The sequence below is a fragment of the Jaculus jaculus genome, chromosome 4, assembly GCF_020740685.1.
Source record: "Jaculus jaculus isolate mJacJac1 chromosome 4, mJacJac1.mat.Y.cur, whole genome shotgun sequence".
Classification (NCBI taxonomy): Eukaryota; Metazoa; Chordata; class Mammalia; order Rodentia; family Dipodidae; genus Jaculus; species Jaculus jaculus.
The window spans coordinates 71,088,056-72,087,113 of NC_059105.1; the positions used below are offsets into that span (position 1 = coordinate 71,088,056).

The 999,058-nt window shown below is 38.5% G+C and overlaps 3 protein-coding genes and 2 pseudogenes across 15 annotated transcripts; 2 read left to right on the forward strand and 3 right to left on the reverse strand.

Moving 5' to 3' along the window:
* Positions 1-534: 534 nt before the first annotated feature.
* Positions 535-304,222, forward strand: Stk39 (serine/threonine kinase 39). The gene is made up of 18 exons (XM_045147545.1): positions 535-834; positions 60,241-60,353; positions 76,376-76,484; positions 82,693-82,834; positions 83,986-84,041; positions 114,409-114,518; positions 114,836-114,937; positions 117,043-117,176; positions 132,537-132,585; positions 132,688-132,753; positions 179,401-179,523; positions 179,615-179,644; positions 186,097-186,159; positions 188,355-188,422; positions 243,479-243,531; positions 248,058-248,126; positions 292,034-292,098; positions 302,705-304,222. The coding sequence occupies exons 1-18, from the start codon at positions 600-602 to the stop codon at positions 302,777-302,779; spliced, it is 1,662 nt and encodes a 553-aa protein (XP_045003480.1). The 5' UTR covers positions 535-599; the 3' UTR covers positions 302,780-304,222.
* On the reverse strand, positions 150,802-153,877 carry LOC105945118 (proteasome subunit beta type-7-like). The gene is made up of 2 exons (XM_045147330.1): positions 153,821-153,877; positions 150,802-151,458 (listed from the first exon to the last, which is right to left on the reverse strand). Exons 1-2 carry the CDS (start codon positions 153,875-153,877, stop codon positions 150,802-150,804), a joined length of 714 nt encoding a protein of 237 aa, XP_045003265.1.
* LOC105945117 lies at positions 280,737-288,352 on the reverse strand (annotated as a pseudogene).
* A 50,415-nt stretch (positions 304,223-354,637) lies between the features above and the next one.
* Positions 354,638-354,777, forward strand: LOC123460564 (annotated as a pseudogene).
* Positions 354,778-396,087: 41,310 nt separating this feature from the next.
* Positions 396,088-961,888, reverse strand: B3galt1 (beta-1,3-galactosyltransferase 1). 13 transcript variants are annotated; one of them, XM_045147954.1, is made up of 6 exons: positions 961,741-961,852; positions 760,061-760,165; positions 598,082-598,197; positions 522,742-522,829; positions 440,302-440,427; positions 396,088-401,079 (listed from the first exon to the last, which is right to left on the reverse strand). In XM_045147954.1, exon 6 carries the CDS (start codon positions 400,850-400,852, stop codon positions 399,872-399,874), a length of 981 nt encoding a protein of 326 aa, XP_045003889.1. In that variant the 5' UTR covers positions 400,853-401,079; positions 440,302-440,427; positions 522,742-522,829; positions 598,082-598,197; positions 760,061-760,165; positions 961,741-961,852; the 3' UTR covers positions 396,088-399,871. The 13 variants fall into 13 exon arrangements, 12 of the variants coding, with proteins under 12 accessions (XP_045003889.1, XP_045003893.1, XP_045003894.1 ...); XM_045147958.1 differs by lacking the exon at positions 440,302-440,427 and adding an exon at positions 682,249-682,332; XM_045147959.1 differs by lacking the exon at positions 522,742-522,829.
* Between the last annotated feature and the right edge of the window lie 37,170 nt (positions 961,889-999,058).

Genomic DNA, 999,058 nt, shown 5'->3' on the forward strand with positions numbered 1-999,058 from the left:
CCTAGGCGGTGTAGGTGCCTCCCTCGCTAACTTGTAAATGAACTCCGGGTCCTCTCCGGGAGACCTCGGGGAGCTCGGAGCCCCGCAGCCCTTCAACGACCCCGCCCCTCCGAGTCCCGGCGGGGGGGGGCGCCTTAGGGAGCAGCGTCCGATTGTCTGGGGCGGCGGCGGGGGAGAGCGCGGAGGGAGGAGGAGGGTGAGCCCCGAAAGCATCCCTTCCACCCCCGCGGGCGCCCCCCAGGAGCAGCGGCCTCGGGCCCGCGGCTGGAAACTTCCCGGGCGGCGGCGGCGGCGGCGAGCGGAGCTGAGCGCCGCGGGGGGCGGGGGGCGGCGGTTCCCCGGCAGCCGAGAGCGGAGCGCGCGCCGCGGCCGCCGCCTCCTTCCCTCCCCGCCTCCGCCGCGCTGCCTCCTCCCTCCGCCGGGCTCGGCCTCCTCGCTCCCTCCCCTCGTGGCTGGCTCCGGCGGCGGCGGCGGCGGCGGCGGCGGGGAGGGCGTGCGCCGGCCGAGCGGTGTCGGCGGCGAGGCCGGGGAAGTTTCAAGTGGAAGGTCGTCCGCCGGCCGGCCGTCGCGTCCTCCCGCTCTCCCCCGGCGGCAGCATCATGGCGGAACCGAGCGGCTCGCCCGTGCACGTCCAGCTTCCCCAGCAGACGGCCCCGGTGACAGCGGCCGCCCCGGCTCCGGCTGCCGCGACAGCTACGCCGGCCGCGGCCCCGGCGGCTCCCGCGGCCCCGGCTCCGGCTCCGGCCCCGGCCCCGGCCCCGGCCCCGGCCCCGGTGGCTCCGGCGGTCGGCTGGCCCATCTGCAGGGACGCGTACGAGCTGCAGGAGGTTATCGGTCAGTGCGGGCGGGCGGGCGCGGCGGCGCCGGTCCAGGCCGGGTGCCGAGGCTGGGCGGGAGGCGCGGCCCCGGGGCGGGTGTGGGTGCGGGATGCTGGGCTCGCCTGTCTGCACGCCCCCGAGGCAGAGCGGCCGGCGCAGGGGCCTACCAGCTCCAACAGTTTATTTTATTTCATTTTGTAATTTTTAATGTATTTGTTCGTTCTGCGAGCGCGGCGGCGGCGGCGGCGGCTGCTGCTGCAGGGGGCGGCGCGGCGGATGTGGCTCGCACTGCGGACGAGCCGCATGCTGCAAACTTTTATCTTCCCGATCGCTGGGGCGGAGGAGCGCCGTGCGGGCCCAGCGCCGCCGCATCTCCGTCCCGCGGGGTGCCGGGGCCGCCGCCCGGGGCTGGTGACCCCCGCGGTGCGGGCAGCCGGGCTGGGCTGGTCTGGGCTGGGCTGGGGTGGGGTTGCGGGGGCGCCGCCCTGGGCTGCCAGCGCCCCCGCGCCGCGCCCCGCGCACGGCGGCGTCCGGGGCAGTGGCCTGCGGGCGCAGCCGTCGTGACCGTCTCTCCCCGTGGGCATCCGGGCCGCGTAGGAACCGCGGAGGCCCAGGTCCTTTCCGAGGCCGGAGAGGATGCTGGCCTTCCCTCCCTGACAGCCGCCGCGGCATGCCCGCCCTGCTACCCGGCTCTCCGCACGGCGCCGCGCGCCCGGGTACCCGCCTCCTTCCGAGTCGGGCGGGCGGGCGCGCCGCCTGCCGCCCAGCGCCGCGGCGGGGAGAGCGGGGGCCCTGGCCTCCTGCCCTGCGCGGGGCCGATGCTTCCCTCTGGTCTCGGGTCCAGGGCCGATCTGCTAGATTGCATTGAAACCCGAGGCTGCGGGTGAGAGCCGCTCCCCGCCTTCTAGTCGTCTCACAAATACCACCTTCTCTTACATTTTTAAATTCTAGGCAAAGTGGAAAGACTAGGAGCCGGCATTACTTTTTCTTAAGCTGAGCTCGCGAAGGACCTGGAGGTTTGTGGTGTTCTCTTGGTGAGAACCGTACCTGTTGGATCATTCAGTCAGGAGCTTGTGACTGAACAGTACCTTGCAGGCACAGAGGGTCCCTGGCCTTTTTACCTTAGGGACTCTGGGCTGGCTTGTTGCTGTCTCATCAGCTTGATATTTAACGATGATGAGGAAAAAAGGATTCATGGTATTTATTTGATTGATTTTTTTTTTTTTTTGCCTTTCATTTTAAAAGATTCATTTCCATTGTCCCCTTTTGAAAAATTACAGAATTTCACTAGGCATTGAAAAGAGCCCTTTTCACCTTGCGGATAAAACTGCTTGAAATATATATGTACTGACTAGGCAGAAATAAAGAGTGATGGGCAGGTCAGTAGCTGTGTGCAAAAGCTCCAGAAAGCCTTTATAAGCTTCTATAGACAATGTTCTTTGAATCTTTCATAACTTTTAACTAAAGACTTTTAAAGGATGGATTAACTAGTTTTAGGAGCTTTTCAAAGCTTGGAGCCCTCAATGAAAAAACCTTTTGGTCTGGCATATAAGTCCTTTTGCCCTTAACTTGTGTGTCTCCTTCCATGTTCTCACAGTGCTTTTGGTTGGCATCCCTTGCCAACCTGCAGTACCTCTGGTAGTTCACATGCCATGTCTGTGGGTTCTTCCCTCTGAGGGTCCATCACATACATATGTGTATACACACATACATACACATATATGTACACAAATACATGCATGCACATATATCTACACATGCATATATTGATGTTGAAGACTGAACACTACTACTGGACAACCTTTCTAGCCCCAGGTGATCTTTTTAGCCTATTAAGTCTTAGCTTCTGAGGCCAAAGTAAACATCTACTGAGACTCTGCTTCTTCTTGGGCACAGCATGGTGGCAGCTTCTGTCCGCCCCCCTTTACATGCCTTGGGGCATGTCAACCCATAGTTTTATTTGCTTAACCAGAGGTCTGCTATGTTCCATGCATTTTTGTAGGTGGTAACAGTGCAGAGATGAATGAAACAATGGCTCCTGCCATTAAGGATTTTATGAGTTAGAAGACAAGGGTAAGTGATCCCATAGGAAGAGATGAGTGGGTGATGGGAGAGCTCAGAGGAGAAAGTGACTGTCAGGAGAGACAAGGAAGCAGGTGTTCCTCTGAGGACGTCATATGTAGCTGGGTTGTGAAGTCTAAGTAAGAGTTAAGTGTGTAATTATTTGCATTGCCACCTTCCTTAACTCCTCCTGACTCATAGAGATGGGCCCAAAAGTTGACTGATGGTGTCTGCCACATAGTTTTCCTTAGGATCCAGAATAGAGTTTACATATGATCAATTTATATGCTTATTTTGTTAATTATTACAGTTAAAATATTATATAAGATATATAGTATTTTGAGTTGGCCACTCTTGTGAACTAATGAGTAAAAGCTTTTTAGTTTAAGTGGGATTAAATGCAGGGCATTTTCCTGCTTGTGGTGACAGCATTATTGATTATGGCTGACCAACTTAATGGGAGAAAGCAACCCGGTAATTTACCTGAGGAATTTGATAACAGGATCCTGTGCTTATTTTTTACACTTTTATGTTGTGAGAGGGTTTTAAAAATTATTTCATCTTTTCTTATCTAAAAGTGATGGCTGTGTGGAAACCCTGTACTTGAAAAATCAAATTGCTGGTGTAAGGTTTTTCAAGGGCTTAATGTTTTTGGGGAATTACAAATCAATTTCCATTTAGTGCTTCATGCTAGTTGAGAGATTAAGAGTGAACTTGTGGTTAAGCACTTTTGCTTAAACATTATACGCACAAAGTTGGTAGTTCAAACATGGACCCAGTTTGAACATGAATGCCAGTTGACAGCCCTTGCTTCTCCCTGCCATATGGCAGGTGTCATGTGATAGGACTCCAGCAGTGTGAACCATGACCAGCAGGAGGCTCAGATGCTGCTGAGCAGAAATCCAGGGGACACATTGGTGCTTCAATTTTCCAGCATGGCACCAGAGCAGGAACACTTTTCTCCATTTCCTTCTGGGCACAAGACAGGGGCCTCAGGATTAGGAGAGGATAAGTTTCCTAAAATCCAAACAAACCAGGTTCAGTTATTTGACTTCTTCTGTTTTAGGAAAATAAACACAGGATTTTCCAAGTCTAAAAATAAAGTTTTCTCTCTGTTGCATTGTTCCTGTGTTGTAAGGGAGCAGTGGGGCAACTGTAATGCTCTTAGGAGTAATCGGGTTCAGAAGTTTAGGCATGACCTAGAAATTATGTCAAATCTCTTGGGAGCTTTTTATACTTAAAGATGGGTTAAACATATTGTAAAATTATTAAATTTCTTCCTTGAGCTGGTATCTTGTCTTATACGTTTCATATGTTTCTGTCTCCTACACAAACAGCCTGCTCTGTGGAGAATTTCTAATCTGTTTGTGACCTTTAGCGCCACCTTTGCTTCCACCTCCTCTTTGGTCACCCCTGAATTCCTTCTTTGGAAAAATGAGGGACACCTAAAATGGTACCAACTAAAAATTAGTTTGTTTGTTGGTAGTATTAATAAAATCTCCTTGCTTCTTTAAACAAAGAATAAAAAGTGAGCCATGTAAACGTTGACTTGGGCACCTGTAATTGAACAGGCCATGGAGAATTCTAGTCTTTGTAGTATCAGTTTCTGTATTTGAAGCAGGCAATTCCAGCAGTGCAGTTATTTTTCTGAGAAACACCAGAGTGCTTCAGAATGTTGGATTTTATTCTTTTTTCTTTTTTCCAGGATGTCTTTATGTAGTGTTTTACTCTCCATGTTGCTTCATGTTTATCCTGGTGATCATTCAGGGTGATCTAAAAGGAGCACTTATTTGCCATATCAGTCAACAGGAAAGAAGTTGATTCCTAGAATCCAGGGCTGGCTTGACAGAGGGCTCCTCTGCATTTCTTGTTATCTCTTTTGAGGCTTTATTTGTCTATCTAAATCCACATGCACTTTCCCCAGACCCAGGTAGCAGCACCTTGTAGTCACATCCTGAAGGAGCAACATCCTCTTGGAAAATGAGATCTATACACACTCGGCATGCCCGCATTGCTCTGTCCTGGAGGCAGTGTGAGGATGGTGCACTGGGGGCGGGGGGGGGGGCACCTTGCGGAGCTGAGAGCATCTGTGGATCTCTAGGCCTCCATACCTGCAGGCCTCATTGTTTTCTTGTGACTTTGATTAGTTTGGTTTCCCCTTCTTTCTTCCTTCTATTTTTCCCTCCTTCCTTCCATTTTTTCCTTCTCTGTCTCTTTTTTCCTATAATAAAAGAGGCCTGAAATACTTGGTTGAAGATAGGGGCTTTGATGATTTTAATTTATTTTCTTAACATATAAGGTTAAGAATAAATATTCACTTAGTGTTTGTTGTATTAAAATATACATAACAAAATTTATCATTTTAGCTTTTGTGTCTATATGTGCATGTGCAATACCCAAGCTTACTAGAAAAGCACTCATCTCTGAGACACACCTCCATTTCTTAGCCATTTCTAAAGTGAAATTCAGTGGCATTGACTATATGTTCACAATGGAAATGTTATTTTAACTTGGCTGTTAATATTGTTATGTGGGAAAAATCTCAAGGTTAAATTTGGCCTGCAGATGAGAGAATGCAATCTTTGCTTTGTTGATGCAGTTGATTTCTGACCAATAATGTGCTGTCCTCCCTCTCTCATGGCTTACTGTACGCTACATTTTTTGAAAGTTAGTTATAGCTGTGTAGGCTCTGGAGTCAGAAAGCCTGGTTTGTTTCACGTCCTGTGGTAGTCACTGGTGTTTGTGACCTTGAGCAAACTGCTTAGATGTGTCTGCACTCAGTTTCCACATTGGTAGCATGAAGATGATAAAAATAGGATTGTGAGAATGTAAAGCACTCAGCATAGAGCTTGGCACAGGGCACACTCAATTAGTCTTAGCCATAACTACTATTAATTCCACTTGCTAATCAGATTCAAGTTATCAGGACAAAACACATGCCTGGCTTTGAAGTGGCTTGAAGAGTTCTCCCCTTGGTTTCTGCCAGGCTTGAAGAAGGGGAGAGAGAGGGGGAGGTTGCCCCCCATGCCTCCTTCTGGTGAGTGGGTGAGTGGCTGGAAGGTGCTTTGCAAGGGGAGCCAGAGGCCCAGGTGGGGCTGGCTTCTCCTACACCTCTGCAGCCCCGCACTGTGAAGGAAGCTGGAGAGACCTGTGGAGCTCCTGGCAATTTGGACAGCTCAGGGGTTTAAGTGCCAAATGGCCCTCTGACAAGTGGTGAGAACACCCTACAGGAAGGTTGCTGGAAGGAACAGCCCATTGTGGAAGGGCTCTGAGAGCAACCTGCTCTGACTGCACTTTTTTCTACCTCTGAGTTGGCCTTGGAGGCTGCCATGCTGGCAGGAAATACTGCTGACTAAAAGAAATACTCACTGTCTGTCCCAGGAGTGAGAGGACAGGAACTTCATTTTCACATAGAGTCATCTCCACTGCTACCTTCCTTCTGTCATCCATCAAGGATCTTTGTGATAGTGCTGGGAATGGAACCCAGGGCCTCGTGTGTGTGGCAAGTGGTCCTGTACTGAATTATAAGCTAGACCCCTAGCCCCAACGCCACTTCTTAGTTTTCTTTTCTTTTCTTTTCTTTTCTTTTCTTTTCTTTTCTTTTCTTTTCTTTTCTTTTCTTTTCTTTTCTTTTCTTTTTTTTGAGAGAGTGTCAGGCTGGCTTTGAACTCAGTATGTATCTGAGGATGACCTTGAACTTCTGATCCTCCTGCCTTCACCTCCCAAGTGCTGGGATTACACCAGTTCCTTATCTTTCTTAAAAGACACAGCAAAACAACTCTTCATGCTGCTGCTTCCTAGCTAGTCCCTTATCTCTTTCTTTATGTTCAAGCTTACTGATTGAAAGAACCTCCCATTGCAATCTGGCTTCTGCCTCTCCCTAAAAGACGCAAGTTGCTCTTGCTGAAATCACTGCTGTTCTGTGGAAGGCACCAGTGTGCACTGCAGTCCTTCTCAGTCTTTCTCAGTAGGCAGAGTCTGGCACCATCTCTCATTTCCCCTTTGGGAATGACTGTGGCTTGGGCTTGACTTTCTGACTTTTACACTACTTTCTATTTCCTTGTCTGCCACTGCTTCACGGATCTCAAGACGTCTGCATGTCTAACCTTGAAATGTTGAGGACTTCCCTTTGGACTAGTATTTGGATTACGTGTGTGTGTGTGTGTGTGTGTGTGTGTGTGTGTGTGTTGCTGGAGGTTGAACCCAGGTCCTTGCACATGTTAGGCAAGTGCTACAACTCCCAGCTCCTCCTGGATTACTTTCTATGTGTGTTTATATGCCTCAAAGGAATATCACTCCCATAGTTAAACTCTATGTCTCTCCATCCTCATCTCAGGCCCACTCCAGCGCCTTTTCCTTCTCCCTAAATGCGTGCAGAACATGTTAGTCATCCTATTCTTCCACATCTGGTAATATGCCTAGTCCTAAAGGTCCCATCTTACCATCTTTTACCTGATTCAGACTGTTCATTTTGGTTATCCTCACAGGTTTAGTTCAAGCCCTTATCCATTCCTTATATAGATTCTTGTAAAAACTCCATCTTGTAAAAACTGTCCTTGTTTCCAGTTCTAGTGTACTAGTATACATTGCTATCAGAGTTGATACTGCCATATCAAAAATTTGATGGTGTTCCCAGGCTTAAATTCTTTTAGCTGCCTGCCAGACATCAAAATTCCCTACAAGCACAACACTTCAGATCTCTTAGGAACTATCTCTTGCCTCTTTTAAGCCAGGCCTTGTGATGTCCATCTTTCTTCATGCTCTTTGGCCTCTCCTGGCCAGATTGGTAATTTTTTCTATGTTACAGAGTGCTGTGTGCCTCCTCTGGGTTTACTCTATCGCATGGCAGTATGTATGTTGAGAAGTACACACATGCAGTCCACATTTTCAAAAATGTAGATTTGTATGATATGCATATCTTGGTGTCTGCGCATATGTTGAATAAATATGTGTAGTCATTCTGTTCTGGGCACAAGACCCAGGTATGTTTGTTTATTTCTTTATTTACAAAAACAGTGTATTTGTCTCTTTCTTCTCCTTCCTCTCCTCTGGCCCTGTTTTATCTTTCATTCCTTGGCAGCGCTCACACTTAGGCAGACTCTTCCAGCCTGCCCAGCGCGGCTTTGGATGGTTACAGCCTCCTTCAGGACAGGGTTTCTCAACTCCGTAACTCACGCTTCATATTCAGCATTTGATCATTTGTTTTACTATTTTGGATAAAAGTCCATGTTCTGGGGGCAAATGTGGCCCCTCCTCCATGGAAGAGAAACATTTCCTGATAGCATGTAAAAAAATGTGCCTTCCTGTATCCTGAAGATTTGATCTTGCCTTTGATGGCTGTTACTTAGTTGTGTCGGGCCAGTCAGCTTACAGGGCTCTGCAGAAATTAGCTCATTAATCTTGAAGATCAAGAGTAAGCACTTTGAGTTCTTCCACCTGCCTGGGTTGGAGAGCAGGGTGGAGGCCTGGCTCTTGTGACTCATAGGACCGAGTGGAGACCTCTGTGACCTGAAGGACCCAGAGTTGGCTGTCATCGTTTCTGTGTCTTTTCACTTGGCCATTGCAGGTTAGATGGGCAGGCAGGGATGTCGTGCCAAGACCATAGAACTGAGTTTAAGTCAAAACCAGTCTTATGTGTGTTTTAACTCCTCTACACTGTGTGTTTTGGAAAAAGGTTCTTTTTTTCCCCCCATTTAAATGTTTTATATTTCCCTCAGAACAGTTTTGTTTAAGTTATACCAAACAATTCCAATTCCAAGGTGCTTGGAGTGACTCAGATGTTTTGAGGGCTTCTTTTTTTTTTTTTTTTTTTTCCTTTTTGGAAGTAATTTCTCAAATCTATAATTCATTGGTCAAATTTTTGGTAATAGTGAAAGAATCCAATGTATTAATTAAAAAGTCACTACAGACATAGCTTAACTGGGAAGCAGAAGAGAAATTGTCTCTTAGAAAATGACTTGGCAAGGCTTTATTTTTAGAGTTGATGTTAGCTGCACAATGCAGAATCCAATGTGAATAAATGCTGAAGTATTTCAAACTTCTTCTTGTCAAACAGTTACTCAAGAATAAACTCCAGCTTAGCTGTAAGAAATGTCTTGGGATTGAAGGAAGTACATGAATTGACCTTCTGAACTGATATATGGGAAACTATTTTAAGATGCAACTGGTAGAGACCCTGGCTTACATTTTTATCTCTAATTTTATTTCAGATTTCTTCTAGGTGAGTGTCATTTAGTATAGTTCCCAGAAGCCTAGAACTAAGGCCACTCATGTAATTCTTCCCTTAAGTAAAAATACAAATGTTGCTGACATTTATGAGGTTTTAGGTTTCCAACCTTTAGTCACTGTTACAGCCATTTGCCCGAAAAGCCAGCTGAGAGCAGAGGTGGATGACTTTCTGCCATGTAAATAGATTGTTACTTGGGTAATATTTTGGAAGTCAGTGATCTGTGACAGTTTGAGACTTCTCAAATCACTCTGTTAATGGTAAAGGTCTTAACAGAATTTGTGATCTTGTTTTGAGCTGGAAATAGTTTGTAGCAGGGTTTCTGTTAAGAGATACTCTAATTGCTATCTTTCCTGTCTGGTTTTACTGTATGTTTGGAAAAAAAAATCATTTTATGGGTTAGTCCCTGTTGACCTCTCTTGTTGTTAGATTTTAATTAGAACTAATCTATCTTACTTCTTCCTCCCCTCCCTCCTCCCTCCTTCCTTCTATCCTTTTCCCTTCCTCCTCATTACCCCTCTTTGCTTAGTTATCAGGTACAGAAGAAAGCAGCAGCAGAGGAGAGTGTCTAAGAAGGACGGAGTTGGTGATGGTCACTTCTGGCTTTTACAAATTCCCAAGTGACAGATGACATAACAAATAGGGAGAATAAGAAAAGTCAAGTTTGGCAGAAATTGAAGAAGAAACTCCATCTTAGAACCTTTATACTTTATAATTAAGATGCTAAAGGTCAAAGTTGAAGCTCCTGGCCATTTCACTTTAAATTAAGGAAGTAAGATACAATCTGTGTACATTACCTTTGTATCACTCTGACCACAATATATCACAATCAAGGGGGCTGGAAAGATGGCTTAGCAGTTAAAGGCACTGGGTTGCAAAGCCTAAAGGTCAGAGGGTTCAGACCCTGGGTTCAGGCCTAGGTCAATTTCCAAGCCATCCACATAAAGCCAGATACAAAAAGTGGCACAAGCATGTGGCATTTGTTTGCAGCAGCAAGAGGGCCTTTCATCACCTCGCCCCCACATGTGAACAAGCAAGTCCATCAAGATGGGGGGAAGATGGCAAATCTAATGGTGGCAGGAGTGTGTGGTAGAGGCTCTTCACATGTGGATCAGGAAGCAGAGAGTGAAAGAGCAGGTTGGTATCAGGTGCACATTAAGTATTAAAAGGCCCATCCTTACTGACCATGTCCACTAGGTAGGGCCCACCTCCCAAAGGTTCCAGTAGCCTTCAAAATAGTACCTTATGCCAGGAACCGAGTGTTTAAAATATGAGTCTTTTGGGTGGACATTAAGGATTCAGTCCCTAACATAGTTCTTTCTTGTACTACACATTTCCATTCCTCAGTAGCCAGTCACGGCTGATAATGGCCTTATTGAATTGTTATAGATTCTGAATATGATCGTATCATTGAAAGTTTGAACAGTCTCTAATGGATGGGGTATTAATTGCTCTTCTCATTACTGTGACTAAGTAAATGCTTGACCAGAAGCAACTTAAGGGAAGACAGTTTTATATTGGCTCACAGGATGGAGGGCATAGTCAATCATGTTGGAGAAGGGTGGTGGTGGAAGGCTGCTTGCTCCCTTCTGAGCTGTTGAGGCAGCAGAGAGAGATGAGGACTGGTACTCTGCCCATCATGTTGTTTTCTGTTTCTCTTTATCTGGGGGAGGGGTGGTGATGGCATGTGCTGGCCTCACGCTTGGTGGAGTGTTTTTCTTCCCTGGAAATACCTTCCCAGACAAACCTGGAGGTCAGGTTGACCATGAAAACGAACCATCACAGATGGCGCTTTTCTCCAAACTGTTCTGACATTGTCTAAATACTATTACAATGGCTATAGCAGTGCTAGGCCAACTTCTGAGCACACACTGAAAGTGCTGCCAGTGACTTAGCACAGAAAGGAGACCAGCATGTGCGGGAACACCTGCCACTTTCATTCAATACTTTCTGAAAGCCATCAACTCATGTTTTCAGGAAGAGAGATTTTTAAATATTATTTATTTATTTTTATTAATTATGGACATACTAAGTATGGATACATCATGTGTTTGTACCATCCTTTCCCTGGTCCCTGCTCCCATTCCATTGGGGTCTGTCTCAGTGGGGTGGCAGATTTTCCTTGTGGGGATTATGGATTATGTGTTGTGGGAGCAGCAGTTATTGGGGAGAGGCAGTGTCCCTGGGCATGATGTCCAAACTTGTGGCTCTAACAATCTTTCCGCCCCTCTTCTGCAAAATTCCCTGAGCCGCGTTGCGTGTGTTTTAAGTCTACTTCAGTGACGATCCCTTAGGCACTTCTGGATCTCTGCTTCGGCAAGTGTTGAGCATCCTCAGCATCTGTCTCCTTCATGCTGGTGCTTATTGTCAGGTTCACCATGGAAGCTGCACTTTTGCTCATTTCCCCAGTTCCTCTCTGGTTTCAGCTGAGGCTTGGCTGAAGTGTGAAGGATAGTTTATCTTCACGGGTTTTGCTTCTATCTGAAAAAGAAAAGGAGATTCTCCAGTGGGTAGTGAAGTCAGCACAGGTTAAATGGGATACGCATTATTAATTTAGGGAGAATTTGATGGATGCAGTCCCTCTTTTAGCCTAAGACTAGTGGGAGCTTGACGCTCAAGAGCACTTTGTCTCCATAGGATTCTGACTTGGTTCCCAATTCCAGATATGGGTTCCTTTCCACTGAGCAGATCTCTTAGCCAATCAGAAAGCTATTGGATACCCACAAGGCTGTGTGCCACTATTTCCCTTGTGTGTACATCTTGTCAGGGTGTTTGCTTTTGAGTAGCTTAGACCCCTGGTTGTCTGAACAGTTGTTGGCCACTTTCCCTTAGTATCTCATGTAGTGCTTTCCAGCACTAGACAAGTTAACTGTCTGGGGTCTGGCTCTCCTCCGGATTCCAGCCAGGGCTCGCCGTGTTCCATGCTGGTGGCAGCATATGGTGTCTTCATGGTAGGGTCTTACAGGCGGGTAATCCTTGCTTTGACAAAAGCCTGTCTTGTTTTGGGGATCTTGTAGGTCTCTCTGATCAATAGCTTATTGTAGGTGGTAACCACATTCTGGTACTGAGAGTTACAGGCCAGGGCCAAAATAATAAAATGGTAACAATTTAAGGTTAGGCTTCATCCCACTCTCTCCAGGGCCTTTCTTTTCAGGTGCTTTCCCCACGCTGCTGTTAAAGGTTCAACCTTTTAGTCTATCTTCAAGGAAAATGGTTTCTGTGGTACTGGTTCATTTTGGGTTCAGTTCTCCCTCCCACCCCCCACTGACACTTCCCTTCCTCCAAGCCGGCTCTTCCATCCCTATTGTCTGGACCTTGAGTTGCCTGTCAAGTCAGGAACTTGAGCTGACCCAGGTTAGGAACCACAGATGAGTGAGACCATGCAGCAGTTGTCTTTCTGTGATTGTGTGAGTTTGTTGAGTATGATCCATTGTTTTTGAGTATAGTGAGGTTGATGCCTTTGTTAACATAAATTTAAAAAATTTTTTTATTACTTATTTTCATATATATATGTATATTTATATGTGTATGTGTGTGTAGTCTGTGTGTATGGACGCGCACAAATGCCATGACATGGAGGTCAGAGGACAACGTTGGGTGGTGATTCTTCTCCCTTTCCACCTTCTTTTGGACAGGGTCTCTCTTGAGCACTGCTTGTGAGTTTCTAGACTCTCCTAGCTCTGCCATCCATTGCTGTGGGCATGTTGGCATTGCAGGTATATGCTCCAGTTTGCTTCAGTCTTTACTTAGGCTGTGAGGGAGTTTGCATTCTGGTTGATAGACATGCAGGCCACCACCTTTAACCACTGACCATCTATCTCCCTTGCCCTGAGATGGCTTTAAAGTATGAGTTTTTGTCTCGTCCACTTAACTCATCTTGGGAATGTTCTTGTGGTGGTATAATCACAGAAATTCCTTCAAAATGAACTCCAGTGTTTTCAGAAACATTTTATGTCTTCACAACAAAACAAACAAACAAAAAACCCAATCAAACAAAATCATTTGAAAATCTGGGGATTGGACATGGTAGTCTGAATGACTTCAGTTGATTTGTTTTTATGTTATGAAATGAAAGCATGAGAACTAAATAGTTTTTTTCTGGTAGGGGGTGGGGGTGAAATTAGAGTTTCTAATATTAGCTCTACTTACAAAAAATATTACCTACATTAATTTTAGTCAGTCATAGTGATTTGAATCATATTTCTTCTTTTCTCTTGAGTTAGAGATGTTTAGGAAGGCTAGAGCTTTAAAACTAGTAATAAAGAAATATTTTGGTATTTGAATGATTAAAGGATTAACAGGTTTAGCTTAAGGAATAGATCACAAAATAAATCAAGCATTCATCTGTAAATTAGCACCTTGATGCAAATTCATTAACCACTGCAGGGGGGGTACTAACTTGCTAGGAGCTGGAATTAATGATTGGGGTGGGAAAGGTCTGTGTGGGGAGATTAGCAGGGTTTAATTTGGGGCAGTTCAGGAACAGTCTGTACTTTCTCACGTTTAGTGTCCCTTGAGTGGCCGGGCCTGTAACACAGAATATTTTACTCTGTAATCCTTTTTAATTTTTTTTTTCTAATGATTGCCCTTTCAAGTTTCTGAAGTGCCAGCCCTAGTGCTTGACCTTCAACAAGAGTTGTTGTGGAAACATTTTTCTTATGGCACCTTTCCTGGGTAAAGTGGTGGTTGAAATGGGTGTTTCTATGTAGCTCTAAACTGTGATCATTAGCACAAATTTAAGAAAAGGAATATTTTTGGCATAGGTCATGATCAGGCTAGATTATTTACCTTTACTAAAATAAATTCTCATGGCTTATTTAAAATGTGACACCCTTCAGGCTAGGGGATGAGGAGGGTCTCACCTTCCATGGGGCCATTTTTGCTGATTGCTGTCATAGGAATGACAGGACTTAATGAAGGTTTGAGTTTCATGTTCTGTTCTATTTCTTTTTTATATTTTTTCAAGTTTTTAAATTACTTTATTTGCAAGCAGGGAGACAGAGAGAGAGAGAGAGAGAGAGAGAGAGAAGAAGAAGGAGAAGGAGAAGAGGAGAGGAGAGAAGAGATAGAAGAAAGGAAGGGAGAGAGAATGGGCACACCAGGGCCTCTAGCCATTGCAAATGAATTGTAGATGCACGTGCCACTTTGTGCATCTGGCTTTATGTGGGTACTAGGGAGTTGAACCTGGATGGTTAGGCTTTGCAGGCAAATGCCATAACTGCTGAGCCATCTCTCCATCCCTATTTTTATTTATTTTTGTGGGATGGTCTTATATATCCCTGGCTGGCCTTGAATTTATTGTGTAGCCTTGGCTGTTTTTGAGCTCCTGGTCCTCCTGCTGCTACCTTCTGAGTGCTGGACTGTGGCCATAAGCTACCTCACCATGCCTCTCATGTCATGTTCTTTAAAACCCACTAGAAGAAGATAGCACGGGAAGCTTTATGACTGTGCCACTGTTTAAACTGACTTCATGCAGAAGGAAGTTCTGAAGTTCCAGTTCTTAGGATAGCTAAAAGCCAAACAGGTTGTTGCTAGTGCGTACATGTTACAGTCTCTTTATTCATATTAAAAACAAAATTAGTTTTACCTGTTTGTATTAAGCCAAGTGCCCCTTTTGAGCTACTTCCAAGAAAGGGGGGGGGGGAATATGAAAGTTGACCTTTATGTAGTATGACCTTGAAATTAATCACAGCAGAATTTATACATATAGGATGGGTTTCTTTCACGGAGACATATTGGGGGGTGGTGGTATCTAATTTGTCTTAAAAATTTTTCTTTTATGTTTATTTATTTGAAAGTGAGGATGGACCCACCAGGTCTTCCTGTCACTGCAAACGAACTCTAGATGCATGCTGTACTTTGTGCATATGGCTTTATGTGGTGGGTACTGGGGAATTGAGCCTAGGCCATTAGGCTTTGCAAGGAAGCACTTTAAACTACTGAGCCGTCTCTCTAGCCCCTCCAAGATGTTTTATTTTATTTTATTTTTATTTATTTATATGAGAGAGAGAGAGAGAGAGAGAGAGAGGGAGGGGAGAATGGGCATACCAGGGCCTCTAGCCATTGCAAACATACTCAAGACTCATGTGCCACTTCATGCATCTGGCTTATGTGGGATCTGGGGAATCAAACCAGGGTCCTTAGGCTTTGCAGGCAAGAACCGTAACTGCTAAGCCACTTCTGTAGCCCCCACTATGTTTTAAGAGTGGTAATTTTATTGCAATATTTTTATCATCATTTCTATTTTTACTTACATTTTAAAATTTACAGTGCTGGGGGGTTTGAACACAGGGCCTCATACACGCTTGGCAAGAACTCTGCCAGCACTAAGTTTTGCTCCTGTTCACCCTGGTTCTGTTACAGCATTGCTCACAGGTTCCACAGAATAATTAGCTATTGTACTGAGTGATTTTTGCTATAAAACTGGCTTTAGGAATGCATAACTTGCTAAAAGCTCTCAAGATGCCAACTCTAATATGACATTTCAAGGGGAAAGTTTATGTAAAGTATTGATTTCTTTTTAGACTTTAGGTGTTTCATTCTAGACTCTCTTCAAACTCAATACCACATTAAAAAATATAGTTTATGAGATTCTTCCCCTTGCCACATAGAAGCCAGTGATCTAGGTCTGTTACAGCCCTGAAATAAATGGCATGTTGCCTATGTATTCAATTTAAAGTCAGGTTGTTTCTTAATTAAGAAAGTTTCTTCACCTTAAAGTGAATCCAGCAATATATTACTGCTTATCCTTTTTTTTTTTTTTTAAGTAAAAGAATTAGTAGCCAATTAGGTAGAAAGATTGGAAAACTTCAATGTGAGAGTGATGTGGGTGTGAACTGTGTCACCCTGTTGACCTCCATGGTTGACTGTGCTATCTGGCCGGCTAGACAGGTGTCTTCCTCCTCCCATGCCGCTCCTAGTGCTCCTAGTGCTCCTGAGGCTGTGCTTGGGTTGAACTGGGATGACCTGCCCTGTTTGAGGAGATCTCGTCTAAAGGAATGCACAAGAAGCAGTTCTAGTCCACCAGAATCTCCTCATGAGCTCTTGATTAGAAACCCATAATGGTTCTTAATAGATTTTGTCCATTTTCTTTCATTTATTGTGTGCCAATGGCAGAGATAATAAGAAAGGGAAATGTGCATTTATACCTTTCATTAAGTTGCAAGGTTGTTTTTTGTTTTTTGGTTTTTTTTTTGGTAAGCTCTTACCTAAAATAGTACATCCTTTTAGATGTTGGAAGAGGGCCGTGTTAACTTTATAAGGTTAGAGATTTCAAAGCTAAGTAACTTGGATTACAAAGAGGGGGCAGATCTTGCCATGGGGTTAGAATTATGGAGTATCTATTTCCTTGGATTAGAAGAACACCCCTTTCTCACATAAGGAAAAAATTCTGAGAAGGGTTTTCCCTGTGCCTCTGAGGTTATAAACAACACTAGGTTTGTTTATTTTAAACTTCCTAAGCACTGTACAAGCAATCACAGATGATCCTGATAGAATTTTGTGGAACATGGATGAATAAAAGCAGAGAAAAGATGCCAGACATTTTACTAGATAGGTCCTCTTTAAAATTTGGTATTCGAAATATAAGCATAAATGGGATAGAACTTTTGAAACAGAGTGTGAATTGACATTTTTGGAAATTGCTATTTTTTCATTTGTAGATCTTTCATATGTAATTTGTTTGAAACAAGAAAAATAAGCTAGTTTTAGATTAATATTTGATTGGCCAAAGTGTTTTGTTTCTTGAGAACTTAGTGCACAATGATAGGCAGGCATACTTTGTTAATACTGAAGTGTTTAATTATATTTTTCTCTTACTAAAATGTTTTTAGAATCATAGGATATGTTGAATATAATCTAATCTTACATCTGTATTATAATTTAGTATTTCTCAAAATTGCCCAATACATACTTTGCCATTTGTCCTCTGTGCACTAGGAATATGTCTTTTGAGATTTTATACTTTCTTAATTGGAATTGAACTAATTTTGTAGAATGTTATGGCTTAGAGAAAAGTTAAGAACAGGTAACTTTCTGAGTTGCAGGCTTAGAGCTCAGTGGTAGAGCACTTGCACATTGGCCAAACTTGCAGCAACTCTTGGCCTCTGAGTTAGATTTTAAGCACCACACACACCAAAAACAAGTTCCTCTTTATTTGTGTATGTTTAGACAGCAATGATATTCAAATTTTGTACTGATCTTTCATATGAAACCTAGAGCTGGCAGTGTGAGCATTTTCTAGATTGGTTGTTTATGCAATGCTATCTTATAAAACTAGCTATCTGATTTTGTGGCTATACAAGTTAAAAAAAAAAACAGGCTCTGGGAATTTGATGACATGAATGCTTAGTGTTTTCATTTAGATTTCAAAGTATTTAGAACAAAATGGCTCTTGACATGACTCTCCTTTGTTTTAGTAAAAATGCCTTAAATTAAATTTAAATTATAAATGGCTTAATATCTGAGTATTTAGTAAGTGAAAATAACCCTGAATTTCCATTGCCCAGAGATAACCTCTGTGCCTAGCTTTGTGGGTATTCCTTCAGATAATTCCTCCCCTCTCCCCTCTCCCCTCTCCCCTCTCCCCCTACCCCCCCTCCCTCTCTCTCTCTCTCTCTCTCTCTCTCTCTCCATATATATATATATATATATATATATATATATATATATATATATGTATATATATGTACATACACACACATATATATACATATACATACATACATATATATATGCATGAATTTACTGATTGTATTATTTGGGTTATCACTGTTTGTATGGATAGATATTTGGACTTGGGATTGATACTTCAAGTTGTATTGCAGTTATATGTTCGATAGTACTGCAAAAATTGTTGTGCACTTGTTGAAATAATTTGTCTGCCATTCCCTCCCCGCCCCCCCATTACTGGGTTCAAAGCTAAAGGGCAATTAGAATGAACAGCTATCTTGCCTTATACCTTACCCAGTCCCAACCTTTCTAAGATTAGGAAGCACAAAGGTGAGTTGGAAAAGAGAGTAAAACTATCATATGGGTTTAGAGAATGGTTACATGAAACAGGAATGTACTAAAGTTACCTAAGTAATGAGGCTTATTTTTCTTTTTTTTAAAGATAGGTGTCGGACTAGGAACCTAGAGCTGCCACCCACAATATCAGGCTTTGCAAGGAGTCCAGGCAAAGCTTGGCATCTAAATCTTTGGGAATTGCAATGAAAATTAACCCTCTCACACCCTGTAGGTGGTCGAGACCTCAGCAGAAGGAATTTTTGTATCCTTGCTATTCTGGATACTCTTACTTCATCATAAAACTACCCATGGATATGTGTGTGTGTGTGTGTGTGTGTGTGTGTGTGTGTGTGTGTGTGCGCGCGCGCGCGCCTATATACCTGCTGCTTTTCCTGTCACAACTGTCTTCCTTGTCCACTATCAGCACCTCTGCGAGGTCGGAATTTTGTCTCATTCAGAATCCCTTAAGACCATCCAGCTTCTCTGTTCTTTCCCCTTTCCCACAATCATGGCTACTATCATTTCCCAATTGTAATTCCCAATAGCAAAGATCTGGTGGTTTTGACTGGGATTCCTTCATGGGGCAGGGGTCTACCCTTAACACAGACATTCTTCTTGCATAAGAGCATAGCATCAGAACCTCCTGACTGGGCAAAGGACGTAAGGTGTGGCAGACACCACATACCAGTAATTCACGTAACAGTATTCTCAGGTAAGAAATACATTACCTATCAGATAGGACACCGAGGGAAGGTGGGGGAGGGGATGAGAAAATGAATATTATTATTAATCAGCAAAATGTCATCTTGATCTAATGCCATTTTTGGATGAGAAAAAAATATATTTATAATGTGCTTTAAAAAGCAGCTTATTTCTTTTTAAGTCACCAAATACTTGCCTTAGACTCAAATTCCCTTGTTCCATATGGAGGATAAATTTGGAAAATGTATTCTCAATCTCAGTTGTATTGTCTTAAATTCTGAAATGCTGATACCTGAATCATGAAATATGGTTTTGCTTTTCTTGCTAGATTTAAATGACTATGAGATGGCTTATCCTGTTTATGTAATGACAGTGAGATTTTGTACATTGTACTTGGAACCTGATACTCTTTGAAGAACCCATTTTCCTGTGTCAATAGTTTATCTCAGCACTCTTCCCCATGGCGATTGGAAGAGAATTTGATCCTCCTAGATTTTATGCCATGGTCCAGTGTGTCAGGAATGAAAGGGAAGAGTTCATGTTCTCTTTTTGAAGGTCACTGTGAAGTATCCCTCCTCTCCCTCCCTCCCCTCACCCCATTCTTCTCCCTGCTGAGCCCCATTCTGCTTCACTATAAAGATGTGAGTATGGGCTGGAGAGATGGCTTAGTAGTTAAGGCATATGCCTGCGAAACCTAAGGGCCCAGGTTTGATTCTCCAGGTCCCACATAAGCCCAAATGCACATGGTAGCGCATGTATCTTGAGCTTGTTTGCAGTGGCTAGAGGCCCTGATGTGCCCATTCTCACTCTCTCTCTCCATCCCCCCCTCTGTCTCTAATAAATAAATAAAATTTTAAAACAATCTTTTAAGATGTGGCTAGCAGTTTTAGTGTTTCAGTGAGAAGCTGGGTTCTTAACCTTGGTGTTTGTGTCCCTTAGAATCTCAAAGGGCAGTTTCCTTGTTATTTTCTTTTAAATGAGAATCCCTGTTCATAAAATGCTGTCTTAGTTTGGTTTCGGATCACTTGAAATGTAATCTGACTTGAGAGGCAGCATTTAAGTTCCTGTTGACCAGAGCTTGTTTTGATTATCATTTTTAGAGAATTTTTGTTGGGTAAAATAAAAGCAACAACAGTCTATCTGGAAAGTTCACTGAATGAGCTGATTGTATTTTAGAATGTTTTCTTCTAGTAGATTTTGAATACCTCTTTTTAATCTGATTAGAAATACCTTTTTCGTCCATAAGCAAAATTAAACATGATTACTTTAATTAAAGAATTACAAGGTTATTTGTTATTTAGGAGAAAAGTCTTTTAACTCTTTTTTGCTAAAAGCATGAGCAGTTTAAAGCCTTCATGTTGACAGTCTGGTTTAGCTCATAGGCATATTAATCTCTATTTGATTGCTTTGGTGAGGAGGTTACCAGCACCAAGTACCTGGTCCAACTGGATTTGTGAAGGAACTTCTTTCATTTACCATCTTGACAAAAAATAAAGACTTTCCCTATTGTTTTTTTACAGACTTGACTTTTAACCTACTTTATGGATTTGAATAAAAAGTTTAAACATTTTCCTTTTTGGCTATAATTGTACTTTTAATTATTCTTTTCTCCTGATAAGTCTTATTTGTTAACATATAGTGTATATGTAGATTTTTCCTAATCAGTTACTATAGTGTTGACCATGCTCTTAAGGACATAATGTATTTTTAAAGAATTTCCTTTATTTATTTATTTTTATTTTATTTTGGGGTTTAATTTTCACTACACTTTCTCCCTGTTTAAAGTGCCAAAGTATGCATGCATCTGATGATATAGGATATTTGACTATATGTCCCCTTTGTTTTCTTTATTCATATGGAGGTAAAAGGTGTATTTATAAATTTATAAAGCTATGGATCTAAAGTTATTTCATTTGACTCTTGAAGAATATTATATTACTATTTTGTAAAAGTTATTTAACACAGTGTTAGGTCACTTACTGTCTTATAGTCATTTAGTGTTTTGGGACTTTTTTTTTTTTTTTTTTCGAGGTAGGCTCTCACTCTATCCCAGGCTGACCTGGAATTCACTATGCAGTCTCAGGGTGGCCTCGAACTCACAGCAGTCCTCTTACCTCTGCCTCCCAAGTGCTAGGATTAGAGGCGTGTGCCACCACACCCAGCAAGTTTAGGGACTTTTAAGGCCTTTAAGAGCAATTCAAACTGACAGGCTGATTCTCCCTCCCCTTTTGTTTTTTAATTGAGGCAGGGTCTTACTGTGTCTCACTGGTCTTGAACTCAAACTCCCCATCCACCCATTGCGCTTGTCTTAGCATCTGGTAGGCTGAGATGATGCTAACACATACCCACTGTCTGCCATGAATGAGACCAAGTACTGATCACCACTTGTGTCTGTTGCTCACATCATTTCCACCCCCCCCCCCCGCCCACCCAAGGTAGTATCTCACTCTAGCCCGGGCTGTCCTAGAACTCACTCTGTAGTCCCAGGCTGGCCCCAAACTCAGGGCAGTCCTTCTACCTCTGCATCATGAATTCTGGGATTAAAGGCGTGTGCCACCACGCCCAGCTCACGTCACCCCTTTGGATGGCTTCTGGGATCACCATGGTTTTACGAACTTGAAAACACAACTCTGGCAATCAGTCCATTGAAGGTTACACAGCTGGATTTGAACCCAGTCGTGGCAGAGCTGCCCTTTCCTGGGTTCCCATTGTCTCATCTGCTTTTGCTCTCTTTCTTTTGCCATTAGGATTCCCAGAAAATGAGCACAAAGAATGAATTTCTCGAAGAAAGGTTCCTTTTTTTTTTTCCAAGGTGGAGTCTCACTCTAGCCCAGGCTGACCTGGAATTCACTATGTAGTCTCAGAATGACCTCGAGCTCATGGTGATCCTCCTACCTCTGCCTCCCAAGTGCTGGGATTAAAGGCATATGCCATCTCATCTGGCCAACTCATTTTATTTATTTATTTATTTTGGTTATTATTTTTATTTTTTGTTTTTCAAGGTAGGGTCTCACTCTAGTCCAGGCTGACCTGGCATTTACTATGTAGTCTCAGGATGGCCTTGAACTCATAATGATCCTCCTACCTCTGCTTCCCGAGTGCTGGGATTAAAGGCATGTGCAACCACGCCCAGCGAAAGGTTCCTATTTTTAAAATGACATTTCTATGGGAGTTAGAGCTGAAACCTGGGGGACCTGGTTCCAACCACAGTGAAAGTATTGATTGCTGTGTCTCTGTGAGTCAGTTATTTGGCATCCTGACACTTCATGTGCTTTGCCAACCTGAGGACCATTGTTTTGGAGGGTATACAAAGTAAGGTTATGAGTGTATGATGCATACTAAGTAAAAATGATGATAATAATAGTGGCTAGTCCTGAGAAGTTAGTACGTTTCACCTTAAAAACTTTTTATAGTTATATAGTAATTCAGTGAGACAAGTTTATTTCCTGTGAACATTCTTTGTTTTACAGTCTGTGAAGAACACTACTGTCATTTATATTTTCCATGTTATTGTATCTTTAGACTGATAGGATTAATTTAAACTTCATTGACTAAAGAATTTACTGTCACTTAATAGACATTAATTCAGCAGCTACTTTTACAATACTTGTATTAGTTACTCTTCTTATTGCTGTGATCAAGTACCCTACTCAAAGCAACTTAAGGGAATAGAGCTTATTTTGGCTTGCAGTTCTAAGGGATACAGTTCTTCCTGGCAGGAAAGGCATGGTGGCAGGAGTGGGAGGTGACTTCTCACATGGAGTCCACATATAGGAAGCAGATTGAATGCTCTCAGATCATTGCTTTTTATTCAGTCTTAGACCCCTGTTTATGGAATGGCATCTCCCACATTCAGGGTATGCCTTTCCACCTCAGTTAACCTCATCTAGAAATTCATAGGAATGCCTAGAAATTTGTTTTCGTGGTGGTCCTAAATCTCAAGTTAATAATCAAAATTAACCATTACAATACAAATAGGTATAGGCACAGATACACATACAAACAATTATGTGTATATATGGACACAAACACATACACACATAGAACACAATAGATGAGAATTGTCCCTTCAAGCTTTATATTTTAATAATTTTAAAAATGTATTTGCCTAATATTTTAGTAAGTTTATTTTGAAGAGGCAGAAAAGAATCTTATGACAATTCAAGAATTTATCTAAATTTTTCACAAAAAGAAACATTAGGAAGAGTGTTGTTCATATAGAATTGTCCATATTTCAAAATAATTTTTATGTATACTCAGAATAAGTGGGCTAGAGGGATGGCTTAGTGGTTGAAGTGCTTTCTTGCAAAGCCTAAGGACCCAGGTTTGATTCTGCAATACCCATGTAAGCCGGATGCATAAAGTGGGTGTATATTTGAGCTTATTTGCTGTGGATAGAGGCCCTGGAACACCCATTATTTCTATATATATCTGCTTCTTTTTCTCATAAATAAATAAAAATAGTTTTTAAAAGTGATTATGCTACTGAATTGGTAGGCAGAACCTTAAAGATGACGTGAGAAGATAAAGGATCTTAATATTCCCTCCTGTCCCTCTCTCAGCCATTCTTCTGTCACTCGTGGCACCTAAAAGTGCAGCCTGGTCTGACACCTGCCTGATTTAGTGACATAAACATTGAAAAGTTAAAAAAAAAAGTGCAGTATTAATGTGAAAGTGTTGACAGCTGTGAGCAACATAGAGTTTTTGCAGTGGACATAGATTTCATTATAGAAGGGATTCCCCAATTCAACTGAAATAAAAAGCAAAGGATTTTAGTTAACGTGGTTTCCAATACTGAAAAATTGGCCCAAACAATAGACTGTTAAAAATTTTAAAGGTAGAAAAATAGAAAAGACACAAACATACCCCTTTGTAAATATGCCTGTTCTCTTGGCAAACAGTAGCACACACTGGCTGGGTTGGAAACTTCTGCCTGACGTGTTTGGGATAAGTGGAACCATGCGTCTTAAATCATGTAGAAGAAGCTGGGAAAGTGGCGAGTACTGTTCAGAAATACCTGAGCACCTGTGGCTCAGCTGATGGACAGAATTGTTTCCTGGCTCTTCTTTGACACAGGTGAATTACCCTCCTTCTATTTATTGGGCTCTAATGTATGCTGTGCCAGGCCAGGCATTGCTACACTTGGTGATAGGGAGAAGTTCCCTTGGGGTTCTGACCTTGAAAAACTTGGGAAGTCTGTAGGAGAGAAATAGTCTGGGAAATGACATGCCCACTATAGTGGAGGTGGGCACTATTTAGAATTAATTACCCATCTCCAAAATCCTGTCTTTCATTCACAGTATATTCTACAGTGGTTATCCTAAAGGAACAGATTTCTAAACCAGTTTGCAAAATTCTAGCCACAGTAAGTGTTACAAAGTTTGTTCCAAGACAGAATCAAAGTGACAGACAAGACTAAATGTTTTGATAAAATCTGACAGTTTTTAAAAAAAATTCTGGGGCTGGAGAGATGACCTAGTGGTTAAGCACTTGCCTGTGAAGCCTAAGTACCCCAGTTCAAGGCTTCATTCCCCAGGACCCATGCAAGCCAGGTGCAGAAGGGGGCGCACACATCTGGAGTTCGTTTGCAGTGGCTGGAGGCCCTGGCACACCCATTCTCTCTCTCTAACTGCTCTTTCTCTCTCTGTTGCTCTCAAAAAAAAAAAAAAATCTGAAGTTTAGTGCTGCCTCTACAAACATGGGCTAATGGAATGAATGTTTAACTGTGCATCACCTTTTGATATGCATGTATATTCATATCATGTTTTTATCTTGTATGCAAACTGTGGACTGAGTCCATCAGTGTTTAAACTTTCAATGAGAAAGACGAATAATGAAAAAAATATACTTTTTAAAAATTCCCAGTAACTAAATTTACCATTGTTCTAAGAATTCAACAAGTGACTACAGGATGCAAATTTAATCCAGCTGGGCCTTTGAACAAAGATATACTGGGTTGTATTGGAATTTTTTTTTTACCCTTTATCCTGTTCACATGGTCACTTGCTTGCCTGGGCTGAAATCAATAGCTGTTCATTATGATTTAACAAGGTAAATAATTTCAGTGCAAGAGGAACAGGCCCAGGAAGCAAAAGGAATTACGTTACTCCTGATTCTTTCCTCTAGATCAGCATTTGAAGCCAAGTATTTTTACGTTTCATAAGAAAAGTACTGTATAAAGTGTCCTATATTACTTTGTTATAATTTTTTTTCAGTGCTTTAGTGAATGCTAGGTAAGTATGTTAGCACAGAGCTGTGCCCACTGTCTGGGTGGCCCATTTTTAAGAAGTCTCCTGTAGCTTAGTGCCTGGGCTTAGTGTGGGGAACTGTGTAGCTGGCAGGGAGACAGGGTATACTCTTAATTGCTTCAGTTAGACATGTGTACAATTATGTTATCTTTGTCAATTAAAACAAGTGTTTTTTTTTTTTCTTCTTTTGGAAATAAGCAAGGTCATATTGGCCTACAGTTTTTGAGCTTTAAAAAAAAAATTCAGTTGGAATGACTTGCTATTGACTTGGCTATACATATTTCCTGGACAGAAAAGTGTTGAATGTGGGCTGGAGAGATGACTTAGTGTTTCAGGCACTTGCCTGTGAAGCTTAAGGACCCATGTTTGATACCCAGGACCCACATAAGCCAGACTCACAGTGATGCAAATGCGCATTGTCACACATGCACATAAGGGGGTGCATGCATCTGGGATTCAACTGCAGTGGCTGGAAGCCTTGGTGTGCCAATTCTTTCTCATATGTAAAAAGGTTTGAATGTATGGGGATGGAACTTAGGGCCTTGACATGCTAAATAAGTGCTTGAGCACTGAGCTATACCTTTAACCCCAGCCACATGTCATTAATGCTCGTATCAAATCTGTGAGGAAAGTGAAGACTAAAGATTAAAAAAAAAAAAAAGAAATGAAAAGCGGAACATGGTAGGTCATGTGTTAAATCCTGGCACTTGGAAGATTGAAGTAGTGTAAGTTCAAGGCCATCCTGGGCTAGAGTGAGACTTTGCCTAAAAACAACAACAACAACAACAAAAAAAAAAACGGTAAATTTGGTTGGGATCAGATTGAAGTTTTGTTTCTGTCTCCCACCTGTCTGTCTTTTTGTCTTTGTGTCTGTTTATCTGTTCATCCATCCATCCATCCATCCATAGGCCTCTTCCTATGTTGGCCACACTAGTCTAATGCTCACAGTCTCAGTGAGCTCTGGTCTGCTCTCTCCTTCTGCCCAGGGCTGGGACTATAGCTGTGCACCATGGTGCTGGGTCCTAAGTCTGTTTCTAACCCCCCATTTTTTTTGAGGTAGGGTTTCACTCAAGTCCAGGCTGACCTAGAATTCACTATGTAGTCTCAGGCTGGCTTCAAACTCATGGCGATCCTCCTCCCTCTGCCTCTGGAGTGCTGAGATTAAAGGTGTGCACCATCACACCTGGCTCATTACTAACCTTTTTTTTGCTACCCTTCCCTAGAATGGTTTCCTCTTTGTCCCAGGATAACTTGAACCAGGCATACCAACAACTTGCTCACGGCCCTTGGTGTTGCTTCTCAGTGATGTTTGTCATTTACTGCCTTGCTAATTGAAACTGCTTACAACCTCACCCATGCCTCCTGGCACACTTAGTATGGGCTTCTCAAGAGAGAGTTGCTCTTGTGGTATCTATACACACATATACATATGTACATACATATGCACACACATTCCTGTGGCCTTCTAAATTACATTGTTCACAGAATGTGGTTTACAAGATCAAACAAAACTTAAAATTAAAGTAAATATAAAAAATTAGCAATATTATGAGCTGGTTTACTCCTTTTTATCGAATTTCTTTCTGTAAATGAAAGTGTGAGGTAATTTAGATTGAAGAAGGGATGCTTCAAAGGTAAAATTCAAGGTTACAAACATTCAGTTCATTTGTTGCATTTCATGTCTTTGAGGCCTTCAGGAAGCACACATTATCTCTGAAGCAATCTTGGCTCTTTACCAGTAGTGATGTTTCTTGACCCTCTGTCAGCAGGAAAGGCTAACTCGTTCCCAGGTGAAGGGCATCTTTCCCTTCCTGTGTCCTCTAGTTTTCCCTCTCCTGTCCCCCTGCCTCACTGTCCTACGACATACTCTCTGAGGACAATGACAAATCTTCTTTTCCTTGTGTGTAAAGTCATTATGTTGTTTTCTCACAGTAAAATCTGTCCTACTTAGTTCTTTTAAGGGTGGTTCTAATCAATGGGGTCTTTAGTTCCCAAACTCTAAGAGGTTGCCAGGTGTGTGTTTGTTTTCCATAGAGAGAGGTTTGCTTGCTTTCTCCGCCCTATTTGGAAATAGGATGAGGAACAGGTTATATTTGCTCTCTTCTTTAGCAAAGGGCATCTGACTCCCATGGGTTTGGGCAGTAGAAGGACAAAAAAGACCCACAAATAACCCTCTGTAATGTAGTAGGAGATAAATGAAAGAATCTTCAGGAAAATCCTATCCCTTCTCCAGCAAGGAGATAGAGCCAGAGACCTTGGCGATTGTTGCAATAGCCCGTGACATAACTGTTTTCTGCAAGATTTCTGACCAATACATTGAGAGTTAGGTGTATAATAATGCTTTTAAAATATTTTATTTGTTTACTAGAGAGAGAGAGAGAGAGAGAGAGAGAGAGAGAGGAAGAGGCCAATAGACAGTGGGCACCCCATGGCCTCTAGCCACTGCAAATGAACTCCAGATGTATGTGCCATCTTGTGCCTCTCGCTACTATGGGTACTAGGGAATCAAACCTGGGACCTTAGGCTTTGTAGGCAAGTACTTTAACTGCCAAGCCATTTCTCCATCCCAATAATGCTTTTTGAAAGATGGGGTTATGTTCTGATTAACCATACCATATATTGAAAATATCATAGGTCAAAATGAATTTGATATACCTAACCCACCAAACATCTTAGCTACATAGTACAGTTTGGCATATCCGTTATGGACCCTCTTGATCATGTCGTAGCTACATAGTACAGTTTGGCATACCTCTTATAGACCCTCTTGATCACGTCGTAGCTACACAGTACAGTTTGGCATATCCCTTGTGGTCCCTCTTGATCACATGGCTTCCTGGAGGCTTGCTCACTGCTGCCTCCTAGCACTGCAAGGAGCACAGCGTGTTGCAGCGGGATCAAAATGAAGTTTCTGCTGTATACACATCACCTTTGCACCATCAGGAAGTGAAAACTTTGTTAAGTTTAATCGTCTTAGGTGAGGGACTATCTGGGTGGTAAGTATCTGTATATGACAAACTAATTTTTTTAAGGCATTGAACATAAAAAAACCCCAAAAACAAACCATCGTGTTTGGGCTTCTGTGGTGGTGTAGGAGGACTAGGGAAGAAGGTTCTGCTAAGATATTTTTGCGGCCATCCCCTGCAAGGTAATAGTGTATGGAAAGGTTGGCATCTTCAGTGGTATGTGGGGTTGACACCCACCCGTGGGACTATTTGGGTACTTCTTTCCTAAACCAGCAGTCATCAATGGAAAGCAACCGAGAAAAGAATGGAGCATCCCAAGTGCTTGGCTGCTGTTTTATTTCACTTCAGTTATCTTTTTGAGAGGTGGTTGCGGATTTTACAAGCTCCCCTGACATCTGTAGTGTGGGAGGATTTTTGTTTCCTTCCCCCAGTATCTTACTTAAACCCCTTCATGATCTGCCCCCAATATACTTTTTCAAATAATTGTTATTGTTCCCAACACTAAGTACTGTTTTCTGCTTAGTGAGGGTGTATGAGGGTGTCCTGGCTGCTTGCTTTTGTTGCTCCTCAGCCCACTCTCTGGAATGCACTCATATCAGCTGACTTTTAGAGAAAGCGAAGCCTGCCCACACAGTGAGGGGTGGGCATGCAGACCATTACCAAGCCTGGGAGTGTCTAGTGCCCGAGCAGTGACCTCAGCCTGCTCAGGAGATCAAAGTCCTGGGCTGTTCCTGAGATGCTCTGGCCCTAAGAGGTGGGTGGATCAAGAAGGAGAAAAGCCCATAAAGAATAATGTGTTCTTTTGAAAGTGACTTAAAACAACCTTTCTCAGCCAAAAACCTTGCATTTCTTTAAGGTTCACTCAAGCTAAGGATGGCCATTCGCCATTTCCTTAGATGACTTTCCTCACTTAGTCAGTTAGTCCCTTCTCCTAGTCCAGGGATTTCTTGCAGGAATTCTAAGATCTTGGAACATCCAAACACCACCTTTGGTATTCAGGCATGTGTCTGTTTCTGTTGAAGTAAATTGGGCTAGTAAGTCATAAATTAGGAAAATATTTTGTGACTTGTGTTTCTTATTTAACAAGTAGAATAAACAGCAGGCCTCAAACAAAACTTAGTACAACAAAAACAAAAATGTAAGCCAACCTCTAGCTGGTTGACAGACCATTTTGCCTTTTGCTCTGAGTGGGAGGCTGTGAGCCTTTCCTCTGCCACCTTCTCTCATTCATCTGCTCTTCACCTGCCCTACGTGGCCACTGGTCATCTTGCCCTTTTCTGTTCATGCTGGGCAAAGCAGCTGGGGACAGGAAAGTGGTGGTGGTGGGGGTGGTTCATGCACAGGAAACTCTGTCCATATCAGAGTCCTCTTTCCTTTTCCTCCATGTTACTGGGTTTCTCCTTACTTTGCTGCTTTTATGCACTCTGAATGACTCCCTTTGTCAAGTTTATTGGAATACCCTGTGGGCAGGATGCTGTGCAAAAAAAAAAAGCATTGCATAACTGGCCAGTCCTTAGAGGTGCCAGAGTGCCCTTGGCACTGAGTAGGGCCTCCTCTCTAGTAGGACCTCGAGAATAGGGGAAGTACATGGAGAGGCTGCTCTGTCTACCCCAACTCTGATACAAGCTTTGTTTAAGGTTTCTAAAACGAAAGCCAGGCTTACATAGCCCAGAAGGAAATGTTTCCCTGGCTGGCTTTTCTCTCTCTGTCTCTGGCTCTGTCTCCCTTGCCGTGTGTCTTTCTTCCTCTTATGTGATTCTTTCCACCTGCTCTTTCTTCACAGATATCAAGTTTGTCTCCTTTGTCACCTTAAGGTATTGACATTCGTGACTAATTATTGAAAAGGGCAGCCTTTTAGTTTATTTTGATGAAAACAAAATCCCAGCAAGCTGTCTTAGGTACGCTGTATTTGAGCAGGTGACATGTTAGTGTTTGAGGTTTGGAAACTAGACACAGAGGAGTAGGGCTGTTAGCATGGTAGTTGGAAGAGCCGGAGTCTAAAGCAAGTGCCATGGACTTAGTACCGACGCAGCATGCATTCTCTGAATGAATTCCAGGCCTTTAAACTTAATACCAGAATACCAGACATCCAGGTCAGGTGGTCATGGGGCTTAGGGAAGGGCCATCCTGGAGCAAAGAATTGTACTTTTATCCAGCTAACATTGTTTTTCCACTCCTGTAAAATCAAATTAAGTCAACCTCAGTTTAGAGGCTGTGAAAATGGTGTGTGTGTGTGTGTGTGTGTGTGTGTGTGTGTATGCACTTGTGTGTGTATGTGTGCACTCACACACACACATATGATTAGATTCTTTTGGCCATTTAGTACTGGTAGTGATATGTGGCTGTGAAAGATGTATGAAAATATGTAAACTTATTTCAAATAGAGTTTTATTTATACCATTTTGATTACAATTTGATTTGATTATGAAATCTTCATAAATTGAAGTTTTGTGTGTATGAGCAGGTTCATAATACTGAGGAAAGCAAGTTGAGACTGTGGATCCTGGTACATCCTCATGGCTGCAGAGCAGGCTGATTGAGGGTGCTGTGTACTACGAAGAGTGCTCTGTGTTTATAACAATGTGTACAAACAGCAAATGGCAAAAGGATGAGAGAATTGAGTGCTATTTCTTTCTTTCTTTTTTAAAGTTAGAAAATCAACAGTTTCTTAGCCATCAGCTGTCTAGGCTAGAAGGTTTTAGCAGTCTTAGTTCATGGCACAGGGTTACCCATGGTCTGGTTAAGGCCATTGTAGGAGTTACATAAAACCACTTGGTTTTGTGACTGTCAAATGGGACTGTCCTCACTTTCCTCGTTTCTTTTCTGTTTAGTCAGCCATTTGAGTGTTTATGTATGTCCTTTAGTCAGTGTAGTTCTTATAAGACAAGTTTTATGTGCACTTCTTCCTTAAGTAGAATTTACAATAGAATTATCCCTTTTAAAGTATTTATTTGAGAGAGAGAGAGATGCAGAAATAGGCAGGGTGGGGGGGGAGAATGAGAATGGGTGCACAGGGCCTACCGCCACTGCAAACGAACTCCAGATACACCGCCTTGTACATCTGGCTTGTGTGGGTCCTGGGGAGTCGAACCCGGGTCCTTTGTTTTGCAGGCAAATGCCTTAACCACTAGGCCATTTCTCCAGTCCTAAATTATCCCTTTTAAATGGAACACTTTAGTGGTAATTAGTACACTCACTGTTGTGTAACCTTCTCTGTCTAGTTCCTGGAACACCTGCGTCAGTGCCCACTCATGCCCATCTCAGTTACTCTCCATTGTCCACTTTGCCAGAGCCTGCCAACCACTAGTCTGCTTTCTGTCGTTGAAGGTGAACCTCTTCTACATGTTTCATAAAAATAGAATTATGCAGTGGGTGTCGCTTGTTTGTGTGCATGTGTATTTTATAATGAACTTGATTGGGATGTAATTTACACAGATGAAACATACTCCCTTTTTAGTGGACCTTATGAATGGTTGGTTTTGTTTTATTTTTTGCATTGTTTACAATTTTTACCACAACCCTCCCCACCCTGTCCGGCAGCAGCATCACCCCACTTTACAGATGAAGATGGAGACTCCCCAAGGCTGAGAACTTTGCCTGAAATGGCAGAGATTCTGAGTGGGTAGGTAGGATGTGGATGTGGGTAGACTTGCTCCAGATTCCATCTGCTGGACCTTTCTCTCACAATGGCCTCCTTGTCACCAACATGTGCAGTTTCAGAGCCTTCTTCCCTATGTGATATTACGTTGTCTCCCACATTGACAAAAAGTGGCTATTGCATGTTCTGTCATGTGCTATGAAACTTATTCTGTCTGGAGGCCCTGGTGTTCCCATTCTCTCACCCTTCCCTCTCCCTCTTCCTCTATCTCTCTCTCTGTCTGTTAAATAAATAAATAAATATATTTTTAAAATTTTCACAAAATTATAAATTTTCTATTATAAAATTATATTTCTTGAATTATTCTTTCTTCTGAAGGACTTCCTCCCTCCACACACTCACTGCATAAGATTATAGTGCATAAGAATATAGTACATAAGAATATATGCAGGGAAGAAAGCTAAATTGGTGAAGTGCTTGCCTTATAAGCTTGAGGACCTGAATTCAATCCCCAGTATCCACATAAATGTAGGGCACTGTAGTATGTATCTATAATCCTACTGTAGAGGAAGTAAGGACAAAAGGATCCCTGGAGTTCATTGGCCAGCCTAGTTGATGAACTGTAGGACAAGAAGAAACCTTGTCTCAATAAAGATAGATAGCATTCTGAAAAAGTCCCCTGACCTCTACTTACATGCAAACACACATGCACTAAGGAAAAAATAACATAAAAGACAGGAAAGGTAGTGAACACCTTTAGTCCCAGCCCTCAGGAGGCTGAGTAGGAGGGCTGTCATGAGTTTGAGGCCAGTCTGGGGCTACAGAGTGATTTGCAGGACAGCCTGGCCTAGAGTAAGACCCTGCCCTCAGAAATAAAATTTAAAAATGAATGAGTAACATAATATAAGAACACTAAGGAATACTATGTTAAAACTATTTTGAAAGATTATCTTTGCCTGGCCATGTTTTTACAATGGATATGTATGTATATGTATGTGTGTGTTATTCTTTAAATATCATTACTCCTTAATGTACCTTTTAATAACATTCATGACAAGAAAGAGATAAAGGACAGGGAATAGAAGGGATATGGTAAAATGGAAGGGACATAAATGAGGGGAAGGGAAAAGGAGGGAGAGAAGAGTGGTTCCAAAAAAATCCCATCCTTCAGAAACAGTGCAATTGTGCTGCAAATGAACTCCATACATATATACCACCTTGTCCATCTGGCTTACATGGGTCTTTTGGCTTTGCAGGCAAGTGCCTTAACCACTGAACAATCTCTCCAGCCTTGTGAACATTTTTTAAAATATTTATTTTTATTTATTTGAGAGCGATAGAGAGGGAATGGGTGCTCCAGGGCCTCCAGCCATTGCAAACGAGCTCCAGACATGTGTGCCCCTTTATGTATCTAGCCAATGTGGGTCCTGGGGAAATCAAACCTGGGTCCTTTGGCTTTGTATGCAAACGCTTTAACTGCTAAGCAATCCTTCAAGCTTCCTGTGAACATTTTTTTTAAAAATATTAATAGTGGTGAATATTTGTATAGTTTTGTACTTTTTTAATGAGAGAGAGAGAATGAGAGGGAGGGAGGGAGTGTATTAGTGCACCAGGGCCTCCTGCCACTGCAGTCCAACTCCAGACACTGGTGCTATCTTGTGTGCATTTGCAACCTTGTGTGTTTGTGTCACCTTGCGCATCTGGCCTATGTGGGAGCTGGAGAGTAGAACATGGGTTCTTAAGTTTCATAGGCAAGCACATTAACTGCTAAGCCATCTCTCTAGCCTTCTATATTTTTGAATCTACAGAATGATTTTGTGCACTATCTCTTAAATCTTTATACATACACATATACTTTATGGAGCTGCAGATAAAACTCAGGGTCTTGCATATGCCAGGCAAGGACTTTATGAGCCACAATCCAACCCCTCTTAAGTTTACCACTGAACACTGTGTGCTGAGGATTGATTTATCCAGTTACTGAGATTATGTAGAAATTTGTTCTTGCCATGAATTTCCCTGTGTCCTTCCACCTTCTCATCCCCAACAACACTGCAGGACATATGCCTACATGGACCCTCCTAGGCTTGGGGCCAGCGCGTCTGGGAGCTGCCTCTCCAGGAACAAGAAAAATGGATCATGGGGCATGTACTTTAGTTTTGCTGTGTCAGAGTCAGGTTCTTCTTCAGAGTACATGTGTTGGAGTCCTTACTTCTGTGCTCCATCCTTTCTTTGATTTCAAAGGCATATGTAAGAATGCCTAGGAAAAATCCCAGAAAGCTGTATACCATATCGGTGAGACCAAGACCGTCCACTGGACCTGGAGGTAGATGGTGGCCAGAGGTCACTTGAGCCCTAGCAGTCTTGATACAATATGTATAGAAAGAGAATGTCTTCTTGTGTAATTTATCAGTATCATTTGTTGCTGATTTTTTTTAAATGCCTGGAAGCATGACCTTTTCCTAAATTGCACAGTTTTATGCAGTGGCTAGGTTTCAAATGGTGAGTGCACCTGTTAACATAACTCATGGTGCACGGGATGGGTTCTTCCTTTGAATGTTTGGGTACTTTTCCACAAGTAATACTGACGACCCTGGTTGGACATTTAATCTGTATCCCTCACATCTGTATCATTCAGAGAGGTCAAGGGATTTTCTACAGGGTGCTGGTCAGGAGAATGAGCCAAGTTTGATGTGGGGACTTAGAGCTGAAGAGGTGGGCCAGATGTAGAGGGCTGGAAAGTTACGGTTGTGGAAGAGATCAGTGTAGGTGTAGTCATTTGTCTTCTTCCTCCTCTTCCTAAAACCAGCCTCTTTTTCTTCCTCTAACCAGTGCTTTCTCACTTCTCTTTCCTTACCTCTTCCTTCGTCCCTCCCACAGGGCCCCTCTGTGGTGAAGGCTCCCTCATTTGTACTGTTCCACCTGTGGTAATCACATGGTGTCATGAAGAAGGGGATTTGGGTGGGACAGTAAAGGAGCTGGTGTTTTCTCTTTGGCTTGTACTATTACAATGAGCCATTCAAAGCTTTACTTTTGCTTTCATTTTGATTTAAAAAGAAATTCTCAATCCCAATTAATTAAGCTATTGGGGGATTGAAGTAGAGATATTTTCTTTTTTAAAAAATATTGTAAGCCGGGCGTGGTGGCGCACGCCTTTAATCCCAGCACTCGGGAGGCAGAGGTAGGAGGATTGCCATGAGTTCAAGGCCACCCTGAGATGACAGAGTTAATTCCAGGTCAGCCTGGACCAGAGTGAGACCCTACCTCGTAAAACAAAAAAAAAAAAAAAAAAAAACAAAAACCAAAAAAAAAACCAAAAAACAATGTATTTTAAATTTTAAATAATGGGTTTATACATTATTATACATACATGTCATTGTACCCTGCTCACATTTACCTCCTCACTCCCGTCTTTTGTGTATCTTCCCTCCCCCTAATATCTTAATGTTGGGAGTCAGTGCTGTATTCTGCAGGTGAGGCAAAGGAGGCAGTCTCAGGGGTGGTTTCAGTAACTTCCTTAGGCAAACACTTCACTGAATGAATGGGTTCGTTTGGTGTGTTTACCAAGCACAAGGTGCCATATAAACTGCTTTTTTTTTTTTTTTTTATTTTGTAAAAATAAAATCTGTGGTCTTCAAGTCAGGCTCAAGCTTCAAGCTTCCTTCTTTCTTCTCTTTCCAAGTGAGAGAAACAAAGATTGTGGCTGAATTAAACTATTCATTTTAAGGTGCCATTCAGATTCCTGTTGGATATCATTTTAACTAAGATAGCTTATTCATTCTCTGGAGCCCAAATGCATAGTGGTCAATAAGTCATTTGTTGAACTAACTGTTAAGTAGGCTCTCTTCTATCTATTTCTAGTCCTGTTGTGTTCCTCATCACCTTGACTGTGGTACACAACCACTTACTGGTGCCTGTGCATGCATGTCTAACAAAACAGAAACAGAGGTGTTTGCGCACAGCTGCTTCCGTGCCTTGTTTTCCACTTCTGCATAGTGATGAGTAAGTACAGGTTTCCTCGAAGATAGAAGGCCTGGTGTTATACGGCATTAAAAACACACTATTATTTATTTTCAAGGAGAAAGGAGGGGGAGAAAGAAAATGGGTGTACCAGGGCCTCTTGTCATTGCAGAGGATCTCCAGATTCATGTGCCCCTTTGTGCATCTGGATTTACATGGGTACTGGGGAATTAAACCCAGGCTGTCAGACTTTGCAAGCTGGGGACTTTAACCTCTGAGCCATCTCTCCTGACTCATACTGCTTTATAAATCAGTCATATTGGCTACTCACAACTAAGTAAAACTTAAAAATGAGTCAACGGGAAGGCATATGTATAAAGTCACATCTTTTTGTATGGTATACTAGGTAGCTGCTCTACCAAGGAGCTACACCTTAGCCAAGTCACATCTTTAAGGCAAGAATATTTCCCGTCAATGGTTTAAGGGTTAAAGGCACATTGCATGGTTGAGAAGGCAGAACCTCTACCTTATCTTATTGTTCCCAGGGTTGGTGAACTTTGTAAATTTGAACAGAAATGACTCTTATAAACAGGTGCACTTGTGTGGTTAAGTTCATGATGGCTGTGTGCAGGTCAATAAATAATGAATGCTGTTTTCCTTTTGACTCACATACTTGAAGTGAAGTACTCACGTTAATTACAGCCAATACTAGTGTTGAACGAGGAAGTTGAGCAATCCTTCCATATTTACTAACACTTTTGGGATGAGACAGGTGGGGCAGAAGAGATAGCAGTCATGTTTTGTCTTTTGGGTGAATTTAAGTTAAAACATGTATAAATGTAACTACTCAATAATGGAATTTTGGTTTTGGCTTAAAAATACTGAAGGTGCAAGATTTTTAAGTAGGTGGAAAGGTAGTAAAGTTACAGTTTGTTCAGTGTAATTACAAAAATAAAGAAAATGAGCTAATTATGCGTTTTTGTTTTTCTTTAAAAATTTTTTTACTTATTTTATTTTATTTATTTGAGAGAAAGAAGAGAGGTAGAGAAAGAATGGGCACTCCAGGGCCCCAGCTGCTGCAAATGAACTCCAGATGTATATACCACCTTGTGCATCTGGCTTGCATGGGTTCTGGGGAATCGAATCTGGGTCCTTTTGGCTTTGCAGGCAAGCACCTTAACCACTAAGCATCTATCTAGCCCTTGCTTTTCTTTTGTAACTGCACAATGCCTGCTCACAGCTGAAACTTTGAGGAAGTTTTTGTCTTCTTCCAGAGAAAGACCAGTAGAGTAATAATTAAATCACATAACATTTTTGGGTAGTTCTTTCTCAGATACAAAGAACAAAGAATACAAAGAACCTTCCCTGATGTTCCCATGGAAAACGAAAAGGAGATTAAAGATTTTATGAAGTTCAGATTTCGGATCCATTATTCAAAGTATGACAGTTTAACTTGTACACAAACAAATGGGAATGGGTACCTTCCTTTGTAACCTGTATGATCCAGATCTGGTCATGAAATTTGCAACACCTGTAAGCTAGAAAGTTTATGAAACCACAGCATGCATTTTGTTTTATAGCTTTTTATTTTATTTTTCTGAGCCAGTAAGTGTAGGCCTCTTTCCAGAAGGGTTGGGAAAAAAATGTTGTAAGTGACCTTTGAGGTGAACTTTTGATATTTGCATTATAATCCTGTGGGCTTAAGCTTTTAATTTTTAAAATAACTGGTGATATTTGTGAAGAGTTTCAGTTTCCAGTTTGTTTTGAATAGTGGTAGCTGGACCCTTTACAAAACTATAAGCAGATGTGCCTGCCTCTTATATTTACTGGATGCCTTCAGAGTTGGCATATCCTTTTGTAGCATGGGTGGGAATTGAGATTCTTCCAGTTTCATTAGTTTCTTACCATAAGAGGAAGATTTCCAATATAAATGTCTAAGCTGACATTCAGCTTCATAATTAATTCTTTTTCCCCTCAAAAAATACTTTTCTGGTTGGTTGTATTTTCCATCATTCCTTTAAAAAAGTCTAACTCAGTTAAAATTCATTTGACTTCCACTTAGGTCTTTGATTGTCACTAGTGGAAACACACAGCTTTAGTGCATTGGTTACTTAAGGCCTGGGGATGCAAAGGAGACGGGCAGACCCCACGATCTTAGGGCCGGTAGACCTCTGTGGCTTGAGGAGGAGGAGAGTAGAGAAGTGATGTTAGATGGAGATGTGGTACCTTTGGGATATCCACTAAACTTCTTGTATTGGTCAGTCCAGCTTGGGCTTTGGTGTGGTAGCAAATAACTCCTCAGTCACAGGAGTTAACCCACTTTAGGGTTTTCTTGTTCACAAGGTCCTTGGTGAGTCTAGGAGGTGCTCCATGTCAGCTGTTTTTTCTGCCACAACATAGGTTGCTTGGAATCTGTTGACTTTCTCATGTGCCAATTCTGTGCACACTAGAGAGGTCAGTTTCTAGGATGGTGTTTCTGTATAGTTTTCTTTACAACATGCAGTATGATCACCTAGGAGAACGTAAACATAGTGGTAGCTGCTGTCAAAAAAGTCAGGAAGGTTCTGATGTTGTACTTGCAGTGCCTTATTAACCTTGCCTGCCTCCAAAGCACAAGTGCTCATGATCATTTTAGGGTAATTCCATCCTGTACATTAGCTTGAGTCTTAGGGAGGACAGGTAGGAGAGGATAGTCTATGTATCATCTTTTTCTAAATTGCTCTTACTTGACCTTAACATTGGAATGTGTGGCTCTAGTTCTAGTCCCAAACCATACGCAGAGAAGAGACCTACTGGATCAGAGCCAGTTTCTGTAGGTGTTTTCTGCCCTTGGTCTTTCTCTGACACCCTTCTCACCACTCTTCTTCCTGTTCACTCTTCTTCAACCACTGCTTGTCGAGACATAGACTTTGGGAGCAGATACATGTGGTTAGGGTCACATTCCTACAAGCAGCTGTTTGACATTGGTCAAGTCTGTGAGCCTGAGCACTCACCTGTAACTTAGGGGTAAGTAGCTACTTGAGGAATTTTAGTTCAGCTTGAGTACCCCTTATCTGAAGTGTGTGGGAACAGAGTTGTTTCACATGTTACAGCTTTTTGGGTTTTTGAATATTTGTATATAGTTTCCCAATTGAGCATACCTAATCTGGAAATTCCATTGGTGCTTAGTAATTTGTTATTAAGAACTGGTGTAAAAATACTATACATAGTAACTATTATATTTTAATTGTGCAATAAGCATTGTCTATTATTGGTATCACTGCTGTGATTGTCTTAAGGCTCATCTCAGTGATTCTTCTTTTATCACCACTTTTGTCTATTAGCACCTGCCATATCCTGCTTCCTTTTGCTCAGGTTTCCTGGTTAGGGGAATGAGAAACTGTTGTTCTTCTTAGTAAAGTTCTTCTTATTTCAGCTGTGAGAAGCTTTTTCTGCCAGTTTACTTGTTTCTATCATTTGCATGACAAGTTCTTTCCTGTGGTGTGGCTCTGATTGGTGGAAGACAGAAGACAGTGTGGAGCAACCTTGGGGGCTGCATAAAATACCTTTGGCTTATGTTACCCCAGTGGCTGTTTTTATTTTATTTTATTTGAGAGATATAAAAGAGTTGGGTGGGGGCGGGAAGAGAAAGAAAGGGCACAACAGGGCTTTCAGCCACTGTAAATGAACTCCAGACACATGCACCACCTTGTGCATCTGGCTTATGTGGGTCCTGGGGGATTGAACCTGGGTCCTTTGGCTTATGTAGGCATACGCTTTACCTGCTGAGCCATCTCTCCAGCCCCAGTGGCTGTTTTTAAAGTTGCCTTAAGGTGTCAACTTCAAGGGGCGAGGCCAGGTGTGGCAACTAGCCTTGCTTTGTGTACAGTTCCTAGCATAGCACCTTATGGTGTCCGTTGATAAGTAGACTGTCCCTTTTAAACCCTCAGAACCTGTGCTTGTTCCACTCAGCAAGCATCTGGTGCTTTTCACAGGCCTTTACAGGACGCACATTCAGTCTTCAATCCTTAAAATCTTTTATTGTTTAAAGTGGCGGAAGGCCCTCTATAGGGAGCAGGCTTTGGATTCGTCTTCTCCTCTCCTGGGTGTTTAGTCTCAGTGTCAGGATGGCACCATGTCAGCGATAGAGAGCCTCAGCTTGACACTGGTAACAGCTGTCACGCGTTCTTTCTCATAAAGTGAGCTTTCGACAAAGTGCCTTTGAGGAGCTGAGACCCCACAGAGTGAAACACCGTCCTTCCTTTGGCCTCATCTTTTTCTAATTTAATTTTTAATTTAATTTCTTTATTAACAAGAGAGAGAGGTAGATAGAGAGAATGGGTATGCCAGGACCACCAGCTTCTGCAAATGAACTTCAGACACATATGCCACCTTGTTCTTCTGGCTTGCATGGGTCATGGGGAATCAAACCTAGGTTATTTGGCTTGCAAGCAAGCACATTAAATGTTGAGCCATCTCCCCAGCCCTTTTTAAATTTAAAAATTTTTATTTATTTATGAGAAAGAAAGAGGGAGGATGTGCCAGCACACTTATCGTTTGTTGTTGTTCTTTTCCTGAGTTCAGGAGATTTTTGGCCATCTCAGACAGATCATCCATGTTTCTGGATTTTCCCCTTAAACAATTTCAGTTCTCAGTGACTGAGCTAGCCATGACCTTGGCATGCAAGGAGGATGTCTGGTTATTCCCTTATGATGCCTTTCTTCCCCATCTGTCTTTCTCAGGCTGAGCTCCTCTAATTTTGAGTGTGATCTTGGTTTTTCCAGGCACAAAATGGAGTTGTGATATGCTTAGGTAGGTGGGAATGTATACTGCATGGGGTTAGGTCTGCATTTATAATCAGCAACAAGTGGGACTTTGTGTGGACCATGTCTGTGCTTTCTGTTGAGTACCTGAAGGTTGGGAAATACACAAAATAGTATGCATTTGATGGTAGATTTTCTAACTTTACTGTAAATAGGGGTCCCCTCGGAGTTTGGTAAAAATGTACGTGGTCAGGCAACATCCCCAAAGAGTCTGTTAAGATGGTTTAGCCCAGCCTAGAAATGGACCTTTTCCCCAGAAAGCATAGTAGTTCTGATGCAATTGGTCCACAACTCACTTGGAAAGACCAGAAGGCCTTAGTTCCTGGCCTGCAGGTTGGTGGTGGTCACAACTTGCTCAGGAGGCCTTCTCAGCTGCTGGCTCTCTGTTTCACTGAAGTTGTTGACAGAATAGTCGTCAAGTCTGTTGCAGGCAGGACAAAACTGCTCTTTGTCCTTGCTTTTAATGACAACTAGAGCTATCTTTTTATAGGATAGTCTCCTGGAACATTATTTTGACTCGGTGTCTTAAGAAATCTTTTGGGAACCACCTCAGGAAGCCCAAATAGAAAAATGTCCTTGTTCGTTGGCTGATGGCCTTAGAATTTGGGGTGAAGAAGGGACAGGTTGCAAGGAGCGGTGTTCACTCTCAGGAGTGAAAAATGAAACAGGTATAGGATTTCTCTCAGATCCAAACTGCATTCCTTTAGGAATGCAATGAAAGTGACTATATTCCACATGCTTGTAAATCTTTTGTGTTTAGTTTACCTCCTCTTTTACCAGGTTATGTCTGCTGATCTAAACTGTTGATGGAAGTAGCATTTTAAGAAATTTCTTTTTGCATTTTTGGTTTAAGGGGTACAAGGCTGACTCTCTGAGTGGACCCTGATGACCAGAACTTGCAAACTCTGAAACGAATGTTTGTAATTTTCTGATATAGACAAAATAAACGGCCTGGGCTGACCCATAAATATCAATCAGTGCCTCTCTGTGCTAGAGCTCCGGGCTTGTCTGTGTACTCAGAGGCCTCGTTCTGTGGGTCGAGATCCACACACACATTTCTGTGTGCATCTTACTGCCAAGCTAAGGCTTGGCCTCTGCAAGATGGTCTGTGAGTCCAAACTATTTAAGGAGGAAATCTTGGAAAGAATTTCCTTCATTCATTTGATAAATGAAAGTGTGAGGTAGAAATTCAAAGTTAACTGGGAAGCATAATTGGAAAATGTAAACCATTAAAAATCTGCCTTTGAAAGTTTTAACTCCTTGTTGGATATCCTCCTTCCCCTAAGAATTCCATTTGAAGTCCTGTGGGTTGAGTTTAATGAGTTTTAAGCTGTGAGTGTGAATCCTAGAGACAAAGTGTAAGCTAAAAGGCCATGGTGTTCTGGGTTGGTATTTTTTTTTAACATTCATATTTGAGATGTCTGTAAAATAAATAAGTCTCAGTTTACCTGAGTCTATAGGAGATTGTTCTGTTCTGAATTAAGAGATTGTATTTAGGTCCTTATGTCCATGGCATGTCCATATTCTTATTATAGAAATAAAGTAAAAGCCACATAAATAGTCTTAAACAGGGGCAAATAAGGTAAATGTTTAATATTTAAATTATAGTGAAAAAGAAGAATTTCATTAACTGAATAGATTCTTTACTGCTTTTTAATTCATGTATCCTTTAGAAATGTTTGTTTTAGGGTTGAGAGTCGATTAAAATGTAGGTACTTCATGAATTGGATGCATGTATTTTATAAATTTAAATTGTACTTATCTCTAAGGGTAATGGCATGTCCCATTACAGCCCTCATATTTCTTCCTACTAAGATATTTTGAGATATATATATATAATGTTTGGTGCACTGATTCACTTACTTTTGCCCTGCAGATTGAACCCATGTTTAGCATAGTCTAGGCATATCACCGACCATTATTCTGATGTGTAGAAATTTTGCACAAAAGTGCACAAGAGAAATAAAGGCAAATGGAAAATGGAACTTTTTTTTGTTTGTTTCTTGTGGTTTGGTTATTGTATCTCTTGCTGGAAGATGTGAGGGCCTGTAATCCAGGTCAGATGCTATCATGAAACCTAAGAGGACATTCATATACTCTTACAGCCCAAACATTTCCAAGGCCCTGCTGACAGCTTAATTATTTCTAGCACTATTTGATATGGCAAACTTCCAGCTGTCTGAGTATTTTGGATGTCCTTTTGAGTTCTTTGTTCCACGTAAACCCTTCCAGAAGATGTGAAAATCTGCTTGGACTTAAGTGTAAAATACAGGGTTACCCTTTCCTTTTACAAAGGGTCATCATCACAGAATTCCCTTGTGTGGCAGTTCTCACCAGTGGCTTTGAAATATGAAACAGTTTTGCCAAGCTGAACACTTGACTCGTTTTTCCAGGGAGGAGTTTAGGTCCTCCCGTGATAGCATCTGGCCCGTGGGTCGCCACCTTGCTCCCCTTCAGATGTTCTCCAGAGACAGCTGGACTAGCAGGTTCTGGTTAGCAAAGAAACCCATGGGAGAGGCGACATGCTCTCTCTGAGACTGGGGAAATCTTCACGGGAGGCTTGCTGCTGGCCTTCTTTCAAAGCTGAGAACAAACTCCAGCAGGGTCGACTTCACATCCCATGAAGGGTGTCACCCCTTAAGTATTAGGATATTAAGAGATTCAACATTTTCCATGTGAACATTCCCGGAAGCCAGAGCCTCCTACAACTTGTAGTAGTGTCTAAAATACAATGCTGTAGGGAAGGAGCTACAGGACAGCTGAAAGACTGGGGACTGACATGAGCAGTTAGAGATGTGCATTGTAGAGCTAGGAACCTTGGACTATACACAGTGTGATCATTACTCTGCCTATGCCACTTGTCTGTGTGTTTTATTAGAATGCTACACTTAGTAGCCATGTGTTTAAGTATAGAGAATTAACTCAGTGTAGAGCTTTCCTTAAGACATTCAGTGTTGTCTTGAAACTTTTCCTGCGGATTTTTGCTGAAGGTGGAGTTATATTACTAGAGAATGTGGTGTCCCATTTAAGTTTCTGTTAAATCCTTCCATGAAAAAAGAAAGGCATGTTCTCGGATGGAGGCCTACCTGGTTTCCTGTGTGTACTTTATGACTTACTGTAGGCTCATAGATACGTACTCTGTAAGTAAAATTGACTTATTACCTTTTATTCACTTTTGGGGCAAATCATTGACAGACGAATGATGTATATAAATAATCTGGTGAATTACCAAATACAGCAACCACACAAAATCTTTGAAACTTAGACACTTGGCATTGCTTTAGCTTTTGTTCTCAGCAAAGGTAAATTATACCGTTTGAAATGTTACGCAACACTGTGAGAAAGGCTGATTCAAGGACTGACAGCAATAGTCTGGTTCATTGTCATGTCGGGATGTTGCCCCACAGTTAAAGTAATGATGGACACACATTACATACGTGGAAACTGTGATCGAACTCAATGAAAACAACAGGGTATCAGAACATAAAGAAATAATCATTGGATTATATATGTGACTATATAGGAACATGGTATGCAACTGTGTTATGTTTGCTTAATGGGTTTTAAAGTAAGCAGTATTGGCTGTCATCATTGTTTACAATAATTTTATTTTAGGGAAGGAAGGAAAAGTGTTTTCATTCACTAGTTATTTCCTTTAAGCCTCAAAGAGTTGGATAGAAGAATATCTATAAATGCCAAATACTTATATTTCTTCTTTTGGATTTCAAAACATGTCTATAGGAGGGTGGTGTACATGACTGTACATCTGTAAGAGGTGGTGGAACACTTCTTCCCTCTGAAATATCCTTTCAGTGTATAAGAGAGTCCATTCTCTGCTCTTTCCCTCTTGGTACCTGGAAGACGGTGGCTAACTGGTTCTCAAAATCCTTTTCAGAGCTCTCACTCTTCTCTGTACTTGATAGTGGGAGTTGATGAACCAGTGTATGGAAGTCCTTTAAAACTGTCCTTCTGAGCAAGCTGTTCAGTCAGCATTGGTGGAGTTTGTGGGAGGATGGAGAGAGAATTAGGATATTTACATAAAATAGTGATAATTGTAAGGGAGGTGATTGCCTATATTGTTTTAGTTCCCAGATGTTTTCTCCCTACAATTATCTCCCAGCCTATCAACTCATCAGAAAGTGACTGTGTAGATTAGCCCAGTCCAACTACGTTTCTTTCCCACCTGGCTACCTGGACTCATACCATTATTAACACCTGTAACAACTCCTTAACTAGTCATGCTGATTGCCTCATGTACAGCCTTACCTCCACACAGAAGCCAAGAATAATCTTTGTAAAGTGCTCTGGAGCACTGTCATAGTTTTTCTCTCTCTATGTGTTAGGTCTCCTGCCTATCTTCCCAGCTATCTCTGTCTGCCTGTCCTTTTGATCAATAAGCTTGAGCCACACCACCCAGGTCTCTGTCCTTGAGGTCCCCAAATTCATTTCTGCCAAAGGCCCTGGGCCCTGTACATGTGCTGCTGTCTTCTCTTCTTTTTTTTTTTTTTGTTTTTTTTTTTTGTTTTTTTTTTAATTTAATTTATTAGCTTTCTTCTCTTCTTGAAGTGCTCTGTCCTCAAATATTTGTATGGTGGTTCCTCATCACCTCTGACCACCAACCTGGAACAACTTGTCTGACCTTTGTAGCTCGAGTACTGTCCCCACCCATTTTATGTTTGTGGTAGTATTTACTGCTTTTTCAAATTATCCTATTCAGAGTTCTTGAAATCCATATCCCCCTTCATTAAAATGCATCTAGCAGATAATTTTGTTCTGTACATCCTTTCTAGCAACTTAAGTAGTGCTCAGCATATACTAGATACCCCATAAAGTCTGTTGAGTGAGTAAAACAAGTTCATATTCTCTGTTAAGATTTTGTGAGATTTAAAATGAAGTTCTTTCTAGCTTCAAGATATGATTAGTCTTTGTGTGCTGTATTGTGATTATTACACATAGCCAGAATATCATATGTTTTTGACTACTTCTCCCTTCACACCCTCTTGGGAGGACTTGTTATCGCTGTCCATCCATTTATATCATTGCCTGTTGCCATTAGCTGGGATTGGATGTGCTGTGGTGCTATCTTTAGCATGTAGCTAAGTGAAGTCAATGGATACATTAGGAAATTGAATCCGAATCTTGGGCTTTGGGTCCACATCCATTACTAGTAACCCAATAAGGCAAATTAAAGGAGTGGTTAACTATCTTCCAAGAACTTAGAATTAAAGGAATGAGAATTAACCAAAAACTTGACAGTGCAGACCAAAAGCTAAATATAATATTTAAGTAGAATAAATGTACAAAAAGGAAATGGAGTTTATCTGTTAAAAGATTAACAAGTACATGGGCTGGAGAGATGGCTTAGCACTTATGGCTGTTGCTTGAAAAGTGAAAGAACCCAGTATTGATTCCCCAGGACCCACATAAGCCAGATGCTCAAAGTGGCATGTGTCTGGAGTTCATTTGTAGTGGCTAAAGGCCCTGGCATGCCCATTCTTTCTCATTCTAACTGCCTCTTTCTCGCTCACACACACACACACAAAATCTTTAAAAATAGATTAACAAGTACTTATCAAGCTAATCAACCTAGCCATTAAAAAGTAGTCAATGAATGACTACTAGTCATGTTGAAATTCATGCTATCCTAAACAGCTCTCAGTAGAACACAGTGGATGGCTTCTAGCCAGAGACATGACATATATCTGGGGACCTGGGTCTCATGCTATAAGAAAGTAATTTCAGTTAAAAACAGATACTCTGGACTGGAGAGATTGCTTAGTGGTTAAGGCCCTTGCCTACAAAGCCATAGGAGCCAGGTTTGATTCCCTAGAACCCACATAAAGCCAGATGCACAAGGTGACACATACGTCTGGAGTTTGTGTACAGTGGCTAGAGGCCCCGGCATACCCATCCTTCCTCCCTTCCTCCCTCCCTCCCTTTCTCTCTCTCTCTCTCAAATAAATAAATAAAATATTAAGGAAACAGATTCTCAATGTGCAATATTTCTTCTCACTCTATCAATACCAAGTAATCTATATACTGTGATCTTAGGCATAATAAATGTTGCTATTATGAAACTTATTTGATGATTAGGGGCTTAATATATGTTGAATAAAAGTAAATACAATTATTTGGCTGTTCAACTTTGTTTCCTATATAGCCTTAGCTACTCCTACTGTTTGGAGTGTAATGTTTTCTGATTTAGTAAGATAAATTTCCCAGGGTATTGAAGATTGACTGACTTGTTGGTAATAATTCAGAAGTTTTCTATAGCTTGTCTACTGAGGCAGGAAGTAGAATTTTCCTTTTGTTTATAGTAAGTTTCTAAAAATGTACTTGAAAATCAAAATTAAATACAAATTGTATGTATGATAAGTATGGAGTCATTGTTGAATTGTCAGGTTTGGAAAATGAAATACACATATAATAGTATGGTTTCTTGGTGGGGGCATTTATTTGCTCTCTTGGATTCTTGCAAATAGAGATTCCTGCTCATCCTTCCTTTCCCCCCAGCCCCGCCCAGGTACCTGCTTTATCAATGCTCACCCTCCTTCTCTGGTACGCCATAGGGGCCTGGGCATTGATTGGAAAGTCTCCAGTCTTTCTGTTCTCTATTGGGATGTGGGTGCATGAACCTTTGGGGTTGGTTTAGGAAAGCTCTGTTTCCTGTTCTCTAGCAACTCAACCTGTGGTCCTTGGGCCAGCAGCATTGGGTCACCTAGGGAGAGGTATACCAGACCTCCTAGATCACCAGGATAGCCAAGTGACCTCTGTGGCATTTCCATGTCTGTTGCTTCATAGATGGTGGGCTGGGTGGACATAGAGACTGATGGCATGCTCATTCCTCTTCCTTGGGTTACTTCTGTTTCCTCCTTCCTACTCAGTGAAGTTCTCAGGCCTTCAGGGTTGTCTTGACACTGCTTTCAACTACAGGAGACATTTGCACTCCTTAATTAGCATCCTTTCCCCCTGTGGCTCATATGTTCTGCTGTCATCTCAGACTATATCATCTTGTTCCTGCTTCTGGGCGAGAGTGTCAAGTAGGATGTGGGAGGGGGCACTTTTACCACACAGAAGTTGACCTGACTTCCTGCTCTGTGGTTGTAACTTGAGGGAGAAACCCAGGTTGCCAGGGGAGACCAGATAAGCAGGAATTTGGTTATGAGGGCAATGAAATCAGGTGCAGAGGGAAGGAGGAGTGGAGTTAGCATGAATGGGCTTTTTTTCTTTCTTTCTTAATCTCTGCCCTTGAGCTCGGAGAAGTTTTTTTAGTTCCTTGCTGCTTCACAGATGAGGTAGCTAGGCATGTTTAGTTATCTGAGAATTATGGCTAATTGTATCTTGAACAATGAATCATTTCTCTGCAAAAACTTTTGTGTAACAATCATTATGTTCTCATGTTGATCACTCTTAGTACTGCCTACCAGGGGTAGGATTCATAGGGGGAGCATTAACAAAAAGCTGGCAGGGATTGGGCCTAAGTGGGAGCCGAGGTGATTGGACTGAGGGCATAGAAAGGCGTGTTCTGAAGAGGTTGTAGTGGACCCAGACCCTCTCCTGTCTGCTCCCTGTTGACCATGTAGTAGTTAAGACGGAGCACCTAGTGTCAGGCTGCTTGAAGCTATGTGACCTTAGGCAAGCTACTGCTGTGTCTGTGCCTCCTCAATTATGAAAAGCAAGCAAATGACAGGAGTTATCCACTTCCCTAGAAGGCTCTCACTGTTAAAGGTAAAGATATAAAGGAAATGATATAAAATATTTGTCTGGCACATACTTGTTTAACAATGTCTAGACTGTTAATGTTACTGTTACAAAAACCATGACTATTTCACACCAAGCCACCAAGGTTGTATATTGTCCCCTACCCGCAAGAGGCTAAAAGTCAAATCCATATTTAGCCTACAAGTTCTGTTACACTTAGTTGAAAAATAGGAGCCTTTCTCCCATGTAAGCATCACCTACTTATCAGGCCTTCCATCCCCAGACCTGTGTTTCATCAGGTGATGCATACCTTTCTCTTTCTTTTTTTAAAAGTTTTTTATTTATATATTTGTAAACACAGAGAGAAACTGAGAGAGAGAGAGAGGGAGGGAGGAAGGGAGGGAGAGGGGGAGGGAGGGAGGGAGGGAGAGGGAGGGCGAGCGAGCAAGAGAGAACAAACTCCAGATGTATGAGCCACTTTGTACATGGGAACTGGGAAATTGAACTTAGGCAGGCAAGCATTGCAAGCAAGCACATTTAACCACTGAGCAGTCTCCTCGGCCTAGCCTTTTTTTTAAAAAAAAAAAATATATATATATTTGTTTGTTTATTAGAGCAAAAGAGGGAGAGAAAGAGAGAAATGGGTGTGTCAGGGCCTTTAGCCCCTGCAAACGAACTCCAGATGCATGTACCACCTTGTGCATCTGGCTTACATGGGTACTGGGGAATTGAACCTCAGTCCTTAGGCTTTGCAGGCAAGTGCCTTAACTTCTAAGCCATCACTCCAGCCCCTGCACCCCCCCCCGCCTTTTTTTTAGTGCAAAGCCAACATGCACATAGCTGAGCTGAGATAAAAGTTTCTCTTTTTGTATCTCCAGATGGCTTAAGGTTGGAGCAATAAGGAACCAGAGGCTACACCATGCCATGCACATTCCAGCAGAGACACTTGCCTTTTGGCTTTGGCCAGTGGGTGTATCTGTTTGTGTGAATAGTAATGGGCATTCTTTTGTGGAATGTTGGCTTCAATTTGGCTGATTTAATCATTAAAACCAGTGGGTTTTGCTGGGAGAAGTTGGACCCCTTCAGAGCAGAACAGTAAGCTTTTCAGTTTTGTTAAAGTATGGGGCCTTACATATTGAAGGGGTGCAGACTTCAAGATTACCCTTTGCTGAATATAAGAATTAGATGTTGTCTGTTGAAATGTGTGCATCCTGCAGCCCAGGATGTGATGTAGTCTATCCCAAGATGGTTTTGGAAGGCTGTTGTAGCCCTCTGCCTGTGCCTCTGCATACTCAAGTAGAATCATAGGCAGCCCTTGTTTGTACTAATTTATGTTTTATGCAGTTGCTGAGCAGGAACCATTGGATTGGTTTTTAAGATATGGTATTCCAAGCCCATTCTGGTGGAACCTGACTTCTCAGAATAATTTGTTCTATGACACTGGACTCCAGAACAGACCTGGCTATTCTGCAAATGAGAAATGCCTTTAGGGAGATAGTGACCCTAGGCTACATGCTTGAAGTTTAGGGTCCCTTCTCCCCCAATTTCCTACCCGAAAATACACATGTAAGGAGCCATCCAAGGATAGCATATCCACTGGAAGTGTGCTACCTTCTTGCTTTATGGCCACATAGCCTGTTATTCTTTGCATAGGTCCTGATGGACCATGGCTCTTCCTCCTTGCACAGGTGTGGCCTCCCATCAGTGGACTGACCTGTCCTTCATTCATTAAGGGGACATTTATTAAGGGCCTCCTTGGTTCCGGGCAGTGGGTGATGGGGACCATGAGGATGTAAGTGCTAGGATGAGGCTTCCTGGAAACCTTGAGGAATTGACTGTCTTTGATAATAGTTGTTCAAGAAGACAACAGACATCCCAAGTGATTCAAAGCTAGTCTCTGGAGTACACTCTCCCCCCCGCCCCTTTACCAAAACAAGCTTTTCTCAGAAAGTAAGAGAATATTCACTGATGGAGAACTAATGAATTTTATTCTAAGTATTTCTATAAACTTTGGGATTAAAATTCTAGAAAACAGTTTTAGCTTTGAGGGGCTAAATTCTAAGTGGTTCAGATTAATTGTTCCTTCTTTATTTTATTTTATTTTATTGAGAGAGAGAGAGATAGAAAGAGGGAGGGAGAGAGACAGAGACAGAGACAGAGAGAGAGAGAGGGAGAGAATGGGTGTGCCAGGGCTTTCAGCCACTGCAAACAAACTCCAGATGCATGCACCACCTTGCGCATCTGGCTTACATGGGTCCTGGGGAATTGAACCTGGGTCCTTTGGCTTCACAGGCAAGGGCCTTAACCACTAAGCCATCTCTCCAACACTTTTCTATTTTCAAAATATTTCTAGTTTTATTTATTTATTTGAGAGAGAGAGAAATGGGCAGAGAGGGGAGAGAGGAAGAAAGAGAGAGAGTAGGTGTGTCAGGGCATCCAGTCACTGCAAACAAACTCCAGATGCATGCACTACCTTGTACATCTGGCTTACCTGGGTCCTGGGAATCGAACTTGGGTTCTTTAGTTTTGCAAGTAAATGACTTAACTGCTAAGCCATCTCTCCAGCCCTGTTCCTTCCATGATTTTTAAAACAGCTTTATAATCTACCCCATTTTTTTGTTTATTTTTATTTATTTATTTGAGAGCGATAGACAGAGAGAAAGAGGCAGGTACATAGAGAGAGAATGGGCATACCAGGGCCTCCAGCCACTGAAAACGAACTCCAGATGCATCTGCCACCTTGTGCATCTGGCTTATGTGGGTCCTGGGGAGTTGAATCTGGGTCCATTGGCTTTGCAAGCAAGGACCTTAACCACTAAGCCATCTTTCCAGCCCCCTGTTCCTTCTATTGTTGATGTGAAGTTTTGGATGGGAGCCTCACACATGCTAGGAAAACACGCTACCACGAAGTGCTCAGTGCATTTTTAATTGTCAAGTAATCATTCACAGTGATTTTATCTACTGTATATAATTAAGAAAGAAAATGTCTGAGAGTATATCTCAATATTAATCTCATTGAATCTGGTTGAAATTAGAGTATGCTATTTAGCAGTGCCATAGCACATATTTAATGACTTCAATCTCATGCATAGCACTTACTTAACACCCCTAATAATAATCTTTGTTATTGAAAACTGCTAAATTGTTACTGATTTTCTGATTTTCTTTATGATAGTGACCCCAATCACATGCCTTCTATGTGTTAAATGTGTATAGTTTAGGGTTCTTTTTCTGCCGTGGTTGTAGTAGACGTAGTTTGAGGTCTAAGGTGAGTTTACATTTACATTCAATCCAGTTTAATTCCATACTCGTTTTTCCCATTATCTCTTTTAAAATCATAACCTGGGGCTACTTTTTGTTTTTCTATGGTATTATCAGATGGTACTTGATGAGTTTTATATAAAGGCTGCTTTCCTTGGTGAAGTCTGTGACCTCTAAATGCTTTACCAAGCTGGCTTGCCCAGGTAAGGGCAGAGGTGACACTTTGCTCAGTTACCATTTCTCCACTTGACCCTGTTTATTATATTATTTCCTTCTCCCTGTCCCTCTCCTTCTCTCCTTCCCCTGCCCCCGTCCCCCCTCCCTGTCTCTGGTTTTGTTTTTTGACACAACAAAAGCCCAATCTGGCTTTGGAACTCACTCTGTAGTTCTGGGCTGGCCTTGAACTCACAGTGATCCTCCTACCTCTGCCTCCCTAGTGCTGGGATTAAAGGCGTGCACCCCTTATGCGGCTCCATTATTTTTTTCTTCTAAATCTGTGCTAGCTACTGTAGGAGGCGGCTCCAACTCATTCTTTCATTCCTTTTTTCAAAAATTCAGTTCTTCTTATTTTTATTTATCCATTTGTAAAAGAAGGAGGGAGGACGGGAGGGAAGGAAGAGAGGGAAGGAGGGTGGGAGGGGGAGAGAATGGGCAGCCAGGACCTCCAGCCACTGTAAACAAACTCCAGATGCCTACGCCACCTTGTGCATTTGGCTTACATGAGTATTGGGGAATGAAACCTGGGTCCTTAGGCTTCACAGACAAGCAGCTTAGCTACCAAGCCATCTCAGCTCTCATTCATTCTTTTGACATAAGCAGAAAGGCCTCACTCTGCTACTCATTCATACCAGGTCACTCAGGAGGGTCAGTGGTTTGTGGCTAGCTGGAGAAACTTGGCTTTGCTCTATTGGACTCCTGTAGCCACCTGGCTTTGTACTGTTCGTACATAGATTTGGTTTGGGTTTTGTAAATGAGTGCGCATAGCATAGTAAACCTGTCTCACAATTGTAGTTCTGTTGACTTGAGTTTCACTCCATGTGTTCCTATCACAGGGAATGAAGATGGCAGAGGCATACTCCGATGAAGTGCCCCAGTATGGAAGCTGAGGTGGAGAACAACATCTAATAAACCAGTTTTGGTCAATGTCCTGAAATTACCAGATTTTGTTGAGTCATTTGCAATGTGATCCTTTTTATTGGCATATATTAAATGTACCTGTACTGAGTTTCATAAGGACATTTTCATACACGTGTATAAGTAATGTACTTTGAGTGTATACTTCCTGCTACACCTCCAGTCAGCTTCTTTCTTCTTCTTCCTGTTAGTTCTCTGCACTTCCTCTGTATATGTGTCTTTATGAAAGATTCATGAGTAAAACCAAAGATGGCATTTGTGTTTCTGACATTGATTTAATTCACTCAATATAGTAATTTTCAGTTGTATATATCCATTTTTTTTGGAAATGACATGACTTTGATCTCTGTGAGCGAATAAAATTACGTGTGTGTGTGTGTGTGTGTGTGTGTGTGTGTGTGTGTATTCATTCATTCCATATTTTCTCTATCCATCTTCTGTGGTTAGACAAGTAGATTTGTTCTGTACTTTAGCTATTGTGAATAGAGGTGTGATAAATACTTATTGCAAATATCTCTGTGATATGATTAGTTATAGTCCTTCAATAAATATCTAAGAGTGGGATATCTGGAACATATAGTAGATTTATTTTTCATTTTTTGAGGAACCTCTGTAATGATCTCCGTAGTAGCCCAACTAGTTTACATTTCCACAGCAGCATAGAAGAGTTCCCTTTTGATATCATGCTAGCTAGCTTTTATATTTCATGTGTGTGTGTGTGTGTGTGTGTGTGTGTGTGTGTGTGTGTGACGGGGGGATCTAGTTTGGTGTGTATGGTGTATGCACATGTATGTGCCCTTGGGGTGCCCCATGTGCTTGCCTGTGGTGGCCAGAGTAGAAAATCTGGTGTCCTACTGTATCTGTTTTCCATCTGTTCTTGTTTGAGCTACAGTCTTTTACTGATCCTGTAGCTTTCTTTCTTTCTTTAAAAAAATATTTTATTCATTATTTATTTATTTGAGAGCTACAGAAAGAGAAAGAGGCAGGTAGAGAGAGAGAGAGAGAGAGAATGGGCGTGCCAGGGCCTCCAGCCACTGCAGATGAACTCCAGATGCGTGCGCCCCTTGTGCATCTGGCTAACGTGGCTCCTGGGGAATCGAGCCTTGAACTGGGGTCCTTAGGCTTCACTGGCAAACACTTAACCACTAGGCCATCTCTTCAGCCTGATCCTGTAGTGTTCTGTCCCCCACTCCCCCTGGAACTCTGTCAGTTCTATCTGCTCCTCTACAGCATACCTAGCCACACGCAGCTGCCTAATGTGGGCTCTGGAGATTTGAACTTGGCCTCAGGCCCTCACACTTTTGTTGGAAGCATGCTTAACCTCTGAACCATCTCTCCAGCTGTTAGTTATCTTAATTACTTTTCTTAATGACTGTTATTCTGACTAGAGTGAGATGGAATCTCAGTGTAGTTTTATTTTTATTTTTTTGGTGTATTCATGTGTCCAAGTGCAGCAGTGCTTTTGCCACTATGCGCGTAGCGATGAGAGGACAACTTTTGGGTGTTGGTCCTTGCTTTCCACATTGATTGGAAGATTGGAAGAAATAAGTGCCACAACCATTTGTTTTGTGTCCCATGCACCACTTGCTTGTACCTCTTAAAAAGACAGCTTGGTACAGCTGTGACCCTAGCCACTGACAAGGGGATGCTGAGCATAACTAGAGAATCTCTTCAGTGGGAAATGAGCAACCTCTTAGGGAAAGTTTTGGCTTGGTGCCCTTCATGTGAGTAGGATGTGATGACAGAGTTTCTTTCTAGGAGCCATCATGAATGACAGTGGCTAACATAATGCCCTGCCCTAATCTTGCCAAAGGAGTTATGGAACCACTGACTACATCCCAACTTTAATACAAAGGAATGTTGTTTTGTGTGTGTACGGATATGTACATACATACCTATATATACACACATGCATGCACACATACACCCATATAATCTACATTTATATATACCTACATATATGCATGTATACATATATAGAGTTACTAGGTGTTTATTACTAAATAATAACTAATAAACCAAAAGGTGAATAAATTATGGCACATCAGTGGGACACCAGCTGACCTGGTAAGATTTCCCTAAAGAGAATACTAGCTAAGATTTAATTAGAGCTTACTGTAAAAGACACAGTTCCAAAGGCTTCCCATGTATTAAATTACTTGATCCTCACAAGTGCCCTGTGTGCTGGGTATTATCATTGCTATCTTACCAATGAGGAAACAGGGCATTGAGAAATTAAGTAATTCATGCAACAATAAGTGGTTTTTATGTGGTCATGTTGGGATATAAACCCATGCATATGAAAAATGAAAATTGCATGAAATCATGTTTTTGGTTAGATACCGATGTATGTTATCAGAAATTTTGCTGTAGAATATTCATATTTGTTCTTGGATTCTTTGAGCAATGTTACATTTTTGGTCCTCATATTTATGGTGTTAGTTTGGGCCTTAGAAATAAATCATTTAGCCTTTTTCTTCCAAATTTAGCTCTTTTTCTTGATTTCAAACCAACAGAGTTTTCCTGGTGCTAAGCTGAATGAAACTTAGTACTGACTTGGCCTCTTGAACGTTGGTGTTATTAAAAATATAAATTTTACCTCCATGATATACAGGGAGCAGTGAGTCCCAGTGAGAGTACTTTATATTCACTGAGTTGGTATTCTCCAAGAATGTTAACACGTTACACGTTATGTTGTTGAGTCATACAGGTAGATTTTATTATGCCCATTAAGGAAGCTGACGTGTAGAAAAATTAGATTCAAAGTCACAGAGGAAACAAGTACCATGAGTGTAACCTTCTTTCCAAGGTCTTCTTAACTCTTAAGTGTGGAAACTGCAACACCTAGGTGACAGAGCCTCTGGCTGTTGACTTACCTGGGAAATTTCCCAGACTTGTAATTAGCATGGCGTATTTACCTAGTATGTCAGTGGAATACTGACTTAGACTTCAGTGTCTTCCCTGCTAGTCTTCTGTAACAAACTACCATGGGCATTTCCTTCCAGAGTTCCTGAGAGGCAGGAAGTGTAGCTGCAGGTGCTGTCAACTTGTTTTCTCTGAGGCTGTCTTTGTAGTTTGTACACTGGCACTTTCTCCGTGTTCACCTTGTGGGGCGAGAGGAACAGTGCATTACCTTTTTTTTTTTTAACTAATACTGAGTGTCTACCTTGATGTTCTCCTTTAATTTCCTTACCTGTGCAAAGGCCATTTCTCTGAATTCATTGCGTGTTGAGGCTTTACCATATGTGTTGTAGGCATAGCAGCTTTCTGGTGCCCTGTCTTCAGGTCTGCATAGGAAACAGTCCTGTAGAGGATTTATTCCATTTGTAACAGGTGCGGTCACCTTCTGAATTTTATCACCTTGTGAACTGCCTACTACATGGTAGGGGTTTCATTACTGTTTGTTGATAAGCTAATATAATCAAGCATCTTTTATTGTCTTTTTGTGTCTGAAGTTTGCTTCTGGCTTTTAGCTGGAGACAGGCTTAGTTTTCACACATTAGGTTGTCTGGGAATGGTGTTTTATGAACGCCCTACTGTGGAAGGCTCCTGGAACTTTGATGCCTGTAATAGAAATACTCTTCAAATATGAAAGATCTCAGGCTGCATGATGGAAGGGGTTAGGAGAAGTCACAGGATATCTGGGCTAAGATAATTGCTACTATTAAACATAAAATTTATGCCTATGCTTTTTGACTTTTAAGACAAAAACAGAAGATATTGTGCTACATGTTTCTCATTATCTCTTACCTTATATGAAAAGAACACCTTTTTACTCTAGCACCACAGTAAGGAATACTTTGTATGGGCCACAGAAATAAGAACTTGGAACATATTGTTTGAAGTGGACCACCATTAGTAGTAGCAGATCTTTTCTTTCTTTTTTAAATTAAATAAACACATTTTCAGTGTTAATTTCTTAGAAACTTAGTGAAATATTTAGTATGACACCAAATTATATTCCCATGAAACATTTCTTTTGCTAACTCACAGTGTGAAATGCAGCTATATAATTTTGTACTGACATACCTAAAAGCCAATAGCAGTACAAATAAGGAAATGAGACTATATTCCATCCTGAGGAAAAGTCTGCATCCTGGGAATGAACTCAAAGAGTCTCTTCCTCTGGTTTCTATTACCACAATCACCCTAAAACTTCTAGAAGCTATACTTGGTCTGGAGTGACCAAAAGTAAGTTGAGATAGAGTGACTTCAAACCATGCTTGAAAAGGCATAAAGACAACTATCTTTCTCTGGCCACATAGGTCCTGACCCTAAAGGATGATTTAATTCATGAAAAAGGGGAGTTAGGAATAAACAGAAATTCCCAAAATGCTCAGAACTCCCTGTTCTCAAAGTAGTCTAGTATGTTATTGGAAATATACTACTACATGTTAATGCTTGGTTTATGGTCAAAATAATGTCTTGTTTAGTATTTCAATTGCCATCATTTTATTTCACCTTGCTAACTCTTGTTTGATTCCTGCATTTCTAAACCTGCATTTAAGGTTCCTCATCAGCTATGCAGTAAAGTGCATGGAGATTAAAGCAAGAATGTCTTCTTGTTATTTCTAAATGTCCCCCAGAATTATGCTGTTCAGTTGCCTCCTTCTTCTCTTTCAAGGCATATATCTTCTTTAATAATTAGAATCTACTGGAGTACTGTAAGTTTCGTTTTTGATCACAGTAATCATGTATTACATGCATTACATTTTTTTACAAAAAATTATATATAAGGTGGGGGGGGCATTCCAGGGCCCTCAGCTGCTGCTCAGCTGCTGCAAGTGAACTCCAGACACATATGCCCCTTTGTGCATCTGGCTTATGTGGGTTCTGGGGAACTGAACCTGGGTCATTTGACTTTGTAGGCAAGTGCCTTAACTGCTAAGCCACCTCTCCAGCCCCATTACTTTGTTTTAAATACAAGTCAACACAAAGGTGCTTGAAGTCATTCTTAGTGTGCCTAAGTGACGTACATTCTGAAGCTTCCCTCAGAAAGTTTTAGCCTTTACCCCGGTAAACTCAGTTCACAACCAATGAATCCTGCCTGGCAATTAAGAACCAAACCAAAACAAAACCAAACAAAAACCCACCCACCAGTGTGCCTTGTTGGGAGTGTGGGGTAATCCTATGCTTTGTTTTTCAATTACTGCAGGAAAAACAAAACAATGAAAATCTCTTATTCCCCCAGACTCTGTTTCTTCATATATGAAGCTAGGGGTGTTGCTTGGTGTTCAGGGTGCCCTGTACCTTTAACCTAATTATTGATCTCTCATAATTAAAGGGGTGTTTGGATTCCAAGTGGAAGCCCCAGAAATGTTCAGAGGATGATTGGATCCATTCATGACGTGACAACTGTCTAAGGTCGTGAAGCTTCATATTTGCTGTTTAGAGATGAGAGAGCTTTGTTCTTTAGTCAGTTGTAATTGAAAAGCAGCAGCAGTTCTCTCGTTGTCAATTTATAACAAGAGACTTTCCTCACTTTTGGTTTTTATCTCTTTCTCACATTAATTAATTATTTTTTTTAGACACGGTCTAATGTATCCCAGGCTGGTATCAAACTTAGTATGTAAGTAGAGATGATCTTGAACTTCTGATCCTCCTGAATCCACCTCCTAAGTGATGGGATGACAGGCAAGTGCCACCATGCTCAGCTGATGTATTGCTGGGGCAGAACCCAGGGCCTTGTGTATGCTAGGCCAGCATTCTGCCAACCCAAACTACATCTCCAGCCCTTCCCCTGACTTTTAGAATGTTTCACACGTGAGTGGAAATCAGGGTGCTTTTATCGTCAAGGGTGTAAGAAGGTCACAAGGGGCCAAGAGTGGGAGCCCCATATTACACATCCCATTTGGACTTTATGGGGCCTGGCTGTTTTCAGGTCTGCCAAATGAATGGAGAAATGGCATCAGAACAGAACTTGTAGCAGGTGGAGAGAAAATGGCTCCTCCTCAGCAGCTAGTTAAAATGTTTGTTGATTTCTCTGCTGGGTCCAGGCCTTCTGCTAATCAGCTACTTAGCACTTTCTCTGTGGTTCCCTTCAGTGACACTCTGTTGTTCTGGAGACTGGTGCTATCAGCAGGGCTTTTTGTAGTGTTTGGCTTTGGTATCTGAAACATTCTGGATCAATCCCAAGTCCCTACAGGGCCAGTGAGGCCAATGTGGTGGGACTGAGTCGCAGCCAATGGAGAGCTGTGAGGTTGAGAGAGGAAGCCTTGTTTTACACAGCCTCCAGCGACAGCTCCCTTCTGTCCGAGCTTCAGGGAGGGAGGCTCACGTGCACCTCCCCTCTCGGTTGGTTCTCTTTGGCTGAGACATTCAGGACTAAAGACATATTTTCCTAGCAAGTCCCAAACCACTGATGAAGGGCAGGGTGTGCTCTGGCTTGTGGGAAGTAGAAGAAACTCACAGATGTGGGTGTCTGACAGACTCATGCAGTTTGCTGCCCTGGTACTTAATAGCTGTATGACCTTGGTCAACTTTTCTGAGTTACTATTTTCTCACACATAAAATGAGGGTAATAATAAAAATGGATAGGCTTGTAAGGAGACTTTTATGAGTAAAGTACCCAGTGTACAGTGGGTGGTTAGCAGAGGGTCCCCATCCCAGGTTGAACTTTGGTGACATGGAAGTCTTGAAGTTAGAGACCTGACTTAGGAGCACTAGGGTGATCTACTATGGTCCTTAGACCAATAGGACCCAGCTAACAGGGAAGCTACCTCCATCAGTTCCAGCCCTTAAGATATTCACTTGGGAGTTCCCTGGTGTGGGAAGGCATTACATTGTACGACAAGGATCATGCCTTTTTATTACATGTATTAGGGAAGGCGATATTGACCTCTCTTCCTTGTTGCTGAAAGGTCCCCCTTTTTGATAATATCCAGTGACTGATTAGAAAAGTGTTGCCTTAAACAAAGCTTTAGGGAAGGTTAGATTATCACATTTGTCCCTACCCTTCTTGTATCGAGCTTGGGCTGTATTTCTCTCTCTGACTGTCTTGGGATAGTAGAGGATTTATGTGACTAGCATGGCATTTTTGGTATTATTTGAAGAATCAAGATAGTTTCTTTTGCCCTTATGGGATATAAATCTGATTAGAAGCTCTTTGTATTGGCCACAAATCATCACTCACTAAGTTTTGCACTGATAAAATATGGATAATAATATAACTCTATCTTTTAGGAGGATGAGTGTATTAGCTAATGGTTAGGAGATCTTATAAGCAGGAAATTCATATGAAGGGCAAGAGCTCTTGTAATTAAATGTTTGCATCATTTGCATGCTGTTCTTGAAAGTTGTGCCTTCAACATGAGGCTATGTGGGCACACACCTTTGTTTCTGGTCATAGAGCAAGCACCGAAGAAAAACGCTGTAAGAATGTTTGGGACGCTAAGGTGTCCCAGCACCTGCTGGATATCCAGAAGCAGGTCACACAGGTGTAAAGTGGGAAGAAAGCCCGAGATTTCTTAAAAGCACTGAAAGCAGTAAAAGGACTCAAAGGCAGTTGAATAAGACTCAAAGGTGGCTGCTGTCTCCATTGTCCCTTGTCCTTGTGTCACAATCTAGAAGAGCTCAGATTTCCTTTTATCTCCTCCTGGACCTAAGGCACTCTAAAAATACGTGAAAGGGTAGCATTTTGAATACCACGATTCAAAAAATTAAAAATAAAAAAAACAAGTATTTATTCATGAAAGAGGGCCATAAATAGCAACTATACAGGGTTCCATATAATAGCTGGTGTTTTTGTTTCATTTCAGGTAGTGGAGCTACTGCTGTTGTCCAAGCCGCCCTATGCAAACCCAGGCAAGAACGTGTAGCCATAAAGCGGATCAACCTGGAGAAATGCCAGACCAGTATGGATGAACTATTAGTAAGTAGAGGGGGATGCCTGATGCTTGCTTTTCCTAGCCTCTGGATGTGTGGAGGTAGGTGAAAGAACAGAGTGTTACTGGGGTGGTATGATCTCCTTCCAGCTCCCCCTAGTAATGATTCTGCCCCTTGTGATGGTGTTGTAAAGTGTGCCTTACTTCCTTTGGCAGTTGTACTCAGTCTGCGTACCCTAGTGGTCTCTGCAGTGACGCTACATCTCGCACATGGAAGGAACACATGCTCCGCGATAGCTGGGGCCCATGGGACTTCTGACCACAGAGTTCATTGTCTAGTTTCTGGCTCTTGGTCTAGAATGCATGACATAAGTGGGAATTGTGCACAACTTATTTCTAGGTCAATTTGGCTTTCATAAATTATAAAAATCATACAAATTGGAGGATTTTTCAATGTATTATATCTTGCTTTTGGCTATGACAGGAATTTATTTCTGTTACATGGTACCTTGTGTTTCTTATTTGCAGTGAAGTATATTACATAAATAACTGCAGTTTTTCAGTGTAGATAGTACTATAGTGGCATTGGCTGGTGGAAGGAACATTTGCTGTTGGTTTAACTGACTCATTATTAAATGAACAGCTTGGCAAATGGTTATTAGTTGCCCAGCAAACTGTGAAGGGTTTGAGAGTTTAATCTCATAAATATAGTTGTCGTTCTGCTTGCCAGTTTTTTTTTTTTTTTCCTTTAGCCATTCATTTGAGGATAACAGAAAACTGCAGTGGAGGGGTTAACTGATCGGTTATCCCAAAACTAATCCCAGTACAAATATTAGTCCAATAGCTCTGTACAAGCTACAAAGTATACTGACAGTTGGTTCCAAATAAAGAAGCCTTTTGTTTGATTCTACATTGGGAATGGAATGCTATTAACAAGAGCTTTTTGTCTTTACTCAGAATATAGCTTTTATTTCAGGCTTAATTACAGTACACTATAGTATAAATTAAGTTCAAGGATAAAGCTGTACTTTTCCAGATCTTTTTGGCCTTACAAATTTTAAATTAGATGTCATGAAGCATAGATCTTACTGACATTAAAGCAGAAGTTTACCAGTTGTAATTGAGATTTAAACAAGGGCCTCCACAATTTAATGTTAATGTTTAAAGTTTGCATTCATTCAAGGCTTTTCCTCTCAGAAATTCAGCAGTGCTTTGCTCATATGACAATTATTGCTGAGTACTACTTGTCTGTTCCTTGTTATGTGGTGACCAATAAGATAGTGCCTTTGTCTTTCAACCAGGTTTCAAGGTCACTTTCCATGAGTGGAAAAAGCAGTGAACATACTGTGGGAGAGTTGGATCCAGCTTCTGCCACTAAATTGTTTTTTTAACTTTAGTTGAGTTATACCTGTTACTTAATAGTTCTGGGATATTTTAAAAGGGAACAAAATTAGAAGATTTCTGAGATCCCTTTGAGAGTCTTCAAATTCTGTGGGTGTACATAAGGGAACATTAGCTTTTCTTTTTAAGCTTGGAGTAGACCACTGAATGCATACACGTTTGGTGTATGTGTTTCAGGGTCTGCTCTGCCAGTGTCCCAGCCATCTTCTGACTCCTAGCAGAATATTTACATAGAATATGTATAGCTGTGTGTAATTCATGCTGGTGTCTTGGTACCAGCTTGTAAGCCAGGCTGATGCTGTGGTCTGGTCTCTTTCAAGCCCTCAGCCGTCCAGAGCCTTCACATGTCCCCTTTGGTGACTTTATGTCAGCATTCAGCCATCATGCATGAAGACCCAGTAAGTGCCAGGGTTGAAGGTCAACAAGGAGACCTTCCCTTTAGTGTCTTCCTTCTTTCCTAGAACTGGTCAGCACTCCCCATCATTTGGAGATCCTTGTAACTTAGCTGTATAGGGACCAATGCACTTATATCTGTGGGCTTTGCAACATTAATTCTCACTTATGTATTTGTCTACTAATGGTTAATTTATTTCTCTCATTCCTTTCTCTCCTGTAAAACCCAACCTGTGTAGTGTAGATTTAGACTTATTTATTGTTAAATAAAATAATAAAGTTACTCATTTTTCATATACCATGATGCTAAATTAATAAAGTCATTGCTTTGGTCTTTAACTTTGAACCTTCAACAATTTAGTGTTTTGATATATTTAGAGGAAGGTGGGGGCAATGGTGATGGTTCTTAAAGATGTAGAGACATTTATCTTATCCATAACTGTGGGCTAACTCCACAATGCATGACCCATATACCTCAACAAGGAGGGACCAATGGGGAGGGGTAGGTCATGGATGATAATGGTGCCAAATTGACTGTATTTGCTGAATACAAAACGAATTAATAAAAAAAAATTAAAAAAGATATAGTATACTTCCCAAGTTCTTTTCAAACAAAAATAAGAAGAACTTGGAGCATAGTCTGCCTAAAGTTGCCAGGCTTTTGTGGTCTAGCTTACCAACACCCGAGCTTGTGTGGAGCAGAGCTGCTGTCATCCTTTCAGCCTCCAGTACTGCTGGGGCTCGCACTTCTTTTATTTCTGTGGGCTCACTTTTGGCAGTGTTTGGACACCCGGTATCCTAGTAATCCTTTACTTCCATGAGTGTGTATTATCTGCAGGTCAGGGCATGCATCATCTCACAGACAGTGCCCTGTTCACTGGAAACCATTATTCTTAGAAGAAACAATAGCTGCTGGGATCTTTATTTTATGAGAGTGTTATGTCATAGAAGTCACAATTATCAACTATTTGCTGGCCTCTGGACCGTCTGCCTTCCCTCCCCCTACATGAAACTATCACCTCCTGACTCTCACTCCCCACTCTGTCCCCATCCCTGAGCTTCCTGCTGAGGTGTAATCTACCTGACACACAAAAGTTTGGGGCAGTTGACCCGAGCTATGCTTCTTTATGAGGCAGGGACTCTCAGTGCACTTTCCTGTGGTCAGAGAGTTGGTTTCAGGTTTTGCTGAAAATGGAGCCAAGTCATCACAATACTAATTACAGCATTGGCTTCTCTGAGAATAAGGGGAGGAAAAGAAATGTTAAATGAGCTCATTGGTATGAAGTACTTACTTGATGACTTTATCTGGTGATTTGAATTCTATAATAATTCCTCAAGTTTAACTTAGTTACAAATATAAAAATGTATTTATTTATTTAGTAAATAATCAGTTTCCATGATGTGTGTAGGTCCATAAGAAAGATGGATTTTGGGTGGACAGAAGTTTAATTGTTTATAACAATTAGATGAGAACGTTCTCAAATGAATGTGTTCGTTGGCACAATGTGACAGAGTTAATCTACACTGGTTCTTACTTTATATGTTCTTTTGAAGTTTCTTTTGTGTTTTGGAGTTTGGTCTGTAACTGATTATTATTTCTAAGGAGAAATTAACCATGGTGGTGAAGGTGTATTGCTGGTCTAATCTGTATATTCTTATTTTCCACCTAGATGCTCTGAGCATTTCTAAGATAAGTTCACCCACATTTCTTGTTAGCCCCATACTTGTCAACTCCACAGTGGTTTTGGTATAAATGGTCATTTTAATTAGCTTAACACCTCCGGAAAATATCTGTCATGTTAAACCAAGAATCTGTTAACTCCACAATTACTAAACCCTGTAGATGCTAGACACAGAGCTAGAAGATGGGACGTAGAGAGTTCTTTGGTGGTGATAGTGGTGGTGAGGTTTTTGAGCTGTGGATGTCCTTCTTTTCATTCGGCTGGTCTGGAAATGGCTTAGCAGATTGATAGACAGATTACTTTTCTCTAATATGTCCTTTATTGAGGGAGGCCTTGCTCTTTAACGTGGAACAAAGATTTGCTAAATTGGTCTGGCTTGTTTTCTTGAAGACCAGTATGTTCTGTAGGAACGCAGATAGCCTTGAACTTGAAAGAGCTTAGACCACTGATTTGTAGTCATCCCCAAAGGTTAGGGAAGCTACCCTAGGATTACACTAAACTTCTCTTAAAATCCATTGCATGAGTGAAGAGTTAGCTATCTCTCTTTTATTTTTTTAAGTCTTTTTAGCTTTTTGTTAGGCAGTAATAAATTCCATAAATGTGACAGGCTTCTTTTTAAATGTTTTATTATTTATTTATTTATTTGAGAGAGAGAGAAGGGGGGAGAGAGAGAATGGGTGTACCAGGGCCTCCAGCTGCTACAAACTCCATATGTGCATGCCACCTTGGGCATCTGGGCATGTGGGTCCTGGGGACTGAACCTGGGTCCTTTTGGATTTGCAGGCAAGTGCCTTAACCACTGAACCATCTCTTCAGCCCAGCAGGCCTCTTTATTTACCTTAAAGCCTCCTTCATTCTCCCTTTGGGCTGCTCCCTCTTCTTTATTTTATGCAGGTTGCTTAACATTTTGATTCATCACCTTATTTGGTCCCTTCTTCCCTCCCCCTTCTTTCTTCCTTTTTTTAGACAGGATCTCACTCCGAAGCCCAGGTCAGCCTCAAGCTTGAGCTCCTTCTGCCTCAGCTTCCCAAGTGCTGTGGTTATACATGTGCCCACCGCAGACTTGGGAGGTTCTCACCCAATCCTCTCTCCTCTTTTCCTCTCACTCAAGGTCTCAAGTTTTAAGTGTGTCTTTGGTCTAATTACATACAACTGAACATCAATGATATAACAATATAATTTAATTCTAGAGCTAAATTTAGAAATCATTATTTCATGGACCAGAACACTTGATTGCTAAACAGAAAAACTAAGAAGAAAAAGAAAAGGAGAAATAATTAAGTGACTATAGTATGAAATGATATAATGATCATTAAAGTATTTTACTTTGTGATGGATGACAAATGTGAACAAAGTCATTGCAAAACCTTCTTCCTGACTCTCTTGCCGACTTCCTCTTAAGTGCTGAGAAAGACACATTTTCACCTGGTGGCTGGTTCACAGTCTCCTATATTTGGTGGTGAATTACACTAGAAGACAAAAATTTATCAACTTCAAAGATCTATGATTACATTTATTTAAAAAAATCAATCAGTACTTTTAACAAAAAATAGTAAAATTCATTTGAAAAACACCACAAATTATGGGTAAATCATGCTTTATAATTTAATATATAGTGAAATCACACTTGTGTTGTGATAATAAAAAATATACTATAAAGCCATAGATTTGAACACAGAGTATGCTGTCTTTTTTCATGTGTGTAATAAAAATTTCTCAGCCTCTGAGTTGGCTTGGACTGAACAACTTTTGGAGTTTGCCCTTCTCTTCCATCATCTTTACTTATTCTTTTGTTTGTTTGCTTGTTTGTGAGCATGTGAGTGCCCTCACATTTGTGCCAAGTCATGCATGTGGAAGTCAAGGAAAACTTCAGGGTAGTCCATCCTTGTCCTCCTCGTTTGAGGCAGGGTTTCTGGCCTTGGATTCTTGCTCTACATTTCTTTGTTGGGTTTCCTGGAGCGTCTGGGAAATTCTTCCATCTCTAACTCTCATCTCACTATCAGCTTCAGCATGCTGGGATAGTAGTAGCCCATCATGGCTTCCAGTTTTTCATCTGGTTCTGGGGAGTGAACTCAGGTACTCCAGCTTGACCAGCGAGTACTTTTCCACAGAGACATCTCCCCAGCCCCTCTATCATCTTTAGAAGAGTAATTTGCTGTTTCTGTGATGGGATTCACCAAGACCTTGTGCTCAGAACAAAGCCATTATCCTCATGTTGCTTTCTTTTATACCGTTTTCTTCTCTCCTTTCTCTTGATTTGCATTTCCCTCTTTCCTTTCTTTCCTCTTCTTAGAATCATGAATTAGCTATGATTTTTAGGATATTTTGAAGAAAAATGGCTTTGGATAGTTTCCTGGTTTAAGGATCATTAGAGGGGGAGGAATAATTTTTTCTTAACAATTTTTGGATATAGTTTTCTCCATCCCTTTTAATTGAAATGATAATTTTTTAAGGACCTCTGAGCAGGTTCTCTGTTCAGAAGTCTCCCTGCCCCTTTAATTGAGGTTTAAAGAAAACAAAAACTCAAAGCCTTGGTGCTGTTCTAGCAAATCTGTGGAATTATGTTGATACTTTGCAAACCTTGTTTATTGTGGAAAGATTATACTGGTATAAATGCTTCCAGCTTTTAAAGTTGGCCTCAAAACACTGTACTTTTTGTGTATGTTTGTGTGTGTGCTTTCTCTCTTGCATCTGTGAGAGTAGTTTTCAATTCTGTTTAAACACAATAATTGTATAATTAGTAAGTTGATTATTCATATCCCAGGTCATTCCTCTCAGATGTAGGACCCATCACATTTGTCAGTTTGTGGTTGTCTTGTACACTAAACAGTTAGTATTAAAATGAAAACATTTGAAATCTTAGCCATTAGGTTTTCTATTGCTTCTTGCCACTCAGCTTTGTAATTATTTTCATGCGACTCAGTGTTTATATTTATCTAAATATAGTCTAATTAAGAGGAGGATTCAAAATGTACTTTTTTGGCTATTTTGAAGACATGAAAACATTACAAGGAGATTAGAGAACAATTACTTGCAATTTGCAAAACAAATTTATTTTTATAGTTGTAAATTTACATTAGGTTAAATATATACACAAACATACATAATTTGGTTGGATAAACTAATTTTCATTTTTGGAATACTCAATTTAAAAGTTGATCAGAGAGCCAAAGCCTCAGAGGCCCCCAACACCTCAGCACTGAAGCAGACCAAAAATGAACCCAACATGGCTCAGGGAAATCTTGCGGAAGAGGGGGCGGAAAGAATGTCAGAGTTACATGTTGGGTCATGATTTGCAGAGACATTTATCATACTAATAACTGGGGGCTAACTCCACAATGCACGACCCATTTTCATTAACAAGGAGGGTCTAATGGGAGGGGGTAGATCACAGATGAGCCTAAATAATGGTACCAAACTGCCTGTATTCACTGAAAAGAAAACTAATAAATTAAATAAAAAAATTAATAAATAAAATATTAAAAAAATAAAAAAAATAAAAGTTGTAGCATAGTTTCTTCAGGTACTAATTTAGTACTCTAAATTTACTTTTAAAAAGTTTTCATACGTTTACTATAAAGGCTTGCTGATGTCACTAAATCATCTGATGGTTTTTCAAAAAGTAAAAACTAATGTTGTCACAGAGACTTTTCTAGGTTTGCACTTTCTTTTATAGTAATAGACACATATCTGGAATAGGAAAAAATGTGTAAAACATTTCAGATTGACTATAACTTTAGTCATTTCTCTATGTTTTATTATTTTCTGGTACTGGGGATTGAACCTAAGGCCTCACACATGCTAGGGAAGTGCTCTACCGAGCAACACCCCCACCCTCACAGTTCATCTTTTCACACCTTACTTACGTCATCCTTACCTAGTTCTGGACAGTGTGGTTAGGTGAAGAAAAGCAAGTGTGTCCTTTCATGTTTTCTGCTTTCTTTAGGTTTTCCTCAGTGAATTTACCTGTAACTATAGAAAAGGACTATGTAGTGTTCAGGGAGAAGGTTGGCAAGGGTCAGCAAGAGAGGGTTTTCCCTGGAAGAACCCAAAGGGTCCTTGTAGCTTAGTGTGGGATAGGATACTCCTCAACAAGAGGACAGGTTTCACCTCACTGTCCCAGTCATTTGGTGCTGAGACCAAGTATAGCAGCAGTGGTAACAGCTGGCTGTTAGTTCCCAGTACTAGAAAGGGCTGGAGAGATGCTTAGTGGCTAAGGTGCTTGCCTGCAAAGCCTAAGGACTCATTTTCAACTCTCCAGATCCCACATCAGCCAGATGCACAAAGGTGAGGCAAGCGTAGGATCACACATGCCCACTAGGTTGTGCAAGTGTTTAGAATTCGATTTCAGTGGCTGAGGCCCTGGCATGCCAATTCTGTGTGTCACTCTCTCTCTCTCTCAAAAAAAAAAAAAAAAAAGAAAAAAAAAACCCAGTTCTTATTTATTGGGGCCAGGGGAGAATGGATACTCAGGGCCTCCAGTCACTCCAAACATAGTCCAGACACATGCATCACCTTGTGCATCTGGCTTATATGGGTACTGGGGAATTGAAGATGGGTCCTTGGGCTTGGCAGGCAAATGCCTTAACCATTAAGTCATCTCCCTGTCCCCTTGTTTCTGTATTTTAAAAAATTTTTTATTTACTTATTTGATACACAGAGAGAGAATGGCACACCAGAGCCTGCAGCCACTGCAAACAAACTCCAGACACATGTACCACTTTGTGCATCTGGTTTACGTGGCTCCAGGAGAATTGAACATGGTTCCTTTGGCTTTGCAAGCAAGCACCTTAACTGCTAAGCCAGCCCTCTAGTCCTTGTTTCTGCATTTTTTTTTTTTTTTGAGGTAGGGGCTCACTCTAGTTCAGGCTTACCTGGAATTCACTTTATAGTCTCAGGGTGGCCCAAAACTCACAGTGATCCTCCTACCTTTGCTTCCTGAGTGCTGGATGTGCTACCATGGCTGGCTCAATTGTTTCTGTTTTTTTTTTTTTTTTTTTTTGCTTTTCGAGGTAGGGTCTCACTCTAGTCCAGTCCAGGCGGCTGACCTGGAACACACTATGTAGTCTCAGGGTAGCCTCGAACTCATGGTGATCCACCTACCTCTGCCTCCCAAGTGCTGGGATTAAAGGCATGCGCCACCATGCCCGGCTATGTTTCTGCATTTCTTTTTTAATTTTTTTTGTTGTTTATTTTTATTTATTTGATAGTGACAGAGAGAGAAAGAGGCATATAGGGAGAGAAGAGAGAGAATGGGCGTGCCAGGGCCTCCAGCCACTGCAAACGAACTCCAGACGCGTGCGCCCTCATGTGCATCTGGCTAACGTGGGACCTGGGGAATCGAGCCTCGAACCGGGATCCTTAGCCTTCACAGGCAAGCGCTTAACCGCTAAGATCTCTCCAGCCCTGTTTCTGCATTTTTATGACCTCATTTACTTGACTTTTTTGAGCACTCCCAAACACAGCAATCAAATGAAGAACAGGCATTTGTGGATAGCTGAGTCTGAGTCTGATTCTGTGAGGTCCCATTGGATGTCTTATGTGTACACCTAATGATAGCCTATAAGTGTATGGGAATGCTTCTTTTTGTTGAAGAACTTTTAAATTCTGATTTTAAAAAGCTGACTCTCCTTCTAAATTTTTAAACTTTTTGTTGTTTGAAGTCACAATGACTTTTTTTAAATGTCTGAAAATGACAGTCTAGAAAAATATATTGTTCCTGTAAGAGCTCTGTTAATCATTTTTTTTCCATTTCTTGGCTGACATTAAAAATTGCTGGTTTTATTTTATATATTAATTAACATTTTTATTTTGAGACAGGGATTCATGTGTCCCAGGCTGGCCTCAAGCTCATTATTTAACTGAGGATGACCTTGAACTTTTAATCCTCTTGCTTTCTCTTTTACAAGTATGGACCACCATAATTTTATGCAGTGCTAAGGACTGAACCTAGGGCTTTGTGTATGCCAGAGATGCAGTCTGTCAACTGAGCTTTATCTCTAGTCCTTACTTTTAATTTAAATTGTTAACAACATTTGCTTATGTATGAATATTAAATTGTTCTTCCTGAGGATGTTGATATATGGAATACAAGTTGGAGAATAACTGAAGTCTTTCTTAAACTTGGTTCCCTCTGTATCACTTAAGGAATTATTAAATGCTGAAGATTATCTCACACATTTTAAAGATATATTTTGATTATTTCTTGCATTTGAAAGTACACACACACACACAAACACTGTAGTGTAGAAATGTACCTAGGCGCTAGATGATTTTCTCATCATTTCATTGGAATAAAAATACATTTCTGTGCTTGGCTTGAAGCTGTGATTCTCAGTCTTGGCTATAGATGGGAATCACTTAGGTACTTTTGAGAAATTTTATTCCCAGGTTGTATTTGAAAGCATTTGCATCAGCCTCTTGGGTTAGGTCCTCAGTGCTGATATTCTTTAAAGCTCCCCAGTGGTTTCAATGTACAGCCAAGGATGAGAGCCAGTTCTTTAGAATAAGTTGGAAATAACATCTCCTCAGAGTAACTGTGTATAGTGTTGGTGTGTGAATAAATTTGGTTTCTTAACAAGGCAGAGTGGATAATTTTTCTACCATTATCAGGTAATAAGTTTGTTGAGGATTTATATCAAGTTGTGAATTTATGCTAATTTGGTTAAATGTGATTTAATATTTGCATTCAGTATCTATTTAAACTCCTCCCATTCAGAAACAAAATCTATTTCCTTTTAGAATTTTGTGAATATTAAGGTATTATAGACCAAGCATTTCCTAATTCATATATCTTCAAATTTGTAATTTCTTTCCTTTTATTTCTTTTTTGGCAGCTTCTCAAGAGTTATGAAGTATACAAGGGAATATAAATGAAACAGTGGTGAATGATTAGGAAAACACAGATAGGGACAATGGAGAGTTGGTAGCTGACTCCTGACTCTTCATTGTCCCATGTATGTTTAGCCAGCCCAGTGACCTGTCCCTGTATTACAGGAAACTGTGAGAGCTAGCAGGCCAGTGATTATGCCTTCGGCTTTTCTCTAGGAAAAGGCTAATGCACTGCCAAGGTCTGACTCTGTGCGTTCCCAACCAAGTGGGTAAGTGGGGGCAGTTCAGAGCAGTGGTCAAAATGGGAGGCTTCCATGCCGAGAAGGGATTGAGATTCCGATGTGAGCAGCCTGAATTGCCTTTGAGTATAATGTATGTACTAGATATTCTGCAAGAAGGTTTATAGACCTCCTTTGCTTCTCCTACCTGCAAAGGTAGAGTCTTACTGTAGCCCAAGCTGACCTGGACCTCACTCTGTAGCACAGGCTGGCACTGAACTCACAGTGATCCTCCTACCTCAGCCTCCCCAGTGCTAGGATCAAAGGCATGTGCCACCATGCCTGGCTTGCTTTTAGTTTTTAATCTTAGTGTGTGTGCACATTAAATGACATGCATGTGGGAGTCAGAGGACAACTTCAAGGTTGGTTCATACCTTTCACCTTGTTTGAGGGTAGGGTATCTTATTTTGGTTTGGTTGGCCCACAAGCTTCTAGGATTCTCCTGTTTTTACCTCCTGTATCACCTGTAGGAGGGCTAAGCTTACAGATGTTTGCTACTGTGTTGGGATTTCTGTGGGCACTAGGGATCTAAATCAATTATTACCCACTGAGCCATCTTCCAAGGCATTCCTGTTATTTTTCTCATAATTTTCCTATATGGATGATAGTATTAACCTTGTTTTACAGACAAGGAAACTGAGGCTCAAAAAAGCTGAGCAACCTGTCTAGGGAATAGAACAGGTAAATGGTAGAGGCAGGTTTCAGAGTGTAGCTGTTCATTTATTTATTTTGCTGGGGTTCTGTGTGTAGCACAGGCTGGCCTCAAGGCTGAGATCCTCCTGCCTCAAACTTCAAAGTAGCTGGGATTACAGGCATCCTCCATCAGGCCTTGTCTTAGGTAGTTCTTGGAGGATCAGGTTCATGTTAGGTACCGTTCCTCATTGTCCACAGCACTGTTTTTAGGAGCATCATTATTGAGGCAGGGAGGACAAAGGCACAGAGCGATGTAAGAAGATCTTTAATAAAAACTGTATCAGTTTCTCTGTGGGGCGGTTTTCTCTCCCAAACCCTTCATATTTCCATGGCAGCATGTTTATATTTTTTGTATTATCCACCAAACTCACTGTGTCCACTGAAGAGGCCCATGTCTTGCTCTTTCTGCAAAGCTTTCTGCAGCCACAGCAGCAGGGAGGGGTGCCCTTTGCCCTGTGTTTCCCATGTGGCCTCATCAGAGGGGCCATGCTGGGTCAGCGCTTCAGGTTAGCAGATGGCTTGGTTGCCTCACTGGCTACCCCATTTTAGGCTGGGGTCACAGAGAAACATTTCTTGTGATGCATTTCCCATAAAGCTGTGTGAGCAGATGCAAGTCTCCATCATAGCTTGGTTTGATGCTCGATGACACATCTCTGTTCTTTTCACTGGACTCCCAGGGGGCCACTGTGATAGTCCTTGGCCACAGCTGTGCCACATGTGCTGCCTGGGTTCCACACTTCTTTGATTTCTTCCAACTTTGACTTCCTGTTTCCCATCCCTGCGATTCCTTTGTTCTTTACTTTATCCTGTCCCAGTGAAATTCAAACTGTTTTTTTTAAATTTTTTGTTTATTTTTATTTATTTATTTGAAAGTGACAGACAGAGAAAGAGGGAGAGAGAGAGAGAGAGAGAGTGAGTGAGAGAGAGAGAGAGAGAGAGAGAGAATTGGTGTGCCAGGGCCTCCAGCCGCTGCAAACGAACTCCAGACGCGTGCGCCCCCTTGTGCATCTGGCTAACGTGGGACCTGGGGAATTGAGCCTCGAAGCAGGGTCCTTAGGCTTCACAGGCAAGCGCTTAACCACTAAGCCATTTCTGCAGCCAGCAAACTGTTTTAGTTCTACAATCTACCAGAGAGGCAATGGCCTTGGGTCTGCCTTACCCCTGTCTCCCTCGTGGCAGGATTTGTGTTTGTTCCCTCCCTTCTGTGCTCTGTGTGCCCTGAGGCCCCCAGGTTCCACCGGTCACTTTGCCACTCAGTGCAGCGTTCCTGGACTCACAGCACGAGCGCTGCTGGAGCGTGTTACAGTGCGTCCTCAGCGCTGGCCCCAGCCTTCTCCCTAGGACCTGCCCATTTCCGTGCTCTTCACACAAGCATGTTCCAGTTTCGGAAGCCTGCTTCGCACTGCACCTCTCCATGGGTTGTAGCCTGGGGCAGGGAATTAGAACAGGTTCCTTATGTAGGAAAATGAGATTAAAAGTTTATTCATCCATGGGAAATATATTAGTTAATTTTGGAGAAAAGAACCAAAGTATATTTGGAAGTACATGTCTTTCCTAATGATATGAATGACTTTAATTGGGAAAAACCTGGATAGCCTGGGGAAATGGCTCATTGGATAAAGTGCTCCCTGCTCTAGAGTAGCTGCTGGGTCTGAAACCCAGGCCCCACGTAAAAAGCAGGCAGCTGTGACAGGCTTCTGTAATTCTAGCAGGCTGAAGGCAGAGTTTCCAGTAGAATTTCCTGGAAGCTCACAGCAAGGAAGAACAAGAACAAACCTTGCCTCAAAATTAAATGTTAAAGGTGAGGGTGACCCAGAAGATATCCTCTGAACACTTGCACCATGGCAAGTGTGGTTTTGCACACAAATGACATGTACACACCCAAGAAAATAGTAATAGAAAAATCCTGGACAATTCAGTCCATAGATGTATGAGAATATTAAAATAACAGCTTCACCACTGTTTTGAAAAGAAATAGACCTCCTTCCTTCCTTCTTTCTTTTTCCTTCTCTTCCTCCCTCCCTCCCTCTTTGCCTCCCTTTCTCCCATCCTTTTTGGTGTTGGGGAATCAAAACATACTCTACCACTGAGCTGTACCCCAGTCCTAGAGGGAGTAATTTTTGAGAGGAAAGCATTTGATTCAGGAAATATGTATAGTTTTCAAGTTTTTACTTTCTTTACTCTCTTGAGAAGACAAATAAATACAACATTAATGTATAAATAATGGTGCAGATAGGCCTGTAGAGGAGACATTTCTTCATTTAAGTGTACTTCCTATCCCTTTTTGGGTTCCTTGACAACACAGGTGATGGGTGGTATACACAGTAACATGTGTTTTTACATTTAGGCCCCATTAGGTGAGAAGGCTGTGAGTGACGTGTGTTGGGTAGGGTAGGTGTGTGGACCTCTAGGCCAGGGAATGACAGTGCAGGTGCATGGCAGAATGTGATGTCAGTGCTCTCTTGCTTCCTTCCTGTTTCTGATCTATAGTCAGCCTGCTCCTGTGGTTGTGCTGGAAGGAGCGTTATCTGTGATGACTCTCCCCCATTTTCAGAGTTTAATAAAGTTATGCCGCTCCATGCAATCTCTCTCTCTCTCTCTCTCTCTCTCTCTCTCTCACACACACACACACACACACACACACACACACACACACAGTTTGCTCACTGCGGTATCTGGGTACCCCATGCTATGTCCGGTAGGATACTATACCAACACACCTATTTAATTGCAGAGGGCTGAAAACATGCTTTTTTAGGTTTAGAACCAACCTTACTTCAAGGCCAAAGCATTTCCTGTCATAGAGCATTGATTATTTATCTTGTGTTTTAAGTAATATTTTAACCAGTTTGGAGATAGGAAGACAGTTACACTGAGTATGTGGTGAGAATTCAGAGCACAGCTGCACTCCAGATATGCTGCTTTTATTTCTGCAAGCATCAAAGGCATCTCTTTAAGCAGGACCCTATCACTCTCCAGGCCTCCCAGGGGGAATGGGGGGTGGGAGTCACACTGGGAACATGCTGGTGACTTACAAAAGGAATGACCCAGTGGTATTCTATTTCTCCTCCAGTCAAAGAACGAACCCTATGCCAGAAACAAATGAAAACTACACTTCAAGTTTAAGATCATGTTCAAAGGATGGGCGCTATGGAAAATTTGGGAGCTAGAAAATGAATTAAATGTCTGAGGGGAATGAGGAAGGAAAACTGTTCTGTATGCCATGGAAAGGAAATAGGAAAGTCAACAACTTCCTTAGGAACTTGTTTTTGGTAGGATGCACTTTAAATACCAAGTTGTGTGACATATACAATTTTCTTGGTAATGGGAGGATTAGTTTAGGTAGTATTAGATGTGCAAATATAGCAGCTCAAATTGGAACCTGCTGGTCAGGTAACAGGCTCCAGGTTATCTAGAAGTACATAGTAATTTCATGTACTTACTGCAGAATGCCGTGTGCTCTTTCCTTCGTCAGGAGTGCGGCACTAGTGGCCGTCTAGTAACTTCCATTGAGGGTTAGCATTTGACTCTAGCTTCTTGGGGTCCTTCACCCGGCCATGCTGTGAGATACCTATCCCAAACTAGCATGTCAGTGAGCACTGCAGGAAAAATGTACTTTGTGTGTGTGTGTATGTGTGTGCGCACACGCGCGAGAGAGAGAGAGATTGAGAGAGAGAGAGGGAGAGAAAATGAAAATTTGCATATGCATGATGTCTCCATATAGTGTTCCATGCATTCTGTGGTTGGGTACAGTCATCTGAGGTGGCATGAGCTGACATTTGGCTGTCCTGCTCCATTGTTCCTCTGCCCATTCTTATTTGAGCTGCAGCCTCTTACTGATCCCCAAAGGGACTGGAGTACAAATGTGTGTGGCCATGCCCAGCTATTTATGTGGATCCTGAAGACCTAGCTCAAGGGCTGTCTCAGGCCCTCTCAGGCCCTTGGGCTTGCACAGGAAGTACACTTAACCTCTTAGCCGTCTCTTCAGGCTAGAAATATGTACTTTATTAAAAGTTCCCAGTTGTATTTTCAAAGCTTTGCTGTTTTACATATTTATGTAAAATATGGCTCTCTCTAGCAATTTTGTTTCTAAAACGTGACCCTGAAAGCATGGTTTTTCTGCTGTGTTAGTGCAGACTAAACTGTGCCAGTGTGTGCTCTGCAGGGCTTCTCAGAGTTGCTCTTCTCAGTGACTCTCAGGGTGAGATAGCATATCTGATGGTTCCCAAGCTTGTTTACTTTCCCTCCCCCATCCCTGCTCTTATTTTCTGTAGGGAGTATCCACCATGGAAGACACACTCAAATTTTCACATGTGTTTTCTCATTTTCCATCACCATAGTACGGAGAAACAGAGACAGTTTTGCACTTTTGGCTAAGGGCAGGGATAGGATCCACTGGAGTTGAGGCTGTCGTCAGCACTGTCTCCTAGGAGCTCACCCAGACTTTCTCTCTGGGAGGCCCTCTGTCCAGACAGGAAACACATAGTTGTGTATGCCGGGGCTCTTGCTGGCAGCATGGTGGTCAGCTGGCTGACACACTGGGCTCAAGTTCCTCTGCCCGGGGGCTGTGTACAGGGCGCATGGCCTTTTGTGGAGGGCTTTTTGATTCTAGGCCATTGGTGAGGGTTGGCAGTTGTGTTATGTAACTTTTTGAGGCAGTGGCTCAGGCAGCCCCAGTGGGAAGGTCCCCTTGGTACCTCATCTGTGGTTCATCTGTGTCTTGCCTTCCTCTTTGCAGCTCATGGTACTATGTCATGTTTTGCTTTTTTTTTGTTTATTTGTTTTTTGCAGAAGGAAATTCAAGCCATGAGTCAGTGCAGCCATCCCAATGTAGTGACTTATTATACCTCCTTTGTGGTCAAAGATGAACTTTGGCTGGTCATGAAATTACTAAGTGGAGGTAAGTGGGTTTTGTTGTTTGCTTGCTTGCTTTTTCCTTCCTTTTGTGGGGGCCAACATATCAAATAGGACTTTAGATTTGATTTCCTCAATACTAGGTTTGAAAGTCCAGATTTCTTAATACTGATATTTAAATAAACCTTTCATAGTTTGGTTTAATATCCTAGAGTTTCTGTTTCCCCTTCTCCGTGTATCAAATACTCCCACATTCTACATTAGGGGAAGTATAGCCCCACTAAACACCATATGTTCTCTGAAGCCTCCAGCTCTTCCCTGTGCCACTCTGAAGCCTTGGGTATCTCTCCTTCCTTCTTCATAGACTGAAGCTCATTTTCTACATAGTTACCACTTGTACTCTTCAAAAACATTAGCCTTTCTTTTCTTGTTCTCTTTCTTTGGCTGTACCAAGGATCAAGCCCAGAGCACGCACTCGCGTGCGCACTTTCTCTCTCTAAAATATATATATATCAGGCAAGTGTACTACCAATGAGCTGTACCTCAGCTGAGGTACAGCTCATTCCTTCCTCTTTAAGTTCCTTCTTTTTGACATCATTCAGGTCCTCAGCACATTGAGATATGCTGAATCATCTTGTGGTGTTTGTTCTGCAATGGAGTAAGGTGCTAGATTCTTGAGCACTTGTATTGTGGATAGTGTGACTGAGGGTCTGAGCTGCTCTTCCATGTTGGGTAATCCATGTTTAAGCCATCTCATGTGACTCGTGATGGTAATATAGGCCAGTTCAGAAAGTATGAACTTCATGAAGAAAGTACTGTCTAATATAGGTGACTCACTGAGCACATTATGTGCATACTCAGTACATTTGTGTCAGTTGACATGGAGAGAAATAAGTGCTACACTATTGGCTTGCTGTGATGACCCAAAGTGACATCATTCTCATCCTGTTGTAGGAACTTAGGAGGGCATCGTTAACTTCAGACCTCGAAGTTATACAAGTTACTGACAATTCAACTTACAATGCTCTTTTGTATCCATGGTTTTAAACTTTTTTTTTAAAAAAAAAACTTTTCATGTTAATATCAGAAAGGAAATGAAAAGATAATTGTTAACTTTGTTGAATACTGATTCTGTGGTTTAATCATGTTAAAGGCAATTCACTTACCATATCTCATTCCACCAATGGCAGCATCATTTAATATATAATGGTGCCACCATTTATTTTATTCAAAAGCTATACTGAAGCTCCATGGGATTATACAATCCACCCCAGGTCACACAGACCCATAGTAGCTTGATATTGGGACTTGGGAGTAGAGCAAAATGTTGATTTAAAAAATGTCCTGAGGCTGAGAAGATGGCTCAGTGGATAAAAGTTGTAGTCACCCTCCCATTGTTGGCACAAAGCACGCATTCAAAAGCAGCTGATAGGAGGAAAGGGTTTATTTTGGCTTGCAGACTTGGGGCAGAGCTTCATGATGGCAGGGGTAAAGGTGGCATGAGCAGAGGCTGGACATCTCCTCCTGGCCAACATCAGGTGGACAACAGCAGCACGAGAATGTGCCAAGCATAGGCAAGGCAAAGCTGGCTGTAACACCCATAAGGACACCCCAATAGCACACCTTTAACAAGGTTCCAATTTCCAAATTGTCATCAGCTAGGGAATCAAGCATTCAGAACACATAAGTTCATGGGGACAGTCACTTCCAATAACCTTACCTCACATTGCCCATGGCCATTTCCAAAATATAAAACCATGTTCCCCAAAATAAGTCCAATGACTCTCTCTTTCCTGTATTTGTACTCTTTAGTACCAGGTGGGCTACCACTATGGTGGTGAAGGACATACAGCAGACTTTGAAGAACAGGACACTCCTTCAGCATCCATGTCCCTTAACTTCAAGATTTTGTGTTCTTTCTGCTGTCCCAGTGCAGATCTACTTGTCCAGTCTTGGTAGTTGTAATCTCTTAAACAATTGTGCCTGAACAGTAACAGTTTTGACCCAGAGATTTCAATTCTTTCTGTGCCATATCCTTCTGCTTGCACTAGTCTATTTCTATGCAACACAACTTTGCACAAGAACATGGGAAGATGCAGTAACCTCTCACACAAACTGCCTCTAGCCCAGTCCAGGCAAATCTCTTCCTTCCCTTCATAAGCCAGACTTCACAGTCCATACTTCTTATAGCATTCAGATCTTTCAGCTCTGACCAGAGTGGTCTATTAAACTCTGTTTAGAACACTGAAGGACGTCTTTTAGATCAGGGTTTCAAATCTTTTCACATTCCTCCTGCCAATCAGTTCCAAAAGGCCAAAGGCCACATAGGCATATTTCAAACAGTACTCACCCCACTTCTTGGTACCAATTTTACAGTTGCAGTGAGCTTCCTGAAGCTGGCAGGAAGCATCCGACCAAAAGCAGCTTATGGGAGGACAGGGTTTATTCTGGCTTACAGACTCGAGTGGATGCTCCATAATGGCAGTGGAAAAGGTGGTATGAGCAGAGGCTGGACATTATCTCCTGGCCAACATCAGGTGGACAATAGTATCAGGAGAGTGTGGCAAACACACTGGCAAGTGTAAGCTGGCTAAAACGCCCATAAGCATGCCCCCAACAACATACCTTCAATAAAGTTCCAATCTCAAATTGCCATCAGCTGGCACATGTAACATTTTTGGGGAACACCTGGATCAAACCATTACAAAGGTGCTTGTGTGTACAAGGGAGAAGGAGACCAACACAGAGAAAAATCAACGCCTACCAAATCAGAGAGCCAGAGCCCAGAGGCCCCCAAGACCTCATCACTGAAGCAGACCAAAATGAACCCAACATGACTCAGGGAAATTTTGCAGAAGAGGGGGTGGAAAGAATGTCAGAGCCACATGTTGGGTCATGATATGCTGAGACATTTGTCCATAACTGTGGGCTAACTCCACAATGTATGACCCATATACCTCATAAGGAGGGGCCAAGGGGAGGGGGTAGGTCGCGGATGAGCCTAATAATGGTACCAAGCTGCCTGTATTTGCAGAATAGAAAACTAATAAAATTAAAAAAAAAAAAAAAAAAAAACCAAAGGTGCTTGTGTGTAAAGCCTGCTGCTTGGGTTCATTTCCCAGTGACCATGTCAAGTTAGATATACAGAGTGGTAGTGACAGGAGGCTCTGGCTTGCCCATACTCTCTCCCTTCCTCTCTCACTCTTTCACTCTCAGATTTTTTTAAAAATTAAGTAAAATAACTAAAAAAATAATAAAATGAAAACTGTGCTGTGTTATCAATATTATCACGTTCCTTTGACAGACTTGAGTACTGAGTGATGTCCTTAGCCCACATCTGCTCTGCACTCTCTTTCTGTGATATCACTTACTGTTTAATGCACTGAAACATGAGGGTGGGTTAGGAGCTGGGGAGAAAATAACATTCTGTGGTGTCTATACAAAGCTGTAACTAGCATAGCTGAGCTCACATGAGAAAGCCCATTTACATCTTCAGAGCCAGTTCCAGCTAAGGTTGAATCAGAGAAACATTTTGATTATTTTAAAAGGCAGTTTCTTGGATCAAGTAGGGAGTCCAGAAGTTAGTTGACTAATCTCTGTAATTGGAGTGTGTATGCATGTCTAGGTTAGAGCAGGATCCTGGAGAATATGACTCTGTTCTCTTCCCAGCCCTCTTAGTCCTGGCAATCTTGGTTTACTTGAGTATGAACTTTGGTTTCTCGTTAAAATGAAGAGAAAAGAGGCAGGAGGAAGCATAAAGCTGAACTGCAGCACGGGTGCCACGGCTGTCCCTTTCTTCTGTGAAGGGTGCAGAAGTCTCTTGTGGAGCTCTTCTGCCACCTCTGAGAAAATGAGAAGTTCTGGAGATCTGGGCTTTCAATAGTTTCACATTCTCTGTTCAAGGTGAAGCTGTTATTTCAGTTAGCCTTGCACTGTCACAAACTTGAGAATGTCTCCTGATTTCTTTTGTGAGGATTGGACAGAAAATTCATTGTCAAACAAGAGTCTAACCCAGTTTCCCAGGTCTTTAAAAGGTAAGAGGAATAGATTTACAGAAGGCTTGTGTAGGTAAGGAAAATGTGAACAGAGGAGAACCCTTGCTTATTTTTATTTCAGTAGACCAGAAACACCTATTTTTATAAAAATTAAGAAAAATCTATTACTGTTTTTCCAATGAATCGAAAATCCAAGGGTTGATGCCTAAACAGATGTCTTCTTCTCTCTCGGAGAAAAATATGTAGTTTTTTCTATAATGTTTTCCCACCTGGAATCTTGAATGAGGGGTGGGCAGCAAGTTTGGTATAGTAAATACCCTGTGGGGAAAGTCAGTCAGTTTTCATAAAGAACCTAGAGCCAAATTCAGGTTCTGAGGTAAGCTATTTGTTAACTCTTTAGAAATGTTGACTCCCAAGGTAATCATGGCTTTAAAAATGACCCACAGGTTTAGAACTTAATTACTCTGTTGAAACATGAGTTCACAGTGCCAAGGATACCAATCTGTATATAGTAATGTAGTACTAGGTGTGTATTTATTTATTTATTAGAAAAGTCAGGGCATGCAGCATTAGGTAGGTGAAAATAACATTGCCTAGAGTTACACAAAGGAAAATTTTTGTTATAGGCAGAGGTCTAGAGACATCATACTTGGCCTCCCTCCTTGTTTTAGGTATAGGGAAAAGCTCTTCTCTTACTCTGTTCTTGGTGGCTCCCTGCTGCTTTTCCTCTGGATCTCGATTAATCTTCTGGTTCCTGACTTCTTTTGAAAATATACATTTTCAAATATATTATGTGTGTGTGTACACACACACACACACACACATATGTATGTATGTTCATACGTATATATGTGCATTTCTATTTTTTCTCCAACTGCATTGCTCAGGCTGGTCCTCAATTCCTGGTACTCAAGTGATCTTTCCACTTTATCTGTCAAAGAGTGGGAAATATACTAGTTTTTTTCTTAATAAAAAAAAATCTTCATGGGACTGGGAGATGGCTTAGCGGTTAAGGCACTTGACTGCAAAGCCTAAAGACCCTGGTTCAATTCCTCAGTACTCATGTAAGCCAGATGCACAAGGTGGCACATGTGTCTAGACTTTGTTCACAGTGGCTAGAGGCCCTGGCATGCCCATTTGCTCTCTCTCTTTATCTGTCTCTTTCTTTCTCTCTGAAATAAATAAATCAATTAAATATTTAAAAAAATCTAGTGGACTGGGAGATGGCTTAGTGGCTAAAGGTGCTTTGTTGCAAAGCCTGTTGGCATGGGTTTGATTCCCCAGTACCCACATAAAGCCAGATACACAAAGTGACCCTTGAGTTTGGAGATAGTAGCCCCATGCTTCACTCTCTCTTTCTCTTTCAAATAAATATATAGAAGTATTTTAAAATATTTTAAAAACTCTTTGTACTTACGTGTGGTGCTGGTCCAACCTAGGATGTTTATATCAGTCTAGTTCTCTAGAGAAACAGAACCCATTGTGGAATGAAAGAGAGAGAGAGAGAGAGAGAGAAGGGGGGTAGAGAGGGAGAGAGTGGGTGTGTGCGTGCGTGTGTGTGTATAAGGAGGTTCATAAGGTTGGCTTAAGTGATTCAAAGCTGGGTACTCTGAGAGTGGTCATCTATGCACTGGAGATGTAGAGAACCAGGCATCTGTTTGGTCCATGAAGCCAGAAGCTTTAGCACCAGGGCCCCAATGATGCAGCTCCTGAAAGTCATGGTCTGTATGCTTCTTGGAGAGTTGCTAATGTGAACCAACATTGAAAGTCTGAAGAAGCTGGAGTCTGATGTCCATGGTGATGGCAGTAGCAATAAAAACACTCGCTCAGAAAGAGTGTAGCTTGTGTATACTGGTGACTTTCTCCTTTTCCACTTTTATTCTATCCTGCACCTCAACTTATTGGATGGTACTGTCCATAGTCATCCAGGTCTTTCTACCTCAGTTACTGTCCATGTGCCAGTTATCTCTAGAAATATCCTCACAGACATACCCAGAAATGTGCTAACTGTTGTCTTAGACATCTGTCACTGTAATCAGGTGGAAATCAAGACTGTAACAGCTTTGCACACAGTAAGTGTGTACTTAACACTGAACCCCAACCCCATCCCCTGGCTCCAGGACTTTGGGAAAATTTGCATTAAGTAAACAGATAAAAATTCTGTTTTGGTATTCCTGTTTCATAGTAGAGGGATTCTTTATCATAAAATGGAAAGTAGATACCAATAAAACTTCCTTTTCAATTCGTGTATCCACTCAGGTTCAATGTTGGATATCATCAAATACATTGTCAACCGAGGAGAGCACAAGAATGGAGTTCTGGAAGAGGCAATCATAGCAACAATTCTTAAAGAAGTTTTGGAAGGCCTAGACTATCTGCACAGAAATGGTCAGATCCATAGGTATGGTGTGTACAGAATTCAACTCTTCATACTTTTAGCTGTAGTTTGTAAATAATTTTGAGGAACTATACATTGCAGGTAGGTTTTGGTATTATTTAAAAGGGAAACAAAACACAAAAAACCAAAGGTAATAAATTCAGATGGGTTATATTGTTATCCCAGGATGTTTTTGTGTGTGCGTTCACTAAACTAGAGCTAAATATAGAAAGTGCTGAGTGGAATCATTAACAAATGAGTTAACACAGTGTTTGAAGTATACTTAGTGGAAGTGAATGGCATCTCTCACTTATACAGGTAGCACTGGTACAGACATTTCAATCTATTAACTGTTTTTGAGCTGGTGCTTAGAGGGAAGGAGAAAGTACAGATTTACTTTTCTGTAACACAGAATACTAATTCTTCATACTGCTAGTCAGCATACACTATCAATGCTTGATGTTTAAAAAGGTTAGTATTAATCCAACTCTTAGGAATTTCTGTAAGTAGAAACCTACTTACCAGTATTACTAATGATGTAATTGTTCTGCCCAGAGCTATAAATGAGCTATATATTTAATGGTCTATACTATTTTTTTAATACATAGGAAAGAAAAAATTCTAGTTTAGAACTATATTTATAAATTGTCATTTTCTTCAAGTTTTAAAATTGCTCTGCAGAACTTGTAAATAGTGAAGAAACAGAATATATTATATAGCATATCATATCAAATATTTGTTAAATATAGAATATCATAATTAAATATAGAATATCCTAATTAATAATAATAACTTGCTGTATCCCACAAGAGATTGATCAAATGGATTTATAAAAGTATCATGAACAAATTTAAGTAGAATAGTTTTACTTATGTAAGACCTTAGTTCTCAATAAAAAAGGCTACTAGCCTTCTCAGTAGTGATTTAATTAAATATACATAATTATTTCACATAAAATATTTGTTATTAAACTCATAATTGTGCCTCAGGATCCAAGTATAAAATGATAGTGTGAATTTAAAACTTTAAAAAATCTGTGATATTGCTTTAATATTCATAATATAATAATTATATCACCCAGCTGCCTTGTATGTTGTATTGTAAAGCCTTCCTGAGTAAGGCAGTGTATATCATGTCTATACTCTCTAACTCATTACTCATTTTTTTTCTAACAGGGATTTGAAAGCTGGTAATATTCTGCTGGGTGAGGATGGTTCAGTACAAATAGCAGGTAAAGCTGATAAAGATAAAACCCTCTGCTTGTTTACAGGAAGTGACAGTTTGAAGTAATGGAGAGTGATTCCTGGGACGTGAATGAGTGCATACAGCCCCTTCAAAGCGCACACTGGGGCTTCTCTGTCTACTGGACATGCACTTCTGGAATGGTTGGGGCTGAAACCTGCCTGGCATGCTTTCCTGCTGTCTAGATGAAATGTTGTTAGCTCTTCAAATGAATAATGCTACTTTAGTACAGAACCTTTTAGAAAGAATGATTTGACTTTCAATTTTCTTATTTTCTACCTGAAAAGATTTCCTGCTTTCCTGGCTGAATAATGATGGTATTTATATACTGCAAGAAGACTACTCTACTTTGGAGAAGGTTTTTGATGGGTTCAAAAGTTGAAAACATTGCATACGTTCATTTAGAAACATTTTATTTCTGAATGGCTATTGAGTGGCCACGTCAGATGAATGTGTCCCATGGTTGGCATCTCTGCCTGTCAGGTTGTTAGGTTGAGTTATCAGAGTAATATGAACGGCTTATTATGAAATGTGGCTGCCTGCACGTTGTCTCATTTCACCCCAGGTCCTTGCACATCTGTCTCAGCTGTCCTTTCAGCTGTCACCCTCTCTCCATGGGTGGTGGTTTTGGCATGTTTCGCTGGGCAATATTTTCCTGTAGTGGACTGTTACTGCTTCTTTTGGGATCTAGTCATAGATATCATTAACAGTTCACTCTTGCCCTGATTTGGCTTCTCCTTTTAAGAATATTAAGGTTTGCTTCCAATGATGAATCAATCTAATCAGCTTCATTTTAAGTTGTGATGGAAGAGTCCTTTCTTCTTGTATAGATAATGGACTTTTGGCCTACTTACTTATTCACCAAAGTTGACCCTTTTTTGTTCTAGGTGAAGATCTGTTTTTAGTCAAATCTAGAGTTATTAGAAGTAGAAGAGTTTGGCAGAAGACAAATGTCAGCACAAAATAAGTTTCCTTTTTTGTGGTGCTAAGTGTGAAACCCAAGGCCTGGAGCATGCAAGAAAGTACTCTGTGCTTGAGCCGCACCCTCAGCCTGAGGACCCGAGCTGTCGTCTCTGACCGTGCTCACTCTGCACGCACCTCCCAGATGAGACTTTGCCAGTGGGACAGAGAGATTGACATTGGTCTCTGTACTTATTTACCCATAGGAAGAGTAGCTTTGGATTTTTAAAGGATGTTTTAGAAATGTAAATGAAAGTTGCGGATTTGTTTCAAATCAAACATTTCTTTTTTTTTTCTTTTTTCTTTTTTTTTTAACTCTTTATTAACATTTTCCATGATTATAAAATATATCCCATGGTAATTCCCTCCCTCCCCACCCCCACACTTTCCCATTTGAAATTCCATTCTCCATCATATTACCTCCCCATTACAATCATTGTAATTACATATATACAATATCAACCTATTAAGTATCCTTCTCTCTTCTTTTCTCTTCCCTTTATGTCTCCTTTTTAACTTACTGGCCTCTGCTACCAAGTATTTTCCTTCTCACGCAGAAGCCCAATCATCTGTAGCTAGGATCCACATATGAGAAAGAACATGTGGCGCTTGGCTTTCTGGGCCTGGGTTACCTCACTTAGTATAATCCTTTCCAGGTCCATCCATTTTTCTGCAAATTTCATAACTTCATTTTTCTTTACCGCTGAGTAGAACTCCATGGTATAAATGTGCCACATCTTCATTATCCACTCATCAGTTGAGGGACATCTAGGCTGGTTCCATTTCCAAGCTATTATAAATAGAGCAGCAATAAACATGGTTGAGCATGTACTTCTAAGGAAATGAGATGAGTCCTTTGGATATATGCCTAGGAGTGCTATAGCTGGGTCATATGGTAGATCAATGTTTAGCTGTTTTCGGAACCTCCACATTGTTTTCCACAATGGATCAGATTGCATTCCCACCAGCAGTGTAGAAGGGTTCCTCTTTTTCCACATCCCCGCCAACATTTATGATCCTTTGTTTTCTTGATGGTGGCCAATCTGACAGGAGTGAGATGGAATCTCAATGTAGTTTTAATCTGCATTTCCCTGATGACTAGTGATGTAGAACATTTTTTTAGATGCTTATATGCCATTCGTATTTCTTCCTTTGAGAATGCTCTATTTAGCTCCATAGCCCATTTTTTTGATTGGCTTGTTTGATTCCTTATTATTTAACTTTTTGAGTTCTTTGTATATCCTAGATATTAATCCTCTATCAGATATATAGCTGGCGAAGATTTTTTTCCCATTCTGTAGGTTACCTCTTTGCTTTTTTCACTGTGTCCCTTGTAGTGCAAAATCTTTGTAATTTCATGAGGTCCCAGTGATTAATCTGTGGTTTCATTGCCTGAGCAATTGGGGTTGTATTCAGAAAGTCTTTGCCAAGACCAATATGTTGAAGGGTTTCCCCTACTTTTTCTTCTAGCAGTTTCAGAGTTTCAGGTCTGATGTTAAGGTCTTTAATCCATTTGGGCTTAATTCTTGTGCATGGCGAGAGAGAAGAATCTATTTTCATCCTTCTGCAGATATATATCCAGTTTTCAAAACACCATTTGCTGAAGAGGCTGTCTCTCCTCCAGTGAGTATTTTTGGCATTTTAATCGAATATCAGGTGGCTGTAGCTACTTGGGCTTACATCTGTGCTCTCTATTCTGTTCCACTGATCTACATGTCTGTTTTTGTGCCAGTACCATGCTGTTTTTGTTACTATGGCTCTGTAGTATAGGTTAAAATCAGGTATGGTGATACCACCAGCCTTATTTTTGTTGCTCAGTATTATTTTAGATATTCGAAGTTTTTTGTGATTCCAAATGAATTTTTGGACTGTTTTTTCTATTTCCATGAAGAAAGCCTTTGGAATTTTGATAGAGATTGCATTAAATGTGTAGATTGCTTTAGGTAAGATTGCCATTTTCACAATATTGATTCTTCCCATCCAGGAACAAGGGATGTTTCTCCACTTTCTAGTGTCTTCTGCAATTTCTCTCATGAGTGTTTTAAAGTTCTCATTGTAGAGATTCTTTACTTCCTTGGTTAGTTTTATTCCAAGGTACTTTATTTTTTTTTGATGCACTTGTGAATGGGAGTGATTCTTTGATTTCACCCTTGTGTGTTTGTTGTCCTGTATATATCTGTTAAGTCCATTCCTTTTATGGCCTCATTTAGTCCAGATGCCTCTCTGTTTATTTTTTCCCGGGATGACCTGTCAATTGATTAGAGTGGGGTGTTAACGTCATCCACCATCACTGTGTTTGGTGTTATCTGTGATCTTAGTTCTAATAGTGTTTGTTTGACGAATTTGGGAGCCCCCATGTTAGGTGCATATATGTTTAGGATTGTAATGTCCTCCTGTTGGAGTGTGCCCTTAATCAGTATAAAGTGACCTTCCTTATCTTTCTTGACTAACGTTGGACTAAAGTCTACCTTGTCCGATATTAGGATAGCAACCCCTGCTTGTTTTCTAGGCCCATTTGCTTGAAACACCGTTTTCCAACCTTTCACCCTAAGGTAATGTCTATCCTTTGTAGAAAGGTGAGTTTCTTGGAGACAGCAAATTGTAGGATCCTGCTTTTTAACCCAGTCTGCAAACCTATGTCTTTTCGTTGGGGCATTGAGGCCGTTGATATTAAGAGATATTATTGAAAGGTGTGTATTTATGTTTGCCTTTTTTTTTTTTATGGTTCCGGTTCTACCTGTGCTCTCTTCTGTTAACTAGTATTTGAGTATTGCTTGTTTTTTCTAGGTTCCTTATATGTGTGCTTTTCCTTTTCTTCAGCATGGAGGATTTTATCAAGTATTTTCTATAGAGCTGGTTTTGTCTTCAAATACTCCTTGAACCTGCTTTTGTCATGGAATGTCCTTATTTCTCCATCTATTTGAATGGATAACTTTGCAGGATAAAGTAACCTTGGTTGACAGTTGTTATCTTTCAGAACTTGGAATATATCACTCCAAGCCCTTCTGGCTTTTAAAGTTTTTGTTGAATAATCTGCTGTAATCCTGATGGGCTTGCTTTTGTAGGTAGCTTGATTTTTCTCTCTAACTGCTTTCAATATTTTTTCTTTGGTTTGTGTGTTTGGAAGTTTTATTACAATATGGCGAGGAGAGGTTCTTTCCAGGTTTTGTCTGGCTGGGGTTCTAAAGGCTTCCTGTATCTGAATTGGCACCTCTTTCCTAATTTGGGGGAAATTTTCTTCTATGATTTTGTTGAAGACACCTACTATGCCTTTGGATCGGAATTCTTCTCCTTCTACTGTGCTCTGAATTCTTATATTGGATCTTTTCATAGTGTCCCAAATATCTTGAAATTCCCACTCATACTTTTCTATAAGTTTGTCTTTCTCTTTGTTGGACTGTATTAGATCTGCCACCTGGTCTTCTAGCTTAGATATTCTGTCCTCTCCCTTATCCATCCTACTGGTGAGATTTTCTACTGAGTTTTTTATTTCATTAACTGTGTTCTTCATTGCTAGTAATTCTGACTGGTTTTTCTTTATTATTTCTATTTCCTTATTTATGTCTTGTATTGCCTTCTTTATTTCATTAAATTGGTGTCCTTCATCTTCTTTGATTCCTTTGATTTCCTCTTTGATTCTTTTGATTTGTTCTTTGACCTCTTTGAACATATTTGTAATCATTCTTTTTTTTTTTGTTTTAAATATTTATTTATTTGAGAGCGACAGACACAGAGAGAAAGACAGATAGAGGCAGAGAGAGAATGGTCGCGCCAGGGCTTCCAGCCTCTGCAAACGAACTCCAGACGCATGCGCCCCCTTATGCATCTGGCTAACGTGGGACCTGGGGAACCGAGCCTCGAACCGGGGTCGTTATGCTTCACAGGCAAGCACTTAACCGCTAAGCCATCTCTCCAGCCCTGTAATCATTCTTTTGAACGCTTTCTCAGGCATTTCCTCTAACTCGTTCTCACTAGAGGACATTTCTGATGCATTAATACTTTTAGGTGGATTTATATCATCTTGCTTTTTAGTGTTTCTTGTGTTATAATGTATATATTTTTGCATCTTGGATTAAGTTAATGCTTGGATTTTCTAGCTAGCTGGGTATTCTTAGCTGTATGAATTGATTTGATGTTATATATTTTCAGGGTAGGAGCTTAAGGTTTTAGGTGTGGCACTTAAGACTCTCAGAGTATCTACAAAGGTTTTCCTAGGGGTTGAGTTTCCCTGCTATGGGAGTATTCATACAGGCTGCGTGGAATATAATACAGGTAGATTCTAAAATTTAACTAAACACTATACACATTCAATCAAAAACAGCCCCAAGTATGTATGCAAGAGTAGTTATTATAATGACCAGATCCTCTATCAACAAAGAGGTTAAGATTTCTGGTCTGTTGAGGGATCCAAGTCAGCTTGCGACCAAGTGAGACCCTTCCCTGGCCCAATCCCAGTTACCTTGAATGATTTTGGTCTCAGTCAAGTTGCTGCTTGGGTTGTCGGGCTGCTGTTATGATTTCTGTGGCTGGGCACTGGCTTTTCCTGCGGGGCAAACTGAGCCTGGCAAGTGTGGCCCTGCAAATCAGCACCCCTGCTGCTGGAACTTCTGCTGCTCAAGCTGCCACTGCTGGGTCTGTAGCTGCTGCTGCTGAATCTGCTGCTGCTGGACCCACCGCTGCTGCTGCCTCTGCTGCTGCTGGAGCCCCCACTGCTGCTGAAGCTGCTGCTGCTGTGTCCACTGCCGCTGCTGCCACTGAAGCTGCTGCTGCTGGGTCTGCTGCTGCTCCCGCTCCTGGGTCTGCTGCTGCTGCTCTACTGGAGCTGCTACTGCTGGGGCCGCTGTTACCAGTGCTGGAGCCACTGATGTTGCTGCCGAACTCTGTTCCTGCTTGGGTCCCGCTGTTGGCTCAAGTTGGCTTGGCTGATCCCGGGACCTCTGCTCAGTTCGCAGGAGCTGGGCTCAGGCGGTGCAGGAGGGGACGGAGCTGCAGCTGCTCTGGTTGTCTCGCTGTTCCACGTGTGCTTCTACCTCGCGGTCTGCTCCTCCGTTGCTTACTGCCGCTCTTCCTTCACGTTTCTTGGGCTGTGGAGAGCGCGGTGTGAGGGGAAGCTCCCGCACCTGGCTTTTTCTGCGGTTGGAGCTGAGCCTGGCGGCTTTCTGTTGCGTCACCGCTGCGGCAGTTGGCCGAGCTGCCGGAGCCACTTTTGCCGGCCTGTGCGGGCTCTGGAAGCTCTGGATCTCTTCTACTTCTCCGCTGCAGCTTCAATTTCCTATACACCTCGCTTTTTAGTAAAAGTGTGTATTTTGCTGAGTTTTTTTTGGTCCTTTTTCCCCCCTAGACTGCTTTGGCGTGGTACCTACGCCACCATCTTAGCTGGAAGTCCCAAACATTTCTTTTCGAGAACTTGTTATGGAAAATTTATAATGAGAGTGGTTATCTCAAGTATATTTGGCTAAGTACCTTAGTTGGTTTAAGATTGTTGGGAATCATTTTTTTATATTAGTTGGGCCCAAAGACTTTGAAATTATGATTTACATCTACTTTATGATTTAGGGGCTGTTGTTGCATCTTTAAGCCTCATTTTTCCCATCTATGAGATGGAGATTATGATGCCTGTCTTTGAGGCATGCACACACTCCTTTCTTCTAGGTACTGAAACTTAAGAGTCAGGTCCCTATGAGTACAGTGTGATTTTTTTTGTGGGCGATAGGGAGGGGTGGTACGGAGTATTCCAGGCAGACGCAGGGAGCCATTTGTAGAACAGGAAGTTTTTTATGTAAGCATTTCTGTTAGGATATTTAAGACTGCATAAAGTTGATATACTTTTTTAATTTTAAAGATTTGCATTTGTTCCTAATTTTTAAATTTTTAAATTTATATATTTGAGTATGTTTGTGTTTGCTCTTGTGCCAGGGTCCCTTGACACTGCAAACAGATGCCCATCTGGCTTTAAGTGGATGGCTGGAGTATTGAACCCAAGCAAGCAGGTGTTACAAGCAAACACCTTTAGCCACTGAGCAAACTCCCTCACTCTTGTATAAAAATTTTGCTTTAATAATGTTGTATTATCTGTTTTAAACTGTGTCCAGATTATATACATTTCATGTCTCTTGGGTCCACTCTTGCTTACTTCTAGTTTTTTGTAATAACTAAATATATAAAATCCTTAATAGAGCCAGTAAAATGGGCCATGGACAAGAATAGTTCACTGAGCACAAAATGAAAGCAGTCCTTAATGTAAGGAAAAATATGCTAAAACTCACAAATAGAAAAAAAAAATACAGATTAAAACAACATTGTAATACCTTCTGCCACATATCCAAATGTTGATATTTTTGCTAGTAGTGGTACAAATGGTTATATCCATACTAGGGAGGACTTCGTTAATACCTCTCACACCCAGAGGTGCATTTCACCTTTGTCTTAGCAACTGAATGCAGTATGTGCCAGCTTGTAAGAGCCACTCACAATTGTCTGTTCCCAAGTCCACATTCAGTAAAGCCATGTTGACTGCTTGAGTTAACCATGGTCACTATTGTACGTCATGGGAATCTACAATCGGTATCTTTCTGTGAGGGAGAGTGAGTTAAACATTTACTCTCATACTACTGCAGCCACCTCTCCTTGAGGATTCTCTCCTCTGGCTATCCCTGTATATGTATATTTGGAACAAAATGGGTATAAGCTGGAGTTTTTGTTTGTTTTTTTGAGTAGGAGATTGAAATAGGCTCTTTCTATTTAACCCTGGGTGGCCTGGACCTCGCTGTATAGACAACCAGGCTGGCCTTGACCTTGAGACTATCTTCCTGCCTCTGCCAACGTACTGCTAGGAGTATAGGCACACACTTCTCGGCCCAGCCTATTTGTCAGAGTTTTGATTATGAGAGACAAGATTGAAAACAACTTGAGTATGTTAAATATACTGTATGATATATTCATTTATGGGATACCCATCCACCATGGAGGAGAATGAAAAGTTTTCTATTCATGGAAATGGAAAAAAATCACCCACGTATTTGGTTAAGTGAATACAACATGCTGAAAAACAATACTGATACATAACATGGAACCTTTCATGAAAGAAACGGATAAAACTCAGGGGACTTTATGTGCACTTTTGTAGAAAGACAGTGTAAGGATAGTCATGTGGGAATGAGACTGTTTGTAACTCTTTTAACTTTCAGTTTTAAACCATGCATAGCTGACCTCATAAAACAAATAAAGTGACTCAGGAAACTCAATACACTGTCAAAATCAAAGCACTTTTAGACTTCCTTTGCATTGTGAGAAAGTCTAGTGTTGTCCACAGTGGAGGAACTGGGCCTTTTACACTCGTCACCAGCTTCAGTACTTACCAGTCTTTCATTTTCTGTATGTATTCTCCCCGTCTTTATTTTGGTGGTGCCTGTCATACTCATGTGAAATTTTCCTTAGCTGTTCAAGTTACCTATCATTCTTTGTCACCTCTTAGGAAGTGCAGTGTTCCTTGCTAGGCAAGTGCTAAAACTACATGAGAAAACTGAAGCCATCCAGCTGCAGTGGCCTCCCTGTGCAGACTTTGGTCTCAGCTGGTTTGGTTGAAATTCCTGGGTTATTACTTAGTAGTGCTGTGACTGTTTACTAGTTACTAAACCCTCCTTAAGACTCAGTTTTGTTAAAGGGGATTAAAATATGATGCTTAACAGTGGCTGGTACATAGTAGGCTTCCTAAGCCATCAACAGATATTGGACTATTGCTGCTGTTTTTATGGTCACTAGTATTACTAATATTCCTTGCATTACTTCAACCAGCAGGGTCAAACTTGTATGGTCATGTGTACTTCTAATTTGTCTTGCAAGAGACTCATCTCTCAGGAGCTTTATAAGGTACAAAGAGGTCAGTTTACTAACTAGAATTTGGAAGTAAACTTGCCATTAATCTTGCTTTAAGCTGATAAGGAAGTGCAGTTAATTTTCTTTGTTGAGTGATGAAATGGGCCTTTTTTACTATGAGGGTCAAAATAGCAGTGAATTGCCTTTGAAATGCAAAGACAGATCAACGCCTGCCTCATTCTGCTTCTTGGTGCCCTGCCAATCACCCCATCCCATTATTCTTGTCAGATTAATGCTCTGAACTCTTTCCTGGGTTTCTGGAACACATTGTCCTTTCTGTTTCTCAGCTGAGATCCTCTGAGGTGAGGGTTCCTGAGCTTTCTTTCTGTGGCAGGCCTTGGGGAATCTTTATGTGCTGTGGGTTAGTGTTGAGTGTGGTTGCTGTCGAGGGGAGGGAGTGGTTTCTGAGTTCATGTGGGCTTGTGCAGAAAACCCATGAAGGGTGGCTGTACGGGTTGGAGGGCCGTGCTTGTTATGTGGCCCAGCATATGTTGAGGATTTCGTGTCAGTTATGCTGTTTGCTTGGTTTCCCTTTTGCACAGTAGCTTCATGCTTCTGTATTTAAGTGCACTTTCTACGCCTTTGGGGCTACAACTTTCTAGATGTCACACTACATTTTCTCCCTGTTATCTGCCCTGAGCACGTTGTATTTGTACAGAAATTAAAATTTAAGTTTTGAAATTTGAACTGTAACATGAAGTTGGAACAGATATTTTCCATGTCTACTGCTACTTCTGCCCTTATTGGATAGTGGATTGACTTTCCTGTCCAGGCGGTCCATCAGAGCTGGGCTATGAGTCTTCACTGGTGTCTTTGGGGTGCTAGATGGGATAGATGAAGACAGAGACCACAGCTGCAGCAAGAGTATAGCTCTCTCAGTTACTGCCTGTTTTGCTTAAACAAGTGCAACATTGCTTTTACCTGACAGTCCATGTCCATTTACCTTTGAGTCTTCATGCATGTTTATTTTGAAATAAAAGGCATAAGGTGGGGAGCTTAATTTTTTAGTATTTGTTTGAATATAATGTATATTGCATACCTTGAGTGTTAACTACATTGTCTTTAAGAAAGGTCATTTTTGCTTGTCGAGGCTTAATTAAGCAAAAAGATTTTTATGTCAAAAAAACTCTCATTCTATTATATACTTCCAATTCCCTTTTTGAGAACTTTGTGTTAGACAGGGAAAATCAAGGCACTTGGGCCAGATGATGAGAATCCCTGGCCTTATTATGCATGGATAAAATATCGTACAGAAAATTAACACCTTTAGTTCTATTTACAAAGGTACAGATCCTATGGGAATATATTCATTTCTATTGACTGTGGATATAATATCCATAACTAATATGAATTGAGTGTTTCCTGTGTGTCATGCTGGCTCTTGGGAACTTACTGCAGTCCTCATCACAACCCATAGAGAAGGAACTGCTCTGCCAACATTAGAGACCAGTAACAAAGGCAGAGTGGGAAGTCAGTTTCTCAGACCAGACCTAGGATAGAGAAGTGGTGGGGCCAGCCTTCAGATTCAGGCCCTTTAGACTAGTCACCTCTCTCCAGTGGGATTTCCAGGGAAAACACGCTTAATTTGGAACTCACCTCTTTCAATTTCAGATGGAACACCAGAGCAATCATGAGCTTTGTTTTTTCCCCCCTCAGTCTTCTGTATAAATCCACTTGGGTCAGAGGACATATTCAGCACCCCTTTTCTCCTTGCCTCTTTGAATTGAAATACATAATATCACATGTAAGACTTGGGGAAATAAGAGAATCAGCCATATTAGGTGTCATTTGGTGTAAAGTTAAACTCAGTAATGACACCGCAGTCTTCAGATTGGTAAGCCTCAGCTATGATATTATAAATTAAACCTGAGGACTGGCCGCTCAAGGATATAAGAGAGTGCTTTCATTCTTCCGTGCTATGTTTGGAAAGCCTGTCTGTGATGTCCTGACACTGAGCTTGGGTAGGATACATTGGCAAACTTAATGGGTTTTGCTGCAGTGTGTGGTAGAAGGGAGTGTGGCTCTCTGAAAGCCCTGCTCTTCCCACGGCATAGCATCGCATTTTTTAATTTGATGCTGTGCCATATTGTCAGAAAAAGCTTACTACCTTGTCTGGCAAGTGACTAACCTGTTTGTCCAGAATTAATGAGAAGAAGTATTTTAAACAAACAGAAATTAAGAGTGAAAAGGTCACATTGGGATGGTCACTGCAAGTCTGTTTATTCTAGGATTCTTTTAAATTGTGGCCATTCTTAATGTACAATGAACATGTTGATTTCAAAATCATTTTTTTTTTTAAGATAACATCTTTCTATGTAGTCTTAGCTATGCTGGCACCCACTGCGTAATGAAGGCTGGTCTGGAACTCGCAGCAGTCCTCTCCTCTCATCCTGCTGCGTGCTGAGATTACAGGTTTATGCCTGCATACCTGGGGTCATGGTTTCTGAAGAACTCTCTTAATTGAAATATACTGTATGTATGAAAGTTCATAGTTTGTAGTCATGTTCACAGGCTTTCTTTCACCTGTGGAATGCATGTACTATAGTTTAGATATCTATGCCCTCCTAAGTTTATATGTTAGGACCTTATTATCAGTGTGATACTGTTAGATGGTGGGGCCTGAAGAGGGATGGCTGAGTTCTTGTGATTGGAAGAAGTCCCCTTATAAAAGAGACTACAGAGAATCGCTTCCCTATTTCATGGTGTGAAAATACATCTAGAAGGTGCCTTGATGAACCAGAGAATAGTACATTACCTGACAGTGAGTCTTCTGGGGTCCTGATGTCAAACTTTTCCCAGCCTCCTGGACACTAAACAATAGATTTCTGCCACTGTTAAGTTGTGTAGCGGGAAGTTTGTTGTGTAGTGGGTGGAAGGGAGTCTCTTGGTGCTTATATCTGTGAATGTGCATTTCCCGGCCCCAGATCTTTGTAAGAGAAATCAAGGCTAGCACTGAGCTGGGCATCTTCGAACACTGGGAAATTGCTCTTATGCTTGTCTCAGTGAATCTGAGCCCATTCCCATGAAACCTTCACTGTAGAGATTTCACCCTCTACCAGGAATATCCAGCTTTTTGACACTGAAGTATAATGGTATAGTTCACAGATATGTTGGGCACCATCATAGCCAACAGGTTGGACACCTGTGAGGCATGTTGGTATAACTAGGTAATATTTCTGTTTTCTGAGAAGGAGGTTCTTTGCTTATCAGCTTTGCATGCATGTTCAGTTTCAGTCTGTGTCTTTAGCACTAGGAACTCCATGACTACAATGGCCAGGAAGATTGACAAGGAGACCTAAGCTGCTTCTGATACTTAGGCATTCCCCCCCCTTCACCGGAGCCAGAGGAGTGTGTGCAAGATGACTGAGGGTTTAAACCCACAACTTCTGGAGATTTTCTGTTCCTTCTGTCTTCTTTGTCCCAAAAAAGTACACTTTGATACTTTGATGGGGAGGCCGTGGGTTGAAGAGGTATGTAGCACTTACCTTCTCCTTGCTGAGATAAAATCTCTCCACCAGAAGCACCTTATGGGGAGAAAGCATTTGTTTTAGGCTTACATTTCCAAAGGGAAGTCTTGTCACGATGGAGAAAGCATTGCAATCAGTTCACATCTTCATCACTGTATATGCCGTACATCTTTATGCTTCATGCATGGGCAGTGGGAAGGAAGTGCTTGGAATGAACTGGCTGGCTCTGAATGCTCACTGGCTAGACTCATAATCCTCAAGCCCCATCCCCAGTGACACATCTCCTCCTGCAAGGCTTTACTTCCCAAAAGTTCTACCAGCTGAGGACCAAGTAGAAGGCTTAATCATACACACTTACAGCTATAGGGGACATTCTACATTCAAGCCACCCCATGTATTGGACAGAAGAGAGGCTGCTGCATTCAGTAAGGTGATGTGGGCATCCAAGATGCACTGAAGCATCCTCTAATGAGTATGGCATGCTCTGAAAGCCTCTGACACATCATGTTTACTGGCACTCTGGCCCCGAGCGTGGGCTTTGACATTGGACAGCCTGGTTCACATCTCTTGTTGACTGTTCTGTCCAGCCTGGTAACCTTGTAGTTTGTATATGTTTGTAGTAAGAAAATTCTAGAGCACAGTTAAAACACACTCCGTTTTGGAATCAGTTAATGGTCCTGTTTCTGTGTGGAAAAGGGGACAGGTCCTTATTTGGTAAGCAAGATCACAAGGAGGTGGCTGGGAGAGAAGCTTTCTTTGTCCCTTTTATTTTCCCTGTTTCACCAGAGTAAGGAACCCGCTGCATGCACCTGACCATATCACTCCCTCTCTCAGTTGACGTCTTTCAGTGGGGAGCAAAACTCAGAGGCAGGGTCTGCCTGTTGTCCATCTTGTGTAAGTGCACCGCTCTGCATTGCAGTGAGTGCATCAGCGTCTTCCTCCCTCTGTACTGTGTCAATGCCATCTCTTCTACAACTCGACTACGGGCATTCCTCACAAAACCTTTCCCCACCTCTCCCTCCACTGCTGCAGCCTTTTGGGTTAAGCTGTATGAGTGGGATCTGATTCTCCAGCTTGCTAGCCTGTGGCACAGTGCTGAAGTTTGGTTTCTCCTTCCCCGTTTGGCTTCAGGATGGGACCATTACCAGAGGTAGAAACTGTGTTGTTTTTGTCCACTTCCCCTGATAGTGTCTGAGAGTTTAGGCACTTGGTGAATGTGATCTGACTGGAGACAGGCTAGATGCTCTTGTCTCTAGTAGGCTAGGCAGGCTCATGAGCCTGTTTTGTGACAGCAGGTGCATATGCATGACATAGCTGAAGGTTCAACCCAATAAGCATGTATATCAGTTTAGTAGGGTGAGCTGAAAATATTTGAAATACTTAGGCAAATAAACACCTGCATTTTTTCAAATATTTTATATATTTATTTGTTTGAGGGGCTGGATGTGGGATTACTAGGGCCTCCTGCCTCTGTAAACAAACTTCAGATACATGCGCCACTTTGGGCATCTGGCTCTGTGTGGGTGCTAGGGAATCAAACCCAGGTTATCAGGCACTGTAAGCAAGAGCCTTGTACTGCTGAGTTATTTCTCCAACCCACCAGTGCATATTTTTAATTCTGATATTATATTTTGTTATTCACTTTCTGTCTTTTAAAATATATTTTATTTATTTATTTATTTGAGAGAGAGAAAAAGGGAGGGTGGGAGAGAGAGAGAGAATGGGTACAACAGGGCCTCCAGCCACTACAGACGAACTCCAGACACATGCACCCCCTTGTGCATCTGGCTTACATGGGTCCTGGAGAATCAAACCAGGATCCTTTGGCTTTGCAGGCAAACGCTTTTACCACTAAGTCACCTCTCCAGCCCCCACTTTCTGGTGTTGAGACATGCTCTCACTTTGTTAAGCAGACTGGCCTTGGAGTTACAGTCACCCTTCTTCCACCTACTGTGTGCTGTGTGCTGTGTGCTGTGTTTATAGTTGTATGCTGTCAGTCCTGGCTGAAGATATGTATTTTTTTAAACTTCTGTTTATTGACAACCTCCATGCATACAGAAAATGTACCATGATCATCATCTTCTCCCACTGTTCTCATTTTTCCTTCAGAATTCCCTGAATTCCTTCTTTCCAACAAGTCTCTCTTCTGTTTTGTTGATGTCCTTACCCCCAGCTGCCACGTGAAGGTCATGTGTAGGTACCATCATCCATTGTGAGACTAGACATGAGTGCTTTGTGTCTGGAAGACAGTACTGCAAAGCACTCTTCACCTTCCTTTGACTCTTACTTTCTTCCTGTCACATCTTTTGCAATGCTCCCTGAGGCTTGGAAAGTGTGATAGCAATATGTCACTAATATTGAACAGTCCACTGTCATTTCTTTTCAGCACCTTAATGACTTTTGAGTCACCCTCAGTGACCACCACCATCTGAAAAGAGAATCTTCTGTAACTAAAAGTGAGACTAGCATTAACATATGGATATAAACATAAATATTTAAAGGGAAGCTTGGTAGGTATACCACATGAAGATAGTTTTTCAATGACCATTTTCACCTCCAATTACAGTTTGCTCTGCCTTAGGTAGCTTTCAACTAAATGATTAATAAGCTTAAGGAAGAGCAAAGCAGAGAACAAAAGGGGCATGGGTATGCCCAGAAATAGGGTACACAGACAAATTAAAATCTTTGGGGGAAGAAGTATGAACCACTGTACTTGTTTTGAGTTTCAGGGACAGTTTGTAACTACACAAATGAGGGTTTAATGAATTATGAGAAAGGCCACATACCAGTTCTTTTTGATTTACATAAGCCCAGTAAGTTGATGTGGCTGCTTGGTTTTGGTGACATTGGGTGAAACCTCTAGCATGAACCAAGAATGCAGTAAGTTCTGGAAACTTGGTTTCCTACTCTGTGCACAATCAGTAGGAAACATTTGGGGGTGGGATTTTAAGCAGTTTCCACCCTTTAGCAGCTGCTCACAGTTGCTTGAACAACAACTCAAGGAAGTCTCACTGGGTGAGCAGAAAAGGAGAGTCACTTTGCACTGCTCTCCTGCTGGAGTTCTTCCTCACCTGTGCACACTTAGCTGCATGGGGTCAGGGCTGAGCATCTACCTCCTTGTCTCTTCGCTTCCCTCCCTCTCTACATTCCTCCTTATTTTCTTGTTTATTTATTAGAGATAGAGGAATGGAGGGAGGGGGGAGAGAGAGAGTGTGTGTGTGTGCATGGGTATACCAGGGCCTCTAGCCACTGCAAATGAACTCCAGACACATGTGCTACCATGTGCATCTGGCTTACATGGAACCTGACGAATTGATCCTGGGTCCTTATGCTTCACAGGCATGCGCCCCCATTTTTTCTTTTGAGGATCTTCAAATAAGTTACATTATCAAAGGCCTGGGGAAATGGCTCAGTGGTTCAAGGGGCTTGCTTGCAAAGCCTGCTGGCCCTAGTTTAGTTCCCCAGCCACCCACATAAAGCCAGGCATGTGTATATAGTTGCAGAGGCAAGAGATTCTGGTGCTTGCAACATACACACACACACAAACAAAAAAACACAAAAAACTAGAGACCTGAATACAGAATTTTAGATGGAAAGAAAAATTTTAGTTCTTAATTATTTTTCTGTTTACTTTTCTCTTACCCATTTGTTACAGCCTGCTCCTTCCATGGAGAAAAGTGAACATTAGGAGTTTGGGTTCAGTGTGTCCTAAGTGCTTATTTGACAGATAATAATAATAATAAGCATTTGTGATGTTCCATACACAGTCATCTGAGCTGGCACAGTGGAGCAATGGAGACATTGTGTCTACTGTCTTTAGCTTACAAAATAAGCAGTGCTCATTTTACTATAAACATTTAAAATTTTACAAGTGTGGAACAAAAGTCTTACTCCTAGAGAACTTAAGTTAGTCACATGTGCACTAGTTTATTAAATTGTCCTGGGGATAAATTGTACTGTGTGCTTTAAATAGGAGTGGGTTCCAGTCAGTAGCAACTTTGTAATTGCTGCATTATTATAATTGGTTGTAGATTTTTAGGAACTTTAAATAATGCCATGTATTTACAGTATAAGGTATGTAACTTGACTTTTGAATGTACAGAACACTCCTGAGGACTTATTAGCCAAGGATGTCTAGTCCCTGGTCACTCACACGTCTTTTGCTCTCAGTCAAATCCTTTCCTAGTGATAGTTTCTGCCACCTGCATATGTTGTCCTTGGTCTCTCAAATTTCTGTATAACTATAAACGTTGTAAAACTCAATGCAAAGGAACTCTGTGACCTGACCCGTATGTCCCCAGCAGACTACCCTTCTCTGTCCTAGTGAAAGGACCACTTCACTTAGGAGTGGCTCACAAATCTTCCTCCCTGCTCCTAATCTTTCACTCATACTGTACATCCAGTCCAGTATGTTTCTCCCAGGGACCACCTCTCCCTGTGTCCTCTGATATCCATCATCCTGGACCAGGACATTGGCCGTTCACGTCTGGATTGGGGCCTCTTGAGGGGTTCTCCTCCTCTGCCCTCAACAGCCTGTCATGTCTTATCCATGGCTTCCAGAAGAATGCTGTTCAACTAAGTTGCCTTCTACATGTCTTTTGAAAACCCTCCTATCCCTCTCTCGGGTTCAGGGTGAAAGTCAACCTCCTTGTGGTGGTCCACAGTATCTTACAAGATCCCACCCCTCGCACTTCTTCCTTTCTGCTTTTCCACCCCATACAGGTGGCCTTTCTTGCCTTGGCATGCCCCTGCCTCAGGAGCTTTGTGCTGGCTGTTCCCTTGGTTTGGACTCCTCCTTTCCTTACCTTCTTCAGATCTTGGCTCAAATGGGGCATGCTTGATCTTTCCAACTTCCTTTCCTGCTCTGCATTTCCTGAGTATAGTCACCAGTACATTTACCATGTGCTTCTGAACCAACAGCATCGGCCCAACCAAGCTTTCCAAAACTGCAGACTTTTGCTGTCCTTCCCAGAGCTGCTGAGTCAGAAGCTGCAGAAGCATGGTGGCAGTCTGTTCTAAGAAGCCTCTCGCGAGAGCCGAGGCTGTGTAACATACTTAGTGACTTGGCTTTCCATCTGCACTTGCCTCTTCTTTCTCCAGTGCCACTTAAGTATTAAGTAGGACAAGCTGTAAATGGTACTGAGAGCTTAGTAGTTGTTGAATGAATTAAGAATTTATGATTATATAGGAAGTATACATTGAAGATATGAGCAAGAATTTAATGTATGATCTTATAGTTTGTTAGGAGTTTTAAATATGATGTCTTTACTATAGCTTTGAAATTCTACATATTCTTTGAAGATATTGTTACTTTCAGCTAATCCCTCTTAAATCATTGTGGAAATGATGTCAATTGTTTCTTTGAACACTAGTGGCAACTTGAGTTGCGCCATTTCAGTCATATCCCAGAGGGACTGTCTCTGAAGTATTCAGATGGGCTATAGTAGTTTTATGGATGGAGGCCTCTGATAGTAAAGCTAGTTAAGTGGATTTGCATGAAAAATAACACCTGCAGGTACGTAGATGTTGCATCACAAATTTCGACCTATTCATATTTGATTGAAGGTGCCTGTACCTGTCTGTGGCTGCGGCCTGGCAGGGCCCTCTTTGACTTCAGAAGCATGCCTCTGACTTGGGAGATGACAGTAGTTGTGTAACACATTTACCTCATGGTCTCCTTACTGCAGCTCTGATGGCTCAGCAGGGGTGGTTTCATAGATGAAGGGTCCAAGGACTGCTGAGCAGTTGTGGACTTGTGTGCAGTCATTGTGAAGGTCATAAGAGCAGACTGCTCTCAGGTCTCCTCAGCCTTGCTTTCAGTCCTTGCCATCAGGCTCCCCCCACCCCACTCCCATATGATTTTTTTTTTAAATTTTATTAACATTTTCCATGATTATAAAATATATCCCATGGTAATTCCCTCCCTCCCCACCCCCACACTTTCCTATTTGAAATTCCATTCTCCATCATATTACCTCCCCATTACAATCATTGTAATTACATATATACAATATCAACCTATTAAGTATCCTCCCATATGATTTTTTAAAATTATTTATTTATTTATTTGAGAGCAACAGACACAGAGAGAAAGACAGTTAGAGGGAGAGAGAGAGAATGGGCGCGCCAGGGCTTCTAGCCTCTGCAAATGAACTCCAGATGCATGCGCCCCCTTGTGCATCTGGCTAACATGGGACCTGGGGAACCGAGCCTCGAACCGTGGTCCTTAGGCTTCACAGGCAAGCGCTTAACCGCTAAGCCATCTCTCCAGCCCTCCCATATGATTTTTAACTGGATATTTTTTGACAGGTCAGCTGCCCCAGGATCTAGTTCCTTTAGCTGATAGCATAGTCTTTGAGGACCTGTGTGGCCTTTGTTGATTGCAATCACTAAAGACATTGTCAACTCTGTTTGAAACGTGCAAATCAGAGGACCATTTTGAGCATGGAGGGTTATCTTTAAAGTAGCCCTCTTACTATACTATACTATACTATACTATACTATACTATACTATACTATAGTTTAGGGATTATCTTTGTTATCTTCTGTTGACAACAGTTATCATATTTAATAGAAAGTTGACCACTGGTGATCTTTAGGTCATGTGTATTAGTGTCTCTTTGGACTTGGGAAAGCTGACTCCTGTCTGGGACCTTTAGCACAGCTGGCCTGAGATTCCAGCCCTGCAGACACATTTGAGGGAAACTTGTCAGCAATGTTGAGAATCTATTCAGATGATCCCAAGTATCAGAAGGCTTGCTTCTTTTATTTCCCTTGTTTTTATATATGAAAATCTTCCATTAGGGAATTAAATATGTCTTATAGTTTCTTTCCTTATTTTGCTTTCTGGAAAGGTTGTGAAATTATCATTCTTTTGATGTTCAGTCAGGTCTGCCTTTCCCTTATTCATTGCTGGTGAAGATGCATTTGTCCAGAACAGCTGACAAGTGACCCTCCAAAGCTCAGACAGAAGAAATTCCACAGGATCACATTTTCTGACTGGGAATGCCTTGGACACCATACTCATCAGACCACAGTCAGTCAAGCCAGACAAGACCATTGAGCACCATTTGCTTGCAAAAAATAAACGGAATGACAGGCAGGAGCCTAGTTGAGGGCAAATGAGAGGGGTGGTAAGTGAGGTTGTTAGAAAAGTCTGGTTCCTTTCCCTCAGGGTCTTAGAAGCAGGATTGGTGGCATGTGAGTAATTGATCACTAATTATAAATCAGTTGACAACATTCTTAACAACTTCTTTAAAAGTGGGTTCAGGGTGCATGAGATAATCATACCATCCTCAGCCTCAGTTCATCAGAGTGCAGGATGAGTGGCAGAGAAAGAGCAGGGCTGAAAACACTTGTGCTAAGAATGATTCTCCTGTGTCAAGACGTCTCTCGCGAACAGTTGTTGCTGATGGACAGTTAATAAGTATGTGATTATCAGTGATTTTCATGTACTCAAAGAAGGTTTGGGGAAGTCCTGAGTATGTGAAATTCCTATAGAGAGCCATCACGTGCTTGGATTTGTTTGGTGTCCTAGACACATTGGACACAGTTGAATGTCACTGCATTAGATAGTTGTGTATGGGATGTGATTTGCTCTTGCATCGCCTTTGAACTGACCATGTTGTGGAATATGTGGATATACCACATACATACTTTGAGCTGCATTCTCTTCTTATGACTTAGTTTTCTTCATCTAAGACATGATGAGGCATACTGAATCATGCCATAGCATCTTCTAGGAAATTTCTCCAACTTCCATGTGCATGGACTCAGCTAACATTGTGCCAAAGTGCAATTTTTTTTTTTTAAATTTTTCTTTCTTTTGTGGTTTTTTCAAGGTAGGGTTTCACTGTAGCCCAGGCTGACCTGGAATTCACTATGTAGTCTCAGGGAGGCCTCGAACTCATGGCAATCCTCCTACCTCTACCTCCCAAGTGCTGGGATTAAAGGTGTGCACCGCCACGCCCAGCCAAGGTGCAGATTGTTATCCAACAGCTCTGGAGTGGGACCTGAGAGGTGGTTCTGAGGGGCTCCCAGGTGCTGCTAATCATTCTGGTCTGTAGACGACCTTGAATTGCAAGGGTCAAAAAGACAGCTCTTTCTTATATTTCCTAGAAGTGTGTTGTTCTTCTCAAGGTTTTGGAAGTGTTTCTCTAAAGAGCAACCAAAAGTAAACTGGACCTTTCTTGTAGTATGTGTTCTGCCCCCTTTGAGTTGCCTCTCTTTCTATTTGGTTTGATTTATGCCTCTGGCATTAAAGACCAGGTTTAATGCTGGAGCTCTTTTAAACTCCAAACTTTCACTGTGTGATAAACTATTTTCTGGCTGATTTTCACCCAGTCGTTCTGGGGATTGCAATGACCTTGGCTTCTGATGTAGTGGTTAACCCTTAACAGTTTGGAATCATGAATGCACACAGAAATCCACCTTGGAGAAAGTTGGGAGATTGTGAGAGGAAGACTGTGGTTATAGGTCACTGAGTCCTGGTGTGACAGCTGATTAAGCATCAAACACATTTTAATCTCATCTTAGCAAGCAATCTTGAACACTTGGTTTCAGAGTTGATGCAGAGGCCTACGGACCTCACAACAGTCATGCACACTTTCCTGCTTTCCAGTCAGCACCTGCAGGGCTGTGGGGTGCACTTGTCCTCCCAGGTGACTGTGCTCCTTGCTTGGCATCTTCACGTGACTGTTCTTGCACAGGAAGAAGTACGGCAAGCAAAGGAGCCTGGAGCAGTGTTTCTTCTATTCAGGAAGAAGATGTCCCTCAATAGGTCGCATCATCATTCCTCTTAATTTCACAGGCTAACACTGGGATAGACTCTCAGCCACTTCCTGATGCAGAGGAACCCATCACTGATTGGATCAGCCTTAGTGGCCTGGCAGATGACATCAAGATTGCGGTGGAGGAGCAGCAGTACAGATGTGGGGAGTCAACTTGCAGCGATTGCCACAGGGATGGATGGTGTGGAGAGCTTACTGTATTCAGAGCTCTACACTCTAAAATCTGGGAAATTATTGCTCCGAGAAATGCAATCAGACCCCACAGTATGCCTCTGTATGAGGGCTACTTTCGCTATACCACAGGTGTCACTGTGTGGCCTTGTGGCAGTTTGGCTCAGCTTCGTGCCTGAGCTGCAAAACTACTGTAACAATAGAGTGAGAACTGCTTCTAAGTACAGGGTCATGATTTCTAGAAGGAAACCAGCCCCACAAGTATACTTGGCTGCCGTCCCGATCTTGCCACATCCTGGCTTGGGCCCTTGAGCCTTTCTCATCCTGCTACTGGCCTCAGGTTGTGCTGGCTTCTGCTGATCAGGGTCTGGGTACCCAGAAGCATGGTCTCTACCTGGACACTTAACATGTCCTTTCTGCATCTTTGGAGGAAGCACTGTCCAGGCTCTCTACCTCCTCCAGTACAGGGCTCCCAAACAGGAAGGAGGCTGTGGCCTCTGTTTCCACTCAAACTTAGCTCTCAGTGCCCAGAGGCCTGATGACATTTTGATCATGGCAAAACTCCAGGACAGTGAAATGTTGCCCCTATTTAACTTGAAAACAAAAATAAACGGGTGGACAAAGCCTAGGCTTAATCATGAATTAAAAAAATAAAACTGAAAAACTGTGACTTAGTAAGTAAAAGAAGCTCCACTTGGCTAAAGTGTATGGTAATTAAATAAGCTGTGGCATGCAGAGAAGCAATAGAGGAAGCACGTTGGCTCCCACATTACATGCCCGGTATTGGTCTGCAGGGAGCTTCCTTGTTCTCTCCACTGCCTTGGAGGGAGGAAGACTTTGGTCAAATTCCGTGAGAACTATATTTTAGTTAGTCTGTGCCATAAGTAGCTGGATTGCATTGTAAGACACGCCTCTGATCTGTTACTGCAGGAACCTTGGCTCTCCCTGATTTGTGCTTGCCCTGTCTAAGAAATGGGTGTGGGCAGGGGAGGCAGGTGGTATTGGTGTTCTGTGTGTGGCATGTGGGGAACCTGAATGTGCTGTTTAGCTCATGTGAAGGCTGCTCTTTCTTGTATTTCCCTGTGTCTGCTCTCACTCTAAGGACACAACTGTGCTTAACTCACAATTGTGTAATCCTATGGTAAGCCCAGGACTTATACCCTGCTGGTGCTGAGCAGGAGTGGAGTGCTATATAATACTGCCACATATTCTATATTTACTTACTCATTTGAGAGAGAGAGACAGAAATTGGTTGATAGAGAATGGGGGCACCAGGGCCTCTAGCTACTGCAAACGAACTCCATACACATGTGCCACCACATGCATCTGGCTTACATGGCTACTGGGGAATAGAACCTGGATCCTTAGGCTTTGCAGGCAAGTGCCTTAACCACTAAGCTGTCTCTTTAGCCCCTGACACACATTCTAGGATAAACAACAGGAAGGGCATAAAGTGCAATTTTTTAAAACCATGATCAAAAGTCTGTTCCCAACAGAATTAAGAAAACTTATATCTGTTTTATATCTATTATTATGCAGTTTGCATAATTTAGTCACAATGCATTTTGCTATATGCTTGCTGAGGATGGAACATTTTCAGGAAACCTAGGGGCTCAGGGAATCTGCCAGCACTGAGAATGTTCTTGGGTGTTCTGAAGTATGTTTCAGTTTTGCTGGGAGGCTGGAGAATCTCTCATGAAGAAAAATAAAAAAGAAAACAAACAAAATTACAACTAGAAATCAAATCAACTTATAAAGGGATTTTATTTTGATGATACTCATACAACATTTAGAATTAGCCAGAAAACCTCAGCTTTTTTTCTGAATTGGGTAGTCTTCAGTCAGGTCAGAATTTAGGAAGTATGGATTATTAATCCTCATTATATTCTATTTGGATTTCCCTTTAAATAAAGAAAGATATACGTGGGCTGGAGAGATGGCTTAGTGGTTAAGCACTTGCCTGTGAAACCTAAGGACCCTGGTTCAAGGCTCGACTACCCAGGACCCATGTACACCAGATGCACAAGGGGCGCACGCGTCTGGAGTTCCTTTGCAGTGGCTGGAAGCCCTGGTGTGCCCATTCTCTCTCTCTCTCTCTCTGCTTTTCTCTCCCTTTGTCACTCTCAAATAAATAAAAACAAATGGAAAAAGTTTTTAAAAGGAAAGAAAGATATACTTTCCTGAAAAGGAGACAGGGACACAAAGCTCTCTTGGAAGGACTGTTATTCTAGTCAGACCCTCAGTTACTTGCTATGTGTTCCTTGGCAAGTCATGTAATTTTTTTTTTTTAATTTATTTATTTGAGAGCGACAGACACAGAGAGAAAGACAGATAGAGGGAGAGAGAGAGAATGGGTGCGCCAGGGCTTCCAGCCTCTGCAAACGAACTCCAGATGCGTGTGCCCCCTTGTGCATCTGGCTAACGTGGGACCTGGGGAACCGAGCCTCGAACCGGGGTCCTTAGGCTTCACAGGCAAGCGCTTAACCGCTAAGCCATCTTTCCAGCCCCATGTAATTTTTTTATTCCTTCCTCTTTTTCAGTTCCAATATCCACTAAGTAGTTGTGTTTTCTTAGGAATTTCCAGAGTTTTATACATATACTAGTCCTGTTGACTGGCTGGGTTAGAGCTGTGGTCTGCCCTGTTTCTAGCCTCTCTCCTTTATTGAATAGGCTTGCATGGTATTTTTAACTTTTTCTTTTCTAGAGAAAAAGCCACCATTGTCCTTGTTGCTAATGGGATCAGGTACATGTTCCCTCCATCCATGCTTAGACCTTGCAGTTGGACCCTTCAACCATTTTACCAGTTCCCCAGCTTTCTGAAACCATGGTCTCTGCTCAGAGCCAGAATCTCTCAGGGGCACCCCTCCCAAAGCTATGGGACTCTCTTCTCCCTCAGCCAGCCTTACAGCAACAAAGAGATCACCGTTTCTCTATTGGGAACACATTTTAGGAAGCTTTGAACTATCAAAGGATTTGTTGCTCTCTAACCAGATGTTGTATTGACCAAACACCAGTGTTTTTCCCGAACAGGTTCCCTTTCAGATAATAGCAGGTGCTGTGGAGATTCATGGGGTGTAGTTTGGTGTCTTAACCACTTACTCTTTCCTTCTTAGTTCCTAAGGAAATCAGTTTTCATATAATTCTGCCCTTCATTAACAATCAGACTCCTAGATGGTTCTCAATGTCTATTCTGTAAGGAAATCCCTGTTCCCTCTCCTTAGAGCTGAATGGAAAATTCACTTGTGGTAGGCACACCAAGGTTCCAGTTTCAGTTTTTGTTATTATGTTTAGTGTCAATAGTCAAAATGCTCATAGAACTAGTCTAGTAAGGGAGTAAATTTATATTTATGCCTGACTGGATTCTTTTATTCTTGTTGGGTGAGAAAAATGTCTCAAATATTTTCACCACAGTCAAAAACCTCTATTTTCCCCAGTGAAAGCCCATTTCTGACAGGCATTATGCTGCTTAACCAGTCACTATTTTGCCTGACAGTACCCCTCCATGACATTTCACCTGGCTTGTCCTTATCCAGACTTAGAAACATGGAGCAGATATATGTGAGGCAGCTGTCTCTGGTGTCCTCCAAGTGTGGCTCCAGAATACCCAAGTCTGAGCATCCGGGGTTAGAAGGCCAGCTGAACACCTGTGTTACGACATCACAAGCAGAAAGTCACTGCATTATCTTAAAATATTTTAGGGAACTTTTAGACATCATGACAGACTAAGCAGAAAGGATTTCAAGTCCTATTATTTTTTTGTTTCTCCCTACCTTTCTTCTCCTTCCCACTTCTTTCCTTCCTTCATTTCCTCCCTTCCTTCCTTCCTCTCTCCCTTTCCCCCTCCTTCCTTCCCTCTCTTTTTTCTCTCATTACTTATGGATTTGTTGTCAACAACTACAAAAGGAACTTTTTAATAAAGATCCTGGTATTTGACTCTTCTCTGGCAAAGTTGGGAAACCTGGCCCCCTTGGGTCCACATTCTTTCTGGCCACTTTCTCCTTTAGCTCGGGGCAGAAGCCTGCTTGGGGCCTGGGGAGGAGAGTGATTGCAAGGGTTCGCCATGGGCCCAGCTCTCCCATGGTCAAGAAGATCACACACCCTTAGTCACAGACTGTGCTGCTGGTCTCAGGCCACATGACCCTGCCTGGTTCCTGTAGGCGTGGGCTCCTTCTCCAGCCTCATTCTGGTTCTCAGATAAGGTGGCCCTGCTGTTTAGCCTCGACTGGCCCCTGTAGGCATGTAAGGTTCTGACCTCGCAGCTGTCAGACAGTTTTTTTTCCTAGTTCCACACGTGTTGTGTGTTTTGCTCATGCTGTGCCTTTGTCTGGAACTCCTTTCCTGTTAGGCTTGCCTGTCCAACTATGCACCTCATTTTCAAGGTCAGGTCCAAGGCCTGCTTTGGTGACAGTTGTAGCACTACTGCTCCTACACCCACGCACGTAGCATTTGGGCTTTTTTGTGCTGCTGTTGGTGATCTCATGTCACTCTCCTGGGATGAAAATTCTTAAGTCCAGGAAGCAGGTTGTTGTCCTGTTTTATCTCTTTATCTCTGTCATTGCACAGTGTTAGTGTTAGCTTGTGTGGGCCACTTGACTTACTGTTAAGATAGTGAGAACGGTAACCTTTTGATCCCCTGACAGTTGCAGAAGGAATATGTATATATGGAAAAAGAAGGAGGACAGACTGGTAAATATGAAAGCTATGGAATGAACTAAGACATGTAAGAAACAAGAGTTCCATACATGTTGAGTCACACAGTTGAGGGATAGTCATATTTTAGGTCTTACCATAGTGATACCCAGCTCAAAATCCTCTTAGCATGTGGTGTTCTCATATATCTATAATCCTGCACCTCCTCCTCAGGTTCATCATTCCCACATGCTAATAAGTCAATGACCAGAGCTACCTACCTAAGTGGTACATAACAAAGTAAGCAGAAGTGATGGTTGTATGTCAAAGGAATTGCCAAGGGTCTGGATGTCAAGGATGCTTCTGCCATTAAGCAGGGCGTGTAGAGTCCTCTGCTGTCCATCCTGTGGCAGTGGAGGGTGGTGGATTAGGAAGATAAGCATCATGCAGAAGCAGTACTGGGGCATTGCAATGACGAGCTGCTAGGATCAGTGGGTACACAGGTTGCTGGGGTGAATGCTTGTGGCTGGATGTGGGAGATGTGGCACATGATGCTGTAGATGTAAGGGTCAGGTTTACATGTTAAAGTGAAAAGGAAGAAAGACTTTTAAGGCAGACTTGGGTCTGTAATAAAGGAAGGCTTGGTTACTGAAGCCTGGGTTTGCAGGACAGGAAGTGGGGATGTAGGAGGCAGCCAGGCAAATCTTCGTAAGAAGTAACAGCGGCTGGAGCTGAGGGTCCCTAGTGTGGGAAAGGAAACATAGTGGACGGATTCAAGATTTCAGAGTCTTATTTTCTAAGATGACAGCATTATCTCCTCCCTCCCTCCCTCCCTCCCTCCCTCCCTCCCTCCTTCCCTCCCACCTTCCTTCCTTCCTTTCTTTCCTTTCTTTTCTTTCTTTCCTTTCTAGCACCACTTACCCATAACCTGCAATTACTTATTGCAGGCAGCAGCATGGGCAGGTTAATTTTATGTGTAACCTTTGACTCCATGTTGCCAGAGAAATATGCCTGGTTTCTGACTTGGGGTGTCTGGCACCAGTCCCTCCAGCTGTGTCTGTCCCTCAGCGGAACATGGCTTTGGCTTTACTGTTTGACCACTCCCATCTGTTTGTCATATGTGTGCTGCCTCAGCAGAATGTAACCATTTTCCTGTTTGTGTAAGTACACTATGCAATTTGGTCAAATGTTCTGTTCCTTAGTACATATAAATCTTTCTGTATACATGCATACACATTAACCACACATAGTAACAAACTATTTATTCTGCAGTCTTAAGAGTTAGTGGATGTGGGGCTGGAGATAATGGCTTAGTGGTTAAGCGCTTGCCTGTGAAGCCTAAGGACCCTGATTTGATGCTTGATTCTCCAGAACCCACAGTAGCCACATGCACAAGGAAGCACACTCATCTGGAGTTCGTTTGCAGTGGCTGGAGGCCCTGGCGTGCCCATTTTCTCTCTCTTTCTGCCTCTTTCTCTCTCTGTCTGTCGCTTTCAAATAAATAAGTAAAGAAAAATAAACAAAAAAAGTTATAAAAAAGAGTTAGTGGATGTTAGGATGGATGTGTTCTGCTTCTGGATTTGTATTCTGAGCTTTAAACACATTTAACCATCTGTTAATGACTTCAAGTGGATGTTCTCAGTGGAGGCTGTGAATAAGCATGTGAATCATGAGCGATACATTGAAGGGCATTATCAATAATGAATTGCTTCTATGACTCTCGCTCAGCTGTTTTTCTAGTCTTTAAAATGTCTAGTGTAAGCATATTGATTTAAGGAATTAATAAAGTAATAACTATGGATTTATCTGGATTGTGTATATATGAGATTTTTAGGGTACAGGATCATTCAACTGCACTAAAAAAGAACATATTTTTTCTCAAAGAAGCTTTTACCCATATTGCTAGTTACTTAACAGATAATACATATTTATTTAATATTCTCATATAATCATTTTAATAAAAAGTGGAATGTTGAATTCTTTATTGAACTTTGTCTTAGAAACATAAGTTCAATTGAAATGAGTATTTTTAATTCTTTTGAAAAACTGTTTTATTTATTTTTGTTTTTATGATTGTGGGTGTGTGCCACAGCACATATATGGATGTTGGAGGACAACTTTTGGGTCCGTCCTTGCCATTCCACTTCATTTGTGGCAGGTTTTCTCTCAATCTCGCTCTGCTGCTGGTTCCTTGGTGCGCTTCTGGGCAGCCCTCCTGTGTCTGCCTCACATCTCCCCATCAGAGCGGTGGGCTTGCAGAAAGCCATGACTCCATGGCCTCCCGCTTTGTACACAGGGTCTCAGCATTGAACTCTGGTACTCGGGCTTGAGCAATGAGAGCTTTATCCACTGAGCCATCTCCCAGCCCTGAGGTGAATATTCTTAAAAGCCTTATGCTCATCTTCTGCCCATGGATGGTCAGTGTTTAATAAGACTAGAGTTGGGGGCTGGAGAGATGGCTAAGTGGTTAAGGCGCTTGCCTGCAAAGCCTAAGGACCCAGGTTCATTTACTTGGTACCATGTAAGCCAGATGCACAAGGTGATTCATGTGTCTGGAGTTTGTTTGCAGTGGCTGGAGGCCCTCGCTGTTCTCTGCCTCTTTGTCTCACTGTCAAATAAATAAATAAAGTATTTTAAAATACTATAGTTTACCTATCTCTTTTGTGAGAGCATGAAATACATCCTCTCTCTCCACAAGATACTTGGCTGAGACTGCATTCCACAAGCCTTCAGTTTTCTCACTGCAGTACAATAACTAAAGCAGTTTTAGGGTTGCACCCATATATGCAAATTAAACAGTATGTCAGTTTTTCAGAATATCCTTTTCTCAGTATTAACAGAGATTCCATTTGCCAGTTTTCATTTCTTTTACATCTAATTAAAATCCTTTTGGAAATTGAGTAAATTTAAATGTAAATAAAGCCTATATAGTTCCGCTTGTGGAAATAGCACAATGTTGTCAAGTCTCACAGGTGTGTAGCAGTATTAGAATTCTAAAGGAAATGCTCATAGACACTTGACCATCTTTGTAATTGGTGTCTTCTGTCAGTCAGTCAACACAGAGAGACTGCAGAGGAGAGTCAGATGAGAGCAGATGGCAGGAGCAATACTGCGCCTTAGTGTTTGCATTGTCTTGAGGTCCCAGTACTTTTTACCACTGCCTCCCACTTTACCGTCCATGGGTCCTTGCCTCAGCTGTTACCCATAACTAAGCTAGTTCAAAGTAGTTGGCACTTTAACTTCTTAACTACTTTTAACTTTTATGCAAAAATACAAACAGGATTGCATATTTTAGTAAGCAGTGAGTATTCTCTACTGTCACATACAGAATTATCTTGTACATATGCACATCGAGGACAAGTGATTAATCTCACATAATGAACTTCTACTATACAGTGTTAGCATATTACTTTAATTCTACAAACAAGAGTTCTGTTTAATCCTGTGGCCCATTCCATTTGAACTTATGAAGATTATCCAGGAAGTGAACTTTGGGAACAGAATCCAGTCTCTGCTGACATAGCTTTTCCTTTGCTTTATGTGGGCAAACCTAGTCATGTGGGCTTTGCGGACTTGCCATTATGATTTTTGGCTAAGGTACCAGCAAACACTATTTAGCTCAGGTCATGGGATTGTGGCATGGATGCTACTCATCTTTTATTAAAAAAAATAAAATCCTTTTGGGCTGGGGAGGTGGCTCGGTAGAAAAGGCGCCTGCTTGAGTTTAGACGTCTAGGTCCTATGGAAAACCCAGGAGCTGTGTCAGGCTTCTGTAACCCCATCGTGCTGTGTTTAGATGGGAGGCAGACATACGAGGTTTTCCCCAGAAGCTCGAGGACCAGCCAGCATGATGAACCAAGCAGTGAACAAGAGACCCTGCCTTAAAAAAGTTGGAGGGCAAAGACAAACCTGAAAAGTGTCCTTTGACCTCCACATGCACACTGTGGCACATGTGTTTGCACTTAGACACACGGACATGCGCCCCTTTCCCCAGAAATCTTTTCACAACGTTGACATGTTAGAATTCAAGGGGCTAGAAAATCATACAAATATAAAAAGGAACTCTACTATGTGCTACTTTTACTTTCTCCAGTGATACTTTTATTAGTGATTTTTAAATAAATACATTTTGGAAAGACATTTTTATATCCAGGGCTTAGAAAGCATGTGGGTTTTTTGTATTGTAATCTTTTATGAACTCCTGTGCATTTCAGCACTTTTTAAATAGGACACATAATTTGGTATGCTGGGTTTTTGCCCTGGTGGTAGTATTTCCTGCAGTGCAGGGCATAGCAGATGGCAGGACTTCTCTGGCACGTGCTCGAGAGAGCTCCACGAGCACGTTTGTAACCATTCATCACCACCCTCAGTCTCACCAAGAGGAGGGGTTCAAAGAGCTGGAATTTACAAGGAATGTCTTACATAAAATAAGGTGGTTTCTTTTTGCTTTTTTTTTCCTTTTCAGATTTTGGAGTAAGTGCATTCTTAGCAACAGGGGGTGATGTTACACGGAATAAAGTAAGAAAAACATTTGTTGGTACCCCATGTTGGATGGCCCCTGAAGTAATGGAGCAGGTAAAAAAAATAAAAGTTACTTTGATTGATTTAGTACAGTAGTGCATAGCAAAAGTGCATTGTAAGCATATATAGTGTGCCTAATTAGTCTTGCTACATAACATACTCCTAATATATAATGTATATCAACATTTCATTAAAAACAGTCATGTTAGTACAATGCACCAATAACTTAGATTTAATTCCCGATTTCTAGTCCTTTGAAAGTTACTGTGAAAGTTTTCTGTAACAGCTGTAGATTTCTGATGTCATAATGAACCTAGTGACATGTAATGTGCTGCTTATCATTTTTTTAACCTGCCTATTCTCTTTCTTAGGTGAGAGGATATGACTTCAAGGCTGACATGTGGAGTTTTGGAATAACTGCCATTGAATTAGCAACTGGAGCAGCGCCTTATCACAAATACCCTCCAATGAAGGTAATTACCATTGGAAATGGCATGTTGGGCTGTAAATGTGATTGGATCTCTTAGGCTTCTGAGAATTAATGGAAGAATATAGCCAAGTAGAATGCTGTCTCATGTACAAAATTGACAAAAGAAGTTCAACTTGCAGCTTTGAAGTTTGACTTATATTTCAGCACGGTCAGTCCATTGAGGTTCATTCCTCTGACAGCTGCGGCTACGGCAGTGTGAAGAGCAGGATCATCCCAGGTTGCCAAAGAAAGTCCAGGAGGACATTCTGAGGATGTCATCTTTACATTTTCCCTCTCTCTCTCTGTCTTTTGACTTTAATTTATATGGTTTAATTATACCGTTTTCACCCTGCTCTCTGAGTGTGAAGTTGGTGGCTCATCTGATATATGAGTCACAGTATTTTTAAGCAACATATACTTTGGATACTGTTTTCAGATTTTTGTTATTCTTCTCTCTGGCCTACTTCTGAGATAGTAGCACCAGTTTTGATTTTTCCAACTCGCTTTTGTTTTGATGCTGAAGTAGTTCAGTGGGAATTATGAAAATATACATAATAGAGTCTATGGTTATTTCATGATTCACATTTTAGGGTTTTTTGGGGGAAAATTGGCAGGATTTAAGATAAAATCTGAGGAGGGAAAGGTTAAATAATAATTATACTTACTTATTGTTAAAGTAGTCAGTGGAGGTGGAGCTCAGTGCAAGAACATGTGATTAGCAAATGTAAGGCTTTTGGTTTGGGCCCCAAGTACATATTCACACACTCCTGGCCCCAAAGGAACACTTTCTTATTGTAGAAAATGTGTCTTACAAATGCGAACCCAGAAGAAAAATAATCACTCATGAACTCACCAGCCACAGACAATTTCTGCTACAGTTTTAGTGTAGTTAATTTCTTCTAGTACTTTCAGGCCCTGTGGGGAACAAGCCCAGGGACTTATCATACTACTGCTGAGTTACATCTCTACCCACGTTGTTTTTTCCTATCTAGAGTTCTCCATATATTTCAAAGTAGCAGAAAATGTAAAGTATAAATAACAGAGGAGATTTGGGAGAAAATGAACTAAAGTAACTCTTCCATTCAGTTTGGCATGTCTTTAAAGTTTTGTCTGTTTCAGTAGTTGTTTTTCCCACCTGAATCCAAAGAGGTAGTTGCTAATCCTAGCTTTATGTCCACGAGGCCTTTTTTAGAGCTTTGCAGTCCTCCACATTCTTCGGTTGGCTAGTCTCCTCCATAGACAATGTGTTGCTTTCATCCTTCATCTGTTCACACATCTGAAAGAGTTTGAAAAGAGTCTTGACATGTATAGCATTTGCATAAATTAGGACTGATTTATGCATTAAGGAGACTCACTCACTTTGTAGGTCAATAGTTTGCTACACGAGCTCACATTTACCACACATAATTGTGCTGAGAGTGTCAAAGAGTGGATTTTTTTTTTCTTTTTGATGTGAGATAGTATTTTGTTTTGTCCCTCCCAAGCATCATGGGCTTTTGATATGATTATGGTTTTTTGTAACTCATAATTACATCCTGACTATCTGTTAGCATCTTGTTCTCTCAATTTTACCAAGCCTTTCTTTAAAAGCTATTTTCTGTATGTTTTCTTTCTTTCTTTTTCTCTCTCTCTTTAAAAGGAAATCATATTACCTCTTGGGATGCTGTGGTTTTATTTTTAGGGTTGGTAATATATTGCAGAAGTCCTGAGTACAGCCGGTTCTGTACTTATGAATGGCCTTCACACATGAATGTCCCTTTCTCTCCCTGCCTCACCCTCTTTCCTAACCAGCCTGTGCTGGGGCTACGTGCTCCTTGAGGCCCTGTGCGAGCCATTTCTCAGAAAGCTCTGTCCCCACTGCTTTGGGAGACCATTCTTCACACACGCAGCAAATTTCATAAGTTCTGTCAGTGGGAGTAACAAAAAGGTTAAAGGGTACAAGAGTAGACTGACAAGGGGAAGGGATATGTTTGATACTCACTTGATATAACGTGAAAGCACATTTGTACCTAACCAAGGAAAGTCTTTTGTGATGCGTTTATAAATTGGAACTTCCCTTGTCACTCTTGTTAAAGTGACATTCTGTCTTCACCTTTGTGTCTGTTGCAGGTGTTAATGTTGACCTTGCAAAATGATCCACCCACTTTAGAAACTGGAGTAGAGGATAAAGAAATGATGAAAAAATATGGCAAGTCCTTTAGAAAGTTGCTTTCACTGTGTCTTCAGAAAGATCCTTCTAAAAGGTATGTCAGACTTGGTGGAGGAGCATGTGACCTGGTTTGAGTCCTGACAAAGCAGTGTTTGTAATGGGGAGAGGCCACCTAAGGACAATGGGAAGGCACTTCAAGACTGCACCTGTTGTCATCCTGTTAGTGGAAGACAGCTTGGGCCCAGAGTGGAGAGCAGGTAGTGCATGCCAAGGGGGAGGCAGGTGGAGGACAGATTCTGTTCTCCATATTCACTGCTTGCTAGGTGTAGGCTCTGCCGTCAAAACAAGCAAAGAGAGACAGAAATCAGGGGAACCCTGCAGGTTCCTCCATGGAGTTAATTTCTGCACTCTGCATGCTGAGCTGCCCTCTCAGGACTTGAACATCCTGCTAACTCCAGTCTAAACCAGGCAGGCCTATTGAATTTTGCATGAGCTTCCTTTCAGTTGCAGAACAAGTTGTTTGTGCTGTTTAAAAGATTTGCAAGCCAAGAAGATTAAAGAGATTTTTACCTAGAAAGATTAATCATATAAACAGAAACAAATGGTTTTAACTTTAGTGTTTGCACTTTAGTCTCTGTTACTGCCCTATATGGGAGTGTCTCTATTTTCTCAATTTGTTTCTTCCTTCTTAAGTTGTGTGACTTTGAAATATCCTGTAGACTTCTGTTCTATTCTTTTTTAATTTGTCACTTAAAGAAGAATTTTTACAGTGGGTATCATGCACAGACCTTGCCCTTATAAGGACATGGCCTGTGTAACATCCTCCTAACACAGATTTGAAAGGTGTCTGTCCCTCCAAAGCTTCAGTTTTATATATAGATTTTAAAACAAAATACCCTTTTCATCTGAAAATTTCCTTCTCAAGGATGGACTTTGTTGTTGGAAGTCATTGCCTTATTATTATCTTAATTCTTGCAACTTGTTAAGCCTATTACTTTTTATAAGTTACTGTCTAAGTGTAGGCTACCCTTCCTAAGCACAGCTTTTATGAGTGGTTTTTTTTTTTTTTTTAAACAGTCTTTGTGACTCTTGGCTGTTAAATACTATTCCATATTGTGAAATCACTTCTAGTAAGTAATTCCTGTACTCTTGTTTCTGCTTAAACATTTCAGTTGTCCTTTGCATTTGCAATGTAGGGCTCATTTTTCCTCCAAGGTTACTTTATCTTTTGTTGAGAAAATGTTTTCACTCTCTTTTGAGTGAGAGTGCCCTTAGATTTTAACTTTATTTGTCAACATTTGCTTTTTTTTTTTTTCTTCTTTGCACTTGGTGTCATTGTCATAGTAAAAATGTGGCATCACCAAGAAGACAGCTGGACCCTCCACAGCCCAGTGCAAGACAGGCTTGCCTTTGCACTTAGTTCTGGGTTCTTCCTGAGTGTGAGATTCTTAAACAAGTTGAGATCCACCTAGTGGCTGTGTCATGTCACACAATTCCAACTTATTATAGGATAAGTAGCGTAGAACCCTTAGTGCCCCCTTAGAGAGTTAGTCCTGCGCTTCCCGGAGGAGATCAGCACTTTGGTCAAAAAGAATTTAGATTTGCAATTTATTTCAAAGATGTGACCAATTTATAAATTTGTTATGGTTATTTATGTGAGAGGGAGAGAGAATAAGAATGAATATGAGTATATTAAGAAGGGGCACATGAATGTGCCTGGGCTCTATGCATTCTGTGCTGCCAGCTTTGCAACCAAGTTCCTTTAACCACAGAGCCATCTCCCCAGCCCAGTTCATTTTCATTTCTTCATAATCTTGGAAGCTTTTCTGAGTTTTATTATCTATCTAAGTTCATATACCAGTTCCTGTGTGTGTGTGTGTGTGTGTGTGTGTGTGAATTATGAAAGTGAAGAGAGAAATCTTTTATTTAAAAAAGCCATAAACCATGAATTTATAGTGTCAAAATTATTTTCTTTAAGTATCCTTTTTTAATTTTTGAATGTTAATTCTTGTTATTAACAAGATGTGTCATATGCATATGTGATGTGTTGGTCCTCTCTTTTCCCTCATCCCTGCCCCCATTCTGTTGGGGACCCTCCTCAGTGGGATTGCAGGTATTCCCTGTGGGGTTGTAATTTATGCATTGTGGGAGCAGTAGTCAGTTATTTGGGGGAGAGGGAATGCCTCTGGGCATGATGTCTCAACCTGAGGCTCTTACAGTCTTTCCACTCCCTCTTGCACACAATTCCCTGAGCCGTGGTGGGTGAGTTTTAAGTCTGCTTCGGAGATGAGCTCTCAGGAGCCTCTGGATCTCTGCTTTGGTAGGTACTGAGTGTCACCAGGGTCTCTCCTGCACCCTGGTGCTGATTATGAGGAACAGCACAGAAGCAGCGCTTTTGCTGGTCTCCCTATTCCAATTGCTTGTCCTCCCTATTCAGCTGTGGCTGGGCTGAAGTACAAGGAGTAGGTTATCTCCTCTGGTTTCTCTGCCTTCTGAAAAAGAACAGTTTCTCCAATGGAGAGTGAAGTCAGCGTAGTTTAAGTGGGATAAACATTATTAATTTAGGGAGAATTTGATGTATGTAACCCCTCTTTTAGCCAAAGACTAGTGAGAGCTTGACACTGGAGAATATAATCTTCGTCTCCCTAGGATTCTGATCTGGTTCCCAATTCTGATGCAGGTTCCTTTATACTGATTGGCTCTCTTGGCCAATAAGAAAGCTATTGGTTACTCACTGAGGCTGTGTGTCACTATTGCTTTGGTGTGTACACCATGTAAGGCTGGTTGCTTCTGGGTAGCTTAGACCTCTGGTTGCTCAGACTGTTATTGGTCATTTTTCCCCAGTAGCTCATGTAGCACTTTCTAGCACTAGACAGGCTAACGTCTGGGGTCTAGCTTTCTTCTGAATTCCAGCCAAGTCTCTCTGTGCTCTGTGTTGGCAGCATATGGTGTCTTCAGCAATAGAATCTTAGTTTTTTGCCTCATAGGTCTCTCCAAACAGCAGCTCAATATGGGTAGCAACCAATTTCTTGTACTGGGAGTTACAGGTCAGAGATAGAAAAAAACAAAATATCTCTTGGGCTTGGGCTTCATTCCACCCACTACTTTTCAGGTGCTTTGCTCTTACTCCTTTTATGGGTTCTATCTTTTAGGCAATCTCCAAGGATAAAGGTTTCTATGGCATTAGCTCATTTTGGATTTAATTTTATGTTGTTTTCCCCCCTCTACTTCCCATTCCCTGCTCTTACTCCCAAACTTTTTCATCCCTGTTGTCTGGGCCTTGAGTTGCCTATCAGTATGGCAGCAACTGAAAGAGGTCCAGGTTAGGAACATCAGGTAAGTGGCACCATGTGGCATTCTGTGATTTTGTGAGTTTGCTGAGTATGATCTGTTCCAACAAAGTCTGTCCATTTTTCTACAAATTTTATTGTATTGTTTCTTTAATTACTCCTGAGTAGAGTTCCATTGCATAAAAGTACCACAACTTCATTATGTATTCATCCAATGATGGGCATCTGGGTTGATTCTAGTTCTTAGTTATAATGAATTGAGCAGCTGTAAACCTGGTTGAGCAAATATCCCTGTATTGATGTGTGGAACATTTAGGATAAATGCCCAGTCAGGAAATAACTGGGTCCATCAGTAACTCTGTGTTCATCCTTTTCAGGAATCTCCAAATTGATTTCCATAGTGGTTATACAAGTTTTACATTCCTACCAACAGTGGATGAGGATTTCTCTTTCCCCACATCCTCACCAAGATTTGACATTGTTAGATTTTTCTTTTAATGATTGCCAACCTTACTGGTGTAAGGTGGAATCTCATGGTTGTTTTAATTTACATTTCCCTAATGGTTAAGGATGTTGGATATTTTCTTAAGTGTGTGCTAACCATCTGTATTTCTTCCTCTGAGAACTTTCTATTCAGTACTCTGCCCCACTTTTGGAATAGGTTGTCCAATTTTTTTATTGTTTAGTTTTTTTTTTGTTTTTTTTTTTTTTTTTTTTTTAGTTCTTTGTAGGTTCTAGATACTAGGCTTCTGTAAGTGATATAGCTGGCAAAGATTTTCTCCCTTTTAATGGGTAATCTATTGGCTCTGCTTATGGTGTGTTTGTCTTTTCAAAAGCTTTTTAGCTTCATGAGATTCCATTGGTTGAGTTCTGGTTTAAATTCCTGGGCTACTGGGTTTTGTTCGGGAAGTCTTTTCCCACTCCTATATTGTGGACAGTGCCTCCTTTTCCTTCTTCCAGTAGAAGAAGGGTTACCAGTCTTGTATTGAGGTCTTTAATACATTTGAACTTAACTTTTGTTTATGGGCAGATGGATGGGTCTAGTTTTATTTTCCTACATATGGTCATCCAGTATGTTCAACACCATTTGTTGAAGATGCTGTCTTTTCTTCAGTCTACATTATTGGCATCTTTGTCAAAGATCAAGTAGCCCTAGTTACTTGACCTAAGGTCTGAGCCTTCAGTTCTGTTCTATTGGTCTATGATTCTGTTCTTACGCCAGTACCATGGTTTTTAAAAAAATTATTAATTTGAAGGTGACAGACAGAGAGAGAGAAAGATTGGCAGATAGAGAGAGAGAAAGAATGGGCTCTCCAGGGCCTCTAGCTACTACAAATGAACTCCAGATGCATGTGCCAACTTGTACACCTGGCTTACAAGGGTCCTGGGGAGTCGAGCCTCGAACCGGGGTCCTTAGGCTTCGCAGGCAAGCACTTAACTGCTAAGCCATCTCTCCAGGCCCCTATGTTGCTTTTGTTACTATGGATTTGTAATATAGCTTAGCTTTAGATCGTGTCTGGTCATACCTCCAGAGGTGTTTTTGTTTTGTTTTGTTTTACCCTGAGGATATGTTTGGATATCCAAGGCCTGCTACAATTCTATATGAATTTTGAGATCATTTTTCAATATCTGTGAAGAATGATTCTGTTATGTTTATTGGTATTGCAATAAATCTGTATATTGCTTTTGGTAGAATTGCCACTTTCACAATATTAATTCTACCTATCCAGGAGCATGGGAGGTCCTTCCATCTTTTAAAGTCTTCCTCAATTCCTTTCTTGAGTGTTTTTAGGTTTTCATTATATAGGTCTTTCACATCCTTGGTTAGCGTTATTCCAAGGTATTTAATTTTTTGTTGTTGCTGTTAAAAATGGGACAGCCTCACTGACTTCTTTCTCTGTATATTTATCCTTTATATATAGAGGCTACTGATTTTTGTGCATTGATTCTGTATCCTGCCAATTTACTGCAGGAATTGATCACCTTTAGAAGTTTTGAGATAAAGACTTTCAGGTCACTTATGTATAGAATCATATTGTCTGCAAATAGGGCTAACTTGACTTCTTTTCCAATTAGAATGCCTTTTATTTCTTTTTCCTGTCTTACTGCTTGGAATAGTTATGTTGAAGAACATTGGTGAGAGTGAACACCTGTCTTGTTTCTGATCTCAATGGGAACTCCTTGAGTCTTTCCCCATTAAGTATTATTTGGGCTTTGGGTGCTTTATATATAGTCTTTATTATGTTGAGATATAAACCCTCCATGCCTATTCTTTCCAGCATTTATATCATGAAGTGGTGTTATATTTTGTCAAAGGCCTTCCCTGTATCAGTTGACATGATCATGTGGTTCTTATGATTAAGTTCATTTATGTGGTATATTGCATTGACCGATTTCCATATGTTGAAAACCATCCCTGCATCCCTGGGATAAAGCCTAATTGATCAAGGTGGGTAATGTTTTTGATGTGTCCTTGAATTTGGTTTGCAAGGATTTGTTCAGGATCTTTGTATCTAAATTTATCAGGGATATAGTCCTATACTTTTTTTTCTTCTTGTTGCATTTCTGTCTGTTTTTGGTTTTAGGGTGATGCTAGCTTCATAAAAAAAAAAATGTTGGGCTGGAGAGATGGCTTAGCGGTTAAGCGCTTGCCTGTGAAGCCTAAGGACCCCAGTTCAAGGCTTGGTTCCCCAGGTCCCACGTTAGCCAGATGCACAAGGGGGCGCATGCGTCTGGAGTTCGTTTGCAGAGGCTGGAAGCCCTGGCGCGCCCATTCTCTCTCTCTCCCTCTATCTGTCTTTCTCTCTCTGTGTCTGTCACTCTCAAATAAATAAATAAAAAATTAAAAAAAAAAAAAGAAAAAAAAATGTTGGGGAGGATTCCCTGGTCTCTGACTAGGTGAAACAGATTGAGAAACATTTCTTCAATGAAGGTTTAATAGAATTTGACTGAGAAGCCATCTGGTCCTGTACTTTTCTTTTGGTGGAGGTTTTTGATTACCTTTTCAATCTGAATGGATGTGCTAGGTTTGTTTAGGAGATTAATCTGCTCTGAATTTAATTTAGGCAGGTGGTATATGTCTAGGAATTCATCCATTTCTTTCATATTATTTAATTTTTGGAGTAGAGATTTTGGAGGTATGCTGTGATGAGTCTTTCAATTTCATTGATGTCTGTTGTGACCTCTCCTTTGTCATTTCTGAATTTGTTAATTTGAGATTTTTTTTTTTTTTTGGTTGATCAAATTGGCCAGGGGTGTATCAATCTTGTTTATTTTGTCAAAGAAATAGCTCTTACTTTCATTGATTTTAAAAATTGTTTTCTTAGCTTCCAATTTATTAATTTCTGCTCTGAACTTGATTATTCCTTTCCATCTGGAGCTCTTAGGGTTGGATTCTTCTTGTTTCTTTCAGTGTTTTTTTGGTGGACCATTATGTTATTAATTTGGGGTCTTTTTGTCTTTGTTATGAAGGCATTTGTGCTGTGAATTTTCCCTTTAGGAATGCCTTTGTTGTGTCCTGTAAGTTTTGGTAGGTTGTGTTTTCATTATCATTCAATTCTAGGAATTTTACAATTTCCTTTATTTTTTTTTTTTAATTTCTTCCACTACCCATTCATTGTTCTAAAGTGTGTTGATTAGTCTCTAGTAGCTGGTGGAGGTTTTAATGTGTCTCTTGTGTTTGGTTTCTAACTTTAAAGCAGTGGGATCTGATATAGTGCATGAAATTACTTCAATTTTCCTGAATTTATGGAGGCACAGTTTATGGCCCTATTATATGGCCTATTTTCAAGAAGGTTCTATGGGCTGCTGAGAAGCATGTGTATTCTGTAGAGTTGTGGTGGAAAGTTCTGTAGATACCTGTTAGGTACAGTTGACCTGTGGTGTTGTTGAGCTCTATTATTTCCTTGTTGATTTTCTGCTTGGGTGATCTCTCTGTTGGTCATAGTGTAGTATTGAAGTCTCTGACCATGATGATGTTGGTGTCTATTTTTGTTTTGTTGTCAAGTAGGTTTTGTTTTATGAACTGTGGTGTACTTGTGTTTGGCACATATAAATTTATGATTATGGTGTTATCATTTTGCTTCACTCTCTCCAGCCCAAGATCTTCCATTTCTTGACTTACCTTCAATTCATTCATATCTCTTTTGAGGTTCCAATGTTTTCTTCAATCAAGTGAAGCCTACTGTCAAACATTGAACACTCTAAGAGATGATTCTGTTCAATTTCATTGATAGGATTATTGGTTTTTTGATGGGTTGCTTCCATTTCATCAGTTCCTTTGATCAGGCTGTCATTGGCTTTTGTGTTTTCATTTTGGGGTTGAATTTCTATATGATTTCATTGGAGGCTTTCATTGTAAGAGTAGGCATACTTGATGGAACATTCTCACTTTTCTTACTTTTGTTGGCTTTTTTGCATTATGGTCTACCTGTCTTGGGAAGACACTTTATTCTATGGAGGAGGAAGCAAGTTTCTGTCCTTGTAGGATCTTCAGAGGGTGTTCTGTTTAAATGTGAACTGGATTTGTATAGTGGTATATGGTGGGGTTATAAATACAGGTGTGCAGAATTTGGAGATTGCAGGTACATCAAAGGTACCTGGGAAGCAGGGAGCTCTGGCCTACTCATTCTATTTGCACGTACTCTTCAGCACACTGGAATCATGGGTTGGGGAACCAGGCACCAGAAAGCTGGAGATCCTGAGGCAAGAGATGTGCTCCTACAGCGGTCCATGCACCCTCTGACTTAGGGGAATAAGGTTGTTGGGACCCAGGAGCCAGTCAGCATGCCAGATTAAAAGGACTGTTTCCACAGCCCCCACACAGGGGCCAGCCATCCCCAAGCCTACCCAAGCCAGCTGCATGGGGACCTTCAGGGACCTTCTGGGGTGCACCTTCTGGTGCAGGGTATCTGGGAATTGGAGACCTAGAACCACTTAGATCAGGAAGGTAGAGCAAAGGGCCTACTTCAGCAGCAAGCTCCCAGGGTCCAAGCAGCCCCAAGCCTGCCACAGTAGGACCTACCAGGACCAGGAACTGCCTTTCCTTTTTAATTTTTAAAACTTTCATACATGTATACAATACATTTTGATCCTTTTCCCTCATTTACCCTCTCTCTTTGCTTCTTTTCCTGCTTTTTAGTTGAACTAGGGTTGTTTTCTTAATAACAGTATTGAGTACACAGCATTGATAATAGTTGAAGGCCTTTGTATGTCTTTTCTCTAGAACTTAACTGGTCTCACAACAGTGTAATTGTTCTCTATTATGAGCAACGCCAGACTGGGTGTGGAGCATCAGCTTCCACAGGTAACAGTTTCCTCCAGTGAAAAGGTGTGGATATTGAGGTTGTACGTGAGGAGTTCAGGAAAAACAAACAAACACACACACAAAAAAAAAAATGAATGAAATGAGAGGTGGGAAAACTAATGTTGTTTAATTATTTTTATATAGCATATAATTTAAAAATGTATATATTACTAAATATAAACATTTGAGTACATGACAAAATCCAGAAATTGTGAACATCCCAGAATGCTTTTTTCTCTTCTCTGCGTATGTTCAGGATTTTTTTTTCTTTCTTGCTCTTTACTGTTGCAGTCATGTTTGCATTGCTAGTAGAAATCACCCACCTAAGAGCAGCTTGTGGGAAAAAGGGGTTTATTTTGGCTTACAGGCTCAATAGCAGGGGAAAACAATGGCATGAGCAGAGGGTGGACATCACCCCTGGCCAACATAAGGTAGACCATAGCAATAGGGGAGTGTGCCAAACACTGGCAAGGGGAAACTGGCTGTAATACCCATAAGCCTACCTCCAACAATACACTACCTCCAGAAGGCATTAGTTCTCAAATCTCCGTCTGCTGGGAATCTAGCATTCAGAACACCTAAATCAAACTACCACATTCTGCCCCTGGACCCCATAAACTGGTAACCATCCATGAGATAAAATGCAATACATTCAATCCAACTATAAAAGTTCCCATATTTTTTTAAATCAATCCCAATGATGTGCACACATCCCCATGCGCCAAGATCTTTTAACTGAGTCATAATACACCCCCCCAAAAAACCAATATAATGTCAAGAATAAACATTCACACTGCAAAAGATGGCATTGGACATAGTAAAGAAGTACTCAAGCAATACATGATTTAAACAGGGCAAGCACCAAACTCTGTAGCTCCAAGTCCAACAACTCTACCCAGTGACAAGTCTCTAATTCTAACCAACAAGTCTCTGGAGTTCCAATTCCACTCCTCCAGCTAGGCTACTCACAGTCCTGGAAACTTCATCTGGGGCTGGCAGCTGTCCTTGGCAGCCATCTTGTGGTCCCTGCATCTCCGCCAGGTCTCCGCTGCAGGCCACAGTTCATACTCATGGCCCCAAGGGGTCTTCATGAAGGTAACAAGCAAATTTGCTTCACACTGCCCATGGCCATTTCCAAAACACAAGACCATGTTACAAACTCAGTGACCCTCTCTTTCTTCCATTTCTTATATTCCACAATACCAATGGGGAATAAAATCAACTTTGAAGAACAGGACACTCCTTTAGCACTTGGGCCCCTTCAAATGAGTCTATATTCTTCCTTTTGCCTCAGTGCAGGTCAGCTGGCCCAATCTCAAAGTTTGTAATCTCTCAATTTGCAGGTGACTGGGCAGCAATTTAGGCCCAAAGATTTCATTTTTTTTCTGTGTCATATCTCTCTGCTCACACCAGTTCACTTCTGTGTAAAGCAACCCTGCACAGCTTCTCAGGACATGGGCATAACAGCAAGCCTCTCACACAAACTGTTTCTAACCCAGTCCAGGCAAAGCTCTTTCTCACCCTCATAAGCCAAACATTACAGTCCATAGTTCTTATTGCTTTCAGGTCTTTCAATTATGACCAAACTAAGAGCAACTTGTGGGAAAAAGAGGTTTATTTTAGTTTACAGGCTCAAGGGGCAGCTCCACAATGGCAGGGAAAAATGATGGCATGAGCAGAAGGTGGACATCAATCACCTTCTGGCCAACATAAGGTGGACCATTGCAACATCAGAGTGTGTCAAACACTGGCATGGGGAAACTGCCTGTAATACCGATAAGCCTGCCTCTAACAATACAGTCAGTCCAGGAGGCATTAATTCCCAAATCTCTATCAGCTGAGAACCTAGCATTCAGAATGCATAAGTTTATGGGGGACACCTGAATCAAACCACCACATTCTCTAGTCTATAGTTAGTCAAATGGCTCATTTTACAATGGGGTAGACAGGGTGGGATTCTGAGCTTTATTTTGTCTTGATTTTGGCTTAATTTATTTTGTCTGTATAATGGGCATAATCACAATAGTCTTCATGAGAGGATGCAAAGAGATAGGATACTGGAAGCAGACAACACAGTGCTAAGGTGACCTTCAGCACTCAGGTAATGAAGATTCCCATTTCTTATTTGCTTGTCCCCTCCCCCTTACCAACTAGAAGTGTTGCAACTTTATGTAGGAATTAGCATGTGCTAATGATCTACCTTACACATCACTTTTTCAGTGTGTGCATTTGTTGACTCACACAACAGATTCCTTATGAATTGTAACTAGTTTAGTACATGGGCCTGCACACTCACCTGTATCTGCCTCTCATCTGTCTCACTTATTCAATACCATTTCTTGAGACTTTATATGTACAGTATCTCTCCTGTGTCTGACTTACTTAATTCTATTTCTTGAGAGTTTTGAAAGTTTGCAGTTTGGGGATGATTTGAATTCTCTGAAAAACATTTCAGAAATAGAAACCATATTCAAGTGGGCTGAGGAGTTCGTGAGAAACTTTAGATACTTTTATGCATATATGTTGCCTGTATGCAGATCAACTATGTGTAATCTCAAAGCAGTTGATACACTAAAGCGCTGGGGTTGCCAAGAGCCTTTTGAGCAAGGAACATAAAACACCACCATAGGAGAGTAGCCAGAATACATTCACTGATGCTGGAGTGCCAGGCTTACAGTGAAGAGGCTGGTTTTCTTTTCTTTTCTTTTCTTTTTTTTTTGTCCATTAAGAGCTCACAACACTTTCCTTAAAAGACAGAGCTGGGGCATTGGCGTAGTTTGCCTCACGGAGGTCTGCGTTTTGCATTAGCACAGGCAGAGTGGTGGCTTGTATTTGCATAGCAGACTGTCTTACTATTTAATTATAAAATGAATTTTGATCTTTTAGACTACATGCTGACTAAAAATGGAGACTCATGGAAAGAATCAGCATTTCCTTGAGCATCAGAGGGTGGATATTGCATTGATTAATCAATCAGAAATGAGTAAGACTTGAGAATTTCTTTGCAGAGGAAAAGAGGGCCGAGAAAAACATCTCTGCCTGAGGCCAGGGAGCTGTTAGAACTTATTAATGAAGGTTGTTAGAACTGTTTAAATTGTCTAATACTCATCCTGAATCCTTTGAGAATTATTCTAAGTCTCAGTGGTCTTTGGTTCATCCATATGTATTAACTGAATTCTTTGAGAGATTTTCTTCTGAGAATGTTGGTACTTGCAGATCTCTGCATTGTTTGTTAAGGATTTAAAATGCAGCCATTATTCAGAGCCTGGATGGCCATTTTGATTGTTGGTTTTTGTTCAGTGTTTCTTTTAAAGCAGTGTTTCTGTTTCCATGATAGATTGCATTCCTTGATGATTGTCAACAGCTGTGTAAGAGGTAGCTGTGTAGAATCTTTTCTCCTAGAGTATTCAGAGAAAAGGAAGGTGGCTTTGGTGGCTCCACAGTAACCACACAATGGCATAAAACAATAGCAAATAAGTAAATAGACAAAATGAGAAAAATCTAAGATCAAATGGTAAGTAGGCACCTCTGCTTTTCTCATACCTTGTGTCACTTACTTCCTTTGGTCATTTCCCTCATTTCTTCTGTCTTCTTTTTGCCCTACTTTCTCATAGAGATAGTTTGGCACTGGGGGATTTTATCCCATAGCCATGAGCACTTCAGCTGACTTGAGCCAGAAAGGAATCAGTGACGTGTTATTGAGGTATTCCCAATATTGAATTGAAATGACCTGTCACTTAACAGTCGCACTTATGATTAAAAAGAATGTTAGTTCTTTAACTGTTTATTTACGATGAAGGCCAAGGGTAGAGTACAGATAAAGGGGGTTTTCTCTAAGGTATGCCTTTACCCTTTGTATTTTAGTTACCATAGAAATGACTTTGTTGGGTTCAGGAAAACATTTTCCCAGCCCTGTTTCTCAAGGTGCATCCATTATTCCTTAGCCTTCTCTCTTGGTATTACATTTGACCACTGGGCTGAAGGGGAATGAATGGGGTTCAGAGGAAGGAAAGAAGCATTTTGGATGCAAGATTGGAATGAAAAAAGACTTGGCAGAGCAGCTGTTTTATCTATACTATTCAGACATGAGGGTTTTCCATGAAGCAGAGGCCCTGCGTTCCTCAGTCATCCTCATTTTCTTAGGGTTATTTCACCCTTTGAAAATTAAACCTTAGTTATTTTGTTGGCTGCTGCTGCTGCTTCTCCTTCTCCTTCTTCTTTTTACAGCCATGACCTCAGTGTTTTCCAGACCAGTTTCTGACTCGTGGACTCAAGTAGCAATGTGTCTCATCCTCCCAAGTAGCTGCACTGCAGGTGCATGCCCCTGCATGTGGCTGGTGTGCTGGTTTCTATGATATTAGTTTATGCTAAGAGTTGCCAAAACTAATAATGAGCCTTACTCAGTCACTGTGGTGGTTCTGAGCCATGTTCTGCCCTGCTCCTTCCCTGTGAATGCAGCACTCCTGTGGATGCTCTGGAGCAGCTGGCTTTCTTGTCAGGCTGTGGTAGGTCTGCGGGACGATGCCCCCACCACTGTGCTGTGCGGTGCATCCATGTGGAGACTCAGTGAATACTTACTGAGACAACGAAAGGATGAATAGCTGGAGGCCAAAAGCATTGCTAATAATCAAGAACATACATGAAAATAACAACCCACGTTAAATCATGGGGAATGGCTAGATCTGTTTTCATTTCCAAGTTCTTTATTTTAACAAGGTACAAATTCATGAGTTTAATGAATGACCAAATGATGTGGCCCACCTGGTGTTGAGAACCTTTTGACGCAAAGTAATTAGTAGCTGTTATTGTAGTGGATATAGGTTCTTTGTGTGGTACCATAAGCTAGTATCCCACTTGAAATTTGAGGGGAAAAAAAAAGCAATAATAATTTAAACAGAAATTCTATTTGGGCACAAATGACCCCAGTAGATTTATGCAATTTATATACCCACATGCTTATTAAGTTTCCTGATTGTTCCCTGTGTTCGAGCTAGGTCCCTGTGGACATGGTGGTGGGCCTTCTTGGTTCCAGAGCTGTAGTTTCTGATCACATCAAGTATGAGGACTTGTTGCAAGCTGGTACCCTCATCCCAGTGTAATACTTTGCACCTTTGCTTATGATTAGCACAGAGAATACTTTATTATATCTTTTGATGTTTTCTTTCCCTTTCTACCTCTCTATTATGAAAAATTTAAAGTATATAGAAACTGCAAAAGTATAGTACAGTATTTCTTTCTGTTGCATAGATTCAGCAGTTACTAACATTTCCATATTTGCTCTCTCTGCATCTTATTTGGTGAACCATTCAAAAGTAATAAACTTAATATTTAACCATGATACTTGTCCTAAGGAGAGGAACAATGATTTTCTATTAAGTGTAATTTAATATATAGCACCCCTTTTCCTTTTGGAAGAATATTGGGCCCATTGTGCAGCAGGTTGTTCTTTTCTATAGCGTTATTTAAGCCATCCTTCAAGGAAGAGCTAGGTCTGTCCATCCATTTATCCCTCCCTCCTCCTCTCTCCCTTCCTCCCTCCATCCATTTTTCTTTCCTTCCATGTGGTGCTTCTCATAGATGCTAGGCAAGTACACTTCTATTAACTTATATCTCTAGCTCCAAATGTGAGGTTTTGTGGAAGTTTACCTCTTGTTACTCCACCACTCATCTTTGTAGATATAGACAGAGAAAGCTGGCATGAAGCAGATTCCTGATAAAGGAATTATTGATGGAGGAAACATGGAAGAACATGGAAGAAGGAATACAAAAAGCAGAAAAGCAGAAAATCAGTATTCTGCCAACTTCTTTGTAATTATTATTTAAGGCAAAGATTCTAAACCACTAGAGGAAAGGCTTTCAGGAACAGGATATTCAAACAGTGCCAAAGTATTACTCAACAGCATGCTTGCTAATTGCAGTGGGGAAACATAATTTTGCAATGAGAGCTTTGGAGCCAGGTCCAAGTAGTTAAGCTAACTATTACTGATAGTGGAGTAGCCTAACAGTACCTGCCCCTGGTACTGCTATGAGTGGCTCGTGATATCACCTATATAGCACAGTTTGAGGATCCTGGATCCAACATGCTTGTGATCAGAAGTATTTTGATTTGAAGAGGTATTTGGGTTTTGGAATATTTGCATACATTGCTAGTCACATATTACCAGGAAAAAATCTGAGATGTTTCTGAAATTTACAGTTTTATGAGCATTATGTGTACACTCAGATGCTTGAGGAAACTTAGTTAAGCCTTCCAGACCTCACAGGAAATAATAGGCCAGAGAAACAGGTTATAGAATACCATAGGTAAACAGCCCTGGTCAGTAATGCTTTGAAATGAATTTGCATTTTATTGATTACCTGACATTTACCTGCCCTTGAGAATAGCCAAGTCTTTATTCACTTGAGTCAGTTCCATTGAATAATAGGCAGATGGATCTTGGACACAAGACCCTTGGAGCGCTTACAGTAGTTGCTGCTTCTGGCAAATCAGAACAGCATAGACTAAATATAGTCCCTTTGACAGGGTCTCTTTGCAGCTCATATGGTCCTTAATAATAGAGGAATTTAGGTCACAGATGCTAGTCTGCCACTTAGTGACATGTAAAAATGAAGGATGAAAAGCTGATCATGCCCCAAGCATTTGACTTACAGGTGATTATGTGTTTTGCTGTAGAGGTGTTTAGAAAGAACTGAAAAATTGGCAGTTTATTTGGTGCTTGCTTATGATTAATTTAGTTGCTGGTTTTGTTAGCCCTAAAATTGGTCTTCCAGGAATGTTCAGGGGTTAAGCTGTATCATCAAGGCAGTGTATTTATTAAGTGGTCATTGTTTCAACTCTAATCTATTATTGATCTTTCAGGCCTACAGCAGCAGAACTTTTAAAATGCAAATTCTTCCAGAAAGCCAAGGTAACATGCTTAAAAACCCAAGTAAATCTGCTATTTTGAAATCACAGTGAGTTCACAGGTCTCTGATTTGGTGTTACACTGTTGGGATCATTTGTCTTACAGAACAGAGAATACCTGATTGAGAAGCTGCTCACAAGAACGCCAGACATAGCCCAAAGAGCCAAAAAGGTAAGCACCACCTATCCCCTTCACTTTGCAGGAGCCTGTCCCCAGCCGGTAATGAAACTCATATATAATCAGGAGAAAACTACCTGCATACTCTGGCTGTGCTATTTCGAGGCTGTCAGATGGAGATCATCCTGAGAGCTGCATGTGCCTGCTGTTGATCTCAGCTTGCTGTTGCATGTTTGGGCATGGAAGCAATGTGAAACTCAGATGATCTCCTTTTTCCATTCACCAACTGTGTTGAAAGAGGTCACAGAGGATGGGTTATGGTGAGGTTTAACTATTGGAGAAGTAAAATAGCTTTGGATAACTTTCCATTCGGATTTACAAAAGAGAATTGGTCCTTTACAAACATAGTTTGAAGTTATGACAATGAAAGATTACACACACACACATTTGGTGTTTTGAAATAAAGTTTTGCTCTAGCCCAGGTTGACCTGGAATTCACTGTGCAGTCTCAGCTGGCCTGGAATTATTGCGACCCTCCTTCCTCTGCCTCCCAAGTTCTGGGGTTAAAGGCCTGTACAACCACACTCAGCAGATATTTGTTTTTGATAGTGGTTTGATCTGTGATTCTTTTTCTAGTCTAATGTTAATTAAAAATTTTCAGTCTAGTGCTTACAGTTTTAAAATAGTATGTCTGTGTGAGCATATTTATTTAGTTATGCATTCATCCAGAGTTTGTTACTATAGATTTTCTTATATGTATGTGACCTAATGAAATGTCACCATTGGTTTTAGTTTGGTTTTAAAGTTATATTGAATATTTGTAATTAAAAATATACAGTCAACAGATTGAGAAATGGAAGTTTCCCCTTGCCTCCCTTTTTACTGGCCTAGAGAAAGCTGATATGAAACTGAATTGTGTATGTTGAAATAAAATAGGCAGATGTGCTTCTCAGATTGTACATTGTTGCATCTGATTGCTAACTTCAAGCCATTGTCTTTTCTAAAACATTTTTCTGAAAATGTATTTAGCAGACTCTTTAGAGTTGTTTTAAGCAGTTTTTAAAACAGGTGAGGAGGAACTCACTCTGTAAGTGTCGGAGCTCCTCTCTGGGCCAATGGACTTCTGGGTGCTGGCTTCTGTTTTTGATGGGGGAGATGATGGTGTTCAGTTGGGATACCCTGGTTTTCCAGACCTCTTGTTTCTGAGCGAGCAGGAAGAGCTGGGATAATGATCCATCCAGTGGCAGGGGAGAAGGGCAGCACAGACCAGCTAAACTTCTGTCCGAGAGAGTGAGTAAGAATCTAGAAGCACTCTCCTATGGTTTGAGATGTCTTAACTGCAGACAGAGAAGAGCCTGCAGACCTGCTTTGGGGTGTTGTTGGTCTTTTGATAACATGTCCAAAATGTCAGCCAGAACTGATAAAGCTTTTATAGGAAGTACCTTCCTGTCTTTGTTTATTTGTTTTGGTTTGCACTTTTTTTTTTGTTTGTTTCTGGAAGATTCATCTGTTTCCCCACCCTTAGCACACTGAGAATTCACTTAATTCACACTGTAGCCCAGGCTGGCCTCAAACTCATGATTCTCCTGCCACTGTCTCTTTAATGCTGGGATTATAGTTATGCAACACTACACACAGACCCTCCTGTGTTTAACTAGACATCTATAATAGATTTATAACTGTGCTATTCTCTCTCCATTATCTTCTCTGGTCTATCTCAGACAGTGCCAAAAGTTTAGCTTTCTGATACTTGACAGTGTTTTCTAAAATTAAACGAAATCAGTGAGCTACAGGTGTTATGAGAGACTTTGTCTCAAAATATAAAGTGGAGAGAGATTAAGGCAGACATCCAGTGTTAACTCTGGCCTCCATACCCCCTGCTCATGCCTACACACAAGAACACATGTACACACATACACATGAAAAATCAAAGAAAAGTCATGTTATTTATTACATATTATGTGCTATATATTTCCAAATTGCATTTGGTATGTGTCTTAGGCAGAAACCTCTAGAGTTTTTAAAGATATGATTTTCCAGTTTTGTCTGATGATGTTTATTGGCTTCTTCTGTTTGGGTTTGCTTATTATTATTCTTGTTTTGAGACAGTGTCTCACTCACTATGTAGTTCAGGATTGCTTTAAACTCATGATTCCCCTGCTTTTGCATTTTAAGTGCTAGGATTACAGATGTGTGTCACCACACTCCAAAGGTAGGCTATGGTCTCCTTGATTTTAGGCTTCACCTTCCATCCTTACCTGCCATCTATCTTTCAAATGGAAAATGGCTTCACATCTTTAAGAGTTCTGTGAAGTAGTAATGACATTACAAGGAAGTTCTTTAATCATCTTATAGGATAGAGTGTAGCAATGTTCTCCTGGCTCTCTAGCTCCCTAAACATGGCTGTCCTTCTCTCACAGTTCTCACCTTGAAAACACTTTGGTTATCACCTGTACCATACTGCTTTCATGTAGATTTGTTGGCAGGTACACTGCCTCGGGCAATACAATCACAGTGCATTTCCTCTACATAGTATGTGGCCAGAAATGTTAACTGAAGTAACGATCCTCATGTTCCCAAGTATACCAAAGAAAGGTCATCAAAGCTCTGTTTTGTTCAGTCACTTGACTTCCTTGAATGATTGGTGTGCACTTGTTCCTAGGATTACTCTTAAGAGAGGGCAGCTACCCTCACTGTTCTTGCTTCGTGATGTTGGTAAGCCTTCACGTTATTCCAAGAGCAAACTTCTCTTGATGACTTGGCCAGAGGAAGTAAATGCTACTTGAATTGGCATGTGCAATGACACCTTTACTATAGCATATCTTCACATTTCCTTGGTTTTCACAGTACTTAAGTAACTTTTGTTTAAAAGTAGTATTGGGGAGGGGGAAGGTTTTTAACATGGCTTTCATTCTTAGACTTCTGTTTATTAAGATCTCCTCAGCTGATTACTTTCCTCTTGGACATAGTGTCTCTAGGTGACTTTTCTGGGTTCTGTGGTATGGATTTGCTCCCCAGAAGCCACCTGATGCTTGTTTGCTGACTTCTTTTGTCCACTTATTTAGTTTTCCAAATGGAAACATGGGCCGGTGCTTAAATGACAACTGGGTCTGTCATTGAAGCTCTTGGTTATTTAGTCAGTTGTGTTGACTTGTGCCTGTTGTCATAAACAATATTTGTCTTCTCACTTATAGTAAACAAAACATAGCTTTTTCTTTAATCTGAATGACTGACCCATTTAAAAGAGACAGGACCTTTTATTGAAGCTGCTATCAGAAAGTCCTTTGGAGGCCACCACTGCTCTGCTTTTGTTACGAACAAGAAGCCTGTCTCATGCATGTCCAACTAATCTTTGATGCATTGATTGAGAGCCACCTAATTCCATAAGGGTAGACAATCCTCATTTCATTTAGATTGACTGGGGAGGTAGTGTGGCTTCCTTATAAGTGAGTGATGCAAAGTTATTATTTTTGTGTGTGGAAATTTTTGGAAATCAGGAACATTAATTTTCTTCTTGTAAGAATTTGGTCCATTTGGCTGACAGCATGTTTAGGGACCATTTTGGTTTTCTTTGACTCTTTTTTTGAAATGGAAATTATCTGACATCAGGCACATGCTGAGGGCACTGAGAGATTTGATGTTCCTGTACCTCAACATGCTCTCTAAGCTAGAGTATGCTAAGAATGAAGCCCCCAAGAAGAGAGCTAATTGTCACTACATGACTTCTTTCTACTTCTCATTTGTCTCACGTATGAGCAAAAATGGCTTCATGCCTTTGCTGCTTTTCATGCAGCTCTCTGGAGTTTGTTTCCAGCCATCTTTGGGGGAATGAAAGCTTGAGCATGCATTCCTGCATTTACTCTGTTGGGTTCACTTGGTAGGGAAGGGCATCAGCAGTTTTGGTAAGATCAAATGCAGGTGCCGAAGGCTTTGTGGGCATCTTCTACAAGGACATCCAGTCCTCAGAGCTGGCTGATGTCCGAGCCTTATGCATAGGGCCCTTAAATCACTGTAGTCATCCTCAGAGTCACATGCCTCTAGAAACCCACGTAGGGCAGAAAAGAGAGCAGTGGTGTCAAGTGCATAGAGACTGGGAAGGGATGAGGTGCAGCAGCACAACTCACAGTTCTTGCTGTGTTTGCATGGGACGTAGGGTGCGCGAGAGTGTTCATTTGTATCGTGTTAGCCCCACAACTGGAAAGTTAGAAATGGTCAGTAAGTTAGTCATTATCACAAGGAGAAAAGGATATCATGTTTCTGCCACTTTTGGGTAGAGCCATTGTGACTTAGAAAGATAGGGACATTATGTATAGTTTCCATCATCTTTATATCAGTATGTAAGACTGTGTCTATATTTTAAGGACCCAGAAGCACTGTGTTACTGAAGATCCTGAGAAGAAGAAGAAATATTGCGCACTCAGCTGATATGCATTCACACATTTCACATCACTTTCATATCTGCTTTCTTATTTGTTGCAAACAGTTGTGCAGAAGGCAGGTAGAATAGGTGTTTGTACATCTCACAGGTAAAATATGAGAGGGCTTGCTCAAAGTCCCACTACTAGTAAGAGTCAGGAGTGGGCTCCATTCTTAGTTCTGGTTGCTCCTCCTACTATATCATACCCAGAAGAAGAGGAGAATGGATAAAAGCAAGGAGTGTTATTTTGGATGAATAAAGGGAGCTACATTTGTCATTCCCAGTGCAGGTTGTCCAGTGTTACACACGGGTGAGGTGGGCTAGGGTAGTGCCCACACCATTTGTGACCACCAGGAGATGCTGGTAGTAAACAAGGGAGTTTGCCAGGGTTTTAGCAGTGTGGAGTGAATATGGTGATAGTAGGGTTTTAAAAGTCTGAAAGGAGAAATGGCTCTAGTGAGGGTTTGGTACCATCAACAGTTGTTAACTAACTTATATTAAATAATAATTGTTTGATAATGTGGGGCCCAGCCTCTCATTCCTAATTGGCAAAGATAACACCTGCCAGTGTTTGTGAGGCTCAGATTAGGCAACCCCTAGGATGTGTATATCACAGTGGCTGGACAGAATATCCAATAAATGGTTGTTATCATCATTACAGTATATTTTATCATGTTATGATCATTTTTGCTGCTTTTGCTAGTACTGTTTGTTGCTATAACATCAGTGTTTCTGTTTTATGATTGTTGCTGCCATAGGGGACACCATGGAGGCTTCTCCTACTATGGAGAAGGTCATGGAATTGGTAGATGTGGGACATGAGGAGAGGGGAGGGAGAGAATTAATTGAGCATCTCTGTATGCCGTGCTAGATACTTGATTTAGATTTGTCTCAGTTGTTGCATCATTATAATCATCAGTGGAGTCCTGAATGTATGAGATATGATAGATAATGTAACAGAAATAATGTGAGATTAAGAATTGTTTAAAAGCGAGTGGAAAGGTAAAACCAAATATTGAAAGTTAAACCACTCGTAAAGATTTTAAAGTGGAAAAGACCATAAATACCTCCTGGTCCACCGTTCTTGAATGCTGAGATCCAGGAAGGTTGGTCTTCAACCAGGGCCACGTCGTCCTGCATGGGAGCGTCCAGAGTCCAGAGCCAGCTTCTCAGTGTGCTGCCATTTAGTCTCTCTGAGTTGATAAAGCAGAGAACTACTTCTTAGTTTCTGCAAAATTGCTTTTCCTCCTTCTGGGATCTCAGAGTTAATTTATAAAATGTTGAAGGTTATATATTATCAAGAAACCAGACATTAGATGATTTTAAACATTTAGATTCTAGTTTTGTCCCATGTTTTACCAGTAGAGGGCAACAACGAGTTTTAGTAAAACCCAAATGCAAGTTTGGCGTTTTTGATGGTACAAACTTATAATAGAGAGATCAGAGGTGTTAGGTGGCTACTGAACCAGTTCTGAACACTTAGCTCCTCAGTCAGTGGATGTTACTTTATTGAGGAGGCTTTTAAAGGGTGATGCTTTAAGTACATTTCATAACCACCTTTTTAAATTAAAAATTACATTTATATGATATTTTCTTTTAACAAGCCAGGGTAATCTAGCATTTTACTTTAACTCATATAAAAGCCCAAAGTCTCAAGTTTTAAAATATGATCGGAATGATTCTAATATTTTGACATTAAATTGCAGTAATTTTTTTATATCAGCTGCATGAATTTATTTCCAGAAGTTCTTTTGTTTCTAAGATTCTCCTTACAGCAGGGTAAATAGAAGTAGGAGGGAATCAAAATGTGTGCTATGAAAAATAAACTTATCCTATTCCAGTTACTACACACATTATGCATTTACTGACAAATATCCCAGATGTGACAAATGGGCCCCAGAGTATAGTCCTTACAGCTTCCATTTTGTTGCTTAGAAACAGACATTTATATCCATTTCTGAAAAGAGCCTAGGTGTTTGTAGGGAAGAGGGCAGAAGTGGTATACTTACTATTTTAGAGTGGGGGAACAGTAGATTAGAGAGCCTAGAGTTGCTGGTATGACTGTGACTCTTAAGTGGAAAAGTTTTCTTAGAGTATAGGCTCATTTATGTTTCTATTAATTTTTTAATTTTATTTTAATTTATTTTTTATTTGTCAGAGAAAGAGGGAGAGAGAATGAGAATGGGAATGAGAATGAATGGGCATGCCAGGGTCTTCACCCAATGCAAATGAACTCTAGATGTGTGAACCCTCTTGTACATCTGGATAACATGGGTCCTGGGGAATTGAACCTGGGTCCTTTGGCTTTTCAGGCAAATGCCTTAACCACGAAGCTATCCGTACAACACTCTATTAATTTCTGAATATGAAAGTTAGGACAGTTTGTTTAGTTGGAACCATGCCTTTAGTCACTAGGGGGCACTCTCAGAATAGTTTATGAAAACCTTTGCAGCTATAGATTTTGTTCTTTTGCTCTGTGGAATTTGCCCATGTTTGGGCTGGGGTGAATTCAACCAGCAGTGAAGGTGGAGCAGAGTATGCAGAGACTCACCGTATGTAGAGAATTGCTTTCAATGCAATGGGTAAAGTGAGGTAAAACAAAAGAACTGTGAAACAACTGGTTGCTGGTGACTGGGAGCTGACAGGCTCTTTGGCAGTTGTGATTTTTCTGGTCCTCACTTAGGAGAATGTACTTTATAGATCATAGTATCTTTTTTTATTTAATATTTTATTTATATATTTGAGAGTGACAGAGAGAAAGACAGATAGAGGGAGAGAGAGAGAATGGGCGCGCCAGGGCTTCCAGCCTCTGCAAACGAACTCCAGATGCGTGCACCCCCTTGTGCATCTGGCTAACGTGGGACCTGGGGAACTGAGCCTCGAACCGGGGTCCTTAGGCTTCACAGGCGAGCGCTTAACCGCTAAGCCATCTCTCCAGCCCAGATCATAGTATCTTCTGAAGACACTGGGCTTTGTAAACTTTCACAGGTATCTAGAGGCACACTCTTGGAGATTTAGAAACAATGGTGAGTATTCTGAACACAGAGGTGCTGGGTTTATAACTTTGAAGAGAATTGGCTATTTTATGTTACTGGAAATGGTTAGCCAGAGTCATTGGTCCATTGTACTCGTGGGTAGAGGTTTGAGCTATGTACATGCACATGCATTCTGTGCTCTAGTTTTGCATTTATAATATGTGCTAACTTTTTCCAAGAGTTTCTGTATATGAACTAACTTCTGAAACTTGCCTGCAAGTATATGCTGAGAGGAGTACTTCTCCACGTGCTCGTCTCACCTCCTCCCACGCGTGCTCCCTGAGCCTCCCTCATAACCACCAGGACCTGAGCCTTTGCTCCCTGCTAACCTGCCAGGCCTAGCAATCGTTACCCAGCCTTCCAGCTCCCTGAAGTCCTCACAGGCCATTTCTCTTGAGAGTAGAGACACCGCTAAGAGTGGCAAGAAAACTGGGTAGAGTTGTAAAAGTACTATTATGAGCTAGTGTCAGTAAATACCTTTTTGATCTTTTAAAGTTTTTTTTTAAAAAAATATTTATTTCTACTCAGAGTAAGACAGAGACACAGAGAGAGAGAATAAGGGAGGGAGGGCGAATGAATAAATGAGAAAGTGTGTACCAGGGCCTCCAGCCACTGCAAATCAACTCCAAGTGTATGTACCACTTTGTGCATCTGACTTCATGTAGTACTAGGGAATTGAACTTGGGTCATTAGGCTTTGCAGGCAAGCACCTTAATCGTTGAGCCATCTCTTGAGCCCACCATTTTTATTTATTAAAACTTTATTGCCTTTCCTACTTCTTTCTAATATTTTCATTGATTGGTCAATTTGTCACTTACAAAATGAGCTCCATGGATTATTTTGGACAATAGGGACCATTGAAAACTCTCCTTGATCTATATTTTCTAGTCTCTCCTTTCCCCATTTACCACCTCAGCCTTTTACAGACCTGTACAGAATTGCAGATTCTACTTTTTCCTCCAGTATGTAGAACAAGGGAAGTTCTCATGTGTTTCTATGAAGAGACAGTATTCACCCCTCTCTTCAAAAGTCCTGTCCTTCAACTAAAGGTTATAGTTTGAATGTGAAATATCTCCCACAGGCTCATTTATTTGAACAGCCAGTGGTTGTGTTTTGAGAGGCTGGGAACCTTTGGAGAGTGGGGTCTACTTGAAGGAAATGGGTCCATGAGGGTTGGGCTTTGAGTGTTATAGTGCACCCCAGTTCTACCCTGATTTTCTGCTTCCTGATTTAGGGGAAATGTAATGAGCATTTGCCTCACAGATTTGCCACTATGGAGCCGCACCTCCCTACCTTTCTGGCACAATGGACTGTGCCCTTGAAACTGTGAGTCAAAAGGAACACACCTCCACTACGCTGTTTCTGTCAGCTCTTTTGTTGCAGCATTGAGGAAAGTTAGCAGGTTGTTCAGACGAGCAGCTCTGGGGTACAACTTTCTCAAGCCTCCCTGCAGCCATCACAGTCCCTCCATGTTTCCTCTCCACTGCTCTAGCACCTTGGGCCAGATTCTCATCCTGCTGTCAGTGTCATTTGTATTTCATGACCTTTTTTCTGTGTCCTCCTGTGAACTTTCTGGGAGCAGGAGTGGTGCTTTGCGACCCCCCATGTCCCAGGCCCGGCAGTCAGTCAGTGAATACCTAAGGAAGCGCAGGGAGCAGGGTGGTGGCTCCACAGTGATGCCATTGTGAAGGGAGCAGGAAAAGCAAATCTACGGCTTTTTGAAGGATAATGTGAGATGCCTTTCAGCTGATGCTGACATCTTGCATTTCATGACTGAGACTCAGGGAAAAGCAAATTCAAGGTTTAAGATCTTTTTGTTATCACTGACTGACTGGGAATCCTGGATGAGTCCCCCGTCCTAACATAGGACGGTTGGGTTTTGTCCGCTAATCAAGGTGAGCCATGCACTGAGGATTGTTTGACAGCTAACATTGAGTCCCTGCTGTGTAACATATCTGTACTGTCAGCTCGCATCTCTTACATGCAGCCATACTTAATTAGCACAGTATTCCAAAATTAGTTTTAAATTAATTTGAGTGTTCTCTAATTTTTGATAATTTACCACATGTTCCCTCATTTAGGGGAAATAATTTTAGACTGTCTGTACCATGATTTTATAAATCTTTAAAATGAGTATGGCACTTTGGAGACAGGAAGGAGAAGGTCATGGGAAATAATGGAACCATTGGGCACTGTGTGGAAAGGAAGGAGTCGGTGTCATGGAAGGAAGCCAGATGCATTCTCTTCCTTCACCTCTGCTCATATTGAGGGTCTTGGTTTACATTTAAAAAATTCAAAGGCTGGAGAGGTGGCTCAGCATTTAAGGTGCTTGCCTGCAGTACCTAACAACCTGGGTTTATTTCCCCAGGGCCAACTTAAAGCCAGATACACAAAGTGGCTTATGCATCTGGAGTTTGTTTGCAGTGACCTTAACAGCTAAACCATCTCTCCAGCACACCCCACCCCTGCCATTCTCTCTCTCCTCTTTGTCTCTGTCTGCTTACATAAATAAATAAAGAATTAAAAAAATGCCCACATACTAGTGGGTGGGGCATTCTTTTGACCTAGTCAAATGTGATTACCTTACTCAGGATCCAGGATTAAATTTTTAAATATGTATATATATATGTTCTATACATATATGTATATGTATATGTATATGTATATGTATGTATGTATGTGTGTGTGTGCATATATATATATATATATATATATATATATATATATATATATGGATATAGAGAGAGAGCGTGAGAGAAAGGAGAACGAGAGAGAGAGAAAAAGGTAGAGAGAGAGAATGAGCATACCAGGGCCTCTAGCCACTGCAGAGGAACTCCAGATGCATGCTCCCCCTGTGCATCTGGCTTATGTGGGTCCTGGAGAGTCAAACCGAGGTCCTGTGGCTTTGCAGGCAAACACCTTAACCACTAAGCCATCTCTCTAGCCCATCAGGAATAATTTTTTGAAAATATATTTATTTACTTTATTTATTTGAAAGTGAGAGAGACCAAGAAAGAGACAGAAAGTGTGGACACACGTCAAGGCCTCCTGCTGCTGCAGATAAACTCCAGATTCATGTGCCACTTTGTGCATTCTAGTTTTACATGGGCCTGAGGGAAATTAACCTGGGTCATCAGGATTTGCATGCAAGAGCCTTTAAACACAGTCATGTCACCATCCTAGAATAACTTTTTTTTTTCTTTTATGTTTTTCAAGGTAGAGTCTTGCTCTAGCCCAGACTGACCTGGAATTCACTATGTAGTCTCAGGGTGGTATTAAACTCACAGTGATCCTCTTACCTCTGCCTTCTGAGTTTTGGGTTAAAGGTGTGCACCATCATGTATGGCTCAGAATTACTTTTTTTCTTTAAGGAAGATTTTTTTTTTTGTACTTTAAAAAATATTTTGAAATCCAGTAGTTCAAATTGAAGGAATTCAGAGTCAGCCACAGAGGAAAGAAAAGTACATGATAATGTCCTTTCAGTCCACATTTGACAGGTCGCCTGAGGTTACTTTGCTTGATACGTGGCCAGTTTGTTAGCAGAGATGACTGAGGAGGAATTAGGAAGCCTTGTTTAAAAAAAAAAGAAGAAGAAGGCATGTGTGGGTGAAGGGAGAAGTAAGGCACTGTGGAGAACTTCAGCATGTGGCTGGAGGAAAGGCCCAGGAAGAGCTGTGTGTCCAAAAGCCAGAACCACCAAAGTGAGCTTGAGACAGACTCCAGCTGAAGTGCCAGTTCCTACGTCTGCAGAGCACCTTAGCTGTAGCTCAGGCATTTCTCTAGGAAGCAAAATTAGAATCTTGCTGAACTTATGCCTGCCACTTACCCACAGGTTTTCTTCAGGTATTTGTAGACACCATTTTGTGTCCACAGATTCATATCACTATGTTTAAAAATAAATTGCACTGCAGGAATGATTATAATTATAATGAAAACAGCTCGTTTTGTTGGACTTTAGATTGTTTATAATTTCTGTTAATAATTAAATGGGATGAACATCACCACACATGCATGCATTTTTGCCCAAGTGTTACCTAGTTTTTTTGGGGATAAATTCCTAGGAATTGAATTGCTGGTTCAAAAAACATATGGGGGATGGGGAAATGGCTTAGTGGTTAAGGCACTTGCCTGCAAAGCCTAAGGATCCAGGTTCAGCTCCCCAGAACCCACATAAGCACAAGGTGGTCTTACACACAAGAGGGCACATGTGTCTGCAGTTTGATTGCGATGACTAGAGGCCCTGGTGCACCAATTTTCTCTCATAAATAAAATAATTAAAATTATGGTTTATAATTACTGATGTATATTACCACACTGATGTTTAAAATGAGCAGTACTCTATTTCAAATCCAAATTTGAATCTCAGGTTCTTCATTTATAGAGCCATGTATTACAGACAGGCATATATATGCATACATGCACACACAGATGCTTTGTTTAGTGCCTAGCATATGGTGTTAAACATTATTAGTTGATATTGAAATGATATATGTATGCATTTATTTTATTTTTCTCCTAGAATTATAGATGGTATTTGGTAGAATTCCAGATCTTTGGGTAGTTGGCAAATTGAAACCGTCAGTAACTCTAGGAAAGATTAGAATGTGCCAGGGACTAACACTGATGGACACGTAGCTCACTCTGCAGGTCCCACCTTGGGGACCTGCACTCTGAAGGCCATTAATGGTCTTAGGAAGAGATGGTAGCAATAAGGGACATGGACTCTCTTATTCGTAGCCTGTTCCTGAATAAGGGATTATTTTCCGCATGGGGCCTGGCTGAGTGTACAGTGTCCCAAGGTGTTTTCTTTCCCATCACTCTGTCACTGTGATCTCTTCTGTCCAGAACAAACCAATGACATACCAACTGCCAGCTGGAAAGCAGCGAGCCAGCCATTTCCATCAGCTGCAGGCTTGTGCACTGAGAGTGCTCACTACAGAGGGGGCTCGGTGTGCCCATGTGTGCTGTCCTGGGTGTTGGGCATGACCAGCATTCACAGTCATGGGATGACATGCAGTTTCCCTGCCGAAAATTGCCAGGTCATGTCACTGGAGAGTCCTATACAGCAGATATGGGTCCATAACCCCTGCTGTATAGTATGCCACTCACCCTGTTGCCTGCAAAGGCCCATGTGTCCAAGCTTGTTCCCCAGTGTGGTACTGTTGAGAGGTTGTGAGACCTTTAAGAGGCTAGGCTTAGTGGGCTGTCTAAGAGTGGGGTCTGGTGGGTGTGAGCTCCCAAAGTGTGTAGTGAGGTATCAGTGGCTTTCTGCTTCTGTTTTGTTCTGACTCCTGGCTGCCATGAGGTGAGAGATGTTGCTCTGATTAGAGCTTTTTGCCCTGATACACTGTCTCATCACAGGCCCAAAGGCAGCATTGGCTTAGTGACCATGGACTGAAACCTTTGATCCATGGACCAGAAAAACCTTTATCTCTTTCTGAGCTGGTCATCTTCAGTGCTTGTTACATTAACAGAAAGCTAACAACCATGTACTCTGCTTTTTGAATAAGGAGGCCAAGTGATGGTGGTGCAAGCAGTTGACAGCCCCTTTCTGCTTTGCCTCCTGGGTCGGAAGGAAGACACATTACTAAGCTCATTTGTTAGTCTTGCTGTGTGGTTATATAGTTATAACTAAAACACCTGTACAATCTGCTGCTTTTCTCCCTTTACCTACCAGCCTCGCCATGCTGTGTCATCCTTCCCCATGTTCACCCTCTCCCCACCGCTGGCAGTTCTGGGCACTCGGCATGTGACTGTGATCACAAGAGGAGATACTGATAACGGTGATTGAGTGGGTTTTTAATCACTTGTTAAGACCTGCATTTCTGCCTTTGATTTCTGGTTCACTGCTTTCTAAAAAACATTGTTTCAGCTGCAATTAGACGGCAGAAACAATTAATGGATTGTAGGTTCATTAAAGACCAGGGACTCCCCTGTTTAGTTCTGTCGTCAGTACTTTGCAGCTTATGATAAAATAGGTGTTTAATACATGTTAGCCACACGAGTGAATGTGAATGTAATTAAACTTAATGTTATCCTTACTGGGACTTAGGCAGATGTGCATCAGACTTCATTTAATGAAGTTCTTTTTCAGTATTTGTAGGGAAGGAGGCTAGGATTTCTTGGGATTGAGGAGAGTGATATACATTGCATATTACATTGAAACTTCCAGGAGCCTTATAGCTGGTGAATTACAAATTAGAATTCAGATTGATACAGAAGGGCTGAGGATGTGACTCTTGCCTAGCATGTCTGAAGCCCTGGGTTCAATCTCTAGCAACACAAATACACACACACTCCGAAGAATTCAAGTAGATACTGAAAATTTCTCTTTGAAGTTTTAAGATGGAAATTATTTGTTTTATGAAGTGGATTTTGGTAACTTGACTGATTAGACAGGGGGTTGAGAAAACAAAGAGATCATCAAAACATAGCACAGGGAAATAGGAAAATAAAAATTAGGGGAGAGAGAGAGGGAGGGCACGAAGGAGAGAGGATGGGAAGGACAGAAGAAGGGAGGATGGGGAAGAGAGATTAAAACTATGGAAGATGGGTGAGCAGCTGATCCAACCTTCTTACAGAGAAAATGCAGGAGAGTTAGTATGTGAACAATTTTCTAGAGGTTATGAAAGTTGTCTACAGAAATAGGGGAAATATTATGATTATAAGATAAATCTGAGCCACAAAAATGATGTGGTGGTACATGTCTGTGATCTTAGCACTTAAGAAACAAAAGCAGCCGGACGTGGTGGTGCACGCCTTTAATCCCAGCACTCGGGAGGCAGAGGTAGGAGGATCGCCATGAGTTTGAGGCCACCCTGAGACTGCATAGTGAATTCCAGGTCAGCCTGAGCTAGAGTGAGACCCTAACTCAAAAAAAACCAACCAAAAAAAAAAAAAAAAGGAAGGAAGGAAAGAAAGAAGAAAGGAAGGAAGGAAAGTAGGAAGATCAGAACTTCAAGACAGACTTAGCTACATAATGAATCCAAAGTCAGCCTGAGCTGTAGGAGGTCTTTCTTCTCTCTCTAATAAATCAGTAAATATTGGAAAAATTATCAAGAGAAAAATATTCAAAAATGAGAACACAGTAGAACCTTTTACATTAACAAAAACTGAGAAAATTTATACTTAATAGGCCTACAGTAAAGTATTTATTGGAAGAATGAAGATGCACATTAACTAGCGAGGCATCTAATCTGAAATATGAAGAACAGTATTAACTGCAAAAAAATGAAAAGTTGATTAAAAATCAAAATTAGTGGCATGTGAAAGAGCAGCAACCACAACATCATAGATAATGACAGCTCCTGCAGAGGGTGAGAAAAGCTGTAATACACTGAACTGCCACATGCCAAACATCTACAGGAGATAGATAAGTTTTTTTTTTTTTTAATTTATTTATTTGAGAGTGACAGACAGAGAGAGAAAAAGGCAGATAGAGAGTGAAAGAGAGAATGGGCGCACCAGGGCCTCCAGCCACTGCGAATGAACTCCATACGTGTGCGCTCCCTTGTGCATCTGGCTAACGTGGGTCCTGGGGAATCGAGCCTTGAACCGGGGTCCTTAGGCTTCACAGGCAAGCGCTTAACCACTAAGCCATCTCTCCAGCCTGATAGATAAGTTTTTAAGGAAATATAACTTAAGGAAAACAATAGACTGAGTAGTGTATAGGGAACAGAAATGGATGTTATTTCTTATTGGTAGAAATTTAAGTAAATAAAAAAAAAAGATATAGAAGAATTTTTGGAGGAAATAGTTTAAGTGTAGTGGAAACCCTAATAAATGAACAGAAAAACCAGGCTCATGAAGAAGACATAGAAAAATCCCCAAGTGGTTGATAGTCAGCACTGATCCAGACAAGGTGGTTCTAAAATTTACCTGACAAAAACTCAAGAATACACAGTATATTTCAATAAGACTTTGTGATATTACAGTAGCACAATGGTAAATGGGCTAAAATAATGCAGAAATAGCCCCTTGTATTGTAACCAAACTTGATATATGTCAGAAGTGTGTTGTAGATCTGTGTGGAATTGAGAGTATATTCTATTAAATAATAGTTCCAAGACAAGATGAATACATACATACATACATACATGTAAATATAAATATATATTTTATCTTAAACCATACATTCTTTTCCAGTTGATTGCAATGTAGATATGAGAGGCAAAATACTAAAGCTTTTGGAAGAGAAAACATATAGGACCAAAGGAGTTTTTCTTAGATACAAGTCAGACTGTTTATAAAAAGAAAGGACTGTTAAAGGTCAACTACATATTGTATTTGGGGACAATTATTTATCAAAAGAATCACTGATAGAGTACAAAGACAATTCAAAGTAGGTCATGTTATTTTTAAGGTATGAACTGACTGTATACAGAACTTAAGGCAGTAGCAAAATGAATGTAAATGCACAATTCCAGGCCTTCCCAGAAGGAGAAATATAAATGGCTTCTCACCATGTGCAAGGATCTCTCACATAGTAGACAAGAAAAGAAGGTCATCAAAACAATGAGAATTTACCACTTCCCCCTGTGATTTCATCAGAAGCCAAGCAGCCTGGAAATGCCCTGTTTGAGTGTTTGGCTGGAGGGTTGACCTATATGTAGCACTTCTGGTGAGAGTGAAAGTTAACACAACCAATTTATAAGAACCCTGCACCTCTATGGCCTGAAGCCCAGGATTCTACACTTGGGAACTGCATGTCCAAAGAACCACTTGCACTCCATGCCATGATCTTAGCACAAGATGTTACAAGAACGTTCAAGTCAATGATGTTTGCAATTATAAACAAAAGAAAATGTCTCATGTAAACACACAAGAGAATAAAGATTATGTCTCCCACATATTAGGAGTTCATATCACTGTGAAAATGAACCATGTAAATGAGTTTCAGAAATGTAATATTGAGTAAAAGTGAACAAACTGAAGAGAATGGTCAGATTGATACCGTGTTTATTTTATTTATATTTATGAGAGAGGGGGAAAAAGGGAGAGAGAGAGAGAGAGAGAGAGAGAATATGAGAATGAGAATGAATTGTCATGCCAGGATCTCCAGGCACTGCAGTTGAACTCCAGATGCATGAACCACCTTGTGTGTGTGTGCAAACTTGTACACTTGACTCACCTGTGCATCTGGCTTATGTAGGACCTAGAGAGTTGAGCATGGGTCCTTAGGCTTTTCAGACAAGTGCCCTAACTTCTAAGCCATTTCTCCAGCCCTGATATCATTTTTATAAAGCCCCCAAACAAATGAAATGACATCATATTTAGGGATATACTTTTTTATGTGTGTATGGTTATGTATTTGTATATGTGTGTATATATATATATTTATAAATAATCAAGTAGATGGTGGATATAGAATTCATAGTGATGACTACAAATAGATTAGGAAGGGATGTGTGTAACAGTATAGCAGTATTTTAAGCTGGGTATTATTATGCTTCATTGTTTCCACATAAAATCTCTGTTGTTCATTATATATTGAATACATAACTGTAGCATGAAGAGCCAGGCTTCCTAGGTTCCAAGTATAATACTTAGGTTGAATAAAGGCTCAACAGTGGGCAAGGTACCTAATCTCCTCAAAGCATGGCCTCCTTAACTCCTCAACTGGAAAATGGTATGATGGCCACAGTACCTACATTACTGGCTTGTCATTGCTGAGTGGGACACTCCATAAGATTTTAGTGCCTAACACAGAGTAAGTATCCATAAAACTTAGCTTTGGTTAGCTCATTTTACTTTTCTTTAAACATAATGTGTGATGTACAATTTCACCTAGAATTACAGTGGTCTCCTACACAGGACGCACACTCAAACTGGAAGTATAGTAGGAATGAGATATTCACAGCAGGAGTTTGAATGCTCACATGTCATACATCATGAGGTATTTGAAAGGGTTATAGAGTTTGGTAGAGAGTACTTGCTTCTGACCAACCAAAGAAGACCCTTCTGGAGAGAAGACTGATGTTTGTGGCTCCCAAGTCTTGTAATTTTTGCAGTATTATCAACATGCTCCACTCTCTACCCTCATACCCAGCCGAGATTTGAGGACACAGGTGGGATCAGGCTTGTGATGCACAGGGCCCTCAGGGTGGGCTGGGGTGCATGAGGAGCCAGTAGAGCCCAGGAGTGTGTAAACGGTCAGTGGCCAAAGTTGGCCCAGTATAAGAATCCCAGGCTGCTGTCCACTGCTTCTTAATTATAATAAGAGAACATTCCAGAAAAAAGTAGTTTTGTGAAAGTCAGTTGTATATCATCATACCATGAAGTCAAGACATCTCTTAAGCCATGCCCTTGACTTCATGTTTATCACATTGAGCAGCAGCATTATGCACAAGGTTCAGCAATTTGAGAAGACATCATAAAAGGTGTATGATTATGTGGGTGATTTAAACTGGCATGTGTATTCTGCAGTACGTAGGGCTTTGCCAGGGTTGGTGAGACAGTTTTGTAATTATATGGAGAATGTTTTAAAATTTGGTTAACTTTAAATGTTCTGACTGCACATTAGGAATCACTAAAACAGATGCACTTTACAGAAGCACCATTGGTGCAAGAGCTGCAGTCATACACAGTGAGTGATTCATGGGATCATTACCCAAAGTGTAGGAAAATGTAAATACTTTTCATTGTGTGTGGTCACAAGACACACAAATCAATGTTGCTTCCAGACCCCAGGTCATTCAAGATGCCAGCTGAGATGGCTTCACTCACCAGCTGCTTAGCCTCTTCCTCCTCCATATCTGGCCTAAACTTATCTTCAAACACAGCCATAGCTGCCAAGGAACCGGAACCCATGGTGACATAAGGCAATTTATCAGTTGATCCATGAGGATAGATGCTGTAGAGATGAGGTCCAGTAACATCTACTCCCCCTAAAACTAGGGCCGCACCAATGTAGCCTTGATACCTGAAAAGCATCTGCTTCAACATCCGATTGGCCGTCACAACTCTGGGAAGGCGACCAGTGGAAAGGGAATGGAGCTCCAAGTTGGAAGAAATGAGCTGGGTTGTCATGTCTGTGTCTGCAGCTGTCCCAGCACCACAACAATAAATATTAGGGGAGATGAAGTGAATTTTTGAACAGTTCTTGTCAGCCACAACCATGCCTTCAGTTGCTCTTGTATCTGCTCCAAGAACTATGCCATCCTTATACACCACCCCCGCGATGGTCGTGCCCGTTTTCCTGGCTTTTGGAAGCTTCAGCCCCTTCTTTGCAAAATCAGCTTCCAAAACGGCATTCCTGCGGCAGTTATCAAAAAAGACAGTCCCTATGAAGTGTGGCAGTAGCTCTTCCTACTTGGTGTAATAATACGAAGTAAACATGACTGAAACTCTCTACAGTGTCCCAAAGCTCTGGTCCTTTTAAAAAGCATTTTCATTTTACCTGTGAGTATACCTGTGACGTATAGAAAAGGCCAGCTATTTCCTGGCATAGTCTGTGTGTTATACACTTAAACATAGGTACATAGATGTGAAACAGCATTGTGAAACTCAAGTAGTGAGTCAATGAGCACAGACTTCCAGTTTTAAATAATTGAGCTTATTCCAAACTTCAGTGCTCTACGAAGGCTGGTGAACAGCATGGCACTTGCCATGCACCACCTGTAATTATCTAAAGTCTTTCAGAACTGATGTTTTCTCCTGTCAAGTGGGCATGTGGTAAGTGAGGTTGGGCATCTTTCTTGGAAGCTCCAGATACTCAAAACCTTTCAAGCCATTTTCCTATTGCAAACTCTGTTATAAAGAACTTTCAAATTCAAGGCTGGAAGTTTTTTTTTTTTGTTTGTTTTGTTTTGTTTTTAACATTGTGTGATGAAGTTATTAACGTGAAGATTAGAGTCATAAAAAATGGAAAAGTTTAGAATACTTGAGAATGAATTGAGGAAAAAAGTCATACCTTCTGAATTTAGCTTAATAGCTACAAAGTTAACTGGTGATTATATTAAAATTACCCTATTTCATAAGCATTAATTCTAAATAGATGCTTGTGGTAAATGATCTTAGTTTTTATTTTTTTTTCAATTGAAAGTTGTATTTTAGGAAGAAACTGCTGTTCTCTAGGTGACTAATTTATTATAAACAGAGCATATCATTAAAAACAATTTGTGGAGGGCTGGCAAGATGGCTCAGTAGTTAAGGTGTTTTCCTGCCAAGCCTAAGGACCCAGGTTTGATTCCCCAGTACTCACATAAACCAGATGCACAAGGTGGCACATGCGTCTGGAGTTTGTTTGCAGTGGCTGGAGGGCCACCCATTCTCATTCTCTCTCTTTCTCTGTCTTTCTCTCTTGCAAATAAATAAATTCATTGAGCTTTGGGTTTTATATCGGCAGGCAGTATATAATCTGGATTATATTTTAATTTTTGGTCCGAGTGTAATTTAATCTGGGATATAAATGATTCTTCAAAACTTTTGTTCTATTTATATGTATGTGTGTATGTGTAACCAATTGGAGAAGATATATATTTGGTATGTGTACATGGTGTGTGTGTGTGTGTGTGTGTGTGTGTGTGTGTGTGTGTGTGTGTGTTCGCACACACTGATGCATGCCGTGGTGTACTGTGAAGTCAGAAAACAACGTTCAGGTGCCAGACCTTGCCTTCTGGCTTGTTTTTCAGGAAGGCCTCTTGTGTTATTCACTGCTCAGTTTTCCAGGTCTGAACTCCACCTCCCTTCTCACCATTCACATGCTGGAATTACAGAAGTTCACCAAATCTTCTGGCTTTTTACTGGACTTTGGAGATTCAAATTCAGGTACACATGCTGGTGTGGCAAGCACTTTACACACTGAGCGATCTCTTCAGTTGTAGGAGAAACAGTATTTATAGCAAGTAACAGTAACAAAACCAATAATAGTTCTAGGTAATATTTATTGAGCTTTGACTAATAAATTACTATACCGAGATTTGATATTTCTCATTTAATCATCATGGATGTCATAAGGCAGGAATTACCATGTTCCTGTGTATCTGATGAGGAAGCTGAGATGTAATTTACCCATACTTCCACATTTGGTTAAGAGTTAGAAACACTTTGCAAATAGGCAGTCTTACTCTAAAAAATAATGTTTTTGAACAGTATGCCTTCTACTTTCCAAACTGAATATGGTGGCCTTAAAAACGTATTAGAATCTTGAGGTATTCCTGTTCTCGGATTTGGCATATTGGCACTGCAAAGTAGCACTACCTAGAGTTCATTGTTCTTTAGAAGATAGAATTCTTATATAGCCCTTTAGCAGAATAACACTGACTTTATTACTCTTAGAAGTAGAGTCATTTCTCATTAAAGTCTTGAGCTTTTTGTTATTAACCCTTAAACACTAACTTGAAACAGTCTTAATTAAATGCATGTGATCCTTCCAAGAGTCATCCTTGGCATTTCTTAAATTAACTTCTCTAGGAAATAGTGTGCTTATTTAAGAACATCACTTTAAGTTTTCAGGGTTTCTGTACATACATGGTCAGCCTGAGCTTGCACTTGGAGTTGACTAGTAAGTCCATTCCCCTTGGCATACCCCGTTATTTTAGTGCCAGTGAAGTACTGTGTATGCCGTCATGAGGATTTTCTGAAGTGGACCCACTGCAAAGAAAGGCAGCCTGCTTTTGAGCCTGTGTTTGAATTACTTGACTTTTGTCTTTAAATGATTCCAGGTTACCTGCATAATCCAGAGCTGGTTCTTATACACAGACCTTGCATTTCTTCTTGTGAACATTAGGTTGTGGGAGAGTGAGGGGAAGCTGTAACATTTATTGGAATGTATAGGATTGATGGAATTCACTTTCATTCTCATAGTGACAGAATTTCAGACAATATATCTACCTACATCTGACAGGGTCACCTGGCTTTAGAGTTTATTTGCTCAAATATGAACATATGATTTAAGCTTTTATATCTCTTTGCCAAAAAGGTAATATGTAATGCAGTTCTATGACATTTTACTGTAATATCATACATTTTCGTACAAGTTCCTTCTTACTTTGCCATACAGTACAATGTTGCAAAACCTAGTATGGTATAATCAGCATAACAAATCATCTGTTGTATACTTCATTTCTAGATTTTTATAATTACAAATGTTGCCTTGATAATTATTCTTGTATATATGCCAATTTTTATGTGTTTAAAGTTTTCTGTATGGTAAAGATTTAATAGGACAAGATGCATCAAAGGGTGTATATATCAATCATTTTGTAGATATGGTCAAGTTTTTTTTTTCCAATAATGACATGGTTTTTAAAACTTTCATCTCTAATATTCTCCAGTGAGTTGCTAAATCAAAGGCCTAACTAGTGATTCTGGAAAACTTGATACAGATTTCCACCCCTACACTCCTTTTCTAAAAGGTTACTTTCTTCACCTTGATTCTACCATTCACATCTCTCTCTCTCTTTCTCTCTCTCTCTCTCTGTCTTTCTCTCTCCCCCCCCCACACACACACATAGAGAGAGAGAGAGAGGGAATGTGAATATTCAGATAGATGTGTATAAGTTTACAAATTTTGCAAATGATATACTATTCTGATTGCTGAGCAACTTTCTTCAATAAAAGAGATTATTTTTTCCATGTCACCTGGCATGCATCTTTACATTCTTAGTGACTCTATGATAGTTGCTTACACATATATATCATAGTGCATTTAAGCAATGCTGGACTTGATTTTTTTGGCTAATGGTTTTATATCTGGATGAATATATCTTTTGGTGCTAACACCTTACTGTTAAGTATGGTGAAATCTTAGAAATGAAAGCACTGCATTCAAAGATGAATAGTTGTGGAATCTAAGTAAGTACTCATAATGGCACAGAAAAATTAGAGAGGGATAGTTTTTTTTAGCAAGCTGTGAAATTCAAATCACTAGTTATGACCTTCAGTAGCACCACTTAGCCTTCAAAAAGTGTTTGGAAATCTTATACATAAATAAAAGGAGCAAACATCTTAAGAGCTATTCTAGGAAGAATAACCTTTGCATGCATTCATGAGGGTACAACGAATCATTGCATCTTCCTTTATCTTGCTGGGCACTAAATACCTATCTTTCTCTTTCTCCAAATTATTCTGGAACACTAGTCTAATTTAGAATATTACAAAAGCATTTTTCCTTCCTGCCTAGGTACAGGGAAGAGCAATGTTTTCTGTTAGTGAATAGTTTTCTTAGGAAAGTGCCTAGTCTAATGAGAGGGCCTGTGGCTGTGGACATTTTGAAGCTTACTTGAACACATTTTGGCATGTTTATTTCTTTTGCTGCTTAACTTTATTTCAGAAAATATTTGAGATGACTTACAAAGATGCAGATAGTGTCACTGGATAAAATTTACTTTTTGGATGAGCAAAAGCAGGTAAAAGACATAAGCAGAGGAAATCAAAAAGGAAGCCAGGAATGAGGTTCCTTCACATCCTACACATGAAGAAGTAAGTTGCCTCCTTTGTTAGTTCACAGCACTTGAAGATGGATGGTTTTATGTAATTGAACCACAGTATTAGGTATAATGTGTCTGTTCAATGTGGACCTTAGGTTTGGCCCTGAGCTTCCACTACAGGAATGTAGCCTCATCATTGTTAAGGTTGGAACCCAAGCCTCCTACTCAGAAAAAGCCCAGATATTCTTTAAGTTGAGACCAAGGAGAAAATTGACTTAGGGAAGAGAATTTTTTTTCTCAATTTTTATTAACATTTTCCATGATTATAAAAACTATCCCATGGTAATACCCCCCCCCACTTTCCCCTTTGAAATTCCATTCTCTATCATATCCCCTCCCCATCTCAATCAGTCACTCTTTTATTTTGATGTCATGATCTTTTCCTCCTCTTATGGTGGTCTTGTGTAGGTAGTGTCAGACACTATGAGGTCATGGATATCCAGGCCATTTTATGTCTGGAGGGAGCACGTTGTAAGTAGTCCTACCCTTCCTTTGGCTCTTACATTCTATCTGCTACTGGGAAGAGAATTTTTAGTCAGTGTAAATTTATAAACCCAGAGTTTTACACCTGGAAGGATCTGAAGGACCTGGCCTGTACAGTCTTCTTGAGATCTGGAGAGTGTTGTCATTGTCCTGTGTCCTGTGTGTTAGAAGATGCTCAGAAGGGAGTACATTCTTCTTATGGCTCTGGCCTACAGTTGATCACTCAACTTCTCCATTTCACAATTGCCTTGTGATAAATGAGGACTGATTTATTTTTTTTCCTCATAAGGTTGTTATTAGGATTACATCAGAAAATACAAGGTAAAGAAATGGAATTTCAAACTACAAAGATAGAGAATGGAAATATGGCGAGGTGGTTAAGGTACTTGCTTGCAAGCCTGCCATCCCGAGTTCAATTCCCCAGAACACATTTAAAGTCAGACTCAAGCCAGGTGTGGTGGCACACACCTTTAATCCCAGCACTAGGGAGGCAGAGGTAGGAGGATCACCATGAGTTTGAGGCCACCCTGAGAATACATAGTGAATTCCAGGTCAGCCTGGGATAGAGTCTCTACCTCAGAAAAACTAACTAAATAACTAACTAACTAAATAAATAAAATAAAGTCTGACTCAAAGTGGCATACATGTCTATAATCTCAGTGTGTCTACGGCAAGGAGAGATGAAGCCAAGAGAATCCAGGAGTTCCTGGGTCAACTAGAATGGTACACACATGGTAGCAAAAACAAGGGAGATCCTGTTTTAAGCAAGATGGAATAAGGGGAAAAACACCCTGAGATTGGCTCAGATCTCTATACATGTACAGTAGTATGTGTGCATCCAGTTCTCACACACGAACACACACACACACACACACACACACACACACACACACACACACCGTTCAATAAGTGATACCCCTCATAACTCCCAGGACAATTATAATTAAAAGACAATTGCAAGTTTGAAAAGAATATGGAGACATTACAGCACCCTTCATACATTGCTGCGGGGGATATAAAATGAAAACAGTTCAGCATTTCTTCAAAAGGTTAACATATGACCTAGACATTCCACTTCTGAGTACATACCAAAGAGATATAGTAAGCATGTCCCAAAATCTCTACATGAATATTGATAGCAGTATTATTTATCATAGCCCAAAGTGGTCATAACTGTTATCAACTAATAAGTGGATGGGAGGTTCATAGGATTCTACTTATATGTGATATGTAGAGTGAACAAACACACAGGCAGACAGGAGATTAGTGGTCGTCTATGTGAGAGGGCTGTGGGCAACTGGGGATAACTGTTGATTGACATGCAAATTTCTTTGGGGATAATAAAAATGTTCTAAAACTGGGGCTAGAGAAATGGCTTAGCAGTTAAGGCACTTACCTGCAAAGCAAAGGGACCCAGGTTTGGTTCTCCAGGACCCATGTAAACCATATGCACAAGGTGGCGCATGCATCTATAATTTATTTGCTTTAGCTGGAGACCCTGGCACGTCCATTCTTTCACCTTCTCTCTCCCTCATTCTGAAATAAATAAAACTTTTTTAAAAAATGGAAAATGTTCTAATACTTGTTGTATAATTATGTGAATAGACTAAAGTTGTTGGCTTTTATACCTTAAGTAGTTGAATTGTTTGAAGGGTGAGTATTTTCTGAGTGAAGTTACGTATAAAAATAGTCCAGTGCAGGGCAAAGGGCTCGGTATTGTGTACTGGGGAGCTTTCCCATGGAGCCTTTCCCTTCTGATGCCTCCCTCACAATTTGACTTAATTTAGCTTTGTCTTTCTTTTGTAATGATTTTTTGAAAGTTTTCTAGTTTCAGATGCCATATAAACATTGAAATAGCAAAATTTTCAATTAGCCATGATAAACTGCTTGAAAAATTGATTCATGATCTTGCCTGTTATTGACTCTTCAGGGACTGATTAACCTATGTAAGAATTTCCCAGGTGTCTGCTTGTCCTTGTCCTCCAGGCTGCCTTTTATACTTCTCTGCTTTAAATACACTGGCCACCCCAAAACAGAGACTTACTTTGATCATTCATACCATCATACAATTAACTTCAAAAGTTAAATATTTTGGTGCCTATAAATATAGTACTGTAATTTGAAATATTGACTAGAGAAGATTATTTAAGAATAAATTTAATGATTTTTTTGGCATTATTTTACAGATTTGATTCAGTTGCATGGGTAATAATTAACTTATTCCTCGAGGCTCCTAATCTTTTAGATTGTATAAGTAATGGCCTTTTTCATAGCACTTGTAGGTAGTAATTTACATTTGTGGAAAGGAAATCATGTAGTACCTAATGAATGTTAAATTCTGTTTTTGCCTTTAGTTCCTGACTCAATCAAATGTTCTCAGAAAGATACCATATTGGCCCATATTCAAACATATAATAATTGCATTCATTCATTCCACTCACTCAGTCACTCAACTCTTGCTTGGACACCTAGGATGGGATAGTTGATGTTCTAGGGGATTCAGGGGTGAACTTGATAGGTCAAAGCTCTGACTTACAGAACCTACCGAGGAGGGTTGCTCTGTGCAGAGATGGGGAAGACTTGATGAAGAGGTAAAGTGATGTGGGATCAGTGCATGTGGCAGTGTACTATTTCAGAAGGGCACCTGAGTTCTGACATAAGTGATATGGGAAGGGATTGAGGGACAAAAATCACTCATTCAGGATGCTATAAAACTTTGAAAACTTGTAATGAGCTATCTCTGACTTCTTTCATTGACTGAAGAATCTTGAAGTGTTGATTTGGTGGTACCAATCAACTTTCACCCTGGCTGGTGTAGGAAATCAAGATGAGTAGGACAGGATCCCTAATAGAATATGTTCAGAAAGAGCCATAAAATAATAAACCCATAGTTTATTCTTTCTTTCATAGTCCTTAGGCAGTTATACCTATTGCAAGATTCCCAACTGTGCTCACTGATTCAGTCTATCTATTCTTAAGAGTATAATTCAGAATACAATAATGAGAAAGTCTCATAAGGAAGTTTAGCTTTAACTCAGACATTGTGTCATTAATACTTTAAATTTCATTATAACCTTATAACCTGAATGCCACATTCTTTTTCCTGTATGAGGAACTTAGAGAAAAATTGTGGCCTGGTGTCATCATCATCCATTCATCTGTTATCAGTATTCATAATGACAATCTCAAATATTTAAAAATAGTCATACCAGGCTGCAGAGTCTCAGAAAACAGGTAAATCTACAGTAGGTTCTAAATTCTACATATTTTGATGTAGTCAACAGTGATTCATTCTCTGAGTGCTTTTGATGTTGAAGATTTTGTTTCAGAACAGAATTTTTTTTTAGTTTATTAGTTTTCATTTCAGTAAATACAGGCAGTTTGGTACCATTATTTAGGCTCATCTGTGATCTACCCCCTCCCATTAGACCCTCCTTGTTAATGAAAATGGGTCGTGCATTGTGGAGTTAGCCCCAGTTATTGGTATGATAAATGTCTCTGCAAATCATGACATGTGACTCTGACATTCTTTCTGCCCCCTCTTCCGCAAAATTTCCCTGAGCCATGTTGGGTTCATTTTTTGTCAGAACAGAATTTATTAAAAAAAAAAAAAAACAGCATTTTTGGAGCACATACTAAATTTTGGATACTGGACTAAATGTTTCACATGTTTAATGTCACCTGCATAATGACCTACTGAGGTAGTTATCATCTCTGTTTACAAATGAGGAAACTGAGACAGTGGCTCAGAAATGACAGCTGATGAGTCAGGGGTTGCCAGTCTGAAGCAGCAGAGTAGGCTGGTGGTTGTTGTTAGAGCATTTAGGCAATGGGGCTCTGAGCCAGACCTGTGGCAGAGGTATAAGATGGAGTAAACCCGTGATGTAGGATGGCTACAGCTGAAAGATGCTGGCGGTCTTAGATGGGAGAGGGAAAGCACAAGAAGGGGACAGAAGGCAGAAGGGGCTGGGGGCCGCAGACAAGAGGATGGCAGTAACTTTTATCAAACACATGTGAGCAGGAACAGGGTTGCCAAGAGGGAGCATCAGGAGTTTGTGTGCATGCATTTGAGTTTGACGGTCCCATTTGGACTTCCATTTGAAGGTTCCTATAGTAGATTTGGACAGAGTGCTATGTTTAGGAGTCTTTTCTGTGAAGATGATGGGGGGAAAACATGTGCCCAGATAAAATCGCCATGGAGGACATGACAGAGAGGACAGTAGGGTTCTGGGGAAGAGTTAGCTGTGGTTTGAATATAAAGCGACCCCATAGCCCCGTGTGTCTAGGATTAAGCCTCATACCATACTCAGCCGCTGGAGCCTTTGGGAGGGTGTGTGTCCCTGAAGGGTGGGCCTTGAGGTTTACTAGCCCAGTTCCAAGTGTGATACTTGGACTCATGTGTGTGCCATGCTTTCTTCTCTGCTATGATGAAGCTTCCCTTCAAAACTATAAGCTCAAATAAATACTTTCCTCTCATAAGCTGCTTTAGGTTGGGGGTTTTGTCCTAATGCTGAGTAGGTAACTGCTGCAGGTGGTTGGGAGAGGGGTAGAGAGAGCTGTGGGAGGGAAAGAAGGAAGTGCTGTCACAGGAACCAGAGCGTGACAGCACTGCCCGGAAGGAAATGAGGGCTTGCAAAATTACACTGGATTTGGCTCATTGTAAGTGGTGATGCTGGGCAGTCCAAGCTAATGAGTGAGGAGGTTGTGAGGAATTGCATGTTGGTAATTTTCTTAAGTTTAATGGGAAGGACAAGGAATTCACACCTTGGGATATATCTTTTGGGATATATACTTTTCTTTCTGTGACCGAATTCCTAACAAGAAGCAACTTAAGTGAGGAAATATATATATATATGATTAAAGAGTGAGAGAAGAGTTAGGAGAGATGTTGCAGGCAGAGTTGACATGGCACAGAGTTTGAATAGTTTTCCTAGGAATGGAGAGTTGAGGGTATGTTGAAGGAGGGGAGGGAGAGATTTCTGTAACAGCAGAGATCAGCTTTCTGCTTTCTAATCCAGAGGCTATTTGGAAGGTGGTAGAAAACCTTTCCTGGGATGGTGCAGAACATTTCGAGTTTGCTGAGCTTGTGGTGAATGTCATACACTGGACTGATATGCATGTCTGCAAACAGTGGGGAACTGTGGCCTTGAGAGGAAATACTGATGTCCATGACACGAAACAAATAGCTGAGACCATTGTAGCTCATACACACCTTCTGTACTCAAGAATGGATTGTCCGTTTTCTGAATTATCTAGGTGCCTTCCTGCCTTTCCTCTCTTTGCTGTCTACATTTAGCTTTGGGGCTTGTATTGGGATTAGACAGAAAATGAACTTGGTTTTACTATTAATTCTCAGGTGTCTAGGTACTAGATGAGGAATGGACCTGACAGGAGGCTTGGATGATTATGAAAACTCATTTTTGCAATCTTCTTTTCCCTCTTCCTGAACCACAGATCCCGAGGCTCTGATATTTTTGTAACTATATTTGGTTTTTATTAATCTCAAGAGAATATGTAACTTATTTCTTGGGTTCTTTTCATATCAGTAGCTGATTAGATATTATCTTGGTTAAGAAAATGCATGTATTATATGACTTGCTAAAACTTTTTATAAGGAAATTTATATTATTTATTTTGCTGCTCTGGAAGTCTCTTTTTAGTATGAGATAAATTAAGAAACAAATGCAATTTATGGCACTTTTTTCAGCATTGAATTGAAGCCCAGTTGAGACATTGCCCCAGAAATAAGTCCTATCTAGAGCATTTTCGCTCTGGTGCCCACATCCTCACTATTGTTTATTATAGAGAATTAATTTTCCTAGTGATAAAAAGGCAGGAGTCTTACTATTGTGGACAGGACATGTTTTCCTAGTGATAGGAAAACAATGAAGCTCTTCTAGATAACTAATGCAGCATTTAACTCAGTTCTTACTTGGGTGGTTATAATGCCCAGCTTCTTCAAGAGATTAGGATAGACTTTAGTTGTTGTTTTTGCACTGCTCAGAGTCCAAAGTCATGGCATTGTCTTTGCTAAGCAAGTACTCTACAACTGAGCAACAACCCCAGCCCAGGAGATATTTTAATAATATTTTGTTTTGTTTTGTTTTTCAAGGTAGAGTCACACTGTAGTTCAGGCTGACCTGGAATTCAATATGTAGTCCCAGGGTAGCCTTGAATTCACAGTGATCCTCCTACCTTTGCTTCCCCAGTGCTGGGATTAAAGGTGTGAGCCACAATGCCCAGCTTAGTAATAATTGTTATAAAGTGAAGAGTGGAGCACTTTGTTTAGGTATTGTTTTGAAGTAATAGGAAAAAAACATTTTGACACAGTGGAATAAAATTGAGTGTAGAGCCAGGCATGGTGGTGCACACTTTTAATACCAGCACTCAGAAGGCAGAGGTAGGAGAGTCGCTGTGAATTCGAGGCCACCCTGAGACTACATAGTGAATTCCAGGTCAGCCTGGGCTAGTGTGAGACCCTACCTCGGAAACCCCCCCGAAAAAAGAAAAAAAAAATGAGTGTAGACCAATGCTGCACTTTATTAAGGTTCTATTGGTGAATTTCTTGCTTGTAAAAATATTATTGTGATATTTTAAACCATTTTTATCTAGTAGAGATTTATGCTGCATATTTATAGCTAAGACAATATGGCACCTAGGTTTTGCTTCAAAAATACAGAGGTAATATGGGTCCATCAACAGATACATGAATAAAGAAAAGGTGGTGTGTATATATACATAGTGGAATTTTATTTAGTCATAAACGAATAAAATTATATCATTGGCAGGAAAATGTATGGGACTGAAGATTATTGAAATAAGCAAGATAAGCTGTACTCAGAAAGACAAAAATTATTTTTCTCCCATATGTGGAACCTGGTTTACATATGCACACACACATAACATGAAAGTAGAGTGGGGTCTTTTGGGGACAAGGAAGGAGACACGTGGAGCAATGGAGAATAATGGGAGTGAATATTTCCAAGTACATTATGTACTTGAAAAAAATGTCATTATAAAGCCCATCACTTTGTACAATGGATACAGAGTAATAAGAAATATTTAGGCAGAAAGAAGCTGGGTGTGCAGGTAAAATCAGATTGGCAGAATGTTAGTACATGTTGCAGGTGGATAAAGAAGTTTCACTAGGGCTGGAGAGATGGCTTAGCAGTTAAGCGCCTGCCTGTGAAGCCTAAGGACCCTGGTTCGAGGCTCGTTTCCCCAGGACCCATGTTAGCCAGATGCACAAGGGGGCGCATACATCTGGAGTTCGTTTGTAGTGGCTGAAAGCCCTGGCATGCCCATTCCCTCTCTATCTGTCTTTCTCTCTCTCCCTCTCTGTCACTTTTAAATAAATAAATAAAAATGAACAAAAAATATTTTAAAAAAGAAGGTTCACTATAATGTCCCATCTGTGCATATAGGGACCCTCCATTAAGAAACAGCTAGCCAGAGAGAATGCTGCATGCAGGAGTGGTGTTCAGATCTTGTCCTTTCCTGTTTGTGACACTTACATGGCACCTGTTACTCTTCTTGCCCATTGAGTACTAGCCTTTGTGACCCAAGAATTATGGAAGACGATTGTAGCCAAACCACCTTGTCTGTGTTTAGGTGAGGGCAGTGCTGTGCCGCCCAGGATTTGGGCTGTGCTCAGAGAAGTTCTTTTTATAGTGGAAGTGGAAAAGGGGATTCTTTGTCTTCTAGCATTTTCGTAACTTTTCAATTAATGAGATGTGGGGTGAGAACTTGGGTATAGAGGGATCTGTAGCAAAGATATAGGAGAGAGTAGAAATTTAAACATGTTTCTCTCGTGCACCTTGTGGTGTAAGCATTGATTCTTTTTGTTTTTGCATGTGTGTGTATGTGCGAGTGTGTGTGTTCACATGTGTGTGCATGTACACATGAAGGGTGTGTGTGTAGCCCAAGAGTCTCATTTGAACCCAGGGGAGGCTGGTTTGGCTAGTCAAGCTAGCCAGCTTTTCCCAGAGATTCCCATTCCTGCCTTCCAAGTGCTGGGATGACAGGCATGCCACCACACCTGCCCAGCATTTACACAGCTGCTGTGGTTCCAAACTCAGGTTGTCACGTTTGCCTGGCAGGCACTTTATCCACTGAGTCATCTTGCCATGCTTATCTTTACTTCCTTCTCAGCAAAAGCTTGTGTTGGAATCAGACCCTTTCCCTTTTCAAACCAAATATTAAGGTATCAATCAATGCTTTCTAACTAAACTCACATCTGAAATTTATGTCTTTTGCAGACAGCAGTGTAGTACAGGGTTCTGAAATGCATTGGCCACAAAGGAAAATGGTTTCACTGAACCAATATGGACATGTTTGCATCTTTGAATTGTTCCCAGCATGACAGGATGTTAATATGTCAGCTCAGACGCAGATGGGCCCATCCATTTTGATCATCAGCTCTGTTATTTGCATTTAGAATTGTGCCTTTCCTCTCAGATCTTCAGATGCTTAGAGGAAGGCCCAGAGTTTTCTTGACACCAGCTGCTTTACTTAAGCAGATAGGATAAATCAAGCCCTTCAACTTCCCTTGCTCATTCCGGTTAGACACATCACCATAGTGAGCCATGATAGCAAAAGATGGCAGTTTTGTTAAAGACATGGCATTGGACCTTTGAGTTTCAGTGTGAGGTAGACTGGCCCAGAATTCTCCTGTGCCCTACGTGTTAGCCCTGGAATAATTGTTTATTCATTTGTTCAGTGACTGCTCTTAGATACCTATACATGTTAGTAGTGTGAATATTGGGTTCTGGCTCACAGACCGCAGAGCAGGGCTTTCCGTTCATTGTAGCAGTGATGTTGGATCTGGGGATCATTAATGTGAAAAGGTAAGACTTCCAGGAACTAATGAGGTCTTAAGCTTACTGGTCACCCTTCATCAACCCTGCTGTGTCATGAACCCCTGCTATCTCTCTCAGGAAAATGCCAGGAGAAGATGTGGAGATGTCTGATTGTGGGAAAGAATTTGCTTTAACAAAGTTTTCTTTGGGAAGCAGCAGGATACCATTCATTCAGCACATGTAAGCTCATGCACATATAAGGGCACATCTCTCTCTTAGAGGCTGTGTTTTCCTAGCTCCAAATTTTCTTACATGCTAGAATACCTTCTATACATTCTTAGTATCTTTGGAATTTTATTTGCCAGTAGCAGCCTTTGAAAAAAAAAGAAACCCCAAAACATAATCTATTTTCTGTAGACTTAATGTAGGAGAACACAAACTCAGCTCCCTGCCTAGGAGAAATTATAAGTCAAAGGCATTAATAAACACGAACTTGTGTCATCGAGTCCCTCTGTGCAAAGCCTTTTGAGAATAGTTTCTATAACTGGACCAAACTGTGTGCATTTTCATTCTAGAATCTATTGAATTAAATCCAAATGTTAAACACGTCGGAATCCTAAATTTTTAAAGTTATTACATCAGATTGCAATGAAGTTGTTCCTGTTGTGATGTCATTATCAGGTCAAGGCTTTAGGAACCTTTTCATTTTTAGTTCTTAAAAAAATAAAGCATAAACCTCTTTCCTCCTTGAAGACTTGGACTTTTCTGTTTTGTTTTTTTTTTTTAACTTTTAAAAAGTTTTATTTATTTGAGAGAGAGAGAAAACATAACGAGGCAGGTAGAGAATGGGCATGCCAGGGTTTCCAGCTAGTGCAAATGAACTCCAGACGCTTGTACCACCTTGTGCATATGGCTGATCTAGCTACTGGGGGATCTAACCTAGATCCTTAGACTTCACTGGGAAGTGCCTTAACTGCTAAGCCATCTCTCCAGACCTTAATTCTGTTTTGCATATTACCATGTCTTGTGATGTTTCTTTAAAAATATTTTACTTATTTATTTATTTATTTGAGAGAGAGATACAGAAAGAGGCAGGTAGAGAGAGACAGAGAGAATGGGTGCTCCAGTGCCTCCAGCCACTGCAAACTCCAGATGCATACACCCCCTTGTGCATCTGGCATACATGGGTCCTGGGGAATCGAACCTGGGTCCTTTGACTTTGCAGACAAGCACCTTAACTACTAAGCAATCTTTTCAGTCCCCTGTGATGTTTCTTTAAAGAAGAATACAAAGCATGTCTGGTCTGCTCTGCCCAGCCCAATGACTTACTTGGTTGGTGACTTTGGAGGGAGAAATCAGGCGTCACCCACTCCTCCCCCTCTCTTCTGGGGCATTTTGGGCCTCTGTGGCCTTGCCTATGTAAGGAAAAGGTGTACTTATCAGCATTGCCAGGGAAAGAGAGGCAAGTCTTGTCACTGCATATATTCCAGTCATTGTTGAGGCCACAGTCCTAAATATCACCTTTGAAATACAAGGGTGATGGTTTGGATCTTACATATTCATTGATCTTATTTCTAAATTAGTACAGAACTAGAAAGGGAGGAATGTTCTGTGCTGGGAGTCTTTAAGACCCACAACATGTTGAAAAGGTAGTCCTCTTCCAACCCAGTAGCCCTCCCATGTCCTGGAAGCCCATGGGTGGACCTCCTTGTGTTATTTCTCACACTGACAGATGCTCTGTTCTCTGTTAGATTATTTTTTTTCAAATTATACCTTGATGATCTGCTTGATGATTGTAATTGGCTACACACTGTTTTTTACTATGGCTGTCATGTTGATTTCACAATCAGAGGGTAAGTATGCATCCATGTGAGCCTCATCCCATGAGAAACAGTGAGAAACACAACACTGATTCTAGGGTACATGGATGGCAACTGCTTCCCAGGCAACTGTTTCATATGGACGAGGTGTGCAACATACCTCTGTCTGTGCAGGTGTTAAGATGTGACTGGGCTTTTGCTAATGGCAAGCATACCAGACATCTATTATGCATACTGGTATATATGTACTCTTTTTTTCCAGAAGAATACTGTTATCATCTATCCAGAAGCTATACTTTTAATAATACCTAAAATATATGTGTAGAGCAGTGCATATAGTAATTTTTATTAGGAAATGCCTTGGTACTCACAGAAAAACATTGTTTTAAAATTTTAGTGCAAATATATAGGTTCAAAGTCAGATATCTTAGTGAAATTATGATATCAGATCTATTTTGTGTTACACTTTTGTGAGAGTTGCTGTCAGAATGTGGATTTCATTACACGAATGTCAGTGCAATTGAGAATCTTTACAGGTTGTGGTCCTAAGGCACTAATCACAGCTAGTGATTTACCAAAGGGTTAGTGAGGTGGTAGTGTTAATTTAGCAGGAAAATATTTTGGGGCTGTTTGGGGCAGTTAAGGCGCTTGCATGCAAAGCCAAAGATAAGCCAGTAGTACAAGGTGGCACATGTACCTGGAGTTCATTTGCACCAGCTAAAGGCCCTGGCATGACCATCCTCTCTCCCTCTTTCTTTCTCTCTCTCTGTCAAATAAAAAAAAAATCAAAAAATTTTTTAAAAAAGAAGTTTTAACTAGCACCTACCTCCTAATGATGCTAGGTGTCTTCTCAAGGTTAAGAATCCAGTCTCTGTTAAGTTGTGAGAGCTCATACCACTTCAGCTTCTTCTCATTTTATTGTTTTTTGTGTTCATTTCCTTCCCATATTTCACTTTGAGACATTATTGTATTCCATTAACCAAACCCTGTGGATGCCAGTATTGGTGTGCCTCTTCTGCTGGCTAATTTCCCTTTTGTTTGTAAATAGCCATAATGACGCTGCTGGATTCAGTGTGTGGCTTAGTCAGGCTTCAACCAGAGAAACAGAGCCAGTAGGATACCCAGAAAGAGATTGATGGCACAAAGAGGTTCGTTTATTGTGGAGCTGGCTGTGTTAGCTTGAAATCCGCAGAGCCCACTGTCAGGAGGGGCTGGCTGGGTGACAGAGGCTGCCACAAGGGGATTGTCTTCTTCAAAGAAGCTGATGCTCAGCTTGAAAAGGTTTCCAGCTGACTTGTATGAGATCCAACTTGGTTATCAAGGATAGTTTCCCTCCCTTCAATTTTGGGCTTTAATCACATCTACTTAATGCTTTCACACTTAGATTAGTGTTTGATTAACTGTGGAGCATATCATAGCTAGGTTGATACCTGAAACTGGAAACTGCCCACATTGTTCTGTTACTCGAAAAGGGGGCTGGAGACACGGCTCTGTGGTGAAAGGTGCTTTCTTGTAAAGCCCGATGTCTCAGGTTTGATCCCCCAGTACTCATATAAAGCCAGATGCACAAAGCGCCACATGCATCTGGAGCTCATGTGATGAGGCACTAGGTCCTGGTGTACCCATACTCTCTTGAGAGAAAATGAATAAATGTAAATTCAGTTTTGGTTTTTAAAAAAGTGATCAGAAAAATAAGGGAAGGAAGGAGGGGCAAAAGGACATAAGTAGCACAGAAGTGGAAAAGAGGCCGTGGTGGAGAGGGTAAAAGGGGATGGAAGAAGAAGGGGTGGGAACAAAACTGATTTCTTCTGAAGAACACCATATTGAAACCTTAATTCTTTGTGTACTAATAAAGGAACAAAGGACAATTAGCATTTAAGAAAAGACCCGCTGGAGCTGGTCATGGTGGCACAGGCCTTTAATCCCCAGCACTCCGCAGGCAGAGGTAGGAGGATCACCGTGAGTTCAAGGCCACCCTGACACTACACAGTTAATTCCAGGTCAGCCTGGCCTAGTAAGCAACCTGACCTCGGAAAAAAAAAGAAAGAAAGAAAAAAAGAAAGAGAGAGAGAGAGAAAGAGAGGGAGGGAGGGAGGGAGGGAGGGAGGGAGGGAGGGAGGGAGGGAGGGAGGGAGGGAGGGAGGAAGGAAGGAAGGGAGGAAGGGAGGAAGGGAGAAGAAAGAAAAGACCCGCTGGTTCCCACTATCAGTTGTGCTGCCTTTGCGGAGTGCCCTCATCCAGCTGTTTGTTCATCTTTCTCTTCCCCACCCCTCCTTCTGCAATTAAGTTAACTTTCTGTGGTATCCAGGCAGCCTCTAAGCTGCTGCGGTGCCAAACGTTATTTTCTCTTTTCCTTTGGTTTCACAAGAAGGGTGTTTTCTCATCTGTATTATTTGTCTTAGCAGGGCAGAATGTTCTGTTGTGTTCTTTATTAGCTGAAGTTGCAGATCAGCTTGGCACCCATTCCAACAGGAGCTTTAGTTCCCAGTGACAATAGTTGCAGCATTGGATGCTGTTTTCTTGGCTGGTAGTTGCTGTCATTGTTCTTTGTCACCCCAATTTGGGGGAATGCCATATTGGAGGATTGATGGGATTAAAACAGAATAAGAAGTCTAATTGCTCCTGTGTGTTTTGTAATGGTTCTTCAAAAGAATTCCCTTCCAGCTTCTGGAACATCCTCTTTTAAAACATTGCCCTTTCATGTTGGATTTCAAAAGTTACAAAATTCCACTGTCATTATCTGAAGAGTGGCATTTATCAAATTTGATTCTTTTCACATTAGAAATGGCAAAGGATTATAAGGATGTTTATGTAAGGAAGTTTCTACAAGGTGTCTATCACTAACTAGCCCAGTGTTTTGAATTGCTTATTATTAAGCTATATGTCTACTGTTTCTGTTGGTTTTTCTAATTGTAGAAAATTTTCATATGCTCGTCTCTTCTGTCATTTTATATTCTAGAGAAACAAATAACAGTTTATTACAGAGCAGTATAAGCAAGAGTTTATTGTGTTGATAGGAACCATTGTGTATGAGGGCCAGGATTAGCTGTGAGCATTTATCTATGTTTAGTAAAAATGAGTTTTCTTCTTCTTGGTATTTTAACATGTAATAACATGGTCAGATGGAAATAATTTGTAAGTGTAAATTAAAACCTGAGTGTACAGAAATCAAGAATCTTCATAGTTGGAAACCACTGATGAAGTAAAATATGGTCAGATCTCTTATCTAGCATTGTAAGGGGTATCAAATGACCTTCTGTTTTTCAGATAATTATGAACTATTCAGATAGAAAAATAAAATTTAGTAAATCACCTCATTAAAATCTTTGTCCTTATTATTCTTTGTGACAAATAACCATAAACTGAGTGGCCTAAGATGATCACAACTCTTCTAGAGGACCTCACATTTTCTCTGGGCCAGAGATTGTAGAAATTTTGGCCTCCTGGTTTCTGGTTTGTGTAGCTGCAGTTCTCTGGCAGGCTCCTCTGGATGTTCCTCTGGGCTACCTGGTAACACAGAGGTCTCAGAACAGTTGGGATGCTTATGTGATACCTGAACACCTTGACTGCATATATTCCAGTAATCATGGTGAAACTATACCATCATCTTTTCTTACCTAGCTTGGGAAGCCATGCTAGCTCATGTCTACTTTGTTCTGTCCATTGTAGGCAAGACCCTGAACCAGTCTGATTTAGGCAAAGAGTGTTAGACTCCATCACGTGTGTTTGTGTGTGTGTGTATGTATGTGTACGTGTGTGTGTGTGTGTAATGGGGGTGTATTACTAGGGATTGAACCCAAACCAGAGTCTCACACATGCTAGCAGAGTGCTCTACCATTGATATCTACATCATCAAGCACTGTTTTTACTTTTTAAGTCAAAGCCTCAGTAGTTTCCAAGGCTGGGCTTAACCTCACTTTGTACCCAAGGTAGGCCTTGAAGTAGCCATGCTCCTGCCTTAATCTCTTGAATAGCTAGAATTACATGCCTAAACAAATAAGCCTGGCTTTGGACCCCATAGTTTGGTATGGAATGGTATGATTCTAGAAGAACCTTGGATCAAAATGTTATTACAGGCTTTGTTGAGAAAAAAAAAAAATCTTTCTTTTACATTCAACTATGATAGTTTCCATCTGTGGCAAACAAAAATGCTTCCTCATATTTGCAAAACCTTCCAAAAGTCTTATTCCATCATAACACCAGGCTCAGGCTCATGCTCAAGCTCCAGGTCAAGGGCATCATGATCTAAATCAGCTCTGAGTACTGAGGAGGCCTCTCAGGACCAGTTCCATGGGTGTAGTTCCTTGAGTTATGTATATAATCTGAAAACCAATGGGCTAAAGAATCAAATATCACCAAGACTTACATCAAAAGGCTTGAAGCACACATTTATATGGCAACTCTGGAATCTACCACGTATCAGTTCCATGGTGCCACATCCTTGATCGCTCCATCCTCTTCCACTGTTTACTGTAGCCCTTAGTTCTGCCTTGGGGTTGTTGGTTATGCATTGAAGCCTCCTTTTCATGCAAGAAAGAACCAGCTTGTACAACTCAGTAGTTTCTCAGGTTGTTCCATCTAATGCCACCTCTTTCACTTTGTACTCTTTTTCTTTTAGTATAACTTGGTAATATTTGGTAATGCAAATATCTATAGAGTTTGGTGGGTTTTCAGTGAGTATTATGGGCTTTGTGTTCCTTGGACTCCTGAGAAATGGCAAGGGGCAGTGCCCTTGATGATCACAGAAAGCTGTGTTATTGAAGGTGGAAGTTCTGTAAGGAGAGTGACTAAGATCCATGAAAACCTTAGGCTTGTTTGAAAATGTCAATGAGGCAACACCTTAGATCTTTCTGAAGTCCTAAATGAGCCATACACTTCCATCTTAGGGCTGATCCTTGCTCGGAAGCCATTTCTTGCTTTCAGAGTTATTTGATGTCTGGAGTGTAGGAGATGAGAAACAGTCTTATATTTAATAGCTTGTCTCTTAGTTCATCTCTGCTCACATTTTGTCATCAGCAGTGAGCAGAGTCCAGGTGTCACTTTAGCTATTCTGTCTGAAAATCTTTTTAGCTAGGTCACTGAGTTCATTAGTTATATCTCTATTTTCCCTTTACTGTAGATGTCATTGCCACTGCATAACAAGGTCTTTCTTTCCTCTAGCTTCCAGTAACACTTCCCTTCCTTTCCTTTAAGCTCTCACCACAATCCTTCAAACAAGAGCATGTGCTTCATTATCTTGCACTGTTCTTGTCCTGACCTGGGAGTCTCTCCATGCTTGCTGTCAGACAGCATGGAAGACAATTTTATGCCTCTGGAATACCTGTGTTCCTGTTGTGGAGTACCTGTGTTCCTATTACTTTAAGTCATTCAGTTTTGGGTGGTTCCTTAGGTGTGAATAATTGGGGCAATTAACATACTGATTTCTTCTTGGTTTTCTCACCCTCAAGCTCCAATGTGTCCTCCTCTACTTTCAAACATCCATATTCAGACAGTCCCTATTCCCTTGCCTGTTGGAATGTTTTCTTTTTCCCATTGTCCATAAATTCCAAATTTTCTGCTGGGGTGTACAAATAATAGAGGGTGTGAACTAAGGCCATATTTGTCCTGAGCATATAATATATTTTAAGCTACCCAGAGGAGTGTTTTAAATATATTTGCTTACACTACAGAACTTTTCAGTAATATTTTTTTATTATTTTATTTTTGAGAGAGAGAAAGAGGCAGAGCCTTTTCAGTCGCTATGAACAAACTCCAGACACATGTGCCCCTGTGCTCATGTGCAACATTTCATGTTTATATCACTTTGTATCTGGCTATGTGGGACCTGGAAATTTGAACATGTGTTCTTAGGCTTCGCCGGCAAGACCTTAACTGCTAAACCATCTCTACAGTCCTCATTAATGTTTTAAGTGTATTCACATAAAAATCCAAATCATCTAATTTAGAAGAATCAAAAGTTCTGACATTATTGGGACTGCCTGCCTGAGGCGGCTGTCATTCAACCTGAATGCTTGCTTATGGAGGGACAGGCTCTCATCCAGTCACCCAAGGTTTACTTGGCTGCTTTTGCCCAGTTCAATTTCTGCTTAGCTCCTATAGGTCTTTGAACTTGTCATCTGTTTGTATAAGATTATTTATACAGCTTTTCCAGCCTTATTCTTAGTCATTTTCTTAGACTAATTTCTAGACCACACTAGTGGTGATTGAGCCACATTTTAAGGGTTAGTAGGACCCACAGAGTCCTTGTGTTTTCTCTGGTATAATAACTGCTCTTTCTTTGCACACCACACACTAATCCCTTTTAGCCATTGTCCCATGCTATCTCTTGACAGGTTATCATCCTCTCTCCTGTGTCTTGTCTTATAGAATATCTATCTTGGCTATAGCATTCATGGTTTATTGAATTATTTTAGCTTAAATATCTGTCCTTTCCATTGGACTGTGAGTTACCATTAGGTATAGGCTCTTATTTTATTCATCTTTGATCTAAAACTTGTTAGAAAGGTATTCAATAAAACTTCATTGACTGAATAAATAAAACAATAATTAGTAATGATGGCTAAGTTAAGCTCTCTGTCCTTAAGGAGTAGTTTGATTGGTCATCTGTCAAAAGTAATTCAAAGTAAAATGGTGTAAAGATACTGGCAGAATTCTAAATGAGAGGATCAACAGAAGCTTCTTGGATTACCAATAAATGGATAATTCAAGAATGTGGAAAGGCAGATTAGGCCAAGTTCTTTATATATATATGCATGTACACACATACACACACACTCACACACACACACACACATACATATATATACATATATATATCAGATATACTATATAATATTATATTAATTATATATGAATATATAACTCATACACACACACACACACACCACCCCAAACTGAGTGACTTAAAGCAACAGGAACACAGGTACTATATATATCTATAACATATATGTATATAGTACACATGTAAATTAGATAATTTGGATTTTTATATGAAAGCACTTAAAATAAAACCTTAATGAGGACTGGAGAGATGGTTTAGCAGTTAAAGTGTTTGTGTGCAAAGCCTAAGAATGCATGCTCAAATCTCTAGGGCCCACATAGCTAGATACAAAGTGATATAAGCGTGCAATGTTGCACATGCGCACAGGGGCGCATGTGTCTGGAGTTTGTTCATAGCAGCTGAAAAGGCTCTGGCGCTCTTGTACTCCCTCTCTCTCTCTCTCAAAAGTAAAATAATTAAAAAAAAAAAACCTTAATGAAAAGTTCTGTAGTGTAAACAAATATATTTAAAACACTCTTCTGGGTAGCTTAAAAGATTATGTCTTTAGGACAAATGTGGCCTGAGTTCACACCCTCTATTGTACATCCCAGCAGAGAATTTGGAATTTATGGACAATGGGAAAAAGAAAACATTCCAACAGGCAAGGGGATAGGGACTGTCTGAATATGGATGTTTGAAAGTAGAGGAGGATACATTGATGCTTGAGGGTGACAAAAGCAAGAAGAAATCAGTATGTTAATTGCCCCAGTTATTCACACCTAAGGGACCACCCAAAACTGAGTGACTTAAAGCAACAGGAACACAGGTACTGTATATATATATGTATATATTATATATTCCAAATTACAGAGTCAAGAAAGTATACAATTTCGTCACACTCACACTGCTGAGTGCCTAATTGAAAGTAGTGGGAAAATGAGTCTTGAAAAGTTAATCTCAGGCTAGAATATGGAGAGACTTGAATGTTTAGACCTTTGGACTAATCTTGTAGACCATAGTTATAAAGTACTTGTATGTCTCCTGTAGCATTTTGAAGGATAAAACAGGCAAGAAATTAGAGACCTGGAGATAGGTTTAGACATTTATTTTAAATAGTAAACAAGAGATCAGTGTATGCTAGTAGCTTAGGAGATAAAATTTGCAAAATGCTACAGTGGTATTTTGAGTGGAAAATGTCTCCTGTAGCCCCATTGCTGGTGGTGCTATTTGAGAAGGTGGTGGAGCCTTGCTGGAGTAGGTGGGTTTCAGGAGGTAGGTCTTGCAGGGTTATAATCCAGCTCTTCTTGGTGCTTTCTTCTTCCTCCCTGACATGAAGACACGATGGCAGCTGTATGTTCTTGCCATACTTTCCTTACCATGACAGATACTTCCCCCTGAATATGTGAGCCAAAGTAAACCATTTCTTTCCATAGACTGCTTCTGGTTGGGAATTTTGTCCCAGCAATGAGAAGGTGACCGCTACAATGATATTTGATAGATTTTCCTCTGAGGAAAAAATAAATGTATTGATAGTCCCCTGACATGTCCTGAGCATTTATTACATGGCAAGCATCATGTTAGTAGCCTTAGATGACTGTATCTTTCAGCCACTTGGAGAGGATTGACAAAGGTCACAGTGGGGGGAGACATTAGAGGTATTAACAGGAAACATTGGAGAAGTGTCAGAATGCTGCTGAGAGTGAAGGGTTGTTGAATGTATTGGGAGTGGCCAGCTCAATTTAGGACATTGCTGAGGTGTTCATGCCCAGCAGTGCACTTGGAAATCATAACTAGGAGTTGCTCCAAACTTATATGAGGAAGGAGAAGCCACGGCAAAGGTGTGACTCTGAATGTCTAGTGAGGAAAAAGCAGCCATGTTTTGGTACAGACAGAACAGACAATAGCAGCAGAGATGGGAGATGGGAGAAACACCGTGAACGTAGAACTGAGAGAACTTGCAGTGAAATAATGGATGCGTCCATGTCTACAAGGTGGCGGGTGAAGATGTGTGGGGCTGACCCAGGGCCTTCTCAGTGGTGGGCTAGACAAACAGGGCCACCAAGCCAGGAAAGGAGTGCAAAAATGAGAAAGCACAGCAGTAAGAGTCTGCTTGGGCTTCGGGCTTTGTGGGGTGGGAAGGAATGCTGGCAGGTAGGAGAGGACAGAGGCTGGAGGAGCTCGGGGAACCAGGCAGCAGGTGCAGGACAGCGGTGCTGAGCGGCAGCGCTCAGAGGAGACCAATGCCAGACTCTGAGCCTTGGAGACAGTCAAGCGTTTACTAGTAAAACCTTCGTAAATCTCATTTTCTTTGTTACTTTTTGATAATTTAGTGGGCTTTTTGTTTGCTTGGCAGTGCCTCAAGTATGTTATAAACAGCAATTAATTATAAACAATTTTTATCCTTCTAGTTAGAATGCCTAAAAATAGAAACATGATTATGTATTGCTTTCTGCTGTGTTAAGTGGGCCCTTGATGCTGAACTGACATGGTGGGCTCCTTGATGACCCAAGTTTAGGGCAGAATCTATACAGGGTATGTGAGCAGGTGGTGTAGAGGCTAAGCTCAGGATTCCCAGGGAAGGGGAACGTCATTCCAAGGAGGTTCTGAAGTTCACAGCCAGACAGAAGTTAATAGGACAGTGGAAGAAGACAGACTGTGCTGAGCTGTCTTGGAGTTCCATCTGCTGGCTCCCTTACGCTCCCCTTAACATCCTGCCTGCCTGGCCTGGAGTCAGGGATGTGGTGGAAAGGACGGTGCTGTACCACAGATTGTGACACATCATGCTTATAGAAAGCTGCTTCTCAGAGGGATTCCACTAGAACCATTAGAATGCTGTGGCCTCTTTTCCTGCCTTGCTGCCCTATGCTGCCTGGCCACTGCTGGGTCCAAAGTCTTGCCAGGTGGCCACTAAACTGACCGGTGACCCCAGTGCTCCTCTGTGTGTCTTCTTTTCCTTAGTTTCTGAACTCTGACTCCTTTCTGTAATGGATTGTCATCACTATAGGGAAAGGTGAGACTAGAGGCTTTTCTCCTCTTTACTCTCCTTGTTTACTTCCCAGAGCCTTTTCCAGCTCTCAGATCAGAAGGCCACTTGTTAAACTATGCACAGTTAAACTGCCTTGACTCTGAGAGGTAAAAATCTTTCTTTGTCATTAAAAACTCTGCAACAAGGATATGACTTTGTAAAATTGATTTTCTCTTCACTAGAAGTCAGTGTCACATAAACCCACCATGAAACCTACGTTTCAAATTCTGCTACACATTTATTTTTTTGTCCTAGGAGTAAGTTGGGGGATAGTCTTAGAGATAAACTTAGATTCTTATTCTTGATGTTTTTATATCAGTATTTTCCTTACATATATTTTTGAATGTTCTTTATTTTAATTTAGGCAAACATATAACCATATTAGTTTGACCAATATTTGTGGGTTAGAGGCCTATCTCATCATTTCTTTCAAGGTCTGCGCCTATGATCCTAGACATTTTGTTTTATTTTTCTGTCTTCTGGCATATAAAACTATGAGGGAAATAGATAGGGTTCTAAAATAAAACAGAAATGGAAGAGGATGTCCATTTTATTGTTTCCAGTTAGACTCTGCTTGTGGAAACAAAATGTATAGATCCCACAAATGTAGGGCTTGAGGGGAAAGGGCACAATCTGTGTTTTAGGGTATAAATCTAGACTATTTCCAGGAAGAGAGATTTCTCTTAGTGTATGCTTTAGAAGACTACTAATTCACCAGTAGTCATTGGTTTTTACAGTTCTTAGTTAATATGGCAATTTATTTCATTTTTAATGTGTAGTTTCCTTGTTTTCTCACTTGTTAGTTACTAGTATGTTTTGTAATCAGTACAGCTCTAAATTATTTCTTCAAAATGTAGTCATTAACAAATGCCCCTCACCATGATTAGTGTTGCCTAGAAAATGAATTGTATTTGTCAACAGAAAATTACTTTCTCCTCCCTTAGCCACTTTTTTGTAGCTTGAAAATGAGCAATCTGTTCTAAAAAGTCCTTAAGTGAATTTCAGCATTTTTTCTATAGTTCTTGCCAGCATCCGTGAGCACCATTAAAATCACTAACATGATAATAGGTTTTTACAGCAATGCAAAATCTAAGTGGAAAAAAAGCTTATGCCAAGCTTAGAAAGGTCATACTTAGTATACCTCAAAGGCAGATTAGGCAACAACTATTTTTTGAGGTAGTAAATGGCTGTTTTATTTTTTTTTAAGTTAAGTGTAACTCTTTGAAATTACGATTACCTTTAGTTCTTTTTAATTTTTTCTTGGAACTCATTTTCTAGGCCAAATACTCAGAGTTAGTTTTACAGGTTTTACATGAAGATTTCCTCAAATCCCATCTAATCCTGGGCATATGTGGTTTATAGGTACGCAGTAGTAGGACAGGTACTTCAGTGCTTTGACTTGTGTGGGTGTGTATATGCAAATGCAGATGTGTATAGATGCATGTGTGAGGACAAGGCAGGGCGCTGTTTTCTCAGTTGCTGTCCACTTGTTTTTGAGATAGGGTCTCTCAGTGGCCTGGAGCTCAACAAATAGGCTAGACTAGCTGGCCTGCAAGCCCCAGGGATTTGCCCCAGAGATCCATTTGCTGAGCATTTAGTATTACAAGCCTGAGCCTGGCATTGGGACGTGGGTTCTGAGGAGCAGACGCAAGCCCTCAGGCAAGACAAACACTACCTACTGATCCATTTACCCAGCCTTTTTTCAATGGCTTGAATTTGAATTTTATGTTATTTCCCTTGGTAATGGCATGCCCATGACATGACTAGGTAGTTTCTGTCATAGAAAATTAAATAGTTTTTCATCACATTGTAGACCTCAAAGCCTTTGCAGCACATTTTGTAGATATCTTCTTTCTGACTCCATGCAGTGGCAAAGGAGAACCCTTGTCTGGGGCTTTGTTCCTTGCTTTGATTTTGCACTGATCGCTTTGTGATCTTGGGCCTCTTTCTGGGACTTTATCTCATTGTCTGTAAAATGAAGGAACTAAACACCGGTTCTTGAAGATCCCTTCCTACTTGTTTCTCTGGATCATTGGACCACTTGCTGTTGTAGCCACACCATGTTTATCTACTGACCTCTTGTTTATTACATCTGACTACATTTTTTAAAACAGGCAAATTACTATGGCTCATTCTCCATTACACTTTCTTTACAAAAGTTTGAAAGTTTTGCTTTTTCACCTACAAAGACATTTGGGGAACACACCCTAAGGATTCATAACAAAACAACAACAAACCACCACAAGTTGTGACAATAAAGAAAGCTTAATTATAGCCTAAACACTGGCCATACTATGTAGGATTCCACTCTGTTCTGCAATCTCACAAGTCTCGGATATGCTTCCAAGTGCTTTGGAGGAGTCTAATGCTGTTTTGTTTTGCTCAAGTAGGTTGAGCAGAATCCTGGGAACGCAAGCGTGCTGTCAGGTTCTGAAAAAGAGCAAGGTGGCAACAGAAGGGTACTTGCTTTGTGGATGTAGGTCTTAGATTGCTGATACTTCTCGCCTAGCATGCTTCATTAGGTGTCCTGATTTCCCTGCCTCCGCTTAGTCAGCAGTCAGTTGCTTGTGTGCATTTCCTTAGGCAATTTTGAAGCATGCCACATGGCCTTGTATGTGTAGTAACTACTAAAATTGTTAACTGAGTACAAGTGAAAAATGAGCTCCATCTTAGTGGCTTATGTGTGTGGTGTTCTTCCAAAATATTTTGTTCTAGTTGTCTAGTAATGCATTTCAAGAACACAATATTCTTGGAAAGGTGGGAGTGCAGGAGTTTGTAGGCTGTGTGGTCTCTTGGTATATTAACTTCTCGTTATCTGTGGGTTGATAACCACTTGGATTATTTTTAGGCATTGTGAATGCTATGTAACCCCAATAGTAGCACTGTCAGCATGTGTACATCCAGTGAGGATGGTGTGGCGTCATTGTTTCAGGTAAGGCGAGTTCCTGGGTCCAGCGGTCATCTCCATAAAACTGAAGACGGGGACTGGGAGTGGAGTGATGATGAGATGGATGAGAAAAGTGAAGAAGGGAAAGCAGCTGCCTCCCAAGAAAAGGTGAGTGAACTTGGTGACCACTAACCTACCTCTGCATTGTGCATTTACAGTATTTTATATATTTATTAATGGATGTATAATTGTTTTGCAGTCTCGAAGAGTAAAAGAAGAAAACCCAGAGGTGAGTAATGACTATGTTTATGTGTGCATGTGTGTTTATACCTATTTATTCACCCATTCATCCTCACATTGCAGCATCAGAATCTCATCTATCGGGGAGACAGACCTGAAAAATCTCATGGAATAAAGGCCAGCTACTTAGATTCTGTATGCTCCAGTTCTGTCTGTGTTACATTGGACTGCTCAAATTGTGACCAGTTATTTTACTGTGTGACTCAGTTTTCCCTCCATGGTATGGGGACCACGACAGTGCTCATAAGGTTGTTGTGAAGATTGATTAAATCTCATACAGACAGCATTCAGTGGAGTATTACTTCTTTTCTTTTTTTGCTCTTACTAGGTAATGGTTACTTTTAACTTGTAGTAACTTGTGGTATGCTTACAAAACATAGTATGCATACACAGTTATGATTGCTTCTGGGTTTTTATTGATGATAAAGCAGATATTGGAATGGTTAGAAACTTTAGGTCAAAGCTGTTGCTATTGATTTTTAAATTTTAAATCTCCTAGGCAATGTGGTAGGCTAGGAGTACTTCTTACAGCTTTCCTTTGAGAACTGGGCATCTTTGGATAAAGAGATCATTTTTGACTCACTTCTTCCATCTGATTAATTATCATAATGCCTAATGATAGCTGTAGTGCAAATTATCCTAGAGGAAATTTGAGAATACTTAATTAGCCACTAATGTTTTATAGACTTAGTAATGAATGTGTACCTTGATAAAGCCTCATTATGAATACAGGAAACTGTGTTACAAATGATTTTTTTTAATTCCAAATTTTAAAATACTTTTTGGCTAAGTGGAGTAAATCTTGCCATTGGGTTTCAGGTGGTAGTGACCAGTGGGGCTTTTGAGGAGAGTAAGAGCAGAACCGTAGGCCACTCTGTCCCTGGGCTTCTCTCCTCATCTTTCTTGCCCCATTGATAGGCCTTTTCTGGGATTTCCCAGTGGTAGGCTTCCTTCAGATCCTGTTGTCTTCTGTTTTTGTCCTATGACTTACTTTATCCATTTTCATAGCTAAAACATAAGCTTTGGTCAAGGATGTGGTCCCTTGACTGCTCTATAAGGGATAGTGATGAAGCACCAGAAGGAGTGTGCTGGCTCACAAATGTCGCATGACATTTGAGAGTGATCTTAGCTAGGTTTTCTGACTCAGTCTTCACCCTGCTCATTTCCCCATTTTATCTAGAGTGGAGTAGAGTCTAGGATTTTCATTTGTTTCTAGGAGTATCTCTGATTGAAAGTGTGAGTTCTGCTTATAAGTAGAGCAAAACAAGATGTTTGGAAATCATGATTGGCTCAGAAAGTACAGGGTGATATTCACTGGGCCCTTCCTTGCTAGTATGTACAGCTAGGTATAGACTATTCCTCATGAGGATTTATTAGGATAGCATCTTAGTTAGGTACCTGTTGAAAACTCTCTGATAACAGATTTGTTTGGATAATGGCAGGATATTTTTGCCAAGAGTTTTCTGTACAGATCAGAGAATGAATATCTTAGAGGAGGTTGTCAGTTTTTCCTCAAGCCTTGCTGTTGACATCCTTTACTGGGATTTGAACATTGTAGGCACTTCACTGCAAATGTCTCTTTCTACACTGAGGGAGCATATGAAGAGAGCTGTTATTTCTGTGAAAGACTCACACGTGTTTGCATAAAACGCTTCCAGCAAAGTTCAGGAATAACCTGCCCCACCTGAGGTTGCACAGCTTCTCAGGCCAGTGCTCTGATTTCTTGTGATGGTGTAAGTGCATAAGTACCCTGAGCTGGGTTACAGAATGCTATAAAATGACTCCTGTGTCTCTTAGCTTTTAACAATTAAATGAGTTAACATGCCAGACTATTTCCTATAAGGAAAGCATAGAGCATTCTACATATCTTTTATAAAGGGAATTAAGAAATATTTTAAATGTATACAAAAAATACATGTTATATATCTATTGTGTGCACTATTTTAGAGGTGTTGGGAGTAAATCAGGAAGAAACCAGATAAAACCCTTGTCCTCATGAAGCTTATATTCTAGTGGGAGTACAAGTAAAGCATCTGTGTGGCTTGTTAAAATGGAATGGGAGCAGGTGGGAGAAAATAGATTGAGGTGGAGATACAGGGAGTGGAGTAGGAGGCTGATTTCAAATGATCCAGAGTGTAGTCACAGGAGAAATAAAGTGGGAAAAAATTTAAACAACACTTTTTTCCCCCTGCTTCTTGCTCCTGTACCTGCTACTTCTTTCCATAAAGATTAACAATTTTCAGTATTTTCTTCTGGACCTTTTCTGTTCATTTCCATGCAAATATGTAAATGAAGAAATTGAGCACATCATCTTAAAAACTGAGTGGAATTATAAAAGCTGTAAAAATATTTTGTAAGTTGTCTTATTGTCTTGGCAATCTCTCCACAGAAGAGATATTGTCAGTCTGCCTTTTTAATTGTTGTACAGTATTCCATGGATGGAGAGACAGGGCTTATTTAACCTCTTTCTTCCTGGCAGTCATTTAAGGTATTAATACAAACATCACTATAATAGCTTTCTTTTGTCTGGCAGTTGAGCCAGTTTTGACTAGAAAGCTGGTATAGTATTTATTTATGTCTGTGTTCCCTTTGCACCTAGTAGATACCCTATGTGTGTTTACTGGGAACATGACTATCTTGACACTGAAGAAAATGAAACAAAAACATGGATAGTTTATTTAAGAGGTCATAAGTGGGGATAAATATCTCACAAGACATTATGTAATTGAGATGAAATTCAGAAGTAACCTTAGTAGTACTGTGTATAGACAGAGCAAGATGTGGCCATAAATCAGGGGCATAACAGGAATATTTCACTTAGGAGGGACTCTGTGGTCTCCTAGGAACCTGAGGTGGTGACATGTCCAGGTACCACAGCATTACTGGGGAATTAGTAGCATGTTTGTTGGGGGCATTTGGAAAAGTAGCTCTTTCTGGGCCATATTTTGAGGTTCTAATGGGAGAATTTCTGGTGTGAACTATAAGGTTTCAGAGTTACACCATTTATCTTGAAATTCACAGCCAGGTGCATTGAAAAACTGGCACTGTTTTTGTAATCTAATCTTTTAGAAAAGTCACCACAAGTAGTTAAGATAATTATCCTTGATTATTTAACATCCTACTCCACTTGGAATGTGGAGACTAAAGTTTGGTAGTAGCAATATTAATACTAGTAGTAAAGTGAGTTTATGAAATGTTTAATCAATGGCTAATGCCTGCATTAAACATTATGGGGATAATGCTCAGAGACTGGTGCCTCCTTTCTAGAAGAGTTCTGCCTGGGGCAGAGTGGGGTTGCAGTGAAGAGAGGTCTCAGAAAAGGACTGGCTTCTTGGGTAGTATTTCTTAACTAATATATCTTTTCATCTAAAAACTTTAAACTTTTATACCACTTTTGATTTTCTTTGGACAAGTGGATTGAATTATTATTTTTTTCTTTTTGGTCAGACTGAAATAAGTACCTGTTATATGACTCAGTCAATTTGGCATTACAACCTTATTTTCTGTGTAAAAAAAATGAAATTGACTTTTATCTTTAAATTCAGTTCCCTGTGGTGTCGTTTAACCTAGAAGGACATCATTAGGCTTCTCTTGCAACAGGGTGCTTTTTCTAAGCCATGGGTCAACTAGCAGGTATGGAAAGAAATGAATTACTGTCCTACCTCCATATTGGAGCTTTCAAAACGTGATGCCTAGACCTAGCCCACAGATTCTAATTTGGTAGCTTGGGGTGAGGTGCAAGCAACAGGATTGTAATTTGTGTCTAGGTTCCAGAAGTAGTGATTAAGAGAACTGCAGAAATCACTGTGAATTTAAATATGAAGAGTAGAATACAGGCTAGTTGCCTATCAAAGTCTCTAAGAAATTTGCTTTAAATATATGCCTATCAGAAATTTTTTTTTAAAAAGTGAGAGGGAGGGAAAAAAGGGAGGGAGGGAGGAAGGAAGGAAAGAAGGAAGGAAGGAAGGAAGGAAGGAGGAAAGGAAGGAAGGAAGGAAGGAATATCTTTGGTGCAGATGGGTTGAATTAATTTACTAGAGGCCAGATACAATATAAGTAGTCAATTTATTGCTTTTGCCTGATGGTCTTTAAGATTGCCATTGGCCCTAAAAATTATTTCTGATGAAAGGATGTTCTTTAATGCCTGTCAGTTCTCTTACATGTTTGTCTTACTACAGTGTGTAAAAAGTGTTTTTTTTTTTTTTTTTTTTTTTTTTTTTTTTTCTCCCTGTGAATGTATTATGGCTAGCATTAGTCCTCACAGACCATAAACTCAGTGCCTTCCAGGTACTGCCTTTCATTTTGCTTGGCACAGGTGACTGGCCATCAGAGTAGTTGTAATGCAAGTTAAACTTATGACCAGAGATTTCCTGAGTTAATTAAGCCTTTATTTTGTAATAGTTCTTGATTTATAGAAATGTTGCCAATGGGTAACACGTAGCCCTTATACTCCACACTTAGTTTCGTTTACTGTTAATTCCTCACATAATCTGGTTATATTTGTCTCAACTCAGAAACCAATCCTGCTACATTGTTATCATCTAAGCCCCAGAATATCTTCAGACTTCGCTAGTTCACTAATGTTCTTTTTCAGCTTCAGCAGGATGTGATCCAGCATAACACATTGCATTTAGCTTCAGTGCTATTAAAAAAATAGGGAAAGCAGGTGAAGCAGCTCAGTGTGAAAAGTTAGGCAGTGACATTGCCTCTCTTTTCCATCCATTCTGAGATGTTTACTCTGTCCTAAATCTCCATTAGGGTCCATCATTAATTTGGTGCTTTCCTTGCTCATTCCTGTTAAAGCAATCATTCTTCCAAACATCTTTCCTATAGTTTAAAAGGAAAATAATCTGGTATGTTTTCAATTATATTGTTGAAGCTGCATGTTGTGTTAACTTTCTTTTAAGATTTTAGTTTAAAGGAGCATGTGGCCATGACCTGATCCCACAGAGTGGGTCCATAATGGTGACAGTTGGGAACTGCATTTTGTTGTTAATGAACGTATTTTGTGTAGAAGATCTCCTTGTCAACATCTTTGTGTGTTCTGAGGAGCCCTTTCTGTATTGCATCAGCAGGAGTAGAGGTTACTCCCCTTACTGCACACAGAGTACACCTACATGCGGGGTTTCAGGGCGCATGCCCTGTCGTCCAGTCCTGCTGGCAGGCTGTCTTCATGTTGCCCCAGAACAAGTCAGCCAGGCTGGATGGGCCTCCCCAGAGGAAGTGTTTTCTCCTCTAAGTGCACACTACCAAAGCTTTCAGTTGGCCGTGGTTCTTTGATGGTAGGAGTTGCTGTGCTTTGAGTGCTGATATGGCCCTTTGCTTATATTTAAAGAATGCAAAATCACACTGCGGAATCACCTTCCCAGTTCTTTCCAAGAGGTTCCTTGGTGTAGGACCCGATCCTCTGGTTAAATAACCAGAGATTAATTACCTTTTTTCTCACATTGTCATTTTTAAAACTAACACTTTACCAGAAAACTTTTCAAGTATGCAGCAGCATTTAAATACTTGTTGGTGACATACCTGTTACCAAGGCCCTGCTATTATTATTCTTGTTTATCACATATATGTTCTGTTCACCCATCTACCCACTTTAACTTTTTGATGCATTTCAAAGTAAAAGGCAGAGAGCAATGCACACCTCCCTGTCAGTTTGGTACTCATTCAGTTAGTTTTGAGGAAACACAGAGAGAAATGCTTTTTTATTCTTAGATGTTAAAAAAAATACTCTTGCTACAAAGAATTTTTGATGATTTCTGATTATGTTAGAATTGATCGTAAGTTAGAAATGGGAGCATCTTTTCATTCAATCCCATTGCTGTTTCTCATTGAGTTCTTTTGCTTTTCAAGTTGTATCTAGAGCAGAGTTCACAAAAGTAGGGCGTGGAGCAAAACTAATTTGGGTTCCACTCTAGAGCCAGAATCCCAACCTGGAAAAAAAATATAACCAACCTTTAGGCATTTCAGTTGGGGAAAGGGTTCATTTGTTTTTTCAACCTACTTATCCTTATGTTTTTTGTTTGTTTATAAATACTGTACAGGTATAACTGTTCTTAGTATCCTTTCATTAAGGGTTCCTTAGCTTCAGGTGAAATGATACAAGAAAAAGCTATCAAGTTTAAAACATTAGTACTTCATCCTTTTTTTTTCCCCTAAAACTTGTAGGTCAACCTGAGAACTTATTAAAGATATAGATTTTCTCTCCCATCTCCATGAAATTCTGAATTCAAGACCAAGTGGACTCCCGGGAGTCTATGGCACATGCCTAGTTCATCCCAGCATGGGCAGTCAGGAACATTTGGGATATGCTTTGGAAAATACACTGCTTTAAGGTCTTTTGAACATGATTTTCTCTGATAGTTGAGAGGTAATGTACTCCATGGCTGTAATATCTCTTTATGGCTTCCTTGAGTGTTGTAACCATGGTTCTCTTAACAGATCTCAGTGAATGCTGGCAACATACCTGAGCAAATACAGTCCCTCTCTGTGCATGACTCTCAGGTATGTTTTCCTCTGCTGGTCATTTCTATTTGAGATGCTTTGTAGACAGACCTTTAGAAAAACTCATTGTTGTAGACAGGTAGGCAATTTCAGGGTAGTGCTTCCAAACCGTAGCTTATAAACTGTCTTTAAATAGATATGGAGAAAAAAAAAAAAAAGAGAGTACTGCTGGTATCGATTGTCCTGTGTAAGATGCCCAACCTTTAAATGATAGGTTCAAGAACAGAGATAGATTACCAGACCACTTCTGAAATTGCTGGTACTGTGGAAAATAAGCAAAGAAAAATAAATGGCTTTTATAATCCAGCCACAAAACATCTCAGTTAATTGATATGTTTCTTTACTCCTGGTTGAACCTCTTTTGATAATTCTTTAATCATTGAATTTTATAGGCCAATTGAGGCCTACAATTTGCCTTGTAAAAATAATAGTCCAGTGATTGAAATGCATTTATAATGCATAATCGTAAAAGGTATGCAACCCAGACCTATGCTTGAAGCTGCATTGGGCAGGGATCAAGGGTGCTGAGCAATGAAGGGGAAGGACTATGGGAATAGCGCCGCAGTACAGCTCACCTGCTAGTTTTGGTATGTAATTAATTGGCAAAGCCTTTTGCTCTCAAAGTGATTATACTAAAGCATCACCAGCCTTAAAATTGCCAAGCTTTTTTTTTTTTTTAAAAAAAAAAAAACCTAGCTCTGTATAACTGAATTGAGTTCATTTTTATTTTACCTGGTTTGTGTTTTACGGGAAGGGTATATATTGGGGAGGTGGTGAGAGGAAGAGGTTTCATGACCTTGTTCTTTTTTGTTGTTGTTTTATAGTAGAGAAAAGATATACTGAAGCTAAGTGGTTTCTTTTTTTTTAATTTTTTTTGTTATTTTTATTTATTTATTTGAGAGTGACATATATATAGGGAAAGAGGCAGAGAGAAAGAGAGAGAATGGGTGTGCCAGGGCCTCCAGCCACTGCAAACGAACTCCAAACACGTGTACCCCCTTGTGTATCTGGATAACGTGGGTCCGGGTGAGTTGAGCCTCAAACCAGGGGTCTAAGGCTTCAGAGGCAAGTGCTTAACTTCTAAGCCATAGTCCAGCCTGCTAAGTGGTTTCTGTAAGACCACACTACCCATCAGAGGCAGAACAAGGACCTAGTTTAAGCCTTTATACTCTGTCAGTCAACTCAGTAAATGACCCTAGATAAACTGTGGGCATTAGCTGAGTGATAAAAGGCAAGTTAGGAATAGGTGTAGTTTAGAAAGCAAATAGATGGTAAAGAAGGTGAGGAAAAGGACCAGTAATACCAAACATATTATAGTCTATGGCTCCCTTGCATATCTGCTATTTTCACAATGGCCTTTTGAGGCAGGTGTTTCCCCTTTATTGTAAATGGGAAATTGGTTCAGAGAACGACTTGTCCATGGTCACACAGCGAGTCGGCAGCAGAGCCAAGTCTTACTGGGAATCTTATTCTTCCTACAAGGAAGTCTGCTTGTGTCCAAGGATTCACGAAAATAGGATGTTTGGTAGAGATATGATTGATAATATATATCAAGGACATAGATGAGAAACAGAAATTAAAAGCACATAAATGGTTGCCTGACTAACCCACCGAGTTCCATGTTCCTGTGAATCATAAGGTTCCCTGCTTCCTCCCTCATTATATTCTAGGAATAGAATTCAAGGCCTTGTGCAGGTGAGGCAAGTACTCTGCCACTAAGCCACATCCCTAGCCCTTTGCTGTTTTGCTGTGTCATTTGCTCTGATCCCAAACTTGCAATCCTTCTGTCTCTGCTGCCCAAATGTTGGCATTACAGTTATGTATCATCACATCCAGCAAAGGGCCCACGCTTTGTGCATCTTCAAGACTCAGCGGATGGCAGTCATTGCTTGGGCGGTAAGATGCCACTTTAGATGACTGCCCTTCATTGATCTGAATGCAGCTATGCCAGTCACGCACAGGAACCGTCCTACACCGAGGCTGTCTACATGAAGGGTTCATACCCACAGCTGTGAAGGGAATTCACCATCATTCTGATCCTCACATAAAGGTGTTGGAATTCAAACTAGACTTGCAGGTGCAAGCACTGTTTTTGAAATTTTCAGCCAAGATGTTATGAATCAAGGGATAATGAAGCTTTATTCAACCCTTTCTAAATAAATTTTACTACCCTGTTTGCTGTTTTGTTTTTAAAGGGCCAACCCAATGCTAGTGAAGACTACAGAGAAGCTTCCTGTGCTGTAAATCTCGTTTTAAGATTAAGGTAAATAACATTGTTGTCCATTTTTTTGCTCCATTTTTTGTACAGCATAATATTCTGGTCTCCTTCATAAGCTTTACATATTAGGGTAAAATTAAATTTTTAACTTCTTCAAATAACCATTGTATGCCATATTCCCAGAACTAATTGCACTCTTTTCATTGCTTGTAAAACTTGAAAAAGAAAAGCAGTATTCCAGAATGTCTGCAGGATCTGTAGACCCCCTTATCATGGTTTTTTTTTTTTCCTTCCTTTTCTTTCTTCGGTTTTTTTCTTTTATTTTTAACAATGTAAGATCACAGTAAGAGATTTTTAATGAGTTTCACACTCCAGCAGTCAGTCTCTGACAGAAATAAACCATGCTTGTACTACAAGTTGCCTGTTCAGAACATTTTTCAGTGGCAGGTTTGATCAGCCACCATGGAGAAATGACAGATATATTTTGAAAGAACCTTCATTCTTCTAGGAAATGGATACAAATATGGTGCCTGACAGCTGAGAGCCTAGTGAATGAAAGCTGCTTCCATTTTAAGAATTTTTCAGCTTAAAAGTCCATCTTTGCAGATGTTCTTTGTTAAGAATTCAGGATCTCAAAAGGGGAAAATGGTTAAGCCTAATTGCAGATAGCTTATTTCCCCAGCTCAATCAGAAAACTATGTCGTTTCTCAAAGTGTTCAAGAGGAAGTTGTATATCCTTCTTCTACCGTTATCCACACACAGCATATGTGACTGGATAATGCACATGTTTAGCACTGTGGCTACAAAAAGTGAGCGTTTGGTCAAGGTCAAAGTTATTTTCCCACCCAATGAAGGATCTTAGTCTATTGGGGCCGACTATCATGACTCTCATCTGCTCTTCCTTCTGATGTTCTTACATATAGTTTAAGTACGCATTTATACACTTCCCAGGGGACACTCACAAGAGCCCTTGGCAACATTTCATTTGGAGTTGATTTTCTGGCCAAGCAATAAAACTATGACAAGATGATAGCTTTGATTATTATGTATAATTAGAGCATTTATCAATTGCCAAAGATGAAGTACATTATTCCTTTGCTTATTTGTTTTTGTTTGTAAAACCAGATATTGCACTTATTTTTTCACGTGGTAACTTATTTATTGAGCTATCCAGTGTTTATGAGGAACCTGCTCTGTGCTGAGAGCTGTGGACCAGGCCCAGCATTCCTTATTGATATGCAGGGACCAGTGAGGCTCAGAAGATGCAGGCTAGGCCCCATGTGCAGTGTTGAAAGTAACATCTGGCATGCACTGATTTAACTTCTTCTATATGTAGATAGGCAGGAATCTTCAGTGCTCTTGCTAGACGTTTGCTAGCTTCTGGATTACTGTGTGGAAACCAGTCTGGATCACATTTCTCCATGATCACCTTTTTGCTATTAAGCTTTCTTGATGCTTCTGCTTTCTGAAGATTCAACCAATTGTCCTATCTTTAGCTCCCATGGGCTTAAACTCTGCCCTTGAGAGTACATTTCAGGTTCTCTGGATAAAAATTGTCAGGAGACAATGTCAAATATCCACTCCTGAGCCTTGCTCATAGTTATTTTGCTGTAGGTACAAAAAAATATGAAAGAAATACATTACCTCATTTTCCTGAGCCATTTGAATAGTTCCAAAGCTTTTCCACTTTACCTTGGCTAAGTATTGTAAGGATCCTTTGCCTTGCCTCTTGTAATATATTTTCCATATTGTCTTCTCAGTCTTTGTTGCTCATTCATGTTAACATTTAGTGTGTATCTGGTTTGTTTATTTAAATTGTCATGTTTACAAATTTGTGGCTTAGTTTATGAGGCCTACAGAATGTTCTATATAAAAGGGTTTTGTGTTTGACTAAGTTTCAGAAACAATCTATACATGTGTACAATACACACATATTTTAGAAATCAGAAAGAAAATGTTCTAAGTAAGTGCTGTAAGAATTTCTAGAGGCATTTGTTTAAGATGGTTTAGTCTGAATTTCTTTGACCTCAAAACTCTTTTCATACAATTATTTTTAAGCTTTAACCTTGTCCCTTTTGAATGTAGCATCCATATTTAAATACCAGATTCCAGATGTAGTCTGAGCATGTTGGAACACAGCAGGGAGGGGGAGGGTTTTTTTTCCTTTTCCTTTTTTCTTTGCAATTCACATTTTATTTGTTGTTGTCATCACCTTCTAAAATGTCCATGCATGTTGGTGACAATTTCAACATGTCTCGACAGCAACATAAAAGAGCTGATTTTGTTTTTTCCAAGTTTAATTCTAAACTGTAACTCATGTTTTAAAACTCTAGGGATGACTTATTTATTACTGTAATAATTAATCTTTTGGTTTTGATGCATTTCTCATCTACTGCACATTTCAGTCATGAACATCAATGTGTCATATTTGTTAAAATGTTTGGATAAATGTCACCTGCCAAGTACAAGACCCTGTCTTAATTTTTATCTAAAACCTTGATTAATATTTTCCAATAGGTTAAGGGAGAAAAGTTGCCATTTCTTAGAAACTATTCACTTCAAAAGTGTTTTTTTTTTTTTTTTTTTTTTTTTTGTGAGGCAAGCCTAACAGACAAGCCTTTTTTTTTTTTTTTAATGCAAGAGAGTTAGAATGAAAGAGAAAGAGAAAATTGGTGCTCTAGGACCTCAGCCACTACAGTTGAACTCCAGAAATGTGTGCCCCTGTGGGTGCATGTGTCCTTGCATGCCTGCATCACTACTGTGCACCTGGCTTATGTGGAACCTGGAGAGTCGAACACAAGTCCTTAGGATTCACAGGCAAGCGCCTTAACCACTAAGCCATCTCTCCAGGTTTAAAAATGTTTTGTTGTAATGAGATATTTATGGGATACAATTAATAATATGATACATGCATGTATAATCAAAATAGGACAATTAGGGCTAGAGGGATGATTTAGCAGTTAAGGCATTTTCCTGCAAAGCCAAAGGACCAAGGTTCAATTCCCCAGGACCCACATTAGCCAGATGGACAAGGGGGCACAAGCATCTGGAGTTAGTTTGTAGTGGCTGGAGGCCCTGGCATGCCCACTCATTCCTTCTCTCTCTCTTTCTCTTTCTCTGTCAAATAAATAAGTAAATAAATAATAAAATAAAATTAGTACAATTATCAGTTAACATCTTCAACATTCATTATCACTTTGTGTTAAGAACATTTGAAATATGTATTTTGAAATACATAGTAAATTGCCATAAATTATATTTATTATGGGATAAACACTAGAACTTACTCCTCTTTTCTAATTGTATTTCAGTCCAGTCTCTGCCCTCCATTCTTCCTAGCATTTGGTAACCACCATTCTATCTTCGGAGAAATCTACTTATAGTATTTAACTTATACTCCACATATAAGTGAAATCATGTGTTCTTTGTCTTTCTGTATCCGGTTTGTTTCACTTAACATACTGTTCTCCAGTTGTATCTTTTAGGGGTTCTGTGATAAGCAGTAGAAACTGGAAAAGTCAAACTTCTTGTCCTAAAGGGGCTTACATCCCAGAACCAGGGAGAGTAAAAATTGAAATATCCACATTCCATATATGACATATCACATTTTCTGAAGGAAAAACTACATCAAAAGGATAGAAAGTGGGCTGGAGAGATGGCTTAGCGGTTAAGCGCTTGCCTGTGAAGCCTAAGGACCCCGGTTCGAGGCTCACTTCCCCAGGTCCCACGTTAGCCAGATGCACAAGGGGGCGCACGCATCTGGAGTTCGTTTGCAGAGGCTGGAAGCCCTGGCGCGCCCATTCTCTCTCTCTCCCTCTATCTGTCTTTCTCTCTGTGTCTGTCGCTCTCAAATAAATAAATAAATAAATTAAAAAAAAAGATAGAAAGTAAGAAGGATGTTATTCTATATTACTGAAGGTGCATTGAAAAGTTGAAACAATGGCACCCTATTATTTCATAGTGTCACAGTAACTCAGAAGGGGTGGAGCCAGCTTTCCTCACTGTCTTACAAAGCTGACCTGAAAGTCTCTTTACAGGGACTCAAGGCCCTCTTCTACTATTGATCAAAATCTGTTCTTTGCAGCTGTAGACTGGGGCTCAGCTTCTATGGCCTTCTACAGAGAGTGCCACAGTGTAACTGCTTTGTCAAGCACAGCAAGAAACCACCACTCTAACACTTCATTCTTAATCCTTCTGTTAAACCCATTTCATTTGACTAAACCAAACTCACTTAAAATAACCTCCCTTTTGCTGATCTCAGAACCAAGTGATTTAGAAGCTTAGTTACATCTGCACAAATCTCTTCTCCTTTGCCTGGCACCATAACCTAATCACAGGAATAATATTTCATCCTGTTCTTAGATCCTGCTCAGACTCAAGGGGAGAGAATTGTGGAGTAGGCCTTGTGTATCAGGGAATGGGAAGTTTAGGACCACCTAGAGGTCTGCCTGCATAGAAGACTTCTCTAAATACCTGATTTAGAACACACAGACCCTGATGGACAACTGGAATCTAGCCATAAAGCTAGGTGAACAGTGTTTACTAGGTTTTTTCCAGGGAGCACGTTATGAACAGTTATAAAACAGCCAGGAAACCTGCATGGGCAGAGCAGTAGGTAGGAGATGAAGTCAGAAAGTTCACATGGGAGCCTGGTCAAATAGACTGTGTAACATCTGGTGACAACTGCAGCTTTAACCGCATTAATGTATTAGCAGGGTTGGAGACCACAGGGCTTGTGAGCAGAAGAGTAATATGACATAATTAAATCTTTAAATGATCACTGCATTCACCTTATAGAGAACAGAACACACAGAAACCATACAGCATGGCAGCCACAGCATGTTGTCAAATGACTGCAGTGACTCAGTGAGAAAGAATGAGCCTTGGCCCAGGGCAGGACTAATTTTTTTTTTGGGGGGGGGGCTTGGGAGAAAAAAACCCAGAGATTGCTCTGTGCTTTGGTCTGCAAATATGGATGAGTGGAGTCAGTTTCATGAGGTGGGTACTAGAGTTGAAACTTCAGGGTTGGGGTAGAATCAAGAGTTTTGCTCTGGGCTTGTTAGGCTTGAGAGCCTATTGTATATTGGTGTTGCTATGTCAAGTAGCATTTGAATACATGCTTTCAAGGATGTCTGGGGTGAAGGTGTGAAGTGGAGAACTCTTGGTGCATATGATATTTACATCTGTGAAGTATGATGTGGGTGTGAACCAGAGCAGAGCTCTGGCTGGAACTTTCTAGATTAGAGATGCCAATGAGGGAAAGAAGAGAGTGGTGCTCTTATAAACCAAAGGCACAAAAATGCTTCCAAAATAGCACTGAAAACTTTATCAAGTGCAAGTAGAAGATGAAGTGTAATGATAACGAAGACTTTGCCATTGCATGCGACCAAAAGAGATACTTTTTTGGCCCTGGTAAGAGCTGTTTCAGCAGAGCAATGAGGACAAAGTCTAGGAAAACTTAGTTTAAGACACAATGGCAAGAAAGAAGGAAGGAAACAAAAATAGTTACTTCTCTTAGTTTAAATAACCCTTGTTAGAAATTCTTGTGCTTGTCAGGGTAGAGTGATAGGTCAGTGATAATGGGGAATAGTGGAATTTGTTTATGTGCTTGTTATTTATGTTTTGAGGGCCTTATGTAACCCAGGCTAGCCTCAGACTGACTGTGGTTGAGAGTTACCTTGAAGTCTTCATTTTCCAACCTCCATCTCCTGTGTGCTGGGATTACAGAACTGTTTGATCACACCCCACGTGTGTGGTGCCCAATAGTGAGCCCATGCTTTGTGTAAGCTGCAAGAGTACTCTAGAAACTGGGCTGCCTCCTCAGCCCATATTGTTAACAAGTTTGTTTGGAAGCTAATAATAATACCATAGAAAAGGAAACACTGAATGAGAGAGGGGACATTATAAGACTGATAGCCCTCAGTGGTAAGCGGGGGTGAAAGCCAAGCATTCACGTAGCATTCAGCCTTAAATAGGAGAATGGAGAACTCTCATGCTGTCCAGGACAGACACCAAGAGAGGCTAATTTTGCAGAGGAGGAGGCAGAAAGGTTATAAGAGCCACAGGTTGTGACATCATGCTTTGGGGCATTGCCTCTCCCCCAATCCCATATCCCACCGAGGAGGGCCCCCAGCAGAATGGAGGCAGGGACAAGGGAAAGGATTGTGCCAACATATGATGCATCCATACTAAGTATGTCTGCAATTAATAAATGAATAAAGAAAGTGGGTTTGAGGTGTGCAAAGATGGTAGATTTGAGGAAAGGGATAGAAGTCCTCTTTTGTTGTTTCCATTTTCTCTATAAAATAAGGAATCCTGTTATTTAAGAGTGAGGAAAGAAGAGAGGAAACTAATTGTATAGAAGAACAGAAGAGTAAATTTATTAACTTACTAGTAAAAATATGGTAAAATTAATAGGCTACATCAGGATTCACTTGAAGTTAATGATTATGAACTTTATTTATCCTACTGGCCCAGAATGTGTACTGTGTGTGAAAAGGGGGTAGGGGGAAAGAAGGAAGAGATTGAGAAAGATAATAATTGAAATAGAGAGTACAACATTTATAATACCTGAGGATGAAAACTCATTCTAGTATTTGGGAGTATTATCCTAACTTTGAGGCCAGCATGAACTACAGAAAGAGAGAGAGAGAATGAATGTGCCAGGGCCTTAGCAGCCACTGCGGAGTAACTCCAGACACGTGCATCATATGGTACATCTGGCTTACATGGGTACTGAGGCATCAAACCTGGATCGTTAGGCTTCACTGGCAAGCACCTTATCCTCTAAGCCACTTCTCCAGCCCTGATTGAGCATTTTATAGGCCTACCCACCAGGAATGTGGTGTCTTCCTTCCTCACTGTACACCTATCTGCCTGCTCCTCTTCCCCAAAAAGCCCATCTTCAGTTTATAAGAGGCAAATTTTGAAATGAAACAAAATTAAATATTTTGTTCCAAAATATTTCATTCTATAAGAAAAAGACAAACAACACTGTATATCCAGGTAGTGTATGTCCCCTTTATTCATCCACTTGCAGTGCATGTAGCCAAAAGACTAAGAAGGAAAAAAATGATAATTCTTTCCTTGAAAAATATATTATCATTTTAAAACTGGATTTGTTATTTCTGATTGAGGAAATAGGTCTAAACTTCAGATCTCTGTGTTGAATGATACACTTTTCTTCCTTTTTTTTCCTTACAAGTGTTTTCTTATCTACAGTGTATATGGTTATGACATGCATAATATAAAAAATGAGTTTCAGGGCTGGAGAGATGGCTTAGCAGTTAAGTGCTTGCCTGTGAAGCCTAAGGACCTCGGTTTGAGGCTTGGTTCCCCAGGTCCCACGTTAGCCAGATGCACAAGGGGGTGCATGCATCTGGAGTTTGTTTGCAGCGGCTGGAAGCCCTGGCGCGCCCATTCTCAATCTTTCTCTCTCTCTGTCTCTCTCTCTCTCTCTCTGTCTGTCACTCTCAAATATAAATAAATTTAAGAAAATGAGTTTCATAGGGTACAAGATAAGGAAACATCCTTAAATACATCTAAGGAGAACAATCTCAACTATAGCACCTTATAATTTATATACCATCAGAACACAGTAACAACATTTCTTGCTTGAGTCAAATGTACAGATATTTTTACTACTCATGTATTTTTCACTAAAACAATAAGACACTTTCTTAACATAAAATATGCTTTCTAAGAATTAGGTCATGGCTTTGGAAAAATGATAAATTTATCAGTTAACTTAGTAATTTCTTTTGTTCCTGCTATTTGTGTTTTTGCTCAGCTGTATGATTTGCATTTTTAGTTTTGCAGCAGCCAGCCATAGCAGTTGACATATGTAGGTTTGCTGTCATGGTATGCCCCATCAACGTGCTCCTAGTGAATTTAACTTGTACTATTGTAGTAGTTTAATCAGATCCTACTAGAGTAGCTAAATACCCATATGAACACAGTGGTGTTTCTGCTTATAGAAAAAGTGGTACCTGGGACAGCATACTAATTTAACAAAAATTCTTTAGTCCAGCAAAACATCACCTTTGGGCTTTTTTTTTTTTCTTTTCAATTTTCCTACTAGACACACTGTAGCAAATAGATTTCCAAAATTATAACTTCATAAAGAAAGATAAGCCTATTAGAAACAGTGTTGATCTACAACTGTTTTATACCTGAATTCTTTTAAAAATATTTATTTATTTATTTGAGAGTGGTGAGGGAATGGGCACACTAGGACCTCTAGCCACTGCACATGGACTCTAGATGCATGTGCCACCTTGTACATATGGCTTATATGGGTACTGGGCAATCAAATCTGGGTCCTTAGGCTTTGCATATGTGGTGGTTTGAGTCATGTGTCCCCCATACCAAACCAAACTTAGGTGGTCTGAATGCTAGGTTCCCAGATGATGGAGATTTGGAAATTGGGGTCAGGCTCATGGGTATTACAGCCAGTTTCCCCTTGCCAGTGTTTGGCATACTGTTCTGTTATTGTTGTCCACCTGATGTTGGCCAGGGGGTGATGTCCACCATCTGCTTTGCCATCATTTTCCCTCCATCATGGAGCTTCCCCTCAAGCCTGTAAGCCAAAATAAACCTTTTCTCCAACAAGCTGCTTGTGGTCTGCTGATTTCTGTAGTGAAGCTGAATGCAGCAGCACACAACTACCTTAATCTCTAAGGCATCCCTGCAGCCCTATACCTGAATTCTCATTCCCTCATATAATTGCTCATGAGGAATTAGAATTCTTAAGCTATTTTCCAGCCAATAAAATAGGGTCAATTACATAATCTTTACCAGTCAAGCTGAGAGGCTGGATCAATTGTTTTCCCCATAAAGTTGAATAGTATGGGCATAGCATTCAGTTATGCAATGTTTTCAGTGCATATCCTCCTGTTTCCTTTACAACAATGTACTTATTTACTGCTTTTTTTGTGCACAGCTTTGTTGAAGATCCAAAGACAAATAAGTCAGGGTTTCTGCATTCCAAGAGCTTCTTTCCCTGTAGGCGGAGAGATCACATCCTGCACAAATGACTCTAATGCAAGGTAGAAAGTGATAAATGCAGTAAGAAGACAGATAAAAAGAAGAGCTATGGGTAGTTAGAGGAAGGTTAAAGCCCTTTTGTCTGGATGTTATCTTTGCTTTGCTTGTTCCCATGGTAACCAGTGTTTATGTTTTTCAATAACCACATTTTGAGAAGAGTAATAGGTAGGGTGAATCCAGGGGCAGTTGTCAGGCTATGGGACTCTGTAAGGAACTTGCAGGCTTATATTCTTTCTAACAGGACAACTTTTGTTTTTCAATAGAATGGTATATGCTGTTATGTAGGTAGCAAATTGTTAGAAATACAATTGTTTAGTCTGAAAAGGATTTGGCATTTCACTGAACTTTTCGGATGCTCTCTCTTGGTTATACTTTCCTCTGTGAGAACTGGAGAAATAGTTTCACATGTTTGTTTCATAGTTAGCATTGTCCTTCAAAATGAGGAAGCACCCCCTGTACACCAGTCCATATGGTGAATATGCTATCTTCTCTGTCTTTTGGAATCATCATAAACTGTTGCAGCATGTGCTTCTGCTGACCCCTCACAGACAAGGGCTTAAGGTTTGAAGCAATGTAGTAATCTGTCTAACACTGAGCCCCCAAGAAGCGGGTCTTGAATCTCAGTCTGTTGAACATGTCCACCTTTGATCTCCACTGGATCCCGTGGTTTTGCTTTATTCAGTTCCTTCTTGAATGCAGTCAGAAATGAAGATCTTTGTAGTATTGTTACATTTCCAGTCTCCTCATTAACATTTCACCTGAATATTCTTTTAACAGTGTTTCTAGATAAGCCCCATCATTAAATGTTGTGATAGGAATACCTGAGAATATTTCTCTTGGAGGAGGTGTTAAAATGAAGGTTGAAGTGTCAGCAGGGGTTTGTGGTGGCAGATAATTTCAAAAGCACTCTCCCATCACTTGGCTGATTTAATTTTATTTTTTTTCTTTCTATATTTGTTGCCAACAGATGGAAAAGAAAGATATGCACACTTAGGTGGATTTCCTTTGGGTTAGAAGTTAATCCGCCTAGGCTGGCAGGCATTTGGGTCTATGCTAATCCAGGATCTTGATGGTGTGATATGGAGAGACAAAGTAAGAACAGGTGATACAAGTAGTATAAGGTGTTGCCTTCTGTGCACAAAAAATCCTCTTGCCTGTAAACATGCTGAAAGAAGGAAGGTTTATATTCACAGAGATTTGGTAACATACGGAGAGCAATATAGAAGAATTAAAATCCACCTATTGTGAGATGACTTTTTAAAAATATTTTAACTAGCCGACATTGTAAGCACACATATTATTGACAGTAGGGGATTATGGAGTGATTTAAAGCTGTTACTACTTTATTTTCAAGCTGTGTATGGCCATCTTAGAAACTTAGAATGTCAAAGTAAAAGACAAAAATGGAACAAATGGCTCAAGAAGTAGTGGTCAGAGCACTTATGTAGTAAATACGAGTTCCTGGGTTCAATTCCCAGCAACACAGAAAGAAATGGATCTAAGAAAATTATTCATACCTTTATCTTCCAGAGATAAATATTAATATTCTTCTTCATGCATGTTACACAATCTTTAATTTTGAAATAGTATTGCATAAGCATTTCATTTTGTTACAGAATAACATATTTGATAATCTGGCTTATGATACATTTTCATATCAAATGAATTTAAACTTATATACTTGTTTTAAACAATTGCTTTATATTTTGATCAAATGTGCCAGAATTTACATTGCTTAAAAAATATGGGATGGGGATCTTTGTAGCATCTGCCTATCACATCCAGGAAGGCTGTAGATTCAATTTGTGGCACTGTGTGTATAGGGGGATATCATTTGATATTTAGAGAGCTCCCAGGTTTTTTGTATTATGTTATATGCAAAAGTGATGTTTGAAAACTTCCCAGTTAAAAAATTCCATTAGAGCCGGGCATGGTGGTGTACACCTTTAATCCCAGCTCTTGGGAGGCAGAGGTAGGAGGATTGCCATGAGTTTGAGGCCACCCTGAGACTCCATAGTGAATTCCAGGTCAGCCTGGGCTAGAGTGAGACCCTACCTTGAAAATAAAAACTTCCATTAGCACTGAAGTATGGCCTTAGAGAAATCCTCTTAGATTGTGCAAAATCTGAAGATATATAACAAAATAGCACAGTAAGAATCAGAGTGCATGAGGTTCTTGTGGGGCTGGTTGAGGTACATGTATTAACAGAGGACTCCACCTCCCCAGAGCACACAGCAGCAGGATTTTACCAAGGAGCATACAATGAGAAACTGTACAGATCAATGCTGTCTGAGTGTGTGTAACTTGCTCACCACTAATTGAACACATGGACAAAGCCCATTTTGAAGTACAGCTGTGGGTTCTTCCTTCCTTACATCCAGTCCTCTTAGGTTGCTCTTTATTTTTGACATTCCAGTACACATTTCTACTGGAATGTCAAAAATAAAGAGCTGCACAGTTTCATGGACAAAAATTCCCAATCATATTAAGATTTGGACATAATTTCTTTTGTTCTTTTAACTACTATTCTATAAGGAATATGAGCACAATTTCTGTGGAGTAGATGTAAAAAAACAAAACAAACAAAAAAAAAAAAAAACAAGAAACACTGAATGTTTGTGTACATGATCATTCTTAGTCTTCACACACATTCAGCCTGGAGTGCTACTCTAGATTTGTTACCAGTCCACCTGTTAGTTCTCTCTATTCTGGCTATCAAGTCTCAGTGTTGACTTTTAAAAGTATCACTATAATGTGCTTTTCCTAGACTCATCTCCGGCAGAAGTGCTCCCTAGTTTAAAAAAAAGAAGTCATCATTCCTTTCTGTAAGCATCTGAAAGATGGAAGCCAGAAAGCACCTTTAGGAACTTCCTGTGCCTAGAGCCTGACATGACACATTGTCAGGGAGTCTCTCATATGACCTCAGGACGTAGGGTACCTGCAGTGGCCCATGCCTAGTCAGCATCAGTGCCAAGAATTGAACCTCAGTGTCACTGTGGAGAATGGAGTGGAAGGACAGCCTACTTGCTGTACTCATTGTAAGCTCCACCACAGGCTGACTGGTGGCTGGCTTTGCACACTGGCCTGCTGGATCAGATACCTGAGACACACAACTTACATGAACTCTTGCTTCTTTTGTGAATCTTTTAATGTCATTCTACAAATAGGCATGCAAAGTCATGTCCCAAAAGTAGTGGATACTTTAAAAAGCTTTAGTGGCATTTAAATTAATATTAACCCCCTGATACTTTGGCAGCAGCCTAAAATTTGAAACAAATGCCCTAGTCTTTTATGTTATCCTTTCTGTTGCTCTGCAGAGTCTGTCTCCCTTCTCTTGTTTTATATTCTACCCTTCTAGCTCCTGATGAGGTAACCTTCTTCTCTTAGCATTCTAAAAATTCTCCTCCCCACGTTTACCAGGGAAGGTTGTCTCTTAGGACTTGTCCTCTTGATCAGAGCTGCATAATTCTAGAGACTGTTTGCAAAGTTATTTCTTTTCCCAGTTACCATATCCCTGGAGATAGCAGGGGTAAGATTTCTTCTTCAAATATTGAGTCTTGGAAAGGTAACAAGCATATTTCACTTTGGGGTTTTCTTCACTTAACTTTTATTTCCCATTGGAACCAGACTTCTTGGAATATGATTTTATCTTTATTTTGCAATCCCCAAAGTGCTAGAAAACTTTGTTCTCCTTGGTACAATTCATATAATTAACTGGCTGTGTTGTGGGTAATCTCTTGCCCATGAATTTTTTGTTTTCATTTGCTATGATCATCATCATAAATTATAACAAACTTAGTGCCCCAAAACAGCATAAATTGATTGTCTTCCAGCCATACAGGCCAGAAGATCAACATCCATTTCAGTGTGAGAAAGTCAGGGTGTCAAGTTGGGGGCTCTGTTCCTTCCTAAAGCCCACAAAGATCTTCTCTTTCTGGCTTAGAGGCACTGGTGTTTCTCTGTCCTTCCTGTTTCTCAAACCCTAAAAGCCACCAACTGAATACCTCTGACCTTGCTCTGTAACCACATCACCTCTCTAACCATAGCAAGGAAATCTCTGCTTTTAAGGATCAAAGGGATCTGCATGGGGCCTATTGTGGATTTCCATCTCAAGGTCTTTATTCACATCTGCACAAAGTTGCATTTTCCAGGGAAGGCTACATATGTATGGGTTCCTGAGATTCAGCTATGTGCATGTTGGGGAGTTCATTATTCTGCCAGTACAGAAAACATTTCATTCGTTCATGATATAATTCATTTTCTTACCTGTTTTTTTGTTATGGTTTCTTCCTGGTCCGTCCTGTATTTCTTGCTATCACCTAACCTAATGCAATGTCTAAGCATTCACACTCTTCTGAGGTGGGAAGTGATCTGTCCTGACCTTGGATTCTTACTGTGAATGCTCTTGCAGGATATTCAGTTTCTGAAACTTGTCAGATGCTACAAGGAAGGTATACAGGTGTGTTCATCTTATATTTCCTGACTTTATAATGTACTAGAAACAATAATATGGGAATCTAAAGTCATCTGTCTCATTCTTTTCATGGAGACAAAAACTATTTGCCAGGTAGTTTGGTGGTTTCCACCTAAACCTCTCCCGTCATGTCTAGCACCCATGGAAAGTATATTGACTAGAATCAATGCCTCCCTACATGTGGCTGATTATTTCCAAAGGATGAGAGAACATGTACACAGGGCAGAAAAGAATGGGGCACAGTTCAGGAAGTGCAAATGTTTAGCCATGTCTCTAGTAATAATTGCTATTATAGACAATACTTCCTACTAGCCATATGCAAGGAAGTGTGCTGAATGTCTGTTGCCTTCTTTCCTGACCTTCCAACAAGGATGAAAACACTAATATTATTTGTTTTTTTTTTTTTTTTAAAAAAAGCTCAGAAGTTAATTTATTTGACTTGAGTCCCACTTTTTCATATCTAAAGAGGAAATCCAATTTGTGTTATTGGATCCAGGTGGGTACTTATTTAACTAGTAACCTGCACGGCTTGCCTCAAAGGAAAAGGCCTCTATTGTGTGGCATGATCCTCCAAGAAAACAGTTATTTCCATCTTTATCAGAAGCAGCTGCAACTAAGTATACACAAGAGACTCCCCAAATGAGCCTGTGACATTCTCCAATAGAAGGAGAAGACAGTTACCCTCTCACCTGAGATCTCAGGTTAACCCTGTGCCAGCTGTATGCAATGATGCACAAGATTTCATGGCCTCAAGTCAGGGGAGAGATGGAATATATAGAGGGTGAAAGATCAAGGGAAGGGGAGTATCAACTGTCCAGCCATGAGGCAGTTGTTATCTGTGTTGGGATGGGACCTTTCAGTATGGCTGTTTTGAGGTCTCCATGCTCCTATAAGTAACCCCTCAACTTTCATGCTTTGTCAGAAAGTTCAATAAGGAATTGGCCTTTAGTTTGTTTCAGGGATGTCCTTCCTGGGAAAGTAAGCTCTCATGGGGACTATTGACACCTGAATAGAGACCTTGACTAAATTAAAGATGCATTCTGGAGGAGGGATTGCGTGGCCCTTGCTTTGGATAGTAGGGTATTCAACTAAGGAACTGTTTGAGAGCAGAATATCCATGGTGGACATTCTGATGTCCCTTGCCATGTAGGGTGTGGCGATGTGCTTTTATGCTGTGGTGGTCAGTTGTATGGTTTCTGCTATGGATATTGAGATATGGAATTAAGTCTGGACCATCTGGAGGTGAAGTATCCATGGGAGGAATCCCAGGATGATAGTCTTCCTCTAAGGATATGGAGTGTCATGCCTGCTTGGTCAGTGAGGTCATGTGAGTACAGGAATATCTTGAAACAACTAAAGGCCTAGAGTAAATATTAAACTCCCTGAGAGTAGCACATAAGGGACAGGAGTGTCAGCAAGCTGTCACAGAGGTGGAGATGGCATGACTATTGTTAAGTGTAATAAGATATGCATCTGATGCTGACATGCCTGCCCAGAGATAACTTGTTTATATAAGAGAGGAGTTACAAGTGCATAAGGACATGTAGCTAGTGTGCTCTGCATTAGTCTCTCATTTTTAAATTAGATAAAAGGAGGATGAGGTGGAGGTGTTGACTGTAACCACACATGAGAAACGCCAGATTGGGCCTGTTGATGTTTTCCTTAGAAGGAAAGAGGTTAAGAAAGCGTCAGATCCTCACCTGAGCTCTCAGGTGTATGCTGGGCCAGCTGTATGCCATGATGTGTAAGGTCTGTGGCCTCAGGGGGAGGTACGGTATACAGAAGGTGAAAGATCAGGGGAAAGTGACCACTAGCTTCCCAGAGATCCAGTTTTGGGATGAGACATTTCATTGTAACTGATTTAGGGTTTTCTAAAAAGGAAAACCCTTTGCCCATGCTCTGTCAGAAAGCTTAATAAATTCATTAGTTTGAATGAACGTAAACTCTGGGATTGGCCTCTTGTTTGTTGGGGATGCCCTTCCTAAGGGAGCAAGTGTTTATTTGGTTGGCTTTTGACCAGGAAAGAGTTTACCTAACAAGAAAAGAGTAAAAAAAAACCAAATGTATTTTTTAATTACAACTGTAGAGCTCCCCCCCCCCGAACACACACACATTGAATTATAGAGTCCTTGCCTTCTACTCATGAGCAGACTATTTGTACATTGTGGAAGCTGGAAGCAGGAGAAACTTAGTTACTGGAGGCCTGCCGAAGCATGTGAGGAATGGACATCAGCTGATGAATATAGAAAGAAAATGGTGCGGGTGAAAGGACTTAGCTTGACCCAGGGGTAGGCAGTTATCTTGTCACCTAGGCTGGTTCCCTGTAGCAGACAGCTTCAGGTTCACTGGGATGAACTTCCAAACCAGGCACAGTTATGGAGGAAGGGATGTTTATTGATGTTTACAGATCCAGGGGAAGTTCCATACTGGCAGAAAAAGCTGGCCTACTTTCACAGGTCCAAGCAGAGAGAGAGAAAGAAGCCACGAGTCCAAAAGCCAAAAACCACACATCACACTTTGCATATCTTTAGATTAGAATTTCAAGTCCACCACCAACGGCTGGATCCAGCCCAGTGATACCTCCTCCAGCCAGGTGGCTGCAGACCTAAATTACAAACTGTAATAAATCATTGAATATATTAGGGGCCATCTATTTAAACTACCATAGTCCCTCGCAGCAGCCGGGTGTGGACAGTGGAGGGCCAATAGCAGGTCCAGCCAGAACCTATCTAATTTAAGGAGCTAGAGTGTAGCCTCCCTGGGTGGGGCAGAGCAGCTTGAGTTGGCCACACTGAGCCCCGAGAAGATGGAGAGATACAAGACAGTGCCAGGGATGCACCCAAGAGGAAGAAGGACAGTTCATGGAAAATGAGCATGGATTATGGAGAGCTAGGTAAAGTAATATCTCCCATCTACACAGCTGTTTCCAACATGGCTCTTTTGAGGAAACAATTTATACACCTGAGGGAATCTTTGCATACTGCATTGGACCTTACTAAAATCTTTCTTTAGTATCCCCTTAACTTCAGAATCTAGAGATCAATTATATTTGTATGGATTGGACAGTGGTGGTAGACCTTCAGCAATCCTGTCCACCTTCTGCTAAATGTATTCATTACGTGGATGGTATGGTGCTAACATTTTGAATGTTTACCAGATTTGTAAACAATGTGTACCTGAAGGAACATGAATGGAAATTAACCCCCACAAAGTGTAAGGGCATGGCGCAAGCAGTCTCAATATGTAGAGTACTGCAACAGATGAAATCCATTACTGGGTCCGCCTCAGTAACAGCGTAGACAGCTTTCACTACAACCCCTTTGCTTTCTGCTATTTGACTAAGCCTTTTTCAGGGGAAGCACAAGGTCAAGCTCAGAAACAGTAACTAGCATATCTACAGCAATGTGGGGTGAAGTCTACCAGTCCAGTCATCAGTGCCAGGTAGTGTATATTGTCTTTGCAAGCCACTAAATCTCCCACAGTATTTGAATCAACATCTAATCTAGACATGGTTCAGGAAGATGCCTGGCACATGGACAGCTTGAGTAGCAGCCTGATAAAATGGGACTCCCAGCTCCAGAGGTTGGTTACTTCCTATGAATTGTTGGTAAGGGACACCATACAGGCCCCCAAAATGATCAAAGCAGTTGCCACTGCCATTTGCTAGAACTGACCACAGAGTCTGTATGATTCAACTGGGGGTATATTACATGGAGTAAAGGAAGCTCCTGGGGTCTAATCATTTGAGGCCATTACCCAAGAAATCACCCATGGACTTGCACAGTTTGGAGAAAGATGGCATCAATATCTTCAGTTGGTTCCAACTCTGAATGTCACCAGCTGATAGTCAGTTGGTAGTGAAGTGAGGAGGACTAAGCACACTTAGCTGGAAAAGACTAGAATTAGTGAGAATGCAGACAGAAAGAACAAAGCAACAGCCAGTTACTGGAAGGCACAGCGGTGAGGTGGTTCTTCCTTGTAGGTTTCACTTACTCAGGCTCTGGTCAGTGCCTGGAGCCTAGAGATGACCTCTTTGGAGTAGCCAGCCTACTACTGGTGATGACAGATAGACTGAGAAAGAGGTATCAGATGCTGTACGTTCAGGAACTATAGCAAAATAAAAATCCATCACTTGATAAGGACCTTACCTTAATTTTATCAGAATTTAGCTGCATAGGGTAAGTACAGCTTTTCTTCTGAGTTTCCAGCTGGTAGCCCAAATAGAAATCAGACCATCACACGAATCTGAGAACTATTTCAAATTTTTAAATTATTTTTAAAAAAATATTTATTATTTGAGAGGGGGTAATGTACACTCCAGGGCCTCTAGTCACTACAAACAAACTCCAGATGCATGTACCCCTTTGTACTTCTGGCTTACATGGGTACTGGCGAATCAAACCTGGGTCCTTAGACTTCACAGGCAAACACCTTAATCGCTAAGCCATCTCTCTAGCCCTCATTTTATTTTCAGAAAATAAAACTACACTCTCTTAGTACTCACTAGGTTTCCCTAGTGTGTTAAGTACGAAATTAATTTTAATTTCCAAACTAAAACATGAGTTTGGAGCTTTTATGAATGTAGATATTGCATACCTAGCTATAGCATCCTTATGAGAGGAGCCCTCTTTAGAAGCCTTGTCTCTTTTATCAAAATCTTGGGAAGTCATCTGCCCTGGGTGAGAAAGCCAACTGCTTTCCCTGTTCTATGGAGCCTTGGGAAGAGAATTTGGTCTTTCATTTTATCCTTTGGGGCCTTCTTCAGTGCTAACTGGGCAAAGCATGCTGCTGTGGGCACTGTGATATAACTCCTCAAGGCCCCGATGGAGACCTTGTCATGCCTGCCGTTTGTTTTCTTACTGGAGGAACTCTGCATGTTTGTCTGGAGTGGGTTCTAGAGTTTCTTGCAGAGTAGCAGATACAAGGTCAGCTCAGTGAAAATGATGATGGGGCCTTTAGCCTTTGATCCATTCTCCTTTTATGATTTGATTGCACCATATTGCTCCTTCCCCTGAAAGGAAAGACTTTCTCCGAGAATGTTCAGATGAAGTATTAGTCTCCTAAAAGGCTTAAAATGAATGTTTATTACCACAGCATAGGCTGCACCACTTTAAACTCTCACACTGTAAATCACACCAAGGAGCTGAGTGAGATTGGCCTTTTGACTGCATTAGCCTAACTGCTCTGTGCCAGGGAAGTGTCGTGTTTGCTTTGTGTATTTTTAGCAATAGCCGTATAGCCAAGAAGGGTCTCTGTTTCTTAGACTATTCAGCTTCTCTCACGTTGCCCCTCCTAGAAGGTCAGAAGGAAAATGAACTGAAACACTCAGGACTAAAAGATATTCAACAATCCAGTTATTCTTTTTAAGTCAGTTTATTGAATAATCTGTGCTTTCTAGGGTAAAAAGTGTTTTTTAATTTCTTTTTACTCACTAATACCAATGAGTTCTGTTGAATTTCCATTCCTTGTCTTTTAACTACATCTTGGGTATTAGGCCATGATTTTCAGTTATCAGGGATCTAGGAGAGTCAAGTCTAATATAGAATTCCATTATGCATTCAATTTTTGCCTTTATCTTCATCCCTCTCCCAGTTGTCCACTCTAGCTGAAGAGGGGTTGTGTGTCTTCCCCTCCTCTTCCCCTCTTTTTCTGAGCTGAATCTGTTTTTAGCTGTTACTCCTTGTCTCTCACTAACTAGCTGCCACTGTCCTTGGTATGCCGAGGCTGGTTCTTTGGTAAGAGAGCTTGGTCAGACCCTCTGTAGAGGCCTAGGCCAATGCTGCTGCTTCTCTTCACCTCATAGAGTGAGCAGCGATCCCCCCTTACACATCCCTCTTTTGCCACACCACAACGAAGATGAATGTGCATGCAGGCTCTGAAGCCGTTTACCTGTGCATCCTGCCCGTCTCATGTGTTTTCTTTTCCTTGCTCAGGGAGTGTGGGGTTGACTAATGGCTAAGTCTGCATCTTAACTAGGAATCCATCTGGGGAGGACATGCTGGCTCTCCCTGCTTGCAGGAATCTCTGACCTTTAGAGTGACTCTCTGCTGACCCCTGGAGATGGGCTCGTGGTGGGAGCTGCACACTCCCTGGGTGATAGTTCATGGTGATTCTGCCAGTCTGCCCTCCTCACCCATGTTTCTTTATATAGGTATCATGATTTGGTCTGGTGCAGCTATTTTGGCCAACTTTTAAAAACATATTGTATGTGTGTATGCACATGTGGGTGAGAAAGCATAGGTATGCGGATGTCATAGAACAACGTTTTAGCTCCTTCCTCATCTTTCCATTTATTTGAGGCGGGGTTTCTCTCCATCTGTCTCACTGCTGCTGTTCTCCTGCCACCACCTCCGGTTGTCTTATCAACATGCCAGGATTCTAAAAACCCACCGCAGCTTCTGGCTTCTTATGTGGGATCTGGGAGGATAGAGCATAGGTACTCATGCGTGACCTATAAGCCCTCTGTTCACTGAACCATATCTCCAGGCCTGGTCAGTAAGACAGGAAGAAGTAGCTGACCCTTTATAATTGTACCACCCTGTGGAATCTGGAATAGTTGATGCATTTGTCTTTATCATTTCTAGAACTACTTATAGGGAAGCAGGAAGAGATTCATTCAACATCTACTGACACAGTCACTCATACCTGTGCCATGTACATTTCTTCTTTGCAGGTTGACATAGGGAATATTATGAAACATAAACCTTCACCTTTAGAGAACATATTAGACTTTAAGAATATAGAAATATAAACATAGAAAATACCAACTAACTGTAAAAGGCATCATATCATGAATTTTTTAGGTAGCTACATTTAAGAATAACGTCATAGAAAAGAGAGACTTCCGGTTAAGATGGCAGCGTAGGTACCACGCCAAAGCAGCCTAGGGGGGAAAAAAGACCAAAAAAACTCAGCAAAATACACACTTTTACTAAAATGTGAGGAGTATAGGAAATTGAAGCGGCAGCGGAGAAATAGAAGAGTTCCAGAGCATCCAGAGCCTGCACAGGCGGGAAAAGCAGCTCCGGCAGCTCGGCCAACCGCCACGGCTGCGGCGCACCAGAAAGCCACCAGGTTCGGCTCCAGCCGCAGGAAGAGCCAGGTGCGGGAGCTTTCCCTCACACCGGCGCTCTCTGCAACTCGGGAAACGTGAGGGGAGAGCGGCAGCGAGCAATGGAGGAGCAGACCTCCAGGTAGAAGAACGTTTGGAGCAGCGAGAGAACCAGAGCAGCTGCAGCTCTCTCCCCTCCCCCACCGACTGAGCCCAGCTCCAGCCAACAGAGCAGCGGCCTGGGACCTGGCCACGCCATCTTGGGCTGACAGCAGGACCCAAGCAGGAGCAGAGTTCGGCAGCAACATCAGCGGCTCCAGCACTGGGAACAGCGGCCCCAGCAGCAGCAGACCCAGGAGTGGCAGCAGCGGCAGACTCGGCAGCAGCAGCTTCAGGGGGAGCAGCGGCAGTGGACACAGCAGCAACACCTTCAGCAGCAGTGGTTACAAACCCAGCAGGGGCAGCTTGAGCAGCATCAGTTCCAGCAGCAGGGGTGCTGATCTGCAGGGCCACACTTGCCAGGCTCGGTTTGCCCCGCAGGAAAAGCAAGTGCCCAGCTCCAGAAATCAGAACAGCAGCCCGACGACCCAGGAAGCAACTTGACTGAGACCAAAATCATCCAAGGTAACTGGGATTGCACCAGGGAAGGGTCTCACTTGGTCGCAAGTTGGCTTGGATCCCTCAACAGACCAGAAATCTTAACCTCTTTGTTGATAGAGGATCTGGTCGCTATAATAACTACTCTTGCATACATACTCGGGGCTGTTTTTGATTGAATGTGTACAGTGTTTAGTTAAAATTTAGAATCTACCTATATTTTATTCCACTCGGCCTGTTTGAATACTCCTATAGCAGGGAAACTCAACCCCTAAGAACAGTTTTGTAGATACTCTGAGCGTCTTAAGAGCCACACCTAACACCTTAAGGTCCTACCCTGAAAATATATTACATCAAATCAATTGATACAGCTAAGAATACACAGCTAGCTAGAAAATCCAAGCATTAACTTAATCCAAGATGCAAAAATATATACATTATAACAGAAGAAACCCTAAAAAGCAAGATGATATAAATCCACCTAAAAGTATTAATGCATCAGAAATGTCCTCCAGTGAGAAAGAGTTAGAGGAAATGCCTGAGAAAGAGTTCAGAAGAATGATTATAAATATGTTCAAAGAGGTCAAAGTACACATCAAAAAAATCAAAGAGGAAATCAAAGGAATCAAAGAAGATGCAGGACAACAATTTAATGAAATAAAGAAGGCAATACAAGACATAAATAAGGAAATAGAAATAATAAAGAAAAACCAGTCAGAATTACTAGCAATGAAGAACACAGTTAATGAAATAAAAAACTCTGTAGAAAATCTCACCAGTAGGATGGATGAGGGAGAGGACAGAATATCTAAGCTAGAAGACCAGGTGGCAGACCTAATGCAGTCCAACAAAGAGAAAGACAAACTTATAGAAAAGTATGAGTTGGAATTTCAAGATATTCGGGACACTATGAAAAGATCCAATATAAGAATTCAGGGCATAGTAGAATGAGAAGAACTCCACTCCAGAGGCATAGTAGGCGTCTTCAACAAAATCATAGAAGAAAATTTCCCCCAAATTGGGAAAGAGGTGCCAATGCAGATACAAGAAGCCTTTAGAACCCCGGCCAGACAAAATCCAGAAAGAACCTCTCCTAGTCATATTATAATCAAACTTCCAAACACACACACCAAAGAAAAAATATTGAAAGCAGTTAGAGAGAAAAATCAAGTTACCTACAAAAGCAAGCCCATCAGGATTACAGCAAATTATTCAACACAAACTTTTAAAGCCAGAAGGGCTTGGAGTGATATATTCCAAGTTCTGAAAGATAACAACTGTCAACCAAGGTTACTTTATCCTGCAAAGTTATCCATTCAAATAGATGGAGAAATAAAGACATTCCATGACAAAAGCAGGTTAAAAGAGTATTTGAAGACAAAATCAGCTCTACAGAAAATACTTGATAGAATCCTCCATGCTGAAGAAAAGGAAAAGCACACATATAAGGAACCTAGAAAACACAAGAAATACTCAAATACCAGTTAACAGAAGAGAGCGCAGGTAGAACCAGAAACACACACACACGCACACACACACAAAAAAAATGGCAAACATAAATACACACCTTTCAATAATATCTCTTAATATCAATGGCCTCAATGCACCAACGAAAAGACATAGATTTGCAGACTGGGTTAAAAAGCAGGATCCTACAATTTGTTGTCTCCAAGAAACTCACCTTTCTACACAGGATAGACATTATCTTAGGGTGAAAGGTTGGTAGACGGTGTTTCAAGCAAATGGGCCTAGAAAACAAGCAGGGGTTGCTATCCTAATATCTGACAAGGTAGACTTTAGTCCGACGTTAGTCAAGAAAGATAAGGAAGGTCACTTTGTATTGATTAAGGGCACACACCAACAGGAGGACATTACAATCCTAAACATATATGCACCTAACATGGGGGCTCCCAGATTCGTCAAACAAACACTATTAGAACTAAGGTCACCGATAACACCAAACACAGTGGTGGTGGGTGCCTTTAACACCCCACTCTCATCAATTGACAGGTCATCCCGGGAAAGAATAAACAGAGAGGCATCTGAACTAAATGAGGTCATAGAAGGAATGGACTTAACAGATATATACAGGACATTTCATCCAAAGGCTGCAGAATATACATTCTTTTCAGCAGCACATGGAACATTCTCTAAAATAGACCATATATTAGGACACAAAGCAAATCTTAACAAATTCAGGAAAATTGAAATAATTCCTTGCATTCTATCTGACCACAATGGAATTAAACTACAAATCAGTAGCAAGAAAGGCTATAGAGCATACACAAAATCATGGAAACTAAACAATACACTACTAAATGATGAATGGGTCAATGAAGAAATCACAAAGGAAATCAAAAAATTTATAGAGTCAAATGATAATGAGAACACAACATACCAAAATCTCTGGGACAGAATGAAGGCAGTTCTAAGAGGTAAATTTATAGCCTTAAGTGCCTATATTAAGAAATTAGAAAGGTCGCAAGTAAACGACCTAATGCTTCGCCTTAAAGCCTTGGAAAAAGAAGAACAAGGCAAACCAAAAATCAGTAGACGGGAAGAAATAATAAAGATTACGGCAGAAATTAATGAAATAGAAACAAAAAGAACAATCCAAAGAATTAATGAAACAAAGAGTTGGTTCTTTGAAAGGATAAACAAGATTGATAAACCCTCTAGTAAATCTGACCAAAAGAAAGAGAGAAGAGACACAAATTAATAAAATCAGAGATGAACAAGGTAACATCACAACAGATTCCAGAGAAATTCAAAAAATCATAGGGACATACTATAAAAGCATATACTCCACAAAGTATGAAAATCTGAAAGAAATGGATTTCCTTGATCTATATGACCTACCTAAATTAAATCAAAATGAGATTAATCACTTAAATAGACCTATAACAAACATGGAGATCCGAACAGTCATCAATAATCTCCCAACTAAAAACAGCCCAGGCCTGGATGGATTCACTGCTGAATTTTACCAGACTTTTAAGGAAGAGCTAACACCATTGCTTCTTAAGCTTTTCCAGGAAATAGAAAAAGAAGGAATTCTACCAAACTCCTTCTATGAGGCCAGCATCACCCTGATACCAAAACCAGGCAAAGATAGAACAAAAAAAGAAAATTACAGACCAATCTCCCTCATGAACATAGATGCAAAAATTCTCAACAAAATATTGGCAAACAGAATACAAGAGTATATCAAAAAGATCATTCACCCTGATCAAGTAGGCTTTATCCCAGAGATGCAGGGATGGCTCAACATACGCAAATCTATAAATGTAATACATTACATAAACGGGTGGAAGGACAAAACTCACATGATCATCTCATTAGACGCAGAGAAAGCATTTGACAAAATCCAACATCCCTTCATGATAAAAGTCCTACAGAGACTGGGAATAGAAGGAACATATCTCAATATAATAAAGGCTATTGATGACAAGCCTACAGTCAACATATTACTAAATGGGGAAAACATATTACTAAATGGAAAAAAATGGTTTTTTTTTGCAGTGGCTGAAGGCCCTGGCATGCTCATTCATTTCCTTTTTTTTTTTTTTTCTCTCTCTCAGAATAAATAATAAAAAGAAGGGAACATGGTACAAAATAAGAGATAGGAAAAGGTCCTGGGGTAATTTTAGGTCTAAAATTTTTTGAACTTTTGAAATAATGTATTCTTGTTTATACTTTCTTTTGTCTATCACAGTTTCTAAAATGGGTGTCTCTTATCTGAAATGAGTGTAAGTGTTTTGGATTTCAGATCATCTTAAAGTGAGATATCAGGGATGGTCACAAATCCTCAACACAAAAATCGTATCTACCCAGACATATGGCCTGAGGTATCTTTAGGGCATTTTTACTGCCCATGTTCTTTGACTGCAATACATCCTGTGAGTCAGATTGAAATTTTCTACTTGTCATGTTATATACACATTCCACATGTTCCAGACTTTAGAGCATGTTGGATTTCAAGTTTTCACATTAGAAATACTTAGCTGATAATGCATGTGTTTGAATTATATCTTTGCTTTTCACATCTGTGGAAACTGTAAATAGTTTCCTTTCTGTTGAACGTTTTTCTTTTTCTGTTATCAGGGCAATTCTTCATGTGTACACTAACTTTCATGTTACCAGAAAGGAGTAAATGTACTATATTTCTTCTTTTATTTTCTTGAAAGATGAATTTGAAACAACCAGTCTCGTTGACAACAGGTCTGGTAGAAATCTTACCCATGCTTTTGAAGTGCATGTGTAGTTCTTCTGGGTACTGTAGCGCATATGGCATGCTCGGTTTCCTTCTCTTGTCCCTGTCTTCTGTGGTGGCTCGGTGTGCCTTGCCTTCTATTTGGGAGTCTGTACTGACTCACTGTCCCAAAAGGCTCCCTTTCGTTCCACTGGTTCTCCCCAGTGCAGTGCAGCTGTATGTGACTCTGGATATTGGTTGATGTCAAGGAGTATACATTTTAATCTTTTGCTCCTCTTTTTCTGAACCTCTGGTCTTTCTCTGCTTTCTTCCCTGTGTCTTGAAGAATTATCAGTGGTTATTCTTTTCAGTGTAACTCTTTTATAAACAGGCTTTAGGTTATGTTACTGTATTTTATCAAGATTATATTAAGGTCAAATCAAGCAGATACTCAATCTCTTCTCTTAGACTAGAAATGGCTTTATGGCATTCAGTAAATCACATTTAAGGACTCCAAACATATCACAGTGGCCTTGGACTTCAAGTTATATATTGAGTGATAAGGAAAGGACACATATATTTTCTCTTCTCTACTAGGTTATTAGTGTTGAAACTATAGAAAGGCCCATTACATCTAAGGTTACCTTAAAGAGAGGTTATCTTTGCCATTAAACTGACAGTACCCTTGATGCACTCAACAATATTGCAAAAACCTTTTCCTGCCCCTCAGATGCTACTGTTGTTATTTATATGTTCCTGCATAACTCAGGAGAAAGGAGCCATATGAGAACATTTAAAACCCTGCACTGATGGACAAGGACTTTCAAATAGCATCCTCAGAGAAGGAGTGAGTATTTTTATAAAATACTGTCCTGTGTCACATTTGAGAGGTTGCTTCCTACTAGCTAAATCATTGTAATGGTCATATCTCCTGTTGTCCTGAAATAGATAACTGTAGGTATGGTGAACTATTTTCTAAAGATATCCTTGCTATAGGAGATTTCTATTTTGCATAATTTGTAGCCTCTGAGCACAAATAAAATCTGGAAAATTAAAATCCTTTCTTTAAAATACACTTAATGATGCTGAAAGTACAGGGTCAGAAATTGCAAGAAGATCAAAATCTTCCGAGAGTAGTATGTGCTAATACCAAGCTCCGGTGAGAAGCCAGTGACTGGGAAAGGAGGACGGTGGTGGCAGTAGTAGAGGCAGTGGCCTGGAGCGCCATGTTCTGCTTTTGACTTCATCCTGAAGGGCTGTGTCCTCCCTGCTGCTTGGCTTCTGTGAGGAGGATCTGCAGAGAAGATTCCATTTGCACTGTATTCCTGTTTTTGGATTAAGAAGCAGCTGCAACATAATTTAATAAAGCATGGAAATATTGTTTAGCTACATTTTGGGATGTTTGTATTTTTTCTGTGTATACATTTCTAATTGTTTCTGTTTCTGCGGTTTGCATTATTTCAATTAAAAAATTAACCTGCCTTCAGTTAGTCTTACTTCCATTAGCTATCGGTGAGTGTTATACTAATAAATAGGACTCAAATTATTTTAGTTTAAATAACAAATATTTTTGTTTTAACATTTATCATATGTCAAATGTTGGACTGCAGTATAAACAATAAATAAAACAAATTAAATGATAAAGCATGTGAACCTCTGGTTTGTGAGTCAAAAGTGGACTCTGGACTATATTTTGCTTTTTTGTAGCTAGGAGCCACATATAAGAGAGAACATAGGACGTTTGGCTTTCTGGGCCTGGGTTACCTCACTACATAACTGGGTGGACTCAAACAGTGAGAACAGCAGGTCCAAAAGTAATAGTTCTTAACCATGGAGAGAGCTAGAGTTTAGGCTGTTGAGTCCTCTTGTGATTGTTACACATGCCCAGACTCCATCCTTTGCCCCACCTTGAAAAGTACTGACTGACTGGAAATACGAGCTGTGTTGCACCATCTCTGTTCATTGATAGTGTACAAAAGAGAGAGTGCTGCTTCTGTGAGTTTAGGCTGCATGTGAAGGTGACTTCTTAAGGGGAACTCTGCCATAGGTTGAAGGACAAAAGGGGTGGGGTTGACCCAGTGACCAACGAAACAAATGGGATCCTCCACCAATATAGAACATAAAATAGAGGTTTAAAAGATGTGTTCCCTTAGTACTTTTAATTTCTGCTTATCACTCTTGGAAATAATTAGATACTGTTGGAGAAGATGTAAACAATCACACCAGGAGACATGAATAGGAATTAAGACCTGCCAACAATTGAGATGGAGAGAGATGGCTTAGTGGTTAAGGTGCTTGGCTGTGAAGCCTAAGGACCAAGGTTCAGTTCTCTAGAACCCACATAGGCCAGACACATGTGCAGGCATCTCATGCATGCACACAAGATGTGCATGCATCAGGAATTCAATTGCAGTGGCTAGAGGCTCTGGCATGCCAATTCATTCTCATTCTCATTCTCATTCTCATTCTCATTCTCATTCTCATTCTCATTCTCATTCTCATTCTCATTCTCATTCTCATTCTCTCTCTCTCTCTCTCTCTCTCTCTCTCTCTCTCTCTCTCTCTCTCTCTCATAAATAAAATAAATTTTTAAAAACACTCCCAATAAATGCCATGCAGATATGGCTGGGGAGATGGCTCAACAGTTACAAGTGCTTGCTGCTTGAACACAAGGATCTCTCGGGTCCTAGTTCAAGTCCCCAGGACCCACATAAAAGGCAGATCTGTAACCTCAGTCTGTATGGTGGGCCATAGCAACTGGAGAATCACTGCCTTACTAACACACAGCAGCTTCTGTCAGGGAGAGACCCCCATACCCAGGAAAATATGCTGCGTGATAAGAGGAAGATACCCAATGTTCTCCTCTGGTCTCTACATGTACATGCAGGGGGCATGTGCATCTGCATATACATGTGCATATACCATGCATCACCAACTATAGTTCTGTGCATGTGTGCATGTGACACCCCCACAAAAACAAAACAACTGCACTTAAACACAGAAGCTATACAGTTTTGACCTGCAGTTTCCGCCATAGGTAGTTGTTTGGATCTATTCCTGCTCAAGGATTACTTCCTGCTTGCCTTTCTGGCCCTGGGTCCTAGAGTACTCGGTCTTACCCTGCACTTCATACCTATTTTTGGTGATCTGACATGGTAACATCCTTGAATTTCTATGGTGAGTTTGTTCTGGGGCCTTCGTAACTCTTGGCTCTTCTGCCTTTGGTTCTGTTTCATTATCTTTTGTCAGAAGCCAAAACATCCTACCCAGGCCATCTTCCAGGCCTTCTTGAAACGATGTTGGTAGATTTAGACAAACACAATTATTGTAAAATGATGACAAGGCCCTTTTGTAACACATAATGTATTTTGAGAATATGCCAGTTATTTTAAATGAGGGAATACACATGGTGATAAAACGGTACTTCAAGTTGTATTGTTTAAAACTGAGCAAGAAATGCTTTTAACTAGAGGATCTTTGCAACATGTATGGAAAACAATGTGTGAATAATGACCTGGGAGAAGAGACTGGTGTGACATACCGTAGAAACATGCGGCGTCAGTGAAGCCTGAGTAAGTGCTGAAGTGCCCACATGATGTAAATGAGTAGTTTATTTCTATTACATCTTTTTAAGGGAAGATTTGAAGTAACTTATAATATGAAAATATAAATCAGGAAATATAAAGTGTAGCTAAAGTGAAAATTTAGAACTCACTTGAGAAGGGGAAAAAGAATCGGTCCAGGAACTGAAGGTGATACAATTACAATCACTGAAGAAGGAAATTTAGCATTCAGCTTTTTTGGCAGTGAGGAAATTAGAATTGTCTGCATAGCTGTCTTCTGATAAAAGTAAACCTATAAGATTAAACTGTTATATTGAAGCAGGCTTTTTCTTGAAATTAAATTTCAAAAGGAATTTATCTCGTGGTTCTTTCTATAAAGAACCTTGGATAACATAGCAGGGAACTTGGCCTAGAGTATTTTTGTAAGAAGTCCAAAAATGTTCTTAAATAATATTTTCTTAGATTGACCTTCCTTAGAAGTCAAGGGCTTGTGTTCAGTGCACTACAGCATTGTTATTTATTCAGGGTATATACCAAGTTCTTGTCTGTTTTCTTTCCAGTGTTCAGCTCTGAGAAGAGAGTTCTACACTTAGAGTGAGGGAAATGCTTTTGGTAGGGGAAGGATAGCAGTACACGAGATGAGTTCTTACAGCCACCCAAGGTCCTGTGAGCAATGCAGTGAATAAAGAGAGTTTTCATATTTAACCATCACAAGGGCAGTTAGACTGTTAACATTCTTGAAGGAAACTTCACGTCTTGTTTTTATGTCCAGACAGACGACTCCACTTAAAAACATGTTACAAAGAGGAATGTGGTGACAGATCATTCATTTTAAAACACAGGAGCCTGAACTACTCCTCCCAAAATACTCAATGTATATCATACTTACCCAGCATATAATATAAGTGACATAATTTTTGCTGGACAAATCGATTTTCCAGCAGGTCTCAACAATGGCTTGTCGTAGTTCCATAAACATACTTTTTTTTTGGGGGGGGGGGAGAATGTCTGTTAACTCCATACATTCTAAATATATCTCCAGTAATTTGTCTTTAAGAACTAGAGGGATTACATGGTTTTGTTTTAATTTTAATAAATGTCCATCACAATAGACCTTATTTTAGCATGTTAATATCAAAAATCTCTAAAGGAGATGGGCTAACCTGCACATGCCTAATAAGCACCGACCCTACAATCTTCCCATCTGATGTTATCTACACGTGACCAAGAACCAGGGCCATAGTGTTCACCCTGTATGTACTATGCCTAGCTTAGTTCTTGGAACAGACAGCTTTCTAAACACTTGAGGAAAAACATAAATAAAACAGTTTATTACTTCCCTACATGTTATTTGAGATGAGCATTACACCACATTATTTCAAAAAACAACATACTATTTAGATGTATCTAATGAAAAGGAATTAGAAGCAGCTCCTTTTTAAGTAGAATTTGATGGGAGGATATATTAGGAGATGTATTATCTCCTGGATTTTCATTATGCATAAAGTTTCAAGGACTATGAAACATAGGAATTATGTACTTTTATTGGGTTGACAATCTATGTAAAAGAAAGCTACCATTACCTGATTTGATTCAGTGAATATTTTTAAATGCTTGCTCAATAGCAAAGCAGTGTTATATTAGGTACCAAGAGAAATTGAACTTTAGCAATTTCCTGAGAATGTAGACATGTACAGAGAGTAGCTCTTTTAAACTTTTTTTATTTATTTGGGAGAGTGAAAGAGGCAGATACAAAAAAAGAGAGAGAGAAGATGGGCGCCCCAGGGCCTCTAGCTACTGCAGACAAACTCAAGATGCATGCATCACCCTGTGCATTTGGCTTCACATGGGTACTGGGGAATCCAATCTGGGTCATTTGGCTTTGCTGGCAAGTACCTTACCTGCCTGCTAAGCCATCTCTCCAGCCTGAGAGTAGTTTTAATATGATGTGTTAAGTCCTTCCTAATCCTAGATCAGACTCTCCTGCCTCCACATCCAAAATTCTGGGACTAGAGCCAAATATCATCAGGCTTGGTTTTATGAGGCATTGGGGATTGAATGTGGGGCTTTGTACATGCTAAGGAAGCTGATCTTCATTCATGTTGGTTCAATTCTCTACCTTTTCTTTTAAGTCCTTATTGACAATGAATCTTTGTAATATACTTTAATACATCATTTTAGTGACCCCTCCATTATAAAAGTAATGTATGTTCATTGTAGGAAATTTGAGAATTACAGAAAGTTATAAAGAAGGAAGTGGTTAACCCATTGGGACATTACTTAGGAATAAGTACAATTAACATTTCAGTTTTTTCTCTGGGTATGTTTACATTGTTCCAGTTATACTTTATATGTAGTTTTGTGCTCTGCTCTTTTGTACTTACTATTATAGTGTAGCCATTTTCTCGTGTCATTAGAAGTCATTTCTATAAAAAAGAATTTTTTTTTTTTTAGAATGAAAGCAAGCAAGAGAGAATTAGCATGCTAGGGCCTCAGCTACTGCAGTCAAACTCCAGATGCTTGTGCACCTAGTACACATGTGCAACCTTGTGCTTGCGTCACCCTTGTGTGTCTGGCTTACATGGGATCTGAAGAGAGATCTGAAGAGCCATTGTGGAAATCAGTGTGAAGGTTCCTAAAACAGCTAAAGATTGATTTACCATATGACCCAGCTATAGCACTCATAGGCATATATCCGAAGGAATCAACGTGCTCAACCATGTTTATTGCTGCTCAATTTATAATAGCTTGGAAATGGAACCAGCCTAGATGTCCCTCAACAGATGAGTGGATAATGAAGATGTGGCACATTTATACAATGGAGTTCTACTCAGCGGTAAAGAAAAATGAAGTTATGAAATTTGCAGAAAAATGGATGGACCTGGAAAGGATTATGCTAAGTGAGGTAACCCAGGCCCAGAAAGCCAAGCGCCATATGTTCTCTCTCATACGTGGATCCTAGCTGCGGATGATCGGGCTTCTACGTGAGAAGGAAAATACTTAGTAGCAGAGGCCAGCAAGTTTAAAAGGAGATATAAAGGGGAAAGAAAGGAAGGGAGGAGGGTACTTAACAGGTTGATATTGTATATATGTAAGTACAATGTTTGAGATGGGGAGGTAATATGATGGAAAATGGAATTTCAAAGGGGAAAGTGTTGGGGGGGAGGTAATTACCATGGGATATTTTTTTATAATCATGGAAAATGTTAATAAAAATTTTAAAAAATGGATCCTTAGGCTTTGTAGGCAAGTGCCTTAACCATTAAGCCATCTCTCCAGCCTTATACACAAAATTTTAATAGCTGCATTACATTACATCATGTGGGTTTTCTTTACAACTTATTTATCTTCTCATCAGTGTAGATTTAAGTTGGTCCCAGATTTTTACTACAAAAGACAATGCTCTGAATCTGGCTTTAGTCAGAAAAATTTATTTCACATGACGGATTCATTAATGTGGTATTGTTAGGTCAAAAGGAACAGCCTTTTACAAGTTTTGGAAACCTAGTGCCAAACTACTCCCTCAAAAGTGTTTCCAGTTAGCAGTGAAGGTAGGTCTAGCAGACTGTATCCTTGCCAGCCTGTCACATTTCCTGTACATTGTTTTGTAATCTTTGCTACTTTAATTTGATAGATTAGCTTGGACTGGTTGAGTTTCATAGACTGCATTTCAGCTGATTCAGATCTTGAAAAACACAAGTGAACTAAGTTGGGAGGCCATGAAAAGACCTTAGGATAGTTAATGAGTTTCCAGCCCAGTAAAGTGATTCACTCCTATATTAAAATATTTCTTTTTTAGTTTTGTTTGATTTTAAAAGTTTGCATTAAAATGTGCATACTTGTGGACAAACTGATGTTTCTGTAATTATTCTAAACATCTTAACACCATGTCCCCTAAATGTGCCTTCATCTAAACAGAGCAAACCCAAGTTTTCCTCTTGAAATAAACATGTTTATGATAATAGTGAAGAAAGAAGTTAAGTCATTCACCCAGCAATCATTATTTACTTTATAGATTTCTCTCAGATTATCCCTCTTACTGCATGGAGCCATAGCACAGCCTCTTTAACTCACTGCTTTCCAACCTCCCCTGAAAAAAAAAAAGAATGTGCAGAGCATGTACCCCTTCCTTGCTCTGTTCAACGGTCATGGGAATCCTGTTGTCAGGCTTCCTTAGTGACTTGTGGAAGACATAAATTGCTATGTGAGCATCACCCTTATTGTCTGAGTACATGCTGGGTTCTACTTCTCAGGATATCAGTCAGCTAGTGGTCTCTAGATGAATCTGTACTCCCTGCTACTGAACTTGTCTCATTATATGACTAAGCATTTTTGTTTCACCCAAAATTACACCCATTTATGGAGAGAGCCTAGAGGGGCTGGTGGTTCACTACTGACTTCTCATCTCTAGGGACACAATGAAGATCCTTACATGAATTTGGCTTTGTTGGGAGTTGAGGAGATGACTCAGTAAAGTACTGAACATTCAAGCATGAGTACTTAGGTTTGTAGCTCCATAACCCTCATTAAAACCCTAAAAAATAGGAATGGTCTCGCATGCTTTTCATTCCAGCATCTGGAAGCAGAGATAGGAGGATCACAGGGGCTTGCTGACCAGCCAGTCTAGTCTAATTGACAAGTTACAGGTTGAGACTCTGTCTCAAGAATATGGTAGAGAACAATTGAGGAAGACATCCATTGTCAACCTCTGGCTTACATACACACACACACACACACACACACACACACACACACACACACACAGCTTGTCTGTTGCCTGGAAGTAATCAGTAATATGGCCCCTTTTTGCCTCCAGTGATTCAAGGTTCCATGTGTCTGACTGTAGTATTATTTAAGTTACTAAAGTTGACAAGGATGAATGAATCTGAAGAACCCAAGCTGAATCTTCCTCTTCTGTTCCACTATAGAGTTCCTTTCCAGTTTTGATGTCTATGATTGGTCATAAGTTTATAGGACACTATATATGTATATGTATGTGGGTGTGTGCATATATATATATATATATATATATATATATATATATATATATATATATATATACTTATTTCCATTCCCTATGTGCTCTCTTTAAAATGTAAGGCATTGTAATTTGTCATGTCTATTTCCTATACACAGTTTGCTAAATGCATAATTTTCTCTGCTCATCTCACTTCTAACTCATCAATAAGGCATCTGGTTTAACTTTCCATGTTGGTTACACCATTTCCACTTAACTGAGCAGCCTATGATGTACTTTTTTGGAACTTTGGAGAGTTATGTTTGATAATTATTTTTCACCTAGAGTGTTGTGTTAGATAAGGGAAGGAAAAAGTAAGAGCAATATTCATCTTTGCTTTTAAGAAGTACTTGTTGGCATATTTTAGGATTGAGATAATGGTGTTGTCATTGTGTTAATATAATCTAAAATGGAAAGGATCTTTTATGAAAGGGGATGACCATATATCAGATACTTAAGTGAAACTAAGTTGTGCTTTTCCTTTTTTGTGGTAATTTGGATAAACCCAGGGCCTTCTGCATGCAAGGCAAGCGCCCACCACTGAGCCAGGGCTCCAGCCCAGAAGTCTTTTGTGTTTCAAGCAAAGCAATACTACCATCACAGGCATCCTTCTCCCCATCTTTTGAGACTCCTCCAGTGTAGAAATCTTTCTTTTCTTTTTTTTCCTTTTTAACCAGTCACAAGCAAGTACAACCATTCTGGACATAGGAGGTTTCAAGCCCAAACTTGTACTGACAGCAAACTTTGATACTGGCTCCAATTCTCTTAAGCACACAGCTGTTTGGCAGCCATATCCACACTCTAGTTCATAAAAAGCCTTTTCAGGTCGTTTTCAAATGTTTTATTAATGGCCACATCAACAGGATGAAGGAGGTCAGTATGCTGAAGAGCAGATCCAAATGAGGATTATATATTTCCCTCCCTGTTGGCTCAGTAGGGCATCCTATTAGTGATCTACAAAGCCATATAATTAGCATGGCACCCGCTGCTCATTTGGTGAGCCAGAATTACTCTTAATGTTCAGAGTAGAAAACATGGAAATGTCATCTTCCTACACTCCATGCTGTCGTTGGTATCTGAGAGTGACTCTGAGTGGCAGACCCATAATGACAGTGATGATGAGAATCACAATTAAAAAGCAACCTGAGTTTGCAGCACGGTTCCTTCAGGCACTCCTGTGTCCAGAGAGGTCCAGGATGGTGGGGAGCACAATGTTTATGACATGTGTGTACTTCTTCTGGAGCATAGGAAGAAACTGGCAAAAGAACTGGTCAAACCATGGTCTCACATCTCCTTTGTTTCAGGGAATTCCCCTGAGAAAGATTAGACATTAAAATTACGAGACTGGAGCCAGTACTTTAATCAGGTTTCAGTCTTCTGTTATGCCTTTCCAAAGATGACAGTGAGAACTGTGATCTTTGATATGACCAATCAAAACCAAGTATTTCAATAGTTAAAATGGAAAGAAGTACCATGAGCAGAAGGGGTGGGAATTATCAATAGCACTTTACATTGTCATGGGCTTACTTCACATTCTCTGATCACTATCCAAGTTTTCATGTCATTCTGATGGTTTCTTTCTAACTCTCAGCTGGAAAGTGTCCTTCCTATCAATGGACGTTCAGGTCCTGATTAGTCAGGAGATTGTGGGATCTTTAGAATGTTATAGAGGCCTGGCAATTTCTGGCAGTGTTGTTGTATGTGTTAAGGTTTATTGTTATTACTGTAGATCTCTGGAGGATTTAGTAGCTATACTTTCTTAGGCTAAGTGAAGGATGGTGTGTTACATTTCTCATTGTTGTGGCCAAACAACTGACAAAAGTAAGGAAAGAAGGGTTTATTTTGGCTCATGGTTTGAGGTATACTATCCATCCTGGAAAGGAAAAGTGGCAGTAGCATGAGGTGTTTGGTCACATGTGTCCACTTAGGGTAGAGAGAGATGAATACTGGTGTTCAGCTTTCTTTCTTTCTTTCTTTTTTTTTTTTTTTTTGCCTATTTACTTGGTGTGTATGTGTGTGTGTGTGTGCGTGCGCGTGCGTGCACGCATGCGCATGTGCATTATGTATGTATCCTTGTGCTGATTTGTGCTCTTGCCTATGGCAGGGGCACTTACCTGTGGTGGCTGGAGCAGAAATCATGGATGTCCCTGCTCCATGTTTTTTGTTTTTTTTTCATTTTTACTATTTTCACTTATTTATTTATTTTTTTTTACTTTCAAAAAATATGTTTACTTATTTGAACAAGAAGAGACAGGAAAGACGGCAGGGGGGAGAGTGAATAAGTGTGTATGTGGGCACAACAGGGCCCCTTACCACTGCAAATGAACTATGGATTCATACCTTTGCATGGATACTGGGAAATAGAACCAGGCCAGGTAGTTTTCCAATCAAACACATTTAACTACTAAGCCATCTCTCCAGCCTGGCTGTTATTATTTTGAGCAGGAGGCTCTTACAGGTACCGGGGCTTGCTGTGTTTAGCCCTGGTGATTACCTGGTCTCTGTTCCTCTTATGGGACTGGAGTTATAAGACATGCGGCCATGACTAGCTATTTACTTGGGTTCCAGAGGTTCAACCTCATGCAGTTTCAGGCCTTCATGCTTGTGAAGGAATCTTATTTAATATGTGAGCCATTCCTCCAGCCCATTGATTTCTCCTTTTTTCTTTTCTTTCTGGGACCACAGCACATGGGATGGTACCTCCCTCATAGAGGGTGAATATTCCCTCTTCAGTTAAACCTCTCTGAAACACCCAACTCCTTTGGGTGTGTCTTCTAGTTTATTCTAAATCCATTGAAGTAGACAATAAGGATTAACTATTGCAGATGGAAAAGACAAGATTGTGAAGGCAGACTAGAATATGACACATAGAACTCGGTGGCTAAATATCATGTGTACTATAGTTGATGTTACTTAACTGATAAGAGTCTTTTTTTAAATATTTTTTGTTCATTTTTTATTTATTTATTTGAGAGTGACAGACAGAGGGAGAGAGAGAGAATGGGTGCGCCAGGGCTTCCAGCCTCTGCAAACGAACTCCAGACGCGTGCGCCCCCTTGTGCATCTGGCTAACGTGGGACCTGGGGAGCAGAGCCTCGAACCGGGGTCCTTAGGCTTCACAGGCAAGCACTTAACCGCTAAGCCATCTCTCCAGCCCCTGATAAGAGTCTTTAACAGGCACTACCCATGCCTTCCTTCTCTCTTCAAATTCTGTCATTGTCTTGTGAGTAGTTGCTATGGCTGCTTCATGTTAGTGGTGAAGAAACATACTTGGAAAGCAGAACCAAATGCCAAAAGGACTATACACCCGGATTTTGCAACAAATTACCTATTGCTCACCTTTGACTGCCATTGGAACCCAGGGATTTGTAGGGGATGCTAGAGAGAGGCAAAAGAAAGGCTGTTTCAGAGTCACACCTTGGTATCTTCTATACGAAAATCATATAAGTGTATCGTACATGAGAGATCATCCTGAATCTGTGCATAGGTGGTTTAGCAATAGAGTTTACAATCACAAATGTCACACTTCATACTAGTCCACAGCTGGCATATCTGGAGTCTTTTCTAGATTGAGCTCACAATCCCAGATGTTGCTTGTTGGAACTCTTCCGTAACACAGGCACTGTTTACCTTGCCCAGATTCATGCTCAGGGTGCCACCTATATATAATGCCATGCAACACTTAAGAAGTCATGGTATACCCCTTGGATCAATTACATTTTGTGACTACTTTGGGATAAATTACTTAGGAACCCTGCCCTTTTGTCCATACTGCATGTGGCATCTGGAGGGAGAGGGACCATATAACCTAAGGGCTCCTCTTTTTTTTTATTCTGTGTGCTTATCTAGAAGGCTCAGAGATGATCCCTGACTGATTTACTCTCCCTCTATCTTTCTAGTAGACATTCAGCAATTTTCCCTTTTTTAATGAAATAATTCTTTTGAATTTAAATAAAGTTGTCAGTGAAATCAATGACTATTTCATTTCACCTCAAGCTGATAGAGGGAAGCTCTACAGTTGCATTAGCCACTTGTGAAGGGACCTCTTGCTTTCCGGTGGAACCCTTCTCCCTCCCCAATCCCAGAGCACACTATTCTCCAATGTTTTATTCCTTCACGGCACAACCATGAATTTGGTGTAATGCAGCAAGTGATGTGTTGTCTATACAATGCACAGTGGTACAGTTCTTTTGTGAGAACTTCTCTTCATCCAGTGTAACCTCTTCTATTAAATTGTTCCTTAAGCCAAAAGGTCAAGAAAGCTGTTAGTAAAAATAAAAACAGATTAGAAATCAGCAGCCTGAATCAGTATGGGCATATCTTTTGTAGTAGTGATTCTTGTGTGTGTGTGTGGGGGGGGGTATGGGTGACTGTGCTCATGTGTGTATGTATGTGTATGCACATGTGTGAATATGCAGGCCAGAGTCTTACTTGTTTGCTTTTCACCTTACTTTTAGAGATAGGATATTTTACTATATCTGAAATCACCAATTGTGGTAGATAAAACAGCCAGCAGGCTCTGAGAATCCTCCTGTCTCTGCTTCTCTAGCACTGGAATTACAGTACAGGTGTGCATAACCACACTCAGAATTTTACATGGGTGTTAAGGATCTGAATTTGTGTTAAGGATCTGAATTTCAGTTCTCAAACTTGTGCAGCAAGCATTTTACCAACTGAGAGCCCACTCCATGCCCCCTGGCCACCTCTCTTATTAGTGGTTCTTAAATAAGAATGCACTATCCTTAGGCTTCTTGAATCCTTCACTTGTTACTTGGTCTCACACATGGGAGATACTAGTCAGGATTCTCAAATGTGGTTTTCAGATTTATTGTAAATATGATATTAGCCACTTGTGTCACTGTAACCAAAGTATCTGGTTGAAACAAGTGAGGAAAGATATCATTTGGCTCATGGTATCAGAAAGTCTTAATCTTTCCTCACAGCACAGCTCAGTTCATGGAGTTGGGAACTCTAGCCAAGGCTCTTGAGGTCTCCACAAACCAGGAAGCAGGGACTGGTATAACCTTCAGAGTCCTGCCCCAGTGACTACTTCCTTTGGTTGAGCTCCAGCTCTTAAACTTTACAAAGCCTCCAAAGTGGCGGCACTCACTAGGAAAGGAGGGCTCAAACATGAGCTTATGGAGTACATTTATTTCAGCTTCAAACCATAACATTTCACCTTTCTTCTAAGGCTTATGGCTATCTCATAATACAAAATACATTTGCTGAAAACTTGAGTCCTGGCTGTCTAAACAGTTCCAGCAGTGTTGAAAGCCTGTGTCCACTGGACCTGGCTGCCACAGGCCCTTAATATTTGTTACTTGGGAGGCTGAGGCAGGAGTATGTGAGTTCAAATCATCCCCCCCTGGACTACAAAATGAGTTCAGGATCAGCCTGGGCAGCTCTGTGAGACCCTGTCTCTAAATACATAATTAAATAAATAAATTAATTAAATAAAAGGATTGGGGATATAGCTCTGTTGAAGAGAACTTGGATATCCATTGCAAGACCCTAAATTTAATCTTTATTACTTGGAGTGTGGGGAGTCTTAAGTTCAAAGGACCTGCTGATACTTAAGGCAGTCTTGGCTGTAGAGTCCTGTAAGTTCAAAAAGAAAGTTATGCACTTCCAATATACAACTGTACAAAGTAAACACTCCCATTCTAAAAGAGGAATGAGGAGAAAGAAAGAAGGAATGAGACCAAAGCAACTCAGTACCCAGCAGGGCAGACATTCAATCTATTTCTAGCACTTCCATGGTGACATGAAGTGAATGAGCTTCAGTGGGCTTAAGTGACCCTACACCTACAGCCTGCACATTTGTAGCACATGGCCTATTTCTTTTTTTTTTTAATTTTTTTTATTTACTTTATTTATTTAAGAAAAACAGAGATAGAGGCAAATAGAGAAAACAGGTATGCCAGAGCCTTCAGCTGTTGCAAATGAACTCCAGACACATGTACCACCTTGTGCATCTGGCTTACATGGGTACTGTGGAATTGAACCTGGGTCCTTTCGCTTTGCAGGCAAGTGCCTTAACCACTAATCCATCTCTCTAAACCAAGTGGTCTATTTCTTGGTTTGACTCACTTGGGGCACTGTAGCTTTCCTTGACTATTATCTCCAATATTCTGGGGTATCCACTGACACACATTTCAGCTTCAGCTCATTTATATCTGTCTCAGGAAACCTGACCCTGCTACACAGTAACTTACTTCATACGATTTTCTCTAGGTTCTTGGTGGAAGCTTCCATGATAGTTACCTTACTTATTATAAATCCCAGATATGTCTATGTTCCTGCAAATTTTATAATCACACTTTTCTTTATAATTGTACAAAATTCCATTGTCTATGTTCACTACAGTTTCATTATCCATTCTTCTGTTGATGGACATTTATGCTGATTCTGTTTCCTTGCTGTTGTGAATACAGCAGAAATGAACACGGATATGTTGCTGTCCCTCAGACCAAGTCAGATGCTTAGAAAGTACATGGTCATTAGTAGTTTCAGAAATGCCCCTACTCTTGTGACTAGTTTTCTTTGTTGGTTAATTTGCATTACTTTTGCCACAATACCTGACGGAAACAACTTTAGGGGTGGGGGTCGGGTTCATTGTTTCAGAAGATTTTAGTCTGCCATGTTCGGGGAAGCACAGTGAAATACCCAGTTTGTGGTGGTAGTGAGGAGCAGTCTTGTCAGATTAACAAGCACAGCAGAAGGCAGGAATCATGAGCTAGATATAGGTTTGAGGCCCATCTGTGCTGACCTGCTTCCACTGTTGTGTGCCACCAAGCAAATTATCTATAGCCTGTCAGAATAGCTCTCTCAGTTAACATGTAATTCAAAATGTGAGTTTGTGGGAATATTTCAGTTGCAGATAAGGATTTCATGACTAAGACATGGCAGCCTCATGAGAAACCACTGTTTGGATTTCCGGGAATGGGAATATATATGACGCACGCCTGCTTCTGCACCAATGCAGATGAGCTCCATGGAGAAGCTGAGAGTTTCTCCACTTAAGCCAAACCTCAGGTTCTCTGAATTTTACAATTAGCTTGGTTTGTTTCTATGCTGTGTGATTGATACCATTTTATATACTTTACCTGGGACTGTGGAAGGGATGTTTCTTCACGAAGTACTTTAATGATGACTGTCATAAATTAGCACACCAGAGACTGAGAACCAATTTAGTTTTTTACCAAAGGGACAAATGTTGACTTTTAAACATTTTATTGAAATCAGGTGGTGTATCAGGTTTCTAGGACTGCCTTAACAGAATACACCAGACTTGGTGGCCTTTGCCACAGGAATTTATTTTCCCATTGCTTGGGAACCTAACCTGTAAAATTAAGATGTTAACTGGTTTCTTTCTCCAGAAGTCTTATCTGTGGCTGCCCAAATCCAGCCTTTTATTGTGTTCTCATATGGTCTTCTCTTGTACATACATATGTCCGTGATCTTAATCCCTTCTGTAAGGATTGCAGTAATTTTGGATTAGGATTTATCCCAATGATCTCATTTAATCTTAATTATCTCTTTAAAAACCTTGTCCCTAAATTTAGGCACATTCTGAGGTACTGGCAGTAAGGACTTATACTTACGAGTTTGTTTTGTTTTGTCTTTTTTTTTTTTTTTTTTGTGGAGGGACCACCTTAGAACGGATAAAGAGAAAAAGGCACGTAAGGACCATGTTTTTAGGATTGCATTGCAATAATAAGAAAAGTATGCCCCTGACCCACAGTTGGGCTTGAAAAGGCTTCCGTGGGAGACAGACAGACTGAGCTTCAGGTCTCCCTTTTCTCATACATGGAAATCTTCCCATTTAAAAAGAAAATACATATTATGAAAACCTATCATGCAGATCACACCCTTGCCCTTCTGAGATGTGTTTTCTACAGGAAGTTTGCTAAGCTTCTTTGGAGCCCCACCCCCCTCTTATCCAGAGCAAGGCCAAAGAATCCTGCCTTTTGATTGACAGTCATTGGAGAATCATTTAATTCCAAATCAAAAAAAAGATGTGTGTTTTTGGGGGGGTATTTACTGGGTGGTTTTTTTTTTTTTTTTACTTTTGTTAATTGCTTTGAGAGAATATTTGGAAATTTTTACTTTGTTTTGACATTCATAATGAAAATCAAAGCTTTCTGAAAAATGTGGCTCAACATGCTCTCTGTGTATATAATTCCAACAGCCGCCTATCATACATCTACAAGAACTATTGGTGTCCTATGCAACTAGATAAATGGCCATTTGACATAATTTTTAGAAAATTCAAACTTAAGGATTTATAGTGGTGTTGCCCAACTGTCATCCATAGAGGACTATAAATTTGCGTAGGGTATTTCTTTGCAAAATTGATCAAAAGGGAAGATACTTGCTGTCTCTCATACTATATTTGTCTTATGATACCTTTCATGTAAAAGCTAGGGAGGATTCTTTTGATATTATTCTAATCGAAATATTGATACTTCATATTAATTAGTCTTTCATAAGTTCTTTTTTTTCTTTATTAGGTGTATATATATGTATTTTTTGGTTTTTCAAGGTAGGGTCTCACTCTAGCTCAGGCTAACCTGCAATTCACTATGTAGTCTCAGGGTGGCCTTGAACTCACAGCAATCCTCCTACCTCTGTCTCCCTAGTGCTGGAATTAAAGGCATGCACCACCACGGCCAGCTTTATTAGGTAGATTTTTAAGCCTAATTGAAAGTTGTAATTTTCAGTTTAATATTTGCTTATTTTATGTAGTTTTATATTGATTTGGTTAAACACATTAATTAATAATAAAATTATAGAATGTTTTTTTTCCCCTAAGTGGCTATGTTTGAAAGAATTTGTTATTAGCCATTTATTTTATATTATTGTGGCTATACTAAGTTATCACATAGATAATTAATTTGATCAGTGGCTTACATTCTTGTTTTTGCAGTTTACATGCTGGAGTCTTACCACAATTCTTGATTCTTTATTACTAGAATCATTAGGGTTTGAACACGGGCCCTAGCATGGCAAGCAGTAGGCCAACTAGCAGAAGAGTAGAAGTGAAAGTAGACAAGGAGATTGGTTCAGTGGTCACATTGGAACAAAGGGAAAACAAAGGTCTAGTGACCCTTTCCCTCAATTCACCTTCTGAGATCCTGACACGTGCTTTATGTTTAAATAGAAGACAAGAGATGCATAACTGAGCAATTCTGCCAACGTGTGGGCCTGCCAGTCATTGTTCTAAGATTGTCTTGAATCCAGCCCCTGCTGCAAAATGATGTCGTGGCTTCAATCATATGTTCCCCATAAATCCATGTGCTTTGAATGCTTAGTCCCCAGCTGGTGGCAGTTTGCGAGGTGGAGCCTTGCTGGATGAGATGTGTTATTTGGGGACAGGTATCAGGGTATCATGGCTAGCTCCCCAATGCCAGAGCTCAGTCATGCTGCTGTTTGCCACCTGTTGTGCCAGAGGTGAGGTTCAGCCATCATAAAGCTTCCCTTTGAGATTGCAAGCCAAAATAAAACCTTTCCTCCTATTGGCTATTTTTAGTCAGGTGCTCCCCACAACCCAGCAGACAAGAAGGTAACTACAACAGGTGGTCTGAGAAATTGTCAGAGCTGTGTGAAATCTTTTCTTGGGAGATACGTTTATCCCCTAGCTGACATCAGGCTTTACCCTTTTCCTTCTCCCAAGCATGAGATTTCTGGGGAAATCCTAATTTCTTGGGAACAAGTGTTCTGATAAATTGGAAGCCAAAGGAAGGGACACAAATATCTCTCCTTAGAGTATCTTCATTCCTGCTGGGATGCTTACAGTCCTACCTCAGCTTCCCCAGTGCTGGGATTGTTGGCATATACCACCTTGCCTACTTCTATACTTTGAAACTTTTTAAAATTTAATTTGAGAGAGAGAGAGAGGCAGAGAGAGGAAATGGGAATGCCAGGGCTTCCAGCCACTGCAGTGAACTCCAGACTCCATTGTGCATCTGGCTTACATGGGTACTGGGGAATCAAAATAGGGTCATTAGGCTTTGCAGGCAGATGCCTTAACTGCTAAGCCATCTCTTCAGTCCTATACTTTTAAACCTTTAAGCAAAATGTTTTCTTCTCTGTTCTGGAGCATGATTTGGAATTCACCTGAGAATGTGTAGAAGTTCTCATCTAGATATAAAGACTTTCCATGGGAAGTACAGACACTATATATGTATGGTTCATAAGTGCTTACTTGCTCTCCAGGGAAGGACACTTATATTGTCTTCCTCAAAGATCATCCATACTAGACTACAAATGCATTTGAAACTGATCAAAGAGGAAAAATTTTTAAGTCATTGTCTTACATGTTGTCAGAATGTTACCTGTTACCCATCAGAGCTTCTGTTATGTAAAATATCTATGCTTTTTCAACATATAGTCAGGACCAATTTAAATACTTGTCAGAGAAAGCAGCCCTGATGCCCCCTGCACTACTTGGTAAGGAAGGAAAAGGTCTGTATAGGCCATCCTTTTTCTCTGAATTCTTGATGTGTCCTCTGTAGAGGTAAATCATTAAGAAACAATGTACTTGACTGTATTATCTCAGCTTCTCTTGGAAATGCCATCACTCAGTTAAGATTTAATATTGTGCCTGCAGCATGTAGAAGAAAAAAATTTGTATCTTTTGTCCTATGTAGTTGAAAAAAGTTTGTCTTTTTAGCATAGCATTGAAGACATTGCTCAGTGTCCCTTATTAAAAACAAAACACAAAAGCTTCTATGAAAACTTTCTCCTTGAAATTAATTTCAGGGGAAAAAAACTTGCTCTGTATATTTCTGTGTTGAAAAAGTAAGAATTATGATTCTTAAGTTTCCCTTGTCTGCCTTACTGCCCAGTTAGAGTAACTGGCATCTCAAGGATGTGGTAATGTCTCTGTGTTCCCTTTCATTGATTTTGATCCAGTGTTTTGTCCTAGCAATGAGAAGGTAATTACTATAGCCATGTTATTTAAGATTATGTGAAAATACAATGTTTGAAGAAGAAAAAACCTGTAGTGTTTGTATGTGTAGTGCCTTTGGTGTGTGTTTGTATGTGGTTGTGTGGTGTGTGACTCATGTGTTTGTGTGTGATTTTTATGGTGTGTGCATATGTCTCTCTATAGGGTGTTTGTGAGTGATGCTTATGGTTTATATTGTATATGCATGGGATATGTAATCTATGGTATATATATGCTTGGTATATATAGGTGTGTTTGGTATACATGGTGTTTTTCAGGTGTGGTATATGTTTATGTATGGTGTATATATGTGGTATGGATGTGAAGTATATTTTATGTTAAAAGGATGAGTATGACTGTCTAATCTATTTGATGTTTACCTTGGGCTATGTGTCACTTTTTGAATTGATGTACTATAAGATATTAGATGCTACTGATATAGTTATCTTCTCCTTGCTGGGACAAAACATTTAACCAAAGTAGCTGATTGGCGAAGAGGTTTTATTTTGGCTTATAATCTTGAGGGGAAGCTTCATGATGGCAGGGGAAAGCATAGCATGAGCAGAATCTGGACATTATTTCTGCTTTAAAAGGTGGAAAATAACAGCCAGAGAATGAGCTGAGCTCTGTCAAGGGAGAGCTGGCCAAATACCCCCAATAACACATTCCTCCAGCAACGCTCCACCTCTTAAACTGCAATCAGCTGGGACCAACCATTACAAACACCTGATTTTATGGGGGTCATCTTATTCAAATCACCACAGCTACCAACTTATATCTTCTAGGCCAAGGTCATATTTCTGGGTGAGGGCAGATAACAGTGTTGAAAGGAATTTCTGCCTTCAGAATATTGACTGGTATGAAAATATTTTAGGGATGTGTTCAGTGCAAGGGCAAGGTTGTGGGGAATGGGGAGGTATGTGACTAATTTGTTATCACAGTCCTGGAGCACATGATGCATGGTAAATATACTTATATAGGTGTCTTGGAGAATGCTGATCTCAGACTTACCTTGAGGACAACGCTGATCAGTACAGCAATGGCTTTCACTCTTACTTCCGCTATCACCCCTTACCCATTTACAACATTTCCATTTATAGCATCGCCTTCCCTGTAGTGATTTTTAACTGAGCATAGGGGTACAACTGGGGAAACCCTTTCTCTTGGGAGACTGGAACTAATCTCACACTGCCTGCAGTTCAAGAACCAGCCTTGTAAAATAAAGAACAGAGGTCTAGAAGTCTAGGCTACCAGGGTTGGGTGTCATTTCTGCCAGTAATGGCTGCCAGCATGGGTCTGTCACCTAGTAGGTGATCAGTCAGTATTTATGGAGGATTGAACAAACTAACCAGCTGTGTTATCTTAGGGAAGATACTTGATCTCCTTGGCTTAAGTTTTTTCACATGAGGAATGATGAGAATGGATTAGGTGACCTCTAGGGCCTGATTTGGTTATAAAATTTCATGATTCTGATTGGACCTTTACCTAAGAGGAAAATGATATCAGGAATTTAAAGAATGAATTGGCGTAACAGCTAGGAGAGGGGGAAATGTGCTGTCTTCAGAAGTAGTAAGTCCTTTTCTACTGCGGCTTTCAAGCACTTGTTTTCCTTCTAATTTGCCTATGCCAACTGTCAACACCTGGACTGGAACATGACTGCCTATTCCTGTGTAACTCAAAATATTATTATAATACTTTGTGGCCTTGCTAGGAGTTCACAGGATGCTTCCATGGGGATCACATCTGTGAGGGAAGCCTTATTCTCTTCTACTGTAGAGGAAATAAAAAGAAAGGTGGAGTGGATTACTGAACATGACCCTAGTAGTTGAGCTCAGATGACTTAGTTTCTGGGTGGGGCATCACTAAATCTTCAGGCTTCCAGTTAATTGACTCAGGACTCTGCCGGGGAAGCCCAGAGACGAGCGAGGACACTGCTTTAGAGTCACATGAGTGGTGGCAAAAGGGGCTGTCCTCCAGGTTCCTATTTCTGACCTATGTTGTAGGTTCTTTCCATTTACTCTTAAGTTAGCATCACTTTTCATGTCTCATTATATGTAGCAATTGTTATTGTAGACTGCACATTCATCTGTCAAGATCACATCCTGTACAACCTTTTAGTGCCCTTTTCCCTTTATTTATACATTTTTAGCATTAACACTAGGAATTAATAATATATGTGTGTCATGTGCAAGTATATATGAAGTATATTTTGCTAAATCATTATTCTAAGTTTTGGGAGATTCTGGTAGTTTTACTTTGGTCTTTAAAAGTGAAGTTGTAGGGAAATGGGTGATTTGCATTTTCTTAAGTTGTTATCTACAAGTCTTGGTTGTTGACTCTTACCATCTTTTAGTGGCCTAGAAGCAGAAAAAAGCGAATCAAGAGGAAAAGTGATATGTTCCATTTTGAATGTGTTGAGATTTTGATGTCTGTTGGAGAAATAAAATATAAGCAATAAGAAATGGATTTTTAGCCCTGGAGAAGTAGCTGGGGTTGAGTTATAGATCTGTAATCAATCATCCATGGAGAAAATAAGAGTTGGAAATAGTAGAGAATAGAATCAGAACCATCAAGGAGACAGGAAGGAGATAGAGGAGTGTTTGGGACTGATAGAAAGGGCAGGTAGGGAACTGAAAGATAATAGAAAAGAAGGCATTCAGAGGCCTCAGAGCATGGGTGGGTGGGCTGGTTGGTTGGTTTGTTCATTCATTCATCAAATATCTCTGCACCCTCCGGAAGTATACTGGGTTTTGAGGAAGCCATACACTAGAGTAATAACCACATGATTATCGCTGTATGAAATGCAATGCACAAAGTCCAGAGCTAGAGACTGGAGAACAAGGAGGAAAGGGGTGTACCCTCTTCTGACCATCCTCATCTGCTTTCCTGGCCTCACAGACCTGATGGGGGTAGTCAGGAAGAGGCATAATGAGTAGTACCACAAGACATTTCAAACCAGAGGCGGAAGCCAGCTCTGCTAAAACACTGCATTGGCCAGGATCTCAGAAGCTGAGGGGAGACAGGAGAGGCAACATGGGAGCAGGAGGAGGAGCAGAAGACATCAGGGTGAGAATGAGAAGTTAGGCAGGCTTTTTAGAGGCCCGTTCAAACCACGGTGACTGTGAATTCGTTCTCCTTTTCCACAGTTGTGGAAATAGATTAGGAAGGATTAAAGAAGCAGTTTATGGATGTTAATTTCGATCCATATCTCCACATTATCTGGTAGTCCTTTGCCAACTACTTCCTGGGACAGAGAAGAAAGATCCAGCTGGCTCTGAGGAAACCATAGCCCTTTGCTTTGCCTCAGACTGTGGGATCCACCTTCAGTTCAGAGCAGTGAAGGACAAGAAATAAAATGTAAGCAACATCCTGCCTGATGAATGGCTCCGCCTGTTATTATATGCAAGGTCCTTGTCCTGCTCTTGACAGAAGGCACATTCCAGGAACTGAGTCTAGTAAAGTCCTTGGGAATTGCCTAGACACCAACAGCTTCACCCTCATCTGGAATTTATTGTGGAAGTACTAAAAAGAGGGCTGAAGACCTCTGCTGCTTAGAGGGGGGTGCCACTGCTCCTGGGTCCCTGAGATGCTTCTGCTTCACAGGTCCCTGGTCGTGTGGACTTCAGAGCTCACACTCACTCTTGAGTATCCCTCTGCTAGCTGGGCATGATGCCAACAGCAGGTACACTTTCTGATGCCCTTTGATGAGTGGCTTAGAATCTCTGCGCACATTAGTAGCATCAGGTTGTGAGGATATGTGGGCCCCATACTTCTGTTGGCATGGGGTAGAAGGGATTAGTGCAAAGTTGAAGAAGGCAGTGTTCCAAGCTGGCCTTTGGGCTTGGGGCTCTCCAGAAAGTGGTGTTCAGATGGTATAGACATGGTCCATTAAGAGGCCCAGATAAACATTATGGCCTGTGAAATGTCCTTCAGCCTCCAAGCCTGCTGCACCTGTCCACCAGGAAGATCCACTTGCTCACTCATGTTCCCTGCCACCACCCTTAACCAGCTGCCTCCTATGAGTGTCCACTGTGTCACCTAAAGATGAACTGATGGGACAAGAAGATAACCTTTCAGTATTCCAGTCTGGATCCATGAACTGTCCCTTTGTATGGGCAGAAAGCAAACAAAACCACTTTGTCATTACTGAACAGCAGTTACTGCAAACTTAAAAAGTTTGTTCCAAGTGTATAGATGATATTTTTCTTTTTGATTAAATTCCTTTGGTCTTATTTTTCTTTCCCATGATTAATTTCTCCCATGTTCACAGTCTGTGGGCCAGTGCATTATTTATGAGTTTATTTTGTATAGCCTTAAAAATAACACCAAAGTCTTAGCACTGCAGAAAACCCTGTGTCTACTGCCCCGTTTATGCGTTGCTGCTTACACATATTATCTTTTATGTCCAACCTCATTAATAGGTGGTAATAGACTCAATAGTGTCAAAGTTTTAAATATTTATCAACAAGTTAAACTATGAAGGTTCATGTATAGTGGTCTCATTTCTGTGTCTCTGAAATTTTTGAATGATACTAGTTCTTTCTGCCTGGCAGAGGGAGTATCAGCAAGCACTGAGCAGCGGTCACCTCCTGACAGCAGAGAACCAGGCTTCTCACTGGTGCATTCCCCACTTCTTCCAGTGCTTTACTGCACACCCTGCCTTACTCCTTCAAAGTTCCTCTAACGATGCCTTCCATGTGCCAGTGAGACTGGCGCAAATTAAATGAAGGAACATTTGGCAATAACTTTTAAATTGCCGATGCATGTATCCTTTGATCATTTAACTATTATAAATTCACTGCTATGCTCATTTATTTGCAAAACAATATGAGAACAGGGTTATTCACAGAGTCATTGTTTATGTTCGTGAAAGATTGGAGGCATTATGTTCATAGAATGGAAGTAACTTCAAAAAGATAGCATAAAACAGAAAACATTATAGCGACACAAAAAAGGATGGAAAAGCTTGCAATGGCCTAACATTATTAACCTCAGGGAAGGCTAAGATACAGAGCAGTGGAAAACGGTATGCTGCCATTTGAATTAAATATGCATGTATATTTGCTAAAATTTGAATAAAACATCTCAGGAAGAAGATACACAAAAAATGTAAAATGTTGCTCACCCCCAGGAGCAGACCTAGGTCTGTGGATAAGGAGAATAGAGGAGCTGGTAGTCACAGAGGACCCAATCATACCATATATTGTGCTACCCATGTTTAAAATTGATACTGAAGCTTGATTTGCAATGGCTTACTACATAAAAATAACTGAATTTGTTTTAAATTTATAGTATTAGTTATTGCTGTATTTAATACTAATGCATTTTTTCAGAATTTGCCACCCCAATACCAAAAAAAGAAAATTCTAAGGTGATATTTTTCTGGGAGTCAGGTGCCTTACTTGTACTTAAGAAGAAGTACCCGGGCTGGAGAGATGGCTTAGTGGTTAAACACTGGCCTGTGAAGCCTAAGGACCCCGGTTCGAGGCTCAGTTCCCCAGGACCCACGTTAGTCAGATGCATAAGGGGGCGCAGGCGTCTGGAGTTCGTTTGCAGTGGCTGGAAGCCATGGCATGCCCATTCTCTCTCTCTCTCTCTCTCTTTCTCTCTGCCTCTTTCTCTCTCTCTATCACTCTCAAATAAATAAATAAGAATGAACAAAAAAAGAATTTAAAAAAAGAAGTACCCATCTGAACACACAAGGCATTTACATCCTCCATGCAGAGCATGCATGCAGAGTGCATTACCAGACTCAAAGTTTTTATTGCAGGATTAAGAGTTATCAGCAGCAGCCTAGGAAACTGTTTCTCCTTTCAAGTTTCACAGACCTAATTTTGAGCCTTAAATTATATGTATTTTCACCTTCCCCGAAATCAGGAGTATCTAGTGCCGTATCAATTAAAGTAAATGTACTTTCAATTAAATGTGTAAGTATGAGTCTGGAAGGATTAGTTCTTTATAAAAGGATGACCTTCAGTAGATAGATCCAATTAGGCATTTTGCCAACTCTATTTCATCCTGATGGGACAAGTCTACTACTCACTATCAATCACTGTGATCTTTCCAAAGGTGAGACTTTTAGGTTCAGAGTCATAAAAGAATGACTTGATGAAGCAACCTCCACGGTTGATGGAGATTATGAGTGGTTGATATTGCTTTTGTGGTATTAATATTTTAAAGCATCAGGATGTGCACCATTATATTCTGGGTTCTTAAACAGTTTTTTTTTTTTTTTACCATTACCTTTAGTAGAACAAACTCATTTAAACAAGGCCAAGTAGAAAATAAGAACAAACTGGACAGTGACACCAATTGACATTGAATCAGAGGCTTTTGTGTATTTTCCTCCTTACATCATTTCATTGCTTGAATATGTTATTAGTACTTCCTTTCTTAGTCACTGGTTTTTAGTGTGTATGCATGTGTGTGGCATGTTTGCATGTGGTATATGCATGTGTGTACACACATGTGAACAGCTACATGCAACTGTGCACATGCATGTGGAGCTATAGGAAGCCTTCAGGTTTCCTCCTCTATTGTTCTTCTACCATCTTTCCTTAAGAAGGCTTTCTGGCTGAACCTGGACCTCACCATTTTCCAGCCAGATCCTGGCAATCTTGTCTCTATAACCATCATTGCTGGGGTTGCAGGTGTGTGTGGCCACACCCAGATTTTTATGTGGGTAATAAGGATCCAAACTCAGGTCCTTACGCTTGCACAGCAAGCACTCTTACCCCCAAGACCATTTCACTAGCCCCAACTTCTGCTTCTTATTGGAATACTTTGGTTTTAATTTAACTTTTGTTTGTATACAGCATGCAAAACCAAAGCTATTGAAAAATAAATGTTTGGTGATTGTTCTAGAACAACATACAAAATCTTAAGAAATGTTGATTTCCCTTCAAAATGGAAGGAATTGAGCATTTCTGTTTTTACTTGTGGTTTCCAATATAAAATTGTTGGTAAACTTGGAAAAGACATTGAATATAGTCACCTAACATGGAGGATAGTTGGTAGAGGCAGACAAAAAGGCAAAAATCCTTTGCATATTGGCATCACATACTTTATTATGTAGAGTTGTCCCTTGGTAGCTGAGAAGGAACCCATAGATATAAAATTCTACAGCTGCTCAATTCTATCATGTCTAATAATACAGTATATTCATATGACATGCTCCCATATACTTTAAATCATCTGCAAATTATTTTTAATTTTTATTTTAGAGAGAGAGAGATAATTGTCATGCTAAGGCCTCAGCCACTACAATTGAACTACAGACATTTTTACTACCTGGTGGGCATGTGTGACTTTGCACTCTGCCTCATCTTTGTGTGTTTGGCTAACATGGGATCTGGAGAGTCAAACATGGGGGCTTAGGCTTTGGAGGCAAGCACTTTAAACATTAAGCCATCTCTCCAGTCGAAGATTATTTTAATAACAAATACAATATATACACTATGCAGCTAGTTGTGATGCTATATAATTTATGGGATGTTAAACAGGGAAATTAGCCTATACTTGTTCAATATAGACATAATTACTCATGCAATGTGAAGTCTATATAAGTAGTTGTTATGTTACTTAAAGAATATTGGTCAGAGAAAGTCCATACATGTTCAGTACAGATACTTTTGATTCTGAGCATTTTTTTTCCCTGTGGTTGTTGACTCTGAGAATGGAGAAACCATGGATATGGGGGGCAACCAGTGTTACTTGACTTCTAGTCCAATCATCCTGCAGTTCTTAAAAATCTTAAGGAAACCTATGAAGACAAAACTATTTTCATAATAAGAAAGTGTTCTTTTTTTTACTCATTCTTTAACATATCATAACTGTTATTTGTATTATATGACATGTTGTATTGTAGTATATCACAGAAACAAGTATAACTATATATATTCAACTCTCTGAAGCTAGACATTACAGAACTTTATAGAAAATAAAATCAGCCCATTCACTGATTTAGTTTTCTTTAGTAAACGACAGTAACTTTTGTACCACTGCTGACAATTGAAACCAAGATGGCACACATGCTGGGCAGACTCCTTCTACAGAGCTACACCCTCAGCTAAATGTAATTTTTCCATAAAATATTTGCAGTTATTTTCATTTCAAATAAATTAATGAATATTAGCAATTTGTTGGTTTTAAATTTTAATATAATATAGCTTTGGTACATATAATCTATAAAAGCAAAAGGTCTTTGGGGATCCTAACTACCTTTAAAGACTATCAAAGGATTCTAAGGCCAAAAGTGTGACAACGTCTGACATACCGGGTAGCACTGTGTAAATATGTGGTGGTTCGTTCTGGGAGCTTATGCAGATGCAGTTTTCCCCTGCTGGCCCTCCCTGCCAATGGTCCACTACCACAGCAGGGTTGTGTAGTCTTACTCCAAACAATCTCCAAACACTCGACAATTACCTACAGTTTTATGTATAGGATATATAATCTACTTTTTAGTGTGAGGAATCATAGTTTTCATGATTGCTAGATTTCCAGGCAGTCATCATCAAAGCACAGCTATAGGAATTGTAAAAGAGGGCTGGAGAGATGGCTTAGCAGTTAAGCACTTGCCTGTGAAGCCTAAGGACCCCAGTTCAAGGCTTGACTCCCAGGACCCTAGGACAAGGGGTCGCACACATCTGGAATTCGTTTGTAGTGGCTGGAGGTCCTGGCGCACCCTCTCTCTCCCTCTCTCTATCTGCCTCTTTCTGTCTGTTGCTCTCAAATAAATAAATAAATAAAAATAACAAAAAAAAAGAGTTCTGTTCCCATATGGTACCTAGAGGAATAGAGATAAAGAGAAGGAAACCTGTGAGCAGATGTAAAGTCCTAGGTTAAGGACTCTAACATCTGGGGGTGGTCTTGAACATCTTCAGTTCTTGACCTCTTATTTCTCCCTGGGAATAATTATGAGATGTGGGTCAGCATTTTTTTTTGGGGGGGGGGTCCATTTAAAAGGGCTTTCTCTTAGTGAGTACCAGGTAGTTTGTATCCTCTTGGTCTTGTATCTAGTGTGATAGGAGGTAGTAGGACAAAAAGCATGGGGCTCATTTCCAAATAAAACAGTCCACAGACCACATCATCATAGTTTGTGCAGTGTCCACAGAGACCAGGAGATACCACAGAGTTATAGAGACTTGCAGCTGGTTAAGCCATGTATGTGATGAGAGCAGGAGGATATTCAGAAAAGTGCATTTGGGCATGTGTTTCTGCATTGGACATTTGGGCTGCTCAGCTGACAGCTGAATTCTGGTTGAAATTACTAGTCCATGTTTCCTAAGGTGTTTATTAAAGCATTCTTAGTAATTTTGAGTATCTGTAGAATTGCTTTGTTTGTTTGTTTGTTTGTTTGTTTTTTCAAGGTAGGTTATCACTCTGGCCCAGGCTGACCTGGAATTCACTATGTAGTCTCACGGTGGCCTTGAACTCATTGCAGTCCTCCTACCTGTGCCTCCCGAGTGCTGGGATTAAAGGCATGTGCCACCACTTGCAGTTTAGAATTACTTTTAATAGTTTAACATTGTCATGAGAATTAAAACTCTTATAATTATTGCTTGAAATTCACCTAAGTAGAAAACCTTATATCTTAGATTTCATGTGTTTCATATTTCTTCAGTGTTATTTAATTGAATATATATGTAATTTACATTTTCATGGAATCATCTTAAATAAAGTTTTATATAATCAGTGAAAACTTTTGCAACATTCAGAGATCCTGAATTTAGATAAGACTTTTGACTTTAAAATGTATGCCTTTTTGTTGCATGACTTAATGTATAGTGCTGGCTTGAACATTGAGACTATTGTTCCTGATTGTTTCACTTAAAACGTTTTTTAGTAAAATACTTCTTTCTGAGGAAAATATGAAAAATTATGGCATTATTTACTTTGGACTAAAGGTTTCTAAAATTTGATATTATTAAATTAGAATTTTGCTTACTATTTAGTGCAGATTTTATAAAATGAACACTTTGTTTTTGTATGTTTGTTATCTAGCATGTTTACATAACATAAATCCCATCAGATAATAAAATCTCTTCACTTAAGTCATACTATTTCTTTCATTCAAGGAAATATTTGGAGTTAACCCAAAATTGTAGAATGTTACGTCCATGTTAGCAGCATGTTATAAAAGTTGGAAGTCATTTAGTTTGATGAAGCTCTGCCTCATTAGATTTTAATGTGCTCTATCTTATGTATTTCAGAAACTCCAGAAAGGAACTTAATGACATACGATTTGAGTTTACTCCAGGAAGAGGTAAGTTTTAATTGAAATTATTACATCAGTGCTACAAGAAACATTTCAGAAATTTGATTGTAAGCATGTGGCTACAATATGCTAAAACAAAAGGAGAGGGAAAGATGAAAGAAGGGACTTTAGAGGGCTGGGGAGATGGATTAGTCAGTAAAGTACTTGCTTCATAATCATGAGGGCCTGAAGATCAATTAAGGAAGACAGCTGACATTGACCTCTGGCCTTCACACACATGCACCTGCACATCTCAACATGCATGCATATATACCTAACATACACACACACACATACACACACGCCCAAAAAATGTTTTTAAAGGGACGTTATGTAATTGTAAGGATTCTAGTGGGACATGTGGTATGGTTATGCACATATATGTATGCATATATATGTCTGTACATACACACACACACACACACACACACACACACACACACACGACATCAGCTCAACCATGAAAATAGCACTGACCTGGCAGTGCAGGGTTTCAGGTAAATTACAGCAGGTGTAACACAGAAGCATCAGTAGTCCTAATGAGCACTAAGCAACAAACAATGGTGTGACCTCTGATCTCAGTACACCTTACATGGAGCCTTTGTTGAGTGTGTCTATGGCTTCAAGATGCTGCAGATACTGAGTTTGGTAGGAACAATGGCAGTCTTTTAGCTTCATATAATTTGAATATTTTAAATGTTATTATTGCTACTTAAAGGCTAGACTGGTTATTCCTTCAGTGCCTGGATTCCAGGAGATAGAACCATGTGTTTTATTACTATTATTAACTATGATTATATCTTGCATCAAGTAGTAACCCTGGAATACAGGAGAACAATTATAAATCTTGATTAATTAATAGATAAGTAAGTAAACCTTATGAGTAGTTCCCAGAGGTCACAAGGTTATTTGTCAAGAAAAAAATTACCATTCTCATTATTTATTTGATAGTCAAAATAACCTAAAGAAGTAAATATTCAATGAAAATGTTTGCAATTGTTTTCCATGACATTTGGACTGGTTTTAATGTAATTGCATATGTTTTTCTCCATATCTATATTGAATGTCTTTGTAAAGTACATTAGTCTCATACCTTCTAATTTGTTAAAGAATGAGAGCTCTACATAAATTTCAGTTTAATAAAATATTTGATAAAATTTTCAAAACCTAAAGTAAAAGGACTTTCTAACTTGACAACTGCCTTGGCCTCTCTATTATTGCCACCTTTAAGAAAATACTGATTCATATGCCTCCAGGAGCAAAACAGAAATGATAGAAATGTCAAGAAATTTCAGAGTTCTGTCAAAATACTTTCACATTCAGAAAGAGAGAGTGAAAGAAAGTAGGGAGGGAGGGAGAGAAAGAGACAGAGAGAGAGAGAGAGAGAGAGAGTGTGTGTGTGTGTGTGTGTGTGTATGTGTAGTCTCCATGTGCTCAGCTGTGGCAGAGTGCCCTCACTGGTGGTGGCCTGAACAGAATTTCAGGTGTCTTGTTTCATTTCTTTGCATATTGTTTTGCTTGCCATTTTTTCATGAGCTCTGGTGATTCTCAGGTCTGTGCTCCCAAAACTCTGCTACAGAACTTGGGTGACAAATGTGCATGACCATGCCCAGGTGATTATGTGGGTCTTGGAGATCGAACTCCAGTGGTCTCTCAGGCAGAGTTGATGATTCCTAGAGGATTTGAATTAAACTAAAATGTGAAGTGTCTCTTACAAAACGAATGTCCACAAGGCCTTAATGGGTTTGGTAATTGATTTTCTTTCTAGGTATGTCCATCTTTAACAATTTAAAGTTGGTCTGTGAGCTTGTACGATATCAGTCGGGTTTATCAGAAACTCATCTATTTTGTCATAATACAAAAAATATTGACCAGACAATATGGTGATGGTAACTAGTAATTATATAGTAAATGTTTGAAGGATCATAAGGAAAAAGAGCAGATTCTTGTTTTAAGGTTGGTTCTTTTCATCTGGTTGTTTAAAATTGACTATAGCAATGAAAATCAATTTTAATTTTAAGAGCTAACAACAACAAAAAAAAACCAAATTTCTTGAGTTAAAAATTTATGTGGATGAAATGGCCCTTCAGCATTACTATACCATTTGCACTGGCTGTAGTTCCTCATTTCCTAGGAATAGAAGAGTCTTTGCTTTTTCTGCTCACATGGAAACCATATTAGTGATGTGCTGATGTTTGTGGGCATTACCTGGGCAGTGAGCACAAACCAGTCATGAATGGACTCACCTTGTATCAGTGCACCTGTGTAACTCCAGGTGATGATTGCATCCCTATATGTGCACACCACATACACATCATGTCATTGCTGTGTATAAATATGCATAAGTGTATGTGGACAGGGCCTTTGTGTTTATTGTGTTTCTGTATACGCCAAAATCCAGACATTAACATATGGTTGTTCAACCTGTTTAAATACAGGATTATCAAACAGCTTAAAAGATATAGCTCTAGTGAATCATGAAATAATTATTCCACATTCTTTCTGCACTGTTACTGGTATCTGACTTATGTGCATAGAAAATGATTACTTAATGCCATACACAGATAGGGAGTACTTCCCAATTTGTCCAGCTAGCATTAACTGTCTGCCATTTTGATATGATTCATCTGGCGCCCAAGTGTCCTGAAAATAGAAGGACATTCTGTACACTTCAATCATTAGAGAATGACTGTTGCTTTGTTATTGCTTCAGTGCAAGCCCTCAGGGTAGCTTTATTTGATCATTCCATTTCCAACTACATTCTGTTATGGTAGCTCCTTCCTCCTTACACTTTTGAGATGGGGTAACATAGTGGAACAGTTTAACAGCTGATCAGCAAGCAGAAATCATGGGTGCATACTACATGTCTAGCATCTTCTAGGTGTGGGGTACCTTAATTCCATGTGTTTGTCTTCCTTAAGATTTGGATAGTGTGTAGAAGAACATGGAGATTCTGAGTATCACCACCCTTGTAACTTCAGAAAGAAACTTTTCACTAAGAACAAATCCTTTCCTTTTTCTACCCTCATTTTCTTAATGTGGAATCATTCCATCAAGGAGACTTTCACAAGGTGGTTTTTGTACCTCTGACAAAAGCAGTAGGCCCAGGACAAGCTTGGTTTACCTAGACTTTTGTTCAGCAAGATTTCTACCACTTCTTTGCCATCTACTTCAGTTTTATCCCATTCCTTCGTGAAATAGTCACTAAAATCAAAGAATAGAAATTTCTCTTGAAATATAAATAGCACACACTGAGTTTCAATATTTTGGGGAGATTTTGGAGATTGAGCCATGTGTAAGATGGAGAAGGAGTGTGGGTTGTGGTGGATAATTTGCTTTGGCTTTGTCATCAATGTTGCCATTTACTTAAAAACCCACTCAGTGCAGATGATGGGCCTGAGCACTTTAAATCATCCAAATTGTGAATGACACACTGTGAATTCACAATACCTCCAATTGCACACATGCATATGTATGTACATGACACACACATGTTTACATGTGCAGACATACACAAGATGAGCTCATTTTTATAGTTTCCATGTTCACTTTATGTTGAAAGCAGCCAAAGATATGACAAAGTGCAGGACCATGTTGCTACTTGCTTAATGCTGTAGTTAAACTTTCAGGTGAGCCCTGACTTTGGAAAAGACTACGTCTAATCCTCACCAGACTGTTCTATGCTATTCGTAACAGATATTGTTCTGGGTGTTTCTGAGAATATCAGAAGGCTGTACAGATGGACTCATCATCTCCTGTAATGGTTCTTTTGAACATATTGCAGTTTCTTAATTCCTCTTTGCAAAGTCTTCAAATAGAAGATGGCAGTCTTATGCTCATTCATAATCTCTCAAATAATTTTAGCTAGACTCACTTGCTAGAGCCTATTCAGTCCCATCTTTATGAGATTGCTAACTTTTGTCAGTTATCATTGATAAAATACATTATTTTACTCAATCATTTTCTAAGAGAATGAATCTGTTGCTATCAAATGATCAATGTTATGTTAAAGGAGTTCCTTAATAGCATAAAATTAAATAACTCACCTTAATAGTCCAATGAGCCTGTAGGCTATTTATTCCAAGTATAAGGTTGTATCAGACTACTCATTCAAACTTTTCCATAAATTCTAACTCAGTAGCTACAAATGATAGAGAAGGATTGCTAGTGGCTAGAATTACTCTTGGTGAGAAAGAAGAGCAAGTTTCTTAGGGAGCAGTCAGATCTTCTCAAGATGTGTTTGAAGGATTAATTCAGATGGTAGCCAGAAGGCAAAAATTTTTCTTGGTTCACCAAAAGTGAAATAAATATTTTCCTAAAAGATCTGTTGAATAAATAGCAAGATACAAATTGCATATGGGAAGATGTAATTAATAGTGCTTTGGTTCTTTTTTTCTCCTGATGGAATTTGAATTATTCAGTTAAAACTAATGTGTGTGTAACTTTAGTAAATGAAAAGTATGTATTTTCTATTGTACTAGGTTGTTGATTTTTATTTCATGGTCACTAATCCATATTCATCTCACATTGAACAGATACAGCAGATGGTGTGTCTCAGGAGCTCTTCTCTGCGGGCTTGGTGGATGGTCACGATGTAGTTATAGGTAAATTGTTTTTAGTATGCAGCATCATTTTGTTGATATATCAAATGGAAATGTATTTAAAAGCAAAAGCTTTCATTAAGGAATAACTCACTCTGAATCTTAAAACAGTCTTCATGTTCTCTTTCATGTGAAAGCACATTAATAATCATTTTATTTCTCTTTTTTTCCAAAGTCCTTAGTGTAATTCCCTCCCATTAAACTAGACATGATTTATCTAGTGAAGAGCTTCCATTATTGGAAATATCACAAAGGCTATCACATAGGGTCATTCTACTTTTATATTAGGTAAGTTCTTTCATTATACAGGTGAGGAAACAAAGTCCCAAGGAGGCTCAGAATTTCTCCAAAGCCATGCAGCTAGACATGACACAGCCCTTCACTTTGAAACCCTGGATCCTTCTACCATCCTACCACTTTCTGAACGAAAAGATAGCTGTGTGGAGATAGGGAAGCTGCTTGACCAAGGCATTGTAGGAGCAAGCAACAATAAGGAGATCTACCACAAGGCTAGATGGCGGGAAAGCACTGAGGCAGACAGCTGAGAAACCTGGTGTAGCTGGTTCTGCCTAGTGAATAGCTCTATGTCCCTCAGCAGATAATGAGTCTGTAAGGGTTTCATAATGTGTTCTATTGCCACATATTCATAATAATGACCCTGAATAATAAAGTTGCTTAATACATTAGTACTAAGATGTTGCATAATCATCTTAATTCTAACAAGAGAATGAGAAGGAATGCTTGAAAGTGCATGCTCTCTTTAGTGGTATGTTTTACTTAAAAATCAGTTATTCAAAATAAGTTCTTTCCTAATAATGTGTGAATAATGTGTGGAATATGTGAATGAGAAGAAATTTGAGGTCCATTGTCATACCTATTGGCATAATTGTTTCTAGAAACTTTGTAATATAGATCATTATAAAGTAAATCACTGTATTTTATTTAAATGAGAATGCATGCTGGGCTTTTAGTGGGAAGTAGAAATTCTGGCTAAAGACTCAGTAAAACTGTTGTACATATACAAATGATTTTTCATAACCTCAAAAATACAAAGCACCTTTATAATTAGGAAAACTGATTTGTTAATCATACATGAAAACAACACAGTGATTGACAGCTTCTTTCTGTTAATCCTCCAGTTTCCTAATAAAGGTTAACAGTCTCATTCTCATCAGGAACAAAAAATAAATTCACACTTTTACTTCTTAATTTACCCAAAGAAATAATGCTAATAGTTAGTGACTAAACTAGGACATCCTGTGAGAGATATTTTCCTTAAATAGAATTGTGCTTCATATACAAAACATTCACAGTTAGATAGTGATCAAACTCTTGTGTGGCAGAGGAGGTTGTTGTTTTGTTTTATTTTTACTTTTTGAAACAAGGCACATTGTTCTAAACTTGTTATCCTCTTGGTCTGTGCCTCCCAAGTACTAGGACTGCAAGTATGCATCTCCATGCTCACCGCAGATTGTCCTTTAGGTTAAATTGATCCTGGCAAGTGGCTGGGATAGGGTAAATGAGAGATTCATGGGGAAACCTTAGGTCAAAGGCATTAAAAAATGTTATTAGCATATTAAGTATGCATAATAATGGATTTCATTATGATATTTTTATAGATGCACATAATGTATTTTAAACATTTTCACTGCCACCTGCATTACTGTATCCCAGTTTGCCCCCTTTTGTGTGTGCGTGTGTGTGTGTGTGTGTGTGTCCCAGTGAGTTTCACTGCAGTTGCTTTGCCAGGGTATTGATGAAGGTTTGTTTATGGGCATATGGGTGCTCTACCAATGGCTGTACCACTAAAGAAAATGTTGCTTCTTCCCCTGTCAACCATTACCTACTTATAAATTCCCAGGGAGCCTCCCCCACAATGAGCCCTTCGTCTCCTCCCTGATAGGATATTGATAACCTAGTCTTGTACAGGTAACCATAACAACTGTGACTTCCAAGGTTCAGCAGCTATGTTATGCCCAGAAGCCATTGTTCCACACCACTTTCTTACCTTTCTCAGGCCCTTATATTCTTCCTGTCCCTTTTTTGAGATATTCCCTGAGCCTTGGAGGGAGCGATTTAGGTGCCCATTTATGACTGAGCAGTCAACATTTACTCTCATTATGGACCATTTATAAATCTCAGCAGTAACTACTTTCCACTGCAGCAAGAAGTTTTTCGGACCAATGCTGAGAGTAGCACTCATCTGTGGGCATATACATAGCTATTTAGAAAGCACTTTGATGGGGCTGGAGAGATGGCTTAGCAGTTAAGGCATTTGTCTGCAAAGCCAAAGGACCCGGGTTCAATCCCCCAGGACCCACATAAGCCAGATGCATAAGGAGGCTCATGCATCTGGAGTTCGTTTGCAGTGGCTGCAGGCCCTGGCACACCCATTCTTTCTGCCTGCCTCTCTGTCTTTCTATCTCTTAAATAAATAAATATGTGTTTAAAGCTAAAAAGAAAGAACTTTGATGAGTACATCATCACATAGAGTTTTATTTATTTATTTGCAAGGAGATTGGGGGAAGGGGATAGTGAGCAAGCACACACAAAGGCCTCTAGCCACTGCAAACGAACTCCAGATACATGTGCAGTGTTGGGCATCTGGCTTTACATGGGTACTAAAGAATTGAACCTGGGTCATTAGACTTTGCAGGCAGGTACCACCTTTTAACTACTGAGCCATCTCTCCAGCCCCCACATAGTATGTTAAAGCATCCTCTTAGTGCAGGCTCCCTCAACACTCACCTTTACTGACTCTAAACTACATAAGTCTTATGTGGCCCTTGCTGTGTAGTTTTAAGATTGACTTAAACTACAAGCTTTTCTTTGTTGTTGTTGTTGGGTTTTTATTTATTTATTTATTTATTTATTTATTTATTTATTTATTTATTTGAGAGCGACAGACACAGAGAGAAAGACAGATAGAGGGAGAGAGAGAGAGAGAGAATGGGCGCGCCAGGGCTTCCAGCCTCTGCAAATGAACTCCAGACGCGTGCGCCCCCTTGTGCATCTGGCTAACGTGGGACCTGGGGAACCGAGCCTCGAACCGGGGTCCTTAGGCTTCACAGGCAAGCGCTTAACCACTAAGCCATCTCTCCAGCCTTGTTGTTGGGTTTTAAAAGAAAGAAACTAAGAAAGGCAGATGTTTTAAGTATAATATATAACAAGAAAATTTCTGTTTTTCTGTAAATTACTTATCTTTTTAAAACAATTCTCCATTTGGCTTTGTTTCCCCCTGTTGGAGTTAGGAGCAGTCCTAGAATGTGTAGAATGTCAGTGTAAAACAAATCTGTAACTCCACCATATATGGTAAAAGTAAGAATTCCTCACATAGATATCACACCTCAGATAGGCAGTATGTGCTTATTTCATTTGCTATTCACATCAGCCCTGGGAAATAGTGAGGACAGGTTGTTTGCATTCATTACTGTATGGATGAAAAACTGAGGTCACATGCTACGTCTGGAGTATTGACCTATAGTTCTTAAATTTTGGGATCTTTCTGTTTCAGAGCCCAGAGCTTTTCTGACCCTTGACATTAACATTCAATAGGCAATTTATTAAATCTATTCAGCCTTGAGAAGAGATTGATTCTTGTGTATACTAGAAGCCTCATTTGTTTGTTCCTGGAGAAATAGACATCATTTCATATTTTAATTGTTGGCTATTTGACAAGCAGATAAAATGTGTTTGTTCCTATCCTCAGGAGTCTCAGCAGATCTCTGCTGTCTCCTTTGTAATCTGTTCCCCTCCTTACTACATATGTCCCCTCAGCATATCAGTGTTTTCAATTCTCCCATCTTAAAGAATTACCAACTTACCCTACATCTTAGTAAAGCTATTTTGCTCCAGCCTCTTATGAAGTTGTCCAAAGAATTTCCCTTTGTTCAGTTACTGAATGATCTCTTGAACCCACTCCAGTCAGAATTTGTCATTGCTACTACTCTCAAACGGTTCTTTCCAAAGCTGTATCTCCAGAAAACAGCTGGCAGGTGGGGTGACAGATACAAAGTAAGGTGCAACATGAGTGGAATGAACCATGGGCAGTTGGTGGTCTGAGTATGACTTTCTAAATCTAAGGTTAACCTCTCTGCTCCCCTCTTAATTGGCCTCTCAACAGCACTAGGCATAGGTGACAGGCCTCCTGCATGAACAGTTGTTCATTTTCAAGATTCCACCCACTCTTTGTCCTTCTATCACAGTTTTTTTTTTTTTGTTTTTTGCTGGTTCCTCCTTATCTCTCAGACTTATAAATTTTGTTGTGCCCAAGAAATCTTAGTACTCTTTCCTTGGACCTTTTCTTCTCAATAATCACTTCTTTCTGGACAATTTAATTTGGCTTTATGTCATTGAATACTTTCTGATCTCTTAACTCCTAAGTCTATGTCACTGACCCATACCTCTCCTTTGAATTCTAGACTCATCCAGCTCCTCATTTAGCATCCTCATATGAAAAAGGGTGATCAACAACTGAAATTTAGCTTGCATCTCAAAATCTGGTCCTTGGTGTTTTCTTACAACCTTTCTAGCTGTGGTCTGTTGTTCTGAAGTAATGCTGTCTTCACCTCTCAGGGGTCAGGGGCTCATGTCCTTGTATATTGTGCCCCACACACACTGGAGCCATCCATGACTTTTCTTTCTACTTTCACTCCATCCTCATGTAAGTGGAATGTGGTGATAAGTTTCCACCTTGCTTCCCATCTGACTCACTTACTGTTCTCATCACTGTGATCAAATACCTAACAAAAGCAACTAAAGGAAGGGTTTATTTTGTCTCATGGTTTGAGAGAGTACAGTTGATCATGACAGGGAAGGCATAAAAGAATTCATGACGGCAGTGGCATTGGCAGAGACTCCTTACATCTTGGCAGACCAGGACGCAGAGACCTCAGATTTAACTAGCTGTAACCCTTTAACTCTGCCACTACATCACTCTGCCAGCTAGGCTGTATGTCCAAAAGGTTCTCCAACATCTCCAGGGGGCATTGCATATTGAAAACATAACACCATCCTCTTTTAAGCTATTCTTATCTCTCAGCTGAGCTCTATCAAATAGTATCTTCTCTGGTGTCCCAGGTTCTGTCCTTGCTACCCCTATCAACCAGAGGGACACAGATAAAATAAATCAGACACAAGAGGCCATGAATATCCAGAACAGAAAAATCCATAGAGAGGAAAAATTTAGTTCCCAGGGGTTAGGATGCTGGGATAAAAAGGAGTGACTGCTTTTGGGGGGAATAAATACTTGAAATTAAAAGTAGTAATTGATATACAACCTGGCAACTGCACTGAAAACCACTAAACTGTGAACTTCAAAACAGTAAGTTTCATGATACACAGGTTACATCCCAACTGAAACCAGGTTACAAGAAGGATTTAATAAGAATTTTCTAATATCTTTCTACCCATTTGCCAGTGGTCTGCATCCCTCAAATGTATGTACCTGCCACTTCCCCAAAACCTCTTCTCTTCCTTGTGCAATGTATCATAACCACCCCAGCCTGTGCTCTTCCTCCAGAATTCCTCTTTACCAAGCACACATAGGCTTGTCCTATTTCTCCTGGTGATTCAGTGTTACCTTGCAACACTGTATTCCTTTACCAGCCTACTACTAAAAAATTCCCATTACTCCCTGTTTCCTTGTTCTGTATTCTGCCAGGACCCCCCATCCATTATGTGACATTATTATTATATATGTAGGATTCCCTCTTGGGTATCAGTTTCTTCTTCTTTGTTAAGATACACCTCACAGTGTAACCAGGATGGTCTTCAACTCATGATCCTCTTTCCTCAGTTTCTTGGTTATTGAGAGAGTACATGTGTACACAGGACTGGGCTTTGCTGAACATCAGTTTCTTAAAGGCCAGGATTTTGTATACTTTGTAAAGTGATCTGTGCCTAGTGTTTAACCTGTTTGTAATAGTGGGTCTTCAATAAACACTTATCAGAAATAAACATACTATGATTTGGTATATACAGCTATCTCAAAACACTTCTATGAGTAATGAAGCACACTTTTGAATATATGTTTCTAGTGTTTTAAGAATCTTACTTTGAAGATTACAAAACTCAAGTATAATTTGAAAACATAAAATATGCTCACTTGAGGAAGACTGTGAAAATAAAATAGTCTAGTTCATGTAGAGGTTTGAATGACTTGCTACACATGTATTTCTTCAGCTTCTACAATATAAAATAGCTAGCATTTAAATAGATGAAAATTCTAGTATTTTCCCCGTCAGCATTTTCCTCTGAGATGGAGTAAAGGCATCGGTGGCCTAGAAAAGCTGAGGAAGGCGATAGCACAGGTTATGAAGCAGTGGATATTTAGGGCCTTTACTATAGCACAGCAAACCCAGGCTACAGCCATCTACATTATGTGCTGCAGGGCCGTCTTCCTGTCTTGTGCTAACTTCTGCAAAGCACAGTCTAGTTTAAAGAAAGGCCAGTGTATGGCATGGAGCAATTGCTTTCATGCAAAACCAGGGTGGTTCAGAAATTAAATGCACTGCTTGTAGACTGAAATCATAAACCCACTTCAGCTACGCTTAACTTCAGCACTACCTTAGGCAAGAAACAGGAAATACTTTAGACCTCATGTAAAATAGACATGCATAAGACGGCAGTGCCTTCTGGGTACATGTTGGTCTAAAAAAATAAGTTTGGGAGATGAAAAAAGAGATGATATGCATGTATAATTTGCATATCTTGCCCAGCTGGGTTGGCTGAAAAATGTAAATAGAGCAGATCTGTGTGCCTGTTGCATTTATTTCAAAGAGGATTCCAAGAGAAGACTGATGATAGTAAGTCCTCAAATTCCCTTTCCCCCGGTTAAGAAATTACCCATTAGAAAAAATAAAATAAAACGTTTCAGGGAGCAGGAGGTGGAGTTGGCAGAGCTAAATATAATTCCTATGCAAAGAAAATAAGTAATAAATTCTGTACAAGCCTTGTGATAGCTGGTATCTTAAAGTTTCTTTAATGGATTTAGAACCTTGGCAGTTGGAGGAGAACCTGGTGGATGCGGTAAGTCAGGCGAGTAAATGGCCACCCCACTCAAAAGCTGCCCACCTGCCCCCGCCAGCTCAGTGCGGAGGGCTGGGGCTCTGCGAGAGGAAGTTGCGGGCGCAGTCTTTCCTAAGCATTTTCACTGGCTGCTCATGTGAGATTTTATACCACTTCTTCTGGCTTTGTAACAACGTAAGTCTGTTTCCTTAAAGTGGAGTTTGAAACTAGGTGTTAGGTTTTCTGTGTCCCAGGGGAGCTGTATCTCTGAAGCTAGTTTGTATAGTTTCTCTTGGATAAATGTTGAGTTCAGGTGACTAGTTACCACTGAAATGAAATTTATTTTAGCTACTTACATATGTTCCTGTAAGTTCTCTCTCTGTGCTATGAGACACATCCTTCCCTGTTTCTGGGATTTTTCCCCTACCTGAAGAATCTGCTTGCCTTACTGGGCCTAGAGTACAATGTTCCCTCTCTGCATCTGCTTCCTCTCCTTGCCCGCTCCCATGCTTAGTCTGGAGGACAGCCTATTCTTGCTAGATTCCAGGGAACTCGATTTTCACCATCTGTGACATGTGGCTTTCACCATGCCATACTTCTAGCGCTGTTTTCTCTTTGTGGGGAGGTTAGAGGTGCTTTTTTGTTCTAAGTGCAAGGCCTGTCTTCCAAGTCATTTATTGGCTGTATGACCTTAGCCCCTCATTGATATTAAATATAAGGATTAAAAATTAAATTTAATTCCATTTGGAAAATTTAGCACTGGATCAGGATATAGGACTTCATAATATTAGACAGTGAAAATATTGCTACATCCTTTTTTTTTTTTTTTTTTTTTGCAGGAACAACTCGCTTTATTACTCTGAGCAGTTGCCTATATCATGTTGGGGATGAAGGCGGGGATTTTAGGGTGGGAGAAGAGGTAAGGGCCAATTGTAAACTTTAACTATTGAAATGGTAATTACAATTACCAGGAGGAAGTAGCAGGCCAGAAGCCCTTAGGCATCCTGCTGAGTCATAGCTGGCCAGAGACAGGTCGCCAAACTTTAGCTAGGCTCAGGAAGTTCCACTAGGCCTCACGCCTAGGCCATTCAGGGCCCAACATCTCCCCCTTTTGTTTTTGTAAGAGCATTAGTCACCATGGCCCCTGTCTTAGGTTGTCCCCCTCTGGGGATCTTACCTGTCATTGAGTACCAGGTGTTTAGCTCACTGAGCCACTCCACGGCCTGTCTTGCTACATCCTTTTAAAACAAAAGAATAATTCACAAAGATTGTTTCTTTTCTTGGCTGTCTTATCACATGATTTTTAGGAGGGGAATATTGAGGACAGAGGTCATCCTTTCTCTGTTCAGGCTTGCTGAGGTCACAGTGCTTTATAGCGTGCATTGTGGGATGCCTACATGATGATCTTATCAGGGAGGTTTATTTAAAAATGCACTTTTCTGGGTTCTGGTGTAGAGTTTCAGCATAAGATGCCTTGGCAGAGTGTGGAAATTAGCAATTTAAGCAAGCATCCCAGCTACATTTCAAGGGAATTTCTTTAATTTCTACTTGTAATAAGCTTTTTTTTTGTAATAAAAACCTTTAAAGACAATTTTTAGCTCACTTTATTTCTGTATCCTCCCAATATTACTAATTTTTTTTCCCCTACCTTGGTATAATCATGCCAGTTAGCTTTCAAAATTGTATGTTTGTGTGTATGACTGGTACAGATGCTTTCATATCTGGTGTACCATATTACTGCACATTTTTACCGTAATGAGTGCTTACGATTTTATTAAAACTAATATTGCTCTTCAGGGTATCATAGATCCTCCAGGTGGCTTCACTTTTACTTTGCTATATAATGATAAAGTATCTTAAGGTTCCAAAGTATGCAAGCAACAGAGTCTTTACTCATTTATGGGCATATGGTTACATATGCACAAGGCTGTTCCCAGCTCTTTTTGGTGCTATTTAAGCCTGTTACCAGGAATTGGGATTTATTGAGCAGCCATGTACTTTTACAATGGGAGTCTCAGAAAAAAAGTGAAGGAAGTCCTATAGTCAGTTCAGTGTCTATGCTATGCTATTTACTGATGTTAAAATTTAGTAAAGAAAAGATTTCACTAAGAACATAGTGTCTTCATTGACACAACTGTATGATAGTTTTTTAGGTAGTGACAGATTCTTCTTTTTGAAAAGGAAAATGCTTTATACCCTTTCTGGGTTTAGACATGCCTGTGGTTAGTTCAATGATAATAATAAATATAGTTGAGTGATTTCAGGCCAAAAGTTATTTAATACTTGTAGGGAATTAGGTAGGGACTATATCTGCCCAATGGAGCTATGCTGATTACATTCTTTGCATTACCAGAAGTAAATATTAAACATTTAAATCTAAAAGAGTTTCTATTTTCTCCAAGGTGTCACTATCAATTTGAGTATAGTTCTTTGTATCTGGCTTTTCAAATTTCTTTTATTTTTCAAATAAAAATATTTTAAATATTTATTCCTTAAATAGGAACATATGGTATTGATATTACAAGTTGGCACACAAAAATATTTATGAATATTAGCTAGTGATGGGCTGGATTGTCTAATGAGTCTCATATTTGATAGTGCTTCTTTTTTAGTCAGATTAACAAAAAAGACCGTTGTTATATATTGATTAGGATATTCAGCAATTCAGCTTTTCGGAGAAGTGGTAGAATTAGTTTTGTTTAAATATCCCAAGAGCTATTTGCTCTTTGGAATGATGGAAACCAGGCCAGAATTAATGTGCAGAGAGGGTATGCCAACACACACACAGAGACAACACACTGTACATTCACATTGATTTGGTCACAGACTTAAGAATTGATATTTTTTTTAATGTTATGTAATTGTAATGGAAAGACAAACTGTAGAAATGCACAGAATCTTCTCTTTAACAAAAGGTCTGTGTATAATCTGGTAGCCTTACTCCTCTGCCCAAAATTTAAAGGAATTTTACAGAAGGAAGTATGGCTAGTAAGTTAAATCAGAAGCTGTGCTGTGATGCCCATGCATATGAGCAAGAGCAAGTCCTCTGCCAACCCTGCCAGTCCTTATATCTACAGGAGTGCACATTCTAATATAAAATGATGGGCTCTGGATAAGGAGTGGCAGATCTGTCCTTCACATAGAACTTCTGATTGAGGTGGGAGGGCAATAGTCTGATTCTGCACTGACTTCCAAAATGTGGACAAATGCAATTATAGCATAAAGTAACACTTGTCATCTCCCTAATGATATGCTCTGTTCCTCTGTGACATGACTATGAATTGGTATAGCAGTAAACCACACTGTAAGCCCTCCTTGCCAGTTTACATTGTTGCTTTTTATTTAGTTGGGAGTTAAAACCATTGGCAAACAGAGATTCCTTTTTAAGCTTTGTCATTAAATTTATTTAAGTGAAATGAGAGCTTTAGTAGATTAGCCTGAGTCCCTCTACTCTGTCCTCCTCAGCAGCTTTAAAATGCCCTGTCTTAATGGAAATGTTAATCTGCTTCTTAACTCTAGAGTCAGATACGCGTGAATATGATACTCCCACCAAACTCTCAGACTGTTGACTAAACCTCCCTTCGTCATTCTTTTCTTCTGACAAGGATGTCTTTCTTGTAGAATTAATTAAAATAAGTTGATTTTGGTTGAAGAAACCTGTTTTAGTCTTTCTGATAACATACCTTTGGCAACACTACCAGTTATGCCTGATTTAAATTAAACCACTCATGTTGAATAGTATCCTTATTAGTAGATAGATTCATCTTTGGTTTCTCTTCCCCTTTCCCTCCCTCTCTCCCTCTGTGTGCATGTGTGCATGCGTGCATGTGTGCATCAACTTCAGAAATCTCTGGGCCTACATGAATTTTAACTATTCAATTAATAATACAGTATTCTAGACACAAATAAATGGGCAGTTCATTTGGAGATGAGATGGCAGGCTTCTCATCTTCAAATGAAATTTTACTGCTGTTGGCTGAATTTATAAGTGCCCCTCACAACAATTTATATACAGCAGTATTATATAGTATAGGGCACATTGCTTACCTATTCAAAAAATAAAAGCCAAGAAAGAAAATATGACCCATATTTTTTGACTTAGTATTGGTTAATATCACTGTTTTGCAATATGTTTAATTATATTTAAATTTGGTTCATATCTTGAATTGGATGCCATATTTTGAACAAAGACCTTCTTGCCAACTGTAAGAAAACCTTGTTCTTAATTTTGCACCATATAAATTTTGCATTCAAAAAAAAGTTATATAAAATGCTATTACCCTGAATTCATTTTAAGATAGAGACTTGCCTGATCACCTTCCAGTTGATTGGAAATTAATCCTTATCATCAGGCTTATAGTTTCTCTATTGTAAAAGTAAACTTGTAGGGGCTGGACTATAGGCACTTGCTTGAAAAGCATGGCAGCCTGGATTCACTTTACCCAGTGCACAAGGAAAGCTGCCTCAGCGTGGTACATGCTTTCGTAATTCCCATGCCCTACAATAATGGGAGCAGAACCTGAAGCCTGCAGGCCACACTGTTTGTGACAGCAGGAGATCCTGTCACACAGATAGTAAAACACAGACATCCAGAGATTGTCCTCTGACTCCTACACATGTGCCATGGCACAAACGAGCCCATACATACAGACATAGACACAGCACATACGCACAAATGAATAATGTTTAAAAGTCAACATTTGTGCACAATTTTGTTCTTGAGCTAAGCATGCACTGTACTTGGTAACCCATGGCAACCAACCCATAAGTGCAGGTATTCCTCCAGGATTCTGTGTCGATGATCCAAGGCAAGAAGCTGTAGATAGGAAAATGTCCAAGGAGCTATGGGAACACACTCCTGTGCCTGGCTGCATATCCTGACCACAGCACACTGGGGCAAACAGTGAAGGTACCATCTCTCTATTAAACTTGGAAAGTAAAATTTTTTTTCACTTAATTTCTTAATAGTAAAATGCCTTAATCCCTTAGGGAATTTGTACATCCATGTGAAGTTTGTTACTGGAAATGAAGATATCAGAATCAAAGTATGGATTCAGTAATAGGCCCCTTGGAGGGCTAATTATTAACTTCTTACTAGGTTGTGTTTATTGGCTGAGTCTCTAAAAAGCAGTATACTCATAACTTATCTCTTCACTGGATGGTGAGCCAGGAGTCAGAATCTGCTGTGGAATGTCTGTACATCTCACCTTTCTAGCCTGTGCAGGACTGGCATATGAAAGGACATCAGAACTGTTTTGGCACTAGCCTGACTTTTCTTCTCTGTGGGTTGACTATTACTTCCACACATTACTTTCTCACTATTTTGTTTCTAATTGCTGAGTTAGTCGTTGGTACTGAATATGACAACATACGAGGGAAGCCAGCTGTAGTAATGTAGGCTGCAGATCAGAGGACATAATGTGGACAGCATTACCCTTAGACAGCATAAGAATGCAAGATTATTTGAGCCAATGGACTACCCAAACACTGGCATAATAGGTTTGCTGTGGATCTGAGGATTTCTTTAAAAAAAAAAAAAAGAAAATTCAAATCTATCCTTTTCCCCCCTTGGTGTTCATAAAGACGTTTATTAGGTTAAAAAAAATGGGAGATATAAATTTAGATTTTTTTCCCCCAATGGAATTTTATGTCAATAATCTGCTTTTAAAATAACAATCGTGGCTTTATGTTTATTTTGCAGTAACAGATTACCTTCTAGGTATAATCTGAAATATTTATGTAGTTTAAATATTTACAGATTGGATAATTGCTTTTCATTATTACATTCCTGGGTACTACTAAATATCCCCAAAGTGCAGTGTTCCAGGCATCCTTAGATCACATTGTCAATACTAGTGACCATGACAAAGAGTCTTCCACTTGTTGCATCCGAACAGGCAGTGTCATTAGCCCACATGATGTGTGCCACTTCCGGAAGGTCCCAGGAAACTTCCTGTAACCGGGAGAAAGGCATCCTGTCACACCTGTCATCCAGGCCCTGAAGCTGCTGTCCTTTCTCACTTATTGAGTAAAGCATTTAATTTCCTTTGTGCCAGATGCATCTGGTGAACACAATAGACAGTGCCCTTACCCTTTAGAAACCTGCAGTCTAATGTGAAAGGCAGCGTTTGGTAAGAAAGGACAGATTATCAGTGAGATTCCAGGCTGTGAGAAGTGCTGCATCAAAGGAAATAGCGAGATATAAAGAGGGGTAGTAATAAACAGAGGCCTCACTTGACTTCAAGAACAAGGAAGCCCTCCCTTGACAGAGATGCCTGGGTCTGAGATTGAGTGTATGCATGTTGGGCATGCGTCCAGATTGGGAATAAATGCTTAGGAGGCCAAATCAGGTGAATGACAGAGTGATATGAAATAAGGCTGAGAGTAAGGAAGGGTCCAGATCATGAAGGACTTGTAAACAGCCACTAACCAGGATGACTTGCAACAGCTACTTTAAGTTCCTAAGTAAAGTATAAGCCTTGTCTCTTTCTTGCCCCTTCCCCATGAAAGTGGGGCAAATAAACACTTTCCTTCAGCCTCATTTCATTCTGCAGTGTCTTCATATACTGTTTAAGGTGGCTCCCTTTGTTGGCTGAATTTGATTTCCTTTTGAATTTGGCTAGTTAGAACCATGAAGTGAAAAGAGCACAGTCTAGGAAGACTGGAAAAAATATCAACTGAGTGATATTTCAAAATCCTAGGTTAATTTATGTTTGAGAGCTTTGAAAACTGACTAGTGATTTAATAGGACCAGGAGAACTTCAGAGATATCATTGAGAAATTCTGAATCCAATTATTCTATTCCAAAAGAGATTAGAATTCCTAGAAAAAGCTAAATGTAGGCATTAATTGCAAGCATTTTCTTTATATTAATTGGTAACCAAAGGGCCTTTGTGTATATCCCTAAGGAGAATGAAGTATATTTTCTATTTCATAATGCCGCCTTATTCATACACAAATTATGGTGTGAACTAAGGTAGCACTCTGCATGTAGTAGAACTATTACCATTAGAATAGAGCCCAGGATGCATAAAATACTCATGTTCACTGAGTTAAAGCAAACCTGCCATTCCAAGTCCATTAACTGTAGTAGAATTGAGTGAATTTTCTTCCAGGGACTAACACTATAATTACTTAGATTAAAGTGGGCCTTTAGGGGTCTGCACGCTCAGAAAGCAGGCTTCCTAAGTGAGCTCTTGTTTAGCTACCCCTTGTTCTGGTAAACCAGACTAGGGCTGGAGCTATGGTTCCTGCAGTGGTGATCCCTGCATGTTTACAAGTTGGGAGAGATGTAAGATGACACTGGGCATTCCTTTGTTCTTATCATCGTTTTCATTGGCTTTATGCTTGGTGTAGTACTAAAGCTTTCCAGATTTCTGAACAGTAAAGCTTTCAGCAGCATAAATTCGGCCTTGCAGAACTATGGTCTCCGTAACTGGTATTTCTCACAGTTATTTAACTGATTTCAGATTGGTTATTGGTAAACTCAGTGGCCAACTGAGTAGTTATTAATAAAATCAGTTTTTATCAGTGTCTCAAGTGGCCACATGGCTCTCCACATGATGTATAGTCTGAAGATTCATTACCTGAAATGCTTGGGACCAGAAGTGTTTGAGACTTGAGACCCTTTTTGAGATTTTTTTTAATGTTTTTTTTTTTAATTTTTATTTATTTATTTATTTGAGAGCGACAGACACAGAGAGAAAGACCGATAGAGGGAGAGAGAGAATGGGCGCGCCAGGTCTTCCAGCCTCTGCGAACGAACTCCAGATGCGTGCGCCCCTTGTGCATCTGGCTAACATGGGTCCTGGGGAATCGAGCCTCGAACCGGGGTCCTTAGTCTTCACAGGCAGGTGCTTAACCACTAAGCCATCTCTCCAGCCCCTTTTTGAGATTTTTGAAATATGTGCCTACAAATTATGAGTTACTTTATAGGCAAAATTCACATCTAAATGTAAAATTCATTTATACTTCATATACACGTTGCATAGTCTGAAAGTGTTTTCGTAACTATGTGCATGAAGCAGAGTTTCATGGTATGGAATTTTCTGCTGTGCCATCATGTCAGTGCTTGAAAAGTTTTAAAATGTGGAGTGTTTCGGATTTTGATTTTCAGATTTGGGATGCTCAACTTGTGTGGCTGTTTGCGATTAACTTTTAAAATATCTTCATCTGAGACAATCAGAGACCGTGTGCTATGTAGAAGGAGCACAGGCTTTGGAATGAAGCAGATCCCAGCCCTGGCAATCAGTACATGTGACTTGGGGGAGGTAGCTCAGCTGTCTGCTCCTCGGTGTTTTCTTTACTTGTGAAGTGGCCACTGCAACTCCCAGGGTCATTCTGAGGATGTCTGGGAGATGGAAACTGGAAAATATCAACATTATGGCTGGTTCTCAGAGGCCTCATAATGTGGTATCCTGTCCTCTCTATTCTAGCATCTGAGAACCTGTTATAGTAGGTGACTTATTTATGAAATATGGCACCAGTCAGCATATAAAGCAAACCTGTAGCTTTCCAAATGAGAATTGACCCAGACCCCTGGTAGGAAGTATGGGTGGAAATGCCACTGGAGAGATAACCTTAACCTCTGTAGACGGACTTATCCTACAAAATTCCCTCCCTGTTCTACCTCAAACTGTGCTGAAAAGTGACGTAAAAATGAGAGAAAAGAAAGATGTTCAGAAAAGTATAGGTCACTAGATAAATTGGTTTATCTTACTCAATAGCCAGAGAGTGACTCTAGAGAAATCTCCTTGTTTAGTTTTGTGCTTGCTTCCCTGTGTCCTTTATGCCCCACTCTGCCCACCTGCAAGAATAGGCCAGCAGGGAACACCGCCTTCAACTCCAGGCAGCAGAGCCCAGAGCAGCCATAGGAAACCACATGCCCTCGGGCTCACCCTGTCAGCACTGGCACTTTTCTCTCTCACTTGAGTTCTGTGTTTTGCTAAACACTTGCCTCTTTTCCTGAGAGTTGACAACAGGAATGTCCACCAACTCCACAGGGAGTTCACAGCCTGATCTCAGGCACATCTGTACTTCATTCCCGTGGGGGAAGTGGGGTCATGGTCACAGGTCATGACAGTATATTCCAGATAGAAGGCTGTGCTGGGACATACTGAAGGTTAATCTGAGCAAGGTGATACTCTAATGTGTTGTTTCCCTACAAAGCTTCTTCCACGTAATTTCTATGTGAAAAAAATATCCCCAAACATGTTTGTGCAGGTTGACTTATTATTAATGAATCAATGAATCAATGAAATAATTGATAAAATGTTAGTTTCAAAAGAAAGCCATTTCTTTAGAGAAACAAGTAGAATGATTTGTAAAATCTAAAGGAAATTATTTTAATAAAAGATTTGAAGAAAAGCTTGTTATATTAGTCATGAGAAAATCAAATATAAAGAATACAGATTTTCTTTTAAATCTCTATGTTTTGGTTTTTGTAGTGCTGGGGAGTGAACTCAAATCCTCTTGAATGTTAAACAATCTACCCTTAACCATACATCTAGCATGACTATTTTTAAATGAAGGCTTTCATAATGGCCTAACCCTTGTAAGACTGGATGGAGACATTAGCACATTAAATTTAAGGTTTATTTGTATCACAGGTAATTTTTTTTTTTTGGCTTTTCTGATTTAACTGTCTTTATATTATACAACCAAATGCCATTCAGCATACCTATTGATAGGACCAGCTGTATATTTTTTAATGATCCAGTGCCTGATGAAAATGAGGATCTCCTTGTTAAACAATTGCTAATTTGAGGGCGGTGCTAGCAGAGTATTGAACTTGTAAGGATCAACTGCTCCTGAACCTGGTGTGTCTTCCATAAAGATCTGGAAGAGAGAGAGGAGAGTGGACAAACTGCTAATAAGAGAAGAGCTATTGCTTATGAGATTTTTGTTTTTCCAAGGTGAGCTCTTGCTCTAGCCCAGGCTGACTTAGAATTCACTTTGTAGTCTCAGGGTGGCCACAAGCTCTCAGTGATTTCCTACCTCTGCCTCCTGAGTGCTGGGATTAAAGATGTGCTCCACCATGCCTAACGCTTATGAGATTTTTTAATTGAGCTTAAATCCGTTCTCTTTCCTTTCCTTCCCTGTGAAATACTTCAGAACATACCTAACCTAACCCTTTAAAAATATTTACTTGAGGGGCCAGAGAGAAGACTCAGTAGTTAAAGGCACTTGACTGATGGCCTGGATTCCATTCCCCAGTACCTGTGTAAATCCAGATGCACAAAGTGGCACGTGCATCTGGAGTTCACTTGCAGCAGCATGAGGCACTGGCATGGCCATATACATACATTTCTGTTTATATTTTCCTTCCTTCCTTCCTTCCTTCCTTCCTTCCTTCCTTCCTTCCTTCCTTCCTTCCTTCCTTCCTTCTTTCCTTCTTTCTTTCTTTCTTTTCCCTCCCTCTCTCCCCTCATAAATAAAATATTTAAAATATTTACTGGAATATCAAAAACTGATAACACCTCCATCATCTCTTTTCTGATACTCTTTCTTGATATAGTTTCTAACTCCTCCCCAACCTCTGGATGCCCTCTTGCATTCTGCTAGCTGATGATGATTGGGGCCCACCACTATTGTATACAGAGTCTACATTCTAAAGGCGGTGGGGGGTGCATAGCTGGGGAACTCCACATGAAATTATCATGTTAGAATTTTAGCTTAAAATACCATGCTTTTATTCTGAACTAACAAAGAAAACCACTGTTTTAAGTTTTAAAAACCCATTTGTGATCAAATGTTTCAAATATATGGAGAACTATGTAAAATATTATCATAACTCCTATACACATCTTTGAAGATTTTATAGTTTATTCTCATTTATCTTTCTGTCCTTCCTCCCAACACCATTAACTTTTTTTCCGTTATTGGTTACCTACCAGATTTGAATTTGAATTTGTAGAGCTATTTTTTTGACCTGAAGGCTTTAGTTTTGCTCGCGTCCTTGTAGATTCTGTAGTTGTAGTAGAAATTTCTCTCCAGAAGTTCCAAAACCAATTCTTTGACATAATTTTTAAGTTTATTAAAATTCTGTGCAATGAACCTTGAAAGTTTTATGGCAAGTGAAAGAAACCAGACAGAAAAGGTTACATGTTGAATGATCCCATTTATATGAAACATCTACAAATGGGTAAATCTGCTGAGATAAAAAGATTAGTGATGGCAGGGACTTGGAGAAGGTGAAAATGTGGGATGTCTGCTTAATGGGCTCAGAGTTTGTTTTGGAGTGATGAAATGGTCCAGAATTACATGTGGTGCTTATGCAACATTTTGAATATATTAAATGTCACTAAGCCATCTACTTTAAAATAGTTTATTTCATGTTATATGAATCATCTCAATCAAAATAAATATTGTGAGCCAGGCATGGTGGCACATGCCTTTAATCCCAGCACTTGGGAGGCAGAGGTAGGAGGATCACCATGAGTTCGAGGATACCCTGAGACTCCATAATGAATTCCAGGTCAGCCTGAGCTACAGTGAGACCCTACCTTGAAAAGCCAAAATAAATAAATAAATAAATATTGTGAAATGGAATTTAAGGTTTTCTATATAGTGAAGGTCAGGAGTATTAATACTTTCACAGTAATTATATTGTGAACATTTGTTGCTATATATCCACTGAAATACTACCTGTTTTGAATGGTATGGTAATCATTACAATTAAGTTGTATATGAAAAATAACTTGAGTTTTCATGTAATATTTGACCCTGTGATTTCAGTGTGCTCATAAAATCTAAACTTCTATACTTTTAAATGGTATTTTGGGCACTATTATGTCTTCCCTTGCCATTCCCCTAAACTTCTCACTAACTGGAGTAAGACTGCTTTCCAAAATGGCAAATCAATGTGGTTAGGTCAAACCCAGGGATTTTTTTTTTTTTTTTTTTTTAGGGAGAAACCAAAGAATAATTATTTTATCATTTTGTACAAATTGTTCTGTTTTTTAGTCTTTTATCATTCATTTTGAAATGGAATATATCATTCTTAGCATATAATGGTGCTTTACACATTGTTAAGAAGACAAGCCAAAGGGAATCTTTTCTTCTATTTCCATGTTTTTATTTTAATACAGTCAGTGCCTACCAGAAAAGCACATTGTGTAAAATTTGAAATTTTGAAGAATTTGAATGATTCTCTAGGAAGAAATGTATTTTCAATCAGAACAGTTCAAGCCATTCTAATAGAAAGTAATAGAAACCTCTGTTCACAATGGATTTTACAAGGACTTTAGCTCATGTATCCAGAGTGATGTTTTGATGTCATCAGCAAGCACATACAGTTAGCCTTTTCTTGTGTGAGCCCAGCTCTTTGCAACCTGGATTTCATCCCAATACCCTTTCTTCACAGTCCTAGGAAACTGCCCCTGGGCAGTCATGCTGCTGGCTTCCTGATGCACACTGGACTTCTAAAATCCTACATGAGTAGCATGGCATTGCTTCCAGAAGCTCCCAGCAAGACTTTGTGTCACTTGTCCATGTTGACTTACTACCCATTGCTTAACAGGCCGTTAGATGGCGCAAGCCTGGTGTCCCCATGACCCCACTGTGAGCCATCACACACAGAAGCCACTGCAGGCTCCATAATCCTCTCATTAAATGGTCTTAACTCTTCTCAAATGTCTTCCATAAAACACTCACTCCAGGTGTAGATGATTCTTCAGAAAAATTTATTGCATCACTTTTAGGTTGTGCCACTGTAGTGTAACATGTCTTTCAAATGTGCTGTTGAGATGTGTTATTTGCAGCCCATTTTCAAAAGTGAGGAATATTAAAGAGGAGGAGAAACCAGCTTGCGCCTTCAATGGGGCTTGTATTTCATAGGTGAATGTCTCTTACTTGACAGGAGAGCAAAATCTAGTTTGTTTATGCATTTTTCCTATGGATTTCACATGCTACATGTGCTTTTTTTAAATAAGTAAATCCTCCTTTTATAGTTGGTACACAGTTGGGCTTCAGCACTTATGGTGTTGTTTTGTTCCATTCTTTTAATGCTCTTTGCTATGTAGAAATTCAGCATTAATTACATGTTGCAGGCTTTTCCCTGACTTTAAACCATGAATTTTGTTTGAATATGTTACAAAATCCCAAACTGTGAAAAAGTTATTTTTTAAAAAAATTACTTCAGCCCATATTTCCTATCTCCAGACTTAATTTAATCACAGTTCTTAAGGAAACGAACCCAGGCAGTCTTAATTGAGTGCCTGGGTGCCTGCAAAATTCTTTTCCTCTGTCAGATACGAAAATTGAAATTTGTTGAGCTTTGAGTTTTCACCGCAAAGCCTCTGAACCACAGTTGAGTCAATAATCCATCCCACATCCTTTTTTCTGCCCTGATTCCACTTCAAGAACTTCCTTTAGGCTTTGCTGTCATGCAGTGGTCACAGCCTTGTGGCCCATGGATCCAGTCTTGCCTGAAAATGTATTTTGTTTTGCTTGGACAAGCAAGATGCTAGAATTAGTTGCCAGCATTTAAAAAGTGGGACAGTTAATGGGAGAACCCATCTCTGGCTTGTCTTAGAATACCCAAAAGATATGAATACTATTAGGTATAAAATCACCATTGGCAAACATTCTGCCTTTCCTTGCCACTGCTGTACAGTTATCTTTGGGGCCCTTGCAGACTTTTGAGTCTCCAGCTCCCATGGAGTACATTAGTGCTAACTGGCACCATCCTGTTCTCTTTACACACACAGCATGCTGTTTTCACAGGTTCTGAACATTTTTGCAGCAAGAACTAAGTATGATTGTTCCATCTGATGAGGCTACAGCTATAAGACTGCTACTCTACAGCTTTTGAAAGATTCTTCCTCTCCTGATATCCTCAGACACGATGTGGGTCAGAAGAATAAAATATGCATCGAATAGTGCAGTTTGGAAAAAGGAGTAATACCTGTTGAATTCAAGTTTGCATTGCTGGTAGAAATCACCCAACCAAGAGCAGCTTGTGGTGGGGGGGAGAGGTTTATTTTGGCTTACAAGCTCGAGGGGGAAGCTCCATGATATCAGGGAAAATGATGGCATGAGCAGAGGGTGGACATCACCCCTGGCCAACATAAGGTGGACAATGGCAACAGGAGAGTGTGCCAAACATTGGCATGGGGAAACTGGGTATAACACCCATAAGCCCGCCCCCAACAATATGCTGCCTCCAGGAGGTGTTAGTTTCCAAATCTCCATCAGCTGGGATCTAGCATTCAGAACCCCTAAGTTTATAGGGGACACCTGAATCAAACCACCACAATACCCAATATGAAAGTGTAAAGTTCTAATCTGTTAACCTATTTCCCTACAAAGGGGGTGGGGACATGTGTTCCATGAGTATCAACTAATTCTGTCCAGTTCTCACAGTGTGAGAACTGACCTAACTCCAAGACCTTTTCCATCCTCAGCATATAAATTCGCTTTATAACTTGACCTTTCCATTTCTACTCAGGTAGATCACCCATAATTCCCCAGGATACCATCTGCCCCACTTTCCAACACCAGAGTGCTTCCCAGGGCTAAGTATCCCAATGTTCGTAACAACACAGAGTAGACATAAGAGTTGAAGTAATAATCTCTTGGTGGCTTGGTTTGTCTAGCCTGATTTAGATGTCCATCATGCTGAGTCTCATCATTGGGCAAACACGTCTGTTGGAATACACCTGTTTTCTCAGTAATTACTTGGTTGGGTATTATAACATTTTAATAATCAATAATATTTTACAGATTGGCAAATATCAAGTGTTTATGAGGAGGGCTGGAGAGATTGCTTAATGGTTGAGACACTTGCCTGCAAACCTACAAACCCAGGTTTGACTCTCCAGAACCCACATAAGCCAGATGCACAAGGTGACACATTTATGCAAAGCCACACATGTGTACATGGTGGTGCATGCGTCTGTTCAATTTCAGTGGTTAGATTCCCTGGCACACCAATTATTTCTCTCTCTTTCTCTTCCTCTTGCTCTCTTACTCTTTCTCTCCTGAGCTCTGTCTTTAAAAAAAAAACTGTTTATGAGTTCTGCCAAGCACATAACAGATAATTGATAGTTTGCTCAACTATGTAACCTAGATTGTTTTTAAAGTTGAAGTCATTTCACCATGGCATCCCATCACACTCCAAATTTCTGATATGTCATTGCCACTTTGGACGTTAGTTGAGCACCGTGGCTAGCATGCCTAGTGTAATGTAATTTACAGAAGCTGTTGGTCATCCAGTGTTTTTGTTAAGAGAGCATGCTCATCAGTGGGTGGAGCCCATGTGTACAGGAAGTTTAATTTTTTGACCAGTATTTCCTAGAGCACTAGAATAATTGAATACTTATTCAATAAATATTTGTGAAATGAATAAATTATTAAGGTTAACTTAAAACACACCACCATGCATATTGTAAAGATATATGGGGCTCTTTTTGCAGTAGGATTTTGCAGGTTTTAATCAAATTGCTGGCATTTACTAGCATCAAAAATTGGGGGTTCATTTGAACTAGAGATTTATAGACTTAGTTGGATGGGCATTCTAGAGTTTCTATCTTCCAGAATTATGTCTCAGAAACCAGAAGTTAGATGAGCAATCGTTTTTTACTATATTACCAAGGCAGGAATGGATCCATCATTTTTATCTCACCATTTCTCATTAAAAGCCTAATGCCAATACCTTGTACAGAACAGGGCCAAATTTCAGCTTGTGCTAAACTAAGAATTGGATGTCCATTTGAACAGCACACTGTGGGCCCATGGCAGATTAACTTCTTGGAAATGGGAAATATATACGTTTGACTGACCTCCAGCCAGCCAGAAATAAATCCTCAGCATAATCTTGCCAGCATGTCATTTCGTTGTGAACAAGGCCCCTCATTTGTCTTAGCAGAGCCTGCGTAGCCAGCCGGGCCACTGCTGTCCCCCGCTTCTCTATGCAGCTGTGTTGTTGAGTGGAGGATGAGGACGCAGATGGACATGCCATCACCGTTCTGCCGTCGTCTTGAGGAGCACCCACCTTGTTGAAATACCTGTTTGGGAGGATTTTTCCCCTTCCTTTCTGAAAACCATTTAGTTGCTTTAAACATGCTTCTAACTTGTTCCTTAGCTTTTGACTTCTTTTCATTTAGCCTTTGCATTTTATCTCACAAAAAGTTTTCTTTTAATGACAATGACAACTGAAAGTTTAAATTGATCATCAGAGCTTTTCTTTTTCTTTATCTGGATGGTGGAGAGGCAACCTGATTTCTTTCTTTGCTTAACATTCTGTTATTTACCTATGAATCTAATAGGTGATTGGTATATTTTCTTTCTTTTGTGATTGACAAAACTCCCTGTCTATAATGGATGTGGTGCAAATAGCCCTTAATTATAGCATTACATTTTTACTTTTGTAAAAAAAAGAAAAATCCATGTTTCTGGATATATAGTGATGAAATTTTGCTAACCTAAAATTCTTTTAAACTTTCTCCAGTCATCTGCACTCAATAGCCTTCTCTTCAGTTTGGTACCATTTACTCCATCACCCACTGTTCTCTGGCTGTCTTCCACAGAGACCTCCGTTCCAGTGTTGGCTGACTACTCAACATCCTAGATTTGCATTTCTTATTCTTGCATTAATAAAATCCAACTAGGGCTGTAGAGATAAGGCATTTGCCTGTGAGACCTAAGGACCCAAGTTCAATTCTCCAGGTCCCACATAAGCCAGATGCACAAGATGGTACATGCATCTGGAGATCATTTACAATGGCTAGAGGCCCTGATATGCTTCTCTCTCTCTCTCTCCTCTCTGTCTCTAATAAATTAATAAAATAAATCTTTTAAAAAATCAGATTCCTGAACCAAGTACATCCGGTTCTTTGGGGACAGTGAATATGAATGTATTGGGTAGCAGCAAAAATGCCATCTGGGAATAGCTAGTTAGTGAAGGCAATTTACATGATAGTTCACCTTAATGATCAACTAACTGCTTTGATTAGCAAGCAATGGACATTTAGAAATCAGAGTCTCATTTTTACCTCAGTTCATTCTTTCTTGTCTTGGGGAATAAATGGCATCATTGCTCTGAGGACGAAGCCTAGGAGGGCCTTTCAACCTTTGACACCGCTAGTGCAGGACGGAGCGTCGGGCACCCACCCTTCTCTGCCGGAGCCCGTCAACCTAAGGAAGTTGGTATTTAGCCAGAAAAGGAATAGCCAAGGATTCTTGTGTGCTGGGGGCGCTGTGCAGCCTGGTTCTGGGGAGTCGAGGACTGCGTCAGGAGTGCTACTTCTGCTAAAGCCATGGGTCATGGACGGCTCCCTGGCTGTCACTGTCTGCCCTTCACAGGAATTTGAGTGGGCCATCTTCTCATCCCATTTTCTCCCTAAGTTTTCTAGGAACATTTTCCAAAATATACCCAAATACTGTTATTTTTAAGGTGGTTTTGAAAATGCTCATGATCTTTCAGGTATTTTACGTATAAAGTCCTAACATTGATACTTATCTTCTGTTCCAATAATGCTTGCTTTCCTTATATATTAATAAGATTTGGCTTCATCTAAGAAAACCATTTGTTGTTTGGTTGGTTTTGTATTTGTTATTTGAACCTCGGAGCAGAAAGTATTTCTTCCCAGACACTGGAGAAGAGGTGCAGAAGCACTGACAACAAGACGGCCCTCAAAGGAGCTTTACTTTTCCACGGCTTGAAGTGGGGCATGCTTGCAAAACTCCGAGTACTGAAAATTTTGAAAATTCTAACTGGAATTCACTCCGATCAGAAAAAAAAAGAGTAGTTTCTTTCTTTCTTTTTTTTTTTTAAACTTTTTATGGGAGCAAGAGAGAGAGAGAGGGAGAAAGAATTGGCACAGGAGGACTTCCAGCCACTGCAATCAAACTCCAGACACGTGTGCCATTTGTGCACAGGTGCGACCTTGCACACTTGTGCAACCTTGTGCATCTGGCTTACATGGGACATGGCGAGTCGAGCATGGGTCCTTAAGCTTTGCAGGTAAACGCCTTAACCACGAAGCCATCTCTCCTGCCTGAGAGTGGTCTTTTATGTTGAGAAGTATTTCTGATGATTTCTCAGTTGTTCATAGTGCAGATCATGGAAGACTTTCACATACGTGTTTCATTCCCTCTCATGGGTTCTTATTTGAATTCCCAAAGGGATCTTCATATATTCCCATGGATGTTTCATAGAAATAGCACCAGCTATTACAAGGGATGGAGCTTCCATTGGCACCAGCTCCTTGGTGTAGGGAGAGAACCCATAAATAAGGACTACCAGTAGTGCCTCTTACCCTTAAAGCACAAGTAGTTTGTTTGAAGGCGGAGTGCTGTGTTGGAGTAGGTTCTGGCCGGCTCCCTGCCTATCACAGTGGCTGCCCTTGTGAGGAAAACGCTTCAGAGGGTGAGACAAGCTAGAGCTGTCTGTACGTGTGGTGCAGTGCCAGGTGCTCGTCTTCGCATCTTACACGTACATCTCACAAGCTGTGTAACATTAGACAAACTGTTTTCCTCTCTGAACCTCAACTTCCTTTATAAAAAAAGGGGACAAATACTAGTTCCAACCTCATAATGTGGCTGCAAGGATTTACTCCTCAGCCAGTATGTCCTCTTTACTTGTTAATAATAGTTGTATATATCCTGACCTGTTAAATTATTCAAGTGTGCACAACTGCACAATGTCAAAATGAGAAGCTGTTCGATCCTCAACAGGTGGTCACTAGTGATCAATGAAATTCCAGCCTCATTAAAGGCAATGTAGACATGGCATTTGGAACTTATTGGGAGGTTTCAGTATTCTCTGGGTGGCTAAGTGCAGAGCTGGTCTGGCCAGCAGTGTACCTCTGCTATACCATTCTCAGGATCTATTTAGAATTCCAGAAACTGTCTCCTCAGTGATCTGTTTTATTAAATCACTGGCCAGCCTTGAGCGGAACACATCAAAGAAAGCGAGAAATGTTTATATTTTTTCCTCAGAACTGGCATGTCTTTATTATGGTTGTAACACTGCAGCCTTCTCTACTTAACTTTCTGAGTATCTTTGCTGCCATGAGTGTTGCTCTGAAGAGGAATGTTGTTGCAGTGCTTGGAAAGGCTGCAGAGTATAGGCGTCTTGCTCTTCTCACGGGTGGCTCGTCGGAGTCGCTAACCCTCTTCTCAACACCCTGAAAGTACAGGATTACATGACAAGGCAGGCATCTGCTTTGGACTGGAACTACAAGGGGTCGTGAGCTGCACTGTCTTTATTTATGCCCCCTCATGAAGCCACTTGAGTTGCAACTTGTAGCTTTTTAGTCAATTTTTCTTCTAATAGGAAGGACAAGTAAGATCTGCCTAGAGTTAATGAGATCTTGCCACTTTCAGTAGCACTGGAATAAGCAGGGCTGGCTGATGCTTGCTGTCCTGCTGCGCGTGAGCCCACAGCCCTGCCTGCCCTTTTCACTGCTGTCAAGCGTTCTTCTGATTTTTATTCCCTGGTGCATTATTGATGATCATCCCCAACTCAGCCTCTCCTCCCAGGCTGCTCTTCAGTATTTGGACGGCCTGTGGCTCCTGTTCGTGCTGGGCCTTATTACTACACATGGCATAGCCTCTCCCCATATCCTCCTACCACTGTTTCCTTCCGTCCTCAAAAGACCTATTTCCATGGATAGCAACTGTATGTACCTTGTAACAACCTCATGGTGTGACCTCATGATGATCCAAAGTGAATCTTCCTTTGCCAGAAGTGGTTTACTTGTTTTTTTTTTTATTCTGAAAATCAATGTGACATCCATTCCCTTCATTTTCTCCCTATTTCTTACTGTAAAATGTCTATGTGCATGCCAAGGTATTTAAGGCAAAAGACATCACAGAATGATGCCTAGTCTCTCTTTGCCTACTAGGGAAGGAATGGAATTCTGAAATTTCAGTTTTATTACATTTCAGGTACACATGAAGAACTTATGGTATCTGACCCCTTTCCATGTACATGGTAATGCGTTTCTGAAAGTTGTCAGCTCCTGAGAAGCTTTGGTATCATGGCAAGGTCCTAAAAAAGACACACTGACTGTTTGCCAGATTGCTTTGGCGCACTCACTCTCTCTCTCTCTCTCTCTCTCTCTCTTTTTTGATTTTTTGAGGTAGGGTCTCACTCTAGCTCAGGCTGACCTGGGATTCAATTCATTATGTGGCCTTGAACTCATGGCTATCCTCCTACCTCTGTCTCCCAAGTGCTGGGATTAAAGTGATGTGCCACCATGACTGGCTTGATTTTTTAGCATACAAATTTATTCAGTTCCCTTATAGCTGTTAAAGAATCATCATATCTCCAGAGCATTCTTATTTCTTTCAAATAATTTCTCATACTAGCAACAACAACAAAATCTTGGTTAGTTATCACTAGTTGGTATTAAGGGTAGCATTCTTTTTTTTTTTTTTAAAATTTATTTATTTGAGAGCAACAGGCACAGAGAGAAAGATAGGTAGGGAGAGAGAGAGAATGGGCGCGCCAGGGCTTCCAGCCTCTGCAAACGAACTCCAGACGCGTGCGCCCCCTTGCACATCTGGCTAACGTGGGACCTGGGGAACCGAGCCTCGAACCGGGGTCCTTAGGCTTCACAGGCAAGCGCTTAACCGGTAAGCCATCTCTCCAGCCCAAGGGTAGCATTCTTGAAGAACAGCATTTTAAGGTTGTTTCTGGTCCTCCCATCTCACACAAGACTAGACTGTGTAATAAATAAATAGTTGTGCTGGTAGAGTTGCTGGCTACGGCAGTTACCTTCTCATGACTGGAACAAACGTCTGACCAGAAGCAGCTTACGAGAGGAAAGGGTTTATTTCAGGCTTACAGATTTCAGGGACATTCATCATGGCAGAAAAAGCTGGCTCACTTCCAAAGATCCATAACAGAGATTGAATAACCAACAGCCAGAGCTCAAGCTGGCTCTGGATATCTAGTAAGGCTCTACTGAAGATCCTCTCCTAGACATGGCCCCTGCAGCAGAGATCTGTCTATGTGGAAATTGAGTAGAAAGTTTAATTGTAATCAAAAATGTCTGGGTGTATGGGGCCATACATTTAATCCACCACACAGGCCATATACCTCCAATAGGTAAATTCCTGTCTAGAGAAATCTTAGTGGGAGGAAGACTTAGAAAAGCTATAAGTGTAGATGCTGTGGAACAGCTATTGAGCACATGCAGACCTTTTTTTCTTTTCAAATGAATGCTTTATTTGATGAGTGAGATAGAAATTCTTAAATTAAGGCTTTATTTAATAATAAGATGAACACTTGGGGCAGGTGGGGTGTCATATACACGCCTTTAACCCCAGAGCTCAGGAGGCAGAGATAGGAGGATCACCCATGAGTTCAAAGCCACTCTGAGACTACATAGTGAATTCCAGGTCACCCTGGGCTAGAGTGACACCCTACCTTGAAAAACCAAAAAAAAAAAAAAAAAAACAAGAAAAAGAAAGAGAGAGAGATTAATACTTGAGCCAGTTAATAAATAAAGCAAGTTTGGGGCTGCTAAGGTTTTTAAATAAAAAGATTATTTTGAAGCTGCTATGTTTTTAAGATATTTATTTCCTGAAAATATTTTCTTATGCTTTTTGGTCAGTATTGAGTGAATATTTTGCTTTCCCAAACACTACAAGCTAATATCTGCTCCCCACAGTAGCTAGGAATGCATATATGGAATCTTTGATACTATGTCTTTTTTGATAACCACTTCTCTCCCTAATTAGTGTCATGTATCCACCAAGCACTCAATAAAGCTTGTAGCTTTATTATGATGCACTGCTGTGTAATCAAGTTGTAACCAGTGCAGAGTGGACCTGGGTAATAAAGGAAGACTGTAACTTCCTTCTAAGGGCAATCTCAAATGTAGGATAAATAACTTCCTCTCAGTGTTAAATGATGCACAGGCTGTCCTGCATGAAGAGAAGAGGCTTGAGTCAGTGACCCAGCTGGCTCTTCTGTCAGGCAAATACATTATCCCTGCCTTTCCTTTGCTGTATTTATTAATGCGGTATTATGTGACAGAACTCATACAGATACAAATAAAAAAGCAGCTCAAAAGTTCTGCTGAGAAAAAGTTTTCTTCTCCTGTTTTCTACTTCTCCCTCTAACCCCCCAGTGCATGGATGGGACACAGCCTTCCATATGCTAAGCTTCCTGAGGACCCATGTGCATGGATCCCAGATCGAAGTGGATGCTCTACCAGCCGGCTGACCGCAGCCCCAACTCTTATCAGTTGTTCAATAGTGTCTCTTCTTCATTACAATTCCTGACAGAAGGGTTTTTACCTGTTCAGTCAAGGCAGTGGATATAGTAAGGCACAGTGATCATCTGTAGAAAAAGCTATCCTACATGTGATTTGTTTCATTAGACATATGTCCCTTACACATAGGTGTCTTCAACTTATATGAGGCAGACTTATATGTGAGAGTCTACAGCCAAGTACTTCATTGCTCACTTTAATGTTTCTTAATGTTAATCTGTTTTATATTTTGATAACATCATTTTTACATGGACAGTAATTAAGAAGACTGGATATAGGGTTAGAGAGATAGCTTAGCAGTTAAGGCGTTTACCTATAAAGCTAAAAGATCCCAGTTTGAATCTCCAGGACCCATGTAAGCCAGGTGCACAAGGGGCACGTGCATCTGGAGTTTCTTTGCAGTAGCTGGAGGCCCTGGCCTGCCCGTTTTCTCCCTCCCTTTCTCTCTACAATAAATAAATAAAATGTATTTTAAAATTTAATAAAAGAAGACTGTATATATATATACATATATACATGATACACACACACACACACACACACACACACATGCATATTGGTATGTATATTTATTGTATATATAAAGTTTTTCATTTTAAAATATATTTTGTAGATATTTATTTATGAGAGTGAGAAAGAGACAGAGGGGGGATGGGTGCACCTCTGTAGCCACTGCAAACAAACTCTATATGCATGTGCCACCTTGTGCATCTAGCTTTACATGGGTACTGGAGAACTGAACCCCAGTCCTTAGGCATTGTAGGCAAGCACCTTAACCAATGAGCCAACTTTCCAGCCCTAAACTGTATTTTAGAGTTAATTTAGCATAATGGTAAGTTTAATCCCAATCAGGAAATCTCATGACTTTTTTTTTTTTTTTTTACAAAGCCAAACTAAAATCTTTAGTTTTATTTTTTCTTCAAAACTTTCCTAAGCTATAATTTTTTATTTTAATTTTGGAATTTTTTCAAGATTAAAAAATTGTTTATTTGATAATACTTACAATTTAATGATAAAATTAACTTGTACATAGACTAATTCAAAATATTTTCTTTAAGCACCAAGAAGTTTCTAGTATTTTCACCAAGAACATCTTTAGTACTGAAAGACTAATGAAAATGTAACAAATTGTGGAAAAGGGAGTGGAAAGCAGGTTAAGAGCCGCAAGGTGGGAAGGCGTACTGTGAGGTGTTGTCCTCCTGTCAGGAACAGACGGGTACATTCAGAAGTCAGTGATTACCTATGTCCCCACTGAGGAGTGCCCTCAGTAGAATGGGGAAGGGAAGAGGGGACAAAATAGGATAACCTGATGGGAATATGGATAATTTTGCACAATGTTCATAAAGATCCCAATAAAAATTATTTTTAAAAAGAGGTAGTCACATTAGGTTTTTACCCCAAAAATCTAAAACTTCCAGTCAAAGCTGCTTTGTCAGAGCAGCTCCCTCCGTATCCCCCACAAAGTAGTCTCATTCTATCCCAGGTTGGCCTTGAACTCACAGCTATCCTCCTACCTCTGCCTCCCAAGAGCTGGGATTAAAGGTGTGTACCACCATGCCCTGGCTCAGTGCTTTTAATTAGCATAATTAGTATGAAACCACCAGTCAAAACCTTATGTGAGTAACAGCAATCATTTTTGTTATTTTTTTAAGATAAAAGTCTCATGTCACCCAGGCTAATCTCATACTTGCTGTGTAAGTGAGGATGACTTTGAACTGATCTTCCTTCTACTGCCCAGGAGCTGGAAGTACATGTCTCCCACCAGGTCCCATCTAGAATAACTTCTGAAAGCTTTGCTTACCTTATCCATTCTAGTAAGAGGGACTGTGCTGGCCTTAAGCTGGTCCGCATAGGTCCACATGGCAAGTATCACACAACCAAGCCTACAAAGAGAGACAAAAAGCACCAGGTAAAAAATAAACATGACTTCTTATGTTCAGGGGGAATAATGCCCAATTCTTGGGAGCACAATGCAGCAAAAGACATAGAGATAAGTATGAATCATGACCCTTAAGGAAAAACTAAAAAGGGTGGTAAAAGAGACACCCACTCAAAGTCCTGTGCCCTGGAGACAATGGAAGCTTCACAGACCAGGTGGCATCCAGACCAGACAAGGAGCACTAATGAGTCTCCACGCGAGGGACCTGAAGGCCGTAGACCAGCACGGGCCACAACAACGAGCAGGAGACCCTTCTGAGGACAGTGCAGTGTTTGCTCTGGTCAAGGGATGTAATCTGCACAAACCTCAAAACAAAGATAATCTATGTCAGTTTTTAACTCCTTACAGTTCACCAGTGTCCCCGCTGTGACACTGTTGAGACAAGGTCTGCCTTGTCCTCACACTGACCAGGGCAGCATGGTCCTGATTCACCCTCAAGTAAGCATGATGCAAATCTAAACTCACCCCAAGTAGAAGCCGACATCAAACCTCCTACACTAACCACACTAATAGCACGTTTTAACCTTCTGTAACTCACTCTCAAGATGTGCACACTGTGTACTGCTCTGGAACCATAACATGCTGGGTTAGACTCCTCGTCTTGAGGTGGTTGAAAGTCTTAAAACAGAAACATCTGTCTGCACCACCGTGGATGAGTATCTATTAAAGCCAACAATCAAACCTTTATCTGCTGCTTCTCAGATTATTACTTCTTTCCTTCAGATACTAATAAACTAACAATGAGAAAGATGAGATGAAGCTATGGAAAGATATTTAACCCAACAAAGAATCCATGAGGGAGGGGAGAGGGAATCTGTGTCATTACTCTGACGGTCTAAACTTGACTAAAAACAAAAACCTTACTTGACTTACCAAAGACATGCACTTTACAAAGTACCCAAGGAGCTAGCAGTGAGGGCCTGAGGCAGGGGCCTGCACTCCAGGCCAGCCTGGAGTAGATAGTTGAGACCTTCTCTCAGGAGGGAGTAAGAGCTAGCACTCATAAAAATAATTGTGGGTTCCTCTCAGCACTCAGGAGGCAGAGGTATGAGGAACGCTATAAGTTCAAGGCCACCCTGAGACTACACAGTGAAGTCCAGGCCAGCCTGAAGTACAGTGAGACCCTACCTCAAAACAACAAACAAAAACATAATAATAATTATAGTGGGAACATGAAGTTAGCATTAATTTTATTTTTTTTTTTTTTTGAGATAAGGTCTCACTCTAGCTCAGGCTGACCTGGAGATCACTGTAGTCTCAAGGTGGCCTCAAACTCACAGCATTCCTCCTACCTGTCTCCCAAGTGCTGAGATTAAAGGCATGCGTCACCATGCCCGGCCTATCATTAAATTATTCTTCAACAGAGTTCTTCCAAAATGCCATAAGGAAGGAAGCTTGGTCAACTGTCTAGCTAGGAATCCTTGCTGGCCAGAGCACTCAGGTCTGCTTCACGGGTGCAGGGATGCTGGCAGATGCCTGCTCGAGGGGGGCCAGGGGCCTTGGGGGCTTTTCGTGCTGTGCGTTGACATCCTCCAGCTCCTGCTGCCAGTGCCTCCGCTTTGTCAAGTGCTTCTGGACCAGCATGTCTTCCCATTGCAATTCCCTTAGTTCTGATACATCCTCTTTGATAACCTGCTCCAGTTTCTGAACAGACAACTGCAGTCTTTTTTTGTAGGAAAAAGCACTCTGTCTGTCTTGCAACATCCAGAAATTTCTGGATACACTGATCAACACCAAATCGAATTTCTCCATGATCAGTGCCATTCACATAATCCTGACTCACAAGAGAAGCCAAGCAAGCCTCGAAGGATGACTCCAGCAAGTTTATTGCCCTTGTTTTGTTCTCAATATATTTGCTGTCAGTGTATGGAAAGTGATTTTTTTTTTTATGTTGATTTTTGTGTCCTCTTTTGGTGAAGCCTAGGACTTTCTAGGTGAAGCATCTTTCTTTCCTATTGATAACCTTTTTGCTTCTTTCTCGTGCTGGTTTATTGGGTGCAAGTTAATTTATGAGTATTTTGGAAAGAGTTTCAGACACATGTGCCATGATGTACATTTGGCTTACATGAATTCTGGGGAATTGAACCGGGGTCCTTAGGCTTTGCAGGCAAGTACCTTAGCCACTAAACCATTTTTCCAGCCCATTTGCAGTTTCTTCGAAGAAATCTGTTGTTGCTTTGACATTTGCCTTTGTAAGTTATGCGGCACACTTTATGAGAATTTGTTCAAGTATACTATATGCATCACAACACATACTTGCTTTTAAAAAAAGGAAACAGCTTGAACTTCAAAATAGTGCAACCTTTCACAGCGCCATCCACCTCAGCTCCCAGTTTTCACCCCTAACTCAGAGGTACCAAGTACTCTCTGCTCTCCTCCAGAGTACTTCCCATGATAACATGTATATTCAGCAGAGTCTTGAGTAAACACTGCTGTCTGCCCCCTTGGGATTCCAAAGGGTTGACATTAAGGTCCAGAGAGCCTTGAGTTTTTAGGCAGGCTATTATTAGTCACAGGAGGTGAGAAAACAGCTCAAATTTCACATTGCATGTCAGGGACCAAAGACCTAGAGTATGCTGTTAGGACAGACAGGTTAGTCTCCTAATATGCCACCTTCTAATCTTCTAATGTCTGAGAAAACTTATGCAAAAGGGAAAAGGATGAGCATGTCTCAGCTTCAGTATACTACAATTAGAAAACCCACTAGGATGCCTAAGCTTTGGATATGTACAGCCAAATATTAGGGGAAAAAATGACTTTTCCAAAGACAAATAATGTTGTCTCCACTAATTTCTAATGACCTAAAGTTCCCTCTGCTATGAAGTACGTTCTTCTATCTTAACTTTAATTGTTGATGCCTGAAAGAGTTAACATATTAGCCTTTACAAAATATGCTGCTAATCTTATTTTAGTTCATTTACTCCAAAATTACTTATACACACCCTCTGAGATCTAAACACTGCTGAATATTCAATGTCAGTGTGAGCACAGCACATCTTTCTGTCTTTGTATGGCCTCAGCCTTGGCTGGTTTGAAAGCAACAAGTTTTGTAAGCATCTAATAATGTTGTGGCGGTCACTCTCATGGGAAGAGGACGTGGAGATCTGAAACTATAAGCTGTAGCTTATCCTGATCATTTCTGGTAATTTTCACCTCTATGGAGGGAAAAGAGCAGCTTCCTAGAAAAGGGCTGCTTGCTCTTGGCCACCAGCCACTGGAAGGCCTTATTTGATAATTCAGCCTGAATCTACAGGTGCCAGGCACAAAGTGGGTACTGACCAGGAACCTGGAGGTGATGGGTGAGTCTGCCATGGAGGAGCTGCCAGTCTGGCTTCTCTCTAAGTTGGATGGCTGTACAAATTCATCATCCAAACTAGGACATTTGGGGAGTACAGGGTAAAAGGGCATTCCCTGAGAGTGATGTGCAAGCAAATCTTCTGTAGTCACGTTTAGTCTTTCTCCAGAACAGACTTTAGCACATGGCTGCTGTCTGTCAAAGAAAATGCTGATTGTGACTCCTTGTTTGGGGGGATTTAGCCATAATAACTCTAGATCCCAGAATTTGGATGGAAATGTGTGGAGTTTATGCCTTGTTAGAGAATCAGCTTTAGTGCTTAAGATTTTTTTTTTTTTTTTTTGGTTTTCTGAAGTAGGGTCTCACTGTATCCCAGGCTGACCTGGAATTCACTATGGAGTCTCAGGGTGGCCTCGAACTCACAGCAATCCTCCTACCTCTGCCTCCCGAGTGAGTGCTTAAGATTTTTATTTAGATGCTTTAAAAAAACTCCCTGGGACCAGGCATGGTGGTACACACCTTTACTCCCAGCACTTGGGAGGCTGTGGTAGAAGGATCAATCACTGTGGCACACACCTTTAATTCCAGCACTCGGGAGGAAGTGGTAGGAGGATCGATTGCTGTTTGAGGCCACCCTGAGACTATATAGTGAATTCCATGTCAGCCTGGGCTAGAGCAAGACCCTACCTCTAACCCTGTCTGGTGTCAAAAGGATTTAATGCACAATAAATAAAAGTTAATGGTCAAGAAAATACTTAGCTATAGGCTTATTCCATATAAGATATACCAGGGTTGCATTACCAGTCATGTTCCTATATGCTTATAGAAGTACTGGGAATGTTTTAATTTCTTAGTTTTTTTTTTTCTAGTGTGCATGTGTGTTATGCACATGTGGAGGCCAGAAGACAACTTTGGATAACATGCCTCATGAATGATGTCCTCCAACGTGTGTGTGTGTGTGTGTGTGTGTGTGTGTGTGTGTATGTATGTACATACAGGAGTCACTGAACATGTGTGGAGGTCAGATGAAAACCAGTGCTTCAAGGCCAGTAGAAAAGGGAGGGATAGGATGATATGATTGTGGGAAAAGTCTACTGTACTACTGAACATTTGCTCTAGGCACTGGCTGGAGCTCAGTACTAACCAGCTAACACATCATGCAATTCAACTAAACCTTTTGTTTTTGTAGCAAGACTTCCTCGGTGAAGGAGGCAATGGTTGACTTACATTTCGGTCCACATTCCACACCTTGTGTAGGCAGAACTGCAGCAAAGACTTGGTAACTGGCTACTTTGGGTGTTATTACTCTAAGACACAGGGAAAATCAATTTCCACTCTCATATTGAAATGGGATTAGATTGCAAGTCCTTTCTTTTTTATACTATAGCTTAAGGCCCTAGTTAACTCTTGAATTGATTTTATTGATTATTATTCATTAAGTGAATTCAGAGCTGGGGAGGTGGCTCACTGGTAAGGCAAGCATGAGGACGTGAGTTCACATGAATGTTGCACATGGTGGCACAAGTTTCTAATCTCAGCATTGGGAAGGTGGAACTAGGCAGATCCATGGTGCTTACTTGCTGGAACTTGGCAAGTTGCAGGACAGTAAGAGGCTTTCTGTCACAGAATGATGGACAGTGTCTGAGGAATAGAATCTGAGGTTTGTACACACATTCACACCCCCCCCCACTCCCGACGTACACACTGTATCTTACTTACACTGGTTGCTGCTTTAAATCACAAATTAAAAAAAAAAAATTATCCAGAACTTGAAGATAAAGTAGGTATCCTTCTGACAATCAGGGCTACACACTGACCAAAGAAAGGCTGGGCTCTCCTTCCCTAGGAGACAGGTGTAGGGCCAGCTTCTGTGTAGAGGACTGTCACCACATGCTGGGCCCAGAGTCCTTTGGGTTTCCCTGGCTTTGTCTGGATGCCAGATGGTGCTGCCTCAGTTGGCTGCACTGGCCTGTAATTTAGGTAGCATTCTTCATATCAGTGCATTTACTGTCTCATTAATTTTAACTTATCCAACACTTTTCCCAGGCCAGAAGCCAGTAGGCTAAATTTCATGCTGTGTATGTCCCATTAATAGGTGACAACAGAAAGCCCTTCCTATAAAACAGATCAAGGTAAAATAAGAATGACAAGCAGAAAAAAGTTACTCCTACTTTTTATTTTGCTGTGGTATATTTCCTGTGCTGCATTAGAAGTTTTCTGTAATTTGTGGGATTGGATAAGGTCATAAAGACAGCTTAAAGCTTGTTTGAGTGGTTTTGTTTTTAATCAAGTGATTATATGCATTGAAGGAAACAAATTATTTTTAATCTAGTGACAGACTCGATTAGCGAACAGTTTCGGTTTTAATGTGTACCTCTTGCTGCCTGGGAGTTTCCCCTCAACAATGGCCGTGGCACTGCTATTGAAACCCCATCATGTATGCATTTTTAATGTTTTTTTTTAATTTGTTAGAATACAAATAATAGAACTCATTGTGACATTTTCTTATAAACGTGTTGTATATTTTGTTTTCTCCTTGTACCTTACATATAAGACAGTCCTCCTTGTGTTGCCAGAATATACTCCTGGACATCAGACTCTTCTCCTGGAATGTAGGCACCCAGCACAAAATAAGATCTCTCTGTTGAAAGTAACAGCCTGGGAAAGCTTTTCTTTGTGCTTCTAGAGATCAACTTTGGATAGATTTCCTGTGTTAGTTCTTTTCTACCTTTTGTGATGATCCTTTTCTTGTTTAATTTGACTCAAACTCATGACCTACATGTATACCTAAAACCCCCAGTGGAAGAGAGCAGAGGTTTCTGAGCTAGGCAGGAAGTTGGAGATTTTCAGTTGTAGAGTGATATGCTTGAGTTCTGTCTGGTAACTTTACAGACATGATTTTCCATTAATTGATGATCTGATGGACATACTTTGATAAAGTCTCTTATTTCTTCACAACAGTAAAAAAAGAAAAGAGAAAAACATCCCTGTATGTACAAAAATGCTAAAAATCTGTCAGAATGTAGCCCTAAAAGATTCCACTAAAATATACACATGCAAATATATTCTAATAGGGAAATTCAGGTTAAAACTGCAGGTAATCTGATCAAGCTATTTCATCTACCCAGGCAAAAAGAATATGTAGTTGAGCATGGAAAGTGTAGCAGTAGGATCACAATTCAAGGCCAACTTAGGCTACATAGTGAGACCTTTATCTAAAAAAATGAATGAAAGAAAAAGAGGGCTGGAGAGAGAGCTCAGTGATTAATGGTGGTTGCTTGTAAAGCCTGAGAACCCAGGTTTGATTCCCCATGACCCAAATAAACCCAGATGCACATAGTGGCACATGTATCTGGAGTTCATTTGCAGTGGCAAGAAGCCCTACCATGTCCATACACATACACACTCGCTTTCTCTCTCTTTCTCTCACTCTAATAAGTAAAAATATTTGTAAAAGATGTCTATCTCTCTCTCTCCACACACACACACACACACACACAAGAGAGAGAGAGAAAGAAAGAAAAAGAAAGAAAGAAAGAAAGAAAGAAAGAAAGAAAGAAAGAAAGAAAGAGAGATTTCGTTTTGTACCAGTGAAACAATCCGAATTTATCTTCAAGGGTTCTCTTGAATAGACAAATGATAATCATATAATGGTCTACTACTTAGAAATCAAAAGGAGGTCTTGGTCATGCTATTGCATGGATGTGAATGAAGCCAGTCAAAATGAGTACATGTATGTACATGATTCCACTTGTATAATTTTTTTTTTTTTTGAAAATGCACTCATCTATAATGAAAGGAAACAAACCAGAGGTTTCCTGAAGGGGACAGGAGGGAATGAAAATGTTTATTATTTTGGTTTTGGTGTGGCTTCATGAGTGTGTACAGATATTAAAACTATACCTACACTTGGACTAGAATGATGGCTTTACAGTTCAGGTGCTTGCCTAGGAAGCCTAAGGACCTAGGTTCAATTTCCCAGTACCCACATAAGCCAGATGCACAGGGTGGCACATGCATCTGGAGTTCATTTGCAGTGGCCAGAGATCCCGGCATGCCTATTCTCTCTCCCTCTCTATCTCTCTATCTATCTATCTCTGTCTCTCTTCCAAATAAATGTTTACTTAAAATAAAAAAAAACTCATACTTGAAATAAGTCCAGTTTATGGTTTGTCAGTTATATTTTGAGAGTGATTGTTAAGATTTTAAAGGACATGATTACTTTGAGTATTTAACAAAAGCTACACATCCTTCTCCTGAAGGGTGCATAGTAAGTTTTGCCTAAAATTTAGAGGCTTCTAAGACCAAAAGCCCTGGCTGAGATTCCCATTGGAATTCTTTATTTTATGGATAACAAATGGCTTTTTACATGTCTGTTTCCTCCCCCTTGTTTATCTAAGCAAAATAATTCTTACCATCATCTCTGTTGTATTCTTGGAAAGCATGATGTAGCAATCCATTCTTCATACTATATATTTTTGTACTTTCCTTATCTTCATTCTGAGGAGGAATTAAACTCTAAATGTATATCACTACCACAAGCTAAATGAGGCTACAGTTGTATTGATCTTACCATTTGATTGCTTTGAAAATGAGCAATAACAACATAATGATTAATGGACACTTCCCTTATCATGCTGTCAACCAGTTCATAAAAGTCTACCTTAAACACATTAAAAGAAATGCAGGATCAAAAATACCAATTTTATGGCTATATTTTAAAGGGCAGATTGGGTATCAGCCAGTTTTGCTATGCCATATGATTTCAGATTTTTCATACCCTGCCAAAAATAGTACTAACAATTTGGAATTTTTGTGAATTTCAGGAAGGTGTATGTCCATAGTTTTTTTTTTTTTCATTTCCTACAAATTTCATCCTCCTATGTACATATAATACTGGTACTCATGTCTCTTTGACACTTTGGTCCTAAAAGCTCATTTATGGTACATATAAAATTCTTTGAATCTACAGCATTTTCTCCCCAGAATTTTAATTGAGTGAAATACAATGAATAAGAATATAATATGCTTTTTTGCCATTTATCTCTTAAATTTTGATTTATCATGTCTCCAAAATTTGTAATGGGAAATGCCTTGAAAGGTGGCTGTGTTCCATTCATCTGGACTATAGTAGGGTTTTTCTGGGAAGGGAATCAGAGGCATAGATTTGTTTGTGGATGAGCTTTCTGAGGAATGTTTTCTATTCATGAGGGAATAAAGGAAGTAGATTTTTGGAAGAACTAAATTGTTTTAACCAAAGTCCTCTTTCACAAACAGAGCTTTGGAGCCTGGAAGGCCCTCAGGGTTGCCCTGAAACCCCAAGGGCCTTCTTATGCTTGTGACTATAGTCATTAAACTCAAGCTACTGTGAGGGAGAGCACCTGGCCCACACTGAGCCAGCCTTGTATGGCTGAGGAAATTTTCCCAAGAGGGACTGAACTGAGAGTTATTTGACACTGATAACCTCAGCAGATGGGAGGATAGTCACCTCATGCCTGAAACACACCCCAGGACCCACTGTGGCTTACTACGTGACATCTGCCTTCATTTCATCTCCTTTTCTCCTCAGGGTTGGGATTATCCCTGTGGTCCTTTGCCATTTCTTGCTGCCTTTCTGCATAAGTACAATGTGGCAGCAGTGATGCAGGGCATCTGTTTGGAAGAAATAGCAGTTATGAGCCTTTACCTTGTCACCTATCCCAGGACCTCACACGTCTTTTCTAGAATAACTTACTTTGAGCAATGCCTCGGACTGCATGATCACTGGTCCTCTTCTCCCCTCAGCTCTTCTTTGGGCATAGCTTGAATTCCATGAGTTAAAAGACCATCATAAGAACATCAAGGCTCTGTGAAATACTTGAGAAATAAGCTGGTATTTAGGGAGAAACGTGTATCTTTCAACTAATTACTCAGAGTACAGTCAAAGACGATAAACAGCTCTTAAATCACTGTTACTTCTTTAACTGTTAAAATGTGGGGAACTTGAGGAACATGAGGAATTTATAGAGAAAACAGTGTAGGGAAAGCCAGGTTTCATTTATCAAGGTAGCCTCCACTTGACCACCTCCACTCTGACAGATTGCCCCCAGGACAATTTTATTTCCTTCTCCATTAGATCCAGGGAGGTAATGATCATTGTTTCTATGTGGCCACTAATGATATTATTACAGTTTCATAACATATAATACTTAACATACCTTGAGCCACAACTTATAAAATATATGTAAACAGAAAGTTCTAGTCCTGACAGGTATTCGAGCCTAAAGTGTGAAGCAGAGGGGAAATAATGAACAGGCTCGAGAGCTGCAGTCCCTGGGCTTCAGTGTGGGCTCTCAGTGTCCCAAGGACAGAAACACTTGGGACTGAATTTAGTGGCCTGGAGAGGAGGAAAGGAAGCTCAAAGATAAGCCTACACTGTAAGTCAGGCATAGATCTATTTGAGAAAGCTAGAGGGATTTGAAATCAGTTCACGGACATTGAGTAAACTGGCTTCAGACGTTCCATGAAGGTTTTTTTTTGTTCTTTCTTTTGAAACCATAGTCCTTTAAAATACCAACTTCAGTGTGTTCTCTGCACCTGAGCCCTCAGGTCACAGGTAGCCCTACCAACCCTTCCTTCTTCACTCACGTTCCAGGTAAGGAGTATTTTTATTTTTGAAATCCAGGTGCACAGTCAGGCGAAGGGAGAAAACAGTGACACCCATCTTTTTAATGAGCATTGCTACTGGAAGAGAAATTAGCATCACCCTGAGTTTTATGTGATGTCAGTTAAATGAAGGTGTTTTATAGCACTTTACAACAAATTAGAATCAACTAAATTGAAAATAAGCCTAGCAGCTGGGATAAGTAATCAGGTAAGTGGCCAGTTTTGCTATTTTTGCTCTGAGCTGAAGACAGAATTTGAATTTCTAATGTCTCAGCCCAGAGGTATGGAAGTCACAATGGGGGAGTCTGGGTCCCAGGAAGATTGTATAAGATGTTGGCAACTCAGGTCTGCCTTCCACCCAGTGTACTACCTGGTTAGCTGCTTCTCTGCAAGTTGGCCCTGGTACACATGTGTATACAGCAGAGAGGGCTGAGAATGTGTAGGGCAGAGCTCTGCTTTTAGCTGAACATCACAGGACAGCCTGAGAATAGATGACCCAGAACAAGGCAGTAAATCGTCCACTTTAACTGAGAAAGGCTAATGAGGACCAAAATTCATATGAAGATTTTATGGCCATTCATGAAATCAGCCCAAATCAAAGGAACTATTAGAACACTTTTATGTCTTAAGAAAATGGTATGTGTTCACTGGCAGCAATTTGCATGTAGTCAGAATGCCCTGACATAATAAATACTAACTTTGGTAGACTGGTTTGTGGCTGAAACATTCACTTCACAAACCAGTGTTTCTTACATGAATTATGGGATGATTCTAGTATCTGGAATATATTAACAACCTTTAGAAAAGACAAAAGAAGCTCAGTGTGGAACTATCCTGGGTTCCACAGCCCTGGAGATACCCAATATGTTTTTGTGTTTGTGTAGGGCAAAGGAAGAAAGAGAAAAAGGTGAGAGGGGAGTGGGTGTTGTTAAAAATGAAACCTTGCAAAATACTCAGAAGAGACCTAGTACAGGGCAACAAATGAACATAAAATGATGCTCATAATTATGGTTTGAAAGAGAAATAGCCTATATTGAGTATATAATTTTCATATTCATCTCCTTTATAGCTGATACATTCAAGGAAATAAATCTTCAGAAAACCCTTTTATCTAAGTTTTCTGTCAACTGCAGAGTAAAACAAAAATTTCCACTCTCTACTTATAAACATTTGGTGACATTTGTTCTCAAAATGTTTATAGGTACTCTTTCTTTTCTCTCAGAATTTATTATCTTAAAAAATTTCAGATACCAATTGCTGAAACAGTAATTAAATGTGTGGGGGTGGGGGATGGGGGACTGGGGAGATAGCATAGCAGTTAAAGGAGCTTACTTGCAAAGTCTGACAGCCTGGGTTCAATTCCCTGGTACCCATGTAAAGCCAGATCACAAATTGGGGCATGCATCTGCAGAGCAGGAATTCATTTGTAGTTGCAGGAGGCCTTGACATGTGGAGGTCAAGCTAATTGGCAAAGGCTAATCTTTGCACAGGCTAAGCCTGGGGACATGGACGACTGTGTGCCTTGGGTGGAGCTTCTAGAAGACAGCAAAGTCACAACTTCTTCAAATATTTTCTGATAAACAACTCATGATCTGATCTGTTGTGAGCTCATGATCTGTCCTATGCTCAGACTCCCCATCGCTTTCACTGCCTGAAACTGAATAAAAGCTGTGAGTGCAGTCGGTTCGGGGAGCACTAGAGTGCATCTCCCGACCCTCCGTTAAACCATATTTTGCCTGGTGTGTGCGCATTTTGTGTTTATTCAAGCACCTCTGAATGGTGTAAACATCAGCATGCTCTCTCTCGCTCGTACTCTCTCACTTTATCATTCTCTCTCTCAAATAAATAAATACTTTTTTAAACAGTTAACTTTTCCTCATGACATTTAGAAATGACAAGCAGGACCTCTTCCCTACTTAATTTTTGTAGTACTAGCTTTTTCCTAGTAGCTGTTACTTAACTCTCAGTCATTTATCCTTGAGGCTTGTGTGTGGAAAAGAGTGGCTTTTGGTTTTCATCATTGTTGCCTTTTGATAATTATGCTCCTAAGTAGTCCCTGAAGTCAGATGAGCAGCCAGGGAATCTGCATTTTTGCACTATAGCATCAGCCCTCTCAGGGCACCAGCAAGGGGACCAGGACAGCAGATCTCTGATGAATCGGCTGATATTGAGAACAGCCCTTTGGAACTGGGCACCCAGCTGATGGCTTCCCGTGCATGACCCTGGTCCACCAAATTGGCTGCTGTTCATGGTGGCACTCCACTAGTTTAACAGATCATCATGTAGAAGTTTCTGGCCGTATTGTGTTGTGCTGATAAAAATAGGTGCAGAGAACTGAGTGAATTTATGGGCCAAGAGTTCAAATGTGCTGACTTGGTATTTCCCAAGGAGGTTTTCGCAGTGCCCCTCCTCTTTGTTTTGCACTGCCCTCTCCTTTACTTTTCTTAGTAATGAGATTTTAGAAAAAAAAAATGTTTAGGGCTCTAGAGGCTGCTATCATTTTTATTTTCCATTAGAAAGTCATTTCAAATTTTATTATATGAAATGTAGTGTTGATGTACAGTGATTAATCCTGATGCACATACATACAGGATTGCTGAAATGGTACAAATGGTTATAGAAAGTATCTGTGTGCAAGTAATTTGCTCATTTATATGGACTTAGTGATGTCTGTGAAAGAAATGATTTTGCACTTTATTGCATCATTAGTCAAATTTTCTGAATCATTGATATAAAAATCCAGTGGTTATTGGCAATAACTTGGACACTGTTTTTCCATGTTTGTATTTTACAGTGGCTGCTAATTTACAGAAGATTGTAGATGACCCCAAAGCTTTGAAAACATTGACATTTAAGTTGGTAAGTGGAAGGCAAAGAAGGTAATACCTCGCCATTGCTGATGCCAGCAAGGGGCAGTCATGTAGTTTAATAATATCCTCTGTAATTCTGGTGTCGCTGCTTTCTCTGGGAGGTCAAGTCTTGCATCTGTCATTTGCCTCTGCCACAATGGAACATGTTCTAATCCTGACTGGAAATCTCTTTCAGGAACTTAGTTTGTTCTTTCCTAGTCACACTTCTTTCTGACTGTGAGTGAGCACTTGAAACTCAAAACCCGTGTGTCCCGTTGTGCGTGCTTGAGTGGCACCTTGGCCATAGAGCCAAATTTAACTTAATTCAAAGCCGTGCTTGTGCTAATGCTTTCCTAAGTGCAAGCCAAGTGGTTCTAACTTTTTAAAATAGTAGCTAATTGTTGTGGAAATGGTGTTGGTAATTGGAAGCAACTGCAGAATAGCTCACCATAGGCTAGTGAACAAAGATATAACATTTTACTTCCTCATTGCAAATCATGGTATCAGAATTCTGTAGAGAATAGATATTCCAACAGGTTTTATACACTAGCATAATTTTAAACTTACATGCCTGGTAGCCACAGAGACACAATACTGAGTATTCTGGGGTCACTGTGAAGCAAGAGTTTAAGAGAAATCCAGATAGATAAAAGTGACTCTTTCCAAGCAAATTTTAGCATACAGTACATTGAGGCCAAATAAGTGATTCATTTTTAAAATTAAAATTTAAACTTTAACATGGGATATTTTTTATAATCATGGAAAATACTAATAAAAATTTATATATATATATATATATATATATATGTATGTATGTAAAATGAACCAATAAATATGTACACTGAAAAAAAATTTAAACTTATAAAGGGCCACTGAAAATGCTACTGGCAGTTTATGATCTAGAGGATCAATGCTTGACTGCACAGCAGATATTGATGATCTACATTTTTTGTGAAAATTAAATGGAAAATGTATGTGACCCAAAATGCCAAATGATTAGTTACAGTAGAAGTGAGCCCATTAGTAATTACTGTCTAGGTCTTCCTTCTCATCTCATGTCAGATAGCTTAGGTAGAAAGCAAAGACAAGCACAAATGTTTACACAGAATTTAGCTGAGGAAATTATTGTTTATTATAAAAAGAAATTTATGCATATAGAGTTCTAGATTAATTGCAGAATTTATTTTTTGGCTGGAACTATCTACTATGTTAGAAATTCACTTGTGGTTTTATGAACGTGTTCCATTTGTATGAGAGTATCTATTGAGAAAACAGGACCCTATCTTAGCATCTCAAACCTTTATTTTCTCATACTATCTGCAGAACATATATTTTCCTACTTTTGTATATCTGTACAGAGATAATCATTTGAAACTCATGCTCATTCCCAGTGAGTCTGCATTTGCTTTCCTGTGAAACAATATTAACACTGTCTCTTTCCTCCTGCCCAAGGCTTGATAAACACAGCTACTAACCCATCTCTAGGTAGACTGTAGGAATAATAGAACACACTACCCCATGTCCTCTGAATAATTTTTAAGTTTCCTAGACTAGCTTCTGATTGTTTCTTTATCTTCATGTCCAGCACTTCAGTCAAAGACTGTCACCTTCAGAAGCTAGTCTTCCTGATAACTGGCCAGTGGTCAGCAGTCATCTGTGTACCTAGTGTAGCTTCAGCTACAGAAACCTTTTTTTAACTCCAGAATGCCCCAGACATACCAGTGGTTCTCTACTGGCCTCTTGTAAAACGCTCTCCTCTGAACACAATGCAGTCTTCTCTGATCAGATCCCCTGATCTCCCACTGCACCCAATCTCTCCTGATAGATCCTTCATGTCTTGGAAGTCTGCGGCCTGGTTCAGTCACCTCAGGATTGCACGGCAGAAGCTGCGGCTCCAGCTGTGGCCTAGCTCACAGATCATGCTTGCAACCACAGCCCACTCAGAGGCAGCAGGCCCCACCACTTAGGGTTCCATGGGTTTCTTTGTGGATTGCCCTTTTCGATGTTTGGATAACTCTTTCCTTGCCCAAGATTGAGGCTGCTTTGGTCCGAAGGGTTGAGCGAAGGAGCCTAGCGCAGAAAAGTCCGGGAAGCAAATCCATATGCATGTTCCTCCTTGACAGTGAGACAGCGTAGCATTGTGTTCTTAAAAAATGGAAATTGATAGCTTTTCCCCCAAAGATGGTTAAAGATGTTACATAAAACCAAACTCCAGAATGACAGAATGACCTTCAGTTTCTGTCACTTAACTCTCCATCCAGTTCTTGTTAAACCTGAGACTTTTTTTTTTTTTTTTTTTTGCTGTTTTCAGTGCCAGGCAGATGGAAACCCACTTGACAGAGCTAATTTTTACTGACTTTTAGCCTATCTTCGGAGCCCCCTAATATCCAGGTGAAACTACAAGGATTCAGATGCATTTGCCTTTATTCGTCAACTTGGTTATTTTATTTGAAGAATAAAAGATCAAAGAAGTTCAGCAGCGTTTTTCCTCATAAGCAGCAGCAGCTGCTTCATGTGGTCCTTTTATCTCGCCGCTGTTTACCAAGGTTTTCATTTCAGAGGTTTCATTGCTTCGTGAAGGAGAATTTCAGGGGCCTAAAAATTATCTGAAGAGCAGTGATACCTTAGTACTGCACCATGGCTTCACTTGGGGGACCATGGGAGTCCATTCTAATGTGGGCTCTTCTTACCAACTTCAGTAATTTCATGGATTGTTCTTTCATCTTGGCTTTGGGTACTTTGGCCATGTTACTTAGTATTTCTTGCATCTTGCCAAAGCTGGGAAACATTCTAACTATAGATGGCTCCATTGTCATCTCTTTCCTTCCCCACCCTCACAACCTCTTTTGTTCTTATCTTGTATATATGTCTATTTAAAACAGTGGTAGTCTAAAGGATACACAGTGGCAGGTAACCACTTTGGTTGTATTGGCCCCCACCCAATGAGAGTTTTAGCCTTCTTTTACAGATGGTAGGTATGACTTCACAGTTGGCATGGCCAAGGGCTGGAGGCTCAAATTCCTCTTTCTGCTTTTAACAAAGTGGTTCAGGTATACAAGGCATTGTAGACCTGGTATTATGTGGCTTGGCATTTGACATTGCAACAATGCATTGGAAACCTTTTATAAATGTGTGTAGGTTATTTTTTTAATTTGCTAACCTGCATTTTGTAATGTGGGTGAATCCTCCCGCTTTTTATGTGGAATTTTTGAAACTGAATTAGTGAAAATATGAAATAAGATATACTTAATTTGCCTTTGAAAGAATATAAATTTAAGTGCATGTAACTAGCATCCAATTGGCACTCATTTATATGAGCATTATAAATGTTAGTTTCTGAAATTTAATAGCATTATATGCATTGCAGATGGAGATTTCCTAAATACCTTTAGAGGTGCTCAGCTTGGGCACACTCAGGGTCTTGAAAGTGCAGGTAAAGTCAAGACTGAAAAGGCCAAAATGTGCTAAGTCTTTTGACTTTCTCTGCAGGGTGAGAAGGATGAGGCAAAGGTCTAAGGGGCTCCACCCTTTGGGCTTATTTGGCAGCTGTGCTTCCTGTTTTATCTAAAGCAATGGCTCTTCCAAATGTGCACTCCAGCCTTAGTGTGAGCCTCACCTGGGAACCAGAAACTTGTTAAAATGGGCATGCTACTTCAGACCCAGGCACGGAGTGTACTTGACCAAGTTCTTCAGGTGATTCCAGGGCCATGTGAGGACCAAAGCTTTATGGGAAACTTAGAGCTTCTCACTTGGAGAAAGCACTGGAGTGGTTATCAAACTTGGTAGTGCCTTGGAGTTACTGAGGAACTTACAGAATCCCAGTGCTCAGGCCACATGTAGGGTTCAGTCTCAACCCTTGGATCAGACATGGGCATTGGGGTTTCATATTCTCCTGCTGATTGCAAAGTATGTTCACTTTTGGGGAGAGGAATCCTGGAGGTGGCTGCTAAGCTGCCACATCCCTAGCTACTGCACAGCCGCAGGCTATTCCTGCTGGCCTGGTAGGAGCGGCACAAAAAGGGTTTTAGGAATAGATCACTGTCAGAATGAATGCTGGTGTGCATGGTGTTAGGCACTGTCACGTGATATTCCTGACAATGTGCACATGTTTCTTTTGTAGGGGAGGCAAAAGTTGCCTCTTCCCTCTAAGAATTATATTGACAGGCCAGGCATGGAGGCACATGTCTAAAATCCCAACACTGAGAGACAGAAGGAGGAGGACTGAATCTGAAGCCAGCCTGGAATTCATAGAATAAGACCCTAAAGGGGCAGGGTATTGGAGGAAAAGAATTAAATTGAAAATCATGAGAGAGAAACAGAGAGAGAGAGATGCATACATATAAATTTAACCTTTATATGACATAGGAGATTGCAAAAGGAAATAATGACCCAGGAAACCATTAGAGTTGAACACTTATATATGGTATTAGACAAATAGCAGTAAACTGGAGTGTGTGACAGGAGGCCTTAGAAAGGGGTCGCTAACTGTGAGGCCATGACTGGAACACATCTTGTATGCTTCCTTCATACTTTGTCATTGTCTGAATATTCTGATTCATCTGCCTTGTCTTCAAGACCTGGTATCTGTCTTCTACCTGATCCATTCAGTATTTTCAATTGGACTTAATGAAAACTTTATATATTACATATAAGTATACATATACAAATATATTAAATATTAACATATCTTACAATTCAATTTTTTTCAGTATTTGTCACTCATTGAATTCCCCTTTCATATCCTGCATTTATTTCCTTATTTAATTCAGCTGTTTGTGGTCTCTGTAAATTCATTAAATAATGTATTCACGTCCCTTTTGTTTATTTGAAATTCTTACAGTTAATTCTTTTGAATTTTTTCTGATTTAATCTGATCCACTCACACTGGAAGCCATTATTGCAGGGCTACTAATATTTGGAGGAATCATGTAACTAGACTTTTCATGTGTTTTTTGCACTGGCACTTGTGCGTCTAGGATCAGGTCATTAGTTGGATTTATTTTATTTTTTTATTTTTTTTGCTTTTTGGGATAGGGTCTAACTTTGGCTCAGGCTGACCTAATTCATTAATTCACTCTGTATTCAGTAATTCACTCTGTATTCTTAGGGTGGCCCTGAACTCATGGCATCCCTCCTACTTCTGCCTCTGCCTCCCAAGGGCTGGGATTAAGGGTATGAGCCACCACTCCCACCTGGTTGGATTTTGGTTTTTTTAATCACCCTTATTCATTCAGTAGGAGTGATCTTGCAATCTTCCAATGAAACACAGGCTTAGCTAAGAATGTTGGTTTGTACAGATTTCTCGCCACTTCAAATCCCCATCTCTGGTGATGAGTACCTTGCATCTTCCAGGTAGAGGGAAGATACCATCCAGCTGGGAGCTTCGACCTTGTTTGAGAAAGGTCTGGGTACATTTCCTACATTAGAATTTGTTTTGTTGTTTGTATGCAGATATCATTAGTTGGTATACAGTGATCTAGGAATCACTAATAGTGGCATTTTCAAATGCACTTTGTTTTTGTTGATTCCTGTCCCTACTCGTATCACCAGTTCCCCTTGAGAGCTTTCCTTCACTTTCACTTTCCACAATATGGTTGTGCTTTAACTTAAAACAGTCTACATGCCAGAGCCTCGTATTCTTGGGCGACATGTCCAAGCAAGTTAGTAAGCAAATTAATGGTTTTCATTTTGACATGTTCATCTGTATATGCCAATATACCTTGTTCTTAGTCATCTCCCTCACTATTTTCTGCCTCCCCACTCCCTTGCTGGTCCCCTTATTCCCTACCCCCCAAATAGTCCTGCTTTCTGCTTCTCACATCCGTGTATGCTATCACTGTCCCTCTCCAACCTTCCCTTATGCCTGCCTGCCCCCCCCACACAACACACACGCACACACATACACACTTAAATCTAGATTGTGCCTATGAGAGGAAACACGTAGTATGTATGTTCCTGAATTTGACTTGTTTCATCATGTTTTCTTGTTCTATCAATCTTCCTGCAAATGTCATGATTTCATTTATCATTACAACTGTATATGTTTCACATTTTCTTTATCCATTCACCTTTTTGTAGATATCTAGGCTGGCTTCATTTCTTGGCTATTGTGAATAATGCAGCAGTAAACATGGTTGTGCAAATATCTCTGTTGTATGGCTACTTACAGCCATGTGGGCATATGCCCAGGAGCAATATAGTTCTCCATTTTTGAAGAGCCTCCATACTAATTTCTGTGGTGGCTGGACAAGTTTACATTCCCAACAGCAGTATATAAGAGTTCTTTATCCCAGTCTCTTTAGCATCTTTTACCACCTTTTTATAGTGCTAGCCATTCTGGTTTTTGCATTTTATTTTGCTTTCAGTCAGGGTGTCTCACACTAGCCCAAGGCTATCTGAAACTTATTCTAGTCCATGGTGGCCTTGAATTCATGGTAGTCCTCTTATTTAGCCACAGAAGTGCTGGGATTACAGGTGTAAACTACCATCCCCAGCAATAATAGCCAGTCTAATGGGGTGAGATACAGTCTCCACACAATTTCCATTTGCATTTCCCTGATGGCTAAGGATGCTGTATACTTTTCAGGATTTAATGGCTATTCGTTTTTTTGTTTTTTTTTTTCTTTTCCTTTTGAGAACTATATTCTGTTTGTGCTCATTTATTGATCAGGTGATTTGCTCTTTTAATATTTAGTTATTGCAGTTCTTTATATACTCTAGATATTATCTCCTGTCTCTTGTATGCTTAGCAAAAATGTCTTTCCCATTCTGTAGGCTGTCTCTTCACTCTAATGATTATTTGCTGTGCAGAAGAATTGAACTTCGTGTAATCTCAATTATCAGGGGGGCTTTCCACCTTCACTTGGCACCTGAGAGCACAAAATATAGGTGATGAGCTTCTGAAGTTCCTGAGATCAGGGAATTCTGGGTGTCAAACGCTTTTTATCATCAGACTATATGTTATTGCCTTTCCCACTCTGTTGGTTTTGGCGTAAAAGCTGTGATGATAAATGTGATCATTAGGTGCTTTGAGCCGTACTGCTTGTTGCCACTGACTCCATATCAAAAGTAAAATCAGTGTCACTTAAGAATATTCCAAATGAGGCAGGAAACATGTTTGGTTTTATTAAATCTCAGCTTTATATATAAAGTTCATATTGTATAATGAAATTTCCCTTCTTTTAGAAGATCTATAAAGCTCAATGGTGCTTAAAATCATACACCAGTAAAAGTTCTACTCAAAGGGCAAAGAGAACCAATGGATTTTAATGTAACAACTTGAAAAGTTCAGTGCTCTGTTTCAGATTTCACGTTGCAGCCTAACCTTTCAGTAATTTCCACCGAGAAAGTGTTGATAGAGTAGAAAATAATGCTATTTGGAAAAGCACCTAAGATACTCCCCTTTCCAAACTTCATGTTTGTATAAGGCTAGATTTTAAGTACTTTGGAGTAAACATAAAACAGCAGAATGAGTGCAGAATTGCAGATGAGAAGTCAGCTGTCTTCCACTAAGCAAAATGGTGACGTGAAAAGCAAAACATTTTCAGTCTTCTCAGGTTGTTCTTGTTGCCTTTTTTTTCTTTTTCTTTTCTTTTTTTTTTTTTGGTGGTGGTGGTAGGAAGGACTCTGGTTATTTTTCATGAGAATTTTATTTATATTAGCATCTAATGAGTTCCTTATTATGATTAATGAATCAGTAAACAAATATTTTTAAACTGTCACTTTGAATTTCTGAATTAGTATGATAAATGTAATGTGCACAAGTGTGTTTGTAATATAATGATTGTCACGTTTCTTTCAGTAGTGGTGATTGAACCCAGGGCATTATGCATGCCATGCCAGTGCTCTCCCATTGAGCCATAACATCAGCTATTAGTTTTAAATATTTTAAACATCTTTAATTGTGTCAAATGTTTTCAGGTTTTCTGCTTTAATCTGAGAGACAATCATTGCAATAAACATATCCCACATGAGCATAAGGTCTTTGGAATCCTCAATAATTTTTATGAATATACAGTGGCCCTGGGTCCCAAAAGTATGAACACTGCTTCTAGGCAAGGTCTTGGTCCCCTCTTCTCAAGTGTCAGGATCCCATGCACACTGCCCTACTTTGTGTGCTGAGAATTGAGAGAGACTGAAAACAGCAGCGGCATGGGGTCAGCAGGAGGTAGGGAGGGCCGCAACGCCCGCCCGAAAGCAAGCTGAGTGGCTTGTCCAGAAAACACCAGCCTAGTGCCGCCTCCAGGCCCTGGAGCCATGGAGGAAGGAGTCTGGAGAGACTCTGCAGGCTGTGCAGACTGTAACGACGCGCCTGTTGCTTCACTGTCCCACCCGAGAGAAGGGCTTAATATGTTTATCTCGTGTTTGGTCAGTGTAATCTTCGTGGATATTTTGTTTTGATTCCTAGGCATTTGACCAAATCTCAAGATGCACATTGCCATCACTTCTAAAGCTACTTGAGAGAGAAGTGAAGCTTTTGACGTACTGTGTGCTTGCCAGTCTGACCTTTGTGTCACCAGCAGTGACAGTAGTTTGCCCTTAGATGTCATCACTCACTCGCTTACCACAGATTGTTGCCATGACTGAAGTTAAGGAGACCGGTGGAACAGGGTGAGGAAGGAGGCTGCAGGACTGCAGTTCTGACAAACACCACCAGGAAAAGCCTCTGGTGAGATGACTGAGGTGCCTGTGCTGCTTCAGAATTGAGGCAAAGTGCACTGAGATCTCGCTGCCCATGCCGAGGCGAACAGTGAAAACTGTTCTTCGTGGAGGAGCTCGTCTGCCAAGGAAAACTAGAGATGCCATTGGACAGGCAGAAAGGAGTTGCTTTTCTCTAATGCTGACTTATGTTACTTACCTCAAGGCTATATTTTTTACATGAGCATAATGACTTACATTGTTATTTTAAAGTCGATTACTGAGATTTTAAAATATTTAAAATATATTCTAGCTATGTGTGTTTTTAGTGGGAAATGCTGCATTCAGCAAAGGCTGGTTTTGTGTACTGCGTTTTGATTATCATAGGTCCTTTGTGGTGCTTGGAAAGAGCCCTTCCCCACAGAAACCTAACATTTGTGACAATAATTTAGCAGAATTTGAACCTAGGAAAATATTATGAGGTCTTTTGTACTGAATCATTCATCAAACATTTTTTTTCTCCTTATATAATATCTACTTGTGATTGATGCACTGTAAAGTGAAGAAGCAACTTAACTGGTGACATACATGTTTGCACATGCGGTGAGAGAGGGGAAAGGAGAGTGTCAAAGGAAATAAAAGTGACTAACAAATTATGATTAAGGAAAGGTTGCAAGGCAATGAGTTATTTCCAGTATCTTCTGGTTTTGAAGTAGTAAGTATAATAAAGTATTGGATATACTAGCAATTAATATGTTAAAATATGAAGAATATTTATATTCATAAATATTATGTTCATGGGCTGGAGAGATGGCTTAGCAGTTAAATGCTTGCCTGAGAAGCCTAAGGACCCTGGTTTGAGGCTCAATTCCCCAGGACACACATTAGCCAGATGCGCAAGGGGCACAAACATCTGGAATTCATTTACAATGGCTGGAGAGCCCATTCTCTCTCTCTCTCTCTCTCTATCTCTCCCTCTCTCCCTCCCTCCCTCCCTCTTTCTCTCTCTGCCTATTGCTCTCAAATAAATGAAAATAAACAAAAAATTTTAAAAATATTATGTTAATAAAATATGAACAAAATTTTGCCATGGTAAAGAATTTTGTCAGCTTTCTGTAACTATAGCATGCTTAAGATAGTCAACTTCTAAAGAGAAAATGTTTATTATGGGTCACTGTTTTGGAGGTGCCAGATGCCAATTCTTTTACAGTCACTTCTGGGTTAGGTCATCATTCAAACGAGAACAAATGCCTTTTCTTTTAAAACCTACTCTCTGGCATTTAAAAAAGCAGTTGTCTATAGTGAGACATCTTGGTAGTTGGGAACTACTTTCTTTTTTCTGGCCAGTATTACAGGGAAGAAATGACTTGGGATACACATACACGCACTCATGCATGCACACACGTACACACAACTATATATAGTATAGATGTATATCTACCTATATATATGGACATATGTGTGTGTCCCAAGAAACCTGCTCAATCTCATAATTATTTTCAAAATATTTTAAAAATACTGATAAGAAGATCTCATGAGTAAGTACATGTAAAACAACTTTATTACCAAGCATGGTAGTACATGCCTATAATCCCTGCACTTGAGAGGATAAGGAAAGAGGATCATGTGGGCTGTATAGTAAGGTCCTGCCTCAAATATGTATGTATGCATAAGTAAATAAAACTTTAGTAGTTGACAAGTTCAGAAGGTGGGCTTCTTGGTTTTCATGTCTCCTTGGCAGTTCTGACACTGTAAGCCTCAACATGGTGCTGTCTCCTTGGTAACAAAACCCCTTTGCTTTGTCCTTGAAGGCATCAGGACCAGATTTCTGATGGCAGTTAGCAGGTCACCATTGGAGGGGGAGGGTCTCTTCTGGAAGAGGAGACTTGACTTTGCTTGGATCATTGTCACACAAGCAAGTTTCTAACAGCCGGCAGCAGAGACTACCCAGCACTAAAAGTTTCTTGCTTTCTTTTCAGGCTTCTGGCTGTGATGGGTCAGAGATTCCTGACGAAGTGAAGTTGATTGGGTTTGCTCAGCTGAGTGTAAGCTGATGTATGTCCCTTACTGTCACCCTGATCTGTCATATCCCCCCACTTCCCTCCACCTCCCTCCCTGCCTACTTCCTCCCACCCCCTCACTCCCAAATCCCAACAAAATAAGAAGATTGTGAAGAGGCTGGCTTCAATGAAATGGGATAAAAATATTTTTTTTTTAAACCTACAACACTCTGAGTTCTGCTTTATTCTCTAGCAACCCACAAAATGAGACCAAGCAAATGCCACAACTGCACGACTGTTGCTGATTTTTCCAAAAGCTATGTAATATTCTGTGCAATCAATTCAGATAGCCCTTAAGTGAAGAGAGTCGGAAATACACTCAGGTGGTCCTATTTGTTGACAACAAAAGGAATTTTCTAGAAGCCTCTATCCTTTCACAGTTGTCTTTCTGTTATAATACTTCAGTTGTATATCTGACAATACTGCCTCTCTTATGTTGTACTTAGAAATTAATATACTTATAAATTTAAGATTTATTAGCCAAACTTGAATTCTAGTTTTAAAACTGACTGTGAATTTTATTTTTCATATATTTATGCTTTACATACCTTAGCTATAAGAAGAAAAGGTTTTGATTATATGCTTCTTGCAGTTAATCTCTTGTTATTTAAACAAGTTTCAGGACTATCTTTGGAGTATTTGTAACTTCTAATTTTTGAAATGACTGAATTAAGAATTTGGATGCTTACTCTTTTCTTGTTTGCCTAAAAAACCAGTCCACAATCTGACTGTCTCTTGGGAGAGGGAGGTGCCTTGCAAACTTTCACATTAAGAATGTGCCTGAGGCTGCTATCCTCTGGAATAGTCTCAGATCTAAACTTTCCTCTACATAAGGTGGCATATGTAAGTTTTGCTTCATTGGAACATTTAGGATGCTATAAAAATGTTGCCATTCTGTTAGATTACTAACTATATACCCATCTCTGATTTGGCTTTCCTTAAGTGATAGGATCTGTTGTTCTAAAGGTGATAAACTGAAATTAATCAGAATGCAAGTTTTACTTGAAATCCTGCAGAGTACCCAGGTGGTGTGAAAAGAATAGAAAGGGTTTTATGCAGTGACTAAAAGGTAAAATGCTGTAAAATTTCAAGAATAAATATTTCCAACCTAAGAACCGTCTGCTTGAGTATATATTATGGACCTAGTCAGTTTTAGGATTTTCAGAATCGGAGTCTAAACTTCCCGGGAGGTGGACTCCCAGGATGATGCCATTGCTCTTCCCTGCTAACTAGACATGGCAGCTCTTTAATGTACTTTAAAAAGCAAATATATATTACTAAGAAAAAATTATTTATAATTGCCTTGTCATAATTGTTAAGGTGTTCTAGAGCCATTTGCATACGATTTAATGTAATTTCATTCCATTCTATTGTTTACACAATTACTCAAAGATGACTGCAAAGGTAAAAGGACAATAAAAATGTATTGCACAATGAGCTTGTGTCACATTGCCTCATTCCTTCTGCAAGGGTTATCTACATCACTGTATTGGTAGTAGCACTTTCATGAAACACCTAGTGAGAATTAGCTAGCGACAAAAAAAAAAAAAAAAAAAAAAAAAAAAGTAGTTCACAACTACCAAAATATCCAGCCACAGAGAATTAGTTTTGACAAGTAATGAGAACTAGCTAAAAGAGAAAATGAAAGCCAAACACTCATACTCCATTTAGACAAGTGGTCTTTGAATTGCTAACATAGGGCTTCGAGGGACAAGAGAGAAAATTCCATGGTCTTTATTCACATTAGTGCCAGGGGTGCTGAGGTATGTTCAGAGTGGTTAAGTGACTTGTCCAAAGCATTTCACGGAGATGCTTGCAAAGTTGGGCACCCAGGGTCCTGGTTTACTGACATGAAGAATATGTTTTTAACAGGTTCTTGCTTGTAAAGCCTGTGAGCTTGGAGTCAGTTCTCAAATCACCTATATAAGTCAGAAGCAGGAGGTGGCACAAACCACTGATGTTTTGCTGTAGAGGGACACATCCACACACACATACACATAATTATGTAAAGTAAAGAACTTTGTAACATGGTGTTTAATTTCTTTTTTTTAAATATTTTTTGTTCATTTTTATTTATTTGAGAGTGACAGACACAGGGAGAAAGACAGATAGAGGGAGAGAGAGAGAATGGGCGCGCCAGGGCTTCCAGCCTCTGCAAACGAACTCCAGATGCGTGCGCCCCCTTATGCATCTGGCTAATGTGGGACCTGGGGAACCAAGCCTTGAACCGGAGTCCTTAGGCTTCACAGGCAAGTGCTTAACTGCTAAGCCATCTCTCCAGCCCGTGTTTAATTTCTTTATATCTCCCTATGTTCCCATGTCCTCCCTAATAGCATTGGAGGTGGGTTTCATATACCACTGTAGTAGGTTAAAGATTTAAAGGCACATAAGACCTAGGATGTAGGGACATTAAGGATTGGTTAACAAGCAAAGTTCAAGTCAGAACCTGAAATTTACCATGAATGCCTGCATAATCACTGGAAGAGTGTACATATTTTGACATTGTCAAAGCTCCCATACTGCCTTACCACTGTGCACAGTGTTCCACACAAGCAATACAATACCTTCAAAATTGCAAAATTGTATTTTTTAACAGGAATCAAAGCCACAATCTTAAAATTTGTATGGAACCACAAAAGACAATAGCCAGAGAAACCTTAAATAAAAACAAAGCTAGCAATCACTTGAAAACTTCCTGTTTTCAAAATATGTTCTAAAACTTTGATAATCCCAACAGTATGGTACTGTCATTAAAAACAGTCATATAGCCCATGAAATAGGGTAGAGATCTATTTCCCTCACACAAATAAATAGAAATATTTGAAGAGATGGTCGTATTAATTAGCTTGACTATTGTCATGTAAATATATTGAGATATATATATATATATATATATATATGAAACATTGATCACAAATTGTATTTGAGAATTGTGTATTGACATGAGATACAAAAAAAAATTGTAGGGGATTCAGTTTTTTTTTTTTTTTTTTTTTTTTTTTTTTTTCGAGGTAGGGTCTCACTCTGATCCAGGCTGACCTGGAATTAACTCTGTAGTCTCAGGGTGGCCTTGAACTCATGGCAATCCTCCTACCTCTGCCTCCCAAGTGCTGGGATTAAAGGCGTGCGCCACCACGCCCAGCCGGGATTCAGTTATTTTAAGAGAGGAATTTTATAAGTTGTTCCTGAATTTTTTTCAGCTTCAGATGTACACTACCCAGAATGATTATAATATTCAAGTTATGTAAAATAAATGGATTATAAGAGTAAAAGTTTAAGATGAAATTCATGGTTTATTCAACTCCCTGAGTACAGTATTAACTAATGCTCAAAATATCACCCATAAGAATACTGACCAAGCTCTCAGGAGTGGACGAGCCTAAAATGATGGTCCACAGTGTCTCCAAGATATCCTAGTGTTGCCTAGAATCTCTGAATGCAGCGAAGTCAGGATGCCCAAGCAGTCTAAGTCTCTGAGTTCAGAATCCCTAGATACTGTTTTGGTGCAGAGGAGATGTATAATCAAGCAACAGTAATGTCTCTTTTTTATCTGCTGCCTTGTCCATCAACTCTACATGGAATGAGCTTGTGAATCTAAGAGCAGTGAAACCACCACAACAGCCAAGTTGTCTACTAATACATATTGCACTGAGTCAATGGATTCTTAGTTGAGCATATGCAGGAGGAGGGGTCACACAGCCAAGAAAGGTACCTAAAATGTGATGTTTGAATCTGAGGTGTCATCCACAGGCTCATATTTTGAGCATTTGTTCCCTGATGGTGCTATTGTAAGTGGCTATGGAACCTTTAGGAGGGGGGACATTGCTGGTAGAAAAGGTTGCTAAGGATAGACCTTGAAGGGCATAGGTGGCTCCTGGTCCCAGCCCTGCCCCCTGATTTCTGGTCCATAATGATGTGAATAGCTTCTGCCCCATATTCCTACTGCCATGCCTTCCCTGCCATGATGGAGTGAGACTCTGTAAGACCTAAAGCACAACTTTCCCCTCTTCAGTTATTTCTGTTAAGTTTTGTAGTCACATTGACATAAGAGTAACTAATACACCAAACAGCCACATGACTGAATTTCAGCCCCAAAAGAAACATCATTAGCTGAAGAGGTTTATTGTTGTCATATAGTATAACTCATAATTCATCAAAGGGCAAGAATGTTATTAAAAGTTACAATCTTCTGTAATTATTGAGTTTGCTACTGAATATGAAGGCCAGTGAGAGAGTAATTTTTTTAATTTTTTTATTAATTAGTTTTGTATTCAGCAAATACAGTCAGTTTGGTACCATTATTAGGCTCATCCGTTTCCTACCCCCCACCCCTTGGCCCCTCCTTGTTGAGGTATATGGGTCATACATTGTGGAGTTAGCCCACAGTTATGGATAAGATAAATGTCTCTGCATATCATGACCCAACATGTGGCTCTGACATTCTTTCCACCCCCTCTTCTGCAAAGTTTCCCTGAGCCATGTTGGGTTCATTTTTGGTCTGCTTCAGTGATAAGGTGTTGGGGGCTCTGGGTCTCTGGCTGTCTGATGTGGGTCCTTCATTCCTCATATAGAATATCAGCTTGAGAAACAAAGATGTGTATCACAGAGGAAAATTATAACACTGGAAACTGGTTTATTGTTTAAGCTGAATATTCAGTAAACTAATGATCCTATAATCTAGGAGAAGATGGAGAGTGGCCTCCTTTTAAAATGGCATAGACAATACTCTGGTCCCAGACAAACCCAAACAACTTGCTATTGTACAATTCTGGCAATAGTATATTGGTGGGTTAAGTGATTAAGTTTAAAATTAAGTCAAATTTATGTTGAATACATTCAGGTAATTTTTTTTTACATGCTGCTTTTTTCCTACAAAAATGATGAATAAAAATAAAAGAGAAATTGCAAAAAAGTATAAGTATGCAGTATTATTAAGATACCAATGTTTCTCATATTTACTAGGAAAGCCTGAATTCAGATCCATTGTCATTTTTCCAGTGTACATCATATGCAACATACTTCTATATGTTACTGAACTGGTTTCACACAACAGTCCCATGATATACCTATGTGCATTAAATAACAATAAGATCTGCTTGCTGTAGCTAGTTGTGCCAAATAGTTTAACAGCCACTGATATAAGTCATTTTAAGTCATTTTTGGTATTACTTCCAGCCTAAATCTGTCAGTCAGTCCCTCAGCTAAGCACTTCTCACCATCTCATTTAACCTTAAATAACTGTCATAGATTTTATTTTTTTAAAAACAATGAGAAAACTATGTCTTGAAAAATTGAGCTGCTGAGATAGCACAGTAAATATTGCAATATAAAGCAGAAATGTTATGTAAGTGTCCAAATCCATACTCTGAATCATCAAATTAGGCAAACGCCTCACACATTGCACAAAACGTTACTATAGGTTTGCTGTGGACCAACATTAAACCAAAGGCTTCCTTCCATATTGCCTTGCTTAAAACTCACAACTACTCTAGGAATTGGTTTTATTATCTGGATGAGTAAGTACATGGGTAGTGCTCTTAGGTCCCTTCCAAAGTTAGGCAGCTGTAAGTGACAGGACATCTGAACACTGGGCAGCAAGGCTCAAAGCATTTCTACTCTGCCATGTTACCCTGCTAAGAGAAAACACAGGATTTGCTTTTTCATTTCAAGTTATTTCATTTTGTGGTAGGTTTGGTACTGATATTTGCATAGAAAATTAACACAGAGTCATGGAAGAGGCCCTGAAGACTATCATGAATAACTGCCTCTTCCTTCCCTTTCATTTCATTAGTTGTAAGATAACCTTCGTGCATCAGAATCTTCTGATCATGGCCGCTAAATCCAGGAAACTAACTGATTGTCCCACCTCAAAGAACCAGACATAATTGTATGAGAAGAGACAGTATTTCTCTGTTTTTTTAAATCTTAAATATCCTTTTTAAAACTAAAAGTTTATGGTTTCAAATAAAGCAACTATATTCGTTGACATTAGTATGTAATGCCAAAATGCCTTTTGCTTCAGCTTTCCAGCTGCATAAGTGCCTCCCAGTCAGGTACCTCTTCCCTTCACTCAGGCTCAGTGTACTAGGGTTGAGATTGAAGGGGGGTAATTAGTCTGTCATTAACTTCTCCAACAGGAACATTCGGGGGGTCTAATTGAGCAGAGGAAGATGGGTGAACCAATTGCTGCTTGGATGAACTGGCCAAGCATTCCAGTGTTAACAGTTAAGCTGCTGGTGAATTAGGTTAGAGGCTGTCTAACAAGCTCATTAGGGTATTTTATTATAGCAATGAATTGTACATATAGGAAGTTAGAACCAACCTACTGGACATTACCCAAAGGTGGAGGATCACAGTTCTGTCACACAGGTATGTTGCTTTATGTTTGTCCCAGAGTCTCTAACAGATAGCGGGTCAAAAGAGGTGGAGAGTGGGGACTGGAAAGGGATCGAGAAGGAAAATCCCTCGTCTTCACCCTGCAGAATCCATCAGACAGCAGAGTTCCGGGCTGAGTATATGTGCTAGGCAGAAGATAGACATGAGTGGTACAGCCCTTAATGTGAAACTTGAACTTAAATGAACATTTTTTGTTTGTTTATTTATTTATTTGAAAGTGACAGACAGAGAAAGAGGCAGAGAGAGAGAAAGAGAATGGGCGCACCAGGGCCTCCAGCTACTGCAAACAAACTCCAGATGCATGCTCCCCCTTGTGCATCTGGCTAACGTGGGTCCTGGGGAATCGAGTCTCCAACCGGGGTCCTTAGGCTTCACAGGCAAGTGCTTAACCGCTAAGCCAGCTCTCCAGCCCTGTAACCTCAATTTAAGCAAAATGCTGGAGAAATGGCTGAGTGGGTCAGTGTGGAGGGAGATACCTGATATTCTCTAACCTCTGTGTGCAACTGCACATATACATATAGCACACACACCACAGCACATACTACATGCATGTACACACACACAAATGTCTGCATCCGCACATATGCATACAGCACACACCACATACTAAATGTATGCACACATAAAAATGTCCGCATCTTCACATACTCATAAAGCACACATACCACGCCAATACTACAGCCATGTACATACACAAGAATGTCTTCACAGCCAGCCAGCCATGAGATGAAACATTGAACATTCTCAAAAACAGAGTTAGAGCCTGCCATGGTGGCTCATGCCTTTAATCCCAGCACTCGGAGGCAGAGATAGGATGATCACAAAGACTTCAAGGCCAGTCTGAGACTACATAGTGAATTCCAGGTCAGCATGGGCTAGAGTGAGACCCTACCTCAAATAAAGAAACAAACAAACAAACAATAAACAGATATGAGGTAACCAAGAAAATTACATCTGCATCCTGAAACATATGTTTTCTGGTGGCCAGGGCATTCCGCTGTGCAGTCCAATGATCCCAAGGTTGCAGCTAAGCTGTTCCTGCTGTACAAAAATTAAGACTCCAGGCGTTTCCCCATGCGGGCACTCATGAAGGCTCTGCATTCACAAAAGACCCCAACTTCACTGTAAGATCATGTTCACTGTGGTTTTCACCACCCTCTTTTGCTACCTTTTCTAGAGGATCATGGCAAGAAAGGCCCTAAAGTTAGATCCAGGCAACCATGATTTGACAGAAATAAAAGGCCACTTTATCCAGTGAATATGCCACTCATATCATAAATACTCCAAAATCCTTCTTTAAAATTCACAGCTCAGAACCCATGGTACTGCTCTTCCCTTTGGAGAAAGCCCACTGCAATCTGCTTTGGAGCCTATACTAAATAAACCTCTGCTTAAACCGTGTCTCTCAACTGAATTGTTCCCTTTGAGAAGGCAAGAGCTAGAAGACTTCCTGACCAAGTTCAAGAACTTCTCCCTGGCTCTAGTTACCTTTGTGGATGTTGTCTGTGGCACTCACCCTTTTGCTTAGAGCTTCGTTCTTTCTTTTGTGCATGACCGTGACATGGGACATGAATGTGCCTGTAAAAGCAGTTACCTTTATTGGCACACAGCCATGGTGGGTTACCAACTGCTCTTGATTTGACTAACGGATCCCATACCTGGAACGGGGAAACAAGTCAGAACCTTATCCTAAAACGAGCCCACTCTCCAAAATCAACTTCCCACCAGTAGTGGGCTACAAGAGGGCCTACACCTGTTAAATTCTCTCTAAAGTAATAATGGGTATCTATATTTCTTGCACTGAGCTCACTCTCCCTTGGAGAATTTGCTTTTTTTTTTCAGACTTTTTCAGATGGACACAGAACCTGAGGAGAGAATCAGCCCATCACACCCCACCAGGACACCAGCTGAAGCCATAGAGTTAGTAGGGAAATGAGCAAGAGATGCTTTCTTGGGGATCATGGTACCAGCACAAGGGTGAAGGAGACAGGCACAGAGAACACTCAACTCCTACCAAATCAGATATCCAGAGACACAGAGACTCCCAAGACCTCCCGTCACTGAAATTGACCCAAAATGAACCCAACATGGCTCAGGGGAAATTCACGGGGGGGGGGGGTGGAAAGATTGTTAGAGCCATAAGTTGGGTTATTATGCACAGAGATATTGCCTCTCCCCCATAACTGATGGCCACCCCCACAATGCAGCACACACAATCTTTATGGGGGAACTACAGAGAGAAGGCTGATGATGGTACCATCAGGGCTGTATACTCACTATATACAGAACTACTAAAAAGAGGGGAAAAAAAGATCTATTCCTTAGGAATTTGGTAGGACTCTTTAGTGAAATAATATGGCTTTTGTGTTTAAAAATGAGAGAAAGGACTGAGTTTTATTTGCTATTTTTAATTCCTCGGTGATTATTGGTATGTTCATGTTTTCCATTTCTTCTTGGAGTCAAATGCCAATATTTCTAAAACCATACTCATCTAATTAATATTTTAAATAGTCAAACAATGCTCACAATACTATCAAAGTATCATTTTTACATGTGAATGTGTTTCTGAACATACACATATGCATGTGTATGTGTGTGCACATGTGCATGCATGTATATGTGTGTGAATTACATGTTTTCCCACAATATCTATTGTATTTTATTCTTTATCTTATTTTCCCTTTTTATTTGTTTAGGGTTACTTTGATTATTGTCCTAGTTTGGTTACTTGAATATTTTTTCCACTTATTTTCAATAAATATGTACACAGCTACAATCCAAAAAAAAAAAAAAAAAAAAAGCAGTTAACTTGTTCTTGTTGACTTCTTGGATCCAAGTCAAAATCCAAACCTTGGAAGCTACATTACCCTACTATTTCTAGAATTTCCATTAATAGTAATTAAAATTATTAAGGATGGGTAACATTATTGCCCACAGCAGTAACCATGGAGAAATTTCCACATCGAAGTGCCTTTCATGTGTAATATCACTTAATCTTACTATACTTATGCAAATCAGGTGTACTCATGCTTCATTTTCAGATAAAGAGAATGAACTTGGGAGGAGTGACTTGCCATTGATGCATAGCTGCTAAGTAACAGTGCTGGAATATGAACACATTTGTATATTCCTGTACACCACATGGCCTGCCAGTTAAGTCTGCATTTTCAAGTATTTATTATGTCATTTGGTTGCCTTTCAACCCAACAAAAGAGTGTGTGTTTCTTACAAGTATTGTTTCAAATGAAACTTGGAGATGCTAAACGATTTATCATTCAATGTATTGGAAAATCCAATAATCACAGACAAAACAAAACAATCCATCAGAAGATGTATATTGTAGAAAACCAATGATTGCGGTCAGACCCACAATGAATCCAGGCTATAAAAATTGCAAGTGGTGGTGTCAGGCAGAAGAAGTAAAGCACAGTGAGTCTGGCTGGGTAGCAATATTCTCAGCTGCTCCTTGCAGTTGGCGCCTTTCTAAGCCACAACAGCTATTCAGTGCATTAGCTGAAGGAAGACTGCCTAGCTCTGCCATCAGCTCTGCAGAAGGAATTTCAGCATGATTGACAGGCAAGTAGAATTTAAGTAGTAAATTGCTGAAAAGATCAGGCACTGTGAAACACAGAATGATGCTCGTAGGTTGAAAGAGAGAAGAGTTGGCTTGTTTCTTACTGGACCCACCTTAGGGGTCATTTTCCTTCTCGTGAACTTTTCAGTATCAAAAAGGTCAAAATCCCTTTGGAAGTAGCATCTGAATAATGCTCACTGCAGTACAGGGATCACTTTCTGTCCCGTTTCAGATGCGTCTTTGCTTCCCATGAGGAAGACAAAGAACTTGCTTTTGGACAGTGGTATAAAGCTGGACTCTCTGGTGAGAGACTTTCTGGGTTACAGGTTGTCTTTTAGAAGGGGTGTCATCAGTGTCTGTGTTCTGTTTGTGCAAGGGGACTTGGCTTGTGACTAACCAGACACAGTTCTTACACTCCTTCATACTTTGAGTATTGTGAACACAGCAACTCAGACAACTTGGACCAAGAAAGTTGGGACTTGGGAAGCTCTGTGAAGACAAGATCCTCATGTGCGATTGATAGTCCTATATAGTAATAGTTTATAGTAATCATGGAAAGATTGTAAGAGCCTCTGGGTGGTGTGGGAATAGCCTGAGGCACCATGTTTCCCCCAGCTCTGCAGAAACTGAGGCCTCTTGGTTCCCACAATGTATACCAATAACCCCACAGAAGACCCTCAGCAGGGTTGTGGTTTGGGGAGAGGGGGATCTATGTGTGCAACCTTTTCATAAAAAATATCAATAAATTAAAAAGATAGTTGTTGAAGTAATGAATGGTCATGACTGATTTGTACCAATTTACTCAAATTTAAAATCTTTTATATGGGACTTCAGAGATCATCTGATCAAATCTCCTGGTAGTCTGTCTTCCTTGGAACTCAGCCTCTGCCCTCATTTCTATTGTGCATAGAAAGAAACTTCCCTGGTGTCTCAAGAGAAAGATCTTGCAAATATGAGATCAGACAGTTTTCTGAGTAAGACTAGAGGTCATGTTTCTGGAGCTTTTAATCATAAAATACATTAAAAGTATGATGATCATAAAATGTCATTCAAGAGACATCTGCCCTGGAATGAGTATAGAAGTGCAATGCAGATAATTGATGTATAAACTTAAAGTTTTGCAAAACCACCTTGTAGCCCTCAGCTGCAGAACAATGATTAATTTTTTAACAACTGAACCAGGGAACTTTCTCTGCACACTTGTTCTGAGTTGAAAACAGTATAGCATGTGAATCCATATTCATTCTTTGCTCTTGGGTTTGGCACTGATATCTACCAGATGCCCATGTTTGTAGAGTCAGTCTCAAAGAGCCATTGACCTAGATCCATGTAAGATGATGAAAGAGCCAAGCAGTGAAATGTGATAACATCTTCTAACACAGTGTCTACCTTGCAAAGAACACATGAGGATGGGAGAGTGGATTTTAATAATTTTTCCAACTTCCTTTCTTATTTCAGGAGGAAGTTGTGTATTACTTTTGATTAAGTGTGGAAAATATAATCATTCCTTGGCTTATAATTTTGATTGAGTGTGTGTGTATGCACATGATGTGGTGTGTGTGATGTGTGGTGTATGCTCATGTGTGTGTGTGTGTTTGCATGCATATGTGGATGAGTGCACCCCCATAGGCATGCATGTAAAGCCAGAAGCAACTCCCAGTGTCCTTTTCTTGCGCTCTTCCCTTTATTTCCATCAGATCATCGCATAGGGGTTTCTCCCTCAGCCCAGCGCGGCCTTCGGTCAGCAAGCCCCAGTGATTCTGTGGTCTCTGCCCAACCCAACTTGGGTGAGGGTTACAGACATGTGTGTGATAGCTTTGTTCATGGGTTCTGGGGAGTCAAACTTGGTGGGTTTTGGCCAAGAGGCCATCATGCTAATGCGGCAAGTACTCTTAACCACTGAGCCATATTCCAGCTTTTGCTTTTGTTACTATTATTTTATTTCTGTATGCTGTTTTGCTATGTAGTCCAGTCTGTGTGGAACTTGTTCTGCCTAGGCCTCCTAAATTAGGGGATTACAGGTGTGCACCACTTCGCATGAACAAAACTTCTCACGTACAAGTTGAATCCTCTATTTCCACTGCCCCACTCTTGTTCTCTACCTAAGACTCCCTTGTTTGCTGGATCCTGAAGTGGCCTCATCTCTTTGTATGTTCTCTGTTCCCTCCACTCCAGCCCACTGGCCTTGCGATTCCTCCAACACCAGCACTGTTGCAGCCCCTTCTTTAAAGGCAGGCTGCTTCAGATCTCCCAGGCTAATTCTTTCTCCTTCAAATCTTGGTACAAACTTTAGTTCTTCAATAAAGTCCCCAAATTCTGTAGTTAAAATGGTGCCCTTCAACCCTCTTGCCTAGCACTCTTGACCTCTCACTTCTTGTTTCTTCTGTCGTTCCCCAACACACTTACCACCTTCCAGCACCCTGAAGTCTTTGTTCATGTCTAGTGTGCACTGTGTCAGCTGCTCACCCAGTTTAGAGACCTTTGTTTATTTACTGATGCATTTAAGTTCCCAAAACAGTCAGAAGGATATTACAGACTGTCAGTGAATATTAGTGAATGAATAAAGAAATTTCTTAAGAAAAAGCATGGGGGAAGCCGTGAGAAAATAGCCACTGAAAGAGAATATAACCAATGCTCGTCCTTGGAGCTTATTCCCTTCTTCTAGAATATCACCAATTATGGATTTATTTGATTTCAGGGAGTTAACCTTTAAAATACAAATGCTTTAGCAGTTTTGCCAAGGACAGTCAGTTTCTAAGGCATTACTGCTGTGCGTCCACTTGAGCTCAGACCACCTTTCTGATGAGAACAGGAATGTCAACGGGATGTTTGGGCACTTTGGAGCACAGGCCATTTTAGGGACCATGGAAATCTTTTCTGGGAGCCAGCCTGAATCAACATGTTAGACTCAACCTAGAAAGATGAGAATGCAAGTCACATTTACATAGTAACATCTAGCTTCTGTTATCTTTCTAAAATCTCTCAAAACAAAATTTGTTTAGATCAATGACATTAAGCCACTAACATTTGTTGGGATAGCCTACATCCCCATATGTGCCCAGCAGGAACTTGTTGAAAGGACTAAATGGGAGTGGGAATGGGCACCTGATTTCATAGAGCGTCTGATGCATCTCTTGCCAGCAGACTGAAAATGCTCATCAGATTTGCTTCAACTAGAAAGAATCAGTCTGTGTTTCCCATTCAACTCTGTACAGGCTTGCCCAACTGATTAGCTACCCAGATTTCACTGCCTAACATTGTGGCACTTCCATAATTTATTTGGCCACCATGAATAACGCCAATATTCCAAACCCTCACAAACACCACTCTATGACTATTATATGACCATTAAATTGTTGACAGGCAAGTTGTTTTAAAAGTCAACACATCATCTCTTAGTGTCCTGAGATTTCAGACCCATCAAAATCCTGAGCTTTGGGGTGATAGTGGGGTTGGCAAAAGTAGCAATGCATTGATGCTGAAAAATTAGTGATAATTATAGGTACTCTGGGTCTATGAGGCTGGAGAAGCTTAATGAAGTCATTTTCCTGAAAGCCAAAGGGCTATTTGTAGTATGATTTGAGATTTTTGAGTAAACAGGGAAAAAAATGACCAGGATGAGAAAGCTGATGGTCACTTGGGCATTGTGTCTACCCCTGTGAGCCAAATGAAGAGATGTTTTATACAAATGCTGAAATGTGCTCTGCAAAGCATTCTGGATTTAAGTCTGCAATAAATATTATGTATTCCCATTTGTTGACTCTGCACTCCAAACCCTGTGCCAGCAAGACTGCACATCTCATGCTCACAGTAGCCCCTGTAGGTGGGTGTATCCTTGCCTTAACTATGAGAAAATTAACTTTTAGCTAAATCAGGAAACTTCCCAGTTTCCAAATTCAGGAAAGGACAAAGTGAGAGGACCAACCAGTGTCTGGATACCTGCTTTTATATCCTCCAACAAGTAATTACAATGAGATTTATTTAATTAAAAATTTTTAATGGAAATGTTCTGTTAGCCTAAGGTATATGTGCTCCACATCCCCATCATGAGATGCAGTTCTTTCAGCATTCCTTGAGTTGTATTTTCTCTCATTTAGCAAAGCACCCTTGTCATAGGACCTGCAGCCTTAAAGGGATAAGAGGCAATGTGAATCAAGCAAAGTCTCGGTTTGTTTCCTTCACAAAATGAACCAAATGTTTTCTCCTCTAAAGCAAGAGCCCGGAGAGTTGTCATTAGTTGGTAGCACTGTGTGGGGATTAGGCGACTTCATGTGGATTCCTTAAGTGTTTTTAAAATGGGTTAATGTGAACAAACATTACGTTTCTCTGTTGCCAGATGCCTTTGGGGATGTAAAAATGAATAATTTGAGTGAAAATTGGGGAAACATCTGAGATAAATGCTTCCTTTTGCCTGGGTAGGGACAGGATATAAGAGTCCTAATGCTCTGCAATATGGAGGGGCTTCTGGGAAATAGACTCATATTTTACAAACTAAGTTTATGCTTTGCTTTGATGATGAATTTTGTAAGTACTTACGCCATTGGGTATCACAGAAGGGGAGACCAATTAGAAAGCCCCAAAAAACACCATACAAGCAAGAGGAAAATGAAGAATAAAAGTGTTTTCTTAAATTTTCCTTGACCCAGGAGAAGAAAACTGGAGAGCCATTTGAGGAGCTTCTTCAGAATTTCCTTATTCCATATATTTCTCTTGAAACTATTTAGACTTTTTTTTTTTTTTTAACCACAACAGAAGTCACAAAAACCAATCTGTGGTGCATTCTGTGAAAATGATGCCACAAAGAAGTAAAAATCACAAAATCCCAAAGCTCTGAAATGAAGGTTGTATTTCTTAAATATATTATATTTTTCCTAAAAATAAGCATATAAGCAAGATATTTGAAGCATCTTTCAAGTGGTGAAACTAATGAGTTGCTAGGGAAACACTATTCCCTAGTAAATTACTTCAGCCAATTGTCTTTGCCTCAATCCTGAATAGGTACCATCTTCTTTACTCACCTCTCATTCCTGTGATTCTGATGGAGGATAAAAATCTTCCTTGGTCAACATACACTCTGCTTTTGGCTTTTATTACGAAGGATAGAACCAACGGTGACTTTTGTGTTACCACATCTGTTGTGATTTGAGGGTAAAGTGTTCCCGATGGTCATGCAATTTGAATGCTTGCCCCCCAGCTGGCAGTGCTGTGTGGGGAGACCGAGGCAGAGCAGGTGGAGGCAGTTCACTAGGAGCAGGTTTGCCAAGATGACACCTGGCCCTCTGGTTCTGGTTTATTCCTGGTCCACTATCAAGTGAGGAGCCTGGGCAGCACATTCTCACCGCCATGAACTCCCTCATGCCTTCCTCCACCATGATAGACTAAACTCCCATGAAAATGGGAGTCAGGTAGTTTGGGCACAGTGACACAAAAAAATAACAAACAAAGTAATAAGAATTACTGATGTTTAAAATGAAACCAGTGTATAAAACCTTAGGGAATGTAGAGTACCTAACAAAGTGAAACTATCCATTTAACTTAAAGGAACCGGAACAATGAGAATTTTCAGCTTGGGCTAAAAATACATAGGAAGAATTTCAAACTGCATATATTTTACTACAAACCTGTTTATGTGTTCAAGCTGTCTTTTTTTTTTTTAAATTTTTATTTATTTGAGAGCGACAGACACAGAGAGAAGACAGATAGAGGAGAGAGAGAGAATGGCGCACCAGGGCTTCCAGCCTCTGTAAACGAACTCCAGACGCGTGCGCCCCCTTGTGCATCTGGCTAACGTGGGACCTGGGGAACCAAGCCTCGAACCGGGGTCCTTAGGCTTCACAGGCAAGTGCTTAACCGCTAAGCCATCTCTCCAGCCCTTAAGCTGTCTTTTTTTATTTTGTTTTAGAGTGAGACAGAGAAAGAGAGAGAGAGAGAGAGAGAGAGAGAGAGAGAGAGAGAGAGAGAGAGAGAGAGAGAGAGAGAGAGAGAGAGAGAGGGAGAGAGAGAGAGAGAGAGAAAATTGGCAGGCAAGGGCCTCAGCTACTGAAATTGAATGCCGGGCACTTGCGCCCCCTAGTGGTAATATGCGATATTGCACTTGCCTCATCTTTGTACATCTGGCTTAGTGGGATCTGGAGAGTCAAACAAGACTCCTTAGGCTTCACAGGCAAGTGCCTTAACTGCTAGGCCATCTCTCCAGCTCTCCAGGAGTCTTTTCTTTTACTTTCAAATGAATGTAGCTAAAAGTTAAATATGTTTTCTCATTCATAATCTCTTTGGAAACAATGCAGATTATAAAATTTTCCCAAAATGCTTAGGAATTAAACTTTTTCAGACGTTGAACATATAATTGAAAATAAAAGGAGGAACAACTAACCACAATTATCAAGAGAAACTAAATTCTTAAAAATTCCTCCCATTTCTTAGATTTTGGAAACAATAGATACCTGAGAACTTCAACTATAGTCAGTATAATATGTCTACACTGGTCATGAATTTGAGAAATTCTTTTCTCAATCATGTCTGTTCTAAAGCCAGTATGAAGAAAGCTAGTCTCACAAAAAAAATGAGGTTCATCATCCATGTCTCACAAGTTAGTGGCTGAGCCAAGACTAGAACTCAAGCAAATTCAGGTTGAATCGGACACTCTCCCACTTTACTGTGACCAAAATGTCAGCCTTAACTGCAGTTCTCCCTCCAATGCTATTCCAATGACTTCCTGGCTTTCTATACATGCTAAATCATCTGAGGTTCCTCCAAAGACTTTAGAGATGTAAGAAACGATGCATCATGTTAGCTGAGTATCTTCCAGAGCCCTGAATGTTGGAGCAGCCAGGTAATGGGCCTACCAAATTGAAAACTGATAATTGCCCCACTTATATTTTACCTAATATTGGTAGCTGACTCATGGTAAGCATTTTCATAGTACCCTGTATTTTCCACCTTGATAAACATTATTGATTCCATGGATTCCAGAGTGAAATTAATGAAAGAATGAGAGTGAGAAAAAGAGAGAGAGTGAGCGAGAGAGAACATTTAGCCAGGTGCATTTTGATGTTTCCTGGAAGAACTGGTTTGTTTTCTTCTGTAAGCTCAATTATGTTTGTTTAATGTAATGTTTATAATGAGGCACCAGTTACTACACTCTATGTGTCAGCCATTGTATTCCTGACAGGGAATTGAGTACAGATAAATGGAACCTTAAAAAGGCTTCTAATTCCTGCATTTATACTAGGAGCTGTGGCAAAAAGCAAAATATCTCACAAATGTGTAAATGCACTGAAGTGTCATTGGAGTGAGTGTTCCTCAGCTGCTTTTGATGTCAGCAAAGCATGTGGGTATTAATGTAGGTAGATGTTGCAAAGATAACTTTGTTTTTTAAACATGGAAGGTGTATTTGTCATATTTTTCAGAACTCTCCTGAGAAATAGAACCAGTATGAGGTGCAGTAGGGTACATACAATAACTAAATGCTGATAGGTCTGAAGATCTTCATTCGCAAGCTGAAAACCCACATGAGCAATGGTGTAGTTTTTGTGTTTCAAGGCCAGAGAATGACAAGATAGAGTTGATGGTGTGTTTTAAACTTTTAAAACATTTATTAACAAATTATACTTTTTTATTCCTTTGCCTCTCTTTCCCTGGGGCCCTCCTCTGTGAGGTTATGGGATTCACTGTGGGGTTGTGAAGGCCTCAGTGGGGTACTGGGGTGACTGTGCCTCAGGGTATTCCTACCCACTCTGTGGTCCTTACAATCTTTCCACCCCCTCTTCTACAATGTTCCTTGAGCCATGGCAGGACTGTTGGCAGTCTGATTTAGTGTTGAGTTCTTTGTAGCCTCTGAATTTCTGCTTTGATAGGGTTTGATTGATCACTATGTATGCCACCATCACCCTGGAAGTATTTTCCAGGCTAGCAGAAGAGCAGTATTCATGGCCCTGCTTCAAGTACAAGTTCTCCTGGGCCCAGGCAGATGCAGAAGCAGGGACAAGGCTCATGGTGGGCAGTCAGTTATCTTCTTGTCTTATCAATGGATCTCAATTTGGCTCTGTTTTCTCTGCTATCTATAAAATAAAGCAGATTCTCCAACTAAATGTGCGAGCAGCTTGGGTTAAACAGGATATGCAAAGTGAACTCCCACTGAGGGGACCTTAGGTTCAATCTGAGACAGTTGGTTACCTGCAAGGGCTGTATGCCACTACTACAATACACACTGCAGAAAAGAAAGCATCTCAGCAACTGGTGTTGGAGAAATTGGATAACCACATGTAGAAGAATGAATTAGACCTGCTTCTCTCACCCTGTACAAAAGACAACTCTACATGGATTAAGGACCTCAATATAAGACCTAAAGCTATAAAACAACTAGGAGAAATAAAAACAGGGAGAATACTACACAACATAGGCATAGGGAAGGGAAAGACTTCTTAAATAAAGCCCCAGTAGCACAGGAAATTAGATCAACACTCAACCACTAGGATCTCTTGAAACTAAAAAGCTGTTATACAGACAAGCAAACCATCAACAGAGTCAATAGACAACCCACCAAATGGGAGAAAATATTTACCAGCTGTACCTCTAACAAATTTCTCATATCTAGAATCTATAAAAAAAATCTTTAAAAACTAAACAATAAAAAATCCAATCAAAAATGTAGTAGAGATTTGAACAGGGATTTCTCCAAGAAAGAAATACAAATGGCTATCATACATTAAGAAGATGTTCAACATCTTTAATCATCAGAGAAATGTAAATCAAAACAACTCTGAGATTTTATCTCATTCCATTCAGGATCGTGTTAATTAGAAAACTGAATAACAACAAATGCTCTTGAGGCTGTAAGGGATGAGGAACCCTTACCTACTGCTGGTTGGTGTGCAAACGTCTACAACCACTATGGAAATTCATATGGAGACTGCTGATAAAGGTGAAAATAGACCTACTATTTGATCCAGTAATACCACTTCTGGTCATATACCATAAAGACTCCACTCTTTACTGCAGAAATGCTTGCTCAGCCATATTTGTTGCTGCTGTATTCACAATAGTTGGAACTGGAATCAGCCCAGATGCCCATCAACTGGAGAATGGATACTGAAGATGTGGCACATACACACAATGAAGTTCTACTCATTTTACTCATGGTAAGGAAGCATAAAATAATTAAATTAGCAGGTAAATGGATGGAATTGGAAACAACCCATTCTAAGTAAGGTCACATAGGCACAGAAAGACAAACACCACTTGTCCTCTCTCATCTGAGGTTCCTACCTGGGATCAATTAGAGATGAGTGCCAATGGTAGTCAGCATCAGAAATATGGGCATAAAACTAGAATGAGACCACTAGAGAGAAGAACTAGAGGGGAGAGGAAATGAGGAGTTACCTGACAAAGTAGGAGAGGGCAGAATGTTGGGGTGGGGCTTAGAGGAATAGAGGGTGGGGAGGGAATGGCACAAAAGTCAAGACAACATGAATCAGTTCCATAGAAATCCTGATTCTGACTATCTCTCTCCAAGATATAACCACCAAGAAAAGGGGAGGAGAAACAGTCCAGATAGAAGGTGAGAAAAGCTTAACCTTAACACCATGGACTCTGGCCAGTAATTCCCCAGGCCCAGAGTTGGGTTGTCCTCACAGTGAACTATTTGCTTGGGATCCCCATGAGATCCCAAAACAATGTAGGTCATTGCCAGAATACTTGATTACCTGCCAGAGATAAAAGTTAAGACCCTATTGCTGAAGATACCACAGGACCCAGTCACAAGGCATCAGGATTCCATGTTGGAACAAAAAGGGAAACTAGCTTCCTCTTGGCTAGCCCTCATAGTGCTGGACAGCCCTACTGGAGCTGCTAGAAGAAAACACTCACCAGTTGCATGAATAAGCAGGGGACCATGCAGACTATGAAATTAAACATTTTTTAAAAAAATATTTTTTCATTTGCAAGGAGAAAATGAGAGATGTAAAAAGCTCTCTAAAGAAAGAAGAGAGAATGGGCACACCAGAGCTTCTAGCCACTGCAAACAAACTCCAGATGCATGCATCACTTTGTGCATCTGGTTGTAAGTGGGTACAGGGAATTGAACCTGGGTCACTAAGTTTTGTAGGCAAGAGCCTTAACTGCTAAACCATTTCTCCAGCCTGGTGGTGTATTTTAAATCTGAAGGCTAATTGACTCAAGACCCAGACAAATTTTCTCCCTGAAAGTATGGTATATATAACATTGATATCTATCTATATGAATTCACACTGGGGTTTTACTTAGCCATAAAGAACAATGAAATCATGGCATTTATAGGAAAATGGATGGAATATATTAAGCACAGTTAGTCAGACACAGAAAGATAAGTAACAAATATTTTCTCCCCTGGTTAAAACTGAAAAATAAAATAAATCAAGGTGGCTGAATAATCAAGATGTATTGCTAGGGATGTAGAGAGAAGAAGGTGGGAGATAGCAAGGAAGCAATGGACCATGGAGGGAGGATGTGATCAAAGCGTACTATGGAAATGTTATGAGGAGAGACATTAATTTGTAACTAATATTGAATGACTACAATTCGCTCTCTCCCTCCCTGCCTATTTCTGTATCTGTCTCTCTCAAAAAAATAAATAAAAAATATTTAAAAAGAAAAAGATAGGGGAAGCCAGTCGTCCCAGCATGAGGAAGTCAGGCAGAGAGGAGTTCTGTTACTCTGCTGTTGGTTCAGCCTGTTCTTCATGCTGATTTCTTGAGGCCTATTGCATTGGGAAACACGATATGCTGTTTTCAGTTCACTAGTTAAAATGTTAATCTCCTTCAGAAATGTCCTCTAAGGCATAACTAGTGTGACATTCTAGCCAATGTCTGGGTGACTGATGACCCAATCAAGATGGCACATAAAATTTACCATCACAGAAGGTTATGTTTTTAAGTCACCAATGCATCTCTGCATCACACTGTCATTTGCAGTAGTTGACCAGGCTATTTTCTGACTCTGCTTTGCCTTCTGCACTAGTGTGTAGGTCAGCCAGGAAGTACCACAAACTAGGTGGCTTTAATAGCATAAATTCATTTTCTCACTCTTCTGAAAGCTACAATTCCAAAGTCCAAATGTCATCAGGAGTGGTTCCTTCTGAGACTCTACCTTGTGGTTGCTGTGGATGATATTGCTGGCAATCTTTGGCAAGCCTTTGTTTATGAATGCATCATGCCAATCTCTGCATTTGTCTTCAGTGATATTCTTCACACACATGTCTCTACATCCAAAGTCACCCTGTTTATAAGAATATTCAGGGGACCTAGCATTCAGAACAAATGGCTTCATGGGGACACCTAGTTCAAACTACTGCAACATATTTTTCGCTCACAGCGAGTTTTATGGGGATGACCCCCATCATAACTTGGGGAACATCATAAAAAGTGTGAAAAATGTTGCTTTGCTCTGTGCAGAGAGAAGTGGAATGGCTGGTGGGTATTTGCAAGTTTAGCTCTACTCTGTGCCCCCAGTTTGTTCTTCAAGGACTAGATACCAGCTCATGCCTTCGTATTTCACGTGCATAGCACAGATTGGATTTCTCGACTTCTCTGCGTGTGAGACTTCTTTAAATTTGCCAGTTGCAGCACATGTATATGGAGTTTGTTTGCAGTGGCTAGAGGCCCTGGTGTGCTCATTCTCTCTCCCTCTCTTGTTCTAGATAAAAAAAAATAAAAATTAAAGGAAAAATATTATTAAATATTATTGATTAAGGCCCAGTCTAATGTTCTTATTTTTAATTGAATAGGTCACAGTTTGAGGGCACTAAGGATTATGACTCTAACATGTTATTTTATGGGGGGGCAACTCAACTGATAACACCTTCTAGCACAAAAATAACAATATCTTTGTTTTAAAAATGCAATAATAATAATGTGAAAACTCACTTGTCTAGGGTATTAGTCAGTTTTTATTGCTGTGACAACTACTAGAGAGAAACAAGGAGGTGAGGTGTACTTTGGCTCATTCTTTCAGAGGAGACAGTCCATGTCAGCTAGCTCCACAATCTTTGGGCCCATGATGAGGCAGAACACCATGATGGAAAGACATGGCAGAGAAGTGATGCTCACCTGATAACAGCTGGGAAGTAGAAAAGGCAACAGAAAAGGACTTGGGATCAGGTATATACTTCCAGTGACATGCTTCCTCCAACCAGCCCCTAAATCTTGGTTTTCATTATGTCCTGATAATGCTATCAAGTTATGAATATACCAGTTGATTAACCCATTACTGATCCAATTATGATCAAGAAACTTCAGCTTCAAAGCACGACATTTATCTAACTATCTGATAAAAGCTATATGTAAGACAATTATGCAATTGATCATTTAAATCAGAACAGTTATTTTTTGATAAGATAACGGCAATGATATATTTTTTTAAATTTTTGTTTTTGTTTTATGTTTATTTATTTATTTGAAAGTGACAGACAGAGAAAGAGAAAGAGAGAGAGAGAGAATGGGCACGCCAGAGCCTCTAGCCACTGCAAACAAACTCCAGACGCATGCGCCCCCTTGTGCATCTGGCTAACGTGGGTCCTGGAGAACCGAGCTTCGAACCGGGGTCCTTAGGCTTCACAGGCAAATGCTTAACCACTAAGCCATCTCTCCAGCCCGGCAATGATATGTTAAGCAAACTGTGTGGCCTGCCTTAGCTACATAGACACAATGTCAGGCATATAGATGTTGAAAGTCCCTTCACTCTGTCTACCTCATTCTTTTGTCTCAGCATCTGACTAGGGCTGTATGTCATCAATCACGTCAGTCATGAGAAGACGCTATTCAAAGCTTTGAAACCAGAGCTGCTCAGTCTTGTAGTTCTGTGTCCTATGACATTAGGTGTCACAATCATATTAAAATCTCTCCATATTTTGTTCCAGCAGCTCTAACTCTATAGTCTCTGTCTATCTATCATCTTCACGTCAGCACAATTGCAGTTATAGAATGGTGTTCCTCATAGTTCAGTATTTGATTTACCCTCTAGATCATTGGTCTCCTCAATAGCAGAGACCATGCATCTTGGTCTTCATTCTATCCTAAGTTGTTCAAACTAGACTGTGATCCTAAGATGTGCCATTGTCAGCTGTTCATCTACAAATGTTTAATAAATGGTTATTGGGCAAATAAATTGAAGACAACTGCATACTATATTAAAGTAAAACTTGTTAGCTCAGTTTTCCCATTATTATTTTATTAACCTTAGGGATACTCTATTTTATGGTTTTTGGATAAGGGAATTGAAATGAGAAAAATATTTTAATCTTTTTAATAATAATTTGACTGCAGAGCCTAGAGTCTCAGATAATTCTAGGAGACATTAGACTACACTCTGAATGTCATTATTGAGGGCAGAAAAGACAAAGGTCCGCATTTGGTCTAATGTAGCAAAACCCTCTTTAAAAGCCCACCCCTGGCTTACTACCAGCATAGACCATAGTATGAATGATCAGTAAATCTATAGCTACTATACTCATTTTTGTTTAAACAACCAAATCTACAATCCTTTAGCCAGCTGGGTTTTTCATACCATAAAGAATAAAGTGGGTGTTTCTTCTATTTTTGTCTAGACCATTTTAGTATAGACTAAAGGAGAAAATGCAACAACAGACCCAGAAACTCTTCATTAAACATATAAATGGAAAAAGGCAATTTTTTGGTAGAATTTATGGTTGTTTCTTGACTTTTAGAGACAAGATTTGACTGTTTCACTTAGTCTAACAAATTATTTATGATGGCTGCTAGTCCCAGCAGATGGATAAGCCAGTGAAGAGCCATGGAGGTTTTCTGACAGGAAAGTGAAGTACCCATAGGACGATCAACCTGACAGTCATTGGGAAAGTAAACTAGAAAGGAGAGAGGTCAGTGATGGGAAAGCTGGCCATCTGTAAAGCCACTGCCACTAGAAAATTAATGAGAGTCTTGAAAATTAATGAGAGTCTAGATAAGTCTTCCATGAGAGACGTGAATGGCATTATCTCAATCTCTATTACAACTATGGTGATAGCTACCAAGTGCCACAATACAGAGCATACCCCAACTCTGCACATACACCCTTCCTTATTATCACTTACTTTCAGAATCCTACCTGTTGATGGACCACTGAGAAGGTCAAGGATCATTTTAAGCCTTTCCCAAGAGCATAACGGAGACCTCATTTCCTATTTTCCATGACCTACTTACCTCCAAATTCTGAAGAGCATGTGGAAAATAGGACATATGTGGCTATATCTCAGCACTCAATAGGCACAGCAGAGCAGAGCAAAGACAGTTGTCTCCCTCCAAGTTATTTGCATTCCAGAACCTGGAAGGAAATAACATTTCTTTGCCCTGGTTAGCTCCTGTGTGTGTCAGGGTATCTTTCATGGTTGTCAGAACTTACCTTAGTTCTTCCTTCTTGAAAGTTGCAATGAAGTATGGGAGAGAACATGTACCTAGCAAAAGGAAGTATGCAATTTGCTAATATGCAGAGTTTCTAACTTGATAGGTATGCCCTTTAAATTTCTTATTAGATGATTTTAATTTACAATAATAATGAGAACTAATAAAAGATGAAAGTGTAAAAATGCAAATAAAACTCAGTGGAAATGGCTAAACACATAGAAATGTGCAAAACAAATACCACAACACTTTCATTAGTGTTACTAATCAGAAGAAGAAATACATCTGGAAGTAAAATGGAACACAATCCTTTTTTGTTAGCATTATTATTTTATTTTTGAGAGAGAGAGAGAAAAAGGGAGAGAGAGAGAGAGAGAGAAGGGACACACCAGGGCCTTTCAGCCACTGTGAATGAACCTAATACTCGTGTGCACCCTCGTGCCTATGTACAACATTGCACACTTGTGTCACTTTTGCACCTGGGTATGTGAGACCTGGAGTTTTTGTTTTAATTTATGTTTATTAAGTATGGACATACTTAGTATGTAAACAACACATGTTGGCACCATTCTTTCTTTCATCCCTGTCTCCCCCCTCCAAAGGGACCATCCTCATTGGGGATGCAGGTCATCCTCATGGGAACTGTGGGTTGTGCATTGTGAGGGCAGCAGTCATGGGAGAGAGGTACTGTCCCAACTTGTGGCTCTAACAATCTTTCCATCCCCTGCTTCTGCAAAATTCCTTGAGCCGTGTTGGGTGTGTGTTAAGTTACTTCAGTGATGGGCTCTTAGGAGCCTCTGGATCTCTGGTTTAACAGGTGTTGAGTGTCTTCAGTGTCTGCCTCCTTCATCCTTGTGCTCATAGGAGGTTCACCAAGAAAGCAGCTCTGTAGCTCATTTCCCTAATTCCTCTGTGGTTTCAGCTGGGGCCCTGGTGAAGCGTGATGGGTTATTTGTCTCCTCAGGTCTTGCTCCCATCTGAAAAAGAGAAGCAGATTCTCCAATGGAGCGTGAAGTCAACACAGGTTAAATTGGATAACCATTATTAATTTAGAGAGAATTTAATGGGTGTAGGCCCTCTTGTAGCCCAAGGTTGGTGGGAGATTGATATTGGAGAGCAAAATTGTTATCTGGATATGATTCTGACTTATTTCCCAGTTCCAGATATGGTTTCCTTTCCACTAAGCAGACCTGTTAGCTAATCCAAGAGCAGTTGGTTACCCACCATGGTTGTGTGCCATTATTGCACTTGCGTGAGCATCCCGTCAGGTTGTTTGCTTCTGAATAGCTTATCTTCAGTTGCTCAGACAGATGTTGGCCATTTTCCCCTCGTATCTCATGTAGTGCTTTCCAGCATTAGATGAGCTAACTGTCTGGCTCTATTCCAGATACCAGCCAGGTCTCTCCATGTTCCATGCCTATATGGTTTCTACAGCAGTAAGGACCTTGAGGTTTGAACATGCATTCTTAGGCTTTACACACTAATGACTTAACCGCTAAGCCATTTTGCCAGCCCAGGAATACAATTCTTAACAGAACATAATCAGGAATATCTAAATATCTAATAAGTGCTCAGATATTAACTGCAATTAATCTCAACTTTTTAAGTTTCACACATAGCATAGATTTCATTTATTGCGATTTATTATAAATAAATTTTCTGCTGAAAGTACTGTTTTCCACTGTCATAGGCCCTACTATAGTTTTCTGGCATCTGTAACCCCCATCCCACATAAATACACATATACAAAAATTGGAAGCTAAGGTCCCCAGATAAGAGAGAACATGCAATGTTTGTCTGTTTACTTCACCTACTATGATATTTTCCATTTCCATCACATTTTTTTTTGCAAATTGCATCAGTTTATTTTTCTTTATAGCTCAAAAATTCCACTATATTTACCCTACTTCCATTGTCCATCCATCTATTGATAGACAGATGTCTGATATGATTCCCAAGCAATGATGAATATAGCAGAAATAGACACGGATGTTCGATTACTTCTGTAGTCCTTTTGCTATGTATTCAGGAGTGGTATAGCTGGGTCATATGGAAACTCTACTTTTAGAAAACTTAGAAACTGAAAAAAATTGATTTTCATAATGGCTATCACAGTTTACCCTCCCACCAATAGTGAATAAAGGTTCTCTGTTCTTCATACTTTCTCCAGCATTTGTTATCATTTTGTTTTTTTGATGGTAGCCATTATGACTGGAGTGAGATGGAATCTCACAGTACTCTTAATTTGCATTTCCCTGATGGCTAAGGATGTTGAACACATTAAAAAAAATTGGGGGTGCTAGAGAGATGGCTTAGTGGTTACAGCATTGCCTGCAAAACTTAAGGATCCATGTTGTACTCTCCGGAGCCCATTTTAGCCAGATGCACTGAGGTGAGGCAAGTGCAAGGTTGCACAAGCCCACTAGGTGGTGCAAGTGTCTGGAATTTGACTGTAGTAGCTGAGGCCCTGGCATGCCAATTCTCTCTCTCAAATAAAATAATTAAATATTTTTTGAGCCGGGCGTGGTGGCGCACGCCTTTAATCCCAGCACTCGGGAGGCAGAGGTAGGAGGATCACTGAGAGTTCGAGGCCACCCTGAGACTACATAGTGAATTCCAGGTCAGCCTGAGCCAGAGTGAGACCCTACCTCAAAAAACCAAAAAAAAAAAATTTTTTTTGGACATTTGTATTTCTTCTCTTGAGACTTCTCTGTTCAGATCATTTTTTAATTAGATTATTTATTTTCTTGTTGTTCATTCATTTTTGTTTACTGAAAATTCTAGATATTAGTTCTCCATCAGATGTACCGGAGTTAAAGTTCTGTAAGCTATGTCCTTACTATGTCCTTTAACTGTTTTCTTTTTCTAAATACAGAACCTTTTAATTTCATGAGGTCTCTCTCATTTTTTTGATAATTGACCTTATTTCCTGAATGCCAGGTATGTGTTTGAGTGCTTTTATACATATCAAGCCACATATTACTCATAGCATCCATCTAAAATAGGTACTGTTATCATCCTTATGTTAATTTTTCATTAAAATGCTGAATTGTTTGCTGGCATCCTTTCTCCAGTAGTTGAAGGGGCTGGGATTTAGATCAGGATATTCCACCAATTCAAGGATAGTTCCTGGGAATCAAGCCTGGGTTTTGAAGATTGTTCCCAAGAATGCAAAAGAAGTCCATCAGGATATGCCATGCTGGAGACAGAATAGAAATGAGTAAAGCAATGTGTTCTGAGTACTGCACTGTAGTCTAGAATCTGAACAGCAGCTTTCATTTGTAATCTATTTAACAATAAAGAGAAGCATGTCCCGTTCTATTTGGCACTAGGCTTCCATGTACACATCACTGAAAGACAAGAATCTGTCAACAGAACTACATTTTGCTGCATTCAGTCTTATCTGTATCCTCTTGGAAAGCCAGCAATCTTCCACCACTCTTTGGGGAGCTACCTGGTAGTCCTAGTTTCTCCAGGCTTATGGATAGCTGAGGAACACTTTGACTCAGTAATCAAAGGCCATCTATACATTTTTATTGCAGATTGACTGGAAGCTACCTTTCTCATACTCGTGCTTTTGCCAACATTAATTTTATACACACATAAAAAATATAACTCGAGCTGGAAGTTGGCTCAGTTATTAAGATGCTTAATGAAAAAACATGAGGGTTTGAGGGGCCTGAAACTGCCTGAGTTCAATTCCCCAATACCCACATAAACAGTGGCCACATACATTTGTTTTGTTTTTTTTTTTAAAGTTTTTTTTTAATTTTTTATTTATTTATTTGAGAGAGACAGACACAGAGAGAAAGACAGATAGAGGGAGAGAGAGAGAATGGGCGTGCCAGGGCTTCCAGCCTCTGCAAACGAACTCCAGATGTGTGCGCCCCCTTGTGCATCTTGCTAACGTGGGTCCTGGGGAACTGAGCCTCGAACCGGGGTCCTTAGGCTTCACAGGCGAGTGCTTAACCGCTAAGCCATCTCTCCAGCCCCATTTGTATCCTCAGTTCTGTGGAAAGCATAGACTACAGAATCTCTGGGGCTCTGTTGGGCTCACAAACACGGCAAACTTTCAAATCAGTGGAAGACTCCATCACGAGGAAACATGCTGAAGAGCAATGGAGGGGAACACAGTGTTGTGCTCTAGCCTCTGTGCCACATCTGCACGCGCACGTGTGTGCACACACACACACACATGCACACACTCATGAGTATAATCCCCTACATGCACATACACATATACCACCCCACACAGTACACTTATGCACAGGCAAAAAACAAACAAATAGAATTCTATGCACAACAATGATCACTTTTATATGTGGAGAAAAATAAAGACATTTCATTAAAAAAAAAAAAAAAAACAGCAATTTTGTGACACTTTTTTTTCTTCTCATAGAAACCCCTTCCTGGGACTCTTTTTTTTTTTTTTTTAACCTTAAACTCCCAGAAAGCTTATTACAAAGACGATCCCTAATCCTTGTGATGGGCTTGTCGGTGGGAGTTCTGGTAGGAAGCAAAGGCCCCGGGGCCTCCACACTTTAGGAGTCAAGGCAACAGGGGTCTAGCAGCAGGTGTGGTCATATTGGGTGAGATGTATTTGATCTCCTTCTTGAAAACTTCATCCACATATCTCTGGTAATAGGCCACCAGGGTTTTGGGGATGGACTGCTCAATAGCATGAATCTGGGCCACATGACTACCACCCATGACATGAACCAAATGTCCACACCTGCAAACGGCTCCTTGCCCAGAAGCAGAGCAGGCTCTGGCTGCTGCATTTCAGCGTGGGTGGCTCCGTCATCTCCAGCGTGCATCCATTCACCTCGGCGAGGCCGATCCCACCTTTGCAGTGGCCTTGGCCATCTTCTTTCATGTGAAGACCTGAACCAACAGCAGTGAGCCCTTGGATGGTATGGCTACGAGCTTAGATGCGGCGCTGCCACCGTAAAAGCTTCCCTGGGACTTTGGTAGTAGCTTATTCAGTTTTCAGAAGTTAAAATCTTAAAGTAAAAAAAGTTAAGTAGAAACTTTGTATGGACAAATAATGCATTGGTACCATTCTCCAACTCCCTGTCCCCATTCTGCTTCAGGCCCTCTTCAGTGGGATTGCTGGTGTTCACCATGCGGTTGTGGGTGGAGTTGTGAGAGCAGCAGTCAGCCATTGTGTGTTGGGGGCTGGGGGAGGTGTGCAATGCCTCTGGATATTCCTTTCCACCCCTTCTTCAACAATGTTCCCTGAGCCACGGTTGGTGTGTTCTATGTCTACTTTAGGGTTAAGCACTCAGTAACATCTGGATTCCTGCTTTGATATGTTTTGAGCGTCCTCAATGTCTATGGCCATCACCCTGACACAGGTTCTCAGGGTCACCTTGAGAGTAGCTGTAGCAGACAGCTTCAGGTTCGCTGAGATAAACTATATCAGGCACAGTTATGGAGGAAGGGATATTTATTGAAGCTTACAGATCCAGGGGAAGTTCCATAATGGCAGAAGAAGCTGGCCTGCTTTCACAGGACCAAACACACAGAGAGAAGCACAAGCCAAAAAGCCAAAAGCCACACATCACAGCACACTTCAGGAACTCCAGCTAGACACACTTTGCATATCTTTAGATTGAAATCTCAAACCCATCATGACACCTTAAGATCCTCCCAGTGACACTTCCTCCAGCCAGGTGGCTGCAGATGCAAACTACAAATATAATACTGAATATATTGGGGGCCACCTATTCAAACTACCATAGTAGCATTCTTGTTTTTCTTCACTTGGACCCTGGCTGATGTGCAAGAGGCAGCTCATCTCATGATAGGGAGTCAGCTATCTTTTCTTGTCTTGCTGATAGTCTACTAACTAAGGAGTTCTGAAAAATGCAAAACAGAAAATAATTCTTTATTGTCCCTTCCCTATTAGCATGAAATGAAATAGATTCAAAAAATGAGTTTCAGGATTAAAATGGGGCACGGGTATTGTGAAGAATTGGGACTTGAAGGTGTCCAAAATAGAGAATTCTAGGCAGAAGGGAGAAAAGTCATAGACACTGAGCCTCTGGACACATGAAGAATGGAGAACAGAGGATAAGAATTGGGGAATTTAAAAAAGAAGTCCTCCCAGGATGGTACCAACATGTGTTGTTTACATATTGAGTGTGTCCATAACTAATTAAAAAAAAGAAGTCCTCCCATTGCAACTCTTAAACTGGCCCAAGAGGGGAAAATATGATGATCCTGCATATACCATTGATACATTAGGGGTCAAGTTACAGACAGCTATCAGAGATATATCAACTACTCAGTCTATTGGCTATGGGACTGTGAATCACACTATTGAAGTATTCAATTCAGTGTTTTCAAGGCCAAAGCAAATGATTAATTATCAATTGGATGAGCCTACATTCCTTCTCAAACCCAAAATTCACATAACATGATAGTGATGCCCAGTGCCCAGTGGTAGTTGGGTCTGGAATCTGTTTTGCTATATGATTTGGTGACCTACTAAGCAGTTCAAGTCTTCTTTGATTGTGTTAGGTCTGGGAAAACAATCCTCTCAGAACTGCCATGCTGCTGTGGTGTGTGAGGCTAATGTCTGCAGGGGCTCCAGTCATCCCACCTCTGACCACAACCTCCTTCAGTTCCCATTTGCTTCTCCTCTCCTTGGCTGCCCACCCTCAGGGTCATTTATTCTTCCTAAGCCACCTGCTCCTCGTCTTTGAGTTCCCAGGTGCCAGCTCACTGAGATTTGACCTTGGCAACTGCCAGCTCAGAGCTGAGATGGCTTTTCCCATCTGCAGAAAAAGTCATTTTGGAAAGCAGGGAGAGAGCTGGGAGTCTCGTATTTTCCTTTCTGGATGTGTTTGTGGCTGCAAAAACCAATTACTGAAGCTCAGCTGTAAGAAATAAAATGTATTTAGTCACAGGTAAAGTTCACGAACACAGTATTAGCTACAGAATATGTGTGGTGGCATCTTTTACAAATGAATGCATATCCTACATGCTGCTCCTTTTACAAATAAGCCATCTCCAGGGCAGTATTGATGGCAAAAACAGAAACAAGTCTAATAGGCAGGCAGCCTCAATGCTACTCAGAGTAACAAGCTGTGGCACCCAGCACTTTATCTTCATCAGATTCTTCCCTTTGCTTGTTTATCGCATCTGAAGCCCTCATATTCTCTTGAGATCAAATAGGTTTGTGGGCCCGCCAGATGAACTCTCCCTTACACACTTCCTGGGTTAATATTTGATGTTGTTGCACCATGAGAAATTATTCATAGAGAAAAACCTCACAAAACATCTGAAAGCACATATGGGTGACACTTTGGCTACAGGAGCCAGGCCTGAAAACGACCACATGCTCCCCTGTAAGTGGCCAACATGATTTGGGAAACAAGGGAGCAGCCCATCAGATTTTCTTGGCTTGTTCACAGTAGATACAGCTTTGGTTAAAAATATTTCTTTTATTATTGAGAGGACAAGTTGCTTCTGTTGATTTGTGGTTCCATAAAGAAGTTAACCTGGATGACCACCCAGCATCACATGCTATATTAAGTGAACATGGAAAAGGTTCTAAAACCATAGATCTGAAAGGACCTTGAAGAGTCAGCTTCTGAAACTATAAGATCATTGTTCAAACAACCAGATGAAAGGTATTTGTGTGGTTTATTTAGACCTTTGATGGAGTATGGCCTCTGCCATGGTGGTTCTCCTAGGTTGGCCTCCAGACAAGAAGATATGGGTTTGCCAGTTCGAGGGCTGGCTTCCAGTGCAAGCTCCCTTACCAATGCTGCCAGGTGGCACCAGGTTAATCTTCCCACTGTCCTGATTGCTTTGAACACCCTTTTGTACTTTACTTTCTATTTGGAGCAATGGAGAGCTTAGCAAAAACCCTCCTGAAGTCTGTTTGAAACTTTATAAAAGCTTTCTAGGGCTTCTTTCTCCACTTAGCTATTTCACTTTTGGCTATTAACCTTACTGCTTCTTTGACCAGCAGGATAAATGTATGTACATTTTTTGTGCTTCCTCCAGTCTCCTCAAAATCCCATCCACATGTGGTGGCTCGTCTTCTTACATTTCAGGTGGTGTCTGGCTCTTCTCACCCGGGCTGATTAGTCACTTGAGTTTTCAGCTCACATTCTGCTCTTCTTCCCTGCAGGAGCTGTGCTCCCCTCCTCTTCCTCCTGCCTCTGATACCTGCAGCTTCTACTCCTGCCTTGGAACCTGCCCAACTGCCTCCACTTAGGTGCACACTTGCATCTGGATGATTCCCCAAACTTCTGCTTTTTTCCTACCAAGATCCTTCGCTCAGTGCCACACAGCGTCCACTTCCAATGTCAGTGATACCAACAATCAATGAGAAGTAACATGTGTTACACTGTGCCTATACTGGGTTAAAAGCCTTACACAATACTGTGATGTAGATGCTGTGATAACCATTGTTCCCTACAGTTTTAAACATAGGGAACCCTCTGTTTCCCATATAAAGGAACTTGCACAGATCACATAGCAGACTGACAGGATTGAAACCTAGGTAATTTGATCTCAGGGCCCACAGTTTACCACACTATTGCATGTTGTTTTTCTCTCCTGTTGTGCAATACCCCAACTTTGCCACCCACAATTCTGAACACAAAAGGGGTGCTGACCTCTCAAGAACAGAATTTTCTGACTGACATTATCTAGTTTCCATTTTTTTCTAATGCTTTGCCATATCTCATATAGTTGACTTTTGTGTCTACATTATTTTTTCTAAACTCACACTTCTTTGGCTCTCAAAGTATATGCTACTGGACTTCCTTTCCATTTGGATCCATTTTATCTACTTTGCTTTGTCTTGTTTACCAGTTCCAGGTCTTTCTCTTAGAAAGTATGAATGTGGCCCAAGCACTAGGCATTTCAACTTTACTTCCCTCGTGCCTCGCTTCCTGCTCTTAGTGTGTCATTTGCTAATGAATCTTAGGCTTAAAGTTTCAGATTGTTGTCCCTTTTGTTGCTAGGTGGGGATTTCCAAATTTATGATGGAAATTTCCACTGGATTATCCTATCTGAACTTCAAATTTACTATGAATACAATACAAATGAATGTATTAAATACAATGTACTATGAATATATATTAATACAAATGAATCATATTTCCTCAAAATTGCTTTGTTACTGCTCTCTATTTATTGTATTGTTGTTGTTACTGTTTTATTGTTATTCATACAGGGCTATTCCTTGTCCAGCCACCAAAGCTTCAAGTGTGAACTTCATGGACACCATGCATTATGATCTTATCAAAGGCAGGTATTAATTTTAGATCCTTCCTGTTTCTCATAGCATTTCCCTCTTTCATCCTCATGGACCCTTTTGGCACCCTGATTAGCTAATGCACAACCCATAGCTGAAGCCAGACTGTGACCTCCCTGTCTCTCTTCTTGACCTGGATCTATGTGGCTGGCTGCCAAAATGTCATCAATCTAAAATGTTCCTTCCATCATGCCCATAAATCTAACATGGCTTCCTATAAGAAAACCCCAAACTCATTAGCCTGGCATGTAGTGCCCACTCTAATCTGACCACAATTTATCTTTCCTGTTCCCCATCCTCCACACCAGGTGGGCTCTTGCTTATGTTCCAACATACTCAGCTCACTCCTGTGTCTGCATCATTGCTCTCCCTCCCTGGAACGATGCCCCAACTCCTTTCCACAGACCACTGACCTGAAGACTCTAACTTCACTTATTATTTATTCAATCAATATGTCATGACCACATTCCCCAGAAATGGTCTCCTTCCTCTGAATTCTATAGCAAGGATAGTCAATTTAGTGCTTAGAATTTCCTGCCATATTATATTTTAATGTGATATATAGTTCTTCCACAACTATTTTTTTCTAAGATGGGCAGCTATTATAGTTTTGGCACCATATTAGGCATTTAAGGTCACTTGATTTACACAATCATGAAAAGTTTATATTTTACCTTTATTTCATAACCTTGGGGTTAATAGTTCCACTTTATACCTCCCTGTACTACTGGGACATCCAGAACACGTCTTCAACCTACTTGGGGCTCAAAAATAGTGATTGAGGGCTGGAGAGATGGCTTAGCAGTTAAGGTGCTTGCCTGCAAAGCCAAAGGACTCAGGTTTGATTCTCCAGTACCCATATAAGCCAGATGCACAAGGGGGCACATGCATCTGGAGTTTTTTTTTGCAGTGGCTGGAAGCCCTGGCATGCCCATTCTCCCTCCTTCTCTCCCTCTCTCTCTCTCTCTTTCTCTCTCTCTCTGCCTCTTTCCCTCTCTCAAATAAATAAATAAATAATAAAATGTTTTTAAAAAGTCATTGAAAAGTATGCTTAAAAATAAAAATCCTGCCGGGTGTGGTAGCGCTCAGGAGGCAGAGGTAAGAAGTAAGAAGATCACCATGAGTTCTAGGCCACCCTGAGACTAGACAGTGAATTCCAGTTCAGCCTGGGCTAGAGGGAGAATAACAAAACAAAACAAAAAATCCCCAAAGATAAGCCATGAATCAAAGTAAAATAAAAATTATGAGAGAAAAACCTTACTATAATACTGAAAAAGAAATTGAAGGCTTCGCCATATAGAAATCATAAAGGATTGAGGACATATGTTTAACCTGACTTAAAGGTATTCATTTGTTGAAACATAACATGATATGTCATAAATATGAATGATGTTTATGCTTTAAATAGTTGACATTTATTTTCCCCAATAGAAAGGGAATTTTGAAATAATCTTATTCTCATTTATTGCATATCCACTTATGTAAATGCTCACATCTACAAAGATTTAGCATTCAGAGGATTCAGAAGATCATTGTCTTGGGGTAGGTTCTAGGAAACAAAATTAGGTGGAGATTTACAAATAGGAAGTTTGTTGGGAGAGCCTGGGTATTTGAGTTCGTAGGGGTGTAAGGGAAACCACGCAGGGCAGAGGGAAGAAGAGAACCTTGATGCAGCCAACACAGGCATCAGCTAATAAAACAATCTGTGGCCAGTGCAGTCCTGGGGCTGACATAGCCCTTCATCATCTCCAGTAAGGCAGGGGCAACAGCCAGCTGAGCACACTGTCCTGAGAGGGGATGAACTTGGCTTCTGACACTTGGGGAGCTGTTGTGTGAGAGTCTCTGATGTGAAGAAGGTGGTGGTTCAGAGTATCTGCCAGAGAGCCACAAAGAGGAGTCTCCTTCCTACCTGTAGCCAGACACACTTGAGCAAACACATTTTTGTATTGTTTTTACTAAGAGTAGCACACTATGCATTTCTGACTTTTGTTCTTGTCATTTATTATCATTAATTCCTCGTGTGTGTGTGTGTGTGTGTGTGTGTGTGTGAGAGAGAGAGAGAGAGAGAGAGAGAGAGAGAGAGAGAGAGAGAGAGAGAGACAGAGACAGAGAGACAGAGTATAGGACAGCAGACAACCTCAGTGTCATCCACAGGAATGCCTTCTACCTCCTTTGAGACAGGGTCTCTCATTGGCCTAGGGCTCACCAATTAGACTAGACTGATAGGTTTAAGAACCACAGGGATCTTCCTGTCTCTGCCTCACGGCACTAGGATGACAATGTATGCCATTACACTTTGGATTCTTGAGGTAAAACTCAGGTTGTCATGATTGCAAGAAAGCACTTGTGGTGGTTTGATTCAGGTGTCCACCCTCTGCTCATGCCATCATTTTTCCCCTGCAAGTCAAAATAAACCTCTTTCCCCAGAAGCTGCTCTTGGTGGGGTGATTTCTACCAGCAATGAGAACCAGACTTCAACAGTGAAAGGCTCGAGGGGAAGTTCCACGATGGCTGGGGAAAACGATGGCATGAACGGAGGGTGGACATCACCCCCTGGCCAACATGAGGTGGACAATAGCAACAGAGAGTGTGCCAAACACTGGCATGGGGAAACTGGCTATAATACCCATTAGCCTGCCCCCAACAATACACCGATTCCAGGACGTTTTAATTTCCAATTGCCATCAGCTGGGGAACCTAGCATTCAGAACACCTAAGTTTACAGGAGACACCTGAATCAAACCACCACAGCACTTTACCAATTGAACTATCTCCTCAGCCCCATAATCTTTTAAAAATATTTTGTTAGTTACGGACATATTTAGTATGTAAACAATACTTGTTGGTACCATCCTTTCCCTCCTCCCTGCCCCTTTTCTGAAGAGGCCTTCCTCATCAGGGATGCAGATCCACATTACAATGCAGGTCATGCATCATGGGAGCAGCAGTCAGCTATGGGGGAGAGGCAATGTCTCTGTGCAAAATGTCCCAACTTGTGGTTCTAGGAATCTTTCTGCCTCCTGTTCTGCAGAACTCCCTGAGCTATGTTGGGTGCATTTTAAGACTACTTAAGTGATAGGCTCTTAGAAGCCACTGGATCTCTGCTTTGATAGGCATTGAGTATCCTCAGTGTCTGTCTCCTTCACTGTTGTCCTGATATCAGATTTGCTAAGAAAGCAGAGCTCTTGCTCATTTCCCTAATTCCTCTGTGGTTTCATGTGAGGCTGGGGTGGAGTGTGCTGAGTCCTTTATCTCCCCAGGTCCAGCTCCCATTTGAAAAAGAGAAGCAGATTCTCCAATGGAGAGTGAAGTCAGCACCCATTAAATGGGATAACCATTATTAAATTAGAAAGAATTAAAAGGGTACAGACCCTTATGTAGCCCAAGATTAGTGGGAGCTTGACAATGAAAAGCAGAATTGGGGTCTGGATATGACTCTGACTTGTTTCTCAGTTCCAGATAAGGTTTTCTTTCCACTGAGCAGATCCATTAGCCAATCCAAGAGCAGTTGGTTACCCACCATGGTTATGTGTCACTATTGCACTTGTGTGAGCATCATGTCAGGTTATTTGCTTATGAGTCACTTAGACTTTGAGTTTCTCAGACAGATAATGGACACTTTCCCTGGTAGCTCATGTAATGCCTTATAGCACTAGATGGGATAATTGTCTGGAGACTGGCTCTCTTCCAGATTCCAACCAGGTCTCTCCATGGTCCATGCCGACAATGTATGGTGTCTTTAGCAGTAGTGTCTTAATATTAACCTATGGTGGGTAATCAAGTGCTCTGACAGAAGTCTGTCTTGTTTGTTTTGGGAGATATAGTAGGCCTCTCTGATCAACAGTTCATTGTGGATGTAAACCGCATCTTGGTTCAGGGAATTACAGGCCAGGTTCAAGGTGGTGGGGGGAAGACAGAGAAGAAAGAGAAACAGGAGAAATTTAAGGTTCAGCTTAGTCTCACCCTCTCCAGGGCCCTTTGATTCAGGTGGTCCCTCTAAGTAACTCTTCAGGGTTCTTCCTTTTAGTCTAACTTCTAGGATATAGTATTTTATGGGTCCAGTTCAGTTTGGGTTCATTTTTGTGTTCCCCATACCCTCCCCTTCCCCCATGCCCTACCCTTCCTATTGTCCAAGCCTCAAGATGCCATTCAGATATGTCAGTAACTGGAGCTGATCCAAATTAGGAACCACAGATGAATGAGATCATGCTATGTTTGTCTTTCTGTAATGGTGTGTGTTCACTTAAAATGATCTGTTCCAAGTTTGACCAATTGTCTACAAATTTGATTGTGTCATTTTTATTTACTGCTGGGTAGAATTCCATTGTGTAGATATATGACATATGGGTAATCCATTCATCCAAAGATGGGCACCTGGGTTGATTCCAGTTTTTGCCTATTATGAATTGAGCAGCTATAAACATGGTGGAGCAAATATCTCTGAACTGAGATGTGGAGCTTTTAGTGTAAATTCCCAGTAAGAGAATAATGGTCTGATGGTAACTCTATATTCATCCTTTTCAGGAGTCTCCATATTGATTTTCATAGTGGCTGTACCAGCTTACATTCCCACTAATAGTGCATGAATGTTCCTATTCTATCACATCCTTGCCAACATTTGTTTCCATTACATTTTTTTAATGTTTGCTATCCTTACTGGGATAAGGTGAAATCTAATAGTTGTTTTAACTTGCATTTTCCTAATGGTTAGGGATGTTCAACATTTTCTTTGTTTTTTTTTTGTTGTTGTTTGTTTGTTTGTTTGTATGTTTTTGTTTTTCCTCACTGTATCCCAGGATGACCTGGAATTTACTCTGTAGTCTCAGGGTGGCCTTGAACTCACAGTGATCCTCCTACCTCTGCCTCCCTAGTGCTGGGATTAAAGGCATGCGCCACCACACCCAGTTCAACATTTTCTTAAATGTATGTTAACCATTTATAATTCTTCTACTGAGAACTCCATATTCAGTTCTCTGCCCCCTTTTGGAGTGGGTTGTTTGATTTTTTTTTTTTTATTGTTTAGTTTTTGAGTTCTGTGTAGATTCTCCATATTAGGCTTCTGTCAGTGGCATAGCTGGCAAAGATTTCCTCCCGTTCAGTGGCTAGTCTATTGAATCGGCTTATGGTATGTTCATATGTGTCAAAGCTCTTTAGCTTCATGAGATCCCATTGGTTGAGTGCTTGTTTAATTTCTTGGGCTACTAGGGTTTTGTTCAAGAAGTCTTTTCCCAGTCCTATATCTTACAGAGTACCTCCTGTTTTTTTCTTCCAGTATTTGAAGAGTTTCAGTTCTTATATTGAGGTCTTTAATTCATTTGGACTTGATTTTTGTATGACAAAATGAGAGGGTCCAATTTCATTTTTCTACAAATGGTCAATCAAGTTGTCTAACACCATGTGCTGAAGATGCTGTCTTTTCTCCAGTCTACATTAGTGAAACTTTGTCAAAGATCAAGCGGCTTTAATTACTTGCCCTAAGGCATGAGTCTTCAATTCTGTTCCATTGGTCTATGTTTCTGTTTTTATTCCAGTACTATGCTGTTTTTGTCAATAAGCCTTGTAAAATAGCTTTAGATTGGGTATGGTGATACCACCAGAAGTGATTTTTTTTTTTTTTTTTTGCTGAGAATATGTTTGGATATCCAAGGCTTTCTGCCATTCCATATGAATTTTGAAAAATACAATCTCTATGAAGAATGATGCTGTATTTTTTTTTTTTTTTGAGGTAGGGTCTCACTCTAGTCCAGGCTGATCTTGAATTCACTAAGTAGTCTCAGGGTGGCCTCAAACTCATGATGATCCATCTACTTCTTCCTCCCTAGTTCTGGGATTAAGGGCGTGTGCCACCACACCTGGCTGATGCTATATTTATTAGTATTGCATTAAATCTGTATACAATATTAATTCTACCCAGCCAAGAGCATGGGAAGCCTTTCCATTTTCTCAAGCCCTCCTTGAATTCTTTCTTGAGTTTTTTTTCTTATGTTTTCATTACATAGTTCTTTAACATTCTTGGTTAGTATTATTCCAAGGTTTTTTTGTGGTTGTTGCTATTTAAAATGGGACAATCTCCGTGATTTCTTTCTCTGTATATTTGCCTTTAGTAAATAGAAAAGATACTGATGTTTGTGCATTGATTTTGTATCCTTCCAATTTGATAAAGGAATTTATCACCTTTAGAAGTTTTTAGATGGAGATTTTCAGGTCACTTATATATATGATCGTGTCATCTGCAAATAGGGCTAACTTGACTTCTTTCCAATTTGAATCCCTCTTATTTCTTCTCCTGTCTTATTTCTTGGGCTAGTACTTCTAGTACTATGTTGAAGAGCATTGGTGAGAGTGGGCATCCCTGTTTTGTTCCTGATCTCATTGGGAACTCCTTGAGTTTTTCCCCATTAAGTATTATTTGGGCTTTAGGAGATCTCTATATAGCCTTTATTGTGTTGAGATATAAACCTTTCGTGTCTATTCTTTCCAGTCTTTTGATCATAAAGTGGTGCTATGTTTTGTCAATGCCTTCTCTGCATCAATTGAGATTACCATGTGGTTCTTACAGTTCAGTTTATTTATGTGATGTATTATGTTGACTGATTTTCATATGTTAAAACCATCCCTGCATTCCTGGGATAAAGCCTACTTGATCAAGGTGGATAATGCTTTTTGTTTGTTTGTTTGTTTTTCCAAGTATGGTCTCACTCTACCCAGGTTGACCTGGAATTCACTATGTAGTCTCAGGGTGGCCTAAAATTCACAGCAATCCTCCTCCTACCTCTGCCTCCCAAGTGCTGGCATTAAAGGCATGTGCCACCATGCCTAGCTTGATAATGCTTTTGATGTGTTGTTGAATTCAGTTTGCAAGGATTTTGTGCAGGAACTTTGCATGTATGTTCATTAGGGATATAGGCCTATAATTTTCTTTCCTTGTTGCATCTCTGTCTGGTTGTAGTATTAAGGTGATGCTAGCTTCATAAAAGGAGTTGGGGAGGACTCCTTGGCCTCCGATAATGTGAAACAGTTTGAAAAATATTGGTTTCAATTCTTCAATGAGAGTTTGATAGAATTCAGCTGAGAAGACATCCAGTCCTGGACTTTTCTTTTGGGGGAAGTTTTGGATTACCTTTTCAATCTCCATGGATGTCATAGGTTTGTTTAGGTGATTAGTCTGCTCTGAGTTTAGATTTGATAGGTAATATGTGTCTAGGAATTCATCCATTTCTAACATATTATTCAATTTTGTGGAGTGGAGGTTTCAGAAGTATGCCCTGATGATTCTTCTAATTTCATTGATGTCTGTTGTAATCTCTCGTTTTTCATTTCTGATTTTTTTAAATTTGAGACTTCCTTTTTTTCCCCTTGATTAAATTGGCCAGGTATTTGTCAATCGTTATTATTTTTTCAAACTACAAGCTCTTCATTTCATCAATTTTTAAAATTATTTTCTAAGTTTCCAAATCATTAATTGCTGCTTTGTTCTTGATTATTTATTTCTGTCTATAGTTCTTTAGATTGGATTCTTCTTGTTTTTCAACTGCATTTAGGTGGACAGTCAGTTTGTTAATTTGGGATCTCTCTGTCTTTGTAGTGAAGACATTTAGGGCTATGAATTTTCCCCTTAGGGGAAATTGTGTCTCATAAGGTTTGGTAGCATGTGTTTTCATTATCATTCAATTCTAGGAATTTTACAATTTCTTTTTTGATTTCTTCCACAACCCATTCATTGTTCTAAAAAGTGTGATGCTTAGTCTCCAGGAGCTGGTGGAGTTCTTGATATGTTTCTTACTGTTAATTTCTAGCTTGAAAGTATTGTGATCTTACATGATGCAGAAAGTTATTTCAATTTTCTTGACTTCATGAAGGCATACTTTGTGGCCTAATATATGGTTAATTTTGGAGAAAGTTCCATGGGCTGCTGAGAACAATTTATATTCTTTAGTGTTGGGGTGGAAACTTCTGCAGATATGTTAAGCATAGTTGATTTATGATGCTGTTGAGCTCTATTACTTCTCTGTTGATTTTCTGCTTGGATGAACTGTCTATTGATGATAGTAGATATTGCAATCAGGTTCAAATTGCTGGTAGACACCACCCAACCAAGAGCAGTTTGTGTGAATAAAAACAGGTTTATTCTGGCTTACAGGCTTAAGGGGGAAGCTCCATGATGGCAGGGTAAATGATGGCATGAGCAGAAGTTGGACATCACACTCTGGCCAACATCATGTGGATGGACAATAGCAACAGGAGAGTGTGCCAAATACTTGCATGGGGAAACTGGCTACACTACCCATAAGCCCACCCCTACAAATACGCTGCCTCCTAGAGGTGTTAATTCCCCAATCTTCATCAGATGGGAACCTAGCATTCAGAATACCTATGTTTATGGGGGACACCTGAATCAAACCACCACATTCCACCCTTGGGCCCCACTAACTGTTAACCATCCATGATGTAAAATGCAATGCATTCAGTCCAACTTTAAGAGTCCCCACACTTTTTAATCAAACCTAATGATCCTTAAACATCCCCATAATCCAAGGTCTTTTAACTGATTCATAATACCAAAAAAAAAAAAAAAATGCCTCCAAACCCATAATGGAACAGAATAAACATCCACACTGCAAAACATGGCATTGGGCATAGCAAAGAAATATTCAACCAGTACAATATTTAAACAGGAAAAACATCAAACTCTGTAACACCAAGTCTAACAATTCTATTAAATGACAAAAATCCAAGTCCAATAATTCTAACCAGCAACAAGTTTCTGGAGTCCCAATTTGGCCCCTCTTTCTAGGCTACTCACAATCCTAGAAAACTTTATCCAGGTCCAGCAGCTTTCCTTGGCAGCCATCTTGTGATCCTGGCATCTCTGCTGGGTCTCCACTGCAATCCACGGTTCATCCTCACGGGGTCTCCAGGTAGGCATCCAGCAAATCTGCTTCATACTGCACATGGCTGTTTACAAAACACAATACCATGTTACAACTCAATGATATCTCTTTCTACATTTCTTATATTCCATAGTACCAGGTGGGATGCCAATTTGTTAATCCAGGGGGGAATAAAACAGACTTTGAAGAACAAGACACTACTTGAGCACCCTTCAAAAGAGTTTACATTTCTCCTATCACTCCAATCTCAAAGGTTGTAACCCTTCATACAATTGCAGCTGAACAGGCAGAAGTTTTGGCCCAAAGATTTCATTTTTTCTGTGCCATACCTCTCTGCACACACCAGTTGATTTCTATGCACTGCAACCCTGCACGAGATCTCAGGACACAGGTATAACAGCAAGCTTCTCACACAACTGCTTCAAGCCCAGTCCAGACAAAGGTCCTTTTCACCCTCATAAACCAAACCTCATACTCCACAGTTCTTACGGCTTTCAGGTCTTTCAGCTCTTACCAGAATAGTCCACCATGCTGTACTTATAGCATTTCAAGGTATCTCTTAGGCCAAGGTTTTGAATTCATCAACATTCCAGTAGAAAATTAGCTCCAGAAGGCCAAAGCCACATAGTCAGGTGTCTAGCAGCAAATGACACCACTCCTAGCTACCAACATTACTGTTGTAGTTAGCTTTGCATTGCTGATAGAAATCATCTGACCAAGAGCAGCTTGTGGGTAAAAAAGAGTTTTATTTTGGCTTACAGGCTCAAGGGGAAAGCTCCATAGTGTCAGGGAAAATGATGGCATGAGCAGAGGGTGGACATCACCCCCTTGGCCAACATCTGGTGGACAATAGCAACAGGAGAGTATGCCATATGCTGTCATGGAGAAACTGGCTACAACATCCATAAGCCCACCCCCACCAATACATTGCCTCCAGCAAGTGTTAATTACCAAATATCCATCAGCTTTGAATCTAGCATTCAGAACCCCCATGTTTATGGGGGACACCTGAGTCAAATCTCCACAATGGGGTATTAAAGTCTCCACCTATGATGGGGTTGGTGTTTATTTCTGCTTTATTTTCAAGTACATTTTGCTTTATAAACTGTAATGCCCTTGTGTTTGGTGCATATTTATTTATGATTGTGATGTGCTCATGTTGGGTCATTCCTTGATGAATAAGAAGTGGCCTTCTTTGTCTTTTTTGAAGCTATCAGATGTTACTATAGCAACACCCACTTGTTTTTTATTTTCATTTTCTTGGAATATTATTTTCCAACCTTTCACCCTGAGGAGGTGTCTATCTTTAGTAGTGAGGTGGATTTCTTGAAGACAGCAGATAGAAGGGTCCAGGTTTTTGATCCATCCTGATAACCTGTTTCTTTTGATGGGTGAGTTAAAACCATTCATATTTAAGGTTATTACTGTGAGGTTTGAATTAATCCCTGCCATGATGAGTTGTTTTATGGGGTTTGGTGCTCCTTTGTGTTTTGCACTATATTGAATCTGGTCTATTTGTTATTGTGGGCTTCTTGTTGGCTCTTGAGATTGGTTGTTCTATGTGGAGTAGTACCTCAAGTATTCTCTGGAGGTTTGTTTTTGTGCTCATACAATCATAGAGATGACTTTTTCATGGAAATTTTTTTCTTTCACCATCTATTATGAGGGATAATTTTACTGAGTAGAGTAGCTTATGTTGGAAGCCATAGTTTTTAGAATTTGAAGTGTTCCATTCCAGGCCCTTCTGGCTTTCAGGGTTTCTGTTAAGAAATTTGATATAATTCTGATGGGATTGCCTTGTGTGTTGTCAATTGTTTCCCTCTTGCTGCTTTTAACACTCTCTCTTTGTTTTCGTTGTTAAGAATTTCACCTATGATGTGTGTTGGAGACTTTCTTCTTTGGTCCTGTCTGTTAGGTGTTCTGTGGGTTCTTATATCTGAATTGGCCTCTCTTTTGAGAGATTTGGAAAATTTTCTTCACTAATTTTATGTTCTCCATGCCTCTGGCCTGGATTTCCTCTTCTTCTGGTATACCCATGTTCCAGATGTTTGGTCATTTTAGGGTGTCCCACAGTTCCCTTGTATTCTTTTCACTTGACTTTTTTGAACTTAGCAGCATTTTTGGCCTCCCGATCTATTTCTTCTGTCTTGTCTTCCAGGTCAGAGGTTATATCTTCAACATGAGTAACTGTTGGTGAGGGGTTCTAGAGAGGTTTTTATAATTTTTATTTGATTTTTGTTTTCCCTTGTGTTATTTTGCATCATGCCCATCTCTTTTTTGGGGGTAAGATTTCAATTTAAGATCTGATTTTCTTGATGCTTCCTGGAATTCATTCTCACATTTAATCAAGTTTTCATTAAGCTTAATCAACCAGTTGTTGAGATCTTCTGTTTTGTGACTCACCTTGAATTTATTCATATCTCTTTGGAGGATTCTAACATTTTCTTCAATCAAGTTCAGCCTACTGTCAAAAGCTCAATGCTCTAGGAGACAATTATGTTCAATTTCATGATACATTTATTGGTTCTTTGATGGTTTGCTTCCATTTCAGTGATTTCTTTTTTTTTAACCAGGGTCTCATTGGTTGTTGTGTTTTCATTTTTGGAATGAATTTCTGTTGATTTCTCTATGATTTCATTTGAAGCCTCCATTGTAAAACTAGGCATCCTTGGTGGAGATTTCTCAATTTTCTGATTTTTGTTGGCTTTTTTGCCTTGTTATGTACCTATTTTAGGGAGACTATTTTATTGAGGAGGAAGTGAGGTTTTGTCCTTTGGCCTTTGTATTCTTTGACTTAGATGAACCAGGATGTTGGTACCTAGTGGCCAGCAGGATACCAAAGCAAAAGGCCTGATTCCACAGTTTACACAGGGACTAGGCGTCCCCAAGCAAGGCACAATGGGATGTGCCAGGACCAGGGGGCTGGGAGGAGTCAGGGAACAGGGATCTGGCCTACTCACTCCATACTGCCAGGCCTGTCTGCCCACTGTCAGCACAGGGAACCTAGACCAGGGAGCTGTGAGAAGCCAGGAAACAGGTCTGACCTACTCAGTCCACACTGCCGCTCTTGCCCACAGACTGTCTGCACAGGTAACCAAGCTCAGCCCCATATTCTTTTTGAATTTCATAATACTGATTTATACCTTATTTTGTTCTTTCCCAAATTATAGGGGGACCATATTAAGTTTATTCATTTGGAGAATTGATATACTTATTTATCATGTTGATATTTCTGTTAAAAATTAATTGTACTTTATATTACTTTAAGATTTATTTCAATTAGGATAGTTTTGAAATTCAATGATTTTATATTTTTATTGTTACTATCACTTGTAACTATATTAAGGACATATTCACCTATTTTTAGCCAATTAATATTATTTAAAATCCCAAGTTGGCTTTTAAACTATTCATATGCATTATCAGAAAATCTAAAGGTATTTATGTGTTTTTTTTTTCTTGTCTTATATCTGTTACAATAGTGTATTATATAAACAGCTTTCCTACTACTGAAAATTCTTGCATTTCTGGAAAAATATTACTTGGGTAATGTAGTTTTCTTTTAATGCAGTGCTTCAGACTTCAAATATTTAATTTAAAAATATTTTGCGTAAATCATTGTTAAGGGATTAGCCTGTGACAATTTTTACTATGAAAACATTTGTTGAATTTTAGAATTAAGTTAATTCTTGTTTCATAAAGGAACATGCTGAAGTTTTTCTTTTCCTATACTACAAAGTTATTTTTCTTTGAAGGCTTGTAAGAAATCCCTTACAAAACCATTTGGTCAGCCAGGCGTGGTGGCACAAACCTTTAATCCCAGCTCTTGGGAGGCAAAGTTAGGAGGATTACTGTGAGTTTGAGACCACCCTGAAAGTACATAGTAAATTCCAGGTCAGCCTGAGCTAGAGTGAAACCCTACCTCAGAAAACAAAAGAAAAACAAACAAACAAAAAACTCATTTGGTGTTTATGCAGATTGTGGGTTGTGTGTGTGTGTGTGTGTGTGTGTGTGTGTGTGTGGTGAATGGGATATAGAGCCAGAATTTCGAAACTGCTTTTTACATTTTCTATTTATTCAATGTTTATATAGTTTACCTGTGCTTGAATTTGTTTTGGTAAATTATATTTACCTATAAAAGCATCGACTTTATTTGGATTTTCATATTTAGGAAAATTCAGGAAAGTTGTATTATAATTCTCTTATTTTTAAGTAAATATAGTTTATTTTTCCTTATTTGTATTTATTTTCTGTATTTGTGCTTCCTCCTAATTTAAAATTATATTTTCATGGATTCATTTATTGTTTTTCAGTTCTATCACTTCCTTTTAATTTATGGCTTTTATAGTTTTCTTTACTGATGGTTTCATACTGCTTTTCTTTGACTTAGTTTATTGTTCCTTTCCTAAGTCTTTATAGTTTTTATCTTCTTTTTCCCTTACTATGCTCATTATATTCTCCCAATTTTCTTCCTAAGTTTTGCTTTGTCTACACATAGGATCTTATTGAAATGTTCTTATTATTGGCCAGAAATCATAATATCTATGTTTGAAATTTTCTTTGTTTCTATGACTAATAAATTTTCAGTTTCCAAGTAACCAGACTTGTTTTCTGGTTTTGTTATTAATGTGTAAGTTTAACTATCTTGTAACCAGCAGTTATACTGTGTCTATGAATATAAAGACGTTTTCTTTGTGTCATAATTAGTTTTTATAAATATTCCATAGGTTCTTAAAAAGGAGACTTGAATGCTGTCCACTTCCAGAATACGGAAAGTGTTACCTCTGTTCTCTCTTCTACCACCTTACCTAGCCATTACTTGGGGCTCTTCACTTGCCTAAGATTATTAATATGCTCTGATGCTTTTATCTCTTTACATTTCTGAAAATTTTGACTTTTGAATGTTTTTAAGTTGGTTGCTTCATTGATATACATGCTTATTACTTCATAATGTAACTTAAATATTATTAGGTGCCCTTATGTGCCTTACCGCTTGCTTTTCGTCCTGAATTACCATTTTTCTGATATTAAAAGTATGATCCCTGCTTTTCTTTTGCACAGGTTTGGTAGCTAAACTCTCCCCCATTCTCAATGTTTGAATTTCTTTCATTGATTCTTTCTTTTTTGTTTTTTAAAATTTTATTTATTTCTTTATTCATTTTTATTGACCACTTCCATAATCATAAGAAATATCCCGTGGTAATTCCCTCCCTCCCCCCACTTTCCATCATATACCCCTCTCCCACATCAGTCTCTCTTTTATTTTGATGTCATAATATTTTCCTCCTATTATGATGATCTTGTGTAGGTAGTGTCAGGCACTGTGAGATCATGGATATTCAGGCAATTTTGTGTCTGGAGGAGCATGTTGTAAGGAGTCCTACCTATCCTTTGGCTCTTACATTCTTTCCTCCACTTCTTCTGCGATAGACCCTGAGCCTTGGAAGGTGTGATAGAGATATTTCAGTGCTGGACACTCCTCTGTCAATTCTTCTCAGCACCATTGTGCCTTCCGAGTCATCCCAAGGTCACTGCCTCTGAAAAGAGAAGCTTCTCTAACCAAAAGTGAGAGTAGCATTAATATATGGGTATGAATTGCTGGGTGTGGTGGAGCACACCTTTAATCCCAGCACTCAGGAAGTAGAGGTAGGAGGAGCACTGTGAGTTCGAGGCCAACCTGAGAATACATAGTGAGTTCCAGGTCAGCCTAGGCTAGAGTGAGACCCTACCTTGAAAAACAAACAAACAAACAAACAACAACAAAAAAAATATATATATACATACATATACATACATACATACATACATACATATATATGTGTGTGTATACATATATATGTATGTATGTATGCATGAACATTAAGAGATATGCTTACTGGGCAGTTTGGTGAGCATAGTAGAGACATTTAGCCAGATACCAGCAGACATTACAACACCCCCTTTCTATTTCCTTCATATCTCCTTTCTATCTTACTGGCATCTGCTACTGAGTTTCATTCCTACTCACATAGAAATCCATTTGTAGCTAGGATCTGTATATGAGAGAGAACATGCAACATTTGGCTTTCTGGGCCTGGGTTACCTCACTAAGTATAACACTTTCCAGATCCATCCATTTTCCTGCCTCAAATTCCAGCACTGAGGACAGAGATAGGACGATTGCCTGGGGCTCTCTGGGCAGTCAGTCTATCCTAGTTGGTGAAATCCAGGCCAATTACGGACCCTTTGTCAAAAAGAGATGGATGGCATTCCTGAAGATGACACCTGAGGTTCTCTCTGGCCTCAGCTTGCATGAGCACACACGTACCTTCACGCACATAAACATACTTGTGCACACACACGCATGCATAAACATAGGTGGCTGCTTAAGTTATTCCCCACTCAAAATATGTAAAAAACAAACATTAAAGTCAGATTAAATAATAATGCTAAATATGTTAAAAATGTTTAAAATAGAGCTGGAGAGATGGCTTAGCAGTTAAGTGCTTGCCTGTGAAGCCTAAGGACCCCGGTTCGAGGCTCGGTTCCCCAGGACCCATGTTAGCCAGATGCACAAGGGGGCTCACGCGTCTGGAGTTCATTTGCAGTTGCTAGAGGCCCTGACGTGCCCTCTCTTTCAATCTCTATCTTGCCTCTTTCTCTGTCTGTTGCTCTCAAATAAATAAATAAAAATAAACAAAAAAATTTTAAAAAATGTTTAAAATATAGGTCATATTATGTTTAATATGTAGAAAGCATATTAAGTGATAAAGCCAGTTATAAACATAAGTGTTATATTTAGATCCCAGCATCAATAGCCATGCCTGTGTTAACTATATCTATATACCTACATAATATAGCTATGTGAAGACTACATGATGTATATAAAATATTAAATTGTCTTATCTAAGTACTGTAGGAGGCATTAGTTTTCTTCCTTGTGATTTTCTTTTTTAAAATTCTTTTTTCATTTAATTAATTTATTTATTTGAGAGCAATGGGCAAACAGAGAGAGAGGCTGATAGAAAATGGGCTTGCCAGGGCCTCTAGCCACTGCAAACATACTCCCGATGCATGCGCCCCCTTGTGCGATTGGCTTACGTGGGTCTTAGGTTATTGAGCCTCGAACCGGGGTTCTTAGGCTTCACAGGCAAGCACTTAATCACTAAACCATCTCTCCATCCTTTCTTTGTGACTTTCTATGTTATTTCTGTATATGCTTCACTATTATGTATGCAATTTTTATAATCTCAAAAGTTATTTTTGAAAAATAAAAATTTTCAAAAGGAACGTTATTATTTGGCAGGAACATTCTGGCACCAATTAAGAATAGGATCTCAATACCAGCTCTACTCCTCAGTGTTTTGGCAGAGCACTAGAAAGTGTATGACCTTTCTTGAGTGGAGTTCCTAAGACTTTGGCGTCTGAAGAACCTAGTTATTGGCTGTGCTCACAGTGATCAGGTCACACTTCTTTCCTTGGAGTCTTTTGACTTTCTCTATGTCCATGGCAGACAGCCTTACCAGTGTATACAGTCATTGTGGGGTAGAGACTCACCATGGGATACGGCCCCCCTCCATGGCATACATTCTGATCATGCTGTATAGTGTCTCCATGACATACAGTTTTGGCATGTAGAGTAACTACACCATGTAACATCGCCTCACCGTGGTGTAGTTTCATAACAGTGTACAACTCATTATACCTAAAGTTTCTATAGCTACTCACTGCCAAGTGTTCTTCACCAAACAGTTCCCAGGAGAGCAGGCATTCTCCCCACCCCCACACCATTTTATTAGCTGACTAGTCTTTGTTTACTTGGGAGACAAGAACATTCCTTTGAATAAAAACCTGTCGATTTTGCTTTTCTATTCCTTCAATGGGTAATTTCGCTGTCTCATTATTGTTTTTATGTGTGGAGTTTTACTAGAATTCCTCTGAGCTTTTGCTTTCCTTTTACCAGTTGGTGTGGAGATACAAGCTATCATTACAAAGCCTCTTAAGAAATTGAAGCCATTTCTCTGAAACAAGCTCCATCCTGGACTCCATGACCTGTGCTTCAAGGCTCAGGCAGGGCTCTTCTCCATCACCTTCTTCATTTGTCACCTCGAAGTGTGACATGAAGCACATGGATGCTGTGGTGGGTTTCAGACTCGGGGGCAGGGAATAAAATCCCTTGGAGTAAAACATTTGTTTTTGGATGATTGGCTATTGTTTTTATATATCTAGCTATTTCCATAAAGTTCTGAGCAATTATATAACCAGTAAAGGGAAAAAAAAACTGTCTGAAAATGAAACTAGGCAAAACACAATGAACTCTTCAAAGTATTCATCTCCATCTCTCCCAGCATAATTTAGGGTTGGAATGATAGTCACAGTGAAAACCCATCATTTTTTTGTATGTGTATTACATTCTTTCTTCTGTAAAATTTCTATATCCAATCCCCTTGTGCATTCTTAGGGCAAGAACAGTATTGATTAGGTTTTTATATCAAATCTGCTGCTAAGCTGAGATAAAACTGACTTAGCCAATAAAACCAAATATTTCCTTCCTCTGGTCTCCTGACCAGGACCAGGAAAAAAATACAAAATAGGCATAGGATCTATCTGTCACATCTATTATTTTGGTCCTTGCGTAGAGTCCCCAACAACAAACTCAAAGTATCTATGGTTCATTGTATGAGCCCCAAAAGGCAGCACAACCCACAGTTCCACAGTTGATTGGGCAATATATTGCTTGCAGCCTCTACACAGTTGACAATTGGTAAGTGTCACATTAAGATGCAAACACTCAGAATCTCCCAGGACACTGAAAGAACTGAGCTGTGGCCTGAAAGAGTGCAGACTAGAGGGCCACCATTTAGGCACCTGTTCTCTATTTTACCACAGTCCTCAGCAGATGTCGCTTTGCACGTGCCCCTTAACTTTCATTGTTCCTGTACATCATTGAGTCTGTGTCCTCTGGCACAAGTCAGAAACTGATTTGAGACTGTTCCATACTGCTCTGTGTGTGTGTGTGTGTGTGTGTGTGTGTGTGTGTGTGTGTGTTTTAAGGTAAGCCCAATAGACTGGCCTTTTTAATGCAAGAGAGCGAGAGAGAAAGAGGGAGAGAGAGAGCATTGGTGTGCCGGGCCTCCAGCCCCTGTAATCAGACTCCAGACGCTTGTGCTATCTAGTGTGTACGTGCGACCTTGTGTGCTCATGTCATGTTGTGCGATCGCTTACGTGAGAACCAGACATGGGATCTTAGGCTTCACAGGCAAGTGCCATAACCTCTCAGCCATCTCTCCAGCCCTAGAGACTTTTTTTTTTTTTTCAGTTACAAATATTAAAATCCTCTGGGTCCTTACCTAGCAGGGAAGTTTTCCCAGGGTGATGTTCACCCATTGAACTCCAGGTGTGTTAACCCCTGTGATTTCCCCAAATATAGGACTTGACTGCATTTTTGTGGTAGTGGGGGTCTGTGTTTACCTCTTCCCCTGAAAATAATAATCTCAAAGGTTTGTTAAAGTGTAGATGGCTACTTTTATACCCCTGAGTTCATTCAGTAGGTCTTGGGCAGTATGGAGATATAAATTTGCATTTATAACAAGTTGGTGCATATATTGGAGGCTAAGCGACCGCAATTTGAGAGCCACTGCCTGAGGGATTTCCATACATTCATTCATTCATATGTTCAATATTTTTTACGATGTGCTTTGCTGTATTGATGACTTAATAGTGATTGAGTATATGTTTCTTACTGATCAGGGAAAATCGCATCATTCTGTTAATTTTGTCCACAGATGTGCATACAGTTGTGACAGGGCAGTGAAGAAGAAATCCATCCTGGCTTCCTTGGGGAATGACAATGTGAAGGATAATGGGACTTGGGCAGCCAGATCCTGGAGGAGACGAGCTTCCTGGGTCAGAGAGCCAGTGCCAAGCTAGTGCCAAACCAGGCAAGCAGGGGAGGATCTCTAATGGGATTGCAGAGGCGTTGCAATTGTGGGGACTGCTTCCGAGCCTTCACTCCAAGGAACCAGGTGCCTGTTCAGATGACTTCTGAGGACGGGATAATTGTTTCCCTACTTGGGGTACTGAGCCAGGAGGGAAGGAACCATCAGTACCCGTGAGCTGATCCAACCACGCTAATGAAGTGGCCTGCACAGAGGAGCTCTGGCAGAGCCTCCTGAAATCCTCCTCCTGTGGGGCAGTCCCACCAGCATGTTGGCAACTCTTCCTCATTTCCTTCTATTCTGGTTTCTGAGCTTCTCAGTATTGCTGCTGGGGAAAAAGAAAAAAGAGGATGCTAAGCTGCCAGAGGAGATGACTATGCAAGTCAGGCTCAGCTATCTGTGCCTGCTTCATGCTTGAGGGGAAGGGGGCTTAACTCCTCTTTTCATTATTCATCCAGGCCCACCCACCTTCAAACTCTAGCCTGTAGACCTCCACATCACCTATGGATTCATCTTCCATACCATGTGAATCATTACTGATACTTGTTTGGCCCACAACTTTTTTTTTTCTTTTAAGGCAGGATGTTTCTTTAAAATATATATATATACAAGGAAAGTGGGGAGAGAGAGAGAGAAAATATGGGCATGACAGTGATTCTCACTGCTACAAATGGACTCCAGATGAATGTGCCACTTTGTGCATCTGGCTTTACATCGTTACTGGGGAAGACAACCCCACCATCAGGCTTTGCAAGAAAGTACTGTTAACTACTGAGCAATCTTTCCAGTCTGGAGACAGGAGCTTTCTACAAGCCCTTCTAGCCTGAAATTCATTATGAAGACCAAGCTGGCTTTTAGCTTGTTGTATCCTCTTGCCTTTGCCTTCTATGTTCTGGGATTAAAAGCTTTCATCATCACTTCCTACAGTTCTTTTCTTCTTATTGACAGTGCCTGAGTATCAAACTGTTGTTGTTATTTTCTTCTAGTTTCTTTTTCTAATCTTCTGCGATGGGCAAACAGCCAACTTCTTATTTTTGAAAGAAAAATCTTTTCTTTCATCTTTCTATTTTGTATTTTGCACATAATTAAATTCATTTGCAAATAAGGGATCTAATTCTCACCTCTATCTCTTTGTTTTGACACTTTGAGAAAACGGAATGTTTTGGACAGTCCGAGCTACTACTGGCTATTTTAAAAGCTGACTACTTTCTGCCCTTTCACTACTCCTCAAAGAGTGTCTGCATTTTCTACTGTAGCATTAGTATGTGTGTTCTCTTGTCTCTTCTCTGAAGTAGTATCATGACAAGGAATTGTGTCTTTACCCATATGAACTTTGGGTCATTTGCTTTTAGTAAATGAATTCTGCTCATTTTCATGGCATTATCAAAAAAGATTGCACCATGTACTTTATATTTTAAAACTGTTCTCTTGCCTCCAAATTAATTGTATTACAGCTACTAGCCAAACCCCCTTATGTAACTATATTTTGCACTCAAAATGAATGAAAATGTGTTCTTTCCCAAATATGTAGCTTATTATGATTTCAAATATTTCACTTTGAAGGTTGCTAGTCTTCTTGTCCAGGTTTGTCTCAACACAGTGGATTACCATCTGTATGAGGAAACAGCCTGTATTAACTCGCCTTCCTTGTACAATTCTGTTGGGATCTTAGGCCTTATGTCAGTCTTTCCTGGTGCATATCTGTGGGCTCACATTTCCATACAGACCCATGGATCTGACAAATAGGGCACTGCATGCAGGAATCAGCTGAGTCAGCTTCCTCCATTATGCACTTGGCAGAGCTGTAATTTCCCCAGTCCTTATATCAAGTACTTTTATTCTATCTTCTTCTCAAACATGGCATTTGCTCTTTTCTTTCCTCCATGACTTGAAAGCATTTTTGACTTTCCTTGTCCTGTTGATATTGTTTTTCCAGTTTGGGTGACTTTATGAAAGTTCACTTTGATCTCACTCTGCTCTCTCTGAGTTCCCTTAACCTTACTGAGATACTGTGTTGCTCTGTTCCTGTGTATGTAAAGTTTTGTATTTTTACTTTTATACTTTTACATCTCCAACTCTCTCTCTCTCTCTCTCTCTCTCTCTCTCTCTCTCTCTCTGTGTGTGTGTGTGTGTGTGTGTGTCTGTGTGTGTGTGTGTCTGTGTGTGTGTGTGTGTTTGGTTTTTTGAGGTAGGGTCTTGCTCTAGCCCAGGCTGACCTGGAATTCACTATGTAGTCCCAGAGTGGCCTTGAACTCATGGCAATCCTTCTACATCTGCCTCTCAAGTTCTGGGATTAAATGTATGCACCACCATGCCTGACAGCAAGTGCCTTTACTCTCAGAGACATCTCCCAAGCTATAGTTAATTTTTTAAAAATTTTTTGTTGTTGTTTATTTATTTGAGAGCGACAGACAGAGGGAGAAAGAGTGGGAGAAAGAGAGAGAGAGAATGGGCACGCCAGGACTTCCAGCCAGTGCAAACAAACTCCAGACATGTGTGCCCCTTTGTGCATCTGGCAAACGTGGGTTCTGGGGGATCGATCCTCGAACTGGGGTCCTTAGGCTTCACAGGCAAGCGCTTAACCACTAAGCCATCTCTCCAGCCCTATAGCTAATTTTTTATAGTTTGTTCCAATATTTTTATTTTATTCAATACATCTCACTGCTTTTGCCTTTTCTCCTCTAAGGATTTTGGGTGGAGATGTATCATTATTCTCTAGTAGCTTGTAACATATAATTTAAAATTTTTGTGCTGGAAATCTTTATGTTGAGCATATCTTGAATAGTCAAATAAAGATCTTTGACATTTTCCTACATCTTTCTCTTATTTTTCCCTAATACATTCAACTGTTCATTATGAAATATGAACTTTAATTTCAGATTATTTGAAAATCATTATTAATATTGGATGTTCTTTAATTTCTAGATTTGACATAAGTTCAGTTACATAGCCACATTATAAAAATTATATTTATTTTATCTTTTGTTTAAACCCAATAACTTGTGGCTGTCAAGATTTCACAATCATTAATTCAATATTTTGATATATTATTAAGTCAGTTAGACTATCTGTTTAACTTTTTGAGAGAGAATAAATTATAATACTAAAGAATCTCTAATGGTTGATTTTATATAAGACAACTTTAAAATAGATTTGGTAGGATATAATTTTGCATCTTTATACTCTACTAAGTATAAACAGCATAAATGTTGGTCTTTATTGAGCTACTTACTGGCATGGTGGTCTCTCAATACAAAAATTATTATAATAGTACTATGTAAAGAAACAGCAATCTCTGAACAATCTCCAAGTTATACCATTGATGTCATGAATGTTCCAGAAAGACGTAAGACCCATCAGGATGACAAGAAGAGAAAGCTGAATGCTTAACACCCACCAGGACCCAAGAAACAGAGCAGTGGAAGAGGAAGATCGGATATGAGCGCTTCTTTCATTGCTAGCCAAAGAATCTTCTCTTGGGAGGTGGTGATAGACACTGAGGAAACTCAAAACTCATCAAAGCAAAAAATCAGAGGTTGTGGATAGCTCAACACTAAGGGAGATTTATAAAACACCCCCCAAGGCTGAGGAAACATTGTGAAAAAGGGGGAAAATAGAATGTAAGAACCATAGTTTGGGAAGGTATATCTGGAGAAATCATTCTCTCCCCTCCCTCCCCACAGAGACTGATTATTGCACTATGAATTCAACAGTGATTACTGATAACTCCGCTGAGGAGGGCTCTCAGTGGAATGCGGACAGAGGGAAGGGGACATAAGTCCATTGTGAGTAAGACCAACTTGCATATCATATATTAAAGTTTCCGGTAACAATTATAAATAAAAAAGAAAAAAAATATGAGTTGAGCATGGTGGCTCATGTCTTTAATCCTAGCACTCAGGAAGCAGAGGTAGGAGGGTGGCCATGAGTTCAAAACCACCCTGAGACTACATAATGAATTCCAGGTCAGCCTGGGCTAGAATAAGACCCTACCTCAGAAGAACAAAATAAACAAAGAAAAAATGTATAAGAAAGAAATTATATATCCATAATGATAAGTAACTGATCTTACAAAAAAAATCCCAATAGTTATATGACCTAAGATTAATCCAAAAGTATTTGGGGATGAGATTTAAACTAAATTAATTGTGTCCATACTTACTTATCACCCAGTAGGTTTGGCAGAGCTTCATCTTATGATTAAAAGTATAAATCTCAAGTTTGTACATTATATGGATATGGATGGAATGTGTCCAGTACTAAACATCTAGTTTAGAAGAAAAATAGAAAAGAAAACTCATATGTTCTATATGCACACTCATAGTCTCACTGTTCACAATAGTCAAAATCAGTCTCCTACTTTCTAGGCTGTCTATCTGATAGGAGGGATGCTTTCTGGAATTTTCATATCCAGGATTCAAAAATGTTTCTTTTTGCTAATAACACCTGTATACTGGCTGTATTGGCACAAAAATGCCCACTCCAAAAGATGTCATTATCCTAATGTCTGAAACTTGCAAATATGAACATATTTTCTGAAGCAAATGGGAATGAAGGTGACAGATGAAGAGTGTTAGCCAGCTGACTCTAAAATGAACAGTTTGTTCTAGATTAGATTAGCTACTCAATGAGATATAAGCCCGAGGGCTTTTGGAAGTGTGAGAGGAAGGTAACAGCAGGTTGGAACAGTGTGATGTTAGAAGGACACAACCACCTCTGCCAGTTCTAAACACAGAAGAAGGGCACCACAATGCTAGGAATTGGGGTGACATCTGGAAACTAGGACGAGTGACGAGATTCTGGTCTAGACTCTAGGGGAAATGAAGACTGCTTAGCACCTTTGTTTTAGTTCACAAGATCCTGATAGAACTTGTGTCCTTTAGAACTGTAAGGTAACAAATTTATACTTTAAATCTGCTTAATTTTTGGTAATTTGTTATAGCAGAAATAAGATATGGGGGTGCTAGATGGTTTTGACGTGAGCTGAGGAGATGACTGGGAGCCAAGTGTCTCACTAGAAACCTATGCATTTACTCATCTTATGAGTTAAATTTAGGTAAACATGAGGCAGATCTCTCTCTATATATATCTCTTTCTCTATCTCTCTCTCTCTCTCTCTCCCTCTCTCTCTCTCTGTTTCTGTCTCTCTCTCCTCCTCCATTTTCCTTGTGAATGAGCGTGCTGTGTACATCACATAGTAAAATATTTGCATTTACTATTTTTTTTAATCACTTGGTTTCACCTGGGATTTTTCTAGTTAGTAACTGCTTTTACAGAGTAAAATGCTGATAAATGTTTGTAGTTTCCAGTGCTGTCTCACCCTCATGATTCACTGTAGTCTTATTGTCATTGCGACCAGAACACTGAGGAGTATTCATCATTACCACTGCCACAACCTGAATGCCAGCCCCAGAAAGGGCTTTGCTGTGGAGTTGAGACCTGTCTGACCTCCGTTGGAGCCTTCTCCTCTGTATAACATTTCCCACCCCTGGCACCTGCTTTGCTTTCCTTCACTTTCTTTTTTATTTCTTTTCAGTTCTCTCTGAAACCCATTTCAGCTCTGTGTCCTCTTACTGCACCAAAGCCTCCCTGAACTCAGTCGGGCATCTGTTTGTTATCACTCATGGCTATAATTGTAGGTCTGTGAAACAGACATTGTATGCTTGTCTCCCATTCGGGACCTTGTACATTTTGCTTACACATGTCCCACTTTCATCCTAAGGACTACACACAGTGTCCTGTCCCCCCCTAGCAGGCCCAGCAGTGCCCTTTTCTCCAAACCTAACATACTTTTACTGACTGTGGGTTAAACTCAGGTGATTTATTGAACCTCATCTGTAATATGTCTTTGATTCTTTTATACTCTTTGAGGACCTTCTGTATCCGTAAATGAAAAGCACTTGGCAGGTAGTTAACCTTATCTTTCTTTGCCACAGTTCTATTTCATGCTAGTATCAAGGAAACCAACTCCTAAACTGTCTGCTACTTCACTGAAACCATCTATATGTGACAATCTATCCTTAACAAATTGTAGATTCATTGATCCATAGTGTTAAACAGACTATAAAAATAACTTAATGGTACATAGTGACTTGAGACTTGCAAAACTTAACATCATATCATGATATGAAACATGTATGTAGGTAGGTATATATGCATATCCACATAATATGTAGATATATAAGATATGGCTGTATATATGGCACATATCATAAGATCAGTGAAGTTATTTCTAAGTGGTAGATCTTTGGATATTTTTAATCATTTTTCTTACATTACCTCCCCCAAACTTTCTACAGTAAGTAGCACTTACAGAAAACCAGTCACAATTTATTTTACCATATGAAAAGGCAATATTTTCAGCCTAGAATTTTATATCAATCTTCAATCCAATTACTTATCAATGAAAGGATAGAATAAAGGCTTAGATATGAAGCTATTAAAAGTTCATATTCAGTTTGTTTTATCTAAAAAGTTCATTGAGAAAACACTAAAAAGCATAAAGCATGGGGTGTAGCAAACAGAACAACTGAACCAAAAAGTAGGTGAAGAAATTTCTAGCATAAGGGACATGTGGCAGCCATGAAAAGCAGTTATCTCAGAGAGGAATAGAAGCTCAGAGAGGGAGCAAGTTTCATTTTGAAGAAATAATTAAGAAAAAATGAGTTCTAATCTGTCTCTAAATGTCACATTCTATAGAGTGTGCTATCATCCAGCCCATATTTATTAAGGATCCATTCTGTATCATTGCAATGCTAAGTGTTTGGGATACAATGGTGGACCAAAAATACCCTCCCTTTTTATGGAACATAAGAAATAAAGAAAATAAAAGGTATTACCTGCTTTAATTTTCTCTGTGGCCTCATTTTATAAACCAGATATTCTTCCTATGTTATAAAGAGAAAGTCAACTTCACAGGGTTTATATACCTTGCCCAAGGGTTCCAATTAGCAAGTGCCAGAACTGACTGGAATTCAAACATGGAGTTAAAGCTCACACTTTCTTTGCTTCTGTTCAAAGAAAAATATTCTTTGCTAAGAAATCTGCTTTCATAGAATTTTATACTTAGCAAAGAAATGGAGAGGGAAATAATTTTGAAGTCTCTAGTTGATGTCCATCTTGTGGATAATGCTTTGGGCTAGGTGTGCATCTGATGGCCCGTGACCATGAACCCCTGTCCAGGGGGGGGGGGATGCTCAGCAGAAGAGGCTGCAGCATGCTCTCCTGAATTACTGTCACATGGATCCAAAATGTCTGCTCAGCATAACTGCAAATTTAAAATAAACTTTTAAACTATTGTCAGTGATGTAGCTCAAAGACTTTATGTGCTGAAGTGTCTTTAAAGTTGTTTTTCATTACAGCATGTCATTTTTCAGTGGGCAGAATTTATTTTCTCCTTTAAAGTGTGCGCAGTGAGGGGAAAATGGAGCTTGAAAGGAAGATATAGGTCTGATATTATAGTGCAAGGTATGGAATGTGCCCCTTTCTTCAAAGCTAGGGATTCTTTACTTTCTTCCTTCCCTCACCTCACTAGAATCCTTCCAGTCTGCCACTCACAGACAAGCAGCTTCCAAGTGCTTAAGCTCCGCTTACCGGCAAGAGTCCTGTGCTGGTGGGGGCAGGTGTCAGCCCTGCCCACCGCTACCCTGATGTCATGTTTGACATAAACTGAACCCACCTCGGGCTTGACTAGCACAGCGGCTTCAGTCTATGATTCTGAAACCAATTCCTCTAAGATTCTAATCCTAGCTCCCTCTCTAACTATGTCTGTGGACAAGCTACTTATTTTTCTGTGACTTGGTGTTAAGTAAAGATAGCAACAACCCTCTCTTTGTAGGATTTAATGAAAACACTGACAAAAGGAATGGGCCTTTAAGGAATGATTTCATTGCTAATGTTCTTTTTACCATGCCTTCCTATGGTACATGCAAATTGCCCTAGGATGTCAAACAAGATTCCCAAATGCTAGCTCAATCTGTCTACATGTAATTGACTCTGGATTCGAACAGCTATCAGTTTTTAACACCAATCTATTGTCCCTCATCAGGTACTGTGTTCCCTTAGGAAACAGGTATTGATGCCTTACACCTGTTAGTGTCCCTCTCCTGACTAACATCAGACCCTTACAGTGGGAGATCTTCCTTGTAGGATAGCCAGAACCTTTCTCTCTCAGAAGTTGTTTCCCCAGTTCCAACTATTTCCACATAATTTCTGCTCACTTGGAAAACCTGGTTCACAGATTCGACCTGCACATGCATCTGATTGGTCACTTCATCAGTGTTTTCCATTAAGAAACTGGAAATGACCAAACCAGATTTCAAGAAGAAAAATGCATTTTCTCAAACTCAGTAAATGCAGCCAAGAGTCTTCACTAGGTGCATGGGCTGTCCTGGTTTCCATCTTGAACCCAATGCTCTGCTGGCTGCCAAACTTCTATGTAATTCTGATGTGAGACTATGTACCTGTGGTTGGCAAATCAAGAATTAAGACAAGCTGCTTGTCTGGGCGATTCTGAAAGCCAACAAAACCTGTGCAGGAAAAGCAGAGCTTCCCATTCAAGCTTGTGGCTCCTGCAGGATTTGTTGTAGGCCGGATTGCTACTCCCTCCATTCCTTTTTCCTTTTCTCAGTTCTCCTCCCCTCTTTACATTATCTTAAGAAATATGCTCAAAAGTCATCTCAATGTGTACATTTGGGAGGTGGTAGTTTCTGCATTCTCTTTCTTCCTCTCAGGGCAGAATTATTCATCTGTTGATTAACTCCAAGCAAGTGGAATCATGACAGTGAGCACAGTTCAGTTTGTTTCTTCCTTTCTCCTCACTCGAACAGGAAAGACCCATACTCAGCCATTCACAAGAAGGGACTGAGCCACCCTGCACTCTGAGCAGCTGGCCGGCCTCGCAAGGGTATGCTGCACCCAAGTTGACCTGCCCGCCATCTGGTTTGTATCGTTGGCTTGTCCTGGACTTTCGCTCTCTTCACCGTGGCTGGTGTGACTAGGGCAAGGGATCACTCTGCATGACACACACTGATTTGGTCTCTCTTTCTCTCTCCCTCTTCCTCCCTTCTCTCCCTCTCTTGTTCTATCTCATGGTGGCTGGCTTGTTCAGCTTGTCCCGTCTTACTAGTTTAATATTCATATAAGTGGACTTTTTACTGCTGCCTCTCACTCTGTATGACACATTTTGTATGATATGTATTGTCGTATTTTGTATGATGTAAACTGGGATTTCTAAGCTTAGGAAAATAAGGTTGCAAGTGGACTTTTGTTATTTATACCTCCTGGTACCCATTCACTCTCCTCTTGCAAATGATGACTCAGTTTATTTCTATGAAGTTATTTTGCTGTGGGAGTCAGGCCCTGCCTCAGTCCTTATTTCAGGGACAGAAGAGAAATAAGAATTTTTCTGGACTTTTAGGCAAGTACACTTTTGCAGTGAACTTGACCTGGGGAGAGGTGATACTGGATTCTGGCAGCCATCTTGCTGGCACAATGGGGACATTCTGTGAGAACAGAGCCAATGTACAGAGCTGAGATATGGATTGAAAGATACTTGGTCTCATGACCTTGAGCTACCACATACGAGAAACTCTGAAGTCAGGCCACCCTAAAACCTTTATTGGGTTATAACCCAATAAAACCCTCATTTTCTTAAACCAATTTGAGTGAAATTGTCTGCTACTAAAGTGGAAAAAAAAGAAAAAAAAGCAATTGATGAAAGGGGATGGTAGTACATATCCAATTTTAATCTTTCAGATTTTAGTTTCATACTGTTATTCAAAATCAGTCCTCTGGAGGGCAAGTATTGTGGACATTCCTATAATCCCAGTATTTGTAGGCTATGACAGGGAGTTCGTGAGTTCAAGACCAGCCTGGAGAACATAGTAAGACCCTGTGTCAAAAAAAGTGCTTTGACTTATTTAGCTAATTTTCCTTATGATAACTATCTTTCTCAAGAATCTACCAATAGGGGTAAGGTTTAAATCATTTGTTGGGGTGTTGTGAAGAATTATATTGTGAGATTTCCTTGAAGGCTTTTCCTTGAGGCTTTGAACAGGGCTTGTAAAGCCTGATGGCTGGGGTTCAAGTCCCCAGAATCCACATAAAGACAGACACATAAAGTAGATTAAGTGGCTGGTATTCTCATATTTGTCTATAAACACATGCACACACACACTCTCTCTCTCTCACACACATACGCAAAGCAAATAAATAAATAGAATTAAATACAAAATAATAAAAGCTAGAAAAATCTCTTGCAGATTTATTAAAAACTGACTATTTTGTAATAGCTTAAAACAAAATATTTTATGCTCCTATTTATAAGGTCTTATCTATGGTAAATTACTTCACTCTTCAAACTCTTGATAAAAATAAATGACAAAAAATGTCATTGTTACCCTATTTCTGAACAGGTTCTGTAATGTTAATACTCTACTAGAAGGTCACCAGGGCAGTTCCACACACCATGATGTATCTACCTGTGATAGGAGTGTCTTTTTCTGGATCCTTCTGGAAGGACCTGCCCTAGGATCTTCTTGAGGAAGAGCTGTTCTTTTCAGAATATATCCATGTGGCTTAGTTTTCCTTCTCTTTCCTTTTCTGTCATATGATTTATTTCACTTTTCGTTGAGGACATTGATATATGAACATACTATTATTACCATCTTTTGTCCCCTCTCCTCTAGTCCTATTCCATTCAGTACCCTCCTCTTTCCAGGTCTGTCCTCTGTTTTTCTCATTCCTTTTGTCCTCCTCCATCCTCCTCATCAAAATGTTGATGGACTCAGAACACTGAAGGTCTTTTTTTTTCCTTCCAATCATAGATTTGCTCATAAGCCGATAATATACCATTGAGAATCCTTTCCATTAATTTAAAAAAGAAACTTGTTGGGGTCTTCAGGCTTTTCAAAGAGCTGATGAAGTCTGTCAAAGTTTCTGTTAAGTCCTTCACTGTGAATTTTCCTTTTTCTAGTCTTGAAATTTCCTTTTATCTTTCCTTCAGTGACATGCTCACTGTGTGATGAAAGGTTTACAGCTCTACTGTAATGTCATGGGTCCACCCTGAAACATATGTGGTTGGCGGGCCTATCACTGGCTGAAATGTTATATGCAACACAACAGTATTTGTTCTTCCTAGCTTTCTCTCTCCTCTAATTTTTACATTTCATTTTTCTCTTTCAGGGACTCCCATTATATAAGAGAATGTATGTTAGAATACCTCCCACAAGCCTCTGAGGACCATTTTTCAGTCTTTCTTTCTCTCTTTTCTTCTTCTTTTTTAGATAGGATAATTTCTACTAGCTCATTTTAGCATTCACTGTTTATTTAGCCTTCTCACATCTCTTAAGTTAATCTATTGATTTTTTTTTCTGTTTCTAAACTCTATAATTTTTACCTTATGCTTCCTTGTTTTCCTGCTCATAAATCATCCTCCTCATATTTTTCTTTGATTTCTTAAACATTAGTTCTTTTTTCTTTGTATTTTTAATTTTATTTTATTTGAGAAAGGGAGAGAGAGGGAGGGAGACAAAAAGAGGCAAGTAGAGACAGACAGATAGAGAGAGGGGGAGAGGGAGGGAGAGAGAAGGGACATGTTAGGGCCTCCAGCCACTGAAAATGAACTCTAGATACATGTGCTATTTTATGCATCTGGCTTATGTGGGTACTGGGGATTCAAACCTGGATCTTTAGGCTTCATAGGCAAGGCCTTAACTACTAAGTCATCTCTCCATCCTATTAGGCATCATTTCTTCAATTGTTTTTTATATTTATAATTGCTGCTTCAAAATTTGTCCAGTAAATCACTGTTCAAAGCTTTTTCTTGATTTTAGGAAGAAATCATCTCACCTGGACACAGGATATTATAGATACTACTTTACAGCAATTCTGGGTTCTGATTATTTTCCCTTACCAGTTGTGGATGGTAAGTTTTTATTTGCTTTTATAATTGAGCATAATAGATTTAGTCTCTAACTCTTCTCCGTAATTCATGGCTACTGATGGATGTCTCTGCTCAATTATTTATCTTCTTATTTTAATCTCTTTAGCCAAGATCCTTGGAGATCACATCTGCTTATGTGGAGCTTAGTAGACCATTTATAGTCTGCCAGAAGTTGTATTCCTACACCCAGAGCCTGTGTGCACAACTCTCTGCTGTGGAATCTGTATTTGGTGGAGAGGGATATGCTCAAATCACAGGCAACAGTCAAGTCCACTTACTATTTGCTCTTTTCTTGGCTCTCTTAGATCTACCATATGACACACATCTTTGCAGCCATCCAGGAAAGTGTGGAAAATCTGTGGAGAGCTGATATAGTATTTTCTTGGGCTTTCTCATTTCCAAGAACTTCCTGTTCTAGGTTGCTGTCCTGATTGCAGTGTTCTCCCCAGCTGAAGCTGGACCTTCAGTGAGCCAAGCTGCTGATTCCCAGCACCTAGTGGGCATGTGCATGTGTGCATGCTATGTGTGCATGTACAGATTGTTACATGTGTGTGCACACACAGAGGCCAGAGGTTGACATAGGGTGTCTCGATCATTTCTCCGCCTGATTATCTGAGGAGGGCTATCTCACTTGAATTCAGGGCTTACCAATTCAGCTAGTCTATCGAGCCAGCTGGCCCTTGGCATCTTCTGTCTCTGCCTTATCATATCAAGCAAGCATGTTTCAGTGATGAGACCTGCCTCTCATGCCTAGACTCGCCATCTCAAAATTATCCCACTAGCTGAAGTTGAGTTAAGAAGGAAGGTGAGCAACCCTTGTCAAGAAAGCCATAGATTCCCAGTGTTGTAACATAGAGTACTAGCAACTTTTTTATGAACAAGCATCCCTCAGTTAGTTTGCTTTTACTTAATTTCCAGAGCCTGAAAGAGTTTTTTGTGATAATTTTATCCAATTGCATTGTTAGGTGGAGAGAAGATCACTGAGTTTCTCATTCTACCAGAGCCATTGTTGGATGTTTTGAATTGTTAAATTATAGCTACTTAGGAATATATTTGTATTTTCATTTTCTCTGACAATTTTCAGTCAATAGAAAGTATCTGTTAGTCAAAACCACTTACATGTAATTATATTTTTTTAAAAAAAGGCTTTGATGCTGAAGAGATGGTTTATCACTTAAGGCACTTGCCTACAAAGCCTAAGGACCCCCAGGTTTGATTCCCTAGGTCCCACATTAGCAAGATGCCCAAGGTGGTGCATGCATCTGAAGTTATTTGCTGTGGCTGGAGGTCCTGGTGCACCCATTCTTGCTCTCTCTCTCCAACTTATAAATCCTTTAAAAAGGCTTGGGGGCTGGAGAGATGGTTCAGTGGTTAATACACTTGCCTACAAAACCTAATGACCTGGGTTTGATTCATCAGTACCCACATAAAGTCAAATGCATAAAGTGGTGCATGCACCTGCAATTCGTTTGCAGTGGCTAGAGGCCCTGGCACACATATTCTGTCTCTCTAATTTTTTCACTGCTTGCAAATAAAGAAATAAATATTTTTAAAAGGCTTTGGTCAATCCCTATAACCCACTCACTTATAATATTCACCACACTAAATTACAAATTGCCTATTAAATTATCCTTAAACTCTACTGATATATAAACTCCATTATGGCAGAGAATATTTCTCATTTGTTCATCATCTATATTCTTAGGGCCTAGCACAGTCTAATATATTAGGAGGTATTTTGACTTATTTATAAATAGATGCTAAGAAAAATTTTGTCATTCTGTTCCTTGTTCCATGTGAGTCTGTGCTGGGGGAATAAGGAAGGGCATGGAAAATATAGAAAGCATGTTTACTGGGATTCTACTTGTAAATAATTGGTCACTAGAGTCCTCTTTGGTTAGACAAACATAGCTTTACTTGCAGAAAGACTGAGCAGTTACCTCACTAGAAATTTACTTGGTAAACCCTCAACTTACATTTGAAAGCTATTAGCATGTAGTTATTGTTTTAGGTAGGCTGTGTGGAATTTTGATCCTGCCTCTCTGCTAGAAACTGGTTGAATATTGCCCTCTCTGAGTATCCATTTTTCACAGTAAGAAAATTGGACTATTTTATTAGATTTTCAAGTGTGATTTGGAAGAAGAGTGACATATGAACATTGCCCTATTGTTTCACAGTCCTCAGTGCCAAGATGTGGCCATCTGTATTTTGACAAGCTCCAGTAGTGAGGATTCTATAGTCAGAGGGCTCTGGCAAGTGCATGGCATTTGAGAATCGCAGGCTAGGTATCTCAAAGCTCCTTTCAACCCTGAGCTTATTCCCTTCTTTTCTTCTTCCAAAAAAAGAGTTTATCTGAGTTATGCATACAAGATTACCCCAAACTTGCTTATGGGGAGTGAGTCTGTGACAATTCAACTTATTTGGGTAAAAGAAAAGACCATTTCTGACCCATTTTGTGTCATCATGTAAGACAGGCTGTATGTGCTCCTGGGATAAAGAACATACAAAAAATGGAAGGAGGGCAGGAGAGATGGCTTAGCGGTTAGGTGCTTGCCTGTGAAGCCTAAGGATCCCAGTTCGAGGCTCAATAACCCAGGTCCCACATTAGCCAGATGCACAAGGGGGCGCATGCGTCTGGAGTTCGTTTGCAGTGGCTGGAGGCCCTGGCGCACCCATTCTCTCTCTCTCTCCCTCCCTCCCTCTCTCGCTCTCTCTCCCTCTTTCTCCCTCTGCTGTTGTTCTCAAATAAATAAATAAAAATAAATGAAAAAAAAACATTTAAAAAATAGAAGGCAATATGGGAATTTGCATCTTTTCTAGCTGATAATGAATGTGGTTAATTCTACTAATCATGTCATACCTGAGGCTATCAGTGTGTCCTGACCACTCTGTCTTTCCTGGACCTGCGCACGAATGTCTGCTATGGTTTCCTTCCCTTCCAAAGCATTAGAAAAGCAGCCCTTACCAGCATGAGTTTATTTTACAATAAACTAAAGAGGATATTGCATGTAAAGAAGGCACACTGAGTACTGCAAACAAGCCTTTTCTCAACAAGTATCACAGACTGTTTCCCTGGGCATAGAATGAAATGAACATTAAGGAAAGTGTGGCAGAGAGATGTGCAGACCACATAAATGTCCCTGTTCAAATAATGTAGGCAGGCACTGGCTTCCCCTTTGTGAGAAATAAGGACTCAGTAGGTCTCTGAAGGAGAGCTCAGTCCAGGAGGATGGTCCAAATTCTAGTGATTTCTGTGGTGCTGGAAGAATGGCTTCCTCTGGATCTCTAGTTGCCAAAGGCTGATCTTTGCTTAGGTGGGCTGCCACCAAGGCAGGCCTGGAGGGTGGCAGCAGAATGGCTGCTCCCAAAATACCAGGACTCTGCATTCTCCAAGTAAAACCTCAGCTTCTGTTTCCCTGTTTAAAATTCCTCAGTGAACTTGGTACTGTCATTTGGCAGGTAGCAAATTGTATGGAAGGCAAGAAAATATAAAATAATTTCAGTATAAAATTTCCAAACCCAAGGATTCCCTGTCTTCTTAGAATGATGAACCATACTGTTTGCCAAAAATATCTAATAGTAGCAAATAGTTTGATGAAATTTTAATATGTACCCCAGCAGAAATTTAAGGTATCCATTAAAAGTAATATAAACAGTGGGAGATTTCTGGCCACAATGGCGACAACCTAGCTGAGCTGCAAATCCTAGGGAAAGAAAGGCAAGACATTAAGGGTTTTCTGGGTCTTCTTATCAGTGGGAGGGCATGGTGGGGGGGGGAAACAGGGAATTGTGGATCCCCTCATGGGTGGGTAGACCACCCATAACACCAAATACCCATCAAGGCCCACCATTGAGGCCCCACCCCGCCGCTGTGACCCTGCGCCCCACTGCTGCCATGCCCACCTCCACACTCCAATCACACACCAATCCCTGTGTGGGGAAGCTTAAACTGCTTTGCATACTTGCCCACATTGCTGTTCAGTGAGCCCAGTCCAACAGCAACTGCCACACAAGCCCAAACTGTGTCTCTTGCTTGCGCCAACTCAGGTGCCCTCCCCTACCTATCTTCCATGCCTGCCATCCTACATTCTCCTGTGATGGGGGAGCGCAGACTGTTTCCGGGTCCCATTGTTCCCAGCCAGAGTTTGGGCTGCTTCAGGGCTTGGTACCTCAGTCCCCCTCCAAGCTCTAACATAGGCAGCTTTGGCGCATTACTGCTTGAGAATTCAGGCAAATTTGGTGCCTCTGTTGGGCAGTAGATAGGCAGCCTTGGCAAGTGGGAGCCAAAGCTCAGGCTGCTTGGCAACTGCCCCAGGCTGCCTCAGATTCCCATTGCGCCAGAGCCCAGGCTGAGCCACCCACCTACCTACCCATACACTGTCATAGGCAGACCACAGTGCAAAAGAAATAACATGAAAAATCAATGGCAAGAAAACCCAGTTAGACCACCCAGTCCTACAAGGAATGCATCAAACCAAAATATAGAAGAGTTATTAGGATCAGAACATCAAATTGAAGCTATAAGTAATGCAACCCTGACCAACCTACTGGTAGAACTTGCAGGAAAGCAACAAAGGACTGATAATCATGTGGATGTTACCATCACTAAGCTAGAATAATTTGATAAGAGATTGGAAGGAGTGCAAAGAGAGTTAAGAGTTTGAGGGAGAGTGAAAAAAAAAGAGGACCTTAAAAATCAGCTAGCCATACTAAATGAAGACATAAAGAAATGCAAGGATGAATTCTAAGAATCATCAAGAAAATCAGAAAATGAGGCTGGAGAGATGGCTTAGCGGTTAAGCGCTTGCCTGTGAAGCCTAAGGACCCCGGTTCAAGGCTCGGTTCCCCAGGTCCCACGTTGGCCAGATGTACAAGGGGGCGCACGCGTCTGGAGTTCGTTTGCAGAGGCTGGAAGCCCTGGTGCGCCCATTCTCTCTCTCCCTCTATCTGTCTTTCTCTCTGTGTCTGTTGCTCTCAAATAAATAAATTAATTAATTAAAAAAAAAAGAAAGTCAGAAAATGATGTGAAAAGGGAGCTTGACAGAGCAATGGAAATGATACATAGAAAAGTAGTAGAAAATGCAACCTTAATCGACCAAGTCCAAAATTCTCTAGAGGTTCTCAAGAATAGACTCAGCGAAGTGGAGGACAGAAACTCTGATCTGGGAGACAAGATGGAAGAAACAGTTTGAGAGTTTAAAAACTTCAGTAAGTTCAAAAGTTCCTATGAATAGAACATGAGGGAATTGTGGGATACACTTAAACATCCTAATATCAGAATCATTGGAATACCAGAAGGAGAAGAATTTCAGACCAAAGGCATGGAGAACTTATTTAACAAAATGATTGAAGAAAACTTCCCCCGTCTCTTAAAAGAAAGGCCCATCAAGATACAAGAAGCCAACAGAACTACAAACAGACTGAACCAAAGGAGAAACTCTCCAAGACATATTATTATTAAGACTCTAAACACTGACACCAAAGAGAAAATCCTAAAAGCAGCTAGGGAAAAACAGCAGACCACTTAGAATTACTTCAGACTTCTCAATGGAAACCCTGAAAGCTAGAAGGGCCTGGAGTGAAATGCTCCAAAGTCTAAGAACATATGGATTCCAACCCAAACTACTCTACCCAGAAAAAGTGTCCCTCATAATAGATGGTGAAAGAAAAACTTTCCATGACAAAACTCAGCTTTACAATTATATGAACACAAAACCAAACCTACAGAGAGTATTTCAGGAAATTATCCTCAAAGAAGAAACAAATAACCAAACTCAAATGCCTACAAGAAGCAGATCACAACAACCAAACCCGAGTAGGCACAAAAAATGTCAAAGCCTATGAAAACCACAACACACATCTACCATCACAATATGGCAGGGATCAAATCAAATCTCACAGTCATTACCCTAAATATTAATGGCCTTAATTCACCCATCATGATACACAAGCTAACAGGATGGATCAAAAACTTAGATCCCTCAATCTGTTGCCTTCAAGAAACCCACCTCACCACTAAAGACAGACACCTCCTCAGGGTAAAGGGGTGGAAGACAATATTCCAAGCAAATGGGAATAAGAAACAATTAATATCAGATAAAATAGACTTCAAACCACAGATAATCAAAAAAGGCAAAGAAGGCTACTTCCTACTCATCAAGGGAATGATCCATTAAGAGGATATTACAGTCATAAATTTGTAAGCACCAAACACAGGGGAACCCCAGTTCATAAAACAAAACCTACTTGACAATAAAACAGAAATAACCACCAACACCATCATAGCTGGGGACTTCAATACAGCATTATCAGTAATAGACAGATCATCCAAACAGAAACTCAACAGGGAAGTAAGAGAGATCAACAAAACCATAGAGCACTTAGACCTAACAGACATCCATAGAACTTTCCATTCCAAATCCATAGACAACACATTTTTCTCAGCAGCCCATGGAACATTCTCTAAAATAGACCATATACTGGGCCACAAAGACTGCCTCCACGTATTTAGGAAAATTGACATAATTCCCTGCATGATATCAGATCACAAGTCTATATTGTAGAAATTAACAACAAAAGACCCACCAAGAATTCCAACAGCACCTGGAAACTAAACAGCACACTTTTTAAACAACAAATGGATAGTGGATGAAATAAAAAATGATATTACAAAATTTCTGGAATTGAATGACAATGAGAAAATATCATACCAAAACTTATGGGACACAATGAAGGTGGTACTCAGGGGAAAATTCATAGCACTCAATGTCTTCATAAAAAAAGAAAGATCCCAAATCAATAACCTAACCATCCACCTAAAGGCACTGGAAAAACAAGAAAAATCCAACCCAAAGAGCTCCAAAAGGAAAAAAATAGTTAAAATTGGAACATAAATTAATGAATTGGAAACCAAGGAAACAATTAAGACAATTGACAAAACAAAGAGCTGGTTCTTTGAAAAAATAAACAAGATTGACAAACCTCTGGCCAATTTAATCAAGAAAAAAAAGGAGAAGCTTCAAATTAACAAAATTCAAAAGAAAAAGGAGAGATCACAACAGACATAAGTGAAATTGGTAGAATCATCAGGACTTATTTCAAAAACATCTACTTCACAAAACTGGATAATGTGGAGGAGATGGATAAATTCCTGGACACATACCATCTATCAAAGCTAAACTCAGAGCAGATTAATCACCTCAATGAACCCATCACATGCATGGAGATTGAAAAACTAATAAAAAAAACCTCACCCAAAATAAGAATCCTGGACCACATGGCTTCTCAGCTGAATTCTATCAAACCTTCTTGGAAGAACTCAAACCAATCTTGCTAAAACTGTGCCACACAATTGAAGAACAAGGAAAGCTACCCAACTCCTTATGAAGCTACTACCACAAGAAAAGAAAACTACTAGCCTATTTCCCTAATGAACTTAGATGCAAAGATCCTGAACAAAATCCTCACAAACCAAATCCAACAACACATCAAAAGCCTTATCCACCTTGACCAAGTGGGATTTATCCCAGGAACACAAGGTGGTTCAACATATGGAAATCTGTCAATGTAACACACCACATAAGCAAGATTAAACATAAAAACCACATGATTGTTTTGATAGATGCAGAAAAAGACTGACAAGATACAACATCCAAGGTCTCTTAATAACTGAGTCGTAATACCAAAATATCCCCCTAAACCAATAATGGCACAGAACACACACTCATGCTGCAAAAGATAGATTGGGTATAGAAAAGAAATATTCAACCAATATAAGATTTCAAACAACCTGGGCAAACATCAAACTTTGTGGCTCCAAGTAGACAACTCTAGCCAGTGACAAATCTTCAAGTCTGATAATTCTAACCAGCAACAAATCTCTGGAATTCCAATTCTGCCCCTCCAGCTAGGCTACTCACAGTCCTGGAAAAGTTCATCTGGGCCCACAACTCTTCTTAGCAGTTGTCTCATGTTCCCAGCATCTCCACTAGTCCTCTAGTGCAACATCCAGTTCATCCTCATGGCTCCATAGGGTCTCCACGTAGGCATCAGGCAAACCTGCTTCATACTTCCCATGGCCATTTTCAAAACACAAGACCATGTTCAAAATTCAATGACCCTCTCTTTCTTGCATTTCTTGTACTCTATAATATCAGGTGGGATGACAATTTTCTAATCCAGGGAGGGAAGGGGGATAAAGCAGACTTTAACCAGCCAGGCCAAATAAGCCAACAGGTGCAATAGAGGCATGTTTCTCTTTTCTTATTTATTTTATTTTATTTTTTATTAGTTGTCTATTCAGCAAATACAGGCAGTTTGGTACCATTATTAGGCTCATCCTTGACCTACCCCTTCCCCAATGGCCCCTCTTTGTTGATGTATATGGGTCGTGCATTGTGGAGTTACCCCACAGTTATTGGTACGATAAATGTATCTGCATATCATGCCCCAACATGTGGCTCTGACATTCTTTCTACCCCCCTCTTCTGCAAAATTTCCCTAAGCCGTGTTGGGTTCATTTTTGGTCTGCTTCATTGATGAGGTATTGGGGGCCTCTGAGGCTCTGGCTCTCTGATTTGGTAGGAGTTGATTTTTCTCTGTGTTGGTCTCCTTCCCCCTTGCTGCATGTTTCTTATGAGGGAAACCAACTGCTCTCTTATTGGACTGGAGGCTAACTCTATGGGGAGGGAATACATGCATGATACTTAAAAAAAACTATGACAGTAGAAGTCATGAGCCCTAGGGGTGTAATGCCTGCTGTTGTTTGGCTCAATATTATGCTCACCAGACTGCCCAGTAAGTACTTCTTTTAATGTTCACATTCATATATTAATGATACTCTCACTTTTGGATAGTGAAGCTTCTCTTTTCAGATGGCAGTGACCTTTGAGTTTACTCAGAAGGCACCATGGTACTGAGAAGAAGTAACAGAGGAGTGCTCAGCACTGAAACATCTTTATCACACCTTCCAAAGCTCAGAGTCCATTGAGGAAGAGGTGGTGGAAATAATGTAAGAGCCAAAGGAAGGGTAGTACTCTTTACAATGTGCTCCTCCAGACACAAAATGGCCTGGATATCCATGACCTCACAGTACCTGATACTACCTACATGAGACCATTATAATAGGAGGAAAAGAAGATGACGTCAGAATAAAAGAGAGACTGATGGAGCGGGAAAGGGGATATGATGGAGAGTGGAGTTGTGAAGGGGAAAGTGGGAGTGAGAGGAAATTACCATGGTTTATTGTCTATAATTATGGAAGTGGTCATTAATAAAAATCCTTACTATCTTTGCTATTCTATTCTCTATTCATTCTACTTTATTCTATTCTCCTTTACTGCTCCATTCAAATTTGATCCATTCTATTTAACTGGAAAAAAATTTCTGACAGACCCAGTAAGTAGATTTTACTATCATCTAACATGAAGTTGATGGTAAGAAGCCAGATAGGAATATTTAAGCTCTGTGTATAATGTCTTTGTTATAACAACTTGGCTCGGACTTTCCAGCATGAAAACATCCATGCATGATTTATTTTTTATAATTAACAACTTCCATGATTATATACAATATCCCATGGTAATTCCCTCACCCCTCCCCACTTTCCCCTTTGAACCACCACTCTCCATCATATCCCCTCCCCCTTTCGATCAGTCTCTCTTTTATTTTGATGTCATGATCTTTTCCTCCTATTATGAAGGTCTGTGTATATAGTATCAGGCACTGTGAGGTCATGGATATACAGGCCTTTTGTGTCTGGAGGAGGACGTTGTAAGGGTCCATGGATGTTTTTTAACCTAATGTACATAGTGGCTATGTTCCAAGAAAAAATATTTACATGAACAGGTATGGATCATATTTTTCTGACCATTTTCCCAATGAAAATGTGAAATAGAAAAAATAGAGTAGAAATAAATAACTTGCTGTAAGGTAGCTCAAATCTGTTTTACATGTTTATTTACTTGTATGGTTATTAATTTGAAATTTGCATTCTCTGCTATTCTGTAATCTCTGTAACAGTAAGGACTGAATTAATTTTGTTCGCACTATAGTCCCAGTTTTTAGTGTAAGCACTAGGCATACTAATAAATACTTAGTATATATTTGCAGAACTCATAAATGAATTGGTGATCACATGCTTTCAACCCAGCATTGTTCTAGTATGTGGACACATAATTAGTCTATGGATAAATCAAAATAATAATGGTTGGTCTTCTCTTGTTGATTTTTTTTTGTGTGTGTGTGTGCCACTATTTTCCCAATGCCTATATTATGTGTCTGGCACATAATAAGTGCCAGTGAACATTTGCTGAGTAAATTCATGACTGCCTGCATAAGTGAGTGAAGGTAGGTGCATTTGCCTTGATGGAGCTCTTGCTTGGTGGGAAATACAGAGACATACTGATAGTTACTGTGAGGTGCAATTCCAGTTAAAAACACAAACTGATTTGGAAGCATATAGAAAACATGAAGCTTAGAGGGAGGCAGAGAAAAGTGTTGTGGAAGGTGTTCATAAAGAAGAAGTTCCTTAGAACTGGGATCCACAGATTGAGAATCACTTATCAAGGGAAAAGGTGGGAGAATGGAAGAGAAAGGAAGGAGAGTTTCAAGCAGAGAGGATCTCATGTGAAAATTTCATAGGATGAGTGAGACATGAGATGAGCAGGGGCTTACTCTCCAAAAGCCAGGTGGTCATTGTCACCAAATCTACTTTTCATTCTGCCTTCTCCCAGTTTACAGTAACTGAGAAGAAATAGAACCAGACCTCTGCATGTTAGAAAGATTACATTTAATAAAAGGAGGGTGATGGGAAATATAGAAGACAAGGGAACAACATGATAATTATTTTCTCAAGAAAGCCAGTGATTTACCCAGAATGGGACTGGATTGGACTCCCTTCCTTGAGCATTAAGTGACAGGTGGATAAGCACTCATCTGGATATTGAAATTTATTTATGCTTTTCACTTGTCATTTTTGAAGGATTGAATAAGTTTAAAAGAAAATTTAAATGAGGGAAATCCTATGAGAAATGTTCAAGATTTTGGCATTTCCTTGAGATAGAACTGAGTTTACTTATTACACAAAATGCTTACTGAACACCATCATTGTCTGAGTATATGTTAGGTGCTGGATATCAAATGTGGATAAAACAGATAACATTCCACCTTTGGCTTTAGGGGTGCCCAGTCAGTGGAGGTCGGACGGGTCCTTGATCTTCGCTGCCCTTGGCACTGTGGCAGTGTTGGATCCTGACATCTGGCCAGGTCAGCTGGCCCAATCTCAAAAGTTGTAATCTCTGAAGTGAAAACTGACTTCCAGTTAAGATGGCAGCATAGGTACCATGCCAAAGCAGCCTGGGGGGAAAAAGACCAAAAAACTTCAGCAAAATACACACTTTTACTAAAAAGTGAAGTGTATAGGAAATTGAATAAGCAGCGGAGAAGTAGAAGAGATCCAGAGCATCCCGAGCCCGCACAGGCCAGCAAAAGTGGCCTCAGGAGCTCTGCCAAACATGGCAGGGGCAGCAGTGCACCAGAAAGCCACCAGAGTTGGCTCCAGTCGCAGGAAAAGCCAGGTGTGGGGAGCTTCCACTCACACCGGCGCTCTCCGCAACGCAAGAAACGTGAAGGAAGAGTGGCAGTGAGCAACGGAGGAGCAGATCACAAGGTAGAAGAACACATGGAACAGCGAGATAACTAGGGCAGCTGCAACTCCCTCCCCTCCCCCACCACCTGTGCCCAGCTTCAGCAAACAGAGCAGCGGTCCTGGGACCCGCCCACGCCAACTTGAGCTGACAGCAGGACTCCAGCAGGAGCAGAGTCCAGCAGCAACATCAGCGGCTCCAGCACCATTAACAGCGGCCCCAGCAGCAGCAGATCCAGTAGCGGCAGCAGCGGCAGACCAAGCAGCAACAGACCCAGTAGTGGAAGCAGCAGGAGAACCATCAGCAGCAGCTTCAGTGGCAGCAGTGGTGGTGGACCCAGCAGCTTAAGCAGCAGCAGTGACACCAGCAGTGGCAGCTACAGCAGCAGCATCAGAGGCAGCAGCGGTGGACCCAGCAGCAGCAGCTTCAGTAGCAGTGGCGACAGACCCAGCAGAGGCAGCTTTAGCAGCAGCAGTTCCAGCAAAGGGTGTGCTGATCTGCAGGGCCACAGTTGCCAGGCTCAGTTTGCCCTGCAGGAAAAGCCAGTGCCCAGCCCCAGAAATTAGAACAGCAGCCCGATGACCCAGGCAGCAACTTGACTGAGACCAAAATCAGCCAAGGTAACTGGGATTGCACCAGGGAAGGGTCTCACTTGGTCACAAGTTGACTTGGATCCCTCAACAGACCAGAAATCTTAACCTCTTTGTTGATAGAGGATCTGGTTGTTATAATAACTACTATGGCATACATACTTGGGGCTGTTTTTGATTGAATGTGTACAGTGTTTAGTTAAATTTTAGAATCTACCTGTATTTTATTCCACTCAGCCTACTTGAATACTCCCATAGCAGGGAAACTCAACCCCTAGGAACATCTTTGTAGACACTCTGAGAGTCTTAAGAGCCACACATAACACTTTAAGCTCCTACCCTGAAAATATATAACATCAAATCAATTGATACAGCTAAGAGAACCTAGCTAGCAAGAAAATCCAAGCATTAACTTAATTCCAAGATGCAAAAATATATACATTATAACACAAGAAACACCAAAAAGCAAGATTATATAAATCCACCTAAAAGTATTAATGCATCAGAAATGACCTCCAGTGAGAATGAGTTAGAAGAAATGCCTGAAAAAGATTTCAAAAGAATGATTGTAAATATGTCCAAAGAAGTCAGAGAACAAATCAAAGGAGTCAAAGAGGAACTCAAAGAGGATATCAAAGGAATAAAAGAAGATGCAGGACACCAATTTCATGAAATAAAGAAGGCAATACAAGACATAAATAAGGAAATAGAAACAATAAAGAAAACTCAGTCAGAATTGCTAGCAATGAAGAACACAGTTAAAGAAATAAAAAACTGTAGAAAATATCACCCGTAGAATGGATGAAGGAGAGGACAGAATATCTAAGCTAGAAGACCAGGTGGCAGATCTAATACAGTCCAACAAAGAGAAAGACAAACTTATAGAAAAGTATCAGTGGGAATCTCAAGATATTCAGGACACCATGAAAAGATCCAATAGAAGAATTCAGGGCATAGTAGGAGAAGAATACCACTCCAAAGGCATAGTAGGTATCTTCAACAAAGTCAAAGAAGAAAATTTCCCCCAAATTGGGAAAGAGGTGCCAATGCAGATACAGGAAGCCTTTAGAACCCCAGCCTGACAAAACCTAGAAAGAACCTCTCCATGCCATATTATAATCAAACTTCCAAACACACAAACCAAAGAAAAAATATTGAAAGCAGTTAGAGAGAAAAATCAAGATACCTACAAAGGCAAGCCCATCAGGATTACAGCAGATTATTCAACACAAACTTTAAAAGCCAGAAGGGCTTGGAGTGATATATTCCAAGTTCTGAAAGATAACAACTGTCAACCAAGGTTACTTTATCCTGCAAAGTTATCCATCCAAATAGACGGACAAATACGGATATTCCATGACAAAAGCAGGTTAAAGGAGTATTTGAGGACAAAACCAGCTCTACAGAAAATACTTGATAGGATCCTCCATGCTGAAGAAAAGGAAAAGCACACATATAAGGAACCTAGAGAAAACAAGCAATACTCAAATACTAGTTAACAGAAGAGAGCACAGGTAGAACCAGAACCACAAAAAAAAAAGGCAAACATAAATACACACCTTTCAATAATATCTCTTAATATCAATGTCCTCAATGCCCCAACGAAAAGTTATAGGTTTCCAGACTGAGTTAAAAAGCAGGATCTTATAATTTGTTGTCTCCAAGACACTCGCCTTTCTACAAAGGATAGACATTATCTTAGGGTGAAAGGTTGGAAGACAGTGTTTCAAGCAAATGGGACTAGAAAACAAGCAGGGGTTGCTATCCTAATATCTGACAAGGTAGACTTTAGTCCAGCGTTAGTCAAGAAAGATAAGGAAGGTCACTTTATATTGACTAAGGGCACACACCAACAGGAGGACATTACAATCCTAAACATATATGCACCTAACATGGGGGCTCCCAAATTCATAAATCAAATGCGATTAGAACTATGGTCACAGATAACACGAAACACAGTGGTGGTGGATGACTGTAACACCCCATTCTCATCAGTTGACAGGTCATCCCGGGAAAAAATAACCAGAAAGGCATCTGGACTAAATTAGGTCATAGAAGGAATGGACCTAACAGATATATACAGGACATTCCATCAAAAGGCTATAGAATATACATTCTTTTCAGCAGCACATGGAACATTCTCTAAAATAGACCATATATTAGGACACAAAGCAAATCTTAACAAATTCAGGAAAATTGAAATAATTCCTTGCATTCTATCTGACCACAATGGAATTAAACTACAAATCAGTAGCAAGAAAGGCTATAGAGCATACACAAAATCATGGAAACTAAACAATACACTACTAAATGATGAATGGGTCAATGAAGATATCAAGAAGGAAATCAAAAAATTTATAGAGTCAAACGATAATGAGAACACAACATACCAAAATCTCTGGGACACAATGAAGGAAGTTCTAAGAAGTAAATTTATAGCCTTAAGTGCCTATATTAAGAACTTAGAAAGGTCACAAGTAAATGACCTAATGCTTCACCTTAAAGCCTTAGAAAAAGAAGAACAAGGCAAACCAAAAATCAGTACACAGGAAGAAATGATAAAGATTACGGCAGAAATTAATGAAATAGAAACAAAAAAAAAAAAATCCAAAGAATTAATGAAACAAAGAGTTGGTTCTTTGAAAGCATAAACAAGATTGATAAACCCTTAGCAAATCTGACCAAAAGAAAGAGAGAAGAGACACAAATTAATAAAATCAGAGATGAACAAGGTAACATCACAACAGATTCCAGAGAAATTAAAAAAATCATAGGGACATACTATAAAAGCATATATTCCACAAAGTATGAAAATCTGAAAGAAATGGATGATTTCCTTGATTTATATTACCTACCTAAATAAAATCAAAATGAGATTAATCACTTAAATAGACCTATAACAAACATGGAGATCCGAACAGTTATCAATAATCTCCCAACTAAAAACAGCCCAGGCCCAGATGGATTCACTGCTGAATTTTACCAGACCTTTAAGGAAGCACTAACACCATTGCTTCTTAAGCTTTTCCAGGAAATAGCAAAGGAAGGAATTCTACCAAACTCCTTCTATGAGGCCAGCATCACCCTGATACCAAAACCAGGCAAAGTTAGAACAAAAAAAGAAAATTACAGACCAATCTCCCTCATGAACATAGATGCAAAAATTCTCAACAAAATATTGGCAAACAGAATACAAGAGTATATCAAAAAGATCATTCACCCTGACCAAGTAGGCTTTATCCCAGAGATGCAGGGATGGTTCAACATACACAAATCTATAAATGTAATACATTACATAAACGGGTGGAAGGACAAAAATCACATGATCATCTCATTAGACGCAGAGAAAGCATTTGACAAAATCCAACATCCCTTCATGATAAAAGTCCTACAGAGACTGGGAATAGAAGGAACATATCTCAATATAATAAAGGCTATTTATGACAAGCCTACAGTCAACATATTACTAAATGGGGAAAACCTGGAAGCTTTTCCACTAAAATCAGGAACAAGACAAGGGTGTCCACTGTCCCCACTTTTATTTAATATAGTTCTGGAAGTCTTAGCCATAGCAATAAGGCAAGAGACACACATAAAAGGGATACAAATTGGAAAGGAAGAGATCAAGTTACCATTATTTGCAGATGACATGATTCTATACATAAAGGACCCTAAAGACTCTACTAGCAAACTGTTAGAACTGATAAAAACCTACAGCCATGTAGAAGGATACAAAATAAATACACTGAAATCAGTAGCCTTCATATATGCTAACAACAAACACACAGAGGATGAAATCAGAGAGTCACTCCCATTCAGAATTGCATCAAAAACAAAAACAAAAACAAAAACAAAGTACCTTGGAATAAACCTAACCAAGGAAGTAAAGAATCTCTACAATGAGAACTTTAAAACACTCATGTGAGAAATTGCAGAAGATACTAGAAAGTGGAAAAACATCCCTTGTTCCTGGATTGGAAGAATCAATATTGTGTAAATGGCAATGTTACCTAAAGCAATCTACATATTTAATGCAATCCCTATCAAAATTCCAAAGGCTTTCTTCATGGAAATAGAAAAAACAATCCAAAAATTCATTTGGAATCACAAAAACCTCGAATATCTAAAATAATGATGAGCAATAAAAGTAAGGCTGGTGGTATCACCATACCTGATTTTAACCTATACTACAGAGCCATAGTAACAAAAACAGCATGGTACTGGCACAAAAACAGACATGTAGATCAGTGGAACAGAATAGAGGACCCAGATGTAAGCCCAAGTAGCTATAGCCACCTGATATTCAATAAAAATGCCAAAAATACTCATTGGAGAAGTGACGGCCTCTTCAGCAAATGGTGTTTTGAAAACTGTTTATATATCTGTAGAAGGATGAAAATAGATTCTTGTCTCTCACCGTGCACAAGAATTAAGTCCAAATGGATTAAAGACCTTAACATCAGACCTGAAACTCTGAAACTGCTAGAGGAAAAAGTAAGGGAAACCCTTCAACATACTGGTCTTGGCAAAGACTTTCTGAATACAACCCCAATTGCTCAGGCAATAAAACCACAGATTAATCACTGGGACCTCATGAAATTACAAAGATTTTGCACTGCAAAGGACACAGTGAAAAAAAGCAAAGAGGCAACCTACAGAATGGAAAAAATTCTTCACCAGCTATATATCTGATAGAGGATTAATATCTAGGATATACAAAGAACTTAAAAAGTTAAATAATAAGGAATCAAACAAGCCAATCAAAAAATGGGCTATGGAGCTAAATAGAGCATTCTCAAAGGAAGAAATACGAATGGCATATAAGCTTCTTAAAAAATGTTCTACGTCACTATTCATCAGGGAAATGCAGATTAAAACTACATTGAGATTCCATCTCACTCCTGTCAGATTGGCCACCATCATGAAAACAAATGATCATAAATGTTGGTGGGGATGTGGAAAAACAAGAACCCTTCTACACTGCTGGTGGGAATGCAATCTGGTCCAGCCATTGTGGAAATCAGTGTGGAGGTTCCTAAAACAGCGAAAGATTGATCTGACATATGACCCAGGTATAGCACTCCTAGGCATATATCCAAAGGACTCATCTCATTTCCTTAGAAGTACATGCTCTACCATGTTTATTGCTGCTCAATTTATAATAGCTTGGAAATGGAACCAGCCTAGATGTCCCTCAACTGATGAGTGGATAATGAAGATGTGGCATATTTATACAATGGAGTTCTACTCAGCGGTAAAGAAAAATGAAGTTATGAAATTTGTAGAAAAATGGATGGACCTGGAAAGGATTATACTAAGTGAGGTAACCCAGGCCCAGAAAGCCAAGCACCACATGTTCTTCCTCATATATGGATCCTAGCTGCAGATGATTGGGCTTCTGTGTCAGAATGAAAATACTTAGTAGCAGAGGCCAGTATCTTAAAAAGGAGACATAAAAGAAAGATAAAGGAAGGGAGGAGGGTACTTAATAGGTTGATATTGTAGATATGTAAGTACAGTGATTGAGATGGGGAGATAATATGATGGAGAATGGAATGTCAAAGGGGAAAGTGTGGGGTGGGGAAGGGAGGGAAATACCATATGATATTTTTTTATAATCATGGAAAATGCTAATAAAAATTAAAAAAAAAAAAGATTCCACCTTTATGGAGACTATAGTTGTGGAGTTTGGTTCAGGTGTCCCTCATAAACTTAGGTGTTCTGAATGCTAGGTCCTCAGATGATGGCAATTTGGGGATTAAGTCCTCCTGGAGGCAGAGTTTTGTTGGTGGTGGATTTATGGGTATTACAACAAGCTTCCTCTTGCCAGTGTTTGGCACACTCTCTTGTTGCTGCTGTCAATCTGATGTTGGCCAGGAGGCGATGTCTACCCTCTGTTCTTGCCATTGTTTCCCCATATCAAAATGGAGCTCCCCTTTGAGTCTATAATCCAGAATAACCCTCTTTTTGCACATGCTGCTCTTGGTCAGGTGTTTACTGCCAGTAATGCGAACCTGCCTGCAAAAGTAAAGTGGATAGCAACAGTGGGGTCATAGCTGCTGGAAATCTGATTCTATGGCTTAGGCCTTTTGGAAATGCTTGCAGGAGGAATGTGGGAGGATTTTAAGCCTTATCCTAAGAGACACCTTGAAGTGCTATAAGTACAGCTTGATGGATCATTCCTGTCAGAGTTGAAAGACCTGAATGAAGTGAGAACTAACGAATGTGAAGATTGGCTTATGAGGGTGGGAAAGAGCTTTGCCCAGACTGGGTTAGAAGCAGTTTGTGTGAGAGGCTTTCTGTAATGCCTGTGTCCTGAGAACTTGTGCAGGTTTTCATTGTGTAGAAATGGACTGTGTGAGCAGAGGGATATGGCACAGCAAAAATGAAATCTTTGAGCCAAGACCAGACCATTCAGCTGCAATTGTTTGAGAGATTACAACCATTGAGATTGGGCCAGCTGGCTTGCATTGGAACAAAAGAAAGAATTAAGACTCTTTGGAAGGGACCCAAATGCTGAAGGAGTGTCCCATTCTTCAAATTCTGGATTAACAGGTTGGCAGCCCATCTTGTCTTATGGAGTGTAAGAAGTGCAGGAAAGAGAGGATCATTGAATTTGCCACATGGTCTTGTATTTTGGAAATGGCCATGGGCAGTGTGAAGCAGGCTTGCTAGATTATCTGCATGGAAACCCTATGGAGCTATTAGGATGAACTGTGGTTTGCAGTGGAGACCCAGTGGAGATGCCAGAACTATGGAATGGCTGCCCAGGAGAGCTGCTGGCACCAGATTAAGTTTTCCAGGACTGTGAGAAGACTTATTGGAGGGAAGGAATTGGAACTCCAAAGACTCATCACTGGTTAGAATTATCAAATTTGAAGACTTGTCACCGATTAGAGTTGTGAGACTTAGAGTACAGAGTTTGATGTTTGCCCTGTTTAAGTCTTGTATTGGTTGAACATATCTTTACCATGCCCAGTGTTATCTTTTGCAGTGTGAATGTTTATTCTGTGCCATATGGGTTTTGGTGGTTTGTTGTTGTCATTTTTGTTTTTGGTATTAGGACTCAGTTTAAAGATCTTGGAGTATGGGGATGTTTATACATCATTGGGACTGATATGAACTATTTAAAGTTGGACCGAATGCATTGCATTTTACATCATGAATGGTTATCATTTTATTGGAGTAAGTGGCGGAATGTGGTGGTTTGATTCAGGTATACCCCATAAACTTAGTTGTTCTAAATGTTAGGTTCCCAGCTGATAGCAATTTGGGGATTAAAGCCTCCTGGAGGAAGTGTATTGTTGGGGGTGGGCCTATGGGTGTTATAGCCAGTTTCCTCTTGTCAATGTTTGGCACATTCTGATTCTGTTGTCCACTTGATGTTGGCCAGAATGTGATGTGCACCTTGTGTTCATACAATCATTTCCCCCTACAACATGGAGCTGCCGCTTGAGTCTGTGAGCCAAAATAACCTCCCCTTTTTTTTTCCCCAAAAGCTGCTCTTGGTCAGGTGTTTTCTGCAAGCAATGTGAACTTGAGTGCAACAATAATCTAGTACAGGAGGTTGGCTTTAAACTAATAAATATTTAAATAAGCTGACATTTATAAATATTTATAGTTGTGGTAAAGTAGCATATGATACTATGCAGATATGTGACAGATTAATTTCATAAAGAAAAATCTGGCAAGGTCTCTCTAAGGAGTGATACCTTGAACAAGTGCTAGGTGGGAAATAATTATTGGAGTACCATGGAGACAGAATGTGAGAGGTAAGATTCCATGAAGAGACAGGAGGTGAGCACTGAAAAGCAGAGTGTGACAGGAATGCAAAGAAAGAGGTTGTGAGGACATGAGGTAAGGTTCCAGACATGGCGATCCCATCATGCAAGACCTCATGGACCATATTAAGGGTTTTGAGGATTATTCAAGAAACACCAGAAAAAATAATCAATGAAATGTCTTAATTTGTGAGATATGGGGAGCTGAGTTTTCAGACTACTAATAGTCAAATCATATTGTGTTGATAAAATTAGGGGCACTAAGGATGGAGGCTTTGGGTGAGAAAGAAGCAGATGGAGTTCCAACATAAGCAACTGGAACTTGAGGCTAGAATACTGAGGTGGGGGAAAAGAGCAGGTCTGGGGAGAAGGTAAATCATTTCTGCAAAGTCCATGCCTTGATCCATTCCAAAGAAAATCAGCTTTAACATTATAGCTGTTGAACCTTATATTAGAGAGACTGAGTTACCATCGAATGCATTGAGAAGCTCCAAGACCCTCAGACTATATGACCGATGTCACTCTTATGTGCTCTTTTGAATGATACCATGCAATAAAGAACTCCATGAGTAAGGAGCATCTGACTTAGGTCTTGAAGTATGGGTAAATGAGAGTGAGTAATCATGGCAGATCATGGAGCTGCTGCCATGTATAGGGAAGATGACTTCAAACAAGCTCTTATTCAGTATTTATGTAGCATTCAATAAAACTAAGTGAGAAAGGCCTCAGCTCTAGTGGGGCAACTGACCAATCACCTGCTACTTCAAACCAAGGTCAGTTACAAATTTATGGATATGAGACCATACTGGCCATAGCTGCTAACTCACGTTAGGGTACTGGGTCAGGTCTGTTCACCTGTAAAGTCTATTCCCACTATGCAATATGCATCTCTTAATTTCACAGAGGATATTAACTTATTTTAAATTATTAAAACTGTTTAGAATTCTGTATAATGTATCATTTGCTCAAGGAAACAAAACTATTACCACAAGATGTTAATTAAAACTACTTGTTTGGGTCTGGACAATTAAGTTGAGTTTTGCATTGGGAAATTCAAATAAGAATACATATACATTACTGTTTTTTTTCTGGTTAACTGACATTGATATAACAGATATTTGATCCATATTCAAATGTATTAAATCTATTCATAGAGGACAAAAATGCTGAAAATCTAAGGACAAAGTTCTAAAAAAAATTGTGGCTTGCTGATCCTCCATCATATGTCCTGCTATCATGAATAATTACTTACAAAAGCAACTATACATTAGGAATTTTCTGATTTTTTAAGAAATATTCTGATTTTTTAGTATTATTGAAAGCATGAGATTCATAAAGAATTTTGGCTCACCAGCTCCTAAATGCAAACTACTTGGTTCCAACATTGTATCTGGTCCCTCATCACTCTTCAAGGAATATTTTTGACTGAACAATTGATTGAATGCATATACCTCCTTACACTTCCGTCAAAATTCTATCTACACAAAATGACAGGTTTCTCAATTAAAACTGACTTTATAGTTTATCAAAACATCTACTGTGAATGTTGTTACTTTGACTTTAAGTGTAGTCTTATTTTTTTTATGCATGTGTCTGCTCATGTGTGCCTATACATGTGGATGCTAGAGAACAAGGGAGCCATTGTCATCCTCTGGAATGAGGCCCACCTTTCCTGATACCCAGCCTCTCATTGGCCTGCTGTTCGTCAATTAGACTAGACTGGTGAGTGAGCCTTGGGGATCCTCATGTCTCCACCTTCACAGCACTGGAATAGCCAGCATTGCACCAGGCCTTGCATTTTTATGTGGGTTCTGAAGACCAAACTCAGGTCCTCAGACTTTTGAGGCAAGTACTTTATCAGCTGAGCTTCCTTTCTATGGCCCTACTTTAAAGCTAGCATTTAAAGTGACATTACCTAGGATGTAATCACCTTCCAACAACCTCCTTCTCAATTTGTCACATTAGGGAGTTCAATTAGTCTTTAAACCATGCCTGTGGAAACCCAAGCATATCTAACCTTTGGGATCCAATCTTTAGTGCATCTGAAAACTTTAATCCAAAGAAATGTGATGTATTGGTTTGTGTAGTGGATATCAGAACCATCTGAGCAAATAACAAAGGAAAACAAAGTAAACATAAGCAAAAAATCAAGCTGATGAGTGAGGAACATGATTTGGCAAGAATAATACTTTAGGGAAATAGCAAGGATTCCTACCTACCTCCAGGGAGCACCTCTCTCACTTGCATTCTAATCTGGAATACTGTTTGATAGAAAATGGATTAAATCCATGGTAGATATTTTGCTCAATGGCAAAAGCAGAGGAATGTTGATCAGTGTGACCCAGAAGCAGGTGACTCTTCCCTTGTCTTCCAGCTCACCCTGCATTACTGCTTTCTGCACTTCCCACTTGCGATGGTCTAAATGGATGGCCTCCAATAGATTCAGGAGTTTTATTAAAATTTAGATCTCTAGCTACCTGACTGGAGGAGGTGGATACCAGGGTCCAGCCCTAAGATAAGGGAGTGGACTTGGAATTCTACTCTAAAGATATGCAAAGTGCCCGAGTTCACCCTGGGGTTCCTGGAATGTGTTTGTCTATGCTGGTGTCAGTGGTGGCTTTTCTCTCTTGGACCTCTGAAAAGAGGCCAACTTCTGCCATTATATAACTTCCCTTGGATCTGTAAGCATCAGTAAATCCCTTCTTCCTCCCATAAACTGTGTGGCTGTCTGGTACACCACTCTTTGATAATTATCTCCTTTTAATATTCTAAATATCTTCATAACTAACTCTTCTGTTATTCTGGAGTCATTTTATCTTTCCTTTGTGTATTAGTTACTTTACTTGTTGCTATAACCACATACCTGACCAGAAAAAGCTTAAGCAGAGGGAAGGAAAGAGTTTATTCCAACTTATAGTTTGAATACATTCCACTGTAGTGAGGAAGGGATGTCAGCAGGAACAAGAAGCTGGCTGACCACATTGCATTTAGAGTCAGTGGATGGTAAGTGGGGCTGGGCTGTAAAACTTCAGAGCCTATCCTTAGCAACCTACTTCCTTCAGCAAGACCTCTCTTTTAAAGTTTCTACAAACTTTCCAATCAGGGCCACCAGCTGAGAATCAAGTGTTCAAACATATAAGCCATTCAAACCACACTATATGTTGAAATCGAAAATACATACAAAGCCGTTGCAGAGTATGCATTTTGTTTTTGTTGAAAACCATTTATTTATGGCTATAGTTGACCTAGGTTATTTTATATTCTGAAGCACAGGTACAGTCCCTTGCCCCAGGATCCTGCAGCTAACCTAATTCATAGTAATTAAGAGTACCCCTGGGTAAGAACATGGCCTGTCAGCTTCTCTGTGTTTCACCATTTATTAGTAATCCTGATGGATGCTCTGAGCCTCTTTTCCTGGCTCTTCTCTAGATTCTGACCCTGTTGTCTCAGCTATTTGCACATTCATTGGGCTACATGTCAGGACTCCACATTTGTTTTTAATGCTGACTTTGCAGACTTGTCTGTTACTCCAATCACTGACTGCCTATGACCTTGGATATACTCTAACCTTTAAAGCCAGGATTTTGCCCTACTTTGCTTCCAGAATTGTAAATGGAATTGACAGCAGTGTAATATAATGGGTAAAAGACACTGGACTCCAGCCAAAAGACCTGAAGTTATAATACTATCTCTCCACCTATCATTTTTTGATTTTACAATGGAAAAGTCACTCAATTTCTTTGGTTTCCCAAGCTCCAAATGGAGAAAATAATAAACATGAGATTTATTTTGGGGAGAGACCACCTAGATTTTATTTTTTCATACCCAAATAATCTTCCTTTCTTTCATCCCAAGCATTAGTCTCCCCTTATACCTAATAGATGAGATTATTAATCTGAATGTCCATATTCCATGGAAATGATTTGACCATCTTTTTGTGGGAGGGGTTTGTGGGGTTTTGAGGTAGAGTCTTACCCTAGTCGAGGCTGGCCAGGAACTTACTCTGTATCCCCAGGTTGGCCTTGAACTCACAGCAATCCTCTTACTTCTGCCTCCTGAGTGCTATAATTAAAGGTAGGCACCATCCAGCCTGGCTGATTTAGCCATTAGGCCAGAGTTTTACTTAGAGCTAAATCATGGTCTTCGAGTTCGTTTTCAGCTTGGCTTTTATATGTTATGGATTCCTGTATTTGACTCCTGGGCACTGGATCACTATTTTAGTCAGCTGTTCTGTTGTTATGATAAACACCTAAGAAAAAACATCTTAAAAGGAGAAAGGGTTTATTTTGGCTCAGAATTTCAGTAGTTCCAGCTCACAGGTAGCTGATTCTGCTGGCATAACATCATGGTAGAAGGTTATGGCATAGAAAGCTGCTTAGCTCGTAGTGGCCACAAGACAGAAAGGTAGACAGGAAGTGGCCAGGGGAAAATGTACCTTCCACTGACCCATTTCCTTTAACTAGGACCAACCTCCTGGTTTTCATTACTTCCCAATAGTGCAAAAAATTACGAATGTATCAATGGATGAATCTATTGATTAGTCTGCACACCAAGAGTTGCTTGTAACCAAGCTCTCAACACTTAAGCCTTTAATGGTCACTTCCTACTCAAAGTATAACAATCACCAAAATAATAATCTGACATTCTTCTTGTTTTTGCTTCTTGGATATAGTTACTCTTCATAGAACTTATATCTTCATCTATAAGGTATAGAGAAAGTGCTACACAAGATAAAAGGGGGGCTTGGAGAAATAACTTAGCCTCAAACTCTTGGCACTCCTCCTACCTCTGCCTCCTGAGTGCTGGGATTAAAGGCATGCGCCACCACGCCCGACATTTTTTGTTTTTTTGAAATGAGGTCTTACACAGCTCAAGATAGCCTCATCCTCTCTATGTAGTTGAGGCTGGATTTGATCCTGATCAATTTCCATCAGATTTTAACAAGCTCTGGTGGTGAATATTTAAAAAGAAAATATTTATAGAGGCCTTTGCCAAGACCTCCAACCAACACTTAGAGAATTCCTTTTTAGAATCTAGCCTTCAATACTAGATCTCAGTACTAGTGAACAATTCATGCACTAACAACACCAGAATTACCTGAGAGTATAAGAGAAAATCAGGACCTTGGCTTGTCCCTCAGAACTGCTACTCAGTATGTAAACAAGATTCTCAGGTAATGAATAGATATATTGCAATCTGAGATACTTGTACCTCATATGTTGCCCATGGTCTGAACCCCTACTAAAAAAGTGTCTCATTGCAAGCGTTAAGCTTTTTCCAAGTTAACTCTCATGCTTCTATGAATAGAGCTTGAGATTATGAAGTTGACTTTTCCTAAATGACATGTGAGCTGGCATATGTTGGAAAAACTGCTGGAAAAGAATAAAAACCAACATGAGAACCCACCTGACTGTTACCTGAGGCAGAAGAGCAGCTATGGGGACAAGCCCAGGGGGCAGAGAGGGCTTGTCCTCTGAATGAGCTTTCTGGCGATAGATGTCTCTCTGACAATCCTTGGCTTCCATGAGGGATAAAGGGAAATTGAACTTATGGATTTCTCTCTGTATAAAGTGGAATTGGGAACTCTGAAGGATAGAGGCTCTATTAAAGTTCCTACTGTACCAGGCTAACCTTGATGAATGAGTAGGTCTATAGACATTTTGATTTATACTTTCTTATTAATATTCACTAGACATGAATAGCATTGAATCAATGGTGGTTTATTTTTAAATTTCTGAATCTTTTACCTATATTTATACATGCTTAACTGCTATCATTAGGACTTTTTCTATTCTTTTTCTTTTCAATTTTCCCATTTTTGGTATTATGTTGACATAATGAACTATACAAAGAACTTTTTTTCTATATGTTAAACATTATATATGACTACTAAATAACATGCAAAACAGCAGCTTTGAAAATGATCAGTCATTGCTGTGGGCTGGAATGTGATTAGTTACCAAGGGGCATGTGGAAGTTTGGGGGAGTAATTCAACTGTTTTGTGCCCTGCTTATGCTGGTGGCTCCCTAAATACATGTACTCATGAAATCTCTTAGAACTGTACACTTTAAAATGGTGAATTATAAAAACTATAGCTTAAGTTTTTTAAGAGCTGCAAAAAGTCCAATCTGGAAAAACAAATTAAAATGGCCACATTAGGTTCCAACGAACTGGTGGTTTGCTATATGTTTTTTATTCGTGAGAGGCAATGAACATGGCCTCTAAACCCAGAGGTCCTGGACTTACCCTGTAAATGACAAAATTTGTTGCTGCCTCTTTCCCAATCTGTCAAGTGGAGATAGCAGCATCTACTTCATAGGATTAAACAACAAAAGGCACAATCAGAAAAGTTTAAGGCTTTGCAATGAGAGAAATTCTCTAGTGCCTTTTCCACACTCATCCCACACTTGCCGAGGTCATCCTTGCTTCTCCTGAAAAGTAGTCTTTACTCCCCCACATCCACTCACACCACTCATGTAACTCTGGTTGGCAGGCCATATCCAGTGGCCACTCCTGAGCAAATGCTCTGGAGTAAGCCTCAGAGAGAGGATAAATCACCTCTTATGCTGTGCTCCCTCCAGGTGAGGACTGAGGTCATTGCAAGAGGCACAATAAATAGTCAACATAATGTACCAAACTAATAGATTCTATAAGAAAAACTAAATGGAAAATTTTTCTTGAGTGCTGTGCAACTCTGGCTGAAGAGGCAGCAGAACCAGTGTTACTATTGATGTGGTTGAATCAATAATACATTTTCATTCATTTCTTTTTCATTTCACAAAACTGTCCATTTAAACCAGCAAAGAGGTAAGGAGATGTTATCAATGATAATTTTTCATGCTCACGTGGATTATATTCTTGGAAATTTTGCTTTTTTAAATAGCTCCTTTTCTTTTATTTTTTTTTTCTCTCTCTTAGAAATGTATTCAGTTCTCTTCCAGTGGTGTGAATTCATCTAGAAATCTATGACAATCAATTAAGCAAATTAGAAAATAGAATGCTTATAATTATGATAATTAAGCTACATGAAACCCATCCTCTTAGGTCTGATACTCACACATCTTTAAGCAATATATTAATTAAACTGTGGGAAATCATTACAATTAAAATCTAGCTTTTATAATTTTTAAAAATCACTCCGAGACAGAAAGAGTTTTAAAAATATATGCAGCTGTCAGTTTTCAACATAATTCATTATCATGATTGCATGATAGCTGCACGGAGATAATTCTAGCATGCCTTATTGATGTGATTCGTCATTTCTAACTGGAGAAATTTTATGCCTAACATCTTTCCTCATGATTATTTTTCTATGTCAGATCATCAATGATTGAAATTTTTCAGGGTGTGATGGTTAATAGTATCAACTTGATAGAATCTAGGATCATCTAGTAGATAACCCTCTGGGCATGTCTATGAGGGATTATGTAGATTAGGTTGATGTGTGATGACCCACCTTACCAGAGGACAGCACCATACATCTGTGGGTTGGGGTGGTGGTCTGATAAAGGGAGCTGAGAACAAGCATTCATCACGCTCTGGGTACAGTTTAAACAGCTGCCCCCTGCTCCTGATGCTGTGCCTTTCTCTCCATGATGGACTGTATCCTTAAATTGTAAGCCAAAATAACTGCTCACCCCTTCCTTTAGTTGCTTCTCATCAACAAGGAAAATAACTAATATACAAGTTAAGAGTGAAACTGTAGATGTAAACATATTTAGAAGGGAAACAAAGCTTGATGCTTTTTGGATTCATGGAATTCAAAATATAAAACAGCAATATTTTTGTTATTCAGTATACATCTAATAGGAACATTGGACTTCTTACTAGTGTTATTAACGTTGCTTAGCATGGGTTCAATACAAGAGTCCAGATGTTCATTGCAAATGTTCAAGCATATGGACAGTAGGCTAACTGTAGTTAAAGGACTGTGGCTTGCCAGTTCCTGCTCTAGTTCTGGGCCCTCAAATTAACATGTGTCAGAGCCAACTTCAGGGCAGGTTAAAAAATTGCAAAGCTACACTCTAAGTTTCTGGTGGATCCCAAGGATGTGTATTTTTAAAAAGTTCCCAGATGCATATTTTGTTTCTGGTCTGGGTCTTATACTTTGAGAATACTCATGATGTTGGCCCTTTTAAAAAAGTGATATGGAATGCAAATCTGCATATTTTTATGTTTTTATTGTTTATGCACATATATCAGCCTTTTTGAACTCAGAAGTATCCTAGCCACTAGGCCACCAGGGAAAGGTAACAAACTGAGAAGTATAAGAGGAATAAGTCCAAAGTTAAATTTCCATTGAAAAGTGAAGATGCATTTAGCTAGATCAAAATTGATAAAAATAAGAGAAACAACTTATTTCTTGAATAGCTCTCGGTCTTTTGCTTACAGAGTTAGGCAGCAGCAATCAGCATCTACTTTTCTGTGCTAAAGAATGTCTGCATCACTCTTTTCCAGTCCAATTAAACTCTTAAAGTTGTATGCAGTATTTTGAAGCATTCTGTGGGTAAAATATAAGAATGGCACTTTTGCCTTAGATATAACACACTCTGATTTACCAAGCACATCACACATATACAGCACCTTCTCCAACTAGAATTTGTTGGCATATTAAATCCATACAATTTAACGCAGAGGCTAGTTAGAACACTTTGGTCAACAAAGCATAAATAAGAAACTTATTTCCTAAACATAGGAGTGAGCCCATTGTTTACTCATTGAACCTCATAGCAGACTGCTCATTTGCTTGGACTCTTGGGGCTGATCTCTGCATGGCTTGAACCATTGCCTACAATGAAGTTGTGGGGAAGATTCTAATAGCTGGCAAGCATCAATTAATTTCAACAATCACATTTCTCCAAAGAGATTCATTCAAAGAAGCAGCAAAATCAGATAGTTTTCTTTCTGTTTATTTGTCCCAATGGTTTAAAAAAATCATCTTTAGGGAACCATGACAGATGGACCTGTACATTAGCATCGTGCTTTTAGCCAACAGTTTACATTTCAAGAGGAAGGTGAAAAAAAGTGAATGTAAAGACATCTTCATCTATTTCTCCTTTCAGTTTTATAACACTGATACAAAAAATAGTATTCTGATTAGCAGCTTGATTGGCAACCCATGTATGGCAACTATAAACCCAGAGAATGCACTTTTACAATTACTTTCAGCAAAACTGTATATACAATTTTGAACAAATAAATACATAAATACAACCATTCATATATAATGATATACCTAAATGTCAATTATTGTAAGCACTTCTAGCAAAGCACTTCTTTCATTCCACAAGTTACCTTGTTGCTTATAAAAACTATCTTCACCTTTACAGAAGAAATGACATAATCAATTCCCACACTGAACCCACATATTAGGAAAGGTAGAAAATGAATACCAGACACTGTACATAAATATTCCATTGTCTTTTTGTAGAAGAAATTTGACTAAAACTCCTTCCTTGGCTTTGCTGTATAGTTTGTTTTCCCCATATATTATCACACAAGGGGTTTTATTCTTTCACATTTAATCCATATCAACAATGATCTTCATGTTTTGATTCTGGTTTTTTTATTTTAAAGTACAGCATGTATTGAAACTGCTCCAATGTAAGAAGACACAGCCACACAAACTAGGCACCAAAGAGAAAGCTTTTTTTTTTCCTTCCCCCCCAAATAAATTAAGGAACTTTAAGATTATAGATATTGATCACTGGTAGCCATTGTTATCCAATGTTTAATGAAAAACTAGGCAAGGAGCTAGTCAGACAATGTTTAGAAAAATTGTCCAAATGACTTTGGGTAGAATACTGCCATTGTTATTTTAATTCTATTATTATTATTATTATTATTAGCATTATTATTTGCAGTGCTGGGGAATCCAACTCAGAGCCTTTTACATGCTTGGCAAGTGATCCACTACTGAGCTACATCCCCAGCCCTGGAATGCTATTGTTATTAAGAAAAATTATATTTGTCAAGGTAATTGTAAGAATGGTTTAAGAAACAATTGCAACAATAAGTTGTCAAGGGTCATGTCATAGAATTAACAAAAGTAGAAAAGTAGAGCTTTTACTTGATCAATTAAACATTTTTTTGAACATTCAAAAAAGAAAGGGAAAACATGCTTAAGGCTATTGAAATACTGGGCAAATGGCCTTGTCTCACCAAGCCCCATGCAGAGGAAAATGTTACATATCAAGCAGATTCTAGCTGTACATACATCTGAGGAAAAAATGTTTTTAAAATATATACATGTGGTCTTTGATGACTATTCACATGTTTGTCACATGGGCACTATGTAGCATTAAAAAGTTAGGAAATAGTTCTTTAAGACATGTGAGTTTCTGATTTTTGCTCCTTTTCAAGATTAGGGCTTTATTCTTATTCTATACACATATAAAACAATTCATAGATGTACATACATGGTGTTTATAATGTGCAATTATTTGACACCAAAGTGGTTTGGCTTAGCATTGGCATGAATGCAAGAGAGCAGTATGAGATGGAGACTGTGTTTAGCTGTATGATTGGGAGGCAAATGAGGCATGAGGTTGAGAGACTTTCCCAGTGACTGGAACTCACAGCAGTTGAGGATGCAAGATGAGAGAGGGGCTCACCCTGTCCTGCTCCACTCCACCAGGACAATTAACACTGCTCAGTAATCAGAATCATTAGATCTGCTGATCATAACTTGAGGGCATATTAATCGATGGGAAGTACTATCTTATATTGGGTATTTTGGAGCTAGGGATGTGGGAGAACCATTGTTTCTAAGCACTAGACTATGACTTCAGTTTATTCACTTTTCCTCCCTTGTCTACGGGTACTTCCAGAGGTCAGGTTAAAAAAACAAAAAAAAAAAAAACAAAAAAACAAAACACCAGATAAGAAAGAGTGCTCCTATTCAGATGTGTGGCTTTCGTTGAGTTTTCCAATGAATGATAGGTATGCAATGTATAGACTGCTAAATGCTAATTCTTCTAATGGAATGAGCTAACTCTACCTGTTCTCAAAGTTTCTAAGGAGAATTCAGGTCAAATTCTTCCCAAGGTCCAAGTTGTTGTAATGCATTTTGCAAACCATGTGCAATGCTCCTACCCAGAGCAAAGCAGCTCCCTTGTCTTTCAGCATCTTGAGATTCAAAGGCAACATGCTGAAGTGATCACTGAGTTATTGAAGACAGGAAATGGCAGAAAAATTGAAGTTTCCACAAACTACTAACTTATAGCCAAAGAAGCATCAAAATTTTGGAAGAATTAAGTACACTGACATTTCATATTCTGGTAGATACTTTTATTGAGATGATGTTACTACTGATGATCATTATTATGATTATTGTAATCACTTTAGCATTTAGCATATAATGCATAACACATAGCATTATGTAGCACCTTTTAAACTAAGGACCTCAAAATACTTAACAAATGTGATTTGTTCTCACAGTACCTGTGAGGTAGATATTTTTGTCAGACATTTTACAATTGAGCATACTGAAGTACATCAACGTTGAGAGACCTGCTCACAGGGTACACAGAAGTCTGGTGGCATCAGTAGGATCTGAACTCAGCTTCCTCACTCTCAGTTCTCCATGAATCCTAGCTGCAGCATCTCCAGATAATAACATAACCTCATTAACTACTTTGCTGCTACTTGGATGTTCCAGATGTTAGAGTGTTTTTCCATCCATCAATAGTAGGATCAAATCTTTCAATAATGCTGGCACCCAGTAAAGATTTTCTTACAGGCTTTGCAAATGTGTGAGGGGGCATCAGATACTATTGCTAAGCTTATGTTGATTAAATGTGTAACTAAATTTGCATTTTTCTCAATTGTAATTTCTTATTCTTTGGTCTCCTACCAACTTATTTTCTATACGTGGAGACATGCACTTGCCTGATTCAAGAATTGGAAAATGCACTTAGCAGCATAATATGGAAGGAAGCAGAGATTATTACATTTGGCAGTCTCCTTGGCGGCACCATGTAATGTTTGTTCTAAAAGAGCATAAGATTTTTATTTTGTTTACTTTAAGTAGCATTTTATATACATTCCTCCTGCTGACCAGGTTTAATCCTTGGACAAACAAGCAGAGTTGTTCTCTAAACATACAATGTATTTGATTCTAAAGTTTTCAAGTTTCATCTATTTCACTGCATTCTCCCTGCCTATACTAAATTCAATTCTTGGTGGAACCATAAATTCTGTACACATTACATGGTGATATATGTAAAAATTCAATGTAACAACACACACAGTACTAATCATCACATCCAGTCTGTCTTCCTGACTGTGCATCACTTTTGAATTGTTTTTGAGAATTATTTATTTATTTATTTTTGCAGAGATGAGATGAAGACATTATTGTGAGTTTCCATTTTCTGAACCAGATTTTTATCTCAGATGCACAGCACATAAATCTTAGCAGTTGTTTACAAGTCACTTTTAAAGATAAATAGCAAGGTCTTGGGACCTGAATTAAATCTGGTCCTTCTAACTCACTTATTGTATCTATGGCCAAAGCCTAGCATCTGTAAATTGGTGATCCAAGAAAGGAACAAGGAACAGGAAGCAAAAACTACAAAACCCCCTCACCAGTTCATATCCCCTTGGTGACACCTGTAAAATACTAACACCTTAGGCCCCATTTCTAAAAAAGAAACATATTTACATTGGCAAAATTCCTAACATCTGAGATGCTTCTTGCTTGACATGTCATTCCAGATTCTGTGCATTTCTTCTGGAGAGATCTGATGCACAGTGATAACCCGGCGGTACCTACACAAGCTATAGGCCATCTTCCAGTGATTGAAGCCACTGTTCTGGAAAGGATGGATGCCTAGCTTTCGAAGACACAGTCCCACATACACATCTTCAAGGTGAAGCAGCCTGGTATGCAGTGAGGTCTTGTAAATCAGTTCGGCCACATCAGCTGAAAAGATATAGCCAGTCCCGGAGCAGAAAGGAGGGTAGTTGCTGTCAGGGTACAAATCTCGGGGCATATACCATTTACTGCGGACATCCCGGATTGGCCCACCGTTGATGACATAGCCAGTAAAATACCTTCTTCTTGGCTTGGTGGAGGGTTTCAGGAGTTTATAAATAAGGTTGTCCATGTTTACAAAAATGTCACTGTCTGTTTTCATGACATACTTGGCTTTTGAACAGAAAGTGGCAACCCATCTCATCCCCATTAAAGTCTTGAGGGTAAGGTTGTGGTAGGAGTCAATGAAGTCTTCCACGATGATGTCATGGAAGATCTGGCTCTCTTGCTCCACCATCTGATTCAGGACGGGATCTGCGTTCTTACCCAGGAGGAAGAGTGTGGCTATCTTTATCCCGTTAAAGTTGTTCTCATCCCCCCATGTCTCCCGGATTGCCTGCCGGGCATCAAATTCCTTGTGGGTGGTACTGATGAGGATCACAAGGAAAGGAATGTTTTTCTCACATTTGTTGGGTTCATTTATAAGAAATTCAAAAGAATGTGGGTTTATAGGTCGAGTTCTTATGTTGCCAAAGGTGAAGTTTTTCCTGGCAACTGTGAGGTGGCTGAATGGCTTCGAGCCAGTGTAGGAAGAAGTAGGACGAGTTATGCTCAAGTACCAGAGAGCACTGGCCCAGCACACGACGGTTAAAACATATAAGCAGGAGACCTTAGAAGCCATTGTCTTGACAGCACGTCTAGTCCAGATACTGAAGAATATGCCTCTGGGGCACTAGATTCTTGTCATCATGCAAAGGCTGCATAGTACTCATAAATCTACAATCCCATACAGAGCAGTGGGTGGGCATTCGTCCATGGACCTCAGTGACAGTCTGGCATCTTTGTATTCAGTTTACTTTCTTCAGAACCCCATGGAAGCTCCATGCCTCAGAAATCTTCCTCTTAATTCTGCAAAATCAATAAAGTACAGGTTTTGTTCAGATGTTCAGTTATTTTTATAATAAAGCCTTCAATAAACACAATAAGGCTGTAAGAATTACCCACACTGATCAACACAGTTATGATCACTCATTTCCATAAGTCCTGAGGACCTCCTGTCATAACCACCTGCTTTTCCTCTCCCACAACCAGAAACTATTTATTTATATTTATACTCGATACACAAATACATTGACTATGATTCCTAAAAGACTAGTATGTAAACCAAACATTTATAACTTTCACAAGTATCTCCTTCAGAAGAGGCTACATTTGCAATCAATCACTTTCTGGCTTACATAGCCTCACCTCTTCCCATTTTCCAAAGTCCAAATTTTCCTTTGATTATGATACAAAAAATCAACTTTCAACATTTCTCTGCTTTCTCTAAGAATTCTGTCTGAAAAATGTATAACCCTTTTTTATGGATTGGGTATTAATGGTTCCACCCACTTAAGAAAGCCAAGTGTATTGGTGGTACTATTTTTGGAGTTGCTGGAGATTTTAGGAGGTGGGGCCTGGCTGGAGGAAGAAGGCCATGGGGGATGTAAATTGGATACTTCTTCCTTATTCTCTGCTTCTTTTCTGCCATGAGATGAACAGCCTAATCTTTCACATTCTCCACCCACCATGATGTTTTCGTCTTACTCTTAGCTAGTTAGAAATTATCAGGGTTGGGGGACATGGAGAATGGATTCTCCCCTCATAATAAATAACTATAAAGTCATGAACTGAGACTAGAGAAAGCTTCAATTATTGGTCAGAAGAATGAGATGTGGGTCCTATCTCTCACACTGGGAAGAGTCATGACATCCTAAACCTGATTCCAGGAGCCTTGATCCATATGCTATTACAGAGCAGGGGGATTTCTGATAAAGAATAAAGACATATGATGCTCCTTCCTGTGAGAGTCAATCATAATGGGCTCAAAAATACTTGAAAAGGAACATATCTTTTAGGAAAAGGTGCTTGTTCTAGAGATGTTAGAAATAGTATGAACTGTCCCTAAAATGTAGATGGATAGAATGATGTCTTTAGTTACTGTCCATTCTCACCTCCTGAGAATATGTTGCGCTCTGCTTTCCAATAAGCGCTTCTGTCATCTACATTAGGGTCTGTGTGTCTTGTTGAATTCTTTCAAGTGAAACCACAATGACCAGGAAACTAAGCAGACTTGAGAGAGAGAAAATAATAAGGCCATCAGTGGTTCAGAAATAATGGAGCCAAGGACTGTGGAGTTAAACCTCTGAAACCAGGAGCCAAAATAAATTATTCCTCCTTTTGAGTTGTTCTCTGTGGTAATTTTGCTGTAGCTCTACAAAAGCAATCAATACATCCCTTATGCATGAAGAATACTAAAAAAAAAAAGCATCCTTTTTGTCAGTATTGATCTTGGAGTTGTTCTCAATGGTGTAGCCTTTTGTATTTTTTCAACAATTCTTTGATATGTTCCCTTGAATAAGTGATACTGGGCTTAATTGTTTGTTTTACTTATTCTTGCCTATAAACATTAAATGAATATAGTAAGACAATTGAGATGGAGTCCATAAATTCCATACCAATGTGGCGGGAGGCTTAAACTGATATTCAAATTAAGAAGTTGTCCTCTGAAACACTAATCCTTTCAAGTACTTTTGAATTATCTCAGTTAAAAATATATGCCAGTCTTTTCATATAAAAAATGTTTCTTTCTTTCTAGTTAGTACAGAATGTAGTAGCCCTGGGAGGCAGAGATAGTACAAAATAGCAATTTTGGCAAGGTCTGATTCAAAAGAAGGCTAGGTGCTTCAGAAGTCTGTGTTGAAGAAATTTAACTGGGGCTATGGTTGGACAGTCTCCCTCCTCTTAATCATGTGGTCATAATTAAGTGAAAAGACATGATGGGTAACAGAAGCAATACCTAGTCTTGTCTTAGCTAAGACCTAACTGTGGCTCTATGACCCATACGAAACCAGCAATAACCCAATATGCTTATTGTTCTAACTTAATGTCAGTGTGGCTTAACACAACATGACTGTAGGCATAGTTGGGCCTTTATCCAGCCCCACAGTAAGAATTTTGAAGAGGTGCTTCAGCGTGCTTGACCTCTTAGAGGAAATTTCTATTTTAAGGTGCACTAAAGCAGGTAACAGGAAGGGCATGATGAATGGCTTCACACAACAAAGGAAACTTTGAGTTAGATAGTAAGAAAAGGGAACTGAGAGAAATTAGTAGAGAAAGTGGAAAAGGGCTTGTGAACTTGGGGCATATAAATATTGACTCCACTTTGATCCCAAAGGGTTGTGAGTTCCAAGATGGTACTATACACCAAAATTCATGTATCCCATTCCACTAAGCCTACTTCTATTATCCTATTTCTATTGTCCCTTGCATACTTTTCTAATTGTGAGTCACTGATTATAAGATGTCAGGGGACTCTGGGATCAGGTCATCTTCAGGGAACATTAATTGGGCAATTAATGGAGGATTTCTTTACTTTATATTTGATCTATTTTTTACTGCCCCTTTACTGTCCCTACAGAGTGATTTACTATCTCCTCTTCTGTAGCTTAGTCTTAATTCAAAGTTTATCCATTAATTTGTGAATTTACTATCCATCACCCCACCAATTAATCAAATCTTTATTGAATGTCTTTCATGTATAGCGTATTGGAAAAAGAAAAAAAAAAAACATAATCCAAACTCCTGCTTCAGGAACTTGTGTGCTAAGAGAATACATTTCAATTAAATGACTAAAATAGTTTCCACCATGAGGCTCTTGGAATACATATAAGAACAGGGGAGGACAGAGCATTGGAGAGCCATGTATAGTACTGTAGAAGAGAAACTGTGTAATTCCAAGGGCTGCTGCCATTCCCACAGGTCACAGTGTGGATCCTACTTTCTACTCCACTCTAGAATCAAACCGTGATGGAACCCTGGGAGGATGGCATATAATTATCATGAAAGGTGAGCTAAGCTGTCTTTAAGCACAAGTAGGAATCACCTGGAAGGCATTGAACATTCCATACAAGGAGAGAACAGGTGCAAAGAATGCTGAAAAGGGAAGGACCAGGTACCAGGGGGAGAGTAGGAGTGGTAAGAGGTGGGGCTTCAGAGAGGAGAAAGCCCCACGTAGGAGACATCCATAAACTACTGTGAGTTGAGTAGTTGGTTACCTGTCTGTGCAGTCTAAAATATGCGAGGGAGCCTTTTACCTCCTCCAGTCCTGTCCACTGACTTCAACAGAAATTCTTCCATCTTAAGAATTTCTTTCTCCTATATTTCTATTTTCTGAAGGAGAGAAAATCAGTTTTTTTTTTCTGTTATCTTTCTATGATATTTTCTGGACAATAGGACTATATAAATATAGTTATCTGGGAAGTTTGAAAATAGCCAAAAAGGAGAACTGTAAGAGAAACAGGTGAGGGAAACTTGTGCATTTATAAATACCTTTTCCTTTTTGTGAATGCATGCGCACACGTGTGTGTTGTGTGGATTATGTGTGGTGGATGCACATGTGTTGGCACAGATGTGCATGCAGAGACCAGAGGAGAACTAGATTCGGATGCCCTTCTCTATCACTCATCTGCACACTTCTTGAGACAGGGTATCTCCCTCAACCCGAGTTGCGTTTTTCAGCCAGCGATTCTCTGATCTCTGTCCTCCACCCTCCTTACACCCCACTGGATTTATTGACATGCATGGTCAAGCCCAGCTTTCTATGTGGGTTCTGGGGAAGTTGAACTCGGGAGTCTCTGGTTCACTCAGGCTCTCATGCTTAAGTGGCAAGTGCTCTTCACTGTTGAGCTACCTTCCCAGCCCTAAAAATGGCTTCTTACAGAATGAACTCTTACAGAATGAACTCTTCCCAAAACAGCTAATAAACATGATAAATGTGAATAGTTTGTTTCAGATTATGATTATTGTTATTTTGATTTTTGAGACAGGGTCTTATTATGTAGTCAGGTTCACCTTGAACTAGTGATCCTCTTGCCTTAGCTCCTGAGTTCTAAAATTACAGAAGTGGGCCACCACACATGTCTCATTGGCCCTCATTTAAAAATGTACACAGCTGGGGCTGGAGAGATGGCTTAGTGTCTAAGGAATTTGCCTGCAAAGCCAAAGGACCCCAGTTTGATTCTCCAGGACCCATGTAAGCCAGATGCACAAGGGGGTGCATGCATCTGGAGTTTATATGCAGTGGTTGGAGGCCCTGGGGCACCCATCTCTTCTTCTTTCTCTTTCTGCCTCTTTCTCTCTCTCTCAAATAAATAAATAAATAAAAATATATTTTAAAAATGTATACAGCTGACCAAGCACTGTACAGGTGCAGTATGCTGTATTCCATGACATTCTGGGTTTGTTTTTTTTTTGTTGTTGTTTTTTTTTCTGTTGAGCAATGTTTCTTTACAGTACTGTAAGAGAGGGACAATTTTCTTCGTTTTCAAAATATTTTAAGTAGTCTGTTCAAGATCACAGCTGGTAAGTGAGCAGGTAAATGGCCACTCCCAGGCTTCCTCAAGCCTGTTGAGACAATAAGTTATGAATGGAAAAGGCAACATAGTTTATGACGGGGGCATCATAGGTTGCTGTTCTGAGTTGAATCATAATGCACAATCGAAAATTATCTGGGGGCTAGAGAGATGGCTTAGCAGTTAAGAGCTTGCCTGTGAAGCCTAAGGACCCTGGTTCAAGGCTCGGTTCCCCAGGACCCACATTAGCCAGATGCACAAGGGGGCGCATGCATCTGGAGTTTGTTTGCAGTGGCTGGAGGTGCTGGCATGCCCATTCTCTCTCTCTCTGTCTTTTTCTTTCTCTGTCTGTAGCTCTCAAATAAATAAATAAAATAAACAAAAAAAATTATCTGGAAGGGGTTTGGACCTTCTTAGCAAAGGAGATAGCATACGCAAAAGCATAAGCAATACAACTTTAAAGTATTTATTTTAGTGTGTTGTGTTATATATTGCAATATCCCAATTCTGTAGGGATTTTTTTTTTTTTTTTTTTTTTTAAGGCAGGGTCTCACTCTAGCTCAGGCTGACCTGGAATTCACTTTGTGGTCTCAGGTTGGCCTTGAACTCGTGGTGATCCTTCTACCTCTGCCTCCCGAGTACTGGGATTAAAGACATGTGCCACCACGCCCAGCTGGGATTCATTTTTTGAAAATCTGTGTGTGTGTGTGTGTGTGTGTGTGTGTGTGTGTGTGTGTGTATGCTCTGTGAGTGGGGCAAACATATACCATGGCACACATGTTGAGGTGAGAGGACAACACTGGGGGCCAATCCTCACCTTTTATCTTGTTTTAGGCATGGTGTCTTGTTTTTCACTGTATACACCAGGCCATGAGCTTCTGAGGACTCTCCTGCCTCGACTCTTATTTCACCGTAGGCACTTTGGGATTACAGGTGCTTGCACGCGTGACTTTACGTTGGTTCTGGGGATCTGAACTTAGTTTCTCACACTTGTGTGCTAGGAGCTTTGGCTACTGAACCGTCTCTCACACCTCTATAGGGAGTCTTGGTTATCATACCATGTTCACTTGTAAAAAGCCTGGGAAAGCTTAAAGTATATGAGGGTGGAATAAGGAAGCCACAACTTTCAAAGGAGTTTTGGAACACTTTGCAGGTCTGTGGGGTCCTGAAGCATATGCACACCCATCAGAAATATCACTGTTTCTATTGACCTTCATTTTCACCTCCTTAGACATGAGAACAAATGCAGACATACTGTTACATCTCAGGCAATGCTGAATGCAAGTGAACATTTTCTAAATTCTCTGTTTGGACAAAAGAAAGCCAGAGAGTTGAAATATGAAAATGAACCACTGTAAGCTGAAGAGTAGCTATGGATAATGTGGATTTATAGTCAGGGTGCTAAAAAAAATGGCCCTTTTGCTTATAATAAAACAGATTTCTTAGATGGCCAAACAAACACAAAAATGTGCAGGAAGCAGTAATGTAGCTAAAGCTGAAAAAGGGGCACAGGATACACTAAACTCTAACAATTAATCTCATGTTGGATGAAGCTATTGGTAAAGGGCCACTGTGTCCTTGTTTAGTTTTTGAGCAATGTTATATTGTGATTTAGATTCACGATTAAAGTAAGAGCAAAAATAACATCTTTATTTCTATATATGTTAAAAGCCTTAACAACCATTGTTGGATCATCCAAATTTCTGGGGGAAGGGGCATGATAGTATTAGGGTACAAAGCATGGGATCTGATTGGAGCAGGAAGATGCTGATGGCTCTCTAGTTTGTGGTTTTGGATCCTAAGCATGTGAATGAATCACTTGTTCTAGATAGATGGGAGGCTGTCTCTCAGTGATTTGGTTTGTTCAGCCAGGTTTGGAGTATATAACACAAATGTTCCTATTAGATAAATCTCTTTTCCTCCTGGAAAATTACAAGCCAAAGGCCCACTGAAAAGCCAAAACAAAAATGAAAAACAAAAGTTAGTTAAGAAGTTCACAAAAGAGTCTTTTCTGGTAGGTTTTTACAATAGTATCTTAGAAATCCTAATTAACAGATAAGTTAATACATCAGTAAAATAGAACATTTGTCATTCCTTTTAGCAGCTTTACCACAACTGAAAAGCACTGAAGAAACATTAACTTGTCATCCACTAAATACAAGTCCCTCCAAATAGGAACATGCAACCAGAATGTGTCAGCCTCCCCCCAGCCCGGGCCTCGCTGTACTGCAGATTAGCTCATTCGCAGAACTCTCCAGTAAATATCCACTTTTACCTTTCAGGAAGTTAATGGGGCAGAATTTTCAATTTAAGAAGCACATTTTTTCTCCTAGAAACTGCATGGTGAGTTGTTATGTTGAATAATTTATTTTAAAGAGCCCACACAGCTTGCTACATGTCTCCCTTTGTTAGGCCAGAGCAGGTGGGTAGGGTAGCATCACTGGTGAGCTCAGCAAAGTTGAGCGTTTCTGTCCACCACAGGGCAGGCAGTGTGATGATCAATTTCATGGTCAACTTGACTGGGCTATGGAATGCTGGGACAGCTGGGGAAACTATTTCTATGTATGTGTTTGGGTTGTTTCTGGGAGAGATGAGCATTGGAACTGCTAGACGATGACGAAGCTCTCAGCAAGGTGGGTGTCATTTAATCTGTGGAAAGCTTGAATAGAATAAAAGAGTTTAACTTTGCTGTCTCTGGTTGAGCAGAGATATCCATCTTCTGCCCTTGCATATGAGTACCCAGGATTTACAACACTGGATCCTTTGGTTCTCAAGTCTATGCATTTGAACTGCAACCACACTAGCTCTCCTGGACCCTAGTTTGTAAAGAGAAGACATTGAGACTTTGCAGACCCCATACTTCATGAGATAATGCCAGATCTCTATCTCTATGTCTATATATCCTATTGTTTCCCTGTCATTGCAGAACCCTACTGCAGGCTGTAATGTCAACCCTGATTTCCTCTATGTTCGTTGCCACATACAGAGTTAGCTTGGTACTCATTCCAATCTCCCTAACCCAGGAGCATGCAGGAGCAGACATGTGTCCCGCTTCCACCCTCTGATGTCTCAAGGAATATCTCTAGGTTCTGATTTCCTCTTCACTTTCAAATCTACATCATTGTTCATAAGGGATGTCCCAAGAAGTTATAGGTGCCAGGCACTGTCTGGTAAGTGATGTGAGAACTTATTCTCCAGGAGAGGAAAGAGGAAAATAAAAGCATGATGCACACATGCAAATATGTTCCACAGAAGCAAATAAAGTGTGGTAATGGGGCAGAGAGTGGACAAAGCATAGCTGCAGTAGATAAACGGACACATTCTGAGGAAGTAACACTGGTGCCAAAGACAGAAAAGAAAGCCTGGCTGCTGTCACTCTGAATCCTTCACTGGTTTCAGGCTCCTGTACTTTGCCTTTGCCATTATGAGTCATCAGATGGAGCTCTGTAATTCGGCCTGTGGCCCGACCCCTGGCTGTCTTGGATCTTGACTCTGCTTTTCATGAGCAGACATTCTGCCCAGATGTACAGGTGTCTCCAGTTCCTAAAGCTACAGGTGACCCACTGCATCACTGTTTTAGGGCTTCCATAACAAAGGACTGAATGCTGGACAACAGGTACAACCTCACAGCACAGAAGGCTGTATCTGAGAAGGTTTTGGCAAGATGGGTTCCTTCTGATGGCTGGAAGGGAGAACTACTGCATGTTGCTCTTCAGAATTCTGGGGATTTTCTGAAAATTATTGTTATTTCTTGAACCGTGGATGTATCAACTTAATCTCTCATTTCATTTGTAGAGGGCATTGTCCCTGTGTACGCATCTTCTGTACCTCAATTTCATGTGTTTAAAAGGATACATGTCATATTTGGGTTAGGGTTCCTCCATAATAACCTGACTTTAACTAGACTACCACTGTGAAGACTTTTTCTAAATAAGGTCACTTTAGGTATAAGGGCTACCACTTCAATGTGTGTATGGGTATATCATCCACTTTCCTGGTAGCAGCAAAATGAACTACTCTGCCTCTTGCATTTCCTTCCTTCACACTTACTTTCCTTGAATTGAATTGTTGCATGACCAAGTCAGCCTTTGTTTGCTGGTAAACTGAGTTCAAAGGGTAGAAAATCTGTAACTAGTGCTCAAAGAAGAATGAAACACTAGTGTGAAAATGAACAGAAGATATGGTTTAGTTTAGATTTGAAAAAAAAAAAAAAGTCAAGACAGTTAAAGACCACATGAAAAACATGTAATAATCTGATCAGTCTTTGCTCCTGCCACCTTCTTTTCCCTCTGATTCCTTAAAAAAAAAATCACACTATTTGACAAAGATAAGCCAGGATGGTGACACATTTCCCACTCCCACAGTTCCCAAGGCAATGGCTTAGTTTCCAGAAAATAAGGGCAATTCATTTGTTTCATCTCTCCCCACTCCCCAGACTTCTGTCATTAAGAGCCAGTTCTGCATAAGCACAGAACACATATACCACAAAAATGCTGTAACATAGACACCCATATAGGCAAGTTAAAATATGAAGAAAGACAAGGCAGTTGAAAATATGTAAAGCCAGGGCTGAAGAAATGGCTTAGCAATTAAAGCGCTTGCCTGCAAAGTCAAAGGACCCAGATTCATTTCTCCAGGATCCATGCAAGCCAGATGTACAAGGTGGTGCATATATCTGGAGTCCATTTTTAGTGGCTGGAGGCCCTGGTTCATCCATTCTCTCTCTCCTCCTTCTCTCAAATAAATAAATAAAAATAAAATATTTTTTTAAAAAAATGTAAATCCATTAAAAGAGAGGTTAGATGGGAAAGTAGATGAGAGCAAGGAAGGAAAGATGGAAGGGAGGGAAACAAGGATTAAGGAAAGAAGATCTTAGGTAATGCTCTTGAGTTGGGCTAGGTGCTAGGTGTATAGAACATAATGAAAGTAAGAAAAGTAAATATGATCTTCTCTGAGAAAGCAAAGGTGCTTGAATAAATCAAAGTGTCTTCGTTCTCTGGGGAAATGCAGCTCAGGCTGCCATAGAGCTAATGGGTAAATGAGCCCCACAGCTGGTGCTTGTCGTGGGCTGCTCTCAGCTGGCACGTGGTTGTGCTGGTGCCCTGCTCCACCCCTTTCTCTCACTTTTGTAATCATGCTGTAAAGAAGCACAGGATTGGAAGAAATCAAACACGACTGACACCAAAAAATAGTGCTTGAAGGCAGAATTTTATAAACCATTATGTGCTTGCTGATTATCTGCTTATTATCTCTCAAAGTCACAGAGAGTTGTGACTCTTGAACAGAACCAGGACCTTAGAAGATGAAATCCCTGACTACTCAGAGAAATAAGTGTTCAGACTTCTCTGCTCCTGGTAGACAAAGGGCTAATTTTGTTCCTTTAAACATTTTAATCATTAATCTTTCCAAAGATATCCTAGGATTGAACTTCTCCAAGTGATTATGGTCAGCGAGGAAGTGATACAAAGCAAAAGGTAATACTCATTAGGATTTGGCAGTTGAAGTCATTTCCCTCCCAAGTCTGGAAGAAATGATTTGAACCTTTCTCCTTTTTAGTTGAATATACTTTGGCATTTATTTAAAAGGTCTTTCTAAATCCTGCCTTTATAAGAATGGGGCCAACCTGAGAGAGGAGTGGCCAGGGCGAGGACATCTTTGTGTGGGTTCAGGCCTCTTGCTATTCAAAAAGTCACATTCTATTTCATGGAGGAGGATGTGCACTTCAAATTAGAAAGGAAGATTATAGCTTTCTTCAAATCAATGTGCTGCCCTAGTTCCAGAATTCAGAGAAAAAAAATTCTAACATCACTACAATCCTCTTAGGGAAAAATGAAAATGAGGATATCTCATTATTTTAAATAAATGCTTGGCTTCCTTTGCAGTGATGGATATTGTATCTTGACTGCCTGATATAAGACATGTTTTCAAAGACAGGCAGAGCAATCACTTATTTAATCATAGGCACCTGGAAGTTTGCCCATGTGGTGGGCCTGGGTGGAGCTTTTCTACTGGGAAAAGAAATGCCATTTTTTATATTAGAAATATGGGAAAGGATGAGAGAAAAGACATAAGAGTAAGTTAAGCAGCAGCTGGGAGAATTTAAAAATTGATGAGCTGTATGATACCAAAAGAGTATTCATTTGACCCATTATTGGAAGGGGAAATTGGAAGATAATATAAATGGGCATGTTTAGAACCCAAAAAATATGTTAGTACATTCAATATGTATAAAATGCATAAAATCTAAGGAGATATTTCTTTGCTCATCATAGTGGAGTAATAATACTTTAGGTCATTTTTCAAAATAATAACATTAGGACTATGTAGTAACTGATAACAAATGGAAGAGAATTTGTGATTTTTATTTTCCTTGTTTTCTAATGAAAATGCTTTTCTCCAACATCAACCTATTGGAAAGTATATTTTTTTAAGTAGCTGCTATCAGTAGAGACTATTTTTTTTAAGGAAACTAATCTCACAGCAGTGGAAGGAAGGTCTGGATTCAACTTCCCAAGCTTTAGTCATCAGCTTTGAAGCCTATGCAAATCCATGCCTCTGTTTATTCATCCACCACATGGAAGATAAGATCTGGCCTTGCTTTGCTGGGTCACTGTAAAGATCAAGTGAGATAGCCTGTTGGGAAGTCCTCTATAAGCTGATTTATGCTCCATAGATGTAAACCATCATCCTTGTTAATATAAACATGATAATGAAGACAAAGACAGAAAGGACTGCCTACAAAACACTTCATGAGGATAATCAGCCAATGCATCTTGACTAACTGGTGCACCAGTTCTCTTCCTTGGCCGTTGCTCAAGAGCCTCTAGTTGATGGCTGCTTCCATGAAAATCTTCAATTTCATTTTGTAATGCTGGTATGAAAAGTCTGTGTTACTTATGAAATAAAATGTGCGTGCCCTACTAAGAGGAAATGTCATTATGATTAGGTATTATTAGCATCTAGTAACACGATTAGAATTTTTCAAATCTAACTTTAGAATATGAAGTCTATACAGATTCAGCCCTCTGCACAGCATATATGTAGCCATAATTGACATTATAAGCATACCAAAATAGCCTGAAGTGGCTATACCATGATTATTTTCAGAAGTTTAAGACAAAGGCAAAATGAAATGTAACTTTAAGTCTGGTGAAATGGCTCAGCAGTTAAGGGCACTTGCTTGCCTGCTAACTTGAGTTTGACCCTCCCCTACAGCCACTAAAAGCAAGATGCATACTTCTACAGACACAATGAGCCTAAGGCAATGAGAAGTGGAGCCAGAGAATCCAGAAGCTCATTGCAGTCCAGCTAGTCTGGCACAGGCAGTGGCAGAGCAAGAGAGATCCTGTCTCAAAGAAGGTGGAAAGATAGGACCGACACCGTAAGGTTGTCTTCTGACCTCCACATGTGTGTTGTGGCACAAGTGCACCCACCCACCCACACACACAGACACACATATGACTTTAAAAAAATTATAACTGGACATTTATTCTATGCATGCTTTTCAAGTTCTAATGGAACCTATCTGGTATGTATTACAGTTTATCATTTAAAGGCTTAACCAAGGGACCTATCAACGTTTAGCATTTGAACTGCATTGATGAATTATTGCAGAAAAGCTCACATATGAAAGCCGGCATAACAACATGACACGTATGTTCAGAAGAGTAGCTTTATAGACTTCTGAAATTGAGGTTATGTACTTGGCTTTCTTAATGAGCATGAGCTGGGCATGATGGAACTGCGGACCTTTGCTGTGTGCCCTGTCTCCATCATCAGTGTTGGCTCTTCACGGTGTTCCCCTCCAGTATCACACCATGCATGCTACTTACCCGGCATTTGCTCATTTTATCTTCAATGGACATGAGTTTCTGCTTGAAATATCCTTATCCTTGTCTACAACCTTCTCCCTTACCAATTCTTTTATTTCTTTCTTCCTTTTTTTTGCTAAAGATTCTTATTCCAACTATGGTAAAGGACTCCAAATGATATTTTTCATACTCCTAGTGTCTTGGACTCTTCATGGTCAAGTGTACATAGCTTTTAAATCAGTTTTAGGCTACCTAAATCTCCTCTAACTTGATTCTACGAATAGGTACTACAATTTCAATTTCTTTGGAGGCCTTAACTTCTCTATCTGCAACCATTTGTTACTTATCAGCCAGTCCTCTCCCATTGGATATATTTTATTACTAACCATCATCTTTCTAGATATCCCCAGGCTTTAAAATGTTGGGAGGTCAGGTCTCAGTGTCTGAGAGACAGATGGTGCAGGAGCCACAGTTGCAAGAATGGAGGCTATGGTTGTAGCTCTGCCATAAAAGCCTTTTGGAATTCAAGCAGCTCCTTTTCAAAATGGTGCTAATCATCCCTGATCTAAGATCTTGCCACTTGTACTTGGCAAACAACTTGAGGAAGGACTCCCTTTGTCTGCTGACCTAGAGATTCTCACCTTTCTTTGCTTAGAAAAGTCACAACAACGCCACCTTCTCTTGGACCTGTCATCAGTCAATGCTTGGCATACTTTCCTCCTTGGTTGCATAGCAGGCACCTCCAAATGGGCGTCCTTTCCTGTTTTTGCCCATTGCCTCACCTACTGGGCTTTTGTATCTGTCAGCAGAATGCCTGACATTCCGAAGGCAGGCCTCCTGCTGCCAGCTGTTCTTGGCACACTGCTCCCATCTCTTCCTTTCTTGCTCTTGTTCTGCATAAGGAACACAGTCCTGACCTCCAGTCACATCAGCATGGGGTGCTCAGTCCCTGAGAACAGGCTTTTGCCCTCATCTTTGGCAGCCTGTTCACTGATGGGTGGTAGCTCAGAGACCAGTGTGTCTTCTGTCCCTCTGCCTCTTTGCACTGTTCTCTCTTACTCCAGATACAAGCAGAGCTTACACTAGAGGGAAAACAACTTTCTCTTCCTGTGTCTTTTTGGTATATTTTTGGAAGAAATTATATTTCAGAGCACAAATATTTGAATCCAATTTCTTGGGCTGGACTTTGTATCACAGATAGACTAAACAAGTATACACAGCAAGTCATGTTAATGACAATGTAAGATTCAAAAACGATTCTATGCATTAGGTTAACTTATATAAGAGAGTGTTAGTTTCTTTTACATTTGAGATGTCAGGCTGTTTCTGAAACTGTTTGAATGGTGTAAAAAGTCACATTCCAAGCACATTTTTCTTGGCCCATTAGAGACGACTTTCTTTGAAATTGTGAGGCTATTTTTCATTTGAGGTTGCATTTAATAGACATTTCTTCCACATGTACAGAACAGATGGTACCAGCTATTTTTCTAAAAATTTCTAAGTTATTTGCTTTCCCTTTCTTAGCACATAATTTGAAAGTCCATCAGATAGTCTGAAAATCTTATAATAGAGTTTAGGAAAGTTCCCTAAGCATAATTAGAAACAGGTCAGTTGTAAAGGTAGTAGCCCTGTCTTTTCTCTAATTTCTTTAACTATATGGGATCAGATAAATATAAGTTAATCAAAACTTTTAAAAAATTATTTATTTATTTATAAGAGAAAGAGAGAGAGAGAGAGATAGACACAGAGAAAAAGAAGCAGATAGAGAGAGAATGGGCACACCAGGACCTCCAGCCATTGCAACTGAACTCCAGACACATGGGCCATTGTGTGCATCTGGCTTATGTGTATGCTGGGAAATAGAACCTGGGTCCTTAGGCTTCATGGGCAAGCACCTTAACTGCTAAGCCATCCCTCCAGCCCCATAAAAACTTTTAAAGGGAAAGAAACCCTCACTTCCTGCCCTTCTCTAGCTTTTCAACCACAAATAAAGCTTTCTTCACAGTGGGTAGAATGCTATAGCACAAAATCTCTAAGATTTTATGATACTTAGTGATCAATTATTTTGAAAAAAATGCTAAACAATGGTTTCTATTTAATTAATAGCTATTGTTTTCCAGACTATGCCAAGTCCTTAACTAGTGGCTTATATAATCTTATGAACAGTCTAATATGGTGACTCTTGCCCATCCCAGTGCTGAAGAGGCTACAGCAGAAGTGCTATGTGTTTGAGGCCAGCCCGGGCTGCATAGTGAGTTTTAAACAAGTCTGAGCTACAGCATGAGAGACTCTCTCAAAAAAGCAAACCCTCTGCCTGTCCCCCAAACTTTACAAATATAAATACTTCTAAGAAATAGGCATCATGGTTCTCATTTCAGAGAAGAGAAAAATCAAACCAAGAGAAATTAAGCAACTTGTCCCAGCTTTGCATGGCCAATGAGTACCTAACCTTAGTTTGGAACATGTCTATTAAACTGCAACATGTGAGTCTGTGCATTTTTTTACATTGTACTCAGGTTTTTAAAAAATTTTTCTTTTATCTATGGAACAGCTTGAGGTGGGAAAATGGACTCATAATTGCTTGAGTCTCACCTTGGTTCTGCTCCTGCTTTCACAGTTTAGTATCTGTGGCAATGAACTATAAGAACAAACTGTGGGAACAAACTATGGAAAAGAACTGGGAATATTTCTTATGGATCTTAAAATAGCTTTTATAATATTATTGTTGTGAGATACTAAATTCTTTTTTTAATTTTTTTAAATTTTTTGTTTTTGCTTATTTTTAATTCATGTATTTGAGAGCGACATTGCGAGAGAAAGAGGCAGAGAGTGAGAGAGAGAATGGGCGCGCCAGGGCCTCCAGCCACTGCAAACGAACTCCAGACGCGTGTGCCCCCTTGTGCATCTGGCTAACGTGGGTCCTGGGGAATCAAGCCTCGAACCGGGGTCCTTAGGCTTCACAGGCAGGCGCTTTACCGCTAAGCCATCTCTCCAGCTCACTAAATTCTTTACTTGCAACTTGCTCTAAAGTTAATCTTATAACTGTAATCCACCTGCTGGAAGCAACATAACGAGCTTTCCTCGGCCTTGGTGTACCGTTGGCTTGAACAGCACAGATGACCAGTATTGACAAGCAATGTTTAGAGATGCTGGCTGACCTTAAGGTACGCCCTACGCTCCTTTCCTCAGAGTCCTGGTTGGACTCTTGGCTCAGAGCAAACATACACGCATAAGAAGTGCTGATCCGGGCTGGAGAGATGGCTTAGTGGTTAAGCGCTTGCCTGTGAAGCCTAAGGACCCCGGTTAGAGGCTTGGTTCCCCAGGTCCCACGTTAGCCAGATGCACAAGGGGGCGCACGCGTCTGGAGTTCCTTTGCAGAGGCTGGAAGCCCTGGCGCGCCCATTCTCTCTCTCTCCCTCTATCTGTCTTTCTCTCTGTGTCTGTCGCTCTCAAATAAATAAAAAAAAAAAAATTAAAAAAAATATTTAAAAAAAGAAAAAAAAAGAAGTGCTGATCCATAGTGTTGAAGATAACAGTGTCAGTAGCCATGGGCCAAGCGGGCTGTTGAAGGCAGCAGGGGATTGCTGTCATGCTCAGAGTGTATGGGTGTTCCAGATCAGCAGACTCCAGCAGTACTAAATCCCTTCCTTTAACTATGTTTAAGGATTTTTCCAAAATCAAGAGTTCCATACCCTTTGCTATGAAGTGTAGTACTTGTTCTGGTATCACTGGGTTTTCTTTCACTCTCTTAAAAGTGCCAGTGAGTACATGCATGCAGAGGAAGCCATAGGCATAGTAACACCAGAGCAGTACTGACAGCAGATGCAGCAGCATTACTAATGACCTTACCTAGACATCTTCAGTTTCTTTTTCCTCAGATGGCTGCTAGAAGCAGTTAGCTCCCTCCTGAGACAGGACTATGAGTCAGCTTTCTCACCTTCCAGGCTCTGCTCTTAGAAGCAGTTTGCACATTTTTGAGCAGGAATGTTCCAGATGTTAGTCTTTTCAAAATCAGTATTATAACACCCAAAACAGGGCATGTAGCAGTCAGTATTTACTTAATTTTTATATTTTTGAGACAGGGCCTTATATAGCCCAGGCTGGCATAAAACCATCTGTGTACCTGAGTATAAACTTGAATTTCTGATCCTCCTTCTTCTGCTTATTTAAGATATGGTATCACAGGTATGAGCCACCATCATAAGCTATGTCAGTCAGTATTTTATTTTATTGATTTCGAGGTAGGCTCTCACTCTAGCTCAGGCTGACCTGGAATTCACTATGTAGTCTTGGGGTGTCCTTGAACTCATGGCGATCCTCCTACCTCTGCCTCTGAGAACTGGGAAAAGGATGAGGAATGAACCTTTCATGAACTCTTCATTCGCTGGATTACTCCCATCACAATATTAAGATAACCTGATAGCCTGATCCATACTGATGTTGGGATCTCACATGATACTAGATGCAAATAGCTCCTCTTAATGTTTATTTAAATTAATTTCCAAAGGTCAGGTGAACTGTTCATCTTTATATGATAGGGACTCATTTTATTTTTAGGAAGACCACATGATTTGGCATCTGAAAAATCTACCACTCCGTAAGTATATAGCTGTGATGAGGAAACTTTTCATTTTTGAAAGATTTGGTAATATATCCAATTCATTTTCCATTCAAATTCGCCTTTAGGTTTCTTCCTAGAAATTTGGCCAATTGTAATTGAGGCTGAAACCCACAATTTAGCTTCCTAGGTTCCTGTATAAACTAATCCAGGCACATGACCTAGTTTCCACCAATCAGGTGCCTGTGGGTACAACACAGATGCAGGAGTGAACAATACAAGGAGCAGCTGCTTTATGACTGTGATCTCCTAGAAGAATGTGGAATGACACAGGTGTCTGGTTCTACTAAAACGGCTGTGGTAGTTTCCTAGCCTCCAAATGGAAACATCAATCATAGTTGTGAGGAGAGGCAGTGGAAGCAATCGAGTGTCTACTAGACTGGCTCCAAGGGATGATCAAGTGCTTTGGAGGCTGTGTTGCTCACTGTCATGTTGTTCTGGCTGGTTAGTTGCCAAGACCAGGTCATGCCCTCATAGAGGCTCGAGCTGCCTAACATCTTTTGTTAACTTCCTTTTTACTTAGCCTATAAAGTAGATTCTGTTGTTTGTAACTAACAACCCCATACCACACAGCATTTTCTCCATTGTTAAAATATAAAATGAGATAAAAGTATTTTAACTTTCAGACTAATTATGAAATAGACTTAAAATAGCATGTAGACTTTAAGTCTTGTTACTGATTTAGGTTACTTTGAAATTGCTCTAGGGATCTATAGATCATCATAAAATAAATAAATTCATACTGTATTTGCCTTGGGCAAGGCTGCATGGCACTGCCATGAAAGGAGCAGTTCTTTGAATTGAAGTTCATTAGAAAACTCTATTTTACAAAATATGTCTTTTGACTGGATGGCTCATGGCCTCCATATGATCATGCACTGGATGACAATAGTCTTTCTTAAGGAACTCTTGTGCCCCTCCCATCAAGGTAAATTCACCGAAAACCATGTAATCTTCAGTTAAAAAATAGGGAACCTAAGTACACTCCTAAAATTGTGAAAGGTACTATTTTTTAATAATGTATAGTTTTAGTATCTAATCACACATGTCAACATATGTCTGTCATCTGACAAATGTGTAGACGTACTAACAACTTATTAATCTCTGGCTTTTTTTCCACACTATAAATGAATCACTTACCATGCTTCTGTATGGATTTATTCATTCATTATATTTGATAATCTTTCTTTTAAACTGCATTTACATTATACTAACTATACAAACTGAACTGAAAATTCTCTGTCTTTAAACAGTTTAGAGATATATTAACTTCAATCTATGTGGAAATAACTAAAATTATTAATTATTGATGGGGAATATATGATGATTCATGAAAGAGTATTTGACTTGGGTTTCAAATGTTAAAAATACATACAAAAAAGTAGGAAAGATATTCACAGGAAGATGATAGCATTTGTAAAGAAACAAAATGGTTAAACTATTTGACTTAATTTAGGAATAGAGAGCTTTCAGGGTAGGAGAATATTGGACTTATCATGAACATAATTGAAGTTGTGAAAATAAGGTCATTGCAAAGGAGTATATATTTTTCCTACACTGTTCCTCTTCTCTTCTTCATCTACAGTTTGCCCTCATAACTTTCCCATTTATTATACTTTAGGGTGATTGCTCACTTTGTCAATCAATAGGCTTATTTTCTTAATTGCTGTTAACTATACCTTTTTGGGGTATAAAGTATAACCTCTATAAGGATAAAGATGTTATCTGGCTTTCTCCCTACTTTTATCACTTTCATTACTATGTTTATCTTTATCACTTTACTTTAGCATAATAGTGTAGCAAAAGAAACATTGTAGAAGATGAATAAATAATTTGAGTAAGTGGTTTCCAGGTAGCCATAAACAATAATTTGTCATATAATAGTTACATCAGCAAGACTCCATGGATGAGTAATTTAGAAATTAGTAGACTATAGTCTAGAGCAAGTATTTTTATAATATGCTGGGAAGATAGCCCAAATGGTGTTTTCTAACTTGAGCATATGATGTCTTCTTCCATGCAGGTTTCTTTCACTATGCCTTTCAAAGCAAATTTCTGCCTCTGCCTTCAACTCCTGAGCTCGTGATTTCATTAAAATGTTTCTAAATTTCAAATACATTTTCTGGATGAAACATGTTTTTTTTTTATTATAGAAAATATTCCTAGTGAAAAGTATTAAATATACATACACACACACCATACATGTAAAAGAAATTCAAGAAATACAGAATCTGAAGTTTTTCTAAGGTGAATGTTTTTCAGTTTTTCACAAGTTCTCAACTGTCAAATGTTTGGATTATTCTATCCTGAATTTATTTATTTATTTATTTATTTATTTATTTATTTATTTATTTATTTATTTGCGAGAGAAGAGAATGATGCAGATATATGAGAGAACGGGCACGCTAGGGCCTTCAGCAACTGAAAATGAACTCCAGACACATGCGCTACCTTGTTCATCTGGTTTATGTGGGTCCTGGGGAACTGAACCTGAGTCCTTTGGCTTTGCAGTCAAGTTCCTTAACTACTAAGCCATCTCTCCAGCCCCTGAATATCTTTCTGAACTGATTTAATATAAATTATCTGACTGGCTATTGTGGTAAGTTATTTCTGATTCCACCCATCTTGTCCAGCTGCAAAAGTAACATTTGTAAATTGCATGTCTAAGAAGTATTAAAGGGATACAAATCATATTTTTCACCTTGGGTTACCATACCATAGTCATTGTTTACAAACGCTACTGTGCTATGTCCTTTCATAAAATCCCTTAACAGTACACTTTAAGCCACATATACACTTCTGGTAAAAATATCTACCTGGAAAAGTTTGGATACAACATAACAACACTGAAAAAAAAAAAAACTGCCTTAATGAAAGTAATCTTCAAAGCCATTGATAATTTGGTTTTACTATAGTTGAAAATTCTTTACAGAAGCCTTTTACTGCCAGGTGTTAGAGGATAAATTGTATTTGGGGATAATAAGAATGTAGTGAAAAACAGACCTCTAATAAATGGAAAGTATTCCAGGCATGACACACAACTGTGAAAATGTGCTCCATGGCCCATGTCAGTGCCAGAAGATGAACCAAGAGGTGTCACTATGGGTGACTGGGTTGCTCTAGGGAACAGTTCCTGGAGCAACCATCAGGAGTGAGAATCATACTTCTCTTCTAATTTTTCAGGAGACATAAGCATATACATAAGTGTCTGGTAGGAGTAATTATTCATGGAAGGATGGAAGAAGATTTTCAAGTTCTGCCTTATTACTTTGTGTTGAGAAGGGTTAATGGGTAGGCACAATGGGTTAAACAAGGACCATCAGATTTATTAACTGTAGGACTGCTCAGAGTCTTTTATCTGCTCGATTCCTTTGAGGATTTCAAAAGAGAACTATAACATGGTCACAAAATTTCATTTTTATAGAAGTTTCTTGAGAATTTGGCCTGAGTTGCCATTCCTAAGTGGATAGTTAAAATGCTCCAGGACTTCCCTTTTGCAATTGGAAATGACTAGCAACACTTCTTATTATTGCATTTTCATTCTCATAAAAAAGGGTGTCAGAGCCTAGGAAGATGGCTCAATTATTTAAGGAACTTGCTTACAAATCCTGATTGTTTGAGTTCAGTTCCCAAGCTACCCCATAGGAAGCTGAATGCAAAAAATGTGCCAAGCACCTGGTGTCCATGTGAGCAGCAAGAGGCCCTGGCATGTCCATGCACTCCCCACACATGAAGATAAAAAATAAGTAAAATTTTATAAAAAGAGTGTTGGGGCAAACGCAATCCTATTTGAGAATACAAACCTACTATTCTATTACTGTTGATTTTCGTAATGTTTCTCTAATAGTACATTTTAAGGTTTAATAGTTCTTAAGAAGGCTTTTTAGTGTTATGAAAATGATACATGCACAAGGTAGAAAATAAGTTGACAACAACAAAAAGGCAAAAACAACTGTAATCTTGTCATGCAGATACAATGGCACTGTTGGTGAGAAGCGGGTGTTTTTGTGCTTATACTGTTTCTCTGATAAGTGCACTTGCATACATTTCCTTGGTATAAGTTGTAGTCACAGATTGATGAGCCATGTTGAGGAGAGAGGACTTTGACCAGCACTACACAAGAGTGGCCAGCGGTCTGCAAGAGGTGACATATCATTCGTTTTCAGTGACTGCCGTACTCCATTTACATAGTCATTCCTCCATGGTAGGATATTTATTCTAGCTCTCTTCCTAGTCTTCACAAGTGTACCATATTAGCATCCTCGGGCTGCAGGGAAGTGACGTTTATAACAGACGGCAGTGTACTTGGTTTACTTGGTTCTACAAAGCCTTGTCCTAGAAACTTCACATGTCTCCATTGTGCTGTCAGAGAACAGAGGCACCAACAATGATCTGCTGCCTGGAGTCCCTGAAATCATACTTGTAGTGCTAATGACAGTCCTCACTTCTGAACATGGCTCATCAATCTGTGACTACAACTTATTCCAGGGCCACTCATATTTCAGAAAAGAAAAACAAAACAAAACAAAACAAAACAAACAAAACAAAACAAAACAAAACAGGGAAATCCATTGAAACCTCAAATGTATGGGCCGAGAACATAGAACAGCGCTGGGATGAGAAGGATATGGGATCTGGAGTCTTTAGGGTGACAGCATAAAATAGTTCCTTGTTTTGTTTGAAGTCTTTCTTGTTATTTATCTCAGCTCTTGCTACTGCAGTGAGTACCCACATCACTTATACCCTAGATAGTATCTGCAGCACCATAGGGATGGTTATTAAGAGGCTGAAATCATTAATCGTGATGCTCTGTGGTGAGCCAAGTGCTGACAATTCCTATCTGGAGATTCACCACAGACACCTTTGGGGAACCTGAAGCCTGGCCTGATGGAGCCTGCTGCACTGGGTTTCCCATTATAAATGGAGCTTTATGGTAGGTGTGGCAATATGTGGGGATAACATCTGGATTTCCTTTACTTTAATTTTCCTAGTAGTAAAGCATCTTGAAATGACATTTCCAATAAAGATAGTCAAATTTGGCTTGAAATACCTTGTCTATCCTAGATGTCAAATGTTTATGTAAATGTGCAGCTACAAACATCTTTTGCACCCTGAGATTACAGATCATCTGAATAGTTTTGAAAAACATCTATTAAAGGACTTATATACCAAGAGGCATCACTGTGAAGGTCATTAGATAATATGAATTCAAATTCTGCCATTTAATATCAATGCCTGCAATAATTTCTTTAGCATTAAAATGGAAAATGGGTACCCACTTCAGATTCATGAAAACAAAATATATTCCAAGCAAGTTTTCAATGTCAGCATTAGCACACATTAGCACTTAACAAATGTGAATATTAATTAAAAATAAAATGATAAACACATTTAAAATGTTAATGCAACATGTTAACTGTTATGGATGTCCATATTAATATTGTCCTTAATCTGTGCAGGTGCTACTGTCCTCTAAGGATGGTAGCAAGGACTAGAGAGTCATCATTTACGTTTTCTTTCAACACACTATGGAAATAAAATGTTGCGAAGGTGCATCACACAGTGTGGACAGGCTCAGAGAAGATCTTTTGGGGGTCATGGGTCATAGGTCATATACAGTGGAGTTATACTTTCCAGGCCACAGCAAGGATCACAAAAGGCTGCTTTCCTCTAAGCTTTTAAACTTAGACTCAAAACTAAAGAGCTAGAGAGACCTCACATGTTTCTGCATTGCTTTGACCATCACAGAAGATGTGATAACATGTGTCCCTGTCATCATCTATTACAGTAGCTCTTGGCAATAACACTTCTTTGTATAGCCTTCTTTAAGGAATGTATTTTAATTCATATTGTCTCTTTTTTTAGCTGTATTAACATTTATGACAAACCACATTCTGTTTCAATACTTAAAAATCTGGACAAAGTCCAGAAAACAGCTTCTGGTGATAAATTAAGCAAAACAAACCTAAAGTAAAGGCAATTATTATTTTAAGGGGAATATATTAGAATGATAGAATATATTAGAAAGTTATTATATATACTAGCCTGCCTCTCCTTACCTCATTTTTTATGAGAGAGAATTAGCATGCCAGGGCCTCTAGCCACTGCAATTGAACTGTAGACGTGTGCACCACCTTGTGAGTATGCATGACCTTGTAAGCATGTGTGTCCACATTGTACATCTGGCTTACATGGGTTCTGGGGAGTTGAACCTGGGTCCTAAGGCTTCATAGACAAGTGCCTTAACTGCCAAGCCACCTCTCCAGCCCCCTACCATTATTTCTTATGGTTAGAAGATTATTCTTTCCCTCTCTGTAAAGTATTCTTTTGGCAAATAGAGACAGACCCGTATTGTAACCATTTGATTTATTGTATCTTCATTTCAGGAATTTTCTTTTCCTCATTAGGAACATAGATCATGGAGGATGATGGCTAAGAACTAGCCTGGTACGTACATCTCACTCTCTGTTAGAAGGAAGTGCTGGATGGGGCCTTTGGTCCTCATTAGATGGTTGAAACATTTCATTTGTACTTTCTGCAGAAGCTTCTCAGGCAAGTGTGGCACTGCTACCCTGGTCATGTTTGCTGACTGGAGAATGTGAGAGAATCAGGGATAATCTCAGCGTCTGTCAGAACTTTGCCAAATTGGTGGTTTAATTCCATTGTCTTTCTTGTCCTAAAGACAATATCTAAAAGTTTTGCCTTCAGACACGGATGTGATTACATGTAAGATGTGAATGATCAAGGCCAATTGCCAACCTTGCTGTTGGAAAGGTGAGAAGACCCAGCTAACCCATATTCTACTCCTATACTGGGTGTAGGACATTGCTCCTGAACAGTTTTCTGAAATAGGCATGTTTATCAAGTTGTCATTTCCAGTGAGGGTAATGACAACATGTTAGGTAGATGTGGAGTTTCTTAGCTTTCCTGAAAATGTCAGCCTGGTCCTTAGGCACTGTGTTTGCATCAGAGGATTTTGGCATGCTTATGAGCTTAATTGTTTAGAAACTTCATTACTGCATTGAATGGAAACTAATGCTACAGAAATACAACTATGTGTGACCCAAGTAAATAATGTGGACTATCTAATCTAGAATAGCAGACTCTGGTTCCCTAGGGAGACTTACTGTCTTCTGGAAAGAGATCACCCTGAAGCTGTTCTAGACAAACGGCCAGAGAAAACTGGTCTTTATTCATCTATGCACCATATGTCCTATAAATGATTCCTTGATGACTATTTATCAGGCACTGCTGGCTTTTAACAAGAAAATTTAGGCTCTGTTCAATGCCATCTGCTTGAGTGACTCCAAGTTTAAGTTCTTTACAGTGAGCAGAAATGTTTATGTAGAAGACCATCATCTGTAATAAGCCTTCATGATACAAAATAAGATCCCTTTAAGAGTGAGCATACATGAGATCATACTATCTACAGGAGCACTGTTGCCTGTACTGGTCCAATGTGCTAGTGTTTTTGAAATGGAAATTAACATACTCTTTACTTTTGTCAAGCAATGTTCTCTTTAGATAAAACCACACTCTACAACAGAGTTTAGAAATCCTTCACTGATACAGGCTTCCAATGTTGCCAGTCTGTGTCAGAAACTATGATTTCATCCTTAAACCCAAATTTCAGTGTTAAAAGTAGTCTAACATATAAGTTTGACAATCAGTTACCTCAGAGATATACAGCACCTTAGACATAAAGGGATCTTAGGACCTACAAGGAGAGTTTTAGTATTTCCTTTAGGGATGTGTCAGAGTCTAATCAAGTTTGCTTAGAGATAGCATTTGCAAATATGAACTGGCTGCCTTCATATTTTCAGCATGTGTCTTCTACATTTTACTTGGACTTAATCAACTCAGTAATTTAGAAGTACATGTGTGAGCACAGGTAGGTAACTTCAGCTTTCTTTTCTCTAGATTAAAACATTCCCATTTCAATGGTAGGAGAAAAAAAGAGCATACTCCACAGGTGGCCACTGTTCAATGAGCAAAGCCAACATACCTACCTCACGACACTAATCTTCACCTGACATGGGATTCCTCCAATGCTTTCAGGAGATTTTTGAATCTTCTTTAAAAATGTGAAATTTCGCCAGGCGTGGTAGCGCATGCCTTTAATCCCAGCACACGGGAGGCAGAGGTAGGAGGATCGCCGTGAGTTCAAGGCCACCCTGAGACTACAGAGTTAACTCCAGGTCAGCCTGGATCAGAGTGAGACCCTACCTCAAAAAACCAAAAAAAAAAAAAAAAAAAAAAAAAAAAGTGAAATTTCTTGTGACATTTATTGTATGATTTGCAATAGTCACTGGTACCTCTATTTCTGCTTCTGTTCAGTTAGTTTCCTAGCTTGTGGTTTCCGGCTCAAAACGTCTACAAACCATCTGCTTTATAGATTGGCCTTTGAGCTGCAAGCTTACAGGAAGCTATATCTCAAGGGTAAAAAGTAAAGGGGAGAAGAGGGACATGCCTATTCTCACCTTTCATAGCAAACAGGGGGAATGGATCAAAATTCTGGCAGGGAGGCTGCCTAGCTGGCAAGCTGCCACTGTCATCTACATAATGTGTAACTAAGGTGTTGATTCACTTCTATTTTTTAAATTTTTTTATTTGTGAGCAACAGACAGACACAGAGAGAAAGAGGCAGATAGAGAGAGAATGGGCACACCAGGGCCTCCATCTACTCAAATGAACTCCAGATGCATACACTACCTTGTGCATCTGGCTTACGTGAGTCCTGGGGGATCGAGCCTTGAAACAGGGTCCTTAGGCTTCACAGGCAAGTGCTAAACCGCTAATCCATCTCTCCAGCCCATGTTGCTTCACTTCTAATGAATAGGTAGTGAACAGCTAAGGAACAGCTTAGTGAAAGAAAGCAAAAGGCAACCCCCCCCCCCCCCCCGCCCGCCAAAGTAACCAATCAGAGTCCTCTCCCCTTCAGAGTCCCCCTCCACTTCACATTACAGGCTCATTCTTGCCCCTCTGAACTTGCTTCCTGTCACTAGGTAGCAAACTAACCAATGGCTCTGGACCTTCCTCTGCTCGGCCTCTGATGCTACTGACTATAGCTGCCACTTCTACAAGGACAGAACTTATGTCTGCGTAAGCATGCTCCATGGTGTGTGTTCTTGAAAATTTAACTACTATACTGCTTCACCTCTACTCTAATCTTAAGTAGGCCTTTTAAAGATTATAGAGAAACATATATATGAACAACATACTTTGCTATTTAAAAAAGGTAACCATTTGAAAAAAAATAAACAGAAAAAATTTTAAAAGACGAAAAAATGTCTCCCAAATCTAATCATTTGATACTGACACAGTTGCAGTTACTAATTTTAACAGGTTGCTCCTTGAAGAGAAGTGTTTAGCATAGAATGTCAGTTTAGAAGCAGGGCACACACCTGCTTGCATTGTTATGCAGATACTTGCGCTTTCATAACCAAGTCCTTCCATCTCAGCAAAAGTTGCAACATTAACTATTAGTGGCTTTGTATTTTCAAATAAATGGTGATCAAAAGTGAACTCGTACAATTTCCATTGTATTTCTTTACTTTGTCCCTATTCACACTGTGAAGTAATAGTTTCACTTAACACATTGTCCGAGGAATTACATGTAAGAGGTATCTACATTTCTGCCATCTGTTTATATAATGACCACAACTAGTAATGACAGTGTTACTACTGCTCTCACTTAGTAATTTTGCATATATGATCTACATTCCCCCATTCACACTTTTTGAAAAGATTTGTGTATTTAGAGAGTCCTAACTCCATCTGGTAGAGGAATATGAAATTGCCAGGTATGCAGCTTCAAACTGGTGGAATACCAACCGCCCTCTATGGCTCTACTCACGAGCTTCTCAGGGAAGTCAGGAATCAGACTTGGGCTAGCCAGGATCTGAAGCTAGCCTGCCATTCCACTATGCCATGCTACTGTCTTACTTATTCACATTGTGGGCTGTTTCTACAGGTTAGACAGGCATACGGAATATACACAATATAATATGAGGATAACAAGCTTTTGGTTCAATGTTTTAAGATGGGGTAGAAGTACCCTTGCCATGTACCCATTTAGCAATGTATTGGTCTCAGTTTTTAACCACCATATCTAAAGGTAGTTATGAAAGTATGGTGGTGTGTGTGTGTGTGTGTGTGTGTGTGTGTGTGTGTGTGTAAGTGCTCTACCAGTGAACTACTTCCCCAGCCTAGATACTATATTTTAAGTCCCGAATTCCTTTACAGTCTAATGTGGTAAAGTTTCCAAATAACTGTCAGTAATGATGCATTCTTCCAGAGAAAAGCAAAACTTTGCATGTCTGATCACTCTTCATTATTTCTGTTCCTCTGTGTTTTCTCCAAACAGATACTTAACAATTTCACAGATTTTTGAGATGACTGAGAAAACACTTAGTAATTCATGTCTAAAATGTCCCTCCTAGTTCCTTCTATTAACACCTTTCCTCAATCTTACTTATTCTCTCTCTACCACTTTCTTTTGGCAATAATACTCTTAACTTTCTTTGGCCACAAACATTTACCTCAAGTCCTTATTTGGAATATTTTAAGAATATGTTTGCCCATTTCAGAAGAAACCAGGTGGTCTTAATATTGAGTATGTCCAAAAGATATGAATTTTGAGAGCAGATCAGTGACTGCACAATTTAAATTGTAATTACATAGTAATTACTCCATTTGCTTGTGAACACTGAATTCTCTCTCTGGGTTTCAGACAGATGTCACAACAGATGCACCTCATAAAAATGAGAGTTTTATTAGCTGCAGCAGTAGCTGGGTGTATATAACCTTCAGTAATGCTGAATTAAATTGTTAATAAAGGACACTGCTGAAAACTGTTAAGAAATATGACTGAAGCAAGAAAGAACAGAAGTGTCACATATGGGAAAGTTCCCATGAGTTAGTGCATCAAATATAGTGTTGGCATCTCCAAGAATTGATGAATAATTGACTTTGGGATTATTGACAGTGAAGATTTTGAAGATAACTTTCTTTTGTACAAACTAATTTTTGTTTATATTATCTCACTTGATTATCACTGGAATACAGGATGTAGATACTGAGTACTCAGAAGTACACCCAAATTCTTATAACTGGCATGTAGCAGAGGCTAAACCCACACCTAGGCTGCCTGACTTGGAAGCCTTTCTGTTTAACATTATGCCACACTGCTTCTTTGTGGGAACCCTATATGAAGTCAGCAAATCAATTAACTGAGCATGCATGTGCTTAACCAGATTGATTGACCTTTTGACTTGTTAATTTAAAATCAAATAGATTAAATCAGCTGTTTATGAAAACACAGGCAAAGAAGCACTTGTTTATTTTTACCTCAAACTCTCAAATTTGGCAGTATTTAGTTCTCTTTAGCTACATTTTGAAATCATTCTTTGGGTAACATAGGATACCGCTGGACATGCACAAGCCTTTTCAGCTAGATCTATGTAGTTCAAGATAATCATGGCTGGTAGCATCATCTTCAAAAGTGGAGCACAATATGCCCAGGTAATATTGGGCTTCCGACTTGTGGGCAAATTTGAAATAAATGAGGAGATACACTCCTCAGAGAAAACTTGGAGACATTTTCCTAAAGGCTGCAGAAACATTGTCTATCTCCTTTACTTTCCTTTTTTTTTTTTTTTTTTTTAAAAAAGTAAATTATTTGAGAGAGAGGCAGGGAGAAAGAGAGAGAGAGAGAGAGAGAGAGAGAGAGAGAGAATGGGCACACCAGGACCTCCAGCCACTATAAACAAACTCCAGATGCATGCACAATCTTGTGCACCTGGCTTTATGTAGGTACTGAGGAATCGAACCTGGGTCCTCTGGGTTTTTAGGCAAGTGGCGTAATGGCTAAGCCATCTCTCTAGTCCTAGATTTCCTTTTTGATCATATATCTTCTTTTTTTTCTCTCTATGTTTCTTCCTTTCCTCCCTCTGTCCCTTCCTTCCTTTCTTCTTGAGCATCAATCCATTTATCCCTGACCCTATTTCCACTTAATGTCTTTCCTCTTCTAACTCTGACAGTGATGTGCTTGCTCCACGGCCTGCCCACTCCTGGCCCAGCACACTGGTCTGTGAACGTCCCAGTCCTCATGAAGCTTGTCACTCAGAAAGCTGCTTGAGTATTACCAGCTGGAAAGAATTTGCTTTTCTTAGTTTTTGAAAGCATGTCTCTGGGCCATGACTTTCCAAGCCGGTGGTGATTGGCCAGGATGACAGAGAGAAATGATGCAGTTATCCATTCATTGGACTCCCACACAAATGTCACAGCCTAGCTAAGAAAGGCTGTTTTTATTTTATTTTATTCTGTCTGTGTGGTTTTCTTCATACAAACCTGTCATCGCTCTCTAGCCATGTGTTACCTCTCTATTCCTCCTCCATAACGTCTCCATGGTGGTGTGTGGCCAGATCCTCCGCTGCCCCTCCCCTCACTGTGTGCTCTGCTTGCTGTCTACCTATCCCACAGACTCTCACCCTTTATGCACCCTCTGATATTACTCCCTGTCTCATTCTTCTACACCTTGTCTCCTTTTGTCTTGCAGGTTTTGGTGGTTGGTTCCCCCATACATGACTATCTTATCATGGCCATTGCTCAACCAAAGCCCAAATGTCAGCTAAGAAGACAGCTGGAGGTGAAGCTGGTGGAGAAGGCAAAGCAATGACTGAGGCTCGCAAAGTGTGGGGAAAAGAGAGGCTCCTGGCTGCAGCCTGCAAAATCAAACTAATGTGTAAGGCAAGCCTTAGCCCTCTGTGTTCTGCTCTACTGCACCTTCATGTGTAATCCTTTAGATCATCGTTACAATTAAAAATAACTTCTGAAGAATGTCTGACATAGTAGAACATGAGATTCAGATCAATATAAAACTGGGCTGGAGCCAGAGAATAAAATCTAGCTTTGCTAGAAATAATAGGTAGTCTCCAAGCGTTGAAATTTTTACATTATGTTAATATATCAACCTTGGCTCCAGTTGGAGGCACATACTAATCTTGGGAATGTTCAGGTACTTTGATAGTCCTTGGTTTCCTAATCTGCAAAATGAAGGTCTGATAGAACCAACCACTTGAATAGTTTCTGTTTCTAGTGCAATCAGATATGCAGGACTTAGGGCATACTGCGTAGGATATAGTGAAGCCCTGTTATTAAAACTGGAATTTTATTTTATCTTTATTTATTTGAGAAAGAGAAAGAGGTAGATAGGGAGAATGGGGGTGCCAGGGCCTTTAACTACTGCAAATGAACTCCAGACACATGTGCCACCTTGTACATCTGGCTTATGTGGGTCATGGGGAATCGAACCTGGGTCCTTTGGCTTTGCAGGCAAGTGGCTTAACCACTAAGCCACCTCTCTAACCCAGAACCGGGATTTTAAAATCCAGAGTAAATTCAAGCTTGTCCTTGTAAAGTCATCAGTTTTGCACACTTCTGTCTTTGTTTACTCTCCCAATACATAAAGAAAAGGACATACTTTATCTCACCTATTGGGATTGTGTGACCTGTGCAAAATCCTTCTCTTATATGGACTGTATCAGGAAAAAAAAGATCACAAATCACCTTGGCAGGTTTCTTATCAACTAAATGGCCTCTTCCAATCATATTTCTGCCATTTCAAATGCTCACAGAACATGTTCCATGCAATGGTGCTCATTAATTCATAAGGCAGTTCATCATCTGCTACACTCATTTCACTGGAGTATGAAGGCTATTTTGTGCTATTAGGGAAGATTTCAGAAGTCATTTGTGAGTGGCAGGTAGACTTGTTGGCCATTTTCTCCTATAGGGAATTTACCATGTCCTAGGACTGTGGGTTTATAGAATTCTCCAGATCAAAATCCTCAGAGAACTTTTTCGTTTTTTTTTTCCTGTCAGGCTCTGGAATCTGGATGCTAGGGCACAAAGGTGCATCACAGTGTTCACAGAAGGGGAAGAAACATAAGGCTTGTTCATAGCTGAGTAAATATTTGTGAGGCACCTGGGAAATAAGCCCATACTATTCTAAGTGCTGTTGAGAGCTTAGGACATCCTGCTCTAAGAGGGCAGGGGGGAAGGACTGCTTTGGCTGCGACAGATTTGCAGCCTGCAGAAGTCTTTACTGTGCTTCCAGATCCCTCTGTGCATTCTCTCAGGGCTCAGTGACATTAGCTAAGAACGACTGTTACAGAGTCCCCGTGAAGCCCAGGGTGATACGACCTCTCCTAATCCCAACACTGGCCTTGCTGCCTTTTCAAGCATTTAAAAATGTTTATTTATTTATCCATTTGAGAGAAAGAGAAACAGAGGAGAGAGAGAGAGAGAGAGAGAGAGAGAGAGAGAGAGAGAGAGAGAGAGAGAGAGACAATGGGTGCACCAGGGCCTCTAACCACTGCAAATGAATTCCAGATACATGTGCCACCTTGTGCACCTGCCTTATGTGGGTACTGGGGAATCAAACCTGGGTCCTTTGGTTTTGCAGACAAGCACCTTAACCACCAAGCCATCTCTCTAGCCTCAGACATTTTTTAACCTCAGGAATTGTAGAATACTTTGGTTTCTAATCTTGTGTTTTCTACAATCAAGACATAGTTTGGGGAGAAACAAAATTACAATTCATCCAAGGTCATAAACAAACACTATCAAAAAACTGAACTGCTAGATAGTAGTTATGCCATGAAGGCCACAGAGGGGGCCAGGGTGCATGCTGCAGGGAACATGCTGCGCTTCCTACTTCTCAGCCCTCCTCTGCTCACTGCTCAGCTTCATCGTTCTCATTAATTCTCACCCAAGGGCTGATCTGAGCCAATCAAGTTCCCTAGACAGCAGAATTGTGAGGTCTGATGTCATTAACACAGAGGCTAGAATCTTGTCAGAGTTCTGCTGACTGCATGCTCAGATCTTAGACATCAACCAACTACACTTGGCTTTGCTCTTTGTAACCAAATGGAAATGGAACAGACTGTCCTTAGTGCTGCTTCTGAATGTAGTGCCTGTGGGTTCTTCATATCTCATTCTTTGTAGTCATATTCCTCAGCTGGTAGATGTGTTGACATCTACTTGCAGGGATATCTCCCCCTCTCTTCCTTTCCTTTTCCCTCCCTTCTCAAATCTAAGGCTTTAGGAATGGTAGGCAGGCACTCTACTCCTGAGTCATACCCTGAGCCCTAAAGGTTGAGTGATAAACACAGTGACCTACAGGCCCCCTGAGACACACGTTAGAGGGAGCATTTGTGCTGTGTCTTCAGAAGCTGTCTACATTAGGTCATAAGTGGTGCTCTTGGGGCCTGGAGCTTTGTTTCACAAGTGTTTTGGTGAAGAGGACATCTCTGGTAGATCACAGTGGAAAACCATGTGTTATGTACAAATAGTTCTGGGTTGCACTGAAGTCCCTGACTCCCTCGCTCTATCCTTAACTGTCTCTCTCATGGCCTCTTTCAGCAGTAGACACCATTTCCTCTTTTGCCCTTAGCCCATCCCTGGAAGGGAATCGCCTTGGCAGTTATTTTCAGTTCTCCTGAGGGTTTGGAACTCAGAGTCATCTTCAGAGGTATAGCAAGGCAGAGAGTTTGCTGAATCTGTTTGCCAGAGTCGGAGGATGGAGTCTTCCCCAGAATCCCCCCATTGCCTCAGTACTGGCTCAGCTCCATGGGAGACTGTCCCAGAAGAGATCTATAAAAACCAAGGACCTAGGGCCCTGCCCTTCCTTTGGCTCTGGAGAAACACAGAGATGCCTGGCCAGGTTCAGTATCAAGAGAGGAGCATGCCCTAGGAGCTGAATGGGTTGAAGAAGGAGAACAAGGCTGAGGGACAATTGCCCACCCCATTCCTGCAATATGACATAAGTCTATTCAAGTCATTTGAGGACAAGTGGCTGAGAAATATGCAAGTCAAAGGCCTCCTCCTCTGTTCTGCTGATGAATGGCAACAAGCCTACCTTAAGGGAAACTGTGTGGGGCAGTCTCTATTATGAATAGAGGAAATGAGACATCTAATTATGGCCTTAGTTTATAAGGCTGCAAGAGGACAAGTACTTTAACAATTAGCTCTGATTTTGTCATGGCCCCTTTTTTTTTTTTTTTTTTTTTTTTTTTTACAATTTTTCAGTTTACAGAGAAAAAGCAACCTGTCAATTTCATGGCAGCAATAGAATTCTCAGCTGGATAGTTTTCTAAACACCTCAATGCATGGAAAAGTAGAACAGATCCAATACTGCATCTCAGCGTCCCTCTCTCCAAGCCCTGGGCAGAGGCATAGTGAATTCTGTAAATTCTACAAAGCTGGAGGGAAGAGCAGAGTGCCATAGGAACTGCTGTGGGCAGACCAGACCCAAAGGGAAAATGATGGCATACACTGTATTGATGATGTGGAGTCTTTAGCAAGAGAATTATCTCTGGATAAAGTATTTTTGCTTACTCCAGAGAAAAGTAAATCTCTTAAAATTAATAGTCATTTAAAACAAAGTAGCAGATGAAGGATTTGGGAACTATTTTACATGGACTGTGTTGGTAACACAAAGCTTGGTGGAGTGATTTTCTAAGCTGCTTTTTCTTGATAATGTCCTAGTTTCCATTCATATGTTAATACCTCTTGAGTTTACACTGTATTTTTGAGCTACTGATGGAGTCCCAGGCTCATATATCTGTTTGTGTACTTGAGTGTATGCTTGCATATGAAGGACCTCTGAATGTAACATGCACAGATATTAATTCATGACCCTAGCCTTTTTCAGCATTCCCTGTCTTGGGAACTCTCTCTCTCTCTGTCTGAGAAACCCACTCTTATATCTGTACCTACTCCTTGTTCTGTAAATATTACCTCAGAAATTCCTCTGATCTGTTAACTTCTCTTACGCTCCATGCCCTGCCTCACTGAAGCTATGGTCATTTCTTACCTTGACTCCAATAAGTGGCCCAGTTAAATATTAGTTATCTCTATTATAATTCTTTTTCACTTTGGTCACTGCACTCTTTCTAACACACAAAGCTGAACAGACCATTTCATGCCCACCGCTGCTGGAAATCACTCGATGGTTTTCTCTTGTGTTGGGAATAAAGCTAAGATATTATCTAGAGCATGCGGTGGTGATCTCCAAGACCCCAAATGCCTTCTTCTGCAGCAGTACCCTCCTCAATGTTCAGACTCCCGTTATGCTGACTTTCTCCCTGCATTTTATCTAAATGCTTCCTTCTACACAGGCCCTTTACATATACTGCTTTGAATTTTATTGTACATTGTAAGATCTGAAATATTTTTCTAACTTCTCAATGACCACATTAGGCTTCACTTTCGAGAAAACGTTTTGTGTTTTCATGCACCTCTATCAGTCTCATAAGATTCTCTTGTGTTTAAAACATTAGTATTTATTAAAATTAATGTGAATATTAACACGTACAATTTACTGTATGCTGGACACATTTAAATGTCAAGCATAAATATTTTATAATCATTTTAAAATATCATCTTATTAAAAGTCACAACAAAATTTGAGAAACAGGCAATTATTCTTCTTCTTATTTTATAAGAGGCACACAGGAAGCCAAGCCACAAACTGAGTTCATGTTTAGTCATGTGATAATTTAATTTTGAATACCTGGCTCTCCCCTTGGACTGTGAACTTGGAATGAATTGAAGCCAGGTCTATTATTGATCAGCCCTCTTAGAAGACTGCCTAGTATGTTCAATATGTACTTGTTGACTGAAATTATGAATATTTGAATGAGTAATTAAGTAGGACACATTTTAATGTGGAAACTAACTGGGTATTCCTTTTGTTCTCCAATCCTAATTAGTCACCTATGAGATTGTTTACAAAATTCTAGACAGCTGCTTGCAAATGAGAAAATGGCATTCCCAATCCTGGAGATGTTTTAGCGCATCCTCCACTCTTCATTTTGATGGCCATCTGCTCAATTTCCAAATGAGGCACCAATTCAGTTTAATTTTACTCACAGTTAAAGAGGATTTTTTTTTTTTTTTTTTTAGTTTCAGTCTGGGGCTTCTGAAATAGAGTGAATCACACTCACAAAGACACATACTTACAAGCATGTGCATCTTCAGTAAGGTAGTCCACTCTTGCAGTTGTAACACAGAAGCCTCAAATCAGAGTCTTAACACAATAGATGGCTATTATTTATTCACATAACAGCTCGATGGGACTTACTATTGTTGGGCCAGACAGCTTTCCTGCTGGTGATTCAGGAGCCCAACTCTGGACCTGAGTTATTTCAATGAGGGTAGCTGTGGAAAAGAAGGCACATCTTCTTCCTTAAATCTTTGGTCCCCAAATGAGGCATATTCCTCCCTTCTATTACTTCTTATTGTTGGAAGTTTGTTATATGGTTATGCCAAGCTTTAAAGAAGGTAAGAAAGTATGCTTGAGTGATTGTCTGCCTTATCCCATTCCTAATCAAGCATGGCAGAGACTGGATGAGGGATTTGAGGGTTAACTGGGATGTCTGGAAAGGCCTGTAGGGAGGAGACTTTGGGTCATAAAGAGTAAGGAAGTTTTGCTAGGAAGAGATCATAACATGTCACAGGTATAACTGAGATCAATACCAAGAGAGATGAAGTCTGAAGCCAGGTGGGAGTGGGGATGGGGAATGAGAAGTAGGCCCATGCCTTTCTTAATGTATGTGGGGAGCTCTCAGAGTCAAGTGGGAAGTAATTTATTAGCCTCTTGGTCTTGGTCATCCTATTCTCATTCTATGAGTAATTAAAAAATAGAATTCAAGCCTTCATCACAAGTATTTTTGATCTTAATGTGAATATATGAAATAATTAGAAGATTGCTATGTAAAGATTTCAATATCACTGAAAACTTTTATTTTCAAGACTGTGCTAATTATAGAGGATGAGGCTGAACAAAAGCAGATGTGTAGTCACTAGAGCACAGCTTATTACAAACCAGCTTCATTTAGAGGCTGAGCTGAATCTATACATGTACTAAATCAATAGTCATTTAGTATTTATCATCTAGAAGAAAACTGGAGATTCTTAAAATGACAGGTTTCGCTGGGTGTGGTGGTGCACGCCTTTAATCCTAGCACTGGGGAGGCAGAGGTAGGAGGACTGCCATGAGTTCAAGGCCACCCTGAGACTACATAGTGAATTCCAGGTCAGCCTGAGCTATAGTGAGACTCTACCTCGGAAAAAAACAAAAGAAAAAAAGAGACAGGCTCAGCCATCACAGACTTGACTTATGATGATGGTATAGGGAACTTTTACACTGTAGTTCAAATGGTAGAAGGGAACAAGCAGGGCTTTATAAAGAAAAGCACCTGAGCCATCCTTTGGCCTGCCAGTCATTACCTGGATGGTGCCCACCATGAGGTATCACCTTCACTCTAAAAGGGTAGTAATGAATATGACAGCACCTAGAACAGAGCTGAGATGACATGAAAAACTAAGTTATAATTTCAGATCTACTTTAGTTTCCTTCCCCCTACATTGTTTTCTTCAGAAGGATTTCATTCATCTCAAATAAAAGTCCTCAAAACTTTAAGAACTATACAATAATGGCTGTAATATCAGATGGATGTGTTTCCTCTGAACCCACCAAACCTCCATAAAGGCTGTTATGATATCAGTGGCTGTATCTCAGCAGTGTCAAGGATAAAGAAGTGCCTGAGCTGTCTAATCCCAGGAGAGCTGACTCATCTCTTTCTTCCAAAGAGGATAAACTGCATATTATTCAATGCACTTTTCACTGTGGGGTGGAGGAGGAGGATTCTTGCTTTGTTACCAAACACCATTTTAAGTGCAAAAGACATTATCTGCTGCATAGATATTAAGGGAACTATGAGGGGGTCGCTACAAGTGTGTACATTTTCCTAGATTTGGTTGGTAAAATATTAGAGATCGATAGAAAAAGCTAAGAGCTCAGAAACTGCAGAGTATTACACATTATTCATTGGAAAGCATCCTAGGCCATCCTTCCTAGTCTTCTAGTCTTCCGCTCAGCTGTGAACGGCACATACATCCGGCACATACATCCGAGTGCACCTTCGTGTTGGCTGAAAAGATAGAGGTCCTTAGCTCCTGAGTAGGCATTAGGAGTACATTATCATATCAATAGCCCACAGACAAAATTCCTGATAAAAACCATCATAATCCAGAGGCAGGAGATAATACATGAGAGTCTGATTTGTGTAAACAAATCAAAGGCATTTACAGTCAAGCTACTTAATCTGTTTAAGGCATTGCCAGGAATATAAACATCAGAACAGCCTAGGATCAGGGCTGCCTGGAATAGAAAGAAACTCCAAAGATTGCTACTTTTTCCTGATTTACTATAATGTAGCCATATTGGTCTTCTTTCAATGCTGTGAGCCAGCCAGGATTAAAGCTTTGCATCTTAAAAAAATTTTTTTTTAATCCTCTAAAAATAGCGCTTGTCTTGCAAATATCTCTTGGAATAGCCAGGACAGACTCAGTTATGCTATATTAATGAAAGCTTCCAAGTTCCTGGTGTTCGGTCACTGTGGGCTGCTGGGCAAATCTCTGAATCACATAGGCTACAGCTGACAAAGCAACCACCAGCCAGCCTGCCACAGGAATGGGACCAGAGGGCCTTCCAGTAGCAGTTCAATTCTGCAGCATGGAAGTGACAAGTCCGGTTCCTACCCAGAGCTAACTCTGGTCACACCAAATCCTGTGCCTAAAGAGCCTCAAAGAGACCAAAACTCTGTGGTGTGCCAGGAAGGCGAGGTGCAGGGAAAGAGGTTTCTTGACTCTCACACCTCCCCTGGGCTACCCTTTCTAAATCAGAGGCCAGGGGGTTACAACCCAAGCACTCTTGTTTATTCAGGGTGCTTGTCATAACTAGCATTTGCATTGTTTGCTTGTTTCTGTTTTGTTTTTAGTCTGTTTTCTCTATTGGGCTCTTAAACCTCTGAAAGAAGAACCCTGTTGGCAGTTTGGCTCTCTGCTCTCTCTGCGATGAATTCAAAATGCTGTATGCACTAAGCTCACATTTCGGGAATCCTATGGCTCTAACAGCAGGAATCTCAGTCTACACCATCCTTAGGCTGTTCTTATCCACTGTTCTTATCTTAGGGCCTTTAACCACACCACAGCTAGGGTTTAGGCAGAGACCAACTGGGCACTCCTCAAAATGTTGTCATGAAGAAAAAAGCAAAACATAAAATCCATGAAAACTTCAGAAATCAACAAAGACAGTGAAAACCAACATATCCGGTGCAAATTGCTATAAACACTTAAAAGGAGAAAGGACTTAGTTGCACTGACATTCTGTTGAATGCACTTTTGGCACATTAGCTTGTTGGGAATTAGTTCAGAGCTATACTTCCCACCCTGCAATGATTCTTGAGCCTCACTGTCAAGTTGGCATTGAGAAGGTACTTGGAGACCACAGAGACTTATATGCTCCAGGTAGTCATCTCTGGGGCACTGAGATAGTGAGAAAGAAGAAAGGAGAATCTAGCATCTTCCTACATGGGCTGAGTGCCTTTCCTGAATCACTGCTACAGAAAGTCACTTAAAAAAAAAGTATGCTTTGTAGGGGGAAAAGTATGAAAATATGTACTTTATCTTACTTTTAAAGATACCACTTTTAGTAAAAATATGTTAGCAATAATTTCTGTTACATACTTTCAATAACAAGACCACCATTTGTCTATATACATTTCTATTATTTTCAGCTGAAATGCCTTGTGGGATAAGGTTATTTCCACAAAAAAGACTCAAGACCCAGTTAGCGATGGCCTTAGAAGAATGGATTTTAAATAGGAATTGTCTCAGGCCATCTGAGAAATAAAAGTTAGTTCCCATGAGTTCAGGCCACTACAAAAATCAGTCAGAGGTTTCAAAGAGACTTGTAAATGTGGCTTTAAAGGTCACTTTTAGTAAACTATGATTTTTTTTTCTCTTGTGTCAGTCAGAAATAAGGCTTTCAGGGCTGGAGAGATGGCTTAGCTGTTAAGCACTTGCCTGTGAAGCCTGAGGACCCCAGTTCGAGGCTCAATTCCCCAGGACCCACCTTAGCCAGATGCACAAGGGGGCGCATGCGTCTGGAGTTCATTGGCAGTGGCTGGAGGCCCTGGCATGCCCATTCTCTCTCTATCTGCCTCTTTCTCTCTCTCTGTCTATTACTCTTAAATGAATAAATAAAAATTTTAAAAAAATTAAAAAAGAAATAAGGCTTTTATGGCAAAGGTATCTTACATAATAATGAACACTAATAAAATAGTGGACACTAAAAGTTTCTCATTGCCCCCTTGTTCTTGGTCATGGTCTTTTGATCCTGTATCACTACTTGTTTTTTTCTCAGTTGATGAGTTGCACAAATGAGCTCTCTTTTTACCTGCCTAAACATGCTACATCTTCTCTCTTCTCACGACAGGTGACAAATGCCTAGCACGGTCTCCATCATTCCAAGATTTGAGGGCCTCCTGCCAGGAGAAGCTGCAGTGCCCCACACTGCAGAATCCTAAGGGGACACCAAAAATAGGGCACATTTTAGAAAAAGCAGGAGTCATTTGGGTCCTGGAGAAATAAAGACAGAATTCCATAACTTAAACAAAGGTTTCTAGTTTCTGGAATGGGATGAGGACAAACTTTGAATAGAGGGACAGTGAATGAAATTAAGAATAAAAAAAGAATAAACTAATGAGCAAACAAGTTTCTACTAGTTCTAGGATTGCAAATCCAGCAGTTTGTATGGCCAGGAGAGGAGGATGGAGGGGAAGCAAACTGGGAGCAAAGGTCTGTGGAATGATAGGGGCTATGGTGGTCTCCTGAGTCGCACTATTGGGAGGGAGATGCACATCTCAGGCTAAGTTGATTTTTCTACAAGGGGAAAAAAAGGCCCAATAACATTGCAACTTCAGGGCTTCAGGAGAAACAGAAATACGTATTTTGTATGTGGAATTTCTTGTGTTTTATATCTTCAGATTTAATTCAAGAAAACAAAAACTTCATCCGGTCAAAGAAAGGAAAAGCCAAAGGCTACAGGAGGGCCTAGGTCAGCCATGGGCGGTAAGCTTTTACCCATGCTCTAGGGTGGCTTCTTTAGTTTTCAAGTGATAAAAGTGTGGGTCCTTTAAGTAAGCCCTTTAAGTAAGGACACTGAGATAATTAGTGGCAGAGAGTTTTAGGCATTAGGCATGAATACCTTCCTTTTTACTTAGGACCTCTAAAACTGACTGAAACTGATGAAGCAATCTAAATTATAGTTTTAAGGCCAATCAGAGCTGCCTTCCGCTGATTTGACTTGGCTTTCAACATGCCTGCATATAAAACTTCATGGTGGAGGTATGATGTTCCATATTTTGGGAGATGTGCTGAGATGTAAGTGACTAAAATGCACATTGTCTAGCTTCTGTTTGGATGGTGCTGAGGCAGTGGAGCCACCAGTGAGGAGTGGCAGTGTGGGGAACACAAAGAGGCACAGGTGGGTCCCACTGCAGCCATCTGCTGCTCCAGGTGATCCAATACAAAGCTGCTATCCACATGACTCTCATTGTGTTTGGGTCTGCTTTAACATAGGCTAGGCCATTAACTTTCTGAAGCTCTCTAGGTCTCACATTCAAAACAGGGTTAACAGCAATGTCTGAATCACAGAGGTACACTGAGGTTAAAAGGAATCTATACATAGAAAATGTTCAGAATGGTGCCTTTACAAGTAAGCATACATGTTAGCTACATTTGTAATAACAAATGTTAACCAGGATTTGTAGCATCTGCTAACTTTACTTAATGCTTAAAGCATATGAATGCCCTTATGTTGATTCTATCATTATTACCACACAATATTGTTTAAGCTTTTCATAGTATTTGTCCTTTAATAGTGAAAAGACACTCATGATCAAAAGTCAAGTGTCTTATGCAGTGGTATTTAGTGGAGCCAGTGTTTAAACTGGGGTCTACTCAGCCTGTTGGCTTTGTCTGCTTCTCTACAGTCTTGTCAGGGTCCAGCTGAAGGTCCTCTTTGGATGGGCACAGGTGTTTGATCAAATATCAAATACTTCCCAAAGCAAATATGAAAGCAGAAGTCTCATAGCAGTCAAAAGCACTATAATACTTGATAATGTCCTGATTTATGAAAAAGTAATATTCTGAAATGGGATTCTAACATGTAGCTAAGAAACAGGAGATCATGCATTCAATTTTTTTTTTTTTTTGTTTCTAGGAATTTTAAAGAAAGGGCCTCTTCCCTTTAAAACTACATATGTAGTAGTAGGTTATCTGCATAATGTTGGTAAAATAACTTCTATGGATGTACCTTTTAATAACTTAAGTAGGTATTGGGTGTTAACTTTAATTAGTAACACCTGGAAGATTTTATTGCAGCATATTATATTTTTCCTAATTTTTGTAAAATTTCCTATGGAAAGAAAGAGATAAATAGAATATAATTATTACTGGAGTGTGTGAGACATTTATATGGAGACTCTTATACACACGTTAAATGAAGAAAAGGAAGGAAGGAAGATTGAAGAAAATGATAAGTTGATGAATGAAGCCATAAGTGGGAAACTATACCAGACTGTAATTGTTTTTACTCATAGTATTTACAGAGTGAAAAATGATAAAAGTAACCACAAAAGAAGTGTAGACATTGTGCATATAGCTAATTAAATTTTTCATGGATACTGTAGTTTTAACATTTTTAATCTTAATTTGATATACTTCATATTTTGAATTCCATCCCATTGTGGATTTTTTGGGGTACATTATAAGATTTAAGTTTAACTAAACAATGGGAAGAGAAAGGGGTATTCCTTTTGATGAGAATAATTAATTGTCCCCAATGCCAGAAAAGTAGAACTTAGAAAACATATACATGCAAATTTTCAGCAGAGTCATACAGCTGAAGCATGATGGGCAAATTTTCTCTGCTTCAGGAAGAACTTAACATTATTCTAACAATGACATCTATTCACAGTAATAATATAGAAAGCAGGAATGTATCTTACCAGATAATAATTTTACAGTTTTGTTTCTCAAGTGCAAATTTTAGAATTTAAGTTGGAGACATTGTAAGTTTCCTGAAAGTAAACTGCACTCACATTCACATGATACTTTTAGAAAACAGAACAGTATTTCAAAGTCAAACAGAAATGAATTTGTCCATTATTTACTATTTTGGATAATTGCCATTATTGCCATTTCTCTTTGGGCAGATAATTGAAAATTGACTATTGAATTTGTGTTTTTCTAGAGAAAGAACATAGACTCAACATTTGTCATCATATTCAATTTATAATTTTACCAGGCTTAAAAATTATAGCTCTTTTACTACATTATTCTGTTACATTTCCTTAGTATTGTCCCTTCTTTTTAGTCTCCAATTATGAATAAGAAATCTATTCACTTAAAAATGTTAGCTAAGGATAAATCTTAGTGACCTCTTGGGACAAATAAGATGGTTGTAGCTTTTTGACATAACTTTTAGACTTCTCAGTTTGCTTCCTCCATGATTCATAATAACAAGGAAATTTGCTTGTGAATCTCTAATCTCAAGCATCTGCCAAAACTACTAGTTGCCCTTTATTAAAAAAAAATTAAATCATTTTTATTTATTTATTTATTAGAGACAGTGGGAGAGAGAGAGAAACATAGAGAGAATGGGCATACCAGGCCGTCTAGCCACTGCAAATGAACTCCAGATGCATGCACCCACGATGTACATCTGGCTCACATGTGACCTGGAGAATCGAACCTGAGTTCTTAGGCTTTATAGGCAAGTGCCTTAACTGCTAATCAGTCTCTCAAGCCCTATTAGTTGGTTTTTTGATGTAAAGGACATGGACAGAAACTAGCAGAATAAAGCAGAAGGTACTGTTGAGTTGCCTATTTACTCATTTGTCAAAGTAAATTCTGCAAATCATTGGGAAGTCAGGTGGAGGCAACAGCTGATTTCATTAGTTAACAGACTTAAGTGAAAGAACAGAGAGCTTCCAAACCCCTTACATTTCAACTTCCCTTTCCATTTCTCTTTGTCATAGGTGGTCTCTCTGAGAAATAGACTTTGCGACTCTGAGATTTCCATGCATGAAGCCTGTTAAGGTCTGTTCTTAGGAACAACTCCCAGTGGTGAAGTAAGGGCAGAGACACAGTCACAGTAGAGACCTGAGTTGGACCCTAAGAACACTGGAGCTGATATGGCCCTGCAGTCCAGGTGTGCTATGGACAATTGCACGGGCTCTGTAGAACTGGTGGTGCCCATGTTTTCGCAATGTCATGTTCAGTGACTGTATTTGGTACTTTGAAATTTGTGGTGTGTGTGAAGGGGATTTACAACATAGTTACAGGAAATGCTAGAAATTGGGCTTCTTTAAGCCCTAGTCCTTGAATCTCTGGGCAAGTAGGTTAGCAGCAAACCCCTTATGAGAAAGACTGCTTCCACATCTCTGTACCCAGTCCATGCAACTGACTTTATTTATTTATTTATTATTATTATTATTTATTTATTTATTTAGAGACAAGCCCAACAGACTGGCCACTTTTTTTTTTTTTAATGTGAGAGAGTAAGAGAGAATTGGTACACCAGGACATCCAGCTACTGTAATCCAACAAAGAAAATTATGTAATATATACTAATCTCTTGTATTGCTAACTTCTTCAAGCCATGACTCCTATCATACACAAAAATATTGTAACCGAATATTAGTATTTTAGCCCTATTGTGTTGCCAGTAGCATTTACTCTTGCCTCTCTGAAAGAGGCAAACTTCATGGACACTAAACCATCTAAATGGGATATAGTTTGTTGCAATGACCCCAAAGCCTAAGTGATCATTATCAAACAGAAGTACTTGTGATTACTGAACCAGATCCTGAATAAAAGAATTATAATAAAACTTGAAATAATTTAATTTGAAATTATCATATATCTCTACTAATGAATACAGTCATTCATCTTAAAGAAATAAAATAATGAATCTTAGTACTAATATGTTCAATAGTCTCATAAGGATTTGTTGGAGCCAGGTTTTAGTATGTACCATAAAGTTGGAGAAGATTTTAGAGTAATCCAAACCTCAAAAAATATTTTGTGATAAAATTATTCCAGCTATTTTCAGAGTTAATTCCAAAGAAGACAGATGAAACCAGTTGATGTATCCAACTAATAATAGGAGCTCACTAGTAACTCTGGCAGTAGAAACTTTTGGGAGCACTGTTCTGAATCGAGCTTATCTGCCACAGCTCCTCGGTCTTCATCCATCATAGCAACCTCCAAATTGTGTGCATCTTTTATTCCACAGGAATGCAAAACAAGAGGAGACTGGAAATTTAACAGGCAGATAGATTATCTACAACTTCCTTTTAGTTGTGCTCATTACTTCCTATGTCCACACTAAATGTTGGCAATACAGCAATTGCAAAAACACAGTCAGATACACATTTTAGGAAAAATCAACAGAAATGGAAAGGAAAAGTTATAATTTTAGTACATAAGGTTTCAATTAAGAAGCTCAGTAAAACAATTTTTATTAATCTCAACATTAGTGGCTAAAATGTGGCTCAGAAGTGACTGTCTATTCTGTTTTATGTCACATTTCTGCAGCAGTCATGATGGAAGCAAGGAGTCATATTACAACAAATGTTCTGTAATATACCTCTATCCAACTTATCCAACAGCACATGCCTTGTGCATACTTGGTGCTGGTGCTCAGTCTATGTTAAAGTCTTCCCTTACATAAGTTGAAGATACACAACTAGGGCCATACCAGGGTCCTCAGGTCAGTTTCTTAATTTCCCTCCTGTAATATCTATTGTTTCATGCAACAAGATTGTATTGAGTATTTTATATGTTGTTATATTCTTCTAGAGGGCAGGGTTATAGAGTTTCAGATAATAAAAGATCATGAGGGAGATATCAAAGCCCATACAAAACCCTAAATGTATGTGTATACTGGTATGTAAATAAATACATTTTTATTTTGAAACATATGCTGTGAATGCTGATAATTGAGAGTAAAAATATAAAATACGAATGCAGCTAATGTTTCTGCTCATCAAAGAGGGCAGATTGAGAGGATGAGGAATATAGCATGAATTCTTAAAAATAATCAGGTCTATTTTTCCTGATTCTAAGCTGAGCTACTGTTTTAGCAATTCACCATCTTTAAACTTTCATTTTATGTGTAATTCACATACTAGGTCCTAAGGATTTAAAGAGTGAAGAAAATCCACCTTATTTTCAATTTTACTAAGCAAGAAATACCAAGTATCTGATATGCCGTGGATCTTTTAAAAACTGTATATAATTTCATGATGCTACAGAGGGATGCAAATATTATAGCTACTTATAAAAGTTTAGCTTATATAAATAAGTTGTTTCACAAATAACTTTGGTAAGCACGAATTTACCTTTGTAATAAGCAAGCACTGAAGAGATCCTTGGTAATGTTTGGCTGAAGCTAGTTCATAGTACTACTAAATACATTCTAAGGCATATGTGCAAAAGGACTTCTGTATTGAATCTGAGAGACCACTATTGCCTAGATGAGGTCTCAGGTCATGCTTAACTATCTAAAAACAGTGGTATAGTCAATAATATATGTGTTCTCATGGAATTTGAACCTGACTTCTGATTTGTGATGTACACACTCTGGATTTAGCTAGCTCTAATGAAATGAGGCTGACTCATATCTGGCCTTCCATCTTTCCTCCCTCCCTCCCTTCTTTCCTTCCTTTTCATTTCTTTCTTTCTTTTCATTTTCTCCTTCCTTCCTGTCTCATTTCTTTCTTTTCCAGCAGCTGTACTGAGCAGAGACATGGCAAGAAGATGCAGCATTCCCCACAGAATGTAGAGGCCTGGAAAGTGGGATCTTCAGAGCAGCTCCTCTTTGCCCTTAACGGATCATATTGAGAAGTGATTTCTGTATTCAAAAATTAGCGAGGCTTATTGAAGCTGAGCTCTGGTAACAACAGGCCAGGTACAAGAGCAGTACAACTTTGCCTCTGAAACATAAAGCTCTTCTCTTACCCAAGGTTCTTAGATGTGAAAGTACTGCTGAGTACGGTGGTGAGCACCTATCAGCCCAGTACAGATGCAGAGTGACCATGAGCTCCAGGCCATTCAGGACTATCCAGCAAAGACCTCATCTCAAAACCAAAACAACATGAAACAAAACAAAACAAAGACAAAAAAATCTCACAGTTACTTCCATCTTGGGCACATTCTCAGTAGTCTTGAAAACGGTTAGAGAAGCCAGGTGTGGTGGTGCATGCCTTTAATCCCAGCACTCTGGAGGCAGAGGTAGGAGGATTGCCGTGAGTTTGAGGTCACCCTGAGACTACATAGTGAATTCCAGGTCAGTCTGAGCTAGACTGAGACCCTTCCTCAAAAAACAAAAGACAAACAAACAAAAAGGGTTGGAGGTTAAACTTGCCACCATGAAAGGGTGTGCCTGGATGTGGTTAAGTCATGGAAGAAATCAGTTGGTACATTATTACTAAGACAAGCAAGTGATAAGAATCATCGCTAACATTTTACAAGTCCTGGGATAAACTAGTTAAGGGCACTTCTTTTATAAACATGATGCCCAGAAAAGGTCTGAGAGGCCACTTGAGACTCTAGGACGCACATAAACAGCTGGGCATAGCCACACATGTCTGCTACCCCAGTCCTGAGAGAGAGCAGAGACTGAAGAATTGCTGAAATTCATAGAAAAAAAAAAAAAAAAGCCAAGCTCTGAGATCAGTAAGAGATTCTGGCTCAAGTAGAACAAGTGAAAGAGGGATAGAGGGACCATCCTATGCTCTCTTCCAGCCACCAGAGGTGAGTGTGCCCCACTGTAGATAAAGGTGGACTACATGGACACATACATGTGCATGCATTACACACACACACACACACACACACACTCACAAACAAACAAAAACAAACAGGAAATAAGAACTGGGCTAGGGTGAGGGCTCAATCAGTAAAGCGCTTGCCATGCAAGCATGGGGGCCGGAGTTTGGATCCCTAGCACCCACACAAATGTCAGTGGGTAAGGAAGCCCACCTGTAATCCCAGTGTTTAGGAGGCAGGGTCAGAGATAGCTAGCTGGACTAGGCAAATCTGTGACCCCTGGGTTCTAGTGAAAGATGCAGCCTCAATAAGGAAGGTAGAAGGTGATCAAGGAAGACACAAGGCGCCCAACATCAACCTCTGGCTTCCACTTGCACACATTTACACACTTTACACACACACACACACACACACACACACACACACACACACACCCCAAACACAGAAACCCTGCAAGTCCATCCATCTGGTAAAGCCCATACACTGGGCAGGTAAAGCCCAGAAACTGATGGTCTTACAGAAAAACTAAATTTGAATACTAATCTAATATTCAAGAAACGAGTTTATAAAAGGTTTGCAATCCTGTCACTTTCTCCACAATTATGCTACATTGCTGCAATTTTCTAACTGTCTCAGTGCTTTCATTAATGGTATTTTTTTCAAGTTTGAGATCTAGTATCTTGTCTGCGAAGGGTCTATGAGGCCACGTTGCCTTTCTCCCTCTACAGTAGGAAATCACCTTGCCATGCTGTTTTGCCCGACCAGCTCTGGTATTTGGGTCATCCACTTGGGAACCAAGAACAGGGTGAGAGTTAGATCCTCATGCTTTGTGCTTGCCTTATTATTTTTGCCTGATTTCTTACCAAGAGGAAGCTATACATTTTAACTGGCCAGATATGAGGAAAAGAAACTATTTTTCTGCTAAGATAACAATCAGTGACCTTGGGGAGCATGTGCAGGGTTTTCTGGAACCCTATTAATGTTATCTGATAAGCTGTCTTTGTATGTTTTCTTCGTGTGGGGGTAATAAGTGGGAGCAAAGAGGTTTTGTGAGCTTAGCTGGGTCTTACTTAAACTCTGGGTAGTAAACAGCCATGTTCTTTGTAGCACAAAGATGACTGGAGAGATCCGTGTTAGAGTTAAAATTACGCTAAGTTAATGGCTTCACCTGCTTATATACATTAAATAGGACAATAGTAACTCCAGAGATATGATATCTGAAACAGTCCATCTCTTTCTTTGATTAAAGCTATCTTGATCTGGATTTTACATGCCAGTTAGTTCACTTCTCTTTTATAGGGGTGGGGAGAAAATTTGAGCAGTTATATTATCTGAATAAATGTGTATTACACAGTACAGTACATTGTCCCCTGGGAAAAAAGTAATGAACACACAATACTTATAAATTATACCTACATTCACATGAAATACAATCCTTTCGTGAGGCAGAACGTGTGCCCTAGCCCTGCTCACTGTTCACTGGGACAGTGACATGCCATGGAACAAGAGAATGACTACATCAGCATAAAGGTTACTTTAAACAAAAATGTACTTGGGAGAGTTTTGGAAAAATGCAATGAATTTTACCTCATTTCGGAGGTCTTTGCTCAGGAAGCTAAAGAAGCTGAGTGTGTGGAGAAAACGTCTGGTGAAAGTCAGAGACATGGGAGAGTAGCTACAGTTGTCCCCACCCTGACTGGCCCTGTCACATCCACCAACACAGAACAATCCTGTTTCTCCACTGAAAGACTGTGAATACCCTATCATCAGAATCCACCAATGCATCTTCCAAAACAACAGAGCTCAAGAACAATTAAAAACACCACATATGCCCACACCATAAGCCACAACAGCAACAGTTTTCAGTTTTTGTAAAGCAATTATCAACTTATGTATAAATGATTACAGCATCTGAGATTCAAGATCCTTGGACAATATGATGTTGCAATCAAAACATAATTGATCTATTTTGGAATAGAAAGTCTATTTGTTCTTCAAAACACATAAATAGCTAAAAATTAAATGCTGACCCATTTAGAATGGTATTGCTTTGCTGCAGAGCTTGGATTTATGTCTTTACTTGAAGGACCGACTCTGAGCTCAGTGGAACTTTCTAGTCTGAAACTGATATGCCCCAGGCAAGAGGAGTGTGTGGGCTTGGGCATTGGCGTGGGCCTGGGGGGTGGGGATGAAGACTAGGAGGTGTGATCAGTACTAATGAAGAAATGAATTAATTTCCTCAGGTGCTCTCACAATCCATCTGCATACCAATTGTTATTTGAAGCCTCAATTATGTCTCATGCACATAGCTATTATCTTTTCAAATGACTGTGTAAACCTTTGTGATGAAAAAAATACCAATTCATTTACTGTTGTCAACTTCCTTGTGGAGTGTTGTTGTTACTATTTTCCAATCCCTGGAGAATAAAATCATTGCAACTACATATTGGAAAACACAACATTTAAACATCAAGGAGTCATCTTTTCTGTACTACATGCACTGCCAAACCTTCAAGCATTGCTAACAAAATAGTAGGGATAAGGATATATCATATACATTCAACAGCACAATACTTTAAGATATGCAAACAACGCATATAAGTCTCAGGGACATATAATACAATTGGGGGGTAGGGTAAATTCAATGACATTTTCAATGATGAATGAGTTCCTTTATAATGATCATTAAAACTTTTGCTTATATTACATTAAAATAATCAGAGCACCAAATAAAACATTTAGGAAGCTATTAAAATGCATGAGCCCAAGGTGTGCCCTACTGAGGAGGGCCCTCAGCAGAATAGAGGTGGAGGGGAGGAAACATAAGAATATTTGTTGATGGGAATATGAACAATTTTCAATATGTTCATATATTAAAGTTCTTAATTAAAAAACAGAATTACCTCTAGGGAAAAGAGTGGAGTCATGAGATGATACAAAGGACTTTCTTTTTATTCTCTTCAATTCTTACAGTTTGGTTTATAACAATGTGCATTTAAATACTTATTTAATAATTTAAGAACAATAAAAAGAAAAATAATCACACAAAATGAGATCAACAGCCCCTTCGGAGATCCCTAAGGAGCTGAATCTAGTGCCCCTCCCTCTTATCCATTCTGGTTTACTAGGTTTACATTTTGAACCTAAGAATTGCTTTTCATTTATTGTAAGTTCACATGGTGTCCCAAGTTGGTACTCATGCTTAACATGTGCTAAATGCATGTGCTGGGCATTGATTGGTTTGCTCACTTTACATAAAGCCAGAGCTCACAGGAAGTACCAAAGGGTAAGACGTCACACTAAAATACTCCCGGATTCAAGGGCCACAGCACTGCTGGATAGTCCTGCTGTGTCTGTGTCCCAAGCACACCTATGGATGTAGAGAGAATGAGGGATTTGTGCATCTGTCCACTGAGCTCACATTGGGACATATAGGGAACATGTCCTGCATCATAAGAATAGAGCTGGTAGCTTCCAACCATGGTAGTTCTGTGAACACAGGTGTTTGATGTTAGGGATGCATAGAGGTCATGTGCTACTTAATACAGTTCAGTTCGAGGAGCTGCTGTGGAGTCCATGCAAGTCTTGCTAGTATGGTAAGTGAAACTAAAATACTTTCTGTTCTTTCTCCCCCAGATGCTGCCATACCAGATTACCCTAATTAAGCATTGCCTCGTCAAGTTATTGCATGACATCCAGGTAGTGCATTGCAGCAAACTGAAAACATTCATATCCCTTAAAGAATTTTTTTTTTTAAAGCAGATGCACTATTATTTTCTTTCCTAAGAAATTTAGCCAAGTGTTTGTAATTATGTGAAGTGGATGAAAACATGACAGATACAAGACTCATGTTTCTCATGTTATGGTAGACCTTTAAATTTTAACTGCAGGCAGAAGAGAATAAATTATTTTAATTTCAGGCTCATACTTTCTTTTCAATCTCCCATGTCTACAGTGATTTTCCTTATTCACTGAAGGGGAGGACAAAAAGGATAGAGTGATTTTTACTTGCAAGTTTTTTTTTTTTTTTAATTTAGGAAAGTTTGATTTGCTTTTACCACTGTCCTGGAGGGCTTATACTGTGAGAGCTTTAGGCTCTGATGTTTGCAACAGGCTATTCTTATGACTGGCTGGCAGACTGCTCATGTGGTTGAGCCCAAAGCAGGGTTTTTCAAGTAGCTAATGCATCAGTGCCTTGCTTATTATATGTGTGATTGGCTATTTCACCTTTCATTCATGCATTTCTGTCACATAGACACAACTCTCAGTGGGTATATTTACTGACACCACCTTTTCAAGTAGTTTTTCATGAATGGTTTCATGTATGGGTAAACCCAGGACCAAAGAGTATGCCCTTTCTAGAGGTATCTTCTCTATGTTTTGTTTCCCAAAAGTCAATGAGTTTTAGGTCCCTAGGCTAGGACATTAATGATGTGTATGTAAGCTTTTCATGGTCTCTAAGGACTCACCAAAGGCAAGTCTTACCCTGAAAACTGCCAATTCACAAATGTCTTCTTGCGGTACCATAGTGGGTGTCTTCCTAAATCTGAAAAAATGAAATTAAATAGTGTCTAGCCAAACTGTTATCAGAGAGCTCTTCAGTATCAAGAAATAATTCTATTGTCTCAAAGATCTGTAACTAAGTAACACAGCCGAGTTACAGTATTTTTTAGTGTATCTAGCATTTTCTATTCAGATTGGGACAGATTTTTGCATGTCCCTATTTTGTTTTGATTTTTCTGTGTTGTAGAGGACTGGTGGAGGAAGTGAGGAATACTTGCTCTAATTGTAAGAAAAGCTTCCAGAAGCAAGGAAAGAAACAATCTTGAGGTTCCATTGCTTGGTGCTGTGGAGCATTGCTCCTGGGGCTTCTTTGCTCAATGACTTTATGTCCTTAAAATAAAATTATTTGAATATCAATAAATAATTAAATACAAGCTTTCACTCAGCATGAAGTTTCTATATACATTCAATAAACATTTACTGAGAAAGGCTTTTAGTCAGGCACTTCTAATACATCATATCCAAAATGGATAAAAGTCCCTGCTCTGGTATGCTCTTGGGGAATTATTCACATGTACATATACATACACATATACATATATATATATATATATATATACATCGAATATGTACATGTACACATATGCATATTGAATTAATAGAAATTTTGTTGAAGAGGGGTGAAAATTTGGCTAAAGCTATGACCTTTGGTCTTTGTGTCTCAAACATTTCAGATTACATAAAGTAATTAGATTGCCCTTTAACATTTGCTTTACACATTGCACCTCAGTCCTTGATAAGATTACTATTTCTTCATTTCTTGTTAAGGGCAGGATCAGGAAGCGAGAGAGAGAGAGAGAGGCCTATAAAGTGTGACTTTTCAAAACTCGAGATCAAATCTCTAATACTGTAGCTTGAAACAATTTCCAAACTTTGTTTACATTTGCTCAACAATAATTCTTTGTTAAAGTTAGTAAAGAAAGAAGTTCCCAATAGAGTATGGTAATTATTGGGTTCTAAAGATAAGGTTTTGTTTCTCAGAGATGATTCTGATCTAATCATCATAGAAACCAATGCTTGGATGTAGGCATCTTTTAATTTGATAATACTTGTTCATAGATGAAACAATTTCAAAATCAAAGGGCTACAAGTGCCAGAGTAAAGAAATGGTATGCGTGGGAACACAAGATGAAAGTACATTCAATGAAAGCACCAAATTGGAAAGTGCTTTGAAATGTTTTTAACGGAGAAATGATTCTGAATAGATGAAAATGTTGTTTGGCATACTGAAGCTCTTTGATGCAGTGTTATGTGATGGTTAATCTTGATTGTCAGCTTGACAGGATTGAGAATCACCTAGTAGACAAACCTTTTGACACACCTAAAAAGGCTTTTGAAAGAAGCTGAACTCTCTTAGGACTGAAGACCCACCCAGAATGTGGGCGGCACCACTTCATAGGCTTCTGCTCCTGTCTAAATCAAAGAGGAAAAAAGCCGAACACCAGGGAGCAGACAGTGACTTCGCATGCAGTGGCCTGCTGCCTCTCCTGCCACGCGTCTTCCCCACCGTGAGGGACGGAACCCTCAGCTCTCAAACTGTGAGGCAGAATCAACCCTTCTTCCTTCAGTTGCTTTTGTCCTTTTTTTATTTTTTGCACAGAAATGAGAAAAGTAGCCAATACAGGAAAGACATTGTTCTACACACCAAGGATGATCAAATCATGGGACAAACTCTCAAGAAGCTAAGAGCCAACATAGTAGTCAGAAATACAGATAATCTAAGTATATAGTTCAGTGTCATAATATAACGTATTCAAGATGATAAAAATATTGCAAATACTACCCTCCATTTATTTCATGGCCTCTGGAAAATGTTTTTGCAATTTCCCTCACCATCCTTGGTCATGGGAGAAAAATCTTCACTTTTTATAATTGCTTTTTAATGTCTTATATGATCCGTCATGTTCATTTCTGTTTTTCTGGTTTCAGAGGAAAAAAGAAAAACATAAAATAGTTGTAATGTCTTTATAGAATCCTTCATAAGTTTTAAATTCAGAAAGTCATTTTACTCCAATAAGACTATTTTAGTTATTGTGAATTGGAGTATATACCATCTCTTTTTAGCAAAGATTTTAGAGGCATAGAATAGAAAATGTAAATTTAATCAGAAGGCAAATTATAAGAAATGGAAGCAGGTCCAAATTATTAGTAAGTTAAACATAAGAATTATTGTTATTAATACCTGGAGGCCTTTTTAAGGTTTGCAATGAACTTCTTAACAGCCAGTGCAAAGATGACAAATGTGAAAAGTTATTTTTTTTTAATGTGAAAGTAATAAATATGCCATTTCCTGGAGATATCAAGTTTCCTGACATTAAACTCTGAAATAATTTTATGTGGAGAGGGGAGGCTAAATTATGTTATGAGTACTCTCCAAAGTGCAGGAGCATGTTCCATGTAATTCAGGACACACAGGAAGGTACTGCTACCTGTTTGAGATTCACAGAGCCTTTCTAGGCTCTGGATGGGTTAGCCTAGGAGTCAGAGTGCCAGACACTCAACAGTCACAAACTCCCACCCCAAGCCAGGGATTCTTGTGTTTTTGTCTAGCAACTCACTAAGAATGACGAGGGCACACTCAGCAGAAGATCAAATTAAATGAGGCTCTATTAGCAAAGCAGGAAGTGCTTACTTGCAGGAAAATTTATCCACTAGATGAACCAGGCATGTGATCAGGAGACAAGAGGCATTGGCAGGAAGTTGGGAACAAGGAGGGTATGAGCAAGAGGGCAAGTCCAAAGGGAAGACCTGTGAGCTGCAGAGCTGAGCCATGATAGGGATGGGCCAGAGACAGGGAAGGGCCCACCTGGCTTCTGACGTGGGTGTGTCCAACTTTTGAAGGAGCAGCACCTGGCAAAGAGGTTTTGGCCACAAAAGTACGAGGCAGTGAGCTTTCTGTCTGTTACTTGGGCTGTGGGAGGAGAAATTCAAAATCTTCTGGGTGTTGTAATATCTAGCTCTTTTGGGGATGGCCTTTATCAAGGCCCTTTTGAGATTCCAGCTAGGAACCATCCTCTGCTCAGACTGTCCTTGGACCTCACGAGTGACAGACAGATCACTCCAGAAGGACAGGAGCCGCTGGGCAGCTGGAAAGGATTCTAGCCGAAGAACCAAGATTTACCAGAGAGAGCCTGGTTAGGAACTACCAGTTGCCTTAAGACTTTGCCCCAATTTCAAAGACAAGACTGGTCTCCAAGAGAGGAAACTGAGAACAGAACCAACACGTCCCACCACCGGGGATTGACTGCGACCTTTCCCATCAGCCGCACCTCCACGACGTGGAGACTCGCAGCCCCGCTAGGCTGGTCGCTCTTGACTGTGTTTTGTGATGGTTTCAACGACTCTGGGGGATTAGAGTAACCCAGGAAAAACACGGCAGGCAGAAGGAGCAAATTAACTCACCCATCTTCAGATCTCAGCGGAGCATCCAAACTATATTACTGATTTTCTCAACAACAGAGCCTTTCTTGGCTCTGGACGGGCTTCTCCTAGGGGACAGAGGGCGGACACTCAATGGTCCCCAAGCCAGCAGCTCTTGAGTTCGTCAATGGCGAGTGCAGACTCGGCAGGAGATCCAGTTAAATGAGGGTGTATCAGTAAGACAGTACGTGAAAGAAGAACCATGACAGCTCCCAAGCCTATTTGCTGAGTGCAGTCTTGGATCAATGGTTGTTAATATCCTGGGGGATGTAAATCAAGTGTCAAGTTGAGGTGGGCAGGATTGGTTACTTCATGTATGTGGGGGCTCCTGATGGGCTAATGGACAAGACAGAGGATTGGTTACTTTGAATATATGTAGGGATTACTGATAGGCCCATGAATAGCAGCTTGGTCACTTTGAGTCCTCCAGCTAACATCCTGGAGTCAACCCGCCTATGGACCTGTTTTCTTTCTGGGCCCCTAACCCTGACTAGCTACCTAAAAATTGGTGGCTGCCTTACTTATTATCCCCCTCAGTACTTCTCTTAATGTTCATTCCCACATATTAATGCTACTCTCACTTTTGGTTAGAGAAGCTTCTCCAGACACAAATGGCCTGGATATCCATAACCTTACAGTGCCTGACACTACCTACCCAAGACCATCATAATAGGAGGAAAAGATGATGGCATCAAAATAAAAGAGAGACTGATTGAGAGGGGGAAGAGGTATGATGGAGCATGGAGTTTCAAAGGAGAAAGTGGGGAGAGGAGGGAATTGCCATGGGTTATTGTCTAAAACTATGGAAGCTGTCAATAAAAAATAAAGAAATTATTTAAAAAAGAAAAAGAAAAAAGAACAGAAAAGCTGAGTTTGATAGTTCTGAGCTGTCCAGATTTCATCAGGCTTACACTGTGCCTACTCAGATGATGTGGTAGCCAGATCACCTCTCCTGCTCCTTACCAATTTTATTTGTTTGCAATGAGAAAGCAAGAACTGTTCAATGATGTAAGTTATTTTACATCAATGCATACATAATTTCAAAAGGAAAAAGAAAAGCCATTTCTTCTTTAAACCTTGAGATCGGTAATTGGAGCTCTGCATGACTGTTTACCTTCCATCTTCCACGGAGGCAGGTGGATTAAAGCAAGGTGACAAGCAGCTTAGTCTTTCATGAGTTTGGCTTTGTGGAATTGGGTGGCCAGGATGAAAGTCATTCGTTTATCACATGAATACATTCAAACTCCCACTTTTAAAGAGAGGAAGTAAAAGGATTTGTTCAACAAATAGAGTGCTAGCAAAACAGTGACAATGAAGTTGGCCTTCCTGACACATCAAAGGGTCTTTACGAGATGCCTGGTGGATATGTTTCAAGGTTGGATAAAATAACTGACACAGAGCAAAGCCTCCTGGTCTGCTGGCTTGCTGGGTCAGCCAGGGAAGCATCAAAAAAGTTAGCTGCCAAATTAAATGTAGTGTCTGCTAAATGAAGAGATTTTCTTTCTTTTTTAAGTATTTTATTTATTTATTTATTTAAGAGAGAGTGGCAGAGGCAAATAAGAGACAGAATGGGTGCACTAGGGCATCTAAGCCACTGCAAACGCATTCCTGACACATGCACCACCTTGTGCATCTGGCTTTATGCCGGTACTGGGGAGATGAACCTGGGTTCTTAGGCTTTGCAAGCAAGTGCCTTAACTGCTAAGTCATCTCTCCAGTCTCCTAAATGAAGAAATTTTCATATATTTGTTTACCAAATGCTTTGGTTAAAATAATACAAAGTCAAACAACATGTCTGTTACATCTATAAATTTTTATGTAAAGGTAGATCAACAAATAGTTTTATTCTTTTACTTTACAAATGCAAACAACATGTTCAAGAGTGGGTGTTCCTTTATTAGAAAGGTCAAATTCAGGCTGGAGAGATGGCTTAGCAGTTAAGGTGCATGCCTGTGAAGCCTAAGGACCCAGGTTGGATTCTCCAGGTCCCACATAAGCCAGATGTACATGCTGGCACATGCGTCTGGAGTTTCTTTGCAGTGGCTAGAGCCCTGTTGTGCCCATTCTCACTCTCTCCCTTCCTCTCTTTGTCTCTAATAACTAAATAAAAGGAAAATAAAAATTAAAGAAAAGAAAGGTCAATTCAATAAGACTTATGTAAATAAAACATGCATTGATCGAGCTCACTGTGAAGTTTTAGTTTATTTAGTGATAATAAAGCTGAACAATAATAACAATAATTGAATCAGCCTAGTGTTTAAAGCACAGGAGGACACATTTGTGTTTCAAGGAACAATGGGAATGTTTCCAGTGGATAGAGACTATTCTCCAAATGCTAAAAGGGTTCAGAGCAGTGAGGCTTCTATAGTGGACCTAAGGCTTTTGACCAAAAAGTATAAAATATATCTTCTAAGATGGTGGGGAACTTCTCAGGTTCCTCCTTTTAAAAAGTATTTATTTATTTATTTGCACAGAGAGAGCAAAAAAGAAGAAATAAATAAACAAAGAAAGAAAGGAAGGAAAAGGAAAGAAGAGAAAAGAAAAAACAAAGAAAAGAAAGGGTGTGAGAGGGTCTGAAGCCACTGCAAGTGAACTCCAGATGCATGTGCCACCTCGTGCTTCTGACTTTAAGTGGGTACTGGGGAACTTAACCCTTGTAGTTAGGCTTTACGGGCAAGTACCTTAACTACTGAGACATCTCCCTAGCCACCTCCTTCGTTTGTTGAAAAGCTCATTTGAGAAATCGGTTGGTTTTGAAGTAAAGTCAATGTCATATCTATTTGACTTACTCACTTATCCCCTAGGAGTGGGAGTGAAGACACTGTGTTTTAAAGAGGAAAGAAGTTCATGGAATTTATAGAAAGATGCCCTCTGTACCTAGAGAAATCTCTACATTTGAAATAAAGCAAATGACTATCTGCTGAGTTTGTAATGTAAGATAAGTGGGACCAACATCAAGATGGGGCTGACATTTTTATTGCTGTAAATCAAGATGATGAAAGTCATCTGATCCTTCTAGGGTTGAAAAAAATGATCATGTAGGTTATTTAGACTTGAGAGAGTTTATTTGCCAACTTGTGTTAATAGTTTTTCTATTAGTCCACTCGCCTTGCCTCTAAAATAGAAGAAATGCTCAACTTGGTCTTCCCTGCCTGGACCAGCTCATTCCTTATGTGGACCAGGTCATTTCCTATGTAGTCCCATACTTTCCTGACCCTTCCTTTAACAGGGAGACTTTTCCTGTTTGTATCCAGGAAAGGCAGATTCTAGCTCTGATCTGTTGGCCTCATTATTTCTGTATGTGTCTGGGTTGGGAAAGACATTGATCTTTATTCCAGTGCTGAGACTTGAGTGGAGAGAGGCTGATGATTCTGGTAATGGATGCCCTTATCTGAAGGGGGCACTTGGGTGCAGCTCCTTCCATTTATGCTCCTATAGTGGATGTGTCCCTATGTAATACTTAGGCCTGTGAGCACTAGACTATGCCTTTGATCAGGGTAGAGAGTGCAGGAAGATGGAAGGGTGGATGGAAAGGGAACCCAGACCCTAATAAATGGACCAATCCTGAGCTCAACTGACTGCCACTCTGAAGCTTCCTGAAGTGACTTTTGGTGTATACCATAGTGATAGGATTTTATGTTATTTGCTCTCTGAAGTATCTTAGGTGATTCATTTTTGTCATAACCTGAGAGCATGGCACTACCCAGCCCTCACTCTAAACCACACATGAGTAGCCATCACCCATGTTTTGCTTTGTTCATCCCCAAATTGTATTAATTTTGTCTCCTATTTTTTGAAAGTTCTGTCCTCTTGTCTTCATTTTGTTATGACTATCTTTCTTTTGGACCCTTGGGATGATTTAAAACTGACCTTCCAGCCTGCAGTCTGCATCTCTCCATCCATTCAGTAGACACCACCATGGTGTCTCCTACAAAAGAAACCCAGGCCTATTATTCTCCCATCCAGAGTCATCAACAGGGTTTTTCTATTGGGAACAGAGAATGGTCCAAGTATTTTCATGATTTACAAGGTGCTGTATGCCAAGTTTTCTGTTATAAAACACTTTTTTCAAATACTCTTTGACTGGTTCCTACTCATCCTTGAATATAAAGCAAAAATAAATGGCTTTTACTGGCTCATTGAGGCCAATTGATCACTCCTCCTTCATGCTACCTCGGCACCTTGTAGATAACATTATTAGTACTTATCATACACTATCCTTTGTAACTCTGTCTTGTTTACTAATATACAAGTTTTTTTTTTAGAAACTTAAAAATTTAATTATTTATTTATTTGCAAGCAAAGAGAGACAGAGAATAAAGACAGACAGAGAAAGAATGAGAGAGAATGGGCACTCCAGAGCCTTCAGCCACTGTAAATGAACTCCACATGCATATGCCACTTTGTACATCTGGTTCTGTGTGGGTATTACAGCAACAAACTCAGGTTCTTAGGGGTTGCCGACAGGTGTCTTAACCACCGAGCAAATATTTCTCCAGTCCTCCACCAACTGTTTCTTTTTTTTCTTTTCTTTTCTTTTTTTTTTTTTTTTTTTTGAGGTAGGGTTTGCTATAGCCCAGGCTGACCTGGAATTTACTATGTAGTTTCAGGGTGGCCTCGAGCTTGAACTCCTCCTACCTCTGCCTCCTAAGTGCTGAGATTAAAGGCATGTGCCACCATAGTCTGCTCCACCAACTTTTTGAAGCCAGGGCTCATGCTTTATTTTCAAGGCCTAGTGCACAGTTTATTAATTACTCACATGAGGTATTGAATAAGAAGTCTATGGATCCATGATCTGAAAACATTTGGAGAACAAAAATCGAGTCTTCACTGACCATGTCCATACTTCCCCTTGTTCGTCTGATCAATAGATTATTACCTACTATTTACACTGTATCAAGTACCATAAGTAAAATCTAGAGATGTTCTGAAGGATATGGGAGGATGAGTAGGAATAATATGCAAATTTTATGATGTTTTATAAAAACCATGGAGACCGAGGATACTTACCTTATGGTTGCCCTTTAAGGGAGGGACAGAGAGCAAGGGTATGAGGGAGGTGAACTGGAGCAAGCTGCTGCCTCAGTGAGAGCAAGATATCCAACATTCCTCCTACCTTGAGCTAACAATCCTGTATCATGACAGGCTGAGATCAATATGACAATAATCAGGATCCCATCAAAGAGATTAGAGTAAATTGTTCTTTTTTATTTGTACTTGTTTTGGAAAAATCATTCAGGAGTTATTGATAAATGGCTACTTAGAAGTCATAAATTACACTAAATAATGATCAAAGTATGACTCGCTCGATACGTCAATCCATAAAGGAGTAGCTACTGTGTTTATTACACTTGCCCAGTATTCGTGGTTTATATGTTCTTTTTTCTTTTTTCCTTCAAGAAGGTTAAATGACTTTATTTCTTTGTGAATTCTTTGGAGAAACATATAAAATAAATATAAGATCCAATGATTCAAAGGTCAAACAATGTAATTTTCTTTCCCATTTACAAGAAGAAAATACGATTTAGGTTCAGGGTGTCCCATAATGCTTCTAGGAATATGGCAGCTTTGATCTATGCTCTCTTGATGTGGAAATAATTTATGGCTTTCTTTATAATTTACAAATGGATTCATTATGGGACTCTCTGGGCACATGTGCTCTGAATTAAAGGCCAAGGGCTGATCCCATGACTGTACTGATAGCCAAACCAAGCGAGAACATAAGAGTCCATAACAAAATCTCCTTCCTGTTCATCCTTTGGAAACTGCTGCTCATAGACCTAGACAGGCAGAAGGCAACCTCTGGTACTACACTCTGGATCTGTGAACACTGCCCTGCATTTGAGATCTGCCTAGTTCTTACTTGGAAAAGCCACTTAGCCATTTAAAAATTAGTTTCTTTCCATATCTAAAAATGTTGACAATTTTGTCTATATCAAAATTGTCTATATCAGTTTTTTTTTTAAGAGATGAAGAGAGAGAAACTACTTTATATAACAGATGCACTCAGGTTGATCTATTGGTTAAGGTATGGACTTTCAAAGCAAGGCTGCCTGGATATGAATCCTACCACTCACTAGCTGTGTGACTTTCGCTAGGTTACTTAACCTCTCTGTGCTTTACTTTGCATACATTTAAGTGCAGGTGGTGATAATGCCTATCCAGACAGGTGTCATGAGGATTAAAAGTGCTGATGTGTATAAAGCATGAGAACACTGCCTGGAACAGAGGAAATGCTGTGATCTAAGTGTTTGGTGGATAAACAGTAATTTGTATTCATCTCCAGATGCAGTTTCAGCAAACAGATCTGAAGTGGAGCTCCTTGAATTTATGCTACATCTACATGAAAGGGCAACTAGAAGAAAATATAGTGATAATACAACTAGGAAAAATGGAGGCACCTTGCTTAAGAACTTAATTAGGTCAACACAAATCGTCATTTCAAAGCCTTAGCTGAACATTTCCGTAGCTGAGGGACCATCCATTACAGAGTAGAAAACTTGGGGCTGCAGAAAATGCTCAGTGGATAAGAGCACTTGCTGTGCAAGAATGAGGGCCTGAAAGAGCCCGACACAATCTGACTTGGATTCCCAGCACCCACCTGAGTAGCTGGGTGTAGCATGTCTACAACTCAGGTCCTGTGGGGAGTGGAGAGCTGAGAATCACTGGGGCTCCCCAGGCAGCCAGCCTGACCGAAAAGGCAGCTCTAGAGTCAATGCGACACTTGGCTTCAAGGAAAAAAAAGCAGAAGAGTGCCAGGCATAGTGGCACACACCTTTAATGCCAGAACTTCCGAGGCAGAGGTAGGAGGAGGCTATGGGTTCCAGGCCAGCTTGAGTCTATTTAGTGAATTCCAGGTCAGTCTGGGCCAGACCAAGACCCTATCTCAACACCCAACCCCCGGAAAAGAAAAAAAGCAGAAGAGTGACACAGGAAAACAACTGAAATTCTCCTCTGGTCTCTAGCAAGCATGAAGCCTGTATACCTGCACACAGGCATCCTTGCATTATGCGAACACACACACACACACACACACACACACACACACACACACACACCAAATACAAAACACTATTTTAAATAAAGGGAGAACATAACTGATGGAGGAATTAACCAGATCGACGTGGGGACGCTGAAGTGATGGCTTGCCCTATAGGGATTTGCTAGCAATTCAAAATAGTGTCTATGTGTAGAGGTATCCATGGGAGCTGACTCTCAGGGCCATCCTGGCCACACTGTTCCAGCTGTGTGGAATTCAGAGCTCACCCTGATAGAACTGGTTGACCCCACTGGGGAGGACCTTAGGCTGGACAACTCAGCTTTCTACAAATATATCTTCAGGAAAATATAGTAACAACTTTTTTAGACCCTCTTGGGAGAGTGGAGTTTTCAAAAGATGGGCTGGCATTTCTTTGTAAAAGGACAGACAGCAAGCCTGGGTTAAGGACAGTGAGACTATGGACAGAGCATGTCTTCCAGGGGACGGCTAGGAGAGACAGACTTCTGGGGCTGTGCGGGACTCATGGGATAAACACGGGGTTAAAACAACCCCTGGCTGTTCCACAAGTCTCCTTAGCTATTGCCTTTCCCCTGAGAAGGCTGAACACTCTTCTGTCTCTGTAATTTATGTAGAATATAAAAAGGCAAGGCCAAGGGAAGCTGCCCTGCCCCCATCCACCCTGTTTGGATCTTTGCAGATTGGAGGACATTTTCCCAAGAGTCCTGAGTCTATAATGTCCAACTTGTGCTACTGGGTGCAAAGAGGTCGTTGATCCTGATGGTGCTAAGAGCAGTGGGAGAGGAGGGAGTGCAGAGAAGCAGAGGGACGGAAGACTCTGCAGAGACCTACTGGCAATAGAATTCTCTTCCACAGCATGCACCAAAGCAGGCAAGTGTCTTTTGGTGCTGCAGTGATAACATTTTACTCCCAGCAATGAAATTTCAGTTGGCTTTGGCAACATCCTTTCAATAATTGCCATTATAATAACCTTCATCATCATTATCTTGTAGGAATCCACCATCATGTAGCAGCTGGGTCTCAGACATGTACCAGACACTGTACAATTCAATCCTTAAAACAATCCTATAAACAGATATTTTTTCTCAATTTTTGGGCAACAAAACCAAGGCCAAAGAGGTGAAGAAACACACAATATGGTGTAGTTATTGACAGAGGCAGATGAAATGAACATGTTCTGACTCCGGGGCCTGTGTTCCTAACTTTTCTATATCTCAGTTTTTCAGTGACTCAGGACCATCATCAGGAGGAAGTGGTTATACAGCAAAGCTACACAGTTTGGCTGAGGCTGCAGAGAAAAAAAAATGAACAGTGCAGTGACCTGTCGCCTGATGTGTCAAATTTAAGTAAGAATTAAATAAGTTATGTGGCATGTGAGATAATGGCTGCCACCAATTTATAAGATGTCAGGAAAGTCTTTAGCTTGGAAGAAATTGAGAGAACCACTACGGGGCTAGAATGATCTGTGTATGAAGGGCCCAAATGCTCTTCCATTCCTCTGTGTGCTCAGATTCTGGAAGGGAGCCTTGGACTCTATGCTCTGGTAACAGAGCCAGGAGTGTGAAATGTTCTGGGCCCAGTAGAATGCAATCACAAATCATGATTCACTTTTCTTACGCTATTTAGCTTCATATATCTTCCATGGGTTCTTCCACTCCCTCCTTCGGTCATTATCTTGGGTTCATCTCATAGATTTTCTTGATTTTGTGGCATTAGAAAGAGTCTCATTCTGATGTTATTGAAAAGTCAAGAGCCATCTAAATCAAAACTGCAGTTTCTCATCCACTTTAGAAAATCTGTTTCTACCTCAGACCTGGTCAGCACTTGGGGGAGGCAGGGGCCATGTTTCTTTCTGTTACTCCTCCTCCACTTTACTCTTCTACTACTCTCCTGTGCTGGTGCCCACTCTTTGCTGCTTTTGCCTTATACCGAGGCACAAGAAGAGAGATACACTGAAGACAGAGGGGTTTCAGGAGGCGTCATGTAGGGGGAGGAGAGAGAGAGGGTATATGGAAGACAATGAGGCCCCGGCGAGGTGGGATTACTATAACCTTGCACCAATAACGTCAGCAATAGCAGATTACACAAATGCTAGCTTTTTGGCTCAGTGGGCAGTGTTACAATTACACTGGGACAAAACACCTGACTGGGGGGCAAAGGGTTTATTTCAGCTTACAGTTTCAAAGGGAAATTTCATCATAGCAAGGAAAGAATGACAGGCAGCTGGCCATCACACCTCCACAGGAGTTCAATGTAGTCTGTCCACTGGGCTTGGAGATAGGCAAGATCATCCCAAAACCTACCCCCAGTGTCAATCCACCTCCCACAAGCTCCACAACTTTCTTAACTTGCCACTAGCTGAAGACCAAGTCTTCGGAACACAAGAGCCTGTTGGTACATTTAATTCAAATCACCACAGGCAGCTCTCTGGGTCTCTAACTGCTACTGTACCACCTTGCTTCCTTGGGACCGCCTGCCGAGGCCTCCTTGCTGATCCACAGTAGGCACTCTCCAGTGAGTCTTCTCAGCTCTGGTCACTGGGCTAAGGCTGCATTGTCCTCAGGAGGGTTCCAGAGAAAGCTCCTCTGGAGGAGGCTTCAGGTTGGCGTCACTGAGCAACATGCCCTGTCCTGGGCTGTGTGGTGGAGCACAGAAACACGTTTGCCACACACTGGTGTGTCTTTCATGAGTGGGAAAAGGGCTCTCATTAAGATGAGATGGTACATGAGTCCCTCATCTGCCAGCTTTGAGGCTCCAGCAGACACTTAAGATAGTAAGGAAAAGTCTCATTAGTTTCTTCATGTTTCAAGAGAAATATACTCAAATGCCATAGAATTAGAAAATTTTTATTTGATTTAGCTGATACACCTTATCCCTCAACATTAGCATCATTTTCCTGAGTTTCCTTATCCGTCTGTCCAATTATAATGAGGAAGTCGGGACTAGGTCTGGTGGTCATCAACAGGGCCACTATTTTTGAGATCTGCTTGTCCATTTGCTTCCTGACAAAGGCTTTACAGTAGTCCTTGCAGCACCCCTCATGACCAATGAGGACAGAGAGGTGTGGTTATTCACAAACAGCGACATGGGCAGCAGGGGGCAAATGACTGTCAGGGTCTAGGCTTTCTCTATCATCTCCCATCACTTGTCCATAGCTCAACCTGCTATCATGGGTGTAGGTGGTTCTCTACTTGGCTGAATATGGGACTGGCTAGGCCATTATAGCTCAGTGATTTCCTTGCTTCTAATTAAAATGCAGAGCAGTGATTTTCAGTCAGTATTGCACATTTCAATCATGTGGGGATCTTAACATATCCACACAAAAAGCATACATAAGACATTCCTGCGACCCACACCAAACCTCTGGACTCAGAATCTCTGTGCTGAGAACAGGCTTGGCACCCAGTGTGCCAACCTCCCTGGTGTTTCTAATTAATTACACCCAGGACTGAAAACCATTTTCTCCTTACTTCAAGCACTTGCCAAGGTTGCAGGTGAGATGATTGCTAAGAACACAGACAAAAGATTTTGAAAAAAGATATGTCAGGAGTTAGCTTCATACCTGAGAGAGAAGTAATAAAATCACACATCTTTGATATTTCACTTTTAAGAACTGTATTCTATGTGCCTCTCCAATAATATACCTGACAAAGGAATGAAGATACATTTAGTTATATTTATTAGTGCCTGTCACTTAACTTATTTTAAATTACCATTTAATTTCCTAAAGTACTTATTATAACATAGAAGAAAAAAAAAAAAAAAACTAAGATTTTCTGGCAGTAGCCTGAAGCCATATTACTAAATCTACTTTGAAAGAGGGTAATCAGAATTCAGCCAATGTAGAAAGTGAATACATGAGTTTCCCCGGCCCCATTCTCCTAAACAGGATCAAATGATGCAGCATCGCTGACTGATGGTTTCAAGTGCATTTGCTTTGACTCTCAGCATAGTCCTGTAAAACAAGTGATGCCATTCTCCTGCAATAGGTAACCACCCATGGGTTGCTTCTCAAATCCTTCTAAAACTTAATCCTCTTTCTATCACTCCGCACTAGATTCAAGAGATCTTTTTTGATATCCAAGCTGATCCACACTTGGAGTAAGAGACAGGCCTCCCCTTTGTTTCCATGTTGATTTAGTAGCTATAGTGATTCAGAAAAGCTGACTAGTGGGAATGACTGGAAATGAGCAGTGGAAATTGCTTTCAGTGTAGCACCCATGAATCAATGGTTCTTGCTGATTTGAACAGTTGTTAAGAATTTACTGATATGAAATTGGAAAGCAGTTGTGGAAAAGCCCCAAGAAGGAACAAAAGCTTTGTTGACTGTCACAGAGGCCTTTTGACTTTTCTCATTTGACTTCATGAACACTGGGCAGAGGGAAAACGGCTGCCACTCCCCATAGGGAAGACCCACAGCAAGACAGAAACTGGGGTTTGCCCGACTACAAGACTTATCAGCATATCCTACATGAATAATTCTACATGCAAATGCTATTGTTCAATGCTCAGTGAAGCATGACATTCAAAAATTTTATGCTTTTTGCTTCAATTAGCTATGTGGTTTATTCCAGCAATAAATCATGAAATAAAATATTGTTGTTAATGACACATACCAGTACACCATGGTGTCCATCAAATTGAAAAATCATACTGCTCATTTGAGTCTCAGAATATCCGTGGTGTCTTTCCTAACGTACAGCCTGATTGGGGTGACACATGAATGGACCCTTTCTAGAAAGTCTAACATGGGTCCCGTCCAGGGTGTTAAGTGGAACCAGGTCCCAAGATGGAGTCGCTGAGGATGACAAAATGGTGATGACAGGAGAAGCAGCCTTACAGGAAAACATAAGAACCAAGCAGACTACATTTTTCAGAAACCACCCATTGTTTCCCCTTGCCTCTAGACCACACCTTCCTGTTCATCTTATCTCAAGAGCCACCTAACCTCTGTTTTGGTGACACACCCTAACTTCTAGACCATAATCTTGTGAATAACAGGAAATTCCACTGAGGAAACTCCCCTACCTAACTTCACTAACAAGCCCCCCACCCCCACCCCATTCCTCTATTCCCTACCCAGCATACAGGCCTTGTAAAACCCAAGGTGCTGTGTGCTCTTCTCTCACAAGACAGCCGGGCAGCTCATGCCTTTCCCGAATAAAACTTTTACTGTGCTTCAGAGTGGTTTTGCGAGGTCTGGTCATTCAAGAACCTTACACAGGGCATATCTGAGGCACCATCATCCAGAATCTGCAAATAAGGATTTAAGAGGATAGGAGCTGTCCCTGGGGTGACATGGAGCATAGAAAGTTTAAAGGGGTCTCCACTTCTCAGTCCATTCTCTACTGCGGTCTTTGGTCTGGTGTCCTCTCCCTGTTATACATCTCTTAATTTTCACCACCTTCCCCTCAGCCCCCACCCTTTCCTTCTCACTCTTATGAATCTCCCTCTGAGTGCTTGGCTGTGGAGATCTTGGCATTGATTCTTTTTTTTTTTTTTAAGGTGGGGGATCTCACTGTAGCCCAGGCAGACTGGAATTCACTGTGTAGTCTCAGGCTGGCTTCTAACTCCAGATGATCTTCTTACCTCTGCCTCCCAAAAGCTGGGATTAATGGTGTGAGCCACCACACCCAACTTGATTCTTTTCTTTTTTTTTTTTTTTAAATTGTTTTTGTATATATATTTGAGAGTGACAGACCGAGAGAAAGAGGCAGAGAGAGAGAGAATCGGCATTCCAGAACTTCCAGCCACTGCAGACAAACTCCAAACGTGTGCGCCGCCTTGTGCATATGGCTAACGTGGGTCCTGGGGAATCAAGCCTTGAACCGGGGTCCTTAGGTTTCATAGGCAAGCACTTAACCACTGAGCCATCTCTCCAGGCCTTGATTCTTTTCTTATTCAAGTGGTGAACCTTCACTGTGGGTAAAGTTAGCACTTACTTCTGGGAAAGGTCAATTATACATTGTTTTTAAAGCATTGACTTCTCCAGTGACACTAACACATAATGGCCTTGTGGTACATGTCAGAAGTACGCAATGAATGATCATGCAGGTCACATATAAAGGTGATTTCAGTGCTTTTTGTATCACTGTAATAATGATATCTTTAAATATTATATTTAAAAAAAGATGAAAACACCACCTTAAACTACTCTGAGAAGTAAGTATAGACATATTTACTGCTTAAAAACATACCTAATTAAAAATATGGAATTTGAAAGTCCACAAATCGGAAACATTAGGCTCACCAATATGGACAATATGGACAAATGGACAATTCCAAAAGACCTCCTGTGATTGGTCACAATCAAAACACCAGACATCCTAACAATTGAATACAATTACATTATCTTCAGCATATGTGAAGCTCATTTCAGACTAAAGTTCCCTTTCCAAGATATCTCATTATGTATATGCAAAGATTCCAAAATCCGGAAATACATTGAAATTCCAAACACTAAACATCATTGTTAGAAATGATATGGGGGGAAGTAGGGAGGAGCCTCAGTTGGCAAAGTGCCTGAGGTCAGATCCCCAGCACACATGTGAAATGCCAGAATTGGTGGTATGCACCTGAATTCCCTGCACTAGGGAGGCAGAGACAGAAGGAACCCCAGTTTGTTTTCTATGTTGTTGTGGTGGTTTGATTCAAGGGTCCCCCATAAACTTAGGTGTTCTGGAAGCTAAGTTCCCCAGCTGATGGCAACTGGAAATTTAAGCCTCCTGGAGGCTCTACTGCTGGGGGAGGCTTATGGGTGTTATAGCCAGTGTCCCCTTGCTAGTGTACGGCTCGTTGTCCTGTTGCTATTGTGCACCTTATGTTGGCCAGGGGGTGATGCCCATCCTCTGCTCAAGCCATTATATTCCCTGCTATCATGGAGTGTCCCCGCAAGTCTGTAAGCAAAAATACCGCCCCCCCTTTTTTGTCCCCAAAAGCTGCTCTTTGTCAGGTGGTTTCTGCCAGCAATGTGATCCTGACTGCAACACCTGTCTAGCTGCACCAGAGGGTTCCAGGTTCTAGTGAGAGACCTTGTGTCAAAAAAATAAGATGAAAAGTAATAAAGAAACACTGATCTCTGGCCTCTGCCCACACATGCACATAACACACACACACACACACACACACACACACACACACACACACACACACACACGGGGGGTTCCATAGTGGGCAGTTAGTTTCTTGAGCTAGGCAGGATCAAGGTGGCCTTTAAAGGAGATGGACCTTAGGATAATCCTTTATCTTACCTTGACCACACCTATCCCAGCTGGCCACACTTATCTCAGCTGGGGTGTATTCTCATGAGAGGGGTAATGTGTGTGGGAGGGTTCCATAGCAGGCAGTTAGTTTCTTGAGCTAGGCAGGATCAGGATGGCCCTTGAAGGGGAAATATGTTAGGATGATCCTATGTCTCACTCTTACCATGCCTATCCCTATCCCAGCTGGCCATACCTATCTCAGCTCACACCACCTGCTTCAGTTCCGGGATTTAGAGTTTTCCCTTCTTACTCAATTAGATCTCTCTTTTGAGAGTTCACCCTGCCCAGGTATGGGTGGATTTCTCCTCCGAGGTTTGGACCACCAGTGAACCTCTAGTAGCTGTGAGTTTCTCCTCATCTCTTCAGACTGGGCCAAGCTGAGAGGAGAGCCCCCTAGCCCTTAATTTCCACATGGGCTCTTTACCCCCTGCTGCTCTCTGTATGGTGAGAGCTCTTGTACTTTTTTTTTTTGTCCTCTCTATGATTTTTCCAGGCCCACCACATGGGCTCTCAAGCCATGTGGGTATATTCATTTTCCTTTCCTTGGTTCTAATATAATACCTTCGTAACTAGCATTCTCAGTATTATTTTATTCAAGTCTTTGATTGATTAAAACTAGACACAAGGGGCTGGAGAGATTGCTTAGTGGTTAAAGCATTTGCTTGCAAAGCCTAAGGACCCACGTTCAACTCTTTAGATCCCACATAAGCCAGGTGCACAAAGTAACACAAGCATGTAAGGACTCACATGCACACAAGGTGGAACACACATCTGGGGTTCAATTACAGTGGCCAGAGGCCCTGGCAACCCATTCTTTTCTGTCATGCAAAAAAAAAAAAAAAAAAACCTAAAAAGTAAACACGAACTTAGGGTTTGGGGTTCAAGGATTTCCCTGAACCCCTAGCACCCTGTTATGATATTGACATTGTGAAAATTAAGTATATAATTTTATACTTTTCTCAGAATATTGTGTGGTCTCCTTTTTAATGTGGTATTGTTTTACATGTGCTTTTAGAGCATTTATGTAGTCTAAATATTCATCATTTTTACTGCTGCAGACTTGGTCATTATATCCAAGTTCTAAAGTTTGCTTAATCACTCCCTAATTGTTGAGAATTTGGGTTGTTTCCAGTTGTGTGTGATTACAAACAGGGAGGCTATAAACATCTCTGTACAAGTAGGCTTAACTGCTGCTGCTTTAGATAATTCCCCAAGGCGGCAATGATTAGCTCAAGGGGCATGATCACTTTATTGAGCCCTGGCAGTGTCAGAATGCACTCTGAAATAACAGCCTAATTAGCAGCGTTACCGTTCATGAACGAGGGCACCTGGGCATCTCTATTTTTTTTTTTCTTTTTTATACCTCCAAGAATATTTATGCTATCATGAAGAAATGACAGTGTCTTGTGGCGAAAAAAGCAATAGGCTACCTCTTCAGCAGCCACACAAGAAGGCCAGAGGTGCTTGTTCCCTGGAAGTCAGCAGGTCCTTTGTGGGTTTGGGCTGGCCTGCCGCTGGAGTTCAGTATGCTGCCTACTATTAAGGGAACAGGGCGAATAGTTTGGAGGTAAAATGGCTTGAAATTCTCCGGTTGTCCCCAGTTTCACACTCCCCAGTGTCATCTATTTCAAGCCCATTTATAGTCACCACTCTTGGTTCCATCCCAGACCAAGCCACCACGGGTCCCACAGATGGCCATGTTTATGTCTGCTCTGCGTAGCTATCAGCCCTAGTTTCTGCCAGAGGTTATGAACAAGGAAAAACTGCTTTTAAATATAATGAGATGGGTGTTCTCAATATAGAGAAAGTTAATGATCACAGCAACTTTACTGAATTCTGTTTCACTGCACTGCAGGACGAGTCATTTGAAACCACGATTAGCCAGAGGGACACGTGGTCTCTGACCTCTGTGTCTGCCCTCTCTTGCTCCCTGCGGAGTCAGTAGGGACAGGCATCCTCCCAGTTTCCGTCCCGGGCTAACTTGCCCCTTTGCCCTTTCTTACTATTTACTTTTAAAAACATCAGCTCTGTTAGGTATTAGAAAATAAATTCCCGGCTAAGTTCAGGGTAAGAAAATGTGTGGAAAATGAGTGTACTTTTTTCTCCCTTCAGATTCCAGAAAAATACCTCCCACTCTGCTGGCGGAAGCATTGCACGGTGACTCAGAGCCAGGCATGAGGTGGAGGTGGGAAGGGGTATAATGGATCTTGCACCTCGCGTGGCTCAAGGAAATAATTGCATGGGCTCAGCTTTTACCATCTTCTCTCTCACCATCGTCAGTCGTAGCTGACATGAAAATAAGTAGAAAAATGTCCCCTGGTGGGTCACAAACATTTGGCATTTTCCCCCTACGTGCAGTCCTGGTGAGCTCTATGATTAAGCCTCATTGGAAGAGGCATTCCTTTTTTATACCCTCTTCATTCTTCCTAATCACTTCTGCTTTTGTTTCAAACATAACTTGGTCAGTATGAAATCAGGGGCATCGTGGAAGGCAGGAGTGGTAAATCTAAAACTGCCTGCCTTACTCCCCCATGATTACAGAATTCACAGCAGACGGCCTGCTTTCTTGTTCTCTGCCAAACCACCATAAATTAAACATCCCACCACTCTTGCCCACACTAGCTTCCTAGTAATCACACAGCTCTTACAATCAGAACCTTGCCTAGTATCTAAACTAAAATATTTACTTCTTGAATAAAATCTTATTATCTCTGTCTTAGTGCTGAAATTATTTCATAATATTAAAAACATAGCTTTCAAGGAGATTTTCATAGAAAAAAATAATTGTGAATGTTTAGGAAGGTTTCATAAATAATTCTGCTTTTAAAGAAATTCTATTAAGAAAAGGTATATATTTTACTGAAAATCTTAACATGCATGCTCTAAGTTTTCCCTGGAGTTACAAAGTTAACCAAGTTAATGATACTGCACTTATTTGAATGAGAAAATTCTTTTTATAGTATTGTTATTGTTGTCTTGACAGCTCTTGGCATGATTTTGTTTTAATTTGAAAGAACTTTTTTCTCCCCATGAGTCTTCAGCCCTGTGATTCACGTATATGGATATAGCAGTTACTGTAGATAACTGATGCATTCTGTCAGTCAGTGACCAAAGAATGACACTTCACATACTGACTCAGCCTGCCTGTCAGAAATAGTAACACCTGCCGAGTTAAAATCAAGTTGAAGTCGGTACCTGAAGCTTCAGCAAGTATCTCTTCTCCTGTTTCAGAAACATGGTAGTTTGGTATTGTCAGGATACAACCAAGAGGGCTACGGTGTTTCTCACCAACAAAGTGTGCATCTACGAGTATGCCAAAATGGACTAACAAAACGGGACTGATGGCACAGACCTGTAATCTCAGCTACTGGGTAGTGTGAGGCAGGAGAACCACAAGTTCAAGCCAAGCCTGGGGATCAGAGTGACTTCAAGTCTACCCTGGGCACTTAGTGAGACTGTCTCACAATGAGAAGTGAAAAGGGGCTTGGGATAATATGATTCAGTGGTAAAGCACTTGCCCAGCAGGAATGAGACCCTAGGTTTAATCCCTATTATAGGAAGAAGTAAAGGGGAGAGAGAGACAAATACCAGAGTTTCTAACGGCTTTATGGGTAGGGCACTGTTGTGACTGACTAGGGTTTATGTGACTAAGATGACACCCCCCTGACAGAAGGTACTGATTATCATTATTCCAGAGTTTCTGGTAATGGATAGCTGTGTATAGATGCCATCATAATTACTGATTTTTCCTCATTAGTGAGTTCTTGCAATTTTAGCACACCTTACCTAGTGCAATAAGCCTTTCATATAGAATGATTACTAATGTTGACTGTTGAAAGAAGCACTCTCTCACATAGACAATGGTATTCAAACATGTAAGGCTCAACGGTCAAAGCAGATGAGGCCTAAAAATGACAAGATTATGTATTTTGGACACCCTGGTCCCTTGAGCCACTCCAAGGGCTCAATATTCAATACCACACCACCTTGGGATCTCTGATCTAAAGCATTGCATGCAATGCTGTGTTTTCCATAAGTATACGCCAGCCATGCTCTTTTCGTTACATACAGTCTGAAAAACTGCTTTGAAGTTTTGATTAGCTCCAAGTAGGCATTTTTTAGATATGGTGGAAATTCCACAGCAAAAAAAAAAAAAATCACATTTTTTTTTTGTCTTCTCAAATCTTGAAATTTGCCTGAAATTTTTGATACATAGAATAAGTTCCACTTGACAGTTACCAATCACAAATAATTTTTCTAATATTTAAATTGTTATTTTGATACATGTTTAAAAAATATTAGCTGTCATTGGACATGTGATAGTAAATGGAAATGGAAAGGACTATTTATGTGGTAAATCTTTTACTCGTTTTTCACATTTCTCTGAACAGATGGCTAGAACTTGATTACCCAATGACTACTCTGAAATTAATAACAGTTATGAGCTTGAGTGGCGCAGTGAGAATAATACAATATGTGAAGCTCCAGTTCTTACAGTTCTTTTTGATGGTTGTTTGCTTGTATTCACGGTTAGGTTTGGCTCTTTTTGCTCTGCACTGAGCTGCAGAAACCTTGGCCTCATGAAGTGGCCATAGCTACACATTACTGGAAGTGCTAAACAGAACATGCATCTCGGTTCTTATTTCAACAGTCATTCTCAGTGGAGTAGCTATGATCAATAAATACCAAAAAATGAAAAAGAAAATGTATTGATCAGAGCTAACTGCATCAGAGAAACAGGAAATTACTTGTGGATTATTTTATATAATTCGGAGCCATTCCACAATGGTAGTAAAATGCATTTATCATAGAAAGAAACTGAAAGAAATCTGTTGTTCTTAAAGATGTTTACCAGCCTGAAACATTTCCACTGGTTTCCTGATGTGTCTGCCATTCCTTCCTAATCATGCATATCATTAGATTCAGATTATACCTACACATGGCAAGTTACTCCAAATCTCTTTCTTCTGTTACATGTTTTATTTTTAAAAACCTTCAAAATGTTGTACAGGAAGGAAAAAATATCTTAGATATGCTATCTAAATACTTACTCATGTCTGGCATATAGAATATTCAATGGATAATCCAGGAAAAAGTAAGCTAATAAAAGAAAGATGTATTTCTGTTTGGAGAGCCCTTCCAAATGCTTTCCTGGGCTTTCTGCTATAGGACATCTTTGCAGATTCTAGCTTTCCCATTCCATGGTCAAAGTGTGCACATGTGATACTAGTATAAATTGTATGGACCAATGGATGTCCTAGGAAAACAGGTCATGACCACACCAGGATATAAACAGCAGGCACATGTGAGAATCTTAGCTTTGGACCCTGCAGAAAGGGATGAGTTAGGAAAAGTGGATTGCTTTCACATTTTTTGTTTCTTTGTTTGTTTGTTTGTTTATTCTTTGTTTTTCAAGGGTGGGTCTCACTCTAGCCCAGGCTGACCTGGAATCCATTATGTAGTCTCAGGGTGATCTTGAACTCATGACGATCCTCTTACCTCTGCCTCCCAAATGCTGGGATTAAAGGCATGTGCCACCACGCCCAGCTGCTTTAACATTTTAATAAATCCCTAGATAATCTCACATTAAATAACTTTTTACACACACACACACACACACACACACACACACACATATATATAATACACACACACACACACACACACACACACACACATATATATATATATTTGTTCATGTTGATACACATAAATAATTCTCTTTTGTTTTGTGACATTGTGGTCCCCTAACCCATAACATTCATTTTACTAAAGGATGCAAAGTTCTCTCTCTCTCTCTCTCTATATATATATACATTTTTTTTTTTCCCTCAAAATACAAACACAAGGATAAACTAGGCCAAACCTGAGATCCCACTGCGTATCTTTACAGGTGCTCATGGAGGAAGCCTGCGCTCTCTTTTCCCCGAGTCTGCCATAGACCCTTGGCTCTGTGCTTCCACAGTTGAAGCAGTGTCAGCAAACAATGTTTAAAAACTTTGGTCTTAGAAAACTAAAATTAACCCTTTCAAATAAACCTAAAATCAGAAATTAAAATAGAAAGAAAGATGTGAAGAATATGAGGGGGAAGGTATAGAGTAGCCTGAAAGGAAACAAAAGAAAATTGGCATGGGGAAGTTGAAGGAAGGTAGTAGGCAAAGAAAAGGAAAAAAATGAGGTATAGTAGAAATAGTGGGGACCACAGGAAAGATAAAACAAGAAAAGTAGTAAACCAATTCAGAGTTGAGGACAAAAATCTGTGTATGTTATCACCTGATTGAAAATGTGCACCCACCAAAAACTCTAAATAGTGGTGGCAACTTCCTTCGATATTTATTATGTGTATGGGTATGTTACAGATCTCCAAGTGCCCCTGTTTGAGAAGCACCATTCAAGATCTACACTGGCATCTATCTCCTTGGTGCTATAAAATGTAGTTGGTTAGCTGTTTGGACAGGAGAATAGAAATATGGTATATATTTTTATAATTCAGAAATTATTATAGTTTAATGATATCACTGTCTATGTCCTTTTTTGGAAAAATGCTTTAACAACATAATAGGTATTTTTTAAATAAAAACAAACATTGGCATGTTATGGTTATTCAGAAACCTTCTATAATTGGTATAATGGTAAATGTTATTAAATACTATTTTTTATATTTCATTTTTACTTATTTATTTGAAAGACAGAGAGCAAGAGCAAGAGGCACACAGAGAGTGAGAGAGAGAAAAGAATGGGTGCACCAGGGCCTCCTGCCACTGCAAATAAACTCCAGATGCATGCACCACCTTGTGCATCTGTCTTACATGGGTACTGGGGAATTGAATCTGGGCCCTTAGGCCTTGGAAGCAAGTACCTTAACTGCTAAGCCATCTCTCCAGCCCTAAATGCTGTTTTAATATTAAATATATAGTTATATGCTCATTTTATGATTCTAGTACTTTTTTTCTCAAACTCTGTTAAATAGTGGGACTATATATTTTTTAAATTTCAAGTTGAGTCTGATATTTTTGTTTTCAATAGTGCTTTGAGTTGAAGCCAGGGCTTCATGAATGCCAGACAAACACTCTACCATTGATCCTCAGACCCAGCCCTGGTACCTTCCTGATTCTTACAAAAACTGAATAGTGACTTTGTATTTTACTCTTATTTTTCTTTCCAACAATAAGGTACTACAATATATCCTATACCATGTAGTGGGTCATTACTTGACATTTAAAACCACAATAAAACAAAATCATAAACCCTTAGTGCATTCAAAAGGAGTAATATAATACATGGAGGGAGAACAAAAAGAATGGGATCATATGAAAAAGTTTTTATGTTCCCTCCAGAGACTGAAAAAGGCCAAATTACTTCAAACTCAAGGAGAACAACTCTAAACGGTAGTGAATATGTTTTGTATATGTCATTCCCAATTTTCCTATGAGTTCAGTCACATCTGCCACTATAGTCCCTCAGACACACAAAAAGGTAGACATTAAAGTTACATAGTATTCCCATTTCATAGGGCAGGAACTCAAAGCAGGGGGCTGATGAAAGATATTCTTGAGACATGTGTGTCAAAGAGCAAGACTGACATACAGAAGGAATAAAAGTAGAGTTCTCGTCCTGTCCACATCTAGTAAACTCATGGAGAGGCTCTGAACCTAACTGCAAGTACACTGATGGAGGTCAGCTCTGGGTCAGCAGTACACCCCGTTCATTTACTCATTCTTTCTGATTTACTGCCAAAAAGACCTCAGACCATCACTTCTGTCACTGTAGATAAGAGGAGACAGGATTAATAATGTAACATAATTTAAGAAACTTGACGGGTGGCAGAACTGGGATGTGGATAGCTGTCTTTAAATCCAAAGTCATGGCTTTTTCTCTGAACCTTGTTAATCTCTACAAAGGATGGTTGGGGAAAAATGTTGTGGAAATTTCTCCACAAATACTACCTCTCCTGGTTTCTATTTCCATGATCTCTTGTCATTTGTAATGATGCCAGTGGACGTTCAGAGAGATGGGTGTTGAAGTGAAGTTGCAGAGGTGTTGGTGGTGAGCATGGACATCGGAGTGATCTTGGAGAAGGTTGGGGAATATTGTAGGTGTTCATGTGCAGAAATCTGCAGTATCTCTTACATGGCTCATGTTTGGATGTTCTTTTTGTTCCATACTCTCTTTCATGAACAACAGGCCCATGAGGCATAAACACATTATTGTCTCTCTTGGACATTTTGAGTGCTGAGAGTAGAGTTCTGAATGTAGTGAAAGCAAATTTCCTATATCTGTTTCATTTATATGAAGACCTGATGGTCATGTGGTCAGCTGTGTAGAAATTTGTAATATGTGCAATATTATTGCTTCATATATTTGGGTGCAGAGGCATCAACCTCAGTTTCTGTATAGGTGATGCCCTTTCAAATGTAATTGGATATGGGTGTGGTGGCACAGTCTTGTAATTCCAGGCTTTAGGAGGGGGAGAGAGGAGGTCTATGAATTCAAGTTCTTCATTGGCTACTACATGAGAGAGTCTCAAAAAATAAACTAACTAATCAACCAACTACCCAACCAACCAGCCAACCAAACCCAAAACTAAAAATAATAAAATAATTTCAAATGTAATAAAATATTTTGCTATTTTATTTTATTTTATGAGAGAGAGAGAGAGAGAGAGAAAGGATGGGTGCACCAGGGCCTCCAGCCACTGCAATGGACTCCAGACGCATGTACCACCTTGTGTATCTGGCTTATGTGGGTCCTGGGGAATTGAATTGAGGTCCTTTGGCTTTGTAGGCAAATGCCTTAATTGCTAAGCCATCTCTCCAGCCCCAATATTTTGTTATAATAACAAAATAACTCCAAAATAAACTAGAATTATACTATATATTTTATACTTTTATTCTTTTTAAAATCAACAACATAATTACTGCCACTTAAAATTTATGTGTATATATGTATGCTTATGTGTTCATGTGGGTGTGTATGCTTACATGTCTGTTTATACATGTGGAGGTCAGAGGACAACCTCAGGTCTTGTTCCTCAGGACCATGACCCACCATTCACTTTGAGACAGTACCATTCATGTTGAGCTAGACTGGTTGCCTGTGAGCCTCAGGGATAAACCTGTCTCTGGTCTCCTCAGCACTGGGATTACATCATGACATTGGCATTTTCACATGAGTTCGGGGGATCAGATTCAGGTTGTCATTCTTGCAAGGCAAGCACTTTACCTACTGACCTACTTCCTCAGCCTTGAATGTTTTTAAAAATAATTTTATTTATTTATGAGAGAACAAGAGGGAGTGATAGGGGAGAGAGAAAGAGAACGAAAGAGAGAGAGAGGGAGAGGGAGAGGGAGAGAGAGAGAGAGAGAGAGAGAGAGAAGGAGAATATGAAAATGGGCATGCCAGGATCTCTTGCCACTGCAAACAAACTCCAGATGCATTCCCACTTTGTGTATCTTACATGTGGCCTTACATGGGTACTGGTGAATTGAACTGAACCCAAGCTGTCATGCTTTACAAGCAAGTGTCTTTAACGCTAAGCCATCTTTCCATCCCAAGTACTTGTTAGTAAATAGGCTTTTACTGCATGAGACATATGCCATCATATTTATGAATAATCATTTACTGAACTATTATATTTTGAGCATCTAGCAAGCTAAACTTTTTTAAATCTCAAATGACAGCACATTTCATTATTAAAAAATCTTTGTCTACATCTATATTTACCTTCTTTTCACAGAGTTCTAGAAATAACATAATAATAAAAAGGTGGAAACTCTTGACTTTCCAAGGTTAAAGTCTTACTACAATCTACACATGGGAGTGATTATCTAAAGGTAACTTCATTAGCTTTAAACGTTATCATTTAAATATTAGTTCTTCTGCTCTGATAGGCAAATGATAATACTATTGATGGTTTAATTTGCATTCCTTTGACTGTTAGTGAGTTTTCATTTAATACGTTTATTAAGGTAATTAAGGAAACATAGTTCATTAGCTTAAGTTCAAAAATGAACACAGGGAAGTTAAAGAAGTGAATATACAATACATCTGTTTCTCAGATACACATAGAAAGAGAAATATCTTAGAATGACAATGGCAGTGAAAATGGGTCTTTGATCCTACATAAGCCCAAAACATTGTCCTTTTGATATGGGCTGTTCTTGCTGGCCAGGGTAAGTTACAAGAAAGGCAGGGACCTTGACTCTTAAGTACATACTTATTCTAAACTCACATTAAATATACCAATAATAATAATTATAGAATTGAACATGATGTTTCACATGGGTGGTTTTATTGTACCAGGGATTGTTGAACCAAATAGAAATTCCTTTCTCAGTGATTACATTATCACCTGTTTAACACTAACATGACTGCTCAATGAATAAACAAGTGGTTATAGGAAAAGAGGTGCCATTCATTTGTGCATAAACAAGTTTTTAAGATACCATAAAGATGGGATATATGAACCATGAGCACTCAGTTTGTCAGTTTAACCTTTCCATTAGCTCATTAATAATGCATCCAGGGTTAGGCTGTACAGATGAACAGATTAGCAAGCATGGATCACCATTTGGAGTTGGTTATGGTAGCCTCCACATTGTTCTACTTTAGAGCCAGCTGATGAGTACACAAAAGCTAAGTGAGCGAGAAGAACACACGAGGCTGTATGTGGTTCTGCTGTCACTGGGAGAAACACTGAAGTTTAGTTGAGTATATCCCATGGACTGAGATATCCTACAGGATGAAGGAGCACAGAATCCTGAGGTCACTGACTTTTGTAACTTCAGCTAGAAGGGTCACATGACATTATAGAGTCCAAACACCACTGTATGGGCAGTGCTTGTCTTCCAAAGCTAAATTATTATGACTTAATATTAGTCCTGTATGAGGTCTCAAAACTAACAAGTATCTTCTGTTTGTGACTTCTCTGATTTCATGATTTTTTAATGAAATTAGTTTATAAAAGTGTTCTAGTTTCTACTAAGCCATTTAAATGTGTCAGATATAAGAACATAGTCATGAGTCATAAATGTAATATCATGAAAATACATAGCAAATTAGCATAAATTAAGCTTTATATTCATGTTTTCTTAAAAATACATGCATAATATATACATGCATTTTGTATTCATATATAAAATACAGTATCAAAAATGTTTCTAAATTATTTAGTTCTAAACTTAATTCCTAGGAAGTAAAACTATTGATGTATGAACTCAAAAAAGCAACTAAGTTCTATGAACTAAGAGAAAGCAATTCTTTAACTCATCCATCCTAAAGTAATTTATTGAGTTAGAATTTGAAGACACATTCACCCACACTACAGACATTTATTGGTTCTCTCCTCAGAGTAATGTGCTGTGCTATGGTAAGTGGAATATTGTCCCTTTCTGACAAAGCTCATAGAAATTGTGCTGTCAGATTTTCTTTGTCTATGGGGCTAAGGGAAAGCTTTCTTTTGTCTGGAGAAATTTTGTATTGAGGAAATTAGAAAACATTTGGGCAGCTCCATTAAGAGATGACTACCTTTGACAGGTATCAGTAACATTTATTCAATATCACTATATATATATGGAGAAGAGTTTGAGAAGAGCAACATACTTGTTATGTGATGTCTCTGAAACTGCTAAAACATTTTATAGATTAATAATAAAATATAAAACTAGAATGACCTTTAATCTTAAATTGCAAATGAAATACATATGCACCTAATCAAAGGCATCACTGGTTGACTGCATTTTTTCAGCTTAGGCTTCATATCTCAGAGAGTACTTCTATAAGCTGCAAACCATGCAAGGTAAGATAATAAATGATATCATTTAAAAACATGGATTTTCAGTTTACAACACTGAGTTCAAATTCTGCATTAGTCCAGTTTTAGTAGTATGACCATGAGGCAGATATTTAAATTAAGCCTGAAATTCTTCTGTTCATAAAATAAGGGGAATAATGTGCACTGAGGATTGATATGGGAAATAAACTAGAAATACACATAAAGCCTCAATGATGCTTCCAGGCATTGAACAGGTGCTTAGCCAACAGCACTATTATTAGCAAATACATCCTTGTGGCTTTCCTTTCAGTTCATTTCTGAAAATAATAATTTTTAAGAGCACCTCAAGACATTGAATTGGCTATGCCTCTGACCTAACTAATTCGGGATTATTTTTCAACCTGGGACTAGAAGCTATGCCAATCTTCTTGATCCTTTTCGTTAATAGCTGTAAAATCCTCAGTTCAATAATTAAAACAAAAAGGATCTGTGGTTTAGCAGGTCATGGTGGTGTATACCTTTAATCTCAGCACTCATCAGGCAGAGGTAGGAGGACCGCCATGAATTTGAGGCCACCCTGAGACTACATAGTGAATTCTAGGTGAGCCCGGGCTAGAATGAGACTCTACTTCAAAAAAACAAAACAAAAATCTGAGGATTCAAAAGAACTTATAACAAAAGTTGATTAGGGTAATAACTTGGTATACAAACCATGAGTGGAACTATTGTCTCTCAGTTTGTATTTAACTGTTGGCTAGCTTTACAGTTGCCAAATCCTGAGTCAATCCAGTGCCAAATTCTAGTGCTTAGGAGAAGAGACACTCTCATGAATTCTGTCTCCTCCTGTTCAACCAGGACCTTTTCATTCCCTTTACATTTGTGCAATGTGCAAGTGATTTTTAAGATGAGACCATACAAATGGACACTTTGAGCCATTTTAGTCCTCTTTGCTAAAAGGTCACAGAGATAAGAAAAAAGATCTTTAAAAAGCCAACACAAAAGACAGTCATTAACAGTAGGACAGGGATTTCAGTTATTCATAGCCAGAGCTACTTGACTATTGAACCCATACTTTCAGAATTGGGATGGAAAAAGGGAGACTGGGAGAAACTTAAGTGTTCAGAGCATTCCAACTATGTGAAGCATGATGAAAAGACTTCCAAAGGCTACCACTCAAAACTCTACAAAAAAAATCTTAGAATACATTATTAGCACAGCAGTTCTGAGTCAGGAAACTCAGTTCAAACAACTTAAAATAACATGACTGCTTAAGGTTATACAGCAAGCAAGATATGGAGCTAACCATAAACCCATCCTTATTTTACTATGCAATGCCGAAATCATAGAATACCTTATGAGAAAGGATTAATTCATACTTAAGATTGAGCTGCTGACAGAGAAAGAGATAGGGCAAGTCACAGCCATGTCACTGTGATATAAGACTTTGTCTTCAAGAAGCTAAAAATCTAATTGGAAATTCAAAAATTTCTCTGGTACAATAAATTTTCTCATCTAATTATAATACTCAGAATTTGCAAAGCACTTAGTAACCCCATTAAAAGGGGATGCTAATATGAAAAACTATGAACTATTTAGAGGAACACATGAAGAAAAAACTCATTATGATCTTGGGTTCAGTTAAGCTCTCTTGGCTTTCATACCAGTAGCAAAATTGCCCATATTGAGACACAACCAATACAATAACAATCCCTGAAATCCATTGGGAAAATGTCTCCAAGCCACACATGTGAAAAATTACTTGTTTCCAAAATATTCAAAGGATTCTCAAAACTCAACCATGACCAACTTAAAAAATGGGCAATCTAAACAGCTACTTTGCCAATGACAATATAGAGATGACAAGTCACTACATAAACCAAGGTATAGTCCCACTAGTATTTATGGAAATGCAAATTGAAACATAACTGTACATCTATTAGAATGGCTAATTAAAGGGCTGGGGAGATGGATCAGTGGTTAAAGGTGCTTGTCTGCTAACCTGGATTCTGTCCTCATTGCTCACGTAAAGCCAGACCCCAAATGGTATCAATAAAGTATCTACAATCCAAATGTTGTTATGGCAATGGGAGGCAAAGTCAGGAATGTCTGGCTAGAAGCTTGCAAATAGCAGTGACAAAACATGAGACATACTGTCTCAGAAAAGTGGAAGGATGGGGGAACACCCTGAGATGTCTATCCACCTCCACACATGTGTCCATATACAAATACTCACACATATACACACAAATAAATGCATAACTTTAACCTTTAAAAAAATGGCCAACTAAAATCTAAGCACCAAACAAAAAAATGAAAAAGAACCAAAGTAGAGGATACAGGTTGGCTAGGAATTTCATACATTGCTGGTGTGAGTGCCAAATGTATAGGCTCTTGGAAAGTAGTTTGGCAGTTTCTTATGAAATTAAACATATGCTTACCCTACAAACCAGAAATTTCATTTTAGGTAAATTAAATGAAGTAGAAATTCATGCTTGCACAAAACACTGACTATTGTTCATATGTGTCTAGTGCTAGAGAAAACTACTGTCCCTCAGCTGAGGAACTGTAACCAAACTGTGACACACCCATACAATGGAAGACTACTCAACAATAAAGGAGGAAATTATTGATAACGGAAATCACATATATGAATACCATATGCATTATGCTAGGCAAAACAAGCCAGGCTACATGGTAAATGATCTCATTTATATGGCTATCCCAGTCAACTTGGTTACTGTAATAAAATACCTATGATCATCAACATAAAAAGCAGACTCCATTGTGGCTTGTGGTTTCAAAGCAATCAGTCTGTGGTTACCTGGCCCTGCCATTTTGGGGCTATAGCAGAACCACAGTGGGTACTGGAAGGAGAATGTGGAGGTGGCCTGCTTACCTCATGGTGACCTATATGTAGAGAATAAGAAGAAAAATGGAGACTGAAGTTTCAGTATCCCTTTCAGAGGCATGCTACCAATGACTCAATTTCCTTCCAGTAGGCTCCACCTCTAAAAGTGCCACTAATTCCCAATAGTATCAGGCGCTGGAGACCAGGGGTTCAAACACATGGGCCTCTGAGGTACACTCACAATCCATACACAGACATTCTGGAAATGACGAAACTGTAGGAATAGGGAATTGCTTTTATTTATCAAGGATGAACGGTTTAAGTAGAAAGGGATAACATGGAAGGTAAGAGGGCCAGAGCAATAGAATTGCTACATATTAATAGTGATTGTTATATAATTTTATGCATCTGTCAGTCATAAAAGCCTATAGCAGAAAGCAAATTTTACTGAACATAATTTTTAAAAAAGACAAAAATGAAAGCCCAAAGCCACAGAGAAGACAGGTTTATGAGGTTTCGAAGCCTTGGCTCCTGCTTGTTGCGCCTTGGTGAGACATGCAGAGCGAGCAGGGGTGGAGATTGGGATCTTGCCCCTCATACAGATTGTAGCGCATCACACCTTGAACCATATAGGATCTGTGCGGCTTGGGGTTGCAGCCACAGGACACAGAGCTCAGAGCTCTCTGTGTTGTGGAGGCTGGCCCAGGATCCGGCAACTGTGGGATGGTTTGGCTATGGGTTCCAGAGATCACAGGACCACACCAAACCACTTGAGTCCTCTAGGAGAATCCAACTAATTCAATTCAATTCCAATTATATTTTCCATGCCCCACCTACTCCTTTAGAGATAGATTCAATATAAAATCCATTCTGGTAGTAAATCCTTTGAAGTTGAGAAAACTAGGCAATTTTGGAAGTATATTACCTTTCAAAAATGGCTAGGATCTTGTTAAGCAGTTCTTAATGGTGATGAAGGACTGAGTAAAAGCAAATATAATCCAAAGGCACCTTGGCTTTTGTTCGAATCTTTATACATTTGCTGAAAGCAGTCAAACTTTGCAATCACCAAATGCTTGCCATATACATTAAGGAACCTCAAAGGAGCCTCAAATAAAATTTTATTTTGTTTATTTATTGGAGGGGGAGGGCAGGTAGAGAGAATTGGTGTGCCAGAGCCTTCAGCCACTACAAACAAACTCCAGGCTCATGTGCCAATTTATGCATCTGGCTTATGTGGGTCTTGGGAATCAAACCTGGGTCCTTAGTCTTTGCAGGCAAGCACCTTAACCACTAAGCCATCTCTCCAGTCCTCAAATGCATTATTTTTGATTTTATTTATTTATTTGACAGTGACACAGAGAGAAGAAGAGGCAGATAGAGACAGAGAGAGAGAGAATGGGCATACCAGGGCCTCTGGCCACTGCAAACGAACTCCAGACACCTGTGCGCCCCCTTGTGCATCTGGCTGGGGAATCAAGCCTCTAACCTGGGTCCTTAGGCTTCCCAAGGTAGCGCTTAACTGCTAAGCCATTTCTCCAGCCCTCAAATGCATTTTTAAAGTAGGCAAATTTCAGGTGTCTGAGTGAATTACTGATGACGATACCAAGAAAAAGATGCACTTTATGAACTTGTCAGAGGGAAAATATCTACCCAACGCACTGGGATTAACCTTTGTTTTTCTAGATGTCAATTTGAGTAGCTAACATTTTAATTTACGTTCTGATAACTTCAAGAATAAATACGCTCCTGCCATCAAAATAATTGCTTCTACTATCAGGGGAATTTGTAACTGCATCATCATTCTCTAGTCTGTGATCTAGAGGAAATATGTTACACAAATTTAGACTCATCACAAGGCAACATCATAAATACTGAATGGGGAGTTTTATGTCTACCATCAGAAAATGCAGATTTTATTTTCTTTTAGGACCCTTCCCCCAAACCAAAATCAGAAGCAAAGCTTAAAATTTCCAGGCAGATGCTACTAAACCCAGCCCAACTATTTGGAGTAGAGAAAATAATTTGTTTACTGGAGAGTGAATACATTACTACAGTGCCAGGATGTTTATTCAAATATTTATCAATTACCATCCATGATGGTTGCTTTTATATTATCAGTTTGACTTGGTCAAGGGATGCCAGGTCAAGCTTACTTTCAGGTGTTTCTAGTAGAGTGCTATTCAACTAAATTGTTAGGTTTATTTTCCACATGGCACATTAGCTAATATGTATGAGTTTTCCACGGGAAGATTCTTTCCCCAAGCTCTGTGTCATTTCCCAGGAGTGATGAAAAAAATAATAATAGGTGGCTCAAGGACCGCTGGTGAGTTCCGATGACTGAATTTTAATTGCTCCTTCTGCCATTCACAGGTCTCTTCTTTGATATGGGTTTTAATCCTGGTTTCCCACTGATAGAGTTGTCAGTCCTATGTACCATCCTGACAAAATGCCAAGTAGCTGAAAGGATCTTCATAGCATCAGTAGTTGAAGGGAGACCAGTAATGGCTTAGCATCCTGCCTGGGCAGTGAGAAGAGTTCATTTCTAAGCAAACATTGATATATTAAGAAGATCATGCCCAACCCCTCTCCCTGCTCATGTGAGGCAAGTGAGGCTAGCAAGCTTGCTAGGACTTGGTAAAGGATGCATGCTTTCATTGGGTCATAAAGGTGCCTTTCTATTCATAAAGACTATACTAAGAGATGACAACCAATCTTGGATGTTTATGAAAGTTTCTTAGCCAGACTGTGATGAAGATTCTAAGATGGTTTGTAAATAAATAAAAACAATTCCTTAAACCAGAGAGTTACCATCTACTATTTGTTAGTTCTACCCTCATGTGTTGAAGCACAGGCATTTTCTTTTCTTTTTTTTTTTTTTTTTTTTTTTGGTTTTTCGAGGCAGGGTCTCACTCTGGTTCAGGCTGACCTGGAATTCACTATGTAGTCTCAGGGTGGTCTCGAACTCAGAGCGATCCTCATACCTCTGCCTCCCGAGTGCTGGGATTAAAGGCGTGCGCCACCACACCCGGCTACGCACAGGCATTTTCTAAGACATGTTATCTGGGTTTAATCTTGAGGGTTTGGATATGAAGTGTCTCCCCAAAAGGCTTATTTCTTGGGACATTGGTCTCCATCTGTTGTAGCTAATCAGGATGTTCTGGAAACTTGTGGGAGTGTACCTAGCAGGAGGAAGTGGGTCACTGAGGATGTACGGTTGGGAGCTGTATCTTGTTCCAGGTTCCTCTTCTATCTGTCTCTCTCCGCTCCCTTTTCTCTCATTGTTTGCTTTCTGTTTCCTGTCTTTCATGAAGTGAACAGCTTTTCTAGGTCACATACTCCCACCTGCACACATGTGGAGCCCAGCCATCATGACTGAGCCTTCTGAAACCATGAGCCAGAATAAATCTGTTCACCATGAAGTTGTTTCTATCAGATATGTGCTCACAGCAATGATAAAACTGATGAACACAAGGCTTAAGGAACATTTTATTGTATGTATTGTCTAGCAAAATTTAATAGTCTATTATTTGTAATGAGAAAGTATTTTTTCCTTATAGTCATGTTTTCCTTTTTATAAGTTCAAATAGAGGCAAGCCAAGTTTAAAAATAATTTTCATTTGGCCAATAGGTGAATGCTAGTTATAAATCCAAGTATTTAGAAAGAAACCTATTCTAAATTACCTTCAATCAAAAACAAGAGATTTACTGTTTCTATTTTCCCATAAGCAATATCCAGTTTATTACAATTAGTCTGGATAGACTTATACCTGATAGACTCCCTAATAAAAAAGTCCTGATAGACTTTCTTCTTGACTCACGTATTTCCGGTAGCTTCAACTGTATGCGAGAGCTCTTGTCATTCTTCCTATTTGTGCCTCTGTTCCCTTTCATACATATGTACACTAATGACAGTGAACACAGTCATTCATCTAACAGTTCCATGTTGACTAAGAGTCATTATCCAGGGCAGTCCTTGGCAGCAGTCTTTCCCATAAACATACCCTACTGACTCTCCAGGCTGGATTTATAGTGAAGCTGCTTTTTACAGTGATCCAGGTGGTGGCTTCAGCATTACACAGATGACAGTGTGAATTGTATACTAAAGTGGAGAGAGGCTCCTGTTATGGTGCAAGTATGAAGTGTCCCCCTCCACAGATTCGCATGAACATTATTCCCCAAGTAGTGATGCTGTTTTGGGAGGTGGTAGAAATTTGAGGAAGTGGGACATAGCTTGAGGAAGTGAATCACTGGAGGCAGTTATGTCTTTTTATTGGTTCCTTTCTTGCTGTCTGCTTCCAGTCTAACATTAGGTGAATATCATCTGTCATATGCTGCTTAAATGATTTTGTGCACTTTAGTTTGAGGAGCAACAAATCCAAGTACTTTGGACTGAAACTTTTGAAGTTCTAAGCCCAAATAACAATTATTCCCTTTAAAATATTATTCAGGTAGTTTCTCAGAGTGATGAAAGCATGGCAACTCCACCTCCATCTGTTGATGGGTCAGCAAAGGAAAGAGCTCATACTGCTGGTCGGCTGGCCTTTCTTCTTCACTGTAATGCGAGGATTTGCCCAGGCCTCCCTGATTTAAATCCAAGCTGTCAGGCAGCCTGCAGGACTCAAGAGCCGGGACAGTAAAACTTGTCATCTTAACAGCCTCATGTTCTAATAAACCTGGGGCTGAAGCAAACTGTGTGTGGATTCTTTCCTTATTTGCATTCATTATTTGCTATGTTATGTTTTAGGCCCTTTAGCTAATTTGGAATAAATCAGGTAATAATTGTTTTTCTTTTTCTTATCAGAAAGTGTGTTTATCTAAGAATAGGATTATAAAACTCATTAAATTCTCAAAATGTATTAATTTTACATGTTTATAACAGTGCATTCAAGATGCATAAATAAAAAGGAATGCTGTTTTGTGTTTACACCAATCTAATTTAGACCTTCATAAGATAATAAAGAGGTAAGACTATTTTGGGGAATAACACATTCATGTCTTTGGGAATTAGTATGCATCTGCATCTCTATACCTGGGCACACAGTTCTTCCTCTGCTGGGTAGATAACTGCTACCCAATGCCCTTCTAGCATTACCAATGCTAGTGAAAAGCATGCTATACCACACAAGTGGAAGGACTGTAGTCTGCTGGGATTATTAAAGTTCTAAAACTGACTATGGTGATAGTCTGCTGGGATTATTAAAGTTCTAAAACTGACTATGGAGACTGATGTAGTTATCCCCAGCAAGAATTGCATGACTTGAGTAGTCTGGAAGACTTTTGTGAAAGGAAAGGGAACTTGGTGTTTAATGCAAGCTCCAGTGCTATGTGGAGCTCTTAAACCTGGGGGAGTAAAAAGAGACTGTATTCAAATGCAACACATTTGCTTTTGAAAATTGAGGTAATTTTAATATATGAATGTAACTGCCCTTTCCTACAGGACTTAAAAGCAGAGCCCAACATGTTACACATCTTGTATATATGCAATTATTTTATTTTTATTTATTTATTTATTTATTTATTTATTTTTATTTATCTATTTGAGAGAGACAGACACAGAAAGAAAGGCAGAGAGAGAGAAAGGGAAAGGGAGAATGGGCGCATCAGGGCCTCCAGCCACTGCAAATGAACTCCAGACGTGTGCGCCCCCTTGTGCATCTGGCTAACACGTGGGTCCTGGGGAATCGAGCCTTGAACTGGGGTCCTTAGGCTTCATAGGCAAACGCTTAACTGCTAAGCCATCTCTCCAGCCCTATTTTTTGAAATCATCTCTTATAATTCCACACAAACACTTCTTGGCTAGAAGCTCTTGTCTAGCATGAGCATTCCTCAGGATGAGTCCTTTGTCTTTAGGAGGTGTTTCCAGCTCATGTTTTCCTTTATTCTCCTAAGACTATTAGTGCTTGGGCTAGAGATGAATCCACTGGCAAATTTTTCTTTTATTTTAAACATAAATATAGAAGTTTTTTTTGTTGTTGTTGCTAACTTTCACACATGAATAGGATAGCAGAGATTTGGTGACATAGAGCAGGCTGTGGAGAAGGAAGAAGAGACCCTCATGGTTCTCTGCTGTGTCCGCCAATGCTCTCCAGCCTATGCTTGAGTTAACACCTTCCTTCATCTGCTCTCTACAGCCCAAAGAGTTTATTTACTGCTCATTGATAAACCCATTACATTCATTAAACCAAAGTTGTTCTTTATTACCTTCTAATTACTAATGAGCCAGCTGAAGGCCAAAAGAAAAATTTAACTTCCCAAACATTTACTTTCATAAAAATTTTTAGCATTCATTTACTTATTTACAACAATCTTAAGATAGTGTCTTTATGGTTATTCACTTAGTATATTTTTGGCACACTCAGTGTTGTTCTAATATTACAAAGTCTGGACTTGGTAAGTGTTTATTGTTTTAAGCTATATTTACCAAAAATGCACCTTAATGACTAACTAGAAAATAGGCTCCATGTTTGGTTTTTCTATGAAGGGAAAAAAAGCCCACATTTTATTAGTAAGTAGATGTTGTTCATCTATATGGCGGATGGTTTCAGGCCTAGTTGCCCTCAGGGCAAGAATCTTAGCAACAGATTTAAAATGCAATTTTAAGTTATTTTTGTTTTCTAAAGTGAGCATTCTTTTGGCAAAAATTGGTTTTTACATAAGATTTTTGCCTTTGGGATCTTATTGGTTTTCTCACTATTTTAACCATTAGCCTAATGGATCTGCTTCTGAAATCCTTTGTACAAAATGTTTAACCAAAATTCTCCAATCCCTCAGGTAAAAATTACTGGATTTTTTTTCTTTCCTTCAGAAAGGAGCCTGGAGCCAGGCTTAGAGGCACAAGCCTGTCATCTCTGTTCCTCAGGGACAGGCAGAAGAGGACCATTTGGGCCCAGGAGGCAGAGCAGACTGGGTAACACAATGAAGTGTTCTGTAATGACAGAAGAAAAGGAACAAAGAAAGAGATGCACCCCAATATCTAAAAAGCTGTATCCCCATTGGCACTTAAGTGAATAGTTAAGCAAGAACTAGCTATTTTCTTAGATTCCAACACCAGTTCATTAGTGTACTCTTCCCTCCGCTCTTCCGGCTCTGTGCCCTCTCCTACGCACTCAGACAGCAGAATCTTTCTTTCTAGCATCTTAAGATTCAGAGTGCTTGATTGATCTGAGTAGCTGCACAAGGGACAAGATCTGGAGGAAGAAGACTCATTTTAATTCTTTAGGAAATTTCAGGAGTCATATTCTCAGCATTGCCTTGGGGATGACATATTTTCCTCTAAAAAGATACTTTGTAATTGCAAAGGGATCAGCATAGAAGATCACTTCTCATTCAAAAATGCCCTCTCCTCAATCTGGTAAACTGTATGTCATGTAAACATGGATATGGTTTTAGGGGATTCTATTAAGATATTTTTGAAATCTTAATTTCATCTCAAATAGAAATTAAATATCTTGGTTGAATGTATCTGAGACTCAGAGATGTCGCTGGTGGAGACAAACGGTTTCTTATCTCCATTCCCATAAGGTGAATACCCAGCTTGGAATCCAGGCAGATGGAAGACTATGACCGGTTCTTACAGATCTATGAAGTACCAGTTCAGTGCCTTGCGTTACAAAGTATCCGCTCCTTCACACAGCCTGTCTTCACCCCTTTGAATGTCCAGTTGACAAATGTAAAAATATCTGCATTTGTGATATCACCACACACCACCCTAAGAAATGACAAAATTAAACCAATGTATGCATTGAGAAAAAGTAGTATGTGGTGAGTCTGCTGACCTGAAATGCATTCTTCCTTATAACAAATGCCCAGCTGTAGTTTTTCTTTAACTTTTGTGGATGTGCTCCCTTTCATGTAAGCCATTTATCCTTAGAGGGAGGGTCTGATAATGGCAACAGCAGCAATGTTCTGAGGGAAACCAGGCTTTATAGCAACCCAGCATCATAATGTGAAAGTCTATCCTTTGCTTCAGAAGAAAGAAATGCTCCTGAAATTCAACCCTGGATTTGTTTGTATTATTATAGAACGTTTGCGGTAGCAGGGTAAATTCATAAGACCTGATCACTCATTTACATTATTTTCTAGAGTTCTGGAACTGTGCTGCTAATGGATACACCTTAAGTTCTCAGGAAACTTCAGGTCAAACAGGACCACAGAGCTTTGCATTATAAAGCTCTCTATACTCCTGGTTCAAACACATTGCATCTCAACTCCTGTCTCCAGCCTATGCAATGGTATATATGGCAAAACTATCAGAGGTCTTTAAGGCATGAATGACAATGATATGGCAGACATCACTGTCTCCTTATTTCTTGCATTTAGAAGTTTATAATATGTACCATTATAGTTATTAACCATCCTAATTAGGAAATTTAATAAAGTATGTAGGAGCCCAATTGTCACAATAGTCAGCTGCTATTACTGTAGCCAGCCTATGTCATAAGAAATATATAGACTAACACATGGATCTGGCCTAATAGAAGATAATTGTTTATACATAAAGGAAGATGGTAAGGACTGCAAAAAGCTCAGCATTTTATTTTATGTCAGAAAAACAATGGTGATGTGACATTCTGACCCTGACTGTTAGTGGTGCCTTCTTGTCACTTTAATGCATTGCTGTGTCCCTGATTAGCTCCTTGCTCAGCATGTTGTAGGTAGTAGGTTGGCCTGATGATTACAGAAGACAATTGCTGCTGTGACATCCTGCTCCTTCATTCATCAAAGCAATTCATTTTCCCGCATCTAGGGTCCTTCTACTGACTATGACTCACCAAGGGTAACAGCCATCATAATTCTATTCATATTAATATTAAAATTGTGCCCTCTACTCAAAAATTAGTTCTGTTTGCTTGCAACAAGTTCCTTTCACTTTAATCAGAAGCTGAAACAACTGTAAGTTTTCTACATCTGGCCTAAAAAATATATAGCAAAACCAAACCTTTGTGGCTAGTATTTTGCGTCAATTTTTTGTTGTTGATTACTATTTTAAGGTAGGTTCTCACTCTTTCCCAACTTAATTTGGAATTCGCTATGCAGTCTTAGACTGGCCTTGAACTCGTGGCCATCCTCCTACCTCTCTACTTCTGCCTTGCAAGTGCTAGGATTAAACATGTGTGGCACTACGCCTGATTTATGTTTTTTTTTTTTTTTAAATCTATTTTTTTAAGGTAGGTCTTGCTCTAGCCCAGGCTGGCCTGAGATTTTTCTGAGGCCTTGAACTCAGCGATCCTCCTACCTCAGCCTCCTCACTTTTGGGATGAAAGCTGTGTGCCACCATGCTGGCTGTGTTTAATTTCTGATGTAATGTAAACTAAGTGTAGTTGTAGGCTTAAATGAACTTTTCTGATGATGTTCTGTCTGTTATATAGACTTTAAAACCAGTATCTTGGGCTGGGCCTCCAATAAAACAGAAACCAGAGACAAATAAACCCAAGCATACTCACACATTTTTCACACTGTGCTTTGCCTAAGAGTATTTAACCATGTAACGAACACTCAAAATGGCAGCTCAGCTATAATAACCTGCAAGTCCTAGATAAACACAAAATCAATGTAAATCTATAGCAGTTCTGAGTTTTCCCATGATAACATGATATGTACCTTGCAAGAACCTAGAGCTACTTGCTACAGGCATAGCTGCACTACCCTAAGCACACTGGCATGCTCAGTTTCTTCCTGGGAGGTTGCCTACCGTTTCCTGTCAGAGTGGCATGTGCAAACAACCACTGCTATGCCCAAGGGTCTCAGCCTCTACCCTGCCAACTCCCAGTAGAGGTTCTTCCTGATCCCACTATCCCCTTTGGTTCCTTCCATGACATTTTATGGATGATTTATTTTTATATTTTGGTGGCTTGAGGATAAATAGCTATTGTTCCATAATTTCTCTGCATGACTGGCAGTGACCAGTGTATTTGCAGCATCCACGGAAGTGATCATGCAGAAATCTACCTATCCTTGCAACATCCCAGTAAGGGTTGTCTCACATTCCACGGGACACTAGGATGAGTGGCTGGGGAACCCATTTCTTGGGTGTGATGAGTTGAGTATATTGCCCCCAAAATTCACATGTTAGAACCCCACTTTCTCAGTCAAGGGTGCTGGGAGGTGGGGCCTAGGGGATGCTTTTAGGGTTATGGGTGCAGAACCCCCCCTTTTTTCTTTTTCTTTTTTTTTTTTTAGAGAGAGAGTGAGAGAGTTGGTATGCCAGGGCCTCAACTACTTCAGTTGAACTCCAGATGCTTGTGCCACCTAGTGGCCATGTGCAACCTTGCACTTGCCTCACCTTTGTGCGCCTGGCCTATGTGGGATCTGGAGAGTAGAACACAGGCCCTTAGGCTTCGCAGGTGAACTCCTTACCTGGCAGAACCCTTCTTAATGTATTGAGGTCTTCCTTGCAGGACTTGGATGAATATTCTTCTCCCTTCAGACTTCTGCCATGGTATAAGCCCCAAGAGCCTTCCAAGATGCAGCAACCTGGATTTGGTCTTTCTAACCTTCAAAACTATGAGCCTGGGATGTGTCTTTCCTTTATACATTGCCCAATTTTAGATATAACTTTCTTCTCTATCCTTGTACAAAGTGCTACCTTACAGGTGAAGAAACAGAAGAATAGTGTGTTGAGATCACTCAGTGAGTGAGTAGAAAACCTATGATTTGAACAGTGACCAAAGTACACACTCTAAGCCACCGTCACAGGCTGCTATTCGTAGGGTATTGCATCTGTGTTTTCCTGCTAGTCTGTGGACTCCCTAAACTTGAGGACAGTGCTTCACTCAGTCATTCTCTCCTCTGTGTCTCATATAATGTTGCCATCTAACAGTCCTATCCTGGCTTATGTTTATCTTTAACAGAACCCTATCACTAGCCATGCATAATGCAGAAGAAGTCCAGTGCCCAGAGCCATGTGGTCATTCAGAAAACATATTTGGAGAGCTTCTTGTTCTTTGATGGAGGAAAGGCACCCCAAAGCCGAGTACCTCAAGTTTTTGGTATATTATATCCAGAGATGCACCATGCCTATATGGATACCCCAGACTACTGTTAGATACGGAGAAAGCACACAAATACCAAGAGACATAGTGCAAAATCTCATGCTAATCATTGCACTGAGGCAGAGACAATGGCTGACATGAAGATGGAATGGGATTTGGGCACAGAGAGCAGAGCAGTGGTGGGACAGAAGGAGACTCAGCTAAGTCACCGGGAATCAATGCGTGGCATAAAGAAACATTTGGCAACTCTCCAGTATGTTCCAGTTCTACATGATGCCTATCCCTTGGGCTTCCTCCCCTACTTTATGTCCCTACCTACATCCCATAACTAAAGTCTTCTCAGAATATCTTTGAGCCTGGAGCTGGGGCATGAGGGGTGGAGGTTGGGAGTAAGAAACTCACAAAACATATGATCCTTATCTGTATGGAGCTCTGATCTAATGAGGCTGACAGTGATACAGGTGATTATAATCTAACACTGCATGTGCTAAGGACAGGCTGGACTCACCATCAAAGGACTGTCTCCTGAGACACTGAAATATGTTCTCATTACAGTTTTATTTGACAGAGCTGGGAATGGGGGAAAGGGAGGGGAAGAGAAAGGGTGTAATTTCAGAAGACAAAAAATAATAAAAAATGAGAAAACCTATTATCATTCTATTCCCATTTGAATTCATATATTTCAGTAATTGCCTGCAGTGCTAAAAGGGAAGCTAACCTTTTCTTAATATCATGTTTAATAAAAACTATCTCTTAGTATATTTTGAGTGCGCTCAGCACTCATTAGCGTGAGGGACAAATCGCAAATGAGTTGCTGTGGTGCATAATGAGGAGAGAGCCTGTGCATCCGGGGTGGGGACATTTCCTCCTTTCCTTTGGGGAAGCAAGTATTTCAGTTTGAATGACAGGCTGGCTTCATAAGGCACATCCCAGATATTGGTGAGCCAGCTATGGCCCATGGTTAAAAGGCAAATAGGAAATGGAATCAAATCAACTACAGGCTGACCTTTGGTTATGCAAGGTCAAGATAGGAAAGGGGCCTTCTCACTTTTGCAGGTTGTAATCAGTCCTGTGCTAAGGTTATGATGGAGATGGCACAACCTTTTAGATGAATAACTACTCTTCTTTTCTCAGCCTGTGACCAAGCTCTTGTGCAGTCAGAAAACTTACGTCATTGAAGGCAGCTTTCTCTAAGAAGCCATGGATCTTGGACACTCACAGCTGTGGGGGTTACAGTTAGCCTGGAGTGTAATGATTTTGACTGGTTGGGTAACTAGGATGCTATTACACACAGCCTATTATTACACTCAATTGAGCAGGCCACCAAACTATTTCCTTCAACCTAATAATAGCCTATACTCAGTGGTGAATGCTTTATAGTGTGCCAAGGCCCTTCAGCCATGACTTCTTCCTTACCACTTCCTCTGAGGTAGTAGATGATAATAACTATTATCAGTCCCATGTGATAGATGATCAGGAGGATGCTTGAGAGAATAAGGACCCTGTCCCAAGCAGGATAGCTGAGGAGTGGTGAAGAGATGGGATTTGAGCCTGATCATTTGGGTTTGAGAAGTACCTTTACTTATTTCTCCAATCTGCCACCTCCTAACATGAGAAAAAGACATTCACTCCCTTTTACAGAGAACAGGGTGAACCCTATGAGTACCGAGCTTCTGCAGTGAATTGGCCAGTCCTCCTGGATGAATCCAACTCAAGCCCAAGATTATTCTGAACAACCACATAGATTCATTTCTTTCTGCCTCTGAAGTTCCACTTTTTCCTTTCTGCTTAGGTTCTCTGGTAATACTTCAGCAGAGAGCAGTGATGGGAAATGACTTCTGTCGCTCTCAAAGTGAGGCCAGTTACTAGTGTTGACCACAGTGAAGCAATGCTTATTTCAAATTCCCTTCTCTGGGTAACTAAAGTCTGACACATTAGTCAGCAGTGCCCAAACTGATTAGCGATGAATATCATATAGAAGAGTGTTGGCTGTGGCATATGCAGAAGCGTGGTTCTGTGTTAACTAATGGGGCTCACCATCAACACTGAGAACATTGATATACAATTGGCCATATGTGTGGCCCAATCCATAACTCATCTCAGAAGTGATCCATGTGTTTGAATGTTTGTCCCTTTTGCCACTACTGAGTCAGTGCCAACCACGGTCATACTGGTGATCTTACTGCCTGTCTGCTGGCTGCTTTAAAACAAAAAAGTATGAGCTGTGCAAAATCCAGCAGGTTGAAGTGGAACAAAGGATCAGTACAAATGTGAGCAGCAGCCTGGAGGAGATTCCTGAACCCAACCTAGGGATGATCACCCTTTTCCCAAGTCACTCAAATAGCTCTCTTTCACGTTCAGGTGTCTTTAATATGGTGTCACGCTGCCTGCCATCTTACAGTTAGAAATTCACTTTTAAAAGGTTATCAGGGCTGGAGGGATGGCTTAGCAGTCACAGGTGCTTGCCTGCAAAGCCAAAGGACCCAGGTTTAATTCCCCAAGACCCATGTTAGCCAGATTCACAATGGGGTGTGCACGTCTGGAGTTTGTTTACAGTGGCTGGAGGACCTGGTGTGCCTATTCTCTCTTTCTCTGTCAAAAAAAAAAAAAAAAAAAAAAGAGAGAAGATTATCAATCTTTTTTAAAAGGCAAATATTTCTTGGGCAGTTAGGGGACTTAATAAAATTTGTCTAATTTTTTCTTCATTACATTTAGTTAAAATCACTGCATTTAGGAATGTGAATTATGCCCAGAGGAGGGAGAATTTTGGAGCACAGAATATTTTAAAGGAAAAGAGGACAGGGTTTGGCAGGGAGAGTAGAGGAGGCGCCAGAGGCAACAAAACAGTACAATGGCTAATAAGACAAACTTGTTCTCACAACTCACGAATTCGTGGTGTGCTCTGTACCCAAAGCTGGAACATCTGGATGAACGTAGCCCACGTATGCTTCCAAGATGTTTTAAAATGCTTCACAGGATAGACAACACATTTATGTGGTTGGTGTTTTTATATTTTTTTAAGTTTCAGGCACTGAATAGCCTTTATTTTTTGTGGCTTTGGTGGTGCTAGAATTAGAACCTGCCTATATTCCCGTGTAGAGCTCAGCGGATGCATGAGAGATTGTAGGTGGAATTAGTGTGTCCGTGTAAGACAGATCAAGTGAAGGAGAGCAAGGCGAGTGGACACACACACACACACACACACATACAGACACACACACACACGATTTCTTTTTTATCCTCTCCTCTTTTGGCACTCTGAATCAAAGGTTTGATTTTATGTTAGCTCTGATTCCAGCTATTTTAAGCCTCTTAACTTTTGCCCTCTTTCTTATCTGTGTCCTGTGAAACCTGACCCCAAACAGAATGTACTCCAATGCAGTTTTTCTCAAGCTGCCACCAAAGGCTCTGAGCCTACAAGCACATGGGCCATTGAACATAAATACAGGTTCCTAGGCTGTCCTGTAACCTCTGAATCAAAATTGTTGGAGAATGCAATACTGAAAACCTCTTTAAAATAACTCCCCAGGCGAGTCTAATGTAGATAGAAGAGAATTCTGTAGCATTATAACTTCATTCTGAGTCATAAAACTTTCACTTTTCAATTTTATTAACCCATAGCATCTAGAAATCAAATAACATTTAAAAAGTTATGAGCGCAAGTATGAGGGATCTTCTGAAAATGTTCTGTAAGCAGTTAAAGACTTGACAGCAATTCATCACAGACACCTGCTCTGGAATCTGGTCTTCAGCATGTCAGCCATTTCTGTATCTGCAATGCGATTTCCATAGAGGATCAATAAAGGAGTACATTGCCAATAGGGTAATCATTTCTTATTTAAGTTTTACTAAATCCTTGCTCCAGTATTTGGCATTGGAACTAAATCGTTCCTTTATCAGCTATAGTAATACTGTGCCACCTTTGTTCTGACATGCTCATTTCATTCCCCTTCTATTGTATAAAGCAGGCATAAAACTGGCACAGCCCAGCTTATCACATTGCAGATTAAATGGAGAGTTAAGCGAATGTGACCTGATGGGTCTTCCTTTGTATTATTGGCCAGGAATGCTCGTCTCTTGTAAAGTTCCCCCAAAACTGGCGGTGACGAAGCTGTTCGAGTGAAGGAGGGTCGCCATATAGGATGAGCTCAAAGTCATTGGTGAGCTCTTTGTACTATGATTCAAACATTGTCTGGAATCAAAACAAACTGCTTTGGAAGTGAACTTCTTCATATTTTCACAGGTAGAGCAGAGGAGGAATGATAAGACGATGGAACAGAAAGAGCATCAGGAGGATCCTGTTTGTGGAGGCACAAGCAAGCCTAGGAATGAACAAGCTTCCTACGGGCCGTTTCTGGTGTGGGGCTTCTCCTTTCTGCATGGAACACAGGAGAGTGCCCTGGCTGGCCTCATGCCTCCACAGGCTGTGTTGAGGTTTTACCTGTCACTCAGAGGCTTCTCTGTCCAATAGGCAGTGTAGATTAAAGTAACTAACCTGCAGGTTATACAGAAGACAGGCTCTGAGTGTGGACAAGAATTCAAGGCTTTGCTATTACCTTAGTTCTCCTGCATTATTCTTTATTTAAAACGATTCCTGATGACATTCCCAAGTTTCATACTTGGCTGTGTTGCTGCACTTGGGCTCCCAGGTTCCATGACAACTGCCCCACTCTCCAGCGATGCATGGTTACTTTCCTGCATCAGCTTGAACTATAGAGCACTTAGCATGGCTCCCAGCCACACGCACTGCTCATGCTTAGATTCATCACTATGGTTCACGTTGTGGAGTACAGCCAGTGAAGTGGGCACTGCATACCTCTCCTGGCTCACTTGGGAGATGTCTCAGTTGGATTTATCTCAAATTCAGTTTCTTTGCATCTGCAGTTAAACAGCATCCCCCCAAAAGCAGTTGACAAAGACTTGTGTGATTCTGTCAGTTCTATTGTTTCCAAGTACTGTGAAGTTCTAAGTTACAGATTTTTCTTTTCAAAGCTTTGTTTGCCTGGGTTATGTTAATTTCACAGAACCAGAGTGCAGTTTTCCTCTCAGGCAAATCTTATCTAGAGAAGCAACTAATTGTGTTGTTAAAGGGGAACTGTTATTCCCCACTGACAATAAACCCTGCATTTTACCAAAGAAAGAATAGAAGTGTTTCTTTTGGAATATCTACAATAACATACATAAATGGTGTACAAAGTCACAGGCATGGGTCTCCTCATGTCTATAAAAGCAAGATGCTTTACATTTATATTGCCTTCACAGAATTAATAAATATTCTTTCATCCTTTCATTTGTCATAAAAAGTAGAAATGTCTTTTGAGTATATATATATATATATATATATATATATATATATTTACAAGTATTGTTCTCATTTAAAAAGACATTCTACTTTACAATACGTCATCTTAACTTGGAATGTCTACTGTATATAATACCTATTGTGCTATTCTTTGTTTCTACTTTTCATCTTGAAAAGGCTAAATTCTCACCATATCTCTTAAATTCTTCACTGTGAAAAAGCACCTTGTGTGTCAAAAGGGAGGGAGCTTGACAATATGACTTTCAGAAGATAAAACTGTCATGGAACAATGCAGTACTGGGCCTGGTCTGATTTTACTGTGGAGATGTAAAGGGGACTTTATTAAGAAAGAGTTCATTTCAGGCTGCCACAGCTTTGCCATCTATAAGCATGATGTCTGCAGCTCCAATGTGGTCAGCTCTTGTCTGTTTCTTGGGTTCTGATGATCCTCCTCCAAGTCTTTTCAATGGTACCTGTTGCCTTCTACCTGATCTGCTCAGAACCTCAGTCACACTCTAGAGATGCCTTAATTAAATCTTTCTACATGCTGGGGATTATGATGTTTGGGAAAAACCTGTGTGACTATGACTCAGCTGCTGATAGCATGGGTTTCCATGTTCCTCTGCCCTCTTTTTGCTTGCTCCTCATACTTTCATTTCCTTCAGCTCCTCATGCTCTCTCTATCTTTTTCTCTTCACTCCTATATTAAATTAGTGATATCTACTGGGTTGAGTCTCCTTTGACCTGTCTATTAAGATAAGGCCCACCTCACTTCAGGACCCCTGCTTCTGTTAGTACTAGGATAGATTTTTCTTTGGAATGGACATACTGGCATTGGAATGGGCACACCAATATATCCCTCTTTTGAGCCTCTCCTACAGCCAGATTCCCTTCTCATGTTAGGTTTCAATGTACTCTGCTCCATAGAATTATTTGGGAAAATGTAGTATAATGTTGTCTTGTGACTTTGCAAGGATCTCATTTATATTCTTCTGCCCCCTTTTCTATAACTTGTTTCCTAGAGTCCTACCAGACTTGAGCAAGGGCGTCCTGGTGTTAGGCAAGCATCCAAAGAAACTAATATTCATAGCAAGAACACAAATGTTATTATTTCTTGAATGATTTCCAAAAACATAATTCCTAGAGAGATGGTATGTTTTACTATGGGTCAGCAACCTATGGTACACTGGTCAAATCTATGCTGATACCTATTTTTGAAATTAACTAACATATTCATGCTCATCCATTTAGTTGGCTTCTTTTATGTTTGTTTGTGTGTATGTGTGGTGTGGTGAGTGCTATGTGTTTGTGTGTGTGTGTGTGTGTGTGTGTTATGTGCATGAATGTGTATATGCCTTTCTGGTGCCCCATATGCTTGCCTGCAGTAGGGTGTACTTGCTTGTGATGGCCAGAGAAGAACATTGGGTGTCTTGCTCCATCATTCTTTCCCTGTACTTATTTGAGCCAAAGTCTCTTACTGATTCCAGAACTTGCTATTTTTTTTTCTCACAGATTCTGGTGATTCCCAGACTTCCACTCTCCTATGAGACCAAGGTTATAAGCATGCATGGCCATACCCAGCTATTTATGTAGGTTCTAGATATCGGAACACATTGGTCTAGGGCCTCTCAGGCCTTCATGCTTGCACAGGAAGCACACGTAGCCTCTGAGCCATCTCTCCAGCCCCTGCTTATTCCTATTGTAATGACACAACACCTGATTTGAGTAGTGGGGCAGGGAAGATATGTGTATTGGTGGCTTTTCTCATTGCTGTGACTCAGTAACTAAAAAGAAATAAGTTAAGCAGGAAAGGTTTATTTTGGCTCACAGTTTGAGGGCATAGTTCTTCATGACAGGGAAGGCATGATGGCCAGGGCAGGGACAGCTCAATGTTGTGGCTGTACAAGCAATATGCTTCTTGCTTATATATTGATGGACCAGGAGTTCAGAGAGAATTTGAGCAAATCTAGGCTATAATCCATAAAGCCAACCCCAGAGACCCAATTTCTCCATCTAGACCCGATCTTCTAAAGGTTCCGTGGTCTTCCAGAATAGCACCACCAGCTGAGGAGCAAGTGTTCAAACAGAAGAGTGTGTGTGTGTGTGTGGGGGGGGCATTTGACATTCAGAGCATAACAGTAGTTCTCACCAAGCCAACAATATGTAATGTCTGGTCCTTCAAAGATTAAGTATGAGTACTTGTGTTTTCTAACCCTTTCCTTATTTTTCTTTACAGATTAAGTCTGAGTACTTCTGTCTTCTGTTCCTTACTTTATCTTTCTGCTTGATCTGTAGCAGAGTCTTAGCGGAGTGGCTATTACCAGGAAGTCAGGCACTAACTCCAAATTATTTTCTCCAAAATGGATGCAACCTATCTTCAACTTAGTGATATCTAGTCTTCTGGAATAAGTATGTTTTAGAAAACACTTCCTAAAGAGGAATAAGCTTAAGACAAAGTGCTACAAGTTACTTGAGTCCAATATAGATTAAAAAAATACCAGTTCCACTCTTTAATGGATGCTTCTTTCACAGCCCACTTACTCTGACCACACCCTGCTGCTAGTCAAATCTAGCCATACTGGGTTAGTAAGAGAACTGGATTGACTTTATCCTATTACACAAACTATTACAAAGGCATGCTTACACATGTTTGTCTCCAGACTTGTGAATGCCCCAGATAATTTTTTCCCCTCATTTGCTAAATTAAGTCTTATAGAAAGAAAGCAAAATTTCTCATGAAAATCAAATGGTGGATTGGAGAACAGTTAGTGTCACATAAAGTCATTTTACAGGGATACATATATAACACCTACATTTTAAAATGGCTGAAGGAAGGGGTTTTACACCCTATCATGCTATTTTATTTTTTCATATGCAGTGATTAAAATAAAGGAGCCATCATTGTCAATGGGCAGAACCTGTCACATTGCTTTTATCAACTGCAAGAAGGTGGAAACACAAACTGTTAAACAGAAGTGAAAGATCCTGACTCACCGTCTGACAGTGAAACTATTAAATATAATCAAATAGTCAGAGTGAACGCATGCTTCCTTTCAACACATTACTAAAGAATCCTTGCCACTGTAAAACTAGGAGGAATTGTCACAGTCTTGAAATCCTTGTTAGAGAAACCATGTTTATGCATTTAAACCAACTTGAAGTGAAGATTTACTTACCATAGCATTAAGTCACATTGCATTTAATCTGGACACAGGGCTTCTCAAACTGTAACCAAGCACTGATTAAAGTTGATCCAGGACATTTTCATCGGAAATCTTAGGACACTTATTGGTGATTAAAATATATAGCCCATTAGATGAACAAAAGTTCATCTATGGTAACAACAAAATCGATGTTTGTTGTCTTTTATAAAGTCCAAGACAATGATTAATTCTCAGGAACTCAGCTGGATCATGAGGTATGATATGATACATGGTTCTATATTGAGAGGTGAAAATCCTGCTCATGGCAAAGGATTCTGGGACCTTGAGTGAAGTGAACAGATGGGCTGGACATGTACATGCAAGAGAACAGATGTGACAGTCCCAGAGTTCCCTGAGTGTTACCTGAAAAGAGCTTAGTTATGTTTTGCTCAACAGTCCTTTAAAGCGTGTGTCCTTGATGTTAAATTGTTATAAAACATCTGTCTATAAAAAAGAAATGAACCAAAGAGCCTTTGTGATTAATCATATGAGTTCTCTGAACAGCTTAGTCATGACCATTCGAAAGTTGAACTTGTCTTCCAAGGTCAGCCTTTGGTCAGATTAATGTAAACAGCTGAAGTTCAGTTTTGTCTGGATTGTGTGTTGCACAGTTCTTTTAGACTCCAGGTTCTCTAGCCAAAACTTGAATCTTAGTGCACATTGAGCATGTCGTCTGAATTGTGGTAGTTGCTTAATAATATGAATGACACAAGTGACTGCAAGAACAATTCTTATCACTTATCACTAAGCAGTAGAAGGACTCAGGGACAGAGAGGCTGTTGTATGCAAAAGGCTGGTTTGCCTGTTAATATCCACATAGGCTCTTGCCCAGTAATTTGACCTCATGTCTTTGAAAAATCCCACTAGGACAAGTCTTAAGAGCTGGGGTTGTAGGTCAGTGGTCGAGCATTTGCTCTAACATATGCAAGATCCTAGGTTTGTTCCCCAGCACTGCAAAGTAAGACTAATAATAATATAAAAATAAAAGGCAAAAGCAAATCTCACATGCTACTGTCCATGGTGGGTTTCAATATGACTACTGCAAAAGCAGGGTTTGGTTCTCTGACTTCAGTATCTGTCTCTTCAAATTTAGGCCCCACTACATTTCTCCTGAAATCCTTAACCCTACATGTAATGGTTCTCTTTGAACTTTCCTTTATCCTGTGTGTCTTATGTAGCCTCAGCTCAGATCAGCAGTAGAATCTGTAGCACTTTCCAACTCGCAACACCCAACTGTACACTTCTACAATGAGGAGAGGTAGAAAGAATAATGTCAGAAAAAGCTTCAAGCAATACTAGAGTTTTGGCTTTAGGAATTTCTAGCAGAGATGAGGTCACACTTCCCAGTGGTGGATAATTTCCACCTTTTTCTGTTTGCCTCTCACCTCACTGGATATTGATGGATTCCTTGTCTTAGATGATCTGCATGAGAATAATTGTCAGCATCAACTGGCCTTATGGTGATGGCTGAGTTTACAACTAAAGGGCTGGGACATTATTTAACACCCTCAGCATACGACATTGTGCTTCATATGTATTTCCCAGAAAGCACGCATCATAGTCCTCACTGGCATTGTATTTATCATCTTGTTTTCTTCTTACTGTTCTTCAGTTTTTACTCGGAAACATTTCTTTTATACTTCTTATTCATTGTGTATACTAGAACACTCAAATTTTGACCAAATAAAAATACTAGAAATGCTTGCTAAATGTTGAAAGATAAGAAAGGGGCATAAGCACACATACACAATTTTAGTTTGGTGAAATGAATATTTTACCACTAGCCTGAACTATGATTTTTGACCCATTTTGTGCTCACTTTAAAATTATTTTATATTTATTTATTTATTTGACAGAGAAAGAGGGATGGAGGGAGAGAGAGAGAGAATAGGTACATAAGGGCCTCTAGCCACTGCAGACGAACTCCAGATGCATGCGCCCCCTTGTGCATGTGGCTAACATGGGTCCTGGAGAATTGAAGCTGGGTCTTTTGGCTTTGCAGACAAATGCCTTAACCATTAATCCATCCCTCCAGCCCATTTTATGCTCACTTTTAATAGTCATTATCAGAATTACCGATGGATGCTAAAGTGCTCTCTGGGTATTTAGGGACCTCATTTAGTCTTGAATCTCTTTTAAGCTGGACTTCTATAGTTCTCAAAAAAAATAGTGCTCCCAGCCAAGTTCTTCCAAAAACATTCCAATATATGAAATAGTTGTGTGATGTTAATGAAAATATGGCAACTGAAAGCATTTTCTTGCCCAGAGAGATTTGCATTTTGATAAAGGGCAAGGCCCTGACCTAAAGGAAGAAATTGCTAATGGTAGGCTTTAGGTCTTCAGGGTTCCATCAGGGGTTACACAGCTTTCCAACCTGCTCTGACAGCACAGGGGACTGCAACTCCTACAAGGCTGGCCCTCTTGTCACCATGAAAAACAGAGGAATTATCTAATAAAAGTCTCAAATACTGATACTGGCTGATGCCGAACCCATATGAAATGCAAAAACTGTCAACACAGAGAGCCAGGTCATTTCTGGGTATATATTACATGTTCTTAATACCTCTTCTGACATCATATTATATGAATATATCTAAGATTTCTTATAGGCAAGAGAACCACAAACATACAACATACTCAGGCTGCTGCACATGTATTAAAATTTACAAATGAATAATATAATGGTAGCAATGCATTTTACGTTAGTGTATCATAAAAAGTACATAGATTTCCAAACAGATTTCTCTAGGCTTTTTACCCAGTTATTATTAATTGAAGTGTGTAGCTAATTAGCCAGTGCTAAGAATAATGGAACAGGAGCTCTGAGGTCACACTTTTTTTTTAATAATAAATGAATTTGTTCAGTAGTGTGGGAATTCAGCTGTATTTGATGAACTTAGAACTTTTCTTGAGAACAATAAATCATACTCACAGAATATGGTGCTGGCCTTTGGTTAGGTCACACATGCCACATTCACAGATATGAAAGAAAGACTGAAGAGGGCTTGCAAAATGATTGCACATCATATAAATCAATGCAGTGTGCTTGGAAATGCATGCTCCGGCATTAATTTTAAGCTTCTTGACTAAAATTTTGAAAGTTAATAAACATCTCATTTTATTTGTATTTAAAAATTAGAGATGAACAGTTTCACAATAACACTTGGAACAGATGAGTAGAAATTTCTTTTAAGGTGATTGTTTTTGTTTTTGAGGAAAGTGAAAAATTGATTGTATAGCATGAGTTTTAAGAACATCTTATAAATAGTTATAATTACTAGTGTACATTACCTAAAGGATGAATTACTATCTTTTTCACATTAGAAATGACGGTCTCTGATTTATTGTTATCCTCTGTTTCTACTCATTATCAATGTGTTAGACTCAGAAATCAGATGCACATGAAGACTATGACCTAAAAAATGATGAAAATATGAGAAGGTAGAAATTACTGGAAAGAGTTTAAAAGATGTGGAGAAAAATATGAGAATATTAGCTGTGTTATGCAGTTAGAGTAATATGAAAGAGTAGGGATAAAGAAGGATAAGCAATGTTTAAATTAAGTACTTTTTGAAATTTTTCAGTTATTGAAAACATGACTCTACTGCTAAGGAGGCATACCATATGCTCACAGAAAAAAAAAATGTGTACAAACTCACACCTTGATACAGCTTGCAAAATTGAAAGATATCAAAATACATGGATGGATCTTAAAATAGCTAGAAACAAAAGATGTGATATCTAAAAAGGATGAAGAATTGATAGCAAAATTTTCAAACCACCAATGGAAACCATGGACAACTTGGATAATGTCTGCAAAGTACCAAAGAAAAAATAATTATCAATTTAAGATACCAAAATTATCTTTTTAAACATATTTTATTTATTTATTTTTTGAGAGAGAGAAAGAAGTACATAGAGAAAGAGAGAGAATGTGTGTGCTGGAGCCTCCAGCCACTGCAAATGAACTCTAGATGCATGAACCACCATGTGCATCTGGCTTATATCGGTACTGGGTAATCAGACCTAGGACCTTTGGCTTCACCAGCAAGTGTCTTAACTGCTAAGCCCTTTCTCCAACACCCTCAAATTATCTTTTTTTTTTTGTAAGAATGAGGACAAATAGGTATATTTTCATCACAATCAACAAAATAAGGATTCCCATAAGTGATCACTATGAAATATGGAAGTTATTTGTTTCTCAGGGCAAAAAAGTATCTTAAAAGAACAGTCTGAAATATAAAATGCAGTTGATGAGATTAAGCTGTTTAATAGTAAAAGAAATTAAAACAAACACTGTCTATATAAACATAATGGTAATTATATTTAACTTAGGGAATTAAAAATAAAAGAGAGTAATATTAACATTAGTAAAGAGGTTGTGCCAAGATCTTGCAATCTTTTGTGGTATGATTTATATATTAAGTAACATTAGACTTTATTATATATACATGTTAAAATGGCTCCAAGAAAATACAGTATCATAGATAAGAAGTGAGTTTATTTTTTTTTTTAAATTTCAGTGAAATAAACAGATTTAAATATTTGGTTAATATATTAAGTTATTTTCTTTCAAGAAGGTATCAAAGTGAACAAAATTAGATCAAGAGGAAAAGGGAAGCTGGTTGTGGTGGTACACGCCTTTAGTCCCAGCACTTGGGAGGCAGAGGTAGGAGGATTGCCATAAGTTCGAGGCCATCCTGAGACTACATAGTGAATTCCAGGTCTGGGCTACAGTGAGACCCTACCTTGAAAAACCAAGAAAAAAAGAAAAAAGAAAAAAAGAAAAATAAAAGAGGAAAGGGGAGAAGATGTAAATATGTTCTTATATAATTTTTTAATATTTTAAATATATATGCCAGACATTTAAATAATAATGGAAAGATGTTCAAAGAAAATATGGGGTGAGGGAGATGGCTTAGTGGTTAATGCACTTACCTACAAAGCCCACAAATCCCAGGTTTGACTCCCCAGAACTACGCAAGCCAGACGCACAAGGTGATGTGTGCACACAAGGTGGCGTATGTGTCTGGAGTTCAATTACTGTGACTAGAGGCCATGACGTGCCAATTCTCTCTCTTTAATAATTTTTATTTATTTTTATTTATTTTGAGAGAGAGGAAGTGGCAGGTAGATAGAGTGAAACTGGTAGAGAGAGACAGAGAGAGAATAGGCATGCCAAGGCTTTTAACTGCTGCAAACAAACTCCAGATGCATGTGCCATCTTGTGCACCTGGCTTACGTGGGTCCTGGGTAATAGAACCTGGAAACTTAGGCTTTGCAGGCAAATGCTTTAACTGGTAAGCCGTCTCTCCAGCTCCCCTCCCCTGACTTGCTCTATCTGATAAAAAAAAGAAATCATGATAATATTCTGGAAATGTTGACATTGGATAGGAATCATATTCTTACCAAAATTGAATCAGAAAAGTGAGATAGCTCAGTAACTATGAAAACATTTCAACTGAGAAATAAGTAAAAGATAAAAACAGAGAAGTTTTAAAGGAAAAGAAATAACAGTATGTAGACATAAAGGTTTATTAATGATCAGGACTATTAAAATTGATACTATGGCCATAAACATTTTCTTTGCTTTGGAAAAATACATAAAGTCAACATTAAATAAATGCTGCTGATATAAAAACAGTGCTTTTAAAAGCTTAACTTTAGACAACTCCCCTCCCATCAATTTCTCTACTAGGTATATACATGAGAAACTCTTGTGCATTGAATCAGGAGACACTGCTGTAACAGTCTGGCTGCTTATGGTATGTTTCCATTGGTGTGGTATTTAGAATAGCTGTCCCACACTGTATTCAGTGTTTTATTACAGTTTGTAATTTAGATCTTCAGCTACCTGAGTGGAGGAGATGTCACTAGGCTATTTTAGGGTCCAGCCCCAAGGTGTGGTGGTGGATTGGAAATTCCAGTCTAAAGATATGCAAAGTGTCTAGTTCCCAAAGTGTGCTGTGTGACTTTCTCTCTCTCTCTCTCTCCTTGGTCCTTTAAGAGGGGGAAAGTTCTGCCATTATGGAACTTCTTCTGGATCTATAAGTTCAATAAATCCCTTCCTCCATAACTGTGTCTGGTCTAGAAGTTTATCTTAGCAACCTGAAACTTTTTGCTACAATTGGCATATTAGGTAGTGATGAAAATGAGTTAACTATAGCTGCAATAAGCATTAATAAGTCTTAAAAACAGTATTCACGAAAGCACATGCCATGAAAAACACACAGCAATGATAGGATTCTGATGAAAAACCAAACCAAGAACAACAAAGAACCATATACACATACACATCATTTTAGTATAAATAGCAAAGAGATGTTAAAAATCCTCATAGTAGATAATTCTGAACAGGAAGAAATGAATTGAAATAGAAGCCAATTGTAAATACAATGGTGTAAGAATTATTATTTTTTATATTAGAATATACTGAAAGGGGGGTAGAGTTAGGGTGACTGGACCCCTGAAGGTGAAAAGCACAGGAAAGTTCACACTTGCTAGAAATCCAAGATGATCTTCTTATCTCTTGCCTAGTGCCCCAGACCTATTTCCCAAAGTCAGGACCCCTCATGGGAAGAAGGTCTTTCATAGGATTTAAACATTGTGGTTGATCAAGTTCAGCCCCCAGAACTTGATGCCAGAGCTAATCTCTTCCTGAGACAGCCCTTATCCATAACCAACCAGCTGTCATTCTGGTTCACCTGAGCCTACCACTAAATGGCTATAAATACCTTTACAAGGGGAGGTATGTCTCTCTGATCACTTGGGAACTTCCAGCTGTGGGTGGTTTTTCCCTTGGCTGGGTCTGGATTGGCTCTAGCCACATGGGTACCTTTCCTTGGCTCCATTTCCCTCAATAAATATAGTAATTTAAGAATTATCCTTCTCAGTTTTCTTTTTATTCATTTTTTAATTAAAATTAGAAACAAACCTAGGGTTTGAGGTTGAAGGACTTTCCTGGACATTTAACACCCTATTATAGTACTTTCCTGGATGTTCACATGCCTATAACCCCAACACTTGGAAGATGAAGGCAAGAGGTTGTAAGTTCAAGAACATCCTCAGCTACATAGCAAGTTCAAGGCTACCCCGGGCTACATGAGATTCTGATTCAATAAATAAATTATCGATAAAATCTGTAAACTGGAATGGTATTTCTCTATATTAAAATTTTGACTTTATAAACAACTGGCTTGATTTTAAGATGTATTAATTTTATCCTTTTTGTTAATGTTTTTATTGCTTATTCATTTGTGAGCGCAGAGAGAGATATGAGTGCACCAGGGCCTTCTGCCACTCAAAATGAACTCCAGACACATGTGCTGCTTTGTGTATCTTGCTTTATGTGGGTACTCGAAAACTGAACCTTGGCCACCAGGGTTTGAGCCATCTCTCCAGCCCAAGATATATTATTTTAATTGGCAAACTTCAATGTATGTTTACTTATCTATACTATATCAAATAAGAAATATGAAGAATTTATTTTTCTTTTCAATCAGTTATGTGGGATTTGATAAGGTACATGTTATTTGTGAATAAAATATTCCTATCTGAAAAAATCTTATTATTTATAGTTTAGATAGATAACTTAAATATACTTTTGAATATTCAAATATTTTATAATATAAAATTGAAACTAGAATTAAATAACTCCTGATATTTATAGTAAGTTGTGATATTTTAAAATATTTCCTAGTAATGTTCTATTTAGGTAGTCTGAAGTTCTAGATGAAACTTCCTTCTGGTATGGTGGTAAGCAACCTTTCTGCAAAGTTAGGACAATCTCTTTCATTGCATTATGCAGCCAAACACCCTTATTTTACCCTTGATAGTACTCTCTTTTAACTAAAGATACATTTTCACGATCTTTTGTTTTCTCAAAGGGCCTCTATCAAAGCACGTCAGTTCTGTGAGGAGGATCAATCTTTTCTGCTTTGGTCCTCACACTATGCAGCTTTACACACATCAGTTTAATCAGCATCCATCACTGGTAAGTAGGTAAGGCACATGGTAGCCTAACAGTCTTTCCTACCACAATGGATCAAGGCTACCCATTAGGCAATACTATTTCATCAGGTAGTCCTGATCTAGTCAAGTGACCTTTCCAGTAAGGATTCAATTGAAGCTGGAATAAAAACTATACAGAGGGCTAGAGAGATGGCTTAGCGGTTAAGCGCTTGCCTGTGAAGCCTAAGGACCCCGGTTCAAGGCTCGGTTCCCCAGGTCCCACGTTAGCCAGATGCACAAGGGGGCGCACGCGTCTGGAGTTCGTTTGCAGAGGCTGGAAGCCCTGGCGTGCCCATTCTCTCTCTCCCCCTCTATCCTGTATTTCTCTCTGTGTCTGTCGCTCTCAAATAAATAAATAAAAAATTAAAAAAAAACACTATACAGAAGGCAAGTGAAGCTTCACCATGGTGACCTCCTTGAGTCGCTCAGACTCATAGAATCTGTCAGTGACATCTGGTTGAGTGATGTCTTCAGCTCTTTGCTAAAGACAAATTGGCTCTCTCCTTTATGTCATTAATATTTTGTGCCATAATTTTCCTGATCCTATTATATACATTCCTATAGTCTCAATAAGTTCTTAAGTTACTTACATACAGTAATGAATTAAACAATCCCTGCTGCCAACATCATAATGACTAGATGGCTCTGCTTCATTACTGTAATCAAGCTTTTGGTTCCTCCTGTGGTCAAAGAACAATATTCTTGGGAAAGCATATTTCTGTACAGGATGCGCTTCAAGCAGCAGAAACATTCCTATAGTTTGGATCAACATCTCCCCACAGCCCTGTATGAGACACTTGATCTCCTGGGCTGTGCCACAGAAAGGTGATGAAGCCTTTAGGTAGTGTAGCCTAGGGAGAGGCCTTCACGTCACTGGAGACATGGCCACATGCTTATCATGATATGCTTTCTCGCCATAGTCCCAGAGCAGAGGTACCAAGCTGCCAAAAACAAACCTTTTGTATGTTATTATAGGAGTCACAGAAAGATGACAAACACTGATGCTTAGTTTGATTCATAAATAGGTTTTTAATAAGGATGTACAAAACTTGGAAGTCCGAAAGTGGTCCATCCTGGTATGGAGAAATATAGCACATAATGAACTTTTGTTTAATTTTGAAATTATTTTTAAAAGTCTTATAAATGGGCTGGGAAGATAGCTCAATTGGTAAAAGGGTTGTCTTGCAGGCATGAGGATCTGAGTCTGATTCCCAGATCTCATGTGAAAATATTACATGGGATGGTGTGCACTTAACATCCCAGGGCTGAAGAAGTGGAGATGCGTTTGGACTCAATGGCTGGCGACTCTAGCCTGTGAGCAAGCTGAAGGTCATTGGGAGAACCTGTCTGTCCTCACCAGAAGGGAGCATTTCTGAGGAACAACATCAGAGATTGTTCTTTGACTGCCATACACACAGTCACTCACACATATCTACACATCTGACACCTACTCATAGGCACGGGCACGTGTGTGCGTATGCACACACACATTTTAAGAAAAGCTCTGTAAACAATATACCCTCGATCTTCTGCATCTGTGATGGACCATCTTACCACATCACCCCTCACCATGGCATTTACTGGTTGGATTCTTTTTTTACCAGAATGTAACTTATTTGAAGGCATAAAGGATGTCTAAAACATCTCTGGGCCCCAAACCAATACTTGGTATATCCTTAATAAATTTTATTTTTGAGGAAAGGAATCTAATTGTTTAGGAAGTGCTTGGTTGCAAGTTACCAAATACCAAATGACCTTATACAATAAAGAAAATAAGCTGACTCAGGAGAGAAACTTGGCTCAGTAACCTAGCTGTAATATTAAATATCCACTTTTTATTGCTTCTTTCAACAATACTCAAGTGTCCTTATCCATGACAGAGAGAGAGAGAGACGGAGAGAGAAGCAAGAGCAATTCAAGAGGCATTCTCAGAAGAGCAGCATATATTCCAAAACTTGTTTTCTATTCCTCTTGCCTTTGCCTGGGTGAGGTGCCGGAATCAATGATACTTATAGGCAGAGTAGGAGGGAGCTCCTTCTAGAGACAGAAGGAAATAGCATATTCATCAAGTGAAGTGAGAATGGAAATTCAGAGGCCATGACATTACCCACCAAAAGAATGAAATGTGATTGGTGTGACATGGAGGTGTGAAGGTTTTGACTTAGAAGCTAGCTTATGAATATTTTGGGCAAAACCTAAAGAATAACCCATTGTCTATAAACAATTTGCAGAGAGTTCTTATTATTTCTATATTTGCTGATTGATAATGGGAATATTTTGCTTTTTTTTTCTTGCTAGCGTTAAAAAGACTGGGTAGGAAATTAATTAATTAATTAATTAATTACTCTGTATCCCTTTTATTCAAACTTTACTACAGGCACCATTCCTGTAGTGCATTTGAAAAAAATATAAAAAAATAATAAAGCTGATAATTATCATCCTATAATATTATTTTACTTGTCACATTTAGTCAGACTAATAGATAGTTCAAAAATGTTTTATTCAATATTATTTTGGATCTAAGTCAAATACACCACTCTGACCAATTATTTCTCATTATAAGCTGGTCATACCACTAGTGTTCCAGGACAGTGTTAACATTTCTGTAGAGAAATATGGTCTTTGAAAATTGCCTATTTATGTACTATAGTGTATATCTGTCTGCTTCCCTTTCTGACCCAAGATGAGAGAGACTGTAGGTACTGTGTATATTCACTGTTGCAAAAGTGGACTTCTCAGAGAAACTATCAAATGTTCTCCCCATTGCTCCAGTATGAACACTAACTGAATATGCTACTCCAAGTTCCACCAGAACTGCTTTAAAGCCATGACTTTGAAATGTTCCTCACTATACATCCATTCCTTCACTCTACAAGGATAATGTCCAACTTATGGTTGGTTTGACTTACAATCTCTCATCCTTACAATGGCACAAAATTTGTATACATTTAACAGAAGGTATATTTTTGGACTTTGATATTTTACTTGGATAGGCATATGTGATATGAGATTCTCTCATAACACTGGGTAGCAGGAGTGGGCAGCAACTTTGTCTGTCACATGATCAAGATGATGAAAAACCAATTCTGCGTGGTGAACTTTGTTGCTGAACTATGAGGATATGCAGGTGAAGTGTACTGAATGTCTCCTAGACTTGTGGCATGGTAGTTTCATCAATGATGAACCTATTCAGTTGTCAACCCATCCCAAGTTGAGCATAGTCATGTTTATAGATCTATTATGGGCTGATCGCCAGAATTTACAGAGTTTTAGCCTAGTGAAACATGATTATGACACAAATATATTTTACAGAAAAGCATTATGGAAGAAGATAAATCAGGATGACCTTAGAAAAGTTAGAAAGCAAAATGCACAGAGAATATGTGGTTGAAGAGAATGCAAATCATTTTTCACACTTTTCTAATGCAAGAAACAATGGCATCTGGATGACGGTCCTCTTGTTGGCAGCCTTCAGGAAGAATCTTTGACCTTGCTATTATGTACAGATGTCTCTCAAGTCTTGTCATTAACTATCCTTATCCTTACCTATGCTCTCTTCTAAGTCAAGGAAACTATAGCTTATGGGAACATTTTTGAGCTTTCATCTTAGGAATTAATCCTGAAAGTTTGGGAATTAATAAGGGAGTCATAAAAATTAAAATTAAAAAATCTCCACTTGGTAGGATATAAGATTGGAAACATAGGCAATTTATCTTTTTACAAACATGTGTTGCTATTGGTTTAGGCAGGTTAAATGACATCAATCTAATCTTGAGCAAGAAGGACAGGGGTGGAATCTGGGCTAAACTTAACTCCTGTGACACCGAAAAGTATAGTTGGATAGCAAAGGGAGATATACATTTTATCACATTTCCCAAATGTGAGATGTCAAGGATATATGAAGTTCAATGTGCATTTTTTTTTTTTTTTTTTTTGCTTTCAGATACAGAAAATTGTTGGTCCCACAGCAGAAAGTATACCACTGGGGTGTGGAGATGGCTTCATGTACAAAGTACCTGCAGGGCAACTCTGAGTACCTGGGTTCAGGTCCCAAAAGCTGTGGTGGTCTTCTGTAATCCCTGTGTGCCTAAAGCAAGAAGGGAGGCAGAAATGGAAGAATTCACTGGAAGCTCACCCACAGTGTGGTGAAAAACAAGAGTCATGTGGAAGTGGAAAATGAGAATGGACTCCTCACATGTTGTGGCACATGCCCCTATCCTCACATGTTCAAATACTCATACACAAAACAAATTAAAAAAAATTATAAAGAAGGTATACAGCAAACCAATCAGAAATTTGCAGTCATTAGGAAAAGCTGTGAAACTTTGAGGTATTTATCTGACAACTCAGCAAGAGGTCTGCATTGTTCTCAGAAGGATCCTGTGATATGTTTGACTTGGCACAACCAATGTTAATTTGTTGCACATAGAGGATACTATTGGTATATGAGATCAAAAATATGAAAAGTATGTTAGTGTGACAATTTCCAAATTCAAATTTCCAAAAACTATTTGAGCTGTCATCACTTGAAAAAGGCTAAAGTTGTAACTGTTGCTGCTTTTCAGGTCTTTGCTGACTGGCTTAAATGTACTCATTGAGCTTGTCATTAAGTCTGATTTCAGTGCATTTTAAGAATGAACTTGATCTTTCAATTAATTTGAATTCTTCATGCATTGACTCACTCCATATAATGCTGCAATGACATTTAACCAGGACAGATTCCCTATTAATTAGTACCATTGACTCTCCAACTTGTTCATATTCCTAACTTCAGTGGATTGTTATTCTGCTTAAAGCATTTTCTTATGAGCTATCTCATTAGTTCTTGCATGGATTTCCTCACTGTGGTCCTTGCCATTTCAGAGCTCCCTTACAAGAGCTGAAAACCTGATGCCATTGTCATATACATTTGTCTCAGTCCTTCCTTCTAACTAGAAGCTTCTTAGGAAGAGAAGAGGAAACATGGTCGCTCACCTTCTGAGGAATCTCAGCACATTGTTTTGGTGTTTAAATTCATGAAGCATTTATATATCACTTTATGACTCTCAGATCTAGGAAAGCCACAATCAATCATTCTGTGTTTGAATTTCCTTCCTAAAATATCTTCCCAGAGTTTTTCTGGCATATGCTAGAAACTCCACTGATGGTTTCAACCCAAGGCACAACTGCTACCATCAGATTGTTCTAGTAGAAAAGTTCATCCTCATGCCCAGATTACGTATTACTCCCTGGAACAATAAGGAACATATATCATACAAACAAACTGTCAAGTAACCTTGGGGACAGTCCCTACAGGGCCCTCCAAGCACAAGGTCATTTGAATCCCTTTAGGATAGCTCTTCAATATCTGAATAAAAAGAACAATCTGGAGCTTTATTTTGTCAGGCTCAGTATTGCTAGACCCTGAGATCCCTTTTCAGCTGAAGTGGTTGTGAGCCCTTTGGTCTTTAAGTTGCTCTATTCTGATCACCTTTCAGTTTATTTGCATTGTAATTAAACTGTAAGCTCCAGAACTGAGCACAGTGCTGACATGCACTAATCCACCCCTCTTGAATATACTCATGGCAAGCCATGAATTCAATGAATGCTGATGAAGAGCTCAGGCTTTGTGGTCAAACCACCTGAGTTTGAACTGGAGCTCTTTTAAATAATGTGACATAACAAAATTAACTAATGTCATTAAGCCACAATTTTACCATCCATTTAATAGAGATTAAAGGTACCCAACTCCCATAACACACTGCAGGTGAAGAACTCAGCATGATGCCTGGCACGGAGAGAAATGCCCACAACCTCACGTTCCTTTCACTCCTTTAAAATTGATACTGTGAGAGACAGGCATATCTAGAGTTAAGAAGGGCAATGAATTCTGCAAAGTTATTTTCATCTGAGTCATGTGGAAGCAGTTTTAACAAAGGAAAAATACAGGCATTGTTAATTTATCCCCAAAAAGGAATTTATTATGAGTTTACTGGTTGAATTCTTTAGAGAGTTCTAACATCTGGAGTTTATTCTAGCTGAGTTCTTGCAATCTTTTGAATTTATGAATCCAGTTCAACAGCAGTGTAATTCTGCATGAGTGATAGAGCTTATCAGATTGCAGGCCTTGCAATTTTCTTACTGTGCTTTTTTCTCCCCACCCATTGCTGCCTTGTGTCCACTAGCACATCCAGCCAAAGAAGTACTACATGCGTGACAGTAATGACAAGATATGGGGGAACACCTCGTAGACACACTGAATTATATTTTGACATAATTCTTTCAGTGTCTGGGCTACACACATGTTATTTACATCTTGACTGAAACTAAATTTTTGTTATCTGTAAGGACATATGTCAGTCTTAAATGTTGTATTTACATATACTTTTGATGGTGAGTTTCAATTTTGAATGTCTGAAGATACATACTTATCAAGGGAAAGAGCCCTTTGTCTCTTAACTATAAATCAGTCTTTATATTTGTGACTTTAGGGTTGATGTTGTAGGAACTGAAATCAAATGGTTATAGTTCAAACCCTGGCTTCACTTACATGCATTACATTTGTCTGTTATGCTTTGAACTTTCATCAATAAATTTAGAGGTGACAACATTATGCCTATAAATACGATAATGTATATGGAAAGCTTAAGACAGGACTTGGCATAATGAATGTTAGTCCTCCTTCTCTTCTTTTTCCTTTTCGACTCCTTTGTCTTTGGATGAACTTAATTGTAGATAACCCTATCACACACCAAGTAAATAGTAGCAAGTCACTAAATTGCCTTGAATTTCAATTACATATCTATTTTGTAAGGTATAATTGTAGTTATTTCATAGGGTACTGGAAAGATTAAAAACAATACACATATTTGAATATATATATGTATATCACTTGACACTCTGTCCCAAGTCAATGGTCAATAAACTATCACACATTATTTCTTTTCATACATATAAGTAATTTTCACATAAATATGTATATATACATACATATACACACACGTATATAGATATGTATATATATATGTATACACAAACACACACACACACATATATATATATGTGTGTGTGTGTGTAGGAGAGATACATTTGCTTATTTTTGTACCAGCATCTTTGAGCCATTTGGAAATGTTTCTCAGACACGATGCTGCACATTATCAGACACTGGAAGTCCTGCTAGGACAGCAAGGAAGGATAGAAATAGCTTGTAGTTTGCCACTCTCGTGGCTCTTGCTCCCTGGCTGGCCCATTGAGATGTTGAGCTGATATAGGAGCAGGAGGTCTCTAAACAGTCTACTGGAATTTCATCTTGCCAAATACTGGAGTTAGCAGAGACCTAGGAAATATATTAAAAAGTCATGACTCTCAGAATTTATTGGCAAGTCCAAAGTAATAAAAAAGCAAAATTTGATATAACCAGGGGCTTTTCACACTATCATATTTCACCTTTGCCATATCCTCTCTAGCTGGCTTCAGCTATTTCTCAGCATGGTTTTGGAAGTCAGAAGGGGGGAGGGAATAAATGCCTTATTTGAGCTTCCTCTTTCTTGGATTAGGCTGATTTATATTTAAAGATTGTATTCCTTCCTCAAGAGACAATTGGGATATTGTTAGAGTGATTGTTTAAAAATATAAAACTATGTGCAAATCCAGTTACTTGAACAGAATGAGCTGCTGCCAGCCCAATCAAAAGGGGAAGGTAAATAAAATACCGAGCATGTTAAAAATGAGAGAAAGGTAGCAGAATGACAGTCATGAATGAGATATTTGAAAAGAGCTGGAAATCATACAAAGATGGATGGATTATATATGTGTGAGAAAAACTGGAAAAATGAAAGATGCAGAGAGGATATGACAAAAAGAAGGTGGTTCACTTGGAAAACGTCTCTGAGCCTCGTCTTCACTTTGCTATGAATGATCTCTGAGGAAAGGGATTGTTAGAAAGGCATTTTAAAAGAAAACTTCTCATAATTTTTTGTGTTCTTTCATATCCATATTTGAGAGCTTTTAACAACAGTGATCATGCAGCTAATAGGATGGCCTGTACACCTTTGGGAGCCTTCAGGACAAGAAGGGTCATATTGTTGATTCTTGGCCAAGATACATGTGGTGTGTGGAACTCTTACCTGTTTCCATTTTGCCTTTGGAGTAGTCTATGAAGTGCTTCCAGGCATTCAGGCCATGTGCACAGCAACTGAAAATTTGCTACTGCCTCACATCAATAATGGCTTGGAACTTGATTTAACTTCATAGTACAGTGGCAAACACAAGGAAACACACTGTAAACTGGCAGGAAATGAGATCAAATACTACCACTGGTTTTTTATTTTTAAGCTTTATATCATGGCTTGGGTAAATAGTGTCTGTACCAACATGTCTACATCCTTACTGATATACTCTAAAAATGTCAGTAGGGAGAATATTCTGCAGTACCTGCCACAGACTCATTTTCCGAATCTTTATAGCAACTGAAAATTATATAGAGCTATAAAGATGACACTCAGATGTCAATAAACTGGTTAGTTCCATGGCCTGCCTGTGTATAGGGGGCGTGGCATTTTGCTTATGGACTGAGCAACCTGGGAGCTTCTCTCTGATTCATTCTATGACTTTCAATGTATGCCACCTGCTTTTTACTGTCTTGAACTCAGAAGCTGGGTAAAAGTTAGAATTAGAATGTAGCAAAATGAATGGTATCCTCAAAGGAATTTAGTTCAATAACATCATCATGTCCTGGGCCTCCACCCAGCACAGTAGGAGATGGCAGGGCTTCACATAGTTTGTTGTCACAACAGAAGAGTTTATGTACATGAGCAACATGATCAAGCATTCCCATAAACCTCTTTTATGGAAACCTTTTCAAAGATTGTTAGGTTTGGAGAATAAGATCCTTGGCAAGAAAGTTCAGTGGTAGAATGCTATGACTGAGTTTCCACACAAACTTTGCCATGAAAGATGCAGATAGGATATGATAAAAAAAAAAAAAAAGAAGAAGAAGAAGAAGAAGGTGGCTCACTTGGAGCACGGCTCTGAGCCTCTCCTGTGCATGCCTGACATGCCAGCGGAAACCAATCTGTGCCTCTAGTGCTCCTCTATGAAATAAAGGTGGTATGTTTAACATATCTATAGCAGCAAGCAAACAACATTCATTCTTATGGTTTCCAAAGACCAAAACTACTAGAGATTCTGCTAACAACAAAAATCAGGTTCTTCTTTCTATAGTAACCATCCATTCTCATAAAACTGACCTTTTTTGGCTAAGGTTTTATACTCTTTTCAGTCTGGCTGCCACTTGCTAGCTGTGAAAGATATGTCTACATCACTTTGTCCAGGTGTAAAGTGCAAATAAAAACAGTGTCTATCACACAAGATGTAAGGATTGAAAAAAGTCACATCTAAAACATTTGCGTCATCATTACATAACACTCAAAAGGTATTCACTGCTACAGGACACACTCTAAATCTGTGAAAGAATACTCCTTGCTCTATCTTTTTTCTTTTGTTGGATTATGGTAGTTAATTTTGGTGTTCAATTTGATTAAATTGGGAGATACCTATGGGAATAATAAAGTACACTTCTGAGTGTCTATGAGGGTATTTCCAGAGATAATTAGATCATGAAAGCTCTCATGTAACCAATAGTTTAATCCATGCATATATTCCATCTTTGAATTTCCTATTTGATGATGGTAGAAACTGTGGAAGCCTGGTTGAAGGAAGTAGGTCACTGAGTGGGTATGTGTTTAAGGAGTTTATTTTGGCTCCTTCCTGTCTTCTTTCTGATTCCTGGCCGTTATGAAGTAAGCAGCTTTGCTCTGATACACCTTCAGCCATGCCATTTTATTTTCTGCCTTCTATGATCCAGATACAACAGAGCCACTGTCCATGTACTGAAACCTCTCCAACCATGAGTTCAAATACATTCTTCTTCCCTCAAGTTATATCACACAAGTACTTTTTACAGTAATGGAAATGCAGTTATCATCAACATAGGGCTATGATGGATTGTTGTTGCATCACCAGTACCAGCACTACAGGTATAAGAGAAATACCTGCCATTAAGGCTTTTGCTTTGTCTGCCTTCCTTTACTGTCCTTCTCTCTCATTTCTCTCTCATTTCTCTCATCATTTTATGACTAAATTAACCATCATTTGAGTCATGCATATTCTTGGAGCTCAACAATGGAAGCATGTTTTTTTCCTAAAGCTATAGACACACCACTCTTAGATTCAGCAATTTTCATCCACTAGTCTATTCCAGGTGAAGTTAGATCATTGCCAGTGGTATATCATACTGTGTGCTGTCTCTACTGCTGTGGAAAATGCTCACCAGGACTTAATTCTGGCCATCTGCACAAAGTTTAAAAATGTGATTGCTTGGACTGAGCCCTGTGAATCCACATAGGTCCAACTGCTAATTATATCAGTGCTGCTCACAACTCTTATTGTACTTTTAATGCAGTGCCTCCAAAAGGAAATCTGACAGAAAGTCTTACCATAATATTTTACAGTATCAATAAAGCTCATCCACATGTCCAGTGCACAGTTTTATGCCTCTTAATGTATTCTAATTTTTGCTATATCAGTTGTATGGACTGAGTTTATAAAAATATTCAGATCATAAAATACCTGTTCCAATTAAAGGCGTTTCAACTTTATTTCATCACAATCACATCAGGCTTGACATTGAGCTTGGTGCTTCTGTTCTGGGTCACACCTGTAGTGAAACGTAATTTAGGTTGTAACACTGTGCATGAACGGAGATTCAACAGAAGTGTTTTCCCCAAACCACTGTAGGTCAAAAGCAAAGTTTGTGGAGTAATTCTCATGGCTCAGAAGGTGGAAAGCAAAATCTTGGCAAGAGGCAATGGATAGTTGTCATTGGTCAGAGGGTATAAAAACAAATCCACCTAAGTGCACAGAACCTTCAAGTACCTCTGTGCTATTCCCGAGGGATTAGTACATGATCCAACCCATCAGCAGAAAAGAAGATGGATAGAGAAAAAGAAGTGTCATGAGATGGAAACTTCTGATTTAAAATAATTCAGTGTAGAGCAGAGAGGGCTATGGTAAAAACTTCCTTCTTTCATGCATGCAGAGTGTGGTCAAATGGTACTGGAAAATAACATGAATTCTGCAGTTTTGAAGGAAAAGATACTGTGATGCATACAGTGACACTTATGCTGCAAAACAAAAGGTGCTGCAGTTGCAACCTCCTTTGAAACTGCAATGCCAACAGGCTCAGAATTAGCAGTCCTGACTCCATAGAGGGATGCAATTGTTGCCACACAGGCTTAAAGGAAGCATGGAGGGGTAGCTTTGGACTCTGGTGTACAGATGAGATGCACACAACATATGCAGAGGAGTAGAGCCTAACACAGCAACAGTGAAAACTGGCTTTCAGCACTTATTTAAGAACTAAGGAAATGAAGGATACTTACTGACAGCAGAAGGCTATCTGACATCTATTAGCTACTAATTAGTGCTGAGCTGTGAACCTTATTTATTCATGTTACAGACAAAAAGCTAACCTTCAGAGAGATGAAATATGAAGATATGGTTGGAATTCCATCTTACAGTTGATTATAGGAACTGTCTTCTTACCCTATTGGTTAAGTGTATTCTTACTAGAGCCATGTACGAAGGGTTTAAGTCCACTTCTCATGTCATGTACTAGCCTGAGTGACTTTATCATCTCTTACAACTCAGAATCTCATCTACAAAATGAAGGTGATCCTGGCTTGTTGTTAGACTCAAGAGATTGTGTATGGAAAGCACTTTAAATTTTTATTTATTTATTTTTCCAGAGAGACAGAAAGAGAGACACATGGGACAGGCAGATAGGGAGAACGAGAGAGAGAATGGGCATGCCAGGACCTCCGTCCACTGCATACTAAATCCAGATGCATGCACTACCTTGTGCATCTGGCTTATGTGGGTTTCTGGAGAATCAAACGTAGGTCTGTTGGCTTTGCAGGCAAGCACCTTAGCTGCTAAGCCATATCTCCAGTCCAGAAAGCACATTTTATAGAATGTTGTACAGTGTAAACTTAAAAGTTCACTATTAGCACCTTTGAGAGACACTTGCCATTGATTTTCTATCTTTCTTTCATGTTGAGAAAACATGAATGTTTGCCAAAAATTTTATTCAAAATATCTTTTTAATTATGGAGATTTTATGTTCTGTTAGAGAATTGCAAACATGTTTGTTCTCAATTGTTAGGAACTAGTCATTAACATTAGCATTGCGTGCAAAAGGTCATGGTGTTTAGAAACGGATGACCATCTTTAATGTCAAATGTATAGCTGTGTATCTGTGGAAAAACCAGTTTCTACTTATTTTGGTGGAGAGGTTTGTTAACAATTGTACCTTTATGTTCAATTGGCCAGGGGGTATGAAAAAATGTCCACCTAAGTATAGAGAATATTCAAAATTCCAGGGCCTTAATCTATGTTATGCAAGTGCTCTACAAATAAGCTACATTCCCATCTCAAATCAACTAATATCTTCAAGGCTGTTTTTGCGTTGGTAAAGAAGTTTCCTAATAATAACTCTTCTCAGGAGATGATGGGTTTGAAAGTATTTTGTAAACTGTAAAGTGATGCACAAATATTAGTTATGATATTAGCACAGTGAGATGGTTTGAAAAAAAGCAAGGAAACAACACATTGTTCATGGAGTCTGAAAAGCTTCCTAATTTGGGAGTTGTTACAGACACCATTAAGAGCTGAGATACAGTGTACTAAATTTAGTTTAAAACAAACAAGAAAATGAAATCTGGTCCTATATTAAAAATATAGTTTGTTATCCATGAGGAAAGACCTCTGAAACAGATTCTGAGAAACCTGGAGAGTAACACTGTGGACAAGTGATCTGGTGGTTACACTAAGTAAAGAAATAGGTGGGATCTTTACAATGTCATACAACCTTTAAAAGGGCATTTCTATTTTAAGCTTTTCTACAGAGACAGTGGAGTTATTCTTTTTGGGACAATGCTTGCAGAGCACCCTTCTGGGCACTGCAGGACAGCAAGGAGGCCAGGACTATATGTAAAACACACACACACACACACACACACACACACACACACACACACACACACAGACACACACACACAAGAACCCACACCCCTCCCAGGGATTCTATCTGTGAAGGAGCTACGTGTCTAATCGGAGCAGGAAGGCCTGTGGAGGGCCACTACTTGCCACTGTGCCAGCCAACAGAATGGACTTGTTCTTGCACCATGGTGGCTTCAGCCATTACACTTCTGCAGGTTTTTTTTTTTTTTTTTGCTCTGCACATGTACTACATGTGCAGAAGGGAGGTGGGGAAGAACAGATCATTATAGAAAGCATAGGAGAAAGAATGGAAGGAAATAGTGATGACTTGCAAACTGCTGTTTTTAAAAGACGTGGTGTTATGTACCAAGGCTAGCTTTGAACCTGACATTTTCTTCTGTCAGACTCCTCAGATATGGGATCATAGGCATGCACCACAACATCTGGCCAATTATAAATGTGATGGGGCATCATGGTGAAGAATTAAAGCAGTATTTCATTATGAAGATTCAAACAATAACTCCATCTCTGGTTCTAGTGAAGTGTGATGCTGGATACAGTTCCAACTGTGATCTTCCTCCTATGTGAGCAAAACTTGGTTTCAGGGGCTCACGTATGGTTCCATTTTCCTCTACCCTTTTACACTTCCCTGATAATATTTAGTGCTCACTATCTGCGCTTTCCCTTTCACTGCAGAGGAAGGGCAGTTGCAAGTACATATTCATATTTATTAGCTGAATCCTAGGGTAGTAAGATTTGCTTCACTCCACATATCACTATTGTTAGAACCTGTCCTCAATGACTCAATTAGCAAGCTCATTCTCTAATGATGCTAGTGGGCAGGGTGCCTTTCCCTGATTCTCTCTCATGGTCCAAGCGTTTCCTTTAGATTGACCTCGCCTTTCCCTGAAGTCACAGGGCAGAACATTTTTTTTCCTCAGGTCATTCCGGTACACCAAAATTTATCCAACAAACAGGTATCAAAGTAAGGCCTTCCTGACTGAGAATAAATTCATTGGCTTCCCAGTCAACTTATTCAAACAGAAAACATACTTGGCAAGTTAAAGTAAATCCAAAGATGAGAGCAAATGAGACACTGAGATTTTAAAAATGGCATGAATGTTTGCATATCAATCCAGGATAATGTCTCAATTCCTACTAAATGCATTCTGGAAGAAAGGTTAAATGATCTGAATTCTATTTCAGTATAAGAGCATAGATTGCAAACTCCAGGTGCAAATTTCCCACAAATCTAAATGTCCAGTCTAAAGGCACTGGTTATACATGATGCAATAAAATTATGTGCCGCCACTAAGATCCAGTATAAAAGAACATTACGTGAATATAGTGCATCATTGAAAGTCCACGATGATGCATTAAAAAAATGCCTAGTTTTTTTAATGTCTCCTAAATTGGAAAATATCTCTCTCATCTAACCTGCAAATACTTCAGCAGTCACTCAGCATATGAGTCAGTTGTGACATATATATGATGTCGCCTCTGTGAGCAAATGCAGCTGTTGGTAGAGAGAAAGGCTTCTGATTATCTCTTTGTGACTTAGTTGAGTTATTTTAAATATTACAATCATATATGTTAAATTTCCATTTAAGTTTATATATCTTACTGTCATCATCTGTCAACCTAATTGTCTTAAAATATAATTCAAGGCAGCTTTTTTACGTGGGGAAAATTGTGTATGAAGAATACCGTGTCTTCCACATGGCAGAAAGTTCAAGTAAGAAAACAAGAAAGAGTCAAGTCTTTAGGAATGGATTATAGGATATCCAAAGCCAGGAGAAGTTAGAGTGACTGACTCACAGGTCAGAAATGACCCTCCTCTCAGACAGCAGCATTTCCAAGCATCTCAGAAGGACATGTTCAACTTTCATCCATTTCTACTAAAATTATGCAAGAAACAAAGCAAAATATAATCAACACTTTTAGAAAGTCCACCAGGCCTTTGGGGTTCTTTCATTTCCTTTAAAAGTTAATATTAAACCAGAAGGTGGGAAGATATCTAGGTGAAGACCTTATATTATGAAAAGTGCCAAAGAGAGGAATCTTGCCTCGGAATGGAACATATCTAGTGTCTCCCATGTCTGATGTGGATGGTTTAGAATGAATAAACTGTTTTAGACACTGACAGATGAGATTTTTAGGTGAGACTCAGATGGCCTTTGAATTGATGCTGTAGTGGGTTTTGTCTTTGAGAGATGTTAGAATGGGATGAATGCATTTTGCATATGGATGGATGGAATCTTTAAGGGCAGAGTGTGGGCTATAGTAGTTTGAAAACATACCCTTCTCTAAGCTGTAACTTCTTTCTAATTCCTATAAATATTGACTATTATATTCTATGGCAAAAAAAATGTGACTAAATTAAAGGCCTGGGAAGGAAGTGATTATCTTGAATTATTAACTAGCTGTCAGGTCAAAGAAGTGCTTAACACACAGCTGGTTCTTTGAGCCTTGGAGTTTTGAAATTAGAAAATATTTAAGATTAAGTCAAACTAGAAAATGAGTTCTAAATGTGTGAACAAAAGCTGATGGAAATAGTCACATCTAGCTCTCCAAGGACAAGTCTTAAATCCATTACATAAAACATTCCTTCATTCTGGCTATGAGGCATTATGGCAGTAATGGTATCTCTAACCTCACAAAAAGTAAAGATGCCTTGTACTTGTCAGTGAGTTTCTAGCCTGGAGCAAATCACTCTGATTTAATTTCCAGTTACCCAGTAGGGAGAAAGGGTTAGAGGTTGTGGAAGACATGGCTTTACACCTGTACTCAATCAATCAGTCTGTAAAGAACATCTATCTTCTCTGGCCTTGGTCAAGCATGAATTCACACACAACACAGCAATGAAAAAGTGCTTACATCAATGATATTAAGGGCCAAATGCCAAGTGTTGTGCTTATATGTAAATGACAATAAACTTAGTAATGCCTGAAGTTCTTCTAGGTGTGATTCTGTTTGGCATAATGCCCTAGATACATATGGCAGATTCAGATAGACTTAACTATGAGACTGTCAGTACTATATTTTAGTTGTGTTAAATTGGATATACTATTAACTTCTTTGAACCTTTGTTCCATTAATTGTGAATTGGGGATAATAATATACACCTCATAGAGATACTGTGAATTTTAATTAGACAAAGTTCATATATCCAGTATTTTATCAAGTGCCCTGTGTAAATTCAGTCACATATGTTCTCAGATAGTACATTTCCAAATTGGAGTTTTGTCCTGTTATAAATCTAAAAGAAGGAGATGCTTTGGTCAGGGAATGTTTTATAATCATCTCTAAATCATGCTTTCTAGTAACTCTTAAGGTCAGTCTTACACATTGTTGTCTCATGCTTGGACCAGTGGAGATCAATCCAGGAATAGAAACAGGTGGGTAAATTCCTAGAAAAGATGAGGTTACCTCAAGAGGAAGAAGGTCAAATATAAGAAAGGGATGGCGGGCTGGAGAGATAGCTTAGCAGTTAAAGCAATTTCCTGTGAAGCCTAAGAACCCATGTTTGACTCTCCAGATCCCACATAAACCAGACACACAAAGGTGAGGCAAGCACAAGGTCACACATGCCCTTTAGGTGGCACAAGCTTCTGGAGTTTGATTTCAGTGGCTGAGGCCCAGGTGCACCAATACTCTCTGTCTCTCTCTTGTTTGCTCTAAAATAAAAATAAATAAATAACAATAAAAAAGAAATGGTGGTGATATTAACCTGAGATGTAAGGTATCATACTTAAAAAAGGGGACACATGTTAAAAAATAATCATTCAAGACTCATGTATAACTACTTGGAAGTAGGGCAGACTAATCCAGCCCAAGTGTCTGAAAAATAGTTACCTGAGTTGAGTACCATGGATAGCTCCAGGGCAGGGTCAGCTAGAGTAAGATATGTTATAGCATATATTCAATATGAGTGGACATATTTATTTATTTAGTATCTCCAGTTATATGTAAAGAATGGTGTATGTGGAAAGAACTAACTTGGTTTACGTTTAGTGAGAACAAAGTTTACTGTGACTTGAATCAGTTTGTCTTAGGGTTATGATCCTGAACTATTCCATGGCTTTATTGGCAAAATTCTGATCTCCTTTTACACTACTATGATGTTGAAGCTTAGAGCTAGGAGGCCAACTGACTATGGAAAACATCAGCTAGGTGAAATGAAGATTTTGAGAGCGCTCCTAAATATATTTTTCAAATTCCCTACTTAGCTTGTTAGATTATATAATCACACTGGTATTAAGTGTCCAAAAATTTTGTCATTTTTTTATATGCAGTGGTCACATGGTAGGCTGAATGCAGACTCATGTGTGTTTAATGTGCAGTACCCAATTAGTAGTACTCTTCAGAAAGGCATGGGACCTTCAGGTGGTAAGCCTTGCTGGAGGACATGGGTCACTAGAGGTAGACTTAAGGTTTCACAGTCCAGACCTGCTTTGTTCACCCTCCTTCTCTCCCTCTTCCTTCCTGCTGACATGAACATGTGACTCAAGTGTACTGCTTCTGCCAGGCTTTCTACACCATGATGGATGCTAACCTAGGGGACTGCAAGCTGAAATAAACCTTTTATTCTGTCTGGTTGAGGAATTCTGTTCAAGAATGACGAAGTAACCAATATGTTTGGGAAAGTCATTTTGTCCTTCTTAGTTCTACTTTCTTATCTGCAAATAAAGAGTGAACTAAAATTTAAAAAAAAAAAATCAAACAAACTAGGGGAAGCCAAGTGTGGTGGTACATGCCTTTAATCAAAGCACTTGGGAGGCAAAGGTAGGAGGATCACCATGAGTTCAAGGCCACACTGAGACTACATAGTGAATTCCAGGGCAGCCTGAGCTAGATTGGGACCTTAACTCCAAAAACAAACCAAAACCCAAACCAAAACAAAGCAAAACAAATCTAGGGGATAAAAGCACTTTCACTATAAAAGATAATTTGGAATATTTGGTATAAAATTATTAGTTCATGAAGTATAATAAAGGAAAATTTATTCCTGAGAAAAATCAATTGCAAACATATAAGGTTAGGGCTGAGGATATAGTTCAATGGTAGGCTGCTTGTCCAACATTTGTGAGGTGATAGATTTGATTCCTGGCCTCTCTATCTTTCTCTCTTTCTTTCTCTCCTCTCTCTCTCTCCTCTCTCTCTTTCTCTCTCTTTCACACACACACACACACACACACACACACACACACACACACACACAACCAAGAAAAGTATCTCTTCAGATTCATTGATGTCCTTATAGTACCACCAAAAAAATCAAGGTCTCATTTGCAAGGGTATATAAGAACCTTAACAGTGTGTCCAATAACAATGTATTATTTGGGAGTCTGGCCTCCTAGGCATGGAACTGGTGTAGACATAGGCTTTTCATATGGTTTTGAATGGAAAATTATTCCCCAAGCTTTTGAGCTTCTAGAGGAAAGAAGATAGTGTTTTATGATGTTTAGAATGTCTAAGGTGAAGTATATCAGATTGTAGGAGAGAGCAATGGGCCAGAATACACCTTCTTGGGCACACAGCTTGGTACATAGAAACCATTTTGACAAGGCAACTTGACTGAACAGCTTTTATCCTCTTCTGGGAAAAGGAGTCTCATCATCCCTTCTAAGCAGTAGAGCTGGGACTCCTTGGTGGCCAGGTCCTTCAACCACTAGATGGAATAAGGTCTTGTGTTTATAGGAACAGTGGTTTTCAAAGTGAAGTTTTGAACCTCTGTAGTACTCTGAAACCTTTTAGAAAATCCATCCTGTCCTGCCTTTTTCAGCTACATATCTACTTGAGGCCAGTATTTCTTCTTAAACTTCAACAAAAATAGCATTAAAATTGCAGATTTGGAAATATGGTTGTTTTTTATTGGTCAGATGGTAAAGAGATTTGCAATCAGCAAAGATAGAAGATAGTCATCTTATTAATTTGTTTTGGAAAAGTATTCTTTGAGAAAATATCATTTATTTTCAATATATAATCAGTTAATTGCTTTAAAAATTATTTTAGCTGACAGTGTTAACTCTTTGTTTTCTAGCATTTAATTTCTAACATAATATGTACAAATAAATATAGCTCACATAATATGAAAGTTTTTTGTGGTTTTCTAAATTTTTGAGTATAATTGGTTCAAACATCACTACTGCAGAGTCATATGAATTCAAATATTTCTGATTAAGTCATCTGACATTTAATAACAGAGTAAAAATAAACCATAATGCATAGGTTTTGAGTTTTGTGATATTACCCTGTTTGGTGTGGGGCTACACTCCACATGTTTAGATTATTTATCAGAAGGTTTACCTTTCAGGGTTCTGTATCAATTTACCTTGGGTTGAATTTGAGCTTTGAAGCCTTAACAGACAATACCCATGGGCATCACACTGTTCACCTTCATTTCAGTGACCAAGGAAAATGTCACACAACTGGACATGACTGAAATGAGTGACAAGTATATGGCCATACCACGGCAGACACTCCTCATTTCAACTGAATTGAGTGAAGAAAAGTTGAGAAAAATGCAAGGAAAATCCCTCTATTGATGTTGGTATGAAATATTACATTCTGAAGTATTATCTCTAGGCAACTGGTTGAACTTTCATCAGTTATAAGATGTGAAAATACCTCTCAGTGTTTCATAGGAGTGTAATTTACTGGGAACAGTAAATAATACTGCTAAGTTCATCTTCAGAGCAAGCAGATTTATAGCCTCTAGGCCAACCTCAGTGAATAAGGTTAATTGAGATGAAGTTCAAAATAAATATGTAGGGCTTGAGAGATGGCTTAGCAGTTAAGACACTTGCCTGCAAAGCCTAAGGACCCATGGTATACTCTACAGGTGCCACATTTGCCAGATGCACAAGGTGATGCAAACATGTAAGGAGATGCAAGCACACAAAGTGGTACGTGCATTTCGAATTTGATTACAGTGGCTGAAAGCACTGGTGCACCAAATCCCTTCCTCTCCCTCTTGCTATCTCACATTAACAAAAAAGATCAGTCTGTTGGGCTTGCCTCGGGGGCGGGGGGGGAAAAGATACAGTCTGTTCTTTTATATAGTTTAAGCATGTCCCTTGCTGTGTTATGTTTTTTGGTTTATGTGATAAACTGTAATTTCTATGAAGCTTAAAAGAAAAATTCATAACATTAGATAAGATTATTCAAAATAGTGAATAATGACATGACATAAGTGATTTTCTGCAGGGGACCTCAAGACTATCTTCACTAACAATTATGGTATTTACAATAAGAGTAGACTTTTATCCTTGAGGAATTGAGATTTAATAATAAAATAACACTGAGCTCACTTGTCATATCAAAATATTTACTTATATAAATATGGTTGTAATTGCACATTTTTGTGGGTACACTGATAACTTGATACATGCACACAATGTGTCATGATCAGGCTAGGATAGTTAGAATTTCCACCTCTTTAAATGTACTTTTTAAATTCTTTACAGTTTTTACTGGATTACCTTGGAGAGGGTTTAAGTGAAATTGAGACAGAGGAAGAGAGAAATAATTCTTCAAAATTTCAACTTTATTATTTTTTGGCTTCCATAAATCTTGTGCCACTTGATTAAAGAACTTCAGTGTTTGCTAATTCTGAGTTTTGTGAAATTGCACATGACTGTCTTAAAGCATCAGAGAGCTAGGGTCATGGGAGGAAAACCTTATCCAAGACTTTGCTGATTCAAAGCCATCAGCTTCCAGCTTGTCTACCATGCCATTGCATTTTAAATATCCAATTATTATGTAAAATTCTCACTTCCATGGCACTGAATATATTCAGGAGCCATGAACTATGTATGATTATAAAAACCTGAATCTTCATTATAGGGCATAGAAAGTTAATTAAAAGATAATTAAAAAGAATGAGGATTCTTTGAATACCTTATATAGTCTACTTATTCATTACATCTTGAAAGTTGAAAATTGTGGTCAATGCCAGGTCAAAGATATGAAAATCTTTCTCTTAGGGCAATTTAAGCCTTCTGACTTGTAGAAGAGGAGTTAATTGTTTATATAACTTATAAAAGCAAGAGAAAGGAGTCAGTAATATATGCAGAGACTCATTAAGTACACAGTGTCTACAAATAGAATTCATATGTACATTATAGCACATTTACACTAGGATGCATCAAAGTCTGTGATCATTATAAAAAGAGTCTAAATAAACAAGAACTGGTGCTACAATTAGCATTTTAGAAGACTAATTAGCTGGCTCCTTCATCTTCTTTACACAAAACAGATTACTTCTAGAGCAAAAGCAAAATAGTCTTATAGCCAAGGGTAACATTTTTTGGAAATGAATTCATTGAAATGAATGAAAAAAGCTAAGATGCATCATTAAAAGATGATTGGGGGCAAATAAGCCTTCAGCTGAATAGGTCAGCAGGGGAAGAGACAATGATGCTCTACCATCAAAATGCTAGCTCATGAGCTCTCAACCTCTTTCAGAGGACTGGATTTCATCTGCATGTGGGAATAGACCTGCCCATGTTCAGAGTCCCTGTCACCTAATGGCCATTGCTGGGCTCCCTAGAAATGGTTAGCTGTCAGTCAATTGTGTCCACTATAGTGGGGCCTTTACTTCTTCTCTCCTGAGTTGGATCTTTTGGGTTTTGAAAGCCTGGCTTAGGCTCAGATACGCCCTGCCACCAATTTTGAGGTCAAGTTATATTCCTATAAGCTTTTTGTTAATGCTTTGGTTCTTGTTCCCACAGGTTGTACACCTCCAAACCATGACACTGCTCTAGGCTGTACACACAGAGACCATGGCATGACTCTATTATTCCTAAGACATTGCTGATGTTCTCTTACAGGGAACAAAATTTCAGTTATATTGTTATTTTCCGCTTCTTTCTTTATTTGTGCATAAAGATTTTCCTTAGCAGGAACTTACCAAGGCAAAATAGAGTGAGATTTATAAACTTACTTCTTTGGATTAAACAAGCTAAGTTCTTTCCTGATATCCTTAGAACCTCTTGCTTCAACTAGGAACAGTAGTTTGAGTCCAATATTTCCAAGTTAAATTAAGTAAATTGTCTGTAATTGTGTATTTTCTATGGCCAATAAACTAAGTTATCTGTTACAGAGTGTACTTTCATATTGGGGGGGGGGGAGGAGAAGGAAGAAGGGAGAGAAGAAGAGTAATAATAATAATAATAATACATCATAGAACATTAATGCTATGGGATAGCTCATGTTGCAGTTTTCAATATATCCTCCACGTTGATGGTGCATTCTTTGTACCTCTTCCCTAAGGCACTTTTAAAATAGTACCCTGGGATTGGGAGCTTAGCTTAGTGCTACAAAACTTTTTCCATGCCTGAGGATTTGGGTTTCTTCTCGAACCCTACTAAACAATCAAACAGATCTATCAATAAACAAAATAGCATAGAATTCTATACCGAATCCTCGGTGCATTAAAGGAAGAAACTTGCCTATCAGAAAGCCCCATGTAGTACTTTCAGTCAAAAACTGACCAATTCAAAACTTCAACAGTTGTGTCAAAGAGTGTAAGTATGGCAGGGGAATTTTTCCTTGGGAGAAGTTTAAATAATGCCAGTCCTTGACGTACCATCTCCAAATTTAATGCCCAGTTTCAAGAGCATGGCACATACACTTGGAAGACTTCGTGAATGTGTGAATGAGTGAATGGAAGGGGAGTTCACATATTCTTTCTCCAGAATCCTTCCTCATTGACTATGCAAATATTTAGTAGACAGCCTTGCCATCTGCATGGCCCAACTTCTTATGTAGACAGTGTTCATTGGCAGTGGCTGAGCTGGTATTATATCATATCATCTGACTACAAATTGAGAACAATCTCCGCTGTCCAGATGTTTGACATGAGGTAGACGAAGAATTGAAATGACTGTTTAACTTCCACTCAGGTGTCTTAGCTGGTACTTTCATAACATACTTTTTACCAACAAAGACCCACTAATGAATAGCCAACATCAAGCCTCAAATCTGAATAGACAACAAATAAAAGCCATTTTCACCATTAAAAAGACTATTTCTAAGGGGTTGGAGTGATGACTTAGTGGTTAAAGTATTTACCTGCAAAGCATAAGGACCCAGGTTGAATGTACCAGGACCCACGTAAAGCCAGATGCACATGGTAGTACATGTGTCTGGAGTTCATTTGAAGTGGCTAAAGGCCCTGGTGCATTCATTCTCCCCCCTTTCTTTCATAAATAAATAAATGAATAAAAATAAAATAATAAAAAATTAAAAGACTATTTTTAGAGAGAAAATGTTTAGATAAAATGAGTACTATTCTTATAAACAAAACTATATCTCCAGAGTTATATCACCAAAAAAATCTCCTCATTTAAAAGCAAAGAAATGAATAAATAAAAAAAGATTAAAACCACTTTTTCCAAACTATATCATGGAAGGGAAACCATGATATAGGGTGCTAGAATTTAGATATGAAGTAGCATTGCTGTTTTTAATGCCTGTGTTAAAGTATGTTTTTAAATAGCTCTATTATTGAGCAAATGAAAACCAGAAATGCAATTCATGCTGCTCGAGATCAGGGGCTATTATGGTCCAGGAAACTGCCACAAGTACAGACTTCTGGAAAGTCCTCTCACTTTACCCCATACTGCTTTGATAAAAAACCATCCCTCTCCTACAGAGCAACTTTACCTGGTAATTAACTGTTTCCTCTCTGTAGGTTTAATGTTAGGAATTGGGCTCTCTTATTATAACAACAGATGGCAACCACTGACATGATATTCTCTTATCCATAGACTTGTTAAGCTTATGTTGAATTATGTTATGTAAACATCAGTGAAAGAAGGATATTTGCAATCATTTAGTATTTTTTAGTACTTTTATAAAGTAAGTCTGTCTGTACTTCAAATATATCATTTGAAAAACTAACAGGTAAAATAGCAAACCTATTTGTATAATATTTACAAAACAATACAGACACAAATAAATGAACACACATCTGATTCACACATACAACAAAAAGCTGCAAAATTAAAGAAATTTACAGTCCAGTAACTTGGAACAATTTCAAGCTCTGTTAAAAAGAGTGTTAATATTTTTGGTGTTCAGACTGAATATGGCACTATTTTATTTCACCTTGATTTCTAGAATAACTAATGCTTTATTTTTATATTTCTTTATGTACATAATAAGTCTGTCACCAGAATGATGCGTTATTAACCATTGTTAAATTGTAAACTAGAGTTTTGGGTGAACCACTGATGGGATTTACTGCATGCTACTCCAAAACATGTCATCGTGAGTATAAGATGGAAGTACTTTCTGACTTTCCTCCACATTTCTCTCCAGAAACCAGCCATAGAGTTCTGAAAGTCCACTCTTATCCCCCTAATAATAAAAAAAAAAAAAAACCCTCACAAATAGTATCATGATTCAGATCTTGTATTTAGAAGGAAGGAAAGTCACACAGGAAGGCCAAGAAAGGTCTTAACAAATAGACTCTGGGAAGTTGCTTAGAGTATATTCCTAACATATGACACATGCTTTTTTGTCCTCTAATAATATATTTGCATGGCTGTCCCTAATGCAGTACAATTTTGAATTTCTTTGAGTTTTCATTTCTAAAGGTTCCCATGTTACCTAACAAATATTTAGTGAATTTATATGTCTCTCAGTCAAATCTGCCTTTTGCTACAAGACTCTCAGACATGAACCTAGCAATGGGTCAGGAACGATACAAGTATTTTCTCTCCTCTAAAATCCAACTGATGGAAAAAACTAACATTGACATTCTAAGGCAGTATTTATTAAGAACATATTCAACAAATGCAGAGAGCCACTAGTATCTTTTTGTATCAGCTTTGTCCTAGAGAGCAGAGGTCATATTTAATTGTTTCATGAGTCTTTGGAAGGAAGAGAGGAAGTGGGATTTACTGCTATTTGCTTATGAACCAACTTGGATAAATCCTGTTTAACAACTATTAATCTACATCTGATACAGCTCTCACAAGACTCCTTAAGTCTTATTGAGGAAGTTACTTTTTGTTTTATAGCTTTATGAAATTTGCTCCCTGCTTGACTTGTGTCTCTATTTTTTGTTCTCTTTGCTTAGACACTCTATATTCTGAGTAAATCAATACCTATTCTATTACCTACACATTGCCTTTTGTTGAAAAGACCTCCCCATGAATGAGAAAAATTCATAAAAATGCAAAAGACCATAAGGAGAAATATAATTATTCTTGAACCTATTTGAATGATCTCACTAGTAATTACAGAAATAAAAATATGAAGAGTACAGCAGTTTTATTGCCTTATTGCATTGATAAGGACAGATACATGATGCTGTTTGAGATAAATCGAAAATTCTTCCATGTAGCTAGAGAAATAATTAAGTTTTTGCCTTTGAAAGTAAATTTGACAAATGTACTAAGAGTTGTAAAACTTCAGAAGCATAGATTTGATAATCTTACTTTTGTATATTTATTAAAGAAAGCATAATTAAAGGAAGAAGGAATTTGTATAGTTTAAAAATGTCCATTTAAAGCATCACTTTTAATATTGAAAGAACGTTAAATATCAATGATTAGCTGAAATAATAATTAAATAATGGTAGTGATGCTGGGTACAGTGGCCTGAGCCTGTAGTCCTAGTTACTCTAGAGACAGAGGTAGGAAGATCACTGGAGCACAGAAGTTTGAGAATGCCCTTGGAAATATAGCAAGATCTCCATTTCAAGAAATATGATCATAGAAGTACCTGGTAGGAGTTTTTTTTTTTACAACTAAGTGGGTAATTTTGAAGATAAAAGACAATAGTTTTCTTAACGTGAAATGAGGTGTATTTTCTTATGTATTTTAACATATACCAAAATATTTTTTATGCATTTTATGAAAATAATTACCATAATCACAGTTTTTTTCGTATGTCTCATTTCATATAACCTCCTCCCTCCTAGAAGACTTCCATACCACATTACTTCTTTCTTTTTAGTTCTGAAATTCATACATATTCTTGAATATAGTATCACTGTACTTTGTAGTATGGTATAATTACTACTAGAGTTCAGAAATGAACACCAAAATGTGTAATGGATCCCAGCTTTCATTAGTAGTAAGACTTGTGGCAATATTTGGAAAACACATACTTATTTTTCATATCTGGAAGTTTGCATGACCTCCTCCACTGACTAACTATGTAATATTCTCATATGAACAGTTTCTATTCAAAATGCTCACTGATTTTACACCTTGATTTTTAAAATATTCACAGCACATAAGCTAAACGGATCTTTTTAAACAATTTAATTTATACACATTACCCCAACTCCTGCTATTAGAGATGAGGTCACTTCCAATGGGAAGCAACACTTTCTCCTAGATGTTGGGTTCGGTGTATCACCTTTTTCTCACTCCAGGCAGTTGTCAAAGCTCAAAGACATTCATGGACAACATAGAATTCATAAGGAGATATGGGAGGCGAAAAGGGAAAAGGCCTTGTTCCAAGTTCTCCCAAGGAAGTAGTGTGTCCTCTCATTTGCTAGAGATTTAGTTCAACATGATTAGCAAGCCACCTTTAGATGAACACACACACACACACACACACACACACACACACACACAGAGAGAGAGAGAGAGAGCGAGAGAGGGAGAGGGAGCGAGAGAGAGAGAGAGCGAGAGAGAGAGAGGGAGTGAGAGAGAGAGAGAGAGAGAGAGCACAAGCGAGCAAGAGGGGCTGGGAAGAAAGAGGATTTAAGGCTATGGAAGCACTGTTTCTAGCATTCTATGCAGCAACACGGGCCAGCTGGGGACTGGGCTTCTGTGGCTTTGCTCTGCCAAGGCTGTGGCTGACTGCAATCGATGGCAGGATTAGCTATGTGGAAGCTCTGGATGTGCCGTGCTGTTTGCACAAAGGTGAATTCCCTGGTTCTGACTTTATTTTTATTCTCATTTCTTTATCCAGTGCTCCTCACAGATAAGTTTGAACTTTGGAAACCATCTGGTAGTCATGGTAGTTCCTCATCCTGTAGTTTGATTAGAGGCTTTCTTGGTAATACAGATAGCAGGTTACATTGAAGAGGCAAATTCAGGGTATATGGGGTTGGGATCATACTTCCTAGATCATTTTCTGTTTATTTTTCACACTGGTTCCTTACTAAAAGTTTGGATTACATTTTGGAATCAACACACAACTGACAAGCACAACTACTGAGAATGGAGTGCTTTGGAAAGGCATAAAGAAATAAGGGATGAAAGTCAGAAACAGAAAAAGAAGGGGAACATGGTAGAGTTAATGAATGCTACATCATTTATCCAGGTAGATGGTGAAAGCTATTAATAATTACTTTTATTTACAAGACATGATACCTATGTGGAACTGGTAGCAATGAGATATCAGACTACAAAAAAATTACAATAGTAAGTTCAGACTTGGGAAAACTTCTGGGTGATTTTGTTTTATCCCTTGAGCAGAACAACACTTGAAGCTCCAGGTGGGTTTCTCATGTACCCTCGTCAGCCCATGCATTCTTTCGGTAACACAGAGGACCTCCATGCATTGCCTTCACTACTTATACTGCCATTCATTCAGTTACTCCTTATACATATATTTATTATATATATGCTATTATCATACAATGATACATGTGCAGAGGTTACAATACTAAACTAAAAGAAAAATAAACCACGAAGGTATGAGGCATTATAATGAAAACAGAACCATGATACAATAGAGCATGATTAGGGTCTTTGTTTAGATGGGTGGCTGGGAAAGACATTTTTAGAGGAGGTGATATTCAAGTGACATTATGAATAAAAAGAGGTAATTAGATATGGGAGGCTCTGGTAAAGGAATATTCTAAACAGAAGTAACACCTAGCTAGGGCTCTAAGATCAATGAGCTAAGAATGTTCAAGGAAGAGAGTAAAGGTAAGTGTGGCAGGAGCAGAGGATTAAATTGAAGATGAGGAGGAGAAGAGTTTGATTAGTGATAAGGTGACACCATTATATAGGGCACTGTATGCAGGATGAAGCACTTGGATACTGTTCCATACAAAGGAAAAACATTGGAAGGCTTTGCACAGGCCCACTACAATAAGGATCGCTGCCACTGGGAGGGACAATGAGCATGAAGAGACCAACTATAAGACTACTGACTTAGTGCAGGCTGTTGACTTCATCTAGGCAAATGATGGTAGCATCTTAGACCAGGGAGGCAAGTTTTTAAAAAAAAATTTTTTTTTTCAATTTTTATTAACATTTTCCATGATTATAAAAAATATCCTATGGTAATTCCCTCCTTCCCCCCAATTTCCCCTTTGAAATTCCATCCACCATCATGTCCCCTCCCCATCTCAGTCAGTCTCTCTTTTATTTTGATGTCATCATCTTTTCCTCCTCTTATGATGGTCTTGTATAGGTAGTGTCACGCACTGTGAGGTCATTCATCGGGCTTTGCTGGTTGATTTGATGGAGTGATGAATGAAAGGAAGAAGAAGCTAGGAAGGTCATATTTAAACTTAACTTAAAAGCTTACAAAAATATATCTTAAGCTTTCTAACCAAATGGAAAACAGAGAGACGAACGTGAGGAAATTCTAGTGATCTCTGATCTTTGCATTATTGGGAAACTGATTCGTTGCCCATGAGGGGGATTCCCTGGGAAGGATTTTGGGAAGCACAGTATCCAAAAGGCAGGGTCTCATTCTAGCCCAGGCTGACCTGGAATTCAGTATGTAATCACAGGGTGGCCTTGAACTCATGCAATCCTATGTTTGCCTCCTGAGTGCTGGGATTAAAGGATCACTGGCTAGGGTGAGCTCTTAATAGACACTTCTCTAGTGTTATACCTACCTCACAGGTAGCTTGAAACAACCAGGAATTCAACAATTAAAGAGCCAGTTTTCCTCATTTGTAAAAGTAAGATGTTTGAAAGTAAATGAGCTCTTAGATTCCATTCTAACTCTATTCAGGACCTCTTAAATATATAAAGTCATATGCTGTCAGTAAGTTATATTCATTAAAATATATCATGTAACTACTTATTTTTTTATTGTTTGATTCTGGGTTTTTTTTTTTAATTGGCTTAGCATTTATAGTCTTTCTGGAGGGATATCAAGTAAAGCTGGTTTTAATACTGAGTCTTCCTTTGCATTAAGGTTGAACTGTCTTCTTTAGAAGTATATAAAACCCAGTTAGAATGTTTCTTTTCCTTAAACATTTTTTTTAATTTTTATTTATTTATTTATTTATTTATTTATTTATTTATTTATTTATTTATTTATTTATTTAGTTGTGTGTGTGTGTGTGTGTGTGTGTGTGTGTGTGTGTGTGTGTGTATGAGAGGCAGAGAGAATATATTGTTGTGCCAAGGCCTCTAGCCACTGTAATCGAACTGCAGACAATATTTGTTTTTTAGCATACCTAGCTTGCAGGGTCAACTCTGACTAGAAAAATACTTGTCCTATGTACTTATACAAATATACATGTAAGCATATATTTGCCATTAGTGAGCTGCATTATGAGTGACTTAGTATTTTGTGATAAGTGGCTTTGCATATCACCTTATGTAATCTCAGAAGTGGTGAGTATATTTATCTCCCCTCCCAAATGAGCTAACTGGATCTCAGCATACAGCAGATCTAGGACTGTTGTCCAGTTCTGCTGGACTCCTTAGCCAGTCTTGTATCCTTGAAAATGACAGCCAAATACTCACTTCTAGCTGTGAAGCTTCACTAAATTGCTATGATATGTGTAGGTCACTCACTAGCTAGTGAATGGCCCCCACTTGCTCTGTGCAGCAGATCCTGTGTGGTGCCTTTTGTGCTATGTGAAGCTGCTGCCTTTCAAAATTTGAAATTCATTAATACCTTTGTCCCACTCATTTTTCTCTCAAAACTTAACATATCTCACTATACAAATATTAGCACAATTTTAGCTTTCTCAAAATCCATCCACATGCCCTTGGGCACTGTTAGAATGGGGGCTGTGCCACAACTACAGCAGTTATGAAAAGTTTTTTTTTTTCTTAGTCTCCTTCCCTCCCCTCTCTTTCTCACCTCATACAGAATTCAGCAGAAATACACAGGGCCCAGAGTTCAGAATGTGTAATCTGGTTATTAGTTTTTAATTTTCCTTGGAAACGCAGAAGCTCTCCTGTCGACTCTGGATTAGATCAGGGGTTGTCGCCCTCTCCGCCTTTGGCACTGCACTGCTCTGGGCTGAGGCCAGCTCCTGGCAGGGGTTCCTTTTTCATTGTTTGATTCCTAAGCACACATGACTAGGTACTTTTCCATACAGATTAACAGCCTTCTCAGTCTGCTTTTTGGACTATGGGTAACAGTAGAGCAGGAGGAAGGCAGGAGAAAAGAAAGAGCAGGGAGAAAAAAAATACAGAAAATTTGTGCCCTAAAGTCCCAGGTCCTGAATTCATAGCATACCCTGAATATCAAAGTGACATAAATAATTTTATGTTCTTATAACTGGAGGGGAAATATATTTTAGAGCAAAATAGACAGTAACCTTTTCTACCTTCTTGGGAGAAAGAGGGTGGTGCTGGCATTATGCTCACTAGTTTGGAAATAAGTGTCCTTTGGAGGCATTGATGAGAGAAGAGGCAGTAGGAGCAGGGCACTACATGCGCTCTAAGGGTAGAGCTATAGCTGAGCACAGGGTCCGAAGCTAGAAGGGGGTAGTTCCTGCCACAGGAAGCAACAGGGTGCTTCCATTTTCTTTTATTTTGCTCCAGAATAGATCACAGAGCCTGTAAAGATGTTTTCTGAGTTAGCCGAACTGGACTTTAAACCAGGGTATCTAGGAGCAAAATGATGTGGCTCTTGTTAGGCATATTCCTTCTGTCTCTTCACACATTTCTTAAAATCTATCTGTGGGCTATTTGATTTGATTTGTTATTTTGTGGTGATCAAGGGAAAAAAAGGATATTACATTTGAGATATAGTACAGAGCAGTGATGGTGAGAAAATTCATAAACTTAAAATTTAAAGATGTGAAAGTGTAAAAACAGAGAATAGAAATTATGTTAACCATCCAGTCTATCATCATGATTCCTAAACAACTAGGAAGAATGAGAAAGCCATCCTACACATGATGTTTAGACAATGTTTTCTATACCTTTGTGGAGGGAGTGTTTTGGCTAGTATCTACAGGTCATTAACCAATTCATATGGTATTTTACACATATAATGCAGATAGTATTGGTTGTAGTTCTTACATGTTGTAGCATGAGAATATTGATCTCACAAACATGCCCACATCTTAAACTCTGGAATTCGTGAAACTGCTAGGTTATACCTCAAGGGAGATATAAGGTTGTAGCAGGACTTGGGTTGTTAAGCGGGTGATCTGGAAGGAACAATTACCCAGTACTATCTAGGTAGCTCCAGTGTAACCATAGTTATTTTTCAAAGGGGAAAAGGGAGGTGAACTGAGGTCCAGAGTGATGCTGTGTGAAAGAGACTCTATGCCATGTCTTTCTGGGTCCAAGATGAGGACAGGGGAGAAGCACACATCAAGGAACTTGGGCTACCAGAGGAATGTGGAAAAGGCAAGAAACTAGATTCTTCCCCAGAGAGTGTGGAAAGCAATCCAGACTAGTAAACATCTTGATTTTAGTCCAGTAAGATTCATTCTGGATTTCTGAAATGGAATAAAATCTGTATTGTTGTAGCTACTGGCTTTGCAAATGAGAGAAAAATCATGTCTGCCTCAGTAATCTACATATTAAACCACCCCAAACTAGAGAGGTCTAAGCATGGATAAGAGCTTATATTCCTTATGAATCTGAAATTTGCTCAGAGCTCAATAGGGCAGCTTGCCTTAGTTCTACACACCATTGGCTTAGGTACTTCTCTGAGGGCACAGAGAGTCAGTCTGTTTTCAGGAAAGCTCATCGCCGAGGTTGAGAAGTTTGTAGATTGTGCCTTGTGGAAGGCTGCCTGTGAACTAACTCAACTGGGGCTGTGGGCTTGGGAGAGCATTCCATTTCCACATGTCTCTCCACAAGCTGTTTGTGCTTCCTCACAGTATGATGCCGGATGATTGTAGGATCAAATATCCCAGGGGAGCCAGGGAGAAGAGCAAGGCAGATGTGTATGGCGTTTATTGACAGCTGGGGAACACAGTCACGTTCTGTTGTGTACCAGGGGTCCTGTTTATTTATTTGTGTATGTGTGGGTGTGTGTGTGTTGCCCATGGAGGATAAAGAAGAAACTTATGTAAAGTTTCTCAGGAGCCAGCCACCTTTTTATGAGAGTGTCTTGTAATGTTCTTGAGCTCACCAAGTGTACCTAGAATGGTTAGCCAGTGAGCCCCAGTGATACACCTGTCTTTGTCTTTACAGTATTGGGATTACACATGTGCCTTACCACAGCTGGCTTTTTATACTTGGGTTCTGGGGTTAAAACTCAAATTGTCATGCTTGCACAGCAAACACTTTAATAACTGAGCTAACTCCCCAAATAATGGGGGCTTTAATTCATGATATGCTACATAGTCAATGGCGTTTCCATGAAATAAAAATGGTACCAAGAAATTCCTATCACTTAGTGATGTAACAGTGTAAGAGTACATACAATTATGTGTAGTATATAATTTAGAATAATGAAAATGAGTTACTTTTATGTAACACTATATTAATTTTGCCAATATTTTAACATGGATTCTTTCTTGTTAGACAAGTTTACTTTGAAATGATCTGTTGACTCATGTGGACATCAGCCACTTTCATCTCATCTTTATTCTGTTTCTTGATTGCATCATTTTGTCTTGTACTTGATTTAATTTCTGTTTGCTTCACTATGGACCCTAAATATATAAAAAAATTCCACTACCAACATTTTCAGTAAAAAGCCATGATAAGTGATTGACCTAAACACAAAATCAAAAGTGATTAAAGATGATGAAGGTGGGAAATAAGTGATGAATTCTTCTCTTAGTCAGGCACATCCCATTTTACCATGGCTATGCCCTGAAGTATAAGAACAAGGTGACAGATGTTGTTAATCCCCATCACTGATGACCAGGATACTAAAATAAATTTGGGAAGGCCCTATTATCAAGCATAGAAAAACCTCTAATGGATTGAAGAGCAAACATGTCACCAGGTAGTCATAGCCAGAGCAAAGATGTTTGCAATGTTGATTGCAATGGCTGAACCCCACTATGATACTGAAGACACTGCTACCTCTGGGGATGATTAGGAATCTTTCTTCATTACCTAATGTGAAAGTGAGGTATGTGGCTGTGAGTTCTGAGGTGAGGGCGGCTGAAGGTCTCTTGAAATTCTAGAAAATCTGATTGTGAAAAAGTATTTCTTTATGGAGGAAGAATTCACTACAGACAAAACCTCTCCATTCTGAAAAAATGATACCTGAAAGAACTCTCATTTAGGAGGTCTGGTGGATGGAGGGCTCTAAGGCTTAAGATGGGAAACAATCTTCCTTGAGACCATGGAGAACGTTTGTAACTACCTAGTTCAAGGAGAACCCAGGGGATTTTTGCATATGGTGTAAGGACTGCTAGCACACCATAGGAACAACAGGAAGTCATCGCCCAGCTCTTATGTCCAGAGTCCTACTTGTATTGCTACACCAGTACAAGAAAGAATTGTGATGCTGTTGGAAGATAACACTCCAAGTTTTGCTTATTGTCGATAATTCTCCTGAGTATCCTACATTTATTGGTGATCTTCATCCAATAGCAATGTGGTATCTTTCCCTCCCACCACCACTTCTTTGATCTCTGATTGATGATGGAGTTACAACAGTTTTTAACCTGAGGACAGGTGTACAAGTTACGATGTATAGAAGGCATGGCTGAAATTTTAGGAGGGTTCCTCTTACAATAGCTTTTTGGAATGAGACACCAAGAGCTTCACCTACAACTTCCAAGGATTTCCCAAGGATCAGAGTTTTCAAAAATCAGGCAGGCTGCAGTAGGATGGGAAGCAGCTTTAAAGAAGAGAGCACTGAGGTACTGACTGTGGAGGAAGTGTTGGAACTGGGAGAGGAATGAGCGGCTGAAAAAGAGCCAAAGAAAAGGAACCTGCAGGAGAAGGATCACTGTGCAAATTCAAGGTACAGGAATTAATGGGAGCTCTTATAGACCTCAGAAAACCCCTTAAAAATGTTAAGGCTTATTCCCTAAAGCACTTGCCATACCAGTGTGAGGACCTGAGTTCAAATACCCAGAAAATATGTAAATCCTGGGCATGGTGGCACACATCTACAATCCCAGCATTTAAGAGGTGAAAAAGGCAAATCCCCAGGGTAAGCTGGCTAAGTAGAATAGATGATCAAGTGCACTATAGGTTTAGAGAGAGAATCCTGCCTCAAAAATTAGCTGGAGAGCAATTAAGGAAGACACCTAATTTCATCCTCTGGCCTCTACATGCACAGACATGATCCCCCCCCACACACATAAGAATGCACATATACATGTGGACATACAGACAGACAAACAGACACACATGCATGAGAAAAAGTCTGAAAACTTGGACAGCATCCTGCAAGGCTTTCACTAGTAAAGAGGAATGTTCACAGTGCACTATGTGTTTATAAGCAGATTTATGATGGAAAAAGAAACAAACCAATAGCCTCCCACCCCCAAAGAAATACTTCTGTACATACTGATGCCTCTTCAAAAACCTCTGGCAGGTCCCTGAGGAGGGAATACATAAGAAGACAGTGTTGTCATAGAAAGAACAGTGGCAGCATATCACTTTTCCCTGAGACCTTCCAGTGGGACAAGAGGTGAAGACAGGAGACAGTGACACCATTGGTCCTGACCTTGTGGAGATATTGGCTAATGTGTGTTTGTTTTATAGCTTATAACAAAGAGCAAGAAAAAAAATAAAAGAAAAGTACATATGACAAAGGATATAAAGAAAATATTTTTGTTGTTTGTTTATTTTGGTTTATTTATTTGAGAGCAACAGATAGACACAGAGAGAAAGAAGATAGATGGATGGATGGATAGATAGATAGATAGATAGATAGATAGATAGATAGATAGATAGATAGATAGATAGATGGAAAATGGGTGCGTCTGGGCCTCCAGCCACTGCAAACTAACTCCAGACACATGCACCCCCTTGTGCATCAGGATAACATGGGTCCTGGTGAATGGATCCTCGAACAGGGGTCCTTAGACTTCACAGGCAAGTGCTTAACTGCTAAACCATCGCTCCAGCCAAAGAAAATATATTTTTAATTTTTTTGTATTTATGCAAGGAGAGACACACACACACACATACAGAGAGAGAGAGAGAGGAGAGAGAGAGAGAGAGAGAGAGAGAGAGAAAGGAGGAGAGAATGGGTGCAGGTGCACTAGGGTCTCTTTCCCATGCAAATGAACTCCACATGCATGAGCTGCTTTACATGTCTGGCTTTACATGGGTACTGGGAAATCAAATTCATGTCATCAGGCTTGGCAAAGAAGTATCTTTAACTACTGCATCATCTCTCCAGCCCAAATAAAAAAAAATTCAAAATAGTGCATAAAGTATTTGTGTTTTCAACTAAGTGCTATTATAAGTTTTAACAAAAGTAGAAAAAATAGCAAAACAGTTTATAAAGTAGAAGTAAGGGCAAGCTAAAATTAAGTTATTACCAACTATGTGACAGAATTCTTTGTCAAATTTGCCTAAGTGCTTAGTGTTTGAAGAGTCCATAGTGCTGTGAGGTTATGCTCTTGGTCCTCTTGCTCACTTACAATGCATTGGCTCAGCTGGACCAACTTCTGGTAGTTTCCACTATTGATAAGGACCCTGAATAAGAAGGTTATTTTCCTTTTCTACTGCATTTTTACTGTGTCTTTTTTATGTTTAGATACCAACATACCATTGGGTGCAATTGCCTGCAGTAATAATTACAGTGCAGGTCAGTACAGGTTTATAGCTGAGGAGCAACAGGCTCCTAAATTTGTATGAGTACAAACTTAGATGTCTGTTGTTCATATGACTACAAAACTATCTAAGAATGCATTTCCTAATGTGTCCCCATTGTTAAGTGGTGCATGGTTGCACTATGATTTCATTTCTTCTGCCATTCTATATCAGTCTGCTCAAGTTTACAGGGAACAGTCATGGACTCACTACTCGATCAAGAGTGGCTTTAGGCAAGTGCAGGTGCAGTGCAGGAGACCAGTGAAGCCATCCTTGAATGGCGCATTCTGCAGCACTCACTTATGTGAAACCTTAGTACCTTTTCATACTATATCCTGAAATTGTCCTGTGGAGAACACAGGGATGTTCCATGTGTACTTATAAGTAAGCTTTGAATTTGCCCCCTGATGTATTCAGTTCTGTCCTCTTGTAGTCAAGAACTACTTCCAACTCCATTCTGTGTGCACAGCCAAGTCTTCTGGATAATGGGAAGTTCAGTGTTATTCCCCCTGTGCCATCCTGATCAAGGAGCCATCCAACTCTACATTAGGCCATCTCAAAAGAAGAATGGTGCCTCTCTCTCTGCTTTTGTTGCTTGACTGTTCAGAGACAGCCAAGTGTGGTCTATTTCTTTAGAAAGCTTAAGCATATAGTGTCTAGCAAATTAGGACCTTGCTGAACCCAAGTGTATATATGGGATCAGGTAGATATTAAAAGAATTAGGAGTCATATAATTTTTGACAATTTTAATTATTCTAAGTAATATGAGCTGACTCAGTTATGTATAGTCAGTGATTACAATGATTAAAGCCTCTGTTGCCTTTTTGCCTCAATATCTTTCTAGTTGTTTCTTCTGGCTGGAAGGTTTAGCCAGGTAGGGTAATTGGCAAAACAGGTACAAGGACAAAGGTTAAGTTTTCTGAACCTGGTGCCTTTTTATATCAGTTAAAGAACTTTCTTTAGGTTGACCTCACAGTTGATAATTGCCTCTTCTTTTGAGTTCTTTTTCCTTCTCACAGAAGGTCTTCAGCTTTATGTCCAATCCCAAATGGCTTCTGCCTCTGATATTCAGAGGCCATGAGGCTAGATGTCCAATGACAGTTTCTGCAATGCTGAGAGGCCTTTTTCTGTTCTGTTAAACATAGCCTTTGAGATGTGATTCAGGGAAGAAATGCTTAATTCATTTAACAGAACTGAGAGGTAAATAGTCCCAAGCACAACTCTGGATATGGAATTCTAGTGTGACTTTCCTGCCTCTGGCTTCTGAAAACTCCCTCACAATCAAGGAAGGAAGTTTGAACCCATTGGGGTCCACTAAAGCTTTGAGGGCATGTGAGGTTCTTACTTGTAGTTATAATTCTAACTGAAATATCAAATTAGAGGCATTGAGGTCATAACTAGACTCTAACTTTTAATCCCTGAACCATTTAATTTTATGAAATTGGCCTTATTCACTGAAGATATTGGTAAGCAAGTTGTTTTATCATGAAATTCATGGTTCCTTTCACTAGAAAAAGCCGCTTGATATGTATAGACTTCAACATTTGTCACAACACTGACAAAGCCTGGAACATTCCTCTCTTGCCTTTATCAATGGTTCATTATGATGAATAACTTCACACTCTGCACAGGAAGAGTTCTTTAGGGATCAAAGCTGAGACGCATTTCTTGTTCTGACCACTCATAACTACTGCAGGTCAGCTACTTAAACAATATTATTGTGCAACAAATCATTCTAAAACTCAGTGGCTCCCAATCCAAGAAGGGCATTTTACAAAATAAAAACTCCTACTAGATCCTAGCAGATTAATCACCCCTCAAAGAAAGGTATTGTCCATCTTTTCTTGACTTAGTTCAGTTAAATTTAGCTCCAGACTCCAGGTTCACACCTGCCTGTCTCCAGATTTCAGAATATCTTTCTCATAGAGACTTTAGGTATTCAAGCCAAGAAAGAAAAACAAACAAACAAACAAACAGTAAAATACTGAGAAGTATGTATGATGGTATAGAAGATAGTCTATGTTTCACTGTAGGAGTATAAAGAATTATGGAGTTATGACCAGTAAAATAATATTCTCCATCATCCCTCCCTTTTTTCCCCTGTGTCTGTGTGTTTTACTTAAGTTTCTGGTAGTGACAACAGAAACAACAATGCTTTAAAAATTATTTCCTACCCCTGAAAAAGATGACATTTCAATGCCTTAACATTTCTCTTATTACTTACACCTCTGATAAACTTTTAAAATCATATTCTGAATGTCAAATCAGCTCCTTTGGTTTACTGGAAATATTACTAATCATGACTTTTAATACCTTATTTGATATTCCATGGGATGTGGTAGAAGAATTAGTCCAACTATATTAATTTTATTATCTTTCTTATTTTTCTTAAGGTCTGTTGTGACCTTTTACTCAAAAATATACAGACTAAGTTAACATAAATTTCTATGAATCTATCCCATCTGGAACTCTGCAATATTTGTCTGAAGTCACTGCAGCTTAGTGTGATTAGCCAAGGTTATTAAGACCAAAGTCTTTAAAATAAATGGAATATTCTATCTTTTGTAAGCAGGTTAGAGAATAACATGTGGATATACTGTGATGCTATGTATATGAGTAAGTACTTATAGTTATATCTGCTCAGAGAATGTAGAAGGCATGCTTACCTCTAGGGAATGGTAGCTATGTCTTATTGTCACTTTATTCTCTGAATATTATCATATTGTGTGAGTACTGTTCTAAAAGCAAGCATTGTTTTTATGAGAAAATGTGTTTAAAATAACCTCCTAATCATTATACTTCAAATATTTTTGACAGGCTGTCACAGTTGGCAGATAGAAAGGAACTTCATATTTCCACGACTTACTGGTTTTTCAATTGTGAGTTTCTCCTGCACAGTAGAAGAGAGAGACATACAGCTGCTTTGAGGAGTCAGTAGCAATCTGCTAGGATCTAGCAGGAAATTTTATTGTGTAATTCTCTAGTTTCAATTGAGTATTTCCCTTGGTCCTTTACTTCTAAGTTTCTCGTACTCTAAAATAATAGACCCTTGCAATCTGATCTAAGCATTTCAGATTTAGTTAGTCTTCCCATAAAGAGAAGTCACTTATAGTAAACTCTCCAAAAGTTTAGGCTTTATTAAAAAGTTCTAAGGCCTCAGCCAGGCGTGGTGGCCCACACTTTTAATCCCAGCACTCGGGAGGCAGAGGTAGGAGGATCACTGTGGGTTCAAGGCTACCCTGAGACTACATAGTGAATTCCAGGTCAGCCTGGGCTAGAGTGAGATGCTACCTCAGGAAGAAAAAAAAAAAAGCTCCAAGGTCTCTGTAGCATCCTTTTATGTCATCTTAAAATGACTGTGGCCAGGCAGTAGATGTCATCTACTCTAATAGCACTGATTTCTTATAGGGATGCTCAAATATTCCTGTTTTTATACCAAGATTATCTAATTCATTGGTACCAACTGTCAGAGAGAAGAAATACCAACCACAATTTCCCAGGGACAGGTTTCTCCTGTGTCATTTTAGCATGGGCCAGGGTGTCATAACTCATATTTGTGAACATTTCTGAAACCCAGACTTGATACTCCAGGCATTAGCCTACCTTTTGGTTTCTACCAGAATGGTCAGAGGAACCTTTATTATGGCAGAGTCAAAACCAGAATCTCTCCAGTGCTATACTGCATGACATGTGATAAGTTACAAAAACTTGGTTATCATTTTTTCCTCTCGAAAAATGATAATAAGAATAACACCTACTACCTTGAGTCTTTAAAGGATGATTTGAAAGAGACATGTAAAAGCATCTAGAGGAGTTTGTAACTTGTAGACTTAACTAATTGTCCATTTAATGCCCTAATGGATTATTAGGACATCACAGTTATAATGGTTTGTAATGGTTATAAATCCCATAGGGGATGGTGCAGTTTCAAGAAATAGGTAGGATAAGGGGCAATATTTTATTTTGTGAGAAAGACCTCAAGTGACTAGATGCAATTACATAACTGCTATGAATATTTTTACAGCCTAAGGATGCTTAAAACTAAGGATTAGATGGGAGCAAACATAGGAGCACATTTGCTTTGTAATGCCTCTTCTGTAGCTTTTCTTATGTCATTATGTTATAGTATTTGGGGATAAGGGAAGAAAGGAGCTCATGTTTTTGACATCAAATCACTTTAAAAGTCTGAATTAGAAGGCTGTAAGTCATGTAATATTGTTTCAATTTTATTACAATGCACTTCAGGGAATGAATTTGATTTTCTGAAATATTTCAACAGGAATAGATTATTATTCACTTTCCAGGGTTCTTTCTAGATTAGATTATACATCAGCATATAATGTTACCAAATTTTATTTTCATATAATATATTATCCCTCTGAAATCAATACCTGGAACATTTAATTCCTGTAAATGGAAATTTGCTTATTAAAATGCATAGGATGTAAAACAAAGTGATGACTATCTGATCTCTGTTGTGCAATGCCACCCTTTGCTCTTCAACATGGGTGCACATTGTTTGAGTCACAATCTTCTAGAAATTAAAGGTGGAAGAACACTGCCTCATTGAGTGAACCATTTCTCAGGAAAATAATATAATTTTGGGATAATAGACAATATTTTAAGCTATGGGAATAAATCTGATTTATTCTCAACTATGCAATATTAGATTCTCTTCTCTTATGATTATTGTTTGAAGTTTTTCATAAGTGACCTAGGAAAAAATCTGGGCTATTTGCATACTGGGACACAGAAGGGTAAGAATTTCTCAGGCAGCCATTGAGGGAGTACTCCAGGTAGAAATAGGACTATATCATATCTGAGTATTTATCAGCTACAGCTCTCGGATTTAGTTAAAAGAACCATAGGTCTTAATGTTATGAAAGTATAATGTATGTTTTATAAAATATCTCAAAAGCTATCAACTTTAAAAAATACTCAAACACAACTTGGGCTGAAAGCTGATATGCCAAATTTTAGTAGGCATAATTTGAAATGGATGAGAAATTAACACAGGTGTTAGCAGGTCCAATGCAGCATGCTAGTAAAGAACCAAAGCTCTCACAGGGGACTCAAAAGAGGCTTGATGGAGTGTGTTGATGCCTGCCAAATAGCATCTGTCCTCAAAATGCCTGCCTCAGAAGCTTCATGCCAATTTTTAAAACTTATCTGAATTTTCAGTCAAAGAAAAAGATAGTCTGGCATACTGGATGGATTTTATTTGCAATTATCAAAACCTACAGATTTATATTGTAAGTAATTAATTTTTGATCAAGGACATCTGTTTCACTAAAAACAAAGAAACATAAAGACATCAGCTCTTAACACTACTTTTTCCCCATTTAACAACACTTAGGAAGAAATATTTAGTTCCAGACATAACTTATTTTTATTTTTATGATAACTAGTATTCATCACTCTGCTGATGCACCTAGGAAGAAAACTTTATGACTGCCATAGGTGTATTTCTAAGAAGTGGTTCTTTTCTTAAATTGCATGTTGGCTACTGTTACTATCAGGGCATGAGACCTCCTTGTTCACAGGCTCCAGTTAGTCACCCTGCCACACCTAGTGCCAGGGCTATTCCTGGCTAATTCCTGGTCACCTAGCACCTCTGGTGGCCACACCCCTTGTATTCTACAAGCAGGATAAGAACTGGGCTTTAGTATTGGCCACCTTCACTCTCTAGACCCAGACACTCTGGATGCTCTTGGAGCAAAGCATAGTCCTGATAGAATTCATTGTACAAATGAAGCCTTGCCAGCGTGTGTGTGTGTGTGTGTGTGTGTGTGTGTGTGTGTGTGTGTGTGTTTGCTGTGTGAGTCATCCATAAAATAAAGACACTAATAATGCATGTCTAATAAGGCTGTGCTGAGAACTAAATTTGTATAGTGCTAGAAACAAAACCCATGGGCCTGGTAACCATCCAAGAAATTGTGACTGTGAAGGCAGGTATTAGGGCCTTGGTTCTAGGTGAGGAAGTCTGCTGGTTCATGGGTTCTTGACATATGTGACTGCAAATTTCACATTTTTAGAGACATTTCCTTCTTCTGGACCATTCTGCTTCCTTCCTGCACCCCAGGTGAACTTCTGCAATTTAGCGTCAGACTATGGTTTAGCTGTGGAACACTGTCTCCCATGTTAGCTCCCCAATCTAGTTGACCCTTCAGACATCTCCCCATGTTGACCCCCACATGCCAGCTTACTCTTTACCACTGAGAAACCAACACTTTTTGGAACTATGTGAATTACAGCAGTAGACAAGCATTCTATTAATTCATTCCCTTGGCTTCACTTTGAATAGATAAATGTTTATGATATTAATAAACTTTAGAAAGTCACCCTCTGGGAATTACACTTTAAATCTCAGAAAAATGCACATTTTTTTTTTCTAGGCAGATGAGTTCTCAAGGTTGAGGTCTGAAAAGATAATACTTCAGGGCAAGGGACGTAAGTCAGTGGGAAAGCACTCACCTAGTCTGTGGGAGGCCCTGGGTTTGACCCCCAGCATCACAAAACAAAAAGCAAACCTGAAAAGATGATATTATTTTCATGGATAACAACATACTTTTTCTTTTGTTTTTTTTTGTCATATTATTTATATAATAGTAAAGACCTAAGAAGCAAACATTCAAAATGATCCAGAAAGATTAACCTTTCCTATATTGGTTGCTGTGCAGATTGTTATATTTGGTAAGTGTATAGCAATGACTATTAACTTCTGATTTTAAAATATGTATAAAATGTATTGCCCTTGTAAATTAAGTGTGTTCTATGCTTCTTAATTTTTTTTTTTGTTTGTTTTGTTTTATTTTTAGAGATAGGCTCTCACTCTAGCCCAGGCTGACCTGGAATTCACTATGGAGTCTCAGGGTGGCCTCGAACTCACAGCAATTCTCCTACCTCTGCCTCCTGAATTCTGGGATTAAAGGCATGTGCTACCATGCCCAGCCTGATTCTTAAATTTTTCTGAGGATCAGGATACTATGGTAACTAAAACTATTTTTTCTTCATGAAATTCAAATCATACTTTTAAACATTTAGCCAAAGATACAATATATGAAATCAAACAGGAATTTGTGTTGTTATATCTGAGCAATTTAATTTTTATAAAAGTTTTATTTATCTTTCCAATAATTTGCCCTTTCAACTAAAACTGGTGTGGATAACATTTATGTTTATTGCTATTTTATTAGCTAATTTTTTAAAATTGGGAATAATGGCAAAGAAACTCCCAAACAGATATCATGTCCATCCTGAAAACAACTTAAAAATTGATTTTATATAGATGATGTGCATAACTTTTGCTATATATAAATGTGCCTCCAGTAGTCATTTTAATTGTATACAAAACAAAATTGGAGCTGGACAGACAGTTTAGTGATTACAGTGCTCACCTGGCAGACTCATAAGGTGATGCATGCACAGAAGCAGGCGCAAGTATCTGGAGTTAGATTACAGTGGCGAGAGGCCCTGGTGTGCCAATTCTCTCTCTCATAGAAAACACAAATTCCATTTGCTATCATAATGCTATTAAAATATAATGAATACTTATATCTACAGGGAGAGAAGAAAATTCAGATCTTTGCATATTCATAACAACTCTATGGCATTCAATATCTCCCATAATTGAAAAAAAAAAACCCACAGGGATGTGCTTTTGGTGCCTGGTGATTCTTTAAATACAGATTCAATACAATAAAATTATTTTACCCTAAGAGCAATCATTTTTTAGAATCCTTTCCACCTCTTCATTTCTATTCTGAACATTAAAGAAGGGCTTCCTTTGAGAATGAAAAATACAATCACAATATTCTCTGATGACTCTTGTGCATTCAAAGGCAAGAGGATAAAAATACAGCTGTTCTGCAAAGCCCCAAATTCCAGTGTTAGAGCAAATCATAGGCCTTTAGGGTCAGAAATGCAAATGCTGAGCATCTACAGGCCAAGACTGTATTGAACATTAGTGTTTGTCAGTGCGTTATGAAGAATTGTGTGCAAACATTTGCTTCAATAAGATTTTCTTGGGATGGTTCACCCTTGAATGAACTTGTCTAAGCACTGTGCTTCATGTAACCTTCTGAGGTTAAAAAATAAAAAGCTAGTAAGTTCATTTTACTTTCCCCCAGAATCAGGAACAATGATTTGGTGTGGAGAAAAGTCCAGAGGATTGGTAGCCAGGTGACCTCTGTGCCTCAGCTCTTGCCTCTGTCTGTATAGGATCCGTCCCTTGACCTTGAATTGCTGGGATAATTTGGAAAATGAGGGACTTCACAGGAGATAATCTCAAAGACCCTATTTTAAATATCTTTTTTTCATCTAAATCCATTTAAGCACTAATGGATGGCAGAAAGTGCAGCAGATGACCTTCAAGTACGTGCTTTAAAACCATTTTCTACTTTTCTTCATTATTACTTGGAGGGTTTCTGAACCTGAAGATACAGCTTAAGCAGCAATACATAAAGTTCAAACCACAAAACACATCACTTTGAGTTGCTTATAAACAAAATACTACAATAACCAAGATTGTTAAAAATATTTTCTTTGCATAAAACTACTAGTTTGAAGAGTCACAAAGCTAATTTTCTGTACAGTAAAACTATCAAGTTTTCTAAGACTAGCTCAGGAATAAAAAAAAGAACGTATCAATAAATGTGGTCTTTTAAAACTTCACAGTCAGAGTTACAAGGTACGGTCACAACAATACCTAGCAAATAAATGCATTTTATTTGATATGCTATGTGATTTTAAAGATTTAAGGCTTTTCCTTTGCTGATACAGGAAACGCAAACCACATAGTTATGAAATAGATGCATTGATGGATGAAATGACAATTCGGGAGGTAAAATTGCATGCCTTCCTACTGGTTGTCTAAATAACCTCCACTGTGTTTTAATTCAAGAATTTCCGTGAGCAGTGCCTTCATGCAGCTGTTTCTTGAGCTCTACTCTCCTTAGAAGCATGTGTAGCTCCCTTCGGACCCTCTCGTTTCCTCCTCAAAGGACCATACCCTACCTCTGTTTTAACACTTGCATCTTTGTCTCATAATGCTTCATTTTATGACTATCACTTTCATTGTCTATGCCTCCTGGAATTTAATAGTAAAGATAGGCTGTATTATCAAGGCAGGTTGGACAGAGCATGACACTGAGGAACCGACTCTAAGCAACAGCAAGTTGTAGTGATGTTCGGTGTGGAATACTAAACACATTTATAAATGGGAAAACTGGAGGCATTGAGTTACTCACTGGAAAGGACCACAAACCTCCCAGTGCAGCCATCACACAAGAATGTAAACCAAAGCTCAGATGTGAAGTTGTGGGAATCAGACAGAACGAGTTTGTTCTTTAGAGCTGCATGATATCCACGGCACAGTTTGCTTGTCTCAGCTGACTCAATTCTTGTTTATTTATATTAGGCAGCCTTCTGATCACATGTGACTTCAGCGATCATATTTAAACTTTCAAAATGGGTACACAGTTATGAAAAACACTAAGTTTCATAATATAGTCACTTCCATGTAATATATTCAGTTTTATTTAATCCAAGGAAATTCTCTAGTTTTTTTCTCCAATGAACCAGACTGAGTCCCTTATTCAAGGCACTATATGTCTTGAGATCAGCACATAAACTACAGAAGCGATGAGACTTGCTCAGTATCATTAAGCCCATACTGTGTTCAAGGCCTTGCCCAAAGCAAGGTGCACATATTATCTCATTTTACCCACATAATAACCTGGTGTGTTAGAAAACACTGTAGCTGTGGTTTGTATATGAAAAACCAGAGGCCCTGTTGTTGTTACCTTCTCATTGCTAGGACAAAACATCCAACCAGAAGTAGCTTATGGGGGAAAGGGTTCATTTCATCTTTTAGTTTTGAGGAGAAGTTTCATCATGACAGGGAAAGCATGAAAGAGCATTCAGTTGAGTGTCATATCCTGTTACAGCAGCAGGGGAAGGACATGGTAGAGTAAGCTAGCTATTGAACACCTAGTGGGCTGGACTACTAAACATTAAAGCCACCCTCAGTGACACACCTCTTCGAGCAAGGCTCCCCTCCACACAATTTCCCCAAATTGCCAATAACTGGGGAACCAAGTAATCAAAATACATGTACCCATTAAGGACATTTTATTCACATCACATGCCCTAAGAATTAAAAAGCCCATGGTAATATATATTAAAATGAATACTATATTAAAATCAGATTAAGAAAATAAAAATCTTTGTAGCCAGATTTTATGTTTGGATAAGAGATGGCCACATCTTCCTGAAAGGGTCTATATGTATAAAACCCTGCATACAATACTCTTCTCTCTATTTGCAGGTACAGAATAATGTTGACAAATACCTCAGAATAGCCCCATAAACTTGTAATGTAAATGTCTTCTGGCCCTAGCTTGAGGTTGTTCTATAATAACTTCAAGTATGACATCATTTATTATCAGTGGGGTTGGCAAAGTGAAGAAAGTCTATAGGTCAAAAATATGACACAGTTTCTGATCTTAGTTGGAGAGACAGGAACACTGTACAGGAAGCAAGGGCAGGTGCATAATGACAAGGAACTGAGTACTTTTATTATTATTATTGTTGTTGTTGTTTTTCAAGGTAGGGTCTCACTCTAGCTCAAGCTGACCTGGAATTCACTATAGAGTCTCAGGGTGGCCTTGAACTCACAGCGATCCTCCTACCTCTGCCTCGTGAGTGCTGGGATTAAAGGCATGCACCACCATGCCTGGCCCTGAGTACTTTTAAATATTTGACACTGTCCATACAGATAAGGAATCCCATGAATGGTAAGAGTATCCAACAAGATCTTAATGGAGAAAATAATATAACCCAGTCACCATAGGAACTATCATTTATAGACCACATACTACTTGTCAAGGGCTATGTGTGGTATTTTATAAGCATTACTTATACTTTTCTAATGAGATTAAAAGATGTAAAATAACTTGCTTAAAGTCATACACATAACAAGAACTAAGATTTGAATGCCATGCTGTCCAGCCCCACATTAGATAGGTTTTGAAATACAAATATGATAACTATATAGAGAAAAGTGTGTTTATAACCTTATTTTCAATATCCACTTCATTCCTCAGGAATGAATGACAACTAAAGACTGTTTTCCTTCATTTTTTTTTCCTTACAGCAAGATTTTGTCCTGTGTTGGCATTCCAGCCAGTCATCAGAGCACAGGGAATGTGGGCATCTTCTTAAAAAAATAAAAACAGAAAATCTGCACTACTACCTGCTTTCCCTCTGGGTGGAATGTAGACATCTTAATTTGAACTAGGATGACTATTGTAAGTCTTGAGATGAAGGCTACATTCTGTGAATGACTTTCCCCACTGCTGGGTAGTGATATCTGCCCTGAGCGTAATGAGGAAGAAATGGCTTGCATTTGTTTAGCCAATGTCACTTCAGATATCATAATACAGCCTAACATGTATCTTAACAAATCCATTACAGGGGCAGCAGAGGCTATGAGGCAGAAGCAGTTATAAACTCATTGTACTGGAAATAAAAGAAATCCAGGAATGTACTTGATAAACAATATGGAATATTCTTTGAACTACAGACAAGCCCTGTTATGAAGGGATTTATTTTGCTAAGTTTCTGCAATGGGTCCTTTAGGATTAGAATTTTGCCAGGAATTTCAAGGGGGTCTTGGTGCCAGAGAAGGAACTCGTTTCTCAAAACAACAGATTTATATCTCATGGCTGACAGTGTGGGGCTCATAGCTAAGTCTACATATGTCTATATTCTGGTATTTGTTTCATCTTTGCTATACACTGTGACACTGCTTTGGCAAGACACAGGTCTGAAGATTCCTCTCTCTCCACTTCTGACCAAGCTGTTAAAAAAAAAAAAAAAGTCCCTTTCATCAATTCCTGTCTCCCAGTTCTGTAGATCAGTGAACAATGAACAAGCCTTCAATTCTGTTAACTTTTAGCACTATCCATTTATATTTGAATACATAGGAGCAACTGAAGGGGTTTGAATAAAATGTTGCATGTTGATTTATTAACTTACTTATGCATCAAATATATTTAGATTGCCTGTCCTTAAATATTAACTACTGATTAAAAATAATTATTTGGAGGATGATTGCATGAAACAGTCAAAACATGAAATTGAGAGTTAGATTCTCCAATCATCTAGACATGCAGGTGTTGCTATACAAATTAGAGATCTTAATCTCAGAATGGCTTGTATAAGAATAAGAGATTAGGGCTGGAGAGATGGCTTAGCGGTTAAGCGCTTGCCTGTGAAGCCTAAGGACCCCGGTTCGAGGCTTGGTTCCCCTGGTCCCACGTTAGCCAGATGCACAAGGGGGCGCATGCGTCTGGAGTTCGTTTGCAGAGGCTGGAAGCCTTGGCGCGCCCATTCTCTCTCTCTCCCTCTATCTGTCTTTCTCTCTGTGTCTGTTGCTCTCAAATAAATAAATTAATTAAAAAATTGCTAAAAAAAAAAGAATAAGAGATTAGAGGCTGAGAGTGTAGCTCAGTAGGAGAGCACATGCTTAGGAAGTGCCAGGTTCCTAATTGAACATCCAGTGGGTGCATGTGGGTACATGCACACACTCAAGTGCACTCACGCGTGTATACACACACACACAAGAGAAATAAGAAAGATAGCATGCTATTGGGAATCCATACAGTGAAATTTAATTCTGATGAATGATCATTCTAGTAAAGTGTATGTCTAATATGCATCCTGAAGGGATAAGTGTTGGAAGCAAACCAGATAGGAGCGAGGAGTCTATGGCAGAACTTAAATTAGCACCCATTACTCATTTTAAGAACAAAAGCAAGCCAGAATAGTAAGGCTTGGAAATACTGGGGGGTACTTGAAGAGTTTTCAGATGAAGTTTTCTGAGCATAAAAATTAAACACAGAGAGAAGACAAAGTAAAATTCCATCTTTTCAGCAAGAGAAGTAGATACCAGTAGGGAAGATGAAAATAAATACATGAATCCATTATACAAAGAGAGCTGCAAACATTTTGCCACTTTCTCATTAAGAAGTAGGGTCTAGCAAAAGTCACCACAGTGCTGAAAAATGACAGAAGAGTGTTTGGCACTGAAACATCTCTAGCATGCCCTCTAAGGCTAAGGGTTCATAGTAGAAGAGGTGGAGGAAAGAATGTAAGAGCCAAAGGAAGGATAAGACTACCTACAATGCAACTGTCTAGACAGAAATTGGCTTCAATATCCACGACCTTGCAATGCCTAGCAATACTTTCCTAAGACCCTCATAACAGGAGGAAAAGATGATGACATCAAAATAAAAGAGAGACTAACGGAGAGAGGGAGGGGATATGATAGGAAGTGGAGTTGTGAAGGGGAAAGTGGGGAAGAGGAGGGAATTATCATGGTTTATTGTCTGTATGTATAGAAGTTGTCAATCAAAATAAAATAAAATAAAGGTGAGCATGGTGGTGCACGCCTTTAATCCCAACACTCGGTAGGCAGAGGTAGGAGGATCGCTATGAGTTCAAGGCTACCCAGAGACTTGATAATGAAATCTAGGTCAGCCTGAGCTAGAGTGAGACCCCACCACGAACAATAACAACAAAAAGAAGGGTCTTATGGCTCCTCTTCTTGTCATCTTGACTTTTACCAATAGAATGTGGTCAGATAACACATGAGCATTTTGCAAGCTAGGTCTTGGAAACTACTATAGATTCCAGTTTTATTTTCTACCTTATAGGCTTATGCCATGTCGAATACCTTATTGAAGGAGAAACCTAGCTAATCTTAACTTGTTACATTCACCATAGCTTTTCTGAGTGAGTGAATGTAGCTGTCCTGGATAGTCAGTTCCAGCTGAATTCTCAGTGACCACAGCTGCATGGGAACCCCAGCCAATTTCACATAGGAAGTACTGGCAGCTTATAGCATTGTATCAATAATGTTATGAGAAGTAATATACTGTGTTTCAAGCTCCCATATTTTGGGCTGTTTGGTTACTATGATTATAGATAACTGGTGGAGTGGAAGAAACACAAATCTGAATGGCCTGGAGATGTATGAGAAGCATGTAGTGTTATGGAAGGGACTGTCTCAAGAAGGGGACAACCTACTTTATTAAATGTTAAAAGACAGTTCATGAGTGAAAGAACCTGAAAGTAGAAGCAAGGACAGTCCTTGGGTCTGTAATAGAGATTCAGCTGTTTTTGTTTTTTTTTTCCCCCCTATCTTTTTGTCCTAAAACCTCACCAGAGGAGGTGAATATGTGCCCCTGGCCTTGTCTCTTACTTCCTTAGAAGAAAAATGAATATAAAGATATCATTCTCTTTCTACATCCAGATACCTGGCATTAGGAATGAGCTGATCATTTCATTTCCCTATCCAGAAAGTACCCTTAAAAGACCCCCAACTGGGACTCTAGGTGGTCTTTCTCATTTTCCAGGAACCCTGCTCCTACCCCTGTTTGGGCAAGAGCTCTGTATTCTTTTCTACTCCTATGCTCTATTAAACTGTACCTCTATAATCTATATAACAAACTCTTTCTAAACCCTATCCTCTTGTCTGTGATTTCCATTCATCCAAATTCACAGGACCAGAACTCAAAAGGCCCCAGACTCAGTGGAAGCCCTGTTTGACTATGACTGACTGGTACTGCAGGACAGCTATTGCCCGCACAAGTGCTGAGAAAGGATCCCACAGTCTCAAGGACACCACAAAATTCCTGTATCAATTGTAAAGAGAATAGGCAGCATGGCAAAAATATAAAATATGTACATCCATATTGTCAATTAGCAAAGTGAAATATACAAACTCGTTAAGTGCTTTTAGTTTATAAAAAGGACATTTTTATCTTTTCTTATTGAATGAAATATTGCTGAGAAAAACTTCTCATCCCTGAATCCAAACAAATCAAGCATCTATGGATTGCATTTTAGAGCAGGCAGTCCTTTTTTGTACTTACCAAGGTTGAAAGAAACATAGTTATATGGATTCTCTTATCTACTTAAGCTTGTCCAAGTTCACTGGTATGGGCACAATTTAAGTGTGCCCCAATATTTCACATGGTGGAAATATCATCTATCTCCATGATGGTGATGCTAAAGAAATAGTGCAAGTTTTAAGAGGTAGGGCCTAGTGGGATATTTTTAGGCCATAGGAGGTGTGCCCGCAGGAGGGATTAAATTTGTGAACCCTCATTCTTTCTCTCTCTCTCACTTCCTGTTTTACCACGTAGTTCTTTGTGCATAGTCTCCTATCATGACGCCTTCACTATGCACAGCATTGTTGCTGGTGCGGCGAGCAGGAGAGGTTTCGTAAATTAAGGCCATGTTGTTTGGAGTTTTAGTTTCTAAAATTGGAATTTAAATATTTAAAAATAAAATAACCAGGCTTTTTTTTTTTTTTTTTCTAGTAGCAACAAGTGGACAACATCGGTCTTGTACAAAGGGGCTTTAAAAAAGGGCCACACAGGAGAATCTGTGCCTTTTACATCAGGTCTTACTTCCAGATATTTATTTTTCTTTTTGAGTCTGCCATGTTCATTAACATCTCTGCTGCAGTGTTTCCTATCTCTTTTTTGTTTTAATCTGCCACTAATTTTCCAATTGCAAGTCTGGTTCTTGTGTGTGGGGGGGGGAGGGGGAAGCCTGTTGAAATGGCAGAAACCAGATGACCTTTACTCATACTCTCTGCAGAGTACTAAACTAAAACCTTGGGCACTTGGGTTGTGAATTGTCTCTCACTTGGCTTACCAACATCTCAGTACTCCTACTGAGAGCCCCGGGAAATTCAGCCTCCAGTTCGGCAAGCTCTTATGCTGCTCTTGTGTTCTGAAGGCTGTAATTTTACTTATCTTACTGTCAGTCTGAGTTCTTGCACTCCTCGTTCCTTTTCTTGGCTCATCAAAATTGTTGGAAATTGGACTGAATTGCAGCACTGAGGAACTTGAAAGAACAGCCATCTCATTAGTTTTTTCCTGGATAACCCATGGGCCATGATGGAGCCACTGAGTTAAAATAGCATAGCCCCAGATGATTAAAAAATTAAGATAATATTATTTTCTTTTAGAGTCATGTATCCTAATCTTATCTACTTAGATGACACTTGGCATTTGATTTTTATGATTTGGGGTAATTTAAAAACTCTTCGACAGTACTACTATTCTTATTTTTAATCAGAAAAATATCTGAACTCATTAAAGTTAACATATCTGTTTAAGTGCAAAGAAGGACATCAAATTTAAACTACAGGGCACTTACGATGCTTGTACCAAGTTAATAATAAGTGTACTTTAGTTCCCAAACCAACTCACTGGGAAAGAGAATTGTGCTGAACTCTAAAATTTCAAAAAATGAACATGCAGGTTCTTTGTATTTTAAAATAACACATATTTGCATGTATAATAATATGATGAAAATTATGACTCATGGGATATGATGTAAGGTAGACACTAAGTACATGATTAAGCAAATTGCCTCAAAGGCCATGGAACTGAAAGGCTCAGAAAGCAAATTAAGATGCTATAAATCACTTGGTTCATTAAAGCAATTTAAATATATAATGAGAAGAAATAGGCAAGAAACAGGGCAGGAGACGTTCCAGCAGAGCAGGGGGCCACTTCTGGAACAAAGGCTCATGAAATATTTTATGTTCTGTTTTGCTCTTCCTACAAGGATAAAATATGGTCACAAAGACCAAGGGTAAGGTTTGGGCAACGCAATGTGGTAAGTGCAAGGTAAATGACAGGACCACTCCTCAAGGTCATAAGAATGATTAAAGCAGATTTTGACAGTGTTAATTAGAAATTGAATCATTCCCTCATAGGAGGTGAAAGGGAACTCAGGAGACTCAGGATGTCAACAAGTCTGAGAAAAAAAGTTGAAAGGCCCTGTCCTATGGCTATACAAAGGGCAAACTACTGCCTGGAGGGTATTCTCTCCAACTGAGCTGCTTGAAAGTGGTGCAGTGCGCTCCAGAAATGCAGCTGGGTGGGCTTCTCTGTAAGCAAGTCCTTACCCCAAGGCTGAGGGAAGAGCAACCACAGGAGTAATTCCTTCTTAGGGAGCTCCACCCACAAGGCTGTGGGGAGGTCTTTATCCAGGATGGGATGAGACTTCTAGACGATGTCACCGCTTTGAAATCACTCTGCTTTGTAAGTAACCCCAGTAAACTCATTGGTTTACCCAAACTGCTTTCGATGTAATTGTACATTGATCTGTGCTCTCTCTCAGGTGAATATCTGTGATAGTGTCTCTTCAGGGAAAAAAAGTTTCCCATAACACCTAGTGAATAGCAACAGGTTTTGTTTACCAGGCCATGTGCCTAGTGGGGTGGACAACTCAATATACTTGAATGCTGAGTATCCACATGCCCCACATATATTTATGATTCAAGCTAGGTTCTTAGAACACACATGCTCCCCTTTATGCAAGACTAATTTGCTTCAAAGGTTTCTAATGTACTTATTGCCATGGCTAATTTTAGGTGCCAGCTTTACAAGATTAAAGAATGCCTGGAAAACTGACAAAGCATTATTTCTGGGTGTTGTCTGGAGGGTGTACACGGAGATCTGTATGTACGTTGGTAGGGCGAGTGGAGAAGTCCTCTCTTAATTGTGGGTGGGCCTCCTCTGAGAGACCAGAAAAACGAAGGCAGATAAAAAGAGGATCTCCTTTTCTCTTTCCTGGAACTATGGCATTTCTTCTCCAGCCCTTGGACAACTGAATTCAACTTCCCAGCCCATGGACCCCAAGACTTATAACGAGACCCCCACATCCGGAGGTTTTGACCTTGGAATGAGAGTTACATTTCCAGTTGCTATGCTTCTTAATACTTATAACTTAATAACTAATATTTATTAATACTTAATAACTTGCATGGCACCATGATACCAGTACCCAGGGTGTCTTGCTTAGGGATAGCCAGTCATGAAACTCTTGAGCCTCCATCATCCCGTGAGCACATTCTCCTAACAAATTTCTTTTTGTATATCTATATTAATTTCTGTCCTATTGGTCTGTCTGTCTGGAGAACCCTAACAAGTACACTCAGAAAGGACACATATGGCCTGTCTGATTTTTTAAAAGCTCCTTACTTATTCATTATCTGTTCATAATACAGCTTGCGAATTTTGTCCAGACTTTATAAGATGCTAAATTATTCATTACTTATTTTTAACACAGCTATCCTTTCTCTTATATTCCCATATTCTACAACAGAATTAAATATTCAGAAATAAATGAAAATTCATACTATACAGAACTAATTTGGCAACTATGTTTTCAATGTTATCTACAAGGCAATAGGCAAATTCAAGTACTGAGCATACAGGAGAATAAGACCGACAAACATCTGACTTTTTGGCATTCCAGGGAAATTTGAGTGATAAAAATTTTCATTCATGGTTATGCTATAATATAAAGTTTTATAATAATCTTTGTTTCTAAATATAAAAAATTCATGTGAGCCTTTAATTGCTTTTAAAGTTATATTTTCATGAATTGACTCCATAGTGAAAACACAGCTTCACTTTTTAACATTAATGATAGGTCACATTATAAACGTAACAACTGCAGATGAGATGCTTAACTGTACTTAAAGAAGCTCTATCTCTGTCGAAAAGATTGGTGCTACTTCATATTTAAATTCAATATACTTTGCAACAAACCTCATTACAAACATAAAGGTAATCCCTGATGTAGGAGAAGGATAAAAAAAGAAGAAGAGAAGGAAGAAGGGATATGAGGAAGAAACAACAATGAGGAAACAGAAAAGTAATTTGTAATTACTTGTAAGGTTCTTATTCCTTGAGAACTTAACTATCTTTGCTTCACAAATGCAATGGAAACATGTATATTAGTGAATTGAAGCATAAGATTTCTATATTATGATATTATACACTATTTAAAATAAAGAAAATACTATTTTTATCAATTATAGTCTCTCATTTGTACTTATTAGTTTATTTATTTTTGAGCAGGATCTCACCTTGTAGTCCAAGATGGCTTGATAGTCATGATGCAACCTGTAGCCCTGGCTACCTTTGAACTCATGAATATTGTACTGCCTTAACTGGAGGGACTGCAGATGCTGGGATTATTGGCATGAGATACCTTGCCCACTGTCTTTGTCTTCCTTGTCTTTCTCATTCCTTCTTTTCTGCTCTTCTCTCCTTCTCTCTCTCCTTTCCTTCCTTTCTCTCTTTCCTCTCTTCTGTCCATTGTTTTTTTCTTTTAGTGCTGGGGATCAAACCCAGGACCTCTCTATGCTGAACAAACACTCTGTCACTGAGTTATGCCCCAGCACTTAATTTGTATTCTCATTTCTGATTTTAAAAACTATGGATTTGAATCATTTTCTTCTTACAATTCAGGGAGTTTTAAATACAATAAAATTTCATTAAAAAGGTACATTTGCTTAGAAAACATTCTTTTTTATGTAAATAATTTCTAAATGGAAAAGGAGAACAATGAAATTTGACAGAACAAAGATTCTTTATTGCAAAATTAATTCTTCCTTTATTTCAAAGACTTCCTGAAAAGCAGACTTTTCATGGTAAATGATGAAACTAAAGTAAGATAAATGGGTACTATGTCATTTGAAATACAAATTGTAGCTTTCACTCAGCATGGCAGCTCTTGCACATTGCAAAACATTGTTAAAAATGATCTCCAAATATGTAAAGTAGGACAGAACTGTTTGAAATTAAGTCACAGTGCCAGGCGTGGTGGCGCACGTCTTTAATCCCAGCACTTGGGAGGCAGAGGTAGGAGGATCACTGTGAGTTCAAGGCCACCCTGAGACTCCATAGTGAATTATTCCTCCATAGTGAATTTCAGGTCAGTCTGGGCCAGAATGAGACTCTACCTCAAAAAACCAAAAAAAGAAAAAAAAAAAAAAGAGAGAGAGAGAGAGAGAGAAAAGAAAAATATTTAGAGATGGTTCATGGTTCATACAATATCCTCACCTTTCTCCAAAACCTTCTAGATTTATGAAGTTACTTTTATAAGAACTAACAAAAGTGCTCCAAAATATATTTAAAATTTAACAAGTATAATAGTATTGTTTTTCTAAGACTCTACTTTATTGAAACATAAATATTACTCTGCTTCTTATACTTAAAATTTTTACTAATTTTTATTTACATTTTACCCAATAGGCAATTTTTATTGCAATTATCTTGACTATTTTTTGCAGGAAAATTAAGATATGGAAACTGTTAATTTTTATAGATAATTATTACTTGATATTTGATAATGTTTAACTTTTAGTATAGTAAGTATTTATATTAAAAATTTGAAGAATTAATTTTGAATAATTTTTTGTGTATGTTGTATGTGAGAAAGAGAGGAGAGGGAGGGAGGGAAAAAGAGAGAGAGAGCCACCCTGAGACTCCATAGTGAATTATTCCTCCATAGTGAATTTCAGGTCAGTCTGGGCCAGAATGAGACTCTACCTCAAAAAACCAAAAAAAGAAAAAAAAAAAAAGAGAGAGAGAGAGAGAGAGAGAGAGAGAAAAGAAAAATATTTAGAGATGGTTCATGGTTCATACAATATCCTCACCTTTCTCCAAAACCTTCTAGATTTATGAAGTTACTTTTATAAGAACTAACAAAAGTGCTCCAAAAAGAGAGAGAGAGAGAGAGAATGAGCACAGGTGCATGTGTGTGTCATGGTGCAGATGTGGAGGTCACAGGTCATCCTTCCTTGGACAGTCCTCACTTTGCATCTGGTTTGGGGCATAGTCTCTTGTTCTCATCCTTCTTTACCACTGCAATGGTCTGTGAGCTTCTGGAAAAATTTCATGTCTCTGCCTCCTGTCTTTCTGTAAACATGTAGGAATTACAGAAGTTGGCCATGTCTTCTGGCTTTTACACACAGTCTGGGGATAGGAATTCAGGTACTCAAGCTTAGGCAGCAAGTGCTTTATCCACAGATCCATCTCCCCAGCCCCTCAAACACTTGAAAATATTTTTTTCCACTTTTTCTTGTATTGAAACATTGTGTGCAAAACATAGATAATAGTTTTATGTTTTTCAAACTCTCCTAAATTTGAGCGCACTCCCAATATGCAACCAGATAAGTGTGCCTTTTGGATGTTTATATGAAAAGAAGATAATGAGAAGATTTAACTTTTATAAATATTATTTCTCAATGACTTGTTTCTAAATTCATGATCTTCTCTCCAGTTTTGTTCCATGAGAGTCCTTTACCTTTTCACTTGATTCAAACCTTTGCTATCCTGTTATTAAAATGTAAATCCTCTCCTTGACAAAGCATCCTTTCCCTCTTCTCATATGATCACTCTAATACTGAGGTCCATTGGCTTTGCCCTCAAAATACATACAGAAATAAAGATTCCCTCATGGCCTCTGCAAATACCCTGGTGGAGAATCCTGTCATTTTGGGGTTGCCATACTTCAAGCTCCCTACTCTCATGTTAGACCCTAAAGTTGCTGGGAAGAGCCTCTTAAAGGCCAGGACATATCACATCACTTCTCGGCTCCATCTCTTCCAGTATCTCCCCATATCCTTCTGAGTCCAAAAGTCCTATTAAGTTGGCCAGCTTTCAGGGCTTGCTGAAGACCCAAGAAGAAAAGGAAATCCTGTTATACTTACACATACTGTTACCTCAATCTTTCTTCTTTCATGATGTTTCAAGTTTCCATCTTTGATTGTTTCCTTTCTATGTAGAAAAACTACCTTAGCCATTTTTTAGGGGAAATGCTGGTGACAAGAAATATTATTTTATTATTATTATTATTGTGTGTGTATAATGTTAATGTGTGTGCATGCTCATATGTGTGGACAGACATGCTATGGCAGAGGACAACCTTAGGTGTTGGTCCTCACCGTTCACCTTGTCTGAGGCTGTGAACTTCTGAGGGATTCTCCTGTGTATGTCTTCCATCTTGCTGGAAGCCTGCTGGAATTGCAAACATTCACTCACTATTGCTTTTAGCTTGATGTGGGATTTGGAAATCCAAACTCAGATATTGCCACTTGCTCAGTAAGCACCTTATCCCCTGAGCCACCTTCCCAGCCTAAGAATTTTCTTTCATGTGAAAATATCTTGATTTCACCTTCTTTTATGAAAAAAAAATCCTAATGTAGTGTTTTAAATTGACATGTATTTTCTTTTAGTACTGAAAAATTGTGTTCTGGGGGCTATAGACATGGCTCAATGGGTAATAGCGCAAACATGAAGAACTACAGATGCCTGAGACTGCTGGAGTTCAATTCCCCGGCACTCATGTAAGCATGAGCTGGGTATGGCCATGCCTGTCTTTAACTCCATCCAGTCTTGTGGGAAGCAGACTGGGGGGCTTGAGGAAATAGCAAACTATGGAATAAGTGACAGACATTGTCTCAAGGATATATATGGATGAATTATGGAGGAGGGGCACCTAATGTTCTCCTCTGGTCTTGCATGGACACACACAGAATAAATGTACATATTGTACATCCGCACATACATGTGCATACACTACACATACCACATAACACACACGCAGTATAAAAAGAAGTGTGTTCTGGCTCTCATTGTTTCTGATGAGAAATTCAATATCATTCAAATTATTTTTCTAAGTGGCAACTCACACCCTTTGGGAAGCTTGAGTGGAGTATTCTTTGTGAATATGCCATCAGGCTTACCCTATTTAATATTTTGCCCAACTTCTTAAGTGTATGGGTTTGTGTGGCTTTTAGATCACATTTGTGAACATTTCTGGCATTACCTTTTCTGACTTTTTTTTGTTAGGCTCGCCTCCTCATCCTCTCCCTCCAGGAAGCTAATGACAGTGATGTTCCCCTCTTTGTATTCATTTAACAGATCTCTGAGGTGGTGTTATTATTATTTATTGTCTATTTTATTTCTTTTGCTCAGACTTAGCTATTACTATTGTTCCACTTTTAAGTTCACCAATTTCCCCATCACCTATCTATAATGGGTTTCCAATTTTCTGAATAATTTTTTCAGTTCTAAAATTTCTATTTTGTTCTTTATGTTTTCTATTTTTTTGCTGAGGTTATTTGAGTTTTGCTGATGTTCCATTTTTTTCATTTATTGCAAATGTGCTCATAGTTGCTTGTTGAAGCATTTTTATGACAGCTGCTTAAGAATCTTTGCCAGATAATTCCAATGTTATGTTTGGCATTCGTTAATTGCCTTTTTCATCTAGTGTGGCATCCTCCTTGCCTCACTATGATACTTTGGTACAGGGCCTTTCATACTGCTCTTTGTTCACATAGGGGATTTGTGCTCTGACGGGCCACACAACACATGGATGAAAATGGGGCTTAGACTGAAGCTGGATTCCAAATGCATCTAACTTCAAAGGTAGCCTCTTTAGCTCTTAAATTTCCAACATATAGGGGCTGGAGAGATGGCTTAGTGGTTAAGTGCTTGCCTGTGAAGCCTGAGGAACCCAGTTCAAGGCTTGATTCCCCAGGACCCGCATTAGCCAGATGCACAAGGGGGCACACATGTTTGGAGTTCGTTTGCAGTGGCTGGAGGCCCTGGCGTGCCCATTCTCTCTCTCTCTCATTCTCTCTCTCTCTGTGTGTTTGTTGCTTTCAAATAAATAAATAAAAATAAACAAAAAATATTAAAAATATTTCCAACATATATGTGGTTTGTCTCTATCTTTAGAAGAAAAATATATAGCTAGATATGGATTTCTGGCACAGGTAAAAGTTAAGAATAGTTCTCAGAATGTTAATTTAGAGTTACTGAATGCAATTTGGATGACTTCCATTTTTTACATGCAGGATTAAAATAGTAGTCTACAACAATCTCATATGATCACTTGATCATCTTATGATGTTGAGTAAAGCTCCAAATAATTTGCATGTTTCCTTAAAGTTGTGATTTTGGGGGCTTTGTTTCTTAGATGACTAATTCCAAATTATCTGTTTCAAAAGTAAGCCATTTAAATGATAAAATACACTCTCATGTGTGTATGTATGTGTGCCTGAATGCATATTCATATACATGTGGCTGCATATGAGTTGCAGTTACTTTCTCATTGCTGGGGGAAAATAAACCAAAACACTTGAACTAAAGAAGCTTATGGGACTGAAGGGTTTATTTCAGCTTACAGACTTGAGTGAAAGTTTGATTAAGACATGGCAGAGCAAAGGCTGGGCATCACCTCTTTTCACATCACCTGAAAGCTAACAACAAGACTAAGCTAGCGAACGCTGAATCATTGGGATAACTAACCTCAATGCACACTCACATCAGCATGCCTTCTCGAGCAAGGCTCTCTGTTCCAAAGGCTATGCCAGCTGGGGGTTGAGTATGAGGGTTGATCATAAACACATGGGGTTCTGGGGGACATGTCACATCCAAACCACCACAATATGCTAGTGTGTGCACACGTTTTGAGGCCAGAGATTGATGTTGAGTGTCTTCCAAAATCATTCTATGCCTTATTTATTTTTGGAGACAGAATGTCTCACTGAACTTAAAACTCACTGATTTGGCTAGACAAGCTAGGCAACAAACACTAGGGATCTGTCTATCTGTGCCTTCCCATTGCTGAGACCACAGCCCCACACCCAGCAATTTATCTGGGTACTGGGGATCTAAATTCAGGTCTTTATGATTATGAGGCAAGTATTTTAGCCTTGGAGCCATCTTCACATCCCTAAATGTGAAAAAAATTATGTTTCTGCAATCATTTTCTATTTCTGACTCCTATAGGAGGTAGGTTTAACATTTTTTTAAAGAACCTTTCTTGATATTTTCTCATGTTCTTTATTTTAATATTAACTTTGTTTTTAGCTAAATTTATTTGGAATTTAGGTCACATTACTTTCAAGCCACCATTTTCCTAATAAAAGAATAAATGTTTCCTTGTGCCTCTATTCTTCTTTTCTTTTCTCTCCTCCTGTGCAGTCAGTGAAATACAACAAAAACCTTTGGAATAATAATATTTTTTTCTAATAGTCTTGAATGACATGGTATATTTTCATATCATGTTGCTATGACTACCAAATTCTGTTGCTCATCCTCATTTAAATGCACTCACTGTTAAATTAGAAATGTGACTTAAGCAATTTGATATATAATTTTTTGTTTAAAACATTGTTTATATGGGGCTGGAGAGATGGCTTAGTGGTTAAGCGCTTGCCTGTGAAGCCTAAGGACCCCGGTTCGAGGCTCGATTCCCCAGGACCCATGTTAGCCAGGTACACAAGGGGGCGCACACGTCTGGAGTTCATTTGCAGTTGCTGGAGGCCCTGGCGCACCCATTCTCTCTCTCTACCTGTCTCTTTCTCTGTCTGTGTCTGTCTCTCTCAAATAAATAAACAAACTTAAAAAAAATATTGTTTATATGTAAGTTTCAAGTTCACTCATTCAGTGAGAATGACTTCCCAACGAGTTGTTGGCTACAGAACATCTATTTTTTTTCATCATTCCTGCAAATCCATTTAGAAAAAGAAAAAAAAAGACCACCAGTTATGTAGAAGAGCTTATTATATTCTATGTTGAAATTTATTCCTTGTGTTCCCAGAATTTGGTGTGTGTGCTGTGGAAAAATTGTAGAGGTTTCCCAGAATTCTAAGATGTCTGGCTTGGTACTCAGTCTTCATAATCACACCTTTATCTTCAGACTACTGAAGATACTTGAAATTATAATAAAGGACTCTTCTTTTATTAGGAATAGCTTTCCAGACATGGCCCTTTCACCCTCTCTGTGTGACTGTGTGGTTGTTATTATGGCAAAGAGGTAGCGGAGAGCTGCCTGGCCTGCAGCACAGGTGTGTACTATGCAAGGGGTGAAAGCAGTAGTTCTTCCAGACATGCGTGCACACAGGCATCCTAGCGTTTCAGTGGAATAGGACCTATGTGCTGATTTCCCACACTTCAGGTTGTTTAAATACTCTCTAAAAATACCTGGCTGGTTTTGAGGTGGAAATGAATCCTCCTCAAACATTGTTGACAGAAAGTAAAAGCAAGGTCTTTAAACAAGTAACAACACAACTGGAGCAAAGAACTGCTTTGTTCTTTGTATCTTAAATTTAACTTTGAAAATAAACCTACAACTTTATGGAAATTGAACATACAGCAAACATATCTAGATTCTTCTAATGGTTCATAAGTTAAGAAACACACAAAAGTGTATAAGCATTGCTGAATTTTCTAAAAATATATTTCTTTTGAAACCTTAATTTATATTAATGAGATTTTGCCTAGGTAAAGTACTATAGGTCTGAATAATTGTGGATGAATGTGTGGGAACAATGTAATGGCACGTAGGGCATATTTTTATTAGTAAGCCTAATTTTCCATGAAGCATGAGAAGGTCTTATCAAAATAGGCTGTTCATAAAGCCTACTGCACTATCTTATCTTCCTAATTCTAGCTTTTTGCAAAACAGAATATGAAGAATAACTAACAAGTCACGGCAGGGAAAAAGCATTTTAATAATCTTTTACTTTGAATTCCAGGATCATTGAGTGACAATCACTACTTATTGCAAATAACTCCTGATCCTATTTCGGTATTCAGCAAAGAAAGCCAATGATAAATAAATTAAAAGTGACCTTTTCTTCTAAGTGAAGCTGGTGGAATAAAATATTTAACAGGTTTAAGAAAATAAATAAGACAGCGAGTGTCCTTAGTTTGTTTAAATGTTCTGGAGAGGTGCCTTACTGCTTACCTGCTTAGCACTTGCCTCTGCGGAGAAAAGGTACCCTTAAGAATAGCAGCTTGAGCCAGGTACAGTGGTCCACATCTGTAAGCCCAGCATTGGGGCAACTAAAGCAGAAGATTACCAGTTCAAGGGCAACACGGGATATAGGGCTACATGGGGAAATACTCTCTCTCCCCAAATTAACAAAACTAAAAATTATAAAAAGAGCAGTTATCTTAGTTTTGGCACTCTCCAGTATTGTTCTATTAACCAGAATAAAAAAAATAAAATCTGAAGGATCTAGGGAGATAGCTCAGTCATGAAAGTGCTTTGCCTCGCAAGACTTCATTACTCATATAAATGTCAGGCAGGTGGCATGTGTCTGCAATCCCAATGCTGAGGAAGCAGAGGCAGGAGGATTTCTTGAGCTTGCTGGCCAGCCCATCGTTGGCTAGCCTACAGTGAGCTCCAGACCAATGAATGACCCTGTCTCAAAAAGAGGTGATATATAGGTAGTCCTTTGACACATGTGCCACATCAAATATATAAAAATGCTCACAAACACAAGAACATGTGTACACACGCTTGCAAACCACACACAAGTTGAACCCCCACCTTTTTCTTTTTGAGAAGAAATCATGCTGTGTTGTATGGGGGGGGGCTTTGAACTCCTGGGTTTAAGTGATCCTTCTACATCAGCATCCTAGGTGGGGTTGCATGATTGGTTTAAATCCAAAACTGCCTATTTTGGTTCACAAAGCTCTTTTATGGTCAGGCCTTTCTTCCTACCTCATATTTTACCTATTGTACAAAACTCTCTCTTCTCTGCCTCTACCAACCTATTTCTCTTTCTTTAGTACTTCAAGTTTAGGCCTGCCTCTGGACCCTTATATTGGCTTGGGATTCCTTCATCAGATCTTCATAGGCTCAATTCAGATCATGTCTTTTCTGAATTGCTTTTATACAGTAGCCTTCTTGGAAACCCTGAATATAGTTTTGATTATTTGTTTAGTTATTTCATATGCACTTTTTGAAATGAGATGAGAGATGAGCTCTCTTAGAATCACGTTGACAATTGTCCTGAACAAAACCATTCACCTCAAACATATTTATAGCTCTATTGACTTCCAAGTGATTTCAAAATGCCTCTGGGGAAGTCTGAATCTGCCTACGAACTAACATTTCCATAGTCATTGTGTAACTTTCTAAGATTTTTACAAGACCTTGTTACATACTTAGATCTTCATATAGTCTGAGAGGCCATTAAGACAGGGATATTGGTGGGAGAGATGACTTAGCAGTTAAGGTGTTTGCCTGCAAAGCCAAAGGACCTAGGTTTGATTCCCAAGGACCCACATAAGTCAGATGTACAAAGTGGCGCATGCGTCTGAAGTTCGTTTGCAGCGGCTATAGGCCCTGGCTTGCCTGTTCTCTCTCTTTCATAAATAAATAAATATTAGGGATATCCTGCTTGATTTTAGATTTGTATTCAGAAATGTTTGCGCTGTGGCTCACCTCCAGTCTAAGTGACTGTGGTTGAAGCTGCTTTTGCTGCTTCACCGTCATATGCACACCTTTTGGGAACCTGTGGCTCTGATTAATGGGTGACAATAACACATGCCCTGCAGGTATCTGTGTGCACTGGGAGCCAATCTTAAAATACTTGGTATGAGAGTCACCTGATCTGACCATGACAGCATTGCTGTCACCTCTGGACGCCAGTGAGTATTTTTTTCTTTCATATTAACTTGCTTAGCATATAGGAATAATGCTATTTAAGTCTCACTGTAGTTTCATTTTACAAAGTTATCACCATGAAACTTCTGTGGTACTCTAGGAAATAAAATAGAGACATCAATGGAGCTATCTAAAATGAATCCGAGTATGAAGATTATGTTTCTGAATTTATAAAATTTCAGGAGTACAAATCAGCTCTTTTGAGTTAGAAAAACGGCCACAAAATGCCATAATACTCTGATAAAGGTGACTTAGCTAGTTAGTAGAGATCCAGAACTAAACACCAAATATCACCTTTCTAGTCCTTTCATCCATACAAGCTTTTTTTTTTCTTTTTATTTGTGTATGTGTACACAGAAATTAAATCAGACAGTGAGTATGATCATAGGGCTTAGAGGCATGAAAATAAAAATAGGGAAAAATGAGTAATATGCAGACTGTGGTTATATCCAGAGATTTATCTTAAGTAAACACCTCTAGGTCACTGACTTACTTGACAAGTTATTCCATACTTCTTTTATTGTATGTTCTCCTCTGGACACTAGAGGCAAAACAGAAATCATAATAGCATTTCTGCTGCCAAGAATCCAGTCAAATGGTGTGACTAACCAAACCATGTGCAATATTATTTTACTTTATTTTGAATCTTTTGAGATGAAGTCTTGCTGTGTAACCTCAGGTGGCCTAGAACCTGCTATGTAGCTCAGGTTGGCCTCAGGCTTGTGGTCCCACTGCTTCAGACTCTCAAGGGCTGGGACTACTGGCCTGCCAAGGAATGCCCAGCAATGGTTAAATGTGTTGTACTTCGTTAGGAGCTATGATAATGAGCAGTGGGTGACACAGAGAAGAGGAAGTTAACCCAGGGAGAAGCAGGTTTGCTGGCAACTGTGTCTTCAAAGTCAAGAATTGAAGGATGAACACATAGCAGTTGCATAAAGAAGGAACATGTTCTGTTTAGAGAAAACAGCATGGAAGTCAGTATTGGTGTGTTAGTAATTTCCCATGCTGTAGGTCCAAAGCACAAAAAATAAAACAAGAGATCTGCCTGCCCATTCTTCCATGTAATCACAGCTCCGTATGTGGAATCACCCACGGTCCTTCAGTAACTGGGTTACCTAAGATGTGTTTTTATCTGGATGACTACTTGATCACACATCTAACACCTTGGCAGAGTTATGGTGAGACTCCACTGAGTGGAACTGGAGAGGAACACTGACTATTCATGGACTTTGACAAAATTCAAGTTCACACTTACAGTGATCATCCCACACCTTTCTTGAAAAGACTTCAGTGCACACTGCCAGTATGTTATTTAAAGTAAAACATTAAGGAAGTACTGTGCCTGACAATACCAGTATGCTGTTACAGATGAGCAAAGTCTTTGTATTCTTATTGCAACTGCTTGTAACATTTAGGGCAAGTTAACAACTCTGAAATTAAAAGCAAGTGGATTGTTTTTCTAAAAGGCTACATGCTTAGGAGTCATTTTTACAATAATCATCATCATCCTAAATTAGAATTTCCTCCCCAAAGGCTAAGCAGGAATAGATGTCAATGAGAACTGAAGCTAAATACTCTGTATGTTTTCCTTTATCCATAGAATAATCAATGCACTACTTTCAACAGCTATTAAGTCCTCCCAAGTTTCTAGCTTTATCAAACCAGACAAGAACTTTAAACCATGCTTGGTGCTGGGCATTGAAGCCAGACTTTTAAACATGTTAGCTGAGTACTCGACTACTGAGCTACAGCCCTGGCTATGGAATATGCATTTATATCAAGTTCCTCATGCTGTTTGCATACTAATTCAAGCTGGAGAACCTTTACTTTGACAATGGGTCACTGAAGAAATTGAAGCAAGAAAGCAGGCTGTGGGGCTAAGTATTTCTTGAAGAGTTCTCTGCTAACTGTATGAAAGTAGGCAAGACATTTAATTTTCATGATTGCAAATGGGACTATTTTGACAATACGATAGTTTCAGTTATAAGATGGAAGATGGGGAGAACCAAAAGAGATAAAATCATATTTAGGATTAATTAGGTTACTGCTTGATTTGATTTAAAAACTAACTAGAAGAATAATATTTTACTTATTTAATCTTTTTGTAGAAGCTGCTTCTATTGGATCAAGATATCACATGTAAAATGACAGGAAATAAAAGAATAGTAAATCAGACCTACCAAGAATTGTAGAGTAAATGGTATAACCATCGATATGACGTAAGAGCATGGCAATGGTAACAGTATGAGAATGGAGTCATACAACACCAAGGGGTGAGTTAGAGGATTCTGTTGGCAATTAAATGGAAAAGGCAAGAAGAAAAAAAAAATAGTTGTGACAACATTTTAATTAAAATAAAATCATTATTTTGGAATATGACACCAATTCAGAATGGTTTTTAACAAGAGCAAGCCAAGCCAAGCCAAAACAAGTAGAGATAAATTTATTTTACTGATCACCTTTGTGTGTAAGGCTCGTTTCTCTGCATTTGTTCACGCCACATTGTATTACAGTTTTGTGCTATTGTGTAGGTCTCTTCAGTATATTCTAAATACCAAAGTTGCAGCATCCACTTTTGTCTTATATTTTACAGTGATTCACAGATTAACACATCAGAGGACCTTCAGCTATGGTCGCATATATACAAATGGATAGATTGTGATTCTCACTGGAAGTCACAATTTCCTACTTAATATCACTTTCAAAGAGTCTATCAATGGATGTCTCTTTGAAACCAAGTCATACCTAAACTGTACCCCAACAAAGTCAGTTGAACTCTGGCAGTGTTCTGTCTCTGGAAAATCTAAACGAAGGTGTTCCTGTCAGCTACCGTTATTTAGGACATTGTATGTCATAGCAGGGAATAGTTCATGTCGGAGCCCCTGTGTGAACGGTAGCAGATGGCTTTCTAGATGTTCTTTATAGTTAAAAGCAGCCGTTACTTTGACTTTGGAGAACTGACCTGGGTTAGCCAGTGGTCGTTCAGAGTGAATTCTGGAAAATCTTTTTATGAGCAGAGTGAAAGCCAGTGATATTTTTAACAACAAAATGGCTAAAACAATTTTTATAGGGAATAGAAAGGTTGAAAGCTTTGTATTTTAATTGCTAACATTCTTCCACTTGAAGACAGCTTTAAAATAAAGGATTGGAATGAGACCTGGAATATGTTACTTAGCCTTTGACTTACAACTGAGGAAACAGTCTCACACACCTCAGGTGACAGATGAGGTCTGTGGCCACACAAGCAGAATCAGGTTGACAATCCAGTTCCTGTGGCAGTCTGTCCAGTGTGTAAGGACTCTGTCTCAGGTTTATGTTGACTAAGTGGCTTAGTTTACTTTCTCACTTATACCTATTGCCCATTTGTTTTTCAAATTTTCTTTCACTCTTCCAATTCTTATCACTATTTTATTCGTGTTTGGTTATTAATAAAGTTTTGCCCAAATGGATTTACTCTAATATATACCAGAAAACATCATAATTGTTTATTTTGTGTATAACTTATCCATTTCAGTGCAAAATAGGTGTTTCTACAGAACCCAGAGCAATTGAGAAAGAAAATTCTGTGGTCAAATGAAAAGAATCCCATGGTGATTCCGAACCTGAGTCAATGAAAAGCTTTTGTAACTAGTTTGTTTTAGCACTAGTAGCATGCTTTTTCTTCTTTCTAAAGAAGTTCTGGGATAGTGCCCAGAGCCCTGCACATGGTAGGGAACACTCTTATCACTGATATATACACCCTGCCCTATACCAAACATTTTATAGACACTTAAAAAATACTTTTATTTATTTGAGAGTCACAGACAGAGAGGCAGGGAGAGAGAGAGAGAGAGAAAGAGAGAGAGAGGGAGAGAGAGACAGAGACAGAGAGAGAGAGAGAAAATGGGCACGCCAGGGCCTCCAGCCACTGCAAACGAACTCCACACGCTTGCGGCCCCTTGTGCATCTGGCTGACATGGGTCCTGGGGAATCGAGCCTCAAACTGGGGTCCTTAGGCTTCACAGGCAAGTGCTTAACCACTAAGCCATCCCTGAAGCCCCTATAGACACTTTTATATTTAACCCTTATGGTGAATGCATGAGGTATCTTTACACTTTAATAAATGGAATCTCAGAAATATTAAAAAACTTGCTCAAGATCAGACTTAAACAATGTCAGAGCCTGGAAACTGGTCTCAAACTGACACTGGAAGTAGGTGGATATACAGCCCCTGTCCTTCCTCTTTTGTGTCAGCATTCACCTCAAAGTGAAGCATCATGGGAACTCCTTCAAGCCTCATGGGTGGCCATGAGAACCTTCTCTCTGAGGGTTCATGATATTCATTGGGATAGAGAGGGCAGGAGGTGTTTCATAATGGAGGTGGCTTCATATACTACAGAGGGTTGTTCAAACAGACATTGGGAAAAATCAATTGGATTCAACTTCTCTGCTTTATTTTGTAGAAAATGCCGATTTATAACAGATTTTTAGGACTCACAAAAAAATATGTCTGAAGCCTATAACCATACACCTTGGTAGCAAAATGCTACAAATAGGTTAATATATCTATATCTTATGGATCTCTGTCAAGCTGTGGATTGCCACAGTACCATGAATATGATCTCTTCATTTCATAACCTTCCCTGTCTCCTTTCTGGTTAAGTAGGGATTCTTGTCATGAGCTTTGCTGTTATGTTATAGCTTAAACATAACAGAAATTGTAAAACCCTTGCATTTGTAAGTAAAATATACCTTTTTCAAGCCAGGAATTGTGACACATGCCTTTAATCCCAGCCCTTAGGAGGCCGAGGTAGAAGGAGTGCTATGAGTTCAAGGCCACCCTGAGACGATGTAGTAAATTCCAGGTCACCCTGAGCTAGAGTGAGACTCTACATTGAAAAAACAAATACATATATTTTTCAGCTTCACAGTAATTTTTAAGTGACTGGAAAACATTCACTGAATAATCAAAGTACATCAGATATCTGTATCTATGTATGCAACATATTTTGCATTATATTTTATCTCATGTTATATGTTTTATTTTACCAGAAGCAAAAACTGAAAAATTTTAATACATTTCATTCCTTGAATGAAGCAAATTCTGCAATAATCTTCAGGGAGGATATAGAAAATGTTGCTTAAGTCTTCACTCTAGCTCTGCTCTGACATTGTTGGTGGCCTTAACTAAAAAAAGGGCCTTAACTCCTTGAGATATCTAATTCACTCACTGAAAACTGAAACTGAAGTCACAAATGCCTAACTCAGAATCTATAAACTTAGAGAATTATGGGAAAACAGTTTGACTACATAAAATTAGATAAAAATGGACAGACTAGGTATTTCTTTTGTTCGTTTGGTTTCTCAAGGTAGGGTCTTACTCTAGCCCAGGCTGACCTGGAAATCAATCTGTAGTGTTAGGCTGGCCTAGAACTCATGGCAATCCTCCTATCTCTGCTTTCTGAGTTCTGGGACTAAGACATGAGCCACCACGCCAGGCCAGATTAGGGTTTTATACAATTCCCTCTATATCTTTGAAAAATTTCTTTCCCAGTGTCACATGCTTTGGTTGCTTTGCTACTTAATTATTTGGTCAATAAAAAGGAGCTAGTCCCCACCATACCATGTGAAACACATATACATATAAATCATATATATATATATATATATATTATACATATATATATTTTTTTTTCAAGGTAGGTCTTCACTCTAGCCCAGGCTCAGTTGGAACTCAATCAGAAGTCCCAGGCTGGCCTTGAATTTACAAAAATTTTCCTACCTTCACATCCAGAGTGCTATGACTAATGACATGCGATACCACATCCAGCTACCAGCAGATTTTGAATTAAGAATGCATACAAACTACTGAAATCTTTATTATCACATGAAACATCTTAACTGAATGACTTGTTAATAACATTTTATGTATCCTCAGCCTCTTGAACTCCACAAACTGAAATATACCTGGCTTGGACTTTTGTCAGAACGGTGTCTCTGAGTCTTAGTATATTTTTACTAATCTAAAACAAAGGTTAAACATTTTGCATGATATTTTCAATTCAGAAAATATTTATGTAGAATGAATCCTATATCAAAAGTACATGTTTGGAATGAATTACCAGAGTGAGAAAAGAAAGCAATTAGCATTTAGAAAATGCCAAGCTCCAAGGTTTCACCAAAGAACAGTAAAATGAAATCAATTTAGACATTGATATGGGTGATTAAGTAGAAATATTTCATATGTTTGTGAATTAGAAAGACCAGTCTCAGCTATCACCTCCTTTTTTTTTTTTTTTTTTTTTTTTTTTGGTTTTCCAAGGTAGGATCTCGCTCTAGCTCAGGCTGACCTGGAATGCACTATGTAGTCCCAGGGTGGCCTCAAACTCACGGCAATCCTCCAACCTCTGCCTCCCAAGTGCTGGGATTAAAGGCATGCGCCACCGTGCCTGGCTACTTTTTTAATTTAAAAAAAACTATTTTTTTATTTGAGAGCTTTAGAGAGGGAGAAAGAGAGAGAGAGAGAAAGAGAGAGAGATTGAGAAATGGTGCACAAGAGCTTCTAGCCACTGCAAATGAACTCCAGACACATGCACCATCTTGTGCATCTGGCTTATGGGCATACCAGGAATTCAAAATTAGTTCCTTAGGCTTTGCAGAAAAGTGCCTCAATGGCTAAGCTGTCTGTCCAGCCCCTCTCTTTCTTTTGTAAGGGAAGGTCTCACTTAGGCCCTGGCTGACCTGGATCTGATAATGATCCTCCTACCTTAGCCCCCTGACTGCTGGGCTTAAAGGTGTGAGTCACCATGCCTAGGTAGAGGTGTTTATTTCTAAAAGTAGCCTTTGATCTCAAGATATAAGACCATCATACACTAACCAAAGCATTAAGACAATTAAAATTCACTTTTAACTGATTCCAAGAGACATGAGTAACTTTGTTCAGTGTCAGCCAGCTAGTAAAAGCCAGAATCAAAGCTGAAGGAATTTGAGATTTACACTCCTAACTGCTGGCAGCTCTGAAATCTCAAGACTTTGGAAACTCTTAGAGGCCCATATAGTGTTCTGAATTTAAAAAAGAAAAAAAAAAGGAAATGTAAAGGAGAAAGGAATGTGACTGGTATGACTAGTGGGTACACAGGATGGACATAAAATATTGGAAAGTTTGAAATCTGACAGAATTAATAATACTCTAGAACAATACTAGGAGGATAGCAAGTTTTTGGCCAGACTGGGCTACATGGTAAGAACCTGTCTCAGTCTTTTTTTTTTTAATATTTATTTACTTATTTGAGAGAGAGAGAGAGAGAGAGAGAGAGAGAGAGAGAGAGAGAGAGAGAGGGAGAGGGAGAGAACAAAAGAGAATGGGCGTACCAGGCCTCCTGCCATTGCAAATATCTCCAGACACATGTGGCACTTTGGGCATCTGGCTTTATGTGAGTCCTAGAGAATTGAAACTAGGTTTGTCTGGGGGCTGGGGAGACAGCTCAGTGGATAACTCTCCTGTATCTGAGTACAACTCAGTACCTAAGTTCAGATCCCCAGGCCACATGGAAAAGCCAGAAACTGTGGCAAACTTCTGTAATCCCAGTGCCTATTGTGAAACTGGATTGTCAGGCTTTATAAGCAAGTGCCTGTAGTCACTTAGTCATCTCAACAGCCCCTGTCTCCATTTTTCAAAAAAAGACATCTTGTAGTGGAAAAGATTCTTTAATATAACACAAATATATATGCATATATTCCACGAATACATCTCTATCAGGTATGTTTTATACATTAACAAATTTTAGTCACAAAATTTAAAAGCCTATTACTTAAATTTACTTTCAAATATTTTCAGTTTCTGTTATCATTTGGTGGTAAGCTGTGGTACTGTGATCTAGCATTTTATCAATGAGTAGTGAGAACTAGAAAATGACAAACTGTTACAGACAAGCCAATAGACATGTTTTGAATTTTTGAGTTAAGGTCTTTCAACTGGCTTGAGCTCATGAAGAAAGTGCTGATGTTAAAACTTTCCACGGCACTTTTCAAGACCTGCTGGGTATTAGGCACAGGATGATGAATAACATGGGACAGGGCTTCAAGGAGGTCAGCGTATCGAGGACTGTAGCTGGCTATCAAAAGTTACTTTTAAGAAGGCACAGTGATTTCTCCAGGTACCTGCATGCAGATGCTCCTACTTCCTAGTCATTCTAATCTATAAAATGAGGGCACTTTTATTACACATTACTATTTACTATGAGAAAGACATGTTTAAACAAGAATGGGGGTAGAACCATTCCTGGTCTTTTGCAAACTATTAGTCAATGATGGCAAAACCTATGGTGGATTCAGTCAGAGCAGAATGGATGGGAGATGAAGAAATTATCTAGGGGTGTGGAGAAGGATGGCCCAGAGAGCCGAAGGTGGTGCATGTTTATCTGGGTGATTGGTGACAAGGGGGTTATGGAGGGTAGTAGTGAAAAATATAAAAAGAAAGAGAGGTGGGAGGTATATGAAGCATTTCATGACCATCATGACCAGGGGATGCAATGTGAGGCTGTCTGAGGGAGAGGTTCTAGGACCAGAGACTGGAGACTAAAATGCAGTATCTTCCTGTGATGGAAACTTCTGAGGAATTTCTGCAGTGTTAAGAAAACACCTGGATAAGGAAGGTGTAGCATTCATCCTGATCCCAGCCAAGGCAGAGATGGTTTTAGTTCTTTCATAACCAGTCAAACAGGATTTAGTGTTGGGGTACAGTCAAAAAGGTGTCTTATTGGCCTATGTTGTACTTTGTGTGACCATAAGAGTACAATTATATAAAACTACATAGTCCTGGCTTTCCACTGACACAAATGTTCTTATACAACATATAGTATAGTGTTTTAAGGTATTTTTTTAAAAAAAATATTTATTTATTTATTTGAGAGCAACAGAGAGAGAAAGAGGGAGGGGGAGAGAGAGAGAGAGAGAGAGAATGGACACGCCAGGGTCTCCAGCCACTGCAAACAAACTCCAGATGTGTGCGTTCCCTTGTGCATCTGGCTAATGTGGGTTCTGAGGAATCGAGCCTAGAACCAGGGTCCTTAGGCTTCACAGGCAAGTGCTTAACCATTACGCCATCTCTCCAGCCCTAAAGTTTTTATTTGAAGGATTTGTTCACTGAAAAATACTTTCAAGAGCCAGGCATGGTGGGTCTTTAATGCCAGCACTGGCAAGGCTGAGATAGGAAGATCACTATGATCTCGAGCCCAACCTGGAACTACAGAGTATGTTCCAGGTCCGTCTAAGTTAGAGTGAGACCTTACCTTGAAAAAAATAAAAACAAAATACTTTCAAGGTGTTGTTGCTCATAGCTGTTATAAAATGTTATGATATGAGTGTGTGTGAATTAATGTATTCATCATCTCACACACTCATGTTTCACTCATGACAAGAACAGCTATAATCTACTCATTTAGTCAAAATCTTGAATACAATACACTATTGTCACCTATCTTTCTTATCTTTTACACTAGATCCTCCTTGTGCTCCTCCACACATCTGCTATTTTGCACTCTTTTTTTTAAATATTTTTTTAGGTTGATATTGTATATATATAATTACAATGATTGTAATGGGGAGGTAATATGATGGAGAATGGAATTTCAAATGGGAAAGTGTGGGGGTGGGGAGGGAGGGAATTACCATGGGATATATTTTATAATCATGGAAAATGTTAATAAAAATTAAAAAATATATATATTTTTGTTCATTTTTTACTTATTTATTTGAGAGCGACAGACACAGAGAGAAAGACAGATAGAGGGAGAGGGAGAGAATGGGCACGCCAGGGCTTCCAGCCTCTGCAAACAAACTCCAGACGCATGCGCCCCCTTGTGCATCTGGCTAACGTGGGACCTGGGGAACCGAGCCTCGAACTGGGGTCCTTAGGCTTCACAGGCAAGTGCTTAACCACTAAGCCATCTCTCCAGCCCTTTTGCACTCTTTACCTGCATTTCCCTACTTCCTCTTCCCTTATGACCCTGCCCACCACTATTTATTCTCTATTTCCATATTTGACTTCCTTAAAAATATTCGAATTCAAAATATAAATTCATTGAAGCTTCTGATCAAGGATTCAATTTTGGAATAACTTTGAGAGTGCTTATTTAATTATTTAGTAAACTTACAGCATGGCAGAAACAGTTCTAAACACTTCATGAATATTAATGAATCAAAGTTGGATGAGAGGAGGTGATAAATAAAATAGACATTTCCCCACTCACCTGATGCATTGGTGGCTCTGAAACCTTTATATACTCATTTAACAAAGCAAGGCCTGCACTTTAAGCACTTTCTCCTTCCCCACAAAACCTTCTTCCATTTTCCCTCATATTTTTGTGTGAACAATTTTTTTTAAAAGATCTTTTGGAATGAAAACCTTTTACACTATTTTAAGTTAAACTTTGTAGAAATGTGTAGAGAGTGTTGGAAAAATAAAGCATGTGGAGAACACACTATGTGCTCGCGTACTTTTGGAAGGGTAAAGACCTGTAGTTCTCCCAGGGTAAGTGGGGGGAATCAGCTGGCCAGAAGATAGTCTGCTCACTCTGACACACAGGAAGTCATGTGGGAATGGCTTAGGTCATGCCAGGAATAGGGTAGAAATGGGTCATCAACTGTCATGATGTAAACATGGCTCCCAACACTGTCTCTACCATTATTCAGGACTATTGCTGGGCTTTCTGGAGATAATTTAATGTGTCATTAGAACAAATTTGCCAACAAGATGATACTTGCAATGTTCAGACTAGACTCCACCCACGGGGCATTTTCTATATATATGGGTATAATTAATGGGTATAATTACAGAAATTGCAAAAGTTTTTCACATGTAAGCTATGTCTTTATATACTCTGGTCCTCAGGATTGGAGCTACTGTGTGGAAGAAGGAAAGACTGCATTTCTGTTTGGGATTTGTTTATTAATTTTTGCCAGGAATTATTATTTTGAAAAATAACATCACAGAGTAGTAACACTGCTTATGACCTCTGAAGCCACAAAAGTCATTGAAATCAGTGTGCCTTTGTTCCTCGTTGATAGCAAGTTCCTCTCCTTCATAGAGGAAAATTCTAAATTATGCTCCTCACTGCACCCCTGCGCCAGGCTCTTCATACACTTCTTTACATAGGACATTATCTTCATTCCACTGAGATAGTCCATGCAGTTAATATAGCTGCTATGAAAATGGGGATTGGGCTGGCTTAGCATTTAAGGTGCTTGCTGGTAAAGCCAAAGGACCCAGATTTGATTACCCAGAACCCACGTAAGCCAGATGCACGAGGTGGCACTTGCATATGGAGTTTGTTTTTAGTGGCTGGAGGCCTTGACAAGCCCATTCTCACTGTATCTACCTTTTCCTTATTTCTCTCAAATAAATTAATTAATTAAAAAATGTTTAACAAAATGGGGCTTGGAGTATGACAATGTGTCAAAGTGTGATAAAATTGTTCTCAAATTATCCAGTTTCTCTTATGCTGTGGGGAGCTGGGGAATGAAGTTCATTTCTTGACTTTTATGTTTCAAACAGTGAGTGACCATTTTAGTTTACAAGCTGTAGGAAATGGAAGGCAACAGAGAACACGGGAAGACCATCAGGTCAGTGTCACACAAGAGCCCATACACAACAGGGCTTTAGCTGGAAAGTCCAGGCTGCAGTCTTGAGCAAAATGCTTGAAGCTGTTACATGTCTACAATTTTGGGAAATATACTTCCAGCACCAGGTCCCATGCCAGCTGCTTTTCTTGAAACACAGTCAGAAGTAATTTCAGGCAGTGATATATAGCAGCTTTGCTTTGTGTACTGGAGGCAAGTTGGGTTTTAATAATTTGGTAAAAATTGTATATAAAATTAATCACAAATGTGCAACTATTCATTATATTTAATGCCACATTGCCCAGTATGTTAGAAGAGGCAAAAAAAATCAAAATTATTTTTAAAAACTGGTATTACTTAAAAACAACAAATGTTTTTCTCTAGTCCTTCATTTCTTTGACTTAATATTTTGATTAAGTTATGCCCCATTTAACAGTAATACATTTCACAGGATGTCATTTAAATATGTTCCAAGCAAAATATTTCAGACTCCTTTGAGTCAAACTGGTTCCATATAGTACTGAACATATTACACTCCTGATGGACTATTTGGTTGGTTCAAATATTTCCTTCTCTGAAGGCTGTATCCACATGTTTTTCAGCCCAGACATAGTCCTATGCTCACTAACTGACCATTCTATGTCAAAAAAGCATTTCTAGTAATCTCAGGCTTACATGGAATAAATTGGAATGTTTACCAAACATGTGTGCGCACATACGTGTTAACAAGGGTGTGCATGGGCCGTGGCGTGCATGCGGATGGCAGAGGATGGCTTCAGGGGTTGTCATCATCTACTTGTTCACTGCTGCATACACCAGGCTAGCTGGCCTGTTTGCTTCTGAGGATTCACCTGTCTTCATCTCCCATCTCACTATAGCTGCTCTGGGATTACACATCCTTGCTACAGTTTCCAGTTTTCACGTGGGTTCTTGGGACCCAACTCATGTTCTCATGCTTGCACAGCAAGTGTTTTACCCACTGAGCCATATCCCTATGCCCATATCTTTCTTTTCTCAAGAAAATGAGAAAAAAAAAAATCTGGTTAGAGCTAAGAAACAGAGAGGAAGAGACAAAGACTCTGCTCTCGACTCATTAACTTTCCACAAACAAAGATAAATTTTTGCTTTATTCCTCTAGTGGCTGTTTCTGAAGAGATTGTTGGCAGGCACTATCTTAATAACAAGTAAAATAGTTGATTCACAGCCGTGGGGTCCTAAATATGAATGCATATTTCTTCCCTCTTTTAATCCAGTATTAGTGCTATCTAACATACACTAAATCCTGGTAATTGGTAGTTTGTGTAAGTCCCTACACCACTTACTGCTGTTTAATATATCTGTTTAGTTAATTAAAACAATGATTTCAATGAGTATATAAAATAGCATAGCTTAACTTAGAACTAGTTAATTTCTAATTTCCAATTTATCTATTAGGATTTATTAAGCATAGATAATGCTATAGTGATCAGTAATTGCTTCTTGTCTTTGTTTAGCAATGTAATGAGGGGGACAAATTTTCTGATTATTCAGAGATTAGAAATGGTTCACCTAAAAGGTTTTTCTAGGTAATAAACTGGATAATAATATCTAACTTGCTTGGCTTATTGAGAAGCAATGGAGAGAGTCAGGGAATTTAAACTGATCAGCAGTAATCACTTAGTCACAGAATCTAGCACTAAATATTGCCTTGGATTTTTCTGCATAGGGTAACACTTTTCTAGCTCTGAATACTGTTTGTATTCTAATGAGTAAGTACAGTACCCTACTTAACCACTAATAGCTCACAATAAAGTGACTGGAAACTTTCTTTTTTTCTCCTTTTCCTCTTCTGCCTAACTCTGCCATTACTTTCTATATATCACCTTTCCTGAGGTCTTCTTGTAGGAAGAGGAAACCCACCCCCCCCATACTCCATATTTTCCTCTACCTTTCCATAGGAATATTAGCTTTAAAATTTTACTTTTATTTACTTGAGAGAGAGTATGGAGGTGTCAGGGCCTCTAGCCTCTGCAAATGAACTCTAAAAGCATGTGCCACTCTGTGTATCTGGCTTTATGTGGGTACTAGAATTGAATCTAGGCCAGCAAGTGTAGCAAACCAATACCTTTCATGGCTGAGCATCTCCCCAGTTCTGGAATCTTAACTTTTTATCTAGTTTTCAAATTCTTTATGTATCTGGATTTCCTAAATCTTGACTATTTGCTTTCTGAGAACTGGCTTGTTTTACTGTACAATTTTAACAACTATTTTAAATGTTTTAATTTAATTAATTTATTTTTGAGAGAGAGGAGAGAGAGAGAATGGGTGTACTGGGGACTCTAGCCACAATGTGCATCTTTCTTACATGGGTTCTGAGGAATTGAACCTGAGTCCTTAGGCCTTGCAGGCAAGCACCTTAACCACTAAGCCATTTCTCCAGCCTTTTTTTGACACTTTGTTGACACTTCCCATTGCACACCCCAAAACATCCCACATACTTTTTCTAATCCATTCTTTTTTTTTTTAATTTTTTTTGTTATTTTTATTTATTTGAGAGTGACAGACAGAGAGAGGAAGAGGCCGATAGAGAGAGAGAGAATGGGCATGCCAGGGCCTCCAGCCACTGCAAACGAACTCCAGATGCGTGCGCCCCCTTGTGCATCTGGCTAACGTGGGTCCTGGGGAGTTGAGCCTCAAACCAGGGTCCTTAAGCTTCACAGGCCAGCGCTTAACCACTAAGCCATCTCTCCAGCCCTAATCCATTCTTAATAGAATATATTGGTGTTTTATAGCTCTTCAATGATAGAAGAAGAATTACTGCAATGAAAATAGTGGCTTGTGATAAAATAGTTTAAAATTATTCAAATTATATCATCTGATTACTTATTTATATCTATAACCAGGCCCTATTAGTACCTTATAACTATTTTTTTTAATTTTTATTTATTTATTTGAGAGCGACAGACACAGAGAGAAAGACAGATAGAGGGAGAGAGAGAGAATGGGCGCGCCAGGGCTTCCAGCCTCTGCAAATGAACTCAAGATGTGTGCGCCCCCTTGTGCATCTGGCTAACGTGGGACCTGGGGAACCGAGCCTCGAACCAGGGTCCTTCGGCTTCACAGGCAAGCGCTTAACCGCTAAGCCATCTCTCCAGCCCCCTTATAACTATTTTTGAGTTGGAAAAATTAATTTCTCCACACACTGAAAGAATTATTTATGTACAAATCTTTATACTATACTTACATGCTGAGGTAAGTACAGATACTTATTCTACTTTATAGATAAGGAGATGGAGGTGTGGGGGGGATTAGACCTGTGAACAAGTACATGACAGAATTGATTTCACACCCAGAGAGTCTGTCTCTTAATTGCTGAATTGTGCTCCCTCTTGAAATCAAGAATGCTGTTGCTGTCATAGATCTCCAGAGTCTGGTGTTGAGTTAAGCAGGAGTTACACATGCACAAGAAAATATAACATATAGATGGACATGATTAAATTAGTAAGCATCTCCATTTCCTTATATGAAGCTCTAAAATTCCACTGAGCTCTTCAGGCATATCCTTTTACTAAAATTTACCACATCTGTTCTGAGCCACTGGTGCCTGAGCATTTATTAAATATTTAGGATGCTATTATCCTATATATAACAACTCTTGATAACCTTCGTGCAATGCTATCACTTCACCCACATGATATTTAAGAATATTATGTGGTAGCCAGTTTTTGTGCAGTTGCCTGTCCTAAAGCAATTTATAGGGAATCTGAGATCAAGGGAGTTAGTTCATGGAAACAAACTATGAACTGCACAGCTAAGAGCACTGATGATACGTTCCTACATGACTCTGATCTTTCTGTGGTCCTGATAAAAATAAAAGTTCTAAGAATAGATTTGTCTTAGGAACATGCGCATACTATTGCTACTCTTTTAAAAGATAGTTCTGAAGCCTAATCATAAGCATGGTTAGTTGTTTCTAAATTTATTGAGGTATAATTGAAAAATAAAAATATTATCAACTAGAGGCATATATGATTTTTATATATCCATTTACTTTATGGAACAAATATCATAATCTGGGTAATATAACCATAATCCAACATTTAAGATCTTTTCTGAGCAATTTTGAGTATATATTATAACAATATTAATTACGGTAGTGCATGTAGTCCTCCTGATCTCTAGACCTTGTGCAGTCTCTATAGTCACTATCCCTCTGGCATTCAGTGTTCTCTCCATCTTTCTGAGTTTTAATTTTAGATTGTACTTATAAGTATAATTTTAAAGAATTTATCCTTTTAAATTTATTTATTTATTGCAAGGAGAGAGAGAGAAAGGAATGAAGGGAGGGAAGAAGGAAGGGACAGAAGGAAATAAGGAAAGAACACCAAGGCCCCTAGCTACTGCAAATGAACTCCAGATACATGAGCCAACTGTATAACTGGCTTTACATGAGTACTGGGAAATCAGACCTGGGTCACCCAGGTCATTTGGCTTTGTAGGCCAGTGCCTTAACAGCTAATCCATCTCTCTAGCCTTCCAGAATTTGTCTTTCTGTATCTGAGCAAAATGTCTTCCAGGTTTACTTATATTGTCAGAAATGGGAGGATGTCCAAAACGTTGAACAATATTCAGCTATGTATATACATCAACTTTTATTTATCCCTTCATCTATCAATGGACATTTAGCTTGTTTCTGTATGCTGCCTATTGTATTTCTGAGAACAATCCATGCCCACAGATGTCTCTCAGAGACACATTTCATTTCCTTTGGACATATACCCAGAAGTATAATTACTGGATCATATAATAGTTTACACTGGAATATTTTCAGTCCGTCATCCTGTTTTCCATAGTCATGACACCAGTTTTACTTTGCCACCAATAGTACATCATAATTCCATTTTCTTTACAGCCTCACTAGCACATGCTACCTTTGGCATTTGGTAACTGTCATTCTCATAAGTGTGTAGTGATGCTTTGTTATTCTGGTTAAGGTTTTAGTTTGCATGTCCCTAATATTAATGGTGTTAGTGAAGAATACTTCACATACCTGTTGACTATATTTAGGTCTTCTTTAGAAGAATATCTATTCAGGCATTGTTGATATATTTTGGATATTATGTTTTAGAATCAAGTCCCTAGATGTGTATCATGCCAATATCTTCTCATATCCCGTAGGTGGTCTTTTCACTCTGCTATCTGTTTACTTTATTAGGCAGAAGCTTTAGAACTTGAGACAATCCCATTTGTCCATTTCTTAATGCTTGAATTCTTGGGACCACATCAATGCCAGAAGCTTTTGCTCTACATTTACTCTTATCGTGTGAGTTCAGGGAATTACACTTAGTTTATTTTTAAAATTTACTCTATGTTATTTTAATATTTTTATTAATTTAGTATACAAATTAATAGGCTTCACTATAGCATTTTCACATATATGTTATTGGACTGGCCTTTTAATATATATATTTAATATTTTTATTTTTATTTATTTATTTGAGAGAGTCAGATAGAGAGCGAATGGGTGCACCAGGGCCTCCCACCACAGCAATTGAAATCCAAACACATGTGCCATGTTATGCATCTGGCTTATGTGGGTCCTGGAGAATTGAACCTAGTTTCTTTGGTTTTGCAGGCAATCACTGTAACTGCTAAGGCATCTCTCCAGCCCTAAAAAATATTTTAGTAAGCACAAAATATCACCCATATGGCATTTTCAAGTATATATCATTATATGTTCCTCTTATATATTCAAGTCTTAATTTACTTTGATTTTATTTTGCTTTGATTTGAGATGAACGTCCAGTGTTAATTTTTGGAATATGGTATCCAGATTTCCCAATATAATTTATCAAGGAAACTGTCCTTTCACTGTTGTATATTCTTATTACCCCTGTCCAAGGTCAAATGATCATAGTGTGAATGAAATCTTAGGCTCCCTAATCTATCATGTAGGTTTTACTTTAGGTTTTTTTTTTTTTTTAATGTTAGTGGTTTTTTTTTGTATGACAGTAACTTTTTAGAATATTTATTTACTTATCTGTTTTGTTAGCATACATTTACAAAATAACACACTTCATCCTGACATTTTTGTACATGTATATCATATACTTTGTGTTCTCATATCACTATTACTTTGTATTATGCTTGAAATGAGGAAGTGTGGAGATTCCATATTTGTTCTTGCTGCACATTATTGGCGTATATATGCAAGGTCTTTTGAGGTTCCATACTGCATTGAATTGGTAGATAGCTTTGGAGAACAAAGATATTTCGACAACATTGGCTTATTTTATTTTATTTTATTTTTGCTTGTGCATGGTGTATGTACTTGTATATGTCTTGCACTGCTGTCCACACTAGTCTGTGGTTGCATGGTCACTATGGTGGTCTGAACACAACATAGGGTGTTCTGCTCCATCACTCTTGTGCCTATTCTTATTTGAACAAGTGCCTCTTCCTGATTATTCTTGGAGTTCCAGTGATTCCTGGGTCTCTGTTGCCCTACAAAATTATGCTGATTTCAAAGTACCTGTAAAGTATACATTTCATTTTTCACAGTGAAACATTGTTTGAGTTGTTAATCATTCTTCTCCATGTATGAATTTATTTTAGGGAATAAAAATACAATGAAGAGTAGAGAAATTGATTTCAGTGGTGTAGCCATCAACAACGTCCCCATGCTCTTGTAAACTTTCCCCTCACTATTGCTCTTGTATGTAACCCTAGAGAATCTCTTGGTCATTAAAAAAAAAAAAAAGACATGAAGTAGAAGTAAGGCTAGTTAGGAAGGAAAAGAATATCAGCATGAATGGGAAAGAGACAAGAGAAGACAGATGGGAGGTATGAATATGATCTAAGTGTATATATATATAAAATGTCATAATGAAATTCTTTATATGTAGTTAATATATATGCTAAAAAATCATGGAAATGAAAGAAAAAGGAAATCTCAAAAACAAGAAGTTGAGACATGTCTTTATCTTAAGAAACCTGCTTTATTTCTTTTATATACACTTAAACTTCCCAATTTTTAAACAATACAATAGCTCTAAATATGTATATATTAAAACAATGGCTTAGATGGGCTGGAGAAATGGATCAATGTTTAAAGGCACTTGCTTGCAAAGTTTGATGGCCTGGGTTTGACTTCCTGGTACCCACAAAAGCCAGATGCACAAAGTGGTATATGCATCTGGAATTTGTTTGCAGTGGCAGGAAGTCCTGGCATGCCTATATTCACTCTCTCTCTTCAATCTGCCTTTTGTTTTCTCTTAATTAAGTATATAAATAAATAAAAATAATTTTAAAATATGGCTTAGGTATTAAATTACTAAATAATAAGCTATTTACACATGAAAGAAATATATATGGGCAAGCACCAGGAGACAAATATTTTCATGCGCATGTATAAAACACTAAAGAGGCAGGGGTAATGATATTATAATGTTATACCGAGAGTATCTGCTATCTTGATTAAAAAAAATTGGCATTTGCCTTACTATTGTCTGTGAAAAAGTCACAGTACCAAGACACAGTGGACAATGAAGAAGGTTGAACTTGGACACTTTTAAGTCTCTTTAAGCTAAAAAAAAAAAAAAAATTGTATATTCGTTATCTAAAGTAGTAGGTTTCATGGTATATCATGAATGTTGTCACTACTCACCCCACTGTAAGCCTCTCCTGACCCAGGTCCCTTTGCAGTGCTCCCTTTCATCTTCCCCATAGTGACATTTGTGTAGCTGCTTCAAATTTGAAGGAGGAAGTGAGCTCATAAAACTCCATAGGAAGTAAACAAACTTTACAAAGCTCAAGACACTCCTGAAAGTTACAAGTTTCAGAAGATGCCTCCTTGAGGTTATATAAGCAGTAACAATTGCTGCGGAGAGGAGACTCTCAGACTGGTCCACAGTATTTCGTGCAGGGTGCTCCAGCTTTCGAGTTCATCACTAAGTCTGGTAAATGCAGCTGCCTTTACATCATCCATGCTTCTACAAGTAACTCCTCCCCTAAACGTACTTGATGGAATGCTTTTCTTGGTACCCCATCTGGGATGAGTGGACATTTGTTCACATCTACTCAGGTGAAGTCACATGACACACCCTTTCTCTTCATGCAGTGTGTGTGTGTGTGTGTGTGTGTGCGCGCTCGCGCGCGCATGTGTGTATACTATAGGTTTCCTAAATGAGAGAAGCACAGTATTTGTTTGTCTGAGCTTTGTCCCTTACCAAAAAAAAAAAAAAAAAACAACACACACACGAAAGGAAGAGAGGTGGATTTCTCTCTTCAAATCCAGGCCTGACACTAACGTACTTTGGAGTACAGCTTTATGATTTAATATTGAGTCAAGAACCCCAGAACACCATTTTTTTCTACTTTTAGAGATTTTATACTTTCCCCAAATTCATCCATATTTGATCATCATAACCCAATATGCAATTATGGATTCTTGGAGCATCTTAAGCTGGTCCTCCCAGGGTATTCCAGTTTGGAAATGCGCACTCTAGAACAATGGTTCTTAATCAAGGTTAATTTCTTGCCCTGGTGAACATAGGTGATGGTGGTGTTAGGCACTTACACACACTAGGCAAGCCATGTACTACAGAGGTGCATCACTAGCCCACGTTCTTTTTAAACAGTTTCTAAAAGTTCTGTTGAAGACAAATCTTGTATGGTTTACTACTTTTTACCAGTTTGCTCTGTCATGTTTCTAATAATGCCCAAATCACCTGGATCAATGATAGAAGACAGTGAGCACACTCTGTAATGTTGAACACATGCTGTGCCAAATTCAATCTTATTGCTACTATAGTGACGGACACCAGCTTTAGCTAACATAACATAGGGTTCTAACTCAAATTTGGGTAGTTGTAAGGATGACCAGTGTCACGTTGCCTTCTCTGATCATCTTTGGAGTTTGCCTGTACCCCAGCACACACTTTCTACTTTTCATAAAAAGTTGGAACCTGGACTTGATGGGCTCCACAGACCTCATCTTCTCTGCTGCCACTATCTTCCTGCCTTATGTGCAGGATGGGCCCCCAACCAAGAACAGCCACAAAGATGGTGGGAGAGCCTCATTTTTTTTTTTTTTTTTGCCTTTTAGTTTGAGATAGCATCTCTTTAAGTTCCCCAGGATGGCCTTGCACTCATCTTAGGGCCAAACCAGGCCTCAAAGTTGCAATTCTCCTTCTTCATCCTCCAAAGTACCTGGGATTCCAGGCATGTGCCATCAGGCTCTGCTTGGAGACAGTTTTGATGTTCATATTTATGGAGGAGGTAAGTATGCATCTCAGGGCTAAGAATGCCACTAAATGACTACATTGCAGAGAGTGTCTCCCATCAACAGAATTATCTAGTTTCAGATGTCAAGAGCAACATGACTTGGAAGTCCTGCTCTCAACAATAACTGGAATGGAGAGGTTGGCATTCTAAGTGGGCAGAACTTTCATCAGTTTAGAAGAAATCAGTCTGTATGCATTGGCTTCCCTGGGGCTGGAGAACTGATGCTGTAAAATGGACTTTTATACAGAGTCACTCAAGCAGCAGTTCAGCCTTTGTCATCATATGTTATAGAAATTGCTTTGGGGTTTAATGAAACACAAGAGCTATAAAAGCATCTTCAATAAAATACTAACAAGATTTCATACACTGTAATTGAGGGATAAGAGGCTGACAACATTTCTTTCCATATTTAAAGGAATATTTTCCCACTTATTCAATTAATTTCTTTTGTAGGCTGTGATGATGGTGACTGACCATCCTGCATTGAGGACTTAAGCTTCACTGAACTATGAAGAAAACCCATAGAATATAGTGTATCCCTTTTTCTTTTCATTCCAGTTGATCAAACACACATCTTAAGACTACAAATTGCATTAACAATGACAAGCTATCAGGAACAATTTTTCAAAGGTTATTTATCAAATTTGTAAATGTGATAGGGCAGTCTAGGAAATCCCCCTAATTTCCTTATTCCATTGATTTTTTTCAGCCACACATTTTTTTCACTTTTTAACCTTTCTGAAACAACATTTATCTTACCATGCAATGTGCTTGTAGGATCAATGTCAGCTATGGTGTAGTTATGTGAAACCCACCTGATCTGAAGATAAGACAATGTCAGCATCAGTATTTCCCACTGTCAGTAAAGATTGCTCCCTAGAAGTCAGCCACGCAGGTTCAGCCAACACGTTCTGGTCACAGCAAGACTCACCTGCACAATGACAAGAAAGTCAAGATCTCAGCTTGTATTTTGAAAGATCCTTCACAGATATTAATTCAAATCATCCCATCATAAATTATTCTAAAAAAGTATACAAGGCATTAGGATATGGAAAGTACTTAGATTCCTGAGACTTCAAAAGCCAAATCACATGTTTTCCTTGGACACTTGTGCATTGTTAAGAGAATTGCAAGCTAATTTTTTTTCTACCAAATTTCCCTTGAATTTAACTGCTCTAATATTCTTCACAGACATACCGCACAGTTTCTGGATCTTTAAGACACAGAGCAAATACACATCATAGTGCCCATCATTCTTCCCATTTCCATAAGCTGCAGAATCACACCAGCAGGAGAGATGACAAAGCAACAAGTACATGCATCTTCCAGTAATAACCTCCAAGGTTTCTATCTTTGAGGAAAACATATAAGAGAGGCCAGAAAGCTCAAGTGGTAAAGCTATCTTTCTGAACAGGCTGCTTAAACTTCACATTTCCTTGCCAAAAGGAACCGTGATGTTTATGACATCCAGCTAGGTTTACAAGTAGACAATTACCTGGAGTTGGGTCAGTGGCAGAGGGCAGTTGTATGGCATGGGCCGTTTTCAGGAAATATCTTCTTGGGAAAAACCAGATTCAGAGCAAGAGCTCCTGACACTGGGATGAACACTTGGCTTTGGTACCAAGAAGGTTAGGAATTGGGAAAACCATCACCATGGATCACTGTGCTCCAGGAGGAGAATTAGGGAGTCAATGTTGTTTCACATGGTGTTGAGGAACCAAGATTGGTAGTCTACAAAGGATAGAAGAAGTTTCCCAGTATGCCTACTGCCAATGGATAAAGTTTCCCTAATGCTTTATTCTGACAAAATTCCAGTACTTTCAGGTGATAAGACCTCAGTGTTGAAGTTTGCACTTAGTCACTCACTTGCCCAGGACATCTGTCTACAGATACATCCTGAACCACCTACAGTACTCACATGTCCCTGCAGGCCAGAGGAACACAGCAGGACAACTGCTGGAAAAGGACAGCAATTACAACTAATGATATTCAAACTAGCCTACCTAAAGCTCTTATACTTTTCACAACTTCAACCTCTATAAAAATATCATTTTTTTTCAAGGTAGGGTGTCACTCTAGCCCAGGCTGACCTGGAATTCACTCTGTACTCTCAGGGTGGCCTCAAACTCACAGCAACCATCTTACCTCGGCCTCCCAGTGCTGGGATTAAAGGTGTGCACTACCATGCCCGGCTATATCATTGTTTTTGTCTCTCATTTGTTCCTCAGTTTTTCCAGACTCCAGTAGCGTTAGTACTAAACCATAGCCCGATAGACTTTATGAAACAAAACAGTGCATAGCTGATGAGTAGTAATAAATGGAAATAAAAAATGGTTTCTATTTTGTACATGGTGTTTCGATGTTAAATGTCAATGCTCACGTGCTTCAACACTGTTTGTGGAGGTTGTGGAAACTTTACAAAAGGTGATCTAGCAAGCAGAACTGTGTTGTTGGGCACTGGCCTTAAAGGTGATATTTGTTGCGAGTGTAGACCTGACCATTCTGCTTCTGGGTCAGCTGTGTAGAAAGAACAGGGGCCCTGGGCTCCAGCCCCATGCACCGAGCCACACCTGCTGTCATGCCTTCCTACCTTGACGGATGGAACTGTACGCCAAAACAAACCTCTCCTCCCTTAGGTTGCTGCGTCAGGTCATTGCTACAGCAGCAGGAAAAGTAACTATCACTGTACATGGTATAATATTATACTTTAGCTTTTGGTTAAATTGATTGTTATTGGCAGAAGTCCTGACCAATATTACTCCAGAAGGGAGAACAATGACCCCATTACTTTTCCTCTTAATTGTCACTTTTGTAAATTAATTTTTGCCATTTATTTAAATTTAATAAATCATGTTATGGTCTTGATTCTAAATTTAACCAAATGAAATTTTATCTAGCCTCAAAATGAATGGCTTTTCTTAAACAGGTTGTTATTAAGCGACTAGATACTTATCAGGGTGACGCTGGCTTTGTCCTTTCTGCAGAGACCTGCGGGTGTGTGTGTTTTCAGTACTGATACTATTCCTTCCACACTGTATAGCCCTCCTTGTCCTGGTCTATCCCTTAGACACAAATGAATCGTAAGATGTCTTGATTATAGACTACCTATGTTTCTAACACTTCTTACTCTGCTGGTTGATCTAGGCTATTCCTGAGGATTCAGTGGCCTAAAAGTGACAATTCCTCAGATTTTATTCACCGGGCAAATATATCTCTTGTGTTTCAAAATCTGTGAACTCTATAAAACCAGCTGTCTCCATGTGAACACGACGCAGATATCTCAAAGGGACAGGTATAAACTCAGTATACCCTCCTCTGTTCTGCAGTGACTGCATATTTGTTTCTAGTTTTCCTGTCTCAGGAGTGACACTGACAGTATCCTTCATCCAACTGGGAAACCATTTTGCTCCTATCATAGTCCCTTGCCGTGTTCTTTCTGAGTGTGCCCTACATGTAGCACTGTGCATGACACGTAGAGGCTCTCAAGGTTTACTTTTTCTCTACGGAACTGGAGAAAATGTCTGTCTCTTTTGCTTTTCACTCCCCTCCACAATTTAGACACCATACCTATTAGAGAAGTGTGAAACTGGTTATTTATTAAGTGAACATGATGAAATTTGGTAGATTATACACCATAATCAGCTTTTCCTTTTCTGCACCAACAATAAGCTTTTGGATAGCTAATCCAGTATAAGTCACAACTTCCAAATATGCCAACTCAATGCCTGAATGCCCTGTCATTATTCTTATTTTTGATGCCTTTTTCTTTCCAATTACATGCTTGAAGCACAAGGCACTGAAATATAATTCTTCTTCCTTAATATCACAATGGTTTAAATTTAGGCTCCTTAGAGTTTTAACTGAAATGCATATAGAAGAGGACCAAAAAAGTTAATTCTTTTCAAGAAAATTCAACTCTACTAAGTACAATTCCATAAGGAAAAAGTCAGACCCTGTCAACAGTGAGTTCTATGTTTATATTTATTAGAGTTACTTCTTTTTTTCTGATCTCTGTGCATAAATCTCCAGTGATCTACTGCAATTAAACCTCAGTATTGAACTTAGAATGGGCAGGACCTAAGAATGACTCATTTCTCAAGACCAAAATTAGGTCTACAAGAACTAGGTTAATATGGGAGGGCATGATCTGAATAGGTAGACATTGGTCAAGAGGAATTTATTAAGTAGCTTTCTGACTGAAACCCTGTCCCATTGTAGAAAACCTAACACACTAGGTACACATCAGTCTGGAAAACTATTGAGAGGGGAAGAGAGACTAGACTCTCTAATCCTAAACTGACAGTGAGAATTCGTCTGCCACTAGGCAGGAGGTGCTGAAGAGAGTCCAATGTATGGAAAGCTCAAATATTTTGCAAATGAAGTTGGTATTTATGAGTGAAAATATTGGTGGTGAGTAAGCTCATATATTTAGACAAGCAGGCATCTCATTAGTTTGTTGACATTTGATCAGATATTTAAAAGTCTTTTGGAGGGACTAGTTCCCCGGCCTGTTTTGAATATTTTTATGGATATGTGACAATATAAAATCAGTCCTAATAACAGCTTTGACAGAATTTAATAAAGCACACAACAAACTTGCAATTTTAACAGGCTAATTTACACATATGTATAACTGAGAAGTGAATTTGGAAGATGTTAGCTTTCCATCTGTACACACAGAGAAAAATGAGGAAAAATGCTTTACCAATTTTCAATAAACAAGTTTAAATGGATTTTAAAGTTCTCATTCCAAAATAAATTTCCCAAGTTCTCTTATTAGAAGTGGAATTTTATTTCATGGTACTCCATAATTTCTCCCCCATCTCATGTGTGTGTGTGTGTGTGTGTGTGTGTGTGTGTGTGTGTGCATTGTTTGTGTGATAATATGTTGACTTTTAGGTCTTAAAATATGCTTAACACAGCATAATCAAATTTAGAGTTTTATTTGTGGGAAAGGAACAAAAAATAGTAATATGTATTTGGTTAAAAGTTTAGGTTAAATAACTGTGGACTAACTCCACAATGCATGACCCATTTACATCAACAAGGAGGGTCCATTGGGAGGGGGTAGATCATGGATGAACCTAAACAATGGTACCAAACTGCCTATATTTGCTGAAAAGAAAACTAATAAATTTTTTAAAAAAGTTTAGGTTATTTCTTCAGTTTTTTATATTTTATTTTTATTTATTCATTTATTTGACAAAAAAGAGGGAGAGGGAGAGAGGGAGAGAGAGAGAGAGAGAGAGAGAGAGAGAGAGAGAGAGAGAATGGGCTCAACAGGAACTCCAGATGTGTGCACTCCCTTGTGCATCTGGCTAATGTGGGTCCTGGGAAATCGAACCAGGATCCTTTGGCTTTGCAGGCAAATGCCTTAACCACTAAGCCATCCCTCAAGCCCTTCAGTTTTTTTTTTTTCTTTCCCTGAATGATTCACACTTCTTTCCATTGAGTTAATTCCTCCTTTTTCTGGGCTATATTATGGAATTGCGATAAACACCAGTCTGTACTGGTCTTCAGTGTTGTTTAAGCTTATAGATTACAAAGGTAAATAATCTTGTAGTTAATCTTCTTGGGTTAAGGTTCAACTTAAAAACATGTGAAGCTAATAATTTTAATGAGATGGGATTTGAATATCTTATTGAGTATAGTATATTTTTTTCTTTAGGACTAACTAGATTTGAAAAAGATATTAATATAAATCTCTATGTAAGTGCAGTTCCAATTTTATATGACAGAATACTTTTTCAAAGATTCCTAATCAATTTCCCTGCCTTTCTTTACTGATGGAAATTGTTGATTAATTTTTCTACAGGGGCCTTTTTTATCCTTTCTGGATAATTATATATAGACACTCATTAGTCATCACTGATCTAGTTAGTGGTTAGTTTCTTGGGCTAGAAGGAATATGAAAGACTATCACTACAGACAAGGGAATACAAAAGGAGAGTGTAAAGTTAAAAAATATAGTGGTTGAGCTGGGTATAGTGGCACATGCCTTTAATTCCACCACTTAGGAGGCTGAGGTAGGAGGATTGCTCTGGGTTTGAGACCAGCCTGACTACATAGTGAATTCCAGATCTGCCTAGACTAAAGCAAGACCTTGCCTCAAAAATCTACAGCAATAATAACTAACTAAAATAAAATGAAAATGTGTTGGTTTAGGCAGAAAAGAGGCAATTTGTATGCAAATGTGGAAATTGTTTTAGCTTCCCTCTACATTCATCTTTGGACTGGAAGAAGTGAGGAACAGAGAGGATAGACAAAGATTCAGAGTGCTTTAGTCAGCCAGCCTAAACCACCAGCTCCTGAGCTTGTCAACAAAGCAGAAGTGGGGAATGTTTCGGCCAATGAGGTTGATAGCAACTAGTATTGATATTGAAAATATTCTAAGTCCCGTATAGTCTGAGGATGTAATGAGTATAATTTCATTCTCACAAAACACTATATCCTATATGATTATTTCCATTTTATGGAAGAGAAACAGATGCCCAGAATCACATTTGTAGTAGGTCCTGAAGCCAGAATGTTACCACCCACCCTGAACACACAGGCAGTACTTTTAACCACCAGTCAATTTATTGTCATTTCAGAATGATGTATTCTGAAGCTAGCTTCTTGAATAGGAAGCATAATACCCAGATTTTTCTCACCAACCCCTTCTACCAGTGGCCCAGGATCATTAGAATGAAGAACGCATGATGAGATTTGGGACAGCTGGTGGTGATTAACTGAGAAACCAGGATTTAGATGATGCCAGTTAGTGAACTCTAACTAGAACAAAGGTGGCAGTGGCATACACGTTTAGCTACTAAACTAGTATTGAGATTCTATTTCCTGTGGTTTCAAGTACAGACTCTCAGAGCAGCCCCTCTCCCCCACAAGGCAGGTACTGCTCAGCTAAGGAGCCTAGCCTGCTCATCAGCCGCAACATCTCCTACGATCAACATGGTAGAGGAACAGTGCTCCCAGCGAGGGAAGTGGAGCTGCTGACTTCTAAAACCCCTTTGCTTTGTAGCTAGCAATTCTGTGTTCCAGGGAAATATTGTGGCCGTTTCTGCTTTTCTATCTTTCTGCATTTGCGGCTCAAGCAGTGTCTATGCTGTTTGGAGTGAAGCTACTTATTAAAACATAATTAACCATAAAATCATCACGGGAAAGGCAGGCTTTTAACAAAAGAGCTTAGGGAATTTTCATGGACTTAAAATCATTACCTTGGAGCCTGAAGACTAAAATTAGCAACAGTGAATGGGAAATGAGGCATTATGGTTAATGTCCACACTGACCACAACTGTGTAACTGCTGTTTTGAGTCTTAATTTTTTCAGACCTTTTTATATCACATACTTTTTTGGTAATAAATGCACAAACTGCCACACAAATTGTGTACTTTTTATGCGAAGCACAGCAGGGAAATTTTCTTTATGTACTTTAAATATTTTTAGCATTATATATATATATATATATATATATACATATATATATATATTTATTTATATATATATATAGTCCTTTTCTTCCATTTGATAAACAGGGAGGATAATGCCTATAAGTCTAGTGAGGAGTTTCCCTTCTATAAGCAACAATATGCATACATGTGCCTGCATCTATACATGTAATATGCATATATAACCAGAAATGCCCTCAATTTTAATACTATATTACTTTCTAAAGCCAAAAGGTAAGAAATATGATATAGAATAATTAAGAAAAGACATACAAGATATTTAATATTTTCTGAATTCCTAACACGCATAAAAATTGACAATGAGAAAAAAAAATGAATGAATCAGTATGGTATTAAAGAACACTCAGTATGAAGGATCAGGAGGTAGGAGTTGTGAGGGAGATATAAATGAATGACTGGTCTGTAAGAAAAGCATCATAACTTGGACCTCATTGAAACAGAATAAAAGCAATTAAAAGCCCATGTAAGGCAGGCATACTGATTTGACACCAGACACTGAATAGCAAAATACAGGTTGGAACTTTTAGAAAACTACTAAGGGATTCCTTTGTGATGGCAGAACACCCCCTTCACTATAAAACAACTGACATTTATCCAATGCCTATTTTACATTCACTTTCCCCAGTTCTCACAATCTTGTAAGCTTGTTTTACAGACAAAACACTCAGCTTCTGAAGAGGTTTAGTAATTCACAGAATGTCACAGCAGGGTGTTGGTTGAACTGAAACTCAGTCCTGGGCCTGGCCACATTTCTATGTCACAAGAAAAAGTTTGTCTGGTTTGATTCTGTAGATCCTCTTTTCTGTGGCCAGGGCTCCTCTTTTCCCAGGCCATCTCTTCTGACATTTGCTGGCCCCTCATTTCTCCCTTATGAGCTACTGGTAGGCTATGCCACTCTTGGCTGCAGAGATTATATTGGGAACAACCTTTCTCAATGGATTCAAGATTCTACTTCTCCTCCAATATGCTCAGCAAAATGTTGGCTTCCTGTTTTCCTTGTTAACCCCTGGTGCGGCTCTTGTTGGTTTGGTTGACCCTGCAGCCTTCTGTAGATGGTGAGCATTCAGCTTTCTCTGCTGGATCAGCATTGTGTGGTGTGCTGGAGCAAAGGGAAGATTTATTCTACTCTCTTTGCCAGGAAGAATTGCTTCTTTGTCAGTTAGAGTTGCAAACACATGCCCCTTTGTACAGTTCATGATACTTCCAGGGTAACACCATTAACTGTTTCCCGGGTAGCAGAAGCTCTAGGGTCATTGCTGAATTACCCTTTAACTTTCACTATGTGAGCCTTTAACTGCTTTGTTCAACTGCACTATTGAACTCTGCACATCGTGAAAGCCAGGTTCTCATGAGCTAAGTCTTTGACAAAGGGAATCATGAGCTGAGACATTGTCAATACATGTCAACACAATGCATGTGTAGGACATGGTATGTATTCAATTAATTTTGTTGAGTGAATGGACTTGCAGAAATAGGCTGTATATATGTATGTTTTAGCATTTCCTTCTGAAAAGAGAAGCTTAATTTTCTATATTGACTAGAAGATAAAAGATAATAGAGGTATCTCTAATTTTAAGAGACAAATGATGTTTGTGTATAATAATGAATATGCAAGTAAGATGAGAAGACATTGTGGAGGTATGAGTAATATTTCCTGATTAAAACTCTTTTTTTTCTCCCACTCAGAGTGACTAATAACTGCAAAGTTTCTATTTTACTCCTCACCCACTTCATACTCTTCCAGATCTGGTTAGATATATGAAGCTGCTACTCAATTTCCAGGATCAGAATGACCAGAGGACAAAGGGGGTTATAGTTTCAATTATCTAGTAATGGTTTATTACATCAATGCTGAGTTCTCCTTTTACCCAGACTCTTAGGTCCATCTATTTGGTAGAAAAACAGACAAGTCTTTGGGAAGCCAAATCTAACATCTGTTCTCCTTGCAATTCTGTGTAAAACAGGGAGGACATATAACTTGGAGTCATTTGTTATACAAAAGGTACAGATACTTTCCTGCCTCTTGTGATGTGTTCTGGAGAGAAAGAAAACTGGCTTACTTCTGTTATCACATTTCCATTTTGATTTTCTTTTAAAGGAGAACATCTCTCTTCTGACCTCTAGTTCTATTTAACACTTGAAGATGGCAGGAAAAATAAAATTTGATTAAAAAAGGGAAGAACTCTTAGAAACACAAAAGCCTCCACATAGGCTAGAGAAGAAACAGAAAATCTGAACAGACATATAATAGTAAAGAGATGGAATGAATAATCAAAAACTCTAACATCACAAAGCCCAGGATCAGTTATTTCACTTTGAATTATGTTGAACATTTTAAGAGGAAGTAATATTTCTCAATCTTTTCTAAAATAGGAAAGCATACCTTTTCACTCATACTATGGAGATAATATTACCCCGAGGCTAAACCCAGGTAAAGATGTTAAGAAAGGAAATCTGTAGAATAGCATTCTTTTTTTGTTGAATAAAGTTATAAAAATTCCTAATAGTCTACTAACAAACTGAATCTAGCAGGGTATTAAATAGAATTTTTTCCTGAAATGCAAAAATGTTTTGACATAAGAATGGAATGGGGAAATATATGTGAAAACCTTTATTGATGAAAAAAAAAACTATATAATAAAATCAATAATTAATTCAAGACAAAATCTCTCAACAAAGTATATACAGAAAAGAAATTCTTCAATGTGACCCAGGGAATTTAAGAAAATCCCAGAGCTAATATCATACTCTGGTGAAATTCAAAATCTTCTCTACGAACAGTAGAAACAAGACAAAGATACCTGAGCTGATCACTTCTCTTCATTGTACTTTACATTTGAGTCAGATCTATTAGCTAAGAAAATAAATAAAACTTGTCCAAAATTTAAAGGAAGAGCAAAAGAATCTATGAAAAAGCCAGTAAGGCTGGAGAGATGGTTTTGTGGGTAAGCGTGTTTCCTGTACAAGCATGAGGGACTGAGGTGACCTGAAACCACTGTAGTTTGAATCTCCAGATCTCTTATCAATAGCTGGGCATGGCCCTATGGGTCTATAACCCCCATCTTTCAGGGGAGCAAAAATCTGAGAATCATTGGGGCCTGTCAAGCTCCAGAATCAGTAAGAGACTCAGGATCTAAACAAGACCCAATGGGAGACAATGGAGCAGGACACCTAAAGTTCCACTTGGATTTCTGCAGGTGAGTGCGCCTGCCAAACATAAGCTTATGGGACACTACATGGGCTTGTGCACACATACATACACCACACCACACCACACTGTACAGACAGATACCATATCACACACACACACCAACAAAGAAACACAATCAGTTAAAAAGAAACTATGGAAACTCATAAACAAATTGGGTAAAGTCTCAGAATATAAGGCCTACCCACAAAATTCAATTGCATTTCTATATGAGAGCAAAAAAAAAAACAATTGAATACTGAATAAATAAGAAGGTAATACAACTGTGGCATATCCCATACACAATGGAATAATATTTAGTCATCAAGAGGACAGAAGTACTGTTATGTGATATTATATAGATGGCACTTAGAGGATTTTAATCAAAGAGAATAGACATAAAATGTGATATAATATGTGATTCACTTTATATGAAACATGCAACATATATAACTTCAACAGCCAGGGCAAACCCTCAGTCAGGGTGAATCTAAGGGAGAATCAGAAAAGTTTGATGTGAAGCAAGGAACTTTTATGTGAAGCAAGTATCCATTCTAATAAAATGGAAAGTTTACACTAGAGGATGAGTTCATAGCATATAAAAGCATATCAAAAAGACATTCACAAAAATTTATGGAGCATTTACACAGACTGTGATGGCCAGAAAAGGTATCATCAAGAGCACCCCATTTAACCGAAACAATGTGTAGACATAAACTAGAAAACTTGGTGTTGCCATTGTACACAATTTTCTCTAAATGTATGAGGAATATGTAGATTAGTAAGAGTTAAATGTGGGCAAAATTGCTTTATATGGTAAATGGGTTTATACTGTAGCTTAACAATGGGCAATGATTGATCATAGTTGGGATGGAGAGATAACACTTGCAATTGATGGGCACAATGATTTTGGACTTACACAAGGAAGACGTAGGAGACCATGAGAATTTTTTTAGGGTTGGACTTTCCTATTGCAAAGAAAAAGACATTAAAAGTTTAGATATGGAACAGGGAGCCAGAAGAATAGATTAAGTTCTGGTGAAAACAGTATATACACTGTCCTGGCCATTAGGCAGTGTTGAGCATGGCTATGATGTGATAAAGCATATTTTAAAAAATATATTTTTTTATTTAATTTTATTTGAGAAGGAGAATGAGGGAGAGGGGGAGGGAGGGAGAGAGAAGGAGAGAGAGAGAATGGTTGTGCCAGGGCCTCTAGCCACTGCAAATGAACTCCAGATGCATGCACCCCCTTGTAAATCTGGCTTATGCGGGTCCTGGAGAATCAAACCAGGATTCTTTGGCTTTGCAGGCAAACACCTTACCTGCTAATCCATCTCTCCAGACCATAATAGCATAATTTTAGAAGAATGAAATAAATAATATTTAGGATAAATTTAAAATATGAGAGATCATAGTAAGGAAATGGCTGGTCAAGATGTTTGGAAGATAATCCAATGAAACTAATCATGAAATTTGTATGAGTACTAAAACAGTGAAAAGATTATATGGATATGAAAGTGAGTGACAGACCAATGGTAAGGGGTGAGTTAGAACTGAGAATTCCTGATTTCAAGGCTTGTAAGGGCAAGAACTGTCATCTAGATGGCGTGATTGGAAGGAAGACCTAGATTGGGGCATGAAGATGAATCAAAATAGATGAGAATAAGGTCTCAGGAAGATATCAGAGTAGAGATTATGTCTGGAGCAAACATTTAGGACAGGAAGTAAAAAAGAATACAGTCTCGGAAATACAGATTACAGACAGTGTTTGGTCATTTCTAGAATTCTCTCCAGGGTGCTCCACATAAGTGATCTAAATATCACATGCATCATTTTGACATAGAAACATGTTTTGCCTTTCTTTTGGACCTACGTGTTTTGACCAGAATGATGAAACAACCTACCAGGCAAGATGTACCTTACTGTTACAATAGTGGCACATATGTTATGGGAGCTGCACAGTCTTCTCTCTGATTGCATATGAGGCTCACTCAATAGGAGAGAATTCATGCCTAGTACCGATAACCAAATCAGAAGCCTATGACTTGGAAGGTCATAGAACCTAGTGATAAGCTTTCATTGTTCTTTGGCTAAAAGGAGAAGTTATACCCATCAAAATCTTCTAAATATCTGCTTATCCCTTCTTATCCATGCTGCTCTCACTCTTGGATAGAGAACCTGCATTTTACATGTGTCAGTAAATGCCCAGGAGACCCAGGACCCATCAGTATGACAGAAATAGACAGCTTACGGCTTAGCACGAGATGAGTCATTGCTATCAAATCATCTAGGGCCCCAGAAATATTACGGAAAGGAAGTGGTGTATTAAATACGAATGTGCTTTCATTAAAAGCCTGAGAACCTCTTCCAGGGAAATGGCTATAGACACTGAGAATACTCAAAACTCATCAAAGCAGAAAATCAGAGGCTTTTAAGAGCTCAACACTAAGGGAGACTTATAACATGCCCCTCAAGGCTCAGGAAACATTATAAAAGGTGGCACGAAAAGAATCCAAGACCCATAATGTGGAAAGGTATATTTTGAGGCATTGTACCCCCTCCCCCATAGAAACTTATAGGGGGATTCATAACCCTACAGTGAATACCATCAATATCACTGAGGAGGACTTCAGTGGAATTAGCATGAGGGAGAGGGGACATAGAGTACAAGCCCATATTAATAGGATCATTTTGTAATATGTTTATGTACTAAAATTCTCAAGTAAAAATACAAAAAAAAAAAAGAAGAAGAAACATTAGCTTAGTTTGAGATGGAGAGGCATGCTGGCATGTGGTATTTTTCAGCAAGTAAAACTACTTCCTCTATCAAAATCTCTCTTCCCATCATGCTTTCTTCCATAGTTATAGTCAGCTCAGTTCCAATGACTGAGAATAGAACTTTTGTGTACACTGGTACTTATTACTGAAAGAAATAAAGCCAGGTAGAAAACATAAACTCAACTATATTTAATCTAACTGGGTTTTCAGGAAAAGTTTTTCACAGGTATATTTGGAGTTTCTACTCTTCCCATCATTTAAGCCATGTAAGGCTTACAAGGGCAACATGGCTGCTTCTTCTGAGATGCACAGTCAAGGTGCTAAGACAGCTGTGAAGAAAAATGTATTGCAATACAGTTTTCCAGTATGGAAGGTGAGATGAGAATAGTGTCAAAAGCAAACAGTAGAAGACCAACTAAGAGAAGGGAAGTCAACTTTATACCTGGGTTTTCCAAGAGATCTCTAGAATACTTCCAGGACCCAGTGGCACAAAATAAACATTTCCTCCACAAGAATAGAAGCACACTTTTCCATTAAGATCTTTGAAACACTAAAATGTGCATACAAGTATATTAATATCCACCTGTTTTCAAAGTTTATTGTCACAGAAGTGCCACATGTGGCAAACAAATATTCACTAATAAGCCTGATTCTGACATCCTCTTCTCCTGTCTCCTTTTCCTCCTCCTCATCCTTCTTGCTCCTCCTCCTCCCAAAGTTCTGCTCTGACTTCTGCAAGCACATGCATTGGCACACACATGCATACATTACACATCATACACATAAACCACAAAACAAAACCCTTGGATCCCTGGATCACTGGTTTTTTTTTTTTTTTATGAATCACCATATTGTTCTCCATAATGGCTATACTAATTTACATTTCTACCAACACTGTTTAAAAAGTTCTTTTTTTTCTCTGACTGGAAACATGGCTCAGCACTTAAGTGAACTCCTGCACAAACATGAGGCATGAGGGACCTAAAAACAACCAAGTTTTTAATCTTCATATTTCACCTAAAGTAACTGATTTAGCCATATGTGTCTATAGCCCAGTCCCATAAAGAGAAGCAGAGGGCTGGAGAGATGACTTAGTGGTTAAGGGATTGCCTGTGAAGCCTAAGGACCCTGGTTTGAGGCTCAATTCCCCAGGACCCACGTTAGCCAGATGCACAAGGGGGCACTCTCATCTGGAGTTTGTTTACAGCGGCTGGAGGCCCTGGCTTGCCCATTCTCTCTTTCTTTCTCTCTCTCTCTCCCTCCCTCTCTCTCTGTCCCTATCAAATAAATAAATAGAAATATTTTTTAAAAAAAGAGAAGAGCTGGAGAGATGGCTTAGCGGTTAAGCACTGGCCTGTGAAGCTTAAGGACCCCGTTTGAGGCTCAACTCCCCAGGACCCACGTTAGCCAGATGCACATGGGGGCGTATGAGTCAGGAATTCGTTTGCAGTGGCTGGAGGACCTGGCACACCCATTCTCTTTCTCTCTATCTATTTGTATCTTTCTCTCTCTGTCTGTCACTCTCAAATAAATAAATAAAAATAACAAAAATTAAAAAAAAATAACAGAGAAGCAGAGACTACGGAATCCCCTGGGTTCATAAATAAATAAATAAATGTAAACCACAAGCTCCAGTATTGATAAAGAGGTTCTAATGAAACAATGAAGCTGGACACCTAACACCTGACATTTGGCTCCAATCACCATAGGTGAAGGGGCACACCTACTCTACCACAGGGGCATACCTAGGGCCTTGAAAGGATTTATATACATGTAAATACCACAAATACACACACATAAACACACACACACATTATATATATATATGGGCAAAAAGTAGTTCCTTTTTACACATCCTTGCCTACATTTGCTGTTATTTTTTGTCTGAATGATCGTCATTCTAACTGGAGTTAGATGGGGTCCCATTGTAGTTATGATTGCCATTTCTCTGATGGCAAAAGATATTGGCCATGTTGTCTCACACACTTGATAACCATGTGTGTTTCTTCTTTTGGGAAATATCTACTCAAATCATTCATCTGCCCTTATTAATAGGGTTATTTTAATTGTCTCTGAGTTATTTATATTCTCTAACAATTAATATTTTGTGAGGTGACAGTTGACAAGGATGTTCTTTAATCTTGTAGTTGTCTCTCCACCATCTTGGATGTTTCATTTGCTGTGAGGATATATCCCAGGAATACAGGCCTGGCTCAGCATACACATATTAATAAATGTAAATACATCAAATCAATGCAGTGAAGGGCAGAAATCATATGATCACCCAAACAGATCCAAACTTGATAAAATTCAACATTTCTCCATGATAAAAATAGTGAACAAAATGGATATAGAAATGTCATATCTCAACAATAGAAGGGATATGACAAACCCACAGACACCATCATGCTGAATGGGGAAAATCTGAACACATTGCTCTGAGACCTGAAACAAGAAGAGAGTGTCTGCTTGCACTGCTCATGCTAATTAGGCTAGAGAAAGAAAGAAAAAAGAAAGTAGGAAAGGAAGAGGCCAAATTTTTCCTTCTTTTATATAATGATTTTACATATAGAAAATCCTAGGCTCTGCCAAAAGACTATTAAAACTGATTAATGTATCCAGTAAAATTGCAGGATACAAAACACACAAAAATCAGTGGCATTTTTATATGCCAATAGCCAGCTTGCTAGGAAGGAAATTATGAAAACAATCTCAATCATGTAACTATAGAAAATAAAATTTGTAAAATGTCTGGGAATGAATTTAACCAAAGGAGTGAAAGAATTCTGCAATGAAAATATGAACACTAATGAAAAAAAAAATTAATGATGATGCAAAGAAAATAAAAATAAAATGACTTTTCACATTGGTGAATTTGAAGAATAAATATAGTTACCATCCAGAGAATGGCTTCAATAATGATGAATGAAATGTGGTGGTGGCTTATGGGCATATCATGTCCTCCTGCATGGCATCTCCTAGTGAACACTTTTCTGAAATCACAGAATATACTGGGCGGAGGGGGGGTGCCTAGATATTATCTCTTCTGACCTTTCACATAAAGACACCTGAGGCTTTGTGAGATGAAATAGTTTGATAAAAATAGTGAATTGAAGTGAATTGAATTTCCTGAAGATAAGCTTGGAGAGGTTACCATGGGCACCACCACTGACCTGGTAGAGATCTGAGAGACTTTCTAAGAGAGCCAGGTGACCTCGGTTCAGAAACCGGAAGGGTCCTTGCATGATTGTAAGACCTGAGATTCCTGTAATGTGTCACCTCAATTGCCTTTGTTAGAAGTAGCTCTCCTGGACCGAAGAGAGCAGAGGGGAGCTATTTTGTCATCTTATTACTCCCCACCTCCATCTTTCTCCTTGTCCCTGTCCACTGACAGTCTCTATGATCACCCCAGGAATAGTCATTGACACATCTGAGGCTATCTGTTCATGTGCTGCTGGTAACTGGCCCATTGCTCTCACTCAACTGAGTATGAGATGGGGTACCTCCCTCAACCTGAAGTGGCCATTGCTCAGTGAGCCTGAGTGATTCTCTGGTCTCTGCTCTTCTTGGACTAGGATAAAAATGTACGTGGGCATGCCCAGCTAAGTTGGGCTCTGAGGAGAACTAGCAATCTCCAGTCAAAGGGTCATCATGCTTAAGCGGCTCTTAGTCACTGAGCCATCTCCCCAGCCCTTATCCCACATTTTGATTTTTATATAAAAGAAATAACATTTGTATGCCAAAATGATTCCTGCACTCCCATGTTTATTGCAAGTGTACAGAATAGTCAAGATGTGAAATCAAAGTAGGTGTCCATCAGCTGATGAACAAAAAAATGTGTATATATACACAAACTATATTATATAAAAACATATACAAATATGCAAGGTACATAGATAATAATACTTAGCACAAGGAAGAGTGAAATCCTGCCATTTGGGGTAAAAAATGGATGCAACTCTTGGGTCGTTTCTTAAATGAAATAGGTCCAAAACAGTAAAACAAATATTGTTTGTTACTCTGTGTATGTGAAAGCTAAAATGTAGCCAGCCTGGATATCAAGTTGTCATTAGCAGAAGCTGGGAACTGTGCTTGGGAGAGAATGAATTCAGGGAGGTTAGATGATGGCTAACTTAAGCACAGGAGGAATAATTTTTGATGTGCCACAGCAAAGCGGAATGTCAATAGATTATAAAAGCTTGCAGTTTATGATGATACAGAGGAGAGGGCCATGAAGGTTCTAATCATGAAGAATTATTGAGAAAGCCAGGCTTTGTGATCACCTATTTGTGATCCCATCCCTTAGAAAGCTGGGGCAGGTGGATCAACATTCCTATTCCTGATCTAACAAAGAGACTCTGTCTCAATAAAGAAGAAATAACTTTAATCTTCTACAGCTTCCGTCCCTCCCTCCCTCCGTCCCTCTCTCCTTCCCTCCATCCCTCTCTCTCTCTCTTCTCTCTAACTTTTGTATACTAGCTATCTTTTTCTTCCTTTCCTTAGTGGGCACTGACCTGTAACTCCCAGTACCAGCATGTGGCTATTATCCACAATGAGCTTTTTATCAGAGAGACCTACAAGGTTTCCTAAAAGAAAGACAGATTTCTGTCTGAGTACTTGATGACTCACCAAAGATTAGTGGTAAGAATCTACTGCTGAAGACAACTTATGTGGTTCACACATAAAATGGAGTGGCATGGCTGGAAGCTGGAAGAGAGTCAGTCCCCAGACAGTCAGCATGTCTAGTGACAGAAGGTGCTACATGGGCAACTGGGGGAAAATGACCAATATCTGCCCAAGCATCTCATAGTCTAACCTACTCAGCAGCAAATAACCTGTTGTGATGCCCACACAAGTGCAATAGTGGCACACAGCCATGGTGGGGAACCAACTGCTCTTGATTTGGCTAACTGATCCCCTCAGTGGTATGGGACCCATAGCCAGAACTGGAAACAAGTCAGAACCATATCCAAATATAAGCCCACTCTCCATTATCAAGCTACCAACAATTGTGGGCTACAAGAGGGCCTACACCTATTAAATTCTCTATAAAAAAAAAGTAAGGGTTATCTCATTTGTCCTGGTGCTAACTTACTCTCCATTGGAGAATCTGCTTCTCTTTTTCAGATAGATGTAGACCCTAAGGAGAGAGCCACCCCAATCTACCTCAAAAGGGCCCTGGCTGAAACTAAGAAAACTTGGTGAAGTAAGCAAGGGTGCTGTTTTCCTAGTGAACCAGGTACCAGCACAAGGGGGAAGGAGACCAACAAGGAAGGAGAAAAAGCAACTCCTACCAAATCAGAGAGTCAGAGACCCAGAGGCCCCAACCCCTCATCACCGAAGCAGACCAAAAATGAAATCCAACATGGCTCAGGGAAATTTTGTGGAAGAGGGTGCAGAAAGAATGTCAGAGTCACATGTTGGGTCATGATATGCAGAGACATTTATCCTATCCATAACTGTGGGCTAATGCCACAATGCATGGCCCATATACCTCAACAAGGAGGGGCCAAGGGGAGGGGGTAGATCATGGATGAGCCTAATAATGGTGCCAAACTGACTGTATTTGCTGAATACAAAACTAATTAATAAAAAATTAAAAATTAAAAAATGTGATACAAATAAGTACAATTAATATTTGTGGAAATTTTTTTTAATGAGAAAAAGTAGCAAAATCTCCGAAACATATGAATCATCACTAAATAGTGAAGACCATGCTTTGAATTTTTCATTCTTTAAAAATTATTTTATTTATATTTATCTGAAAGAGAGAGAGAGAGAGAGAAAGAGAGAGGCAGAAAATGGGCACACTATGGTCTCTAGCCACTACAAACTCCAGACACATATGCTACTTTGTGCATCTGGCTTACTGGGTCCTGGGGAATCAAACCTGAGCCCTTAGGCTTTATAGGCAAGTGTCTTAACCACTAAGCAATCTCCCCAGGCTAAATTTCTAATTTTTAATTTATTCAAATCATTTTATCATTTTCCCTGAAGCTTCAAGAATGACATAATGTACACCAATTTTGTATTTTCTTTAAAACTAAGAATTTCACAATAGTGCATGTACAGAACTTATATGAACTATCATCCTTTATCCTGAAAATAATCCTTTTAGCTAATTTGCTTCATATCCATAACTGTGGTTTTGGGGTTTTATGTGGTAAAATGATGCAGGACACTTTACCCCTTTATAGTATTAGTTCATGTATGCATTTTATATTTTCTTATGGAATTAACCAATGCTTTGGGTGCTAGAAATTCAACAGGAACATAAAAAGGGCATCGAACTTCTTTGAGAGCTATATTTGAGAATGGGGGTAAGAAGACAATCACAACCAAAACAGCAATTGCCATGGCAAACTACTCACAAACATCTTAGAAGAAAACTAAACAGGTTTGGGGTTGTGTTTTCCCCTTTCTCTTCCTGAGTGATTTCTAAGTGATGGAGGGCCAGTTCAGATCAGTTGCCCAGGGATTGCTTCCCTTATGCAATGACATCAGAGCAGAGGTTTGATTGGAGATTTTAAGAAGGACAAATTTGAATGTAACCAAAAAAATGACTTATGTTCTCTTAGAACATTTTTACTGAGCACTAACCCAAAAAGTTAACCAGAAAATAAAATTAGTTGGATTAAAGAACATGAAAATCAGGTGCCCATGTGGTCTGAATCATTCCTTTATTTATTTTTTAATTTATTTAAAATATACTTTTTTAATTGACAGAGGGAGAGAGAGACGGTGCGGGGGGAGAGTGGGTACACCAGGGCCTCTAGTCACTGTAAACAAACTCCAGATGCATGTGTTACCTTGTGCATCTGGCTTACACGGGTATTGGGGAATTGAACCTGGGTCCCTAGGCTTCATAGGGAAGTGCCTTAAGGTCTAAGCCATCTCTCCAGCCCTATTCTATCTTTTTGTTTGTTTGATTGGTTGGTTATATTTAGTTTACTCCAGTAAAGGGGATGAACACAGGACCTCTTAAACTCTATGCTATCTGAGCACGTGGTCTTCAAATACAAATAGTGATAGGTTTAGGTTCATTAGTTTTCCGGGCAAAATAAAATCCCTGGGTGGAGCTGCTCGTGGTGAAAACTTTATCCACCATCACCCTTTCTATTTTCAGAATTTCAGCAGCAAGTGATTAACCCAGGTTGCGGGTGGAACTAGATTGTGTTGAACTGTGTCTACAGGGCTGTGGTGAGATTAAGGAGCAGTCAAACTTCAGCAGGGAGGTCAGCCCACTGTGGTGCTCACAGCAATCAGCCAACCAGCAGAGAGACAGCAAGAGATCAGAAACCTAAAATAACATAATTCTGCTATTTTATGGAACAAGGATTCTGAAGAGAAAGAGTGAAACTGGAGGAACAAATTTGTGGAGGGAGTCTGAACTGGAGACACCAGGGAGTTATGCTGAGAAGGGATTTGCTATTCCTGTATGGGGATTAAGGGAAACATCAAGGAAGGAAACGTAACTTGAGATGGCATCAAAAGCCATGAGCTCAATATCATTAGTAGGGAGAGAGGGTAAATAGAAAAGAGGAGGCCCAATGCCAAACCCTGCAATACAACAACAATTGTAAATCTGACAGAGAGCAAGCAAAGAAAACCAGTGCCAGTTACGTTACAGGGAAACCAGGAGCATAATGTCAGGAAAGGCAACCAAAAGATAAATTTTGAGGAGAAAGAATGCCCAACTATGTTAAGCAGTGCTGCAAAAATGAGAATGCAGAGTAGGGGTGGAATAGTACTACAAACTAAAGTGTATTATACCTTTATTTTCTGCCAAGCATTGTTTTATAGGTTTACATTTAATCCTAACAAAACATATACTTTAGTAGGCATTGTTATTACTAAAATCTTACATGTGTGGAAATTGGAGAACAGAATATAAAAGAAAATGCTAATGACCTGTCCTCATTCAGAACAGCTATTTATGTAGGAAGACTGAGAAAGCTTATTGCCCTAAGCAGAGATCTGTGTTAAGTAGACCAGTGTTGAATTTGGACTGGATGCAACATTGTGAAGGCAAAGTAGGAAGTAAGAAAGTAGAGATGCAGGGTGGACACACATTAAGTTACTAGTTATTATGCTTGGAATGTACAAAATTTAAATTTTTTGATTATGCTTCTCAATGTAAAAGAACATTTCTATGGGCTATATCTGGTCCAAGGACACTGACATGTGATTTTTAGTTTTTATGTGTCATCCTAGCTAATGAGTTAATTATTTGGGATAATAAAACTATCAGTATAACAGATAAAAGACTTGGGCTGGAGAGATGGCTTAATGGTTGGGACACTTGCCTACGAAGCCTAAGGATGCATGTTTGCCTCTCCAGCTCCCACAATAGCTAGACACACAAAGGTGAGGCTAGATGAAACTAGGTGGTGCAAGCATATGGAGTTCAATGGCAGTGGCTGAGGCCCTGGAATGCTAATCCTGTATCTCTCTCCAAAATTTAAAAAAAGAGAAAGACTTTGACATAGTTTATTAGAATTTTAGACAGCAACTAATAACTTAAAAATAAAAGCAGTGAAGAAAAAAAAAATATTTGTATTTCAAGACCTTTAACCATAGGTAAGAACAAGACAGGTACTCTTCTGTCATTAGTAGGAAAACAGCTGCCTGCTGACTTGTGTATTGCAATCAAAAACCCAGTGCATGGGGTGGTCCTGAGGACAGCTGCTAGATGTACAGTTACTAGATCTCTCACCCCGTTGCCTTTTGGAAACAACATTTGAGGTGACAGCCTTGGCAATGTTCACAGAACTGGAAAGAAGCAAGGTCAGCTTTTTCTAAGACAAAGAAAAAAATAACAAGAATCTTCTACAGTCAGGTAAATATTTTATCACTACTTGGCCTATCTCAAAGCAGACTGTTCAGATCAAACTAAGAGATGATATTTGTAACACCAGTTTATACAAAACTATTGATGAATGCAGTGCAAACAAATAATATTTTAATCCATTATTTATTTAATCATAAAATGAGCTTTTCCTCCCATTTTGGTGTCTCAGCCTCAAACAAAGGTCTCTTTCATCCAATTTCAAACAGTATCCCATTTCTCCTGAAGAGATCTTCCAGGTTGGACATCAAAGGAATATAGAATGGAGGTACTAGTCACATACAGTGACTAGCTAATTCTTCAATGACTCGGAGGTCAATTAAATTATTTCTTTTGATAAACAATGGCAGCGGGCTACATTTTTCTATAGAATGCTATATAATTTACACATAAATAGGCCAAAGAAAGGTTAGATATTTAAAAAATCCCCCAAAATGAATATTGGAGATTCTAGAGAACTAGTGCTATAAGGTTACTTTGTATGCATGTATGTAAGTTAGAGAGAAGCTGATGTAGCATCATACAGTCTATCGACCCTTCTCTATGCACATCTTTAGTGATTATTTAATATATGGTTCCTGGATAAGTTAAGGTAATAACAGGATATGAAAAAGTAGTAGGATGTCAATTTTTTTTCAAATGTACTATAAATAAATAATTTAAAGGTACCCAAATGAATCTTTTATTAACATGTTTGTATTTTGAATGATTTTTATGTTGGTTATTTGATATTTGAAAGTAAATAATTGTAATAAGAATATAAACTCATGAATAACCTATAAGCTTGTTTGTATTAGGCTAAAAGAAATTCAATTTGCAAAATAGCATTGCATTGCCTGATTGTACCTATAGATTGTACATACAGAATACCTAACTCTCTGTATCTTAATAATACAGCATAGCATTTTTAAGTTTTAAAAAATATTTTATTTATTTGAGGGGGGACAGACAGAAGGACAAAATGGTTGCTGCGCCAGGGCCTCTTGCCACTGCAAACAAATTCCAGCTGCATGCACCACCTTGTGTATCTGGCTTTATATGGGCACTGGGGAATCAAACCTGGGTCCTTAGGCTTTGCAGGCAAGTTCCTTATCCACTGAGACATCACTCCAGCCTGATATATCATAGTTTTTAATGGGTTACTTCCTACTTTCATCTCTCCTGGATCCTGGAGTAATCTTACTTGAACTCCTATGGGTACCTCCTAACTCCAATCATCTTTGTTTTCACGAGATGACCAGAGTTGTGGAGCTATGAACTAAATATAGCTTCTTTCCCTATCCACGCACAGGAAATATAATAATATTATCATAGAATGTCAGAAATGTAGCAGGAAATCAGGGACTAGAAAAGTACTTTTTCCAAGTTTTCACTGCAAGTCAATGACAAAATTGTAAATGGAATCCTAGATTGGTGTTGTTTCCCTTTTATTATATTAAGAGACCTTTGAATTTAAAAGCATGGCCTTAAAGAATTACTGGAGTCTATAAACATGCATTTAGTTATGTTTTTCCTTATTAGCTTAAGATTTTAGTCCATGCTTTTTCTTAACAAAGAAACAAAATTATGCCATAAACATGAAAGATCTTCACAGATCCAAAGTTAATTTGATTTTTTCTTTTTAATCAAAAGCTAATGTTGCCAGGCATGGTGGCACATGCCTTTAATCCCAGCACTGGGAGGCAGAGGTAGGAGGACTGCTGTGAGTTCGAGGCCACCCTGAGACTTCATAGTGAATTCTAGGTCAACCTAGGCTAGAGTGAGACCCTACCTCGAAAAACAAAACAAAAAAAGTTTTTGATCTTGCCTCACTGTCTTTTGGATGATAGTTACACATTCCACTCTCAGCCCCAAACGTCATATTATTGCCTGTAAACCCTGACGTATTTCCTTGTCTTTTCTTTCTTTCTCTTTGACTTATAAGGTCGCAAGCACAAATCTCCTTCCATGGTATAGTGAAGCAAGGAAGCTTGCTGACTACAGAAACATAGTCCATGGCAGCTTACTCTAAGCAAGGTGAATCAGTTTGGGTTTAAGTCCATTAAATGTCATTTCATTAAACTGTGTTTTCATTTATAGTATATGACTACCATTACAATGCTATTGTATTTCAGTAATTGCAAAATAAAATATTTAATATATAATATCAGAAAATGCCTAAAGTTGTTTATGATATGTATGAAATATGGATCTCCAAGTTTAATTTTAAAATTGATGGAACAAAACCCAATAGTAGTGTACCCTTGAAGGCCCAGCTTGTGTACACATGAATAGGCCTGAAATTTATAGACATGCCACCTAGTACTATTTTTCTGAATCTAAAGAATTACTATTTAGTGTCTTATGTATGATAAGTACTTGTCATAGGTCCATAAAAGAAGCAGCTTGTCTAAGATGCCTCCAACATCCCAAAAGAAAAGCCATCCCATCAACAGTCATCCCTGTCCCCTGTCCCCAGTACCCCCAGCCCCTGGGAAAAAAAAAAAAAAAAAAAAAAAAGAAGCAGCTTGCTTGATTCTGACTTCCAGCCTTGTTTGTTATTGACTCTATTACAGATTTATCTGCAAATTTACTTTCATTTTTGGCCCACTGACTGTGCACAGGGATATGAGAGTCACTATGTCAGTGATGCTGGGTAGTATCCTAAAGAATAGTTCAGTGACTTCAGGCTCCTTTATAACACTCAAGCAACACATCTACCACAAACTAGAAATGAAGGGAACAGAAATTCTGAATCAATATGAGTGTGTATCTGACTATATTCTCAAAGATCCAGATATGGGGGAAAGAACAAGTGTGTAACAAAGGGCAGTTTCGTGGGCAGTAACATTTAAAGTGCTTTGGCAATAGCCACTGCTGTGCACTGGCAAACACCAGCGTGCTACAAAGCACACCTTGGGAGCAGGGATGGCCTGAGCCTCTGTCTCTGTCTCCAAAGGCACTCTGCCCTGGTCTGCCTTTAGGGGATTGAGAGTTATTAGTATTGCCTTGAGAATTTTAGTCTCTTCAGCTTCTATTAAAGTTTTAGTTTTCCCATTATATAGTTCAGTTAATTTGCTCAGAACTTCCTAGTTCAGTTCAACTGATTTTTTAATCTCTTCAGGAAAAGAGGTAGGTAACTAAGAGAAAGGGAAAAGACTTCAGAATGTGTGATGGTATCCTATTCTAAAACTTTCTCTGTAACACACCAGCTAAGAAAAATGTGTCCCAAACCCCAAAGCAAACTTAAACATGGACTTCAGGGTAAGATGGCTACATAAGAATCGTGCCAAACCAGCACTGGAAGGGATTGAAGCAAAACTACAGCAAAATACACTTTCTTCTGAAAAGTGAAGGTGTGTAAATTTTTATCGGCCACAGTTAAGAAGCAGGAGAGACCTAAGCTCTACCAAAAAGGAGAAAACTGGCCAGAATCCTGCCAAGCCACTTGTGGCCCTGATCTGCGCGGATCTGCACACCCGCCTGGTGCAGTGCCTGCCAAGCAACAGGATCAGAGACCAAGTGAGGGGACTTTCCAACCTCAACAGCCTCCTGGCAACATCAAGAAACTTGAAGGGGAGACAGCAGAGACCAGCTGAAAGGGATACAGGTGAGACAAGCTGAGAAGTTCCACTACAAGTCCAGTCTTCTTGCACCCTCCCATTTACCAACCATCAGAACCACGAACCTCCAGGGAACACATTCAGCCCTTGGCAGCAGGGCATCCAGCACAGTTGATCAGAGCACCAGATCCACAGCACAACATGGAGGGATTGAGTTGGGCATTCAGCACTGGTGAGATTAGAAGCCACCCCAAAAAGTAACAAGGCAGACTGACAAAAAAGCAGGTACATGGGCCTGCATTGGAAGTACTAATCTCTCTCTCCATGCCAGGGCAGGCTATGGTTATATATTCTTAGTTGGTTTTACCATTCTCAATTAAGATGTAATGGGGGGTTGACTATTGTTGCCTTTGATGTTTTCAAATTCATAGAACCTTTGTCTTTTTCTTCTGTCATTATTTGGGGCAGGGTCTGATTCAGACCCAGGCTGACCTGGAACCCATTTCAGAAATGAAATCTCAACCTCCCAGCTGATAGTATTAAGGGTATAGAGCAACACACACCCTTAGGGATTTTGGCTTTAATAACGGTATCTGTTTCAATCCCCACACTTGCATACTCTGTGCTGGTTTTTATTGAATGTGTATATTGCTCAGTTGAATTTTAGAATTTTGCCAGTAAATTGCTACACCAAGCCTACTAGAATACCTGAAAATCAGGCAATCTCAACACCTACAATTATTTCTGTGGATGGATGGGAGTACAAAAGCTATACATGGTACATTAAACTCCTACTTTGAAGGTACATAAAATTGGACTTTCAAGTCTACGAGCACACAGATAATTAGAAATCCCAAGCATCAAATCAACTCAGGATGCAAAAATCACTACATTGTAATACAAGAAACATAAAGGATTAAGATAATACAATCCCACCAAAAATTATAAATCCATCAGAAACATCAGAAATGACCCATAATGAGACTGTTTTAGATGAAATGCCTGAGAAAGATTTTTTTTTAAAAATGATTTTATCTAAACTCAATGAACTCAAAGAGAAAACAAAGGAATTACAGAAGAAAACAAACTCCTGAAGGAATTCTAAGAGAACACTGGAAACCAGCTTAATGAAATAAGAAAGTCATTACAAGACATGGATAAGGAAACAGAAATACTGAAGAAAGACCAGGTAGAAATACTAGCACTGAAAAACATTAAAAGTCAAATAAAAAAGTTCATGGAAAGTCTCACCAGTAGAATGGATGAAAAAAAGAACAGAATATCTAAACTAGAAGACCAGGGGCCAGATTTAATACAGTCTAACAAACAAAAAACAAGCTAATGGGAAGATATGGTGGGAATTTCAAGATATTCAGGGCACTATGAAAAGATCAAACATAAGAATTCAGGGTATAGCATTAGGAGAAGAACTTCAATCCAAAGGCATAACAGGCAACAAAATCAAAGAAGGAAAATTTCCACAAGTTGGGAAAGAAATGCCAATGCAGATAAAGGAACCTTTTAGAATACCAAACAGAAAAATCTTGGGAAGAACTTGTCATGTAATAATTAAACTAATAAACATACAAACTAAAGAAAATATATTGAAAGTAGTTAGAGAGAAAAAAGCAAGTAACCTATAAAGGCAAGACAATCAGGATAACAGCAGATTACTCAACACAAACTTTAAAAGCCAGAAGGGCTTGGAATGATGTTTTTTGAGTACTGAAAGATAGCAACTGTCAACCAAGATTCCTTTATCCTGCAAAGCTATCTATCCAAATGGATAGAGAAATAAGGACATTTCACAACAAAAATACGCTAAAGGAATTTATGAGAAGTAAGCCAGCTCTACAGAAAATACTTGAAGAGATCCTTCACGATAAAGGGAAAGCAAAGCACACACATGAGGAAACAGGAAAAAATAAACCATACTCAAATAACAGTTAAAACAAGAGAATAAAGGGAAACAGGAAGCACTAAAAGACAGGAAGGTTGGTGAGAATATACACATAACTTTCAATAATAACTTTTAATATCAATGGGCTCAATGCCCCAACCAAAAGACACAGGCTTGATGACTGGATTAAAAGGCAGGATCCTGCCATTTGTTGCCTCCAAGAAACTCATCTCTCAATAAAAGATAGATACCACCTTAGGGTGAAAGGATGGAAAACGGTATTTCCATCAAATGGACCTAGGAAACAAGCAGAGGTTACCATCTTAATATCTGACAGGATAGACTTCAAACCAACATTAGTAAGGAAAGAAAAAGAAAGTCATTTTATACTGATTAAAGGAACACTCCAACAGGAGGACATTATAATCCTAAGCATATATGGCCCTAACATGGGGCGACCAATTTTTTCAAACAAACACGATTAGGTTTAATGTCACAGATAACTCTAAACACAATTGTAGTAGGTGACTTCAATACCCCAATCTCATCATTTGACAGGTCATCCCAGCAAAAATAAACAGAAAATTCCATCTAAATGCTGCAGAATGTACATCTTTCTCAGCAGCACATGGAACATTCTCCAAAATAGATCATATATAAGGATACAAAACATATCTTAACAAATACAGGAAAATTGAAATAATCTCTTGTACTCTATCTGACCACAATGTGATTAAACTACAAGTCAGCAACAAGAAAAACTACAGAGCATACAGTAATTCATGGAGACTAAACAGTACAATATTGAATGATGATGAATGTGTCATTGAAAAAACTCAAAAAGGAAATCAATAAATTCATAGAATCAAATGATGATGAAAATACAACATACCAAAGCCTTTGTGATACAATGAAGGTAGTCCTTAGAGGGATATTTATAGCTGCAAGTGCCTAAACAAATTGAAGAGTTTACAAGTAAACAGTTTATTGCTTTACCTTAAGGCCTTAGAAATAGAAGAACAAGGCAAACCAAAAATCAGGAGCTGGAGAAAAATAATAAAGATTAGGGCAGAAAAAAAAAAAAAAACAACAACAAACCACAAGACCACTCCAAAGAATCAATAAAACAAAGAGCTGGTTCTTTGAAAGGATAAATAAGATTGATAAACCTTAGCAAATCTGACCAGAAGAAAGAGTGAAGAGACAAAAAAAAATAAATATAATTAGAGATGAAAATGGTAGCATTACAGCAGATGCCAAAAAAATTTAGAAAATTATAAGGACATACTTTAAGAATATGTATGTCCCTAAGTTTGAAAATCTGAAAGAAATATATGATTTCCTTGATTCATATGACCTACCAAAATTAAATCAAGATGAGACAAACCATTCAAGTATGGTGATCCAAACAGTTACAAAAAGTCTCCTAACTAAAAAAAAGTTCAAGCCAAGAGGGATTCACTGGTGAATTTTACCAACCCTTCATGGAAGAACTAATACCACTGCTTCACAAAGTTTTCCATAAAATAGAAAAGGAAGGAATTCTATTGAACTCTTTCTACAAAGCCAGCATCACCCAGATACCAAAACCAAAGACAGAACAGAAAAAGAAAATTTCAGACCAATCTTCCTCATGAAAATAGATGTGAAATTTCTGAACAAAATATTGGCAAACAGAATACAAGAATATATCAGAAATAGGATCCAAGCATGGTGGTGCATGCCTTAAATCCCAGCACTTGGGAAGCAGAGGTAGGAGGAGGATCAGTATTGATTTCCAGGTCATCTTGAGACTACATAGTTGAATTCAAGGTCAATCTGGACTAGACAGAAACACTACCCCCCCTCAAAAGAAAATCAGAAATATTATTCATCCTGACCAACTGGGCTTTATCCCAGGGATGGTTCAGCATATGTAAATCAATAGTACTACACTATATAAATGGACTGAAGGACAAAAATCACATGATCATCTCAAGAGATGCAGAAATGGCATTTGACAAAATCCAACATCTCTTCATGGTAAAAGTCTTACAAATACTTGGAATCGAAGGAACATGTCTCAACAAAATAAAAGCTATTTATGACAAACCTATAGCCAACATAATACTAAATGGAGAAAAACTTAAAGCTTTTCCACTAAATTCAGGAATAAGACTAGGGTGTCCACTGTCCCCACTTTTATTTAATATAGTACTGGAAGTCTTAGCCATAGCAATAAAGCAAGAGACACTCATAAAATGGATACAAATTGGAAAGGAAGAGATCAAATTATCATTATTTGCAGATGGTATGATACGATACATAAAAGACTCTAAAGACTCTACCAGCAAACTGTTAGAGCTGATAAACATGTTTAGCAACATAGCAGGATATAAAATAAACACACAGAAACTAGTAGCTTTCAGACCAAAAATGAATCCAACATGGCACAGGAAAATTTTGTGAAAGAGGGGGTGGAAATAATGTCAGAGCCACATGTTGGGTCATGATATGCAGAAACATTTATCTTAAAATAACTGTGGGCTAACGACACAATGCACAACCTGTATACCTCAACAAGGAGGAGCCAATGGGGAGAGGGTAGGTCACGGATGAGCCTAATAATGGTACCAAACTGACTGAATACAAAACTAATTAATAAAAACATATATATTAAAAAATAAAAAAAGAAACTAGTAGCTTTCTTATATACTAACAACAACCAGATGGTAGATGAGATTAGGGAATCTCTCTCATTAACAATTGCCTCAAAAAAAAAAAGTACCTTGGAATAAATCTAAACAAGGTAGTGAAGGATCTCTACAATAAGAACTTTAAAATACTCAAGCGAGAAATTGCAGAAGACACTAGGAAATGGAAAGACATTCCATGTTCTTGGATTGGAAGAATCAATATTGTGAAAATGTCAGTCTTACCAAAAGCAATCTGTACATTTAATGCAATATCCATTAAAATTATAATGGCATTCTTCACAGAAATAAAAAACAATTCTAAAATTCATTTGAAAAATAAAAAACCTCAAATAGCCACAACAATTTTGAACAACAAAAATAAGGCTGTTGGTATCACCATACCTGATTTTAAGCTATTTTACAAAGCCATTGTAACAAAAACTGCATATAGTACTGGCACAAAGACAGATACGTAGATCAATGGAACAGAATAGAGAACCAGCTACAGCCATCTGATTTTTGACAAAAAAAAGTATTCACTGGAGAAAAGACAGCTTCTTCAATAAGTGGTGCTGGGAAAACTGGGTATATGTAGAAGGATAAAAATAGATCCTTGTCTTTCTCCATTAACAAGAATAAAGTCCAAATGGATCAGTAACCTTAATATCAGACTGAAACTCTGAAAATGTTAGAGGAATAGGTAGGGGAAACCCTTCAACATAGTACAGGCATTATATAGTACAAAAAGTCTTTACTTTCTGAATATAACCCCACTTGCTCAGGAAATAAAACCACTAATCACTGGGATCTCATGAAATTACTAAGTTTTTGCACAGCAAAGGGCCCTAGAATACATAATGGGAGAAAATCTTTGCTAGCTATACATCTGACAGAGGATTAATATCTAAAATATACAAAAGCTCGAAAAATAAAAGAGTAAGAAATCAAACAACCCAATTAAAAATGGACTGTGGAGCTAAATAGAAAGTTCTCAAAAGTAGAAATACAGATGACATATAAACATCTAAAAACTGCTCTTGATTTGGCTAACTGATCCCCTCAGTGGTATGGGACCCACAACTGGAGCTGGGAAACAAGTCAGAACCATATCTAAACATCAGCTCACTCTCCAATACCAAGCTACCATCAATTGTGGGCTACAAGAGGGCCTACGCCTATTAAATTCTCTATAAAAAAAGTAAGGGTTATCTCATTTGTCCTGGTGCTAACTTACTCTCATTTGGAGAATGTGCTTCTCTTTTTCAGATAGATGTAGATCCTAAGGAGAGAGCAACCCCAATCTACCTCAAAAGGGCCCCGGCTGGAACTAAGAAAAATTGGTGAAACAAGCAAGGGTGCTGTTTTCCTGATGAACTGGATACCAGCACAAGGGGGAAGGAGACCAACACAGAGAAAAATCAACTCCTACCAAATCAGAGAGCCAGAGACTCAGAGGCCTCCAACACCTCATCACCGAAGCAGACCAAAAATGAACCCAACAGGGCTCAGGGAAATTTTGTGGAAGAGGGGCCGGAAAGAATGTCAGAGCCACATGTTGGGTCATGATATGCAGAGACATTTATCTTACTCATAACTGTGGGCTAACTCCACAATGCACAACCCATATACTTCAACAAGGAGGGGCCAATGGTGAGGGGGTAGGTCACGGATGAACCTAATAATGGTACCAAACTGACAGTATTTGCTGACTACAAAACTAATTAATGAAAATAAAAATAAATTTCAAAAAGTGTTCTACACCCTTAGCCATCAGGGAAATGCAACTTTAAAATACACTGAGATTCCATCTCACTCCTGTCAGAATGGCTATTATAAGAAAAGAAATGACTGGTGAGGATGTAGACAAAGGGGAACCTTTCTACAGTCTTGGTGGGAAGGCAGTCTTATACAGCCATTGTGGAAATCAGTGTGGAGGTTCTTGAGACAGCTAAAAATAAATTTACCATATGACCCAGATATAGCATTCCAAAGCATAAATACTAAGGACTTCTCATTACCTTAGAGATACTTGTATAGCCATGTTTATTGCTGTTCTATATACAATAGCTAGGAAATGAAACCAGCCCTGATGTCCCTCAACACATGAATGGATAATTACAATGTGGTACATTTAGACAATGGAGTTCTATTCAGCAGTAACTAAAAATGAAATTGTGAAATTTGCAGGGAAATGGATGGATTGGGAAAGGATTATACTAAATGAGCAGCTACCAGGTTCCATGATTCTCTGGCCTGCAACTGCTATTGGACTATCATAAGCTAATCCAATAAATTTCCTTTTTAAAATAATTCATTCTAGCAGTTCTGTTCCTCTAGAGAACCCTGACTAATACACATGCTCAGCAAACTTCCCTGTAAACACTACACTTAATGTTCATATTCATATATTAATGCTACTCTCACTTTTGGTTACAGAAGCTGCTCTTTTCAGATGGCAGTGACCACTGGGATGACCCAAAAGGTAACATAGTGCTGAGAAGAAGTGATGGAAGAGTGTCCAGCACTGAAACATCACACCCTCTGAGGCTCAGGGTCCACTGTGGAAGAGGTAGCAAAAAGAATGGAAGAGCCAAAGGAAAGGTAAGACTCCTTGCAATGCAACTGTTCAGACAGAATTTGGCCTCTATATCCATGACCTCACAGTGCCTAGCAATACCTTCACAAGACCCTCAAAATAGGAGAAAAAGACAATAACATCAAAATAAAAGAGAGACTAATGGAGAGAGGGAAAGGATATGATGGCAGTGGAATTTTGAAGGGAAAGTAGGGAAGGGAGGGAATTATCATGGTTTATTATCTATACATGTAGAAGTTGTCAATAAAAAATTTAAATATTATATTGTAACAGTGAAAATAAAGACTTAAACTACATATTATGCATATGCTGTATAATGTATATGTGGCAGATTCTAGGAATTATGAGATGGCTATCTTTATATTTTTCAAATCAGATAAATGGAAAGTGCATAGCAGTTTATTTCTGTCTCCCCAAATACAACCTACTGACCAATGATTATATAAAGGTCTCCAAGGATTTCCCAGTTATCATTAATTAATTTTTTTGAATTTAAGAATCACTTACTGAATTTGGATGTCAAGACTTTTAAATCTTTCATAATCTAGAACAGTTCCCCGGTACTTTAAAAATTACTTTATTACAATTTACTTTATTAGTGTTTAGAAAAATACATTATTGACTTTATGAATAAATTCAACTTCTTTGCTTTCTCATGGTGTTATTTACCTTGATCCTCTACTCCCTCACATTCTGAATTACTAACAAATATATCTACAGTTCATGAATTATGATGGTATATTTTATGAATTTATTATTTAAGCCTTAGGATATGTAATATATTAATAATATTAGTACATTTAATTTACTGATAAGAAATGTAGGTGAGAGGGGCACACTCTTCTCTCTCAGATTGTATGCTATTTCTTTTGTCTTCCCTTTTCTTTATGGCATCTATCCTATTTCTTGTCTAGTAGTATAAGATTAAGAGTTGGAAACCATTTATTTTAAACATGAAAGAAGAGAGGCCCAGAGAGACCAGTTGTATGAGTGATATGCTCAGTCATGTAATTATTTCGTTTGTAATTTCTACATGTGGAAAGCATTTAATGATTTCGTGTCACCAGAAAGGTCAACTGCCTTCCCACAGATGGGCATTACATTTACAAAGCTGCCAGGTACAAAGTGCAATTTATAAAGGGCAATTATGGTTCCATGAACAATTTTCATTTTCATAGTTATTTTTATGTATCTTAGTATAATGTACAGCTAGCATAATAACCTTGAATATTATAGTTTACTTTGATGTTTAGTTCCAAAAAAGTTAATAATTAATTTAAAGAAAAACACCAAGAAAAAATTATACAGAATATAAATAGAAGAAAAGGATTTAAAAAGTCATGATGATGGAGGGGAATAACTCTCTAGAGGAGCTGAGAGTGAGCTCATGTTAACATAACTAATACATGAACACAGGAGAGTAGCATTTTATTAATTTAGGATGAGAAACAAATCTGATCATGTGATGAGTAAATTATCTGCCTGTAGGCAGAGCTTGAAATTAAACAAGCAAAGTTATTTAAACCAGTCTAAGGTTTAATAACTTCAGGCCAAATATGTGGGGTTTATCCATCTCAGAACAGTGCTGCCTTGGCCATCAACAGGACCTTTACAATGAGGCACCGATGCACATGCTCTTGTAACTCTCAGATGTTACAAGATGACGGATTCCCTCTTCTGGTTGATTAGTTTTGCTCATATTCAATACTGGAAATTTATGCCTGATCAGATATTTTGTCTTTTAAAGAATTATTGGATACTTCAGCACCCGTTTCTCTTCTATAAGCTACAAAATGTAACTTGGCAAGGTTCTTTTCACTTCTCCTTTGTCTGATTCGTGATAGGCTTCAAGCACTAACATTATCTGCTAGTGACTTTGGCCTAAACTGCCGGGTTTTTGTCTTCTTACCATAAGCACTCTCTTCCATCCCATGTAGCTGTATGCACTATCTTACAATAATAAAATATTTCACAGGAGGGCATCTGGAACCTATAAAATCACTGATGACAGATCATTACCTTATTCCTTTGAATGGATTTCTAATAAGTAAAAATAGAAGCCTTTATTCACAGGTAATAATGCAATTAAGACAAAAAATAGTAACTTTCCAGGAAAATCTTATAAAGTTGAAATAACTTGTCCTGAGTATCCCTCTGTCCACTTTCCTGTTGCATTTGTCTAGTTATGGATATTAAAAACACAAAGGTATTTTGAATAAATTCTTTTAACTATTTGTACTCACGCAGTGGATCTCACAATGAAGATTGTTCAATAGTATTTCAGATAAGTCCAAGCAGAGCCTATAAACAAAGATGAAGCCCAGAGGCCAGAGTAACCATTTTCAAAGTTTGCAGCTTCAAAGGTTGGCCATGTGTACAACAATGATTGAAGTAGAGGTTAGAAATAATATGGTTTTTATTCAATAGTACCATTAGCCAGTTTCAAAATAAAGAGCATGCTTGTAGAAATTGCCATCCCATTTCTATATCACAAAAGTTTTCTCTCACAGACAAATGGAATTCAAGTGTAATCAATATGTGGACTGTCATATGGACAGCCACCTCCACTAAAAGGATTAGTTTACTCTCCCCAATTCAAAATAGGGTACCAAGCTAGAAAAATAAATTGAGGTTAAAAATATGATACACACTGTTAAAAGAATGTAAAAATAAACTACAGATGGAGGAAATTATTTACAAATATATGTATGATAAAAGACTGCTCAACAGAAAAAAGGACATTCAGATCACATTAATAAGAAAACTATCGCTCTAGTAAAAATGGATAAAAATAAGACACGAATGGATGCTGATGGAAAATTTGAAGAAGTCACAATTACAATTGATTAGATGAATTAAGACTCACAATATTGAGATAACACGATATAGCTATGAAAAATGTCTCAACTACCAATGACTGGCCATCTGAAATGCTGGCAAGGCTGCAGAGCAGGTTGAACTTGTACGCGTGGACGGTGGGATGAAAATGAATAACATGTCAGACAGTAGCGCCAGTAGTGGGTTTTCACTACTGGTACTACAGCATGACAGAAGGAAGAGGAGAAAATGAAGCTTCTTTCATATTTACCTAGATTTTGGGTTTTGAATAAGAGACTGGGTCAGGAGCAGAAGTGAGCTCTATGTATTTCTTCAGATGTATTTCTGATGAACTCTTACTCTTCAGCAGCACTTTTCACACAAATGGATAATATTTTTCAAAAGCTACCACCCATACTCCAAATTTGTTGTGATGGAACAATAGAAAAATCTGGGCTTTTACTTCATCGGTGTGTAGTGTCATATTGTAGGGCGGAACAATGGGTACACATGCTGATGTTGCATGCACTGACAGACAGTCTAGCTAATGGTAGCAGTAAAGAAAAGCCACGGGAAAGTTTAGAACTAGAACTCCTATTATAAATATGTTATATATAAATTTAATATTTAGATTAAAATTAAAATAATCTTGCTATGATTAGGATTATCTGTCACTTTAACAAAAAAAGAATCTATAATATTTACTAAAATACTTTTTATTCTGCTCATGACCAACTTTGTTTCTTTTCAAATCTTGTATTTTTCTTTCCTCTAACCCCTTTATTGTAGTTTCAGTTGAGCTGAAAATTGTTCTCTTCAAAGTGAAATTGTTTTGAAGTTTTCAGAAAATATTGCCATGGTTTAGAGTTTGAAATTTTTGATGTGAACACACACACACACACACACACACACACACACACACACACACATACGTATTCCCTCACTCCCAGAACACAAAACTAGATGCTAATGTTTTTGTCATTTTAGGTGATATTTTATTTATATGACCTGGCTTCATGCAGACAGCAAACACAACAAATACCTCCATACACAATGATTGCTTCAGTCTCATCTCTGTCAACTCCAAAGATAATTGTGCAGGCAATCGGCAAACATTACAGAAATTGTATGGCACAATGAAATAAAGTCTGTTTCAAAAGATTACAAAGGAGAAAATTAATTATAAATAAATTGAAGAGAAAATATAATATGGAATAAATGATGCCATGGAATTAATTATAACACTAATCTAAAGCCCTTTGACATGGAAAAGAGATGATTGCTAGTGAAGTTCTTCTGAATGTAAAATACAAAATGATATGTGGGTTGCTTTGATTTAGTGTTTAATAGCAAATTTTCTCTTCTGATACTTATACTGTTTATATTCTTATTTTACTACCAAAATATTGATATTACATGAGCACAGATATATTTTGCACTGAGTTAAAGAGTGGTGTTTGGTTAAGGCAAATGTTTTAGACTTAGGTACTATTTAAAAGCACACCCTATAAAGGAGTAATAAAGCTGTTATAACAAGATTGCACACTGAGGTCAGAATAAGTGTGGCCAGGTTAGCATTGCCTCAAAGGTTAGCCATCCATTTTTATTTCTATGGCATTTTGTGGCCTTTGGTGTTACATACTGGTCTACTTGAAAAGAATTTAAAAAGTACATGACTTGGATTTTAAATTATTTGAAAGAGAAAGCATTGAAGGGTTCATACTTTTCTCTTTTACTTGCACTTTAATCTGTGAAACTCCAATTTTTTTTTTTCCTGAAGTTCAAGGCACTTCCATGACAAGTTATGTGTAGAGAATAAAATCTATATTTCTCATAATGCATGTCCAAGATTTATTCTCCAGTTAGACCTAGCCCTCTGTTTGTCACAAAATGAAATTTGGCCCATGTGAACAGTAAATACTTTAAGGTGATAGAAAAATCATAAGCTGGTTGATCAGTTGGGATTGAGCAACTTTTAGACATCTAGTCAGTATTTTTTAAATAAAATAGGTAATTGTAATTTATTTCCTAATAATAAACATTAGATGCTTCACATGAACATTATTCAGATGGTTTAAAGCAAATAGTGCATTAAATCAAAGAAATTGCAAAAGAATAAACAAACCCAGATAAAGAGAAAATATCGCCAAATCATTTTCATATGGCAATATGAAAAACAAAAAGCCAACCTTATCTATTTAAAGCCATTTGAAAGTAGTTTGCAAAAGAGTATAATGTGGTGCTAAGCAAAATTTAGGTCCTGATTAGTAGTTGTTTGAACTTGGGTATGTCACTTAAGATCATTTTTCTAGCAAATAAAATGGTCATGCCTATGTGATAAGCAATTAAAACTATGAGTGTTAATTACATTTTCCTTTCCAGCGATGTATATACTACATTGTTTCATTCTTTTGGAAAAAAAAAAAACCTGTTAAGAAACATTAAAGAAAGTTGAAGGTCCAGGTGCTACGCTTGAGCAAGTTCCATATAAATATGAGTGGGGCAGCAACAGTGTTTAGAGCCTGAAGATTAGAACTTTATTACTATCTTTCTGCAAAACTTGGAAGAAATAATTTGGTGGTGATAGTATGCCTATCCCCAGCTCATCTCCCTTTATTCTATCCATTTTGATATTATTGCTATCATCCTCCCCCTCCCTAGAAAACACTCTGATCATTCTAGTTTCTATGATATTTTTTGGCTAGGTTATTTGGTTACATAGCCTACTTTGACCTAAATCTATACACTCTTAAAAAAATGAGCTTAAATGAGATTTTTTTTTTTAAATTTATTTGAGAGTGACAGACACAGAGAGAAAGACAGATAGAGGGAAAGAGAATGGGCGCGCCAGGGCTTCCAGCCTCTGCAAACGAACTCCAGATGCGTGCGCCCCCTTGTGCATCTGGCTAACGTGGGACCTGGGGAACCGAGCCTCGAACCGGGGTCCTTAGGCTTCACAGGCAAGCGCTTAACCGCTACGCCATCTCTCTAGCCCAAGAGATTTTTTTTTTTTTAAAGAAATCCCAGTATCCTTGATAAATGACCCTTTTAGCTGATTGGTGTTCTGGTAGCGCTTAATAGTAACTATACTATTGAAAGAGCACTGCTAGGCATTGGACTTGCTTATCTTCATACCTCGTCTACCCTAAATGCTACAACCTAACACAATTAATCTCTCATACAAAGTGAACACTTCCTGCTACACAATGTTCACAGATGGCTTTCAGTGATTCATGTTCAATTCCTTAATTATAACTTTGTGCTTTTTAAGCAAGCCAGTGTATTTTTTTGAGTGGAAGAAATGCTAACTATCTTTAAAAACATATGTGGAGAGGATTAAATGATACTACAAACTTGACTATTTTACCTGTAATCCATGATTACTGTTTAAAATCTGTAATCATTCTGCTCTAATGAGTGACACATTGTTCGTGTCTATCTATCTATCTATCATCTATCTATCTATCTATCTATCTATCTATCTATCTATCTATCTATCTATCATCTATCTATCTGTCATCTATCTATCTATCATCATCACATTCTATTTATTATATATCTATTATATATCTAATCATATGTTTACTGATGTGTATGGCTGTGGTGTAATATTATATGTGTGTAATGTATGCATGTATGTGCAGATGAGCACATCCATGCAGAAATTGGATGAGAATGTTGGGAGTCCTCTTTTCATTCATCTACCCTTTTCCTTGAGACAGTCTCTCACCCAACCCAACTGATCAACCAGCTAGTGAGCTGTTGATGTAGACATTTTTTAAGGCAGCAAGCTCCATAGCTTCTCTACACTCCCCTCTTGCTTGTCACATGACTGAGGTTACAGATGTGTGTGAATAGCTGTTTATGTGGGTGCAGGAGAAGCAAAACAGGGTGGTCTCAAGCCCTTTCAAATTCTTATGCTTGAACAGGAATTTCTCATAACCATTGAGCAGTCTCCTCAAACCCAAAGCTATTTTTTATTATGTACATATTGATGACCTTAGGTTCTACTAATGAATAGATGCCTAGCATATAAGTGGGGTATCTTTGTTTATCATAACACTTTTCTATTTTGTAATGTGGAACAATAAACTTAGTAACATAAAACATTTTGTTCAGTTCAGTGAATCAAAGATGCTTTCAGCTGTAAAAAATGCAGCTCCTTTTCAGGGAAGTGAAAATATACAAATATATGTATCTTGCAATTTGATAAATCATGAAATAGTAAAATCATAAATGGTGTCTTATATTTAAGATGTTTTAAACTTCAAGTCTCATAAGGCTCAAATAAAAATAGAAAATACTAATAATGATAAACTACAGATAGCAAAATTTCTTTGTAGTTTTCATTAATGACTCAGAATTACCACATTTTGGGTTATTAATATTTTCTCAGGGCATTGGTTTTTGTCCTCAGTTGAATGGCAGTGCCTCCAAAATGGCTTCCTTATCTTCTTGCTACACTGGTTTATATTATTCCATACTCATAGAGATAGGATTTTTTTCACATATTTAACAGTGGACATCTTTTAAAATTATCCCAAGATGGGCATAGTGGTGCACGCTTTTACTCCCAGAACTTGGAAGGCAGAGGTAGGAGGAACACTGTGAGTTAGAGGTCAGCCTGAGAATTCCAAGTCAGCATGGTCCAGAACTAGACCCTACCTCAACAAACAAACAAACACCACCACAAAATAAATAACCTAAAACATCATGGTTCTCTGACCAAAAATGGTTCACATGACTTTTCCAGGTCTTTGGTAAGGTGGGTGGAGGTACAAACCTCTGGTCTGGCGACAGCCTGAAGAAGCGCATGCGCAGTGCCAAAGGCTACGAACCAGAAGGATCCACTTAGGTGAGTGTCCAATGTTCCTGCTGTATGCTTGTTGTATTTATATTTATAAAACAATTTTTTAGCTTGTATAATACATTTTGCAATTATTATTTAATCTTTGTAACAGAGTGTTCTTAAATTTTATTTGAAATTTGAAAAAAAAGGCTCTTGATGATTAGTGGCCAAAACACCAATGACTATTTTATTTTGAAAAATTACTCAGTTCAAAGGTTGGAACATTAATTACATTGATTCAAAATTAGACAAGGAGGCTGGAGGGATGGCTTAGTGGTTAAGGCATATTTGCCTACAAAGCTAAAGGACTCAGGTTCGATTCCCCAGGATCCATGTTAGCCAGATGCACAAGGGGGTTGTGCATACATCTGGAGTTTGTTTGCAGTGGCTGGAGGTCTTGGTGCACCCATTCTCTCTCTCTGTCTTGCTGTCAAATAAATAAATAAATAAATAAATAAATAAATATAGTATTTTTTTAAAATAGAAAAGGTAGGTATTTCATAAATATCACAATTGTATCAAGCATTAACTATTTAATTTAATTTACTAAACCTTCCACTGTGGAAAAGAAACTACAACCTTCATGGTGGGAAGAAGAATATTTTTTGAGGGTCACTAGATGATGTCAAGGCAAAAATACTGGTTTATAGTCTAGCTAGCAGTAGCATTCTAAATTAGGGAAGAAGGTATTTCTTAAGAAAAAATGATTTGATAACCTTTGAAAACAATGTCAAAATATAAATGAGTTAAGACTGCACTAGCAATATCAACCTTGGTCTAAACAAAATGATCCGTATAAAAATCATTCTTTGAGGGGCTGGATAGATTGCTTAGCGGTTAAGAGCTTGCCTGTGGAGCCTAAGGACCCCGGTTCAAGGCTCGCTTTCCCAGGACCCACATTACCCAGATGCACAAAGGGGTGCACACATCTGGGGTTCGTTTGCAGTGGCTGGAGGCCCTCGTGGGCCCATTACCCCTCTCTGCCTCTTTTTTCTCTGTTGCTGTTGAATAAATAAACAAAAATAAACAAAAAATTAAAAAATCATTCTTTAAGGATTTTAGTGAAATTAATATTTATATAAATAAAATAGTAAAAATATAACTACATCTATTTCTTTCATAACATAATAGTTATAGACTTCTTTGGGAAAATGGGCTCTGGGAATGAAAAACAACACAGCAAATGACAAGTAACCTAACAGACCAAAAGAAACCTTGCCTTGTCTGGGTCTCTATATCTGGTGGTATTATACTCTTCATATGTATACAGGTAAGATTTTTTTTCCACAGTGATCCCAATACAGGCCACCTTTCTTTCTTTCTTTCTTTCTTTCTTTCTTTCTTTCTTTCTTTCTTTCTTTCTTTCTTTCTTTCTTTCTTTCTTTCTTTCTCTCTCTCTTTCTCTTTCTCCCTCTCTCTCTCTCTCTCTTTCTTCCCTCCCTCCCTTCTTTCTTTTTTTCTTTCTTTCTTTTTGTTCTTTTGAGGTAGGGTCTCACTGTAGCCCAGACTGACCTGGAATTCACTCTGTAGTCTCAGGGTGGCCTTGAACTCACAGTAATCCTCCTACCTCTGCCTCCCGAGTGCAGGGATTAAAGGCGTGCGCCACCACGCCTGGCTCTTAGGACACCTTTATTTTCTACATTAGCTACTGAGTTATTTCATATGGGCTTCCAGATTTCACTGTTGTCCATCTCCATACTTCACACAGACAGTTTAGACATATGCAGGTAGTTCTAAATATTAGTATCAGTTATATTTTATGAAAATCACTATGAATTTTAAAGAATTGGGATGCATTTATTTTTATTTTTGCATAATTTTAATATTTATTTATTTATTTGAGAGAGAGAGAATGGGCATGCCAGGGCCTCCACCCACTTCAAACAAACTCCAGATACAGGTGCCACCTTGTGCATCTGGCTTACATGGGTCCTGGGGAACTGAACCTGGGCCCTTTGGCTTTGTTGGCAAGCGGCTTAACCACTAAACCATCTGTCCAGCCCTAGTATGCATTTATTTATTGCTCATTGGTAACAATGCTTTTATCAACGAATCAAAATATAAGCTTGTTTTATATGTGTTTTGATTTAGGGACACATTATTTAATATACGATTAGTTCACTAACACTGAAATCCTCACTAGCAGCACTATAATACATGTGAGAGAGGAGAGAGAGGGAGAGAGAGAGAAAGTGTGTGTGTGTGTGTGTGTGTGTGTGTGTAAGCTTCACTCACACATGTATATGTTGATATAAACTTTTTCTGTAAGGAACACTCCACCTTCTTAAACTTATTAATACTAACTAGATGGATCTTGAACACTGTATTGAGGACATTTAAAACAGTAAATTTAGCAAAGAAACAAGCACAGAAATTGAGAATGTGGCATCAAATAGGCAAGGACACACCATGACATGAGACCTGAGGAAGAAAACACAGGGTTGTCTCATTCTGTCATCTGTATATATACATGCAGCAAGTGGATCAATTTTTTCACTGCTCAGTGACCATGGAAGTGCCACAAGTATTGGTTTCGCTATTATAAGTAAATTTTCACAAGTAGGTGAAGTTGTGTATATGGAATACACAGATATGGAAAATTAATTGTACTGTGAATCATATTATACCCCTGTTTAAAGTCATTGATTATTTATTGCCATCAGAAAAATGTTCAATCCCAAATCCTTCACTTAGGCTCTAAGGATCTGCAGTCTCCATCTCTCTCTCTCCCTCTCTCTCTCTCTCTCTCTCTCTCTCTCTCTCTCTCTCTCGTAACCATGTGGTCAAACATACAGCCTGTTCATTTGATCAATGATCTGTTCTAATGATGTTCCCCACTGTCTGAACCTGCAGGCACTCACTACATTTTATAATTTCAACTCTGTGATGTAATCTTTTTCTCTTCTTCCTCGTTTGAGCACAAACTCAAATGTCGTTTTCTCTATTCTTATAGCTTTGATCTGAAATGCCCCTCACAGGTTCATGTGTTTGAACATTTAGTCTGTGGCCAGTGCACTGTTATGGGAGGTTGTGGAGCATTCAACAAGTGGGGTCTGGCTGGAAGCAGTGGGTAATTGAGGTTGGGTCTTAAGGGTTGTAACTGGACCTCATTTCTGGCTCTCCTCTCTGTTTCCTGATCCACAGAGATAAAAGCAAGCCATCTTATGCTGATGCTGCCTCAACCACAAGCTGCTATGGGCTCTAACTTTCCTGTCATGATAGGTAAGTTACATCCTCTAAAAATGTGACCTGAAGTTGGGTGCCTTTAATCCCAGCCCTCAGGAGGCAGAGGTAGGAGGATCGGCATGAGTTCAAGACCACCCTGAGACTACAGAGTTAATTCCAGGTCAGCCTGGGCCAGAGTGAGACCGTACCTCAACCCCCCCCCCAAAAAAAAAGTGACCCAAAATAAATCCTTCACCTTAGTGTTCCTTTTTAGAGGTGTTTTACTACAGTGATGAGAAACGTAATTAAATAACCTGATTCTTTTTTTCCTTCCCTCCTTTATGGATATATGCCAGTTTTCTATCAAAACTCTACTCTTTTTCTCCCTTACCCCCTCCCTCTTTCGTTTCCTCTTGTTAGGTTATAGTAAAAAGGTTGGTGTCCCTCCAAACTGGAACAAGGGTTGAGTTGGAACTTCCCACTCTAAAACCCTCAGAAACAAATGCCTGTTGTCAAAGGCAAAGAAGAAAGGTGACCAAAGATAAACCCAGCTTCCTCCAAAGAAAATCCTTTCACAGAATATTTCCTAAGCACTCATTTTCAGTAGTCCCCTCCTGTTAAGATCTCTCAGAACATTCATTTTCTGCTTTTTTTTTATAATTTAGTCTGATTAACAAGGATACATTTGTCTAATATAGAGTACTCTCACTGGATTTCAAGTTCCATGATAATAGGGACCATGCCCTCTTGATTATCAGTGTGTATGTATTCTTGACCTTGTGTCTGTCAATTGCAGTCCCATAATTGATATTGATTTCCTGGTGGAATGAATGAATGAGTAGTGATTTAAAAGATTAATTACCTGTTAGTTCACAAAAATTGTCTCACAACAGACAGGTGTTACCTGAAAAAAAAATCACTGAAGTATGACTAAACCTCTCTTTAATCCTATACAAAGCTCAAAAATAAGAGCTGGTGACAACTATTTGCAAAGTATGCAGTGTGACCCAAACACTGTGGGTGTTAAGGCTGACACTTCCAACACATGCTTTGGATTGCTCTTTTTCTCATACTAGTAAAGTTTGTCACTGCTGCTATCTGGGAATAAGATATTCAAAGAAAATGTGGCAGAGTAAAATTTCTTGGGAGCAAATTATAATTTTAAAGGGAGATACATATTGGCCCATCTTTTCCAATGCATCTACAAAGTTTTCTGTGCAAATGCAACCAAAGAAGAAAAACAAGCTGAGCATCACCCATTTCTAGATGCTAAGCTAGACCCTTAGGGTAAAATATAATGCAATCATGTCACATTGTAATAGTACAGGAAACAATATAATGCCTGTGTATTGGAGCTGCCACACATAAACATGCTAGAAAATATGAGAGGTGCCCATTTTCACAATCATAGAAACAGTAAAAATTACAAATTATTCTTTAATCTGTTTTCTTTATCTGAGTATTTTTTGTCTGTTCATTGATAATCTGGGGGATAGGGAGAATTAGCTGCAATGTGCAGGCAGGTTTAAGTTGTTACAAATATTTTTGGATATATAAATTTTTTTTTTTTTTAAAGTACCTATTAAAACTAGTGTGTTGAATGAATGAGACCTGGTCCCTACCCTCATGCACTTAGTGTCTAGTGCCCTCTAGTGTGAGGGACTATACACGATTACACATATTACATATGATTATCTAACTGCAAATTTTGATGTGTGCTAAAAAGTAAGGTGCGCGTGCTAAGAGGGTATTTGGTGGGAAGAGACAGAGACAAACAAGGGCATTTTTGCATGAAGGTTATACCTGTGAAATCGTAAGAACTCAGACATGTTTTAAGACACAGCAAAGGCTCTGTTTGTAATAACTATGTTCAAAACAGAGTAGAATAAGAACAAAATCTCTCACAAATACTTAAGAGAGTTGTTGCTAGGCAGCTACATGTTGATTGTGATAGACCACTATTTGTTCTAAAATGATGTGAACATATACAGCACAGACAGGAAGAAAGAAATCACTCTGCCCACCTTTGAACAGAACTTTCATTCATTTTAGTCCTATTTCTATGGAAATATCTTTCTTAAGTATTACCAATTTTTGTCCAATGTTGCAAATTGTACAATGTTTTAAAGTAGCCAGGCTTGGAGCCACCTTTATCCTATGTGGCCATGCTGTTGATTCCAAATGTACCAAAGTATTTTCCCATTTGCACAGGAAATGTAGAATTTTGAGATCTATATAATTTACCTTAGACCACAAGGTCAATAAAGAGAATAGCTAGAAGGGACACATGGATTCTTAAAGCTTGAAGGTGTTTCTATTGGCAAATTCTGGGATAATTTGCATGTCAAATAATAATTATAGTCCACTATGTAGAACAAAACACACCTCTAAAGCTCGATGCTGATAAATGACTCAATGGCATATATGGAAATATGTTTCTTACTAATTAGTAAATGCACTGAGTAAGATGCAGTTAGAACAGTAATCATCAACCACCCTGTCAGAGACAAGAGTAGTGGATGCAGTATTTGAGAACAGACATTGCTTAATGTCTCAAAGTACTTCAAGAAACTTACAATAACATTGAAAAGATGGTAAGATATTTTCTTTATTTTTAATATTTTTTGTTCATTTTTTATTTATTTATTTGAGAGCAACAGACACAGAGAGAAAGACAGATAGAGGGAGAGAGAAAGAATGGGCGCGCCAGGGCTTCCAGCCTCTGCAAACGAATTCCAGACGCATGCGCCCCCTTGTGCATCTGGCTAACGTGGGACCTGGGGAACCAAGCCTTGAACCGGGGTCCATAGGCTTCATAGGCGAGCGCTTAACCGCTAAGCCATCTCTCCAGCCCGATATTTTCTTTCTCTTCCTATCTTTCTTTCTCTTGTTTTTGTCCCATTTTAAAATTTATTTTCTGAAAATTTCATACACGTATATAATGCATTTTGATTATATTTGCTTCTAGTCACCTTGTCTTGCTTCCTCCCCTCCCATTAAACCCCTTCTTCTCAATGAGTCCTTCTACTACTTTCATGTCTATTTTTTTTTTTTTTTTTTTTTTTTTGTGACCCACACAGTTTAATTAGGCATGTGTGTGAGCTCATTTATCACTGCATGGGCAACTTACCAGTGGCTACACTACTGAAGAAAGTGGAAATACATTGTCTTAATCCAATCATTGTTAATATTACCAGGAAAGGTGAAGACTGGTACCACTTGCTTTCCCATGTACTGAGAAATGTATAGCTCTTCTTTCTAGATATTTCTACTAAGGAAATAAACTTGAATCTAAGAACTATTCTGGATAAAAAAGGAGAGTATAAACACGAAACTAGATATATCAGATGACACTGGATTGATCTCAACTAGAAAACAATGTTTGAAGAATCTTAGTAAACCTCAAATAAGGATTGTAGATTAGATAATAGCAACAGATTACTCTTTTGTTTGATATTCGTGGCAAAGAACTCAGGGACATACATCTGATTTACAGAGCACATACTCTGCTATTAGCTAAACCACCAACCTAGTTCCCTTTATGATTATGACTTTTTTTTTAAGAATCTGTATTCGTTTTTTCAGAGAATACCTACTGAAAATATTAAAAGTAAAAGTATTTCATGTCTGTATTTACAAGGGCTCAGAAAAATTTACTTATACACTGATGTAACATCAAACATTGCTAAACTTTAACCTTTGGAAAAAAATAATATTATAGGTATATGGAAGTTATTATTCCTACTTTTGCAATCTTTCTTTAAATATGAGTTTAGTAAGTTAAATGAGTATTCTGTACCAATGTGTTTCTGTAAATTTTGTACAAAAATTATTGAATCACTAGCTATTAAGACTTTGGATCTAAAGATATGTCTTAAGCAATGAAGTGAAACTGAGAGTCAAAGAAGTGATTAGCATAGCCAAGCAACCAGAAGTAAAGAAATTTTAAAGTTTCATATTTTTGCTGATATTGGCTTTGTTTAGTTTTTGTACCCAAGGTAAGTGTATTATCTTTTATTTAATAAATTTTAAAATGATAAAAATCCAGGGAAAGGCAAATTTAAAAAATTCAAATTAGCACAAAAATTCTGACAAAAAATAAATTAGGACAAATCCATTACACCAGCGTTTTTAATTATCTAAATTCAATCATGCTAGACCTGGGAAGCCATTTACTGAAGAGGAAACCAGGAGGTTGGGCTTGGGTCTTTAATTAAAGCCGAGTAATCTGGAGGAGATGCTGGCCTTGCTGGACACCACTTTGCTCATTAATTAGGAGATTCAGGCTGGGTGATTTTAAGTTCCCCTATGGTTCTAAATGTCTGTGATTCAGTATCTTCCAAATTACAAATGATAAGATAATGTGGTTAATGAACTATGCACTAGCTTTTCACTCTAATAAAATCCTTGCAAGATTTTGTTGTTTCCTTGTGTTGACAAGAACATTTAGTTACCGTAGCAGATGGGGTTTATGACCCACATGACAGCCTGCACCCATCCTGACAGCAGATAGAACCCTGATGCTGTACAGGTGAGAGCTATTCTCTGACTGCAGTGATGGCATGCTATGTATTCTATCCCATCCCTGGCGAGGCTCATATTTTCTCTAAGCATAAAACACAATTCTAATGTCTCTTTGTCAACAATAGGTTTAAAGGCAGAAGAGAGAGTTTAGCCCACCATAATAATGCCAGGTTTACTAAGCCAAGGTGATTCTGGAAAAGATGTAGTTTTAGATGAAATGATGGGAATTCATAAGGAGGGAGTTTTCTTTCCAACATTTCAATATTTTCCTGCCTTCAGTGTGGCTTCATAAGGACAATTGTCAGAGCTCAGGTAGATATCTTAGACTGAGAGGCCTTAAGTGCAAAGCAGAAAAGCCAACATGCTGAGGGTGAACATAAAAGGCCCCAAACTCAGTTTTCAATAATGCTTAACTGCTAGATCAAATCTGGAACCTACTCTTCCTAAATGTCAAGTGACATGATATCACCAAATTCTTTACTTTGTTATGTACCATTGTCTGGGTATTATAATTCTCTTAGCCAAAAGCATTGCTACCATGGTTCTATCCACTTCAAAGCATTACAGTAATCATCTTGGAGAGAGAATATTTGAATTAATGCACTGTCATGAAGACTGCTCTCTTTATTTTTTTCTGATTGTATAAGAATTATACTCCAAGTTCAGAAAATACAAGAAAGTATAAGAAAAAAAGTCAATAATAACTACCTTTTTTGTATATTCATCTCTCAGTGCAAGCATACATACATGGACACAAAAATGTACACACACACACACACACACACGCACTTGACAGTTTTCTCAGGGCAAAATAATTATTGCTAGATCAAAGCATCTGGTTAAGAAAACATTTTTATGTAGTTTATAGTCACTGGAAATTTTCCATTCCATCAATATAACTTCAGGGTTCCTTTTTCTTTGCACCTAAGGACATTTAATCAACAATTTAATTATAGCTAGTTTCAAAATTAGATATTAAATGCCTTTTATTTTTCTGTTCTAGATGACCAAGGGTTTCTTGATTTTGATATATCTTTTTGTGTATTATCTGAATATCTGATCATTTATCTTTATTTTATTTATAATAGCTACAAGAACAGAATATATACAATACTTTTATAATATTACACCTTTGTCCCCAATACTTATACATGTATTTAATTACAACGTTTCACGTAGTAGACATTCCTCAAATACTTTGAATGAGGAAGCCATTAGTGGAAGTTTGCTCTCAATTTATCATCTAATGAATATTCTTTGTTTCCTTGGTTTTGGTAGATTGCAATGTCAAAGAAAATATAAATTTTTATTGGGTTTATAGAATATTGTTGACTTTTAAATAATTCAACCAAAGTCTTTGATTTAAAAAGTTACATTCTTGGAGAAATCCATATTTTCTTGCAAAAAAATTATATATAATAAATATTTCTGAAAATATAATACCTGGATCATATTGGTTATATGTTTTGTACTATCTGAACCCACTTTAAAGGTAATACACTGTGAGTAATCAATTAATTGCTGATTGCCAACTCCATCAAAATTGGGCTTCCCCTTTGATATATTCAGTCATATCTTCAGAGGCAAAAAAATTAAGAATGTTCTTAAACAGATATCTCTTGCATAGGTAATATATATTTATTATTTTAATCACTGGAAACAAGACAAAGAAATTTAAAAATTCATATGCTTGTAAGCAAGAGAGAACTTTAATAGTAGATATTTGTTTTTAATGTACATTTTCCTTCTTCAAATATATATGTAAAGAAATTATATGTATATATGAAATTTATAATATAATCATATATAACATATATTAACAAATAATATAAAATGTATATACAATTTCTTTACTTAATGCATGCCATAAATAACCTAGATCATAAAATTTTTAACTAAAATTTCATGCCCACAGCCTTTTAATAGTATAACATATGAATGTATTCTACTTTCCTCTTTTTTACACTCTAGTTTAGGCTCACCTGGACTCATTGTGTAACCTAGTCTGGGCTTGAATTCACAATGATGCTCCTGGCTCATCCTTTTCAGTGTTGGGGTTAAAGGTATTTTCCCCCATGCCCAGCTATATTTTATTTTAACATAAATCTATCATTGGATGTTTTCATATATATGAATTTGTAATAAAGCTTTCTGGCTGAAACTTTATGTTTCTATCTGAGAAATTATTTACGCAAGATGAATTTTATTTGAGTTAAACTGCAGTTCAGATGTATGTGTATATTTGAACACTATTTCTTTTCCTAATATCAGGAAACATAGGTTTTCCTTTCTTTAGCTATCTCCATTGCTTTTTATATATTCCAGAAAATACCAGATAGTTAATTCTCTATCTCTTCATATATAAGAATTATAGTTTTTGGTGGTAGAGAGATGGATCCGTGGTAAAAGGAATTTACTTATAAAGTCTGATGACCTGGGTTTGATTCTTCACTACTCATGTAAATAAAGTCAGATGCACAAAGTGGCTCATGGATCTGGAGTTTTTTTGCACTGGCAAGAGGCCCTGGTTGCCCATTATTTCTGCTTATCAATAAATAATAAATAAAAAATTAAGAATTGTACTTCTCTTCTCTAGTGAGTTTCTTGGTGCTCATCAATAATCCCATATATTTTGTCTAAGAATTATGGGATGGTGGTTGGGGGCAAATTTCTGAGAGCTTTTTAAAGGATTGTTGGGTTGGAGAGATCACTTAGCAGTTAAAGTGCATGTCTGTGAAAGCCTAAGAACCCAGGTTCAATTCTCTAGATCTCACATAAACCAGATGCACATGGTAGCATATGCATCTGGAGTTCCTTTATAGTGGCTAGAGGCCCTGGCATGTCCATTATCTCTCTCTCTCTCTCTGTCTCTAACAAATGAATAAAAATAAAAAAAGGATTGTTATATCTTTCAATATTCTCTAAATAGCTACCACTTGTAATAACTGGGCAAAGAATTAAATAAAATTATTTAAATATTACATTTAGGGCTGAAGAGATAGCTTAGCAGTCAAGATGTTTTCTGTGTAGCCAAAGGACCTAGGTTCAATTCCCCAGAATCCACACAAGCCAGATGCAAAAGGTGGCTCATGTGTGTGGATTTTGCTTACAGTGGCTGAAGGCCCTGGTGTACCCATTCAACCTCTCTCTCTCTCATTGCAGTAAAATAAACAAAATAAAATTACATTTATTTTCTACATGTCATGTAGGTGTTTTATAATATCACACAGTAATAACAGTGAATATTGAGAGACTTATGAATCAAGATAAAAAATTTAAATCTTGCTTTCTATATAATGTGGACAATAGGAGCTACTGTAGAAAGTTCACAAAGGAGGTCTAGAATTGCTCAAGTTATTAAATCTTCCTAATTTCTCCCATGTTTTACTGTTGGAGGTTGACACTGTTATTTATATCAATGTGTTACTCTTTATTGCAAAAAGATGTTCAACATCCAATCATAAAATTCCTATAAGTAGGGCTGGAGAGATGGCTTAGTGGTTAAGCGCTTGCCTGTGAAGCCTAAGGACCCTGGTTCGAGGCTCGGTTCCCCAGGTCCCACGTTAGCCAGATGCACAAGGGGGTGCACACGTCTGGAGTTCGTTTGCAGAGGCTGGAAGCCCTGGCTCACCCATTCTCTCTCTCTCCCTCTATCTGTCTTTCTCTCTGTGTCTATCGCTCTCAAATAAATAAATTAAAAATTTTAGGTTGATATTGTATATATGTAATTACAATGATTGTAATGGGGAGGTAATATGATGGAGAATGGAATTTCAAATGGGAAAGTGTGGGGGTGGGGAGGGAGGGAATTACCATGGGATATATTTTATAATCATGGAAAATGTTAATAAAAATTTTTAAAAAAGACAAAAAAACCCTTTAAAAGATTTAAAAAAATTCCTATAAGTATTAAAATATTGTTGAAAGTAGCAAAATATAATTAATACTTTTAAATGAAGAAGAAAGGATGTCAGAATTTGGGAATCAGACATGAAGACATGAATGAATCTAGATTATCTTCTCTATGTGAAGCAAGAACAAAGCTTAGATATTTGATATTTTAACATGCATTACAACTGAGAAGATTAAGGGAAAACTTGTTAGTTGTTATTATAGAAATGTATGCTAAATTAGCACCCAAAAGCAAAGTGATCAAGTTGCAGTAGGAGGCACACATCACCACTACACAAAAGGAAAATCATAAAAAAAGGCCTAATAATATCTACTGATACCATCTGACTCTTAGTTTCAGGCAAAAGCTCTTAAAAGTTAATGTCACATTTACTATAAAAATATTGCCATGAAGCTATAATACTAATTTTTAGGTCCACTATTTATACAACAACCAAACAGTGATAAGATCTACAAAATAGATCACTCAAAGAAATTGATAATTTTCTTAACTGCTTTTTTACAAAGGGAGATACGTCTGCATACTGCCATAGGATGGACTAAGTGAATTCCTTTGTTTATCCACAGGCTGTGGTGATTCCTTCAAAAAGTTCCTACTGTTAATGATTATGTATGAAAACATTTTTATCAGTTACCTTCCAGGATTGTTAGGAACTGAAGCAATTAATCAACAAGCCACTTGTTCTCTTTTTCATATTCAACAATCTGTTAGATTTTTTCCATCAGAGAAGAAATATGATGTGTTTTATTTCCTAGCCTGTAAGTCCTTTTTGAAACTCTGTGTTTGAATTATTTCTGCTTCAACTTGACAAGTGATAAAACTCTTTCGTAGAACAAAGGCATTCTTAAAGTTAAAGGAATGTTCTAGGTACACCGATCCAACTTACCACTGCAACCACAGAACAGCAGAGAACTAAGAGGCAGATAGCAGGTGCTCACCATGGAAATCATGGGTTTAAAAAAATGGGAGTATTAGTCTTTGCCAGATAAAGAAAATTTTCTTGCCCATAGATGTCTGTAATTTTATAGTTAATTCATATCTACAAACCATTATTTATTTGTACAATAAGGAATTGTGTTTCTACATGACACTCCTCACCTAGCAATATAATTGGAATAAAGAAATATTAATGGCTACACCTGTTCTGCAACCATTTTGTAATTACAACTCCCTATCAATGTTGATTTTACCTTAACTAATCCATGTATGTGTTTATCTAGCTGACTATTATCTTGCCAGGTACTGAAGACAAAAGGTGACTTTATGTGCTTTTAAATATTTTCACAAATGAAACAGTAACAGGAAACCTTCTTGATGTGCCCAGAAAGAGAATTTTGGGACAATGAAATAAAATGATGAAGGGATCTACGTAGCTCACAGAAATAAATTTATACCTACATTTTAATAGGTATAAATGTTCTGTCATAAAATATTGAGTTAATTAAACAAACCAGGAGAAAGCATGCCTATGCTTTTGTTGTTAATGCCCTATGGAAAATGTTATAGGAAGCTTATATAGCAAACTTGACTGGCATCAAATTAATCATACAATTGAGTTCTGAATTACAGGCTTTTTCCTTATTCTTTCTAAATAAGCCAGGAAAAGAATTTTCTAAATCATTCTGAAAATAATGCTTGCCCTAAAAATGGCTTTGTGAACTCTAATATCTACAGGTTTGGTTAGTTGGTGACAGACTTAGTCTACAAACTCTGTGATTTCCTCTTTGTTCTCATCTTTGGCACCAATGCTTTAACCCCAATACAGTTATGTGTCGATTTTTTTGAGATTTTTAAAGTCAGGGGTTGGCTCAGGATTAAACGTGGTTAAGAGGTAGATATTTTGAAATGGTAGTTCTTCATTTCCCACTTTCAGTGACAATGGAGTAAATCTTACATATGTCAATACTGAATTATGACCTCCTTAGTAACAATTCTTTTTTAGGGCAGGGAACTTGTCAGTGTCCTAGGACTAAGGTAATGTCATATTTGGTTAGCAGTAGTGCATATTTAGAAACTAGTAATTGTATAAAATTTTTGTTATGAAATATTAAACCTCTTCCTAGAAACAGAAATCCAGAATAGAATGGGGAAATAAAGTTTCTATAAAACGTAAATACTAAAGCAATCAATCAAACACCTCATGTTTTCCAATGTGCGCAGAAAAAGGCCCAATGGAATGAAACAACCATTGATTCTATGAACAGATAAATATCTTTTCTTTGCCTATTTGTAACAAATTATTAAATATACTAACACTTACATACTAAATTCTCCATGCAAACAAAATACACTGACACAGACAGGAGGAATCAGAAACTCTGCTACTTAATCCTGATCCCAATCATGAGGTCCAGTAACTCAGAGAGCACAGCCTGTGTCTTTGGTCACCTCTTACTCTGTGTTACAATTTTATCTACATCTCAGAAAAAATAAAATGTCTCCACAAAAATGTAAAAAAAAATGTAAACTTTAGAATTCTACTCTTAATGAAATACTGTGACCTTCCCTTGATTTATCATTCATATTCTTAATTTCACTGTTTTGCTTGGTTTATATCTGTTTCTATCAGACTAAAGTATGATCTATTTGCCCCTTATACCTCCACTCCACAACTATTTGTTCATCCTCTCCCTGTTCAGATTTCTTGCACTTACCAAATGATGGTAAACACTGTAGTTGGTATCTCAACATCCATTGAAATTCCTTGCTTTGGGGAGGCAAATATTAGATTAGTGGAATTAAACTTATTGCAACGGATCTCTTGGGATTCCACTGTCTTTTCCAGTAATCAGTTTAAGAATAGTATCAGGATATGCAGAGACATTTATCGTACCGATAACTGTGGGCTAACGCCACAATGCATAACCCATATACCTCAACAAGGAGGGGCCAATGGGGAGGGGTAGGTCACAGATGAGCCTAATAATGGTACCAAACTGCTTGTATTTGCTGAATAGGAAACTAATAAAAAAAATTAAAAAAAAAAGAATAGTATCAACACAATGACTGTCAGCAAGCTACAAGAGTGGTTTGTCACTAACCTCTAGTAAAGTGCTTCAGCGCTCTCTGCACTTGAGGCTGTACGCTCCCTATTTCATTCCTGACATAAACAAGAAAGTTTGGCTACCACCAACAGCTATGCTAAGTCACAGAGGGACCAGCCTCAGGACTGTACATCACAGAGAGGGAGACCAAGGAAAGGAGGGAGGGAGAGAGGAAGAGAAAGAGAGAGAAGTAGAGAGAGACAGAGACCAGAACCTTTAATAGGGAGGAGTCACAGAATCACCTAACTTTTGATCTGTTTCTTTATTCCTTATATGAGTTCATTATTATTATTATTATTATTATTATTATTATATGTTGCTTAAGAGCCCAAACAAGATGCCTGTGAAGCCTAAGGACCCTGGTTCGAGGCTCGGTTCCCCAGGTCCCACGTTAGCCAGATGCACAAGGGGGCGTACTGGTTAGAACAGTACAAATGGTCTATCTCCAATTGTGGGTAGGATTTTACTTCCCTATGTTTATACTTTAAATGGTGGTCATGAAAACTCAAAAACCAATTATTATTGGTTTATTTGACTGAACTCCTTGAATGTTAAAAAGTATATGAAAGAATAATAATTAACTTCTGTCTACATTATCAGTGGCAAGCTGGATGGACAGTAGCCATGCTTTTATAAAGATAAGACATGGAGCTTATTTACAGGAAGGAATTTGTAGGAAGGGAATGGAATAAGCATCAGATACATCATTCAGTATGATATTTGTTTCCCAAGTGAACTAGTCCATGATCCTTAAGACTGTAACATGTCAGATGAGACCTAACCAGTCTGCAGGAGAGCAATGTGATACAGATATCAGAAGTACTGCTTTTTAGTGAGTCTAGCAGTCTCTTTTGAAAACTTGGTTTATTTATACCAAAGACAATGCTGGAGAGTTGGCTGAGTGAGTAAGGTGCTTGCTTACAAACCCTGAAGGATTGGTTTCAATTATCAAATACCCATGTAAAGCCAAATGCACAAGATGGGCCATACACCTGGAGTTCATTCACAGTGGAAGAGACCCTGGTGAGCCTATATTCATTTTCTCTGTCTGCCTCTTTCTCTGTGTCTCAAATAAATAAATAAACAAACCCAAAGTAACTGAGACATGTAATAAAAATTGCCTTCTTTGGGCTGGAGAGATGGCTTAGCAGTTAAGCGCTTGCCTGTGAAGCCTAAGGACCCTGGTTCGAGGCTCGGTTCCCCAGGTCCCACGTTAGCCAGATGCACAAGGGGGCGTACGCGTCTGGAGTTCATTTGCAGAGGCTGGAAGCCCTGGCATGCCCATTCTCTCTCTCTCCCTCTATCTGTCTTTCTTTCTGTGTCTGTCTCTCTCAAATAAATAAATAAATAAATAAATAATTTTAAAAAATTGCCCTCTTTGTCATTTAAGGATTAATGCAGCCTTCACACATATAGTTGATGATTGCTTTGGGTCACAGTTAATTTGTTTTATTGTGTCAATGTATAAAAGCCACAAATACGTGTCTTCTCGAATATTCTGTCAGTATATTCTACACTTTTTTCTTTGTTAATTGATGCCAAATAGTTTCAAAGAAATATGTTAATAAATGAAGGGTTAATACTTTGGAGGGGAATATATAATATAACTATTGACATGTTAGTACATATAAAACACACAATATTATTTTATTTATTTATTTATGAAAGAGGGAGGAAGAGAGAGCGAATGGGCATGCCAGTGCCTCTAGGCACTGCACATGAACTCCAGATGCCTGTGCCATGTTGTGCATCTGCTTTGTATGGGTTCTGGGGAATAGAGCCTGAATTTTTTGTCTTTGCAGGCAGGTATCTTAACCACTAAGCAATCTCTCCTGCCCACAATATTCATTTAAGTTATCAACCCCCCCTAATTTCACTTCAAATGCAAGTTTCAACCACTAATAATCAAGACATTTCATAGTTTTTGCATCAAATTTACTTATTTCAGCAAGTACTAAGTTATGGTAAATATACATTATGAATAGGTGTAAATGCTTCCTATTAGAGAATAAATAAGCTCTTACATCTCTAAACAAGTCTCTATACCATTAATTATCCATTTTCTTTCTCTTATTTTGCAATGGATTTAAAAGCCAATGATGTTAATTCATCGTTCTTTTGTCTCAGGTACCAGGTAATCATAATATTAACAATTTATATATTTTGCTACACCTTATTTAATTTACATGGGCAGTTGGACATATGATCATGTTGGAATGCCTTCTTTTTATAATTTTGTCTATGGGAACACTGTCGCATAAATTGTCTGCACTAGAGGAAGCCATGGGTGAAATGGCCTTTCTTATTAAATGTCACAAGATTTAATGTCACAGTATAATTGGGATGGAAGGATAATTGCACTAAGCTCAACATGCCTTTTTCTGCTAACACATTATTAATCCACAGGAGTGTTAAAATATGTTCAATAAAGGCCCCATTCACATGGAAATTGTTGGCACTTGCTAAAAATTACACTGTTTCATTGCTCAGCCTTGAGATTTTCATAACAAATTTGGTTTTCAAATAAATTGTAGTAGAAGTCCACACTAAAATTTTTCACAATTGTTCCCAAAATATTTCCAAAGTTGTAAAAATGGTCATATGCTTGAGGCACTACTACATTCCATCATTGCTCTGGAAACATCACAGTTTCTGCTTTGAAGGTATGTTAATCTGCTTTTGGTCTCACCTTTGTCACTGTTTCTCTTGCCTGCAAACACATATACATGAACACACACACACACACACACACACACACACACACACCTGTGTATTTGATTCCTGTGTGTTTTAGGAGGGCAGGCAGTGAAGAATTAAGGTAGGTCATATGATTGAATCCTGACTAATGGGACAGAAGTCATGACCCCAGAAACCTATACAACTCTTCATGCTACTTTGATTCCTCCTGCAGGAAACAGAAGCCCCATAAGGACCCTAAGGCTTGAGGCTTGCTGGATATACATGCTGAGCTATTGGTGTGATAAAAAGGAAAAAGGAGTGTTAAATCTCTGAGACTGTAGGACTCCATAATATAATACAATTACACTCACTTCATTTGGTTCTTTTCTTTTATTTCCTTTAACCCTTTCTTCTCCATGTCTAGGTAGCATCTATCTAGTAAAGAAAAGTTTTATGAAAATAAGTTACATTCTGTTCCTCTTTTATCTTCAAATTATTCATGATCTTGTTCAGGTTAATTAGCTCTGTGGAGCTTAACATTCCTAATCATCAACCTAAGAATTCATACTCAAGTATTTCATGAAGTCACAACTTCCTGGACCTAGTGCCTGTTGACGTCATCTGCATGACTTTGTATAGAATCTGTCACATACCCGACATGCTGTAATCTACATGGCAGTATAGCGGTTACCTTCTCCATGGTGGAACAAAACAGTTGGCTGAGAGCAGTTTATGGGAAGAAAGGGTTGATATTTTGGCTTACAATTTTAAGGGTATGGGTTTTCTTGACTGTGGAAGCATAGCAGGAGCACACCACCAGTGGATATCACATGTCCACATGACCAGGAAGGAAGCAGTCTAAGTAGTGAGTTTGTAGGTGGGTATATTACCCAAAAGATCACCCCCCAGTAATAGAATCCTCCAGCAAAGCTCCACCTCCCAAAGGCCCCATAATTTTCCAAATTCAAGTATTCAAAACACATGAGCCTGTAAGGAACATTTAATTGAAACTAACACAGAGAGCTTCATAGATTTTGTTATGGGAAACTACAGTAAAAGGTTCTGCATCATTCTTTAAGGGTTATACAATATATAGATTTTGCAATATTGTCTTTGGTAAAATTTACCTATAGAGAATTCTACCTACTATATAACCCCCACTTCCATAATTCACATTTGTTTTTCTTAGGCTAGAATGTAGATGTTTTTTAGGAGATATGAAAAAGCCACATAGATATCTCCTACCTTATAAGGTAACTAAATCTAATTAAAAATAAAAGAATTAACCAAAGAATCTTGTAGGGATGGAAAATGCTGCTGCTCCTAGAAGCAATGAACTATTCCACAAATTTCTCAGTGACAGGTGGGGAATAGTTCCCTGTGAGTTGTTGGTCAGGGAAGTCCTAGAATCCCCCAAAATGATACAGGCTATTGCTATTGGTCTTGGTTATCCAACAGATCTGTACAGTAAGACCACACTGCTGAAGACTCCATTCATGTATAGTATGTAAAGATATCGAGCTGTAATTGAACTACAGGCCTCTTTCCAATGAGCTGGCTTTCACAGTGTCTGAAGATTCTATACAGGCTGCTGAGGAAGAAAAGTTATCAGTGGGTTCATCCAACACTAGACCTTGCATATTACAACTGACCTGCTAGGCCAACTGGTGAAATAGTGGAATGACACCTCTGGGAGCAAACAACTTCTTTTTTTATTAGATTTGAGACATGTTCTACAAGAGGGAACTTATGCCTGATACTGTGAACCAGATAAAAAATGGGCCTTAGGTGGAACCTACTATCCTTTTGCCTAACATATGTGGTATTAAACTATTTTCTAAATATTTCTGTTTATACTCACATATTGGTGCTATTCTCAGCTTTGGGCAGAAAAATCTTGCTGTTTGCAGTGGGCTACAAGTTAATGTAGTCTCAAAACTGGTCAAAGTGCTGACAATAAATGAATGCTAAGTAGTCAGCCTTATATGGGACATCTATACATTTCTTCCTCAACTTGAGAACCATTGTAGAAGTGGAGGTAGGAACAATTTAAGAGCTGAAGATTGGGGAAGGAGGCTGTAAAACTCTTTCACTTAGACAAGACATGGCCATTGCACTCATGAACTCATAGCAGCTGTGGTCACCTGCAGAAAACCTATACAGTAAGGCCAGTTATCATTGTGTACTGGATGTAGGAGGGTCTTATGACTCTACACCTACCTCTGAGGAACTACAGGTACTTAATGGTTGTTGAAAGAGGGAGAACCATTCTCTTCAATGCTATATCCACTAGTATATGAGGGAGAAAAGAAGTTCAATCGGGGTAGAAAGGTTATAAGAGGGCATTGGGAGAATCTGTATGATCAAATTACAATATAGATGTATGAAATTGTCACAGAAAAATTTAATAAAAGATGGCTAGAAAGGAAATAATTATGAATATGTGAATTCTTCTTGTTAGTGAGAACACTTAAAGTTCTCTCCAACACCTTTTCTTTTCTTTCTTTAAACCATGTTTTTTATTTTATGTTATTTGAGAGGGAGGGAGAAGGACAGACAGACAGAGAGAATAGGCACACAGGGGCTCCAGCCACTGTAAACAAACTCCAGTGGCGTGCGCCATCTTGTACATTTGGCTTAAGAGGACAATGGGAAATTGAACCTGGGACCTTAGGCTTCACAGGAAAGCACCTTAACTGGTAAGTTATCTCCACCCCCACCCCCTTATCTAAGATAAACCAATTTACCATGGTCTTTCAATCTCTCTTTATGAATGACTTTCACAACTTCTAATAGTTATAACTTTTCTAAACCTCTCCTTCATAAGATAGTGTGATATAATTGATCTATGGTGAAATAGTAAAATGAAACAAAAAAGAAACCCATTCAACCAGCTGTTTCTATAGACAAAAGTGCTTTTGACTGTTATTATAGCTTTAAATTACAAAATCAGGAACAACATACTTGAGGAAAATTGTAATGCAGGAATTTAAGGGAATAATATTTTTATGGATTTTAAAGTGCTGGATGACTATGCATATTTTATAGTACAGTTTGTTTGAATTTAATTTAGTTATAATAATAGTAACTTTCAATTCAGCTAGGAACATACCCCATAGATTTCTTTCAATTAAGAATATCTTAACAGGACAGAATTGGACATGATTAAAAAACTTGGAGGCATATGATCTGCCCTAACCACTCTTGATAATTTTAATTAATGGAAACAGCTCAACAAATCCATTTATATAGAAGCACTAGAAGGAGCAAAACCAGATAGTAGAGAAAAGTGTGCTACTGAAAATGTAAGTAATTCAGTCAATTTAGCTTTATAGGCTTCACAAAAATCTTAATTATTTTAAGATGATGGGTATGGAGAAGGGTCCCCTGGTCATAGTAGGTGGCTGGGGGCCACTTCTATAATTTGCCTAATAAATGAATACATTTTTTACAATTTGCCTGATAAATGAATAAGTCACTGTCACTAAGCCACTTTTATTCAGGCTTATCATGGGTACAGGAGTCAGGCCCAACTGTTACATAATTCATTTTTGCCTCTAAAATTTAGTATCTATGACTTTCAAGCTTTCGTGTTGACAAACTGAGGATATGATACGTCACTGTGGCTCTGAGGTTTATGAAAGGGATTATGGATAGAGCCCTTACTAGTGTGCCTGGAATGGGGCATGTGGTTGTGGTAGAAACAGCATGAGGTTTTACCACTTCTCCCATCTACCAATAAGAATCTACTTCTACACACTTTGAATTTGAACATCCTCTGAGATTCGCCTTGAGCAAAAGAATTTGCCAGCAATGTCACTGTCTAAACTTCACTGTACTTTAGGATATGTTCAGCTGTCACTCTCTTGCTAGGGATACCCCAGCTCTGAGCCCAGCCACCAACCTACAAGAAATGCACACTGCATTGAAAAAGCACTTGGAAGAAACACAAAGATCTCAGGTTGACAACCCTGTATTACGTGCTCAGGTAACAGCAACTACCTTCTCCTGTGTGAGTGAACTATCTTGACATGCCTGTGCTTCTAAAAAAGCTCCAGATGACTGTAGACCAGTCACCTTTAGGTGATTTGACAGAAGGTGGAAAACAAGACAACGTAGATGGCTGGGTTCTTTCTTTCTTTTATAATCTTCACTGTAGTGAACTGTGTTTTCATTATCTTCCTCACACTGGTACATTCTTTCATGACTATAAGTGGTAAAGGACATGTTTGCCTTAAAAGTGAATTCTACAACCTGCTCTCAAAGATTCAGACAATCCTGTTGCCTCTGCTCTTTCCACCCCAGAGTCCACTACTGGTTTCTTAGTATGCTTCCTGAATGTCTTTGTGTTATCATAGGTAATCCATTATAGGCCTATATGCCTTCATTTGCCTGGATTCCTATGTTTATAGACTTCCTGTATCTTTCATTTGCCATTTTAACAATAATGACCTTCTTGTACTCACTGTTTCCCTCCCTTACCCTTGGCCTTGATCTACTACCTTCCTAAATCTGTGACTTCTAATAGAAACCTTTTCATATTTACATTCTGGGCTCTGTTTCTCTACTTTGGATCATTGTTGGTATGTCCCAAGTGCCATTAGATATGGTATTATCTTAATTGCAGGTGAATAAATTCATACAATTTTCCACAGGACATAAATTAATAAAAATAATAGTAATCAATAAAACAAAATGGCTAGGTGATTCTTTGTTAATTTTATAACAGAGGTGATGGTAACAAAACTATATAAGTACCTATTCAATAACAAATCATATCATTTTTATATATATTTAGCTAAAATCCTGATTTTTTTAAAAAATTTTTTATTTATTTATTTGAGAACGACAAACACAGAGAGAAAGACAGAGAGAGAGAGAGAGAGAGAGAACGGGTGCGCTAGGGCTTCCATCCTCTGCAAACGAACTCCAGATGCGTGAGCCCCCTTGTGCATCTGGCTAACGTGGGACCTGGGGAACCGAGCCTCGAACCGGGGTCTTTAGGCTTCACAGGCAAGCGCTTAACCGCTAAGCCATCTCTCCAGCCCTAAAATCCTGAATTTTCTGAAGGTTCCGAAACCCTCGGCTGCAAGTTCTTACCCTCTTTGTTGGTATTTGTAATCAATTATAATAACAAGGGACTACTGAGTGATTATCATGGTACACTTTGCATTAGTACTTTAAACTTTCTCCTACCTTTGAGGGTTACCCTCCTTTTCTCTAAGGAGGTCAAATTCAATTTAAGAGCAGAGTACTAACAGTTCATTCATAATGTGGAGAAAATTATTACTATATGATATAATTATTTAAGATTATTTTACCATGAAAACGTTTGGTTCAAGAAATTTCCTCTTAGATATAATAATTATTTTAATTATTTCTAATATGGCTAATTTTTATAAAGTTTTTCTCATTGTATTAACTAGTAACTTAATTGATAACTGAACTAAGCATAATAATTTTAAGTTACTCAAAATTTCATTAGTTTTTGTTCTATGTAGATTTATTTTATTATTATTACTTGTTGGAGACAGGGTATGGTAGTTTTGAATGTGAAATGTCCGCCATAACTTCATTTGCTTGTGGTTAAGCCTCATACTCAATCGCCATTTGGTGGCATTTTGGGAGGTGGAGACTTGCTAGAGGTATATTTCTGGGGGCAAACTTTGGGTCTTTTAGCCTAATTGCGACTTGACAAAGCTAGCTCACTCTCTTGCTGCTTTCTGCCAGCTGCTGTAGCAAGATATGAGCCCAGTGTCTACTTTTCCATGCCATGGTGAAACTTCTTCCTGTGAGTATATGTGACAACAAATTCTTTCCTCCCAAATGGTGCTTCTGGTCAGGTGCAGATCACATACAGACAAGATTGGCTGCCACATATGGATTTGAATAGGAGGCAAAGCCTATAGTTCTAAAAGCCTGTAATTATCCAACTAGCTATATTTTGGTGACCAGCTTGTAAATATCACAGATGCAAAGGAAGAAACGGCTTAACTAAGGTCTCCTTATCATTTGTGTGCAGTAATAGTCACCTTACAAAAGACTTACACACTTGTTATTTCACTCAGTTATCACAACCTTATGATCTAGGCTGTGATTGTAATGCTTTCCCTTCCCACCTAGGAGGAAACTAAGGCTCCAAAATTTTCAGGTTTTCCTAATATTCTTACTTTTCCTGGACACAATCCAAGATATAGTAAGACGAAGCTGGCATTCTATTTCTTCTGACATCTCGGCTCACTCCTTAATAAGCATGAGAGCTACATCACTCCATAGCTGTAAGTAACTCTGAAATACATAAAGAATGAAAAGAGATGGGAAAGATGAAAAATGACATGAAAGATAACATCTTCTCAACAGTAATGAAGAACTGGAATTGGTTATCTTAATAAAAGGTATGCTTCGTTAGGCTTTGCCTTATTAAAATCGGGATGACATATGCATTGAAAACTACACTCGTGTACGACCCCTGTTTCTTGTCAGAAGAACCAATAAAGGTCTTCAGACAGTCAATCATACAATAATGTTATATTATTTGATTATACCAATTATTGAGTAATGCTGTGGCCCTACTCTTGTAGATATAGTGCACTACAAAACAATAATTCTTGCTAAAGAAATATACAAAGGGTGCTGTTTAGCTTATCTACACTGCAATGTGGCAGTGGTGGTCATTGGGAATATCCATCTGTGAAGACAGCAATTTTTTGTTTGTTTGTTTTGATACAGGGTCATACCATATATCTCAAACTGGCCTGGAACTCATGATCCTCTGGAATCATGCTGGAACACAGGCATGAACTACCACATTTGGCTTGTATTCTATATATTTATATTGTTAAACTCAGGATTTTTCAAAGGTTATAAGCAAATTTAGAATGAATAGATGATTCCAATAAAAACCTTTAAGGGGCTGGAGAGAAGGCTTAGTGGTTAAGTGCTTGCCTGTGAAGCCTAAGGACCCCGGTTCGAGGCTCCGTTCCCCAGGTCCCACGTTAGCCGGATGCACAAGGGGGGTGCATGTGTCTGGAGTTCATTTGCAGAGCCTGAAGGCCCTGGCGCACCCATTCCCTCTCTCTCCCTCTATCTGTCTTTCTCTCTGTGTCTGTCACTCTCAAATAAATAAATAAAAATTAAAAAAAAAAACCAAAAAACAAAACAAAACAAAACAAAACCTTTAAGGCTGGGTGTGGTGGTGCACGCCTTTAATCCCAGCACTTGGGAGGCAGAGGTAGGAGGATTACATGAGTTCAAGGATATCTTGAGACTACATAGTGAATTCCAGGTCAGCCTGAGCTAGAGTGAAACCATAACTTGGAAAAAAGAAAGAAAGAAAGAAAGAAACCTTTAAGCCCATATAGTTAATAGAAATATTTTTCACCAAGACTGGTATTAATATCAGACCTTTAATCTGAATCATTACCCTACTTTCTTGTTGAGGTCTTATATTGATATGACAAGCCTGTTTCCTTATATAAAACCTTCTTTTCTAATTTATTTATTTGAGAGTGAGAGACAGAGAGAGAACGAGGAAGGAGAGAAAGAGAGAGAGAGAGAGAGAGAGAGAATGGGCAAGCCAGGGCTTCCAGCTACTGCTAATGAACTCCAGGTGCATGCTCCCCCTTTTGCATCTGGCTTACATGGGTCCTGGGGAATTGAGCCTTGAACTTGGGTCCTTAGGCTTCATAGGCAAGCACTTAATCGCTAAGCCATTTCTCCAGCCCATAAAGTCTTTTTAGTAGCAATTTCTTTTTATTTGTCTAAGTCTTCAGTTGTGTGAAAACAGTCTTCAGCATATTTCTGTACCAGTCTTAATTCCTTCTGCAGGCTTCCCACTATCAGCTAGGACCTCTCGAACACTCATCTATGTGACGCTGCAGCTCTCTGTCTCTCAATGTGCTCTTTACTAGGAGGTAATTTAACTCTGAAAAGTGCTAGCTAAGGCTCTCCGTACACTGCTATTGCTCCAATCTGCCTTCTATCTTTTAACAAGCTTCTTCATGCTTTTTCTTGCAATGGGAAGAATTTTTCACAGTTCCTATTTTCATAGGAAGTAACCTTCAGATCAGTCGAAGACTAAAAACAGGCCTGCCATGGTGCTTACACCTTTGATCCCAGTGCTTAAGAAACTGAGTTAGGAAAAACATTGTGAGTTCAAGGCCAGCTAGGAGCCACACAGTGAGTTCCAGGTCAGCCTGGGTTAGAATTAGAAAAAAAAAAAAAAAATCAAAGACTAAAAGCAAATAATAATAACAATAATAAGTCTGTCCTGACTGTAGATATTCTATATTTATATCTTTTTAAGTTGTGCTTAGAAGACTATGACTCCTGTAGTCTGCATTCAATCATAATTGAAACTCATAAGTGGAATTTAGATTTTATTCCACTTTGTTTTGAAAAAGGGTTTCATGTGGCCAAGGCTAGCCTGGAACTTCTGAACCTTGTTCCTCAATCCCCCAAGAGCTGATAATAAAGAAATGCACCACCATATCCAGCTTTGGATTTTATGGCATTAAATGTATTTATTTTGACTTGCAATAAAAGGAATTTGAAAATTTCTCATTGAAACTATTTAATGCATAATCATAGGTAATTCCTGGCAGATGTGTGAAGATTCTCTTTAATATTTTCATGCTTACTCTTGGTATGTCTTTGTTGAAGTGTTGTCAACGGAATAACTATAGAAGGCTTGGTAAGGAATGTGCATTTCGTGTTGTTGGTTAGGTATTTCTCATGTGGACCAGTCTGGCAGGCGAGCAGAACTCAGTCTTTGTGATCAGATTCCTTTGGTTGCTAATCTGTTCTAGTACTCACTTCAGTGGAGGCTTTGGGTAAGTGACCTGAGTATTTGAGTGTTTCATCTCTGGGATACTGGGATAATATTATTCCTTCTATACAGTTGTTTTATAATTAAAAACACCTGTAGAACTCCTAAGAATGGTGTCTGTACTTTGAAATGATTAATAAATGACCATTATAATATTTCAGAGTGGAAAGCTGACTTGTCTGCAATATAGAGGTCATATAGAAGTAAATAGATAATGGATGAGTTTCTGGCTAAAGTAAATATGACCAAGGCAAAATTTTTAAAAAATTTTAAAATGAGAAGTATAATTGTTAAATCTAGAATTAAGGTAAAGAATAACACTATCTCTTCTATGAATAAAATGTCAACCATAAAGAAAGAAAAAGTTGTCTTGTACACATTTCTAACAGAAAGTAATCTGACAGCAAGGAAAATAGTTAAGTAGAGCTGGGCGTGGTGATGCATGCCTTTAGTCCTGGCACTTGGAAGGCAGACACAAAAGGCTTGCTGTGAGTTTGAGGCCAGCCTTGGACTACAGTGAGTTCCAGCCTGTGAGAGGGTGAAATTCTACCTTGAAAGAAGCAGAGAAAGGGGCTGGAGAGATGGCTTAGCGGTTAAGCGCTTGCCTGTGAAGCCTAAGGACCCCGGTTCAAGGCTCGGTTCCCCAGGTCCCACGTTAGCCAGATGCACAAGGGGGCGCACGCGTCTGGAGTTCGTTTGCAGAGGCTGGAAGCCCTGGCGCGCCCATTCTCTCTCTCCCCCTCTATCTGCCTTTCTCTCTATGTCTGTCGCTCTCAAATAAATAAATAAATAATGAACAAAAAATTAAAAAAAAAAAAGAAGCAGAGAAAATAGTTGGGCATGATAATAAATTTATTTTAAAATTTAAGAGTGGTTAAAAATATCCAATTTCATGATAGGAAATCTAGATGTAGACTTAAGATAAATGAAAACGTTTTCAGACAAACATCTGTCAATGTGACCAAAGTAGAATTATTCATAATAAACAAAGCTTGATACCAAATATTCTTCAACTTGTGTATGTATAAATGAAATATACTAAATATATACCATAGAACATGTTTGGCCACAAGAAGGAATGAAACACTAGCATATGATATAATCTGATGAACTATGTGAATGTTATTGTAAGTAGAATATCCAGTACAAAGAAATAGACATTTGAGCTGGAGAGATGACTTAGTGGTTAAGGCATTTGCCTGTGAAGAATAATACCCAGGTTTGATTCCCCAGTACCCAGGTAAACCAGATGCACACAGTGGCACTACATCTGGAATTTGTAGTGGCTAGAGGCCTTGGCATTCCCATTCTCTCTCTTGATCTCTGCTTCTTTCTCTCTCTTAAATAAATAAATATTTTTTGAAAAAAATAAACACACATTGTACAATTCTATTACATAAAATGCCCAACACAGGTAAGTCTATGGACAAAAATCAGAATAACTTTTTCTTACAGAAGGCAGAATGGTGTTGAAGGAAGGTGCAGGATTTTATTGCAGTATCAAAAACAATCTAAAATTGATTGGATGATAACCACGCACCGTGTGAATAGATTATAAACCTTTGGATTATATTCTTTGAATTTGTGATTCCTATAACATATGAATTATATCTTCATAAAGTTAGAAAGAATAGAGATTAACCATAGGAAATGACTGAAAAGGCCATGAAACTTTAATACTATCCTGGGCTATTGGCCTCTCTGGATAACATGATGACCTTGGCATTATAAGAGTTTTGAAATTGATTCTGAGATGTTGTAACTGTTATTTCTTAGGTTTCTACTGAAGTGTTTTCCTGTGTTGATTTTGAAGTTCATTTCATCCTTGTCATACTTGTAGAATTTTCCTCCTCTTACAGGTTTTTATTATTCTAAATTGGTTTTCTCCATTCAGAACAGAAATAAATAATTCATCAAGTAGCACAAAAGTAGATTTGTAATGTATAATATCAAATGCTTAAAAGACATGGCACATATGGAAGATAACATTTGTACTACAGTACAAATAAAAAGCAAGATAAATGTATTATTTTGTGTGCTGCTGTCATTCCCCATAACTATAATTAATGATCAACAACTAAATATTTAATACCCAAGGTATAAGTAACTTTCCTATAGAAATAATAACAAGTCAGAAAAGGGAAAAAACACAAATGTCGAGTTGGTAGTGCATCTGAATTATTCAATTTTTCAGCAAAAACAATTTTGGCAGTAAGGCAGGATATACTGTGAAGAGAATCTGAGTTCATGTTTGTCTAAAGTTGAGAATGTATATTATGTAAAATAAAATGTTCTACCACAAGCTGACACAGAGTTTGGTGACACATAACACAAGCACTTCACTCAGAGATATTCTTATGACATGTGGGGTAAATAGACCCAGAAAAATCACTGCTTTCTACAGCACATGAATGATGAAAACTCGCCTTTTTTGCCACCGATACCATGTGGAGCCTAATCTATAACAAGGCCAATAACGGGCTCTTACATGTGATATACAGATGGAGATTTCAATGCCTTTGGAAGCCAAAACAAGAAATGTAATCTGTCGGTTTTGGGATGTGTTATCTTCATAAAGTGGAACCTCATCTCTAGCCACTTCTTTGGTTATAGCATCTTCTCTTATGATGAACTGAATCCCAAATCCTAAAGTTTCTCATGCACACTGTGATGAAAAAGAACAGATTCCCGTTCATCATAAGATATTAATAGCTACAGTAAGAAGTGCATATTTTGTAGCTAACAGCAGTGCAGTACTGAAGGTGAGTGCATTCAGGGCCAGCCAGCTTGGTGTAGTGGTGAGAACTGTGATTTGGGAGGCTCTAATTGTGCTTCTTATTGGCTCCAAGTGAGAAAGCCAAAGTCTGCACCTTCTCACTTTGAGGGAGGCTTGCTGGGCAGGATGACCTCTGTCTGCTTAAGGTTTTTTAAAGATCTAGAAGTGTATAATTCTATATAGTCTGAATGATTACTGAAGTCACTGGAATGCACATCCTTTTCTAAAATATTTTATATATTATTTATTCATTTATTTATGAGAGAGAGAGAGAATGAGCATGCCAGGGCCCTCATCCACTGCAAACAAACATCAGATACATGCGCCCCCTTTTGCACCTGGCTTATGTGGGTCCTGGAGAATTCAACGGGGATTCTTTGACTTTGTAGGCAAATTCCTTAACCACTAAGCCATCTCTCCAGCCCCTCTATAACATTTTAACTTTCTCTTTTATAGTCAAGTTTATCTATTAAGAATCTTAAGGATTATGATTTTACACCACTAAAGGTAAAATAATTGAAGTCATTTCAGGTATTGTTACAAAGACGTCTGTTATATATGTAATGAACCCCTGGATCTAATAAAGGAAGTCCTAAAAGCTAACAGTTTTAGACACCAGAATGAAATCTTAAAACAAAGAAACGTCCCATAAATATATTGTGCACATACAAATGAATAGTACACATAAAAGACTGAACTTAAGGAGGCCTTACCTTGTCTAATTTATAATTCAAGCTATTGATCTTAGTTTTGTTTTAATAATGGAATAAACATAGTTTTGCCTTTCAGTATAAATCACAATAACACTTGTTAGGACCATTTTGTACACAGATACATTTTTAGCTCTGAACTATGAACTAGGTTTAAAAACACACAAACTAATTACCAATATCATAACTCTCCTTAAATAGGGTGTAGTAAATTTCTTTTTTGTTTTTGTTTTTGTGGTAGGGTCTTGCTGTAACCCAAGCTGATCTGGAATTCACTATGTAGTCTCAGGCTGGCCTTGAACTCAAAGGGATCCTCCTACCTCTGCCTCCTGAGTGCTGGGATTAAAGGCAAACACCACCACTGCATTTTATTTATTTTTTTTTTTGTATAAATAGCTCTCAGCAAACTGAGCCATGATTTAACTCATCCTATATGTCATCATTTATGATTTCTATGAATATCAAAAAATCTCAAGATTTACATTTCTTTTTTAAAAAAAATATTTTTATTTGAGACAGAGAGGAGACAGAGAAAAAGAAAGCAAGAATGGGTACACTAGGGTCTTTAGCCACTGCAAACAAACTCCAGAGGCATATGCCACCTTGTGCATCTGGCTTATATGGGACCTGGATCCTCAGGCTTTTCAGACAAGTGCATTAACTGCTAAGCTCTTTCTCCAGCCCAAGATTTAAATTTCTGGTAAGCACTTAGGGATGTTAGCTATTTCTGGGGAGACAAAACTTTTTATTGTATTCAGAGGTGATGTTATGAAGATTTAATTCTACAAGCTTGGTCCAGGAGCAGAGTAAGTTCAAACATATGCATACAAATGGCTTTCTGGATAGGGAATCTCATGTATTCTCCTGAATTAAAAAAGAGCAAGTACTTGCTTCAGTTATGCCCCATGCTAATGCTCATGCTGGGCAGCCTGTGGTGATGGCTTTGCAAACTGGAGTTGGTTCAGGGATGACAGGTGACATAGAAAGATAGGGAAATCCCACACCTTCCTTTTTTCTCTAAGACAAAACCTCACCATCTGGGACATCCATTGGCCACATTGCTTCATTCCAACTGCTGTCCCTGAAAGAGCTATGGTAATGTAATGGCAAATTAGAGAGCTGGAAAGCTATGAAACGCCCATTAGCACAGGATAATGGGTACCTATTTGCAACCACACTGATGATACTCTGCAACAGTGGTGGCTCACTGTTCATTGATAAGTCACCAATTCTCCCTTGCTTCATCATCCATAACAGAGGGAAACTGCATGAACTTTAAACTGCATCACTGGATCAAATTTACATTGTATCACTGTTCATGGCTTACAAGGTATTTTTACTTATGCAATTTAATTCATACAATTTCATTATTTATGTCATTCTTATTTTACAATTAATTACATGGATGCCTTCCCCAGGAAAATCTTGTAATAAATGCCCTATCCAAGGTTCCTTTTTCAATTCTTCAACTGTTGTGAGGATTAATAGTGTCATCTCAGTAAAAATTTCATTACTTAAGGCTACTAAAGTTTCTATAATATTCTTTTAAAAAATACTTTATTTTCATTTACCTATTTGAAAGAGAGAAAGAGGTCGAAAAAGGAAAAGACACAGAGAGAATGGACATGCTAGGGCCTCCAGACACTGCAAACAAATTGTAGATGCATGTGCTACCTTGTCCATTTGGCTTATGTGCATCCTGGGAAATCGAACCTGGGTCCTTTGGGTTTGCAGGCAAGTGTCTTAATCACTAAGCCATTTATCTAGCCCTACAATATTCTTTATTTTATACTATAATGAAAAATACTGAGGGCCTAGGACATTGTGTGGATCTCAATCATCATAAAATTTTGACTACTGTAACTGACTGAATATTTACTATGCCTATAACATCTTAAGTGTTACACCAATTCAACTATCCTTCAGTCTATACTGAATCACTCCTCAGTGAAGCTTGGAATTTAAGCACATCTTTAAAGATTATATAACTAGTGATTGGCAGAAACATGTTAAGAGCTTAGATACAAATGACTCCAAAACAAGGTGTTATTCTTTTTCAGTCAAATAACAAAGCAAATCAAAGTACATCTATGGGCTAGAGAGATGGCTTAGCAGTTAAGCCACTTGTCTGCAAAGCCTAAGAACTCATGTTCAGATCTCCAGGTCCCACATAAGCTAGACACACAGTGATGCAAGCATGCAATGTTGCACATGCACACAAGGGGTCACACTTGTCTGAAGTTTGTTTGCAGTGGCTGAATGCCCTGGAATGCCCATTCTCTCTCTCTCTCTCTCTCTTTCTCTCTCTCTCTCTCTCTCTGCCTCTTTCTCTTTCAAATAAATTTGAAAAAAATAAAAGGATCTTACAAAGTGTATCTATATTGAGTGCAATGTGAGACTATGCAACCACTGTTAAATAATGCTCTTGACAACATTGGTATTTTCTCTTATAACTGATGTGCTCAGCAAATGACTATCAGTCTCTGACTTAGGTTGTTCACAATCTATTCCCTTCAAATGATGTTCAAGACATTACCCTGCAGTCAAAGCAAAATGATCACATTTAAAAAAAAATCTATGCTCTTCTGGACTAAAGGGAAGAAATTTATTTTCTCTTCTCAGGAGACCAAACTGCAAATGCACAAACTAATTAACTATTACCAGCTGAAGAAGAGACGAGGGAGTCTTGCACAATTATCTTTTCTAGGAAGGCTCAGAGGGCCCTTTTCTTTCTCTTAGAAAACAGTAGCATTAGAAGGTAAGAAGATAAAATCAGAAGAACTGAATAGCCCAAATCCCTCTGGAATGAATGAGAATAACCATTACATGCATACTCCAACATAAAAGAGACAAAACGGCGATTTTAATCTCTCTCGCATGGGTCTTTGAGATTAAAGCAGAAAAACAACTTTCAGTTTTATTATTCCAGAGTACACAAGTTTATATTTTAATTCACACAAGTACTGAATCATGTTCCAGTCACATTTAGGTAGGATTAATGTTGAAAATCACTTTTCTAAAGTGAATAATTTGACCTCTCCACTTGTCCCTTGTCCCCATGATGAAATCATCAGTGAAGACATTGCCACTGCTAGTAGCTTCTGTGGTATTTTGAGTTTGGAATTCAGCAAATCTCCAGTTTACTTCTGACCTGTGAAGCAGAATAGAGTAGGATATTTTCTAATTTCTCTCTGTGCATACTCACACAGAGAGATGATGGTATAACATTTAAAACTATTTTCAGATAGTTCAAGGACATTATTGCATATGATTTAACAGGACCATGTTTGCTCTTTTCATTCCAAGAACAAAACCAGGTAACCATGCTAATGAGTCAGCATACAATGTGGGCTTGTGCTTACTGTGGTCAGCTGAAATGATGTACTGTTGTATAGTTTTGCCTTATAATCATCATAGAGCTTTACAATGGCTGTGAGTCCCCTGGTGGTGACCATTCATCTCTGCAATGGCTTCCTATGACCTCAATGCAGGTATCCTGTTCTAATTCCCTGCTCAGATTCCATTTCCAACTTGGTGTCTCATTTCTGCATGCTGATGTTCAGCTCTAATTGTGAATTTATAGCAAGTACCTCTCACCCTAAAGCTCTACCTCCTTGGAGGTGAATTTTTGCTTCCACCATGGATATACATTCTTTACAAAGTAACATAGAGATGGGCTCCCAAAGGATTAATAAAGCTCAATGTGATCAACTTCCTACAACTTTGTCCCTTATCCAAGTTTTTCTACATATTTGTATTTCATGTTTATAAAGCCATAAATCATTGGATGTCTACCTGATTTCAGGAAGTATAGAAAATACTCTGGAAGACATTTTCTTGATATAATGGCTGACTTGGTTTTATAATATTCAACAAATCATAGTACAGTCAAGCTACCTCGTAGGATATATGTTTGCACACACACACACACACACACACACACACACACACACATACATATACACACATATATATATATACACACACACATATACCAAACTGATATATATTACATATATATATTATATATTATACAATATATATATTATACTATATATATATATATACATATATACATATATATACATATATATATATATATATATATATATATATTAGTTTGGTATACAGTGATAATATTGTAGCTTCCTCTAGCATATTATTTTTTTATTTTTTGGTTTTTCAAGGTAGAGTCTCACTCTAGCTCAGGCTGACCTGGAATTAACTATGTAGTCTCAGGGTGGCCTTGAACTCACGGCGATCCTCCTACCTCTGCCTCCCGAGTGCTGGGATTACAGGCGTGCGCCACCGCGCCCGGCTAGCATATTATTTATTTACTTTTAACAATGAAATTATCCTGATTTAAAATAAATTCTATGGAAATTCTCCTTATGTCCACAGACATCAAATAATCTGTGAATTACTGAGCACTTTATAGAAAGGAGTTGATGAGACTCAGTTTGTCTAATGTCACACCAATAAGAATAAAGTCTGTGATCTTGATATTGCACTCTGTTGCCTCCCATGCCAAGAGCTACCTTTACCTGTTATAACCACTAACATATTCTATTCTATTCTTTCAGGTTTCTACTAGTATTGTACACTTTTAATTAAGATTATCCTGAGCCAGGTACATAGTAACAGTTTATTTTCATCTTATAAATGGATAGGTATTGTCAAAGAATATTAAATAGAGAAATTGTAAATATTTAGGCTTCTACTGCTTTGTTTGTTTTTCATTCTACCCTTAGGATGGCTCATCCATTCTCATGATTTCATCCTGTCTTTTCCTAGTAAATCCCCAGTTTATATATGTGTTACCTTTGCTCTCAATGCCATTCTATGGCTTTCCTGCATTACTTTTAGTCTATCAGTCCTGAATGCTTCCTTACTAAAATGTAGTTCCTCTTATGAGCTCTCTGACCTTGGATCTCACATCACAATTGCCCAGGTAGAGGAATGATGCAGCCCTTCGTTAGTATCCTCATCCACATCATTTCATGATAATGGATTTTCATTTTAAATGCTTCTTTACATCAATTATATTAATTTACATCAACAGTAGGAATTCATCACCATGTTTTAGTATTTGAATTTCTCAACAAAGCTGAAACTATCTTACTATTATCAAAATTATAGTTCTCCGGCCAAGTTCTTATGAAGTGTTATAAACTATCAGGTTTTTAAAAAAATAATTTAACATTTACACTTTGCATGCAACAAAATAAAATCATTATGTGGGAGGAAATATATGTAATATGTATATGTATTTAATATACATGATGGTATTTTATTTTGTGCTTGTGTGTGGTGTGGCACCCCTGTCTGCCTGTCTGTGGTGAGTGAGGAGGGTGCTAGCTTACAGTTATATAGAAATTTGTATGTCCAGTGCCATTGCTTTTCTTCCTTTTTTTTTTTTTTTTTTTTTTTTTTTTTGCTGATTCTAGAGCTTGTGGTGCTCTGACAGTTCTTGGGCCTCTGCTTTCCTTTGGTAATGAGGTCTCAGGGGTACATGGTTATACCCACACATATACCTAGGATCTGGGGGTTCAAATTCTGGCAGTCTCAGGCCCCTTAGGCCCTCATGTTTACACAGGAAGTGCACTTAATCACTGAGTAATTTCTCCAGCCCCAATGATGGTATTACATATATGTTTTCATTTTATTTTTAAAATATTTTTAAAACATTTTATTATTTATTTATTTGAGAGCCAAATAAAGAGAGAGAGAGAGAGAGAGAGAGAGAGAGAGAGAGAGAGAGAGAGAGACTGGGAATTGGCATGGCAGGGCATCTAGCTACTGCAAACGAATTCCAGATGCATTCACCACCTTATGCTTCTGGCTTACATGGATCCTGGGGGAATCAAAACTGGGTCCTTTGACTTTGCAGGCATGTACCATAACAGCTCAGCCATCTCTCCAGCTCTAACGTTTCTATGGATGCATCATGTGTTGGTAACATCATTCCCCTCCTCCCTGCCCCCATTACACTGAGGGCTCTCCTCCTACTTAATGACATTTTTGGGTCCATATGAATTGATGTAGAAATAACTTATTCATTTGTTGCTATATATCATATGAAATGGTATAATAAATCATATAAAAGCCTACTTTTGGGCTGGAGAGATGGCTTAGTAGTTAAGCGCTTGCCTGTGAAGCCTAAGGACCCCGGTTCGAGGCTCGGTTCCCCAGGTCCCACGTTAGCCAGATGCACAAGGGGGCGCACACGTCTGGAGTTCGTTTGCAGAGGCTGGAAGCCCTGGCACGCCCATTCTCTCTCTCCCTCTCCCTCTATCTGTCTTTCTTTCTGTGTCTGTCGCTCTCAAATAAATAAATAAAATTTTTTTTTTAAAAAGCCTACTTTCCTTGTCATGTATGCTATATATACATATGTATAAATGTTATGTCTTTTTATATAACATTAATGCTGCAAATAACTATGTACAAAAGTTGTTATTTAAAGGATAATATACTACACAATATGGTTATTATCATTGTTTACATTTCTTACAAGGAGTTTATCTTAATTATGTTAATTTATTATTATTAATTATGTTTAATTTATGTTAATTATCTGTCTTGTTAACTATTTTCAAATGTTTTAGAGTATACCTCCAATCTACCCTCACACACAAACTCTTGTCAGTCTAATAGGTGAATGGTAGTCCACTGTATTTGGTTACATTTATTTTTAACACAGTACTGACTGTTTTTACTTTTTCTGCTTCTTTTGCCTTCTATTCTCTGTACAGTACTTTTTATATTAGTTAAGGAATCATTAGTCCTTTGCCTGTAACATATGCGGCAAATATCTTTTCCAGGGGAAGATTAACTACACCTTTTCACTTAAGGTCAGCTCTTTGACTTATCTAGAATCAAAAACCAGGAAAGAAAGGAAGGCCAAGATGGTGATCATTAAAATGAAGGCTGGAGAACAAAGCTCTTTTTTTTTTTGTAAGAAATTCACAGAAAGTATTCTGCCCTCCAAAGCTATGACTGTGCAACTTCTCTGGCTTTGATAACTAGCCCATAGAATTCAGTGAATAGGAAGAGATTGAAAGATCATTAAGCAATTGGGAGAGCTATGATTTCTGGAAATCTCTATTTCTGTAGAGCCCACTGGACCTTCCATTGCATAGTCAATGGAATTTCCACGCTCTCAATTGCACCAGTAGAAAGTGTAGAAATAAGAGGTCTGCAGCCTCTCCCTGCTATTTCCCAGGAGTATCTTCTGAAGTGCTTGTCAGATGGAGGTGATGGATAGTCAAATTCTCTCAGATGAGGAGCCACATGTGTGGATGAGCCTTAATCTCACTCCACTGTCACAGCAAAGAAGATTGGTAATGTCAACAGTCTCATAGCTTTCAGTATTACAAGTATATGGAAAGCCTCTGAATTGGTATCTTCATCTCAGACCTTAATTACTAGTTGTGTACATTCAACTGCATTGCCATCTGTATTTGTTGTTTATATTTCCCCCTTCAAATCTGTATGTTTCACAGGCTTTCCTTCTCAGAATATTGCAATGCATTATTAGCTCAGGCCAGAATCCTGTCACAATAATTGTTAGTTCATTTATCTCTCAAAGAAAATTATTTACCCACTGTCGAATCCTATTGGTCCTACCTTCAACAAAAATTTAGACTTTGATCATCTCCTGCTTCTCCCCTTATATTCTTCTAGTAAGAGAATAATCTTTCTGAGTCTCTTCAATTCTTATTCCTGATTGAACCACTTCTGATCATGTCCCTTTTTAGTTAGTTTCTGTACAGCAGCTATAATGAAATGGCAAGGACATGGGCCATATTAATTTGGTTCTCTGCTTCACATACTCCTATGTGAATGCAAAATAAAGGATTTGGGGGGGGGGGTCCACAGGACCTCCTCATATCTGTCTAACCATGCTGCTCACTGTACCCCAGCCATACCACCTCTTTGTTTGGCATGCGCCAAAATTGGGGCTTCTTGGATAATATTTTCATACATATCTATTTATAATGAGACTTCTGTCTAAAATTAGATACCTGTTTAAAATTTCCATTTCTCCCATATCCACCCTATCAACTTCCCAATTCTCCACTATACTAAGTAACCTATAACTTACTCTAACTTTTTATTTTCTAATTGTTTCTATCTCCTGTAAGAATGAGGTCTCAAATGTGGCAAAACATTTTGCCTGCCTTATTCGCTGACATAAACATAGTATATCCTACCTAATGTCTAATAATTAAGGAGATGGATAACTTTTATGAAAAATGAATGAATAGATTCCTATCAATCAGGTTATGATATATATATATATATGTATATGTATATGTATGTATGTATACACACATATGTGTATATATATATAATAATAATTCTCTGTTATTTCACATTATTTCTTCAGCAAATGGAAATTTTTGTGCCAGTTTTCTGAGTGACATGCCACAGACTTCATGATTGACACTTTATTTTTGTACCAAAGTTATAGACACTGACATTTCAATTTTACAAATACTTCTTAATATAATGTCAGACCTATTTGAGTCATGAAGGTTTTTTTTAAAGTAGCTGAGTGTCAAGAAATATTTGAAATTTAATTTCTGGCTGCTAATGAGCCACTTTAAATTTAAGTGATCTAGAGCAGGAGTTGTTAATCATGATGGTCATGACCACATGTGGAATCTGTTGAAAGCTTTAATGCATACTTTCAGGTCACTTATAAACAGGATATAAAGTGTTTAGCAGGTACAAATGCAACACAAGAGATTTTTTTCTAATAATAAAATTAGGCATCAGAACCTGAAAAAAGGTGGGGAAAATGATGCACTAGAAGGTTGCGTTAAGATAAAATATGTGTACTAGAATGCTCCCCAGAGTCATTGCACTGGCCCCAGGTTCAATTTCTAGTATTCTTATTACTCCGAGCCTTTCAGCTTTCAATTGCTAGTGAAATGAGAATAATTAAAATTCCTGGTTTTGTGCTATTTGGAAACTGCTACTGTATTATTTCTGTAATAAAATTACAATGTAGGTAACAGTGCATTTGTACAAAATAACATAATTTTAATGGAGCCTAACAACAATCCCAGGTAATAACTGTGTCAGGATAGGTAGTCAGATTAATGGAAATAAATAAAAGTTCAGGAAATGACCCAATTATATCAAAAGCTAAAACTAAGATATTAAATTTGTAGGACAAGCACTGATTATTTAACAAATTGTGTTAGAATCAATGAAATATTTCCAAATCTGTATTTTTTGATCCTTAGAACAAAATATATTTCATCAAGTTTAAAATTTGAAAGGAAGCATAAAATTATAAAGTTAGAAGTAATGAACATATTTCTCACAAGTTGGGACATGAAAAGTTCTTCTAAACATAAAACTGAAGGCAAAGCCTATGAAAAGAAAGGCTCAACCATTTACAGATTCAAAGCTCCCATATGTTAAAAACAAAATAAAAATAGCAGATAGAAAAATTCCTAGTATAGCTATAAAATCCTTGTGTATATGAATAGAAAAAATATCTAGAGATATTACAAATTAACAATAAAATTTGGACACAGCATAATAGAAAACAAAGTCAAGCAAAGAGCATAAAGAACAGTTTATTCCAAAGAAGTTCAAAGGGTAGTAAACAAAGGGAAAACATGCAGCTATCTCAGCAATCAGGTAAAAATCCAAGGTCACACAGTGAATACTGATAACCCCATTGAAAAGGGCCTTCAGTAGGGTGGGGGAAAGGGAGCATTACAGTATAACCTGATGGGAAAATGAACAGTATGCGCTATGTTCACACAATGAAGTTTTCAATTAAAAAAAAAACAATAAAAACTGAAAATGCAGATTAAAAATTAAAATATTGAATCAACCATATGTTGAAAATCAATAACCACTATTGGTGTGATTGTGAGATATTGGTTTGCTCATGTTATATGGTGGTGGATAATGTCTATTTGTTCAACATTTCTAGAATTTCCAAAAATTTTGTTTTAATAGTCTATGTAAAAGGTCTAAAAATTGCATTGATTCTGTATTTCATAGGTATAATTTGTGAGTTATGTTTACATGAAAATTATATGACAACATTCTTCTGTTCTTTTGATTCAATTCATAGCAACAATTAACTTGCTTAGGAAAAGGAGATAAAACCCACAGCAACTATGGGTACTTGAGATCACAGGTGGTTTAGTTTTCTAACTGTGCTCTTTTCTGACCAGAAGCCATGGCTGGATGGAAGATACATCCCTCTTTTGATATTGTGCTGTGCTGACTGTGTTTGAGATACACGGTAGCTAAGGAGAATGATGCATTTTTAATAAGTTCACTTTGGATCAGTGAATGAATTCTGATCAGTTCTAGTCTATTTCTGGTCCTCAAATACTTACTAGCGCCCACAGCTTTACCTATAAACCTTGGTGATGACAGCTATTGCTTTGACACCACAAGCTATAGGACCTGCATTCTGTACTTCTGTTTCTCAAAACTAGGAACATAAGTGTTTCCCCCTAAATGACAGTGAAGTAATTGGCTAGAGAACTTGCAAATAGTACGTGGTCATGGTACAAAGCCTAATACTAGCTCCAGAAACTGCAATCCAAAATTTGATAACGTAGTTCAAAATGTCTCTTAAAACACAAATTCAGTGTTCAATGAGATAAGATTTGACATACTGTACCTTTTGGAGTAAAGAAAAATTGCTGCAATTAGTAAGACAACACTTAAGACAAGGCTTTGGACTCTTGAAGCATGCTGCAAAGTATTTTTTTTTCTGCATTGCTGTGCATGGTTTAGCTCTCTCTCTCTTTCCCTCTTGCTCTCTCAAAAAAATAAATATATAGAATATTAAAAAAAACATTCAAAAGGCATTTATTTGATAGAATCAAGAATTTAGGGCAGGGTGTGGAGAGATTACTTAGTAGTTAAGGTGCTTGCCTGTGAAGCCTAAGCACATAGGTTCAATACCCCAGAACCCATGTAAGCCAGATGCACATGGTGGTGCGTGCATCTGGAGTTTGTTTGCAGTGGCTGGAGGCCCTGGTGCACCCAGTCTCTCTCTCTTTCTAAGAAATAAATCAAATTAAAATATTTTAAAAATTGAATCTAGGTCTGGAGTTACCATATTTAATGCATGACTTCCTCCAATCTATTTTCTTGTGCCTCAGTTATTGGACATCTAAACAATAACACATTTGTATGACTTTTATGAGGACTCAAAGCATTAATGTGTGAAGTTTGACAAGATCTGGTATGTACAGGGTGGTATGGCCTTAGACTATAAATGACATTTAAGGTGAACAAACTATGTTTAAAAGGTGTTGATAAATAAATGTTTGAAATATGAGTCTTAAATAAATTATTAATTAACATCATAATAAGATGATTAGGTTCAGTTAAGTGATAAATGACAAAATAATTTTAGTTTGAAGATAAAATTTATTGATTCCTAGATAGGAGGGGTGAAAATAAGTCCTAGAAATTCAAAATAAGATCCGCTGTGCTCAAAAGAAGGTAAGGGGTACTAGAGAGATGGCCCAGCAGTTAAAGATGCTTGCTTACAAAATCTGATGGACTGTGTTCAATTCCCTAGTACCCACTCAAAGAAGCTCATTCGTCTGGAGCTCATATACAATGGCAAAAGGACCTGGCATGCCCATTCTCTCCCTCTCTCTTTTCTTACTTCTCTCCATCCCTCCCCCTCTATCTTTCTGCTTTCAAATGAATAAATAAAAATAAGACACGACAAAAATACAAATGTTTGATTACAAAATTTATTTATTTATTACAGGCAGAGAGAGAGAGAGAAAGAGAGAGAGAAAATGGGCATGCCAGGGCCTCTAGCCACTGCAAACAAACTCCAGATGCATGCACCAATATATGCCTCTGATTTACATGGGACCTGAAGAATCAAACCAGAGTCCTTAGGCTTTGCAGGCATGCACCTTAAACACTAAGCCACCTCTCTAACCCTGATTACAATTTTAGCCAAAGGAAATAATTTTTATTTTTGTATTCAGATACTGGTGGATTCTTTTATGCTGTCTTCAGTCTCTTCCCTCATAGGGCTGGGTTTGTGTTATAATTTTGTGCTCTTTGTTTTCAGTTTTAGTTCCTTTTGAAGAGTCAAATGCCTGTGTTTTCCTTTTTAAAGTAACACATGAAATTTCAAGCATAGATACGTGTAGAAAGATAGTATAATGTTCCATACCTCATCTTAAAACCAGTTATTAATATTATGACATGGTTGCTATGTGCGACATGTTGATTATTATGTAGCTTCAAATAGTTAGCTCTTTTCTTTGGTCAATGTTGAATGAGTAGCTGAGAACATCTACAAGTAGAATTAAAAAAAAAAAACAAACTATTATGATCAGTGCCCAAGGATACCTTCTGCATTTTGCTCATCACTACTTCTTGTAATAAGGAAGAATTAAAATATTTGTCCAAAACAAAATGTCTCACATAAATTCAAAATCACTTTAAGCAAATTTTAAAAAACTGACATGTAATAAATGCACAGAAAAGGGCCCAAGGAAAGTCCATAGTTTCATTACTGTTTACCAAGTGAGCATGTCTATGTATAAACACCAAGAAATGGTACATTATCAAGGAACTTCCCTTGGACTAGCCTGTGAATCCCCCATCACAAGTACAGTCACCCTTTTTTCCTTTCACCATAGAATCATATTGCCTGAGCTCCACAAGAATAGACTGACCCAGTGCACTTTCTTGTATACTCATTTGTGACTGTCTACCTTCTGTCCCACTGTTTAAACATACACGTTTTTAATGTGTTTTGTTATTGCATATTCTTGAGCACTTATTTAAAATTTTCAAAGAAATATTCTAAAATTCCCTTACTATGAGTGGGTATTTGAGTGTTTTTCTAAGTTTTAACATGAAAGTTTGTTATGAATGACTAATATTTGTCTTTTGAAGCACACGTGTTCAGTTCTAGTGGTTAAATTTCATGAAATAGCTTCCAAAGTGAATACATAGATTTACATTTGTACCAGTAATACTGTTTCTTAAGTGTTATACATTCTGGTGGCATGTAATTATTGTATCATATTTGGATTGAATTTGAAATTTTCAGTTACCAATGAGAAGTGATGACAGTGAGCACATTTCTTCCTGCTATTGACCATTAGGATAGCTTCTTCTGTGTGGCACAGACTCAAATTAAGTATCCAGTTAATAAAGGAATGTTCCATTGTTTTTGATGAATTGATACACAGGACCTACTAGCATATTTTGGATGTGAAATCTCCATCCATTCTTAATATGGCCTTGAATTCTACTTCAGTTTACATAGAATAATACCATAGTTCTGTTTTTATCTCAGTGTGATATATTTTTTTTTTATCCCAGTTTCTCAACATGCAGCTCTTAAACTATTGGGATATCTTAAGTGAGAGGGTGCCTTTTGAAAGTTTCCCTGGGTAGTTTCAGGAGGGAGGATGGTCATTGGAATGACTCAGGCATGCATGGGAGGAGGGGACTTGCACTCCCATCGCAAAGCACTATTAGAGTAAGAAAAGCTAAAAATGGAGTGCATCACTATAATAGTTACCTTACCATTACTGGGAAAAAACAACTGACCAAAATAAGCATATATTTTACCTTACAGTTTTGAGGAGAAGCTTCATTATAGGACAAAAAGCATAGCAGATCATGTGGCTAGGGCATCACATACTGTTCTAGCAGTTGGCAGGAAATAGCAAGACTGAGCTCACAGTCAACACTAGTGGTCTAGACTAGTAAATGTCAAGGTCATCCTTCTGTGACACGTGCCTTCTAGAAAGGTTCTACTTTCCAAAGACTCCACTAGTTTACCAGCATGCACCACCTTGGAACCAAGTATTTAAAACTCATGGGTATGGGAGTCATTTCCTATTTATAGCACCACATTCTGCCCTTGGGCCTCATAGACTCATGGCCATCTCATGATGGAAAATGCATTCAGGTTAAACTCAAAAGACCCACAGTCTTTACAAGCACCTGCACTTTTCATATGTCTAAGGCCTCTTCTGAAATTCAAGACACTTCCGTCCTTCACTGTGAGCCATATAAAAACAAAATAAGTTATATAATTTCAACACATGAGGACACAAAGTAAACATTACCACTTCAAAAGGAAGGCATATCAAATACTTATTGGATCAAGGCAAAGTAGAAAATCAGCAGAGCAAGCATCAAATCCTACAGTTCCATTTCCAGCATCTGGGTGCTGTGATGAAATCCTTTGCTCTTCCTAATGTTGTGCTTCTGCATCTGCAGACATGTTACAGAATATTAAAACAATAACTGAGAGCAGAGAAAGTCTTATTTCCCTCCCTTATGGGCTACAAGCAAAATATGAAGTGTTAGGCAGACTGGTAGTAACAGGGAGCTGCTCAGACCATATCAATAGGGTGGGATTGCTTGGCTAGGCAGAGTCCAGTACATAGCTCCATGGCTGGTTCAGAGTCAGCTGGACAAGAAGTCCAAGAAGAGACAGTGTTTGGCCATGGAGAATGGGAAAAGGGACAACGTGGAAGAGTCAGGGCTGGCCAGGGATTATCCTTGACTTACATGTGGACCTCAGTGTCCAAGCCAAGGGCGACACCAATCTCTAAATCCAACAGCTTGGCCTTAGAGGTTACACAGGAATGGTGAGGAAGAAACATTTACTTGGAGACGCCTGTAAACCCTCACCTGGATCTGCTGAGAGGTCAAAGGACCCTTTCCTGCCAGGCGCTTGATCACCTGAGCCCTGGCCTGGAGCCCAGATATGATCATCTGAAATATCAAAACAAGAAAAGGGAACAAAAGGTAAATCCAAGCAATTTATCCAAAGGAACCTTTATGCTTAGAGAGACTATATTATTGACCTTAACCATTCAGCCTTAAGTTAGAACTTTCATTCTTCTTGGATGTGTGGAGGCTAGTGAAAGTGCTGAGTAGTTTCAGAGATTAAACCCCATTACCTCTCCATGTCTGAGTATAATGTGAGTAAATTTATGATGCTACTATAGTACTAATCACAGAGACAGTTATATAAAGCTTACTTTTTTTTTTCCTGCTAAAACAATAGCATACCATGTCTGGAGTTCCACAGCAGGCAACTATACCATACTCTCTTTTAAGAACCATTTGAAATTTTTCATTTCAGGGTAACTTTGGAGGTAATGAAATACCTACCTTGGCTAAAAGAAAAATTTAGCCAGATTCCAAGATAATTAAATTGGTCAACCAGCTCCAAGACATTAACAGCTGGTGTTTTAATCACTAATGAGATAGTCAGTTTCTATAATCTGGGAGACAGACCAAAAAACATGGGCTTGATTTTCCTTTCATCGTAAATTAGTTCACTGGAGAAGGGCTATCCTTCTATATCAGTACTGTCACTCTGTGAGGTGCTGATAACCTGTGGCAGGGAAAGAGAGCTCTGATATCACTGAGGTATACCCACACACAGAAGACAGAGTACATGCAGTCAGACCATTATTAGCAAATACAAACAGAGTGCAGGCTTAAGAAATTATTTCCACACACTTGAATTTCAGGGCTTCTGTGAGTCCCAGCAGACAAATACATAAAGAGAAAGGATAGCCACCTTCTGGAAATATTTGGAACGTGGTTCCTCAAATAATTTACAAGCCATTGTGTGGCTTTTCATAAGCTGCTGTGTTCCTGAAATTAATGTTCTGATTTAATGGACATTGTATTGGATGTGCAATATTGCTCTCTGTCATTACTTGGTTATTCATGATTTCCACTTGATATAATTGCACGAATGGCACAGGAGACTTGCCACAGCTAGAATCAGAAAATGCCCAATACTCAAGAACTAAAGGAGATCTAGTGACGTGCAGAATATTTGTTTAAAGGATGCTTTAAAGCCACAGACAACCCAGGAGAGACATAGCAGAGATATTTTGTCTATTTCAGTTGCAACCCAGGCAGATATTTTCCAGTGGATTAAAAAATCTGGAAGTATAAGAAAATGATTATAAATTGTTGGCTAAGTTAATATGAATCAGTGGAAGAAGACAAGTCTAATGGTGATTTAAAACTTCCCCTGGCAATTTTAAGACATTACATCTTTAACATTTGGTATATATGCTCTACCTCAGCACATAGTATTTATATTGAAATCACATATGTACATACCAGTTTTCATAGTTTACCTGTTTTAAACAGGAAAAAAAAAATCAAGTTTTATTGTAATTCTGGTCCCCAGTCAATGGTGTTGAGTGATAACAAAAGATCAACAAGAAAGCAAAACACCAACCAAATTGAAATTCCATAAAAAAAATTCAAGGATTTATTAGCAAGAAATGTTTCTAAATAAATAGAATGCATTATTTTTTATAGTGAACTTTGGGTGGAGTAAATAGAAGAGAATAGTTTATAGTAAGAGATATAAGAGGCTATTCTAATTCCCCTATACCAAGTTTTTTACATCAAATAGTTAGTGGCAGGAAACTCTAGTGAACTTCTACTATGTTTTTTTCAGACCTCATTTTTAGTCCCTTTGAAGCACCTCACCTCACATAGGCTCCACCACTGCAAGGTGTATGCATTACTTTTCTTATTGCTGTAACCAAATGCCTGACAAGGAGCAGCTTAAGGGAGGAAGAGTTTACTTTGGTTTGCAGTTTAAGGTGATACAGCCCATATGAGCAGAGAAGCTGTGGGAATGGGAGCAGGAGGAGACTGTTCACATGGCATGCAGCCAGGAGCCAGACAGAGATGATATCTGGTGCTAAACTCACTTCCCACTTTTTGTTCAATCTGGAAGACCAGCCCTTTGTATGGTTCTACCCATTGTTAGGGTAGATTATCCAACATCAATTAACCTAATCTAGAATCTCCCTCCCAAACATTCCTAGGGATTCTTTTTTCTTTTAGATGATTCTGGATCCTGTCAAGTTGACAGTGTTAAACTTCACACAATGGTAGAAAGGCTCCTAGGAACCTCGCCTTCTCTCTTCACCTCGGACTATCAACAGAGCCTCTAAATATACACAAGGTTTGATAAACAGCCACTGATCTTGCACTACTGCTACCCTGGATGTCGGGAAGCATGTTTCTTCTTTAAATCAGTTGTAGTGAAACTAAACAAATAGGTAGTAAAAATTGGGAAAGTTAATTCACATGATAAGATAGACACAGGCCCCTAAACCATGGTCTGCATTTCTACAGGGTGACTGAGTGGAGAGCATATGGGTGCTACCCTCCTCTTGGGAAAATAGACAACACTTTCCACTCAGTCTAAGATGTCTGTGTTCAGAGTACCAAGTTTGAAAATTAAATAGTAAAAGGAAAGAGTAAAATTTATTCTTTGTTTCTAAGAATAAAAGAAGAATAAGGACGAGTTAAATATGCAGTTTAGGGCTGGAGAGATGGCTTAGCGGTTAAGCGCTTGCCTGTGAAGTCTAAGGACCCCGGTTCAAGGCTCAACTCCCCAGGACCCACGTTAGCCAGATGCACAAGGGGGCGCACGCATCTGGAGTTCATTTGCAGTGGCTGGAGACCCTGGCGCACCCATTTTCTCTCTCTCTCTCTCTCTGCCTCTTTGTCTGTCGCTCTCAAATAAATAAATAAAAAATAAATATGCAGTTTAACAGAGTAGTCATAGTCTGTGTTTGATCTGAGACATACCTCTGTTTCAAAACCCAGGGTTTAGATTACAGTCACATAAGCAAAATGTTTCTATGCATATTTTTCAATTTCATCAAATTAATAATTTTAGTGCTTTTCATAATCTAAGCAGAAGCACAAACATCTTCTAAAAGTTACCATTTCATGGGACTATTGGTGGTCTACCATAGGTAAATCTGACTTCCAATAATGTAATAGGATAATTAAGAATAATGGCATGTCTCCATAAATTATAAAAAAATGTAAGATTGACTGGTTTTTGGGATCACTGATCAAATTTGTCACTGAAAACAGCTTCAGTTCAGTGAAAATACTGAAACCCACAATCATTAATAACACACTACAAATCACCTACATAAAGGCTATACTCTTGGAAGATAGCAACGCAAACCGAGTCCCTAACTACCAGATATGAGGTGGTTTTCAACCATTTAATGCCAAGGATAGGAGGTAGAGAACAAATATTAGTTTAATCCGATCCCTGTTCTCCAAGAGAAGTAGACACAAAGAAAAAGCAGCAATAATTATGACAAAACTCAATTATTAGAATAAGAAACACTAAGAACAGTGCAACACCAAAGAGGCAGGACTCTGTTCCAATCACATGTCTTGTTTTCACTTTGATGCTTTTCATGGCCTATTACATCAGACTGCTCAAACCCTTTTCTGTTTCTGAGGACTTTAACTCAGCCATGATTAAGCCTCATTGAGAATTCGGTCCCCTGAGGACATTTTCAAAAGATACCTTGCCCAGATGGCTCAGCCAAAAGCTTTCTAGAGCTTTAACTGTTCTTGTGTACAGAAAGTGCATTGGAATTAATAAGGAAATAACTCTTAACACTTTCAAAGCTGAGGCAGGTGGATTGCCATGATTTTGAGGCAATTCCAGGTCAAATAGTGAGTTTAAGAGCAATGTGGGCTACAGAATGAGTCCCTGTTTCAAAAAACATAAGAATCATTTCCTTACCCAGATGTTTTTTGTATATTATACAAAATTTATAGAGGAAAATTCAATTGCTGAGGGTAATAGCTGCTTTATATATAATTTAATTTAAGGAGAGGGATGGATTGAAAAAGGATACAAAACCCCAGAAATAGAGTCATAGGGTTAAGGAAATTCAGCATGGGACATGTAACATTAGCAGGGAAAGGCAAAGTCCAGTGGAAATTAAATTCAGTCTTTGAAGACTCGTTGGTAGTCAGAGTCAATGAGCAACATAAGACCTGATTTAAGCCCTGCTGCTGACATTTTTTCTGGGGGTAAGCTCTGTCAAAGACTATTTAGTGCTCATACTGTTACCACAAACTTATCACCATTTGTTTCCTTTGTAATGTCCTCTTTTGCAGCTGAAAGGAAATGCTTCCCACTATATTATTAGAATTCCTATTATACAGTCTCTCTTTTGTGAATTGTCTATCAGAATTCTGCAAGGATAAAAAGAATATGTGCCCTCTAAATGTCCCCACCACTGTCAGTACTTGTTAAAACCCAAGACATCAGTGACGTTCAACAGCTGAGATGTCCCTGAACTATGTTTTAATAATAATAATAATAAAAGATCATGTTCAAGCTCATGGGCACAAATTCTTTGCCACCCACACTATTTTTGTTTCTTCACCTCTATCAGGACACCTGCAAGGGTTTTGAGAATACCTATTGAAACTTTTCATTTCAGTTGCAGTATTCTCTGGAGAAAGTGCATACATGACAGAAACTGACAATATTTATGCTTCATTTTCAATTTTTTTCTTGCCTTAATAACCTTCTAGGAAATTTACTGAAAATATAATGATACAGATAGAGAAAATCCTGCTTTGATAATGCTTAGTCATGGTCCAGGGAAAATGTAGATATAATGTTAATGGAGATAATGTGAGGTTGGAGTATGTAAGCCTTAACACAACCTATTGCTATCATCATATTTTGTTTTATTCTTGGAGATTCTTAGAGCTTTCCACTAACAAGATTTAGATTCTGGGGTTGGGGAGATGGTTCTTCAGTACCTACATAAATCCAGATGAACAAAGTGGTACATGTGTATGGATTCTGTTTGTGCCAGTATCCCCATTCTCTCTCTGTGTCTTACTTTTTCTCTCTGCTTAAAAATAAATAAAACATATTTTTTAAATTAAATATGTAACTGGGAAATGGTTTCTATAATGCATTGAGGTGATTTGGATATGTACAAGTTACAGGGGAGCTGGGCTAAGTGATGTCTCTATGGCCTCTTCTAGGACTTGATGCTGTGCTTTTTATAAGCACATAGCAGGGATAGTTAGTCATGTATTAGTGGAAACCTGAGCACTCATAAAAATAAAAAAAATCATTTCTGTAGCTTGAGGTTTATGGTAGATGATAAATCTCTGAATAGAATTATGTGGGGCAGGAACAATTTTCATTGTTTCATTTATGCAAGATTTTAATATATTCATTTTTGAAAGACAACTTGACTAGTTAAGTGTCTAATAGGGTCACTGGGGCAGACTTCGTGTGTGTCACTAGGAACCAACTTGCTTGGCTTCTCTTAACATTTTTCAGTAAATTACTATGGGGAAGCTCAGTTAATTTTGCTAATTAAGAATGCTCTTAAATGAAGTAACCTTAGCATGCTGCTTAATATTTCTTCCAAAACATTTCATAACCTTTAGAAAAATTCATTTAAATGTTTGTAATCCCTGAAGCCACTTTCCATTTAAAAAAAAGCACCGTATTACAGACAAATCAGAAGTATGAATTGGCTCTAAGAAGGGATGTGAATGAGTAAGAGAAACATATTCGCTATGAAAGGCAACACAGATTAAATGTTCAGTTGATACATGTGTGTTGATTAATTGAAAAGCCAGTGACAGCTCCTTTGTTTTTAAGCATACTGTTCTATCAATTTATCTGGATGCTTATCATCAAAGTGAAAGAAAGGATGTTGGGTTTTAACTGATCTATACGCCATTATTAATCTTGTTCTATTTTTCCCCTCTACAGGTATCTTGGGGTACAAAGAAGGGCCTTTTTTTCAGTGAAACTGATAGCATTAGGATTTTAGACTAATTTCAATTGCTTACTTTTTTTCCTTTCATATAAATCCTTTTGTGTGCCAAGTACTTCTTAAATATTCTGGTGCAGTGAGTAGAGCGCAGAAGGAATATGGAATATTATACATCACCTGAACACAAAGATTTCACTATTGACCCATGAGTTTATTAAGGTTTGACATTCAGTTGCACGATGTCATAGTTATGTGACCAAGTGGCTACCTGTTCAAAAAAGACATACTTAGCATACAAGGACAAAAGTTGGAAAAGAGACAGGAGACAACGACATGTGAAAATTCTTGAATATATTATGTTTACTGTTACTGAAAACCTGGAAGAATAGGCAGTGAGGGAATTTACTAGGTTATAGTTATTCTCTTCATCCCTTTCTCCTTAAGCTGTGCGACTAGAGTGTAAGGATGGGTAGCATCACACGAGAGTAGCAAGGGGTCAAGTTAGTGTGAACGTGCTAAGAGTGGTGTTAATTTCCTTCACCTCTCACTCCCTACTAGGAAGGAAGTGGACAGAGCTGGAGCAGTGCTTTGCTTCAAATGGAATCTCTCACTTGAAGAGTGGAAGAAGGGAAATCAAGTCACAGCAAATGGTCAGCTGCTAATACAACTTTCTCAACAACAACAACAATTCCCCTGTCTCTAATCATTCATTCATCCTACAGATAGTGGCTGTTGTGCAAGTCAGAGACTGGATCTGAACCCCTTACTAGCGATCTGAACCCCTTATTAGTGCTTCTGCTCTGAGTTAATTTATTATTACTCAGTTAATTGGGAAATGCTTCTATTCTAGTAAGCCTTCTAAACCTGTATTACCTAAAATAATTCTCCCTAGCTTGTGTTTCAGTGTATAATTTAGATAAGCAATTATCTAGTTAAGTCAATCAAGCATACTAATTAAAGTTTCAAAGTATACTCTTTTAATTGTAGAGACATACTTCTCCATATACAATATTTACATAATTAAGAAATTGTTTATACAGTACACTTTGACACATTACTTTTAAAAGTAATAGTAAAAGTATATTTATTACACAGACCTACAAAGATTCACTCTAGGGAAAGCAAAGAATTTTACTGAATGTCAAAAAGTTCTTAAATCAGTATTTAAAGCGGTCTATGGACTGCTTGCAAAGACACCTGGAATAAAAACTAATTTCCTGGGCCCCATCAAAACTTACTGAACTGGGTGTTTGAGAATGATTGTCCAACTTATTTTATTGTGTGCTGTATATATGGATTTCCATTTGTGGAGTTTATAAATTACATATGAATATTTAAACATAATTATACATTTCCACAGAACAACTACTAAAGAAAAAAATATACCTAAATTTTTATGTTTCAGGCACATCTTACAAATTAAAAATGTAAACTTATTTGGAGAAGCATGACAGTCAGGCCAGAATAGTGTGCTTTTCATTAGTTCTTCCCCCTTCATTCTGTTGTTTGTTAGTATGTGATGTTTGTATGTATGTGGGCGGGCATATGTGTACATGTGGATGTATGTATACCTTTGCACAAACGTGTGGAGGGCAGACGCCTATGCTGGGTATTGTCTTGAATCATGTTCCACCATTTTGTGAGTAGCACATCTGTGTGAAAAGGCATGTTTTCCCATGTTCACACATGAAGACCAGAAGGCACTTGGTTACACTTCTGCAGTATTTATTTGAGGTGAAGTCTCTAACTGAATGCAGAGTTGCCTTTATTTTGGCCATATTATCTCACTAGTGAGCTCCAGTGACTTCTCCTATCTCTACTCCCTCCCGCCCCAGCACTAAAGTCATAGTCACGAATTCATGCCTGGTTTTTTATGCCAGTGCTGGGGATTGAAATCAGGTCATCATGCTTGGGCAGCAAGTGCTCTTACTCACTAAGCTATAACTCCAAACCCCTTCACCTTATTTTTTTTTATATACAGAATATCTCAAGAACATGGAGTAACCTATTCATTTAAACTAACTGGACACCAACACCTGGGGATCCTCCTGTCTCTGCTTCCCCAGCATGGGAATTAAAGACATGGTCCACCATGCTTAATGTTTTATGTGCGTTCTGGTGATCTCAACCCAGGTTCTTTGTTCTTTATGGGATATAAAAAGATAGGTATATTCCAGTGGGTGAGATAATTAGGTGAGGTTACACAGTGCATATCATAAACTGACATTTTTAGTTCTGTCAAGACATATTTCAGAAAGCCATCTCAAAATATTGGTCATGATATTCACATGTGCAAGATAGAGACATATGAGCTGCCTGATAATCTGTATAAGCAGATGCAAAGCTGGTGGAACCACTTTATACAGAGTGAGAGAAGAGTGGATCAGCTTCTCTCTGGCAAGGGACCCCAGCTTGCATGCCAAAGAGTTCTGTACTCAGCTGTGTCTTGATGAACATTGTTATGAATGACTTGTGTGGAAATGAAGAAGACACCAGTTGAATTTTCAGATCTGTCAGAGCTAAAAGTTAACAGAGCACGAGAGTCCCTGAGCCAATCAGCTGGCTAGATTCATGGGTTGAATCCACAGTGATGTATTTGCAGGCTGAGAGAGTCCCTGTCCATGCTCTTGCCAAGATCGTGAAGTCAGAATTTGATAACCCAGCCCCTCACAAAAAATGCATTAAAATCAATAACAGGGTTAGCTTTAGCCATTATAGGGCTTAGATACTCGTCTAAATTTTTATATGCTTAATCCTTAAGCTGGGATAGTAAGACAGCCTCTTATATCTCATTTTACACATGAGAAAACCAAGGCAAAGGCTATTCTCCAATGAACAAGAGGATGAATAGAGGATGTATAGGCCACTTAATCCTAGAGGCAATCTGTCACAAACTCTACATTTAAAACTCAATGCACAAGGACAGGTTGTTAGGGAAAACTAGGCCTAATTGCTCTCAGACGAATATGAGGCATCATAGAAACCAGAATGGCCAATGAAATCATGCAGAATTTCTGGAAGAAACTCAACTAGAAAAAGAGAGCTAACATACTCATGTTTCCATTTGTTCTTATCTGATTTCTAGTTCACACTTGAATTTTATGCACTTTATACTTCCCTCTAGTAGAATTTCTTAATTCAGAATGAAGAAACCACAGTATAAACTAAAACATGTATCATTGGAGCCCAATACATCAAATTATGGAAAAATTCTATCAAAACAACTCAGAGGATAAAAGTAGCAATTCAGGTAAAGAAAAAGTTATAGCCCATGACATAGGAGAGTCATCTGTTTTTCTAATATGGCACTTCACAGTTAGACTATCATTCATTAGATTTACTAGCTGATCTTCATGTTCCTTCAATATTAACTTAAGTGGATCAAAAAGACCCCATGTTTTTCTTCTTGCTAGTTGAATGCTACTGGCATAGTGATAGTAAGACAACAGGGATTGAAGTTTGATTTGATAGGCTTCAATTTACTATGATTATTCAGGATTAAACATTTTAATGAATTTTTTACCTTTGAATCTTAAAATAGGGTTTGCATTAATAGATTCTTGAGTACTTTTTGAAGGTATTATTTGGAATGCTAAAATGTCTATTTAAATGACTATTCTTTTTATACTTCAATGCTAATGGAAAAAAAAAACTTATATTTTTATGGCATCAAGTTCAAATTTATATACTTTCTCGCCTTTTTAGTATTGATAGAAAGTGAATTCTATAAGCAAAACAATTTTGGAAGCAAATTCAAAAAGATTCTGGAAGCAGACTAATGTTTGAATTTCAGTCTTTCAAGTAGAAAGTTGTACTGCCTTCCACTTTGCTGTGGTATATATTCTTGTTTTATAAACTCATCTGGTGAATTATTTATATGCTAGGAAAAGGAAACTGGAACACAGAGTTCTGACTATGCCGAGGCAGCATGGGCTCTTGCATCCTGAATTGTATCTTGTCAGGTTGTTCACCTTCAATCCACCCCAAGCTCCCCAGACCAACAGCTATGCTTGGTGTTCGTCATCTAAACTACTGCAGCACGTTTTTTTTTTTTTTTTTTTTTTTTTGTACCTGATCGTCTGTTATAATGAACATCAGAACCTACACATTGTATGAACAATTAAGTACAACAGTCCTTTTTTTTTTTTTAAAAACAAGAAGACAATACTAATTACAATTCTTGAGATAAACATACATAATTATAGTAATTACAATTCAACAATAACTCACTGGTACTTACTATTATAAACTCAAACTATTATTCAGTACTCTATAAAATTCAAAATCTAATTGAAAGTGCTAGTTTAGCATAATTCCCACAAGCCATCGTTCTTTAGTATTCTGCAATGAGTGAGGTTTTCGTTAAGCAATTAATTGATACTGACAAGCAATAACCATTGGAATGAAACTGCAATTATGAGTGGCAATTAATCACATTTTCTGTCATCTGTGGTATCAAACAAAATTCAGTAATCTTTAAAATAGTTTTAAGAGGTTTATGCATTTTGATGTTTCAAGTCACTTAGTAGAAAGCAAAAGTAGTTTCCTGGGACAATCAACTAATGCTCAAATAGCACTTTATCAAATATGAATATTGTCCTTTCTTAATTAAAAGGGCTTTTTACTTTTCTTTTGATATTATGTTCAGGATAAATTTGTCTCTTGCAGAGGAAATTTCATCCTCTCACCTCACCCTGGCTTTATCTTGGTAAACATCTTTCTCACTTACAGATCACGTGCAGAAGAGACTCTTGGGAGAAGAAATGTGGGCAAGGCATCATGAAGGACTTGGGAGAATATGAGCAGAAGCTTTGAGAATTATCAATTAAGTGGTGGCTCTTTGAAAAGCAGGATTTAATTTATTTTCCCTTTTTATTCCTAATCAACAGGACAACTAGCTTGTTCTTTTTCTATAACTTCCTGCATCCATATACCAGCATCTTCCACCAAACTACTGGCACACATCAAAAGTAGTTCGAGAATTCTTTGGCAGCCAAAGTATGACCTTAGAACTAAAATATGCAAATGTTTTGTCAAAAAACTAAGTTGGTCACTTAATAGGTGATGATACCAAGAGCAGTAATGTCAGATTCAATCTTAGATGAATAAGCACACTTGATTCCATGCAGATATAGTGATAGTACTAGGCAGATTTGTATAAAACATGACAGCAGATACAGTCTTGACTTATATATTCACGTATTCCAAACTTTGATTGGTGGGGGGTGACATGACTAAAGAGAGAGTCTTGCTACATTCTATATGCTTAAAGTTTGTGAAAAGTTTGACATAAGAATAGTTAATTTTCAGTAAACTAAGAAAGTTTATCTGTTGATTCTACATCCCACATCTGATAACTGTTTTCTGAGAGGTTGCCAATAAAGCTGAAAATGTCACTAATTTTAAAAAGGTAAAGTCTGTGTCTGATCATTGAAAACTGGAATAGTCAGGAAAAAATTACTCATTCTGAAAAATCTCTGAAAGTGTAACATTTATATATTTTTCATAAAATATATTTTAAAGAGAAGGAATTTACTAGCAATCAGACATTTGCAGAAGGAAAGAACATCATACTAATTTCTTATACTTATTAATAATATAAATAAAATGATGTTCATTTAAAGTATTCTGTTTTTTCCTGTTTGTAGTATCTGTACTTATACTTATTACTGATTTTTATTTATTTATTTTGTTTATTTATTTGAGAGAGAGGGAGAGAAATGCAAAGTGAGAGAGGCAGATAGATAATCAGCACACCAGGGCCTCCAGTCACTGTAAATGAACTTCAGACACATGTGCCACATTGTGTATCTGGCTTACTTGGGACCTAGGAAATAGAACTAAGGTCCTATGGCTTTGCAGGCAAGTGCCTTAACTGCTAAGCCATTTATCTAGCCCACTGTTGAGTTTCAATGGTACAAGAAGAACATGGTTTGAGTTACATTCTATACTGTTTTAAAATTGCTTCAATGTATAATGGTTATTTTCTGTTATACGGATTTTTTTTAATACAGTGAAATCATGACATATTTTTGCTTGCTTCATTCAAAAGTTTTATACTTTCTGTACAGATTTTGGACTTTTGTTTCTCCAATTTTCCCCCACTTTTCATAGCTGTAATATTATATGATTCAATATGAGTAAGTCACTAGAGTCAGCAGATCTACTACATTCAGATCTCTGGAAATACATGTTTTGGATAAGTTACATTGCCACAGATATTTCAAAAAGAAAACTTATTTAAATTCAGAACAGGAATAGCAACTGTAATTGTTATGGTTGATTAGAACTGTTAGTTACTCTTGACCTTTGAAAATTCTTGGATAAAAAAAAAATGTTCTATTGGTTGGAACATTGATGCATGTCTTGACACATCATCTAGGAATGATCAGAGGCACATGTTTCTGAAAGGAGTTCTGCACTGTGCCTATTTGAGGGCCTCTGGGTAATTTCCAAGAGAGAATTTCTTTTCTTCTCTAATTAAATGCCAATCCTGCCTTTGCACATTGCCCTTGAATCAGAAACATATAAAACTCAAAGTGTAAAATTTACTTGCTCTCTCAAGACCTATCAAACATCTGCATGTCATGGTTGATATTTAATAGACTTAAAGGAAATATTCTTTCTGGATGGTCTGGGTCCCAGTCTTCTGTCAAGTTACATGAGTGGAGAGGTTCACATATGAACTCCAGGAGTGTTCTATGCTGCAGAATGACCTACATGGAATATCCTTTCAATGTGAAATCAGAGATACTCATCAATGGATGATTCAAGAGGGTTTCTTTAAGAATATGATACTGGCAAGAAGTACAGGTCTTCAATATAGAACTCCTTTTATCAGAATAAGAATTAAATAATTTAATATATTCCAAAAATAGTTGTAAAAGAAAATTATTATGAAGGATGTTATTATTCATGAAAAGCAACAAAGTCTATGCCTATAAAACCAAGTTTGCCCAAAAATTGAATGACAATTCAGAAGTTTAATTATAGGATGTTCTTATTTATATCACTGGATCATGTATACTGACAGTGTCTAAGAAAAAGAGTTGCACATTTCCCTGTATTGCTATAGGATGTAATAGAACTTTTTGTTTTTACAAGATGAATTAAAATTGTAGCTATGGTTACAACACTAGTAAATCATTCATTTACATTCATTTTATCACTATAATTTACTTCTGGGAATAGGTAAGAAGGACCTATTTTATTAATATATCTTCAATTACAATGAAAATTAATGTACTTTTTAGTTATATACTATAATATCTTGAAAGTAAACACACAGATCTGAAAGACATTTATAGCATTATTGAAAATATTACAACAATATGTACAACCTCATGCACACAAATGTTGTAACTTTCATGCTGTGGACATATCTCTTCAAAGAAATAATCTGTAGAATCACAAAATATGAAATTGACATATATTTATTAATAAATAAATCAGCATTATTATAATATGAAAATAAAAGTATAGATAAATATCTCTCATGCTATCCAACAGTGAATAAAAAAATATACTAGGGATGGAGAGATGGCTTAGTGGTTATGATGCTTGCCAGCAAAGCCAAAGGTCCCAGGTTTGATTCCCCAGTACCCATGTATATACAGGTTCACAAGGTGGCTCATGCACCTGGAGTTCATTTGCAGTGGCTAGAGACCCTGGCACACCCATTATCACTCTTTCTCTCTCTTATTCTCTTTCAAATAAATGAACATATTAAAAAATTATGATAATATCTCAAAGGAAATTCATCCCAGATATATAAGCCAATTTTAAAACTTCAAAATTAATTAAAGTAATCCATCAAAATGTCAGGTTAAGAAAGAAAAAAGCACATAGTCCTATCAATAAATGAAGGAAAAAGTGATAAGATCCAGCACTTATTTATGAAAAAACTCTAAGTAAATTAGGGGCAGAATGAAATTTACTCAACTTAAAATGATAATATTTATATAAACAAAAGAATAAACACAAAGACAAAATCCCCAAACCTGAGTTACTCTGCTACACCATGATAGAAATGCAAAATATTCCCACTTAGATCAAGAAGGAGGCAAGGGTATATTTTTCACAAGTCACTATCAAAGTCATGCACAAAGTTCTACACAATGCACAACAAGCTTCATGGAGGAAATAGATAAATTTCTGGACACATACCATCTACCAGAGCTAAACTCAGAGCACATTAATCTAAACAAATCTGTCACACTCATTGAGACTGAAAAGGTAATAAAAAAACCTCCACCCAGAGAAGAGTTCAGGACCAGATGGCTTCTCAGCTGAATTCTATCAAACCTTCATGGAAGAACTCAAACCAATCTTCCACAAATTGTGCCACACAATTGGAGAACAGGGAAAGCTCTCCAACTCTTTCTATGAAGCTAGTATCACCCTAATTCTGAACCAGGCAGATGCCACAAGAAAAAAAAAAAAGAAAGAAAGAAAGAAAGAAAAAAAAAACAAAACAAAACTACTGGCCTATTTCCTTGATGAACTTAGATACAAAACCCTTGCACACTAAATCTGACAACACATCAATTGCATTATCCACCTTGATTAACTGGGATTCATATCAGGAACCCAGAGGTGGTTCAACATATAGAACTATGAATGTAATATACCATATAAACAAGGTTAAACACAAAAACCAAAAGAACATTTCCATAGATGCAGAAAAAGCCTTTGACAAAATACATAACTTCATGATCAAAACATTGGAGAGAATTGGCATGGTTGGTTCATATCTTAACATAATAAAGGCTACATACAAAGTTCATAAAGCCCAAATAATACTCAATGGAGAGAGACTGGAGGAATTCCCATTGAGATCAGGAACAAGACAGGGGTGTCCACTCTCATCTCTGCTCTTCAATATAAGTAATGGAAATCCTAGTTCAAGTAGTAAGACAGGAGAAAGAAATAAAAGGGATACAATTTGGAAAGGAAGAAGTTAAGTTAGCTCTATTCGCAGACAACATGATTCTATACATAAGAGACCCGAGAGACTCCATCCCAAAACTTTTGAAGGTGATTAACTCCATTAGCCAAGTAGCCTTTCTATATGCAAATGACAAATATACAGAGAAAGAAATAAGGGACATGGCCCCATTTGCAATAGCAATAAAAAAAACAAATAAAATACTTTAGAATAACTTTAACCAAGGAAGTGAAAGATCTATACAACAAAAATGTAAAAACACTCAAAAAAGAAATTGAGGAGGACTTGAGAAAATGGAAAGACCTCCATGCTCCTGGATAGGCAAAATTAACATTATGAAAATGGCAATCCTACCAAAGGCAATATACAGATTTAATGTAATTCCAATTAAAATGCCAACACTGTTCTTCACAGAGATAGAAAAAATGATCTCAAAATTCATATGGAAAGGCAGATGGCCTTAGATATGCAAGGATATCCTCAGAAAAAGAAATACCTGTGGAGGTATCACCATACCTGATCTAAAGCTATATTAGAAAGCCATAGTAATAAAAACAGCATGGTACTGGCAAAAAATAGAGTATAGACCAATGGAATAGAATTGAGGACCCAGAGTTTGGGTTAATCAACTACAGCTACTTGATATTTGACAAAGATCCTAACAATATAGGCTGAACAAAAGACAGCATTTCCAACAAATGGTGCTGGACAAACTGAATATCCATATGTAGGAAATTGAAACTTGATCCACACATCTCACTATGCACAAAACTCAAGTTCAAATGGATCAAAGACTTTAATATAATACTGGAAACTCTGTTATTACTGGAAGAAAATATAAGAGGAACTTTCCATGATATAGGAAAAGAAAAAGTCTTCCTTAACAAAACCCCAGTAGCATAGTATCTTAAAAGGCACTCAACCAATGGCATCACATGAAGCTGAAGAATTTCTTCACAGACAAAGATCAAATAAGCAAAGCCAATAGATTACCCACAGAATGGGAGAAAATATTTGTGGAATATCCAACTGACAGTGGCCTAATCTCTAAATCTACCAAGAACTCAAAAACCTAAACAATAAAACGTCAAACAATCCACTCACAAAATGGGGCAAAGAACTGGACAGGCAGTTCACAGAGGAAGAAATACAAATGGCAAACACACACGTAAGGTCATCATCCCTAATCATCAGGGAAATGCAAATTAAAACAACTATGAGATTCCACCTTACCCCAATAAGGATAGCAAACATTAACAAATAAAATGAAAATAAATGTGGGCAAGGATGTGGATTCCCATCCACTGTTGGTGGGAATGTAAGATGGTACAACCACTTTGTAAAGCAACATGGAGACTCCTAAAAAAGCTGACTATAGAGTTACCAAACAGACCAAGTTATTCCCTTACTGAGCATGTACCCCCAAAACCTCCAAGCCTCAGTCCAGAGAGTTGCTAAACCATGTTTATAGCTGCTCAATTCATCATAGCTAAGAGCTGGAATCAACCCAGATGCCCATCATTAGAAGAATGGATCATTAAGATGTGGTATATTTACACAATGGAATGCTACACAGCAGTAAGGAAAATGTAAGGAAAAATGACACAATGAAATTTGAAGAAAAATGGTCAAACATGGAACAGATCAGTCTCAGTGAACTCTTCCAATCACAGAAAGACAATTGCCACATAGTGTCACTCTTCTAAAGTACCTAACCTGAATCTACCCAAGGTGCTGACATAACCAGCATGCATCTCAAGGACCTGACAATAGGGTGGGCGGGGAAGGAGGGGAGGGCAAGAGAGGGGATGGGCAACACAAATCTGGATTCAAATGGCAATGGTACCATAAAATTCTACATCCTAAAAGTCAGACCAAATGGCTGAACCTTCCCCAGGCCCTTAGAGGGAACACCTGAGTCCCAAGGCACTGGAGAGGGTACAATGAAGACTGACCTTAATCTTCTACTGCTTCTCTCTCCCTCTTTTACATTACTTATCTTTTTCATCCTTCTCTTTGTGGGCACTGGCCTGCAACTCCCAGTACCAGTAGGTGGCTATCATTCACAATGTGCTGTTGATCAGAGAGACCTACAAGGTTTCCTAAAAGAATGACAGATTTCTGTCAGAGTACTTGATGATCCACCAAAGGTTAGTGGTAAGACCCTTCTGCTGAAGACACCATATGTGGTTGACAAGTAACATGGAATGACATAGCTGGAAGCTGGAAGAGAGTCAGTCCTCAGACAGTCAATGTGTCTTGTGCCAGAAGTTGCCACATGGGTGACTGGGGGAAAATGGCCAATATCTGTCCAAGTAACTCATGGTTTAACCTACTTAGCAGCAAATAACCTATTGTGATGCTCACACAAGTGCAATAGTGTCACACACAGCCATTATGGGAAACCAACTGCTCCTGATTTGTCTAACTAATCTGCTCAGTAGAACAGAACCCATAGCTGGAGCTGGGAAACAAGTCAGATCCAAATCCAAAACTGAGCCCGCTCTGTATTATCAAGCTTCCACCAATCATGGGCTACAAGAGGGCCTAAACCTATTAATTTCTCTCAAAAAAAAAAAAAATACTGGTAACTAATGGCTTATTCCATTTATCTGGTGCTAACTTTACTCTCCATTGGAGAATCTGCTTTTCTTTTTCAGACAGATGCAGATCCTAAGGAAAGAACTTCTCCATCATACCTCAAAAGGGCCCCAACTGAAACGAAGAATAATTGACAAAACAAGCAAGGGTGCTGTTTTCTTAGTGAACCTGGTACTAGCACAAGGGTGAAGGAGATCAACAAACAGAATAATCAACTCCTACTGAATCAGATATCCAGATACACATGGGCTCCCAAGACCTCATCATTGAAGCAGACCTAAAATGAACATGGCTCAGGGAAATTTGTAGAAGAGGGGGCAAAAGAATGCCAGAGCCACACATTGCGTCATGATACACAAAGATATTTCTTCCTACCCATAACTGAGGGCAACCCCACAATGCATGACCCATATACCTCTACAAGGAGGGGCCAGGGGGAAGGGGTAGGACAGGGAGGAGACCAACAATGGTACAACTTGACTGTATTCACTGAATACAAAACTAATTTTAAAAAATTAAAAAAAATCAACATATTCTGAAAAAAAAGTATTTAAGAAGAAATTAAAAACAGTATTTTTTCCAGATGACATTATTATCAATGCAGACAATTCAAAAGACTTGACCAAACTCCCAAGAGTAAATGAGTGAAATCAATAAGACATGTACATAATCTACATGAAATATTTATAAAACCTAAGTGGCAAGATATACCATGTTAATGGATAGAAAATTTAATATTATAAAAATGTCATACCCCCGTACTTGACCCATAAATTGGTTAAAAAAAAAAAGGCAACCTAATTTTTAGAAATGACAAATTGAGTCCCAGGTATATTAGGAAAAGCAAAATGACTCATCATAGCCAACTCATTATTGAAGGAGAGCAAAGTTGGATTACTGACAGTCCTTGGCTTCAGTCTTATAAACTCAGAGTGATGGTACTATGGTATTAGCATAAGAAATGCCAACTAAATCATTGGTTCATAGTGTGTAGTCCAGGTATTATACCACACAATTGTATATTGATCTTTGACAAAAGAACACAAGCAACAAAGTAGAACAAAGGCAGTTCAACAAAGTGCCTGTTGCAGTCCGGTTCGCATTGCTGGTAGAAATCACCCAACTAAGAGCTGCTTCTGGGAAAAAGAGATTTATTTTGGCTTAGAGGCTCGAGGGGAAGCTCCACGATGGCAGGGAAAAACGATGGCATGAGCAGAGGGTGGACATCACCCCCTGGCTAACATAAGGTGGACTACAGCAACAGGAGGGTGTGCCAAACACTGGCATGGGGAAACTGGCTATAAAGCCCATAAGCCCGCCCCCAACAATACACTCCCTCCAGGAGGCATTAATTCCCAAATATCCATCAGCTGGGAACCTAGCATTCAGAACACCTAAGTTTATGGGGGACACCTGAATCAAACCACCGCAGTGCCCTAGAACAACTGTCCATCTCATAAGAAAAAAAGTAGATCTAGACAAACAGTTTACAAATATCACAAAATTTGTATCATGATGGATTATAGGCTTAAACATAAAACATATAAAACCTATGATGCTTGTTGAAGGTACCAGAGAGATAAACGTAGATGATCTTACATATAGCACTAACTTGTTAAATACAACCTCAAGGACACAAAACATGAAGATATAAATGAAAATCGGGACTTCTTGAAAATTAAAGAATGTCTGTACTATTAAATTCAATTTTAAATCATTGAGGTGACAAGTCAAAAAATGATGCACCCAGGGCTATAGAGTTTGCTTAGTGGTTAAGGTGTTTGTCTGCAAAGCTGAAGGACCCAGGTTCAATTCCTCAGGACCCACGTTAGCCAGATGGACAAGGGGTCACATGCATCTGGAGTTCATTTGCAATGTCTGCAGGCCCTGGCCCACCCATTCTCTCTCTCTCTCTCTCTCTCTCACTCTTTCTCTCAAATATATAAATAAAAATAAAATATATTTTAAAAATGATGCACCTGATAAAAAATAATTATTATGTCCAAAGAACACTAAATACTCAATAGTTCGAAAAATGTATGTATGTATGTATCTAGTGAGAGAGAGAGAAAGAGAGAGAGGGAGAGTCAGTTTGGGCAGAAGCAGCTTGTTGAGTTTAACAGTGTGCCCAGAAGCCATAGATTGTTATTACAAAATTTCAAATTTCATTGCTAGGAGTAGGACACTTTCCAGAGAGTTGTTGGCTAGGGAGGTCCCTGATACTTCCCAAAACATTATTCTTGGTTTACTACCAGAAGTACATGCTAAAACCTTATTGCTGAAGATTCCACATGCTTGGATGGCAGGTCACTGAGAAATCAAGCTGGAGCTGACCTGAAAGTGTCTCCTCCCTGTTCACTAGCTGTCAGGATGCTGGAAAGACCTATGCAGCCTGTTGAAGGAGAAGTCATCAATGGTTTTAACTATCAGTGGACTTGAAAGCTTTCCAGTTAGCCAGCCAAGGCAAATGCACTAAACTGGTTTAATGGTGGCATGGCTGTTATGGGGGAAACCAACTGCTCTCTGACTGGATTTGAGGCCCATTCCACTGGAGGGGATTCCTGCCTGGTACTGCAAATCTAATTAAAAGCCTATGGCTTGGGGGGTCATTAGCCCTAGAGGGGAAACAACTACTGTTGTCTGGCTAAATGGATATATTATGCCCACCCAACTTCCCCCTAAATACTTATATTTATGACCACATATTAATGCTACCCTCATTTTTGTTCAGAAAAGCTTTGCTTTTCAGGTGGTGGTAACCACTGGGGTGACTCAAAACTCACCAAAGTGCTGATAAATTACAGTGGAGTGTTCAACACTAAGTGAGATATCTCTATCATACCCTGCAAGTCCACAGTAGAATAGATGAAAGAAAGAATATAAGAGCTAAAAGGGTAGGAGGTCTTCACTTCAAATATTATGTTCTAGATAACAAATGGCCTTAATATTCATGCCCTCACAGTAGCTGATTTTATCTACATAAGACCTGCATAATAGCAGGAAAGAAAGAAAATGACAGCATCAAAACAGAAGAGAGAAAAGAAGAGATTTAATGGAGGGAGCATTCTGGAGGGGTAAAAGGAAGGGTAGTGGGAGAGGATTATGATCATCTTATAATGTTTGTATTTATAGAAAATTTTATTTATAAGAAAATTTAGAAGAAATTTATTTTAAAGGAAAACTGCTTTCTAGAATGTGTGAGGAGAAAATAAACACCCCAGGTTGTCTTCTGATGGCTGTACATGTGCCATGGCAAGTAAGTGCCCATACACACACCCATAGTACACGGCCACATATATTCACAGCATGTATACACCCATACATATATCTAAGTGATAAAAGTAGAAAAATTCAAAAAAGGAAACAAACATACTAAAAGATGCTTTACATCATGTATCAGGGAAATGCAAATTGAAACATTACAGAACACAACCACTAGAATGGCCCAAACCAAGAACACTAACAACATCAAATGCTGGTGAGGATGGACGACTATTCATTGTTGGTGGGAATGCAAAATAACACAGGAACCACTGGAGACCATTTAGAAATTTCTTACAAAATTTTTAGATGCTTTTACCATACAGATGATAATGTTGATTAGTATTTACTAGCAATCATACTCCTTGGCAATTATCTGAATGAGTCAAAAGCTTAAAATAAAATTAAAAAAGGAAAACTCATCTCAACACAAAAACCTGAACATCATTTTTATAACAGCTTTGTTCTTAATTATCAATACTGGGAATGAAGCAACCCCAAGTGCCCCTTGAAAACGATGATGTGAATAGACAGTGAACCATTAATCATGGCCAAATTGAAAAGAGATCCAAGCCATAAAAACACATAGAGAAAAATAAAGTATATATTACCAACTAAAAGAAACCAATCTGAAAAAAATATAGAGATTGTATTATTATAGCTACACGAGTCTGAGAAAAGCAAATGATTCTTGGCACTGGAATTGAGGTTTTGGAATGAGCAGTAATAGTACTCTACATGATTACAAGTTCCTTTTAATGGTGGATACATGTCATTGTACATGAGTCAAAATCTACAGAATGCAAAACATGGAAGGGAATCCTGATACAAAAACGGATTCAGAAAGTTGTAAGGTATTCTGGCAAGTTCACCAGGTGTGACAAATGCACTACAGTGATGGGGTTACTGATAGTAAAGAGAGTACTTGTCATCAGGGTCGGAGCAATCACTCATCTTTCTTCTCAAACGTGCCAGAAATCAAGGGAACCCATTACTTTGGAAAGAACACAAAACCGTAAAAATACTTCATACTCAGAACAGATATTCTTAATATGCGCATGTTTGTGTGGGGGGAGGGAGAGTGCAGCATGTGTGTGCAGGGGCGTAGGAAGACCAGAAGACAACCATGAGTGGCGTCACTCCTCCAAGGCTCCATCCACTGACTATTTAAGAAAGGGCCTCTCACTGAACTGAAGCTTACCAACTAGGCTACGTTGACCACTCAGGAAGTTGGGCAACTCTCCTGTCTTTGCTTCCTTAGTGCTGGGGTTACAAGCACATGCTGACAGGACATCCATTTTATGCCAGTTTTAGGGGTCAAACATGTCAAACATGCTTGCAAGGTCCACAACTGGTCAAGTGCTGAAAAAGAGGGAATGATGGGTGCTTGGTCCTACCCAGCACATATACATCATTTGCCCTTGGGTTCAGAAAACATTTAAGAAGACAGGTAAAAGTCATGTTAGAGCTGGAAGATGAGGATGCAAGCTGTGGACAAAAGACACTGCATTATGAACTGACAGCTATGGTTACCTGCAGCAGCCTTGCACATGATGGGCCAGTAATTATTCCCCTATGGCTGGGGGAGGGGCTTGGATGGCCACACCCTTCCCTGTGAGTTATTGGTTGCCAGGGGTAGTTAGATCATTCTCTTGTACAGCATAACCACTGGTTAGTGATGAGAAGATGAGAGTTAATTTAAGGGATGTGGGATATATGAGGTCAAACTGTAATATCTATGTGCAAAAATGTCCAAAAACTCAACTTACTTATCACTGTGACTATTATTTCCAATTATTTAAAGCTAAAACCTTGAATGATCCCTTATTTAAATTGTGCAAAGAGCTTAACACTCCCTTGAGATGACCTTGGACTATGTAGGAAGTGGAAATTAACATGCATACTAAAAAACCATTTCTAAATTTAAATGAAAGGGTTACACTGATTAGAACACTATTTGAAAAATAATCAAGTATCATTATCCATAATCTTGCAGATTAATTACATTTCTTATTTTTATGTTTTGTTTTTCTTTTTTAGGCAGGTTCTCACTCTCACCCAAGCTAACCTGGAAGTTATGACAATCCTACCTCAACTTCCTGAATGCTAACATTAAAAAGGTACCCCACCAAGACTGGTTAAATTTCCAAGTCTTAAACTACAGTTTTCTAATCACCAAAGTAACTTTTGTAATAAAAACTTAAGGCTGCCATTATGTCTACTGCTTAAGTGAGTTCTGGTAATCCAAGGCTTGTCTTTTTCATCTTCATTTTTTTTTTTTTCCTGAGCTAAGACATGATATGAAAAAATCAGCATAATTTACCCAAGACTCAAAATAACTCTCTTAACCCCAAAGGAATCTGTGAATGACTTGAGAAGGCCTCCAGTGTAGAAAGAGCAATAAACATAGAAAAATGTGGTAGGGTTTGTCTCCTTCTACTTGAGCAGGGAAAGCAGTGGGAAGGCAGATGCAATCTCACAGCTTGCAATGGTTTAAGATGAGCAGAAAGCCACCCTGAAAGTGAGACCAGCAAATGGATGTGACTCTCTCTTTCCAATATGAAATTTCAGTGAACATTCTTCTCAGTGCTAGTCAAGCCAATGATATTGGCTTTTGTAGAACATAAAATACATGGTGTTCACTTGTTTTTGGCATGTTAAAAAAATCAAGATCTACCCTCTGTTTCCAGCTACCACATAGCAAAACCAACAGTGGAGGGCTGTGTGTTGGTACTGGAGAGTTGAACCTGGTTCCTTTGGCTTTGCAGGCAAACACTTTAACCACTAAGCCATCTCTCCAGCCCCATATGCTGATTTTTAAGATAAAAAGAACATCTTTTCTGTGTCCAGCCAAATATGGGCTTATTATCTTTGAAATCTAGATGTAATGTATAACAGAAGAGAGCTTCCAGTAGAATTTTTGGAGCCAATTTATATAATAAATACATAACTCATATATAATTTCAGTTAGGTAGATTAACTTAATTTCTGTGAGCATATATTTTATTGCTTTGCATCACAAAGACATAGTTTCATTTAGGAAGATAAAAAAAATCTATAACTTTTTATTAGAAAAGGTAACATTCTTGCCAACAAAGGTTATTGGCTGGGCCATGCTTATAATTCACAAATGTGTTCAAAATAAGATGTTTAAGTGAAGATGACATTGATCACAAAACAAATCTCCAAACTTATTCTACAATTTACTTTGAAGCATATAAATAGCATTAAAATATATTGTGTATTTCTATAAAAAACTACTTTGTCTAGTCAGTAATTCTGGCAATGGCATATAGTACTATTCTATAATGTAGATTGATGTACAATAAGTTGCCAAATATCTATAATTAAGGGATTCATTCTAGAATTACAGAAATCCAAAACTGATCCTGAGTAACCCCAAGCCACATGCCATTATATTTTCTGTCAGTTTCACTTTATCTGTGAAACAGATAAAACTTTACTAGGTCCCAGGGTTATTTTGAAAATCAAATACAGTAGTCCATCGCAAGAAGTTGTCACATGGTAAAAAGCAAATCAGGTTCCCATAAGAGTACAGTTATACCTGAGTGGTACCCTGCATCAGCAAGCTTGTAGAGAATACTCCTCTACCCATGAAGTTGCAGTTGAGGAACATTACCCAAAGGAGGGTGTCATTGACTAGTTTAGTTTAAATATAAATAATTGACTTATGATGTTGGTTTATGCAACTCTTTGGTAAACATTCTGTTAGTATCTTAGCTCTACACTTTAATGAAGCAGTGCAATTCTTTGTAAATATCTTGATCAAATTAAAACATGTCAAAATTGAAACTAAGAAAAGTTTTAAAAAATATTTATTTATGTGAGACAAGAGAGAGAAAGGGAGGGGTAGGGAGGAAGGGAGATAGAAAATGGGCACACCAGGTTCTCTAGCCACTGCAAACAAAATCTAGATGCATGTGCCACCCTCTGCATCTAGCTTATATAAGTGCTTAGCAGCCAGTGCCTTAACCATTAAGTCATCTCTCCAGTCCAAGAAAAACTTTAAAATGGAAATTATGGGCTGGAGAGATGGCTTAGTGGTTAATGTGCTTGCTTGCAAAGATGAGGGACCCAGGTTAGATTTTCCTGTACCCATGTAAGGCAGATGCACAAGGTTTAACATGTGTCTGGAGTTCATATGCAGTGGCTAGTAGCCCTGGCATGTCCATTCTCTGTCTGTCTGTCTCTCTTCTATCTCTTTCTCTCTCTCTGCTTGCAAATAAATAAAATTAAATTAAAATAAAAAAGAAATTATTTAAGTTTATTATTTATTATTTGTTTATTATTATTTAAGTTTTAATCTCTTCATGATGCCCTTGAATTACATTTTAAACACTTCAGCTGTGTGCTTGACAATAATTGTTTCCAAAGAATTGTACTTTCTCTGCTGCATTAAAAATTTTAAAGTGCTTTGTTCAGTTCTCACAAGAAGGATAGACTCTTTTCTTCCAAAGCTTCATTTGTGCTATTTCAGGGATCATGATTAAAAACACTATTCTTTTTATTAATCATTGAGTAGGTGAGCACTTCAAAACTATTTTTAATATATCCTAGGTTCTTCCATAGAGATTTTTTAATACTTGTCCTTATTATTACCAATGAAAATGTGAAGCTTCATTTGTTATAATTGTACAAACAGTAACATTTGGCACTGGGTCCTGCCATGTTATCACTGAGATCCAGAGAATAATCGTTGGAAATTCTATTGTGTTGAAATAATTCATATTTACTGAAGTCAGTAGCTAGCTAGTGGGTGGTGCAACATGCACTTGGAGTCCAGTATTTCAGTATCCTTATGGAGTCAATGTGCATGCTGGTATAATCAAAATCTATTCATACTGATATGATGATGCAATATACGTTTGAAGGAATCCATTCTCCTTTCATCCTCCATGTGCTCCCCAAGGAAACAGGATGTATTAGCACACCATATGTTAAATGGAATCCATCCCAGCAGCACAGTGTATTTTCTATCATAGGCTATTTCACAATATGACATGCTCCAGTTCTTTTTTAATGAAGACTGTAATTCCTAATATAGATTTGGCAATATCACTTGTTCTTTTTCCCCCTTCACAGTCATTCCTGTCATTGCCATTAGCCTATTTTTATGTCTGAATAAAAGCTTGTGTTTCTTCCTGGAATGCAGCTTTTATAACAGTGTATAAAAGTAAAATGTAAGCAAAGAGCTGAAACAGCTCCAGATGTGGTTAATTCATTGACAAGGAGTTGAGCTATATGCTGGCAGGAAGAAAATAACCATGAAAGACTGAAATTTGCTTCAGCCTAGAAACATGACAGAGTGGAAACAACTGGGGATTTGCAGTTATATCCCAGATTGTGACCAGTAACGTGACCTGTGGGAAAGTTCCTTCTGAATGTAGAGAGTGAGATCTATTTATGTATGATAATTTGTGATAAATTCCCAGAGCCTGTTGCCAAGCATAGAATTAGAGTGAAGTATACTCAATAACTGTCTTTTCCTATGATGCTCCATTTTCTCTGCTTCCATGTGATTTCCTGAAAAGAGCTGATGGAAATTGAAATATATGTATAAGTCTTGTATGCACTGTCTTAGGATAGGTAACTTAGCTGAAATTTAAGCCTATCATGAAGATTAGGACTTATATATTGCTCATCACATATTTTCAGTTGTGTGTCATTTATTTTGTGCTAGAATACCCAGAAGGCAGGGCCATGGTTTTTACCCAATATTTAATTGATTAAATAAAATTATATGATGAGTTGTATGATCTTTTTTTATGGTGGCCAGAAGTAAAGTCTTGTGACATTATGAAAAAAGCACAGAAAATTAGCTAGAATTACAAGGTAGTAGCTGTCTTATAAATCACTTGAAAGAAGATTTGATTAATTTGACTAGTAATGTCAAGCAGAAAATAAAAGATAAGATTAATCTCCAAGAAAAACAAAGGCTCCTGTGTGGAAGGTTTGCTGTGAGTTTCATGAACTAGCAATGAGAACCAGGTACGAGATTCAAATTGTTAAGGTATTCTCTTGGTCTGTGGTTATTTTCCTTTACACTAGGCATGTAGTAAATTGGTAGGGAAGGGAAAAGGAGAAAATTAGGGGGAGAACACACACACACACACACACACACACACACTTTTGGGGAAGAATAATAGGCTGATTATCTAAGGGTGTTGGTTTGAAACAATCCTTGGTGATCTTGGTTTGCTAACTGACCACACAAATAGAACAGATACTGCTTCATGAAACTCCCACTACAAGCTGGCATTAAGCAGCTGATTCCATACTTGGTGAATTCATTTTTCTACCAATCATTCTGTTACATATTAGATCAACTGATCAACTTATTTAACAACTTGTGTGCTAAGAATATTTCTAAAGTATATATTGCATGTTAAATATGATCATAAATGGATCTTAATATGTGATTACAGTTTCTCTTGTAAATCAGCACGCAATCTGCTTTAATTTCTGTTTCACATATGAGAAAACTAACATTTAGGGAAATCAATTGCTCAAAGTTTGTGATTTACATTTGGATGAGTTGGAGTTGGAATTTCGGCCAGTGGTCAGAGTTCATACTCTTAAGTACGGTGCACTGACACTCTTCTGATAGACAGGGACCCTCTGGAGGTAAACCAGTAGCATAGTACATCAGGAGACAACTGAAGTGCCTGATTTTTGTCATTTTGCCTGTATAGTTGTTGACTAAATGTACCTCATAATTATGCTTCTTTTATCTATCCTTTCATCTTCTTTTCAATCACCCAGAAGGGTGATTGCTAATTTTGTTTTCCAAGTTTCTGAAAATTGCATCAGCTTAAGTGTGTAGGAAAAAATGCCTTGATGATTAAAAGCCTTGTGTTAATATATAGTTCCAAAATCACAAATTTAAATTCTGCCCAAGGGGTAAAAAAAAGTCTTGTCTCTAGTGCTAAGAGAAATCAAATATGGCAAGAAATCAGAACAAATTAGATCTCAGAAAATCTTAAGCCCCTGTCTTTCCAGGTCTATTTTTGTGGACATGGAATAGAGAGCCTAGATGATATCCTTCATTGTGCTCAGGGAATATCAGTATGTGGACCCAGGACACAGATTCATCCATGGGATTCTACATGATAGTCCAGAGATCCATAAACTAGAAACTGTGACCAGCAGTCAGGGCTCCCACAAATATAATTGTACTTTTTGTTTTTTCCATGTGAGCTTTCTTGAAAAAGCACTTAGCCTCTCTGAGTCTTGACTTTCTCATGTGAAAAAGAAACTTACTAGTTCAAACATTTCATTAACCTGATTTTCTTTATATCATGGTAAATTGGGTAATGTCAGGTAGACGCTGTTATTATTTACTCCTGTTTAAGCCACCCTCATTCTCATTCAGATTACTGTCCTCAGTTCTTTTCTGATATGAATTGCTTTGATGCTAAAATCAATGTTGTTTTGGATGTAGTTATTCACGAAGCCTTCTTAAAAATCTAACATTATCTGAAGCTGTGGTAGCTTTGAAAACAATTCTCTGCATATAGATTAAATATCCTAATAATTATGACAAAATAAATATTTGATGCTACGTTATGATCATATAATCAGGGATAAAATCATGCTCTCCTGAAGACATTTAATGACACATTTGAATACTGTCTTGATGAGCACTGCTAATAAGGAATAAGAAATGAAGAAATAAAGGTGATCAATGGTGAACTTCAAGGACTAGAAACAAGTTTCACAAATTAACAAAACATGAAACACTGCAGAATTAAAAACGTAAAGGTAACGTATGGCTTGGAAATATATACCATTTTAGTATTCAAGTCAGTTCCTCTTGTTTTCCCAAAGGGGAGAAATATTTCAGTAAATACTCATTTGTGTCCTTGGAAAAGGTCAAAGCCACACCAGAATGAAGGGACCTTGAAACTCATTCTAATCTTGCTAAAATGCAACTTCAATTCTGAAATGTTTCTTTTACACTTGGTATATTTATTTAATATTGATTCCAGTGAGGAAAATGTTCATAATAGTAATAATTTCAATAATATACACCCATAGTACACATGCTACATAATAATAACTGCTCTAAACATATATAAACATACATTAAAATTGATGGCATAAATTTACTTTTCCAATTATCTGTTTCTACTGTTGTTAGTAGCTTATACAAGTACAAAAAGATACTCTTTGTAGTCTAAATAAATGGTTTTATTATATTTCCATTAAAAGTGATAAACACAAGGCTGTACATTTCTGTTTTCCCTACATTTCTACATGAAAATAAAATGTTTGTGTAAATTCTTAGCCTGTTATATACACTGGAATCTAGTAACGTCAGGACTGGAGAGGAAATGGGGAATCACATACTTGCAGAATCATCAGTAAAAGTGAGGGCATTTTGCAGCAGACACACTGTAGGTTGAAGAGATGAAAAGACTCTGAAGGTCCATGACGCTAGTGAGGGGAGAAGTTAGGCCCGCCTGGCCTTTCTCCCCATCCTTGGTATTTACATACAAGAAAAGTCTACGTAGCTTCTAGCTTTAAGCAATTACTAGTAATGAAGATAAGGCTCAAAAAAGAATATGCAATGTCCTTATACTGTCTTTAAAACCCTAGAACATGACAGAATGCTCCATAGCATGTGAAATATTCTGGAAAGGACACAAATAAAATAGCAAACATACAACATGCAGTCTTATTTCTAGGACTCTAGAAACTTTCTCCAATGTTCCTTTGCGTGGGCTGCTCCCACACCTCCACCATGGACCGCACATGCCACTTATCAGGTGGCCGAGACTGGTCCATTTTACTCCTAATCTAGCAGAGCTGCTACTAACTCACAGGGTAATTTCATGGGGATATAGAAGGTGCCCTTTGGGGTGGCTGAAGTAGAAAAAGAATCCTCATCTGGGTGAATCACAATTTCTCTGAAAAGAGATGACTTTGTGTACAGAAAAATGCACTTGCTGCCTATAAGTCACCTCGCAGAGGGTGCTGTGTAGAGGTGGAAACCGGGTTGTTTTTCCTTCACTTTTGCTTTCTTGGCAGATTACTTTCCAGCAGTACATAGCAAGCTTCACTCCAGACAGTGATGTTGGTTTGGGATCTGTTGTCTGTCTCATGAGTCCTTGACTATATGCCTATCAGCATTTAAATCACTGTCTCCCATCTAAGACAAGTCTGTCTACCCTCTTTCTAAAGGTAACATCTTCATTAATGTCTTCCAGCTCATCTCCTGCCAACTCAAGCAACACATTTTTTTCTTATTTATCTTCACATTTTTCTTTATACTGAATCTTTTCTAGCTTATACTTACTCTGTGGCAGAGGCTGGCTACCTGCTCACTAAAACTTCCTCATACTCACCCGGTACACTGGTGGCTCACGTTCCCCAGATTCCATTATAGTTAAGTGTACTTTGTCACCAGATCTGGCAAATGGACAGGTGGACATGTGGGTCTAGTTCACACGACTCCTTGCGCAGCCTCCCACAGTTTCCTGATCAGTGGAGGTGTGTGGGCCATGGGGGATGACAGCATCACTAGAGTGAGGGAACGTGGGTCCTTGGATAACTGCACAACTGATTGCCCATACCAACCCCACACAGACTTGTCATGTACTTCACCAAGCTTTGGTGTTAGGTCGTTGAAATGCAGTAGGCGGCTTTGTCTAATACACATGCTCAAACTTCTCACATCCTAGAAATGCAACACTTCATCTCTATTTCTCCATTCTCCATGGGGTGGGTCACTTCCTCACTGCCAACCCCTTATCAGCAAAACTTCTTTAAAAAGCCATCACTAAGGCCCACTGCAACATGTACCACTTTCCAGAGTTCCAGACTCTGCTGAGGATCCAATTACTGGATCCTGTGATCCCTCATCTAGTTCAGGACATTCTGGGACATGATATCTCTCCTTCCTTCACCTCCAGATATACAGGCTACAAAGAGAAAGTAAAAGTAGCTCAGCTTATCAAAATCTGGGAAATTATCATGCAATTTCTGTCTATCATTTTGGAAAATAGACTTGCATTTCTGGGCTTGAGATACCAACTATATTCTTGGAAAACAACACAAGAAGTTTATTTATTTATCTTATACCTCCACAGGCTCTTGTTAAAAGACAAGCAAGTTGAGGAGACTTCCTGCTGCTTAAATCACAGATCCAGTGTGTTTGGCTAAGACTTTACTGTCTGCTTCACACGTTTTATAATCTTCATCTAAAAAGATAATGTAATTAATTTTTTAGGATGTATGCACTACACAAAATTCATTATCTGAAATGAACTTTCATATTCCATCTGCTTCCTCTCATTTCCTTAGTGGATAGTAATGTAAAGACATGGGAAAGATATTTACTTTTGAGATTAAAATCACATTATGATTAGTTTTGAGTTGCTGAAAAAAGGTTTACAAATCAGTAGAAAATGGACAAGAATATTTCTTCCTTTGAGACTTCTCTGTTCAATTCTCTTCCCCTTTTTTAATTGGGTTGTTTTACTTCTTATTGTTTATTTTAAAAAAAATATTTTATTTATTTGAGAGAGAAAGATCGGGAGAGAGAGGAGAGAGAGAGTGAGTGAGAGTGAGTACGAGAATGGCCATATCAGGGCCTCTAGCCTCTGCAAACATACTCCAGACACATGTGCCACCTTGTGCATCTGACTTATGTGGGTTCTAGGGGATTGAACCAAGGTCCTGTGGCTTTGCAGGCAAATGTCTTAACTACTAAGCCCTCTCTCCAGGCCATTGTTTAGTTTTTTGAACTCTTTGTAGATTCTAGAAATTACACCTTTGTCAGAGGTATAGCTGGTGAAGATCTCCCATTCTGTGGGGTTTATATTAATTCTGTTGACAGTATGTCTATACAGTAGCTTCTTAGTTTCATGAGGTTCCAGTGGTTTAGTATCAATCTAACTTACCTTGCTACTGGGGTGTTATACCTGCATAGTGCAATGTTCTACCCTGCTTTTTCTTCTAGTTTTTTTTTTTTTAATTATTTATTCAGATTTTCAGGTCTTACGTTGAGGTCTTTTTAAAAATATTTTTTTAACATTTTATTTATTAATTTGAGAGAGAGACACAGAGAGGCAGATAAACAGAAAGAAGAGAATGGGCATGCCAGGGCCTCTAGCCACTGCAAACGAACCCCAGATGTATGTGCCCCCTTGTGCTTCTGGCTTATGTGGGTCCAGGGGAATTGAAGCAGGGTTCTTAAGTTTTACAGGCAACCCCTTAACTGCTAAGCCATTTCATCATCCCACGTTGAGGTTTTTAATCCATTTACAGTTGATTTTTTCTGCAGGGTGAGAGAGAAGTGGGTCTAATTTGATTCTTCTATATGTGGGCATCCAATTTCTCCAGCTATTGAAGATGCTGTCTTTTCTTCCGTGTGTACTTTTGGACACGTCAAAGATCAGGTAGTTATTATAGTTACTTGAATTTATAGATGGGTCTTCTTTTTTGCATTGATCTGTGTGTCCATTTTGTGCCAGTACTATGCTGTTTTAGTTACTATGGCTTTGTACTATATCCCGAATTACATAAAAGTTAAGACCACATGAAGCAGCTCTATAGAAACCCTCATTCTGGCTAGCATGCTACAAGATATAACCAGTAATAAAGGGGGATAAAAGATAGTCTGGACAGAAAGCAGAAAAATCTTAACCTTAAAACAATGGACTCTGGCAGATAAATCTCAAGCCCAGAATTGGGTTGCATTCCACAGCAATATGGTGGCCAGGGAGACTCATGAGGCCCCCAAAACAATGTAGGCCATTGCCAAAACAATTGATTTTCTGCCAGAGCTAAAAGGTAATACCTTAATGCTGAAGACTCTATAGGTGTGGTGACAGGGCATTGGAATATCATGCTGGAACCAAAACAGAAGTTAGCTCCCCCCTGGCTAGCACACACAGTGCTGGAAAACCCTTTGTGAGCTGCTGGGAGGACAATGTCCACCAACAACTTGAATAAGCAGGGGACCTTGCAGACTATGAAATCAACCAGCCAGACAAGAAGTACAAACTTGTGTAATAGTGGCATACAGTCTCTTATTGGGCATGAGGCCTGTTCAGTGGGACATAACTTATATCTGTTACTGGAAACAGAGTTAGAATGTCATGGTCAGGAAGACAGAGTTCAGAAAGAAAGCCCCAAATGCTCTCAGGAGAAGAATGGGCTCTCAAATAATCTTGTATACCCACTTTTACTGCTCTCACTCTTGGTTGGGAAATATGTTCTATTTTATAGATGACAGAGAAAATAGAGGAGAACTAAGATTCATTGATAAGACAAAAAGATAGGCCATTATCCACCACGAGATGTGCTATCTCTAACACATCTGCCAGGGCCCAGGAGAAGTTGTAGAGGAAGTAGTAACAGGAAGTCTGCTCTTACTGCTCACCTGACAACCAGTTCCAAGGTGATAGTGGCAGACATGATGATTAGTCAAAACCTATCAAACCAGAAATTCAGAGGTTACAGAGAGCTCAACACTAAATCATACTACCAACAGGCCTTCCATGCCCAGGGGATATTATGGAAGAGGGAGTAGAAAGATTGTAAGAGACACATAGTGGGTAGAAATATCCTGAGGGGCTGGAGAGATGGCATAGCGATTAAGGCACTTGCCTGAGAAGCCTAAGGACCCTAGTTTGATTCCCCAGTACACATGTAAGCCAGATGAACAAGGTGGCACATGCATCTGGAGTTTGTTTGTAGTGACTGGAGTAGGACCCTGGGGTGCCCATTCTCTCTCTCTCAAATAAATTAAAATAAGAAATATCTTGAGGCACACCTCCCAACACTGCTATCACTCAGGGACTGACTGAGGTCTCCATGATCCCACAGTTAACATCATAACCCCACTGAAGAAGGGCCCCAGGGTAATGGGGGCAGGGCCAAGGGGATAAAAGAACATAACCTGTTACCATATAAAGTGACAAAAGGAAAATGGACAAAAATAAGAGTTAGAAATCGAGAACTGAAAACTAACACCTTAACAGTATTTTGAAGAATCTAAAATTGTAAGGTAGGTATGGTAAAGCAAGAATTTTATACATAGATAGATAGATAGATAGATTTTTTTTTTTTTTTTTTTTTGAGGTAGGGTCTCGCTCTAGCCCAGGCTGACCTGGAATTCATTATGTACTCTCAGGGTAGGCTTGAACTCACAGTGATCTTCCTAAATCTGGCTCCCAAGTACTGGGATTAAAGGCATGTGCCACTATGCCTGGCTATATTTTATTTTATTTTTTATCTTAGAAATGCTTCTGGTTTTGAAAAGGCTAATGTAAATACTAAAAGGAAAAAAAAAATAAAGTATGAGACTTAATAATAAACTTTGAAGCTAAAATTAGGCCAGGATAAGGTGGCAAGTTTCTGCAAAGCCTCCAGAGTCACATAGTCAGATTCTCTGACTATATAAAATGATCGTGCATGACACACAAGTCTTCTGTGACACCTAGTAAATCATCTGGATGACACTTTGTGACCAGATGACGCCCATCAAGGACGGAAGCTGGCTGTAACCTGCTAGTGACGACTATGCACTAGAGAAGGGGTGGAAGGCTTCAGTGAGCAGCTAGCTAGCCACTACTTCTGTTTGCAGCCATTCAGCTAAGGGTAAAACTCGGGGGAATGTGATGATTATTTGCTCATATGAGAGAATTATACTATGAATGCTTTTGAAAAATCAGTGTTTAAGTGGTGTGGATCCCATCTGAGACTTGCTATTCAGAGAAGTAAAGAGCATAATGGAACCTATGCCTTTAGGGTAGCAGAGTGTAGCAGGTCTGTTCAAGTTATGAAGGCTGCATTTCATTTTGTTTCCATCTCTTCAAAGATAAGCATCCTAGGATAGTTAAAATGTAGGTGATAAACCACTTTTGGCTTTTTCTTAGACAACAACAGGGACACAAATACCTGTTTCACAACTTGTTTATTTTTGCATATACATTTATATGCATAGATGTGTACACATACACACCTACTCCCTGTTTCTCTGTCCCCTTACCTACATCTCTTTTTTTTTTTTTGCCATTATACATAACTCACATTAGCCGGGCATGTTGGCGCATGCCCTTAATCCCAGCATTTGGGAGGCAGAGGTAGGAGGATCACTGTGAGTTTGAGGCCACCCTGAGACTACATAGTGAATTCCAGGTCAGCTTGAGCTAGAGTGAGAGCCAATAAAGAAATAACTTACATTGACAGTAAATATCAACAATTTCGTTAATACTTTTCTCTATTTACTTAGTGGTTTATGTGTTCTCAATAATGAATTAGAATTACAAGTGATTCTAAGTAGTGTTGGACAATTGGTACAAAATAGATTACCACTGACAGTCATTCATGTGCTAAATATCAATGTTTTGGTCCACAATGGATCATAAATGCAACTGTGGACTGTGACATTTTATCATCCAGTGGCATGACTGCCATCTTAGCTTGTTTAAGTACATGGCATAGTATTCATGCAATGATGAAATCACCTGGTGGCATACTTCTCAGAACATGTTGTACTGGTAATACAATTTTGAGAATTACGACACCTAGAAAGCAATAAATACTAATATGAAACCATATGTTAGTAAGAGTGAAAATGGGTTGTGGATGATGCATCATCTAACATGAGAGGAAAGGACTGAACTGGAGACTTAAAAGGTATTTTTTTGAAAGAAAAGACTCAAATTCAGTCATTTTAGATTCATCTTACTTTTAGAAATTTAGTTGGATACTGGTGGCTGGCTATATGTCACAAAAACCCTAAGCAAAAACAATTCTGGTTTCTATTTAAGACAAAAGTTTATGTATACACACACACACACACACACACACACACACACACACACACACACGCGCGCGCGCGCACGCGCGCGGCTTGGCAGTCCAGGGCTGGGTTGGCCTTTTCTTAGTGTCTGACGCCAGGCATTTTTCTATATTGATGCTCTAGTACCATTTGCTATTTACTTTTCTGTCCATGGTGGCTGTTGGTTCCCAAGACATGTGTTTGCATTCCAGCCAGCAGGTAGTATCTACTCTCCTACTTTTCAGCCATCCTGTAAATTATATGTAATATATTTCTTATTGTTAAAACTTAGTACTTTGTCTATACCAACATACAGTGCTTCTGGAAGCTATAGTCTTTAAATATTTATAAGAGTGAAAAGAGAATGCATATTTTGGCAGGGGGAGAAACCTATGGGGCACAAATTATCAGATAAGCTTGATTTCTATTGGAATTTTCTTCATAGGATAGAAAATGAAAACTTCCCCATAAAGTACTAGACTGGTTCTTTTCTGGCACTATGTCTAATTTGTAAAGTTATCTATTCCTTTGATCTTCATCTGTAAAGTGAGAACAGATTTCAAAAATATTTACTTATTATTTGAGAGAGAGAGAGAGAGCTTGAGAGAGAGAATGAATGAATGAGCCAGGGCCTCCAGCCACTGCAAACTAACTCTAGACACATATACTGCCTTGTGCATTTGGCTTTAAGTGGGTACTGGGGAACTGAACCTGGGTCCTTTGGCTTTGCTGGCAAGTGTCTTAATCACTAAGCTATCTCTCCAGCCCCAGAACAGATTCTTTAAGCGATCTGAAACTCTGCTTCTATCATGCGTAAAAGACTGGTGATTCTGATTTTTTTTTTTTTAAATAGAAGAGGTTCAAGAGGTTAACAATGATAAGATTAGATTAATAAATTTCTAGGTCATTGAACTAGAGAAAGTCTTAGAATCCTGGAGTGATGAAAGAAGTCTCATTCCTTGAGATGCTGGTTTATTCACAGTATGTGGAAACTGCCAGTTAGACACTGTCTCTATGATGCTTTATGAGCTTCTGTAGATAGGAAAATATCATCAGAAAAATCTGCTGCTCTTTGGCAGGTAAACTAGGAATGAAGTCTGAATGTTTGTCCTTGTTTGGCCACTCCCAGCCTCTGTGTGACTTTTATCAAATTGTGTAATTTTTTTAGTCTCAATTTGACAAAATGTAAATTTCTTTGTTGGCATCCCCAAAGAAGTAACAACATATGAGGGCCCCTGCTTCAATTCAAGAGATTTCATGATTTTAAAATTTATTTATTTTTAAGGAGAGAGAGAGAGAGAGAGGATATGAATGGGCACACCAGGGCCTCTAAGCCACTGGAAATGAACTTCAGATGCATTTATTACTTTGTGCATGTGGCTTATGTGGGTACTGAGGAATTGAATCTGGGTTGTTAGGCTTTGCAGGCAAGCATCTTAACTGCTGAGTCATCTCTTCAGCCCCTTCACAGAAATTGTAATGTGCAAGTGTGCACTAAGCAGGCAAGACTGGCTATGTGAAAAATGAAATGATTACCCATTTGGTGAAACATTTATCTATTGCAGTGGTGTTGGAATGTTCTAGCAGGGCCAGCAATTGAGGCAGGCCAGCACTGCTAGAGTGTAACTCGGTGCTACTGAGAAGATGCACTGCTGGTGGGTGAGATGTGTGTGTGTATGTGGGGGGAGGGGTACGACTGAGCTAGTATATACGGTTCAGTTTCATGACCTAGTGAGATTGGTTCTAGCAGCCCATGTGCCCCATTTAGTGGGAACTGAGCAGCAGAATCCAGGGCGTGGTGTTACATGCTAAGGAATATCCAGGGCATGGTGGGGAAAGGAAAGGGAAGGGTAAAAATGAATCTTGACCCTGAGTAGTTTTGGCTCAATGCCAAAACACTGATGAAATAGCATTTGTTTTCCAAGATGAAGAAGCTTCCTGTTCTTCTGAGTTGATGGTATTAATAGATGTGTGATTGTGCCCCAGTGAGTGACAGGAAAAATTCAAATTAAAAAAAAAATACATGGAAAATATGGAAATGGGTGCCCTTCTACAGAAAGGAGCACACTGTAAGCATTAGTAGATGGTATGTTTGAATGTCAGAATGATGAGAGCTGCATCAAATCTTTTCACTTTGTGTTGTGTAATAAAGAGCCGGCTTTAGCAAAAGCCAGTTTCAGGGCCAGGGGAGATGGCTCAGAAGTTAAAGGAGTTTGCTTGCAAGCCCAGGTTTGATTCCCTAGCACCCACACAAAGTCAGATGCACAAAGTGGTATATATGTCTGGATTCCATTTGCAGTAGCAAAAGGCTCTGGTGTATGCATGTGTGCACGCACACAGACACATACACACAGTCTCTCTCATACTATGTCCTTCTCAAATACATATTATTGAAGATACAGTTTCACCGAAAGTCATAGTCAAGCCCCCAGAATTTCTCATCCAATAGAAGTGTCTTTGTTACTTGACAGCTTCATTCACTTAATGGTCTACGTGATATAAGCCTGGGGCTTGGGAATCAACCATATCACCTTGGATCTCAGGAAGTACTAGAAACTAAATCTGGATGCTCTGGGACTGGATAGAGGCAAGATAGGCACATGGTCAAAATATGACTGAGCCTCATAAAGCTCTAGCCATCAAGGATAAGTAAGGTGAGAGCGTCCTTGCTTGGTGGTACTCTGTTATTTCACACATAGCCTGAGCAAGCAATGCCAACCAGAATTCCATAAAGAGATGAGGACTGCAAGATCTCTCTTTGGACCCTTCTTTGACATTACCATATGTGTGTCTTTCTTGTCTAACTTGTTTCAGTTGACTGTAATACAATATTTAAACTAGAGCACCTTGGAGGGGGTGTTCTATTATTTTAGTAAGTTGTGGGAGGTACAGGAGTCTGCAGGTGACATGAATGTTGTAGGGAGCCAATGCAAACGCCATTACAAGATGGCGCTGGCTTCCTGCCAGTCTTGAGGTAAACATTTCCTTATTTAGGCAATGCCTTGGCGCCAACCTCGCTTGAGGTTGCGCATGCGCTTGACGTACCTTCTCCCAAGCCTATCCTGTGGCTCCTGTGGGCGGGTGAGCTTTGGCAGCCAATCAGTAGATGCCCCGTAGTGCTCGGCCCTATAAAAGCAGCTGTAATCCTACCCTCCTCGCCCCTCGCCATCAACTTTCCTGTTAACCAAGAGGCTCTCCAATAAAGTGTGATCAAGAAGGATCTTCGTTTGCTGGTCGTGCTTCTCCTGAGGGTCAGGGGGCTCGCCGCAAATGTAGCCTCGCGGTCTGAGGTGAGGGTGGTCCCAGTACACTGAACTTGTGGCTGGTGTCTGAAGGGAGGCAGTCTAGCTGAAGCTATGTACTTACATATTTGCTCTTTGGCAAACTCATGGAAGTTGGCAGACAGACAGACATTTTACCATGGGGGATTCTCAACCTCATGTAGTCTGGATACTCCATCATCAAAACATCTCCTTACATGTTAGAGGCCACAGGATTGTTGAGATTTATGTCAGGCAACAATTAAAACTGCAGTTTTCCTTTTATTTATAACACTATATATATCTGGGGCCAGCTGCTGGTTCAAGTTTGGTCAAAATCATTTGTGAGATTTTCATGTTTTGCTATTTTTTTTTTTATCATTGAGTCAACCTGACCAGTTCAGGCCACCAGGCACTAAGCTTGGCCTTGTGTCACCAGGAAGCATCTGACTTTCTGAGAAGATTCTGTTCCCTAGGATGATCATGCTGCCTGAAGGACAGACTATCAGGCTACTCGTCAGCTTCTTATGGAGAGCTAGACTGAGCTTGGGATATTAAGGACAGTTTTAAGCCACTGCACTAACCTCCACTTACCTATTTCTAGACTTCTGAGAAAAATAAACTGCATATATTTACAGCCAATTTATCTATATGCTGTTGTCTGTAGTCAAATATAATTAAAACGGGTCCAAGTCTGCATCAGGAGAATAAAGAGAGCACCACATTTCAGGTCATGAGTTGCACCAAGACTGTGCCCTCATCTCCTGACTCCTACTCTGTATCAGTTTCTTTAATCATTTTTGTGTAATTTTATCCTTTTTCTAGTGAAAAATATTGAGCATAAGATTACAAGGTCAATAAATAATTATTTACAGAGACCTTTTGTTACATGCAGTTCAATGTTCTATTAGCCAAACAAAACAGCTAAATTGAATTATTACATGTTTTTCTCAGATTTTAAAATGTATCTTTTTCTGTTCACATCTATCAGTTTCCATCCCAACTTAATGTCATATGCAATTATCTTAGAAAACTTCATTCCATTAACCAAGTATTTCTCCTTAAAATATTTTTAAAAGTTTCTTAATCTGATTTCTGATGCTTAAAAGTACATATTTAATCATTGTTCAAAATGATTTCTTTCGGTTTTTGTGATAGTGTGATGCAGCACAGCGTGGCCATGAACTCATAATCCACCTGCCTTAGCCTTCTAAATACTGCCACTAAAGGCATGTGTCATGACATTAAACTCATTTGATTTTATTGACAGATATTGGAGTAATTCGTGAGTATAGCTCATAGTCTATTTCCTTTTTTTTTGTGGAAAAAGGGTTTATTTTAGCTTAGAGGCTCCAGGGGAATATACATGATTCAATAAATATATTGCAATTTATATCATGTATGGTTGTCAGTGTGTGGGGACCAGCGGCGGAATATGGTGGTTTGGTTCAGGTGTCCCTTGTAGTCTATTTTTTTTTTAATTTTTTTTTAAATTTTTTATTTATTTATTTGAGAGTGACAGACACAGAGAGAGAGACAGATAGAGGAAGAGAGAGAGAATGGGCGCGCCAGGGCTTCCAGCCTCTGCAAACGAACTCCAGACGCGTGCGCCCCCTTGTGCATCTGGCTAACGTGGGACCTGGGGAATCGAGCCTCGAACCGGGGTCCTTAGGCTTCACAGGCAAGTGCTTAACCGCTAAGCCATCTCTCCAGTGTAGTCTATTTTTAACAGCAAACATCACTATTCTAGGAGGTAAATACCATAATTATAGAAAGCCATAAATCATAACATCTGGATGCAAGGGATATATCTCAATGGCATTGTCCTTGTTTAGCATGTGAGAGGCTCTTGATTCAGTCCACAATAGTCAGGCATGGTGATGCACACCTATAGTTACAGCACTTGGAAGTAGAAACAGGAGATTCTGGAGTTAAAGGGTTCAGGTATATTCCTGGCTACATAAGTTTGAGGCCACATTAGATTACATGACACACGCATACTCTCTCTCTCTCTCTTTCTCATACACACATACATATTACTTTCCTTCTGTTATTGGCTCACCTGAGAACAATACACACACATACACACACACAAAATTTCTTAACTGAATATCAACATATAAACCAATCATTTTACTCTAATTTATTACATTAGTCATTCATTAAAAATAACATAGGAAAATAATTACAACTTTTTTATACCAACAACATTAAGCTCATACTTCAAAATGTTTCACTCTTGGAGTATTTTTTAAGCATAAAAGTTATGTGACAATGTGTGTGGAAATGCCTTGCTAGAAAACAACATAAATGTCTATAGAATATTTATATCTGTATCTATAGTGCTTGAAGGTTCTGGCCATCTCATGTAATAGATACATTTCAAAAACCAAGTGGGAGAAGGAGAATTTCAGTTTATGCACCTGATTTTCTGTCATCCAGAAGAAAGTAAATTTTATACAAATGAATCAGTGTCATTCTAAACACTTCCTTTTCTTTGTAAAATCATCCTTCTAAATTTATACCTCAATTTATTTTTGAAATATACCAAATAAAAGCTTCAAAATCCCAATATATAGTCTGCCTATGGGCAAAACTGCTTGTATTTTTCTCTTGCAGATATTTTCAGGAGAAAGATAAGGGCTGGAAAGATGGTTTAGTGGTTAAGCACTTGCCTGTGAAGCCTAAGGACCCGGGTTCAAGGCTCGATTCCCCAGGACCCACGTTAGCCAGATGCACAAGGCGGCGCACACATCTGGAGTTTGCAGTGGCTGGAGGCCCTGGCATGCCCATTCTCTATCTCCCTCTTCTCTCTCTGTCTGTTGCTCTCAAATAAATAAAAAAAAAATTACAAAAAGAAAGATAAAGATAAAGACCTTGAATTAACTACCTTCTAAACACGGAACAAGCACACAGTGAAACCTCTACTTGGTTTACACTTGTAGATAGTTACTTCTCTTATGACATACCTCACAGCAGAATGACTTCTTAAGACTGATTTAAAATCTTGAAACATCTTGGAAAACTGAATATGACTGAGCAAAATGTATATAAACACAAAGTATAAAATGTATATATAAAATGGAAGAAGAGGTTCTTTCTCATACCAGAGCAGGCAGAAACTTCATCTTTCAACATTTCTAGAAGACAAGTGAAACACTGGAAGGGGCATGTAGGGAAATGCAAGACATCAAGAAAGGCTTTTGAAAATAGGTAATAGCTTGTATTTACTTAAATATTAGTACAGAAGAACTTATAAAAGACCGTGCAGGGTCTTCACATTACTTCTCTAAATTTAGTGCTGCTGCTAGCACTTACATAAGCATGTCTATCTAGGCAGTTGTTGTTTATGAGCACTATCCCTTCTATTCCATAATTGTTCTTTCAAGGAAATGGGCCATATTAGAGAGATTACCAGCAATGGAAAAGAAACTGATAAATTGTTGTCTGTATGGCCACAAATATGATTCTGGGCTAGAAGAAGGGGCGCTGATGGAGGATGACATAATCACTACACATAAGAATCTAATAAAGACCTTCATTCAATCTATATTCTGCTGGCACTGGTGCAATGATATCAGATATTTCTATCTGGATATAGAAAAAGAATAAGAAGGAGGCAGAGAATTGAAGTGATTTCTGTCTTCAGAACTTTCTGAATGCTGAAATATCAAGGTTATTCTAGAAAGCTTGAATAGCTTCAAATCAAAACTGCTGTCTGAGTAGCTTAAATCTTTATGTGACATACCTTCTAACAGTTATAAGAAAAGTGGAAGAGAGATAAGGTCTCTAGGGAAAAACTTTCAAATTCAACTTACTTAAGGGATTTTAATTTTTGTCTGCTTTCATTTATATGTAAGTTGCTATAAACTAAATTAGTACTTGGAGTCAAGTAGAATATTAAAGAAAGAAATATGGGCTGTGTAGGGAGGAGTATCTTAAAGTGATTGAGAAAAGCTACAATTGTCAGTTTACTTTCTGGATCATAAAATCAGATCAAAATCAGAAAACGGAGTATATTTTCTTCTGTTTTAAAGAAATGAGAGCAACAACAAGAAAGCAAAATACAGAGCATAGTTGAAACTAAAGTTTAGAATTAATTGGATTGGAGAGGATAGGCACAAAAGGAGTAAAGTACAATTAAGAAACAACCATTAATTTTACAAATGCTGCCAGTTGTCTAGAAAAATAACTCGAAGTAATTTCAGAATTTCATCCCAACAAAGCACACTTTTATTTTGTATTGCTTTAATGACTGATTTTTATGTGCCAAGACTAGACAGTGATAATTTTGATTATTTAGTGTTGATGTCCATTATTGCCATTTGGTTCGTAGCCTTATATGAATGAGGTCAACTTCACATTCTCAATATCCTGACCTCTTATTTTTCAAGGCTTGATAGAAGAAATAATTTAATTATCCATAATTGAATTTCATGGAATGAGATAAAATATAAAAGATTTAATCATACATTTATTAAAAAATTGTGAAGCAAATCATTTCTAGCTGCCTGATAGAGCCAGTGCAGTAAGATCAAAACAAAAACAAAAATAAAAAAGAGGCAAGTCCTTTCATGTCAATTGACATCTCTAAGAAAAAACAGAAAGTAAACAATTTGGTTTTTGGAATAAATTGAACCAATGAAGCATGAAACATAGTTCTGGCACATATAAGAAAACAAACAAGCACTAGGTGTCTTACCATAAAATGCCCAGGTATCAGGTGAGTGACTTCTACCAGCTCCTCTCCTAACTTCACATGGCTCTGAATCACCTAAGGAAACACTGGATTCGATTCAATAGCTCTAGATTGGCCACTGAGGTTTTGGTGAATCTTATGAGTTCCATAGGCTCCTATGAAGGAACCAAGGCTGCTGCTGGTCAGAGAGCCAATGTGTGAGTGATAGGATAGGAACAGGGAAGGTTTTATTATTGGTGTGTGGGTTGAAGGAATTTATCTGGGGTTGAGATAGTTTGAGCATCTTCTTTCCCAAATAGCACTCTTTTGAACTGACATTCTCCTCTACTGACTGGGTCACCCAGAGAAGAAAAGAACAGACAACAGTTACTTTGGGAAAAGACAGAGGATTAGCATCCTATCAAGCACTAGCATGGAAAAATGCTCACTTAGCCATTACTTTACACTTATATGTTTGAATGGATTGGTTGAGTCTTTTAATAAGTAAAATATGAAACATATGCAAGATGCCCTTCTTCTTGCACATAGAGGTACATTTGTTTTTGAGCCAGGGTCTCATATAAATAAAAATGGCCTCAAACTTTCTATGTAGCCAAGAATGACCATGAATTGCTTTAAGATCATCCTGTCCCTACCTCCCAAATTCTGGAATTACATGCATGTACCACTATGCCTGGAATTGTGCAGTGGTGGGGATCAAACCCAGGCACCTGTGCATGCTAAGTAGGCTCTCTACCAACTAAGCACATCTTCAGCCATGTTTTAACTATTGGAGTAAGGAATTACACATTTGTTACTAATGACGGATGAAAAAACTGAAATAATTAAATGTATTTGAGAAAGTTACAATAAAATTTAATTCAAATTAAAATTGTACCTGATTATTTTCCATTCTAATATTTTGGATAAACCAAATAACATAGCTTGTATTTCATCTTATCTTCCAGCGATCTTGAAAATAAAGCTATAAGCTAGAATGAAGGTTATTTTTAGTTTACTATGAACATTTATGGGAAGACAATGGGTATAGTTCTTCAAGCGATTTTGCTGTAATTCATTTTTTGTGACCTACAGTTTATGCTGTAATGTCAAAGCATAATCAGCACTATCTTGTCTTCTCAACAGCTGTTAGTACCATATATCATGTCAGGCTGAGATTCAAAGTAAGTATATTGCTTTATTTATAATCTTTCAAAGTAATACATTGTTAGGTGTTATTCAAGGTAATTGGAATTTTGTCTGGCTTTTTTTTGTGTGTGCATATATGTGAATACACACACACACACACACACACACACACACACATTTATTCTGAGAAGTATTTTCATTTTCACATGTTTTTGTCCTCAGAGGTCTCATTTGTCTGTTTTATACTGAATTTAAAAAATGTTTCTTTGATAAAGCTCACTTTTTTCTTGTCCAAATTTTTTTAAATAGAAAAATAAATGACTATTTTCTACTAAAGCTCTCTTTCAGAATTCTAATCATATTCATAGTATTGGAGAAAGAAAAAAAGTCTGGTATATTTCATATGATTTATTTAAAAACCTAAACATTAATTACTTTTGTTTATAAGTTTTCATTCATCATTAATATCTGCACACAATATTCTTAAGAATTAATACTACATTGATCTTTTCCATTTGTATATTATTATAAACTAAGTATAATTAGATTTATTTTCTGTATGTTGTTTATAAGTAACAAGACAAAAATTTGTTGTTCAGGAAGTATCTTTCATGCAGATATTGATGCATACCCAAGCCTGATGGATTGATTAGACCCTTAAATTACATTCACAATGGTCTCTGTGTGTTAGCTTCCGGAACAGAGTGGATTACTGCTCCAGTTATAGAAACAGGAGGCGTAACTGAAGTAAGAATACTTAACCATCATCTCTCCAGGTCTTAAACATTTTCCCTGCATTGTATTATTCCCTACAGTGGCCTTCATTGAGACTTTTAGAGACATGCATAGTATTCTTTGTGTGTGTACATGTTCCTGTTTGTGGGTGCACATCAAGTCTGTATGCTTGGAGGACAGCGGTCAAGAGTGGGTGCTTTACTCTAGCTCTTTCACTGAACCTAGAGCTTAATAATTTGGTTAAACTAGCTATCCAGAAAGCGTAGAGGTGCTTAATCCTTTACTTCCTAGTACTGGGCCTGCTGGAATATCCTACTATGCCAAACTTTTTATGTGGTCACTGGGAATCTGAACTCAGGTCCCCAGCCTTGAGTGACAAACACTTTGCCTTTTGCATAATCTCCTTATCCCATCTACACCATTCTTGGTTATCTTATTAATCACATATTAGCCATCAAAATAAATTGAGTCAGGGATCTGGGACATTAGACAAGCTTTCACAAACCCACATTGGTTAAGAAACAGGCTAAATCAATCTACTGTCCAAAATATGTCAGAGTGTCTGGGGTGGTAGCTAGCTAAAGCTCATTTTTCCCATATTTTTGCCTGGTCAGCTTCTGATGTTAGTCTTCTGTTTGCTGACAACTGGCCGGAAACTCTTCCCTTTCTTCACACTGTAATCTGATTCTGGCAAGGTGGAGCAGTACAGTGGAAGGGCCTGGGGTTACTCTTCCTATCTGATGCTTCCCTTGTCTGCAGGCTTTGGAGGCATCAAGTTCATTATAAAATGGATAACACATGTTTTCTGTTTTTCTTGCACAGTCTCTTTTCTCTTTTCTATACTCTCCTCACAAAATACTTTCAACTCTGTAACATGGGTTGATTTTACCTACTGTTTAGTATATGAATTGATTTTATCAAGGGCCCCTGGATAGGGTGGTGGGCTATATTAAGAAATTTTCAAATGTAGGTTGATGATGTGATGAGACTGTATTTTTTATACAATTGCAGTTTGAATGCAAATAAAATGTTTAAAAGTATGCATCAGCAAAAGAAACCATGCATTTTCAGATGCACATGTCTAAACTATTTCAATATCATGTGAGAGGGCTATAGAGATGGCAGTGGTTAAAGGTTCTCCCTCGCAAAGCCTGACCACCTGGTTTTGATTATCCAGGACCCAGGTAAACTGAGAAGCACAAAGTGGTACATGCATCTAGAGTTCGTTGCAATGACAAAGAGGTCCTGTTCCACCCACATTCACTCACTCTCTCTATCACAAATAAATAAATTAAAAATATTTCAAAAATACCATGTAACAATTCTTTAAACTTTCCCAGATGATTCTCTTCTTTTCTTAGCTTTCCGTCTCCCTTCCTTGGCTTCCTCTTTCTTTACTATTTTTCCTCACCTCCTTCCTTCCTTCCTTCCTTCCCTCCCTCCCTCCCTCCCTCTTTCCTTCACTTTTTGCCTCCATTCCTTCTTATCTGGCTAAAAATGAAGAAACTGCATATCTAGTATAATATCATTGTATTGAACATATTTTGTTGAGGAAGACACTTTAAAAAAATATTTTATTAAGCCAGGCATGGTGGTGCACGCCTTTAATCTCAGCCTGTGGGAGTCAGCGGTAGGAGGATCGCTGTGAGATTGCGGCCACCCTGAGTCTATGTAGTGAATTCCAGATCAACCTGAGCTAAAGTGAGACCCTACATGAAAAACAAACAAACAAACAAAAAAAACGAACAAAAAATATTTAATTAATTTATTTATTTGAGAGAGAGAGAGAAAAGGGGGGGGAGAGAAAGAGAGAGACAGAGAGAAGAGATCATACACCAGAGCCTCCAGCCACTGCAAATGAACTCCAGACACATGTATCCCCTTGTGCAGCTGGATTAACATGGGTCCTAGAGAAATGAACTGGGATCCTTTGGCTTTAGCCAGTAAGCCATCTCTTCAGCCTGAGTAAAACATTTTTGAATGCAACTTTTTGATCTTGTATATTTCTAATTAAATGCAAATTATAGCTTGACTCTCATAGCATTCATTATTGTATTCTTTATAATAAGAGTTGTCCAACAGAAATAATGTAAACAGGTTCTAGACTTTTTTATGGAAGAAAAAATCCTAGTCTAATTGATTTGAAAACACAACTAATACCAGTACTTTATTTCTGTCAGGAGGTAACATAGATTGTGTTAATTTTGAGGGATAATAACACATGCTTGCCCTAATTTCTTTATGACTTTTGCCTTTTCTGGGTCTTGTTTTTTGCCTTCTTTTCAGCCTGAATAAATCTTCAAGATACCACTGACTCTTTCTTCACAAAATGAGCAGCCTGCCAGTAAAATGTTGAAGCATTTAGTAAACTCTGCCAAGTTACCAGACTTGGTTTTCCCTGTGTTCTTACATCCCCATGTTTAAAGCATGCCCTTAGGTATGATATTTATAATGGTAAATAATTATCTGTTGTAGACAGTTCTACAATGCTGGGATAGATATCCAAACTAGGCACAGTTTATGGGAGCATGAAATTCATCTCAAGGTTACAGATTCAGGGAAGTTCCATCAATGGTGGAAGAAACTGGCTCCCTTAAATAAACCCAAGTAGAGAGAAATAACCAGCCAACAAGCAACATCAAAAAGCAGCAAGAACCTGTAGCAATCAGGACCCCCAGAGCTCAAACTCTCTGTATACCTTTGGGTTAGAATTCAGATCCCCCAAACACACATTTGGGCTAGACCCCAGGATCCATCCCCAGTGAAACCTCCTTCAGCCAAATGGCTACAGACCCCAAGTTATAAGTTATTTTTTTAAAGATTTATTTTTATTTGATTATTTGAGACAGAGAGAGGGGAGAGAGGGAGGGAGGGAGGGAGGGAGAGAGAAGAGAGAGAGAGAGAGAATGGGTGAACCAGGGCCTCTAGCCACTGCAAATGAACTCCAGACTCATGTGCCACCATGTGCATCTGGCTTATGTGGGACCTGAGAATCGAACCTGAGTCCTTAGGCTTTGCAGGCAAGCATCTTAACTGCTAAGCCATTTCTCCAGCTGCCCCCCCCCAAGTTATAAATTTTAATGAAATACCTGAGCCTATAAGAGACATATATTCAAACCACCCCAGTATCCATTTCTCTTTCTATTTACCAGCCCATATTTGATTCCTAAAAATATAGGAAAAATCATTCTACCAATATTTCACACATTTACCTAAGATTATACAATTTACTAGCAATGGTGTCTCCCCAGCATGACATATATTTGGAGGTATGCTTTTATCTGCTTGTTTGTGATCTTCGTTCACCTGAAAGAAAAACCAAAGATCCTTCTAGCAGCTTATGAGTTGGCTGAGTTACTCCCTTGAAATCTCCTTCTGATTTTTTTGCTTTTATTTTTATCGTTTTTTCATAGTTCATTGTTTTCTTCCATTAAAAAGCTTACCTATACATACACTTCCAACTGATGGCACTTTGCATAAAACAAGGCAAATTCTATGCACAAATTTTAATGGTGTGCTTTTACTCCTTCTTTCCTGCCAAAAATAACTTAATTGTCTTTAAAAAAAAATCAGCAATTGAACTACATGATAGAACTGAGAAAATGTTGATGTTCAGTAAAGATAAAATACAGGAACAAAAGATGAAAGAGAAATTACAAGATAAAGAGGATACACTATTAAAATCCAACTTAACTAGAACTGAGACTTCAGAAGGGAAAAAAAAGAAACAGAGGAGAGACTCTTTAGAAACCAGGGTTAAAAATAGTGGTGAAGGACACATTTTCTCAGAAGTGGATACCTTGAACATAATGTATAGAAAATATCACAAAAATCTTTACAGTGAAGTAATAAAAGCTTAAAGACAAAGACACTAATACCATTCAGAGAAAAAGGCAATTTACAAAATAAATGATCATTGTAATGCAGATTTCTGAATAGCATAAGTGGATTTCAGAATACAACACACTATCATCCTCAAAACACAAAGAAAAAATATCATTAATTTTGAATAATACACCTGTATAAACAATATGATTGAGATATTTCTAGAAAATACAGAATAAAGCCTCCAAATGAAGGTAAATGAAAGAAAACAGCAGGTTAGAGATATAAGAAGGAATACCATGCAAAGAAATTGGTAAAGTTGTAAGAGAATCTAAAGAATAACTATTACACACATAAGTATGATATCAAACTTAGTGTTTGTAAACACACCTAAATAATACTATCCAATTACATGGGTGAAAAAAGAGATATCATAAGAAGACCACAGGACAATTATCCTTCTAAACATAAAACACAGTGATTATTAAAAAATAGTGAAAAGAGTAAGACAGGAGATTTTAAAGAATTGGCATATATTGTGATACTAATTCAAGATCATAATATGTAATTATTAGCATTTTATATTCTTTCATTAACATGTTAAAATATGTGCAGAAGAAAGACAAGGCAGAATTAAAAAAACATTGCTGATTCTATTCTAGTACATTTCTTTTCAAAAAAGTATGCTTTTTATATAACAAAACTTTTTAACAAAATACACTATTTTATGATCAATAGCTGTAGAACTTAAGGCAAAAACAGGAGCAAATTAATTTTGTATGTGGAAACATGCTTTAGTGATTGGCTTTTATAAAGCTGTACCCACAAAGAAGCCCTTATGGCCACTGTCGGTCACTCTTCATCCCTGACATGGTAACTTGACTTACTTTGGACTAACTCAATTACAGAGAGGAGGGAGGGAATAAAGGAGGAAGACAGACGAGAGAGAGAGAAAGAGAGAGAGAGAGAGAGAGAGAGAGAGCACAAGAATGAGCGATAATATAAATTGATCAGTTTCAATGTAACAAAAATAATTTACAGATAAGATCTTTCCTTTTGCTTTGTCTCTTTTCTCTCACCTACTACCTGTTTTCCAACCCACCATTAGATTTACACTGAGCATCTACAGTAACGAAATGGAAGACTAAACTTCAAACTAATCCATTGAGATGAGCTAGTTATTATTTAACATCTGAATCCTTGGGATTAAATTTTAAAATTAGTATTTCTCACTTGCTAGATGAAGTATGCTATGTGTTAGGTAGAGAATGAAACAGCATTTAAACTAAACAAAAAAAAAGTAAAAGTCTCATGATCAAAACCTGAAAGTACTGAGATGGCTAACAATATTAATTCCTGTTTATATGTAATTCATTCTATAGCAGTAAATAAGCAGCCGTGACCCTGCTATGTGCATCTGTACTGAACCTGAAACAAACCTAACTAAGCATTTCAGATTGAAAATTTTCCATTTCTCCACACTGACAAAAGAAATGAGCTTAAACTATTATGGTCATATCTGATTTGACTTTAAACATAGGTATTCAATTGCAAGGATGGGTAAAACCATCAAGATTGTGAAAGGTTGAAAAAGCATTCAAAATAAGAAAGATATTTAATTAGGAATGATGTGCAGGAAAGTGTGGCAGCTGGTTCCATGGGGTTATTGGGGTCTCTACTGAACTCAATTCTCATTTTGTTATTCCAGGTGTGTGTGTGTTTGTGAGAGAGAGAGAGAAGGGGGGGGAGGGAGAGAGAGAGAGAGACAAAGTGTGATGTAGTATGGTTTATAATGTATGGAGTATTGCATGTGTTGGCAGAGGTACAAACACCAAGTGTGTGCTTTCAGAGATCCTCATGCTCAAAAGCACTCTTCTACCTCATCTGCTGGGCCCAGGAGAAATTGCAGAGAAGACAGGAACATGAATACTCCCCTTACTGCTAGCCTAACAACCAGCTCCAGGGTGGCAGTGACAAATACTGTGATTAATCAGAACATATCAAAGCAGAAATCCAGAGGCTACAAAGAACTCAACACTAAATCAGACTGTCCAGACTGGCTCAGGGAACAATACAGAAGAGGAGGCCAAAAGATTGTACAAAAGCCACAGATTAAGTAGCCATACCTTGAGGCAGTGTCCCCTCACTACTGCACAGGGACTTACTGAAGTCTTTATGACCCCACAGTAAATGCCATAACCCCACCGAAGAAAGCTCCAGGGACATGGAACCAGGGTCAATAAAAGAATATTCTGTTAATATAATTTTTAAAAAGCATTCTTAACCAGTAAGCCATCTCCCTAGGCTGATTCTCAAAATTTTAATAGCCATTTCACAGTTTTAATTAAATATCAAATATCAAGGATCATTGAAAATACATAAAAATTAAATGTATAGCTTGTAGCAAATGCTTTCATTAAATGTATAAATACATTAAATGTATAAAATGTTTGTATTAAAGCAATGATTTAAAGCATGCTTACCCTATATTTGTAAAGAAGCCATTCATTCTTCTATTCTTCTAGTATTTAGTAAGCCATTGATTTAGGAACTAGGAAATTATAGAATTCTATCCTTTTAAGGAAATTTACATTCCAATGGGAAAAAAATGTATCAGGCAATATAAGTATACTAATAAATATGTGGGTAAGTGACAGTACGGTGTGTGAATACTATTTTAGTTAGTATTGGGCAATAGAAAATTAGGCCTTGTCTAAGAAGGAAACATTTGAGATAAACCTTTCATGTAATGTGGGTGCCAGGTCTGAGAATCTCTGAAGAAGACAGTTCACTGTAAAGATCGCTGTCACAGAGATCAGATAGGCTTTCACGTTACTGGAAGGAGCAGTAACAGGTAAGTTCATACAGAGAAGTATACGGAGGCTACACTGAATAAAGCTTCATGGGCTCTAGTAAATGTTTTGGGTATCACCTGAAATACAATAACATTTTACTAGAGAGATGATACTAAAGAGCTACAGTACAACTTAAGGTTTAGAAGAATTGCATTACATAGATTGAAAGTAAGGATAAAGACAGGGAACCCATTGTGACTGGCTGTATGAAAGTGAGACTGGCTTATAACAGAGAGGTAGTAAGAAGTGCTCAGGGTGACTACAAATAAGAGCTGTAACAACTGGCTGGTTCTACAACATATTTTAAGATGTAACCAACAGTATTTGCTATAGGATGGGAATTTATTCATGAAAAAAGGGGGATGAGTATAACCCTAAGCGTTTTGGTCTGAGCTGTTGTAGAAAGATGAATTTGCAGTCAGCTGTGACTGAAAAGGTGTCTGTGATGCTCTCTTGCAAAGATAATGTGTTCTACAAATGGCAGAACTTGAGAATTCTTTTGGGTGTCCTATTGGAGATTTCAAGGATGTGAATGTAAAAGATGTGACATCATTGTTAAGGTCTGAGCTGAGAATATTAACTTGGATGTGGCTAGTGTGTAGGTGACATTTTAAAACATAATATAAAGAAATCACCTCGAAAAAGAATACAGTTGTAGTACTCAAAGGTTCAGTCTAAGATGAGCCAGTATATAGAGTTATGGACATGAGGATAAGATAGTAATAAAACTAAGACGGGGGCTGGAGAGATGGCTTAGTGGTTAAGTGCTTGCCTGTGAAGCCTAAGGACCCCAGTTCGAGGCTCGGTTCCCCAGGTCCCACGTTAGCCAGATGCACAAGGGGGCGCATGTGTCTGGAGTTCGTTTGCAGAGGCTGGAAGTCCTGGCGCACCCATTCTTTCTCTCTCCCTCTATCTGTCTTTCTCTCTGTGCTGTGCTTTCTCTCTGTGTGTCTGTTGCTCTCAAATAAATAAAAATCAAAAAAAAAAAAAAAAAAAAACTAAGATGGTAGAGCTGGAGAGATAAGAGGAAAACCCAGGGAGGTATGTGCCCTAGGATCCAGGGAAAGAATTGTTCAGTAATGACCATGCGACTGATATTGTAGGTCAAACAAGGTAAAAACTAATAGATGACATGAATTTCTGAGAGGTGGAGTCTAATGGAAGCACTGAAAAAGCAGCTCCACTGCAGTGGTGAGTAAGATGTAGGAAAAATAAGATCAAAACATAAAAAGAGATGGCAGCAAGCCTAGAAAACCATTATGGGTGTGTGTGTGCTTGCTATCAAGAGGGTAGAGAGGTGAGGAGCAGATCATGGCCAGGAAAATGGAGACAGAAAATAGGAAGCCTCCTAGAAATCCTACAAATTCTAAGATTGATCTTTGGGAAGCAGTTCTAATCATTATCACCTTATTTCATGTAAAATGGGACAAAGCTTCACTTTTGTACGCAGGCTGCCTTTATTCCACAGACCTGAACTGAAGAGATAAGAATTAACAAGAAACCAGCATAAAGCAGGTAGTTCTCTCACATGTCTGAGTATTTCATAAAGGATTTTTTATACATTTTGAAAAAAATGAGGCACAAAGAATTTACGTGGCTTTCTTATCATCATATCACCTTCAGTTAAAGAGTGAAGTATTTCCAGATCATCTGACTACTGAGTGTACGCAAGTGACACTAGTAAGTTTTGCTTTGGTTAAGGAGTAACTTTGGTCCTCAGCAGCATGGGAAGTGTATGCACACACATATAAATGGGTAAACATAAATTTAAATATAAAAACAAATAAATATATATGTATGCCTATATTATATAACTCATCCTATGTTGACATCAATGAATTCAGCCAATGATGAAGAAATATACTGGATTTTCAATGCATCTGTAACTTTCTAATTATCTCCAAATGATACATTTCTTTAAATATTCACAAAAAATAATATATGAGAATGTGGTCTCATTTTTTCCTAAAACTAGAAGGAAGCAGATAGAGAACCCAAGTAAATATAGGTATGATTTAGAAAATAAAATGTGAAATATACAAAAGACAAAAAAACTATAGAAAAGCACAGTTCCTTCTTGTAAGACTGACAAATATATCAAAATATTGATAATACACTGGCTGCTCATGAAGTGAAGAAGCAGGGTTTCTAGAAGAAAGACCTATGAAAATGCAACTGATGTAACAGGCCAGAGAGGGAATTTTAACTGTATGTATCAACAGAAAATGAACCTATTAATTTATCTAAGAGTTCCTCTATCAGAATACTATCTCAGATTGATAGCAATTTGTCTCACACGTGTTTTTGTGCACATGAAAAGTAACCCATGCATATAAAAATAAACTGCTGCATTTTGGGTAATGTAGGTGTGGTTGGTTAAATTTTATTGTCAACTTGATCAGATTAGAAACCAAGTAAAAGATATGCCTCTTTGATGGTTTTGTGAGAATGTTTCCAGGAAGGGCTGATGGAGAGAGGGAAGCCTTTCCCCTGGAGTGGACACAGCTACCGTCTACTTGGCTGCTGGTGCTACTTGCTGGTAGGTGCATTTACCCTGTTGCCTCTACCCTTTGTGGACACTGAAATCCAGCTTCATCAGCCTTCCAATGTGGACTGAAGACTGGTGGCTTCTCAGGAATCCTCCAGGTCTTCAGTGCCAGATTGGGCTGCTGAACCATCCAGGTTTACAGTTCAAGCAGCTTTATAGGTTCTCACACATCCTTTAAACTAATCTAATCCTCCTTATCAAACATATTCATTCTGTTGTTTCTGTTGTTCTAGAGAAGCCGAATTTATATTGCAGATGACCTAAATATCCACTATCATGAACTATAATATATATGAAATATATATGTATATATGTGTGTGTATGAACTGTATATGGACTATATAGATTGTCTACCACATGGAGTACAACATAGCTATTAAAACATTCATAGCTCATTTAAAAACCTGTACACCTCAACAGAAAACTTGCCAATCTGCAACTGACTTACTAGTTTTGATTAGTATTCTGCTTCCAAATTAAGCAATTTAGGAAAATTTTCTATAAATCACTCAATAATTTTTAAATCCTTAACTATTTAGCTAGCTACAAACTGAATTAATTTATAAGTTTATAGTTATTGGGAAAGAAATTATTTGAGATAGAGTAGAAAATGTTGAAAGTTTTCATATTATAAAGAAGTCATTGAAAAGTGGTTAACTTGATCTACATAGTAGGTTTACATTATATTTATGGTGGTTAATAGCAGTCCTGAATTCCAAATGTTTATAGAATTTTCTTCTTAGGGTTTCATAAAACAAAAGTAAGGCCGGCTATTTTTAATCTCTCTTTCTTTCTCTGTATGTGTGCACACACAGACATGTCCACATGGACAACTTTGTGTGTTAGACCTTGGCTTCTACTTTGTTGGGGTAGCGTCTTGTTGTTCCCTGTTTTGTATGCCAGGTTACATGGATTATGAGCATCTGTGAGTTTGTCTCTGTGTCACATCTTGCATTAGGGTTCTGGGGACCTGAAATCAGTTTGTCACATGAATAGTATGTTTACCTATTATGCTGTCTTCACAGCCAAAGGCTAATTATTAAATTGGCCTTATTTAAAGGAAAAGAAATATATGACAAAATGTACTCAAAATCTCAGAAAGAAATTTAAACTTAATATATTTCTTTTTTATTATTATTTATTTTATTTTATTTTTTTGTTTTTATTTATATGAGAGCAACAGACGTGGGGGGGGGGGACGGGGGGCGGGGCACACCAGGGCTTCCAGCCAGCCACTGCAAACGAACTCTAGATGCGTGCGCCCACTTGTGCATCTGGCTAACGTGGGTCCTTGCTACGTCCATGGCGACCTCGCCTGTGTAGCAAGCAGAAATGCTTCTGCACTGGAAGAGAGCTGAGGACAGAGGGCCAGCACTGGGGAATCGAGCCTCGAACCAGGGTCCTTAGGCTTCACAGGCAAGTGCTGAACCACTAAGCCATCTCTCCAGCCCCTTAATGTATTTCTTACTGGTAAAAATTATATTGGTCATTGCATTGGAAAAGCAAAAGACAAACTTGGTGATCTCTTGCTAATTACCTCTATATAGGAAAAATCGGCACATATTAAATGTCTTAAAAATGTTCATTTCTGATGATCAAGAAAATGTACATAAATTCAAAAGTGGACATATGCAGTGCTGTTTAAAGAAACAAAATTTAAAATACTCTAAATATTTAGTAACTAGAATATGCATATGATAGAATGCTAGCTAGTCATCATAGTGGTATTTCTGAGCAAAGGCTAACAAAAAGAAAACATGGAAAGGAAAAATGTAAGCAATACTTTTGCATGTACATTCGATTCTATCCATTTTTGTGTGTATATGAGTGCAATCTGCATGCATGTGTTTATGTGTGTTCCTATGTGTGGGTAAATGTACGAGTGAAATTGGGCATGTACATATGTGCAAGTGGGGGCCAGAAATTGATGTCGGGTGCCATCCTCAGCTGTGCTCCGCTGTATTTTTTGAAACAGGGACTCTTATAGACTGGAACTCGGGGATTTGGCTAGACTACCTAGCCAGCAAGTACTAGGAATTCTCTGTCCTAACCTCCCAGTGCTGGAATTACAGGCATGTGCTATCGCATCTAGTTCTTATGTAAGATCTGGGAATCCCACCTTAGGTATGTATGCTTGTAGGCAAGCAGTGTACTGATGGAGCAGCTCCCCTAGACCCCTAGTTTTTTAAAAACACAATAGAAACTGAAAGAAAATAACAGGATTGTGTTTATTGGTATGGATTATAAATATCTCAAATTCTGTTTTATGTATCATTTTAAAACACTTTTCAAATTCTAGACAATGACCATGTTTTTGGTAAAAACGGTATTCACAGTTTTAATTTGCAAAACTAAATACTAGAAAAACAGATCAATACATTTAATAAACTAACATGTTGTATTTTTCAAGTTTAAATTTTCTAACACCTGAGTGATATGTAGAAAACATATGGCAAATATAAAATATACTTTTCATGGTAATATTACTTTCTGTAAACAAAATGGGTAAAATTACATTTATATTGAATTATCAATCTCTCATACATACCTCATAAAACTATAAATATTTTTCAAGTTGGCATTCCTCAGTTTGGTAATTTGTTGCAATTAAAGTATAATTCTTAATAACTGTTCAAGTAGCAGATCATTTCTGAATTACTCTCTGGATCATGTAGTTTTGGACTATGTGATGAATTCCCACTGACTTTAGGTGACTTCCAAAGGTGTGGCATTAAAGAAATGAACTGAGTCTATACTCCACTAAAATTCCTATTTAACTGATGATATGTTATTTTGTAGGAAAAGATGGTGTTATTGGCCAGCTGATAAAATATATATTCTAAAGTATTTTTTGAAGTGCTTGTGTTCCTTTGTCCCAAAAAGCAAAGCTTGCTATGCACAAAATCTTTACAACTTAGACACATCTGATTGCATAAATATTTCATTGTGCACCAAAATTATGGTTTTGAATAGTTTTCTTTCAAATATTAATATCCAATATGAGAATAAAATCTGAAATTTTAGTCTTATTAGCACCCTATTTCTGGCCAATTTAATTGACTCCTGTTTACTTATTCAATAATCAACATTTAGAAAAGTATTTCCTTAAGTTTAATATAAATTTACCACTACTCATTTTATTCTTTCTAGCCAAAAGCTTATAATAATATAAGATAATGAAGTTACTAGACTTATACATGAGCATTTTGAAATTTACAAGAAATAAATGTAAAATCTGAATTAAAGAGAACTGAGTAGCAATGAAAAGTCTTGGGATGTTAAGGTAAAATGTGACAGAGTGAAACAAAGAAGCCCTAAATTCTGAACATTTGCTCTGTCTTGGCCACAGAAAACAAATTATTTGAGGAGTTTCAGCATGTGACAACAGATACCAACATAATCTTGAGAATTGTTTTCCCAGTGTTTTATCTTTGCTTGAAAGATGGGTACCTGCTTGTTACTGATGAAAATCTAGAACACAGTCTTGTGATTTGCAGGTCATCAGTCAACTTCTCATTCTTTATTTGTTAGCATTCCCAGGTGTGTCAACATGCTGAGCTACATCTGAAGAAAAATAGTTAACGTCTGATTTTGTTTTCCTCTTACAACCTTAACCTTTCCCTTTGCCCCAGGAACTATTGCCTGAAAGTCATTTATGATCAAAGGACTAGTAATGCAATAATATTGCATCCCATGACTAGGGAAACAATGGTAAAAAAAAAAAACTACATATTTTAAGATCAAATGTGAGTACACAATAAAGTACTTTTTATACATATGAGGGCCACATAAGAAGAGACATAGGTCATACAATGAGTGATAAGTATTGTATCCCAGAATTGTGTAAGACTGAGCAGTAGATTAATTTACAGAAACACCTGCATTACTTATGCAAATCTAGCATGGTACCTATAGAATTAGTCATAAATGTCTGTACAGAATTTAAGAGTAGATGATCATGGTAAATGGCCAAAGCTTGTGTCCACTACCATGATAGTTGTCTACTGGCTGCTGAATCTGACAGAAACTTCAAATTTACCTTATTAAATTAGATAATGTAATTCATGGGTTGTTTCTGTACCACTACTCTTCTCACTGTAGTGGAAATCAATGGAAAAGTAAGAGCCTTACTTCTAAAGCAAGAAATATAAAGTGCAGTTAAAATTTCAGAAACCTAGCTCTTAATTACATGGACAGTTTATTAAGTTGCTGGAATTGGTGAGTTGAAGAAATTCCTTAACCACATTTATTTGCTACTTTTAAATTATTTTCTGGTAGAAAACCATTTTGCTCTGGGAATCTTTTCTTGTTACTCATGAACAAGTTGATACATTCTCTTACCACATGAACATGAAGATCAGGGTTCAGATTCATAGCCCTTGTGTAAATGCCAGATGGGTGTGGCAGCCTGACTGCATTAACAGAATTTGGAAGGTGGAGACAGGGGATCCTCAGGGAGAGCTGGCTAGTAGGCTAGATGAATTCATTCACAAGCCTTGGGTTCAAGGAAAAGACATTGTCTCAAAAAGTAAGGTAGAAAGTGATAGAGAAAGACATTCACTGTCAAAATCTGGCCTTCACATGGAAGTGCACCTACATGCACATATACCTGCGCGCACACACACACACACACACACACACACACACACACACACACGCTCATGATGTGCACCAAGGCACACGAGGGTATGCACACAAATACACATACACACAATGAAAAACAAAACAAAAATAAAAATAGTTAATACTACATATAAAGAAGTACTTATGTCCTCTAGGATGAGCAAGTGCATGCCACTGGGGCAGCCACAGAACTGAACAAAGACTAAACTTGGGGCGGATAAGATAAGGAATGAGCTTGGCACACAAGTATGAGCTCCTGAGTCTGGATCCTCAATACCTACATACAATGCCAGGCATAATGACATGTGCTTTTTAATTCTAGGCAGGAAAGGCAATTGCTGGGGTTCACCGGCTGGCTATTCTTGTCTAAAGTGGCAAGCTCTAGGTTCCACAAGATGCCTTGTCTCAAAGAGTAAGGTGGAGAGTGAATAAACAATATACTCATGCATCTGCACACATCTGCACTTTTGCCACTTCACCCTTCCATAAGCATTTACACACATGCATGTGCTGCTTCATACATATGTATCTGCATAGACACCTATGAGCATACAACATATATGTGCACACATACAAAAGACTGACTCTTACCTGGGTGTGATGGCACACACCTTTAATTCCAGTGCTTGGGAAGCAGAGGTAGGAGTTTGAAGCCAGCCAGAGACAATATAATGAATTCCAGTTAAGCCTGGACTATAAGACCCTACACTAAATATCCAAAAAAATAAACAAACAAGAAACCTCAAGGCCCACCTCCAGTGACACAACTGCTATAGCAAGGCTCCACCTCCCAAAGGCTCTGTCTGCTGAGGATTGAGCATGTGACTTAATCACAAATATGTGAGACTATGGGGGACACTTCACATTCAAACTACCACATTATTAGAGAGGAAAAAAATACAAATTAAGCCTCAATAAAATACCACTGCATACTCTTGAAAGAGGCTAATATGAAAACAATTATTCAATAACACAGAATGCTGGCTAGAGCATGAAAGTACCAGAAATTCTCCTATATTGCTGGTAGGAACAAAAAATTAACAATGAACACATGTTCACTTGAAAAAAGATCTCTCAGCAGCCATTTACTTAAAGCAAATGATGTGCTCTTTAAAAAACTTATTGCTTTTTGTTAACATTCTCATGATTGTCTTTTAGCAACCAATCATGTACCTTACTGTATGAAGAAAGCCTAGTACCAAGCCAAAAACATTCCAAAGGGAAAAAACAAAAACAAAAACAAAAACAAAAACAAAAAAACCTAGTAGGGCCAGTTGGATATTATTTGAAACAAGCCACTCCATGTCATCCTTACCCTTTGTTTTGCTAATTAACTGAAAGTATGCCTCCCTACTTGCAAAAAAAAAAAAAAAAAAAAAAAAAAAGAATAAGTCTTGAAGAGCAAGGAGGAATTACAAAGATACACAAAAAATGTTGAGTGATCACATTGCTATGGTATGTTCACTGGCTTGATGGGGCTAGTACAGGGGCAAAAGAAACAAAGAAATAAATAGAAGCAGAGATAACAAAATGACAATATCGACTAATGTTATGAAAGTTCAATTCTGTGTGTGTCACATGTTTAACTAAGCAATCTCTTGACAAAGGTGGTAGACACTTTGGACATAGGAGGCCATAAGAATGTAAATGTTGTGTGTGCCCTACAAGCACTAAGTATCTAAATCCAAACCAGATGTATGTTTTAGAGACTTTAGAGACTGTTCTCAGGCAGAAATGCTAAGAATAGCTTGGAAAGAAATGAGATATTTGGCAGAGCAATCAGGAAAGAAGTTCTTCCATTAAGCAAGACAAATGATCATAAGGGTCTGATTGAAGGCAGAAGGCAGATGAAAAATGTACCTGGGTCTGAAAAAACAAACAAACAAGCAACAACAACAACAACAAAAAAACAGACTTCTGTCGAACTTTCCAGCACATCTAACAGAATATTCTAGCATGAACAGTATTACAGACAGTCACGTAGAGGATTTGAAGAGAAATAAGTAGAAAAAGGGGGGAATTCTATGAACGGACTTCCATGATTAGAAATAGCAGTAAGATAAAAGAGAAACACTATCTGACCAAACCTTAACAACAGAACAATATTACTAGAATGTACTAGATAGTTTGGAAGGCCTAGAAAAATTCATGTTGGTTTTTCCTGTGACCTAATAAATTTGGCTTGTAAAAGCCAAGGTTGGCTAAAATAATCTTTAACCACATAACATAGAGAGCATTTTATAATAAATGTTCCTTGATTGTCTAGAAAAGCTGAGTAACTTCAATAGGCAAATGTGACCCTGAAGACAATCCAAAATTTAAGATATTATAGCATTCATGTTTGAAGAGGTTTTAGTTGAACTTGCTATATCATGCATTGAATTTCATCAAGGAAATAAAGTAATTGAAGGCAGTTTGAGGTCAAAGCAAAGCCAACATCAATAGTCCACAGTAATATACAGCACTGGGGTGGCTTTATACTGAGTGTAAAGACCAAACAATAAATAGCTGCATATCACTACTGAGGTATTAATCAGTTCAGCGTCGCTTGTCAGCATGTTGATTTATGCTTCACTATAATTTTATGCTTTATGAGTCAATGTTTAATCAGTAGAGCTACATTAACTAACACTATTCAGAGACTGGCTGTTAAGGATTCCTTTGTAAACTCCAACATAAATATGAGGACAATTTGAAATAAACACCTCCCCATTTCAAGTATTTGGTTTTTAAAGGATGTGTGATTGGCCTTAAGTATGTTGAATGCAGTAACACCATTTGAAGTAGGTACATGCCTCAATTCTATAAGTATTTACCTGAAATTTATTTACCTATTTATCGCTAGAAAATATACTTCAGTTTTTCTAGACATTCCAAACTGTCTTGTATTAGTTCTTGTTGAAGACAATATTTTTTGCTCCACGTTATTGTTTTGAAAATATACAGTATTAATGAAGTTGGTAACTTATACAATGGGTATGTGTATGGTATAGTAAAATAGTCAAAATGGAGCCAGAGAGACAGCTCAGTGGCTAAGGACACTTGGTTGTAAAATATATCAAACTATACTGATAGTAAGACAATGAGTATGAGATCAAACCAGTTTATTTAAGAATAGGTACTATAATTCATTTCACATCTCACCTTTTCTTCCTAATAATCTTAGGGAATAGATATGCTTATTATTCCCATGTTTTGGAGAGTTCCGGGAAGGTACATAGTTTCATGTTAGGAGCCTACATTTGATTTTAAGGTCAGCACTGTCACTCATAATTTGGTACAGTTTATATTATTTAATTACAGACAAAATAAGGCTAGGCTAAGCAATATTGAATAACATCAGATTGTTGGCTTGTTAGTTGCTATTGCTCAGCTCCAAATGTACCTGGGTATACTCCCTTCTCTGATGTTGGGGCTAGGAGGCTGAGAGGCTGGGCTATTTACTTCTGTTTGGCTATTTAGTAAGATTCTTTTGATGGGAAATGTTAAAAAGAGAAAAAAAAATGGCAGGAGGGAACAGAAGGGACATTCTTACTCCTTTTCTCTTCAAGAAGAATCTGAAGTAGAAGCTGTGATTGCAAACATCTGTTTCTCATGCCTCATATTAAGTGCAAACATTTCTGTATTGTACAATAAAATCATATGAAAAAAGAAGGTCATTCATCTTGAAAATTTTCTGTTATTTTTTTATGGATAATTAATTCATGTTTCCTTTAATATGTATCAGAATACCCCCAGATTTCTGGAAATTAGTAGGTGTATGTAGAGACATAAATTTATAGATCTTGTGTTATTAATTGGTTTCATTCTTGGCATACTAATCATTATAGTGTTGTGCATCCTTGTGAAAAAATTAGGAAAAAATAGCATTTTTAATGAAACTAAATATATTGAAATATGAAATTATACATATTTGTACATAAATAACACATTGATATAAAATAAACTTACATTATTGTACATGTAAAATAACAAATATAGTATATTATGCACATTTTTAAAATATTGGGTTTATTCCAGGAATAAACTATTCTTTTAATATTTGGCCATCTTTATTTTGAATTGTACTTTATTTTTATTTTAGGAACACTTAACCCAGGGCCCTGAATATACCAGACTAGTGCTTTGCTGCTGAGCTGTACCTGTGGTCCTTTAATGCCCTTAGTAAATTTCACAATGTTGACAGAATAAGAAAACTAAGTTTATCTCAATAAATACATACAAATATGATAGCATTCAAAATACGGCCTTGCTAATTCACAGCTTTGCAGGAACATAACGGATATTACATAACTGCTAATACTTGCCTGCAAAATATATATAGCAAATATATTTAATAACAAATGGTGGAATTTTTGCTAATTATTCAAAATGACAAAGAAGTTTTTATATATGTTTTGACTTTAAATTATATTTTTAGTGAAATGTGTATCATTAATTTGAAAATTTGCCTTCTGTTTTGCTTCATTTTTTTCAGCACATATATACCTTATCTTATTTACTCATTCCTTATATTTTATATTTTTGTTTTCAGTTTTTGTTGAGCCAGAGTTTCTCTGTGTAGCCTTGGCAGACCTAAAAACTCCTGTCTCATACTTCTAACTGTTGTGATTACATTCATGCACTACTACACCCAGTTTTATTGTAGTCCTAACATCTCACATCAGCAGATTGTAAGCTCCATGAGGGAGGGGACTTTGCCAACTGTGTTCACTGCTATATTTTTTATGCCTGGCACAGGGTGTGCTTTCAGTGATAGATGGTTTGCATGAGTGACAGAATCAACTTTAAATATGTTCTTTTTATTAAAGTTCTACTTCAACCTCATTAGTTACCATTATACTTTCCCTGTAACTCACTTCTCCTTTGTTAGGAGACTTCTTCTGCAGATATAGCACATATAAGACGATTTGGAGAAAACAGAAAACTAGAAACAGGAAAATCTAGCACTCAACAATAATTCCTTGTTAACATTTGGAAGAACTTATTGACCACAACAAAATATTGATACAAAAATCTGCTCTTGGTATTTTTAAAATTAAGTGGAATTTAAATATATTTTACTTATTTTCATGTTTTTTCAGGAGCACAAATATTTTCTATTATTTGATTTTATTCAGTATGTTCTAATTAAATATAGCAAGTGTTATTAGCAACTTCTTTGTTCATTTCTATGTTTCATAGGGCAACTTACATAACCTCTAAATGAAATGCTAAGTATATCTTAAAAGTCATGATTAATACCATACCTCTACTTTTTTATGTATTATAGTGTTGCTATTTTAAGTGTCACTTTTAAATCTATTCTCAATCTCCTGATGATCACTTCCTATCTCATGATTTAAATACTATTTATATGCTAATGATTCCAAAAATTATGCCTAACTTTCAGATATCTCCCAGAATTCTAGATTCCCATAAGCAATTATTGAACTGTCATTTCTATCAGAATGCATAATCTGCACCTCAAATTAAAAAATGTGCAAAACTGAGCTCTCATACTGTGATTGTGCAGGGACTCTCCACCTTACTATCTTCCCTATCATGCTCATGACAACTTCATTCTCCTAGGTGTTTAATAAGTGAAAACCATCTCCTAAAAGATATATTATATATTTATTTACTATTGTGTGTATATGTGTGTTTCTTTTGTGGATGTAATGTGTGGGGGCCAATCAGTGGTATGAACATGTGTGCACGTGCATAGAAGAAGCCTGATGGTAACATCAGGAGTTTTCTTCGACAAATTTCCACTATATATTTTGAGACAAGATCTCTGACTGACCCTGAGACTCATTGATCCAGCTAAATTAGCTAGCCAGGAAGCCCCGGGATGACCTAGTCCCTACCTTCCCAGAGCTGAGATTACAATCATGTAATCATGTAATTACAATCATGTAATCATGTCCAGCTTTTACATGAGTACTGGGGACTGAACTCAGGACCTCATAATTGTGCAGCAAACCCCTTGCTCACTGAACCCCTAAGATCATCTTGGATTCTCTGAGACAGTAAGAATTAGCAATCTATTCATCTTTTTCACGAGTCTATGAAGAGAAAACCCCGTTAGTTCCTTCTGTAGTCATGTCAGTGAATGTCTTAGTAGAAATACAAATGATATTTTTTAGTGGGACATCATTTTCTATAGAAAGCCATTAGCATGATTATCTGGTATATCTTGAATAACTATGCTGAATGTAAATAAATAAAAGAGGTTCAAAATCCCATGCCTATGGATTTATAAGGCATGCTTCCATGGAAAGGATCACTTAAGTTATATAATTAAACAGATAAATAAATATTCTAACTTAAATCACTTCTATGAAAGCAATGTGTCACATATATTTATCTGAATCGGAACAGGAGCCTGTGCTTAGATAAAAAAGGGGCATATTACACTATAGAGTCTAACATTTTGCCAAAGAAGAATGCCTATTTTGTGTTTGGCCACTACATGTGTGTATGACTTGTTGGCAAACAATACTGGGAAAGAAATATAATTTATATTGAGTAAAGGTTGATCAATAATCTGCATCTTCATCTCACTTTACACATCTAAGAGTAAGCACATCCTATGGGATCTACCTTCCTAATACGTCTCCAAGTAGCTCCTTCTCAGACTATTACCATCACTCCTCTCTCTCTCTCTCTCTCTCCATCTGTCTGACTCAGATAAGTTCATTAGTTTTCCAGATGATACCTTACTTTTGCACTTGACCTCTTCTTTGACCCTTAACAAATATGAGATCATGACAATCCTTTGTTCTAAGCATTTCAAATCTTACCTACCTCTCTAAGAAACAGCCCACTTTCTTTCACTGAATTGCAAAGTCCAGGTGACTTGTTATCTCTTGTCCCTAATATCGTTTAATCCTTTTCCCCAAATCACACTACTATAGCCACACTGGACATCTTGTAAACCATGCATATGAATGCTGTTAATTATTTTGAACCTGAAATGCTCTTTTCTTCAAAGATGCTACTCTTCTCCTTATCTTCCCATAACAGTTCATTCACATTCTTCTTCTCTTGGTTTTTATCTTTGTCTTTCTGAGAACAGAAGAGTTAGCAGTAAACCTCTACTCTGTTTTATGCCTAATGGACTTGGAAGGGAAAGTGATAAAGAAGAAAACACTGTAGAGATATTTGAGATGAGATAAATTGTCTGTAATTTAGGGTACAATAGGGAAAGAATAGGGAAACAGTGGATGAGTTGCTGGATATAACAGATACAGCTCACTGTAAAGAATGTTTGGTCCTGAGCACTCATACTGACATGATCTCATAAAATATGTCTACTTTATAAGAGGCTTTAAAGAGTCTAATACAATAAAAAAAATTAATAAAAGATTTTTTCACTCTTTGAAGTGATCAGGATCTGGCTGGAGCCTCATTGGAAGTCAAGTGAAAAGTGAAAGGAAGTGTGTACTGTGCAGGCATTCATTCTGAACACTCACATACTTGATTTTTTACAAATCACCACCATAAATATTCATCAGGTTTATTCTTTGCTTATAATGAACAGCTTTTGTCATTTTTTTAAGATTTATTTTTATTTATTTATTAGAGATAGAGAGAGGGAAAGAAAGATAGACAATAACTGAGAATGGTCATGCCAGGGCCTCCAGCCACCAGAAACAAACTCCAGAAGCTTGTGCCACCATATGCACCTGGCTTACATGGGACCTGAAGAATCAAACCTGAGTCCTTAGGCTTCACAGGCAAATGCCTTAATGACTAAGCCATCTTTCCAGCCCAAGAACAGCTTTTGTACTAGCTACCTTAGCCCATTATTTGCTAAGGAAGGATTATGAAGAGGCTATCTTAGATATTTCAGAAGTTTTAGCAGGGATCACCAGTCTTTGCAATGTGGTTTCTTTAGTTTTGACATTCTCCCTATATAGGCCATGTTGGCATTAATCTAATATCTTCTTGCCTCAACTTCCAGAGTGTTCATTATAGGCATGTATCACCAGACTCAGCTAATAATCTATAAAATTTAACTGAAATAGTTCATATGCTAAAAATAATTTCTTAAAGTCCTGAATAACTGCATTTGGAGCCCTGCACTTTTATCCAGGAAACATTGCAATGCCTATATCACTATTTCATTTTATTTTGTGTGGTGCATGTATGTCTGTGGGGCGGTATGTTTTGTTCTTTTATGTCACCTGTCTTTTACTTAGCCATTCCAAAACCACTATTGTCATTTCATCTTGTTTTTTTTTTTCAAAATTTTCTTTATACTATTCTTATAGTTGTAACAATGAAAATATTGCAAAATATTTCTATACTATACTATATAGGTTTCTATACTATAGAGGTTTTTTTTTGCTGTGAAAAACATTTTAAGGAAAACACCTAAGTGATTTTTTTTTTTTTCTCACAATTTTAGGAATTTCAGTCCTTGGTCATCTGGCTACACTGCCTTGATGCCTACAGCAAAGTGAAAATATTACACAACAGAGACATAGACGGAAAGTTAGAGGTAGGACAAACTTTATCCTTCAAAGGAGCCCAGCAATGGCATAATTCCTATAACCAGGCACCTTCTCCTTTTGATTATGTTAAGCAATTGATGAGATGAGCTTATCAATAAGTGCCATAAGCATGGTCAACACATGAGCCTTTGAGGATATTTGATGCTCAAAGCATAACTATGTATCTCCTGAATTGTTAGCCTTCCTTACCTTTTCAGTTTCTAGCATGAAGGAGATTTTTAGTTAATATGTGTTCAATAGATAAAGATGTCATTCACAATCTTCTATTACTTGTTTCCATGACAAAGGAAAAAGAGAATATATAAGTAATGGGAGAATTCCTTTATTTTTATTTCACTAGTATGCCTATATGTTCAAAAGAATCAACAATTTTAAGAGTTTACAAGAGAAATGCTTTCCTAGAGTCCATAAATATCTCCAGAAAAAAAATCTTGGAAAGATCAGATTGATTTTATATTATATTACAACTAAAAGGCAGAAATAAAATTAGTTTAGTTTTAGTAATTTGAATATATTCATATTCAATCTTTGTTTTGTTGTTCTCTTTTAAATGTGAACTATAAACTAAATCAGATGATTTTTTTTAAGTATTAAAAGTTTCATATGGGAAAACATGGTCACATTGTAATTAAAAATTAGAAATTAAAAGGAAAAACAAACAGATTTGGGTATTGAATCAAGGTAATATTAAGGTAATGAAGATCAATAATGAATTAAAAAAACTATTTTAACCACTGTTTTATGAATGTAATTTCATTTCTACTTCCTTCTATCCCATAACACCTTGCATCATTAGTCAAAATGATAGTAATTTTTACAGACAATTCTACTTAAATTTAATAAAATATCCATGAATTTGATTACCTCATTGGCTTCTTAAATGTCAATTTTAAAGGTACTTGAGCAGTCTGGTAAGGTGGCTCAGTAGATAAAGCAAGATATAGCACTTGCCTTGCAAACCAGAGAACAGGAGTTTAAATCCCTGGCAAGAACCTAAATGCCAAGAGGACAGAGTGGCCTGTCTATAATCCCCAGCAGGGCTCATGTAGCTAGACTAGCCATATTAGTGATTTATGATTTCAGGTGAGAGAGCATGGCTTAGTAAATAAGGTATACAGAAAAAGAGGAAGTAAAACCTTGGCTGCCACCTGTGCCCACAAACATATGAACATGTATATACACACATGCTTACTAAAGAAGCAACAAACCAAAAAAAAAAGCTAATGTATCACTACTTTAGGAATGTGGCAGCCAAGAAATGATGTGCTCCAAAGATTCAAATTCATGACTCTACTCCCTCACAGAGGATGGTAGACATTTTATCAGTAAAGAATTGTGGTCTTAACTGCTAGCTGTTATTAAAAACTCTTAATTATTTACTTCACTATGATCAACGTTTTCCCATGAATTCTTTTTCAAAAACTATTGTTACTTATCTTAGCAGTAAGGTAGAGTCAGGAAGAAAATTAAATGTCTTAACATTGCTAGTGGGGAAAAATAATCAATCATATACATATTATTATCTATATGTTAATAATGTATTTGAGAATTATTGAGGCTCACTAAAAACACTCTTGCTTTAATAACAAGCAAATTCTGAGCACATTTTCCAGCTAAATGAATCTTGATCTGAAGACCTCATGTAGCTCAGAGGCTTTAGATGCAGTCACTCCTCTGGGGGAAACAGCCAGTAAATCCAGAAGTGGCTAAAATGAGGGAAGAGTGTCAATTCTGGCCCCACACATCTTGGGAAACTTTGTCCCCTCACAGCACGCTCATTCTTTCATGGAAACACACCCGAGAATTTCTTCAAAAGATCATTTCAATGATACCTACCTGAAGGAATTTTCCCAATTTGCTATTTAATCCCAAAAAGTAAAGCTTCTGGCCATACTGAACCCATGTTTTAGATTAATCACAAAACAAAGTGAACCTGTAATTACCTGATCATATGTGACTAACATTTTAATGACATCTGGAGAATTATTCTTGTCTCCTTCTCTCTGCATCTGATGGCTTGGTAAATAAACCCATCAGGTTTTTAGTTCCTTAAATGGAGATCTGCAGAGGCTAGGATGCCTTTGTTAAGATGCATCTTATATCTGGAGAGTCCTTACAGGCTTTTAGCAGGAACTATTAAATTGTTCCTGTGAGGTTATTGTGACATTAAGTGGATGTTTTTCTCAGAAAAATTTAGATGTAGGAAGGTGAAATGATGTTTCCAGAACCACAAAAGCCATTTTCCTATCGCTTGAACTGTGTCCTGTGCACAAACACATGTGCATGTGCGTGCATACCTACATGCTGGAGTTGATCAAATGACTCAGGAGGTAGAGCAGATAATTTTCACTATGGTGTTTGTGAGTCAGAGCCTACCACAGTCTCATCTGATTCACTTGGTGCCTCCTAAATTGTACTTTTGTTTCTCTTTGTGGGGAAATATAATTTATTTCAGTCTTTAATGTACAGATTTCAGATGCTTGGTGAATATTATTTTCTCTCTCTATTTCTACAAGGAACTTCTTATGTATATTGTAATACCACAGGCAGAAAATTTAAAAAAAAAACAAACCTCATGTATATTTTTGTCCTTATAAAACTTAAGGATTCTGATTCTAATGTAAGTATGATGACTAATTGAAATAAAAAGCTTTTATGAAGCCTTTATTTTAAGTAACCACTTCTAGTATTGCCAGATTTGCAGAAAAATACAATTCAACTGATCCACTTAGTTCAATATGCCATTTTTTTTCCTTTAGTAAAGATTTATTTCTAGTACTCAATCCCTGAATCCCATAATAGCAAATATAGTCTATCACTATCTTAGTTTTCTGACTGATATTTTTCCCTGTGTATGAGCAAAACCAATGATAGTACCTTTAAAGAAATCATTTCTGGACAATGTCTTCAAGGGGAAAAAAAAAAGACATGATTTTTGTCACATAATATAAAACCTCAATCTTAATTTCTGCATTTTAAACACAGTAATAAAATCCAGTACTAAGTAGTAAAAGCAGTATGTAAGTAGTATAGACAGAAAATTTGCTAACAAATTTAGCCAAATTAATTATTTTGCTAAGGAAGGAAAAAAGCAGGTTAATTAAAAGCAATGAGAACTTTATCATGTTGCAATTATGGGAATTATACAGTACCTTTAAGGTAAAAATGGAGGAAAAATAATTACCAAAGTACAACCATAAAATAAGATAAATAAAATTCCTCAATTCTCACAAACTGAGCAGGCTGTTCAATTATTTTATGTGGTGATCACGCCCACCTTTCCTATTTAAAATGTAAATACAATTCAGAGAAGTAACACACACTATTACATTCATACGAAATTATGAAATCATGAAAAATTGATTTTAGATATTTCTTGAGACAGCTTTAGGAGGGGCAAGATGATAAGGAGCTGAAGGGAAAAGCACAAAGAGTAGGGCCATGAGCTGACCTAGACCATGAATTGATTTCCTTCAGAAAGCTGCTCACCTAAAAATTTCACGGATTTCCAAACACCTTTTTATTAACATTCGAACAGAAATACTGAGTCATTCACTAGTCATTACTATGTTTTAAGCTTTAGAAACTTAAAAATAAAACAAAACTCAGGGATGCTGTTGAGGAGCCTATCAAATATTGAGAGGACATTCTTAATCCTATGAAAACCATGTGCTTCCCCTAGACATTTGGAAAAAAAAAAGTCAACATGTTTTATTAAAAATATTTTACACGTTAACAAAACAAGCTTTACTGATGACCAGAAGAAAGCTACTCATTAGGTCAGGGACTTTCTCTAAATTAAGCCATAGTGCAAATCTTTTATCTACCAGAGCACATGGAGACCTCCAGATCTTCAGCGGGTCAGTAATTTCTTCCTTCTTGTGAAATCAGAGCAGACAGGGCAGAGGAAAGGGCAACAGAGATTGTATCCATGTTCCAATAGAAGCTTAGAATGGTTAATTTCAGTCTTTTAAACTTGTCAATGCATTATTTTTAACCAGAGAGATTACCAAACAGTATTTTAAAATATCTATAATCCTCACTTGAAAACTCATATGCTACTTGTCTGGGATGCTACTAAATCTTCACTGCTCAGATTTTCTGTACATTGACTTTAGGAAACATGACCTATTGGATATTTTAGACATTATTTCTTTTGTTCATTGAAGTGGCTGGGTTAAGAATAACAGAAATCGGGCTGGAGAGATGGCTTAGCGGTTAAGTGCTTGCCTGTGAAGCCTAAGGACCCCGGTTCAAGGCTCGGTTGCCCAGGTCCCACGTTAGCCAGATGCACAAGGGGGCGCACGCGTCTGGAGTTCGTTTGCAGAGGCTGGAAGCCCTGGTGCACCCATTCTCTCTCTCCCTCTATCTGTCTTTCTCCCTGTGTCTGTCGCTCTGAAATAAATAAATAAATAATGAACAAAAAATATTAAAAAAAAAAGAATAACAGTAATCTATTTCTGATGTTTGTGGAGGCTGAAAGTCTGAGATCAAAGTGGAAGCATGTTTGGATGTGGTGAGGACCCTCTTCTGTCTGACAAAGCTGCTCATAAGACAGGAAGAAAGAGTTAACATGCTGGCCTGTACTAGTTCTAGTATCTCCAAAGACCCTCATATCCAAACACCATGGCACTGAGGTAAGGATGTCAACACAGGAACTGCAGTGAACGCACAGAAATTTCATCCATATCAGCCTATTAGATTCCCTGACACACTGTCTACATTGACTTCAAATGGCCTGGAACAGAATTTCAGTCTTTAGTAGCTGACCGATGAAAACCAACTTAACCTCTATAAACTAACATCTCCTTTCCCTTTTCACTGCCAACAGCCTAGGCCAGGCTTCTTTTCATAGTAATTAATTAGCATGCTAATTGCATTTCCTGCTTTCTCACTCTAATTCTCCTTTACTGTTGGATGATTTCCTCCTTATAATCCAAATTTATCTTCTTATTATCCTCCTTAGAAACCTTTACTGGAAGACTTAGTCAAAATTCCTTATTCTGGATTGTAGGGATCTTTCCAACATGACTACAGATCATGTTCAGCCTCCTCTGTGTCCACCTCTCAGTGGACTCCAACAAGTCGTATTTACTTTTTCACTTAAGAAACAGTGTAGGCACCTTAGCTGTAGGTGCTATGTTTACTTTCAGTTTAGGCAACACAAAACTAGAAGAATGAAAATTAAAACATTTGCTCAAACAAACTGAGGCAAAAAAGACAGGCACGTGACTGATTTACTCCAGATATATGTTTTCTTCTCTTTTTAAATAGAAATAACTCTTTCATAGTCTGGGAAAGAAACCTGCATGTATATTTGAAGGGTAAGGTTCAACTTTATGATTGATTTTGGACTGTGAGGAAAATGGACATTAAATATTGCCCCACTCTTTTCTCATTATTTCAATGCTTCAAAGTGTTGCTTTCTCATTACACTCACATGAAGTTACTTCAGATCAGAATTCTGTTGCACAGGACAGAGAGATGGCTCATTAGTTAAAAGGGCTTGCTACCCGAGCATGCATTCCTGTGGGGCCTGAGAATGACTGAGTTTGATTCTCCAACACCCAGATGAACAGCTGGGTGTGGTCACTAATGTCGGTAACCCCACTCCTGTGGGGAACAGAGACCATAGAACCACTGGGACTTATATCAAGGTAAGTTCTAGAATCACTGTGATGCTTAAGGAAGCAAGCAGATGAACAGTGGACAAGGGGATCCTAAGGTTCTCCTCTGGCCTCCCAACAAATTCAGAAAGGGTGAAACATCTACACATGCACACGCACACACACATCTATCTACCACAGACATCTAACACACACATACCCATATACTATAGACATCTACGAAAAATGTCCATTGTAAGCAACTTCACTGAGAGAGGGGCTTCTGTGGGTATAATATATTGTTAAATGAATTATTATTCCTCTCTCCTCCTTAGCATGTCTTTAGGTAAGGGGTGGTCTCTTGACCAGGTGAGTGATTGACATATTCTACTCTCCCCTCATTCATACCAGGAAGGCAGGAGTTAGAGTTACTTCTGTTGTAAATTCCAAGCTGGCTAATGTTTGTCTTCCTACAGTAATTACACATTTGAATAACAGTAAGTACACACGAACGCATATCACTTTGTACCATCATAAAATAAAAATTACAAATTGAACCACTGAAAGTCAGAAACAATCTATACAAAGTGTAGGGATGTTTAATTTAGAATCTCTCAAACATAATCCTGTTCATGGAAGAAATCTGGCTGTGGGGAGCATCAAACTTGAAAACACTTAATAGTAAGACCCACAGAACATACATGTTTATTTTCATAAACAAAAGTAGTGATACAGGGCTGTAGAGATGGCTTAGCAGTTAAGCGCTTGCCTGTGAAGCCTAAGGACCCCAGTTTGAGGCTGGATTCCACAGGACCCCCATAAGCCAGATGCACAAGGGGGCACATGTGTCTGGAGTTCATTTGTAGTGGCTGGAGGTCCTGGTGGGCCCATTCTCTGTTTGCCTCTTTCTCTTTCTGTCTGTCTGTCACTTTCCAATAAATAAAAACAAACAAAAAATTTAAAAAGTAGTGATATAGTGTTTATATTTTCATTGTAATAATCAATTAATTATTATTATAGTCTTTGCCTATAGTGACAGAAAATATTAGGTATATACATGTATCTTACAAAACATCATTAAAACAGTGGGCACTGTCTGGAATAATACAATATAATTACCTAATAAATATTTAGAGAAGATGTTATGAGTTAAGAGTTTGGATACTTTGGGTAATGAATGCCTCTTTTATTTATTTATTATCAAGGACAGAGAGAGAGCGAGAGAGACAGACAGACAGACAATGGCATACCAGGGCCTCTAACATTTGCAAATAAACTCCAGATACATGCGTGACTGGTTTGTGAACATGGTTTTACATGGGTATTGGGGAATTGAACAATGGGAACTCATACTCACTAATGGTAGAAATGTAAACTGTGACAGACACTGAAATGCAACTTGGTAATTTCTTATAAAACAATAATAACATTCAATCTGGTCATCATGTATCTTGCCACATATCTGAATAAGTTAAAAACAGGTCAATAAAAAGTTTGAAGAGGGCTGGAGAGATGGATTAGCAGCTAAGACACTTGCCTTCAAAGCCGAAGAATCCAGGTTTAATTCCTAGGAAGCATGTAGCCAGATACACAAGAGCACATGCTACTTAAGTTCATATGCAGTGGCTGGAGGCCCTGGCATACTCTTTCTCTCCCACTCATAACTAAATAATTAAATAACTAAAATATTTCTTAAAAGTTTGAAGAGAAATGCTTTCATCATTTTCAAATAGTTGTCAAATAAAGAAGCATCTAAAATCTCAGTACTTGAAAGGATAAACTATAATACACTCATTGATGAGAAAGCAAGCTACAATGAGACAAAAGGGCATGGATGAGTCCTAACAAAACACACTTGCCTACGTGAAAGATGTCAGTCCATAAAGTTTATACAGACATGATCCTAAATATATGACATCCTGCAAGAGGCAAGTTTATAGAGTCACAGGAAGATTGGAGCTTGCCGGGTGTTGTGCAGTCACGTTTGCATTTCTGGCAGAAATCACCCAACTAAGAGTAGCTTTTGGGTAAAAGAGGCTTATTTTGGCTTACAGGCTCGAGTGGAAGCTTCAAAAGGGCAGGGGCAATAATGGCATGGGCAGAAGGTAGACATCACCCCCTGGCCAACATCAGGTGAACAATAGCAACAGGAGAGCGTGCCAAAATCTAGGAAGGGGCAACTTGCTGTAACACCCATAGCCCGCCCCCCAACCATATACTCCTGCCAGGAAGCGGTAATTCCCAAATCTCCATCAGCTGGGAACCTACCATTCAGAACATCTAAGTTTATGCAGGACACCTGAATCAAATCAGCACATTCCATCCCTGACCCCCATAAACTGTAAACATGCATAATGTAAAGTGCAATGCATTCAGTCTAACTTTAGAAGTCCCTAAAGTATTTATCAATTCCAATGATGTTCATACATCCCCATAGTGCAAGATCTTTTAACTGAGCCATAATACCAAAAAATAACCTCAAAAAACCCATAATGGCACAGAGTAAACATTCACACTACAAAAGATGACATTTGGCATAGTAAAGACATACTCAAGCAATGCATGATTTAAACAGGGCAAACACCAAACTCTGTAGCTCCAAGTCCACAACTTTAGCCAGTTACAAGTCTCCAAGTCCGATAATCCTAACCAGCAACAAGTCTCTGGAGTTCCAATTCTGCCCCTTCAGCTAGACTACTCACAGTCCTGAAAAACTTCATCTGGGGCTGGTAGCTCTCCTTGGCAGCTATTTTGTGGTGCTGACACCTTCACTGGGTCTCCACTGTAACCCATGGTTCATCCTTATGGTCCCATAGGGTCTCCGTGCAGGCATTCAGCAAACCTGTTTCACACTGCCCATGGCCATTTCCAAACTACAAGACTCACTGATCCTCCCTTTCCTGTATTTCCTATATGCCAAAATACCATGTATGGTGACACTTTGTTAATCCGGTGGGGTGGGGACAGGGAGGGGATAAAGCAGACTTTGAAGAACAGGACACTCCTTGAGCACTCATGCCCCTTCAAAAGAGTTTACATCTTTCCTGTTCCCCCAGTACAGGTCAGCTGGCCCTACCGCAATGGTTGTAATCTCTCAAAAAATTTGCAGATGAATGGGAAGCTGTTTAGGCCCAAAGATTGCATTTTTTTTTTTCTGTGCCCTCTGCTCACACCAGGGAACATGATGGCATGAGCAAAGGGTGGACATCACCCCCTGGACAGCATCAGGTGGACAACAGCAAGAGGATAGTGAGCCAAACACTGGCCAGGGGAAACTGGCTCTAGCACCCATAAAGCCACTCCCAACAAGACACTCCTCCAGGAGGCGCTAATTCCCAAATCTCCATTAGCTGGGAACCTAGCATTCAAAACACCTAAGTTTTTTGTGTATACCTGAATCAAACTGCCACACCAGAATATCAGCAAAAGAATGAATATGTGAATAAAGGTAGCTCAGTGGGATTCAGAGCAGTAAATCTATGCTATATGACACAGTAGTCCTGAAATACAACTTATGAAAATAATACAAGGTACAGAAGAAACCTGGATGTTCTGGTCTCATTAGCTCAAATCCGATCATCCTTCAGATTTCACTCTGGGTTTGAGTTAGGTACTAACCAATGAAACCTTAATCATCTTTAATCACTTCTAAGAGAATGGACTAACCCAGATTAGACCAAATATTTGAAGTAAGGCTTTAAAGTCCCTGAAAACCTCAGCTTCTGGGGCATCATCATGATTCTTGGGGCAGTCTTTGACTCCTACAAGTTTTCCTAGAGCCCTATGAGAACATGAGTCCTGGCCTAAACTGAAATGTACCTATGGTTCCCCTAGATGTGAAGATGGAGATGAATGAGGAAAATATTGCAAGTTATGGTTGTTTTTTTTTTTTTTTGACACAAGCTAGGAACACCAGGGATTCTTTTGTTAAAACTAACCTCACATGAAAATTTAAGACCAAAAGTCTTTTGTCTAAAATCTTCCTCTCAATCTAGCCTTCAATCACAAAGAAACATACAAGCAGGAATCCTGGTGAGCCTTTCTACAAGCAAAATGCCTGTTGTTTCCCAGCAGTGCTTTGCCAAGCAATGGTTTGCAGATGTACTGAGGTCTCCACTGCCACAGCTCTGCAGCTGCCCAGTGCAGACTGCCCAGGCTCGTGAGTATCCTGGCAGAGATTCACAGAGATATGGCCATCATCTCAGCTGACACTAATTCTATTCCACTGGAGCCACATTGAGGCTTTGAACTTGTGCTTGCCTTACCATGGCACCTCATTGCAAATGTGCAGATAATATTTGCTGAATAATGATTTCTGAACATGCTTCATATGAAAGATAAAAACAATGAATGGCTACAAAGCTAGGAACAAATTCATACTGTACTTGGTATTTACAATATTATTTTCTATGTTCATAACATGATTTCATTAATCTTTCAAGATAATACAAAAGATAGGAATGAGCAGTTACCCTATGATGAAACTTCTGCATTCCTCTCAGGGAAAGGTACCACCTGTATGTTCATACAAGCCCTCCCGTCCTGGATGAGCAATTCTTGGAGCTGCTTTACCAGATCTATGGGGGAAGAAAAATAGATGTGTAAACATTAAAGAGCTATGGCTATTTAATGTTTAATATTGACACTTGGTTGTGAGTTGTACAGATTCTCATTTTTCCATTTCATGAAATTCTCACATACTTTGCATCAAATTGTCTTATACAAAAAAAAATCATTTGGAGAACACTTAATGAGTATGTCTTTACTTGCCATACAGACATTCATTTTCCACAATATTTTTCTTACTTTTCCCTGATAAAATTTTATTATCTGATCTCCCCAATAAGTTTTTGTAAGAGAAGCTGGAGAATGGGAGGCTTACCCAGTACTTGTCTGTGGCTTCCCTGAGCCTGTCTTTCTGCTTGACTCTGCTATGAGATTAACTTACATATTTTTGTCCCTCAAATCGCCTATACTCATTTTCTCCTGACCTAAAAATCTCTACCAGAGTCTTAAGTAACACATCAAGTCTATTATAATGCTGACCTGAGCCAGTGAAAAAGTGTGCGCCACCAGCATATTCTACAACATTGTCTTCCATCAACACAAAGTTCAGGCACCCTGTTTGGAAACTAGCAAAGAAAATAAGCTTCCTTTGGCAGTTGATCATAGACTGCCTTAATTCTCTGAATCCATTTACCCCAGCTTTCATTGGCAAGCTTCTTTACACTGCTTACAAATGGACAATACTTTATAAATCTCCTTGGCCATTATGTCCCAAACCACACTTTTTATGCCCCTAGGTATAGGCTTTATAAAGTATGTTTTAAAGATGACTTCCACTGGAACATTGACTTTTGGCACTCTTCCGTAATCATACAATCTGCTATGTCTATGTCATCAGCAGTGTAGTCACGAGGTAAGGAGAAACCAATGATGTGGAAGTGCATAATGTAGGGAGAGGTCAAGAAACCAAGCCTGTTTTCTGCTCTACAATGTGTGCCACTTGATCTACTTGATCTGCCTAATGATCTGTTTGCCATGAATTATAGCACAAGGAAGATAATGTCATGGTCCTTGAATCTCTACTTCTAAGAATCATTCCATACATTTCTGGGAATCTTAAGAGCAAATAACTGGCAAGCAGGAGAGGCAGAATCAATAAATCTTCCAGCCGTATAGTAGCAGGTATTTTCCCCAATGCTATAGTTTTTCATTATTAATTAAACAATATTTAATGTGGGTAATTTCTGGATAATTATTAATCCTATTAGACATCTACATAAACAATACAGAGAAGTCTAAAAACCTTTAAACTGAATGAAACAGGTTTGACACATTTTTGGAAAGCATATTATTTATGATTGTCTTTATGTGAAGTTCTAGAAAAGACAAATATAAACTTTAAAATTTTGTTTATTTTATTTATTTATTTGAGAGCGACAGATACAGAGAGAAAGAGGGAGAGAGAGAGAGAGGGAGAGAGAGAGAGAGAGAGAGAGAAAATGGGCACGCCAGGACCTCCAGGCACTGTAAATGAACTCCAGACTCTTGTGCCCCCTTGTGCATCTGGCTAATGTGGGTCCTGGGGAACCGAGACTCGAACTGAGGTCCTGAGGCTTCACAGGCAAGTGCTTAACCACTAAGCCATCTCTCCGGCCCCGACAAATATAAACTTTAATGATAACCAGAACAATACCTGCAAGGGAATAACTAGAATGCAGCCCAAGGGATCTTTCCATAATAATGCAAACATTCTTCATTGTATTTGGGACATGGGTATATATACTTAACAACACTCATGAACCTATGACCCTTAAAATCAATTATTGTAATTAACTTATACTTCAATTGAAAACCACAGTTTTTAAGATGATTATAAATCAGGGAGTCTATAAGAAGGAGTCTTGAATGGAATTTCAAATGGGAAAGTGTGGGGGTGGGGAGGGAGGGAATTACCATGGGATATATTTTGTAATCATGGAAAATGTTAATAAAAATTAAAGAAAAAGAAGGAGTCTTTACTACAATCTACACAGTGAAATCAATTCTTCATGTCTTTACTTTCACTCATAAGAGGTTTGTGAAACACACAAAGTCCAAAATTGGCACAGTGTTGGTGTGTTGGAGAAAGTGGTGGTTAACAAAGGTCCACCGTACAGAGATTAGCATCTATTTGGGGAAAATACGTAATTAAAATAGCAAAACAATAGCAACAAAACCACAGAGCTATAGCTGTGGTGTTAAAAGATTGCTCACTATCTAAGGAACTGTATAAAGCAGGATAAACTATTTTATACCAAATCTTGCACTAGTCTAAGCTGAAATCATTGCTCACTGAGAAGTAAGAGCTGATGGAGGATTAGACCAAAATAACCAAACATTTTTTTTCCTATTAAACTAAACTCTCAAAATCAGATGAACAAAAATATCAAAATATTTTTCCAGCCAAATTTTGTTTGGCTTTTGAAGACATTATTAAAGCAGATTTTAGTGGGTCTTTAATCTCCTGACACAGTTTATGTACAGCTGTCCACAAGGATAAATTGGTGTTAAGTGGCCTTCTTTCCCACGATCAATTCCCAGCTGGGAAGACAGGTGCATCTACTTCTACTGATGTCGCCTCCAATGAGGGATTTGCAGGCTCTACTGACAACCAGTATTGTGACTAATCAGGATAAATGCAAGATAGGCCAGGCAAACTTTGACATACAAAGTATACTGATCAACAGGGTGACATTCCAATGTCAAATGCTTCTAGGTATGGTCCTCTCATCAATAACCACACACTCTTCAGTGGAAAGTTACTTTCTTTACAAGACCTGGAAAAAAAATTACATATCCCATCCAGGATCACACATTATCTTGGTCCTTTTAAGGTTTTTAACAAATTTATTTAAAAATCTTGCAAAATGGGAGCAGTGATTATCAGATTAAACTAATAAAATAATATAACTAAGGATAGAAAAATTGAATAAAATATAATATATATAATTAAATTATTGACTTCCCAACCCAATATGACACTCCTGCATTTTATTTTCTGAAACTGGCTGGGGCAAATAAACTATTATTTGTTAAAAATTCTCAAGTAGACTCATCTTAGTAAAAAAGCAAAAATAGTAAAAGAAATAATCTATTAGGTAAGATGATTAAAGCAAGGCCATAATGCATAACAAATTTTTGATATTAAGTCAACTAACACATCCACAATACATTCTCACTGGCCTTTACTTTTTCTTCCCTGGCTTTGTTCAGACAATGTAGGATTGTAGTCAGTATGAAAAATGCTCACTTGAATCTGAATTAATTGGGACTCTATCTGCAATAAGAGAACCACTGCATCCTCTTGGAAACATAGACAGGATAAAGTCCAGAATGTTTGATGATACTTTGCTTTTTTTAACCTTGGTCAGTGACAAATTGAAAACAATTTCTCTTTCTAGTTGGGATTACAGCTCTAGTTTATATGTTTCATATATTTAATATTTAAGAATAAGTATATAATTGGAATAAGAAGCTTTAAAAATTCAATTTTAGGGTTACATATGATGGTGAATGTCTTCATTCCCATCATTTTGTAAGTGTTAGAGGGAAGTTGGACTTCAAGGCCAGCCTCAGTTACATAAGAAGTTCAAGGCCACATTAGGCTACATAAAACCAAATAAAAAAGAGAAAACAAAACTACATTACATATTGGATTTAGTCTCCCATAGTCAAGGTTTGGAAGAGTTAATGTAATGGAACATTTACAAAGGAGTCTCACATACTTCTGCTTAATATTTTCTGTTTCTATCATTTAGTTCTAAAAATGTTGATGATCAGCTCACTATATTTCCTGTCATTCTTATACAGTAACAACTTCATGTTTATAGTATTATAGAAGTCCTGAAAATATAGTGATCAGCCTGGATATTATAAGTAATCTCATCAACGTAGGTACTGAAATTTTTTCAATATTAGTCATCATGGTAGAAATTTTTTAATGATTTCTAATGATTTTCACATGGCCATAGCTTTTTCCCCAGTAAGTCCAAAAACACACACTATATCCCAAAACACAAGCCTTTCCTGTGTGCTTTGAGCAAATTTTAACCAAGATTTTCCTATGTTCTTTGAGCAAATTTTATCCAAGACTTTAACATGTCTTTGAACAAACTTAAGCAAGGCAAATACAATGAATCCACTAAACATTAACTTTTGCCTAAGAGAACTCAAGCATTTTGAAAACAGAAACATACTCTCAGAACTAGTGACTTGGGGTTTAGTTTTTCCAGAGGTGCAAGTTTCAGAGACTACCTCTACCTGCATATGAATAGTTGAGATAGATTCCAAAGTTTATATTTGGCTCTAACCATGTACCATTTTTCCTCTAAGGTATTATGGACACAGATACCTTCATCGAAGTAACTCATTGCTGAGCCAATGAGGTTAATGAGACATAGATATTTTAATGTCATTTTTCCAGTGCTATGACTATAATATGCACAAGGCTATGAAGTATCTTGGCTGAGCAATCAATTTTTCAGATAAAGTAGGAATTACCAGTGCATATTTCATAAATGTTAGCTGTGTATTCTACTTTGGGGACAATAGCCTTTGTTATCTAAAGCACTCATTATATTTCTCTAATTTCTAATTATAGGATTCATTAAATACTTCTATACATGGTTTTGGTGTGTTTTTAATTCAGTAATATTTTCGTTCTAACATTTGTCTATTTGGTCAATCAGAATCGTCTCATCCACAAATTGCACACTCATATGTTACTGTGATATTACATATGTGTGTATATATATATATATATATATATATATATATATATATATATATATTTGTATTTTTGTGGCATATGTTAATTGCTCTTCATTGCAAGGAAAGAAAGAAGGAAGGACGGAAGAAAGGAATGGAGGGACAACTGGAGAAAGATAGGTGACACATCACTATCAGAGGCTTGAATTTTCATTATAATTGTGTCCCTTACACAAAAAAAAAATTGCATGTATACAGACTGGGAATACATGGCACAGTTTTTCTCTTAGTAGCCATGTAGCTCATCTGAATGCTCTTCATATCAGAGAAGACTAGATGCTCATATGGGTCATCGCTATGAGTATACAGGTCAGTTCTAAGTGGACAAGGTAGAAACATTGACATGTGTCACAGATTTCATGAGGCCTGTCACTTTTTTCAAATGTACTGAATCTCTATGAAACGCTTTGAAGTGTAACAAAATAACACAGAATATCTTCAATGGAAAAGGAGGCCTCATCTAACATACTCTACCGGGCTATAGGGCTAAAAGGAGGACTAACTGAGTTACATTTCACTGTATTTAATTACACACAACTGAAAGTAAAGATGTCAAACTTATCCAAAGATATATAAATTCTTTCTTCTTGTGGGAGGATGATTGATTTTTTTCCCCACATTCAAATTCTATTGAGAAAGCCATTTTACATCAATCTTTGGACACATTTCAACATATTTTTTAAAAAAGTTTTTTTTGAGACAAGGATGCATATATCCCAGTCAGGCCTCAGTCATAGTCACTAAGTAGCTAAGGATAACCTGAACTCCATATCATCTTATCTCACCTCCCAAGTGCTGAGGTTAGAGGAGTATGCTACAATAAATCAACAAATGCCTGAATTTAATTTAAACATTTCTAACCTAGCTGAATATTACATGAACTACTTTCTATACTAGATAGACTGATAACTTTTATATCAACTTCATAAAAACAGAGTCAAATAAAATTTTGACATATTTTTAATATTTATATAACAATCTTGAGATTTTCCCTTTCTAAATTACTTTATACTTATAACATTTGTGCTTAAATTTGCTGTAGTAATTTATACAAACACTATCATATGCAGCGTTATATTCTCATAAACTTCTCTAATTTCTAATTATAGAATTCATTAAATCATTTGTTTTTTTTTTTTTTTTTTTTTTTTTTTGGTTTTTCTAGGTAGGGTCTCGCTCTAGCCCAGGCCGACCTGGAATTCACTAAGTATTATTGGGGTGGCCTCGAACTCACAGAGATCCTCCTACCTTTGCCTCCCAAGTTCTGGGGTCAATGGCATGCACCACCATGCTCAGCTTTCATTAAATCTTTATATATATAGCTTTGCTGTGCTTTTGACATAATAATATTTTCTTTCTTACTATTTATCTATCTAGTCAATCAGAATCTTGTCATCCACAAATTGCATACTCAGGTTACTGTGATATTATATGTGTATGTATATGTATGTATGTGTGTGTGTGTGTGTGTATATATATATATATATATATATATATATATGTTTATAAATATAATCATTTTTTATTCTAATGAAGATTGATTACAAAAGATGAGAAGTAGAAAAGCAGTGATATCATCAAAGAGAGGTTTCACGGAACTGAAGAGTTATGGTCATCAAGAACATTTGATCATACTTTATTTTTATACAAGGTATAACTTGAGGAATTTTTAGCTGGTTCTATGTTTATATGTTTTAAAATATAATAATACAAATTATTTTAAATGTTTCATTTATTGATTGATTTGTAAGAAGGGAGACATAAAGAGAGAATGGGTGTGCCAGGGTCTCTTTCCACTGCACATGAACTCCAGATGCATGAGCCATTTTATGCATGGAGCTTTATGTAGGTACTAGGGAACTGAACCTAGGCTATCAGGCTTAGCACCCAAGTGCTTTACCCACTAAGCAATCTCTCTAGGCCCCAAAATACAAATAATTTAATACTTATGTTGAAAGAGAAAAAAATTACCTTTGATTTGTTTGTACCTTAAAGACTGTCTTTTTTTGTGTAAACTTGAGGAATACTAATGTAGTGGATTGATAAAAATGCATATTGAAAATTTTGCATTTGTAAAATTGTCTAAGATGTAGAATTCTCATGTCCTGAAAATTAATTTCAACCTCATTATCATTGTTTTTAATTTTTTAAAGATATGGTCATAATTTGGTAATCTAGTCTGGTTGTAAATTAATTATATAGCCTAGGTTGTTCTGCAACTTGCTTTAGCCTACTGAATATTGGCATTAAACATTTTTGCCACCAGGTCCAGCTTATTATCATCTTTAACTTATACTAGTTTCCCATTAGATCATATACTATATAAATGAAGAAGGTTCAAAATAAATGCATTGTTCTGGAAATCTGGACTTTGGGTACTTTGAAAGCTCCTCTAAGCAGCTGTAAAACATTGTTCATCACTTCATATTTAATATATTATTAACGAGTTTGGAAACAGTAGCATCAGGTTATGAGGTCATTAACCATAGACTTCAAGGAGAGATGTACTTACACCACATTCATCTTAAAGCTACAACCCAAGAACGTTGGTTAAGGAGACTATAGTAGTCAGCTTTACATTTCTGAGATGAACCTCCAAACCAGACACAATTTGCAGGAGGAATGGAATTTATTTAAAGCTTACAGATCTAGGGAAAGCTTCACAATGGCAGAAGAAGCTGGTCCTCTTTCATAATCCACACAGAGAGAAATATCACCAGCAGCACCATACGCATGCACACTATAGGAATCCCTAGCAGAGCACAAGCACTTTGCATATTTTAGGCTGCAGTAATCCACACAGAAAGGAATATCACCAGCAGCACCAAGAGCAAACGCCCTGTAGGAATCCCTAGCAGAGCTCAAGCACTTTGCATATCTTAGGCTGGAGTTCAGAACTGCCCCCATACATATCTTAGGGATGGGCCCAAGGATCCACCACAGTGACATCTCCTCAAGAGAAGTGGTTGAAGATCTAAAGCCTTAATAAACTCCTGAATCTATTAGGGGATATCCATTCAAAGTACCACAAAGTACCAACTATTCCAGAAAAAAAAAAAGCTATCTTTAGGGAAAATGATAACTATTAGGTTGGAATTATTATTTTAAAACATTTCTTTGATTGATGAATCTTGCCTTAAAACTATGTATATTGAGATAAGTATTTTGAGTATGCCCCAAAGTGAAAACTTTAGTGATGGAGAGAGAAATACCAAGCACATAGTTAATGACTACCAGACAGAACAATTAAAGTTGATTCCAGGTCTGCTTAAGACTTCCTTAGAAAGAAAGAACTCAGGAGGTTATACTCTTGGGAGATATTATTTATTTGATTATGGAGGAGTTCTCAGCAATTAGATTAGGAATGTATCCCCTGTGCATTTTCACTTACCACTGGTGTTTGGCACATCCTAGTGGATACTCAATAAATTAATCAGTGATGCTTGTGACAAACATGACTGGATGGATACAGCATGTTAATAATGAAGGAACTTGAAGATCAAGTTCAGTGATACTGTGTGCAGCTTCATTATAGGAAAAAGCATTCTTTAATTAACTTTGTTGTAATGGGGTACATTATTTAAGCTATAGTACAGATATGTATAACTAGCACACTTACTTATTTTCACTTTTTAAAATATTTTATTTATTTATTGGAGAGAGAGAGAGAGAGAAAGAGAGAGAGAGAGGGAGAGAACAGGCATGCCAGGGCCTCCAGCCACTGCAAACAAACCCTAGATGCATGTGCCACCTTGTGCATCTGCCTTATATGGATCCCAGGGAATAGAATACGGGTCTTTAAGCTTCACATACAAGTGCATTAACTGCTAAGCCATCTGTCCTGTTTTCTTCTTAGTATATGGAAATAGGCAAACAGATAAACATGCATTATACCTATCATCACAATCCAATGTTGATTTTGTGCCACAGTATGCTATTTTGATATTAATGTGAGGTTGGTATTTTCTATTTCTTTTACTTCTATTTTTCTATTACATTTATGTAGCAAAGAGAACTTTCTTTTTATGCCTCAGGGTAAGGTTGATTCAAAAAGAATAAAAACCACATTTTTGGCCTTTGAGCAATTAATTTGACCTCTGTAAGTCAACAGTGCAGACAATGATTTTTAAAACCATGGCTTTGAATTGAAAGTAACAGCAGCTGGAGAGAGAAATAACATTCCAAAGGCTTGGATTTAAATATCAAGAGCAAAAGCATAAAGGACTTGGAGCAAAGGGTTCAGTGAGGGTAAAATCAGCGATGCCTAGATGCTTCTTGAAACAAAAAGGAGAGGAAGAGAAAAAGGAGAACCAAGAGTATAGAGAGCAGTGGTAGCTATATTCTCTAAATCTTCTTTGGGGTTGAATTTCAGGGGTATTGCCTGTAGTAGTTACAACTTTCACTGAGAATTCATACCACATCTACTCTGCAATTTGGGAACTATATCATACTGTTAATCTAACTAGAGAGCTGCAATTGTGGAATTATCAGGAAGGTCTGGACAAAGGAACAAGGATACATGTGCATCCAGGTTTTCTGCAGCTTCCATTTGTCTGGAAGGAATCGACAACTAAAGACCACCGCTGAAGAATGAAAGACAGTTAAGAGTAGAATGTTGGTGGCTCTAGCTTCCAAGCTGAAAGCAGTTTCAAACTGGGCAGCCTTTGCTTGAGTGCTGCAAAGCCCCCAAAACTAAAGTGTTTGTAGAAGCCCAGCAGGGGTCCAACTCTGGGTGATGTCACTCCGTGGCCCCTCACAGAAATCTCCATGCTTTTACTCCTTCAGGACAGATGTCATACTAAAGGACAGCCAGGACTACAGGAGACAGAGATGCAACAACAGGCCAAACATCTCATTTCTACGATGAAACATAAGAACTTAACAAGAGGAAGAAGACAGATAATGGGGGGCTGCAGAGATGGCTTACTGGTTAAGGTGCTTGCCTACAAAGCCATAGGACCCAGGTTTGATGCCTTAGGACCCATCTAAAGCCAGATTCACAAGGTGGCACACATGTGTCTGGAGTTGGCTTGCAGTGGCTTAAGGCCTGGTGTTCCCATTCTCTCTCTCTCTCTCAAATAAGTAAATGAATAAAATATAAATTTAAAAAAAAACACAGATAATGGTAGTGCTGTAAAACTCTCAGATTGAACCAAAATAGGGTTAATTTGAGATGGAGGATCTTAAATTAATGCAACTTGTAAAAATAAATCAGAGTTAACTCCTACTTAACAGTAGAAAGTGAGATTTGGGTTTTACCTATTTGAATCTATGACATTAGATACTTTTTCAGCCATATACAGTTATAAATCAAAAGCCAATGATACAAAATCTAAATTTTCCCACAAAATATATTAGTTCATATTTCAATAAATAAGTAGCAAATAAAGAAGAGATAGGTATTCCAAACATTTAGTGTGACACTTGCCATAAAATATCAATAGAATTTTATTAAGTAACTGAATAATAAATCAATATAACTGTCTAGATTATATCACCTAGATAATAATCAATACTAATATCATTGAATGCTTTGATTGGGCTAAATATTTGTCTTTACTAACTCATTTAATCTTCTCTTACTTATACAGTAACTAAGAATATTATTAAGGATATAATTTTTCTTAATTTGTGACATGGCCACATTTGGTGTACAGGAGCTATATGATTTTCCCAAGTTACTAAGAATATCTGGTATTGAACAGGGAACAGCATAAATTGTCCAAATGATGAATTTTAATTTAGAAAATTGTGTTTAAGTATTTTAAGGAACGTTGGAAAGCTGTCTCCATATTGCCATTGATTCATGTTTGTCATTCTCTATCTTTGCTTTAGCAACCTTACTTAACATCAGAACATGGGAGACTGGGAAGGACTCTGCATGGTGTGGTCCCATCTTTGACAGTTAGTGGACTGATTTACTCAATGGCACAGGGCTGAGTAGTAGTTCTTTGTTTAGACAAACAAAACACTTCAAATATATGTTCTTCTTGTTCCCCTTTGGTTTCTTTTTATAAAATATATTTTATTCATTTATTTATTTGAGAGAGAGGATGAGGCAGAGAGAGAGAGAGAGAGAAAGAGAGAAAGAAAGAAAGAAAGAAAGAAAGAAAGAAAGAAAGAAAGAAAGAAAGAAAGAAAGAAAGAAAGAAAGAGAATGGGTGTGCCAGGGCCTCCAGCCACTGCAACTGAACTCCAGATGCATGTGCATCTGGCTTACATGGGTCCCAGAGAACTAAACTAGGATTCTTTGCAGGCAAATGCCTTAACTGCTAAGCCATCTCTCCAGCCCCCCCCCACCCCCGCCCCGTCTCTTTATTCTTATTTCTTTACACATTCTGATGATTGTTCAGAATAAGGGATCAGGGTTGAAGTTATAAAATAGGGAAAGCATATCTCTTTGTGTATAAATACTACTATAAACTCTCCATGAACTATGCAATTAAAACCTTGCTAAATTAGTTCATCTTGATGGAACTGATTATGACATTATACTAATGTATCTATCCTGTAAGTTATTTCATTGTAAAGCAGATTTTCATTATTTCTGCAGATGTATTTTGTATACTATTTCAATGTTTTGTGCTAACTTGAACAATATCCAAATATAAAAAAGTCAACCCTGTCTAAAACAATAAACAGACCCATTAAATATCATTCACACATTATTAGTATTTTTGATTCTGTTGTTCAAAAATGTGATTTTTGTTGTTTCCTTTTCTATTTGCTTCCTGGAATGATACGGGTAGACAAATAGATGTACTCAAACTTGATGAGTCAATAGAATATGTCTGAGGAGAAATAGTGTCTTTAAAACCTTGAATAGTCTCTACAACTACCCATTCTTTAAAACTATTAGACACCATGCTACATTGACAAATGGGTCTAATCATCTCCTTGCAGTGGTCATCACAGCAGTATTGGTAATGCACTCTATTATTTTGTTAGACAGGCACTTCTGGTGACATTATGTGCACATAAAATGGTCTGGTAACTTACAGCTGGGATAAAACTAAAGTAATATATTCCAGACATAGTAAAAATGTTTCTTTGGAACTCACTTTCACATTATTATAGCATCTTACTGCATACTCCCACCTCTTTCTTTTATCTAATCTTTTAATTGCATTCTTCTTAAAATACGAGTTTTGTTTTAAAGACTCAGGTGCAACTGTTCTGTATTTCTATCACTGCTTGCCTTGGAGCAACATGTGTGCTTAAGGGGCTAGGATGTGCACACAAGAAAACTAAGAGATGCCACTCAGTTCTCATTTATTGCTCACTTGACATTTCTTTTCCTTCCTTCCTTCCTTCCTTCCTTCCTTCCTTCCTTCCTTCCTTCCTTCCTTCCTTCCTTTCTTTCTTTCTTTCTTTCTTTCTTTCTCTCTTTCATTTCTTTATTTCCTTCTTTTATGTTCTAACTTGTGCAAACAAAAAAAGTTATTTCTACCATTTTAACAGTCTGGAAATCCAGGATTAAAGTATGGCAGATTCAGTGCCTGGTGAGGGTTCTTGGTTCATAGGCACTTTCTTGCTTCTTTGTCAGACGGCTACTGTGGGTTTTAAATAACATTTCTTTTATATCCCCCTACCCTTTGTCCAAAGGTTATACTGTCAGCCTCCTTTCCATATGGAAGGATTTAAGTCACATGAACATTCAAAGGCACTCAGGCTTCTATGTCGAAAGGATCTTTAAAAAAAAAAAAATTGCCAGTCTTATTTTTTCCCCCTCATTTTGTGTTTTCCATTAGGATTCTTTGATGACTCCTAAAGTTTGAATAATTAATGAAGACAGGAATATGATCAAACATTCTGAAAGCAAATGACCAATCTAGTTATTTCATTCTCTACTGAAAGAATTATTTATGGAACTATAAAACTTATTTAATAGAGATGTTTTGTAATTCAAATGTGATTTTTTTCCTTTCCTTAAAATACTCTTTCTTCTTTTTTTTTTTTACCTTCTCTTACTTAGTGTTCATTAATTTGATTATTTCTAATTGTGGCTTATATGTGATGGAGTGACTTGTTTAAATTTGCTCATAAACATAAGGAACTCAAGATATCAGTAGAAGTGCAGAGGATAAAGTAGTTCAAATTTTATTTTTATTGGGTAATTATCTTTTCAATGAAGGAACTACACATTTACATACAGTGTTTTATTACGATATAAGGGCTCTAAAATATTTTGAAAAATTTCAAAAGTGTCAATATAATTCTGCTCTAAAATGCAATAATTAAGAAGCTATTTAAAGTTATTAAGAGATGATTTGAATCTATTGGTATCATATACTCTATAAAAATTTTCAGTTGTGAGACCCAAAATTCAAATGTGACTTGAAGAAACAACTTAGTGGAAACAGTATGATATTTTCTTAACTCCAGGCTATGAAAAGATATAACAATGTCAGTGTCATTATAGAAATATTCACTACTTCTTGCTGTATTGAATCTAGCTGCAAGTACTGAAGATAAATGTTGAATTTTCTTGCATGAAAAGCCTTGTCCAAAATAAGCAAGCCAAATGCATGCTGAGTGTTCTTTTCTGAATCGTTTACTACCATAAATTGTCACGAGTTAAGTTGTAACTCCCCTGATCCATATGTGGAAATCCTAACACTTAGGAGTGAAAAATGAATCCCAGTCTGGAATGGCATGGATCTCTAATCTAATGTCACTTTTATCTTTGTGGAAAGAAAAATGGGGACTGAGACATAATGTCATGCAGGGTTCAGTGAAGGCAGAGATCTGGATGATACCACAACTGCAATGGAAATACCAAAGATTGCCAGGAAAGTAGTAGGATTGCAGCAGACATTTGTTCACAGCCCTCAGAAGGATTCAAATGCCACATCATCCAGAGCTTGAAATTTTACTTCCCAGAATGATGAGAGAATATATTTCTCTTGTTTGAGTAACCAAGTTTTTGTTACTTTCATATGGTAGCTCAAGAAAACTAATCTTACTGGTAAATAGCATTTTAGTACTCTACCAAATGGTGATAATGAGAGCCTACATTATGATTTCAAGAGTTAACTAAGTACTGCTAATGAATTTCTCTGCCTGTACTAAATATTTTGTATTAAACATAAGTAAAGGAGCAAATCAAAGATTTATAGGGCCTGAATCTGGGGAAAACTTAGTGTTTCCTATTAAAAATGAGAATGTATGTCAAATTAATGTATAATGTGACCCTGTAAGTGATTGGTACAAAAGCTTAATCTCTTTTACTTACCCCTAATATCTAACTCTAAAGTGAGAATAATAATGGAGCTCAAATATAACTCAACTAGTTATAGGAATGTTGATAATGCCACCATTTTCCTACACTATAGGAAAGAAACAAGTAGAAAAGCAAATGGAAAGGGAAAATAGATCAAAATGCCAAAATATAGGACAAATGTTGTATATGGTTCAATACTGCCTTTTCCTTGTACCAGCATTTTACTACCTATATTTAGAGAAATTCAATAATAATTCAATTAGCTGGCCAACCTGGTAACTTAATGAAAACAGTAAGTCAGAAGCTATTGGAGTTATGACCTTATTGATTGTGAATTATCCATCTTTATCCCATGGTGACAAGATACCTCTCACTCTTTGTAGTAGTTAATGCTGAGCTTCCAAAAGTCAAATCACCAGTCTGTTACATCATGAATTTATGTCTCTGCTGTTCCAGTTTCTCTGAATGGAAGGAGTGGACCTCATCTGAGAGGTCCATTCAGCTTCTGTGTCTCATATGGCAATAAAAATAATGGTTTGAGTATCTTTACATTACTATCCATTAATCCAGGATAGTTAAGTTCTTGAAGCCATGAATGTGATATGTACTCTAGAAGAGCTGTGTTTTATTTTGCTAAAGTATCCTCCTTCCTTTCTGTTTGTTGTCTCATATATATCAGAAATCAACATTCATCTTCCTTTTAAATTATCATCAGCCTCCTCTCCCAGTACCACTTCACTCACATATGGCCATTTTCTTAGTTTTCCTTAGAACTAATAAAGTTCCTATCAATGAATTGATCAGCCAATAACAGAACGTGTGCAGGAATGAAATAAAGAGAAAGAAACTCTGGACTCCATCTTTATCTGTAAGTCATAGGGAAGGGTTGCAAACACTCTATGTTGAAAATATGCCCGTGTGACTTCTCAAAGTTCAGATTCTCCTCTCAGGTACTCCATGAAAATCTCCCGAAGAGGTTCCATGGCCACCTTTCTCACAATTAATTGACTACTCAGTACATTTATTATTTTTATAATAATTTCCAAAGTTAATTTTACAGCTGTGTCTGCTAAACTATAACAATGGTGAAATAAGGACTCTTATATCCTCAATGTCTAGCAGGAAGGAACATATAATTCATTCATAGGTAATACTTTCAAAGAGTTAAATATCCTCAATTCTTGTTGCTAATGATTCTACTCTTTCTGGTCATATTATTTTATATCTCTTTAGAATCAACATGAAAAGTGGAAATTTGGCAAAGTAGCTTAAAGAATGACATACATAAAACACTGTCCCCTAATGTTACTTTTGCAAACAATGAGTGCACAAGAATTACACTTGTAGACCATTAACCTTTTCAAATAGATGCAAAGGATCTATTTTGAACCCATTGCATATTTCTGAATAAAAAATATGTGCTCCTGACAGATCAGATAATTAGTTACATAATTAAGTAGCCAAACTCAAGCTAACTTTGCTTTAGGCAATTGTTCCACATCGAAAAATCACTTAACATTCCCTCATTTTTTCCATGAAAAATGGGAAGGACATTTAGGCTACTCCCACAGGTTGATGTCAATTTGTCATAAACAATTTTGAACAAATGGAAGTACAGCTATCATTGCAGGTAGTTGCCATTCTTCACCCTGACTCACTTAGCACTTGACAGGCAGTTCCCTTGGTGCTGCCAAATGAAGACTGTACTTCAGTTACAATATGAAGAGTGAGGAAGAGCTGAATAAGCACAGACAGGAATAAGGCAGAAGCTCTGAAGTAGAAACATTATGGAAGCTGCAGAGATGAGAAAGGAGACCTGAATATTTTCTAGACAATAGTGAATGTTTGATGTGCTTCTGTTGGACTTTTGGGCTATGACCAGCCAATAGAATTTCACCCTAAAGTCTAGTGGGAAGTCACTAAAAGTTCTGAAAAATACAACTAAGCAGGTCACATTTCCTGGACTCAAAGGATAGTGCCCAGAGTGAAATATTATTTTATGTTTATAACTAGGTTAGACCTATGGACTGGTATAGTGAAGAATGGGTTGTAAAGGCAGAGTAAACTTGGGAGCTACAAGTTTTGGCATAAAGATTTCTACCCATTTTTGTTAACATCTCTCACATCCACTTTTATTTCCTATCTTTCAAAATGCACAGAATGATGCAGCAGAACTGAGTAACCAAAAATGTTTATGTATGAATTCTGACTTGAAGTCCCACAACAGCATCTTATCAGCAACAACATATAGACAGCAATTGCTTAATTTGTATATCCCTGTAAAACCTACAGCCAGATGTGCAGGAACAGCAAATAAGTACTAATTATATTTAGAATCAACATACTGAAATTAGTTAGTTTGCATATAACTATTCATGGGAAAGAAATGATCTAAAAACCATATGGGAACCAGTCACAGAAAGGCAATTCTTTACTACACATAAGGAAGAAACCTGAGTTTTCATGGCCTGCCAGTACTTTTTCTGGTAAAGCAGTTCATAATCACTCTACTCTATTCCCACCTGGCCAGAAGTTCAAGCCCTCTCATATAGAGCCCTTGAGCTGGATGCTATTTCTAATTTTGGCAAGCAGAAAAGAAAACACATTTATAATTTACAGTGGCAAGAGGCCACAGCATGCCAATTCTCTCTCTTTCTCTCTCAAATAAATAAATAAATAAAATATTAACTTTAATTCTTACTTTAAAGTATATGCATGAAGTATGTATTGGCAAGTACGCTAATGTTAGGCAGCTTTTGACAATATGGAAAAATCCCATAAATAATTTGGAAAGGCCACCTTGGTTGGTTTCCATGAGCCACCTTGAAAACTGGTTTACTGTAGGGTTTAGAACTCTGTAGTTTGGATAATAATCGACCCCGATTCTCTATCAGCTGGGTTTCTCCAAAGCTCATTAATTTCTGCCAGTGGCTGCCAAATGCTCAGTTTCTACATCTGCTCTCTTAAATCTTCAACTCCAAGATACATCTTTCATTTCCAATAGTAGTAATTTTGAAGATGGCATTTGGAATATAGATTCCCCCAAACATTTTTCAGTTATCTCTGACAGGGAAAAAAAAAATCCCACCCAAGAAAATGTGACCTGTTAACGACTGTATCATCTCACCAAGTCACATTTCCGTTTTACAAATGATAAATGCCAATTTTTATTTTTAGAATGCATTCATATTTAATACATGTTAATTAATTTGCAGGTCATGTTGAGAAGTAACAGTTCCCACAGGCATTTTTGGGAAAGAAACCTGAAGAAGAAAGGGTCTCCTCAGTTTGTTTATGCAGTATTCCACTTATCTAATGTTAGCAGATCCTTTTTCACTTCTCCCCATTGGACAGGACCAAGGAGCTAGAAGTACATTATAATGAATCTTTTCCATCAGCCCATTCTCCTCCCTACCTGCATAAGGATAGCAAAATATCAAGCTGCCAAAAGCCACAAAGCCTATTTCTTACACAGAATAATGAATGCATAGGATAGAAGCTCCTAGTGGTCTATTACAATAGCCACACAGAACTGATCCAGCCACAAGAAAAAGAGTCTGCTTTATTTTTAATTTTTCATTTCTTTAATGTTTTTCAAGGTTCCTTGTGGTAGCATGTTTCACAAAGTAAAAGTTGAGTCTGGTAAGGATAAAATAATCTTGTAAATTTACATGGATTTAGTAGCTCAAAGCAGGAATGGGCTAAAGAGATTGTGAGGCAGGGCCCATCTGAATTTGAAAAGGTAAATTTGTCTCTACTGTCTCAAATCAGATCCTTCTGTTTCAACTGCAAGTTTTGTATCCACATTTTTCAAAAGAGAACACTTAATGTCCATTATAGTTCATTAAAGTAGCCTTAAACATTCTCTTAAGTTTATTTAAAACTCAAGTTATTTTTATACTCTATTAATTGCATTGCTTTACACTTATATACAAAGGTCAATATTTATAACTTAATATTTTTATTTTGTATTTATTTGAGAAAGACAGACAAGAGGAAAAAAAGAGAGAGAGACAGACTGAGAACGAACATCATTAATGGGCACCCCAGCCCCCCCCCCCCCCGCACTGCAAAAAAACTCCAGATGCATGTGCCACCTTGGGCATCTGGCTTAGGTGGGTCCTGAGGAATCAAATCGAGGTCCTTTGGCTTTGGAAGAAAATGCCTTATCCATTCATTAAGCCATCTCTCTCCAGCCCAATATTCAAAATTTAAATTTAGAAATCTATGGTGGTTTGAACGTATGGCCTCACAGACTCAGATATTTTAATTAAGATTGAGCTTATGAGACATCCAGGTAAGATGGCGGCATAAGAGCCATGCCAAACCAGCCTAGGGAGGGATTTAATCAAAACCCCAGCAAAATTCACGCTTGCTCTGAAAAGTGAGGAGAATAGGTTAATTTTAGACACAGCAGAGAAGCCGGAGAGAATAAGACCCACCAGAAAGGAGGAAAATGGCCAGAGTCCCACCGTGGCACTCGTGGCCTGTGCTCCACACCCTGCTACTCACCTGGCACCACCCTGCCAGGCACACCAGTCGGCAGCAGCAGCAGCAGAGACCAAGCAACCGATTTTTCAACTCCATCAGCCTTCTTGCAAAGTTAAGAAATCTGAAGGAAAGACAGCTGAGATCAACTAAAGAGCTACTGAAAAGTGTGAGCCACACCCCCACCATCAGAACTGCGAACCTCCAGCATTCAGGCCCCAGTGGAAGTGCAGCCAGCAGAGGGGATTAGAGGTACAACCTCAGAGCACAACATGGAGGGATCCAGGCGGGCACTTGGCATTAGTGAGATTGAAAGCCACCCCAAAAGGTAACCGGGCTGCCTGACACAAAAGAAAAAAAAGAAAGAAAGAAAGAAAGAAAGAAAGAAAGAAAGAAAGAAAGAAAGAAAGAAAGAAAGAAAGAAAGAAAAAGAAAACATTTACACAGCCCTGCAAAAGGTAATCTCTCTTTCCTTGTCAGGGCAGGTTATGGATTACATATTCTTGGCTGGCTTTACCATTTTCATATAAGCTGTATTTGGGGGTTGAATATTGTTGCCTTTGATGCTTTCATATGCATAGGGCCTTTGTCTTTTGCTTCTGCCATTATTGGGGGCAGGGTCTGATCCAGATCCAGGTTGACCTGGAACCCAATTCAGAAGAAAAATCTCTACCTTCCAGCTAACAAGATTAAGGGTGTAGAACAACACACACCCGTGGGGATTTTAAACCCACAACTACATAGTTTGTGCTGGTGTTTACTGATTGGGTATGTTAACTTGGTTGAAGTTTAGAACTTGCCAGTAAATTTTCCACTAGTAGTCCACTAGAAAACTTACTTAGCAAGCAAACTCAACACCTAGGATTACTTCTGTGGCTTGATTGGTGGACAAGAGCTACACCTTGCACCTTGAACTCATATCCTGAAGGTATATAGAGGTGAATTGCCATGTCTGTAAAGCCTGAAGATAAGTAGAAAACTCAAGCATCAAATTAATTCAGGATGCAAAAGTCGCTACAATTCAATATAAGAAACTCAAAAAATCAAGACAATACAGTCCTATGAAAAACTATAAATCCATCAGAAATGATCACCAATGAGACTGTTTTAGATGAAATGCCTGACAAAGATTTCAAGAAAACAATGGTATCTGTGCTAAAAGAAATCAGAGAAAAAATGAAGGGAATCAAAGAAGAAAACAAAGGAATTAAACAAGAAAACAAACTCCTGAGAGAGAACACAGAAAACCAGCTTAATAAAGAGGTCATTATAAGACATGAGTAAGGAAATAGAAACACTGAAGAAAAACCAGGCTGAAATCCTAGCTCTGAAGCATACACTCAATGAAAAGAAAAAAAAAAAAAAAAAAAAAAAAAAACTCTGGAAACTCTCACAAGTAGAATGGATGAAGGAGAGAACAAAATATCTAAACTAGAAGACCAGGTGGCAGATATAATACAGTCCAACAAAGAGAAGGACAAGCTAATAGCAAGGTATAAATGGGAATTTCAAGTATCCAGGACACTATGAAAAGATGAAATATAAGAATTCAGGGTATAACAGAAGAAGAATTTCAATCCAGAGGATTAGTAGTTGTTTGAAACACAATTTTAGAAGAAAAAATTTCCCCAAATAGGAAAGAAATGCCAGTACATATACAAGAAGCTTTTAGAACATCAAAGACACAAAACCTTGAAAAAACCTCTCCTCACCATGTTATAATTAAACTACTAAATACACAAACCAAAGAAAATATACTGAAAGAAGGGCAAGCTTATTAGAATAACTGCAGTTTATTCAAGACAAAATTTAAAAACCAGAAGGGCATGGAATGATGTGTTCCAAGTTCTGAAAGATAACAACTGTCAACCAAGGTTACATTATCCTGCAAAGCTAGCTATCCATATTGATGGAGAAATAAGGACATTCCACGACAAAAACAGGTTAAAGGAATTTATGATAACTAAACCAGCTCTACAGAAAATATTTGAAGGAATTCTTAATGCCGAAGAGAAAGCAAAACACACACAGGAGGAAATACAAACAATAAACCACACTCAAATAACAGATAAAACAAATGAGTAAAGGGAAAATAGGAAACACTACAAAATAAGAAGAATGGCAAGAATTAATGCATATCTTTCAATAATAACTCTTAATATCACTGGCTTCAATGCACCATCCCAGACACAGGCTTGAAGACTGGATTTCAAGTCCTACCATTTGTTGCCACCAGGAAACTCATATGTCAATAAAAGATACAGACTGTCTTAGTGTAAAAGGAAGCAAATGGGCCTAGGAAACAAGCAGAGGTTGCTATCCTAATATCTGATAGGATAGACTTGAAAACAACATTGGTGAGGAAAGATAAAGAAGGTCATTTTCTACCATTTAAAGGAACATTCCAACAGGAAGACATTCCACTCCTAAACATATGCACCTAACATGGAGGCTCCCAGTTTCATCAAACAAACACTATTAGACTTAAGTTCACAGACAACATAAAATGCAATTGTAGTGGGAGACTTCAGTATCCCACTTTCATCAGTTGACAGGTCATCCTAGCAAAAAATAGACAGAGAAACATCTGAATTAAATGATGTCGTGGGACAAAAGCACTAAGGATATCTACAGAACATTCCATCCAAATGCAGCAGAATATACATTTTTCTCAGTAGCACATGGAAAATTCTCTAAAATAGACCATATATTAGGACACAAAGCACATCTCAACATATGTAGAGAAATTGAAATAATCCCTGTACTCTATTTTACTAAAATGGGATTAAACTGCAAATGAGCAACAAGAAAAGCTACAGAGCATACAGAAATTCATGGAGACTAAACAGTACACGATTGAATGATCAGTGGGTCATTTAAGAAATCAAAAGGAAATAAATAAATTCATAGAATCAAATGATGATGGTAATACAACATACCAAAACCTTTGAGACACAATAAAGGCATTCCTAAGAGGGAGATTTATAGCTCTAAGTGCCTATATTAAGAAATTAGAGAGTTCACAAATAAACAATTTAATGCTCCATCTTAAGGTCTTGGGAAAAGAAGAACATGGCAAACAAAAAAGCAGTAGACAAGAAGAAATCATAAAGATTAGGGCAGAAATTAATGAAATAGAAACCCCCCCCAAAAATCCAAAAAATCAACAAAACAGAGTTGGTTCTTTGAAAGGATAAACAAGATTTAAAAACCCTTAGCAAATTTGACCAGAAGAGAGAATAGACAAATCTAACAAAATTAGAGATGAGAAAGGCACCATTACAACAGATACTAAAGAAATTCAGACAATTATAAGGACATACTTTAAGAATATAGATGCATTTAAGTTTGAAAACCTGAATGAAATGGATGATTTCCTTGATTCATATAACCTACCAAATTAAACCAAATTAAATCAAGATGAGATAAACCATTTTAAAAGTCCTATAACAAGTACAGAGATCCAAGCAGTTATAACGTCCAGGCCCAGATGGATTCATTGGTGAATTTTACCAGACCTTTTTGGAAGAATTAACACTACTGCTTCTCAAACTTTTCCATAAATAGAAAAGGAATGAATTCCTTCTATGAAGCCAGCATCACCCTCATACCAAAACCAGACAAAGACAAAAGAAAAACAGAAAATTACAGACCCATCTGCCTCATGAACATAAATGCAAAATTCTGATCAAAATATTGGCAAACATAATACAAGAATATATTAAAAAGATTATTCACCCTGATCAAGTTGGATTTATCCCAGGGAGACAGGGATGGTTCAACATACACAAATCAATAAATGTAATATATCATATACAAATGGTCTGAAAAGACAAAAATAATATCATCATCTTGATAAATACAGAAAAGTCATTTAACAAAATCCAACATCCTTTCATGGTATTCCAGAAACTGGGAATAGAAGGAACATATCTCAACATAATAAAAGCTATTTATGACAAATCTACAGATAGCATAATACTAAATGGTGAAAGACTCAAAGCTTTTCCACTAAATTCAGGAACAAAGCAAGGGTGTCCACTGTCTACACTTTTATTTAATACAGTACTGGAAGTCTTAGCTATAGCAATAAGGCAAGAAACACTCATAAAAGGGGTAAAATTGGAAAGGAAGAGATCAAGTTATCACTAGTTGAAGATGATATGATTCTATACAAAAAAAGAGCCTAAAAACTCTCCCCACAAACTATTAGAGCTGATAAACACTTTCACAAATGTAGCAGGATAAAAAATAAATACATAGAAATCAGTACCTTTCCAATATACTAACAAAAGACATGCAGAGGATGAAATAAAGGAATCTCTCCCATTCACAATTGCCTCAGAAAAATAGAGTACCTTGGAATAAACTTACCTAAGGAAGTGAAGGATCTCTACAATGAGAACTTTAAAACACTCAAGCAAGAAATTTCAGGCGACACAATAAAATGGAAGGACACCCTATGTTCTTGTATTGGAAGAATCAATATTTTGAAAATGTCAATTTAACTAAAAGTAATCTGTACATTTAATGCAATCCCCATTAAAATTTCAATGGCACTCTTCACAGGCATAGAAAAAAAAAAAATCCTAAAAATCACTTGGAAGCACAAAAATAAAAAAAAAACCTTGAACAGCCAAAACAGTTTTGAGCAACATAAATAATGCTGGTGGTATCACCATACTGATTTTAAGCTATATTACAAAGCTATAGTAACAAGAACAGCATGATATCAGCACAGAGACAGACATGTCGATCAATGGAACACAATAGAGGGCTCAGATGTTAATCCAGGCAGCTACAGCCATCTGATTTTTGACAAAAATGCCAAAAATATTCATTGGAAAAAAGAGAGCCTCTTCAACAAGTGATGCTGGGAAAATTGGATATCTATATGTAGAAAGATGAAAATAGAACCTTGTCTTTCTCCATGTAAATGAATCAAATCCAAGTGCCTCAGGGACCTTAATATCAGACTTGAAACTCTGAAATTTCTACAGAAAAAGTTAAGAGGATACCCTTCAACATATTGGCATAGGAAATGACTTTCTGAATATAACCCTGATTGCTCAGAAAATAAAATCACTAATCAACTACTGCTATCTTATGAAGTTAGAAAGCTTTTGTATAGCAAAGTACACTGTGAATAGAACAAAGAGAAAACCTGCAGAATGTGAGAACATCTTTGCCAGATACACATCTGACAGAGGATTAATATTCAGAGTATACAAAGAACTCAGAAAACAGAACAATAAGCAACCAAACAACCCAATCAAAAAATGGGTTATGGAATTAAATAGAGAGTTCTTGTCAGAAGAAATACAGATGGCATATAAACATCTAAAAAGTGTTCTATGTCTTTAGACATCAGGAAAATGCAAATTAATCCTACCTTGAGATTCCATCTCTCTCCCATCAGAATGGCTACCATCAAGAAAACAAATCACGATAAATATTGCCAAGGATGTGGTAAAAGGGGAGCCCTTCTGCACTGTTGGTAGGAATGTAATATGTAATACAGTATAGCCATTGTGGACATCAATGTGGAGGTTCTTGAGACAGCTAAAAATAGATTTTCAATATGATCCAGCAATAGCACTCCTAGGCATATATCCTAATGACTCTTCTCACTATCTTAGAGATACTTGCACAACCATATTTATTGCTGATCTATTCACAATAGCTAGGAAATGGAACCAGCCTAAATGTCTACCCACAGATTAATGGATAATAAAGATGTGGTAAAGAAAGATGAAATTATGAAATTTGAAGAGCAATGAATGGATCTGCAAAGGATTATACTAAGTGACGTAACCCAGGCCCAGAAAGCCAAATGTCACAAGTTCTTTCTTATATGTGGATCCTAGCTACAAATATACATACTTGTGTGTGATCTGGAACCAAAAATCAATAGTAGAGGCCCATAATCTAAAAAAAAGGCTATAAGGGAGGGAGGAGAGGGAAGGACTTAAGGGGATGGTATTGTATATATGTAAGTAGAAGAATAGATTAAAGGGAGGGGAAAGTTTGTATAAAAGAAAGGTGGGGGTGGGGAGGCAGGTAAATCAAAATTCAAGATATTGTGCATAAGACATATGAAAATCTATTTTCTTGAATAATGGCACATCCAGAAGCCATAACTTATTAGTAGAATTTTTTCAGTGTCAGGGAAGAGATACCTTCCAGTGAGTACTTTGCCAGGGAAGTCCCTATTGCCTCCAAAACATTATGGGCTATTGCCAAGGCCCTTGGTTTCCTGTGAGATAGAGCTGGTAAGACCCTAATGCTGAAGACTTCACATGCCTGAGCAGAAAAATCACTGAGAAATCAAGCTGATGCTGAGCAGAAAACCTTCTCCGTGTAGCCCAGCCAACTGAAAGCTGTAAAAAACTGCACTGTATGCAGCCTTATGGGAGTCATGTGTGGTGAAAACAGTGGATATTAGAAACCTCAACTTTGGTCAGACAGGCCAAATGACTGAATGAGTGCAATAGTGGCATGTCTGCTCTGGGGGAATCCAACTGGTCTCTAATTGTACTGAGGGCTCATTTGAAAACCTAATCAAAAGCCTATAGCAAGGGTATAAAGCCTGCTCTTGTCTGGATAAATACATATGCTACTTTCACCAAATTTCCCTGAAAGCACTACACTTAATGTTCATACTCATATTTTAACACTAATCTCACTTAGAGAAGCTTCTCTTTTCAGATGTCGATGACCACTAGGATGACCCAAAAGGCAATATAGTGCTGAGTAGAAGGGACAGAAGTGTGTCCAGCACTGAAACATCTCACCCACCAAGGCACAGGGTCCATTGCAGAACAGGCGGTGGAAAGAATGTAAGAGCCACAGGAAGGATACCACTCCTTACATACAACTGTCCAGATAGAATTTGGCCTTGATATCCAAGACCTCACAGTGCCTAGCAATACCTACGCAAGACCCTAATAATAGGAGAAAAAGATGATGACATCAAATTAAAAGAGAGACTAATGGAGAGAGGGAGGGGATAAGACAGAAAGCAGAGTTATGAAGGGGAAAGTGGGGGAGGGGAGTGAAGAAATATCATGGTTTGTTGTCTGTAAGTATAGAAGTTGTCAATAAAAAATAAATAAATTAGATAGATAGATAGGTAGATAGATAGATAGATAGATCGATAGATAGATAGAGCTTACAACTTGAGTCCTTAGCAGGGAGATCCCTGCTTCGGGAGAATGTCACTGGAGAAATTTTCATTTCAGTCCTACCAGGTGTGTTTAACAGTTTGATTTCTGAATGTTCTTGATGCTGGCTGTTTTGTGGTACTGGCCACTGGCGATGTCTCTCTACTTGGATCTATGGAAGTCAGCTAGTATCTTTCATCATGGATTGTGTTTACCTGGAATTTATAAGCCTGAAATAAACCCTTTCTTCCTATAAACTGCTTTTGGTTAATGTGTTTTTTTTTTTTTTTTTTTTTTTTTTCCTAGCAACACAAAGCTGACAAAACAGTCTGTAATTTAATACCAGAGGAGTGGGCCATTGCTGTGACAAATCTGGCCATGTGGATTTTGGTCTTTTGGAACTTGTGTGCTAGCGGAATATGAAAAGACTTGGTATTTGGTATTGGAAAAAAAAAACTCACAGTGCAGTAAGTGAAAGTTTTATGGGCTATTCTGATGAGATTGAATGCACGTAATACAGAAGAATTATGGACTGTGAAGACTTGACTTATGAACTTTCCAAGGGTAAGTGAAAAATCTTTGAAGGTGAGTCCTGGAAAAAGTCTGCCTAAGTCCTAAGCATTAGAGCAAGGTTAAATTTGAAAGCAATGGACTGGTGTGCTTGGAGCAATGCTTAGAACAGAAAGGTATGACGACTATATGGTTACTTCCAGAAACAAAAAATAGAAAAGCAAGTTTAAAGTTACTTGCACAGAGACTGGTTTTCGGGCACTGATGCAGAAATTGTAAGTAGATTACCACCATCAAGGTTAAGCCAACTGCTTTGCATGGAGACACTTGAAACGATGCCTGAGGGTTAAATCCACCCAGGAAAGGCTCAAATAAGAATACAACTTCTGGGGGTTGGAGAGACTGCTTAGTGATTAAACGCTTGCTTGTTAAAACCAAGGATCCTGGTTTGAGGCTTGAGTTCCTCAGTACCCATGTAAGCAAGATGCACAAGGTGGTGCATGCATCTGGAGTTCATTTGCAGTGCCTGGAGGCCCTGATGCACCCATTCTTTCTCTCTCTCCCTTCACTGCCTCTTTCTCTCTCTGTCACTCTCAAATAAATAATTTACAAAAAAGAATAAAAATTCTTTTGCAAAGAGGTGATTTAAAGGAAGAATTATATAGACATATGCTGCTCTTCCTGGTCAAAGTTTATTCCCCTTTGTATTTATAAATGTGGCTATGCTGTACACCTGTTAATGGTTATGGAAGCATTAAAAATTATATAAAAATAGGTCATGGAGTGCACATGGTCCTAGTAATCATAAATTCTGCATGGGAAACAAGGTAGCCATCTATCTTTTGGCAACAAAATGAGCCACTGTATGAAGTTGTTTAGATGGACTGTGGTTTGCAGTGTTGACCGAAATACATTTTGTACACACCAAGACATTGAAATGATTGCCATGGAGAGCTGATGACTTAGGACAGGATGTGACCAGCCTACCTTGTGGGGAGGAATTGGGATACAGAGTCTTTCATGACAGGCTATGGTTGTCAGACTTGACTGTAGATGCTTGGTGTTTGCCAGTTGATTATTGATATTGCACTGGTCTACTCTCTTTTTGTTATGCCTTTTTGCAAGAGAATGTTTACTCCATGCAATTATATGTTGGGATTATGTAACTTTTGATTTTCCAGGGCTCAAAACTAAGAGACAGTTTTAAATCTCAGGTGAAACTTTGAAAATTAGAACAATATTCAAGTTGTTATAGACTATGGGAACCTTTGAGTTTGGTCTGAATGCAATTTATATTTTGATATGGTCATGAGTCTATGGGGCCTGGGGTGGAATGTGGTTGTTTTAATATATGTAGATTCAGACATTTCTTTTTTTATTTTTCAAGTTAGGGTCTCACTCTATCTTAGGCTGATCTAGAAGTCACTATATATTCTCAGGGTGGACTTGAACTCATGATGATCCTCCTACCTCAGCCTCCCAAGTGCTGGGATTAAAGGCGTGTTCCACCACACCCAGCTCAGACATTTATTATTAAGATAGAGCTTACAACTTGAGTCTCGAGAAGGCAGATCCCTTCTTAGGGGACAGATCTTCAGTTCAAGCCTACTAGGTGTGTTTAGGAGAGTTTGAGTTTGGCTGCTGTTGGTACTGGCTGTTGTGTAATGTTAGCTCTTGGTGATGTCTTTCTGCTTGGATCTATGGAATTGAGCCAGCTTCTTGTGCCACTGATGGTGTTCTCCTCAGAATTTGTAAGCCTGAAATAAACCCTTTCCTCCTATTACCTGCTTCTGATTGGGTATTTGTCCAGCAATAAACAGCTGACTGCAACAGGTGCTAAGCTTAAAAATATATTACGGAGGCTGGAGAGATGGCTTAGCGGTTAAGCACTTGCCTGTGAAGCCTAAGGACCCCGGTTCAAGGCTCGGTTCCCCAGGTCCCACGTTAGCCAGATGCACAAGGGGGCGCACGCGTCTGGAGTTCGTTTGCAGAGGCTGGAAGCCCTGGCGCGCCCATTCTCTCTCTCTCCCTCTATCTGTCTTTCTCTCTGTGTCTGTCGCTCTCAAATAAATAAATAAAAAAAAAATTAAAAAAAAATATTATGGGCTAGACAGATGGCTTAGTGGTTAAGGCACTTGCCTGCAAACCAAAGGACCCAGGTTCAATTCTCCAGGTCCCACAGAGGCCAGATGCACATGGTAGCACATGCATCTGGCGTTAATTTGCAGCGTCTGAAGGCCCTGACACTCTTGCTCTGCTCCCCCCATCATCTCTAATAAATAAAAAATAAATAAAAAAGGAAAAATCTATTGTGTAATTAAAGAAAGGGAAGCCACAACTTACAAAAGCTGAAAAACTGAGTTTAACGTATTTTGTAGGATTTCTGAAATAACCAGACAGCAAAAAAAAAAAAAAAAAAAGATTAATAGCACTATGCCAGGGGATGAGCATACCAGTGACCATAGTGATTTTCCTTGGATTAGTAATTTAATATCATCAAATAAGGTTTTTTGAGCTCTAGCAGGAACCAAATAGACAGATGCAGGTGTTGTGACTGAAGAGATGTACTACAAAACAGCCCTAGGTCCTGGAATTTATGAATATACATCAGGATTAGGGTTAGAGAAAAGCCTTTGTGATGACTTTTTTTTTTTTAATGTAGATGAGTATTCAGGAATTAACACTGATATTGTTCTTGAAAAAATCACTATTGTGGGAGATATTCTTAAGTTAAAATTCCTATCAAATATTTTTTTATAAAATTTGCTATCATGAATCAAAATACTTGAAAATTTGCATAGGTTTTATTGGTATAAAATGTTAGCTCCTGGCTGGAGAGATGGTTTAGCAGTTAAGCACTTGCCTGTGAAGCCTAAGGACCCCGGTTCGAGGCTCAGTTCCCCAGGACTCACCTTAGCCAGATGCACAAGGGGGTGCACATGTCTGGAGTTCGTTTACAGTGGCTGGAAGCCCTGGCCACCCATTCTCTCTCTCTGCCTCTTTCGCTATCTGACACTCTCAAATAAATAAATAAAAATAACAACAAAAAAATTTAAAATGTTAGCTCCTTAGATGCTAATGAAAGGTTTTTTTTTTTTTTCTGGTATACTTTTCTAGGTTGACTATACCAAAAAATTAAAGGTGCCTTCTATTAATGAATACTTAAAATAGTTCTTGTGATGGACATATTTGCATAGAAGTCTGGCTTAAGTGTTTCAATGTACTGCTGACTGGCATGTATAAACCATACACATAGGAAAACATAAAATGTACAAAACACCATAGTTAAAATGTTCTCTTGGCTGGAGAGATGGCTTAGTGGTTAGGTGCTTGCCAGCGAAGCCCAAGGACTCAGGTTTGATTCTCCAGTACCTACATAAGCTAGATGCATGAGGTGGCATATGCATGTGGAGTCCATTTGCAGTGCTTGGAGGCCCTAGTGTTCCCATACTCTCTCTCTCTCTCACTATTTGCCTCTTTCTCTCTGTCTCTCTCTCTCTCTCTGAAATAAATAAATTAAAAATTTTTAAATGTGCTCTGTTTTGCCAGCTGCTAATTATTACTTAAATTATACTAAATATGTTTATGATGCTATTTTAAATTTTTACCAGCACTAACTTATCCAATTCCCACAATATTCCCATCAGATATGTAGGCAAGGGTGCTCTCTTTCAACACATGAGAGGCTGAAGCACAGTGAAGGTAAGAATATCAGTGCTATTCAGCTTGCAAGCAGTAGGAAGATGATTAATTCAGTGGCTTAAAAATTTCACATTACCATAGGTTGGCTGCACATTCCAAAATTTTATCCAGTATACTCTCCTTCTCCCAATGCTACTATTTAGTTCTGCCATTTATTTGGCTTCTACACTTCTCTTAGATAGAGAATGAATTTTTCAGACCATTTAAAGTACAGCAGTGTCCCAACAGACCTCCTAGCATCTCTTCAAGTCATTACTTCTGACTTCTAACAAAAGAGGTTCGTTAATTTTTGAATTTCATATAAAAGGATTTGTCTACTTCTTACGTATCTGTCTCTTTTGCACCAGCCTTTTCTTAATTTTTGTCTCTACTATAGTGTATGATTAAACATATGCTCATGTATGAGCATGCCATAGTTTTTTAAAAGCATGGTACTATTGGTGGATATTTGGATTATTCCCAAACATTTTAGATGTGAGAAATAATGTTGAGAGAAGCTTTATTTCTAAACCTGCAAAGTATTAAGAACTAGGTGGCTTAATGAGAAATTATCTCATTGGTTCAAGGGGCCATATTTGAAATTAAATGGTTAGGGGCTGGAGAGATGGTGTAGCCATTAAAACACTTACTTGCCCGTGAAGCCTAAGAACCCAGGTTCAATTACATAGTAACCACATAAGCCAGATGTACAAGGTGATGCATGTGTTTGGAGTTTGTTTTCAGTGGCTAGAGGCCCTAAACCACACATTCTCTCTTTCTATCTATCTCTTTCTCTCTCTCAAATAAATAAGTAATAAAGAAATAAAGAAGTAGGATGAGTAGGATCTTGCATCCAGTGAAACCTATAATCAATACCTTTTTGTCTCCTCCTAGCTTCTGGTCCCTTGAAGACCAACCACTTCTTTCCTTGGCTTGAAGAAGAATTGTTTTGTTCTCATGGCTGTCTCCTACCTTATGTGTTCATAGGACTGTTCCCTATGTCTTTTTCTGCTTCCAAATATCCCCTTGTAATAAGTACTCCCATCTTATTATGTGAGACTCATCATTAAGACCCAATTTTAATTATACTGTCTTTGTAAAGCCATAGAGCATAACACTGTAAAATACTCTCCATTTGATGGTCAGAATTCATTTATTATGGAGACATAGCACAATATAAACTTATTATATATTTTATATGCATATTGACTATTTTTAAAAAATATTTTATTTATTTATTTGAAATAGAGATAAAGAGTGTGTGAGCATGGGCATGTTAGGGTCTCCTGTCACTGCAGACAAACTAAAGATGCATGGTGGCTCTATGTGGGCACTGGAGAATTGAACCTCGACCATCAGGCGTTAGCATTCAAGTGCCTTTAACCACAGAAACATCTTTCCATTCTGTGGCTATCTTTTCAGACAATCCATCATAGTATGTTACAATTCATCTTTTCATGTTGACTTCAGAAACTTTTATAAATACACTTGCTAATGTTAGAGGGGTATGTGTGCATGTGTGACGTGCCTCTATGTGTATGTGTGTTCATGTATGTGAGTACAAGAAAGCACATGCCATGGTGTGCATGTGGAGGTCAGAAGACTATGTCAGGAGCCTGTCCTCCCTTTCCACATTGCTTTACAGCCAGGTTCCTTGTACACTGCTACATCTGCAAGGCAAGCTGGCTAATGAGATTTGGGTATTTTCCTGTCTATCCTTCACTTCTTACTGTGGTTGTCCTGGGCTTACATGTTCTTGTACGACAGTATTGGGAGCTTCACGTGGGCTCTGGAGATCCAAATTCAGTTACTCCTGTTGTGTAGCAACCTCATTATCCACTGAACCACTGCTACATCCCTACTGTAGAATCTTTTGATTTGTCTTCATATATAACTATGTTATCTCTTTCATTCTTACAATTTCACAGTACTTTACACAGTTATTTATGTCTTATTCACCAGATAGGACCTATAGGACAATATGTGATGAAAGTGTATTTGATAAACTTATTCTTGCTGGACATGTGGCATGCACCTTTAATCCCAACTATTGGGAGGCAGAGATAGGAGGATCGCTGTGAGTTCGAGGCCACCCTAAGAATACAGAGTGAATTCCAGGTCAACCTGGGCTACAGTGAGACCCCACCTTGAAAAACCAAAAAAAGGGGAAGGTTTAAATACTTCATAATTAAGCATAATACCAGCTACTTTGTCAGACTGAAAATATTCATTCCATTACTTGCTCAAGCACAGGTTTAAAATTATAAAGAAATTTCAAACATGAAAAATTCATTTTCTATATTTATTTACTCATTTTGGAAATTAATGTTGAGTCTTGAGTTGTGCATCACTGCAATAAACTCAATTGAATCACAAAGGATCTCATTTTTATAACATTTCATTTGGTTTGTAATGTATGTGGTAAGTTTTTTATGCACTTTGGTTCTGGGAGTAATATCTATAATTGTGTTTTTTTATAATTTCCTTGAAAACTTATAATTAGATTTGATTTAAAAATTATAGTCCTATTTCAACAGTTATTTATCTTGAAAAATTGCAGGCTTAAAAACATGAGATCCTGAAATCCACCATTATGGTCCTTCACACAATCCAGAAGTTTACAGATTTTTTGGCAAATTGATATCACTTCCAAATCATATGCTCTTTCAAATCGAGAGCCCCTGAGGAGTCTACTAGTGAATTATAAATAGTAGTACTACCTGTCTCTTTCTGGCCCCATGCAGTGTTTGATACTTTTTCAAGCATTTGTCACCATGTAACATAAAATTCATTGTACTTACTTGGTTGTCTACATTTTTCTACTAAACTATAGTGTAAATATGAAATGACACATTTGGCTCATGCATTTGAACATTAAGTCCCTAGCCAATGGTTGTGTTGTTGTACAACCTTTAAAACTGGTGCCTTTTAGAAGAAGTGGGTCACTAGAGGGTGGGACTTGAGGTTATGTTAACCTGGCTATACTTCCAATTCACTCTCTGCTTCCCACCAGTCAATGCAACAATATGAAAATAGTGCCCACTTTTGGCACCATTCCTTCCTCACCATAAAACTTCCCTTTAAAATTACAAGCCAAAAATAATCCCTTTCATTCCTCAAATTGCTTCTATAATGAGAAAGCAACTGACACATAAATTATAAGTAAAGTCTGATTTATTTATGTGCTTCAAACATGTCTTTCATATTCTAGAATTCACTCTCTCCATTTATATATGTGCATATATATAATATAAATATATTTGTATGTTATATATATAATTTAAGTATATTATATATAGAATTAATGCATAAATGAATGTGGCATTTTCATATAATCTAGGTTTTATCTACATAAACGTATTTCATTAATTTCATAAATTATATGTTGAACTAAGTTGCTTATTTGATTAACTGGTCTTAGTTGTGGAAAACATATCATTGACAAAAAAATACTCAAAGGACAACTGGATATGAAATCCAACATAAAAATCTCATTATCTTTATAACAGCATAGCCTTCTGACCTCATCCCCTATAGAGACACAACCCTGTCAGTCATGATCATCATACCATAGCTCTGGCTCATGGGACAAAATGAAGAATCACCAGCCACTAGTTTATAATACATAGATGGTAAACAATAATTTTAAAAAGTAAAGTGTTTTTATTTTGAGATTCTCAATGTACCATGCTTGTTGCTCTTCTAAGAATTATCAGAACCAAGTGCTGAGAAGTATTTAAATTATCAAAAGAAATGCTTAACGAAGGCCCTTCATTAAATAAAAAGCCTAGGGATTACTTGTAAAGTTCTTTTTACTTTTTTCCCAGAAGAATAAAGAATAATTACAGATTAAGTCCAATAAAGATGCTTGGTAGTAATGAGACCCCAATTAGGTCAGGCACCTTGCTCTGTTCCTTTCTAAGCATAATGCTTGAACGTCCCCTTAAACTCGTTTTACCTCTAGAATGTTACAGCCTCCATCTATCCTTCCTCACTAGGAGCAAGAGAAACAGTGGATGGGTTGTATCTATCCAGAACACTATCAGGACTCATTGTAAAAAAAAAAAAAAAAAAAAAAAAAAGATATAAAATAGTTAATTATACAAACAAGGCACTCAATTTACTGAGACAAAGTTAGCAGCTTTTCATGCCTTACTTTTTTAAAAAAAGATTTTTCTTTTAAGATCACTCTGCTTAAGATTTTCTAAAAAAATAAACACCTTGTAGATCTGTAAATATATGCTATCTCCATATCTGACCCCCAAATTCATCATTTACCTTTTTGAAATTTTATCATCATATTTATTTTCCCCATTATATTATTCTTATTCATCATGTCATGTTATTACTATCATCATATTTATTTTCTAAAAAAATACACAGAACGAGGTGGAATAGTATTTGTAGTAAAGCGAGCCTCCCGCGGATGGCATGCCCATATCTGATTGGGAGAAATGCACTTCCTTGCCTTCTTAGAGGCAGAGATGATTGCTGCAAGCAATGTTGTTGCGCTTTTCTTTCACAAAGGTCTTTGTGAAAAATGCGCTTGAGATGAAAAGAAATAACCCTCCTGGATGGAAGAAAAAAATCAGTCATATCTTTGATATATTGAATACTTTCCCTTCAGGGATATGCAGTGCTACTGTGTTTTATTTAATTTCAATTACTGAATATTATTTGAGATAAATATAAATCACGTCAACTTGCTTGTTGGGATTCTTTATGAAATACACTTTAATATGTATGTCTTCCATAGTCCAAATGCAGCTCCCAAATTTCATAAGAAAAAAATTTAACCACCACTGACATAGTAGTGAATAGTAGAGTTTTCTTTTGTTTTGCAAAGTGAAATCTTTAGTAGGTCATTAATCTATGAAAGTTACTACCTCATGAATGAGGGCAATGGGCTTTTAACAGGAGGTGTGAGGGACTTGTTCACTGCCCATTCGTCTTTGCCACATGAGGATGGAGTAAGAAGTCACCATCTATAATACACTTATGAAGCAGATACTGACTCTACTGGGGCTTTGATCCTGGACTTGCCAAGCATCTGACATGTGAGAAATAAATTTATTTCTAAATTATAAAGTCCATGATATTTTTGCTATAGCAGCTGGAACAGACTGAGATAATTTCTTTTATGATTTTATGAACATTTTAAACAATATTAAAAATATGCCCAAATAAGTTCAAATGACTGATCCTTATCTTTCTTAAGTTTTTCTCCTTCTTAATATTTAAATATTACCCTCCACTCTCTATCTCCTTTGCCTTGGTCCTGGGGATTGAACCTATGGCTTCTAGCATGCTGGGCAAAATCTCTACCACTCACCTACATCTCTACCACTCCTCTTTATTTTATGACAGTTTTAAATTTGCCTTTTCTTTCAGTTTTTAAATTTAAATTTTAGTTTGCTCTGGCTGGGCTTGTAGACCCCTATGTAGCCCAAGCAGTCTTTGAGCTATTCTGGCTCAGCTCCTCAATAAGCTGACATTACAGGTGTGTACCATCAGGACTTCTAAATACATTCCTCTTTGCATTAAGAAACATAAAGAAGAATTTAGTTTATTACAAGGACTGGGATAGAGCAGTTGATAGCTACCTGTGAAATAACTTGGGGGGATGTATTATCTATAGAAACATTATACTTATTTACTTACTTAGTATTAGAAGACATATTTAAAGAACTGTGTGGATGCTTATAAACTGGTATCTCACTTTTCATTTATTTTAACTCATGAAGAATAAGCAGAATAGATCACCATACCAATGCAAATTTGAATGTTATTCTTAAAATTAACTCTTCTGTGAATAATATAGGAATGAAGAGCAAAGGTTTGAATTTATATATACATGGTAATGTCTACTCATTGCCCTAAGAATTTCTTATCTATTTGACCCTCTATCTCCTATAAATAATTATTCTTTCTGTTAATATTTTCATTAATATCCCTGCCATAGATCTTCAAGTAGAGGTTAAGAAATTGTAGTTAACTGTACTTCACTCATCTAATAATCAAAAACCTGAATTTTTAATTTAAAGCTGACTTTAGTTCCCATGCACACAGCCACTATATTGTATTATCTAATTCTCCTTTGTATTGGATTAATTCTGATTCTATTAAACAGATAAGAACTGTATGTTATTATCATTCAAAATATACATATTTTCCTAGAAATGGGTGGGATTATATTATTTTTTGATTACACTGTCATGGGAATTTCCATTGTTAAAACGAAATCAGATGCCATAAGCAGTCTTAATTTCTTACAAGAAATATAATACTGAATTTCAAATAGGATAAATTCTGTTTTTAATCTGAAATAAATAATGAATATTTCACAAAGGATTTCTATTGTGGGTTCCATCCTCAGCACTGAGGTGGGAAACTTCTGTTTCTGTTGTCTTAATTTTGGGTTATACGTTTTAAAATATATCTTAGGCAATGTGGTAAGACTAGTAGATGAGGCTATGGTATGTGGCTTGTTGACAGCGTGGATACGGACCATACTCAATGTCTTGAGGTCAGTTCCCTCAATTCTCAGCAAGTGCCACCAAAACAAAACAAAGCTGGGTGTGGAGGCTCATGTCTGTAATTGCAGCATTCAGGAGGCTGAGGTGGGAGGATTGCTATGAGTTCAAGGCCAGTCTGGGGCTACCAAGTAAGTTCCAGGTCAGCCTAGGCTAGAGTGAAACCCTACTTCAAAACAAACAAACAAACAAATAATAAAAGAGACATAATAAAAGAACATCATGTGATTATTTCTTTGATATACTGGATGTTTCTTGGTTTTGACCTTGGTTTTGCCATGCCAGGTGTTAAAAGCAAGGTTTCCACTTGATCAGCAAATAATATACTAGTGAACCATACAGCCCCACTCTCCTCACATGCTTAAATATTTTTTAAAGAAAATTAAATCCTTTTGGTATAGTTATTTTTTTCAGATTTAACTTTATTGTGAATTTTAATATGCTAACATAGTAAAGTGGATAATAATCTCTTCCCATTACTTTCTTCTGTCCCCACTCCCATTTTACTGAACCCCTTCCTCTTGCCCAGTACTCATTCCTCTGTTCTGATGTCTCAGGGTATTTGTTTTGATTGTCTTCTGTCCTCAAGTCAAAATGATGATGGACAGTATTCTGCAGACTCTGTGGATGCAACTTTCACTGTAAGGTTATGAATGCACGGGTCAGTTCCAGTTCATAGTGTCATGCAGTATTCCTCCCCAAACTGTGGCTCTAACATTCTTGCTGCCCCCTCTTCTGCAATGTTCCCTGCACTTTGTAGGGCATATCAGAGATGTCTAATTTAGTGTAGATATCTCAACAGGCTCTTATTTTAAGTCTACAGCTTGGTAGGTCATGGGCTTTAGGGTGAAAGCTGCCAAGGTTCTTCAGCAAAATGAATGTATATCAAATTATCCTTCAAGTAGTATGTTTACGCCCATAGCATAGGGTTGCTGTCATTTTTGATTAGAGGAAATTAATTTTGCAGATGTTGATGACCACCTGGGAGACCCAAGAATCTCCAATGTGATGAGAGGAAGTAAATTCAATTTGTTTGTTTTCAGTTTTTCGAGGTTGGGTCTAGCTTTAGCCCAGGCTGACCTGGAATTCACTATGTAGTCTCAAGGTGGCCTCAAATTCACAGTGATCCTCCTGCCTCAGGCTCCCAAGTGCTGTGATTAAAAGCATGAGCCACTATGCCTGGTAAGGCCTTTATTTTTTTTTTTTATTTTTTCTTTTTGAAAAACATAGTGACACCGGTTTTTAGGACTTATTTCCTCATAAAATTCACTGAAATAAATTACATTTTTGAAACTTTGTTTTTCACATTGACTTGCCTTACAAAGTAAATTACAGATCAAAGCTACAATTGTCTAGTTTCTTGACTTGGTAAAGTAGAGGTTTGAAATTTGGTCCAACTTATAGCTCAGATGTCTTAGCTCTGGCCCAGGTCATGTGGAAACAGGCCTTGCCAAAGACGAACTATAGTTCCAAAAGGTCAAACCTTATCTTCCAAATGCTTACTGCTGTTACAGTACAATTCCAACAAATACCCACCGTCTCTTGTTTCTCACTTTCTATGAAGCTCAGATCAAATGTCTGTGTTATGCAGAATTTATTTTCATATCTATTCTTACATTTGGTCTTATGCTTGGCATTTTCATATCTTTTTCTTGGCTACTCTTATAAAACATTTCTAAAACGTTAAATTCCATCTTCACATAATCTTTAGAGCACTGAAATGCATCAATGATATTTCTTGGCAGGAATTTGAGCTATATTGCTAGTACTTGATCATATCTGGAGGTATACTGTAGAATGAGTGATAAAGTGTTCAGATTGTCAAGTCAAACTTCCTCGTGCCATCCCTTAGCCCATTTGAACACAGGATTGCTTTGTAGGATGTTTGTCATGAGAAATTATATGGATAATCCTGTAAACTACTTAGAGTTTTGTTTAGTATTTAGTAAGTAGTAACACACACACACACACACACACACACACACAGACATACAAACAGGCTATTAAAATACTATTAATGCCGCTAGAGGAAAATGATTGTGCAAACTCATGCACTGAAACTTAGGGTTATTTCTATCAAGCTTGAAACAACTTGCATACCACTGTGTTCCCAAAACTTACAGGAGTTATAGAAAATACAAATAAAATAAGACATTCTGTGCTAATGGATCTTAAAATTTAATTTAATTCTGAAAATGAGAGAAAGGAGGATTTCTATTTTTGTCACAAAAACACACACACACAAACACACACAATAGAAATCAGGAAAGTAAATAAGTTTGGGCAAGTCCCTAGGAAAGATTTTTGTACAGAAGATGGGATAAGTTGTGCCTGAAGGGAAAAGCTTGGGAAGCTTTACAGAAGCTTGCAGGGAAAATGAGCTGCATTCACAAATTCATTTGATTTATTATGAACATGCTCAAAATCCTCTAAGAAAAAGTTTCATAGAATTCACTCATAAGGCATGAAATTTAATTCCCTAATTAAAGTTTCCTCTGAAATTCTTTCCATGAAATATCTGATACAAAATCAGGGAGAAAGGGTGCAATTTTCAACAGCTTTTTCAGTATAAATGTACTATAGTGATGTACTATAAATGTACTATAGATAAACATTGCTATGAGTAGAATCCACTTGGAGGAATTCATGGGGTGGTGGAAGTGAAGTAGACAACAGAAGCTGACTTCGCTTACTTTATCATTCTTCCTGTCTCCCCCATTGAAGCCAATGACACATAAATATATAACCTTTCCCCATCAGATGGGTTTCAACTCTTCCTTTCAGTAACCAAATTCAATTCATTAGGGCTTTAGGTACTGGTAACTGAGATACAGGATAAAGATGAATATGGCTGACAATGTTTAGAGGGAAAATAATTTAATTATGCAAAAAACAATGAGTGGATGGAAATCAGATTTTTCCCTTTTAATAGGAAATGTAAGGTAGCCAGAGAAAAGATAAGGGCCATGAATTGTTTTATTACATTTGTAATTTTCCTGCATGAAGTTTGGGTCTGCAGTAAGGAGTATGAGGAATGACCTAAATCAGTGACTTTCACGTTTTATGATGCATCTTAATTGTATGCTTCAAATGGCTCATAACAGTGCCTGAGAGCTTACTGTTAAATTTTCAGCAATACTGTAAGATACTTGTTAAACATGGCCAGTTTTAACAATTATGCTATATAATTATGTATTAACAAAATTGTATTAAGTAGTGAGCAACCTAAAACATCACCCTTTATATTTATCTAAATGTTCTTAAGGTTAAGGCATTTCTATTTTCAAATGTTTGTATGTTTAGAATGATGTGCTTTGTATTCTTGTCCAGCTTCTTCAATAGTGACACAGCAGTGTCCTTATGGATGGGCAAGTTATATACTCTATGGAAATTGAAAAAGTGTTTTGATCCCAGATGGAATTATGAAACATTTTGAATTGCAACCTTGTATAATATGTACATCAATGTATCTAATAAATAAATATGTATTAGTAATGAACTGACACAATGCCATATTCTATTTTATATTGTAGTTAGTTCTATTCTCTACAGTAAATCTAGGCTTCAAAGAAACCTTACATTATGACATATTCAAAGTGAATAAATATCTGCTACTAAAAAATTAGCAGATGGTAGATCTGTTAGACAGAGACTTTAACTCAAATTTCAAACACTTATAAAAACTTTAGAAAACTCAAGAATATTACAACTTACCAAAATTGAAGTATCAATGGAGAGATAGAAAACTCTTTTAAAATAAAAAAAAAAAAGAAATTCTGGAGCAGAAAATTACATTAAATTCAAGAGGAACTTAAAGGCTTGTTAAAGCATGTAAAAGAATCAACAAACTTAATTTAAAATACTGGAAATTACTATCTGGGAACATAAAGAAAGATGTGACTACAAACACCCATGAAGCTAAAACAAGTAAGAGGGACTTATAAACTCACAATGGTCCAGATTTTAACTTAATGTTCAATTATAAAGGAAAATAAGGCTTCTTAATGAAACAACAGAGCAGCAAGTCATTCCATTCAAAGGGTCCCAATAAGATCTCTCTTAGGTTCTCATCAAAATATAGAAGGGCCGGGCGTGATGGCGCACACCTTTAATCCCAGCACTGGGAGGCAGAGGTAGGAGGATTGCAGTGAGTTCAAGGCCACCCTGAGACTCCAAAGTAAATTCCAGATCAGCCTGGGCTAGAGTGAGACCATACCTCGAAAAACCAGAAATAAAAACATAAGAAATACAAAATATACAAGGGATCCAGTAGCTATATTCAATACATAAAATGAAAAAAAGAGAAAGAAAGAAACAAATAAAAACTAAGTCAACCGGGCTGGAGAGATGGCTTAGCAGTTAAGCACTTGCCTGTGAAGCCTAAGGACCCCAGTTCAAGGCTCAGTTCCCCAGGTCCCAAGTTAGCCAGATGCACAAGGGGGCGCAGGCATCTGGAGTTCGTTTGCAGAGGCTGGAAGCCCTGGCGCGCCCATTCGCTCTCTCTCCCTCTATCTGTCTTTCTCTCTGTGTCTGTTGCTCTCAAATAAATAAATAAATAAAAAATAACTAAGTCAACCAATAATCCTATATTAAGCAAAATTTTCTTCCATAAGTGAGATAGAAATTAAGACTCTCATAAACAAACAACATGGGAATTCATTTGTCTTATATCTGCATGACAAATGCAGGTGAAATCAAATGAAAAGGATCATGATATTAATTTGAAGCAATGTAAATAAATTGTTTGTAAATATGTATGCACCAGAATATTATAAAAGATAGATTAATGTAAAAAATTTTTAGTTATATTTTTGCTTTCCATAAGACTTATGAGGTTACAACACTTAAATACTAATCTAAAAATGAGTATTGTTATAATATTGGTTTGTAACTCCAGATTTTGTTTTTTCAATAATTTAGTTTTATCACTTTTGTTTTGCTCTTGTTTTGTTGTTTTAAGGCATGGACTCATTTTTGCTTTGGTTGACCTAGTACTCATTCTGTAGCCCAGGTTGGTCTTAAACACATAGCAGTCCTCCTATAGCAAGAACAACAAAAATAGTTAAGATATACACAATAAACAAAAAAATAATTTAAACATTTTACTACAAAAATAAACCGGATACACAAAAATAAACAATGAAGGTAATGAAATGGAAAAAGAAAAAATAAAGCTATAATAAGGAAACAAACAAACAAACAAACAGAAAAATGGCAGATGTAACCCTTTTCTAAATACTTATTATGTAAACACCAATAGATTATACTCTCTTACCAAAATGACAGATATCAGTAGGATAAATAAAAATATAGAATTCCACTATATGTTGGCTATGTGGTTATAAAAGACTCCCTAAATATTAAACTACATATAGACTGAAAATATAAAGATTAGAAAAAATGCATATAAATACTTAACTAAAAGAATCAAGATGCCTAGATGAATATTAAACAAACTAAATTGATTTTGTTTAGTATCAGAATCCAAAGCCTGCACACAAACTCAACTGCATTCCTGTATACCGAAAATAAAAAATATATATATATGAAAAGAAAACAAGGAAACAAATCCATTCCCAATAATATCAACAAGAATAAATTGTGTTCAAATTAACTTAACCAAGGATATAAAAGAATTGGGAACTAAACACTGAAGTTTAGAAATGACATAGACACAAATCTCATGTCCATGGATGCCATTTTCTTAATTTTGTTTAGACATGATACTATATCCAGTATTCTATAGATTTCATAGTATCAATCCCTATCAAAAGTCCATTGAAAAATTCTGCAAATAAAGCTAAGTTCATGTTAAATTTCACATTAAATCTCAAGGGTTATACTCTAGGTTTCAGAAATTAAAATGACTCCTTATAGCATTTAGACTAGCTAAATAGCACAGAAAGCACGCAACCCTGCATATATGCTTAAGTGATGTTTTACGAAAGTGTCAGGCCCATTCAAGATAGGGTTCTAAACAAATACTGGTGGGAAAACTGAATATTTACTTGCAAAAGATTGATGATAGACCCTGAAATGACAACATACACACTAATTAATTTAAAATAGATCAAATGCTTAAAGATAATATTCCAAACTGTAAAAGTTCTCAGTGGCAAAGAGGTGAGTGATTCACAATGTTGGATTTGACTGTAATTTCCTAGGAACAACACCAAAGGCATCACAAAAAATGAACAAATGAATAAATAAAAGCTGGAGTCCACGAATTCTATCTACATTCCTCTGTCTCTCTCTCCCCCCCCACTCTCTCTCTCTCTCTCTCTCTTTGCCTCCTTTTCTATCTTCCTGTTTTGTCTTCCTTCTTTCCTATTTTTTTTTTTTAATTTTAAGACAGTATCTCCTATTTGGTCTGGAGCTCATTAGGTAGTACAGATTTTCCTTGAATTTATGGTAGTCCTCCTGCATTAGTCTCCTGAATGCTGGAAATGCATGTATAAGCCATCTATGAAAAGACTTAAAAACTGTTCATCAATGTACACTATCAACAAAGCTAAGGTAAAAGTCACTGATTTGGAGAAAATATTTGTCATTCAAACATTTGACAAATATTAATATTCCAAATACATAAAGAATTCTTAAAGCTCAACCACTAATACCAGACTACCTAATTAGGAAGTAACAGCATATGTCTTGAAGACATTTCTCCAGAAAAGATACTCAAATGTCAATAAACATTAAAAAAAAATATTTAAGGGGCTGGACAGATTATTCTGACCTGAAATTAGCAGACAGGAGTATGCGTGCACACACATGCATGAATACAGGAACACACTGGCGGGTTGGGTGGGAGCCCCAGGTAGCTTCAGAATTAGAATGGAGACTGGATTACAGAGAGATGAAGGTTTTTCTGAAGGGTTGGAAGAAAGCCCCATCCCTTGATGCCTAAGGAGAGGAGAGTGTGTAGAGTCTGAGTTAATACAAATGATACAATCCACCATATCTACATAACAAAACCTCCATAATAAACCCTGCATTATGGGGTTCAGCGTCTGGGCTGGTGAATGAACACACAGAGGTACTGCGAGAGTGAGAATCTGGAGAAGGCACAGGAGAACAGCATGACTCCGGTATCCTAGTCCATGCACCTCTTCTGTTGGGTTCAACTTGTATTGTGTTCTTTTTTTGTTTTATTTATTTATTTATTTATTTATTTGAGAGCGACAAACACAGAGAAAGACAGATAGAGGGAGAGAGAGAGAGAATGGGCGCGCCAGGGCTTCCAGCCTCTGCAAACGAACTCCAGACGCGTGCGCCCCCTTGTGCATCTGGCTAACGTGGGACCTGGGGAACCGAGCCTCGAACCAGGGTCCTTAGGCTTCATAGGCAAGCGCTTAAGCAATAAGCCATCTCTCCAGCCCATGTATTGTGTTCTTTATAGTAAACTGATAATAGTCAACGGAGAGCCTTCCTCAGTTCTAAGAGCAATTTAATAATTATCACACCCACAAAAGGAGTCATCATCACTGACGTCTTATCTGAAACTGATGGAAGTATGGCTAACCTAGGGTCCTGCTATTTGCCAATGGTCTCTGAAATGGGAGCACTCTTGTGGGACTTAGTCCCTAAACCTGTGAAATCTCACATTAATTCAAGATAGCACTAGAATTTAAGTGAATTGTAATAAACTTAGGTAGTGTAGTAGAATTGGTTGGTAAAGGGGAAAAGTCCCTACACAAAAGCCTTACACATTTTGATGTCATAAGTGTTGAGAACAAAACAGTTCAAACCTACATGCCAAGGAAACAAAGCTTCACAAAACCCCCCAAAATGGCTGGAGAGATGGCTTAGTGGTTAAGGTGCTTTACTACAAAGCCAAAGGACTCAGTTTTGATCCCCTAGGACCCATTTTAGCCAGGTGCACAAGGTGGCACATGCATCTGTTGTTTGTTTACAGTGGTTAGAGGCCCTGACACAACCAATCTCTCTTGCTCCCTCTCTTTCTTGTCTCAAATAAATAAATATAAAAAATAAAATAAAACTTTATAAAAGAAAGCCAACAAAATATGTATTTTGCCCCTAAGCCAACCACAAACTTACTCAGCTAGTAGAGACCCTCAGGATATTCAATATTGTTTAAGGTAGTTAGAGTTGAGCTTTATTTTCCTTTAGCACAAAGCATATTAAGTAATTTATTTATATCTTTAAAGAAACAACATGTTTAAACCCCTGGGAAACTAACATTTTGTTTTTTATACCAGTCTCTATCGTCCATGATATTGCTGTGATGTCTGTCATACCTGGATTAAAAAAAAAATAAATAAAACAACTTTCATTATGACTTGCTGCTATTAAGAAAAAACATGTATATCTCCCTCCAATTAGAAGAATATAAGAGAAAAAAAAAGCAGAATAACAAGATCACTCATCTTTACTAATTGAAGTCTTCTCAATAAATGAAAACTAAACTCTTTAGAAATGACTTAACCTTTAACTTTAGCAGTGTGGGTTTATTTCTACAGCTCTGTCCTAGCCCACTACAGATATGGTATTCATTTCATAAAGAATGCTCGTTTTCCCACTGTGAACTCATCATAAATAGCATTGTGAAATGTGTAGATTTTTTTGGTCCAGTGTTATACTTTCCTTATGAAATCTGAATCACTTCCACAAACTTAGAAGGGAAACATATAATCTCTTTAGAAAATGTGTTTGTCTCTCCTCAGTCTTCTCTTCATTTTCCAGAGTCTACAGACAGTCTGTTTCTCTCTGTCCCCTCTCTCTATTATCCCAGGCTATACTCTGTTTGCACCTTCTTCGTTTTATATATATATATATATATATATATATATATATATATATATATATATATATATATTATTTATTTGAGAGCGACAGACACAGAGAGAAAGACAGATAGAGGGAGAGAGAGAGAGAATGGGCGCGCCAGGGCTTCCAGCCTCTGCAAACGAACTCCAGACGCGTGTGCCCCCTTGTGCATCTGGCTAACGTGGGACCTGGGGAACCGAGCCTTGAACCGGGGTCCTAAGGCTTCACAGGCAAGCGCTTAACTGCTAAGCCATCTCTCCAGCCCTCGTTATATATTTTTAATGAACCTAAGCTCATGTGTGTATGTCTTTATGCATATACATGAATTTCACTGATGTATAGTCATTTTACGTGGCACTGTGCTACTGGATTTATTTTCTTGCTTCTGGAGCAAAACATCTGGAAAAAATTGGTTTAAGGGAGGATGAGTTTAGTTCAGCTTACAGTTACAGTCCATCATGGCAGGGACTGCACCGCAGTAAAAGATTGAAGCAGAGCTGGTGATATTAAGTCCAAGTGAGGAAGCATAGATAAAAGCTGAATGTTCATTTGGTTTTCTCTTTTATATATAGTCCAAGACCCCCAGCCCACAGAATGTTGATGTTCATGATGCAGTTGGGGTTGAACTTTCCTCTTTAATTAATCAGATCTGGAAAATCCCTAGCAGACATACCAAGAGACTGGTTTCTGTAGTAATTCTAAATCCTGGCAAATAGATAACCAGAGACTAATGATCACTGTTATATAAGGGCATTTTCATCTTAATGTTGTTATATTTAATGTTCTATTCTTTTGTTATTAAGAATTATGATTGGGGTGGGAGGTGGCTCAGTAGGTAAAGTCCTTGACTCAGATGAGCATGATTTGGATCACAAGGACCCATAGGAAAGAGGTGTGTGTGGTGGTGCACTGGGAAGTGGAGACAGTCTGAGTCCTGAGCCTTGCTGGCTAACTTATCTTACCAAATCCATAAACTCCAGTTTAAGTAACAGACCCTATCTTCAATAGTATTGTGCAGAAACACTGAAGAAGGCATCAGAGGCTGAGCTCTGACATCCACATGCATGTGCACATCTGCACCTGTGTACCACTGCCTCCCAAGTGCTGGGATTAAAGGTGTGTGCCACCACGACCGGCTTGAATGAGTGAGTTTTGATGTGGAAATGTGGAATTCTTGTAAATGGCATTGGTCAATAAGTTGAAAAAAGTGATGCTTGGAAACTTGTTCTCAGGGGGATCCCCTGAGTTCATGAATTTTTTCTTTGTTCTCAAGGATGTTAAATTGATTGTACATAGCAGGTTAGGCTCACTATATGTTGACCCTAATTTTCTCATATAAAAACATGGTCTTAGGATAACAGCTGCCATCTTGTCTCACAAAGGTGTTCTACAATGACAGGTGGCAGTTTGGGTTTGTTTATGACTATAAAAGTGTATTCTAAATGGTTACTGTTTCCAGCATTACTCTCCTTTCTTAGTGCAGTCAATTTTCCAGGAGAACAAGCTTGATACCTAAATAAACTGACAAAATTTACATAACATATAACCTAAGCCATATCTCTTCTTCTGTGTCAATTATATTTGAGACATTTGTTCCTGGACTTAAAGTATTTAACCTACCATAGAGCTTTTCAGATTGTTCCTTCCTGTCTTTTTGCTTTTTTACCTGTGCGAAATGATGTGGTTTATTTTAGGGTTTCTAGTTCAAGCAGGTAACTGAGAAAGAACATTTGGGGGAAAAGAGGAAAAGGTGGGGCCTTGCTGTATGAATGTGTAATGGCTTTTAAGGCCAGTCTCCAGCCAAAATGACATTATTTATACAGACCATATCATACACATACACACACATGTGTGTGTAAGTATGCACCCACACAATTTCTTGGACTGTGTATATCTGATATGATCTAGTTTACCTGGTATATAGAGAATAAGTATATACATGTATGACTTAGACACATTTATAATACTGAAAATCCTTAGAACAGACAAAAAAAAAAAATCTTAGATTTGAGTGAGACTCAGATGAGGAGGGATGAAAGTCTAATCCTGCAAGTTCAAAACCTCTGCAATTTGCATAGCACCCTTGGAAGCTGAAGCTCACTTAAAGCCCAGGTACATTACAGCTGCTGCTTAACCTCAGGGGTAGGCCCTACCATACTGCTGGGAAAATTCAATTAGCCTGACAGAACCCCACAAAGAACTCCTGATTCCTGCCTCCTCCTTCTCCCACGTTTTCAAAGTAACCTGCTGGTACAAGTTCCCCTGAGTTTATGATATTAACAACTCACCCTCCTCTCCCTTCCTTTCAAAAGAAGAATTCCACCAGGTGTGGTGGTGCACACCTTTAATCCCAGCACTTGGGAGGCAGAGGTAGGAGGATCACCATGAGTTCGAGGCCACCCTAAGATTACATAGTTCCAGGTCCGCCTGGACTGGAGTAAGACCCTACCTCAAAAAAAAAAGAATTCCTAAACAACTATTTTTCCAAGTCAAAATAGTCAATTGAGAATAAAATTATACTTATCTATTTTCAGGCTGAAGAGCCTTTGTTATAAGTACTTTGAAACACATAGTTTGACTTTTACATTAGATGCAGATTCTTAAGTAACAGAAAGGAATAATATTATTTTGTTCATCCTAAACCCAGGAGTTTTCTATAAATCATGATTCAGTTTCACCCCAAATATTATAGCATTTCCACTCATTTGATAAAAACTATAAAATAAATGCATTAATTTCATGTATTCATCTAATTGAGACTGAATAAATAAATTTGGAAATACAATGTCAGTAAGATTGTCCAACAATTTAGAAATAAAACATATTTGCAATGAATACAATTTAAAAGCATTAGAAAAAACAAGAAATGCTAGACATATGTACAGAAACATACCTATAATATGAGCTATGGAGTAAGGGTGAATGAGATTTTGGAACATTAACAACTTCCCATCTAGGAGAAAAAAGTAGTTCAGAAAGCTGGAAAGATATGATTAAATGAGAATAACATTTGATTTTTGATAACATGATCATCTGCAGGTGTTTTTTGAAAGCATATAACTATGACATAGGGTTATCATAAAATAAAAAAGTAATTAATTATTAATTGCAAAAATACATAACTTACAAGCTGAAGAGATGGCTTATTGGTTAAAGCAATTGTCTGCAAAACCAAAGGACCTAGGCTTGATTGCCCAGACCCATGTAACCCAGATGAACAAGGTGGCAAATGCATCTCGAGTTCAATGTAGCAGTTGGAGACCCTAGTGGGCTCAGTCTCTCCTCTTCTCTCTGTCTCTCTCAAAAAAAAAAAAAAAAAATATATATATATATATATATATATATATATATATACATACACACATATGACATACATATACATATATGTATATGTATGTGTATATATACATATATATATGTGTGTATATATATATATATATATATATAAATATATATATATATATATATATATATATATATATATCTACATATTTAGTGTGAAATGATATTGAAGGGCTGGAGGATACCATAGAAGTTAATGTGCTTACTTATAATGCCTAATGACCTGGGTTCAATTCCATGGTACCCACAGAAAGCCAGGTACACAACGTGGTTCATGCATCTGGAATTCGTTTGTAGTGGTTAAAGAACCTGGTGCCCTCATAATCTCTCTCTCTCTCTCTCTCTACCCTTGCAAATAAATAAACATGAAAAGATATTGAAGCTATGTTTTCAAGAAGGAAAACTATAAAGTTGGGACTTTCTTGTATGTAATATAGAAGCTGAAAAGCAGGTATGCACAGTTGGGGAGGGCCTTAATTGGCCATACTGTAGACCTGCCTCCTAGGCAACTGTGTTTTATGATAAAAGTGTGTGCATCAGGGCTGGAGGGATGGCTTAGCACTTAAGGTGTTTGCGTGCAAAGCCAAAGGACCCAGGTTCAATTCCCCAGGACCCATGTTAGTGAGCTGCACAATGGTGCACATGCATCTGGAGTTCATTTGCAGTGGCAGGAGGCCCTGGTGCCTCCATTCTCTCTCTCTCTTTCTCTCCCTCTTTCTTTGTCAAGTAAATAAATAAAAATTTAAAAAATATTAATTTTTTTTTTAAAGTGTGTGCATCAGACCTATGGAGGCTGGTCCCTTAGATTACATAACCCATTCTTTTGTGTTTCCATATTGTTCAGGCTAGCTATCAACTTTAAATATTTTAATTTTTTTTATTTATTTGACAGAGAAAAAGCGCGAGAAAGAGAGATTGAAAGAGAGGGAGAGGGAGAGAGAGAACGGACACTCCAGGGCTTCCAGCCACTGTAAACCAACTCCAGACACATGCACCCCCTTGTGCATCTGGCTAATGTGGGTTCTGGGGAATCGAACCAGGGTCCTTTGGCTTTACAGGAAAGCACCTTAAGTTCTAAGCCATCCTTCCAGCCCTAGTTATCAACTTTATAAGGGCTTCCTATATAGACATTTCTTCAGGAAAGACAAGGAACTGATGAGCTAACAGTGGCATCAAAACTGCTTGGTATTGTACTTCTCAGTGTAATTCAGTAAGTCTCAGTGTGGATGTATATTAGGACAAGCAATTATGTTTTTATCACCACTGATGTCAACTAGTATCACTGCAGATGAACTATATCATAACTCCCTGAGAATGAGTTTATGTATGAGCTGTCTATACATAACTCCCATAGTATGCATGTATGAGAACCAGCATCAAATTAAACTTATTTCTTTGGTTACTTGTGTGCCATTTCTTTATGATCAACTTCTACATGAATTGGTGACATTGAGGTTGTTGGATTTGTAAGGTTGAACAGTAATTTCTATCATGTTTTCTATTTGACATGTGATTCTCTGAATCAGTGCATTGAAACTACCTGGGGGATTTTTTTTTTTTTTTTTTTAAATCAGGGCATGATGAAATTACTCTGTGGAGACACAAATAGCTATGGTCAAAATATGAGATGTGGCCTGGAGAGATGGCTTAGCGATTAACGCTTGCCTGTGAAGCCTAAGGACCCCGGTTCAAGGCTCAGTTCCCCAGGTCCCACGTTAGCCAGATGCACAAGGGGGCGCACACGTCTGGAGTTCGTTAGCAGCGGCTGGAAGCCCTGGTGCGCCCATTCGCTCTCTCTCTCCTTCTATCTGTCTTTCTCTCTGTGTCTGTCGCTCTCAAATAAATAAATAAATAATTTAAAAAATGTCTAAAAATATGAGATGTTTTAAAATGATTCATCTATGGGCTAGAGAGATAACATAGCAGTTAAAACACTTGCCTGCAAAGAAAAACGACCCAGATTTAATTCCCCAGTACCCACATAGCCAAATGCACATGTTGCCATATGTGTTTGCAGTTGGTCTGCAGTGGCTGCAGGCCCTGGAATGCCCTTTTTTCTCTCTGCCTGTTTCTTTATCGCTGAAATAAATTAAAAAAAAAAAAAACTTAAAATGATTCAGTCTGGAGAGATGGCTTAACAGTTAAGGCACTCACATTTGAAGCCTAAGGACCCAGGTTCAAATCCCAAGTATTCACTTAAGCCAGATGCACAAGTTGGCACATAAGTCTAGAGTTCATTTGCAGTGGCTAGAGGCCCTGATGTGCCCATTCTCTTTCTATCTGCCTCTTTCTCTCTCCCTTTCTCGCTCTCATAAATAAAATATAAATAAGTAAATAAATAAAATATTTTAAAAAACAAGAAAATGATTCATCTATCAAAAATATTGGTGGAGTGGTAATTCTCTCTTTCATATATCTGTAATGTTATTTATCTAGTAAGAAACAAGGCTGGCAATACAAGTAATTACTAAATTTAATAGAAACATGTATTTCTAAGATAGTTAAAATGCACCTTGGATTAAAATATGCAATTAGGTTATAATTACTTGTGCAGCTGGCAAAGGATCTATTGGAAAGAAAACCCATACAACACTGGTCATTCTACTAGAGTTCAAAGTAATGTATGAAGGATACAGGAAGATTAATTTAAATGAAAGAATACTCTGAATAAATTTCATGTTTAACTCACATCAAGATGAAAAGCAATTCTACTGTTAAATCATTGATTCATTTCTGTTTACTTTCTCAGGGTTGCATGGCTAGGAGGCTCCCCAGGAAAAAGACAAAGTGCTTTGAAGTTACTCAGCAAATATTCGGTTTTACTTCTTCTTCTGTTTTCTTTCTTTTTTAAAATTTTGTTGTTGTTGTTTTGTCTTTGTTTTTGTTTTTGAAGGTAGGGTTTCATTCTAGCTCAGGCTGACCTGGAATCCACTGTGTAGTGTCACGATGGCCTTGAATTTACAGCAATCCTCCTACCTCTGCCTCCCGAGTACTGGGATTAAAGGCATTGCTAGATGACAAGCCACTAAATGTTCATGCTCTTGGAAGAATAATGGAATGAAGGAGACTTCCATCAGATTAGAGTACACTTGATCATAAATGTTACTAGTTGCTAGTGGGTAGCATAAGAAGATAATTTTGCCCCCATACCTTCCTTGTTTGGAAGGCTAGAAACATCTAATGAAATTCTTTGATCTGAAATTGAGAAGTCAAGGCAAAGGCAGCTAGTCATCTTCTTGAGAATCCCTCCTGAATATACTATTTAGGCAGATTTCCCTTATCCTTAGTAAGGGCTAAGAAATGTGAGAAAGTGATGTCATAATTAGCAAATGATCCTACATTAATTACTTATAGTCAAAAGTTCACTCATGTAGATGTCGAAATCACAAGTGTCTCAAATGCTTATTTGTAAATGTAAAAACACTTGCTTTTTGTTTTTGTTTTTGTTTTTGTTTTTGTTTTTGTTTTTGTTTTGTCTGAGATAAGGTCTCACTCTAGTCCAGGCTGACCTGGAAGTCACTATGTAGTCTCAGGGTGGCCTCGAACTCGTGATGATCCTTCTATTTCTGCCTCCCCAGTGCTAGGATTAAAGGTGTGTACCACCACGCCTGGCTCAAACATTTGCATTTTATAACATACTTTTCCTTTTTTTTTTTTTTAAATGTGTGTGAGTGTATATTTGGGGGAAGGGTGCACATATTTGTGTGCATATGTGTGGAAGTCAAAGACAGCTTCAGGTGTTACTCCTCAGTAATGGCATTCTTTTTTTTTTTTTTTTTGCAGAGGGTAGTGGTGAGAAAGAGAATGAAATAGAGAGAGATAGAGAGAGAGAGACATGCTTTCTCATTTGTCAGTAACTCTTCAATTGGACAAGACTGGATGGCCAGCATGATATCCTCTTGTCTGTATTTTCCAGCACTGGGATTACAAGCGCATGCCACCATACTTGACGTTTTTACATGGGAACTGGTGATTAAAATCATCCCTATGCTTGTAAGACAATCACTTTACTCAGTAAGTAAGCTAATTCCCCAGGCCTGTATTTGCTTTCTTAATGATCCCATGCTTAATAGGATAACACAGGTCATTAGAACTAGTGGGCCTCAGAACATAGTAATTTTCCTCAAACCCCATTGTAATGTTAAATAATAAATGAATATAAAAATAAACCCAGAATAGTAATGGTTAACTAGGACAATATGTGGAATTAAATTCTTGGAGAAATTTTAGCAGAAAAGATTGGTTAAACTTGAAGACTGTTGGGAAATTGTGTCAAATTTAAGAAGTCACTATAGTAGAAAACAAGACTGTCAAAAACTGAACTTTCTCAGAATGATTTGTAATAAGTATAGGATGTGAGATCGGAGAACCTGACTGTAGAGTGGGCAATTAGTGGGTCTATTAATTTAAATGTTTGCAAACTTTGACTCCCCTGCTTTCAGAATTGCTGTCTTTACAATTTGCTCCAGCTAATAATGAATGGAATATTCTCTGAAGAATGACGTCTTCCTCCAGAAATTCATTCTGTGGGTTGTGAGAGAAAAGACAGAAGTGTGATCTCACGCCAAGCAGATGGATCTCTTCATGAACTGTGACGATCAACTACTCATGTTTAAAATAGTAGAGTCCCCTTGGACAACATGCTCAGGACAATATGTGACAGCCAGGAAACTTGTCATAGGAATTTAGATACAATGACTCTGAGTTCCCTTAATTAATAAACCCAGTCTAGCAAATACCATAAACCAATCTAGACTCTACTCTTGTTTTTTGTTGTTGTTCTTTATTTATTGGAGAGTGACAGAGAGAGAGAGAGAGAGAGAGAGAGAGAGGGAGAAAAAGGGCGCGCCAGGGCTTCCAGCCACTGCAAACGAACTCCAGACGCCTGCGCCCTCTTGTGCATCTTGCTAACGTGGGTCCTGGGGAAGTGAGCCTCGAACCAGTGTCGTTAGGCTTCACAGGCAAGCGCTTAACCACTAAGCCATCTCTCCAGCCCTAGACTCTACTCTTTAAAAAGACATGCATCAATCACTTTAAATGAAATGTTTAAAAATTAAATATAATCTTATGTTTAAAGCTCCAACAGAAATATTAAGTATAATAAAGGTCATAGCTCAAGAAGGAAAAGTATAGATCAAAGAAAACAAAACAAAACAAATTAAGAATATGGAAGTGAAGTCAACAAATTCTCTGAGAAGACAAAATGGAGGACAAATAAAATAAACTTTTGAAAAAGAAGTTAGGTGATACAAATCACAAATTAAAAGCTCTAAGAACAAACAAGGGGAACAAAAGAAAGGGAACATGGATGTAGCTAAGCTTAATTAAGAACTGCATAAAGGGTTAGACAGATGGGTTAGCAGTTAAGGCGCTTGCCTGTGAAGCCTAAAGAATTATGTTCAACTCTCCAGGTCCCACATGAGCCAGACACATAGTGATGCAAGTGTGTAAGTTGATTATGTATACAAGAGGGAGCATGCATATTGAGTTTGATTTCAGTGGCTGGAGGCTCTGGCATGCCAGTTCTCTCTCTCATTAAAAAAAATGCAGTCTATTGAGCTTACCTCAAAAAAAAAAAAAAAAAACTGGATAAAGAAAAAAATCACAAAACCATGTAAAATAAAAACGTAAATTAGTTATTAAAATTATTATATTTATTAAAATAATTTAATAATTATTGTTTTAATATGCATGAGAATTACTTTTACCTCAGACTTTAATAAAAACCTAAAATTTCATGAAAAAAGCAGCATTATATCTCATAAGGAGAGACAATTTAGGTCAACACTTAATACTTTTGAACAGTTAAAGAAGTAGATTGAATTCATATTCATATTCATGTAGCTAAAGTATCAAAATGTTATGATTTTAGGCCTTTACAACTAATTCACACTGATATCTGTCAAAAAGTATGATAGGCAAAAGGAAGGGATTTCAAAAGCTTAGGAAAATGTGCACAGGGCTCCAAATAAATATTTCTTAGTGGGATATCATACTTTCATTATATAATGTTCCATGACAGCAATAGTAGAAAAATGCCTTATAAAACAGTAGGACTGAAATTTCAAACAAACACTCCAAAATCTGAAATGTAAATACTGATAAGAAATGAATGGATGAAATTCTCTAAATGTCTCCTCTCATTCACAGGTGAGGTAATAAATACTGATTGGATGTTTTCAATCAGCAAAACAAATCCACTAGATTGCCAATGTCTGAGAAAGTTTGAAAGTGGAGGGAGGGGTAAGGAGAAGAATACAGTTTCCTACACTGAAAGAGTCACAAGGTGGAGTCAGTACACCTTCAACTTAGTCTGTGTTCAGTACTGATTTGCATTTGCTAAGTAGCTTTGGGCATTTTCTGAAGAACACTCCTTGACTGAGAACTGAAATTCTTCAAGACAATTCCCACTTGGCTGCCTGTAGTAACCTTACTACCACCACTCCTTCCATTCAAGATATTCTCTTTCAGCTTTTCATCAAGTCGCCAAGTCACACTCAAGAAAACTCCCAATAAAACAACCCCAAGTAATTCCTGCTTACCTTCAAAAAACAGGTATCTTTGAAAAACTTTTGAGAAAAGCAGGTATTCCCCATAATAGTTTCCACTGTGCTGCCATGAATTACTTATGTTACTCGTTCCTTGATTCTCCCAGGCATGTGGAGTACAATGGACTCTGAAACCTCCTTCAGTACATTTAAGGTTATAGGAGGGCTTCCTCTCCCCTATGAGGATACGCCACAGCAGGCCAATGACTTCTTGAAAAAGTTCTCTCTTGAATGTCCGACTCCTTTCATCTTTTCTATTTTCTTCTCATGGCAAACAGAATTTTTAGAAATTCTTTATATGGCAAGTGTAGGAAGGATGCTACATCAGCACATGAGAGAAATTGTCACTTGTATACCACTCTTCTTGGCCTTTCTAGAAATTTGTACTAAAATTCCGTTTACAGGTTCTGATATACAACAGGTCCACATTAGCACACTTTAATTTCTAACATACCTTACAGATTACAAATCAGCAATAATGACATGTGGACATGCCTAGTTCAGGTCACACAGACTGTTTTCAATGAGTCAAGGCATCTGGGCTTCAGTGCACACTTAAGCACTTCTTGATGAAGATTGCCCTATGGCCAATAGAGAAAACTTTTTTCTCCTCCAGGTGATGAAGGAAAAAATGTCAATTTGAAGATGTTTGAAGAAATGGACCAGGCCCTTTCTTAAAGCATCAAAATTTAACTTAGGTAGTGGGTTAATAAGGAAAATTTGTCCTCCTGTTTCAAGGCCAAAGAATACAATTGGCCATGCTTTGTTCATATCAGCCTGATTTTTAGACAACAGCATGATGATTCTGGATATCCTGAATGGGAACACATTTTAAAACTGACTTAGACAATGATCCTCAAAAATTGCAGAAGGTATTAAATACTAAATGGAAAACAAATGGCTACTGCTTCCAACAGTATGTTTTGCCACATAGCAACCATGGCCTGGGGACAATTCAAAAGAAAGCACTGTAGGCTGGAGAGATGGCTTAGCAGTTAAAGTGTTTGCCGGCAAAGCCAAAGAACTGGTTCAGTTTCCCAGGACCCACATAAGCCAGCTGCACAAGGGGCCAGATGCATCTGGAGTTCATTTGCAATAGCTGGAGGCTCTGGCACAACCATTCTCTCCCTCTCTCTCTCCCTCTTTCTCTCTCAAATAAATAAATAAATAAATAAAAATTTTTAAAAGTTAAGCACTATAACTATTTTGTTTAGGCCTTTGTCCTTGAAATAGTATGGCCAGAAGTCAAAGGACATATTTGTTGTGGAAAGACCTGCTATATTTTAGGTCCTAGCTTATTCTGCCCAAGATCAGAAGCTGTAAACTTGTGGGGAGCTCCTCGGCCCACATGGCCAAGGCCTATGGGGAGAGTACCCTTGGCCAAGCCCTAAAGATGGTGCCTGATGGAAGTTCAGTGCTTGGGACAAACAAGTCCATATTTGGAGGAGTTTGCCATCTCTGCCGCTCATTGGTTTCTGACGCTCGTCTGGAGGGGTTGCGTGGCCTGGAGTGATTGGGCAGAGTGAGTGCGCTTATAAGGAATCCCTGCCCCAGGCTCGGGGGAGATGAAGCTTGAAGTTGCCTGAATAAACTGCTGTAAGAAGAACTGGTGGTTGTGTCTTCCTTGCTGGTCCAGGCTGACGCAACATAAACTGAAGCTAATTACCTGCTTCATATATATAATTTCCAGAACCCATTGTTACAATGTACAACGTTATAATGTTATAAGGTAGTTTCCAGGAGCTCAAAAATTTAGAACCATCATCTTCTAGGTCCAAAGAGACCAGTACAAGGGAGATTTAGTAAAAAATCCACCAGCACCTTCAGGTTTGTACCCCAAAGAGAATAGGCACACAGTGTTCTTCTGAGATTCTATGAGAACCATGCAACTCTCACACCCATTTGACATAATGGGAAAAATACCTCAGCTGCACAATACATCTTTATATAGGATGAGTACTATAATATTTCATGTCCAGAAAACACTAAGAAGCTTATGTTGTGGACAAATTTCAGGACTGAACAGTCTACCACATTAGTGGTAGTTAGGCTATACAACCAGTGGTACCAGTCTAGAGTGGCAGCCAGCTCTGCCTCTGAACGTGGAAACTAGTAGGTCAGAGAAAGTGGATGCCTAGTAGAAATCACACCCCAGCTCTTTTTTGGACCTGGGTGTGGAATTTTACCTGTAAAGTGAAAGATGAGAATGGGTAATAGTTGCTAACTGGGTAAATGAAATGTCCTAGCAACTGAGGATATAATATTATCATTTCCATTTAATGGAGAAAGACAACTAATAAATATGAGTGAATAAATAAGTGAGTTAATGTGCTCTTATAGAAAGTCACTAAAATAAATGAAGAAAATTAAACATAACAGGATGGGGAAATATTACTTTTGACTGTTTGGCCAAGGAAACATGCTCAATAAAGACAAGCAGTAGGAGAGACCTGAGAGCGAGGAGTGGGTATGTTATACGTGTATCTGGGAAGATGTGGGCGCAGTGCATGCAAGAGCACTGTGGTGGTCTATTCTTGGCAGGTAGGCAGAAGAGAAAGTCAGTGAGAGTGGCACAGCTAGAAAATGAGAAACATGATAGCAATCAGAAGAGCAACCATGGGCCAGATTATTTAAGATTTTCAAGACCTTAGTATCACCTGCATTTATCTTGTGTTCAAGGTTTTGCATACAAAAAATTGACATGACATCATTCCATTAATAAAGTTTTAGTCTGATGATGTAGGTTAAAAATATTATACTAAGCTGAGAGATTAGTAAAGATTAATTATAGGCATCAGATAAGAATACATAAATTGTGGTAGCTTGACTTGCGGGGTGTGTGTGTGTGTTTGTGTGTGCGTGTGTGTGTTTTGGGATATAAACTAAGGCAGAAATAATAATTTATACCCATCAAACAGAAACCATAGTTTGTTTTTTATGCACTTCTGAGACATGCATAAAAAAACACTTACTTGGAAATTTAAAAAAAAAAAATTCTAATTGTAAAAGAAAGATATAGGAAAAAATCTTTAATCACAACAAAAATAACCTTAAAATAACAATAATACATTAGAAATCAAATTTCAGCCACTGAACTATTGAAAGTCCTCTTTATAACTTCAAGATTTTTATTTGTCAGCCCTTATTAAACTACTACACATGTGGCCAGACTTCTTGTTTCTCTGAGCAAAGCAAATTGCAAAATTGAGAAGCTGATATTTCTCTGATACATGTCTAAGGACAATTTAGTTATTACAGTTCTTATTGTAGTTTATCCCCACACTTCACATCCAGAATATAATTAAAATTAATTTATTATAAATATTGTAAGAAGGCCTTTTCTGCCTTCTTTCCAGTCTTAGGTGTTATTCCAGTTCACAACATCTTGTGCACAATGTGTAGCTTGACTCAAGGCAGCAACTACAGACCGGACCCAATCTCAACATTTGCTTGTCAATGATTTTTAAAGGATAAATTATCAAAGCACAAAATATCAATAGTAAAATTTCTCATCATGTGCTCTTTGCTGTGAATAATAATTTCCTGACTGAGGTCCTTCCCACGTTCACAATACTCACAAATTCCCCCACCAAACCCCAGCACATAAATAAGCTGGTGTCAGCAGAGGCACCCACTCTGGTTGGAGGCTCTTCTCCTTCACTGAACTCACGGGCTTTCACTCCTATGTAAACTCACTCGTCGTGTCTTGGGAAAGCATAAGCATTACAGGTTTTCCCACATAAATGGCATTCATATGCTTTCTACACAGTATAATTTTGTTCATGAACTTTAAAGAAACAGTGATGAATGAGGGCTTTTTCACTGAGATTCTTTACATGAGCTCTCTAACTTATGTGAAGTTTTCCATCGTAATTTAAGATGCTTCCATATTCAGGACATTGTTTTGTGTTTCTTGTGTCCAGGATTTCCACATACATGAGACTCATATAGATTCTGTCCAGCATATAAATTCATATATGTTGCTTGAGGGACGCAGACTAACAATGATTACAGGCCCATTTTGTTTTCTCATATGTGGGTCTTCTTTATCAATTCTGGAGAAGAAATTTAGTGGCATATGCGGGGCTCCTTCCCGCACAGGTAGTGCCGAGGGAAGGACCAGGCCTGCTGGTTCCTCCCTAGGGGTTGAGGGGATGATGAGCGTGGGACGACCCAGAAACCTCTCCTGGCCACCAGAGACAAACCACACTGAGTCGGGAGTCTTTGCAATGCAGGAACAACTCGCTTTATTACTCTGAGCAGTTGCCTATATCATGTTGGGGATGAAGGTGGGGATTTTAGGGTGGGAGAAGAGGTAAGGGCCAATAGTAAACTTTAACTATTGAAATGGTAATTACAATTACCATGAGGAAGTAGCAGGCCAGAAGCCCTTAGGCATCCTGCTGAGTCATAGCTGGCCAGAGACAGGTCGCCAAACTTTAGCTAGGCTCAGGAAGTTCCACTAGGCCTCACGCCTAGGCCTTTAAGGGCCCAATAGGCATAAACATTGGAAATCCATTAGCTCTGTAGTAGGATGTGTAGGTCATTGGAGGATTCATATTTCATCAAAAAACTCAAAAAATTAAATTTGAAATGCATTTAATGGCCCGCTCACTCCACAGTCTGTGGGTGGACAAAGCCAAAGTCAAAATGAAAGGCCTTCAGCTGGAGTTTATATGATAATATTCAGACTGAAAAATAGCTTATAAAAAATCCTTTAGCACACAGTTGGTTAAAAAAATCAGACTTCTGGGCAATTTTTTTGTTGAAAAACGTTAAAGTGAATAAATATTATTGGAAAAGTTAAATCCAGAATGTGTTAACAGGTAATAAAAAATTTGGTATTTTTGTCTTCAATATTTTTGTTTTTGTGACAATGTATGAAGTAAAAAATACCAAAAACACTTAAGGTACCCTGCTTTCCATTAAAATCTGTTTCCTGTTTCTTAAACTGTTCATACATTATCCATGTTGAGAATGAAACAGAAATGTTTTGATTACCTATTGTGAAAGGAGAAAATGTTTAGCTTTGTTTTACTGAAACAATTGAGGATTACAGACCTTTACATCATATATATATAATGTATTTATTTATACACAGATGTATAATATATATAATGTCTATAATCCTCAACTATATTAATATGCATATACACATTATATGTCTTTTCTGTTCTAAAAATAGATTTCATTTCATTTTATTTATTTGAGAGAGAAAGAGGCAGAGAGAGAGAGAGAGAGAGAGAGAGAGAGAGAGAGAGAGAGAATGGGCAAACCAAAGCCACTAGCCACTGCAAATTAATTCTAGACACATGTGTCCTCATGTGCATCTGGCTTATTTGGGTACTAGAGAATTGAACCTGGGACCTTAGACCTTGCAGACAAGCACCTCAACTGCTAAGTTATCTCTCCAGCCCTATCTTTTCTTTGTAGGAACTAGCTGTTGTATTTTTACTCTATGCTGAAAGGTACATTGCAGTTTTAATAATCTCATTATCATGGCTAATTTTGTACCATAGATTTTAAAGCTTGATATTCATTTTTCCATATATGTTGTTTTCTTACTTTTCACAAGCTATATGGGTAATATGCTTTCTAATTTCATAAATAAATTGGTGATTAATACAAAAATTTTAACTGAAAGTATTTATCTGAAAATCCTGTAATAGTTTTCCCAATAATTAAATTGTAGAGAAAATAAAATGGTAGGAAATATTCATAGACAAATAAAAATTGTGATTGTATTTGGGAATCATGGTTTGTAAGATTATAAAGAATTTATAAACTTTGGAATAGTTATATTTCCATAGATTATTGACTAACATGAAAGCATATATTTTTAGTTATGGTAGAGACTTATCCTTATATTTTCTGAAAGAGTACTTATGTTTTAGAAGCATAAACTGAAGCATTCAAAAATGACAGAAGCAATGTCTGAAATTTGTAAGATTGGGAATGGGAAGGTGGAAAGAAGGACCAGCTGGCAATAAGTCAAGAAGTTTTAAAAATAGGGATGGGTTGACTTGGGTTTGTATTATGAATCTTCCTATATCTTTATAGATCTTAACATTTTCATAAAGAACAAAATAAGGAAAAGGCTAGTTATTTATTTATCTACAAATGTATAAAGAAGATCTAAAAATACAGTCCACTTGGCAAGAAAAATGTTATTTATTCACTATTTCCTGTCAGAATGCTAGTTGGTTCCTTTTGCTTAAATTTAAATATCTTTATTGTCTCCATGTCTTTATCTTTTGAAATTAATGCAATAAATCTTGTTAAGTGCCAAAGTACATCTTTAACTTTGAAATATTTCCTCCTATTACATATTTAATATAACTTTATTTAATTTGCTCTGATTAGTCATAAATGCTACATTTTCCCCCATACCACATCATTTTTTGTTACTCAAATGTTTATCATTATTACTATGATTACTGCATTCTGAGATATATAATACTCACTGAATTTTCTATTGTATAGCTTCTGGTTTTCATTGCTTTTAAAACAATTAAACATTCTTTCATATCTTCAGAGTATTACCTGCATACATTATCAACACCTTCAATATTTCATTACCTCTCAGCTACCCCCATTTTAACAACCTCTTTCTTGTCTTTCAGTTTTTTCCTGTATGTTCTTATGTTTTCTTGCTTTGTTAAGAGAACCATGGGTATAGTGTTTGAAATTTCTGGTAATTTACATCAGGTAGTGTTCACATATATTCTCTTTCACTGGACATGGTGGATTATGGTTGTTATGCCAGCACCTGGGATGTTGATGTGGGAGTGTGAGGACAGAAGTTTGAGGTAAGCCTGGGTTTCAAGATGAGACCACGCCTCAAAGATAAAGAGAAAAATAGAATCTGCTTTCTGATGCTTACAGCAGATTTACTTATAATTGTCAAAACTTGGAAATAACCAAGTTGCTTCAGTCGCTTTGAAAAATTTATCCAAATTTTAATACAACTGAAAAATGAAATATTATCCAGTGGTAAGAAGGAATGACTTATCAAGGCACAAAGAGACAGAGAGGAAACTTAAATGTGGGTTTCTGAGGGAAAGAAGCCAATCTGAAAAGGCCGCATAGTGTGTGATTCCAACTTTATGACATTCTGGAAAGGGCAAGCTTGTGGAGATGTAACATGACTACTGGAGGATGAGTGCAGCGAGGGGTGAACACTGGAACGCAGAGGATTTGAGAGAAGTGAATGTGCTTTTATAATATTATGATAGATATGTGTCATTATACACATGTCCATAGTCATGTGATATATGACACAACACCCACAGTGAATCTGTTTTTCAGTATTTTGTTTATTTTTATTTATTTATTTGACAGCGGCAGACAGAGAGAAAGAGACAGCCACTGCAGACCAACTCCAGGCGCGTGCGCCCCCTTGTGCATCTGGCTAACGTGGGACCTGGGGAACCGAGCCTCGAACCGGGGTCCTTAGGCTTCACAGGCAAGCACTTAACTGCTAAGCCATCTCTCCAGCCCTCACAGTGAATCTTAATGCACACCATGAACTTTGTGTGATGACGATATGTGCGTGTGGGGCCAGCCACGGCAGCGCACATACTGCCGCTGTGCTGTGACATGCCAACAGGGGGCAAGCCCGTGCTTGTGTAGGGGTACTAGAAGGGAATGCGATATACCTTAAGTTGCTTCTTTTTGGTGAATCTAAAACTGTTCTAAGAAACGGCCTATTTTCTAGCCTCTGTATTGATCACTTTCTCCTTGGTTTTGTTGCAAGTCTTTTCATAAGAACCTATGAAGAATTTTCAAAGCAGGTTTCCAACATGGAAAGTCTTTCTGTGTCTTATACTCACCACAGAAAGAGGGGAAAGGGACTTTTCTTGGGCTTCTTAATTTTTTTCCTCCTATGATATTAGTCTTTTAAAGCTAATTCTAGAGGAGTTGTTTATAATTTATTGTCAGTGTATCAAGTTCATTGCAGTTGTTAGGAATAGGTCAAGCTCATCTCTGTAGAATAAACTTACTTGCAAAATAACAGATGTAAAATATACACTTGGGATACTTGAATTTAAATCACATGAGTGAAATACTATTTTTAAAATATTTATTTATTTGTTTATTTGAGAGAAAAAAAATGAAGGGAGGGAGGGAAGGAGACAGAATGAGTGCACCAGAGCCTCTAGCTACTGCAAACGAACTCCAAACACATGTACCACCTTGCGCATCTGGGTTACATGGGTACTAGGGAATCGAACCTTGGTCCTTAGGCTTCACAGGCAAGTGCCTTAACCACTAAGCAATCTCTCTAGCTCCTGAAATACTATTTTATTCTTAGCTTTTGTGTTGATAATTTCCATGCATGTATTTTGAACCCAATCTCTTCCCATTTCTTTTCCATACTACTTTCCATGAAACCCATTTCCTTGACAACTACTCCTCTTTCTACTTTCATTATTCTTTTCTGCACTCTCCCAACATCCATGGAAGACTGCTGATGGATTCAACATTGTGCAGGTCTTGTGTAGGTAATAACTGCTCAAGAGGTAATGAATGCAACAGCCACTTCATGTCCCAGAAACAACATTACAAGTACTCCTCTCTAGGCTCTGGCTCTTACATTCTTTCTTCTCCCTTTTTTTACAATGCTCTTTATACTTGGAGACAGCAAAATAGATATCTCATTTAGTTCTGAGAATTCATCATGCAACAGTCACATAGTCTCAGAACTCTGATGAGTCTTGAGTCTTCCAGTGGTCACTATCAACTCAAAACAGAAGCTTCTCTGACCAATGGTAACAGCAGCACTAATTTCTGTCCCTCCTTTTTAATATTCATCCTATTGATTTGAAACTGCTTTGCACTGATTTGCATGCATGCATCTCACCATAGTCAACAGAATGCGATAAATGATCTCTGTTTATTATGCCAAAGCAAGAGCAGTCCCAAAAGACAACTGGCTGTGATATCCAATTATTGTGAAAAAATAAGTTAAGCACTAATATTTTAAAAGCAAAACAATCTCAACTTGGAGGTGTCATTGAGGACTAAATTCTTATGTAATCATAACATTTAGAAGGTTAACTCAATTAACTATTCAGGGATCCACTTTTTGCAATTTAATTAGTCCTGAAGAATTCATCAAGAAGTAATATTACTTTAAAATTAAACCCTCATGGGTCCATTATTGAAATTTTTCTATGATGGGTGATTGGTGAAATTGCTTTGAAATTTTGCCAGGCTAAAGTTATTAGAGCAATGCTCTATGGAAAAGAATTCCAGAGACTTTATCTGCTTAAGTGTTGTTTCCTGTGAAAAATATTTACTCCTGACCATTTATTCTCTCACCTTTCTCTATATGAAGGTGAAGTAATTATCTATTCAACTGAGATTCATTTTTTCATTTTCATTGCAGATAATTAATAGGGCTGTCCACTCAATTGACTATCAATGCACATGCATTCTCCCTAGGTAGTAGCATGCAGGAGGCTACAGTTTTTGCCAAAGAAATATTTGTTGTCCAAATATAAAAATTGCAGTTTCAAGAAATAGTACAGAAGGCGGCCAGAGGAAAAAAAAAATCGTTCTTTCTCATAATATGCATTTTTATTAGTTATGGACATAGTATGTAAACAGCATATGTTGGTACCATCATTTCCCTCATCCCTGCCCCCCCCATTGGACCCTCCTTCTTGGGAATTGTGGGTCTTGAATTGTGAGGGCAGCCATCAGTTATGGGGAAGAGGCAATGTCTCTGAGCATAATGTCCTTAGTATACAAATTTTCTCATTGTTTTAGACTGTCAATAGTTGCACACTTATATTTCATTCTCTGAATTACAGGTTATGTGTATGCTGTCACTTTGGTCGAATGAAAACAATAACAGTATTCATGCTGAATCTCATCTCTCTAGGGCTGGCTTCTGTCATAATTTTCCTCTATAAATGTGTGGCTTCCTTAATGTAGTATAAATTCCATCCTTTTAGCTGCTCAGACCTAAAGTGTTGTGGCCATCACTGCCACCTCTTTAGTTCACCCAGTCATAAATAATCCTGGAAAAAGGGTATGTGGGGATGGGGGTTCAAAATGTATTATATCTATTTATTTATAAAATTGTTAAAATGATTACTAGATTATCCTTAGGACTCTATACAACAATAATGTTCTTGGTATTTAAAAAAACATATTGGTCATGAATTTAGTTTACATCATACAACTGAACATGTATGTCTGTTGCCTAGACAAATGTAATCAGTGTATACATCTATGTGATACAGGTTTTTGTTTTATTTTGAAATGGCATCTCTGTATTTACAAACTTATTAAAAACTAAAAACTTTCTGTAGAGAAAAAATGAAAAAAAAACTTAAAAGGTTTATATTGTAGTAAAATATATTAAAATCTAGATGCTGAATATTTTTTTACCAGTTCCACTGCTAGTACCCTGACATAAGCTTCTATCTCTACTCATTTGTATAAATCTAAAAACTTCCTGATGTATTTTTATTCCCTTCCTTTTTTTCAAGTAGTCAATACTCAACAAAAAAATCAGCTGATCCCATTAAAATATAAGTCAGACCTTGTCACTGCTCAAATTCTCCAGTGACTCCTATCTCACTCATACGGCTACAAGTACATGACAAGATCTTACAGGGTCTGACCCTAGTTAGCTTATGACCTCATCTGTCACTCTTCTCAATGGGCTCCTTTAGACAGACTCTTGTTTATCACATGCTCATGGCAGTACATCCTGCTTCCCATAGGACAGACTTGCTGCCTAGATTCTCTATACCTCCTCAAGAAAATGTTTTTCTAGCTACCTTAGTTTAAAATGAGACCACTCATGTTTGGCACTGATTATCCCCTGCTTTCCCTTAATACCACTTACAGTATGCAACCACACTCACTATGCATTTAATGAGACATTCTGTTTGTTGTAGACATCTCTGTAGTTTAACTAAAGCTCTCTGCTGGCAAAGATTTTGATCTGCTTTGTCCATTGCCATAACCTGTATCCAGTATGGTATGAGTCCCAGAACAAATATGATGAGGAAAGAAAATGACAATATTGGATACTATCATAAATTGCTACTTGGTATGGGCTAGGCATCATTCTTTTAAAGATTATTTATACCTCACATTCCAGCAATTTGATGTTTTTATTTTCTATACCAGAACACTGAGCTAATCTGTAGAGGCAAACTCATATGATGTCACACAGAGAGTAGAAAGAACTGAAATCCTTTTTATTTTTTATTTTTATTTATTGATTTGAGAGTGACAGAAAGAGAGAGAGGAGAGTGGGTGCACCAGGGCTCCTAGCCACTGCAAACGAACTCCAGACACGTGTGGCCCCTTGTGCATCTGGCTAACGTGGGTCCTGGGGAATCGAGCCTTGAACCAGGGTCCTTAAGCTTCACAGGCAAGCGCTTAACAGCTAAGCCATCCCTCCAGCCCTCCACTTTTTTTTTTTTTTTTTTAATCCTCAAAGCTCCAGTTTTCCTAACCACAACACTGGACTTTCATCAGACTTTAGAAGGTACTCAATGTGTTCCTTTGTTAAGTAAAGGGTGGTTTTTACACTTTGAGATAATTTTACTTCCATATAGACTCCTGAAAGAAGTTTTTCTCAAATTTCAATCTAAATTTCTTTAAGATTCTTCATTTAATTTTATAATTTAAGTATTATTGAGTACCTTAATGTTCATATTACTATTTGAGATCTTCACTAGGAAATCCCGAGATTTTCAGTTAAATTTTATCATGTAATGCTGGTGTTAATCTTGAGCTTTTTTGTTCTACTACTTTAAAGCTCTTGTCTCCATATACCTTTCAATTGTCTTTTAAAACTTACTGTACATTATGTAGTGTATGGTATTGGTCAACATCAATGCCCTTGGCTTCATGGTCTCTCTCTCACTGTGTGTGTTGTGCGTGTGTGTGTGTGCATGCAGACATACCCTTGCCATGGCATGCATGTGGAAGTCAGAGGACAACTCAGGACATTGGTCATAATTTTCCACCCTGTTTAAGTCAGGATTTCTCATTGCTTACTGCTGTATTTACCAGGCTAACTGGCTTGTGATCTTCCAGGAGCTTCTTCTGTCTCTACTTCACTTCTCACTGTGAGTTTTACATGGGCTTTGGGATCTGACTTCAGGTACACATGCTTTTCTGATTAATCTTCTCATACTCTTCAAATTAATCTTCTCATACTCTCAAATTTACTATGAATGTGATGAATGTGGCATCAATAGCAGCCATGAAATTAGAAGAAACAACATTAGACAAATACACTGCACTCTGAGCATGCATAGTACACACAGACAGTTGTATGGGATCTTGTCCATTCTATACCAGTATTTGGTTGAATGTAGAATGGCATTTCTTATATCCTTTAGGCCTGCCAAGTACTCTATCATGAGCATCCTCTTTTTCTTTTCAAAGCAGTTTTCTGTTCACCTCTAACAGCTACGTAAGACCCTACTAAATTTTTTCATATGTGCAGAATTAATCATTCTTGCAAATGATTATAATTTTTCTAGTAATTCTCCAATACTATTTCTAGTATAATGCTGAGATATCATCTCTATTATCCTGATAATATTTGGAAATAAATTTCTAGACACAAGGTCACAAATAAAAATGAATGTACTTGCAATTTCAATTAAAAAATTATTTACAGAGGAAGGAGAAAGAGGGAGAGAGATAAGAAGAGAGAGAGAGAACAGGTGTGCCAAGGCCTCTAGCCACTATAAATGAACTCCATATGCACCCAGAGCCCGCATGGGCCAGCAAAAGTGGCCCTGGCAGCGGTGGCGGGGTGCACCAGAAAGTCGCTAGATTCGGCTCCAGCTGTAGGAAAAGCCAGATGTGGGGAGCTTCCCCTCACACCGGTGCTCTCCACAACTCAGGAAAAGTGAAGGGAGAGCAGCAGTGAACAACAGAGGAATAGATCACAAGGTATTAATACACGTGGAACCAGAGCAGCTGCGGCTCCTTCCCCTCCCCCACAGCCTGAGCCCAGTTCCAGCAAACAGAGCAATGGTCCTGGGACCCAGCCATGCCAACTTGGGCCAACAGCGGGACCCAAGCAGGAGCAGAGTCCAGCAGCAACATCGGTAGCTCCACAACCGGTAACAGCGGACCCAGCAGCAGCAGATCCAGTAGAGGCAGCAGCAGTAGACCCAGCAGCAGCAGACCCAGGAGCAGCAGCAATGGCAGACCTAGCAGTAGCAGCTTCAGTGGAAGCAGCAGCAGTGGACACAGCAGCAGCAGCTTCAGCAGCAGCAGCAGCAGAGGCAGCAGCAGCAGTGGGCCCAACAGCAGCAGCTTCAGCTGCTGACAGACCCAGCAGAGGCACCTTTAGCAGCAGCAGTTCCAGCTGCAGGGGTGCTGATCTGCAGGGCCACACTTGCCAGGCTTGGTTTGCCCCACAGGAAAAGCCAGTGCCCAGCTCCAAAAATCAGAACAGCAGCCTGACGAACCAGGCAGCAACTTGACTGAGACCAAAATCATTTAAGGTAACTGGGATTGCACCAGGGAAGGGTCTTACTTGGTCGCAAGCTGACTTGGATCCCTCAACAGACCAGAAATCTTAACCTCTATGTTGATAGAGGATCTGGTTGTTATAATAACTACTCTGGCATACATACTTGGGCTGTTTTTGATTGAAGGGGTACAATGTTTAGTTAACTTTTAGAATCTACCTGTATTTTATTCCACCCAGCCTACTTGAATACTCCCATAGCAGGGAAACTCAACCCCTAGGAGCACCTTTGTAGATACTCTGAGAGTCTTAAGAGCCACACCCAACACCTTAAGCTCCTACCCTGAAAATATATAACATCAAATCAATTGATACAGCTAAGAATACCCAGCTAGCTAGAAAATCCAAGCATTAACTTATTCCAAGATGCAAAAATATATACATTAGAACACAATAAACAATAAAAAGCAAGACAATATAAATCCACCTAAAAGTATTAATGCATCAGAAATGACCTTCAGTGAGAACGAGTTAGAGGAAATGCCTGAGAAAGATTTCAAAAGAATGATTGTAAATATGTTCAAAGAAGTCAGAGAACAAATCAAAGGAGTCAAAGAGGAACTTAAGAGGAAATCAAAGGAATGAAAGAAGATGAAGGACACCAATTTCATGAAATAAAGAAGGCAATACAAGACATAAATAAGGAAAAAGAAATAATAAAGAAAAACCAGTCAGAATTTCTAGTTAATGAAATAAAAAAACTCTGTAGAAAATCTCACCAGTAGAATGGATGAAGGAGAGGACAGAATATCTAGGTGGCAGATCTAATACAGGCCAACAAAGAAAAGACAAACTTATAGAAAAGTATGAGTGGGAATTTCAAGATATTCGGGACACTATGAAAAGATCAAATATAAGAATTCAGGGCACAGTAGAAAGAGAAGAATTCCACTCCAAAGGCATAGTAGGCATCTTCAACAAAATCATAGAAGAAAATTGTCCCCAAATTGGGAAAGAGGTGCCAATACAGATACAGGAAGCCTTTAGAACCCCAGCCAGACAAAACCTGGAAATAACCTCTTCTCACCATATTATAATCAAACTTCCAAACACACACACCAAAGAAAAAATATTGAAAGCAGTTAGAGAGAAAAATCAAGTTACCTACAAAGGCAAGCCCATCAGGATTACAGCAGATTATTCAACACAAACTTTTAAAGCCAGAAGGGCTTAGAGTGATATATTCCAACTTCTGAAAGATAACAACTGTCAACCAAGGTTACTTTATCCTGCAAATTTATCTATTCAGATAGATGGAGAAATAAGGACATTACATGACAAAAGCAAGTTAAAGGAGTATTTGAAGACAAAACCAGCTCTACAGAAAATACTTGATAGAATCCTCCATGCTGAAGAAAAGGAAAAGCACACATATAAGGAACATGGAAAAAACAAGCACTACTCAAATACTAGTTAACACAAGAGAGCACAGGTAGAATCGGAACCACACACAAAAAAAATGGCAAACATAAATACACACCTTTCAATAATATCTCTTAATATCAACGGCCTCAATGCCCCAACGAAAAGACATAGCTTTGCAGACTGGGTTAAAAAGCAGGATCCTACAATTTGTTGTCTACAAGAAACTCACCTTTCTACAAAAGATAGACATTATCTTAGGGTGAAAGGTTAGAAGACAGTGTTTCAAGCAAATGGGCCTAGAAAACAAGCAGGGGTTGTTATCCCAATATCTGACAAGATAGACTTTAGTCCAACGTTAGTCAAGAAAGATAAGGAAGGTCACTTTATATTGATTAAGGGCACAGTCTATCAGGAGGACATTACAATCCTAAACATATATGCACCTAACATGGGGGCTCCCAAATTCATCAGACAAACATTATTAGAAATAAGGTCACAGATAACAGCAAACACAGGGGTAGTGGGTGACTTTAACACCCCACTCTCATCAATTGACTGGTCATCCCGTGAAAAAGTAAACAGAGAGGCATCTGGACTAAATGAGGTCATAGAAGGAATGGACCTAACAGATATATACAGGACATTCCATCCAAATGCTGTAGAATATACATTCTTTTCAGCAGCACATGGAACATTCTCTAAAATAGACCATATATTAGGACACAAAGCAAATCTTAGCAAACTCAGGAAAATTGAAATAATTCCTTGCATTCTCTCTGACCACAATGGAATTCAACTACAAATCAGTAGCAAGAAAGGCTATAGAGCACACACAAAATCATGGAAACTAAACAATACACTACTAAATGATGAATGGGTCAATGAAGAAATCAAGAAGGAAATCAAAAAATTTATAGAGTCAAACGATAATGAGAACACAACATACCAAAATCTCTGGGACACAATGAAGGAAATTCTAAGAAGTAAATTTATAGGCTTAAGTGCCTATATTAAGAACTTAGAAAGGTCACAAGTAAATGACCTAATGCTTCACCTTAAAGCCTTGGAAAAAGAAGAACAAGGCAAACCAAAAATCAGTACACGGGAAGAAATGATAAAGATTAGGGCAGAAATTAATGAAATAGAAACAAACAAAAAAAAATCCAAAGAATTAATGAAACAAAGAGTTGGTTCTTTGAAAGGATAAACAAGATTGATAAACCCTTAGCAAATCTGACCAAAAGAAAGAGAGAAGAGACAAAAATTAATAAAATCAGAGATGAACAAGGTAACATCACAACAGATTCCAGAGAAATTCAAAATATCACAGGGACATACTATAAAAGCATATACTCCACAAAGTATGAAAATCTGAAAGAAATGGATGATTTCCTTGACTTATATGACCTACCTAAATTAAATCAAAATGAGATTAATCACTTAAATAGACCTATAACCAACATGGAGATCCGAACAGTTATCAATAATCTCCCAACTAAAAAAAAGCCCAGGCCCAGAGGGATTCACTGCTGAATTTTACCATACATTTAAGGAAGAGCTAACACCATGGCTTCTTAAGCTTTTCCAGGAAATAGAAAAAGAGGGAATTCTACCAAACTCCTTCTATGAGGCCAGCATCACCCTGATACCAAAACCAGGCAAAGATAGAACAAAAAAAGAAAATTACAGACCAATCTCCCTCATGAACATAGATGCAAAATTTCTCAACAAAATATTGGCAAACAGAATACAAGAGTATATCAAAATTATTATTCACCCTGACCAAGTAGGCTTTATCCCAGAGATGCAGGGATGGTTCAATATACACAAATCTATAAATGTAACACATTATATAAACGTGTTGAAGGACAAAAATCACATGATCATCTCATTGGACGCAGAGAAAGCATTTGACAAAATCCAATATCCCTTCATGATAAAAGTCCTACAGAGACTGGGAATAGAAGGAACATATCTCAATATAATAAATGCTATTTATGACAAGGCTACAGCCAACATATTACTAAATGGGGAAAAACTGGAAGCTTTTCCACTAAAATCAGGAACAATACAAGGGTGTCCACTGTCCCCACTTTTATTTAATATAGTTCTGGAAGTCTTAGCCATAGCAATAAGGCAAGAGACACACATAAAAGGGATAAAAATTGGAAAGGAAGAGATCAAGTTATCATTATTTGCAGAGGACATGATTCTATACATAAAGGACTCTAGAATCTCTACTAGCAAGCTGTTAGAGCTGATCAAAACCTACAGCAATGTAGCAGGATACAATATAAATACACAGAAATCAGTAGCCTTCATATATGCTAAGAACAAACACACAGAGGATGAAATCAGAGAATCACTCCCATTCACAATTGCATCAAAAAAATAAATAAATAAATAAAGTACCTTGGAATAAACCTAACCAAGGAAGTAAAGAATCTCAACAATGAGAACTTTAAAACACTCATGTGAGAAATTGCAGAAGACACTAGAAAGTGGAGAAACATCCCCTGTTCCTGGATTGGAAGAATCAATATAGTGAAAATGGCAATCTTACCAAAAGCAATCTACACATTTAATGCAATCCCTATCAAAATTCCAAAAGTATTCTTCAAGGAAATAGAAAAAACAATCCAAAAATTCATTTGGAATCACAAAAAATCTCGAATATCTAAAATAATGCTGAGCAACAAAAATAAGGCTGGTGGTATCATCATACCTGATATTAACCTATACTACAGTAACAAAAACAGCATGGTACTGACACAAAAACAGACATGTATATCAATGGAACAGAATAGAGGACCCAGATGTAAGCCCAAGTCACTATAGCCACCTGATATTCGATAAAAATGCCCAAAATACTCATTGAAGAAAAGACAGCCTCTTCAGCAAATGGTTTTGGAAAAACTGGATATGTATCTGTAGAAGGATGAAAATAGATTCTTCTCTCTCTCCATGCACAAGAATTAAGTCCAAATGGATTAAAGACCTTAACATCAGACCTGAAACTCTGAAACTGCTAGAGGAAAAAATAGGGGAAACCCTTCAACATGTTGGTCTTGGCAAAGACTTTCTGAATACAACCCCAATTGTTCAGGCAATAAAACCACAGATTAATCACTGGGACCTCATGAAATTACAAAGATTTTGCACTGGAAAGGACACAGTGAAAAAAGCAAAGAGGCAACCTACAGAATGGGAAAAAATCTTTGCTAGCTATATATCTGATAGAGGATTAATATCTAGGATATACAAAGAACTCAAAAAGTTAAATAATAAGGAATCAAACATGCCAATCAAAAAATGGGCTATGGAGCTAAATAGAGCATTCTCAAAGGAAGAAATACGAATGGCATATAAGCATCTAAAAAAATGTTCTACGTCACTAGGCATTAGGGAAATGCAGATTAAAACTACATTGAGATACCATCTATCTCCTGTCAGATTGACCACCATCATGAAAACAAATGATCATAAATGTTGGCGGGGATGTGGATAAAGAGGAACCCTTCTACACTGCTGGTGGGAATGCAATCTGGTCCAGCCATTGTGGAAATCAGTGTGGAGGTTCCTAAAGCAGCCAAAGATTGATCTACCATATGATCCAGCTATAACACTCCTAGGCATATATCCAAAGGACTCATCTCATTTCCTTAGAAGTATGTGCTCAACTATTTTCATTGCTGCTCAATTTATAATAGCTGGGAAATGGAACCAGCCTAAATGTCCCTCAACTGATGAGTGGATAATGAGGATATGGCACATTTATACAATGGAGTTCTACTCAGCGGTAAAGAAAAATGGAGTTATGAAATTTGCAGAAAAATGGATGGACCTGGAAAGGATTATACTAAGTGAGGTAACCCAGGCCCAGAAAGCCAAGCGCCACATGTTCTTTCTCATATGTGGATCCTAGCTACAGATGATTGGGCTTCTGCGTGAGAATGAAAATACTTAGTAGCAGAGGCCAGTAAGGTAAAAAGGAGACATAAAGGGAAGAGAAAGGAAGGGAGGAGGATACTTAATAGGTTGATATTGTATATATGTAAGTACAATGATTGTGGTGGGGAGGCAATATGATGGAGAATGGAATGTCAAAGGGGAAAGTGGGGGGGGGGAGGGAGGGAATTACCATGGGATTTTTTTTTATATTCATGGAAAATGCTAATAAAAATTTAAAAAAAGCCTCACATCTCAACATAGAAGTCATCTGGTGTCAAACATAAAAAGAGGGCTGATATTTTTACTATAATTTCATTGGCAGTAGGAAATTTTAGGAATAGTATGCCAGTAGGCTGAAAGAAAGCATAAGCATATCTGACTTTAAACATCCAGGTTTATCTAAACTCAGCCATTTCCTTTTCTACTCAGTAGCTTCTTCATGAAAGTGACATGATGAGTTGGACTTTTGTTTGGTGACATTAAAATTTTATGATATTGACATTAAACATGATCATGGAGACTTTATAAACATAATCCTAAGAATGGATTCATGAACTGTGACTTTTGGCAACAATGTTCTGCTAAAGTCTATAACAAAAATGTTTATGCCTTAAATAGATTCCTGTTGACATGAGTTGGATTGAGCAGTTCTACATATTTAACCTTTTTACCATGTGAGATGTATTTGTAGAAGAGTATCTGAAAATCTTCATTGTAGTATATACAAATCTTCAAGTAAAATCTTCATTGAAAGTTTAACAAAAAATTATAGAGAGCTCACTAACAGCGATAACAATCAATCATATTAAATATCAATTATTACACTAGTCCAGTCCCCACCAACACACACTTCAGATATCCCTTTCTTTCTTTGCTAACAGGTTAACTGTTTGAATTGAGTATTTTCCTGTTATAGCAATTATGTTTCCTCTGAATAGTTCACCTACGTAACAGTGTAGTTTTGTCAATCTTTGTGTTTTGAATAGATGAATTGCTTTATTCTTTTCTGAATAATTGATGTCTGAAAAGTTTAGCCATAACAGTTCCTTGTTTTCAATAACATATTATAGTCTACATGATGCTATCACAATAGTTTATCCACTCCACTGTTGGAAGGTATTTAGATTGATTCAGCTCAGGGATATCTGAAATAGTACTGCAATGAAAATATTTCCCACACAGCAAACAAGCACACATTTGTCTTGGATATATATCTGGGATGGGGTAGGAAATGTAAGGTTATAAAACATGCATAGCATCAACTTAACTAGATTGCCCTTACATCATTTTCAGTCTTGTAAATTTATATACTTTCATCATTATACAAGGTAGCCATAGAGTTTTGTCACTATCAGTTAAACATGTTAACTAGGCTACTATTCTTTAACTGGATTATCCATCCATTCAAAAATAGTTCAGATTGTATGTGTCAGAGACACTGATTTAGGCACAGGAAACATGTGAAGACAGCATAAATTGCTTCACTGTGTATAAAATAAACTGATAAAATGATATGCATGTGTCCCCTAGGATTCATATTTCCATAAATACTACAGTGGATAAATTAACTGGATACTTCTTTGGAGCAGTCTCAGTGTAAAGATACAGTAACTAATGCATTGTCCTGGTAATGATTAGAGATTATATTGCACAGCAGGTCCCATCTCTTCCCTTCTATTGGCTTAAGATATGCAATGTCTATACATATTATTCTATGAAGTCACAGGAAAAACCCTGGATTGCTACTTTGAAGGTTATAGGTTGTATGTATTAGCTTGAAAAATTGCTGATGGAATGGAGACAGGGTGACTCGAAGCAGCAAAGAACGGCATATTATCCTTATTGTCAAAATAATGTTCCATTGGTATAGTTCTTAAAACAGAATTCTGATTTTATTCAAATCCAAAAGACTCTCTTTTCTGAGTGTCCATGCTATCACACATGCATACTGTGGTCACAATTATAAAATTAGTGCTTATAAATCATGTACAAAAGCACTGAATCATTATAGCTTTAGGACTCAAATAGAAATATACAATTGTGTGCATAATGCAGAATAAAAGGGAAATAAGAACCTGAGAAAATCTCACACAGAATATCAAGTAAAACACTGTGCAACACAGCAATTCTCTTATTCCCACACTAATTTGACAGAGGAGTTAATTCTGATAACCCAAGACTGGAAAAGGTCTGCACAGCATGCAACTAGAGAATTACATATCATCTGGAAATATATGAAAAATGGTTTTCCCCAACTATATTACTGTAGTGTTCTTAATCCACTAAACCTTATATTATTTGAGACAAATGCTTCTTTTAGATAGATGTTTTCTCCCCTTTCATGAGATTTGTTCTTTAAAATTCCAGTGTGGAAACTCTTGATTACTTTATGCAAGTTGTCAGTGTCTTAATCCTTGAAAAACAAGAGAAAAATGAGTCATGTGCAAGATGACAGCCAAAAATGTTGTACACTTCAAAATGCAAGTGTTAAAAAAAATGCCAAAGCAATGCATGAGTTTCATATTTTGGGACTTGCACTCAGTACAGGACACAAACACCAGGATTCTGTCTGCTTTGGATAAAGAAAGACTGCTGGCTGTTTCCAGTGTCCATCATCCAGAGAGGTTGCCAGCAATGTTTCCAGTCACAAGTACAAATTATTTACTGCTGTGTATTAAGTAATAGGGTCGACTTATTGTAGCAGAAGAGGCTGATAAAACCACTGGCAAGATTTAGCTTGTGGAAGTAAACAAATTAACCAGGAGGAGCAGCTGGGGAGAGAAGTGCAGACATATGTGCATGCATTTGGTTAAAATGCAATGTTGACTTCAAAGTGATGCAAAGAAGAGAGTTCTCTTTCTCTTCCCATGCTCACCCCAAGGCACAGAATTTAACGGGATATTTTCAACTTTCATTGTCTGCTTCTAGAAATCAGGTGTACCAAATGTAAGTCTTCTATTATTACTATAACTCCACAATCCCTTACAACAACCCCTTTGGCTCTAAGAATGGATGGCTGTTACAAAAGTATATATTCTCCTTCTTGTCTGTTACAGAATAAATGAGAGGTGGTAAGAGAGCCTTAAATCTTACAGACTTGTTTCAATCTAAATATGTCTTACAAACTATTTTTGTTTCATCTTCTGAAAGAGAGACAGAAAGAGAGAGAGAGAGAGAGAGAGAGAGAGAGGAAGTAGAGAGAGAGAGATAAGCAAGCATATTGTACTACAAAGAACACTTCTGAAAGTTTTAAGTTGGCACATTGTGGTGGTTTGATTCAGGTGTCCCCCATAAACTTAGGTGTTCTGAATGCTAGGTTCCCAGATGATGGAGATTTGGGAATTAACACCTCCTGGAGGGAGTGTATTGTTGGGGACAGGCTTATGGGTATTAAAGCCAGTTTCCCCATGCCAGTGTTTGGCACACTTTCCTGTTGCTGTGGTCCACCTTATGGTGGCCAGTGTGTGATGTCCACCCTCTGCTCATGCCATCGTTTTTCCCTGCCATCGTGGAGCTTCCCCTCGAGCCTGTAAGCCAAAATAAATCTCTTTTTCCCAGAAGCTGCTCTTGGTTGCGTGATTTCTACCAGCAATGTGAACCGGACTGTAACACACATAAAGCTCTTCCTTGGATTATATACTTTCAATTATGCCTTCCTTCCGGTATCTTAACAGGTGGCATTTCAATGATCAATGAAGCCCTTGCATCTGTATATTATATTAGTTCTCAGTCCACTGATCTAGAATTACATTATTATAACCATCATTTATAGACACTTATAAAAACAAAGGTCTCTGGTATCATATGTTTAACCGAGAATTTTCATACACTAATATAGTATAATTTTATCATATTCTCTTCCCATTATCTTTTTTGTTCCTCCTCCCTTCCATTTACCCTCTTCCTCTTTCCTAGAATTCCTTCTGCTTTGTTGTCTCATTCTTTTTGCACTTTGTTCTCTATGCAAAAATATTGGTAGGCTTAAGATTGTGCAGGTCTTGTGAAGCTAACAATATCCATTGAGAAATCATATATGCACCTGAGCAAGTTCATGTCATATCCAGAGGACTGTACTTCAAAGTCCTCCTCACAGCTACTTTCTGTTCTAACATTTCATTCTCATCATTTCTGTGGTTCCTTTCAAGATACTTTCACGTATGGCCTATGTGATACTCAAGACAAATGAGAATAGGCATGTTCAAGCCAGGAAATTATCATACCAAGATTTAATGTAATATAGTTAAATGCTTAGCAGTGCCAAGTTACGTAAAGAAAAAATTACATCTGAACATTATAGAACATTTCTTTCCTATGAAATGAAAATATATGTCCACTTCTGGCTTTGATGCTATGCTTATGTTATGTCTACCATCTCATCATATCTGCACAGAATTTCTGGGAGCTTGGCATTTGTGAATCCACAAAATGTGTTTTGAATATTATCACTGTGCCTGGCACATATCTTTGCATTGGGAATAGAAGAAAAAATAGGAGGAACATTTCTCTGCATAGGATGTTCAATGTGTGTGTGTGGGGGGGTGATAATCTATCTGGCAGTTTTCATTGCTAATCTGCAAAGATGGAAACAGAATTACTGAGAAGTACAGGTTGGCCCTTCCTAAGGATTTACAGGGACACTTTTATGAATTGTGTCTCCTGGGACCTGCTTGTGGTTACTCAGCTCCTTACTAATCATCTGGTGTGTTCAACTTGCTGCAAAGACCAATGGCTATGATTCTTAATAAGCAATGTTTGCTAATTTGAATAGAACACTTAGCTTGAGATTGACAATATGCCATGTATATTTCATAAGCCCTGTATTACTGAAGGATTTCAGATAATTATTTCAGGCAGAGAGGCTTTTGGTATATGCATTTAGTTGCATAGACTGGTTTTGGGATTCTGAGCAGAGCACAGAGCCTCACCAAGGCCTCTTTAAATAATCTATACTGTATTTTCCTCCTCTTATGCTTTAAAAATAGATTTTTATATTTCAGATCAGTCAGGTTTTATGCCACAAGAATTAGGTTAAAAAAATTCTCCCTTCCTTCAGCTTAGGTCTAACTCAGCACTCAAATACCCACAGACAGGCAACTGCTCTTCTGCCTCACCTGGTTCCAACAGTCTTTTTTTAAAAATCATTTAAAATGTTGACTTTCAATGCACCAAATTAGAATGAGAACACACATAAGTTAGAATAAATAAAATTGAACAAAGGCACTAATACTTTACTTGAGGACTCAATACAATCAAAACTAGTGTGGAATTATCTCTCATTGGGAATAGAAAAGAGGTGATCCTTCTTTCAAATATGAAATATGTCACAACATGACATTCCTCTTGTTTCTGAAGAAACCTGTCTATCCCATCATGTTTCATCACCCTGTAAGGCAGAAGGGCATTTTCTTAGTCATTTTAGGATACTCTAAATTAACACCATAGACAGGGATTTAGTTCAGCCCTGAAGGCTGAAAAGTTGAAGATCAAGTGCTTACAGAAACATGTCCTATTTGAAAGCTTTCCTCTTTCCCTAAAAAGTTAGCTCTTTTCTTGCCATAGCTTCACATGGTAGCAGCGGGGGGAAGTGGGGAGAGCAGTCTTTTAGGGCTCTTCTGTTGAGGGCACTAATCCCAACATGAAGATTCTAATCTTGTGAACCATTTACTTCCCAAAAGATCCAGCTCCAAGTGCCATGACCTCAAGGGAAATGAATACCTCAATAGGGAAGTGTGTGATCAAAGTCAGTCCTAGACAGAAGTGGAGCTATCACTCATAAAATCACTGTTTTGCCACTGGTTTTGAAGAATTATATGTGTAACTTAGAAGTGATGAGAAGGATTTATAACATTGGAACACATTTTGTTTTTGGTGGGGGAGGTCTCACTCTATCCAGCCTGACCTGGGATTCACTCTGTAGTCTCAGGGTGGCATCGAACTCACAGTGATCCTCCTACCTCTGCCTCCCAAGTGCTGGGACTAAAGGCTGTGCCACCATTCTTGGCTTAACATTGGAATACAATTTTAAACACATGATTGCTTTAAAAATGAATCTCCTTTGATTCAAGTACTAACTGGGCCCTGCTTAACTTCTGAGATCAGACAAGATCAGGCACATCCAGGATGCTATTGTGGTGACATTTGGAGAGACCCAAGATTTGTCAAGGTGATGAGAAGAAGGCATATGAGTACACAGCACTGGATGAAATATTGCTATCATGCCTGCAAGGGCTCAGGGAACATCGTGGAGGAAGTAATGTGAAGAATATTAGGGCTTCTTTCACAAATCACCATAGAAATTCCTTTTTGAAGATGATTATTGGTAACATTGAGTCTCAAAAGTCATCAAAGTGCTAAAATGAAGTGGCTCTTGAGAGTTTAGCACTATGGGTAAAATCTCTCATGTTCTCCAAGGCTCAGGAGCATGCTAGAAGAGGAAGTGGAAAGAATGCAAGAGCCAGAGGGTAAAACATACTTCAGGACACTATCGTCTGGACATGAAGGAATTGGTGGATTCATGACCTCACAGTGGAGATACTACTTCCATAAGACCTATACAATATTGAGCCCATCAATATTTGGACATGGATGATAGAGGAAGGGAAATATGGGATATTAAAATAAAGGAAGGACTGCATGGAAGAGGCTTCACTGGAATTGAGGGGAGTAAGACAGAGTAATCAGGGTCATGACAGAAGATTATGATCAAATTACAGTATGTTCATGTATCAAAATTCTCAATAAAAACAGGCATTTATGATATGATATGAACTGTATCTGCTTGTTTCATGTTGTTTTCTTCCTATAGATGGAAAACAGTCTTGGTCTTAATACCTGTCCAGTAAAACTTTCTGATATGATCAGAGGTATTTCTGTTCAATGGGAACCAATATAAATTTCTACCTATTGAGCACATGCAATATAATTAGTTAACTCAAGTTACTTTTTTTTTAATTTTACTTAATTTTACTTAGAAATTTCAATTTAACTCCAAGAAGTTTGAACTTCCTGTGTCAAATAAGGACTATCGCTTGATCTCTAATTCTTTTTTTTTCACACAATGCTCAATACAATGTCGTAATTATATCATTATACTACATAGTAAATACTATTTTTATTATTTCATCATTTTTCTTTAGAAAATACTGTCATTTGGTTGGGGAGATAGATTAGTGGTCAAGATGCTTGCCTGAGAAGCCTAAGGACCCAGGTTCAGTAGTCCAATACATAAGCCAGATGCACAAGGTGGTACATGCATCTGGAGTGCACGTGCAAAGTGGCTAGAGGCCCTGGTGCACTCCCTTTCATATATATATATGAATATATATATATATATATATATATATATATATATATATATATATATATATATCTTTCTCGATCAAAATGATAAAAAGAATATTTTAAACAAGAGACAAATATGTCAATAGTTCTATTAAAAAAGTGACATATTTTGAAAGTCCAAACAAAAGGTACATCATTGGACTTTGAAAGTAGCAATTTTTGGTTAATGAGTGCTCATGTTCTGAGCCTGAGTCCACCATGTGCAACTAACAAAACCCATGTGGATGTAGCAGTTTATATTGTATCCAAAGCCAATCATCATGGAATATACACATTATCACAACTATGCTGGACAGCAGATTAGTTACATTTTTTTTTGCTTGATTTTTAAATTTATTTCAAAGCATCCCAGAAATCCAAAAGACCTACAAAAGGATTTGCTAATTTGTTAATAACAGCATATTCACTAGACCATTTGAGCTCAACTTAATGTGCAGCAAGCTTTTCTCTGCTTTGTGGTCTGTCCTTGCTGTTTGAAATATGCAATGACTTCATTTATCCAAAACTTTAAAATCCTTGGTAATCCAAGTTGAAACAATAATTTCTAGGTCCTATTGGGAGCCTTACTTCTCCTTTTATCTCATTTAGTAAATGTACCATATTTCCACTTGTTTGATTTTTTTTGTTGTTGTTGTTGTGTAGTTATCATTCAGTAGTTTACCAAACCATCTAACTGTTATTCATTATTCACCAGCTTAAGTGAATTATCATTGAGGTTGAGTATGTAGTGTGTATGCCAGGTTTCATTTATAAGAGGTGCCCATTAAGTTGATATTTAGTTGCACAGGAAAAAAAAAATGTGTTGTGCTTAAAACCAGCTCCTCTGATATATAGCAGGGGCTCTAGTCCAGTCTTCATATAATGTAGTACTTTATGCCCATGTCCTACCATCTCCCCCTGGCCTCTCCTTGTTGAGGTATATGGGTCATGCATTGTGGAGTTAGTCCACAGTTATGGATAGGATAAATGTCTCGGCATATCATGACCCAACGTGTGGCTCTGACATTCTTTCCAACCCCTCTTCCACAAAAGTTTCTTGAGCCATGCTGAGTTCATTTTGGGTCTGCTTCAGTGTTGAGGTGTTGGGAGCCTCTACAAACACTGATATTTCTTAAAATGCTAGGTACTTGTTGCTTTTATAATGTGAGAAAATTCAGTGATGTCTTCCATTTATCCTTTTACATATCTAGTTTGTTTTTGGGTAGAGAACATGTAACATATATATCCTATATTTTTTCATACTGTCTAGTATAGTTCTTGACAGACAGAAGACATCTTAAAAATAGTTTTATATGGGTTTATCAGTAATACATATAGACATGCCTGTGAAGGAAAAAGAAGACATTATGTTGTATGGCCAATGGTTAAGTAACTAATCCTTCACTTACTGATATAAAGTTACCCATTTTTTATTTTTTTTAAGAGAAGTCATCTCCACAGTCACTTTTTTTTTGTTTTTATTTATTTATTTGAGAGCGACAGACACAGAGAGAAAGACAGATAGAGGGAGAGAGAGAGAATGGGCGCGCCAGGGCTTCCAGCCTCTGCAAATGAACAACAGACGCGTGCGCCCCCTTGTGCATCTGGCTAACGTGGGACCTGGGGATCCGATCCTCGAACCGGGGTCCTTAGGCTTCACAGGTAAGCACTTAACTGCTAAGCCATCTCTCCAGCCCAAGTTACCCATTTTTAAAGTAACTTTGTAGCTGCCTTTGCATGTGATCATATTTGATGGCACAGCAGTTCATAACAAGTTAGTCTTAGGCTTATATGTTAGACATTTCTTTGATAATACCATGGATCTGCTTTTAATTCAGTTATATTTTTATGTATTTTAGTTATACTTTATGTATTTTGGTCATGCCCTTAAAATTTCTGTATTAGTTATATTTTTTGCTGTGACAAAAGTTAGGGATGGAAAGGTTTACTTTTTCTCCCAATTTGAAGGTGTAGTCATTCCATCATGGCAGAAAATATGTGTCAGGAGCATTGGTGGGGCAGCAGCTCACCTTGAGTCCACAGTCAGGAATCAGAAAAGAATTCAAGTGCCCACCTACTTCCTCTCATTTCTCCTCTTTATCTAGCCTATGATGCCAGTATAAGGCATGCCACCCACATTCCGAGTCTTCCTTCTTCAGCTAAAATTCTCTGCAAATGTGTTAACAGACACGCCCAAAGTATTATATTTTAAGTGATTCTTAATCCAATTAAGTTGACAATGAAGATTAAACACCATAATTTCCATGTGCTATTCCTAAACCAGATTTTCCCTGGTATGGAAGAAAATCATTCAATTCACAGAAATTATACCTATGATATGACTAGTAGAGGCAAACTCAGCACCCCAGATTAGAAAGTCTCTGAAAAATTGAACTAACAAAGTCACATTCCCTGTACTCTAAAATGGACAAAGCCTCACCACTTGGCCTTGTATAGTTCCTTGTTCAGGGTGGTATAAAAGACAAAAGAAAGGAAGAAACTGGGAAAGTAGCTTCAACTATACCCTTTGATAGGAACACTGCCATGTTTATGATAAGGTTGGACATTCACTACTAGGCACAAGCTTGATGCGATAGTTAGCTTTAGAATCATCAGAATCCATTGTTTCTCTTCAATATCATTTAAGACAGGCCTGTGAGATAATAAGCAACTGGCTTATTCTTTAGTAAAATGTCTACAAACATTATGGGAAAAAACACCTTTGTGTTCTCACTGCCTTTTCTCGAACCACATGCCTCTTATTTCTGCCTGCTTCCTCCATGACTAAGGAGAGTAGTCTTTGCATTGAGCTATTTTGTCTAGTTCACTTACTGCTTTAATATACACAATGAAGAAGAGACTGTAGAAAAAGTAGGAGAAGCCAGAGGGTTGATTCATGTTTACAGAATCTGAGCTCTTCAGAAATGCTAGAAAAGCACAGGGGCTGGGGATTGTGCATCAATTTGGGAATCAGTGGCTTGATGAAAACCATAAATATTAGTGATTCAAAAACTGAGTTAAATTTAATGAGCATAAAATGGCCATAAGTTAGAGGTTCAAGATGAAAACAAGTCACATGCTAACTCTAGGAGAACATTAAACCGCGACCACAGCCTTCCATTTTCCAAAGATAGGAAACATTTAAGATGAATAACAAAATGGAACTGCTATAGCAACAACAGATAGTGCTTAAAATTAAAGCTACTATTGCAATACATGGAACAGATTATGTGTAATTTCTGGGTAATAATGTGAACAAGGTTCACTATCCTTCCAGAGGCACAACTGCATAATGAAAGCACATTCGATACGTAAACAGTATTTTTTTGAGAAGTTAGAACCAGTCAATGGTCATGCCTCAGACACACAGTAATTCACAGGGGCTAATGAATCAAGTAAAATCATGAAACTATGGTGCTATAGTATTCCATGTGCAAAAAAGGATAATTATTTATCTCAGTGAGTTGCTGCATACTTATAAGTCATAATGTAAGTAAGATATCTAATAAACATGCAGCAATGTATTTTCCTTTTCTCTTGAAAAATATTCATGTATTCAATGGAACAGAATAGAATACCCAGATGTAAGTCCAGGTAGCTATAGCCACCTGATATTTGATAAAAATGCCAAAAATACTCATTGGAGAAAAGACAGCCTCTTCAGCAAATGGTGTTGGGAAAACTGGATATGTATCTGTAGAAGGATGAAAATAGATTCTTCTCTCTCTCCATGCACAAGAATTAAGTCCAAATGGATTAAAGACCTCAACATCAGACCTGAAACTCTGAAACTGCTAGAGGAGAAAAGTAGGGGAAACCCTTGAACATATTGATCTTGGCAAAGACTTTCTGAATACAACCCCAATTGTTCAGGCAATAAAACCACAGATTAATCACTGGGACCTCATGAAATTTCAAAGATTTTGCACTGGAAAGGACACAGTGAATAAAGCAAAGAGGCAACCTACAGAATTGGAAAAAATCTTTGCTAGCTATATATCTGTTAGAGGATTAATATCTAGGATATACAAAGAACTCAAAAAGTTAAATAATAAGGAATCAAACAAGCCAATCAAAAAATGGGCTATAGGGCTGGAGAGATGGCTTAGCAGTTAAGCGCTTGCCTGTGAAGCCTAAGGACCCCGGTTTGAGGCTCGGTTCCCCAGGTCCCACATTAGCCAGATGCACAAGGGGGCGCACGCATCTGGAGTTCGTTTGTAGAGGCTGGAAGCCCTGGCGCGCCCATTCTCTCTCTCTCTCTCCCTCTATCTGTCTTTCTCTGTGTGTCTGTCGCTCTCAAATAAATAAATAAATAGATATTTTTTTTAAAAAAAAATGGGCTATGGAGCCAAACAGAGCATTCTCAAAGGAAGAAATACAAATGGCATATAAGCATCTGAAAAAATGTTCTACATCACTAGCCATCAGGGAAATGCAGATTAAAACTACATTGAGATTCCATCTCACTCCTGTCAGGTTGGCTACCATCATGAAAACAAATGATCATAAATGTTGGCGGGGATGTGGAAAAAGAGGAACCCTTTTACACTGCTGGTGGGAATGCAGTCTGGTCCAGCCATTGTGGAAAACAGTGTGGAGGTTCCTAAAACAGCTAAAGATTGACCTACCATATGACCCAGCTATAGCACTCTTAGGCATATACCCGAAGGACTCATTTCATTTTCTTAGAAGTTTATTGCTGCTCAATTTATAATAGCTGGGAAATGGAACCAACATAGATGTCCCTCAACTGATGAGTGGATAATAAAGATATGGCCCATTTATACAATGGAGTTCTACTCAGTGTTAAAGAAAAATGAAGTTATGAAATTTTCAGAAAAATGGATGGACCTGGAAAGAATTATAGTAAGTGAGGTAACCCAGGCCCAGAAAGCCAAGTGCCACATGTTCCCCCTCATATGTGGATCCTAGTTACAGATGATTGGGCTTCTGCATGAAAGGGAAAATACTTAGTAGCAGAGGCCAGTAAGTTAAAAAAAGATATAAAGGGAAGATAAAGGAAGGGAAGAGGGTAATTAATACGTTGGTATTGTATATATGTAAGTAGAATGATTGAGATGGGGAGGTAATATGATGGAGAATGGAACTTCAAAGGGGAAAGTGTGGGGGGTGGGAGGGTATTACCATGGGATATTTTTTATAATCATGGCAAATGTTAATAAAAATTGTGAAAAGATAAAAAATAAAATAAAATAAAAAATAAAACAAAAAAGAATAATATTCATGTATATTAACTTTGAAAAATGCCTGTTAAATTAAATGAGAATTGTGGACCATGGATGTACAACAAAGGATATCATTGTCACTCCAATGGATACCATGATTCATACAGAGTCTTGTGAAATCCTGATGAGACATGATGCAGAGCTGAATGAACATATCACACTATCCATTTTTTGTGACATTAAAACAAGTTGTTGATTGTTTCTAGTAGTGTTGCAAAAGGGCATGAGATTGAATATACATTCATTTCTCCTGTGATGATTTTCTAACACAACCAGCTGTTTGTGATTCCACAGTTTGCATGCATACTATGTTTGAAATCCTGGGTTCAATCTCTATCCTAAAGCAATTCCACAGTTTGTGTAAATAGATTGTATGTGGAAAACTCACATGATGTTTACAATGGAATCAAGGATTCTTCTTCTCTATTTTGGGATATCACATAAATACTTAACTAGAAAGGGGGCAATTGATTAATTATGTGATTCTTTAGAACAAATGAAATACTTTACAAAAATGACTACCAGAAAGTGAACTTGATAGCCAAATTAGTAACTTGTGCCTTATCAATTATAGCTAATTAGCAAAAACAAAATTTCTATATCACAAAATGATTATGTCATTTGCCCCAGAACTGCCTGATCAGTCAACTGCCAGCTGAAGATGCATATTCAAGTCATTTTGATTCAATGTTTAAATCCTTGATTCATTCTCTTTGGTATGCTATCTAAGATTTTGAAAAAGAACTGGAGATATTTGTACTTCTCATAGAAATTGCTAGGATTTGTTGACCCAAGACTGGATAAGAAGGAATTGTCTTGACTGTTTTAACCTACTTGAAAACCCAAGTTATGTTTTTAAAGCTTGACAGTCTTTTACACTTTCTCAAGTGGCATATATAGTAAATAAGTTTGACCTATATCATTATGAAAATTAAATTTGTAGAGCCAATTTTAATAATCATTTATATTCCTGAAAATATTTCCTATCTCTCTTTCCCTTTTTCCTTTTGTAAATGTAAAGCCTCACATGTGCTAGCCAACTAATATGGCACTAATGTACAGAAAATCCAATGAAACTTTTCTAAAATTCACACAGTAGTGCTGAATAGACAAAATACTTATAACATATATATCAGCCTTAAATACTTAGGATTACTATTAAAATAATATATATAGTTAAAGTTTATCAATAAAAACATTTTCCAATTTTAAATTAGTGTTCTTAGTTCTGAATGTAATGGGATTATGTGTTCTACAATAACCTATGATATAGATGAAGAAATAATTATATTTAATTAAATAACAGTTTGTACTACTCAAACTTAGTGCTTAGTTAGGGCTCTACCAACAAATTACACCCAAGAACCTATGAAGGAGTTTTAAATCAAATTTCAAAGGAAGAAATAAATATAAGCATAATGCTGATGTTGCAGTAATAAGTCCTTTTCATTCTCTTTATTTAAAATCAATCATCTCCTAATTGATAGCATCTTATTATTAACCAAAACTTATTAGAGAAGAAGAAATTGACTGTATCTTTCCAACTTTATCAGACAATATGAACAGATTTTTTAATTCTTACAGTAAACACAAAGTAAAATAATAATAATAATAATGGATTTTATTTGTGCCTTCAAATAATTTTCTTGGATTAGAATAACTTAGCACTATGTTTTGAGAATTTGAACATGCTTTAAAAATATAACTTATTAGCTGTTCAGACAATTCTGTTCTAAACTGTATACCTGAATGCTCTTTAGGCATTCTTGCTGTTTGCTATAGAAAAACCTAAAATAAAGTCTTGGTGCTGTGGGGATAGAGAAATAAACTGATGACTCATAACTCATGTGCCTCCCAAGTGCTGAATTTCACATTCTGAGTATAGGCCAAAAAGGAAGCACATCTCACATTGCAATTCAAAAGTGTATATATTCATAATAAATTGACAGCATTTTTCTTCAAAAAGTTAGGGGTTATCCTATAGGAGTAAGAAACTGATTAGTTTAGCATAAACTGCCTGTTACAATTTATCTTCATTACCAACTTGACTCGATTGAAAAGTACCTAATTGATTAGTCAAGCAGACCACTGGGTGTGTTTGTGAGAGCATTTACAGTGAGGATTACATAAGGAGGTAATAAATATACTACATGTAAGCAGAGCCATTTGGGCTAGGGCTCAGAAAGAATAAAAATGGGAAAAAAGAAAAAGAGATAGCCACAGAGGCTGAGCATTCTTCTCTGCTTCCAGGCTGCCATTGTGAGCTGCTCTGCTCTGCCTCCCAGTCCTTGCCATGAGGGACTAAACCTTGGAAACAGAGATTAAAAAATAAATCTTTCATCCATGAAGTTGTTTTCTAACAGTGATATACCTGACTAGCGTACTGTCCCACAATTTTATACTAACATTAAGTTTGAGGAAACAGCAAATGCAGAAAGGTAACTCTGGCCTTTCCCTGACCCTTCTCCCTCAGTCAGATATCATGAAGATACTGAACAAACACACTTGGGTGGTTATCTATCTCTTTTGAAGGTTGGAGTCACAGCTTCAGATGTCACCTTCAGTTTAGAACTAAAAAAAGATGCCCAATGATATTGATTAAGGATAATGGTAAATTCTAGATAAATGTGCAGATGGTCCCATGAAGGTTTTGTGGTTGTTATTGCATGCACGTGTGTGTGTTGCTGAAGTTTAAATTCAGGGCCTTGTGCACACTAGGTAAGAGCTCCACCATGAAAGCACCTCCCCAGCATCCAAGTGTTGCTCTTGGAGTGGTGACATGGAATAAAGTGAAACTTTCATATCACAATTGTGAAAACTGAAGCAAAGGAGATTCTGGGCTTCAGTCTCCTTAGCTGTGACATATGCAGTTTTTGATCCAAGAAAGATCTGTTAAGATCTTTCCTTCAAGTTCTAATCTTTTCCTTTCTTGAATACTTTTATGTTCTTCTACTTAATGTTAAGAAATTACACTGTGTGCCAGGTAAAAATGATTATTTAACATATTTAGATTATTTTAAAGCTTATAAACAATAAAAACATCTCCCCACATATCATCCATTCTTATATAACAGCTCATTTATTTCCCAATATTTCTTTCCAGTCTTTATCTCTTATTCTACACATCTATTCACATTGATATGCTTCATTTATTCAACTACATTTATTGAATATAATTCCACTCTTTGAGACCTTAGAGTATATAATTCTCTATGGCTCTTTTGCTCTTCTTTGGATAATAGTTAAACTTGTTTATGTAATGATTCTCAATGGAGAACTTCAATTTAAATCACTGCCCAAAGCAAGATAATTTTTAAGAAAAATAGGATTAAATAAACCTACACATTCTGTTCAATATTTTATATTTCACATAAAAAGGAGAGACATAAAGATTCTAATGATTAATCCATTCTATTGCCCCAAACTTATATATGAAGAAATCTTTTTGTATGGTAATGGAACATAGACATATTCAGTTTATCATGGCCACAATTTGCTCTTAATGTGAACTTACATTATTGAAATAATACTATCTCAGTTTCTGATCCATTCTAAAGCAACAATAAGACCCTGGTAAACTGGGCTCATCCTCATACAAAAAACGTACATAATAAAAATTTCATTTGGAATATAATTACTGTATTATAATAGTTGATGTGTATCAGCTCCCAGAAATTTTGAAATTTTGAGATCCTATACATATTCCTAATATAAGACTGGAGAGATGGCTTAGCAGTTAAGGTGCTTGCCTGGAAGCCTAAGGACCATATTCTATTCTCCAGGTCCCAAGTAAGCCAGATACATAATGACACAATTGTGCCAAGTTGCACATGCTCATAAGGGCGCACAAACATCTGGAGTTTGATTGCCATGGCTAGAGGCTTTGGTGTGTTATTTCTCTCACTCTTGCCCTCACTCTCTCACAGAAAAAATAAAAAGGTCAGTCTGTTGGGATGCTTAAAAAAAAATCCTAACATAGAAGTTGGAATCACTTATATTTATTAATGTATTATTAAATATAGTCCTTTAAGACACATTAATTATTTAGTAGGTATAGAAAGACAGTATTTGATCCTGATGTGATTGATAGTTACTTATACTTATTAGTTAAATAAGTGAATTTATAAAGTGACTATACTTAGAAGAAATCAAAAAAGAACTTATACTACTGCAATAATATGATGCCAACTTATAATAAATTCTGGTTAAAATGACAAAGTTCTGTGGTGCAATCACTCTAAAAAACTAAATGAATGTACAAGCAGTAGTTAATAGTTGGCTTGAGATGATTAAGACATTGACTTGTTGGCTTTCAAGATTTTTCTCCTGTGCTCTTAACACATAAAATGAGTGCATGAATTACCCACGTAAATAACACACATGGTTTGAAAGCTGCTCTTTAACTGCCCAAACCCAGCAGGAATAAATGGACAGCAATTAAACAAGCATCCTAATTATCATGAAACTGAGGAATATGTGCACACAGTGCCAGGAGGCAGTCATTCATTTACAGAGCAGTATGTGCTTTATTTCAGCATAGTACAAATCACCAAAGCATTTGAAACCTATGCAAAGGTAAGACACTCTTGTTAATGGAGTTGTCTCTGAGCAAACTACACTGAGTGAAGAATGACTGTGCCAACTGGCATAAATTTTCACTATGAAAAGAGAACTGGTGACACAGTGAACATATTTATACTGAGTGTGATACATCCTCAGAATTTCAAAAATCATTGGTCAAAGTGAGCAAGTCAGAAAAGAATAACAATATGAAGAACTTTTACTGGAAAATAAAGAAATAACCCAAGAAAATATGAAATGAGCTGTTAGTTAACTGAAAATTTATGCAGCTTAATACTTAACAATATCTAAAACTGAAACTGTTTTGTTTTTATTTTTATTAACTCTATGGCAAATTATTTCTGTATATTTCCCTGAAGCTTTTATTTTTATCCAACTGTCTTGGCCTCTTGGGATCAAGCATAAAATAAAAATAAAAAAAAACTCCAAACCATGATCTTTTATGATAAGACTGCTACTTTTCTATATTAAAAAATTATGTAATCAGCCGGCTGATTCTCATGACACTGGTTTCAGATTCTTTCATAGCAGAATGGTTTCTCTTATGATTAGGCCAGCATACATTACAGAGTTAAGAGAGGGGCTTCAATTTTCTCATTTATGCCATTCTCTTTCTCAAGCCATCAGCTGTTTATGTGGACCACTTGCTAATAATGCTGACCACACCCCTCTCTGGCTTCACACAGTCAATCAAAATCTATGAGTCTTTTTGTTTGTTTGTTGAGGATCTTAGTCTAGCTCAGGCTGACCTCAAACTCAAGGCAATCTCCCTACCTCAGCCTCTCAATTGCCATTTATAGGTATGAGCTACCATACTTTGTAAGAGTTTTCTTCTGTTTTTATCATTTATTTTCTCTGTGTGTGCATGTGTGTATGAGTTTGTATGTATATGAGTGTAGGCACATGCTAAAGGTTCATGTGTGGAAGTGGGGGTCAGAGGTCAATATGAGGGTGATTCTCCTCACCTTCTACCTTCTCTCCAGTCAAGGTCTCTCTTGCTGTTGCTGTTGCTGTTGCTGCGGCTGCTGCTGCTGCTGCTGCTGTTGCTCCTGGGGTTGCTTACCACCTTCTGGGTTCCTCTGGTTCCACCAACCACTGCTGTGGACCCTTTAGAAATATAGGCACATGTGCACCATTTTGCATCAGGTTTCACTGGGTGCTGAGGAGTATTGAAATAGGCTTGGCAAACTTGTGAGAAAGTGTCTTTTAGCCACTAATCCCTTTCTTCAGTGCCAAGTCTTTGTTTTTCAACATGCTTTTATTTTTATTATTTATTTATTTGAGAGAGAGAATGGGCATGCCAGGGACTCCAGCTACTATAAACAAACTCCAGATGTGCACACCCTTTGTGCACCTGGCTCATGTGGGTCCTGGGGAAATAAACCTGCAGGCAAGCACCTTAACCACTAAGCCATCTCTCCAGCCCTGCTTTTCTTTCTTTCTTTTTTTAAAACACAATTTGCTTAAGTACTTAGATATTGCTGATTATTCAGAGTCAAATGCAATGGAGTGTTGGGGAGTGTTACCCCCATTGCAGTTTGTAAGGATTTTCAACTTTAATTGTTCTGCCAAAATTATATTACTGGAAAAACTTCCAAATCATCTTGTAAGAATTGCAGACCATGGGAAGATGACTAACTACCAAACTTCAGAAAACTGACACTACAACCTCTATTTGACAAACAATTAAAACACCAGATAGCTTCCATGCTCGCACTTTCTCACAAGGGTCTGGAAACTGCCAAAACCCAATGCTTAGAAGCAGAACTCTGATATCAGCTGGGTTGATTTTAAATTCAAGCTGTGCTGATTACTGGCTGTGTGATTTTGGGGAGTCCTTTAGACTCCCTAAGTCATACTTTTCTATATACTCAAAGGAAATAGCAATGATCCCCACCTCAGGCTTTGGCAGGTTTATTTAATTCAGATACATTAATTACTCAGAGGCAGCTATTAGATAACAAGCCTTAGTTGATGTTTAGGTAAGAATTTGCAACTTATTTCTCAATATTAAGACCAGAATAGTGATAAATTATCTGCATAATAGCGATTCTATCAGATACTAGTTGTTAAGAATGTACTGTTTGTGACTCAAGATATTTAAATATATATTTCCAAAGTGTTGCCTCACTTGCTTAATATTTTACCTCTTTAAAAAAAACACAGTGAGCTCAGTGTGATCATAAATTTCTGTAACCCAAGTAGGTGTGGAGCAGACAGCAGAAAATTTCTGAGGTTCACTGGTCTAAGATGGCAACTCTGGGTTGGGGGAAAGATCTCACCTCAAGGAAGTAGGAATATGAACAAAACAGTAGAGCACTGGAAATTCACGTCTGGCCACTGCACACATACACAGAACATATGTGCATGCATAACACTTAATTCACAACACATGCACACTCACTCCCCCACACACAGTATGCAAAACAAACAAAACAAAACAAAACAAAAAAGCCTATGATGAATGAGCATATAAGGCAACGTTTTGCTGTACTTCTGAGTCTTTTTAAATTGATGATATACATTATCCTTAGAGATCAAAACAAAGTGCAGTCCTTTATGAACAATGTTCTATATTAATTATAAAATTGGATAGTAGGCATTTGAACATCTCTTTCCTTTTAGCTTTCCCAATGAACTTGTTTATATTTTTATTGTTTAATTCAATCCGGAACCAAGTCTTACTGAAACTTATGCTAACTGAATTTCTTAAGAGTATAGTTATACTTTTTTTTTTTAAATTTTTTATTTATTTATTTGAGAGTGACAGACATAGAGAGAAAGACAGATAGAGGGAGAGAGAGAGAATGGGCGCGCCAGGGCTTCCAGCCTCTGCAAACGAACTCCAGACGCGTGCGCCCCCTTGTGCATCTGGCTAACGTGGGACCTGGGGAACCGAGCCTCGAACCGGGGTCCTTAGGCTTCACAGGCAAGCGCTTAACCGCTAAGCCATCTCTCCAGCCCTAGTTATACTTTTTAATGAACTTTTTGCCCATTGCTATCTCCATTTATTGACAACATTTTCACTTTAATTAAGTGCTTTGCTTTTAATGAGATGCTACTCCAGTTATGAAATTCAAGTCTAAAGAATCTTACTTGCTTCACAGAGTTTCCAAAAGTAATTGAAACTGTTTCTCAACATTGTGTCCTAAAAGGTTGTTCCTTTTCAGTTACAATGTGACTCTTTCCAGTTTGAACTGAGTTGTGAAGGGCCAGAGTGATCTAGACAATTGTGAGAGAACATCACAATGGCTGAAGTTTAAGAGGAAGGAATATTTGAAGAGAAGTAGACTAGGATCTACTCTCTGAGTTGTGAGCTCCTATATGGTGCTGTTTTCAACCCCCTCCAAAAAAAAAAAAAAAAAATTGAAAGGGATTCCCAAGGAATCACTGAGAGACCTGGATGTGCACATGCCTTGCATTGGCGATTCAGTGGTTAAAGCTAGTGGACTTATATGGAGAACCCTGCTAAGGAGGCAAGCCCTGGGTGAGTGAGCCAAGTTGTAGTGCTACGGAACATTATACTGGAGAGCTCTGGAGAAATCCAACAAAGGAGAAAAATGACAATCTCACGGTGACTGCAGTCTGAGGAGCCAATGAAGGACTCCACTCAAAACTCAGAACAGTTTCCACTGTCAAAGGTTTTTTTAAGTTTCTACTAATGTAAGGGAACTCCTTTGCCTTACTTTCTACTAATTCTACTTGAGTTGAATATTAAGGTTATCTTGCTGAGAGAGGAGCGATAAAGATAGATGAATCTACTTGTAAATAAAATTCAGAAAAGTTAGTATTATCTGGCACCAAGCCATTTCACTAACTTAAGTGATACTCTTAGGTAATTTAAAGTGATTCTTGGTTTAGCCTAGGCTTTCCAGTGTCAGGAATGTATACTCCTTCATCAAGCAGATATATGGAGGCAGTAGAAGACAAAAATAATGTTTATTTCTAAATATATACTATGAGACTAGCATACTCAATTAAGTTAATTATGTATCTATATAGAAGAAGAAAAAACTAGAAAATAGACAACAGAAGTGAAACAAACTTGGCTAGAAATTCTAGCTAGAGGATTGAGTAGGAAAAGTTCCTATGTAGATAATGTCTGCATAAGTTATGTCATAATATCTGTCTAATGTCTGTGATAGACTTTTAGGATAGATTTCCTATAAAAAGCCAGGGTTTTTAAGTCACCAACTCACCTAACTAAGCAATTAAAAATGTGTACCTTACCTAGTTCAATACAGCCAAACGGCTACACAGGTGTTTTCTTCTGGTCCTTTCAAAACTGCAAAGCATTAAGAAGCAATAAAAGAACAGTAAAAACAAGGTTTGATGTGCAATCATAACAGCTCCAGAAGAATGTCTCTAACAGAAATAGGGTTCAGTAAGTTTCACAATATTCAATATGACCTGATAACAGGTAGCTCATACTAATGCAAACAAGGACTAATGGGTGCCCATAGTAAGAAGAGAATTCCACATGTAACAAAAGTAAGTAATTTGATGAATGAATACAAAGAAACATAATTGTTCTATTAACCAGCAAAAATAATGAAAATGCAAATATTTTAGGGAAAACTAAAAGCAAAGAAATGAATGCTAAGATTTGAACCAATTATAGCATGGTTTCAAATCATTCAAAGTGATAATTTATAAACTAAAAAAAAAAAAAAAATGATAAGTGTAAACCACCTGGCCTTGATATATTTTCTAAGAGCAAAAGGTTGTCAGGCATTAGACTTATGTGGTAGTTTGAATCTTAGATCTCCCATAACTTTATGTGCTTTGAATACTTGATCCCCAGCTGGTAGCAATTTGGGAGGTGGAGCATTACTGGAGGACAACAGCTTTTGGGTGGTATAGGCCAACTTTCTCCTTACCAGTGCTTAGCTCACTCAATTTCTGCCAGCTGCTATGTCAAAAAGTGACGTCCAACCTCTGCTGGACTATAATTTCCCTGCCATCATGCAGCCTCCTCTCAAAACTGTAAGGCAAAATAAACTCTTTACTCCCATCGGCTGTTTTTGGTAATTTTTTGTTTGTTTGTTTCAGAAATGTGAAGGTACCTACCACATATAATTTATAAGGTGAAGAGAGGGCTCACAATTTTAAGGTGCTTGCTTACAAAGCATGATGGCTCAAGTTTGAGTCCCCAAATGCACAAAGTAATGCATGCAGCGAGAGTTGATTTACAATGGGGAGAGGCCCTGGCATGCACGCACGCTCACACTCGCGCACGCTCTCCCACCCCCGCCTCTTGTCTTTCTCCTTTCTCTGTGCTAGCAACTAAATACATAAAAAAATTATAAGAAACAGAAAAAAATGAAATTTTGTTATAACATTTTCATTCCTATTCACCTTATAAATTCACAGCTACCTTGAGCTCAAAGAACAAACAGAACACAGTATGTATGTACTGAGGGAAATGACAGATACTTTGAAGATGATTCCTTGTTGACGGGCTTCCAACTCAATTACTGGTGTCTAATGCTCCTACCAGCCCTGAATTTCTGGAATTTCATAGGAATATAGCTGAATACATCCTGCTACACACCTAATGAAGACACCTGCACTATTGCTATCCAAGGCATCTCAACTAAAAGAGAAGCCTGCCTTTAATGGCTATAAAAACATATCTGCCAGACGTGTTCATTGTCATGTGCAGCCTAGAAGTACTTAAATTTCTGAGAGGCATGAGCACTGCTTTTTTGCATTATTGTTTCTGTCAGGCAGGCCTTGGAATATAAAAGGCTATGCTGACTGACATCACCTTGGCATGAGAAATACTGTTATCAGAACAGAGATCTCCTGACTACTGACTATAGAGCTGTAGTATGGATACTTAAGACACACTGAAGTACACAATAAGATTGCGGTAGATAAACAGTGGTTTGCTTCACTCTGTAGATACAATGACTGGTACAATTTCTGAGATGTAGTGGGCTCCTATAACACATTTGCTCAATTAAGGGAAGGAAGCATAAGTTTAAATGAGCAAATTATTTTTTTCACCAATTTTTCTAGCCATACCTATGACCTTAGAGGATATTTATTTTTTTCATGAATATCCTTGGTGGTTATTATTCTTATGACTAGTTAACATTTTATTTTTAAATAGCTTTATTTATTTTCACATGTGTGTATGTGGGTGCAACAGGGCCTCTTGGCATTGCAAATGCACTCCAGATACATATACCACTTTTGAATTTGATATTACATGGGCATAAGGGAATAGAACCCAGGCTCACAGGCTTTATAAAAAAGTGTCTTTAAGTAGCTAAGCCATGTCCCCAGGCCCAGTAGTCAGTATTTTAAATAAACATTAAATATCTTAATACTTTAAAGTATACCAATTGTTTTGATATTTACTTTACTATGTATTCAAATCTAGTCTGTGAACATAAGATCTATATGTGGTACATTCAATGAAGAATATATTTATTTTCCTGGTATGGGTGATTAATCCTAGGCTGTTGCACATATTTAAAAAATGCTCTGTCACTGAGCTCTATCTCAAGCTTTTATAAAATAAAATATTTTATTTTGAGACAGTACCACACTGAGATGCTCAGCCTGGACTTGAATTTGTTTTGGAGCCCAGACAGATTTTGAACATATGATCATGTCTTAAATTTAAATAACATAATAGTGACAGAGACAGCAACAGAGTCCAGATATACAGGGATAATGCCAGAAATAAAAGGAGGGAGGATGAAGAGAGAGAAAAGAGATTAAAGAGGCAAAAATCAAATCAAATACTAAATCTCATTACATAATGAAACTTGTAAAAACCAAATCATAACTGATAGTATAAAAAGTCAAGACTTGGTCTTTCTTAGGGCCCTGATAAATTCAATTGCTTGGCTGCAAACTACTAGCATAAACAGACCTTCCATTACAGCTTCAAAGCCAGAAACACAAATTTTGTTAAAGTTAGAGAATAGAACATTTATATATAATAATATAGCTACAAAATAGAAATTAAAATTATACCTATTTAAAAATGTTCCTTTTTATTTGTTTGCATGGATAACAGAATGACTGCTTAACACATACAAAAGTGCAATAATATCACATTATTTTTGACACAAATGAAGTGATCATGTGGGGGCTGACATCATTTACCTAGTTATATAAAACATTCTATTTTGGAGGATTGAAAATAGTGCCTTGTTCATGCAAGACAAGTGACCTCCCACTAAGCTATACACTTGCAGACCTTTCTTGCTTTCTATGTTAGAGTGTAGTTCAATGTAGAATTTCACAGTTTGTGAAAGGGGAGAGGGCATTCTGTTCATTGCCTTTCATTGATGATATTCTTGGAGAAAATAAAAATTAATACTATCTGTACAAAAGAAAATGTAAATTCAGAACCTGAAAATGAAAAAAAGTATGTGGGGAATGAGAGTAGATTTTCATTTTTTAGAATATAAAATCAAGAAATACAAGACAATAACCCACTTACTAATTTTTTGTTACATATAAAATATGAAATAATTGAATATGTATCATTACTTTGAATCTCTTCCATTCACTGTTGTAACTGCCCAAACTACCTTTTGCATTCAAGACTTGTCTATATAATTTGATAGACAGTGTGAACAAGATGCCTCAAGGAATTTTTGAACTGTACTGATAACGCAGTACATCCCTTCACCTCTGAGGTTCTTGACCCTTGGCTCACTGTTATAAATATGTCACCACCGAGACAAGGTTAACCTTATTTCAAATGTTTCAAGTTAACAAATATATGAGTTGTAAAATGTTACATATAAATAAAAATTTAACATATTCTAATTAAAAAAAGTTTCAATCTTGAAAAGTTTACTTTTCTATGAGTGCCAGCTAGAACAGATATAAGTCTACTCAATGAATTAAGCCCTGTGTTTTTATAAGGCTCGTTTCATTGAGTAAGCAATCAAGCATTTAGGTATAAACAAATAAGAAATGCATTTAGGTACAAGACTTTTATAATGGTATATGGCTTTTATAGCTTTTATAGCATGGCTAATCTTAAGATTAAGAAACTTTTGAATTCATACTAATAACCTATTCTGGTTCCATTCAACTATTTTCCAGAAGAAATTCAAATCAAATTATGCTAAATAGCAATTAGTTATGAATTATTCTGAGGGATTATTTGATTTTATTTTCAACAAAGCCAAGTCTTTATAAAAGCCATTAATTGGTAAATCTTTTGTCTCAGCAGGGAAACTAAGAATTGAAGCCCTTGAACTTCATTTAAACTTCCCAAAGGTCTCTATAGGTCCAACCAGAAATTCTCTTCAGGGGGTGAGGTGGAGGATTCATAGAAAAAATATCCAGAAATTCTAAGATTATATTTTTGTGCTGTTCTTTTTGGATGACAATCAAAACAATCTTGTCCAACTATCAATTTTCTCTAAGTTACTAACCAGCAATATCTAGAGTATATATATCTTACCTTTGATTCACTCTACCCTATTGCATGGCTTATTTTTTGTATTTACTTAAACTTTACAATAAGTAAATTTAGCATATATCATAGAGAAGTTTCATGATCACCTTTCAATTTGTTTCCAGTTATTATTGCACACAACATCACAAATTTACTCATTTCATTAATAATTTAATTAATCAATATATTAATTAAATTAACTAATTTGTTAATTTAATTAATTTAGTTAAATGGTTAATTTAATTAATAAAAGTTTATAAGCATATTATTCTAGAGACCAGAAATCTATAATCAGGGCTGGAGAGATGGATCAGTGGTTAAGGTACTTGTCTGTAATGCCTAACAACCCAGGTTCAATTCCCTAGAACCCATGTAAAGTCAGGTGAACAAGGTGGTGTATGCATCTGTAGTTTGGTTACAGTGGCTAAAGGCCCTGACACATCCATTTTCATTCATTCATTCATTCATTCATTCACTCATTCATTCATTCTCTCCTCTCTCTCTCCCTGCAAATAAATAAAATATAGTTTAAAAAGAAATATACAATCAACTTCCCTGGGCCAGATTTCCTATGTTATCAAGAATGGACTCTTTCCTGAGGTTCTAATGCAGTAATCCATTTCCTTGCTCTTTCCATCATTTGAAGGTCGCTATATGCATGCTGACGGTTCCTTTCTCCATCTTCAAAAGTTTCAGCACAACATATCATATTCTCCTCTGACTCCAATGGTATCCCTTCGAATGGACAGTGATAATCCCAGGCTCACCTAGACAATTCCTGAATCTGCTCATTTAAAAAATTTCTTTCATACAAAACTTTACAAGTTTTGAGGAAACTACATGTACATCTCTGGGGAGGCATTATTAAGTTATATCCTAGTTCCCAAAGATTCATATCCAAAGACATTCACACCTTCCCTATATCTTCTCAAGTTTCTAACCACCACATAGTCACTGAAAAATGTTCACAAGTCCTAAAACTTCCCATAAGTCATCTAAATTAAGAGTATGTAAGATTTGGTACAAGTCACACTGTGGAAAATTTCCCCATTATCTGTGTTTGTGAAATAAGAGCACAAAATATTTGCTCCCAAAATATGATGGTGGTCCAGTCTATGAGAGCAAATGGAGGAGAGTAGAAAGAAACAAAGAATCACTCATCCATGCAATTTCAACTCCATCTGGCTAAACTCTATTTGAATTTTATGAGTAAATCTTATATCAAAGTGTACAGTTTTGCCCTCATGGTCTTTACTCCACCCACAAACATCTTCTCAATTTATTGAGGGAAATATAGAATATTGAGTGCAGTACATCTTAGACTTAAGACAAATATGATCTTTTTCCTGCTTCTGAGTAATGTTGAAATAATGCCTTTTTTGAAAGTTGTAAAAAAAAAAAAAAAAAAGTCTTCCTGTCAAATTTTTCCTAGCAGAAGGAATGCTTCAAAGGATTATAACATACAGCTTCCAGCATGATTAGCACTATGTCAAAGATGCAGAATCAAAATGGCATGTAAAAATCTGGCAAGTAGAAGATTATATTCCTATAGTTACCTCTATTCTTAATAAGAGAAGACTGATCACAATGGGAGTTTAAATAGGGAAGTTTTATTTATATTCTAAACAACATGTTTTTGGGGGATTATCCAGCTTTTTTCATGAAACACACAATTTGGAAAAATTTCCAAACTCTTATGCATACAGATAGAAGATGGAGTGTGTTTGGCCTAAAACTATAAATGTTTAAATTAGTAGAAGGAATACTTTGATTTAAGGTTTTATTATTTTACACTGAATTTGTGTTTGTTGAAATATCTTTAAAACTCAGAGGTAGGTGAATATTTCTTTATTTGAAAGTATACAAAAAGGGCTAGTGAGGTGGCTCCTTGGGTAAAATGCTTTCCTCACAAACATTACCTGAGTTTGGACCCATAGGGCTCCTGCTGACCTAGACACACACACACACACACACACACACACACACACACACACACACACACGCACATCTGTTAACATGTGTACCCACACATATGAACATACTTATATACAGGCTCACACACATACATGCAAAAAAGTATGTAATAAGGTAGTGATTTACTGTGTACTATGGATGAGCTTCACATAGAACAATGAATATGAAGCATGGGTTGATGATACCAATTCTCACTGGAATGGAGTGATGATGTCTCTGGAATGTGAGCCATCACACCATCACAGCCTCTTATTCAACAAGCCATCCCCACAAATGGAGTGAGACATTTGGCCATGTAAAAGAAGCAAAGAAATACAATTTATGTAAGATTTCAAATTGTTAATTTAAACATAATGATGTGGGATACTATTTGTTCATACCACAGTATATTATGAATAAATTAGCAAAAATAAAAATGTAAGACAAATGATGAAGGTATATAAAATAGACGGTCCATTTATTGCCTTTAAATCCTGCCCCATATGGTCAGTACTGAGAGGTGAAATATATAGGATTTCAGGTAATTATCTACTATCTACTCCAGTGAATTCCCATATGATGTTACATAATCTCCAAAGAGATTCACAGTAAAAGCAGAAATGTGTCATCAAGAGCAACATATCTTACTGAGAGAATAAAATCCAACTTCAAAAGGCAAAATGCATATAAATTATTTTCCATAACCATTTATCTTGTTAAAATTATATGTATAATTGTATTTAAGTTCTTAGAAAGATGTACAAGCTATACATATTGATCTTAATTGTTCTATGTTCTATATGTATCTAAAATATCAATATGTTTTCTGGGTATTCTCTATTCAATGTTTCCTTTTTCCTTCAATATCTTGATAGGAATCATGATAGTAATTCCTAGCTTATAAGTTTCTATTGAGAGGTCTGCTGTTAAGTATAGTGGATATCCTTAGATGTTATTTGTATTCTCTTCATACCATGGGAAGGTTATCTGTGTTTTACTTTATAATGACAGGCTCATATTGGGATATTGGATGAATTCAACTTGGTGACGTTTGTTCTTTCTATACCTGGATAGCTGCACCTTTGTCCAGGTTTCAAAAATATTCTGTTATCTTTGATAATTTTCATACTTGATCACATTCTTAAATTTGCCTTAAGCCACAATAAGTATTTATTCTTTTAATGCTATTCCAGAGTTCCCATAGACAATCATCATTTTTCATTCTTTCTGTAATTTTTTCACTCTGAAAACAGACTGAATATTTTTAGTCTTCAAACAGACTAATTCATTATTCTGCTGTATCTACCCCACCATTGATCCCTTCTATCACATTTTTAATTTTACTTAGTAAGTATATTTTTCAGCTCAAGGATTTATGTTTAACTTTTAGAATCTCACTATCAGTCAACAAAGGCCAATCCATTTCATGGGCCAAACAGAGGCCTACACACAATGACCATAATGCAATTGGTTTCCCAATTCTAAGATAGATTTGAGGCCCAACTTATGTTAGTCAGTCTTGAAATGATACACTGAGAACATGTGTCAGTCCCTGACACTAAGGTTATTCCAGAAGCTCTATCCACAGACAAGCCTGGCAGTTGGAGCTAAAGATCTTCCCAGTGCAAGCCACTGGAGCACCAGTCTCTTCTTGGTACTGGGATAGTCTTGGAGTCTCCATTGACCAGCACTAGCTTGAAGAGTATGCTGCTATAGCTTAGAGTTCCTGTGGTGTACACAGATTTTTTTGGCCACTAATGTTGTTGCTGTGGTCAGTCACACATGAGACTGACAGCCATAGGTATCTTCAAAGTGGGGTGGGGTGGGTAAGGGTGAGCTCAAGCCAACCCCAAGTCAGACATTGATGCTGGGTAGTTGGGAAGGCTCTGCCTGTCAGCTCTGGACTAAGCAAAAGCCTTTTTGTTATCTGCCTAGTGATGCATTTCAGCAGTTAGCCTGGCACTGAGGCCCAAAACAAAGTATTGTGTTGGAGTCTTGCTTGGTGTTTCTACCTGTGGTACTTTGAATAGATGCCCCCCCCCACCAATATATTCAGTGTTTTATGGTGTTGTGGGTTGCATCTGAAGCCACCTGGATGGAGGCAGTGTCACTGGGGAAGATCATAAGTTGTGGTGGTGGGTTGAGATTTCAATCTAAAGATATGCAAAATATGCATAGCTGGAGTTCCTGAAGTGAGCTATGCTGTATAGTTTTTGACTTTTATGCATGTGCTTCTCTCTCTTTGTTTGGTCTTGTGAAAGCAGGCCAGCTTCTTCTGTCATTATGGAACTTCCCCTGTGCCTGGTTTGGAAGTTCATCCCAGCGAACCCGAAGCTGTCTGTTACACTACCTCAAGCAATTGAAAGAATATTGATAATAATATCTATGCCATTGTCTAATGCAGGTTCACACATAGGTACTAGTAGGTGATGAAACTTGACTGAAATTTGGATTCACCATAGAAGACATGGCACTGAAAGTCTAGACTTTATTCCATATCCTTCTTCCAAGTATGTAGCAAATTTTGTCCATGTTGCTCAGAGTTGAAGATGGTTGATACCAGTAAATCTTTCCTGACTTCTTCAATGGGTTGTTTCTTTTTATTATACTAAAACCAAGCACTATGGTCTCTCACCTAGCTCACTTCCTCTTATGAACACAGTTAGATAGTTACTATGGGGTATTTATGTGTAAGCATGTTCTCATTTGTGGAGGCAGGTGTGTGTATGTGTGTGTGTGTACAGGGCAAAGTTAGCACAGTATCTTCCTCTGTTGGTCACTCCCACCTTATTTCTTGAGTAGCGTCCTTCACTGTTCCTGAAGCCCAAAATTTAGAACCATTATTTTGCATGGGTGTTGGGCATAAAAACTCAGGTCCTCATGCTGGCAATGCTCACACACAATCATCGCCTAACCCCCTGGGAGTATTTTGTAATACTTAACATCAGTCCAATAAAGTCTGTTTTTTTCAAAACTGTTAATTCCAAAAGAGAGTGTGTTATACTTACCTATATCAACTGCTTTTCTTGGCAAGACTGATTCATGTGAATTAAAATGATAATCAAATCAGTCAATACAATGTGTAGTAACGTGTATTTAGATACTATGTCTGCTAATATCTTTATAATATTATTTTATGCTATTTCAATTTTCAAAAAAAACAACTGTTTGACATATTGAAAGGGACAAAACTGATGCTATGACAGGCTTCAGTAAGGTGTCGCCCTAACTAGGCCTAAGTTTCAGTTTCCCGGAGAGGCATGCAAAACTTCTGGGAAAGTGAGGGCTGTTACTCAGCAGTGACCCTGACATGTGGCAGGAGGAGATAGCTGCCCAAGAGCTGAGTCAGTTCCTGGAGACATGTCCAACATGACAAGACATGTCCCTTTTATGCCTTTTGCCCCAACCAGTCAAAGATGTACAAATGTAATTGCTGCCTGCCTAGCCAATCATGATAAAGGGTTACCTAATCTGCCTGGAATTCCCCTAGACCTAGCCTGCCAAAATTTTAGGACCAATCAAAGAAATACAAGTACAGTTATTGTTCAAATTATCCAATCATATTAGAAAAGACTTAGCCCACCAAAATTCCTCTAGCTCTGCTTACAAAGAGCCTGCAAGCTCCTCTCGGGGTCACCATTTTGTATGAATGGTGGACCCCCGCATGCTGGCTGATTCTGCAGAATAAACACTCTTTGCTTTTACATACTATTGGAGTCCGGGGTCTTTCTTCAGCAATTTTTGGACCCCTACACATAGCATATTTTATTAATGAGCTTAATTAATAATTATATCTTATATACTGTTAAAATTAACTCTGAAGTGGTAATAACAAAATTTAGAACATCTTAAGATAATTTCAAATGCTAAATCTCCAACAATTCTGTTGAATAATATTAAGTCATTTTATAACACAAATTGAGTATCAAAATTTCCTGTGGCAGTATTAGATATATTACAGACTTTTGCTAACCTAAGTATTTATCAAAACACCAAGTTAAGAGGCCAAGAAGTCTATATACGTAAAGTATTATCCAATTGTGTTACTTTTTTACTTGAATTTTCTTGGATTTGTTCATATTCCCAACACAATGCCCTTGCATTTTAATAATTAGATAATTATTAAAAGTTTGTTGATGTATTTGGAAGAGTTTGTAGCAACATAAAGAAGAGGTAGCCTTGGTCTGGTTAACTCAAAGGACCCATAATGAAAAGAAGAGGAGGGCTGCAGAGATGGCTTACCAGTTAAGTGCTTGCCTGTAAAGCCTAAGGACCCTGGTTCAAGGCTCAATTCCCCAAGACCCATGTAAGCCAGATGCACAATGTGGCGCATGCATCTGGAGTTCATTTGCAATGGCTGGAGGCTCTGGTGCGCCCATTCTCTCTGTCGCTCTCTCTCTCTCTCTCTCTCTCTCTCTCTCTCTCTCTCTCTCTGTATGTATCTCTCTCATTGCCTCTTTGTCTGTTGCTCTCAAATAAATAAATAAAAATAAACAAAAATTTAAAAAACAGGAAAGGAGAGGGAAAAAATCATATTAAATTAAAACCAGCAATATATCCTTACTGGATAGTATTAATACCAGAGAGCACCATGCACAGAGCTCTACAGGGATCCCAGAGCCTAGTTCATGAAAGTTGGAAGATGGAGCCAGAGCCAGTATTTAGCATTCTTACAATATGTGCACAGGCCAGTCAGTTCAGAGTGGATTTGAGTTACCTCAGTAAAGAGTCAATAGTTATCAAATGAGCAGACCATTGTTACAGTACAGAGAGATAAAACTTCTAAACGTGGGCCACCTGCCCTCCTTATAGAAGTTAACAGTCCACTTATCGTAGGAGGGGAAACATACACATTGGAGTGGAAAACGCTGATTACATTCTTGTAGACAAATAAAATAACTCAAATAGGAGTTAGAAGCAGAATTCTCATACATTATCAGTAACCTGAAACTAGGAAACTAAAAGCTTACATTTGCCACAAAAACCTATTACATTAGGTTGATCTAGATTGAAATTTAGCATAAGTACACCTAACTAATGAGAACTATCATTAAAGCAGCCACCAGTGGGTGTAAAAGTACTCATTATTCTTTCATTAGTCATTCCCATGATCCCTACAAGTGTACTTCACAGATCTACTAGACCTAAAATACAATGCTATATATAAGGTAATTCTAAGCTTTTAAGTCATGGAAACTGTTTTATAAAAAAAAAAAAAATTAGCACCAAATGAGCCAGAAACAAACAAACAAGCAAGCAAACAAACAAAAAAGCCCCCAGAGAACTAAGAGTTAAAAGCAATCCCAATGACGGTAACTATGCAAAAATAAAACACAAACTGTGAAGTAATTAAAATACTGTTTTCCCACTCATTCACTCATCTCAATGGCACTGTTTTTTTCTGAGCAAACAGAACTTCTATAAGATAATAAATATACTTAACTGTGCTGGAGACATGAGGACTACTTATAATCCCCCTTTCTGGGTATCCAACAAACCAAAAGCCATAATTCTCCCTTCAATAATTCTAGGAGAAAGCAGGGACAATGTTTTCTATATTTTTATAATTTTTATTAGTACCTTTAATGTATGAATATACTACAGGAGCTGGAGAGGTGGCTTAGCAGTTAAGGCACTTGCATTTGAAGCCTTAGGACCCAGGTTTGATTCCTCAGTACCCACGTAAGCTAGATGTAAAGTGTGATGCATGCATCTGGAGACTGCAGTGGCCACAGGCCCCGGCATGCCCATTCCCCCCCCCCCCGCCTTAGTCATCTGTAATAAATAAATATAAATATGAATATATTACAAATTGGTCATATTTTCTTTGGTTATGCTCTATCTTCATCTCTCACTGGCACTAATTCCACTGAAGGCCCTCTTCACTGTGGGCATGTGCAATCATTCTAGGGTCATGAATGCAAAGGTTGGTTTCTATGGAGAGGAAAATGCCTCACAGAAACAGATGAACAAATGACCCCCAATATATTAAGTGTTTTATTAGTTTGTATTTTGGATCTGCAGCTACCAGGCTGGAGGAGGTATCACAGGGAGGATCTTAGGTTCCAGTCCTAATGTGTGGTGGTAAACTTGCAATTCCAGTATAAAGATATGCAAAGTGCCAAGGTTTCTTGAAGTGTGCTGTGTGCTGTGGCTTTTATCTCTCTGTGTGTTTTGTTCTGTAAGGGCAGGCCAACTTCTTCTGTGATTATGGAAATTCTCCTGGATTTTTAAGCTTCAAATACATACCCTTCCTCCATAACTGTGCCTGGTTTGGAGGTTCATCTCAGTGACCTGGAGCTCTCTGCTACAGAAATTGTTACCTGGATGTGGGATGAGATGAGTCTGACCATATGGCTTTTGGTCTTTTGGAAATTTTGCTTTGGAGGAAAGGACTTGATTCTTGTGACTGAAGATGCCTTCTGGAAAGGTAAGCCAATAATGGACTATTATGATAAGAGTTTGACAATGCTAAGTACAGAGAGAATTGAACTCGGAGGCTTGGCTTATGAACTTTCTCAAGGGAAGGGAAGACTGCAGAGGACTTTCATGGAACTGGGCTACTGGCATAATGGCTCCCTGTTTTTCTCTGCCCAGTCCCAGAGAGTTTGAACAAGGTTAAATTGGTAATGGACTGAAGTGCTTGGCTAAAGATATTGGACTGAAACATTTAAGATTTTAAGTTGGAAAAAGTCAAGTTAAAATTATAAGCACTGAGACTGGTTTTAGGTTGCTGAAGCTGCTATTGTAGAACACATTTGCAGTTTTATGGAAGATGGCCCAACTCTTTTACATTACAACAATGGAGACAATGCCTAAGAAAAATCTATGATAGAAATGAAAACTCTTTTGGAAAGAGTTGACTAGAGAAAGAATCTACTTGTCCAAGATTTATTTCATCCCTCAATTAAGAATATGGCTGGGTCCTGAATACCCGGAATTGGTTTTGGAAGCATGAAAAATTTGTGGAGTGGTCATGAATTGCACACAGTTGGAGGAGCCACTGCTGAGATGTGGCATATAGGCAAGGCATAATGGCCCTCATGAACAGGCTGGAAGAGCATTTGGAAGCTAGACCTTCATTTGCATAGAGACCTAAAGATATTTTGGATATACCAGACCTTTACAAGGACCATGGAGGCTACTGGCTAGGGATTGAAGTTTTACCTGGCTACTCAGCCTAGCTGGAGGAGAACTGGAAAATCCAGAGACTGTCAGTCACTGGTTATATCATACTTGAACTGCAGATGTTTGACGTCTGCTTGATGGTTGTTGAGATTTCATAGTTCCTGTTTCTCCCTGTTATGCCTTACAGCAGTAGAAAATGTTTACTCTGTGCCATGATATGTTAAAAGTATACAGTTTGTTTGATTTTTTACAGGACTCACAGCTAAGAGACAATCTTAAATTTCAGAGGAGTCTTGGGACTTTGAAACTATCTTAAGTTGGTCAAAACTGTGGGGACCTTTAAAATTAAACTGAATATAATTTATAGTATGAGGTGGTCACAAATCTATTGGGGGTCACAGGCAGAATGTGGTAGTTTGACTAGATGGCCCCCAATATATTCAGTGTTTTATTGATGTGTAGTTTGGATCTGCAGCCACCTGGCTGGAAGAGGTGTCACTGAGTAGATCTTAGGGTCCAGCACTATGGTGTGGCATGGATTTTCAATTCCAGGCTAAAGCTATGAAAAGTGCCTGGAGTTCCTGAAGTATGCTGTGTGGCATGGCTTTTTCTTTCTCTCTGTATAGGGCCAACTTCTTCTTCCATTTTGAAAATTCTCCTGGGTCTGTATGCCTCAAATAAATATCCCTTATTCCATAACTGTGCCTGATTTGAAGGTTCATCTCAGCAACCTGAACTCTCTGCTACAGTGGCTCTTACCTTATTTCTGCCCCTTCTTCTACAGTGTTCTTTGAGCCTTGGAGGGCTCGTTAGAAGTCTCTTTTAGTTTTGAACTCTCAGCAGCCTCTTAGTTTCAGATTTGACTAGCATTGTGTCTTCCCAGTGTCGACCACCATCTCTATGGAGAATGTTTTCTGGCTAGCTGTGAAAGCAGCATTCATAATTAATCTGCCAAGAAGTAAGAAATTTGCCTGAAAGATCAGATGTGGATAATTATCAACCTACTCCATTTTCCCTTATCTAGAGAGCAAGCCACTTAAAATAAGAATGATGGTCAGGAATTAAAACAGATTTAAAATTTTTTAAAGACTAGACTGGTTTTTATGGTTTTTTTTTTTTTTTCTTTTAAGCATGGACAAAGATTAGAATGTGTTGAATCATGCGGGAAGATTACATATTCATGTTCAGCCTGGGATTCAAAGTGAGACTCTGAAAAAACATGTGTTTAATTGAAAATGAATAGGTAAGTGGACTCATTCATTAGTTTATTCATTCATTCAAGAATTTGCTAAATGTCACTTTTGTTTCCCTCACAGAACTCATTCATTAACAAAGCTTATATCCTAGCAAAGATATATTTTAAAAAAAGAAAGAAAGAAAAGAAACTGAGGGTTGGAAAGATGGCTTAGCAGTTAAGGTGCTTGTTGGCAAAACCAAAGGACCTAAGTTTTAGTCACCATTACCTACATAAAGCCACATGCACAAGGTGGCACATGTGTCTGGAGTTTGTTTGCAGTGGCTATAGGCCCTGGCACACCCATTTTATCTCTCTATCTGCTTAATGCTTTCCCTCATAAATAAATAAATAATATTAAAAACAAATTCCACCTGAGGAAAAAGATAAAACCCTATTGCTAAAGACACCATCTGCTGCTGGCAGAGAACAAAAAGTGACCTGGCTAGAATCTGGAAGGGAGCCAATCCCCAGAGAGTTAGCCCTTCTCGTGCTAGAAAGTGCTACATGAGCTACTTGTGGAAAGTGGCCAACCACAGTATGAGCAAACAGAGGTTCTAAACTATTCTGAAGCAGCCAGCCTGCCAAGTGTGTGCACAAGTGCAATAGTGGCACACAGTCTTGGTAGGTAACCAATAGCTTTTTCTGATTGTCTAAAGGATCCACTCAGTGGATAGAAACCCATATCAGGATGTGGGAAACAGATCAGAATCTTATGGAGACAAAGATCATGCCCTCCAGTGTCAAGCTTGAACTAGTCTTTGGCTAAAAGAGGGGCTTCATCCATCAAATTATATCTAAATTAATAAGGTTTATATTAGTTAGCCTGTGTTGACTTCACTCTCCATTGGGGAATCTGTTTTTTTTTTTTTTTTTTTTTTCTCTTTCGGAAAGTTGAGTGACCCATGGAGATAAACTACCCCTTTCAAGTCAGCCAGGCCCCAGGTGAAACCACAAAGGAATTGGGGGGATGGGCAAGAATGTAGCTTCCATGTTGAGCCTGTTAATCAGTGCCAGAGTCAACTAGACAGAAATTGTGGATACTCAACACCTATAAAAGCAGAGATCCAGAGGCTCCTAAGAGTTCATCACTGAAGTAGACTTAAAACATACCCAGTATGACTCGGGGAACATTGTGGAAGACAGGCAGAACGACTGTAAGAGCCACAGGGTAGCAATATCATAACCAAAGGCGTTGCCTTCCCTCAACAATTGCTGTCCACAACATGTAGCCCACAACCCCATGGGGAATACCTGAATCCCCATTAGAACAGCCCGCAGCAGAAGGAGGGCAGGGATGAGGGAAAGGATGGTATCAACTCATGGTATAGCCATACTAATAATGTCCATAATAGTAAATAAAGAACAGTGGAAAACAATTGAGGGTCATTAATGATTTAGGAGATCTAAAATAAGGGAGAGTCCTGAATTTTCTTCAGGATTTGGGTAAAGAGCTAAGAGGTGGAAAAGTGGGCATAGCAGATTTTCACAGGAAATATGGTAATAAATGAAGATAGTTATGTGTTTAGTTTCAAAAGAAAGGTTCAAAAAGTAGTAATAACAAATACACTTCAATTGCGAGCATCTGCCTATAGCCTGGTTCAAAGCACAACTTCTTCAAACAGAACCTTCTTTACCCAACATACTCTATGTTCCATCTCCACCAGCCATGAAGAGAATAGGAGAGGAATAAAGAGAAATCTTTGATGGGTAGAAATGATTCATTCATATTCTCTCTCTCTCTCTCTCTCTCTCTCTCTCTCTCTCTCTCCTGAATATATTTGGTAATTGTTAAGAGTGGCAAGGTCAGGAGAGTACACACCAAATGCATCAACTCCATCAGCTGCTAACCCTCCCCCCCCAGCCATTTTTTTGTTTTGTTTCTGCGAGGTAGTGCCTCACTCTAGCCCAGGCTGAACTGGAACTCACTATGCAGTCTCAGGATGGCCTGGAACTCAGAGAACCTCCTACCTCTACCTCCCTCCTGAGTGCTAGGATTAAAGGCATGTGCCACCAAACCTGGCCCCTATTTCTTATAGATTTCTCTTGTTCTTTATGCTTGGTAAACATTAATTTTGCCCCACCTGCACACAAGTCTAATCAAGCCCTGAGACAAATTTCTAGCTGAATCCAGCAAATATCTAAGAAGCATCAAGCCAACTTCTACTGGGGTTTGGAGGTCATTGGTGGAGTGTAGTAAATGTTCTGTCTAGCTGGTATTTTCTCCACTTGCTGTCACCATGGTCTGGTATATATCTCAGGTTTCTGATATAATTCCTCCTTTAAATATCTAATATCCCTCTTAGACTGGAGTCATTTTTTCTTTTCATTGACTTGTCCTCTTTTTGTGTGTGGGTGTGCTGTGTCTTTTTGTAGGTGGTTGGATGCATAAGTGGGTGTGGGTGCTCATGCATGTGTATTGGGAAGCCAGAGGATCTTCCTATATTGCATTCCACCTTATTCTTCTTTGAACATTAGTCTCTTGCTGAACCTAGACCTCACCAGTGAGTTTTCTAGTGAGCCCAGGAAGTCCAGGCTGTTATCTCCCTAGCACTGAGTTCACCATTACACCCAGCTAAACCCAACATTCTAAGTGAGTTCTGGGTATCCAAACTCAAGTCCTCATGATTGTGAGACAAGCACTTTATCTATAAGCCATCAAGCTCTGAAATGTCCCTTGAAAACTGATCTGGACTTGATAATTTGCCTTTTCTTGTAAGTAGCTAGTTTGGGGGTTTTATAACATTGGTTTCTGACAAGAGCCCATTTATGAATAAATTGATTTCTTAAAACCACAATGGAATTGAAGTTCAATATACAATAACGTAATATATCCCATTTCCAGGCTCTGTTCAAGGATTGAATAACCCAGCCTCCACTCTCTTAATCCTTAAAGTATTTGGTTTTCTTCACTGAAGGTAGTTAGTATCAGAAAAAAAAAAAAAAAAGGAAAATTTAATTCCTTCCATAGCACTCTTTTCACAGTGGCTTTACACTGGCATTCCAGCTACTTGATGCTGAAATAACAATAATGATACCAGTCTCTGTCTGACAATCACCTGGCCCTAACTGTGATGATGTGATGATTCATTGTTTGTTTGTTTGTTTGTTTGTTTGTTTTGTACTCACAAAGCCTTCCACCTAGCACTTTGGGCTATGTGTGAGACATTCTAAGGCTTGGCTTCATGAAAAATATTCATGGACACACCAACATCAGAGAATGCAGTCTATGACAAGATGCTCTTATATAATATACTGGCTCACTCTCTAACCATATTGTGACTTCTTCCCACCAGCCAAAAAGCTGATATATTCTTGGAAACATAGCTTCCAAATTTTAGAAAGGAAAGTATAATTTACACTCTAGGAAATTATTTTTCACATGCACATGTACACACACACACACACATACACACATTCACACATACAAATAAGCTTTCCCTCAGGGGTCACGACCTACATGTCCTTCATATCATGGGTAGGAGTCCAATTTGCCAAATATCACCTTATGATTTTATTTTTCTTGTTACTCAGGGAGATGGCTCTCCTTGGATCTAGGGGAAGTATTGCTTTGTGCTGTTATTATACAACAGCAGTTTTCAATACTGGCTGCACATTCAATCACCTGCTGTGTTTTTAACACATCCATTCAATGCCGGACCCTAGTAGCTTGGATTTAATTGACATGAGGAAGGACCCAGGCATGGAGAGAGTATTTTCACAGCTCCCTTGGTGATTCTACTGTGCTGTCAATATTAGGAGTCATATCTATAGGGTTGGTTTGTCTTTGTAAAAACTAAACTATTGAGCATAGGAAAATAAATAACAATACTGAGCACAGGATCCTGGTTGAATGCCATATTCATATCAAGTATTTTCATTTTCTAATTTTCACCAATTCCCTTCAAATCTGAAGAGGCTGGAATAAATGATAAACTTGAATGATGCCCAAAAAAGTGTCAGTCTGGTGTGACCATTTTTTGACTCCTGAGCCCCAAGAGCCTTCTCAGAGACTTCTTCAGTCTTTCCCCTTCTGATACTTAAGAACAGATGGCTTGCCTTAACAAAACATTCACTATTTTTAACACATTTGATGATTTGAAGCCGGATTCTCCCCCTACACTTCATGGAAGCCTAAAGTGGATCGCACAGGCAGCCACCTCATGAGAGTGCTGCAAGTCACCGCTTCTGCTCCCTTCATTTTGTGATATCTATATGCCTCACTGTTTTATAGCCCTCAATAGATGCAGGATATAGTTTTATAATGCCTGAAAAGGTCTCTTCTATCTATAATACTCCTTTGAAAGTGATATTTAATAGTACTGACAAGAAGACTATCTCTCTGCCCAATGCCTCCTGCTATTCAAAACTATTCAATGTTTGTTTTATGTTTCTATTCAAGTTTTGCTCTTTAGGAAATGCCAGCAGAGATGTAATAAGTGGCATCCCATTAAGTTACATATGTTCCTCTCCAATATCCTTCAATGCTGTCAGCAAAAAGTAAAATCGAACTTTAAATGAATTATTTTGAATTTTTGTCACCTGCAGAAAATAAGGCATGTTAATCCTTCTGGGGGAAGGTGGGCAATAGTGATTTACATTACCCACTTATCCTCCTTTCCAACAAAACAGATCTGCAGAATTAATATGGTTCAGAGTCCTTGAAAGTAAACTAAAGGCACCTAAATCATTATTTTTATGACTCAACTAATTCTATTTATATTTAAAGTAAAATATACAAATTTATGAACAAGTTAAAATGCAAGTGTTTAAGTAAGTCCCTTTGCATGTTTTAAAGGTAAGTAGGATATAACTAAGGGAATAGTTTGCTTTTCTTTATTTTTTATTTTGTTATGTTCATTAGTCTTTTGAGGTATAGGGAAAGAGAGTGCTCTAACTTCTACGTTTTGCTGTTGAGTGTATGCAAAAGAAGCACCTGTGAGATTTCATATGAGATGGCACATTGCCTCTGCCTCTTCAACAAAACCTTATCAAGATCTGATTTTACAAATCTGAAGGTTCTTTACATTACTCTACTTAATTAATTTAACATCTAATTTTATTACATTTTCTCAAACTGACAAAATTGAGTGGTTTCTTTAATGGGATAATAAAACTAATTTAATTTTACATGTATTTTACCACTTATATTAGCAATCATATATCCTAGTCTAGGAATGGCATATTGTTGATGAAAATGTTAATGAGGACAGAGCCAGCTGATTATATCTTTAATGCCCTCTCTTGGCAGAAGTAAATAAATGCAATAATGCAAAGTGCATTGTACTGGCAGAGGTCTCTCTTGTTTTAATGGTGGTTTCCAAGGCCCTTTTCTTCACCTGTGAAATGAGAGTGGTAGACTCTGCCAGCGATGCAAACCATGCCTTGTGGTGACCTCAGACAATTATGAGAGTCACTGGAGGCAAGATGAGCTGCAAACTCTTGTTCAGTCCACTCCAGTACAATTTCCCCTTTGCCTATTTATAGTTAGAACTTTTATTTGGCGGGGAGAGAAGATTCATTTCTGAAATCTAATTTAAAATACTATTAAAATAAAAATTGATCTGTATCTTGTTCTGTGTCAGAAGTGGAAGAACACTTTATGGTACGTAGCAAGTCAGCTGTAGTGTGACGTGTCCTAAGACTCTGAAAAGACAAGTTTGCATATCAGCCAACCATACAGTCTACAACTTTAAAATCAGAAGATGCTTGTGTACAGCATACAGCATAGTTTGAGAGCACCACTCCCATTTATAACCCAAATTAGTACATCAGAATTACTTGGAAATCTCTTTTGGGGAAAAAATATCATACCTGGCAACAGCCCCTGTGTCCTGAGCCAGAATCTAGGGGAAACGAGAGATGGACATGTTGGTATATATTTTGAAAACATGTTCTCAAGTTATTCTGCCACTCATCCTCAATTAAGAACCAGTATTCATGCCATATGTTTGTTTGCACTCCAAAGAGTTTTCTCTTTGGTTTCCTCTCATAAAATTAATACTGGTTCTGCAGTCCTAATCTGAAATCTCAAGGGACAGATGGCAGTCAAAATGAAGGCATACTAAAACTATTGTGTAAAATTACCTTGATTTTATGTATAGACAGTGTTCATGAAATGTAAATTAATTTCAAATTTAGACTTTAGTTCCATGTCATAGATGCATCACTATGCATATTCAAACATTACAAAATATAAAAAATATCCAAAATCTAAAATACTTTTGGTCTAATAAAGGACAGGGCTGGAGATGAGAGATAGCTTAGCAGTTATGGTGCTTGCCAGTGAAGCCTGAGGACCCAGGTTCAATTCCCAAGTACCCATGCAAGCCAGATACACAAGGCTATACATGTGTTTGGAATTCATTTACAGTGGCTGAAGGCTCTGGCACACCAATTCTCTCTTCTCTCTCTCTCTGTCTCTCTTTCTCACTAAATAAGTAAAATACATTAATAAAATCTAAAATAAAGGATACTCAACCTATGAGCAACATGTGTAGTGATTAGGTTTGGGAAGCAGTACTTTATTTTCACCTTTATTTTCTTCAGAAAGAATAAGCAGTGCATTCTTGCACAAAATGGCCAGCCCAAGCACCATAAGAGCTTCCCGAGTCTAGCTGAGCTTTATTAGCATCTACTGAGAAATGATTGTGCTACATTCCTGCTGTAGAAAAGATAACCAGAATCCCCACTGTGCATCTATTTCAATTGTAGTCTACATCAATTAGCAAAAGCCACTAAAAGCTTAGAGTAGGCAATCAACCTGTTTTCACTCCACCACTGCAGGCAGCATGCCAAAGAAGAAAGAGATAAGACATCAAAGAATCCAGTGGCTATTTTATTTAAAACTTGGAATGTTTTCTATAAACACAAAGGAAACAGTTCGTTTAATCATCCCAGTGTTTACAAGTGGAAAAAGTAGGAAGATACATCAATAGAACTCTTTTGACAGTCATGCTTGCACAACCCTGGACTGGGCTGCAAGTGGGACTCTGTTGTCAGCCAGCAATTGTCTTGGGTTGACTTCCAAACTGTTGCAGGTGGTGTAACTGTTTTGACCAAAGAAAGTAGCACAATATAGCAGTATATCTGAAGTGATGACACTTCACTTTCACTCCCAATTATGTTATTTCCTAGTAATGTGACTTCTGGAAACCTCCACAAGCCCTCTAGTTGGAGGTTTCAGTTTGGCTAGCTTACTGTATGTTTTTTGAGGGGTAAAGAATAAACACAGGGAGTGTTTGAGGGAATGAGGGGATGGGATTCAGAAGATGGCTTCAAAATAATACAATCGAAGATAAGCTTCCCTGAGCCCATGGTGTCCTCTGAACATTCTGTGCAGCCAGTATTCACTGCTCACTAGGCTAGTCTCTCCAGGAAGAAGTGCATTGTCCATCAGCTAGACTTAACATGCACCTGCACTAAAAGGAGGCTCTTTAGTACAGTTCTGATCTCTTAAGGAACCAGAAAAAAATAGTCAGACAGCATCATTTGACTAACAGCTAACACTGTATCATTTTACAGCTCTTGAACTCTATATCACATCTGTTAATGGGATCAACATTTACTGTCATAGTTTCACAAATAAAAACGAAAAGGTTTGCTCCAGTACAAAGTGCTGCTTAGAAGGAGATGGCACTCTAAACACTGGCCCATACTCTTTACCGCCCTAGGTATATTTTAACATTTATGTATTTGCATATGCTAATTTTTCACAGTATGTAAGTATGAAATCTACTGTAGAAAGTCTGGTAGTTCATACATCTTAAAATGCACAGTAAAAAATTTAACTGTAAAACATAAAACTTGACACAAATTTGAAATCTTGGAGAAGTTCCTTTGAAAATCACTTTGCCAATGTCAATTTCTCAAACATTTATGCTGTAAAGGGTCATCAAGTGACCCTCACCAGCACTAAAGAAGCCCCTACAGAAGCAAGCTCAACAGTTACTCTTTCTAGACCAAATGCCTGCATAGCAATGGAATAAGAACAATTATATAGCGTTTGTAAAATATTTCATGTGTTGTTAGATGCTAGTGTTTCAGAACTGTAAAATACAATCTCTGATTTATGCCTAATACAGAAGTCAGAAAAGTACTCACTAAATTATTATAAACCAGGTGTTCCTGTTTAGAATGGAAGATAATTCTTCCCATATGATTTGTGTCTCATAACAATTGCTCTAGAGCACAGCTAAGGAGGGTCAATTGGCCCCTTACTCACCACAGTCTGAAAGCTGTGCGGGCATTAAGCAAAACAAATTTGTGGTAAGACTTCTTAAAAAGTGGAAATCAAGGCCTGTTTCCCATCGTTTTTTGCAAACCTCCTGCTTCCAGAACAGATCTCCAAATTGGCCCCCTCATATTGACTTACTTCTGAATGTCTTTCTTGAATAGCTATTTTCCTTAAAATTAGAAATTACTCAGAATGGTGCCATAGTTCCATCTGTTGTTTCATACAGCAAAAACTTATTTTAAAAAGGTTATTAAATAAATTCCAGTCAAAATAAAGTAACAAACATAGGATTGTAAAATGCTAGAGCTGAATTTGGAAGGGAATTAAATGTAGCCCTCTATTGTATAAAAAAAGAATAAAGGAGATATTTTATAACTAAGGCAGAACATAAAATACATGGCTAAGGGAACTAAAATCCTCTATGATGATTTCTTAAAATTAATATTTAGCAACCATACAAGCTAATATGACTAGCTCTGACTCCTTCTTCATTGCCCTAAGCTTCCTCCATTTTACCTGAACAGAAGGTTGGCTAGGGTTCTATAGCCCAAGTTCAATTTCAATGTGAACAAGTTTTTGTAGTTTGTTCCATCTAATTTATTTCTTATATAGTTTATTTTTTTAAAGGAATTGGCTTCCATTTAAGTGAAAATTCGTACTAGCTCTTAAATTATTCTCTTCTGAAGGATATGGAGAGATGGAGGAAATCACAAAAAGAATAAAGGAATGACTACCGGGATGAAAGGCAGGAGAGAAAGAAACATGGAGCAAGGTCTAACCATATGCCACATTATTAACTAAAAGAAATAAATTAATGGGAATGGAATACAGAGGGTAAGAGAGCTAATGGTTAAAGTTAATCAAAGAAGAAATAAGGGAATAAAGATGAAACCACTCTGTACACACAATGGGCATGAGAAGATCTGTAATATAGAAATAATGATCAGACCACCAAATCTAAACAAATAAAGTTTTGCCATGTGAGAGAAAAGTATTTAGTGGTAGAATAACTAATAGTATATAATGAGATTAAAGGAGAAATGAAAAGACTATAAATGGAGAGATGAGAAAATAATAATCGGTAACTGTGAACTGCAGAGCTCAGTAAGACCAATGACTTATTTCTGGTGCCTTTAATATAAACAGGGTAACACCTTCTGCCACCAGTAAAATAGAGTGGGTAGCACTGCCTATTGAGGTAACTGGCTCTACCCAACATAGTGCATCCAAAATTAAAAGGTCCTTGCTCCCTATACTACAGTGTAAGATTTCACCTTTGCTTCAAACCTACAAGCAGAAGTGTGGCACATCATGTAAGTACCAGTTGGATGGGGTTGGGAACTACTAAGCTTTCAAACATGACTGAATTATCTCTCTAGGGCCCTCAGCTCAAGAATATGGTCAGGGGTGGAGTCTGAGCATAGGTATATGGCTGACCACTGGATCCCATGAAGCTAGAATTCCACCAGCTAAATCTGAGATTCCATCTCTTCCATTCAGAAAGACTACAATCAAATAAACAAAAATCAACAAATGCTGTCTACCATACAGATTAAAAGGAACTTTGGTTCACTGCTGGTGGGAATGTAAATTAGTTCATCCACTGTGGAAATCAGTGTGGGGTTCCCTACCAAAAAGAAAAAGAAAAATGCTTATCTTGCAAGTGTAAGGACCTGAGTTTAGATGCCAAGGAACAAAGTAATAGGTTGGTATGAGAATGATAATCCCAGTGCTGAGGAGATGGAGGCAAGAGTGTCCTAATGCTCACTGGCTAGCTAGTCAAGCAAATGAGAGCTCCAGGTTCAGTGAGAAACCCTATGGGGTGGTTTGAATGTATGGCCCCATAGACTCATTTGTTTGGATTTTTTTAACTTTTTTTTTTTTTTCTTCTTTCAGGGATCATCTCATTCTAGCCCAGGCTGACCTAAAATCCAGTATGTAGTCTCAGGGTAGCCTCTAACTCATAGTGATCTTCCTACCTCTGTCTCACAAGTGCTGGCCTTGCAATTTGAATGGCCAGTGGGGGGAGCCTTGCTGGGGAAGTGGTATTTCACTGCAGGCAGATCTTGTAGTCCAAGCCTTACAGTGTGGAAACAGCAGTTTGAATTCTGGCTGTTGTGATTGCTGCACATTTGGTGGTGTCTCTGTGATAAATCTAAGGAATATATATATATATATTGTACATATTTCACTGAGCTGGTAGAGGGAAGAACTGATATATTAACAATATTTAGTCTTCTTAATGATGGACAAGAAGGTCTCACAATTTATTTACGTCTTCTTTACTTCCATTCAGGAGTTTTTTAGTTTTTAGTTTATAGGATTTTCATAATTTTGTAACCTTTTTCCAGACAATTTTGCTTTAATATCATTACAAATGACTTCTTAAATTTTCATATTCTATTGTGAAAAGAGAAGAATGAACATGAATGTACAAGTATCTCTATGGTAGGATTTAGAGTATTTTGGGTATACACCAAAGAGTGGTATAGCTGGGTCATAAGGTAGTTCACTTTTACGCTTTTTGGGGAACCTCTACAGATTTCCATAGTTATTGTACCAGTTTATACTCCCAGCAGAATGGAATCAAAAAGCATGCTAAAATGGGGAGAGGGGAAAATGAAACAAAAATATATTTCAAACCACCATAATGGAACTTTATTTGTGCATGCTAATAACACATGAATTCAAAAAAAAATCCATTTTTTCTGTTTGATTTTCATTCCATAGAAATATCATTATTTTCTGTACATTAATATGTTCCAATGTAATCTGCCTAAATCCATGCATTACTTTATAAGTAATTGCTTATATCTTCAACAAAAAAATAGGTTAGTCATAGTAAAAGTGTACCTTATTGTTTTATCTCTGATCTTAAGAAAATAACTTAATGTATCACCAGTCAACCTGCTATTCTTTGTACTTTTTGTTATAGAATTTATTATAAGATTTAGGATGTTTGCATCTACTTAAATTTTCTAGTAGTTTTTTTTTATTAATCATAAATGAATGTTAACTTTGGCCAAATGCTTTTTTTTGCATGTATTAAAAACATCATATACAGTAATTCTTTATTTTGTAAGTACAGTAAACTATATTAAGTGACTTTTAAATGTGAAAGTTTTACATTTCTGGAATATGGGCCCTGTGATCATGCAGGTTTAATAGTTTGTATCTTCTTTGATAATATTTATTAAGGATTTTTTCATGCAAGACCATAAACATGTGGAATATTGGGTAGTACTTTTCCTTCCTGTAATGACATGTTGAGGGCTGCTATAATGCTCATGCTGCCCTCATGAGAATGAATTTGAATACCATTCACATTTCTTCTTCACAAACAATCAATGAAAATAGTCAGGCTTTATGAGAATTTTACTATCAACTTATTTTCTATAATGCATACACTTAGATATAATCCTTTAAATTTTTAATAGTCTTTAATCTATCCAAAAGTACATTACTACCAACTTTGAAAGTTTTATCTCAAATATCTTATAAATAGCACAATTTTTATTTTATGCTAGGAAATGTTTCATAAAGTTTCAAATTTTCAAACACTTTAACTCTGGTTAGAAAATTTGAAGTTTAAATAACTAAAATAGTACATATTATCAGAGATTCACAACTGAGATATAAGATTTTAAAAAGAAATTATTTTTCATATACATGAAAAAGTGTAACTTGACAATTTATAAATTCTAAATCTCCAAACCAACCAAATAGCATATTGAGTTCATTCTATAGTATTTATTTCTTCAGACAGGGTTAAATGTTTTACATAAACTTTAAATAGTTTTAACGTCTCCATAATTGTAACGCAACCTAATTTTGACTTTATAAAGTATTTCACAAACACATTTGAAGGTTTTTTAGACTTTCTCATTATAGATGGAATGATGATTCAATATTTATTTAATTATATTGCTGTTAACCAACAATTTAGATTTTTAAGTTATACATGTTGCCTGTTTAAGGTACAATACTTAGTACAAGAATCTATTTATTAAATTTCCAAAAAGTTAAGGATATGTGATTTGTACAGAATTTTATGGCACACTGTGTCAATATTCTTGAAATGCTTCTGAGTCACCTGAATATGAGACATTGGGAGGACCCGTGGACAAAACCACACACATCCCGTTTCCTCCTAGGACAAATATTCTTGTGACTACCAATATGAGCAAAGCCATGCTAATGCAGACTCCCAGGAAAAATTTTATAACATCTGCTTCCATTGTTTGCCACCATTTTTTATTCTTCAAGGGATCTTTTCTACTATATAATCATTGCCTCAATTCCTGATCAGTCATTTAAATTTTGTAATTCATGGTTCATGATGCAATTTTATTATTACTTTTATAATTGGTGGAAGTGTTATTTTATTTTAAAAGTAGTGAAAAACATGAGTAAGGAGGACAATAAATATACTATTACCACTTAATTATATTTACTTATGCTTTCTCTTCCCCTTCCTATGTCAACATCCCTCCACCAGAAGTCAATTATTTAATTCCTCCAATAATCTTTTCATCTTAAAATGGCCAAAACAGGGCCTCAGTCTTAGACACTGTTTTGGAGAGCAGCCTATCTCCTCATTTTCCTTCCTATAGGACCTGGAACTGTAGGTCTGCCCCGGTGCATGTGTTTAGTAAGTGTTTGTTGATGGAAGCCAATAAAGGAACTCTTCAATCAGTCCTTACACATGTTCTTATTGGGTATCATATATATCTCTGTTAGAAATGTGTCAGCATATTGGACATTTGTGACTAGAGGCCCAACAGTTAAGTGACCACAGCCTTGGCCTTTTAGGCAACTATACAACAAACTACAACTCCCTTGTCCTGTTCATATATACAGTGATGGATCATTTGCATATTCATTATTAAGAATATTAAAAATCTCATAATACAAACAATGAAAACATGCTAACATTTGTATAACAATAGAAACTTTATTCAAAAAAAACTAACTATACCTTGTTTTGCAACAACTTTCAACTACAGTTAATTTCAACCATAATTACTCCCATTACTTTAAAAAATATGCAAGCACATATGGAATGAATAACCGAGTCTCACTAGTGGGTTTGTGTCTTTTCTAGTCTATTCATTTATTTTGATACCAAACCTAGAATGGAGTATAACCTTTGACTGAACTGGAACAATAAAGAACTTTAGCACCTTCCAATCATAATCAACAAGAAGGACTACCAAAAAGGATAATGTTATTCTTGACACTATGTTGGAGTTCACTTTGTCCCATAGGATCCTGCTAAGGTACTTACTACCTAAGACCTGGCTTTTATTTAATCATAACCATGTTATACTCAATATCACTCATCTCTGCTCATGTTGGCTATTGTGCACTCTATATTGCAGCTGAAAGCAATCTCGTTCCTGGGCTACAATTCACCCTAGCTTCATTTACTCCACTTAATATACTCCAACCTATGCTTGAATGGTTAAAACAAAATTGAGTATTATGATCACTACCTTTACATGGCATATATTTTTACTCAACTATGTCACAGCTCAGTTAATTTGGTAGAGAGTTATAAAATATTTCTAATTCCTATTTTAGTTTATATAATACTTCAAACCTTAATCTTGCCTGTAATCACTCATGATAAGGATTTTGTTATTTTATGTTCCTGAAGAAAAAAAAAAATCAGCAACTATCATATATCTAGTAGGTACAAAATACTGCCAATCTTGTCATGCTCAGCAACAGTTGCCTTGATTTTGCCTCACTGTGGAGATAGTAGTAGGTAAGGTCTCCCAAATAGCTTCATCATATACTGTCACACTTCTATCAATACACAATATGCATAATGTCAGACATAGATAAAAGTGACCCAACACTTTCTGTTCCAATGGTCCACACATGTAGACTCATAGGCACACTCACACAGGTTCAAAGGTATAATAAATATGTTATCAATTTGGGCTAAAAAGGTAAATTGGGTGATAAAAACAGGGTAACACTAATTAACTTAATAATTAAGTTTCTTACTTTAAAATATCTGTTATACATCTCATTGACTATCTTAGGAATACTGACATAAAGGGGGTAAGGGAGAAATAGCTAACTCCCATTCCAACACAGCAGCATCTTGTGTATGAAACAGAGGAGGTACAGAGACCTTTAAAATTAAAAGAGCATGAAACCATAGCCAACAGTAAGGATTGCATTTTTAAATTTGTGTGTGTGTGTGTGTAGCTAAGTTTAGAGACTTAATTATGAATCATAAAATGTCTTAATGAACAGTTCCTAATCAGATGTTTCAGGGGAATGTGATTCCTCTCTGTAAACTTTTTGAAGTAGAACACAAAGCAGTAGAACCACTAATGAGCACTGCTCAGATCACATGCAGGAAATGCTGGCTCAGAATTTTGTTTGGTTTACATCATCTTTGTATCCTCATGAAGCAGTCACAGTCATCTTTGCAACTTCTGTGGTCTGGAGAACCAGGCACAAGGAGTAAGAACTAGGAACATGGAAAATGTTGAAAGCTGGCAGGGAGATTCAAGGCTTTCCAAATTTAAATATAGTCCTCAGGATTTGTTTCTCATCATAAGTAATGATTTAATATAAATTCCTTTTTCTTTGGACTGAGATTATACATCTCATACATTGTTAAGTGATAAAGGAGAAAACCTAGGATAAAAAAATCAGTGTATACAAGAATAAAACATGAACTTCAGCACCTTGGTCACATACAGCTTTAAACTTTTTTTTTTTTTCCTCAAATTAGCTTTTTCTTGATTCCCATTTAACTTCTTCCAGAATGTTCACAGTTTCTGGTCTACAGGTTATGTGAAATGAAGGTGTCGTATTTTTCTTATTCTTAGAAAAAGAAGTTTCCCCTTGCTTTTTAGTCCAGATGAAAAAGAAAAGGAAATTTGCAGCAGAGGGCCATAGTTCAGTGCAAACATAAAATTCCCTTTCCTGCTCACAAGGTTGGTACAAGAATCAATCAAAAATTCATGCTTTTTGAAGTTCTGCTCTATTTGATTTGCTAAGCCTTGAAACCCTCTAGGGATGCTTATTTATATTTTAAAGAATGACTAGAAAAGTGTAAGGAGATATTAGCAAGAAAGACATCACATTTGATAAACATCCATGAAGGAGGTTGGTCGTGCTCAGGGGAGAGAAGCATTGCTTTTTACTTATTTTGCTAGTTAATTGTTCAAATTCTTGCTCAAACTTCTTTAGAGTCAATATTTAGAGTGAATATTTAAATAGAAAGAACTTTAATCAAAACATTTCCTATCTTTTTTTTTCCAAACATAAAATTAGTGACAGTGGTTGATTTTTAAATTATTAGTTGAATTTTAAATTCCTGTTATTGTATTGACCTGAGTTCATGTGGTGATTTGATTCAAGTGCCCCCCATAAACTTAGCTGTTCTGAACACTAGGTTCCCAGCTGATGGAGATTTGACAATTAACACCTCCTGGAGGACATGTATTGCTAGGGGTGGGCTTATAGTTCCCCTTGCTAGTGTGTGGCACACTCTTGCTATTGACCACCTTATATTACTCAGGGGGCAATGTCCACCCTCTGCTCATGCCATCATTTTCACCTGCCATCATGGAGCTCCCCTTCAAGTCTGTAAGCCAAAATAAACCCTTTTTCCCCCACAAGCTGCTCTTGGTCAGGTGATTTCTGCCAGCCATGAGAACCTGACTGCAACAGTAACATTGGTACCAAGGAGGGGTGTCATTTGCTGCTAGATACCTCAATGCATGGCTTTGGCCTTTTGGAGCTGATTTTTCAAGAGAAATGTGAAAGGATTTGAAACCTTGCCCTAAGAGATGCCTTGCAGTGCTGTAAGTACAACTTGATGCACTATTCTGGTCTTATGGTTTTGTGTGTTGGAAAGGCCATAGGCAGTGTGAAGCAAGTTTTCTGGATGTCTGCATGGAGACCCGATGGAGCTGTGAGGATGGACCTTAGGTTGCAGTGGAGACTCGGTGGAGATGCTGGGGTCACAAGATGGCTGCTAAGGAGAACTGCCAGCCCTGGATGTTTTCCAGGACTGTGAATAGCCAAGCTGGAGGGGTGGAATAAGAAGTCCAGGGACTTGCTGGTGGTTAGAATTATAGGAGTTGGAGACTTCTTACTGGCTGGAGTTGTTGGACTTGAAGCTAGAGTTTGTTGTTTGCCATGTTTAGATTTTGTATTGGTTGAATATGTCTTTGCTATGCCCAATGCCATCTTTTGCAGAGTAAGTGTATATTATGTGCCATTATGGGTTTGGGCGGGGAGTTTTGGGTATTACGGCTCAGTTAAAAGATCTTGGATTATGGGGACATTTGAACGTTGTTAGGCTTGATAAAAAAAAAAAAAAAAACTATGGGGACTTTTAAAGAATGACTGAATGCATTACATTTTACATCATGGATGGTTATTAGTTTATGGGGGCCAGGGCAGAATGTGGTGGTTGGATGATTCAGGTGTCCCCCATAAACTTAAGTGTTCTGAATGCTAGGTTCCCAGCTGATGGGGATTTGGAAATGAATACCTCCTGGAGGCAGTGCATTATTGGAGACAGGCTTCTGGGTATTATAGCCAGTGTCCCCTTACAAGTGTTTCCCATACTCTCTTATTCCTATTGTCCACCTTATGTTGGCCAGGGTGATGTCTTTCTTCTGCTCATGCTATCGTTTTCCCCTACAATCATAGAGCATCCCCTCAAGTCAGTAAGACAAAATACCCCCCCCCCACAAGCTACTCTTGGTCAAGTGACTTCTGCCAGCAATGTGAGCCTGACTGCAACAGGTCAGAACACAAAAACCTCTTCTCTAAGACATCTTACTGGCTTACTAAGCTAATAGTACTCAAAAATGTGGCCTCTATGAAAAGTAAAACAGATTGCTTCAGTCTCTAGTTCCATCTTCAAGCCTGTAATTCATTCTCTGAACATGGAAATCTACCCACCAGCAAGAAATCTGTTCCAGATTCTAATTGAGCTAATATCAGAAATGAGACACAATGGAATGCCTAAAGCAAGCATATTCCTATTGCATACATTCTGTTGCTGTTGATACATTTCAGGCATTTAAGGTCCAGGGAAAATTACTCCCTACGAAGGAGCTATTCTTAAGTATGTTAGGAACTTCTGTGTTTCTTCTTGGACTGATAATTCACATTTCCAAAAAGTATAGTGGATTTTAGGATGCATTCAGTATTTTGATTCTACCCAATCTAGCAATATCCATGAGATGAATGTTAAGTTGAAAAAAGGGTAAATAATATAATGGCATAACCTTCTATCCAAGCTTGCACTGCAGACACAAATGCTTATCCTATTTTAAGAAATAATAGATAAAAATGGACTAAAAAATGACAAATTTTGAATTATTGAGTTTATTTGGGGAATAATCAAAAATTGTGTGGTTTATTTAATGGAAATTGAGGTCTAGGTAAAGGCTGGAGCAGAGTCACAAGCATGTGACCCTGAAAACACTCATGTGGAAGGCACAGCTTAGTTCATGTGGTTCATTTTAGAGAAATGAAGTTCTAGGGAGAGGCTGAAGCAGAGCTACAAGTATGCGAAAGATAGAATGTAAGAACTTATGTAGGAGATTTAGAAGAAATATGCACTTGTATGGAAAGCACAGGATCTTCCCTGAGCTTACTCATGGAAGAAAGTTAAGAGAGCAAGTGGTGATGGCCTAAGGAGGAACAGAGAGAAAGTACAAAAGCAGAGACCTGGAAATTCAGATGATAAATGAGTAGTATAAAGAGTTATGGCCATGGTTATCCAAAGTTTAGAGAAATCACACAGGCAGTAAGTCAAGAGTATATAGGAAATTCCTACATTTTTCCATGAGAGCATATATTGAAGGTCCTTTATACAATGCACATTTTGACCAGAGCATCAACTACTTCACTGAAAAGAGTGAAAATGAGAAAAAAAAAATACTAATAAAATGTCCTCAGAACTTTCAAAAGACCGTTAAGCAAAACCAAGCTCAGTGAGGAGTATGGTGACTACAGAAGGATGAGATGAAGGCAAGCTGATGAAAACACATGGGTGGAATAACTGAACCTACAGAAATAAAAATGAGTGAGTGTATGAGTAAGTAAATCAAACAATGGAGTAAAGAGAAACTCATGATGGGATTTGAGGAATGCTATTATTGGGACAGAAAGGAGGGAAAGGGAGAAAACTTAGGATACATGAAATAAAAATGAAAAAAAGCATTCCAGACTTACAGGAAGAATGTATGTAGAGAGTCAGAAATGAGGAAAATAAGGAGAGTAAATGAAGACAAGCAGAGGACATTTGGAAAAGCAAAGCTATTTTTAAAATTTATATTTATTTGCAAGGAGAGAGAGAGAGAAGAAAAGAGGAGAAGAGAAGAGGAGAGGAGAGGAGAGGAGAGGGGAGGGGAGGGGAGGGGAGGGGAGGGGAGGGGGGGGAGGGGAGGGGAGGGGAGGGGAGGGGAGGGGAGGGGAGGGGAGGGGAGGGGAGGGGAGGGGAGGGGAGGGGAGGGGAGGGGAGGGAAGGGAAGGGAAGGGAAGGGAAGGGAAGGGAAGGGAAGGGAAGGGAAGGGAAGGGAAGGGAAGGGAAGGGAAGGGAAGGGAAGGGAAGGGAAGGGAAGGGAAGGGAAGGGAAGCAAAGACAGAATGGGCATGTCAGGGCCTCCAGCCATTGCAAAGGAACTCCAGACGCATGCGCTCCTTTGTGCATTTGGCTTATGTGGGTCCTGAGAATCAGACCTGGGTCCTTTTTCTTGATGGGCAAATGCCTTAACCGCTAAGCCATCCCTCCAGCCAAAGCAAAGCTATTTTAATGGCTCTTGTTATATCTTATTCAAATTTTTATGTGTTCCATAACCTTGTCAGCCCTGCCTTTTGCAAGGGCTTTAAAAGTCAAAAATTTAAAAAAAAAAAAAAAAAAAAAAAAAACAATAGTTTTATTTCAGATGATTTACAAAATATTATATATCCCTGAGCTATGTAATATGCACTTAAAAAAAATCTCTGCTATAGTGACAGGTAATTTTCTTAAAACCTAAAACTGATTTGGGACTGGAAGCCTTTGGAATGAAAAGCAAAGGAGCGAGATAAACAGGGAAGCATGGTAAGTGCTGAATGGTGCTGGTTGTCAACATGCTGACAAGAAGGGAACAGATGAATCGTCACCGAATGCTAAGCAGAATGATTCTCTGACAAAGGAGTGGGAGGAGAATTTTTATTTCATTTTTCCTTTAGGGATTATGTTCATGGACAGGAGTCTGCTGGGGAGGTGGTGATAACACCTGACTTTTGGGATTTTGTTCATGGACATCAATCCATAGGCAGTGGTATTAACATCTGATTTTGCTCTCCATGCCGTTTTCTTGGTAATTTTGATACTACCACAAGTTTCCTTTGGCTCACTTGTTAGTTTGCATAATGAAAATTTTCTCTCTATCATTAAGGAGAGATAACTTATTGAAGAATTTTCTTGCTTTGTTGTACAACTGGTCATCTTCTCCCCATCATAAGTGGTGTTTCCATGTATGCAGATCAGTATCTCTCAAACTGAAATACACCCCCCCACACACACACACACCAGAAAGCTTGTTAAAATAGAGTTACAGGGCTTCAGCTACTTTTAGATGGAGAAAGCTGGATGTGAGGTCCAGGAATTTGCATTTCTGAGCTTGGAGATGATACTGACTATGCTTTTCTTGGGATCACATGGTTAGATCCATGGATATAAACCATTCAATAGGTTTTCTCAGGGCATAGTTATCAAGACTAAGTAAGTAGAAGAAAGTGAACCTAACGTTCCTTCATTATAAAAGTACCCTCTGTACATATGTTACCTAGAAAACACCTTTAAAATATTCAATATTGTGAATAACAAACTAGCTGTTCTATATACTTGCTTGTATGTAGGAAAATATAACAATCTCCCTGTCAAAATATGTATACAAGAATCTAAACTTTATTATTATTATCAGTTTATACTTCATAATGCATTTATTCTTATATGACCCTAAAATCTTCCTACTGATTTTGAAAACACTGCCTGGAAATTTTAGACTGTTATTTTCTACTCTCTTTAATTAAAGGAAGATACATGTGGATAAAGTAGATATGTCATCATTAAATTTTGAAAAAGAACACTGAATGCTTCTTTATCAAAGTATTTGATTACATGACCCCTACATGATGTGGAGCAGTATTATGACCAGGGTCCCTGAATAAAGGTCATGGCATAGAGTTGGAGGTTGTAATGGTGATGCCAGGATTTTGGAAATATCAGGTGTAAAGGAGGCCCATCACAGACAGCTGCTGGCTCAGGATGGATTTTTTTCCTGGGCTATAAGCTGCCAGTTAGAGGGGCAGATTTTGGACCCCTGACATTTCTGAAACTGGACATGGAACCATGGAATTTTATTGCTCACTTTCCATCAGCATTAGTTTAATCTCTACTTGCTATGCCTTCTTTTGGCCATGGGATTGTTTGCTCTGTGCCATTCTGTATATTTAACTTGCATTGTGTTTATATAGGCTCACAGTTAAGTGGCTATCTTGAGTTTCAGAACAGAGTTTGGACCTTGGAATTTTAAACATTGTTGATATTGGTAAAGATAAGGGGACTTTTAAAGTTGGACTGAGTACATGTTATAGTAAGAGATGGTTAAGAATCTATGGGGCCAATGGTGGAATGTAGTAGGGTGAATGACATGGCTCCGTATCTTCATGTGCTTTGAATGTTTGGTCTCAGCTGGTGGCAGTTTGGGAGGTGGAACACTGCTGGAGGAGGTGTGTTTTGGAGGAAAGGTTTACAGTACATCTCACTCTCTTACTGCTTTCTGCCACTATCAACAAAAAGTATGTTCAGCCTCTGCTCTATCACCCTTTCCCTACCATGCTGAAACTTTCCCTCTAAGACGAAATAAACCATTTCCTCTCACTACCTACTTTTGGTCAGGTGTTTGGTCCAGGTGACATTATGGTAACTATAACATAGGCTATACTGTATAAGGCAGGTTTCTGTAGAAGAACAGACGCAAGAAAAATGGTGATTCACTCCTATGTCAGCACATGCATCTCTCATCAGTAGCCCATCAAGCAAACTCAGGACTTGGCCAGACGTCAAGCTATCCCAGAAACTTCTCACAGTTTTTTATTTTTTTGACAAACTCTATGGGTTTATTGCACATGCCTCTGCCTTCAGGACTTTGGTCTTATAGGTTTATTTGTTTACTCAGCATGGACTCTTTGGTCTTTCTAAGATAACTGGTTTATATTCACTCTGTCCATCTTCACTGTGGTTCCCAACATTCATGTAATATTTTTGCCTCATATTTTGCAAAAAGAAACTGGTAGTAACTTTGACATTCAGTAAATACAGTGACTGGCCTTTTAAAAAACAAGCTGTTACATTTTAAAGTCTTTCTTCAAAGCACCCAAACTGTGACAATTGAACCAATTGGAGCAAAGCAGAAATTCATTTTATCTCACATTCAAATTAGTTTGAAATCTCATGATTTTTGTAAATGTTAAAAATGAATCTTGAATTCAAATAAGTTTGTAGTTTTACCTGTAGTTTATATTGCACTTTAAAAAGATTAATGTTCAATGTTTTATTAAAAAGCTGTGAACTGTGTCCAAACAGATATAAAGAAATGTTGAAATAGGTTTCATGTGGGAGAATGTATGGCTTTTATTTTCAGAATAGCAACTTCAATAAATTAAAGTGCTCAATATTGTACCAGCTGGTGTCAGAAATGAATAGTGAACCTGCCAGAAGAAATGTTTTCAATTTCTTAAGCACCATCCCAGACTCTGACAGAATTGATTGGCTATTTGACACAAAGTTGTAGTGGCAGAGACTTAAAACAGCAGGAAAAAAAAATCAGAAAGAAAATTCTTCCTTTGAAAAACTTCCAATTGACAAATATTATCCAAACATAATTCCATACATCAATTGCTCCATCTTAAGCAAAGCTAAGACAAGTATCAGAACCATCATGTTTTGACACTTTTGCAATAATAATACTAAAATAATGAAGTGAACTTCCAGATAAATAAAAGTTTAAATCTGTTGACTTTTTAAAAAAAATCATTTTTTTCATTGTTGACATTTTCATACATGTATGAAGACAAACACAAATATGCATATGATGTGTTTTTACCTTTTTAAACCCAATTACCTTCCCTTACACCCCTCCCATTAGCATTCTTCTTCTTCTTCCCTAATCATCCCCATTTTACTTTCACATCTTTTGTTTTGACTCTCTGAGACAAAATATAGCTACTTGCATGATCATGGGTAGGAAGACATTTACTGTGAAATGGGCAGGTGTTTGGTCCAGGTGACATTATGGTAACTATAACATAGGCTATACTGTATGAGGCAGGTTTCTGTAGAAGAACAGACGCAAGAAAAATGATGATTCACTCCTATGTCAGCACATGCATCTCTCATCAGTAGCCCATCAAGCAAACTCAGGACTTTAACCAGGAGTGACCCCACTGATGATCATTCCTCTCCTCTCCCAGCAGTCATTACATGACATTAGTAACCCTATGAGTGGTGGGTTCCACATATTCTTTGTCCATCATCAGGAAATATTGACAAGTTCAATCTTATTCACAGCTATTGTGAATTCATGAGTGAAACAGCTATAATATACCCAGAAGATAGCTTTTTGCAGCCGCCTCCCCAACTTTCTGCTCTTACATTCTTTCAAATCCCTCTTCCATGTGGTTTTCTGGGCCTGAGAAGGGTGGTTTAGGTGCCTTGTTTAAGGCTGAGTACACAGTTATCATCTATTGTCAGCAATTTTGCAAGCTATATGATTTCAATGTTTCTCATTTATCAGTTGTTCATCAAGGAGTTAAAATATGGATTAAACATTCTAGTTATTTTAATTCAACAATTACTATTTTAAAAAAGGAAATGTCATATGTAGAATACAAAAAAAAATCCTCTGGCTACAAATAAAGATTTATATCTAAGCTGGTACTAAACATAAATCTAGTGTCATTCTTGGTATACTCATTTTATATGCCTTACATAAAATTCAAAACAGAAAAAAACACTAGAAAAACAATTCAGTGTATTTGAATAGTTCATATGCATATTCATATATTAACATATACATGTATATGTAAAATGATTTAAGACATTATTTCTAGCAATCTTATTAAAAATAAGGATAATAATTTTCTGCTTTTAGCATATTTTATAATTTCCTTAATTACATTTAAATTGTTGATGGATTTGAGGCCTGTTTAGGGCTATCTCATAACCAAAATTCTACCCTCATGATATTGATACAATAAAACTTGAAAAGTAGTGACATGTTGCTTTTTAAATGCATATCTTCAATTATTAAATTAGTAAATATATTTAATAAAGTAAATATAATCATATATATTTAATCACTATATATATTAATAAATTTTGTTTAAAGTAAATTTTATCAATGATTTTAAAACTTATCGGGAAATCTATGAGTCTAAAATTTTAGAATATTTTAAATGAAATATAATTCTTTACCAAAAATTTCATTTACAATGGGATTTTAAAATAAATACCAAACTCCAACAAGTCTAAATTGCTTCTTTATAGATCATAACTTATTCACAGTGTGGTAGACAGAGAAATTTAAAACCAGAGTCACATAATAAATTGATAATCTTTAGTACATTGGTACTGACACATTTTTATCTACTATGAAAAAGAGTATATCTTATTCTAGTTTCAAGAGAATAATATTTTAAAATACTCAAAGATATCACTTTAGCACACATATTCATTCATTTTTTTCATTCTCCAAATTTTTACCAAGGATATATATGCATATTGAAGATCAGTTTAATATTCATTAGTTAGTGTAGTCAGTTAATAGCAAAGTAACAACAGGATCTAAGAAAAGTATAATATATCTCCATTTCAGAGATCATCATTGTTCATGATGTATTATAAATGAGATATTGACCTACTAACAAATTGAGAACAATTCCTACAATGTGCAGAGTTAGGATAGTAACCCTCTGGCCAGAGGAGATTTAGCCAATCATAGGCTTCACAGTCCCCCAGTTAGTTACACATAGTTTCTCATTTTCCTTGAAGAACTTGATGTATTCAGTATAATAAACATTACCATGGAGGATTCAAACACACCAGACTATGTGAATCATCCTTAGAGTTAGTCTCTGGTCTCTTTCTTCCACGTGTAAAACAAAAATACTCTTTCTCCATTACCACTCCATTTGCATGTCTGAGCATATTTACCACTAATATTTTTCTGAAGAAAAGGAAAGCCATGCTGATCATTTTTCTATATTATTTAAAATTGCTCAAAATTGATATGTAATATTCAGTAAAAATGTTTAAACTAATTGCACACACTTCAAAGTTAATGGTTGAGAAAAAATATCAGTCATTTGGGGGTTGGGGAAATGGGGCTTAGTGGTTAATTCCAGCTTAGCCTGGACCAGAGTGAGACCCTACCTTGAAAAGACAGTAATAATAATAATAATAATAATAATAATAATAATAATGATAATAATAATAATAAAAATTTTAAATTATTATTTGCCTGATATATTAGAACTTGGCAAAGGCAAAGGGCACAGTAGTAAAAAATATATATATGCTTTCCAGGTATGGTAACAAATGGCTTTAATAGCAGTATCAAGAATTAGGAAGGTCACCTAGTGTTCATGGACAGTATGGCCTACAGGTTGAGTTCTAAGTCAGCCTGGGTAAGAGTGAGACACTGCCTCAAAAACAAAACATACAAACAAACAACAACAACAAAAAAGGTCTCTTGTGGCCCTTGCATTTTATGTTTATTTATTACAGTTGTTTTGTATGAATAAGATATCCCAAGGCCTCAGAAAATACCCTACCTAATAATACTGAGCAGTGTTTATAGCTACATACAGGAAAACAGACATTTGGCCATCTGAAATAAAATAACCTGAAAGAGCTGTGAAGCAGGAAGTCTTAGATCACTGTCCTAGCAGAGGGTCCTGAATTTACTGGCTACTACTGGACAAATCATATAATGACCTCAAATCACCAACTTTAAATAAAACTAGGAATGCTTCTTAGTCATTCTAGAAAACTATTTGCTTTCCCAGTTGAGAGAGAAAATAAAATAAAAATTATTTGTTACTGTATTATAATCCCCATTACTCCAAAAACGAAATCCATTTGTCCAAGTTTATCTTTGATTGAATATATCAGGCTGGGAATATGTCTCAGCAGTTAAAGGCACTTGCATGCAAAGTCTGATGGCTTAGGTTCGGTTCCCCAGTACTCACATAAAGCAAGATTCACAAAGTGGTACATGCATCTGGTGTACAATTGCAGTGGCAGGGACAAGAGAGGCTGCTGCGTCTATTCCTCTTTTTTCCTTCCTTCCTTCCTTCCTTCCTTCATTCCTTCCTACCTTCTTTCCTTCCTTGTTCTCATAAATACATATTTTTCAAAAGACTGAATATGTCAGTGCAAATCAGATATACACAGAAATAACAGATAAAGTTTTTAAGTTTGATGGCCCTTCACTCATTTTTCTACACAACATTTTAAAACCTCTATTACATGTCATGGATAATGCTTTAAACACAAAGCCCCATGAGGTTTATTCTTTACAAATAAGAGCTATTTTGTGGTTACCCTAGTGTATGGCAAATGTCTCCCTTTAGCCTGTTCTCCTTTGGGACTTGTGGGTAGCCCATCACTTCCACCATCCTTCCTGAGTCTCTTTCCTTTGTCTTTATCACTGGTATCTATTATCTTCCTTGTTCTTCTTCACACCATCTCCAGATACTTTGACAAACACATTTGAAATATACTCACACAGACATACTCTACATACAGATATGTCTATGCCAAGTGGAAAAACATAGTAATCATATACTTCCTAAATTAAGTATGTAGTAAAGCAAATAGCAATGGCCTTTACAATCTTTACAATTTTTTAAAGCCTCATTTCACAGTGCAAGAGAAATGCAGATCCTATTCCTCACAGTTTCTGTCCCATTGACCTTATTTTCTTTTTTTTAAAGATCTTTTTATTTATTTATTTATTAGAGACAGAGAGAGGGAGGGAGGGAGAGAGAGTGTATGAATGGGCACGCCAGGGCCTCTGGCCACTGCAAACAAACTCCAGATGCATGTGCCCCCTTGTGCATCTGGGTAAGATGGTACCTGGAGAATCAAACCGGGGTCCTTAGGCTTCACAGGCATGTGCTTTAACCGCTAAGTCATCTCTCCAGCCTGACCTTATTTTCTTTTACAAGCATGTTGCTTGTTACTTGTATGATAATTACAAAAGTAAACTTTTCAATGAACACTGAACCAGTTTCCCTTCTTAGACATTGCTATACACATGTGTTTGATTCAGGTGTCCCCCATAAATTTAGGTGTTCTGAATGCTAGGTTCCCCAGCTGATGGAGAGTCGGGAGTTAACACCTCCTGGAGGCAGTGTATTATTGTTGAGGGCAGGCTTATGGGTGTTATAGCCAGTTAACCCCTTGCCAGAATTTGGTACACTCTCCTGTTGCTATTATCCACCTGATGTTGGCCAGGGTGGGGGGATGTCCAGCCTCTGCTAATGCCATCGTTTTCCCTGCCATTGTGGAGCTTCTCTCTCTAGCCTGTAAGCCAAAATAAACCTCTATTATCCCACAAGCTACTTTTGTTTGGTTGACTGTAACAACATTCTTATGTCCTTTATTTAATTTCTCAGAGTGAATTTCTTTTCACAAAGCCCAACTCTGGTTTGTTTGGGTTTTTTTTTTTTTTTTTTTTTTTTTTTGGTGGGGGGCAGAGTTGTACTTTATTTTTGTGCCATAAATAGAAAAATGCACAAATGTAAACTGTTGTTTTTATTGTTGTGAGAGATACTTACCTTGGTTGTGGAACAAAACTACGAAAAACATCTTGTTCTTCTACATCATGAAGATGTTGTCAAATAGACCATATTTCTAACATGACAAAACATAAAAGGTTTCAAGAGGCAGGCAGGTTGAATGTCACATGAAGGCAGCCAATTGTTGAAACACACATAAGAGCTATTCCAGGAAGAGATTCATATACAATTCTACATTAGCAAGAATAGAAAACATGCCTACTAGGCTCAAATGGGGGACTGCCTAGAGAAAAAGTAGGTACAAGGAAGGAGAGAGAGACAGAGAGAGAGAATACAGATGGTAGGAGAGAGCCAGACTGAGCGTGGACACAGGTCCATTCAATATACGAGGACTTCATGATGGCTATAAGGTCCACACACCACTAGTGGACACATGAACCCCATTTCCTGCTGCAGTTGATCAACCCTCAACCTTACTCCCTTGAGTTGGAAATACAGATGTTGGAGGTGGTAGTGCATATAAACCTCTGTGTAATACAGCTGAACACTTTCAAGAAAAGCTTACATTTTTCCAGCACTGCAAGATCATGGACACACAGTCCTGTGCTCTGAATGCTTTGCATTCCACAGGGTTTATGATGTTTTCAGCCTATCCTGTACCAAGCATGAAATACTTATTGGGGAAGGGGAATGGTACTTGGGCTCTGTGTGGATTCTTCTGTTAGGTATTGTTAGGTCAGGACAAAATGGAGTTACAACAGGAGGGCGACAGACATAAAGAAATGGGTCATCCACATTCCTCAATTAATTACCCAGCCATTAATGATGCCACAGGTCTATATTTACTGGCCCCTGGTCATTTCTGGTCTCACTCTATGGCTAATGTAAAGAACAGAGATCTACTGCCCAAACCAAAAAAAAAAAAAAAAAATTCCTTCTCTTCTTCACCTTCCCCCAACTGAAGAACCTACAAAGCCCAATATCTGTAACCCCAAACTGACTGCTTCGCTCTTGAGAGTCAGTCCTGGCAGCTTGTGTTTTCCCCCACCCCCACCCACCCCAAATAAAAACTTCCATCTTTACCTCAGAGTGGTCTCCGTGGTCCTTGGTCACTCCTGAACCTTACATGTGGTGCCGTGACTCGGACAGGAAGGTTTCTGATTGCCCTCTTAGGCGGCCAGACCTCCTTTTCCTTGACCAGACCACCGAGCTGCCTTTCGACCCTCTAAAGGCCTCGGACAATCTTGGACCCACCAACTTTGATCCTCCCTTTTCCTCCCTCCTTCTCGTTAAGTCTCTCTCTCTCTCCCTCTCTCTCTGTCTTTCTCTCCCCCCCCGTTCTCTCTCTCTCTCTCTCTCTCTCTCTCTCTCACTGGCCTAATCTCAAGTTTCACCCCTCCTCATGGAAGCTGTGCCGGCTCGCCAGGCTACACCCCTCAGCCACTAGGCCCCAACCCCAGGTCTCCAGAAAGACACAATCTGGATGCCTTGGGTCTCTCGCTCTCTGGTATACTGTAACCTAAAGGGCACCTATTGGTTCGATTGCACCATCTGGGGACATCCGGTCTCCCTCCCTCCTCTCCCTCCTGAGCTCTCATCTTCCACTGCCAGCCACTTTCATCTTCCACAGCCAGCTGCTCTTGCCAACGGGAGCACAGTCACCCGACTTGCCCACTAACAGGCTAAAAAGCTGACAGTTGTGGCCTGTATGGCCATGTGGGAGGTGCAGGCCCCATTCGCCCTAACAGGCCAGGGGTTCATATTGGTGTACTGTGTAAACCCAGCTTAAGCTCTGGTTTATGTTTCTCTCACCCTTTATTTGCTCTTTCCCTGTCTCCTTAAGAACTTAAAGCCTCTAGCACTCTTGGATGACATCTTATCTTTCTCTGCAACTCTGCCTGCCCACATCCATAGCTGGACAATGGGTCTAAATGGCCTGAAAATGATTCTTTTGATTTCCAAATTCTCACTGATTTAAAACAAACTTCTGCCAACATACAGGCAAATGGTCCTAAATACCCTGTTTTCCCTCTGCACAGCCTTCTCTTTGCTCTACTAGCTTTTCTTACCAGGTCCCTCTAGCCCCTCCCCCACATTCGTCCTCCCCCTCTGCTTTTGACCCTGATACCATAGAGGGCTTCGCCCCAACAGCTCCTCTGGCTCCTCTGGTTCCCTCAGCCTCTCCTGACACTCTGCCTGGTAATAAGGTTTGATTTTAATCTTCGGAGTTATAAAATAACAAATAGAAATTTAAAATGGGAATATATAACTTCTGAATAAATGAATGAATGAATAAATATATGAAAGGGAAATGGTTGTCTAGAGTCTATATGAAAAGTGCACTTAAAATGAATGTGTGTGTGTGTATGTACGTGGCTCACAGCCCTAAGGCCGCAAATGATTTGTTCTGAGCACTGCCATTTTATTGTGGGGATATTTTCTACCAAGCCCATTGTACAAGATGGCATAGCCAAGTTTTACTGTTGAGTGTCCCCCAGAAGAAACACTGAAAGTAATTAAGATCATAGAAAAAAAAATACAAGATTTTCCTTCTCTTAAAGAGTTGTAATATGGCAGGATCAGAAAGCAGCCTTTAGCCCTGAGGGAACTCTCCCTGGAATTTAGGGGGGGAAAATGATTCTTTCTTAGCTTCCCTGCCTTGCAGAGCCAGGGAACTGCAAGCACGGGGAATCTCAGGATCCTGACCTCAGCATGATGATGAATGAATGACAAGTCACTATGGGGACTTCTTATAAGAAATTTGTCACTGTTTCACACTTATAAAAAATGTATATGTGTTTTACATTTACTTTATCTTTCTATGCTTATATGGAACTAATAGACAATAGCCTCAATATTTATGTTTAAATTTAAAACTCAATACTAAAGTTGTCAAAAAAAATTCTGAAATTTCCAATAATGTTTAAATATGCTTTCATATTTTTTTAAAAAGGTATCTCAGGAAAAAGTTGTAAGAAACAAAGTTCCAGAATCTATGTTTATTCTGAGTAAACAGCATAAGTCACATCTTATCTTAAAAAAAATCTTTCTTGAAAATGTTATTTCAAAAGACCTTTTGTGGGGAAAAATGGTCATATTAAAAGTGTTATGGTAAGAATGATAAAAGTTTTTATTGGTAGTTATGAGATGAACTGACTAAGAAGATAAACTGGAAAGAAAACTTTAAATGTTGAATATTAAATGTTTAATGAAAAAGACTGTTACAGAATGGTTACATGGACCATAAGGTAAAAGTATGTAGATGAAGGTATGAGTAAAGTATGTAGATGAAGATATGAATAAACTTAAACAGGTTAAAGACAAAGTACTATGGCAGCCTACATGGTCTTAATCACCCAATAAAATAATATAACTACAATATAAACAATGAGTCAGACTAATAGGCTCCCCTGTCTGATGCTGACTTACAATACTAAACTCTAACATTAACTCATGCCTCTGCCTCTGCCTGTCCCTGATTAACTTCACCTAACATGACACCAGCTCCTCCCACTTGCCTTAGCCAGAATCAGAGCTATTCCTTGGAGCCGCCCCTTCCTTGGCCCTTACCCTACCTCATCCAAAGATAAGTACACTGCCAGCCCAATGGACATTCTGAAACTTAAAATCTCTTTGTTACTACTCTTCCCCTGGCCCCAAAATGCCCCTCTGCCTCCTCGCTTAGCCCCAAGCCCTCTACCTCTCAACTCTGAATGTTCATCCTCCCTTTACACCTGGTGTTTTGACAAGAGTAACCAGCTTCATTATTCTCCCTTCTGTCTTCTCACAAGGTGGACAGAGCCCATCTCTGTCACCTTCTCTATAGCAGGTGTCTGCCAGCAACTGCCCTGAAGCCAGCTCAGTACAGGGATGGTATGAGAGAAGTCTCTGTTTCACTCAGGACCAAGTCAAAACAACATGCTACACTGGCGCTATTGTTCTCACCACTCTGCCACCTCTAGCCACCATAAACTGCCTCCTCATTACCTGCCTTGAAAAGAGACCCATTGACTGCATTATCCAGCCTCTCCAAGCATAAGAACTCATCTTGCTTAGGGCCAACATAAAAAAATTAATCTGCAACCCTAATCGTTGACCATGCCCTAGGTCTAGATTTACTGCCCCCTTATCTCTCACTGGGACACTTCTGGTCTCCCCTATGGCTAATGTAAAGAACAGATATTTACTGCCCCAACAACAACAACAAAAATATCCTTCCCTTCCTCACCTTCCCCCACCTGAAGAGCCTATAAAAGCCCACTATCTGTAACCACAAGATGACTGCTCTGCTCCTGACAGTCAGTCCTGGCAGCTCATGTGTTCCCCCCCCCCCCCGAATAAAAACTTCTATATTTGCCTCAGAGTGGTCTCCGTGGTCTTGATAATTCCTGAACCTTACAGATATATGTTCTAGTTTTCATAAATAAATAGAATCCAGTGTTATCATTTTTTTATTTATTAGTCTTCAGAGATTAAAAGTTTCCTTATATAATCACAGCTTATCTTTCCAGCAACCTACAGAGTGTGCAGGTAATAAGCTATTATCCTCACTTTCAAATGATGAATAAACTGTAATTTGCAAGATTTGAGAAACCACCAAAAAACCATTGTAAATAAGTGGCTGAATTACTTAATATATGATTATAGTCAGTTAGACATGTTTTTAAAATTTTTAAACTTTCATATTTTACTTGAAAGTTAATGGTTAGAACTATGTTTTTTTGTTGCAACTCCTGTGGAAAGGATGATTAGTTCTGAACTACAAATACAAAAGGACATTTACAGACCAATGTATTTATAGCATACCTTTTAAATTTATCTTGGGTGTGGAGTTCTATATTTATAATACATATGGATTAGAATTAAGGCTTAATTATAAGATAGTTTTTCAACAAATTTAGTAAAGAAAAAAATCAGGAATTTTAAATAGATTTATGATTCATTTAAAATTCCAGAAGCAAGAGATATAGACTATTTTTATACAACAGTGATTATAAAGGTATCCTACTCATCAGTTGTCACTCTTTTAGTTTAATATGTCATTTCATTGCCCATATATTGAACTGAAAAATTTAAATTACCACCATTTCTCAACAAACATACATGGAGTGCTTAAAAGGTACAAATCTGTTGGTCATTAATAAGGAATAAGCTTATAATTTATTTAGAAAGCTGAGATATGGGAACCATAATCATAGCACAACATTGAGAAATATTATAAAATTGTAGGAAAAAAAAGATAATTCAAGAGGTTAGTATTTCTAATGATCCATGAAAACTTATAATATTAATCAACTGTGATAAACTGTCTTTTGTTCTTTTTATAAACATTTTTATTTATTTGAGACTCATATATTTATTTTATATTTATATAATTTATTTGAGAGAGGGAGAGGCAAATGGAGACAGAGAGAGAATGGGCACATTAAGGCCTTCAGCCACTGAAAAGAAACTCCAGATTTATGTGCCACCTTGTACATCTGGTTTACCCATGTGGGTCCTGGAGAATCAAATCTGGGTCCTTTGGCTTCCAGGCCCGTACCTTAACCATAAAGTCATCTCTCCAGCTGTTTTATCCTTTTTAGAATGAAAGAGATGTAACTTTGTAACTTTTTGTAAATATTTTCCAAGCAGAGAAAGATACAGGAACACACGGACCTTTTGCTGCTGCAAATGTACTCAAGATGCATGTACCACTTTCTCCATCTGGCTTTACATGGGTACTGGGAAATCAAACCTTGCACAGTAGCCTTTGAAACCAAGCACCTTTAATTGCTGAGCCAACTGCCCAGACCATAAATGATGAATAAAAGTCCTGGATCTAAATTTGTCCTTTTAAAGGATCAATGTGAGGAAAAATAAATTTTTCATGAAAAATGGAACATTAAATCATGATCTAAAGCAGATATATATGTGTGTGTATGTATGTGTATATATATATATATATATATATATATATATATATATATATATATATGAAGAGAGAGAGAAAGAGAAAGAGAAAGAGAGAGAGAATGAGAGAATATCTATCTATCTATATCGTATTGGATACATTACTGGCTTATAAAGAGGTTTTTATAAATTGTGAGATCATTCATGTGTTCAGATATTTAGGAAAATATTTTTACCTGATTTATTTTTAATTGACTGTGTAGTGAGGAGGATTTATCCACACAGTATAGAGAAGTGCGTATATATCATAAGCACTGTTTAATGAGCACATTGTTTCAAAACCTCACATGAGTGAATTCAGTTTGATAGCCTTGAAGTGCTGTAACCACTCTGAGTTTATTAACTAGATATTTATTTAGTATTAAGTGTAAGTTGTGAATTTTCTTTGTATTTATAAAATTTATACTTGGAAAATGTTCTTTAATTTTTTAAACATTTTACTGTATTTTTATTTCTCAGACAATCTTAATGATCAGAAACAGAAGGTCCTTCTCCCTTTACTCTAACAGTTCTTAGTTTTACAAACTAAATTTCTGTGTACACTTTTTAAGTGTACAAATAAAATGGAGCACTTTTTCAAAAAAAAAGAAGTAAAAAAATTTCATGAATGCATAAATGTCAATATGTTTAGCCTACATGAGGAGACACTGATTAAAAGATTAGTGCAGAAAGTTAAAATAACTTCCTAGAGATTAGATAACAAAGCTTCAGATCAGGTCTATCTCTTCATGTGATTTTGCAACCTAGACTCAATTTCTGGTGATCTGATGCTGAAAATCTTTCATCAGTAACATTTATCATATGGGTTATATCTATTCTTCAAAGTATTCTATGAAATTAAATGTAGTAATATTTATTAATTATGTTTTGGCTCACACCTATAATCTCAGCACTCAAAAGGCTGAGATAAAGGGATTAATGTGATGTCAAGGCCAACCTTGGTTACAGAGTGAGTTCCAGTTCTGAATGGGCTAGTGTGAGAGTCTAAAAAAAAAAAAAAAGTCAGAAAAAATATGAAGAAATGAGTTCATTAAAAAACAACTGTCAGGCTGGAGGATGGCTTAGTAGTTAGAGGTACTTGCCTGTAAAGCCAAAGGACCCAGGATGGATTCCCCAGGACCCACGTTAGCCAGATGCACAAAGGGGGCACACATATCTGGAGTTTGTTTGCAATGGCTAAAGACCCTGGCATGCCCATTCTCTCTCCCCCCCCCCTCTCTCTCTCTTACTACTACTACTTCTCCTTCTTTCTCTCTCAAATAATTTTTTTTTTAAATTGTATCTTATCTTTTTATTCTTCCTTTTTTTCCATAGCTCTGGCCTGTAACTCCCAGGATGTAGTTAACATCCACAGTCAGCTGTTGATCAGAGACTTACAAGGTTGCCCAAAAGAAGACAGATTTCTGTCAGACCACTTGATAACCCACCAAGGGTTAGTGGGAAGATCCTACTGCCAAAGACACCATATGCTGTTGGTATGGAACATGGAGCAACCTGGATGGAATTTGGAAGAGAGTCAGTCCCCAAATAGCTTGTCTAGTGTCAGAAAGTGTGATATGAGTGACTGGGGGAAAATGACCAACATCTATCCAAGCAACTTGTGGTTTAAGTTACTCAGCAGCAAACAACCTGACAGGATATCCCAATCACACAAGGGCAATACTGGCACACAGCCATGGTGGGTAACCAACCACTCTTGATTTGGCTAACTGATTTGTTGGCCCATTGGAACAGGAACCCATAGCTGGAGCTGTGAAACAAGTGAGAACCATTTCTAAAAAATGAGCCCGTTCTACATCACCAAGCTCCCACCAATCATGGGCTACAAGAGGGCCTACACCTATTAAATTCTCTCTAAAATAATAATGGTTATCTGATTTATCTGGTGCTAACTTCACTCTCTGTTTGAGAATTTGAATTTGCTTCTCTTTTTCCGATGGATGCAGATACAGAGGAAAGAATCAGCCCATCACACCTCACCAGGGCCCCAGCTGATACCAAGAGTAACTGGGGAAATGAGTGAGAGCGCTGCCTTCTTTGTGAACCTGGTATCAGCACAAGGGTGAAGGAGATAGACACATAAAAAACTAAACTCCTACTAAACCAGATATCCAGAAACGCAGAGGCTCCCAAAAGCCCATCACTGAAGTAGGCCTAAAATGCACCCAACATGGCTCAGGAAAATTTGTGGAAGAGAGGGAGGAAATATTGTTAGAGAAACATGTCAGGCCATTATGCACAGAAACATTACTTCTTACCCATAACTGATGACTACCACAACAATGCACCACCCACAATCCCCAATGACGAGGGTTTCTTCAGAAGACGGGAGGACAGGGAGGAGGCTAATGATGGTACCAACATGGCTGTGTACACACTTTGTACATAAATGATAATAAAGTGTGTGCATATGTATATATGTATGTATATATATATACATATATGTATTCATACATACATACATACATACACACACACACACACACACACACAATTGTCTCAATGAATCCTCATGTATTACACAAAATAATAAAAAATATTGAAAATATACATACATACAAACTAGATAAACACATGTATACAAGCCAATATGAGTTAGAATTTATATTTAATTTAATATAACTTTGTGTTTACAACCTACCCAATTGCTGTTATTAATAATAATTGCAAGAGCTAACCTTTACTGAGTATGTATTACCTAGCAGGCTCTATAAATTGGTAATAACGATCTTATAGAAATTAAAACCAAGAATTAGAAATGTCCAGATACAGTACCTAAGTTATAAACATTGCAGGATTACCCACATCAATTAAGAGCAAGAGCTAGCATGCTTAAAATTATCCTAAACGCAAAACTAGTATCCATAAAGTTAACCTGATGCTGACTTCGGTACCATGTCAACTTTTCCAAGTTAAAAGAAAACAGGTGATTTATTTTGTTATTGTCTACCTGACCACAGAAATAAATGATGTCTTTAAAGAAAAGTAGAAGACTTATGGATACTAAACAAAGATAAGACAGAATTATAAATACTATAAGGTTTTTGCACTCAAACTGTTTGTATACAATCTATTTGTACTGACTCAGATGCTCAGAACCATCAAGCCTCTTTTGATGTCAAGCAGTTCTGGTAAATCCTGTCATGAAGGGCCTAAAGGGGGGTAGGATAGTGTAATATAATATAATTTTCTTATAAGTAATAATAGAAAGAGAAACTCTTGGCATAGGACTCAAAACTAATTCCCAGAAACCAAACAAGATAATGATCAGATAATTAGAAAGAGAGAGCCGGTACTGATTCTAAGCCCCTTTGGAAAGGACAATTCTTGCAACAAGAATTTGATTGTGGGATTCCCAAAGGCCATGAAGGTAAAAGAAGCTCCCTATGGTTTCCTATGGTTAGGCTAACTATTCTCCATCAATATCACTGACTCAGCCCAGACAAGAGAACTTTGGTGGATCATAGAGATTACAAAAATCCTTTATGTGATATTTAGTCTCTGGTTGTCAATGTGACAGGATTTAGATTCAACATTTTAGCAAACCAAATCTCTGGCCATATCCTTGAGGGATTTTCTACATTAGATTAATTGAGGAAATAGGACCCACACTAAATGTGTGCAACACCATACCACAGGCTGGGTTTCTGGTTCATAGAGAAAGGAGAACACCAGCTGAGCACACAGTGTTCATCCTACATTACTTCCTCCCTGTGGGTATGACGCCAGCCTCCTGTTCCTGCCATGCTTTCCCTGCCATATTGGACTTCCTTTAAAAGTGTAAACAGAAAACAATTATCTACAGGAGAAAGTCAATAACTGTAGGGGTTCTACCAGTGTGATAAAGTGTTGGTGGGGGGGGGGGGCGGGAAGCACAAGAAAATGTGGAGGACTCATTTAACTTTGTTTTCAGATGATGATAATGGGAAGATCAAGTAAGCCTTTGTAACACATGGATTTATCAGACTTCAATCACCGAATCCTGATTGGAACCTCCCTCCACTTAGCAAAACTGTGTACCACCACTGTTACCCTAAAACTCTTGTACTATGTATTTATTCTAAGACTTACCACTACATTTAGTTTTCAAGTTGTTGCCAACTGACCATGAATGTTGTTAAGAATACCATATTTTGGGCTGGAGAGATGGCTTAGCAGTTAAGCGCTTGCCTGTGAAGCCTAAGGACCCTGGTTCGAGGCTCGGTTTCCCAGGTCCCACATTAGCCAGATGCACAAGGGGGTGCACGCATCTGGAGTTCGTTTGCAGAGGCTGGAAGCCCTGGCGCGCCCATTCTCTCTCTCTCCCTCTATCTGTCTCTCTCTCTGTGTCTGTCGCTCTCAAATAAATAAATAAATAATTTGAAAAAAAAAGAATACCATATTTTATTTTCACCAATAGGTATAATAACTGCCAAATATCTGTATAATAAATGCAGTATGATTAACATTTCCAGATTTACATGATTAGAATACTTTCTTTAGCACCTGTGATATTTCTAAGATGATTCTGGTATCTGATTCATAATTTACCAAATTAACTAGTACAAATATTAAGATAACTTTGTGAATTCTTCAAAAATGTTTATAACTGAAGGGCTGGAGAGATGGTTTAGTGGTTAAGCGCTTGCCTATAAAGCCTAAGGACCCCAGTTCAAGGCTCAATTCTCCAGGACCCACATTAGCCAGAAGCACAAGGGGGCGCATGCATCTAGAGTTCGCTTGCAGTGGATGGAAGCCCTGGCACACCCATTCTCTCTCTCCCTCTCTATCTGCCTCTTTCTCTGTCTGTCTGTCACTCTCAAATAAATAAAAGTAAACAAATAAAATTTAAAAAAATAAAAATAAATGTTTGTAACTGAATTTAAAACTAACATCATATATCAAGTTCTGAGTTTGATCCTCAGTGTCATGGGTAAAACCTAAAACAAAACCAAACAAAAGACACTTCAAAAATCAAATCTAAAATTGTGCTCTTGACCTTACCAAAGTCATCTTGCTAATTAACTTTTCTCTTTAAAAAAATAGGTTGTATACTTCTTTCTGGACAAGAAACACATCAGGCATATGCACTTTCTATTACCTTAAAACTTCATCACTTTCATTGTTAATAAACTACATCTTAAGAATTTCAGTGAAGTGTCTTCCGAGAAAAATGAACATTTTGACATGAAATTATTCCAATATTGCCTATTGCCACATATTTTCACATTAGTGAAAATTGAGTCCATAAGGAGAAATTAAGTTTGCTGAGTTATGGAAATTCCACATAGTTCCTAGGCTGTTCATTAATGTAAGCATCTATACTTCAAAAGGGGCTTTTTCTTATAATCTTGTCTAAATGCCTTCCCACATTGTTTAGATTACCTGGATGTATTCTAAAGGAATGGAATATATATCTCCATTATAAAATAAGAATATGGGCATTTCCTCCATGATGAGGGCATACTGTAACCAACTGTAGAAGCACAGTGGATGAGAAGGGAAATGATATCTTTAATTCTCAATCTTCCAACCAAAATTCATGTATGAACTTTCTCTTTCTGGGCTAGGGAAATGATTCAATAGATATTGCACTTTCCAGTAACTCTCTGTACCTGTGTTAAGATCCTCAGACTCCATGTGAAAGTTAGAGCCCGGATGGCTTCAGTCATCCCTGAGCACATACAGCCCACACATATAAACACATACATGAACTAAAAAGTAACTTTTTTGTCTATCCCTTTTCTCCAAAAGGAAAAAAATAATGCTGCACTGTAACTGCCATTGAGAAAATTAAGGGGAAGTCAAGTGTTATGAAACAGAATATATACTTGGTGCTCAAATTATCATATTTGCAAAGCACTACTTTAGTGATTTATACAACTACATGATTACAATTTATTTATTTTTTTATTATTGACAACTTCCAAAATTAGAGACAATGAACCATAAAAATACATTCCCCACTCACTTTCCCTTTAACAACTCCACTCTAAATCATATGCCCTCCCCTTCTCAATCAGTCTTTCCTTTTTTATTTCATCATCTTTTCCTCCTATTATAATGGTCTTGTGTAGGTAGTTTCAGGCACTGTGAGGTCATGGATATCCAGGCCATTTTGTGTCTGGAAGAGTGCATTGTAGGGAATCCACCCATCCTTTGGCTCTTACATTCTTTCTGCCACCTCTGCTGCAATGGACCCTGAGTCTTGGAAGGTGTGATAGAGATGTCTCAGTGCTGAACACTTCTCTGTCACTTCATAGCATTATGGTGCCTTTTGAGTCATCGCAGAGGTCACCATCACCTGAAATAAAGAAGCTTCTCTAGCCAGAAGTGACAGTAGCATTAATATATGGCTATGATTTCTTTTTTTATCTATGCTCCTCTGTTAAAGGAATTCTACTTTTACAAGATTTCATAATTTTTTTAATCATTTTTACTAGGTGATTTCTTTCTATTTTAACACTTTCATTGTTTAGTTGTCTTTTAGTTCAAAAATCACAATGTAATTAAGGGAGAGTTTAGTTAATCATATCAAAATATTTCGACAGAAAATACTACATAGCAAAAGTACACCTGTTTTTAAATGCCGTGTATGTTGGTTTTCTGAAGAGCAAGAAAAATTTCCCCCTACTTTCCCCTCTCTTCCACTCCCTCCTATCTTCCTGAAATTTTGATAATAGATGAGTAAGACCTCCAAGGCCAAAGTCCCTCATCAGTGTGTTGAGTGAGCTCCTACCATCCGATTGTTAGTTCAGGTCATCCCTCTTTCCACGTATCCTTAAGTCAGCATGTAATCCTGCATGACTCTGGAGGTTTAGGCAATCTCCCATGAGACTGTGGATAAGATTAAATACACATAGCCAGCCTCCCCCCAAACCTTGAAACAAGTTCATTGTCAATCCCCATATGCTAGTAAATTATCTCTATAAATATTATCCTTTAGCAATGCTGGAAGTACCAATCCAATAGTAGTGTCAAACTCAAGTTTATCTGCTCATTTCTTCTACCACATTCACTTATATTGCTGCCCTCTGGCATTCAGTACAAAAGTCTCACCTCTACTTTTGGTCATGCTTTCATACATACAAAAACATCCATTCTCAGGCTTTGCATGTAGTTCAATTGGTAGATTGCTTGCTTAGCATGCATGAGGACAGAGGCTTTATACCCAGCACCATATAAATTGGATATGGTGGTATATACCAATAATGCCAGGAATAAGGATTATTTTTTCCTACAAAATGAATTTAAGGCCAGCCTTAGACAACATGAGACCACATGTGAATGAAATTCAAACTAAAAGAGAAAGAGTGTTAAGAGAGAAACTTCAGTTGAAACCGGTTTCATTAAAGCCACCAATGATCCAATAGATGAACTCTCTAGTGAGGTTTGTTCCCTTTCTCACTTTACCCGACTTTTCTTCAAACACAAGTAGCTCATCACTTTCATCTTTGGAAAGTGCTCCCATCTCCCTCTGTCCCCATTTTATTTGTGATGCTCTCCTTTCTACAATGGTTCCTTCTCTTTCTTCCTAAATGTGCTATTTTGACTTTAGATTCCTTTTAGTGCTAGTCTCCTAAAAGCTCAAATTCTCATTCTGTACAATGACCTTAGGTCATCTCTCTGCTCTCATTTCACCATCCTGTACTGATGACTTGCAGATTTGCATCTCCCTCCTAGTCCTCCCAGGCTGCCCCACAGGGCTTTAGGAGAGTATATAGAGACCAATGAGAGAGCTCACCTTGTATGTCAAAGGCAATTCGCTCCTAATATTCCTCGAAATAAGCTCATCCCATTTGCAGATGTACTGGTTCTTCCTTTTCTATTTGCTATTATAATTGGCACCAAAACTGCATTAGCAACCTAGGTATTTTATCTAATCCGTGCTGCTTATATTAGTAAATGGAATAAGGTAGATTCTTTCAAAATAGCCCATTAATAAACAGGTAGCCTAATAATTAGTTTGGACAGTTTCATAGTATAAGACCCAACAGTGAGAGAAGAGATGACAGTGGAGATGCTGGACATTCCTGTGGATGAGACACAGCATTTCCTATGCAGGGAACTTGAGCACACTTAGCGGCCTAGGAAACAGTCACCAAAAGTCAGTGAGGTCATTGTTGCTCTCAAGAAAGACAAGCCATAATTAGGGTCACTGTACTATTCAAACTAAGACAGGAGGATCCTAGAGAACCTAATATATTACTCTTTACTGTAAATTAAATGTTACTAATTAATTAATGCATTTAAGTGTTAAAAACATTCCCCCATCTAGCATGTTTTATGTAAACATTCAATAATTACAATCCTTGTTAGCTGTAATATCATTTCACTCCAAATAAGGAGAGTGGATTTATTACTTTATTTGGTGTAAGCTAGGTATATTAAATTGCCCTTCTGCTTAAGGAAAGGTAAATAGTTACATTCTAAGGCTTGATAAGAATTTTGTATATGTTAGCTATGTAGTATTACTATTTTTCATTAATTTTTATTTATTTGTGCATTAAGGAAGATGTGTATCAGGGTATCTTGTCACTGCAAACAAATGCACATCTGACTTTATATGTGTGGCTAGGGAATTGAACCCAGGCCAGCAGATTTTGTAAACAAGTGCCTTTAATGGCTGAGCCATGTCCTTACCCACTTACTGCTTTTTTACCTCAAAATTTCGAATTAATTTATGCTTGAAATTGATATAAATATTTCACTGAAGTTAAATTTCAACTTATGTCTTAATATTTTCAGAGCCTTTGCAGTATAACATTGATGTTTTATAGCTTTTCTATCATGGTTTGTACTTTAACATAATTTTTAGTTAATACCATGCAGTATTTTAAAAGGCTAAAACTTATATGTTCATTTTGTAATCAGTGTCGATAGGATATTTCTACATTCTATACTGAGGTTTCAACCAGAATAGCTAATCTAGTATGACTCAATTCCACACAAAAGAAAATAGTAATTCCAGCTCACACAGATGACAGAGTGAAGTTCTTACTTTATTACTCTGATGCAAAATTCTCGAGTTTTGCAGGTTTTGTCTCTTTTGGTAAAGGTCTTGCAATGTATTTTAAGCTGGCCACAAACTCACCATCCTCCTGCCTAAGCTTCCTGAGTGCTAGAATGATAGGTATCTGTCACCACTCCTGGCCAGAAGTCTTCCATCTCTTACACAATACATTTTTTTATGAGTATTAAAATATCAAGGAGAGGGCTAGTGAAATGGTTTAGCGGTTAAGGTGTTTGCCTGTGAAACCTAAGGACCCTGGTTAGGTTACCCAGAACCCACATAAGCCAGTTGCACAAGGGGGCACATGTGTCTGGAGTTCGTTTGCAGTGCTAAAGGCCCTAGTGCACCCATTTGCTCTTTCTCTCTATCTTCCCCTCTCACTCTCAAATAAATAAATAAATAAAATATTTGTTTAAAGAAATTAAGGAGAGAGCTGGATAGATGGCTTGGTGGTTAAGGCATTTGCCTGCAAAGCCAAAGGATCCAGGTTCAATTCTCCAGGACACACATAAGCCAGATGCACAAAGGAGCACCTGTATCTGGAGTCTATTTGCAGGGACTGGAGGCCCTGGAACACCCATATTCATTCATTCCCTCCCTCCCTCCCTCCCTCTCTCCCTCCCTCCCTCCCTCCCTCCCTCCCTCCCTCCCTCCCTCCTCCCTCCCTTCCTCTCTCCCTTCCTCCCTCTCTCTCCTTCTTTCTCGCTCTCAAATAAATAAGTTTTATTTAAAATATCAAGGAGAATCAAATATATTTGTTTTTTTTTTTATTTAGCACATCACTCTGCATCTAGATTAACATGCCCAAGAGTGACTCAATCGTCACTGCACACATCTACCCACAGCCCAAGTTTAACTTAATTTTGGAGTGTTTGATTAGCATGAGGAGAAAAAATGTGTTGATTATGAGCACCTGATCAAAATAAAATAGCAATATAGTTTACTAAGTGAATGTAAATGAAGTAAAATATTTCTGCAATGACGAAGCTCTGCTTGTCCTTTATCTTCAGACTTAGAAGGGAAGGAAAGTGTGCTTATACATGCCATCTATTTATTTGCAAGCAAAGAACTATACAGAAGAGAGACAGAGAAAATGGGTATGCCAGGGCCCCCAGCCACTCCAAAGGAATTCCAGATGCATGTCCCCCACTGTGCATCTGGCTTTACCTGACTACTGGGGAATAAAACCCAGGTCACTTGGCTTTGCAGGCAATTGTATTAACCACTGAGCCATCTCTACAGCCCCTAGCAATGCTTTTTTTTTGTTGTTGTTCATTTTTATTTATTTATTTGGGAGTGACAGAGAGAGAAAGAGAGAGAGAGAAAGAATGGGCGCGCCAGGGCTTTCAGCCACTGCAAACGAGTTCCAGACACATGTGCCCCCTCGTGCATCTGGCTAACATGGGTCCTGGAGAATCAAGCCTCGAACCGGGGTCCTGAGGCTTCACAGGCAAGCGCTTAACCGCTAAGCCATCTCTCCAGCCCAAGCAATGCTTTTTAATGAGGTTAAATGTTTACTTAGTTCAATTATCATCATGGATCACATTCTCCACAAGTGCCATTGCTATTGTGTTTATGTGTCATATCCTCAGTTAGGATTTTGTATGCATCATTTTTGTAATCATATAGTAAAACCCAGGAAAATGGAAATAACTGCGGTAGACAGGACCAGGCCATCTAATACTTTCTTCTCTCTTCTTTCTACCTGTTCTATACAGGGAAGATTTGGAAATGTGATCCAGCTTTTGCTAATTCTAGGTGAACACTAAATGTATATGGACCATGTCAGAGTGGAAATTTGGCAGGCATTTCTCAAGGCATAACTTCTGTTATGCATTTGCCTTTTAGTTTTGCCTGCTTTCTTCCTTCTACTCTAGTCTGAGAAAGGAATCCTAAACCTTGAAATCTCAAACTTCATCTTGTCATCACAATAATGAAAGCTGGAATGGTTCTGTACACTGCAATTCACTATCATTTATTTTTCTTCCTGACTTAACTACTAATTGAACACACTGAAACTAAATAAAGGTTGGATTTCTAGGAAGATGGGGGTTGTGAGAATGAATGATTTCAGGTGGAAAAGGCAATAATAACTTACACAGAACAGACTACCATGCTAAGTAGGAAAAAGAATGTTGGCCTTCCCTATTTTCATAAAAATAGCTGCTCATATATGAAAGAAGCCTGTTCCCTTCTCACATGATTAAGCCATCAAGTTCACGCAACAATGCTTAAAATAACTCCATGTTTGTTCATGCCTTTCTCAACTGTTTTTCTGAGACTTATCATTTAATGTATTCTCTATGCATTTCAGATTACCAACTGAAGATTAATAATTTTTATGCAGTTGAATTATCATTATTTAACATTGATTATGTTACCTCATTGCTTTAGAACAAAAAAGATTCTACTAAGTTTTATATTTCATCTGAACAAATAATGCTAGCGTATTTCAAAATCTATGGCTACATTAGACCCATACTTGTCTACTGTCACAAAGAAAGCTCCCCTGCTGCTTCTCTGAATACTGATTCCATTTCTCCCTGACCCTGTTTCACACTTGGGTTATGATCCATATATTATCCTAGAAAAGATCAAACTAAGAATACATTTCTAAATACTAGAAGATTTTGAAAGTGATTTAATCTAGTATGGGAAGAAATTTGTTTTGAGAAGAAACCATGAGTGTGTTCCTGAGATATAAAAAGAGCTCATTTGTTATGTTACACTTTTTCCTTTAAGCAAATTTCCAAAAGTCCACAGCATAATTTTTGAGAAAGTGAAATAAATCATTAAGTGTAGGTGTTCCACACTGTGGAGATGCCCACAAAAAGTTAAGTTCTCACAGTCCTTTGCTCAGCAGCACACACACAAGGCTATGTATACATGACCTGGAACTGAGTAGGAAGTTTTCAGAAAGTTCTTTAAAAGGTTCGAAAGTGGGGCTTATGATCAGAGAAGGTGGCATGCATAGCCTACATTATTTTACAAGGGTGTTTGTTGTCCACCCCCCCCCCCACAGAGCTACAATGGAAATTAGGAGGGATTGATTACAAAGATCTTTCACTCTACATAAACTTTTCAAATGGTGTTCTATTGTTTATTATTAACTTCCTGGTATATACTTTATTTGCCCTTAAGAAATTAGATTTTAAAACCTTCTATTTTATAACAAACATGGCATCTATCAAATGTTTTTAAAAGAATTTCTGACTTTGAGTATTTCATTTATTTCTGCCAAGTTGCCATATACTTTTTTATGGGATGTGACCATTTAACCATTAGTTCAAGATAAATGGAGCTAAAAGGTAACGGTTTAGGGAGGAAAGCATCATCCTTAAACTTATTAAAAATTCCAAAATTTGCCAGGAATATACAAGATGAAAGTAATTTTAATCACCAGACTATTCCACTCAAGGAACACTCCTTTTAGCTACAGAGGGTATTTTGATAAGCTCCTGGGTAAGTGATAAAATCTCTTAAGTCATACTCAAGAAACAACACAGCTGTTGCCATGGAAAGTGAATCTGACATATGACATATTTAGAGTTGAGTGACAAGTGCACATTTGGTGACAAAGACGAAATGCTTGCTGACATAGAGAAAAGACTGAGTGATTTACATTTTTCATCCTGTTCTGTTATCACCCTCTCTTCTAATCAGATGAAAAAATATTTGAAGTACAATAGGCTTCAAATCATGTCTAGTCAGTATAGCCTCACATCTAACTGAAGTGAAGCCGGGTAAATCAGTACTTCTGGGCTCCTTAAATATTTTTGCTTACCTCCCTATTACAAATTGTCTTTCCTGCTTATGTACTGTACTGTATTTTAATCTGTGATACAGTTTGAATATTTTCTAATTCCTTGTCCCAAACTCTATGATCCCTCTTGTGATTTTTTTTTTTTTTTGCTCTTGTTAAATCAATTGAGTTTCAGTTTGCAGTTGGTTTTCATTTCTTTTCTTTTTTTGATTGATTTGAATCTTAAGTTACACTTGAATACCCTTCACTTTCCTCCTGTTTCCCTTTGCTATCCTGAACATCACCATCATTTCATAGCTATCTAGTGTCTTATTTCAGTACATTGTCAAGGTTGCTTTTATTTCCATGGCTATTATTTTTGTCTGGGTGCTAGGTTTTGAACTTATAAAATGTCAAGTGGTAGAGTCTCCAGAAGTTGTTAACATCAACTACCAAAGAAATTTTCAGTTTTCTGGAAAAACAGATCTGATGGGGTGATGCTCAGTGACACTAACAATATCAGTACAGTAATGACCATGTGGTCATTCTGGTTAAGTTCAGTGTACTTCTCTTTTTTCTTTTCTCTAGAGGGAGTGCATTTGTGAACCTTACAGAAATCATTGTATTATCCACAACACACAAATGTGGATGCATGTGTGTGTGAAATAAGTTTGGTGTGGTACCTATGCATGTGTGTATGTATACACACACATTCATTGTATGTGAGTGCAATAGCCAGAGTACTTCAGGTCTTCTTTTCTACCGTTCAAGCATATACTTCCTTGAGCTAAGATCTACCCCACAACTTGAAGCTTCTGTTTAAGGGTTAGTGGTCAGCAAGCCCCCATGACTCTCCAGCCTCCAGAGTGGGGTTACAGATATACGTGATCATGCCAAGTTTTGAATGTGGTTTCTGGGGAAATCAAACTTGAGTGGTCAGTCCCTCTCAGACTCTCATGCTCAAGTGGCAGGCGCTCTAAACCACTGAACTATCCTTCCAGCTCCTTCTTTCACATATCTTTAATACCTGCCTTGAAGAGCTTTGGATTTTGAAAAAAAATTATTGAGAGGTAGACTGCATGCTTTTTTGAAGCCTTTCAGAGGTAAATCTCTGAGGATGAATTCTTCATGATGTTTTCTAAATGAATGAAAAAAGAGGAGGCAATCATTGAAGTCAGTCACCAAGCCTGTAAGGATTGCCAGTTCTGCCTGCTGTTCATGGACTCTTCCTTATCAACACTTTTGGCACGTCTCTGTTTCCTGAACATTACCTAACAAGAAACTTCATTTGCTTTCACAAAGGTTTTGCTTGACACTTTGCCAACTCAGAGGCCAGGACATGTCAGAATTGGAAACCGTACCTGGGTTGAGAGTTCTCAAATTCCATTTTCATTTCTTAGTTCCATGGCCTTATAAAAATCTGTTTATTTTCTTCATTATCAGTGACTCTTTGTCTGCTTACATATTGTGTTTAGGTTTTTATAAATGACTTTACACATTACCTTGTACAAACTGCATTTAAAAATTCACTACAAGTGGCTGTGGATATTGCTTAGTCATTAAAGCCTTCCAACCCAAGTTCAGTCCTCCTCAATGCCCATATAAAGCCAGATACAAAGAGGTGCATATATTTTATGCCAACACACTTATAGTAATGAGAGATGGACCAAGGAGAATCCAAATGCTCACAGCAGTGGTAGGAAAATGAGAACACTAAGGTTGTTCTCTGACCTCCAAATGTTCAGTGTGGTATGTGCACACACACACAAACACACACACACACACACACACACACACACAAGCACACACAAAAACATCATACACGGGTACACGTGATACACATGCACACAAAATAAATAATATTATTTTAATTTTCTATTTGTTTATGAGAAAGAAAGACAGAGAATGGATACACCAGGGCCTCTAGCCACTGCCAATGAATTCCAAATGCATGTGCCACCATGTGCATCTGGTTTACGTGGGTTCTGAGGAATTGAATCTGGATCATTAGGCTTTGCAGGCAAGTACTTTAACAGCTAAGCCATCTCACTAATCCAACTGATAATACATTTTTTAATTCAGTGTTTTGTTTTGAAACTTAATCATAGCTATTCATGCATTTTGTTGTATACTTTTAATGACCATTTATATTTTTATATTCTTTTTTAAACTTTCTTTTATTTATCAGTAGAGAAGAGAGAGGAAGTGAGAAAGGATGTACCAAGGCCTGTAGCCACTACAGTGAACTCTAGATATGAGCATCATTTTATGCATCTGGCTTTATGTGAGTACTGGGGAATCAAACCCAGATCGTTAGGCTTTGCAGGCAAGTGCCTTAACTGCTAGGTCATCTCTCCAGTCCCATTTTTCTGTACTTTTTTCATCAGCATCTCTATAATAATAGGTCTATGATTTGAATATTCTCATAGGGTTACCTTAGGATTCTTCTAAGAGTTTCTTTGTACATATATGTCAGAGTATCTTCAGCATATACCCTAGACTTAGAATTGCTAAGGTACTCTCTGACAATGACTGACTGATGCTCTCACATCTCATAACCTCTAACCCTGGAGGTAATATCAGCAATCCCACTGAGGAGGGCCCTTATAGGAATGGCCATAGAATAGGGAAGCAAGGAGAGTAATGGTGGTAATAACATAAGATGTGTCCATAGAAGTTTCTACTCAGTAAAAAAGAAAAGAGCAGAATCATATTTAATAAAAACTTTAATTTTGACCTTAAAAAAAAGGAATTTCTAGGGAAGAACTATACACATGCTAAGATGCCAGTACTAACTCACATGCCAGCCACATGTTAAAGGAGTTTCTGTTCCTCTAGTGCCTCACCGGTACTTAAATTAATCACTCTTCATAATCCTTCCAATTTGCTGACAGTAACTGGAATCTCATTTTGTTATTAAATGTATTACAGTATCTTTTCATTCCATTTTTATATCTTATTAGATGTTTTAATGTGCTGATATTTAATACTTCAGTTTATTCATTTTTATCACTTTTGTACATTCCTTATGTAGCTTGAGAAATAATTATTTTATATAAATTCCCTCTAAATGTCACACATTCCTGCTTTTTGAATTTTGTTTTTTATTCACAATAATTATCTGAAAAATGTTTGAAGTATACATCCAAATTGATTTTTTCTCATAGATCATCAAATCGACTACAGCTTCTTTCACTTACTTGTAATGCCACCTACCTGTTTCTAGAATTTCATGTTATTTCCTCTGGCAGATCTACTTAATGCCATCCATCTCTCCATTCTCTCACTTCATATTTCTGTCTTCAAAATTATTGTACTCTATTGCTCTACATATGTTTTAATCTTAGTTGGGTTAATCAAGTAGGAAAGGCTATCTCCTCTATAGTGTTTGAATTTTGAATGCTGGTATAGTGACATATTTCATAGTCTACCTAATATCTGCCCAGTTCTTCATGCCAAAACAAAAACTAAGGTGACTGTAAATCTACAATTTCTATTGAGCACTTTTTTTTTTAAATTTTTATTAACATTTTCCATGATTATAAAATATATCCCATGGCTATTGAGCACTTTTAATGGCTTGTACACTTTTACAGTTAAGAGAAATTAAGACTAGTTTTGCTTTTGTAACCATTTTAACATAATTATTTCTAAAATGGGAAATCAGGCGACTTATTTTTTTGTAAATAGAAATATTCATGATATATAAACATAGCTCCTTGTCAGATCATTGCATTCAGGCTTTCTCTTTCACATGGCAGAATGTAATAGAATGACAAGAGCTTGTATTTCTGAGATTTCCCAAGTGACACTACAAGGAAGGCAGTGTACTTCAAAAGGTTCCCCTAATTGGTTTCTGGGAAACCAGAGAATTGAATCTGATGAGAATAATGAAAATGACTGTTCCTTAATATTAATAACCTGAGAAAACAAATGTGTATGAATGATTGCTTTTGTAATATGGTTTTAAGTGTTTTCTTCTTACATAGGCAGTGCTAAAAAACCCTCTAGATATGAAGTGATAAGATCTACATAGCTAGAAATAAGTACCTATGTTTCATACCTTAAATACAGATATCCCCCATTGCAACTATGGTACTATCTTCTCTCCAGAGATACATTATTCAAGGAAAGCACATTTGAGACTAAAATAGGTGTATTCTTTGTTACTTTTTAAATTATTAACATGCTAGAACATTAATAAAGAAATCTATTTAAACAGTGTGCAAGAAATTAGTTATATACACCAAATGATAAAGTTTTTGCTAAAAAATAAATCAAATTATATAAGGAACTCAGCACATCATATATTTTTTCAAAAACTGTAAGTACTTCTGTAATTTTTTGTGCATGCATGTGTGTGTGTGTGTGTGTGTGTGTGTGTGTAGTTAGCAAAGAGATGATAGATGGCTTGTGTCTTCCCAGATATAATTTAATATACTGAAATGCATATACCATATCACCAACATCCCCCAGTAAGTACCTGTATTACAGGAAAGCACAAAAATAGCATTCTCTGGCTCTGATGTAGTGGTGCTCAATTTTTTTTGTTAAAATTAAAGGATCTGTAGTTTTAAATCAAATCTCATCTAATTCAGCATTCTGGTCTAACTCTAACCAGTACTGGCTTCTCTCTTTGCCTCTGGTTATGGAAAAAGGTGAGGTGGGTAAGATAAACCTTACATAGTGTGAAGGGGAATAAGACAGTTCTTTTGCTGACATTAAACCCACACTGTCTGTAAAAGGGTGAGATGAAACCTTAGCTCAGCTGTGATTACAATCTCATGTTACAATCAGTGGGCCTCTGGGGCCAAATTCAGGACAAATTTCCAAATATGAACCCTTGAAGAAAAGCTTTATAAGTGTGAATATTTTTGTAGGTCATCTATTGATCTAAGAAAACTAAAAATACCAGTTTATAGATTTTGTGGTAATGAAGGTCGAAGGGCAACAAAAGGAGCCATAATTGCTAATGAGGGTCTAAAAGGTGATGAGGATAGGTCAAAGAAAATGAAGATATCCAACATAATTTGTTGTCTTGGAAAAAGGAAACAGAATAATCAACAGTCAATTATTGGTAAAAAAAAAAGAAGGCCTGACCACAGGGATATGACCTGCTTCTATTGTCAGAATGTCCTTGACCTAACCCAAGCTCTAAGTGCTATTCCAGCAAGGTCACCCATGGAGAGTTTGCTAATCATTCAGTCTAGTCAACATCTTTGTTCATGCCCATTATAGTCAGTGTCTTCTGAATTGTAAACTTGTACTTTTGGGTAAGCCCTTAAAAATTCACCAAACAAGGACCCTATATCCATTCTTGAAAAGGGTGGTTGAGATGTAAAAAGCTACTTTAGTCTATGTCTATAGCCACAAATTGGTAGAGGCAGAAAAAACTCCATCTGGCTTCCTGTGGAACTCGTGTGTGTGGCCTGACAAGAACAGGTACAACTGAGATATGACAAGAATCAATAGGAGTGCATGTAAAATATCTTCTTTCCTTAAATTAAATTTTTTTTCTCCCATTTTTCGTCTCAAATTAAGAGATGAGAGAGTGCTTGCATATAGCTAAGGGACTCTGATTAAAGTTCCAAACTTCTCTAAATCCTCATTTTCTCATATCTAAAGAGAAGGTGTTAAATTGTAAGATCTCTGGAAATCACTGCAGCACTAAACGCCTATGGTTCTAAGATAAACCTGAATTATATACTTCTCAGTGTGCCTACCTATTAGAAGTGTAATTATAGACTAAAGGGAGAACACTTATCAGGAGTTATTTCTAAGATGTCAAGCTGGAAAAGGTGGTTAACATATTAAGAGGTAGTTTTCTATATACGAATAAAACTGTCTTAAATAAATACTGGGTCAAAATATAACAAGTTCATTCTTAGAATAAAATCAGCTGTGGTACTATATTTTTATTTATCATTTTGTAAAAGTTTTGTAGAAAACAGACCCAAAACTAAGAATCAATGAGGTCTATTTGGGACTTCTTAAAGAGAATGGAGCTTGACCTAGAGAACTAACTATGTAAGCAAGCTACAAATTATAACTCAAGTTGAAACATATAATAGGAAACCCTCCCCAGACAGCAATGGATAATGCAATTTCAACAGTGACTCTCATAATGCAATCACATGAAGTAAGGGTAAATACTTAAAGAATGAAATTATAGAATCAAATCACTTGGAACTTAAAAGAAAATTATTTTGCCATAATCAAAGAAACCCAATCTCATATCTAAAACATAATCTGCAAGAGATGATTCAAGAATTTGTTTGTACAAATAAGCTTCTGATTATATTGAAATACTCTCATTTGTTAAAACAACTCAGTATTCATTCACTTTATTACCATATCTTATTATTTGTATATACAAATTTATAAATTCTTCATAAAAATAACATGATGGAATAGTATCTTTTTTCTTAAGGATACAGAATTATATTTCATTTATTATTACTTATATTGCCCAATTCAACAACTCTTCCTTCACTAATTATGTAAGTAAGAAAAGTATATGTTAGTATTATATGATGCATATTTGCCCATAACATTTTCAGTTTAAAGCTAACTTGAGAGGAAATTAAAAACTTGAAAGTCAGCTCATGACCACCTTTAAAACTAACTTCAGAAATGAGTGCTTCCTGCTTCATCACCTATCTTTAACATAATAAATTATAAAGCATGGTTAAATCACCTTACAGGGACTACTTAAAAAGTAAAGAGTCCCTTTCCAACTTATTATTCCTCTTTGAAGAAGATTAGGAAGAGATACCAGATGGTTAGTTGTCCATCCATACTAATCTAAAAGGCAGTCAAGTATCAAATGACCCATGTTGTCATTAAGTTCTCTTGTGAATACTGTGTAAGTCACTTCTGAGGATCACTAGTAGACTAATTATTATAAGTATCTAAATGATTTGCAGTGTAGCATATTTATTAACTATTATAAATAGGGGCATGTGCTAAACTGGATTTAATTATAATGCACTAATTGATGCTAATAAACACACATAATGAAAAATAAGTTCCCAAATAAAAATCACAGTAAGAATCATCTATTTGGAAATATGAAAGTGATTGGACAAAAATGTAATAATATCACATTGTAGATTTTTTATAATTAATTCTTAAATCTAAATAAAAAGGTTTCTCTGGGACAACAAATATAACTCCCAGAAAGGAGGTTGTTTTCTTTAATTCTTTAATATCTTCCCTTGTACATCTATTCTTAGTAACATCAGCAAATTTGGGGAAAGTAAAGATCTCTTCTTCCTTGAAGTGATGCATTGATTGACTTCTACAAACCAGCAACCAAGAATCTCATGTTTTATCCAGTTCCAAATTTTGAATGCCCTATCTAGGTGGGTCTCTCAGGTTAACAGGTAGTATTTATCAGTGACGATAGCATCAAACATGAACCTAGTTGTCATGAGCCCATCACTAAGAGCTTGTAGGAGCTGAGAAAGGCACCTCAGCCTACAATGCAAACAGCCATCTAACATGGGCCTTTACACCATCAGATCCTGCATCCACCCATATATACAGCAATTTGGCAGGCAGGGGCATTCCAAGATCCATGACCTTCTCCTGCTTGTGAACATAATTTTGAGCCACATTCTTGGCTTTTGTCCCATTTTATACTTACTTTGCTATCTCAGTTGAAGTCTTTAGCAATGTATGATGTAATTTATGTAGCTTCTTGTCTCCCAGCAATTGCTCTGTGATTTAACTTCTTTAGTTCTGACATGCTAGCTACTACCTGTCTGTTCACCTTTTGTTTTCCAAAATTGGTTTGTTGTCTTCTGTTCTTTACCCAGTGAGTTCATCTCTGACAACTTCCTTTTTCTTTCATTCTGAGTGATTACATAAAAGAGAACAAACTGAATGCACATGTCCAATTTTCTGTCATTACCTAAAATGACATTTTCTTAAACTCCTTTCAGAAAAGGTATGACTTATGGCTAATTCTAGTGAATCTGGAAATGGTTTTTGTTATTATTAAAAGTAAAAATGTTCCTGTATATTAATGTGACTTGATTAAGTCATGAAATTTACTGATTAATTTTGTATCAAAATTATGAGTCAAAGGAATTCCAGAGAGCTTTACTCCAGCTTGTCAGCATTACTTATTGATAATGTAGACTGATGGTTTTCATTTGGTCCTCTTGAGACACTCAGAGAGTCTGCTGCTGTGAATGATCAAGTCGTAAATATCTACCTGACTGACCAGCAGAGTCACCAGCCAGAACCATGTTAGGGCCCCTGCTTTTAACAACTTGTGCATTTCTTTAATTCTTTTTTTTTTTTAAGAGAGGGAGAGAGAATTGGGACAACTGGGCCTCAGCCACTGAAATCAAACTTCAGACATTTGTGTCACCTAATGGGCATGTGAAACCTTACACTTGCCTCACCTTCATGCATCTGGCTTAATTAGGATTTGGAGAGAGTGAACATGGGTGCTTAGACTTTGCAGGCAAACACCTAAACCACTAAGCCATCTTTCCAGCAAATATCTGTAATTCTTGATCCTGGAGAAAAGATACATCATTCTTTTTCTGAAGCGTAATGGGAGGCTTGAATGTGACCTTTCCACATTTTTTTCTGGTAAAAAGCCATTGGATGTGATATATATGATCTTTGATGAAGTTCTTTCATGATATTATATCACTTTTCCTGAAATAAACTAAATATTGGGGGCACTGTTATTTTTTAATCTGTGAATTTTAAAAAAATATTTTATCTATTTATTTGAGAGAGGGAAGGAGGGAGAAAGAGATAAAGATGCAGATAGAGAGATAATGGGCACACCAGGACCTCTAGCCACTGCCAACAAACTCCAGATGCATGTGTCATCTTGTGTATCTGGTTTATGTAAGTACTGGGAATTAAACTTGGATTCCAAGGCTTTGTAGGCAAGTGCCTTAACCACTAAGCATATCCCCAGCCTTAATCCTATGAATGTTGTTCAACAATCTAACACTGAACTACCACTCTCAGAACATGAACAGACCACATCACTGTACGTATTCATAATATTGTTTCAGTATTTTCTACACAGCAAATTAGTGAGTTATAGTTCCTAGGTAAAAATCTTTTTCACAACTTACGAACATAAATTCTCAGGTATTACTAATAAAATATTCTATTCATTGCTCTAAAAACAAAGAGAAACATTAACAAGGATAACAAACATAAGCCAGCATCAGAGAAGAAAAATGTTGGTTACATTTTTGGTGCCCTGTGGACAATCTATAAATGATTTATTACTCATCATTTACAACCTGACACTCTATTATTTATCATAATAGCATGTACCTTGCACTGTGACCTGAATATCATGAACTGAAGTAGTCAAAACAAGAAAAGAAATGAAGAGCTATAGATTTTTCTCTCCACATACCTAAAAAATTTTACAGAAATACTCTTGTCAATTTTACTATTAATGGAAAAGAAATAAAACTGTTAGTATGTTAATTCTGGTCACACTGTGTGGGAACTTCAGTCCCACAGTGATGACTAACTGCATTTAGAATCAACATCAATGTTCACACTGGAGCAGAGGACTAGTAAATTTTAGCCAGAATAGTATAGGCAAAACTTGCATCTGCTGGAAGACACCTCTTCAATCACTTACATATGAACCTATAGCAATAAGCCACAAGGAAAGGTTGGTGGCCCAGATTGCTTCTATTAAACTCTTACCAATAAGAAAATATCATGAAATTTTTTTTAAAGGAAGCTGACAACTGAATCCACATCAAGTTACAGATTTAAACTGTAACTGTGGAGAACTAGGACACATACATCATATGCAAAGGGTAAGTGTCTCAATGACCAAAAAATGTCAAATATGGACCTAAGAAGTGTTTTACACATAAAATCTGATGAAAAACCTGCAATCATTGCTATTTTATAATAGAAATAAGGTAATTGTATAAATGAGAGAACAGGGAATAAAAGTAGCTTTTAAAACTTCTAGATCCCTGAAATATGCAAATGTTTATCTTGTTCAGTTACTGAGTTTCCCAACATATTACTGTTTTAACAAAACATACATACATCAAATAAATATGATCTAAATAACACCTTACTGAAAGCAATTAAATGGGTCCTTCTTCTGAACAAATAAGAACACACAGGCTTTTCCCACAGAGTTCATAAGATAAAAGTTTAACTTATATTTAAGATATACTTTATCACCAAAACTGTGTCTATCATATATTCAACATGCAGTCCACATGAAATGATAGACGAAATATTAACATTCTTAAGTATTCTTTCTTTTGCTGAGAGATGACTTTTACAACATCACCTGGTAAACCCGTGTGTCAAGCAGTGGAACAGAGGACATCCTGTTGACTGCTTTCCACAGTAATACCCATTCTGAACTATACAGCACTGATTGTTTGAAAAACTAATAATAATGTTTCATTTTGCTTTTCCTTCATTTTACAAAAGAAAATGACCAGAAAATGGAAAATAAAAGCATTGTAGTAGAGATAATACAATTGGGACAAAATGGAAATGGGTAGTTATGCCAAAATGATGAATCCTCTGCTGATTGGCTCTGTTTTCAATTGTGAGGAAATATAACACAATTCAATCTCATCAAAAAGAATTCTAAGTTTTCTGTCATTGAAAATTTTATCTGAAATTCCTCATTTAATGATGAACAAAATGAACTGACATTTTCAATTATAAGTTTTTTAGTCAAGGTTAAATGATTAACTTGGGATTCAAAGGGGGTTTTGTGGTTCCATGGAGTTAAGGTTGTTGTGGGACTTTACAGAGAGAAATAAACTTGTAGCCCAAATTACCTTGAGAAATTGCTCAAAGAAGGTAAGACTCCACCATAGCAAGCATTAGAATTTCCTACTATTTTCTTTGCAAAATTACCACTAAGTTCTTCTCAATATCCAAATCACTTATTTTAATATTCTTAAATTATTCTCAAGTAAGCTATAAAAATATCTTGTTCATTATAGGAAGCATAATACATTTGTGTGCTTGGATAAGTAAGTTTGGAAAATGATTAATATTTTAGAATTTCTCTAGAAATGTTATTTTTCCAGAAGTGTTATAAATTTTCAAAGCAACACAACATAAATTTTGGTACATTAAAAATAAGTATGGGTTATATCATTAACTTCCCAACTCTTGAATCTCCTATATGAAACTCATCTTTTGTCTTTAGTTTTAGAAATTCATTTTATGTTTTCAGTGATAATAGGAGACAGTGTCTATCTGAATAATTAATTCCTTTAAAAATACAGAGAAGAGGATTTTTCCTATTTTTTTCTCTTTATTGAAATTAGGCAGAAAGTCAATCATTGGTTTGTCTGGATGTTTGAAACAAACTGCCTAATGTTTCCTGAGAATATGTGCTTTCATACTGACAGGGAGTATACAAGAGGAGAAATGTCTTTAACGCCTCACTCAATGCAATTATGTCAATGCGTGGGGACTTGGACACATTAAATTTTTGTATTTAGAAATTAGATTATATATGCAACGAGTTAATTCATTTCTCAAATGACATAGTCAAAAATTCTTACTCAATATTATAGTTCTCTGTTATTAAAAAGTTTGGGCTACACAGATGGCTTAGTGGTTAAGTGCTGGCCTGTGAAGCCTTCGGAGCCTGGTTTGAAGATCTGTCCCCTAGTACCCACGTAAGCCAGATACACAAGGTGGCACATGCCTTTGGAGTTTGTTTGCAGTGGCTGGAGGCCCTGATGTTCGTTCTCTCTCTCTCTCTCTCTCTCTCTCTCTCTCTCTCTCTCTCTCACTCTTAAGTAAATAAAAAAAAATACAAAAAAGTTTATAAAGATTAGATGCATATATTTTTAACTTGATAAGTGAACTAAGTTATTTCCACATAGCTCAGTCTAATGGAATTCATTATGAATCTGTGATATCATTTGAAAGTTACAACCAGGTATTTACGGATTGTTTCAGGTAACTGTCTTTTTAAAGGACCTCTTAAACATTGTGTGTGGGAATGAAAGTTCGTGCAGTTATTATTAAAATAAATTTAGGGTTATTTAAAAATTGACAGTACAACTACCATATAATACAACTATTGTTATCCCTTTGTATATACCAATGGGACATAAGTTAGCATTCCATAAAGATATCATTATATTCATATTTATTGCAACACTGCTCACAATAGCCAAGATAAAAAATCATCCCTAAATGTCCCATCAAGAGATGAACAGATAAAGAAAATGTGATAATACATACAATGGAGTTTTATTCAGCCCTGTCCAAGAAGGATATTATGTCATTTGCAGGAAAATAAATGGAATGTAACTGGAGATCATTGTATTAAGCAAAATGAGTCAGATATACAGAGACAAATATAGCATGCTTTCTTTAATTTCTGGATCAGAAAGGGAAGAAGAAGGAAGGTGGGAGAGAAAAAGTAGAGAGAAGAGTGGAAGAAAAAGGATACAAAAAGAAAGTTGAGAAGAAATGCAGGAAAGAATGAAGAAAATAAATGATGAATTACATATCAAAGCTGTTAACATAAAAGGGCAATAAAAAGAGACAGAATATAACAAATATTGACTTTAATGATTTCAAACAATCTAATGTTTGGTATGCTAAAGCATTCTATGTGGTAGAACTTTTATTTCTAAACTTATGGATAAGTAAAAATTTTCAAGAATTTACTTTCTTTAATAGCTTATAAGTACTCATGTTTTAGGAATTATATATTCCACTTCACTAAAGCTTTTTCTGAGAATTTTTTAAACTTTCTATGAAAGAGAAAAAAAAGAGAAAGAGATAGAGAGAAGACAGAATTGGCATACCAGCGACTCTAGATACTTCTGCCACCTTGAATACGTGTGTCACTTTATGCATCTGGCTTATGTGGGTTCTGGGGAGTCACACCTGGGTCCTTAGGCTTAGCAGGTAAACACCTTAATTACTCAGCAATCTCTCCAGCCCTGAGAAGTTTTTAACATGAGTATACTACATACTAACAGATTTTGAAAGCAAAAGTATTATGTATGCACCAGCACAGAAAAGCCTTATTAAAAGAGAATATGAAGCCCTTAGGTTACTTTTTTCTATGTACTTTTTATTAATTTGTAATGTATATGAACTTTTTGATCTAAATTCACTTTGCTATAAAGCTTTAAATAAAGCATTTGTTTATGCCTCAATTATCAAAATTCTTTAAGATGTGACTTCATAGTTTCCACTGTTTAAGATATTTGAGGGTAGGGACTACATGTTAGTGTGGTTAATGGGACTCAACAGGGCAGTTTTTCCTCTTAACCTAAATGCATTCATGGAGTGAATATTTTTCTTAAAGATGTATTATGTAGCCACAGTGTGTAAATGTGCTTGAATCTCTGTCATCTTAATGTTTTCAAATATTTTTTTAAAAAATGCATTGTTTTCTAAAAATATAGTTAAATGGTATATTTATTACCTGTACAAGATATATCAATGTGCCCAGAAAATGGTTTTATGTTTCTGTGTATTGGGGTAAAGGCTTTGTGAAAACAGACAAAAAGCAAAACAGACAGAAAAATAGGGTACTGTCTCACAGTGGATATTTTTGGGCTGTATGTAAAAGCCTAGAACTCAACCATCAGAGATGAAGTCTCAAAAATAGCTTAGGCTTTTATGTTGCTTAAGTAGAGAAATGATGAACAAACTCATAATCCAGAATATTCTCCAGCCTAACTCAAAAGCAGTGTTTTCTTGTATTTCAAAAGAAAACAAATACTGTCATACAGTGATTAATCATGCCAACAAAGGTTCAAAAGAAGGTGTAATGTCTGCATGAAATGAACCTAAGGTATGAATGTCAGCAAGTCATGTACAGACCCAGGATTGTCCTCTGACAATGGAACTGTTATACCAGCTTATCCAGAAGACCCGGTGTTAACTAACAAAAAAGCTTGGCACAGTACCTTGGTATGTGAAAACACATTCAATTAGTATTAATCATGGGTAAACTTAAGTATAATTAATACCTATACCTGATTGGTGGTAAATATCATGCATGTTATATGTGTTTATAAGTATGCACGTGTCTCAGTGAGTATGTGGAGTTCAGGAGACAACCTCAGCCATGTTGAAGGTCTCTTTTTTGTGTGTTTATTTGTATGCTCCCCCCCACACCACTAACAGCACAAGACTCACTGGCTAATGAGCTTTGAGATTTTTCTGACTTTGACTCCCATTACCTTTAGGTGCATTGAGATCACACAGCATGTACCATGTACATCCGGCTTTATGTGGTTCCAGGGTTTTGAACTCAGATTGCCAGATTTGAACAGCAAGCATTTTAAACCATTAAGCCATGTTCCTAGGCCCATTTTATAACTGTTTATGTTCTTATTTTCTTGATAATATGGGAAATTTTATTATGTGAAGTCCTACTAAAGCTTTCCTGTTTTATTGTTTGTTGTGCCTTCTCATTGCTGGGATAAAGCAGCTGATAGGACGAAAGTTCTTTTGGCTCACAGTCCCATGTGGAAGCTGCATGATGGCTGGGGAAAGCACAGTATGAGAAGAGGCTGGACATGACCTCTGCCACAGCAGGTAGCAAACAGCTGCAAGAGAATGAGCCAGACTCTGGCCTGTAGCTCCCCCAAGTCAGCCCCCAACAACATATCTCCCCCAGCAAGGCTCCACCTCTTAAACTGTCATCAGCTGGGAACCAAGCATTCAAAACACATGAGTTTATGGGGGATATCTAACTCAACCCAACATAGGTTGTGATTTTTTTTTTTTTTTTTTTGGTCCTTTATGACAAAAACTGAACAAATGATCAGGCTATTATTTCTGTAAGAGATTCTTTAACAATTCAATGTATTATACATATGGAAGTTTCCCTTGTTTTTTTTTGTTTTGTTTTTTGTTTTGAGGTAGGGTTTTACTCTAGTCCAGGATGACCTGGAATTCACTATGTAACCTCAGGGTGGCCTCGAGCTCACAATGATCCTCCTACCTCTGCCTCCCAAGTGCTGGGATTAAAGGTGTGCATCACCATGCCTGGATCCTTGTTCTATTTTTTAATTGGAATGGCCAATTTTTTTAGAAATTATCATCTTTTCATAGACATTTAATAGATAATCCCTCCAAGGTTTCACTGCCTTCGTTCATAACTATGATTTCCAGGCCAGTTAAGGAAAAATTTCAACACAGAATTCTGGAAAAGGTATAGCTATCATCAGGAAAGTGAAGGACACTAGATTGCAAAAAAGAGGAAAGGTTTCGAAGACCTCCCTTAGAAGTTCAGAGAAGGCTGCATGCAGATCTGCTATTGTACAAAGGAAATCAAGTTCATGGAGACTAATGTTGGCCTTGTTCCTAATGCCCTGGACACAGATAAAGGAGAACAACCTTCAGCATGCCCTCACCATTATTACACTTCACAAAAAGTTATAAAACCAGCACAGAGCTAGGCAATGGCTTCTAATGCCCATTTGATCTAGCTTTAAGTCAGTCTCCTTCTTCCCAGCTCTAAACAGATGTGGCTGAGGCTCTTCAGAGAGCAATGGTAACCAAAAGAAGCTCCAGTCAGCAAAGGGCACATGCAGACTGACATTGGATGCTTTGAATTGCTCAGATGCCACTGTCCTGTTTACAATAAGCCAGTTTCTGTATCTGATTTCCAAAAAAAAAAAAAAAAAAACCTCTCAAATTCTGCACACATGGAACCTACAGGCTGCTGAGGCCTACACTAGCTCCCAGGGAGGCTGGCCCAGAGCCCAGGAACTTCAGGCTCTCCAGAGTGTTGGAGGTGAAGTGCTTTTCTTCTCCTGGGCTAAGTATAGTAGGTTTATAGTTCTGAATGAAAGAGGATAATTAAGATCACAAAAGGTGGGCTGGAGAGATGGCTTAGCGGTTAAGCACTTGTCTGTGAAGCCTAAGGACCCCGGTTTGACGCTTGGTTCCCCAGGTCCCAAGTTAGCCAGATGCACAAGGGGGTGCACGCGTCTGGAGTTCGTTTGCAGAGGCTGGAAGACCTGGGGCACCCATTCTCTCTCCCTCCCTCTATCTGTCTCTCTCTCTGTGTCTGTCACTCTCAAATAAATAAATAAATAAATAAATAAATAAATAAATAAATAAAATCACAAAAGGTCAAAGTAGGGTATGGTGGTACATATCTTTAATCCCAGCACCTGTAAGGCTAAGGTAGGAGGTTCACTGTGAGTTCAAGGTCTGCCTGATACTACATAGTGAATTCTAGGTTCACCTGGGTTAGAGCAAGACAATACCTAAAAGAATAAGGATAAAAAGGTTAAATAATTAAGAGATGCTAATGAAATTTTCTAATTATATATAATCTTTTATTGAAAAAAAAAATGTGAAGAAACATTTAAGTTGGCTTCTTCTCTCCTAAACACCAAATTCTCTAACAGGACAATGGCTTTTACAGAGATAGTGAGATAGCAGGAATGTTACTTAATTTTCTTATAATAACAACTAAAGAAATCCTATTTTAAATCTGCACTTGTTTAGGGAATGAGCCAATATTCACTGCTACTTTGTCTTATGTAAAGTTTTCTTAATCTAAGCAAGAGAACATAAAATATACAAAAGATTCAATCATGGGGTGTATTTCTGATGTTGGGTATAATTATTCAATTGATCTTCACATCTACAAGTTCGCATAAGGTTTTATGCAGTGTGTGGTGGTTAATCTTCATTGTAAACGTGATTAGATTTGGAATAGCCTAGGTGATACATCTCTGGGTCTGTGAGGGAGTTTCCAGATGGGTTGAACTCAGGAGGGGTGATGACCCATCCTAAAAGTCTTTGTTCTAGCGTGAACAATGTGGAGAGAGAAGAAAATCAGATGAGCACCAGCATGTCATGCTCCCTGCTTCCTGGTCTGCCCAGAATGAGGAGTCCCAGCCTCCCACTCCGTTCACCTGCAACTCAACAATGCCTTCTGCCACTTAAGGGACTTCACCCCCAAGATAAATATTTCTTTAAGTTATTTTTGTCATGTATTTTGTCACAGCAACGCAAAGGGGAGTAATACACAGTCTCTAATAATGAATTTTGTTTTTTATGCTGGAATTTATTGTACTTGCATATGAAAACATATCTTAAAGAAATGTATAAAATACCTTTTAGTGGTAGCGCACGCCTTTAATACCGGCACTCAGGAGGCAGATGAAGGAGGATTGCCGTGAGTTCAAGGCCACCCTGAGACTACAGTGTTAATTCTAGCTCAGCCTGGACCAGAGTGAAACCCTACCTCGAAAACCAAAAAAAAACCTTTTAAATGAAGTTTATTAACCAGTTGTGCACAATAGACAGTGACATTTGCAGTAAAAATCATCTAAATTGACTTTTTAAATTTAAAATTGCTACCTAATTAGCTGACTTCTGATTTTCAAAGATCATATGTATGCTAACAAAGATTTTCTCCCAGTCTTTACTGGAGTAATTGTTTCTTTTGATATGCAAAAACTCTTTTAATTTCATGCAACCCCATTTGTTGATTCTTGGTTTCATTTCCTAAGTTCTTGGAGTACTGTTCAGGAAGTCCTTGCATATGCCTATATCTTAAAAGTGTTTTCCCTTAGCAGTTTCAGACAAATGCCACCATTTCATTTCTATTTATGGCTGAACATTTTCTTTATCCATTTATCTGTTGGCAGACACCTGGGCGGATTCCATAATTTAGTTTTGGGAAAAGTGCTACTATAAACACAGATATGCAGGTATTTTCATGGTATGCTAATTTGGAATCTGTAGTATATATACCCAACAGTAGGACAACTGAGTGATATAGCAGTTCTACTGTTACTTTGTTGAGAAGCCTCCACACTGATTTCTGTAGTGGCTGGACTAATTTACATCCCTACCAGCCTTGTCCTACATCTTTGCCAGCATTTGTTGATATTTGTTTTCTTAATGATGGTTATTCTGACTGGAGTGAAAGAGAATCTAAAATGTGGTTTTAATTTATAGTTTCCTGATGATTAAGGATAGTGGGCATTTTGTAATGTTTACTGGACATTTGTACTTCATCTTTTGAGAACTGTATGTTCATGTCTTTAGCCCATTTATAGATTGGATTGCTTTGCGCCTTATTATTTTATATTTTAAGTTATGTATATCTTCTAGATATTAGTTCTCTGTCATATATATATCATATTAAGTAAAAGAAATCAGACTCAATAAGACAAATATTGCAAGTTTTCTCTCCTTTGAGGAACCTACATTTTATATAAAGTTCACATAATATTAAACATATGTGGTATGAAAGAAGAAGTGAGAGTGAGGGCATGAATGGGAATAATGAGAGGGGAGAAGGGACAAAAGAGGAAGGTGTGAGAGTAAATAAACATCATCAGAATGCATAATATATTTGTATGAAAATGTTTTTATAAAACCCATCACTTTGTATAATGAATATTCCCCAATATTTTAAAAAGACATTCATGGTATATTATGAATATAAAATACATTGCCACCCAAAACCATGGTGATGTTATTCAAGGCGAGCACTTAAGTTTCTTTTGGGAAACAAATATGCTTGTAAGAAGCTCATAGCCCATGTTAGTCTGTGTGTCCTGGCTGTCCATATATTTTTATGTGCTTCCTGAAATTACCTCCAGTAATACTGTTACTCCATTGTGTGGACTGAATTAAAGCAGGTTGTTTTCCTTCTCCCATATCTGAAGGACAGTTGAGTCCAGTAAAGACAAGCAAGTCCCATAACCACGTATTTCTCCTTCAAGCTTGATATGTCCACTCATTTGTCTTTGCAACCTCCATCCCAGGTCACTGCTTTTTGTCTGGATTCCCTAACAGCATCTGCAGTGTTCATTTATATTTCGATTGGTGCTAGAACAGCCCAAATGCTTTAGCCCATCTACTGACAGAAACACGTTATTTATGTGGCTCAGTAAATACCTATAGTCCTTTATAGTGAAATCATTAGAGCTAGTCTCTTTGTTATTTCTTCCTCCTCTCAACTTAAGGTATTGATGTCATTCAGTCCTCAGTGGCCTAGTGAGGCAATTTAGGGGCAAAAGGGCCAGGAGTAAAAGCAAGGAATATCTTTGATGCTGTGGAAAGAGAATCTAGGTCATTTCGCATTGCTATAGGTCAAAAATGTCAGAAAGGTCTGACCTCTTCTTATCTCTGTCCCCCTGCAGAAGTTCTCCCACCCCCAATTCCCAGAAGGCCCTTTTCTAGAGGATTAAGAATTCTGGAATATTCAGGGGCTCACATAAAAGACCCAACTTGGATCTCAAGTTAGCCTTTTCCATGTTGCCTCCTAGGGCAAGACCCCTGCCTTTTTTCTTTCCTTAAATTCTATCTACAATTTCACAAGGTTTTTTTTTTTTTCTAATTTTTTCTCTGGTTTATGGGTTGTAATTCTTTGAATTCATAAGGCAAGAATCCATAGGCCACTGATTCAATGATAGTTTGGAATAACTGTTGAGTTTTCCGAGACCTTAGCTCCTGAGCTTTTGCCCACTCAAGAGCAGAAATAAAGCTCTAATGCTCATAAAGATACCCCTAAATTCCCATATTAACAGAAAAATGGAATACACTACCCAAATTTAAAAGATGACAAAAACTGAAAATAATTTTAAAATATATGTAAAACAAGACTTAAATCTTTTTATTTCATTAGTATTAGTGCTATCACTTGTTCCTTATCAGTCCCCTCAGAATTGTGTGGAAGGTTTATCTTAGTGGATTCAACCAGCATCCAATCTTATGATGAAAATTTACCTATAAGTATTTTATGATGTTTGGAAGCACTGATTAGGAATACAGAGGAACTGAGAAAGGGTGGGAAACAACCAAAGGTGATGTTACAAAGGTTGTTGCTTTTAGCCAGTATCTACCTGGACAGTGCTTGAAAAAAAAATAGATTATGCCTCAGTTACCATAAACTTGCAAGTCAGGAGGATGGACAGTTAATTCCAACTTCATAACGCTATTAGGTTAGGCAGGAAATTCTGAATGTGTCCAACTACCCACACCCAAAGTTCAAAGAAAGGTTTCTGATAGAGAGCAACCAGTCTTGCAGCAGTGACAGCCTGGCCAATGTGGAATGTGTGGTGAGCAAAAATAACTTAAAAAATCAGTATCAAATCTTACTACATAGCAAGTATGATGGACAGCTATTTTAATTCATTATTTAAATGAAATGAACATTAGTTAATATTTGTGGAATAATTATTTTAATTGCCTACAATGAACCAGGAAGTACAATACTATATAAAAATAATATGCAAAGATTTCTGTGAATCAAATGCCCACCTTACAATGAAGTTATTTTTTCTCTCTTTGTACATGCATTTTAATATTTCAGGTGTGTTGGCTCCTTAGTAACTCCAATCAAGAAGGAAAATTACAAGTGAATTTGTTCTGGCAACCCTTTTACCAACTATTCTGTCTCTTTCACTCTCATCTCTATATTCTCACACCATTGTGAGAAGTGAAAAGTGCTAATCTGGGCTGGAGAGATGGCTTAACAATTAAGGCACTTGCCTGCAAAGCCAAAGTCTGCAGGTTCAATTCCCCAGTACCTACATAAAACCAGATGCACAAAGTGGTTCAAGTGTCTAGATTTCATTTGGAATAGCTAGAGGCCCTGGTGTGCCCATTCTCTCTCCCTCCTCAAATAAATAAATACATAATTTTTTTGAAAAAGCATAAATCTGCTAGAAATTCAGCAGGATTTAAAATTTTTACTTTCAAGTCCTGCTTAGTTGTGAAAGATTAGCTTTCAGAACTGCTAAATTCCTAATAGACATGCTATTATAAATTGTATAAATATGTAAATGACTAGCTACTGAAAACATCTGCATTTTATTAATAGTCAAATTATATCATATGCTTTTGAAGTATGACACATGTATTAAAATGCTTTATGACACACCCTATCATGTCAACCTAAGCAGAAAAGTTTTCCTTCTTCTGTGTTAATAAAAGAATCATTATATTTTCAAAAGACATTCCAGCATAGACTTGTTACCTTAGAAGATAATAGGAAAAGAAGAGATGGTAAGAGCACCTTGATATGCAAGCATGAGGACTTGAGAAGGTTTGAGACTGACTGAATTTTATTCCCAGCACCCACATATGTAGATTAATGTGGCCACATGTTTGTTACCCCACCCTGTAGGGAATAGAGACTAACAAATCATTGGAAATCAGATGGTTAGCCACTGAACCCACTGGCCTACGAATCTGCACACATACATGCACCTGATTGTGTGTGTGTGTGTGTGTGTGTGTGCATGTGCACACACACTGTAGTAAATAAGACCTTCGAGTCAAGTCTGCATGATGGTATTAATTCTGCTTTACTTGTCAAGTTGAATGAGTGGAAGAAAAATACTTTGAATGTCATAATAATTTCAAGTATTCTATCAAAATTTTCATGGTACAAATATCTTGTTACATCTTCTGAGCAAATTAAAGTGCTACTTCCTTTCATTTTCCAGATAAAGAGTTTTATGAGCAGTGAAGATTGTCCTGACAACCTGGAAAACAGTAACTAGAAGAAAAAATGATGTGGTTGGTGACAGGTGCAATTGCTTATCATAGCTGCACAACGGGAAACAAAAAATCATGCTATAGGCCATTGATTAATGAACTTCTAAAGGGTCCAACTCAAGACTGAATAGCCAAGTGTTTCTGAGGTCAAGAAAACATCTATAAAAAATAAAATATTATTTACTTTTGGGTCAAGATTAACAATTCTTTAAGAATTTATTGCTAATTTTAGTCACTGTGATATTAAATGGAGATTTAAATATGAGTTGATGTGAAGGAGGAAAAAGCATGTTTATTATTCAGTGATTTATATTTTATTATGTAGAACAAGCAGTTCAGATTTGAAAATTTAATAAATATTTCAATTAAGTTTCAAGAATCAAAGGATGCATGTCACATTACCATTACATATTTCTAACTACATATGCATAGTTTATTCTAATAATGTTTAAGAGACATAACTTATTAAGTACATTAAGCATTACTGTTCTAGAGATATTTTTCAATCACGTGGACACACAGAACTGAGTCATGAAACAACCTGCTAATTAAAAGTTGATAGTCTACATTTGACAATACATTTGCATATATTTAAGGTAATTTTATTGGGATATGAACATGCATATTCATATACTTTATGTAAAACGTATCTTCTATGATCTTCACTTGTGAAAACTATGTCCAAAATCTTACAATTTATAAAATACAAAATATAATGATTTTTTAGTCAAAAATGCACTGAAACATTTCAGCAACCCAAATTAACAGCCCTATCACACTAAGAAAAAAAAATGTTTCCTTAGAAAATCACGTCATATTCATATTCAAAGCTGAGAAAAATATGAATTTTAGTAAAAATTATAGTATAAAATATTAAGTAACTATTCACAGTTTTGACTATTGTGGCACTGGATAACAGTAACACAGACCCATTATTTGATTCCACACAAATAATTAATTTGATAAAACCACAAATGGCATATCAGCACCACAAACAAGTTATTTCTTTATTAGAAGACCTATCAAATGCATATAATTGGAGGAACAGTTGTTAATAAACACATTGGCAAGTGCCAATTGGCTTGCTATCATAATAATGTTCATATAAGTAAAATCACATATGCCAGCCAATCACAGTGACTGGCTGTGTCCACTGCTGGTGGGAAGTCAGATTTAATTATCACAGAACTAAGAAAATCTTTGATCAATTTTTCTCTCCCCTCCCAAGAGACTCTTAGCATGTAGGAAATTTTCCCAAAACTTCTTTTTAAAAAATCATTCTTAGGCTGAAAACATTGCCCAGTGGTTATGGCATTTGCTTGTAAAACTTAACAACCTGAATTTGATTCCCCCGTACCCACATAAAACCAGATGCAGTGGCAAATACATCTGGATTTCATTTGCAGTAGCTAACCAATCTGGAGCACCTTATTTTCTTTCCCTCCCTCTCCTCTCTTCTATATTTCTCTGCTTACAAATACATACGTGTGTGTGTGTGTGTGTGTGTGTGTGTGTGTGTGTATTTAAATCATTCTCGAGTGTTTTAAATCTGAGAAGCCATGCCATATATCTATATCTGCATTCATATCTGTATCTGTATCTATTCTGTATCTAATCTATATCTGTATGTTTTTAAACTGTCCACTCTGGAGCTTAATTCAAAAACACCTCACCCTAATACTGCTGACAACTTTGTGAAGGATTCAGATTCTCTATTTTCCCAGCTAGTGATACTTAGATGGACATAAGATGGACTAACAGAGGAAACTCATAGGAAGTGCTCTATGATATTGGCATAGGAATGCTTTCCTGCAGAGAAAAAAAAGCACAAAAAACAAAACCAGAAATTGGTTTCTAATTAAAATGCTTTTGTGTAGGAAAAGAAATAAAGTGGTGGCTTAGCAGTTGAAGCACTTGTCTGCAAAGACTATGGACCCTTGTTCTACTTCCCAGATCCCATGTTAGCCAGATGCACAAAGGTGAGGCAATCACATGGTTATACATGGCCAGTAGGTGGTGTAAGCATTTGGAGTTTGATTGCAATGGCTGAGGCCCTGGCATGCCAGTTCTATCTCTCACTCAATCTCTCTAAATTAAAAGGTAGAGTGAAGACACAGCACAGTGAAGAGGAGACATTATTCATCAGCGATTCAGGAAACAGAGGATTCATATATAGACTAAAACAAAGTCAGAACAATGAGCAACAAAACAAAGCTAGCAGTCCAGTAAGTGAGCAAAAGGCCTGAGTAGACATATCAAAAATGAATAAGTACAAATGGCTAAAAAACATATGGAAAGATGCTCAAAATCTGGAGGCATCTGTCAATGAAATGAAAATCAAAACCACAATCTGATTCTATCTCAACTCAGAATGGTTATCATCAAAATAAAATTCTAAACATTGCTAATATTGGCAATGGTTGGAGAAAAAGTCTGTATTATATACTGTCTGTGGGGATATAAATTCCTATAACCAATATTGGAAACAGTATGCAAGCTGAAAAAAAACTAAATATATACCTATCATGTGATCATACATGTAATTAGCACAAACAAAGATGCCTGCATGTACATGCATGTTTACTGCAGCTCTATGCAGAACATCCAGACATAGAACCAGCTTAGGTGCCCATCAAAAAATGAATGGATCAAGGAAAAGAAAACATGGCATACATACATTGTATTATCACACCAGGAAGGACAATGAAATCCCATCACTTTCAAGAAATTCCATGGCACTGGAGGGCATCATGCTAAGGAAAATAAGATGCAAAAAGACAAGCAAGTATCATTTGCCAATTTCATATTTGGAATAATAATGTTTTAAAGGACGATTAGAAAGTTTGAAACTGGGAAGGGAGTAAGTGGAAGAAGAAGAAAGGGGAAGGAGAACGAAAGAAATGTGGACATGATCACTATGCAATATATACATTAATGGATATATCACAGGGAAATGGATTGTTTTAATTACTATACATGACAAGAAAACACTGTCTTGAATACTACCTTGAAAAGGTCTGTCAATAGCTGCCTAGAATAAAGGTAAGCAATCTATCATCTTCCATGCTTTTCCTTTCAAACTCTGCATGTCTTACATGTTTACACACATATTCCTTTGAAAACAGGATACAGTTCATGTATTAGAATATAGTCCAACAATCTTTGTCTTCAAACAAGGGCATTTTACCCATTTGCGCTTTATGTCATAATCAAAATATTTGTTTGCAACTGTACCATCTTATGTTTTGAATATCTTTTCAGCATGTTATAGCTTCTCTCATAAATTTGCTATGTATTTAAATTGAGTTTTAACAAAACTTCATTTTTATTTCCATTATTATAGAGTTTTTTTCTTTTATATTTACTGAGAAAATTTTAGCATCCATCCCTAACTTGCCAAAGTTTTATCATCATCTTCAGGCAATTCATGGAACAAAGAGCCAATTTAACTCCATTTAACTTCCTCTTGACTCACAGTTTATGTGCATGTACTTTATACTCTTCCATTCAATTTGCTAAATTTCAGCATTATTTTATGAGGCCAAATTTCATTAAGATTTATTCACATATTTATCACCCTCTTTGCTCTTTCTTGCTTCCTGCTTTTTCCTATTACATAAACAACTCTTAATGAAGGCTTGCTAGTGATAAACTCAGGAGGATTTCTGTATGGTCTAAAGCTGATTTTATTTCATGTTTTTCTCTTTAAAAAACATTTTACTAACCATAAATTTCCATTTTAGCAGTCACAGTCATTCAGTACATTGAATATATTTCACTGTATACTGACTTTCATTCATGGTTTTGATATTAAAATCTACTGAAGGAAACTTGTCCTTTATTTCCCTCTTTGTTAGTGTGGACTTCTTTTAATGTGTGAATGTGAATGTGGTGTGTGTAAATGTGTGTACACAATGTTGTCTTTACATAAATTTTCAAGTTTTAGTTATTTCAATAAAAATTATAAAGGGCTCTTTATTTTAGAGCCTTTGTCTTACAGCTTGTACCTGATAATTTCAGTGTTTTTAGTTCATGCAGTTCTCTTTTCACATCTCATTTGCAAAAACTTCAAACTTATAGAAAAGTTACAAGTCGGTTATACACAGAACATTCACCCAATATTACTTGATTCAAATATTATTCACATTTCCACCTTTGTCATTCTATATATGAATCTTATATTACAGGAATATAAACATATGTATATTAAGTATATAAATTGGAAGAAGTAAGCATAATACAATGATTTAGGGTAAAAGAAATATCTCCTTATCATTAGAAGCAGGCAGACAGACAGACAGATTGATTCCCCAAACTCCTGATGCTGATATGGTTGAATTAACTGCATGGATTGTTCTGCTTTGCAAGGCAATGCATTTATCCAAATTATCTTGAATTAGATTTCTGTCTTTCATAATTTAGATTCTGATCTCATTCAATAGTTTAAAATCTATGTTCACAATAAAATTTTGTATACAACTATAACACATACCTACTCTGAATATTTTCAGGTCAGCACACTAAGCCAAATGAGGAAGACAGAGAAGGATTATAAAATAATAAATAGCATATGTCAAGGTTGATATTCATTTTCATTCTCTGTCTCTCTTTCTCCCCCTTCTTCCTGGAGTGTGAGTTTCAGGACAAGAAATGCATTGTTTTCCTCATTTCTATGTTCCTACACCTAGTAACTGTACCTCATAAAAAACATAAACAAATAATTATAGGTGAGTATATAGCTGTAATTATAGGTAAACATTTTAATTACTTAAAATATGTAATAAAAGGACTCTGTGAGGGAGGTACTGGCTCAGTATTAAAATGTGTTAATGTGAAATAATATATCTTATTTGAAAAATCTACTATAAACAATATTTACCTTGCTAAAAGGTTAGTTCAACATAGAAGCACATATCTGTAATCTCATCACTAAGGAGACTGAGGGAGGATGATTTTCACTTCAAAGATAACTCGGGCACATAGCAAGTTCTAGAACTGCTTAAATGATACTGCAAAACACTACCAAAAGTGGAAGAAAAAATAGGTGGGAGGGAGGAAGTAAGAGACAGAGAGAGAGGGAGGATGGAAGGAAACACTTTGGATCTTGATTGAGTACGTATTTTAGTTTTTATCTATTACTTTTGTAGCATATGCAAAGATATTTAAAAATGTATAGTATGCATGTAGTATTCAACTATTTTTCTCTTAGTTTTTTATTTCTATCTTTTTTAACAATATGATTCATTGAAAATATTTGAATAAAATATTTAAATTAGGAGCATTTAAAGATTTTTATATTGTGGAATTATTACTTAAAAATAGGAATGTATTACACTATCAACATTGTCAATATATACTTTCCTTTCTTCAAAACCATCCACTTAAAATTTTTACAAATTAATTTGCTAAATTCACCCTTAAGTGTTAATGAGTTGGGTTCTTAGAGCACTAATGTGATTTCAGACATGAGAGAATTAAAATGCTAATTATTTTCTAAATCATAGATGACTGGGATTACCAAACAGTTCAAATAAGTTTTAAGAGATAGATTTGTATAGCAATGATTGTGTATTTACCATACTCTGAGTCTGCCACACACACAAAAGATTTTCATGAATAAAAGTGATTCTGAGTAACTAAACCTATACTTTCTTTCTTTATTTGTTTGTTTGTTTTTCAACATAGGGTCTTACTCTAGTTTAGGCTAACCTGGATTTCACTATGCAGTCTCAGTTTGGTCCTGCACTCAAGACAATTCTCCTACATTGGCCTCCCAAGTGCTAGGATTAAAGGATAAAACCATGTCTAGCTTAAACCTATACTTTTTAAAGGAAATGAATTCTCTGTTTCTATCTTCCCTATATTAATAAGCTATCTATGTATTCTGTCTTAAGAGATTCTTAATTCCCACTCTTTTGTGAAGGTAGAGTTTTTCACTACATTAATTTACCTTAGAACTAGCATTCAATTAAAAAAAAATAGTAACTGGAAAGAAAATGTGAGGAAAGAAAAAAAATGAGCAATAGTGATTAATGCAACACGGTGGCACGTACCTTTAATCCCAGCACTCGGGAGGCAAAGGTTGGTGAATTGCCAAGAGTTCAAGGCTACCCTGAGATTACAAAGTGAATTCCAGAACAGCCTGAGCTACAGTAAGAACCTACTGTAAAAAACCACAAAGAGAAAATAATCTATTGTTTACTATAAATCATATTGCATCTAAAATAGACAAAGTTACTTGTAGTAGTTACTGCTATTACTTCCCTTAACTATAAAATAACTGAAATAAATTTCTTGAAATATAAAATTAATGTATTTAGCAGAAAGCAAGAGCAAATGAAAGAAGTCATAACCCAAATATATGGTCCCTTGGGTGTTGTGTTCTTGTAAGTAGCTGAAAAGGTGGAAAAATATCTTTCAACATTAACTGTTTCTTTTATATTTATAGGAAAAAATGTGTCCCAATCCTTACCTCTTGCATCTACAAAACTTTGATGAGTGGTCAAATGCCTTCATTTCATTTTTACACTGCATGGAAGTAATCATTTTTTTGGAGGCTTTTAAAATATTAGTACCCCAGTCATGGTGATACACACCATCATACTATCACTTGGGAAACTAAGGCAGCAATATCCTATCTCAAAAAATCAGTTATTTCATGTCAAATATTAAATTGAAATGGAAAATAATAAAATAGCATGCTATGTTTCAGAATATGTGAATATTGCAAATAGAAACTGAAGACAATGTCTGAAGAAGACAGCAGTGTTTTGTTACTTATTAGTTTGCTATGGGTCTATTCACTTGAAATCTTTTTCATGACCAAAGTTTGTACATATGCAAACAAGAAGAATGATGTGATTCTATTTGACATTTGCCCCCTTAATTGAGGAAAATTGAAAATCAGCTACTCAATCCATATATATCAGAGGAACATAATTTTTAAGGCTCTAGTGTTGGGTTCATTATTCCATGATGAAAAGGTTACATAACTTATTCCCTGCACTCAGTTCCAATACCCACAATATGGAGATATTAGTAATATCAAGCATTAGATAATATAATGCCCATAAACTTATTAACAATTCTATATCTAACATAATAAGATTTCAAAAACCACAAATTTTAGTATTCTCAATAAAACACTTAATGAGACAGGAATGATTTTGTCATTTACTAAAATATTTTATCTTCATTTTCAAATTTTATGCTATCCCAACTCCTAATAATGAACCGAACACTGAATCGCAAATAAAATTTTAGTGAATATGCTTCAATAGTTTGGAAAGATGTTAAAAGTATGTTAAGGGAAATGGCCCACAACTTTTTTTTTTTTTTAACCCTCAACTGGTAGCTGGTGGGTAAGCTGGAATCTGCCTGCAGTATCTGAGTTTGAATAGGAAAAGGCAAGGGAAAGAATGATGTCAGTAATGACATCCATAAAAAGCACAGTAGAGGGAGAAAAGAAGGTTTAGACCCACACAAGAAGAACAGAATGGATTGTTGAAATTTCCTATGTTCTCTATTGAAACCCTTAGAAAGCTATGGACAGAAATTATATACCATCAAGATCTCTGGACAGCTTTCCCCAATACCTACCCTATCCTCCACCAAGACTGTGTACGTATCTATCTACTCATTAATGCCATCTTAGAAAAATCACATCTTTACTATGGAAAATTAAAAACTAGTTCATTTGACAGGAAAGATAAGTACTTAAAACTGTAAAATATAGTGCTTCAAATATGACATGATGCTTTTATTCTTATGGTAGCCTCTTAGAAATTAATTGTGAACTTAATGCTTTGAGGAGAATGTAAAAATCAGCTTCTAGAGATAACAAGATAGACTACAATACAAAATGCACTTCAACATAGAGAGACTACACTATCACTGTGATTTGTCAGATTTAGTAGAAAGATACATCCTTTATATGATTCCTTTCTGTTTTATTCCAAGTTAACAAATTAATTCATATAAAATACTATTTGCCTAACCATATTTTAATTGTCTTACTTTGAAGATATGTCACTATTATGGGCAATCTTACCTAATATTTAACTATTTTATGAGCAAAGTATATTTATATCTATGATATTTTTGTCATTTATTAATTTTCCCCAAGTTTAAGTTAATGAAGTAACTGGAATGTAATACAAATTAAGTGACAATCAAATTGAATGAATTCTTTAAAAAATATTCATAATTGCCTTTAGCTACATTTTTAAAAGGGAAAACCAGTTTCAAGAGAAACAATATCTTCATTAATGGTTTAAAACATTAATGAGATGTATGGTCTTGAGGAAGTAAATGCTCCTCATGATGAGTTTATAGTTAAGAGGTTAAATTGAAAAGTGAGTAAGATACCTATACATACATAGGCAGAACAGTTGATTTTGTTCTCAAAGATTTTATATGTGTGTGTGTGTGTGTGTATGTATATATATCTGAAAGGGAATGCCATGATTGAGATGTCCATTGGCATAGAGAAGGAAATGAAAGTGTAAGTTGTTTTGCAAATTCTGAGATTAGGTGACCTTTAACTAAAATGAGATAAAAATCTCATATTTAACTATGTCAAGGAAACTAGGACTAAGACTAGAACTAAAAGCTGCACTAAAATATTAAGAATAAGAAAGTATAGGGCTGGAGAGATGGCTTAGCGGTTAAGTGCTTGCCTGTGAAGCCTAAGGACCCGGGTTCAAGACTCAATTCCCCAGGATCTACGTTAGCCAGATACACAAGTGGATGCACATGTCTGGAGTTTGTTTGCAGTGGCTGGAGGCCCTGACGTGGCCATTCTCTCTATTTCTCTTTATCTGCCTCTTTCTCTGTCTGTCGCTCTCAAATAAATAAACAAAAATAAACTGAAAAATAATTTTAAAAAGCATAGTTTAATGTATAACATTCAGTTATAAAATATTCCAGAAAAGTGGAAATAAAGATAGGATTATGTATTTCTACCATTTTCCAACACATTTAAAAGTTTCATCTTCACATGTACATGATTTACCTGTTATCGCAGGATTTTCATAAAATGTTTCATATTTCTCCTAAGAAACATTATAATCTATTCATTTCATCTTAATACTCATATTTACCCATAATGCAATATACTTTCCTCAAATGTACATATATAAAATACTGCACCCCACAAAAATTACATGCTTTTGTTATACATAGTATTTTCACCAGCTTCTTCAAACATTATCCAGATTTTGGAAGCTTTTCCTAAGATAGAATTTCCGAAGGAGCATTAATAGTTTAGATAGTATGAATATTTTATAAGTTTTCCCCAATATAATGCTAAATTGCATTCCATAAGGACCCAGTCAATTTTAATTGCAATGAGCCTTGGCTTAAAGGACCAGACTCACAAATTGTTGGCAATTTGGTACATGACTGTTTTTAATATTGTCCTTTAGCACGTGAATAGTGTTCATATAGCAATAAGAGAAAACTCAAATGTAAGAAACCTTTAGATAAAAACTATTCTACTGACTGCCCTGTGCTCAAAAGATTAGCCAGGTATCAGAAGATCACCAAGTGTGGTCAGTTAACAATAAATTGCACAGGCAAAAAGCATGCTGCTACAGAAGTTCAAACTTAGGCAAAGAAATGTGTACGAAATGCCATGAAGTAAGGTCTCTGATCAAATCATAGTCAGCATAATTGATCACATAATGGAAGTTTAAAAATTTGAAAATGAATAAATGTTCATTTCCAAGTACAAAGGTGTGCACAGTGTAATCCTGAAATTCATTTTTACGTCCTAGACAAGATGATTCAATGGCTATGTTGACCCAAAGAAGTCATCAAGCAGAGACAGTGGAACAATAAACACAAAACCATAGAGTTATAAAAATGCAAGAGACAGGTTTTTGTGTGTATATGCATTGCCAGTCCTCTCAGAACGCTGAATTTGAAAATCAGGAAGCAAACCACTCAGCATTGTGAACCCTGAGATGCAAAATTCTTCTCCCAGTGAAAGGGGTAAAATGCTCCCTGGAGGTCACTTCACAGCCACCAGGGGTTGCCTTTGCATCTCCTCCTGAGGAGATGGATCTTGCCTTGCCTGAGGAATAGTGCATACAGCAGTCATGCGGAATCACTCCTTGAGAGTCCAAAGGCCTGAACAGTGAGGGGCAGTAAGGTTGCATAATGATTTCCTGTAAATTGAAGCAGTATGTCCTGGAGGGAGGAAAGTGACTCATATGATTAAAGAAGCTAACAAAACTTACAAGGTTCATGAAACTCACAATAATTACAAAACTCTGGAAGTTCGGAAAGCTGTATGACTCACCTTCAGTAAGATATTGCTGGGACAGCGGGGAAACATTCTTGGGGCTGCCTTCAAATTGAGCAGGAAGCTCCCGGAACATAGTTTCCCATTTCTCCTTCCCGTCCCAATATCCCGTCCCCAAATATGTGGCTTTGCCATAGAGTTTGGCAGTTTAATGATGGCATAATTATTTTAAAATACAGAGTCAGTGAGAATCTAAAAGTATCCTCCAAATTATAATCCCACCATTCGGGAGGCAGAGGTAGGAGGATTGCCATGAGTTCGAGGCCACCTTGAGACTCCATAGTGAATTCCAGGTCAGCCTGGGCTAGAGTGAGACCCTACCTCAAAAATAAATAAATAAATAAATAAATAAATAAATAAATAAATAAATAAATAAATGTATCCTCCAAATTAAAATTCTCCTGAAGGCACGTTCCTTAAGACTATGAAAGTAAATGAAAGATATACAGAGCTCAGAAACTTAGAAGACTCACAAAGCTCCTTTCCAAGGCTATATAAGCAGTAACAACTGTTGGTATGAGGAAATTCTGCAGCTGGCCAGGCTACCTGCTCTATGTGTAGGGAATTCCAGCAATGCAGCTCCTGTGAGCTGTCACTCAAGTTCAGCCTAGGGTTATTTAGTGATGCAGCTGCCTTTGAGTGTGTACATGCTCCTGAAAATAATCCCAGTACCCTCAATGGTTCACCAAGCTAGACTTGGGCACACTGATTTCTTTGGTGTGTTGTAAGTGCCCTATGTCTGGTTTGTTGATGAAGAAAAAGCTTCCCACAACAAGAAGACAAGGAGTCAATGTTTTAAGTTTCTGAGTCCTGAGAACCAGGCATGTCACTATCCAAGGACTGGGCAAGATGGAAGTCTCAGTTTGGGTTAGAAAGTGAATTCACATCCCCACAACTTTCGGTATGCAGTGTTCTGTTCTTGTCAGTTCGTGTGTGTGTGTGTGTGTGTGTGTGTGTTAGATACAGGTTCTCCTTTGGCCCATGCTGGCCTCAAACTCTCACTATGTAGCCAAAGATGGCCATGAACATGAATCTTCTGTCTCCTACTGATTCCTGGGATTACAGGTGTGTGTCATCATGGTCAATTTGAAGCAGTACTGGGGATCAAACCTCAGTGCATACGGGGCAAACACCCTACTAACTGAGTTACCAGATTCTATTCACATTCTTAATGCATTGAATGAACCCCGCAAACACTGGTGAGGATAGTCCTCTATACTTCCCCAATTTGGGTGAAAATATGTTAGGAAAACACCCTCACAGAAATTATATTTTGCCACTTTTACCAAGGCACAAACTTAATCATCAAAGATGTCAAGAAGTTAATCAGTGGGTACCTACCTGAAAGAATGATAATTATGGTATAACAGAGGGATTAAGAAAGAACTTTTTACCACTAACCTCTGGTGGGTCATCAAGTACTCTGACAGAAATTTGTCATTCTTTTAGGAAACCTTGTAGGTCTTTCTGATCAAAAGCTCACTGTGGATGATAGCAGTTGCTGGTACTGGGAGTTACAGGTCAGTGCCCACTAAGAGAAGGAAGAAAAAGATAACTAATATAAAAGAGTTAGAAGAGTGAGAGAAAGAGAGAGAGATAGATACATAGAGAGAGAGACAGAAGCTGTATTAGATTAAGGTCAGTCTTTATCGTACCCTTCCAATGCCTTGTGACTCAGGTGTTCCCTCTAAGGGCCTGGTGAAAGTTCAACCATTTGGTCTGCCTTTTAGAATGTAGAATTTTATGGTACCATTGCCGTTTGGGTCTAGATTTGTGTCCATTATCAAGCTACCACCAATCATGGGCTACAAGAGGGCCTACAACTATTAAATTCTCTATTAAAAAGTAAGGGTTATTCCATTTGTCTGGTGCTAACCTTATTCTCCACTGGAGAATCTGCTTCTCTTTTTCAGATAGATGCAGATCCTAAGGAGAGAACCACCCCATCATACCTCAAAAGGGCCCCAGCTGAAACTAAGAATAATTGGCGAAAAAAAGAAGGGTGCTGTTTTCTTGGTGAAGCAGATACCAGCACAAGGGTGAAGGAGATTGACACAGAAAACAATCAACTCCTACCAAGTCAGATATCCAGAGACACAGATGCTCCCAATACCTCATCACTGAAGCCCACCAAAAATGAACCCAACATGGCTCAGGGAAATGTTGTGGAAGAGTGGGCGGAAAGAATGTCAGAGCCACATGTTAGGTCATGATATGCAGAGACATTTCTCCTACCCTTAACTGTGGGCTAACTCCACAATGTATGACCCATATACCTAAACAAGGAAGGGCTAGGGGGAGGGGGTAGGACATGGATGAGCCTAACAATAGTATGAACTTGACAGTATACACTGAGTACAAAACTAATTAATAATAATTATAATAAATACCCAACCAGAATCAGCTTATGGAAAGTAAAGCTTTAGTTCTGACTTATATGTCAAGGGGAAGTTTCTTCATGGAAGGGAAAGCTTGGCAGATAGCCAGGCATAACATCTCCACAGCAGCATGGAGTAAGAAAGAGAGTGAGCTATGTGTTGCAAGCACGGCTGAGCTATAGCACCCCAAGGCCTGCCCCCAGTGACACACCTCTTCAATCAAGGTTCAACATTCCAAAGGCTCCACTAGCTGGGGATTAGTATGAAGCTTAATCACTAGCACATGTGGCTGCATGGGGCATTTTATATTCAAACCACCACAGTGTTTTATATCATAAATTTTTATGTGCTTGTTTGTTTGATGATACTTTATTTTTGATATATGAATTAAATATACATGATTTTTAGTGTGGTAAATATATGGACATGTAAAAATAGGGACACATTTCTATATTCAGATCTCATTCTTGTGATATGTGTTAAGTATTACATGGTGTGAATATGCCATAATTCATTTACTTGTTCTCCTATTAGTGTAACAAAAAAAGAATTTTTTACTATATTTTATTGTACCATCCATATGTTGCCTATTAAAATTAATGTACATATTTACAAAATAACACAACCACCAAAACCCAATTCTACCTTGTATAGTATAATGAAACCAACTGTGAGATTGCATATCCACATCCACATGAACAATGGAGAGGGCAATGGCAGCTGTAAAAAGGATCCCATGATTGGGCTGGAGAGATGGCTTAGTGGTTAAGCGCTTGCCTGTGAAGCCTATGGACCCCGGTTCGAGGCTAGGTTCCCCAGGTCCCACGTTAGCCAGATGCACAAGGGGGCGCACGCGTCTGGAGTTCGTTTGCAGAGGCTGGAAGCCCTGGCGCGCCCATTCTCTAAGTCTCTCCTTCTACCTGTCTTTCTCTCTGTGTCTGTCTCTCTCAAATAAATAAATAAAAAATGAACAAAAAATATTTAAAAAAAAAGGATCCTATGATCAACCAATATTTTTTCCAGTTTGTTCTTTATTAATAAATTCAATATTCGCTTATGTATATTTAATGATATCATCAAAATTATCCTCTCTATACTTTAGTCAATATGATGGAATGAAGTTCTCAAAATATGTGACAGGAACAGGATAATTATGCCTTTATATTTTACAATATGCTCTTCTAATTTGTAGCAGTTGGTTCTCTTTAATGGTCAGGGTGGATTATGAAACAATTTTCTGTGTAACCCAAAGTGACATATAATTTGGTCTGTAGATCAGACTGGCTTAAAACTGGTGGTTAACTGTCGACCTTTGTCTTCAAAGTGCTGGGATTACAGGCATGTGCCACCATGCCGGGAATGATCATTCACTCTTTGTTTTTTGGGGGTATGGGAATTTAACCTTAGGTCTTGTGCAGGCCAGGCATGTGTTCTACCAGCAAGATACATCCAAGCCATCATTTGCTTTTCTTGGAAAGTCATAACTTTTTATTGTAGGTAACAACCACCAGGTGACAATGCAGTGCTACTTGTAGAAAACCACATTACATATGTAAAACTAAAATATTCATAGTCACATTATCCAAAATATTGTTTGTTAGTATTTTATCTAATATCTAACTAAATATGAATATATGGTCCTCATTCACATTGAGTTTTCTATTTTCCTGCTTTGTGCTTATTTCAGCATCAAGATCCAATGCAACTGATAATCTTGCAAATAATGAAAAAGGTCCTAAGTAAAAATTATGATAATGCAGTGAGCCATACTTATTCTTCTTTTCATGGGATAAATAGATCATTTTTACTTCCACACTACTACAAATGTCACTAACTGTGCATATATCCAGTTAATTCAAATGGAATTAATTCCTAGAAATGGTATTTTTGTAACAAAGAGAGTATTTTTAAGGCACTCCTGCGGTTTTAACTGTCTAGTATCCATTTTCCCACTTGATGGTTAACAATTCCTTGGTTTTACTTGGAGTTTGGTTTTAGTGGAACTAAAATTCAAAGCGTCAGTGACTAAGATATGGATATGAAAGCCCATGTGGTCAGGGTATGTGCTCCTCTTTTGCAAGTAGGATCAGAAATACAGGAGGACATGAAAGATGTAACACATGATTGATCCATTCATTGATGACATCTGCAGAGACTTCTTTCCTCCCTGGTTTCTATGACCACACTGTTTCCTCACCTTTGCTTTAGATCCTGCAAGCTGCAAAATCCATCTTTTTACTTAAATTAGTCATAACTTAATTCTGTAGAATGCAACTGGAAACTTCTGTAAATATCAATGAATAGACTCACCAAAAGCTTAGAAGAATCTGTAGTGTACCTCAACTTCATCGTCTTGATCAGCCTTTTTCAATGAACCAACCTGTCTTGAAAATCTTTGTTATTTTAGCTAGAATTTGGAAACCACATTTAAAAATTCTCTTTATTTTTATCACTAAGTTAACATTTTATATGTTTAATGGCTTTATAGATTCCATTATTTCATGTCTAATCTTGCTTTATAATACTTTTAATTTTTAATAGCCAGTGATAATGTTTTGGTGCCCCAATTTTATTCAAGTTTCTTTGGATAAATAATGAACATGGATCTTTCTGTTCAGTTGATCTTCAGTCCCATGAAGGGGATACATCTATTTGTGAGTCATTTCAATGAGACATCCTCTAGTAGGAGAAAACACAGATAAGAACCTTAAGAGTGAAAATTAAGCTTTACAAGTAAGTTGTGCTAAATATATTTCCTATATAAGTTATTGGTAATTATACTTAATGGCATTTTTGAAGGCGAAATGTTAACTTACATAAGGTCAAAACTTCCTGCTTTCTCTATTTAGGTTGTTATTATTAAGTCTATACTTTCCTCTATCTTATTTTAGTCATTATATGTTCACTCTTCATCTGATTATTTATATTGGGATGCAATAAGAACTACTGAGTTTCTATTTTTCACAAATAAATGCTAAAATTTCATAGAACTATATATTAATCATTTTATTTTTAATATTTTATTTATTTGCAAGCAGAAAGAGAGAGGGAAGGAGAGAATGGGTAGGCCAGGGCCTCTAGCCAATGTAGATGAACTCCAGATGCATGCCATGTGCATCTGGCTTTACATGGGTACTGGGGAATCAAACGCTGGTCATTAGGCTTTGCAGGCAAATTCCTTAGCCACTGAGCCATCTCTCTAGTCCTATATTAATCATTTCCTACTTTCACACATATATGTGGTTATTTCATAGTGGATTTTATTTTCACATATTTTAGAATTTGTGTTCATGGCATTTTATTTGCTTCTCCATGTACGTATGTTAGTACACTGGTTATATTTTGTTTGAATTACTGCAATATATTGTAGCATATTTAAATATTTGACAAGATAATTTCCCTATAATGAGATGATATTTTTATATTATATTATCAATATTTATGTACTACTAGTATATTTAAATATTATATATTTTAATGTGACTAAAGCTTATATTCAAACATGTTTACTGCTAAATCTATTTGTTTTTCCAGGTAAATTTAGTTCTTTTGAGGTTCTGGGAATGGAGCCAATGATCTTGTATGTGCTAGGAAAAATCTCTGCCATAATCTACATCACTAATCACTGATAAACTTTAGAATATCTGAAAGTTTTACAACAAACTCATTGGAATAAAAGTGACATCGCCTGTATGTCCACTTATGCACACACAAAAACCCCTTTGCACATATATGTTCGGTATGTTCATTTCATTAATGTCACTAGTTACATTTATTGCAAATGTCCTGTAGTGAAATTCTGATTTTTAATATCCCTTAACACTTGGGTTATTTTGGCATAAAAAGGAAAACATTTCAGGCAGCACTTAAATAACTCTATAGTATCTGAAATATAAAACTCAGATAAAATGCATCTATGTATGAGAGTGAGAAGTGAAGAAAATGAATGTTTTTAGGTCATCAAGTAATTTCAGGATTGGCCTATTTTGGAGTTTAGTAAGCAAGCTTAGAAACTGAAAGATTATCTTTTTTTAGATAAAAGAAATTAGGCCAAAATAATTACTAAGATACTTTTAGAGAAGTAGCCCGTGATTTGTTAGTTGTTGCTTATTTTAAAATAGAGCACCTCTCATCTTTGTTAATTAGATAGTTGTGTTCACTTAGAAAAATCAACATGTATTACCCAAATTTAATCCATGCAACTCTTGATATTGGTATTAATTGAAGGTAATTATTAGTTCCATCCACGTTTCACAGATATGAAACTAGACAGGGGTGGTCCATGTTGCACATTCATTAGCTGACTGTTGGCACAAACACTAAGCATTAAAGACACTTTATTATTATTATTAGTTCATATGTACTATTCACAAACCCATGGCACACTTGTGCACATTTAGCATACTTCTTCTAGTCTAAAAGTATCAAAACTTACAATTTAGGGGCAGGAGAGATGGCTAAGCACTTAAGGCACTTGTCTGCAAAGCCTAAGCACCCAGGTTCAATTCTCCAGCACTCACATAAAGCAGATGCACAAGGTGGTACATGCATGTGGGGCTTGTTTGCAATGGTTAAAAGGCTTGGCATGCCCCATTCTTTCTTTCTCTCTCTTTTTCACACATTCTTTCTCTCTCTCTCTCTCTCTCTCTCTCTCTCGCTCTCGCTCTCGCTCTCGCTCTCGCTCTCGCTCTCACTCTCTCTTAAATTAATTAATTAATTAAAGTGCTTCAAAAAAACTTACAACCTGGATACAACATAACTTTGGCTGTGGTATTTGTCCTTCACTAAATATTAGGATTATGGAAAAGTTCAGTGAGGAACTGACTCAAGTTTGATCACATCTAAAACACTCCATAGCCAAAGTATAAACATAATACTAATTAGAAATCTCAATCAAGCTCAATGTGTCATTATAAACCATTTCTTCAGTTTGAAATATGGATTTTATCACAGTGATTGTGTTCTGGTGAACTTTAGCAAAGGTTTCTTTTCTTTGCATACTAAGACAGGCACTGCTTCTTCAAAATGCTTTCATTGTTGGTGCATGTTTGCTTGGCTGGGATTTTTGTTCTGCTGCTGTGTTGTAGTTCTCATTTTCTTAGACAAAATGAAGAGTAGTAGCTTTTAAGCTTTTCTCTGTCACATTTTCCTTGATCTAAAACATTTAACAACAATAAAAAGGTTCCCAACAATTTTGGGATTTCTTGGAGTCCCTGAAGCTCATCTATCAATCATGAAATTTCCAAGACTCCATGGGCTGGAGAGATTGCTTAGTGGTTAAGCACTTGCCTGTGAAGCCTAAGGACCCCAGTACAAGGCTCAGTTCTCCAGGACCCACGTTAGCCAGCTGCACAAGGGGGCACACGTCTGGAGTTCGTTTGCAGTGGCCGGAGGCCCTGGCGCACCCATTCTCTCTGTCTCTCTATCTGCTTCTCTCTCTCACTCTCTCTCTCTGTGTCCATCGCTTTCAAATAAATAAATAAAAATAAACAAAAAAAATTTCCAAGACTTCAGGAAGTAAAAAAAAATTGGCTTACAGATTCTTGCCTATACAGCCAATTCTGAGTCTATAAATATATCTTTTAAATTATTGTTATATTTATTGAGGGAAGTATATAACCAAGAAAAGATACCCACATGGCTTAAGAGAGCCCACATAGGGGCCTGGGAAAACTATAGAAAAAAGAGAATGAAAGGTTCAAAGGTCTCCTGCCATGTGCGGAGTTGGAGGCGGTGAAGAAGCTCATGTGGACAGTAAGGGCTAAGGGGCTCTCCTGGCTGAGCATGGGCTGCGACCGAGCCAGCCCATGGCCAGCCAAGGGAAATACTCACCCATAACTGGAAGTTCCCAAGCAGTCAGAGCTATAAATGCATCTTTAAAGATTATATATACATATATATGTGTTTTAGGCACAAGGACCAAAGTTTAACACAATATAATATTGTTTCCTATATCAGGACATTGCATGTATAAATGGGTAGATGGAGTAATTTCTCCTTATCCAAGTATTTTACAAAATGTATAGCTATTCAATGACCAACTGGTAGTGGTAAATGTATATGCTTCAAAGCATGTTACAAACATGTTTCTAAATTTTGCTCTACTTTAACTTTGGGCAACTTCTTGGGATACATCTTCCTTACCCATAAGGGAAGCTTGGGATGATAATCTGAGTTCTCAGTTCAAAATAATTGTTTCCTGCTTAGCTGTTATCAAACAATTTCATGATCAACATGTGTGTGCCAGCTATAACCACTTTCTGATTTATTATCTTTTTCAAAGTATTTTCCTATATTTTGTATATGTTACTTTATAGAGAAAAAAAAAAAAACAGTCATTCCTGACTCAGGGAAAAATACTGAGATGGTAATGTGAATGTTTTTCACATTTAAGACTATATTATATCAAAGCAATCTTGAGGAGTCTTTGTGGATGAGAGAAATTCTTTCAGAAATGACTGTTGATATTGTGTGTTCTAATCTGTCAAATTATAACATACCATGTAGCATGGCTTCCTAGGAGTACAAATCTACCTTACCTCTAGTATGACTGTGTCATTCTCAAACTATGTTTTTGAAAACGAAAACTGTATCCAAGCTTCATATGAGCATAGGTAACAATAAGCATTTTAGATATAAGCTAAAGGCTGCGAATACAGTGAAATGGAAGCACAAAAAATGAAATGGAAATCACAATTGCATATATATAAGTAAATGGAACACAGCTAAAAATTTTGCCAAGTTTTATTCATAATTGGACATAGTGAATAACCAAATTGATTTTTTTTTAAAGAATGGGCATGCCAGGGTCCCTAGCCCCAGTATAGAAATTTCAGACACTTGTGCTACCCTGTACAATTGGCTTTACGAGGGTACTGGGCAATCAAACGTGGGTCCTTTAGCTTTTCTGGCTAAACACCTTAACCACTAAGTCATCTCTCCAGCCCCAAACTGATGGGGATTTTCTATTTTTTTTATTTTTATTTATTTGAGAGTGACACACAGAAAGAAAAAGAGGCAGGGAGCGAGAGAGAGAGAGAATGGGCAGGACAGGGCCTCCAGCCACTGCAAACAAACTCCAGGTGTGTGCGCCCCCTTGTGCATCTGGCTAACATCGGTCCTGGGGAATCAAGCCTTGAAACAGGGTCCTTGGGCTTCACAGGCAAGCGCTTAACCGCTAAGCCCTCTCTCTAGCCCCCAAATTAATTTTTACAAGAGAAAAACTTGATTGGAAGCTTTCAAGTTGTCTTGGCATTTCTTACCAGAAAATCAGATCAGAGGACTTTTATTGATGTATAAACTTTAGGGAAGTACTTACTTCAAAACCTAGGGTTTGTGACCGGCTCTTTAAAAAATTTATGAATTTAACACCTTCAGCATGGAGGCAGCACAATATTTGTAACCTGAAAAATGCTTTGGAATCCATCAACTCCTCTGAAATGGTGACATAAATTTGACTTGAATGGTCAAAAATGCCCTTTAAAAATATTAACTTAAAATAGTTATGTCAATTTATATTAATTTTTAAATTATTTGAAAGGATAAATATTCCTCACATCAATTCCTTGGAAAATACTTGGGTTTTATTTTAAAATATTTTTGAGACAAGGTTTCATGATGTCCAGGCTGGTTTTGAATACATAATTTTCCTTCTTGACCCCTTGATTGCCAGAATGACAGAAATATCTGGTTTTTTTAAATTTTTTTCTTTATTTTTATTTATTTATTTGAGAGTGTCAGAGAGAAAGGCAGAGAGAGAGAGAGAGAGAGAGAGAGAGAGAGAGAGAGAATGAATATGGGTGTCCCAGGGCCTCCAGACGCGTGCAACACCTTGTGCATCTGGCTAATGTGGGTAGTGGTGAATCAAGCCTTGAACCGGGGTCCTTAGGCTTCATAGGCAAACGCTTGACTGCTAAACCATCTCTCCAGCCCCAGAAAATCTTATTGAAACAAGGTTTCATGAAGTCCAGTCTGGTTTTGAATACAGGATCTTCCTTCTTGACCCTTTGACTGCCAAGATGACAGATGAGTATGCACCATTGCTGGCTGATGCTTAAAATATTTTAAGAAACATACATCTTGTCATTTCACTCCTTAATTGTCTTGAGATGCCTTTCTTTTGCTTTCACCCCTACACTGATGCAGTGTTCTTGTGGTCCTCAGCCACAGCTTTGGAAGCAACTTGCATTGGATTAGCACTGTGACTGCTTTGTAGTTCCTGAGTGTTTATAAAGGGTATACGAATTGGTATAGATTGGCTCTAGAGAAAATGAAATGTAAATAATGGGCTCTGGGATAAGGGTATAGCCCCCCCCAAAAAAAAAAATCATTTGACAGGAGACAGATTTGCTGTATCAAATACTTATTACTGTGGCTATGATTAGGATTTATTTCTTCCCAATAACCCATAAGATTCATAAAGGAGGCAGTCATTTTATCCTATGATGTAGTCTAAGCAACTATAATACTTCCCACACAGCATAAACTGAGTTCAATTTGATAGAATTTACCTGAATTAGCAAATATCATGATCAATAATATGTTACAAAAGATGAGAATATTACATTATAAATCATGTTCACCATCAAGAATGGACTTGGAAATTTGTTTCAAATGTAGATTGCTTGTACTCCTTGTAATTATACCACTGTGGTGTGTGTGAGAGCAGAAAGACAAAATAAGAAAAAGTTCCTGATTTACTACTGGCTGATGTTTGCATTTCCTCTAAAATTATTAATTTTATAAAAAATAATTACTTTGCTATAAATGAAATTACTACAAATTAAAGTATATCATATAATATCCACACTTGGACTTACTGTGATTATTCAACAAATAAGTTCTATTTCATAATTGTATTTATTACATTGTTTTCCATATGAAGCATACACTTTTTGGAAAAGCTAAACAGTAAGTGCTAAAATTAAAACTTGTTAGAGGTCAAAAGTGAATTTAGTAGCTCACAGATGCGACAAGTTGACATTTATTTGAGTTACTAAATTCCTTCTAGAATACACAGCAGTTTTGTATGGTGCCCTGCAGCAAAACAAGTTAAAATTGAAGCAAATTTGCAGTACTGGTACAAACTAGTACAACTAAGTGGCTAGTTCTATGCATTCCCACCCACAAACCTGTGCCACCTTCTACCTACTGACTCTTGCCTATACCCTGAGACACTCTAATTACATGTAAGCATGCTGCTTCTATCTTATCTTCATCTATGTCCATACACACATTTCTCACAAGTGCATTCTATTTATTTTAGTCATATACAAACTAAATTTATCTGAAAAGAATTATCTTTCAAAACAAAAACCCCAACCCTTAAAAAAAGGTCACCTTAAAATGTGCATACAAAAGCATTCCATTCTAAGACCTGTGGCTTAACCTAATACATAGTACAATGGTCCTGTTAATTGACACCAAAGTGAAGAGCACTTTCTAGCCAAGTTGCCAAGTTGTTAAAATTTCCTCAAGAAGTTCCATTTTTAGTATTAACTTTTATTTTTTTACTTAGTTTATATTTAAATCTAAACAAATAATTACATATATACATATATATGCTTAAATATATACACTTAAATATATGCACATATACATATTAATAATTTATTATTTTTTTCAATTTATTATCTCCATATCGAATTGTGAGGAGAAAAAACTTCTTTCCAACCCATAGAGTTGCATAAACAAAATGCAAAATTAGTGCAGTTACCAACTTTCACGATGTTATGAATATTACTGTAAGTATGGCTATAATAAATTAATCCCCTACTGTTAGATGAATTTGGGGTAGAAACTTAACACATACACTATCTTTAATTATGTCAAAAATTTAGACGTTGAAGCTAGACATGAACACTGAAAAGAAATTATTTGCCCCTAATTTTCTGCGAACCTCAAACACAGTGTGGATGCATTCATCAAGATCTCACTAAACATCCACCTCGTGCTCACCAGCTAAGTGAGGAAAAGCATGCAGCCATGCTCAGAAGCCAAACTACCATCCCATCCTACTATTCCACGTCCTTGCCACTTTAGAACAAGCTAGCTACTAAATTTGGAGAAAATGGAACCATTACACTTCATTACACTTCAAAAAAAAAAAAAGCCTAAAAACCTGTGGGGGAAAATGTCTGATGTTATGGACAGCTCCCTCTGGATTTTCAATTTCTTTTTTTTAAATGAGGTGCCTTATTTTGCTTTCATTTTCTCCGTCTTAACCAAACCAAATGAGCCCAAATCAAGTGGGTCGGGTATCTTTTGGTGTACTGTGATTTATTCTGTGGTTATCAGGAAATTCCCCAGTAAAAGAGATTGCAAAGCTACACAACAGGAGAGTGCTGGCGTCCCTAGTTCAAAATCAGCTCCATCTACTGAGCCAATTTTCTTTTCACCAAAGCTGGCAGGCCTGGAGCTGCCCTCCCCCGCTCCTCAGCTCCCTGCAACCCCATCATCTCCATCACAGACTGAACCAGTCTCCATAGCAGCCAGAGAGGACTGCTCCTAGCATGGAGATACTTCAGGAAGTTTCCCAAGCAGAGACTTCTAGAGAGGCAACGGACCACACACAGAAAACAATCGTCAAGTTAGTGCGTCCAGAACAGGGATGGAGAAATCACTGCACTGAGCTCGGAAGATCCAGACAGCCCAACAGCACTGAACATTTGCAGCAGAGCATCCAATGCGTCTTGTGCCGAAGGGGTGCAGCGCACACGGAACTCCTAACGGCGCTATAAAATAAGATACAAGGCAGGAAAAAGCAGCGTACTCTCTGATGGAAGCTGGGCACAGTAATCTGGTTACCTTTGCTGGTTAACGTGCTCTAAGGCTGGTTGTGGGGAACCCAGGGACTTGAACTTTCGCCAAGCGCAGAACCACTCGCGAGCATAGGACCCAGGACACACACACGAGGAGGGTCCCAAACGCGGAGGGCACACCTGCCAAGATGGCCTGGGGAGGAAGTGGCTCCAACTCGACACTGACCACGCGCTCTATTCCGATCATCCACAGTTGCCCAGTGGCAGACACCTGAGCCCAAGGGCGCCACCCCACAGGAGGAGCCAGACCTTCGGAGAGGGATTCTCTCCACCCCAAAATCTGCGCTCCTGAAAAGTGTAGTGAGCCTCCCACGCGGGGCTGCACATACCTTAAAAGTCGCCACTTCTCAAACGTACCCTCCACTCCCACTGTCGTCTCAACTTCTCTTTCCTCTTTTACTAAAGCAAAATCGGGCAAACCTTTACTTTCCGTTCTAAAGTCGCCGGCGCGAAGTGGGACTTTGGGGAGGAAGGACGAACGCACTTTTCCCCTGACGTGCCAGATGCAAAGGCTCCGTTTCATCAAGGCAATAAAGTTCAATTTGCTTAGCTCTTTACGCGCCAGGGTAGACTTTCCGGAGATCGCGGAGCATTCTCCAACCCCCGCTGAGCACCCCCCCCCCCCAAAAAAAAAACATCCTGTTCACTCCATGCCACGCTGGATCCTTGAAGGGCATCTGTCCACATACAGAGGACTTACTCCTCTTTCATTCTCTCCGTGGCAAAGTGGCCCAAACCTCGTGTGTGCACAGGCGCGCGCGCGCACATCCCACACACACACACTCTCTCTCACACACAATGCCATCCGCGCGCTGTCAAAGTCTGTCAACCCCGAAGCGAAGACGCAGGAGCTGAAGCTGCACGGGCACCAGCATCAGCCTCACCGGAGCGTCAGGACTCGGCATCCCGGGTTCCAAACATCCTGGTCGGGATGCCCGGAGCACGACGCGCCTCGTTAGCAAAACCCCTCCAAAAAAAAAAAAAAGAAAGAAAGAAAAAAAAAATCACAAAGGGATCTGAGCGCCGCACCTTACCCGCGGGGCGCGCGCTCTCGGGCCGTTCCGCCGGCCCGCGGGGCCACGGGGACGCTGAAGCCGGGGTCCCGGGGATGCTGCTGCTGCTCCTCCGCTGCCGCTGCCCGGATCCCCAGCGCCAGCATCACTTCTCCACCGCCTCCGCCTCCTCGTGCCGGCTCTCTCCCGCGCGCCGCTCCTAAGCTTCCCCGGCTCCGGGCGGCCTCGGGCGGGCCCCGCGGCGCGGGCGGCTCGGCGGGGTGGTCGGCGGCGGCGGCGGCGGCGCCCGCGCGGGCTCGCTCGCTGGCACCCGGGAGCAGCCGCGGCTGCAGCCGGAGCACCCGAGCCGGGCTGCGCTTCCCTCGGCGAAGGCTCTGGCCTCGGCGACTGACAACGCCCAGCAGCCAATCGCTGCCTCTCCCCGCGCGCCGGGGGGAGACCAATCAGAGCGGAAGGCCCAAGGTTTTCCTCCGCCCCGGCTCAGCAGGCTTGTTTCCGGGAGAGGCGGCGGCGGTGCTGATGCTGGGCTTGGGCGTGGGGGGAGGCGCGGCGGGGCGGGGGGCGGTGCGCTCTGAGCCCGGGAGACCCCGGTGCGCTGGGAAAGCTCGGCCTGGGACGCTCTGCCAGCGCTACTGGCCGGAGAGGACGCTCCAGGGTGACTCGGTCCCCGGAGCCTGTGCTCGGAGCGTCTGCGTCCCGGGCATCGCGGTGTGGCGGTCTGGGGACCCGAGAAAGGAGCCGCGCCGCTGGAGCGGGAAGCTCGCGAGGTGGTCGCCCGCGCGCGAAGGAAGCAAAGTCACCGCGCAGCGCCCTCGCCCTCCTCGGCTTGCCAGCTGAGAAGCGTGGCACTTCTCGGGCTCCGAGCCACGGCTCAGTCAGTCTTCAGTCCCCGAACACCTACGAAGGACACCCATGGAGACAAGGTCTTGAGTTCTGGCCGAAGGGCCCCTCCTCACATGCCCTCCAAAACAACTTCCACACTCTCGTTCAAACAAAAAAGAAATACAAAGGCAGTTTGAAAGCAGCTAATATAGTTGCATGCACACATATTTTATGTAATCATCTTTAGAAAATCAACTCCGAAATGATCCAATAGGCCTCTTCTTTCTAAATTGTGCGTGTGAAAATGTGGCCAAACGATAGCGAAGTGTCGCTATTTGGCAGGAAAAAAGAAGAAAAGAAGAAACTTTTTCTTTGCAACTTTGTGCCTCAAAACTGTAATTTACGTATTTCCTTATGAAGCATTTTAAGTCTCTTTAGTGTAAATATGCCAGAATGGTCCAGAGATCTATTTATAATAATATTTCACTTCCATGTTCCAAAAAAAGTTAACAAAGGTCTACCAGAAGACCTTATTGGAGAATGGTCCTTCATCTTGACCCAGCCTCTGACAAGGTCATGAGTTGTTTACATTAGCTAGATCGTTTTCTAGCGAAAAATCAGTATTCATTATGTCTTATTTTTATTTCTATGCTGGTGGTTGTTAAATTGTTAAGTGGTCCATTTCTGTGTTGTGGTTTTTGTTTTTCAATCACTACTCCTTTCTTTGTTTATCTTTCTTCTAAAAACCAACTTCATACATTCTGTGATTCCGAAAACAAATCCTGCCTAAATTTCATGAGCTTTTTAAGAAAAACTTCACTGCAGAGTAGACTTGGCTGTAACCATCATTTACATTATAGAGAACATCTTCACTCTTTCCTTTCCCTAGTCCTTATATTTTCATCTTTTTCAGTAATTTGACCATCTAGCCTGGGAGCCAGGACATTTCTTTCTGATACACTGACTGGGCAAACCAACAGTAACTAAGCTCATATTTGAAGGTTAAAAACCACCTTTTTTGTTTGTTTGTTTGTTTTCTGAGGTAGGGTCTCACCCCAGTTCAGGCTGACCTGGAATTCACCATGTAGTCTCAGGATGGCCTCAAACTCACAGCAATCCTCCTACCTGTGCCCCCCAAGTGCTGGAATTAAAACATGCGCCACCACACCTGGCTTGGGGGAAAAAAAGATTTTTTTTTAAATATAGAAATGGTCTTGTTTCTTGTTTAGATTTTTTAAGTACATGTATTTATTATTATTTAATGAAGTAAAACCAGTATCTTCACTGAGGAAATTCTTATAGGAATGAAATTTAAGAGAAAGAAAAGATGCTCGATTTAAACTTTGTGGGGAGTAGTTGATATTTATAAAATACACAAGTCTTAAAATGGAAAATTAAAAGCAAAGACAATTTAGAAATAGCTATGAAAAAAAGAGGTTTAAATTATTGAAAAGTCATAAGGTATTCCTGAATATAAAAAGTGGTAGGTTGTTTAGGAACTCAGTGTTGAATATATATAAATGGCTATGGGATTTTCAAAACCATCTCGGTATGTCTGGCTAAATAAACCTTTTTGTATTAGTTTCTTTGTTATCTAGAATTTCACAACTGCCACTTCTGAACTTTTATTGGTTATACATTTTATATTCCTTAGTGATTAAGACAAGCACATTGCCATTTTATGGACAGTAAAAGGCTTATAAACATCAACAGCCTGCATATAGATATAACACTAATGTCTCACAGCACTTGTTCTTTGTACATACAGCAAAACACATTTTCAAAAACAATACGTACTGACAGTGAAAACTATGAAATATTTAAAATTAATGAAAACTCAAAGAAGAAAATATCCTAAAGTAACTGGAAAGGTTGGATATTAATGCAAGGTTTTCATATATTGTTATGAATGACATGGCACATGTTGGGCAAAAGGCCAGTACTAATCATTTAATAAACAAATTTAATTTAAGAAAAACCTTTTATGGTTTCTGTACTTATATGTGTCTGCTTTTCATTGTATGGGGTGAGAAAATTCATCCCAGCTGTTAGAAGAAGCAATTTATTGGTCACATACAATAAAGTCTCAATTTTGGAAGATATGTCATGAAATTTCATGCTATTGATGCAAATAACTTAAATTAAGAATGGGAACTGTGTTACTGCATTCTGGTCAGTTATGATGAAAGCTATGTCTTGCAGGTAAAAAAAAACTGAAAGAGAAACAAATGCAGTGTAGCTCCAGCTCAGGTTATGCTTGCATGAAGAGACTAGGCCTCACCATTCAAACTTTTCCAATGTCCCTTATCTATAAAATAGAGAGATTAAGAGCAAAACCCAAACCTATAGGTACCTTTCTCAGATGTGAGGATTAATTTATAACTGGAACTGCAAACCACAGTAAGCTTCTGCAGAAAAGCCCTTTTAGAAAAAAGTGAAGAACTGGAATTTAATGATACTACCCTTCTCAAATGTGAATTATTTCAATAATAATAAGAAGAACAATATCTCTGTTCTTCATTCTTGGGTGGTATCTATTTCTACACATAACTGTATTAAGCCACCAAAGGGGGGGGGGTGGTTCTTGTCAATTCTATGATAAATTGACTATCTAGTACACTTTGTTTTGATCTTGTCTGGCTAGAATTTTTCTCTTATTTCCTTCTTAGTGTCATTTATAGTCCACTTAAAGAATGTTACTTTAAATGCTGGATATTACAAAAGAAGTACATTTTATTTCTATCACATGCCAATTACTTATTCAATGAAGCTATTTCCTCCATTAATATAATAATGAGATAACTCCAAACATAGAAAGCATCATATTTAAAACTAAAATCTCACAAAGATGGATAGCACTTATGCTCTTATTCAAGATACCACTGCACATGTTTTGGTGTTGAAAGAATGACTCTAGATTGAAACAAAAAGACAAAATAGGGCTGAGAGGTAGCTCACCAACTAAGAGTGCTTGTTACTTAAGTATGATGGCTTCTCTGGCCTGATATCATCAAATTTGATTACCCAGAATCCACATTAAAAATGTAGGCATGGGTAGGCATGCCTGTAATACCAGTCCTTGGAGACCAGAGACTGGAGAAACTCTGGACTTCAGTGATGGATAAGAACTCCAGGCTGAAGGAAAGCTTCCATCTCAAGGACATACTCAAACAATAAGAGAAGCACACCAGATGCTCTTCTTTGGCCTCCACTCATGCACTCATATAATGCACACACATGTAAACACCACACATCACATCACACAACACACATAGTACATACACACACACTCTCATGCAAGCAGGCACACATCAAAAACAAGCAGCACGGACTCTGAGTTTCTTGCACAGACAGTGTGTGGGCAGGCACGGGGGTCTAGAGTGAGAAGGCCCGACCCATTTCTGAGCACCTCCAACCTCCAGGGTCTGAGTTACATGCATGGGTAGTGTGTGGGCAGGCACAGTGAGTAGACCAGACCCCTGTATATGGGCTCTTCCCACCTCCCCACTCTAGGTTGCTCACACTAGTCTATGTCCTGGAGGGCACTGCACAAAGTAGGCAAGATCCCTGTTTCCTTACTCCTGCTAGTACCCTGGTCCTGGTGGGTCCCATTGTGCCTTGCTTGGGGATGCCTGGCACCTGGATGAGCTGTGGAATTGGGACATTTGCTCTGGTATCCTTACTGGCCACTATATGCCAACATCCCTGTTCTCCTGAGTCAGAGCGTGAACAGGCTGAAGGGAAAAAAAAATTGCTTCCTCCTCAATAAAATACAGTCTTCCTAAAATGGGTAGACAACAATGCAAAAGAGCCAATGAAAATCAGAAAACTGAGACATTTCCACCAAGGATACCTAGTCCTACTACAGAAGCCTCAATGAAATCATAGAGAAATCAACAGAAATTCATTCCAAAATGAAAATACAACAACCAATGAGACACTGATTTAAAAAAAAAAAAATGGCTGAACTTGAAGCAAACTATCAAAAAAACACCAGTTACATCAATGAAATTGATCAGAATCATGTTGAGCCTTTGACAGTAGGCTTAACTTGATAGAACCCTCCAAAGAGATAAGAATAAATTGAAGGTAAGTCAAGAAATGTAAGACCATGGGCTTGAGAGATGGCTTAGTGGTTAAGCACTTTCCTGTAAAGCCAAAGGACTCTGGTTTGAGGCTTGATTCCCCAGGACCCACATTAGCCAGATACACAAGGGGGCGCATGCATCTGGAGTTCATTTGCAGTTGTTGGAGGCCCTGGAGTGCCCATTCATTCCCTCTCTCTCTATTTCTCTCTCTCTCTCTCTCTCTCTCTGCCTCTTTCTCTCTCTGTCACACTCAAATAAATAAAAATTATTTAACTATTTTTAAAAAAGAAATTTAAGACCTCAACAACTGGTTGATTAAGCTTAATAAAGACTTGATCAAATGCAAGAATAAACTACAGGAAGTATCAAGAAAATCATATCTCAAATTGAAATCATACCTCAAAAAAGAGATGGACTCAATGCAAATGACATCAGAAAAAAAAATCAAATAGAAATTATAAAGCCTTCTCTAAAACCACTCATCAACAAAGTTACTCATGTGGAAGACAGAACCTCTGACCAGGAAGCTAAGACAAAAGAAATTGCTCAGGAGGCCAAAGACTTTGGTAAATTCAAAAAATCAAGTGAATAGATTATGAGGGATAGTGGAGTAGCCTAAAATGACCAAACATCTGGATCATGGGTATACCAGAAGAAGAAAACCAGACCACAGGCATAGAGAGCATACTCAAAGAAAATATTGAAGAAAATTTTCCCAATCTTACAAAAGAAAGGCCCATCCAGATACAAGAAGCCCACAAAACACCAAACAGACAGTAACAAAGAAGAAACTCTCCAAAACAAATAATAGTTAAAGCTCTTAACAATGAAAACAAAGAGAGAGTATTGAAAGCAGCAAGATAGAAGCATTTCACAATTTACAAAGGCAATCCAATTAGAATAACATCAAATTTCTTCATGGAAATCCTGAAAGCCAGAAGTGCCTGGAATGTAACACTCCAAAGTCTGAAAAACTATGGCTACCAACCCAAGCTAGTTTACCAAGCAAATGCATGCCTCATTGTAGATGGTAAAAGAAAAATTTCCATGAAAAAAGTTAGGATTATATGAACATGAGGCCAACCTACAGAAAACACCTGAGGGAATACTCCAAACAGAATAGTCAAGCAACCAATCTCAAGAGCCAACACGAAGAGCACAATAACCAAAATAAACCAGGTTTAAAACAGTACATAACACAAGTAATCACCCAACCCCATTAAACACCTCATTGTGGCAAGGATTAATTCAAACCTCACAGTAATAGCCTTAAATATTAATGGTCTTAACTCACCAATCAAAACAAAAACAAACAAACAAAAAATAAACACAGGTTATCAGGAAAGCTGGTCCCTTATATCTGCTGTATTCAAGAAACCCACCTCATCAATAAGGAGAGACACCCCCTCAGGGTGAAAGTTTGGAAAATAATATTCCTCTAGAGGACCCAAGCTGAAACCAGTATTAATTAGGGGAGTGGGCAAGTGTGCTGCTTTCTTGGTGAACCTGGTACCAGCACAAGGGTGAAGGAGATAGACAGAGAATCCTCGACTCCTACCAAACCAGATATCCAGAGACACAGAAGCTCCCAAGACCTCATCACTGGAGTAGACCTAAAACAAACCCGACATGGATCAGGGAAATTTGCGGAAAAGGGCTCAGAAATATTGTTAGAGCCACATGTTGGGGCGTTATGTACAGAGACTTTGCCTCTTACCCATAACTGATGGCTAACCCCACAATGCACAACCTGTATTCCCCAACAAGGTATCTGTGGAGGGGGGAGGACAGGGAGGAGGCTAACAATGGTACCAACCTGACTGTATACACACTGTGTACATAACTAATAAAAATGCCAAAATATCACACGAGAACAAATGTTGGCAAGGCTGTGGAGAAATAGGAACCCTCATTCACTGTTGATGGAAATGTAAGCTGGTACAACCACTGTAGAAATCAATTTGGAGACTCCTGAAGAGAATGAATATAGAGTTACCAACAGACCCTGTCATTCCCTCTGGGCATTTACCCTAAAAGCTCCACATCTCAGTTCAGAAATATTTGCTCAAACATGTTTATAGCTGCTCAGTGCATAGCAGCTAAGAACTGGAATCAAACCAGGTGCCCACCATTGGATGAATGGATAACCAATATGTGGTATATCAACATGATGGAATTCTACTCACAGTAAGAAAAAATGATACATTGAAATTTGTAGAAAAATGGGTCAAACTTAGAAAAGATCATTCTATGTTAACTCACACAATCACAGAAAGGCAACCATTGCATGATCTCTCTCATTTGCAGTTCCTAACCTGGATTAGCCCGAGTTGCTGACATAATTGAATAGCATCTTGAGGCTTGGACAATAGGGAGGGGTAAGACTTGGGGGAAGGGAAAGGATGGGGAGACAAAAAACTGAACACAAATTGAACTGGTACCACAGATTCCTATATTCTTGTAGTCAGACTAAAAGGTGGAACCCTCAAGCAAACATAGAGAGAGCACCTGAATCTAAGTGCCCTTGAGCGAGTGTGATGAAAATAACCTCAAATTTCTCCTGTTTCTTTCTTCTCTGTTTCTTTTTTCTTTTCCCTTGTCACTGGCCTGTAATTCCTTGAACAAGGATGTGGTCTTCATCCAAAATGAGCTGTTGATCATAGAGATCTCCCAAAACAAACAAGACAGACTTCTGTTTGAGCATTTGACTACCCACCAGAGGTTAATGGTAAGACTCTACTGCTGAAGATACTAAATTCTGTTGGCATATACCATGGATAGACCTGGTTGGAATCTGGTGGAGAACCAGTCCTCAGACGATTAGCCCATCTAGTACCAGAAGGGCCTACATGAGCTACCAGGGGAAAATAGCCAATGTCTGTCCAGGCAACTCAAAGTCTAAGTGACTCATAAGCAAACAACAGGATGTGGTGCTCACACAGGTGCAATAGTGGCACCCAGCCATGGTGGGTAACCAATGGCTCTTTGATTGGCTAACAGATATGCTCAGTGGAAAGGAAACCATATGTGGAACTGGGATACAAGTCAAAATCATATCCAGATAATGATTCTGCTTTCCATTGTCAAGCTCCCACTAATCTTAAACTATAAGCGTGTCTAACCCCTTTTAGTTCTCTCTAAATTAATAATGGTTATCCCATTTAAGCAGTGCTGACTTCACTCTCCATTGGAGAATCTGCTTCTCTTTTGGACCTGAAGAGATAAAGTACCCAGTGCACTCCACCTCAGCCCCAGCTGAAACCATAGAGGAAATGGGGAAATGAGCAAGGGTGCTGCTTTCTTACTTAACCTGTTGTCAGCACAAGGTTGATGGAGAAAGATACTGAGGACACTTAACACCTACCAAACCAGAGATCCAGATGCTTATATGTACCCATTACTGAAGTAGACTTAAAATGTTCCCAGCATAGCTCAAGGAATTTTGTCAAAAATGTGAAGGAAAGATTGTTAGAGCCAGAAGTTGGGGCATTTTGCACAGAGACAGTGCTTCCCACCCCTACCATGCATTACCCACAAGCTCCATGGGGTTGACCTGTATCCCCAAGGAGGAAGGCATCTTCAGACAAGCAGCAGGGAGGAGGGAAAGGATGGTACCAACATGTGATGTTTACGTACAAAATATGTCCATATCTAATAATATGAGTAAATAAATATTTTAAAAAACAAGCAACAAATGCAATTAGATTCCACAGAGAACATCTTCAAAAGTAATTTAAGTGTACTTTAGACTAGTAAATTGTGTACACATACACAGTATGAGTAAATCACTCATTAACTTATAAGAAACAAGACATACAACAGTCAGGATTTTATGGATATCCATAAAATACCCATAAAATATAAAATTTATATCCATACCAATGTTCTCAAAATCATATCATGCTTTTCTTTTGATATTTAAGATCTCATCAATAGACAGACAGTCACTGAAGTCCAGAGAGTGTCAAAGATGTCAAAAGGCTAAGTGCAACCCATCAACAAGCTTGGGGAAATATTTATAGTTAAGAAAAATTAAGAACAGTGTTTATTTGTGAGAGAGAGTATAATATTAAACCTAGGAAAGAAAATAATTTTGGTATTGTGGAATTTATAAAAATATGAGATTGCTTTAAAACAGTTAATGATAAACTGTATTAACTTTTGGCAGTAAGTATTAACAAAAAGGATGGATAGGAAAGAATATCTTTGGTTTCTTTGGAAAGGAGTACCATGCTAGGACAATTAGGATAAAAAACATTTGATCCACAAGGAATGGAGAAAGAATATGTTAAATGAAATATTTCTTTTAGAATGGGAAAAAAATCACATCATTTTAGGTTCAATATTCTGTAATAAATGTAGGGTCAAAATTTATATGAAGGTTTCTATTTTGTATAAGTAATTTGGATAATTGACATAGAGTCTTAAAGTTTTAAATTATAAGATATTTTATACTATTGATGTTGATATAATCCTTCAATGAACAGTTATTTATAACTTTAAAGAAATCAAGGTATATTAAAAAATTGCAAGATATTACTTTACCTTACATGATTTCGATTACATTTTCATAATTTAGAAACAGGTCATTTACCTGAAATATTAGTTGATTTTTTCATTGCTGTGACCAACTGCCTGACAAGAAGGAAATTAAGATAGGAAAACTTTATTTTGACTCAAACTTCCAGGGAATACAGTCCATCAAGGCAAAGATTAGCAGCAGGAGCAGACAGTGACTATATTGCACCCTAAACAGAAAGTAGAGAGCTATACAAGCTAGTGTTCAGATTGCTTTCTCAGGAGACAATCTTTTTTAACTATTACACTTGACTAATCATTCTTTAATAAGAAGCCTCTTTTTTCCCCTTTTAAATTTGACCAGTAAAAAGCAGCTGCATGTCACATTGGCCTAACATGAAGTATGAATGAGGAAAAGAATGTGTGTGTGTGTGTGTGTGTGTGTGTGGTGAAGATGGGAGGAAGTGAGGAAAATGCAAAAGTAGACAAGCAAAAGAATAATTAAATAAGATTTTTGGGCACCATTCCTTATGATTTTATTAATCCAGACCTGCATCACAAGCTACTTAAGGCATGGATCACTAAAACGTTATTTTTAAAAGCAACTTCTGTATTACCATAACAAAATGTAATTTAAATACCTAATGTAGTGCTATGAGTCCAATACATGTTTCATCAAGGGGAAAAAATGAATGTATAAATATTAGATGAAGTTTCTGGAAAGAGGTAGAGAAATGCTCCTAAAAATTGGAAATCACATAACATTTAAGGCACATTTCTATCATGATACCTATTTTAATTTTACATAAATTGTAATTTAACATGCAATTATATTTCCAAAGGTCTTCTAGGATTGGTCAGATGCATTCTCTTCTTGGACCCAGTTTCCAGGTTACTTTAGCATCTGAGCATCTTGCCCCTTTCTGGCTTTTAAAGAATTCCCCAGGTATTTTAGGGTGATTAGGAAGTATGTCTGGTGGGTGATCTTACTTGCCTTGGGAAAAACTGCTAATAAAAGGTCAAAGCTACTTTCCTGGGGACAGGCAATGCTGTAGCTAATAGCATGAATCATCATTAGCTTTTACTGATGCCAAGTCATGCAAGTCTGTGAAGTTCATACACAGAGAGAAATTTAGATCAATAAGTCCTTGTGCTACCATGCAGCTTGATAATTACTTTCTAGAAATCAAGTTTGAAAGGTTTTATTCTCCAAAAATTCTCTACTCAGAAAAACCTCTTCTCTGAAAGCCACTGTACCTGTAGTGATTGAAAAAACATGTAGGCATCTTTAGGCATTTCTCTTTGCTTATTTCTCTTTTTTTTTTCTTTCTTTTTTCCTTTTATTGTTTGAGAGAGGGAGAGATAGATGACAGCTAGAATGAAAGACAGAAAGAAAGAACGAAAGAAAGGAAGGAAGGAAGGAAGGAAGGAAGGAAGGAAGGAAGATAGATCCATAGATGACAGATAGAAAGATAGATACATAGATGCATAGATAGATGGCAGGGGGTGTAGAGAGAGAGTGGGCACACCAGAACCTCCAGCAGCTGCAAATGAACTCCAGAAGCATGCGCCACCTTGTGCATCTGGCTTATATGGGTGTCCTTGTAAATTGAACCATGATAATTTGGCTTTGCAAGCAAGTCCTTAACTGCTAAGCCATTTCTCCAGCCCTGCTGTTCTTTGTTACATTACATTGAAGGTTTGTAACACACTTTATTCTTATTACTTGTTTTTCATTTTCTTTTCAGAAGACTCATATTTTACAACAGGATTGATACATTAAGTCCATTTTTTTTTTTTTTTTTTTTTTTTACAGTAGCCTTTCTGCAGCCTGCTAGGATAGTAGTGGCTGTTGTCCTAGTAGTGCTCGTGGGAGGTAGGCGAGGCTGTTTAGTTGGTAAGTGAAGCATGTCAGGCCAGTGCTGATTCTGTTTTATTACAGGTTGAATACACAGAGATCCCATGAACACTGTGGGATACTTTTGCATTCATGGAGAAAAATATAATAGACTTGCACATTTCTCTCTAAAGTCCTAAAATACAAAAAGCCAACAAAATATTTTATAGCTTTGCCTTGTGAAGAATTTTTGAGACTTTACAGAAACCAAGAAATTGAAAGCATGTTTATAAGCTTAACACCATGTAATATACCAGCTGTGTTGCGCATATACTTGGTCATGCCCATTTGCCTTCAAGTGCTAGGAGAAAGGACTTTTAGTTGTGACTAGAAAGCAAAGGTAGAAGTAATTTAAAAAAATGGTAGAACTCAATTGCTTTAGTAATATCCATCTAATCACAAACTGAAAAATCTGCTTTCACAGCTTAAAATTTCCTTAAAACTATATATGTACTTTTAAGTTATTTTATTTGTATACACACATGTATATATTTATACACACACACACACACACACACACACACACACACACACACATATATATATATATATATATATATATATATATATATATATATAGAGAGAGAGAGAGAGAGAGAGAGAGAGAGAGAGAGAGAGAGCATGCTAACGAATGAGTATTGGCTTGCCAGAGCCTCTTTCTTTTTCACACAATCTCTATGTGCATGCATGACTTTGTGTATCTGGCTGTATGTGGGTACCAGGAAATTTAACCCAGGACATTAAACTTTTCAAGCAAATACCTTGAATTTTTAAGCCACCTTCTGTCTTAAGAATATTATAAATTTTCTTGTCCAGATTGATATCCTCCTAGGCTCAAAATCTTTTCTAAAATTATTTCCTTTATTCCTATACAAATGACTGCTCTTTTCCAAAAGATATAGACGTGAGGATCTCTAATTTAAAAGCCCATTATTTCATATAAGTTTTAAAAAATGTAATAATGCTGACTTTCATTTTTCTATGGGTCAATGTTTAGGTTGACATTTTTTTCAGGTTCCCACATTGTATGTAGTTATTTTTTTTCTAAATTATACTCACCAATTAAACCTACAAAGTCCTTGATATGAGTCAAGTACTTTATGCATGGAAAAGCCATTTAGGTCATCAGCAAGCACTTTTCAACTAAGGCATTAATTATAAATATTTATAACAGGAAGTTGGCAAATATGGCTGCATAAGATAAGTTAGATTCACAACATGATGCATTTTCAACATCTCTTATGTGCTCTAGAAACAGATTAGAATTATGCTCTTTTATATGACAAAGGTACATACCAATGTATTTTTCTTGTGTTTGTCCACCTCCTTGTAAACTATACCCTTCGCCCTGCTTGGCTAGCTCCTATGAAATCACTGCCCTTTGACTTTTCTTTTTAAGTCTGTGTAAATCAGAATAAATTCAAGGCTAAGCCACATGCCATTTCAAGCCCATCTAATGTTACCCTAGAGTTACATCTTTGGCCCAAGAATAACAAAGCTTATTGTAGTGAAGCTATCTACTAGATGCTGCATAAGGTGTGAAGCACTTGTAGCAACTTGACATTCACTTAATAGGAAACTAAATCATGTTCTTTAATGTAAGCATTTGGTGTCTTTCTACCGTTGAAAATACATTTCTTGGAATTTTACAGGAATGCCTGAAACCTAAAAGCAGCAGTTCAAATTTGAAGTGGAAGATAATTTCCAACAGTTGGTATTGGCACCAGAACATAGATACTCGTCTTTGAGTTCCAGCCTCTGGGCGCAAGAGCATAATGTGTATTTTTGTTTTTTTTGAGAACAACAGAATAATTAGATGAAGCTCAGTTTTATACCAGCCAAAAGAAGAAAACAAAATCCTAACATATGTGAAAGGGCACTTTTGTGCTTGATTTTATAAAGGAAACTAATGAAAATTAGCCATTGTGCTATTCATGGGTTATCTCATATTCACTGAAGCAGAATAGCTGTGTCAATTGACATAAACACAGGTAAGCTGTATATGCATATGTATCTTATGGATTTTCTGGGTATGAGCTTAATTTTATCATACATAAGTACTCTTTCCAGGGATCAGCTAAATACATGTTTAATAGAAACATCATTTGGGATTCTGCCTCAACCATATGCACATATTCACTTTTATCAAATCAGGAATGACAGGATGGGTTTAACATAATTTTGTCTGTTCTAAGCAATAGAATTGAATAAATATTATGAATGCGACTTTAGTTGCAGACCAATGTGAGTTAAAACTGTCTAACTCACTTATTTGAACCTGGCCAAGTTACTTATCTAACTGTCTAATTCCCTTGCTTATAGAGTCAGTATAATAATAACTAGGTGCTATAATCTGGAAAATAATTACCTAATATGCATTCTTGATATATATTTTTATGACTTTTATTAAAGTATAGGTTTGAGCAGGATGCCATAAGGTTGAGGTGGCTGACTTACCTGAATGCTTTCACAGCCCAATCTAGTCTCAGGATTTTTGCTCACATGTTTCCCACTGAAACAGTTATGTGAATTTTGGGTATCATTTCAATTTGCTTTTCTTTTTATTGGAAATATTTGTCATGAAATATTAACTGAGGTACTATCATGCAACAGGTAGATCCCAAAAAGATAACAAATTTCCCATTCATCTTTTTCTATTTGTGTTGTGAGGAGGAGATCCATGCAGTCACTCAGGGTGTCTCTTCTTCCACACATAGCTTTAAAAATCATTTTGAGAATCAATAACCAGAAGTATGGTTGCAAGGGGAAAATAAGGGAGAAAAGAAATAGGAAGAAAAGGAAAAAATCATTAAAGTATGACATGTGCCATTTACGCTGTAATCTTATTGACCAGAACTCAATGTCATGGGGAAATAAACTGCACAGCAGACTTAGGAAAGCAGTCTACTTGTGTAACAGGAGGAAAGAAGTATGAATTCAGTTTCTAGTAAAGTCTCCTTTTTATTTCTGTCAAGCCCACTATTGTCAGAAGGATAAAACCATACATGTGCCTCAAAGTCAAGATGTACTGAATACAGCTCTCTATCAGCATTGATGTCTCCTCAGAAGCTGTAAACTGTTGCCTTGCATCATGTGCACCTGTGTAGCTGGTGAAGAGCAATATCTGGTGGTAATTAAAGGCTGTCCTCAGAAATGAGAGATACCAAAGAGTCACTGGTCCATACAAAGAAAATTTCAGTGAGGTCCTTGTAAACTCTCCTAGATTGTGGGGAACAAGGTCATTTATGAAGTCTGAATTTCATTTCGTGGAATTGTCTGCTCTCTTATTCCCTCCTTTCACCTGCAGAAAGTTCTGTGTAACTTATTCTCTGTGATCCCTTGTAAACCTGGTGAGAAACATGCCTGCCTTTCATAACCTGTGTTAGTGGTGCAGGTTTCAGAACTTAATCGCTGTTTACCATTAGGGCTCACATTTTTACTGTAGTCATAGTTATTCTAAAGGCACAAATGTCTGACTCCCTGACAGTATAACTCATCAAAAATGTCATGTACTTCTCCCTTATTTGCTTCCAGACATAATGTATGTTAATCCAATTTAGCTATTATCATTAAACTATTAATAGTTGAAATTGCCGTCTTCTTTTAGTTCTTCCAAAAGCTTGATGGGCTCTTGGCATTCATTATATTGCAAACAGTATTTTTTTCTAATAAAAATCCTGTCTGTACATGGTATCATTATGCATCTTTCACCTATAGTATTGATCTTCTTTAAGCCTGATGCACAATTATTAAGGCATTGCCACATATTTTAGGTCTTTGAAGAACCTTACTTCTGGTACCAACTACTGTGTTACTCAATGTAGCACTAGAAGATAGGATAGATAAACCTAAAAATATTATTGGCCTTATGACATATTAGGAGTTATTTTCTTGGCCTTATGGGGTCGCCTACCTCCCACTTACTTACTTAGTCCTCCAAGGATAAAGTTGGACAAGAGCACAGAGGAAGAAAGACAGGAAAGTTTTAAGGGTATGTAGGAAGGTTTTATTGACCAGGCTTGAAAATGGCTCATAGTCATGTCAAGAAAGGCTATGAATCAGCTCATTTAACAGATTATTAGTTCTGCCACTCAATTTCTTTCCATTCTCTCTTCTCCTTATACTCCTTATAACACCTTATCACATACAAAAGCTGTCTATGTGTCAATATTGCTTCATATCTACTCCAAATGAGAAATGTGTTTTCTTTCTTATGAACATATGAGACCCTTGGTTTTGCATGGTAGTTATTTTTCTGTGGGAAATTTCAAGAGCTCAAACTTTTGAATCACTCAGGCCTGTTAGCAAACCCAGCTCTAATACATACTAACTTCCCTTAATTGTAAAATAGAATAACAATAGCTCATGAAAGAAGAAATTATAAAGACAAAATGTGATGTCATATCATAAGACAAAGCATTTTTCCACAAGCATAGTACATATAATTTGCTCGACTGACATTAGCAGAAATGAAAGTCAGCTAGGCTGGAATATTAATGCTAATCTAATTAGTATTAAGCCTCCTTGTCCTAATTATTACCAATCAAAATTTCTCTAAAATGTTCAAACAGCCCACAATTAAAACTTGTTTATAAACTTCTATTAATTCAGTTACTGTGTGACTCAGCTTCACTTCTCCATTTGTCTCTTCTCCCCAAGGTCAATTCTCATTTTTAGATTTAATGCTTTTTGCTTTATATCACATAGAACTAGGTTATTCTCATGAGACTCGAATGCTGCCTACTGCACTGAGGAGGCACATCACACCATCCTTTGTGTAGCCTAACTAATGACATGATGTTCTGTTTATCCCTTTCTTGATAAAAATATATACAATATAATATATTGTGATTAAAACAACACACTTCATTTAGTAGATAAAATTTAGGGGATTTTAGATGCCAGGCATGGTGGTGTATGCCTTTAATCCCAGTACTTGGAAGGCAGAGGTAGGAGGATACCCATGAGTTTGAGCCCACCCTGAGACTACATAGTGAATTCCAGGCAGTCTGACCTAGAGTGAAACCCTACCTCAAAAAACCAAACAAAAAAATGTAGGGACTTTTATGCCTCATGAAGTTACAAAATATTGTTTTGTCATCCACTTTCAGTACTGAAAGTATTTTTCTAGTTTTTAAAAATATTTTTAGTTATGTCCTTGAGGAATATAAAGAAGAGAGAGGGACAGGAATGTGGAAGGAACAGAAGGTATGAGCCTACCAGACTCTCTTGCTGCTATAAACAAATTCCTGGCTTTACATGGGTGCTGGTGGATTGAACTTAAGGTGACAGACTTTGGAAACAAGTGCCTTCAACAACTGAGCCATTTCCCTAACCCTGTACTGGGTTTTGACACTAAGGATGTATGTTTATTTTATTTTATTTTTTATTTTTATTTATTTATTTGAGAGCAATAGACAGAGAGAGAAAGAGGGAGAGAGAGAGAGAGAGAGAGAGAGAGAGAGAGAGAGAGAGAGAGAGAGAGAGAGAATGGGCACGCCAGGGCCTCCAGCCACTGCAAACGAACTTCAGATGCATGCACCCTCTTCTGCATCTGGCTAACATGGTCCTGGGGAACCGAGCCTCGAACTGGGGTTCTTGGGCTTCACAGGCAAGCGCTTAACTGCTAAGCCATCTCTCTAGCCCAGGATGTATGTTTATTAATAAGTGTTGTATTTTCAACATATTGCTAAGAGGAAACATCAGCTTAAAATTGATCCAAAAACAAAAACAATGGCAACTTGAACTTATATTTCTCCTCACACCATCATACTTTACCAGAAGTTCCTATTTACACTCAAAGCTACCCTTTTCTACCCACTCTGCACATTTAAACTGCTCATTTAAAACTGTGTTTGGGGCTGGAGAGATGGCTTAGCAACTAAGGAATTTGCCTGTGAACCTAAGGACCCATGTTTCATCTCTCCATATAAAGATCCCACATAAGCCATACACACAAAGGTGAGGCAAGCACAAGGTCACATATGTCCACTGGGTACCACAAGCATCTGGAGTCTTCAGTGGCTGAGGACCTGGTGTGCCAATTATCTCTCTCTTTCTCTAAAAAAAAAAAAGATTTAAATCTGTGCTTGACTCCATCGTACTCTGGAGTGCTGCTTTCCAGAAATGTAGGCATTTGGTCCTGAAACAAAAGGGAAGTGTTTCATTAGTTCTGCAGTGGTTTCAATGTCCTCTGTTTCCCAGTCCACCCTGTGCTTCAGTCCTAAATCCAACATTTGAAATGAAATTAGTCCAACTTCCTTAGTTTCATTCAAATTGAAGAATAAATTCAGGAAAGTTATAACGTTGGGTTAGTTCTGGCTTGTCTTTTCATTGTTTCTTTCTGCTGTTCACAGTTAATGGGAAGGAGAGTTGTAATATGATTAAATTAGGAAAATAAAAAAGGAAAAAAAAAAAAGAGAGAGCCTGATATATTTATTGCTGAGTCCTACCAATTATCTAAAGAGGAACTAAACTAATTCTGGTAAATCCTTCCAGAGAATAGAATACAAATAATTCTTCCAGATATATCCTTTAATTCTGGCATTAGGTTGACACCAAATCTAGATTAAAATATAATAAAAGAATATTACAGGTTCCCTTAATGAACTAAATGTAAAAATTTTTATCAAAATACCCATAAACTAATCCTAATCACAAATTAAGAAAGTTATTCAGGAGGCTATTACCAATATGTATAGTTCTCCACAAGGACTAGATATCAATATTCTACTGCTGAAGAGACCAAATGTTGCAGTTGCAAGACACAGAGAAATCAAGCTGGAACTGAAATGGGTGCCTTCTTCCTTTACTCTGCTAGCTAGCTGTCTGTCATAATGCTGGAAAATTCTATGCACAGAGCTGGGGGAGAGGATCTAGCAGTAGACTATGTGAGCTTCACAAAGTACCAGCTAGGCAAGAAGTGCTATGTGTGTAATAGTGGCATGATTATTGTAGGGACAACCAAGTATTCTCTGATTGAATTTGATATCTGCTACACAGGAAGGAATTCATGCCTGGTACTGAAAATCCAGTCAAAAGCCCATGACCAGGAAGTTCATAGGCTTGAGGGGGAAGCTACTAGTTTTGTTTGGCTAAATGAATATGTTGTGTCCATCAAAGTGCTCTCTAAATATATTTGCCCATACATTATGGTCTTCTCATCTTTTTTTTCAGAGCAGCACCTTTTTGCAGAAGGAAGTGACTACTGGGGAGACTCAGGACTTGTCAAGGAGCTTAAAATAAATGACTGTTCAGTGATCAGTAAAAGAGGGATAGAAAGAATATAAGAGCAACAGGCAAAGAATGAGTGCCTTCAAACACTTTATTCCAGCCATGAAGTGGCTGGCCATCACATTCATGATCTTACACAGCTTTCATGACCTGCACAAACTAGCACAATTATTGGGCCCATCAACATTCTGTCATGAATGATGAAGAAGGAAAAAATAGATGAGGAGCCCACAATTTTGAATAGATTTGTGGGGGGAGGTTAGCCGCTAAGTTTTTTGTTATGGCAGCAATAGAAGATGCATACAACTGCACAACATTCAGAATTTAAACATTCATCATGAAAGGCAAACTGCTATAACCAGCATCTTCTTTTCTTTATGACTTAGAAATTTGATTACTGTTTACTCTTAGTTCCATGTATTTTGGCATATTGACTTTAGGGAATTTATCATTTATCTGATTATCCTGCTTTAATTTTCATATCACCTCTCCAGGATCTTACCTCTATTTTAAAATCCAACTATTCCCTAAAACATTGCTTCTTATTTTCCCAGAATTAAGAGAGAGCATCTTTTATTCTTTGTGAATTATGGGAATTATGGTTTTAGTGAACATATTTTTCATGCTTCTGTTTTATTTGGATATGTTGTATATTAGTTTTTCAATATCAAATATGTCTAACTTAAATCTAAGATGCATAGGTAACACATACATAAACACACACACACACACACCCACTACTCACATTCATATGAATGAATCCTAGGTCTATGCCTTTAGCTTTCTTGCCTGATATGTTTTATTCTAGTAAGGATATCAACATATTCATGACACACTTCTGTAATCTGAAGATGCTTGAAAATCTGTTAGGAAGACAAGAGGAGAGGCATCCTAGTGAGCCTAGCTTGAGGAAAGAATGCTTTCAAAAAAGAAGTGATGCTGAGATTGATGTTGAAAGACATAGATGTGGTAAAGATTAACTGAGTCAGGACAAGAAAGCCTCTGTGAATAACATCAAAGTACAGAGAGGACAGGACAGGACAGGACAAGAGGAGGAGGGAGAGGAGGTGGAATCTATTTTCCGTAGTTAACACACTAGCAGTATAATATGCAGAGACACACTTAAATAAGAAAAGAATGTATGTGAGGTGTTGGTGGAAAATCAAACATTTTGACATAAAAACCAGACTTCCAGAGAAAGCTTCAGTCCTGGGCAAAGAAATATTCCAATGGGACCTACCCACACAAGGTGAACATGAGATGTGGATAAATAAAATGGCCTGCATGTATGTTGACTTGAGGGGGAAAGACTGAAAGTCCAGGAGACAGACCTTCAGGCAGGGAGAGAGAAACAGGAGCTAAGGAGAAGACAGAAGATGCACAACCAAAGCACAATATCCCTAGATGTGTGTATTCCAGAATGAAGGCAGAAGGTGGCTCCAAGATGGGAGGAATCAACCATGTGAAATAGTGCAGAAAACAGAAGCAATGCAACAAGTCCAGATCCATTTGTTTTAGGATCTTCTTCCCAGTGATGGACTTTGTGAAAATTGTTCACACTCAGGGACCAGGTTAGTGAGTTCAACAGAAAGAAAGATCCCCAAGACAAAAGGAGAGGCAAAGTCAGAGATCTCAAAACCACAGTAGTTTAAAATGCAAAGAGGAAAATAAAAATGAAAAGGCCATTAGATTTAAGGACATCAATAGGATATGAAAATATAGCCACAGAGACAGGAGGCAAAAGAAAGACACTTACAAGACATGAAGCATGGCGTTGAGGCTTGGAAAGCCAGAATCAGGAGCAGGGTTGTAGATCAGTGACAGTGGCTGAGGGTTGCCTAGCATGCATGAGACCCTGCGTTCCACCCCAGCACTAGAAACAAAACAAACAAAACACCCAACATAGCCAAGCAGGTGGCTGCATTCTAAGCATGTTGTTGGTAAAGCTTGGGTGATTTGAGTTTACAGTTGGTGAAACAGCATATGATAAATAAGGGGAATGACTCCAACAAAACTCGGGTTTCTAGGAAGCTTTGCTTTGTAGCCGAGGCAATGCAGATCAGGTGAAGGGGAACACTAATCTAGAGAGCATTGCCTTACAGGAAGAAGTGATGGGAACAGGACACAATGGAGAAGGTGGAAGTTGTGGAAGATGAAGACAAGAAACAACTGATAGAGCAACATCTCTGATAGGGCAGTGATGAGAAGACAGAGTTGAGAGAAGATGATGACTTCTAATACAAGGAAATAATAAAACTTTCATTTCCACTATTTTGTCCATTATAATAATGTGTCAAAGTAAAATTTAAAGTATAGTGTAAAATCCTTGATTTACCATTTATAGCATGTAAAACACACATATAGTTCAAATTACAGTGCAATAAAATGTTCAAAAATTAACAAATTTTATGACAGATAAACTTCATTTTAAGCATCAACAGTGAAGAACTCAACTCCATAGTAGAGAAAATCTATGAATTAGACCCCCATTTAATGTATCAAAAATCATTTATTTATTTATTTGATAGGGAAAGTGAACTTACAACTCTCTTTTACAGGCACATTTCCCCCCTAAATGATTAATAATAGGTGCTAGTAATTTTACATCTATCAAGAGTTGGATTAACTTGTTAGTTAAAATGTTTGAAGTGTAATTCCACAATTAGAATTCAAAGAGACTTTAGAAAACATCTGTGTCTAATTAGGCATCAAAGCCAGGGATATCTCTAAATATAACTACATTTTAATACTTGAAAGAGAAAATAGTTTAGTAATTAGTATATTAACAATGTATTCTACTCCATGTACTCAGGATATAAAAGACTTCTTTTCTTTTCTTTTTCTTTTTTTGGTTTTTCGAGGTAGAGTCTCACTCTAGCCCAGGCTGACCTGAAATTCACTATGTAGTCTCAGGGTGGCCTCAAACTCATGGTGATCCTCCTACCTCTGCCTCCCGAGTGCTGGGATTAAAGGCGTGCGCCACCACACCCGGCTTTTATTTTCTTTTAATAGTAATATAATATGCATTTTCAGCACACATGAAACTAAAGGCCACACTTGCAAAAAATATTGCAGATTTTCATATTTATAAACATAAATTTGAATAACTGCAAGGGAAAATATAAGGAGATGCTCTGAATAAGTATAGAAATCACAGAACTAAACAGAAATGTATTAGATGGCAAATACCCAGAGGTGTCCCTCCAGAGGGAGGAGAGAACTGGGCAGCAACAGTGAGGTAGCAAGAGAAGCAGCAGTGTCATGTGACCCATGGGTCTGTCAAATTTTATTGCCTGGTTCCAAAAATGTGCAGTTTCTCTTCATCTGCTCCAGCAAAGTGATGGAGGTCACAGATAATGCAAAACAGGGATAATGCCAGTGCTAAACACATTCGTGTTTGGATTTACAATGCCTTTTCTCCTAGCATGTTCATCTAAGCACTAATGATCATCAAAGCAATGTCCCCTTCCCCTTTAGAGGCAGGAGAGATAACTGTGCCAATCCATTCATGATCTCCATTCTTATTATTTTTTCTAGTTTTCCCATCCTCACAGAAGCAGCAACAATTTCCCATTTGCTGGCAAGGAATTTTGATAAACTAAAATCTTATTTAACATTGCTGCAAACAAATTACTTTTGTAGGGGTAAACTTAACTAAAATGTGAAAGACTTGTACAATGAAAACTTCAAGACACAAAAAAACAAAATCAAAGAAGATAGTAGATGAAGGCTTCTGGATTGACAGATTTAATATTGTGAAAATGACTGTTACCAAAGCAATCTATAGATTCAATGCAATTCCCATAAAAATTCCAATGATGTCACTGAAGTGGAAAAATAAATCCAAGAATTAATATGAAAGCACAAAAGAGCATGGATATCCAAGGCAACACTGAGAAAGAGCAAAACTGGAGGTGTCACAATTCCTAATCTTAAATTATTCTACAAAGCAATTGTGACAAACACAGCATGATATTGGTGCCAAAACACACATATAGACCGACAGAGCAGAACAGAGGACCCAGAAATAAACCCACACTGCTTTGGCCACCTGAATGTTAACCTTGGGAATTAGTAACCAAGTCAGGCCTATCCCTAGCTTTATCCTAAAGGCCCTTGATTAGTGTCTTTTCTGAGTCATTGAAGTCTCTCTCTCATCTTGTTTCCAACCAGGAAGATGTTTAACCCTGCTACATTTGGGGTCTACATGGAATTCTCAGCTCTCTCAAGGACTCAGTTTTTCTCAAAATTCCTGTGTCTCTCTCCCACTTTTAGTTTGTTAAAGTACCAGTCTGCCTGGCTTCTATTCCACTTCTTATAACTTATAAGGACGTGGGTTGCTTCTTGAATATCCTCCAGATGCCTATTGCTCAGCCTCTCAGATATATCTCTAGAGTCTTGGCAAATGAAAAGTTTAAACCACGAGGCCACAGGCTTTAAGCAATGGTACTCATTTAAAGGTACTGAAAGAAAGGTATGATGGAGCACGTGAAAGTCTTAACTCTAGTCTCATCTTGTGGTGGAGGTGCATTTAGACAGATATATATCCTTTCATTTTCTTCCTGAGCCTGAGATTTCCCAGAAATTCTAGGCACTTTTAGATATAGGTGTTGATCTTATCTCTGGCTCTGGTTAATGAAATACAGACCAAAGTCTTGTGCTCTACTGCCACGCCTGGTCCCTGGGAAGGAGCCTCATTCCCTTTCCCTATGCCTGTCCATTGAGAATACTCAAAGGCTTCAAGGAGGGTAGGGTCACTTCAGGAAAGAACCGAGATGAAGGACATGGAGCATGTGTTCTTGTTACCAGTGCATGCTAACCTCTGACATGAGCAAGAATTAAAAGTTTCTTATCTTCAACCACAGAGATTTCAGTGGAATTGGAGTTAGTGCCTGCATCCAGATCTTGTTCTCTATTGCCTTTGTTTCTGGCTTTGGATCCTAGAATCTGAAGGAATTTATTTTTCCCATTCTCACTGATGGAGCCTCAGCTATTTTGCTACATCCTACACATTTTGTTCATTCTGTTCTTCACCCCTTTCATATACATGAAAACAAATCAGCAAATATATACATACATGTGTACATATTTGTGTCAGAATATATACACAATGCATGTGTATATTTGTTCATTTGTTTTCATTTATTTGTAATAGTCATTTTAATATATGTATATTTCACAAATAAACACACATATTTCACTGTATACATTCTTTTCCAACTCTACTTTCCAAACAACTTACATAAGGCCAAATATACTAGTATTTTGACCAGTATTCCCATGGTCACCTATAGCTCACTGTAGTCTCCCTTTTTCTGGGTATATGACCTGGAGAAAGTAGTTCCACTTCTTCTGAGCTTAATGTCTTATCTCAGAAGTATCTGATTAATGGAAAATCATCTATGCCAAATAAAAACTTATGATATAGACTGGAGAGATGGCTCAGTAGTCAAGGCAAAGCCTAATGACCTTTGTTCAATTGTCTAGTTCCCACCTGAAGCCAGATGCACAAGGTGGTGCTTGTATCTGGAGTTCATTTGAAGTGTCTAGAGGCCCTAGCACACTCATTCTCTCTCTATCTGCCCCCCAAAATAAATAAATATTTTAAAAATCTCATGTTACTAAAATGTATCTCACACACATAGTATAAGTATTGAAGAGCTATCAACAGATATTTTTATTTGTGTTTGTTTCCTATTGCTGTAGGTAAACTACAGTCACGGATGTGGAAACTACTTTGCACCCAGCTTTACATAGGTGTTGGGGAGGATTGAACTCTTATTTGGTAGGCTTGGAAGCAAGGTAACATTAACCACTGAGATATCTCCATAGTATATTAAAATTCTGAACTTTAACAAAACATAGATATTCTGTAAACATTACTGCCTTCCCTGCTTTCTTTAACCCTTTACTCTTTGCTGTTAGGTGTATTTGGAGACAAAGGACTGATGATTATTCTGCAAAATGCTGTCCTTGACACAGGAACTTTACATTTGTTTTCCTTCTCCTCTCTCTTTCTCCCTTCCTCCTACCTTTCCTCAGTCTCTACCTTCCTCTCTCCTTTCCTTCCTAAAATTTTCACTGAGTATCCTTAAAATGCTAGTGTTAAGGTAGACAGAGGGAAAGGACTGGAACTAGTGATAAAAGCTATGAAAGCTGCTATAAAGGATGAGTCTGGGTATGGATAAAACCCAAGAAGGAAGCCCATGGAGCAAGCCATCTCTGCAAGTTCTAAAAAGCTGCCAATGCCAGGAGGAGCCGCTGAGATCCAGGTGTGCCAACTGTGCTTGCAACTCCCTTCCTTCTGTCTTGGAATAAAAATATCAGTGGGAATTATTATATAAATGTGGTCATTATGTTTTACTTCTGCTGATATTGAAGTTCATTTTCATTCCCCCAGGACATCAGTGAAAGTGGAAGGGAAGCAGTAGTATGGGCAGGATGGAGATGCCAGCTTAGAATTTAATATTTTCTGTAGGCAGTCTCTCTGTGGGTAATTGAAAGTGGGCTCTTTGAAAACTAGTGATTTAATAATTTTCTTATGAATTAAAAAATAGGCAAACGCTCTTCCTTTCTTCTTTCCAAAGCAGCCATTTAGACATATTCAAGTCTTGGGAGTATTTCTTCTTTAAATATTTTAGAACTTTTAAATTTAAGAGGTTTAGTATTTAGGGCAAATAGTTCCTATCCTGTTTCATATAACTAGGCCGAATCTTTAAAGTTGTGATGTTTCCTGGCACAGGGACAACGGCTGCCATGTTTTACAGCCTCGCAGAGACTGAGGTAATCAGTAGCAGCAGAGGCATTGATGTCTTTCTCTAAGTTACTCACAGCCTTCAGTCCCCACATGTGCTGGTTCCTGCTTGACATCTCCTCTCTGCCACATTCAATTGCTTTTGTTAATTTCATCGATTTTAAAAGAGCAGTTCTGCTTTCTGCTTGCCTTTCAGGGAAGCAGGAGAATTGATGGATTTCCTCCACATCTATTCCCAGCAGTTGATGACATTTTCAATGAGGAAACTTACTTTTTTTGTTCTTACTATGCATGATAATTATGTCTTGGAAATATTCAGACATAAGTAACTGACTATATTCATGGTATAATATGTGTGTTTACAAACACACACATATACAGAGAGACACTTCCTTACACATACACAGAATGCAATGTGAAGAAATATCTATGTAACATATATATATGTAAATACATATCTTCAGTATAGTATGTTAATTTATATATTCATAATTACAAAACTGGAATATATTTGCATTCATGCATATGTGTGAATACTTGAATACATTTTTGTGCAAGCAGTAAAATGTTAAAAAGCCAGCCTTACAGAGGAGAACCCTATCTGGTGAAATCTTTGATCAATAAGGCTAATTTCAGTCTGCATCTTGGCCCTTACAAGTTAGGTAAACTTCATAAAGTAACTGAACCTCCATAATGCATTAACTTTCTGCTAGGAATAATAAAACCTTACATTATAGCCATGGGATATATGTGAGGATTAAAGGAAATCAAAGAGCATGTGTGTGTCCTCAGTGTGCTTGCAACGCAACACAAGGTCTCTCTCTTTCTCTCTTTCCGTGTGTGTGTGTGTGTGTGTGTGTGTGTGTGTGTGTGTTTAGATCCATGCGTACACATTGCTAGGAATCACACTCAGGACTTTTGCATTGTAGGCAAGCATTTTGTCACTAAATTACACCTTCAGCACAATGGATATTATTCATATATGGACATAGTCATTCTTTTAGGTAAACTTCCATGCCTGTCAGAAATTTCTAGTTAAGCAATAGTTAAGCCAAGCTTTAATTTTTCCTTAAGTACTTTCTCTAAATCCCCCCAAATGTATTAACTTCACAAGATTTAATTTTTAAGTAATCATAGATATTTCCTATATAAATTTCTTTGGCAATAAAAATAATGGGAAGAGGTGGCTCAGCAGTTAATATTCTTACTTGCAAAGCCTAACAATCTGGCTTCAATTACTCATTAACCACATAAAGCCAGATGCACAAGGTGGCACATACATCTGGAGTTCATTCGTAGTGGCTACAGGTCCTGGTGCTCTCTATCTATCTCCATGCAAATAAATATATGAAAATTAAAAAAATGGAAGTATTACTATATGAATTCTTATACTTTATAAAAGTAAAATATTAGCTCCTTTTAACATTCAAATCTAGGTACATTTGTGAAATGTGATCTGTAAGTTAAAAACTTACTGTCATAAATAAATAAAACTTACCAACCACGACCTCACAGGAAATACATGCAACCCCACTGAGGAGCATCCCTAATGGAATGAGGACAGGGAGGAGGGAAAAGAGGGTACCAACACATGATCTATCCATACAAAATATGCTGTTAGCCGGGTGTGGTGGCACATGCCTTTAATCCCAGCATGCGGGAAGCAGAGGTGGGAGGATTTCTGTGAGTTTGAGGCCACCCATAAACTACATAATGAATTCCAGGTCAGCCTGAGCTAGAGTGAGACTATACCTTGAAAAACTAAAAAAAAAAAAAAAAAAAAAAAAAGTTGTTAATAATAAAATTTAAAAAAATAAAATAAACAAATAAAATACTTAAAGGCAAAAAAAAAATACTTACCATCAATCCAGCTTTTAACTATTCAGCAAAACTTCAATTAGTAGAAAATATTAGTTTCAAATATGGGGAGATACTAACATTTAAAAATGAATGCAATGATCCCTAATCAGATTTGTGTGTGTATAGTTTTCGCTGCTACATTTATTTACAGAATCTCAGGTAATACCTGAACAGGCCTAGCACTATGTAAAATAATAAAGTCTATCCCCTTGCCTACTGTTATCTGAATTTGCAATCCCGTCTACAAGTGCTATTCCCTTGGAATTATTTCATAGACATCTTATTAACATAGTCTGTGCATACTAATTTGAATATACACCAGAAAACATCCACAATGATTTATTTTCTACTTCCCACATGTTACTTTAAAACCATGTATGAGGACTTAAGTTTTAGATGCATATTGCATTTGAATCTTTCCCCCAGTTTTTCAAAGGCCTCATATATGCTAAGCTTTTATTAAGAATTAACAAAATCTGGATTAAAAAAAAAAACAAAAAAAAATCTAGCATGGTTGTACACACCTTTAAATCCCTACACTAGGGAGGTAGAGGGAGGAGGGTTGCTGTGCGTTTGAGGCCAGCCTGAGACTCCATAGTGAATTCCAGATGAATCTGGGCTACATTGAGACCCTACCTCAAAAAATAAAAAGTTGGACTCATTAGCTTCCATCTAGTAAGGAAGTAGGGAAACTGTCATGTGCACTAAGTAATTCTTAAGAACATGTGAAACGACAAGGGTGTTGTGTGCTAGGCAGAAAGGTGAAAATGCTGGATGTTTAAGTAGTACAACTAAACTATTTATTTGGGGATGTTTCAGAGGGACAAAGATGAGAAAAGTGTGAGTATAACATAGAATTCCTGAACTTTTAGCAATTATATGACTAATCTCAAGAAGGGATAATGGAAGAAGAACATGCTTGAGGTTGGAGGTGCGGGATGGTCTCATTTGCACATGCTGAATTAAGGTGACATTGAAACATTCAAGAGTGACTATATGGTAACAATTATGTACGTAATTCCATGGTTAAGGGAGTAGATAAGGTGATGTGAATGTGGGAGCCACTGATATTATGAAAATAATTGGGCTGGAGAGATGCACTTAAGGTGCTTGTTTGTGAAGCCTAAGGACCCCTATTTGACTCTCAAACCCATGTAATCCAAATGCGCAAAGTGATGCCGATGGACAAGGTGACACAGGCGCACAATGTGGCTCTCATCTGGAGTTTGATTGCAATGGTTTTAGACCCTGGCGAGCCAATTTCCTCTCCCTCTCTCTCTCTCTCTCCCTCTCTCTCTCATAAGAAAAAAAAATACAAGAAAGAGAAAACAATTGAAGCCTTTCAATGGGTAGAATTGCTTCACACATGTTGAACAAATATAGTATGGTTATAAGGTATTATATTAACGGACGTGCACTTTCACATGTAAACACGATCACAACATCAAGAACAGACCAATATAGGGCTGGAGGGATGGCTTCGCAGTTAAGGTGTTTGCCTGCAAAGCCAAAGGATCAAGGTTCGATTCCCTAGGACCCACATTAGCCAGATACAAAAGAGAGTGCACATGTCTAGAGTTTGTTGGCAGTGGCTGGAGGCACTGGTGTACCCATTCTCCCTCTCTTTCCCTCTCTTTCTAAATAAAAAGGAAAAGAAAAAAACAAAACAGACCCATGATGCAGCTGATATTTTCCTAATTGAGAGGAGTAAACTGTACCAAGTGAAGATTAGCAATTTATGCATATTATCTACTTAATAATCTATATCTCACTAATATTTTTTATTTGTTTAAAGTAAATTTGTATTCAGAGTTGGTGACTTGATGTCATTTAAGTTAAATGTGGTGGTTTTCAAGGAACAAGGTGAACAGCATTGAAAATTGCAGATATTGATGTTTCCATAATTTGGACATTAGCTGTTAAAAACATGCATACTCACATTCACACATATAATCATATATACAGCTTTAAACTCAGGGATTAAGCTTTTTCCAATCAGTTAATGAGCCAGGGCATGACATTTAATAATTTTATTTTCATTATTTGTTCTTAGGGATTGCCAGTGTTAATTATGTTTTATATATCATCTCAATTACACAACCATTGAAGCTTTTATGGAGCAATAAATATTTTAGGTTAGGTAGAGTTCAAGAAATAATGAATTATTTTGGAATTCACTTATTAACTAATTTATTTGAAATAATCTTCTATATAGGCAGGTAAAGATAATGATAATGGTATTTTCTTTAGATATAACATTTGACCAGCCCACCCTGCTCTCAAGTGAATGGCTTAATGGGGATGATAGACAGCACAAAGACATAAACAAATATCCACCATCCGCTCACAAGCAGATAGTAAATTAGAGGGTGGATACAGTAATGGTCCTTACCAATCATTGTATCTTTAAAGCTTTTAAGTTTTCATTTATAAGAAAAGATGTTAAGTTAAAATGGAGATTTGAAGCAAGGTTCCAAAGCATCAGTACAGCTCCCCTAGGTGGCAATAATGACCCTGTGATGGGAAAAGAGCATGAGGCAAGCTTGCAGAGTGCATTGTATACAAGAAGCAAGCCAGTATACTACACTCCAATTCCCTCTTTCTTGACCCATGTAAACCTTTCTTGGAACTGCTTAGCCATGTGTGTGTCAGTGGCCTTTAGTCACCATTCCCTTTCTTTCCCCATCATTGTTCTGTAGAACTCTTAGGGAACCCATTGGTTAAGGGGTGGGGTCAGACTTCAACAATAAGTTGAGTATATGAGGGTACATCACCAGTGTTAATTTCAGAAGGGGTCCACAAACCATCATGGACAAACACATTGACCACCCTGATCACTTGGATTCCTTCTTCTCCTGCTTTGGGTGAGTGCTCTAGCACTTAGCCAGTTGTGCAGGTTGTCTGTTCTCAGTTGCCAACAATCAACTGCTCATTTCCTCCTTAGAAGATCCTAACCCTGCATAGTGGCCTTGACCATCCTCAGGTTCTATACTATTCTGTGGCACAGCCTGAAACAGAAAAAATGTCAACTATGTATAAGGAAATAGGCATTTCAATGTGTGTTAATATTCTTTTGAATATTTACTGTAATAAATTACACATTGACCCCAATTCCTCACCTCTCTTTGCACTTATACATTCATAGTGTTTTTTTTTTTTATATTTAGACTACAAAACCTACTTATTCTATTAGAATGAGATAGCAGTAAATGACATACAAGTCTGTACCTTGAGTACTTCCCCTCTGGTCCTTTACTTCTGCCACTAATGAGACAATAGACACAGAATGAATTTCACCTGCTACAGAGTGGTCCCAAACACACTCCCAACAGACAGACTTGATGCTTCAGCGAGGCAGCCAAAAATGGCAGAATGATGGAGTTGAACCAGAGACCTGGTACATCTATAGAATTTTTGTGTCAGCGTGTACATACCAACACTTCAGGAGAAATAGGCCTCCTCGGCAGGCATTGGGTGGAGCAGTCACTTAGATATTGCTTTTTCTCAAAAGCACTGACTCTTCATTGGACCATAAGGAAACAAAAAGTAGGAGAAAAGTCTAGTATTGCTGTTTTTATTACCTGTACTTTGGCTGATAGTCACCATCACCTTGGGTTACAAGAGGAACAAAACCTTCCAGAGCAAAAACCCTCAACCAGATGAGTGTGATAAGACTAGAGCTGACATAATGATAGGTTAATGATGTGATGATGGGCAAGCCACACATTGACCAGGACTGCTTAATTAATTGTCCTCTTTAACCTGATGCTTATGTTGACACTCTGAAAACAACTTAGGTCTTGCTCTTCTTACCGGCTCTTCTTCTCAAGGTAGATACATTGAGTAAATATCCTCTCTCTACTTTTCACTGTCACACTTTTCTTTAATTGGTGCATTAAAGATAGGTGGTTGAGTCTAGCCTGTTCAATTTGCCAGAGCCCAAACCTTCACCTTAAAAACTCTGATATAATATGTGTCCAGAGGTCTCTGACTTCAGTGTTTTTGGGTTTTACCACATAATTTATCTCTGCTCATGTCCCCATGACCCTATTTTTAAATTGTCTTAATCATGGCCAATACTTTAACTTGCCAAGGGCACAACTACTCTTATAACTAAATTGCATTCAGTTTGTAATTGTTGACTAATTGCAAGGAACTTATTGCTAATTTCTTCAATAACAGAAGTCACCCCACTCTACTTTTTTCTGAGAACTTCTGTTTTCTTTCATATCTCAGATATTTGATACATGGTACCAGCTAGGCATTTGTTTCAACCAGCTGAGCCACTGAGCACACTGCTATGACTGTAACAATCATACTGCCACCTTGTGCCCATTGTCAGCCAGGCAGAGAATGACCGTTCCTAAATTCTGAAGTCTGCTTTTTTTTTTTTTTTTTTTTTTTGACCTTATCTAAATCATTGGGTTCAGGCTGGGTTCTCTTAGAGCAAGAAATGAATTGTAAAGAAGGTGTCTTGGGGTTGTGCTCTTGATAACAAGACAAAGGAAGGCATAGGAAAGAAGCAGGATTGAATGGGAGTTGGGGCAGTTTCAAGTGAGGCCTCAGCCAACTCTACAAGGAATTTTGAGCCAAGTTGTTTTGAGTTGTCCTGTTGATCACATATATGCAAGGTGCTCTGGAAACACAGTTCTTGTCAGCTAAAGCAGTCCTCATAAGGGGCTGAATATTCAGGGTTTCTACTTCCAGCCTTTGTGGAAGTAAATCCTTCATTTCTAAAGAGGAATTCTGGCTATGCATAATAGATTCCACAGTACCAAAAGCACAATTAAATGAAAGCTTTTAACTACAACTCAAAATACTTTCCTTAGCTGTTCACTTTTATCCTAACATATTTCAATTTAACAAAACTGTGTCGTTATACATTTTCCTGGGTTTTCTTATATCCATATGCAACACAGTGACTACTTTTTAAACTTCAGATTTGGACTGCTTCTTTCTTGTCTCAGCACCACTGAAAGAGAAAGCACTTTACCCATTTTTTTCTTCTTATACACTCTGTCTACATAGAGCATTGGCTCCATAAATATTGTGAAATGGCTATTGGTTGGGGTGTGCCACAGTGTTTGTCATGCTTCTTATTCATTTCCATTAATATTGCTTTCTACAAAAATGTTATATGAAAGGATAATAGCCATCCTGTAGATATCCTAATAGTATTTCTTCTTCCTGTATCGTTTTCATACACATGTATAAGTTTAAGAAACATTTATCATAGGGAAAAAACATCCACAGCAAATGGACATTAACAGATGGCTTCATTTAGCCTAAGGAGTTCATCATGCTCATGGTGGGGGCGGGGAGGTAGTGCTGAGAATGAGGTGGGTGAGGGCCGTGATGTTAGCATATGGGAGAAATCACTTGGCAGGCAGGTAGATTGGAATGTTCTGGATCAAGGACAACATGTAATAGACCTTGCCCAGGAAAATCTGGACTTATGCAAATTCAGCAGAATTCTCACATTATGCAAATGATCTGGAGAAGGTCACAACCCTTTGTGCACCATTGAGCTTCTAACTTTCCTCCAAGTTCTAGCCTACTTCTCCTCCCTGCTGGAAGTCTACTTTATATATATGCAAAATATATACCATTTTGTGCATCTGACTTTACATGGATGCTAGGTATTTGAACCTGGGCTGTCAGGCTTTGCTAGCAAGTGCTTTAATTATGGGTCATCTCCCCAGCACCTACTCTTTCTTAATGAACTGCATCTTCCACTACTATCCTCATGCTCTTATTCAATCCCTTGTTTCAGGGCACAATGATGCAGAAATCACATGACAGCCCCCATCAGATCCTGATGATAGTTGATGATAGTTGATGAACCAGTTATGAGGTAAGATTCATACCTCTAATATCTCAAAGCCTTTTACTATTCTGAGAGAACCTGAGTACTCATTCAGAATGCTTTTCTTGTATAATGGACATGCCTTTCTGGGCAACAATTTGATCTCTCTACACCTTCCTTGCCTTTTATATACCTTGGGGTCCATGGAACTGGCAGGAACATCTGGAGTAATGGGAGAAGTAGTATTGGCCCCACAACTTTGGGTCCAACCCATTCCTTTCTGTTCCTTGGCTTACCACATCCCCAGTCAAGGTTTCAGAGTGTACTTGGTACTTCATCCACCCCCGATCACTGTGGTACCCGAGCTCCTTCCAGGGTCACCTATCATATTGGATCATGGCACACTAGAAGTAGCCCACCTATAGGCAGAAGGAGTCAGTCTCATCTGTGATGGGGATGGCCAAGGTGGCAATGTTACTGTGGCTTTCCCAGGTCCATAGCACATCTGGCCACTGGGTCCTCTAAGCACTAGCATATCTCCAGATTTTCCTGCTTTTCCATTGCTTTGTCTGCCTATCCCCATTCTCTTCCTCCTTCTTGGCACTTCTTAACATTGTTCTGCATTTCCCTGGTGCCATTTTAGGTCACTACTATTTGTTTACTTCCAGTTCATAGTATCAATAATATATATCAAAGTAATATGACATATTAAAGTCCTTTCATTAGATAAATTACTTATATGGAGTTTAAAGTGCTTTATATCATCAAAGCAATTAAATTTTCTCAAACTGTGGAACTACTTCCAGTAAAAATTTGGGAGAGTAATTTTAAAAGACAAAAATTTAATACTTTTAATTTTAGAGTTTTAATAAAATCAAAGTTCATGTGGATCTTTGTTTAAGCTAAAATCACTTAAAGATTGCTTTATAGCTCTTGTTAAACAGAGCTAACATATGTGAGATAAACTTATAATCAGGTGAGGTCTATTTATTGTTGTTGGTAGTATTTTAACAAAATGTAAAGGATGTTTCAAACAGATAGTTAAGAGATTTTATATGTTCAAAAATTAATACACTAATGGCCAATTCTCTATAACAACATGTTGTTCTGTGTAGGAGCATTTACATAAAGAATTGGCCTGAGGGGTAGAGAGATGGTTTAGTAGTTGGGTGCATGCCTGTGAAGCCTAAGGACCCATGTTCAACTTTCCAGATCCCATGTAAGCCAGATGCACAAGATGGCACAAGCACGCAAGGTTACACATACCCACAGAGGGCACATGTTTCTGGAGTTTGATTGCAATGGCTGGAGGCCTTGGCATGCCAAATTCTCCCCCCCAAACACACACATAAAATAGGAAAAAATGTGGTTCAGATTATAAGATTTTATGTATTAAGATAATCATTTTTTTTTTTTCTGCTGAGTTTGTGAGTCTTTGGAGTATTTCAGAAAACGTGTCTTAACAAAGCCAAGATGTGATCTCCTTGATCATTATGTTGGTTCTGCTTTTGCAAGAGTTCTGAAAGCAATCATTTCTCTCTCTCTCTCTGTATGTGTGTGTGTGTATATATGGAGGTGGGCAGGGAGGTAGTAGACTGGCTCTCAGGACATAATTATTCACACACCAAGGTACAATCTTATCATTGTAGACCCTTACTTCATGTGGAGAATGGTTTGTTGTGGGAGGTTCCATGGTTCTCAGAAGCCAAGGCAACTTTAGCTTTATAACTTATCTCTGTGATTAAACATGCTTTCCTCCAAAGGTGAGGCAGTAACTCAAAGGGTCAACTTTGCAGTACCCACATAAGCCAGATGTACAAGGTGGTGCATGTGGTAGCTAGAGGCCCTGGCAATCCATTCTCTCTCTCTGTTGTAAATAAATAAATAAATAAAATATGTTTAAATGTTAATGAAAACGATCAAGCCTATGTATCAAGTTGAAGCTTTGGTGTTTCCTAAGGAAGATTGAACACATGGCAGGAGCTGTGGTGCCTGCTTGCTCAGACCCATCCTGGGTCCTCAGATCTAAGAAGTTTTAACTTACAGTTCTTCAGCATGTGATTTAATTTAGAGATCAGGTTACAAAAGAGGCAATGAAGATAAAATATGGCCATTTGGGTTGGTATTAATCTAATATAATTTGTCATTATGAGAAGTTGGACCTAGACACATACAAGGAAAAGGCCATGTGCAGACTTAAGAAAAGAGAAGATGGTCATCTATTAGATAAGGAGAGAAGCTTCAGAAGAAATGAATCCTGTGGAAAACTTTCTCTTGGATATTTCTATCCTGAAAGACTGTGGGAAAATAAATTTCTGTTGTTTCAATCTTTCACTTTGTGGTGCTTTGTTTTGAGAGTCCTAGCAAATAAAAATACTGTCAGCAACAATGTGAAAATTCACTGAATTTTTTGTGTGTTTAATTAATAAGCTTGCTATTTAGCTGAAATATTTTTGTCATCATATAAGTAAATGCATATTAAGTTAAACTGCCTTTGGTTTCTTAAGAATATTTGAATTTTTGTAAATTTCTACACATTACCCAGGAAAGATGGCATGGCTAACAATGACAAGGAAATGCTGTTTCTGCTATACATGTATTTGGTTTGTTTTTCAAAACTACTTTGTTGTTTAAGTGAAAATTAAAGAGAAGAAGAATTCATGTGTTCTCTGATGTAGATATTAGGATAGTCTAATGCTAGAGTTTATAATTGAACAGTGGATCGGGTTTATCAGGATAAAATGGTCAGAGACCTAATAGAGGGTTTTGTAAACTAAGAGTCAGTTATGAATGAATCACTTTCATTAAGAAACTCTAAGAGGGCTGGAGAGATGGCTTACCAGTTAAGGTGCTTGCCTGCGAAGCCTAAGGACCCAGGATCAATTCCCAATTCTCTAGTACCCAAATAAGCCAGATGCACAAAGTGGCCTATGAGTCTGGAGTCTGTTTGTAGTGGTTGGAAGCCCTGGTGCACCCATTCTCTCTCTGTCCCTCCTCTCTCTTAAATGAATAAATAAAATATTTTTCTTAAAAAAAAGAAACTCTGGATGCTGGAGATATGGCTTAGAAGTTAAGTGCTTGCTTGTGAAGCCTAAGGTTCCTGGTTCAGGGCTCAATTTCCCAGTACCCATGTAAGCCAGATACACAAGGTGGCACATGCATCTGGAGTTCATTTGCAGTGGCTGGAGTTCCAGGTGTACCCATTCTCTCTCTTTCTCTCTCCCTCCCTTTCTCTCTCTCTCTCTCTCTCCCTCTCTCCCTCTCTTTCTCTGCCTCTTTCTCTCTCTGTCTGTCACTCTTAAATAAGTAAAAATAAAACAAAAATTTAAAAGAAACTCTAAAATAGTATGCCATGAGTTTCATATATTGTTTATTCCTTTATAGAAAATTTTTGTTAGCATAAATAATTATACAAATAATGTGTTATCATTAATAATGTGTTATCTTAATGAAGAGCAATGAAAAGTATAATAATTCAAATTAAGTAAAAAAAATCGTTGTGGCCCTATGACTTCCTCGGTATTTCATTATTACATTGTATTTATTAAATATGTATTATGAACTGTATTGTATTTCTACAAAATTCTTATATTGAATCCCTACATTCAATGTGACTACATTTGGAAATAAGGACTTTAGAATGCTAATAATGGCTAAATGAAGTCATATAGGTAGTCACTAACCCAGTAAGAATCCTATTCTTATGAAAAAAAGAGACATGGAAGGATGTGAATGCACAGAGGAAAGAGAATGTGAAGACCTCAGTGAATAGACAACTACCTGCAAGTCAAGGAGAAAAGCCTTACATGGCCTCATCTCCACTTTCACATTGGACATAATTTTTGCACTATTCTATAGAGTAAGAAATAAAATCCATGTGCATAATTTATTTAAGTAACTTCTTACTCCTACTTAGTTGACTGACTTCTCGGATGGGCTTTGTATTGTTTTGAAGGAAAATGCAAATCTTTCATTAAATGTTTCTAGACATATTTTACGATCAGTTGGTATAATCAATAATACAAAAAAACACATGATGAACTATTTATCTTAAAACAAAAATGAAAAAATACCCCGGGGCATGGTAGTGTATCCTTTAATCCCAGCAAGTGGGAGGCAAAGGTGGGAGTATTGATGCGATTTTGAGGTCACCCTGAGACTACATAGTGAATTACAGGTCAACTTGAGCTAGAGTGAGACCCTATCCTGAAAAACCAAAACCAAAACCAAAAAAGAAAAGAAAAGGAAGAGAAAAAAATATATAAACTTTATACTTTTATTAATACCATAGAGTTTTTCGTATATTTTTCAACATTGTGTTTTAGATATTTGAGATATATTAACTAATTTGCCAAATACAA

Bases quoted from the DNA above. Each gene is read 5' to 3' on its own strand.
- B3galt1 (XM_045147960.1), bottom strand. From the start codon at position 400,852: ATGGCTTCTAAGGTCTCCTGCTTATATGTTTTAACCGTCGTGTGCTGG.
- LOC105945118 (XM_045147330.1), bottom strand. From the start codon at position 153,877: ATGTTCACAAGAAGAAATGCAAGGTCTGTGTATAAGAACCAGCTCTGG. The intron at 151,459-153,820 runs GTAACCTGGAAT...TACACCAAGTAG, and splicing joins ACCAGCTCTGGATTATGCAG to GAAGAGCTACTGCCACACTT.
- Stk39 (XM_045147545.1), top strand. From the start codon at position 600: ATGGCGGAACCGAGCGGCTCGCCCGTGCACGTCCAGCTTCCCCAGCAG. The intron at 132,754-179,400 runs GTAAGCACCACC...TCATTGTTTCAG, and splicing joins TAGCCCAAAGAGCCAAAAAG to GTAAGGCGAGTTCCTGGGTC. The intron at 292,099-302,704 runs GTAAGTGGAAGG...CTTTCTTTTCAG, and splicing joins AAACATTGACATTTAAGTTG to GCTTCTGGCTGTGATGGGTC.